The sequence below is a fragment of the Myotis myotis genome, unplaced genomic scaffold (assembly GCF_014108235.1).
Source record: "Myotis myotis isolate mMyoMyo1 unplaced genomic scaffold, mMyoMyo1.p scaffold_m19_p_9, whole genome shotgun sequence".
Lineage (NCBI taxonomy): Eukaryota > Metazoa > Chordata > Mammalia > Chiroptera > Vespertilionidae > Myotis > Myotis myotis.
This window is the reverse complement of record NW_023416401.1, coordinates 18,721,597-19,875,029: the sequence shown is the minus strand read 5'-3', so window position 1 is coordinate 19,875,029 and position 1,153,433 is coordinate 18,721,597. Positions and strand designations below refer to the sequence as shown.

The 1,153,433-nt window shown below is 47.0% G+C and overlaps 10 protein-coding genes and 2 non-coding genes across 109 annotated transcripts; 6 read left to right on the top strand and 6 right to left on the bottom strand.

Moving 5' to 3' along the window:
* The first annotated feature begins 48,115 nt into the window (after nt 1-48,115).
* CUNH18orf21 (chromosome unknown C18orf21 homolog) lies at nt 48,116-54,375 on the top strand. Of its 3 annotated transcripts, XM_036322904.1 has the most exons (5): nt 48,137-48,344; nt 48,423-48,445; nt 50,982-51,181; nt 52,081-52,280; nt 53,905-54,375. In XM_036322904.1, the coding sequence occupies exons 1-5, from the start codon at nt 48,268-48,270 to the stop codon at nt 54,056-54,058; spliced, it is 654 nt and encodes a 217-aa protein (XP_036178797.1). In that variant the 5' UTR covers nt 48,137-48,267; the 3' UTR covers nt 54,059-54,375. The 3 variants fall into 3 exon arrangements, with proteins under 3 accessions (XP_036178798.1, XP_036178797.1, XP_036178796.1); XM_036322905.1 differs by lacking the exon at nt 52,081-52,280 and having other exon boundaries at nt 48,116-48,344; nt 53,905-53,997; XM_036322903.1 differs by lacking the exons at nt 48,137-48,344; nt 48,423-48,445 and adding an exon at nt 48,452-49,181 and having other exon boundaries at nt 51,026-51,181.
* A 3,261-nt stretch (nt 54,376-57,636) lies between these two features.
* Nucleotides 57,637-97,507, bottom strand: RPRD1A (regulation of nuclear pre-mRNA domain containing 1A). 4 transcript variants are annotated; one of them, XM_036321921.1, is made up of 8 exons: nt 97,199-97,503; nt 84,613-84,742; nt 81,043-81,149; nt 80,506-80,603; nt 77,270-77,396; nt 76,968-77,143; nt 60,912-61,106; nt 57,637-58,476 (listed from the first exon to the last, which is right to left on the bottom strand). In XM_036321921.1, exons 1-7 carry the CDS (start codon nt 97,347-97,349, stop codon nt 60,957-60,959), a joined length of 939 nt encoding a protein of 312 aa, XP_036177814.1. In that variant the 5' UTR covers nt 97,350-97,503; the 3' UTR covers nt 57,637-58,476; nt 60,912-60,956. The 4 variants fall into 4 exon arrangements, with proteins under 4 accessions (XP_036177814.1, XP_036177813.1, XP_036177816.1 ...); XM_036321920.1 differs by having other exon boundaries at nt 57,637-61,106; XM_036321923.1 differs by lacking the exons at nt 57,637-58,476; nt 60,912-61,106 and adding an exon at nt 74,608-75,232 and having other exon boundaries at nt 76,964-77,143; nt 97,199-97,507.
* A 7,564-nt stretch (nt 97,508-105,071) lies between these two features.
* SLC39A6 (solute carrier family 39 member 6) lies at nt 105,072-127,698 on the bottom strand. 2 transcript variants are annotated; one of them, XM_036321327.1, is made up of 11 exons: nt 127,029-127,698; nt 124,504-125,268; nt 123,049-123,087; nt 122,661-122,844; nt 120,211-120,380; nt 118,583-118,801; nt 110,824-110,929; nt 109,818-110,195; nt 108,629-108,709; nt 107,079-107,269; nt 105,072-106,296 (listed from the first exon to the last, which is right to left on the bottom strand). In XM_036321327.1, the coding sequence occupies exons 2-11, from the start codon at nt 125,257-125,259 to the stop codon at nt 106,144-106,146; spliced, it is 2,277 nt and encodes a 758-aa protein (XP_036177220.1). In that variant the 5' UTR covers nt 125,260-125,268; nt 127,029-127,698; the 3' UTR covers nt 105,072-106,143. The 2 variants fall into 2 exon arrangements, with proteins under 2 accessions (XP_036177220.1, XP_036177221.1); XM_036321328.1 differs by lacking the exon at nt 123,049-123,087.
* Nucleotides 122,037-122,175, top strand: LOC118663893. Its single transcript, XR_004970193.1, has one exon. It is a non-coding gene; the product is annotated as a small nucleolar RNA SNORA21 (small nucleolar RNA).
* Nucleotides 127,699-127,777: 79 nt separating the features above from the next.
* Nucleotides 127,778-170,488, top strand: ELP2 (elongator acetyltransferase complex subunit 2). Of its 9 annotated transcripts, XR_004969830.1 has the most exons (23): nt 127,778-128,058; nt 129,527-129,605; nt 133,436-133,506; nt 138,502-138,658; nt 139,054-139,131; nt 141,623-141,687; nt 142,456-142,522; nt 143,024-143,164; nt 144,534-144,629; nt 145,700-145,800; nt 145,981-146,136; nt 149,798-149,947; nt 151,993-152,181; nt 152,971-153,040; nt 153,531-153,626; nt 153,769-153,826; nt 155,363-155,435; nt 164,357-164,549; nt 165,981-166,102; nt 167,623-167,756; nt 168,528-168,641; nt 168,873-169,185; nt 169,956-170,086. XR_004969830.1 is itself a non-coding variant. In XM_036321322.1 (22 exons), the coding sequence occupies exons 1-22, from the start codon at nt 127,921-127,923 to the stop codon at nt 170,110-170,112; spliced, it is 2,481 nt and encodes an 826-aa protein (XP_036177215.1). In that variant the 5' UTR covers nt 127,778-127,920; the 3' UTR covers nt 170,113-170,488. The 9 variants fall into 9 exon arrangements, 6 of the variants coding, with proteins under 6 accessions (XP_036177215.1, XP_036177214.1, XP_036177218.1 ...); XR_004969832.1 differs by lacking the exon at nt 167,623-167,756; XM_036321322.1 differs by lacking the exon at nt 168,873-169,185 and having other exon boundaries at nt 145,981-146,112; nt 169,956-170,488.
* A 6,811-nt stretch (nt 170,489-177,299) lies between these two features.
* On the top strand, nt 177,300-218,665 carry MOCOS (molybdenum cofactor sulfurase). 2 transcript variants are annotated; one of them, XM_036322060.1, is made up of 16 exons: nt 177,367-178,016; nt 182,888-182,977; nt 186,034-186,100; nt 186,966-187,613; nt 190,750-190,826; nt 192,340-192,539; nt 196,859-196,975; nt 198,445-198,657; nt 199,248-199,493; nt 201,767-201,929; nt 205,132-205,210; nt 206,066-206,190; nt 211,296-211,401; nt 213,748-213,886; nt 216,927-217,031; nt 218,465-218,665. In XM_036322060.1, exons 1-16 carry the CDS (start codon nt 177,869-177,871, stop codon nt 218,615-218,617), a joined length of 2,676 nt encoding a protein of 891 aa, XP_036177953.1. In that variant the 5' UTR covers nt 177,367-177,868; the 3' UTR covers nt 218,618-218,665. The 2 variants fall into 2 exon arrangements, with proteins under 2 accessions (XP_036177952.1, XP_036177953.1); XM_036322059.1 differs by lacking the exons at nt 205,132-205,210; nt 206,066-206,190; nt 211,296-211,401; ... (1 more) ...; nt 216,927-217,031; nt 218,465-218,665 and having other exon boundaries at nt 177,300-178,016; nt 198,445-199,493; nt 201,655-201,788.
* A 12,703-nt stretch (nt 218,666-231,368) lies between these two features.
* FHOD3 (formin homology 2 domain containing 3) lies at nt 231,369-646,546 on the top strand. 17 transcript variants are annotated; one of them, XM_036321008.1, is made up of 29 exons: nt 231,369-231,678; nt 296,704-296,810; nt 305,790-305,854; nt 421,161-421,228; nt 427,102-427,207; nt 489,368-489,462; nt 501,486-501,597; nt 507,969-508,063; nt 516,510-516,653; nt 524,423-524,664; nt 543,326-543,427; nt 546,869-547,204; nt 547,841-547,915; nt 551,738-551,851; nt 560,171-560,305; nt 565,244-565,297; nt 570,029-570,234; nt 589,231-589,503; nt 596,169-597,049; nt 607,448-607,606; nt 620,700-620,882; nt 622,532-622,651; nt 623,852-624,013; nt 626,259-626,449; nt 631,074-631,266; nt 634,648-634,671; nt 636,219-636,393; nt 637,869-638,030; nt 645,992-646,546. In XM_036321008.1, exons 1-29 carry the CDS (start codon nt 231,514-231,516, stop codon nt 646,072-646,074), a joined length of 4,827 nt encoding a protein of 1,608 aa, XP_036176901.1. In that variant the 5' UTR covers nt 231,369-231,513; the 3' UTR covers nt 646,075-646,546. The 17 variants fall into 17 exon arrangements, with proteins under 17 accessions (XP_036176901.1, XP_036176917.1, XP_036176904.1 ...); XM_036321011.1 differs by having other exon boundaries at nt 231,514-231,678; nt 546,872-547,204; nt 565,247-565,297; XM_036321009.1 differs by having other exon boundaries at nt 231,514-231,678; nt 546,872-547,204.
* LOC118662538 (SIN3-HDAC complex-associated factor) lies at nt 282,175-284,217 on the bottom strand. Its single transcript, XM_036321025.1, has one exon. The coding sequence runs from the start codon at nt 284,094-284,096 to the stop codon at nt 283,431-283,433; it is 666 nt and encodes a 221-aa protein (XP_036176918.1). The 5' UTR covers nt 284,097-284,217; the 3' UTR covers nt 282,175-283,430.
* Nucleotides 477,494-477,597, bottom strand: LOC118663852. Its single transcript, XR_004970160.1, has one exon. It is a non-coding gene; the product is annotated as a U6 spliceosomal RNA (small nuclear RNA).
* A 4,686-nt stretch (nt 646,547-651,232) lies between the features above and the next one.
* On the bottom strand, nt 651,233-668,450 carry TPGS2 (tubulin polyglutamylase complex subunit 2). 6 transcript variants are annotated; one of them, XM_036321373.1, is made up of 8 exons: nt 668,314-668,337; nt 665,853-665,932; nt 665,578-665,666; nt 658,247-658,334; nt 655,962-656,090; nt 654,767-654,880; nt 653,098-653,258; nt 651,233-652,187 (listed from the first exon to the last, which is right to left on the bottom strand). In XM_036321373.1, exons 2-8 carry the CDS (start codon nt 665,860-665,862, stop codon nt 651,954-651,956), a joined length of 825 nt encoding a protein of 274 aa, XP_036177266.1. In that variant the 5' UTR covers nt 665,863-665,932; nt 668,314-668,337; the 3' UTR covers nt 651,233-651,953. The 6 variants fall into 6 exon arrangements, with proteins under 6 accessions (XP_036177266.1, XP_036177265.1, XP_036177264.1 ...); XM_036321372.1 differs by lacking the exons at nt 665,578-665,666; nt 668,314-668,337 and adding an exon at nt 667,580-667,821; XM_036321371.1 differs by lacking the exon at nt 668,314-668,337 and having other exon boundaries at nt 665,578-665,705.
* Nucleotides 667,971-844,876, top strand: KIAA1328 (KIAA1328 ortholog). Of its 13 annotated transcripts, none has more exons than XM_036321358.1 (12): nt 667,971-668,861; nt 675,366-675,401; nt 676,106-676,248; nt 680,699-680,793; nt 681,074-681,133; nt 693,638-693,753; nt 730,877-731,004; nt 768,862-769,529; nt 772,118-772,225; nt 802,909-803,090; nt 815,898-816,000; nt 841,882-844,876. In XM_036321358.1, exons 1-12 carry the CDS (start codon nt 668,075-668,077, stop codon nt 842,090-842,092), a joined length of 2,637 nt encoding a protein of 878 aa, XP_036177251.1. In that variant the 5' UTR covers nt 667,971-668,074; the 3' UTR covers nt 842,093-844,876. The 13 variants fall into 13 exon arrangements, with proteins under 13 accessions (XP_036177251.1, XP_036177252.1, XP_036177253.1 ...); XM_036321360.1 differs by lacking the exon at nt 667,971-668,861 and adding an exon at nt 668,923-672,066 and having other exon boundaries at nt 841,882-842,092; XM_036321359.1 differs by lacking the exon at nt 681,074-681,133 and having other exon boundaries at nt 841,882-842,092.
* Nucleotides 844,877-855,427: 10,551 nt separating this feature from the next.
* CELF4 (CUGBP Elav-like family member 4) lies at nt 855,428-1,126,185 on the bottom strand. 50 transcript variants are annotated; one of them, XM_036323012.1, is made up of 15 exons: nt 1,125,727-1,126,185; nt 1,050,577-1,050,659; nt 915,345-915,423; nt 880,702-880,830; nt 880,374-880,453; nt 879,842-879,985; nt 878,711-878,858; nt 876,819-876,968; nt 872,996-873,061; nt 871,972-872,055; nt 867,896-867,979; nt 863,424-863,502; nt 862,675-862,846; nt 858,870-858,956; nt 855,428-856,910 (listed from the first exon to the last, which is right to left on the bottom strand). In XM_036323012.1, exons 1-14 carry the CDS (start codon nt 1,126,010-1,126,012, stop codon nt 858,903-858,905), a joined length of 1,638 nt encoding a protein of 545 aa, XP_036178905.1. In that variant the 5' UTR covers nt 1,126,013-1,126,185; the 3' UTR covers nt 855,428-856,910; nt 858,870-858,902. The 50 variants fall into 50 exon arrangements, with proteins under 50 accessions (XP_036178905.1, XP_036178909.1, XP_036178910.1 ...); XM_036323016.1 differs by having other exon boundaries at nt 871,972-872,052; XM_036323017.1 differs by having other exon boundaries at nt 872,999-873,061.
* Nucleotides 1,126,186-1,153,433: the final 27,248 nt, after the last annotated feature.

Below are 1,153,433 nucleotides of genomic sequence, written 5' to 3'. Positions count from 1 at the left end.
GGTGGGAATGTAGACTGGTGCAGCCACTGTGGAAAACAGTATGGAGTTTCCTCAAAAAATTAAAAATGGAACTCCCATTCAACCCAGTGATCCCACTTCTAGGACTATATCCCAAGAAACTAGAAACACCAATCAGAAAGGATATATGCACCCCTATGGTCATAGCAGCACAATTTACAATAGCTAAGATTTGGAAACAGCCTAAGTGCCCGTCAGCAGATGAGTAGATTAAAAACCTGTGGTACATCTACACAATGGAATACTGCGCTGCTGTAAAAAAGAAGGAACTCTTACCATTTGCAACAGCATGGATGGACCTGGAGAGCATTATGCTAATGAAATAAGCCAGTCAGAGAAAGATAAATATCACATGATCTCACTCATTTGTGGAATATAATGAACAACATAAACTGAACAAAAATAGAGCCAGAGACAGAGAAGCATCGAACAGACTGTCCAACTAAGAGGGAAGGCAGGGAGAGGGGGGAGGGGGAAAAGGGGAGAGAGGAGTAAGAGATCAACCAAAGGACTTGTATGCATGCATATGAGCATAACCAATGGACACAGACAGTAGGGGGTTGAGGGCATGTACTGGGTGGGTGGGAGCAGCTGGGGAGAGGTCAATGGGGGGAAAAGGAAATTTATGTAAGACTTTAAACAATAAAGAATTTAAATTAAAAAGAGAGAGAGTGTGTGTGTGTGTGAGATAGAGATAGAGAGAAAGAGAGAGAGAGAGAGAGAGAGAGAGAGAGAGAGAGAGAGAGAGAGAGAGAGAGAGAGAGAGAGAGAGAGAGAGAGAGAGAGAGAGAGAGAGAGAGATTATCATGCACGAGACTGGCTTGTGAAATTATTATAATTCCCACAGCAAACCTGTGCAAAAACAGAATCAGTCTCTTGAGTATAACTTTTCTTGCTGATACTGGGGACTCAGCAAGGATGGACACGGAAGGCCCAGATGGAGGCCTAGTTGAGAACAGGGCTCACAGGAGCTTAAATAAAGTTTGGTAAAGGAGAGAGCTTTGTCAGAAGAACTGCCCAAACTATGGCTTGGGGACAAGAAGGCTCGGCAGAGAGGAGTGTCTGGTGTCCCTGTTGGACGGCATCATCATCTGCCGAGAAACATTTCTAGGTGAGAACAGCCCTGTGGACGTCTTGGGGCTGCCCCGGGGCTGTGGGGATGTAAGGGCGGAAACATAATTGTCCCTCTGTTGGTGGCAGCGAGAAGAATAGCACCATGTGTTAGACCAGTAGGGTCAGACCAGACCTGGGTTTAGCAACCTCAGTATTTGAGTTCTGACTAAAAAAAAATTCAGAGCCAAGACTCAAACTATGAGAGAAAGTTTATTTAGAAAGTCACAGAGGTAGAAGTGAGCAGTAAAAGAAATGGGCTCAGGCCCTGACCAGTTTGGCTCAGTGGATAGAGCGTCGGCCTGTGGAGGGAAGGGTCCCAGGTTCGATTCTGGTCAAGGGCATGTACCTTGGTTGCGGGCACATCCCCAGTAGGGGGTGTGCAGGAGGCAGCTGATCGATGTTTCTCTCTCATCGATGTTTCTAACTCTCTGTCCCTCTCCCTTCCTCTCTGTAAAAAATCAATAAAATATATTTAAAAAGAAAGAAAGAAAGAAATGGGCTCAGGAAACAAGTTACAGAGGCAAAAAGAAGGGGCCCTTGGAGCTTAAGAGAGAGAAGGACAAAGGTAAGGCTCCTAGTGGGGAGAGAGGCTGGGGAAGGTAAAGGCGTGGGGGTGCTCCTGAGAGGGAGAGCATGCCGGGTCCTCCATCCTAGAGGTTTAGGGGTGGAGATTTTAGGGGGGGTCCCAAGGGAGGATCTCAATAGACTATTCATCAGCTTTCTAGTCTGTGGTCTCCACTGATTGGTCGGTGCCAGGGCAGGGGTCATTAGTCAATGCAGGTGGTCCTGATGTCAGCCTGTGGCATAGCTTGTCAGGTTTTACTGCTTTTCTGGGCCTGGACCTAAAACACAACTGAGCCCTACATGTATTTGATGTGGGCTAGACCCTCATTTTGCAGGGGGGGGGGGGGGGGGGCGGGGGGAGCCCTTAAAAAATGCTTAAGGGCTATTTTTGGTGCCCTTGTTTGTTCCCTCTCTAAAGAGGTCTACCCAAATAACTAGCAACATGCCAGGGGAGGAAAAGTTAGGGAAGGAACCCAACTGATATGTTAGGAGGGGAAAGATTACCCTGGGGGCGAAGTCCTTGTTTTCCCAGCTTTGCCATCACTAGGCATCTGGTGGGGCTTTCCCCTGGTGACCTTCTATACCTGGCCCATCCGTCCTTGCTCTGCTCATGTCTGCCTAACTGTCTACCACAGTTCTGCCTTTCTAGCTTCTGTGGGAGACCCCCCTGTAATAAAAGACAGATAGACAAGAGAAAAACAGAGGTTTACTAACAGGCACACCTCTTACACACATGGGAGACACCCAGAAAAACTGAGTAAAGTTTCCTCCAAATGGCCCAAGCCGCCACCTTAAATGGCATCTCCAGCTAACGACCAAAGAAAGATGTTGGTGGGTTGGGGAGTCCAGCTCTGGGAGGTTCTCAGGAAACGAGACAAAGTTGTTATGAAGGTTTGAGTCACTAATGAGAGTTTCTTATGCTTAGAGTCCTCCTTCTCTTCCAGGTACTGGGGGGCACCCTTGCAAATGGAGATTTCCCTTAGAAATAGAAATAAATGTCCCTAACCAAAGAGTAAATGCTGCTCTGATTTTAGAGCTTCTCCAGTGTCTGCTCTCTCTTAGAAATAATTGAAACTGGGCACTAACCAGACACACTAATCATGCTTATCTTTCCTTGGTGACAAGTTTTTTTAAGTATCTTGCAGAACACAACAGGAAGCAGTACCTTACCTCTTCCCCAGGGCAAACTGTGACCGGCTAACGTTAGCTGTGCGGATGAAAAAAAAGGGGGTTCTATGGAAAGTAACCTCACAGGTTGATCTGATCATAAATTCCTAACTGGGAGGTGATGGTGGGTAGTCACGCCCCAGGCCTATAACTTCTGTAGTGAAAGGTTTTGAGCCAGCCCTGTCCATTGTTCTTGTGCACCTAGGTTAGCACACCTTTGAAATAAGCTTCGACAACCCTCATCACATAATCTAGTTAACTGTCCTGTAAAACAATCCCCACCTTCTCTCCCATCCTCACGTAATCTTCCTGACGTTCCCTCTTGAATTTCAAATGCGTAAGAGAAACTGTCATCCTGGGGAGCATTTGAGACCTTGCTCCCCAGCATCTCATCATTTCGGCTCAAATAAACTCTTGTGACCATTCTTTACGGCTTTGAAGTTTTCTTATGTCAAGAGCTGAAGCCAATCTAGTCAAACTGCGTCTGCACAGTTGGCAATGGAACGACTGATGTGACTTCGAGAGCTCAGCAGAACCAAATGTCACACTCCTGGGAACTAGTGTGACGACTCGGTCCCGATGACCCCCTTCCAAAGTGATGGGTGCCTGAAACTGTTGCCCAGCCAAAGGAAAACCAACACCACAGGGAATGCATGATTTCAACCAATCAAACCCGGCCAAACTGGAATTCCTCGGTGCTTCTCCTGATCTTCCCATGCCTTACCTTCACTGGCTAAGTTCCAGAACCATCCAATCAGACCCTCCCAAATTAGAATTTCTGAATATGTACAACCTTTTCTTAACATCACCTCTTAACACTTACCTCGATTTGTCAGGGAGACAAACTTGAGTTTTGTTTCCTGTCTCCTTGTCTGGCAGCCTTGCAATTATGTTCTTTTCTCTACAGAAGACTGTTGCCTTGTTATTTGGTCTCTCTGTTGTACAGCAGGCAACGGGCCCACTTGGCATGATTGGTTACATTCTCAGCTCAAAATAATCCTTATGCCAAAGGCCTATTTTGGGGTGACATTCTGCTCGCCTTCAGGGGAAACCTCTGAAAATATTCAAAACTAAAGCAAAAGATTACTGCAGAGCCGTTTAAACTCTTGTGGGATCACTGTCTGACAAGCGTCAGGGCATCTGCCGCTCCACAGAAATGTCACCTGGTTTGCTATATTATTGACATGCTGTCAAATACTGACCACATTGTGACAGTAGATATTGACGTGTAGATGACCGAGATGTTGCAAGGGTTTCTATCCAGTGGTTATGGTTTTCTTGCCTGTGGACACCATTTATTTCTGGACCTCGTTAGCAACCTCATCTCTGCAATTCTTTCTTTCACTGGTTATACACACTGGCTTCGTTTTAAAACATTTCATTGCTTAGGCAACAGATCTGAACAAGTGTTTGCCAACCAGTTTATGCAAATATTCCAACAAAGCTCTAATAACAGTCTCTCTGAGCATCTGCCTGCAGAAGAGTTAAAACACCGTCAAAAACACTCCCCACCCAGGGTGCTGTGAGAATGTCCTGGGCCCACAGGTCCCCATCTCAGCAAGGACAGTGGGGAGAGATTTCCATATCTCACCCTGCCTTAACATATTGATTCAAATATTCAAAAAAGCCTGGGGCAGGGACGGAGGAAGACAGCCTGGTAGATTGCTCTGCTGAGCATCCATTAGCATTTCAAAACGTGTCAAGTTGCTGGCAGACCTTTTTTTTTTTAATTGCTGCTAATCAGAGGTTCCCAGTGGGACCACAGAGATATTCTTGGGTGTAAATCCCCTGCAAGAAAAATAGGGTCCAAAGAGAAAACGAGGCGGGTGGGGGGATGCTTCAGCCTTAAATACAAAAGGGCACCGATTTCAGACTCTTTCCAGCTTGATTCCCTCACAGAGCACGCGTTTTCCATCCACCGGGGAGCCCAGCCCCAGGGTGGCCACGCTCCTTTAATATCTGGGCAGGTAATGCAGAGACAACACCAAATGCTGAGAAAAAAACATATGCATCTGTGTCTCTGCTGTCATCTTATTGTATTCTTTTAAAGGAAACGGAGCCCATAACATCATGCCCTTTCCATTTGCGAGGATATTTTCCCTCTGAGCAGTTCAGGGCAGGCGGCGGCAGGAGACGAAGAGCTGTTATGACTTACCCAGCGTGGAAACAAACAGACTTCCCGGAGGAGAACGGCAGAGGCTATTTATTCAGAGCTTGCTCCGGGGAGGGAGCCAGGCAGCCACTGTCACTGGGGGTTTGGCAGAGACTCAAAGGCAGGCAGGGGAGTGGAACGCTTTATAGTGGAAAAAGGAAGGATCCAGCTGTGGCTGGAGGTGGTTGACATGGGGACGCTGGAGGGGGGTTGACTAGAAGTGGGGCATCCTCTGGGTTTGTTTGGGGAGCTTGTTTGGCTTTCTCTGGTTGGTCCTGAGTTGGGGCCGGGTGGGGGGGGTGTTAAAATTAAATTAAAAAAGAAGGGAACCTCCCATAGATGTTCAAGCGCTGACCCTTCAGGATTGGTAGCTGCAGAGGTTGTAGGTCAGTTTCACTGTCCCATAGGTCTGGCCATTGCCTGTCTGTGTCAGTCTCTCCCCCGGGCTGTGTTTATCATAACAACCAAGATCAAGCAGAGGAAACGATTTGCTTTGGACCAAGGTAAGGGCCCCTGCAAATCTGGAGCACAACCAGCAACCAGTTTTGTGTAAACAAGACTATAAACGGAGCCCTTTAAAATGGAGCTGGAGCAACCGCGCCAGAGGAACGGCCTTTGCCTTGCGTATCTTATGCCTCAGCCTTAGAATTCGAAAAACCGGGCAACGTGACCTCTGGACTGGGCTGGGGCAACCTTACTTCCCAAAGAGCTGGTGGCAACGATAAGAAGAAAGCAGTTATTAAGATACAGGACTGATGACTACTGGGCTGATAATTAAAGGCATTGTTCAGAATTAACAATGTTCACGATGTTAGCTCATCCGCACCAATAGAAATGCCTGGCTTCTAAGGATGTAATTGCCCCCCTCCCGTCTCTCATAAAGACCCATCCCCTCTGTTACCTAATGGGAGCATTATTTGGGCTTCTACCTGAATTAATGATCCCCAAACAGCTGCTCTTTTTGATCTCAAATAAATGCTTGTTTGCCTCTCACTTTGAAAGACCTTTTGCTTTTAGGTTAACATTAGGGCCACCTATTATTACACATGAAATCGCACGCGGGGAGCCAGGGCTCCCAGTCCCACTGTCCCTGGGAAGACAGGCTCCTAGTACCGCCTGCCGCTATGTAGTGGGACAGGCTGGGTGACAGTGCTGTGGTCCCAGGGTCTGAGGGTGCATGGCTGCCGGAGCCTCCCCGCGGCATCCAGATGCTTCCTTAGGGGCCCTCTTCTCAGACAACACGTTGGGTGGGAATGCCTGTTCGCTGGTCAGAGCCAGGAGAGGGGGAGACGCCTGCGTGATGGGTCAGGCTCGAGGGGTGGGCCGCTATGGGGCGGAAAGCTGACCCACTCCCGATGGTCCCCTGACCACGCCATGAGGGAGACAGAGCTGTGAGAAGGTCCGGCGATGAAAGACGGATCAATCAACAGGAGACATGGACCAAGGAGAGCAAGAAAAGCAGAATAGCTGCGTCACCACAGTCCACTGGGTGGGAAGGCTCAGGCTGCTCAGAGCAATACAATGGTGGGTGCAAGAGGGGCCCCGCAGCGGCTGCACTCAGCTGCCCAGAGAGACAGACTGTCCAAAGGAACCGCGGTCCTTTCTTACCCTTTTCTCCACGCGGAGAAATGCTCTTGCTTCCCTTGCACTCCACGTTGGCGTGTTTGGCAGAAAGATCTTTCTCATGTACCTCCTTCCCTGCAGCCCCTGGAGATGGGCTCCCAGGCAAGAGGGGGGATGTGAGGTCAGTGTGGCCCATCCTAGAAACCCTGTCCTGAGGCATGTGTCTGCTCTGCAGCTGAAGGAAACCTGGCCCTTGAGAAATGGGAAGGTCTTTGGATCTAGTCAGGAGTTGACCTGGGTGTTGGGTGACCCTGGCTAAGGCACTTAAACTCTTGGTGTTTATTTTAGAACCTGTCCAATTGGGGATGCCACCCCTGTCTGAGCCAGGTCGCACTCTCATTCTTTTTAACGCGATGTGATAGGAAGTTAGGACTCTGAGACAGACAACAGACAAGGGGCTCCCATCTCCCATCCTAGGAAAGGCAAGTCCGAGAAAATCCACACAGTATCTGGTTACAACTTCCTCTGTCTGAATGTGAGACTCTACACTTGGCCAAGTGCCCTGGCTTGTCTCTGGGAACAGAAAAAGAGAGAGAGGGCTACCGCTGAGGCTGTGCCCCTGCCACCTTTCCTGGGGCAAAGGATCCCAACTTATTTCAGGCTCTTTCTTCAAGGCCGAAATTCTGGGTTAAAGGTGACATTTAATCAGAATGCTCTTCCCTCCTGTGGGGCAGACGTAGTCAGACACACTTCTCCATAGTCTTGACTACAAATGTTTTTCAACAAGCAAGCATAATTTCTAGACAAAGAGGGAAAATAAACCAGAAATGTGCAAAATTACATGTACTTTTCCTTGTTGCAGATCCACAGTACATGCCTTGGACAAGTAATGCATCCATCATCATACAGTCGCTTAAGAAAAAGACAATTGTTCTATTCATCCCCCCCTGCTGCCAATGAGCAAGAAAAATCTCCATCACCGAAAAGCAGATTTCTCCCCCAGGGTTTTCCTAAATAGTGCAGAGTCTCTCTACCAGTCAAATCTAGCACCAACTTGGTCTGCGTTTGCATTCATCTTTGTGATGAACAGAATTCTCTTTCTTGGAAACAGGAGATGTGTATTGACTAAGGAAAGACAAGGCTCTTGCTTAGGTTTGGGGGTGAGAGAAAAGAAGGGCAAGAATAAAAGACCAACATTTTCTTCTTGTCAGGAGTAAGGCTTTTGATCTACCAAAGCGAAAAGCTTATCAAAGAAGGGAAGTGGCCCGCAGAGCTGTGGAACTGAACCTACAGGGGACACGATCATGGGGTGAGGGGTGAGCCAGCTCCTCGGTGTCCCCTCAATATGACCCCCCCCCCACCCGGGAGCTCACAGGGTCTCCTCGAAGCTGACCCCACTGGCCACCGCCAGCCAGTGAAGGGACTTGTTCAGAGTCACACTCTGACCCAGAGACTGTGGTCACCGTCCATCTTGGCTTGCCCCATAGATGGTTATTCCAGGAAAGATCAATTTGGGGCCCATCTTTTGAAGAGTTCTGGAGGCAGCAGTATGCAAAGTTGTCCCAGTGTCCTAGAAACATGTCCAGTGGCTGTGCCAGGACCCTGCAGGCCCGTGTGAGCTGCTGCTTGTGACCAGTGACCTGGAAGAAGGCCCAAAGGATCTGGGCATCAGCCAGCAGATGCTGCGCCAGGAGGAGGGACAGCAGGGCGGCTGCATGTGGAAGCTCTTATCACCCCATGGACCTGCTAAGATGAAATTCAACAGGGGCAAATGCGAGGTCTGTGCGTGAGCTCAAGTGCAAGCCGAATCCCTGAGAAAGGCAGTCCAAAATTCAACTTCTCTTCTACACTTTGACTAGAGTCTTGGTGGATTTGTGCAGAATCTGGGGGCTGAGCAAAACATAGAAATGACCTAGCCCAACCAGTCACCGTACAGATAAGGGCCCAGGGGCCAAGAGACTGTGACCTCATTGAGACTTGAAATTCAGCCCTCCCCAAGCCTGACGGGCGTGCTAACGCTGTCGGTGCATGTCTGGTGCCGGGTTTGGCACCAGCACACAGCAGTGGCTGAGAGCACAAGCAGTGGCCCCAGTCTGTCACTCACATGCCACGAAATGTGCACAAGCTTTCATCCTGTTTCATTATCTGAAAATCGGGTAAGAAAACGTCAGTGACAGATCACAGCAAGTTTTCAATAAATGTTAGATATTTGTATGCTGTGTTTAGTGCTTTCTGGAACTCTTCATGTAAACAAACATAGATGTAAGTTTAGAAATAGATATATTTTTTCACAAGCTATTTAATGTGTTTCCTCGTCTGAGAATGCAGTACAAAGTCAGTGTGTAAGTGTGTGTGTGTGTGCGTGCGCGCGCATATAACATTTATATAGTTTTAAAATGTATATATACAACTATTGGATGAAAAGGACCGAGGATCTGACTTTGAAAATAGTCCTTTAGAAAAACTGCAGGTTTCGGCTGAGTACAAATCCAGCAGGAACTAAAGATGTGACCAGGCTGCTAACCAAGCTAATGACACTCCAGGCTCCATTAGAAATATCAAGAGAGGAAACAGCCTTAGTGTTTTTTGCGTTAATCAGACCATGTTTAGACTATTGGTCCCAACTGCAAATCACAGCGCTGTTACCAAGCTGACATCCAGGATGCGGGGAATCTGAAGCCTTGCCTTTAAGGGAAACTGAGGCAATGTGGAGCACTCAGCCAGAGAACGCTTGGCGCCTGGGTGGGATATGATCAGTGTACAGAGCGTGTCATGAGGATGACAGCAATTCAAACAGCGAAACCCGGGCAGTAGATGAAGTTAAAGGGATGGCTATTTCACCTCGATACAGGGACGACATTTTCAGCAATCACAGATATTCACGACACAGTTGTCCACGCTGTACAGGAAGTTCCCCAGCACGGAGAGTGTGAGCGGTAACTAGCTGTTGTAAAAGGGCTCTTGCATTTGGTAGTTGGAAATGATAATATCTACTGTTGTTATCCCTAATTCTTACAATAATTCTTTAAGACATATTGTCTTCATTTTACAGCCAAGAACACTGAAGCTCTAAGAGGTTATTTGCAAGCCCAAGTCATACACCTATTAACTGGATGAACCAAGATTCCAATCCAGATCTGATTCTGAATTGCACATTCATTCCATGAGGTCATGATGCTGGCTTTTCAGTTCATGTCCCCCCATTTCCACCTGTTCATACTGTTTCCACCTGGTTAGTCAGAACTCAATGCAGAATAGCAAAGTCCCTCATTGCTTTTCCACCTCTGATCAAGGTTGCTTACATTTTCTGAAAGAATCTGTAGGCTCTGGCCAGTGTGGCTCAGTTGGTTGGTTGTTGTCCTGTGCACCAAAAGGCTGCCAGTTCGATTCCTGGTCAGGGCACATGCCTGGGTTTCGGGCTCAATCCCTGGTAGAGGGCATGCAGGAGGCAGCCAATCAATGTGTTGCTCTTGCATTGATCTTTCTTTCTTTCTCTTTCTCTTTCTCTCTCTCTCTCTCTCTCTCTCTCTCTCTCTCTCTCTCTCTCTCTTTCTCTCTCTCTCTCTCTCTCTCTCTCTCTCTCTCTCTCTCTCTCTCTCGCCTCTCTCTCCTTCTCCCTTCCTCTATCTAAAAAATATCAGTTAAAAGGACCAAACGAACGCATAGGACCCCTAGAAAGGAAAATGCAAAGAAAGAAATATCCATAAGAGTTAAATTTCTTGAATAGAAATACAAACACAATGCCTTAAGTAGAAAACAAAATATATTTCTTATTTTTTAAAATATATTTTTATTGATCTCAGAGAGGAAGCGAGAGGGAGAAAGAGGGAGAGGGAGAAACATCAATGATGAGAGAGAATCATTACTTGGCTGCCCTCTGCACACCCACTACTGGGGATTGAGCCTGCAACCCGGACATGTGCGCTTGACTGGAATCAAACTCGGGACCCTTCAGTCCACAGGCTGATACTCTATCCACTGACCCAAACCAGCCAGGGAAAAATATATTTCTTAAAAACCAAAACAAACACAGGTCCGGATTGGCAGTAGCCTCCACAGAGTAAAACCAACATACACCCTGTCTCTTCTCTTTGCACAGCCACCACACCCTGTCCCTTCTCTTTGCACAGCCACCACACCCTGTCCCTTCTCTTTGCAGAGCCACGGTTCAGGCGCCTGCTGCTGAGTGGATGAGACCCTAAAGCCCGCCTGGGAGGAGGTGCTCGGACTGTCAGTGTCACAGAGTTCACTGCAACAGTGCAGCGAGGAAACCCAGGGCTTCGAGGGATGTCAGAGCAGGAGGTTCCTGGTGATCACACGGCCTTTCCTTCCCATTTTACAGGTGAAGACACTGCCGCCTGGAGAGGCAGAGGGGCTCTCCCAGGCCCCGAGTGAGTCGGTCGGAGACTCTGGGACTGGACGCAGGGCCTGCTCGCTGTGCCGGGGTGCTGTATCACAGCGGCAGAGGCCAGCCCCACCCGGCGCTAGAGAACATCGCTGGGCCTTTCCAATGTGCTACAGGATAATCTACTGTGCACACGTGACTGAACTGCACTACAATCGTTGTTTATCTGCCTTTTATCAATTTCTCTCTACGTATCTTTGTATATTTGTATAACAGCTTTATTCAAATATAATTCCCATACCATACCAGGCACTCACCCTACCACACACACACACAGAGACCACATTTTACCCACCATGATGCCCGCTCAGGCTGAATAGTTAGGGTGAGGGATTTAAACCCCTGACCTGTGCGTCTCTAAGGACCTCCAACCTGTGTGCCCTTTGGCTTTCTGGCCATACCCTTGGGTAAGCTGAGTCCCACTGCTGCACAAGGGACAGCCCACCCTAACCCCAGCCCACCGCTGAGTCACTCTGATCCTAGCTCCATCGCTAGGTCCTGTCCTGCGGGTAGATCTGCGTGGAGCTTGTCGTAGTTTCTGTTGCTACTGTAACAGATCATCACAAACCCAGTGACTTCACACAGGTTGGTTACCTCACAGCTGTGAGCTGTGAGCTGTGAGGCTCACACAGGCCTCCCTGGGTCAGAGTCAAGGTGTCAGCAGGGCTGGGTTCCCCCTGGGAGCTCCAGGGAGCACCGTTTCCTTCCAGAGGCTGCTGCAGCCCTTGGCTTGTTTCCCACCTTCCCCATCTTCAAAGTCAGTAAGAGAAGTTGATGCCTTCTTATATGACATCGCTCTGACCTTCTCTTCCACTCTGAAGGACCCCTGTGATTACCCGGGGCCGCTAGGATAATTCACAACACTCTCCCAATGTGAAGGTCAGTTAATTTGCCACCTTAATTCCATCAACCTTAGCTCTCCTTTGCCGTATAACATAACATATTCACGGGTACTTGGGATTAGAATGTGCATATCTTTGGGGGCCCATTATTTTGCCTAACACAGAGCTCAGCTGACACTGAGTGAGGCTCTTACTGTGTTTGAGGACCTGTGCTGGGCCCTTCCTGTGCCCCAGAGGAAGTAAAAACAGCGCAGAGACCACGTATGATACACATCGTTACATAGACAAGAGGCGTGCACACACTTATGTACACACACACACACACACACACACACACAGATAGCAGGCCAGGGGCCAGCATGCGGGACATGTTATCCAGAGCACCAGGACGGGGAGAGAAGATGAGCTTTGAGGAGCCTGTTTTACCTGAATCTGGGACCTAGGACTTGGTGACTTTAAGAAAGCAATCGCAGCAGAGCCATTTTGATGGTGAGAGAATGGAACAGAGATAAGGACTGAAGAGGAAGCAGGAGAACCAAGGTCTGGTGAGCGCCCTGGCAGGAAAGCATGAAGGAACGGCTGCAGCAGGAGCCTTTTACCCAACTGCTGGTTCCTTCCGACTTTTCCAAGATCGTGACCCCACAGCCTACTAGACTGGGCACCTAGGGAATGCGACTGGGTGACAGGTTCGCTGGAACCTAAGCAGGGCAGGGAAGAGGACAGCTACCTGACCGCCCAGGGGACCCACGGCTCTCCCACGCCATCACGCGACCTGATGCTCGCCTGCGTCCCCTCTGCAGAAAGGACCTACCTTGCTGCATGTGTCAGGATCCCAGCCGCTCAAAAGGGTCACTGAAGCGAGTTTAAAGAAGGGACTGTTTACAGAGGGAGGGTGCGGTGAAGGGGGCTGAGAAGCAGGGAAAAGCACCGAGGGATATAGAAAAAGTCATTAAGCCCTAAGCCTGGAAGGGGAAGGGAGGGAGCTGTAGCTAGAACCCGGGAGAGCTGCAGGAAAGGGTCTGCTGATGGGGGCTGTGCAGGGCTGGGTGCAGGGATGGAAGGGGTGTCCCCACCTCTTCCCCTTAGCACCCTCTGATCTATCGCTGGTGCCTCCCACGGGCGGTTCCCATCAGAATCCAGGGGCAAGAACCCCCAGCTGATGCAGCCCACAGAAGTCAGCCTCTGGGGGCACAGAGCCTCGCCATGCCCAGCCCTCCCCACCCTGCTCTGCCCCCGTCCCCAGCAGTTCCAGAAATAACTGGATGTGGTGAGGCTCTCGCAGAGACGGCAGACACACACCGTTCCCATCACTTTAACTAGAACCCAGGGCCCTGACAGCAATAGAAGGGAGCTGCCAGAGCAAAGGGAGAAAGAAAGGCAACGGAGAGAGAAAAGGCAGGGTTGGGAGGCAACAGGAGCGGAGTGGGGGAAGCTCTCCGCTGTCAAACGAGGCGCCGCGCCTTTGCTTAAAAATCGGAGCATGGAGCTGTTTGTCTAACACCCGGAGCACCTCACCAGCCCACATCTGCCGTCATTTTGGATGAGCTCACGGAGCCATCCGTGCCGCTCCTGGGCCCACTCGTGGTTCCATTAAAGCATTTTTTAATTGCCACATTTTCCGAGGCAGAGAAAGCCTAATCTGAATGCAGCTTTAACACCAACAGCAATCAGCAGAGATCCATCAATTAGCATCCGACATTAAGCAACGCAGAACATTCTCCAAGGCTCGGAAGGCCTCTCCACACCTGAACATCCTACAGGGTTCATTCTTTCCTGTTTGAATAATATGCGGAGCTCTTGACTCACGGTCTTGACTGACAGACAGCTTTTCTCAGCCGCCAAAAGAATAACCAATTTTCTACTGTAGCGCTTTTCTAATGCAAACAGAACAGCTCCAACAAAGCTTTTCACTCTGGTACTCATAGCTTTTTTTTTTTTTTTTTTTTTTAAGGAAAAAAGGATCGGCTTCAAACCACTAATTATAATTTATTATAACAATACTTCCCAGGAAGCAGAGTTCTTGCTATAATTAACTGCTGAGCAGTAGGATGAAACAACTGTTTATTTCATTTCAAGCTACTTGTTCAGAATTTGTCACCCCTTGCAACTTAACTCTCAATCAAATCTAAATTCCAAATGTTATGGGAGCACTGTCAACTTTGGGCTGAATACTCAGTGATTTTCTCTCTCAAGAATTTTTCTTCAGGTTGTGCCATTTGCTCTAATTGAGAGAGAAAGGTTTTTCTCCTAAAATGTTAATATATTTATGCCTCCCCCGTGATGTCACAACATGTGATGGTTGGGCGTCAAGATGGCTTTCAGATGCCGCCACCCCTGCCGGGCTGTGAGGATTTTGAACTGTGTGGCTTTACTGGCGTTCGTTCAAACGTCACCACGGAGAGGCCCCCTTTTCATGTTATGCCATTGTCACTGCACGGAGGCTTGTACTGACCCTGGGGCCCCTTGTCTATAAAGTGGGGATGATATTGTACAGCCCACAGAGTTGTGAAGAGTGAGTGTAATCTGAGCATTTGGCACAGGACGTGGCATACAGAAAGCAGTTCCTACTTTCACTTTTTGCTAGCCAAGAAAGGCAGCACAGCAGTGACGGAAGTGGGGAGAGAGCAACGTATCTTTCCTATGGCTGGTCTTTGAATCTAGGATGGGAACTGTCTGCAACTGAACAGCAGAGCGTAACAGCCTCAGAGCAGGCCAGGCTTCTGAAATCCTCTCTCCTTAATTCTCAACACAGGCGCCAGAACAAAATGATTTGCAATTATTTGAATCTCAAGTGGCTGGGGTGACAAATACTTCTCCCAGGTGCCTTCTTATCCAGCTGCTCTGACAATCAGATCATTGGACTGAGATTTTTCCTCTTCAACACGAAGTAAGAAAGTCGGCGCCTGGCCTTCTCTGGTATATAAATCCATGAGACTATTTATAAAGTTCAGAGAATTCCTGGCAAGAAGTTGCTTCTTAAGGATGTATTTCACCTACAGTTACTGAGGTGTCTGTCCCCTCTGGCAGCTGGGAAAGTTGTCATTTTGCTTTGATGCCCCGTTTAAGGATGTTAGGATGAGAACACACAGACATTGCTGATGCATTCCACTTTCTGCAAATGGAAATCGTTTCATTACTGTTTGTGACAATAAGAGCGACATGTGCTTAGCGCAGAGCATTGAAAATAAGAAAAGCACCGTGCAGTAAAGAGGTACCTCAGTGGGCGTGGGCTGCTTGAACCTGCACCTTTACAAGATCTTCAGGACTTGCCCTTGGCCCAAGCCTTGGAGAGGACCTCTGGGCCTTTGGAGTGTCCTGCCTGCCGAGTGTCTTTGTACGCCTGACAGACACCAGAGAGTCCGCTAACAACGTGATTTAGGGGGAACACTGCCTGTAAGTTTGCCTGAAGCTTCAGGCCACACTGTATCCATTTGAACTCTGGATTGTGGGGTCTACATACCTACGTGACTGGCCTGTGGACACCGAGGCTCAGTGAGCTTCGCCAGTTATGAGCTTCCCTGGTTGGCAGCACTTCACATGTGTGGTTACACATGTTGCTGGAAGAATTAACTTCTGTCTCTGTGACTCCACTCGGCAAGGACGAATGGGAGCTTGTCCTGGTTTGTCCTGGACTCTCTTTTTGTTTTTTTAAAATATATTTTATTGATTTTTTTACAGAGAGGAAGGGAGAGGGTTAGAGAGTCAGAAACATCAATGTGAGAGAAACATCGATCAGCTGCCTCCTGCACGCCTCCCTCTGGGGATGTGCCCGCAACCAAGGTATGTGCCCTTGACCGGAATCGAACCTGGGACCCTTCAGTCCCCAGGCCGACGATCTATCCACTGAGCCAAACCGGTTAGGGCCTGTCCTGGACTCTCTATGTGCCCTTTCCCTTGGCTAATATTAATATGTATCCTTTTGCTATAATAAACTGTAACTGTGAGTAAACAGCTTTTCTGAGTCTTGTGAGTCCCACTCGTAAATCATTGAACATGATGGATGATGTTGAGGATGCTCAATGCAAGTACAAAAAATAAAACAAAAATTATTCATTGTCCTAATTCTAGTGTTACCTAATATATATACATATATATTAGATAGATAGATATAGATATTAGATAGATTAAATAGATACATATATATACACACACATACATACATAAGGACTTCTTCTATACAATCTAACATTTTTGTTAATATAAAGTGGATTATATTATATACTCTCTTTAGTAACTCTTTCTCAGTTAATACCTGATGAACACATTTCCTATACCCTTAAATATAAAGATGTTGTCTGTACAGCATTCTGTTGTACGGAACTCGTGATATTTATTTAATCAGTCATCTACTGAGAGGCATTTGGGTTGCTCCCCCCTTCTGGTATTATAAACAATGCTGCAATGGCCGTCCTTGGAGATAACCTCTTTGCAAGCTTTCCTCCTTATTTGTGAACGTTAATCTCATCCAAAAAGACACAGAAACATCCAGAATAGTTTGACCAAATATTTGGCACTACAGCCCAGCTGAGTTGACCCAGCTGAGTTAACCCCACATCCCTCCACCATGATTTCTCCTGAATTAGTTTGGTTTATGAATCATCAGGGCACCTCCTGTGCTGTTAATGAGACACTCGGCCCCTTCCATCATGTTCCTCCAAAACCAAGAAGCCCACAGAACCCGGTTCACACAGGCCTGTGTGGGTAGGACAGACTTCAGCGAATGCTGGGGGAGACAGGATGGTTCTTTTTCAGCAACACAACTTCGAATTGCAGATAAAACCCCTGCCATTTTGACCCACCCTCTTCTCTCTCCCTTTCCTTTCTGTTCTGCCCTACCCCAAAGTTAGTATTCATTTCTAATCAAAACCAATCTAGATGTTTCTATTGATTCCGTGATATCTGCCAAACCACACCTCCAAGATCTCACTTTCCATTGGACGGTATTTTCCTAAATAAAGACAATTGCCTAAGAATCCCAGTACCAGCTGTAGACCATCCCTTCATCTCAAACCCCTCAATACCTGCTTCCCCATCATTTCCGTTTAAAGGTTGGTATAAATTTCATTTTATTCTACACCCCTCCAAATCATCCAAAAAGAGGGAAACCGCTAAGCTGGTTACATTTAAAATCTAGTAAATCCCTTCTAAGAGAGGAGGGTCTGTGAGCACCGTGAGGCAGGTGAAAAGTGAGGGAATAAAACCACCCAGGGCAGGTGTGGCGTCACCCCTGGGTGGTGGTGGGGCCAGGAGACCAACCCGGGTCTGGCAGAAGGACACTGCCAGGTGGCACACGCTTTGCAAATGTGACCCACAGATCCCAGCTGTGAAGGCAGGGGTCACCCAGCGTGCCGTGTCCCCAGCTCCGCCCCGTGGCCTGACTGAGGAATGGGGGAGGCAGCTTGCCTCTGAGGCCTCCCACCTCCAGTGTCAGGCCCTCCTTTGGAACTGCCTCCCTGTTGAAATTCAATCTCCTTTCGTTTCCCTCTGAGTCCCTGTCACACTGGAAAGTAATTGGATCAAGGAAACCCAGCTGATGCCGGTAGTGATTGCAGAAAATACACTGTAATAGACAGCGGCTAAAAGTGCAAAGCTTGTATCACCAATGGTGGGAGAAGTGTTTGGGGAGCAACTGCCGTCCTTGCTGCATTTCAAGACGCACTGTGGAGCCTCAGTCTCCTGATCTGGGAGCAGCGGGGGTGAGGAATAGAGAGCATCCTCAGAGCGAACTAGGGGTGCAGCGGACCCCTGCACCAAGGCTGATCGCGCCCCAAGGAAAGCCTAAGTGGCGGGCTGCTCACGGCCACCCCTGGGGCACTGCACCCACCTTGTACCCCGCGGGCTGTCCGGGCTGTCGCGCTGTCCCTGGGTCGTCGATTCCGGGCGAAGGAGCAGGCTCTGCTGCGGACCTGCGTCCCTCCGGCTGCAACACAAGACACGAGGGGTCGGAGCAGCGCCCGGGTCCCGTGTTGTAGCCCGAGGTCTCACACCGTGTCAAGGTGAGCCCGGCCTGGGGGCGCCTACCCCACTTCCAGGTGGGCGCCCGGTTCGGCTTGGGGAATCCGACGTGCTGAGCATCTGGACCAGCAATCTATAAAGCAACAGAGGCTGGCATTGGGGTGGGGTGCTGGGACTGGGCTGTCCCGGGACCACCCTGCCCCAGCAGCGGGTGTACCCCGTGCCCAGGTGAGCTGCCGGGCCTGCTGGAAATGCCCAGACAATCCACACGCCTTTAATATTAAAAATGAATGACGGCTGTTTACAAGCCACTAATTACAGTTTAATGCAACAATACTTCCTAGGAAATGGGTTCCTACTCTAATACTCGGATGAGGATTTCATAAATGCCACACTAGCACAATGAATGGCCCTGAATTGTAAGAAATATCTGTACTTTGGGAGTGAGGCAGGAAACACATTATTGCTATCCATTTCCTATTGGCCTATGGAGGATTTATTGCTTGTTTGTGGCTGATTTTTATTCAAAAACTCCTACATATCATTTCATGTAGATTCTTTTTGGTGGGTCATTTCTGGTTTTCTTACAAAATAAAATGAGGTCAGTCCAGAATAAACCAACCAACAAACAGAAAGAAAAGGGGAGCTACTGAAATGTCTCCTCCAGAATCCCGCTGGGCTCAGCCTGTCGCGAAATCATGGGCTTCAGGACTGACTTCTCCCGCCCATCAATCTTGTTCAGTCCACAGTAAAAAAAATAGAAGAAAAAGAATCTTGTTCAGCCCGTCTTTGGGGAAAGTGGCAGACTGTGCGTACAGATGAGACACTAAGTCAAAGTGTAGAAATTAAATACCACATGGCTTTTCACCAATGAAAGAAGACAAGACTTCCACGGACTCACCAAGTAGGAGGTAGAAGAGGGACAGCCCTACAGGCTTAGCTCAGAGGTGGTGCAGGTCCCCTTCCCGACCACCACAAGAAAGCCAGGTGAAACTTTTTAGTTGGCGAAGGCCTTGCCTTCAATTTGTGGAAAGGCAACATCTGCAAAGTGCAATAAAGCGAAGCACAATAAAATGAGGTATGCCTGTATCGCACCCACATTTGTACAGAAACTGAAAACTGAACAGGTTTGAAAAGGGGAAACATTCCTTCTCTTGCCTAGATGTTTGAAAAGATTTACAAGGGTTCTTCCCAGGTGACCTGGATACTTACTCACCATCGTATCCCAGATGTGCAATGCCTGGGAGGCACGCATCCCCCAAATGAGGTCATTTCCCCCTCAGGCTCCTTTCGCAAGTCAGGGGATCCTTACCCAGGACCACAGCAGGTCGTGGGGAGGCAAGAGAAGGCCCAGGGCGGCTCGGGGCCCTGCTGGCTGCCATCCCCCTTCTGTCCCTGCCTCTCCCTCTCCAGCAGAGCCTGATGGGTTTCTAGGGGCCGTGTCCCAGCATTCCTTGCAGCGGGTGGTCTGTGACACAGTTGTAACCATGACAGATTTAAGCTCTTCTTTTTCTGTTGTCATGGGGGCTGACAACAGTGAGCCCATGAATCTGAGCCTTTGGCCTGCACCTCTCTCTGCCCTGAATGTAAATGCGCTGCCTGGAAGCCGTCTGTGAGCATGAGGAGGAAGGAGCCCGTGTCCTTGATGGGCTTCACACCAGCACTGCCCTCCCTCCTCCGGGCTTCTCATTAGTTATGCGCAAGCATCCATTCAGGGAATATTACCGCAGTAGCTTCTAGAACAGCGGTTCTCAACCTGTGGGTTGCGACCCCTTTGGGGGTCGAACAACCCTTTCACAGGGGTCACCTAAGACCATCGGAAAATACATATATAATTACATATTGTTTTTGTGATTAATCACTATGCTTTAATTATGTTCAATTTGTAACAATGAAAATACATCCTGCATGTCAGATATTTACATTACGATTCATAACAGTAGCAAAATTACAGTTATGAAGTAGCCACAAAAATAATTTTATGGTTGGAGGTCACCTCAACATGAGGAACTGTATTAAAGGGTCATGGCATTAGGAAGGTTGAGAACCACTGTTCTAGATGGAGGGTACAGCAGGAGCAAGGCAGACAGAGACCCCCATCCTTAAAAAGGTCACATTCTAGGGGAGACAGACAGATTAAATATGGATGAAAAGGTGAAGATACGATGGGAGGAGAGAAGGGCTTGGGAGAAAAGTAGAGCAGAACAAGGGGGCTAGAACGTGCAGAGCAGGCGCGCTGCTGTGAAAAACTTCGCCAGAAGGTGCCCTGGGAAGATCTGAAGGAAGACGGGGCACAGACCTGCGACACCTGCCACCGGGAGGGAGAGAGGTTGGCGGGAGAATGAGCCGTCCCATCAATATTGCAAGCGTGAGAACAAATCAGCGGATGGCAGTAGAGACAAAAAGGATTAGTGCCCCGGTGTGCTAAATAAAACCGCATGTGACTGTGCGGAGCAGAACACTGGCCTGTGGCTGCACCGGCGGGGGGCTCCTCTCCGCACACCCCTGAGCACTGAGAAGGCTCGCTCTGCTCTCTGCTCATGTCCCCCAGGAAGCTCTGGCTCCAGGGATCCTGCCCTCCAGTAGCTCAGAGCACATGGGTGGCAGCCTCTAGCTTATGTAAGCGCTTTCTAGGGCTTCTGGCCGGATCCTGCCCGTTTGAAATGAATAAAATTATTGAAAAAAAAGACCGTACCCTTTTATGTAATGATGTTTACTTTGAATTTATATTAGTTCACACAAACACTCCATCCATGCTTTTGTTCCGGCCCTCCGGTCCAGTTTAAGAACCCATTGTGGCCCTCGAGTCAAAAAGTTTGCCCACCTCTGGTCTAAACTCAGAAGGAAGTCCGTACACGATGACCTCACCTTTGAAAATCAGCACTGAGTTCTGGTTGAAGAGAGTGAAGGTATCCCACTGTTACCAGCATTTTTTTTTTTATTGTGTTGATGTTAATCCTCACTCGAGGATATTTTTCCACTGATATTTAGAGGGAGCATAAGAGAGGGAAAAACAGAGAGAAACATCACTGTGAGAGAAACACACTGATCGGTTGCCTCCTGCACAAGCGGGTGGAATCAAACCTGGGACCCTTCTGTCCCCGGGCCGACGCTCTATCCACTGAGCCAAACTGTCCAGGGCTCTCAGCAGCACTTTTGATGTGAACATGTGTGGCTCCCTGTGGTGCGTTCTGAGGGACCAGCAGGTGCAGGCCAGGCAGGGGCCGAGCCTCAACCCCTGGGAGCCCTCCCGCGCCTGTGCCATATGGCGCATCCTCCAGGTGCTGAGGGCCGGGCCTTTTACCCTCCAGTCGGAAGCCTGGCCCACATGAGTCATTTGGTTGGAAGAGCAGAGGGATAGGCATGGGTGGTCTGCACCCCCTGAGCAGAAGGGAGAGGTGGGGCCCAGAGGAGGTGGGGCCCAGCCGGAAGCTCTGGGCCCAGCCAGGCTGCAAGGCGAGTCCAGGACAGTGGGGCAGGGGAGGCTGAGCACTGGAAAGAGGGCAGTGCTGCAGGATGAGGAGGACAAGACAAGCCTCCTGTCCCCCTCACTCCCTGGGGCCTTCCACCCCAACCCCATCCCTCATGGTCCTGGGGGAACCAATCGTCTCCTCCGTGCCCACACTGAGATGGGCGGCCTGGCTTGTTTGTGCCAACAACAGGCCGGAGTAAAGAGAATGGGAATCAGAAAAAAAAAGCTTAGAATAAAATTCAAAGCTTACCTGCAGGACAGGAGAGCCACGGTCTGAGGACAAAGGAGAAAAGCTGCTCAGGCCCTGGCCAGTCTGGCTCAGTGGCTGGAGTGTCAGCCCACACACTGAAGGCTCACAGTCAAGGGCAGGTTTGATCCCAGGCCCTAGTCGGGGGTACGTGCAGGAGGCAACCAATCAATGTGTCTCTCCCACGTCAGTGTTTCTCTCTGTGTCTCCCCGCGTCCCTCCACTCTTTCTAAAAAATCAATGGAAAAAACATCCTCAGGTGAGGATTAACAACAACAACAAAAAAGAGGCTCAGTAATTAAGCCAAAGAGCATCTGTACCAGGTGGAGACTATTAGGAGCCTCTTCGAGGACAGAGAAGTCTGGAAGGGGTAAGACTTGGGAGAAACAAAAGGAGGATTTACTTCCTGAATGGCCAGTGGCCTTGGCCAAGCGCAGCTGGGTTTCAGGGCAGAAATGGGCTGCTGGGAGCATCCTGAGAGCTTCCCACTGGGCAGGGCTGGGATGGAGCAAGCAAGGCAGACCGAGGCCTGCAGCAGAGGGCAGTGCGCCGAACCCCAACATGGAGTGTGCGTCTGGGGTGCAGGCCCCTAGGTGCTCCCCTTCGGGGAGGACTCATGACGCCTGCCTGGGAGTTTGGGAGGGAAAGGGGCTGTGCCGGAAACCAGAGGCCCTGAAGGAGCCTGACCTGTGTCCGCAAGGTCTGGGTTCCCTGGGAGGTGCGCTCCCGATCCCTCACTGTCCCTCACCAGGGCTGCTCCTCGCCTGCCCTCAGCCGAGCACACAGACCGTCCTGGCAAAGCAGGCACAGTGGTATCGATGGAGGGAACACTGAGAAGCAAGCCTCAGCCATCACCCATCTCTGCCTGCCAGGGTCTGACTTCAGGGAACAACCGAGAACCTTGCGGGAGATGGAGAAGTAAAGGCAGCAACAACCCGGCCAAAGGCACTCCCTTTCACTGGACGCTCCAGAGGGTCCTGAAGACTGGCGAGCAGGCAGGAGGCTATGGGGCTGCCTGGAAGATGACCAGGCAGGAAATGTTAAAAGTGGCATCGCCCGCCCTAGCCAGTTTGGCTCAGTGGATAGAGTGTCCCAAGTTTGATTCGGCTCAAGGCACGTACCTCGGTTGCAGGCTCCTTCCTGGCCAGGCCCTAGACAGGGCACGTGCAGGAGGCAACCCATCGATGTGTTTCTCTCACATCACTGTTTCTCTCTGCCTTTCCCTCTCTCTTCCACTCTCCCTAAAAATCAATGGAAAAAATATCCTCGGGTGAGGATCAACAACAACAAAAAGGCACCGCCCTGCAGTGCGCGCGCCAGTGAAACAGGCCCATTGCCTTCCGTGTGCTGCAGGTTCTATTGGCACTCTTTTCTGCGATTCACTTTTATATCCTATAACAAAAGCCTCTCCATCACAGAAGCACCTTTCATCCATTTGTAATTCTCTCCCTCTGGGGCACCATATATTTCTTTTATGTTATTATCATATTAGAGAACCTAATGCGTTTTTCCCCTTGCTCTCGGAACTCGAGGTTCACAGCTGCTTTCCAAAGCAGGACGGAGGCCCATAGGGGAAGCGCAGGCTGGGAGCTCCTGGCTGTGGCATTTAATAGGACGGCCCATTGGTAAAGTCTCTACACCTGTTCGGAAAGAATGGTAATGAGAAAAGGCCAGTCCCCTCACTTCCACCATGCTACTTAGAGGAAGAGCTTTAGAATTTAACACAATGATGCCCTTACTCTGGACTTCAGACGAGTCACTTGAACGTCCTATGCCTCAGTTTCCTCCTCAGCAAAATGGGAATATGAAAACCTGTCCCGGCCTCCACAGAAAATGTGTTCACAGGTCGAGCAGCCCAGGGTCTTCTCCGTTATGCTGAAACGCCAGGGAGCACCACCAACAAAGTTGGCTACATTGATGCAAGGCATTAGGGGAAGTATTACATAAGGAAATGATTCGCTCTGGATTCATTTAACATTTATTGAATTCCTATCACATTATTACTCATTTATCGTCATTTAGCGTGTGCCTGGCCCTGTGCTACGCATTAGAAATAAGGCAGCAAACCCTGCACCCGTCCAGGACATGGTGCTCAGGTTGTAACCTGCCGCCAAATGCGATCCTATTTCATACCTAAAGGGCCTAAGCTTTGGAGCCCAATTGTTGTGGGTTCAAACCGAGTTTACAGTCTGTGTAACCTGGGAAACATCCCATAGTCCCTGCAAAGACAAATTTCTCTGTCTTTACAGAGGTTGGACCTCAGTGGCTGGCCCAGATGGAGTACCCACAGGTACCAGCTGCCACATGCACCAGTGATGCTGTTTTCGTCACGGTGACACATTTAGAGGTGACACGATGGCTTACTCCCCAGGCGCCCCACAGAGGACCCTCAATCCACTCCTCCCTGGAGGCGTGTCTGGATCTTACCCACTGGTGAACCTCGACTGCCTTCACCCCCGGAAGGACGGACTTGCCAGTGAGGCAAACCAAGGATGTACCACGCATGCTCCTCAGAGCAGGATTTCAGAGAACAGGAAGGTCGCTGTGGCCTGGCCCCTTGCACATAGCAGGGCTCGGCATACTCGGCCGAATAAACAAACCGGTAAATGAAGGTCTGACCTGAGCGAGGCTTTCATAGAAACCACAGTTACAAACGTCTGCGTTTGCTGTGCACGGACAGGGTGCCAGGCACACTCGAGGCACAGGAGAAAGAAGGGTCTTGACCAACTCTAGCAACAGGTTTGGGACTCACCGCCAGGCGTGGGTTACCTGCAGGGGAGATTCAAGGCACCTCTTATGACATCACATGATTATGGGATCAGTTCAAAGTTGCAAAATGTCAACCTGCAGATAAGATAGGTTTTGCAGATTTCAAAACATTGACGTTGGGGAATCCCTGTGGGGCAGAGAGTGTCTTGCAGGCTGAATCCCCCTACTTGCTGTAACCCATAAAGCCTTATCAACCACTATTTTCTGTCCTGCTATCTTCTGACCAAAAAGAAGGCTCACTGTCCTCCACACCTTACCTGGCATAAACTGTCAGGCTCCATGAAACTAAAAATCTCCCCTCCCCCTCTCCAGGTCTTTCACCTGGGCCCCTGCCAAGGCCTTCTAGTCCTTCCCCTCACACCACCTCTACTAGTCACTCCACGTTCCAAAGAGTAAAGCTTAACTCCTTGGCCTGACATTTAAAAATGCCTTACAGCCCAGCTGGTGGCTCTGTAGTTGAGCGTTGACCTATGAACCAGGAGGTCACAGTTCAATTCCCGGTCAGGGCATGGGGTTGGGGGCTCAATCCCCAGTGTGGGGCGTGCAGGAGGCAGCCAATCAATGATTCTCTCATCATTGATGTTTCTATGTCTCTCTCCCGCTCCCTTCCTCTCTGAAATCAATAAAAATATATTTAAAAAATACAGTCTGCCCTGGCCAAGTAGCTAAGTTGGTTCGAGTGTTGTACGGATACACCAAGGTTGCGGGTTTGATCTTTGGTCAGAGCATATACAAGAAGCAACCAATGAATGCATAAATAAGTAGAAGCAACAAATCTCTCTCTCTCTCAATCAATAAAAACAATTTTAAAATGTTTTATAGTCTGGTCTCTGCCCACCTCCAGCTACTCCTCCGTCAGTATCTCATAGTCCACGACTTTGCCCGGACCATCCCTCCACAGGGCATGCCCCCTCCTGCTCCTGCCCATCGCCACACCACCCACCCTTCCGTGGCAGCTCAGGGGTCCTTTCTCCTGAGACACCCCCACTCCTCTCCTCCTCAGGTGCTAAGATTGAACTACATTTTTTTTTATAGCAAAGGTGGAAATTTATTGAAGAACAAGTACAGACTCCCACATGGGGAAGAGGAAAGAATCTCACAGCACAGCCCTAACCGGTTTGGCTCAGTGGATAGAGCGTCAGCCTGCAGACTGAAGGGTCCCAGGTTCGATTCTGGTCAAGGGCATGTACCTTGGTTGCGGGTACATCCCCAGTAGGGAGTGTGCAGGAGACAGTTGAATTGATGTTTCTCTCCCATTGATGTTTCTAAATCTCTATCCCTCCCCCTTCCTCTCTGTAAAAAATCAATAAAATATATATATTTTAAAAAGAATCTCACAGCACAGAATCCCACGTGGGGAGGGGGAAAGGGTTCACAGAACAGACTCCCACATGGGGAGGGGGAAGAGTCCCCTGAACTACATTTTTGACACTTCTTTATACTGCATGTCTTTGGAACAATATATCTTTTAAAAACTCCCTGGTTGTAAACACCATTAGATTAGAAACTGAATCATGTATGGTTTTGTGTACCCTGTGGTTCCCAATAAGATATTTTGAATATTAAGGGTATGTAATAAATATTTGCTGGATATATGAATATTTAATTACTTCATAAAAGTTCCCCTATTTGTCATGGAAATGGCCTTTTTCTTCCACAGTCACAATATAAGTCAATATCTCAGAAGCTTTGGCTGATCTCATTTTCTTGAGCACTGTTATTAATAATTTGCCTTAAAATGCTCATTAAGTGCCAGACATGAAGGTAAGACATCTGCCTTCCTGTTGATGCTCACACTCAGCCGTAATTATCTGTCAGAAGAGGCATGAAGAGGTGTGGAGATGAAAACTAGAAGGTCAGATGTGCCGCCTCCAAATCCTGAAATGGGGCAATTACCGCAGCCTTGAGTGCAGGGCATGTGGGGGGCACAATTAATCATGTGTGAAGTCATTTGTTCTGAATGTCATAGAATTCAGTCTCCCTCCCCCATCCCAGCACACACACACACACACACACACACACACACACACACGCACAATGCACAGGTCTAGAGCTAACCGAAGTCTGCTTGCTCATTCAAGGGCAAAGCCAAAAGGCCCAGATGGACTTCCTGGTCTTCCTCAACATGAGAGTCTCAGCCTAATTCAACATTCCACTCACTGCTCAGGGTCATGATCATGAACATTATTTATTGTGCTGTGCAGTCACACTGTGGATTTCTCAGAAGCGCTGTGCCTTTTGCTCTCTTGCTAAAATATTTAGTTTCTGTATCTGCTTTTCATAATTTTCCAATCTCTCTCTGACTCGATTCTCTGTGGTCCTCTCATTAGGCCTGCAGAAGAACCCCCCCCCCCCCCCCCACACACACACACACCTATTTGCAAAGGGCAGAAAACTAGCTAACTAAGCTGGTCAGGGCCGTGTCCCAGCAAGATGCATGTTATTAAGACACAGAGCTGGGGGTCCTTAAAGAGGGTCTCAGGCCTCTGCCCATTTGCTCCCCAGCTCCCTAGAAAGTTCAAGCTATAAGAAAAGAAATCTCAGTTTCAAACGAAGGCGGGAGGCAAGCTCTGTGGCGGTGTATCATCTCTACTTTGTGAGCAGCAATTTAATGTCAGCACCATAGCATCATTCACAGCATTAAATTGATGCCACTAATTTGAATTTTATTGGTTTTGTAGATTTTATTATATTCAGTTGGAAATTTGTTTTGGCTTTATAGCTGCATATAAGCTTTTATGTATTTAAGTAGCATTATAATACTAAAGCCAACACTGGGCATTCATATAAGAAACAATGCAGCCCTAGCCAGTTTGGCTCAGTGGATAAAGTGTTGTCCTGAAGGGTTGTGGGTTCAATTCCGGTCAAGGGCATGTACCTCAGTTGTAGGCCTGATCCCAGTCGATGTGTCTCTCTCATATCAATGTTTCTCTCTCTCTCTCTCTCTCTCTCTCTCTCTCTCTCTCTCTCTCTCCCTCTTTCCCTCTCCCTCCCTCCTTTCTACTCTCTCTAAAAATCAATGGAAAAAATATCCTTGGGTGAGGATTAATAACAACAACAACAAAAGAAGATAAACAAACAAAAAAATAGGTACTTGTCCTACTTTTCATGGGCTGTTCTACAATCCTCTAACAATACAAAAGTCTGGACCTTCAAGTCAGCCAAGGACTCTTACCTTTCATAGAATATATTCAAAGATGATAAGCAATAGATAATTAATTGTATCTTTTAGCACATTAACTAGGTCAAGTTACAAAATTTATTATTTTATGGGACTGAACATCAGCTCATGTAAAAATACTCAACTTGTCCATGTTTGCTCCACCCCAGATGCAGGGCAAATGCTGTGTTTGCAAAACATCCCCTCTTTCACCAGCACAGAAACCTGTTCAGACACAAAGATTAGTGGTAGCCTGGGTCTGGGGGTAAGAATGGGGTCTGAATACAAATGGGCAAAGAGGTTCCTTTTAGGGGTGATGGAAATATTCTAAAATTACATTTGTTGTATATATACAACTCTTTAAATATACAAAAAATATTGAATTGCATATACACTTAAAACAGATGAATTTTATGGTGTGGAAATGATCTCTCATAAAGCTGTTCTTAAAACAGAGAGAGAAAAGTGTTCAGTGAAGACATGGGCCACGTGGGAGGAAGCTGGGAGTGGATGCTGCCACCCTCCAGCTCACTCCACAGAAGCCAGAGTTCGCCTTCAGTGCTGTTGGATCTGGAAACACCAAAGTCACCTAGCAGAAGTGAGGGCTCTGTCCAAGGAGCAGCCAAGAGCTCCTCCAACAAAACAAAGTCTGGACCCTGGCGTGTTTGTGTGATGGTTTAATCAAGAATTATAGAAAGTCCTCACTTCATGTCACCAATAGCTTCTGTGACTTTAAGCTAAATGACTATAATGAAACAATTTACCATAGGCTGATGGTTATAAACAAGAATGAAGTCCCCAAGGCGTCTCATCGACATTATAACAAAACTAGAGGCCCAGTGCACGAAATTCATGCAAGGGGCTCAGCCCCCCCACCACTGCGGCTTCATCTGGTCTAATTAGCATATTACGCTTTTATTATTATAGATGGCATTGAATGAAACAATGTTAATCAAAGACCTGCTGCACTTGACCATCAATCCACCAAGGTTTTGATCAGCTGGTGCTCTGTGATCATTAGTTGCCATCTGCAGGAATAAGTAGATGGAGTTCACGAGGAAGGACCAAGCCTGTGCTCAGCCAACCAAGTTTCCAGCACTCATCCTGTTCTAGTGGCACAGACATTCCCCTTTTCTCCTTTAAGATTCAGCTCAGTGCTCTTATGGATTTGCTCTTGACTGTCCCAGCCAGCTGCCCTATAGGATAAGCCACCCCTTGGATTACAGGTCGCTACTCCCAACATACAGCTCAGTACGGTCCCCTAAAGAAACTGCCCTAACCCGGCATGGGCTTTCTCTGAACACAGAACTACTAACGGGAAGATGAGGGCCAGGCCTGGCCAGCCTTTTCACTAATCCCCCAGCCCCTCAAATCCACACATGCAGCTGCCGTTAACCACGTGGAGGCTCAGCAATGGCCTGAATATATGGTGCTATTTGGCCAGTAGATAGCAGATTGTTTAGGTTTTCTAGCTGGGTTTTGTCTCCCTCTGGTTCAAGGCTGTATGTCTCCTGAACTGGGCCCTGTCCTGTCCCCACCCCTCAATCTGCCATTGGCCTCTCTTTTACTGTTCTCACACTACTTACATCTTGACTCTTCACTTACCTGTTCCCTGGGCCTGATGACTGCATTTCACACCATCACCATCCACACAAGTCCTTCCTCTGTCTGACCTGAGCAGTTGAGAGCAGAGCCACAAATCCTGGCTCCTTCTCTCCTTCACGGAGCACCTTGGGCAGCGACGTCATCCATCCGTGCTTCCGTTTCTGGGTCTGTCGTGAGAATTAAATGGCTTATTAGCACTTTATTTTTAGGCAGTAGATGCAATAACCATGAGCTCCTCCATGGTCAATGAGCCATCCCATTGCAATGCCTTGGGATCTTCAGGTTCGGGGCACTTTCCAGCCATCTTCTACATCACTGTTTGTGGCCTAGGAATTGCTGTTTTACTGTCAGAGATTTTTTTTTTTTCTCTTCTCTTTCCTGTTGTTGCCAACATTTATGATTGCAAGGCTGCCAACTCTGGGTCACAAACATGCATCGTGTCTATCTGAACCTATTCTACGGCCAGCGGAGGCCGGAGCGGACAGGCCCTGCCTGCGGTGACTGCAGCTCCCCTGTCCTCTGCTCCGTCCACTCCTTCTCGGCTCTCTGTCCAGGGCAGAAGCAGAAGGAAGAGCAAGCATCACATTTGTCCCCGCAAAACCCCTGTCCTTTGCAGGGAGTCATTTCCCCTTCCCAGTCCTAATTCTTTGCCCTTTTAAACCAGAGCTATTATTACTTCTAATTTGCATTGACTGCTCCCTTAGCAACCATCCCACGTTGAATGGGATATCAACCTGCTTCTATTACTGCTAGATTTACCAAATCTTAGCTCTAGCCGAGCACAACTGAAAGTGTGATCAACAGAAACGTAAACAGTTGTCACCGCATCCATATGCATGAATACCCTCCTTTACTGAACAGCTGCCGACAGCCAGGCTGCCTAGAAGGCACCTTCTAGATTAGAATGAATCCTGTTCTTCCCTTGCCAGCGATGAAACCCAACCTCATAAATTTATTTACTCTTGAAACATGTTTCAACCCAAAAGAGTTCCACTGCTCTTAAGATTTAAAATTATATAGCACTTAAATAAGGTAGATAATTTCATAATACTCTTACATATTGATTAAGACTCTACCTTTTCCAGAAAGGACTAAACAGTGGTTTGCTGGTAAACTAGCTCTTTGGAAGGCAAAATATTTTTTTAAAAAGACTTATTTTGTAGTGTCTGCCTATATCCATGGTGTAAATACTCCCACTGTGGCTGGTCTCAAGCTATCAACTGTCTAACAAGGGACACACAAAATTCCTGAATATTTAACAAAGTTTCTAGCATATCACTGGGGGGCAACGTAAAGGATATATCGAATGCATCAAGGTAACAAACAAAAAGGAGGTGAAAAAAGAAAGAATGAGACAAGGATAGAGGTGTAAAATGGAGCGAGGAGTTCATAAATATAAAAACGCATACTATAAAACCTATACACAGGTTCACTGCTGACAGCTGGCTTTAAGAAACTTGCAACACTGAGAGAAGACAATTACCAGGTTCACAGTGTCTTTAAGATGAAAATAAGTCTCGTGATGAGAAGTGCCAGTTTCCTGTTCAAGTGGGTCACATTTCTCCTGAGGGTGCCTGGGAAGCAAAGACCATGTCACATAGTGAATGTCCTCATCAACCTCAGCGAGTGGCCTGACCTCGACACTGCAGTGAGGTGAAAGCAACTCTGCAGGATACTGGGCCAGCCAGTTCCATCCGGCAGCTGAGCTGTGGATGGAGTCCACAGCCTTTGACTAATCTTCCCGGCTTTTGCTAAAGACCAGGCCGTGGTAAGTTTGAAATTGCTCTTCTAGGTAGATCTCCTTACTGGAGGGTCTTTCTAGAAAGCCCAGTGTTCACAACATTCACAGGATGGGCTTCTGCCTCAGGGCCCTGATCAACACGCTGGGGTCCAGGAACTACTGCTTCAACCTCAAGTCTGTTCATGTCCCAGCCAGATCAATCCCAGAGCCTTGGAACCAATCAACCCACCACCCTTTGAACCAGCGGTTCTCAACCTGTGGGTCACGACCCCTTTGGCGGTCAAACGATCCTTTCACAGGAGTCGCCTAAGACCATCCTGCATATCAGATATTTACATTACGATTCATAACAGTAGCAACATTACAGTTACGAAGTAGCAACGAAAATAATTTTATGGTTGGGTCACAACATGAGGAACTGTATTTAAAGGGCCAGAAAGTTGAGAACCACTGCGAACCTTGTAGTTTGAATGGTTGACCACTCCCTTTGAGGGAGAGCCCCCCATTGGTCTGGTTCCCCAGCCCCCACCTGCCCTTCCCAGTCCTCCCCTTGTCATCCTTGGCAGCTCTGTGGCTAAGTTCACAGAAGCACAAGCACACACCGCCACCAACTGGCTCCATTTGGGGGGTGAGGGGCTTGCATTTATTGGCATGGGCATGCAACAGTGTTTCTCGGGGTAAGAAACAGTCCTCGGTCACTCAGTTGTCTTGTGCCATCACCAAAAACATACAGGATTTGCCCAGCTGGCATGGCTCAGTGGTTGAGCGCCGACCTATGAACCAGGAGGTAACGGTTCGATTCCCGGTCAGGGCACATGCCTGGGTTGCAGGTTCGATCCCCAGGGGGGGCGTGCACAAGGCAGCAGATCCATGATTCTCTCTCATCATTGATATTTCTCTCTCCCTCTTCCTTCCTCTCTGAAATCAATAAAAAATATACATATTAAAAAAACATATAGGATTCAACAAATGGCCTTTGATGTCCTTGTTCCTGCCTTTTCAGGTGGAAGTGAAGACAGGTGGGGAGAGGTGTTAAGCAGTGGACAGTAATTACGAAATGATCACACCTGGAGCACCTGTGCCTCAGGCCACCTTGGTCTGGTTCTCCTCGCTGAGGACAAAGCCACAGATACATAAACAGCTGTCACCGCATCCATATGCATGAATACCCTCCTTTGCTGAACAGCTGCCGATAAAGTTCATACTGTGCTCCAAACCCTAGTGAGATGCAGGGGCCCTGGCCTCACCCGGCAGCAGACAGTCTCTTACGACATCTGAATCTGGGTTCAGAAATGGCAAGGTTATCTCCTGGGGCATGGCCCATCCTCACCAGTCAAAATGCCCATTCTTCCACCTGGGTCATGTTACTTGCGAACCCTATGCTGTCTGTGCCGTGGCGTACAGCCAAGCCCATAGCTCTGCAGGGGAACGCAAGGCCACAGTGCTCCTCGGGAAAAGGCACTGACAGAGGCCATTGTCCCACCTCCAGTCCAGCAGGGAAAAGCTGCTGAGGTCAGGAAAGTCATCTGTGTGTCTGGGTGTGTGCGCATGCACTCACGGGGTTTCTTCTTTTCCATAAATTCTGACAGCCTTCTAATAATTGCTTACTTCAGACTTAAGTGTCAGCCGGATAGAGGAAAATATAAAAATAGAATAAAAGCATATTTTCTTAAAAGAATTAGACTATTTCTTGGCTGATGAAGAGGAAAAGGTGTCCAGAACCCCTTATGAGCATTCTCTGCAGGAGTGTATTTAGACCCTTAGGATCTTTCTGGAGGAAAGCAATTAGTGGGTACACTGAATCAAGCACGAGTCTGCTCCCTGGGCATGTGGAACCAACCTCCCCTCTGATGCACTAAACTCAAATCTCAAACCAGCTATTGATTGATGGATGGACCCTATAAACCTACAAACTTGCACCTGGCCTGTATGGCAGAGTGGTTGAGCATCGACCTATGAACCAGGAGGTCACAGTTCAATTCCCGGTCAGGACACATGCCCAGGTTTTGGACTCGATCCCCAGGGTGGGGTGAGCAGAAGGTAGCTGATTGATGATTCTCTCATCATTGATGTTTCTCTCTCTCACTCTCCCTTCCTCTCTGAAATCAATAAAAATATGTTTAAAAAAACACACGCAACTACAAACTTGCAGTAGAGACATGTTACATTAAGGAATATTGTTGTAGGGCCCTAGCTGGTTTGGCTCAGTGGATAGAGTGTCAGCCTGTGGACTGAAGGGTTCTGGGTTCTATTCCGGTTTATGCCCAGGTTGTGGGCTCAATCCCCAGTAGGGGGCATGCAGGAAGCAACCGATCAATGACTCTCATCTTTAATGTTTATCTCTCTCTCTCTCCCTCTCCCTTTCTCTCTAAAATCAATTTTTAAAAAATTAAAAAAAAAGAAATATTGTTGTAGTAAGCTTCCCACCTGCCCATTCTGGAGACAACCCAAAGCAAATTCTTCTGGAGCCCAATAAAAGAGTGTTTTGATAGAACTGACCAGGCCCAACAAGACACAATCTGGCATTGTCCATCCCACATAAATGCACATCCCCAGTTTTACAGTAGCTCTGCTCATGGTAGTCAAAGTCCTTCCCTTGTTCCCTTTTCATTTGTCAGATGGAGCACTAAACCTCCCTCCATCTTCCACTCCACCTCCCACCCTCCTGTGCTGCCCCTGAGGACGTTGGGTGGGGTCGCAGGCACCTGCATTCAGAGTACTCCCAGTCCCCTTGCTGTGGCATCTAGGTCAGGGATAGGCTCATCAGAGGCAGCTGGCAGTCTCCGCCCCTGCTGAGGGGAGCAGCCTCAAGAAAAATACAACACAGAGGAGAGCCGAGGAGGAGAGACTAAGAAATAGAACCAGAGGCAGCACCTCAGTCAAATTACCCCCGGAGTTCATGAGACACTTGGGTCACAAAACCAGAGAGTCTCCTTTAATGCTCAAGCCTGTGCAGTAGATGGGCTTTTCAGTCACCTGCAACCAAGCACATCCCAACGGAAATACCCCATGCCTTCGAAATTATTAAACCATTAATAGAATGGGAACTACCAGTGTCTTATAGAAGAGGCTTTAGGAATCCTGGCTTTGAAAGGTGTTCTATTCAGGACCGGCCGGTGTGGCTCAGTGGTTGAGCATTGACCTATGAGCCAAGAGGTCACAGTTTGATTCCCAGTCAGAGCACATGCCCGGGTTGCGGGCTCCATCCCCAGTATGGGGTGAGCAGGAGGCAGCCCACCGATGATTCTCTCTCATCATTGATGTTTCTATCTCTCTCCCTCTCCCTTCTTCTCTGAAATAAATAAAAATATATTTTAAAAAAAGAAAAGAAAAGAAAGGTGTTATACTCAGGAAGACAGAACAATCAACAGTGACTGTGTATTTTCATGGGGGCGATGACACTTCTAATAATTCATGCATCATTTTCTACTTAATGCTTCTAAAGGGATTAGAGTCGGCTTACAATAAAAAAGACCTATGTTTTAGGATAATTACAACAAGAATTAAATATCCAGGAGAGGAGATGAATAGAACAGGAAACAACAGTGAAATATAATTCTCACACTGGAACATACAATTTGTCTCAGAGCTCTGAGCAGCCAAGGTTAAAAAAAAAAAAAGAAAAAAGTAGCTTAATTTTTATATACCTCTTATCTGAAGAAGAAAAACACCCCTGTTTGCCAGAAGATATGGCACTTTTCCCAGCAGTAAGGATGCTCGAGAGTGGCTGCAGTCAATTTAGAAAGTTTAGGCCCCTGAATGCTGACATTAGCTGAACCACTTCAGCTTATCTGTATTTTGAGGGTCAACAAAAGTGTCAGCATTAATCTAAGCATTGCCAGGATTCGAATGTTACAGATTCTGTCAGAGAAACATTATGTCAGCATTTTTAAGAAAGCACAACGGGCTGCAGTAAACTTCTGAAGAGCGTACAGTGTGGCTCCAGCAGCTCAGGACTGCAGCCAGCAGCTGCAGGAGGGCGCACTGAGGGCTTGAGCTCCGCAGCCCCTCTGCACCGCGAGGACAAGCAGGGCAGGAAGGCGGAGAAGCACAGGGATGAGAAATGAGAAGGGAGAGCACACAGGAGTCCTCAGAGGGCAGCTACGTGGCAGGACCCTGATGCATGCGGCGGGAGAGAGGAGGTATGTTTCATCCGTGTGTGCTCACTCAGGGCTCCACCTTCCCCGAGAGAAATCTACAACACGGAGTTGTGTTCGCCTGGAAAGAGAAAAGGGGGCTCTGGACTCAATTTGGACTAGGAGACTGTTGTTGGGTAACCATAGCAATCTTTTTAAAAAAATAATTTTGATTTTATATATAATTGATTTCAGAGAGAAAGGGAGAGGGAGAGAGGGATAGAAGTATCAAGAGAATCACACTGGGGATTGAGCCCGCAATCCAGGCATGTGCCCTGACTGGGAATCACACTGTGACGTCCTGGTCCATAGGTCGACACTCAACCACTGAGCCACGCTGGCGGGGCAACAATAGCTATACTTGATGGAGCCCAACACTCTAGGACAGCCGTGGGCAAACTACGGCCCGCGGGCCGGATCCGGCCCGTTTGAAATGAATAAAACTAAAAAAAAAAAAGACCGTACCCTTTTATGTAATGATGTTTACTTTGAATTTATATTAGTTCACACAAACACTCCATCCATGCTTTTGTTCCGGCCCTCCGGTCCAGTTTAAGAACCCATTGTGGCCCTCGAGTCAAAAAGTTTGCCCACCCCTGCTCTAGGAGGTAAAGTACTATTGTTATCCCCATAAGAATAATAATATCCAATGAGGAAAGTGATGCTAATTCATGATGGAGCTCGGGCTCTGATTGAGGTGGTTGCAAAGCCCACTGCTCACCTCTGGTGACCGTGTCCACCCCACGCAGCTGCAGGGGACAGACAGTCCCTGTGAGTTGTGACAGCCCTGCCAGCTTGTGTGGCACCTTTTCTCATTCCCACAATACCCTCACTCTACCTGTGGCCCAAAGCGGGGCAGAGCCTTCAACTAAATGCAACGGAAGCTGGCGGAGGGACACTGCAGGCTCAGGTCTTAGACAGACAGCTCTGTGAGGCATCCCCCTGCTTCCCTGGGTCCTGGCAGAAGGGAGCCGCACACCTGTGTTTTCTATCCTCCCCGTCCCCCCACCCACCCACCCCCACCCCTGTCTCACTCTCCCCTCTCCTGGAATCACCTCCCAAATAAACTGCTGGCAGCAAGCCTGGTGAAAACAAACTTAACCAAGGGAAGGCATCCACGAGGGACATCAGAGATCAGAAAGGACAGCTCGTCAAATTCTTAGCAGGTTCAGACTCTTACTGCTAAAGCCACTGCCCACTGCCCCGCTGTGTCCGGAGAGAGAGGCTGCAGAGGAGGGAGAGGTTCTCAGGGAAAAATGAGCTGCTCAGCCGAAGGCAAAAGATTTCAATGAACAAATACGTCCGGCTGAACTACGTATTTTCTGAAGGTCGACTTACTCATTTCCAAAGAAGTCATGACAGGAACCACCAGACCGTGGAGTGTTGGACTGTGCGTGGAGTTTTCAATAAACGCATTTCAAAGTCCTCCTTCTCTCGGGCAGTTGTATCCAAAGGCTGAAGAAGTGGGTCTTTGCAGGGCTGCCTGCCAGTTCTCCTAAGTGGAGCGCAGGCCCTAGTTGTGAAGCAAGAAAAAAATAACATGTGGACTCCCTTGCGTCTTCTAAGGCTACCGGCACCCGTCAAAAAAGGAAGAAAGAAAATAGAGCCTTTGGTGCCCGAGAAGAAATCTAATCTTCTCCAAGTTCTCAAAGGTGCCACCCTTCCCACCAGCTGTTTGCGAGGTGTGTGCCAACGCGCTGAGAAAGAGGCCTTTCACGGTTGCATCGTATTCACGCAACTATATCCAGGGTCACTTCAGAGCCAGGGGTACCTGAGGACAGCAAAGGACTCCACTGCCAGACAAGATGGGGGGCTCCCCCTGAGCAAGGGAAGTCTAAGATTATTTTCTATCCATCATGCTTACCTCAGTGATTCAACTTATGGCCCAAGACATTATTCAGAAAATAATATGCTATTAGAGAATTTCATTTCATGGGACATTTAATGAGAGCGTTCTCCAGCAAGGGAAGGCTAGCCTCCTCAGACACAGAGGGTGAGAGTTTCCACTGATGCTGTTGTTTCTGAGCTGCCCAGAGAAAGAGGGGATCCAGACCTGAGGCCCTGAGGAGGCTCGCTGGCCAGTCCGTGCTGGGGTCTCTGAGCTTGGATGGACACCCAGGGGGCCTGGAACTCAGAGTTCCAGGAGGAGGCACTGGGGAGCTGGTACTGGAGTTGCTCAGAGGAGCAGGATGTGACTGGCTTTCCAAGTGTTGGGAAAATGACAAACAGGATCCAGCTGCCTCCAGGGGAGGCACTGTCACCACCAGCGTGAGGAGCCAGGGTTGGAATAACTTCCCTAGGAACAGCAAGCAGGGGCGGGGGTCTGAGCAAGTCCCTTCCTCCTGCTCTTTTGCTGGTTCCATCTAGCGCCCCCTATTGGGGGAACCTAACGGGTGTCAGCTTGAAAAGCAAAAAGGAGCTTTGCAGCGTCCCAGCCCCAGCATCACAGAGCGCAGGATGGGTTTGCCGCTGAGACAACCGCTTAGTAACTGACACAGCACTCTCCAGGACTATCATCCTCAGAATACTAAAGCTCTAATTTGCAAATATTCCCTGTGCTAGCAATTCAGTGAAAAAGTAAAATATCAAGGAAGCTGTGGAGGAGCAGTTGTCTTGTATGATGTCGCCAAAAGTGCGCTCAGCGCACAGGTGGGCTTTGGATAGAAACTGGAGATGGTGCGGGATGCAGGGCCTGCATATTTTACAACTTCAATATCAACCAGGTAGAAGGGTAGGCTGGAGAACTGCATTGTGTTAGAGATGTACACACAATGGACCATGTTTGAATGCCCCTGGAAAATAAAAGGACACGGGCTAGAAGGGGTAATGGGGGGAGGGGAACATATGTAATACTTTCAACAATAAAGATTAAAAAAATAAATAAAAGGACATGGATAATGCAGAAAGGAAGGAAAAGGTAATGTTTTTCTGTCATTTAAGAAAATGTTGTCACCCCTATGTTCACAGTAGCATTATTTACAAAAGCTAAGATCTGGAAACAGCCCGAGTGCCCATCAGTAGACGCGTGGATAAAAAAGCTGTGGTCCATTTACACAATGGAATACTGTGCAGCTGTGAAAAAGAAGGATCTCTTCCCCTTCGAGATAACATGGAGGGAACTGGAGAGTATTATGCTGAGCGAAATAAGCCAGTCAGAGAAAGATAAATATCACATGATCTCACTTCTATGTGATCTAATGAACAAAACAAACTGGTAAACAAAACAGAATCAGAGTCCAGCCGGTGTAGCTCAGTAGTTGAGCATCAATCCAGGAACCAAGAGCTCACGGTTCAATTCCTGGTCAGGGCATATACCCGGGGTGCGGGCTGGATCCCCAGTGTGGGGCGTGCAGAAGGCAGCCCATCAATGATGCTTCTCTCTCATCAATGTTTCTATCTCTCTATCCCTCTGCCTTCCTCTCTGAAATTAAAAAAAAAACAACAAAAACAAACAAACAGAGGCATGGATACATGCAACAGGCTGACAAATGTCGGAGGGGAGGACTGCGGGGGGACTGGATAAAGACTGCGAAGGGATTTGCTAAGGAACATATATGCATAGCCCAGGGACACAGACAATAGTGTGGGGAGGGCCACAGGAGGGGGGCGGGGGCTGGAGGGAAGTGGGCAAAGTGGGGGGGGGTGGGGGACATCTGCAATAGTGTCAACAATAAAACACTTAAATTAAAAATACAAACAAAAAAAGAAAGCGTTGTGCATCGTATGAAAAGATGGCTTCTGCACGTAACATGTTCATTTTGAAGAAAGCAGCCACATTAAACCGCCTCAGGTCTGCAGATGCACATTGTCCTTTGTGATCTGTGAGGAGGAGGCAAACAGGAAAGCAGGCCAGTGCCTGGAACTGCTCTGAGCCCACCAGCACCCCCTCCCAAAGTGAGAATGGCCACTCCTCGGGCCCCCAAACAAAATAGTCCATTCAGGTGAGTAAGGTCCAACACATAGTAAACTTTGGAATTTCTGTTCAAAGGCGCGGGACATGGGGATGTAAAGGACTGACATTTATTAATCCAGAACATTTGCATGCAAAATCCCTGGCGAGTCAAGGGGTTACTGATGGTTGAGAAAAGCAAGTCGGCAGATCCTAGGGAACCGGCCTCTGTGAGAAGGTGCTCGCTCACAGCCAGTGCCTGGGAGGGCGAGGACCCTGAAACCTCAGGATGGAAACCCGGCTCCTCCGCCGAGAGAAAGACCTCTCAGCTTCCCTGGCCTCCCTTCCCACCTTGCGGCTGCACTAACCTCTGCCTCCCCTGCAGTCACACGGGGGTCCGTGGCCTCTGGCATGGGTACTGTGCACGGCTTTTCCCTGTCAAATGATGATAAAGGCGGCATTTAGGTTTAGCATAAGAAAATATGACAGCATTATGGAATAAATGGACAAAAATGCCACAGGGTAAATGCATTACACACTTTCTAACCCCCTCCTGCACCCCCAGCTCCAGCTGCCTATGACTCTAGTTCTGACCCCCGTCTCTTGTTTTTGTTACATTTAGCTTTGGCCACTTGCTTCTGTGCAGGATGGATATTTTTCAAGTTCAAAGTGAAAACTATGCCTTTTATCTTTCTTATAAGGTTTGTCTAATCTTCACCTGGCATTCATGTGCTTCTGGCAACAGATTCTTCTATGCATTGTGACTCGACCCAACTCAGTAAATTTCAATGCTTTGTGGGCGCTTTAATTAGCTTTTGAGGGGGAAAGTAATTATAATGTGGTAATAGTCTTTCAAGAAGTCAGATACCTCTAGGATATCCTCCCTCCTCCGCCCCTGCAGACAAAGAGCCAAGGAACTTGGAGTCTCAGGCAACTGGTGAAGCCCTAAATGGCATGCACGACTTCGGTGCACGTAAGGGCGCTTCTGTGAGAGGAGTCTACTTCCCTCAGCGTCTCAGAGAATTTCTTCACCTCACAGAGGTTGCGAGTCCTGAGCCTGTCTAAAATCTGTTATATAAATAAATGGAAGAAAATTAATAAATGAATAAAATGGTATTCTGTCTGGCTTTTGTTGTCCATTTAATTTCCTTTCCCCACCCCATTCACCTTGCACCCCTCCCCTCCTCACACACACATACACAATTAGTTTCTTTAATCATTAATGGCCAGTCACAATTTTTCTAAACTATCACTTTGGGGCTCGGCCAGACCCTTTCGAACCACACACAAGTCAGTGGCTGACCTGCAGATGCCACCTTCCCTGGGAGGAATATTCTGGGGAATAACTGTCTCCATCTCACACATCCGCTCGCCCTTGTGTGAGATGGAGACAGTTATTCCCCAGAATATTTGGGGAAAGGCCCCTCACGCTGTGGGTGGGAGGGAGTTCAGGAGAGGACAGTGAGTCCTACGTAAAGTCAGAGCGAGAGGGGACAGCAGAGAGAGGCCTTAGGAGGCAGTGGGTACAGGAAAGAAGAAGACAGGAGGTCTGCCTGCCGGGCACCTCTCCGCCTGCCTAGCTGAGCCTTCGGGCAGCAGCCCCACACAAGGCCAGCCCTAACGCCTGACATTTACACACAGACACACACCACCGCCAGCTCCTGCAGACATGTTTATTCATTCAATTAGCCAGCACTTCGGAGACCCAATTGTGTGCTGGCACTGTACTAGGCACTGAGGATCAAAGTTTAGTAAGCGTGGAGTCTGGAAAGATGGCAAACAGACACACACGTGGAGGTTATGGCACAGCCCTGTAGGGACTATCACCAAAACAGGACCAGGGTCCTGGCAATGCAGAGCTCTAGGGTGCAGTTGTGGGAGTCTGTGGGAATCTCACTCCTCCCTGCATCGTCCATTCACTATGTGAACATGCCCTGGAGTTGTGCCACCCAGAGGGCCTGGATGTGACCCATGAAACACCCAGATGGGTGGAGGATGTGCTAATGGTAGCCATCGCCATCCTATTGTGATGATGGCAGGATGGGACCCTACACCGTGTCCACCTTCAGTAAATCTGATGGCTGCACTATCCCTACTCTAGCCTTTTAAAGGCCACCACATTGCTCTAGCCAATTTGGCTCAGTGGGTAGATCATCTGCCTGTGTACTGAAGGGTCCCAGGTTCGATTCCAGTCAAGGGAATGTATCTCAGTTGCAGGCTCGATCCCCTGCCCTAGTTGGTCAGGGCCCACGTCTCTCTCACATTGATGTTTTTCTGTCTCTCTCTCTCCCTTCCACTCTCTCTCTAAAAAAAAAAAAGGAAAAAAATCAATGGAAAAATATCATCAAATGAGGATTAATAAAAAAATGTTTTAGTAACTCAAAAATTCTAGAATTTTTAATTTTAGATATAGTCTATTTGGAAATGATTGTCATATGGGGTTAGTCAATCATGGTCTGCCACTCAAAGGGATGCTATGGAGCAGTTACCTGGCCAGGTAGCTCAGTTGGTTAGAGCATCGTCCTGATACATCAAGGTTGTGGGTTTGATCCCCAGTCAGGGCACATACAAGAATCAACCAATGAATGTATAAATAAGTGGAACAATAAATTGAAGTTTCTCTCTCACCCTCTCCTCCTCTCTCTAAAAAAATAAAATAAAAAATCAATCAATAAAAGAAATGGAAAAGAATAAAATGGAGTGCTATATGCTGCCATGAGAGTACATTCTAGACCTAAAGGTATGTATGTTTTTTAAAAATGCCATAACAATATATACAGCATGACATCATTTGAATTAAAATAGAAACAAATTATGCGTTTGCTCGTGTACAGAAAATTGCTGTGAGGAGGGTGAGAGACTCAGCAATGGTTGCCTACATTCTGGGGTAGGGGGAGGTCACATACCTTCCAGTCCTGTCTGAACTTTGAGAGTAGATGAGTTTATAAACAAGTAAAAATTAATTGTTTTTTTAAAAAGCAATTTTTTTTCCTTGCCTCATATCAACAGACTGCCCTGGGATGTGAGTATGTACTCAGGCCAATGGTTATAAAGCCTGTGGCAGCCTCAGGCTCACAAAATCAATCCTCAATTTCTACATGCAGTACCACCTGCCCCTTAGGTATTACAAAAAGATATGTCGAGAGCATTTGAGATCTTGCTCCCTGGCATATGTCATCAGTTTGGTTCAAATAACCTCTTACAAAATAAAAAATAGCCCTGGCCCCTGTGGCTCAGTTGGTTGGAGTGTCGTCCCATTCACCAAAAAGTCACAGGTTCAATTCCCAGTCAGAGCACATACCCAGGTTGCGGGTTTGATCCCCAGTTGAGGCGTGTGCAGGAGGCAGCCAATCAATGTTTCTCTCTCTCTTTTTCTTTCTCAAATCTACAAACATGTCCTCGGGTGAGGATAAAAGTAATAAGAAGAAATAAATAAAAAATAAAAGATACGTCATAACCAAGTAAGGGTGTGTTCAACCTAAAGAATTATTGTGATACCTACATTTACATGATGCTTTATAGTCTAGAAAGGGCAAAAAGTCCTCTGTGAAAAATGTATCTTTATGGAAGAAACATATAAGGCAAGTAGTACTTTTAAAGGCACATCATAAGCAGAATGGCAAACCTGTCCTCACTATAAACACCCACAAAAAGTATCAAATACATGCGTCAACAATGCTGAACTCAGGTCCAATCGCTGGTAACATTCTGATGCTGTTTTGCTGCAAACATAATCAGATAATGTTTCTCTCCATTCATGATTTTGAAACAAGTTTTACAGTATTTTTTTTAAAAGCTTTTAAATGTAGTAACATCAGTGAAAATAAAGTTTTCAGTGGAGAAGAATTCTCATTTTATGACAGGCTCTAGGAAAGTATCACTTGATAGTATAACTTTTCAAGATCATCAAGTCCACAAAGAAAGCACACAGTTGCTTATGTAAGTTAAAACAGTAACAGTTATGGCTTCCATTTATTGAGCACATGCTAGTATTCACAAGCACTCTCTCTTTAATCTTCACAATAACCTTACAGAGTTGGTACCAGTTTTACAAAATGAGAAAACTCAGGTGAAGAGTGAAAAAGCCTGCTCAAGGTCACAGCCAGGAAGGGGTGTAACCAGGACTTCAAGAGCTCAAGGGTCCATGTCCCATTCCAGACAGGGCTGACTGGATAAAGGGAATACGGGATGTGCAGCCAATTCAGAGCACAGCAATGACCTTGCAGTAGCCTTGCTGGATGATGAACTGATCCAATTAGACTTCTCTGAGAACAGGAGCCAGGTGACCTGACAGCATCAGGGACCTGTGTGCTCACCATGTGCTCAGAGAGTGAGCCTGAGGCAGCCTGAGGTCATGTATGCAGAGACTCTTAGGAGCCCAGGAAGAAGGGCTGAGGATGAACACAGGACCCCTGTGGGTGGTCCAACTGCAGTACAGGCAGTCCTCAGGGTACGGGGAACTCGATGTACGTTGTTTAGTGGTTACGTCGCCATCTCCCATTTATTTATATAAAAAAAAGTTCCGTCATTTTGATGTATGTACATATGTGCTTTATGTTTTTTATTATTTATTTAGCACAAGTAAAGGTCAGGAATTGTTATCTTTCTTTTAAATTTTTTTTACTGTTTCACTTCATTACTGCTGTGTATGTGCTCCATGTGAGTGACGTAGGTGCTTATGCAGGTGGGTTCTGACTTAGGGCGAAAATCACGTTACCTGGCGCCATAGGAACAGATCTCCGACGTAACCTGAGGACCTACTGTAATGCCAAAGGGCAAGAGTAATGATCCCATATGACCTTCTTCCTGAGGTCCTAGAGATGCCTTTCCTGCTCCAAGCTGCCACCAGGAGACTGGTGACTAAGGACAACTGATACCCCCCTCCCCCCTGAGATAGCCATCCCCTTCCTCTAGGGTAGCAGACTTCTATCTACCATGTCCAGTGAGGCCAAAGGCCCAACCAATGAACCTCACTTCTTGGCGATCTTGCCATTTTGGAGGAGGGGGGCCAACTGATTGTGTTTCAGCACAATTTAGCAGTGATTTATTTCTGACAAATCTATAATTTTGCAGGGCTTAGTTCTTGTGTTCCACATTGTGTCAACTGGAGCTCAGCTGGAGCAGGTCCATCCAAGGTGGCTTCATGCACATGACTGACACCTCAGTGGGGCCACTGGAATAGTTGAGGATTGGCCAGGCCTCTCCTCACATGGTTTGTTTCTATACATGCTGACTCTGACTAATATGTAGCTTGTAGATAAACAGCATGTTTGTATAAAAATTTTAGGAACTAACTTCAGAAGGTACAGACTCTGACCTTCAGTCATCCCAGTTCCAACTGTAGAACCAGGATGACAGAGAACCAGGATAATGAAGACCAGGATGCCGCACATCACTTGCCCCGTTTCAAGGTCCTTCTCCGGATGGATGTACTATGCCGGCCTGCACGTAGAGAACTTTTCAACCCCTCCCCTTGATTTCTTTGTTCGCTTTCCCTCTGCCTCCTTATAAAAACCTCTGCCTGACTGAGATGGTGAGATGGGCTTTGGACAAGAGTCCCTCATCTTCTTGAGATGCTGACACTTGAATAAACCTCCTTCCTTTTACACCAGCACTTGTCTCACAAGTTTGGCTTTCGTGGCAGCAGGCAGCCAAACCTTAGTTCCAGTTACAAGAATAGCAGAAAGAAAGAGAAAAATTAGGTTCCTGGGGAGATAGAGTAGCTGCTACACCAGCCAGGGGACTGCCTGCTTCCAGAGTGTTTATATTAAAAACACACACAAACAAAACCATGGACCTCTATCTTACTTAAAACGATCAGCTGGTTTTCCCAGTGTCCATAGGCTCAAATGTGAACAACTAACAGAAGGAATCCCATAGCCTACAATGTGACATTTCCTGTTTTTTAAAAATATAACTAATAGCACATATCCTGATTAATTGGTAAGTTCTCTTAGAGCCATATAAAATATACTAAAGCAAGATTTAAGGTAAAAGGTTTCGTGACAAGTACTTTGCCTCTAAGATGCTAGGAGTCAGTCCCTGGGGCCTTAAGAGAAAGTGTTAAGAGGCTACTTAATACTTCCATATAAACACTTACTGAGAAAAATACTTTTAATTTATGTTAGCCAAAACTAAGCTTGACTGCCTATTCTGAACCCCCCGCCATTTAGGAAGAAATAGTACACACAGTGCAAGTGGGGTCACCATATCTTCCCCCTCAGTTTCTTATTTCCCATTCAGTTAAGGATCCCTCTCCAATAATTGAGGCTTTATTGCCATGTCTGATTCATGGACACGTAGCCTGTCTTTTCCTCCCCATTCCAAAGTTTAAAAACACCAAGTAAATAGGCAAGTTTTAAAACACAAGAATAGGGCCCTAGACAGTTTAGCTCAACGGATAGGGCATCGACCTGTGGACCAAAGGGTTCCTGGCTCAATTCTGGTCAAGGACACCAACCCTGGTTGCAGACTCCTCCCCCTTTGCCCACCCCTTTATAACTGACATACTACTACATACAGTATTATTAAGACAGGGTAATAATTGTGCTGTTTTGCAACAATTCCAATTTCAAAGTCTAATTATTTACAGTAAATGCTTTTCTAGAGATCTTCTGTGAATGTTCATGAGGGTATAGAAAATCACGAACTCCTTACAACTTCTCTCCTAATCCAATTAAATGTGTATATCTTACTTGATCATTTGTCAAAAGAAAACTTGTTGCCTACCCGTTGCATACGTTTTTATTCCTACCATGACAACCTTAAAATTTGAGCGATAACCAATGGATTCTTAACCAATGGCCTCCTCGGATTCCAATGATCTTGTTCAGGGTCAGGCTCCTCCCCCCAGCCCCGCCCCCCCGCAACCCCCCTTCTCAGAGATGTCCATCCGGACAGCGCTCTGCCCCTAACCTGTGCGCCCCACCGAGCTGTGGGGTCCACCGGGCTCTGTGTCCACTCGGTTTCTTTCTTAGACTTCCTGTATCTTTTCTTCTTATCTCTCTGTTCTTGCTTTCCTTTTCCAGTCTCTCTCACTGCTTCAGTATCCACTGACTTTCAATCTTAAAATATCCCCTGAAGTGGTGGTATTTCTTCCCGTCTGTCGCTTGTCATTTACCCACGCAGTCATTCAAAAACTCAGGGGCACAGACCCAGGCTCTGCCGCCGGTTCCAAATACACGGGGTAGCCAAGGTGCTCCAGAAAGCGATGCATGTCCAGCACTTATTAATGAAATAACCATCTCCCGCCCACCCGCGCACAGCACCTCATTAGCAGGGCTCATTTTTAAGGGTGATCCTATGAGCGCACTTGGTGGGAGGAGGTCCTTTCTGATCTCCTGTCTCTCCCCCCCCAACCCCCCCACCCCCCCGGCCCTGGAACACACAGCTGTGCCCAGGCCCGTGTCGTGAACCACCAGCGGGCTTCGTTCTCGGCTTCAACCCATTTTGCCCACTGACTGCTCGAGTCCTGCGACCCGACTCCACCAAGATGCTAGAGTGGCTGGACGAGGGCTCCCCTGGTTCCGTTCCGGACCCGGACGCGGGCTCACCTGGTCACTCGCGGACTCGGGCGCACGCTCACCTGGATCCCGCTCGCACTCGGGCACGGGCTCACCTGGGAACCGGACGAGGGTTTGCCTCTCCTGCCTGCGCCGCTGGGGCCGCTTTGGAGGCGGCTCTGAGCTGCTGCAGTCCTGAGTGTGGGGCTGAGAGGTCAGCTGGGAGTTCCAGCCAAGTTACCCGTGTGCCTCGAAAGGGACGGCCTCTGGGAATAGGTAGACTCCGTTTCGCGAGGTCTTTGCGGTCCGAGTGACCCCTCTAGGCCAGTTCCCTCCGTGCACCGACCGAGATGAGCCCGGCGCTCTCGCCTTCTTTCCTTGGGTTAAGGAATTCGCGGCGATGCGCTGGGACCCGTAGGAAACAGAACGTTTTCCCCCTGCTGGTGACTCTCAGGAACTGCATGTGGTGGAACAAACCTATAACAGGTTTCCTTCCTTCCTAGCAGCTAGGGTTGTGGTTCTTCCCACACCCCCCACATCAAACGTTTTGACAACTTTCCTTTTTATTCATTTTACTTTTTAAACTGCCATGTCAAGAGAAGGAAACTAATTTTCAGCCTTCGGATTAATGAGATGAGAAAAATTAAGACATGCATACAACCATTTTCCCCTCATTCTTCTGTTTAAAATTATGGAAAATTGCAAATATATAAGTAGTCAGGAGAGTATAATGAGGTTCTAATTTTTGGAAATGGTGGACTAACCTTCCTTTGGATAATAATTAAAAAATCTGAGCAAACCCTAGCTGGTTTGGCTCAGTGGATAGAGCACCGGCCTGCGGACTGGTCCTGGGTTCGATTTCCAGTCAAGGGCACATGCAATTTGACCCAGCAATTTCACTCCTAGGTATATATCCAAAAGAAAAGAAAAGAAGTACTCAAACAAATACATGTTTGTGTTCATAGCAGCACTATTTACAATAGCCAATAGGTAGAAACAATCAAATGTCCATCAACAAATGAATGGATAAACAACGTGTTATATACAATGTAATATTATTCAGCCATAAGAAGGACTGAAGTTCTAATATATGCTACAAGCTGAAGAACCTCAAAGATATTACACTAAGTAGAAGAGGCCAGATACAAAAGATCACAAGTATGATTCCACGATATGAAATGTGCACGGTAGGTAAATCCACAGAGACAAAGCCGACTAGTGGCTGCTAGGGGCTGGGAAAGAGGGGAGAATGGGAGCAACTGCTAAACCGGGCTGGGGTTCCCTTTCAAGGCGATAGAAGTTTCCGCACTAGATAACGTTGGTATTTGCGAAACGTTGTAAATGTACTAAACGCCACCAAATTTTCACCTTACAATGGTTAACTTCATGTTGGGTGAATTTCACTTCAATTAAAAGCAGAAAAAGAAAACAAAAAAGCTCTCTCGTGTAGGTGCCTAAAGTCGGCTGGGCTGGAGGTCCCCTTGCGTCCCTGCATCCACCTGCCTCGGCCCGGCTCGCGAATTAGAGGGCGACGAGGGCTGAGGAAATGACAACTGGGGCATCAGAAAGGGACTGTCGGGAGGGAAAGGCAGAGGAACCGTGGGACTCCGCTCCTGACATCGCTACCACTGCCGGGTGAGGCGGCTCCGCGCAGGCTCCGGTCCGCGGAGAGTTCTCGCTGGGCCCTAGCGGGGCAGGGGCAGGGGCGGAGCCTGGGCGGGGAGACAGCCGAACCACACGGGCCAGGGGCGGGGCCAGGCGGGGGCGGGAGCGGAAGTGGGGCGGGGCCGGGGAGAGGGGCGGGGCCGAGGAGAGAGCCGGACCGCGCGGGACAGAGCCAAAGCGACCGGAACGCCTCATCGAGGGCGCCCGTTTCCGGACGGAACGTGTATCCGGACGCCAAAGTCCAACACGCCGGGAGCCCAGCTTCCGGTGTCTCCTTGTGTCGCGGTGGGACTGTGGTGGCGATGAGACAGAAGCACTACCTCGAGGCTGCGGCGCGGAAACTGCAGGCTCGCTGCCCGGGCCAGGCCCGCTATCTCCTGTAAGGCCGGGACGCGGGGAGCGGGAGCGCGGCGGGGTGGTGTGCCCGCGTTCCTCACGGCCTCTTTCTCTTTTGCAGCTGGGCCTTCAGTTCGTCACACGGTAGGGAGAACGCCCGTGGGTTGCGGGTCAGGGTCGCCTCGCCCGCGCCCCTCCGTCCCGCGTAGCACTCAGAATGAGCGACGAGAGAAACCTGATCCCCCCACTGCCGCGCGCCCCTTCCCGGGCTTCATGGGCCTGGCCTGGCCTGACCTATTAGCGGGATTGGACACCTTGACTAATCTCTCGAAACAGTTTCCTCACTTGACTTCACAGCTCTCCTACCTCTTTAGCCAGTCCGTCTGGAGCTGCTGTAACGTCCCTCCTGGCTTCCCCAGCCTCTACAATGTTGGAGCGTCCAGGACTCTGCCCTGGGACCTCTGGTCTAGCTGCACTCACCTCCTGGGTGACAGTTTGTCATCCAGTCTCACGGCTTTTAAATGCTGTATCCTGAGCACTAACAAATTTATATCCCCCAACCCAGACCTCTCCCCCGGGCTCTAGACACATCCTGATGCCTTCTTGCAACTTTTGAATGTCTCTGAAGGCAAAACCTAAGCTTTATCTCCCAACACAAGTCTTCCCATTGCAGCAAATAACTCCTCTTTGTAATCAGCCAGTCTTGACTCCCTTCCCGAACCAACATGCCCTGGTTTTGCAATATACCCGTCCTCTAGCCGCCTCTCACCACAGCTATCTAAGGCCGGGTCCCAGCCACCAGTCTTTCTCCCAGGTTATTGCCAGCAGCTCCCATGCATTTCCGCAGGCCATTCTCAGTCCAGCAGCCAAAGTGAGGCTGGTAAGCTCTCAACTTCCCATCTCAGAGTGAAAGTGACAATCTTGTGAAGGGAGGACAAAGCCTCACGTCACAGGTGGCATCATCTCGCTGACCTGCTCTCCCTTTTGTTCACTTAACTCGAACCACACTAGGCTGGTTCACTGCCTTCACCCTTCCTCCTGCCTGACCTCACGTCTGCTTGGGTTCGGCCCTCACTTCCTATGGTCTCTGCAAATGTCACACACACACACCCCCACCCCCAAGCCTTCCCTGCCTGCCTTGTTTAGGATTACAGCAGCTCCATCCCCACTCCCCATTTACTTTTCCTGCCTTTGTTTTTTCTTCCCAGCACTTAACATTAGCTGTTGTTATACTTATTGTCTTTTTCCACAAACTGTCCTTTGTTCACTGCTGTGTCTCCAGCTCCGAGAACAGTGCTGACGCTTAACAGTCACTCAATAAATAGGAATGAATTTTACATTTGGCAGAGATGAGTTGCAAGCATGGTGCTTAGCTCTTTGTAGTCCTGTTGTGTCCCTAGGACTTAGCACATTGCTCACCAATAGATATTCACTGAATAGCCCTGGATGGTTTGGCTCAGTAGCTAGAGCAGGGGTCCTCAAACTTCTTAAACAGGGGCCAGTTCACTGGCCCTCAGACCGTTGGAGGGCCGGACTATAGTTTAAAAAAAACTATGAACAAATTCCTATGCACACTGCACATATCTTATTTTGAAGTAAAAAAAAAACAAAACGGGAACAAATACAATATTTGTATTTGCATGTGGCCCGCGGGCCGTAGTTTGAGGACCCCTGAGCTAGAGTGTCGGTTTGCAGACTGAAGGGTCGCAGGTTCGATTCCAGCCAAGGGCACATGCCCTGTTGCAGGCTCGATCCATGATTCTCTCTCATCATTGATGTTTTTTTCTCTCTCTCTCTCTCTCCCTCTCCCTTCCTTTCTGAACTCAATAAAAATATTATTTAAAAAAAATATTCACTGAATAAATAGATGCTGTGCTCACCTTCCTTTTCCGCTGCATCACCTTCATGCCCTCCCCTTTCCCTCCATAGCCATGCTTTCTTTTTCACTGTACTTCTCCCGGAAAGCTCCTTACTTTTCATGGGTGCCATCTCCAAATGTAGATAGAATGTATAGTCATCCATGACATACTTTGAGAAGTCTTCTCTTTATAGTGTGGTTGGCTGGTCCAGGCAGCTTAATAATTTCCAGGGCATTTACATCATATTCTGTTACAGTTCTTACCAGTCTTACCTTCATTTGTTTAGGGCTCCCGGACGTGAGTTCTTTAAAGAGAGCAACTCTTTCACTCCCATATTTGTGTCTCCACATCCTAGCCTGGTCAGGGAATGCTTTCTTGATTGCATAAAGGGTCTGGGCAAGTCTGTTGTCTGTTACTTTATACTAAGAGAGCTACCTGCAGACAAAGCCCAGCCCACAAGCCACAAAATTATTTTAAAAAGAAACAAAGTCATAGTAAACTTATATTTTGTGATCAATGTGTTTGAAAAATAGGTGAGACATGCAGCCTTTTATACTCAGTACAAGTAAGGAGCAAGAGAGTGGGGAATTACCTGTCTGTTGCTAAAAGGAATGAATGGATACAGTGATAGTGTTTTGCAAAATAAATCATCGCCAGTTTATCTTTTAATAAATTCTCATAGTTTGAGTTTGCTTAAGGATAATGTATATCTGCTTAAATGATAATATACCTTTCCTTTTTACATTTATAAAATTGGCAGTTTGAGGTAAAAAAAAGTATTCTAATTTATTGAATCATGAGTTTCATTTGTATAATTTTAGATGCTAAAAGCACTTTTGAAGAAACATGCCCATACTGTTTCCAGTTGCTGATTCTGGATAATTCTCGAGTACGCCTCAAACCCAAGCCCAAACTGACACCAAGAATACAGAAACTTCTTAATCGAGAAGCAAGAAATTGTACACTCAGTTTTAAAGAAGCAAAAATTGTGAAAAAGTACAAAGACTCCAAAAGTGTACTGGTAAGATTTCAGTTTCCAGACTTTCACTCAAAATGAAGAGAATCAACCTGAACATAACTGAGTTTTGTAGTAGTATATTGAGATTGGCAAAATATATACTTTTTTTTTTCCTAGTGATTACTGTTTCAGCAAGTGTACAGCTTCTTTTTGCTTTTTACAACTACTTAAAATCACGTATCATGAGCTCTCAATTGTTCTCAGATCTCATTGTTGACCACAATTATTTTTACAAATTGGAGGATTTCTTGAGCAGACCAATGTGACTTCACCTGAACTGCAGCTACTACTAAATTATTTTTTCAGTTAATAGTCCTTTTCTTCAAACAACAGTAGCTTATTTGTTAGGCATTTGTCACTTTTTCAGTCATCCCCTCTTCCATGTTAGAGTATGTATTTACGTTTATGCCCAACAAAAGTAAGTACATCTTATGTTCATTCATTAAACCTTTATTGAGGGTCTATCTTATGCCATATAATGCTAAGTATTGGAGATATAAAATGGATAAAACAACCAAAATCAAATTACTTGTGGTTTACTAATAGAGACGAGCATCAGAAGATACATTGAACCATCCAGGTGTTAAGGGGTATTATTCCCAGTCTCCTCCATGACCCCCACACATGGTTTTACATTGAGAAAGTAGAGACTTTATTATCTTTAAAAGGTGTTTTAAATTACACAAGTTTAGCCATTCATTTTTTATTGGAGATTTTCTCATTTTAAATTTGTGTTTGGTCTGATTCCTGCTGCAAGATTACAAGCTCCCTGAGGTCAGCCTCTGTTACTCACCCTGTAGTACCTGGTCTGCTCCCTTGCATATAAGAATTTAAGGAACACGTACTTTATTGGACTAAATTTTAAGAGAAATCACGCCACATATGTCTTCTTTTTATGGTAGTTGATTACTTGTAAAACATGCAACAAAACAGTGAAACATCATGGAAAGAGCAGAAGCTTTCTGTCAGCACTGAGGAGCAATCCTGCCACTCCTGCGAGGAAACTCGGCCTGAAGACCCCAGAGAGAAAGTCTCTGGGTTCTGCAAACCTAAATCACAGGGTGTCTGGTTCCAAAGGCAAGAGCCCAGCGTTGACTTTCAGGTAATTAATTCATTAATTATTTGAATTGCCAGTGTTAACTCCTGAGTATTTTTTCCAATTTCCTCTTATGTACAGTGCCCAAACTTGCCTTGGCCCTCTTTTTTCCTCCATATCCTTTTCTTCTCTAGTCTCATATTCTCCTATAGCTTTCATTGTCACCTCTGCATGACTTCCAGGCAAATTCCTCTACTTGCAACCTCTCCCTGTTCCCAGCTGCATGCTAAATATACCCACTTCACCCCCTACAGGTCCCCACGGCTGACTACTCAAACCTGCCCATCCTCAAGTTCCTTATTCTGTGAATAAACATGCCCTTCTAGACATTCTGACCTGAAATGGCAAGTTCAGTTGACAACCACTGCCTTGGTCCTTGTCCGGTCAGCTGCCAGTTTCTATTGTTCTACTTTCATGGTGTTTACATCCCTACTGCCGCTATCTCTTCAGGTCTTTATTCCCCTTTTGATTAATCTTCCTGTCTGATCTCCTGAATCACAGCTCTGATTAGAAGCACCATTTGGGGCATGTAGCAGGCTCTCCAGCCCTCACTGCCTGGCACCAATCTGTCTGCCTGTGTTACTTTGCCTAATGTATCCTGTGTGTCAGCAAAACTGAACAACTCACCATTTACTTTCCTGCTCTAAATCTTTGTTCTTGTTAGTTCCTCTAATAAATTCCTGTGAAGATGTAACTAAATAGGGATTTGTCAAACGATACTGAGTTAACTATGACTGGGCACATTTTAACGAAATTCAGGAAGGACTGGATTCTCTGCTTTCTGAATTGAGTTTTTTTAATGTTGGATTTATTGGATAAGAATTAAATCTCAAGGCCAGTTTTCTCTATATTCTTAATTTAATTGTTTTGTTATTTGGTATGATAGGAATTCATCATGGAAGCTTCCACTTTATTGGATAAAAGTAGATAAAAGAAAATTTGGTGTATTTAAAAGAATTCACTTTCATTTAGACCAGACTGCTTCTTAGACATGCAGGACTGAGGAAAATATTTCACATTTATCTTATAGATGGGGAGGCAGAAGAGGGGTCAGGCTGACAAACCCCAAATAAAGGTTCAGGATGAAACACAAGTGGAAAGAATAAAATAGAATGAGGCATAAATATACACATACCAGATGGGGAATCATTTATGGAGTGAATATATATAGAGGGCCTCCTCTGTGCCTGGCACTGTTAGAAAGCACTGGACTATACAATTAGTACAGAGTGCCTGCCCTGTGGAGCTTCCATTCAGGGGAAGATACAACGGAATGGTACCTACATGTGTAGGTTGAGATCCTTCAAAGTCATTGCTTAGCTTTGTCATGAGTCTTGATGTCAGACTTAAAGAGAACTCAAACCTGATGACACTTTACCTTTAGCCTTCTCTTTCAGGTGTGATAGAAGCTTCCAGAACCACCCAATATACCAACTAAATGTTGCTTGTAGCTTACTTAGTGAGGAGGTTTTTGGGAGTGACTGCCGGGTACAGCCACTGCTCATATATGGCCATAATACAGAAGAGTGGAAAACGTGTCTGATAGCAGTCATTTAGGCTAAGCAGGAAGAATACTTTTTAAATTGTCCTTTGTCAGTATTCCTAAGTGTAGTTTTATGTTTCTTTTCAGAACACCTACATCTGGACACTCAACACCCACTTGCTCCTCAAAAAATGTGAACAAAACAAAGAAACACTTCTCTCAACTAAAAATGTTACTTAGCCAGAGTGAATCCAAAAAGAATTCAAAGGTGGACTTCAGAAATTTCTTATCTTCTTTGTAAAGGATGGACTTATGGAAATAAGAAATGTTTAATGTAATTTCTGAAACTAAAGTTACCAGAAAAACAGCTTTTTAAAAACTAGGGTCTAAAAGCAAACTTTTCTTGGCAGTATTCTGTATTTATGGAGAAAATACCTCATTAGAATGAATAACTAAAACCTGCCTATCTCTCAGGGTGATTCTGAGAATCAAAAACATATGAAAAGTCCTTGTAGGTAATTTTAAAAATATATATGTTTATTGATTTTAGAGAGGAAGGGAGAGGGAGAGAAACATCGATCAGTTGCCTCCCATAAGCATCTCAACCTGGGTATATGCCCTGACCAGGAATCGCACTGACCTTTTGGTGTACAGGACAATGCCCAACCAACTGAGCCATCAGCCTGGGCGCAACATTGTTTGTTTGTTTTTGAAAAAACACACCTTTAAATAAAGAATGTAGATATTTTAAACTATAATCTGTTTCTAAGCCTCTCTGTTGCTACAAGTTTAACACTTGTTTTTCTTCCATTAGGGCTTGGTAAACTGGGCGGCCAAGGTTATTAGCGAGTTAGTCTTGTAGTCATGTAAAGTGAAATTACACTAACTAGTGTCATCAAAGAGGGCTGGTGAGAGTCATTATTCTGAGACTGCGGGCCACAGGCTGCAGCAGCTGGGTCTTCCCTTCATGTCCACAGCACCTACCATAATACTTTGGTCACGGTAGGTACTGTACCTTTCTGGCTAACTTCTCACTGGAACATGTTTCTCTTGAACTCTCTGCTCTTCTGTTCACTTACCCAGGCATATGAGCTCTGTTGTTCTCGGAATGTACCATCTTCTTGCCGGCCGTGGGCCTTTGCACATGGTCCAGCCCCACTGCATTGAGGGCCACTCTTCCTACAGTGCTGGTGACCCTGTAGTTTCCTGCTTGACTGTCCCTAAGTGCCTGTAAGCGCTCTGCAAATATTCCTCAATTATGGTAGTTAAATTCAAATTCCTTAGCCCACTTGTTCACACTAGATTTAGAACTAACATCCTCTCCAACTGCATGACTGGGAGGTAAGAAGAAGTAAAAGTAGGAACTCCTAGGCCGGGAGCTGTTTACCTCAGTGGCAAATAAAGGACACTATGTATTCTTGACTTTCTTTTCTATTTGGCAGAAGGGTTTGGGCATCTCTAAAGAGAATATTAAAATTATAGTGTGGACATAAAACCTTGTCTTGATATGAAATCTTTCATACTTATCTTTTCAGGACTATCCGTTTTTTAGAGAATATTTTCTTACTAATTTTGTTTTGTAAATCCTCACCCAAGGATATTTTTCCATTGATTTTTAGAGAGAGTGGAAGGGAGGAGGAGAAATAGAAGGAGAGACAGAGGGAAACATCTATGTGAGAGAGACACATTGATTGGTTGCCTCCCATATGCTCCCCAACCAGGGCTGGGGATCAAGGCTGCAACCAAGGTACATGCCCTTGACCTGAATTGAACCCAGGACCCTCCAGTTGGCAGGCTGACACTATATCCACTGAGCCAAACTGGCACAGGCTTTCTTACTAACTTTAATATGCAGTTATACACATATGCATAGGATATAGATATCCTCTATAATAAAAGAGAAACATGCAAATTAACTGTCCTGCTATACTCAAGCCATACCCACCAGCCAATCAGGAGCGAGTATGCAAATTAACCCAACTAATATGGCGGCAGCCATGGAGCTGGAGCGAGCCAAGAGGCTTGGGTTGCCCCTGGCAATGGAGGAAGCTAAGCTTCCCACCTGCCCTGCCTTGGGCTCCGCTCAAGGCTACAAAGTTTCAATTATAGAAGATAAATAAATCCCAGAAAAAAAGGAGAGGCTGGGAGTTTGGGTCATGGGGGGGGCGTGGCCAACCTGAAAACAGCCATCAGCCCCTCACCCAGGCTGGCCAGGCACCCCAATGGGAACCCCCACCCTGAATGGGCTGTGGGCAGCCTGAAAATGGCCCTCAGCCCCTCACTCAGGCTGGCCACACACCCATGGGCTGAGGGTCCCCACTGGGGGGCTTGAACAGCCTGCAAACAGCCATCAGCCCCTTACCCAGGCTGGCCAGGCACCCCACCGGGACCCCCATCGATTTGGGACACCCTTCAGAGCAAACCAGCCAGCCCCACCAATGCATCAGGCCTCTATCCTATATAATAAAAGGGTAATATGCAAATTGACCCTAACAGTAGAAAGACTGGGAATGACTGGTCACTATGACACACACTGATCACCAGGGGGCAGATGCTCAATGCAGGAGCTGCCCCCTGGTGGTCAGTGCGCTCCCACAGGGGGAGCTCTGCTCAGCCACAAGCCAGGCAGATGGCTGCCAGCACAGCAGTGGTGGCAGGAGCCTCTCCCACCTCCTCAACAGCGCTAAGGATGTCCGACTACAGCTTAGGACTGCTCCCCACTGACAAGTGGACATCCCCCGAGGGTTCCCGGGCTGCCAGAGGGATGTCTTGACTGCCAGCTTAGGCCCGATCCCCCAGGGAGCGGGGCTAAGCCAGCAGGTGGACATCCCCCGAGGGGTCCCAGACTGCAAGAGGGCACAGACCCGGCTGAGGGACCCCCCTGAATGCACAAATTTTTGTGCACCAGGCCTCTAGTAATTTATATTTAAAGTATGTCTTTGAATCCTTAACTTTTAAAAATATAAAGTCTCCAGAGAGATCATTAGATCATGGTCATTTCAGATTAGTTGTTTCATTATTTATTCTGAACTTAGGAAAAGATCACACAAAGCTCACATAAAGATCTTAAGTTCAGAATGCTTAGCATCCATGCTTTGGGTTTTTGCTTTAGTATCTTGGAATTACATATACAGTATATAGAGCTAAGTAATTCTCCCATCCAGGAATGGAGAACTGAAGCACTGGCCAAGAGGACTACATCTCCCAGAATTTCTAAATAAGAATCACAGAAAGTTCTGGTTCAGTTGGTATGTGGCCATATGCAAACGTCCCAAGTGAGTCTTATCGAAGAAATTTGGCCAACACTGCCAGAGATTCCCAGATTTCAAGTATTCCCCCATTGTGCTCTAAATGCAAGGTGTGGTGAGAGGGCCTGTGCTCCAAAGAAGGAGTTTAAGCTACTAGTGAGTCTGTTTATTCAAAAACACTTAAGCACTACTGAGCAGGAGGTCACAACAGAAGATTTGGTCTTGTCCTCTGCCCATAAGGAACTTGCTATATAATGAACTGTAAAACCCATACTTTATTATCATATCTCCTGGAATTGCCTGGAATTTTAAATTGTCAAGCAAGTCATAGACCTCAAAAGTTGGTCTAGAACATGGTTGTCAAAATATAGTCCCAGTGGTATCAACACCAAATAGTTAGGAATGCAAACAATCAGATCTTACCCCAGAAGCTCTGGTTTAATAAGCCCCCGGGTGATTCTGATGTTCTCTCAAGTTTGGGAACCACTGGCCAAGCAAAAGGAATCTCCTTCAGCAGTTTCTCCACCTCCGTCGCTGAATACTTCCAACACTTTCCTTCCCTCCCAGTCCATTAATCTCTCCCTCCCCACCCTATATCCGATCAATCAGATTCACAAAAATAAGCTACACATTTCAAAAAGAACATAAAACTTTATTAAGAACATTTTATATTGTCATCAGATAAAGCCAAACAAATAGGGGTAAAGAAACAGGGAAACTTCATCTTCCCATGTGCTATTGCCACGTCAGAACACTCATATGTGCGGCAACCCACTTGGGTCCCCTCCCAATAAACTTTGCATTTGCTTATAAAAACAAATAAAAAAAAGAACACTCGTGTGGATGGCTGGAATTACAGGTGGAAACAAATCCTCTGTATAAATTCAGTAGGTAACTCAATGCTCCCTTTCAACACAGAGAACTGGGTTTACACTTTTTAAAAAAGCTTTATATAGCGCAACTATGAAACAATATTTTACCTTTAGGAGCTATTTCTTAATAGAATACAAAGCAGTTTAGTAGCTTATGTTATTTCATATAATGTCAATTTTTAGAATGGAAATTTCAGAAAGGACATTCTAACTTTCCCAACTAATTTGTACTTGAGTTTCTTCATTCTAAAGATTTCTCAGAACCAGTTCAATCACTCAGATTGAGTGTTGCTCATCTACAGTGACAACTGACAACCTAGTTTTTGTTCTTTTAATTTTGCAAATCAAGATGGCTAGGTCATCCCAGCTTTTGTTGATTCTGAAGGAGTTCCTATAGAAAAGCCCTGATGGTTCAGAGTGCCTGTGAGAGAAGGTGCCAGAACAGCTGCATCTGGACTCTTCCCAGAGGGGAGGCTGGCTACTGAGCACAGCCGATCTGACTCCCGGCTGCCCACGTGGTTCTTTACTTACTGTAGTGATGGAAGGAGCAGAGGGAACGCCAGGGAATCTGCTCAGACTGCCACTCCAGACAGCTGTCACTGTTTGTGGAGAAAAGAGTGATGGTATCCATTCACACTACAGCACCCCTATGCAAGTGGGGCGTTACACTTTTCTTTTGAGGGGCCAGGCCAAACTGCACTCAAAGATACATGGTTTGCCTCACATGCACAGTGGAGAAAATGCTCATGATTTAGAATTTGGTATTATAATACCCACATCTAAGCCCATTTCTTGAGAAGTAATCTACCTTTTAGAAAAGAAGACTACTTACTACTAAGGCTTACCATGTTTTAACTATCATAAGGCTGAAAATGTAACTTCTAAACCACACCATATCATTTGTGTTCACAGTCAGTGAATTAACCAACAACCAAAGATTTGAGAAGGATTGGTCATAGGGTGGGATTGGGGGTCAGATTCAGGTTGAGTACTATCACTTATCACAAATTGCATCAAGCTCTTTAAAAAAATAATGCATTTTTATAATAAATATTTAAAGCAGACACTGGCATTAAAATCAGTATCTAAGTCAGAAGTCTGTCTTAAATGGTGAAAATATTCCAACAAATTTCTAATAGATTTCAAAGCTTCCCAGGCATACACAGTTTATAAATTAGTTTTAAGTGGAAAAAAAAATATTTTGAGTGAATAAATCACCACCTTAGCATATCATAAATAAGGTTAAGAGTTTGAAAATAAATTAAAATACAAGTTTTTGCTTTCACTTTAACAAAAAAACCTAACTTACATGATACACTTTTAAAACAGTTATAACTAGGTTTTTATAATTGTGCATTTGTTACACTCATCTACCAAGCTGAATCTTTTTCTTACATATCCTACAGAGGGACAGGGGGACACAAGACAGACACCTCAATGTATGAGTCTGACTACTGCACATCATTTGTCAACTACATTAATTATGTCAACATGAATTATATCCATGATTAAGTGGGTTAGGTTCCCAGTGAGTTTTCTGTGGTGGTGTTCACACGGAACCTAACTATAATTGTTTCTGTGAGAACATGTGCCCCAACTCCCACAAGGTAACTAAAAAGCTTTGGACTAGAAGCCAGATGAATGGGAACCACTTACATGTGTCTGCTCTGGAGAAAGGTTAAATTGTTAGAAGCACTGTTTCCAGAACTACTGGCTATTAAAAATAAAGATTTGCCTTCTTCACATATAAATTCTTTTTATACTCTCTCATACTGAGGAAGAAAGAGCGAAGCCATTCAGACTAGTGAGACAGAATTGGCTTGCAGATTTAAAGATGTTTTATTGACTATCTAATTTGAATCTGCTTACAACAAAAAGGAAAATGTCTAATATGTAAAGTAATGAATGAAAAAAATGTTTATCCTAAGTCATTATTGAGTACAAATCCACAGCTTAACAATGTGATTTAAGAAGAAAGCAGGAGAGCATGCAACTGCTCTAACACACAGGGTTAAGTTGAAAGGTAAAAGTACATTTGTTTTGGTAATTCTAAATATACAAATATAGTATTTACCAGATCTACCCTGTAGTGCAGCACTGCTTAATTTCCAAATATACAGTCATTCAAAAACCTTAAGGAAACATTAAAAATGTTCCAGGCTACTTTATTGAACATTAATGAATATTGTGTCCTTGAGATATTAGAGCTAAAAATACCATTGCTTTTAAAGTTAAAGGCTATAGGAATAATAAAAGTATCACTACTTTGTTTCTTTTAGTCTCTCAGATGGCTTTATGTTAAAGGGATCGATATGTTAAAAGAAGACTGATCTGGCTAAATGAAAGCTGTCCTCTTAGCAAAACGTCAACATTACAACATTTCCCAAGCATTTCATGTTACTCTGATCAACTATTTCTAAACAGTTTAACCAAGGGGCCCCTACTTAACACACCTCATGTTCTACACTGGCAGCTGGAATAGAACCCCTATGGTGCTCTGATTTGATCCTAAACATTACATCCATGGTTAGTGTTAAATTACTGACATCTAAGGAATAAGGAATCAAAGGCATTGAGAGGCACACAAATGATATTTTGGTCGGGAAGAAGGGTGAAGATTAAGTTGAAACATTTAGTCCCTTCTACAATCAAGTCCTAATTATACCATAATTAAGTCTCAACCAAGTCCTGATTAACTCTTACCCTTCAGGAATTACATACTATATAGTGATTAGATACTGAAGAAAACAAAGAAAAGCATTTGAAAATACATAAAGAAATAGAAACATGAAATTTCTCACAAGGCCCTGGATCAAAAAAATTTACAAAAGAGCTTTTGAAAATAACCACTATTTGTGAGCTTATTAATACACAGAGATCACTTTGTTTAAACTAAGTCATGTTAACTTACCAATAAAATAGTAAACAAACCAACATTTTAAACAATTTTATAAATTACTTGTCATTTTTTTGTTTGTTAGTGTCACTCTCTCAACAATATACAAAAATAACGCTACAGGACTATCCACCTAACCTGTCTCCATCTCCCACACAGTCCTGGGCCCTGGAAAGAGGCTGGTCAATCTTCACTGTAGATGTCCCCCGCAAAGGGCAGGTGCATGTGGCTGCCAGTGACATTGGGCAATCGAGATAAGTCCGGCAGGCTCTGGATCCGGGACCTGAGTTCTTTGCGCACCAGGGAAACTCTGGCTAACTTGCGCTTGTATTCCTGTAACATCAAATACTTTTCATTAGAATTCTGGCAGTTCAGAGAAGTGCTATACACTCAGTTAATGCTGAATAAAAAAACGATTATTACAATGTGAGACTTAGGATCTAAAGAGACTTTGGAAATAGACAACCAGGTAAACTCTGTTATTCTTATAAAAAACCACAATCTTTTAAAAATTTATTTTATTGATTTTAGAGAGAGAAAGGGGGAAAGAAGTGAGAGGGAGGGAGCGAGCGGGGCGGGGGGTGGGGGATGACATCGTTGTGAGAGAGAAACATCAATCGGCTGACTTTGAAATGCGCCCTTACTAGGAATTGAGTATGTGCCCCGATTGCACATCAGAATCACCTAGGGAACTCAGATTTTTCAAGAGAACTCCAGCCCCACTCCATGTCAATTAAGTGAGAATCTCTGGAAGTGGGTCCACAACTTGTGAACTTTGTAAAAGCTCCTAAAAATGATGCTGAAACACAGAATTGTGAGCCACTTCCCTGCAGTTTTTCTGCCTAAAATTTAATAAACTAGTAAGATTTCTTTGTACGATTAACCCTTCTCTTTCAAAGAATAACTACAACTGGGGAAAGGGGTTGGTCAGAATTACCATAACCCAACTGCTCTAACAGAATGAGGGAAAGGGGGGTTCTGACACATTGGGAGCTGGGCACACTGGCAGACAAAGCAGGCAAGGTTGAAGGCTGGATGAGTCAAGGATAGCTTTGGGCACATGGGAGAGGAGTAAATCCTTGCCATGTCTTACATGTCCCTGCATTTCTAATCTATCATGAAGAGCAACGAAGAATAAATAAGAGAGAGCTTAATAGGGAGCCATAATCTCAAGACACGGTTTTCCTCTTCCCTTTCCCCCTTCACCAGCGACACACACAAACACCAGGTAGATTCCAGGAGAGCAGCACAGTGACATGCAAAAGATGGGCACCAGGGCATTTCACATCAGAGCTGCATTCGTCTCAGCTGGGTCTCATCACACATCTCCATACTCAGCACATGCCTATTCCTTAAGACATGCGAGTATGAGGGTATACACACGTCTCCATCTGTCTCTTTGTTCTTAGCTGAATCATTTTTTAATAAGACCTAAAACGCTCTGGGGTCAGCACAAAATACTTAGATGCTATTTAAATGTGCTAAAAGCAACTACTCTCTGCCTCTTGAGGCCGAATGTTTTGAGAAGTGTCATATATGGCTTCAGTGGTCACTACTGCCCATCCTAATCTCTAGAATCCAGATAAAATGTTCTTCAATGATTGATTTCTCTTAATCCTTTCATTCAAATGATATGTGGCACCCTGGCCAGTGTGTGCAGTAGTTAGAGCGTCGGCCTGAGCACTAAAGGGTCATGGTTTGATTCCTGGTTAAGGGCATGTACCAGGTTGCAGGTTCGATGCCCAGCCCTGGGCAGGGTGAGTGCGGGAGGCAACGAATCGATGTGTCTCTTTCACATCGATGTTTCTGTTTCTCTCTCTCCCCCTCCCTCCTTTCCTTTCTAAAACTCAATGGAAAAAAATATCCTCTGGTGAGAATTAACAATAACAAAAAAAGATGGCAATTAAAAGCCCTCAGCCAACTGGTATACATTGCACACACAAAAAAACCTGGTAAACATAATAAAAGCTGCAATCTACTAAACATCTATTATGTGCTAGGCATTAAAATAACCTCATTTGCCAAAACCGGTTTGGCTCAGTGGATGGAGCATCGGCCTGCGGACTGAGGGGTCCCAGGTTCGAGTCCAGTCAAGGGCATGTACCTGGGTTGCGGGCACATCCCCAGTGGGAGATGTGCAGGAGGCGGCTAATCGATGTTTCTCTCCCATCGATGTTTCTAACTCTCTATCTCTCTCCCTTCCTCTCTGTAAAAAATCAATAAAATATATTTAAAAATAAAATAACCTCATTTAACCCTCTCTATGAGATCATCCTTCATAAACCTGTGCAATCATGCTTTCCCAAATAGAAACAAAAGTCATCTTAAAGACAGGAGATTTTCAGTAGCAGTGGCAAACTGTCTCATGTTAGCTGAAGATCAAAGTAGATGAAACCTGATAACTACCTGATTGTACAATCCAGGGCACTGTCCTAAAAATTTTTAAATGCATCGCTGGTAGAGATGTAAAAAGGTCCAACCAAGATGGGGAACAGTTAGTTCCTCAAAGTCATCCAGAGTTATTACATAACCTAGCAATTCTACTTTTAAAAAATAAGAAAAATGAAATTTTATGTCCACACAAAAATTCATATGTGCATGTTCATTGCAATATAACTGATTAAGTGCCAAAAAGTAGGGGAAAATCCAACTATCCATCAATTAATAGAAAATACGGTATATCTCCTATAGTATATTATTATTCAGCAATGGAATACTGATATATGCTACAACATGGAAGGCCCTTGAAAACATTATATAAAAGCATAAGCGACTGTCCAACCGGTAGCTATGACACACAATCATCACAAGGGGCAGACGCTCTGACCAGTAGCTATGATGTGCTCTGACCACCAGGGGGCAGTCGCTCAACGCAGGAGCTGCCGAGCTGCAGTGACTTGGCAGCTGCGGTTCTTGGGTGACGCACTTGGAACCAGAGAGGAGGGAGCCCAATTCCTAAGAACCACCCTCTCACAATCTGTGACCCTTGAGGGATGTTGGAGAGCCGGTTTCAGCCCAATCCCCACAGGCCAGGCCAAGAGACCCCAGAGGTGCATGAATCCGTGCACCGGGTCTATAGTGCTAAATGAAAGAAGCCAAATAGGCCATATATACTGTGTGGTCCCATGTATATCAAATGTCCAGAATAGAAAAATTTAGACACAGAAACGAGAGCTGTCGTTGCTTAGGGATTGAGGTGGGCTTGTGTAGAAATAGGTAAATGGTTTCCTTTAGGGTAGACAAAAATGTTCTAAAATTATAGATTGTAGTGATCCTGTGAATGTACTAAAAAACTGTACTTTAAATGGGTAAGTTACATGGTATATGAATTATATCTCAATAAAACTGTTAAAGTGGGGGAGGCTTTGTTAGTCTGAGAACATAAGTACCACTGATAGTACTGTTTTTAATGGGAAAATGGATTCCAAGTTCTGCTACTTTACTAAGAAATTCACTTTTAATAAAACTCACATGGACAAAGGAAAAAGAGAGCTGGTCTTTCCAGATGCAGTAGATACCAAGCTCAAACAATAGAAATACTTTCCACCCAACTCTAAACTAACTTCCTGGGAAGACCAATTTGATATCTGTTAATGCAAGTATTATAGTGAATAACATATGTGATGGGCAAGAAGGTCAAAAGCAATTCTATAAGAAATAAGCATACTGTTTATAACTCTTTACAACCAACATTTTGGGTGTCAGTTTGAGTCTTCTACTGAGATTTTAGCCATTACTGCATATTATGTAAAATTCTCAAACATAGCATTGTCATTTGATCTGAACCCAAAGGTCTCAACTGACCACACTTCAGTCAGCAAACATTTGAACATCTATCAGAGTATGTGCCCATCACTATGCTGGAGACACAAAGATGAATCATAATCCTCACATAGAAGAGCACAGTTTAATGGGCAAGCAAACAAGTTAGGAAAGTATGATGTGTTCCATCAGAGGCAAAAACTGATTTCTATGATATACAAAGTGGAAGATTTCCCTCCACTGAGTTTAGGGAAGGGGTTCAGAGGTGAGGAGAGGTAAGAACACTCAGGTCAATGGAATAGCACAATAAAAGGGCAGAGAGAATAAAGGGCATAATATGTGCATGGCAATTTACTATTACTATAGTGCATGGTGCCATGTCAATTTCCTTACCAAACACGGTCATATTTAAGTTGTGAAAATTAGTCTTGATACAGAAGAGAATATATGAGGAAGAAACCCAGCCAGTTTACTTCATTGTCTACGGAAGAACAGATTTAGGGCCTGAACCAAGCCAAGAGTAACAGAGCTTCACAAACTATACTGTGTGTACAATAACTTCATTCAAAAGACAAACTGTATAGTGAGAGAGCTCAGCAGGGACGTGGTTGTGGTTACAATGTGAAGAATGATAAGGGTTCAGGCTCCATGAGTGGTTGGATGCAGGTGCTATTATGTCAGAGAGCGAAGACAGGCAGACACGCCTTTGCAAACAGTTCAGATTCCAGCATGGAAAGTGAGTTATCCTTGGGACTTTTGGCAGCATTTGGAAATGCGGTTCTAGCATTCTGGGATAGAAATGAAGATTTTGGCTTTATCATGAGCACATAGTCGATTTAAAACCTTGAGATGGCCCAGCCAGTGTGCCTCAGTGGTTGAGCTTCGACCTATGAACCAGGAGGTCATGATTCAATTCCTAGTCAGGGCACATGCACAGGTTACTGACTCAATCACCAGTGTGAAATGTGCAAGAGGCAGCCAATCAATGACTCTCTCACCATTGGTATTTTCCTCTCTCCCCCCCTTCCTCTGTAAAACGATGTTTTTGAAAAAGAAATAAAAGTATAATTTTAAAAAAATAAAACCTTGGAATGTGTGAGCCAATTAGAGTTATATGAGTGCATACATGGCAGTGTTTTTCAATCATTTTCAACCATTTTGCCTCACCCTTACCTACTCTTATCTTCTGTATATCCATCATCAACCACGATTTTGTCAAATTTTGTATTCTGTAGTTTTTCAGGAAAAGTGCATTTACATTGAACGTGGTTTTCTGAATTATTGTTTCACACCACATCCCATGATTCCAATGTGCACCTAGTGGAAGAGAATTAGGCTAACAGCAGAATGCAGAAATGTCCCCAGTGTCAGGAAGAAATGAAAAAAAGCAGAAAAACGTGAATTAGAAAAAAGTAGTGAGCATCTACCAGTGTTTGGAAAATTTTGAACTTTTTTCCTTAGGAAACACTACCCTTCCCAACAGATGCTTTGGGTGCTGTGACTATAAGAACTCAGCTATTATCCTTAACCAACTCAGAATATCTGCTCTCCAAATTCTTATGAGAATTAAAAAATGGATTGCAATTTGATATCTGAAAAAGGTTCACTTAAAGCATTACATATCTGAAAAGTTTAGTGGATTCCCACACCTTACGTGTGAGCTGCACACGGCAACTTATTCCCAGGTACGAAAATGGGAAAAAGGACTAACTTTAGAGTGGAGAAGTTGACAAACACTACCCCAGCCAATCAACGGCACATCAACACTGGTAAGTCATGTTGACAGAATGTACTCTTGATAAAATGTGATGAAAATGGCACTTTCTCTCTGTGGTCTTCTTCCCAAAACACCTAACTCTAGTCCATGAGAAAAATATCAGACAAATCTCAATTGAGGGACATACTGCAAAATCCTTAAGATTCTCCAAAACTACCAAGGACATCAAGCACAGGGAAAGTCTAATGAAGTGCCACAGCCAAGAAGAGTCTAAGGAGACATGATAAATAAATGTGATGTGATATCCTAGGTGGGATCTGGGAACAATCACATTCATGTTCCTATTTTTGCTGGTATTTAAATGAACTAGACTTACTCATGCTATATTTACGTTACTTTCGTTTTCTGTGTGACTGCTTAGCCTCATTGCCTTAGCATACATCATCCAGTAATTAAAGAATCACATGATTCAGGGTCATAAAGGTCAGCTAATCTGGTGTTTCCCAAATTGGGTGTCTCATGGAACATATTCCACAAGGTTTTAATAGGCCATATATTAGAGGTTCTGGGAGCAAAAATAAGTGTCTTTGCTACATTCCTGCTGCAATCCTCAATATGCTCATGTACAGAGGAAAGCTCCAAGAATGGAATCTGGTTTGTAATATTCCTCAAAATCACTGAAATACATACTACCATCTCCCAGAACTGACCATTTATATATAAAGGCAAACATTAGACCCAATATTTTCTTTGAACCTCTTCTTGACCACTTCCAATAGCAGCAAACTCACTTTATCCTTCACTTGTTTGATTATAGAACTCTAGGTTTGTTTTCTTTCAACACTTTTCACCCCCTCTCTTCTTGCTTGCATGGTTCTGCTGAGTCCACTGTAATTCTTATCCTATAGGTAAGATGTCTCTTCCTTCTGGCTTCTTTCAAGGTTTTCCCTGTCTTTGGTTTACTGCAGTTGAATATAATATGCCCAAGAGTGTCCTGCCTGGCATATGTTCAGTTTCCTGATGAGTGGTTTGATGTCTCATTAATTTTGGAAATACCTGGCATTACTTCAAATGTTTCTTCTGCTTCATTTGTTCTCCTGCTATTCCAAGTACATGTGTGTTACACCTTTCCAAATTGTCCCACAATTCTTGAATATTCTGGGCTTTTTGGTTGTTCGTTTTTGCATTTCAGATTGGGAAGTTTCTATTGATCTACCATCAAGCTCACTGAGTTTTTCCTTACCAGTGTCCAGTATATTGAAGTAAACATCAAAGGCACTCTTCATCTGTGTTTTTTGTTTCAGTTTCTAGATTTTCCTTAACCATTTTCATCTCTCTACTTAAATGTACAGTTTTTCTACAGTACCTACTTTTCAAAGACTTAACATATTAATAATCAGTTATTTTAGATTCCTGGTCTGGTAATCCCAAAATTTGTATTATACATGAGTCTGTTTCTCACTTTAAAAAAAAAAATCTCTGCAGACTGTTGCTTGCCTTTTGGCATGTGCTGTAATTTTTTTAAAAGCTGAGGTTATTGGGTAAGAGGAACTGAGGTAAATCAGCCTTGATGGTGAGTTTTATGTTAATCTGTGAGGACTGTGTTAATCTGTTGGACTGTGTTTAGAATATGCTGTAGATGTAGACGGCAGAGGCTGAAACTACTTTATTAAATAGTCCTTTCGCATTAGGCAGTTCTAAATGGCAGGATGATCTTTGTCACATATAATACATCCACGGTTCTTTTTGCCCTAACATAACTCATGCCTATCCAGAAGTCTGAGCTCTGATACTCCCGAGGTATTATTTCCATTTCCTTTGCCATCTTGGTCCTTGCCTCTGGATACACTATGGTAAGTTAATTCCTTTTATTAATGTGAAATCCAGAACTGAAGAGAAATCCAGCTGTGGTTGAGCCAGCATTCCATGAACATCTAGTGTAGCTTAACATTACGCCAGCTATGTCACTATGCTCATAGCTACCGGACCAATGCTTCCTCCCATGAAGTGATGCCAAGTCTAGTTCTGACCACACTGATGCACTTAGCGTAGGGGAATCTAAATGCAATAAGCGGAAGTTTTTAAGCAGAGAAAGAAGACAATGAAAGTAATACAAGACCCACATCAATCCCATCCTTTGTGCAATGGTTAGGTACCAACAGGTCATTAAACTGTGAGCCATGGGTATCAGAGGCAGTCCTAATTCAACTGAGGTTGTAAACAAATTGTGCATATGTGCATTTTTCAAAGCTGTTGGCAACTCAAAGGTTAAGAATGCCTGTTCTTCTCATATTCAATAATCTTTCTCATGTTTCATGCACACATACACACACATTTCAAATCAAACTACGTTTAGTTACACATATCCCTAAGTCAAGAGGTAACTAAAATTTCATTAGCACCCGGCCGGCGTGGCTCAGTGGTTGACCTATGAACCAGGAGATCACGGTTGGATCCCCAGTTGGAGAACATACCTGGGTTGTAGGCTTGATCCCCAGTGCGGGGCATGCAGGAGGCAGCCAATCAATTATTCTCTCTCATCACTGATGTTTCTTATTTTTCCCTCTCTCTTCCTCTCTGAAATCAGTAAAAATTTATTTTTTTAAAAATCTTATTAACAATTAGAATATAAAACACATTACTGTAGTATGTGTCCAGCATTTAATAAATTATCAAAATTTATCAAGTTTGCTGAAGCTGGCTACTTAATATCTGTGCATTCTTTTATATGTAAACTAGAGGCCTGGTACACAAAAATTCATGCACTTGGTAGGGGGGAGTGAGAGCCCTCAGCCCGGCCTGTGCCCTCTCACAGTCCGGGACCCCTCAGGGGGATCGGGCCTAAGCTGGCAGTCAGACATCCCTCTGGCAGCCCGGATCCCTTGGAGGATGTCTGAATAACGGCTTAGGGGAGCAGGCCTAAGCCGTTAGTCGGACATCCTTAGTGCTGTGCAGAGGCTGGAGAGGCTCCCGCCACTGCTGCTGCACTGACCAGCAATGAGCCAGCTGGCTTCTGGCAGAGAGGTGCTCCCCCTGTGGAAGTGCACCAGGGGGCAGCTCCTGCGTTGAGCGTCTGCCACCTGGTGGTCAGTGCACATCATAGCGACCAGTCGTTCCATTGTTAGGGTCATTTTGCCTATTACCCTTTTATTATATAGGATTATCTCAATTTAAAAATGTATTAAGTTTAATAACCCTTAAAAACTCCCAAGAATTTCCTTTATATTAGTATGACTGGCTCTTGGAAAGATTCAAAGAATAAAATAAAAATAGGCTTTGCTGTTAAGCAGTGACTTTCTCCAAAATCTAATCTAAACATAACCAGATCTGAGAAATGCTTTACAAACAATCTTGCTTTAGGAAGTTAAGTCTGACAGAATTCTGAGATAGATCATGTTAGTCTAAATGACACAGGGCTCTCCTTACAATGGATTGACCTAAGTACATAAGAGGTTCACATTTTGCTTGAGCAAATCTGATGTGCATAGATATAAAAAAGACGATTTATAGTTCTGACACAAATCTTATACTTCAAAGTGTTGAGCTGAGCCCAGCCGGTGTTGCTCAGTGGTTGAGCATCAACCTGTGAGCCAAAAGGCTGTCTGATTCTAGTTCAGGGCACATGCCTGGGTTGCAGGCTTGATCCCTGGTAGAGGGTGTGGAGGAGGCAGCCCATCAATGATTCTCTCATTGATGTTTCTTTTTTTAAAATATATTTTATTGATTTTTTACAGAGAGGAAGGGAGAGGGATAGAGAGTTAGAAATATCGATGAGAGAGAAACATTGATCAGCTGCCTCCTGCACACTCCCTACTGGGTATGTGCCTGCAACCAAGGTACATGCCCCTGACCGGAATCAAACCTGGGACCCCTGAGTCTGCAGGCCGACGCTCTATCCATTGAGCCAAACCGGTTAGGGCTCTCATTGATGTTTCTATCTCCCTCACCCTCTCCCTTCCTCTGAAATCTAACTCTGTTTAAAAGTGATGAGCAGATAAATTAATTACATGGTATAGTTACCAATATTACCACTCCCCCAATAAATTATAATGGCATACTGAAGGAATTGGACTTAGATGCAATACTTTTATTAAACAAATAATCGTCCAATATTCTTGAAAGTAAACATTTCCCCACTAATTTGTCACATAGACTTAGTTCTGTCAATAGGTCCAATAAGTATAACTTATTTATCCCAATGTGGAGAAATAGACCTTATTATCTTTTTTTAAACTTGTATTCTGTTTGAAATTAAGGAAACAAGATACAATAAATTCTGGCTAGCTACAATGTTAAAGCCTCAAAAAAAAAAAAATAAATAAAGGATGAAATATATATAACTATTTAAAATAAAAAACAAGAGTGGAACAAAATACATCAAAATATTAATGATTGCTTTCAGTAGTTAATGTAAACTTGTGTTTCCTTTGTTTTGCTTTTTCAGGTATTTCCCAAGTTTTCTACAATAATCATGTATTATTTTATGTTGATAAAGAGTTTGGGGAGAGCCCAGCTGGCAAGGCTCATTGGTTGAGCATCGACCTATGAATCAGGAGGTCACAGTTTGATTCCCCGTCAGGGCATATGGCCAGGTTGCAGGCTCAATCCCCAGTGTGGGGCATGCAGAAGGCAGCCGATCAATGATACTCTCTCATCATTGATGTTTCTCTCTCTCCCTCTCTCCTTGCCTCTCTGAAATCAAATTATATGCATGCATGCTACATGCAGCCCTAGCTGGTTTGGCTCAGTGGATAGTCAGCCCACAGACTGAAGGATCAAGGGCTCGATTCCGGTCAAGGTCACATGCCTCAGATGCAGCCTCCATCCCGGGCCCTGGTCGTATGGGAACCAGCCAAATGACGTGTCTCTCTGTCCTTCCCCTCTCTCTAAAAAATTAGTGGAAAAATATCCTCAGGTGAGGATTAAAAAAAAAAAAAAAGCTACATTCAGAGAACACCTTCAGCAATAGATTTTTAAATGTGCATTTAAAATTTGCATATATGTGCTATATATAGTAATTATTTTTATTTCCTATATTAAAAGAGTCTGACATCAGAAATTTCTAATCATCAAATGTCTCAGGTAAAACAAATTTATCTTAAGCATTTAAAAAAATGAAAATTGAATGTTTTGGAAAACAAAAAGTTTTATAAAAGCAAGCACTCTTGAAAACCCTGGAAAATACTGTCTAGCACAGTGGTTCCCCACCTTTTTTTGGCCAGGCCCCATCTAAGCATCTCTAAAATCCTGATGCTCCCTCCATGACATATAATTCTTATTATTCAAAAAATGAACTCTTATTCACGTGGAAGAGCCTAAAAGGCCATTAACTTGGTCTAAACATTCTCCCAAAGAACAAGGCATCCATGGGAAAAAAAAAATAAAAGAACGAAAGAACAGTTGAAGTTCTGAGGAAGAAATCACTAAGAAATTGTTAAAAAACTAATATGAAGTGATATAAAAAAAATAGCAAATAAAGATAGAGGGGCAGACAACAAAAGTAAACAGTATTTCCAAAAACAGGGAAAAGGCCAAGTAAGTTAAGTCTACTTAGCTGTCAAATGTAACTGAAAAATGATTTCATAAAAAATGTCTATTCAGTAAATAATGTCTTTTAAAATATTTAGCATGTAGGCAAATATACATACAACATAAATGGAAAGAAAAATGTATACACATCCTGATTAAAATTATAACACAAATGCCAAAAAGTAATACAAACAAAAATCTACTGTATAATTAAAGGTAAGACAAATGTACCAACAGAAGAGGGACTACATTCCCATGTATATATTTAGGAAGTAAGTATAAGAGAAATGGCATTTCACAACATAGTAAAAGACAGGCTGAGACATTAACTAATCATTAACCAATAAATGATGAGGAAACAATAAACAAAAAGTAATTTTTAAGATTTCAAATATACAAAAATTTAAAAGATCACTGAAATTCAGAGAGGGCATGGTTGTATTGGGAAAGATGCACTCATACTGCAAGGAACTTAAAAAAGCATAACTTCTGGAGGGGTTGAGCACACTATCAACACCTAAAGATATACATGCCCTTTGACCTAGCTATTCTATTCTACTTATGAGAAACAAATCCTGCAAATATTCTTGAACAACTATACAAACTGCCAGCAGCACCCGGATGTTCTCTATGTACTACATATAATGCACAGACTAATAAAAGCAACTCAATGGATATAATCCAACACCATGAGAAACTAAACAAACATCACACAATAAATACTATGCCTCATTTTTTAAATGACTTGAATCTGAATATACTGAGGCAAAACTGCAAAAGATAAACACTGGCCTGACAGCTTTCCTATCCTTACTTCCAGAACTCGGAACTATGACTGATTTTTCCTTGTAGGAGCCATCAAATTGTGATTTCCAATTTTTTGCAGAAGCTTAGCAGTTTAAACTAATCTGTGGTCGCCAACCTTTCAGACCTCACGGACCACCAGTGGTCCTCGGACCATCGGTTGGTGACTGCCGCTCCAAAGGTTTCCTTAACAATGTACGATGAGGTACATAGGAATTTTATAAAACCAGTTTCAACTACAGTAGGTCCTTGGGTTACACTGGAGATCCATTCCTACGGCACAACGTAACGTGATTTTCACCGTAAGTCGGAACCCAGCTACATAAGCACCTACATCACTCACATGGAGCACATACACAGCAGTAATGAAGTGAAAAAAACTTAAAAGAAAGGTAACAATTCCTGACCTTTACTTGTGCTAAATAAATAATAAAAAACATAAAGCACATATGTACATACATCGAAATAATGGAACTTTTTTAATAGAAGCCCGGTGCATGAAATTCATGCGGGGGGGGGGGGGCAGGGGGGGAAGAGTTCCTCAGCCCAGCCTGCACCCTTTCCAATCTAGGACCCCTCAAGGATGTCCAACTGCCGGTTTAGGCCCAAATTGGCAGTTGGACATCCCTCTCACAATCCAGGACCGCTGGCTCCTAACTGCTCACCTGCCTGACTGCCTGATCAACCCTAACCACCTCTGCCTGCCAACCTGATTGCCCCTAACTATCACCACTGACGGCCTGGTTGCCCCCAACTACCCCCCCCCCGGCCTGGTCACCCTTAACTGCCCTCCTCCCCCACCGCCAGCCTGGTTGCCCCCAACTGCCCCCTCTGCCGGCCTGGTTGCCCCACACAGCCTGCTGTTCAGTCGTTTGGCCATCCCTCACTAACCCCGCTGCTGGCCTTGTTGCCCCAGGCAGTCTGCTGTTCAGTCATTACTGCTACTGTGATGGCATCCTAGACAATTTGCATATTCCTCTATTAGTATAGATAGGAGATGGTGACGTATCCATGAAACTACGTCCAACATAACCCAAGGATTGTCTGTATATCATGAAAAAATACTTAAAATTGAGCAAAAAAATTTCTCATTTAATATGGAAGGATTTCTGATCTCCATATTGCCTCCTCTCCAGAAATATAAAAGTCAAAGTATCATTATAAGGTCCTTATCCATAAATGCCTCCTAAAATAACAAGCTAAGTGACTAACAGTTCATGCAATAAATTCAACTTCTAAATGGTGAAATGATTCCCATAGCAATCTATGCAATATTTTATAAATATAAATATTGGATGTATCAAGTGTATTTTAAGTTATCTACTTAATTGGCTAAGGTTAGCCATAAGTTGAAAAAATAATTCATCATTTCCAAAATTAAAAAACTTCGTGTTTTCATTCATAGCAAACCTATAATAAAAGCGTAATATGCTAATTAGACCGGATGTCCTTCCTGACGAAGCTTGGGCTGCGAGGGAAGCCCAGGTCCCAGGTGCAGTGCCAGAGGAAAGCCCGGGTCCCGGGTATCAGAGGGAAGGCAGTGCGGGCAGCTGGGGGAAGGAAGGCCTACTCTTGGATGAATTTCGTGCATCAGGCCTCTACTGCGTTAATAATGACCTCCTTAAGAAATATGATATAGCCAATTCCTGAACTTTTACATTTACGTTTCATTAAAATAAAAAAGAGCATTTAATGACACATCAATGCCTGGTTAATCACAGCTGATGTTCAAAAATGGATGAGAAATGAAAACTATTTGATGATATCACATGTGATTTGGTAATTATAAATCTTGACCTCTTAGTCTCAACTTTAAAGTGATGCCACCTGCTTAGCACAAAAAATGTCCAAATATCTCAATATTTTTCTATCTTATGACAAAGGAAATGACAATTTACAAAAAGTTCTGAGGAATAACCTCCTAGTTTATTAGAAACCTAAATATTTCTTTACATGTAAAAAATGTTTAAAATCATTTAGGTCATTTCTTTATAATAGAAAATTGTCATGATGAAAAAAACACCCAAAAAAAAGCTCCTAGAAGACTTTATTTTAAGAGAGTGATTACCTCTGAGGAAGGAGGAAGCAGGAACAGTTGCAGAGATGGGACTTAGGTTTTGTTTTAATCTTTAATTTCTTTAAGTAAAAATTAAAAACAAATATGTCTTTTTGGAAACTGATTCCCTGGTTCTAAATAATTCACTACCTCTTTGTGACCTGGGCAAGTCATTTAATGTCCTTCTGCCTAAGTTTTCTTACCTGTAAAATGGGGATAATAATACTTCCTGATATATAGGATTAAATGAGTTGACATATGTGAAGTGCTTAGAATAGCACCTGATATACATGGTAAATATTGTTATTAGCATCAGCCTCATCACATACTAAGAATATGGGGTGGGGGTAGGGGAGTAGAATCTGTTCTATTTTCTACATTTACATCTAAAACATAAATTCTATTTTTTCTAACCAGTGATAAATAACCAACTTAAGTGAGAAAGCAATATAAAGTAGAATAACAAAGTTTCAGTCTTCTCAATTTTTAAAAACATGAGACAATACAGGCTTTGGAGTTTGATATTTATTTTTAGCAGGAAGAATATGCTAATGATGATGACACCGTTAGAAGATACGCCATGTCCAATACCTGCAACAAAAGCTCAACAGAAGTTAAAGAAACCATACCAAAAGACTAAAGACAAAAATGTATGACATTACTTACCCTTAATTCTGCTAACAATAAAACAAGTAACAATATGTTTAAGATTGAAGTTCCATTGCAAGATCAAAAACTAGTAAGTTAACTATCAAAAGTATCTTTTAAACCAATTCTTTTACTTTCTATGGAGAACTGGACAACTTCTCTAAAGGTAGAGAAAGCACGGTGTCAACAACTATGTTCTGAGAGTATATACAAGGTGGGGCAAAAGTAGGTTTATAGTTGTTCATATGGAAAATAACACAAGAATAAATAAAAATACAAGAATAAACCCTGGGTAGACAACAGCATGGCAATTACCAGAGGGAAAGAGGTGTGGGGGGTGGGGGTGGGGGGGGGAAAGAGGGGAATACATGGTGATGGAGGGAGACTTGACTTGGGGTTGGTGAACACAATACAATATACAGATGATGTGTTATAGAACTGCACACTTGAAACCTATATAATCTTATTACATGTTACCACAATAAATTCAATTAAAAAAGAAAAGAATAAACTGTGTTTCTTATACTCACAACTATAAACCTACTTTTGCCCACCCTGTATGTGAGCAGAGGAGAAACAAACTGAAAAGGGGTAATGCTAAATTAAGAGCTAAGACATACGGTAAGAGCTCTACTGCTGATATTTCATCAAGTAGATGCTCTCACAGGTAGAATGGCAACCATCTATGGCACAAATAGAGTTTGCTGAAACAAGAACTTAACACTATAGAAATGCTTGAATTATATGGTCTTGACCCTGAGAGGAGGGGAGGACGACTAAACACTAATGAAGAAAAGCAACTTAATAGAAGTGACATCATAACTTACTACAAATATGCAGAGAGCAATCTCTAAATAGAGGGACCCAGATAAATTAGAAAGTCTCTTATGTATTATTAGAATAAGAAATTACTAGAGCAGTATGCAACTTAAACAAGCACTAGTCAAATGAAAGAATCTTTTTAATAAAACCAAATCTGGCTCAACCACTTGACCATTGCTACTCTGATCAAAGGAAATATGAGAGCTTCTTTCTTTTTTTTTTAAACTGCTGCACCTCCAGATTTCTCATCAACAGTGTCAATTCTCACTCAATTTAAAGGGTATGTATGAGCTAGGAGTGGGGTGGGAATATGTTATGCATCAGGATCAGGGATAAAACAAAGGCATAACTTAAAGATTACCTTCCTGAGCAAAACTGACGAATTGTTTGGGAACAGAAAATGGGAACTAGCACATCCACAAAAAATTCTATGCCCCAAAGTCTTTTTGTTTAAACCTTTTGTATACCCGAAGGTTTCATGTATTCAGAACAGGAATTAAATATTTCCAAACATAATTTACTGTATTTGACACCAGACTGTGTAAGTAATTGCTATTTTCCCAATATTTTTATTCTTGAAAATAAGGATTTTAACTCGTAAGGTAAATTACTATAACTGGAATCTCATATGAATACATCTTCAATGCAACCAATTCTTTTAATTCAAATCTCTAAATTTACTTAGGCAGGTTGATTTGATCCAAGTAGAAAGAAACCATTAATGCAAGTAGTAACTTACCTGGGCCACTATCTAAAAAAAGTCTATTTAAAAAAAAGTGCAGGAACATCAAGATATAAATTACTACCAAAAAAGAAATTAATGAAATAAACACTAAAGAAGGAAAAGGTTACGCACTTCCAATTTATGCTCTTTCTCTGCAAGGGCTTCCTTTTGACAACGAAGAAAATCTGCTAACATTCGAGTAAGTTGTTTCCTATCATCTATTTCAGCCGCCAATCTGCCATTGTAATCTGCCAGCAACATACAAGCATCCTCTACCATTTTAGAAAGCCTTTCTCCAGATTCTTTATCTAAGAAAAACACAGAATAATAAAATTACTGCAAAAACAAACAACAACAACAAAAGATACAATGTCATATAATATTCCCTCACCCAAACTCCCTCCAAAATTCAGATCACATTTAGGGCATCTTACCTGTTATTTTATCTAGTAGGGATACTTCTTGGACTTCAACAGGCAAAGAAGCTATCCTCTGATGAACTGCTGCATCACCTGTAGCAGCATTTTCTAGATCTTGTAATGCTCTAACGAGATCTAGAGTCTAAAAAGTTATGCAACTTTAGAACCAAAATAAAGGAAGCTTAAACAAATACAAAATATGACATTTATTTCATATTTTTAAAAATTTTTATTTCACATTTCTTAATCCTTATGAGCTACTTACTAATTCAAAGTTTCAAATATCAATTGCTCTAGAAGACACTCCATTTCTTTTGTATATTAAGAAAAAAAGCTATACTAGTTACTGGAAATACATAAATTGGAAACATATAACTGAGATGTGGCCCTTGGCCATGAGAAACTCATACTTCAGTGGTAGAGACAGATAGTGTAAAAATAATTATCTGACTATTAAATTGATGTGGCTGATTTATATACCAAACGCACACAATGGTAAAAGGGAACGCAGACTATAACTTAAACCTGGACAAACAATTTTATGTATGATATAGTCATTATATTATCATTATCCTTGAATAGAATTTTGCAATATGAAAATATATATTGGGGGAAAGGGCTACAAATCACCTATCACAACACAGAAGAGTCTCCCACACTCCATTTCTAAATGATACAATTAAAGCATAGGAAAAATGTAGTTCTGAATATGCTTAAATATGGTGCCTTCAATTATTCTATAGTTTGTTAAGAAGATCATTAAAATATTACAAAGTTCCACATATCTGATGACTAGTACTTATATAATGCTTAACCAGTATAGTAATTATTTTATTAGAAATTTTAGTTGCATTGTTTCATATACCACCTGTAATTAGGAGGGAAGGGAAATCTTTGCTGGTGATTTCACAATTCTATAGTGATTCCAAAGAAAAATGACTACATTTTCTTTTTACTAGTCTTCATCCCATCCTACCTCCTTTCTTTTCTTAATCTCTAAAACTAGATCCTGGGACACTAATTATACTCATACTTGAAAAATACAGGAAGTTACCAATTCTGTGTATATATAAGATGACACCGACAGATTACTGATTTTTCTTTAGTTATTCCCTTACAAAAAAGCTATCACTGGCATCTAGTACACAGCAAATGATTAAACAGCATAAGAATGAATGGAACCCAATAAGAAATAAGTATACTTTTAATTCATTATTAAGTTTCAAATCCCAATATTAAAAAATTTTTTCATTATAAGATATATCCCTTCAATGAAAGTGAGCTTAAGAGCAATGACAATTACTAGGAAGCTTATTTCTCATGGTGCCCCAATTCATATGTATATATACTAATATATACAGGGTGAACAAAAGTAGGTTTATAGTTGTGAGTATGCCAAACACAGTTTGTTCTGTTTATTCTTGAATTATTATTTATTAGTGCATTATTTCCCATATGAACAACTGTAAACCTACTTTTGCCCACCCCTGGGTGGGTGTGTGCAATTTTTTATCAGCCTTCAAGAGTTCTAAAATGTTCTGGAGTTCCAAGAAGCCTGGCTTCATGGTTTTGACAACACATGCATGCTTTAACTACAACTTATTCTATCACATCTTCACATTCCCACGAGTTAACTCTAAATTCCCAATGCTGAGTCAAGGATCAGATAATAAAAGCAAAGTTGTCTGAAACAACACTAGCCTACGACTTTCTAATAGAGGAGAATGAAATGAGTTCAGCTGGATCATACAAAGAAAAATTTTAGTCATTCTTATAAAGAATGAGATAAATAAAATGGTGACTACAAAGCTAGTAGTCACCATTTTATCTGATTAGTTATACTGCTTCATTCTCAGTTAAAACCACTGAGAATGAAGTAGTATAACTATAATCTGAAACTGGTCAATATAAAACGAAAAGCAACAAAATAAAAAACAAAAAACTAAAAGCAACAATATTTATATAAGCACTAGAGAAGCAGATGGTTACTCAAAGATACTCCTAAGGAAATACAACTGAGGTTACTCTTTCATCAGGGACTGTAGGAGGGTCAGACCCTCTCTCTAGAATTCAGATAAACTACTGTTCATGATATCATAATAAAGCTCTTAAAGTGATTCTCTGTCTTATTACCAAATGGAAATATAAACCTTAGTATTTGTCTGTTTCAAATGTTATGTTCTTATTACTTTTCTAGCTCTCATCCTTTGGTGACCACAGTGGCTTCAGCATTCCTGTCACTGCATCAATAGGTAGCTTGGCTCAGGCCCTAGTTGAGCACCTTGGTTGGATTCTTTCTGCCTCCCTAGTACTAACTGATATAAACCCAAACTTCTAGGAAGGAACCAACTGTACCTTTCTTTCAAGCTCCTGTCAGGAGGAAAGAGCTCTACCAGCCTCTGGTTTTATGCAGAGTTTGGGTCCAGTCCTCCAACTCCCACGGAGCACTGTGTTTCTTGATACCCTCTAGGATATTAATTTCTGGCAACCCATGTCGGCTTCCAGATCACAGCTCAGCAGAAATCAGGCCCTAGCTCACACAGAGTTATGTTTCTGTACCATTTCTAGCCCACCATGATATTTACCTTGTTTTAAGAGTATGGCTATGTCTTCATTTTCTCCTTTTAAATTTTATCTGTCCCTCCTATATGTTTGAAACATAGAAGGAGGAAGCTTTAAGACTCAATGCCCACATAATAGTTAAAAATGTCTTTCTGGAATCATCTAATGGTTAAGGAATGCTATACTATATCAACCTGGAAGGACATGGAATATTAAGTTAATGATTCTAATCCAATTTATCTTATCAAGAAACTACACAGTCCTAGTATAGTCACACAGAACTTGTTCTTCTAACACTGGTTTTACATATTTAAAAGCAAAAATACTTAAAAGGGCAGTGTTATCTCTAGGAATGAAATGCTTAGTGTTCTTAAGTGATACAACAAATAGTCTTATATAATATTTTATTTATTTAAAAGGAAACTGTTTAAGTAGTATGTATCTTACCAGACCTCATCATACTAAGCAATCAGAAATCCTTTCTATACAAAATATGATTGCCCTAATATACACTGCACAACATATTATATTAAACTTAACAAATGTTAATCAGAAATATAAGGTATTCATGTAGCTTCTTTCTTGTGCCAAGAACTATAATAAAAATCAATTTATAAAAGTGAAACACTGAAATTAATAAAGCTTGGTGGCCACATGAAGTAACTCCCTTAACAGAGAAAAACTTCTACCTGTGGTGGTTCACCTGGAGATCCCAGAGAGGAACAGTTTTCATTTTCATCCACTGTTATCTGTTCATAAGTTCGTTTCCCAGACTTCTTATCACCATCTGAATTGAAAGAAAATTCAAGGTTTAATGAAAGAATACATTTTTGTTATTGTTATTATTTATGCATTCACTGGTTGATTCTTGTATGGGCCCTAACTGGGGACTGTACCCACAACGTTGGCATATTAGGATGACGATCTAATCAACTGAGCTACTCAACCAAGGCTTAATGAAAGAATAGATTTTGCCCAACCGGAGTGGCTCAGTGGTTGAGCGTCAACCTATGAACCAGCAGGTCACAGTTCGATTCCCGGCCAGAGCACATGTCTGGGTTTGTGGACTCAATCCCCAATGTGGGACGTGTAGGAGGCAGCCGCTCAATGATTGTCTCATCATTAATGTTTCTCTCTCTCTCTCCCTTCCTTCTCTGAAATCAATCAGAAGATATTTTAAAAATACATTTTAATGAAGAGATCATGATAAAAGATTATATACTTACACAGAGCTTGCTTAAGTTGTTCTAATACATCATTTTCATAAACAGATCTTTCTTCCCAAATAGAAAGCACTCTTCCAAGGTGCCTCTTACAACTTTCATCAGTTTCACTAAAGAAAAAATAAAAATATCAACAGTTAAAAGCATAGTGGTATTGAAAAGATAAGGGTGATTTTAAATACAATCAGACACTCATTCCCTGAAAAGAGCTCCAAAGTGTTTACTGAGCACCATTATGTTCAGGGGTGCAGTGAGCCAAACAGACACACTTTTTGCTTCCCTTAAAGAGTTTATAGACATATTATTAAACAAACAAACAAAAAATGCAAATGTGTTAATACCAGCTACTAGGGGTTTACAAAGATGTCCCTAACCTAATGGGTGTGAAACATGAGGCTAAGGAAGATGTCTAATGGGTGATTTTGAAATTTATTCAACAAATATTTATTAATCAAAGCACTATCTTTGACGTAGGCAATACAAAGGAGCTTTATGGCAGCTGTTTTTATAAATGCCACAAAAGAGAACAAGGTGTTAAAGAGAGGCATAACAGAGATCTGGCCCAATTCTAGAGAGATCAGGAAGGATATTTGAGGAAGGATATTTACTTTGAGATCTGAAGACTGGATACACAGGGAAATGGAAAATAGACTTACTCCCAGGGACTTCCTACTGCCTTCATCACTACCAATGTAGGCTGTACCACTATTATCTCTCTCCCAGATTTAAATCTTCTCATTGGTCTCCCAGACTTTATTCTCACTAGTCTCTACCAATGTGAATCAGATTACACTAATTTCCAAGAATAAACTTAAAATCCTTATCCTGTGCTACCAGGTGGACATGTTCTGCTTCCTGTCTACCTCTTAGTCCACATTCCCTAAATATCATCTTCTACAAATCTCCTTGCTTGACTTGCCGGTTTCTCAGTGGTTAGAGCGTCAGCCTGAGGACGGAGGGCTATGGGTTTGATTCAGGTCAAGGGCATGTACCTCAGTTGCAGGCTCGACTCCCAACCCCAGTTGGGGCATGTGCAAGAGGCAACCAATCGATGTGCCTCTCTCACATCAATGTTTCTCTGTCTCTCCCCCTCCTTTCCACCCTCTCTAAAAATCAATGGGAAAAATATCCTTGGGCCTTAGCCAGTTTGGCTCAGTGGATAGAGTGTCGGCCCGCAGACTGAAGGGTCCCAGGTTCAGTTCCAGTCAAGGGCACATGCCCAGGTTGTGGGCTCGATCCCCAGTAGGGGACGTGCAGGAGGCAGCCAATCAATGATTCTCTCGCATTGATGTTTCTCTCCCTCTCCCTCTCTGAAATCAATAAAAATATATTTCTTAAAAATATATATCCTCAGGTGAGGATTAACAACAAAAATCCCCTTGCTGCTGATCCTCAAAAATGCCCAGCACACAGCTGTCTCAATGTTTCTGTCAAGTATTCTCTCTACTTAGAATCCTTCTCTCCTAAAGTCACATGGTGCTCACTGCATCCTTTCCTTTAGTCTCTGTTGAAATGCCACCTCCCGAACATAGTCATATTTTATCTCATGATATAACTGAGCAACGTCATGTATCTCTAGTTCCTTCCCTGCTTTATGTTTCTTCACAGTACTTATCTTTTGACATTATAATATATATTCACTTGTCTATCTAGTTATTACCTGTGACATCCACTGAAATGTAAGCTCCACTAGAAGACAATTTTGTCTTGTTCACTATTGTATCCTTTGGACCTAGCACATGTAAGCAGTCCATAAATATTTTACTGAATTCTAGGGAGATACAATATATAAAAGCCCTAAGGCAGAAAGAAATAAAAGAGGTTTGGTTAGCTGAAACTGTAGACTATAGAGTATGAGTGTGGAAGGAGTGAAAGAGTCTGAAGAGGTAGACAGGGCCATGAAGGAATATCTTTTTTTTTTGCTTTTACTTTTTTATTTACTAATTTTAGAGAGAGTAGAAGAGGTGAAGAGAGGGGAGAGAGAGAGAGAGAGAGAGAGAGAGAGAGAGAGAGAGAGAGAGAGAGAGAAAGGAGGGACAGAGAGTAAAAGAAACATCAGTTTGTTGTTCCACTTCCGTATTTATGCATTCACTGGTTGATTCTTGTACATGCCCTGACCAACTGAGATACCCCATCAAAGCTAAAGAAACATCTTAAGTCTTGCTCAGGACATTATAATTGATCTCTAGTACAAATGAGAATGACTCCAAGGCAAGGGAGTGTTATGATCAGCTCTGCAACTCTGACTACAGTTTCTAAAAGGATTAAACAATAGTGGAGGCTACTGAAATTGTACAGAAATGACATTATGGTAACTGGAGTGGGGAGAAATCTAAAGAACTGAGGGAACTCTATGTAGCATATGGAATAGGAGGAGAGGAGGAGAAAACAGAGCATGGTATAAGTCACAGAGTGAAAGATGACACCTAATTTCTCACATAGGTATCTCACTGAGAGTGAAACCTAGAGGAGAAGCAATGTATAACATGGAGCAAGGGCATAATGAGTTCACTGTCAGACCCGGTGAGTTTGAGCTGTTTGGAGGCACACAACCAGAAATCCAATATGCAATTGGACATACAAGTCTAAAAGAAAAAGATATCTGGACTGGAGCAATAAGATTGAGAGTTGTTTGGGTGTGGATAATAACTAGTTACATGCAGTGTATGAAATTGTCCAGAGGGCAAGTGAAGAATATGACCCCAGAAGAGGGCCTAGGACAGAACTCTAAGACTTAAATACCTACATCTAAAAAGATGGTAAAAGACTATATCAAAATTAAAGGATAAATAATATTTATTCAAGAAAGTAACATACAGCAGCATTTCACTCTGTAATTTTTAAAAAATGCATCCAATGTGACTAAAACCGTAAAGGCATATGGTGAGTGTATTTTCATCCTTAACTCATTCAACACAAATCATCATTCACCACTGAACTATGTAATTTGGATTGATCTAATAGTCTATCCCAATAATGTTTACCCAGTTATTGACCAAGTATTTGCATATGATGTTTGGAAATAAACATTTTAAAAGGACATAAGCCAAAGTAGACTCCTACCCTCAGAATCTTTTTGTAGCAAAAATTTCCAACAGGTTGATGATTATTTTAAATATCCTAGATTTCCAAAGCATTTAACAATATTATGACACATACCCACACACTACAAAACCTTAAAATCATTACAAGTAATAATGAAGAGAAAACATACTAAGTTTATCCAGAAACATTAGCTGGAATAATGATAGCTTTATAAGTCACAAATTTTCAATTCAACACCTTCATTCATTCTGTACAATGTTCATTCCAATATGGCAGTTGTTTTTGATCTCTTTAAAGAAAGCTGTAATTCAAGTACACTAAATGCCCACCTTAGCAACAGTTAAAAAAAATTTTCTTCACAGAAATATGTAACACATTTACAAATGCCATTTATAGATGTCTTTTCAAATGAAAACTTCAAAGAAATACATTCCTTGGTTTTTAATTTAATGGCGTAAGGCAAGTTTAGCAAAAGGACATATTATGCATTTAAAACAGATTACCTAGTACCCAAAATAGTGATCATACCTTGAAACATGCTTAAAAGCCTCCACTATAACTGGTGCAAAATCTTTTGTAAACTCCGGCCCCTTCCTTTTGCTGTTCTGAATGACATCATTGGCTAGGTAGAGAAAAGTAAGCTTCCTGTTTGGTTTGGCTGAAAAATAAAAAAATTTTAAAATCTACTTAAAATATCCTCACTTAACTTGAACAAACTTTCTCAGCACCTGAATTAACCTGTTTGAGAACTACAACCAACCTACTAACCATTATTTATCATGTTAAACCCTAGCTTCTCATTCTACAACCAAACTTATCAAGTTACTATCCTTCAACTCACCAGGATAACTACTCTATGGTTTCTGGAGATCAATTATGTAGTCAATTATGTATCTTTCTGTTTCATCGCTGTTTTACTAAGTCAACCAAACTGCTTTTCATTGATGGCTAGTCTTATCACTATTCCCAAAATAATACCTTTATACACTGAAATCCTCGTGTCTGTGCAAAAATGCACCTCTGTGACTGTCTGGTATAAAATTTTATTAAATCTATTAAGCACTATATGAAATCTAGTCTTTTAAAAATAATGCACAAACAATCAAATAAAAAATCAATTACAAGGTTTCATAAACCAGAATCTGGGACATTAAATAAACAATATGAAACAAACTTAATCAGGATTCTAGAAATGCCAACTAATTTCACTAATTCACAATCAGTTCATAATCTAGTTTTGTTTATTCATAATCAGAAAGTGGTAGGGTCAATACTTCTTTTCTTTTTTAAATATATTTTATTGATATATTTTATTTACAGAGAGGGAGGGAGAGGGATAGAGAGTTAGAAACATCGATGAGAGAGAGACATCGATAAGCTGCCTCCTACACACCCTCTACTGGGATGTGCCCGCAACCAAGATACATGCCCCTGACTGGAATCGAACCTGGGACCCTTGAGTCCGCAGGCCGGCTCTCCATCCACTGAACCAAACCAGTTAGGCATTTAGTTATTTTCTTAAACTGTACAGACCATATGCCTACTCATTTTGATATAATGCAGAATATCATAATCTAACTTAATCACCCATGTTTTCATGGAGATTAAAATTTAAAATCACAGTGGGTTTGATGAATACAACAGAAAGCTAAAATTGTATTGTGCTACCTATAAATTTCAGAACCCTCTCTCCAGGGGAAGCTTTCTACATGGAGAGAGGCAGAAAAAAAATTGAATAAAGTTCCCGGTTGGCGTGGCTCAGTGACTGAGCATCGACCTGTGACCAGCAGGTCACGGTTCGATTCCCAGTCAGAGCACATGCCTGGGTTTCAGGCTCCATCCTCAGTAGGGGGAGTGAAGGAGGCAGCCAATCAATGATTCTCTCTCATCATTGGTGTTTCTATATCTCCCTTCCTCTCTGAAATCAATAAAAATATTTTCTTAATTTGAACAAATACACACACACGCACACACACGCGCGCACACAACCACACCCACACCCCAAAGAACATTACTGTAGGTCTTACAGAAGAAAATCAGAAAAGCCATTATCTTGAAACAAAAATATATTAAAGATTTATTATTAGTTGCTGGATAGCCTCATTTATTCCCCTGGTAAACTGAATCACTACAGCCTAGAAGACATGTTCGGTAGATGGATAGGGGGTTGTAAGGCACAATCTACTTTAACTTAGTAATATTCTTTGCCACAGAAAGTGCATAATCAACAGGTAATTTTTAAAAGGGCTTTATCTATCCCAGATTGGACAAACAGTTCAGTCAAACACAGCTGGCTGCTCCTTAATAGCTGAGGTGGGTGAAAAATGGATAGAGCTGGTATATTCCTGTATCGCTGCCAGGATGCCTCAGACTTAGCAGCCCATCCATCCCTTGTGCTTTAACCCCTTTAAAGATTTTCTTTCTTTTTTTTTTTTTTTTAATATATTTTATTGAGTTTTTACAGAGAGGAAAGGAGAGAGATAGAGAGTTAGAAACATCGATGAGAGAGAAACATCGACCAGCTGCCTCCTGCACACTCCCCACTGGGGATGTGCCCGCAACCCAGGTACATGCCCTTGACCGGAATCGAACCTGGGACCTTTCAGTCCGCAGGCCGACGCTCTATCCACTGAGCCAAACCGGTTTTGGCAACCCCTTTAAAGATTTTCTATTGTTCTCTAGATAACATTTTAACTCATTATTGTGAACCCAAAACCCTAACAGGTCTGTCCTCTACACTACTCTCTTCATGAGCACTACTACTACTCCAATTTCCTCAACTCCTACCCATCCTTCAGACCTGTTAAATGGGTTCCTCTACACACAGGTTAGGCAGCCTTGACATGCTCTCACGTATAACACTTCATACGTTTCCTATGGAGCACTTATAATTACTTTATGTAATCTTGTGCTTCCCAACTAAACTTAGTTTCATGGAAAGCAACAACTGTCAATCTCAACTACCAATCTATGAAAATCAAGCCTAGCAGCTGACTCAGAATTTGCTCAGTATTTATTATGTCAATAAACTTTGGCCTAGACCTATGTCTTTACTAGTAATTATTTGAAGAACTTGGCATCCAGTCTTAACCTCACCCTGCATAGCTGAAAAGGGGAGCACTTGTAAAATTACACTGCTCTCAGCAACCTCAATTTCAAATTATGAAAGACAAACTTTCCTACAGGTCCAGCAGCTCTTGGTTATTTTCAATGTCTTGAATAGAAATATTTTCATTTCTTCCCCTCCATTCCAGAGTTCTCACAATCAATAACCTCTTAAAAAATGGGCAAGTTGCCCTAACCGGTTTGGCTCAGTGGATAGAGCATCGGCCTGCGGACTCAAGGGTCCCAGGTTCGATTCCGGTCAGGGGCATGTACCTTGGTTGCGGACACATCCCCAGTGGAGAGTGTGCAGGAGGCAGCTGATCGATGTTTCTCTCTCATCAATGTTTCTAACTCTCTATCCCTCTCCCTTCCTCTCTGTAAAAAATCAATAAAATATATTTAAAAAAACAGGCAAGTACTGTGATGGCAAGGTCAAAGAAACACAAATGTCAAGCAATTAAAAACAATTATCATTTTCAACATATTAGATCAGTGGTTCTCAACCTTCTGACCCTTTAAATATAGTTCCTCATGTTGTGACCCAACCATAAAATTATTTTCGTTGCTACTTCATAACTGTAATGTTGCTACTGTTATGAATTGTAATGTAAATATCTGATATGCAGGATGGTCTTAGGCGACCCCTGTGAAAGGGTCGTTCGACCGCCAAAGGGGTCACGACCCACAGGCTGAGAAAGAACCGTTGTATTAGATGAATCAAAATGAAAGTATGACACTAAAATTGGCAACAGTATGGGTAAGAGTACCACCATTAGATACCTTCAGATATTGGTAGTTAAAATATAAATTAGTGCAATGTCTTAGAAAAGTAATTCAGTGGCTTGGCCAGTGTGGCTCAGTTGGTTGAGTGTCGTCAAAAGGTTGCCAGTTCAATTCCTAGTGGGGTGTGTAAGGGAGGCAGCCGATCAATGTTTCTCTCTCGTATTAATGTTTCTCTCCCTCTTCCTTTCTTTAAAAAATCAAAAACACATATATTTTAAAAAATAACCTGGTAATATCTATGAAAAATGTAAATAGACAAATCCCCTGACCCTGCATATTTCACTTTAGGAATATATACTATTGATAAATTCATCATAACTGCACAAAGAAATCACTAAGGATATTGGTGATAACATCAAAAAAGATGACTAAAAAAATAATGGTATATCCATTACATGTTTTAAGTAGCAGTTATTTTTGTTTATTTGTATGTACTCTATGGTGGAAATGTTAAATCCTGATAGTTTTTACAAAAAACTCTCAACCACTTAATTTTAGAGCAGAATATATGTTTTGGGGAATTTTTGTGCTTCACCTGAATTTAGAAGTAATGTCAGAAAATATTAAGCATGTCCTTTTTTTAGAAAGTACAAAGTTTCTTATCATCTTATTACCATGGTAATTCAAGTGAATTAGGAGTATTTAACTGCAATCTTGAATTATAAAGTTGGATGCAGATATCTGTATATGCGCATATCTATATCTATCTATATATATCTCCACTAGAGGCCCGTTGCACGAAATTCGTGCACTGGTGGTGGGGGAGGGGTCCCCTCAGCCCAGCCTGTGCCCTTTTGCAGTCCGGGAGATGTCCGACTGCAGTCGGACACCCTTAGCGCTGCCATGGAGGCAGGAGAGACTCCCGCCACCACTGCTGAGCTCACCAACTGTGAGCCCAGCTTTTGGCTGAGCAGCGCTCCCCCTGTGGGAGTGCACTGACCACCAGGGGGCAGCTCCTGCATTGACCATCTGCCCCCCTGGTGGTCAGTGTGCATTATAGCGACTGGTCATTCCGCTGTTCGGTCAATTTGCATATTAGCCTTTTATTGTACAGGGTGTGTGTGTGTGTAGAGAGAAGAGAGATCTCAGGATCTCAACTGATGTAAAGTAAATGAGCAGCCACCTAGTGGGTTTTTTTAAATAACTGGCTTAACCCACACTTTCACAACAAACTTAGCCTCACTTCAGCATTTATCGTTGTCCACTCAACAATGCTCCAAAAAAGGGAATGTTAGGAAATAACTGAGAATTACTAAAATATTTTATTTTTCGTTAGAAAAATATTTGTAGGGTATTTGGAAGCTGGATTTTTTTTTTTGTATTACCTATTCATATCAGCTAAAAAAAAAAAAAAAAAAAAATCAATCAAAATATTTAGGTTTGCCCTGACTGGTTTGGCTCAGTGGACAGAGAGCGTCGGCCTGCGGACTCAAGGGTCCCAGGTTCAATTCCGGTCAAGGGCATGTATCTTGGTTGCGGGCACGTACCCAGTAGGGAGTGTGCAGGAGGCAGCTGATCGATGTTTCTCTCTCATCAATATTTCTAACTCTCTATCCCTCTCCTTTCCTCTCTGTAAAAAAATCAATAAAATATATATTTTTTAAAAATTCAGGTTTACATGTTAGGTCTCTTTGTAAGGAGTTGCCATATCTCACAGTTCAAAATGTATTCTATAAATCAGTAACATTATACTGACATGTAATTGGAATTTGCTATGCAGCAAAAATTCAAGAGTAGTAACCTACAGTGTCTATTTACCTTTGTATAGGCAATTGCTTAAGTTACTCTGTTTTTAACATTTGTACTTAGACAAAATGCTTATATATGTATAGGAATGTCACAGTGCAAGATGCTGCTAGCCCAGACACAAAATATTAAAGTTATTTTGTGAAGACTGATTATTGTATTAAAACTGTTATGGCCATTATACCTAAAACACACACACACACACACACAAAAACACGAGGGTGCTAAATAAATAACTCAGTTGACAAAGGGGGGAAAGCATTTATGCTGCTGTGCCTATATGAACCGCATTTCAGAATCACCAATGGTTGATGAAAGAAAATTCTCATACAACTTCAGTACGCCTCAGAATCATCTAGAAGGCTTGTGAAAACATAAATTACTGGTTCCTATCCACATAACTTCTGATGTAGATCTGGGGTAGAACCCACGAATTTGCATTTCCAACAAATTATCAGGAAATACTAATGCTGCAGCCTGAGGTTCACACCTTTGAGAATCTCGGTTATAGAAGAATTCTGGATAGTAAACACAGAAAGAATTACTAGACCCCCAGACCCCCAAAGAGTTTCAGAATTGGCAGTCTTCATCTCAGGTTCTGCCAGAGAGGTGAGACTTCTACCATGCCACTGGCTACCTTTCATTTAGTCAGTGAGTAAACCTTAGACATCCACTGTTTACCCTTCACATCTGCTTATTTCCTACGTCTCCCAATGCCATGGCTGTTTTGTCTCTTGTCCTCTTTTTCCCCTTTCTGTAGTTTCTGCTATGCTTCTACCTTCTACACATACAAGTATATATTTACAAGCATATCCATGTATAAGGTAATATTAACGTACCCCAGACAAGAAATATGGGAAGTAAAATAATACTTTAAAAGGCTTTGACAAAAATATGTCTAAGCCAGGGGTGGGCAAACTTTTTGACTCGAGGGCCACAATGGGTTCTTAAACTGGACCGGAGGGCCGGAACAAAAGCATGGATGGAGTGTTTGTGTGAACTAATATAAATTCAAAGTAAACATCATTACATAAAAGGGTACGGTCGTTTTGTTTTTAGTTTTATTCATTTCAAATGGGCCGGATCCGGCCTGCGGGCCGTAGTTTGCCCACGGCTGGTCTAAGCCTTTCATCTCAAATGCTTTCAGGAAGGAATAAAAAGTTTTCAATATTTGTGGGCAATATACATGTAATATTTGGTACATGTTAAATAAAAATAAGTATTATGATAAAAAAAAAGAATGAGAAATTCATAGTTTGGCAACCCCTGGTTTTTAAAAAAAGGGTCAAACCAACTGTCATCAGTGGCTGCTAAAATCACTGGGTGAAAGGTGATGGGGAACTGTGTAATGGATTCATAATGCACCCATTGACCAATCTTGTCCTTAAATATAAAAAAAGTTCACATTATGCATCTGTTAATGTGATGGAACAGAAGTGCAGAATACTTCCAATGAAGTATTCCTTGGGAACGACTTTAGGATAATCTTGTCTGTATCAATAAAGATTATTTTGTTGAGATTTTGATAAGAGTTGCAAATTTTGCAAAATTCTGATTTTTGCTTGAAACCTTGAATTTCATAATGGGCAACAAATACTGTCAGTATTCTTCCTCAACAAAACAGGCTCACTACATTCACTAATGAGAGAAACCTGCCAAATACCCATGTCTGATTAACCAGCTTCTCTGTCAACCATGAAAAAAGCAGCTGGTTTCATCCATAACTCAATCACACAAATATATTTCCTCCAGAATGTTCCATACATAGTACTTTATGTATACTTCCCATTTTGTCCCACGGGTTATTAAAAAGATATGCACTCACATCTAAAACCATATTTAACTGCAAAAGACTGAAAGCTTTCTCCCTAAGATTCAGGAGGAAGAAAAGGATGTCCACTTTCACCACTTTTATTCAACACTAGAGGCCTGGTACACAAAATTTTTGCACAGGTAGGGTCCCTAGGCCTGGCTGGCAATCAGGGCCTATATGTGGGGTGACCAGTGGGACGACCCGGGGGGGCCCACTGGCACCCGCCTTGGCTGGCCTGGGGCCTGTGGGCAGTTCCTGCATTGAACGTCTGCCCCCTGGTGGTCAGTGTACCTCATAGGGACCAGTTGTTCCGCCCTTCAGTCGATTTGCATATTAGGCTTTTATTATATAGGACTAGAGGCCCGTTGCACAAAGAGACTCGTGCAATAGGCCTTCCCTTCTCCTGGCTGCCGGCATCGGTTTTCCTCTGGCACCCGGGACCCAGGCCTTCGCTCCAAGCCGCTCCGGCCGGAGCCTTCTGGCTTTGCTCCACCGCTTCGCGCCTATGTATGCAAATTAGCCGCCATCTTTGTTGGGTTAATTTGCATACTCTCCTGATTGGCTGGTTAGTGTAGCAGAGGGATGGTCAATTTACATGTTTGTCTATTATTAGGTAAGATAGTGTTGGAAGTTCTAGCCATAGCAACTCAAGAAAAAGAAATAAAAGAAAGAGGTAATATTATCTCTGTTTACAGATGACATAATCTCACTTGTAGAAAACCCTACAGATTCCACAAAAAAACTGTTAGAGCTAGTAAAATATTCAACAAAGTTGCAAGATACAAAATCAATGTTCAAAAATCAGTTGCACTTATCAATTACAACTGAACAATCCAAAAGGCAACTAAGAAAACAATTCCTTACAATTATATCAAAACAATAAAATAGTAATAAATTTAATTAAGGAGGTATAAGACTTATACACTGAAAACTACAAAACATTGCTGAAAGAAGGCATAAATAAATTGAAATACATCCAATGTTCATGAACTGAAAGAGTAAATATTAAGATAACACTACTCAAAACGACTTACAGAGTAAATGCAATCTCTATCAAACTCCCAAGGGCATATTTGCAGAAAAAGAAAAATCCATCCTAAAATTCATATAATCTCATCCCAAATAGCCAAAACTACCTTAAAAAAGAAAATTATAATACAGAGACTTACTAGAAAGCTACAGTAATTAGAACACAATTGACCCTTGAAAGATGTAGGTTTGAACTGTGTGGGTCCACTATATGCTAATTTTTAAACATAAATACTAAATATATTTTCTCTTTATGATTTTCTTTTTTGAATGTTTTTATTGATTTTAGAGAGAGGAAGGGAGGGGAGAGGGATAGAAACATCAATGATGAGAATCATTGATCGGCTGCCTCCTGCCTGCCCCCTACTGGGGACTGAGCCAGTAACCCAGGCTTGTGCCCTGACGGGAATGGAAATGGAATCAGACCTCAACCTCCTGGTTCACATGTTGACACTCAACCACTGAGCAACACTGTCCATGATCTTATGTTTTTCTTAATAACATTTCTTTCTCTACCTTACTTTAAGGACACAGTATACAATACATATAATATACAAAATGTGTTCATTGATTGTTGATGCTATCCGTAAGGCTTCCAGTCAACACTAGGCTATTAGTAAAGTTTGGAGGTAGCATTAGTTATCTGCAGATTTTTTTTTTTTTTAATATATTTTATTGATTTTTCACAGAGAGGAAGGGAGAGAGATAGAAAGTCAGAAACATCGATGAGAGAGAAACATCGATCAGCTGCCTCCTGTACATCTCCCACTGGGGATGTGCCCGCAACCCAGGCACATGCCCCTGACCGGAATCGAACCCGGGACCCCTCAGTCCGCAGGCCGACGCTCTATCCACTGAGCCAAACCGGTTTCGGCTATCTGCAGATTTTTGACTGCGCTAGGGGTTGGTATCCCTCTAACCCTGCATTGTTCAAGGGTCAATTGTGGTATGAAAGAGGCATATATATAGCCCATGGAATATAGAGCCCAGAAATAAATCCTCACTATATAGTCACACTAATCATTATGACAATGCAAATAAAAATCACAAGCAAATACCATTCCACATTCATTAGGTTGACTTCTTTTCAAAACCCAAAATAAGCATGTGCAGAAATTGGGACCAGGGTGTCCTGCAAGCATGTCAAATTCGCGGTCCACAGCCAGCATGCTGCCCACAACAAATATTTTTGCAGCCCAGCCAATATAACGGCATATAAGAAACATTGTAATAAAAATTCCATAACTTAGTTTTTACAATATCCTGTTATACACAATTATTAATAACGAACTACAACGTTCGCTAATGACTGATCACTATAATTGTGTTGCATTCATTTCCCTTATGCGCAGGTGCACCATTCTCTCCACTAATACTGTAGCAGCATATATTTTAGCAGCCGACTGCCACCTCATTAGTCTTGGACTGACTTGTTTGGTGTGCACAACAGGAAATATTTCGCTTTCGGAGAACAAGAAAAATAGGTTTATTTGCATTACGCTTATTAATTTGTGCAGTTATTCAGTGTCTGGTAAGTTAATGTTCGAGAAAAATATTAATTTTTACTAAAATGTTCTATTATGTTAATGATTACTCATTTATTTCAGCCCTTTGTTTTCAGCATGTTTCTATCGAAATAAACCTATGTTTCTATGAAAATTGAAGCTTTTGTTTTTTTTTGCAGCCCACATAAGTTACACCTTGTTTATTTGGCCCATGTTAGCCTTTGAGTTTGACATGCTTGGTGTAGTGTAAGTGGCAATCTAAAACGGGACAGCCACTGTGAACAGTATAAAAATTAAACATAGAATTACCACTATTACCAACCTTATTATCATCACCAACACCATTCACTTTCTAAAGCATCTATTATATATATGCCTTAAAATTTCTAATTATGAATCATTTAAACATGGAAACATCCCCAAACACAGATAATAAACAACACATCTATCATTTCTGATATTTGTATCAATATTTAAAATATTGATAACAAATCCATTTTCATTTCCTCTCTCCTTTATGGTAACTAACCACCATGGACAAATAAAAAGGGTTCTATGGAAAGTAACCTCACAAATTGATCTGATCAGAAATTCCTAACTGGGAGGTGATGGTGTGTAGTCACGCCCCAGGCCTATAACTTCTTCAGTGAAAGGTTTTGAGCCAGCCCTGTCCATTGTTCCTGTGCACCTAGGTTAGCATACCGTTGATATACCAGAATACCTCTGAAGGGGATGTTAATCCTCAAGAGAACTCATAATCCTGTTAACTATCCCGTAATCAAATCCCTACCTTGCTTTCCCCTCCTGAATTTCAAATGCACAAAAGCTGCAAAACTGTTTTTCTCCAGAGCATTTGAGATCTCACTCTCTGGCATATGTCATCAGTTTGGCTCAAATAAACTCTTGTAAAAATTCTCTACAATTTGGATGTTTCTTATGTCAACACCACTATCATAGAATAGGGTGTTAATCCTTACTATGCATGTGACTGAAACTACAGATATCTATAGAGTACTGCTTTGCATGTTTTCAAACTACTAAATGGCACACTGGTCTGTACCTTGCTTTTTCAGCTCAACATTTTGCTTGTTTATTGTTGTTGTTGTTGTTTTAATATATTTTATTGATTTTTTACAGAGGAAAGGAGAGGGATAGAGAGTTAGAAACATCGATGAGAGAGAAACATTGATCAGCTGCCTCCTGCACGCCCCCTACTGGGGATGCGCCCGCAACCAAGGTACATGCCCTTGACCGGAATCGAACCTGGGACCCTTGAGTCCCCAGGCTGACGCTCTATCCGCTGAGCCAAACCGGTTAGGGCTTGTTGTTGTTTTTAATCTGTCATGTTTTATGTAGCTCTAGTTCATTCATGAAAGCTAGACAGTACATTATATAAATATCACAGTATATTTGTCCATACTCTAATGAGATGTTTAAAACTGTTTCTAATTTTATTAGTAACAGGCTGCAATAAACAGAACTCCTTGAGCACAGATACTAGTTTCTAGGATATATTCCTAGAAAGAAAACTTCTGGGTCAAAGTATATATACCTTCAACTTTATTCGAGGTTGCTAAGCTGATCTCCTTTTTACATTCCAACCGGCAGTGTGAGAAAGTTCGTTTCTCCTTATCCTCACCAATTCCTGGTATTGTCTTTCTTTTTAATTTTGCAAAATAAAGAATATAAAGTGGAGTCTCACTGTTTTCTTTTTCCCTGACTAGTAAGATTACGTATCATTTATTGGCCTTTCAAGTTTTCTCTCATGTTTAACAGTATCACCGTTTTTCTACTGATTTGTGGTAGTTCTTGAAAATAGTCTGTTATCAATCCCCTATTGACTGTAAGTGTTTTTAAATGCTCTATCCCGCCAAAAAGGATAAACCTGTTGCTGATTTTGAAATCTAGTAAGGTGTAGAAGCAAAGACAATTCCTGCCATCTCAAAGTTCACAGCTATTTTCCAGACCTTTATATACGGACTTCTCAAACCTTTCTGGCCACTCACAGAAGATAAATTCCTCCTTAGAGCCAAATACACATACACTTATATATGAGCTGAAAAATGGAGCTATAAATCAATCCCTTCTACTGAATTAACACACAAGAAAAAAATAGTTTGTCTCCACTCTAAATTGCCAAGGCTACACTGGCTCTCATATTAATTAATACATCATATAGCTTTCACATGGGTCAGTAAACAGGCATCTATTTTGATTAATAACAGTTTATTAAAACGCTAATAAATAACCATCTTTTCGCTATATCAGAATGTCTGAAACAATGAAGAGTGCCCACTTTCTCTACCCAATGAATTAAGAATTGAGGTACAAATCCAGACTAAGCAAATGTATTTTTTAAATTTTCAGTCGCACTAACATACAATCAGTTCTTACAGATAAAGTTGCTCTGCAGAAGTGAAATGATTCCGGGTATTTCAGTGAGAGCAAATTACTACTCAAAAAAATTAACTTCATTTACAGAGGCAGTATCGAAGGTTCTGAAAAATAAAGACGGTGCCCCTAGCCTAGACGCACATAATCAGCAAGAAATGACCTTAGATCACTAATCCAACCACCTCATATTCAGATGAGGCAACTTCAATACCGAAATTAATAAATTTGCCCAATCTACGTCCTCTAAAACCTATAAATCCAGGATTTTCCCCATTGCATCCCACATCTTATTGTAGACTTCCCAGTTCTAAAACTCGGATTCCTTTATTAATTTTACAAGACTGAGCTGATGTGTAACAGACATGACGGCAGTCACTCCCAACCTCACACCAATCTTTTCCTTTCCACTTCCCTACCTTTCTCCTACCCAGCCTCCATGATTGATGTGCAGAATGAAAAAAATACCCGACTGCCTGAATTTCTGGTCCCAATTAGGTGCGGGGTCCTGAGCCCCTAGTTCCTGTTTCTGTGTTAAATCAACAGAAGGTCTTTTTTAATCCTCCGCCCCTTTATTCAGCAATTACCTACAAAGCGCCGACTTTGCGGGCAGCGCGGTGCACGCTGCTCTCCAGGCCCTGGGACGCGGGAGCCAGGGAGCCAGGGCGCCAGGGCGCCGGGTCGGGAGCGCCAGGCAGCGTGGCGCTGGGGTCGCTGGGGGAATGGGGCTCCGAGGACTCACCTTTCCGCAGCTCCCGCTCCCACACGGTGACGATGGGGCGCGAGTGCTTGCGGTGGTGGATGAGCCACAGGGACAAGGTCTGCACGCTCTGCTGCGAGTTGCTCAACTCCGACAGCTTCTTCTCCAGCGCCGCCTCGGAGAAGGCGGACATCCCTCCGACACCGCGCTCACGCCGGCGCACGCGGTGGGGCTTAGGGGAGGAGAGTTTCGCCGCACTCGCTGCAGCCTCGCCCCCTCACCCCACCCTTCCCCACGCCCAAGCCACCGCCGGCCTTCACCCAGGACACACCGCGAACCAGCAAGATGGCGTCCGGTCGGATGTGACGTCACGGACGCCCCGGAAGAGGCGGGACCTCAGAGGCACAGGTGGGGCGAAGGCTGTGCAGGGGAGGGCGGGGCGGGGCGGGGCGGGGCGTGCCACCGGGTCTGAACGGGCGGGTGGGCGGGGTTTGCCCGGCCTAGTGTCCTCGGGGGAAAATTCTCAGAGCCAAGAAAGGAGTGATTAAAAATCTCTACGTGGGCGTGTAAATTGGTACAGGCATTTTGGAAGACTATTTCATATGATATATTTTAAAGTGCACCTTTCCTCTGACCCTGCAATTTCACTAATTGCTGTCAATGTCAGGGAAACACCAGCACGTTTGCCCACGGAGCTCTGTACTAGTTGTCCTGTCCAGCTCAATACAGTGAAGAGTTGGGACATTCACAGCAAGTAAATGGCCGACTTAACTAATTACAGTATACATGCAACAGCCGAAAAGATAAATAAATCCAATGCTGGATAGGGTTTTGTTTTATTTTATTTTCTTGGATAGGGGTTTTTTTTAAGTTGTAGACGGACAGTATAGTATAACATTTGTTTTATAAAAGTATCCTATATAATAAAAGGCTAATATGCAAATTGTCCCCTCAACCAGGGGTTCCACAGGGAGTTCGACCAGGGGGCAGGGCTGGCTGGCCAACTGCCCTCGGCCCCTCCCCTTGGCCCACCCCACCTTATTGACCCCCTCCACCCCAATCAGGGCTGGCCAGCTGGACCCCACTCGTGCAGGAATTCATGCACCGGGCCTCTAGTATTCTATAAAATTTTATGAATTCTTAAGTGTGTAAATGCATGGCAAAGGGTCTAGAATACACACTACATCAACAGTGGTGTCAGAGAGAATTGCAACCCTTAAACTGTGTCTATACTATTCCCATATTTTTTTTATTCCCATATTTTTACAAGAACATATATGTATCACTTATATAATTGAACATTGATTTCAGAAATCTCATCATTAATCCAGCACATTTTGACATAGTACTTCTCTTAACTATGGTAGTTCACAAAGGAAATAGATACTATCATACTCTAAATATTAATACAGAAATCTTTAAGAAAGACACATAAGAAAACACAGGAATTCCTAAACCATCTTTTGAAAAGCACTGTTCAAGAACTTTGCACCAAATAGGCATCAAATATGTTTATTTATTTGCGTGTTTGATTATAAGTATAGTTTATCTTTTCCGTTTCTTCTTATTTTAAACTTAAATGTTTTTATTTATTTTAAAAAGAGAGAGAGAAACATCGATTGGCTGCATCCTGCATGCCCCCTACTGGGGATCAAACCCACAACCCTGGCATGTGCCCCAACCAGGAATGTACCAACCTTTTGGTACATGGGACATGATCAACCAACTGACCCACAGGGGCCAATGCATATTCCCATATCTAATGTTACTACAACTTGAGGTTCAGAGATACCTCAAATAACTTTCCCTTCTCTTTCTCTCACTCCAATATCTATTTCTGTCTCTACATTCTTCCCATTATACATTCTTTTGTTTATCCTATTACTTAGTCTAGTTTTTAACCTTAACTTAGTCTGAGTTTAACCTGTCTTCCAAGACCTAAATGTATCTTCAGCATTATTCTCTCCCATGAACCCTATGGCTACCCAAATTGCTACATCTTATCTTCCAAATCTTCACCTGAGATTCCAACTCTTCCTACTCCGTTCTTCTCCATCTCAATTCTAACTGAACTTTATGTATTATATAATGTATTCTTGCAATAAAGTAAGCTAGAAAAAGACATGTTATTAAAAAAAATCATAAGAGCCCGGCTGGTGTGGCTCAGTTATTGAGCGTCAACCTATGAACGAGAAGGTCACAAGTTTGATTCCTATTCAGGGCTCATGCCTGGGTTGCAGGCTCGATCCCCAGTAGGGGGCATGCAGGAAGCAGCCAATCCATGTTTCTATCTCTCCATCCTTCTCCCTTCTTCTCTCTCTAAAATCAATAAAAACATATTTTTGAAAAATCAGGTGCCTGTACTCATATATAAGGATTTCTGGTACCAAGAATTAACCAATCAGATGCAACCTTATGATGCAATGTAACCAATAAGATGAAACTATCATATGACCATACATTTATGGTTTGAGACAGGGTATTTACACTGAATGGCTATTTTTGTGCTAACTGTTGTCATTTTTTATTTCAAAATCTAAGGGAAAAGAGGTCAGTGCCCCTGACTAGACAGGTATTGCATGTTTTAAAAATTATTGTGGCACACCATTTGAAAATCGCTGGTGTAGAGGCCTACAATAGACCTTAATAAATGCTATTATTCTTACTTTATAACCCCTTCTCATTGGCTAAGTGTTGTTACCTAATATATAATGGAAGTAAAAAGCTAATAGTAACACATAGAAGGAAATAGAACCAATAAAAGTTTTGTTCATTGTGGCTGGCTTATTTCACTTAGGATAATGTTTTCAAGATTCATCTATGTTGTAGACAATTATATTTTTAAATTGAACCTTTCTCATGAGTGAGAAATCCTGCAATATGTAATCTTTTATATAATGAAAAGCAAATTGAATCTTTTCCCATGAATACTCAATTCATGTATTTTGTGCATTTCTCCTAACCAAGAACAGAAATACCTCTGTATTTATTCAAATATTTGTATCCATTAGCAGCATTTTGGTTGTCCTCATATAGATCTTGTATAGGTATGTTAAATAAAACTGGTTTTTAAATTGACATATACATAAAAACTAATAGTTGAACATCATTTCTAAATTACTGTCATCCTCTCAATCTGTAAAATTGGAAGTTTCATTAAAATTCCACAAGGCGGCAGACTGGTCCCATTATATCTGGCAAGTGAACTGATTTAAATACATTCTAGATAGTCCCAGTATTGGTATCCCCAAATATAAAAAAGCTTTCTAAGTCAGCATAAGAAATCTATGAGTATTTTCTCCAAGAAACAGCTTTACAAATGATGGTTAATTTTGTAAATCAGTTCAAAAAGCTTATCATTAAATTAGCTATAGAATTTTTTAAAGTTTCATAATAATTTTAATATATTTTATTGACTTCTTACAGAGAGGAAGGGAGAGGGATAGAGAATTAGAAACATCGATGAGAGAGAAACCTCGATCAGCTGTCTCTTGCACAGCCCCTACTGGGGCAGGACTGGGGCATGAGGGAACAAAGAATTTTCAGTAACCACCAGAGGCTCACCCCAAAGACAGTGATCAGCACCCTGTCTTGGTCTGGTGCCCCCGCTCACCAGCTCCACCATCCTGCAACGGCCAATGCCCACCATGTTCTGTGCTCTGCCACCTGCTGCTGATGCCTGCCATGATCTGCGTGCGCCCCCTGGTGGTCAGCACACATCATAGCGATGGGTTGTTCAGTCTATTTGCATATTAGGGTTATATATAGAGATTATTTTTTTTAATTGATTGATTTATTGGAGAGTAAGACAGAGAGAAACAGCAATCTGTTGCCTCCTGCACACCCGACTGGGGACTGAGTCCACAAACTGGGCATGTGACCTAAGAATTGAACCAGCAACATTTCAGCGCACAGGATGACATTCAACTGAGCTACACGGGCCAGGGTGATCATAACATTATATACTGTTGAGCTTGATTTGCTAGATATAAGAATTGTAAATTGTAAATTCTATATTCATTTTTTCATTTGTATCCTGTGAGATTTTATGAGGTTCTGGGACTTTCTCCAACTCGAAGCTGCAAGTTAGCTGTTACGGTTTTGTGGGTAATGGCAGAAGACATGAGATTCCTGGGACACAAAAAACTTTTGCTCATAGCATAGCAAGTAGTGCAAACATCATTTATATAAGTACCTCTTTTTTTAAATCCTCACCTGAGGATACTTTTTCTGCATTGATTTATAGAGAGAGTGTGGAAGGGAGAGGGAGAGACAGAGAGAAACACCAATGTAAGAGAGACACATTGGTTACCTCCCGCATGACCCTGACCAGTGCCAGAGTCTGCAACAGAGGTATGTGCTCTTGACCGGAATCAATCCCAAGACCCTTCAGATAGGCTGACGCTCTACCCACTGAGCTCACTGAGGTAGGGCTTTTAAAAATATATATATTTTTATTGATTTCAGAGAAGGGAGAGGGAGAGAGAAATAGAAACATCAATGATGGGAGAGAATCATTGATCAGCTGCCTCCTGCATGCCTCACACTGGGGATTGAGCCTGCAACCTGGGCATGTGCCCTGACTGAAATCAAACCATGACCTTCTGGTTCATAGGTTGATGCTCAACCACTGAACCACGCCAACTGGGCTGTATCAGTACCTCTGGACTCTCCAGTTTCCACAGAAGCAAAGTGAACAGTCTCAGGTGGATGCAGCACAGGTTGAGTTTGTGTAGCAGTTGAGCTTGGGGAATTCACCTCTTGTACAAGACCTGATCTTTGTTTCAGATCTCATTCTTCAAGGTTGTTCACTGAAAAATGGCCCTGACGGAGTGGCCAGGGCCTTACATTCCTGACATAGCTGGCAAGAATGTATAGTCTTTTTTTTTTTGAGAGTCTTGAGGGCCAAGATACATTGTCTTTCTCAGCATGGTTTGTATCAAGGTTACACTGACCTTAATGAGCACAATGAATGTCCTTTTTTTCCCCCCTCTAATCCCAGAAATGACTTTGTTAAACTAGGGGTTGGTGTTGCTTGAAGTTTTGGTAAAATTCACAGCGAACAATGCTTTATTTTGCAGAAGGGACGGCAGAATTTTGATGTGGTAATCATTTTAACAGTAACTATTTTTTTCCCCCGAGTGAACATTTGTATTTTCCCCAAAAATTAATCCGTAACATTTTCAAATATATAGTCTATGATTTATTGAACCTACTATATTTTTATTTATGCCTCCTTTTCATTGAAGATCTATATTTGTACTTTTTCTTTTTCTACCAGTCTGGGTCCTCCCTCCCCTTCAACCCTCCCACTGCATCCCCAAAGATCAACTTTTAGTCCATATATTTTTTAAAAATATATTTTGATTTTTTTTTTTTTTTTTTTTTACAGAGAGGAAGGGAGAGGGATAGAGAGTTAGAAACATCGATGAGAGAGAAATATCCATCAGCTGCCTCCTGCACACCCCCTACTGGGGATGTGCCCACAACCAAGGTACATGCCCTTGACTGGAATTGAACTTGGGACCTTTCAGCCCGCAGGCTGTCGCTCTATCCACAGAGCCAAACTGGTTAGGGCTTGGTCCATATTTTAATTTGCATTTTCCTCTTGTCTCCATTCTCCCCCACACAGAGCCATGGGAACTAATTACTTAAATCTTCCACATATTCACTAATGGGCTCAAACTGGAGTAGGAACTCGTTCCTATTCATCCTGTTTTGTGGGCTGGTCCAGCACACCTCCACCTTCAGAATCTCTGTGAAAGTAGTAGATACAAATCTGTATTCCCCAAACTTGAGGAGCATTTCCAACTATTCCAGTACTCCCTTCCCTTGCACTGGCAGTAGCACTGGAGCAGGTCTGTGGGCTTCTGCCCCAGAGTAATCCTTCAGCCAGAGATGCCACATCCCATCCTCTCAGGCACCCCCAATCCAAGTAATTCTCTTGTTACCCATCCCCAGCCCTTTTGCTTGGTTTGAGGAATAAAATGCTGGTCCAATCGTCTCTCAATAGACCCTAGGAGGGAATAGGGCAGTGATGGCAAACCTTTTGAGCTCGGCGTGTCAGCATTTTGAAAAACCCTAACTTAACTCTGGTGCTGTGTGACATACAGAATTTTTTTGATATTTGCAACCATAGTAAAACAAAGATTTATATTTTTGATATTTATTTTATATATTCAAATGCCATTTAACAAAGAAAAATGAACCAAAAAAATGAGTTCGCGTGTCACCTCTGACATGCGTGTCATAGGTTCACCATCACTGGTATAGTGTCTTGTTCAATTATCTCTGATTCTCTTTAGAATATAGGATATCAATGTCTCTTCTTTAAGGCTCTGGTTGTTAAAAAAAAGAAAAGAAAAAAGGGGGATAACATGGAACAAACTGTGGACCGATTAGTTTTTGAGGTGTCCTTTGAAGAAAACCTAGTATCTCAAATTCACAGAAATGGAAAGTAGAATGGTGGCTACTAGGGGCCGTGGGAGGAGAATGTAGGTTGCTTAATGGGTATACTGTTTCAGTTCTGCAAGGTGAAAAGATTCTGGAGATCCATTGTACAAAAATGTAAATATACTTAAAATTACTGAACCATCTAATCTAATAAAAGACAAAAAGGGTAATTGACCATACCTTCGCTACGCTTCCCATTGGCTAATCAGGGCAATATGCAAACTAACTGCCAAGAAAGATGGTGGTTAACCGCCAAGAAAGATGGAGGTTAATTTGCATATGTAGGCGCCAAGCAATGGAGCGAAGCTGGCTAGCCCCGGGTAAGAGCAGTGAGCGAAGGCTGACGTGGCGAGCGAAGAGCAAAGAGGGAAGCCCGCCGCACCGGCCTCCGCCACGCCTCCGGAGCCCACGCGCAGCGAGCGAGGGGCTAAGCCCCTTGCCCGCCGTGCCGGCCCCTGCCGGCGAAGAGCAAAGGCCTGGGTTCTGGGCGCCGGAGGAAAACTGCTTCCAGCAGCCAGGAGAAGGGGCCCCCAAGGGGCCCCAGACTGCGAGAGGGCACAGGCTGAGCTGAGGGACCCACCCGAGTGCACAAATTTTTTTTAAAATATATTTTATTGATTTTTTACAGAGAGGAAGTGAGAGAGATAGTTAGAAACATTGATGAGAGATAAACATTGATCAGCTGCCTCCTGCACATCTCCTACTGGAGATGTGCCCGCAACCCAGGTACATGCCCCTGACCAGAATCGAACCTGGGACCTTTCAGTCCGCAGGCCGACGCTCTTTCCACTGAGCCAAACCGGTTTTGGCCGAGTGCACAAATTTTTGTGCACTGGGCCTCTAGTCCTATATAATAAAAGGGAAATATGCAAATAGATCCAACAGCAGAGCAACCACTCAAAGCATAATATGCTAATGATATGCTAAGGTTGTTCAACCACTCGCTATGATGTGCACTGACCACCAGGGGGCAGATTCTCTGACCAGTAGGTTAGCTTGCTGCTGGGGTCTGGCTGATCGGGACTGAGTGAGATGGGCCAGACATGCCCTGGAGCCCTTGCGCGGACCCACCCTGGTCTGATCATGCACCGATGGGGTCCCTCAGCCTGGCCTGCACCCTCTCGCAATCCGGAACCCCTCAGGGGATGTCAGAGAGCCAGGTTCAGCCTGATCCCGCAGGCCACTCACCTTGGGAGGGCACCGATGCAGGGCTCACGGCTGGCGAGCGCTGCTGAGGCAGCACAAGCCTCTCCCGATAGGGACTGACTGGGTGGCAGGCACAGTGGGGCTGGGATGAGTAGGAGCAGCAGGTGGGAGCTGAAGGCGGCATTGGACTGCAGGTTTTGGCCTGATCCCTGCAGGCCACCCAGAGGGGCCCTACCCATGCACGAATTCGTGCACTGGGCCTCTAGTATATTTTAAAATGCTCAAGATGGTTAAAAGAAGTATCAGACATTTAATATCAAGATGACATGGGGATTTTATTTTGTAGAAAAGCAACATCTAAAGAATTCCACAGACAGCCCTAGTATGTCTAAAGTACTATACTGTATATAAACATGTCATAATGAAAACACTGAAGCACTGAACGATACCAAAGTACTTCCTGAATCCAGAGTCAAAATAAACTCAGTATGGTTTTAACGTCCTTTTCTCAAAGTCCTAATACGCTGACATTTGGTAAACCAGGTAACTAGCCAATTACAACTTCGGGTAATACGTAACTTGGTGATGTCTAAATCTTCTGGCAATACAGAAACTTGCTCACACTCATCTGGTATATCTCCACACAAATATTTTAAAATTTAAATTTTTTGGTCAAGTGGTATAGTGTTTGTATTAATTAATTATATTTAGATGTTTCCATTATAAAGTTAAATGTACAACTAAATTAGTAAAAAGTGCTTACTATGGTTTTATGGGAACATTAATACTCTGACAAAAATGTTTACACATGTGCTCTATACTAATATTGCCTTTTTAATTTAAATCTAAATTTTCCTTCTATTTTACAAACACTTGTGTGATTTTTTTAAAAATAAATTTATGTCTTAATCCTCACATATTTTTTGCCCCTCCTTATTTCTTAACTTAAATTCAGTACAAGCTTTATTGGCATCTTAGGCTTCATGAGTATTCTTACTCCTGAACACAAGCAGTTCTATGGAGCCCTAAAATCCAGCATGGGAATTACTGTTAAATTAATTCTAGAAAAAACATTAAAGACATTTTTCTTGAAATATGCAGAACATGTCATGCCAAATCTCTTGTTTATACAATAGACTGGTAAAACCGGTAAATTGCATATATATAGATTATATTCCCCAAATAGAATAACTTAAATATTAAAATGTACCTTTAGGTTACCACCAAAACTGACCTTATAAGCATAACAAATGGCAATATTCCATACAAAAATCACAAAATCCACTTACTTTAAATGCTGAATATCACAGTAACTACTCTCATCTCCCTATGACCTATTCAAACTATAGACAGCATTTTTTTAAGCTACTCTACCATTTATACCCTAATTAGAAATTTATACGGAACACAATTTTATGTTCAAATATGGAAATAAGCAACATTATTCCAAATCCCAAAAGCATCCCAGCATTCTGTAAAAGGAAATATCCCCAGCGGCTACATCCATGGTCACTAGCATCATTGTGCAGCATCTCAGGTACCTTAGAGAAGAAGAAAAAAAAAGAGCAACTTTAAGTTTTCAAAACTACAGATTAGTTTTTATAAGCCTTTGCAGGACAGTTTATTTGTACTATATGTAGCTGGATATACTGAGTCAATTCCTTAAAACAAGATTACATACATACTGATTCTTGCTAATGTCACATAGCATTTCCTAGCAGTTTAATTAACAATGATTATTTACCATCTGTTTAGCAAGTCAAATTTATATTGGTCCCTGCTTCATGCCTCTATCTGAACAGAATATAACCTATGGCTTATCTGAGTTCAGATATATGAAAGCCTTACATTATATAAAATAAAATTTTAGTGCCCTGGCCCATGTGGCTTGGTTGGTTGAGCGTTGTCCCATGCACCAGAAGGTCTTGGGTTTGATTCCTGGTCAGGGCACATGCCCAGGTTGCGGGCTTGAGCTCCAGTAGGGGACGTGCAGGAGGCAGCTGATCAATGATTCTCTCTCATCAATGTTTCTCTCTTCCTCTCCTTTCCTCTCTCTCAAATCAATAAAAACATTTAAATCAGAATGGGGTAGATATTCCTCTGTATCCTCAGACACATTAAGCAGGATAAGAATGTGCTTGTGATCAACAATTCAAAAAGATAAACTCTAAAGGGACTGTATTTTATATTCTACCTTGTTGAGTATAGGATGACTTATCACTACTGCATTCAATCTAAAGCCTTTTTAAAAATAAGGTTTCCCTTAACAGTTTCTCTATTTTATTGCTAGTCAATACTATAATTTGACATCGTAAAAACTTACCATATCAACCAGAGCAACATACATGAATAAGCCAGCAGTAAGTGCAAATATCCACATAGAAACATTTTCAGCATAATGACCAATGAAAATTCCTGTTGCCATTCCAAGATATGCCAGCATGGCTGACAAAGCATTATAAAGAACAGCCTGCTTAACAGTCATGCCAGCCTTTAGTAAAACAGCAAAGTCACCTTTAACGAAAACAAAAAGGGGGATTAAGTAATTGAAAAATCATTTTAAAAACACATACCTAAGTCTTTGCCCTGGAAAGTTCTTAATAGTGGTTAGAGCGTCGGCCCACGGACTGGAGCAGCGGTTGCCAACCTTCCGGACCTCACGGGCCAGCAGTGGTCCGCGGACCACCATTTGGTGACTGCTGGACTGGAGGATCTCTGGTTCGATTCCCAGTCAAGGGCACAAACCTGGGTTGCAGGCTGGATCCCCGGCCCTGGTTGGGCACGTGCAGGAGGCAACCAATTGATGTGTCTCTCACATCTGTTTCTCTCTCCCCCTGCCTCCCAACTTCCCTCCTCCCTTCCACTCTCTAAAAATCAATCGAAAAAAATATCCTTGGGTGAGGATTAATCAAAACAACAAACAAACCAAACAAAAACAACAACACATACCCAAAAGACTTCACAGATTTAAGAAATTACCTAAAAATTTTTTAGAAATTATCTAATTTTTAAGAGGAAAACAACAATGTAAATCACTCTAACAGCTCTATACACTAAGATTTTTTTATCCAAAGTTTTTCTGAATGCTCCCACTTTGTTATGAGTGATACAAACCTACTATTACTATGCTCTTACACTGTCTTTAAGGAGCTTATAATTGGCCATAAACTGGAGGACCATGGAGAACACACATGAAATGATCAGCAAATGATAAAGGCAATTTATAATTAAGAGCTAAAGAGTCTAATGTTCTAGTTATACAAGGAGAAAATGAGATACATTAAGATGGGAATACTTAAGGCTTCATGGAGCATGAAGGATCCAGAACAGAACATAAACCAGATGTTGATTATAAGCACTGAGCAGTCAAGTGGGAGGCCTTCTGAGTGGCAGAACACATGCCAAAGAATGGAGTGAAAATAGTGTCACGGTGTGTGCAAATATGTGTTTATAGGGAAAAAACAAGGACATGACCAGATCCAGAATAACTTCGGGAAGGGGTTTTTCTTCAGCTCCAAAGAGATTCTCTCTGTTAAGGGAAAATGACTCATTTGATTCCCGTGGTCTAATTCATACTGTGTGTATGAAGAAATGACCACTGAGGTGTGTCAGTATGCTGGCATAAGAAAATAGTAGGGGAAGAGAATGTGAAAGGAGGCCCAGGTACCTCTTTGGCAACCCCACATAGGCAACTGTGTAATTGTACTTATAGGGTCAGAATTCTGGCTGGAAACAAACTTATATTCATTAAGAAAAGAAAGCTAGCTAGGTTAGCAGACTTAAGAGAAGGCATAAAAGTTATGAGGAAGCAAAAGCTAGTGACACTCAGACAATTTAGCCATCTGGAAAATACCATTTATATGGTTCTCTTACCTAATTCATGAGGCAACTCGTGACAAAACACAGCAACAGAAGTACTTAAACCACTCGATAAACCCTCAGTGAAAGCAGCACCTGTGTAAAAATCAACCAGAAAAAGACTGACTACATTATTTTATCGGTGTGTTTGTAAAAAAAAAAAAAAAATCTTACCAGCATACAAAATGAGGTAAAAGAAATAAACCGTATTCTGGTTGTAAATAAACAGAACTTGCCCAACTGCACTCTGTATCCTTGTAAGTAACCCTAGATAACATTCAATTAAGTTTAAATTTCCAATGGAGTGCATGCTGGTATGATTAAGAAGGGAAAGTTTCACTATGCATTATAAAAACCTGAGAAGTAATTGCTACTGCATCAAACACTTATTTAAAAATATAAAATAAACTGATTTAAAAGGTTTAGAAAAAAAAACTCATCAGTCAAGAGTACAAATTGTTTTACTGGCCTCAGAGGAATTCACTACGTAATCAGACTTATTTACATTCATTCTTTCACTGTCTCATAAAAAGAGTCTAGGACAAATAGCTCTCCTCCTTTTAAAAGCTAACATATTATACAACTGGTCATGTATAAACCATGACTGAGTATTTGAGTATTCTCTGTTGCTCAGGCTGTGCACAATACATAGAGGGGGAAGAGCACCAGGCTCCCAGGGAGCCAAGGCCTGGGCTCATCTCAAACAGCACTATCTCCTTGGGCAAGTGGTTCACCTTGCCAGGCCTCAGCTGCCTAATTTATAGCTATTTCCATGGTTCCTTTTAGCACCAAGTTACTAAAATTTGTAAGTACGTATTCTATAATCTCCTATTTGTGGTATAACAATTTAATAGCAAAAACTCTATAGTTCTTTGGATAGAGATTGGTAACTGAACTTATCAGATATAGAATCCTTTATAGCATGAAAGCAAAGCTGATAGAACAGATTCTTTACTTTAATAAATACTGTTTATATTGCAGATAAGAGAACTTAAATGAATAGGGGACAAAACTCACACATGCTCCAAACACATTGGAACCTGATCTTAAGACCTTGCAAATTAAAACAACTTTTGGTAGTTACAATATAGGTAAATGGAGAAAGCACAGCTCTTTTCATTTTATTATTTCACTGTCAAAGTAGCCAAAGAAGAAACAACATTTTGATAATCAACCAATAAGAGGCAAATATGTAGATGTGTACCAATTGCTAGGCCATCACTGAAATTGTGCAGGCCATCGCCCATTATCACCATCCATGCCAGTGTGGCAATGCCAGCATCTTTCAGCTCCTCCCGAGAGTAGCGCTGACTGTGACTGTGGGGGTGGTGGTTTTGGTGGTGGTGGTGATGAAGAATATGATGGTAGTCATGATGGTGGTGAATGAGATCATCTGACTGGCCCAGTGTATCATGGAAATGCGAGTGGCATTTATTCTTGCACCCTTTGGGTACATATTCATTATAGACTTCCTGTGGGTGTGCATGGGCTATCATGACCTCTTCTTCTTCCAAGATTGCTGGCTGCTGAGAATCAAAGTGGGAGGGCTCCTGTGAGTCTGCTCGTAAATAGCTTTCAGGTCCTGGGTATAAACAAAAAGGACACATTTCAAACATTTCCACTGACAATTAAGGTAAAAAAGATCTTAAAATGGAGCAACTCTCTCCCATATACCTGAAGGTCTAAACATTAGATTATTAGTATTATTTTTTTAATATATTTTTTATTGCTTTCAGAGAGGAAGGGAGAGGGAGAGATAGAAACATCAATGACGACAGAGAGAATCATTGATCGGCTGCCTCCTGCATACCCCCTACTAGGGATCGAGCATGCAACCCGGGCATGTGCCCTTGACCGGAATCAAACCTGGGACCCTTCAGTTGCAGGCCAACACTCTATCCACTGAGCCAAAACTAGCTAGGGCCATTCGAGTATTATTGATGAAAAAAACATTAACAGGTTTTAATGAATTTTAAAAATTAAATGGTCTCACATATTAAGAATTGATTTTAAACATTAACCTTCAATAACTACTCCTCAGATCCTCCCTTAATTTCTTCTGCCTCCTTATAAACAACCTACTCACTGACAATTAAAAAATGTATGAGTCAAAAAAAAAGAAAAGAAAAAGAGGGACATGGTTCCATCCTTCCATAGAGTCCAAAAAGAGCAAGGAGTTCTCTCCAACCCTCAGATTCATAAGGACTTACGATCATCTGCGTCTACTTTCTCCTCATTTGTTGAAAGTTGAGATTCATACTTGGACAACCGCTTCTTAATCTCCTCGTCATCATCATTTTCAGTTTTTTTCTGATTCTAACATAGCAAGGGAAAGAAATACTTTAATGGGGATTGAGCCAGTGACCCAGGCATGTGCCCTTGACCAGAATCGAACCCGGGGACCCAGCGGTCCGCAGGCCAATGCTCTATCCACTGAGCCAAACCGGCCAGGGCGGAAAGAAATACTTTAAAATAGCTGGTTTGCTTATGCGTACAACTTTAAATAGACACTTAAACAAAAGATACAGAAAAAACCTGCAGAGTTACAAACCTTCATTGGAATAAAGTCCACCTAAAAGGACAAGGCCTGTATTTAACTTGCACAGCACCCAGCAATGTATCCTAGGCACAGTAACTGTTCAAAAGGCGAAGAATCAGTGCCTCAGTAATATGAAATGTAGAAGAATCACACTCATCTTTATGAATGTCCCCGAGGTCATCTACTCTAAGTGTGGTCTTACGTAAGCAGCACAGCATCCCCTGGGAGCTTGTTTGAAATGCACAATCTCAGACCTAATGAATCAGATGGGGATTTTAACTAGATCCCCGTGACCCACATACACATTAAAATTGAGCTCTGCCTCAGGTTATCAATTTAGAACCAGTTAGAGAGCATTTTCTTCAGGCATTTAGTAATCTGCTAACCAATGCTAGGTTTTCTCCATCTCTCTTTTGTATGCTGAAAATCCGTACTTCCCATACTTTTTACATCCTAAAACTATACTGTGACACTGCTATGTATTTATTATTATAACTAAAATTCTTTTCATATAATATAACACCATTAACAAGCTTTCTCCTTTGAAACAAATCTCAGCCTTGAATTTATAATTAGGGTTTTAACCACTATGCTTGAGATACTGTTCCTATCTCTGAGCCCAAGCAAAAGGTCACTGTTTAAACCAGAGGTCGCCAACCTTTCGGACCTTACGGACCACCAGTTGGGACCGCTGGTTTAAACAATGGTACTAACTTATATAGAAGATAATATTCAAAATACTAAAAATGTCACACAAAAATTACATTTATTTGTAGTACCTTTGAATATGACTTAAACAATCACTATTATATCTAAGATTTCATTCTAGTTCTGACAGTGTATAAGATATCTGTACATTCTTAGGTTTGTGGATGAAAAAGAGGCTCTATAATAAATCTGACAAGTGCAGTGACTAAAAGTAACCTCACAGGATAATTGATCTGATCATAAATTTCTAACTGGGAAGGTTATGGTCTATAACTTCCCTTGTGAACTGTTACCTTTGCCTTAAGTAAGCCCTGTTCATTGTTTTTGTACATCTGCTAACATACCTTTGAAATGCCTCTTTTTCATTCCCTTTAGGAATGGAACCAGAACCACCTCAGGAGAGCACATAATCTTGTCAACCATCCTGTATTGAATCACAGATATTTCCTGGCCTTGCTCTTTCACTTCAAGTAATCTTCCTTACTTCCCTCCTTAATTCCAAATGCATAAAAGAAATTTCAAGCTCTCATTCTGGGAAGCATTGTTCTCAGTCTGATGAGATCCTGCTCCCAGGCATGTCCTGTTTGGCTCAAATAAATTCTGATAAACTCATAAAAATGTCCACAGTTTTGTATGTTCTTACATCAACAGGTTGTAAGAATTTTTAAAGACAAGCACACACACAAATCTTTATACCTACCCTTAACACAATACCTCAAACAGAGGGAGTATTTAAATATCTGTGAACATAAACAATTCAGGGTATTTTAAATAACTTCACTTGATGCTTCATTTCTCGTTGGGCAATGACTCTCTCTCGAGAACTTACAGATCTTAATGAATTCCTTTACTCCTTAAGTATTAAGGGCCTATAATGTTCCCTTGCTAAGCACTGGCAATACACGTAAAATAAGAAACAAAGGGTCTCTGTTCTCACAGAGCTTATCACCTACAGGGAAGGCGGAGGCTTTACACAGATAATGATTACACAATTCTTTGATTGCATTTACAAAGAAAAAACACAGAGTGCTCTGAGAGTGTATAACAGGACAATACCACGTCTCAGGACAGGCTTCCTCCAGAAAGTGATATTTGTACCAAGACCTAAAGATGAGCAGGGGTTTGCTGGGGAAGGGTGAGAGAGACAGTATTCCAGGCAGGGAGAATAGCATGTAGGAGGGCCAGGAAGGGGCCAGCCCATCTTTAACAGAAAGAAGGACAAGGTGGTTGGGGCCTAGTAGGTTAGAGACAGGGTGGCTAGAGATAAGGCTGGGCAGCTGAGGAGACCAGACAATGCAAACTGGTTATACTGTAAGAGTTGTGGCTACAAGCAATGAGAAATCACTAACGGAGGGATTTTTAAGTAGTGGGGTCCAACCTCATTAGATTTTCATTTAAACAAATCACTCTGCCTGGATTAGAAGACAAAATAATGTCAACATGTCCATTAGGAGGCAACTATTGTCACCCAGGAGGGAGATAAGGATGGCATGAACTAGAATAGCAAGGAAGATGGAGAGAAATGGAAAAATTCTAGATATATTTAATATAACTAGGTTGAACATGAGGAGGGAGATGTCATTGATGATTCTGATTTCCAGCATGAGCAATAACCTTTACTGGCAGAAAGTTTGATGTTGAACTGTTTTAACTAACTACTAGTATATCAAGTATGAAATGTAACCCTAATTTTAATAGAGATTTCAGATTGTCATAGATGGCAAATAACCTAAAACTATGATATAAAGTGGTGCAGGATGGATGTCTTAAGGAAAATCCTAGGTAAAATGTTCTGTTATGGGTCTAAAGAGCTTTAAATACCATGTAATGAATAGCTTTTTTTCTTTTTAAAGAACCAAATGAGATTAAATAAGATCTGGATGTCTTTGAAAAAAGACACTCAATCTAAAAAGGAAGAGGACAATGTTGGCAAAACTCCCATCTAGAAATTATGTTTACTTGCTGTTTTATGTTTCTTACACATTCAACAACTATTTTTTTAATAATCTTTTTTTTTTTAATATATTTTATTGATTTTTTTTTTTAAATTTTACTTGTCTTTTTTTTTTTTTTTTTTTAATATATTTTATTGATTTTATACAGAGAGGAAGGGAGAGAGATAGAGAGTCAGAAACATCGATGAGAGAGAAACATCGACCAGCCGCCTCCTGCACATCCCCCACCGGGGATGTGCCCACAACCCAGGTACATGCCCTTGACCGGAATCGAACCTGGGACCTTTCAGTCCGCAGGCCGACGCTCTATCCACTGAGCCAAACCGGTTTCGGCTTTTTAATAATCTTTTATGTGCCAGTCACTATTCTAGGAATTGGAGATGTAGCAGTGAACAAGATAAAGAGGTCCTGGCTCTTAAGAGCTTACATTCTAGTAGAAGCTATTTTAGTTTAGAACAGGGATTATCAAACTTTGACTACAATCTACAGTAATATATACATAGTAATATATATACTATACTGTAGTATTTCTTTAAAGCATATTTTTATTGATTTCAGAGAAGAAGGTAGGGACAGAAACATCAATGATGAGAGAGAATCGTTGATCAGCTCCCTCCTGCATGCCCCTCTCTGGGGATGTGCCTTGACCAAAGAACCACAACTTTCTGGCTCATAGGTTGATGCTCAACCACTGAGCCACGCCAGTCAGGCTACTGTTGTATTTAAAAACATTGATACAAGATCGATTTCACACTCATTAATAGGTTACAAGCTAGAGTTTGAAAAATACTATTCTGTATTAAATCATAGAGAATCTATCATGTTAAAGTGTCAGATTAAACAAAGGTTATCTTTAACTAAAATTTAAAAACTAAATTGAAATTATAATGCTCAGCCTGGCTGGTGTGGCTGAGTGTTGACCAGGAGGTCACAGCTCAATTCCTGGTTAGGGGGAGTTTCAGAAGCAGCCTATTGATGATTCTCTCTCATCATTGATTTTTCTCTCTCTCCCTCTCTGAAATCAATAAAAAAAATTTTTAAAAATTATGTTCAATACATTATGGAATTTGAAACAGAAAAAAGGTAAAACCAACCAATAAACCCCCAATCCTATTCCCCCCCAAAACTAAAAATGACCTTTTATTTTTTTTACTTTTTAAATATATTTTTATTGATTTCAGAGAGGAAGGGAGAGGGAAAGAGAGATAGAAATATCAATGATGAGAGAGAATCATTGGCTGGGTGCCTCTTGCACGCCCCCTACTGGGGATTGAGCCCACAAGCTGGGCATGTGCTCTTGACCGGAATTGAACCCAGGACCCTTCAGTCCGCAGGCCTACACTCTGTCCACTGAGCCAAACCGGCTTAGGGCACCTTTTATTTTTTTAAGGTAAGAAAAATTCCAGGTGGGTTTGGGGGACTGGGTGGAAAAGGTGAAGGAAGTAAGAAGTACAAATTGGCAGTTACAGAATACTCATGAGGACATAAAGTACAGCACAGGGAATGTAGTTAATAATATTGTAATAACTGTGTATGGTGCCAGGTGGGTATGATAATTATCGGGGGTAATTATATAATTATCTAACCACTATGCTGTATACCTGAAACTAACATAAAATAATACTAATATAAAATAATACTGAATGTTAACTTTAATTAAGAAAAAAAAGTGTCAAAAAGCCTGGGAAGATCACAGAAAAATGTAATAATGGTTGTATTACAGTGGTGCACTACAGGAAAATCCTATGTAATAAAACCCTAATATGCAAATCGACCAGATGGCCAGTTATATGATGTGCACTGACCACCAGGGGGCAGACACTCAACGCAGGAGCTGCCCCCTGGTGGTAAGTATGCTTTTACAGGGGGAGCGCTGCTCAGCCAGAAGCTGGGCTCACACTGGTGAGCGCAGCAGTGGTGGCAGGAGCCTCTCCTGCCTCCGCTGCAGGCAGGCAGTAAGGAGTGAGGGGCCCAGACTGTGAGAGTTATGTCTGACTGCCTGCTTAGGGAGCTGGCCTAAGCTGGCAGTCGGAGATCCCCTTAGAGGTCCCAGACTGTGAGAGGGTGCAGGCTGGGCTGAGGGACCCCCCCCACCCCCTGCCCCAGTGCACATAACTTTGTACACCAGGCCTCTAGTATTTTTCTCAAAAATTTTCCAAAAGTTTTCTAATGATCATGTTTTATTTTGATACTTTATTCTAAAAATAAATTAAAGAAATGTTTTTCAGAAAGATTAATTCCAGAGAACATAAAGAAATAGGATATTGCCTCAAACCAGTCCAAGAGCAATGGGAACACAGATGATAATTTCCTGAATTAAGAATGAATAAAATGCCCTGGCCGGTTTTTCTCAGTGGTTAGAGCACTGGCCTGCAGATCACAGGGTCAAGGTTCGATTCACGGTCAAGGGCATGAACCTTGGTTGCAGGCTTGATCCCCGGCCCAGACAGGTTGGGGCATGTGTGGGAGGCAACCAACTGATGTGTCTCTCTCAGAATGATGTTTCTCTTTCTCTTTTTCTCCTCCCCTCCCCTCTCTAAAAAAAAAAAAAAAAAAAAAATCAATGGAAAAAATATCCTTGGGTGAGGATAAAAATAAAAAAATAATGAATAAGTTATTCTTATTTCACTTCTTTCCTCTAAATTTAGGTCCAGCAAAGAGAAGATCGAAGATTTGCAATTTGAAAAAACACCCCCACCCCGCCCCCAAAAAAAGTTTAAAAGCAAACAAAACCAAAGCACAACAAAGGGGAAAATAAAAAAGATTTGCAATTTGAGATTTTTGTGAATGTAAACTCCGTAAGGGGAAATATTCCCAGTACTGAGTAGAAGGCTACTTTCCTTTCATACAAGCACTTGTTTCCCACAGTGAGTTCTATGTTCAGTGAGAATAACTCTGCTAGTTTTCAAATGTCCTTACGAGTTATAGCTGTTATTGTAACTATACAATTTAATTACCTATTGCTCAAACTATGTGATGATGGTGAGAATAGTTACTTCTATGAAAACTTAAGTTGAATGCATTTGAAAGTTAAAGACAAGTTGCTCTAAAAAAAAGGGCTATCAAATTATGTAAAGTGACTACTGTCTACAATTTAAAAAATTTCTGAAATCCAAATTCTACACTCAAACTATCCTTACAAGTATGTAACCTCTGGCTCAACTTTAGACAAACCAAAACTGAAGATTGTAGATGAAGCATCATGGCTGTAGAAAAAAAAAAATCATCACACAGAATCTAACTCAAAGATAATCTTGATCAACATCAGGAGTATACAAATGTTCTAAGTTAAATTAAAATGTCCAAGATATGTACATGTAATTTTTAAGAGTCCCCATTGGAAAAAAAAAAAAAAGTCGCCACTAGGTTAGTCTTTAGAGTGACTTGCCTGGTCACATCAGGTAAGAGGCAAATACCCACAGGCAACTCAAAGTTATTTTTACCAGAAATAAAGAGTCTACTGTTTGGTGCCGGAAGCCAACTCCAGCAGGTCATAATTGCAAGAGTTTCATCAAAAGGTTGATAGAACTTGGGGACTCAACAGGGGCTGAGTCACATATGTTGTCACCTGTTGGGAATGGCTGAGGACATTTTCCCAAACCTGAAAAGGATGATTGCTTGCTGCCAGACAGCTCAGGGCATCTTAATCTACATGTTATTGCCTCCTACTGGCCAAACACCTGAACAGCCGTAGGCAAATTCTTCCAATCTGACAATGGATTTCTGTACCTAACCCTACCCTTTGAAGTATATATCTTCACCTTGCCTTAGGACAAATTGTGTTAATAAATAGCAAGGGATACCCTGGCCGGTTTGGCTCACTGGATAGACTCGATCCTGGTCAAGGGCATGTACCTTGGTTTCGGGCACATCCCCAGTAGGGGGTGTGCAGGAGGCAGCTGGTCGATGATTCTCTTTCATTGATGTTTCTAACTCTCTATCCCTCTCCCTTCCTCTCTGTAAAAAAAAAAAAAACCAATGAAATAAAAAAAACCACAAAAAACAAAAATAAATAAATAGCAAGGGGTCCTGAGACAGAGAACTTAGTTTCTTTAGCTAAGCTCCTCTGACCCTCAAATGCCTTTCAAAATTATGTTTCATCTCTGGACTCTTTATTAAGTTACACACAGCCCTTCTCCAGATTGCTGAACCCTTCTTGATGCCGGAATAAGAACCCTGGCAGTTTGGCTTCATACTATCTTCTAGAAGAAATTTACAAAGGTCGTATCTGTGAAAGCCACGTATCCTTTCCAAAAAACTCTGAATAACTAGCTACTGGGTGAATAATTAGAAGTTAATCACATAATCATAACTACCAATGAATATTGATGATATATCCATGGTTTTTCTTAAACCACTTTACTGGGGTATGATTGAGATATAAACAGCTTTACATATTTGATGTATACTACTCAGAGAGTTTGGGGAAAGGTATATACCCATGAAACCATCAGGGCCATAACCATGAATCTTCTGATCTTCAAGGATCCACTTGTGCCGTTTGGTCATTTATATAAATGTTTATCCTTGCCTTTCTCACCCTCTCATGAGTTTGAAGGGAATTCTGAAGACAGAGAACTCCAGCATTAGAAAGATACAGACTTGCTCTCCATTAATGTCTCTCAGAGCTAAAAGTATCTCAAAAATGCTCAACACCTCTCAGACAAAGATCATATACCCAGGACAAGCTCTGCTAACAGTCTAGTTAGAATACTGCTCTAAATAAATGTTTGATGCATAGTAAGTACTTAGTATACTTTTTCTTACCTTTTTCTTCTTATCTTTAAATTGCTTGATCAACGTGAGTACATGTTCAACAAGAAACATTAAATACAAGCCTCCCAGAGCTGTTAGACCCTTCCATGTGGAATCAAAATAGGTACTTTCTTCTATGTTTTGAGAAGACAGATAACTGAACAGTGGCCCTCTCTTCATTTCCATTGCTGTTTCTTCATGGCTGTGACTATGGTGGTGACTTGCATGAGACTAAAAGCAAAACAACATGTATTTTATAAATTCACTAGTTTCACACGTCTGAAAAACTGGCTAAGATAAGGTCAAACTTGAAGTAATTCAGAATTGGGCAATTAAAAGGATACTCTGGAATGAGGGAAATTTAGGACATTAAATAACAGGGAACTGCCAGACTTAATAGTCTGTAGAGTTTACTGCTTCCACTCCTCGCTGGAAAGCTCACACCACTGTCCTCAGTGCGCTTACAAGAAGCCCAACCTGTAATGAGCCCGGCAAGTACCTGATCCAGGGGCGCTGGCCAGTGGCCTACAGGAATGCAGCAGAGACTATGTTACTTCATGTTAGGAAGTTGGGTGTGGCACGTATGTGCCACAGAGGATAGACTAGGTTTGGTGGTGGGGTTACAGGGTACACCCCATGTACATGTCACTTTGTGCAGCAGATATTCCTAAACATCTGCCATTTGATGGTCAGGGAGTTTGTCACAGCAAAACAGCTCCCTTTCACTACTGGAGAAAGCATGATGAGATATGTAGAACTCTAGGAATATCCCCCCCCCCCCCCCGCCCCCGCCTCACACTTACCTGCAAATTTCTAAGGGAAATTTAAAAAATTAGATCCAAATATTTTCTATCTGCGCACCTATCCCAAATATTTAATGGAAAAGTAAACTCACTTTACCAAACTTGCTTTACTTAAGAATTCACTCATGTTACCAAGTACAAACCTATAAATACACACATTGACTCAACTCTGAAGAAAAACCCTCAAGTTTCTTGGGTAGATAGCCACGTTTTTATTTTTGTGGCAATTACACTAATATGTAAGCAGACAATTCACACTGTTGCAGACTGTCATAATACTAGCATCTGAGTAGAATCTGTCTCCTTTTATTAACTGGACCCACCTAAATTAAATTAGTTTTTATAAAGAAAAGCAAAAAAACACACCGCACAATGTAGTAAGATCAAGCACAGCTCTGGCTGGTGTGGCTCAGTTGGTTGGAGCATTATCACATACACCAAAAGGTTGTGGGTTCGATTCCCAGACAGGGCACATATCCAGGTGGCGGGTTTGATCCCCGGTTGGGGCTTGTGCAGGAGACAGCCAATCAATGTTTCCCTTACATAGATGTTTCTCTCTCTCTCTCCCTCTCTCTCAAATCAATAATAATAATAATAATAAAAAGATCAAGCCTCAAAATGCAGCTTTTGGTTACCAAATATATTTTAAAATCAACTCCTCTAAACCAAATTTCTTGCCTTTATAAATATCAATACAAAGAATTCTAGCACACACACTTGTAATACCTTAACTAATAATAGTAATAAAAAAGAATTCTAGTACAAATAAAAAAAAAGTATGTATATTTTCAATGTTGAATAATACAATACACTAATAGGACAAATTACCATACTTACGTGTGGAAGAAGATGTAAAAAAGCATCACCACTCAATGTCCCAACAGCCAATGCCACAAGGAAACTCAGGAGAAACTTAAAAAACACCCGATTCATGAGAGGCACTAAGATAACACCCAGCAAAGACAGGAAACTGATGATGGAAATGGCTATAAAGCCACCAACCCAGGCTGTCAAACAAAAGAGCAAAGGTAAAAACATACAATTAATAAACTTTAAAAGAGAGACTTTGGAGTAGCATAAAGTAATTTATAACGTAGGCAGTCTTAAAGAAATACAAACTCAATAACCAACAAATGGGCTCGAATGAACAATTTGAGTGAACTCTCTAGGTAAAGAGCATAACCTAATGGAAAATCCTTCAGCTGGTAGTGAAAGAAGGGAAAGAAATGATAAACAAAGATGAATTCTAGCTCATTTGGGAACTGAGCTTTCAGACTCCTGTAACACCTAAATTATGAAAGAGAAGAGGAATATGTTAAAGGAGAGAGAGAAAAAAAGGGAAAAAGAAAAAAAGGAAAAGAATTATTTCCTCAGTAAACAAAGCAATTATTTCTTCATTCTAGTTTTTGAGCACTGAAATTCTAGCCAGGGGTGAGGAACTTACAGCCAAGCCTTATAAGGTCTGGCCAGGGGTGAGTTTTTGAGCACTGAAATTCTAGCCAGGGGTGAGGAACTTACAGCTGAGCCTTATAAGGTCTGGCCATGGGTGAGAAATGTCCAGTCAGACTTTATAAGGCCACCAGAGATGAGGACTGTCTCTAGAACATCCGGCCCGCAGGCTGTATAAGGCCTGTGAAATCATTTGGTCTAGCCCTGCCAAGGCTAGGAGTGAGTTAAATGAGCAAATATAACAGGCTAATTTTTTTTTCATTCTTTACTGATTAAAGTATTACATATGTCTCCTTTTCCCCCCATTGACCTCTCACTGGCCACTCCCACCCTCCACATATGCCCTCACCCCACTAGTGTCTGTGTCCATTGGTTATGCTTATATGCATGCATACAAGTCCTTTGGTTGCTCTCTTATCCCCCGCCTTCACTCTGAGGTTTGAGGGTCTGTTTAATGCTTCTCTGTCACTGGATCTATTTTTGTTTATCAGTTTATGTTGTTCAATATATTCCACAAATGAGTGAGATCATGTGATATTTATCTTTCTCCGACTGGCTAATTTCGCTTAGCATAATGCTCTCCATGTCCATACGTGCTGTTACGAAAGGTAAGTTTCTTCTTTTTTACAGCAGCATAGTATTCCATTATGTAGATGTACCACTAGCAGGCTTATATTTAAGTTGATAATTCTGTATGGCTAGCAAATGATTTATAAATATCCAAATGGCCCTGGCAGAAAATAGGTTCCCTAACCCTGCTCTACACTATAGCACAGCTTATCCTGGTTTGATTTATTAATAACAGACCAGAGCCCTGGCTGGTTTGGCTCAGTGGATAGAGTGTCAGCCTGTGGATCAAAGGGTCCTGGGTTTGATTCTAGTCAAGGGCACATACCTAGGTTGCAGGCTCAATCCCCAGTAGGGGGCGTGCAGGAGGCAGCCAATCAATGATTCCCCCTCATCATTGATGTTTCTCTTTCTCTCCCTTTCCCTTCCTCTCTGAAATCAATAAAAAGATATATTAAAAAAATAAATAAGTAACAAACCAGAATTGGGCTCCTAAAAGCAGAGATTAACTCTGACCCTTCTTCCCAAACAGGGTGACAATATAAAAAGCCCAAATTTCAGATAGCCCTTGACACTTCATGACCTCAGGCAAGTTACAACCTATGTTTTACTCATTTATCTATTTTTTTAAAAAGATAAGGTAAGTACCCCTTTTTAAAAGCACTCATTGGGCCTTTTGCTAATGACCCACGGAGCCCTCAAGAGAAAGGGCAAAGTAAAAACACCGCTTTTGGGTGAAGCAGCAGCATGCTGTGTTGTTTTGCTTCAATCGGTGGTGTGACAAGTTGTTAAAATAAAAAAAGATAAGGCAAGTTACAATCTAAGTTTTTTTAAGGGTCAGGCTAACATGCTTGCTTTTTTCATTCAAGGCAGAATGATCTCACTCATGTGGAATCTAATGAACAAAATAAACTGATGAACAAAATAGATCCAGAGACATAGAAGCATGGAACAGACTGAGGAATCTAAGAAGGAAGGAGGGGTGGTGGGGTAGGTGGGGAGAGGATAACCCGGGAATTTATATGCACAGCTCATGGACACAGACAATAGTGTGGTGGAGGCCTGGGAGGGGCGGGTGCAGGGTGGAGGGGATCAATGAGAAAAAAAAGGGGGGACATATGTAATACTTTCAATAATAAAGATAAGTTTTAAAAGAGATGTTATATTTGAAATTATGCTAAAAGTGAATAGGTTTTTGTAAATATAAAGAACACTAACAACATAAATGTATCTACTGGAAATTATTTTTACATAAAAAAACTCAATTCTACCTATTTGTAAAGAATAGGTCTTTGGAGGGATTTCAGCTTTCTTTTCACTCGTTGTATGAATCAGACACGATCTAGCATCAATTTGATTGATGATGGCTGGGCAGAGATAGTTGAACTCCATTTCATTCAGCAGAACCTGGATGCCCATGCCATGTGATGTGAGCAGCTTTGACGCATTGAAACACTAAAGAAAACAAAGCAGTGAAAAGCACCAAAAGGCATTCCCATTAGATAATCCAAAAAAGTTGTTTGATGACACAATACCCTTTCCTTACTGAAGCTGCTTCTTAATTTTAGGTTAACACTGATTAAAATCAACTTTTGTTTTAAGTACTTTGGAATTTCTCAAACTACCTGGAGGTATTATGTCATAATAGTGTTATCTCACCTCTCTGCTTACTTCTAGGTAGAAAGTTACATCAGTCGCCTAGGGAGAAAGCTGTAAGTGAAATGAGCTTGAGGATAAATGAGCATTCACAAGCCTGTTAACTCACTGCATAAACCTATTAAGGAAATGAGCTTTAATTTCGAGATGAGGGTCATTAGACATTGGCACACATGTTATTTTAGTACCAACGCTACTTGGCCTAAACAAGCCCCAAACACGTCATTCTTACAATGACCATACTTGCAAAACTTAGTTCAGTTCTGACTACACACTTGGCAAAATAATGCTCTACGAGAGAATATTAAAGCATGTACATTATTCTCACACAGAGTAAAGTTGGTAATAAAAGCAAACCTGTATTGGCAGGCAGCCGTTTCAACAATTTAATGAGATGACTAGTTTGATGAGAATCTTCTGAGTAACCTAAGCTCCTTCTATTCCCCCAGAATTGGTGGCAGCAACTGTTTCTCATCATCTGTAAAGTTATTTTAAACTCCACCAATTCTTGGTTAATAATACAAAGAACAAACTTTATTACCAGTGTCGCTAAGGGAATGACCATTAGTAGTAGTATCCCAGAATTAAAATAGTCATATGATCGCTTGCATGAAGTACTTAAGTTTTGCTTATTAACATATATCAACTAACTCCTTGTTCTTGACATCTTTCAGTCAAGGCAAACTGAGTACAGCCTTGAAGTCTAATCTAGAAAAAACACATGAAATCAGAACTTCACTGCCCAGGCATTCACTTGTCCAGTATGTCATTCTTGGCAGCAGTTCCAATGACTCCACAAATCATTACAATCCCTCTGCAAGGAGGTATTAACGTTCTTGAATTCTTCAACCCCTTTAACCATACCTTTCCCTAAAACATGGATTCTAACTCCTACATTTTCCACCTCCCATTTTCTACTTTTTATTAATAATACTCGCCTTTAAAAACTTTTTCCAAAAATAACTTTGATATCTGCTTTCTATACTTATTTTAAATTCTATAAAGTTTTAGCCCAGCTGGCATGGCTCAGTGGTTGAGCATCAACCTATGAACCAGGAGGTCATGGTTCAATTCCCAGTCAGGGCACATGCCCAGGTTGTGGCTCAATCCCCAGCGTGGGGTGTGCAGAAGGCAGCCGACCAATGATTTTCTCTCATCATTGATGTTTCTATCTCTCTCTCTTCCTTCCTTTCTAAAAGCAATAAAAATATATTTTTTAAAAAAGTTTTGAAGGCAGCACTATTCTTACTATCCTCCAAGTTTTTTTTCTTTTTTAAATCAGAAATGATTACAACATGGTAGGGACACTTTAGGCCAAGTGATTTGCTGAGAAATTCCCTTTTCAGTAACTTAACCATTTTATTTTTACTTTAAACTCCTTACAACTAGAGATAGAATGGCAATGACAGAATAGACAAGCAGGCATATTGATTAAAATAAGAACAGCCTTTATCTTACCTCCTGAGTATTTGCATTTGTGTTGCTGGAATACATAAACTCCTTTCTGGGCTCACTCACAGATTCATTTGTTTTTCTCCTAGCGGGCCGGCTCATCCGGCTCTTTTCTGTAATACTGGGTGGAGTGGAACTGCTCACATCTTTAGGGAGCTTTCCAGGTTTTGGAGTTTCTATTGTCTCCAGAAAATGAGTTCCTTCAGAGACAGCATTATATACAGTTGAGGTCACTTCACTAGCACCAACACCATCTTTGATTAAAACATTCCTTCTACTATTGGCATGTTCTGATCGGCGAGATCCTTTCCCCTGGTTGTTTCTAGTGTCTTTACTGGAACTATCAGAGTCATGGTCTGGGCAAAGAGCTTTCCGATTATTTTTACCGGAAGCAGCATGATTACGGTGAGAGTGATGCTCATGGTCGGAGTGATGCTCATGGTCGGAGTGATGCTCATGGTCAGAGTGATGCTCATGGTCATGGTGTAAATGAACTCTTTTAATCTTATCTATGCCTATATTCTGAAGTAACTTTCTGAACCCTTCAACTGACAAAGAATTATTTTCTCCATAGCGATGGAAAAGCTGCTGTAGATGATGTCGCTGGGTGGTAACTGCCAAATCAACATCAATGCCAGATTCCCAGTTTGGAATTTTCTCCGTGGTCTGAGGGAGAGCAGTCGCTGATTCTACTTCATGAAGGAGATTTGTGACTGACAGAGTGAAGGTCAGGATGAAGATTAAGGGTAAACTCCTCGCCATTGCACCTCCCTAGAGAAGACAGAGAAAAGAAATTTTGTCTTCACTTCTATAATAATTTGAATTAAAAAATCTCCTGCTAAACACTGATGTCTAAATCAAACAATCAAGGTCTACAAAACCTCATTTAGTATGGCCAGTGTAGTGTTAGGTACTGTGAAAATACACAAACAAGTGTCCTAGGCTCTACCCTCGCATTACCAAAACAAAAGAAATAACTGGAGAACTGTTGAGTGTTAAGATTCAGTAATTAGCACTATACAAGCAATAGTAACTCAGACACTGGAGAGATCCATGTGGCCACAACCATATTGGCAACTCCTTACTGTGTTGAGAACAATGATTTAAAACAAAACTTACCTCTACCATTGCCATTTCATAAAACATTATTTTAACATCAAAAGGAGTAGATACAGCAATCTCAGAATTATTCATTAAAATTTTTCTTAAACTATATACAAATCAATTTAAGGCTTCTTTCCCCAAGAGCACCCTTCAAAGTCACCCAATTACGCCTCGGGATATGTTCTTTGCGTCCTCAAGTAGATGTGTAATTAAACCACACAGATGGGATCTGATCTTTCTTTTCCTATTCAAAAATGACATCACGCCCTAGCCTGTTTGGCTCAGTGGATAAAAAGCCTCGGCCTGCGGACTCAAGGGTCCCGGGTTCGATTCTGGTCCAGGGCATGTACCTAGGTTTCGGGCACATCCCCAGTCGGGGGCATGCAGGAGGCAGCTGGTCGATGTTTCTCTCTCATCGATATTTCTAACTCTATCCCTCTCCCTTCTTCTCTGTAAAAAAAAAAAAAAATCAATAAAATATATATATATTTTTAAAAATGGCATTGTTCCAGGAAAGTACATATAGACTGACCCCATGCTTTAGATGATGGCATAATCATTAAGCTCTTTAAGTTAAACTTCATTTTATCACAGATCATCACTCATCCAGACAAGGGTGTTTGGAGATAGAAACTGAGTGAGCCTTGAAAAGCAGAATTCAGTTAAGCCGAGAAAGGTACAAGTCCATAGATGTGGATAGACTGGTATCTCAGGACCCAGTCGTCACCAAACTCTGGAGCCAGAGAGCAAGGGCCTGGGGCGACCTAGCTCTACCACTTTCTGCCGTTTCTCCTTGCACCAGGAAAAGCGGGCAGTACCCATGTCCAGGGTGACTGGGGGAACCACATGAACGGTTACACGGGAGCGCATGTTCCCAAACAATGTCTGCGGTGTTGCACAGCTGCTGATCAAGCCCGGAGCAGTGAAAATGGAAGTGCCTAGGGACCATAGGGATAGGCTCCACAAAGAACAATCTTTCGGACCTGAAGTTTTAATAGGCAAACGAGAATCAGTAAGAAATCATTCGCAGGCAAGGAGCGGGGTGGGTTGGGACAAGCACAGATGGAAGCGCTCGGGGGCAACTCCTCGCCTTTCTCCCGCGAGGATGCTGAAGGCGACCGAGGACCCCGGGCAGACCTTCCCTGCAAGTCGGCGAGTGTTGTCGGAAAAAAACATAAAGAAAGGGCCGGGAGAGAGGCCAGTGGAGAAAAAGGGAAAGAGGGCAGATCACTATTTTCAAGGGTTTTTTTTTTTTTATTGTTAATACACGCCCCTAGCTTCGAGTAGGAGATTAATAACACTGTTTCTCCAGAAAGTCCTCCGTTGGACTCCTAAGCCCATCTGGGCATCCTACACTGGGAAGTCCGACCCCCGCGGCCTGAGGGGCTCCCCTTTCTACAGCCCCCGCCCGGACCTACGGGACTCACCTCTCCGCGGCCTCGCAGTTCCACGTTCCGGCCCCGCGTGCAGGTTCAGTTCCCCACAAGCGGTCCGGAGGGCTCGGAACCGGCCCGTGCTTCTCTCTCTGTCTCGAAACCCCTACAGGGCACGGGGAAGCGGCGAACTCATCGGCCCGGACGCCCCTCGGTCGGGGGGACCACGGCACAGCCACCCAGAAGCCGCGCCCCACGCGCCCTCGCCTCCCGGGAGCAGGACAATTACTAATGCGCGCGGCGCGCGGCGCGCGGCCGGGAACCACCGCCTCTGCCGGCCTGACTGCGGGACATGCGCAGTGCGGCTCAGAACCCCGTCCCCGCCAGCGAGTCCGCGTGGCCGCCTGTTCGCCGGCGCCGCGGGGCACGTAGGGGCGGGAGGGCGCGAAGGCGCGGCCGAGCGGACCGTGAGCGCCGAGACCGACTGGGGACCCTGTCTTTCTTCGAAGCCCTCCGCGCCCCTGCGCCACTGAGGCCCGAGACTCGCTGGCCAAGGCTCCCTCCTGGGCCAATGCCGCTGCTGCTGCGAGTCCGGGCGTGAAGGGCAGCGAGACGCTCCTGACGCAGCCCCGGCTCAAGTGCCACGGTCTTTCTGGAAGGTCCTGAACCGCTCCGGCCGGGTTTCGTCCTGGGGTCCGAGGCCGCGTTTGTGCGCAGGGCCACGGTCAGCAGACCAGAGGTGGCAGCGGCGGGGCGCCAAGGACCAGAGGAGCCAGGGCGGGGGCGGAGCCTGTGGGGCGTGGTCGTCTCCGCCGTCTCCGCCCCGCCCCCGGCTGCCTCGGAAACGCGGTGCGGACCGCGCCAGCGGGAGGGGCGGCCTCGCGCGTGTTTCCGCTCAGAGGGCGGAAGTGCGCCCCCAGAACTCGGCCTCGGACCAGCCAGCAACATGGTGGCATCCGCGCTGGAGGCGTCTCACGTATTTTGCTGCCCCAACCGGGTGCGGGGAGCCCTGAGCTGGAACTCGGGGCCCGGAGGACTTCTGGCCTTCGGCACCTCCTGCTCCGTGGTGCTCTACGACCCGCGGGTAAGGGCGGTGGCCGTGCGCCTGAGCAAGGGGCGGGGTGTCTGGGGCGCGCCGCCATCAGCCTGGGGTCACCAGGTCCCACCGGTGCCCGGTTAGCCCCACGTAGAAACCCGAATGATGACCTTTTCTGAAGCCTTCTGGAAACTGTAGTACTGCTAAAAAAATTAGTTTGGGTTTTGAAAGGTTTGCAGTTTAGGTATGGACTAAATCCATTATCACAGATGCTATCTCATTCCTATATTTCCCGCAGTTATAAACTTGCCACTTGTATTTTAGCTTTGGACCTGGACATTTCATTTTTTAAACAATTCTTTCATTTATTGATTTGAGAGAGAGAGAGAGAGAGAGAGAGAGAGAGAGAGAGAGAGAGATTCATTGTTCCACTTATTTATGCATTCATTGATTGATCCTTGTATGTGCCCTGACCCAGCTACCCTGCCATGGCTGGAATTGGACATTTAAAAGAAAGTGCCGCCCTGGATGGTTTGGCTCAGTGGATGGAGTGTCGGCCTGGGGACTGAAGGGTCCCTGGTTCGATTCCTGTCGGGGGCACATGCCCTGGTTGTGCGCTCGGTGCAGCCAATCAATGATTCTCTCTCATCATTGATGTTTCTATCTCTCTTTCTCTCCTTTCCTCTCTGAAATCAATAAAAATATATTTTAAAAAATTAAAAAAAAATAAATGAAAGTGCTACTCTAACCGGTTTGGCTCAGTGGATAGAGCGTTGGCCTGTAAACTGAAAGGTCCCAGGTTGATTCCGGTCAAGGGCATGTACCTTGGTTGTCAGCACATCCCCAGTAGGAGGTGTGCAGGAGGCAGCTGATCGATGTTTCTCATCGATGTTTCTAACTCTCTATCCCTCTCCCTTCCTCTCTGTAAAAAATAAATAAAATATTTTTTTTTAATAAAATAAATAAAAGAAAGTGCCGTTGGGGTAAAGGTCACAGGGGAAGGGTATCCTAAGCACTTATCAAGTGCGGATCAATACCTGATTAGTCATGACATGCAAAGTGAGCCATGAATATGTACCCATTAGTCACAAATTCCTCTACTGAAGATTTTTTTCCCCCTCAACAAAACCCTCAAATTGATGCAGTCATGATCGAAGTAGGGCCCTGAGACCTGTGCGAGCACCAAGAAGAGGTTTCTTATCCAGCCTGGGGTGTCAAGACAGGCTCCCCAGATGAGGACAGGAGTGGGAAGGGGAGTGAGTGGTGCGCAGGACCAAGGCAGGTGAAGACCTGAGAGCTTAGTATGATGAGAGCACAGGACACTGGGAATGTGGAGTGGTGAAAAGAATTACAGTGAATGGATGGTGTAAGCCACAGTTAGAAGTTTATAAGTTAAAGGAAGGTGATTTTTGTATGAGGTAATCCATCAAAAATACTGAAACCTTATCTTTATTAATTTAATAATTCCTCTGTAGGATAGATTCTAATTTACTAACTGGTGCTTCTTTTGTTAAAGAAAAGGGTTGTCATTACCAACCTGAATGGTCACACTGCTCGAGTCAATTGCGTACAGTGGATCTGTAAACAGGATGGCTGTAAGTATTAATCTAATTGTTAAAGCTGATCTGAGTTGTTTTCTGATAAAGTATGAGTAGTCATTTTTCTTTCATCACTTCTCTTATTTTACCATCAGCTTATCTGATATTATGCAGTTGGAAAATAGAAGAAAAACAGTATGCCCAATGAAATATCTGACCTGTACTTTTACTTTATAGCAGTTGAAGCATGGATAGCACAGCAGTGCTTAGGATGAGGGTAGACTAGAGGCAGCCCTGAGTGTGGTAAGACCCCCCCCACCATTGCCCGTTGCTTCTGTTTGAAAGCCTGAAAGCAGGCCCATATTAGGACCCAGGCTGGGATTCCAAAAATTTGACTTGTTTCCATCACAGACAAGCTATTGTTTTTTTAGGCAGGACATTGCATTTTTTCTTGACCTTAGTTTGTACCTTAGTAACACCTGAAAAGTAAAGGCTTGGACTGAATCAGGGGAGCTTTTAAGGTTCGTGACACCTATGAGATCAAAATTATTTTCAGAATAATACCAAGAGGTTATTCACAGTTTTCATTCTCATTCTACCACAGTTGTACAGTGGCCCTTTGAGCAGCTGTGTGGTGAGTGATATCACAACAGATTAAGTTTAGAAACAGATATGAAAATCCAGCTGTATGCTAATAGTTAAATGCTAAAGAGATTTGCAGAAATGTAAAACAGTGCCTCTTGTTTTTTTGTTTTAGAAAATGTAGGGGTTTTCCTTGCCATAAAAATGTTGTTTTGTTAACATGCAATAGAGTTTATTGTTATTTTAGAAAATATTTTTTATTGATTTCAGAGAGCAAGGGAGAGGGAGAGAGAGGTAGAAACATCAATGATGAGAGAAAATCAGTGATCAGCTGCCTCCTGCACGCCCCCACTGGGGACCAAGCCTGCAACCCCGAGCATGTGTCTTGACCGGGAATCAGACCATGACCTCCTGGCTCATAGATGCTCAACCACGAGCCACACCGGCCGGGCTGGAGTTTGTTATTTTTAAGAAAAATGATAAGTAGTTTTCACATTTCTTAGTTTACAAACCTAATGTGTTTAATATTTGTACATAGAGTCAATCCATATAAACAAAGGCTTTATGGGGTCCCCAAACATTTTTAAGAGCATAAAGGAGTCCTGACACCAAACTGAAATTTGCTAGAATAGATTATCTCCAGGTCTCTTTTATCTCTAACATCCTGTGACTCCATAGTGTTTAATTAGCATACTGCTTTTAGATGGTGCTTCCGAAATACAATGCAATTTCCTCAAATGTCTTAAATATACCTACTGTAGTTTTCTTATGGACTCTGAATTAATTAAAAAAAAATATTTTTATTGATTTCAGAGAGGAAGGGAGAGGGAGAGAGATAGAAACATCAATGATGAGAGAGAATCATTGATTGACTGCTTCCTACATGCCTCCCACTGGGGGTTGAGCCTGAAACCCAGGCATGTGCCCTTGACTGGAATCCAACCTGGGACCCTCAAGTCTGCAGGCCGATGCTCTATCCACTGAGCCAAACTAGCTAGGATTCTGAATTAATTTTTATTCCACAAACATTTATTAAGAGCATTCTGAGCCAGGCACCAATGCAGAATTTCCTGAATTAGTGAGACTCTACTATGATTTTATCGGTGACCAAAAAAAAATGAAGTTGAATAGCTACTTATTTCAGTTGGTATTGCAGGATTCGTTACATTAGGTTAGTATAGAGTGTCCCAAAATTCACGCAAGATTTGAATTTTGCGTGAGCATTAACAACAACAACAAAAATAAAAGCCTAATTTTACTTGGTTTATTGAATCAGATCTTAATATCTGTTGCCCTTTGATTTCAGTCCCTTCAATTTGATAAGCATTACCAAGTACTAATTATGGCCCAGGAACAGAGACAATGAAGACCACGGCTTTGCATATGTGCCAGCAAAGCTGTGGAGGCCATCTACCTGATGTGCTATTCCATACATAACCCTATACTGTATGCTTTATAAATCAATAAAAAATTTACAATTTTTAATTATAAACCTGTGCTTTCTATCAAAATTACTTCTTGCGTGAATTTTGGACACCCTATAAAAACCATTAAATGGTAGAAAAAGTGGCTGTAGTGCAGGTATTAAAACACAATTGTAATTTTATTAATTGCCACCAAATGATATCAAAGACTACTTGAATCTCAGTATAGGGATTTGTTATAAAAAATTTGGGCTTGTATATTTTATCTTTTCTTTAAAAATGAGGTTACATAAAATAAATTGCTTGTGCATCACTAATCTGTAACTATTAGAATTGATTTCCTCTAAGAATAGGGTTCTTCCACCAGATAATGAGTCCTTATCTAATGTTCTTTAGATACCCCCCCAGCTGCTTCCCCTAAATGTCTAGCACATAGGCCAGAAGAAACAAAGAAATGGAAAATCCAAACTAAAATTATATATTATTTCTCCCTTTTATTTTTTTAATATATATGTTATTGATTTTTTACAAAGAGGAAGGGAGAGGGGATAGTTAGAAACATTGATGAGAGAGAAACATCAATCAGCTGCCTCCTGCACACCCCCTACTGGGGATGTGCCAGCAACCAAGGTACATGCCCTTGACCAGAATCGAACCTGGGACCCTTTAGTCCGCAGGCTGACGCTCTATCCACTGAGCCAAACTGGTTAGGGCTATTTCTCCCTTTTAAAAAACCTAGATTGGGCCCTGGCCGGTTTGGCTCAGTGGATAGAGCATCGGTCTGCGGACTCAGGGGTCCCGGGTTCGATTCCGGTCAAGGGCATGTACCTTGGTTGCGGGCACATCCCCAGTGGGGAGTGTGCAGGAGGCAGCTGATCGATGTTTCTCTCTCATCGATATTTCTGACTCTCTATCCCTCTCCCTTCCTCTCTGTAAAAAATCAATAAAATATATTTAAAAACAAAAAAAAACCTAGATTGGGTACATTCTTCAAAACTACTGGTTGGTATGCACATTATCACAAAAAAAGGAGGGACTGGGAAACTATTCTATCTTCAAGGAGACTGAAAAAGGATGACAACTGAATACACAATATTTGGTTCTTAGATTCTGAATTTAAAAAAAGTTATAAAAGATATTACTGGGACAATTTGGAGAAATTTTAATATGGGCTATATAGTACATAATGATATCGTATCAGTGTTAAAATTCTTTTTTCTTTTTTTTTTTTAATATATTTTATTGATTTCTTACAGAGAGGAAGGGAGAGAGATAGAGAGCCAGAAACATCGATGAGAGAGAAACATCCATCAGCTGCCTCCTGCACATCTCCCACTGGGGATATGCCCGCAACCCAGGTACATGCCCTTGACCGGAATCGAACCTGGGACCCTCCAGTCCGCAGGCCGACGCTCTATCCACTGAGCCAAACCGGTTTCGGCCAGTCTTAAAATTCTTGAGTGTGATAGTATTGTGGTCATGTAGGAGAATGTTCCAGTTCTTAGGAGATCCATAGTAAAGTGTTTGAGGATCAGAGGTCCTGATGCCTGCAACTTATTTTTAAGTAGTTTGTCAAAAACAATAAGGAATCTATACAAAAGGTTGGGCAAAAGTAGGTTTATAGTTTGTATGGAAAATAATACAGTAATTAGTAATAATAATACAAAAATAAATAAACTTTCGCATACTCACAACTGTAGATCTACTTTTGTCTCACCCTGTACACATGGAACAAGCTATTAAGGAACTATGGCAAAATGTTAACAGTTGGTGAATCTACGTAAAGGGTATATTGAGTTTTCTTATAACTTTTCTATAGCTTTGAAATTTTTCTGAGTAGCTGTTAAAAAAATGAAAATATTTACTGACATATCTTTTCAGCTCCTTCTACTGAATTAGTTTCTGGAGGATCTGATAATCAAGTGATTCACTGGGAAATAGAGAATAATCAGGTGGGTAGGCATGTTTATAATTATAGGAAATGACTGTTACATCTTTTATTTTCAACTTTTTCCTCATTCTGTTATGTTCTTTCTTTATGAAATTGCCTCATTCTTGCTTATCTGTAATCCAGGTCCTTTTCTGTACTTCACAGGCCCTGTACCCTTCCCTCTAATATTTGCTCCCATATTCATATGCTGTCAGTCATTTCTGTGGGTTTCCTATTTATTTTGGAATAATTTTTAAGCAGCTTTTACATGGGCTGTTTCATCTGTTTTCAGTGATATAAAAAATTAATACTGCTGTGTTCATAGAGTAGCTGGTGTCCTGTAGATATAGATGTACATACCGTAATTCTCAGTGATATAATATGCTATGCTCGGTATAGATAGACCGTTATTGATGGACATTTAGGTTGTTTCTAGTTGTAAGAAAAGATTAAAAGTGAAAAATTAGTGTGGTAGGTATTGGAATATCTGCCATACAGAAGATGCAGATGAGGCAAAAGCCTATTCATGAATCATGTACGTAGTTTGAAGGCAAAATGTACTTGAATAAAGTACAAGGGTGGCTCCAGCGTAGATGCTCTAACTTGCTGCCCCACAACCATGGTGGAGTGAGTTCAGAAAAGGTTTAAGAGGTGTCCTTTGGGTTGGTTCTTAAAGTATGAGGTGATTTCCTTTGGAGGAGTTAAAGGAGTGAGAATTTTTGGTAGGAAAACTAGCATGAGTCAAAGCTCAGGTGAGAAAGGAGAACCCTCTGCTCAGGAGTGTCCAGTTGTTTTGTTTTTGTTTTTGTTTTTTAATATATTTTTATTGACTTCAGAGAAGAAGGGAAAAGGAGAGAGAGAGAAACATCAATGATGAGAAAGAATCATTGATCGGTTGCCTTCTGCATGCACCCTATTGGGGATGGAGCCCACAACCTGGGTATGTGCCCTTGACCAGAATTGAACCCGGGACCCTTCAGTCCGCAGGTTGAGGCTTTATCCACTGAGCCTAACCAGCTAGGGTAGGAGTGTCCAGTTTTAATCAAAGCCTAAGATGTCTTTAGGGCAGGTCTTCCTTATTTTATTTTATTTTTTGTTAATCCCCACCCAAGGATATTTTCCATTGATTTTTAGAAAGAGTGGAAGGGAGAGGGAGAGATGCAGAGAGAAACATCAATGTGAGAGAGACACATTGATTGGTTGCCTCTGCACGCACTCCTCAACCAGGGTCGAGCCTGCAACCAAGGTATGTACCCTTGACCAGAATAAAACCCAGGACCCTTCAGTCCGTGGGCTGAAGCCCTATCCATGGAGCCAAACCAGCTATGGCTAGGGCAATGCTTTTTCTAAAGTGTGTTCAGAGAATTATTCATTTCTTAAGATGTTCCATGAAAAAAGGAATCCATGGCCAATCCAGTTTGGGAAACACTGCATTTACCTCTAAGAGAATTCCCTATGCATGAGGGTAGTGAGGGCTCTGAAAGGTTCTGACATGGATGAACCTGCTTACTTTTGTTTGCCTTGCATTTCCCAAACTTGTTTCAAGTCTGAACTTTCTTGTTTTCCCCTTTCAAATCTCTTAGTAGTCCTTGTAACTTTAAGAAATTCAGTTTTAGGAATGTTTCTAGATAATACATTGTGGGCAGTAATACTAGAGAAGCAGAATAGGAGATGATCCTATTCGGATTTGAACACTTGCTTTAAAAGTTTGTTTTTTATTAGCAGGCATTTGGAAGTCATTGATAATTTCTAAGAAGAGGAGTATAAATATCAAAAGATTAATCTGACATCCATGTGACAAATTAAATTGGGAAAAATGTGAAGGAAGGGATATGGGATGTATTTTTGTTTTGTTTTAAATATATTTTATTGATTTTTTACAGAGAGGAAGGGAGAAAGATAGAGAGTTAGAAATATTGACGAGAGAAACATCGATCAGCTGCCTCCTGCACATCTACTGGGGATATGCCCGCAACCCAAGTACATGTCCTTGACCGGAATCGAACCTGGGACCTTTCAGTCCGCAGGCTGACGCTCTATCCACTGAGCCAAACCGGTTTTGGCTATTTTTGAAGGAAAATGATTTTGGTATTGAGTACCTAGTTATCAAAGGAGTGGGGAGCTGGTGGTTAGGGGAGTGAGTAGTCAAAAACCATGAGATTGTGTCTTAGGGCCCTGGAGAAAGATGCTTCTACAAAGGAAAATAGGCAAGGAGGGAAGATGTGGATTTCATTTGTAGACATGTTATTTGCACACAGAATTGTCCTTCCCTGGTCTGGAAGTAGTGATTTTGGAGCCACCTGGACTTGAATGAATGCAAAGGGATGTGCAGCAAACTTAACTCCTGTTTGGAATGATTTTAGCAGAGGAATCCAGAGAGAGAGGACCTTAGCATTCATTTTTGAGATTTGAGAGAAGACTTGGCAAGACTCTTTTCCTCAGTGCTGCCCCAAACTTCTGTCAATAGAAAGTACTGCAGGCTCAGCAAGTATCTGATGGCGGACAGCAAGCTTAGCTTGGGAGGGGACTGCCGGGGTCCAACCCCAGCGGGTCCAGGGGTCCCCAAAGGTGTGGATGGAGTCGGCGAAGAAGAGATGATATGGAGACAGCGTTCAGTTGATCAGCAGCCTAGCCAGGATCTCTAGCCAGGATCTCCAGGCAAGTTCTGGTCTGGATCTCCAGCGAAGTTCTGGTTAGGATCTCCAGCCAGGTTCTGTGTCCATGTTCTCTTGCTAGGTTCTCCAGGTTCTCCAGCCAGGTTCTGTAGCCATGTTCCCTCGCTAGGTTCTCCAGCCAGGTTCTGTCCAGGTTCTCCAGCCAGGTTCAGTCACCAGGTTCTAGTCAGGTTCTCTTGCCAATTTCTGTAGTCAGGTTCAGTCCAGGATCTTTTGCCATGTTCTCTCCAGCGAAGTTCTTCTGTCTCTAGTGAACGTTCTGTGTAGGTTCTGTGCCTCCTAAGTTCTGTGTTCTTCTGGTTCCGTATTCTAAGTTCTGTGTCCTAAGTTTTGTGTTCTAAGTTCTGTGTTCTAAGTTCTGTGTTCTAAGTTCTGTCTCTTGCTGTCTTATTACATCTGTATTTATACCAGTTGATTCAATCCTATCAATCTCTATTACAAAGGTTAGGGCGTTTCCTATCTCCATTCCAGGGAGTAAAGATTATGTAGCTTAAGCATGATTGTTTGTAGTTAAAGTGATTAATTACCCACCTGGCACTAGTTAAGAGGTTTTATTCCCTCCCTAACTTCAGGGGAAAATCCCTACCTGGGGAAACAACCTTTCTCAGAGACCTTGGTTAAAACACATAGTGCCAAGAAGGTGAGCAAACATATTAAGAACAGTATGCTATATATGCCAGGTCCCTTGAAACAGCAAGCATGGACCGGCTCCCGGCAGGGGACAGAAGGGAGAATGTGAAGCCAAATGGGGATCAATTGTGTAAAGACAGGAGGAGGAGTAAGAGGATTTAGGGGAAGGGGCCACACATTGTAACCTGAGGGGCTTACATGTTCTTTCCCATATGCATTTCCATGCACACAGGTGCTCAACACACCTTGACTTCTGATAACAGGAAGTAATTCTAAGCTGGTATGAGAGGTTTCAGTCTTTGAACAGTGAGCATTGTTTTTTAAAAAGCTGGTGAACTTGAGAGATTTCTTTTGCTTGAGTTTTAAAAATTCTGTGATGTTTGAAATATAACCCTGTTTAAAGATCTGAAGTGTTTTCAATAGATTTAATTTTTTAAGGCATAATGATACAGACTCAAAACGAAGTTTCAATATAGAGAAGTATAAAGAAGGAAAAAAAACTATATACAAAATCTCAACAGAGTTAACATTCTGATGAACATTGTCTCAGCTATGTAGTATGTATGTACAATTATACATACTATATCTGAGTAATTTTAAATGTTTTTCAAGGAAGCCAAAGGTTAATGATGAAAGAAAGTTAGTGTACAGACCCTTATACATAACAATTACCTCTGGAGTAGCAGAGTTTTGCCTAAGTAATTAGGAAATAGCTGAGGAGACACTTAAGGACACCACTATTTGAGAAGATAATTTATGGAAGATACCTCTCAAAGGAAGTGGTGGAGTCTCACACATTTGGAAATCTAAGAAATACACCTAAAACAACAGAAATTATGCCACAGTGAAGAATCTTGCATGGCAAGCAGGTGGACTTGATAAACAGATGGGATCCTGGTTCTGTTTGCAATGTTTCCATTTTGCAGCTATGCTTGTTTAGGCAAGTGTCTTGTGGGGATGCTAAAATCACTAGGTAGTAGTTTGATGAAGAATAGAATACATACTCACTCCCAAAGTATAATCTTGTATCAACCCCCAAAATTTTAAGTTCACAGTGAAAAAATCTGGCAGACACTACCTTTACTAAGATACCAAGGTTAACTTCACTAAAATTGGAACAGATTGACATCATGGATGTGATGCTCTTAGATAGTATTGATGACAAAACATCAGACTTAATTCAAAAAGGACCATTCCACAAAGCTGGCCTATGTTCTTCAATTTCTCAATGTCATGGACATCTTTCCATAGTAATAGCATATATTTATCTACATTATCTTTTTATTGGCTACAGTGTATGTGTGGAGTAATTAATCAGTTCCCTATGAATAATTTTTGGTTTATTTTTTACTATTATAAAGTGTGTGATCGATGCCCACATCCTCTACCAAAACACACACACACACACACACACACACACACACACCAAAACAAAAAGTGAGTGTGAATTTATCTTTTATTATTTGTTAAACTATTGCTGTTAGCACCTCAGATAGATTTTAGATGTGAGATTGCTGTGTCAAGGTTATGCACATTTTTTGTATCATTAATATGGTCAGACAGAGTTCTCGAAAGTTAACATTCTCTTCAACTGAAAGGACCTATTTCTAGGTCTCACATTTTATCAGTACCATTAATCCTGTGATTTCAGTTAAAGGTGAAACTGGTAATTCCTTTTTATCACAATGTTTTTGCCATTTTTTCTGACTCAGCTTTTAAAAGCGGTTCCTCTCTACGGCCATGAAGGACCTGTTTATGCAGTGCATGCTGTCTACCAGAGAAGGGCATCGGATGCTACATTGCAGACACTGATGGTTTCTGCAGCTTCAGATTCCACTGTTAGAGTCTGGTCTAAAGAGGGTTCAGCTGGTATGTCTAAAGACTTTATAATCTAACTAGGGGCCTAGTGCATGAATTGGTGCACCTTGAAAGGAACTGTGGGCTGCGGCCGATGCCCACCATGTTCCATGCACACCCCCTGGTGGTCAGCGCACCTCACAGCGACTGTTCAGTTGTTCCACTATTCCATCTATTTGCATATTAGGGTTTTATATAGAGAAGATAGATGTAAATTTCCTGCCAGTCTTTTCATATAAGTAATTTTGTTCTCTGTAACCTTGTTAAACATTGACCATTTCAATTCACATGGTGTGTAGGGCTCAGAATTGACTTCGCTCAACTCCTGCTAGTGTGATGCTGCTGCCCAATCTCTAGGTAGATTAGCTCAGAGTTAGTCGTTCATGGTGTTTTTCATTAATTTTTAGTAACCTGCCTTCAGACCTTGAGCTTTGGAAACGGATTCACTCTGGCTCTCTGCTTATCTTTTTTGCCTAATACTGATGGTGAGTATCCTCTTAAGAGCAATATATTTTCATATCTCCATATGACCAGAACTTAAAAGAAACATTTGGTCTCAATTTTGTATCTAAATTTTTTCACGAAACAGGTTGAGACCTAGCTAATATACTTTGTTGTCAATATTCAAAAGATCTGAATATAGAACATAAGATTAAAAGAGGCTATTAGGATTTTGGTAGTTGTTGAAAATTTAAATGGCTTCATAATGTAATCAAGATTGATACTGCTATTTATGAAATATATTGCTGATGTATGTAGATCTAATTTGGGAAAATTGTCTAGCTCTTTAGATGGTGAAGGTCTGGGATAAGTTGGAAAAGTACTGAAGATGGACCATGTGAGCATTAAAAGAGGACAGCCCCTTTCTATCCTGCATGATGACATTTTTGCCTAAGATCACTTACTTAAAATCTCCAAACAGAAAATTTTCCCTTTTGCTAGGAAACTCATCTGTACTTCCCTTTGATCATCCCTCACAAAGATGATGGCCAGTGTGAGTCTGTCTGTCTGTGTCCTCAGTAACCTGGAGGACAGGCTAGGGGAGAGAGGCGGGTCTGGAAGCCACCAGCCTCTTGCCTTTTGGGGTAGGAGCTGTGAACTCATAGTTTCATGTGATGCTTCCATTTTGTATGAGGGCCCCCTCGGAGGAGGAACTCACACATTCTGGTTTCATAACATCGAATTTAAATGTCTTCCCACATATACCGAGGCCAAGTGACTGGAGTTTTTTGGTTTTGTTTTTAGTGGATTTAAAATGAGAAAATCTTTGAAAAATTCACCTGGTAGCAAGGTGTTTCCCTAGAGCAGTGGTCGGCAAACTCATTAGTCAACAGAGCCAAATATCAACAGTACAACGATTGAAATTTCTTTTGAGAGCCAAATTTTTTAAACTTAAACTATATAGGTAGGTACATTCAACTTTAAATTCACGGTTTTTGTCTTCCGTTTTTCTTTGCTTCTTCTTTGTAGCCATCTCAAACAGGGCACCTAAAAAAAGTTTCATTTTATAATAATAAAGCCACCAACACAAAAGAATTACAATTCTTAAATTGATGACAAAAATACCTGTAGGATTTGCAGCTGGTTGGAAAAACACAGGTAACTTTATGCTTCGAGTAGGTACTTTTGTCACCCGCGCACGTGCATGAATTGGTGCACTTTTTTTTTACGGAGGCGACTAGCACTAACCACTGCACAATGAGACTGCTGACTGACTGGCTCACTCAACTCGTGCATGAATTGCATGCGCCTCCTGCACTGCATATCTCGCGGCCCACCTGTGCCGCCCCGTCCCCGGACCCATCGACACCCCCCACTTCTTCTAAGCACTGACACTTCTTCAAAATAGACTCACCCAGGCCAAAACCGACTTCTGCGCATGGGCCACGAAGTTTCAATCGCACTGTACATGCGTGCCCGCTGTGGTATTTTGTGGAAGAGCCACACTCAAGGGGCCAAAGAGCCGCATGTGGCTCACGAGCCACGGTTTGCCAACCACTGCCCTAGAGAAAGCGTTCCTACTTTATTTTGCTCCACAGTCATGAAGGCTATCCCTTGGTAATGTGAATTAGTTTTTTGTGCTATTAAAGAAAACCAATTTTACACTTGCACCTCTCATAGCTTTTTAACCACATATTTAATTATATGTGTTTTTATTTGGTTCTTTAATTGCTTCAGGAATTTTGTTTTACTATTGAATTCTCAAAATGTGAGACCCTCAAAGTAACAACCATACCATGACTGCATCTTTGTGCAGTAACCATGATGCCAGGCTGATAGTAGCTCTTCATTTTATTATTCAACTAGAGTCCTAGTGTATGGATTTGTGCACTGGTCGAGTCCCTCGCCTGGCCTGCAGGGATTGGGCCGAAACTTGATCTCTGATATCCTCTGAGGGGTCCTGGATTGCAAGAGCATGCAGGCCAGGCCAAGGGATCCCATCGGGGCTGGAGAGGGACTGTGGGAGGGCTCCAGGGTGTGTCTGGTCTGTCTCACCCAGTTCTGATAGACCGGACTCCAGCAGCAAGCTAACCTACCGGTTGGAGTGTCTGCCCCCTGGTGGTCAGTGCTTATAGTGACTGGTTGAACAGTCGAACGAACGGTCGGACACAGCATATTAGCCTTTTATATATATATAGATTGGGCTAACTTCATATTAGTCTTCGGGCTGACAGTGAAAATGTTCCCAATTGCTCTCGTGCTTCTCCTTTCATTGCTCCTTCTATCATAAAATACTTATAATGGAGAAAAGGGCTCTCAATCAGTAGTCATTCATTGCCAAGTAATCATTTAATAGGACATTTAGAGAGTTCACTTTATTCCTATAGACATTTATTGAGCACTTTCAATTTATTTGTTCAGTGATGTGAGAAATAGAAACCAGGGTTCTTTATTTAGAGTTTGGAATCCAGCAGAGGTGATAATCATAATGTCTGATTGAATACTTAACAGCAAAGCCTCTTTTTTTCCCCCCAGTACCAATACTAGCATGTGGCGATGATGACTGCAAAATCCACTTATTTGTTCAACAGAATGATCAGGTAATTGATGATGTTTATGAAGAGACTGACATTAGCTTCTGCTTAATTACATTTCTTAAAGCCGACTATTTCCAGATTATAGAATTTCAGGAATGTTCTCATCTAAACCAAAATAATCCAATAGGAGTATTTCTTTTACAATTCTTTGTTAGATGGTTTTCCACCAAGCAGCTGCTGCCTTGACTACCAGGTCCAGGGTTGTTAGAAGGAAACAGGTCGCTAGGTGGGGGAAGAAGAGGAGGAAGATACTGTGGTAGTGTTTTTTCTTTAAAATTTTAAGTGACGTACATCATTCCTACAGTGAAAACACTCCCTGGTAGTGTTCATTTGTCTTTCTGAACCTTATGGACACTTTGAGTAGTTAAACTAGGGGAGGGAATTTCTAGAAAGGGGGTTCTTAACTAGAGGCTCTTTTATTTAATAAAGGAGATAGTTTCTTTGCATTCTGTAAGACAGTTTAAAATGGTTGTGAATGTTCCACTACCTCCCTTTTATCTATGTTACATCATAGCGTATATCATTCTATTTTGTAAACATTTAGAGTATTTGAGGTCTACAGATCTTATCTACTCAGCATTACTCAATTAGATGATATCGGTGATTATGAGATTTTTCATGAGACGTCTACCTTGTGTCTAATCAGATAGTGTTCCCCAGTTGTTTTTTTTTAAAGAAGAGATGCAGCAGGACTGGCTGGGACCAAATGAAATCGATATACATGAAAATATTAAATTCTTACCCCAGGCCTGATGATTTTTTATCTTATAGTTTCAGAAAGTGCTTTTTCTCTCTGGACATGAGGATTGGATAAGAGGCGTGGAGTGGGCAGTCTTTGGTCAGTATGAAATTTTGTTAAATCACTGTGATAGGGACTAGTGTGTGTAACTTCCAAGAAAGCAGCCCCCTATGTTTTAATTTAAAATTTTCTTTGTATGTACTATTAGAAAAGAGGATACTTATCCCTTCTGTTAACTATTAACTAGAAAAGAGGATACTTATCCATTCTGTTAACTATTAATTGGCGTGGTAGAAGATGAAACAAGTTGATGTTTAAAATAGGACACAAGCCGACTATTCCACATGCAGGCATTCTTGAAAAGTTCTTTGTAGATCTTAGTAGACTGTATATAAGAATATCACATGCTACAACCATATGTCAGCATTGTACTATATTTGTCAATGTCAGTAAAACTGAATATAGGTCAAATGAATGAAGGATAAGGAAGCAAAGTCTAATTTTTTCAGGAAATCTAGAAGTGTGCCTGTTGTAGAGGAGAAAGTCTTATACCTAAATTTAAGAATATATTAATAATAATAAACTTATTTTTTTAATTAGGTAAAGATCTTTTCCTAGCAAGCTGTTCACAAGATTGTCTGATACGAATATGGAAGATGTATATAAAATCAACATCATTAGAAAATCAGGATGATGATAATATAAGACTGAAGGAAAATACTTTCACTGTAGAAAATGAAAGTGAGTAATAATGAAAATATTTGATGTAATAATACTTAGGTCTCCTAGCTGAATCATTTTGTTTTATTATAAACCTATGTGAAGGTTAGTTTTTCAGAAATATCAGAGCCCTACATGAAATTTGATACTATGCATTTTTCCTTTTTTTATTTTTATGGAATGATGAGTCATTTTTCATATATGAAACTTATTTTTGTTGTAAATCATACTAGTAAGATTTTTTAAAATTGCTGAAAATATTTCAAAATGTTTTCTTAATAAATTAACTTGTATAATGTTACTAAATTTGTAATTTTAGCATATGAAGATCAAAAGAAATGTGAATTAGCCATACCTTAGTTGGAAGATACTCTACAAGACAAGCTAAATGCCTACATTTGAGGAGTATATATAATTCTGATTTTCTTACTGTCTGGCATGAGAACAGTCCCCCTGCATAGGGTATTGATCCTGTTGAAATAATTGTATTTGAAGAAGTTATTTTTGTTTGTTTTTTGAAGAAGGTATTTTTGGATGTGTATCTAAATTGTAAACTTAGTTCCCAGTGAGCATTGTTCCCCCAGGAATTCTCTTCTTTGTTATTGCTCTTCTTTTTTAAAAAAATATATTTTACTGATTTTTTTACAGAGAGGAAGGGAGAAGGATAGAGAGTTAGAAACATTGATGAGAGAGAAACATTGATCAGCTGCCTCCTGCACATTCCCTACTGGGTATGTGCCCGCAACCAAGGTACATGCCCTTGACCAGAATCGAACCTGGGACCCTTAAGTCTGCAAGCTGACGCTCTATCCACTGAGCTAAACCGGTTAGGGCTGTTATTGCTCTTCTTCTTGATTATAAAGCCCATAAGAGTTGAGATTTTGGTAACTGTTTTATGGAGGGAGCAAAGAAATGCTATAACCAGCATATTATGAGTAGCTATTCCCAAAGTTGAAATTTTTTGTCATATTTTTATGAATTATTTTGTTTGAAAGGTCACAAACTTTCAAACTGACTTGTCTTCCTTTACTTCTGCATTTATCTTTTTTTGTTTGTTTTGTTAATCCTCACCTGAGAATATTTTAATTAAACCCGAGACTCTGATCCACAGGCCAACACTGTAACCACTAAACAAAACTGGCCAGCGCTATCTTAATTTCTTTTAAGTGGCATTTTAGGTTATTGTACTCTGATAATGATAAGCATAGCTAGGAGACTAGCATGTCTGTTTTTTGCTTTTAAGTTGTAGTATAACAATATATCCCAGAAAATATTAAAAATAGACCATATTCTTTAATGTTTATTTCTGACCGGGTAGAGACAAGGGTAGAGAAAAATTTATCTAGAAGAGTTTTGAGGAAACAGCGCTTCTTCATTGCATTTGTTAAAGGTATTAAAATGGCATTTGCGGTTACTCTGGAGACCGTGCTGGCTGGTCATGAAAGCTGGGTGAATGCAGTTCATTGGCAGCCTTCATTTTACAAAGGTAGGACAAAAAACACACATATATCCCTCATCAGTTAAATCTCCCATGCAGAATGTTACGCTGACCAAATAAAATGGAGGGTAGTTTGAGTGTGATTAGAAATCTCAAATGTAAGACATTTTCAAGTTGACAAAGTCTAATACTACAGCCCTGTTCTGCTGGACACTCAATTCCACTGAAAATTGTACTCCTGAGCAGGAAAAGGGTGATTCCTGCCATAGTTACTGTAAGTGCCTCACCTCAGTAACTTTTTTTCTGAAAAGTTTCAGACTAGTCTTTATGGGATTGGAGAGAAATTGAGTTTTGGGCGAACTTCACTGGATCCTTTACCCTTGGCAATACAAAGATGGTAACACTGACATGCATAATTTATGAGAAAGTAAGATCCCCTCCTCCTTTTGCCCTTAACCTCCACTTCCGGAGTGATAGTTGTGTGTGTGCTCATGCTGGTGCTGGGGTGGAGCTGAGTAAGGCTCAGCCTCATTCTTCCCCAGAGCTCCTTCCCCAAACCAGAAATGGAGACTATCCATCATTACTGTTCAGGTAACCACTATTCAGCTTTTATCATATTATATATTATTTGCTACCGTTTTTAAAAAAGACATAGATATTGAGGACCCCTGTGTATTCTTTCCGAGCCCCGGCCTCTCCATCCTTCCCTAGAGGCAACTGCAGCACTGAATTCTGGGTATTAGCACTCCCAGGCATGTTTTTATACTTTACACATTGATGTCACCACAGACAGTAGTTTCATAGCTATTGACACGATCTCAGTGTGTCCTAGCCTCTTACAACTTGCCTTTTCAGCTTACCATGCTAAATATTTGGAGTTGTATCCATGTTGATTCATGTAACTCTAGTTTGTTTATTTTTATTGCAGTTTAATATTACACTGTTTAAATATACCACAACCTGTTTACTTGTTCTTGTGGTAGACATTTGTGGTGTTTCCAGATTTTGCTATTGCATTGCTAAAGTGAATGTTTTTGCAATATCCATGTTGTTTTTTCTAGTAATCTTCAAACATGATGCCTGGTGAAAACCTAAAGAAATTAGTTTATATTTTTTAGATGGTGTTCTACAGCAGCCAATGAGATTATTGTCTGCCTCAATGGATAAAACCATGATTCTCTGGGCTCCAGATGAAGAGTCGGGAGTTTGGCTAGAACAGGTAAAAATGTGGATATTTAAGGAATAGAAAATTGAGTTTATAAACTGAATATTTAATTCCCAAGTCTGTATTCCTAGAGCTGCAGATGTTCACTCTTGGTATATGTTAAATGAGTGAGAACATAATCTCTGGAATCAGTGGTTTATATTGATTATGAATTGTTTTCTGTCATTGCTATAGGTTCGAGTAGGGGAAGTCGGTGGAAATACTCTGGGATTCTATGATTGCCAGTTCAATGAAGATGGCTCTCTGATCATCGCTCATGCTTTCCATGGAGCATTGCACCTGTGGAAACAGAATGCAGCTAACCCAGTAAGAAAAGCACTTGAAACTCAGGTTAACTTATAGCACTACATCAGTGCTTCTCAACCTTTTGGCCCTTTAAATACAGTGACCCATGTTGTGACTCATGTTGTGACCCAATCATAAAATTATTTTCGTTGCTACTTCATAACTGTAATGTTGCTACTGTTATGAATCATAATGTAAATATCTGATATGCAGATGGTCTTAGGCGACTCCTGAAAAGGTCGTTCGACCGTCAAAGGGGTTGCAACCCACAGGTTGAGAACCCCTGCACTACATAGTACCAGTAGAGACATTTAAGTTTGAATGACATCACTTCTTTTTGGTAAGAAACTCATCCTTTTCTAAGAATAAAAGTATTCATTTCTCCAGCATTGGTGAGGCATTGAAATTTGCACATATATAAAATTTCTACATAAATGAACTTTAAGCTATATAAATTTTAAGTTCTTCCTTTAAGCTATGTAAATTTTTTTATGGGAGCTTTTCCTAAAATCTGTAACTTTCCTATCTTAAAGAAGGTAACATAGTTTGACGTTTTCTTGTTGAATGGTTAGGTACTCCATAGATAATGACTGAACAAGTGACTGACAAAAGGGCATTCTGAACACTTATTTTGTGATGGATTATATTGATGCTCTCAGGGGCTGTTGTTATGTGTAATTCTACATGGCCTTCCAAGTATTGGGTCCTTTGAGCTTTTTCTTATAATTTTGGTCTCTTCTCAAAGAGAGGTAGTCTTCTTCCTCTGATCATGCTGAACATTATTCCATCTTTTACTTTCTAATTTGCTTCTTATCTGCTGCTTGGGTTTGGGGAATGCAATAGCAGGAGCATAGTGGCTGAGAACACAGATTTAGGAGGTAGACATCTGAATTCAGATTCTGTGCCAGCACTTACTAAGCAGATGTATGTCCTTGAGGACATTACCTAAGTCTGTCTCAGATTTCTCATTTGTAAAATGTGCATAGTAGTAGCATCTACACTTAAGGTTTTTATGATGCTTAAATGAGTTAATATTTGTACAGCATAAAAAACAGGGCCTGGCATATATTGGATACTATGTAAATGTATTTTAATAAATGAAAGAAGTCAGAACATTGACTGAAATATGAATCACCAGATAATGGCTTCCTTTTAAAGTACAAATTCATGGATTTGCATAACATTTAATTTGTGGGCTTTGTAATAGGTGTGTTACTGATAAGGATTTGACTTCTCAATACATAGGGTGACTTGCTCTTTTCCTTGTGTCTTCAATTTGTAGTTGATTTTCATGATCGTTTCCATTTTTTTTTCCTAATATATATATTTTTTTTATTGATTTCAGAGAGGAATGGAGAGGGAGAGAGAGATAAAAACATCAATGATGAGAAAGTGTCATTGATTGGCTGCCTCCTGCATGCCTCACATTAGGGACTTGAGCCCGCAACCTGGGCATGTGCCCTGACCTGGAATTGAACCCTGACCTTCTGGTTGATAGGTTGACGCTCAACCACTGAGCCACGCTGGCTGGGGTCGTTTCTACTATTAAGTGAAACAGGAAATCATCAGCGATGACTTTTAGAAATAAATATTTTTGGAGATAAATTTAATTTCCTTCTTAACTCAGAGCTCCTTCGAGCCGTATTTCAGGTGGTCTTTGAGACCCTTCATAGGAAAAAGCATCAGATGACTAAGGAGAAACTCAAACCAGAAGACAGAATCTCACTGTACTTGTGCTTGTAACTTGGCTTCAAATTTATGATAGCTACTTAGAAGTATTGAGGGTGATTTTTTAAAAAAAAAATTGACTATTTTTTAGAGCAGTTTTAGGTTCAAAGAAAAATTGAGCAGAAAGCATGGAAGATTCCCATATATGCCCCCTCCTTCCCGCCTGCCAACCCCACACACCCCCACAACCTTCTGCACTTCAACATCCCAAAGCAGAGATGTACATTTGTTATGATCAAGAGTGATTTTTTGTTGTTGTTGTTAATTCTCACCCGAAGATATTTTTGTCCATTAATTTTTAGAGGGAATGGAAGGGAGGGGGACAGACACAGAGAGAGAAACATCGATGTGAGAGAGACACATCAATTGGTTGCCTCCTACATATGCCCAGACCAGGGCTGGGAACTGAGCCTGCAACTGCGGTGCGTGCCCTTGACCGGAATTGTGCCCAGGACCCTTCAGCACATGGGCTGACTTCTGTCTGCTGAAGCAAACTGGGGAGGGCAAGAGTGTGATTTTTAAAAACAAACTGCCCTTTAGGACTTGCAGTGGAAGACCACTGATAGTCCAAAAAGCTGCCCTTTGTTTAGAACTTTCCGGAAACTCCCATGAGTGCTAACTTTAGAATCAGTTGTATGCCACAGAGGAAATTAATAGCACATCTTTGTCATAGCCTTTTTATTTATTTTTTGACCAGAAAATAGTACAGTTTAACTTAATCACTGACCCCATTCATCAGTCTTGTCTGTGAATGACCTTTGTAGGTATTTAGACAAATTTAATTTTCCTCTTAAGGCAAGTTTTACCACCACTTGGTTTTTGCCCTAATAGACATTCAAAAGTTGTCAAGCCTGGCTGGTGTGGTTCAGTGGTTGAGTATCAACCTATTAACCAGGAGGTCACGGTTCGATTCCTAGTCACATGCCCTGCTTGTGGGCTCGATCCCCAGTGGGGCCACGTAGGAGGCAGCAGATCAAGGATTCTCTCATCATTGATGTTTCTATTTCCTCTTCCTCTCCCTTTCTCTCTGAAATCAATAAAAAATGTATGTTAAAAAAAAAAAAAAAAAAAAAAAGATGCTCTGTGGCCTGGCCAGGTGGCTCAGTTGGTTGGAGTGTCGTCCCATACTCCAAAAAGTTGTGGGCTCAATCCCTGGTCAGGGCGCATATGGAAGGCAACCAATTGATGTTTTTTTTCTCACATCAATGTTTATCTCTCTCCCTAAAATCAATAAAAATATATCCTTGGGTGACCAGCCATATGACATTTTCTGTATTTTGTTATCATTATTTATATGGTGGCTTATGTAGGCTCCCTCAGAAAGTGAACCAACTAGGCTTGATTCACCCGTCTGTCTTCTACTCTGCAATTCCCTTGACTTAGTAAAGGAAGCCATTGACGCACACAATTGGAATCTAATAACTCATTTTACTCTTTGCTTATTTAGTTTAACAAGTAAATGCTCACATAGTACCTCCTTTGTGCTGACATTGTTGTGTATTCTTTACAAATACAAACTCATTTAATCCTCATGATGATTCTATGAGGTAGGTAATTTTACAGAAGAGTTAATTTAGGCATAGAAAGGTTAAGTGGTATTTGGCTTCTAGGAGGTATTCAATAAATTATGAATGGAGGGGAATTTCCCAAAGTTACATTTTTAAAGGACATAGAACATATTTGAATGTTTAAGTTCTAATATGCTTGACTGAAAAACAGTCTCCCCCCCCCCCCCCCCCCTTGGGGAGAGGGAGATGGAGAGGGAGAGGACAGAGAAAGGCATGGGCATCTCCCAAGAGGGAGAGCACACAGATTCTATTATTTTAAGATCCCATCATGTTTACTTAGCTTTTCACCTTGCTTGGGGATTTCAGTCTTTCCCAGTAGAAGACCTGAGGGCTGAAGGCATTATCAGATTTTATTTTGAGTGGTGGTGGTCTTTGGTTATTTTGATGTGTCATGAGCACTTTCATTACAGAGAGAGTGGACTCCAGAGATTGTCATTTCAGGACACTTTGATGGTGTCCAAGATCTAATGTGGGATCCAGAAGGAGAATTTATCATCACTGTTGGTACTGACCAGACAACTCGACTTTTTGCTCCATGGAATAGAAAAGATCAATCACAGGTAAAATGTCATGTTTGACTGATCCCCGTTAATAAAAAACATCCATGAGCATGTGAAAAGTAGAGCAACATCATTAGCTATTAGGGAAATGCAAATTTAAAACCAAGATGAGATGTCACTACACACCCTCTGGAAAGGCTGAAGTAAGAAATACTGACAGTAACAAGTGGTGATAAGGATACAGAGCAACTGGAATGTTCATACATTGCTAGAGGAAATGTAAAAAGATACAAGCGTTCTGGAAACAGTTTGATATTTTCTTAAAAACTTATGCATACATGCACTCTTTACAATTCAAATAATTCAAGTGTTAAATGTATTTACTTCACTTCCACACAAAAGTTTTGTGATGCCTTGTAATTAATTCATTAGGAAACACTATCAAGTCTGCAGCAAAAGCTAATTTCTAAAGTCATAGTGTTACATAATAGTGGTTGAGGGTGGTTTTTGTCCAGGAAACTTTTCAATCTTGGACTGAGCTTAGAAAACTTGACCGCTGGTAAGCCATCGAACTGTGGTACGCGATAGAGAAAGCCAGTATATGCAGCTTCAATTTCTGACAAACACTCATGGAACCCAATTGTGGGTCAGTTCATGAGAGCTAATGAAACTGGCCACTGACATCATTGCTTTAGTAGCATATGGTAGATTCACATTAATAGAGTTGAGGAGATGGGGAGTAATATTATAGTCAAATGAAAAATAAGGCAAATGATTTGGAGTGACTTTCTGTTGCTCTTGGTGATGTGTTACTGATATGGCTCAGTTGTTTATCCATGATCTATTAAAAACAAATCATTAACAAAATTAAAAACAATAAAAACAAATCATTAAATTGGACTGAACAAAAATGTAAAATTTTTCCACTTTGAAAGATACTATCAGGAAAATGAGAAGAGAAGTCACAAACTTGGAGAAAGTATTTACATATCTGGAAAGGCTTATATCCAGAATATATAAAAAACTTTTCTGAAGACAGTAATAGGGAAACAAACTATCTAGTAAAAAAAAAAGGACAAAAGATTCGAACAGATATTTCTCTAAGAAAAATAAAGGCAGGAAAAGATTCTCAGTACCAGTCGTCATTAGGGAAGTGCAAATGAAAGCTACAGTGAGATGCCATTGTACACATATTGGAATGATTCAAGTTAAAAACTGACCAAGTGTTGATGAGGAAATGGGCAATTAGAACTCTCATATACTGCTGTTAAGTGTATAAACCACTTTGGAAAATACTTTGGCAGTTTCTGAAATCCTATATAATAAAAGCTTAATATGCTAAGTGTCCCGTCATCCGTTCAACCAATCAAAGCGTGATATGCTAATGATATGCTAAGACCGCTCAATCGTTTGCTATGGTGTGCACTGACCACCAGGGGGCAGATGCTCAGACCTGTAGGTTAGCTTGCTGCTGGGGTCCGGCTGATCAGGACTGAGTGAGACAGGTCGGATATGCCCTGGAGTCCTCCCACGGTCCCTGCCCAGCTGGCCAGCCTCCTGCGTCCCTCCCCGGCCCCAATCGTGCACCAGTGGGGTCCTTCAGCCTGGCCTGTGCCCTCTTGCAATCCGGGACCCCTTGGGGATGTCAGAGAGCTGGTTTTGGCCCGATCCCACAGGCCAGGCCAAGGGACCCCACTGGTGCATGAGTTTGTGCACCGGGCCTCTAGTATTTAAATATACATCTCCCATGTCATTCGGCCATTCTACTTATAGGTAGTATTTACTAGTACCCAAGAGAAATAGAAGCTATAGCCATGCAAAGACTTGTACACAAATGTTCATGCCTGCTTTTTTAGTTAAAGACAAAAACTGGAAACAGCCCAAATGTCTTCACAGGAGGTGGATGGATCAACGAGTAGTGGTATATCTGTACAAGGAACTACTTAGCAGTGAAAAGGATTGAACACAACAACATGGATGAATCTGCCCCAGGGTCACAGCTCCATGGCATAATCAATGATTTTTGTGTCTGAGATTTTGCTTGTTGAAAAAAATTCTGTTTTTGAACTGATGGTCATTTTTATTTATCCAATGTTAATACCCAGGTGACTTGGCATGAAATTGCACGGCCTCAGATACATGGATATGACCTGAAATGTTTGGCAATGATTAATCGGTTTCAGTTTGTATCTGGAGCAGATGAAAAAGTTCTTCGAGTATTTTCTGCACCTCGGAATTTTGTGAAAAACTTTTGTGCCATTACAGGCCAATCACTGAATCGTGTACTTTGTAATGTGAGTATCCCTTTAAATGTTTTAACTAAATCTAGTCTCTTCATTGAAATTTTTAAAAATTTTGCTTAAAGCTATAAATGAGTAGAAAGGAAGTCAAACCATTTTATTGGCTTGACAAACTTGTGGTGCACTAATTTAAATATTAAGTATTTAAATATTAAAACCAGAAGTTTTGTAACAAATTAGCTCAAGACAGTAAAATATTAAATTAAGGTATGAATACTGTATATCATCACTGTGCTGGTTTTGATGGTTAGCACATAGTTTCATAGGAGATAATTTGATTGATATAACTTACAGATCATTGGCATTTCAGATGGTACTCTGTAAAAATTTTTTTTGACTATTTGAGTATTTAAATATGTTTAATGAAAATATGGTGACTACCTTTCTGGGAAACGTCTGTGTTTGCATGAGCATCATTAGGAATGTGCCCATGAGACTTTTGGAAGTAGAGCTCCGGGCCTTCCATTTTCAGCTCACTCTTTGCTGGAAGCAGCCCAGTGCATTCCCTATGAGACCCTGAAACTCAGTGAGCTGTTAGGATTCGATGAGAGGATGCCCAACTTTCTCGATTGGGTAGAGAATTGCGGGTTAGCTGGAACCTGTCTGTTGGGGAGTGATTGCCTAGCGTTGCATCTGTTGGTTCAGGAAATGAAAGTTGGGTAGGTATCCATATAAAGGTGATCTTTAAACTGCTTCTCAGCATTTGTGAGCATGACATCTTTATAGTGCCTGATGTAATAGTAACTTTCAGTGTTTAAAACGTGTATCGTACTTTTACTCCAGCAAGATGGTGATCTTCCAGAAGGAGCTACTGTCCCCGCTTTGGGATTATCAAATAAAGCTGTCTTTCAAGGTAAGGTTAAAAAAAATTATTGGTATGTAAATCTACTTACACACTTGTATAACATATACTTAATATTCATTATAGCCGGTATTTTTTTAAAATCACAATACACACATCTGTCTCCTTTCTTACATATTTTGTGATAAGTACTCTGTACACATGCAGACCCTGAAATGGTGTCATGGAGCACTACAACCACAGATGCTAACATGGGCAGCTGAAAGAATGTTCCATGTTTTACAAACTTGGGAAATGTTAGGTCAAAGGAAAAGGAAGGACTCCTTATGGAACTGACTAGTGCTCCTACGAGCACATTAGAAAGCGCTGGAGTGGCAGAAACAGAAGCACCCTTGGCTTTGCAAGCACGCGGATATGGCTTTGAATTACACTACTTGGAAGTACCACTACTTTCTGATTGGTGGCCTTAATATTGGAACATGTTTAGGAGACGTAAAGTTGGTGACTATCTTCATGATGTTATATGTTTCTTTTAAACCAGGAGATATAGCTCCCCAGCCCTCTGATGAAGAAGAGCTGTTAACTAGGGCAGGTTTTGAGACTCATCAGATGGCCTTTCAACCCTCCGTACTTTCTGGTAAGAACTCACAAAAAGATGATTTAATAGAATCATTAGTACTCATATTTGCCACTGCTGACCTAAATAAGTGCTCTAGCATTTGCTTTTTTATTTGCATGGAAATAGAAAAAATGATTGCAGTGCTATAAATTTATTGTAGAACCTCCCACTGAGGATCAACTTTTGCAGAATACATTGTGGCCTGAAGTTCAAAAACTGTGAGTTAAACTGTTAGCAATTTGGTCTGATTCTGTCATAACTTGTGATTCCCACCCACCCCCAACTTGATTTTTCTCCTTTGTTTTCCTCTTACCTACATTTCCCTCCCCCCTGCTCAAAAGATTTTTTAGTGGCTTTCATAATAGGTGAGACTCAAACTTCACATAGATTTTTATATTACTATGTCTTTATTTACTAGGTTTGTTTATTGGTCTTAATTTATAATAACATATTTATGTATCTTCCATTAAAAAAAAACAATTTTTAGATTTGTTATTCTGTTCATCTTTTTTTCCTTTGTTGGTTCCCCATCAAAACCTTTCCATGGGCCAAAACTGGTTTGGCTCAGTGGATAGAGCGTCGGCCTGTGGACTGAAGGGTCCCAGGTTCGATTCCGGTCAAGGGCATGTATTTGGGTTGCGGGCATTTCCCCAGTGGGGGATGTGCAGGAGGCAGCTGATTGATGTTTCTCTCTCATTGATGTTTCTGGCTATCTCTCTCCCTTCCTCTCTGTAAAAAATCAATAAAATATATTTTAAAAAAAAAAAAAACCTTTCCATGGTTTATTATTTATTGTACTGGCTGGCTGGTGGTGAAAACTTGTGTTTTTTTATTTTTCTTAATCCTCACTTGAGGATATTTTTCCATTGATTTTTAGAGAGAGTGGAAGGAAGGGAGAGAGACACCAAGAGAGAAACATTGATGTGAGAGAGACACATCTATTGGTTGCCTCCCACCCGTGCCCCAACCAGGGCTGGAGATCAAGCCTGCAACCTAGATACTTTCCCTTTATCGGAATCAAACCCGGGACCCTTCAGTCCGAGGGCTGACACTCTATCCACTGAGCCAAACAAGCTAGGGCTTTCTTTTTTCTTTTTTTTTTAAGTCCTCAGCCGCGGACATGCTTAGAGAGAGAGAAACATCAGTGTGAGAGAGATCATTGATTGGTCGCTTTCTATACAATCTATTGGGATCGAACCTACAACCTAAGTATGTGACCTGACTGGGAATCAAACCTACAGCCTTTCAGTGTATGGGATGATGCTCAACCAATTGAGCCAACTCTGGCCATCCAAACCTTGTAGTTTAATCTTATTGTTTGAATAAGTTATATTACTTCTAGGACATTGGCATTTTTCTATAGTCTCTGTTTTTCCACCAAATGTTTGCCTGGGCAGAAATATAATGTTCCTTAAAAGAACTGTATGTTAGCTAGCGAGGTTGATGTTATTCTTTTCACATTTTAAAACTTTTTTTTTTTTTAAATTAAATCTTTATTGTTCAGATTATTACATTTGTTCCTCTTTTTCCACCCCCATAACTCCCCTCCTCCCAGTTCCCGCCCCACCCTCCGCCCTCACTCCCCACCCACTGTCCTCATCCATAGGTGCACGATTTTTGTCCAGTCTCTTCCTGCATCTCCCACACCCCTTTCCCCCCCAAGAATAGTCAGTCCATTCTTCACATTTTAAAACTTTTAACATGAGGATATTTACTAATACAGGGGTCATGTATTTTCTCGTTTTAAATTTTAGATATGGACATGGTTACGAGTTGTTTTGTGTTGCTTGTAATAATTCAAAGACTCTGCTTGCCTCAGCTTGTAAGGTAGGGGATTTTACTTTTTTACTTTACTTGGTCACAGGTATTTGAGTCGTTAGATTGGTAGTATTTTAGTCAGAACACTGTGAATGGCCCCTGGTGCCTGCTCTCTCTAAATCTTGCTCTCTCAGCCTCTTTTTCTTTCTGTTTCATCAAAAGCTTGCAAGTCTGTTTCAGCTGCCCATTTTTATTCCTAAATACTTGATTTGAACTGATTTATGTCCCTACTCAAAAATTAGTATCTTAATATGAGACCTAAAAATATGATACATTAAAAATAATCTGGGGAGAACCAAGATGGCGGCATAGGTTAACGCCGGAGTTTGCTGCTTTGAACAACTACTTCAAAAGTGAAACCAAAAAACGGAAGGGACATCACCCAGAACCACAGGAACGCTGGCTGAGTGGAAGTCCTACAACTGGGAGGAAAGAGAAACGCATACGGACACTCAGAGGAGGCGCAGTGCTGAAGTCAAATTCTGAGGTGCGGAGTGCGCGGAGCGGGCTGGCGGCGGAGGGCGCGGTTGGCGTTTTCAATCGGGAGGGAGTCGCAGACTCTGAGCTCCAGATCCGGGCGAGTCTTTAGGGACCCAGACTCAAACGGGAGAAGCGGGACTGTCTGGCTTCGGTCAGAGCGAGTGCAGCTTTCTCTCTGAGCTTTGCAGCGGGTGCTGGGACTCGGAGAGGCAGAGCCCCTGGGGATAGGACTGAGAGCCGCCATAACTGCTCTCTCCGGCCCACCCTGTTGATCCTGTGCGACCCGCCCCGCCCAAGCCCTGCACACAGGCATTTGCCGGATAGCCTCAGGCAAAGGCCAGATTAGCACCTCCCTAGAGGACAGAAGTTCTCTCACTGCTGACACAGCTGATTCTCATAGCCACTTGGCCTGGAGGTCAAACCCTCCCTGGAATTAGCTACAACAATCAAGATTTAACTATAAGACTGGGAACAAAGACCACTAGGGGGTGCACCAAGGAAGCATAAGAAAATGCGGAGACAAAGAAACAGGACAAAATTGTCAATGGAAGATATAGAGTTCAGAACCACACTTTTAAGGTCTCTCAAGAACTGTTTAGAAGCCGCCGATAAACTTAATGAGATCTACAAGAAAACTAATGAGACCCTCGATCTTATATTGGGGAACCAACTAGAAATTAAGCATACACGGACTGAAATAACGAATATTATACAGACTCCCGACAGCAGACCAGAGGAGCGCAAGAATCAAGTCAATGATTTTTTTTTTTTTTTTGGTTATTTTTTTTTTTTTATTATATTTTTTTGGTTTTTTACAGAGAGGAAGGGAGAGAGATAGAGAGTTAGAAACATCGATGAGAGAGAAACATCGATCAGCTGCCTCCTGCACATCTCCTACTGGGGATATGCCCGCAACCCAGGTACATGCCCTTGACCGGAATTGAACCTGGGACCTTTCAGTCCGCAGGCCGACGCTCTATCCACTGAGCCAAACCGGTTTCGGCCAAGTCAATGATTTGAAATGCGAGGAAGCAAAAAACACCCAACCGGAAAAGCAAAATGAAAAAAGAATCCAAAAATGCGAGGATAGTGTAAGGAGCCTCTGGGACAGCTTTAAGCGTACCAACATCAGAATTATAGGGGTGCCAGAAGATGAGAGAGAGCAAGATATTGAAAACCTATTTGAAGAAATAATGACAGAAAACTTCCCCCACCTGGTGAAAGAAATGGACTTACAGGTCCAAGAAGCGCGGAGAACCCCAAACAAAAGGAATCCAAAGAGGACCACACCAAGACACATCATAATTAAAATGCCAAGAGCAAAAGATAAAGAGAGAATCTTAAAAACAGCAAGAGAAAGAAACTCAGTTACCTACAAGGGAATACACATACGACTGTCAGCTGATTTCTCAACAGAAACCATGCAGGCCAGAAGAGAGTGGCAAGAAATATTCAAAGTGATGAATGCCAAGAACCTACAACCAAGATTACTTTATCCAGCAAAGCTATCATTCAGAATTGAAGGTCAGATAAAGAGCTTCACAGATAAGGAAAAGCTAAAGGAGTTCATCACCACCAAACCAGGATTATATGAAATGCTGAAAGGTATCCTTTAAGAAGAGGAAGAGGAAGAAAAAGGTAAAGATACAAATTATGAACAACAAATATGCATCTATCAACAAGTGAATCTAAGAATCAAGTGAATAAATAATCTGATGAACAGAATGAACTGGTGATTATAATAGAATCAGGGACGTAGAAAGGGAATGGACTGACTATTCTTGGGGGGAAAGGGGTGTGGGAGATGCGGGAAGAGACTGGACAAAAATCGTGCACCTTTGGATGAGGACAGTGGGTGGGGATTGAGGGCGGAGGGTGGGGCGGGAACTGGGAGGAGGGGAGTTATGGGGGGAAAAAAAAGAGGAACAAATGTAATAATCTGAACAATAAAGATTTAATTAAAAATAATCTGAATCCCAGAGATATGGGAATGAGAAGGTGAAACTAGAGGGAGGGCACTCCCTCTGATGGTTTCTCGAGGACACTCTTAGAAGGGACCTAAGGGAGTGGAGCTCCTCCGCCCGAGTCCCGGTGAGGCTGGGTGGTGGCCTGCTCAGCTAGCCCCCGCTTGTAGCTGCAGAATAGTGCACTCCAGACATTTGCCTGGGAGACCGTCCGATCTTGAACTCACTGTTCGTAATCTATCCACGTGCTGTGGAGTGAAATAATGTTTATGGAGGATTGTCTGAAGGGTCTCACACCCACACATTCCTCTTAACTTTTCTAAAATGTATTTACTTGTTTTAAGCATGATGATGAGAGCTGCCCATCTGGATGGCCCACTGTCCCTGCCTTTGCTGTGGCTTCTTGCCACTGGTTGGTATTGAGAGGCATCCTAAGAGATTGCTGTGCCCTCCTGCTCCACCCCCTTGCTTGCCCCCTCTGTGAAGGTGGTCCTAGCAGTACTTCTGTTACAGGGGCCTGTGGGAAGAATGCGGCTTAGTAGCAGGGATAGTTGTGCTGCTACTGAGCAGCTAATTTGTCTTTACCTTTGGGCACTGTCAGTCGTAGATAATTATTCCCAGTGTCTTTTCATTTTCCTAAGAGTGTTTTTCACAGAGCAGAAGTTGTATGATTTGGTGAAGTCTAACTTACCAATTTTTTCCATATTGGGTTGTGTTTTTTAACACACGTTTAGTGCTATAAATTTTCCTCTAAGCATTGTTTTTGAGTCATTCCGCAAATTTTAATGTGTTGTGTTTTCATTTTCATTCAATTAAAAATACTTTCTAATATTCCTTTGATTTCATCTTTGACCTATAGTTTATTTTGAAATGTAGTATTTAGTTTCCATATGCTGAGCTTTTCCCAGTTATCTCTCCGTTGATGATTTCTAATTTCATTTCATTGTGGTCAGAGAACAAATATGATTTAAATCTTAAACTTTAATCTTGGTAAGTTTCCGTTTTCATTTTGGAAAGAATGGATTCTATTTCTGTTAGGTAGAGTGTTCTGAAAATATGAACTAGGTCAGATTGGTTGATAGTATTGTTCAAGTATTTATCCTTTCAGTTTTATTGAGAATGGCATTTTGAGATCTCTGACTATAATTGTGCACTTGTCTTTTAATCATTTCAATTCAGTCAGTTTTTACTTTATGTATTTTGAAACTGTTGTAAAAACATTTTGATTGCTAGATTTTTTTGATTAATTGGCTCTCTTTAATTTCTGGTTATATATTATGCTCTGAAATCTACTTTGCTATTCATATTGTCAATCTAGCTTTCTTTTGAATTGTGCTTGAATTATATATCTTTTCTATCATTTTACTTTTAAGCTACCTATTTTATTTCAAGTGGGTTTTTTGGGGGCAGCATATAGTTGAGTCTTGCTTTTTTTCCTCATCTTGATAATCTCATTTTAATAGGGATTTTATTAGATCATTTACATTTAATGTCATAATTTATATGGTTGGACTTAAATCTGTCATCTTACTATTTGTTTTCTACTTGATCCATCTGTTTCTTGTTCCATTTTAGTTACATTGGATTAATTGATACTTTTTTTTTTTAATTAAATCTTTATTGTTCAGATTATTACATTTGTTCCTCTTTTTTCCCCCCCATAATTCCCCTCCTCCCAGTTCCCGCCCCACCCTCCGCCCTCACTCCCCACCCACTGTCCTCTTCCATAGGTGCACGATTTTTGTCCAGTCTCTTTCTGCATCTCCCACACCCCTTTCCCCCCCAAGAATAGTCAGTCCATTCCCTTTCTATGTCCCTGATTCTATTATGATCACCAGATTATTTATTCACTTGATTCTTAGATTCACTTGTTGATAGATGCATATTTGTTGTTCATAATTTGTATCTTTACCTTTTTCTTGCTCTTCCTCTTCTTAAAGGATACCTTTCAGCATTTCATATAATCCTGGTTTGGTGGTGATGAACTCCTTTAGCTTTTCCTTATCTGTGAAGCTCTTTATCTGACCTTCAATTCTGAATGATAGCTTTGCTGGATAAAGTAATCTTGGTTGTAGGTTCTTGGTATTCATCACTTTGAATATTTCTTGCCATTCCCTTCTGGCCTGCAAAGTTTCTGTTGAGAAATCAGCTGACAGTCGTATGGGTATTCCCTTGTAGGTAACTGGGTTTCTTTCTCTTGCTGCTTTTAGGATTCTCTCTTTGTCTTTTGCTCTTGGCATTTTAATTATGATGTGTCTTGGTGTGGTCCTCTTTGGATTCCTTTTGTTTGGGGTTCTCTGCGCTTCCTGGACCTGTAAGTCTATTTCTTTCACCAGGTGGGGGAAGTTTTCTGTCATTATTTCTTCAAATAGGTTTTCAATATCTTGGTCCCTGTCATCTTCTGTCACCCCTATAATTCTGATGTTGGTAAGCTTGAAGCTGTCCCAGAGGCTCCTTACACTATCTTCGTATTTTCGGATTCTTTTTTCATTTTGTTTTTCCAGTTGGGTGTTTTTTGCTTCTTCGCGTTTCGAATCTTTGCCTTGATTCTTGCGCTCCTCTGGTCTACTGTTGGGTGTCTGTATAATATTCTTTATTTCAATCAGTGTATGCTTAATTTCTAGTTGGTTCTTTATCACAACATCGAGGGTCTCATTAGATTTCTTGAGGATCTCACTACATTTATCGGCGGTCTCACCAGTCTTTTCATGGGCCTTACTAAGTTTATCAGCAGCTTCTAGACAGTTCTTGAGAGACCTTAAAAGTGTGGTTTTGAGCTCTATATCTTCCATTTCTGACATTTGCGTCCTGTTTCTTTGTCTCCGCATTTTTTTATCTTTTCTTGGTGCACTCCCTAGTGGTCTTTGTGCGCAGTCTTGTAGTTAAGCCTTGATTGTTGTTGGTAATACCAGGGGTGATATGACTTCCAGGCTAACTGGCTATGAGAGTCAGCTGTGTCTGCAATGGGAGAGCTTCTGTGCTGGATCTCTAGGGCGGTGCTAATCTAGCCTTTGCCTGAGGCTATCTGGCAAATGGCTCTGTGCAGGGCTTGGGCGGGGCAGGTCCCCGGGGATCTACAGGGTGGGCGGAGCGAGCAGTTATGGCTGCTCTCAGTTCCGTCCCTAGGGGCTCTGCCTCTCAGAGTCCCAGCAACCGCTGCAAACCTCGGAGAGAAAGCTGCCTTCGAGTTCCGACCGAAGCCAGACAGTCCCGCTTCTCCCGTTTGAGTCTGGGTCCCCAGAGACTCGCCCAGATCTGGAGCTCAGAGTCTGAAACTCCCTCCCGATTGAAAACAACAACCGTGCCCTCCGCCGCCAGCCCGCTCCGCGCGCGCACTCCACACCTGAGTATTTCACTACAGCACTGCGCCTCCTCTGAGTCTGGGTATGATATTCTCTTTCCTCCTAGTTGTAGAATTTCCACTCAGCCAGCCTTCCTGTGGTTCTGGATGATGTCCGTTCTGTCCTTTAGTTCTATCTCTGAAGTGGTTGTTCGAGGCAGCAATCTCCGGCATTAACCTATGCCGCCATCTTGGTTTCTCTCCTAATTGATACTTTTTATGATTTTACTTTATTTCTTCTGTTTGGTTAGTAGATATAACTTTTTGCTTTGTTATTTTATTGGTTATACATTTTACAGTATACGTCTTTAACTTACCACATTACCTTGAAGTAATATTGCATTGTTTTATGTACTACTTAAGAACTTTACAGAAGTATACTTTTGTTTTCCCCTACTTTGTGGTATTGTCATTGTACATTGTACTTATTCACAGAAATTCCATAACATATTGTTATTTTTGTTTTGACCAGTTATCTTTTATAGAGATTTATTTATTTATTTTTTTTGATCTATTTTCTTTTCTTTTTTTTTTTTAATTAAATCTTTATTGTTCAGATTATTACATTTGTTCCTTTTTTTTTCCCCCATAACTCCCCTCCCCCCAGTTCCCGCCCCACCCTCCACCCTCACTCCCCACCCACTGTCCTCATCCATAGGTGCACGATTTTTGTCCAGTCTCTTCCCGCATCTCCCACACCCCTTTCCCCCCAAGAATAGTCAGTCCATTCCCTTTCTATGTCCCTGATTCTATTATAATCACCAGTTCATTCTGTTCATCAGATTATTTATTCACTTGATTCTTAGATTCACTTGTTGATAGATGCATATTTGTTGTTCATAATTTGTATCTTTACCTTTTTCTTCCTCTTCCTCTTCTTAAAGGATACCTTTTAGCATTTCATATAATCCTGGTTTGGTGGTGATGAACTCCTTTAGCTTTTCCTTATCTGTGAAGCTCTTTATCTGACCTTCAATTCTGAATGATAGCTTTGCTGGATAAAGTAATCTTGGTTGTAGGTTCTTGGTATTCATCACTTTGAATATTTCTTGCCATTCCCTTCTGGCCTGCAAAGTTTCTGTTGAGAAATCAGCTGACAGTCGTATGGGTATTCCCTTGTAGGTAACTGAGTTTCTTTCTCTTGCTGCTTTTAAGATTCTCTCTTTGTCTTTTGCTCTTGGCATTTTAATGATGATGTGTCTTGGTGTGGTCCTCTTTGGATTCCTTTTGTTTGGGGTTCTCCGTGCTTCTTGGACCTGTAAGTCCATTTCTTTCACCAGGTGGGGGAAGTTTTCTGTCATTATTTCTTCAAATAGGTTTTCAATATCTTGGTCTCTCTCATCTTCTGGCACCCCTATAATTCTGATGTTGGTACGCTTGAAGCTGTCCCAGAGGCTCCTTACACTATCCTCGCATTTTTGGATTCTTTTTTCATTTTGCTTTTCCGGTTGGGTGTTTTTTGCTTCCTCGCATTTCAAATCATTGACTTGATTCTTGCGCTCCTCTGGTCTGCTGTCGGGAGTCTGTATAATATTCGTTATTTCAGTCCGTGTATGCTTAATTTCTAGTTGGTTCCCCAATATAAGATCGAGGGTCTCATTAGTTTTCTTGTAGATCTCATTAAGTTTATCGGCGGCTTCTAAACAGTTCTTGAGAGACCTTAAAAGTGTGGTTCTGAACTCTATATCTTCCATTGACAATTTTGTCCTGTTTCTTTGTCTCCGCATTTTCTTATGCTTCCTTGGTGCACCCCCTAGTGGTCTTTGTTCCCAGTCTTATAGTTAAATCTTGATTGTTGTAGCTAATTCCAGGGAGGGTTTGACCTCCAGGCCAAGTGGCTATGAGAATCAGCTGTGTCAGCAGTGAGAGAACTTCTGTCCTCTAGGGAGGTGCTAATCTGGCCTTTGCCTGAGGCTATCCGGCAAATGCCTGTGTGCAGGGCTTGGGCGGGGCGGGTCGCACAGGATCAACAGGGTGGGCCGGAGAGAGCAGTTATGGCGGCTCTCAGTCCTGTCCCCAGGGGCTCTGCCTCTCCGAGTCCCAGCACCCGCTGCAAAGCTCGGAGAGAAAGCTGCACTCGCTCTGACCGAAGCCGGACAGTCCCGCTTCTCCCGTTTGAGTCTGGGTCCCTAAAGACTCGCCCGGATCTGGAGCTCAGATTCTGCGACTCCCTCCCGATTGAAAACGCCAACCGCGCCCTCCGCCGCCAGCCCGCTCCGCGCACTCCGAACCTCAGAATTTGACTTCAGCACTGCGCCTCCTCTGAGTGTCCGTATGCGTTTCTCTTTCCTCCTAGTTGTAGGACTTCCACTCAGCCAGCGTTCCTGTGGTTCTGGGTGATGTCCCTTCCGTTTTTTGGTTTCACTTTTGAAGTAGTTGTTCAAAGCAGCAAACTCCGGCGTTAACCTATGCCGCCATCTTGGTTCTCTTTTTTATAGAGATTTAAATAATAAAAAAATTCCCATCGGATATCATTTGCCTTATGCCTAAATGATATTCTTTAACATTCTTTGTAATGCAATTCTGCTAGTCATGAATTTTATTTTTTTAGGTTTTGTTTGAAAAAAGTAGATTTCTTCATTTTTGAATGTTATTTATGATGGCTAAAGAATTGTTGGTTTTTCTTTTGTATATTAAAATGATGCTCCATTTTCTTCTGACTTGCGTTGTTTTTCACAAGTCCACTATAATTTGTCTTTGTTCCTCAGTAGTGGCTCTCCCCCTTCTTCCCCCAGCTGCAATTTCATATTTATTGCTGGCTTTAAACAGTTCAATTATTGTTGCTATAGTTTTCTTGTGCTTGGGTTTTCTTGAACTTCTTGGATCTGTAGGTTTACTGTTTTAAGTATCTTTTCTTCTTACGCTTTTTGGGGATTCTAGTTAAACCTGTGTTTAACTGCTTGAAGTTGTCGTGGAGTTTGATGATGTGTCTCCCCCCCCCCCCCCCCCCCCCGCCCCCCATTCATTTTTGTCTCTCAGGGATGAGTGTTTCATGTTTCCAGATAGCTGGGTTTTGGAGTGCCATCGTTTTCATTTACTTTGTCTGAATTTTTAATTTTTCACACAAGAGAGTAAATGTGATCCCTGTTACTTCATGTTCACTAGAAGTGAATGTCTTTAAAGTATGTTTCATCTCTGTCCTACAGGCAGCTAAGAAAGAGCATGCAGCCATCATTCTTTGGAACACCTCATCTTGGAAACAGGTGCAGAATCTGATTTTCCACAGCCTGACTGTCACACAGATGGCCTTCTCACCTAATGACAAGTTCTTACTAGCTGTTTCCAGAGATCGGACCTGGTCACTATGGCGAAGGCAGGACACATTCTCACCTGACTTAGGTAAAAACAGTTTCTGATTGGGAAGATGAGTAGGAAGACAGTTCTATCCATTTTGTCCACCTTGAGCATCTGTTGGTTGAAGAAAAGAAAAAATAATAACCGGTGAAAGGCAGAGTCTCACTGTTGTGCAGTCTTTCAAAATTCTGTAATAACTGAAGCAGACTCGACCTTCCTTGAAAAAATTAAATGCAGGTGGCCTTTGGGTTGACTTCCTTGTGATTATGTAGTCAGGATGGCATGTGTTCAGACATCTCAGTGAAGGAAACAAAAATCTGTATGGAGAAAATTTAGTTTATTAAATTTTGCAGATGGTTATAGAATGCCAACATAAAACCAAATGGATGGCATAGTCCAAGCTAGGGATTTATGGGATAGGAATAATGAAGATACAGTTAAATATGAAACTTACAGGAACTTAGAAGGACCATTATCTTTACTCTTTCTTACCCACTCCTGTCACTGATCACTGGGAAGGGTGTTTTAGGCTTCAATCTGTGGATAACATGGCCCCCTGAGCAAGATGTTAACACATCTACCTGCATTCTCTACTGAGCCTGACATAAATTGAAAAAAAAAAGAAAAGAAATAAAAGCTTGTGTGCTTTCAGCAGTGGCCATTCCTCTTTCCTCAGTTTCTTTGGGTAAAATCTTGAGAGTGTTTAAATGTCTGTTGTTTACTCCTACTTTAAATTTTTCCATTGACGCAGTCTGCATGCAGTTTGATCTTGTGATAGTTCTAGCCCCTTAGTTTCTTGTCTTTTAGAGACTATCAGGGACTGTGACACAGACTCAGCAGTACGTGTGAGAAAAGACTGGTTGCTCCTGCAAATAACTAGTGACTTCTAACATGCAACCTTTACTTTTTAAAAAGTTAAAGTGATACCAGTAACATATCCATTAATTTTCTGTATCTTTATGGATTATGTTTTAATAGATACCTTCTTTCCTCCTCATAAGCAGTTACATGTTTTAGGTTTAGTCCATATAAGGACTAGACGTTAGCTTACATTTAAATCCTACAAGGGAAAATATTTATTTTAAGTTTGGGTTTTTAAATAATCACTTAAGGGTGCATTAATCTTTTTTCCATAGCTTAATATGCAAATCTGGCTACTTCCTGAATAAGGTTGAATTGCTTCAGGCTTCTTCCATAGGCATAAACTGGACGTTTAGCTAAGTGCCTGGAAAACATTTGTCATCAGTCACTAGAGAGCAACTAGTCAATATAACTCATTCCCTACTAGAAAAGTAACAGTATTCCCATAGCCTTCTGGTGAGGGGTCAGCTGCCTAGCTGTCATCTGTTGCAAAAGTCAGCATTTGGAAATTGAATACTAAATTGCATGATGTACATGGCACTTAAACATAGCTTTTTAACAGGCAAAATACCAGCATTCTCTGCTTTGTGAGTAGTGCATGTGTGTTTCTTTCAGACCCAATTTTCAGTCTCTTTGCCTTCACCAACAAAGTCACTGCTGTGCACAGTAGAATTATTTGGTCTTGTGATTGGAGTCCTGACAGCAAGTTTTTCTTCACTGGAAGCCGAGACAAAAAGGTAATTTTTTTTAACTTAATAGTTTTCAAATGTAAATTAATATTGTTACAGGTATGCTTGGATAGAAACCACATAATCCTGACTTTCTGATACAACTTTTAAAAACCGATTTATATACTCCCTGTGTGTTTTTCATATACATATATAAAAAAGTATTTTCTTGTTAAATACTATATAGTACTTTTCTCTGAAATCTCAAATATGAGAAGACCTTTCTGACACGGCCTGTATCAGGTGGCCCCTGTGGGAGAAAAGTAATAAATGAAGTGGATCAAAACTAAGAAAGTAGGAGAGCAGGAGCAGGGCAAGGGGCATATGGGGAAAAAGTTTCTACTTTTCTTTTTCATGTTTTTATGAATGAAATGTTTTCTATAACAAATGACTATTACCTTTTCATTCAGTGGTGAGAGTGGTGTGTGTGTGTGTGTGTGTGTGTGTGTGTGTGTGTGTGTGTGTGTCCCAACATTTCTAGAAACCAAAGTAAGCTAGCTAGCAATGGGTTCTTGACCAGGACCCTCGCCCTTGTTCTCTGGGGCATGTTCACCTGGCTCCTGGTCTTTCCTCTGTTTCGTACTCTTGAATTCCTTTTCCTGCGGTGCTTGCAGACCAGGGAGTGTTTCCTCTCCCTGCCCTCGCCAGTCCTAGTCATGGTACAAATTACTGAAGTTCAGGGCCAGAGTGGGCAGTGAGATGCTGACATGTCAACCCCTGAAACGCTTTCTCTCAGACCTTCACTTCTGTTCACTCCTATTTAATTCTTCCCTGGCATTTATTTCCTGTGCTCTGCTAGCTGCCCAGGAAGCAGGGCTGTCCTGCCCTCCACAGTCACGCCCAGTCGCAGATGGCCAAGCTGTGGCTCTCAGGGATACGCCAGGGCTGAAACAGACAAGGAATCATCCACTGCACATGCTCAGAAATGCTCTTCCACTTGCTGGGGCAGAGCCTTCTACCTGTAATCTTGCTTTGGTCCTGCATTTTACACTTATTATCCGCTTTACTTCTCTCTCCCACTTCTTTTTGACCAATCACACCCCCTTCAGGTGTAAGCTTCCAGGGAAACCTTATGTCTTATGTAGGTTATCCTCAAGGTTACCCCACAGCTGATGCCCTGAGCGGTGGGTGATGTAGAGGAAGAGCCAGGGACTTGATTGGTCTCTATACATTTTGTGGTAACTTCTTGGGCAAGTGCCTGAGCCCCTCAGTGAGGACATGATCAGTTGAATCTCGCTGGATCAGAACTCCTGAGTGTGAAGAGCATGCCAGACGACCCCCTGGCAGGGACAGTCCATCTTTGGGTGGCACATGTAGGTAATTGAGGTCTCAGCAACTTGTGTCTGCTACGCTGTGGCTTCTCTGTGGTGCTTAAAGTGCTCCTCAGTTCTGGAACACACATATAAATGCTGAATTTTTTTGACTGCCAGAGCAGCTATTTTGCATATCAATGTCATTGAAACTTTCTGATGCATTGCTGGAAACCTTGCAAAGAGAATGCTTTACAGAGTCTGATGTGTTTGTGTTAGGTGGTTGTCTGGGGTGAGTGCGACTCCAGCGATGATGCCATCGAGCACAGCATCGGCCCCTGCTCCTCCGTCCTGGACGTGGGTGGGTCTGTGACAGCCGTCAGCGTCTGCCCGGTGCTTAACCTGTCCCAACGGTTAGTCTCTGCCAGGGCTTCCTTGTATGTTTTCTTTAAGAAGATCACTTGGGCCCTAATCGGTTTGGCTCAGTGGATAGAGCATTGGTCTGCGGACTGAAAGGTCCCAGGTTCGATTCCAGTCAAGGGCATGTACCTTGGTTGCCAGCAACATCCCCAGTAGGGGGTGTGCAGGAGGCAGCTGATCGATGTTTCTCTCTCATCGATGTTTCTAACTCTCTATCCCTCTCCCTTCCTCTCTGCAAAAAATCTATAAAATATTTTAAAAAAAAGAAGAAGATCACTTGGTTTCAGTATGTAGCCCTCCTACACTCATGGGCTCTTAGCTTCTGAGCTGATATTTTTTTCGTAATGTTTGTTTCTCATAAGAATTTTTAAATTGGTAGAACTTGCTGATATTCAAAGTGGTGAAAGGGAAGTTGGGAGTGTGGCTCAAAGGTTCTTATTTCACCAAATTCAGGACTGTGGTACTTTCTGTGTAATCAGTGTCTTCAGCAGAATGGGGGCCCCTGCAGCTGGCCAGGGAAACGTTGGTTCTTGGGTTTTGCCAGTGGAGGACAGAGGTAAAACTGTGGGCACCCTCGGTGGAGAGGAGACCCCTTGAGGGCACAGTACAGCAGGGCCCCATCTTCTGGGCTGGTGGTTTTAAACAGACCTTCGTAGATGTGGGGTGGTTGGGAACATAGAGGAGCTACACTGAGGAGGGATGGTGGAGATAACAGAAATTCTTGCTAAATTAGTAACTGCCTTCCTTCCCTCCCTCAAAAACAGATACGTGGTTGCAGTAGGGTTAGAGTGTGGAAGGATTTGTTTATACACCTGGAAAAAGACTAACCAAGTTCCAGAAGTAAATGACTGGGCCCCCTGTGTGGAAACAAGCCAGAGGTATTTTCTTTCTATTTTTTGCTTCCATCAGACTAGATAGAAATCATGAAATCTTTAGTGGCACATTTTACGCCATGTTTGCATGGAGAGGGACACAGATCTGTATTTGTAGTGCTTGCCACTAAGTGGTAACCCTGTGTTGTGTGGTTTATCTCTTGAAATTGATGTTTGTTAACTCTATTTTTAAGAATTCACTTAACCAAATTACTTGTTTGCATATTATCTTTACAGATTACACATTTAAAGCTAATCTCCAAATGACTTAACTGTTTTCAGTAATTAAATCCATCCTCACGCAAAGATGAGCTGTCACTGATTGTACTCAAGTCATAGCCTGTATGATATGAAACTGGAAGCAGTTCTTTTAGAAGGATTTCAGGAAGCATTGAGGCACAGCAGCACTGTGGAGATGTGTGTGACCTCCCAGAGGGGCCACTCGCAAAGGCTCAGTCATATGGTGGCATAGCTTCTGGTGTGCTGATTTTAAATGTCTCAGACTTCAAGATTAACCTGTAGTCCTACCTTGGAACTTGAGAGTGAACAGGTGACAAGGACTCTTGGTATTTGAAAGTCTAATTGGTGTGCTCTGTCATTTTCATGTTTACTGCCTTAAAATATAAGCCTTCTACTTTATTTCTTCTTGATTTGGATGCCTAATTTGCAGGTTAAACTTACAGAGAATATTATATTTTCATAGAGATTTATTAATAATCTACGTTTGAGAGCATTGTAGGTCTGTCTGCCTTGGGAGTGGGGATGGGCATTAATATGAGCGTCTTGCTCAAGGTCATGCACTTGAAGATCACATTAAAGACCAAGGTTCTTTCACTGGGCAGTTTATTAAATCATTTACTGCCCTTCCTTACCCAGCAGTAGATATGTTAGTGAGAGTCCATCCATGTCATAGGGGTGTCAGAAGAATAAAATAATCTAGAATATGTTGCAAAGCTGGAATTCTTAAAGAAACACATTCAGTAAAGTTATCTGAAAGGCTGATCTTAATAGCCATGTCATGAATTTCACTGATCATTAAAACAAAATTTGACGGAAAGTCATTATCTATTTCTTGCTCTTTTGGTGGTATCCTTGATTAGTCATTAAGTAAAAGATGTTTTCAAGGTTAGAATAAAATGACTAAAAAATTAGTGATGGTATTTTAAAACCTGTACATTGTGATTTTCAGGTTTTGACTTCATTTATGTTAATATTAATAGTAGGAGTATACTAGTTAAATTACATGTAGGTAAGCACCCAGTAAAATATTTTTTAGTCATAGAATACATTGATTTAATGCTTTCTCTGTCTTTGTTTTAGCCAAAGCCATACACTTGCTATCAAAAAATTATGCTGGAAGAATTGTAATGGAAAAACTGAGGAGAATGAAGCAGAAGGCCCTGAGTGGTTACATTTTGCAAGTTGTGGTGAAGATCATACTGTGAAGATATACAAAGTAAACAGAGGTGCACTGTAATGGACTTAATAACTACAAGCATATAATCATTAGTGTCTTAACATTTTTAAATCATGTAAATGGATAATCTGTCTTCATAATTTCATTGAGTTTCATTTGTAAGTCCTATAGGAGTATATTAATTTGTATCACAGACCTTTTGAAATCTGATGAAAGCTTCAGACTCTATTCAAAATTGTTTTATATACAGACACCCTCAGGACCTTGCCCATTCCTTCCGGGATTCAGACCTGCATCCATGTTTCAGATAAGAACTCTGTTCTTTCTTCATGACTGAACTTGCCTTTCTCTTTTTATATGCCCCTATTTGGGACATATCATTAATTATCTTCTTCAGAGGGAGGACATAGAAAATAAAAAAGAGATTAAAGCTAGATTACTCAGTTTTTTTAAAAACAGTTTTTGTAAATAGACCACACAAAGTGTGGTCTTGACCCCTTTTTCCCAGTACACACCAACCATTCTAGGAATTTGGCAGGCCATTGGGAGTTTGAAGTGTAGCCAGCCATTTCTTTCTTTGTTTAAAAGTAGATGGGTTCTTCTTTTAGGGTTTGACTTAAAGCAGAATATCTGAACATTTAATCTGATAGATGAAGGGGCTAAAAAGTCAAGTTCTGAATCATTTGATTTTATGTGAAATCACAAATGAGTCATGAGAGTAAAGGACGTCCCCAGGAAGAGTGAGTAGTGGGAGCAAAGGGAAGAAGGTGAGAGAAACAGAATGTTGGGTGAGCCAGCTGAGGTTTGGGAGGTGGGCATAGGAATTGGAAGTTGGGGTGAGAGATGTTAAGAGGGGTTATGATCCCTGGCCAGTGTTACTCAGTGGTTAAAGCCTTGGCCTGTGCACAAAGGGTCTTGGGTTTGATTCCCGGTCAAAGGCACGTACCTTGGTTGCAGGTTCCTCAGCTCTGGTAGGGGCGCATGGGGCAGGAGGTGACCAGTCAATGTGTCTATTTCATGTAGATGTTTCTCCCCCCCCCCCCCCTTCTTCCTCCCCTCCCTTCCACTCTGTCTAAAAATCAATGGAAAAAATATCCTTGGATGAGGGTTTAAAAAAAAGAGGGAGTAGGAAGACTCAGGCGAGAGTGGAGGTTTGCCCTGATCCTCTTGGAACATGGAATCAAGGATATTTTATTCCATTGGATATTTTGAAGGGAATATTAAAAAAATTTTTTTTTAAGAGAACAGAAATTTATTGCATCACAGTCCTATATCAAGGTATCAGAAGGGCCACCACCCTCTGAGACTCTGGGTAGAATTCTTTCTTCCTTGCATCTTCTCCTCTCTTGTGAATCTATTGTAGGTTTTTTGCTGTGTGGTTACTGGAGCTTATATAAAACTTCATCTAGATATAAAAGTCCATTTTACACTGACTACAACTTTGATTTTATACAATAACTTCCCTTTTATTCTCTCCCCTTTATGTTGTTTTTTTTCTTCTGGAAATACACAGACATTTTTAATGGAAGCAAAATGGGGCAATGGTGTCACAGCCAACAGGGATTGAGCTCAGGCGAGGCAGGGCCGGTGCTGTGCCCGGGTCATGGAAGCCACAGAGCCTGGCAGGACGGAGGGGGCGGGGGGGCCTGGCCGTGGGGGGCCTGCGAGGAGCCCAGGCTGCCAGCTTCAACCCTGGGGAGGAGTGGAGGATCTGGCCCAGCTGGTTCTGCGAAAACCTCAAGGGTGGGCACCTGGCGGCTCCAAGTGGCTCCTCAGCTTAATTACTTAATCACACCCCGGGAGTAATCAATCAACCCACGAGTATTTAATCATAGCCTGCGAGCCGGGTGCGAGCTGGAGGTGGTGGGCCGGGTGCGAGTGAATGACCTGTCAACCAGTTTTTATGACACGCACTGACCACCAGGGGGCAGATGATCAATGCAGGAACTACCCCCTGGTGGTCAGTGCACTCCCACAGCGGGAGTGCTGCTCAGTGAGCTTACTGAGCAGCGGCGGCAGGCGCAATGGGGCCGGGATGTGTGGAGCAGCACAGGCTCCTCCCCAGCCGCCTACCACTTCGTACACTACTACATCCCTCGGGGGATGTCGGACTGCGGATTTTGGTCCCATCTTCGCAGGCTGTCCCATCTTTGCAGGCTGTCTGACATCCCCTTAGGGTTCCCAGATTGCGAGAAGGTGCAGGCCAGGCTGAGGGACCCCATCAGTGCATGAATTCCTGCACCGGGCCTCTAGCATTAAAATATTTTTCCATTGATTTTGAGAGAGAGTGGAAGGGAAGGAGAGAGACACAGATAAAAACATCAGAGAAACATCGATGTGAGAGAGAGATATCTATTGGTTGCCTCCTGTACACACACCGACCTGGGCCAGGGATCTAGCCTGCAACTAAGGTACATGCCCTTGACTGGAATTGAACCTGCAACCATTCAAGACCTCTGGCTGACACTCTGTCCACTGAGCCAAACCATCTAGGGCAGGTAAAATTTATTTTAATGACACATTTAACCCAATGTATCCAAAATAGTATCATTTCAACATATCAATATAAAAGATTATTGATTATATTTTGTACAGTATAAAGTGAATCTTACACTTAGGGCTCATCTCAGTTCTGACTAGCCACTTTTCAAGTGCTCAGTGGGTACCCATATTTGCAGTTCTAGACAATTGGGTCTATATTTACTTATTTCTCGTGTGTGTGTGTGTGTGTGTGTGTGTGCATGTGTAGTGAGCATCTGAGCTTCCCACCCTCAGAAGGCAGGACTCCCTGAACTGCTGTTTCCCTGCTTATCAGCTGAAGGAGCTGAGCCTCTCACCCCACTGGCACTCGGGGAGTTGTTCAGATCCCATGCATGCTGGAGTTCACAGCAGATTCAGTCCTTCGGAGCCCTTTCCAGCATAGAATTCAACCCCCGAAGTTGTCCTGAGAGCAGGCCTAGTCTTGGAGAACTGAATCCATGGCTGGTTATTGTTTTGTTAGTTGAGTTTGTAGACAGTTTTCCTAAGTTGTCCTGAAGCATCTTCCTCAGTAATCCTCTGTGTCAGCAGTTGCCAACCTTTCGGACCTCACGAACCACCAGTTGGCGACCACTGCTCTGGGCAATCAGTTCAGTAAGCATTCAGAGGACTTGCTGCACATGGGGGCAGCCTGTGTTGTAATTTTACACACACAGGCTGTAATCTGCCGAAGGAGCACCCTTTGAACTTGTGGTAGTCATTTGAAATGTGAAAACAAAAAGGTAGTCTTGGAAGTTTGCTCTGGAGAAGCCGAGGACTATTTCAGAATCTCCAGCCTGCCCTTCCCTGTTGTCCCGCTATCTCATTTCATGGCTTGGTGCACAGCACAAAGTTCAGGTTGACGCCAAGTGCCAGCCTAAGCAGTTGTGGTCTCCTAACCTATATAGCTTTCCTAGACACGGGAGAGGTGACTAAGCTCTTCCAAGTACATGCTTACCCTGGACAGCAAGGGGCCAAATCACTGTCTTCCCAGTAGCCTCAGGGAAGCTAGTTATTGATTCCAAAGGGAAGATGTGGGAATTAGAGGGAGATGGCAAACTTAGGAGTGAAATAAAAGGGCAGAATCCTTCTCTTTAAAATTGGAAATCCTACACATCATAGAAAATCCTGGGTTGTCTAAGAGGAATGCACTGCCTTCTACCCACTTTTTTACAACCTGAGCATCCTGAACTAATCATAGTGGGCAGGAGAAAACCACAGATCTGATGTAGCAAGAATCATGAGATGACTGTTGTGGAGCTGGAGGCAGGGTGGGTTCCATTAGGGCCACATGGCAGCTCTACATTGGATGTTTTTCCAAAGCAAAATCGGGCAGGCACCCCACGAAAGCCCACTATCCAAGCCCACTAAAGCCTAAACCCTTGGGCATCGGATTTGCTTTCTTGTTCTCCACAGCATCTAGCACGGTGCCTTGTCAAATATTTGGCGAATTCAAGGGTAGGTTTGACAACATTGATGGCTGGCTGGCGGAGGAAGCATTGTCCAGTGTAGTCCACCAGTCAGTAAACAGGGTATTGTCAGATCCTTTTCCTATCTTGGTGGCATAAAGAGCTAGAGGGCAAAGAGCAGGAGGGAGTCAACCCAAAAGGGACCAGGAAGTGGGGTGGCCTTCCCTGAAGAACACAGGGAGGCACCAATCCCCAGAAAAGCAGCCTCAGGAAGATCTCTGTTCCGGGTCCACCCCTCTCCTGCGGTCTGCCTCCTAGGGGTGGGGTTTTGTTGTTTTGAACATGATGGTCTTAGATATAATGGAGCCTTGTTCCCAACCATGTCATGGTTCCGTGCCCCCTTTTAGCTTCTATCCACAGGAAGGCCTCCAGTCATTTGGGAGGAGTTTCCTGGGCTTCCGATCTTTCTCTCCACTGCTCGCCAGTCAGTGCACCAGAGCTTGGACTCTGCAGGCTCTGGGGAGAAACCTGCTCTGTTGCTTCCTCTCACTGATTCTGGCTGTGCAGGCCGCTTCTGGTTCCTCAGGTACCCAGTACCCAGTAAACAGGTTCTCACTGAGAGGGAGGTATATGCATGTCACTCTAGCAGGAAGTACTAGATTAATTTCATTATCCAAGCCAAATCAGCCTCCTCTGACCCGCCCCCCCCCCCCACCACCCCACCCCATCCCAATTACTTGGTAGGAAACTTGATCCATCATAATTGCGGCCCCCAGCTACCTCCATGGTCACGAGGCCTGGGGGTGTAAGCCAGTGGGAAAACCTCTACCATTCCTCACCATGCGAGACTTGGCAATTATAATAGACTTCCTTCCCCCATCGAAATAACACCTCATACCACCTAACTTCAGTCTTAGTTGCTGCCAAGGCACTTTCCTGTGGCTCCTCCCACCTCGTACCTTCTCACCAACCAGTGGCTAGAGGCCAGGACGCCTTAAAAGTCGCTATCCCCAGGGCTCTGCCCTCTCCCTGAACACTCCCCAGCTCCTGCGATGACCCCTCCCATAAGTTGTGTCTCCAGCCCCAGACAGTGCTCTGGGCCCAAATCTGCACTTAGACATCCTAGACTGAGTTTCACATTGTCTGTCTATGCCTGAGCCCTTGCTCCCTGCATCCACCCAGTCACCCTGAGCCAGTCTTCCCTCCATCCCCCTTTGTCTCTGAATTCCATCACTTCTGCACCCTCTGGGCCTCTGTTCAGGCCCTCATTGCTCCTAACCAGGACTTGTGCCCAGTCTCTGCAGGACAGTGCCTCCTGTATCCTCCCACACCCATGCCCCTGCTCAGTGCTGCCAGGGGGTCAGACACAGTGCTGATCTGCAGGACTCCTGGTGTCTTCCTGCACTGCAGTCTGACTCACTGCTCATCCTCACGCCTCATCCCCACACAACCACAGTCTGTGCTTCAGCTTCATTGGACTTCCTGCTTCTGGGATTTTCTGAGCCTTTTCTACCTCCAGGCCTTTGCACATGAGTGCTGCCCTCCCTCCCTCACCTCCTTTTCCAGGACCCTCTGGGGTCCCCAGTGGGGAGGCTTTCACGGCTTCAGCTCCACCTTTGCTGAAGGCCCTTCTCCAGCACTCTGCAGCTTGGAAGGGTGATCTGACTGCCCGCCCATCTCCTTCATGTCCTCCTCAGGCCCAGAGGCTACCTTGTGGACTGCTGTCTTCCCAGCACGTGCTGTGTTCCTAGCGGAAGCAGCTACCCAAGGAATGCTGAGTGAAGGCCCCTGACAAAGCCTGTTTCATCTTCAGTGATTCAAGGCTGGACAGTTGCCAGAAGTTGTAGCTGGTTTCCCTGCACCCACTTCTCCCCACCCCGTCCACCCTGGTCATTGCCATTAGACCAGTGGTTCTCAACCTTCATAATGCCGCGACCCTTTAATACAGTTCCTCATGTTTTGGTGACCCCCAATTTCAATGTTACAAATTGAACATAATTAAAGCATAGTGATTAATCACAAAAACTATGTAATTAAATATATATATTTTATTGATTTTTTACAGAGAGGAAGGGAGAGGGATAGAGAGTTAGAAACATTGATGAGAGAGAAACATCAATGAGCTGCCTCCTGCACACCCCCTACTGGGGCTGTCCCCGCAACCAAGGTACATGCCCTTGACCGGAATCGAACCTGGGACCCTTCAGTCCATAGGCCGATGCTCTATCCACTGAGCCAAAGTGGTTAGGGCAACAATATGTAATTATATATGTGTTTTCCGATGGTCTTAGGCAACCCCTGTGAAAGGGTCGTTCGACCCCCAAAGGGGTCGCGACCCACAGGTTGAGAACCGCTGCATTAGACAGTTCTGCCAAATCATCTTGCTTAAAAATCTTTAGAATAAAATTCCAGGCCCTTAGCCTGGCTTAAAGCCTTTTGAACCCTGCCCCCAAACCTGCCCCACCTTCTTCCTCCACCGCACAGTGATGCTGCTGGGAGGAGCTCCCCCCGCCACTCTGCATTTTCTTCTGTGTGCCATCGAGCAAGTTATTCTTTCTCATTTACCTGCTTATTTAATTGCTGAATCAGTAGTACAGGTAAGAGTGCCGTTCCTGGTGCACAGGGACAGCTCCATAACAGCTTTTCTTATCGTTGCCGGAAGTCATTTACTACAGGAGGAAGTGCAGTGGATAGGGGCCAAGCTGGCATCAGAACCCAAAGCTCTTGCTGGAAGTATCACCAGGAGGTATCAGAAAAGGGTGGCATGGGCATCACACGGACCCCAACCGGGAATGGAACCCGCAACCCGGGTACATGCCTTGACTGGGAAGGGTGCCGGCGACCCTTCTGACCCACCTGAGCGGCACCGGCCAGGGCATCTCTGCGCTTTTATCCAGGCAGCGCACACCGTTTGTTCTGGACATGGGCACCCTCCCCATCTTGTCCCACCGCGGTGTTTCCAGAGTCAGTGGTCCACTCCTGGGCCCCCACATCCGGTTCCCCGGCCCTACCCACATCTGAACCCCTTACTTAGGACCCCAGCACGTTGCCCCGCTCCCCCCACGTGGTTCCACACCGTGCACCTCACCAGGGCCCCCAGGACTTGGTCCCCTTTCACTCCACTCCCCGATAGGCCCCCTACTTCACACCTGGGCCCTATTTCGGGCAGCTGAACGCCCGCCCCGAGCCCGGCCCCACAATTGCCGCAATCGTGTCCCGGGACCAGCCGCTCCGCTCCGGACATAGGCGCGAGGGCGGAAAGGGACAGGCGCTCTCATCCAGGTCTCCTCCTGGCTACCGGGTTCGGACTTGATTTACCAACCTCGTGCATCTCCAATCTTACCCCCGCCTGCCTTTGCTCAGCCGCATTCTCAGAACGGCGAGCACACGCTCCTCCGGGGAGCGCCACCCGGGAAGTCCCTGCAAACGCCCTGGCCCGCACACCGGATCGCGCCGCGGGGAGCGACGGTCCCCGGAGCCGTGAGGAGCTCGGACCCGGGGCAGTCCGCGGGGAGGGTTGCGAGGATGCCGAGCAGAAAATGCAATCTGCTGCTGCTTTCGCCGGCCTCCCCGTGGTGCAGACAAGGAGAACTTAGTACTCCGGGTCCGGGCAGCTCCGTGCTCTGTGGGGACGCTCTTCTAAGCGACAACAGAAACGGGCACTCTCTCCCCGGCCCCAGGTGGGGAAAGGCAGGAAAGAAGTGAAACTTCGTGAGTCAGCGCGGCGCAGGCCAGCCCGGCCCGCCCCAGACGCGCCGCCCATCGCCGGGACCCGGGGCCAGTGCGGGGCGGAGGCGTGGAGGCGCGGCCCGGGCGCGACGGGCGGAGTCCTCGTGGGTGGGCTCTCCCCGGCCCGGCCGCCGGCACAGCGCGGCGGGCAGGCCTGAGCCATGGCCGACGGGGCGGCGCAGCCGGGGGCCGAGCTGCTGGCCTTCGAGCTATTCCGGGAGGCGAGCGCGCAGCCCCTCGCCTACGGCTACGGCCACGGCCCGCGCGGCCTGCGGGAGCTGCGGGCGCGAGAGTTCGGGCGCCTGGCAGGTGAGGCCGCGGGGCACCTGCGCTGGGCGGGCGGGCGGGGGGGGGGAGGGGCGGGGGGGGGGGACGCGGCTTCTAAGGAGTTTTCTGCTCCAGGTGGCAGCGCGTTGCCTAGTTTGGGGCGCATTTTGAATGGAAAGGTTTGGAGGGACGTGCCCACGCGTCTGCTGCGTGGACACGGCTCCCTGAGGTCCCATCTGCAGCCCCGGGACTTCTTGCTGCTCTTGCTCCTTAGACTTTACAGGGGTATCGGGCCAACCTAGACCCTTTCCACCGGTCCCCACCCTCCGCGAACAGGGCTCAGGGTTCTGCCGTCGAGGCTGCCGACTCTAAAGGTCCAGCTGGAAGCGGGGCTGCAAAACGCAGGAATGGCCAGTGGCCGCGGCTGTCGGATGCTCCCCGGGCAGGGGAGCGCCGCGTGGGCGGTCAGGGCGCCTGGGAGACCGAGGCTGAGGCCGCTGGACAGGGTCCCCCGCCCCAAAGCTGCGTTCCTGTCCGCTGAGATAGCTCACAGGCAGCTTTTATTTTCGAAACCTTCTTTTTCTCATTTTTGAACAACGCCTCTGCCCCCCAGCTCGCTACGGGGCTGGAAGAATGAGCAAACTGTAAACTTTGAGCACTGGGTACAAGGCGAGCCTGGAAATCGGACACGAGGTCGGGGTGCCTTTGAGTTCAGAAAGGTGGAACAGGCTGGGTAAGTGTGAAATCCACCCCGAGCCGGCCCTGCGGCGGTTCCCAGCGCATTACTGCAAGGCGGGCGCCCCCGCCTCGCCCCGCCCTGCCCCGCCCCGCAGGGTAGGACTGACCCTCTTGCTAGAGACCTTTGAGGGGCTTCCTGGAGCCCCGAGCAAGGCTGGTCCTCAGGTTCAGGTTCAGTGGCAGGTCGTGGTGCTGGCAACCGGATTTGGGGTGTACTTGTTGCTTTGGTGAACATTTGGTGACTGCGCCTCCCTGTGGCAGGACACCAACCACGATTTACATTTCATTAATCGGGTAGCTGATTCCAGCTCTTTGGGTTATTTGCTGAGGTTTCAGTTAGTGACTCTTTTTTCCCCCCCGTTGGGGGCTTTGAGGGGTGTGGCCTGCTTTTTGCGTGTCCCAGCCTGTAGTTAAGGGGGGAGGCTCGGGCGGAAGGGGGGCCTTCTGCTCCACTCCCCATTGAGAGCAGCACATTCACCTGCGGGAGGCAGACAGCCCTTGTCCCTCTGCTTCCACCTTCTATCCCTGAGCGTTTGAATTATAGAAATCTACCCACTGAAATAGACTGGTACACTGAACACCCACAGGTGCGGCGGGAGGGAGGGAGGAAGGGAGGTTTCCCTTCCATTTGAAGCAAGTCCCAAAGGCTGTAGCAATTCAGTCAGTAATTATTTTAGCACCTTATTCTCCTCCAGCTCTGACCCAACCCCCCCCCCCCGCCCCTCCCCAAAAGTAAAGCTGTGTTCTCTGGGCACCTCCTTGTTTCACTCTTGTCCTTTAAGGAACAGCACCTCCCCCTTCAAATTCATAATTTGGATGTGACAGCCAGGATTTCAGGCTGGGCTTCAGAGCCCCTTTAACATCTACTGCACACATGCTCCTACCCTTACTGTGGGGTTACCTCCGGATAAACCCATCACAAATTGAAAATATCATAAGTGGAAAGTGCATTGAATACACCTACCGAGCGCCATAGCTTAGCCTAGCCTACCTTGAAGGTGCTCTGAACACTTGCATTAACCCACAGTTGGGCATCAGTTGTTCACCCTTGCGATGGCATGGCTGACTGGGAGCCACGGCTCGCTACCACTGTTGAATATCACTAGAGAAGATCGTACTGCATATCAATAGACCAGGAGAAGGTCAAAATTCAAAGTATGGTTTCTGCTGAACGTGTATCGCTTTCATGCCATTATAAAGTGAAAAAAAATTGTTAGGTCAAGTCATCCTAAGTTGGGGACTGTCTGCACGTGTGGTAGCGTTATGTGCATCCTTATGTATTTATCTGTTTATCTACTCAGTGCAAGGTCCCAGCATTTTCTCTACATTATGATTGAAGTAGGCTTTTGTGGACTAAACTCACCCCTCCCATCACTAGGAGCTTTGGAACATTTCCACTCCCCCTTACCCCCTTATAGGGCTGAGGAAAATCAAACAAACAAAACAAGCCAAAATAATATAACATTTACGTCCTCTTCCTTCCCCATCATCCCAGAGATGTTCTGCAGGCTTGAGAATTGGTCTGGTTAAGTGGTAGTTCTGGATAATTAAATGCTTAACCTTCAAGTCTGAAATAGTTTGCCTAATCAACAGGATGGGAATTTCTTTGTCTTGGTGAAGGGAGCATATTCAATATGCAGACATAGTTCAAGTGATTCTTGAAGCTTCAGGGTGCTGATGGCCACAATTGATGGAACTGAGAGCTGAAGGAGCATGACCCAGAAGAGACACTGGAATTTCCTTTCTCAAAGACCTAATGCCAGTTGGTTTGGGGTAATTTGCCTTCTTCTAAGAACAGCTGAACTCTGTGGCATGTGTGCCAGGCACTGGACTGGGCCCTGTCACACACCAACTTATTTAACTTTCATCCCATTTGCAGGTGAAGGAGTAGGGACCCAGAATGGCTAGCAGGATTCGATGAAGGTTGGTTGACTTGGATTCTGCACTGTTCGCCACTGTGCTGGCTGACCTCCTAAGAGCAGATCTCTAGCTGATTTAGATCTCTAGTTAGTTTTGCAACGTGAGGTTCTGGACCAAAGGCCAGTGCAGCCTTCTCCCAAATGGCTTCCTGGCCCTGCAGAAGTCTGTGGGCAAAGCGGTGCTGCCTCAGCAGCCCCTCAGGGTTTACATGTGTCCCGGGCTTCACACGAGCATCTTCCCCAGTGCCTGGGTGGATGGAAGCCTTTCTTTTGGTGTGTAATTTTGTATAACTGCATCTTCAGTTAAAGAGAATGTTACTTTAACAATAATTTTCTGGACTAGATAATACATTTACATGATAACAACATGCAATAAACTAGGACTAAAAGGAAATTTAATTAACCAGATAAAGGCCTTCTATAAACAAATAAGCAGAGCTAACATCATACTTAATGGTGAAAACTGAAAGCTTTACCCCTAAGGTCAGGAACAAGACAAGGGTGTCTGTTCTCACCACTTGTATTCAACATTGCACCAGAGGTTCTAGCCAGGATAGTTAGGCAAGAAAATGAATGGATCTATTTACATTGTATATTCTTGAAAATGTGTTCCTTTTTTTTTTTTATTGTTTTATTGCTTAAAGTATTACAAAGAGTATTACATATGTCTCCCCCCCTCCCCCCGCCCTTGACAATCCCCTGGCCTTCCCTACCCCCCAGTGTCTTATGTCCATTGGTTATGCTTATATGCATGCATACAAGTCCTTCGGTTGATCTCTTACCCCCTCCCTTCCTGCCCCCCAACCCTCCCTGGTCTTCCCACTGTAGTTTGACTGTTCGAGGCAGCTCTGCCTCTGTATCTATTTTTGTTCATAAGTTTATAATGGTCTTTATTATCCATAAATGAGTGAGATTTGAAAATGTGTTTCAGAGTTTGTTCCGCATCAGTACTTTTAAAGTACCAGATGGGTGTACAATAATCCTTTATTTTAAATACATGGTGATGAACATTTGAGTCATTTCTGATCTTTCTCTATAGCAGACAATGCTGCATTGACAAAGATCAGAACGGAATATCCTCACAGACAGCCCATTTCATAAAAGCATGGTTATTTATAAGATAGAATAATTGATAGGTCAGAGAATTTGCATTTTAAAGTATTACCAATATTGCCAAATTGCTGTCCATAAAGAAGTTGTACCACCCTAGCTGGTTTGCTCAGTGGATAAAGCTGTTGGCCTGTGGACTGAAGGGTCCCGGGTTCGATTCTGGTACAGGGCACATGCCTGGGTTGTGGGCTCAATCCCCAGTAGGGGGCGTGCAGGAGGCAGCCTATAGATGATTCTCTCTCATCACTGATGTTTCTCTCTCTCTCTCTCTCTCTCTCCCTCTCCTTTCCTCCCTGAAATCAATAAAAATATATTTTAAAGAAAAGTTGTACCAATTTGCCTTCCTACCAGCCATGTACCAGCTGGCCTGTTTTCCTACACCTTCACCCATGCAGTGAGTTATCCAACCTTTTGATCTTGACCATCTGATGGTAAACCTCTTAATTTGCCTTTCTCTGTTTGTGAGAGGCCGGAAAGATCATGTAAATTACTATTGTTCTCTGACGAGCTGGAAGCTTTAGAGCAGTGGTTCTCAACCTGTGGGCCGCGATCCCTTTGGCGGTCGAACGACCCTTTCACAGGGGACGACTAAGACCATCCTGCATATCAGAAATTTACATGACGATTCATAACAGTAGCAACATTACAGTTATGAAGTGGCAACGAAAATAATTTTATGATTGGGTCACAACATGAGGAACTGTATTTAAAGGGCCAGGAGGTAGAGAACCACTGCTTTAGAGAGATGTAGAATTCACCACAGAAAGCAGAATCAGGTCTCCAGGCCAAGGAAGCTGCACAGAAACGCAGAAGAGGGTGTGAGTCAGAAGGTGAACTAGCTTTAGGGTCATTAACCAGAGCCATCTGTTGGGCTCCTCCTTTGTGTGAGAAACTCCCAGGTTCCTAAGAACAGGTTAGTCAGGAAGACATCAGGACTCATTAACTATTGAAAGTGCAGTTCTTCCATTGCTCACGTCTGCACTTGGATTTAGAAACACATCGAGAGGCTGGGAGAGAGGAGCGGCCTGATGTTATGCCCAAACGCATGCCATGGGCACTGCTCACGCTCACACAACCCAGACCTAGGTGCAGGGAGTGGAAAACCTCTGAAAAATAACCACAGCTTTATTCTGTGCTTTCTCTCAGGAACTGTCTACCTTGACCATGCAGGAGCCACGCTGTTCCCCGAGAGCCAGCTCCGGAGCTTCACTCGTGATCTCCTGGAGAATGTTTATGGTAAAGAAGAACACACCATCACTGATTCTTGCATTGGGCGTTAGCCAACTACATTCAGTGGATAGGTCTCTGCTTAATAAATGTTAGGTTAATAGACTGGGACTGAGCAGGGACCCAGAGCTGAATAAGCAGGCGAACACATGTTATTCCTTACAACACGCGTGCTGCCAGGATGGGGTAACTGGCTCAGGGGCATGTGTGTTACTTCCAGAGGAAAGGCACAGGGGCACAAGGTGCTGTATTTGGTGGTGGGATGGCCTCTGGTGCCAGAGTCCAACCCCAGCAGGTCCAGGGGTCCCCAAAGGTGTGGATGGAGTCGGCGAAGAAGGAATGACACAAAGACAGCGTTCAGTTGATCAGCAGCCTAGCCAGGATCTCTAGCCAGGATCTCCAGCCAAGTTCTGGTCTGGATCTCCAGCGAAGTTCTGCTGTTTATTGTCTTGTTACATCCGTATTTATCCCAGATGATTTTAATCCTGTCAATTTCTATTACAAAGGTTAGGGCGTTTCTTATCTCCATTCCAGGGAGTAAAGATTATGTAGCTTAAGCATGATTGTTTGTAGTGATTAACTACCCGCCTGGCACTTAGTTAAGGAGTTTCATCCCCTCCCTGACTTCAGGGAAAAATTCCTACCTGGGGAAACAACCTTTCTAGGAGAGGCATCCCCTCCCTGACTTCAGGGAAAAATTCCTACCTGCGGAAACAACCTTTCTCGGAGAGGTGACCTTGGTTAAAACACACAGCGCTAAGGGGAGCAAACATATTAAGAACAGTATGCTATATACGCCAGGTCCCTTGAAACATATGCTGTGCAGATGTTTCTTTCCTGCAGCGACTGTGTCAAGCAGCAAGGATGGACCGGCTTCCGGCACTCTGGGACTGGCACTGTACACAGAGAGGGACAACAGGGGGAACATGCATGCATTCACTCACTCCATAAATATTTGTCAGCCACTCTGGTGTCGGGGGCATGGTGCAAACAGGCACAAAGTAACCAGTCCCTGCCTTCATGGACTCTGGTCTAGTTAGGGCTAGACCTCAAGTCAGTGATCCCCAAGTAAATGTAAATTACCAACGCTGTGAAGGGCTGTGAACCGAAGGCCTCTGGGCTATGGGGTCTGGATCTGCAGAGTGACAGCAGGTGGGCAGTGTGAGCGGCAGGGAAATTTCCTCAGGAGTGGGCTCGATGCTGGAGGAGGAGCAGGAATTCCCTCGGAAGAGTCAGGAGAAGGGCAAAGGGAACAAATGAGCCAGGACCCTGCTGTGGTTTCAGGAACCAGCCCAGGAACTCAGAGGGAGGCATGAATGGAAAGGTAGGTAGGTAGGTACCTTATAGGTCCCTGTAGAGCTTGAACTTTATTCTAGAAACGATGGCCAGTCACTGAAAGCATTGATCAGCAGCACAATGTGATCAGGAGATAACTTTGGAAAGCGATGTTGAAATAACAGTAGTAGCAGGTGTAACCATGGTAATAATAATAGTAATAAATGATAATAAATAACCTGTACTGAGCACTCATTGTGCTTCAGGTACTGTTCCAAATGCTTCATCTGTATTATCTCTCCATCCTCAGGGCAAGCTCAGGTACAGGTTCTATTATCTCTCCTGCTGTCCAAGGGAGGAAACTGCCCGGGGAGGCAGGTCATTACTCTGAGGCCACATTGTCAGGAAGTGCTGGGGTTGGGGCAGTCAGGGCAGCTGCGTTTCTAGGCAGCTTGGCCCCATGGAGTTAATGAACAGAACTGGGCTGGCCACCTGTTGGGAAACTTGTAGAAGAGGTTCTCGTATTGGCTGACTTCCAGTTCCAAAGGCTCTTCCTAGATCCTGTCTTGTTTGTTTTACTTGCTTTGTTTAGCAGGTTTTTTAAAAAAAAATTTTATTTTTTTATTGATTTCAGAGAGGAAGGGAGAGGAAGAGAGAGAGAAACATCAATGATGAGAGAGAATCATTGATTGCCTGCCTCCTGCACGCCTCACGATGGAGATCTAGCCCACAACTTGGGCATGTGCCCTGACCGAGAATTGAACTATGACCTCCTAGTTCATAGGTCTACGCTCATCCACTGAGCCATGCCGACTGGGCCAGATTTCTTGAGTTATATTTTATATCCATAAAATTCACATATTTCAAGTGTACAATTCAATGATTTTTAGTCTCACTATAAATCATTTAGAATATTTTCATTCCCCCAATAAAATCTTCAATGCCCATTCACAGTTGATCTCTGTTGCTCCCCCAACCCCTCAACCTGCCCCTCTCATCCCCTCACTCTCACCCCAAGCCACCAGTGATCTACTGCTTTCTGTATCTCTATATAGTCACCTTTGCTGGACATCTATATATATAAAAGGTTAACATGCAAAGTGTCCCCTCCGGAGTTTGATCAGGAGTTCGATCACTTGCTATGACGTGTGCTGACCACCAGGGGGTGGCACAGAATGAAGGAAGGCCTCAGCCAGCAGCAGGGGAAGGAAGGCCCTAGCTGGCAGCTGGAAGGCCCCAATTGGCCCTGATTGCCGGCCAGGCATAGGGACCCTACCCGTGCATGAATTTTGTTCACCAGGCCTTTAGCTTTATATAAGTGGGTCATGCAATATGTGATCTCTGTGTCTGATGTCTTTTTTTTTTTTTAAATCTTTATTGTTGAAAGTCTTACATATGTCCCCTTCTTTTCCTCCATTTGACCCCTTGTAGCCCACCCCCACTTAGCATGCTTTTGAAGTTCATGCATGACATAGTCAGTAGTTTTTTCCTCTTTATTGCCAAATAATTTTTCATTGAATGGATATGTTACATTTTATCTATCTGTTCACCAATTGATTGACATTTATGTTCCCAGAATTTAGCTTTACAAATAGAGCTGCTATGAACATTCTTGTGCATGAATTTTTGTGTGGACATGTTTCCATTTCTATTGAGTATATAGGAGTGGAATCATATAATAGTTTTATGCTTAACTTTTTGAGAAACCACGGGAGAGGGTTTTGGATGAACAGAAAAGGAGAGACCATAAGTAGTGAGTGACTGATGGCTTTGCCTTTGTAACCCCCCAGGTAACCCTCACAGCCAGAGCATCAGCAGCAAGCTCACCCAGGACACCGTGGAGCAGGTGCGCTACAGGTGAGCGGCAGGGACGACCTCGGAGCAGGCTCTCCTAGTGCATGGACATGCTTCCTACACCTGCCCACATCCCAGGCTCTGAATTGGTTTCAGGAAGGTCACATTCTGTTAAATGGCCACACACACAATGATAAAGATCAGGGTCCGAAGTTGGGAAGGTGAGAGTGAGCAGGTGCCAATGGGGGCCGACCAGAAGCACAGGGAGGCAGCTGAGGTGTGCACCGCTGTGTGTGTGGCTCTGGGCTGCTGCCCTAGTTCCTGGGGACCAGAGTGATAAGGAGTGACACAGGTCCTAAGTCTTGTTTTTAGAGGGAATAAAAACAGTTTCTCTGGTTTTCCTTTTTATGTTTCATTAGGCATCTTGTTTTATTCATTCCCCTTTTTACTAATATTTGCACATGAAACAGCTCTATATTTTTCCACATGTAGTAATTAGCGTTCGGTAAATAATTTCCAAGTGGTACCTAAAGTTACTTGAATTGATACAATTTCAATTTATTTCCAATTTGAAAGGGATACTGGGTTGCCAATATTAAAAAGCAACGTGAAACAAGCTGGGGACTTAAAACTTAAGGTGGAGCCAGAGTAGACGAAGGGGGGAAGTTGTTTTCAACTAAGGCGAAGGCAGCTGTGGGTTCTCAGCTCCTCCGTGGGGGCGGGGACCTGGGAGGCAAGGTGATTTTGCCAGTTTGAATCCGTTGGTCATCTCTTCCCACACCTGCTCTGACTTCACGGTCATGGCAGAGCCTCTCTGGGCTTGCTTCTAGCTATTCAGGCAGAGAGGTGCCATGTGTAGCGGGAATGCAGCTCATTGCAAACACTGAGCGCCGAGTGAGCCCAGCCGCCGCGATGCTGTGTTTTCCAGGGTCCTGGCGCACTTCCACGCCTCCCCAGAGGACTACAGCGTGATTTTCACCGCCGGGAGCACGGCTGCCCTTAAACTGGTGGCGGAAGCCTTCCCGTGGGTGTCCCGGGGCCCCGGGAGCAGCGGGAGCCTGTTCTGTTACCTCACCGACAGCCACACCTCCGTGGTGGGCATGCGGATGGTCGCCACAGCCAGGAGTGTCACTTCCATCCCGGTCAGGCCGGAGGACATGTGGTCGGCGGAGAAACGGGGTGCTGCCGCCAGCGACCCCGACTGCCAGCTTCCGCATCTCTTCTGTTATCCGGCTCAGAGTAACTTTTCTGGCACCAGATACCCTCTGTCCTGGATAGGAGAGGTCACGGCGGGGCGCATGTGCCCGGTGAGCGCGCCCGCACCGGGGCGGTGGTTCGTGCTGCTGGACGCAGCCTCCTACGCCAGCACCTCCCCTTTGGACCTGTCGGTGCACCAGGCGGATTTCGTCTCCCTCTCCTTCTACAAGATCTTCGGCTTCCCCACCGGCCTGGGGGCGCTGCTGGTGCACAGTCGGATGGCTCCCCTGCTGAGGAAAACCTACTTTGGAGGAGGCACGGCCGCTGCATACCTGGCGGGAGAAGACTTCTACATCCCCAGGCCGTCGGTGGCAGAAAGGTCACCTCGCGTGGGAGTGGCTGGGGCAGAGTCCAGGAGTCTGGGGTCTGGCTGTGCAGCCTGTTGGGTTGTGCAGGGGGGTGGGGGTGGGGGGTGGGGTGGAGCTGGGCCACTGGGGTCAGGGTTGGCCGTTCCTGGCAGGGACAGGGGCGGAGGCTGGCGGCAGGCTCAGATGTGGGAGGCAGAGGCCACGGCTCAGTGAACTCTGCTCCCGTTTGCGGGGCCCCTTTAGTGGTGGGAGCACAAGGGCTGCGGGTGAGGGCTGCACGCAGAAGAGGTGAGAGGACCTCACCGCAGAAGGAGGGGCGCCCCAGGCCTATGCACAGAGTGCTGGTGAGGGGTGTCCATGAAAGCAGCGATTTGGGCGGTTTTGGACAAGCGTGCACACAGGTTGACAGCATAGCTGGCTTTCAGCAGCTAGAATCAGCTCAGCTTGGCCCTGGTTAATAGGAGGAATCAATTAAACGAGAGGCCACCAGGCTCGTGGGCACCGTGAACAGCTGCCTCTGTGAGCCCCGCTGTGCGGTACAAAGGACAGCGGAGGGCAGGCAGCTACTCGGCATCCAGCGGCACAGGCCTCTGCTGGGGTTTTCCCAGGCGGCAGGGCAGGCGACTGGCTAATGCTCAGGAATTTCCCAGATGTGAGAGGCCGAAACTGGTAGCTGGGAACTCAGGGTTCCGCTGGTTCCAACAGGAGGGGGTGCCGTGGGGTTGGGTCACCTGCTGGTGTCTGAGAAGGCCTGGGGCCTGGATGGGAAGGGGGTCAGATCCCCCACAGACCCAGGTGCAGACTCCAGGGTCCTGCAGAGAAGGAGGTGGCTTTGGCAGTAGAGTTGTTGGTCATGTGTCTAGGCCCCAGAGATGGTTTCGCTGTGGGGGCAGGGGCATGTGGCTTGATCTCTGCACCTCCTGTTTTTCCCGTAAAGTGGGTCTCTAGCCTTGGCTGGTGTGGCTCAGTTGGTTCAGTGTCATCCCATACACCGAAAGGTTGCAGGTCCGATTCCTGGTCAGGGCACATACCTAGGTTGTGGGTTCGATCCCCGGTGGGGGCACATACGGGAAGGCACTAATTGATGTTTCTCCCTCACTCTCTTACCCTCTCAAATCAACAAGCATTCCTCGGGCGAGGATTAAAAATAAAAAAAAAAGTGGCTCTCTAAAAGGATACAGTTCTTTAGCGCTAATAGGTGAAGCACCAAGATGGAGTTGGCATCAATGCGTTGTGAGGCTATTTGATGCCTCTTTTATTTAGAACATCCCATAGTTGGGGGACTCTAAAACAGAAACACTAATGTAAAACCTTTTGAATACAGGTGTGATAAGTTAATGTGTAACATAATTAAGTGAGAAAAGAAAGACAGGCACAACATATAAATTAAAGGCAGAACAACATGACAACCCAAACTTTATTGAGCCAATAGGCAGAGAGAAGTGGGCAGCTCGTTCCAGGCAAGTGTGGGTGGGCAGGGCTGGCCCAGACCACTGTCCTTCCATTTGGGTGGGTTGTCTTACGGCAGCTGCCACACCGAGACTCCCAGCAAGCTGAATTTTTTTCTTGTGAACTTAGGACTAGAACTCAAGAAATTTAATACACAACTTACATGTTTCTTGAACATGTTACCTAGACCATGTTGTTCATCTTTTCTATTTGATAACTTAATCTTTGATGAAAACAAGCAACCCCCTTAACTCCCAAAGAGCCTATTAATTATTGATTAACAAATGGTTATTTATTATTGCTCAATTAATAACAAGTCATTATTGGCAAATAATGTTAAATTTATTAAAGATTAATTACGTACCAATTCATTAGTGGTTAATCAACTAGTAGTTTATTATTGATCCACTAATTCTGTATGTCCATTAACTACCATTCATTTTATAAGGAAACTAATATTGCAGCAACAATATTTTGAGCAAATCTTATCTGTACAGGGTTAAAATACAGAACACAATAGTCTCACTGAAAGCTTCAACTTGCACCAGGCTGCCATTTGCCACCACCCGTCATCCCGATGCTTGCGGACCTCCCAGTGTCTCCCAGCTGTCCCATCGCTTCTGCAGCAGCCAGAGGTGTCTTGTCAAAGTCTAGGCCCCATCCTGTCACTCCTCTCTGCTCAGGGTCCTCAAGCCCCTTCTAGCTCATCCAGAATGGAAGTCCTCTGACTATATCTCCTACTACCCCCACCTTGCCTGCTCCCACCCGGCCCCTGGGCCTCCTTGCTGCTGGGGGGGTGGTGGTGCCAGGCTCCCTGTGCTCAGGGTGTGTGCTGCTCCTTCTCCCTGGGATGCTGTTCTCTCTGAGACTGTGGCCTCCCCCACTCCTTTACTTCCACGCCTCTTTGCTCCAATGGTCTCCCTCAGAGAGGGCCTCCCTAACCGCCTCTAGAGTGGCCGCCAGCCCTCTGCTTTATGCATCTTCACTGCACTTGTCACCACCGGCTTGTTGCTGAGTTGGCTTCTCTCTGCCTGCGTGTTGCTTGTTGTGCCTTGTTTCCGGGCCCTCAGGCGAATGCAAGCGCGTGAGGACAGGGGTTTTACCTGCCACGTTCACTGCGGCATCCTGAGCACCTAGAACAGTGCCCAGCACCCAGCACGAGAAGGATCTGGTGACTAATTATGAAATGCCAGCACAGGAACCCTGATAATCAGGAAGAGGTGGGCCTACTGTGTGGAGAGCCTCATCGTTTTTGGAAAAGCCTGTGGCTCTGTAGACTTTGGAATCTCAGGCTCTTGCAAAGATGCCCCCGGGGCACCGTTGGCACCCTTACGCGGTGGGGCCCTCTTGGGGTCAAGTTCAGCTTTTCAAGAGCCCACAGCCCTGGAGGTTCTGTCAAATCCAAAGTCTTCCTGGGGCAGCCACGTATCTCTCTGCTTGTTCATGTCTCAGATGGCGACTGTTGAGGGCCTTTTGTCACTGCTGCCAGCCCGCCCTGAGGAAGCTGTGGGTGGGTCAGGGACAGAGGCAGCTGCCGGGTCGGGTGTGCAAAGCCCTCTGTCCCGAGGAGGAGCGTGATGCGTTCGAGGCAGCAGGGAGAAGGTGTTCACAGAAATGGCCGAGCCTGAGTCATTACATGCCACAACATGCATGTGGAGACGCGACCCCGCTTGACTCCCTCCCTCACCCTGGTTACAGGTTTGAGGATGGCACCATCCCGTTCCTTGACGTGATAGCGCTCAAACACGGATTTGATGCCCTAGAGCGCCTCACAGGTAGGGGGACATTGTTATCCCGTGGAATTTGCTCCCGTAGCCACGTCCTCCGGGGAGCCCAGCCCGGGGTGACTCAGATGAAGGAGTGGGTGTGTGACCTGCATGCAGCCGCTGTATAGAGACCGCCTTTAGAGCCAGCGCTAAAGAACTTCTAAGTGACTCCTGAGGCGAAAGCAAGGGACTGAGGCTTTTTTTTGTCAGTTACAGAGTATTGTTACAGGTAAGAGACAGCCCGAGGCAGGAAGGGAATCGCCTCACGGGAGCAGGGGAGACATCCGGCTCTTGTACTGGGACCAGTTACAGGTCCGGGTTACAGGTCCCGAGATCTTCCTCCGCTCTGATCTTGCTGGGTGCCCCCTGGGCCCCACCCGGGATACATGGCCGGCCTGCTTATCCACAGAGGCGCTTATGCTCAGAGGCCAAGTGCCTTCTCCAGGGCCAGGGATCCGGCAAGTGGGAGGCGTGGATTTAAACCCAGGACAACTAAGGCCTGACCCTGAGCCTCCAACACCGTGCCTGCCGCTGGCCTTTGCACGTTTCCCTTCTGATGAGCGCTTAGGGGTGTGGGCAGATTGGGGCGCTCACTGTAGGCTGACACAGACAGATGCCACTTCCCATCACCTGGGGCTTGACACAAAGGTACAGGCCTGGAGGAACCTCCGTCTGGGGAGCCAGGCATCCGCCGTCCTGCTGTGCTCCTTCTAGACCAGCGGTTCTCCACCTGTGGGTCGCGACCCCTTTGGGGGTCGAACGACCCTTTCACAGGGGTCGCCTAAGACCATCGGAAAACACATATATAATTACATATTGTTTTGGTGATTAATCACTATGCTTTAATTATGTTCAATTTGTAACAGTGAAATTGGGGGTCACCACATTAGGAAGGTTGAGAACCCCTGTTCTAGAGGCTGAGCTTCTAGAACTGGCAGCACCACTTGTACCACCATGTGGAGAGGGCTCTGGGGTGAACCAGGGGCGTGGCTTTATGGTTAGGCAGCCCTTTCTCCGTCTCTTATTTCACAATCATGGGACCTTGCAGGTCCTTAGCCTTAGCCCAACACGGGAGGCGGACGGGCCTCATGGGAGGAGAGAGGTGCCCTGCTGGGAGGTGGGTGGGCATCATCCAGGACAGAGAGGAGGTAATCAGGACCGACACTGAAAATGAGCACTTTCCCCAGGAAAGATATCAACATGGCACCCAAATGCAAGTGGCAGGGTCTGACAGGGCCAGGGCACCTTGAAAGTAGATCGACAATGTCAGTTTTCCAATAAAAGATTTATATATATATATATATATATCAGGTGTTCCCATGGGAAAATTCAGCAATGGTAAACTTGTTTAGTACCAAAGACCTAAACATTTATAGTATGGGCAGTACCAAATATTTACAAGTATTTAAAATCATTAATATCAGGTCCAAGTTTGCCAGTTATAATAATCTCTCTTTTAAGAAACAAGAATGAATGTTATATAAGCTACTAATTCTCTCCGGCGTTTTCTCCTGTGTTCGAGGTGGCATGGAGCATGTGCAGCAGCACACCTTCACCCTGGCTCGGTACACCTACGCCGCCCTGTGCTCCCTCCGGTACCCCAACGGGGCCCCGGTGGTGCGCATCTACAGCGACTCTGAGTTCCGCAGCCCCGAGGTGCAGGGCCCAGTCATCAATTTTAACGTGCTCGACGCCAGCGGGAACGTCGTTGGTTACTCCCAGGTGGGTTTTCTTTCCGTCGCACCCACCTGTTCACAGCAGGATCGCTCTTGTCTGGGACTCAGCAGCCCCCCCAATCCCGAAACGTGCAGTCAAGGCCTCGGACCTTGGCAGGAGCTGTGACGCAGCCCAGGCTCGGCTGCGGAGGCCAGGCCCCTGCCTAGGAAGCTCTTTGCAAGCATGTCTGCTTAGTCCTTCAGTCCTCTTTATCCAGACAGTAGTCAATTGCAAGTGGGAAGAGAGAGGCGCGTCTCTGACAGCAGTGCAAAGGGACAGAGCTGCTAGCAAAGAGGACGCCCTAAAGTCATGTGGACAGGAAAGCAATGGAGACCAAGCACCATGTCCGAGGTCATTGATGTACAGACAGCTTGGTAGCCCAGAGCGTATCACAGTGTCATGCAAAGTCATAGGCGCGCTCTCACCATTTGTTTGTATGTTGCTTGCAACTCAGAACTCTCTCTCTCTCTCTTTTTTAATTTTTTTTATGACAAGTGGAAACAACGTCCTTAGTACCACAGAAGCCCTTGCTTGTGCCACGGCTCACGCATAGCATGAGTTCAAAGGCTTTGGTAGGTTGGTTGTAAAGGCGCTTCTGCAGGTATATCCTTTGTATCTATTTTCTCATGAAAACAGTGCTAGTAGTGCTCTGTAAGTCAGGAACTGCTTGCATTCTTGCCATAGTTGAGTAAGCTGGTCACTGGCCAGTCTTTTAAAAAGTCCAAAGTCACACCAAGCACTCAGACATGGCGGTTGGCGGTCGCTGGATGGGGTGTTACAGACTGGGCGTGGGGAGCCCTGGTCCTTCCCAGAGCCCGGGTTCCTGCAGCTGCTCTGCGAGGAGCAGATGTGACCATCAGATACCTTTGGAAGACGGTTGCCTTCTTCCCTGGAAAGCTGCTATCCCCACACACCTTTGTCAAACCCAGAATTTCTCAAACAAAATCCATTTCTCAAGGAATAATTTTTTCCTTTTCTGAATAGCCACAAACTTTCTGAGGAATAAACTTGAGAAATATTCTTCTGGGTTTTCACTGGTGTTGGGGACACAACCATCTCTTGGGTAGGTTGACTGCAGACCCCCTAGAGCCCCTTAGCCATACACCTGAAGAAGCAGCCCCAAAACTACTCAGAAGCATGTAATTTGAATTGTGTGTGTGTGTGTGTGTGTGTGTGTGTGTGTGTGTGTGTGTGAAAAATGCATGGAGACAAAAGGTTTGCCTTCTTTGATATGCTATTCTAGGTCATTGGTAAAATAAGTTTTATTCTTTAAAAAAATGTATTTGTATTGATTTCAGAGAGGAAGGGGGAGGGAGAGAAAGATAGAAACATCAATGATGAGAGAGAATAATTGATCAGCTGCCTCCTGCATGCCCCACCCTGGGGATCAAGCCTGCAATGGGAATCAAACTATGACCTCCTGATTCATAGGTCGACACTCAACCACTGAGCCATGCCGGTCGGGAAAATAAGTTTTCTTCTTAAACCTAAACTCAGCTTATGTTTCCTGAGGGGTAGAGGAAGATGGTGTGAAGTGTGCTGTGACAGGTAGCACGGGGAAGAATTCCCATTTGCTCAGAGATGCTTCAAAGAAGAGGGACTGGCAGGGAGAGGGAGCTGCCTGTTCAGGCTCCTCACTGACTTCACCAGGAATGTCATTCCCACAGCCGAGTGTCTCCCTCTGTGCGTTTGTGAAGGAAGCTGGTCCCACGTGTAGATTCCGGGGTTGAGGCCTGGCCAGCTGTGCTGGTGCAGGAAGCCCCGCTGTGTTCCTCCTGGGCTGAGGGAACTTTGCAGTGTGGGGACCAGATGGTGTCCTGGTTGGGTTTGGCTGTCCCTTTCCAGGGTGTGTAAAAAAAATGTAGCCTTCTCTGAGAAGCCTTTGGGTTCGTGTTTTAGACATCCAGGCCTCCTATTTTCATTCTGGATTCAGATTCTCACTGCCTCTTGCTGGCTCTGGGCACTTGAGCAATTAATTCAAACTCTCCATGTCTATATGAAGTGGGGGTAACAATGCACTTGCTGATAGTGTTGTCTTGAGGATTAAATGAGAGACACAGACAGCCCCTTAGTACAAGGCCTGGGATGAAGCAAATGCTCAATAAACATTGAGCACAATACTTCTTGGCGGGGAGTCCCGGGTGCTACCTGGTGGTCAGGCCTGTTCCTCACCCTCCCTGGATGCAGGACTCATCCAGCCACAGCAACCTGCACCTCGCTGGGCACATAACAGGCCTGTGTGGGACTCAGCAGGGTTGAGAGGGAGAGAAAACTCAGCCATGATGGGAAATTTGGATGAAGGGAAGTATGGCCCAAACAGCATCTTTTACAACATCCTCTTCTAGGTGGGGTTCCTGTCTCTTCCCCTTGAATCTTGGTGGGTTTACGACTTGCCCTAACCAATAGAATGTCCCAGGTGATATTGCATGCCTTTGGAGGCTAGGTCAGAACAAATGATGCCCGTTGGCCTTGTTCCCTGGGCCACTCACTTTTGGAGCCCTGAGTGACCATGTAAGCAGTTCTTCCCTGAGGCTGTCCTGCTGTGAGGAAGCCAAGCCGGGGAGAGGCCACGGGTGGGCACAGTATGGTGGCAGTGCTGTTTTGAGCCCGCCTCGCTGGGGAGGCCAGATGCACACATGAGTCAGCCAGTCTCCAGGTGAGTCCACCCTCCAATGCCACCTCACTCCCTGCTTTTGAGTCCCCCCAACCGAGACTTGAGAAATTAAGAATCAGAGTCAGGTCACCCTCTCTGTGCCCTTTCTCAATTCCTGACCCACCGTAGTCGGGAGCACAATAAAATGGTTGTTTTATTCCACCAAGTTTGGGTGGCTTGCTTCGCAGCAATGATAAGTAGGAGTGGGTGGGGGGGAAGGGTGTCATGGGTGACATCTGATTGAGTGTGGCAGGAGTTGGGGTGGGGGAGTGAGGCGCTTCCCTAGGGGCACCATTGCCACTAATCCCTTACTAGAGTGCTGTTCTAAGAATGTCCACCAGAGGGCACTATTGCAACAAATCCCTTCCACCCTGGGAATGGGTTTGGGCAGACCCAGAGGTGCTGCCAGGTCTCCTCTCAGATTCCAGAGATGTCATGATCGGATTTCCACATCACTGAGCTGTTCCTCAGGGCTAAAGGAGTGGAGTTGGTTTTGGAGGCCTCTTGGTTCAGCCCAGAGAATAGCTTCTTCTCATTCTGATAGTCCAGGGGAGACAGCTATGGTCTTGACAAGACAGTTACCATTGCCAGCACTGCCCAGCCAGGGCCCAGGCTGGCCCAGGCGACCTGTGGTCTGCAGAGGGCGCCCTATCCTCGCGGCTGCTCTGGCGACCCAACATGTGACTTCCCAGGGAGGAAAGTTCAAGGGCTTACCCCACTGGTCAAGATGTATTTGTCTCCCTGAACGCAGTTAGGTGACTCCCCTGAGTTTAACCTGAGTCACCGGGGCTGAGGCCCCTCACTGGGCCTCCAGGCCCTTGGAGGAATGGAGCCCTTGGCCCACAGCAGAAGAGCTGGGACAAATGCCCCCCATGCTAACCCTGCCTGTGTGTCTTGAGTGAATGTGAATCACCTCCCTGCGCTGCCAGGGGGACAGAAAAGCACCTTGGAACTTCTGGATTGAACAGCAGTTCTGGGATTCAGCCCAAAGTTAGGACATTATGAAAAGCAAATTGATAACACACAAGCTCAACACAGTGATGTCTTCAGTCCAGGCTGTGAGCTGCTCTGAGTGGTAGCTCAGCTGGGCCTGCTCTGGAATCAACCCTGTGGCAGAGGGTGCCGAGGGGCTGCCCATGTCGTGCTCAGGTTCTGTACTTATTCATCTCCCTTGAAATGTGTGGGCCCTAACTTGGAATTTTGGCTTACACTCGATACTTTCTCTCTGTATTTTTTTTAAAGTATTTTTTTTTTTTGATAGGGGGGGAGAGAGAGAGAGAGCGAGCGCGTGAGAGAGAGAGAGGTTTGTTGTTCCACTTATTTATGCATTCATTGGTTGATTCTTGTATGTGTCCTGACCGGGGACTGAACCCCCAACCTTGGTGTATCAGGATGACGCTCTAACCAATCAAGCTACCTGGCCAGGGCGATACTTTCTCTTTTCTCAGGCAAACATCTCTATCCCACTGGATAAACCTTAATGATCAGTAACATCTTATACAATGTGTCTAGTAAACTTGTGAAGATCATGGCACTTTAGAGCAAACTTGCAGGCTCCTGTTTTCATTTTATTGTTAGGAAAGAGAGGTCCAGATAGGGACCCAAAACTCTCCCAGGCCACCGAGTAACGCCGGTCATTCCTCACTGGCTCCGTGTCACGTTCAACCCGCAGGTGGAGAAGATGGCCAGTCTTTTCAACATCCAGGTGCGCACGGGCTGCTTCTGCAACACGGGGGCCTGCCAGCGGCACCTGGGGATCAGCGACGAGATGGTCAAGAAGCACCTTCAGGTGGGTGTCAGGCCCTGTGGTCCTGAGGCCCAGACGCTTGCTGGCAACACCCCAGGGTGGTGCCCCCGAGAATCCCGGAGGCTGGCCTCGTGTCGGGTGGGCGCTGGCTCACTTTCTAAGCCCACCCTGTGGATGTGCAAAGGAAGCAGATCAACAAACATGGAAAATGCTTCGGGATGGTATCTCCATGAGTCATTTGTTACCTTGAAGGCAAAATGTAAAGGCTGAAGAGGGGTTTTGACAGGGGGCCCTTAATTAGCCCAGCCCGATCAGGGTGAACATCTCCAAGCTGGAGTCCCCTCGTCCTGGGCTGGGTGAGGGGGGGACCCTCCCAGGGGCGTTCCACGTCCATCAGAACCCCTCCCCCGTCCCTCCCCCTGCACTGAGGATTTCACTTCAAGGGAAAGCTGTTTGGAACCCTTTCATAACAGTTTGAGTGGCAGAGAGCCCTTATTTATTTAGGAATAGTTTCAACTTGAGTTTTGTTTGGTTGCCAGTAAATATCGCATATATTAGATCCCGACCAACCACGACCCGGTTTTATTTGAGAAGAGGGAGAGGGAAGCTCAGAACACAAACAGGGAAGTCCAGGTGGGATGCTTGATCCTGTGGAATGAGTGCGGGGCCCCACCTCCCTGGAGGACTGACCCGGATTAGGTGCTGGGAGGGGGCGTCCTGGGCAGTGACCAGCACCGGGGGGCCCGGAGCTCTGAGAGGCATGGGGACCTCTCGCCTTTCTTCCCCCGCCGCCCAGCAGGGACCCTCGAGCTTCCTTCGGCTTTGGCTCTCGTAGTGGCCTCAGGAGGGTGGTTCATAGGGCAGCAGCTCAAAGGGCAGCTGCCAGGGATGCAGGCCTCCCTGGTTCTGAGAGGCTGAGGGTGTGGCCAGCGGGTGTCCTCCCACCTCAGCCCTGGGTGGACCCTGAAGGTGAGCCCCGGGCGCTGCGGGAGCTTTGGTCATCTTTCCATACCCCTCTCTGCCAGTCGGCTTTGTGCGCAGCTCGCAGCTTGGGTAGATGCTTTCCGCGAAGTGTTTCCTTTAAGCCAGCGGTTCTCAACCTGTGGGTCGCGACCCCTTTGGCGGTCGAATGCCCTTTCACAGGGGTCGCCTAAGACCATCCTGCATATCAGATATTTACATTAGGATTCATAACAGTAGCAACATTACAGTTATGAAGTAGCAACGAAAATAATTTTATGGTGGGGTCACAACATGAGGAACTGTATTTAAAGGGCCGGAAGGTTGAGAACCACTGCTTTAAGCTTTTAATGGCCCCTGGAGATCAGTATTGACCCCAATTTGCACTTGAGCAAAGGGCGATCTAGACAGTGAGCCCTGCTTGCGGGACGACGTCGCAGGCACGCAGCCCAGGTTAGAGGTGCGATTCCATTTTCTGGGTCCATTTTATTTTACAAGATGAACGAAATCGATCTGTGAGGAGCAGCTGACTTCGTTCCCTTCTCTTCCAGGCTGGTCATGTCTGTGGAGATGACGTGGACCTCGTCGATGGGCAGCCGACAGGGTCTGTGAGGATTTCATTTGGATACATGTCTACTCTTGAGGATGCCCAAGCCTTTCTCAAGTTCATCATAGCCACCCGACTGCGCCCGCAACGTAGCCAACCTGTTCCTCAGGCCGCCTCTGGGGAGGCTGGCACTGCACCAGCAGAGAGCGAGGCTCAGAGCACCGTGCCCGCCACTGTGCCCACCACTGTGCACACCACTGTGCACACCACTGTGCACACCACCGTGCCCACCACCGTGCCCGCCACTGTGCCTGCCACTGTGCACACCACTGTGCACACCACTGTGCCCGCCACCGTGCCCGCCACCGTGCCCACCACTGTGCACACCACTGTGCCCACCACTCTGTCCACCACCGTGCCTGCCACCGTGCACACCACTGTGCCCGCCACTGTGCCCACCACTGTGCACACCACTGTGCCCACCACTCTGTCCACCACCGTGCCTGCCACCGTGCACACCACTGTGCCCGCCACTGTGCCCACCACTGTGCACACCACTGTGCCCGCCACTGTGCCACCACTGTGCACACCACTGTGCACACCACTCTGTCCACCACCGTGCCTGCCACCGTGCACACCACTGTGCCCGCCACTGTGCCCACCACTGTGCACACCACTGTGCCCACCACTGTGCCCACCACTGTGCTCACCACCATGCCCGCCACTGTGCCCACCACTCTGTCCACCACCGTGTCCGCCACCGTGCCTGCCACCGTGCCCACCACCATGCCCGCCACCGTGCCCACCACTGTGCCCGCCACTGGGCACAGACCTAGTCCCTCTCCTCGGGAAGACACCCCCACAGCCTCCAGGGCCGGGAATGACTGGCCCCCTGCCGTGGGTGCTGTGTGTTTGCGCCCGCCTCTACCGGAGGCCACCAGGACCCTGCAGGCCCCTCCAGAGAAAGCGGCAGCAGCCCCGGGTGGGGGCCTTGGGCCACATGTCATCACCAACCTTTTCCTCTACCCCATCAAATCCTGTGCTGCGTTTGAGGTAAGGGTTTAATGGCAGAATGGGGAGTGCTTGTTTTTTTGTTTATAATGTGGGTCTTTTTGGGCAACGTGAAGAAAAAAGTACAGAATGTGAAAAAAAAAATGCAGAAAATCCCACTCAAGGTCAGAGTGTTGTGCCGTCTGAAGAGCCGGTCTATCGGACTCTCTTGGTTTGGGCTGACCTTTGAACAGGGCTCTGCCTGCAAGGACCCTTGAGGGGACCCTGAGTGGTGAACGCCTGCTTACTGTTTTTATTTCTTTTTATTTTTATAATATATTTTTTTATTGGTTTCAAGGAGGAAAGGAGAGGGAGAGAGAGAGAAATCAATGATGAGAGAGAATCATCGGTCGGCTGCTTCCTGCATGCCCCCTACTGGGGATTGAGCCCACAACCCAGGCATGTGCCCTTGACCAGAATCGAACTGGGACCCTTCAGTCTGCAGGCAGGTGCTCTATCCACTGAGCCAAACCGGCCAGGGCCCACCTGCTTACTGTTGATAATTATAGATACAACTTTCAGCGAATGCATGGGCTGCCTCCCTAATGTAGCATTTCATGTGCCTTGTTTCATTTGATTCTTAAAACAATAATATGAGGCGCATGGTAATATCATCCTCATTTTGTAGAGATGGAGCCCGAAGGCCACTGAGGTGAAGCGCTTTACCCAGGTCTGACAGGGCAGAGCAGGGATTTGAACCCAGGTCTGTGACTCCTTATGCAACGTGTTCCCCTCAGCTCCCCCGTGGACGTGAACTATCCTCTGTCTTAAAAGCAGCTGGCCTGGGGTCACCCAAGCTGGGAGACTGGAGTGCCTGCCTCACCCCCCCCCGCCCCCCGCCCTTCCCCCGGCTGTGGCCAAAGTGCGGCTGCCTTTGTCCAAGTCCCAGGTCCAGGTCCCAGAATCCCAAGTCTCTGGGGTGACAGGCTCTCTGGCTCTTGGTCAGACATACGGGGGTCAAGGCTGTTTGTCACCTGCTTTTCGGGGTGTCCCACAAAAGCCTGCCCTCCAGGCTGAGCCATAAACAAGCAAGTTCACCTCCACTTCAAAACGGAGGCAGGTGGGGACTCCAGGTGCCCTTGCGCACAGGACTGTCTTCAGAGATGGGTCCTGTTCCGCGGGACAGCTACGTCGCACGCAGCACGGGCAGCAATTGCTATCCCATTTTACAGATGAGGACACTGAGTCTCAGTAGGGTTTCGTACATTGCTCAAGGTTTTCCATCCCTCTGCTCTTTCAAAAACGACACACTGAACACCTGCTACCTGCCAGGCTGTGGGCCAGAGCCTGGTGGACAGTGATGAGCAAAATGGAAATGGTTCCTTCCCTGGTGGGGGGGCGGGGAGGGGCACTGTCTCAGAAGGGAAATAGACAGAGACCAAACACCACCAAGTGAATGGAATGACACTGCTGATGAAGGCCAAGACGGCGAAGGTGGGGATGCCAGAGAGAATCCGGGTGGGTAGTCCATTCAGGCGGCTAGAGCAAACCTGTCAACTGGGTGGCTAATGAACAACAGACATTATTCCTCACAGTCTGGAGGCTGGACAACCAACGTGAAGGCACAGGCAGATTTGGTGCCCGGTGAGCACCCACTTCCTGGTTCACAGACAGCTGCCTTCCTGCGGTGTCCTAACACGGGGGTGAGGGAACTCTCTGGGCCTCTTTGAAAAGGGCACTAATCCCATTCATGAGAGCTCCACCCTTGTGACCGAGTGACCTCCCAAAGGCTCCTCCTCCCAACAACTTCACATCGGGAGTTAGACTCTTAATATGAATTCTGGGGGGGACACAGACATTTAGTTCACTGCAGTGGGGTACTTAGATTATATTTGGAGGTGGCAGGAAAGGCTTCTTGAAGAGGGGACATTTAACCTGAGACCTGGGAGTCAGGCATACAGAGAGAGGGGGAAGAGCATTCCAGGCAGAGGGAACAGCATGTGAGGAGACCCTGAGGTGAGAAAGAGCCTGGTCCATTGGAGGAACCGAGAGAAAGAGTGGGGGGTGGTGAGGAGGGATTTGGGTGCGGTACCGCGCACATGCCTCACCTACTGAAGAAACGGGCTGAGATGGAGAAGGGTGGGTGTGTAGGGTGAGTGGAAGGTGTCTGGGTCCTTTGCGTTGTCCTCTGGTTTGACTTTCTTCCTCCCCATTCTTCCTTCAGGAGTATGTGCTGACTCCCTGAAGTCCAGCTGTATGGGCGCAGCCACCGCGCAATAATGTGAAGGTCATTGCCGAGGAGCCCTGGCCTACAACGTGCTTCCCTTTTTGTTTAGGTGACGCAGTGGCCTGTGGGACACCAAGGGCTGCTGTACGACCGGAGCTGGATGGTTGTGAACCACAACGGCGTTTGCCTGAGTCAGAAGCAGGAGCCACGGCTGTGCCTGGTCCAGCCCCGCATTGACCTGCAGCAGAGGATCATGGTCGTTAGAGCCAAAGGTGGGAAAATGGGTTCCTTTTCACCATGCAGCTGTCAGAGTGCCCTTTAGACTCCCGTGAAAGGAAGATAAGGCTTTTCCGCCACCAAATATTGAAATGATGCCTAGAGGAGACAACAGAAAGCTTGTTCCTCTCTTGTTGTGGGAATTTTCTGGGGAAAGGTAAAGACCTGAGGGTCCAATCAGAAACTGAAGAGGCATAACTTCTGGAATCACGTGGTGTGCTTTTCACTTACATTCCTTTCATATCCTTCAGTCATCATAATACAGAGTGGGTAAAAGTAGGCTTATGATTGTTTGTATGGAAAAAGACAGGCAAGATATGATTATTACAACAGCTTTATTAACTCAAAAGAATGTCACAGTGGCACCATGCACTTAGGTACAATCTCATAAATGCTCAATTGCCGGCCTTCATTCTTGACACGTCCTTGCAGTCTTTGGAAATCAGTAAAGAAACCTGAATTTCAGTGACCTGCTTGGGTCAGCCCCACTGCCTCCTGAGGTGGTTGAAGTCAAACCTACTTTTGTCTCTACCCCCCTCCACCCCGCCCCTGTATGCACTGCATGCTTTCATTCTCTCTGCTGGCTTTTATTATAGACTAGTAGCATACATAAAATTACAGACCAGCTCTGTCCAGTGGAACTTTCTGTGATGGTGGTATATTCATTCTCTATATTGTCCATTTGGTAGCCACCAGTCACACGTGGCTACTGAACACTTGAAATGGGGCCAGTCGGACAAGAGAACTGAATTCTAAATTTTATTTAATTTTGATTAATTTAAATTGCTGCATGTGGCTAGTGGTTACAGTGTTGAACAGCACATGTATTTTGCAATTATATATTTGTAATTATATTTTGATTGTAATGCCATATATTCAGTTCAGGAGAATTTATGTAATATAATATTGTCTTTTATATATAAACTAGAGGCCCGGTGCATGAAATTCATGCACAGGATGGGGGGTGCGTGTCCTTCAGCCTGGCCTGCACCCTCTTGCAATCCCGGACCCCTCAGGGGATGTCCAACTGACAGTTTAGTCCTGATCCTGCAGAGAATGAATATTCTAACATTACAGAAAATTCCACTGGATAGAGCTGGTCTGTAACTTTATGTATGCTACTAGTCTATAATAAAAGCCAGCAGAGAGAATGAAAACATGCAGTGCATACGGGGGCGGGGTGGAGGAGGGTAGAGACAAAAGTAGGTTTGACTTCAACCACCTGCGGGATCGGGCCTAAACCGTCAGTTGGACATCCCTCTCGCAAGCCAGGACCAATGGCTCCTAATCGCTTGCCTGCCTGCCTGATTGCCCCTAACCACTCTGCCTGCCTGCCTGATTGCCCCTAACCACTTGCCTGCCTGCCTGATTGCCCCTAACCCCTCTGCCTGCCTGCCTGATCACCCCTAACTGCTCACCTGCCTGCCTGATTGCCCCTAATCACCTCTGCCTTGGCCCCCACCGCCGTAGCTTCACCTGGAAGGTCACCCAAAAGGACGTCTGGAAGGTTGTTCGGCTGTCCAGTCTAATTAGCATATTATGCGTTTATTATTACAGATAGTATTTCTCTTCATTTAAGACTTCTTTACTTACTCCAAGAATTTAATAATATTTTCCAGAAAACTTCTGCACATTTTTGGATATATAATAGTTTGAGTATTTTGAATATTATTTTTTCTATTAAATCGGTTATGAATGCCATATAGAAAAACTATTGATGTTTGTATATCAATGTTTTACCCAGATTATTTTCTGAATTCCTGTTAGTTTTCTTAGTTGATCTGAAGATTTTGTCACATGTTCTATGTAAATTGGCATATTGTCTTCTAAAATGATAGTTTCATGCCTTCCTTTCTAATGATTATTTCTCTTTTAAAAAAATATATTTTTATTGATTTCAGAGAGGGAGGGAGGGAGATAGAGAGAGAGAAATATCAATGATAAGAGAGAATCATTGATTGGCTGGGTCCTGCACTCCCCACACTGGGGATAGAGCCCACAACCTGGGCATGTGGCCTGACCGGGAATTGAACCGTGACCTCCTGGTTCATAGATCAACGCTCAACCACTGAGCCACTGCCGGTAGGCTCTTTTTTTTTTTTTTAAATCTTACTTCTTGGCCAGGCCTTCTTGTATAATGTTGTAACAGTGATGGAAGAGATCCTTCTTTATTACTGATTTGAGTAGAATAGTTCTAAGGTCTCAAAAATAAAAATGATGCGCACTGATTTGATTTGCCGGGTTAAGTAGTTCTTTTCTTATTTAGCCAAAAGTTTTGTCACGAATAATAGTCATTTCTTATTGAATGCTGTTTCTGCATCTCTCGGTTATATTTTTCTCCTATATTCTAGGAGTGTGATGTCTACATTAGCAGACTGTCCAGTACTACAGTATTCTTGCATTCTTGGGGGAGAGAACACGCTACTTGGCAATGATTTGTTGATACATTTGGATTGCTGATTTTTAAAAGTATTTTTATACCTATTTTTATTAGTGAGATTTGATATATTACCTTCTTTTATTGTATTTTTCTTGTTCAAGTTCAGGTACCCAGGATAATAATACACAGAAAGATTTGAGTGGAATATTTTACTTTCTACTCTTTGAGTAGTGTGTACATCAGTGTTAATTAATATTATTCTTTAACCTGTTACATACAGGTGTGATATACTCCTTTATATGTATGATGTATCTGTAACAATTAAAAAATAGCTTCTCAACCCCTTTGACATAACAGACTCTTTGAAATAATGAGGATTGGTGCAGGAATCTAATTTGATGCTGACTCCTAGGGGCTACCGAGAGTTGACACCCTATGCTGATATCTTTGTAGAATGAGCCTTCATGCCTGCCTGCCTATTTCTAAAGAATTTTAGGTAGCTTAGAGAACAATGACTGTGGGATGTGCAGTCATCCAGAGGTAGAGAAAACTTTCAAAGGAATTTAGAGTGTTCCTGGGACCCTGGATGTGGCCGCCCACTGCAGGATCCCCTGCTAAATTCGCTCAATGCACAGCTGTGGGGCACTCATCATGCCGAAGAGAATCTGTTAGAAGATTTCCAAGACCCAGACACTTATTTGATTCAACCAGTTTCCAGGGTCATTAAGATTCTTGTAAATTTCATAATATTAGACTTTAACTAACATAGTTGTTCTTTTTGCTTGGTAATAAATTTGTCTCTAACCTTTGCTCATCAGGAATGGAGCCTATAGAGGTGCCTCTTGAGGAAAACGGTGAATGGGTTCAGATTTGCCAAAGCAAGGTCTGTGCGGACAGGTGAGACTGCAGCAGGGAAATCTCAGGTCCACCTGAGGAGACGAGTCCTCTGCTGAGTCCTCCATCCCACCCACTGCCGCTGCTGCTCCCCAGGGCGCACTCCACTCACCCCCCTGGCTCCCTCTCAGGGCTTTGCACTCCTGTTTCCTCTGCTTGGAATGCTCTTCCCCTATTTATACCTCCAGGGCTCGCTCCCTCACCTCCATCAGTCTCACTGCCACCTGCTCTCTGCGGAAAAGCCCCTTTCTCAGAGGGGCACCGGCCTCCCACAGAATCAGCCTCTCTCGCTGCTGCCGGGCTGCAAGCTTCTCCTTAGCATTGACTGTTACCCAACCTTTATCTCTAGTCCCTCCTGCTAAAGTGCCCACTGGGGAGAGCGGGGCTCAGCCTGTGCTGCTTCCTGCAGAGCCTGGAACAGGCTGGGGGGGAGGCATGTGAGTGAGGAACCGGGGAACCGTTCAGGGGAGGCATGGGGGGCCTTGGTGGGGTGGCTGCTGTAGAGTGGTGAGGGTAGCAAAAGGCCCATCTCTGGGTGCGAGGGCTTCTTAGCGCAAGATAATGCTCTGGAAAGTCCCAGATTCCAAGGTTGTCTTCTCAGTGGCTATAATGTAAAGAAGGTGTTTCAAGAGGAACGTCTAAACCCTTTTATCTGATCTTAAAGCTTTGCACAAACCCGGGTCTCAGGTCTTGCTGTGCCTTGGGAATCTCCCCGCAGCTTCCTAAGCCTAATTCTAGGCTTCCTTTTGGCCGGGGCTCAATGATTATTACAAAATGTTATATTACTCTTTGCCATTTAGACTGTTATGAAATAATATGATACAACATTCACCATTCTTTTTTTTTTTTTTTGGTCAGGGTAAATACTCATTATTGCGGAGAAAAAATTTCAAGCTGGTTGTCAAGGTTTCTGGGCCGTCCATGTCATTTGATCAAACAAAGCTCGGACTTTCAGAGAAACGCAAAGAAGAGCCATGGCAAAGGTATATGGCATTTGGGATTGTCCTCAGGGCACAGGAACTCGGGCTTGCCTTTGCATGCATCCATGGTCAGCCCGTGACGCGGAGTCACAGGGCAGCTTGCTCACGTACAGAAAGTGGGGCGGCCCCCCTTCGGCAGAAAGGTCCCCGAGCCCCAGGTCAGCAGGACCCAGGTGTGGCCTCCTGAGAACCCTGAGAGGCCGGGGTGGGCTCCCAGGCCACCGCGTCGCCTCTGCTCAGCCCTCTGCCTCAGCCACGCGCGTATTGCGTATCAAGAAGCACACTTCCGTTTTGTTAGATGAAAATATTGGTAGCTTGCAAGGTCCTAAGGAGACCTGGGTTTCTAGTCTTGGCTCCGTCTCCAAATGGCGGGAGGCCTTGGCTAATCCTTGGTGCCTCAACTTCTGTTGACCTCAGCTACTTAGTCTTGAACACGTTTGACAGTTTTCCTGCCGAAAGCTGCTATTAGGGGGAAGTGAGACAGCAGAGAGCAAAGTACTTTTCGCGTTAACAGTACCATAGAGGAGGAATGGACCATTTTCAGGCGTCTGTTTAATTCTGTCTTCTCGGGGAGCCTTGCCTGGCTGCTCTCCAAAGCCCTCGCCTGAACTTCCCCAGCTCCCTTCGCTGTTTTATTTTTCTCTGTGGCACTGTTCACCTCCTCTAGGCCAGGCATTTGACTGCTATGCTGTGCATGTCCGGCCTTCCCTCTACTAGACCATAAGTGCTGTGAGGGCGGGGACTTTTGTCTGCTTTGTTCAGTGTTGCATCCCCCATGCTTAGAACAGCACCTGGCAAATAGTAATTGCTCAGTAAATACTAGATGAAGGAAGACATGGGTCATTGCTGCATTTCTGGTTTGTGCAGGGATGACCTGCCCCAGTGATTAGCTCTCAGAGAGACTGGTTTGTAAGCCCAAATAGCATTTTGATCATATGGGGACCAGGACTGGGGTCTTGGGACCTGCACAGGTGAACCTATAAATCCCTGAAAATGAATCAAGGAGAGAAGAACCAAAGGATGTAATCTACTTAGACCTTTACAAGTTCTGACAATTTTTCATGTCATGAGCTATTCAAGAATTTGAGTTGCTATGTGATGGAGAAGGGGAATAGACTTACGCTCATTTTTCGAGGAGGTGAGCTGGTGGTGCCTGGGCCTGGATTAGCTCAGAGTCATGATTAAATGGGAGAGAAGTGGGCATTTTCATGAGTAGAGACACACAGGAGTGGGATTCGTCAGGACCTATGCTCCCCTTATACATGATCTTATTTAATACGTTCCAGTTATTCATAACTCTTCCTGTTTACCTGGGGCCTAGCCAGGTCCTCAGGAGGCTGGCTGAGATTATTAAGCAATGGTTGTGGGCCTTCAGTTTAGAGGCACCGACTCACCAGCAGACGGCGACACTACAGTAAAGGTCTGTGACTCACCTGCAGTGAGTCATGGAGGGCTTCAGGGAAGAGGTGAGTTTGGAGCTGCATCTTAGCAGGAGAGTAGGCGTTTTCCAGGCAGAGAGAGGCAGGAAGGTTACCTGGGAGCAGCATGGCAGGGTGTGGCATTTCATGGGCTCAGAGAAGGGTTCAGGAAGGTTGGATGTGGCTCAGGGATAAATGGGGCAGAGCTGGGCTGAAGGGATGAATGTGCAGCTGAGGAGTCAGGAAGCACTAGCTTGTGGTTGGGGGAACTCACTGAAGAATTCTATGTTCTGGGATTTCGTGATGTTGTGTGTATTAGAAGGACAATCCTGGCAAGGTATGGGGAGCTGCATCCGAGAGGGAGAGGAGGGAAGGGGATAGGCAGGAGATGGCTATGACTGTCCCAGTGGAACATGGGGCCTGGCTGAGGCAAAGGTGGGCACAGGGAGAGCTGTCTCCTGCACTGGACAGGACCAGGGAGTGCCAGCTTGTGACTATTTCCACTTCAAGGATGCCACTTATGGAGGCGAGATCTCTGATGGTCCAGGCCTCAGGTCTTCAAACATATTTGCATTGGTACACCTTAGAAGAATTGTTTTAAAGCTACATTACCTCCTACATTTTTACATTGTCATCTAAATGTTAAAAACAAGTTAAAAGAAGAACCCAAGCTGGCTGCAGAATAGGTGGAAGGTACACTCACCTCCTCCCAGGACCAAACTGGAATTACAACTAAATTATAAAACAATCACCCTGGATAACCAACTGAAGACTAGCTGAACAGAAGTCTTATAACCAAGGATTTACAGAAGCAGCCACAAGGAGACTGGTAGGAAGGGCGGAGACATAAGGGCTGGCCCCGTGAGCACCAGGGCTGGTGGCTGAGATTCCGGAGGGATGTCTCAGCTGCAGAGGTTCCCCTGAGAAGCCTGGGGTCTCAACCACATGTCGGGCTCCTTAGCCCAGAGCCCCAGCACCAGGAAGAGGCACCATGTGACATCTGGCTGTGAACAGCAGCTGGGATTCTGTCCTCTAAGGAAAGACAGAAGTCTGCTAGAGACACAGGTGCCCTCTTAAAGAGCCAGCACTCAAAATCTTGGTCGCAGCCACTCACCCTGGGCTCTGGCAGAGGGAGTGCAGAGCAGACTAGAGTCCTGTGAGGGGAGACTGGTATTTGTGGCTCTGGGGAGAGAGCTGAAGGGATAGCCGCCAGGATTCCTGTGCCGAGTCCCGCTCCCACACCACAGATGTCATCTTTCTTGGGTCGAGCACTCCCCTCCTTGGAGTCAGCCTGGGGGAAAGCAGCAGCCCCACCTTCTGGACTTCCTGTTTCCCCACCCTGCTGGGCTCTCACGGGGCTGAGGAGTCAGCTGCCTGGGCCAGGGTGTAGAGGTCTAGGCGATTTCTAGCAAATTATAAATGTGGCCATTTAAATGAAAACTCATAGATTATCCTTTTAAACATTAGCGAGTGGAATCTCAATACCATAGAGATTTGATTCCATGAATATTCACTACACACACACACACACACACACACACACACACAAACTGTCTTTTAATGGTCAGAAATTTTATATCTTTCCTTTTTCTTCTTCAACTCATATTTCCATTCTACTTCTTTAATGGGGTTTTATCTCAGTGTTACATATTTTATGCTTGAAAATCTTTCCTTGATCACCCTATCATATTTATCTAAAACCAAGATCCTATATAAATTGGAATGTATAAACATTTGTAGAGTTTACTGTGATCAGAAGAGTCCAAGTGTTAGGAAATTTCTTACAGGTTGACTTATCACAATTTTTAATAGTATACAGTTGATCAAAGCAACAACTACATATTATAAATTTCAAAAGACAGTGAAAACACTGTTGAAAACAAATCTCTTAATGAGATGGCTGGGCTCCCCGCCATTAATTCCCATATTAATGAGTATCTGCCACCTATGACCAGCATAGCTGGTGCTCCGCCTTGGTTCTCTTCTGCAAAGCCTTATCTGAGTGAATAAAGAGCTGGGGATGAAAGGCGGTTGGTTGACCTGCTGTCACTGAAACCTTTTCCTGAGTCACAGGGATCTCACATTAAGATGACTTTAGTCATGTCACTTGACAACTTAATCAGGTGTGACAGTTTTGTGGAGAGCAAAGAATGGGAGCCCATCTGACCTACAGGCGGATCATTCACCCAGGCTTTAGAGAAGTTCCTTATCTCAGCACAGGCCCCAGGGATTTGAATGGGCCTTTGTTTTCCGACTTGGAGACTGTCAGCCCCCAGGGGAGGGTGCCCAGGAGAGGTGAGCCTTCCCTCTGTGAAGGGGAGAAAGGCCTTTTGTGGAGGGGCTGGCGTGCGCCCCCTTCTCTGAAAGCCTTTGTAGCAAAGAGGGCATTGGGGAGTGGAGGTTCTGGAAGGTGATTCTGTAGAAGGATCCTTTCTCGTGTATTCCGGGGTCCTCAGACACTGTTTGCAGGGACCTCACTAGGCTTTGGCCCAGCCAACCCTTTCCATCCACATCTTGGATAACGACAGCGATGGTGTGCCCCACTTGGGAGGTGGGAGCTGGGCCATAGGCTCCAGCAGTGCTGGGCACATTTCATAGTTTCTTTCACTCTTTTATTTTCCCTTTCAGTAGTTTTAAACTTGTATTATTTATTTCTGAAGTCAATTATTTCACACTTTCCCAAGGGCGAAAACCAGCTTTCCCCTAATTCAGGAGAGCTTCTTGGGCCCGTGGACTCATTGAGGCCCTGCTCCACCTGCTGCCCATCCCTCCTCCTCTGAATGTCGCCCCCAAGCCTGTGCTGGCAGTTTCGCTGCAGCATTTTATTATTATTACTTTTCAGATAAGTAGTGGAGTATTCTACGAGCTCATTTTTTTTTTTTTTTTGAGAGGTTTGAGACAATTTAAGACAGGTTGTCCTATTTCAAGGGCACCACTTTTTCACTTGTAGAGATAGTCTCTATTTTTAAAACATGACGGTCAATGGAGCATGATTCATTTGCAGTCCAAAAAAGCAGCTCTTCTTTTATTTTACTTTAAAACATTTAAAATTTAATTTCATTAAAATTATTTTACTGAGGTATAATTGACATATAACGTATTAGTTTCAGGTGTACAACATAATGGATTCAATATCTCCATCTATTGTGAAGTTATCACCACAATAAGCCTAGTTAACATCCATCACCACAACCAGTTACAAAATGTTTTTTCTTGTAATGAGAATTTTAAAGGTTTACTCTTCTGGCAACTTCAAATATGCAATACAGTATTATTAACTCTAGTCACCATGCTATACATTACATCCCAGGATTTATTTTATAACTGAATGTTTGTCTCTTTTGACCCCCCTCACCCCCTCACAAATTTTGCTTACCTCCACCCTTTGCCTCAGGCAACCACCCATTTGTTTTCTGTATCTGGGAGATGGTTTTAGCTTTTGTTCTTTAGATTCCACATATAAGTGAGATCATATGGTATTTGTTTTTCTCAGCCTGACTTATTTCACTTAACATGATGCCCTCTAGGGCTACCCATGCATCACAAATGGCAAGATTTCCTTCTTTTTATGGCTGAATCATATTCCACTGTATATACATGTACCACATCTTCTTTACCCAGCCATCTACCTGTGAGCTCTTGGGCTGTTCCCAGGTCTCTTCTTTTAAATACCCACTCCATCCCCTCCAGGGCAGACTGCTGGAACACCAGCCACCCTTTCTCTGGTGAATGAGGCCCAGTATCTGCTGGTAAACAGATCCAGTGTTCTGGAACTTCAGCAGCAATTAAGCGCCAGGTAAGAAAGACCCTTTTACTATTTGCTATTTACCTCGGGAATAACATAGAGGTGTAATCACTTACCCTGCATGTAGCCTGGCACCTACCTGGGGAGAGAGTGCCTGGAGTCCTGGAGTCCAGACTCTTCATGAGACCAGAGAAATCACAAGGCCCTTTAGGGAAGTCCCCATTAATCTTTCTGAGTGTTCGCCTTTGTCTTCCGATGTCCTTCTTGATGCCCTCAGGATGCTTAGCAGAGAACCCCAATTCTCATTTTTCAGTCATTCCATTTCTTAACATTTGCTATAATGGAATTTCTACCAACTTGTTCTAATTTCATTGCCCACCCTCCCACTGTCTTCTGTCCCCGAAGAGCCTTGCTCTACTTCCGCAGTCCTCGTGAGGGAAAAGAAGAGTGGTTAGAGAGCGTTCACAGTTGTGATTGTAGATGTGACTTTTGGTACCACCAGACAGATCCGGCACCCCTGCCTGTCCACTCCTGCCAGTGCTCTCTCTCCCAGGAGTCCTGGCAGTAGTGAGAGGTCAGCAGCTCTACAAGGGGTCTTGGTAGGTCCAACCCCCCTTGTTGTTTAGAGGAAATTGCTGTCCAAGGTCATCAGGCCATTAGGGGGGAAATCACTGTTATGAGACAGCTGGACTGCTCATTCCTAGTCCCCAGGACTGAGAGAGGTGTGCACACGCCTGTCAGCACCTGAGCCGGGGCTCCTGTGCCTCTCACGTGCCACATGCCCCTGTGCATCTGTGTGCACACTGTGTGCAGAAATACACAAGTACAGCATAATAAATGTGACAAAGCTAGGCTGTTTGAAGCATAGTCATTGGCAAAATCATACAACGTTGTTCCCTTGCCATGGCCTACCTCACCCTCATGGGAGCAGAAGTGTGACACGGCTGGTACTTGGTGCTCACTGAGTTTTAGCTGCACTGAGTGACGCTCCACTCTAGGTACCCAGAGCACTGGAGGAAGCAGGTCTGCGGTTTCCCGGGGCTCTTGGTATAGAAAGATAGGAGGTGAAACAGGCTTGCTGCAACCCTGGTTCCTACCAGGAGGGAACCACGTTTCCAACAAGTTGGTTTTGTGTACGGGGATGGGTGGGACAGGTGAGCAAAGGTAAGAGAAATAGTCCCAGGGCTAATACCTGGGACGGTCCCTGGGGCCCTGGTTGGTGTATCTCTGCTCTGTTTTCAGATTTGCTGGCTGCTGCCATGTACATGTTGATAGGACAGTTTTTGGACATAACACTTTCCCTTTTATAAAGCACAGAAGGAAGGTTTATAACCAGGAGGGCAAATCCATAATCAAAGGGTTTTAGGATTGGCAAGTGCTAACTCTCTCATTTTGGATGAGAAAACTGTGGCCCTCACAGGTCATGGGAGTTGTTTGGTTAGAGGCAAAGCTAGACTTAGCCATCCTGCTCCTGACATTCCGCCCTCCACTCACTGTTGGAAGGGGGCTGAGGCACAGCTGTGGACCCCTTCCTCCCCCAGAGCCTTTCAATCCTGTCTCCAGGGAAAACTCCCGTCAGACCAAAGGATTTCTCCCAACTTAATTTAAAAAATACTTTTGTTGAGTACAACAAAGTGCAAAATCCTAAGTCCACAGCTCAGTGAACTTCACTGATGGACCTTCCATATAACCACCGCAGGTCAAGTAGAGAACATTTCTAGTACCTCAGAAAGCTCCCTCTACCCCTTAGCCAACCCCACTGAAGGTCAACAGTGTCGACTTCCAGCATAGGTAGTGCTTTCTCCCTGGGGTGTGTGTGTGTGTGTGTGTGTGTGTGTGTGTGTGTGTGTGTGTGCAGGGAGGTGCAGAGAGCCATTTTACAGGACCTCCTGGCAGTAAACAAAACCTTTACACAAGAATTAGAAAAATAGCATATGCTAGTTAAATTGCAAACAGAATGGAAGTTAGGAAATAAATATAAACCACATTGCTTTACGATGTTTTAATATTCTCCAAGAGTGTGATGTCTTGGTAAGTAAGCTGGACACTCTTTCAATGTATCCTGACTCACCTTGTGGAACTGGTGTCTTCTCAGTTCATTTACTCAACCTCTGTTCACCTGGTTTCCAACATCCTCCACGTCTTACACAAAGATCTACTCACCCTTTGCTCCACATCTTGTGGGCCTCTGCCCAACAGTCATATCCCGAAGGAGACCACTGAGATCTAACATGTCGGTGCCGCTTGGCCTCAAGGTAAAAGTGTGTCCTGGTCATGCAGGCCTCTGGCCAGAGCACATTCGATGAGTCAGGTTTTAGTGGTGGAAACACTGAATTGTTACAGCGGCGTAATTATCCACACTCCCTTCCCTTACCCTTTTTGGCCTGTCTTCAATAGTGATGAGAGCGGAAGGGAGGAATTATTCCCAATGACAGAGCTCATCTCACGTTTCCGTGCCAATATTATTACCAGTGGAGCAAGTGCTTTTGAAGAAGAGAAATGGGAGGAGATTTCAGTCGGTTCCTTGCATTTCCAGGTGAGTTCTGGGAAGTTCTGTCATCCTTCCTGAAGGGCTGTGAATGGAGACCAAATCCGAGGCCAGGATGGTGGCAGGTGGGAACCCCTCAGCAGGAGGGTGTGTGACATCTGCGTTCTGCACCGCTCCTTGGAACGACCCATGCCAGATTCTTGTTCCAGCATCTAGAAGGGTTCAGCAATCTGGAGAAAGGCTCTGTGTGTAACTTAAAGAATCCAGAGACGAGGCATAATTTTGAAAGGCATTTGGGGGTCAGCGGAGCTTAGCTAAAAGGAACTAAGATCTCCTCGTCTCAGGACCCCATGCTTTTTATTAACACAAATTGTGCTGAGGGCAGGTGGAGATATACACTTCAAAGGGTCAGGGTTTAGTATACAAAATCCATTTGGGGGAATTAGCCTACGGCTGTTCAGGTGTTTGGCCAGTAGGAGGCAATAACATGTAGATTAAGATGCCCTGAGCTGTCTGGCAGCAAGCAATCATCCCTTTTCAGGTTTGGGGAAATGCCTTCAGCCATTCCCAACAGGTGACAACATATGTGACTCAGCCCTTATTGAGTCCCCAAGTTCCATCAACGTTTTGATGAAACTCTTGAAATTATGACATGCTAGAATTGGCTTCCAGCAACCCACCCTTACTTCCCACCAGGGTGAGAGAATGTGCCCCCTGCAGGTGATGGAGGGCTCAGTGCAGCTCCTCCGCCCCCCCCCCCTTGCACCCCCCTCCCCCGGCATTATGTCTAGGCTTAAATTCTGTTTTCTTGGAATACTGTGTCTCTGAGAAGTTCGTCCTGCTGAACTCGGTGGGCTTTTTGGCCGTCTGAAGCTCGTGGAGGAGGACCTCAATGGCTAGTGGTCCATCAGTGCAGTGGCTGCTGCGCCTTCTCCCCACGCTCCAGCTTCTTGCCTTGCTGGGAGGAGCTTGCAGTCAGAGGCACAGCTACCAGGACGCCCCCTCTCCCTAGGCTTTGGGAGCATAAGGCACCCCCTCCGACCGTCCCCCAGACCGGAGCCATTCTCTCCTAACTCGCCAGCCCCTCCAAGCTCGTCAGCCCGCCCCTCTGCCTGTGGTACCCACCTTCTCTCCATTCCCTACACAAGCCGAGCTTCCTGCCTCAGGGCCTTTGCCCATGCTGTCCCTCTGCCTGGCACATTCTTTCAGCAGCTACTGCAGGGTCTCAGCTCAGATGTTCCCTCCTGGAAAGGGTGTTCCTGACCACCACATGGCAAGCTCTGCACAGCGCCCACTTATTCCTTCAGAGCATACAAGGCTGGGACCAAGTCTGCTTTGTTCCCTACCACACCTCTAGGGCCTAGAACAGCCCTGGCCCGAGTCAGTGCTCAATAATTGTCGAGGTAATGAATGGACAGGAAAGGTCAGGAATAGCTAGGGGCAGGGGGATGGGTCATCTGCACTGCGTGTGCCGGTTCTTCAGCGGGGCCCGAGATCACGTTAAGAATAGCAGTGCCAGTAGCCAGTTGTATAACGTATCTCGGGGCTTCTCATGTTATCATCATGACAGTTTCCACGTCTGAGCACGACTGAGTGCCAGGCCTGTGCTCGGCTTCTTGGAAATAGTACCTGGACTCCTTATCAAATCCAGCCAAGGAGCCGGTGGGAAATGAGGCCTGGCGAGGTCAGGTCTGCCGAGCGTCCCAAGGTAAATACCGGGCAGAGCTCCCTCATGGCGCGCCCGCTGCTTGTGAGGCCCGGAATCTTGACTTTGGTACCGCGGTGAGGTGTGTGTCCTCTGGCTTAATGCCCGGCAGCCAGAATAGGAGTGACAGGTAGAGGCCAAGGCGCATACCCATTTGGCTGAGTGTGTCTGATTTCAGTGCTCACCTTGTGCTTGCCCACGTGGGAGCAGAGGAGAAAGTGGTTATGAGATAATCAAGTGCCTTCGTACCTTTCCTTTTCTTTTCTGTTGATTTCAGAGAGAGGAAGTGAGAGGGAGAGAGAGAGAGAGAGAAACATCAATGAGAGAGAAATAGCAATCGGCTGCCTTCTGCACGCCCCTGACTGGGGATCAAGCCCGCAGCCCAGGCATGTGCCCTGACTGGGAATCAAACCAGCAACCTCCTGGTTCATGGGATGATGTTCAACCAACTGAATCATACCGGCCAGGCATCCTTTGTACCTTTTCTGTGTGCAATGAAAGAGCATCTTGTCACTAACCGGCATTCTTTCCTTTTTTAATGCTAACATTTTATTTAAAGCCCTTTATAGGTTAATTTTAAAAACCGTATGAGCCCAGCTGGTGTGGCTCAGTGGATTGACGTTGTCCCAGGCACCAAGAGGTCACTAATTCGATTCCTGGTCAGGCCTGGGTTGTGGGCTCAATCCCCAGTAGGTGGTGTGCAGGAGGCAGCTGATCTATGTTTCTAACTCTCCCTCTGCTTTCCTCTTTCTCTAAAAAAAATCAATAACAACATATTTAAAACACACACATACACCAAAAGCCCTGCATGATGTATGTCATATTTGTAGTGTGGTTGGCTGAACCATTCTTCTCTACTGCCACATTTCCCCTAGTATAAATAATGTGAGAAATATCCTTGTACATGAATCTGTGCTTGTACTTCTGATTCTTTCCTTGTGTTGAATTCCTGGTAGTCAAGGACATGGACACACTCAGGTTCTTTCTGATGACTTCCTCACAGAGACTCAGGGCCGGGTCTGTGGCTGTTAATCTTCCCCCGGTTAGTCCTCCCATCATTTAGTTCTTTTCTCCCTGAGGGGTCGCCAACATTCCCGGGTAACCACCTGAGATTCGCAGCCACTCTGGTTTCTCTGCAAAGCCCCGAAGCAGCAACCTCTCGGCTGAGAAACAACTACGGATGACTGCCCAGTGGCCCTGCGAAGGGGTGACACTTTCTGGCTCCTTACAGTTAAGAGTATCGAGCATCTCTCTGTGAGTCTGACGTTGGCCGGGGGGTGGCCTTTTACAACCCAAATCCTCTGGATCCAGAGTCATCCCTGCAGAGTCGGGGGGTCTGGTCACTTTCATGGCAACGCTGTCTTTTCTGTCCTCACCTCCCAGGTTTTGGGGCCTTGTCACAGATGCCAGATGATTTGCATTGACCAGCAAACTGGGCAACGAAACCAAGATGTTTTCCAAAAGCTTTCAGAGAGTCGAGAGAGAAAGGTAAGCATGACTGCAAAGGACGGTACCCCATTTCAAAATCCGGGTGTGTTACCTCCCCAGAGTTACATCCCTCATAGCGCCGAGTAATTTTTAGAAGCAGGAAACATTCAAAGGCTGTTGGGCCACCATTAAGGTTCTGACTTCATCTGTGGCACCATCTTATCTTTCCTTTCTGCCTGTCTCTTCACTTGTATGGGGCTCTTATTATGTGTATTTTTAATGCCCTCAAATCATGTTGAAGAGATATGGAGTACAAGTCAAAGTGAGTAAGTGGAGTAATTCTATTTTTGGATTATTCTTTTCTTCACTGCAGAGTTCTTATGAAGAGAAAATGCCTTATGGGGTACAGAGTAGCTGCATAGAAACAGTAATAGATTTCACTGTACTAAGCTTGTAAGTCATCTTCTTGAGGGTGAAGATGCCTGGGCGCTGTCGTGGGGTCCAGATGATAAAAGCTAACCTTACTTATTTCCACTGTTTATTAGAACCGTTTGTTTGCAAAGAATTCCAGGAAGTCAAGTCAGCAGTTAGGCTGCGCAGAGCAATTCTTGAAAATTAACTGAAATAATGCAAATGTTTAATCTCCCTCCAGTAACACATTGGCAGGTTAAATCAGGGTAAAATGTTCTGCACGGCTTCCTGTGTTTCTCCAAGACCAGGGTTTTGTGTCACAGTATTTGATTGACACGCTCTCCCTACAGATATGGGGTAGATATGGTCTTCAGAGATGTTGCACTTGAGCATTATACCAACACGTCTGTCTGCTCAGCAGAGGCTGCTGTATCAACGAGGGGCATAGGGACCTTGAGCCTGCCCCATGCTGCCAGGAGATGGGTGGGCACAAACACTGTGATACATCAAAGCATCTTAGAATTCTCATGTGCACAAATCTTTTATTTTTTTAAAATTTGGAATATTTTTAGATTTACAGAAAAATTACAAAGCTAGCACAGAGAGTTCCTGTGTACTCTTTGCCCACATGTGCACAAACCTTAAGGAATTAATTTGGGGCCTGGAACATGGGGAGCGGGTGGCCAACTGATGTTATCACAGAAATGAACAGGTCTGGGAGCACGTCACCTACGCCAAAGGGTTCTTACTGGCTCACCGGCGGTGATGGCAAACCTCGATCAGACTGCATTTTGGACCCTCCTTCTTTATTCTGGAGAAGCTGGAGAATTTACCTGGCATCACATGTTCTCATGGAAAATGCAGGGTAGACAGGAAGGAGGAAAAGAGTGGGTCCAGCCATAAAGAATATGGGGTGACTTGGGAAAAGACACCTTAGAATGAGGGTCTTTGGAGTCTGCAATGAGGATCCCCCTTGTTTCCCAGGACATATAATTAAATATGTGACTTAATTTCAGTTGAACATTATTTACAAAATGTTTTCAGCCGCTAAAGTAAAATAGTTGTTGCTGCTTTGTCCACAGGTAAACTTTGGAGTGTACCTGATGCATATGTCTTTGGATATTTCTTCTCCATGTTTCCTGTCCGTAGGATCTCAGGTGCTCCCTGTGTTGAAAGAAAATGTAGAATGCCACGATTTACCTGCTTCTGAGAAACATCAGAATGTTGTCTCCTAAGATTCTTTTTTTTCCAGCTTAAATTAAAATTTCTCTTTTCCAACTATCTCCACTTTTACTAAGATCATCATGTGGCTCAGTAGGAAGGACTTGGTCTTTTGAATGAGGAGAGTGCTTTTCCTCTTGGAGGTGGATAGCCCTCTCTCTCGCTTCCCCCTTCCTCTCACTCCTCACTCCCCACCATGCACTGGCCCTGCTCAGGAGGGCAGTTTCGAGGCCCCTGTGCTCTCCACAGGGCAAATTCGGCAGGAATGCCACACCCACACCCATGTATTGGAAGTATGAGTTTTAATGAGATGAGTTTCATGCATGAGATGCTCACTGGGAATATTTAACCTCCTTCATTTTGCCCTTTCCCACACTGTTACTTTGTCTTTAAAAAGAACCTTTAGGTGCTCTTCAGCCCCCTGTATGGAAGAAGTAGTCTAATTTTGAGGGAGTGAGAATGTGCCCCCCTCCCTTCCATGTGCATGGAGGCGGTGGGTCTATGCTCAGGGCTCCTGAGTGTGACTTGTAGCCCTGTTCCTTAGCAGGGGTTCGGCCAGGATATCCATGTATTGAGCAACGGCACAGGCCATTGACCCCTTCCTCTTGCTTCTGATCCCTGCCCACCGTTCCTCTCCCACTGTGAGCTGATGCACCAAGGAGTCACACTCAGTGAGGGCGGTGTTATTTGAGCAATTGTGTTCCCTCCACAAGACCCCTGGACAGTGTTGGTCCACTGACCCCAGAGTCTTCAGACCCCAGTCAAGAGGAACCCTGGAGATTGAGGGAGTCTGTCTGTACCACTGTGACCAGCGCTCTTGCAGGCTCCAGCTGCACAGGTAATGAGGTTACCTGTCCCATGAGTTGCTCACAGTTTCCTCCCTATAGTGAGCTTGTATCTGCATCCCGGTGACTTCTGGCCATGGGTCTTCCCTGTTGTCTAGAGAGCAACATAGAGTGAGACTGCACACACTCACACCCACCCTGCTGGCGGCATGGAGTCCCCGTGAGAACCCCAGGCCATTGGCCAGGTCTTCAGCCCTTTCCACCTGCGCCCAATGCCCACAGCCTCTTCCTAAAGCCAGTGTCCCCGCACTTCTCTGCTGCCGGTGCTGCTCAGGCTGCTGTGTCTCATCTATTCAGAGCCCCGGGAATTAGGAGTTGTTTGTTTCGCTATCTTATTTGTAGGAGCGGTGCTGTTCCCGGCACGTGGAGCTTTGGAAGGTGGGGTGTGGCTCTGTTCTCTGGGTGCTGAGCTCAAGCCTTGTGCTCGCACTGTCGTTGGCATGCAGGACTCCGGGTAAGGCCTCTGACTCAGGGGTTTTGAGGTCAGTGAGAGGAGGCACTTGAGGTTAGGTGGGGATTTCATGATTTCAAACTTTATTGAAAACTCGACCTCTTTTAAGACCCAGCACTACTGCCTGCTGTATATGGGCCTGTCCTCACCAGTAAGCCACCTGAAGAACAGTACTTCTCATCGAGATTTCTGCATCCTGTGGGATGGCTTCCTATGCAGACTCTCGTGCATTTATAATTCTGTGTCCCTTCCTTGGTTCCCACTTCCTGAAGTTCGGCTCGATGTGCTTCTAAAGAATATGAAAATCAAGGACAATGTCCCTTGAAACTACGTCTAACACCGAATCTCAGAGTCACCGAAAGTCAGATTGTGTGTGTGTGTGTGTGTGTGTGTGTGTGTGTGTGTGTGTGTGTGTTTTACCAGTCCAGGGTACAGGCAACATCAGCGTGTCTTTCTGAGTGATCCCTCCATGATCCTTGAAGCTGGGGAGAGGTTCTCTTTGGCATGCCTTAGGGCAGTGGTTGGCAAACTGCCGCGCGGCAAACCGTGGCTCACGAGCCACATGTGGCTCTTTGGACCCTTCAGTGTGGCTCTTCCACAAAATACCGGCTCTTCCACAAAATACTAACTTCTGCACATGGGCCACGAAGTTTCAATCGCAGTGTAAGGGCGCGCCCCCACGTGGTATTTTGTGAAAGAGCCACACTCAAGGGGCCAAAGAGCCGCATGTGGCTCGTGAGCTGCGGTTTGCCGACCACGGCCTTAGGGTAAATGCCAAGATGCCTTTGAGGAAGGTGGTGGTGCTGACTTTTCCCCAGAGAGATGCAACCTCACCCCCTCCTCAGCCTTGTGGGATGGGGAAGGCAGGCAGCGAGTCCTTCCTCCTGTTGAATGATGTCCATGCGTTTGCTTTCCGTTCAAGATGTGCCAAACAGGATGCAGGGCTACGGAAATGAAAGATGACACAAGAGGGGAAAGAGACTAAGAAGCAGGTGTGAAACAGAGTGTGTCTAAGACATGGCTCTCCTCCGATGCCTGCATTTTTAGTTTGGGGAGCGTTCTGGGCACAACTGGAAACAGAAGGAAAGCTGACAGACACTTTCCAGTGTGCCTTTTTGCAATTCCCTTGTCCTGTGCTGACAAAATTAACCTTTATGTATCTCATCTTGCAAATCCCCAACTAAACATCATCCTATATGAGCAAGTTATTGAGCATCTCTTAGCCTCATCTGAAAAGTGATGAAAACCACGGCACTTAGCTCACAAAATTGCTTGAGAATTAAAAGACATTTTGAGTTTTAGCAGTGTGGCAAAATCATGCTTGAGTAAGCCACGTCTGCCACCTGGTGGTAGCCTTAGGTAAGTGCAGCTTTTGTTACTTTAAGAGGCTGAAAACTAGTTCAGATTGGTCAGCAAATCCGAAAGGGTAGCGGGCATTAGGGCAGGTCTCTTGCCTGGCTTTCCTAACAGACCAACTCTGAGCAATTGTCATTACCAATGTTGGTGTCCTTTAAAAGTTAGTTCCTGAGTCACTTCTTGGTCAGATTAATTTTCAACTTACATTGCATCAACCATTCTTTTTGGGGCCCCTATTTTTTCTTAGGATTTTCAAAAAACCTATGCTGCTTCGAATCAGCTGTTTTGCCAGGTATGTATCTCTGTCTCATTATCTCTCTTTCTCTATATAAAGTCTTAAAATACAGTTCCTGGTCTCAGCTACAGATCCAGGTTTTGTGGCTGTGAAGCTTATGCAATTTTAAAATCATCTTTAAGGAAAATAATACTAAATAAAAATTAGGTACAAAAAGGGAATATTCCTTGGCTGGGAAAAGAAAGGGTTTTGGAAGAGGTCTGTGCAAGTGACAGGCCCTGACCCTACGCTTTGTTCTGTCTGCAATGAATCCACGTTTGCCAGGTTTTCTTGCTGCTCTCCTTTCCTGTTCCTGCTTCCTTTTTTTGCAGTTTTCAGAATAAACCACATTTTGTTCACTTTCTAAAATAAACAGCCACACGAAGACCTGTCCTGGTCTTTTATCTTCCACCTGTGGCGGGAAACGAATTGTTTCCACTCCAGGGGTCCTCAAACTTTTTAAACAGGGGGCCAGTTCACTGTCCCTCAGACCATTGGAGGGCTGGACTATAGTTTAAAAAAAAACTATGAACAAATTCCTATGCACACTGCACATATCTTATTTTGAAGTAAAAAAACAAAACGGGAACAAATACAATATTTGTATTTGCATGTGGCCCGCGGGCCATAGTTTGAGGATCCCTGATCTATACGCCCCTGAAAACAGCCACTCTTTAGCCTCTTCTCAGGCCTGAGGGTGCAGCAGGGTCTGCTCTTAGGAAGATCATCCAGGGAAGGCACATGTAGGCCTTGGAAATAGAGGTCATTTGGGCAGGGCATTCTGTGGTCCCAGGTGCTTGGAGAAAACTCTAAAGAGAGCAGGGTGGGTCACAGGTGGGCATGAACTCAGTTCTATGGACTCCTTGCCCTTTAGAAGGGTGGGCAGAGCGAGGCCCTGATAGCACGAAGCAGAAGGCAGGGCCCTCTTGCTCTGGCCAAGGGAAACACTGGTAAGAACTCTTCTGGGTGAAGTGAGCTACCACTGAGAGAAGACCTACAGATGCTCAAGGAAAAAGCCATTTGTCCACTGGCTTCATCTACAGTGAAGCCCACCAGGCAATGTGCCCGTTACACCCTAGGGCAGTGGTCGGCAAACTGCGGTTCGGCAAACCGCTGCTCACGAGCCACATGCGGCTCTTTGGCCCCTTGAGTGTGGATCTTCCACAAAATACCGACTTCTGCACATGGGCCATGAAGTTTCAATCGCACTGTATGTGCGCGCCCGCACGTGGTATTTTGTGGAAGATCCACACTCAAGGGGCCAAAGAGCCGCATGTGGCTCACGAGCCGCGGTTTGCCAACCACGGCCCTAAAGCTTCCAATCAGCTTTTTTTTTTTTTTTTTTTTAATAAATATATTTTATTGATTTTTTACAGAGAGGAAGGAGAGAGATAGAGAGTTAGAAACATCGATGAGAGAGAAACATTGATCAGCCGCCTCCTGCACATCTCCTACTGGGGATGTGCCTGCAAGCCAGGTACATGCCCTTGACCGGAATCGAACCCAGGACCCTTCAGTCAGCAGGCCGATGCTCTATCCACTGAGCCAAACCGGTTTTGGCCCATCAGCTTTTAATGTAAATGAACAGCCAAGAGCCACAGAAAATTTGAGGATAACCTCTACTATAAAGGAACAAAACTGAAAGAAAGAGGAAAAGAAAACCATTTCAAAGACTACAGAAACAATGTAATGAAATGAAAACTTCAAGGAAAATGTAATTAATATATCAGGAAAATGCTGGAAGCAAGAATAAGGTGCCTTTTAACAAGAGACCAAGAAAAAGCGATTGAAAATGAAAAACACGAATGCTGAAATTAAAAATTCAGTAAAAGAGAAGGAACATGTAGTTGAAGAAATTTCTCAGAAAATATAACAACGTAATAAGAACTTAACAGAGTGGAAAAGTTAAGAAAGTTAGAGGATCTGGTTAGTGGTCCAACATCCAAATAACGGGAGTTCCAGCAAGTAGAGAAAACTGTGGAGAGGAAATGATCCGAGATGGGATCCCAGGACATCCCCACAAGTCAAAGAACAGGATCTCTGGGTCAAAAGTACCATGGAACGTCAACATGATGAATGAAAAGGAACTCACAGCAGGCCACGTCAGCAGGACATTTCAGTGTATTGCAAATAACCAGAAGGTTCCAAACCCTGCAGAGAGCGGGAACAGTTACACAAAGTAAACAGTCACCACACCACAGACCTGCTCAGTGCCAACAATGAAGCAATGCCTCCAAATTCTGCGTGAAAATAACTTCCCACCTAGAAGGGTCTATAATGTGTATTACGCGAATGCAAAGACGACGGCATCAGTGGCTCACATCTGAGTACTCATGCCTCTTTGCAATGTGACTTTGCTTCCCCTTCCATCAGGAATTAATGTAAATGAACAGCCAAGAGCCATAGAAAATTTGAGGATAACCTCTACTATAAAGGAACAAAACTGAAAGAGAAAAAGAAAACCATCGCAAAGACTACAGAAACAGTGCAATGAAACGAAAACTTATTTCCTTGCTCCTTAATTCTAGTCTGGCCTCTCCTCCTCACCAAAAGCCTCCTCTTCCTCCTCCTCCTCCTCCTCCTCTTCCTTCTCTTCCTCCTTCTTCTTCTTCTTCTTCTTCTTCTTCTCTCTCTCTCTCTCTCTCTCTCTCTCTCTCTCTCTCTCTCTCTCTCTTTCTCTCTCTCTTTCTCTCTCTCTCTTTTTCCTCGCCCTAGAATCGAACCTGGGACCCTTCAGTCCACAGGCCAACGCTGTATCCACTGAGCCAAACCAATCTGCACTGTTTTCCTCTCTTCTTTTTCCTTGGAAGAAAGAAAGTGGAAAGCCAGAGGGTTTGAATCCATACCAAAAGGAGGGATACAGAACTCTACTTGGACACAGAGCAGTCCAAGTAAGACCCCAGAGGCTTGACATAGTGTACAAGTTGGGGAATTATGATGTGTTTCAATCATAAAGTGAAAGAAAGGATGGAGGAGATGAGGTTGGAGAAAGGGGTCTCAGGCTGTCCTCACATGGAAGTCATTACAAAGCCTCTCTTTCCCACACTCCCTCTTCACTCTCTTTCTCCCTTTCACCAGGTTGACCAATTTGCTTTAAAATAACCCCTCAATTGAAAATTGAAAACAATTCAGGCCTTAGTCAGGATTTTCACCTTTATCCTGAGAACAATAGGAAACCATTTGGCAGACTTAATTAAATGAGTGGTCAGAGCAGTTTTTCTTTTTAAGTTTATTCTCGTTGCTGCATTGAGAATGGTCTGAGAAGGAATGGGCAAGAAAGATTTGGACAGAGCAATCAGGTGGTGATAGGTAAGAGAGATCATGGTGAACTGAAGTAGTGGTAGCAATAAGATAGAAGGAGTATTGGACAGGTGTGGAAAGTATTTCTAAGGTAGAATTGATAGGTCTTGCTGATAGGTTGAATGATCTTTTACCCTCTCTGCATCCACACCCTTGGGCATTTAACTTTGAAGTGTCCTCTGCCTCTGTCTCTGGACTTGACCATGTGCCTGGCTTTGGGTAATAGAATGAAGCAGAAGTGCAAGTGCGGTGCTTCTAAGTCTACAACTCGAGAGGCCTTGCTCTTTCTTGTGTTTCTGTCATCTCCATGAGGACATTCCTGAGGTAGCCTCCTGGCATGGAACAGATACGTGGCAGAGACTTGAAGTGCCAGTCAGCCCAGTTGAGACTCGTCTAGAATCTAGACAGTGGTCGGCAAACTCATTAGTCAACAGAGCCAAATATCAACAGTACAACGATTGAAATTTCTTTTGAGAGCCAAATTTTTTAAACTTAAACTATATAGGTAGGCACATTGTTATTAACTTAATTAGGGTACTCCTAAGGCTTAGGAAGAGCCACACTCAAGGGGCCAAAGAGCCGCATGTGGCTCATGAGCTGCAGTTTGCCAACCACGGCCCTAAACCAACCAGCACCCATAATTACACATGGACAGAGGCTACTTTTTAAATTTTTATATATTTTTATTGATTTCAGAGAGGAAGGGAGAGAGAGATAGAAACATCAATGTTGAGAGAGAATCATTGATCTGCTACCTTCTGCATGCCCCACACTGGGAATCAAGCCTGCAACCTGGGCATATGCCCCAACCGCGAATTGAGCCGTGATGTCCTGGTTCATAGGTTGACGCTCAACCACTGAGCCAGGAGGGCTGAGCGAGGCTATTTTAGTCCAACCAGCAGCAGTCAAGCTTCCAGATGCCTGCAACTGCATGCGTGACCCCAGCTGAGCCCAGTCTGAATTGAGAGCAGAGAAAATAGTTGTTGTTTTAAGCTACTATGTCTTACAGCTGAATGGCTTTCTTAGTCCTGCTTCTTACCCACTGCAAGTTGGAGTCCAGAGTTCTCTTTGTGTTTTGAATAATCTCAGTCCCTTTGCTCCAAGCTCGCTGTTATTTCATCAGTACAACCAAATCAAACCCTTTGTGGCTTTTCTATGAGTCTTGTTGGGGTTTATTCCATGTTCCAAATACTACATCCATAATTCTTTTTCATTTGGGCCTGCCAGACTGCTATGGAACAACACACCTCAGATTCTCAGAAGCCTTTTTGTCTAAATGAGAGGATCTGCTAGGCACTCACTGAGACCTTAACAAAGGGTCTTACAGCCACGGTTAAACATTGATCTTTACCAAGGCCATTTGCTAGCTGGACAGTCTGGGGATGAGAGATTCTTTTATTTTACAACCCAGCAAGGTTTAAGCCGTCTATATTTATCTCATTGCAAACAGAATGCCTTATTATATGCGTCTAGAAACACCTAACAGATATTTTCTACACACTGTTTAGAGATCTCCTTTGTCAAGATGACAAGTTCATCACATACATTTTCTATCTTCCAAATTACTGTAGGCAATTGTTTCCCCAATTGTTCCATTGCTACAAACACAGGGAACCACATCCCTGGTCTTCAGTAATAATTTCCCCACCACTTTTCTAGGCTAGACCTGGCTTCTTCAGGTGGCAGCCTCAGGTCCACATTCTGAGAGGGGAGAGCAGATGTTGTAAGGCTTCTGGGTTCAGGAGTCACACATGCTACTTCCAACATATTCTACTTGTCAAAGCAAGTCGCAAAGCTGGCAAGGAGTCGGGGAACAGGCTACCTTTGGATGAGAGAAGTGGCAAAGCCGTATTACAAAGTGGTGGGAATAAGGGGGGTAGGAAGGATTACTGTGGCCATCTTCATCAGTAAAACTGCTACACCAAAGTGAGTGTGAGGATAGAAAATGAAGAGACTCTCAGACATTAGAGTTCTCAGAAACTTATCTTTTCTCAGGAAGTGACTAGGCCATGTATTTAAAAAAATTGAGAGCATAAACAAACAAACAAAAACTAAGTCAAGTGATCTAGAAACCAGGGGCTCCCACATGAGAGAGGCCAAGGAAATTTCCAGGAGGATGCAGCTGAGAGAGCCACACTCCACATCGGAGCAGGGAGGTGAGGACTCCCAGAGGAGGCCTCTGAGAGGGTTGTCTTTGAGGAAGAACACTGAGAAAGTAGTTGATGGTATTGAAAGAGGCATTTTCAGGGATGTGGCGGGATGTGAGAAGACATAACCAGCTCTTCAAGAAAAAATAAGCAACTGAGAAAAATGGAGGCAAATAGTAACTTCAGGAAAAACAAAAAGGTGTACATGAAAGGTCATGTAATCATGTGCAAACTTGGCACAAAAGTGAACAATAGTAACGCAATCATCATTTTAAAAATCGCTGGGCAAGAACGTAACTAAAATTGGGATAAAACTATATTGGGAAGATCGAGAAAGGGAAGTGGTCTGTAATGAAGGTAAAATCCACATGTAGCATGATAGAAAGAGTATTAAGCTCATAGATCAAAGTACAGCAGTGTACTTGCTTTATTTAGAAGTAAGTGCCTCTAAGAAGTGCGGTGGGATGGGGGTGGGTTGTAAAATAGGAGGATCATGTTTTTTGTTATAACTTTTTATTGCTCTTGACTTCTTAAACCAAGAGAAAGCATTACATTACTAAAAAATAATGATTTCAAAAAAATAGGTTGAGATGCCGAAACCGGTTTGGCTCAGTGGATAGAGCGTCAGCCTGCGGACTGAGAGGTCCCGGGTTCGATTCCGGTCAAGGGCATGTACCTGGGTTGCGGGCACATCCCCAGTGGGGGATGTGCAAGAGGCAGCTGATCGATGTTTCTCTCTCATCGATGTTTCTAACTCTCTCTATCTCTCTCCTTTCCTCTCTGTGAAAAATCAATAAAATATATTAAAAAAAAAATAGGTTGAGAAAAATAAACTTTGGCTATTAGAGGACAAATTATTGCTAAGAACAATTTCAAGGGAGTTGTCAGAGCAAAAATCCATAAAAGAATCAAGAATAACATATATGATTAAAACACTTCAAGGTGCCCTAGCCAGTTTGGCTCAGTGGATAGAGCGTCGGCCTGCGGACCAAAGGGTTCTGGGTTTGATTCCGGTCAAGGGCATGTGCCAAGGCTGTGTGCGTTGGTTGCATCCTCCCTGGCCGGGGCCCTGGTCAGGGTGCGTGCAGGAGGCAACCAATCCACGTGTCTCTCTCACATCGATGTTTCTCTCTTTCCCTCTCGCTTCCACTCTCTGTAAAAATCAATGGAAAAAATATTCTCGGGTGAGAATAGAAAAAAAAAACATTTAAAGGATTAATTTTAATTTAAATGCCAGTCACCATATGAAGTTTTAAGACTAAAACCAAGTAAGGAAAATTCCAGTACCAGAAGTCTTTTAGTTCAGAGGGGTGGGCATGTAGGTAAGCAAGTACTTACATTGCAACATGAAAAGTGCTACCTGAATAAGGACATGTAGAAAATAATTTGAGACACAGAGGAAAGAGAGACAATCCTTGTTTGGGGTTCAGCTAGGGATGGCTCACTAGATGTGAGTGTTGAAGGGTAAGTGGGTTCAGCTGGCTAATTAGATAGGAAAGGACATTCCAGTTTGAGTTCCCCATGAAAATCATCAGCCCCATAACAAGTTCGAGGGGCCTGAAACAGGATGTGAAGTGGCGAATGGCCAGAGATGAGCCCGGACTGGCAGACTGGGGCAGGTCAGAGAGGGTCTTGTGTCATGTGAAGGGGGTTAGCATGTGAGGATTTTACCCTAAGGCGTGACACATCCAATGCACATCTTAGAATGACCACTGGTGCTGGAGAAGCCAGTGGAAGATCAAATGCAGGATTCCGGACTGGGGAAGGGAAACTCCTTAGAAGACCAGCATAGGAAGTGAGGGCTAGACAGGAGGGAAGAGTTGAGACATATTTCAGAGGCTGATACAGTGACAGGTCATAGTCACCAAACACAAGATAGAGGATTCATGGATGACTCTGAGGTTCACTCATTCATCAGACATTTTTTGTGTGCCTTTGCTAGGCACTCTGCTAGGTTCTGGGGGTGGGGGGAGTAATAGGGTAAATACAGCATGGTTCCTGCCCTAGAGGAGCTTTCAATTTAGTGGAAACACAGATAACAAATAAACAAGTTACTGTAGCTGTGATGCTCCATTCTCAAGGGAACAGAGCCCCGAGGGACTTGAGAAGATGTCAAAGATGGAGAAGATGAACCCAGGGTGGTTGAACTACGAAGTTGAGGGAAAGGAGTGGTCCGTGGTGACAGATGCTGCCAAGAAAGTGGGTAGCAGGGATGAGGACTTTCCCAGATGGCATTGATGATCAGAACAGCAGGGAGGGTTGCCCACCAGATATCCGTGGGGTGTGGAGCAGAGAGGTGGTGAGGATGCCGAGAAATGAATACAGCTCTATTTTTAGAGACTGGTCAGGAGGTGAAGAAGAGACAAGCCAGCGAGAAGCAGGCTTCATAAAGACGTTGCTTTTAAGATGGGAAACGTGTGAGTACTTATTCTCACCTGGACCAGCTGTAGAACTTGTGGAGGAACCCAGGGCACAATGAAAATCTGGGGCCTCTAGTGAAACTATTAAGAATTTAAAACAGTAACAGCAGAGCATGAAACCAGTGTGGGGCTCTTCTGCGTGCAAGGCCCGGGGAGGGGGGTCAATGACAGAGTCTGGTCCCATTGCAACTGGGAAGGGAGGGTCCAGGTGGAGGGAGAGCAAGAGGAGATACAGGACTTTGGGAATCTCCTGAGATGGGGAGATGGAGGACAGAGGGAGGGGGTGCTGGAGGCCAAGGACTTCATGCTGGAGCGATGGTTTTCTTTACTGAATAACCTGTAGGTAGAGGAAATGCGACAATTTTGCGGCAGCCAGAGGGCAGTGGGAGGCCACGCTGAGCAGTACTGAGGAGCCCATGGAGGGAAAGGTCATTGCAGGTGGCAGACAGGGCAGGAGCAAGAGAGGCTGAGAGAGACTTGTGGCAAGCATGCCCTGGAGATGATGGGGAACTCATGGATGAGAAATGGGGTGTCCAGAAAGACTGGCGGGCTTGCTCAGTGTGGAGGTAGTTGCAGATGAAAGTGGGAGGGTAGGAGGCCTGGATCAAAGGAGTAGAATTTATGGGGTTTGTATTCTGGGCATGCGCTGATGGTGAAGTTGGTGTGGCTTGGTCTAGGGGACTTATTTAAAGAATTAAGCAGCAAAAGCAAGGAGAGCTAGAAGGTCTGGAATGAGCAGCAGGATTATGGATCATTGTTATTTTAAGACCAGGCACAGGTGTGCATGTGTGACAAGGTGAGTCCATAGAGAGGGGCGGTTAAAGAGGCAGGGGAAGGGGCAGAGGACAGGGAGAGGGGCACGGTATAGAGCCGCCTTGTGCAGGGGCGGATGTTCCGGGCCATTGGTATTATCCTGTGACCTACAGGAGGTAAGATGAACTGCGAACTTGGCCATAGCCGGGAATGGAGAGAACCGTGAATTCTCAATGGAAACGAAGGGGGTCGCCCGCGAGCAGCGAGGAGAGCGGTTTAGGCGGAGAGGAATCTCACGGTTCCCGCGGGGCCGAGGAGGGCCAGTGCTCGCCTTCCCTCCACGTTTCAGTGGGTCCCCAGCTCTCCGCCGACCCGCAGCGATTCGGTGACCTCGTGGAAGTGGCCCCCGCGGTCCCGCACGGTCCAGTTAGGGCTTTCGGAGACCTCACCGAACGAGAGGCCGCGGGGATGCCCAGGTCCACCAGCATCCACCAGGCAGCCCCCGTGCCCGGCCTGGCGCTGGGGTCCCGGAGCGGAGCCTCGCACCCTATAGGCCTCTCTTCTGGCGCCCCCTGCGCCTGTCTCTTATGAGGAGCTGCTTGGGTTCCCCGGCTCATCCTCCTCCTGTTTTAGTATATGTGCTGCCGAAGCGAGCACCATCCTCCTCCTTCTGTTTCCTTCTCCCCAGGGAAAACCCCGGCTGGGCTCCCGTGCTGCCACCACCCCGCTAGCTGCCGAGGCGGGCTCCCTCACTGCCCGGTGCCCGGCTGGGGTTTTCTGAATTCGGGCAGCAGGCGCCCGCGGCCGCTGCCTGGATCTGGAAAGGGTTAAGCCCTCTCCCAGATGGATAAGCAGCCGGAGGACAGCCACGTCCCCCCGCCCCCTATCCGATTCCTGGAGCTCTTAGCGGTGCAGCTCGGCCGGGACTCCCGGGCCACAGGGCGCACGTGCAGACGGAGCAAGTGGCGTCCCCGCTGCCCGAGTTTGCAGCCGAGGGGGTTCCCCACCCGCCACCGCCGCCAGCGGGCTTGGCGCAGGGCTGCGGGCGCCGCGCGAGCTCGTCTCTCCTTCCCGCTCCCGGCGGCGGGTCGGGTCGGTAGTGCAACCCAGCCTGGCGTTAAGGGGACGGAGGGGGGAGGAGCCGGAGCAGGAGGGGCACGAGGGGCACGAGGGGGCCCGCCGGCCCCGCCCCCGCCCCGCCCCCCCGCGGCCGGAGCCCGGGCTGCAGCCGGGAACGCCGAGCCTGCGAGCCAGCCAGCCAGCCAGCCAGCAGCGGCCGCGGCCTCCCGGCTCCCCGTGACCCCGCGTCCCGGCCTGCGCCCCGCTGATCCCGGGGCCCGCGCCCCCCGGAGCAGGGATGCATCATGGCCACGCTGGCTTGCCGGGTGCAGTTCTTGGACGACACGGACCCTTTCAACAGCACCAACTTCCCCGAGCCCAGCCGGCCGCCGCTGTTCACGTTCCGCGAGGACCTCGCGCTCGGCACCCAGCTGGCCGGGGTCCACCGGCTGCTGCGGGCGCCGCACAAGGTAGGGCCGGCGGGGCGGGCTGAGCCCCCTGGATGCAGCCCCTGCCCCGGGGAGAGCGGGGGCGGGGGAGTCGCCGGCAGGCTGGGCGGGGCGCTGTCCCCGGCGACTAGCGCCCGAGCGCAGACCTCCCCCATCCCCGTTAGGCAGCGTGGCCCCCGGCACCGGGCGGCTGGCGCGGGATCTCCCGGGCGGGCGGGCGGGCGAGGAGGACAGCCCAGCACTCGGGGGCGGGCGGGGCTGAGCAGGTGCCGCGCCGGCCCGCCGCGAGGTGAGGAAGGTTCCCGGGCGCCGCGCCGTTAGCTCTGCCGGGTGGGCGGGGTGGGGCTCGGACCCCGGCAGTCGCCTCGGTCCCCGGGCGGCGCCTGGCCGGGCGCGGACAGAGCCTGGGCCCTGGAGGACTCAGGTCCCTCGGAGGAGCGCCCTGAGCGACGCCCGGGACCAAACCTCTAGGGCCTGTGGGGCAACTGCAGGCGGTCACCCGACCCTCGCGACAAAGCACTCTTCCCGGGACACCTCCTCCTCCTCCTCTCCCCCCGCCCCACCCCCCGGTGGGATGCCGACCGCGCCGCAATAGTGCTCGGAGCCCCCTTTTCTTAGGAGAAGCAGGTGGCCCTGGGAACCTCGGAGGAGCAGTGGCTGTGGGGCGAGGGGCGAGGGGCGGGGGCGCGCAGGGGCGGCGCGCGCACAAAGCCGGAGCCTTGCAGCCGCAGCCGAAATGAGTGTCCCCCGGGAAGAATGGCTTCTCAGTCCACCCGAAGGAGTTTTCTTTTTAACCCTTTGCAGGAGGACGGGCGTCTTGCAAAGTGTGTGTTGCCAAGAGCTGAGCAGTGAAAGCTAACCATTTAGTTAGCCAGGAGAACCCTCCTCCCCCTTAAACAGCGTGACTGCAGCTTGAAGAATTACTTCCCCGGTACTTTTTTTTTTTTTTTTTTTTTTTGCTTAGAATCCATATCAAAGCTTGGAGATGATTTATTCTTTGAGGATCAACATTGATAAATATTTGGAAGAGATATACCCGTGATACAAAAAATAAAAAAGAGCAAAATTGATTTAAAAATTCTTTAGATTTCTGTATGATGTTCACCTGCCTTGGAAGCAGAGGGGGCGGCGGTTGTGCGTGGAAACCGGTGACCCGCAGCAGTGACGTTATTCTCCCTCTATTGGTAGCCTAGCAGTGCTTCCCTCTACGACTTCATCCAACCCGTCTTCAGGAGTGAGGAATGGGGCAGTTCTAGCTCATTCTCCCTGTATGGTTGCAGGATGGGTCCAGTCACCATTCCTGGGAACCTGTCTGGCCATAAAAGCAGGTTGGATGGGGAGATGGACGACAGAATGATGTATTGTGGATTCAGCTTATCAGAGTCACTCTTGTAAATTAGTTGGTTCTTCTCAGTCAGTGGATTCAGCTAAAAGTTTTCGAAGGGCTTCTTCAGCATTATGATATGCCATTCATTATGGTCTCTGATTACAGTGATCTTTTGTGGAAACCGCAGAAGACATAATTGTGGCCCAATGACCTTGAAGTGGTTTCCTTGGATTTCAAACCCTATATACATGGTTGACCTTTCAAGTGGGAAGCCGAAATACCTTCTTATGGTTGTATGGAATAGCCCCGTAGTCTTGACTCAGAGTTCCTGCTGTGGTAGGAGGAGTCCATCGTTGCTCTCCTCTGGCCCCCACCCCATAGAAGCCACAGCACAGTCATTGACTGGCTCTCAGAACTTTCTGAGGTGACCCTTGTGGAGTAAACAAAGCCAGAAGATATCCCACAGAGACCCTTGACCCCCTGTCTTGGGGGCCAGCCAGCTTTCCTCTCAGAGTCTTTTGCCCCCAAGACGGCTGCAGTGTATTCTAGTGTTTGGCATTTATGTTTTGCATCTCGAGTTGAGTGAGTGGCTGATGCTTTAGCCAGAGTTCTGTAAAGCAGAATTCAGGGCATTTATATGCCTAGGAGCACTTTCATCTTTTAAAATGTTGGTTAATTTCCAACAGGGAGTCTTAAAATGGGATGATCCACCTGTGATAAAAAGAGCTAACACATTTTGTGCGTGCTCTGCCAGGGATATCAGTGCATGATCTCATTTCATACCACACAACCCGGTGAATGTGGAGACTTTTATATCCCCATTTTACAGATGAGGAAAGCGAGGCAGAGAATATTAAGTAATCTGGTTTCTCCTTTAGGCGTAGAGAGCTGAGAGATTCAGGCCGGTGTGACTTCAAACCCCAGTGCTGTTCTGCAACCTGGGCCAGCTGGGTGGCTGTGGGCAGAACCCACACCGTGCCTGGGACTTTTGTTCCATTAACTGGGGGAGTTCACCAAATCACCTTCCTGTGCTAGGTGCTTTTTGGCCTGGGGTAGATGAATGTTACAAGCATGAGTAAGAGCCTTGAGGAAGAATTCCTGGCCTGGTGGAGTTCACAGTCAGAGGTGGGAGTAAACAGTTATCCAGCCTCCCGTAAATTAAAGGAGAGCAGACAAGCTGTCACTCCAGACCCATGCCATGGATAAGGCCTCCCAGGGAGCCCAGCCTGGCAAGAGGAGGAGCTCCTGGGGGGCATTCTGGGGTGGTGGAGAGAGGGGAGAAGCGTGACTGTGGAACATGCGGACGCTCTCGGTGTTCTCAGCCATCCTGTGCGTTCATCCCATGTGAACATACAGGCAAGTGTGCTGGGCATAAATGAGCAGCTTCAGGAATTTCCACTAAATGAACACACCTGTGTAACCGGCTCCTGGAAGGCCCAGCAGAGGGTCCTAATTTGTAACGTTCCCTTGGGGTTCTCTGTGCTGGGAACCTTTGAACTGGATGACCTTGCAGGTCCTCCCCGGCCAAAACTTGAGTCCGGGCACCTTTTCTTAGCCTGATGACATATTTATTTAGCGCATGTCTGCTGACTCCACTAGAAGTGAACTGTCCATGTAACTAAACCACCGTCTCAGATAAAAACAACACGTCACACTTATTATGCTGTATCTTTTCTGTTTTCAAGCTGCTATTTTGGAAAAGAGGAACCCCCAGCTTTTTATAGTAGTTCCAGGGGAGGTGATTAAATAAACAATTAGTTTGATGAAAAGGTCAAAACTGGTGCTGTACTCTCACCGGGGAGATGTTCATTTTGGTTGTTACATGTTTTGACTGGACGAGGTGTGTGGCCTTTTGTTTTCAAATGCTGTATAAACAGGTGTTTATTTTTGGTGTAGTGTTTTAAAAGAAAAAAAATTGTAATTACAGGACTTTTAATGTAGAAAAAAACTGTGTAGTAGAATTACTAGAATCAGACCTTTCAAAGCTTAAATGTGTTTGGATTGATTGACCTGAAGGTTAAGGCTGTAAGGATTTATGTTTCTTTTTGATAGATGAAACTGCAAGTATAGAATATTTTTACAAAGAAAATGATAATTAGCTCGTGTCAAAATGGCAAGTATGACTTAGTAATTTAGTTCAGGAAATGTGGTGGTGTCTGCTGTGGACTAGAAAGTGGAGTAATAGTAACTATTTTGTCTAGACTCGCTTTGTCTCCCCAAGCCCATGGCCTCCCGGGGGTCAGGTGCTGGCACTGTTACATCTCACAGCCTAAGAGACCAGAGCAGAAGCAAGTCACCTGATCACGGAAGTAGGAAGTTCCAGAGTTGGAATTTGACACCAGGTCTGAGCTCTTAATGACTCCACGTTTGTGTCTTGAATGTTCTCCGTCCAAGCAGCCTGTTTGTGTCTTGAATGTTCTCCGTCCAAGCAGCCTGTTTGTGTCTTGAATGTTCTCCGTCCAAGCAGCCTGTCCATGGTCCAGAGTTCCATCCTCTGATTGGATTCGCTGTGACACACCCTGTTCGTTTCTTTGTCTCTGTGGTTACCTTGCTGCCTGGTCGGTCCCACTGGAACACAGCTGACCGCAGTGAGGATTAGAGCCTTGGCGATCCAAGTCTGGGCCGGGATTCACCTGGGCTCTTAATAGAAATGCTCTCAGGCCTCCCTCCTCCCCTGCTGAATCAGAACGTGTGTTTTCCCAAGATGCCTTGGTGATTCCTGTGCACACTGCCGTCTGAGCAGTGTGGGTTAGAGGTCATTTAGGTCAGGCTCTTGCAACGTGGGGGTTCTCACCGTCTCCCCTGTTCTCAGATAACTTCCCTGAGGGTGAAGACTGGCTGTCCAGATCTCCAACGTGCTCCTGGGGAGTGCTACGGTGGAGTGTGCACTAAGTTGATTGATCAGGGTTAGTTTTAGAACACAAATCCACTGGTATTATGGCTCTAATGAATTTCCATCCTAATCCTCTTAAGTGACACATCTGTTTGCTACATTACATTAAGATTTTTAAAAGATGAGATCATTAGTAAAGTTGGCAAGTGCGGTGTGTCACATAGCATCTTAGGACACAAGTGTTTAAGAATGTTGTATGGACTGCTGCCTTAGGGCATCTCTGTGCAAGCTGGGATGACTCTGGCTCGGCTGCAATTAGCTTAGTTGGTTGGAGCTGCGCTGTTGCCATCAGGATCATGGGATTGAACCCTTTATGGGTCAGTTGGCTTTGCTTCACGGGCGGCCACAGACCGCATCAGTAGCCCCCGCAGACGTCCAGCAGGTGCCGTCATGGCTCCCCAAAAGGATCTGGGTTGGAATGGACTGGTAGAAGCCTTTCCTCAGATGAGGAAACTGAGACATAGGGCGGCTAGGCAGGTTTTCTGAGGCCACACTGCTTTTAAGTGAAGGAGCTGGGATTTAAGGTCGAGTCTTTTTTTACTCCAAAGCCTGTAGCCAACTGTGTCCCATTATTAGAAAACCAGCAGAGCCCAAGCTCTCTGTGCAGGAGGGGTGTGGAGGGGGCGGGCTGCGTTCCCCTTCCATGGCGGCTGCCTGTCACAGGCTGGGACTTCAGTGGTCGGGCTCTGGTAAGTCTTTCCAGCGTTGAGGCTCTGTGAGGCTGTGCCTTTTGTCCTCACAGTCCAACCTGTGTCCTGGAAAACAGCAGGACTGCCTTCGCCCTCCCCCTCCAGACTCTGAAATGCTAGTTCTTAATGGTGGCAGATTTAAAACTGATTAACATGCCGAGGCCAACTCAGGAACACCCCTCCCCCAGCCTCCTTGGTCCTCCGTCCTCCGGGGTTCATTTCTTTCTGAAGATGAACCGGGAACACGTGGGAACTCTGTCCTCAGAGGGAAGACAGTCACCGCTCTTGGCAGCCTCCACACCTCGTCTCCGGATGATGCCTCTGCTGGCTGTGGCCGGCTCAGGAATGTCCCTGATTGAAATCTGGCTTTCTATATTGAATGTAAACTATAAATAAATAAATAAATTTGGCTTTCTGATCCGTGTAGCTGGTTCCACTTTTGTGGGACGGTTTCAGAACCCTGGGTTTGTCAGCATCTGCTCTTTTACAGAGACAACCAGACTGCTTTTTGTTTTCTTTTGTTTTTCTTTGCTTTTCTTTTTTTAAAAGCCATTTTATTGGGAACTGTTTCTGTGCCTTGTTCTGAACTAAGTAAGAAAGAATGGGGGAAATTAAGTTACAATGAATGTTAAGCCTCACCACAGAGATGTAATCAGCAAAATCCAGATTGTGGGAAATTATGGGTGTTTTTTTTAAACAAAAAAATTGCAAAGAAAAAAGAAATGGAAGGAAACTTTAGATTAAAAGAGACTTAAGAGATCAATTGCAATGTGTGGCTCTAATTGGATACTGATTCAATCAAACATACTATAAATAGATATATGAGATCATAGGGGAAGATTGAATAGTGACTCTTTGATATTAAAGGTTATTAAAGTTAAATTAATAAGATAAAATCACGTATGAAAGTATGATAATAGTATTGGGATATTTAAAGAAAAGTTTGTATCTGGCAGAGATACATATTGAAATATTTGCAGATGAAATTATGTGGTGTCTGGAATTTGTTTCAAAATAGTGCTGGATAAGAGGCAAGTGGGTGGGTGAGTGTGTAGATAGAATAAGATAGACCATGAGTTAAAGCTGGGTTATTGGTATATGGGAGGGAGGTCATTATATTATTTTCTATACTTCTGCATATGTTGAACATTTTTTAAATACATGCTTAAAAACTGGATTACGTGTTCCAGTGTTCCCTTGGGTTCACAGTCCTTTCACTGAGTGTCACTGTCTGGTGTGTGTTTCCTGCAGGTGAGATGGCCAATCATCAGCACATTTTTGTTGTGTTCCCACTGATATTTTTCTCCCAACCCTGATGGTCATGTTCTCCTTAGGATCTTTGAAAAACAAGCACTGAACATCAGTTTTGTAATGCCCAGGGTATCTTTCTAGGCTCAGTCAATTCGATGATGAAGTCAGCAATCAGCAGTTACATAAACTGTTAGTTTGGTAAAGAAAGTGTTAAGGTAGGAGTATTATACATGGAGCTTCAGTGGATGCCCTTAAATTTTTATCACTAACCTGACATGTTGCTAGGACTATAATTGGTGATACTGACATAATGGCATTCAGTGCCAAAGTTTCCCAGTGGCTGTTGGAGCCTCTGACATGCTCCCAAGGCCACACTAGGATCTTGCTGATTCCTGCTCAGCCTGTCTTCCTCCCTCTTCAGTGGGCCCAGGCGAGCATCTCCGAATGCAGTGGTGTTGTAATGCATCTAAAAATGTAAATTGGTTACGAAGGAGACCCAAGATGGCGGCAGAGTAAGTGGATGTGACACTCACCACCTCCCAGGACCAAACTGGAATTACAACCAAAAGGAAGAGCAATCAACCTGAGTAACCAACTGAAGACTAGCTGAACGAAGTCTTATAGCCAAGGGTTTACAGAAGAAGCCACATCAAGACTGGTAGGAATGGTGGAGACACGAAAAGGGCTGGCCCAGCCCCCACGAGCAGTGGCTGAGCTTCCAAAGGGATGTCTCAGCTGCAAAGGCCCCCCCTGGGAAGCCTGGGACCTCAACCACATGCCAGGCTCTCCAACCCAGAGCACCAGATCGGGCAGAGGCACCCACATAACCCCTGGCTGTGAAAATCAGATGGATTCTGTCCCCCAGGGAGAAATGGAAGTTGGCTAGGGACACAGGCACCCTCCTGAAGGGCCAAGGCACAATCCTCATTTGCAGCCCCTTACCCTGGGCTTTGGTGGAGGGAGGGTGGATAGTGGATAGGATTAGGGTAGCATGAGGAGAGACTGGGGTTCATGGCTCTGAGAGAGCTGAAGGGACAGCCACCACGATACCTGTGCTGAGTTATTCTCCCAAACCACAGATACCGTCTTTCTTGAGTGGAGTACTCAGCCTAGGGGAATGCAATGCCTTACCATCTGGACTCCCTGTGGTCTCACCCTATGGAACTCTTGCCCTGCTAAGGAGTCAGCTGCCTGGGCCAGGATGTAGAGGTGTAGGAAGACTCAGGAGGTGCCAGTAACTTAGTTGTGTGGTTTTGGAGTAGGGCATTGCCCCTATTTCCCCGTGAACCTGACTGGCACCTCCCCCTATAGGAGCTCCACTAGCTCCACTCTCCAGCTCCTGGCAGCCACACCCTCCCAACTCCTGGTGGCTCTGCCCTTCTGAGGTCTGGGCAGAATCTGGGACAGACTGAGTTGTGTGGAATTAGGATAATACTGCACCCCTATGTTCATTGCAGTGTCATTTACAATAGCCAAGATTTGGAAGCAGCACAAGTGCCCATCAGTAGATGAGGGGATAAGAAAGCTGTGGTACATTTACACAGTGGAATACTAAGTGGCTCTAAAAAGGAAGGGTCGCTTACCTTTTGTGACAGCATGGACAGTATCATGCTAAGTTAAGTAAGTCAGAGAAAGATATGTGATTTCACTTTTATGTGGAATCTGATGAACAAAATAAACTAACAAGCAAAATAGAAACAGACTCAGATACAGAGAACAGACGGACAGGTGTCAAAGGGGAGGGGGTTTGAGGGGCTAAGTGAAAAAGGTGAAGGGATTCAGCAAACAACAAACAAACAAAACTGTGTCATAGACAGACACAACAGTATGGTGATTATCAGAAGGAAAGGGGGTACGGGGAGGTAGAAGAGGGTAAAATGGGGGATAAATGGTGATAGAGACTTGACTTTGGGTGCTGAACATACAACACAATATACAGATGATGTATTAAAGAATTGTACACCTGAAACCCACATAATTTTATTAGTCAATGTCCCTGCAATAAATTTAATAAAAAATTTAAAAACGTGAATGTATTGTATAGCTCAGCCTTCTTACTATTATGGGCAACTTTTGATTTTTATAGGCAGATTAACCTATTTGTGGACTAGGGGGGGAAGATAGTTCATTAAAAACATTAATTTGCAAATCAGCAAAATTATCTATATACCCAGAAATTTATCTATTTTTAGAGCCACAGAGTGACAGATAGAATCTACATTGTTTCTATTTACAACTTGAAAAAATACTTCTTCCTCACCACTTAGATTTGCAACCTAAAAATTAAAATGTTGGACTGGAAAAAAAAATGTTGGACTTGAGGGGGAAATGTTTGGAACTTCATGTTAGGGGAAAGAAATTTCGAAGTTGTTGAACATGTTGAAAAAAAATGGAAATAAACATCTTGCCGTCAATATAGAACAATGCTCCTAGATTTGCCAAAGGGGACACAGAAAAACTGGTATGTTGATCACCTCATCAGCTATTTTTAGCATTCTGGGGAAGAAGAAAACCCAGAAGAAGACTTCTTTGTTATTGATTTGGCAGCGCTGACTCTCCCTGCACTGGTGTGTAATGGCAGCGAATGAAAGGCCAGGGTCTTTAACCAGAGGTCACGGGACCAGCCAAAGATTATTTTGAAGTTCTTAAAATAATAGGAGAAAAACGATGCATCTCTGACTGGCTCATCAGCTCCCAAGAGTGGCCTGGGGTTCATAGCAAATGAGTTGATGGGCAGATGCTCCCGAGAGGCTTGATGTGCTTACGGCAGGTTGGAGGCTGAGCAGCGGGCGCTTGGAGGAGAAAAGGAGGAGGGTCCTCTGGCTAAACCAGGGTCACACAGGGCTGCTGCCATTCACTGTGCCACCGTCACCGACAGCACTGCGCCATTCCCTGTGGCTGCCTAGTTTGGCCATTATTTTGACTAAAGAAGTTTATTCTAATTAGCACAAGTTTTTTTTTGTTTGTTTGTTTAAATATATCTTTATTGATTTCAAAGACATCAGAAGGGAGAGGGAAAGCGAGATAGAAACAATGATGAGAGAGAATCATTGATCAGCTGCCTCCTGCATGATCAGTGATTGATCCTGCAGCCCCAGCATGTGCCCTGACTGGGATTCGAACCGTAACCTCCTGGTTCGTAGGTTGACGCTCAACCACTGAGCCACCACGGCCGGGCACAAGTTTTGTTTTATCTGTGATTTGAGCTCACCTTCTCTAATCCTTCCTCATTATAATTATTAATTTAGAGTTGATGGGCTTACAACCCATGAAGACATGTGTCCTGGTACTGGGGTTGAGACAACTGGTTTAAACAATGTCCCCTGCCCTCTAGTTTTATTAGACGAAAACAAAATTTAATGTTAAGTATGCAAACCTGGCTTTCAACCCTTGTAAACAATCATGGGGAGACTTCTGTCTGGCCCTCCGATTTTATCACACAGGCTGTGTTCAGCTTGAGGGAAAGCGGCCGACTGAGGACCAGAGGAGTTACAGGGGCGTAAGGAGGGCTTGGAGCACAGTCTCCAGTTCCGCCCTGATCCACATCGTGTCCGCAGCCTCCGGGGTGTGTTTTGGGGCCCTCTGCTGCATTATTGAGCAACATGTTCTTCTGCTAACACCCCACTGTCTTACTGATTGTAGTTCACAGTACGTCTTGATATCTGGGGGTGCAGACCTGCCCTCCTTGGCCTGGAATGTAGCCATTAACAGGAAAAAGGAAAAAGGGAAGCAAGGACCAGAGAGTCCATCCAGTGAACTGCAGGAATAAGCCTGTATGCTCGAGTATAAGGAGGAAAGGGAGAGTCTGACCACGGCACTCCTCAGTCCAAACTGCCCTTAGCCCTCTAAGGCAGGGTTCCTCAAACTTTTTAAACAGGGGGCCAGTTCACTGTCCCTCAGACCGTTGGAGGGCCGGACTATAGTTTTAAAAAAACTATGAACAAATTCCTATGCACACTGCACATATCTTATTTTGAAGTAAAAAAACAAAACGGGAACAAATATAATATTTGTATTTGCATGTGGCCCGCGGGCCGTAGTTTGAGGACCCCTGCTCTAAGGTTTAGGGTCAACTGCCTTAACTGCTTAGGGAGGGCAGCGTTGGTTGGTTTTATGGATTGTTTGGTTTGCTGATGTAGCTTTAGAACCTAGAACAGCGCCTGGCTCATAGTGTGTGTACAGTAAATAGTATTTGAATAAGTGAATTATCACAAGCTTTAGAGTTGGAGGAAGGACAAGTGGTCTCCTCATCCAAGCCATGTCCACACAGAAAGCCCTTTTGTAAGGCCTCTGGCCAAGGGTGTTCTAGTTGCTTCTTCATATATGACAGTGAGCGATGGCCTCCTCTCTTCAAGACTGGCCTTTTCCATGTTTAAACTTTATTTGTTAGAATTTATTCTTTATTTGTCCCTGGTTTTTGCTTGGAGAGGCGGATCCTCATATCCCCACAGATGGGGAGGGAGGTCGGTCTGGACAACTAATTACTTGACTGTGCCCAAAGGAATGGGACTAGGATGGGTAAGCCAGAGGAACCTTGACCCCGGGTGTGGTAGTGGAATGACCTGTGACCTGTAGAGGGTGCCTAGAGGGGATTGCTGGATCCCACTGGCTTTTGCCTGAAGAGGCAGAAGTAAAAAGCTGTGTTTTTGTCCTGTTCAAGCTGAGTAACATGTGTGTATTGATATGTATGTGTCTGGTACCCTAAGGCATATTCAACACTTGCAGTACCATTTAGCTGGGAACTTAAATTGTGTGTGTGGAATCAGGGTGACGTTGCTGGGAGATGGTCCCATCAACAAAGCTAGATCCAATGAGAGGAAGCCAGGAGGCACGGAGTCTAACCTTATACGACAGAGCATCTGCTCCCGTTGTGAATGAGACGCGAGAGCATTTGGAGGCTCTGAAAAGCACTCAGAAGAAACGGAATAGCTTTCCTCACCACCCAGAGGAACCACTCTTAGCCCTTTTGCCTCTTGCCAGAATTTTAATATTTATGTATATTAAACTATAACATTATATCTGCATACACTCCCAAGTCATTAAATATTCTTGGAGCGTATCATCTTTAAGGACAGCATGGTGACCCAGTCTGCGCATGTGCCATGCCCTGTGAGGGAAAGAATTCTAAATTGAATGCATGCATAAATGAGCCATTCGATGTTTAGGTGACTGCCAATAAAAAAATACAGGTGATGCTTAATACATATACTCTCAGAAAAAAAATCTTTGTGTTCATATCTGATTATTTCTTTAAGATGAATTCCTAGATGTTTGGTTGCTGCTTAGAAGGGTAAAGAATTCACCTTGGATGAGAGTGGTCTCCCCCATTTTGAGCATTGGAGATGGTTGGAAAGATGGTCCCTAAATCAACGTAGGGCCAAGCTGTGAAGCACAGTCTGACCTCCTCCTTTCACATGCAGCTGGTGACCCAGCTGAGAGTGACATTTGAATTTTGGGAATACCACCAGGTGGTGTCCTGAGAAGAATATTAAAACCCAAGGCTGCGTCTCAGGGTCACTTCTGCTGGGCTTCTTGGCCTCCTCCAGACCCACGTGGTACACCCTCTGTCCACCTTTCACCTGTGAAATCGGTTCTTATTGCCTTCTATGTCATATCCCCCGACCAGGTAGAATCCCCAGTAGCAGAAGTACATTTTAACTCACCTTTTGGTTCTGAGTTCCTAGGACAGTGCGTGATATATAATAAGCCCTAATAAATGACTGATGAATATTTGCAAGAATGTTAATTGTAGTAGATCTATATATATAAAAGGCTAATATGCAAAGTGTCCCCGTAGGAGTTCCACCGGGAGTTCTATCACTTGTTATGACACCAGGGGTGGCACGGAATGAAGGGAGGCCCTGGCTGGCAGCCAGCAGCCAGGGAAGGGAGGCCCCGGCCAGGCCTAGGATCCTACCCGTGCATGAATTTCGTGCACCGAGCCTCTAGTATTTATATAAATGATGCTTGCACACCCCTAACCTTTGAAAGCTGATATCCTCAAACCTTTGTCAGATCCCTAATCTGTAGATGTATTTGGATGTTATAATTTCCCCCACAAACTGAAGGTGAGTGAGGCAGAACCAGCTCTTCAATGTGTTAAAACCTTTCTGCCTTTTCTGTGCTGGGTTCATGCTGGGTCCTTGGACAGGAAGCCTCGGTTTGGCCGGAGAAGGCCCACCATCCTGGCAAAGCCATTTCCTGTTGAGCTTGGAGGGACGTGCAAATGCCCTGGGGCTCTGCTGGGTGGAGGTAGTGAGGTGTCCTCCATGGGCCAGACTTGAGACCTATACCACGAGATGGGGAAGCACCCCCTGGTGCACACCTGTCCCCACTTGCCCAGTTGTTCCTGAGCCTTCCGCTCAGCCTTGTTTACTGGTCCTGCTCATGCTGAGCTACAAGGAGGCCGAGGACAGCTGTGAGCTTGTTTGAGGCAGATCCCTGAGGCCGGGGTGGCAGCAGCATCTGTTACGAGTGGGAAATTCCAAGAGAAGGTGGATCTGGGAGGCTGTGGTGGCGCCTGCAGAGTCCCAGGGCCCTTCTCTCTCCACGGGGACATTCAGCCCTTTGCCAACCTCTGAGGCTCAGGTAGATTTTATTTCAGGGATGGCGTTCACTTGAGAGATGTATCACCATGTCACCGTGTCAGATCCCAGCCTCAGGCTGTGGAGTGCTCAGGCTGGCTCCTGGTCACAGCTCCCCTAAATCACCACACCTCTGGCTCCGGCAGGCCCGGCAGGACCCGGTCTGAGTGGCCAGTCACCAGAGGTGGGAGAGGTTGTCTCCCTGGGGTCCTCCATTCAAGTTCACCAGCGCCCTGCATCTGGGGGCAGGGAAGGAGAGCTCTTGGGTCCCCTGTCTAGAACAATAGTCAAGGGTATGAGTGGTTTTCTGTTCCCAGAACAGGGTGCATTTTTGTGGACAGTGATTCATCAGAGACCGCGCCAGTAACGGAGCCACGGCATGTCTGTGCAGTTTACGAGGCCCTGGGACACAGGTTCCCTGGCTGGTCCTCTCACAACCCCGAGAGCGGTGCGATGGGGCGTGTGGGCCCCGTAGCCAAGAGGAGAAAACGAAAAGCGGTTGGTTTCATGACTGCTGTGCAGCAACCGCCCTCAAAGGGTGGCGGTGAGAACTCAGGCACATGACCTCTGACCTCTGACCCAGCCCCCTCCGGCGAGGCTCCCCATGGCAGTCTGTCGGAGATAAGCATGAGGAACAGTTCTGACACCCAGGGAAGTTTGTGGAGGGAACACAGTCGGGGAAGATTTTAGCTGAGTTCGTGGATATCAGATGTCAGCACGTGGTGAGGATTTTTGTGGGGCTGGGCAGCAGAGCTTGGCTAAGTGGGAAGCTTTATTTCTATCTGTGCCACTGGTCCTAGATCCTGAAAAGTATCATGTCAGCATGCGTTGGGGGAAGGTCAAGGGGGAAAAAAAGGAGACATGTACTACTCTTTGTAATATTTTAAGCAATAAAACAAAATTAAAAAAAAAGATTTGTTGGGGAAATAAGTCATAAATATAAAAGTGACGTAACCACAGAGGCAGTGTGTGACTCCTGTCTCAGTGTGATGTGGGCCACAGAAATGTCAGACGTGGGAAAATGCCAGTGACCTGCATGGACGGAGCGGGTGGGTGTGAGGAGGAGAAGGGCCTTCGGGCGCAGGTGAGCGGGGACCCGAAGGCAGGCTCAGCGTGGATGGCTCAGGGCAGGTGAGAGTGTCCGAAGGTGGAGACTCACACACCGGGGCTCGGGGGCTGGAACACCGGGCCGTGGTCAGTGCACAAAGTAATTTCCGAACATAAGGAAAAGGGAGGGCAGAGGAGAGGAAAACAGGAATATGGGAAGGGAATACTTACCAAGAGAGGTGTGGGAAAGAGAAACGGGGAAAAGGAGAAGAGAGGCACCCAAGGCAGTCACTGAGAAGTCACCTCTGAAGAATGTGTGCAGTGGAAGGGTGCCCGGGACAGGCTGTGGTGGGCCTGGCCCGGCGGGGAGGGAGCGCAGGGTCTCCACTGTCCATGCCCAGTCACTGCTGTTTCCTGGTGAGTTGAGGTATCAGGGGAAGAGGCTTAAGATGTGACCCTTCCCAGGGACTCCCCTTCTTCCCTCCCCTTCACAGTGTTTATGGGGTGTCTGCTGGGCATCAGACTCTGCTAGGGTCAGCACAGTAGCCAAAATAAAGGAAACCAAGGGTCACCAGGATGGTGTGGGCTCCAGCTCCGGCCCAGCCTGAGCACTCCACCCTCCCTCTCCTACAACCCTTGAACAGTAGCATCTCCCTTGTGGGGCAGTTGTGGACAAAAATACAAAAGGATCCCAGCCCTGGCAGGTGTGGCTCAGTGGGTTGGGCATTGTCCTGTGCACCCTGAGATTGCCGGTTCATTTCCTGGTCAGTGCACATCCCGGGTTATGGGCTCGATCCCCAGGAGGGGGCGTACAGGAGGCAGCCGATCGATGTTTCACTCTCACATCGATGTTTCTCTCTCTCAAAAGCAGATTTAAAAATCTTTGAAAAACCCACACGCTCACATGTCACAGAGATCTGCCAGTGGACTTCTGTGGCCTCCAGCCCAGCTACCTGATGGCCGTCAGCAGGCTGAGCTTCTGTTCCCCACACCTCCCCTCCCCTGCCACCCCTGCGACTGCAGAGGCAAAGCTGGACCTTCAGATGCGGCCTCACCCTTACCTGCCTGTCTGCCTGTGTGACAGGTACAGCTGTGTTCCTTCTCCTGGCCGTGGCAGGTTCCTTTCCACTGAACCTTCAACATCTATTTCCCTCTGGGATAGGCCCTTTAGCATTGAGATGGGCTAAAACCTCCTTCATCCAGAAAACTCCTCCTCCCTGGCCCCCAGGTCTGGCCATCACCCTCCATCCTCAAGTGTCTTAGACCTTGTCTAAGCCCCACTGTCTTCCCTCTTTCCCTCCTGTTGCATTCTGGCTCCAGTTCCCACAGCGAAGCTGCTCTGGTGTTAAGTTTCCTGTCTTTAATGCAGTAGATATTGTTCCATCATCTTTAAAAAAATATTTTTATTGATTACAGAGAGGAAGGGAGAGGGAGAGAGAGGTAGAAACATCAATGAGAGAGAATCATTGATCGGCTGCCTCCTGCATGCCCACACAGGGGAGTGAGTCTGCTACCGGGGCATGTGCTCTGACCAGGAATCGAACTGTGACCTCCTGGTTTGTAGGTTGACGCTCAACCACTGAGCCACACCGGCCAGGCAATACGTTCCCATCTTGATCTTATTTAATCTCATGGCAGCACCTGCCGTTTTGGCCATCCCTCTGAGGAATGTGTGCTGCTCTGAGTTGGATGGTGAGAGATTCACCTTCCCTTTCTATTTCTTCCAGGTCTTTCTGCTCCCTCCTGCCCTTCCTCAGCCCTGTCCCGAGACCATGCCTTCTTCTCACAGTTGACCTCCTTTCCTGGGTGGCTTTGAGAGCTTTCGGATGCCCGCTGGTCAGCTCCTCTTGTGTGTCCACAGATGATGAGCACACACTGTGTCTAGATTGGATCTTATCTTCCTGCAGACACCTGTTGCCTCAGTGAGAACCTCACCATCCAGCTGGCTGCCCAAACCAAGAACCCCTCCCTGCCTCCGGCCCCATTTCTCCCCTTCACATTCTGGTGATTCTGTTGCCTTGTAGCACTTTCCTCCCCACTCCATGTATAGTCCTTGGCCTATAGAAAGTGCTCAGGAAATGATGAAATGAATGAAAAATAGACAAGGTAACATATGAGAAAGTGTCTGTCCATGGCTGGGAGTTCCTCGGATGTCTTTTCATCCCTCTGTAGTCTCGCCACAGCATGTCTCTAGTAGGTGGTTTCGGGTAACTGGACCCCTGACATTCAGGGCAGCTCAAGGCTCCAGAGAGCAGGCCAAGGGGTGCTGTATCCCCTTTCCCGACCACCACTCTTGCTGCCGGTGAAAAGCAGATCACCAAGGCTGGCCCATATTCAAGGGCAGGGGGATCAGACACCCTTGTTTCTTGAAAGGAGTGTCAAAGAATTTATGAACCTTTAAGAGGGAAATTTATATACAGTAAAATTCACGTTTTGGGGTGCAAACCTTTGAGTTTTAACACATGATAGGTTCTCATAACTACAGTAAGTCCTCGCTTAATGTTGTTGATAGGTTCTTGGAAACTGCAGCTTTAAGTGAAACTGTGTACAGTGAACCAGTGTTACCACAGGCTAACGGATATTGACAAGAGTTAGGTTCATATGGGCTATTTCTGGTCACAGAAACATCATCAAACTTCTAAATAAAGGCCCCAAACACTTCTAATAGTAAGCATTGAAATAAATGTGAGCTATGCATACATTTAAGAAAGATTAATAACAACAAGAGAATGCTTTCCCAACCCACTTATTCCATCAGTTCAGGGTTGTGCGTGGCTACAGTCGAACCCAGCCACTCAGGGCGCAGGGCAGGAGCCCACTTCGGACAGGACTCCCTTCCATGGCAGAGAACACCCCCTCACCCCCACACTCAGACTGCGACAATGTAGACATGCCAGTTGAACAAACCTGCACATTTTTGGGATGTGGGAGGAAACCGAGTCTCCGGAGAAAACCCACGCAGACATGGAGAAAACACACAAACTCCGCATAGACCGTGGTCCCAGCCAGGAACTGATTTTTTTTCTTCTTCTCATCAACCTTATAACAAAAGGATGTTGAATGAAATGACATTATTCGCTGACCGGCTGTACCACAGGATACAGAGCAATTCCAGCATCTTAAAGAATTCCCCAGGGTAACCCTTTGTAGTCAGACATTCCCTGGCAACCGGGGATCTGCTCTCTCTCCTTATAGTTTTGTTTTTTTCTAGAATGCCATGTAAATAGAATCATGCAGTATGCAATCTTTAGAGACTGGCTTCTTTCACTCTCAATAATGCCCTTGAGGTCCACCGAAGCTGTTGCGTGCATCAGTGGTTCATTCCTTTTAAATGCCGAGTGGTATTCCATTCTATGGATGTACCGGTCCATTGATCCATCCACTCCTTCGTGGGCCTTTGTTGTTTCTGGTTTTGGGTGATTACAAATAACGCTGCTGCCATCATTTGATCTGGAGGCTGCGTCTCTTGCCACTGTGTCATACCCTTCCCTGCCATTCCCATTTGTGTGCAGATTTTGTGTGAACATAAGTTTTCATTTTTCCAGGATAAATACCTGGAAGTGAGGTTGCTTCCTGGCAGAGAATTCCCTGGCACCCCCCTTCTCCGGACTATCAGGAGGTTATTAGGTACATTACCCCGGGTCAGAAGAATTTGTTACTCTGGTCTTTGGACTTCAGAGTATAAGTCCTTTCTAAAGCTCTGCCCACAGAAAGGACCCTTCATGTAAAAACCACCATTTGTTTATTTGACTGTTCTTTAGTCTTTGTTGTTGTTAATCCTTACCTGAGGATATTTTCCCATTGATTTTTAGAGAGAGTGCAAGGGAGGGGGAGAGACACAGAGAAACATCAATGTGAGAGAGACGCATCAATTGGTTACTTCCTGAATGTGCCCCGACTCGGGCCAGGGATTGAGCATGCAACAGAGATACCTGCCCTTGGCTGGACTCGAACCTGGGACCCTGCAGTCTGTGGGCTGATGCTCTATCCACCGAGCCAAACCAGCTAGAGCTGTTCTTTATTCTTAAGCCTTCAGAGGCCCTGTGCGGATGACTTGTGCAGGGCGAGGGGAAGCCCCGGTCCCTCTGCAGCCTCGTTGCCCTCAGCTCTGGCGTCCCCCAGCACTCACTCTCTGCCTTCATTCCTCCACTTCACAAAGGGACAGTGCCCCTGACGGAGGTGGGTGGGAATAATTTTCAGACCTCACAGAGCACAGATCATCAGAAATGCTGTCCGGTGGCAAAATGCCATAAATAAATGAAGCAGCAAGCAACCTTGGCTAATGCTGGTGTATGAAAAATGCACTTTGATCACTGAGCATGGAGATGAAGTAAACAGGGATGGGGGTATGTGGCCGGAAGGCTGTCAGGTCTGAGAACAGATCCAAAGTGAAGGCGGCATGGGCAGTGGGAGGGGTGCAGTATTTAAGTTCAGAGGCTGTAATATCAAAGGTCTGGTGTTTGAAGGGGTTTGACCTTCTCTTTATGAAGGAAGGCTCAGCATCCAGAGGCTGCCCAGGCCTCCAGGTGGCCTCGTGGAGGACGCCTTCGCGCACATTCCATCCATGCTCAGCTGAACAGAGCTCCCAGCCGGAGACCTGCCTGCAGTGCATGAGCAGAGCCCACCTTTTGCTCCCTGTCTGTTCTGCAGCGTTATCCGGGATGCTTCCGTTCCTTAGGCTATTACAGTACAGACGTTAGGTCAGGGCTCAAGAGGGGCAGCTCTGTTCCCTGTTCCCAGTACCTGTAAAAGCGGAGGGCGTCAGCCCATGGTCTCTAGGCACATGTAGGAAGTGGGATGTGAGATGGGGCCTGGCCTCTCAGAGTCACTCACCCCACGAAGGCGTGAGGTCTCGCCCTTTGTCAGGTTCCCTGTGGGAGACTTGGAAATCCAAGAAGAGTAAAGCATGGGCCTTGTCGCCAAGAACTCACAGGCCCTGGTGACACAGGGCCCGATGCTCTAACCACAGGCGTTACGTTATTTGTGTGAAAAATGCATTCAGGGTTCCCGACACAGACAACCAAGTCCTAGTGCACTTTGGCATTCCGCTGTGTGCGAGCTGCGGCCTGCGCTGATGTGGGGATTGTGACTGGCCTGTATTTAGTTGAGTTTCATTAGACCCTTTAGTTTGTGGAAAGAAGTTTAGGACAGTGTCTCTTACCTGCCTCCCTGCAAAGTCAGTCAGTCTCTCTCTCTCTCTCTCTCTCTCTCTCTCTCTCTCTCTCTCTCTCTCTCTCTCTCTCTCTTTTTCCCGGTCTCTGCCCATCTCCTTGGCCTCTCAAATGCTTTATATTCCAGCTCCTGCCGCCTGTGACCAAAGTCTTCCCCTCTGAAATGTCACTCCCTCTGAGCTCTCGTTCACTAGTGTGCAGAAGCCCCCACAGGTTCTCTTACAGGTGAAAGTGGAGCTCCTGCAGGGGGCTGTGGGGGCCCTGGCGCATCCTGAGATTTTGGACTTTGCTTGTAACGTTAGCATTTGTGAACAGCCCTTTGGTTAGAGGCCCAGCCTCGCGTCAGCAGCGAGGGGGCACTTAGGTGAAGGCCCGGAGCCTGTCCGTGCTCACATGTGCACCACGTTAGTTCCTGCCTCGCGCCTGGCCCGGAGAGAGGCCCCCGTCTGTGATGTCCCAGCGAACCCCGGCCGGGCTCAGCTGGGGAAGTCGCCCGTCACGCCTGCTGTCACCCCGACTTTGGAAACTTGGTGTGTGTGTCCTCGTCTCCTCCTTGGTGCGCGGCCCCCTGATATCACCACCTGCCAGGCCCCGACGTGGCAGCTGTCTGCTTGCTGTGGCTGCACACGCTGGGCCCCGGGTGAGACAGGCTTGAATGAGACGAGAGCTAATCCCAGGCTGAGGAGCGGGAAGGCGGAGGAGGGGCCGGGGGCTCTTTGTGCCTCAGGGCTCTGGTGTCTTTAGGCCTCTTTTCTTCCCCGACGCTCTTGCTTTCATTTTTGCACAAGTTCCTTGCCTGCCTGGTCCCTGAAGCGGAGGATACCAGTTCCATTAAATTAACATTTGCAGCTCGGCAAAGTCTAAACAGTGTAAATTGCATGATTCTGGGCAGTGTTTGGCCACTAGCGTTTGCCAAAGCGGGGGGAGCCTGCGAGGGGCAGAGACAGGCTTAGCCCGTGCACACCCAGGACGAGGCTGAGCCCACTCGCGCATGTGGGCGAGGATTGGCGCCCCTCGAGAGGCTGTGCTGCACTTAAGGACGCAGGTTGCATGGGGAGTTGGTGGGTTTGGTGTTGGGCACGTTGAGTTGGAGCATCAGGTCCAACTGCCACTCCCTCCTGTTCCTGCTGGTCATCAACGCCTGGAGGCCTGTGTGTCCTCACGAGGCATCTCGGCCTCCAGTGACCTGGCAGGGTCCCCTCTGTCCAGTCTTGTCCCTTCTCTGTCTCATGTTTTATGCTTCAGCAGCCTGGCTGCCTTGGTTTCTCACATTTCTTGCTGCTTCATGCTTTTTTAAATTTTTATTTGTTGTTAATCCTCACCGAGGATGTTTTTCCATTGAGTTTTAGGGAGAATGCAAGAGAGAGGGAAAGACAGAGAGAAACATCGATGTGAGAGAAACACTTCGGTCGGTTGCCTCCTGCACGAGTCCCAACTAGGGCTCAGGCCGGGGAGAAGCCTGTAACCAAGGTACGTGCCCTTGACTGGAATCAAACCCGGAACCCTTTAGTCCACAGGCCAATGCTCTATCCACTGAGCCAAGCTGGCTAGGGCTTCATGCTTTTATTTTTTTATTTTTTATTGATTTTAGAGGAAGAGAAAGAGGGAGAGAGAGAGTGAAACAGTGATGAGAGAGAAAAACATTGATTGGCTGCCTCCTGCATGCCCCTTATTGGGGATAGAGCCCGTAATCTGAGCATGTGCCCTGACCGGGAATTGAACTGGTGACCTCCCGGTGCATGGGAAGATGCTCAACCAACTGAGCCACACCAGCCAGGGCTGGCTTCATGCTTTTTTGCCTTTGCTTCTGCCTTTTCTTTGTCCCTTCCTCTGTACTCCTACCCTCTCCTCAGCCCCTGCCCCCTTCTCCTGGCTCATCTTAAACAGTCTGCTCTGGCATTAACTCCCTCGTTCACCCACTGGCACTTACTAGTACTGCTGCCTCGTAAGTGCCAGATGTGCCTGCTGGGTGCTGCCACTGTCCCCACTCCTCCTTCCTGTTCATGTGGGTGCTCCTGCTCTTGGCTTTCTGGTTAGTGCAGTATAACGGTGTAGAGCACAGGCTTTGGATCCCACAGACATGCTGTCAATCTCTCTGAGCTTCAGTTTCTGCATCTGTAAAACGGCAACCACCTCAGAGGGTGGTTTCTAGCCTTCGATGAAATTACATCTGGAAAGCGTGGCTCCCTCAGAGGACGGAGGCGTCCCGTCGCAGCTGCTTCTCTTCTGTGCATTATTGCTGGGTTGGGGGTTCCCTGACTGGGTCCCTCCCCCGGTGGGAGTCAGACTGATGCAGCCAGGGGTGGCCTCCAGGAGGTCAGATGTTGTTGAGCCTGGAAAGACGAGGTGTGTGTGGGGGGTGTGAAAGGGGAGAGTAGGCTGGAGGTTGGAGAGGGAGAGTGTGAGATGAGTAGAGGCCAGATGATGAAGGGCCTGGGATGCCAGGCCCGGGTTCTGGCCTTTGGAACCAGGGTTGGGTTTATCCATAATGAGTCTTGATGATCAGCAGACCTGGGGTCAAGTTCCAAGGCTTTCAAGCAAATGGAGAAATGCAACCAAAGTGATTTGAGTGTCAGACGCGGACTGAATATCCAGGGAGATATTAGGCAGTACATGCCTGCCACTTACTCAAAATCTAAAAGGACAGTTAAATGAGCAATTCTCTTCTTATGTAATAAGTGTTATGATTGAGGGGTGAAAATATCTGGGGAGAAATACTTCCCTGTGAGAGCTGCTGGGTCTCTCCTCATTCCGAGGGGACACCAGGCTGCGTGGAGGGCAGGAGAGCTGGGGGCTGCCCCAGGTGCTGGAGGCCAGGAAGCGGTCACTGAGGCCAGCAGCAAAGGCCTGTCCTCTGTTTCTGGGAGCAAGCGCTTCCCTTTGCCTGACCCCACGAAACGGGGTGCTAGCAGGGATGGGCAGAGGCATCCTGATATGCCTGGGGCTGTGATCCCCAATCCACCAAGGGCTGCATTTTGTGAGTAACAAAGATGTGCTATTTGAAGTCTTCTCATTATCTGCAATCTGGCCTCACAGATCATCTGAGCCAGTGCAGTGTTTTTTTCTTTCTTTCTTTTTTTTTTTTTTTTTATAAAATGTCTCCTTTGCCATAGTGTTAAGTGGAGGAATTTGACGTTGTGCTCCATTGTAGCGCTTTGTGGTCTAAATTTTCCTTTCCATCTGCTTTGCTTGCTGCTGCCAGCTCCCCACCTCTGGGGCCCGGGCAAATGGTGCCCATGAGAGAACTGTGTTGATCTGTGTTGAGAGCAGAGAGGTGGTCTGGTTAGAGGTGTTTGCTTGCATCCTATGAGCAAATGCCTAAGTAATTCGATATTCTCAATGTGATAGTCACAGCCCGCTTTCCATCCCACCATTCCCTGACCAGCCGCTTCTTGCTCATTTGCTGTGGTCCTCATTTAGGTATCTATAATAATAAAAGCATAATATGCTAATTAGACCGGACGTCCTTCTGGACGAAGCGAGGGCCAAGGCAGCTGCTGTGGTTGCCTTGGGCCAAGGCAAGCCACCATGGCTGCGAGGGTTGAGCCCCTTGCATGAATTTTGTGCATCAGGCCTCTAGTCCATATATAAAAAAGGCAGAAAGAGGAAAAATCATAGGCTCATAATAGAGAAAAAAACATTTCATACAGTATACCCCTTATCTTGCACTGTTTAAAACTCAATTCCCAATGGATCATAGATCTAATAGTGAAAGGTAAAACAATAAGCCCTTAGAAGATAACGAAGGAAAATATTTTCACCACTATGTGAGGCAAAACTTTTTACACAATACACAAAAAACACTAGTCATAAAAGAATAAATTTGATAATTTGGTGTACATGATAATTAAGATCTTCTGTTCATCAAAAGACACCAATATAAGTGCAAAGGCAAGTCACACAATGGGAGAGAATATTATGTGCTCTCTATCTATCTGTATGTATGTATGTATGTATGTATTATGTATTCAATGAAGGACTCATATTCAAAATATATAAAGGGCCCCTACTCCTACTAAATGAAAACAAGAAAAAGCAATCTAATAGAAGAATAGTTAAGAGACTTGAAGAGGAACTCCAATATGGAGTGACAGACTTTATTCATCAGGGACATATAAATTAACACCATAGAGATACTACTGCACACCCACTAGAATGATTGAAATTGAAAAGCATGACAATACTAAGGGTTGGAAAGATGTGGAGCTAAAAGAACACTCACACTTTTAAATATGCTTTTATAGCTACACAGCTGAACATCTGCATGCTTTATGACCCAGCAGTTCCATACCTAACTGGAGACACAAAAGATATGTATACATACATGCCCCAAGAGACAGATGTGAAAATGTTCACAGTAGTAGTCTGTGTGATAATTAAAAACTGAAGCAATGCAATGTTCATCAACAATGGAATGGATAATTGCATTAAATTCATGTGTTAGAAAGAATATTATACAGCACTGAAAATGAGTATACTATTATATCTATATCTATGTAATAACATGAATGAACCTCACAAACATATACGGGGTGTCCCAAAAATGTATACACACTTTGAATGATTATAAAGTCAATGTTTATTAACATACAGTTCAATTTCAAATTTTAAATGAATCTATAGAAAGGAATAATTTTTTTAATCCTCACTTGAGGGTATTTTTTCCATTTATATTTTAGAGAGAGTGGAAGAGAGGGAGAGAAAGAGAGAGAAAGAGAGAGAGAGGGATAGAGAGAAAAACATCAATGTGAGAGCGACACATCAGTTGGCTGTGATTGGTTGCCCCCGACATGTGCCCCAGCCCTTTGAACCTAAAACCCAGGTATGTACCCGTTGACCTGAATTGAACCCGAGACCCTTTGGCCTGAGGGCTGACATTCTAACTACTGAGCCAAACTGGCCAAGGCCAGATTATTTTTTAGAGAGTGGAAGGGAGGGAGAGAGGGGGAGAAAGAGAGAGAAAAAAACCCCATCAATGTGAGAGAGACATATCAGATACATGAAATGGTTGTCTCCTGCAGGTCAGGGAATCTAACCTGGCTTGTAGGTTTGTGCCCTTGACCAGGAATTGAATCCGTGGCCCTTTGTTGTGCAGGCTGACACCCTAACCATTGAACATACTGGCCAGGGCATGCCAATGCCTGTTTTAAAACTGATGACCATTCTGATCCAGGCACTGCTAACATGAAGCAATGGAGTCTCAAACAGCAAGAATCATTTTGTTCGGTATTTGTGCCCCTTTAATTCATTGGCTCTTGCCTGTTTTGTACTGTAAAGTGTATCTTTTATGTATCTTCATTAAAAAAAGTCTAGTGGCACTTTAGGATAAATTTTCTCTGTTCAAAACTTAGTCTGGCTTCACCCATTATTTCAAATCAGTTAAACCCAAAAAAGAGTGAAAATTAAGTGAACTTTCAGTTGTTAAAGGGTGTATACATTTTTTGGGGACACCCTATCGTTGAGTGAAAGAAGCTAGTCACAAGAGAGTAGCTCACGTAATTCATATAAAGTTCAAGTCCAGGGAGAACGAGTTTGTGGTTTTATAAGTTAAGGTAGCATTTACCTTTGGTGAGAAGGGAGTTTTAGTGGCTGGCGGGAGTGGTTGCATGGGTGTGTCCACTGTGAAAATTCATTGCTTTGTACACTTTTCTACGTCTTATACTTAAATAATAAAAAATTATTTATAAAGACGCAGAGGATGGAAGCAATTGGTATAGAACAGTGGTTCTCAACCTTCCTAATGCCACGACCCTTTAATACAGTTCCTCATGTTGTGGTGACCCCCAATTTCATGTTACAAATTGAACATAATTAAAGCACAGTGATTAATCACAAAAACAATATGTAATTATATATGTGTTTTCTGATGGTCTTAGGCGACCCCTTGTGAAAGGGTTGTTCGACCCCAAAGGGGTCGCGACCCACAGGTTGAGAACTGCTGGTATAGAATGTCTTGGCTTTGCCATTTGGGAATTGGTTATGTGGAAAACAGGGAGGTGATGATAACGGCCCCAGTGTTTTTCAGACGCGCTGAGGTCAAGATTGTCCAGGGGCAGACTTAGCTTTGTCTCTGAGCACAGTGAGTGCTTTAGCATCGTCGTCTCTGAGGACCAAACAGCAGTGAGATGGTCATTTCTGTGGCCCTTTCTCTCCCCTGGAGGCACCAGAGCTCCCCTGTCTCTGCCTTACCCACAGCACACTGTGCCGGCTGTGTGCGGAGCGCTGTGGGCAGGAGGAGGGAGCCGGAGGAGCGTTCCTCTTCTCTCCCCGCTCCCTGCTCTCACTCTGCTGCAGGCAGCCGGAATGCTTGCTGGGGAGCCCACACCCACGGATGAAAAAGACAGAAGGACGTTTATTTTTAAAAAAGGACAGATGCAAATTAGGATTTTCTAGACTGAGACACAAATGCTAAAACTTCAGATTATAGCGGGACACAGACGCCGTAGGCAGGAGAGAGGGCTTCTCGGAGAAGGCAAGAATTCCTTTTGTAGAGGCTGAATGAAAAGATGGTCTAAGGACTTTAGACAGGGAATGTCGTGGGCTGACCATTTGTGTTTGCCCCCTACCCCATTCATATGTTGAAGTTCTTGCCTCCATTGTGGGGATGGCATTTGCAGAGGACGTTTTAGGGAGGTATTTCGATTTAGATGAGATCATAAGGGTGGGACTCCGTCATGGGAGTAGTGCCCTTATATCTACTGAATGGGGATTTTGTGTCCTTATAAGAAGAGGAAGTGACACAAGAGATACCTCTCTACACACATGCACATAGGCCCACACACATGCATGCATGCACACACTAAGAAAGGCCATGTGAGCTCACAATGAGATAGTGGCAGGAAGAGGACCAGGAAGAGGACCCTCATGAGAACCGAATCTGGCATGTTGGCCTTGGACTTCCTAGCCTCTGTGAGGAATAGATATCTGCTAAGTCCCCTGCTGTGGTATTAGAGCAGCCCGAGCTGAGACGGGAAAATAAACGTCACCAGGTTCGACAGCTCCGATCCTGCGTCCTGGAGCACAGCCGCCTGGTCCCTGGGGGCATCGGTGGTGTGCCATTGGCTGGGGCCACTCAGCAGTCCAGGCATGTCCATCGTTGTGAGCATGGTGGTTGAGTTGAAATAAAAATTACCTGCATGAGCCCTCAGGTTTCAGTCCGGCCCCACCTTGGAAGTGGGCGTGTCTAGGAGAGAGATGAGAAACACTTGGGTTGATGGGAACCGAAAGATTCAAATGTGCATGCCAGTGCCCTGATGAGCTCCACTCCCAAGCCAGGGTGTCCCTTTAAATTCTGCTTGTTGTTTGCCTGATCAAATAAGTGAAAAACCTTGCTGAATCCTAAAACAATAATCGTAAAAGAATTTTCTCTTGATTCTTAATGAGGGCTGCTTTTCATGTATCAGGTCAGAGTTGAAAATTCTTCTCTCCGATTTAACAGACAGTATGTTTCCGTGGTGCAGACTTTCCCCCGTATATTCACACCAGTAAAGTAGTTCCAGTCGCTCCGCTTCTTGAGAGAAGAATACCGGATTGTTTGCTTTGTGAAAAAGTAGAGGAAGGTCGCCGCCTGCCCTGCACTCCGCTGTGCTCTGCTTCGAGCCGGCAGTTCCACTCCAGCGGTTGGAGAGTCTGCCGCCGCCGCCACCGGCTCTCTGCGAAGCAGCCAAAAATAGGCGCAAGCTCAGTTGCTTCCCGTGGCGTCTCTGCGAAGTGTGTCATGAGGTTTCTTTGAATTGGGAGGTTTTCCTGCTCATTTGGGAAGCAGCTGAGGAGACTGGCAGAGGTCCTGCCTGCCACAGGGATCCAGGCTGCTCCCCAAGGCAGTGCAGGGGGTTCTCGCTTCCCCAAAGTCAGTCTTTCCCCACAACAATGTGAAACTATCATCTTTATTAAAAGAAGTATTTTTTTTAAAAAAATTGTATTCATTAAAGGTAAGAAAAATCCACTGTAGTAGTGGCACGGCCCTGGTAGAGTTTTTGTGAGGATTAGATGAGTTACTACACATGTAACATTTACCAGAGGTCCTCAAACTATGGCCCGCGGGCCACATGTGGCCCGCCGAAAACATTTATCCAGCCCGCCGGGTGTTTTTGCCACCGCTGCCTGTCCTGCTTAGCAGCTGACTCGTCCTGGGCCCGCAGTGCGCATGTGTGGAATGTCTGAGGGACAGTGAACTGGCCCCCTGTTTAAAAAGTTTGAGGACCTCTGATTTAGACTGTGCTCGGAATACAGTGAATCCTCAACAAATGGTGGGCTAGCCACTGCTGGGTGCTTCACCTGCAAAACCTTGACTCCTCACAATAGTTCTGCAAGGTAATAGTTCTTGTTTTATTGATAAGGAGGAAGAGCCCAGGGAAGTTAAGTAATTACCTTAAGGTCACACAGCCGCTGAGTGGCAGTGCAGGGGACTGAATCCAAGTCTTTCTCCTTCACCATTTTCTCTCTGTGGCCATTTCTCATACTGGGGTCTGAGCCTCCCAGGAGGTTTGGGAAGTTTTCATGGGGGTTGTCTATGGTTTCATAGTTGAAAAATACAGCTTTATGCAAGGGGTTGACAAATAATTTTCTGTAAGGTGCCAGAGAGTAAGTGTTTTATGCTCTGTGGATCATACAGTCTCTGTTGTTGCTACTCTATTCTTTTGCTGCAGCTCGCACCGTAGGCGATACTTAAACAAGTGTATATGCTTATGTTTTAATAAAACTTTATTTACAGAAACAGGTGATGGCCTGGAAGTTGGCCCTTGGGCCAAAGTTAGCTGGCCCCTGCTTTATTCCATGCTGCCTTCTGTTGTCTTCAAGCCCCCACCTCCCAGGGTGTTCCCATTTCTCTGCAGACAGCGTCACTGTCTTGGAAGCCTTCTACTTTATCTGCTTTTCAAAGTCCTGTGTTTGACTAATGCTTGAGTGGCTGCTGTGTGCTGGACACTGGGGACAGGGCAGTGGCCAGAGCCCAGTTCCGGATCTCCTGGAGCTAACATTCTGGTGGGGAGACAGACAGGTGTATGCCAGGTGGTGAAGGGTAAGAAGTATAAGGCATGAGTTCGGAGAGTGACAGTGCTGCTATTTTATATGGAACGGTGAAGGAAGGGCTCTGCAAAGGTGACCCTGGAGCAGAGGCCTGCAGGAAGGGAAGAAAGAAACTACACGGCTGTCTGGAGGAAGAGTGTTCCGGGAAGAGAGAACAGCATGTGCCAAGGCCCTGAGGCAGGCCTGTGCCTGGAATGTTTGAAGAACATCCAGGAACCCAGAGTGGCTGGAGTGCAGGGAGTGAGGGACAGAGTGGTGCGAGAGAGGCAGGCTGGTAAGGGGCAGTTCACATAGTCTTATAGGTCACCCTAGAACTTCACAGCAGTTAGTCACTGGGAGGCTTTGAGTGTCATGATCTAACACCTACTACAAAGGATCCCTTTGACTGCTGGGTGAGGAGAGGCTGTGCAGTGAGTAAGGGTGGATGCCAGGAGCCTCACTAGGAGGGGGATAGTGGAAGAAGCCCAGAGATTTTGAGTATGTTATGAAGTCAGAGCCGTAGGCTTTCTTCACAGATTGTAGTGGGATGGGGAGGAAGAAAGGGGCCATGGCAGATTTGAGGTTTTGGCCAGAGCAGCTGGAAGGTAGGAGCTGCCCTTTGCTGAGATGGGAGGGCTGCAGAAGAGCCGGTTTGTGGGCAAGATGAGGGGCTCGGTTTGAATGTATTAAGCTGGGGCTGTCAGTTGGGTATCCAAGTGCAGATGTCAAGTAGGCAATGGATTTTTAAGTTTGGAGTTTAAGTTGGGGCTATGCAGTTGGGAGTCAGCAAAGGATGGGTGGTCTTTAAAGCCATGAGTTGGCTGGGGTGGCCCAGGGAGTGAGTGCAGAGAAAGGTGGGCTAAGCTGGAGGCCTTCGGCAGCCCTGCTCCTTCCTCTGAAATTATTGGTACATTAGCACCGCCTGTGAGGAGTGTGGGCACCTCTGCCCTGTGTGCTCTGCCCCAGGCTGCCCTTCTGACCCCTCTCGTGTCCCTCTGTTCACCTTCACTCTGCACATGTGCATAGCTGAGTGAGTCTGAGTCTCCACGGTTCTTCCCACCCAGGAGAGCCATCCCTTTCCCGACATTATGTAATGAATGTGAAGCCACTGTGCTGAAGACATGAGAACACTAGAGAGATGTGGTCCTTGTAGTGTGAAGACTTACATCTTTTACAGATGATCCCTTCTGATAACAAAGAAGGTGCTGGAGATGTGATCAGAGACCAGCTGTGGCCTTGCAGTCTGGTGGCTGCTGTGATGTGGGGCGGGGTGCGGGGTGGTTTAGTAACACAGGATCACATTAGGGAGGGACGAATAGCAGGAGTGGGTGAGGGAGTCAAGTTTTAGCTGTGAGGGAGGAGAGAGGGACTGGAGAAGGGATGAGGCCCACTGGTATGTGGCCCTGCCCAGGGTGAGCCGGTCCCCAGCAATGCCGCAGACGTCTTGGGGATGTCTGTGTGGACCCAGGAGTCACATTCTAACAGAAAAGGGAATCCCATAGAAGAGCTTCAGCAGGGCGCCCAAGGCACTGCTGGGCCCACCCCCAATAGTCTGAAATGTAGGCAGGGCAAACAGCTTTCTCTTGCTTATGTCAAGTCAAATCAACTGGTAGTGCCTACCTGGGGTGCAGCCTTGTGGTCAGGTCTCAGAAGAAAGAATGCAGTGATTGATTAGTCATGTCTACCAGGGAGTGTGTAGGGTTGGGTTTGCCATTCTGGTCCTGGAGAGCTGTCTAGACCAGCGGTCGCCAACCTTTTGGACTTCATGGACTGGTGACCACTGGTCTAGACTGCAGGAGTGCTTGGCAGTCCCCAAATACCGTTGGGGTATCGTGCTGCGTGAACCAGACATCACGTTAGAGTAACCAACTTAAGTGCAAGCAAACTAAATCTATGAGCATTTTTAAACGTCACAGGTTTTCTCTTTATTCTCTGGAGGAGACCCTTCACATTGTGTGTCTGTGTTTTACATCATGGAGTGAATTACAAAGAAGCTTCTAAAGAAGCAAAAACAAAGCATCCGAGAAAAAGATATCCAGAGTAGCGGGAATTTCCTTCACCAAAAGGAAGTAATGTTTGTGAGAGTATTTCGAGCACGGTGAAGTGCTCTATAAATGTAAGGACTCATAATTCTGCATTCCCGAGGAAAACCAGCTCAGCCATAATGCTAACAATCACAGAACAGACTTCACAGTACCTCCCTCCCCACAGTCAAGTTCCTCCCCTTGGAACTTGAAGAGACCCTCCAAGGGTGAGCTTCACCTGGTCTGGTAAAGTCCTTGCAGGCTGAAGGCAGGAACATGTGACTTTGCAGGGCCCATTGTCCATAATTAAAAAAATATATTTTTATTGCTTTTTAAGAGAGAGAGGAAAGGAGAGGGAGAGTGAGAAACATTGATGTGAGAGCCAAACATCGATTGCCTGCCTCCCGCACACCCCTGCATGTGCCCTGACCAGGAATGGAACCCGCACCCTTTCAGTGCATTGGACAATGCCCAACCAACTGAGCCACACCAGCCTGGGCCATTGTCCATCATGTTGATGGCCAGTTTATCCAGTAGGGATCTGGCTTGTAAAAAGTTGGCTGTGGCTGCCAGTGTTGTGCGAGTTGGCTTCCTATGCAGAGGCCAACCTAGTCACTGAAAATGATGGGGCAACTGGGTAGCCGCTGGTTATGGGCACATTCTCCTTCCAGCAGGGAGGCCTCCTTGGGAAGCCACGTCAAGGTCAGGAGGTCATGGTGACTGCAGGTCAGACTGTATTTCTTGCTGTCCCAGTCCCTTGGAGGCTCAGTACCACCTGGTGAGTGAGTGTGGAGTTGGAGCAATGAGTTGGCTCCCAGACATCAGCAGGCCCGAGTCTGAGCCCATTCGGGGGCTGGCCTGACCTACCTCTACCCTCCAGGGGTGACATTCCCTGTTCCCTCCCCTGCCATTGCAGATCTGATTCCATCCAGGTCACAAATGCTTTGGAGTATGCATATCTTTGTAAGATTCTGCTGCCCCTGATTTATTCCAAAGAGGTATAGATCCAATTATTTCCCATTTTTTGAAGAGGTGAAAAATTACAAACAATAAGGTACAAATAATTTTCCTGTTTGTGTTTGATAGAAACAGTCTATGAAATACTCATCCTTAGTTAGCATCCAAAGAACTTTTGGGTTGGTGGATAATTTAAGACTCTTCAAGAGGAGGCCTTGAGCCATTGTCCTTGGCTTCGGTGTGCTGTACTCCATTGACAGAGAAACTTGATTGGTTGTCACAAACGGCACTAGAAGTTAGTCTGTCAACTGTGTGGGGACCCCTGTTTCTCTAAGAACATCGATGCAGCTGTGAATGATGCAGGGCTGGCTGGCCTATGCCACACCCCGTTATTGTAGGGTTTCTACGGGGTGTCCCTGGCGTAGTGGTCTGGATCCAATCAAGAAACAGAAACCACAGGGATTTAAGCAGGGTTAGTTTAATATGAAGAATTATTAAACTATAATGAAAAGGTAATTATAGCATGTATGACAACTCTCTATGCTGCTCCAGGGCTGAGGAGGGACCCCAGGAAGGACAAACTTGGAAGGGCCTCGGACCTTGTTGACTGTCCTGGATGTCAGGGAAGCTCATTGGTTTAGCTGGTCTGCAGTCCCTAGGCTCACCCCTAGGATTCAGGCAGGGCACTGGTGTGGGCATGCAGTGCAGTGGGGTACCCATGCAGGTGGGAAGCCTGGAGCACAAGGGTCTCTGTCCAGAAGGCTGTGCTGTCTGGGGGACCCCAGAGACAAAACGGGGTAGGCGATGAGTGAGCAGAGGGAATCGGGTGCCAGTGTGGGCAGGAGGCCTCGGGGCCGTGTCTGCACTAAGAGGACTGAGTAGGGTGGGAGGTCACTGGGAGACAGAGCTCACCAGATGTCCTCACCCCATGCCACGCACCCGCTTCCTGCAGCCCCTGCTCCCCCAGTGTCTTGTCAGCACGCTCTTCGAAGACAGCTTACTTAACATTGTGCTGTGTGCAGGAGACCTGATGGAAGGAATTCCTTTTATTATTGTGGAGCATGTACCAAAGGGTGAATCTGGAGCTGAGAGAAATACATTGATAACTGGCCTCCTTAGGTCCCCCTTTCCTGCGGCACCTGTGGCCCCAGGACGTCTGAGAGGATTTAGGCCAGGGGTGGGCAAACTTTTTGACTCTAGGGCCACAATGGGTTCTTAAACTGGACCGGAGGGCCGGAACAAAAGCATGGATGGAGTGTTTGTGTGAACTAATATAAATTCAAAGTAAACATCATTACATAAAAGGGTACGGTCTTTTTTTTTTTTAGTTTTATTCATTTCAAACGGGCCGGATCCAGCCCGCGGGCCGTAGTTTGCCCACGGCTGATTTAGGGTGTCCCCTATCTCTGGGCTGCCCTTTTGCCTCTCCAGCCTGGCTCTCCCAGGGGCTGGCTCTCCTATGAGACCACAGCTTCCCCTTGGAGCTGGGGCAGCTGGCACCGCGGTAGGGAGGACCATGGCCCTCTCCAGGCCTGCTGGAGGGATGTGTGTGTCATGAACCGGCTGCCGAGGCCAGCACTCTTGCCAAAGGTGCTTCCTGACTTGAGCGTGAGGTGCTTTGGTTGGCAGAGTGGCATCTCTGCCGGCTCACAGAGGGCACCTCCTTCTCCCTCTCTCTTCTCAAGCCAACCAGAGGTGCCAAATACTTGGAGGATGTGCGCCTGCAGTCCTGGGCTACCGCTCCGATCACAGCTCGGCAGTCCCTGGAAGGAGGGTTTCTTTATTGGCACTTCAGGCACGAGGGCAGGTCTGTGCCTGTCAGTGTGAGGGCTGGACCTGCTCAGAGTCAGATGCCACTTCCTTCATGAGGTCTTGCCTAACCTACCCCCATCCCCCAACAGGGGCTTTCTCACACTCCAGATGGGGCTTGCTCTCTCTGCCCTCTCCCATCCCCATGTAAACTTTTATTGCATGTGGTCCCTGCTGGGGTCCAACCCCAGCAGGTCCAGGGGTCCCCAAAGGTGTGGACGGAGTCGGCGAAGAAGGAATGACACGGAGACAGCATTCAGTTGATCAGCAGCCTAGCCAGGATCTCTAGCCAGGATCTCCAGCCAAGTTCTGGTCTGGATCTCCAGAGAGGTTCTCCTTAGGATCTCCAGCCAGGTTCTGTATCCATGTTGTCTTGCTAGGTTCTCCAGCCAGGTTCTCCAGGTTCTCCAGCCAGGTTCTGTAGCCAAGTTCCCTCGCTAGGTTCTCCAGCCAGGTTCTGTCCAGGTTCTCCAGCCAGGTTCAGTTACCAGGTTCTAGTCAGGTTCTCTTGCCAATTTCTGTAGTCAGGTTCAGTCCAGGATCTTTTGCCATGTTCTCTCGCTAGGTTCTGTCTCTAGGTTCTGAGGCCAGTTTCTGTCCAGTATCTTTTGCCATGTTCTCTCCAGCGAAGTTCTTCTGTCTCTAGAGAACGTTCTGTGTAGGTTCTGTGCCTAGGTTCCGTCTCTCTTGGTTCCGTATTCTAAGTTCTGTGTCTTGCTGTCTTATTACATCTGTATTTATACCAGTTGATTCAATCCTATCAATCTCTATTACAAAGGTTAGGGCGTTTCTTATCTTCACTCCAGGGAGTAAAGATTATGTAGCTTAAGCATGATTGTTCGTAGTTTAAGTGATTAATTACCCACCTGGCACTAGTTAAGAGGTTTTATTCCCGCCCTAACTTCAGGGGAAAATCCCTACCTGGGGAAACAACCTTTCTCAGAGACCTTGGTTAAAACACATAGTGCCAAGAAGGTGAGCAAACATATTAAGAACAGTATGCCATATATGCCAGGTCCCTTGAAACAGCAAGCATGGACCGGCTCCCGGCAAATTCCCCCTTTTTTATTTTTTAAAAGCGGGCGTTAAAAAGAAAACCCCGAAATGCTCTCTTGTATCCATTTTAAGAGTAGGATTGGCGCTTTCCACTATTACCTGAGTCCTGATCTATCACCCCAGGGAGAGCTTTGCCAATCCTGCACTTTCCCGGGGTGGAAAGGCTGCAGTGGGGTTAAGGATAAGGCTCCTTGGGCCTACCTTCTCCCATGCCATTACATTTACCTTTCCTTCCTCAGAAAAGCATGGACATATTTCTTGTATAAAACGTTCTGTCTGACTGGGAGTAACCTTAATTCCTCTGCTAGCAAGCGTATATGTTAAAAGATCAATACAGAGTCTTTTTTCTTTAGACTCAGTATGGCACATCTTCTTAATCTAAAGATCAATACAGAGTCTTCTTTCTTTGGACTCAGTATGGCACATCTTCTCAATCTAAGTTCTGTACTATCCACCTTCTTACCCTACTTATCCTCTATAGGGGGGTTTGCAGCACCCTGGTGGAGTCCTATCCATCCCGAGTATGGGGTTCTCAATGGGGAGGGGGGGGCTTACCTAGGGGAATCCTGTTCCAGGGGTTCCCAAAGGTGTGGACGGAGTCGGCGAAGAAGGAATGACACGGAGACAGCATTCAGTTGATCAGCAGCCTAGCCAGGATCTCTAGCCAGGATCTCCAGCCAAGTTCTGTTCAGAATCTCTAGCGAAGTTCTGGTGTTTATTGTCTTGTTACATCCGTATTTATACCAGTTGATTTTAATCCTGTCAATCTCTATTACAAAGGTTAGGGCGTTTCTTATCTCCATTCCAGGGAGTAAAGATTATGTAGCTTAAGCATGATTGTTTGTAGTGATTAACTACCCGCCTGGCACTTAGTTAAGGAGTTTCATCCCCTCCCTGACTTCAGGGAAAAATTCCTACCTGGGGAAACAACCTTTCTAGGAGAGGCATCCCCTCCCTGACTTCAGGGAAAAATTCCTACCTGGGGAAACAACCTTTCTTGGAGAGGTGACCTTGGTTAAAACACACAGCGCTAAGGGGAGCAAACATATTAAGAACAGTATGCTATATACGCCAGGTCCCTTGAAACATATGCTGTGCAGATGTTTCTTTCCTGCAGCGACTGTGTCAAGCAGCAAGGATGGACCGGCTTCCAACAGGTCCCCTTATAGCAACATCAGCATCACTGGGCTCTTGTTAGGAATGCAAAATCCTGGCTGTGCGCCACCCCCCACCCTACTGAATTGGAAGCTGCATTTCTCAAAATCTGTAGGTGATTTTGATCCAATTTGAAGGTTAGGGGAGCACTGATCAAACCACCCAGCCAGTGAAATAAATCTTTTCACTGATTACCTTTTAAATCATACTTATTCATTAGGAAAAAGTGGGAAATACAGAAAAGTCCAGAGATTGACACTGACATGAGCGGATGCTCTGGGGGTCATTATTGATGTCCCTGTCCCACCTCTGTTCTAGGAGGAGCTGTATTCAGATGCCCTGGTTTGGAAACAGGAGTCATGCTTTATACAACAGCTCACACCATGTCTTGCACAAAGAAGGTGTTCAATAACTTTTTGAGGACACGGAAGGGGGAATTTAAGAATTCTCTGCTACTATAAAGGTAGAGAAGTGTTGTCCTTTGCATATTAAAGAGGCAAGTCGCCCGACTGGCGTGGCTCAGTGGTTGAGCACCGACCTATGATCCAGGAGGTCACAGTTCAATTCCAGGTCAGGGCACATGCCCAGGTGCTTCTCTCTCACCATTGATGTTTCTATCTCTCTCTCTCTCCCTCCTCTATGAAATCAGTAAAAATATTTTTAAAAAAGAGGCAGGTCAAGGCTGTTTGGGGCTAAGCTAAATCTTGGGGTAGTGGCCAGATGTCTCAGTCTGAAACGTCCATGGTTGGCTTTCCTGAGGGACAGTGAAGCTTGTTGCAAAAGCGCTGCGTGCAGCTCGCAGTCATGATCAAGATGCTCTGGACCAGGAAACCCACTATCTGACCTACTCTGAGAACGGTAACCGGTAATGTGACTACGGTTTACTAGAATTCTCCAGTGCGAATGGAGCGGGGGTGGGGAATGAGGGGCTCTGTCTGCCTGCCACTCTGGCTCAAAGCCTAGGGACTCATTTAATTAATCCTGCAGGGAGCCCAGCAGCTGGTGAGAGACATCCTGAAGCATTCCAGAGTCCACCTTTAGCCCAGTCAGCCCAGCACCCCTGGCTGGGTGCCCCCGTCTTTCAGGAGCTGTTTCTGAGGCCTGTCCCCACTCTCAGCCTTGGGAGCAACTGTACGTCCTCAAAGCCTGGTCTGGGCTCATGGATGCACATCGGAGTCACCTAGTAGAAATCAGTGTGACCTCGGAGTTATAATCTCAGGGTTCTAGACTCGTCCCATGTTTCTCAGCTCTGTCCCCTGTGTCCAACTTTGCTAGAGCTGTTTCCTTCCTGGGAAAGTGCCAGAGACGGCTGTGCAGGGAAGTGCCTAGCTTGCTGTGTGTGGATGCTACTGTGCACACGTGTTCTCAGCCTCCAAGTGGGCAGGGACTTGGGTGCTACTGTGCTCCTTGCAGACTTCCGTTGCCAGGGAGTGGCGCTCTGAAGTGTCAGCACAGGGGTCTCAAGCGTGAATGGTTCCAGCCCATTTGGCCGTTAGCTGCCATGAGCATACATGAAGGCGTGTGAGAACCAGGTGTGTGTGTGTGCACATGATGGTGTGGGCATCTTGCTGCAAGAATAGCATGTGTGTTGGTGGCAACCTTACAAAGACACAGGATGTGTTCATATACCAGACACATCTGGTGCTGCAGCAGCTGCTGGCCACCTGGGAGTGGTTATTGTCTGTCTTCAACCAAACCCTGCGGTGGCCATAAGAAACACTACATTTAGGTGAGTTAAGAAAATAAGCAGGCAGAGCTAGCTGGTCTTGCTCGGTGGATAGAGTGTCGGCCTGCGGACCCAAGGGTTGCGGGTTCAATTCTGATCAAGGGCATGCACCTCGGTTGCAGGCTCCCGTCTCTGGTCAGGGGCATGCAGGAGGCAATCAGTTGATGTGTCTCTCTCACATCAGTGTTTCACTCTGTCCCTCTCCCTCTCCCTTCCACTCTCTCTAAAAATCAATGGAAAAAATGTCCTCGGGTGAGGATAAAAACAACAACAACAACAAAAAAGCAGGCAGCCTTGCTTGTGTGTGCCCTTCTGTGAGAGTGGCAGCTATGAACCCTTTTTCAGAAACACCGAGTCCCATTACCTTGAGTGCCCAGCTGGAAAGGGACCCGAGCCCGAGCTGACTGCTGTCACAAACGTGCCACTGCTTGTGACTGAGCCACTGGAATCTTTTGTGGGACCTGAAGAAAATTTACATCTTGATTTTTGAATATATTGGGGGTGACATTGGTTAATAAAATTATATAGGTTTCAATGTACAGTTCTAATACATTATCTTTGTACTGTATTTTGTTTACCCAAAGTCAAGTCTCCTTCTGTCCTGTCACCATTGATCTCCTCTTTACCCTTTTCTACCCCCCACTTCTCTCTGGTAATAAAAATACTGTTGTCTGTATTTATGAGGTGTTTTTTTCTTAATCCCTTCATCTTTTTCTCCCAACCTTCTCCCCTTTGACACCTGTCAGCTTGGTCTGTGTCTATGAATCTGTTTCTATTTTGTTTGTTAGCTTATTTTATTCATTAGATTCCACATGTAAGCGAAATCATGTAATATTTGCCTTTCTCTGACTGGCTTATGTCACTTCATATAATACTGCCCAGATCCATCTACGCTGTCACAAAGGTAAGAGTTCCTTCTTTTTCAGAGCCGAGTAGTGTTCTATTGTGTACCACAGCTTTTTAATCCTCTCATCTTCTGAGGGCACTTGGGCTGCTTCCAGATTGTGGTATTGTAAATAATGCTGCAATTTTCCACCAACTGAATATAAAGGTTCCCTTTTCTCCACATCCTCACTAACACTTGTTTGTTGAGTTATTTTTTTAAAAAAATATATTTTTATTGATTTTCTACAGAGAGGAAGGGAGAGGGATAGAGAGTTAGAAACATCAGTGGGAGAGAAATATCGATAAGCTGACTCCTGCACACTCCCTACTGGGGATGTGCCCACAACCAAGGTACATGCCCTTGACCGGAATCGAACCTGAGACCCTTCAGTCCGCAGGCCGACGCTCCATCCACTGAGCCAAACTGGTCAGGGCTGTTGAGTTATTGATAATAGCCATTCTGACAGGTGTGAGGTGATATCTCATTGTGGTTTTACTTTGCATTTCTTGATGATTAGTGATGTTGAGCATCTTTTCATATACCTCTTGACCATCTGTATGTCTTCTTTGGAGAAGTGTTTATTCAGGATCTTTGCCCATTTTTTAATTGGGTTGTTTGTTGTTTTGGTATTGAGTTGTATGAGTTTTTTAATAAACTTTGGGTATTAACTTCTTATCAGATGTATCATTAGCGAATATATTCTCCCAAACAGTGGACTGTCTTTTTATTTTGTTGATGTTTCTTATTGAGTTTATTGAGGTGACATTGCTTAATAAATGTCAAAAAATTTTTAGTTTGATGTAGTCACATTTGTTTATTTTTTGTTTTTTTCCCCTTGCTCAAGGAGATATATCAGAAAATATATTGCTATAAGAAATGTCCACGATTTTACTGCCTATGTTTTATTCTAGGATTTTTATGTTTTCCAGTATTACATTTAAGTCTTTTAACCACTTTGAGTTTATTCTTGTGTATGGTGTAAGAATAGACTGTCTTTATCCCATTGTATGTTCTTGCCTCCTTTGTCAAGTGTTAATTGACTGTAAAGGCATGGGTTTATTTCTGGGCTCTCTATTTTGTTTCATTGATCTATATAACTGTTCTTATGACAGTACCTGGGCTGTTTTAGTTACTAAGGCTTTGTAGTATAGTTTGATATCAGGTAGCATGATTCCTCCAACTTTGTTCTTCTTTCTTTTTTTTTTTTGGTGTTTTTTTTCATTAAATCTTTATTGTTCAGATTATTACATTTGTTCCTCTTTTTTCCCCCCATAACTCCCCTCCTCCCAGTTCCCGCCCCACCCTCCGCCTTCACTCCCCACCCACTGTCCTCGTCCATAGGTGCACGATTTTTGTCCAGTCTCTTCCCGCATCTCCCACACCCCTTCCCCCCCCAAGAATAGTCAGTCCATTCCCTTTCTATGTCCCTGATTCTATTATAATCACCAGTTCATTCTGTTCATCAGATTATTTATTCACTTGATTCTTAGATTCACTTGTTGATAGATGCGTATTTGTTGTTCATAATTTGTATCTTTACCTTTTTCTTCCTCTTCCTCTTCTTAAAGGATACCTTTCAGCATTTCATATAATCCTGGTTTGGTGGTGATGAACTCCTTTAGCTTTTCCTTATGTGTGAAGCTCTTTATCTGACCTTCAATTCTGAATGATAGCTTTGCTGGATAAAGTAATCTTGGTTGTAGGTTCTTGGTATTCATCACTTTGAATATTTCTTGCCACTCCCTTCTGGCCTGCAAAGTTTCTGTTGAGAAATCAGCTGACAGTCGTATGGGTATTCCCTTGTAGGTAACTGAGTTTCTTTCTCTTGCTGCTTTTAAGATTCTCTCTTTGTCTTTTGCTCTTGGCATTTTAATTATGATGTGTCTTGGTGTGGTCCTCTTTGGATTCCTTTTGTTTGGGGTTCTCCGCGCTTCTTGGACCTGTAAGTCCATTTCTTTCACCAGGTGGGGGAAGTTTTCTGTCATTATTTCTTCAAATAGGTTTTCAGTATCTTGCTCTCTCTCATCTTCTGGCACCCCTATAATTCTGATGTTGGTACGCTTGAAGCTGTCCCAGAGGCTCCTTACACTATCCTCACATTTTTGGATTCTTTTTTCATTTTGCTTTTCCGGTTGGGTGTTTTTTGCTTCCTCGCATTTCAAATCATTGACTTGATTCTTGCGCTCCTCTGGTCTGCTGTTGGGAGTCTGTATAATATTCGTTGTTTCAGTCCATGTATGCTTAATTTCTAGTTGGTTCCCCATCATAACATCAAGGGTCTCATTAGTTTTCTTGTAGATCTCATTAAGTTTATTGGCGGCTTCTAAACAGGTCTTGAGAGACCTTAAAAGTGCGGTTCTGAACTCTATATCTTCCATTGACAATTTTGTCCTGTTTCTTTGTCTCCGCATTTTGTTATGCTTTCTTGGTGCACCCCCTAGTGGTCTTTGTTCGGAGTCTTGTAGATAAGCCTTGATTGTTGTAGCTAATACCAGGGAGGGTTTGACCTCCAGGCCAAGTGGCTGTGAGAATCATCTGTGTCTGCAGTGAGAGAACTTCTGTCCTCTAGGGAGGTGCTAATCTAGCCTTTGCCTGAGGCTATCCGGCAAATGCCTCTGTGCAGGGCTTGGGCGGGGCGGGTCGCACAGGATCAACAGGGTGGGCCGGAGAGAGCAGTTATGGCGGCTCTCAGTCCTGTCCCCAGGGGCTCTGACTCTCTGAGTCCCAGCAACCGTTGCAAACCTCAGAGAGAAAGCTGCACTCGCTCTGATCGAAGCCAGACAGTCCCGCTTCTCCCGTTTGAGTCTGGGTCCCTAAAGACTCGCCCGTATCTGGAGCTCAGAGTCTGCGACTCCCTCCCGATTGAAAACGCCAACCACGCCCTCCGCTGCCAGCCCGCTCCGCGCACTCCGCACCTCAGAATTTGACTTCAGCACTGCGCCTCCTCTGAGTGTCCGTATGCGTTTCTCTTTCCTCCTAGTTGTAGGACTTCCACTCAGCCAGCGTTCCTGTGGTTCTGGGTGATGTCTATTCAGTCTTTTAGTTTCACTTTTGAAGTAGTTGTTCAAGGCAGCAAACTCCGGCGTTAACCTATGCCGCCATCTTGGTTCTCCCTGTTCTTCTTTCTTAAGATTGCTCTGACTATCCAGGGTCCTTTGCATTTCCATATAAATTTTGGAATATTGGTTTTAGTTATGTGAAACATGCCTTTGGTATCTTGATAGGAATTATGTTGAGTCTATAGATTGCTTTGGGTAGTATGGACATTTTAATTTTTCCTATCCATGAATATGTTAAATGCTTCCTCTTACTCTTCAATTTCTTTCAACTGTGTTCCTCTGTTGTTGTGTTTTCCTTCTTCTTATTTTTAAAAAATATATTTTATTGATTTTTTACAGAGAGGAAGGGAGAGGGATAGAGAGCCAGAAACATCAATGAGAGAGAAACATTGATCAGCTGCCTCCTGCACACCCCCTACTGGGGATGTGCCCGCAACCAAGATACATGGCCTTGACTGGAATTGAACCTGGGACCCTTCAGTCCGCAGGCCAATGCTCTATCCACTGAGCCACGCCGGCCAGGCCCTGCTTCTTATTCTTAAAGAAAACCCTTTAATATTTTTTGTAATACTTGTTGGTGGCAATGAACTCTTTTAGCTTTTTCTTGTCTGGGAAGCTCTTTATTTCTCCTTCAATTTTATTTTTTTTTTTTATTTTTATTTTTTTTTTTTTATTTTTATTTTATTTTATTTTTTTTTATTGCTTAAAGTATTACAAAGGGTATTACATATGTGTCCATTTTATCCCCCCGCCCTAGACAATCCCCTAGCCTCCCCTATCCCCCAATGTCTTATGTCCACTGGTTATGCTTCTATGCATGCATACAAGTCCTTTAGTTGATCTCTTACCCCCCTACCTCCTGCCCCGCAACCCTCCCCGGCCTTCCTGCTGCAGTTTGACAATCTGTTTGAGGCAGCTCTGCCTCTGTATCTATTATTGTTCAAAAGTTTATAATGGTCTCTATTATCCATGAATGAGTGAGATCATGTGGTATTTTTCCTTCATTGACTGGCTTATTTCACTTAGCATAATGCTCTCCAGTTCCATCCATGACGTTGCAAATGGTAAGAGTTCCTTCCTTTTTAGAGCAGCATAGTATTCCATCGTGTAGATGTACCACAGTTTTCTAATCCATTCATCTACTGATGGGCACTTAGGCTGTTTCCAGATCTTAGCTATGGTGAATTGTGCTGCTATGAACATAGGGGTGCATATATCCTTTCTGATTGGTGTTTCTGGTTTCTTGGGATATATTCCTAGAAGTGGGATCACAGGGTCAAATGGGAGTTCCATTTTCAGTTTTTTAAGGAAACTCCATACTGTCTTCCATAGTGGCTGCACCAGTCTGCATTCCCACCAGCAGTGCACAAGTGTTCCTTTTTCTCCACATCCTCTCCAGCACTTGTCGTTTGCTGATTTGTTGATGATAGCCAGTCTGACAGGTGTGAGATGGTACCTCATTGTTGTTTTGATTTGCATCTCTCGGATGATTAGTGACTTTGAGCATGTTTTCATATGTCTCTTGGCTTTCTGAATGTCCTCTTTTGAAAGGTGTCTATTTAGGTCCTTTGCCCATTTTTTGATTGGATTGTTTATCTTCCTTTTGTTAAGTTGTATGAGTTCCCTATAAATTTTGGAGATTAGGCCCTTATCGGATATGACATTGGCAAATATGTTTTCCCACACAGTGGGTTTTCTCGTTGTTTTGTTGATGGTTTCTTTTGCTGTGCAGAAGCTTTTTATTTTGATGTAGTCCCATTTGTTCATTTTCTCTTTAGTTTCAAGTGCCCTAGGAGCTGTATCAGTGAAGAAATTGCTTCGGCATATGTCTGAGATTTTGTTGCCTTTGGATTCTTCTAGAATTTTTATAGTTTCCTGTCGTACATTTAAGTCCTTTATCCATTTTGAGTTTATTTTTGTGTATGGTGTAAGTTGGTGGTCTAGTTTCATTTTCTTGCATATATCTGTCCAATTTTCCCAGCACCATTTATTGAAGAGACTATCTTGGCTCCATTGTATGTTCTTGCCTCCTTTGTCAAATATTAATTGAGCATATTGGTTCGGGCCGATTTCTGGGCTCTCTATTCTATTCCATTGATCTATATGCCTATTCTTGTGCCAGTACCAGGCAGTTTTGAGAACAGTGGCTTTGTAATACATCTTGATATCTGGTATTGAGATCCCACCTATTTTGGTCTTTTTCAGGATTGCTGCAGCTATTCGAGGTCTTTTTTTATTCCAGATGAATTTTTGGAGAGTTCGTTCTAGATCTCTGAAGTATGCCGTTGGTATTTTAATGGGGAGTGCGTTGAATTTATAGATTGCTTTGGGTAGTATGGACATTTTAATGATGTTGATTCTACCAATCCATGAACACGGTATGTTCTTCCATCTGTTTATGTCTTCCTCTATATCTTTTTTCAACGTCCTGTAGTTTTCTGAGTAGAGGTCTTTTACCTCTTTAGTTAAGTTTATTCCTAGGTAGCTTAATTTTTTTGGTGCGATGGTAAACGGGATTGTTTTTATAATCTCTCTTTCTGAAAGTTCACTATTGGTGTATAGAAATGCCTCGGATTTCTTGGGGTTAATTTTGTATCCTGCTACATTGCCAAATTCATGTATTAAGTCCAGTAGCTTTTTGATAGAGTCTCTAGGGTTTTGTATGTATAATATCATGTCGTCTGCAAATAAGGACAGTTTTACTTCCTCTTTTCCAATTTGGATGCCTTTTATTTCTTCTTCTTGCCGAATTGCAATGGCTAACACTTCCAGTACTATGTTGAACAGGAGTGGTGAGAGGGGGCATCCCTGTCTTGTTCCTGTTCTTAGGGGAAATGGTGTTAGTTTTTGTCCATTGAGTATGATGTTGGCTGTGGGCCTGTCATATATGGCTTTTATTATGTTGAGGTATGATCCTTCTACTCCCACCTTGCTGAGAGCTTTTATCAAAAATGGGTGTTGAATTTTGTCAAATGCTTTTTCTGCATCAATTGATATGACCATGTGGTTTTTTTCTTTCAATTTGTTTATGTGATGTATCACGTTTATTGATTTGCGGATATTGTACCATCCTTGCATCCCTGGGATAAATCCTACTTGGTCATGGTGTATGATCTTTCTGATGTACTGCTGGATCCGATTTGCTAAGATTTTGTTGAGGATTTTGGCATCTATGTTCATGAGGGATATTGGCCTGTAATTCTCTTTCATTGTGTTGTCTTTACCTGGTTTTGGTATTAGGGTGATGCTGGTTTCATAGAATGAGCTTGGAAGTGTTCCTTCCTCTTGAATTTTTTGTAGTAGTCTGAGGAGGATAGGTTTTAGTTCTTCCTTGAATGTTTGGTAAAACTCCCCTGTGAAGCCGTCTGGTCCTGGGCTTTTGTTTGCTGGAAGCTTTTTGATGACTGCTTCAATTTCTTCCATAGTTATTGGCCTGTTGAGATTTTTAGATTCTTCCTGATTGAGTTTTGGAATGTTGTATTTTTCTAGGAATTTGTCCATTTCCTCCAGGTTGTCTAGTTTGTTGGAGTAGAGCTGTCCATAGTATTTTTTAACAATCATTTGTATTTCTGTGGGGTCTGTTGTTATTTCGCCTCTATCGTTTCTGATTTTGTTTATTTGGGTCCTCTCTCTTTGCTTCTTGGTGAGTCTGGCTAGAGGTTTGTCAATCTTGTTTATCCTTTCAAAGAACCAGCTCTTGGTTTCATTGATTTTCTGTATTGTTTTTTTGGTCTCTATGTCATTTATTTCTGCTCTAATCTTTATTATCTCCTTCCTTCTGCTCACTCTGGGGTTTTCTTGTTGCTCTCTTTCTAATTCTTTGAGTTGTAGAATTAGATGATTTACTACCATTTTTTCTTGTTTGTTGAGATAGGCCTGTAGAGCTATAAACTTCCCTCTCAGGACTGCTTTCATTGTGTCCCATAGGTTTTGGATTGTTGTGTTTTCATTGTCATTAGTTTCCAGGATGTTTCGAATTTCTTCTTTGATTTCATTGGTAACCCAATCAATATTTAATAGCATGCTATTCAGCTTCCAGGTGTTTGAGTATTTTGGGTTGTTTTTATTGTAGTTTATTTCTAATATTATGCCATCGTGGTCTGCGAAGACGCTTTTTATGATTTCAATCTTCTTGAATTTGGGGATACTTTGCTTGTGACCCAATATATGGTCTATTTTTGAATATGTCCTATGAGCATTTGAGTAGAATGTATATTCCCTGGCTTTCGGGTGAAGTGTTCTGAAGATGTCTATTAAGTCCATCTGATCTAGTGAGTCATTTAGGATTGCTATATCTTTGCTGATTATTTGTCTAGAGGACTTATCCAGTGCTGTCAGTGGTGTATTAAAGTCCCCTACTATGATTGTATTGTTGTTGATGTCTCCTTTGATATCTTCCAGGAGATTTTTTATGAATTTGGGTGCTCCTGCATTGGGTGCATATATGTTTACCAGGATTATATCTTCTTGTTGTATTGATCCCTTTAGTATTATGAAGTGGCCTTCCTTATCTCTTGTTATGGCCTTCACTTTGAGGTCTATTTTGTCCGATATAAGTATTGCTACCCCAGCTTTCTTTTCCTTTCCATTTGCCTGAAAGATATTTTTCCATCCTTTCACTTTCAGTCTGTGTGAGTCCCTTCTAATGAGGTGGGTTTCTTGTAGACAGCAGATGTATGGGTCATGTTTTTTTATCCATTCAGCCACTCGATGTCTTTTGTTTGGAGCATTTAGTCCGTTTACGTTTAAAGTTATTATTGAAAGGTACTTGTTTGTAGGCATTTCTGTTTTTGTGTGGCTGTTTTCTTTCTGAGCTTTTTATTTCTTATTTTTATACCAGTCCCTTTAGCATTCCTTGCATTGCTGGCTTGGTGGTGATAAACTCCCTTAGCCTTTTTTTGTCTGTGAAGCTTCTTATTTCCCCTTCAAGTTTGAATGATAGCCTTGCTGGATAGAGTATTCTTGGATTCAGTCCTTTGCTTTGCATCACTTTGTAAATTTCCGTCCATTCTTTTCTGGCCTGATGTGTTTCTGTTGAGAAATCATTTGACAATCTAATGGGAGATCCCTTGTATGTAACTTTCCGTCTCTCTCTTGCAGCCTGTAAGATTCTCTCTTTGTCCTGAACATTTGCCATGGTAATTATGATGTGTCTTGGTGTGGGTCTTTTTGGGTTCACCTTGTTTGGGACTCTCTGGGCTTGTGTGACTTTTTTCTTCCCCACCTCAGGGAAGTTTTCTGATATTATTTCTTCTAATAGGTTTTCTAATCCTTGTTCATCCTTCTGTTGTTCTGGTACCCCTATTATTCGTATGTTGTTTCGTTTCATGTTGTCCCAAAGCTCCCTTAGGCTCTCCTCCTGTCTTTTCATTTTTTTCTCCAATTGCAGTACATTTTGGGTGTGTTTCGCTTCCTTGTCTTCTAAATCACTAATTCGGTCCTCCGCTTCTCCTAGTCTACTGTTGATACTTTCAATGGAGTTTTTCATTGCAGCTATATCACTCTTCATATCTTCTTGGGTCTTACTTAAGTTGTTGATTTTTTCATCTGTTTCTTCTAGCTTCTTCCATATGTTATCGATTTTTTCATCTGTTTCTTCTAGCTTCTTCCATATGTTATCGATTTTTTCATCTGTTTCTTCTTGCTTCTTGCTGAGGTTGTCGATTTTTTCCTCCATCCGGTTTATGCACTCTAGGACCCTTATTCTGAATTCTTTTTCTGTCATGTTGCATGCCTCTGTATTACTTAGCTGCTTTTCTGGAGAGTCCTCCTTCTCTTTCCTTTGGGGGTTTCTTTGTCTACCCATGTTTGATCTCACTGACATATCTAGACGTTGAGTCGTTCAGTGGCTGCTCCCTTGGTGGCAGTGACTCCTTGGTCTGCGGTTCCTCTTCGGGCGGTTGCGGTAGCAGCTGCTCTTCAGTTGGCAGCAACTCCTCTGGTGGGTGCTGTTCACAGCTGTGGTGGCTCTTCTGGCTGGTGGGGCGAGGTTTCACGTACAGCTGCTGTTCCTCAGCAGAGGGTGTGGTGCTCAGGAGGTTGCTGTTGCTTGGATCTGCTGTGTTGATTTAAAGGCACAAGATACAACACAACAAGGCACCACGTACCAGGCACTATACACAAATATATTCACGATATTAATAACCCCAAATAAAGGTGAGCACCTGAATTAAGAGAATTAGGGGATAAGGAAAAGGAAGAGAAAAAGAGAAAAGAGAAAAAAGAAAAGAAAATTAGGGACCAAAAAAAGGAGTGCAAAAATGAAAGTGGGAAAAAGGAGGGGGGAAAGTAAAAGCGAGAAAAGAAAGGAAAAGAAAAAAAAAGAGCGAAAAGAGAGAATGAAGTGGAAGAGGGGAAGAGACTTTTTATATGAGGAGAATACTCCTATAGAACAGCCATTAATCCCAACAAATTCCAGCAACAGCTCCCTGGAGATAAATGCAAACTAGAAACAACCAATAATATAACGATGAAAATAGAATGGAGAACACTAATCCCAAAATAAAATAAAGAGAAAATAAAATGGCACTTTAAAAAAAATGGTAAAATGGTAGCAGTAATAATACTGGTTAAAAATAAGAAGGTAGTAATTAAAAGGGTAAAATCAGGTGATGGAAAAAAGAAGAAAAAAAAAAAAAAAGAAGAAGAAGAGGAAAAGAAAAAAAAAGAAAAAAAAAGAAAAAAAATTGGTTTCTTAGTTAAAAGGTGAAAAAAAAAAATATTGCAGTAGTGAAGGTCCTTCGGTTCTTCTATTCTTCAGTGTGGCTCGCCTTAGACCTGCCAGGTATTCAGGAGAGTGTTGAGTTTCCCTGCGATACACTGTTCCTCTGTGTTGTAAACCACAGTCCTTATTTTAAAGCAAGCCGCATTTGTTTCCCAGATTGCCTTATTTTGTGTTTAGCAAAGAGTCAGTTTGTGGGTCAGCCTCTGGGTGGCAGTGTTCTGGGGTTGGCCTCTGAGGCTACAGGGCCTCTCTGTCCAGTGGAAGTTCACTGCCCAGAGCTGGCTGCGTAAGAGTTACCAGTGCTGTGTTGTTGCTGGGATTGAAAATCCCTCTATAGGCCAGACCCTGTTAACTCCCAGGGACTGATCAGGTTATTTTAATCCTTGATCTCCTACAGGGTGGAATCTGGGTGTGGCTGTGCTCCTTGCCTGGGGGCTGGGGGGAGGAGTCTCACTCTCCGGAGAGAATGGCTGCCTCAGACGTGGGCTCAGGGGTGTCTCAGCACTCAATTCGCTGCCACCTCTCCCGGCCCCCCTTCTCTCCTCAGTCTCTCCCCAGATTCCACTCCTCCGCACACTCTCCCTCTCTTCAGCACAGGTGAGTGTCTGTATCCGAAATGTCCCATGAAGAGGGTTCAGTGAAAACAAACAAACAAACGCCGGCCGCGGAAACGGGGAAGGCTTGGTTTCTGTAAGCTTCTTCTCTTACCGGGACTGCATGGTCTGGTCAGCTCTTCAGGCTGCCCCCTTTAGGCTCAGTCCTCTGTGATCACAGACCCAGCTCTCAATTCCCCCGGCAGCGCCAGGAATCCCGCGGTTCTCCTTTCCCTCTCCTTCAATTTTAAATGATAGCCTTGCTGGAGAGAGTAGTCTTGGTTGTAGGTGCTTGCTTTTTATCACTTTGAATATTTCATGTCAGTCCCTTCAAAATTTTACTGTGGATTTTCACTTACCAGAAAAAATATTACATTTTCCTTGATTCCAAAATCTTGATCCTCAGCCATCTTACATTGAAAGTTATTTTTGTATCACAGTTCAGATTCTCCAGACTCTCATGTGCCGACTCATAATCTACCTGGGGTCAGATACTGATAATATTGATTTTTGGTTATAGAAATGCACATTCTGCATAATGAATGAGATCTTCAAATCCCCCAGACTTGGTTATAGTGTTAGCCCCAGCTGCTGAATAACCCCAGAAGAGGTGATGACTTTTCTGCAAATATTTATCAAACACTAATTGAAGATGACTATATGTTTGGGGTGTTTCAAGGAATATTTACTTTGAGTGCATGGCATCCCAAATGGAAATTTTTGCACTTTTGCTGGCTCTTAGGAAGGCTGTCCTTCAGTGCCTGGCAGCTCCAGGAGAGATCTGTCCAAGAGATGTGTGGTCTTCTGCTTAGGGGCAAGGGTCATGGTTTTTTTCAATTAAAAATGGACAAGTTGTAATTTAGAAATACATGGATGCCTGTGGATTTTTAAGTTGGATTTAAAAAGCTGTGGCAAGGAGTACAGCGAGCTCAGTCTTTAATTATAGGCCTCACCAGCTTTGTACTTTGTCATGCCAGGTGGAGGAGCAACACCATGGAGCAGCACGTTAGGCCTCTCACTATGGGCTTTCTGTCCGCTCTACAGAGTGGGGCGGCAGATGTGGACTTGGGTACCTGGGATGCCGGCGATCTTAAAGATGGCCCAAACATCAGTGAGGTACTAATGATTAGAGTGTTTTGTTGAGAGGTTTCCGCTGCTCACTAAACTAGGGCTGTCTGGCCATATAGTGTTTGCATTACTGAGGGGATGGAGTGGAGTAAAATACTTGCTGATTTGGAAATCCTCTGGTTATTGAGAAGGACAGTGGTGGTATATGTGGTTGAAACTAAATGAAGAAATGGAACATTTAACCATAGAGTGTTGGAGGAAAAAGGACCTTTGAGTCACCTGAGCCAGACAGTCATGGACATGAGCCAGGTAGATGGTGGCCCAGGGGACCTGGGTAGCACATGCCCCAAATAAAGGGTTGGTTCTCCTCAGTCCAGCCTCTCTGGGCCCGGAAGGAATGGCCCAGGGTTTCTGGATTTTCTCATTCAAAAGAAACTGAAAACCTAAATTTTATATACAATCTGTTCTAAGTATTGGCAACTAACCAAAATATTTCACAATGCCATGAGGGCAAACTGAGTGTGTCAGTGAGCTGTCAGCTTGCTCTCTGATGTCCACTGGTCTCCCTCATGCTACAGACGCAATGACCTGCTGACCTGGGTATGCGTTGGCTTGGTGGCAGCTGGAGGCCTGCAGGCCCAGTCTCTTGCATGCGAGGCTAGTTTTCTTTTTTCCCAAGGGCCCTTTCCCAGCATGATGAGGGTGTTCAGGGTTTTCTGGCTGCCAGGCTGCTCACCCTCTAATGTTCTTTTTTTTTTTTTTTTTTTTTTTTTTTTTTTTTTTTTTTTTTTTTATTTTCTAATAAGACTAAATTTATTCAATAACCTAGTAAAAGTTTTGAGTATAAGTATTCAACAGTATAAAAAGTACAAAACAGATTTGTAGATTTCTAATATATTAATACAAAGTGCATGACTACATACAGTACATCCTACAGGCAAAGAGAGGTGGAAGGGAAAAAGAAGACTGTGGTTGACTGTGGTCTAGTAATAAATAAATAAATACAGAAGTAGAGATGATCCATATTATAGTATATTCTACCACCGACACTGTAGCCAAAATGTACAAAATAAAAAAATAAAAAAAAGGACCATTTCCAAGTAACTCGGGAGGAAGAGGAGAATGGCTGAGACTCACGCAGGTCACCTTCGCGGCTGTGGGGGCGCCGCCCCAAACCACCGTGTTGTCTATACAGACGGTGGCTTGTAGTTTCTTCCAAAGGAATATAAAATTTTAAGTTTAGAATAAGAACTATAAAACTACAGGGTGCCCATAAAAAGTAGCTCACTCCTTATTGTTATTCATACTATCCAATTTTTAAAATCAGGCTTTAAAAATAAGCACCGAGTCATTTTATTATAAAGATAAGGTCGGAAAATGATCCTCCCTCGTTCTGAAAAAGTGTGAACCGGTAATATTCTTCCTGAATTGATAGAAAAGAGGCAATGAGAGTACTTGGGTTTGAGTTCAAGGAACAGGCTTTTCATAAAAATTTTAGAACCGAAGGGCCCCACGTTCAGGATTTATCATCTAAAATCTCAATGTTCAGAAAACCTGACTACAAAAAGCCAAACCCACTCAGCATTAACACACCTCTTTTCTTTTACTAGCATTTTACTTTAATATAGTGGTGGGGGGAGACGCTAAAACCCTCATACATTAAAACAAGTTGAACAAACACTCTACACAGATAAAACCTTCACAAAGGTCAACTGAAGTAATCCAGAGCTAAAACTGAATTGTGTAGATTTTCAATGAAGTCACCGGTAAGCAACACGAGCCAAAGTCAATTATTTACACACTCGGCGAGCCCTCTGAGAAGCGTGCCCCCAGAAGCATCAACCTTTGTTATTTTTATGCTATCCTGAAAGCCTGCACATTTTTCAGATATCTGAACATGTTTCATAGAGTGTGTTCTCTCCCATGTGGTAAAATAAAGCTTTGGTACTATCTATATTAAGATTGCTTATCCTGAAGACTTGCTTGACATTTCCCCAAGAGGAGCTTCGATTCTGCTTTAGAAGTTTCATATAAATTAAAATCTTCATCAAATAGCAATATGAAGGAGGTGACACAGGATACAACATATACAGTCCAGTTACCTCTTTGTATATTTAGAAATGACTCCTTCAAGGTATTTGTACCAGAGAGCTTATTCTGTCCTGCTTAATATTCAGTAGTACAGGTTTGAATCCTCAGCACCTTGGCAAGACCTTAATATTTTAAAATTATTAACAACTACCTCGAGGGGCAAGTCCAGGTTACTGGTTTATGACAAATTCATGATCATGAAGGAAAACAAGTGTAGTCAGCCATCTTTAAAAATGCCCCAACCACTGCTTCTCAATATAGAAAGACTAAAAACTACGTACGTTTATCATACAACAAATCCCATCTCTGTCCCCTGAAGTCCCCCTAATTTCATTCATGAGAAGGGGATTTAAAAGAAAAAGACTTAAAGAGCACTTTACAGCAGCATTCAGCTTTCCTATGAAATACTCAGCATCTTAAATATTATGTACATGTCTGTTTTTCCTTTTAGTAAGCTAGACACTGGCTTCAGAGTTGGTGGAACTTGTGGAAGTGGAGGAAAAAATAACCCATTCGGAACTATTCTAGAAATTGTCTTTTGGCAGAATAGCAGGTATCCAAGTGAAAAACAGGAAGGTCATTTTGTTGCTGTGTTTTGGGTTTTTTTTCCCCCTAAAATTTCAATCATTTCCTGTTCCCCTTTTACATACACCTCAGTCACCACTCCTGGGTGGAGATGGGCAGAGGCTCTGGGCTGGGCTCCTCCGGCTTCTCTGCAGCCGCCTTCTTGTTGCTGCAGCAAGGCTTGAAGAGGTGAGTGTCAATGAGGACTTCCCCAAAGCGGCCTTTATAGATAATCCCACAACATATTTTCTGTCTTTTCCAGTACGTGAGATCTAAAAAGGAAAAAACTGGCGTTCTGCTGGAGCCCGAAGCCACCTCTGTATCTGAGCCCTCATCTGACTGGTTACTGTAACAAGGAGACTGAGCTGGGGAGGCACTTGAGGTGGTGCTGTGAGCATCAGAATTATGACGTTTAAATTCCTTCTGTAGTTTGCTGATCTGGTTGCTTTTTATCCTGTTTCCAGATAGAGTTTTCACTTTCTTTGGTTTCAGTGTAGTCTTCAGGCTAGGTCCTGCCCTTGCATCTACCACGTGATTCCAGTTTTTTTTGGATCCTGCTGGCAATTTCTTCCATCTTTTCACAAGCAGGACACAGGCATTACAGATGTCTCCTGAACGTGTCTCATGCAACCCAAAACAGCTCTGGAAATCCTTCTCATAGCGCTTACTGTCCGTGAATCGAGAACTGGAGGACTTAGCTCTGCAAATACAGCAGCCTTCTATACTTCGGTACATCTTTGGCTTGTGAAAACCAAACATCTTTTCTTCTAGGCAATAGTCTTCCCAAAACAGCCGTTCCACGCGCAGTAACGTTCCCGAGGCGCGGAGTGCACGCCAGGCCAGCCCCCCCGCCGCTCGCTCCCTCCTCCTCAACTGCCTTGTCTAGCCCTCTAATGTTCTTGAAAGAGCTTCCTAGAATCCACAGTCACGGCCAGCTGGACTTCCCTGAGGTGTGGCTTCCGCTCGCGGTGCTCAGTTCGCACATGCCAGGTGGATTCTTGGCCCGTTTGTGTGTTTTCCTACGATATCAGTTGACCTTCCCCGGGTGGGGGGTTACTCTCCACACACTTGGGCCCCGAGACGGGCTCGCTCAGTGTGAACACTGCGCACAAGCGTGGCGGAGTAGGAAGGAGCTGGTCACTGGGTGAAGAGGGAAAAGTTCCAAAGAGATTCAGACAACCCCAACCTCCACCCACTTCAGGCTCGTGCTCTTGGACCTCAGCCTAACCTGAGACTTATCCGCTCCTCCAGGGGAGCTACAGTTAGGTATCTTTGGCACCTGTTCTCAGAGTGGACCGCAGACCCCTGCAGCAGGTCACCCGGGGATAGTGGAGAATGAGCACGTCCTGAGCCCCTACCACCCACACCCTCAGGATTAGAATATTGGGGTTTGCCCCGGAAATCTCCCTATTAGACATACTCCCCAGGCTCTTGTGCACACAGAAGTTTAGGAATCACTGTTCTGGGGATGGCAGAGGCACTGGGCAGTAGGGCCTCCCCATTGATAGGCCCCCCACAGCAACGCAAGCAGATCAGCTGGCCCTTCCGGCTCATATACCTCAGAACCAAAGGCAGGGTTCCATACAATGGAATATATATATTTTTTTTAGTAATAAAGGGAATGAAGTAAATATTATGGCATGGGTTAACCTTGAAAACTTTAAATATCTTAATTTTTTTTTTTTTATTGATTGCAGAGAGGAAGGGAGAGGGAGAGAGAGATAGAAACATCAATGATGAGAATCATCAATTGATTGCCTCCTGCATGCCCCACACTGGGAATAGAGCCCACAACCCAGGCATGTGCCCTGACTGGAAATTGAGCCATGACCTCCTAGTTCATAGGTCTATGCTCAACCACTGAGCCATGCTGGCTGGGTGAAAACTTGATACTAAGTGAAAGAAGCCAGTTACAAAAGACCATATATTGTATGATTCCATTTATATGAAATGTATAGAATAGGCAAATATATAGAGAAGGAAAGTAGATTAGTGTTTTCTGGAAGCTAGAGGTAGTGTGTTGAAGGAATGAGGAGTTACTGCTAATGGACATGTGATGAACGTCCTATATAATAAAAGGTAGTATGCAAATTGTCCCTTAGACCGGGAAGTTGTCCGGGAGTTCTACTAGGGGGTGGGGCTGGCCTGGGGAAGGGAGGGAGTACCAGGCGGCAGCCGCTATCTCTCTCTCCCTCTCCCTTCCTCTCTGAAATCAATAAAAAATATATTTACAAAAAATGGAGGTGAAATGAAGGTATTTGTAGAAAATAGGAACTGAGGACATTCACTAAAGAAGGAAATGGACTCTCACTAAAGAAGGAAATGATCCCAGAAGCACAGAAATTCTGGAAGGAATGATGTGTAAGAGACAAGGTAAAAATTGGGTAAATTTGAATGAATAGTGACTGCCCCAAACAATACTATGTATTGAGGTTCAAAATATATTTTTCAATATCTCAAAAAGTGTAGACTACATTAAAGTGGTCTAGTGCCCTTAAATTGTCTTGGCAGTGATACTCATTTATGGCAGGTTCTGCTGAGACAGGAAGCCATGTGGTTATCCAGGGTAAATTACCAAAAGTATTAATAACTAGGAATACATAGAATAAAGAAAGGAAATATGGAATAATAAAAATAGTTAAACCAAAAGATGACAAGAAAGGAAGAAAAAGGAACTAGAACAAGTAGATCAAATACTACATCAGAAACTACTTTAGATGAACATACTGAATAAATACCTTTATTAGAAAACTAAATTTTTCAGATTTGATTTTTTAAAAAAAGCTACATTCTACTTATAAGAGACACATCTTAAATCTGTGGGCATCAAGTGTTGTCAGTAAAAAACTGGAAGAAGGTACACCATGGAGCACTAACCAGAAGAAGTGGTACAGATGTATTAGGAACAGATGACACAATCTCTGAGATCAGAAACATTGCTAGAAAAAAAGAAGAACTCTCATAGTGCTAAAGGAGTCAGTCCACTAGGGAATATAAATAAACAGACAAATAAATAAAATGTTGACAGAGTTAAAAGGAAAAATAGAAAAATGCACAGTTGTAGAGGGATATTAATACACTTCTCTATAGAACAAGCAGATTAAAAGCAGTAAGAATAGCAGTAAGGACTGGCCAGCATGGCTCAGTTGGTTGGGCATCATCCTGTGCACCAAAAGGTTGCTGGTTCTACTCCAGGTCAAGGCACCTGCCCAGGTTGCAGGATTGATCCCCAGGAGGGTGTGCAGAAGGCAGCCAGATCAATGTTATGCTCTCACTTGGATGTTTCTCTCTCCCTTTCCCTTTTTTTCTCTCTTTCTCTCAAAAAAACACACACAAAAAAACCCCTATATTTTAAGAAAGCTCAAAAAAAAAAAAAAAAAAGCAGTAAGGACAGAAGAGACTTGAGGGTCCCTTTTAACAAACTCTGAAGCTGTGGAGTACACATTCTTTCCACTGGGTCACAGAATAAGTTTCAAGAAATTTTATAGAATTGATATCACACAGGGTATATTTTCTGGCCACAAATTGATCTAGAAATGAACAATAAAAAGATACTAGTAAATTTCCAAATATTTGGAAATTATGCAATATACTTCTAAATAACCCACAGGTCAAAGAAGAAATTAAGAAGAAATTTCCAGTGAAATTTAGAAACTATTTTGGATCGAAGATGATGACTATATGGCATATCAGATTTGTGGGCTGCAGCTAAGCCCTAGTTAGAGGAAAATTCTAGTCTTAAATGTACAAAATTGAAAAGAAGAAGACGGAAAATCTTAAGATCTTAGACATTAGAAAAAAATACCAGCATATTAATCATAAAGAATGTAGAAGGAAGGAAATAATAAAGATAAGAGTGGAAATTAATGAGATAGAAAACAAACTTAAAATAATGGAAAAGCAATGTAATCAAAAGTTGGTTCTTTCATAAGACCAATAAGTGAATAAAGAACTGATCCTAAACTGTTAGAGAAAAAAATGGGAAAGCACCAATTACCAATGTCAGGAATGAAAAGGGGGACACCCCTACATTCTCAAGACACGAAAAGCTAGCTGTTATCTGTGGGCACATCAATGCACTTGTGGGATTTCAACTGCTGTGTTTTTATTCATGCCAAGCCCCCAAATTTATTTTCCTATCATTGTCATCACTTGCTTTAGACATAACATGTAAAAACTAAAAATCCCAATTTTATCCCCTCTCCCTGCCCCTAGTAGCTGTTTGTCTAATGTTTCCCATGTTTGTAAAAGGTACCACTACTTATTAATTTGCTCAAGCAAGAAACTCAAGGTTTTGCCTCTCTCTGTTGGATACCTCCACATTTGATCAAATAGCACGTCGTTTGGACTTTTCCTTTCTCCCTCCCCTCTCTTTCCACTGCTTCTGTGATTGTCCTAGTGACCTTGAGATCACCCCCCCCACCCACCATCCAGCAATGGTCTCTTCTTTTGCCTTCCCTTTCTGTCCCACCTTGCAAAGCTGGTCCTGCATGCATCTCTCTACAACCCTTTCACGGCTTCTGGTTGCCCTAGAATCAAGTCTAAAATCTAGGGGGGCCAGAAGGTTCCCCTCTGCAGCCCTTGACCTTCCTTCAGGCTTTTGCAGTAACTGACTCATTGTCCTCATGTCCCTGAACTCTCACCAGCCGTTGGTGATCTGTCCCATCCACAGCCCCGAGGGCCCTGGACCTGGCTGTCACACTCATGGCCCGCTCCCTGGGATGTGGCACAGTGCCTGGCCCAGAGGACGAGCACAGGAGAGGATCGGTAATTTGAGCGAGCGAATGAACAATAACGGATCAATAAGTATCCCGAACCTTAGTGCTGACATTATTTTTCAACTTGGCTGAAGTGAAACAAAATGGGAAAAGGTACCTGTAAACATAAGTCAGTCTAGTCCAGCCTTTCTCAAGAGAGATGTTTAATGCATTTTTAGTTATTTATTTAATGATAAAAAGGTCTTTAAAAGAGTTCAAATATTTACCAGATTATCACACCCCCTCAGTTTAAGCTCTTAATAGGAGAAGTCTGGCCTTTGTCTTTCCTGTAGAACTTGGCAGAAACTTTTGCCTTTAGTTGGTGAGCTGTGCAATTCTCTTGACTCAAATAAAAATGTAGGGCTTGATTTGGAAATTGCCTAAATCCGTTTTAGGATGTCGGTTCTCTCATTGGGGTTGGTGGCCACTAAGAACACAACTTAGTAAAGGTTTCTGAGGAACTGAAATCCAACTGTTTTCAGAATCAATTTAGTGATATTATTTCATAACCCATGCATGCTGCATCTTTAAAAATATCCTCACAGTTCACCCAAAAACATTTATGAAAGTATCTGCAATGTATATGTTGTTCCAGATGGGCCCACAGGGATCGAAAACTATTAATATTATTTGTTGGGATGAGCCAACAGGACCTATTTTCTTCTGATGTCGTGTAAATTAGTTTCATTTGGTCTTTTTCTTAAGCAACCCAACCAAGTGTTACATGTATTTTTTGTACATGAAAAATGACTTCTTTATAGGAGCTGAATCATTTTTTATTGTGAATGTATTATAGACACAAAAGAGTAAACAGGAAGCGTATATGTAGCTTGCAGGATAATGAAGTGAATGCTATGTCCTTGCTACCCATCTTAGGAAATGGCAGAGGGAAGCCATGGCATCTGTGCCCTCAACCTTGTCCCTTGTGGTGGGCATTATGGGTGTGGGGGCACCTGGCCCACAAATGTGTGATAGTTGAGCCAGGGTTTTGTGTTCTTCAGAACCAGAAGGGACTCATGGCACTGCTTGCGGGAAAGCACTTTCCTAACCTCTTTTGCTTGTCAGTGAGGACCAGTTTCTTGTCTCTGCTGCCTTTAGAAGGAACCAGAAAGTTGAAGGAAGCCACAGGCTTCATAGCTGCCTAGCAACAGAAGCACTGTTTTCGGGGGAAATGGGTGCAGCTCTCTGAGAACTGCCAAGTGGCACCTGCCGACCGCCTCTGTGTGCTCTCAAAGCCAGATGAGCCCGAGGTGGGCGCTCAGGGGCTCACAGGGAACCCGGCCCTGGAGCTAGCCGGGGCCAAGCAGCCCTTCCCTTCTGAGCCGGGAGCAGGGCCAGCTTCGTGGGTGTGTGACCAGTGCCACTGGTCAGAAGGGCCCTGTGCTTGCAGTTGCTATCTCGAAAGTCTCCATACTGTGGTCTTTGGATGTGTGTGTTGTAAGTGAAGGACAGTGAGACGATAAAACACTTTGGGGGTTGGAGCCACAACTCACCCCTCCTGACCTCCCTGGAAGGGGCTCCCAGCTGACTGCTTTCCTACTCCCTGTGTTCCAGGCCTTTCCACCCAGCAGCCGCTGCTGTCCTCAGTGTGCACATGGGCTTGGGCTCCGGGAGGGGCCGGGGCAGTGCCAGGCGTGTGTGCTCTGTGGCATCTGAGGGCTGGGCATGGTGGTGGCATTCCTGCCTTGAGCTGGCAGTGTCATGGCACACTCAGAGGGCACCTTGGTGGGTGAGCCTCTCCCCCACCGCTGATCCAGGCACCGAGCCCTTCGAGTGTGAAATTGCAATCCCTGCTGGCCACCTGTTCGCTGTGGGTCTTTCCTCAGGGGAAGGGGAGCAACAACCATACACTATTTCTTACAAGTCTATGGTCTACGGATGGTCCTTCTGGTTTGGGCCAGTTGGACCGATTTCGGCTGGGCTCTCTGTGTCTGCCGTCGGCTGGAGGGGCACCTGTTGGCTTGCCAATCCGGATGCCTCCTGCAGTGTGTGGCCGTTGGCAGGCTGTCAGGAGGGCGGCGGGAGTGACCAGGCACCCTAGAGGCTGGCTAAGCCAGGCTTCTTCGTGTGCGGGCAGAGGTCCAAGAGCAGCAGGAGAGGACAGCCCGCCTCCGTGAACAAGTATCGCTCGAGTCTCCGCTCTGTCCCATCGGCTGCCTCATTGGCCAAAGTGAGGCACAGGCCAGCCCAACTTCCGGGAGTCGAGAAAGATCCACCCCTTGATGGAAAGAGCGGCAGGACCCATTGCGAGGGATGTGGGTTCAGGGACAGGAGGAACCACTGAAATGACATAAGCAAATGACATTTATTTGAGCATTTCTTTATTGTCGTTTCTTTCACCAATCAGCATATGTTTTCCCACTTCTGAACTATTACCAAAATGAGCTTAGTTCTCAACCTGTGGGTCGCAACCGCTTTGGCGGTCGAACGACCCTTTCACAGGGGTCACCTAAGACCATCCTGCATATCAGATATTTACATTACGATTCATAACAGTAGCAACATTACAGTTATGAAGTAGCAACGAAAATAATTTTATGGTTGGGTCACAACATGAGGAACTGTATTTAAAGGGCCAGAAGGTTGAGAACCACTGGCTTAAAGGATAGTCCTCGTGTGTGTTTATAGAATGGTTCCGCGTGCGTCTATTTCAGGGTCACAGTAAATTTTATTGCCGAGACGAAGGCCTGCTGTGGACCTGCTGCCAAACCCAGGTAATCATTAAACCTCCCAGTAACATGCCGCTTCACTGGGTCAGGGAAAGAGAAGAATATATAAATCCAGACGTGACATCAGCCTTGTTTTAGATTAACCCCCCCCCCCCCCCCCCGGATGAGGAGTCTGCCCTTTGTTTTTGAATGCAGTGTCTTCTCTGTAGGAGTGGTCTAAACCCCAAGTTGACCTTGTGCAACCTCTCTGCAAGGACAGGGGGCGGGGGGGGGGGGGCTCTTTCCATGTCCCCAGAGATCAAGAGCCCATTTTCTTTTCTTACATATATGTTTATTGATTTCAGAGAGAAAGGGAGAAGGAGAGAGAGATAGAAACATCAATGATGAGAATCGTTGACCGGCTGTCTCCTGCACGCACCCCCCCCACCCCCCCAACTGGAGCCCACAGCCCAGGCATGTGCCCTGACCAGAATCGAACCTGGGACCCTTCAGTCTGCAGGCCAACACTCAATCACTGAGTCAAACCAGCTAGGGCGAGAGCACATGTTCATGGTTCGCTTTGACCTGGGAGGAGCGGCACAAAATTCCAGGATATTTGCATGGGTCCCTCCTGGTAGATCTGTGATCGATTCCCTCTAGAGCACCCTGCCCCCCACAGAATCTGTAAGCCGCTGGTTTACAGCCTGCAACCTGATCCCAAGTCTTCCTGCTCTGCCACCATCACTGCCCCCAAACTTCCCTAAGGCCTCACTTTATAACGGCCCTGTAACATTATCTCCCCGCCTGGCTCCCGCGTTGTCTTATGTCCTGAAGTGCCCGCAGTGTCCTGGCCACTGAGCCTGGAGCCGAGAGAGGAGTGCAGGGGCCCTGCTGCCAGGGGCTCAGGGTTGACATGAAAATCATTGGAGTCAGGAAATTCCAGGGCCCTTAAGTCATCCGGGAAGACAGTTGACAGGAGAGGCCAAGGCAAGAGATCAGGTTGCCTCCAAGTGGGAGCTGAGGTTCCCGTCAGGAGCTGGTCTGGCAGGAGGTGTCTGAGCCTTCAGCCTGCAGGCAGAGTCTGGGTATTGCCGGCCGAATCTTTATAACGACCAGCTGGGAGCTAACGTCCGCTCACTGCCTCTTCACCCGGCTGTACTCGTTTGTAACTGCTATTAGGTATCCCCGCCAAGTCTGAAGAATTCATTTAGTGTCCCTATCAATTGGTTTGTAAAAATGATACTTCAAGCGCCCTGGCCGGGAGGCTCAGTTGGTTGGAGCGTTGTCCCGTTCACCAAAAGGTTGCTGGTTTGATCCCTGGTCCAGGCACATATGGGAGGCAACCGATCAATGGTTCTCTCTCATGTCAACGCTTCTCTCTCTCTCTTTTCCCCCTTCTCTCTCCTCTAAAAAAAAAAAAATCAAAAAATCAATTAACATATCCTTGGGTGAGGATTAAAAAATACCTAAAACCTCTCCCCAAAATATTGACACAATTTTTCAAGTGTCAGTCCAGCAAGGAAGCCATTTCTTCTAACTCCTTGGCTCATGTGATGGTTTAAATATTAAGCTCGCCTGCCTCGGGTGTCACAGGATGGGGGTGGGCAGTGTGTGTCGATTCCTTTGGTGTCTTCACAGGCAGCCGTGTTGCTGGGACCCCTCTGGTGCCCACGTGTCTGGGCTCCCCAAAGGCGGGGGTATCTGGCCTTGCCCCCTTGCTGTAGCCCTGCCGTGAGGACTCCACACATACACTTCTTGAGGGGCCAAAAGGCACATACATAGTCACATTTTCTGTTTTAGTTGAAGGACTTTCGAGCACAGATGGCTAAACTATTAGGCAGGGGCAGCGGGGTTGTGTGACACTGGCCTGGGAAGTAGTGACAGCCTGTCTCCGGAAGGGGGACCAGGGCGCTTTTATGGAGGATGCTTGGGTCACGGAGGCTGTGGCTGCTAATTATAGAGGAGGAATAGAACTGAGGGTGAACTTCCACACATTTGGACAGTTGGTTTAAAATGGCTTTTTGTTCTCTTCTGTGTCATTCTTACTCAAGAAAATGATCTTTGAGGGAAGGAAGCATTTATGTGTTCCTTGGTGCCCAGCCTGTGCCTGACATATCATTTGGTTGAAATTGACCTATGGAAATGGTCATGGCTAATGCGGCCCTGAATGTGAGGAGAGGCGTGAGGAGAATAGGCGTTTCTGCTGTTTCGGGATTCTGCTGTCAGAGGCTGAGAGGTGTGGGGCTTCCTGTTGTGGTCCAGGGCTGGCTGGGAGCATGGGGGGCCAGGGTGAGTGTTGAGGAAAACCAGATATTCACCTTGGCCGGCTGGGAGTAACATTGGAAGGGCCTGTGTGGAGATGATGTGCCAGATAGCCAGAGTTGCCATAAGGGCTGCATCTGCCAGCTACTAGGAATCCCCACTTCCCCCACTTCCCCCCTAACAGCATAGGGCTGGAGTGGAGGTGGAGAGGGCTGCAAGCCTTTCATGCACCCCCTCCTGTCTCCACCTTACGTACCTCAAATTAGCGACCTGGGAGGGTCAGAAGCAGAGTGTGCTGGAGTGGGCCTGGGGGGCTGGAGAGGGCTGGTGGGTATTCTCCGAGGTTCTGTGAGCCAGCTGTTCAATATAGCTATTATTAAAGATTTAAGGATATACGTGTACAATTAATAAGTTCTATTAAAAACAAAGATAATAAAGATAATAAGGTACAAACTTCCAGTTATAAAATAAACAAGTCACTGGGATGTAATGTACAGCCCATTGAATATAGTTAGTAACATCGTGATAACTTTGTACGGTGACTGATGGTTACTAGACTGATTATGGTGATCACATTGTACATTATATTAATGTCGAATCACTATGTTGTGCACCTGAAACTAATATCAGATTGTATGCCAACTATACTCTTGTAAAAACAACAAAAAATAAAAAAATAAAGATAATAATCGCAACTCAAAACATGTCACTTCCTAAATGTTTTATTACATTTTACTGCTCCTCATCCTTTTGAGGTTTCTGACATCTCTTGTACCTGATAAACATACCATATACTGGTTAGTTGCTGCACATCTTGTGCAACCCCACGCTCGGTGACTTCACGCCGCTGGCTGACATGGGCCGCAGTGGGAGAATTTACACCACATACCAGTGCACAGGCTGTCCCTATCCCCCTGGGCTCTCGCTGGGCCTGCGGGTGGACTACAGAATGACTCAGACCCCTCGGGGAGAGGCAGAAACGCTCTACCCCAACGGTGGGGAACGTCCAGCCCTCGGGCCATATAAGGCCTTGGAAATAATTTGGTCTGGTCCTGCCAAGACTTTAGGGGTGAGTTAATTAAATGTCTGACCAAATATAGCAGGCTAATTTTTAAGTTGATAATTTTGTATGGCCCGTGAATGATGTAATAAATACCCAAATGGCCCTTGGCAGAAAAAAGGTTCCCAACCCCTGGTCTACCCAAAAGCTTTCTCTGGCTTCACCTGTTTCTAGGGGCTGAAGCCCAAGAAATTGTTATGGCCTAAAGGGCTTTCATTACCCCCACCTTCTAGGCTGTTGATTATATGTGGGATTAAAAATAAACAAATGTGCGGATACTATCAACACAACAGATCAAGTAGCTTTCTTAGTTAACAACATCTGTAGGAGTTAAAAGCAAGAATGAGCAGCTGTGAGTCCAGCCGTCCACATGGTCAGTGTGTATGTTAGCAGGTCCAGGGTCTCATGGAATTTTCCACCTGGGAAGGATAAAGTCGGATTTCAGTCCTCAGGAGACCCTGGGCCCAGGAGATGCCTCTGCAGGAAACCATTCCTGGCTGCTGGTTCCACAGGTGGTGGGAGCAGATCCCTGTGTGTTTCCCCAAAACCATGGGTGCACATCTGACACCTCAGAACCATGAATTTGGCCAATTTGATTCCTGGGTTAAATGCTGTCTCGGATCAGATGATCCGTCTGTGCCAGTCAAGAATGCTGACCCTCACCAGCACGCCCTTAGAGGAACAGTTTGTTATTAGAGAAATCAAACAAGTGAATCAAATAGGATTAACCCCTTTAAACAATTTAACTAGGTGTTTCTTACAAATAACAAAGAACAAATTCCTTTCAATTTGTTGAGGATAACCAGAAACACGGACCTGCCCGGTCTCTAATTGAAAAAACAACTAAAAAAAAAAACCCACCAAAAAAACACACAACACAACCCTCATCAAACTGTACAGTTTACAATCTGTGTAATCTAATGTAAGTTCTATTTCATTAAAGTTGATTTTCCAAAAAAAAAAAAAAAAAAAAAAAAGAAAAGAAAAAGGGTCAGCAGCCTCTTAGAAGTGCTCATTCTAGACAAGAAGATAGTCTCAGTTCTCTTGTTGGGGATAATAAGCATAGCTTTTCTATCAAGAGATTAATTCCTTGTTTGAAATCTCACTGAGGAAGTATTATCACATGTTTATTTAGTTATTTTAAAGTAGCCACATGTTCCCCTCTGTTTTTCCCCAACCGCCTGTCATTTTGAAATAAGAGCGTAACTCAGCAAGTAGGTGAATAAAAAGAGCCACCCTACAGACTGAGAAATCAAGCATGCAGTTATACATTCGGGCTTCCTCGTCATGTCAGTTTAATCTTTGGTAAAATTATTTCCCTTTATTTTTATGTGTCTTGGTCATTGTAAATGTCATGTGATGCTGCTGTAACAATCAACCTCAAAATCTTCACAACTCGCTGCCACAGAGGCTTGTGTCTTGCTCGTTTTGGTTCAGTGGAGGCGGGGTAGCGAAGGGCTCTGTTTTGTGCAGCGATTCAGGAACCTGGGGCTCTGGTGGATTCTAGACTTTGGAGTCCCCTGCTGGCCCCTCTGCATCTGGCCGCAGGCAAGAGATGAAAAGTGGGACGTTGTGCAAGGGTGTTGTGGCCAGGGGCGTTGGGGGCCTTGTTCGCTTTCACTCACATTCCATTGGTCGGTACTCAGTTTCACAGCTGAAAACTGACTATAAGGCTGGGATATGTGGTCTGTGTGTCCAGGAGGGAAAGGGAAGGGGGTTGACAAACACATGGCACACCAGCGGAACACTCAGATGCCATAGCTATATATGGCAAGATTGATATTTGTAAGTCCTTTGTAGATCTCAGGCCATAGGAAGGATCAGAACTTAGTGGTTGAGCGCATGATCTTGAGTCAAATGGCTGGTATCCAAATCCCAGCTCCATCATTACCAGATGGGGCATCTCTTAGTTTCTCTCTATGCCTCAGTTTTTTCATCTGTAAAGTGGGGATAATAATAGAAGTACGGTCCATGTCAGAAGCAAATGAAGCAACATAGGCAAAATGCTTAGAATTATGCATGAATGTAATAACAAATAAGTATTTGCTAAATACATTTAAAAAAACTGAGACTAGTAACCAGGGACCTCAGGCCCTCTGTGGTATGTTGTAATTTGGGTATGTTGTCATCCAAATGGAGAACGTTTCTTTTAGCTCAGTTGTTTATTGAGCAGCTATTGATTGTACCGTGCCAAGCATGACAGAATCTGAGTACGCAGGCTTCTCACTGAATCAAAGGAAACAACATGTTTTCCCATCAAATTTGCCTTTGAAACTCTGGGACTCTTAATCCACGTTCACACCAGCATTGTGATCTTGGTTCCCACTCCCCACATCCATAGATTCTCCTGGGCCCCTCAGAGTGCAAAGTGGCACTGGCCCAAAGGGCTTCTTCTCCACCCCCATCGACATCCATTGGGCCCTGTCAAGGCCACTCCCTTAATAGGTGTCGTATCTGTCCACTCGGTAGGCAGTCTGCTTCCAATCTACTCACAGGAACACACTACCTCCTCCAACTATGATCTGCACTTCAGAATAATGCTTGATTAAAAGCCCACATGGGGCAACATGCAGTGACTGCTCCATGCAGAGTCCCCCTCCTAGGAGCCAGCTGGGCTGACCAGGCTCTTTCTCTTGCAGCTCGACGACTGCACGCTGCAGCTCTCCCACAATGGCACCTACCTGGACCTGGAAGCCACCCTGGCAGAGCAGCGGGACGAGCTAGAAGGCTTCCAGGATGACGCTGGGTAAGAGCCACAATTGTCCCTGCTGACTGGTCCTGATCTCCCAAGAAATGGGGGGAGGGGCCCTGAAATATTTTGGAGAAACCTTTGGCCTTCTCTTCACTCGCAGTCACACAAAAAGAAGGGAGATGCAAGTGACAGCTGTAGTCACAGCACTCTTTTGCATTTTGAGTAACTCATTTTTTTAATAAAAATTTTATTACAGTTGACATTCAATATTAGTGTTAGGTATACAGCACAGTGGTTAAACATTTACGTAACTTACAAGATGATCCCCCGATGAGTCTAGTCCCTACCTGACACCACCTATTTGAGTAACTCTTCTTGACAAGGCTACTCAGGGGCAGGAGCATTTCTGGTATAGTTTAATTAAGCATATGGTATTTACATCCTGTTCTCTTTCTCTTAAGCCAAATATAACTACATTAATTTTTTTAAGATTTTAGTGGGTTGACAATTGTTTTAAACATTGTTTTTACTGACAACTCATTGGATATATAGTTTTCTTGCCAGATGCCCTAGTAGATCATGTTATATTATGTCATCTTTTGAACTCATTACAGTGGAAAAAAAAAATTATTATGTTAACTAACATCAAATCACTTTGTGCCTACCTAGAATTGCTTAATACTTCTGATTGCTCAGTCTGAATAAAGCAACACACATACAAAATCAAAGATGTGTCCAGAAAATAAAATCTCTGTAGGAATATACTTATACCATCAACCATTCCTATAGTTATTAGATTACTAGAGGCTCGGTGCATGAAATTTGTGCACTTGGCGGGGGGTGTGGGGTGGGGGGCGGGGAGTCCCTCAGCCTGGCCTGTGCCCTCTGGCCCGTTTCTGCGGGGAGCGGGCCTAAGCCGTCAGTCTGACATCCTTAGCGCTGCTGCAGAGGTGGGAGAGGCGCCTGCTACCGCCTCTGTGCTCACCAGCCCTGAGCAGCGCTCCCTCTGTGGGAGCGCATTGACCACCAGAGGGCAGCTCCTGTGTTGAGCATCTGCCCCCTGGTGGTCAGTGCAGCCCTCTGCCTTCTTCTCTATCCCTCATCCATCTTGAGCCATGTATATCTCTGATTTTATCACCTTCCTCCTTAGAAAACTTCAGGGGCTCTCTGTTGCTTTCCCAATAATACCCAGCTATTTTGATCTGGTTGTCAGAGACCTCCCCAACAGTTGTTTAGACATTACCTTGCTTGAGTTAAAAATATATTACTGTCAGATAAATATTTTCAGAGAATACTAAGTTTTCAGGAACAGCTCAAGGAAAAAAATGGGAACCTGTTAGTGTTAGTCTCCTACTTGACTCCACGATGTATTGATGACTTCCTGGATTTCCCCTGTTTTATTACAATTTATGGTCCATTTCCCCTAATTGTCCCTCTGCTGCTAAAACTCTACGAGGTCAGAACTAGACCTGTCTGACTATCCAGTGCCTAGCATTTTCTCAACACCTTATAGGCACTGAGTTAACGCTGGTGGCTGGTAAATGAGAGGATCCCAGGATGGATTCCTGAATATCATGACCATGAGCACCAAGAAAACCAGGGTCCTTGGTGGGAACCAGCAAGGTTCTGTGAGGAAACCTTTCCTATCTCTGGAGTGGTTCCCAGGGCCACACCAGCAGTGCGTGGGGAAACACCTGGAATTTGCCATCGGCTGTACACACGTGAGGGCTGTCATTATTAGCTCACATCAGATTCTACTCATCATCACTTAAAAAATGACTGTACAGGCATGCCTCATTCTACTGTGCTTCATGGATGTTGCCTTTCTTATAAACCGAAGGCAAGGTCCTTACTCACTTTATTGCAAGTCTTGTTTTATTGCAAGACTCTTATTGCCTTGGTCTGGAACCAAACCCACAGTATCCTCCAGGCTTGTGTGTATTCCTCCACCATCCCAGGAGCATCTGGGCAAAGGCACTTTAGGTTCTACTGAGGATGTACATTCACACCTTTGGTGACATGAGGGTGGTTCATGCAAGGACACCTTCAGTCCCAGGTTAAAACACTGGCTGTGGTTGAAACAGCACCAACCCTACAGCAGGGAGGACGCATCTGCTGCCGTCCTCTGGCCCTAACCTACAGCTCGCTCTGTCAACACCAGCATCAGGAGCTGGAGGCTTCTCCCTAAAGAGCCAGGGCCCTGCTGCTAGGTCAGCAGAGTAGATCTTGGCTTCCTTTCTTCCTTTGTTCCCTTCTGAATCATCACCTGGCCTTGGGCCCATGGTCCTTGACCACATTTCTGCACCCTAACAGCATGCGATGCTGGGGAAATGAATGATGGCGAGAAGGCAGGACTCACGGCATGGGCGACTGCAAACAGGGGAAGGTAGCCCTAAAGCTTTGGGTAGCTGCGCATTTGACAGGTGTGCCACAGCTCACGCCAGGGCAGGTTTTATGGCTTTGAAATAGTCTTCATTTGTGGTGCCCTACCTCTCATCTTTTGGAATGTATGCAGGATGACCTTCTCTTTGTCCAGAAGAGCGTGAAGAAGCCACGCTCTTTACTGCTCTCTGGTGGGGAAGCCCCTCTGTCCCTGGCCTGGATTGCAGAAGACATGCCAGGATTGGCTGTCCTGGCACTGCCAGCGCACCCCGGCCACTCCCAGGCTATTGACCACCACTGAGCGCTGGCAGGGCTGGCTCTGAGCAGCCTACAGGCTGAGCCCTCCTGCACAGGTGGGAGGTGTCCATGCACATCTGCAGCCTCACTTGCCCTGAGCATCCCGCCGAGGTCCTTTCCGGGAAGCGTGGCATTTGGCGGAGTCTGGGTGCCTGCGAAGTCATGTCTCCCACGGATGGGAGTTAAAATATAATTTCTTCCTAGTTAACAATTGCCCCTCATAGGCACGAAGAGGTCAAATGAAATCGCATTCTTCTCTTGATTTCTTTGTGTAAATCATAGCAAAATATTCCCTAATGAGACCATCTGATGGAGACACGGGACCAGCTATGGGAAAATGATGGTGTTTTCCACACAATGTGCTCGGAGTGAATTTTCCTTGCTGGAGGAGTTTGTTTCTTTGTTCTTGTTCATTGCCCTGCTCTTTTATGCCAGGACTAAAAATTAACTCACCCCTTGTTTAGAATGATCACTCAAGCTATGGCTAAAGGGAGAAGAGGGGAAAGACCTTCAGAAGTGGAAGGACAAAGCAATTATTCTGCTGCAGAGGGAGCCAGGCCTAGTCAGTGCCTTCCAAGGCCAGGGAAGTTAGTAGCGGAAACAGGAGCCCCGAAGCCTCTAATGATTATGCCTGACCCTGCTGTAGTGTGGCCTGGCGAGCCCAGTTCCCTCCCTATGTCAGCAGGGATTCCAGCAGGGCCTCTGGCATCCGAGGAGAGCATAGTACAGGGCAGTGTAGCCTAGTGGTCAGGGGCATGGGCCTTGTGCTGAGTCTCGTGGCTATGTGGCCGGCTGGTTGGGCCCCTTTTAAAGAGCTTTACCAGGAGCCCCACCAGCAACTTCCACATCCAGTTCACTGAGGACAGCTGTGTCATGTGGCCACTCTTGGGGGCCAAGGGGACTGGAGAAGGTGGTTTTTAGGTGGGTATGATGTCACCTCAAACAAAATTGGGTTCTCTTGATGAGACAAAAGGGGAAAATGGAAATTGGGTAGGTAACCAGCAGGGTGTGCCTCAGCGAGAAGAGAGAAAATTTCAAAGACAGGGCAGTTAACACCATGCCCACCACAGAGAAGCCAAGTTTCGAGAGGACCAAGGTCAGGCCAGGGTGTTGTAGGAGATTTAGGGAGAGAGGAAGCAGAATAGTTGTGGGTGGGGGAGAAAATGGAGGAGTGAGAAGGGGAGGCCGCAGGATGGCCCCAGAGCTGGGAGCTGTGAAGGTGTTCAACCAAGGTTTCTTTCCCATTAGGGACACCTGGGGATGAAAGGCTAAAACTTTAAAAATCTTAGAAGAAAATAGGAGCAGGTTTTCATTTCTTAGGTATGTCATCAAATACATAATATTATTTTCCCACTTTACAGACAAGGAAGCTGGTGCTCAGAGAGGCTAAGTAACTTGTCCAAGATCATACAGCTGGCTTCAGCATCTATGCTTTTCACCTCTACTGTCTACTAGGAAAGACCAGAATGCCTCTGGAGATGAATACAGTAGCCACTGGCTCTCTTGAACTTGAAGTTTTTGAGCAAATAACCTGAGCTAACACTATCTTTTCACGTGCTGATGACTAATTCAAATCCTTCTTTAGCTCTTTATCCCTCAGCCAGAACACTGGCTGCATCTCATCGCTCCAGAAGCTTAGTAAAAGGAAGCATATTCCTGGGGCAGCTGCTGAGCAGGTCCTAATTTCTGCTTCTGCCACACGGTCAAACATGTTTTCTACTCTTGATCGAAATCATAGTTTAGTTCTAATTTGAGTGGAGGAATGTTTGGGGGCATTCATTCTGCTGTTGGTTGCAAGAAAAAGTCATCAAGTCTTTGGCTGCATGCCATTTAATAAATTAATGTATGCACTTGCTCTTATATCCACAAAAAGACTTCATATATTATTCTTGTAAAAATACTTGAGCCTGACAAGTGTGGCTCAGTGGTTGAGCATTGACCTATGAACTAGGAGGTCATGGTTCAATTCCTGGTCATGGCACATGCCCGGGTTATGGGCTCAATCCCCAGTAGGAGGCGTGTAGGAGGCAGCTGATCAATGATTCTCTCTCATCATTGATGTTTCTCTCCCTCTCCTATCCTCTCTGAAATCAATAAAAATATATTAAAAATAAATAAATAAAAATATTCTCTTGAGAGACTGGAGCAGAACTGAAACATGGTGTCTGGGAGACTTACTTGGTTAAACCAGCCCTCTTCCCCGCTCCCCCTTCCCCGGGTCCCACCCCAAGGCCATAGGCATGGTTGTAGGAGAAACTTGGTGGATTCTGAGAAGCCAGGAAGTTTTGGAAAGTTCCTTCACCAGCAGCACCCTCATATCTCTGGCATGTTTGCCTTGATTGGAGTTCCCTTGAATTGAGTGTCTATTTTAGATAGTTTTCTTGTCACTTGGGTAGCACTGGCCTTGGGTGTGGGCACTTGATTGGCTGTGGCTGATCTCCAAAGTGGTGATGTTTCCCTGGCAGTGGCTGTGCTGATAGGAATGGAATCTGACTCTCCCTGGGGAGTTTCAGGTCAAATTAAATTGCTTCTGCCTTGGGGTCACCCTGCTGCAAGCGTTAGGATTCAGAAGGAGGGGCAGCTGTGAAACAGATACAGCATGTCAGTATCAGGGAGGAAAAGATCACTCAAGTGTTTATGCCGAATCCACTGATTTTTGGAACATGGAAGCTCCATGAAGGCAGATACCAAAGTTGGTATTAAGGTTCTCTAGAGAATAGAACCAACAAGGTATCGATTACCCATCTAATCTTTCTAATCTAATCCATCTGGTCTACCGAGTATATCTAGAAAGGTTTATTTTAAGTAATTGGCTCACTCCATTGTGGCGACTGGCAAGTCTGAAATCTGTGGAGTGGGCCAGCGGGGTGGAAATTCAGGTAAGAACTGATGTTATAGTCTGGAGTCCAAAACCTGCAGGTCAGGCAGGGTCTCCGCGTTGCTGCTGCCTTGAGGCAGAGCGTGCATCGTGCATCTCATATAGAGTGGAATGAGGGAGTAGATGAAGGAGGACCCACCAGGGAGGTGATAGGAGCACAGGCTCTGGGTTGCACTGCCTGGGTTGAATCTGAGCTCGTCACTTTCTAGCTGTGTGACTTCAGCTATGTTGCTTAACCCTTTTGGGCCTCAATTTCTTCATTTTAAAAATGGCAATAATGTTACCTATTTTATAGGAGTTTTTTGAAGATCAAATCTGTATAAAGTACTTAGACTCTTGTTGGGCATGCAATAAGCATTCTATGAAGATTAACAACTGTTATGAATATTATTTTCCAAACCCAAACTGACATAGTATCCCACTGGGGGCAGGGGGAAATCTACCCATGATTATTTAATTTTCCTTTGAAAGTTTTAGCCATGAAACAGAAGATAAGTGCATACTTCCTACAAAAAGCCTGGGGATAAAATGATTATTTTTAATAGATGACATGATTATGCCCATAAAAGAATTGGCCCAAGGGTTTTTAGAATCAATAACAGCAGTGAGATGGCCATGTACAAAGGAAATGCATGAAAATCAACTTTCCTCTAATACTAATATATCAGCATTAATCAAATTTAAAGGCATTTTATGATGGGTGTCCTTTATACATTGATATTTAATATATATAAATAAAACATTAAACTTTCTGTAATCCTTAAAGTCTTAGGAGAAACCTTATTTAGTCCTGTTTATTATTTTCATCATTTGGTTTGGCAATATTTTCTTAGATTTTTGCATTTTAATTTGTATGTGTGTCCTCTTTAATAGATTTTAGCATTGAGGTTAAACCACTAAAAAAAGTGGAGAGGTTGTATAGTGAGGCAGCTGTACAGCAAAAGGCAGAATGCGGCTGGTGACTGTGGAGCCAGACACTCTGCCTTCAGGCCCAATTCGATTTCCACCAGCCCTCTGACTTTATGGAGGTTACGTCATTTCTACAGGCTTTGCTTTCCTCGTCTGTAAAACGGGCACAGTGATGGTACCCACATCGAAGATGGGAGAAAGTGGAGGTGGGTGAGGGAGGGGTGGGAGATGAAGGACACCTTCTGGGGACCTGCCTGCACTCACCACCACTTGTCTCTGCCTTGGCCGGCTCTCTCCTCTGCCAGTAGCTCCTGGGATTTGGTGCCTCAACCCCTTAGGCAGCTTCTATAGACCTTGGCTCTATTCTGAGAATTTCCACAGCGATTCCTCCCATCTCAGGGTTTTGTGTAGAGGGGCAGACAGGGAAGGAGGTACAGAATTGGAATGATAAGAGAGAAAACTACTACAAAATAGGCCTTTTTTGTTCTGTGGTCTCTTAAGTTCCACCAGGGTTTGGCTTAACCTGTCCGATTGCCTGGTTTCTCAAGGCACAAGCACAGGAGGCACGGCCCCTCAGAGTGGCTGGCCTGCCAGGGCCGCCTCCGAGACTGTCCTGGTTTTCATGAAGGCGCCGGGAATCCTAGGGCGACAGCCCCACGCTCTCACTGGGGGACTGCAGAATTCTCTGGGAAAACTTAAGCGCTTCCTTAAAATGTGACTTTGCAGTTGTTTGAAGATAAAAGTGAGGGCCCTTTGAACTTTCCAGAACTTGAGGTATTCTGAACTGTTTCCCTGGCCACCCCTGCTTCCCCACTCGGGGCATCCAAAGCATGTGCTCTGCCTCCCGTCGTCTGGTATTCATCATCGACTCCTAATGCTGATAACATGGGCCATGGACTGATGGTGCTCCAGGTTTGCTCTTCCTCCTGGTTGGGGCCTGGCTCCCCTCAGGGCTTCCGCAGTCTCTGCTCCAGCTCTGGGGGAGGCTCCCACTGAGGACCACCCCCCCCCGCTTCCCCCCGCACCAACCCCCCCCCCCCTTTTCCAGCAGTTCACAAAGAAGGCTGGTCCATCAATGATTGAGCGCAGGGCACCAACTGAAACTTTCTTCCTGGTACCGTCACAGGAATTGAAAGAGTGTCAACACCAGGACTGTGAGAGAGAAAACCATTGTGTGTGTGTGTGTGTGTGTGTGTGTGTGTGTGTGTGTGTGTGTGTGTATGTGTGAGAGGAAGAAAGTTTTGAAGAAGTCTGCCCTCCTAGGAATCTCAAATCCATCTTCTGAAGATGGGTCAAGGGCTGTGGATTCGTTGTAAGCTCCTTGAGACTAGTGCCTTGCACACAGCATATGTAAATCAATCAAATGAACAAAGTGGGAAGGGGAAGGGGGAGCCCTAGGGATTTGAAGGGACCGGATGCAGGTTCTCTACCTACAAGCAGCTGTAGGGCGGGAGGCCACTGCATGCTTTTGTAGGACTATGCAGCTGGCTTTCCTTTCTCCTTTAAAAGAATAAAAAAACAACCTCTGACACCATACTTTCCCCTCTGATCTGGTCTCAAGCATAAGAAATAGAATTGTTTCATTGATGACGATGAATCCATAATCACAATGTTAACAGTGTGCCTGGTGAGATGTCTGTTCCCGTCCCCTCCAACACAACCGTAAAACCAGGAGTTACTGCCAGACTCCTTTACAAAGGAAGCCCTGATGGGCAGGGGTGAGAGGCCAGAAGAGTGCTGGAAGGGCAGTTCAGCCACCAAGAGCCCCAGCGGCTTCCCTGCTCCGTGCTGGTGGGCTGGCTCCGTTTACCTCTGCCCATTGGCTTCCGCTTTCTCCCAGTCTCAAAGCCTTTGCTACCCCAGGTAGCCAGGACTCACGTTTCTTCCCATTTATCATCTTCTCTGTCACCTGCTCAGTGCTTTAGTCCTCCTTTGCATAACGTGGGATGAGCCCTGGTGGGAACAGAATTGGGGAGGGGCCAGCTCTTTGCTTCCTCATAAGGAATGAAGTGAGAAGGAAACGAAGGTGAAGCGAGGTGTGTATATTGGAGTTCCCAATAATAAATAGCCTATAAGCTCTTTGGTGGATTCTCACCTTCCTGGAAAGGATAAAAACCCAGTAGTCTTGAATTGATACACAGCAAAGCAGCTCTTTTGGATGCCCCCACTGCATGTGCCCCTTTCCTATATCCAGAAAAATGTAAAAATAGCCATGGGAATGATCAGGCCGATTTGGGTTGTTACATTCCTGGGATTTCACTTTATGGGCACAGATTTGAAAATTTTCCCAACATGGTCAAGCATGAGAACACGCAAACTCTGTGGATGGAATGAGTTGACCGGGTTTGGCAATAAAATGCGTGTGTCAATCCAACAGAGTCAAACTTTATTATTTTCTGGAAAGCCCTGTGACATCACATTATTCCAGGAGAGATTCTTGTTCTGTTTGGGTCCCTGCTTATCTGGAGTCTCTGTCTGGTGGATGTGTCGGAACCTTCGAGTGGATTGTCGGCATCTAGGCTTCTCGCTGACTCCTCTGATGCCCGTGTGTGTTTTCTCTCCATTAGGCGGGGCAAGAAGCACAGCATCATCCTGAGGACACAACTGTCCGTGAGGGTCCATGCCTGTATCGGTGAGTGACATGTGTAGATGGGGATGCTTGCCATCCACCTTCCGTGATTAAACATGTGATGAGAAATGCCACTCCTGGGAATGAATAGCCACTCTTGGTTGGGTTAGCTCCTGTCATTGGATCATCAAGTTTTTAGTGAAGCAATTCCTAGCAGTTGTTTTTTGAAGCCCTGCTCTGCCTGATCCCTTTGTTGTCTGGTTAGTGAATAGAGCTGGCGGTAAGACATTGCTGCTGAGGTTCCTTCTGGTGATGCTGGGAGAGATGAAGGTCTTCCTGGGGGCTGTGCCAGTGTGAAATCTCCTGCCAGTGAAATGCCTGCCATGTGCTTCCTGGTGGGTCTGCAAAGTTACCTGGCCAGGAGTGAGGTCTGAGATATGGTTTTTGGTCAGGTGATTGAAAGGGAAACTCAGGTCAGGGCAGGGTGGGCACATGTGGATGCTGAGCAATACGGTGCTGCACGTACTTCTGGCTGAGGATGGCTGGCCTGCGGTCACTCGGGAACCCCATTGGGCCGTTCCTGCAGCCATTGATTTTCTTCCAGACCCACTGGTTTCCCAACCAACACACAAGGGTTGAATGGCGATGAAAGGAATTATTTATGCAAACTAGACAATCTCTATGTAAAGCGTTTCTGAAACTGGCTTGGTTTCCTCCTGGCATTGGGCCACATTGAGGCAAGTATGTAATATAGAAAGAAAAAAAGGAGCTAATTTTACTTTATGCATAGAAGTCCTCCATATCTGAGTAATTTCACTTTTACTGAATATACCCTGTGGTCTTAATTCAGGCCTCTAATTAGGAGAGGGTAAGTCATCCTGTAGAGGCGCATTCTGCACCTGGAGTGTGGTGTGCGTGGGTGGAGTGGGAGGAATCATTTCTGGTCCCTTCTCTTTCCTGTATCCCTGCTGGAAGGGATGGGGCGAGGGAGCAGTGGGATGTGGAGGGAAATCCGTGTCAGTTTCCTTCAGTTGGTGTTAGGGATGGTGGAGATGCAAGTGCCTGGAGTGACAACCTTTGTCTAACTCTGTGTCCAGAGTAACTGTGCAGCTGACTCATAAAGCTCAGGAGGGTTTGTAATCATTTTGGAAGCAAAGTAAGATCTGTAGGACCTTCAGCCAACATTAACTGTTTGCTTCTCAACTGCCTGTAACACTGAGCGACCACACACAACCCATGTATGTGCACTTGATTATATTTAATGGGTTACACTTTTCCACTTATTTCACATGTATAAATCATGTCTACCTGTAGAAAAGGCCTATGATTCTTTTGGATAAACTCTCCTCTATCCCAATGCAGTATCTAGAGCAAATTCAGTCACTTATGTGCTGAACTGTTTAAAGTTCAATATTGGTTGAAATATAACTGGTTAACAGTAGGACTTGGGGCATGAGCATGAATTCGCATTTCCCAGAAATAATAAGGCAGTGGAAAGCAGATTTATACTAAAATGGGCTTGTTAAGTATCCTAATGAGCTAGCTCCTTGAAGAAAATTCACGCTTTTGTAGTATGGGCTGACATATTTTAGTGTAGGAGTTTTCTAATTTGCTGCCATGTTATTGACTCGCTGCATTAATTGATGTATTCCATAGTCCCATGTAATGCACGTACTAGTAAAACCCGTATCTTATCCCTGTGGCATGCTGAGCACCTCTGGCCAGTCCAGCCCACTCTCTCCCAGGACACTCAGGACTTTTTGCTCCAGGGGGTGAACTGGGTGCATACGGGGCCAGTGTGTTTGTTCCAAACCTTCTCAAGCCAATTGCACTTGCTATTGGAATTTTGTCATTCAATGAAATGGTAACACAAATATTTTATAATGTGAGTGTAAAAAGTCATTGCTTTGAAAGTTCATTGACTATTTTGGAAAAGAATCAAAATTAGTACAAAAGCCTTTCTGTCAACATAAGTGGGTTGTGACAAGTACACAAGGTGTGAGAATGTTGTAAAAATGTAGGTTTCTACCTTGGCCAGTGTGGCTTAGTTGGTTGGGCATTGTCCCGTGCACTGAGAGGCCACTGGTTCAATTCTCGGTCAGGGCACATGCCCGGGTTGTGGGCTTGATCCCCAGGAAGGGGTGTGCAGTAAGCAGCCAATTGATGTTTTGCTCACATCTATGTTTCTCTCTTTCTCCCTTCCCCTTCATCTCTCTCTAAAAAATCAATAAAGGATCTTAAAAAATAAAAATAAATAAAAATGTAGGATTCTGCCCTGGCTGGTGTGGCTCAGTGGTTGGGCGTTGTCCCATGCACCAAGAGGTCATCGGTTTGATTCCTGGTCAGGACACAAGCCCAGCTTTCGAGCTTGATTCTCAGTGGGGATCATGCAGGAGGCAGTGAATCGATGTTTCTGTCTCATGGATGTATCTATCTTTCCCTCTTCCTTCCTTTCTCTCTAAAATCAATAAAAACACGTTTTAAAAAATGTAGGATTTTAGTCTTCACAAGAATTTTTATTCTTGCTTGACTTCAAAGAAGCTGAGATGGGAAATCATAGACCATGTTATTGGAGTGGTTCATGAAAGAAGGTCCACGTAGAGTTCCAGGTAGTAGATCCTTAATCATAGAAACATCATCGTCCAAAACAGGGTATGTGTGTCCCCTTATGTGCTATAAACAGGATGACCAGCTGTGGCTCATCACAGGCAAGTCAGGATGGTCAGTCACTATAGCTGCAAATTCAACTGAAGTTTTTAAGGTATGTGCTAGTATATATCATTTTTAAAGAATTTTCTGATTTAATCAGTTTTCACCACGAATTAGGTCTGAGTGTATCAGATGAAGGTTTGATATACCCAAGAAGGCAAAGTTTTTCCTTTGAATGAAAAAATCCTCTTTCCTATTATTTGCAGGATCTGGAAAAGATTTATTATAATAGCACTAAATATTATCCCCAGGAATGTATGCATCATGTGTATGAAGTACCAGCCTCCATTGTGACGTATTCGTTCCCTTCCCAAATGGCAATATTAGGTGAGATTTCTTGGGGATGAAAAAAACCCAAACCTGGCACAATCTTCAGGCAAAATAAAAAAGGAACACATGACTCGGGGGGCGGACAAAAACCTTTCACATCAGTTGTTTGAGTCCTTGTTTCTTTTCAAGGTTATTTTCCCTCTTCACAATATGATAAACAGTTGAGTTATCACAGGAATTGGACAATGGCTGCTGTCTGAGGCTTACCACCCCATGCGGCTTCCCCAACCATCTTCCTTTCCACCTCACAGTTGGATTCAAAGGACCCAGGACAGCTTTGGCTCATGGGTTTAAGATGCTATCAAGTAAATTCCTCGAAAATAATGTTTTCCTCACTCTTCTCCTTCATTCCTGTTTTTATTAAGTGTAAGAATGTGTAGAATCCAGGACTGCGTGTTGATGAATTGGAGGTGACATGCCCTGGGAGTTCTCCAGTGTTAACTTTGGAACTCCATGCCAGTTGGGACGAGAGCAGAGTGGAGCCTTCATGGTTAGCAACTGAGCAAAACTCAAGAAATGAAGGCCAAGGGCACTGCTTTGCTGGTCACAGTTAGCAGCGAGATAGGTCTTCTTTAACAGCATAGTCTTCTAAAGCATTTGGCAGGAAGTTGGAATGAGATTTTGGTCAGAGAGAGCCCCCACCCACAGCTTTTTGCACCTCTATTCTCCACTGTAATTATTTCTTTGCACATTTTTAGTATGACCACTCGAGGTAACATATTGTGGCAAACAGCGCATGACTTGCCTTTTGAATCTAGCTGGTCAGATCATGGGCATGAGGTTACAGATCTAAAAAAAGGAAAATCTACGATAGGCACCAGAGGCTGCATTTTATGAGGTTAGCTAGAGAAAATAAATTTTTTGATCCCTGCATGCGATCCTATTTCCAGACACCAGAAGAATGTTCGGAGGGCCAACTGGCTCCGATGACTAACTCTTACCATGGAGAGAAAAGGAGTAGAAGAACTGTGAGTGAGGATTGGAATCGCGAATTAAAAAAAGAATAAGTTTGAAGTCATCAAGATCCTAATGCTAATGTCTGAATGTTTTCTACTAGCTGACTTTGAAGGCATTTTGTTTGGCTTAAAACTCCTGCGCCTTGGGTTTCTGAAGCAGACCCTGTTTTCCCATTGAGAAAACAAGCCCTGCTGATGGGTGGCCTGGGACCTAGAAGGCCAGCACTGTAAGTACCCGGCCTTGGTTAAACAGAAGGATAAAAATTGGCTGAAGACTCCAATGTGTCATTTATGTGAGTAGTTGCCAGGAGTAACCTGGCACAAAGGGTCTTCAGAGACATGTTCCCCAAACTAGGAGATGATGAGGTCTCCCATGGAGGTAGAGGTGAGGTAGGCAGAAGCTGGCCAGGTGGCTGAAGTGACGCCTCTCTGCATGAGATTAGTCTCACTGCTCGTTCAAGGTCAAATCACAGGGGTCAAGACAACTTTAAAAGGCAAGAAGACAAAGTAGGAGGTGGCTGTTCATCCCCTGATGCAGAAAAGTAGCCAATTTCCCACAGAAACATGAATGGATTGAAGCACCAATATATCATTTGCAAAGCATTTTCTTCTCAAGGGCTAAATCAGACAGCTGTGTGCTTAGTAGACTGTCCAGCAAAGAGGAGAATGACAGTGGGGCAGTTCTTCAGGAAGAACTCTCTAGTGCAAGAGTGACTGCGGGGACTCTCCTCATGTGCACAGTGTTGAGGAGGACTCCAAGGCCATTGTGATCTAATGGGAAAGGCCCTGGCTTTGAGCCGGCTTTCATTGGTGGCGATGGCGGTGGCGCGGGTCTGTTTGGTGTGATGACAGCTCAGGGGCGTGGCACGGATTCTGTCCAGTGTCCGAACCACCTCTAGCTTCAGTGTGGAGCGCCCTGGCCTTCTGTTTCAGAGGGTGGGGAGTGGAGCTGTAATCTGTGACCCTGACCTCCTCCGCCTTTCTTCCCTAAGTCCTGCTCGGGTTTACTTTTCATTTTGAAGCCAGGGTGGGGGTGGGGGTGGGGGTGGGGGTGGGGGCGAGTACTGCTTCCCCTGTTGGTATCCCTTCCTCTGCGCCCCTGTGAGCTGGTTTGTGTGGCTGAGCCCTCCTGGCTTTGCAGGGAGGCTCCCCTCCAGCTTCCTGCTACACTTGCCCCCCTGGTGGGCTGCTGAGTGACACTAGACTTTGGAGCATTAACTGGGTTCCCATGTGGTCCTTATTGCCCCTTGGCTGACTATTGGGAATGTCCATTAAAGCTAGAGGTTTCCACCCTGGCTGGTGTTGCTTGGTGGTTGGAGCTTCGTCCTGTGCATCTGGAGGTCACAGGTTCCATTCCTGGTCAGGGCACATACCCAGGTTGCAGGTTCCATCTCCAGTCAGGTGCATGCAAGAAGCAACCAATTGATATCTCTCTCTCACATTGATGTTTCTCTCTCTCCCTCCCCCTTTCTCCCTCTCTTTCCCCTCCTTCCCTCCCTGCCTCCCTAAAATCAATAAAAAACAAAACAAAAAACCCCAGAGGTTTCCTTCTGAAACCAGCAAAATCCCTTTTGACCCTGTTGGGCCCAGTAGCACCCGGTGGTGGTTGCAGGTGGGAAGCCCTTTAGCACCATGGGTGCTGAGACACCTGAGGCCTGGGTAGTGACACGTGTTAGCGTGGGTGTCCAGCACCTCGGGGCACTGTGGGTCACACAGGTGCTGCTCATCCTCTGTCATATTTGCAGGCCCCTCACATGGGTGTCCACTGTGTGATGGCAGGAACAGAGTGAAACAGGCTGTTCTCTGGTCAGGAGACCCCATAGCGCCATTCTTCCTGCTCTCGGCCCCCTGCCCCGCTTCCTCTGACCGCAGCCTTGACCTGGGCTTCTTGCTGACTCTCCCGCATTCCCACTGGAGGCTGCCTTTGCTCCTGTCCTGCCTCTGCCACTGCAGCCTTGGGTGGAGGTGGTGTTCCCTCCGGTCCTGGATGTCACAGTGGCCAAGCTGACAGTGTCCTGGCCCCTACTCCTCCCTAGTGGTGTCATGTGCATGCGGTCCCATTTCCTGTTCTCTGTCTTCGATGTTGCAATCTATTGGTTCTCCAGAAACCTGGAGCCCAACTCCCACCCCCACCAGCTCCTGCGGAGTCCTCTGGGTGGCGGCTGCAGCCTTGGCACGCAGTGGGCTGGTCCGAAACCCTGAGTCTCCCTTTGCAGCAGGAGACTTGTGGTGCCTGCATTTTTCAAACCTCCTCCCTTTTACACCCCATCAAGTCTGTGACCCATTAAAAAATTATTTTTTTGCCCAGGGTTCTGTTCTCTAGGTAAAAACAAGCTCTGTGGGTTAATCAGATAAATGCCCCCCCCCCCCCCCCCGGCCCCATCTGTTTCCTATTAGCTTGCCTCAGCTCCCAGGAGGCAGAACCCACAGAATGTCCACGCTGGTCTGGGCTTGGGCAGGTCAGCCGCTGTGTAGGTGGCTACATCTAAGGTGCCTTATCATCAAACAGTGATTGACATGTATGGTCCCCTCCCCCAAAGGAAGGTAGAAAGAATATGGGAAGGATTTAAAACAACCACCAGGTTTGTTAAATTGTGTGAGAGTCTAGTGTTTAAATGCTGGTGGGTATTCCATTCTGTCACATCTCTGTCCACAGATGCTATGATCTTAGAATACACAGGTCAGGAAGGATTTCTCACCAAAGGGAAGGGAGAAATGAGAGGATTTGAAGAATGGCCCTACCATCTGCAGACATGCAGGTAAACTGGACAAGGAAATAAAGACACATACCTGTGAGAGAGTTAGACGAGAACCTTCCAGATGGAGCTGGAAACTCAGACCAGATCTGGGAATTCAGAGGTGTCAGGAAAGGAAACATGAATAGGGACAGACGTGAACTGAACCCCAGGAAAGAAAGATAGGTACGCCTCTTACAGAAGCTTCATTTCTGTTAGTGCTCTTATTTAAATTGCTCATGCTTGCCTCGTTAGGACTTTATCTTTCACCTCTAAGGAACATAGGGTCATAGGATTTGAGCATGTGTTAGAACCGTTATCAGTGTGCTTGCTTTGCCCTGGCCCAGTCATTGCTTATATCCTTAACAAGGATCATGACATTCTGGCAGAACAATGGCAGTAGAAAATGTAGTCCTGTTGGTGGGGACACCTGAAGCAGATGCTACGAGACTAGTTACACTCGTAGAGTGTGCTGGCAGTTACACTCCCAGCTGCCCTCCTGTAGGGCCTTCAGTTATGCCCAGAAAACAACCCCCTCCTAAGGGAACCATTGTGCTTTTGAACAGTTTCTACCAGAGCCTCTACACGTGCTGCCCCCACAGGCCTACCTGCTCGTGGGCGTAATGCTAACCCCAGTGGCCTCTGCGCCCATAGCTGTCCCCAGGAAGAGACAACTTCTTTTTTGTCACCGATTGGAGTTTATGTTGGGAAACAAAATGCTTTGTCTTGTTGATAGAAGTCTTGACCTGCAGTGAGCCTGGGGGCTAAAGAGGGGCAGGGAGGAGGGCTCACAGATGTCTTGCTAAATGGAGGTTCTTTTTTAAAAATAAATATTTTTTTATTGATTTCAGAGAGGAAAGGAGAGGGAGAGAGAGATGAAACATCAATGATGAGAGAGAATCATTGATTGGCTGCCTCGGCACACCCCCTACTGGGGATCGAGCCCCCACCCCGGGCATGTGCCCTGACCAGAAATCGAACCATGACCTCCTGGTTCATAGGTCAGTGCTCAACCACTGAACCACACTGGCTGGGCTAAATGGAGGTTCTTTGAGGATTGGGTTTGCACCCATGTTTTTCAGGTCTTACTGAGAGACTCAGAATAGATTTCTGGGGAGGGGGATTCTTTGGGCGTTTTACTGATTTCTGTTATGTTACGAATACCCAATGGGAAATGTTTTAAGTTGGGGGGAAATCAGTTGAAAAGCATTAGTAGTTCAGCAAAAACATACCTAGTAGGAAATATTAGTTCAGATTTAATTCAAAGAGGAAAAGGTGTTGGGGAATTTGCTGCAAGGGCTCTAGTCTCAAGTTTATGTACTAGAGCAGTGTCTCTCAACCTCCCTAATGCAGCGACCCTTTAATACAGTTCCTCATGTTGTGGTGACCCCCAACCATAAAATTATTTTTTTTGCTACTTCATAACTGTAATTTTGCTACTGTTATGAATCATAATGTAAATATCTGATATGCAGGATGTATTTTCATTGTTACAAATTGAACATAATTAAAGCATAGTGATGAATCACCCAAACAATATGTAATTATATATGTGTTTTCCGATGGTCTTAGGTGACCCCTGTGAAAGGGTCATTCGACCCCCAAAGGGGTCGCGACCCACAGGTTGAGAACTGCTGTACTAGAGTAATAGCAACAGAACAGCAAAGGAGAAAATTAACTAGGTTAGCATAAGTGCAATCTTGTTATCATAACTGAAAAAAAGGGAAAACTCTGTTGTTAATTGCACAGAGAGGTGATGGCATTTATCTGCATCCTTGTAACTGGATTATGACAATGTGGGCAGGAAGAGAATCTATTTTAGGTTTTGGGGGCCATCTTGGTGGGACAAGGTATGGTGTTAGGCCTGCAGTCAATACTCCAGTCATTTCTTTACCTTTTAAAAAGCCTTTGCTTTAGACTCAATGATCAACTTGATGACACCCTTAAAATTAGATAATGTGTCTACAAGGATTTTTAAGTTGTAAGATGCTATAAAAGATTAGTTTGAGAGGAACTCTGCTAAAAAAGTAATAAAGAAATCCCAATGTTTACCTTGGCCATTTAAAAAAGGCAATGTGCACCATGGTCACTGAGTGGCTCACCTTTGCAGTGTTTTCCGTTCCCATCTACAGTTTCATGGACCCTCACCCCCTTCCTGAGCCACTGGAGGGGCTGAGAAAGGCAAGGCCCATGTGGTGGGCACTTTCCTATGAGCCATGTGCCTGGAAGGGGGCGGGACTAAGGCTGGAAGCTCTGGATCCTTGACTAGGGCTCTTTGCACTGGTCTGCTACTTCCCCTTTCGGGCCATTTTACATAGTCTTCAGCCCTTTTCTAGGTAAGTGATGGCAGAGACCGACCCAGCCCTTAGTCTGAGAGATGCTGCCAAGACATAGAAATAAATGTCTTTCGAAACATTTTTCCAGGCTTCAAAGGATGGTTTTCCAGCTGAGTTCCAACGTGGTTCACAGATTGCCTTAGGGCAGTGGTCGGCAAACTCATTAGTCAACAGAGCCAAATATCAACAGTACAACGACTGAAATTTCTTTTTTTTTTTTTTAAATTAAATCTTTATTGTTCAGATTATTACATTTGTTCCTCTTTTTTTCCCCCCCATAACTCCCCTCCTCCCAGTTCCCGCCCCACCCTCCGCCCTCACTCCCCACCCACTGTCCTCATCCATAGGTGCACGATTTTTGTCCAGTCTCTTCCCGCATCTCCCACACCCCTTTCCCCCCCAGGAATAGTCAGTCCATTCCCTTTCTAAGTCCCTGATTCTATTATAATCAACAGTTCATTCTGTTCATCAGATTATTTATTCACTTGATTCTTAGATTCACTTGTTGATAGATGCATATTTGTTGTTCATAATTTGTATCGTTACCTTTTTCTTCCTCTTCCTCTTCTTAAAGGATACCTTTCAGCATTTCATATAATCCTGGTTTGGTGGTGATGAACTCCTTTAGCTTTTCCTTATCTGTGAAGCTCTTTATCTGACCTTCAATTCTGAATGATAGCTTTGCTGGATAAAGTAATCTTGGTTGTAGGTTCTTGGTATTCATCACTTTGAATATTTCTTGCCACTCCCTTCTGGCCTGCAAAGTTTCTGTTGAGAAATCAGCTGACAGTCGTATGGGTATTCCCTTGTAGGTAACTGACTTTCTTTCTCTTGCTGCTTTTAAGATTCTCTCTTTGTCTTTTGCTCTTGGCATTTTAATGATGATGTGTCTTGGTGTGGTCCTCTTTGGATTCCTTTTGTTTGGGGTTCTCCGTGCTTCTTGGACCTGTAAGTCCATTTCTTTCACCAGGTGGGGGAAGTTTTCTGTCATTATTTCTTCAAATAGGTTTTCAATATCTTGCTCTCTCTCATCTTCTGGCACCCCTATAATTCTGATGTTGGTACGCTTGAAGCTGTCCCAGAGGCTCCTTACACTATCCTCGCATTTTTGGATTCTTTTTTCATTTTGCTTTTCCGGTTGGGTGTTTTTTGCTTCCTCGCATTTCAAATCATTGACTTGATTCTTGCGCTCCTCTGGTCTGCTGTCGGGAGTCTCAGAATTTGACTTCAGCACTGTGCCTCCTCTGAGTGTCCGTATGCGTTTCTCTTTCCTCCTAGTTGTAGGACTTCCACTCAGCCAGCGTTCCTGTGGTTCTGGGTGATGTCCCTTCCGTTTTTTGGTTTCACTTTTGAAGTAGTTGTTCAAAGAAGCAAACTCCGGCGTTAACCTATGCCGCCATCTTGGTTCCTCCTCATAAATTCCGAAATTTCTTTTGAGAGCCAAATTTTTTAAGCTTAAACTATATAGGTAGGTACATTGTTATTAACTTAATTAGGGTACTCCTAAACTGGCTAAAAAACGTCCTCAATCTGATTGAGGTACATTCGCTGAGGTCGACCCCTTCCAACTCTCCCATCCACTCTCGTCTTGTATACTTGTTTCGTCTATCTCCTTTCGTTCATCCTCTCTATATGTCCAAACCATTTCAACATACCTTTCTCAATCCTCGACACTGCATCTTCTTTCACTCCAAAACGTTCCCTAAAATTAACTTAATAAACTTTACTTAAAGTTTTAAGTCAACTTCGCACTGTACGTGCGTGCCCGCATGTGGTATTTTGTGGAAGAGCCACACTCAAGGGGCCAAAGAGCCGCAAGTGGCTCATGAGCCGCAGTTTGGGGACCACTGCTTTAGGGGAAAGCAAGCCAGCCAGAAAAAAAATCAGGATGGCACCCTTCAAGAGCTGCCCGAGTTTAGTAATGCAGTTAAACGCCCTTCCTCCCAGCCGGCCCTCGGATCCTGGAGCTGGGTTTCTTTCTTTCTTTTGGGCTCCCATCCTGACCCTCTGGACACAGCCTAGCCTTTCGGGCTTCACCTTGGGAAATCCCTGAAAGGAAGACTCTCATCGGATGCAAGTGCACGCTGTTGCTTCCAGCTTTAGAAGCTGTCCCAGGGGGACAGAAAGTTCTGGGCTGGAGGCCTTGAGTCCTGCTGCTCTCTGCTGGGAAGATCTATGAGGTTGGCGTTCTGTGCCAGGTCGCAGCTGGCTCTTGAGCACAGCTCGGTATCCGAACCACAGAAGGAGGCGTCAAATTATTTGTTGAGCCCTAACCGGTTTGGCTCAGTGGATAGAGCGTCGGCCTGCCGACTGAAGGGTCCCAGGTTCAATTCTGGTCAAGGGCATGTACCTTAGTTGTGGGCACATCCCCAGTAGGGGGTGTGCAGGAGGCAGCTGATCGATGTTTCTCTCTCATTGATGTTTCTAACTATCCCTCTCCCTTCCTCTCTGTAAAAAATTAATTAAATATATTTAAAACATTATTTGTTGATTAAAGGAAGCTGCTCAAAGGCCCTGGTACTGATGAATGTTTAATTCATTTACGTTAGAAACGAATTTCTTTGGTATTTTCTCAGGAAGAAGGATATGGGTAGGATGTCATTTTCAAGAGTGTTTCCAGGAGAGAGGGCTCTCGGTTCTTCGGGGTATCGTGTGACTGGAATTGCAGGGTCTGTGAGTGTTCGTGGCCCGTGCCTGTGCTGGGCAGAGCGATGGGAGTGGGGCCTTGGGCACCACTTGCTGTCCCCACCCGAGGGGTGTGTATGTATGACTATAAATCTTGGTCCTAGGTTGGAGGTTAAGACAGTGGCGTCTTGGGCTAACCTGATAAAAGGATATTCTGTGGGGCAGTGCTTTTGGGGAGTGGGGTGCGATGCTATTGTCCCCATCACTGTTCCAAGGTCGTGTTCTCGGGGAAGGGGCTGCCGTCATGGAGAGTAATTAAGCTCCTGAGCACATGTGCCCAAGTGTAAATAAGACAGCTGGATGCATGAAGAGGCAGGTAAAGACCATAGCATAACACCAAGTGCTAGTTACATTGAACAGTAATTTTAAAGTAAAAAAAAATTATGCTTTAAGCATTATAAAAGTAGGCAAAATATTTGGTAGGAGTTGATATTTACAAAATGCTCACATAGATACGCTGTTCAAATCACTCCTAAAGATACAATCTGTGTGCTTGTCTTGCCAACATCAGCCACACTAGCGATGGTAAACTTTCACTACACGTGGAACAGTAATTTTGGCAGCTGGTGCAGTATCTGGAGGATTTAAAAAATATTTGTTTGGCTCAGGGCACCTTACAAAACTTCTCCAGGATGTCAGGCATTGGCCTCTCCTCCCCCACCACTCCCTGCCGTGAGCTGGCAGCTCAGGGCACCCAGGCATGGGGTCTGGGGCCAGGGGTTGAGGATGGGGCACTTGTCCCCTCACCAGGTATTGGCTCAGGAAGCAATACAGAGTGCCACGGAGCACTTTGCACTTCATTAGAAAGCCATAAAACAATTACCAGCCCATTAGGGACTTTGGAAAGGACAGCTCCCCAGAGTGGGCCCTGGCCGGGAATTGCCCAGGCTGCCCTGAGTCCCTGATGGAATTCCTGCTCTAGATGTTCTCTGATGGAATTCAGTGGAATCAGGAAGAGAGGTGTGTCCATTGAGATGCCCCCCCAGAGTGCTTGGGGCAGCCGGGCCAGGCTTCCGGAGGGCGGACTGCTGGTTTGTTCCCGCAGTGGGTATCAGGGTCTTGGGTATCGGGATGGTGGTCCTCAGAGGGCAGCGTGGCAGCCCCGCCTCCCCTTGCTTGTCCTGAAGGTTTGAGATGCAGTCATTTCCAGGGTCTGACTCAAGGCCTAGCCTTTGTCAGGACTCTTAGGGGGCTCCAGGCTGTGATGTCTGTCTGAGGGGTCTTGGGGAATGTGGGGTTCTGAGTCCAGCACCCCACTCCTGGGTACAGCAAGAGACATCTGACTTGGGCCTTGTGGGTAGGACTTGTGATGTCACCTCCAAATGCAGTTGTGCCTAGAATCCAAAACGAAATATTTAAAACATACCAGTTTATTTCTTATAATCCTCATCTGGCACATCTTAATTTTTCTTAAATAAATGGATTAGAAGCTAAAATAAAAAATAAAATAAAACATTTGAAAAGCAGGGCCCTGGAGGTGAGGGGTGTTGTTCCCTCTTCAGGGGTGTCCTGGTTGAGGGAAGGTGGTGGGTGTGGGAGGATTCGCATTCTGGAGAGACCTGGAACATGGTCTTGACTTTTCCCAAAATGGGGACCCTCACACTCCTTTTATGAGCTGCTGCAAGGACTGGCGAAAGGAGGCCTTGGGTCGAGAACCTCGTATCTGGCGGCCCCGCAGGATTTTCACGAACCTGAGCTTTGTTGCCGCTGCTGTCAGGGTGCAGCTGTGTCTTGTGGGTGGGCTTAGAGACATCATTGCCATTCTGTGTTACTGTCATGTGAGAAAGGTCCAGATTCACACCTGACTTAGGAAAAACTCACCAACCTGCACTACACGCCCACTGGGTGCTACGTGCCCACTGGGTGCAAGCCCTGCGTTAGGCGCTAGAACGGGGACAGATAGGCATGTGAGTAAATGCAGTACAAAGAGAAAGCAGTTCTGTCCTCTCTCCTGAGTCTAATTGGAAGCTGTGTGCTTGGTTTCCAACCCTCTCCGGAGGTCTGGGTCTGTCATTGAGATGTGTGCCGTGTCCACTGGATCCCTGAACTCCATCCCATGTCCATATCCCCCCTACCCTGCCCCCACCCCATCAGAATGGCTGCTCCCCCCCCACCTGTCATGTCGCCAGTGCCATCCCCCTCGTGTTTCTCCAGTTGTGCGTGAGAGTTCTATGTCCTGCTTCCCAGCGACACGTGGGACTGCTAAGCGTGGGTGGAGGGGTAACGGGGCCTGGAAGGAGGAAGGAGGCCGAGGTTTCTAGGAGCCCATCATAGAACTGCCCTGAGCCTCTGCCGGGAGCCGGTCCATGCTTGCTGTTTCAAGGGACCTGGCATATATGGCATACTGTTCTTAATATGTTTGCTCACCTTCTTGGCACTATGTGTTTTAACCAAGGTCTCTGAGAAAGGTTGTTTCCCCAGGTAGGGATTTTCCCCTGAAGTTAGGGAGGGAATAAAACCTCTTAACTAGTGCCAGGTGGGTAATTAATCACTTTAACTACGAACAATCATGCTTAAGCTACATAATCTTTACTCCCTGGAATGGAGATAAGAAATGCCCTAACCTTTGTAATAGAGATTGATAGGATTGAATCAACTGGTATAAATACAGATGTAATAAGACAGCAAGACACAGAACTTAGAATACAGAACCAAGAGAGACAGAACTTAGGACACAGAACTTAGAAGACAGAACTTAGAAGACAGAACTTAGAAGACAGAACCTACACAGAACCTGCAGACAGAAGAACTTCCCTGGAGAGAACATGGCAAAAGATCCTGGACTGAACCTGACTACAGAAATTGGCAAGAGAACCTGACTAGAACCTGGCTGAAGAACCTGGCTACAGAACCTGGATAGAACATGGCAAGAGAACCTGACTAGAACCTGATGACTGAACCTGGCTGGAGAACCTAGTGAGGGAACATGGCTACAGAACCTGGCTGGAGAACCTAGCAAGAGAACATGGACACAGAACCTGGCTGGAGATCCGAACCAGAACTTCGCTGGAGATCCAGACCAGAACTTGGCTGGAGATCCTGGCTAGGCTGCTGATCAACTGAACACTGTCTCTGTGTTATTCCTTCTTCGCCGACTCCGTCCACACCTTTGGGAACCCCTGGACCTGCTGGGGTCGGACCCCGGCCAGCCTCACTTTCCACACCTGAACTTGGGGGGGAGTTTATTTAAAAACCAGAGAATTCTCTGTGTACATTTAAAAATTATTTTTGCCTCTTGAATAGTACACTTCATTGGGCTTTCTCTGGAATCTTTTCTTTCCTTGTGTTTTTCTCCAAGGGTATTTGCTCGTAAAACTCTACTCTTCATTTCTCTCCTGATTCTGGGGTATCCCATGTCTTTCTGACTTTACCCTCATTTTTAAATCCGACTGAGGTGTAAAACCCAGGCTAAGCAGAGAGAACAAAACAAACCCCGGAGCCCCTGGTCTCCTTAGGCCTGTTGTTTCTTACCTAGAAACAGAAGATGGACAGAATGTGTTCTGGGGACTAGCTCAGTGGGGCAGGCAGCCCTCCCTGACTGCCTGCTCCCACACGGGGTTCTTTTCCCTTCCTTATCCCTTGGGAGCGCCTCACTTCCAGACCCAAGAATTGAAGAATTCACCTCTGTTTCAAAATGAACTTACATAATTACTGGTTATTGTCCTCTCCTGGAGCATTGATTTTTATTTTATTTTTTCAATGACTGTTGACATGCAATAGTATGTTAGTTTCAGGTGTACAACATAGTGACTAGACATTTACATAACTTGGGGTGATCACCCCAATAAGTCTAGTTCCCATCTGACACCATACGTAGTTATTACAATAGTATTGGCTGTGTTTCCTATGCGCTACTTTACATCCCTATAATCATCCAGGAGCATTTATTTATTTATTTGAAAATAAATGCATACTATCCTTATTATTATTATTATTATTTACATTATACAAAATAAATCTATTATCAGATTGTAGATACAAAATAATTAGCCATTTACATGCAATAAACATTAATATTTCAAGACAGGAGCATTTATTTTTAAAATGTGCTGCTCTCTGTCCACATGGACCCTCTGATGATATGGCATGGATTCCTATTTCCAGAGAGCAGGGAATTCGCCTCAGCTCCCGGGAGGACACGGTGGCTCCCCTCGCCCTCTCTCCCCCAGCCCTGATCCTTCATTCCAAGGAAAGATGGGTGGATTGGGAGCAGGCAGGGAGCAGGTGGGGTTCAGGCTCTCCAACTTCTTGGAGTGTCCAATCTGAGGACTCTCAGCGGGAAGCCAGCCCCCATGTGGCGCCACTGGTCATGCCCTGACCTGCTAGGTGGCCCATCTGACTGCAGACGCGACGCCAGCTCTCTCATGTGTGGTGTCGGGCTAAGGCTCCATCAGCCTGCCTGGCATACCTCTCCATTGCTTCTGAGCTCAGGAGGGAAAGACCAAGTGTTATCTATGGACCCCAGCACACCGTCCCCCCGCCCCCCGCCCCGCCTCCAAGAGAGGTTCTCGGCACACAGGGCTCAGGAGTTGGGGATGTGGGGGCTTTAGTTCTAACCCTCCTCCTGGAGGCATGAGACTGCGTGGCCAAGCAGCCTCGAGGGGTGAGCTGAAAGGGAGCCATGTCTGAGGGAGATGGCGCGCAGCTGCTCCTGCCTCTCTTCCCTCTGCAGCCATCCAGCTTGGAGCAGCGGGGCGGTGCCAGCCTAAATTAAACCTGGAAGTGCCCCCAGCTTTGTTCTTTTTAAGGCTGGAGTATTTGAGGTTAAAGAGAGGGAGTGAGTCTAAAATAAAATGTGACTCTGGTGTGTGCAGCCAGTGCCCTCTCTGCTCACTGTTCCCGGGGCAGCGGTGGGGCCTGTTCCAGCGCCGGGTCCTGTGCTGACGCGCACGGCGGCCACTGCGCTTGGCTCTGTCTGTTCGGATTTCCTGGGAGACATTTGTACCTTGATCTTTTCAGTAAACACTGAATAATGTAACTAAAGCAATTTAGGGCATCACACTCCGACCTCTGTTGCTTGGTGTATCAAGGTGTGGACAAGACGTGGCTTTGAGATGAGTGCATTTGCAGCAAACTCGCTTTAGAAAAGTCTCTATGTGGAACATTGTCAATAATATTTTAACAAGTATGGATGGTGCCGGGTGGGTACTAACCAGACGTCATGGGGGGATCACTTTGTAAATCATATAAACGTCAAACCACTATGCTGTATACCTGAAGCGGCTATAATATCGAATGTCAATTGTGATTGAAAAAAAACTAATTTAAAAATATGTAAGAAGAAAAATCCCTGTCTGAGTGACTGACGTGAGAAGGGACACACTTTCACCAGTGACATGTGATTCTCCACGCAGAGCACTCCGAGGGGAAGTCGAAAATCATCAAACTATTAACACTGTGGGCTGGAGTCTTCATGTAATAGAAGTCATGGAAGGACTGGTTGCTAACTTTGGGGGGAAGTAATGGCTGGACCACGTAGATAATAACCTGCAGCTCATGCATGAAACCAACTGGGAAAGAGCAAGCATTCGCCTGCATGGACGGGGAGTGGCACCGCCTCAGCTTTCTCTCCTCTCGCCACGAAGATGGTCCGGGAACACTCGCCACACGGTTGCCTGCGCCCTGGGAAGGTAGGACTGGGGGCAGGGGGCCCAAGAACTGGCATCTTGGACACGAGTCTGGGCTTGTGCTGCTGCTGGAGCATCTTCCACAAGCACAAGGCTTGGCTTCCCATGATGGAGCCAGCACTTCTGTCAGCAGGTATAGGCCACGGTGTGCCGAGGTTCACAGCCTTTCTGTGGAGCAGGGTTTGAGGACCACGGGGGCACTTGGCATCTGGGGACAAAGTGTACCCAGCTAAAAGGGGAGGCTCCCGGTGGGGAGGGCCCAGGGTTGGCTCAGTTCCTGTGGCAGCACCGGGGCTCTGCATCTGAAGGGTGCATGTGAGGGCCCGGGCAGCATCTTGGAGCCTGGGGGAGATCCTCCCAGCAGGTTGGGGCAGCCTTGCCCAGGGGACTCCCTTGTAAGGGAATGGTTGGTCATTGTGTGCCCCTCACAGGGTTGGGTGAGGGCCTGGCTGAAATGACAACCTGCCTCCTGCCCCTCCAGCTTCCGCTCTGCTGGAGGACCGCCGGTGGCTTCCCAGGCAGGCCATGTGGCCCCACAACTTCGTTTTGGGGTGCTACAATTGTTGGCTCCTACTCAGACTTTTGGGCTCGATTCCAATATTCTGCCAGAGCCCAGGGGAGATAATGTGTGGTCCTCCGTGTCCCCCCGCCCCCCCCCCCCCCCCAGACGAGATGGGGCACATCAAGGGTTTGTCATAGCCCCTGGCATGCATGAGGTGAGTGCTGGCCCCGCTGGTCCCCGTGTAGGAGGGTGGACTTTGGAGCTAGTCCACCTGGTTCACACTGGCCCAACCAATAGCAGGCTGCACCGCCTGTACAGGGTACTCCTCTCTGCCTCTCCTTGCTCATCTGTGAAATGAGGCCATCGTCGGTGTGCTGGGGGTTAAATGAGTTCATCCGTCAGGCACTTGGAACCCTGCCCGGCACATGGGAAGCACCGTGGGCAGCTGTTATTGGCTTCCCCAGAACAATGCACAGTGCACGGTGGGTCTTACTCTATCTATGTGGACAATGAGGGCAGCAGAGTTTGGAATTATGGTGAGAGTTGAGCTGAAATACCAGGCCATGGAGTCATCTTCATTTTCTTCCCAAAACCCTCACAAGTTTTCCCGCGATGCTGGTGAGAGGTAGTGGCCGATGCTGAAGTGTTTCCTGAAACAGCCTGCCCTGCGCAGGGGACAGGTGAAGGGCTGCTCCCTGCCCTCCCAGGCCCTGACTCTCCAGCTGCTGTGGCCTCCACCCCCCACCCCCACCCCCACCCACCACTCTGGGGGAGCAAGGGCAAAGCTTTGCTGGGACCAGGCAGGATGCATCTCCTGCTTCCCCTTCGCCTGGCCTTGTCCGTGTTTCCTTGTTGGCAGCAAATGTGTAGTTCACCATGGAGTGGCTGCTTTTCCCTTTGCTGCTGGGATGGCAGATGGGAAGGGCGGTTTTAATGAACTACTGTGTTCTTTCTGAGATTAAGCTTTCTTTATAAATATAGTCGCAGGCACACAGCCTTCTGGTACTTACATATCATTTGCCAATTAAGATAATGGACTAAAACATCCCTTGGACGGTGACAGGGGCAAGGTTAAGCCTGTAACTCGGCTCTGGGTGCTGGCGAATGGAGCATGCTGCCAACTGGGAGCAGCGCATATCCAGCCTGCCCATCATCTGCTTGTGCTAAGAGCTCTGAAAATATTCCTGACCTTTGCGAGAGAAAGATTAAAATTAGTAGGCAGAGCGGGCAGCGCTGCAGGAGTGTGTGATGTGGTCGTGCCACGTGTCTGCCGTGCCCGCCACGTGGCTCTGGGGCACCAGCAGGGCAGAGGCGGTACCGCTTTATTTTAGGGTCACATCGTTACACGTCATGGCGAAAGCATTCGTGATGGATCTGGATCTGGCCACTGATGCTGTAGTGTTTCTGTCACCTCTTGCGGGGAGGGGGGTGTCTAGGTCCTTGGGGCGCTCTGTCTTTCTTGTTCCCTCTTGAGTAGGATTTCCCTATCTCGGCTGTGGTGACATTTGGGCCAGATACTTACTTACTGTGGGTTGTCCTGTGCACTGGAGGATGTTTAGCAGTGTCCCTGGCCTCCACCCACCAGATGCCGGGAGCACCACCACCCCAGCTGTGAAAGTAAAAATGCCTCCAGACATTGCCAATGTCCCTTGGGGGGGCAGAACCGGCCCCCGGTGAGAACCATGGCTCTGGGGGTTCCCCTGAGAGAGTCACAGGGGGACTAGGGAGCTCAGTCCTCCCCACAGCCACAATGGGTGTTGGGAGAGGAGTTTGATTGGACTCATCCACACAAAGACAGTGGTGACTTGTTCGCTCAGGGAGCCAGTCATCACGAAGCCCCAGTTCTGTGCCTGGTATGTTAGACCCAAAGAATACAAGAGTGAGTGAAGATGGCCCTTGCTGCGGGGGAAGTTTAAGAGAAGGGGTGTTTGGGAGGGACCAGACACTTCCCTTTAAATTGTACTGGCTGTATGTTGGACCTTTCTCTAACTCCCAACCTTTGGCAAAAATCTAGGTTTTGATGGTATTGTATGTGAGGGCAGGGGGCTAATCCACCTATAGACACAGGCTTGGGGGCTTCAGATAAACTGGTCTCAGGAAAGGCGATGGAGGCAAGTGGTTGGAGGGAAGCCTGGGAGGATTTGCCTCGGTAACAGGAGGGGCTGAAGTGGTGACTGGAGAAAATACACAGTGATGGGCGTGAGCAGGAGCTCAGTGACCTGGCAGCAGACAGAACCCAGCGTACTGGACAGAATAGCAAGGCCGGAGCAATGGTGTGTGTGTGTGTGTGTGTGTGTGTGTGTGTGTAAGAGAGAGAGAGAGAGAGAGAGAGAGAGAGAGAGAGAGAGAGAGAGAGAGAGAGAGAGAGAGAGAGGGATCATGTGGAGAAACACCTGGGTTTTTGGAGCTGTCCACTCATTGTCAGGTTCAAACAAGATAATATCAGTTTAATTATTAGGTTGCCCAAATAAAGATGAATATTAAGGCCCTTGTGTGGACAGTCTTTACAAATAGACAATGAGAGTTTATTAAGTAAAAAATAAGGGAATCATTGAAATCAGATTTTGAGCAGGGGAGAAGCAGGATGGGGCTAAAATTTAAGGAAGAATATTCTGGAAATGGCATTTAGGATGCATTAGATGGGAAGGAGCCAAGAAGTCAGGGTGGAGGAGAGGAGGCAGGTGTACTGACCCCATCACCAGGGTACCAGAGGGGGTCCTGGTGGTGGGGAGGGCCGCCAGTTCCCACTGAGAAGGGTGGTTGGGGAGAGTAGTGGTTGGCCCTGATTCCATGGTAACTGACTGCTGTCAGACTTTTCCGGCTTTCCAAAACAACTGGAAGTGGTGTACAGCATTGAAACAGCACAGAACAGTATGCTAAGCAAACAAATATGGATCGTGACAAATGATAAGGAACAAAAAAATGGATGTTACCAGGCATCCGGGATGAACTAGTTACTAGAATTGGTCTTTTGAAGTTAGCACCGAACTTCTGGTATTTAATTGCGAAGGGAGACTGCTGCCTCAGCCTAGATGTTTCTCTTTGTGTGGGATGCCCATCAGAGATAGTCTGGAGGAAGAAGCCAGTGTTTTGGCTCTGATTTAGACCATTATATAAAGGCATAGAACATGCCTTTGGCTATAGATTTAAAACACACCCCAAACTTGTTAAAATGAGCATTTCTTATAGTTTTTTTTAAAAAATATATTTTTATTGATTTCAGAGAGGAAGGGAGAGGGAGAGATAGAAACATCAATGATGAGAGAGAATCATTGATCAGCTGCCTCCTGCATGCATCCCACAGGGGGTCGAGCCTGCAACCTGGGCATGTGCCCTTGACTGGAATCGAACCTGGGACTCTTCAGTCTGCAGGCTGACATTCTAACCAATGAGCCAAACCGGCTAGGGTGGGCATTTCTTATCTTTCACCTCTGAATAAATGGAGGCACATTTTAAAATTCTGCTTCATTGGCTTATTGATGTCTTTTCCATTTTTGCCTACCTCTTTTAGAGGCTCAGCAGTGCCCCGTGGAGCACGGCAGGCTGGGTTCTGGTTTCTTGCAGGGCCCCTAAGTATCGTGGGCACTTGAAACCTGCGTACAGGCGTGTTTTGTTAAAGTCTATGCAGGCTGGGTTCTGCAGAGAGCCAAGCTTACACTTGGGTTTGGGGAGACCCGAGAGGGCTCAGAGAAGCCTAGAGGCAGCGTGGATGTGTGTGGCCAATAGCCCCTCTCTCCAGCACAGGCCGTGGCAGAGCGTCTTTTATCGGGTGGAAGTGTTTGCCACCCCGGATGGGTTAGAACCTTGATCAGTAGAACCTCGATGGCTGGCTCGGCATTTTGATGACGTGGGGTACATGTACTTTGTTTTTTCCCCCCAGCATTAAAAGTTGGCTCTGTCTTTCAATTGGTCTGTGTTTATAAATCGAGTTTCCCTTTACTTAACTTATTCTTTATGTATGTAGAATCATTCACATTTAATACAAATTGGTTTGATTTAGCAATTAAACTATAATTTTATTCTTCTGAATAGTTAATACAACAATTTGAAAAATGTAAAGGACAAGGAGTGAACAGCTTCCCTCCCATCCCTGCCTGGTCCCTCCAGCCTGTGACTGTCATCAGTTTCTCGTGTATCTCTCCAGGGATAGTTGAAGCATGTGCCAGCCAGTGCGAGCACACGTGCAGACGCCATCCCCTCCCAAATCCAGACAGTGTTAGTGAGCTGTTGAGTAAGAGGATCCATAAACTTTGATTGAATGCCTTCAATCAAATAATGTTCTTTATGAGTATTTGAGCAAACTTGGAGAAAAAACCAGCCAGAGAAAACCCAGCTTTAATTAAACAAACAAGGAAGGAAGATGGCGGCGGTATAGGCTGACGCATCCCAGGTCGTGTCCCTGAGCGAATGGAGTGAGCAGCTGAGACTAGTAACATCCACCCCGAATTGGCGAAATTCCTCAGCTGGCGAGACGGTTTGCAGCCGGGAAGAGCAGAACTCCCCTGGAAAGGTAAAAAAAACCAGGGATTTGGGCAGGAAAGTTTTCCAGACCTCTGAGCCCAGAGAGTCGGAGGGAGACCGCGTGGCAGACAGCCGCGTCCCTTGGGACAGGCACAGCCCCTGACGGGGGAAAGGAGAACCGCGGGATTCCTGGCGCCGCCGGGAGAATTGCGAGCTGGGTTCTGTGATCACAGAGGACTGAGCCTAAAGGGGGCAGCCTGAAGAGCTGACCAGACCATGCAGTCCCTGTAAGAGAAGAAGCTTACAGAAACCAAGCCTTCCCCGTTTCCACGGCCGGCGTTTGTTTGTTTGTTTTCACTGAATCCTGTTCATGGGACATTTCGGATACAGACACTCACCTGTGCTGAAGAGAGGGAGAGTGTGCGGAGGAGTGGAATCTGGGGAGAGACTGAGGAGAGGAGGGGGGCCGGGAGAGGTGGCAGCGAGTTGAGTGCTGGGACACCCCTGAGCCCAGGTCTGAGGCAGCCATTCTCTCCGGAGAGTGAGACTCCTCCCCCCAGGGCCCAGGCAAGGAGCACAGCCACACCCAGATTCCACCCTGTAGGAGATCAAGGATTAAAATAACCTGATCAGTCCCTGGGAGTTAACAGGGTCTGGCCTATAGAGGGATTTTCAATCCCAGCAACAACACAGCACTGGTAACTATTACGCAGCCAGCTCTGGGCAGTGAACTTCCACTGGACAGAGAGGCCCTATAGCCTCAGAGGCCAACCCCAGAACACCGCCACCCAGAGGCTGACCCACAAACTGACTCTGTGCTAAACACAAAATAAGGCAGTCTGGGAAACAAATGCGGCTTGCTTTAAAATAAGGACTGTGGTTTACAACACAGAGGAACAGGGTATCGCAGGGAAACTCAACACTCTCCTGAATACCTGGCAGGTCTAAGGCGAGCCACACTGAAGAATAGAAGAACCGAAGGACCTTCACTACTGCAATATTTTTTTTTTCTTTTTTCACCTTTTAACTAAGAAACCAATTTTTTTTTCTTTTTTTTCTTTTTTTTTTTCTTCTTCTTCTTCTTTTTTTTTCCTCTTCTTTTTTCCATCACCTGATTTTACCCTTTTAATTACTACCTTCTTATTTTTAACCAGCATTATTACTGCTACCATTTTACCATTTTTTTTTAAAGTGCCATTTTATTTTCTCTTTATTTTATTTTGGGATTAGTGTTCTCCATTCTATTTTCATCGTTATATTATTGGTTGTTTCTAGTTTGCATTCATCTCCAGGGAGTTGTTGCTGGAATTTGATGGGATTAATGGGTGTTCTATAGGAGTATTCTCCTCATATAAAAAAGTCTCTTCCCCTCTTCCACTTCATTCTCTCTTTTCGCTCTTTTTTTTTTCTTTTCTTTTCTTTTCTCGATTTTATTTTCCCCCCTCCTTTTTCCCAATTTCATTTTTGTACTCCTTTTTTTGGTCCCTAATTTTCTTTTCTTTTTTCTCTTTTCTCTTTTTCTCTTCCTTCTTCCTTATCCCCTAATTCTCTTAATTCAGGTGGTCACCTTTATTTGGGGTTATTAATATTGCGAATATATTTGTGTATAGTGCCTGGTACGTGGTGCCTTGTTGTGTTGTATTTTGTGCCTTTAAAACAACGCAGCAGATCCAAGCAACAGCAACCTCCTGAGCACCACACCCTCTGCTGAGGAACAGCAGCTGTACGTGAAACCTTGCCCCACCAGCCAGAAGAGCCACCACAGCTGTGAACAGCACCCACCAGAGGAGCTGCTGCCAACGGAAGAGCAGCTGCTACCGCAAACGCCCGAAGAGCAACCACAGACCAAGGAGTCACTGCCACCAAGGGAGCAGCCACTGAACGACTCAACGTCTAGATATGTCAGCGAGATCAAACATGGGTAGACACAGAAACCCCCAAAGGAAAGAGAAGGAGGACTCTCCAGAAAAGCAGCTAAGTAATACAGAGGCATGCAACATGACAGAAAAAGAATTCAGAATAAGGGTCCTAGAGTGCATAAACCGGATGGAGGAAAAAATCGACAACCTCTCCAAGAAGCAAGAAGAAACAGATGAAAAAATCGATAACATATGGAAGAAGCTAGAAGAAACAGATGAAAAAATCAACAACTTAAGTAAGACCCAAGAAGAAATGAAGAGTGATATAGCTGCAATGAAAAACTCCATTGAAAGTATCAACAGTAGACTAGGAGCAGCGGAGGACCGAATTGGTGATTTAGAAGACAAGGAAGCAAAACACACCCAAAACGTACTGCAATTGGAGAAAAAAATGAAAAGACAGGAGGAGAGTCTCAGGGAGCTTTGGGACAACATGAAACGAAACAACATACGAATAATAGGGGTACCAGAACAACAGAAGGATGAACAAGGATTAGAAAACCTATTAGAACAAATAATATCAGAAAACTTCCCTGAGGTGGGGAAGAAAAAAGTCACACAAGCCCAGAGAGTCCCAAACAAGGTGAACCCAAAAAGACCCACACCAAGACACATCATAATTACCATGGCAAATGTTCATGACAAAGAGAGAATCTTACAGGCTGCAAGAGAGAGACGGAAAGTTACATACAAGGGATCTCCCATTAGATTGTCAAATGATTTCTCAACAGAAACACATCAGGCCAGAAAAGAATGGACGGAAATTTACAAAGTGATGCAAAGCAAAGGACTGAATCCAAGAATACTCTATCCAGCAAGGCTATCATTCAAACTTGAAGGGGAAATAAGAAGCTTCACAGACAAAAAAAGGCTAAAGGAGTTTATCACCACCAAGCCAGCAATGCAAGGAATGCTAAAGGGACTGGTATAAAAATAAGAAATAAAAAGCTCAGAAAGAAAACAGCCACACAAAAACAGAAATGGCTACAAACAAGTACCTTTCAATAATAACTTTAAACGTAAACGGACTAAATGCTCCAAACAAAAGACATCGAGTGGCTGAATGGATAAAAAAACATGACCCATACATCTGCTGTCTACAAGAAACCCACCTCATTAGAAGGGACTCACACAGACTGAAAGTGAAAGGTTGGAAAAATATCTTTCAGGCAAATGGAAAGGAAAAGAAAGCTGGGGTAGCAATACTTATATCGGACAAAATAGACCTCAAAGTGAAGGCCATAACAAGAGATAAGGAAGGCCACTTCATAATACTAAAGGGATCAATACAACAAGAAGATATAACCCTGGTAAACATATATGCACCCAATGTAGGAGCACCCAAATTCATAAAAAAACTCCTGGAAGATATCAAAGGAGAGATCGACAACAATACAATCATAGTAGGGGACTTTAATACACCACTGACAGCACTGGATAAGTCCTCTAGACAAATAATCAGCAAAGATACAGCAATCCTAAATGACTCACTAGATCAGATGGACTTAATAGACATCTTCAGAACACTTCACCCGAAAGCCAGGGAATATACATTCTACTCAAATGCTCATAGGACATATTCAAAAATAGACCATATATTGGGTCACAAGCAAAGTATCCCCAAATTCAAGAAAATTGAAATCATAAAAAGCGTCTTCGCAGACCACGATGGCATAATATTAGAAATAAACTACAATAAAAACAACCCAAAATACTCAAACACCTGGAAGCTGAATAGCATGCTATTAAATATTGATTGGGTTACCAATGAAATCAAAGAAGAAATTCGAAACATCCTGGAAACTAATGACAATGAAAACACAGCAATCCGAAACCTATGGGACACAAAGAAAGCAGACCTGAGAGGGAAGTTTATAGCTCTACAGGCCTATCTTAAAAAAACAAGAAAAAAAATGATAGTAAATCATCTAACTCTACAACTCAAAGAATTAGAAAGAGAGCAACAAGAAAACCCCAGAGTGAGCAGAAGGAAGGAGATAATAAAGATTAGAGCAGAAATAAATGACATAGAGACCAAAAAAACAAAACAGAAAATCAATGAAACCAAGAGCTGGTTCTTTGAAAGGATAAACCAGATTGACAAACCTCTAGCCAGACTCACCAAGAAGCAAAGAGAGAGGACCCAAATAAACAAAATCAGAAACGATAGAGGTGAAATAACAACAGACCCCACAGAAATACAAATGATTGTTAAAAAATACTATGGACAGCTCTACTCCAACAAACTAGACAACCTGGAGGAAATGGACAAATTCCTAGAAAAATACAACATTCCAAAACTCAATCAGGAAGAATCTAAAAATCTCAACAGGCCAATAACTATGGAAGAAATTGAAGCAGTCATCAATAAGCTTCCAGCAAACAAAAGCCCAGGACCAGACGGCTTCACAGGGGAGTTTTACCAAACATTCAAGGAAGAACTAAAACCTATCCTCCTCAGACTACTACAAAAAATTCAAGAGGAAGGAACACTTCCAAGCTCATTCTATGAAGCCAGCATCACCCTAATACCAAAACCAGGTAAAGACAACACAATGAAAGAGAATTACAGGCCAATATCCCTCATGAACATAGATGCCAAAATCCTCAACAAAATCTTAGCAAATCGGATCCAGCAGTACATCAGAAAGATCATACACCATGACCAAATAGGATTTATCCCAGGGATGCAAGGATGGTACAATATCCGCAAATCAATAAACGTGATACATCACATAAACAAATTGAAAGAAAAAAACCACATGGTCATATCAATTGATGCAGAAAAAGCATTTGACAAAATTCAACACCCATTTTTGATAAAAGCTCTCAGCAAGGTGGGAGTAGAAGGATCATACCTCAACATAATAAAAGCCATATATGACAGGCCCACAGCCAACATCATACTCAATGGACAAAAACTAACACCATTTCCCCTAAGAACAGGAACAAGACAGGGATGCCCCCTCTCACCACTCCTGTTCAACATAGTACTGGAAGTGTTAGCCATTGCAATACGGCAAGAAGAAGAAATAAAAGGCATCCAAATTGGAAAAGAGGAAGTAAAACTGTCCTTATTTGCAGACGACATGATATTATACATACAAAACCCTAGAGACTCCATCAAAAAGCTACTGGACTTAATACATGAATTTGGCAATGTAGCAGGATACAAAATTAACCCCAAGAAATCCGAGGCATTTCTATACATCAATAGTGAACTTTCAGAAAGAGAGATTATAAAAACAATCCCGTTTACCATCGCACCAAAAAAATTAAGCTACCTAGGAATAAACTTAACTAAAGAGGTAAAAGACCTCTACTCAGAAAACTACAGGACGTTGAAAAAAGATATAGAGGAAGACATAAACAGATGGAAGAACATACCGTGTTCATGGATTGGTAGAATCAACATCATTAAAATGTCCATACTACCCAAAGCAATCTATAAATTCAACGCACTTCCCATTAAAATACCAACGGCATACTTCAGAGATCTAGAACGAACTCTCCAAAAATTCATCTGGAATAAAAAAAGACCCCGAATAGCTGCAGCAATCCTGAAAAGGACCAAAGTAGGTGGGATCTCAATACCAGATATCAAGATGTATTACAAAGCCACTGTTCTCAAAACTGCCTGGTACTGGCACAAGAATAGGCATATAGATCAATGGAATAGAATAGAGAGCCCAGAAATCGGCCCGAACCAATATGCTCAATTAATATTTGACAAAGGAGGCAAGAACATACAATGGAGCCAAGATAGTCTCTTCAATAAATGGTGTTGGGAAAATTGGACAGATATATGCAAGAAAATGAAACTAGACCACCAACTTACACCATACACAAGAATAAACTCAAAATGGATAAAGGACTTAAATGTACGACAGGAAACCATAAAAATTCTAGAAGAATCCAAAGGCAACAAAATCTCAGACATATGCCGAAGCAATTTCTTCACTGATACAGCTCCTAGGGCACTTGAAACGAAAGAGAAAATGAACAAATGGGACTACATCAAAATAAAAAGCTTCTGCACAGCAAAAGAAACCATCAACAAAACAACGAGAAAACCCACTGTGTGGGAAAACATATTTGCCAATGTCATATCTGATAAGGGCCTAATCTCCAAAATTTATAGGGAACTCATACAACTTAACAAAAGGAAGATAAACAATCCAATCAAAAAATGGGCAAAGGACCTAAATAGACACCTTTCAAAAGAGGACATTCAGAAAGCCAAGAGACATATGAAAACATGCTCAAAGTCACTAATCATCCGAGAGATGCAAATCAAAACAACAATGAGATACCATCTCACACCTGTCAGACTGGCTATCATCAACAAATCAACAAACGACAAGTGCTGGAGAGGATGTGGAGAAAAAGGAACACTTGTGCACTGCTGGTGGGAATGCAGACTGGTGCAGCCACTATGGAAGACAGTATGGAGTTTCCTTAAAAAACTGAAAATGGAACTCCCATTTGACCCTGTGATCCCACTTCTAGGAATATATCCCAAGAAACCAGAAACACCAATCAGAAAGGATATATGCACCCCTATGTTCATAGCAGCACAATTCACCATAGCTAAGATCTGGAAACAGCCTAAGTGCCCATCAGTAGATGAATGGATCAGAAAACTGTGGTACATCTACACGATGGAATACTATGCTGCTCTAAAAAGGAAGGAACTCTTACCATTTGCAACGTCATGGATGGAACTGGAGAGCATTATGCTAAGTGAAATAAGCCAGTCAATGAAGGAAAAATACCACATGATCTCATTCATTCATGCATAATAGAGACCATTATAAACTTTTGAACAATAATAGATACAGAGGCAGAGCTGCCTCAAACAGATTGTCAAACTGCAGCAGGAAGGCCGGGGAGGGTTGCGGGGCAGGAGGTAGGGGGGTAAGAAATCAACTAAAGGACTTGTATGCATGCATATAAGCATAACCAGTGGACATAAGACATTGGGGGATAGGGGAGGCTAGGGGACTGTCTAGGGCGGGGGGATAAAATGGACACATATGTAATACCCTTTGTAATACTTTAAGCAATAAAAAATAAATAAATAAATAAATAAATAAATATCTTATATATAAAAAAAAAAATTAAACAAACAAATAAATAAACCCATTATATGCTAACATAAATAACAGAGTTTGGGTGTTTCCCCAAACAAAAGTAATTAGAGAGAAGAGTAGCATTGTTTTTATTTTCGTAAATCTCTTTAATACCTTTAATATAAAGGTATTATATTAAATACCTTTATAAATACCTCTCACCCAGCACGTACGTAGAGAGGACAGTTGCAAACCCAAGGGAAACGGGAGGGCTGGGAGGGGCGGCTGATTTGTGGGGAGATGGTCATGAGTTCAGTTCTGGACAGGTTAAGTTTAGGGAAAGGACGAGATATCTCGCTTAGGACGATGGTCCTGGAGGCATGTGAGAGGGGAGAGTTGGTTTTGCATTTCGGGCTGCTTTTGATGGTGCATACAAATACAGCAGTGGGTCGAATGAGAACATCCCATATTTTCCCATTTACCTTACATCAGACTCACAGAAGTATCAGAATAACCATACTGCTACACAGCAATATAAACCAAGGAGAGTTATGATTGTTTTTGCACTTGCTATCCTAATTTTTTTTTATAGTTCTCTATCTACATTGTCAGAATGAGTAGCCATTTCAGACTGGTCTGTCTTCCTGTTAATTCTTATGTTGATGTCTTTCTAATTATTTTGTGTGTCTGAAGCTCCTTCTCTAGACTGTCTTCATAATAATTCTAAGATGCTAGTTTCCTGTCTCCTCCTCTCATTCTCTCATGTGTGTGCAGTGGAGTTATCCGGAAGGTATGTGACTTGTGATGGCACAACAAATTGAAAGTGTCAGCAGATAGGCAAGTCTGGCTGTTTTATATTAAAGGTATTAAAGAGATTTACGAAAATAAAAACAATGCTACTCTTCTCTCTAATTACTTTTGTTTGGGGAAACACCCAAACTCTGTTATTTATGTTAGCATATAATGGGTTTATTTATTTATTTGTTTAATTAAAAATCTTTATTAAAGTATTACATAGGTCCTCTTTCCCCCCATTAACCTCTTCCAGTCCACTCCTGTCCCCCTCCCCAGTCCCTCACAACCGCATTGTCTGTGTCCATGGGTTATGCATATATGCATACAAGTTCATTGATGGATCTCTTCCTACCCACCCTCTCCTGCCTTCCCTCTGAGTAATGGGTTTATTTTTGACTAATGAATAAAATATTTAAAAATTTCTGTTTTAGGCCAGCTGGTGTGGCTGGAGGTCATGAACCCCGAGGTCATGGTTTGATTCCCGGTCAGGGCACATGCCTGGGTTGCAAGCTCAATCCCCAGCAAGGGGCATGTAGGAGGCAGCTGATCAATGATTCTCTCTCATCATTGATGTTTCTATCTCTCTCTCCCTCGTCCTTCCTCTCTCTGAAATCAATAAAAACATGTGTTGTTTTTTTTTAAAAAACCCTCTAAAAATTCCTGTTTTAAATGCTAAAAGGTAAATTAGGTAGATATCACCCACATAAACAAAGCTTTTTGGGGTCTTCAGTAACCGGAAGAGTGTAAGGAATTGGAGATAAAACATTTGAGGACCTCCATTCTATTAGATCCTTCAGGGAGGGCTTTAAGATTTTGCCTGTTAACAGTTTGTTGGTGTACTTGGCACTTAAATTTTTTGCCGTCTAGTATATCCTTGGCTCACATTTTCTTTCCTTGTTACTCCATTTTCATCTATGGAAAGTGTTGCTTTAAAAACGTCTGGCGAAAATCTGCTTCTTTTCCTTATAAGTCATTTGTTTTTGCCTAGACCCCTCACGGATTTTTTCCTCTGTAAAGTTCAGTAATTAGACTGTGTGTCTTGGTGAAGGTCATTCTGGGCCAGTATTCTCAGATGCATGGTGCTCTTTCAATATGTATTTTCAATATGTATTTTTAATTTTAGGAAAGTTTTCTTGTATTGTAGTTTTTAATATTGGTTCTGTTCCCATCGTTTCTTCAGGGACTCCTATTTTCTGCATGTGAATCTTATTTATTTATTTATTTTTGCCTATGTTTAGCAATTCACTTTCTATTGAATCATTTTCTTCTTTCCTTTTTAAATTAAAAAATACTTCCCATTTAACTTTACACATGTCTTAAAGCATTATCTCTTGTGCTTACTTACTCTTGTGTTTATTTATTGTTGTTTAATGTTCATTTCTGAAATGATTTTTTAAATTCAAATACCCAAGTTCTGTCATTTCATTTTTAAGTTTTCCTAATTATGATTTTTATCTTTCTTTCTCATTTTATATCATTTTCTGTGTCATTTATTCCATTTTTAAACAGTAGGTTACGAATTTGACCTTTAGATACGCCTTTATGGCGGGCGTTTGTCGTGTATGAGGATGCTATTCAGCTCCTTATTCACTTTTTCCCTATGATAACTCTGCGTGTGACTTGACCTTTATACTTCATGTTGCTCATTTTCATGTGAGATTGGTTTTCCTGAACGTTTTGGAGGAGCTTTGGTTCAGAGTTGTTTCTCTGACTGCACAGAGCTTTCCCTCTATTGTAGCACAGTGTTCAGAAACATGGCGGGTGCCCACCTCTCATTTTTAATTGGACCATCTCTTTCCTTTGTGTTACTTTTCTGTCTTGCTCAATTGTGATTCCACTTCTAGCAGCTCTCCTATCCTGGAAGGGTGCCCTGGGGGCCAGTTTTAAGAATTCACAGGGTGGAGACTACTCCAGATCTCTCAGTCCCAACCGTGAAGTCAGTGACGTGTCTGGTGTTGGATTGGTCAGCCCTGCTCTCTGTTCCAGCTGCTGCCCCCAGACTGGCCCGTCAGAATACCTGCTCACTATTTTGGGTTCTCCTATTGTCACATCTATCAGAAGCCTCGTCACTTCCCTCCTTTTTCTGCTGAGCAGACGGCAATACCATGCATGTCTTGTGGCTGTTGGTGGTTTCTTCTAACCCATTTACATTTTAATGTGTGTGTGGAATTTTTTTGTCACTCAGTTGTATTTGACATTTTGTTGTAAATATTGTTATGAGGTTTTAGTTTTGCTATTTGGTTGCTTTTTTAAAGATAGATTTTAGAAATCAAAAAATTATGTTGACATAATTGTAGATTCATATGTAGTTATAAGAAATCATACAGAGAGATTCTCATATACACATCACTCATTGTCTTTTTTTTTTTTTTTTAACCTGGTGTTCTGGAAGATTAAAAAAGTTTGCCTCTGTCACTGTCTCCCATCTTCATAGAATCAATCCTCTTCCCTATTGGTGATTTTTAATTTTTCAAAGAACTTTGAAAAAATTTAAAATTTAATTTTTAAAATTTCAAAGAATTTTCTTAAAATTGTTACTTAGAATTCAGTTCACCTTTTTAAAAAAATTATTTATTATTATTATTTTTAATCCATACCTGAGTATATTCTTCCATTGATTTTTAAAGGGAGAGTGGAAGAGAGAGGGGAAGACAGAGAGAAACATTGATGTGAGAGAAACACATCAATTGGTTGCCTCCGGCAGGAGCCCTGACCAGGGCCTGGACCGGGAAGGAGCCTGCAACTGAGGTACGTGCCCTGGACCAGATTCGAACCTGGGATCCTTTGGTCTGCAAGCTGATGCTCTATCCACTGAGCCAAACCAGCCTGGGCTTCAGTTCACCTTTGTATAACAACCCTCCCCGCTCCCAAACCCAACAAGAACAGAGTGTCTTAACGATAGACGTTTCCTTCCCTGCCATGTAGAAGTTCGGAGGATGCCCTCTGAGCTTCGTGAGGCAATTCCAAGGTCATCAGTGGTGTGGCGCTCCCCCCCCTCCCCCCTCTCTCTCTCATTGCTCTGTCATCCTCAGCATATCGCCTCCCAGTCCTGGATGACCACCTGAGCTCTAGTCATCACTCCTGCATCCCAGGCAGCAGAGCGGAGGAAGGGCTTGTCCCCTCCTCTTCAGAGACTTTCTGGAAGCTTCTGCTTGTGTTGAATTGGCCAGAATTCAGTCCTGCAGCCACAGGTAGCTGCTATGGAGTCCTGCAGATGCTTTCTGTTAGCGGGCTGCAAGGCCTCCCTGAGGAAAACTGGGGTTCTCTTAATGGTACGAATGGAGAGTGGATCTTGGGATAGGCAACTCATGAACAAATGGACTTTTCCTGCAATGTGCTTGAATACAAACTTACAAAATATGAATAACTATGTGGGAAGTTAAAAGGACAGTCTGAGTATGATCTTAATCTTAACATATTTTTTTAAATTAAATTTATGCTGTTCTGCAAATGAAAACAATTCAATGCTATGAATTAGACTTTTTGCACGTATCTCAGATGCTGATGGCATCAGATCCGTGCAGATCTTGAAGCTCTGGCTTAGATCTTAGTGGTGGGAGGGAGAGATGCTCTCTTTTCTGCCCTTGTAACTGTACTTCTTGAGTCACTGTCTTTAAGTGTGGTAAGTAATAATGCTGACCCCCAAGTACATCTAAGCTGAGGTGACTGTGGAGTTAATGGGTTTCTGGGCTCCTTAACTATTTAGATAGCTAAGCATCTGTAGGGCCTTTGAAACATATGTACCATGGGGAGAAGGAAGAGGCAGTGGACAACTTTTCTGTTTTCATACAGAAGCTGGGATATTCTCTTGGAGGTTGTAGCTCCATGATTTACTAGAGTCAGAGAATTTGGCAGAATCCAAGTCTGAACTGAAAGACTTGTGTTGGGCACATGCTTGTGTAAAATGTGGGATCCATAGATGGTCAGTGACTGGGGTAATGAACGGAGCACCCTCTCTTTCCAATTGTGTGCTGGCTCTCATGAATAATGTCACCATGGATACGTGCACATGCTCCATATGCACAAATATCTCTTTAAGACCCGGATTTCAATTATTTTGAGTATGTGCTCAGGAATGGGATTGCTGAGTCATATGGCAATTCTGCTTTTAATTTCTTGAGGGCCCGCCATACTGTTTCCACTGTGGCTGCATCATTTTACATTCCCACCAGCAGTGCGTGAGGATTTTAGTTTCCCTACATCCTTGTGTAACACTGGCTGTTTTCTCTTTTTTTGATTGCACTCGATTCTAATGAGTGTGAGGTAATGTTTCATTGTGGTTTTGGTTTGAATTTCCACCCTTATATGTTTGAGTCCTTACCTTCATTATCTTGAGATGGAGAAACCAAGGATATTCTTTAGTGATAAATGGGTACAGTTTTGGAATATTATGGGTGTTCAGGTGGTCCGGACGCTGCCGCCTGGGCTGCGTCTGCACTTCCTGGAGTGTAGTTCTTGCACTGAAGCGTTTGTTCACCTCTTACATGGAAACTGCTAATTCATTGCAGTTGTTTTGTGGGGCCAGAGGCCTTTTGCAAAGAAAGCACAGCAGTGGCACAGAGGCTAAACAAATGGCCTTTTAATAAAATCTCCAGAAGCACAGGGGACATTTTTTGGCAACTTTTTTTTTTTTTTTAATGCAAAGAAGATCTTGTTTTTACTTGCTTCAAAATTATTTGCTATTTTCCAAAAGGTTAAAAATAAAAATTCTGCTTAATTGGGAGAGATTCTACTAAGCTCTGAATACTGCAATTACCCATATCTGGTTTTCTCCCACAGAAGGTAAAGGGGGTGAGGAGGGTCAGGTCCTTCATTGGCAACACAAATAAAATCTTTTGGTCAAAACATCAGAATTTTCAAGAGAAACTTGGGCATTTTTCCTCAAGTAGACAATTTATCTATATGACAACTAGAGGTTTTGGCTGTCAGTTTCCCCATGATTTCTGCTGTTTTGTCACTTTCCTTTGTGCCTGGTCTTTCCTGCTCTCTCTCTTTGTTCAGAATCTCTGCAGTTTGAAATGTCCCCCCTTCAAGCTATCCATGTTTGCAAGCAAGTCATTGACCTTTTCTCCTTCCAATCACTGCTTTACAAAAATTGTGCGGTAAAATCCGCACACAGAAAATGTGCTATTCTAACAATTTTTAAGTGTGCGGTTCAGTGGCATTAAGTATGTTCACGTTGTTACGCAACCATCATCACCATCCATTTTCAGAACTTGTCTCGTCTTACAAAACTGAAACTCCATACCCATTAAAGACTGACTCCCCGTTCTTCTCTCCCCCCAGGCCCTAGCAACCACCCTTCTTTCTACTTTCTGCCTTTATGAATTTGATTACTCTAGGTTCCTCAGAAAAGGGGAATCATGTAGTATTTCTTTTGGTGACAGGCTTATTTCAATTAGTATAATGCCCTCAAGATTCATCCATGTTGTAGCATGTATCAGAAATTCCTTTCTATGGCTGAATAATATTGCATGGTATGTGTACATCACATTTTGTTTACCTGTTCATACATATATGGACACTTGGGTTGCTTTCATTTTTATTTTGCTATTGGCAATAGTGCTGTTGTGAACATGGGGGTATAGATATCTCTGAGACTGTGCTTTCAATTATTTTGGGTTTATACCCAGGAATGGAGTCTCTGGATCACACAGCAATTCTATAACCATTGTCTTTGGAGAAGGAAAATGCAGCCACTTAATAATGGTTTGGATTTTGGTCACATAGGTAGATTTGGTTGCATATTGATTTGGGCCGGTTGCATATTGGTTTGGATTTTGGTGGCATAGGTGGGTTTTGGTTGCATATTGGTTTGGATTTTGGTTGCATAAGGGGCCCTAGGGCAGTGGAGCTGGCGTGTGGTCTTGGGGCTGAGTTGAATGGCTGCTCTATTAAGATGGTTAAAGTGTGTCAGCAGCATCCAGGGCAGAGGGTGCCCAGTGCACAGACAGTCGGTGCCTCCTGCGTGCTTGGTGACTGAGTGAGCGCACAAAGACCTCAGCCGGGCAGTACTTTAGGCAGTGGCCCCTGCAGTTCCACTCGTCCGCATGTGCTCTGTGTCCTCTTCAACCTTTACTACAAGTGCCTACCAGATGCGGTGAAAGCCTGACCATTTTCCACAAGGAAGGTGCAGTGTGTGCGATGGGGTCTGTGTGGCCACTGGGAAGGGAAGCGATTGAGTGTGTTGGGAGGAGGGAGGCCCAGGGCAGAGGTGTGGGTCAAAGTTGGGGATCAGAGGAGGAATATGTGGTCCGTGGGAATGTTTGGGTTTCCTGGCTTTTGGCCTGACTATAGTTGGGACCCACTCTTTTGGGAGACTAGGATTTTTGTGACCCAGGACTTGGTTGTCCAAAGCTGCTTACTTTCCAGGACAGTCTGAGGGCTTGTGCCTGACGCCAAGCCAACAGAGGGACCTCAGCGTCCTGGGAGGGGGTGGTGCTGTTCTGAAACAGGCCTAACAGATGCCTTGGCTTTGAGACTTCACATGTCTCTTTATGGAGCCCTGGAAGGTGTTGGTCAGATGCCTCTTCCTCCATGACCCTGGATTTCCAGCCGGGCCAAGTTGAACATCCTGCTCACTTCTCCCAAGGAGGACAAGTGCCCATGCCAGTTGGTAATCATACATTTTGGTTCTGATCCTGGTCATGCCAGGCATTGCCTGTCCCAGCCTGCACCTTCTTTGGGGCTATACGTTGTCTCACTTCAATGTGACTGGACACATAGCTGAGTTTTCTGCTGTTTAGTTAATCTCATGTGCCCACATACAGACTGTATTGTGTGTCTTTTGCTGAGGCATCTAGAAGCTCTTCTTAGGCTGTTTTCTGGGTGGCACTGGGGCAGTGCCTCCTGACAGCAGCGTCTCCAGCCCACGAACCCTGTGCCCCAGCTCCCATCCCGCCTCATTCCCTGTTTAGCCTCAGTGAACCTGCTTGGGGAGGCTTCTCTGGGCTCAGAATCCTAGAGAAAGCTGTTGCTGGGAATCCAGTATTTCCTCTCTACCACCAAGAAGGTGGCCTGGCTTTCCACTGCAGCCAGGAGGGAGACCAGACAAGGACATAAGGAGAGGACCATGTTGGGTTTGAAGGCACAAGGCAGCTGATGTCCCGAAAGGCCAGGCTCTCTCCCCCCCCACCCCCCCGCCCCCCACTTGAGGGCTGAGCGGAATTTGACTTGACTTCTTCTGAACCATAGCGTTCACCCTTCAGTCACCTTGAGAAATGATATGGGGAGGTTCCCCCAAAACTGGGTAGGAAGAGGCTGTGGGGTGGGATGCGGGCTGCAGACCTAAATCACCTCTCGGCTGGCAATGCAGCTTTCTGTGAAAGGAAATGTCCGATTTCTCCAGCTCTGGTTCTGAACAGTAGAGCTTATGGATGGTTTTAATGACTTTTCAAGATGTGTTTTTGCTTGTTTATAGAGCCATGGGAGAAAATTAACTGGAAATAAAACATGCTTTTGAAGAAATGATAATTGTATGTGCTATAAATGCTCAGTATTTAAATTAGACTTTCAAAATAATGGCACAGTTTAAAAAGTAGTTACTTCCATAAATTGTTACCTTTTTGTGAGGGGTAGGGATGAGAGCTAGAAACACTTCTCTTCTCAACGGGCAGGGAAGTTTTCTTTAAATCCGGTTGGTTTCTGTCTGCCCCCTCTCCCCCCAGCTCTCTAGGGGAGGCCCAGGGCCCTGGTAGTGGAAGTGTGGTCTCAGGCCAGCAGCATTGACACCGACTGGCGAGAACGCAGCATCACAGGCCCCAGCGGAGCCTGCATTTCCCCTCGATCCGCAGGTGAGTGGTGAGCTCACTCAAGCCTGAGACAGGCCACCTGGGCTGGATGGTGAGGAGGCCTCAGGGGCAGTAGGAAGGAATGGGCACCAGGGAAGTGCTGTTCTCACTCAGCAGGTCCTCAGAGGTGAGGGCAGGACCAGCCCTGGGACGGCAAGGCCAGGTGGGGACAGAGGTCTGACCGTATGTGAGCAGGAAGTGAGTCCCTGCAGGCACCACCTGTAGGATGCAGTCCCTCTTGTCTCTCCATGCACAGAGGAGGGGAGGATGTAGCCAGAAGCAAAGTAATGGTCAGAAAAGAAGAAGCAGGCTTGTGGAGACACTTGACATGCAGGGAGGAGATTTAAGGAGGAAAGAGAGAAGAAAGGGTTAGGGCCACGGGCATCTATCTCTGTGTCCCAGATGCGCAGATGGGAGTTTGGCTAGCCTCTTGCTCTGGGGGGACAGCTGGGTCAGAGGTGAGTCGCTGAATATTAGTTGTGAAGAAAGGAACATTTTGGAGGATGTGATGCATGGCCTGTCATTGTCAAGAATGCCTTTCTCAACCACCAGGCGCATGGGAGGGAGGGGCAGGCAGGCGCCTTTAAGAGAGCACTGGCCCAGGAGGTCGGATCCCCAGCTTGCTCTGTGCACCATTTCCTACTAGTAGGTGACTTTGGTTGGGTCATTGCACTTAGAAACCTCAGTTTCACAATCTATAGAATGAGCACAACAACATCCTATGCTATGTGGGCTTTTGTGAGGATGAGACGTGATAAAAGAAGTAAAAGTTAAGTGCTAGAAATTTTAGCCTCTATGAATGAGGTGTCTCCTGCAGGGAATCTCACACAGGGTGCACCATGGGGCAGCCCCAATGGGCGAGCAAATCTGCATGTCCTTTTGACTGTTTTATGGATTTACATGTAGAGATACGTTAGTCGCCCAGGAGAGGATGCTCACATAGACTGGCCAGGTCAGCTCTCTCCTCGCAGGTCTGCGGGCTGTAAGGGGGAAGGTTAACTAGCTGCATGACTTAAGTATTTGCTGGTGGCAGATGGGGGCAGCCCAGTGGGGCCAGCCTGTCTCACAGGGGCTGGAGGCCAGGGCAAGTTATAGCTCAGTGATGCTGCCAGCAGGACTGTGAAGATTTTTACACCAGCATCTCACACATCCAGGTACCTAAACTCAACTTTTTATGACAGTCCTAATGAGATACAATTCACACACTATACAAAGCACTCCATTAAAAAAAGGCATTTAGTGTAGCCACCTGGTTGTTAGTATATTCACAGAGCTGTGCAACCATCGCCACTATCTAATTCCAGAACATTTTCATTACCCCTTCCTCCCAAAGAAACCTTGTGCCCATTAGCAGTTATTCCCCATTTCCCTCCCTAAGTGCTTCGCAGCCACTAATCTACTTTCTGTCCCTACGGATCTGTCTGTTCTGGCAATTTCATATAAATGGAATCATGGTATGTCCTTCTGTGTCTGGTTTCTCCCATTCAGCATAATGTTTTCAAGGTTCACCCACGTTGGAGCACGGATCAGTCCGTCACTCCTTTTCACGGCTGAATAACATTTCATGGGGTGGAGCTACTGCACTTCGCTTGCCCATGACTCAGTTGATGGGCTTCTGGGCTCTTTCCATATTTTGGGCTGTTAGTGTAAGGCTGCTACGGACATTTACGTACAAGTGTTTATGTGGACATATGTTTTCAGTTCTCTTGCATCTCCTTTTAAAATTCACTTAAAAATCCATTGGTTCCCCTGGGCAAGAATCTTTTTTTTTTTTAAATATATTTTTATTGATTTTTTACAGAGAGGAAGGGAGAGGGATAGAGAGCTAGAAACATAGATGAGAGAGAAACATCGATCAGCTGCCTCCTGCACACTCCCTACTGGGGATGTGCCCGCAACCAAGGTACATGCCCTTGACTAGAATAGAACCCGGGACCCTTCAGTCAGCAGGCCGACACTCTGTCCACGGAGCCAAACCCGTCAGGGCACTTCCTATACTCTTTTGCTGGTGCTGTTGCAAATATAATCATTCTTCACAAGAAAGGGCTCACAAAGGATTATCTGGAGACGGTTGACTGGGGTACTCTGGGATGCGTAATTAACTCCACTTAGGGAATTCAGTTACACTTGGGCAAGTTCCCTTGTAGTCCCGAGAACAGGAGAAACTGAGGTAGCAGCGGCCTCTGGGGCGGCCAGGACGGGTTAGAGAACCAAGTCCGCTGGGCTGAGGTGTGAGCCTCATAGAAGAGAAGAAGAACTAACCATTTCCCCTGATTTTTTTAAACAAACAGATCGGGTTAGGGAGCTGATGCCCATGGTTAAATGCCTTGCTTGAAGTCTCTCAAGCAGTAAGTCCTGGGGTGGGAGTTGCATGCCTTTACAGCCCACGGTCTTTCCATTGATATGCCCAAGGCAACCACATGAGTTGTTAAAGAAGTGATCTTTTTTAAAAGCCGGATTACCCTGGAACAAAGCACATTTTGATGTATGTTCACTATTTCCTTTTTTAAAGAAAAGAAAATGAATTGTAAAAAATAATGCGGAACACGGGAGAAAGTTCCAGGGGTGAAGGAGGCCAGGCACCCTTCTCCCTTTCACCCCGGCAGGAGAGAGGCCTTCCTGAACAGAGACTCACCGGCTTTGATGACTGCAAGGCACCAGAGTACTCATCTTGATCAGTGTCTAGATATCAGTATAAATACCCCGGAGAGGAGCGGTGACTCGTCCAGGGCCACACAGCCAGCAGCTGGCAGGGCCAGGACCAGAGTCGGATTTTCTGTGAGTTTAGACATTCCCTGCTGGTCATTGCTTCTCCTTTGACGTGACATTGAGGGGCTTTGTGGAGAGTGGAATTCCCCACCTTCCTGCATTTGAAGGCCTTAGCACTATGTCCTGGCTTTCAGGGCGTCTGAACTAGAACCACAGTGAGTTTCCATCAGCTGCAGAAAACCCATCGTTTACACATAGCAGCATCTTTTGTTTCACATCTGCCGCGAGGCGTGTCTGCCCGGCCTGAAGCTGCGGCCAACAGTGACGCAAGTTAGAAACTGAAGCTGGCAGGGCGCCGTAGGAAAGCTCTCCTGGGTTAGACTTTGCTGATCAGGATAATGAGGCGAAAATCTGCAGGATAGTTTTGTTGGGAAGGGGCTGTGGTATGAAGATCCTGGGCTCTTTGTGAACTGCTCAGTGAAAGTCCTCCCAGGCTGGAGCTAGTTCAGCGCCAGCCCAGCCGGAAAGGCCTGGGCAAGTTGAGGGGTTGGGAGAGTGACTCTGGGGCTGGACCCTTCCTCGAGGGGCCGGCCAGGGTGTGCTGGGCTCTGCTGCCATCCTGCAGCCCACCCTTTGGAATGAGACTGGCAGAATGAAGAGGGACCTCACTCACAGTGACATGCACCCAAGGGCGTGTCAGTGGAGAAAGAAGACTCTTGGTTAGTTCACAAAACCCCATAATTCTCTTCCCATCTTAAAGAAAAAAAAAGGTCTCAGATTACCTGTGGGATGAGTGCAGGTCTTCCTTCTGTGCCACCTACTGCGATTGGAGCATGAGACACGCTCCTGTTTGCCAGGGCATTTTTACAAACCCGGCTCTCAAAGGGGAACTTATCATTTAGGGACCTCACTGTTCAACTTTATAGTGAAACATATGCCCAGTAAAGGGTTTTAATACGCAGCCATCATAAAAAACACACAAAACACACTGGAGAGTTTCGTAAAAAGTTACAAGGAGACCTTACCAAAATAATTTCAGATTGCCTTCGGATCATTCACTTTGTAAATGGTTATCGTGTGTTCCCAGCACCTGTCAGTCAAAGACACATCAACGTGAAGGGGAAATTTGTAACTGTATTGCGATAACTGAGCAATAAACACTGGTGTCTGGACCCCACTGCGGCCCAGCGGGCTGTGGCTCAGGGTGGGCCCGGGAGAACATTGGGGCCCTTTAAGCTTCCACAGGTGACTCACACTGGCGCTCACTCACGCCCCAGTGCCCTTGGGGAACTGTACCCAGCCCTCTGGGCTGCACCTGTGCGAGCACTCTACTGTGGGATCACATTTCTGCCTCAGTAGCAGGGAGGTTTCATTATCCCCTCCCTACAGAGGCAGAAATTGAGCTCCCCCCCTCGAGGCTGAGTAACTTAAGACCCCTCCACCCAAGGCTGCACCCTGAGGGTTTGGGCAGTGCTGGCCCCCAGCCCAGACCTCCCTCGCTTCCCAATGCTCTGCTGCCTCCTGCTGAGCCTCCTCAGGGAACTGTCTCCTGCAACAAGCCCTCTGGAGAGCCAGCCCCCGATCAGGCAGATGCTAAGGTGCTGTCTACTTGGGCTGTTGGTGACAGACACCCTGGGATGGAAGCAGCAGGGGCTGGGGGCTGGCATGGGTTCACGGCCCTGGCCTCTTGCTGCGCTGTGACCTCACTTAACCTCTTCAGGTCTCCCCTTCCTCATCTGTAAGTCAGGGATTGAGTGCCCCCCTTATAGGGTCGATAGGGGATCAAATGAGATAGAAGTATGACGGACTTGACCTGGTGGCTGACACGTAAGAAGGACATGGGCTGTGTATGATGTGGCTGGACCCCCTGCCAGATACCAAATGCCTGGAGGGCAGCTTCCCCACCGTCAGTGAGCTTGCACATCCCTGGGGCACGATTCAGGAGGTCTGGGGCAGGGCCTGCGGTCCTGCATTTCTGACACGCTCCAAGATGCCAAGGCCTGAGTCAGCAGCTTCTGGGATGCTCATGCACCCACCACAGTGGCCAGCAGGTGCCGAGATACACCCTTTGGCGAGCTGAGGAGGAGGAGTGGTCTCTGTATGGTGGCCTGTTCGTCCCATTCCCGGCTCTGAGAGCTGCATGCTTGGTGCTTGCCTAGTGTGGCTGTGAGCGCTTCCAGCTTCTGTCTGGGTTTGTTTTCAGTCCTTCTAGTAACCCATCACTAGAAGAATTATCAAATATATATTTATGCCTTGATATAAAACCAATGGACTATTAAATGATAGTGTATCCAATGCTCTTTTTCATTTTTTGGCTTTGCTGAAGCCATTACTGTTCATTTCTTATTTTCTCCCCCATTTCTTATTTATAACACATGAACCCCCAACAGGTAGAACAGGAAACAGACATGGAGTTGGAAGTTCAGAGTTGAATTCCTGGTTCTGCCATTCAGTAGCTGTTTCTCTGGACTTCTCCAGTCCTTCATTTGTACATCTGTGAAATGGGCCCAAGAGCACTGAGCTGTTAAATGAAAATGATCAGGAGGCTCAGATCCCACCATATTGTCTAACTGTATTTTAAGGAAAACAGTTTTTAGTTTGCAGAAGGATTTCATTCAAAGATCAAAACATTTTTAAAGTTCTAAGCTGTTCCTGTGTGTTGCCCCCTCTGCTTTCTTTGGAGGGAAGTGTCATGTTAGGAGCCAAATTGATGGGCATGAAATGCTTGCTGATGGAATTTACATTTTGAAAGTTTTCTTTTTTGCCTATATTTCTTGATAGATGTATGACATCTGAACGAAGGGTTTCTTGAATATGTAAGATGCAGGCCAAGATGGGACAATCAAAACCAAAAGAGGAATAAGAGAGCAGGGCCAGTGTTTCTAGAACTCAGGTTGAACGAGGAACACACATCTGCATGAGGTTCCTGAGGAGCCCGCTGTGAGGACATTTTAATGTGACTGTGAACGTGTCAAAATGTGGAACAGATGTGCTTCTCATCCACATGGAGGAATGACTCTTGTTTGTGGCTGTAAAGTTCATGTATGCTGGGAATTGCATAATAATTATTTTCCCTTTTCTCTCTATTTGTTGGTTAAATGGTGCGAGGCTCTGTTTCTGTTTAAAACATGGTATGGCCAGTTTGCCTGTGGGCTCTGGAAGTTGAATCAGCTGAGCAGGGGTCTGTGCCCAGCCTTGCCAAGCACGTAGTAGGTTCTTGATGAGGCCAGGTGGCAAATTCATTTCAAGGACTGGGGACTTGATTGGACTTTGATCTGCCCTCGGTTCACGTTGTGGCCTCTTCTGTTGTTTAAAGCAGGCTGGCCCCTGCAAACGCTTTTAGAGGCGATGGGAAGTGAGCGCTGGCTTCATGGAAGGCTCACGGCCGGTGCTGGCTCACATGTCAGCTGTACAGGCATTCAGCAGGTGTCACCCTGCAGATGGGATTGCTGAAATGTGGCCTGCCGCAGGGGTGTGGATTTAGGCTCTTTGAGCTGGACAGCTCGCAGACCTACCCTCCTCGTGCCTCCTGTTATTATGCTCTTGTTTTTGAGGGTAAATTTGGTACCTTTGTAGGAGTTGTCCTTTCAGAGAGCTCTGTGTGTGCTGCCACATGGGGAAGGGGGTGACAGCTTTGCATCGGGACCCCTGGGAGAGGATTAGGAGTGGTGCGGGTAACGAGAGAGGACACCTCTTACGTGTGACATTGACAAGGAGGTGCATTTGCTTGAGCAAACTCTTGCTTTTGAAGATTTGCCCCCTCTGGTCTATCAGTCATTCCCCCCTTGGAATGAACGGGTTTGAATCAGCTGCCCATTGGGACTGGCAGTCTTATTTTGGAGTGTTATGAGGGAATTTTGGAGTTGGTGGTGCTTCCCTTTCTGGCTGGTGGCTTGAGAGTCAGAGCAGTCTATAAACCATTTTGATGGGATGGTAAAGAGGAGCGGCCGTTGGCAGGAGGCCCTATAATAATGGTAGGCCCCCCGGGCACTTGCTTGGTAGTCAGGTCACACACGAGTTCGTATTCTGGCTGTCACATCGCCCACCACACACCCATCTGTAAACCTTTACTAAGCACACATGCTTTTGTGACTGTTAAGGGTAAGTTCATGTATGAGTCCAGTGCTTTGCACACAGTAGGCCCTCAGGGCCCATTGATAGGAAGCCCAGGTGCATCGTCTGACTGGATCACACAGTGATAAGGATATGTCTGCCACCCTCTGGTTTTTCTCCCCTTCTCTATGCACCTCTCATCTTCCTCCCCCCAGTTGTGCAGGAGCCTGGTCTAGAAACACCTGACATACCTCGTGGGATGGAAGCAGCAGGGCCTGGGGGCTGGCATGGGTTCGTGGCCCTGACCTCTTGCTGCTCTGTGACCTCAGTTAACCTCTCCAGGTCTCCCCTTCCACATCTGTAAGTCAGGAATTGTAGTGCCCCTCTTAGAGTTGATGGGGTGGGGGGTGGGGGAGATTAAATGAGAGAGCTGTGGAGGGCAGGGCCAGGAGGGCTTTTGTAAGGCCACACGGCTTTCTGGGTGACTCCAAATTGAAGGCAAATTAAGAGTTACTACTTTGCAAATCCTCCACGAATTCACCGGTCCTCCCTAATTTTCCATCTCCCCAGGAGAGTTCTTCCTGTTGTCTGTGCCTGTGAGCCCCGATGATGGTAGTGACAGTCCTGATGCTTTGGTAGCACTTCTGCTGCAGGCGCTCTCCACTGCGTTGGGGACCTCGCACTCCTGAGTTCAGTCTAATCCAAGTCTAGAGCCTTGCTAAATAGGTGTTATCATCCTCATTTTACAGATAAGACAACTGAAGCTCAAAAAGATTCCTGCTGCCAAAAACATGGCTATAGGTGGTAGAGCAAGAATTCGAGTGGAGTGCTGACTCCAAGGCCGTGTTCTTTCCATCTGCCAGGCTGCCTCTCTATATTCTGCTCGGAGCTCTGCAGAAACCCAGTGTTAATTCACATCCAGCACAAAGTAGGATTCAGCGTGCGCACTCTGGAGTTAGGCTGCCTGGATTTGAACCCTGGTTCTGCCACTTATTGGCTGAATACCCTGCTTACCTTCTGTCCTCAGCATCCTCATCTGAAAAAGGGTGACAATAATACTTCTCTGACAGGGTTGTTGTATACTGAGGGGGGCTGGCACATGAGCAGCAATTGTTATATATATATATATATATATATATATATATATATATATTTTTTTTTTTTTTCAAGAAGCACAATCCTTTCTTTGCATATCTTATGAGGAAGCAGCGATGGAAGACAGGTGACGTGGGGACTGTTTGGGTGAGGGTGAGGTGTGTGAGGCCTTGGTTGTTCAAATTCCCGTGAGAGGAGACCCTGTGGCTCTGGGACCACCTTGCAGAGCCCTTGGGGCTGCATTTGATGACACCTTTACCAGGGTAGTCCTCTGTCCTGTCTATTGACCCATCTTTAAAATCAATAACAGAGAATTCTGCTTAAAGTCTTTAAAAATATATTTATATTGATTTCAGAGAGGAAGGGAGGAGAGAGAGAAACATCAACGATAAGAGAGAATCATCGATTGGCTGCCTCCTGCACACCCCACACTGGGGATGTGCCCTGACTGGGCATTGAACCGTGACCTCCTGGTTCATAGGTTCAACCACTGAGCCATGCTGGCTGGGCTGCTTAAAGTCTTTTAAAGTTAACCATCATCCTGGCATTCCCTCCCCAGGTATTTGGTAAACAAGCCACTCAGCAAATGAACTACCATAGAGAAGATTATAATGTGGGTTTTAGTTTCTTTTACTGACTTTCCATTTCCTTGAGTGTCTTGGAAAACTTATTGGTTTCCAGAGGTTATTTTATTAGTAATGCTTATCACCAGTTCAAGAAATTTAGGCTGAAAGGCAGTACTTTTAACAAAAAGGAAAAGCATTAGGCATATTCTTTTTTAAATATATGTTTTATTGATTTTTTACAGAGAGGAAGGGAGAGAGGTAGAGAGTTAGAAATATCGATGAGAGAGAAACATCGATCAGCTGCCTCCTGCACACCTCCCACTGGGGATGTGCCTGCAGCCAAGGTACACGCCCTTGACCGGAATCGAACCTGGGACCTTTCAGTCCGCAGGCCGACGCTCTATCCACTAAGCCAAACTGGTTAGGGCAAGCATTAGGCATATTAATGCATGTATTTATACATATTATTAGATGCAAACATATTTCTTGGTTTTTCCACTAAAAATTAGGCCTCTCAGTTTTTACCTCCATGACTCGCTGACACTCTTGCTTCTGTGGGTTGGTTGTCATTTGGAATTTGGAAATGCTGCACCTTCAGTTCATTAGACAAACACCCATTTCTGGTCAGGTTCCGAGTGGAGGTGGCAGTCCCAGAGCGCAGATGGTCATGATGGTGTCACGTTTTCATGGCCTCTGAGAAGAAATTTCATAGTGACTAGCATTTACAATGTCTAATTCCAAGGGAAGACTTGAGGGGTAGAAAGAGTGAATAAAATGCTGTATCCTCTGTTGAAGTTTATTTTATTTTATTTTTTAAGAAAGCACCCATGTTGTTTTTGCAGGAGTTTGAATATATTCCACGTTAGTCTGAATGCTTTGGGTACATGAATGAGACCGGTTGAGGTTTGGGAGTACCCCTGTGAAACGGAGGTAGCGGGAATTCAGGCTTGGGGTGAAAAACGTTTGCAGGAAAGGCTTGCGGCAAAGCGTTGACTTCTGCTGCCTTGTTCTTACTGTGGGACACAAATCAGACCTGTTGGTCCGAATCCGCATTCTCTTGCTAAAGGGGAATTTCGTTTTCATCAGTGGGACTGAAACTGGTCGGGGAGGGAATTCTCTGTGTTAGTGGGAGAGGATGGGTCGGGAAAGTATTGGGCTCTAAGAAGAGGTTTTAATGTTAAAATTAAGCTTTATTAGTTTTACAAAAGGTCTGGCCACAAACGTATTAAATTCTTACCAGTATCAAATTCAAGGAAAACGTTGTGAAATAATGCTGGATGCAGGCAAAGGAATTTTAAAACAATTATAGTTTGCTAGACAGCCCAGAGTGCTCTGGGATCAGACTTTCTGGCTGTGCAGGACGGTTTCTCTTTCCTCTGACGCGCTGGCCTTGCTCTGTTGTTGACTGTGCCCCCTTTGGCTCAAGTGGGGGCCTTCTGGGCAGCTGGTGGCCAGGGCAGCTGTGGCGACCCAGCTCAAGTGTGCCCCTCCCCTGGACGGCGCTCCCAATTTAGCTGTGGGGTTTAGCCCAGCAATCCGAGCTCTCGCTTTCCGTTTAAATGAAAAGGCAGATGCTTCACACATGTTCTCGCAAATTGACATAAACCATGGAAGGAAAGAATGCGGACACCCAATAGCTACCCTGTAGCGGCTTGTTGCTGGTAATTTTTAGGTTTCCTGTCGGAGCAAATTCTGAAAGCAAGCCTGCATCTGTGCCGACCCTGGATTAGGGGTGACCCGGGCTCTTCTCCTGCGGAATAATGGGTGTACGGGCGTCTATAAATAGCGCGCTCGTGTGGCTGGTGGACTTCAGAGATGGGAGGGCTTCCTTGGGCCAGCGCCGCCCCATGTGCCTGGGGAGGACCCCGGCGAGGGGATAACATGAACTCAGTTTCGCCTGTCATTCCAGGTCCTGAAAGGCAGATGCTTGGATCATGGCGCTAGCCTGCTGGGTTAGTTCTGGGGTACAGGATCCTGGGAAGGCCTCAAAATAGGGCTGGGGAGGCCTCAAAATAGGGCCGAGAAGGCATTTGCCCCTTTTCTTGAAGAAGACATTGGCCTACGTGACTTTCAGAGGCGTCAGCAAGCTCCCAGGGGCTCTCATGTTGGTTACACGCGACCACCTCTTCTGTGACCACCTCTTTGCTGGGCTCACTGTTTTATGAAGCGGAGCTTCTCTTTGAATGTAGAGGCTGGAAAGGGAGGGTGTGGGCCCCGCGCATTCCTTTCAGTTGTGGATTTATACCCATCTGTCTGCACCCTTTTGGTCCTAAGCGACAGTGCCAGGCACACGTCAGTGTTGGATTAATTGATGGTGCAATTGGAGGCCGGCTAGCTATGATTTGTGGGTGTAGTCTGTCTGTCAAACACAGTCAGGTGTCAGGGGGACTGAGATTGACAGCTTGCGAGTCCTGGACCAGCTGGGGACACTTAGACACTTAGGGAATGGATGGTCCATCAGGCGCCAACCTAGACTCACATCTCTTGCTTGCCACCGGGTGTGGTACTGCCCCTTCGAGTGTGACTGAGCTCTAAGTGCCAGTCTGCTCACACGGGGTGGGTGCCAGTGCCTCAGGAGGTGGCTGTGGAGTCTGAGGGGGAGCCTGTGAGCCAGTTGTTTTACCTGGGTTTGGCCCTTGCCTGCACACGACCTCTGATTTCATCCAGCCTTAGCTGACACCGGCTAGAAATTTGGTGTTAAATGTTTCTCACCCCCACACTTTAGGGGTTTGGAAAAGGCAGTGTTTCCCTAAAGCAAGAACCAGCTTCTGAGAGCGAGTCAGGCAGCAGCCCTAGTATTTGACTTACATTTTCTATTTATGATGGGTTTAGCGGGACATAACCCTATTGTAAGTCGAGGAGCACCTATACACACTTACGACAGAAAATTGACAATATTTATGATTTTAAAGCTGTGATTACAATTTTGCAGTCTTGTTAAAGATTAGATTGGGTTAGAATTGGCAGGCATGCAAAAGGAGGTTGGAAACGGGGTAAACTGAATTTGGGCGCAGTTCTCAAAGTATGTGGAACAGGCAAAATCATCTCAACTCCTTTTCAACTGCTGAGAAAGCGTAAAGAGAAAGCCATCACCCAGCATTTGCCTGGGTGAATCTGATGGCAATTTCTGGGCACGCAGTGAGAATAGAATGATGGTGGGTGCTGAGGATGTGGTTGGGGTCACTGATCACACAGAGGAGCTGATTTGGAAAAACTGCTGTCAAGTCAATGCATCGAATCATGTTGCCGTATGATAGTGGATACTAGTAGAAGTACCTCGAGGCCCCGTCGAAGGGCTCTGTGATAACAGCGGGCACTTCTGAAGGTGGAAGAAGCACACAGCGATTGCAGGCTCGTCCACAGACGCAATGCACACATAGGTTTTTATTTATTTATTTATTTGCAGTAAAAACATTTTATTTATTTTTAAATGATGACTCCATTTTATTTTTCTTTCTTTTTCAATTACAGTTTACATTCAATGTTATTTTGTATACTTTCAGGTGTACAGCATAGTGGTTGGACAATTATATACTTTACAAAGTGTTCCCCTAAAATTTCAAGTATCCACGTGGCATCATACATAATTATTACAATATTATTGATCGTATTCCCTATGCTTTACATCCTCATGACTATCACATAGATTTTTATTAATAATTAGTATAGAATGAATACAGTGGTATAGAATAATATATTATACAATTAAACGAAGCCTCCACCCTCAGTTTTCTTTATCCTGCCATAGTATTTCACGGCAATTATCGCCTTATATTTTACACTCAATTCTGTATAACACTTGTTTTTAAAACATCCAACTATTCTAATTGCGATTGACCTGTTAGGGAACATTTCGAGCATAACATTGGTTTTCCATTTGCTCATGTGTGATTTTCTTTGCAAAAGCAGTAGGTGAACACAGAAAATCACACCCAGCTGTGCCCAGCCCCATGGGAATACACAAAACGCACACATACTCACACCTCACACATCTGCCCTCTGCCTTGTTAATGTCTTTTTTTATGAGGCACGCTCCGTCTGCAGGTGGTGTTACAACTTTTTCTCTGATTTCCGGTAATCGTCCTGCTCCACACCTACTCACGAGTTGCAGTCCTTCTGATGCCCACTTCCGCAAGGTTTTTTCCTCGTCCAGTGCCATATTGATTGTAGCATTTGTGAATTTCTTAACCATTCAGCACGCATAAAATTGTGCTACAGTTTTTACTAGGTTTCTGTCTTTTCCCTCCATAGGTCCTTTGGTCTTTAGTGTGCGATTTTTGTATAGCATGTTGATTTTTAGGAACACACATGTGGTGTTGGGCAGAACTGACTGCACAAGTACAATTGCCTTGTGTTTGTTGTTCATGTCTTGTCTCTCTGTGCCCCCCTTTCTGCATGTCAGTTCGTGGGGGGCAGGGTCTTTGGATCTTCTGCTCACTGTTGTGTCCCCAGCACCTTCTCAGTATCTGGTACAGAGCAGGGGCTCAGTAAACATGTGTTGAATGAATGAATCATCAGATCTTTTACTGGAAACAGCATTCTAGCCACATTCTCTTGCAAAGTATTGGTTCTGTTAACTACAGGGATTATTACAGTTCAGGGATATAGTATAACCGTTGAGTTTGGCAAACACGTCTGGCTCTTTGGCTGACATCGCTTATCAAGGGAGGGCAGGAATGGAAATGTGGGATATAGGTCACAGAGCTTGTTAGCATTTGAATTTGAAAAGAAATGTTCTAACAATATACTCAAAGTCAACTAAATTAGGAACAATCAGGACAATAGCAAAAGTGGCCAGAACCGTGAAAAGGGTTATGTTCAGTTAGTAAAAATAGTGAAAAAGGAGAGATCCTAAAGATGGTGCTTGATTTCAAGAGAATTTAGTATATGAAAAAGGATTTTTTTTTTTTAATTCAGAAAGAAGATATTTTTGATCAGTTTTTAGAAAGGACCCAGGTTGTTGTTTTTAAGCGGAAACACTTATATCATCGCATCATTGCTTTAGCACCTGTCATGTATATTTAAAATATGTGTATGGTTAGAGCTCAGTAGATGAAGGCATGGACTGGGTATGCATGTAAAACTGTTAGGTAGATTGTAGATATGATGTGTGTGCATATACACACATGTAACTTTGTGCTGCAACTGTGGGCAGCGCTGCCTGTGTATTATTTCATTTCACCCTCACAACAGCCCCACAGGATAGGTGCTATTATTTTTCTCATCTTGCAGGTGAGAAAACGGAGGCCCAGAGAGGCTAAGTAGCTTAGTGAGAATATCATGCTAAGCGAAATAAGTCAGAAAAAAATTAAGAATCATATGATTTCACTCATATGTGGGACATAAAAACTGAAAGCAACAATTGAATAAACAAGACAAACAAAAACTCATAGACACAGACAACAGTATGGTGGTTACCAGAGGGGGAGGGGGTGGAGGACAGTGAAGGGTAGAAAGGGTCAGGTGTATGGTGACAGAAGGAGTTTTGACTTTGGATGTTGGGCACAATGCAATGTGTAGATGATGTATCATAGAATTGTATGCTTGAAACCTGCCATTTTATTAACCGATTTCACGCCGATAAATTTCATAAAAATAAATTTTAAAAATGAGAAAAAGAAATGAGGACACACAGCAAAGAAGTAGCACAGTTAGGATTTGAACTCAGACCTATCTTCACAGCCTTTGATTTTCCTGTGTAAATAAGGCAGATGTTGAGTTGAAGTGTGTTTCTAGAATAAATGTGGGAGGAGATTGAGACAGAAGTGATGAAGTTCCTACAAAGCTTAATAAAAATGTGTACTAGAATAATGACTATCATATTTAGAAGAAAAAAATTATCAAGTTGCCACAGTTTATAGAGACATGGTTTAAAATATGGTAACTATGAGGCAAGGATAACCCCACTGCCAACAGAAGGTTTCTTCTCAAACCCAGGTCTGGTCCCGTCTCTCGCCTGTGAAAAAAGTGATTATTCCTGGTTCCCTTTGTCTGAAGAGTATGATTCTTGGATGTCCAATGTTATGGTCGGTTTCTTGCCACCTCTCCAGGCAACTCACACAAGCACTTCTCTCTCCAGCCCTGAATGCTGTCTGTGTGTTTTCATGTAATAATGCAGTTAAGCTCTTCTCTTCCCAATAGGCACAGCCTCTTTCTTTCTTGCAAAATCTAGTTCAAGTTTTATTACCTGGGGGAGACTTCTCCAAATCCCTCAGGCAAAACTTAGTTGTTTCACTTTTCTGTCCCCCAGATCTTTGTTGATCTCACTCAGGAACTCAGTACAATGGTTTGCAACCATTGGATGACTCTTCAAATGGTTCAAGGATTTTCGCAGAAAGGCTAGCTCTTAACCACGTTCATGCTCCTGGTGTCTGACCCAGGCCTGGTACACTTGGTCAGTGCTTGTGGAATGGGTGGGTGGGTGGATGGAGCATAAATAGATAAAATCTTTGAATTATCTTATAAAAAGTGTGAGACATGGTTAATAAGTTATTCTAAATTAGGAACGATTGCAGCCACTGTCACTGGATGAATTATTTATCCATATGAATGGAATTACTAACTTTTCATCATTTCTGAAAAATAATAATTTTCAGAAGTTAGGATGCAAAATAGGTTTTAAACAAGACATGTTATAGATAGATATCTTTCAGTGGATCACAATTAGGAAATCTTAAAATTTTGTGTATTTGCTTTCCTGCCTCTCCAAATCCTAGTCATCCTTCTAGATCCCAGGTGAATGCTCACCCTGTGAATAACTCCCCACTCACCTGCTCTCTCTTCTCCTGCCCAGCCTCTACAGGAACCTCTATAGCAGTAGTTGTCAGACATTCTGTAGGTCATCTCGAAGGTATAGATCATCACTTTATTTTCCATTAATTCTGTCTTGGGTTACTTTTGATTCCCTAACCAGATGATAAAGTGTAAGAGGGCAGGGATCACATTTACCCTTTCCTCCCACCCCCAGCACGTCTAAAGTGGTCACGTGTCTGTGGTAAGCATTAAAGAAATGTTTGTTGAAAAGTCCATCACTCTGTTGGCAAATTACAAAACACCTCTTCCTCCATTCTATCTACACTTACAGTAGAGGAGGTTTGCCATAAAGATACAGGGGGTCTCATGGAACAGAAGAGCAAGAAGAGCAGCAGGGCCTCACGAGAGAGGGTGTGGGAAATGGGAGTCTCCGGGAACCAGGCAAATCAACGTCTATTTGTCTTGTCAGATGGTCTTTCACCCCCTTCTCCGGGCCCAGTGCCCCAGCCTCCTGCTTACGGGACCTTTCTGTTTGCTCTTTGCACATGGCAGCGGAATGGCCCCTCAAAGGACCATAAGGCACTTCCTGATGCACAGTATAAACTTTGCAAAGTGGGAACCTGATTGGTTCCCCTATGGCAGGTGTTCTTCCCTGTCTAGTCAGCTGTGGTCCCTGGATAGCTGCATTTTCGAGGAGGGGTATGAGAGCACATCATCAAAGGCAGTGTGGGCTGGCTGGGCATGCCAAGCTCCACCGGTGGAACTGAAAATATGTTTCATCTGTAGTCAGTGGAAATGGGAATGTTAAGTTAATTAAGGGGCCACGTGCCAACATTGCTTGGACTGACGAGAGAGAGACACACTGTGCTGGTATGTGAAGCTTTAGCCCCAGAAGTGACAACACATGATGGGTTTTGAGGTCCAATGAGAAACTAAAGGTTGTTTTTCCCCAGAAGTCCCTGCCACCAGGAAGTCTGACAGACTGGCATGGCAGGCTGTGGCTGGAGCGTACAGAAATCAGTAGCGTCTCTGTATGCTAACAATGAATTTTCTGAAAAAGAAATTAAAAAGATGCCATTTACAGTAGCATCAAAAATAATAAAATACTTAGGAATGAATTTAGCCAAGGAGGTGAGAGACCTGCACCCTGAAAACCGTAAGACACTGATGAAAGGAGGCAAAGAAAACACACATAAATGGAAAGGCATCCTGAGCTCATGGATGGGCTGAAATAATATCGTTAAAATGCCAATACTTCTAATAGCCATCTGTAGATGCAGTGCAATCCCTATCAAGATTCCAATGTTACTTTTATTTATTTATTTATTTATTTTTTTAAATATATTTTATTGATTTTTTACAGAGAGGAAGGGAGAGAGACAGAGAGTTAGAAACGTCGATGAGAGAGAAACATCAATCAGCTGCCTCCTGCACATCTCCCACTGGGGATGTGCCCGCAACCCAGGTACATGCCCTTGACCGGAATCGAACCTGGGACCCTTCAGTCCTCAGGCTGACGCTCTATCCACTGAGCCAAACCGGTTTTGGCCCAATGTTACTTTTAAAGAAATAGAAAAAAACACTCCTAAAATTTATATGGGACCACAGGAGACCCTGAATAGCCAGAGAAATCCCGAGAAAGAAGAACAAAGCAGGAGGCATCACCCTTTCAGATTTCAAGCTATACTGTAAACAGTAAGATACTGCCATAAAAATAGACAAATAGACCAGTGGAACAGAATTGAGAGTCCAGAAATAAGCATATATAGTTAACTGACATTTGACAAGGGAGCCAAGGATACTCAATGGAGAAAAGAGAAATGGGAAAATGGATATTCAGATGTAAAAGGATGAAACTTGACCCGTGCCTTATACCACTTACAAAATTTAACTGAAGATGGATTAAAGAGAAATGTAAGAGCTGCTGAAACCATGAAACTCTTCGAAGAAAACGTAGGAAAAGCAGCTCCCTGTTTTCGGAGTGTCGCACAGGTGGCTTACTCTGCTGTGAGAAGCGGCAGTGTCCATGGCAGACCCCGGGGAGCCATGGAGAGCCCAGTTCTCACCAACCGCAATGCTGTGGAGTGGCTGCCATCTCGTCTTCTTACTTTGGAGCAGTTCCCCTTTTCCTCTGTTACAGTCAAGCTCGTTTCTTTGCTATGGGACAACACATGGCTTTAAAGTTGCTCCACCTTTAGCTTGTGTACACAGATGAAGGGGTTTTTAGGACTGAAGAAATAATCGCGGGGTCAAGGTGGGAAGGAGTCTGAAGCTTGGCAGAGAGGATATCATACTGAGGGCACCCAGGAGGGCCCAGCAGCTCCGAGGGTGGAGGAAGCAGCCAGTGGAGCTGCTGGAAAAGATGAGGCACTGCCCAGGGAGGGGCCGCTCCTGTTCCCCGAGCGTCCTGGAGGGAGCATGCACAGCCAGCACTGGCAAGGCATTCTGCTGCTTTGCAGCTGGGAAAGGTGCGAAGGTGGCCTTGAAGCGCTGACCTGCCAGCGGTCTTGTGTGGCTTGTTCTCGTGATGGGGTGAGGAGCTCGCTGATGGAAACGGTGCTCGTTGCCCATGCAGGCTCCAGGCCTCTGGGTTTATCTTCAGAGACCTGAGGTTGAGGTTCAAAGCTGAAGGACCTCGGAACAAAGACATGGGACTTTGACAGGTCATTGGCATTGATCTTACAGGTGATTTCATTGTGGGTGATGTCCATTTGCCAGAAGACTAGGGTTGAGCAAATAAGGCCAGTTTTTAAAAATGGGAAGTAAAGTTAAAATGATTGACTCCTAGCAGTCCGACAGTAATCTCTAGTGAAATCTGTACCGCCCAGTACATAGTAGATGATTAGTAATTTTTTTTATTGACTTAAGAGTGAAATTTTGGGGCAAATTCATAAATATATTGTGAGCGTTGCTAAGTTATTTCAGAATTACTAGGAACCAGTGTGGGTTAGCAAAGAGTGAATAATGCTAAGCCATCCTCACATTGGAGATAACATTGAGCTGGTAGGTCTTATTTTGGCAATAGATTTGGTAAGAATTCTTGTAATATCCTTGTGGGCTAGATGTTATGATTAGAGGAAATCACCATTTGTTTAAAAACAATCTTGGTTTTTTTTTTTTTTTTTAGTCATTAGAATGGAACAAGTGAACCCACTGGATGCCATAGGCTGTCATGTCTTCATAAAAAAAAATCAATTCCTTTTACCATTTTTTCATCAAATTTTCATCAAATCAGATATTAAAATAGTCATGGGATGTAAATTACAGCATAGGGAATTTAGTCACTAATATTGTAATAACTATGTATATTACATAGTTGTATATTACTATGTATATTACTATGTAATAACTGTGTATATTACATATTGTAATTACTATGTATATTACATACAGATGGACACTAGACTTATCAGGGGTATTGCTTCATAAGTTATATAAGTGTAACTGAAACCAATATAATATTGTATATCGACTGTAATTGAAAAATTAATTTAAAAAAAAATCAATGTCCTCTATATGGAGGACATACTCAAAATGATTTCAGGTGACAGAAAGCTGATAGGAATCCCTAATATGTTATATGACAAGGTTGAGATCTCCAGGTTGGAATCAACTAAAACAAGTGAAATGTAATTGAAATACATGTTCTGTCCCTTGGGTTAAAAATGTCATTACAGGAGCATAGAAAGAAACTGGAAAAACAGCATTTCTGTGAAAGATGACCCGTAGGTTTCAGTTGACTACCTTTACAGAATATAAAACTTGATGGGCTGAGCTGGCCTATAAACTTTTATATCCTGTTAAAGGGACATGAAGGCCCAGTGGCAATGGTCTGCAAGCTGCATCTTAGGAGGCGCTTTGACTCTTTAGGGGGTGTCCAGCCGGAGGCATGTGGAGGCCTGGCCTGGAACACCTGCTCCTCATGGTCAGGTCTGTCCTGGGGAGAAGCTGGCCTGTTCCGGGGGCTTTTGAGGGCAGCACTCCTTCTGTGGGCAGAGGTCACTGTGGACAGATGGGACTCAGGTCTGTGCACGCTTGATGGCTAGGTTGGTGTGTCTCCTGTGGGTGGAGAGTAGATTTGGTGCCCTCTGAGGTTCCTTCCAAATCTTAGATTCTGCAGTCCTGGACAGTCTACATTTTGCCTTAATTTCAGAGCCACTAACGTATGGTTTAGAGATGGGTTGATCGTGGTAATTGGGGCTGTGCAATACTATAAAAGGAACCTGTGATCTGACCCTTCAGTCGGGAGGCTCAAGGACGTTTTCAGAGAAGCAAGAGGAATTAGGCTTGTTTTGCAAAGAGCGATCTTGGTTGCATGTAATTGTGATGATAAAATAAACTTTGTTGGGAAAATATCCAGGGACTAGAGAGCGTGCAGGAAAGGTGCAGCGTATGGGGCATGCCCCCCAAATACATTTCATGTTTAGGCATTAATGGTTGATTCCATCTGATAACTCCGTTCTCCCTTTGGTGATTCTTTCGGAGCGTTTCCACTTTCCAGTAATCACAGCTTGGATTGACCAAGGAAGCCCTGCCTCTCGCGGGGCCGTGCTCAGAGCAGTTATTACAGCTGGCATGGGTGGCCGAGGACCGGCGGGGCCATGCCGCCCGGAGGTTTTCTGCTGAGAGAGAGACCCTGATTACTCGTTATTTTTGCTCCTGTTGTTTTACTCTCATCTGTAATTTAAAATCCACTATACAAAGAGTCTAGGAGCACCAGCTGGACGTCAATTTAAAGACGTTCTTGTCTTTCTCTAGTTTTAGCATTTTAAGTAGGACTGTCAATTTGGGTGATTTGCTGTTTAGAAATTGGTGAAGTACGTCTTTCGGTCTCCTTAACTTCAGTGGATGGGGAGGTGGAAAACAAAATCACCAGTTTCAGACTTATGTGAAGAGTCTTTTTTACCCCCCTTAGGAAAGGGGTGGGGAGACCTCCCCAACCAACTTCATCTCACACAGATGAGGGAAGGACCAGTGGGTTTCTGGAATTAGTGTTCTGATTACAGCATGGGGACGTGTGTTCTCAGGGGACCTTGGAGTGTGTGCTGGGTGCCTGGCTCTGCCGGTCCTTCTCTGGGCATGTTAGGTTCACACATAGAAGGGGGCAGGCAGGCGGGACCAAGGCAGTGCTGGCACTTAGGGGTCACTGTCAACCACAGGAGGCAGTAAGTGGCACCTTCCTGCTGCTTTTGAAAAGCAAATGCTTACCTCGTACATAATAAGGGCTGTCTTGATTCGGTTCACTGCTCTTTATCGTATGTCTGTACTATATTTTTTGGGGGGATGGGGTTGATGGCCTTTTTTTTTTTCTTTCAGTTTTATGATCCTCTGCCTTTTCAGTTTTGATTAAAGCCCTATCTTTCTCTTTCCCATTCTCTTTCATTGTTTGTGTCTTACCAACTCTTGAACAAAATTATGTATACAACCCAGACGTGGTAGAACTGTTGAGTGGATGTTCTCAAACTTGGCTTTGGAAGTACAGTTCTTTCAGAAAAGCAATTAAGCAAAACGTATTTACCTTTTATTTTTATCACTCAGAGGAGTCTTTACAAGTTTATTCTCTTTGTCTCTGTAGTTTAACTTCCAGAAATGCATTCTAAGGAAATCTGATGAAATATAAAACATAAACATTTTCATTTTAAAGCATTTTTTGTAGTAATGAGTTCTAATAATAAACACCGTAAACAAACTATATGTCTAATTGTAAGAGATTTGTGTTATTTCTTCTTTCTACTTATTTGCATTTTTCAGCCTCTTGTTAAATATGTTCATTTGAATTGTTCTGGCAGCTAGTGGGCCATGGGATCAGATCATTCATGGATGAGAGGCTAGATGAGATGGGATTTAAGTTATGCACGCACAAAGGTTTGGTTAAAAATATCTCTATTATTGATTGTATATCCTGGGATGATTCCGGCAGTATGAAAAGTGGGATATCCTGAAAACCCTCATTTTACAGAACACTAGCACGGCTGGCTATAAAATGCTGAGAGCATCCTTTTAAATGTGTGGCAGAGATAACAAGAAATCACAGGAAACCCGCAGCATCCAGAGACCTTTTCATAAGTGAGAAGAACCGTGTGAGCTGATGCTAGAGCAGCCAGTCTTGAAGGTCAAGGGGCATCTAGTGGGGTGGGTGGAAGATGAGACCTTAGTCCCAAGGAGGAGTGGAGGTCTTTAAAGCCAGGCCCCTCAGGACCACATCCTTGGTGAAGGAATGTACCACCCGAGAATGGGCCACAGAGAATATGGCCATCCAATTGGGGAGATCACCAGGCAGTTTACCCTCTCAGGCTTGGGGCTGGGCGTGGTGGGATTTGTAACGTCAGGCCTGCCCTTGCTTAGGTTTGGGGTTTGAGTTATATTGTTGTGTAAGGATCCCCAAGCTGATAAGTGTCCGGTCTCACCTCGGGTGGCTGTGTGTCAGCCTTGAACTCCAGGGCATGCTGAACACAGTCAGATGCTGGTGCCTGCCACTGAGGAGCCATGTGTTCCACAACGAAACACAGTTAATCTGCCGGCATCTCCTGGAGACGCCAGTCAGGAGAGAACTGAATGTTTCTACCAGAGAGGATGCTGGACGGAAGGGACAGTACAGCGCCTTCCTGCCTCAAGGAAGCTGTGGACCAGGCCCTCGATGGTTTATACCGAGTGCTCATTCGTTGTAGTTGAATGTGCGGTTTTCCTAAAGGCTTTCATAGATTCCTCCCCAGCCTTGGACCCTCTGGCTTCTGCCTCAGAAGATCCCAAGTGTTTCAGCCGTGGATTTTCTCTCTGGGGCTTGCAGAGGGGCTGCCGCGCCACCTGCTCACCTGGCTGTGTCTTCAGACGACCTCGGAGGTGCCCCAGGATTTAGCAGAGGAGTCAGTGAAGGTTTGAGGAATGAATAAAAGAGTCCTCTATGCTTGAGGACAGAATCAGTGCTTCTCAGGTCTCGGTGTGCATGGACTCTTGTTAAAATGGGGATCTTGTAAAAATGCGGATGATTCAGCAGGTCTGAGCAGGGCGGGGAGGGGGAGGGCGGCCGGAGTTGGGGAAGACCAGGGTTCTGGACTTCTAACAAGCTCCCAGGGGATGTTGGTGCTGCTGGCCAGGCTCCATACTTTGAGTATCTGAGGAATAAACCACCAGCCCTTAAAAAATAGGGGGGCACTCAGTTTTAGCCACCACCAGCCGTGGGGACCCACCCATCTGTGGTAGGAGCAGGCTCCAGGGCGTTTCAGGGAGCCCCTCCCCTTCCCCTTGGGGAGAGCTTTTTCTTCCTGATGGAGGATGTGGCCACCCACCTGATCTCCCGCCTCCCTTCCTTATTTGAGGGACCCTTGAGAGGGTTGCACGTGGGTGCAAAGGGCCCACAGGACCAGCTGCCCGAGTCTGCATCTGGAAAATGAGGGGTTCCCCTGGGTGCTCTCCAAAGCCCTCCTGCTGCTGCTATTCTGCCACCCGGACCCTGAGGGTCACCGCGGCTGCTGGACCCCGGAGAGCAGGTTAGCTTGAGGCAGGAGTGGTTGAGGCCACCTTCTGAAATTTTTTGTTAATGAACCTATGCACCCTTATGGAGGAAAAGAATGCAATTCATAATACCCTCTATTAATATCTCCCCACATATCAGCATAGTTTGCATACTTGTCATTTCTAAAGGGCCGCAGGTTGTTGGGATAAGGCCATGTGTGGCCATTCCCCTGAGGCTGGCACTTGGCTCATCTCCGGATGTTTTTCCTTGGATCTTAAATGGTTGTATTGCGACTGCCCACGGAGATTATTCCACCCCCTCCCAACCTCGTTATTGCTGCGGCTACTCTTTTAAAGTTGGGAGCTCCTGTGGTCAGGCCATCTAGTTACATGATCTTATAGCCCTGCTCTACTTCTGATTTTTCTTTAAACCATGCTTTTCCCAATTGTAATCACATCATTTGCATGGTTATGTGTTTAAGGTCAGTCTCCCTCACTAGATTCTCAATCCCAGGGCCAGCCCCTCCTTTGTCTTTGTTCTCGGCACTTAGAGCGCTGCCTGGCGTGCAGGAGCTCAGCCAAGAGGGTTACATGAGTGACATGTACTCCATAGTAGGAATGCATGCATGTGAGGTGTGCCTCCCACAGCTCCACCTGCTCCACCCACCAACATGTTCTGAGTGCTGCATGGGCCAGGGCCAGACATGGGGAGGCACAGAGGCTGTGCATGGACCCTGCCTCCAGGTGGGTCACGTCCAGCTCTGAGAGAGGGAAGGAAGCGGCCAATTATATTTCACTGTTTGAAGTGGCAGCCATGGGGAGGCTCAGGGCTCTATGGGAACGTGGAGGAGGAGGAGGGGGAGGAAGAGGAGGACCCGACTGAGGGTGGGAGCCTGAAGGAGGCCCACCTGTGACAGGGAGGCCTGACTTAGGTCTGGAAGGCGTCAGCAAGTGCACTGACAGCCCTGCTGCGGGTGGGGTGTCTGGTAGCTGCTGCAGAGGGCAGAGCTCCATGTTTGCTGGTGGGCTCCTGGCCTTTGCTTTCTGCAGTCACTGTAGAGATGGTGCATTGGGAAACCATCACTCAACAGTCATGCTGTGCAGTTGCGTTTATGGGCCTTAATTCTGGACAGCACAGTCCCGTGTTAGATGCAGTGCTGCCCTGTGGAACAAAATGTCCCTCCTCATGGAGTTGTGGACTCATCGAATTCATTTGGTCACACAAGAAGGGACCTTGGTCGTTACAGTGACACGTTGCATGACGGAAAAAAGAGAAGTCCCTCCTCACACCCCCTCCAAAATCAGAAAGGCCAAGAAGCCAAGTTATGCTAAGTTAGGGTTTTTTACTCCAGTTTACAGGGGTCAGTGAGTGAAGCTGAGGAATAGAATAATAAATTACTGATTACAGAGTGTTTTCTCTGTGAGTCATGGTGTGAGAGTCATTATTTTTCACAGTTTCGAACTGCCATCACCAGAGACTGGAAAACTCAGCAACTTCCAGGCTCTGGACATCCCATGTGTTCTCGGAACCCCTCTCCTGCTCCCATCCTCCATGTCCCGGTCACGCTGTTTCATGTGATGTGTCTGCAAGATTGGGGCTCAAACATCCTTCTAAGTATGTGGCATTCTTAGAGCTGAAAATAGTCTGTGGAAGCCAACAGTGTTCTTTCTTTCTTTCTTTCAAGGGATATCCATGATAACATAGTTATCATACACAAAAAATATATTTCTACTTTAGCTCAAAAGAGGTAAGTTTTCCTCTTTTATAATTCCTAGGGGGTTTTGGTTTGCATCTCTTAGAAAAGGGTTTCTCTACGAGATTGTGTCCATTGGCTGGTTGTCTGAGGTTGGTGTTTGGACGTCAGACATTGATGCGCTTCTTTTTCACAGTCTGCTACTGTCTCCCCTGTGTGCTCGCAGAGGAAAGCTACTGGTGACTTCCAGAGAGATGAGAATTTTGTGGGAACATTTTGTTTTTTTAATTTATTTTTATATTTTAACTTTTCATTTTAAAATAAGTATGGATCCCTCAAAAAATTACAGAAATAGTACATAAACTTTCTGTATGTCCTTCACCTTGCTTCTCCAAATGTTAACATCTCGTTAACTATACTGTAAACCATAGTATAGGCATCAAAACCAGGCAATTCATATTGCAACAATGCTATTAGCTATTAACGCTCTGTTCAGATTTCGTCAGCTGTCCCGTTGTTGTTGTTGTTGTTATTGTATGTGTTTCAGTTCCAGGGGCTAAGTGAGATCCAGTCCAGGATCACACATTTCATTTCTGTTGTCATGTCTCCCATGTTTGTGACCATTCCTCAGTTTCTCTCTTTTATGACCTTGATACTTTTTTTTTTTTTAAATATTTTTATTGATGTCAGAGAGGAAGGGAGAAAGAGATAGAAACATCAATGATGAGAGAGAATCATTGATTGGCTGCCTCCTGCATGCCCCTCACTGGGGATCGAGCCCGCAACCTGGGCATATGCCCTGACCAGGAATCGAACCGGCAACCTCTCGGTTCCTGGGTCAACGCTCAACTGCTGAGCTACACCCGGCTGGGCGACCTTGATACTTTTGAAGAGAACTGGCCAGTTGGGTTTGTAGAATGCCCCTCAAAATGGGTTTGTTTGACCTTTCCTCACCACTGAATTTAAGGTATACTTAAAAAAAATTTTTTTTATTGATTTCAGAGAGGAAGGGAGAGGGAGAGATAGAAACATCAGTGATGAGAGAGAATCATTGATCAGCTGCCTCCTGCATGCCCCACACTGGGGATTGAGCCTGCAACTCGGGCATGTGCCCTTGACCAGAATCGAACCTGGGACCCTTCAGTCCACTCTACCCACTGTGCAAACCAGCTAGGGCTAAGGTACACATTTTTGACAGAAATACCACAGAAATGTCGTGTCCTCCTCAGTTCACCCCGTGAGGAGCTGTGTGACGTGAGAGGTTTCATTGCTGCTGACGGTAACTTGGGTCACTTGGGTAAGGTGCTCCCTGCAAACTTTCTCCACTAACACATTACTATCTCCCCCTTTGTAATGAATGAACATCTTGCCAGGAAATGTTTGAGATTATGTAAATATCATGCTTCTCATCATACTTTCAACTCTCTTGATAATTCTTGCCAAATAGTAGTTTTCTATTTCCATAATTTGATATGCATTTACGAACCGGAATTCTGTAAGAAACAGCTTCCCTTCACTATTTATTTGTTCATTTACTTATTAACACCAGTATGGACTCATGGATGTTTGTTTTATTCTATCGGTTATAAACCAGTACTGTCATCTTTGATTTTGTTGCTCAAATTCTTCCAGATTTGACCAGTGGGAGGACTTTCAGGTGGACTCCTGTGTCCTTTAGGTATTTCCTTCTCACTTTTTTGAGACTTTTTTATTTTTGGCATCTTGAAATGTTTTATGCTCATCTTATACTTGTCGTGCCCAGTCCTAGAAACAGCTGTTTCTCCAGGGAGCCCTGTTTCCTTTAGCGGAAAATGGTATTTAGAAACCAAGATGTTAGAGGTTAGATGTGCTCATTGATATTGAGGTATTGTTGGTTTTATATGTTTTCAGAGCACAGAGCTAGGAAAGAGCACAAAACCACACAAAGAGCACGCGTGCACACACCACACACACACACACACACACACACACACACACAAACACACACCACACACGCACACACACACACACGCTTCCCTATCTCTATATATTTTTCTATCATAAACTTTGAGTTTGTACTGATATGAACTATTTTAATCTACCCTTACAGGGCTTATCCTATTCTTCCCTCTTTTCTTATTTGTAATTTCTTTCTCCATCAAAGAGAAACCTGGCTCCTGTTAGCCAACAAAATATTCACTTGTTTACTTAGAATAAAGTAGAATAGTTTCTGAATTGTTAACCCATGTGCCCGTGAAAAACTAACTAGAGTATGGTAATTATTGTACAGTTCTTTTTATCTTTAGCTAGTCAAGATACTATTTTCCAAAGTTACTTAGACTAGTTCTTTTCTTTCCCCACCCCCTTCCACGTGATTATGTTATTCATTTGTAGTACAGTTAGATTCATTTTTTAGTTTTTGTGTTCCATTTTGGGTTCCTCTCATATCCTGGCTGATTTTGTTTATTTTTTGAGTATGCGAGAAACATAAGAACGACTTTAAAAATCAAAATCACACAAAAAGGCATCTCAGAAGAGTTGCTTCCTCCTCACCCACTCTCACGCCACCACTCCCCCTTCCTCTCACCTGTTCCATCCCATCCTGCAGACAGCGATGTCCTTAGCTTCTCATTCATCCTTCTGGATTCCATGTTGCACAACTGAGCAGAGACATGAAGATTCTCTTACCTCTTTTTTCTTACATGAAGGGTTGCATCCTATAGAGATGCTTTTGTACTTGGCTTACTTTACTTAACAGAATGTCTTAGAAATCGCTTTCTATCAGTTCATAGAGATCCTCCTCATGCTTCTTTGCAGCTGCATCATATTCTATTGTGTGGCCAAAACACAGTTTATTCAACCACTATCATGTGTAGGCATGCAGGTGGTTTTCTCGATGCTGCAATGACAAACACTGTTGCAATGGATAGCCTCATGCGTGTGAATTTTTGTGTTGTGGGAGTGTATGGTCAGGGTAAATTCCTAGAAGTCAAAAGGCAAGTCAAATGGTAAAGTGCCTCTCCAGTTTGGATGCCAAATTACCCTCCAAAGGATCATTTGAATAGGACAGCTCAGCTCACTGTGCCCCGTGTGTTTTCAGGGGTGCTGGCTGTGGTGACATTCAGTAGTTGTAGACATGGACATGAACATGGAGGGTGGGACTTGGCCGTGGCTCCCGCAGTCTCCCCCTCCCCCCCTCCATCCTCTGTCTTCTAAGGCATCAGTACAATTTAGTAGAAAGCAGCTGGAGCCCAGCTCAGGATTTCCCAGGCTACCTGGGGGACATATGGGCAGCTGCTCAGGGTGGTGATGAAACAATCTCTTATTTTAGGGAAAGAGCTTGGGGTGGGGATGGGAGGTGGGTTAAAAACTTCTGGGTGTGAGTCCTGCCTTGGGTTTTAGTGGTATGACTCCTAAGCAGGCGTTTTGTTTAACCTCCCTGAAAAATAAGAATAATAAATACTAATGTATGGGAAGTACATTTCATGGTGTCTGGTAGGGTGGACATGGTTGGTGTGGGGAGTAAATAAACCATAAATGGAGTGGTGCACAGTCAAAGTCATTTTCCTCTCCACTCCCTAGTCCTGTTCAGTTTATTTGAAGTAAGAAGAGGGATGCTGCCTCATTCCTCTGACTGCCCATGAGGCTGTGTGTAAAATTCCTATAAAAATAAGCTTTGTTTCACTTCAGTATTTGACAGTTTGGCTTATGGCATGATTATGAAATTTGGGGCTCTGCCTCATCTCTGGTTTCCTCTCTCCGGTTGAGGATGCCCTCTTGGTGAGCCCCAGGAATTCTGGGAGTTTCCAGATAGTTACCACCACAGCATTGGATTAGCCACAGCAATGGCGATTGTAGTCTCCTGGATCTTAATTTAACTCAGGTTGAAACGGAAGTTGTAAATTTCTTCTAAATTGATGAGTAAAGAGTTCTTGGCCCTATTCCAGGGTTCTCCAGTGCTTTGTGATTTATCATATTTATTTTTTAATAGATTTTTTTAGAGAGAGAGCGAGAAAGAGAAGAAAGAAACATTGATCCGTTGCCTCCCGAGTGGGGATTGAACCCCCAACCTGGGCATGTGCCCTGACTGGGAAGCAAACTGGTGACCTTTTGGCGCACAGGATGATGTCAGCCAACTGAGTGAGCCACACCAGCCAGGGCTCCGGTGCTTTTTGTTTCACCCAAAGCCGCGAGGCCTTCCTGTAGGCTTCTGCGGACGAACTGCTGTCCGTCCTGGTCCTCCACTGGGCAGGGCTTCGAGGACAGGAATGCATTGCTAGGACAGCAGATATTAAAGGGTTTAGAATTGCTGAGCAGTTGCCCATGGTTAATCCTGATGCGAATGTAGGAATGATCCACATGGGCAAAGTGTTTGAAAACCAGACCTCAGAGCGTGCAGTTGTCCCTCAAGGCAGGCCCATGGGAATTCAGACCCTATCGAATCAGATCTCCCGTAGCCAGAAGGGCCCTGGGGTGCAGAATGATGGCTCCTGCTTAGCGACAGCCTGAAACCACCAGCAACTCGAGAAGCCAGCAGCAGAGTCAGGCTGTGTTTTAACAGCTTTACATCTATGTATTGATTTCTCCTGCTTGGTGGCCTAAGCCTCTGTGGGTGTTTTCCTTTTCCAATGCCCTGTCTCATCAGAATTGGAGATTGCTCCCCCGAGAGGTCATGGGATAAAGGCTCATTGGCATGTCTTGCTTCACTTTCATCCATGTGTCCCAAATTGAACCCCATCAGAATGGAAAGGCTTTGCAAGTCTGTAAGGATCTACAAGGAAGCAGAGAGACTTGAGAGAGGTGCCCTGGTTGGGAGGCTATGAAATCAGATCTCATCCAAGGTCCGCCCGAAGGAAAACTGCCCGCTTCACCCCGTCAGTTCATACACACTCAATTGGTGTTCTTGTTCCCCTCCTTCCGCCATGTACTCCCTGGGTGCTCAGTGTAAATGAGTGCTCTAAACGTTCTTACATGTATCCATCTCCCTCCACTAGAACAGAGGTCTTACTCATCTATTTATCTAGTGCTCGGCCAGTAACCTTCCTCAAAACGAAGGTATCATATGAGTAAGGGAATGACTGGGCTCAGGTGGGGAGAGGAAGGCTGCTGTGGACTTCTGCTGGGGTGGGGGAGGGCATGCGTGGGAGAGGACCCTCAGATCTTTGCCTGGACCTGCTGCCATCACCGGAAAGGCATCTCCACACAGCACCCGGGGCAGCTCCTTCTCTTCTGGTCTGGAGATGGATTTTTATCAAAGACCACAGTGTCTTCCCCACCATGCAGAGGCCACATAGGGGTATCTCTGGGAGAAGGGGTGGTGCCTTAACTGCCTGCTTTTGCCAGAACGTTGTTGAAATCTCTTATTTTCTGAGCTTTACTTTAGAAACACATGGGAATTGTGCCTTCTCCTTGCTAAGGTATCTTGATGAATAGAAAAGTACTATCTCATTTCCCAGGCTTTCGAGTCAGAATGATGCTCAGGATGGCACATGTGAATCCCGTGGATTAACCCTGTGTCACTGTGGGTCCCCAGGGGTATGAGCATGTATATGAGGGGTCCTGGCAGAGTTTCTCCTAAGATGCTGTCATCCACATGACTTTGAGCTTCGTCTGGGGACATGATTTTGATTTGTTCTTGGTGTGTAATAACCACGTCTAGGCATCACCAGGTTGGCCTTGCTTGATTTGTTGGGTTTGTTTTTTTTCTACACAAGGTGGTCTTTTCCAATAGGATGACAAGACTGGTGTGGACTGTGGCTGCAGGGCTTTGTTGGTGTGGACCACGTGCTTCTGTTGACCTTCACTTGGCCACTCAAAGGGTTGGTGGACGTGGAAAGGGGCTGGGCTCTCTGGCCTCAGGAAATACTCGAGCTATGGCAAAAGCTAGCCACTGTCTGACGATGGCTATTGCAGCATTACTTATAATGAAAATATGAAAATATGAAAGCAGCTTTCCTCCCTCTGCACAAGGGAGTGTTTTGTTTAGACAGCCCTCTGCCCCGCAACCCTGGTGGCCCAGCCTGAGGGACAGGACCTCAAATCACTGTCCCTCCTTCCCCTCTTGCTGGGCCCAGTTAAGTTCCAGGCAGACTGTGGGACAACTCAGGACAGATATCTGCCAACATGCTGGGAGCAGGCCTGTGTATGACCTCTGGCTGTCCCTCGGGGCACCCCATGGCTGGTCTTTCTACTGAGGAGCTTGTTTTGGGTGCCTTTCCTTGCTGTGTGCTCCCTGACCCCTCTGAGGCCTTACCTCCTTGCACTCTCTGTGACCAACCATACAGACAACCTCTATCTGTCTTCCTTGACTCAACCCCAGGCTCCCTTGTCCCCCTCCCCATCCCCACACCCTGCTCTGGCCCCCTAGCCCCTTCAAGGCAGCCATTTCTCTTTTCTGGGAGTGATGGGAAGAGCTCCTTTATCTGAGGCCTCACAGGGGTATTTGCATTTATAAGATGATCAAAGAGTACAGTATTTTATCCAAAGCAGTTAATCCCGAATGGCAGAATTTCAGGTTGCATAGCAGGGGCATTCTGGCGCTATGGAGGAGCCCTGAATTCCTTTCAGTGGCCCGCAGATAACTTCACCGTAGAGGCTGCCTACATCTCCTTAAAGGCAGTTCTATCACTGGGCTGGACTGCTGGACAAGTGAAAGGGAATGGTACACCTCTATTTTAAGTTTTGATTATGTTTATAAGAGAAAACATACAAAGAGGGCACAGCATATTAAGTTTATAGTTGGGATAATTTTTAGTACTATTAAATTCTTAATTTTCTTTGCATCCCCAACTGTGTTATATGCCCTTGTTATCTCAATGTTATAGGTATAGTGTGGAGATTTGAGGGCTTAAGGCATCTGCCAAGTATCTCGGAGCCAGAGAGCAGGATGGAATTCAAGTTCATCTGGCCCCAGGATTTAGTTACTGTGTTAACTGCTTTCCTTGCCTGTCCTCCCTTCTTCCCCAACTTATTCCACAGACTTACTACAGGAGATAATGAAATGCCTGCTAAAGTAGCTGCAAAATTTAAAGCCTTAAAAATACTTTCAGTATTTTATGCTTTGCTGGAATTCTTGGAATTAAAAAAATGACACTTCTTTTCTCTTGTTTTGATATATATAATATTTAGTTTGTCTAGTAAATTTCTCTTGAGGGGTATACCTGAAAATAAGACTTATTTAGGGAAAAATGCTTTCCAGGTCCAATTTCATTATTGATTCATTATTGAATGGTACCCAGAGTGGGTAAAACCCTAAAGATTTTATGTGACGAAAATCATGATGAAAATGACCATTCGTCTGCTTTTTGTTTTTGATTTTGTGGAGTCATGATGTTTTTTATTACAGTTTTTATAAAGGAAAGGAAAGTCCACACCTGATGAACAGCTAGTGATACATCTGAGAGCAGGTTCAAGGGAGAGAAAAGGCAGCCAGTGGGCTCCCTGAGAGAACGGGGAAGACAGGGCTGTGGGGGGATCTGATGTAAAATCATCTATAGTGTTTTGAGGTGAAGTGATTAAAATAGAAGAACATTTGGACTGATATTCATAACTCACTTTTTTTGTTTTTTATTTATCCATTGATTTTTAGACAGAATGGAAGGGAGGGGGAGAGACAGAGAGAGAGACAGAGAGAGAAACATTGATGTGAGAGAGACACATCAATTGGTTGCCTCCCACACAAGCCCTGACCATAGTCAGGGATTGAGCCTGCAACCAAGGTACGTGCCCTTGACCGGAATCCAACCTGGGACACTTCAGTCCACAGGCTGAGGCTCCATCCAATGAGCCAAACTGGCTAGAGCCATAACTCATTTTTAAGGAAAATCACTGGATTAGAGACTATTTAGAAAACATGGATTCATTATTATTTTTACATTTTAAATGAACTGTAGGTATGTGAGGTAATTGCTTAATGAGCAATAAACTCAGAAAAGCTGAACCTGGCTTCCAAGATCTGGGGTCTTCCAGAAGGATAATTTATAATCACTTTCATTCCCTTGTTCCTACTATAATAATCTTTCGATTTAGTTTCTTTTTACAAGTTAAACATACCCATGTTTACATTATGAATTTTCTTAGCAAACCACTTTCATTTCTTTCCTTATTCCCAGAGAAAAAAGAAAACACCTCAATCAATAGAAAAATAAAATATTTATAACCCCGGCATGCAATCCAAATGAATCTAACGTATATTTCATGGCCCTGTGATGGTTGCCACAAGCTGTATTGTGGTGGGTGGAGGAGAGAGAGGAGTGGTTTATACTCAATGTTAAAACATGCAGCTGAGGGCCTGGTGCTCAGAGCCCGTGATGGTGCTGTGTGTTCCCTACAAAGCCAGCGCTCAGCAGGTATGGTTTTGGAGTGGTACCATGGTAAAGAAAGGATCCAACAACCAAAAGCCATTTCAAAAGAGCAAAATCGGTTCATTACTTTCCTACAGGTGAATTCAAGTACCCCTTTCTCTCCTGTCCTTGTCTGTCAGGACTCAAGCTGCCAGGGTAGAAAATCCCCAAAAATATGCCCTGTGTCCCCACCTAGCCCCTATGGCAGTGGTTCTCAAACTTCCTAATGCCGTGACCCTTTAATACAGTTCCTCATGTTGTGGTGATCCCCAATGTCATTGTTACAAATTGAACATAATTAAAGCATATTGATTAATCACTGAAACAATATGTAATTATATGTGTTTTCCGATGGTCTTAGGCGACCCCTGTAAAAGGGTTGTTCGACTCCCAAAGGGGTCGCGACCCACAGGTTGAGAACCGCTGCCCTGTGGTGTTGCCCTTCTTACCTCTTCCCTCGTTCAGCACTTTGGGAAGTAGACTGACTTAGCCAGTCGGGCGGGCGATCCCTCAGACCTGTGCCTCTCTCTTCTCTCTTCTCCTCCCCATGCCCTGGATTCTGCACACCCAGATTCAGAAAGCCTCCTGCAGGAGCCCAGCCCTCCACAGGGCAGTCTACATCCTCTGTGATGGGAGGGAGTCACAGGTGACAGGCTGACAGTCGCGACCCATCCACTTGGAGCACTTGTTTATCAGAGGTGTCACGTTCAGAATGAACTTGTCTGGGTAAGAATGAAATTGGCCACCGCAGTTGCTCAGCACAGATGTCAAACCACCCAGCCCTCCCAGTTCCTTTCTTTCCTGCCCGTGATTCCTTCTGCTTTCCCCTGGAAGCGGCTCGCCTGTCCCTCCACAGTTAGCAGCCTCGTTTGCTTGTGAGTTCCTTCGAGCCAGGCCCAGGGGATTGATGCAGGGTCCCAACTTACCCTCCCAGCCACTGGCCACCACCAAACTGTGTTTGCAGCTCATTGTCACCAGGAATTAGGAGACTTAGGAGGGAGCCTCTTGGCTTTTTTTGTGCCGTAAGTGCTGAGGACATTAAGGCTTTGATCTTAAAGGCATCTCGAGAGCCTTTTCCGTTTCTGCGCCACCTTTCCAGAGCAGTAGCATCCAACCGGAGGAGAACTAAGGAAGCAGGCTTGTCTGGCTTGGAATTATTCCCCCGTTGCTGTCCGTGTCCGTCAAGAAAAGAAGCCCAAAGAATTTGAGAAGTCAAAAGAAAACCAGAGGTGGCTATCTTTCACCTCCACTAGAATGTGTGTGTGTGTGTGTTTTTTAATTGTAGTAAGAACATTTAATATGAGATCAATTCTCCTAACAAAATTTTAAGTGTACAGTATTGTTAACTACAGGCACAATATTGTTCAGCAGAGTTCTGGACCTTCTCATCTTGCTCAACTGGAACTTGATGCCCCCTGATCAGTGTGTGCGTGTGTGTGTTTGTGTGTGCACGTGCCCACATAACATTTTCTTTACCCGTTTTCCCACTGATGGACACTTAGGTGGTTTGAATAACTTGGCTGTTGTGAGTAGTGCTGCAGTGAATATGGGACTGCAGATATCTCTTTGAGATTTTGATTCTAATTCTTTTAGGTAAATTCCCAGAAGTGGCATTGCTGAGTAAATGGTGCAGCTGCTATGAAAAATAGTAAGGATGGAGGGTTCTCAAAAAATTAACAATTTGGCCAGATTTCTTCTTTGCTGAGCTTAATACTCGCTTGGTGTTGCCAGGACCACATACTCATTTGCTGTCAGCTTTTTGTGTCAGCTCATATGCCCTGGAGACATCAGGATCAAGGAATTAGCTTAATGTATCTCTGGGCGATAAAACACCTTTTGTTTGGCAAAGGTTTTAATTTACAGGATGGTTTGATCCACGACTCTGTAAGGTGGGTCCTGTAAGAACAGAGGAGAAGAGGCTTGGAGGAGAGCCAGCTCTGTGGACTCGGGGCTAGTGAGAAGGAGGCGCTGGTCTTCAAAGTTGTCTGGGGACCCCACAATCGGGTTCTGTCTCCCACTGCACTCTGCAAAGGCGGAGGGTGTGTGCTCCCCCTGTGTCCCACAGAGGGCCCCTTGGGGAGGCTTTCGACCTGGTTTTTGCTGTCACAAAGCATGTACCGCCATGGGGACATGGGCGTCACCTGCATGTGTTAATTGCCCACAGCCTTCAGATGGGGTTTGGGGTGCAGGGTGGGATCCTGGGCCTGGAAAAGGCTGGAGCTGGGAGTCAGAGGATGTCAGGACATAGGAGTCTGCTTGCTTTTCTGTGCATCTATTATGGATATCTCCATGGATTCTGACAGAGCCCAAAAAATTCTCTATCTGGATGCACCAGAAATTCCATCAGTTCCATTTTTTTCTTGACTTTTCCTGAAACCCATCCCTCCAACCTCTGTCCTGTCTCCATGTTCCCCCTCCCCCTTTTTCTGGGTTATGATTGGAACACAGTTGGTGGTTTCCTGTGTCTCTAACATGGCAAAGGGTGTCCCAGCATCTAACTGTTCCTTTTAAAACTTTCAACCAGTCCTTTTTGCAGCTCTTGCCGCACCCAGATTTCTGCCACATGAACGGACTTGCTGCTTCTTACCCGCACTGAGGGTTCAGCTTTCTCGAGTCTGTAAAGTCAGAATAAGGCCCACATATTCCTGTTTTCTCTTCAAACCCACCAAGATGAGGGTCAGTCTCTAAGGGACGAAGGCATAAACCCACAAGAACAGAGAAAACTGGAGAGGAAATAACAGAAGAGGGCGTTGGCACATTTCTAAAACCAGACTGCAGGTATACATGCTGCCAGGCTTAACCCGAAGTCACTTCAGTTTCTTCCCTGATTTCCTGGGCTATGCCTTGCAGTCACTATTCCAGAACCTGCCGTGGGCAGAGCTCTGGCAGCCGGTCTCTCTCCCTGCCACTGGCATGGAGCCCACCCAGGGCACTCATTTTCATCCAGCCTTGTGGGTCCTAACCCAGGGAGGAGTCTATTGTCAAGGACTGTTTGCATTTCAGAACAAAAATGGTTAGGGAAGTGCACTGGGATGGAGCGGGAAGAAGAAGGGGAAAGCATTTTGAGTGTTTCACAGTAGATATTCTGTTCTGATCGTATCTCTACAGTGGTAATCTATCATGATTCTTTATGAGAAAAAACTTTTTAATACAATTTTATTACAGGAGGCTTGTTTTTCATTTAGGCAGGTGCTGGCAATGTTTGTGAAACTTTCATTTTTCTTCTTGAAGCTGGGATCACAGGTACAAGGGAAAGAGCCAAAGAATAAAAAAAAAAAATAGATAAAAATATAAACCATATTGTGGGCCGTCCTGCCTTCCAGAGGCTCTGAGATGAGTCAGCAGTTATTGGCACACACATCTCAGTGCTTTCTATGCACATTCCCACGTTGACTGCACACGTGCACTCATGCACACATGGGCACATGCACACATGCACACATCTTGATTCTGGCTGCAGCTACTGCCTGGGGAGATGGTAGAAACAGATGGATGGGACTGTGGCCTTCAGGAGAGTGACAGTTTCATCCCTGTTCATCTGCGTCTTGGTCCTGCCCTTCCCTCCCAGTCACTCTCCATGTGTGGCATGTTTATGGCGGGAGCCACCTGCTGGAGTGAGCATCTCCTGGATGCTGCACCAAAATTCAGAAGCTTTGCCTGGAAATACATCCCAGTCCGCGTGCACCCTGGCTCTGCATTGGCGTTTGGATCTGCATACCTGAGGGCCTGTACTTTTCCGATGTTTCCCAGGCCCCCCGTGGAGTTAATGGGGCTCTGTTCCTGTTGGACTCCTTTTGTCCGGAGCAGTGAACAGTGACCGGTGAGCCAGCTCCTGGGCCCCTGTGCAGTTATAATTAACTGCAGGCCTCGCACAATGCCTTAGCTATGCATGATTTTGTCTTTGCAAGACCTTTGGTGGCCTGTGATGAGTCAACCTCTGACAGTGATGAGAAAGAAGTAGTTTTCCGACAAATGCAAAAGGTGGCCCTTGGACTGGGGTTCAGGTGGAGACTGTATCCGTTGCACCGGCTCAGGAGTTCAGCGTAGGTTGGACATGCTGATGTTTTCCTTTTCTTCCTGAGAGAGAAAGAAAAGGCAGTTGATTATAATGCATTAGGAGGTATTTTGAAAAGACATGGTCACTTCTTGTAAAAACAGATGTGTTCTTATGCCATAGGTAAGGATGGAATAGGAGTAGGGCTATAGAAATCGTTCAGCCTGTAATTTTCTAACTATTCAATGAGGCCTTCATGGTTCCTTGAAGCAGGAGTTGTTCCTGGGAGGGGTGGGGAAGGGTTTCCAGTCTGTGGGCCTCCCAGGGTGGCAGTGTCAGGGATGGGGTCAGAGAGGGACTTGTTTCCATTGCTGGCCTGTGTTGAGCTCTCTGACTGCACCGCACTTCCCGAGTGAGCCCTGCGTGAAGTCCAGGGCTGTGCACACCCCAGCTCTTGCCTGTTTGTGTCAAGCAGGGCCACAAAATGACGACTACCGGAGAACCAAGATGGCGGCATAGGTTAACGCTGGAGTTTGTTCCCTTAACAACTACTTCAAAAGTGAAACTAAAAAACGGAACGGACATCACCCAGAACCACAGGAACGCTGGCTGAGTGGAAGTCCTACAACTAGGAGGAAAGAGAAACGCATACGGACACTCAGAGGAGGCGCAGTGCTGAAGTCAAATTCTGAGGTGCGGAGTGCGCGGAGCGGGCTGGCGGCGGAGGGCGCGGCTGGCGTTTTCAATCGGGAGGGAGTCGCAGACTCTGAGCTCCAGATACAGGCGAGTCTTTAGGGACCCAGACTCAAACGGGAGAAGCGGGACTGTCTGGCTTCGGTCAGAGCGAGTGCAGCTTTCTCTCCGAGGTTTGCAGCGGGTGCTGGGAGTCAGAGAGGCAGAGCCCCTGGGGACAGGACTGAGAGCCGCCATAACTGCTCTCTCCAGCCCACCCTGTTGATCCTGTTCGACCCGCCCTGCCCAAGCCCTGCACAGAGGCATTAGCCGGATAGACTCAGGCAAAGGCTAGATTAGCACCTCCCTAGAGGACAGAAGTTCTCTCACTGCAGACACAGCTGATTCTCATAGCCACTTGGCCTGGAGGTCAAACCCTCCCTGGTATTAGCTACAACAATCAAGGTTTAACTATAAGACTGCGCACAAAGACCACGAGGGGGTGCACCAAGGAAGCATAACAAAATGCGGAGACAAAGAAACAGGACAAAATTGTCAATGGAAGATATAGAGTTCAGAACCACACTTTTAAGGTCTCTCAAGAACTGTTTAGAAGCCGCCGATAAACTTAATGAGATCTACAAGAAAACTAATGAGACCCTCGATGTTATATTGGGGAACCAACTAGAAATTAAGCATACACGGACTGAAATAACGAATATTATACAGACTCCCGACAGCAGACCAGAGGAGCGCAAGAATCAAGTCAATGATTTGAAATGCGAGGAAGCAAAAAACACCCAACCGGAAAAGCAAAATGAAAAAAGAATCCAAAAATGCGAGGATAGTGTAAGGAGCCTCTGGGACAGCTTCAAGCGTACCAACATCAGACTTATAGGGGTGCCAGAAGATGAGAGAGAGCAAGATATTGAAAACCTATTTGAAGAAATAATGACAGAAAACTTCCCCCACCTGGTGAAAGAAATGGACTTACAGGTCCAAGAAGCGCGGAGAACCCCAAACAAAAGGAATCCAAGGAGGACCACACCAAGACACATCATCATTAAAATGCCAAGAGCAAAAGACAAAGAGAGAATCTTAAAAGCAGCAAGAGAAAGAAACTCAGTTACCTACAAGGGAATACCCATACGACTGTCAGCTGATTTCTCAACAGAAACTTTGCAGGCCAGAAGGGAATGGCAAGAAATATTCAAAGTGATGAATACCAAGAACCTACAACCAAGATTACTTTATCCAGCAAAGCTATCATTCAGAATTGAAGGTCAGATAAAGAGCTTCACACATAAGGAAAAGCTAAAGGAGTTCATCACCACCAAACCAGGATTATATGAAATGCTGAAAGGTATCCTTTAAGAAGAGGAAGAAGAAGAAAAAGGTAAAGATACAAATTATGAACAACAAATATGCATCTATCAACAAGTGAATCTAAGAATCAAGTGAATAAATAATCTGATGAACAGAATGAACTGGTGATTATAATAGAATCAGGGACATAGAAAGGGAATGGACTGACCATTCTTGGGGGGAAAAGTGGTGTGGGAGATGCGGGAAGAGACTGGACAAAAATCGTGCACCTATGGATGAGGACAGTGGGTGGGGAGTGAGGGCGGAGGGTGGGGCGGGAACTGGGAGGAGGGGAGTTATGGGGGGGGGGGGGAAGAGGAACAAATGTAATAATCTGAACAATAAAGATTTAATTAAAAAAAAATGACGACTACCATCTCCCTCTGTCCTGGGGTGGCTGTCAGAGCACCAAGTAGTGCTGATGAGTATAAGTCTGAGAAGAAAGACTCTGCAGTGTGCTTCTCCCTTTGGAGGAGGATTACGTTTCCCCTTTTCGCACCTACACCGCTAGTTTTGTGGGACAGTGAAGAGAAGAACGGGGTAGAGATGAGAAAGGTGAGATACAGCAGAGAGCTGAAGGGTAGAACAGCAGGTTGGCAAGTGGCAAGTGAGATGGAGTCCAGAAAGTTCTGGGAAAGACGGTGTCCAGAGAGACGGAGTCCAGAAAGTTAAGGGAACAGTTGCCAAGATGTAGATGACATGGGGAAGAGAAAAGGTGAAGAAAACCTTGAGGGTATTTTGCTGTGTGTTGATGTCAGTTCGAGAGATTTAAGCATGGATTTGAAAAGCTATTGAGGATTGCTGTGATACTGGACTTGCATTTTTCAATGAACCTGGTGGCAGGCTGAAGCACAGCTGTGTGAGTCCTCACTTGGTTAGGGCCTGCCTGCGATGGGTCATCACGCAGACCCTGTGGGAGCTGTAGCCATCAGCACTGGTGGATTGACCATGAGGAAGAGCATCTTCAGATGTGATAGAAAACTGTGGGAGACACAAGTTTCTGTACAGAACATCTGGTTTTTGCAAGTGTTTTGGCTTAAATCCAAACACTAAGGTGTCTGAATCCAGCAGTAAAAAACCAGAGTCTTCAAAGAGGAAAACAAGGGGGAAGCATTTGTAGTTGGCTTTTATGAGTAGAGTTGGTAGAGCTGAAATGGATTCTACAGCGTCTGACAGTCTTGCTTGATAGGATGAGAAAGGAGAAGGCCACGCAGCTGCTGCCACAGGTGGGCAGGGATGTGTCTGCATTTGAAGCATGTTTCCTCTGAGTCAGCTCCTGCTCTTTCTGGGGGTCATTTTCCCGTGAGGTGTTTCTAGAAACTGTTTCCTGAATAGGCCCAGCAGCGTATGCAACACACTGTGGACTGTGGAGTTCAGTAGTTCCTAACTTTTGTGTGCGGTGTGTGTTCACAGTGCCAGCTGACACACCTTCCTCTTCTCCCATGGGGTCACTCAGGGGTAGAGCTGAATCCCCATTTGCTTACCATGTAGCCCTGGGCAAGTCACTGAACTCTCTGAGGCATGCTGCCTGATTGGTGAGGTTAGTCACTGAGACCCGCGTCGGAGGGTTGATGTGGCGAGTCTGTGAAGTGCCAGTGAGGAACCTGCCATGGAGCAGATGGTTATAAAGTCCTCTACTTGGCCCTATTTCACCCCCTCACTTGCAGAACAGGGGAGGTGAAGTCTCCCCAGAGTCTGAGTTGCAGGTGGTGACTCCAGGTCGGAGCAGATGAGTTGGTGGAAGAGGTGAAGATGGGAGAGGTGCACAGGCTGGGAATGGGGAGGGAGGGACCTAATAGCTAGCAGTAGGGGTTTCCCTGCAGAGTAAAGAGGGCAGGGCTGGAAGGTGCCTCTGGGCAAGTCCTCCTGGGCTCCACTGTTCCTGCCCTGCTCTGGGGTTGGCTACCTCTTCCTTTTCCACTGCCACCATCCATTCCTTCCCTAGGGCTGCTCTCCTTCCTCCGAGGGACAGCCCTTCTCACCATTTCTTTTTCTCTTTTCAAAAAAAATATATTTTTATTGATTTCAGAGAGGAAGGAAGAGGGAGAGAGAGATAGAAACATCTATGATGAGAGAGAATCATGGATCAGCTGCCTCCTGCAAGTCCCCCACTAGGGATCAAGCCCACACCTGGGCACGTGCATTTGACCAGAATTGAACCTCCACCCACCCTCCTCTTTTTCCATTAGATTCTTACTAAGAGAATGAACCTGGGACCTTTCAGTCCGCAGGCCAACGCTCTATCCACTGAGCCAAACTGGCTAGGGCTCACCATTTCTTTCTCTTCACTTTTTCCTAAAGGGAGAAGGACTGATTTGATTTCTCACAGACCAACACGGTGGGTGCGCACTCTGAGAGTAAAAGGATTTCCTCCACCCACCCTCCTCTTTTTCCATTAGATTCTTACTAAGAGAATGAAGTCCATAGCTGTCTTCTAAGGTTGGGCGAACCTGACTTTGAACTCAGACTGGTCTTATTCCAAGCTTTCTATGTACCCACTTTGCCCTCCTGGTTTGACAGTGATTTGGCTTATGATCCAAGGTAGTTGAGGACTTAAGGAATCTCAGAAGGCTCAAGGATTGCCCACCTCCGCTTCTCACAGCTTCTAAGTTCGCTAGCTTGGGAACTCATCCAACACAGGCCACATTGCTTTCATAGGGAAATTTCTTTTTAATTTCAAGTCACTAATTCAACAATAAGTTCTTGGAAGGTAAGTAGCTCGCCTTGCAGACTTGGGGTTCTGCCTGCCTGTTGTGTAAGAAGCAGCAGGACTCACAAGGCCTGGGTAATGTGGTGGACAGAGTGCTGCCTGGGAGCTGGAAGGCCTCTGCGTTAGTCATGGGTCTGTCACAAATTACCGGGGACCCGAGCCAATTCCTCCGAAGCCTGAGCTTTTCATTTCTTTTTCAACAAAATCAAGTCAGACTGGACGATCTTAAAAGGCCCTTTCAGATCTAGGAACTTGGGCTCCACATAGAAAAATATGCAAAAGTAAAAGTAGTTTTGGTGACTTTTAGAGGATTTTCTACAACCTGTTTTTATTAAATTTGCTTTATTGTTATTCTTTTTTCTAGTAGAGAGTTCTGGGCTGCCTTAACTGTTCCTATGCCCTGGCCCATGGGATTGCTCACGGGCCAGGTGCTGGAGAAAAAAGGAGTCACACCTGCTCGGGGCTTTGTGAAGCTGCTTGGGTACAAGCAAGTAGGTTCCCCTCCGGTTGCCTCTTTTCCGTTCTCTCTTCTTGGATGGGTTCGATGGTGGAAAGTCTGATTATTTCAGATTGTCTGTTACTGACCCTCGAAGGTTCCCAGTAGTTTAGAGATGGCATCAAACAATGATCTGTCAGTTGCACACCAACCCATTGTAACTCTGATTTGCATAATTGCTGGGTATTTTTTTTTTTTTTTTAAGATTGACAGCTTTGTTGATGGGAATTTTATCTCCAGAGGTTACCTAATTTTTATCTCTAGAGTTAAACAATTTCAGTAAAATCCAAATTTGTTAGGTGGTTGTCTTTGGTTTCCATGATCTCTCTTCTGTCAGAATTACATACCTAGGAATTCCTTTCTGATAGTCTCTTGCAGGCTGTGACAAGCATTGAGCCCAAGTGCCAATTTATCTGAAGAAAATATAAATATACTCAGTGTTTTCTTGTGCTTTTAAGCTGTAGAAAACATTGGAAGTTGGAAAAATTAAATCCAATAATTTCTTCAAAGTGTTTCATAGATGGATAGGTTAATAATATAATAATAGTCTTTAAAAGAGTATTTTTTTTTCTTATTTGGGCCCCTGTTTACTGATAAGATACTCAGAGACATAAATTCCCTCAGAAGATTGATTAAGTTAAAAAGAAAGCCACAGTACTGACAGGAATATTTTTATCAGTTGTTTAGAGCAGGTAGTTTTTTGCAATGAGATTAAATGGGAGGAAGGAACCATCTTTAATTTTAGTCAGAAGAGCCTTCTGTTCCCAAGTCGCTGGCATTCGACGGGGACCGTATCTGTGGTTAGGTTGATAATTCTTTCGGGCAACATGCCACTCCACTTGAGTTTTCAGATGACTGTGTCCACAGTGACGTGTGGAAGAAATGAGCTGCATGCCTCTCTGATAAAAGGTATCTGGGGAAAGGATTAGGAAAGTACAAGTCCGTTACAGAGCAATAAACATTCCTCTCATTAATAATGTTCCAATGGTTCCTGAAGGACATTTTGCTGCTCTTAAAATTCTTCCAGGAAAGGTTCTGAATGGGGGCAGCTCGCTTGCTGCCGATTGAGATGTGTGGCGAGGCTGACCTCGGGGTACCTCTGGGGGCTGAGCCCGGGCTGTGCTGGGGATGAGCCTAAGCCCCAGCACCCAGGAGGCCTGGGCTAGGGCCAGATTAGCTCCTGTGGGGTGAGTTAGGCCCAGCCAGGGAAACTTGGGTCAAGAAGATAAAATTCCACCAACTCACAGTGAAGAGACATTGCATTTCTTTTCCTTTGGAGACTGCCAGTGCGATAGCTTGCAGCAGTGGAAAGGATCTGTGTGCAACTGGAGAGAGAGAGAGTGTGCCAGAGATGCAGAGTCAAGAGGGCGATGTGGGTGGGTCCCCAGGGGAAGGAGGCCCGGGATGAGGCAGAGATGGGGAGGGAGGCCCCAAGGAGTAGGTGGTGGTGATTTGGTCAATGGAAGCAAGAACAAAGACCATCTCTCAGCCCTTTTCTTTGTCCTCCATTTGTCTCTCTTCCCTCCCTCCTTTCTTTGGTACTATTAGTCCTGAACATACATAGGCTAGCTGCCCCCCCCCCCCCCCCACACACACACAGAACAAACACAGGCAGATTTCCTTGAAATGCTTTACACTTTAAAAATAATCTATACTAATAAAAGGGTAATATGCTAATTAGACCGGATGTCTTCTGGATGTCCTTCCCGTAACCGTGGGTCCAGAAGAGACCTAGAATGACATGAGGCTTGGGCTGATGAGGGGAGACTCGTCACCTGGCTTCTGCAGAGCCCTGAGGTAGGAGCGAGTTGGCCCAGGACGTGCAGCACTGCTCCCAGTCCTCGTGGAGGCCCTTCTAGCTTATGACCTGTCCCACAGTCTTCCAGGGATGTCATGGGAGAAAGCACGGCCAATATCCTCCTAATATTTCTAGGTTCGTCTAACATCTGTCAGAGATGGTTGGTGTAAACAAGGATCCCAAGAAACTGTTATCTCAAAAGCCAACTTCTATTGATTGATCCTGGATCCTCAGAATGCTGTGTTAAGAATGACTCTGAGGCTGTATCTGGACTCAGGGAGTTCAATGGAATAGTACTTGCCATGAGGGCAGTGAGAAAGGCACGGATTCTGCCCCTCCCCGCTTCTAATCTAAATCCTTCTAAGTCACGTTAAGCTTAGATTTTCCATCCTCTCCACTCCATGTAGAGATATATTTTGCCTGAGACTGAGATCAGATCTGACCTCGATTCTAAAGCATAAAATTAGAGCAAGTCCTCAAAGTAGATAATACTTGTCAGTTGCTTTTAGACAATCTGGCTCTCTCACCTTCTTGCATGCCCGCCCCCGCCCCCCCCCCCCCCCCCGCCTTCTCCCATGCCCCATAACACAAATCTCATGAAGAAATAAGGACATGTTGGCTCCCTGGCAGAGCTGCTGTGCCCCTGGGGGAGTTACTGTGGTCCACGTTTTTCCCAGGGAGAGGGAGACTCCCAGGCTGCCTTGCAGGGGCATGGCTCACTGTAAATGGGTGATTTGCCTTTGTGCCTTGCGTGAGACTGTGTCTGAGTTTGGCCACCTGGACTGGTCTTTCCAGACCCCATTCACTCTGACCAGCAAGTACAACTCTTTAAAGATGCTGAAGAAGACATTGCATTTCGGGGTGGGAAACCTCTCCTGGGTGCTCCCCACCTTCGTCTTTGTCTTAGACTGAAGCACCCTCGGTGCTTTTAGTTCGCTCTTCCAGTGACCTCCTAATCATTATGGCAGACCTCAACACTCCGCAGAATAATGTTTTCCGAGGTGGTTAGAAAGGACCTGCAACATCTAAAGCCAGAAGTGCCCGTTCCCAGGTACCTGGTGTTCCTGAGAGAGGGAAACACTCTGCGGGTGGAGAGGTGGCACTGCCACCTGTGGCTGCCCCTCAGTGCTCTCCCACAGGACAGGCAGGAGGGAGCCAGAGCTAAAGGGCTCTGACTGCCTGGATTCGAATCCCAGCTCCTGTTTATAGTGGGGGTGGAGGTAGGTCATGTGGTTTTCCTAGCCTCCGTTCGCTCATTTACAAAACAGAGAAAACACCACTCCCTCCTCACAGGGCTGTTGTGAGGATCCGTTAAGAGCATGTGTAGCCCTAGATGGTTTGGCTCAGTGGATAGAGCATCCATCGCCTGCTGACTGTAGGGTCCCAGGTTTAGTTCTGGTCAAGGGCACATGTCTTGGTCGCGGGCTAGATCCCCAGTCCTGGTTGGGGCACGTGTGGAAGGCAACCAATCGATGTGTCTCTTTCACATCGATGTTTCTCTCTCTCTGTCTCTCCCCCCTCTCCCACTCTATCTAAAAATCAATGGAAAAATATCCTCAGGTGAGGATTAACAATAACAACAAAAGAGCATGTGCAAAGTGCCGTCACTGTCCAGCACCCTAGACGTGCTCCCTGCTGGCCTTTGAGTCACTGGTGAGCGGTGTCCTGGTCCTCAAAGACGCACTCCACTGCCTTGCTTCCAGCGCTGATACGCCTTGGGGTGCTCATGTTGCGGGCAAGGGGGTGGGATGACACTAGACATCAGCCCTAGCCTGGGTGTCTGTACTGCAGGCCTGGTGGAAAAGCAGACACTTTAAAAAACAAACTCAAATGGCAAGAAATCCCAAGGATATTTGCACAGTCTGAAGGCAGAGGGTAGGCCTGTGCTCAGCTGGACAGTGAGGGTGGACGCCGGCTCCTGCACACTCCCCCTCCCACTGCACGCTGGCATGAAGACGGGCGCTCGTGTGGAGCTCCTACCCAGTGTGTGTGTGTGTGTGTGTGTGTGTGTGTGTGTGTGTGTATGTGTATGTGGTGGGGTGGGGTGCGGACAACAAAGTGGGAATACTAACTCCTTAGCAGCCAGATTCATCGCTCGCAGGGCCCCAGGTTGGCCAGAGCGTCTCTGCTGTCCCTTCCACCTTAAAGACCCTGTGGACTGAAACCACATGGCACCTGGCTGGGTGATGCCGCAGAGAGGCCCAGATTGGCCCGAGGAGTTCAGGGCCCAGAGGGGGAAAATGTGGTGCTAAGAATAGCCAGCCAGACAAGGTGATAAGGACCCTGATGGTCAGGGACGTCAGTTGGGGACAGGGAAGGCGGGGGTGGTGGGGAGAGAATGGGGTGATAAGATAGGGACTGAGACACAGGAATGTGCAGCTGGGGCTCAGGAGACGGCCGTGGGCGCATGCTGTGGACAAGGGTGCCCCCGACAGCTGTGGGAGAGGAGTGTCCCAGAGCCCTACCTGGCCGTGTCCCGTGAGCCAGTGCAAAGGAAAGGGGACTAGGCAGATTGAGCAGGTGCTAGGATTTTAGTGATCATAGACTCTGCCCCCACCCCAGTGCTTTATGGGGGAGAAGCCTGTGGCTCGTGGAGGCATCCCTTCAAGGTGGCTGGTGGAGTTGGTCCAGCCCCAGCTCTTCTGGCTCCTCCTGTGGGGTTCCCGCTCCCTCCTGTAGCTGCCTGCCTCTGTTCTGCACCCTCCCACTCCCCCCTCCCCCCTCCCCCAGCACACGGCACTGCCAGGTGGGGGTGGCAAGAATGTAGGCCCATCGGTCCCACAGATGAACACTGAGCCCCTCTGGGCTGCAGGTCCTGGCCTTGTCCTGGGGGTATGAGGGGACTACCACAGACGAGGCTGCGCCTTCCGGAGCTGGGACAGAGGGAGGCTAGACATGCAGCATGTGGATGACATTGCCAGGTTCAGACTGTGAGGAGCGCTGGGTAGGGGACTCAGTACCCCGGGGATAAGTCTGTTGCTGCCTCATGACTTTGGCGTTGCTGTCCATAGGGAGCGTTCCCCTTAGAACCGTGACCATGCTGGTGCCTCCTGAGAGCTGGGGTGAAGTTTTCTGCTGTACACAAGCCCATGGGCCCCAGCCTAGCTCCCAGCCTGGCACCGGGTCCTGAGCTGCACACGGGAGTCCTGACCTTGTCGGGCAGGGTGATTCCTGTTGACTCGTCTCTATGAAACTTAAGGAGATGTTTCCCATGGTTAGGTTCTGTGGATTTGGGCACAGATGAAGGGGCCTGTGCAAACCACACTCAGAGATCCCCAGCCTTGCTGACAGCCTCTGTCACGGAGCCAGCCGAAGGCCTTGCAGGCAGCAGCCTGGCCGAGGGCTGTCACTGGGAGGAGGGCCACGGCTCCAGAGCATTCGACTCTCCCTCAGCCCCATGCCCTGCAGGCTGGGTAAGGCGCCACCTTGTCCTTTGGTCCTGGGGGTACAAAATGGTATGTGTGGGACGCGAAAACCAAAGTGCATCACAAGCTCCCAGAAATCAAACCCTTCCTATGTAGCCGCCCCCCGACCAACAGGCAGCTGAAGCTGACATGAAAGTCACTTGGCAGGAATGGCAGGTTCCACAGGGGGTTGCAAGGCCTCATCCTGTCCAGTTCGATCATAACGTGGAAGCGGTTGGTGCTGACTGGGATTTAAGGGCAGTCGAATGTTCTGAGTGTGGGCTTTTGCAAGCCCCGGGGGAGGTGGTTGGAGGTTACGGGGTGGCAGTGGGTCTGTGGGGGAAGCTCCAGGGCTCTGTGGCTGCGCCAGAATAAGCATTATTGTTTCCACAAATCAAGCCATTTTCATGCATATTTCCCCCTGTGTCCTGATCTATGTAATTATGGAATGCATATGTGTGGGAAGGAGTCTTTGGAAAACGAGTTCCTGCTCTTTGTCAAGAGCTGACCCAAAAGTTTAGGAAATTGGTTCCTGAGGAAATTCTGTAGTGGAGAGCTGACAGGAGTTCCAGATGGTAGGAGAGGGTGTGTGCCCCCAGGAGGGGCCTTGCTTTCATTGCTGAGTTGCTCTGGACCCTGGCAAAGGTCAGGTGCAGAGCACACTGCACAGAGAATAGGTGTGAACCCGGGGGTGAGGGGGAGGTGTCAGCTGCATACTCTTTTACAGTCAGGAGAGCTGTGGGTGAGCTTCTGTTCTGCCATTGAGCAGGAACTGTGCCCCTTATTGGCCACCATGGTCTCCTCCATGTTTAACAATAGCCTGGCACAGAGTAGATGCTTAGTTAATGTTAGTGACATGAATGAGCGTCCCGTAGTCTCCTTGCCCTCCATGTCTTCAGGCATATTGAAAACTGGGTTAGCTCAGAGGCAGCAAAGGGTTTATTGTTCACGCCCGTGACAGTTGTCCTGTAGGACAGAAGAGCTTAGCGGAGACGGTTCTGAGGCACACATTTGGAATGGAAGGCGAGGGTTGGGTAGGGGGTGAACAGCGGCAGAGTGAGCACTTCCTGTCAGACTTTCTCATGTCCTTGTTGCTAAAACTGATATGGCCCTGTCATTGCATATCACTAATATATTTAAAGTTTGTTATTCCAAGAGAGTTTGAGCGGGGCTGGTGCTCAATGATCTGCACAGACACTGGGTCACTGGGTGACTGTATGGTCCCTGGTGAGCAGAAGAGAGAAGCACCCGCCTCCAGAGGGCAGAAGCGGACAGTTCGCCAGGTTCCTGCTTAGCTCTGGACCGTGTGGCAGAGTGTCATAGTCCTCCGGACACTGATGGTCTCCTTGGCAGTAAGGGATCAAATGGCCAAGGTGGTGGTCGGAGATGACGTCACAGGTGACGAGCTGGCAGGTGGTAGGTGGTGGTGAATGCTACGTGGCTGGCAGCTTCACCCCTGGCCCACTGACACCCTCCCGTGGCCAGACAGTGGCACACGGTGTAGGAGGCCTCCTTCGCCTCTCTGAGCGGAGGCTTGCAGCTCCCAGTTCCTGGTTTTGAACGCCCACAAGTACTCCCCCGGGGGCTCAGATAAGGCAGCACCCCACATTTTTATCTGCCATAAAAATAAAGGGCAGAGGGTGGCTTTGAGAACAGGAGGCAGAGGAAAATGAGCTTGTGGACGCTGTCACGAGTGGCATGAGCTGGTGGAAGCCACGCTGCCTCCTGGTGAGCCCGTACACTCACCCGAACTCGCAGTCTCACCCGCAGCCGACGCCTCAGCAACCCTCCCGCCTGACCCCGGCTGCCTTGCTCTCCACTTCATGATGTGATGTGTTCTCTCCAGGACCCTGTGGTCACCTCTCCCCCGCAAAGGCTGTGAGGTGGTTATGAGGGGACACCACCCCTTCTGCTTCCCTGGGTCAGCTTCTGTGCACTACAAGTGGTTGTCACCAGCTGCCCTGAACTGGTGGTCCCCAGGCTCCTCCTGAGCCCTGGACTCATTCAGAACAAAGAGCAGTCCAGGCAATTAGGACCCACACAATGGTCTATTGAGTGCTTCTCCAAGTAAAGGCTCCTTTTGTCCGGATTGCTGACTTTGGAAAGTTCTTCTTGAGGTTTTGCTGTAGGAAATGAGAGTCACCAGGGCAGAGACCCTAAGAGAGCTTCCCCTTCCCTGTGGGAAAGTGGCCCTGTTTGAAGGTGGTTGTTTTGCTGCTAATCCCACAATTGCTCATCTGTCTATCCACAGCATAAGGGTTATTTTCTTTGTAGCACACGGGAACGTTGTTTTAGGGACATAGATTCCACAGTGCAATTTTGCTCCCAGCCCAGGGAGTTTTGCATAAACTAGATGATGTGAGTAATGGTTTTCAGAGATTTTTGTGGACAGTAACAAAATAGCTGTGAAAGAATCAAACCAGGTAAGAGAGTCAATAGCTGTTTCCAGTCATCTTCGTGCCAAGGTTCCCAGGACTTCAGCAAATAACGGCTGAGGGGATGGGATTGTCAAACTCAGGTAATGATATTGCTTGGAAACATGGGAGTCTCTAATAAAAAACGAAGAGTGGTGAGTGCAAATTCCATTGCGCGATTGTGCATATTTTACCATAATCTTGACTCTATAAATATTTTGCCCAACATGCTTCCCATTAGGAATGCAGCTTCTATGAAGAGCTTTTATTAGTGAAGGAGCTAGAACTTTAAACAACAGCTTTATTGCATGTACCATCACAGTCACCCTTTCAAAGTATACAATGTAATGGGTTTTGGTATATCCATAAAGTTGCACAACCATCATCAGTATCTAATTCCAGAACATTTGTCTCTGCACCAGGGAGCCTCATACCCATTAGCAGTTGCTGATCATTCCGTGTTCCCCTCCACAACCCTAAGTAGCTAACCACTAATCTACTTTCTGTCTATGCATTTGCCTGTTCTGGGCAATTCATATAATAAAATCATGTAATTGTTAGTCTTTTGTGATGGGCTTCTTTCACTTAGCATAATATTTTAGAACTTCATCCATGTTGTCACACATAGCACTACCTCTTTCTTTTTGTTGCCGAATGATATTCTGTAGTATGTATATGCCATATTTCACTTAACCACTTATCAGCTGATGAACAAATGGGCCATGTTCACTTTCTTTTGCTTTTCTGAAAAATACTGCTGTGAACATTGTGTGGGCTTAAGGAGCTAGGATTCGAACCTGGCTCTCGACAACTCTGCTGTCTGCATGTGGTTGTCACTGATCCTTTGTATCGCCTCCCAAGAAAACAGGATTTCACGACAGGCAGAGTTCTTAGAGATGATCCAATCCAAGTCTGAGTTGCCTTCATTGGAAGGTAGGACGCCAGCCCAGGAAAGGAAACATGCTGCTCTAATCCTGGCCACTCCGAGTGTGGTCCTGGAACCAGCAGCACCGACTTCTGCGGGGACCGGGTTAGACACGCAGTCTCAGTCCCACCCTATCTGCTGCCCCAGGCCTGCATTTTCACAGGGTCCCCGCTCCTGAAAGCTGGAGGGCACCTGCCGAGTCCCATGCAGCAGGGGTGGGTGCTGCGATTTTCCAGTTTTTAGTCTAGAGCAGTGGTTCTCAACCTTCCTAATGCCGCGACCCTTTAATACAGTTCCTCATGTTGTGGTGACCCCCAACCATAAAATTATTTTCGTTGCTACTTCATAACTGTAATTTTGCTACTGTTATGAATCATAATATTGGGATCGAATTTGTTTCCCAAAACAGGTTTCAAGTTGTGATGATCAATTTTGTGTGTCAACTTGACTGAGCTGAGGGAAGACAGACAGACAGACAGGCAGTGGAACATTATTTCTGGGTGTGTCTGAGAGGGTGTTTCCAGAAGAGACTGGCTTTTGAATTGGTAGACTGAGTTAAGAAGATCATCTGTCCTCATGAATGCAATGGGCACTCGTAATACATCCTGATATGCAGGATGTATTTCCATTGTTACAAATTGAACATAATTAAAGCATAATGATTAATCACAAAAACAATATGTAATTATATATGTGTTTTCCGATGGTCTTAGGCGACCCTATGAAAGGGTCATTCGACCTCCAAAGGGGTCACGACCCACAGGTTGAGAACCGCTGGTCTAGAGGGACCTTTACTCCTTGGGACATTTTCAGGATGCATTGTTCTATAAAATATCAACAATTTTCCCACGGCTTCAAGAAATGAAACATGGAGAAACCAATAGCATTGACTCGGTGGAAGAGGTGAAACCTAGGGGAAGGTGTTTTAGCCTCACCCTTCATCATTTGCAGAGTGTATTGCTCACCTGCCCAGCCCCCGGGTCCGCTGTGTCTAAGCTCCCTCTGCAGCATTTCCACCCCACAGGAACGTGTGTCAGTGGCTCTGAGAACACCTTGATACAGAAAGCGCCTTCCTCAGAACACAGGTTTGAGAGGCATCCTCAGGTAGAAGTAATACTTGTGTATTAGTCTGGGTTTTTCAGAGAAAAAGAACCGCTAGAATGTAAATGCATATAAAAGAGGGGCTTTATTATAGGAAGTGCCTCATACAGTAATGGAGAGCAAGACATCCCAACGTATGCCGTCTGCAAGCTACAGAACCAGAAGAGTCGGTACTATAATTTGGTCTGAATTTGAAAGCTTGGGAACCAGTGGGGCTGATGGTCTGAGTCCTGGGCTGAGTCCAGAGGCCTACTAACCAGGAGTGCTGATGTCCCAGGGCAGGAGGGGAGGCATGTCCCAGGGCATAAAGAGAGCAGGTTCACTCTTCCTTAGATTTTTTGTTCTATTCAGGCCCTCAATGGATTGGATGATGCCCATTGCGCTCATGAGGACAGATGATCTTCTTAACTCAGTCTACCAATTCAAAAGCCAGTCTCTTCTGGAAACACCCCCTCAGACACATCCAGAAATAATGTTCCACTGCCTGTCTGTCTGTCTGTCTTCCCTCAGTCCAGTCAAGTTGACACACGAAATTGATCATCACAACTTGAAACCTGTTTTGGGAAGCAAATTCGATCCCAATATTGCTGATCCCACATCCCACCACCCTTCCTCTGTGTTATGGTCATATGGCCAGGACGTCCACATTTCCTGTTTAAGTACTTGGTTCCTTTGCTCCTAACTTCCTTCTTCCATTGACCCCGAACAGTTAAGTAAAGACAGAGTTTAGGAAACCACATGTCTTCTCATTTCGATGCAACACGGAACAACAGAAAGACCTTGAAAAGCACTTAGTGATCCCTAAGGAACCATCTTGATTTTTGGTTAACCTTGTAAAACATTTTAAATAGTTAAGTTAGGCAGCTCTTACCTCAGAGAGGGGAAGAAACATAAAAGGATGGACCTGCCATCAAAATCAAGATTGATAAAGCAATTTCTTAGAAAGTTTTCCTAACATATTAGGTGCAGAAACTATTATTTATGCTGCTTAGTTTAAATGTATATATGATGTTACTCTATTATTTAACAAATTTGGAGGAACATGTAATAAGATTACAGGGCGGGATTACAGGAGACGTTTATCTCATATATTGATATATAATTATAATGTTTTATTATTTTTTGTATAATTGCAGCACTTTTTCACAGTGATAATGTATTTCATAACCAGAGAAAATATACACATTTTAAAAGATAATCATGGCCTATAATGTTATTTAAAAGATATGAGTTGAAAACATGTGATTGAGAGAATATATATTTCACTAGGTTAGGAAAAACATGACCCAAAGATTGGTCTAGATCAGTGATGGCGAACCTTTTGAGCTCGGCATGTCAGCAGTTTGAAAAACCCTAACTTACCTCTGGTGCCATGTCACATATAGAATTTTTTTGATATTTGCAACCATAGTAAAACAAAGACTTATATTTTTGATATTTATTTTATATATTTAAATGCCATTTAACAAAGAAAAATCAAAAAAACTCAAAAAAATGAGTTCACGTGTCACCTCTGACACGCGTGTCATAGGTTCACCATCACTGGTCTAGATACATTTATTTTAAAAAGCATGTTACTAATACAGTTATTTATAGTTTATGAAATTTGTTGGTTTATTTACTTCCTTGGTCTGTCAGTCCTTTATTGAGCCCTGTTACTTGTCAGTCACAGAGCTGAGCGTGTCTGGAGGTCACAAAGGTGCTTCGGCCATGGTGTCTGGGCTGGCAAAGTGCAGTTTTGCTGAGATCAGCACCCCATTTCCACTGGGTGCTGCTGGTTAGGGAATGTCTGTGCAGGCTGCCGAAGGGCCCCTGTGGAAAAGGGCAGATGGGGTAGCCAGATAGAGAGCAGGAGAGCCCAGCCGCTACAAATGAGGGGCTCCCCTCATCAGTGAGGAGAGCTCACGAAGCTGGCTTCAACCAAGGAGCGCTCGTAGGAATGGGTGACCTTTACAAGGGCTGGATCGAGGGGCTTTTGGCCCTCTGGGAGGTCCGGGAATGGTGAGGTCAGTGGGAGGGGAGGGCTTTTAGCTTCCTCTTCTGTTGCCCCTCTGTTTGTCTCTTCCTAATTCTTCTCTATTTCCATCGATCGAATCCCCCCTTTTTCCCTTCACTTGCCCCTAGTTGTCATTAATATTAAAATGTCATGTTCTGTAAGTTGCCATATTTATTGAATAACCTGAAGGCACTTATAGTTTTTTTTTTTTAAGCACATTTATATTGATTTCAGAGAGGAAGGAGAGGGAGAAAGAGAGAGAAACATCAATGATGTGAGAGAATCATTGATTGGCTGCTTTCTGCATGCCCCACACTGGGGATCAAGCCCGCAATCCAGGCATGTGCCCAGACCAGGAATCAAACCGTGACCTCCTGGTTCATAGGTCGACATTCAACCACTGAGCCACTGCAGCTGGGCAAAGACTCTTATTCTTAATTAAAAAAAAAGATATGCCATATACTTTCTCTTCTTTTCCTCTGAAAAATCCCTTATTATAGGAAAGATATCAAATTTTCCTTCATCATTATGTTTGTTTTTATGGGTTAATGACCTTCAGGAGAAAAGCTCATAAGGACTTTTGGACCGGATAAAGTGATCTAATTATAACGGGTTCGATTTAAAACCCCTGGTTACCTCCTGGCGGGGAACCCGTAGGAACAAGTTCTGACTCTCAGGATGAGCCTACACTAATGAGGTAGTCAAGCCTTGATGTTGTATGACTCGCTGATAGCCAGACAGGGCATGGTGGAGGCCAAGCCATTGACTGGGTGTGAAGGAGTGAGCCGGGAGGCCAGGGCAGGTCAAGCCAGAGTGGACCCCTTCCCCACAGCCCTGTGTGTGTGGGGAGGGCACGTGGACTGGGGTTCTGGGTTACCTGCCTAGAGTGACGAAGATGCCGTGGCAGAGTCAATTTCTTTGAGACAATGCAAGAGCGTTTGTTCCCCCCGAGTGTCCTTCCCTCGAAACCCCCCGAGACTGAAGATGAAAGGATCAGAATACTCAGCTCTCCAAGACGTGGCTCAGGGCAAGGCCTGCCTTGTGAGCCCCCAGAACTAGAAGAAGGCTGTAGAATACTCGGCGTTTGTGTTTAAGTCAGATCGTAAGCCAGTTTGAGTCACTGAATCCCCACGATCAAAGAGGGTAATTTCACATCCTTTAGCCACTTCAAAGCAAGTCGTGGGAAAAATTAGGAATCTGGAAGCAAATTGTTTTCCTTTGATGTATAATTCAATCTCTTGACCTTTCTTCCTTCCAAAATCAACTGTTCCCAACTGGAAAGAGCCAAACTGGATAAAGCTGTCCCATTGCGGGCGAATGGAGATCAATTAAACTAAAGACCCATTGAACACTTTCTTTACCAAGGAATGTTCTTGCAGCTGCCAGAACATAGAAGAAACATAGAATGAGGGTTTTGTCAGAAAACTGCCTATTGTTAGTTGGGGAAGCAAGAACCACACACTGCACAACTGCTATAGGGTGTCTAATTCAGTGGCGATGTGGGTGATACAGAGAGGTGTGCTGTGAGACCCAAAGAGAAGTAGCAGGCATGGTGGGATGCTGGGTGTCTGGTGAGGAGGGCGTCACAGTCAGTCTGTGACGTATGTAGAGTCTGTAGAGTCTGAGCTGGGAGGATGGGGCACTGCAGGGGGAGGTGAGGAGGGAGAGGGAAGCCTGGGGTATGCATGAGGATGCTCAGACCAGCTTCTCAATTGGGCTGAGGAGGGGGTAGAGGTTGGATGGATGGAGTGGCCCCCACACACGATGGGCCCCTGAAGCTGGATGAAATGTTAAGATAAAGCTGGACACTAGTTAAAGGAGCCAGGGCAGATTTTAATCAGTCATACACTACTGTGGTAGGGAGAAGAGGCCAGTGTGAACTGAAGCCAACTTCACTTGTACAGAGGTGACTGGGCGGTTGGTTTCAAGAGAGAGGGATTGGGCAGGGCTGAGCCGGGCTCAGCAGAGTCAGGGAGGTGAAACGTTACAAAAAGCGGGAGGGAGGGGTTGGTCCATGGGAAGCCCATCTGGGTTTGCGCAACTGGCACTTATCAAAGTTAGGCCACTGCGCTCCCACGTGGCTGTAACAGGACATTCTTTTCACAGCGTTGAGTTTCTCAGGCAGGCACTTTAAGGGAGGCTGGGGTCATCCCAGGGATGCAGCCTTAAGCTGTTAGAAACTATGTTGGTGTTTGTTCAAGTCTCCATAGGCCAAGGCTGGAGCCTACAAGAGGCTCCTAGGAGCCTGGCTAGAGTTTGGTCAAGGAGAGAGTCTTTGTCAGCAGGCCTTTGATTTGATGAGGTGTGAAGTTAGTGATTTTTTTTTAAAATGCTAGTTTTTAAAGGGGGAATACCTGGTGAAATGGATATTGCAGGAGATTATTGTATTAGTTTTGAATATTAATCGCTTTTCGTTGAATCTTAGGACCATAAATGATTAAGAAATCATTAAACTTAAAGCTCGTTATTTACAGAAGAGGTAACTGAGACCTAAGAGGTGAAGTGATTTTTTTTCCGATAACATGACAGTAGTCAAAATGCATGGATATTACCAGTTGTATGTGCATGTGTGTGTGTTGAATACCAGGGATGTATTAGGCATTGTGCTAGGTATTTGGGGAGGCACAAATGTCTGGCATAAATTCCTGGGAGCCCCCACATACTCACAATCCAACAAACAGGCACACGTGTGAAGAGCTGGCTGCACACTTACAGGTGACGAGCTCATATGGCAGGGACTCTTAGCACAGGAAATGTGGGTAAAAACAGGAGAGTCCCTGGACTGGAATGTCCAGAAAGACAAAGAACCATGGAATGCCAGAGCGAAGAGGACTGCAGAGAGTCTCTGGTCCAACAAACTTGCTTCATCAGTCTTGACACAAGGGCAGATTTTGGCAGAAAGAACAGAGGCTCTGGGGAGGGTGGCGGGAAACCCCAGGAGACAAAGCATGAAGCAGGAGAATGTAAGGTCTATTCTGTTGACAGTGAATGGATGGAGGTCATTGAGCAGAAGGTTCTGGAAGGTGAGAAGTCATTGGTAGCTTGTAATGCTGGTGTGTTAGAGAAATATTTAAAGGTTTTTAATGTTACTTTTCTTGGTCTACTTGTCACCTGTAATGTTAGCAGAGTACCTTAATCTTGGCCATAGTTAACTCATTTTTTTGATGAATGTGGCAACTTGTTAACAGATTTCCCTTCGTTTTGTCCACTCAGCAAATATTTCTCAAGTACTCTGGGTCCCTCTGAATGGTTCTCCACCCTGAATGTAGCTGGAGAGATCTCTCTAAAACCCACGTTGGGTTGTGTCTCACTTCTCTGTTTAAATCTGCTGGGTGGCTTTCTGTTACCTTTATCTTTTCTTCTCCTTGATATCATCCATTTGTCTGACTGTACACTCCTCACAACCTCCCACTCTTCCCTCTGGCTTCACCACCTCCTCCCCCCCCCCCCCCGCCCCACTTCTTTAAACTACAGACACTTTGCCATTCTGGTCGTCAAGACTAGAACTTGAGGTATTATTTTGCATTTTGTCTTTTTCCTTAAGTAGCAACATTAAGGAGAGGATTTAATTATATCTTACACTGCATATAGAAAGACCAGGTGTGAAGGACTTCTATCAACTTCAGACAGTCAATGAAGTTCAAATGACAAGTGTGCTAGGATCTTGTCTCTTTTCACGTCCTGTGGCCTCTCTCTTGGTGGCCATTCCTGCATGTCTTTATTGTGTTCAGTTGCTCACACATATTATATAGATAAAGTGGGTGATCTCTGTTTACAGAGATGGAATGAACTGTATACATAAAAATTTTTTTTTTAAAGAAAACTGAAAATGATCCCTTAAATATAAAGAATTAAAGAAGTTTGATTTTGGTGTAAATCTGACAGGCACTATACATTTCATGTTCTATGCCTTTGTTATATAAAAGATGCTGGACTTACCCATAATTTAACCCTTCCTTTGTCATGAACTTCAGGTCCGAGTTGAGTTGTAATACCCTAGTCCTTTTTGCCAGATCTACTTCTCTCCCTAATATTTGTAAAGTTTATAGCCACTTGTATCGGTTCTGTCATGACATTTATATCACTCAAAAATTTCTGCCACGTATTAGTTGGCCTGCATTTGTCCTATTAGCAGCACTTCAAGGAATGTTCAGTCGGTCAGATCATAAAAGGTCATTTTAGGAATATATAATGTTTGAAATGTATTTAATGAATATGAATATTCACCATTCATAGACATATGTTCTTAAGAAGTTTTCGACTATTGGAATGGCTATTTCTGTATTTGGAGAAGGTTTCTATCAGGAGGGAATGTCCATATCAAAGGACTAGATGCATAAATGTAAGATGGCCTGACCCCGCCCCACCCTGCTTTCCCCCTCCTCCTTGGCTGCCCCTTCAGTTGACTGCCCAGTAGGCAATTCCGGTGTCCAGTCCTTCATCCCCTAAACTCCACCTCCCCACTGCTCTTCCCATATGCAGCTGCAGGGGGCTGGGGCAGACACAAACAAACCATTCCTAAAAACTGGTCATCTAGAACTAGGCAGAATTAGTTATTAAACCAGCACATTCAAACAAATTACTAAAACTTCATAAATAGTAAAGAGAAACAAGGAAGTGCCATATGAGCTTGTCACCTCTAAGTGTGCAGCCAGCTCTTCACACATGTGCCTGTTTGTTGGATTGTGAGTATGTGGGGGCTCCCAGGAATTTATGCCAGACATTTTTGCCTCCCCAGATACCTAGCACAATGCCTAATACATCCCTGGTATTCAACACACACATGCACATACAAAACCCATGCAAAGTGGGTTTAGGCAAATAGACTTTCTGCACATTGGCCCCTTAGCTCAGTCGGATGGAGATGGCTTTCCTCCGAGCCTCGGACAGTTCTGAGGCCACCGGCCAGATGCCTTCTCCTCCTCGGTGCTGCTCGAGACACCCCCGAGCCTTCCCACCTCATATCTCACTTCATGTATTGCTTCTGATTTGCTAGGTTCCAACACCAGGCACCTTAGGACCACGGGCATCATTTGATTCAGTTCTGTGGAGAAGTATTTGCACACAGGTCTGGAGATATCCACTGTCAAATGTCCATCAAAGGGATGGACGATTGGGGGCAGCTGAAATGTCCACTCAGAAGAGCGAATGCAAATCTACTTATGGTGTCTCTGGCCTAGGGACGTTCAGGAGGAGGCTCTTGCCTATGGCGTCAAGGGCATTATCACTATTGACAAATATTTTATTTATTCAAAGGCCTTTCCCACTTTTTTTTTTTTTTTTACAGCTTTTAACCTTTATTCTGGAGGTTTGCAGTTTCTGTAAACTCTAGAAAGTGGGAGAATAACTGTAGTCAACTTGCTCACCATTGTGACCAGTTATTATGTGCAAAACGACTGTTAGCAGGCAAAACAGCACTTGGCTATAAAGCTATACCTTTCAAAAGAACAGACCAACTCCAATATTAGTGAATGATGTTTATTCCGCACGCATAACCAGACATTGGTGATGATCTCAATGACAAGGCCAACATGAAGGATTGCCTCCATGTACCCATTCTGCTTTTTTTCCCTCCAAGCCAGTTGAAGGCATTCAGACTTCTCTGGAAATAAGCCATTTCCATGCACCGGTTTCTCGTGCTGCATTGGGCTGGAGGCACTAGGAGTCTTTTTGGTTTTGAAGAGCATAACTCCTTTTTTTTTTCCTTTCTAAAGCTTTCTCCAGCCAGTATGGAAATAAACCTTCATTTCCCTTAGCTTGTTTCTTTCACTGAAGTAGAAATGCAAGAGGATGGAAGGAAGGAGGGAAGGGTTAGAAATCATTGTTTGTTCTGTGTTTGCATCCCACATCTCTTTTCTTAGTGAATTGCCTCAGGAATTTCTGCAGTCAGCTGTAATCCACTCCTGAAAGACCTCCTTTGGACCAAGCTCTTCAAGGGAGCCGAAGCTCTCCAGGCCTGCAGGGTTTGGGAGAAGACAATGGAAAGAAAAAGAGAGCGCTTTAATATGTGGTCCTTCTACTGAGATGAGAAATTTCCTTACAATCCTTAGGTTGTAAAAGGTGGCTGGGGAAAAGGAGGAAATCGCTGCTTTTCTGGGAGGCAGCCTTCAATATCTCCCCCTCTTCCCTCTTTTTTTTCTTTCACCCTCTCCCCACCCAGGTTGGTTGCCATAGAGAGAGCTTTTTTACAAGATTCTGAAAAGGGGTGCTTGCGTTCTGCCGGTACCATGGACAGATACCAAAGACATAATTTTTGTCTCTTCCTATTTTGAGTTATGACGCACCTCAACATAAGAGGCACGTGATAAAAAAATTTACTTTTATTATAGCTTCCCAAGTCAATTCAACGTGGACATTAATGTTGGAAGTAAGTTCAACAATTTTTATATAAACCACCCAAGACAGAGGTGTTTGTATCTGATGGCTGGCATTTTGATCGGCGCTCCTTTCCCTCCTACTCACTGACGTGGGAGTTCTTACGCTCCCCAGGCAGAGGCAGGCTTTCCGAACCTGCGGCTGCCACCGTGGATGGAGGTGAAATTAGTTCATGTTTCCTTAATTCCAGACAATGACGTGAAGGAAAGCGTATTACTATTTTATGTCAGGATCTGGGCTGGAGTTTTAAGTTCGGCAAAAGGTGGGCGTGCCTGACACTTACAGATCCGGAAAGTTATTCTTAGCCCTCAGAAATGATAAACAAGAAGAGGGGGTGGAAACAGCCTTCAAACACCCTATTCATAAGAAAATAGGCAGTGGGGGAGGGTACTGATCCTTCCATTCACTCGGCAGAAATGTATTCTGCGCCTATTGTGTGTCAGTCAGTGTTTAGGTCCTGGGCTCTAGCAATGCAGAGACAGGGAAACCCCCTGCCCTGTGGAGCTGGCATTGCAGTGGGGGAGCCCGACAGTAACAAGGTTAATAAGCAGAATATAGTGTGACAGTGACAAATGCTATGAGGAGAACAATAGGCAAGTGGTTCTGAAGTGTGTGTACTTGAGTGCATGTCAGAGATTGTCTGTAGCCGGGAAGCTCAGAAGGGGATGTTTTCTGAGGCTGTGAATCAAGTGGGGACCAGGTGCGAGGGGAGCAGGGAGACCAGGAAGGGAGACCAGGTCAGGCGCTGCATGACCCAGGGAGGGGTGGCTGCTTTGAGCAGGGTGCAGCAGTGCCGTCCTGAGGAAGGGGTGGGGGAATGCTTACCTGATGAGTCTGTGGGTGCAGAGAGAGGGGCGGGAGGCTGGCCCCAGGGTTCTCGCCGGAGCACTGGACGCCGAGCCTGGCCCCAGTGCAGTGGTCTCCGAGGCAGTCACTTGAGACTTTCTGTCTGTCCTGTTTCATACTTTGTGTAGTTGCTTTCACACCAGTTTCCAGCTCCCTGAGAGCAGTGGACTGCCTGCTTCCTTATCTCTCTGTCACCTCTCCTGGGGTCCAGCAAATGCTGGCGGGAACAGAATGGGCTGTTCCAAAATCAGCATTTAAGAGACGGGACAGTGCGGAGTACCTGCCAGGCTTAGAATGCGTCACTCACCTGCCGAAAAGTGATAGCCGAGGGCCACAACGGACTCTTCTCTGAGCCGCCTAGATGCACCCACTCCCCAGAAGCACATGCACCCACTCAGAAGGCAGGGGAGAGAGGTGCAGCCTCACTTCAAACGCAGTATCCCTCCTGGCTCCAGAGTGGCCTGGGAGGACCGCGCTTTGGGAAGGGGGATTGGAAGAATTTGGGATTTTTTGCCAGGTTGTAGGATCTCTGATTTGAAGGCCAGGTTTTTGGTGTGTCCTGAACCCAGAACAAGCCAGCAGGATGGCGTGGCTGATGGAGAGACAGGGGCAGTCTGGATGGGCACACCAGATGTGACCACAGCTCCCAGTGGAACTGGCTCTGCGTACGGCTCCACTCAGCACAGCCAGCCCGTGTCTCTGGGGTGAGAAAGGAGAAGTGGCAGGAAGCTCACAGCTGTTCTGCACTCTTTCAGTGTGTGTGTGTGTGTGTGTGTGTGTGTGTGTGTGTGTGTGTGTGTGTGTACATGCGTGCGCACACACACATGTGCTTTACTAGATTAGTTAACCTGTTTACTGAGTGTGAAAATCACATGTGTCAGAGGAGTTCACTCCCCACTGGCTTGTTTGGTTTTATTCTCAGGTGGAAAAAACTCATACTTAATGCTGGTAAAATACATCACCAAGTATTTTCCCCGGAGCAGGGCCGGTTTTATATCCCCCGTTTCCCCAGCGAAGGCCTGGCTTGGAGATGAACTGTAGCTAAAGGGTGGTGGTGCCTTCCAGGCTTTTTAGCTGGTGGGGACGTATCTTCAGCATCATCACATTGTGCCTCTGGAGAAGTGTGTCATCGTCTCCGCTGCTGCTCTATGGGCTCTGGGAGCAGGGTAAGACCGCAGGGTTGGAAGCACGTGTGCTGGCCACTCTCAGTGTGGCTCCTTCACATTCTATCTGGTCCCCTGGCGGGTAGCCTCTCCTTCAGACTCTCAAGGTGTTCACCAAATGCCCAAGGTCAGTGGCTCTCCCAGTGCGGTCCTGGGACCCATGAGTCTGGTAGCAATGCAGACTGCCCGCCGCCTGGTTCAGACCCACTGAATCCACGTCTTTGCTTTCCGGCTCTCCAGGGCTTCTGTGCACATCCACACGTGAGAAGATGGAAGGGCCCACGCACCAACTGTTTATGCTGGTCTGCTTAAAATAAACCATGTCACACGAGGCTGGCAGCTGTGGGTAATTCATCGTCATGAATATCCCTCCCATGTAGGCAATCTGGGTCTGGCATGGCTTCCCTGTTTTGCTGGTTTCTGGAAATCTTTTTCTGTTCACCTGTGCGGTTCCTTTAATGCAGTGGTTCTCAACCTTCCTAATCCCGCGACCCTTTAATACAGTTCCTCATGTTGTGGTGACCCCCAACCATAAAATTATTTTTGTTGCTACTTCATCACTGTAATTTTGCTACTGTTATGAATCGTAATGTAAATATCTGAAATGCAGGATGTATTTTCATTGTTACAATTTGAACATAATTAAAGCATAGTGATTAATCACAAAAACAATATGTAATTATCTATGGGTTTTCTGATGGTCTTAGGCGACCCCTGTGAAAGGGTCGTTCGACCCCCAAAGGGGTCGCGACCCACAGGTTGAGAACCGCCGCTTTAATACATCACAGAAAACGTGCAGCCCAAATTTCGGATGATTTGCTTTGCAATAGGAGGTGGCATAGGGTTGTCCCCCTTCCCTCACCCGCAACATATGGGACTGGACAGGGAAGGCTGCCCTTCATTTGATTCATGGAGATGTTAAATGTGCTTCCCTAACTTGTGGCTGACTTTGCTTAAATATCCTCTGAAGAGAGGTATTAACTGGTGGAATAATGCTCAAAATCCAGCCTTAGGTCCCAGCGAGGATATAGAAAGCAGGCCTCCCCATGTTGTTCCAACCAGGAGGGAACAAACCAGACCTCTGCTTGCCTGCAACGCAAAGCAGCAGAGGGCATTGCGAGCAGCTTGGTTTCATCCTCACGGCACCTTTATCTTCAGGCAGTGTTTGAGGGAGCCCCTGAGTGTGGCATAATGAAGGGGGTTCGTGTCTCTTTCTGGAGGAAAGCGCTCCAGCCCCTCGGGGGTGTGGTGAAGGCTGGGGCCCTGCTGTCCCACCACAGAGATTACTGAGGGCATTTTCCATGCCTGTGGCTCTGGTCTGTGTGGCCTGAGGGCAGAGCCCAAGGGAGACCACACCGGGGGCACCAAAGGGAGCCACCCTGGCAGCTTCCCATTCCTGGTTCCCTGGCTGAGTGCCATCCACCCTCATATCCTGCCTCTGGAGTTGCCGCCTAGATAATGGGTCCCACAGAGGGTGTGGCGAGCCAGCCCCTCCTCCATCTGCCTTTATCACTCACTTGAATTTCTACTGGAAACACTTCTGCCCTCGGGAAGGAGGGGGCTGGCATCTGCATCCAGGGGTGATGTGTACGGAGCTTGATCTCATGCAAAGGTGCTTTAATCCCCTTCCCCACCTGCATGTCCTGACCATTGTCACATACCAGTTAGAAGTTTACTCGGTGTCTCTGCCTTGATCCGTGGAGATTTGGTGACTGCGTTGCAGCGTGAGAAGAAGGTGCCCTTGTGCTTGTCTTCTTCTCTCCGTGGCCAGTGGCTGTGACTTTTTCTTTTAAAGGCTCCCTTGGCTCCGACCACAGTTGACTTGACGGGGAGGCACTGAGAGAGCGCCCACCTGCGTCCTGGTCACAGTCCACAGCCGGCTCTCGAGCTGCTCCTGCCCTTGCTCCTCGCCGCTGCCTGAAGATCCAGGGCTGCCAGTGCGTTCCGTGAACGGACTCAGGAGAGCAGGTGGACTGCAGTGTGGAGCTGCCCCCCGAGGCAGAACCTGGAGGGGACAGGAAGTCAGCATCCCCCCAACCTGAGAAATGGCCTTAGAGGCAGGTAGGGTGCTGTAATCTGCTAACAAATGGCACTACCATCGCAAGACACCATCCACATTGAGTGAAACATCACAGAGCTGGGAACCTAGTGTCGGTTGGGTGACCACCGGAAAATGACACTCCGCCAGCCCACCAGGAGCATGGCCGATGCCTGTGTCTAATCAGAGATGAAATGAGACTGCCCATTCCTGGCTCTTCTCCCTGGTATTGCAGGGCTACCAGGTTCCCCAACACCACCAGGCGCTCTCACTTCGTGGGTCTGTTGCATCTGTGCCCTCAGCCTGGAAAGCAGTGTCTGCCTTTATTCACCTGCGTGACTCTGATTCATCTTCCCTGGGCATCTGGGCTTCTGGAAGCCTCCCTGAGCTCCCAGGATGCTTGGGCATCCCTCTTTCGTCGCTTCCTGCATAAACAGATTGTGTCTATCAGTGGGTCTCTCTTATTAGATTCTAAGTTTTTCATGGGGGCACTGTGTTTTATTCATTTTTGAGGCTGGGATGCAATGCCTTCTCCATAACGTGACTGCCTTCCCCTTCTCTATACGCTGTTATTCTATAGATCCATTATTCAGTGGGGGAGTTATAGCGAGGCACATTGCTGATTTCACTGGGAAATACTGATAAAATATGTTCAGGAAGACAGTAATGTGCCCCCTTATCCATGGTTTTGCTTTTGCAATTTCAGTTACCCGTGATCAACTGTGGTCCAAAAATACTAAATGGAAAATTTTAGAAATAGACAACTCGTAAGTTTTAAATTGAACACTGTTCTGAGGAGCATGATAAAATCTCGTGCTGTCTGGCTCTGTCCCGCCTGGGACATGAATCATCCCTTTGTCCAGAGTATCCATACTGTGTACATTACCCTCCATTCGTCACGTAGCTGTCTTGGTTAATCAGATCAACTGGACATGGAGTTGCAGTGTTTGTGTTCAGTTAACCCTTATTTTGCTCAATAATGGCTCCGAAGCGCAAGAGTAGTGATGCTGACAATTCAGATATGCCCAAGAGAAGCCATAAAGTGTATATAGGTGTAAGGTTTGGTACTATCCATGGTTTTGGGCATCCACTGGAGGCTTGGAATTTATCGGAGAGGATAAGGGAGGGGCCACTGTGCTGATGTCCCTGAGGTTTCTGTCCTCTTCCTTGAAGTGGAAATCTGCCAGAAAGGGGAGCCACGTCCTCTGTGTTTCCTAATGACGTTCTCCACTATGTGGGGCTCACCTGGCTGTTAGCAGAGGGGATGAGCGGTTATGGTCCAGCCATTTTGTGTTTTCACTGTGATGACTCGCCGCAGTCTCATGGCATCCTGGGCTTTGCCCTCCACGGGACCTTGGCACCACCTGGAAATAAACCCAGAAGGGAAGTGCCTGGGGAAAGCTGGGATGAAGATTGTCCTCTGGATGTGCAGAAACCCTCAATTCAGAGGTGAATGTGTTATAAGACAAAACCGATATTTAAGGTTTGCTGCACTTAAGTGTTAAAATGCAATGCTATATTCTCTGACTTATGTAACCCCTCCCCCCTTGGTTGGTGAATAAACTTTGATGAAAAGAGCCGTTGGGAAAGTCCTTTACTCTGGTGCGGTTTTGTTTGCACCGTGGGCTGCTTGCCGCGATAAAGGGCTGCTTCTACCCTGAAGAATACTGAAGGAGTGCCTGGCCCCGGGGGGTGGGTCAGGGAACTGCTGAGTTTAGCTGTCTGCTCACTGGATGATGGATGCCAGATTGTTCCCTTTTGACCCCGCTAATGATCCTTATCTTCTCTCCAGGGATTGGACAGTCACTTCTCTTTTCTCACAGTGTTGAGGGCAGGGATGGTGGCCATTTTCCCTGCCAAGAGCCATTGACCCCAGGAAGAGGCCATCTCTCCAAGGGATGATCATGCCTTGGAGAGGCACCCCGGGCCCAGCCAGGCCGTCCGAGGTCAGGGGACCTCAGCACAGTCGGAAGGACCTGACAGATGACAGGAGGTGCCTTGCCAGCCCAGAGTGCAGTGCCTATGAAAGGCCTGACGAGTCACTGTGGGAAGGACTGTGGCTGGTTTTTAGAAATGTCATGGAAGCCTCGGGGGTTAGGGAGAGAAGGGAAAAGACTCTTCGTTGAGCACAGATTGCCAGATGTTTTACCGACATTATTGTGTTCATGGCCTCATGGCTTCCGAATGTTGGAATGTGCATTTTCAATCCTGTTTTACCCATGAGGAAACCGAGGCACCGAGAGGAGTCTCTTCTGAAAAGCAAACATCAGTTTAGGGGTCTAGATGCTGGTGTCGTCCAAGGCGATGGGGAGAGATGTAGAAGGCCACCTGCACGTCAGGGTCAAGCACAGGGCAGGGTGCAGCATACAGGGCGGGGACCTTGCCAGCTGGGAGTGCAATAGGGCAGGTGAAGAGGACACAGGACCCCCAGTGGTGGGCAGGGGAGGAGGTCGGGGCCCGGGGTGGCAGCTTCTGTGAGCGGAGGCGGGGGAGGGTGGGGTGCTCTGCTGAGGCCAAGATGAGGCTAGTCCTGGCTACAGTCAGTGCCCGGGGAAGAGGTCGCACAGTTTCAGCGTGCGTCCTGGGGTGGTTGGGCTGGGTGTGCCCTTGTGCTGGGATGGTATCTTCTCTTCAATTTGCTCCCTGGAGAGTAAAGCAGAGTTGGGCATTGTTGAGAGGGATGGTCTTCCATGGGCACTACCAGGGACTGTGGATGCTTCCAGAAGAGCTGAGAGAAGACAATGAGTAGTTTGTGTAGGAAACCTCTCTTCCCCCTGAGCCCTGCCAGCAGGGGTGAGGGGCTGAGCTGTAGGCTGTGGTTGCCATGCGGGGTGGCCACTCCGGGGCAACACACCCTGCGCTCAAGCCAACCCGGAGGCAGTGCGCTTCTATTTTTATTGTTTAAATATATTTGTTACTGTTGATAGTATTACAGCTATCTCTCCTTTCCTTCCCCTTACCCCCATCTTCCCAGCCCTACCCCGTGCCCCCCATGTCTTCACTACCCTATTGCCCATGTCCATGGACTACTTTGTTGTTGTTGAGAGGACTAGGAAGAGAAATATATGTAATGTTGAAAAAAATATACATTTCAATGTTTCAACTTAATTTTAAAATAAAAACAAGGAATGATAAAAGCCCATAAATAAAGTGAATATTTTGAGGTTCTCCAGATGCCTAATTAGGGGATAAGAGAACAAAGGAAGAAGAAAGTATAGAAAGAGAGGAGAGGGAGAAGGCAGGACGGAGACGGCCAAGGCATTTACAGTGGGGTGGGGGGAGAGAAGAGGAGAGAGAGAGAGAGAGAGAGAGAACGAACGAACCAGAAAGGGGGAGACAGGGAGAGAGAAACAGAGAGACCGAGAGAGAGAGGGAGTGGGGGCGGGGGATGGAGACAGAGGGCAGAGTCCCTCTGTAGTAAAAGGTCCCCACACCTGTTTGACACGCAGCTGGTTGCTCTTTTCAGATGCTAATGACCTGATCCCGGGTCAGCAGCCTCTTTAGAGGGTGGTGTGCAGTGCTGACCCCTCTGTGGATGGGCCAGCTGCTGGGCTCTTCCGCAGAGGGAGGCACGGGACTGGATGGTCTCTGAGGACCCTTCTTTCTTCTTTGATCCTGGAAGAAAGAAGGCGTGTTTTAGACAGAATTTCCCTTCATTAGGTGGCCTGCACTAGTTGACCCCGGCCTTTTTGCCTCTGAGAAGGGATCCTTTTGTTCAAGCAAAGGTGGGAGCAGGCGGAAGTGCACTTCGCTGGGCCCAAAGCTTGCCAGCTCCCACAGTCAGGGCACCGGTTTCCTGGGATGATTCAGACCCAGAGGGGCAGGGCTGCTTTCCTCAGTGCAGAATGGTTGTCAGAGTGGTTTCCAAGGTAACAAACTGGGAAGCTGGGTGGGGCTCAGCAAGGTGGTGATGACAAGATGGTGATGACAGACAAGGAAGCGTGCACAAAATCGTATAATTTCAAGCCTGGTACCTCCTCCAGGTCTATAACTCCTGGGAGGCTGCCACTTTCATGGGGATGGTCCTCTCTGCCGCAAGCCCAGAGCGCCCGCTCGTGTCCACGCTGACACCAGCTCTGCGCTTATGTACCAGGTCATGCCTTGTTTGCCTTTTTACTCCCCTGCCTGGCCCAGCCAGGAACCCAACAAGTAGCCATGGCGGTTGGAAGGAAGAAAAGAGGGAAAGAGCCAGAATTGCCTGCTGGGGATACAAGGAAGCACCCTGGGATGTCCAGGCCCTAAAAGCTCTTTGTGCCCTTTGGGAGCTAAAGAAGGCGACAGAGCCGGGCTGTCTATCCCGAGCCCCATGCTATCACCGACACCGCCTGCTGGCGCCCTGGCCATGGTGAGGTGACTGTCCTTTCTGCACACACCGCTCCCCTCTGCTGCCGCCCAGGCTGTGTGCTTGCTCTTTTCTCTTCCTCAGCTTCCCCTTCTGCACACACTTCTCACTGTGGCTCGTTTTCACTCAGCCTTTGAAGTCTGTTTGCTGTCACCTCATCTGAATCTCCACTCTCAGGCCCAGGATCACAGGCTTTCTGCTCCTTCCTCTGGTGGCTCCATAGTGATGCCGTCACCTTCTCACAGGGCATTGGCATCATTTGGGGAAATTAGACCATCAACTCTTTTTGTTTTTCAGTTGATTGATTTTTAGAGAGAAGGGAAGGGAGAGGGAGAGAAACATCAATCTGAGAGCACAACATGGGTCAGCTGTCCCTGCCCCCGCTCACCCCGGGGATGAGCCCACCACCTCCATATGTGCTCTGACTGGGAATGGAACCGGCAACCTTTGGGTGCACAGGACGATGCCCAACCAACTGAGCGACACTGGCCAGGACCACCATCAACGCTTGGTGGCTGAGACTGTCTTCATTTGTCCTTGTAACCCTAGTGCTTACTAAGTAATCGGTAAAGGAGTATTATAAGGATTATGTTACAACTATTATGAGTGTGATGGTACTCCAAGGGAATTTGCGTTTAAATTCAGTCTTCTGAAGCAGGCTTGTCTCATCAGGTCTCTCTACCTTGTCCTCTTTTACATTTAGCCTCTTCACCCTCAGGCTGAAGGGGCTGCCTCTGGACTAACGGGGGAGCGGGCCACCTTCAGTCCCTACTCATCTGTGTCACCACTTCTCACGGGCCGCCTCCAGAACCATTGCTTTTCTACGTGTGCTCTCTGGATGTACATGCTGACGTGAGTGTCATGGTTAGGATGCGCGTGATTCTCAGTGGCCCAGTGTTTGCTCTTATTGTACAAACAGAACGTATGGCCAATTCTATTTCCACTGGCCTAGTTCAGTTACCCTCCCCTCTTCTGAGACCATCCCAGCGCTGGGGCCAGCAATGATGTCACTTCTCCAGCCTTAGTTTCTTCCTCTGTGAAAGGATGATATTGGATTAGATCAAGGATTCTTACTTGCCGTCCTTAAAAATCTCTTGAAGACCCACAGGAAGCACTAACATTGTGTGTGTCTGAACATCATTTTGTGGCTTGTATATGACTTTCAAATGAGTCTGTGATGCCCAAACCTTAAAAACCACTGGAGAAAGATATTTCCAAAAGCCGACTAAGCAGGGTTTACACTGAAAAATAACATTCCCCCCTGTGCCACTGTATCCACATGCAATATTGAAGCACAGTTGCAGGGTGCAATGGGCTGTACTTCCAGTCATCAGAGTACCACGTGGCTCATTTGAACTCATGGGAAGAATTTCCAGAGTGGAATGCTTCTGACAATGACTGGGCTGTGGGCTTCTTGGCAGGGTAAGGAGCAGACCCTGGGCTGGGCCACCGGCTTTCTGCTGGCTGTCATTCCACAGAGCTGTTCTTCACCAGCCCTCTCTCACTGTGAGTCTGAAAGCAAATGTCACGCAGCTCCATCCTAGCGAAGGAGGAATTCACTCTTGTGGCTGCACCTGAAAAATCATGATGATTATATTGTCTAAACAGATTTTTAAATCGAGGCATGGGCATTTTGCCTAGGAATAAATCTGTTTCCTCAGTGGGATGTCTTTTGTAGAAGCCTGGGGGCAAAAGGAGAGTTATTGTCTCCTTGTACTGAGGAGGGCCTCTGGGGTCTTGGTCCACATGCTTCTTGGTTAATGTGTTTGATAGTTGGTGAGAGAAGGATGTGTTTTCATGGTTAGTCTTAAAGTCAGTGATTTCAACAGCCTGAGAGCATGCTCTAGATGTAGCTTTCACTCTCCGCTCCCCTCAACACACTCACAGATGCCTTTGGCTCCTCCTGTCCACATTCTTTTGCCGATGCAAATTGCTTCTAATTTTTTCACTGGTTTCTTCTAATGTCCTGGACTTTCTTTCCCCACACACTGAGGTTTTCTTCATCGCGCTCCTGGCTGAGCAGGAGGCATGGGACCTTCCTGACAGCAAAGCGGGGATGGTTCCCAGAGGCCTCTAACTAATTTGTCCTCCACTCCATGTGACTCTAAGCTAGTTAAGAGTGTAACACATTGATTGCATCTCTTAAAGGAACATGTTTCATTTTAGAAGGCAAGAAGCGTGAAGAGAAAATATGGGAGGGCAGTTATGAAGACTTTAACAAGTGATGTGATTACATCGCTTTTCTCCACCAAATGTAGGCTCCTAATTGCCCTTTACTCAAAGGCTAACACCACACAAATGATTTCACTTCAGGTAAATTCAACTTGGAAAGGGGTAGGAGAATAAATGCCCAAATCCATTTATTTGCAAAGTATGAGCTCTGCTGGTTATATAATCCATCCCCCAGCATCTTCCCAGCTGCTGGCCCTGGTCCCACCTCTCCCCTGGATCTCCTGCAGCAGTGGTTCTCAACCTTCTGGCCCTTTAAATACAGTTCCTCATGTTGTGACCCAACTGTAAAATTATTTTCGTTGCTACTTCATAACTGTAATGTTGCTACTGTTATGAATCATAATGCAAATATCTGATATGCAGGATGGTCTTAGTCGACCCCTGTGAAAGGGTCGTTTGACCGCCAAAGGGGTCGCGACCCACAGGTTGAGAACCACTGTCCTGCAGTCTGAGCTATGGCCACTCCTCAGGGTTGTGCTGGTGGGAGAGGGGCCTTCTGTGCAGACCTCCCACCTGGCAGCCTCAAAGCTCAGGAGAATGACAAAACTTTGGGACTCCAACCTGATCCCAGCCCTACTTTTTTTGCTTTTGTTTTCTGCATTCAACATTATATTGTATTAGTTTCAGGTAGACAGCATAATTGTTAGACAATCGTATACTTTACAAAGTGTTTCCCCCTATATTTTCACCTGGCACCATATATAGTTACTAGTGACCTGGTGCACGGATTCATGCACATTGAAAGGAAATTAATTAGAAGGTGGCTGGTGGGGCAGGACTGGGTGAGATGGGCAGAACACGCCCTGGAACCAACCTCCCGGAGTTCCTCCCTGGCCAGCCGCACCTGGGGTGGCACCGTGGCTTGAAGGGTGTCTGTGGAGTGAGTGGGGTCCTTCCAGCAAGTGGGGTCCGTTGGCCTGGCCTATGGGGATCGGGCTGAAACCGGCTCTCTGACATCCCCTGAGGTGTCCTGGAGTATGAGAGGGCACTCTGCAAAGTTGCTGTCGTACAGGGTGTGGAACGCAAATGCAAGTGTGCAGTAAACCAGATTCAGGGCTAACAGTGCCCCAGCAACAACATAACCCATAGCCGAAGGTGGAATCATGTGGCCCTGTGAGGAATCAGGCTCCCTCCTCTTTGGTTTCGGGGTGCATCACCCAAGAACCACTGCTGCCAAGTCACTGCAGCTCCACAGCTCCTGCATTGGGCGTCTGCCCCCTGGTGGTCAGTGCATGTCAGAGCTCCCAGTAGGATGGACACTTAGCATATTAGCCATATATATATATATATATGTGTATATATATATATATATATATATATATATATATATATATATATATATATAAATAAATAAAACAATGTTATTGGCTTTATTCCTTATGCTGTACTTTATAATTCCATAACTATTTTGTACTACCAATTTGTAGTTTGTTCCTAGGTGAGCCCTTCACACAGCCCTGGAGAGTCTGACTTTCTGTAGGGTGTTCTAGGATGCAACACAAATGGAACAGTCAGTTCTTTGAACTCAGCAGTGAAAGCTGCAGGCTACAAAACCCAGCAGCAAGGAAGCCAGGACTAGGCTGTGGAAAGAAATACTTCTCCTTTGGCTGATGGAGGCTGCTCTTGAGCCACATCAAAGGGCTATCAGCAGTCTTTGGTTTGACTGTAATATCTGCAGTGGCAAAACATCTGCTGGCTCCTTTTCTACCAGCAGGAATTGTGCCTCTCATAAAATGACAAATTATATGTCATTTACCAGCATCCTCCATCCCTAGTCCTTCCTAACCTCTTGGTAAATTGTGGTGTCTCCTAAAATGCATGTTAAAATCAACAGAACAAGACATACAGATGGCCCACAGACACATGAAAAGATGCTCAACATCACTAACCATCAGGAAAATACAATAAAAACCACAACGAGATCTCATTGTGCTAGAGTGTCTATTATGAGAAAGACTACAAAGAATAAGTGCTGGTGAGGATTGCAGACTGGTGCAGCCACCTCAAAAATTTAGAAGGAAAACCACCATATGACTCAGCAATCCCACTTCCAGCATTTATCTGAAGAAATGAAAACACTAATTTGAAAAGATATATATACCCCTATGTTCATTGCAGCATCATTTACAACAGCTAAGAGAGGGAAGCAACCTAGCTGTTGGTAGATGAATGGATAAAGAAGATGTGGAATATTTCTCAGCCAAAAAAGAGAAGGAAATCTTGCCATTTATGACCACATGGGTGAACCTAAGTGAAATAAGTCAGGTAGAGATAGACAGATACCATGATTTCACTTATATGGTGACTCTAACAAAACAAAACAAACGAACAAACAAAATTAAACAGAAACAAACTCATAGATACAGAGAACAAACTGATGACTGTCAGATGGCACAGAGTGGGGGGAGGGGCAAAAAGGTGAAGGAGATTAAGAAGTACAAATTGTCAGTTATAAAATTAGTCATGAGGATGTAATGTATAGCATAGGGAATATAGTCAATAATATTGTAATGACTATGTACAGTGACAGATGGCTATTAGATTTAGCATGGTGATTACTTTCTAAGGTATATAAATGCCTGATCACTATGTTGTACACCTGAAACTAATACAATATTGCATGTCAACTATAATTTAAAATTTAAAATAAGAATCAACAAGCCAGGTAGGGTATAGCGGCTTTTTGGTATCACTATGCTTTTAAAATAGATGAAAAATTTGTTTTAATTAAGCACTGTGGTTTCATTTTACACAATGATATTGGTTCTTTGAAGAGAGATAATATCAGTTATCTTTTCCAAAAATCAGTAGTTTGGGGCAATATCTCTTTGAATGTGTATTTGGTCATTTAAATGTCAATCACAATGGTGATAGCTCCATATGTTCTCATATGATGTAGGGACAAACTAATGACATTTGTTAAAGTGTTGGTTGCATAGGAAGAAGAAAGGTTTGCAGTACTTTGGGAGAGAGTATCTTTGTCCATAAAAATAAAACGTCACTGTCTATCATTTTTATGAAAGATTTTTAAAAAAGCTACAACTTAGATGCCAGATGGAAGGATTTCTGGTTTAGACCTCATCTAGTGCTTTATAGCTATGGAATTAAAAAACAAAGTGTTTTAGTCCTGGCTGGTTTTTCTCAGTGGTTAGAGCATCAGCCTGTAGACCAAAGGGTCTTGAGTTCCATTCTCAGTCAAGGGCATGAACCTCAGTTGCGGGTTCAATCCCTGGTGCCAGTTGGGGCTTGGGTGGGTGGCAATCAATGGCCCTCCCTCCCTCCCTTTCCCTCTCCCCTTCCATCCCTCCCACTCTGTCTGAAAAATCAAGGGAAAATATATCCTTGGGGAGGATTAAAAATAAATAAATAAATAAATAAATAAATAAATAAATAAATAGAAAACCAAAGTGTTTTAAAGGTCATTTATGCAGAATACATAATATGCTAATATAGTTTAGCTGATCTTTTGAGCTTTGATATTGACACATTGCAGGCCAGTAGTTTTATTGCTAGCTTTACCCAGTGACCAGATAGGCTTCTATTGGACGAGTACAAAAAACGTTTTATATAAATGTTAAAGGCACACTTTAAATTTAAATACTCATTGCATTTTGAAGTTATTTATTACATGTTCTTACAAGCTAATATCTTTTTAAAGTATGATACTTTGTAAAACACTGTGTAATATGAAGCGAGAATTCTCGTGATCTGTCCACAATGTCTTAAAAGAACAAAAACCTGTATGAAAATCTGTGAATCTCTCTCTGAAATCTGTAGTGTTAATTTTCTCACATAAAAGAAATAATTATTGTTTGGGAACCATACTATTTTATTATTCAGCATTGTTTGGAATCAACAATTATTGAAGTAAAAGAGATAATTATAAGTATTTTTTAAAAATTAAAGACTATTGGAATGCAAAGTACTTACTTCCTGAGTAGAAATTCTAGTTTGTTTTAATTAAAAGTCATGGCAAAAAAAGAAGGGGGAGAGGTTTTTTTTGGTTCCACTTAAAGATATCATTGGTGTTTGTACAAGGAGGTTTCTCATCAAAGGGGAAGAGGCAGGGCCAGGCCTCCCTGGGGGTCTCTGTTCAGTGCCACCAAAGGAATCATTGGTGATGTCCTAGAGCAGCGGTTCTCAACCTGTGGGTCGCGACCCCTTTGGGGGTTGAATGACCCTTTCACAGGGGTTGCGTAAGACCATCAGAAAACACATATATAATTACATATTGTTTTTGTGGTTAATCGCTATGTTTTAATTATGTTCAATTTGTAACAATGAAATTGGGGGTCACCACAACATGAGGAACTGTATTAAAGGGTCACGGCATTAGGAAGGTTGAGAACCACTGTCCTAGAGGCTAAAAACACAGTGAATGCAGACCAGTTAAAAGATAGAGATTGTCAGATTGGATAGAAACAAGTCTTAAACACATGTCCTAGAAACCCTACCCAGACAGGTTAAATATAAAAGGATGGAAAAAAATACATCCTGAAAACACTAACCACACACTAACTGACCATATTAACATTAGAAAATATTAGAAAAGTAGGCTTTAAATAAGAAATATTGAGGAAGAGAGGCATCACATAATGGTATAGGTCAGTTCTCCTGAAAGCCATAGCAACCTTAACTGTGAGTGCACCTACCAACAGAACTTCAAAGGACCTAAAGCAAAACATATAAAGCTGAAAGAAGAAATAGACAATCCACGATAATAGCTGATTTCAATGGGTAAACACGAATTCAGTAAGAATAGAAGACCTTAGCAACACTGTCATTCAGTGTGACCTAGTGGGTATTTATGGAACAGTCCACCCAATAACAGCAGAATACACTTTTTTTTTTCATGTGTACATTAGACATTTACCAAGATAAAAAAAAATCTGGGCCATAAAATCAACCTTAATAAATTTAAGTAATTGATATGTAAAGTTCTCAACATAGAACAATTAAACTAAAAAATCAGTAACACAAAGAACTCTGGAAAATCTCCAAATATTTGGAAGTTAAGCAACATAGTACTATATCATAGTTCAAACAAAAATTAAAGGATTAAGTTATTCCCTTTTGAATTGAATGAAATATGCAAACTTCATTTAATTTTGAATCGAATGAAAATGAAAACATGATATATCAAAATTTGTGGAATTTAGGTAAAGCAGTGCTCAGAAATTTATAGCATTTTATACTTACATTACAACAGAAGAAAGGTCTAAATCAATTATTTAAGTTTCCATCTTAGGAAACTGGAAAATAAAAGGCAAATTAAACCAAAAGTTGGCAGAAGGAAGAAAATAATCAGTAAAATAGAAATCAGAAAAGCAATGGAAAAAACAATGAAATAAAAAGCTGATTCTTTGAAAAGATCAATACAATTGATACAGCTGTAGCCAAATTAACCAAGTGAAAAGGAGAGGAGTAACAGACTACCAATATCAGAGATAAAAGGAGATTGTTATAGTCAATAAAAGGATCATAGGGAATATTATGAACAGATTTATGCCTATACATTTAATAACTTAGGTGAAATAGAGAAATTCCTTGAAAAACACAAATCACCAAGCTCATTCAAAAAGAAATAGATAATCAGAATAGCCCTATCTTTATAGAAGAAATTGAATTTATAGATGAAAACTTTCCAACAATAAAAAATTTCAGCCCCAGGTGGCTTCACTGGAGAATTCCGCCAAACATTTAAGGAAGAAGTAGCACCAAGGCTACACAAACTCTTTCTAAAAGTAGAAAAGGAGTGAATACTTCCAACCAAAGAGGTCAGCATTGCCTCAATGTCAACCCTATTATAAGAAAACTGCAGATCAATATTGCTCATGAATATAGGTGCAAAAATCCTCAACAACATATTGTCATTCTCAGCTAATTATTTTCTAATATGCTTAATCCTTATTTTTTTAAAAAGGGATTGTTTCGACAATGGCGCAAAGTACTAAAACCTTAACAGTCAGGACACAACTAACCGTTGTTCTCATTCCTAAGAATCAGAAGCCATGACAGATTGCTGGTAACTAAGAGACGGAGGTGATGTTGTGAATCCATGGAAGGCAGAGTTCTGCTTGTTGTCTGGTGGTACATGGCAGAAAGCCTAATGCAAGCCTCCTTACCTTATTAAGAGGTACTCTCTCTGCTAGTAATTTTGGATTACTCACCTGTTTATCCTGTTGCATTGTGACCTTGGGAGGCCGAGTCCTGGGTCAAGTTCACCTCCTTATTCACAAGGCCTGGCCTAACCAGGAAATGTTAAATGTGATCCATTGAATAGTGTGGTTGTAGAAGTTGGAAGGAATTTTGAACCAGTGAATATAGAGCCAGGGCTCCTCCACCTGCCTTGCTCAGAGCCAGGGCCCATCCTTGAACATGAGTGAGAGCTCAGGAACTGGCACAGCTGCAGCTGGGCTCCTGTCATCGAAGAAGCCAGTCCATCCTGAGGGCCACCACCTTCCCTTGGGTCTCTTGAGGCGAACATCAGCCCCCAGGGAAAAAGGCAGCACTGAAAAGCTTTCTCAGCCCAGTCGCAGAATGATTTATACTGGAGCTGGAGAGCATGGTGGGACAGGGGCTGTGAGGCAAGGAACGAGGCTGGTGGAGGGTGAATTCAGTTTTAGCTGTTATTTTTTAGATATAGTTCACCATCAAGTGTAATCGTCTATAAATAGCTGGACATAGAGAGCTGGAGAGAGGGAGGGTGTTGGCTGAGGGTGCAAATCTGGGTATCATTCTCTATAACTCCCCAGGGCCCCCCCATAACAGCCCAGACTGTTTTTGCTCTATTGGAGGTGCGGCCCGTATCCTAAATGAAATGGATTCGGTTTACTCACCTTTCCAGTGGAAATTCTGTAATTGTTCATATCCTCTCTGTGTTTTTACTGTCTGTTGAATCAATTAAGTTAATTTTACATGTTGTTTCTTTCTTTCAGAAAAACTGTACAACTCCAGCGGGCGAGATTTAAGAAGGGCCCTTTTCTCCCTGAAGCAGATATTTCAGGTAAGAGAGGAAGAAAATGCTCTTGGGTTCTGTTTTTGCATTGCTATGGAATGAGGTACAGACCAGGGTATACCTTTTATTGATTACTGTCTGCCTCAGTGTAAACCTGTCTTGTCATTGCCCTCAGGGTGCACATCTCAGAAAAATTAAAACAGCTGTCTACAGACACTGCTTGCTTTTGGTCCTCCCCAGCTCCATCTCTTCTCCTGCTTCCCACCAGAGGGTTTGAGGGTGTCATTCTCTTGCTGGTTCCTCGTAGCCTTCTGGATTACTCCTGGATTTCTCAGTATAACATCAAGGCCCTTCTGGATCTGTCTTCTGTTCACACTTTGCTGTCCTTGGCTGAATCCAAAGTTCCACCTGTGATTGCATTCTGGGAGCCATCTGTGCCTTCTCTCTTTTGCACCTTTGCCCCAGACCTAGTGCTTTTATCCCAGAATGCATTGTCCCCCAACCCAAATCTACTCTCTACGTCTCTCAGTTTCCTTCCTGGTATCTCCTTCTGTCAGAGAGCCTTTCCCCAAAGTAAATGACCCCTCACCACAGTCATGGTCCCTCTGAATACCCCTGATGTCCTCTGTGCTTACATCAAGTATGGAACTTAGATACTTCAGGTACTTGTGTGAGTCCAGTCATCTGGGAGCTCGCTGTGTTCCATCGCTGGGTCTCTGAGGCCTCGCACAGTGTCTGGTGCCACTTAAGTAATCGATGAATGGGCTGCGCAACCGGGATGGTCTAAACAGATGTCTGTCTTCTGTCCTCTCTGTCTCTAATTTAGTCAGTGCTTCACTGACTAATTGTCCCAAAGCTCCACCTCCCACATATCCATCTGTGTATCCCTGTTCCTTAGATGAACAAAGCGGAACTTCTTCACCCTCCATGACGTCCTCTCTCAAACTCAGATTCCTGACTGCGGGAGCTGGACTTCCACTGTGTCCCCAGAGGCCACACCCATGCCCCTCCTCACCCTGACTCCTGCAGTCCCTCTGTCTGCCTGTGTTTCTGTTGTTCAGCTTTGACTTCTTTCAAAACCTGTGTTCCCCTTGTTGAGTAGAACCACACAGAGAAGAGCTATTCTAAGTGACTTTAAAATACTGTAATTTGTGCATTTTGAATCACACACACACAAAGTAACTGTTTTCATGTTTACAATAATCATGGTGGTGGTGGTGGTAGTGTTGATATCGCTATTCTGAGACTGTGTGAGTGTATAGTTATCCCAATTTTTTCATTCTTAGAGTTCTTAGGGATTGGGATTCTTGGTGTGAGGTAGAAAGAAGATAGAAAGGTAGAAGAGGTTAGGTTAAAAGCTCTGTATTCCTGAATTGGAAAAGTCAGACTGAACTCATGTTGTATATTATTTTAACAATCAAACAAGCAAATAAGCATATTTCTAGCTCTGTTTATGGAAAAGGACTAAAAGCACTGATCAATCCATTAGCCAAAAGCACCCAAAGCAGCAAGACTGTGGTCTTAAAATACTGAAAAGAAGCAGAGATCTTTGGAGAAATAGCTAATTCTAAGTCTAGAGAAGGAAATGGGTAAAATAAACTTGGAGCCTCTTATATGGATAGCAAGGAAGCTGTCAAATACTACTAGGACTATTGCCAAAAGAGTCTCCCACTGGTTGGTCAAAGATGGGACAATGTAAGAACCAATAAGGATGATAATTTCAATGAACTAAAACACATCAAGTGTTCGCATTGATGAGGTCATCATGATACTAGAAAAAAATAAACCTAATGGATTGCCCACCATTGGAAAATGCTTGCGTCCAGCTCATAATTTTGAAAATGGGTGAAGTTTTAGAATCTCATATTTACCTCTTCCTATGCGAACTTTAGGATAATCAAACAGTAGTTGAAGTCAAGTTTTATGTATAAAAATATTCTAGCTAAGAAATAATAAGGAGTGATAGAATTAGAATATCCTGATTTTACAACCCCTAATGAATGAATGGATAGATAGGTCTTGAGCAGCCAGAGCTGCTGATGTGACAGCGATGAGAAACAACCAGATGCTATGTGCGTCGTCATGGAAACACTACCATCAATGATGTGGTCAAGCCAACAAAGTCAACCCTGGAGCTGATCATGCTCTATGTGAAATAACCAATGAATAAATGATCTAGGACCGAGGTGCTTGTTACAATACACCACAGGCGTGTAATCAACAAAACCCAGACTGTGGGCAAATGACCTACTTTCTTCAACACATAAATTTCAAGGGGAAAAAAAGAGAGACGAATTAAAAGACATTTAAAATTTATATCAACTAATTGCCACATGTGGATCTTATTTGGATCCTGACACAAATTGTAAGAAAACAGTATTTATGAGACAGAAATCTGGTCACTGACTGGACATTTGATAACATAAGAAAGCATTAATTTTTTTTTTATTATGAGTACATAATTTTAAAGAGTTCATATTTTGGAGATACATATTGGAATACTTATGGATTAAATGATGTGATGTCTGGGATTTGCTTCAAATTAATATGACAGCAGACTGGGGGTGTGACAGAAGAAACAGGATTGGTATGACTTGATTGGCACCAGGGGGTTCACTAAATTATTCTGTCTTATTTTGTATATGTTTAAAGTTTTCTATGGTGAAAAGTTAAAAAAAAATAAAACAAATATGTTTGGGGTCTTATTGCACATCCTCTCACCCCGCCTGCTCTGTAGTGTTGGCTCTGGATTCTCCGGGATGCTGTTTCTACTGTTTATTCATTAAACAAATATTTTTGAGCAGCCTTTGTCCACACCTCGTAGGCAAGGGGGAAGGTGTTTGCCATCAGAAGTTTATAACCTGTCTGGAAGACCACCCACGTGCGCTCAAAATAGCTGTAAACCACAGAGCAAGGATGCCTTGGGGATTGAATGGGTTACACAGGTTGCAAGCTGTCTGGGACCTCGATCACTTCTCACACCCATGAGCCTGCCTCTCCATCATCCCTTGCGTTTTCTAGATGTGGAGGTTCTACTTGGAATTAGGGGGTAAACAACAACAACAACAAAAACTTGAGCCATTGCCCATTTGGATTGGGTTGCATATTCCTTGACTAATAGGCATTAAAGAATGACTGCAGGTTAATGCATGGCTCTTATAGAAAATTCTGAAATGCAGTGATAATCACTTATTCGTTAGTGTGAACATTTTGATTTCATTCTTGTTGTTTCAAGAACGACTTATTAGTGCCTGTATATTTTAGGATACGTGTTTAAAATCTAGTACATTGCTGATTTGGAAGATACTCTCCACATTTATTATCCATACATTTTTAGCTCCTAAAGTGCCTTATCTACATATGTGCATACATTTTACTTTGGGTTCTGAATTATTTTTATAAACACCATCTCCTCTGTCCAGTGTTTTTTCTAGGTACCTTTCCCAGACAGTCAACTCGATATTAATATTAGTGATTAGCTTGAGTGGTTTCTTGAGAGCTTGTTCTCACTTTTTCACCATGAAGTCATGTGTGAATCTAGTTTTAGTTAAAGTAATAAACATTTGTTACACGCTTGGAAAAAATTTCTGACTAGACATGAGCTCATCTAAATGTTCACTTTTCACATATGCTGGTGGAAAAGGATATGGATGGAGAGAGAATTATTTTTTATTTCCTTTATACATAGGAGTGTAAAGTAATTTTCCAAAAACTCATGATACTGTCCCATTTTCTCTTGCTTTCCAAAGCCATGATTATCTTAAAGTCTGAGCTAACACAGCTGTCTCTCATTACCTTTGGGGCACAAGCCTTGCTCCCCCTCCCCCGGTGCCCTCTGAACACTGAGAGCACTTTCTTGGTTCAGAGGGAGCCTGTGCCTGGCCTGCCCACATTGAGCTCACGTCCTCCATCCATATAATTGGAAAATGCCGTAAAATCCAAATGAGGGGCTGATTTAACAGAGAGACTGGAGAATTGTGCCAGTTCGTCTACATTATTTTTTCTTTTCTGGAGATCAACCATGGTTGCTGACCATTCCTAGAAGAATAACCTTTCATTATTCCATTAAGCTTTCTACTATTTACATCACTGAGGTTTTTTAGTTTTGCTCTGTTGTTATAATTGAAGAAGAATGTTCCAGCCTTATCCTGGTTGTGTTTGAGACAAGGCACTGTCCGATTGAGGGAATCTCCCACAGCAGCAGAAGAAGGATCCCTCTCCTACATTTCCATATGGTAGAGGTGGCTACTACAGGATAGAGTGCACTGGGGAGGGCAGGGGAAGGCTGGTGGACATAGGTGACGTGGCCACTGTTTGTCACTCTTGAGTCTTTATCTATAAAGAGAAGGTAGGATTAGATTAGTGGTTTTTGAACTGGCCAGCCTTTAGGATTTCCTGGGGAATTCAATAATAGCAAAGCTGGGCCTCACTTCCAGAAATTCTGGTTAAGTCCTCCGGGGAAGGGTCCTGCTTCCTCTTCCTTTTCAAAGCTCCCAGATGATCTGAAGTGGGCTGAGGCCCATCTGAGTACCTCCCAGTCACCTGGAGGGCACCTTCCAATCACGTGGAGGGCGTGGTAGGCACAGGTCCATGGGCCCCACAGCAAACTTTCCTGTCAAGTAAGTCAGGAATGGAGCTGGGCGTTTGCATTTTTAACAAGTTCCCAGGTGACCCTCTTGTTCCCCATGGGTCTGGAGACCTCTCTTTGTGAACCACAGAGTCGATGACCCTGAGGTTCCTTGCCTGGCCTGCCTTCTGTGAGCAGGTCTGCAGGCCACCCACGGTGGCTCTTTTGAGGGGTGGCATGCTGCTCCAGATACATGCGGGCAACTGTGCTCTGCCTCCTGCTGGTCTGGCAAGCCCATAGCTCAGGAGATGGAGGGTCTGCTTCCTTACCTTCTGGTACCATTTACAAGGCCTTAAGGACTGTCCTGTGGAACACACAGGGGGTTTTGAACCCTTCACTTGATGGTCTGTGCTGCTGTTGGAGGTTCCCGCTGTTAAACCCAGCAAGCTTCATGTGGCCTGTGCCTAGGGACCTATGAGGGTGCGCAGCCTGCTGGTTTTTGAAGAATGAGAAACAGAACACTATAAATATTCTTGACAGTCAGGGATTCGCTTGCTTTGTCTTTATTAGATTGCCCAGAAGGCAATCCTTGGTCTTTGGCAAACAACAATGCGAAGACTGGTTGTAAAATTCCTCTGGCAACAGTTGAGATGCTTCATTTGAATAGAGCAGAACAAGCTCAGGGGTCGGTCTGGCTTCAAAGACCTGTGCATAGTTTTAACAGCACAGTCTGCATGGAGGATGGACCGGGACAGGATTTGAAGTCTTCTTTTTTTTTTTCTTCATGTGTCTTTTTTTAAAAATTTATCTTTATTGTTGAAAGTATTACAGATGCCCCCTTGGTTTTTGTTGTTGTTGTTTTTCTTCCCATTGACTCCCTCCTCCCCACACTTGCCCCTATCAGACCTTCACCACACTATTGTCTGTGTCCATGTGCTATGCATAGCCTATATAATAAAAGCCTAATATGCAAATCAACCAAACGGTGGAATGACAGGTCGCTATGACACACACTGACCACCAGGGAGCAGATGCTCAACGCAAGAGCTTCCCCCAGCCCACAGGCCCCAGGCCAGCCAAGGCAGGTGCCAGTGGGGGCCTCCCAATCGCCCTGCCAGTCGCCCCACAGATGGGTCCTGATCGCCGGCCAGGCCTAGAGACCCTACCCATGTACAAATTTCATGCACCGAGCCTCCAGTATGCATATAAGTTCCCTGGTTAATCTCAGCCACCCACCCACCCCCCAACCCCCCACCTTCACCTTCCCTCTGAAACTTGTCAGTCTGTTCCATGGTTCTATGTCTCTGGATCTATTTTGTTCATCAGTTATTTTTTCTCTCTCCTCTCCTGCCAGGATGACAAGGATTTGGTGCATGAATTTGTGGTGGCTGAAGGTCTGACCTGTTTGATCAAGGTGGGAGCTGAGGCCGACCAGAACTATCAGAACTACATCCTGAGGGGTAAGTTCCCATGGGCCATGCAGCAGCCAGCCCCTGCTGCAAGGGAGGTCTGTGGGGCGGGGGTGGGGGTGGGGGTGGGGGGTGGGGGGAGGGGGGTCCTCCAGGAAGTTCAACACCCAGAACTTTTTAAAAGGCTTGGATTAGGAGTAAGATGATGAAACCACCTGGTGGCAAAAGATGAAACCTTCATCAAGTCTCATCAATTTTTAGGAATTAGTGACTGAGCTAATTTTACTGACTTTCATATGAAGTCTTTTCTGGCTATTAAGAAAAAAGGATGTATGAGCTAGGTTTTTATAATCTCTTTTATGGTGGAGAAGGGGACATACTAAGTGAGCTTGGGCAAAGTCTGCATTTCTGCAGAAAGCCACCCAAATCCAAAGAGGCCCATTTATTTCCTGGGAAAAGTATTTTCTCCAACTTGAGTTACCACCAGAGCATGTGTCAGAGTGCACATTCCTCGCCGGGCAGGTCCTTCTGCTCCTAACTCGGCATGTCTGGGGTGCACCCAGGAATTTGCATTATAAGGAACGATTCTGATATCTCCATGATTTCATTTCTATAAAGCAATGCACATGTGGAGTTGGGAGTGCTGATTATTGTTCCAGCTCATAAAGTTAATGCTCTTTTCATAGTTACAGGGTTTTTTTTTTTTTTTTGATGCACCTTCATATAAATCCCAATTTTATTTGATCCTATAAGAAAACCTGTGAATGTTTTAAGGTAGGAATTACTAGGCTGGACCATATGAAATCATTGTTATCAATAGTTTTGACCTATAATAAGAGAAACTTAACATAGTTTAGTATTATCTTAATTTTGCAGCTGAAAAATTTGAGACACAAGGAGCTAATAAAATCAGTTTCTCTGGTGTGTGTTCACACTGGGGTCGTGCCCAGGCACAGGGGCACAGCAAGATCAATGCAGGCTTGGCTCCTCTTCTGCACATGTGTCCCTCTTCTGTGATCATATAAGGAAAAACCCTCCTTTCCTTTCCCCCGGATGAAGGAAAAATACATGCAACGGGTGATTTAATATCGAGTGTCCATGGTTAGTAGGAGACAGGCAAAATGGAGCTGTCCGCCACAGTTCCAGTTGCGTTTTACCCTGAGACGTGTCCTGATGTTCTGTGCCGATACCCAGCACACTGAACCCTGAGTGCTCCCTTTTCCCTAATCCTGGAGAACCACTGTCACAAAAGGCAAAAGCAAAAGAGAAAACCTAGGGCTCATTACAAAAAAAATTAAGGACACGTTTTCAAGTCAGTGTGAGTGGTTCCCATTCCTTTGATAAATGCCAAATGTGTGTGTGTGGGAGAGCACTGCAGCTTCTGGCTTTTCTAGTTCATGGTGTTTGTGAGATGAAGGAGTTGTCTCATTTTGTTGAACTTCAGTTTTTTCCTGGGTGTGTGATGGATCCTCATGACAAGTTGTCAGTAGACAGGCTCTATTGGTGAGCTGAAGGATTTCTGTCCTCAATATAATTAAAACATTTATGTGGAAACTTTTGTGGGATATGTCAACAAATTAACCAGGACATTGTCCTGCACTGTTGCCTTTCAATGCAGCTGTCTTTCTGTGTCTGAGGAGATGGTGCAAGCCTCGATTCTCACCCTCCTGTCCCATTCACACTGGTTCAACACCTCAAATAGGGGAAGGCACCGAAATCCGGGTGGAGGAAGTTCTAGTTTATTTTGCAGGTCACCTATAAATATGGATGTTCATAAGCTGAAACACATGGAAGGAAATACACCTAACATGGCCTAATTCTGAATAGTGAGTCCAAATTGACAAATTTTTATGTTTAAAGTATGCATCATTTTAACTCTAAAAAAGAAGTCTTCTCTAGCCAATGCTTGTTTGAACATATGCACGCACACACCTGTATAGAACTAATATTAAAACCATCTATGTGTTGATCGTCATTCTTCTAATCTTATCTAGGAGTGTATATGTGCATTTTTAATGAGTCATCATCAGTGTAAACAGCTACATTCAAGGCTGGGGATACGGGTAGGGCTCTGCCAGCTGTAGTCAGCCTCCTTTTATCAGGAAGGTAAAATTCTTGTCAGAAGCCCCCTGCAGACATCCTAGGGATTAGAACTGGGTCACATGACCATTATAGCTGCAAGGGAGGCTGACAGAGTGAGTATAGTAAGTCCTCACTTAACTTGTCTATAGTTTCTTGGAACTGTGGTCAAACCAATGAAACAAAACCAGTTTGACCATAGGTAATTGATATAAACAAGAGTAAAGTTCCTATGGCATCTCATGAGCGTTATAACAAAATGATGCTGAATGAAACAGTGTTACGGACATGCTGTATTTGATTTCCTGGACTCTAAGGGGCGGCAGCAAGAGAGAAAGGCATGGCTTTGGATCTGAGGGTTACCAGTGCCTGCCATGTAGAGGGAATTAGGAAGAAACAACTCATCCCGGCTGAGAAAGCCTGCTGGAGCACAGCCATGTGGTGGCCCAGTTGGAGGGAGTGAGGGCCTCCCTGCTGCAGAGGGAATGGTAGGTTGTTTAGGGGGCAGAATAAGCTTAATGGCTACATAAGACCCCAAACCGTGTGTTGTGTGAATTGTTCTTTGTGGCAATGAAAGATGGCATTGACGGAGAGTACCTCTGTCAGGCTCTCTACCTTAGGGAGTGCTTATCATTAAGCTCGTGGTGGTTTATGACTTGGCAGTGTTCTGATCTGTACCAGAGGCAATTACAAATGTTTAAGAATCAGAAGGTCCGAGCACAACCAGGGAGAGCCCTGTCAACTGCCTGCTGCTCTCTGGCCCTGCAGAAAGTGCCACCGAGGTAAGACCCTCATTGCAGACAGCTCTTCCGCATGTGGGTCGATGCTCCACGTTTCCATTGCCAGCACCTGGGTCTGGCCTTTAGACTTGGCTTTCCCAGGAGCGTCCATGTATTGGAGGCAGAAGGTTCCCATGTGTTACCTGGGACACGAGCATGTGCATCACACCCCTTCAGGTGACAACAAGGTGTCTGTTCCCCGGTGGGGAGGTGCGTTTGCATGGCTGCCTCACTTCAGCTAAGTCTTGGAAGACACGGGGTAACCAGGGCACTGTGCAAACCTCAGCACATTTTGAAGTATTTGACTGAAACGCGTGCCAGGAAAGTACCTTCTGAGAGCTGTAAATGACAGATTTGGGGGTGTGACTTCGGTGTTTTTATACAAGGAAACTATCATTTTTCCTAGGCCACATGTTGAGTCACCCCTTCCTGACTTTGAACAACTTCTCATGGAGGCTTTTTTGGGCTGTGATCAGTGGCTGGCGGCCAGGAGACATTTGCGATCAAGGATGACCTTTACATCACCTCTTTATTTGTCCAACCATTTTTAACTGTATCACCCTAGATGCAGATCAACAGAGAGAAACTAGAAAGAGTCTCAGTTTTGTAATTCACAGTCCTGAGGAGAACTCCGCATGCTACCTGGGGTCACACGGAGTCCTGGGTTGGGGGAGTCCTCAGGGGGCAGCACCTTTGTTGTGGTTTCCATGGGGAGGCGGAGGAAGCAGGTGTAGGAGTGGCCAGTGTGAAGGATTTCCGTGTGAGAGCCCACAGGGCAGGTGGTTGGGGGTGTGGACTTGAGCTGCTGGGCAAGGGGAACTGACTGACGTGAGCCTGGTCAAGATGGCATTCCAGAACCCCTGATAGGACAGCCTGGCCGCTGTGGCTCAGTTGGTTGGAGCGTCCTCCTTTATACCAAAAGGTGGTGGGTTCTATTCACAGTCAGGGCATGTACCTAGGTTGTGGGTTTGATCCCCTGTCGGGGCGTGTGTGAGAGGCAACCAATTGATGTACCTCCCTCCCTCCCTCCCTCCCTCTTTCCCTCTGTCCCTTCCTTTCTCTAAGATCAATGAAAAAACAAAAAACACATATAGAAACACACGATGAGGTGGTTGATTGTCCAGCGGCATGGGGGAGTTCCTTCATGGAGTACCTTAGGAGCTCCCCTTGGTGTGACCATGTGCAAGTCCCCGGATCCAAGGGAAACAAGCGCATTTGGAGAACCCACTGCTTTCCACATCTGCTTTTAGAACTCGTTTAATTTATCTTTATTTTTGCACTCAGCCCTCTGTCAGCTCCCCTTGTAAGGCCCAGGAATCTGTTGCTTTTAGTAGAGGATGCATCTGCTGAGAAGTAAAGATAGGTTTTGAGTTACGGTGTAGCCAAGTGCTCTCCAAAAAATGTGAGCTGGCTGCTGGGAATAGGCCTTAAATGTACAACATGAAGAAATAATATTTATCTGACTTATTATTCTTGGATGGTTATAGCTAATGATCGAAAGGTTGTTTTTTTTTTTCGATAGCCAGTATTTAATATAAATCTGTGGAATTTGTACCTCACAATTATTCTTATTGCAGTAAGACCTAGAGTGGTATCTTCTTGGGAACTTAAACTTTCCACACACATGCTGAGCCTTCAGCTGTGGGCTGTGCTGGCCCTGGGCTGTGACAGTGTAACTGAGACACAGCCCTGCCCCAGAGAAGCTCCTGGGAGGGGCTGGGCATGGCCGTTCTGTGTGTTTTATGGCATTTGTCTTCTGTTTAGGAACTGCACATAGGTGGTATGCTTTGGGGAAGAAGAGAGAAGCAGACACAGAGAATTAGTCTGACCAGCCACCTTTCCTGGCTGCACCTGAAGGGAAGCTGCCTCTTAAGGGCTAGGTTTTCATGGAGAAAGTTCATTTTATCCTAAAGCATATTATTTGTGAATCATAAAACACACCTCATTCATTACAGAGCTGGGTAAGATCTCAGAACTCCTTTAGCTCAACCCTCTCATTTTAGGAGAAAATGTCAGATAGTTGATTTGTCCCCATAATATGTTTTTAAAAATATTTTAATGGCCGCCAATATTAAAAATGGGTTATTTAATCCAGATTTTAGACTTTTTTTCCCCCAAAAAAACTACAACCTGAGAAATTCAGAGCTTTGCCAACTATCACTTAACTATATTTCACTACAGGAAAATAATTGCCTTGCATGTTAAGGGATTTCTTAATGAGGATCAGGACTTCGGGACAGATGGTTTCTGTTGGCATCGATGTCACGAGGAACAGAAATATTAGAGACCACATAGGAAGAGATTTTATGATGTTAGAAGGCAGTGGTACAAAATGATCAAATGCTAATTAAATCAACATCCTCCATCTCAGAAAAACTGAAGCGCGTGTGTTGGCATTTCAGAGCAACAGAGGAGAGATGGGTTGGGTTCAGACTCTACACGGTGGTTAGGGAGGGGTTCAAACTAGTCCCAAGGTAAGGACTTGGGAGCATAAAGAGGAGCCGCTTACTTCCTGAACTGAGGCCAGATGCTTAGCACCGTATGGTCCATGGAACGGCCTGGCCTGGCTCCTGCACCCCTGACTCTGGTCCTGGGCACACCTGGCCTGACTCCCGCACCCCTGACTCTGGTCCTGGGCACACCTGGCCTGACTCCCGCACCCCTGACTCTGGTCCTGGGTCACACCTGCTGGCCTGGAGGAACATGCCTCTTGTCTGCCTCTTGCTGCGAGCTTTCTGTGCTTGTCAGGATATCAGGGATCAATTATGGCAGCCGCATGGCCCAGCTTTGATGTGGATGACACAGCTGCACAAATGCCCTGAAGGACTCTGCCACCAGCCCCTGGGGGTTGAGGCCAGGGTGGAGGATGAGGTCCTTCCTCCCTTGATGTCTCCCTTAGCTGAGTCGCTGTGATAGGAGGGAATCGTGTCTACTGGCACAAATTGGCAGCCCGTGGGACCAGTGAACCTGCAGGCATTTTGTTTGCCAATCTATGTTAAATTTTAAATAGTCATGAACATTTAAAATTGGGAGATTTGATATAAAAATATGGATTTCTGGCTTCTTGTGAAAAACTGAACACTTGTGCCAACACAGGGTCCTCATTGCTGCGTGGCCACAAGTAGCTGGAGTTGGAAGAAGCTGCCCCTTGACTTGGGACGCTGGGCTGTGTTTACCACAGTCCCCACCGCTCCCTTTTGTGCAACTCCTGGGCTGCTCCACTTATTTTGTGGCCTCTGTGCCTCATAGGCATATAAGTCTGAGTCCTCTGACTAACAACCTCGCACTCTGTGAGATGAGAATAACAGTTATCTAAAGCAGAAAAGCCTGGCTTCATCAGAGCTGGGCAGTGGTTGTCGTTGCTACTTCACGCACTTGGTTCTCCGGTCCGACACGAATGTTTTCTTTCTCCCCCAACCCTTCGCCCTGGCCTTGCTCAATACGTGCACAGCTCAGCACTGTCTTCCACCTCTCCCCCTCAAGCCCTTCTGTGGTTATCTAAGGATGGACATCCTGCCACTACACGGACAGCGGTGTCCTATCGTGGGAATGGAGGCGGAGCGTAGGCAGAGCCACTGACTGAGGCGAGAGCTGTTTGACAAGATCCCCGCTGGAAACTTGCTACATTGATTGAACTTGCTGTGAGGAATTTCATCTCAGTCCTAAATCCCGAGCCTCTGAACCCACCCCAGGCCTGACCATTCCTTATAGTCTTTGTCATTCCTGGTGACTGGGGCACACTTATTCCTGCCAATGGACTTTATAGTCATTCTTATAAAGTGGTTTGTAACTTTGGTCGTCATTGAGTTCAATTTGTCAACTGCTTTGGGAAGAATTGACAACTTTATTTGGAAATTCAAAATGATTGCTTGCATGCACGTCCATGTCCCGGGACAAATTCTTTTCAAGGACATATTCTCCATCTAACTCTTGGGTGTGGTGTCTATTTCATTTTCTTTCGTTAAAGAATTTTATGCATATCTCCCCATGGTGTTTGCTTATTTATTTATTTTTGTTTATTCACTTTTTAACTGGACCCGATATTTACCACACGATAGAGTAAGAGGATTCTCTGGGGACCTTCTCCTGTTTATTTTGTAAACTTGGTTGGGGAATGTCAGCTCCTACGAAGGGCCTTTCTCGCCCTCCATGGGTGCGTTTTGCTTCCATCAGGGAACACTCCAAGTCTGGGGGCCTGGATTCTTCAGTGTGGCGACCACTTAGCGAACACAACGAGTATGCGACCTCTCCTCTCCCCGAGGGAGAGCTAGCCGCCTCTTCCTCTGTGTTTCCAGGTTTGAAACTCTTCCTGTGAGCACTTGCCTGGTAGCATGCCTGCTGGAGATTGGCCTGCTGGTTGCGGGCCTTCACCAGCTGTGGCTTGTGGGCTGGGGAGGCCTGAGAAGCTGGGCCACTCAGAGGGGGGGGCCCTGGTCTTCACTGTTTGTTTGTTTTTGTTAGTCCCGTATTTGTCAAAACCTCTGCTTTTGGCATCTAATGGATGCCCAGTGTTCTGACCTCGGCCTGACCTTTTTTCTCACCCACTTGGCACACTATCAGGGATGGGGCCACCAGGTTGAACCAGCCACAAACCAAGGCCAGGAAAGCTGAGTCACTCTTTCTGGTGCTGCTGATACGTGGTGACAGAAAGGATACCTGCCAGAGTCCCATCTGTGGCCCCTCTTGCCACCCTCTCCATCCCCACCGTGCATCAGGCCAACACCCCTCTTTATTTTACAGGGAGTAAAGGGGAGGGAGGAAGTGGCGGGGGGGGGGGGGAGACAGTGTGAGAGAGAGAGAGAGAGAGAGAGAGAGATCTGACATCTGAGAGACACATCTATTGGTTGCTTCCCACATGCCACCCCCTACCAGGGCCAGGGATTGAGCCTGCAATCCAGGTACGTGCCCTTGACTGGGAATAAACCTGAGACCCTTTGGTCCGTGGGCTGACACTCTAACCACTAAACTGAACTGACCAGGGTGGGCCTGCATCCCTCTTAAAAAACTGGGTCAGAGAGTAGCTGAGAGCTGCACCCATGCCCTTTACCTTCTAGCCCTTCTGCTGGCAGAGCTCACGTCTCCCCTTGGCTGCCCAGGCCTTCGGATATGCGGGCTTGCTGGACTCTAATTACTTTCTGCAGCACTGCATTTCCCACAGAGGGAGTTGTAGCCCTGCTGTAGATGGGCCCCTCAAAGTCAGTGCTGTGTGGCGGGCCACCCCGGTCTTGGTCTCGGGGCTCGTGGCATCTCTCTACCTGTGCTTCTCAGGGTCACTGGGGTAGACTGGCAGGAAGGTGGTTTGGAGGCCTCTATTGTGCAGCCCTTTTCTTGGAAGTGCCCAGTTATCGGAGTCATCATTGCGTGTGTCTGTGCCTGACATGCCCTCAGGCTGCCGTGCTGGGTACTGGCATGCAGTGGGTCAGGCGGGTGAGGGGCTCCTGCTGCAGGAAGCAGAGGAAGGCCAGAGCGACCTAGGCCTTTGCAGGGAGAGTGCTTTCTGTGTTTCCTCTGGGCTCCCAGGTGAGAGAGGAAGGTGCTGGGGGGACCTCGGGTGAGCCCCTCACTGCATTTGGTAGTGAGTAGAATGTTTCCCTCCAGTTTCTAACTCTAAGCATGGATACCTCCAGCTTTAACCAGGATTTTGATTTTCCCCCTACCCCCTTTGAAAGAACTTCCCCTCTATAATTAGAGAGGAATTTTACCTTATGATTAATAAGGCTTTTCTTTCATGTTTTATTTTTTTTCTGAAATAAAAATCAATTGTTAATAATCTTGAACACAGCAAGCATTAAGTAGTAACAGAAATAGCCATGCAGAGCAGTCTTTGTAAAGCAGGACAGCTCGGTCTACCTGGCCAAGGTGATCTCCAACCCTGAGCATTCCACCAAATCATGGGCAATGGCTGATATCTGACCATTTTTTTTTTTACCTACAGAAATGGCAAAGTCAAATGGTTTCACTTAGTATTATTATAATTTGATCTCAACTCGACTCCTTCCTAGAGTGATTAGATGCTTCTTTAGATCTCACCTTGCATTCTGAGCCATATTCAGCCCCCCCACCCCCACCCCTAACAGGCCCTGTAATTTTTGCAGTCCTGCCTCTGAGCACTTCAACTTAAGAGACATTCTTGTCACAGTCACAGTCTCAGCCAAAGTGGTTTCTCCAGAACTCTCATCTCCACCAGAGGCCTTCGTCTTCTTCCTTTTATGAGAAAAGAAGGAAGGAAGGAAAACAGTTGTTTGACCATTCCTATGTGTGGAATTTTCCACAGGCGAATCTCTCTGCCGTGTGTTCATCGGGAATTTTCCCACTTTGTTCATATGGAAGATGTGCCTCTCGCTCCATCCATCTCTCCTTCCTCGTTAGACTTTCCCAGAGGACCAGCAGGAAAGGTATACCTTGAATCACAGTCATTACCTCCGTGGCCATAACCATCTCTGTCATGATCCTCTTTCATAGGACTTCTACTTACAAATCCACGTTTATGGTAGAACAGAATGTCTTAGCGAATTTTAAACCTAACTCCAAACATGGATTAATACTATTTTCTTGGCTGGGGTTCGCTGGGGAACTGTCAGTTGCTGTGTCCATAGACCGCTGCATTTTGGAGTTCTGAGGGCTCTTGGTAACCTGGGCCAGCCTTCCTGCAGGGTGCCACTCTTTTTCCCCGACAATGTGGCTTCTCCTTCCATCGGTGCGCGAGACCCCAGTTCAGGTCACTCTGCAGTGTCCCACACCTGTGGAGCCAGCCAGGTCCTGGGTATCCCTGCGGCCCCATGTCCAAACCTCAACACAGCATCTTTACACACCATGCAGCGCCCCGGCATGACTTCGTTCATCCTCTCTGTGAAGAGCACAGTCCTCCATACAGTTAAGTGAGCTACCCAGGGCCTCCTAGATCCCTTTCTGTCTCTCACTCTCTGTAATCATCCACCACTGAGTTTGAAGTTCTCTACCCCTCATTCTTTTTTCTTTTTTTTAAATATGTTTTTATTGATGTTTAGAGAGAGAGGAAGGGAGAGGGATAGAGAGATAGAAACATTGATGAGATGAGAAAGAAGCATCATTGATTGGCTGCCTCCTGCATGCCCCTACTGGGGATCAAGCCCGCAATGTGGGCATGTGCCCTGACAGGGAATTGAACCGGTGACCTCTTGGTTCCTGGGTCAACGCTCAGCTGCTGAGCCACACTAGCCAGGTGCTGCCTCTCACTCTTCACTCCCCTTTCAAGTCTGTACATCTCTTTTCATTTCCAGTTATAGTGTCTGAGTTCAGACCATCACTTTTTCCTTCCTAATTTTCTCTGTGAGCTCATTAGTTTCCCTGATTTCATTTCTGCTTTCCTTTGGTCCATTTTATACCTCGTTGCCTGGGTTGACTCTTTAGATCTGTCCTCCTCAGTCCCTGGTGGAGATCCCTCAGTGGCTCTTCTTATCCTCAGGAAGAAATCCTGGTCCTTCCATATGGGCAGAATGTCCATGTGGCTAGATATCGTCCAGTCCACTTCAGCCTTCTCTCTGACCTCAGTATTGCCTACGAGGCCCTTTCTCACCTGGTTCACACTTCACCCTCTGCTTCCCGCATGTGCTCAGGATGGGGCTAAAATGCCAGATTCTCCAGACCTTGCCCTGACCCCCGATATTTAGGCCCTCTGTGCAAACCATGGTATTGACACTTATCTCACTGATAATAAATATTTGTTGCAAATACAGTATGGGCCAGAGACCCTAAGCTAATTCCCTCTACCATAGTTGGCTGCCTGCATGGCAGTTTTCATGCTTAATGCCAGGCACGTTTTAGGAGCTTAGTGGACACTGGCTGAGGAGAGAAGAGATGAGTGATAGAATGTCTTCGGGGAAGAGCAATCATGATCCCGAGGAAGCTGCAGGTTTACACTGAGAATCGGAGGGAGCCTGGATTTGCTAACCTGAACCTTTAGCTCACCACATTGGTTTGTTTCTGAGGCACTGCAGCACATGTTGATTTGTTTTTGGTACTTAGAAAAAAATGCTAAATTATTGAATTTTCTTTTTGATAATTTTGCTAGATGGTGTGTATCTTGATTTTAACTATCATGCCTTCTGAAGATAAAATCCATGCAAAATGTATTATACTGTATAACCCCTTTTGTATCTTAAGGAGTTCTCTACCTGCCTCTGAAACAAGTGGATTGTGAATTCCATGGTGGCAGGAATATCATTGTCATAACCCTTGTGGTCCCAGCTCCAGTCTGATCCTGATGCCTCATAGATATTTAACAGCTACTTGATTTAAAAACTTAAATGAGTGAATGAGTGGGAGAGTGTGCCTAGAGCCATGCGACCGAGTTCTGTCTTGGTCTTAGTGCTTTGTGAGTGATTGTGGGTAAGTGCACACTTTATACTGGGAACCTGGTATGCATGGCCAGAAGGTACAGAATGGGGAGACAGCAGTGATATGATAAAGGTTGACGTGTAATTGGGAGCATTTTCATTTGATTTGGTTTTCAGCATCCTCATGAGCTCAACCATGTTATCCCTTGCCTCCTTTCCCCTGCCTCTCCTTTCTTCTGCTCCTCAAAATTGGACTCCCCCAAAGCCACTCCTGTGCTAGGTTGACCCGACATGTTTGGAGCCTGTTCCCGCAAGCAGAAAAGTGCCCCATGGCCCCCACTACACACACTCATCTCTGACCCTGAAACACTATGAGGGCATCCTAATCATCCCAGAATTAGAGCTCTAGTTTGACCCGCCCAGGTCACCCTGTCCTTGGGCCTTGGCTTGAGACTGCCAGGGTGTAAGTGGGGGATAAGTTTAGATGTAGGGAGATATGTAGGGTTGTTTTTGGAGGAAGGGGCAAACTTGTTGTGTTTAAAGGCAGATTAGGAGCAATGAGCAGGAGTTATAGAAAAGTGGTTTTTGACTGAAGACAAGCTGCTAGAACAGGGTTGGAAAATTAGTTGATTTCCTTTGCCAACGTAAACTGATCAGTGGCGACTTTCTGGAGCGCTCTGCTGAGGATTCTGAAGCCACATCCAGCATCAGCAGGAAAGAGTGCCATGGCTGATCTGCGATGTCTGTCAGCGGCCTGAGAGGTGGGGGGTGAGCGCAGGAATTCTATATATGGCGTTTGCTTATTGTGGGGAATACTGGGCATTTTCAGAATGCTTGTTGAGTTGATTTAAGACAGGTATGTGGCAATTAGTATTCTAACCACAGTATTCTTTGCACTGGGAATGCTTCAGCAGGGACCAGATGACCTGTTAGGGCTGCGAGACTTGGGGTGGGGTATGACAGGATGACCTCTTAGACCTCTTGCAGGCCTAAGATTCTGTGTCTCTGAGTAAAATAGAAAAGGCAGAGGGAGGAAAGCAGAACTTTTTGGCTCCCCTTCTCTATATTCTGTCTTAGTTGCTGTAGGGTCCCAGGCTATCACCAAGTATACATTGTCCTGTTTTAGTGACAAAAAGGCCATTTGGTTACATGACATTGAGCCCAGCCAAGTCATGGAAAAGGAAGGTGAGCTGCCCTTAGTCATTAGGGGCTGCTCTTCATGCTGACCTACAGAATTGTGAAGGCTTAGCAGGGTGAGTATTGGCGTATATCTAGGAATTCATATGTACATGTTGAGGTCCAGAGATAGCGGTAGGTTTGCTGCTTCTCCAGAGCTTGAGAACTGAGAGCCAGGAGGTTCACAGAAACCTCAAGGAGTTGGGCTCATTGGTCAAAGCAAGGCTGGACTGGAGAAGCAAGCTGATAGTCGTGAGGAAAGCCCCTCACACTGGGCTGCCTCACTTGGCTGTCTTCCTGATTTCCCTGCTATCTACCCACACTACCAACTTGGTCCAAATGTTTTCTTTTCCCTGCATACACCTTACTGCCCCACATCCTTCTTTCTAGATCTTCTTTCTGTCTTTTCCAGCTCTTCCAGGTCTTAATTGGAGGGTTACATAAAGATTAACCTCCCTCAGATTTGAGATTTCACTGCTTTTTGTCAGCTGTGGCCCCAGTTTCTCTGTGGTTGGAGCCCTCAGTTAGTAAAGATGAGCTGACTGTTTCATTCACTCATCAGTGAGTGTGACTTGAGGGAGCCAGTCACTTTCGAGTAATGGAGAACAGCACAAACTAAATAATTACAAGTTATGCTATTAAGTTCAAGAAGAAGGTGCTAAGAGGAGGGAGCTTAGACTATACCACATGCATACTGTGGTAGGCAGGACCTAAGATGGCCCAAAAGATTTCTGCCCCCTGCTCTACACCCTGTGTAATCTTCTCCCCTTGAGTGTGGGTGGGACCTCTGATCGTGATGGACTTGTGAACATCGTGGGACCATGATTAGGTCACATTATGTGGCAAAGTTGAAAGGATTTTGCAGATGTAATTAAGGTCCCAAATCAGTTGAGTTTGAGTCAGTTAAACGGGAGATTATCCTGTGTGGGGCAGGCTAAAACAGGGGGGCCCTTAAAAGGGAGTCTAGAAGTCAGAGACACACTCTCTTCTGCTGACCTTGAAGAAGCAAGTTGCCATGATTTCTACAGCTGCAAGGAAACGAATGCTGCCAACAACCACATCAGCTTGGAAAGGGACCCCAAGCCTCAGAAGGGACCACAGCCCCAGCTGACACCTTGATTGCAGCCTTGTGAGACCCTGAGCAGAGGACGCAGCTGAGCTGTGCCTGGACGCCTGCCCCATGGAAATTGTGAGATAATGTGTGTTGTTTTAAGCTGCTAAGTAATTTGTTATGCAGCAATAGAAAACAAATGCAGTTACATACAAAAATGGTAATACAGCACCATCTGGACATGCTAACATTGGTACAAAACACCGTGGGGCCTCAGTAGGGCCAGAGGTCTTTGTGAAGGGGGGTTTAGGGGAAGGTTTCACAAAGGCAGCACCTTCTTAGTTTCTTCCTGGGCTTCTTAGGCAACCACATGCCATCCATCCAAACTGAATTCCCCTGCACGTCCCTGCTGCTTATTGTGTGAGCCTCTCACATGGCCTGCTTAAACCCTTCACTCCGGTGGGGGGTACTCATTTGGGTCTCTCAAAAACAACAACAGCAGCAATGGTGACATCCATGCCCAGGCCATTGAAGGGCTCTCTCCTGCACACAGTGAGTAACTAAAGGAGAAGGTGATTCAGAAGAAAATTCAGCATTTCCAATATTCCGATGTCATGAGAGAACATAAAGACTGGGCTGGGCTTTAGGAAAAGAGGGGAGGTTGGTAAGCAGTCAGTCATCTTGGGTGATCTTGCCCGTGAGCTAGCGCTGGGTACCTGGGCCCAAGGGCTCTGGGGCAAGTCTTGCTTCTCTTCCGAGATGCTTTTGCTCATCTGTCTTTGCATCCCCATCCTCCAGTCCTTCACGCGGTCATGCATCCAGCACGTGCCCAACGCAGAGAACTGCTGTGGGAAGGGAGGGCTCCGGCCGAGGCCCCTCACCACAAGGAACTTGGCAGTGGCCTTAGGATAGGAGCCATCGAGTAAAGATGGATATTCAGAAAAACACTGTATTAAGTTAGGTTTTGGATGAAAATCCTGACAGCCTGCTCCACCCCCCACCCACCCCCCCCCTCAACTTTGCTTGCATCAGCATTGTTTCCAAAGGTGGTTGATAGAATTTAAGTAGTTCAATCCTATATCATCCATTTCAAAAGACACGGGGAACTTTTTTAGTTATTCTTTTCTCCATCATTCAAGATGTTTGCTTTTCATAATTCAGCTTTCTTTTCTTTTCTTTTTCTTTTAAATAGAATCAGCTTAACGTATCACGTTTCATGGGAATTTCATAAAATATGAAATGTGGTACTTGAATCAGCGGTTCATTCTCATGTTGGCAAAACACAGCACAAAGGTTCTTAGGCATTATCAGGCTTGAAAAGAAAGGAAATATGTAATTTTATGGTTTTGTTTCGGAATTCCATGAGGATTACAAAATCCCTCTTACGTCAGTTGAAGTCCAAATGGGAAAGGGACTTGGCACCGTGAAGGGCTGGCCCTTGGGTAAATTATAGTTGAGATGGTAGTGACCTTCCAGGACTGTTGAGGAGCACCGTCAGCTCCTTACCTGGTTGGACAAGCAGATATTCCGTGGAGGCCACAGCTGGGTGCTGTGGCACTGGGAAAGGGGACAGTGCCTACTGGCTGCTCTTCCGTCCCTGGTAGAGAGTTCCTGGGAGCATTTTCCAGTCTAAGACCCTCTGACTGTTCCCCCGGGAGTTGTGCCTGGTTAGTGTCTGAGCGAGGTGTGCTGTTGTCCTCTTTAAGCCAAAGGGGACAGGTATATAATCATCTGTTCTAACTTTGACTTTCTGACTGGTCTTGCCCTGAGAAATAAGTGTACTTCCCTCATAAGAAAGCATTTACTGAAAAGGCACTGCAAGTATCCTATGACTGCTCCCTGAGCTACCCGATCTTGAGAGGTGGTAGCAGTGGGCCTGGTCTTATAACCTAATGGACTCCTTCAACAAAATGATCAGAGCTTCTCTCTCCACTCTGTGTTTGCAGGCTTGCTGGGTGTAGGCCACTGTAGGGGGGGTGGTTTGGGGCTGTTTTTCCCATGGGGTTGACAGGAAAGGTGGTCAGCACACAGGAGCTTCCCAAGCCCGCTCTCTGTCACCTTCTGGATCTCCTGTCATTGAGTGCAGTGGTGTCTCCTGACAGTTACTGTCAAGAGCACCGTTTGGTCTTGGCACATAGACCAGCCAAGGGCCTGCTCACTGTCTTGGCATCTGGCAGTGGAACTGAGAAGACACCTCTATGTCACCTCCACACTTGCTCTGTGCTGGGGTGTTCGTGAAGCTGAGCTAAGTGGATGTGTCTGAATCCGCTGGGAGGGGAGGGCTCCATCTCATTCTTTTATGCATGCTGACCCTTCTGCCTCCTCCTCCTTGGCTTCCTGTAGGGTTTCACTCTACCATTTGTATTACCCTTTCCCATAAGGCCTCTGCGGGTACGGCCTTCCCACCCCATAGAACATTTGTAATAATTTGTCCCCCTGTCCTCCCTGACTAGATTGAGACCGCCTTAATGATCAGACACCCTTTCTAATTTGCCCCTGTTCCACTCTGAGCGGGACCCTAATGCAGTGCCTGGTGCTTGCTAGGCCCTTGAATAAAGGAATCTACCAGTAACTGTGGTCCAGAGGATGTCAGGGTGACAACAAATCCAGGCAGCATGGATAAGGCAGAGAAGTCTTAGAGTTAAAAGCTGGAAAAACAGGAGAAAAGACCCACAAGAGAGGGCCATGACCATAGCCAAAGCCATGTCCATGCACATGTGGGCAGTTCGATGGGACCTGGGCATTCCTGGTTTGTCCGTTCAGCCTGCCATATTAGATAATGTGAGCCAGAAGTGATTGGCCCCGTACTGGGCATTTGGAATGGTTTGCTGGAACACAGTGCTCTGCATTCCTGATTGGGGAGCCCTGTGTTTCTCAGAATGGAGTCTGTTTCTCCTTGAGCAAAGGGCACTGTGCTGAGAGAGCCAAGGGCAGTGCAGATGTGCTGGCTCCCTCCCTTCCAGGATACAAGCTCCCTCGCCTGGTACCTGCACTGGCGTCTCCTGGCTCTCTGGCTTCCCCTTTGAGCCTCCCGTTGTGTAGGGCATTCGCCCCTGTGGTCCTCTGGGGGGGCTGGGTGATCTCATTTGCTCAGTGTTTATTCAAAGCCAGTGTGCTATGCCTTTGGCTTTCTTTGTTAACTAGAGTTCTTACAGTAGTAACAAGAGAACATGGCTGTTTTGTCAGATTATGCCTCGGAGGCGTTGTGTGCTGAGAAAAAGTTGACTTCATCGCCCAGCTTCTGTTCTTTAGAAAGCTGGTTTTGTGTACATGACATCACCTGTTTCCACACCTGCTCCTGTGCCAGTGTGCCACGCCAAATCACCATCCACCTAGCTTCTCGCACACTCACTAGCCTGCTGACAGATTGGTGTCAGCCGGACAGAGTGCTGCACATCGCAGCGAACTCCTTCTACTCTCGAGGGGATTCCAGCTCAGGCACACGTCACTATCACTTGCTATAAGGAGCATGTCTGGAGACAGATTGCTTACTTGGAGTTTTAGAAATAGATGTAGCTGTCGGTGATACTCAGGCTGGCTTTGGATGTTGCTTCTCTGGACACAGCTGAACACCAGAATGTTTAGCTCTGAAAACCCTATTGCTCGGAAGCCCCTGTGGTTGTCCTGGAAATGGGCTGTGTTCAAGGACAATGGGGTTAAATTCAGATTCCTTATCAGCCATATAGAATCTGACGTGTGGTGTATCAGCTGCTTTTGCTTAGCTGACTACTAGTCCTACAGTGAGGCAGAGGCCAGGCTGTTTCCGTTATGTTCCTGGTGAGGATTCGGGAGCCGTCCACTCCAGCCATTCTATGTTTTCAGTGGGAGAGCACCTTCACTGAGTACGTGCGTCTTGCTTTCTGCTTTTTCTTTTCAACAGGAGACACTAAAGAGATCTGGTGTGGGGGGAATATTTTCATATCATATGTATTTTAAATTCGTGAAAAGGCTATGGCTAAGGCTGAAAAGCCCGAGTAACTTGGAGTGGAAGGCCATGGTCTCACAGTGGAATCAGATCTCTGACAGGGTTCCCCGCTGGGCTCTGTAGCAGCAGGTGCTCTGAGGATTTGCTGGATTCCAGGAGCGGGTGTCGCTTGCTTTTGACCTTGAGAACCTCTGCTTCTTGAGAGACACTGGCCTCTGTGGATGGGAGGTGGGTTCACCTGGTGGTAAGAGGCTGGAACTGTGGCCCCCAATGTCTGTGTCTGCACCCACTGAAGGCATAGGGACTCAGGGGCTCCCCTGCTAGGGTGTGGCTCCCCGCTCCCCAGGTGTGGGGAGGATGGGTTGTGGGGGTGTGGACAGATTCAGGATCATGAGGATGGGGTGTATTTAGATCTAAGGTGGGAGACTATACTCTCATCTGTTAATTACTTCTCTTATCAGTCACAGTTGTAATTAAAATTATTTTGAGCTATATTGGGCTTATCCTATATAATAACAGAGAAACATGCAAATTAACCGTTCCTCTGTTACGCTCAAGCCACCCCCACAAGCCACGCCCACCAGCCAATCCAAGTGACTATGCAAATTATCTGACAAAGATGGCGGTTAATTTGCATAGTCAGGTGTCAAGCACCCCAGGAGGCGACGGCAGCTGTGGCTGCGGGCTCCCGGGAACTTCACCAGCCCCAGGAGGCGCGCCAAGCCATGTCCCCGGGCTCCCGGGACCATCCCCTCTGCTGAGCTCACCAGCCAATCATGATGAGTATGCAAATTAACCAAACAAAGATGGTGAGCCTGTGGGCAGCATGCATGTGCACAGGCACTGAGCGGCTGGGGGCAGGCGTCCCACCCCGCCCCACCCCAGCCACTCCATGCCGGTGTGCAGTGCGTGGAGACAAGGAGCAGCCGGCCATGGCAGGGCGGGATGCCTGGCTTCCTCCCCGCCCTGGCTGCTCTGGGCAGGTGAGCAGCGCGTGCCAGCATCCTGCCCCACCCAGACCACTCCGGGCCTGTGGGCAGCGCATAAGAAGAGCCTCGGACAGGGGAGGCGGGCCTGCAGAGGGCAGCCTCTATTCCCCACATGGCGGTGATGGCAGCTGTGAGCATGCCAACCGGAGCCTGTGGGCCGAGGTAAAGTGCCAAGGAGTGGCTGCACAAGTCCCACCTCCTGGCCCAGAAGGTGTGTGATCGCTGGGACAGCCACTGTGGTGGGCCAGATTGACGACCTCATGGCCGCACCACAGAGGTTTGTGGATCTGCGAAGCCACAGGCCTCCGGTGCACACATCCTCTCCTCCCCCCCTTGTGTGTGAACATCCCCCAGCGCGCTGTCACCCTCGCGTGCCTGCAAGTCCTGGACCAAGGCGCGCACAAGTTCCCCCCGCCCTTCCGCCGCACTTCCATCAACCCCAGCATGCCTAAGTCCCCCACAGGATGTGCACACATCCCCTTTGACACGCTCACATCCTTTAGAGAGTGTCTGGGTGTTCTGAGTGCTGAGGGTGGGTGCCCGTGAGATGACAGTGAGAGGGCAGAGTGGTGACGCCCTGTTCCTGCGGAGGCCAGTGCAGCAATGAGATCACCTCTGTGGGGTAATGTAGGTGCTGAGGCGGGAGCAGGTGCAGACAGACACACCTGATGGGCGCGGGTGGCCTTCGCTGAGGTGCCTTTGGTCAGTGTTCAAGATCAAGAAGCACTGTCCTTTCCAAAGCACAGGGACGAGGCTTGGCCGAGATGTTGCTCACTGTTCAGTGAAACCCTGTCCCAGTGAGGGACAGAGGGAAGACACTCCCGCTGAGGGACACACAGTAGGACAGACTATGTAACCTACACAGAAGCCCCAAGCAAGGAAGACTGGCCTGCAGAGGAGGCGCTGTTCTGCCTGGGGTCAAGAAAGGCAGATCAGGTCCAGGTGATGCTTCTTATCGGAGGCTGAGCAGTGGTGTGAGTGGGTCAAGCTAAAACCACTGGATCGTGTCCTGTGGTATGAATGCACTGTGGTTATTGAGTGGTTCTCGGGTTGGTCCACATGTAGGTTGTGTCCAGTTTTTTGAAACTGGAAACATTTCTAGCTCAGGCCTCCCTGCTGTGCTTTCCTGTGCACACACGGGAGTTTCTCTGGGAAGTACAGGAGGAGAGGATTGCTGGGTCCGGGAGTGTTCACATTCACTCTGTAACGTGCTTGGTTTCCAGCCCGTGTGGGAGCTGCTGCTACTGGACACGTGTCTTGCTCTCACCCAGGGCTGCTTCCCCGAGTGAACGGGGCTCTGACTCTGAGCCTTGTTCTCCCCGAGGCCCCTGTGGCGAGTGTCCATGTGACCGAGATGGCTGCTGACCCTCGTCCTGGAGTCTCCGGGCTGGGAAGAGACTTTTCCTTGGCCCGTTTCCACCGGCCCCCAGGGCCATGCCTCCGTGACCCTGGCTGTGCTGGTTCAGTGTCCCGTCCAGGGCTGTCCCGCTGGCTGCACGCAGGATGCTCGGGCCAGAGGCGCCTTGGAAGACTCCTAGGTCTCGTGGAGAAATGGGGTCCGCAGGGCTGGAGGGACTGGTCGCAGCCTCGCAGCTGTCGCAGCCACCCCTCACTCCTTCCCCTGGGAGAGGCTTCTCTTGTTGCTGACCTTGCATCACAGTTCATGCCTTTGCCGTTTCTTTCAGCTGCGACGCTTATGTCCGTAGTCATAGTCACTCCTGTCCTGTGGTTCTCTGGTTGTGGGGACCCCCGCCCCTCCCTTCCTGAGTCACTAAAGGGCACTTCCTGTGTCATTAGGGGGACGGGAGGCCTACAGGAGTCCTTGGCAGCACCGGAGATTACATGAATCCCTTGGCTTAAAGGAGCATGTTTGATATTAAAACATGGTGCCTTGAACACCCTGCCGATGCAACAGGGTGTAGGAAAGAGGATAAACCCATGCAAGTCAGGGAAAATGTCCCCAAATGGAAGTCTCTGGGTTGACAATACAGCTCCTGACCCCCATCTTCAGTTGCCTGCAGCCGCGATGTGCTCAGAGGCAGACGCCCCCCATCAGAGGTGTTCTCTGGTGCTGGCTCCTCACAGGTTTCCCGTGTGCCACGTGCTGCCCTGCGTGGCTCCTCTGCATTGCCTGCATCCTTCCACCAGCTCCTGCCCCTTCTTGTTGAAGGTCTCGTCCTCCCTTGCCCTTGGCTCTCAGGCCCACTCTCAGCCTTGCCACCGGCCTGCTTCTGCCTCTGCCTCCGCCCCTGGAGAAACCTCCCTGCCATGCGGCTTGGATGACGTCACTGGAGGACAACCCTGAGTTCCTCCCAGGCCCCAGATCTTGCCCCTGCTGTTTATTCTCTAGAACTATAATTTGGGACATCAGCGAGGCTCTGTAATTTTAAGGCTTAAAGTACCATCGAGTGTCTCATTTCTCATTGCAGTGCTCATATCGCAGAGATTGCCACAATTCAGAGTCTTTTGTCTCGCTGGGTGGCTCAGTTGGATGGAGCATTGTCCCGTACACAAAAGGTTGTGGGTTTGATTCCTGGTCAGGGCATGAATGGGAGGCAACCTGAGAGCAGAGAGCCCATCTGTGCAAGTTTGGGGGCAGTGAGCTCGAGACCCTGCTGGGCCAGTCAGAGCCACTGTGGTGTCTTATCATGGTTTCCTTTTTGTGTTTCTTGTTTTACTAACTCATCCCATTTGTTCCTCCAAACTCCATCCCAATGCTACCCTTGGAAACTCTTTTTTTTTCTTTTCAGATTAAAAATATGTGTTATAAACAAACAAACAAACAAACAAACAAACAAACAAACAAACAAACAGAAACTTAGCAACACCAAACAACGGTACCTGCGATACTGGGCTGGGAGCTAACATACAGGCTCAATGGGGTTGTCAGTGGCTTGAGTTAAATGAGCTTTTCACTCTCCACCAGTAAAGTCTCCAGACTGAAAACTTCATCCCAGATTAGGCGATCCAGCATGGGTCCCTGAACTGGGGTTTCTCAAGCCCGCCTGCCCCTGGGGGCCTGCAAGCCCAGACTGGGGTCCGGCTGGCAGGAGCCCCCTGGTTCCTGGTTCCTATCCCATCACCTTCTACCTCCAACAGTCACTTCCTAGTGGACTTTGAGGAGAAGTAAAGGGTTAATCTGAGGTCCGAACACTTGAAAGTCATCAGAAGTACAACAGTGGGGTCACAGAGGGAAGCAGTTAGCAGGAATCCCTTTACTCAGGTCCGATGTTATGTTATTTTGCCTGAAAACAGAAGAGCCCTTAGAGCAGTGGTTCTCAACCTTCCTAATGCTGTGACCCTTTAATACAGTTCCTCATGTTATGGTGACCCCCAATTTCATTGTTACAAATTGAACATAATTAAAGCATAGTGGTTAATCACAAAAACAATATGTAATTATATATGTGTTTTCCGATGGTCTTAGGCGACCCCTGTGAAAGGGTCGTTCGACCCCCAAAGGAGTCTCGACCCACAGGTTGAGAACTGCTGCCCTAGAGGGAAACTGTCTGAGTTAGAGGACAGTTTAAAATGCATGTGCCTGCTACTTCTAAGCTAGGGAATAAGCCAGTGGCATGCTGCTGAATTGTGCTGTAATGGGCAGGCACGGGCTTAAAATCCACATATTTTATTTCTCTGATTGCCTTAACAATATCTCAAATTTTTTTGGCCATTTTATTTATATTATTAATTTGTGCCAGAGGTCAACAAACTTTTTCTGTAAAGGACAAGCAATTTAACATTTTAGGTGTTTTGTATCAAGGGGCAAAATTGAGGATATTTAAATATTTTTATGAAGACAGAGAAAGCAAATTTTTATTGACTAGTTTCAAAATATAATAATAATAATTGAGTGCAATGGTTTTATAACTCAGGTCTACTAACAATGCAAGTAAAATTTTGGTGGGGGGGAGATAACATTTCATTTAACTGAAGTTCAAGATTTGTATTTTCTGTCATCAAATTGAGTGCAAATATTTACCTGTGAAAAGCTGTTCTTAGCCCATAGGCTGCCCAGAAACAAGCAGTGAAGCAGATTTGGCCTGTGGGTTGTGGTTTGCCAACTCCTGATTCATACAAATGATCAGCTTGGAAAATATATCCCTCTTCCCACCAATGGGGTGAGATAACAGGCTGGTCTGACACAAACGCAGTGCTATCTAACATCCTGGCCTCGCCATGCTGATGGACTGCACACTACCTTGATTTTAGATCAGCCGTGGACAAACTACGGCCCGCGGGCCGGATCCGGCCCGTTCGGCTGTTCTATCCGGCCCGCGGAGCCGAAAGAGCGGAGGGTTCTCTTGCTCTCCCCTCCGCTCCTTCACCAGCAGCAGTGTTAACATGTATTAGTTCACACAAACACTCCATCCATGCTTTTGTTCCGGCCCTCCGGTCCAGTTTAAGAACCCATTGTGGCCCTCGAGTCAAAAAGTTTGCCCACCCCTGTTTTAGATCATTAATCTGCGTGTGATTTTACAGAGAAGCCTTGGTGACTTCCTGTCATTAACAGAAATGGATTTCAGGAAGGTGGTGCCCCACTGAGCCCACTTAGGCATTTATTCTAAAATCAGCGAGAGAGGGTCACCCTCTGACTCTTCCTACACGTGCTCAGTTGGCTCCCTGGTTTCCTCCATCCAGGCCCCGTGCTGGTCCCGTGTGTGTCTGCCTGACTCTGCACAGCCCCTGCGATTGCAGCCACCTGCCCTGAGCTCAGGCTCCCTGCAGGCGGCAGAGGCAGCATGCCCCTGAGGATCAAAGCCGGGAGGAGGAGGAAGGCCTGGTTCCCACACTCCTGTCTGCTCTTGCTGCTGGGAGGCAGCATCGCCTGGCCGGTCGGGACGCACTAATTCTGCCAGCAATCCTGGCTCGGGTGCAAATGCCTGGGAAATATTCCTTTATTTCCCCTTAGTTCAGCTAAAGTAGTGTAATTTTTCAAGTGGAACATTTTCTGGAATTAACGATATAAAAGGAAAGAAAAACAAATGTTGAGAAAGGTAGATTTACAGAATCCGAGTTTGATTAAAGCCTTCTAACCTGACTAAAGTCTGACCTGGCCTTGGCTTCGCTCAGTGCAGGCCTCTCCCTCCTCGCCCTTCTCGTTTAGAAGCGGAGGCCTTGCCTGCATGGCAGCCTGCGGCAGGCGTAGGTCCCAGGCTGCTGCTATTGTTGGGTAGTCAGCTGGCCTGTCTTGCAGACACAAACCAACACCCCCACCACAAACATCATGTTTGTATTTCAGAGGGGGACTCTGGCTGGTGAGCTCCTGGGAAACTCCATCATTCACACTTGCTGCGGGCCAAGGACCCCAATTTTCTATCTTTCTTGGCATCCTCATTTGTCACCATGATATCAAACTCCTGCTCTGGATTCCTCCACTACCCTGTCTGGTCTCTTTCTAGCAGTTCTCTGCACTAGTCTCAGATGGGGGACATTCATCCCTCAGGATTCAGTGAGGAGTTAGGTATCCAACTGATGGCTAGGAGATGCCCTTCCTTTTCTTTGCTGGGGTGGGGGTGGGGTTCTGAGAAGGCCAAGTGGACAGTCAGGACTTTTATTACTGCTCACTTGAAACAAGACAAGGAAAATTTCCAGAGACAGAAAAAGACATTATGTAAAGATGGGAAGTTCAACCTGCCAAGAAGGTATACAATCCTACATGTATATGCACAAAACAATGGAGCTGCAAAATATGTGAAGAAAAACTGGTGAAACTAAAGGAAAAGACAGACAAATCCACAGTTAGTTATGGTTTGAGACTTTAATACCATTCTCTCAACAATTAGAAAATTGGAAGGATATAGAAGAATTCAGTGTCACTATCAAACATTTATAGAATGCTCCAACCAATAACAGCATAATTTTTTAAAAGGCGTATGGGATATATACTAAGATGGACCATACATGGGATCATAGAATAAACCTCAATTAATTTAAAAGAACTGAAATCATACAGAGTATAGTTTTCTAACCACAATGGAAGTCAATGGCAGAGAGAGAACAGGAAAATCTCCAGACCCTTGGAAACTAAACTGTACCCTTCAAAGTATCTGATGAATTAAAGGGGACATCTCCAGGGAAATATATATCTATATATCTATATAGTAGAATGAAAATGAAAAAAAAAACCACATCAAAACTTGTGGAGCATATTTACTACACTAAAAACAGTGCTGAGAAGGCAATTTATAGAACTAAATGTTTGCGTTAGAAAATAAGAATGGCTTCAAATGAATAATATAAGCTCCCACCTCCAGATACTTGAGAAAGTAGAGCAAAATAAACCCAAAACAAGTAGAAGGAAGGAAATAATCAAGATAAGGACAAAAACCAATGAAATTGAAAACAAGGTGACAGTAGAGAAAATCAATGAAACAAAAAGTTGGTTATTTGAAAAGATAAATTGATAAATCTCAAGCTAGATGATAAAAAAAGAGAAAAGACACAAATTACTAATATCACAAATGAAAGAAGGGATATTGCTACAGACCCTACACATGAACAATAAGGGAATACTGCAAACAACAAGGGAATGCTGCAACAATAAGGGAATACTGCAAACACAAATTTGACAACTTCAATGAAATGGACTAATTGTCCTCAGTAGGTAAATGGGTAAAGAAACTGTGATGCATTCATACCAATGGATACTATTCAGCAAGAAAAAAATAAAAGAGCATTAACACACACAACTTAGATGGATCTCAAGGGGATTTTGCTGATTGTAAAAAGCCAATCCTATAAAGTCACGTACAGTGTAACTCCATTTATATAACACTAGAGGCCTGGTACACGGATTCATGCACATTAAAAGGAAATTAATTAGGAGAAATATTTTAAAAGCCTGGGAGGGACCACGGGAGGTTGGCTCCAGGGTGTGTCTGGCCCTTCTCACCCAGCCCCATTGGCCAGACCCCAGCAGCAAGCTGACCTACTGCTCAGAGCGTCTTCCCCCTATTGGTCAGTGTGCATCATAGCGACTGGTCGAATGGTCAAATGTACAGTCAGACACTAAGCATATTAGGCTTTTATTATACAGGATTTTCTTTAAACAACACTGTTATAGAGATGAAAACAGGGACTACTGGGGGTTAGAGATGGTGGTGTTGTGAAGTGAGTGTGTCTGTGAAGGGGTAGCATGCAGGGACCTTTGTAGCGGAGGAAATACACGAATCTGCCCAATGATAAAATGATACGGAACCATCCATGCATGTTACACCAACGTGCAGTTCTTGTTTTTGATATTGTACTAGAGCTTTGTAAGATGTAACCTTTGGGGGAAACTGGTGAAGAGTACCTGGAACCTCTCTGTATTACCTTTGTAATTTCCTGTGCATTCACGTTTCAAATTTAAAAGTAAAAAGAAAAAAAGATCAGTGGGAGTTATCTGTCACTTGGCTGCTATAAAAGTGCCTCCCACTTGGCCAAAAATATCTACAAATTAGCATGGGCTGTATTAATGGACTTGTTTGTCTGATGAAGGGACGTCATAGTCCTCATGCTGATTAGACTCATCTTTTTTTAAAAAATTTCTTTATTGATTAAGGTATTACATATGTGTCCTTATCTCCCCATTTCCCCCACCCCCACCCCCCTCACTCATGCCCTCACTCTCTGTTGTCTGTGTCCATTGGTTAGGCTTATATGCATGCATACAAGTCCTTTGGTTGATCTCTCCCCCTTACCCCCACCCTCCCCTACCTTTCCTCTGACGTTTGACAGTCTGATCGATGCTTCTCTCATCTTGAGTCTCTTCTGCCCTTTAGATTCCATGAGCCAGGCTGGCTGGAATCCAGGACATGATATAGTTGAGGGAACCTGGGCAAGACTTGCCAGCCAGACATGCTGCGACTTTAACTATTTGAATGGTTCACAGATAAAGAAGACATGGAATTATGCTGTGTGTACGTCCCAAGGCCAAAACCAGGGCCAATGGATGGAAAGTATCTGGAGCGAGATTGGGCCTCAGTATAAGGAAATCTGGTCATGTCCTGAGAGGTCAGCAGGCCACGGCTCTGCCATTGCTGAAACATGCTTGGGGTAGTGAGCAGATTGAGTGCCTTCCATCATGGATCCTATCCAGGTGGTGACTGCAGTGGCAGCAATGGGGACTCTTTGGGCACCTTCTGAGGCCATCGGCCGAGTTGTGAATAAAGAAATCCAACACTGGGTGTGTGGAATCAGGAGTGGCAGAACCTTAAAATGGACCATGTCTTGATCTTTACTATTTTGAGAAAATTTAAATCAAAGTATACTTTTTCTGGGATTATTCTTGATTTTCTTAGAATACTAGTTCCAGTGGAGCGAGGGCACGACTTGAGGATAGTGTGGCCATTAAGGGCCCTAGAATGGAGAGCAGTGATGAACCAGAACATGGGGATTTTGGGGAGAGACATAGTTCTGGTGGAGCAGTTGGGGTGCAACTCTAACATCTCTGCAAAGCCTTGGACTCAAACAAAAAGAGGCCCCGCAGAATGTTCTCTGCTGCCTCTGGCTTCATGTAGCCTGAATTTAGAGTACAACTCCTTTCATTTTGTTGCTCCAACAAGCATGCTTTCCAGTGATCAAATCAGATTACTCCATGACACACATAGAAGTGCAGGTGTGCCTCTTGCTGCTGTGGCTCATTTGGTTGAGTGTCGTCCCATGTGGTCAGCAGTTCAATTCCTGGTCAGGGCACATGCCTGCATTGCAGGCTCCATTCCCAGTAAGTGGCGTGCAGGAGGCAGCTGATCGATGTTTCTCTCTCATTGATGTTTCTGTCATCGATGTTTCTCTCTCCAGCTCCCTTCCTTTCTCTCTTAAATCAATAAATGCATATGCTTTCTTAAAAAAGAACTGCAGCCGAAACCAGTTTGGCTTGGTGGGTAGAGCGTCGGCCTGCGGACTGAAGGGTCCTGGGTTCGATTCCGGTCAAGGGCATGTACCTGGGTTGCGGGCACATCCCCAGTAGGAGATGTGCAGGAGGCGGCTGATCGATGTTTCTCTCTCATCAGTGTTTCTAGCTCTCTATCTCTCTCCCTTCCTCTCTGTAAAAAATCAATAAAATATATTTAAAAAAAAAAGAAAAAAAGAACTGCAGTCCTGGCCAGTGTGGCTCAGTGGTTGAGCGTCAACCTATGAACCAGGATGTTGGGCACATGTCCAGGTTGCGGGCTCCATCCCCAATGTGGGAGTGTGCAGGAGGCAACTGATAAATGGTTCTTTCTCATCATTGATGTTTCTCTCTCTTTCTCTCTCCCTCTCCATTCCTCACTGAAATAAATACGAATATATTTTTTATAAAGGAACTGCAGGTATGGGGGGGGGGAGTTGGCGAGAAATGTTAGGCAGGTTTGTAGGGCCTTTAAGAAAGGAAGAAAGTCTGCATTCATGTCCGTATGTCCAGTTTGGCTAGGTTCCAATTATGGTGATAAGGTTGAGTGTCAAGGCCACTAGTATCTAATTGTTTACTTTATATTTGTCAGCATGCAGAGCAGCTAAGCATAGTTTTCATCAACATGTTTGGATTAACTCTCAGAACTGTGGCGGCTAAAAGTTTAGGTAGCATAGAACAAAGATCATATGAGGCACCCGGGTGACCCAAAATTGGGGTTACCCACAGTAGGGCTTTCAGAGACAGTTTGAAGGTGCAATTGGGAGAAGGGTGCTCATGTGCCAAATGTAACTTAGAGGCGTCGGGGGTCTTGCTGATTACATAAAGTTAATGCGTTTGAAGGGATATATTTCACAGTGCTGCTGATTTCAGGCCTGTGCTCACCTGACCAAGTCCTCTGTAGTGCATGGCACCCAATGATTCAGGCAGGCATGGGAGAGATGGTGGGCTGGAGGAGTGTAGAAGGAGAAGGCAGGGTTGCCTAAAGTGAAGACAGGAGGGGTTGGTGGGCTCAGGGAAGGAACTAGAAGTGCCTCATCCAGTCCCCACCCCGTGGTTACTCCGGTGGCATCCCTGATCCCAGGCAGCAGAGCACATCCGGGCCCATTGACATTCACTTGGACTCATTCCCCTGACTCTCGTGTCCAGGCTGCTGGTCCTTACCACCAGGGAGTGTTCGGTTCTGTGTTGTTTCTTTTCCTATTAATGTGGCTTTTCAAAGGGAGGCTAGGGAAAGACATGTGACTATCAGTTTACTTTTACTTTTTTGCTCTCCATTTCAGCAGTCAAATTTGAAACGTGACACAGATGTCTGTGCTTTTTCATTTTTCATTATTTTCCCATTTCATTCTTCCTTCCCGATAAAGTGGGAGGTTGACTGGGTAGTCAGTGAAATGCAGAACTAGCCCCAGGGCAGTAGGCTATCAGGGAAGTGGTTCGCAGTTCAGGTTCTGCGTCCATAGTTTTCTAAAATCTTTGTAATGTTTGACTTTTTAAAAGTCGGCACTTAATCTAATGAGCCTCTTCATGGGACAAAATTGGAATTGCACCTCAGAATTGAACTGAGCCGAATTTCCAGGCTATTCCCCTTGAGAATTCTGAGAAATGAATACCCTTTCTTTTAAGTACTCAGCGATCTTCAGATAGCAATTCTCTATGCCTATAAAGCACCCTTTAGTAGGATACTAGCCCGAGGGAGAGGTAGCAGATATGTGCCAACCTCCACAGGCTCCCAGGAAATACTCCTCGCCAGTCCAGTCCAGTCCTCGCCAGCCCAACATCAAAGCTGCCTCACAATGGGAACTTGGCCCCCAGTTTATGATGCTGGGATTAAAAGGCCAACATACCCAGGACGGAGCTATTTACATGGAGGGTAATTTTAATGGGTTTCCCCAGCTCTTTGTAGAGTTAGCACCATCCTTGTGTTTATATGATGCTAGATGCCCTGTGAAAATTAGATGGATCAGAGCTGGTGCCCAACAGGAAGCAGGAAGTACAACCCATCCTGAGTTCCATGGTTAATGTGATTTTATTCTCATGGGTGTCAAGGGTGGTAGGGTGGAGGTGACTTTATCTCTTTTATGGACTCAAATTTCTTTAATTGATTTTTATTTTTAAGGATTAAAAAAGTTAGCATTCGTGTTTGGTAAATTTGAATGATAATAATAGGTAACCGTTTCACACTAATATTTTCTAAATATAAAAGGAGAAGAAATTCTAGAAAAGGCCGGTTTCACTGAGTATGCTCTGTTACCACTGGCGTTGGCAATTACCTTTTCATCTGCTAAATATATATGGTGTTCCCTGATTGATCTTCCCCCCTCCCCAGAATCAATTTGCTGAAAAGGAATTATACTTGAAAAATATCCACTTTTTCTTAAATATTCACTTTTTTCTACTTATAAAAATTTGATTTTTTAAATCTCCATAAAGAATAGCATATTTAGAGAAAAAAATTCTTGAACTTGAGATTTGTGTGACGGTCTTTGTAAAGGGGTTTGACATTTCTAACTTGTCAAAGATAGTTTATAAAGCTTTGAAGTTTCTAGGGGCACCTGCATTGTGGAAATGTTGCTATATTTTAAAAATATTTAGTGTATCTTCAAGCATAAATACATGAGGAAGAGATAGAGGGACTGCATTAAGATCCCCGTGCTGGCTTATTTTACGTGACAACTTAGCAGGAACACAGAGTCCAGATGTGTGACCAAACATTAGTCTGGATCAGGGATGGGCAAACTTTTTGACTCGAGGGCCACAATGGGTTCTTAAACTGGACCGGAGGGCCGGAACAAAAGCATGGATGGGTTCTTAAACTGGACCGGAGGGCCGGAACAAAAGCATGAATATAAATTCAAAGTAAACATCATTACATAAAAGGGTACGGTCTTTTTTTTTTTTTTAGTTTTATTCATTTCAAACGGGCCGTAGTTTGCCCACGGCTGGTCTGGATGTTTCTGTGCGGGTGTCTTGGGGATTAACAGTTAAGTCAATGGACTTTGAGAAAGCAGATTACCCTCCATAATGTGGGTGGGACTTACCCGATCAGTTGAAGGCTTGGATAAACAAAACACTGACCTCCCGCAAGCAAGAGGGACTTCTCCAGCACATGGCCTTTGGGTTTGAACTGCAGCATTGGCTCTTCTTGGGTCTCCAGCCTGCCAGCTCACCTTGCACTTTTGAATTTCCCAGACTCCACAGTTATGTGAGCCAATTCCTTAAAATCTATTCATCTATCTGTCCATCCACCCATCCATCCATCCACCCACCCATCCATCTCTCTTCCTTCTATCGGGTCTGTTTCTCAGGAGAACCCTGTCAGATACATTCCCCTTTGAGAGAAATCCACCAGCAGAGAAACCTGTGATCAGGAAGTTAAATTGCATGGTGTCTCCCGGTAGCCTGGTTGGATTGTCCCCTATGCACTCCTCCCGCTACGTCCAGGGAGAAAGGTCAGGGTATTCAGGGGGCAATAGCAGCCCTCTGATCCAAGAAGAAACTTTAATCTGTTAGCCTACCTACGATGAACAGAAGAGAACATTCTTGAAGTTTCCAGATGCTGAAAAGCTTTTGAAGCCCAGCTGGGTGAAGATTCTGAAGACCTAGGAGCCCAGCCCCCCACTGGGGAACCTCTGGTGGGAGGGAAGGGACAGGTTCTGTACGTTGGCATTAAGTCGAGGTCCAGCCTCGTGCTGTGAGGCAAGGCACCAAAATGTAACAACACTGTTTGCACTCTCTACTCTTTAAATAGTTTTTTGGTAATATTGCCAGTGCTCAGTGTTTTTAAAAAAGTTCTACTTCTTAAAATAAAAGTGTTTATGGAAAATGACCATGCTTCTAATCTCTTCTAGTTATCTCTGATGGAAGCTGGGCACTACTTTATGGCTCAAAACCCAGATTAATGATCTGGGGTGGGGGAGGAGATTTGGATAGAGCCGGAGCAAATTAAATCTTCATGCGAAACATAAAATTGTTTTAAAGTCTTTTTATAGGCTTCTGGCACCTGCAGGCATTCATTAAATATGTCATGTGAATGAGAAATTCTCTGGCCGTTCCCTGGAGAGGTAGATCCATGCGTTTATTTCTGTGGTATTGTCCTTGAATATTAGAGCAGGTAGGTGCTACCCTTGAAGAAAGGGTCCAGAGCAGACTTCCCTACGGAGAGATGGGATTGTCCATTTAGTACTGGAAACCAGCACAGGCCCTGCCCCACGGCCCCACGCATGCTCCTTATTGCTGTGCTGTGCTCACTCACTCACTCACTCACTCATGGGTGGTTGATGATGAAGAGCATACGCCATTTGCTCACCTTGTGTTGACTTTCCTTTTTACTTCTCCTTGTTTGTCTGCCATCTCACTGCATCTCATCTGTGGGCAAATGCTTTATTCGTTGGGTAAATGCTTTATTGGTTGGGGCTGGAGCCCAGGCGTCCTCTGGGCCCTATGAATCAGGTTGCGTCTCGAGTCAGCTCTTGCTGTGAGCTGCCTGGGCACCTGAGTCATGCGGAGGCTGAGGCTGCAGACGCCACAGTGCCCCGTCACGGTCACAGTACCCGGCTGTCCCGGTGCCTCTGGACTGACAGAAGTTTTGGCGAGCTGAAGAGTTGGCTACAGGTTGAAAAAGCCAAGGAAAACCACCCAGAGTTGTGCGGCAGTAAATGCGTTTGGGAGGAAACCTAAAAACCAGGTGAGTGTGGGTGGACGAGTCAGGCTTGGCAGCTAAGTGTGTGCACCTCTTTCCTGCTCAGGCTCTCAACTCTCTCCTTCCTTCCCTGACATCTTCGCCAGGCATTTCCTTCTAACAGAGCGATGGGCACTTTTCAAGCTATCTATGAACCTCTTCAGAGACATTTTGCAGATGAGTTTAACTTTAAAAAATTTAACAAAAAACAGTCTATCTTCAGAAGTTGGGATTCCTTGAAGTGTCAGGCAAATAACTTAGACTTTCTAAATCTAGTTTTGTCATTTCTAAAATGAGGCTAATAATACTATCCAGCTAGTTTTGTCATGAGGATTCAATGGAGCAATGCTTGTAGATGATCTTAATGTTGTATATACTAGGGCGTTCTGAGAGATAGTAATGCAAACTCGAGGCTTCAGAAGGTAAAATTTAGCCCTGCTCAGTCCCCTTTTTGTCTCCCACCTTTGGTCAATAAACAAGAGTTTATTTTGTGCTCAGTGAGCCAGGACCAGAGCATACAATGGTGAATAAGACAGATATGTTCCTGCCTCCTGGAACTTTCCATTCTGGCCAAGGCAGTAGACAGGAACATATATAGGGTATCTATAATAATAAAAGCATGATATGCTAATTAGACTGGACATCATTCCGGACAACCTTCCAGACAAAAGCCAGGGCTGTGAGGGAAGCCCGGGTCCTGGGGGGCCTGCCAGCGGCTGGAGGAAAGCCTGGGTCCCGGGTGCCAGAGGGAAGCTGGAGCTGGCAGCCGGGGGAAGGAAGGCCTACTCTTGCACAAATTTCGTGCATTGGGCCTCTAATATGTAATAATGATAGGTGGTGGTAACTGCTGTGAAAAACATAAAACGGGGCATAGGGAAGGAGGGTGCTGGATGTGAGGTCTATTTTATGTAGGGTGGATAAGGAAGGCCTCTTGGAAGAGATGACATTCACTACAAGAGGGGGCAGGCTGGAAGTTAATCTACATCCAAAATGTAAAAAGGGATGGCTTAAGGCATTTGAAGTAGTTTCCTGAATCATCAGCCACCAGTAATGCTACTGATAGCATAGTAGCTCAAAGATGTTTATCACAGAATGTTTTCAGGTTCCAGAAACAATTTCTGAATCTGTGTGTGTGTGTGTGTGTGTGTGTGTGTGTGTGTGTGTGTGTGAGTGTGCGTGTGTATGTGCGTGTGTGTGTGTGTGCGCATGTATGTGTGTTTTTGGTATGTGTAGGGCGAGTGCCTTTCCTTTGCATGGGTTATGCTTTATCTCTATGAAGACATCTGAAGGCAGAGGACTGGGTGATGCTAGTGTTGGTCCTCCTTCAAGTAGTGGTTGAAAGGAACTATTCAATTGTTGCTCCTTTGACATGTGGAAATGGGTAAAAACTTTACAGACCTCTTTGTCTTTTAAAAATATGATGTAAAAAGTGCTGTTTAAAAACAGTTTTGTGCCCCCACAGCTTTCAGAACAGCCGGCTACAGAGCTGGCTGCTTGTGAGGGGTTGCTGAGGGCTGCCTGGGAAACCTCCTTCCTAGAAGGGCCCTCCATGTGTAGTGTGGGCTTGCCTTTTGGAATGAAACCAGTGTGAAATCTGTCCTGAGCCTCTGTGTGTGTCATGGAAGGTTTTTCCTCCTGTAGAAAAAAGAGCTGGAGCTAAATGTACAGTAAGCCCTATTTTGTAGGTGTGCGGGAGGAAGAAATCCCTTTTAGGGCCCACTTTCTTAGTCTGTCATTCTACTGCACTTCATCTTTGGATGTTTCTGGTAATCATCTGACTTCAGTATTGCTCTAAGTCGGGATTGCTTGCCATCCCTAGGGATATACTGCTCAGGTTCTTAGTGGCATTTTGGCTATTTTTATTCCACATTTGTGTATTTATTACTCACATTATTCTGGTGTCCTCCCCTCCCCCCTGATTACGTTCTGTCATTTGTGCTTCTGGTTTTGATATTTCATTAAAAAAAAAATTGACCTGGGCAAACTAAAAGAAATTTTAAACATGTGTGTGATGGTTGGCGAGCTTCATCTTTGGTGCAGTCAACAGACAATGGCTGTCTTAGGAGCATAGCAATTTTTCAGATGTGGGTCCATTGTTCTCTTCAGAGATAGTGGCATTAATGAGCAACTCTAGGAAGTTCCCCGAGTTCCGTGTCCAGCAACAGGAAAGGAGAGGAGCAGACTGGAATGTTCATTAGGGAGACTTAGGTTCTCCTCCTTCAAGATGAAGCAGGTTGTTTGGACTTTAGGATCCCAAGTACATTGACATGGATGAGTGTATTTGCTTGTACACGGGTATCCTCCCTACACACAGAGCATTTTATTTTATTTAAAAAATTTTTTTTGGTTAATCCTCACCTGAGAATATTTTTCCATTGATTTTTAGGGAGAGTGGAAGAGAGAGGGAAAGACAGAGAGAAACATCAATGTGAGAGAAACACATTGATTGGTTGCCTCCTGCACGAACCCTAACTAGGGCCTGGGCTAGGGAGGAGCCTGCAACCCAGGTAGTGTCCTTGACCAGAATCGAACCAAGGGACCCTTTGGTCCACAGGCTGACACTCTATCCACTAAACCAATCCGACTAGGGCTACACAGAGCATTTTAGTGTAATATTTATTGGATGTTATAGGAGGCACATGCTTGTATGGCATGAAGAAGTTAGCAATGACACCAAATACTTACTTAATGCTTCTCTTTGGCTCTCATATGCTGGCTCCTTCACGCCTTCTGTTGTTATTGTTCTTTTCATCCTCCTCCTTCTCCTTCTTTCCTCTTCCTCTTCTCTCTTTTTCTTTCATTTTCTCCTCCTCCTCCTCCTCCTCCTCCTCCTCCTCCTCCTCCTCCTCCTCCTCCTTCTTCTTTTTATTTAGGGGAAATTAGTATAGAAGCTTGAAGCAAGACATGTGATCTAGGGATTTTAAAGCCAGTGCTGCCCATAACATACATACTCTAGACCAGTGGTTCTCAACCTTCCTAATGCCGCGACCCTTTAATACAGTTCCTCATGTTGTGGTGACCCCCAACCATAAAATTATTTTTGTTGCTACTTCATAACTGTAATTTTGCTACTGTTACGAATCGTAATGTAAATATCTGATATGCAGGAAGTATTTTCATTGTTACAAATTGAACATAATTAAAGCATAGTGATGAATCACAAAAACAATATGTAATTATATATGTGTTTTCCGATGGTCTTAGGCGACCCCTGTGAAATGGTCGTTCAACCCCCAAAGGGGTCTCGACCCACAGGTTGAGAACCGCTGATCTAGACTAAAATGTCACAGACTCATATCATCTACCAAGCTGATCTTCCCTGTGCTATGCCAGTCTCTGGGGAGAATATTCACCTGGTCCCTTTTCTGGAGGGAAGTGGCATCCTGTGGGTACAGAGCGTATGGGTGAGGAAAGGTCATGCCCCCAGTGGCGCTGGGCTGGTCCATTGCATGGATAAAGTCTGATGCAATGACCAGGGCTGGAGAACCTCCTCCTTCCCCCAGTCTCTTCAAGATCATTGTTTCAAAGTGTAACAGCCAAGATGTACAGGAGGACAACCAAAGGTAGAAGACAATATTGTTTTGTTTGTTTTTCTTACTGTGAGGTAGATTCCTAACAGGTTAAAACCATCTAATTTTAACAGCAAGGATAAGGACCTTAAACAATGATTTCTACAAATGCAATAAGACAAAAGGAGAGAGGGAAAGAACATGGAAGGGCAGAAACCCTAGAAAAGTTCAGAAAGGGAAGTAACAGTGTGGGAGCTGGTTACCGCTGATAGCTTTATACGCTCTGTATTCTTCCCTCCCTGTGGTACTTGTCAGGCCCGGCATGGGCCAGGTTGGGGGCACCCAGGTAGCTAGTCTTTCAATGAAGCAGGTAGTCGTGAGCTAGTCCTTGTAGCAAAAAGAAAGCTTAATGTGGAGGAGTGAAATCTGGGTTTGATGAGTGTTTAAACCTAAAGTTTGTTTGTTCACTGAGCAAACCATCAATTGCAAGTTGACAGTTTGCCAGATACCGTGTTTACCTCCAGGAGTACAACAGTTTCTGAGTGAGACTACAAGAAGCTTTGAAGTGATTTACCGAACAGAGTGTATTTGTTATGCAGTTGTTATCTTTCTGTTTTGTAGAATATGTTTCTATTTTGTTAGGTGCAACCATTGATATTTCTAAAAGCTTTTGAGGTGAAATTGACATACAATAATTGGTACATGTTTAAAGTGTACAATTTGATATGTTTTGATGTCTGTATACATCAGTGAAGCCATGACCACAATCAAGAGTGAAGGTGGGGAAACCAAGATGGCGGCATAGGTAAACACCGGAGTTTGCTGCCTCAAACAACCACTTCAAAAATACAACTAAAAGACGGAATGGACATCATCCAGAACCACAGGAAGGCTGGCTGAGTGGAAGTTCTACAACTAGGAGGAAAGAGAAAAATATACCGAGACTCAGAGGAGGCGCAGTGCTGAAGTAAAATACTAAGGTGCGGAGTGCATGCGGAGCGGGCTGGCGGCTGAGGGCGCGGTTGTCGTTTTCAATCGGGAGGGAGTCTCAGGCTCTGAGCTCCAGTTCCAGGTGAGTCTCTAGGGACTCAGACTCATACGGGAGAAGCGGGACTGTCTGGCATCGCTCAGAACCCTAGGGCAGCTTTCTCTCCATGGGGCTTGCAGTGATTACTGGGACACTGAGAAGCAGAGCCTCTGAGGGCAAGACTGAGAGCAGCCATAACTGCTAACCCCGCCCTGTTGATCCCGTGGGACGTGCCCCGCCCAAGCCCTGCAGGGAGACTTTTGCTGGATAGCCTCAGGCAAAGGCTAGATTAGCACCTCCCTAGAGATCCAGGAGCCAGGAAGCCCAGAGGTCAGAGTGGGACCATCCAGTTTGCAGCTCTGTGGAACCATAAAAGACATACTCAGGACAGACTCAGTGAGCACCAAAGCCCCATCGAAGCAAGTCTAGCCCCAGAGGGGTGTCTCCAGCACAGAAGTTCTCCCACTGCAGACACAGCTGATTCTCACAGTCAATTGGCCTGGAGGTCAATTCCTCATAGTGATAACTGCAACAATCAAGGCTTAACTACAACAAGACTGTGCACAAAGCCCACAAGGGGGTGCACCAAGAGTGTCTACCTCAGGTAATTGGGACACTTAGCACAGAAAGGCACTCTATCGACACAGTGAAGCATAAAAAATGTGGAGACAAAGAAACAGGACACAAAGAACACAATTGGAGGAAAGCAAACTGTTGGATATAGAGTTCAAAACCACACTTTTAAGGTCTTTAAAGAACTGTCTAGAAGCCGCCGATAAATTTAATAAGGCCCTCGAAAAGACTGGTGAGACCGCCGATAAATGTAGTGAGATCCTCAAGAAATCTAATGAGACCCTCGATGTGATAAAGAACCAACTAGAAATTAAGCATACACTGACTGAAATAAAGAATATTATACAGACTCCCAGCAGCAGACCAGAGGGTCGCAAGAATCAAGTCAAAGATTTGAAATACGAAGAAGCAAAAAACACCCAACCGGAAAAGCAAAATGAAAAAAGAATCCAAAAATATAAAGATAGTGTAAGGAGCCTCTGGGACAGCTTCAAGCGTACCAACATCCGAATTATAGGGGTGCCAGAAGATGAGAGAGAGCAAGATATTGAAAACCTCTTTGAAGAAATAATGACAGAAAACTTCCCCCACCTGGTGAAAGAAATAGACTTCCAAGTCCAGGAAGGGCAGAGAACCCCAAACAAAAGGAATCCAAAGAGGACCACACCAAGGCACATCATAATTAAAATGCCAAGAGCAAAAGACAAAGAGAGAATCCTAAAAGCAACAAGAGAAAGAAAATCAGTTACCTACAAGGGAGTACCCATACGACTGTCAGCTGATTTCTCAACAGAAACTTTGCAGGCCAGAAGGGAGTGGCAAGAAATATTCAAAGTGATGAATACCAAGAACCTACAACCAAGACTACTTTATCCAGCAAAGCTATCATTCAGAAGTGAAGGCCAGATAAAGAGCTTCACGGATAAGAAAAAGCTAAAGGAGTTCATCACCACCAAACCAGTATTATATGAAATGCTGAAAGGTATCCTTTAAGAAGAGGAAGAAGAAGAAAAAGGTAAAGATACAAATTATGAACAACAAATACACATCTATCAACAAGTGAATCTAAAAATCAAGTGAATAAATAATCTGATGAACAGTATGAACTGGTGATTGTAATAGAATCAGGGACATAGAAAGGGAATGGACTGACTATTCTTGGGGGGGGGGAAGGGGTGTGGGGGTGAGGGAAGAGATTGGACAATAATCATGCACCTATGGATGAGGACAGTGGGTGGGGAGTGAGGGCGGAGGGTGGGGTGGGAACTGGGTGGAGGGGAGTTATGGTGGGAAAAAAGAGTAACTAATGTAATAATCTGAACAATAAAGATTTAATTGAAAAAAAAAAAGAGTGAAGGTATCCATCCCCCCAAAAGTTTCTCTGTGCTCCTTTGTAGTTCCTCTCATCCCTTATCTCACTGGCTCCTTCCCCAGGCAACCACTGCTCTAATTTCGGTCACCATAGATTAGTTTGTATTTCCTCAAACTTAATATAAGTTGAAGCATGTAGTATGAATTCTATTATTCTCTGGCTTCTTTCACTCAGCATAATTATTTTGAAATTTATGTAGCATGTTATATTAATAGTTCATTGCTTTCAATGCCGAGTAGCATCCTATTGTAACCGAGATGCAAGTTAGGCTGCCTGCTGCAACAAAAGCCAAACTCGTGAGACAAAAGGGAAGAGGTTTATTCAAGTGCCACAGCTGGGAGAATGGTGGACTACTCTCTCAAAGACCATCCCCTCTTCCTGCTCAAGCCTGCTGTTCTTATAGGGATAGGGAAGGGAGGGATTTTTTTCTACCCAATTATCTTGCTAGCTTTCCTGCTCTGGGGCCCTGTCTATTTATCTTTCTAGCTTTGGTGGCTCAGTGTAACAGCCTCCCCCTGTGCCATCTTGGCCAATGGGGAAGACTTCCCGGCCCTTTGACTGACTGTCCATGGTAACACTATTATATGGATAAACCACAATTTATTTATGTTTTTACATATTAATGGACATTTGAGTGTTTCTAGTTATAGACTACTCAATATACAGCTGTTGTAAACATTAGTGTACAAGTGTTTCTGTAGACATATGCTTTCATTTCTCTGTGGTAAATACTTAACAGGGAATCATTGACTTTTTAAAACTGACAAACTTTTCCAAAGTGGTTATACAATTTACATCCCCACCACTATTGTATGGGAGCCCAGTTCATCCACATCCTTTCCAACATTTGGTATGGTTAGTCTGCTTAATTTCAGCCGTTCTAATAGTGAGTGGTGGTAACATATTGGGGTTTTAGTTTGTGTTCGCCTAATGACTAATAACATTGAACATCTTTTTTATGTGCTTATTTACAATCCATTTATTTTCTTTGGTAGACATGTTTGTTCAAATTGTTTGCCAATTTTTTAAATGGGATTGTCTGTTTTTTATTATTTTATATTTATTCTGTTACTTACATTGTTTTTCTAATTTTTTTTGTTTTGAGAGTTCTTTATATGTTCCAGATACAAGTCCTCTATCAAATATGTTATTTGAAGGTATTTCTCCTAATCTGTGACTTGTCTTTTCTTAATGGTGTCTTTGAAAGAGACATTTTTAATTTTGAAAAGTCTGATTTATCAAATTTTTTCTTTCATAGACTATACATTTAGTGTCATATCTAAGAAATCTTTACCTAAGTGAAGGTCACAAAGATTTACTCCCATCTGTTCTTTTAGGTTTATGGTTTTAGATTTTAAATTTATATCTATGATCTATTTTGAGTAGATCTTTGCATTTGATATGGATCAAAGTTCTTTCCTTCTATGTATAAATAATGGTTCCTGCACCATTTGTTTTAAAAAATATATACACAATACTATATAAGGATTAGAGATGAATATATGTGTAGTCAGAATAGTAGTTATCTCTGGAGGATGGAGAAAGATGCATGTGCTGAATGCTATGCAGGGGAGCTCCAACTATACTATTGATTTTGATATCTTAAGGTTAATAGTATGTTCACAGATGGTTATCTCTTTTTCATTTTACCTTTTTATATGATTTTAATATTTTGGAATAAAATTTTTAAAAGAATTATCAAAGACTGATAGGGGAGAAATGAAACTGTTATTGTAAATTTCTTATACATGAAATAGTATAATATCACATGAAGAAAGTCTGTAATAAGTTAAATATGTATACTGTAAACCTTAAAGCAACCACAAAAATAACAGAGTTATATGTAGCTAAAGACAACAAAAGAGATTTAAAAATTTCTAAAAAAATAAATAATCCAAAAAAGCAGAAAAAAGGAGAAAAAGTGTAATGAAGTACAGATAGAACAAATAACAAATAGAAAAATCATAGGATTAAACCCAAACATATAATTAACCACATTAAATATAATTGTTCTAAACACTCAATAATTAAAGTGAGATTATATATATTTTTAAAAGCAAGACCCAAATGAAATGCTTCCTAGATAAAACAAACTTTTCCTATAATGATAAAAATAAGCTAAAAGGATGGAAAAAAAAATAAATCATGCTAATGCTAATCGAAAGACTATGTTAATGTCAGACAAGATAGATTTAAGATAAATGAATATTGCCAGGGATGAAGAATGTCATTTCAGAACAATAAAGTGCTCAATTTTATCAAGTTGAAATAACGATTCTAATTGTTTCTACACATAACGACAGAGCTTCAAAAAGTACCAGAGCAAAAATGTACAGAACTAAAAGGAGAAATAGAAAAACCCACAATTAGAGTTAGAAACTTTAACACCATTCTCACAGTAATCTATAGAATAAGTAGACAGAAAATCAGTAAGAATATAGAAGACTGGAACAAAAGTATCCATCAACTTGACCTAATTGACATTTATAGAGTATTCCACCCAACAACATCAGAATGCACATTCTACTCACGTGCCCATGGACAGACCAGATTCTGACCTGCTTCAATGTCCTTGTCTAAGATAATATCGGTGACAGTTTTGTTAAGTTTTGCTTATTTTTTCTTCAAACCAGGGACATCTCTTCCTCCTTCTTTGCATGCCTGATAGTTTTTTTTTTATTGAATTCCAGACACCGAATTTTACCTTGTTGCATGCTGATATTTTAGTATTCTTACAAATATTTTTAAAATTTATTCTGGGACACAGATAAGTTACTTGGAAATAGTTTGATCCTTTGGGTTTTGCTTTTAAGATTAGCTAGGTGGCTTCAGAGAAGCATTTAGTGGAGGGCTAATTATTCCCCATGACTAAATCAGGATCTTCTGAGTACTGTACCCAGTGGTCCATGAGTTAGGAGATTTTCTAATCTGACTGGGGGAATCGCCCTGTATGAGCACTAACTTCTCATCCTTGTGGGTGGTTCTTTTCCTGATTTCCGGTACTTGTATGCACGAGTTAGTACCCTTCTGTATATTCAAAGGAGATCCTCTGCAGATTTTCAAGTTCTTCCTCTGGGCAGCTCTTGCTTGTATTCGGTCCCGTGAATTCTCTCTACCTTGTTCTCCCAACTCAGGGAGTCTAATGACTGCCTAGCCTTCCCTTCCCTGTGTCATGTCTTGGAAATTTTCTTTTAAAAATATTTTTATTGCTGGATGGGGAGGGGCAATGGGGGGAAAAGGAGACATATGTAATACCTTAATCAATAAAGAATAAAAAAAAGAAAGAAGAATATCCTCGGGTGAGGATTAAATTTAAAAAATATATATTTTTATTGATTTTAGGGAGAGGAAGGGAGAAGGGTAGAGGGATAGAAATATTGATGAGAGAGAAACATCAATCAGCTGCCTCCTACATGCCCCCCACTGGGAACTGAGCCCACACCCAGACATGTGCCCTGAATGGGAATCAAACTGTGATCTCCTGGTTCATGGGCTGATTGTTAACCACTGAGCCACACTCTCCGGGCTGGAAATGGTCTAGAGGCAGTAAACTGGGGTTTTTTATATTTTGAGCCGAAGGGGAAATATGATGCGTCTACTTCAATTTTGGCCTAGTAGTCTAGCAACCATTTATATTGAAAATGCATTGACAATGTTTAATGAGTCACAAAAAAATGATCAAACTTTTTGACCTATAGTCCTACCTCTGGGAACATATCTTAAATCTTAAAATGAAAAAAAGATATTATGCACACAAAAACATCCTGAACTGCAATATTCATAACGGAGAATTCGAAGAAATCTACATTTAAGAAAAGGAGAGTGGTTAAAATCAAGGTGTATCTATGCAGTGAACTATTTGGGGGTTATTTTAAATAATAATTTCAAAGATTTTCAACATTAAAAGTGTTTAATATTCCATAGTATATCATCATCACAACCTCATAAAACATTTATATGGATAAAAACTCATATAGAGCATTTTAGGGAGATTGAATTGAGTAGTTTTCTTCTACTTTAAAGAATGTATTTCTCATTGTAGTAAAATCTACCAATTTGAAATGAATTTGATTATTCTTTTTAAATTTATTACAAAGTATTATAAGCATACAAAGCGGTATTAAGAAAAATAAGATAAATACCTGTGGACATAGTAGTAGCTTTAAAAAATGAAAATCAACAGTGTGGTTGAAGCTCCCTGGCATAGCGCCCAGCAGTGATGTCTTTCTCCCGCCTCTGTAGCAATTACTGTCCTGACTGTGTATGTGTTCATCTCTAATCCTTCTATAGCATCGTGTGTAAGTTTTGCAAAGTTTTTGTACAAGTACCTGTATTTCCTGTAACTTGATAAGGAAAAGGCCCAATCCTGTGCATTCGTTGTTGTGGTGTGGCATATTTGTGCGTGGGCACAGTTTCATGAGCCATCTCCTGCTGAGGGACATTCAGGTTGCCTCAGTTTCCCACTGTCACAGACATCGATGTTATGAAAATTCTCGTACCTGGCTCCTTGTGCCTGTGTGTTTCTCTGGGCTAGACAGAGCACATGAGTCTGAGAGAAGTTACAGGTGTGTGAGGTCAATAATTACATATTATGGAGCTCAGCTTCATGGCCTCTCGTTTTACCTGTTCTCTGGAAGAAGGGTGCTTTATATTAAAAACATTTTTACGTGAGTCTTCATAAAGCAAAGGCACCACAAATTGCATTATTAACCAGATTAACTGAGACTTAAATGACAATCAGAACCTTTTGGTTAATCCCTATAGCCATGCCTTACTTGTCTAGAATTAGGGGAGTCTCTTAGAATGGCAGCCTCTATTCTGGTACCATTCATAGGTGATCCCTGATGCATAACAATGCTGCCTTGTGAGACTCTTGGGACTTCCCTGCCGAGCCCACCTTAGGCTAAGTCACCTCGCTGCCTCCCTGTAGGGCTGCAATGCGTCTGGTCTGTGCTCTCATTCTCACTCAGACCTGTGCTCTGCTCAGCTTTCAGTCCTGCCTCCCTCGGCAACCTGTCCTGTTGCCACCGATGTTTTCGCAGGAAGAAGCACCTGGCTCCAGCCACCGTGCTCATCTTCCCCTTTTGAAAATTTCTGTCTTCTCTCCTTTGGCCTTGTCCTTGGACCACAATCAGCTGTCACTCCCTGATATTCCTTGACAGTTTCTCAGAGTTGGAAACTTCTGGGACTTGTTTAGCTTTCTGGGGCAGGATGATGTAGAAAAGCCAGATGGTTTCAAAACCTGCCCACTTTGATGACTTCACGATTGCAAGACCACCTACCTACCAGCTAACCAGCCAATGGCATCATTTGACCTCCCAGGACCCCCTTCTCTGCTGATGCTTTTCTTGGCTTGGGGGAGGGGGAGGGGGAGAGAGAGAGAGAGAGAGAGAGAGAGAGAGAGAGAGAGAGAGAGAGAGAGAGAGGAGAAAGCTTCCCTCTGCTCAGGAGGAAGCTTTTAAAATCAGACCAGCTGACTTTACCCTTCCCTGCTTTCTAATAGGCTGCAATTGCATGTGATTATTGCTTACTAATTACATAGCATTCAGTTGCACCCCTACCAGTACCTTTGTATCCTCTGTACCCCTGCCTACACTTCATTTTAGATCTTGCTTGGACAGAACACACTCAGATTTTTTGAAAATATATTTTATTGATTTTTTTACAGAGAAGAAGGGAGAGGGATAGAGAGTTTAGAAACATCGATGAGAGAGAAACATCAATCAGCTGCCTCCTGCACACCCCCCCCACTGGGGATGTGACCGCAACCAAGGTACATGTCCTTGACTGGAATCGAACCTGGGACCCTTCAGTCCGCAGGCCAGTGCTCTATCCACCGAGCCAAACCAGTCAGAACCACACTCAGATTTTAAGCAGAGCTTTTATTTTCCTCCTGTGTAAGGTTAATACTCCCTGAAGATGTGTCTGTTTCAGTTATCATTGCCTTACTCTGAGCTCTCTTGTCTACAACTACTTGCTTCCTCTGTATGCCTCTTCTATTCTATCAGTTTCCCCCAACCCAAGGCCCACCCCCAAAGTCAGTGAGAGCTCTGCATGGGAGTGATGAGGGCCACAGCAGCGATCCATTTCTTTATACATTAGTAGGTGCATACCCAGCCTTGGTGTGGCCGGAAGGTCATAAGATGCGGAGTACAAAAGTGAATATTTTTAAAATGAGAAAAGGAATAAAAAATCTTAATGTTTTTGTTAATCAACAAACTAACCTGCCTCTAAATACAATTTTCCTGCATATTTTGGCTGCATGCTTGCTAGTCTCTTAATATTACAATGATTTGGGAGCATTTCCTATAGAAAGCAGGATGAAAATTCAGTTTTGTTCTGTATGACTGATCAGTATCTGCTTTGTATTATTAATGGTTTAGAGCAGGGATAAGCATTTTCTGTAGAGGATCAGATCATAAATATTTTAGGCCTTGGGCCCAGCTGGAGTGGCTCAGTTGGTGGTTGAGTGTTGTCTTGTGCGCCAAAAGGTTGCCGGTTCAATTCCCGGACAGGCACATGCCTGGATTGCGGGTTCGGTCCTACTCTGGGCACAGACAGAAGGCAACCAATGGATGTTTCTCTCTCGCATTTCTCTCTCTCTCTCTCTCTCTCTCTCTCTCTCTCTCTCTCTCTCTCTCCCTCTCTCCCTCTCTCCCTCTCTCCCTCTCTCCCTCTCTCCCTCTCTCCCTCTCCCTCCCTCCCTCCCTCCCTCCCTCCCTCTCTCCTTCCATCCCTGTCTCTCCGCTCTCTCTCTCTCAGCATGTCCTCATGTGAAGATTAAACAAGAAAAAAGATATTTTAGGCCTTGGGAGTCACTTGGCCTCTGTAACAACTAATCAACACTGTTTTTGTGGGCAAAGGCAGCCCTAAGCAATATGTAAATGATGGGTGTGGTTGTGTCCCCAATAAACCTTTATTTATAAATGCAGGGAGTGGACCAGATTTGACCAATGGGCTATAATTTGTTGAAACATAATTTGCCAATCCAGTTTAGAATGTTTTGTTTTGTTTTGTTTTCCTCTTCACAGCTCATTCAGCGTAATCTCTTGGAAATGTCTAGAATTTATTTTCATGGAGAAGGAGAAATCTCCGTTAGTTTCTTTCTTTTTTCTTCTAAAAAAATATTTTTATTGATTTTAGAGAGGAAGGGAGAGGGAGAGAGAGAAACATCAATGATGAGAGAAAATCATCGATTTTCACCTCCTACACGCCCCCTACTGGGGATGGAGCCCGCAACCCTGGCATGTGCCCTTGACTGGAATCAAACCCGGGACCCTTCATTCCGAAGGCTGACGCCCTATCCCCTGAGCCAAACCAGCCAGGGCATGTTAATTTTCTTTCATATGGGAGCTATAGGAATTGGAAGAGTATATACCACAAACAAGCTTTCTGTTCTTTGTATCTAAAGTGCTGCTTTTCCTCCTGTTCACATACTTGCTTCACACTTAGGATGTGTTCATATTGCAGTGTGAGCTCTGGGTCTCCCCGAGGTCACACAGTTGGAGGGTTGTTGCACTGGGAGTTGTATTCTGGGGAATCATTCTTTCATCAGGATGACCAGCAAAGACCTAACTATACACAAAGAGATGATAAACCAGGTAAATATATCCCACTAAACCCCCACTTCCCTTCCCTTATTGGCTCCCCCAAATAGCCATAATCATCCTACCACCTGCCAGGCAAGAAAGTGTGGTGGATGGAAACAGCGTGGAAAGGGACCATGTCTTCAGTGATTGCTCTTACAGTATCTTCCTGTTGCAAATTGCGTGAAAATATAGGACCATGAGAACACATTGCACGCACCCGCCCCCCCCCCCCCCCCCCCCCCCCGGCCAAACTCTGGGAAAGGCACCTGGGAGAGTGAGGGGCTCTGGAGTGTAAGCTTTATTAGCACCTGGTCCTAGGGGATATGTGCTGGACCCTTACCTTCCTCTCTGGAATGGAAACATGTACTCACTGAAAAAGACAGTTTCAGCAAGCTGGGGAGAGGCAGACTTTTCAAAGTCTGCTCCTTCTAGGGCCCCTGCAATCATACCCGAAAGGCAGCCAACTTCTTTGTCTGCTTATTAGTTCAAGTTTGTGGGAAGTGAATTCAGTGTGTCCTTGGGCACCCAGCGTGAGTCCCTCTCTTGGCTCGTTAAGAAAGAGGGATGCACATAGCTGAAATTCTTCATTGACTTGGAAGCCCTGCCTGCTGCAGCTTCTGTCTAGTATTCCAGGCTGGGCTTTGCACCTGACCTGCTGGAGCCCCTTCTCCTATAAGACCTTGAAGCTAGTGCTTGCCCTCCTTCCGAGATAGCTGCCGGGCCCTAGCAGGAGTGTGATGGTGTTGGTACACCGTATCCACTGATGGAAATCATGGCAGGTAACTGTGTACTTTCTGCTTGTTCTATTATTTCACTTGAAAAGGCATTATCAGTAGTTACTTGAGCTTGCAAGGGACACATGTCTATTGTCATCTCTCACTTGGTTCTCACTGTATCCCCGTAAGGAACACATTGCCATCTCTTTTTTCCAGAGGTCAAATCACTGGTACCAAGTTGCTTGTTTGATAAGAGCCAATGCTACCTGGCCTCAAACCTGGTTTCTTGGCTTCAGAGCCCATGCAGGGCGCTACTTCCCTGGTCTCCCGCCTGCTTCTTCCTTTCAAGGCTGTGGTACAGCTCGGGGTCAAGGCTTTCTCCTTTCCTGGCAGATGCGGGGCTCTGTCTGTTTGGGTAAGGCAGGTCCTGCCAAATGGGCCTGCCAGAGTGCCTGGTGCTTAACCAACACGCGTGACTGCCTGCATGAATGGATGCCTATGCTGCTCTTAGGAGAAGGAGAGATTTTGGGCCAAATGGAGGGTAACGCCCCTCACCTATAGGTGCACGATATGCTGGGAAGACTGGAGGGAGGCCTGCAGCAAAGCCTACATTGGTCTCTAATGACAACTTCTTTTCATAAGTTTTTTTCCCTTTCCTTTCAGCTGTTTTTTCTTTATTTTTGGTTTAAGGAAAATATTTAATTAAAGGATATAAAGCCATATTTGTTAACCTTTTTTCAATTATCATCCTTTTAGGGAACATTTTTTTCTGAACCATCCCCCCCCCCCCCCCTTAAATTTTAATACCAAAGACATTCTGCATATCTCTTATAGACTGTGTCCCTGTAGAGGACCATAAACCATTGTCCTATCTAAGGTGTTTTTATCCTTAAGAAGAAACCTCCTTGGCTCTTGCTCCAATTGAGAAGGCATGGTCTAAAGTAATTATTCCGTTTAAGTAGCTGATGACACGAGAATTGCTCATGTGTTTATAGAACTGAAAACAAAGCGCTCATCATTGACAGCCGTGATGACTATGAGCATGGCCAAACAATTCAGTTCTAATCAGCTTGTGATTACAGCGGCCAGCGAGCAGCTGTTAAATAAATAGGAGTCCAGTGCGTTGGCCAAGGAGACAGGATGGGTGATGGTGAAGTCCATGGACTAGTTTTGTCCCTATCTGTACACAGGAAACACCCCAGAACTGTTAGAGACCATGGACGCCCAGGTTGGGAGGCCAGGCCACCTGACACGGGAGGCATTGTCTTCGTTGCTTTCAGGACTTTCTGCTATGGATATTAAGCCATTGGTTTCTAGCCAAGTCGTATTTTTATGTGATTTTATTTTTAGTTATGTTATTGTGGTAAAATATATGTCACATAAAATTTGCCATGCTACCCATTTTTAAGTGTATCATTCGGTGGCATTCATTACCTTCACAATGTTGTACTACCACCACCACCACCATCTATTTCCAAAGCATTTTTTTTAACCCAAACAGAAACTCTGTACCCCAGCTCCTTTCTGTCTCTGTGAATTTGCTTATTCTAGATGTTTCATAGAGGTGCAATCATCCAATAGTTGTGCCTTTATGATTGGCTTACTCTTTTAGCCTGCTTCTTTGTTGAGGGTTCATCCATGTTGTAGCATGTACTTGATATGACTTAAAACATATTTATGTGATAAGTGTATCCATTCATATTTCAATCTGTTGGAATGCGGATCATAGAGTGGACATGCACAATCATGGGAGAGATTTGATTGTTATTTTTCTATTTTTAAAGGAAGTTTCATTATTTTTCTTCATCTTTGAACATCACTGATTCAGAGCCAATAAGTATGAATGAGTATGAATGAGTCACTATTGGAGGGTTTCCAATTCTTTGCCTATTATGCATGTGTTGGTTTTGTTCTGGGTCATAAAATAATATCATAAAATGCATTTGTCAAGCTTGTAATACTTCTAAAGAATTTAGGTTTAACTAAGTCAGAGGCAAATGACTCCTACCCTGGATGCACATTCTAACAAGTCCTTGCAATCCCATTGTGGAGGCCCCGACTGCACAGTGAAGTCCTCTGAGAAGAAACTAAGGGTTGCTTTATTTTAAAACATTAGTTAACTGCATTGCATGATGCCATGATTTTAAATTAATGTTTAAAAGTGGAAATTTAAAAACTGTCTATCAAACATGATGAGGACGGGGAGCCACTTCCAGGTATTTGGAGTTGGGGATGGGAGGAAGCAGGCCAAGCTGGTGGGAATTTATACTGTGTCCATATCCACAGTCTTCTGCCCCCTCACCGCCCCCCCCCCCCCCCACACACAATCCCCCAGATGGAACTTGGCTTTTCCTGTGTTTACCTTTGAGTTTGGTTTTGGTTAGAAGCAGGTGCTAATAGTGAGCTGGGAGAGAGCCCTAACCCAGCAGAGTTCTTAGGTAATGGTTTGGTTTAGCACGGACCAGGGTTCACATCCCTGGGTGCACAGAGAATCAGTTATGGAACTTTGACAAACACAGATGCCGTGCACAGGGTCCATGTGCAGGTCCAAAGAGGGTGGGAAGCTGTGGTTTAAGGCTTCTGTATCCCAGCCTGAGAGCCCTGAGCAAGGTCTGCCTGGGATGCTGGCAACCAAGTTAATCTCAGGACACAGGCCCTTTTCAGGCAGCTGCAGAGGGGACACCCTGGAGAGGGCCAGCAGAGAGTCCCCTTAGATGCAGGTCTACTAACAATTGGTCGAATTTTAGGAAGTTTAGGAAGTTGGCTTTTGTTTTAGGAAGTTAAAATTGTAAAGGTTTTGACATCTTAAATAGAGAGAAATACAGAATTAACATACTATTATATAGTCTGAGTGCTTTAAATAATGCCCCAAAGTGAATTTCTTATTTTGATGGAGTTACACCTGGGTCACCTGGGACTGCAGGGATACACACCTATCAGAAGTGCTCTCCCTAGTGCCAGACACCTTGTATTATATCCCCATAAATGACTTCGGAGTAAAAATGTTGTGGCGATGTAGAATTTTGGAGCTGGGGCTGCACTGTCCTGAAAGCAGAAATCGGGGGACCACTGATGCATCTTTTCTTCTCTTGTGCCTGGAAGCTCACCTGTCTTTTCACAGCTAATGGTGCCTTATCCTTTAAGTTAGGGCTCTACTGTGCTTTTTCATGAAACTATCTCTAGTTACTCAGGCTCATACCGACCCCGCCCTTCTATGACTCGGGGTGCTTATGGCTCTAGCCAACCACGCTTGGGCTTAATTGCTCTCTCAAGCTTCATGCCTCTTGCCTCTGTCACCCCAGAATCCAGGTGAACCATTTGGAGGGGATACCCCATGTGTATACCTTTTGAGCGTCCCTTCCCTAAGCCAGGGAGGAGCTGCTTCTCAGGGTCACTGTCAAGGGAGCCCTTGTCACTGACTCCTGATGCCACCCCAGGTCCCTGGGGGAAGAGCAGGGTTAGATTGAGCACATGAGACGATCAGGGTGGTCTGGTCACTGCTGAGCCTGTGGAGTCTGTTCATTTCATCTCCGGCTCTGAGACGCCTTGGGAAGGATGTGTGCTTCCACTGGTATTTCATTGGATGTAAGTCCTGAAAGATCATTATAGAACAGAGAGTTAAAATGACTGTTTTTCTTTTTATGGAGAAATTAGGAGTCTGCCAGCATTTTTTTTTTTTTTTTTACTCCAGAACGCTTCATGAACTTGCGTGTCATTCTAGCGCAGGGGCCATGCCAATCTCTGTATCATTCCAATTTTAGTATATGTGCCGCCAAAGCGAGCACCCAACATTCTTTAGAAGCTTAAAACCGGCTCATGTATGGAACCTTTCTTCATTCCTTTGCTTTCTCCTTATCTACGAAGTGGGGGAGTGTGGGATGGAAGAGACTGAGAGAGGCCGGGTGCAATCGAGGCCACAACAGCCTCAGCAGCAGTAATGAGGCTGGTTCTGAATTGGTGGCTGGTGAGGGCCTACTTTTCACCTTTAGTGTGGGAACCTGGGACTTAAACTTTGCTGCTGGTGGGACGGTGAAGAAATGAATCAGTGCCGAGTATGGCATTAGATGGGAGAAGAGGATGCAGAGAGCTTGGCTGCATAATGACCTGGTGGGAAGGTTGATCAGTAAGAACCACCCCAGCCCTGGCTGGTCTGGCTCAGTTGGTTGGGCTTTGTCCCATGCACTGAAAGGTTGCCAGTTTGATTCCAGTTCAGGGCACCTGCCTGGGTTGTGGGCGCCATTCCTGTCCTATAGGGGGCGTGCGGGAGACACTCTCACATTACCTTGATGTTTCTCTCTCTCTCTCTCCCCCTTCCTCCCTCTCTCTCTAAAAATCAGTTTTAAAAACCTTTAAAAAAGAATTGAAGTTATAAAAAAAAAACACACCAAAAAACAGAAAGAACCACCTCAATGATACTGTTTTAGGGGTTCCGGTAGAGGGCCGGCCCTCTGTCTTCTGAGAGTTACTGATTAAATTTGTAAGTGTTAAGAGAGGCCCTTAGGCCTGATTTATTTAAAAAATTATCTTGGGGACCCTTTTTTAGAAAACAGGAATTCTGGGGTGGGGAGAAGTTAGTAATTTTCCCAAGAATGCTTCTGAAAATTTGCATTGCAAATACTGCTAAATATCACCAGGAGATTCAAAACTTCGACACCTTGTTGGAGCTCTTGGTGCAGATCAAATTCTTGTCTTCAGTCTAGAATTGGCAGCTTCTTCTCCTTAATTTTCATGCAGTAATCAGCGCTGAAAGAATATTTCTTTGACAGTTGCCCTTGGGGAGAACTCGGCCCGGGCTTGTTAGTTAGGGCAGACAGTTAAGTGGGAGCGAGAGGAATAATAACGCAGACTCCAAGGCCTCCATTTAGTTCCAGGAACGTCACCATTATCAACCTCTTTTCAATATTTACTGCCTGCTTTGGTGAATAATGGAAATTGGGGTTCGGCAAATCCATTTCAGAGTTAAGGAAAGTCCATTTTAATGGTCTGATTAAAATAAGATGAAATCCCATCTTTTAGGTCAATTAGCCCTTCCCGGAAGATAAGGTTTTACTGGTAGTGACGGTTTTTCCTTCTCGAGAGATAACATTGATTTAAGAACTCTTGTGACTGTCAGAGCCCCCTGTGCTCTGATTGGAGAAAGCAGTGTCAGTCTTGGGCTTGCATGGGCCTCCAGGAAGAACTAACCCCCTCCAACAACACAGCACCACCCTCTTTACTCCCAATGTGCAAGTCACAGCCCCACACTCCCCCCAAAAAACCCACTCTAGTGACCACTGGCAATTGCTTTTAGCAGAAAATTTCCTGTAGTGGGACAATTCTTCCATTTTTCATACCACGGTCCATTTTTTTCCTGTACTTTTGGTTGAAATAAATAGGAGTTATTTTTAGTCACAGTTTCGAGTGGTATAATATCTGACCTTATGGAATGGCTGTAGAATAGATTCTCCCTCCTATTGCCTTTGTGCAAAGAAAATCAAGGCAAGAGTGGGAAAGCTGGTGAATAGGTCTAGCGATCTACTGCGTAGGCATGAGGGCCGTAGTTAGTGATACTGTATTGAATTCCTGAAATATGCAAACAGAGTAGATTTCAGGTGCTCTCATCACACCCCAAAAAGGAACTATATGAGGAGATGGTATGTTCATTAGCTTGTCTACAGTAATTCTTTCACTGGTATATATGTATAGCAGTTGTCCACCTTAAATAGATGCAATTTTTATTTTAATCCTCACCTGACAGTATTTTATCCATTGATTTTTTAGAGAGAGTGGAAGGGAGAGGGAGAGACAGAGAGAAACACCGATGTGAGAGAGACTCAGTGAGTGGTTGCCACCCACATGCCCTGACCAGGGCCAGATCCTGCAACCGAGGTATGTGCCCGTGACTGGAATCGAACCCAGGACCCCTCAGTCTGCAGGCCAATGCTCTTATCCACTGAGCCAAACTGGCTAAGGCAATGCAATTTTTACTTTAAAATTTTTTTTTATAAGTTTAGGGAAGGAGAGAGAGGATGATAAAGTAAATGGTACACAATATAGACGATTAATGAATCTGGGTAAAATATATGGGTAAAAAAAGAGTCCTTATCCTATTCTAGCAACTTTTTTGTAGTTTTGAAAGCTTATCAAAATTAAAAGTCACCTCAAAATGGAAAAGAAATAGAGGAAAGTGCTGTGGAAAGGCGGACCGAAACAGTCAGACGTCAGTGGGAGGAGTTTTCGTTTCATGGGAACTGTAGGGTCAGATGTGCCAGACGAGGATACGCTACTTCGTTTCCAATCCAGAGCCTTGTCTAGTATGTACACAGGGCTGGTTTGTGCTAACATGTGATATACCTATAGTTACGACAGTGCTTTTCAAAACTCAAACAACCCACGTTGCATTACAAATCCCTGGGCCTCTGCCTGTGTGGCTCAGTGGTTGGGCATCGACCTATGAACCTGGAGGTCACACTTCGATTCCTGGTCAGGGCACATGCTCAGGTTGCGGGCTCGATCCCCAGTAGGAGGCATGCAGGAGGCAGCTGATCAATGATTCTATCTCATCACTGAAGTTTCTCTCTCTCTCCCTCTCCCTTCCTCTCTGAAATAAAAAAAATATATTTTTAAAAAAGAGAGATAAAAATGCCTGGACCTAGACGACGTAACTCCCTTAGCAGGGAACCGCAGCTCCTGCATCTGTGAGCCCAGCTACAGAACACGTAGACCGTGATGTCACTGTAACATCGAGCGAGAGGAAAGCATGGATGAGGGGTTTGTGAAAAGACCACAGAGGGCAGCAGCACTCAAGAGCTCTTTGTTTAGAAAGCCAGGCGACTCTGCCAGGAAGGAATTACCTTTCAGCATCTTCCATGGCATTTTTGGCACCTTTGGCCAAAGGAAGGGACATGAAGAAGCAGGCAAATAACTGATTTGGGATTGTTTTCTGGTATGTCTCCGGTATGCAAGAAATTCTTTTTAAAGAATTTCTGCCTCTGGTTTGTAGCAGGAATATATATTTTATATATAAGGATTTCTCTTCATGCAAGGTACGTGTAGCTAATTGACAACTGGTAGGCTGAGGATGGAAGCCCTTAGGTGGTCGCAGAAGGTCTCAGAGACACAGGAACCCAGGTGGTGTGGGCAAGAAGCTGGAAGGTTGCTTGGCTGGGGATCGGAGGAGCCTGGGCCTTATCCTGAGGCGGAAGTGAGCAGAAGGTTTCCCGCATCAGCTGACATTTCCAATGCGTTGGAAGATTCAGTTGGTCACACATCCCTCACAGATCAGAAAAGAGGAGGAGGCCAGGCAGGGGCACCTGCCAGGACCAGCAGTTGCTACAACCCAGAAGAGACGATGGGAGCTGGACCTGAGGCAGCAGTGCTGGCAGAAGAGGGTAAATAACGAACCAGCTTTCTGGTTGAAGGATTAGAAGGGGACCCCTGGGGATCCCCTTCCAAGTATCAGGGGGATCATGGAGGAGGAGCACAGGAACGTGACCTGCAGAGTCTTTTGAGAAGTCTTGTTCTCACCACAAATGTGTATGCATGAATCTGACCCTAGACAGCATATGGAAAATTTTGAGAACTGACTGAATAAGATGGTAGATTACTGCCCAGCTACCAGACCAGCCACTGGAGGTATATGCAGTACCAACCCAGTGGCTCAGCCAGTGCTTTGAAGGCTGAACTGGCGCTGGAACCATAGCCCGAGAAGGGCAGGTCATAGCATGTGGCTGTGAACAGAACCAGGTTAATTTCCAGCTTCAATAAAAATCTCCACATTCTTCTGTAATATTTAAAGGTAAACCAGAGTCTTATAATCTTCAAAATGGTCAAGATATAAGCCAGAATTACTTGGCATAGGATAAATTAGGAAAATCTCAACTTTCATGGGAAAAGACAGATCAACAGACCCCGTTGCCAAGGTGGCCTGGGTATTGGATTTATCAAATGCTTTAAAGCAGCTAATGTAAAAATGCTTCGGGAAGCAAGGGTGGCACTATTGCCATAAACGAAAAGATAGAAAGTCTCCGCGAAGAAAGATAAGAGAAGGTATAAAGGAAAACCAAATGGAAAATTTAGACATGAATAATATAATAAGCACCACAAAAAAAACTCACTAGATGGTCTCAGTAACAGATTGGAAACAATAGACCTAAATTCAGATGCACCAACAATTATATTAAATCTTACTGACCTAATCACAATAATTAAAGACATAATCAGAATAGGTAAACCAAGCAAAACCCAACTAAATTCTGCTTACAAGAAACCCACTTAATGCTATGAATAGGAGGCTTAAAAGCAAAAGGGTAGAGAAATAAATGATCATGCAAACACCAATCAAAAGAAGACTGTATTAATAACATTAGCGGGAGTAGACTGCAGAATAAAGAAATTAGCAAGGGATAAAGAAGGACATTATAACGACAAAAGGGTTAATTCACTCAGAAATGGAAAACCTATAGAACTTCAAACTACATGAAGTAAAAACTGAAAGAATTGAAGTAAGAAATGGAAAATCCTCAGTTACAGTTGGAGACTTCAACATATTTCCTCTTGCCGATCAACAGAACTAGTAGCCTGAACATCAGTAAGACTGTGGAGGGAGTGAACAGCACCATCCACACTCTTGTTCTTTTTAAATTTATCTTTTTTGTTGAAAGTATTACAGATGTCCCCATTTTCCCCCATTGACCTCCTCCACCCCATTCCCACCCCAGGTCTTCATTGCGCTATTGTCTCTGTCCATGGGTTATGCATAAATGCATATAAATTCTTTGGTTAATCTCTCCCCGGACCCCTGCCTTCCCCCTTCCCTCTGAGATTTGTCAGTCTGTTCCATGCTTCCATGTCTCTGGATCTATTTTGTTTTAGTTGGGATTCTTAGAGTCTTCTACCCATTGGCAGCAGTATATACACTCTTTTCAAGTGAGCATAAAACATTCACCAAAATAGGCTATATCCTGGTATCCTAAGTTACAGCTAAATTTTAGAATTGAAATTGTGTGTTTTCTGACCATAATGGAATTAAACTAAACCAATAACAGAAGGATAGCAAGATTATCTCCGAATACTTGGAAATTAAACAACATACTTTTAAGTAATCCATATATTGAAGAGAAATTCTCAAAGGAAATTAGAAAATATTTTGAACTACATGAAAATATAACATATCAAAATTTCTGGGATGTGGTTGAGGTAATGCATGGAAGGAAATTTATAGCATTTCGTGCTTCAATAAGGAAAAAACCCCTCTAATCAACAATGTAAACACTGACCTTAAGAAACTAGGATAGAAAAAGAAAAAGCCACTCAACCAAAATGGGGACTGACTAGCCCCATTACTATAACTGATATTAACTACATTTAATATGCAGATAACCTTCTGAAAAAGGAGCATTCAGGCCCAGATGGTTTCTGGCAAATTCTATCAAACATTTAAAGACTAAATAAAGGCAGTCTTATATAATCTCTTTCATGAAATAGAAGGGAAGGGACCTTTTCCCAACTCATTTATAAGGCCAGTATTACCATGATATGAAATGGGACAAAGTCTGGAGACTACAGACCAATCTCCCTCATGAACCAAGATGCAAAAATCCTCAGCAAAATATCAGCAAGTCCAACAACATGTGAAAAGAATGATGCACCATGGCCAAGAGGAAATGCAAGGCTGGTACCATATTTGAAATTCACTCTGTGTAAACTACAGTACTAACAGCATGAAGAAAGGGCCCATAATATCAGTTGAAGTAGAAAAAGCATTTGACAAAATTCAGTATCCATTTATTATATATTAAAAACTCTGAGCAAACTAGAAATTGGGGGGAACTTCTTCACCTTGATAAAGGGTAATGTATAAACACCTACACCACACATAATTGACGGGGAAAGACTAACTGCCTTCCCCCTAATATTCAGAAGAAGGCAAGGGAGTCCATTCTTAGCACTCCTATTGAACATTATACCAGAAGTCTTGACCAGTGTAATAAGATAAGGGAGGAAGGGGGGAAGTTGTATATAGATTGGGAAGGAAGAAACGAAATTGTTCTTTGTCACAGACAGCATTATTATCTAGGTAGAAAATCACGGGAAATCTACAAGAACAAAACCTAAAAAAACCCTAGAATTAATACATTTAACAAAGCTACAGGATACAAAGTCAACACACAGAAACAATTTTACTTCTAAATGCTAGTAATAAACAGTTGGGAATGGGAAAGTTTATAAAATATTTCCAATAGCTCCCCCCAAAATGTGAAATACTTACAAATTTGGCAAAAAAAACCACCACACCACAAAAAACAAAAACATATACAAGATCTGTAGTTAAACATGACAAAACACTGATGAAACCTATCAGAGATCTAAATTCATAGACAGAATAGGTTCATGGTTAGAAGATTCAACTAGTTCAATTCTCCCTTACTTTATCTATAGATTTAGTGAGTTTCCCATAATACTTCCAGAAAGATATATTTTTTTGTAGATTTAACAAGCTGCTTCCAAAATTTATATAAAAAGGACAAAGGACAAGAATAGCCAAAACAATTTGGAAACGGAAGAATGACATTTTAGGAGTTATGCTACCTGATTTTAAAACTTACTATGAAGCTATGGTAATCAATATAGTGTGGATTAGCAAAAGGATAGGCAGATCAATGGCGCAGCATAGATAATCTAGAAATGGACCCACACAAACATAGCCAATGGGTTTTGGGGCAAATTTGCAAAAGGAGTTAAATAAAGGATAATCTCTTTCACAGATGATGTTAGGTCAGTTGGACATCTGTATAAAAAGAGAACCTCCATCTAAACCTTAAGTTTAGGCAAAAATTCTTTCTAAATGAATCACGCATCTAAATATGAAAAGTGAAACTACAAAAATTTTAGAAGAACACAAAGGAGAAAAGTTTTGTCACTTTGGGGTAGGCAGAGGCCCACGTCCCCACTTCAGGTCTTTGAGATTCTTTCAACCTGTGCTTCTGTTTGGTAGATAATTGATGTTTGACTTCTACCAGGTAGTTTTTATGACTAACATTTGTTGAGCAGTTACTCTGAGGCAGGCATTGTTCTAACTCAATCCTACAACATCCCTGAAAAATATGTACTATCTCACTTTGGAGATGAGAAACTGAAGCACAGAAATATTAATAAAGATGCCTAGAGTAACTTCTATGAACCACAGAACTACAAGTGCCCTGGGCAGTCTCTTGTGAGATCGCACCGTTACCCACTCAGTCTGACATTCTCACCCTGCTCATCCTGCTTGGAAACGCAAGTCACTAATATTCGTGGCTCCTGTGACCCACACTGTGTACAATTGTGTGTGTTTGTGTGTGTGTGTGTGTGTGTGTGTGTGTGTGTGTGAGCTTTATTCACAGGCCCACATTGAGGCTGGCGGGCTTTCTGCCTTTGAATCCCAGTATTAACCCACTTGAATCTATTTAGCGCCATCTTGTGTTTGTAGTGGGTTTTACTGAAAGCAGTGTTTTAGCACTAGAACTGGGGAACAAAAGATCTAGTGGGCAAGATTTGATTTCCCAAATATTACCACCAATCAGTGTGATCAGAAACTTGAACTCCACTAGACATGAACTTTCTGGTGACTTCCCTTCTTCAATGTGGTCAGTTAATAGAATCTGGGAGGGAAACAGATCATAAAGAGAAACATTCAAGTTGGCCTTTAAATCTCCCTTTGCCTTCCTGTTTTGCAGCAGTGTCCTGGCTTCGTGGTCTGCCGACAGCCCCAGAGGCCCTGAGAGGTTAGGATGGAGACCTTCATTCCTGCCTTTTCAGCCCTGGGGGGAGGGCCCAAGGGATACACCTTCCAGAGACCCAAGAGCCTGCATTGTCTCCCCTGTGCTGTTGGATAGATTTAGAAGATGCTAAAACCTGCCTGTAGATTTACCTCTTTGTTTAATTTTTTTAATTAATTTTTTTCCAATTATAGTTTACATTCAATATTATTTTATACCAGAGGCCTGGTGCACAAAATTCTGCACAGGTAGGGTCCCTAGGCCTGGCCGGTGATCAGGGCCAATCTGTGGGGCAACCAGCTGGGTGATCAGCCCTCCCTCCTCCCCCCGTGCTGGCACCCACCTTGGCCAGCCTGGTGCCGCCTGCTTGCTGGCCCCACCCCCACCCCCACCAGTGCTGGTCACCTCCCTCTGTGGGTGACTGGCGAGGCAATTGGGGGGCCCCCACTGGCCCCTGCCTTGGCTGGCCTGGGGCCTGGGAGCTGGGGGCAGCTCCTGCATTGAGCATCTGCCCCCTGGTGATCAGTGTGCATCATAGTGACCAGTCATTCTGCCGTTTGGTCAATTTGCATATTAGGCTTTTATTATATAGGATTAGCTTCAGGTATACTGCATAGACAAGCACATACTTTACAAAGTATTCCCTCTGATATTTCTAGTATCTATCTTCTTCAACAGCAGAACTCAAATGGGAAAAGCACTGTGGAGCAAATTCCCCTTCCCTGGAGTTTCGCCAGCTTGTTTTGGAAGGGAGAGGAGGAACAAGAGGGGAGAAGGGGAAAGTGGGGCAGGATGCGCTGAATCCTCAGAGCTCTTGCCTGAAGTGGAGGTGGAAGGGGTACACTGCTAGTAAAAAATTCTCAAAACCAAAAGAAAAGCATCTAACGTTTTACAGTCTGATTTCATCCCCGTTTCTACAGAGGAGGTTTACTTTTCTGTTATAGAAGTGAAAGATGCTCATAATGGAAAAGTGGGTAAATAGGAAAATAATACCTCCAGAGAACATATGCACAGTCATAATGCTTAATGTATCACGGGGCTTCCTTTCCTTCTGGGCATGAAGGTGTCAGTGCTTACCTGAATTATGTGATGTTTATTCATGATTTTCTACATGTTAATTCTTTTATTATAAACACTTTACAGTTAGGACATAGCTTTGGTAAATGACCGTATGCTGAGTTCCATAGCTATGATGGGTATGTAGGTGTTCTTTGATATTTTGATGTTATAGATGACACTTCAGTGAGTTTGCTTCATCCTGTTTCCCCCTTTAACGTAGGGTTATTTCCTTAGGGTAGATTCCCGAAATCACATTGATGGGGGGGGGGGGTGGGGGGGGGGCAGAGAGGACTTTCAGGCTCCAAGTACCGACAAGGAGGAGCCAGACCATCATGGCTGGGGGTGGGCTCCACCCCGCGGTAGTGGTGGGTTTGGGGCACATTCCCTCACTTTTCAGAGCCTGAGTTTTTTCCTCTGTCAGGTGGGGGTAATAATATCCACTGCACAGGAGAGCTGTTGCATTAATAACACATATGACCCCCTCCCCTTAGAGCATGGCACACAACAGGCTCTAAATTATATAGTAACTATTTTAAAAAACAATGACAGCACTAAATAGTCATATTGCAGGACTTGTGCCAATTTGCCCTGCCACCGGTAATGTATGAAGTTACTTGTTTACCCTCACCAGCAATGAATAACCGAATCATTTCTTTTAAATATATCTTTGATCATTTCGGTGAAAATGCTACCTCAATATTGTTTTAGTTTGCATTTTTGTTATAGTGAGAATGAACTTCTTTGTACATTATGTGAACCAGCTTGTTGTCTCTTATGAAAAGCTTTTGGCTTTTTTTCTGTTGGCATTTAGTATTTTCTTATCAATTTGTATGAAGTGTCTATATATAATACATCATTTAAACCTTCATCATATTTGCTGTCATCTGTCCTTTTATCTACCGTTATCTTTTTATATCAAACTTTGGTTTTCTTTATATGTGACATACATATTTCTCATTCAGATGAGAAAGTGGCTGCAATCATGACCTCTTCATTGTAAATTCTGTAGATGAATATTTTATTGAATCTATGACATTCCTTGCAAAAATAACAAAATTATGTATCCATTTCCAACCATCCTGCATCTCATTATTTTTCATGTCATTAAATTTTCCTGAACTCTAGAGCAGTGTTAAATGATCATGGGATTAGGAGGCATCATTTTAAAATGATTCCTGATTTTAATAGGAACAGCTCAGTGTTTCACCATTAAGTAGAATATGAATCTGTTATTACAATAATTATGCTGTTTATTGTGTCAAGGATCTAAGTAATTTTTTTAAGTTTTGAGTTTTTCCATATATAGGGGCATAATTTTTTCCAGAATGATTCTGCGGTTGTGTTATTTGACCTTTTGTTGGGTAGGATAATAATAGCTTTCTAATATCACACATATATTTGTATGCTTGCAATTATTATATACTCACTATTTCGTGTTTTACTTTTCTCAACTAACACCATTTTATATAGACTATCCTACAGCCTACATGTAAACTTGTATGTGTATGTGATGCATAAAAGAAAGAATGTGAGCCTTGGCCCCTGTGGTTCAGTGGTTAGAGTGTTGGCCTGCACATCGAAGGGTCTTGGGTTCGATTTGTGGTCAAGAGCATGTCCCTGGGTTGCAGGTTCAAACCCCAGCCCTGTTCCGGGCACGTGTGAGAGGCAATCAATCCATGTGTCTCTCTCACATCAGTGTTTCTCTCTCTCTCCCTGTCCTCTCCCCCTGCCCCCCATTCCATTTTCTCTAAAAAAGCAATGGGAAAAATATCCTTGGGTGAGGATTAACAAAAAAGAAAAGCAAAGAAAGAGAGAAAAATGCATTAATATATTAAGAATGCTTAACCTAAATTATGGGATTATGAATTATTTTTACTTCACTCCTCCATGTTTTCCAGTTTGTGATGTCCTACTGTTACCATAAAAAGAAAGTATTGCCTAACAATGCCAATGCCAGGACCATTAATTATGGGTGAAATGAGATTTAGGAGGTCAGATATGGTTTCAGGGAGCCTACTTAGTTAGAGTATGTAACTTCTGCTCATTATCTAGAGTCCAAACTATTTTGATATGAGGGAGCTGAAAACATGGAGTTCATGTATTTTTGAAAAAGGAAGTGCCATGGCTCGGATTTTCTTTTTTAATAATGGCAATATGTGGTGACTGTTTTCCTTCACTAAGAATTTAGGACTTTGTGTTTGAAAAATGATATTTTTCATGATTTCTGACATGTTAAACTCTGCAAGTCTTTAGAAGGAATTACAAATAATATTGAAATACATATATGCATCCCTTATCTAAAGGATTCAAATGGCCTCAGCTGGGGATGTTCCATAGCCTCTGGGGGCAACTAGACAGGTTGCTGTGGAAACTTCATCTGTCCTCGGGCCCCACCAGGAGGCTACAGCCCAGACACCATCTTGTGGCTGTCGCTGCCTGTCTACTGCACACAGATATAGAAACGTCAAAACACGCTTTGACACATCAAGATGCAGAGAAGCAGCAATCACTGCCTTTGGTACCTTAATTGCATCTTCCAGGCGCCAGGAATGGCCCTTGTTTCTTCTGCTGTAGTCCACACTTTTCTCTCTAAAATGAGATTTTGCTAATTTCAGAGCCCAGGCATTTTCTTCTAATTTGGTTCCTAACATACTGTGTACTTAAAGTATGAAAATCTCCACGGCCATTACGATCGTTGGAAATTATATTTACATGTAAAACCATAATGTCTCCTTGCTTCTTTTTCTCTCCTCTGTAGCTCTGGGCCAGATTATGTTGTACGTGGATGGGATGAACGGAGTAATAAACCACAATGAAACCATTCAGTGGCTGTACACTCTCATCGGGTCAAAGGTAAGCGAAGGTTCTGGTTGAACATCTCATTCAGTTTCAGTATCATCTGCCTTTTTCTGTTACCCTGTCTGAGATGCTTTTGCAGAAAGGAATCCTTTTTGGCTTGGTTCTAGCCCCGTCACCATATAAATGAGGACTCCTATTTTATAGATTTAAAAATACACTCAAATGGCAAGAGTTTATGACTCTTTAATGCATTTTATGTTTTCTCCTTTTAAGTTTAATCAAATGCTTTTGGCGCCTCTTGTTTTTAATGATTAATTTAAAAACTATACCCTCACCCGGCTGGAGTGGCTCAGTTGGCTGAGCGTTGTCCTGTGCACCAAAGGGTTGCCAGTTTGATTCCCAGTCAGGCCAGATGCCTGGGTTGCAGGTTCGATCCCTGTTTGGGGCATGTACAGAAGTCAACCAATGGATGTTTCTCTTTCTCTCTCTCCTCCTTCCTTCTCTAAGCATATCCTCAGGTGAGGATAAAAAAATATATAATAAAATAAAATAAAAACTATACCATAGAAACAGTATCAACCTTACCTGCTATATTTCATATTCATATACATTCAGATATTTAAGCACATATGTATGGGTTGTACCGATGTGTATGCGTGTTCCTATATATAGATGAAAGAATCTGAGACTATCTTTCAACTCCGCCATTCACTATGAAAGTAGCCAACACTCATTAAATATTTACCAGGCAGCAGGCATGGTAAAAATGCTTTGCAAACATTATCTCCTAAAAGGTAAATGATTTTATTCCCATTTTTAGTTGGGGAAATAATGCTTAGTTATAAGAATCTATCTGATTTCCTGAGTGGATATTGGCATGTGTCTGCCCCGCCATGCCTTGGCTATGATGCCCTCAGACTCTGGGAGTGTGAGGCCAAGGAGGCAGCTTCATCCTGTCACTGAGTGTCCTGGCAGCTGGGTGAGGCTCTGACATCGTCCTCTCTGGTTCTCAGGTGGGGCCATGAGGGGTCTAGTTGGAGGAGGGGCTTGCAAGAAGGAGGAAGAAGGGATCCAGCTCTGAGCAGGTGCAAATGAACCAAGGCTGGAGTGTGGTCAGTTTTGGGGTGAGGGTGGGTGGAGCACCATGGAGGAGATCACGGTGACTGTAGTGGGCATCAGGGTTAGGCAGATGAGGGTCTCGGGATTCCAAAAGCTAGCGAGAGGGAGCAGGTTTTGCAATAAAAATGGACTCTTGATACATGTCATGGCTGAATTAAGACATCTTTATAGCTTTATTACGGTCATGACAAAACACCAACGGTCAGCCCTGTTTCTAACAGGAAATAAAACCCAATGTGCTTATGGTAGGAAAAGTGGCAGCCTTTCAGCCGATCACTAGGGATGGGAGGGAGAAGAGATACTGAGAGGAAAGACACTGAGGAGAGAAGGGGGGATGGGAAAAGATGAGAGGAGAAACCTCAGGGAGGAAAAGAAAAAGAGGAGATGAGCAAAAGGAAACGGCCTCAGGCCTACATCTGTCTGCTCAGTAGACGGGGAAGACTCAGCCAAGGTCTGCAGCAGCATCCTGTCCATTTTCATTTGGAATCATCTGTAAGGAAAACAAACCACCAAAAGGCGCACGTGGGAAAATTCCTTACTGCATTTCTAAATACCATGGAGAAACCATCAAATTAAAAGCCCTCAAGAATGAGAATGTAGGAATTCTGCGTCCCAGCCCCCTTTGCTGGGTAGCACACGCAGTGGTGGGGACCCTGGGCATCTGTTCTCGGGGCCTCTGTCTGAGCTGGGCATTTGCTTCCTCACTTGGGGCATCGTCTCCAGATCTGTGCTGCTCTTTTCTCCATCTGTCATTTTCCCAAAGGAAGGTCCACGGTGGTCTCTGGCTCCTGTGTTCACACTGGGCCGGTCACTGTGAAGGTGAGAAAATAGAGCCATGGGGCAGCCTAAGCCTTGCAGCCATGGTACTAAAAAGGGGACCGACCGCGGGCGATGCCCCGAGGCCCATGCTCACTCATTGTGACATCTGATGACCCTGCAGGCTGTGCTCAGTTTCAGGCCAGTGGCCAAAAGTCAACAGCGCCAGCAGCCACCAAGTTTGTTTTCCATGCAATTCTAACACGATCACCTCTTATTTACAAAACCAACCCCGTGTCCCCTGACACTCCCCATCACCCCATATCTAGATGGTGAGGAATCTGCAAGCAGAAAGGATGCCCTAACCTACACTTACAGGTTTTGAGAAGGAAGCCTTAGTTCCTTACACATACAAACTGTCCAATAGGGCCCGAGAGCTTCTCCCAGTTCAAATAAAATTAAGGCGGGAGAGCCAGGGGCCCTTCGGGCTTTCTTTTGACTAAGAGTTGAGTTCTCAGTACCTAAAGGTTTGCCTTGAGATCCTGTGGTTTTTACCTTAAACAGGCACAGAGTTGGTACTGAAATCCTGGGTTAGGGAAACCTTGCCATCCTGTCTTCATTACCTTCCTCTTTCCTTCCATGAAAGGCAACACGATGCGATGCTGCCATCAGGCCTGCCAGAGGGTCATTGTGCAACACATATTTGCAGATATTTGAGACGCAGAGTCAGAGGACAGAATGATGTATTTGCTGCCAAATAATTACTTTTTAAAAGAAAGAAAAAGTGTTTTCAATAAAGTGCTTTAGTCTGTTTACCAAAGTCCATCTTTAAACCCCAGTCAGGGGTAAGAAGCAGTGGTCCACCCTGCGACTTCTCACATGGTGTGAATTTTTCCTCTTCATGCATATGGAAGTCTAATTAATTGGGATAAGATGATTCAGCTTATACAGTACAGCGTTTTGTCACTCTGACAGAGCCTCTGTCTCTCATGACCATATGGATCCCCTTCTGGCCCATGGGGAAGGCCCCAGGGACCCCTAGCTCCTTGCGAGTTCCCCAGGATGCCTCCTGATGCGGTCATGGAGTCTTCCCTATCTGTGGTGCTGTCCACCTTGGCTTGCTCTGTTCTCTCCAGTTCTCTGTCAGCCCCACTGAATCAATTCTTCCAGCGGTGCCCTAGGTTGCTGACCACAGATCTCTAGATAACGTTGGTACTTGTGTGATGTTGGTCATGCTTCCCTACTCCTCCCAGAACAGCTACTAAAGCTGAGCTGAGGGGAGTCCTGGCCACAGTCCCCCTTTCACACACACACACACACACTCTCTCTTACATGAGAGGGCCATTCTCTCTCTCTCTCTCTCTCTCTCTCTCTCTCTCTCTCTCTCTCTCTCACACACACACACACACACACACACACACACACACACACACACACACACGGGGACACTGTAAGATGATGAGGATGATTAGTAGTATGTGGTGTGTAGAATAGAGTGGTGGAGGGGGAGAGATTGACAGGGATGGGAGGCTAAGGGCTAGTGTAGTATCAACACTGGGAGGTGATGAGGCCTGGTCAAGAGTTGAGGTGGAAACAGAATATTGGAAATATGGAGACATTTTGAGGAATAACTTCCTAGGACTGGGTTTCTGGATATGGAAAAATAAAAGCAGGAATCAAAGATCGGGGAGAATACAGCTTTGAATCTGGGCAGCTAGGAATGCAGCATTGCTTCTGGTAGGAGAAAGAAGTGGAATTGAGGTTCCTTGGCAGGAAAGCTCTGATAGACTGGTTTTGAGATGAAGGCAATGTCCCCAAGGACAGCTTAGCAGATGCCCCCAAGGTGCCAGGTACTCCAGTAAGTGCTGGCTGGCGAGCCCTTTGACCTCAGAGTTGTCAGCATGTCACTGCTGTGTGAGGCACATGACCCACCTGTGTGTGAGATCTGAAGTGCTTTTTGAGTTACATAAGATAAAATCACAAAATCCCAGTCTTAAAAAGGTGGCAAGGTCTTGTCAAAAATGTTCCTGACATTCACCAGCCACATTCCTGATACTTCCAACAACCATAGTTGGGCACTGGAATCGGTAGAAAGCCTTCCTCATCCGGACCTGCCTCTACCTCTCTGTCATCAGCCAAACGCGGTGCTCTGCTTTCTGAAGCAGCACACAGTCACTACTCCATGGAAGTTGAGTTTTCAAAGGCAGTATGTCACCCTGTCCAAGAGGCTCCTTGTTCCATAGACAGATCTCCATAAACAGGAGTAGTGGGTGAGGGTTTGACCATTCTGCCCTTCTAGGGCAGGTGGCCAAGTCAAGGACTAGCATCTGTGCTCTAGCAGCTGGAAAACAAATAGGGACAAGGGGTTCTAATACAGAAGAACATTTGAGGTGATGTGTAAACCCCGGAGTATTTTATGGGCTGTTCCCCATAAAGCAATGTTCTAGGAGAGGTGAATTGACAGTTGGCCCAGAAGCAGAGGCTTCTGGGAGCAGGCCTGGAAGTAGCCCTGCAGGCTCAGGGTTGCCTTTGCCAGGCTGCTGACTGCCATCCCCAGGCCTCTGTCCACCTGCTAGCACTCATCTGCCCACCCTCCTCCATCCACTCTAAGGAGATGTGAGCTGGATGCCAAACTCTTGCTAACAGGGCATTCACCATACCTGAGGCTCAGGTGTTGTCCACTTTCATGTTTCTAGGGCTGGTATTTACTTAAGAGACTTCTTTAACCTTGATTATTGCTTGGAAAAGAGTATTTGTCCCATTTCCCCAAGACTTAAATTTTTGCACAAGAGGGAAAGACAGGTTTCCTCATAGGAGAATAGAAAGAATCAGATTTGACTTCCTCCAGCAATTAGCTGTGTGACAGGTTGCATAGCCTCCTAGAACATGGGGTTTTGTATCTGAAATGAGGGATGTCACTAACTGGAAAAGCACCCAACCTTGTTGCTTTCCCCGCTTCAAGCTGCTCGTAAGGCAGTATTTCAATGCAGAGTTTTTGGGATTCCTTAGTGAACAGTAACAGGAGGGATTTATGTTATCTATGGTACCTATTTATGTTACCTAACTCTTCATAATTACGATGAATAACCTAAGGGAAAGTGAGCAAAATGGATATTTTCTGGTCTTGTCATCATTCTTTAAAGAAACCTGCTGCTTATGGCCCCAGAATTGTATCTCAATAGAAGAGCATGCTCACTTGTAGCACTATTTATTATTTTGACATTCATTTTAATTATTTTTGAATAGTCTGCTATGTTTGACGTTCTGTAAGATTTCCACTAACGAGTAACAATTTAAAGGGTTCCTAGCCTTGCACTTGGCCTACTAGGTTCATCCCAAAGCCGGTTCTCTTTCTGCAAACTTCATTGAGTCATAAGCAAGTCTGCCATCAGGCCCTGAGGCCATTGCACATGAATTTGGTACAGGTGACTTCCTGTCCTGGCAGCTGTGCCAACCCTGGTGACTATACTTCTCCTTCAGGGACATCTGAGAGCCATGGCCCAGAGTTCTGTGCTCAGGTACCATAGTCGGGCCTGTACTTTACTTCTGATAAGACCCACCTCATTTTGCTGACAGTGTCTTTGAAGGCGGAGAGCTATGGAGTCAGAGGTGTCTGTTGGACTGATGGACAGACAGTGACATAGATTTCAGGGCCTGATCTGAGATCCTTGCTCAGGAATTCAAGCTTCAGTCTATGTCATTGGAAGAAAAGTGTTTCATTAAGAAAATCTAGTGTCTTAAGTCACTTGAATTTTTCTGTTGATAAAATACACAGATATTCTTAGTTCTTTCTGGCAAGCTTATAAACAGTGGCACAGCTTCGCAGATCAAGATATCTCGCTGATTTTGAATTCCTTTTTAATAACCAGCATCCATTTCTATAACATGTATTTATGCTTTTTTAGTGGAAAATGAAACAAATAGAATGAAGCCTGTTTTTCTGACCCCCTTTGTAATTTAAGTCCTGAGGTTTGGAAATTGTTTTCTTTTTATGGTAGTTGCATTTTTAGAAGAGGAGTAGGAATTTAGAGATTTGGGGGGGTACTTTTATTTCTACTTAATAAGCAGCATATTTGACCTGCTAAGTATAGTTCTTGGGTTTCTCTAAGTACAATAAAAACGTGCAGGGAGCTCTAGTTTGCTTTCAAGTGCAAACTTACTGAGGAAAATTGCTTTTTATTCCTTTTCCATACATCTGGTGGTTACATTTTATCTAAAATCTGGACACCCGGGTTCCGTACAGGCTGACTCCACACCCTCCCTGTGGGTTGACCCAGAAAATGAAAAACCCAGAAAAGTACCATGTCTTCACCATCCTGCTACCCCCTCCATCCCAGCCTCATGGGTAGGGAGTAACACTAGAGCCTCGAGTGGTTTATGCAGACTGGAGGCTCAGGCCTCAACTGAGGCCTGACTAATGTACATCCCTGCGTTAAAGGCACTTCTGTCCCCATGAGGACTCAGCCTCTGTTTCACGCTGAGTAGGAACAGACAGTGCGAATTGAGAGCTGCAGCAGAAAGGAAAGCTCAGCCCGGTCCCCCCAAATGTGCTAAACACACATGGGAAGCACAGCAGTTCACAGCTGGCTAGGTGTGCCTGTCTCCCCTCCAGCCCAGTGCAAAGGGCTGGTCTCCGATTCCTGTTACATACTGTCATTTAGCTGTGTGTATGGACAGTGTTAAAATAGAATACTGGCATTCCCTAGAGGCAATCACGTGAGAAGTAGGTAATGTGTGGCCCAAAGGCTGAGTCTAGCCAGGGGTAGGCAAACTTTTTGACTCGAGGGCCACAATGGGTTCTTAAACTGGACCGGAGGGCCGGAGCAAAAGCATGGATGGAGTGTTTGTGTGAACTAATATAAATTCAAAGTAAACATCATTACATAAAAGGGTACGGTCTTTTTTTTTTTTTAGTTTTATTCATTTCAAACGGGCTGGATCTGGCCCGCGGGCCGTAGTTTGCCCACGGCTGGTCTAGACCCTCTGAGTGTTCCCTCCAGCCCCACGGAAGTGAAATCATGTGTATGAGCAGGAGCCCAGAGGCTGTCACATAACCTTTCTGCTCTGTGAAACCCAGAAAGGTGGCTGGATCCGCTCTGAGTCTGTCTGACTGACTCTCTTCTTCCCGGAAAGGGCTGTCCCCTGGGAAGGGCTTTCTGTCCTCGGAGCCCTGGCTCTGAGGGCCTCTAGTGTGGGTAACACTCTCAATTGTGTGTTGTAGGTGTTCTGGGTCCTACATCTCCTTGGGTCCTGGGCATCTGGCAGGTGCTGAAGACGTTGAAAGAAGCAGGGCATCTTGGGAGTGGGAGGGACCTTAAAAGGTGCAGCCAGTCCACCCCCATCCAGGCTCTGAATTCCTCCAGCAATAACCTTAGTGAGTGGGCACAAAGAACATCCAGATGTGGGAACTGCACTCTCTGCCTCAGCCCCTGCTCTGAGGCTGACTCCTTGTGTCCCTGTTGAACTCGTTGTGATTGGTTGCTTTATCTTTCCAATGATCGCTCTTCCATAATGATGAGAATCAGTTCTGATTGATCTTTCCTCAGTGCTAGGCAGGTGGGCAAGTGTTTGAGTTTATAAGTCATTTCAATGAGACTCTTCATTGGGACATGGAGGAGCACCAGGCAGAGCTGAAAATCAGACAATTCAGATGGGAGAGACATGGCCACGCCCCTTTGGGAAGCCTTTGTGTCTGAGGCAGGTGGTGGTGTCTGCCCTGGCAGCCGTGGCTTGTTCCCACCCTCCTCCTTCGTGGTCCTTGCTCTTGGTGCCACAGTGGACCTGCCTTACCTGGTCTGTCACTTGGTCTCTGGGTTGCTCCTTCCAGCCAAGCTTATTAGAATGCCTACGATAAGTTCAAGTAGCACCAAGTGTGGATTTTTAAGAGCATAGAGATGAGCCACGTGTTTGGACTTGGAAGAATGGGTGTGTGGCATCCATTGTGGCTGTTGCAAAGCTTTGGAGGGTTTTGACTATTTTACATACTTGAGGGCATCAAATTAAGTGCTTTCTGGATAAATGAGGGATTGATATAGAGATCTTTTGAAGTAACATACTTTTATCATTTCCAGGTGTATGCAGCAATGCTAAGAAGGTATTTCTGATGAGTCCTGCTGGCTGTATTTTGATGATTAGTTAGGACATGTTCTCCCTTAGTATCATGCATTTCCATAAAGTTAATGTTCGCATGTTCTCTCTTTTCTAAAGTAGCTTAACTACTCAATATGCTTATTAATTTTACATAGTGAGTCCTCCAAACACATGTAAACATAAACTTAGACTCACTTGTAACCAAATTGATAGAAACCTGAAATCATGAATGAGTTTGGGTGTTCTCTCTCTCTCTCTCTCTCTCTCTCTCTCTCTCTCTCTCTCTCTCTCTCTCTCTCTCTCTCTCTCTCTCAATTACAGTGCCCAAAATACTCCAAACAGAGTCTTTAAGCAAAAGAGAAGACATGAATAGGCATGTTGAGACCAATAGAAAAGGATTTGCTAGAAAACAGTGGTTTCTTAATTAGAGAGCCTGGTATTGGAGAATGGCTCGGGGGTCCTGGGTCCTGGGACCATGTCAGCCAAGGCCCCAGGACCACAGAGATGCTCAAAAGAAACCTTGATGAGATGGGCATGAGGGCCCCTGCTGAGACCGGCTAATGGGGAGCGGGGTTGGGCAGCAGCCAGGTTCTTTCCCAGGAAGGCACTGGGTAGACTTAAACCACATAATGACAGTCCGCCCACTAAGGAAGTCGCCAAGCCTGGACTTGCTGGGTGTTTTATTTACTTGGAGAAATTTCTTGAGCTCTAAGTGTACCAAGATAGTGCAGTTTATTATGCCATTGCCTTCCCTCCTACCCCCAACCTTGTAGTTGGTGAGAAAAACACTCTGGAATTTAGTTTATTCCTTCTCAGGGGACAGAGGACCAAATGCAGGACTCAAGTTATGAAGGTAAAATGCTCCGAAGCGCTGAGGGCTCTCCGAAGAACTCCATCCCAGGTGGTAAGGACAGAGCCATGAGGATGTCCTCGGTGTAATTGTGCAGTCACTGGGAAGTGAAGTACTGGAGCCAGGAGTGTGGCAACTCTTTTGAGAAGTTTTCCTGTAAAGGGGAGCTGAGAACCCCAGGACTGCCAGGAGAGAGGTGTGAAGTCAGGAAAAGAAGATGGTTGACTAGGGAAGCTTGACAGAAGAGCAGGGCAGGGCATCAGAGGTGTTTGCATGATTTTGGAGACATGACTTGGGGTGGGTGGTGCTTTTACTCTGCTCCCTGTGGGAGTGCATGATGCCCCAAGTTCTCTGTAAAGTCCCACGTGTCCCTAAGATTTTGACATGAGAACATACATCCGGGAGGCCCTGGGTCTTCCTTGGGCTGCAAGTGGAGAACCTGGAGCCAGTTCTCCACCACCATGGTGATGGAGATGAGGGTCATGCATTGGTTGGTCATTAATTGACTAATTCTTTCATTAAGGAAACATCGCTGAGCCCAGTATGTGCCAAGTGTCATTCCAGGCCCTGCAAACAGTGCAAATAAGCCTCTCTCCTCAGGCTGTGTTCCTGCCTGTGAGGGGTGGGCAACTGACAAACAACTTGCTAGGGATGGGACAAGCTTGCCCTTCCTCTCTCTTCCTTTCTCTCTCTCTCTCTCTCTCTCTCTCTCTCTCTCTCTCTCTCTCTCCCCCTCCCTCCCTCCCTTCCTTCTTTCCTTCCTTCCTTCCTCTTTTCTTTTCTTCTCTTCTCCTTCCTTCCTTCCTTCCTTCCTTCCTTCCTTCCTTCCTTCCTTCCTTCCTTCCTTCCTCCTTCCTCCCTTTCTCTCCTTCTCTCTCTCTCTCTCTCTCTCTCTCTCTCTCTCTCTCTCCCTCCTTCCCTCCCTCCCCTCCCTCCCTCCCTCCCTCCCTCCCTCCCTCCCTCCTCTTCCTTCCTTCCTCTTCCTTCCTTCCTTCCTTCCTTTCTTCTTCTTCTTCTTCTTTTTTCTTTTCTTTTCTTTTTTCTTTTCTTTCTTTCTTCTCTCCCTTCCTTCCTTCCTTCCTTCCTTCCTTCCTTCCTTCCTTCCTTCCTTCCTTCCTTCCTTCCTTCCTCCCTCCCTCCCTCCCTCCCTCCCTCCCTCCCTCCCTCCCTCCCTTTTTTCTGTCTTTCTCGTTCATCTTCATCTGAGGATATTTTTCCTATTGATTTTTAAAGACAGTGGAAGGGAAGGAGGGAAGGAGGGAGGGAGGAAGAGGAGAGAGAGAGAAATAGAGAAACATTGATGTGAGAGAGACACAGCTATTGGTTGCCTCCCACATGGGCCCCAACTGGGGCGAGGATCAAACCTGCAACCCAGGTACATGCCCTTGACCAGGAATTGAACCCGTGATCCTTTGGTGCATGGGCCAACTCTCTAACCACTTAGCAACATTAGCCAGGGAAGGCTTGCTGTTTCTTAGATGCATGATTTGAACCCATTTCTAGGAGGTAGTTGGTGTGTGAGTGTCTTGAGGAGGTGGTTCTTGGAAGGAAGCTGGTCCAGGAAACAAGACTGTGGATGAAGGATGAAGCAGTGTTTGGAGGGAGGGGGGAGCAGCAGGAAGAGGGCTGACCTGGAAACATCTGCTGCCTCCACAGCCCAGGGCTGGCTAGGCTGCAGTGGGAAGTTTGGGAATTTCTCTGGCTGAATTACTGTGACCTGTGTGGAGGAGGGACTCTGTGTGTGGCTCCTCACAAATGCTGTGCCCTGGGCCCAGCCAGTGTGGGTTTTAAGGCCCCAGATGGCCTCACTTGCTCAGTTTTAAGACCGGACTTGGTTCAGATGCCTGCTTACCTGACCTAACTGTTATGACCTCAGACAAGCCATTTAACCTGCTGTCCCCGTGTCCTCGCCAAAAAATGAGAATTGTGATCATTCCTACTCTAAAATGCTCTAGTCTAGAAAATACCTCACTTGCGGTTTTGCTTTCTGTGATTTTAGTTACCCATGCTCAACTGCAGTCTGAAAATATTAAATGGAAAATTCCAGAAATAAACAATTCATAACTTTTAAATTACTTCCCGGTCTGAGTAGTGTGATGAAATCTTGTGCTGTCTTGCTACATCCCACCTGGGATATGAACCATTCCTTTGTCCAGTGGATCCACACTGTAGATACACTCCCTGCCTGGTAGTCATGTAGCAGCCGGCTCAGTTGTCAGAAGGACCATCACAGTATCGCAGTGTTTGTGTTCAAGTCACCCTGATAGTAGCCTAACACTACGTCATAACATGTGCTTCGTTCACCTTGCTGCATTTCATCACATAGGTCTTGTGTCATCTTACATCAGAAGAGTCAGTGCAGTGCAATAAGAGAGAGAGAGAGAAAGAGAGAGACTATATTCATATAACTTTATTATAGTACTAGAGGTCCAGTGCACAAGATTTGTGCACTTGGGGGATCCCTCAGCCTGGCCTGTGCCCTCTCGCAGTCTAGGATCCCTCCTTGGGGGATGTCCGACTGACAGCTTAGGCAGTTGGACATCCTTAGTGCTGCTGTGGAGGCAGGAGAGGCTCCCGCCACAGCGCTGTGCTCGCCAACCGTGAGCACTTCTGGCTGAGCTGAGCGGCGCTCCCCATGTGGGAGCACAATGACCACCAGGGTGCAGCTCCTGTGTTGAGTGTCTGCCCCCTGGTGGTCAGTGCACATCATCGTGACTGGTTGTTCTGCTGTTTGGTCGATTTGCATATTAGCCTTTTATTATATATTGTTATAGTTGTCCCTTTTATTATAGGTTGTTCATCTGTTACTGTGCCTAATTTATAAATTGAACTTTATCGTAGGTGTGTACGTATAGGGGAAAACATAGTATGAAGGGTTCGGTACCCTTTGTGGTTTCAGGCATCCACTCTGGATCTTGGCACGTATCCCCACGGATAAGGGGAACTACTGTAACTGACTCAGCCACCACTGCCTGGGGTATTGAGAGACCCTGGGTGTGAGCTCTGGGACCAAAGGCCCTGGGTTCAAATTTGGGTTCTATTTTATGGGTGTATTATTGGGCAGCTCCATGCCTCAGTTTCCTGATCTGTGCAGTAGAGAAATTCTAATGCCTGCCTTCTGAGGCCCCCGGGATGAAGCCTGTGTAATTGTTGAGAAGAGCGCCTGGGCCGAAGCATGTGCGGTGTCCGCTGCTGTTAGAGATGATGCCTTTGGGTTCAAGGGGCTGTGTGTGCCCCCCGTGATGGTGTCTTTTCTGCGCAGTTCCGCCTGGTGGTGAAGACGGCCCTGAAGCTGCTGCTGGTCTTTGTGGAGTACTCGGAGTCCAACGCGCCCCTTCTGATCCAGGCAGTCTCTGCTGTGGACACTAAAAGAGGTGAGTGGTCCCCGCCCCCGGATTTCATCAAGGGAAATTGTCTGATGTAGGAAGACTCCCACTTCTTATACGTTCAAAACAGAATTAGGATGAACAGAATCCCCTTTGTGTGGACCTCCCACTGCAGGAACCATAGTGAATATATAAAGATTAGAGACAGAGAGAGGTTTGCAGGGAAAGAAAAGCACTCGCTCTGAGCTTGTCTTCTCACTTTGTCCCCCTTCACTGAGCACACACAGGACCAGGTCTTTCTCCTCCTTTCCCATCCTGTCCTGGCTCCTTCCTCCCCTCCTTTCACACAGGCTTTATCCACTCTGACCCCTAGATGTTCCCTCCCCTCCACCACATGTCCCTTCCCTACTGGGGTCCCTCACCGTCTCTCACCTGGTGTCCCTTGCTGGCCCCAAGTGCTACGCTGGCCTCGGCAGTTGGAGGATTCTTATAAAGCACAAATTTGGTCTCACCATTTTCCATCTGATACCTGCCAGTGGCTTCCAGTGCCCACAGGATTAGATCCAAACCTTTCATCTGACCCTGTACCATCCAGCCCCTGTCTACCTGCCACGTGTCTGTCTCCTACCTGGCCTGCACCACACCCCCCTCCCTTGGCTCGGACAGCCATGTGCTCTCAGCACCTCCATGCACCTCTCTTCTCTGCTGTGCTGTTTTCATTGCCCATCTCTCCTGAGTGTGTGCCCTGCCTGAGGACAGGGTGTCGGCTCTCCTCTTGGTGTCCCAGCGCCTAGTGGGCCTGCCCTGCACACTTGACGAAGAGTCAGCTTTGGATCTGGTTCAGTGTGTAACATGCTGTGGACCCTATAATATTGTGAAGCCTGAAACCAAGATGTTGGAGGTTTTTTTTAATTTTGTTTTGTCCTTTTAAGAAACAAACTTTTAGTTTTGTTCCCAGTAAGATAGGTGATGATGATCAAAAACTTGATAACATTTATTTTCTTTTTATGATTATAACAGCAATGCTCTCTGTAGAAAATTTGGAAAAAAAACACCCCAGTATAAAGCAGACAATAGCAGAATCACCTCTCATCTCACCAGACAGAAATTGTGTTAACACAGGGGTACATTTCCTTATGGTGTGTGTGTGTCTGCACAGATTTATGCACAAATCAGCTGAGATACAACTAGACACACCTTCCAGGGCTAAATTCAAAGGTGAAAGAAAGTAGATCACTGGTTCCTTTGAAAATTGGAATGTAAGTTAATGAAAACCATCCAGAACCATAAATTGGGCCTCCATACCTTTCCCACGAATGCGCAGGCAGATGTCAGCTCCCTGCACGGTGGATCTCAGGCCAGGGCAGCTCTGGGCCTCTGTGTGGATGTGTGTGACAGAGACGAACATTATGGAAGGTGGGCTCCAGACCAGCACAGGTCTGTGTGTTTCTTTCTACCACAGCATGTTGTCTTCTGGTACCAGATTTGAAATTCCTTATGGCCAATAGTAGATCATGAGGCCAGCTGAGAATCCTCAATGAAGACTGCCAGTGACTCAGAAGCAGGGGACAAGGAGGGAGGTTTCCCAAGGCCAGTGAATGAGAGGGCCAGAGGTGGGTGTCTGGGAAGATAGCAAGGCAGATCCTTTCATTCATGCTTAGAGGAGTCATGCTTGACGCCCAACTCTGGGGATTACTTTAGAATGATGAATGGACTCTTCAGCTTCCTGTCCTAAATTCTGGATAACCCATGGGCCCTTGTCATGGGGGCCGTGTTAGAGGGGCCAGTCTTCTCATGACCTTGGGGTTGTGCTTTGACTTCATTGAGTAGGAAGCTGTTTCCTTCCTTGAGCCTCACATTTCATGAAGGTGTGTCATGGGGTAGAGGAATGGTCCTGAGATGAACCCAGAGCATGACGTCCCATTCAAGACTTCATCCACAGGCTCAGCCAGAGGCTCAGAGTTGTACTCAGTCTCTCCCCCGTGACAAAATGATGGCCATCTTTTCCCAACTTGTAAAAAAAGTAAAAAACAAAGGGAAAAAATTAAACAAGTTAACAGATTGTTTACTTAACTTCATGGTTTTTTGCCTGTAAAATTTCTTAAGTTTTGGGCAACTACTGTCATCTGTCTGCTCCTGAGCACTAGCAGCTGGAAGAAAAAAAGGAATATCACCAGTGGAACAAATTGAGACATGTAGTTTATCACATGTGGTTCAATAGCACATTCCTCAATGGACATGTGTGGTCTTGGCCGTAATGCACGCATATAACATCATCCTATTTTACTGCTAGTCAGTGTTCCTGAACCCGGTGGTGGAATTAAACATATACATATATCATGGTGTTTGCAGAGAGTCCCTGACTCCCAGGTGTGTTTCCACCAGTAGGTGTGGAAGCAGCTCTCCACTTCCTCCTCGGCCAGTGAGAGCAGAGGTGCCAGAGGTGATGAGGGCCAGCCAAGCATGTCCACTGTGCACAAGCTTAAGCCATAAATTTTACTCCTCAGGTGGTGTTAGACACATTCCTCTGGGGAGATGGGGTGGAGAATGGGTATATTAAAATATAGACTGGGTTTGCTTGAATAGAAAGGAATTCTTTTGGATGATAAAAACTCTCAGATTTAAAGAATCAACAAATAAGCTAGGAGTCCTCAAAAATTACTACCACCAGCAGCCAATGAAATTCTCTTAGGATAAATCCTCCTGGTTGCTTTACACACATCATGCCTGGGTTAACCAGAGGGTTCATTATGTGTGTGTAGATAGTTTGCCCTTTGGCCAAGAGTGGGCCAGTTAGGGAGCCGGCATAAAAGCTGAGGAGTCTAAGTCCATCATGGGGACTGATCAATATTTATGAATTAATGAAAATCTTAAATACCCCGTTTGATCCAGACAATTGACACTTTTGCTCCAGGGCTGGAATGAAAAGGTGGATTCGAGGTAGTCTCTGGGGCACGACAAGGAGGCTTTGAGCTCTACTCAGTCTCTCCCCCAAAACAAAGTGATGACCATCTTTTCCCAACTTGTAAAAAAAAAAAAAAAAAAAGAAAGAAAGAAAGAAAAGGAAAGAAAAAAATGTTTTTAAAGCAGACACACCCATCTGCTCAGATTGCTGGGTCATCTTCTCTTTGGCTTGGATCTCCAAGTCACCTTCTCAGAGCCTGGCAGAAAGATAGAGAGGCAGTGATTCTTCCAGAAGCCCATGAGAGGGCCTTGCTTTGTCATCTGCCTCCTTTCCTTGAGAATTCCCCCTGGTGATGGACAGGAAACTGGTTGCGAACCCTCTGCAGCCCTGGGAAGGGTGTCCTTCCCTCTGACTATATGGGTTTGCCCCTCAGACAGAGGGTGGGGCAAGTGACCAGACTGGGTAACCCCTTTTGAAATTTCCATCGTAAATGATGAGTCAGCACCAATTCGGTTCAGTGCTGCTTTTGAAGAAGCTCCATTTTTCATTTGCATAGGAGGTGATGAGATATGACCTAATTCTCCAGCATGTGTAGCACATATGATTAACAGGGGAAACTGTCCCGCCATCCTTTCAAGCTCTCCTGTCTCTGATTTCGGCTCAGGATGTATGGATCTGCGAAGAATGCACAAAGCATAGTGGGTTTTAGGGGATGACAGAACACCAGCCCTTTTCCCATTATTATTTATAGCCGAAGTATGTGTGTTAAGTGTGTTCATCAATTGTGTTGAAAGACGTGGAACATACCATGAGGACCTTCTGTTTGGGTATGAGACCAACTCGTGTACAAGGCATTGTGCTAAATATCTTACTTTCTTTGGGGTTTAATTCGGAGACCTAGGAGGAAAATAAAAGGGGGAAAGTATTGAACAGTTATTTATTCTGGGTTCAGAGAGTACTGGCCTAGGAGCCTGTCCTCTGGGAGTGTCAGCACACCCCCAGCCACCATTACAGTTATAGCTACTGATATTCTAGTGCCTACCACGTAACAGGCTCTATGCTAAGAAATTTTTATATAAAACTAATTTGTTTGACAAATGTTTAAATACCAACTATGTGCTTGAAACAGCAGATATATAAACAGGCTCTTGTTGAGCCTACACTCACTCCAGGGGTTGTGGGTGGAGGTGGAGAGAGACAGCTGATTATGATTAAGTAATTTATTGCCTTCTCATGTGCTTGGTCAGTGCTAAGGCAAAAAGGCCAAGCAAGGGCTTTATCTCCATGATACCGCCCAGCAATCCTATGAGGTTGACACCATCACTCCAATTTAGATGCATTTGCTGAGCCACCGTACATTCCACCACTCTGGGGCTCTGTTTCTTTCTCTGTTATGTGAAGGAGTCAGATGATATGATTTATGACTCTAAAACAGGACCCCCACTCCCTACTCCTCCCCACCCCACCCCCACACACATAATCACTGTAGTGCTGGGTGAACTGGGCCACTTAGTTCCGGCAGGTGGCAGCTCCTGGGCACGTTATAGCGGCTGGTGCTTAACATAGGTCAGCTTGAGCCCAGCCAAGGCTGTTGTGTGGAACCAAAATGTTTCCTCCCCTTTATCTTCATTCTTCTAAATATTTCCCATTTTCTGGTCCCCAAACAAAGCAGAATGAACATTCATCCCAACAGTGTATGAATATATTCTAGTTTCCAAACTTGAAATCCCTAAATAGTAGTAGAGAATCAGATATCATAGCTAAAGATCACGTTTTTCAACTAAATTAAGACAGTATTTAGGTGTTTTCATCATAAAGGACACAATGGTGCACCATTGTGTTGGCCTCTGTGAGAGAGAGAGAGAGAGAGAGAGAGAGAGAGAGAGAGCGCGAGAATGAATAACCTGGCTACTTCCCTTTCTACTAGATGCTTCCCTTTCTACTAAAGGCCAAAAAGCAAAGGCCTTTCCATCCCAGGCTTGGTTTGGCATCTTTGGCTTCAAAGTGTGCAATCAGGAGGCAGTTTTGGGCCCACCAGCATCACTGGAAATTCTTAGCTTCAATGCTTTCTCTCCTGCACAGTCTGCCTTTTAACCATACGTGGCTGACTGACTAGAACATGTGTTTTCTGCTGAGGTTGGGTGCCGAGTGTGAATAATAGAAATTGCCCTTGTTATGAACACAAGCACTGCACCCAGACAGTGAGGCCCAAGACCTGCTAACCACATTGATTGGCTGTCCCGAGGGCAGAAATGGTTACTTTCCTGGGGTTTGAAGAACAGGTGAGGACTTCAACATAGTTTGATGATAAGTACCAGCAAGAAGATCATTCAGCAGTTAATGGTTGAAGGATCATGCTTTTGTGTCCAGAGTTAGAAAGGGTTATGGCAGCCCGCCTGGCTCTGACCAACTGGGCAACTTGGCGGAAGGATCGGGGTTTCTGTTCACTTGCTGGGAGAGCCAAGAGATCTACATCAAACGACACCTGTGTCTTCCACATTGTGTAGTAGGTGCCTGTTCCCTTCTTAAATTCTCCTGTCTTCTCTCTTTTTCTGACTGTGCATTGACCCTCTGGTTCTCTTACAACTGCGCCAGCTTAACCCACTTCCTGCCCTCAAAGATCTCCATTGGCTTTTCTGTAGACATTTCAGCTCTGACACAACCAATCCAAGAACCAGCATTTAGAAGCCACTGGCTTTGGATTACTTCAGAATTTACTTTTATCAGCAAAAAATGAGCATTATCATTTGAGGTCTGTAGAGAGAAAGAGGAAAGAGCTTCCTGTTCCACCCTGCCACGCCATGGGCAAGGCCACACTTCACTTCAAATGCTTGTCTCAGGCATAGGAAGTGGGTCAGGGGCATGCGTCCCCTTTGTGGCCTTGGCCCTGGCAGTGCCGATGTGCGTGCCTTTACTCTGTGTAGACGTGTGTTATTGTACTTAGGCCTAACTGCTCTATTAGGTTATAAAACTCTTGATGGCAGCCTCCTCCTAGACCCAGTTCCTTCTACTTGGTTTCTGCTTAAGTCTATTTGTGCTTGATTACACAGGGATAATATACTTCTGTTCTTGAAATGTTTGCTAGATGGGCATTTCACTGTCAGTTCTTAGAGCCCACATGAATGGGAAGACCTCCCATATCTCCTTTCCTTGCAGGAGATCAGACCGTAGCATGCTGATGCACAGAGAGAACTTATTAGGATTTCTGCACTCATCAAGTGAAACACATGGTCTAAAAAGCTGTGTGTGAATGCATTCTTAAACGTTATGTAATTCATATAATGGGAACTTGCAAGCAAATTGTTGGGCCTCCTGACACTGAAGAATATACATTTTCAAGTGCACAAGGATAATGTGGTAGATTGTCACCTAATTCAAAATCTGTGTCATGCTTTGATACTCGGTGACTGAAGGACATGCCAGCTTTGGGTGAAGAGCCTTTATATAAACTCTGAAGTGAGTTGGATGGGAAATGTTGAATTGATGTTCCTAATGATTTTTGCTTTACTTGCAGGAGTTGTACCCTGGTCAAATATCATGGAAATCTTGGAGGAAAAAGACGGGGTCGACACAGAGCTGCTAGTTTATGCGATGACTTTAGTGAACAAGGTTGGTCAATGTTTGTTCTGGGTTGAATTGTTTCCCCCCAAAGCTATGTTAAAGTCCTATCCCTGGTACCTGTGGATGTAACCTTACTTGAAAATATAGGGTCTTTGCAAATGTAATCAAACTAAGATGAGGTCATATGGATGGGCCCTAATCCATTATGACTGCTGTCCTGTTAAGGACAGAAAGAGAAACACGTAGAAGGAAAGACGTACACATGTGCTCATGAAGAAGGCAGCCATATTGAGACAGAGGCAAAGATTCGAGTGATACATCTCTAAGCCAGGTGATGCCAGAGAATGCCAGGATTTCCAGCAGCCAGTCTAGGGCGAGGCAAGGAAGTACCCTCCCCTAGAGCTCTCAGAGAGAGCAGGACCCTGCCCACACCTTGTTGTCAGTCTTCTAGTCTCAAACTATGACAGGATCAATCCCTGTTGTTTCAGTTGCCCAGTTTGTGGTAATTAGTTATGGCAGTCCTAGGGAACTAAGACAGTGTGGAAGTTTAAAATGTGCCCTCTGACTAAGAGCCATGTCCTGTGGACCCCCTCATGGTGGCTGGAACCATGGTTGAGGTGTACTTCTTTTCAGGAGAAAACCCTTTACACTCACACACGGTGTGGGTGCCCGCGTGCTGATGCACACCTGTGTGAAGCCCTGTGAGTGTCTGCTTGCTTCTGGTGCTTTGATCTTTGCCTTTTTGTCTTTTAAAATTTTATTTATTTATTTTAGAGAGAGGAAGGAAGGGAGAGAGGGGGAGGGAATGGGAGGGAGGGAGAGAAGGAGGGGAGGGAGGGAGAGAGAGAGACATCAATTTGTTTCACTCTTTATGCATTCATTGGTTGCTTCTTGTATGTGCCTTGACTGGAAATCAAACCTGCAACCCTGATGTATCTGGACAGTGCTCTAACCAACTGAGTGAACCAGCCAGGGCTAGGTCTTTTCTAATGGCAGGAATGTTATGACCACTTTTCCTATCAAGATGTCCCCTTGAAAACATTTTTCCTTAAGCAATTAATGAGTATGTTTTAAGGAAAGAGTTCACAGTCAGGAGAAATGAAGGCACCCTTACTGCACTGCTTATTGAATTCTGACTGCTGGGGCCTGAGATGAGATTCCTGGGAGTGGGTCCCATCCTTCTTTTATGACAGTGACACCTTTCTGTCATGTCCCTCCCTGGTCACCACCTTGGAGGGCAGTCAGAGTCTTCAGGATTCATTCCCAGAGATGCTGCTCTGGCCAAGGGTCGGTCTCACACTGGCCTGGGACAGCCCACTTTTGGGACTGGACTTCCTTCATGATGGTGGCTCAGTCCTTCATCACTGAGGCTGGGGTCAGGTGGTTATTTTTGCAGATCGCTATACCCTAGACCAGGTGTAGCCCCTCCACAGGCCTTCAGCCCCTCATCAGCCCCAACGTGGGCCGGCCTGTGTACTGTTCAAGCTGCGGGGTGTAGGCCTACACGGCAAACCCCATATCTCTTCCTGAAATATAACAGGAGAAACATTTTCCCTCATGAACTGGGGACAGCTTAGTAGAAAACAGCATCATTACAAGGAGTAGCTTCTACTAGATATTTGGCTCAGTGGATAGAGCATTGGCCTGCAGACTGAAAGGTCCCAGGTTCGATTCTGGTCAAGGGCATGTACCTTGGTTGCGGGCACATCCCCAGTAGGAGGTGTGCAGGAGGCGGCTGATCGATGTTTCTCTCTCATTGATATTGCTACCTCTCTTTCCCTCTTCCTTCCTCTCTGTAAAAAAATCAATAAAACATATTTAAAAAAGAAACTACAAAACTATCTTCCAACGTCAATGTACCATTTAAAAAAAAAAAAAAGATGTGCAAACTGCAGTGGTAAAGCAGTGTGGCCCTGGCTCCTCCCTCAGCAGAGGAGGGGAGTGGAGGAACTGTGAAATGGCCCAATGTATGGAACTTCTATGCTGTGACTGACATCAAAGGGGGTGGGTCAGCTTGTTCATGATCTGGGAGGTCTTGCTAAATGGAAATAAACGAAAACTTCGTTCATCTACCAGCATAAATTCCGGATCAATTCAAGAGTTCATTTTAACACATCAAGCCATAGAAAAACGAGGAAAAAAAACCTCAACATAAAAGATTAATTGGTCTCTGGTAGGTAAAGGTTACATTAATAATACAACCAGTCAAGAAAAATTCCAAAGGAAAGGACTTAAATATTTCAGTGCACACAACTCTCTAAGGCAGTGATGGCGAACCTTTTGAGCTCGGCGTGTCAGCATTTTGAAAAACCCTAACTTAACTCTGGTGCCATGTCACATATAGAAATTTTTTGATATTTGAAACCATAGTAAAACAAAGATTTATATTTTTGATATTTATTTTATATATTTAAATGCCATTTAACAAAGAAAAATCAACCAAAAAAATGAGTTCGCGTGTCACCTCTGACACGCGTGTCATAGGTTCGCCATCACTGCTCTAAGGTCTTATCATTAAAAATGAAAACCACAAATAAAAGCTCAAGGCAAGTGACAGACTAGGAAATTGTTAGCAGAAAATAGGACAGAAAATGATACTGTCCTAAATATATTAAGAACCCAGCAGAAAAAGTAATAGCGTTAAACCTACTGAGATTAAAAGAAATGTACAGGAAAACAACATTTCTCGGAGTCAGTGATTGCTTTTTAACGAAAGGCGTTTGTTGGTGAGGCTCAGCAACCTCTATGACAGTCCTAGTGGGTAATGAGCACCACTTTTTGGTAGATGATAATTTTGCTTTTATTTTTAAATCTATGAGCTTATTTTACCATGCAATTTTAAAGCAATTTTCTGTTGGGTTTTAAAGATTAAGGTCATCAATTTCCTGTCATCTTCAGTCACTGACATTGTTTTGGAAAACACTGAGTTCAGCAAAAATGGAATTTTCTCTCTTGCTCAGTGTTTTCCACTGTAATGCTATCCGTTTTATTGGTGGCGGCCATGCCCAGCTGTTCTGATGGCCCTGGCAGCGTTCGCATGGTGTGGCCATTCTGCTGCCAATCCCCGGCATGGACCCAGTACGTGTCAGACTCTCCTTGGCATCCGACGGCATTTAATGTCCAGGAATTCCTCGCTTACTCTTTCTCTTCTGGCAGTTCTGTCTCATCTTTTGTTAGTTCTGGCCCAGAGGAAGTCCAGGCAGGTCCCCAGGACATTACTCCAAATGTCATCTTTTCCTCAAAAAGGTCAGCAGACAGCTGGCACCCATGCTGGGTTTGTTTTCTGTTGTTGAGTTTTAGTCATGTTTATTGCCCCAGTGAGTAAAATCCTCTAAGATCCCAAGCAAAACAATGCAGTGAAATGTTATGTGGTTCTGGAAAAAATTTACACTCTGAAATCTAGGAAATTATTATAGTGGGTTTCTAACTTTTGTTTCAATAGAGTAAAAGATGTCCTAATGACACAGAATTCAAAAAGTTAACAGTTTTATGACAAAACAAGGGAACTAAATTCTAGCCTGCTCATGGTTCTGAGACTGAAGTCTCCCTTTGTTAAACCGGGGCATGAATGGGGGTTTTCCAAGATCCAGACTAATCCCCCTCCAATCTCCCCCCCACCTTCCACCCATGTTGTCAAAAGATTGAGGGGTTTCAGAAACTGTTTTTTACCCTGCAAGCTGAAGTTATATACAGTCAAACCTTGGTTCTTGAAAGTCTCCCATCTTGAACAATTTGGTTCTCAGCCAAGTTGTTCATGGAAAAAATGTCTGGGTTAACTTCTCTTAGGCCACAAACAAAGGAGAGAATGCACCAGTATGAGTCAGTTTACAGCTAAACCTTGCCTTGTTAACATCTCAGGAAATTGTGCTGTGAATGTGTGTGTGTGTGTGTGTGTGTGTGTGTGTGTGTGTGTGTGTGGTGCTTTTGTTGCTGGCAAGTGCATGATTAGCACAATTTTAAAACATAAAGAGGCTATTAAGAGTGCTAAGGCTGCTAAGGTGTGAAGGGCAATTAAAGAGGCAGCAAAGATGTTGTTGATTTGGGTAAAGGAAAAACAGTTAGCCAGTGGCAGCATTTCAGAGGCAGTGACATGTGAAAAAGCGAAGATGCTGCCTGCTGACCTCCTGAGAGACACCCCCTGGAATGAGTGCTGAATGTGGTTCCTTTAAGGCTGGTAGGGGGTGGTTCGTTAAATTTAAGAAGTGTTGTTTATAGATTTAAAAGTACATTAGACATGTACTGCATATAAGAAAGGTTAAAGAAAGAAATCATTTGGGGGTCTGGAAAGGATTAATTCAATTTATATTTTTTCTAATGGGAAAAAAAATCATTCTATTTTTGAACAAATTGTTTCTCAAACAGCCTTCCAGAACAAATTAAGCTCAAGAGCCAAGGTTCCACTGTAGTGTTCTGTCCTGATTTAGCTAAAATTCCCTCAGGGGGCCAGATACTGGCCACCTCATAGAATAGGATGAGTCAGGTGAGGGCCTGAGCAACAGGGGTGTTACCGTGGGGCTGGCTGGAGTGTTGGGGAAGGAAGATGTCAGGGAGCCCAGGCAGGGGTGCTGCTCTAGCAGGGCCAAGGGGAAGGTAACCTAGATGGGATTCATGCTTAGCATTTGCCTATGTTTTTATATTTTATTTTATTGTTTTTAAATTATCATACAGAGCATTGGCTTTTTCCCTTTGGTATTTAGCTGTATATGTTTTTTTTTAAAATATATTTTATTGATTTTTTACAGAGAGGAAGGGAGAGAGAGATAGAGAGTTAGAAACATCGATGGGAGAGAAACATCGATCAGCCGCCTTCTGCACATCTCCTACTGGGGATGTGCCTGCAACCCAGGTACATACCCTTGACCGAAATCGAACCTGGGACCTTTCAGTCCGCAGGCCGACGCTCTATCCACTGAGCCAAACCGGTTTCGGCAAGCTGTATATGTTTTAACACATACACAGTTGTGGATGGCCTTCATAATTAGGATCGAGCACATCTCCCCGCAAACCTCTCTGTTGTTATAATGACATCCTGGTCCCCGTTCATGCCCCTGACAAACCCTGATTTATTCTCTATCACGATAGTGTTGTTATTTCAGGAATATTACGTGGGATCGGATGGGCTGTATCCCTTTGAGGCTGTCTTCTCTCAGCGGGAGAGGTTTGTCTGTTACTGGCTGGACTGACAGCTCTCTCCTTCCTGCTCCTGGGCATGTGCATTGTAGATACTCCACAGTTCGCTTATCTCTCCCCTCCGCTGAAGGAGATTGGGGTGTGTGTAGCTTTTGGTTTTCACCAAGAATGCTGCTACAAACGTCTGTAGGCTCTGGCCACACTGGCTTTATCCTACGAGAAAGATCAGATGGAATCAGTGAAAACCCCTGGAGATGAAAACAAAATGTCCGTGAGGTGCCTGTCAAGATCTAGCTGTCAGGAGGCCTGGAAGACAAGGTCTGAGAGGAAGCAGGGAGCAGGCCGTGAGGTGCCTGTCAAGATCTCGTTGTCAGGAGGCCTGGAAGACAAGGTCTGAGAGGAAGCAGGGAGCAGGCCGTGAGGTGTCACCTGAGCGCGAAGGCGGCCGGAGATGTTTTCCTCGCAAACAGTTCTGGAGCTGCCACCTTTGCCAGAAGGAGGCGCTGTGGCAGTGAGGTGTCAGGGGAGAGCTGAGAGGGCGGGGTCGGGGAGAGGTGGCTGTATGGCAAAATGGCCCAGCACGTTAGAGAATAGCTGAAAATAGGTGAATGTGTTTCTAAGATGTACAGTCCCCTCCCGTGCAGGCGGAGAAAGAAGCTGTATGTGTTTGTGGCAAAAGCTGCCTCCCGTGTAGCCGCAGCCACACATGAAAGGCAAGGAACGCAGGCTTGGCTCAAACCCATATTTTCACAGGAAATGACCAAAGACCTCTTAATACACTCAGTTCTGGGCCTGTTTTAGAGCCAAGGCTCTGTCAGCCTGTTTGGTTCCATAGACCTATTTGTTTAATTATTTGATAGTAATCTTCCCAACCAATCATGGTTGGGCCTGCTAGAGGGATGGGGATTAGATCAAGGAATTCAACCCCCTGGAAACTTCTGAGCAGAACTCAATAGGGAAAAAGGAAAGAAGGAGGGGACCAGAGAGATGAGGACACTGCCAGAGGCCTCTCTCGGTGCCTCATCCTGGCCCCGCACTGTTGTATAGAAAGCTTTCAATCCGACACCAAACCTCAACTCATCGCATTCCTCCAACTGTGTGTTTGGCACAGTCAGCCATCAGCCCTGCCCTGGCCTTGGTGTTGCCATTTCCACCTCCTCATCCTCTAACCAAGTTCTAGAGACTGAACCCAAAGGATGGGCTTGTTCTGATGGTAGCCTTCTTTGAGCAGGTGCCCACTTTTTCAGGTATCTTTGGGAGCCAGGCCGTCCAGTGGGCTGGTGTGCCTGCTGATGCCTCAGGGACTGCCTGGCCTGGCGCCTGCAGACACTGGCGCGCGCTGGCACACCTGGCCACTCAGGTGCGTGCACCATTGATTATAGCTTCATCTGGTTCACAGCCTCCTGCTCCTTGGCCTCGCTGGGGCCCCTGACGAATGAACTGGATCTCAGTTATTTCTCATTCATTTCTGATCTCAGTAACAGTGAGTCGTGTCCTCTTGGCTCAGCCTGGGAAGGAAAAAGACTTTGTTTGCATTATGAATAAAGACATTCGTTCCAATATCAATAACCCCAAACTAGAAGTGTTAGGGAAGTGGTGTTGTGAAAAGAGCATTAGGAAAGTACTGGTTTTTTTCTCTTGGGGCAGTCGCCATGTTTACAATAATTTTGAAATGTATATGCAGGGTTCTTAGAAATGCAAAGGTAGTGAAATAAATAGGGACTAAAGGTCTGTGTCTGAAACTGAAGGCCAGAATGACTTGTGTAGAAGGCATGAGTGTGTGAAGAGATGAGAATAGCAGCTCTGAGAGAAGTTTGTCCTAGGCCTTCAGTAACTTCCCTCAGGCTAACTCCTTCCCTCAGGTCTTTTCTCCCTCATTCATAAGATAAAAGACTTGTAGTAAGTCACCTCAACAGTCCTTCCAGCTCTTTTTTTTTTTTCTAAATATTTATTTTTATTGATTTCAGAGAGAGCGAGGGAGAGAGAGAGAGAGAGAGAGAGAGAGAGAGAGAGAGAGAGAGAGAATCATTGATCAGCTGCCTCTTCCATGCCCCCTACTAGGGATGGATCCCACAACCTGGGCATGTGCCCTGACCAGGAATCGAACAATCGAACAGTGACCTCCTGGTTCATGAGTCAATGCTCAACCACTAAGCCACGCCAGTTGGGCTAAAGGTCTTTACAGTGCTAAACTGAGGCCTGGTCTGAGATCATTCTTCTTGTAAGAGAGGTAGAATTCAGAGAAGTCGGCTGTTTCTTTCCTGGGTTATTTATGTATTTTTTTGTCTCTAGGTTGCTGCTTTGGAATTTCTCATGTTTTCCCAAATTTCACAGACCAAAGAAAGGCCTACCAAATTGAAAGAAAAGAGAACCATTACATTGTTATCACTCCAGCTGTTGGTAGATTGATTTTTTAAAAATATATTTGTATTGATTTCAGAGAGGAAGAGAGAGGGAGGGAGAGGTAGAAGCATCAATGATGAGAGAGAATCACTGATCGGCTGCCTCCTGCATGCCCCCTACTGGGGATCAAACTTGAAACCCGGACATGTGCCCTTGACCGGAATCGAAACCAGGACACTTCAGTCCATAGGCCAACGCTCTATCCACTAAGCCAAACCATCTAGGGCAGTAGATTGATCTTAACAGGAGTTGCCGGTCACTGACTGTTGGTTTTCTATTGCCGTGTAACCAATTACTACAAACTTAGCAGCTTACAACAGCACAGATTTATCACCTCACAGTTTCCATGGGATGAGGTCCAGCACAGCCTGCCTGGTCCTCTGCTCAGAGCCTCACATGCTGCTGTCAAGGTGTTGACTGGGGCTGGAGTCCCATCTGAGGCCTGGGGTCCTCCTCCAAGCTTTGTGGTTGTTGGCTGAGCTCACTTCCTTGCAGCTGTAGGACTCATGGTGGCTTGCTGCTGCTTTGGAGCCAGCAGGATAATCATTCTCCTACACTGAGCTCAGGAAAGGCCTCAGCCCACTCTAAATGGCTCACCTGATTAGGTCAGGTGATCTCCCAGGCTAATCTCCCCGTTGATGAACTCAAAATCATCTGATTTGGGACCTTCATGACATCTGTAAAGTTTCGTCACCCTTGCCATATAATGGAACCCAGACATGGGAGTGTTCTGCCTATACTCAAGGAGAGGGGAGTACAGAGTACCTGACTAACGGAGTGGGATCTTGGGGTTCATGCTGCTTACACCACAGAATGTTTTTCTCAACTGAACTTGTTATCTGTCTTCCTTTGCCCCCATAATGTTATAATCACGGTCACTGGCTACCATGTATAACAATGCTCTGAGGGCCTTGAGACAGTTCCCTAAGACATATCTGTGTCCTATTCTTTCTCCATCCAGACGTTGTCAGGGTTGCCAGACCAAGATACCTTCTATGACGTGGTGGACTGCCTGGAGGAGCTGGGCATTGCGGCCGTGTCCCAGCGGCACTTGAACAAGAAAGGGACTGACCTGGACTTAGTGGAGCAGTTGAACATTTATGAGGTAACAGAACATGCCTTTTGTAAAGCATCTCCCAGCTTGGACAAATGTCAGAGGCCAAGGTCAACATACTCTAGACCTGTGTTTCCAAGTGTGTTGCAGCAGTACTTTTCCCAATGCAAGTTCTCAGGCCCAGGCCCAGGCCTCCTGAATCAGAAACTCCGTGGGTGGGCCCAGTAGTCTGCACAAGCCTCCTGGTGATTGTGAAGCGCGCTCAAGTGGGAGAAGCGCTGATCTAGCAGAAACTTGGTAACTTGCTTCCTTGCTTGTTTATTTATTTATTTATTGCTATTTTAAGTTAAAGAACATGCATCCTACCAGCAGTACTTTCATTCAGGCTGAGGAAGAGAGAGAGAGAGAGAGAGAGAGAGAGAGAGAGAGAGAGAGAGAGAGAGAGAGAGAGAGAGTTCTTACACTGAGTAGGGGTTTAACTTCAGGAAGGGCCTGCTATATAATTTGTAGGGCAAAATAAAAATGAAAGGGGGAATACTGCTGTTAAAAATACTAAACCACTTTTTACTTTCTTCCCTGGTCCTTCTCACCTTGTTATGGTGTCTTTTTATTTGCTGTTAATGTCATTGTAAGGACAGAAAAGTTAACATTTTAAAGCATCAGCAGGAGTTTTACTGTTCATTGATATTGTGCACTGCCCGTTGACAATGCAATTATAAGAGCTTCTAGCCTGTGTGCAGAATCAGCAGAATGTGGAGTCCACCCCTCCTGCATGCACAGGTATTTTGTTCTTACCGGAACAGGGAAGAACTGTGAAAACTAGCTCAGCTATTTTTATTTCATTTCTTGGTATGTGCTCATTTTGTCAACACTCTATCTTCAATTCACTGATGACTAAGGCAGGCTAAAAGGAAAACGAACTGTGGGCTATGGGCTGTCCTATCTTCTCATTTTTTTTATATGCTATCATTTCAGCATAAGAGGTTGGCTAATATGGGAAAGTAACACTGTTGAGAAAGGGTAGGATAGAACCTTTGCATTACCATCTCTCTCATTTAAAGCAAGTTCTGGTTTTAATGGAAAGCATGGCCTCTGGGGCTGTCAGTGACTCTGCTTAGCCATTCAGAGGTGTGACACACTCACCTTGTACTCACTTGTCGTCTCACTGAACGCCCATGTATCAGGGTCTACCAGAACTCTATGCTTATGGGCGTGTGGAATGGCAGACATGCATATTGCGCCTACTTCCTCCAGCATGCACCTGCTCCATCGTCCTACTGGACTTTACTTACAAAACCAAACTTAAAGTTAAAATTAATAAGAATTTCAATGGCTCAGTGGATAGAGCATCGGCCTGCGGACTGAAAGGTCCCAGGTTCGAGTCCGGTCAAGGGCATGTACCTGGGTTGCGGGTACATCCCCAGTAGGAGATGTACAGGAGGCAGCTGATCGATGTTTCTCTCTCATCGATGTTTCTAACTCTCTATCTCTCTCCCTTCCTCTCTGTAAAAAAAATCAATAAAATATTAAAAAAAAAAAGAATTTCAAGATGGTGAAAGCAGAGCCCTTGGAGTCCTGTACACATGCCTATGAAGCAGGCCCTGCTTTGGGCTGTGCATCATAGCTTAATGGCCTGTTGACTTGAGCCCTAATTGCTCCCGGTGGGCCAAATGCCCCCTGTTATTCAAGTTATTGATCTGATGTGACTATTGTCTGGACTCTAAATGAAGGTTGGAGCACATTTTGTGAGGAGCAAATTACATTCCTTGTTGCTAAGCCTCCTCATCCCAGTTTCCTTCCATGGCCAGTGGGGGACAGAATCTGGAGACATGTTTCCTCTTGGGTGGCGTGAGGTCTGAAGGTCTGAGACTCAGGAGAGCCAGTGATGTAAGTTCCGCTTGGAGTGCAGAGGCAGGAGGAAACACTGTCCCAGCTTAAAACCCTTGGGCAGAACAAACAAATTCTCTCTTGCTCAGCCTGTGTTCCCCTCAGGCTTTCACTGGCCTGAAACAGGCCCCCCATGCCAGGGAGGGCAGTCATTTTACTCCGTTTAAGCACTTTGAATGTTAATCTCATCGAGAACCCCCGTACAGACCTATCCAGAGCATTGTTTGACCAAATATCTGGGCATCCTGTGACCCAGTCAACTTGATACACACAATTAACTACTCTAGGCCCCGGGACACAGCAGCCACCTAGTCAGTCAAGGCCACTGTCCTAAAGGAGCACTTATTCTGATGGGGTTCAGACAGTGACCAAGTACATGAATAAGCTGAGAATCTGAGATTGTGAGCATGAAGAAAAGAGGATGAGGTGGGGTGAGAAACTGAGGTGTGGATGAGGAAGGCCCATCTGAGATGACAGCCTGAAGAGACAGTGTCGTAGAGAAGGGCACTGGAGGAGAATCCAGCTTGGCAGGTGTGAAGAGTCTAAAGGAGATTGGTGTGACTGGAGGGTAAGGCCTGGGAGAGCAGCAAAAGCAGAGGCTGGCGAGGTTGGCATCCTGCAGGTGCTACATCCCATGGGGCCTTCTCTGCTCTCTCCTTCTTCCTAACTCCCTGCAGCTGAAAACAAGGTGATCCCCCTGAGAGTCATATCTGACTATGTCATTTCTGTTGAAGAAAACAAACAATATTGAGTGAATGAATGGATATGTGAGTGAATAAATGAAACCCTTTTTCATGGCCAGCAGGACATAGCCCAAACTGCTTGAGTTAGTACAAGGGCCTACACAGTCTGTGGCCTCATACCCATGTGGCCTTTCCTTTTGCCATTCCTAAATGTCTGAAGTTGCAGCCATGTTCAATATTGCCTCTTTCTCGAATGTGAAAGACAGGTCTTTGGAGACCTTCTCTTGACCCATTCTCTTTTCTGCACCTGGAGTATTCTTCCTTCCAGTTCTCAAGTTAGCAAATGCGTACTCCTCCTGTGGGAGTCACCTCAGGTGTCTTGCATCCACGGGGTTTCCTTGGCAAGGTAAAAGGGGTCCCTGCTGCTTGTCCCCTACAGATTGTTTCTAACCCAGGGAAGAGCACTAGCTTATGTTCACACCCTGGACTGAACAGTCCTCAGGATGTACCAGTACTTGCTTGTCTGTTTCCCTTTGAGCTACTCTACGTCGGATGTCTCATTCCTCTCTCTAGCTCCAGTACACAGCAGCGCACCTGCCCAGAGTAGAAGTTCAGTAAGCGCTCAAAAGTCTCTTTTAATATCACATGTCTATGACAAGGTGTTTGTCAGATGCTGGGTTGAAGGAAGGGCATGATTTAATCAGAAAGCAGCTAACCTTAGAGGGAAGATGCCCTGAGTACTAACTCAAGGTGACAACTGAGTGCTGTATATACCAGGCGAAGCCAGGATTTTTATTTTGTTCTGAAAACTAATGCAGTTTTTAAAAAAAATTTATTGCCTCAGGACAACTACATTCAGTATACACAGGGCAGCAAGAAGGCCTGTAAGCACAGCCAATATTTTCCTCTATGAATGTTTGTAAGCAATTAAAGAAAACTTGGTTGGGCTTCTAGAATTCTTCCTAATAGTGGAAGATATCTGGTGACCATATGTCCTGGACGTTCTGGGGACAGGCCCAATTCCATGTAATTTAATTCCATTTCAGAAAGGTGATTTAATCGATGTTTCATTCATTTGAATTTTTATAGCTTTATATAATTTTACAAATACGTAAATTCACAAATCAAAATAAAAAGAAATCTTTTGTCAGATTATGTGTTCTAACTTTCAATTCTCAAAATGCAGTCCTAGTAATGGGAAAGGCATCTTAAGGCTGGAGACTTTGGGGGTGAGGGGTAAATGGTACTTTTAGAAATAATTGACTATTAGGTTAACCTCTTAAGATCCTTCTTTGTTGTAGGGGATAAAAAATGTCTATCAGTTAGCTCTTGGGCATAACAAATATGCCAAAAACTTCATAGCCCAAAACAGCAAGTGTTGTTTATGGTTTTGTGGGTCAGAAATTCAGACCTGGTCCAACTGAGAGATTCTCATGCAACTGCAGTCATCTGATGGCTGGACTGGGGCTAAGGGTCTATGGCCTGATGAACCTGGTTTGGCATTTGATGCTGGCTGTTGGCTGGGCCAGGCTAGCCTACACCTCTTCATATGATAGCCGCATTTTCAAGCCTCTGTTTGCATCGCATTTGCTGATGTCCCATTGGCCAAAGGAAGTCACGTGGATAATCCTGGACTCAGTGTAGGAGGGGGCTACACAAGGATAAGTGCTATTCTCTGGGAGCCTAGCACTGTTATGGTCTGCCACAACCTGTCAGCAGCTTAGTTCCTTCTTGTTTTTCTTTTTAATATATTTTTATTGATTTCAGAGAAGAAGGGAGAGGGAGAGATAGAAAAATCAATGATGAGAGAGAATCATTCATCGGCTGCCTCCTACATGCCCCCTACTGGGGATTGAGCCTGCAACCCCAGTGTGTGCCTTTGACCAGAATCACACCCGGGGACCCTTCATTCCGCAGGCTGATGCTCTATCCATTGAGCCAAACCAGCCAGGACATTTAGTTCCTTTTTGAAATTGTACCAGGACTGGCATCAACTTCACTTAAAAGCTCAATTAAGTTGTGTGCATATGAATTAAAACGAAAATGTGGAATAGCAATATGGAAAAGGCTCGCATCTGTTATATAAAGATGGCTGCCAGTCATGGATGTTAGTAGTAGTGTAACAATATCAACTCAAAGAAATGCTAATAGCTTTTGGCCTCCATCTGGAATGTTGAGATTGTTAAATATTAAGAAATTAAGAGAATAGTGGTTATGGTTTTTAGAAATCCTAATCTTTTGGTTATTATATGGAAATGTTTACAAATGAAATGATATAATCGTGGATTTACCTCTAAAGAAAAACTGGCTCTGTAGGGTTGGGGCCCACAGGGAATGGGGTGTAAATGAGACAAGATTGGCCAGGAGTTGATCACTGTTGAGCTATCACAGGTGATGAGCACATCACAGTCTTTATACTCTTCAACATACTTAGTGTGCTTTTGAACATTTCCACAATAAAACATTAGAAAGAATGCTCAGGTCATTCGGTAGCCTCAAGGGCTGGTGAGAGTTGTCGCAGATGCCACCTTGAACTGCTCCTACCTGCTTTCTCAGTGGGGCAGGGAGTACGAGCAGTCAGTGCTCAATTCTGGAATCTGCTTGCTCCTCATCTGGGTTTTAGTTTACAGTGTTCCACAGTTAATTAAAAGAGTGAGAAGGGGTCCAGCAAATGAATCACTGCATCATTTGGGCGAGAGTAAGGATCTTCCAGGACAGGGTTGCTCTCACCCATGGAGGACGCTTGCTGCACTTAGAATTAACTAGATTCCACACCACAGGCTCTGAATACGTCTCATAGTGAGTTCTGCCCTCTCCAGGTGTTTTCTGGCTCTTAGGCTTCTTGCCTCTAATCTGTAGGGCTCCCTAGAACCAAAAGAATTTAGAACTGTCACTATAGCCCTAATGTAAATGTGAAATCTCTCTTCCTGTCATCAGCAGACACTGGTGAGTCTAGGAATTATCTTGTAAAAACAAAACCATGAGCGAACATCAGCACCAATTTCATGTTTTGTTCCTGACTGCCAAGCCCAAGCTCTGCCCCTCCCGCCCCTCCATGCACTCCTCTTGTTTTAAGGAAATGGATGTTTTGTTGAGGATCTGAACTTAGAGAGGCCCCCATTGAATTCCACTTTATGGTATTGCTTTGATAATTTTTCCAGATTTTTTTTTTCCATTTAAACTCTCTGATTGTCTCTACCTTCCTTGACAAAAGGCAGTTGAACTGGGTTTCACTTCATTCACGCAGGGAACTGGGAGCCGAATGCTATTTGATCTTTGGATCTCTGAGGTTAGATAAGGAATTAGAACTATCTGAACTCTACTCTAGCCCCTAATCTTATTATTCCAAATGTGTGCTTAATAAGAAGCAGAGTCAATACCCAGGTCAGAATAAGTTCAAATGGTCTAGAATTTTTATCTCAAAATGAAGAAAAAGTAATTGACAGGAACTATTTAATATTTAAAAACACTGTCCTTGGTTTGGTACATAATCATCTTCAAACTTTCCCCAGAGAATGCCATTTAGAGCGTTAAAGTTGAGATGATAAATGTGATTAACCAGATGCATCATTTCTTAGTTCTTCCAGTTAAACCAGACAGGGGACTCTTAGGAACAAACGTTCCAATGAGATTTTATAACAACAGAGCTTTTTCTGAACTCATATCAATTTTTACTTCAACCCCCCCCCCCAAATGATGTCTGGTTAGTAAATTCAGAGACACAAAAAAGTCAAAATAGTCTTAAATTGCCTTTCTATATCTGAGAGTTTGTTATAAAATGTATCTGGCACAGAGACAAGAGTTTTCACTAAATCGACCTTCTCTAGATGCTGGAGCTGGAGGGGATGGAGATGGGGCTGATAAAGGGTGGGTGCTGTCCTGTGAAACAGCCATGTCTCAGGTGCTCATTCCTCAGAACTGGCACGAGAGTGGCCATCTGGCCTTGACTCAGCCAAGCCCACCTTGTTTGATGAACAGTGAACATAGGGGATCACTGATTTTGCAGTAGCCAGATTTTCTGAGAATGGGTGATATAGGCCATATGGTCTAATTATCTCTCTGTCTTTATATTACTTCTCCATTCTCATATCAGGACCAAGTTGTGAAATGTGACTAAGAACACCCAAAGGCTGGATCACTTGCATCTTTGGGGGCGTGAGACTATGGGACTCCGTGGTTGCCAAGCCAGAGAGACTGCTGGGCTTGGTGGGGCCTGGCTTACCTGGGCTTGGAGGTGGCTGATCCGCCAATCCTGTGTGATGGAGGAATTTGTGGGTATCCCAGGCCCCTTCATCTGAGGACATAGATTGGGGAAGGACAGTCATAGTGAGTACCAGCCACAGGGAATGCCCTACTCTAGCTGCTTTACATAAATAACCCTAATGTAAGTTATTCCTATTACAAACCTGCCAATGCAATACTATTTTCCTCATTTGGTGAGCTGGAGAGAGGGCAGGCCATTTGCTACAGGTCACACCTGTTTGTTAATGGCAGAGTCAGCTTGCTGTGTACACAAAAGCCTAGTCCGTGACAGCTTGTGCCCTTCTTACTGCCCAGTTTTGAAGAATGTAGGCATAAAAAATTAAAGACGCTGGAGATACAGATGGGTCTCCAGGTGGCTCAGTTTGTTGGAGCAACATCCTGTATACCAAAAGGTTGTGGGTTCTATTTCTGGTTATAGGTTCTATCCCCGGTCAGAGGCAAACTAATGATGTTTCTCTCCCTCATATTGATGTATGTTTCTCTCTCAACATGTCCTCAGGTGAGGCTTAAAAAAGATCTGTGGGTGAGGTTATTCCCTCACCTGGATCCTGTGGCTCCCATCCCCGCAGAATCCTTGCTGTGCTCTGCTTAGCTCCCTCGTTGGGAAAGCAAGCTCAGGAACCATCAGGAACCACTGGGCTTCAGAGGGGCCTCTACCTCCTGGGCCTGAGAAATGGCAAAGCTGGGCTCCAGGGTAAAGATGCCATCTGATTACAGAACATTCCTCAGACCTGCTTGGGACATTGTTTGCCCTTTTTGTATCCGATTGATTGGGAAATGCACAGTGGCAGGCATCTTTCAGTTTGCAGACTGGGCTTTGGGTGGGTGTGGCTGTAGGACCTTGCAAAGCGGAGGCTGCAGGTTGGGGAGAGACTGTACATTCTCATTAGGACGAGCCTGAGATGCACAGCCCGCCCTCCCCCCCCCCCCCGGGGCTATGAAAGGATGTGAAGTCTGACCTTCACTGGGTGTTCTCTGCTTTTGCAGGTGGCACTGCGGCATGAGGACGGTGATGAGACGGCTGAGCCACCCCCCAGTGGGCGTCGGGACCGGAGGAGGGCCAGCCTGTGTTCTGGGGGCGGCGTGGGCGAGCAGCGGGGCCTGGACCGCAGGCGCAGCCGCAGGCACTCAGTGCAGAGCGTCAGGGGTCCCCTGTCGGCCCCCACCAGTCCCTGCTCCCAGGCAGCTCCAGGATTCAAGCCCAGTCAAGTGCGGGATCTCCGTGAAAAGTAAGCATTCAGTTGGAAAAGGGCGCAAAGATATGAGGGAGGGAGGCCCCAACTCCCCAGGTGCCTACCACCCTCACCCCTTGCTCCCCTGCCTCTTCTCTACCATTAAAACACTGCCCACATTCCCTCGGGACTACCCAGGGCAAGGTGGCCCTGGTGACAAACACAGATTTGTTCTTATAACCCCATGAACTCTCTAATTCACCCACTTGTGTTTTTATATCATTTAATATCAAAGTTAACATCTGCTTTTAAAAGCGGTGCTTTATCTAATGGAAAAGAATCCAAAACACGAAGCTTTGGCCTGGAAATAAATGGTAGGCCACCACATAAATGTGAGAGTCTTGAGATACTCATGGCAATACATAGTTGAGGCTAAGTGAAATAGCACAGATCTCTGAGTTTTAATCTATTCGTGCATAAATATAAAATATATAATTGTATATACATATAAAGTTTCAGTAAATACAAATGCCATCACTTAGTCAGTCATACAGCAAACATTTTTATTACGTGTCTATTATAGGCCAGGACTGTTTGAAGCCAAGAAGAGATGTGATTGGAAAGAGGTGATCTCTGTCCATAGGAACCTCACATCTTGGCTGGGAGAAAGAAAGAATGAGGAAAGTCGATAGGAAGAAATGGATAGACTGACAATTTCATGAGAAATTGTGCATATTAAAAATATAAAGTTTGACAAAAGCCAAGGGAATGCAAAAGTGGTTCCATAAAACACAGGTGCAGCAAAAGGATGGCCATGCTGCCCTGGGGCCTGGGGCCAGTTCTGTCTTCCCGATGCTGTCAGTTTACTAGGATGATGGGGTTCTATGGACCAGTCCATGCCGACCTGGTCCACTAGGCTGATACACTAATGCCAGTGCCCCTCTTCTTGCTACCCAGGGTGGAAGCCCTGCTCATTTCATTTGGGTGGAGCATTTTCCCCATCATGGAGATCCACCTGGAGCCAAAAGTAGGTCAGGAGGCTGCATGGTGGACAAGAACAAAACTCAGGATAAGTTGGGTGACCATAAGAGAGTGATCAAGATATGTCTCTTCCTCTCCATGCCTAAGGGACCACCCACCCCCATGGCTACAGAGAAGTGCCCTGAGTGGTCTGATATTCACAGAATCACTTAACGGATGAGCCAGCCCATGCCTTTGGGTGTCTTCTCTTGCAGGTGGAGGAGGGCATTGGTCTGGGAGTGATGTGCAAGGCACTGTCTATGTTGACACCCTTCTCTACCATCGGCCTCTAGCTACAGGTTTTTCTGTTTCTGAGAGACTGTGTACAACAAACTCTATTTTAGTGAAAAGAATACCAGAACTTCTAAACAGATTGATGAAAAAGAACATCTACTGTGGACATTGCACTTTGTGATTAAGATCTTCAAGAAACTCAGGCAATGTTCAAAAGGCCCTTGAAGCTCTCTCTAGCTCTGCTTCTAGTTAGTTAACTTTTGAAAAATCAGCGTGGAGAGAGTAGAGGAAAGTGTTTACAATGGGCTGAAATTAAACCCACCAAAGATGCTGAGGGTAAGAGGTAGGAGACCTTGTCAGCAGCACTTTTCAGAGGTCTCTATGTTGTGAGTTCAGGCAACAGTGCCCTGTGATAGGTAATGGCAGTGGAGTGGACCATCCTGGGCAGCGTTCCCAGTTTTGAGGCGCTGGGCTGCATGGGATCTGGGACAGAGAGGCCACAGACGCTGTTCTCAGAGCTGCTGTCTCAGTCTTTTCGACAGGGATGCTTTTTCATTTTACTGAAATTATTACTTTCATGTACATTTTGTAGCATTTATTTGAGAAAAATACATTTTCTAGCTTGTAAAGGCAGATAAGGTTTTTATTTTAAAATTTTGTTTTATTGCTTAAAGTATTACAAAGAGTATTACATATGTCTCCTTTTTTTCCCCCCTTGACATTCCTCCGGCCTTCCCTATCCCCAGTGTCTTATGTCCATTGGTTATGCTTATATGCATGCATACAAGTCCTTCAGTTGATCTCTTACTCCCCCCTTCCGCCCCCCCAACCCTCCCCAGCCTTCCCGCTGTAGTTTGACAGCCTGTTCAATGCTGCTCTAGGCAGATAAGGTTTTACATGTTGATGATTACGATGTGGCTTAATCCATAAGGCCTGTTGGAGGGATTTTGCTTCCTGGCCCCAAAACAACAGCACGGTTTTGGCAGAGCTGAGAGTGGGATAGAGGGAAAGGGTGGCGAGAAGCAAAGTTGGAAAGGATCTCTGCATGCATAGCTTAGTCACCTGCTCAACATCTGTACCATTACCTTGGTACCAAGTAATCCATTGTGTTAGATTCCCTGTAGACCCCGAAAGACACAGAAGCATGCCTGACCTAGATTACTCTCCATCTACCTGAATGTTCTGGCCCGACGAACTGCTAACTTGTAGCAACATGTCCTCATACGCCACCCAGGAGGAATCTCAGGCAGGATTTTATATCTCTGTAACCCAGCCAATGCTGACATTTTTGAAAAGAAGATAAAAATGTTAAGAGTCTAGAAAGAGATTCATGACGTCCTAAAATGTATATGTCAACCTGCCCTCAGATGGCCCTTCTACATCATGTGACCATTACATCATTTAACTCTCACAAGGACCTAGTCCTAGACAGAACAGGTGTCATCCTCACTCTATAAGTGAACAAGCAATCGGGGTTGGTGCCTTGAGACGAATCACAGGACTAGGTGGCTGAGCCATGGATTAAATCCAAGCTGTGGGTCTTTGCCTTTCAATGACTGAATTGGACAAAACCACTTCCCAACTAACCATTCTGAACATAGTCATTGAGTGAGATTTACCCTTCTGACTTTTTAGAGAGGGTATTTGATTTACATGTCATACTGGTGTGTTCCTATTGAGGATAATAAAACTTCAGAGAGTTGAAAAGGAGAAAATCTCCAAGTCTCCTTATAGACTTAGGCCTGCTAGGCTTTGTGTGCTGTAATCCTAAGGACTGATAAGACTCAAAATTCATATTGCTTTGTTTTGGTTTCTGAAGAAATAGAGACTAAACCTCATCAAACACTTCCCAAATAAGATATGAGTTTATTGGTCATCTGTCACCTAAACGTATCTTCGTGATTGTGTTTCATCTTTGTACTTAAATTTGGGGAGAAAAAATGTTGGTACTTTTCATTTTTTTCCCAAGAAAATTTATTTGTAGCATCTAATTAGCAAAAGAACGAGAGTCTCTGGTTTAAATGTAATAGTATATAATCATAGGACTAACAAGTCTTCAAGGTTGTCTGGCTCTGAGCGAGGCCCTCTCTGTGCACTCCAGGCTCAGGCTCTCTCCTTCCCAGGGCACCCTGTTCTATCCGGGATTTTTCTGCTTGTTAGGACAGTCATCTGACTTCCATTTGCTCCATAATGTTATAGCTCTATTACTGCTTAGCATTCCATTATATGGATAAAATTTCCCCATAACATTTTCTTGTTCATCCTGGTTCTCACCTCTGTCAGCAAACACCAGGTCTTGGTCCTGCTCTGTATGTCATTCTTTCTGATCACGAGCATTGCATGGGACTTAGTATATTCACTTTCCATTTCATCCTGTTGATTTCCACACAACATTCCAACCCGTAGAGGTAATGTCGAACTTCCTTCAGTCACTGATGTTAGTAGTTGTGCCATCCAGCTGTCAGGCTTGTATGTATTTTAGTACACATGGCACAGAAACCTGGCAGGTTATAGATGATGGCAGCTGATTGGGAGTGGATGGTACAGACTACTGCCACATGCCTCAACGGCAAGGGTAGCACACTTCCTCGGTCAAGGGGCAGATGGTAAATATGTTAGATTTTGCAGGCCAAGCACTATGGGTTGCGACTACTCAACTGAATTCTGCCTTTGTAAAAGCAGCTGCCGTCAACAGGTAAGCAAGTGAGCATGACTGCATTCTAGCGAAACTTTATTTATGGGCGCTGAGATTGGAACGTTATGTGTCATGAAATATTCTTTTAAATCCCTCACCCCCCAACCATTTCAAAATGTGAAAACCATTCTTAGCTGCTAGGCTGTATAAAAGCAGGTGGTAGGCCAGATTGGGCCTACGGTGTAGCTTGCCAACCCCTCTCCTGGGTTGTTGAGGGAAGCTGGGAGGGAAATGGCCTGGAATCGGCAAAGAGGAGTATGTGGGGTCTGAGAGAAGAACCCACCATGCTATGGAGAGGTCTGTAGAGAACAGCATCCTTAAGTTTAGGGTTAGAACAAGGAGTGAAGAGATCCTGGCTATAGGGGATTTGGCTGATGGTTGCTCATGAGTTTCCACAGCACAGTGGAATATTGAGGTAGGTACTATTATTATCTCCATGTGACAGGAGGGGGAACTGAGGCATGAAGAGCTGAAGTGTCTTGTCCAGAATCCCACAGCTAATATACGGTGGAGCTGGCTTTAGAGTTCAGGAGGTCTGGCTTCGTAGTTCCCATCCTACACGATTTTATTAAACAATCCCCTCTTCCCCCCTGTGAATCTGTAGGTATAAAACAAATTTACTGTGTACTTGGCATTAGTAATTCATAAATGCATGTTGCCATCTTTTTATATTATTAAGTTTAGATTTTTCATGTCAGTACGTTAAAAAAAGCATTGCTTCGTGTTCCATTGTATGGAAATACCTTCATTCATTTTGCTATGGCTTGATTCCCGTTTTTCTGTAGTACCAAACTTGCTGTGACACACACACACACACACACACACGTTTGTGCACATGTTAGCATTCTTTCTTGAGAGAATTTTACAAGTAGAATTCTAGATCAAGGACACAGACATTTTAAATATTGAAATCACCACGTTGCTCTCTGTAACAGCTAATCCAGTTTGCCCTCCCACCATCCGCATGTGACCACTCCCCACACCATCACCAGCACTGGATGGTACAAGTTTTCGGAAGTTTTGTGATTCTGAAAAGTGCAGTGTGCCTTGGCATTGCCATTTGCATTTTTGATTACTGCTGAGGTTGTTCATCTTCACTTAGTTCATCAGCTATTGACCTTTTCTTTTCTGAGTCGTGCCTGTTTGTTTCTCTGCTCATTTGTCTCCTGCATGGTGTGTCCTTTTAAAGTGATGAATAGCTACTCTTTGTTTTTCATACGGAAACTTTCAGATATAAAAGCAGAGAGAACGTAAGTATTCTGTGTACATTATAGATAGTAACTCTTTGACAGCTATGTCACAAATATTTTTTCCCTGTCTTTCAAATATCTTTTCATTTAACTTACGGTGCCTCTTGCTGTATGCACAAAATATATTTCTAGCGTGTCCAATCTGTGAGTCTTTTCCTGTGTGGCTGTTAGATGTCATGTTCTCTCAGGACAGTGTGTCCCCTTTCTAACTGCAGCCTCCCTGTGTTGTCCTGGGAGAAGGCTTTGCAGTTCTTTCAACCTCTGAGATAAGTAGAAGGAGCAGTAGCGACAGCAGGAGCCAGCGTTATGGAGCACCTTACTTTGTGCTGGCTATTGTGCTCGGCAACTTTACACATGTTGTAAATCCCATGAAGAAGGTGGCAGTGTCTTCCCCAGTTTCCAGATGAGGAAACTGAGGCACAGAGAGGTTAAAGGACTTGCCTTAGATCTCACAGGTGGGAAGTGGCACAGCTGGGTTTGACCCCAGATTGCCCTCGTCCAGAGCCTGCACACACTCAGAACCAAACACTCCTGGAGCCAGTCTCTGAGCCTATAGAATGTTCTCAGTACTAATGCTTTTTTTTCTTTTGAGGATGAGTTAGATTTGTTGAGAAAGCAAAACATCACACAGAGCAAATGTTTACTGGAGCTTGGAAATTCTAATGAGCTGTGTTGAGTATAGTCACTGCTTGACTTTGATCCTGAAAGAACCATCCTGATTTGCTTGTTTTTCTCGTAAATTGGCACTGCAGATGGTTCCTAAAGAGGAGCTCCAAAAGTGTCAGAGCAATCATTGAAGCACTGGGGCAAGACTTCAGCTACACACAGCAAACCAGCCATAAGCTTGGTGATGGGGGAGGAAGGGAGGTATAGAGAACAGAAACTCATGGTTTGGAGGAAGCCACAGTTACTGTCAGTTATTGGAGGCTGAGCTGTCCTCACCTTTTGAGGATCATACTTGATGCACACCAATTAGTGTGTCCCAGTGGGTGGTGGAAAGAGGGGAGCCAAGCCCTAGGGCTAAGCCTCAGGGGAGGGAGCTGGAAGGAGGCAATTGGAGAGAGTGGTGTTTTCTGCAGGAGTAGGAAAGGGGGTTGGCACCTCGCCACCACCACAGGAACGAGTGGACAAATGGGGCAGCCTAATTATGGAACCGCGTAGTGTGGGTGAGCTCATCTTCCTGTATTTTGACAGGAAGGAGATAAGTTGGATGCTGGGTTGCAGGCAGTGCAGTCCTCTCTGGTCTGTCTGAGGCCTTGTCTACAGGATTTCATTGCCAGGGGTCACAGAATTCATTCCCCTGTTAGCTGCAGGGTCTATAGCAGAAAAAGAGACCCCCCCCCCCCAGCTCTGTCTTGGAAACAGTTGGCAATGAGCAATGGATTTGCAAGCAAAAGACATTATGAGAGTAGTAGGTGTTACGTAATTGGTGTGAACCTACAAAATCTATGACTTGGGTGACGGGCTTAGTCCTGGCCCCTGGAGGTTTGGCCCAGTGCAGTACGGCAGCTGAGGTTGTTGAGAGCACAGGCATGGTCTTTGCAGACACAGACCCCGCTTCCTCCCCAGACTTGGCCTCGGTCTCCTCCACTGCAAACTCAGGATGATGGTACCTCTTTAGCAGGGTTGGGGAGGGAGTTAAGAGAGGCAGCCCAACTGTGTGCTCAGCTCAGTGTTGTTGTTATTGAAGTCACTCCATGCCCTGGAGCTCTCCCAGATACTGTTCTATTAAAGAAGGTAATTACCAAATAAATATGGACATGACATGGAGAGAAGTGTGTGCACTGGCATAAACACATGAGAGGATTTCGCAACCACCACGTTAACAACCACTGGTACCGTGAGTGGCAAGTAGCTACTTGGGAAGATTTATCTGATGGTAAATGACTCATTATAAATGGGATTCACCCACAAGGGCTGTGACCTCCTGAGGTAGGTGTGATTTGAGTACAGCCCACGATTCTGATTTATCATTTCGTGTCCAAGAGGCTCTGGTTTCCTGAATATTGAACAAGGAAGGGACATAGGGGAGAGGGCCGGGGACAAAGGGTGGTCAGCTTGTAACTGGGAAAATCTCCACCAAGAAAAGGCTGCGGCATTGAGGCACGAGGGAGGTCACTTTACACAGCCCCTCTGACTTCCGGGCAGGATTCCCAGTTTCTCAAAGATTCACTGGGACCAGATGGCAGGTTTCTTGGGAGATTTGGATTTTCTTGAATTGAATTTGGGCAGCTTTCTAGATTGGGATGAAAATGGCAGATTTGGTTCTTAAAGCTTAACAGGGATACTGATGAATTTTAAGAGAGTAAGTGAGGTAGGTTTGTGTTTCAGGAAGGCCGCTTGGAGGAACAGGAGAGTGCCCTGGAGGAGGGCCGACTGCAAAGGGGGGGGGGGGCAGGGGTGATAGGGGGTGGAGGGGGGAGAGAGGGGTGGAGGGGGAGGGTGGTGGGGAGTGGGGGGGGACCTTGCAGCAGGCAGGGACAGTGGCAAGTAGGGGGAGGGGATGAGATTCAGGACATCACTTGTGGGACAGTGGCTGCATCATATGGTGAGGCAGAGGAAATAGAGGAAGGATCCTAGGTGATTCCCACGCTGCCGCTAACACAGGGTTGGGGGATGGTTGTAAGGCCACGTTGTGAGCTTTGGGCATTTTTAGTTGAGGTGTCCCTGGTCAGTGGGATAGGCTCTTCTGGACTCAGGTACACGTAGGTAAGGGTTGACACCTAGGTGTAGATGCCATAACCCAGTGGAAACCAACGGAGTGAGCCAAGACGTGAATGGATAAAGCCCTAGGATATGCTGAAACCGAGAACTCACTGTCTTTCCCCTTCAGTGAACCTTGAAACCAGTTGTCTTCAAGTGTAAATGTTTTTAAAGCTAGAGTGGCCTTTCCCGGTGTGATGTTTCAGGAAGAGATAAGCGATTTACTGTGGGAGTGCCGCTGGGTACACTGCACAGAGAGGAAAGGTCCTTGTTTCTTTGATTTGCTTTGGGAATTTTCACCCTGAGGGTCAAGCCCATTTCCTATAACGCACCTCCCCCGACACACACTCCACCCCCCCACCCCCACCCCTGCAGTGTTCTGAATGCTCACAGTCCTTCCTAGAGGAGCTCGATTTTCCTCGGCACCTTGTGGAGGGACAGGTGTGGGTGTGGGTGGTCCTGCAGAGCCTACCTCTCTCTATATATCCCATGGAATTCCCAGGTCCCTTTGCAAGTGAGCAGAGACTTCCCAAGGATTGCTAAGCTGAGCTGATTGAATCCCATCATGGAAGAAGGAATGAGATTATCTTTGCTTGACAAGAGTCTGCATGTGGAGGGAGCCTACTGGTAACTCTTCACTGAGGAAGGTTGAATGAACAGGGAAACAGCCCTGAAAATGTGGATGGAAGAGGCCAAATCTGCCATAATGAAAAGGAGGACTGCGCAGAGTGATGCTGGGGAAGCACGTTGCAAGGGAGCCCTTTGGACAGGCCCCGCGAAGAAGGGCCTAATGGCAGTCTGGTCTCACACCACGTGCTCAGCATGCTGACAGTGATCACAGAAGCATCATATCCATGTTAAAAAAATACCCATTTCTAAGTGAGTGATGTTTATGGTTCAGAACCAGATCAGAATTAACATGGGCTATCGTCATGGTTCAAGTACGTCTTGTGGTGCCCCATACCAAGCTGTCATCAGCTCTCCTGGTGGGATGGGGCCTCGGTGGGATGGGCAGGGGGTGAGACCTGCTAGACTCCCCATGCACATGGATGCAGTGAGAAGAGGCATCGATGTTCAGGGGAGACTCTGAAAATAGGGAGAATTGTTGGCTTCTTTCAGTCCTTAAATGGAAGAGACATTTTCTTTTTCGAGCCACAAAGAAATGATGGTAGCAGAGGTAGCAGAGCACGGTGGTCAGGAGCTTGGGTGCCAGAGTTGAATTGCCTGGGTTCGAATCCTGGCTTACTAGCTGTGTGACTCTGGGAGAATTCCTTAACCTCTCTGTGCCTCAGGTCCTCTTCTGGGAATGGAGTAATAATAGTATCTCCCTTGGCAGTTCCCATAAGGATAAAATGAGTGAACTCTGTGGAGTGCTCAGCATGAGAGTACCCGGCACAGAGGTTGTTAAATAAATAGAATAAGTAGGTGACTGCAGGCCTCCGAGTAGAGCCTGCTTTTCCTGGAGAGATCCGAGGGAGGCAGAACCAAGCAAAGATGAAGGAGCCTGCCCCTCACCCTCGGACAGTGGCCTGCAATGGGCAAGGAAACCTGGGCACATTCGGAACAGGCATCTGCAGCCTAAATGCCTTTTGAGCATCTTGATGCAGCGTGCTTCCCGGAGACACAGAGCTCAGGAAGGAATTGAGGGGCAATTATATCACACCTCCGGAATACCCAATTACAGTGTTCACACCGCCCCGGAGAAATCACTTCATTCCTGAGGTTTATTTTTCCAGCGTGTGGTTCTGGTTTTATAAACATGAGATTAAAAGTTGACTAGAGATGAGCCCCCACAAGGCTGTGGCCGGTCAGGACCTGCTGTTGCAGGCATTTCTCTCCTAGAGGTCTCGGGTGGGCGGGCTGAGTCGGGTGGCGGGGCATGGCTGCGTGCCAATGGCAGGCCTTCGGAACTGGACTTGAGAAGATAGTTTTCTTTGTTTATATTTTTTTCACCTATGAAAAGCTTTGTGAAATTGCCTTTGAATTCTAAGGGTAAATCATTTTTATCAGGAAATGGAGGGAATATCATGAAGCAAAGATGAAGTACCTTTAAACATGGCTGGGACTCGAGTCCACATGTGTAGTAGCTCATGTCTGTAAGCATCTGAGCAAGCCAGCAGCTAGGAGACAAACCCCAATCTTGCGCATCTTATTTCACAGTGAGCTTACGTTGATGGACTTCTTTTTCAGTGTTGACATTCTATGAACTTTGATATTATCACTGTCCTGCTTTTATTGAGGCAGCAATACTAGCTCATGAGCTAAAGGAGAGCTGAATCATACTCATTCATTCATTATTCACTCAACGCATATTTTCTTGTGCCATCCACATTCTTGGTCCTGAGGGTACAATGGTAAACAAGATGCTTATGAAGCATCCAGGCTCATAGGACAGTGCACACATAAATATTGTAACAAGGCAGGTGTAGCTTTGGAGGAGAGCTTTTGAAAGGAGCAAATAGGGCTGTGTGGTAGAGAGCAACAGGATCTAAAGGTATGACCTTGAGGGGAACTTGCAGGTGTGCACAAGGACATGCACAGGGGTTGTTCTTACAGCATCACTTATAACAGCAAACAATTGGGGAATGGCTAGGTAACTAAATCATGCAATAGCCATATAATGGAAGGCAACCAGCATTAAGAAATGCACCATATTGTAAGTACCAACATACTTGTCACATCAATTGCTGTGTAAAAAAAATGTAGAATAATATGTCTAATTTTTTAAAAGATTTTTTATTGGTTTTAAAGAGAGGAAGGAAGGGAGAGGAAGAAAGAGAGAGAAGCATCAATGCAAAAACAAAATATTAATCGGCTGCCTCCTGTATGTCCCCCACCAGGGATCAAGCCTGCAACCCGGGTATGTGCCCTGACTGGGAATCGAACTGACAACTTTTCAGTGCATGGGGATGACAGCCAAACAACTGAGCCACACTGGCTAGGGCATGTCTAATTTTTTTCATCTGAAAATTTATTTACCAAGTGTATAACAGTGGTTACCTCTGGTCAAAGGGGACTGAATTTTTATTAGTAATATTATAGTTTCTTAAAGGGAGTTTGGATACTTGTAGTTTAATATTAATTTTAAAGAGTTCTTTAGAAAAGAGGATAGTGGGATGGGAGTCATCCAAGAAGCCTTCTCAGGCATTGAGGCTGAATCCTAAAGGATGAAAAGAGCTGCCTGGGCCGATGCAATGCCGTGTTCAATGGCAAAGGGAGGAAAAGGCATGATGTACCCGGGTAACTAATAGGTGTCTCAAGAGACAAGGCTTCTGAGTGTGGAGGGGGACACAGAGGTGGAACAGAGATGAGATGAGGTTGCACATTAAGCAGGTCAAGTCATGCAGGGTCTTAGAAACCACAGCAGGGAGTCTTGTTGTTTGGCGTGCAGTGCACATCAGAACAGATGCCTGTCTGCCTGGTGTGATCGGATCAAGGTGAAGGAGGGTGGAAACAGGGACACTTGTTTGCTATTGATGCAAAACCACTGAAAAACCTGGGTAGCTTGGACTAGGGCAGTTGTCCTCAACCCTGTGGACATGCTCAGTCCACACCCCCACATTGTTGAATAATTTCTGAAGCCTTCACATTTTCAAATAGTATATCGTAAGGGTGAGGATCTCTGATTGCTATTGACTGTGGAGAGGCATGCAGAGGTCGAGGCATGCATTGGAAAGGCAATAGGACTCATTGCTGAATCTTCCAGGCCCACCCTCCTGGGCCAGGCTGAGCCCAGAACTGTTTGGGACACTGTGGGAGCTGTGGGAGTGTGCAGGGCAACATGCGGACCTGTGATATGTGTCCAGTTCCTTTGGTGAAGGTCTCTCGATCATTCTGGCCCTTTGCCACTTTTTTCTCTTACTGTTATCTCCATTTTATAGAATTCATTCTTCATTGGCATCCACACCAGCAGATGGTCAATGAAGTAGAAAGCAAATGCTACCCAAACAAGTCCATGTGGTCACGGTTGGTAATTTGGGGCATGACTTGAGAGGGGGAGAAAATAGAAAATGAGGTTGTTGGGAAGAACACTGGCTGAAATAGAAGATTTGGGGTTTATCTCTAGATGCCAATTATCTGTACTTTATTACCATATTATGAGCTGACTGTGGTGTGTTGAAGTCCAAAGCATGTCAAAAGGCAATTAGAGTTTTAGAATCAAACTGAGTCACGAGTTAGAAAGATATTACTGTGTACTGAAACTCAGACATGTTTGGCTTCCTCGTGGTGGATTATATTTGATATCTGCTGCTTAATTAAACACATATGTATTATGTCTCTTTCATTGCTGACTAGGAGTCCTTCACTCTTTAGTATCGTTTTCTTCCCACTTGTAAAAAAACATAACACTGAATGTGTGCAGGGAGTACCATTTTTTGAAACACTTAGAAATGAGCTTGACAGACAACACACATTAAACTGGGGATTAGACTAGTGATTGGACAACTTCTAGAGTTAGGAGCACTTGTCTGATAGCCACACAGTGTTGTTTTCTCAGCTATCACAGACCCCCAGAGCTGGAGGTTCCCATTCTGCTGTTGCACTTTACTTTATGGGCGAGATAAGAGAGCCCCAGGGTCTCAGTGTAGAGCCAAGCCAGTCACAGGGCAGGGCTGTGTTCACCTCTGGACGCTGCCACTTGGCATCCCTGCTGTTTCCAAAAGTTCATAGAGAATTTCAGTCCTCAGTCATCCTAGTGTCTCTTCTGCTCTCTGAGACCTCTCAGGGACATTTAAAGCAATTTACTAGTATCTATGACGGAAACTAAAGGTTTTTAAAATCATAAAATCAAAGTACATACGAAAGAAAGCAGTGAGGCATCACAAGGTCCTTGGTTATCACTGGATTGAATTGTTTTATACATGAATAGATCTGTAACTCAGCTACTAAATTGTGTTGTTGTTTTTTTCTCCTATTGATGTTTATACTCTACAGACTGGAATTCCATTATATTAAACTACTCCATTTGTGTGTGTGTGTGTGTGTTTTTAAATATGTTTTTATTGATTTCAGAGAGAGGAAGGGAGAGGAAGAGAGGGATAGAAACATCAATGATGAGAGAGAATCATTGATCGGTTGCCTCCTGCACACCCCCTACTGGGGATTGAACCCGCAACCCAGGCATGTGCCCTGACTGGGAATTGAACCATGACCTCTTGGTTCCTGGGTTGACGCTCAACCCCTGAATCTCACCCGGCTGGGCAAACTGCTCTGTTTTTAGCAAAAAGAATATGCTGGATCCATTAGTAGTTCATTCTAAAACAAAATAGCAAAATAATGGTTTCTGTATTAAGGTTCTGTTCTTGGGTATATTCAGTATCCATGGCCTGGACCGTATATTCCTTCTAAGCTTTGCGTGCTACAGGGACAATAAATACTTTCCTGTCTAACTTTGGGTTCTCACCATGGAAACAGCAGCGTAACAGCTGGGCTCTGTTAGATGTCTTTTCATTCTCTTGGCTGGCAAAATTTTGTAGAGGGAAACTTTTCTCTCTCTTTGGTGGACAACAAAACGCTATTTTTGAATGAAATCACTCCTCCAGTTGGTCAAATATATGTCTTAACTGGTTAAGATCACTAATTGGAAATTTTAAAATCTCATCTTGGACCCTTGGTAACCTAGAAACAGCCTTAAAGTTAAAAGAAAGTGTGAGTCACTCTGTGGCTGAGTTCAAACTCCAGTTTCAGTAATCCTCTAACACAGAGCAATGCAGAGGAGCCCACAGGGGCACTTTCTCTGTCATAAATTTAACAAAATAGTTGTATGAAATATTTTTTCATCTCATTATGCTCTTTCCCATGCATTTTACAGAACTAAATAGGGCATTTAAAATGTCTGCATCTTATCTAAGCCTACTGCAAAGCTTTTTAACTAGTTGCCACACACGGGTCATACCTGTGTCAAGACGGATTCCCTCAGGGGCACCAGGCAGGTCTCGGGTGACTGGGGCACCGGGCAGGTCTCCTGGGGGCCACACACAGCTTTGTCCTTCACTGAGCTGTGCAAATGGTATTTTGTCGGCTGTGCTATGTGAGAGGAGGATCGAGAAGCAGAGTTCAGGAGACTATTGCTCAGAAGGAACAGTGCAGCGATGATTGAGTGATAAAGACAACTTAGATTCTGCTTGTTTCATGGAGTAGCCTGCATGGTAGAAAGGACATGGGCCTGGACATTAGGAGACCAGAGTTCTTACTGGCAAATTTTGTGATCTTGCCCTCTCCGGATCTCTTCTTTCCTACCTGCACTGTGGGGAGATCTCCAGGGTCATCTCTTGGTTCTTGCCAGTCTTGTTCTTAGACCATCCATGCAAGTTTCTCCATGATAAACACCATGCTAGGTCCACAGTACAAAGAACTGCAGTAGGCAGCAAGAACTTACTGGATGTCCCTGGGGGGTGGTCCCACTAGAGAAAGAGAGGAGTAACTCCAGACAGGGAGAATGGCTCCTGCAAGGACCCCAAGTTGACATGCCCTTGGTGTTGGGCAGATAGAGCAATAGACCAATAAAGACTGGGTATGAAAGTTCATGAAGGGAAAGTGTGACACAAAGTTGGAGAGATAATGGGGGGTTAGAGCAGGGGTCCTCAAACTACGGCCCGCGGGCCACATACAAATACAAATATTGTATTTGTTCCCATTTTGTTTTTTTACTTCAAAATAAGATAGGTGCAGCGTGCATAGGAATTTGTTCATAGTGTTTTTAAAACTATAGTCCAGCCCTCCAACGGTCTGAGGGACAGTGAACTGGCCCCCTGTTTAAAAAGTTTGAGAACCCCTGGGTTAGAGTATTATGTAGGCAAATTGGATGTGATCCTAAGGTTAGTAGATGTGTGAACAGGGGAGTATCATGTACAAAATCCCATCTTGTCCTCTGGTCAAATTTCTGCTTGGCCTTTTGGGTTTTGCTCCAACAGCACGTAGAAGTCTTCCTCAGTCAAATATTTCTGGGTGCAATTAGTTGTTTAATGTCTTTCTCCGTTACGGGCCTGTAAACTCCAAGGATGGGAACTTCTTTTAACCACTATACCCCAGCATCTTGCCTGTAATAAATGCTCAATAAATATTTGTTGGACAAAGGGAGAGAGAGCTCTTGCTCCATAGTTATACCTCTTTGCTTTAAAAAAAATTTGTTTTGTTTTGTTTGGGAAATCTCTGCACCTTCTGCTCTAAAAAAAAGTGAAATCTATGTTAAACATTCTAATTGTTCACAGTTGGATTAATCATAATCCTTGGTTCATGATCCATTGTCCTCTTTGGTCCATGTGTGGCCCTGTCTTTATTTATTTATTTATTTTTTATATAAAATATATGTATGAATATAAAGGATATCAGTGAGACTGTGGCCTCACTAAAAACCCAGAGTATTACCCCTAGACCACATTTATCTGTGTACTTCCAAATCTCCCATCTCTGGACCTGGGTAACCAGCACTCATAAATATTGTTTATCATTATCTTATGGGTTTATTATTGGTTTTTAGGATTATCAGACATATATGTATAACCAAACAATATATTATACACTTCTGCCTTTTGGAACTTTATAAAAAAGTATAACATATTTCTTCTTACACTTGTTTTATTTTCTTCACATTATGCTCTTAATATTCATCCATAGAGTCACATGGAGCTGAAGGTCATCCATGTTCACTGTTTGGAATACCACAGTTTATTCTTTTTCCTATTGGTACATATTTGGGTTGTTTCCATTTTTTGGCAATTACATGGTTTCTGCGAGTGTTCTTAGACTCATGTCCTGGCGCACATGTGCTTCTGTATTGCAGGCAGTTTTTCTCAGCTTTGACACTAGTGACACTTTGGACCAAGCCCTTCTTTGTTGTGGGGGCTGTCTTTTGCCTTATAGGTCATGACATCTAAGGCTGCTAGGTGACAGTAGCACCCCATCCTTAGGTTGGACAACCCAAAATGTCTCCCAGGGGGACAGGATCACCCAGGTTCAGAACCACTGCCTTCGGGCAATGCCACTTCTAGGGGATATGAATCAGGTTCATAATACGAATGTTTAACTTTACAAGATAGCACCAATTATTTTGCCAAATGACATGACATTTGGGAAAGTTAAGTTGTCTTTGAAGGAAAATGACTCTTGCAGAATTGGTCAGGTGGTTGGGCCTCTTGCTTTTCCAATGTAAAAGGTGTGACCTCCATGGAGTTTGGGACTGTGTATGGTAAAAAGGAAAATACCTGATGAGTTCAGAACAGCCCTGTGCCCTGGAGTAACTCTTTATCATTAAAAATGAGTGAAACACCCCTAGAGATATTTGAGAGCCACGTGTCAAAGACCCCAGAATTCTGTAGTACACATATAAACAAAATTAAGGTATACTTTAAGAGAAAATTCAATTAGGGAAAAAGTAAATTATTTGAACTAATTCTTCAGTCTTAAATATTATCACATAAAACATCATTCTGTTTGACTAATTTCATCATAGGATGAAACTAAATAAAAGCAAGCACAGAAAGTCCTATGCTCTTCAAGAGGGTATTTCCTTCTTCACTGCTTGGTTGTAGGGCAAGGCCAGTGCTTTGACCATAGGGCATCCTGGAAGTGGGCCCTCCCAGGGCATCATTGTGCTGCCTGCCCTTGGGCCTTCCCTTGGTCCTGATAGCACAGCTGTGATACACACAAGACCTGGGAAGATTTATTGCAGGATCAAATGTTGAGCCTAAAGAGGAGCCAGGTTGGGAAGTAGCTCAGGATTGCCCTCTGCAAACATCTGTGGGACAACTACATGCAAGAGAAAGGGCTCAGGAAGACGGAGCTTACACAGGTGGAAGTTATAAAAGGGGGAGCGTTGCTGTCAGTGCTGTGGAATGCTTTGCAGAGTACTGTGTCCTCGTCCTTACTGAATCAAGTAAAGTTTTGAGTATCCACTGGTGGGATGTTAGAGATTTCTTCAGAGGGCCCAAAGGACAGTAATGATAGAGAGAGCTAACAGCTAAAACAAACAGATTTGCTCACTATATGCCACACCTTTTCAAAGTGCTTTACATATTAAGCACTACTCCTAGGAGGCAGGTACGTTGTTGGGATAAGGAAAGTGGGGCTCAAGCTCAAACACCAGGAAGTGATGGAGTGCAACCCAGGCAGCCTGGCTCTGAACCTCTCCAGGTCCAGCAGACTTTGCTTCTACATGACTTCACCACCTGGGGAAGCAAGTGAAATCAAGTCATTTTGCAGGGAGAGGCTCCATGTTTTGTTTTAAAGAGGAGAGACCTATTGGGTGGCAGGATAGAGATCTGTGGGTTCTGGATAGACTAAGCGTAATAACACCTGCAAATTTCTGATCAATCTGAGGGAAAGTGGCCTCAGGCTCCATTGGGCATAGTTTCCAACTGAAAAGTACCTGATTATCATCAATGGCAGATTGGATAACTGGATTGTGGCATATTCATATAAGGGAATGCTGTGTAGCAATGAGAACAAATGATCTTCAAGTGCACATAACAGTGTAGACAAAAGAAGCTAGACATGTAGGATTCCTCTTAGATGGAGAGGAGAAGAAGCAAAGCTTACCTGTGCTACTTAATGTAGGGGAGGGAAGCAATTGGAAGGGAGCATTGAAGGAGTGCCAGGTCTATGGATGCATCTACTTTAGAAAGTAGAGGAAAAAAGAAAAGAAAAAAAAGAAAGTAGAGAAAGGACACTATGAGAATGCAGAAAAGTTATGGTGGGAGGAGTGGAATGAGAGATTTGGGTGAATGGGGGCTTGTGGTCAGATTTCCCAAGCGGGCTAGTCCAGTGTCATGGTGAGAAGGACCAGTGTGTGAGGGGCTGAAGAGAAAAAAGGTGAAGGTCACTGAAGCTCAGGAGTCAATTCCTTTGTCAAGGCATGTAGAAGCCCACATGGCCTCAGGTAGGTATTTCATGTGGACAGTAACATAAATCAGGTGTTGACAAAATTTAGAGGCCAAAGGAGGGTAATGATTCAGTTTTAAAGTCTGTACTTTTCAGCTGCAAGGGCAAAACCCCCGTTCAACTATCTGTAGCAAAAATGAGAATTTATCATCTTCCATTAGTAAGGTAAAAGTACTGGATCCAGGTTTTTAAATTGTCATGGGGGCTGCTCTTCTCTCTCTCTCTCTCTCTCTCTCTCTCTCTCTCTCTCTCTCTCTCTCTCTCTCTCTCTCTCCAGCTCTGCTTTTCTCGGGTCAGCCTCACTCACAGGCAGCCTTCTTCCCCTAGAAATGATAGGTGACTCCAGACTTTGAAGGCACCAGGAGAAACCCAGGGGTGATATGGATTGACTCCACCTAGACCTCACATCTACCCTTGAAGTGGATCAGCCCTCCCTTCCTTCCCCTGCGAATCACATTCACTGAGAATGAGGGAGTGACATGCAAAAACCATAGATGCCCATGGAGGTCAGTGCCCTGTGGCCTGACCCTCAGTGGTTTCTACTCAACAATGGTGCAGTGAAGAGGTGAGGACCCTGCTTGCTGCAGGAGCTGGGCCTCCCCACGCACTCCCTGCGTGACTCTGTGTGGAGGAGGAAAACCACAGAAGAGTCCTGCCAAGGCCAGAAGCTGCTCTGAATCCCGGGTGGGGTGCAAGGCAGTGGCATCCAGCCAAATTGACAAAGAAATTTGGCCTGTGCTCGGTTATTGCATCTCCACCCCACATTGAAATTTCCCCATCTCAGAACTCTCTTCCTTTCTCCTAACAGACTGAATGTGCTCTTTTCATTTCAGCCAGCTGGAGTGATTTTGCCTCATCTTCCTGTTTGTCTGTAATGCTTATCTCACTTCTCCATCTTGTCTCTGTGTGCATTTCTCTTTTCCTGGCCTCTTCTCAGGGATGAGGAGGAGGAGGAGGAGGAGGAAGAGGAGCAGCCAGTCACGGAGCCCAATTCAGAGGAAGAGAGAGAGGATGATGCCCCCTCTCAGGGCAAGGACAGGTACCAAGGGCTGGACCCTCCCAGGCCCCCACTAAAAGTCCCAGGCTCCCTCCTAATGAATGGTTTGCAGCCACCTGTCAGTAGTCTCCTCCCTTCCTCACCAGCTCCCACCAGCAAACCTTTACTGACCCTATACCCAGAGCCACAGAGTGATTAGTCTGCAGAAATCACCGTGCATGTTTTCATGACAGAACTTTATTTTTTCACTCCAGTACAGCCTTCCTAACCAGGCTTTGTGGAAAACTCACCCAATTGGTTTTCTTCCCACTGTTCCCTCCCTCATTCAGTACTTTGGCTCAGTCAGCTTGACAGAAAATTTTAACCCTTTCAGCACTGTTCTAAAAATAATTATGTGTGTTTCCTTCTTCCTACTAATTTTACCAGTACAATATTAGCTAAAATGTGTGGGTAACAACTGTGTGAATGATGCAAGTTTGTCTTTTTATCAAAGTGGACAGGAACACTTTTTATCCACTAGAGCAGTGGTTGGCAAACTGCGGCTCGGCAAACCATGGCTCGCGAGGCACATGCGGCTCTTTGGCCCCTGGAGTGTGGCTCTTCCACAAAATACCGGCTCTTCCACAAAATACCGACTTCTGCGCATGGGCCATGAAATTTCAATCGCACTGTACATGTGCGCCTGCACGTGGTATTTTGTGGAAGAGACACACTAGAATATAGAAAAATTTTTTCAGTATTTATTTTTATGCCCAGCACAACTAACATAGCTCTAGGGTCCTTTGGAGGGTTTACTGTTCTCTGCTCATCTCTCCACGGTGCATTCTTTCTGTCTTTAGTCAGTGGTAACAGACATAGGCACCTTGCAGATGTTCTTTTCCTCCACTTAATTGGCTATACTGCAAATTGACACTTTTACGGTTAGTTTTTTTCCACAAAAAGCAAAATTAAAAGGATCTTGGATGAATTAGGGTAAAATCATTCTCTTACTAACTTCAAAGTCAATGTGATTCTTTGCTGCTGTGGCCTCATTCTCCAGGTCACCAGCACAAATAAAAGTTCTCATGTAGGCCCCTTCGACACCCTTAGACTCCCACCATTCCCATGGGTCATGGAATGCTCTCTGATCTGACAAACTAATGATTGCTTCTCCCCTTTGGAAATAACTGGGAAGAAGCCAGCAGGTATGGAGAGAGGAATGGAATGGCCTGGTGACAGAGAATGAGCCAGACATTTCAGAATGAGAGGGCGAGAAAGGTGGGCATTCATCAGAGCTCCTAGCTCATGCCGAGAGCCCCGCTTGGCGATAGTGACTTTTTAGTTACAGATGCTTTGGGAAGGGAGGAGGTTTAATTGACAGTCCCCTTTGAGGTGAAAAATTAGTTACAGGAAATTATGTAGACCCTCAATAAATATACAGGTATGGCTCCCTATGTGCTGAAATGTGCATGTCCTGTCCCCCACCCCCCTACACACACACACACACACACACACACACACACACACACACACACACCCTTCAACCTTCAGTGATTCACATAGTTCAGCACCTATGGACCAGATGGAAGAATGTGGCCAGAATGGGTAGCTTTCAAAGGCATCCCTGCTGACATTTTGCTGTCTTTACATAGGATTGTTTGCACAGTAGGTGGTTGTTATCCGACCCTCTGAAGTGTTTTTGACATCATGCCTGACGCTGGAGGGTGTCCTTGATCAGACACTAGTCATGTTTTTCAGTTTTAGGAAATAAGGTGTGCATATTGAACACCAGGGCTCTATTTAGATAGTACCATAGTGTTAATTCACATCAATCTGCATGCTATTTGTTCCCTGGTGCAAACTTATTAGACTTTAAAGTGGTGGGAAGATCCTGCTTACTTCTGTGGGTTTGGTGTCTTCCTGCCTCTCCTTCCTGCTGGCTGCTTCTTTGTGTGAGCCCACCATGCGTACCCATCACGTGTGCCTGCTGTGTGTGCCCACCATGCGTACCCATCACGTGTGCCTGCTGTGTGTGCCCACCAGGCATACCTATCACGTGTGCCTGCTATGTGTGCCCACCATGCGTACCCATCACGTGTGCCTGCTGTGTGTGCCCACCAGGCATACCTATCACGTGTGCCTGCTATGTGTGCCCACCATGCGTACCCATCACGTGTGCCTGCTGTGTGTGCCCACCATGCGTACCCATCACGTGTGCCTGCTGTGTGTGCCCACCATGCATACCCATCACGTGTGCCTGCTGTGTGTGCCCACCATGCGTACCCATCACGTGTGCCTGCTGTGTGTGCCCACCATGCGTACCCATCACGTGTGCCTGCTGTGTGTGCCCACCATGCGTACCCATCACGTGTGCCTGCTGTGTGTGCCCACCATGCATACCTATCACGTGTGCCTGCTGTGTGTGCCCACCAAGCATACCTATCACGTGTGCCTGCTGTGTGAGCCCACCAGGCATACCCATCACGTGTGCCTGCTGTGTGTGCCCACCATGCATACCCATCACGTGTGCCTGCTGTGTGTGCCCACCATGCATACCCATCACGTGTGCCTGCTATGTGTGCCCACCACGTGCCAGGCCTGCACTGAGCATGTCAGTGTGGTCTCACCTTCCCATCGAGCCAGGGCAACTGGCATGTCCCTGCCCTTATATGTAGATGGAGCTCAGAATTTGAGGTAGGAAAGAAAACAGCCCATATCCCATTCCCAAATGGGCATGGCTGGAGTGAGATTCTCTGGGAGAGGGTCCATAGCTTTGAAAACTGCAGAGTTTAACACAAATTCTTCAAGTTGAGGAGGCCCTGGGAAAGTGTGAAATGGACAAAATGTGCTCTCCGCACACCGGCCCCTCCTCCTGCTCTTTGCATTCCTTGCTGGCGTCCCTTTCCCTTTTCTCTCATCCATACCTGCTCTCAAGAAAGGACGAAAGGAGTGAGTGAAGTATGGGCTGTAGGATATCACTTCCTCAAGACTAGGCTTTTTAGGAAGAGGTCTGATACTCTGTTTGACCAAGACAAAGCAGTGAGGTTCAAATTGTACCAACACAGCCAGTGGGGAGAAATGTGTGTGTGTGTGTGTGTGTGTGGAGGGGGTGGGGGGGCTGGGGGACTGGGGGGGGTGCAGGGCTTAAGGGCAGATGCAGAAGAGCCTTTGGGGTTTCATTAAATCCTCTCCCAAAGGCTTGTATGCCCATAGGCCCAGTGGGTCTTGCCTCCCAGATTGGCAAGCCCAGGGCCCCAGGATTACTGAGCAAACCAAAGCGTCAGTGATGGGCTTTTATGCTGCAGTTCCAGGAGCTCAGCAGGACCCTGAAGTAAGTGGCCATAGCAGTAGTGGCTTTGTACATGCTTTTTCCTCTTTGCTAACTTTTGCGCTCTCTCTCTCTCTCTCTCTCTCTCTCTCTCTCTCTCTCTCTCTCTCTCTCTCTCCTGAATCTCCTTTCTTCCCTTCCTTCCCTCCCTTCAATTCTTTTCCCTGTGGGGCCAGCAGCCAGGCCAGCCCTGCCTCAGAGCAGAAGCCCACTGGGCAGGAAAGCCCAGCCTCCGCTCCTGCCTCCAGCGCCACCTCCACCTCGCAGGGAAAGCAGCTTCCAGCCAGCACTGCAGGGGGGAGCCCCTGGGGCAGCGGGTCCTCTGTGCCTGCCCTGCTGCCTCACCCCACCCCTGCCTCTCGGACCTCCACACCTGGCCCCCAGAAGGCATCGCAGACCATAGAAAAGCTGCCCTATGTGCCCCATAGCCCCTTCCACCTCTTCTCCTATGACTTTGAGGATTCACCCTTATCCACGAAGGAAAAGGAAGCCGAGGCCCAGAAGGAAAGCAGGTAGATCAGCCTGTGTGGGCGCCCGCGTGAGATTAACCCGGGGTGGAAGCACAGCCTGTTAACCGCATCACTTGTCTTGTCTTCTGCTGATTGTGTGGATTTGGTTAGCGCAGAGCGCAGCTGTGGCGTGAACTAACTCCCTGACCACTCACTAAATACCTACCAGTAGTTAGGCACGATGCACAAGAAAAGTGTCATCTGCTCAAATTAATAATACAATTACTAAAAGTGGAAATTTTTCCCATTTTCTTTTTTAAATATATATTTTTATTGATTTCAGAGAGGAAGGGAGAGGGAGAAAAAGATAGAAACATCAATGATGAGAGAGAATCATTGATCGGCTGCCTCCTGCACGCCCTCCACTGGAGATCAAGACCGCAACCTGGGCGTGTGCCCTGACCCAGAATCACATCTGTGACCTTTGATTCTTGGGTCAATGCTCAGCTGCTGAGCCACACCTGACTGGGCTAAAAATGGATTTTCAGTGTAAAGTTTGAAACTGTGCGTGGTCTGACCTAATCGATGCATCTCACACCCGCCTGTCTGGCTTGGGTCCTTTTGACCTGCAGAATTCAGCAAAGTACTTAGTCAGCTTCCCATGCAGCATTTTGAGTGGGGCGCTCTTTCCTTTAACAGTGGCTCTGACTCCCTCCATCTGAGCACATATTCTGCCTCTGATCCTTACCACTTCCGGTCTTTCTCTTCCAATAGGTGGGTGTCTTTATTTCCTTTCCCTTTTCTATAGCTTTCTTGTTTTTATTCTAAATATGCATTTTTCTTTCAAAGATTGCTCATAGCCTCCCATGAGATGGCAAACTATTGCAGTTGGAATCACTTCATGGACATTAATACAATGACATCACTTAAAGTAGGAACACTTCAATAATTCTTATAAAAATTGGAGAGGAGGGCAGGGGGAGAGAGGTATGTAAGTCAACACTACACAGGGAATTTTCAGCAGTGCCTGTCAGCTTGCCTGTGTGTCTGCCCTTCACCGATACCTGGATTGGAAACTGCTGCAGAGAAGGGAATGGGGAACAGAGTATTGTATATTTTGAGCAATCAATTGTCCAAAATCAATTACTGCTAACGCTGGTGGCCACTCCCATCTTAGAATAATAATAATCATTGCTAACATTTATTGAGCATTTATTAAGAGCCAGGCCCTGTACTTTCCATAAAATTGGTGCTTTAAAGTATCACTTAACCATTAAGAGCTAGGTTCTATTGCTCGCCCTTATTTACAAAAGAGGAAACTGAGGCACAGAGAGGCTGGAGAAGTGGAGAGTGGTTTCCACACCAGGCAGCCTGCTCCAAAGCCTGGTCTTAATCTGTGCATCATATAGGCCTCTCTTAGGCAGTCTGTCCCTCTGTCTCCTTTGTGGACTCATGGACACAACTCCTAATCCCAGGCCTAACCTGGCCATGCCCTGCCTCCAAGAGTCTGTGGATTCCAGTTCAAACATCTCCCAATTACAAGTTCCCAACCAGTCTCTTCCAGATTTAATAGTCTTGGATTATTGTCATTTTCCCCACAATGTGTATGGATTGCCTCCAACGTGGCTTGTATGCCCTCTGAGAACAGGATCTCTGTGCAAGTTAAGAGCTGTACGCTTCACTGGAATAAAAATATCTTGGCAACCGCATTTCCCCCAGCAGGGTGGTGTTTGCTCATGATGGCGATCCAGGACTTTCTGGTGATGGTCTCAAAGCCTCTGATGGGGCTTTCCTGGGACCCAGGTTCCTCAAACTTGGTCTTCAAGCTTCACTACACTTACAGCCCTTGGGGGAGGGAGCAGTAGAAACATAAATTGATGACACGAATATACATGGAAATTGCGAAAAGCAGCCACGTTTGTGAATGAGAACTGACTTAGATTGAACTGAGAAAAGTTTATAATCTTTAAATATTTGACAGGAATTTGAATACTGTCTAAATATTGTTTGTTCCCATTAATTTTCTGATGGTTTTCGTGGATGACTGAAATTAAACGGGTTATACTGGAGATCAACCAGTTAGTCATTGAAAATTAGAAAAATAAAAGAAAACTGAATAGTGAATTGCAGGATCCAGTTAGTTTCTCTGAAATGAAGAAGCAAAACTGGACAGGCTGTGAGGTATTTGAATTAATTGCCCGCCATAAGAAAGACCAAAGGAGGAGGGAAAGCATTTTGCTTGTCTTATTTCCATAGCATCATTTAAACATAATTTTAGTAAAATAATCCTGTTAAAACAGTCCACCCGATGCCCACTTTTGTTCAGAAGGGACTTGTTTTAGTTGCGTAGAATAACCAGCCGGGAGTCCAGGCAGCTGGGACCCAGGGTGAAGCCTGAGCTCAGGGCAAGGCCCCCCAAGGACTCAGCTCCAATTGGGGGGCAGCCTCCTTCCCACCACATCTCGCCTTTTGCTGCCTCCTCCCTTCTCTCCCTCTCCTTCGCTCCTGAGCTCTTCCTTCTCTGCTTCTTCCTATCTTTGTACATTCTCCTCATCCTTTGCTTTCCTGCCTTCTCTGTGGCCTGTGGTTTGGGCATCTTCTTGAAAAATCAAATCAACAGGCAGGGAAGCAGTGGGACATGTAGAGTGTTGGGGTTTTTTAAGAGAAGAGAAAATAAACGCCAGAAACCAAGTCCTGCGAAGGTGGTGTGTGCAATGAGCAGACGATGAAATAACACTGTGGATCGGGGTCCCCATCTGCCTGGCGGAAGGCCTGGTACTGAGCACAGGCCTCACATGTGGTAACAAATAAGCAAGTACGGGAAACAGCCAGCACACAGAACTTAACAAGGATAGATTTGGGGAAATGGAAATACTTCATTTCTCATTATAATTGTGTAATTTATTAAGAAAAACTGACATTGCCCTAACCGGTTTGGCTCAGTGCATAGAGCGTTGGCCTGCGGACTGAGGGGTCCCAGGTTTGATTCTGGTCAAGGGCATGTACCTTGGTTGTGGGCACATCCCCATTAGGGGGTGTGCAGCAGGCAGCTGATAGATGTTTCTCTCTCATCGATGTTTCTAACTCTCTATCCCTCTCCCTTCCTCTCTGTAAAAAATCAATAAAATATATTTTAAAAAAAGAAAAACTGACATTTTATCTCTTACACTTTTTAAAATAGATGATCTGTTTTTTACACTTTTTTCTACACAAAGTTGTGATCAAACTTAGTGTATATTATATCTTGATGTTTTAATTCAGCCCACATATATATGTAGATATGAACATTTAGATATATACATTTCCCATGTTATCACTTACAAAATTGGCAATAACTTCTAATGGTTGCATAATATTCCGTTGATGAGTAATATATCATACTTTCTTACCTATTCTTGCATTGTTAGCTAGTTGGGTAGTTTCCAGTTTTCACTATGATCTCCATAATGTTCCCTGCATGACATTTTTTTGTACATAAATAACCATAAGGGTTATGATAACTCCCCAAAAGTAGACTTACTCTGTCAAAAGATATCTTATTGAGGTCTAATTGCTTCCCAGAATGGTTAGTACTGATTTCTGTCGGCAAGAGTTTGGGCTGGACTCAGCGTGTGCAGGAAGGTCTTTGTGCACTTACATCAAAGTGACCCTTGAGGTCCCAACTATCCAAATACAAATGGCCCTTGAGGTCCCATATCCCCAAATACAAGGTCCCTAACTGGTTCAGGGGAAGGAGTGGCTGAGTAGTTTGAGAGGCAAAGTTCTCTGAATCTTGTTATTTGTAATTAATCGTGAGTGTCTACCCCAGGCAAGGGCTTCAAATGCTAGTTTGTGTTCTGGGAATTCACTGAGTAAAGATGGCTAAATACAGCCTGCTAAAGGGCATCTATTCTGAAAAACAAAGAAAACTCTAGAATTCTTCAAATCCTGAAACTTATAAAAGATGATTGTGAAATGATGAAAGCTCATTTAAACCTATGGCTGTAATGTTATTCCTGGGGAAATATTGAATGAAAACATAGACACTTGCACCTTTTAGCAACAGGCTAACCCAGAAGCCTCAGGGACATCTTATTCTTCGTCACCAGCCACACAATGAGATTATATCTAATGAACGAAATTGATTCAGAAATACCTAAAGCAGAATTTTTAATCAGATGTTTCTTTAGCCAATCATCTGGCATTTTCTACCAATCTTGAATGGATTTAATGCTAATTGTACCACTGGAAAGGCAAGAAAACTCTTCATGATTCAAATGAAAATAATTTGGATTCTAATTTATGTTAGCAAATAGATTGACTGTATATGAGTGCCTTATTAAACCCTTTGTCAGAATCCTGCTGCTTAATGGGTTTGGACTTTGGGAACCATCTCTAATGAGAAATAAACAAAACAAAACAGTAAATTTGTGTGTGTGTGTGTGTGTGTGTGTGTGTGTGTGTGTGTGTGTGTGTTAGTGCAATCACTGACAGTGTTAGCATTTCCAGACCTGTTTCTCTTGGAAAATTTAAGATAATTTGCAATTCCTTATTTACTGACTTGTACTCATTTCTCTGTCTCCCTTTGCTCCCAACTTAATTCTCTGCACTCTTTAGATACAACAACTTTGGCAACCACTCTTATCACTCTTCAAGACCTTCGTCTGGATCCGCTGTGCCCACCGCTTCTACATCATCTCTTCCAACCCCCCAGGAGCCCAGGCTGGACAGGTGGGTCTTATCTTATAGGGAGCATTCTGATAGCTTCACTGTCTTCACATAAAGGGGATCCATTTGATGAAGAGTGCCTAATGGAAAAGTGTCAGTGAAAGTATAATCTGCAGTATTTTCCTTTCCAGAATATAGTCCACAGGCAAGACTGTTTTCTTTCTTTCACAGTATTTAGTAAGTAAATATTTTATTGGAGATATTTTGTTATTATTATCTCATCTCCCTACCCACTTTCCATGGAAAGTATAGAATTATTTTTCCAAAACATTTAAATGTAAATGATTTGATTCACCCCTCAAAAGCTATTCTAGATCTAGCGTAAGCTCTGCAATTTGTCTTACGCACATCAATTTTCACCTCTGAATGATTAATTCTGTGTACATCGTTAGTGGGCCCATTAAGGTGTTGTGTAATTAACCCAGAACCTACCAGAAGAGAAAAGAATTGTATGGGTCCAGGGAAGGAATTTAACTTGGCAGGAGTATTAGACCACCAGAAATTACCTTACTCTTACTCCTGATTGCACAAGGATGTGTTCACAAGGGAAGGGTAGGTAGGACCTGTAATTTTAGAACAGTTGAAAACAGTTACCCTTATATGGCAAGAGTGCTGAGTTAGAGAACACTGGCTAGGGCCCCAACTCACTGGAAAGTTATTGCATCCTAAGGGTAAAATGCCAATTCTGCCAACCCTTATGTTAGGCAGTGTTTCTCAACCTTCCTAATGCCGCGTCCCTTTAATGCAGTTCCTCATGTTGTGGTGACCCCCAACCATAACATTATTTTTGTTGCTACTTCATAACTGTAATTTTGCTACTGTTATGAATCATAATGTAAATATCTGATATGCTGGATGTATTTTCATTGTTCGCGACCCACAAGCTTAGAGGGTGGTTTTGATGAACAGATGAAAGGTACAGGTGAAAGTGCTCTGTGAACTCCCTGCCCCTGTGTGGGTCCCATGGGAAGTGACAATGTGTGGTGATGGGGTATAATGTCCACCACTCATGATTGGTCAGAAATCTAGACAGGAATGATGCCCCCGGGGTCATTTGCTGCAAATCCTGAATCTGAAACACATTCGATGTATGTGCCGCATTCTGGTCTTCTCCTGTGTATCAGAGGGTATGTTTGGCCAAGTGCTGTTGGTCATGAGAGATTTGGTCAGGATGTGGAGCAGGCAAGACCTCACAGCCCCGGGAAAAAGGGCTGTCCAATGTGGTTTGCCCGGCCACCCCTCAGTGTTAATTTCTAAGATGCTATGTAAGCCCCAGGTTGTCAAACTCTCAGGTTCCACAGCCCAATGTGGCCCTGGCCTGGGCATCTTCAGGCTCAATTAGGTCTTGGAAATGAGGTCACAAGGTGATTACCCTGAAGACACCCTCTGCCCTTTACCCTGGGGCACTTCTTCTTGGGGTCAGCTGAGGTTACCTGTGCTCCCAGAGAGGTCACTAATAAAGAAGATCCTTGTCACATGGGATGGAGGATTTGGGGCCAAAGTGAGGAATATGAGAGCCTGACCCATCTTATAGGAGACATCTCACACCTGTGAGGCTGCCAGCTCCTCGGGAGTGGGCAGCAGGATCCATTCCGTGCTGTGTCCTCCACAGTACCCAACTCTGGCCACAGCAGAGCGGCAGCCAATGCTGGGTAATTGGGTGAATTGCCTACTCATTGGTTGGGGAACTGTTTGGAGGTCCTTGAAGGTGAGAAGTTATAAGGACAGGAGGTCTGCAAATTTCCAAAGTCCTGGGCTTAGGGGAAGTTCCTCCCTGGTCCTAAAGGTGAAGCCCTGATCTCCACCCTCTTTCTAACTCCTAGAGACCCAGGTCAGGTTTAAGCTGGAAGGTCCAGGGGTGCTGGCTCCTAAAGGACTCCTGTCTGTGTTTTCTTCCTTTTTTGATCTGGCTGAGTGTCTCCTGGGGGAGAAATTAGAGAAGGAAGAGTAGGGCTGGATCCAGGAGCACCTTGATTGTCCTGGAGAGGATGTTGGTCTTTATCCTGAGGCCACAGGGCTATTCAGGTTTGGAAGTAGCTGGCAATGTCCTCTAACACATCAACGAATGGCACCTAAAGGGGCAAGATTGCCTCCAAGTCTGAGAGAGGTGACCATGACCAAGAAGGCCAGTGACCCAGGGGCTTGTGGGGAGAAGTGAATTTGGGCAGACTTGGCTGCCACCAGGAGGGTGGGAGCATGGAAAACAAAGAGAGTGAGGGGTCAGGTTTGCATGTGGGTGTGAGAAGCAAGGAACTGAGACAGAAGATCCTGGAGGAAGAGCAGATGGAGGGTGGAGATGTCCAGCCTGGGACATGCAAGGTGTGAGGCATCTGACACCCGGGGAGATGGCTCCACGGTCCTCAGTGTGAAGAAGGCGCTGGATGAAATCCCTTTGGGAGCCTGTGTGCCAAGACCTGGTCCCTGGGGACAGCAGTGGCAGGAGCCCCTTCCCAGCTGCCTGTTCCCTTTCACAGTGTATTTCTGCACAGGAAATTCAGCACCTTTGCCATCCAATGGATCCACCAGTGAGTAAAGTAGCTTCAGAGGGTCTATTGCTTCTTTCCATTTGCATGTGTCTTCAACTCTCACGGTCTGTGGCTTTGAAAAACCCTGTGATGAATCATATGAAACATTGGACATGCATTTTCATTATTAAGACCATGAAACCATCAGGCCTGGCTGCATCATCCCTTCTTACTCTCACCTTGTTGGCTTATGCTTTGTGACTGTAACAAGAGACAAATAAGAGGGGTTCTCAACTCCAAATCCCATTTGTGCTCCATCACCCAAGCATATTATGCCAGGTGCATTTATGATGTGTGTTTATGTATAATTTAATGTTTTCTTTTTTCTTTTTAACAACTGGATTCTTTGCATGTCACCCATAATCTCTTTTCACATCTGTGAGAATTTTTTTGCCTTATGGAGATCTATGATTGTTTTGACTGAGGTGTATTCTTCAGTGGAATGCATAAGATTTATTGTTGAAATGTTTCACATATCCATATTTTATTGAAATCAAAAAGAAAAAATTTTTTCTTAGGAAAGACATTGAACTGTTATGAACAATAGTTGCATTTTTGCGATGAGAACCCACATCTGGTAGCACACCCCTGACTACTAACGTGTGCCAGGGCCCCATGCAGTACTCGGGACTCTAGGACTTCATTCCCTTGACTTGGAAAGAAGACTCTCTTCTCAGAAGTCGGGGAAAACCGGGCCAACTAAAGCAGCCCTTGGGGCAGGCCGGCCGCCTTGGACATGACGCCTGAGCATCAGTCTGCACTTGGAGTTTCCCAGAGTCTCCCCAAGCATGTCAGTGGGTTGGATGTTAATAAAACGTGGAATGATAAACTGACCCAGAAAGGAAGGAACTGAAGAAACAGTATACAAAACTAAGTCAAAACAGGGGAATCAAAACCAATCCCTCTCCACATCTGCTATCACAGCTTCCTTTATAGGGAGGGCTCTCTTTTAGAAAGAGAGAGTATAGCACTAGTTTTCATGACATTGAACTTGAATTATGCCGAAACAAAATAGGAAAACCAGATTATTTGCAAAGGCCCTCAGGGATACAAGATGCAACCGTGTAATGAAGGCTGACTTTTAAAATGCTTCAATTTTGAAAAATGTACTTTTTGAGTGGAAAAGTTCTAAATGTTTTCTTGTTAAAGGGAAGCATAATTACAGGAATAGTTGAACCATTCACGGTCAAGTATTCAAATGAAACAAGCAAGCAAGCAAACAGTAATCACAGCACATGAATTTGTGGTTTCTGGAAGTTGGGAAAGGCAGATGGCATTCTCTTCCCATCCCTGCGGGGACATCTCCATCTTGTGGGCCTTTGCAGAAATTGGTGGCTGGGATAAAGAGCCCGAGAATGTGTGGGGAAGCTGGGACCAAGGAGCTAAGACTAGGAGCATGAGAGCCTGTGGTGCTGAGTGCTGGCTTCTCCTTCCAGCCCAAACTCCCCCTTGTGGGACCTCACTCCCTGTGACCTGCTTGTACACTGGTGTGGTCACTCCTCCCTCAGAATGATGGTGTCTGTGTCCATGTGTTTCTACCTCTTTTCAGGGATGTTAGCTCTTGTAGTTCTTACTTGCGTGGCAGGACTGCTGACGACGGCCCTGAGTGAATTTGCTGCTACCTGTGTCTTCATCCCGACTTCCTCCTCCATGTGACTGTCTGTTCTCTGTGTGTTTTGTCTTCCCCTTCTAGTTGACTTTGGCTTTTATCATTTCTTCCTCCACTAGTATCTCCCTGTGCCTTGAGGTTCTACTTGTCTGGTTTTCAGATCATCGCTTTTTTCAAATATATGACCCATGTGTTTGTCTGGATCCCAAATACTTGTTGGCTGTGGTCCATCACTTGATCTGCACAGTACTTTTTATTTATTTATTTATTTATTTATTTATTTTCAATATATTTTTATTGACTTCAGAGAAGAAGGAAGAGGGAGAGAGAGAGAGATAGGGACATCAATGATGAGAGAGAATCTTTGATCAGCTGCCTCCTGCACACACACACACACACACACACACACACACACACCCCACACACACACTGGGAATCGCACTTGCAACCTGGGCATATGCTCTGACTGAGAATTGAACCGTGACCTCCTGGTTCATAGGTCGACACTCAACCACTGAGCCATGCTGGCTGGGCTACACAATACTTTTTAAATTTCGTGTCAGTGGAGTCAAGAGCCCCACTGTCCAATGGGGCTGTAGGTAAACTTTTTCTTTTAAATTGATCAAAGTATATTTTTAAAAATCACTGGGAAAAAGCACGGAAGATGGGATAAAATCATGCCTTTTTGTGTGATCACAGTTAATGGTACCCAGTTCATTACGGCCAGCAGGAAATAAAGGCTATCAATGCGGACGATTTCCTACCGTTCAAAGAAGCCACGAGCCTGTGCTGAGCTGCACAGCAAGCAGGCCCCCCTGCCCCCCTTTGGCGGCTGCTACTCCCCGATAGCAATCTCGTTACAGACAAGGAGTTCCTGTAAGGCACAATGTGGTCCTGATTAATTGATCGTGTTACATCCAAAGTGCAGAGGAGAAGCACCGGTCAGTTGACAGAGTGAGTTTACAATAGGGTCTGGCTCCCTGATGGCAGTTTTATGTAACAACTGTGGGCGTTGGGAACCAAGGGCTCTGGCTCAGCCCTCTGCCTGTGGGCGCCTAACAGATGCTAGAGATTCTTCCTCCCACATGTATTTTGAATCTGACTCCTCCTCATCGTTCCTACGACCACAGATTTAGTTCCAGACCTACGTCATGCCCAGACTCTGTATTGCAGTGGTGTATGTCTTCTATCCTTTCTGAAATGCACATCTGAGCAGGTGACTTTTCCTGCTTAGAAACCTTGAATGACTCCCAACTGCCTATGGACACAGCCCAGCTGGTTACCATCGCTTGGAGGACGCTTCATGTTTGGGTCCTGTATGTGTCTTCCAGCTTTCCCCCCACCTCCCTGTCCTTTAGCCCCCCGGGAATGTTCCGTGAACACAGCAGGCTCTCCTGAGGCCCCTTTCTTCGTATGTGCTCTGCCCCGTGGCTAGCTTCCTCCTTTCTCCATTTGGTCGATTCCGTGGCATCCTCTAAGACCCACCCATCCTGTCAGAGGCTCTGACTTCTTCAGCCAGAATGAACATCCTCTTGGGTCCAGGTTCCGCTATGTCAGCTCTCAGCCCTTTGAATCCTTATGTGTCTATCCATTTGTTTCTTGGGGTTCACAACCTCCAGGGGTCCGTGGCAGTGAACCAGGGTCCCACAAAGCCACAGGATGAAAATGCTTCAACTTCCTGGACTGGTCATTTGGTTAGACGATTTGGGGGAAATCTTTATTGAAACAGACAGGACAATGCTTAGGAGCATCCATGTTCACTGGAAGTGTGGAGAAATGTTTTGCTTTTGCAGAGCGCACTTTGTGCTGTTCCCACTTTCCCTGTTTTCTGCCTTTACGGCTCTTACGCTCAGGCAGCAAGCAGCCCTTTCTGTCTCTTGCATGCGATTCCCCAGCCTCCTGCTCATTGCCCTGCCCTGCCCTGTACCACTTTGCCAATAACCAGGCGAACAAACACGTGAGTTTTCTTCCTTTGGGAAGTGGAATTGGATTTTTTTAACTAGACAGTTCTCTCACCCTATTTACCTAAAGGATGTACAGAGCAACCGTAATAGGTGTGTATTATAATTCTGTTTGGAAGCGAAAGCAGCATGTGTGACACTTAGCATTTGGTGAGATCTGTAACAAGAAAGTGCAACTATCACAGACCAGAATTCCTACACCCGCAGAGCTGGAGACGGTACAGCTCATTGGTGCTGTAAGCTGAACCCTGTGCCATCACCTAGCTGTGTCACGGCCCCTGATGGCCAGCTTTCCAGTTGTCATTGGCTACAGTGGTTTTGCACTGGTGGTGTATAACGGTTACGGAGCAAAAAGAGGGAGATTTCTTCTTTCAGAAAATGTATTCCTGGGTTCCTGATATTTGTTCTTTTTCTCAGTTCCCCACTCCTTACCTCAAAGCCCAGCAATGAGTGAGAAGCTTTAGTGGTATAATGGAAGAGACTGAATTGGGAATAAATTTGGTGTGTAGATAGTTACACACACTTAGAATGGTAGATAGGTACCCCTCCTCCTCTTTCTCATTCAGTAACCTTTGAACAATGCCAGTAAACAATGCCATTGTAGCCAGTGACAGCTGAAAACCTGGCCCTTGGGGCTAAACACACACACACACACACACACACACACACACACACACAGTCACAAATATTACTCATATATTTCATTCAGAAAATACTGAGTGCTCACAATGTGCCAACTTTGTTCTTGGCATGGGAACCTGACACTGATCCATTCCGACCTTACCCCTGATGTCATGAGGGTCACCTATAGCCGCAGAAACAGAAGAAAAGCACACCATCTGCACATAGGGAGTTCCCATTGTAGTAAACACCGTGATGAACCTTCCTTCGTAGACAAGCTGGAGGGAGAGGAGTCAGGCACAGATGGCCCATCCTCCCAAGGGACATCTCTGGTGAGAAGTCTGGGAAACTGAGTCTCTAACATAAGCCAACTTGCAGTTTGCCTCTAGGTTTGCCCAGTGGGCAGGTGAGAGTATGTGCAGGAGGGAAGGTAAAGAGGGAGATGAGAGAATAGAGTGAGTTTACATCTTCCTTAAAATATGGTCCTGAGATCCATGGGAGACTGTGTTTGGGAGAAGCTTGGTGTTTAGAGCAGAGGTAAGTGCACAAGGGAGGGGAAAGCTGGCCTGCAGTGGAGAGGAAGTGAGAAGATGGAAAGGATGGGCCTCAGTCTGGGCCAGTAAAGCCTGGAAACCGTAGGACATGAGGTGCTGGTGGCGATGGTGCTTTTGGAAGCTGCCAGGGGAATGGTTTAATTATGAAGCCAAACAGGGTGGACATGGAGTTGGGTGAGTTCTGCTGAAGGACTCACATGGTCTTGGCCAGGAGGGTGGAGAGTAAGAGGGAAGGGGCAGGAATTGCTGCATGCCTGGGGCAGGAGCCTGCAGAAGGGCCAGTGGACAGGCCAGAGTGTAATGCCAGCCACGCCTGGAAGAGCAGCTTCATGCTTGATGCGTGAGCCAACATAGTAAGGTGAGGTTGCATGTGGGGCCCGTCTCCACAGCAGCTGTGGGAGCCCAGCCGTGCCCTCCCATGGTGGGGAGGCTCGGTTCTCACCGACAGCGTGTGGCAGGCTGCAGAGAAAGCACGTGGAAGCCTGGAATCAAGGTCCTGTCTCGGATGGCAGATGTCCCAGAATGGCAACAATGGGGATGGGGAAAAGTTGCCTGTTTCTTGGGGTTTGCATTTTTCTCATGATTAGAAATGCAGAGCATCTCTTCATGTACCTGTTGGCCATCTGTATGTCCTCTTTGGAGAAATGTCGGTTCAGATCTACCCAATTTTCTTTTTTCTTTTTTTTCTGTTGAGTTATACGAGCTCTTTATACATTTTGGATGTTAGCCCCTTCTTATATATATGATTTGCAAATACTTTCTCCCATTCTCTAGGTTGCCTTTTCCTTTAGTGGATGGTTTCTTCGCTGTGCAGAATGCTTAGTATTTTATACACGACACCATTTTGTCCTCCCAGTGTCTGTGGCAGGTTACTTACCTCCACTTAGAGATGGAGAGCCTGAAACAGAAGACCTGAGACGCTCGGGGATTTTCCCCAAGCATTCCCTAGCTTCCGGCGGACCCTCAGTTCTAACCACGGTCTGATCGATTCCTATTTCAGTACCTTTAATCGTAGGCCAACCCACTAAAACATGAACTCATTATACCTTTAGGTCATCACTGAGTGGTCTTCTCACATCATCCTTTAGGCAGCACCAGGAGTCCCTGGCAGCCGAGAGAGAGAGGCGGCGGCAGGAGAGAGAAGAAAGGTTGCAGAGAATAGAACGGGAAGAAAGGAACAAGTTCAGGTAAGAGGATTTTCCGATTTCTAAGATAATGAATTGACATGAAAGTGCCTGCTTTCACAGCTCTGTATGATTAATAATGGTGTTACAGAGTTAGGGCCTGCCGGCTGCCAGACAGGGCCAGCTGGATGGGGCCTGCCAGACGGGGAGAAGGACCCGGGGAGGTTGGCTGGCTGTGGGAGGTTGGCTGGCTGTGGGAGGTTGGCTGGCTGTGGGAAGTTGGCTGTGGGAGCGCACTGACCACCAGGGGGCAGCTCCTGCGTGGAGCATCTGCCCCCTGATGGTCAGTGCACATCATAGCAACTGGCTGACCAGATGTTCTGGTCATTCAGTTGTAATGGTTGCTTAGGCTTTTGTATATATAGATATGAATAACCCATACACAATAGTGTGGTGAAGACCTGGGTGGGGTGGGTGCAGGGTAGAGGGGATCAATGAGGAAAAAAACACACAAAGGGGACAAACACACAAAGTATTGTTGTGATACTTTCAACAATAAAGACAAATTTAAAAAAGTAAAAAGTAAGGCAGAATAACCAGAAAACATTACCCTATGTAAAACTTATTTTTAAAAAAGATAAAGTTGAACTAATTTTAGTAAAAAATAAAATAAGGCTAGAGAACCTAATTGTCTTAAATTAACTTGCTATTTCCCCCTAAACTATTCATGTTTTATTCATATTCTATTGGATGCCTAAAAGAAAATGTTTTTTTCACTTTCTGGTTTGCATTTTGTTCCCGGTAGCAATCTTTAATTTTTAAATAAAACCAATAATCTTCCCCTACAGGGTAAAGAAAGGTCATTGTGCTGATTACTCCCAGGGCATTGTCCCCCAATCTCCTGGTCTCTGTTCAGCTCCAAGAATATGTCCCTGTGTGGAGCCCACGCCAGGTTCCAAGTCTTAGCCTGTGTGGCTGCTTAGTCCAGTGTTGCTCAGTTTTCAGCCAGGTTACCTGTTCTCCCATCCTCACCTCCAGTCACTCCCCTCCCCTGGGCTTCATGCTTTGCAGTGCTTTTTGGAATGCAAAACACGTGCCGAGTCTGTCCTTACACATCTCATTCCTTCCATTCATCCTTTGCTCCCTCCTTTCCCTCCTTCCTACTTGCCTTCTCCGTATCTCTCCCTTCATCTTCCCAGTCACCTCTCCTATAGCTTCTATATTCTTCTTTTCATTTCTCTCCCCATCTCCATTTCCTGTTGCTTCTGTTCAGTTTCTTTGGCAAACAATCTTCCCATCAATTCCTCCCAGTTACACCTACAAAGAATGTAGCGCATTGTTAGTGAGGCTTTACAGGTTCAAGAACTTCTTTGTCAGCAGCCAGGAAGGGTATGTGTAATTGTAGAAATGATCAAACTCTGAGCAGAGCTGTGAGGTTGCCATAACTGTCACTCACTACTATGTGAAAACAAATCTCCCATGTCTGTGTTGAAATGCTGATCCTGGCTTTGGTAAGGCTGGGTTAATGGGCTGCGTGAAGTAAGCCAACATCAGCCCCCTGTGATCGGGTGGCATGCCCCGAGCTGACAGGTTTCTACCACGTGATACATGGAAATGCCAGACCTGAATGAACCCTTCTCACGATATAGCTCTGGGGGGTGTCTCTTTTGGAAAGACCAATTTCTAAAAACCACTTGAACAGGTTAAAGGCTTCCTGTGTCAGGGCTTTCTGGGAGATTTGCATAAATAGCAGCAGAGAATCTTGCTGAAACACCTGGAAAATTCAGAGATTAGCTTACCCATCTAAAGATTTTGATTGAAAACAGGTCCAGGGTCCTGTCTCTTCTGCCCCTCCGGTCTCTTCTGCATCAATGCATGCACCAAAAATCGTGGACAAGTGTGTAGAGCTCCGAAAACTCCCTGGTGTGTAGAGAGCAGGAGGTTTGGAGGAGGAGACTAGCATTCACTGTCTCACCTAACAGTGAATGTTTACCGTTTTCCCTCCGCTATCACCTGGCTCACACCCCAAAACCCAGGGGCACATACCAAGTGTGCATTGACAGCTCTTGGAGGAGGCTCCTCCTTCTGGGCTGAAGGGCGGTAGGAGGAATTCCTAAAGGTCAGAGAGTAGAGAAACTCTGGGTGTTTTTTTTCATATTTTCTCCTTCTCTCCTACCCCAGTGTCCAAGCAATGTTGTTTTAGAAGCCCCTGTATAGCAGCAGTGTCCAGGCAGGTGCCTAAAACTCTGACCAGAAGAGCTATGACCCTGAGAGCACTAGGCACATCACCATTCTTCTCTCTCTGTCCTGCTGCGTTGCCTGGGTGTGGATGGAGTCACTGAAAGTGTGCAGCAGGGCAGGGAAAAGAAAGCCCAAGCTTTCTGGCTAGAGGACCAGGACAGGAAACCAACCCAAGGAAGCCAGGAAGTGATAGGAAAGCATAGAGAAATCAAGAGAGTACTGATTTGTGCAGGGTGGCTCAGAACCTAAACAGCAAGCCGCAGACTGAGAACTAAGTACTGACAAACCACTGCTCAGGTCCTAGACTGGCCACTGGGTGGTACACATAGGGCTTGATTTCAATAGCACTAAAATATTTTTAAATTGAGCTAATATTGGAACTAATATATAAAGACAGCACTTGTAGGCTGAACCTAACTTAGTTGTTTACCTTCTAAAGGAAAATAAAAGAAAACAAGCAAGGTTCTTCATAGAATGTAAATAAGACCCAGAGTCTCTTTGCAAAATATTTAAAAATATGCAGAATGCAATCCAAAATAACTTGTCATACAAAGAGCCAGGGCAAATCTTAACTCAGAAGGAAAAGAAAACCAAAATATGCTAACCACAAAAGGATGCTGTCTTTATCAGACAAAGACTTTAAAGCATTTATTATAAACAGGCTCTAAGAAGGAAGGGCAAATGATTTTGAAACAAATGAAAAGTGAAGTCTCTGCAAAGAAATAGAAGATATAAAGACGAACTAAGTGGAACTGAAAAACACAACCACCAAAACAAAAAATTCATTGGTTGGGCTTGATAGCTGAATGGAAATGAAGAAAAAAATCAAAGACTTTTAGATAGAACAGTAGAAATTATCCAATCTAAGAATCAAAACAAAACCTTGAAAAAAATGAACAGTTCTTCAGGGACCCATAGAATAATTCCTAAATGTGTAGCATTCATGACATTGGAGTCCTACAAGAGTACATAGTGCATTGCAATACCTAAGTCATTATGTTACAATATATATAATATAAATAACATGTAACAAAAATATATATCATAACCAGAATCTCTCTGTGTTCTTAAATAACAAATGAGATCCATTTGGTACCAAGGGCAAAGAGTGAACAGCTATGAGCATGGTCTCTGAAGATGGATTGTCTGGATCTAATTCTCACTCTGTCAATAGATATAGATAGATAGGTAGATAGATAGATAGATAGATAGATAGATAGATAGATATAGATAGATGACAGATAGATAATAGATAGATGATAGATATAGATAGATATAGATAGATGATAGATGGTAGATAGATACATGATAGATGATAGATAGATAGATAGATAGATAGATAGATGATATAGATAGATAGATGATAGATATAGATAGGTGATAGATGGTAGATAGATACATGATAGATGATAGATAGATAGATAGATGATAGATAGATGATATAGATAGTTATAGATAGATGATAGATATAGATAGGTGATAGATAGATAGATATAGATAGATATAAATAGTTAGATGATAGATAGACAGATAGATAGATAGATAGATAGAAAATATTTAATAAACCTTGTCCAGGAAGGAATGCTGATCATCAGGACAGACCACACACAACTATTAATTATAATGATGGCAGTTTCTTCCTAAAAGTCTGAGGATGTGAATGAAAAGAAATTCAAAAGAGGAAACAGGAAGAGCTTTATAAAGTAGTCCCTGGGCACACCGAAATGGCTGACCTTTTGCCACCCATTACATTGATTTAAGTTGCTCGTGCTCCTGCGCCTTTTCCCTTGCATTCCATCTAAAAGTTGTTCCTTATCTGTTGCTATTTTTATTGAATATGCTCGTAAACCTCTTGGGTTATGGAAGAATTTCTTTCTAGTATGAAAAGTGATGAGGATGGATCTTTATAAATGATAACAAATTTGAGCCTCTGTTGCTTTTTCTCCCTCTCCTAACTTGTTTCAGTTGCTCTGACTTACTGCTCCCTTATATCCAGTTGCCAGGGCATCGAGGGGTAAAATGCTCAAACTATGTTAGGCCCAGTGTAGAAAACTATAATGCCAGAATTCTCCAGGAAAATAAATGGTGTATTGGGAGGTGACTGATCACACAATGTTAAGCTTAGGTTCACATTGGGACCTCACCAGCAGGAACAGAAAAACAAACATTAAAATTGGACAAAATTGGGCATCTCGAGGGTACAGGCTAAAGAGAATGCATGGAGCGAGAGCCTCCAGGGATCCCCGCAGAGAGCCAGAATGTGAGGGGCACAGAGAGAGATCCTGGGCTGTGGGAGCAACGTCCAAGCTGGGGAGCGCAGCGACCCTCAGAGCCACTCAGATTTAATTCTTGAGGTGGAAGTTGTGGCACTACCAGAGCTTGACTGAATGTGAATCGCCTCTGAAAGCTATGGCTTGCTTGTCATGGCCATACTTTATTTATGTATTGTTTCACCTTTAAAAAATATTTTTCTTCTCCCTTCCCCCACTAGGCATGCATTCTTCTTTCCAAAGAGTAATTGGTCATGTCCATGAGTGAATCCAACAATCCTATGATTTTGGACTCCTGTGATTTTATAGGAGATCCATTATATTTAGTGCTTTTAAAGCACAGTCTTTACCCTTGGTTTTTAAAAATTCAACTACAGCCACTTTCCATTTCCAAGGCAATAGTGGGCTTTCATTATATACTGTTAGCAATCTTATGAGCAATAATTCTGTTCTTTTTCTTCCCTATTTTGTTTCATCCATCTATTTTTAGTAGCCGAGAGTATTTAGACAAAAGAGAGGAGCAAAGACAAGCAAGAGAAGAAAGGTTTGTATCTCTCTTCTTCCCCATGTAACCAAACCGCACGTGACTTGGCCCTCCTAACCAAGCATGCCGTGGAGACTGTGTGAATTAAAATATCACAGCTTACCCTAAGAGACCCGAGACCTTTGGTAATTGGCGTTTTGTAGAATAAGTGTCAGGTTATCTACATTTTTCAAGGAAGTACAGGTTTCTGATTTAGAGTCATCATGGTGTGAAATATATGTCTGCTCCAAAATTCTTCTACAAGTGAGCACATTGATTTGCATATTGACCTGTGGAATATATTTCCCATATCCTGTGCCACCCCTACTGAGCCTGCATGAGGTGTCCCTGCTGCATGTTTCCAGGTCACATGCTCAGCATACGGGCAACAACTATTTGACCACACGCGCTATGCCGGGCACTGGCTGGGGGGCCCACACCCACCTGAGACATTCACCGAATGTGCCTGTCACTTCCCTGTCTCCCTCCTGAACAGCACTCAGGTTCCTGGTGGCAGGAACCATGCCTGGTTTTCCTGGGTTGTCCCAGTGCCTGCCACAATCCTTTGCACATATTCGACGCTCCGGAAAGATGCATGGAATAAATGAGCAAATAAACGGACAGCTTTCTTTCAAATATCTAAGCTGTAAACCAGTTTTTAAAATTTCAGTGGCAACATACTTTTAACCCCATTAAAAGATACGAAGTTAATGTGCTCACTGTCTGATTAATTTAGATAAGCATGTTTTGGGAAGTAGAACAGTGAAAAAGACCAATGTTTGCCCTGTGGCCCTGCAGTTATTCCGTCCACCACCAGGTGGGGTTACTGCACGCAGAGATTGAAATGCTGGTTTCATACCAGAGCCAGCTGGGAACCTAACAATATGTGAACGTTGCCAATAAAAAATGGAATTGTGCTCATTTTATTTTATTTTTTTTTTAGACACCATCAGCTAAATAGGACAGACTGGGGCATAGAGGAGTGGAGTCTGCCTATGTTCAATTTAAAAATTAGGTGCTTAGGTCAGCCTCATGAATAAAACATTTGATTATTGCCATCCTCATCACCAGTTGTGGACAGCAAATGTAGCGTGAAAGATGCTGGTAAAGAAACACACTTCTCTTTCTCTAATTCGTGCCATTTTTTAAAAAAATACATGTATTTTTATTGGCTTCGGAGAGTAAGGGAAAGGGAGAGAGAGAAACATCAGTGAGAGAGAATCATTGATCGGCTGCCTCCTGCGCAGCCCACACTGTGGATCGAGCCCACAACCCGGGCATGTGCCCTGACCAGGAATCAAACTGTGACCTCCTGGTTTATAGGTCGACACTCAAGCACTGAGCCGCGCTGGCCAGGCCATACCATTTTTTTTTTTTTTTTACATTGGTGGACATGATATATACTTTTACTGGAAATGCTGTTGACTTTGTGCCCAAGCTTAAGAAATCCAGTTTTATCTTGTTTTTTAGCATTCCCTCCAGATGTTGCACTTTTTTGAGGTTTTGGCCACATGGCTGTCAGGCTCAACCGGCACAGGCACGGTGGAAAGCACTTGGGGAGGTGTCAGGTCTGACTGGCTCAGACTGACCCCAGAATTTTCCAAACCACCGAAGGCTACCTGTTCCTGGATGTTAGTTACGGTTCTTTTCCCCGAAGCAGAACATCACTTACGCCTGGAGAACGTGTGCAGAGGAGTTTGCCACTCCTCTCACTCTGGCCCAGCATTCCCTCTCTGTCACTCACCTGTCTGGGCCTCTTAGCTGGGCAGGAGCGGGCTCTCTGTGGCCCTGTGGGAGGGTCCTTCCTTACAGCCCACCTCTCTGTTTACACGGAGGTTTGGGGGAAACATCCGAACATTTTCCTCTGGTTTGGACCTGCCACTTTGGTTCCCCTGCCTCCTGAATTAGCTGCTGAGGATGGGGGTGAGGGCGCGATGCTTTCATCCCTGTTTGGAAAGCTGCTGGGGGTGAGCCAGGAAAAGATAAGACTTGCAAGTATAATGGACTTTAGAAATAGATGGGGAAGCTGGTGGAGGTGAGAGGTGGAAAGAGGTTCAGAAATAAGGACAAAGCCTCCATCTGTTAACTCTTCCTGAGAGAAGCGCGCATGTGTGTGGGGTCCGTGTTCCTTACTTCCCAGACGCTTTTCATTTTGTAAAACTGAAACGTTGTATCCATTAAACAAGTCCCCATGTCCCCTTCCCTGCCATTCTTATCTACCACATACACACCCTTGGGACAATTCAGATTAAACCTGTGACTCTGCCCATGGCTTCTGGATCCCGAGGATGGCACCCATGAGACAGGAATAGAGTGAGGAACCCCTGGGGTCTCCCAGGAAATAGGGTGAGTCCTTTGGCTGCTAGCACATGCCTGCCAGCCTCGCTGCCCACGGACAGGGTTTGCAGAGGCCAGGGCCAGGGCCGGACCCAGTGAAGTGTGAAGGTCATAAATGGGCCGTCCTCCTGGCTTTGTTACTGTTCTCTCTGCCCTCTTCTGATTTTGCTGAGCACATCTTTCCTGCTCATGATCTCCAGTCTCTCGGGCCTGTGCAGGTCCCCTAATTTGCATGTCATTCCTTGCCTGTCCCTTTCTCCTGTCGCAGGCTTGGACTCACAGACTCCTGGGCTGCAGCCTTTCTGGCCTTGCATTCACCACTATCTCATTAAAATATGCCTCCTAAGGGCTCTGACCCTCAAGACCAGGGGTGGGCAAACTTTTTGATTCAAGGGCCACAATGAGTTCTTAAACTGGACCGGAGGCCGGAACAAAAGCATGGATGGAGTGTTTGTGTGAACTAATATAAATTCAAAGTAAATATCATTACATAAAAGGGTACGGTCTTTTTTTTTTTTTTTAGTTTTATTCATTTCAAATGGGCCGGATCCGGCCCGCGGGCCGTAGTTTGCCCATGGCTGCTCAAGACCACTCTCTCCCAAGATTCCCATCCCCTCCAAGCCCAGTGGTTTTCCCTTGCTGGTCAGAATTAAGTTCAGAAATACTTTTCTTTGGTCTCCTCTCCTGCCTTTTGAGAGGTGACCTCGTTGGCAAGGAAAGCCCAGAGTTTCCAAAGCTTTCTCTCTGGGCCCAGCGTCTCCACCCTTCATGGTGAGGCAGCTGCCCTCAGAGCCAACCTCAGACATTTATATATATGCAGACCTACCGCACCTTTTATCAGCGATTCACGTGCGAGTCAGCTGCCTCTCCAAGAAAGTGAAGTGGGTGTGTTCCCCCATTGCACCCCGTGCTTCAGGGGACCTCTGCAGGTGGGGTGCTGGCCCTGCAGGTGGGGTGCTGCCCTGCACGGTTCTCACTGCGCACTTTGCTCACTTCCCGTCAGCTGACAAGTGCAAGGCACCGAGGGAAAGAACAAAGGAGGGTAATCTTCCTGTTCTCAAAAATCCTATTATCTGCTTGTTGAAAACAGCCATGCACATGTGAAAAGATGACTAAGTATGCCAGGCAGTAAATGTAAAATGCCATCTGAGCTGAATGGGCTACATATCCGACATGAGTTCCGAGGCAAGGCCCCCGATCACTTCCAGCTGTGGTGGCCAAGGCAGCCTCATGGGAGGCATGCGTGTGAGCCTGGCCCCGGGCGGGCTGCCGCTGGACTGGCAGGGAGGAGGTGATGATGACAGATGGGAACCACGCCCACCTTAAGGATGAATGAAGAAGTGCGTGCTTTCTAAATGCATTTTTTACAGGTCTCGTATAGGTGCCCCACCTTTCTTATCCAGGTGAAATGGGAGTGCCATCTGTGGGCGATGGTGGGCCAAAGCTGGGCGCTTGCCTGTTGGGGGGAACTGAAGCGGGAACTGAAGCAGTACATCTGGGTGGATGTGAGGGAGGGTCTTGAATAAACTGTTTCAAAGTCTAGTGGTGGGTAAGATAGTCAGAACCCGGCTACAGCTGGGCCCATAAATTTATTTCTGAACAAATAATGGTGAGTAAAATTAGCAGACATCTGGAAGAGGCACATATTTCAAAGTTATTTTGGTCTGATCTATAAAGCGCACCATGCGGAATATGATTGGTAGCTGGTCTTAATAAACAGTTAGTGGGTTCTGCCTGCCTGAAATGCAAAACAGATGTATCTTTGTTCTTTTAAACTGACTTTGATGAATAAACTATATGTGACGTCAGGTCCAAGCTATTGGATGTCTGAGTCCGACTCAGAAATATTTTAGAATATAAAAAAGTTTCCATGGTCGACACCGGGAGAACAAAGTGAATTCCAGTCGCATTGCTGTGAGCATTGAAGCAGGTTCAGACATTCAGGGAGGCCTTGGTCCAACACCCCCTTTTGGTATTTGGGGGGCACTGTTTCTCTCTGCCACACAAGGGCACCCTCCCATTTCACAGCTGTGAGCTCCGAGGGTGTGTGGTTTTCAGCTGTCACTGTGGGGCCTTTTTGATGGTCATTACTGTTGTTTTGCTTATTTGTACAAATGTTTCCTAAAAGAGCAAACCAGGATTCTGCAGCCGCGAGCCGGTGTCTGGGGACTGTGTGATTTGGCCACCTCCCACCCGCCCCCCTCCCTGGCTGTTTGGTTGTGCCTGATGCGGGATGTTTAATCACTAGCGTCTTGGCTTCGCTGGGCGTTCCTGGCAAGCGGGCCCTCCAGCCAGCCCCGCGCTGTGCTCGGCATCAGGAAACCAGCTCTCTCTGCAGGTGTTTCGTCCATAAACAAGCATCAGCCACGGGCTCCTCTTTCTTTTTACGGAAACCCTTTGGAATTTCACTTTCAGATACAAATACTTGGAGCAGTTGGCAGCTGAGGCGCACGAGAAGGAACTGAGAAGCCGGAGCGTGAGCCGGGGCAGAGCTGACCTCTCCTTGGACCTGACCTCACCAGCCGCCCCCGCCCCTCTGAGCCCTGGCCCTTCATCTCTAGACTCACAAGGGGCTCTCCCCAGAGCATCGTCCTCCCCAGGAACACCTCAGCATCCCCAAGGTGAGTGCTGGGAGAGGGGAGGGCTCATGAGCACCAGACAGGCTTTTTCTGGGCAGTAGTAACCATTCCTACGTTCAAACGAACACTGACAGTCCGCTAAGGCCAGGCTCAGGGGGGGCTGCAGCCTGGGCTGCCACAGGTGCAAGAGTGTGTGTGTTCAGACCACGTCCATGAAAGCAAAGTTATTGTAAAGATGGTCAGTGTATGGTCATTGAGAAAAAAAAATTCCGAAGATAAGACTGACTTTGACATCTCATTCTAAATCACAGGGTTTTAACGTAGTCCTCTATCATTTGGATGTTGTTTCTTTATTGGATCGGCCCCATAAAGTGGCCACTTTGAAATGTTCTTACCCAAGGGATTGTCGGTCTGGTTTAAATTAAACTGATGGGGAATAAAATTAAGCAGTGCAGGCAAAGAAAAATGTGGACCTCGTGAACATAGGCATTAAATGTCGAAGAAGAGAATAAAAAGGAAAATAGTAAAGATTACTGGCGCGTGGCATGGGTGGAGGTGCGTGTGTGCAGACAGGCAGGCTGGCCCTGGAAAAATTCCCCGTCACCTTCGCTTTATTTGGGGGGAAACAAGGACATTGTGCACTGCAGCCTCCGAGCATCAGCTGCCTTCCTGGCTGCTCTGCACGTTGTGGGTCCGTTTTCTTTCACTTTAGCAGAGGGGGTGTTTCTGGGCACAGGCGCCTCCATGGTGCCTGCTGGTTAACCCTGCAGCCAGCACCAGTGGGCTTACCCAGTACTGGGGTTTGCAGCCTGACAGACTCAGCCAACGGAGACAACAGAGACACGCAACTCTTAACTCTAGGAGTGTTGCCTAAATATGGCGTCAAGTTTAATTTAAACAAGGCAGGACTCCGTGACCTCAGCAGAACTGGCTGTAATGGAACAGAACTGTCTGTGCGATTCTCCGCTGGCTTTCCTGGCCCTGGGCTGCTCTGCCGGGCAGGCTGCCGCACCGAGGCTTTGCATCTCGGCCAGTCCTCCTGGTCCCTGAGCCACGGAAGACCGTCCCAGGCAGATGGCTCAGTCATGGATGAGTAATGTCGGTCTTAAAATGTTGAGACTCTGAGAATCGGAAAAATGACTTTTCTGTGACAACTCCGTGCTTCCCAAACCCTGCCTGATATCACTGCTCTGACTGAACTGGCGATATGAAAAACACTTCCCTGCAAAGGAATTCTGCACTTAATCTTGGGACCTTTCATGCTAATTGTTGTACCTCCAGAAGTTTGCAGAATGGTGGCCTCAGCTGTGAAATACAGAGAGGCCTCAAGCTGAGAGGGAATTGTCAGTATCTCTAAATAGTCTTTGTCCTCAAAAATTTGAATCTAGTTGATATCTGTGGCAAAAAGAGAGTTCCTTAAATATTTTGTCCAGTTAGAGTCAAACTGGAGGCTGTTCTAGCCAATGAAAAAGAACATTTTAAACTTCAGTAAGGACACAGAAAATAGTGTTGTGAGTACATACAATATGAAAACATAAAGTTATTTCAATATGCTTTCAGAAAGATGAAAAGCAAATGTCAGCCCAGACCGTGTGGCTCAGTGGTTGAGCATTAACCTATGAACCAGGAGGGTTCATGCCTGGGTTTTAGGCTCGATCCCTAGTAGGGGATGTGTAAAGGGTAGCTAGCTGATCGATGATTCTCTCTCATCATTGGTCATGTTTCTATCTTTCTCTCCCTCTCTAAAATCTATCTATCTATCTATCTATCTATCTATCTATCTATCTATCTATCTATTTAAAAGCAAATGTCATCTTCCTCTACAAAGAAGAAATTAATAGAGACTGAGCAAATGTTTGACTGAAATCATACAGTAAGTGACCTCTGCCTCTGAAAAAGGAATAGGAACTTGAATTTAGACATAATTACAGATTGATACAATAGCATTATATGATGTTTGCTTTTTTCTGAGAAAGAAAGCAGTGGCTCTTGTGCAATCTAAAAGAGCTGTCCATCCCATGTTAAGTAATTTTCATCCAAGTCAGTTGGGACCAGTAAAGTATTCTAACCTTCTTGTCCTGATACCTAAGTGAATTATTCCATTGGAAATGATAAGTGTATGAGGAGAAACGCTATTAGAGAATGGTTTCAGAAAGAACTGCTTGGGGTGCCTTCTGCCTTGAGGACCTCCGCCCTTAGGACAGACATGCGAAGTTGGTATTACAGAAAGGGTTCCCTCAGTCCAGTTGTTATTGTTCTTTGAAACATCCTAGCATCCTATTCTTTTTATGAGGTTCCTTTTTTTTTTTCTTGTTTTCTTTCCCTTCGGTTAATCCTCACCCAAGGATATTTTTTTCCATTGCTTTTTATAGAGTGGAAGGGAGAAATGGGGGGGGGGGGGGAGAAACAGCAATGTGAGAGAGATACCTTCCCTACCATATGAGCCCTGACCGGGGCTGGAGATCAAACCTGCAAAACAGGTATGTCTCCTTGACCAGGAATCAAACCTGTGACCCTTTGCTGCACGGGCCGATGGTCTATCCACTGAGCCACAGCGGCCAGGGCCCATTTCCCATTTTCAAATGATCAAAGTAATTTTTTGCTTATCCCTAACATTTACAATATCCCAGCATCTGGAGGAAGAATAAAAAAATATAATCACACATCCAGATGTTTGTCCTGCACCAAACACCTGGCATGATGTGGTCCAAATGTGCCAGGGGTTGACTCGCTTTTTCATTCTTTCACCTTGTGGAATTGTGTGATAATTCTGCCAGGCTCTGCCCCCTCCTGAATACTACTAGTTAATACCTTGTGCATCTGAGTAAGTAACAGGGAGGCTAGTAACACTCTCACCGAGTCTCAAAGAGGTGCTGGCACCCTGCTGGGAGTACAGCTATTGTTTTGGTGCTCAGCCCAGCCATTTCTCAGGGCATCATGGTATCACAGTATTTGTGGTGGTGGTCTTCCCAGTATCTGCAATATCATGGCCTACATTTCAGAATTCTATTTACAAAAAAGAGGATATTTTTCTGTCTATTTGTTATCGAATTCTGTGTACCTTGGGATTAAAGGTCACTTCCTGGGCTCTTTTGTTAAAACTCTCTACTCAGATTCTGGACAACTTTTAATAGCAAAAGATATGAAAATACCAAAAGTTTCCTTACTTTTTCTCTTACAAAATATGTTTTTAAAGAGGGAAGGGCTAATGGTAAAATACCCATAGCATTGTGTGCCATCTAGTGAGATCTCTCAGCCCCAAACCTTCCCAGCTAAATTGCCGTAAGTCTATGAATTGTGCCACTACCCCCACCCTCAGGTCAGTGTGTGCTTGAATTGTTTTTCCATCTGCTTCTCTTGTGGCTCATGGCGGATGTTTGTCCCAATACTGCCTAGAATTTAGTGGTGCTGGCCTGCATATTTTTTCTCTGTATGAAACTATCAGACCCAAGTGAGGAAGAAACACATACATGTGTTTTGTGTTTCATTTGCATTATGCCATAACTGACAGAGACGATCAGCCCAAAATTTAGGTAAACATGGAAGAGCCTATCTCGTCATCCATTGCTTTCATTATATTTTCCTCATTTCCCCTGAGCTCTGGGGGTATATGTCAGAATATCTATCTAATAAGTTTATTTTCTATTATTTCAAAAAACTCACAGATGACTCTAGGAACAAGTAAATTATTCTCACAGAGAAAAAGATTCAGCAGATGTGAAATAACATAGCAAGGTAACCTTTTATCCTAGCAGGTGTTAGATCTAGGGAACCTATTTCATGGAAATAGTGGAGAACACCACTCATCTCAAAAGTAGGCATTGATGGTGGACCCAGGGTTGAACTGCCCCTTGGAAGCTAGAACTGTGTTCCTTCCTTGCTGCTTGGCTCACACACCCCAGTCCCTCCTGAGACTAGATGGAGACAGATGGCCTTTCCTGGTAGAAGGAAGCTGCCATCAAGTGGTTATAAGTATCTGTCACCTACTAGTGACACTATGAAAGCATGTTTAATGGCTGGATTATTTTTCTTAGTTTTAGTTTAGTTCTCTACAAGGTGGGACAAAAGGAGGTTTACAGTTGAGTACATGAAACAATTTTTTCTTGTATTAATATTTATTAATTATTGTGTTATTTTCCATTTTAAAATAATAAACTGTAAACCTACTTAGCCCCACTCATATATTGCACATAGAAATAATGCTTTGGAGATGCATTTGAAAATTTTACCACACTATATTAATTTTTTTATCTGTATTGTTGAGAGTATTACAGATGTCCCCCATTTTTTCCCCTGCTGCCCCCTTCCACTTGGTTCCTGCCCCACCCTGGGCCTTCACCACACTATTGTCTATGTCCATGGATTATGCAAATATGCATATAAGTTCTTTGGTCAATCACTCCCTACCCCTTCGCCCTCCCCCCTTCCCTCTGAGATCCGTCAGGGAAAAATATGTTCAACCCTTATTTTTTTTTTACCTATCATTGGATTTCTAGATATTTCCAAATATCTCATTGTTTGGCCATTAGAGATATAAACCGTGATGTATATGGCCATATCCTACTCCCAGCATTTACGTGGAGGCATTCACAGAAATTGTTGACATGGTATGCTGATATTTTCTCTTAGATATTCTAGTGTTGAAAGTACTGGTCAATAGGACAATGCCTCTAACTTCCTGATCTTCACATCTGTAAACAAAATATAGACATATACCTGTATCTTGAAATGTTCAATTTGTTTAAATAATAATCATTTTTCATGTAGGGATTATTCATCATCATGGCTGTTGTTTACCAGTCATTGAGCATCTTTGTCACTTTTGTTGTGGCAAATATCAGAGACATCTATATTATCATCAATCACAGTAGCAGCAGAATATCATCAATCACCAGCCTAATGCATGCTAGTTCATTTGCATAAAGCTTTGGACCAGTCCCTTATTTCATGAATTGGCAGGAAACTAGATTCCTTATGGTTCTGTGACTCAGGGCTGCCCCACCTCCCCATACCTCATCTTACTGCTGCTACTTGATGCCACTTGGTTAATTAGGCAAAATCTCTCAGGAACTCTACCCAAGTCTAAGGTCCTGCCTGCTACACCTGCTATGGAGTTCTTTTTTTTTTTTTAATTAAATCTTTATTGTTCAGATTATTACATTTGTTCCTCTTCCCCCCCCCCCCATAACTCCCCTCCTTCCAGTTCCCACCCCACCCTCCGCCCTCACTCCCCACCCACTGTCCTCATCCATAGGTGCACGATTTTTGTCCAGTCTCTTCCTGCATCTCCCACACCCCTTTCCCCTGCAAGAATAGTCAGTCCATTCCCTTTCTATGTCCCTGATTCTATTATAATCAACAGTTAATTCTGTTCATCAGATTATTTATTCACTTGATTCTTAGATTCACTTGTTGATAGATGCATATTTGTTGTTCATAATTTGTATCTTTACCTTTTTCTTCTTCTTCCTCTTCTTAAAGGATACCTTTCAGCATTTCATATAATACTGGTTTGGTGGTGATGAACTCCTTTAGCTTTTCCTTATCTGTGAAACTCTTTATCTGACCTTCAATTCTGAATGATAGCTTTGCTGGATAAAGTAATCTTGGTTGTAGGTTCTTGGCATTCATCACTTTGAATATTTCTTGCCACTCCCTTCTGGCCTGCAAAGTTTCTGTTGAGAAATCAGCTGACAGTCGTATGGGTATTCCCTTGTAGGTAACTCGGTTTCTTTCTCTTGCTGCTTTTAAGATTCTCTCTTTGTCTTTTGCTCTTGGCATTTTAATTATGATGTGTCTTGGTGTGGTCCTCTTTGGATTCCTTTTGTTTGGGGTTCTCTGCGCTTCCTGGACTTGGAAGTCTATTTCTTTCACCAGGTAGGGGAAGTTTTCTGTCATTATTTCTTCAAAGAGGTTTTCAATATCTTGCTCTCTCTCATCTTCTGGCACCCCTATAATTCTGATGTTGGTACGCTTGAAGCTGTCCCAGAGGCTCCTTACACTATCTTCGTATTTTCGGATTCTTTTTTCATTTTGCTTTTCTGGTTGGGTGTTTTTTGCTTCTTCGCATTTCAAATCTTTGACTTGATTCTTGCGCTCCTCTGGTCTGCTGTTGGGAGTCTGTATAGTATTCTTTATTTCAGTCCGTGTATGCTTAATTTCTAGTTGGTTCTTTATCATAACATCGAGGGTCTCATTAGATTTCTTGAGGATCTCATTAAGTTTATCTGCAGCTTCTAGACAGTACTTGAGAGACCTTAAAAGTGTGGTTCTGAACTCTATATCTTCCATTGACAATTTTGTCCTATTTCTTTGTCTCCGCATTTTTTTTTATGCTTTCTTGGTGCACCCCCTAGTGGTCTTTGTGCGCAGTCTTGTTGTAGTTAATACTGGGGGGAGTTTGATTGTTGTAGTTAATACTGGGGGGAGTTTGATTGTTGTAGTTAATACTGGGGGGATTTGACCTCCAGGCCAACTGGCTGTGAGAATCAGCCTGGAGTTCTTTTTGAGAGCCTTTGCAAATCATTAGATTTTTTTTTTTTTTTTTTTTTTTTTGCCTTACCATTTCATGCTCTCTAACCATGGAAAAAGAAAAACCTTACCATCTTTCCTCCTATAGAGAATAACATTTTCCTGCAGTGTGTTTTGCACCATATGTTAGACCATTAAATAGTCTTCTTGAGTTCTTTTTTAAACAAAATATGTTTTTATTGATTTTAGAGAGAGGAAGGGAATGGGAGAGAGAGACAGAAATATTAATGAGAAAGAAGCATCAATCAGCTGCCTCCTACACAACCCAAACATGTGCCCTGACCAGAAATCAAACTGGTGACCTCTGGGTTCATGGATGGATGCTCAACCACTGAGCCACACCAACCAGGCAGTCTTAAATCCTTTTGATGTACACAAATTATGAATCTTACTTAAGTATACTTAAGTAAAGACAAAGCAAATAATGGCATTGGGAAAGTTGTTAAAGAAGGTTATCATGTGATCAACATAACTTTACAGATAGCAATCAGGTATCAGAATCTGTGAAGGGTCTAAGACTTTACCGTACTTGGTAAACTAGTAAGTTAGCCTGCCACAATTTCATGGATGTTGTTGGCAGAAGACATGAAACTTCTGGATCAGAGACAAAGAACTTAATTGCTTATAACAACAATAGTAGCCAGAGTATCAGCATCTGTGCCATTTTCCAAGCCCCAGTTCCCACAAGGTGATATGTATAGGCACAAATGGTACCTGAATGCACACAAAGAGAAACCCTGTGCTTAGGAATTCCAACTTTTTGAGAGTGGGCAGTTAGCATGTCTTCCCTTTGTCCCAAAGAAAGACATTGTCTTTTATACCATGGGCAATAAACCTGTCCTGTGCTGTATCCGGAGACACTATCTCTGTCTTCCAAGGCTGTTTGCACACATCCTTAGAATGATAGTCCAGAGCAAAGGCTATCAGTGCCTCTGCTTGCAGGACTGCAGAACACAAGAGAACCTTGGAGAATTGTTTCTAAGCGCCGGGTTATAATGGTTTTGAACCAACTTTTATCATCAAATTTGTATCCTAAAATCTGTTTAATGTAAATAAAAAAAAATTTAAGGTTTTGAACAGTAATTAGCTTGTTTGTTCTTGACATAGCAAAAGGGATCAGGAGCTGCAAGACCCAGTCTGTACCAGGCTCTGGGGGGTGAATGAGTTTTTCTGTACCTAGAGGAGCTAACAGGGAATCCAGAAAGACATCAGTGCTTTGCATTCCAGGTGGGAGCCTTGGGAAAATACTCCAGGTACCGTGAGGAGGCTTTCATAGGTAGGGACAATGAGCATTCTTAATCAGGTGATACTTTGAATTTTCAGAGTCAGTGACTGGGACTGAGAAATAGCAAAAAAAGAATAACTCTCTGGTTCCTTATAGTAAAAATGAAGAACTCGCTGGTTCCTTTTAGAGTCTTTATCTGTGGTCAGGACCTTGATCACCACTCTGCCACCTCCACCACTCCTCTTTTTCCTCTAGCACCCCTGTCTTTCCATCACCAACCTCCATAAGATATTTGTACTAAATGACACAATGCCTGTCGTGTGGGGCAACATAATCACAGAGTGGTTTTTTAGTCCTTAAAAGTATGCTGTTTCCAGAGAATTCCTGGAATGCATCGTATCTGCCTCTGAGCATGGCAAGAATCTTTGGAGCCTTCTGAAGCTGGAACATCCTCTGAGAAATCTTAGATAATCTTCAGACTCAGTGTTTTAATTGACTTTCGTGTCTTTTACATTTTTATTATTTTCTCATCATTTTATTTCAATCTTCTTACTGTTTTTCTATCTGCCCCCTAAGTGTCAGGTTTTTTCCAAGGTTCCTTCTCCAGCAACCCTCTCTTTTCATGCCACACCCTATGGCTGTGACCTTGGGTCCCTACGTGTGAATCTTAACTACCTACCATGTGCTAAAAATTGCTAGGTCTGCATCTTCAGCCTTGGCCTTCTTGAGCTCAGGCAGCATGTATCCAACCTTTTTAGACATCACCATCTGAATGCTCCTCAAACACTGCAGATTTAATAGGTGCCAGACATTCAGATGAGATATGTCACCCATCTCTCACCTATAAAATTCCAACCTTCAAACCTACTTGTATCTTCTAGTCCTCATCTGGTTAAGACCATCTTTCTTGGCCTAGTCATTTAAGCTGGAAGCATACATGTAATTTTTTACTCTTCCCTCAATGTTATTCCCTTTATCCAGTCAATCACCAAGTGTTTCTGTGCTCCTTTCTCTCTTCCCTATCTTTCTATCACCAATGCCTTAGTCCTAATCTTAGTCATCTCTAATCTGGTTCTAATAGATCTTACATCTTCTAGGTTCGTCTTAGCAACCCAATCAAAAAAGTCATTATCTATACCTTGTTCTTAAAATCTTCCAGTGGCTCTCCATTATCTACAACATAAAGTTAAGACCTTAACTATTGGTCATCTAGTCCCTACAACCAGGCTTTTACCACCACAACCACCCCCACATGTTATGTTCCATTAACACCAAAGTGCTATCAGTACCTGGAAGGTGCCATGTTCTCTCAGGTGTGCCTCTGTGCCTGACTGCCCTCTTGCACTGGGTGCCACTGGACGTTTATTTATCTAGTTAAAGCATCTTCTCTTCTATAAAGCATTATTTGTTTCCTCTTCTGTATTTCCCTTCAGCTTGTGCATCCCTAAGATACAGGGCTTATCTCACTACATATCCAATCGTTCTCCCTCCTCATCCGTGTGTTCCTCAGAGGAGGACCCATGCTTGCACTCACCTTTGTTACCCCCAATGCTTGGAGCAGAATAGGCATTTAATGATTGTTTTATGAGCTCATCAATGAATACACAACATGAAAAAAGAAAGCAGACACATTAATCAACAGAGACAGCTGTTTCCCCTGTAATATTTATTACACAGACCATGATAGAGGACACATCTTTGACTATATAGGCCACTCTGTAAAAAATGAAGAAATGGCCAAAACCGGTTTGGCTCAGTGGATAGAGCGTCGGCCTGCGGGCTGAAGGGTCCCGGGTTTGATTCCGGTCAAGGGCATGTGCCTGGGTTGCGGGCACATCCCCAATGGGAGATGTGCAGGAGGCAGCTGATCGATGTTTCTCTCTCATCGATGTTTCTAACTCTCTATCTCTCTCCCTTCCTCTCTGTAAAAAATCAATAAAAAAAAATGAAGAAATGATGGTGGCCTACTATAGAGAGGAAACTTTTACAAAGTTGACATATATATATGAGGGCTATTTCTTTCTGAGATCAAACTCTAAAAAAAGAGAGAAAATTCAGAGAATGATCCTCAACAAATTTATAATTAAAATACTTTTTCCACTGCCTTTAAAAATACCCCTTATTTTAACTGAAATTTTCTCCATTTCTTTGTGAATGAAATTGTTAACAAGCACAAATAAACTGAATCATTGATTAGTGGAAAGCCACATCCATTAGTGAATAGATGCAAGTGAGATAGGCTCAACCTTTTGGAATGAGAATTTAAATGTGGATTTCTAGTTTTATCCCAATCTCAAGCTAGCTGGTTCTGCTTAGACTTGGTCATACTCTACTAGAAGGAAGAGCTAATATTTTCCTTATATATTAGTTGTTTTGATATTATAATATCTGTTGACTCTGACTTAAGAGATCACTTTGACTTGAAAAATATTTTAAGGAAGACAATTTTTCATATATGACTTCTTTGTGCCTAACACAGTGCCTGGCCCATGAAAAGTCTAAATCAGTATTTATGTAATGAATGAGGTTGCTGCTAATCACATTAGAACATCTAATTAACAGTAACTCTATCTTGCTCAACCTGAAAAAATATGAATTAGGAAAAAATACCCTCAAATTCAATCAGTTTATTTGCTAGCTGTTATTATTTAGGACTATCCATCTTAATGCTAGTATATCCCTTCCAAAATAGCAGTTTTTGTGTTGACATCTTTGATGTTTCTGTCTGGGGCTTGACAAGAACTATAGGTGCTGTTGAAATGTGTTGCCAGTTTGAAGCTAGGCTTGTCTCCCGATTTGCTCTTATAAGAAAATGGGCCCTCGCTGCTTTGACTCAGTGGATAGAGCATCGGCCTGTGGCCTGAAGGATTCTGCATTTGATTCCAGTCAAGGGCACATGCTTGGGTTGCTGGCTCGATCCCCAGTAGGGGGCGTGTAGATGGCAGCCAATCTATGATTCTCTGATCATTGATGTTTCTATCTCTCTCTCCTTCTCCCTTCCTCTCTGAAATCAATAAAAATATATTTTTTAAAAATTAGAAATCTACTTCTAAAAGAAAGAAAGAAAGAAAGAAAGAAAGAAAGAAAGAAAGAAAGAAAGAAAGAAAGAAAAGAAAATGGTCATGTAGCTAACCCAGGAGTTCCACTAGCCCTCCTGGGCATGGCAGGACAAGCAGATATTAGGGTTGATCCTGTTTGACTCTGTTTGAACCAAGACAAGACCTAACCTTAAAATAGAAATATAAAGAGCTCAAAGGAAGTCTTCATAAATAGGGGCTGATGTTTAAAATTATGCATAAGATTCAAGTTCAAAATAATGAGACAGTAATAAATGATACAATAACCTCAAATTGCTCTTAATTTTCTGATTATGGTGTGAAATAGAATCTATATGCTAACCATTAGAATAATTAGACCTAAAACTGGCTTCTTCTTGTCCTACATGATACCACAGTGGAGTGGTAGCATATATATGTTTAACCAAGTGAACTCGGTCAGAAGCATAACCAATCGAGAGGCACAGGGGGAGGGGAGTGGAAGTTACAATTTAATCGTGTTTATAATCCTGCCCAACGTCAACTCTGGCGTATGTCCCCCTGTGAGCATGACACGAGGGCCACAGATCTGTTTCTTTCTTGGGCCATTCCTGACTCTCATGTGCCTCTTGAAGCATGAATGACTTCCTACATCAAATATGACTTTAGAGCAGCAGTTCTCAACCGGTGGGTCGCAACCCCTTTGGGGTTCAAATGACCCTTTCACAGGGGTCGCCTAAGACCATCGGAAAACACATATTTTCGATGGTCTTAGGAACCGAGATACCGCTCCTCTATCCATCCCCAGGCGGGTCCACCCACATGCAGATACGCCCACATACGAGTACCCGGTGTATTAAAGGGTCGCAGCATTAGGAAGGTTGAGAACCACTGCTTTAGAGTTTAAGGTTTTGTATTTGAAGATAACTGGCCCATGGCCACAAGCTCAGTATTTCTGACAGCATTCCACTGAAGCTAAATGAAAACCCTGATGGTTGGAACTGTGAGGGTGGGTATGGGCTTCGTAAAGTGGCATCTTCCAAAAGGCCTTTGGAAGGTAATTTTGACCATGTATAGTTTTCATCTTAAGAGGCAGCTTCGGCCTTAATGGTTTAGAAAATGTAGCTCTGAACTGTGAGAACAAAACTGGGCTTAATTTAAAGGCATACAAGTTCATTAGACTGATGACACAGAGTCTTGCAGGTGACAAAGTATTTCTTTTGTACAGCTTGAGTAAGCTGAGTTTGTGCCCATCCTAATGAGGCTATTCACTCAGAGCAGTGATTCTCAACCAGGGGTAATTGTCTCCCCCTCACACCCCCACACCCCCGGCCCGGGGACATTTGGCAGTGTCTGGAGATATGACTGGTTGTCACAACTGGGGAGCAGATCTATTGACCTCTAGTAGGTAGAGCCTAGAAAAGCTGCTAAACATCCTATAGTGCACGGGAGAGCCCCCCACAACAAAGAATTATCCAAACTCAGATATCCATAGTAGCGATGCTAAGAAACCCAGCAGCAGAGTGGATCTGAGTGAACAGCTTAGAGAGAGCTGGCCCAACACCAAAAGCAAAGGCTAAAGAATTTTCAAAGTTCTGAGCTTTTTCTCTTGGGACCTTTTTCACATTTCTGTGATTCAGCCACAGTTGAAAGTTGATGGTGTTAGTTATTAGCTATGAACTGGGGAGGTCCCTGGAACCTACGCAATTTGGAGCCACTATTATAGAACTGGCTGGCCCAGCCCCTGGTTTCATAAGACCTGCCAGAAAGCCAAGTCCTGGCAAAGTCATCGGAGACACCATCACAGATTGAAATCAATCGAAGCCACCCAACATCTTATTAAATTCAGATCTTTCTACCAGCAATTTATCTCTTCAAAGAAAAATCGCATGACAAGAGATTCCAATTGGACACTCTGGACTCTGCTGCGAGGGACATCGATGAAAGCAGAATTGGAACGTTTGTGTCCACCATACTTTTTCTTTAAAGAAATGATTATAGTATACTTCTCCTTTAAGGCTTAAGTCAGTCACCACACAGGCACATCATGATTCACAGCCCAAGCTTTCGTTCAGGCCATTCGAGGTTCAAATCCTAGTATTTGCTCAGCTTGTCAGTGAATCCTTCTGGAAGATGGTGCACGCTCAGAGGGGGCCTGAGAGATTCCTTACAGAGATGTGCAGGGGGTCAGGGGACCATCTGAGGGTGGGGAAGCATCCAGAAACTAGCCTGGAGGAACTTAATAAGTTCTCTGTAGACTTGGGAGGGAGCCTATGGGACAGAATTAGTGGCCTAATTACTTCTGCCAAATTGTGGCCCATCCGAAGAGAGCGGGGGCATAAATACTCCATCCTCTCCTTCTGCCCACCTTGGCTGGTTCTTCCCGGGAGGTGCTCTCCACAGAGGCCAGCAGAGCGGAGCAGAGACTGGGTCTGGAGGAGCAGTCTGCGAGTGTCCAGCCCACTGTGTAGCCCTGGACAAGCCACTGAACCTCTCTGAACTTGTTTCCTCATTTCTCACATGGGACGCTAACCTTCATAAGGTTGGTGTGAGAGAAATAGGGTGATGAGTGTATGATATCTAGGCCTTCCCTGGTGTATAGAAGGTGCTCAATTCATAGTAACTTCTTTCTTTACTTCACTTTAAGGCCAAGCTGGGCCTCATGTCTACCGGGATTTTCAAGAGATGAGTAATCAGTGCCAGGCTTTGGGGGGGACAGAGAGAACTAGCTGGTATTGGTCGATGTCAGACCTGGCTGACCTGGACCAGGGCTGAGTGGCTGAAATCCTCAAGGCCTGCGCTATCCTCGTTGCTCTCCCACCTTTGTGATCTACATGAGGGGAGTACCAGTCACCTGACTGGCCACCCTCTTATATTCCCTCAATAAAAACACTTAAGTGTTCCCTCTTTTCCTGGGGTTCTCATATTGATGGTCCCATCCTGGCTCCCTGACGTCTCTCTCCTGTAAGTCCGTTTCCTTTGGATAAAGAATTCCCATTAGTGACCATGCTCAGGTCATGGGTCCTTCCTCCAGGATGGCAACAACCAGGTTCCTGGTTACTTCCTTCTGAATATACCACACACATCTTCCTTCCTGCTATTCCTTCCATGTTACCTAAGTGACCCATTAGTGTATTCCTTTATACAGTTGAATTTTGATTTCTTTCTTCTTCCTTACACTCCCCCATCCCAGGCGTAAAATTTAGTTGGAAGCCCTTTGCATCAGGTCAGTGCAGGCCCCGGCCAAATGCATTCCTCTTGCCTTGGCTAAGCACCCCTGGAAGTGCCAAGCCCCCATCAGCCTACTCTCTCGGGACGTGGTCCAGAAGGATAGATCCCAGGTTTGGACACCTTGCATGTTGCCAGGCACTTCTTGCCATGTCCTCTTTTTATTTCCAAACTCAAAGCCGCCTGCAGAAGGGCTGCCTGGGCACCTGCCCAAGTCCTCATAGTCCCCTTCCTTTGCCCAGCTCCAGAGATGCCATTAGATCGCTGTGTCCTATCTCTGTTAGAGGAGATTGGCAGGTGCGGTGGGTATGGACAAGTGTGGCAAAGTGGTGGGGCGGGGGGCGGGAGGCTGGCAGGCCTTGCCTTTTGGTTTATCACAGCCACTTCTGAGCCCTGACTTGAAGATGGGGCTGCAGGTGTGTGTTTGGGAGTGGCTGCCCTGCCCCTCCCTTCCTGCCAGCCCCCTGGCCTGAGCCTTTACCAGTTCCTCCGCCTCAGCTTTCTGAGGGCAATTAGAAGACCTCCCGGCAGACAGGCAGCCCTACAGCATGCCCTGCTTCCCCAAAGGCTAACACAGCACCTCCCCAGTGGGTCTTGGGACAGAAGACTTCACCCACTGTACAGAGTCACAGTCACTTGCCCTGCGTTCTCCCAGTAGTGCAGTTCATTTGTTCTGCTCTTGAGTCCATGGACCCGCCTCTGCCTCTGCCTCTTGGTCTGCAGCATTTGCCTCCTGTCGGTTTGCTCCACACGGACTAGGAGCCTCCCTCGCAGCTGCAGGCATGCCTGTAGTTTGATTGTGATGCAGTTGTAACGGGGGTGGGGGGGGGGCGCTTCTCTCAGACAAACTGAAACACCACCTGTCTCTACTTGAGCAGCCATCATGGCCCTGAGAGTAAAGTTCCAGGCCTTTACCTCTTACAGTGGCCCTGGCCCCTGTTGCTGGCATCTTTCATTCCTGCAGCACAGCCTTTGCTCTGAACCTCTGCACACACTCCTCCTTCTGTCCAGAACATTCTCATGTCCACTTTCCCCCTTTTAACTCTTTGTCATCTTTGGAGACTCTGCTTAAATGCCATTTTAGCTCAGATACACATATCTCACCCCAGGTCTTGCCAAAGACCCTGACCATACCCTCCAGGGCATCATGCTTTTGCTCTTAGAATAGCTGTAATATTGATAAATATTTACAATATATTTTTATTGATTTCAGAGAGGAAGAGAGGGAAAGAAAAACATCAGTGATGAAAGAGAAGCATTAATCAGCTGACCCTGCATGCCCCCTACTGGGGATCGAGCACGCAGCCCTGGCATGTGCCCTGATGGAGAATGGAACCATGACCTCCTGGTTCTTAGGTTGATGCTCAACCACTGAGCAACACTGGCCAGGCTGATAAATACTTTTAGTTGTGAGGGAGCCGAGGGCTGGGATTTCCCTGGGTCCATTGGTGGCAGGCTTGGCCCACCTTTGCCAGGCAGAGGCCAGGCAAGAAGGGTAGGATCCCTGACTCCTCTGTAACCTCCACAAGAGCCAAGTCTGTCTTGCGTCACTGTCTCTCTCACCATCAACACCACTGCTGGGCCAGAGAAAGGCTCATAAATACTGAGACCAGCAACAGTGGGAAGTTGTGAGCAGTTTTCACCCCGGGTGTTGGCAAATACCTTAGCTGTCTTTTGGACTTTTCCTGAAGACTAATTTAGTTCTTCTATTTCTTGGGGACTTGGGGAGTGTAGATGGTACTGTTCCCTGTGTCTGCCCAGAGAGCAGCCGGCCTGGTGTGGGGCAATGACTCAAAGGCAGTGATGGTGTATGTGTGAAAGGGGGTGTTGAGGAGGGAGTCCCTGATGAAAGGTAATGGGAAAGGGGAGCAGAAATCTGGGATTTGGTGCTTCCTGAGTATCACTGAGAAAGAATGTGAGCAGATGCTGGCCTAGGAGCACTGGGACAGAAGAGGCAGGCGTGGTCTTGGTCCTCGGGGACCTTCTGCCCTTGTTTGATCAGTATAGCCGAGGACCCTGGCTGCTCTTTCCAGGGACTCCTGTCACTTCTCATCCAGTGAACTCTCGTAGGTGCCTGGCCACATACCACTGTGACTTGCTGATGGGTTTTTATGCCCCGTGTCCCAGCCATGTGGGGAGCCCTCTGAAAACAAGGCTGTTGTTACGTCGATGCCACAGGTGTTGCCGGATGTATGTGCACAGAGATCGTCAGGAATGAGCAGCTATGTGTTTGCTCTCTGCCTTCACTCGCTCCATCCTTGATGGTTTTGCTTGACTCGAGTCTGTATGAATAGTATTTAGTTTGTTCATCATTAGGACAACCTCACATACCACAGATTTGTGGTCAGACCTGGTGGACACTGAGTCTGTGTTTGATCAGTTTTAGAGATGACTAGCTCCCCAGCTAAGGAAAAGGAGAAACCACCCCAGTGGTTGGATCACACATATAAACGTCTGACTCCATATTTGAAGCTAGGCCCCAAAGTGTGGGGGTGCAATTGCACTGTTTATTCCCAAGAGTGCGTGGCTTCCTACAGCTTGCATGCCCATTCCCACACCTATCCAGGCAGCCACTGGCTGGCTAATCCGAGGGCAGAGCCCCTGCCTATGGAAGGAGATGACAGTGGGGTGCATGTAGGCTAGAGTCAAACAACCATCAAGTCCTGGATCCTTGCTACTTTGCCTGTCTCCTGGGGAGGGTGAGTAGACACAGACTTATGGCAACCAACTGCGCCCGTCTCCCTGTCAGTAATGAAACCACCCGGAGCACCCTCGCCAGTTTGCGCCATATGCTCCCCAATTACAACTCAAATGCACGCCACATGCGAGGCTGTTGGAAACACATTTTTGTTTTGATGTGGCTATTCTGAAGTTAATGTGCGCAAGAACAGATGCTTTCTGTCAACCAAATGATGACACTGCTGTTGCTGAAACTATGCTTTCGCCATGTTTGTAAAACAGAGAGGGTTTTATATCTCTTTGCTAAATACTCTATTATCAGATGAAGAGAAGGTACCATTACAGTTCCTTCAACACCAAAGGGAATGTTTCTCAAAGACGGATTCACTCTTTCTCTGTACCAGCCCAGGTTTGGCTTTTAAGGAAAAGTGCCTGACATGCTCATTCATAGGCATGTAGTTTCACGTTCACGGTCATGCCCTATGGTTTCCTCCTGCTACTGCCAGTCAGTGCATCTCTACCCGGAAACTTTGCCCTCATATCACCAGTTCCTATAACTGTCCCTCTTGGAGACACCCAGCAGGGACGGCTGGTAGAAAGCAGGGGCCTTTGCTGCCGGGCCTCCCTTCCTGCAATCTCCCAAGGAAGAGGCTCCTGTATTAAGCTGGGGTCCCCAGCAGGTGTACAACATGTCATCGAGCTATGGGCAGGCAGAAGGGAGAGGCCCTCCATCCTCTACACCCAGTTTTACCTGAAGGGCACTGGGCAGGGGGTTCCCACGGAGGAGTACTTATTCCTGTGGAGGTTGGAAGTGACCCAGGCATCTCATCCTCCCACTGCCTGCCTCCCTCCCAAGTTCCCTGATGCATTCCTAGAGAAAGGCAGCCTGAGAGCAGACGAGGGGCAGGGCTGCTGGCCCAGTGAGTCCTGATGGTATGAGTTCTTGCTGGGATGCTGAGCTTTCCTCACTCATAGTAATGCCACTGCCTGGCCTACTGGGGGCGCTAAGCACACCCCACTGCCAGCCATCCCTGCTTACCTGAGTTGGCACAATACCCCCACAGAGAGAGAGCTTCCTGGTCTGCTTGTTCTTATGAGGTCTGGCAAGGTCTCTCACAGTTCCTGCCACGGGCAGATCCCATCTGAATTTGTGTTTGCCTAGGGCTCGAGCTCACACTCTTGGGGCACAATGTCAGATTCCCTCAATGTGGCTGTGCCCTCACTGGTCAAAGATCCTCAGGGTGGCCAATCTGACTCTTCTGGCCCTCATATGTGGCAGTTGTCTCAGAATTTTTTTGTATTCTCAATCATTTTGTTACTTATCCACAGTCCACAGCAGAGAGTTTACTCAGCAAAAGCATGCAAAGAAAGCCCTGCGGTGGCACCCCCTGCTCCCTAGAGGATGGCATACAGGGGCAGGGCATTTACCTTGAGACAGGCGTCATGTTTCCAGTCTTGAGAGGTTTACAGATAGTCTGTGCCCATGAGGGATTGTTCATGTAGCTTTCCAAATTATGGACTAGTTTACATTCTGAGCAAACAATTCAAGCAAAGGGTGACAAGCCTCATTGGTAGCCACTGATAAAACATTGGCTGCTACTTGCTTACCAGCTTGATTCACCATGGATTTTTTTTCTCTTTCCCTGAAGAGGCAGAAGGTTCATGTATTAGTTATCTATTGCTGCATAACCAATTAGCTCAAAAATAGCAATTCAAAATGGCACCTACTTATTATCCAAGAGTTTTCGTAGGTCAGAAGTCCAGCATGACTCAGCGGTGTTCTTGGCCTTGGGTATCTCAAGGCCATGATCAAGGTTGTGCTGGCTGGGCTCTTATGGGGAGACTCTGGGAAGAATCCACCTCCAGGTTTATTCAGGTTGTTGGCAGAATTCAGTTTCTTGGGCGTGTAAAACCGAGGTCCCTATGCCTTGTTTTCTGTAGGCCTGGAGTCCCTCTTAGCTTTTTAGAGGTTACCCACATTCCTTGTCACATGGCTCCCCATCTTTAAAGCCAGAAGCGTGGTGTCAGATCCTTCTCCTGCTTCTAATATCTCTGACTTCTTTCTTCTGCTAGTCAGAAAGCATCCTGCTTTCAAAAGGCTCCAGGACTGGATCAGGCCCACCTGGACGACCTCCATATTAGGGTCAATGTCAGCTGCACAGTCCCTTCCTAGCAGTGCCCAGACTCTGTTTGGTAGACTTGCCAGGGGACAGGGGTCTCGGGGGCCATCTGTAGAATTCTGCCCGCCAGGAAAGCACAGAGAAATCAAGCTCACATCCTTCCTCACACCATCCTTGACGCTTCCTCTTGTGATTGTATCTCCATTGTTGTCTCCACCAGCGAGCACCCAGGATCCTGCGCCAGAACCGGGACCAGAGGAGGAGGTGGGGCAGGTGGCCGATGATGCCAACCAGGAAGTAGCCCCTGCCCACTTGGGGACTGAGAGCGAAGTGGAGCAGGAACTGGAAGAGCGAGCCTCCCTCAGTGAGAAGGAGAGGAGGAACGAGGAGGTGAACGAGAGGGACAACTGCTCTGCCTCGAGCATCTCATCCTCCAGCAGCACGTTAGAGAGGGAGGAGAAGGAGGACAAGCTCTCCAGGGACAGGGGCACTGGTAATCAAGCCCCTTTTTCCATAAACATCCCAGGGGACCTCAGGGTGGGGGTCCTGGGTTGCTGGCCTCTGAGGTGACCGGCTGGCCCAGCTCACTCATCATGTAATAGTGACTTTATGATTAGGGGTGACATGTAATGTTAGTCCTCAGTAGGGACTTGAGGAGGGAGCCACAGAGGGTTGTAGAAATTGCAAATAATTTATACAATATTTTGAATTATTATTTATATGTGAAACCATGGGGTTGGCTTTCCTGCCCATGGCTTGAGAGCTCTCCGGTTGGCAGGGAGCCAGCTCTGTCGACTAACAGTCCTCAGAGTGGAGGCAGGTCTTACAGCCAGCCTTCATCGAGCTAAGAGTGACATATATTCAAGGAGCCCTAAGGGCAGCATGAAAGCTGCACAATGGCCTGCCAACCAGTGGCATGACCCACGCCTGGCTTGTTAGTTCACAGATTAAGAATACATTATGTCTGAAGCATGGGTGAATGAATGCAAATTGAATGAATGAATGGAGCCAAAATGTCTCCCATGAGACCTGCCAATCAATGGCTTAGTCTAAAATAGTTAGTAGTTGGCCCTAGCCGGTTTGGCTCAATGGATGGAGCATCGGCCTGCGGACTGAGGGGTCCCAGGTTCGATTCCGGCCAAGGGCACATGCCTGGGTTGCAGGCTCGATCCCCAGTGTGTGGCGTGCAGGAGGCAGCTGATCAGTGATTCTTTCTCATCATTGATGTTTCTATCTCTCTCTCCCTCTTCCTTCCTCTCCAAAATCAATAAAAAATATATTAAAAAATAAAATAAAATAAAAATAAAATAGTTAGTAGTTGAATTTTCACCAGTTATAATATATTAGATTTTATTTACCGCAATATTAGTCAAAAGAAGACAAAAAGACTTTATTAGTTTATATTAGGGGTGGAAAACCTTTTTTCTGCCAAGGGCCATTTGGATACTATAACATCATTCTTGGGCCATACAAAATTATTAACTTAAAAATTAGCTGCTATATTTGGTCAAACATTTAATTAACTCACCCCTAATGCCTTGGCAGGGACAGACCAAATGATTTCACAGGCCTTATACGGCCCATGAGCCAGACGTTTCCCACCCCTGGTTTATATCTTAGGAAATATTGCATTGAAAATCTTGTGTCCGTTTGGTTGAAGATATATGTGCTAATATGTATGAAATGTATTACTATTTCTTTAATTTCTTTCAAAGTCAGATTACAATTAGCCTCCCAAATTCTACTTGTATATTCACATTTAATGTAATTATGGTCATAGTACAAGGTGTTGGGAAAGTCTTCCTGATCACATTTTGGCCTTAAAATGTTTTATGTTTATGCATAGCTTTCTGAGTTATTCCTCATAACCAGGTGTAGTGGGCCTAAAACATATCAACGAGTTGGCTTAGTAAACATAAGCCAGGGAACAAAACTTTCTTGGATTAGATTGTCCAATATTCTTCCAAATAATGACAACTTTCCAAAAATGGAGACCTTGCTCCCCGGGAAGGACCATTGACTTTCCAACAATAACTGGTGGTGTCCAAGTGTATACCCTCAGGAGTTAGGTAAGCAGAAAAGTGGCTTTTCTGCTTCAGTGGTGCTAAGAGATGTGATCATGTTTATATGTGATAGCTCTTCGGTTCTTAAAAAAATCCCACTGCTCAGACACCATTAGCAGCTGTGGAGTCTGGACAGCTGTCTCAGCATAGCTCTTGCTTTTCAGAATGTTCTCAGCTAAGTCACAAAGACCATCAAAATGATTTCCAATCCTATTCTAATGATTGCATCTATTATTTGAAAATGAACTTGCAAGGCTTGAAAGATATTCAACTTATTCTTGTTGTGTAGTTTTCTTTTCCTTTGTTTCGTGTGTCCCGTTCCATGCATTATCGTATGGCGAGGCATTATTGTAGCATTCATCACACTTTGTTGTAATTACATGTGTAACTGTCCTTTGTCTCCACTTGATGTAAGCTTCATGAGGATGGGATGTCTGTCTTGTTCATTGTGAGCTCATGCTGGGTGTCTAGAACACAGTAAGGGGCTCACAAAACCATTGATGAATAAATTAATAAGGAGGCATCTGGTTAAGATGGAGAAGCTCCATTGCTCCCAGGTCTCCCTCTGACAACTAAATTATAAACATCCTGGGCATAACAGAACAACCAATCATAGGGAGATGCTGAAAGGTGGAAAGAAAACAGATTACCTAGGGACCTTCAGACTTGAATGACATGGCAATGAAGCATCAAGTAAAGTTTATTCCCCTAGCCAAAAGATTGGGAAAAGTATTGCCTAACAGAACAGAAAATCTTTTTTATTATTAATACATTTCCTGCCCTAGACAAGCACCACTAATGGAAAATCTGTGGCTGTCCTATATCCCCCATCCCTACCCCACCCAGTAGCTTCCAAATAACCAGATGTGTCAACCATGAATTCTATATCCAGCAAAACTAACCTTTAGGAATGAAGGGAAAATAAATACAGTTAAAGAAAACTTAAGAGAATTTGTCACTAGCAGACCTCCTCTTAAAGAATAGATAAAGGAAGTCCTCTGAACAGAAAGAAAATGAAGACAGAAGATAACTTGAAATTTCAGAAAGGAACAACAGAATGAGTAAAATTAGGGGGAAATTTAACAGGCTGTCTTTTTCCTCATGAGCTTCTTAAATTGTATTTGATGTTGTAAGAAAAAATTACAGCATATTTGATATTGTGCTCAATATATGTAGAGGAAATACTTACAACAATTATATTTTAAAAGTGGGGAGGGTAAAGGCATCTAAATGAAAGTAAAGTGTCTACACTTCAAAGTAGTAAAACATCAATACCAGGAGACTAATGAGTTAGTGTATGTACTATAATACCTAGACCCGTGTTCGGCAAACTACAGCTCGCGAGCCACATGCGGCTCTTTGGCCCCTTGAGTGTGGCTCTTCCTAAGCCTTAGGAGTACCCTAATTAAGTTAATAACAATGTACCTACCTATATAGTTTAAGTTTTAAAAATTTGGCTCTCAAAATAAATTTCAATCATTGTACTGTTGATATTTGGCTCTGTTGACTAATGAGTTTGCCGACCACTGACCTAAAGCAACCACTAAGAAAATTACACAAAGCAACATACTCCAAAACACTATAAATCAAGTTGAAATTCTATAAAAATGTTCAAGTAAGCTACCAAGACCAAGAAAGGAGAAACAGGACTGAAACAAAGGAAACAAAAAAATAAGCAAAATGGGAGACTTAAGCACTAACATATCAATAATTACTTTAAAATTAAAAGACTGAGATTTGCAGAATGGATAAAATGCAACCCAACTCTATGCTATCCATATAAAACTTATCTATATACATAAAAGCATAATATGCAAATTGACCAGATGGTGGAATGACTGGTCGGCTATGATGTGCACTGACCACCAGGGGGCAGACACTCAACACAGGAGCTGCCCCCAGCCCTCAGGCCCCAATTGCCCTATGGGGAACTGGGGACCATGGGTGGGTAGTGGTGGACATAGGTGGTGCTGGGGCCCGATCGCCCTGCTGGTGGCCCCACACACACAGAGAGCAACCAGTGGCAGCAGGGGGTGGAGGGTGGGGCCAGCTGCCGGCAGCCGGGGAAGATTGGCCCTGATCACAGTCCAGGCCTAGGGACCCTACCCATGCACAAGTTTCATGCACCCGGCCTCTAGTGTCAAATATAATGACATGGGCAGGTAGAAAGTTAAAGATTGGGCAAAGACATAGCATGCCAACATTAATAAGAAAAGCAGGAGTAGCTATATTCATATCAGATAAAGTAGAGCAGAGGAGAAAACTAGGGACAAAGAAGCACTCCGCATAACGATGTAAGAAGACCCTAAGTGAATGAAGAGGGCAAGTGAGAAGACCGGCATTTAAAATGTTACCTGTTTAGGCTCTTCTCCCTGTGGCCAAAATAAGAAATTGCCAACATTTCCCAATAAATGGAGAAAGAGTGAGCCAATCTGGGAGAGAGAGAGAGACTCGGCCACTGTATCTGCTCCAGCCTCCTGGAGTCAAAGCAGTCTCCCTGTTTACGGGCTGTATGACCAGTTGTAGGGACTCCAGATAACCAGATTTTTCCGTCATGCCCTCAAATGCCTCTTCTGTCTTTGGTGGTGTGAGTGTTTTTTTGTTTGTGGAACCTACAGGAGGGCTCCAACACTCCTTGCTCTGGCGTTGGTCCCTTGGGGAGGTTAGGCCACTCAGAGCGGAGCATGGAGGACAAAGCTGCACTGGAAGAAACAGCACATGGGGCTTGTGCTTCCCCACCGAATGCCTCCTCTAAGTCCAAGGTGGAGCTGTGGGCGAGACCAGAGCCCTCCCCAGCATGTTTGATCGGACTCGTCTCCTTCAGTAAAACAAAAGCTCCCCGTGCTCACGTCAATGGCCTCGGTCTCCTACCACCTCCCAATACAAGTATCTATGGAGGCCCTGGTATCAGCTGGAAACCACATTCTGAAATGCCCATCCCATAGTCCTGCTAGCCCTTAGGAAGCAAGCTCAGAGGAATGACATCCTGAACATTCATTCATTCATTCATTCATACTAGATGCTGGGGATACAACTGTGAACAAAGCACTTGTAGCGTTTACATTCCAATGAAGAAGACAGTTTAACCACTAATTATAATTTTTCTAGTGATGGGGCAAAGACAGCAATAAAATAAATTAGAAAATTATGTTTAAGGTTACATAGTAATAAGTGCTCTGGTGAAAAATAAAGCAGGAAAGAATGATAAACAGTGTTGGCGAGAGAAAGCATTGCACAATTTTAAATAAGGTGTTTGGGGAAGACTTTGCTGAGAAGTTACTATTTGAGCAAAGGCATAAAGGGTTTTGAGGAGCAAAGCATGCGATTAACTGGGTGCAGTTTGTTTAGGAGGGGTAAGGGCCCTGAGGCCGGGTCATGCCTGAGGAGTTCTAGGAATGCCAAGGAGCTGCTGTAGCTGAAGATGTTCATGTCTGTCTGCCTGGGGTGGCAGCAGTAGATGGAAAACAATTCAGGTGAGATCACACGAGGCTTGTGAACATTGCAAGGTCATTGGTTTTTTGTTTTAGGGAAATTTGACATTGTTAGAAGACTTTGAGCAAAAAGGTATGATCAGATATTTTAACACATCACGTGGCTGTTGTATTAAGAATTGACTGTGGAGGGGCAAGAGTTGAAGCTGGGACCAGTGAGACCTTGCAATGCTGTAGGCAAGAAACCATGCTGGCTCAGCCCAGGGTTGTGACAGGGGAGATGATAAAAAAAAAAAGATTGGGTTCTGACTATAACATGACCATTTAACTAACAGGATGCCCTGCTGTATGGGATAAAAGAAGAGGAGGTGTCAAAGATGATTCAGATTTGGGGGATTGGCAGAAAGATGAAGTTCCCATATCCTAGACAGGAAACAATTTCAGGAGAAGCAGGTTAAGTGAGGGGGCTGGGGGCGAGGGCAGAAGATGGTATTTAAAGCCCTGAGATTGGATGAGATGGTGACTAAGAGAGTGAGTAAGGATGGAGAGAAGAGGTCCAAGGACATTTCAAGGGTAAAGATAAAGGAGGAATCGGCACAGGAGACTGAGAAAGGAGCAGCCAGAAAAAAGGAAGCAAACCAGCTGAGTGCAATGTCCCGGAAGCCAAGTGAAGCAAGTGAAGGATCTAAGTAAGGGAGGAGGGTGAGCAGCTGGGGCTAGTGCAGCAGGCAAGGCGGCGGTCGCCTGGAAAGGAGCAGGTTTGAAAGGTGGAGGGAGCAAAAACTTCCTGAGACTCGTTCAAGAGAAAATAGAGAAACTGGAAACAGTGAGCAAAACAAAACAAAACAAAACACAAAAACACCTCATCAGCATCTTTACTTTAAAGGAAAGGAGAAAAGTTGGATTATAGCAGGAGGGATACATGGAGTGAATGGTGGGCTTTTTGTTTGTGTTTTTTAAGATGGGTGAAGTTAGACCATGTTCAGGTGCAGGTGGTCGAGTGGAGGCGGAATGAAAGCCCTGGTAGATTTTTCTGACTTTGTGAAGTTGTTAAACTAGGGAGCAGGGCCACGCTGTGCGAGGATGAGATGGGTGAGGGGGGTAGAGGAGAGAGGAGGGTGTGAAAGGTCACCTAGGGGAGGTCTTAGAGAGACAGCCAGGCTGCTTTAAGGGTCTCCTGAATTTTAAGTGCAACCAATGGCGTGGTGTATGCATCTCTCTGGGCGATTTGAGCTGCCCTGGTGCCATGTGGAGAAGAGAGAGCGATGGAAATAACCCCACAGCCTCTCCGAGGCCTCTGTGGGGGAGGGAGCATCTTCCTTGCCTCCCTGTGTGCTTAGGACAGAAGCCCCTTGGTCGCCTGTGGCTGGGTCCTGACCAGCTGTCATGGTGAGTAGTGAAGGTCAGGAAAAGTCTCCCAGGAGCCCGGGCAGTGTCACACCTACAGGCGTCGCGGGTCCTGGAGCATGTCACTGGGCGTTAGATGCAGCATCTGTACCTGGTCGAGGGCGTTTTGTCAGCCATGACCGCCTTCCTCTTCGGGGGTCTTGTTTCCCTGTCTCCTCTGAGTGGCCGTGTACAGAAAGCCCACAGATTCCCTACCTGGTTTTCTCGGGGTGTGGCCCTGCGCCTTTCTCATTTTCCTCTCTCCTGTCTGCTTTCAGGTTTGTGGTCCGCGGGGGTTCAGGATGCCAGTGTAAATGAACAGTGTGGCGACATCCTCACCAACAAACGCTTCATGCTGGACATGCTGTATGCCCATAACAGAAAGCCCACGGATGCTGAGGAGAAGGGGGAGGGCGAGCCCGCGGGCACTGAGCAGGGGGCAGAGGCGGTGCCCAGCCTGGCCAGCAGGATATCCACGCTGCAGGCCAGCTCCCTGGCACAGGACGAGAGTGTCAGAAGGGTGGACGTGGGCTGTCTGGACAACCGGGGCAGCGTGAAAGCCTTCGCGGAGAAATTCAACAGCGGGGACCTAGGGAGAGGGCCCGTCTCCTCCGACACCCAGCCTGATGACACGGTCCCGGAGAAAGCATCCCCCCAGCCCAAGACCGAGTCCGACCATATCTGGGACCAGCTCATGGCCAACCCAAGGGAGCTCAGAATCCAAGACATGGATTTCACCGACCTGGGAGAGGAGGATGACATCGACGTCTTAGACGTGGACCTGGGTCACGGGGAGGCCCCTGGGCCGCCTCCCCCGCCGCCACCTACCTTTCTGGGTTTGCCGCCCCCGCCCCCTCCACCCTTGCTGGACAGTGTGCCTCCCCCTCCCATCCCCGGTAATTTATTGGCTCCTCCTCCAGTATTCAATGCTCCTCAGGGCTTAGGGTGGCCCCAGGTACCCAGGGGTCAGCCGGCATTCACGAAGAAAAAGAAGACCATCCGTCTGTTCTGGAATGAAGTGCGGCCTTTCGAGTGGCCGTGTAAGAACAACCGGCGCTGCAGAGAATTCCTGTGGTCAAAACTGGAACCTATCAAGGTGGACACTTCCAGGCTGGAGCACCTGTTCGAGTCTAAGTCTAAGGAATTGTCCGTCTCAAAGGTACCGCCAGCATCTGGCCTGCTTCCTGACTTGCAGAGTTTTTTTCCACTGTGGAGTGGGACTGAAATTTGTTGTCTATAAAATTCCCTTTGTGCTGCTTTTGCTGTTTGGTTAAAAAAAGGGGAGGGGAGGGCAGTTAGTATAAAGATCTGACCTTTACCATTTTACTCTTTGTGCCACGTCCTAGGTGTAAGCTAAATGAGTAAGGGGCCCCAGTAGCTGACATAGATAGCAGTCCACGAACACCATTAAGTAAAGTAGCTTTCAAAGGCCCAAATAACCTGGAGGAAAAAACCAAAAGGTTAACCCGGGAATATTAGTATCACCTGACAGCAGTTGGCACCCGCCCCCCTCCTCCCAACTAGAAGAGAAAAGACTTGCTAATTTATCCAACACATGGACTTTATCCACGTGACTAATTACTCTTACCTTCAGAGATCAGAGCTGAAAGGAGTAGTTTGAACCTCAGCTGTAACCACACAATGCTTTTGCAAAGACAGTAATTCAAGTGCCATTTCTTTGAATAATTCCTGGCTGCATCAGCATAAAGCAGCTATCTAAACAGTTCCAAACAGCCATAGCGTTGGCATCCTGTAAATATTACGTATCCATCTAGATTCCCGATTCTTCATAAATGTCTGAGAGTTCTGCAGGCTTTGCTGCTGTGGCGTTTTTAATAGAGATGTCACATCCCCTTTTATAAATGGGAAGCACTGTGCACGAAGTTACTGGGCATTAAGGATAAAGGCACGGTTAACGAGAAAAGAAGCGGCAGCGTCCTGCATCACAGGTTTTATTTCTAATGATTTGGTTCTTCTTTACAGATCTGAAAGAACTGGTGGGTTGTTGTTTTTAAAACCCTTGTGATTCGGGGTGTGTTACAGTTTTAAAACAGGTTTAAGACGACCCTCACTTCTCAGGAACGAGGGGTGTAAGAAAACACTTTGTGAAGTATAATTTAGAGCAGTGGTTCTCAACCTTGGCTGCACATTAGAATCACCTGGGAATCTTTTTAAAATCCTGATTTCTGGGCCCCATCCTCCAGAAATTCTGTGTCTTTGTTATGGGGGGGGAAGGGGGCCCACAACATTAGTAACAAAGAAACCATTTCCAGAGGATGAGGCCCGGAAATCAGGATTTTAAAAAGATTCCCAAGGTTGAGAACCACTGATTTGGAGTGACCACTTAAGAGCTTATTCTCAGGAGCTAATTCCAGCTCCATGTGTTTCTCCATTTACCATTGTTTGGGGGAGTGTAAGGCTGCCTGAGTCAGGCTCTCTGACCTGCCAGTCGGGCGCCTATTCTGAATCAAAAAGTACATGCAGCATCCTCGGGCACGAGCGCCCTCAGACAGGAGGTCCAGTGACAGGGTTAGTGCCTGTCCGTGCGTTGCTGACTGAGCAGGTAGGAGGGCTGTAACCAGTCAACTTTCTGTTAAAACTTGTGTTGTGTGTGACTTTTCCAGGGTAACGTGGTGCTCAGCCAGCCATGTGTCCCCTGCAGTTTTTTTAAAATATATTTTTATTAATTTCAGAGGGGAAGGGAGAGGGAGAGAGAGAGAAAAACATCAATCATGAAAGAGAATCATTGATTGGCTGCCTCCTGCACTCCCCCCTCTGGGGATCAGGCATGTGCCCTGACTGGGGACCGGGAATCGAACTGTGACCTCCTGGTTCATAGGTCGACACTCAACCCCTGAGGCACCACGGCCAGGTCCCTTCAGTTCTTAAAGTCAGGCCTGGCATTCAGGGAAGATGGGCCTGGCTGGGTTAAAATGTGGTCTCTGGTTGCCAGGAGTTATCCAGCAGTTGACCTCACTCATTCCAGCCTCCACCCTGCTGATCTAGTTGGCCCGTCTCTCTCTTCCTCCTCCTCCCCCGACCCCTTACTGGGCTCATCTGGCTGGCTTTACCCTCTAGGCCCTCCCCCCCCCCCCAACCCCCTGCTAGCTCATCACCTCAGAGGTGGCTGGGGAGAGGCTGGCCCTCGACTCCAGGCAGGAGGAATAAAGGGAGGAACAGTTTGGCAGTGAAGGCACCTCTGACTTCATTTTTACAAAGGACATGGTAAGATTAGAAGCTTCCTTGAGAAGACCCCAACTGGACAGTTCCCCTCCCTCCCCTCCTCTTGGTCCCACTGTGGTCAGTGACAAGTCTGATTGGTGCCCTTCCAGGAGCCCAAAGGTTCCTTCTTGCTTGACATACGTGGTGACCTCTTAAAATAAGTTATTGCCTAGCCAAAGGGCACATGTTTGCCTAGTTTTGTATAAACAGAAAGCATAAGAGGAAAGTAATATATTGAAAATTTTACCAGAAGGACTCCAGAATTTTCTACAACAGGACCCAGGAGCCCATACCTTTGTTTTGGGGGGATAGGGAATGTGAGCAAGGGATAATTTACAAATGCTACAAAAGGTGAGCATGAAAATTAGGGTTAACACGCAGTACATTGGAGAGTTGCATCCATCGTGTGTATGTTACCACTGCAGCTATCAGCCAGTTTTACTTCTGTTCCTAATGCATGACTGGGATTTTTATGAAACACAGCTGTAAGCAGCCACTTCCGAATCCTGACTCACGAGAAGTTTTTCATTAAACACAATGGAGTGCAACAAAAATAAAATGAAGTCAATTTTGCAAGACAGCACATAGCAAAGGGAGTCTGTTTCCGTTCCCGTTAGAGACCTTACACGAGACCAGCATCAGAACAGGGCACGGCTCTGACCATCTGAGTCCTCTCCACCCCCATCAAAGATTCGTGTGCAAGAGCCAGGCTGGGTCAGCACTTCACGGAAACGATAAGAACAGAAAGATGTGCTTTTTGGTTTCCTTTCCAAATAGTTTCTGGAACTGGATCTACATTTCTCTCTTGCTCTCTCTCTGCAGGAAATGTATATATAGCTTTTTAGTAAGATGATTTTAATTTTGTTTTGTGGAGAAAGACAGAAATCCTGTGCTGAATTTCATCATGTTGTGCTTCTACTGTTGGTCTAAGCTGTGGAGAATCACATAGGGCAAAAGGGAAGGATGTAAGGCAGAAAGCCCTTGAGGGTCTGGGGACAGACCATCTGTGAACTTGATGTCATCCTGAGGAGCCCCAGGAAGTGGCCTTCTAATTCATGTGTCTAATAAAGGGCTGCAAAGGGCAGCCTTTATCTTCCACGTCCAGACAGACCAAGACAGGTGTGGAGGGAAGAGATGACCAGAATGAAGAAGGGGATTTGGCTTTCCCTTGGGAGCTCAGTGCTGTCTTACCTTGGGTTCATTTGTTTACCATGAAGCGGGGGCTCTAGAATTGATTTGGAGAGATTGTTCAACTTTATTTGCCCTGAAGTTTCTAAATGTATCAGAATCTATTAGCTGTGACTTAAAAAAAAAAAATTCAGCGGTGACAATATCCAGGTTGGGGTACCAGATAAACTACATGAACATTAGAAATGTATCTGTTTTGCAGTTGGCCTCTGCCATAGAAGACCCAAAGGGAAAGAATGGGAAATTAATTAATACTAATTAATACTTAATTAAAATTAAGCCTATTTTGGCAAGTTCCTCAGAAGCATCATTCCTAACTAAGGGTGTTTCAGCCATTATGTAGGCTCAGTAGGGGGGTTTTTAAAATATATTTTATTGACTTTTTACAGAGAGGAAGGGAGAGGGATAGAGAGTTAGAAACATCGATGAGAGAGAAACATCAATCAGCTGCCTCCTGCACACCCCCTACTGGGGATGTGCCCACAACCAAGGTACATGCCCTTGGCCGGAATCGAATCTGGGACTGTTCAGTCTGCAGGCCGACGCTCTTATCCACTGAGCCAAACCGGTTAGGGCCTCAGTAGGTTTTTTGTTGTTGTTTTGGTTTTTGCCTTAATGCTTTTCCATATATATTGCCTGCTCCCTTGTTACAGACCTTAGGAAAATTCCATAGTTGTCACATCTGCTGACATGTGTATCCTGGCACCCTGGTCATGGCCATTTTCTCAACGAACAGCTTCGAAACTGTCCAGTGGCGTCACTCTCTTGGCAGTTGGCAGGGAGCGAGGAGTGATTTGCCATTTCTGAGCCAGTGTCCTCCTGAGCCTGTCCGAGGGGCTGTGGCAAGATGTTGAGAGGCATGTTGAGAAGTCGGTCGCCTTTCCTGGAAGTGCTGTCAAACTCAGTGGCACTCTCTGAAACTCTCCGAGTCCTCTCAGTAAATCATGTCCCTAGCCAGTTTCTATTTTCAGTCGCAACACCCTCTGGGGTGATAAGTTCTATGTGCTGAATATCCTCTTTTAATTTTTTAATATATTTTTAATTGATTTTAGAGAGAGAGTGAGAGAGAAACATTGATATGACAGAGAAAGATCATTACCTTCTGTAGGCACTCTGACCAGGATCAAACCCACAACATGGGAATGTGCCTTTCGGTGCATGGGATGATGCCCAACCAACTGAGCCACACCGGCCAGGGCAGAATATTTACTTTTAAAAAAATATATTTTTATTGACTTCAGAGAGGAAGGAAGAGCTAGAGGTAGAGAGAGATAGAAACATCAATGATGAAAAAGAATCATTGATCGACTGCTTCCTGCACACCCCCAACTGGTAATTGAGCCCGCAACCCTGGGATGTGCCCTTGACCAGAATCGAACCTGGGATCCTTCAGTCCACAGGCCAACGCTCTATCTACTGAGCCAACCTGGGTAGGGCTGAATATCTACGTTTTAAAGGCTACATTTTTTTAAAAAAAAATTTTTTCAAATTACTCTTTAAAAATTCTAAGGGGTGATCCTTTGTGGCAGCATTCCAGGAAAATATGGAAAATAAGGCCTGTTCACCTGCCCAGAGCGCATGCCTCCACAAGCTTTGGTTCCTCCGTACTCTCCTCATTTCATTCTGTCCCCTCGTGAGGGTGCTGCTGCCTGCATGGTGTACCGCAGACAGAAGCCCAGGACTAGTGGAGCAGGGTTTTCTGTTTCATTTCCTAGAACCAACACCATGATGTGGTTGTGTGGCATTGGCTGAGGCAGAGTGTGTGGTCCAGTCCTCAGGAGTCAGCTGCACCAGCCCCACAGCCCTAAGCTGCATTACCCCTGAGCATGGAAGGACCTGAGAGCTCAGCTCAGGGCTGGGAGGAGCTTGGCAGTTGTTGGGCACATCAGGCTCGTTTTAACATCAGTAACAACTTCCTGCATTGTCTGTAGTCCTGAGGTCTTGATTCCCGCATCATTCATAAAACTGGCAGGACCAGTCCTTGCTGCATTTGGAATGGAGGCAGCTAAGTGAGGACCCCCTTACTGTCTTTCTATCCTAAGAAAGGTTCCCTTACCCCTGCTTTTTGTTTCGTCTTTAAATTGTTTCCTTTTATTGGAAGATCGACTTTCTACTCGCCCAACAATCCTGTCTGAAAGCCTTTAGACTTCTGAAAGTCTAAATCAGAGAGTCCTGTTGTGGGACATATCTTTTAAACGTCTGTGACCCCTGCGCCCCACTCTAGACAGGGGATATCGGATCTCTGAGGGGACCCCAGTATCACTGTGGCTTAAAGATACCCCTAGGGGTTCTCTTGTGCACCCCAAGTTGTAAAGCGCAGCTGTGAATAAACTACATTCCTGGTTTTCCTTCAGAGGGTATCGGCAGATTGATCAGACCCGTTTCCTCCTCGGGTAAACGATGTGTTTCTCCCAGTTAGTGGTGGGGACTTCATGTTTGCCATTCTACTGTCAGTCACAGAGGAGCCACTGCTCCTGGCAAAGGAGAATCCCCTGGCCTGTCTCCAGAGCTCCCCTCCCCATTAGTCCCGGAGGCCAGCCTGTCAGTCTCAGAACAGGATTGAGCAATGGTGTCATGGGCCTCCTGGCCCTCCCCACGTATGCATTTCTTTATTAGATTATTCTCATGGAAATGGCCCCACTCAAGGAGTAGGCACCTCACTGGCACTTGGGCAATACCTGTTTAAGGAAATACGATCTATATCAAAGAGAGGCTTCAAATCAATAAATATGGGAAGACACTCGGCCAATCAGAAAGAGGCTATTGGAGGACTTGGCCTCTCCTCCCGCCTCTGCTCAGGGTTTGCTGTCCTGCACCATCACTGATCATGACTTGAGACTCCAGTCAGCCATGGGAGTCCATGGGGCATGATGTTCTCCCATCATACTTACCCGAGACTGTGCTCTGGCCTTCTCTCTTCTTATGAAGGAAGATGTCAGTCAATCTGGTCTGTCAGGATGCTAACCTGCCATAGTGGTTTTTCTGACTTCAGGTTACTTTCTTGGTTCGATGTTAGAGATCGGGCATTCAAATGAATGTCACTCACTAATCTTGGTATGTGTTGGAATGCCCTGGAACGTTGTCTGAGAGCTTTTTCTGTACTATCACTTTTCCTGTTCTATCATTCTAGCTATTCTAGTGCTACACATTTTAGTTATGTTGATTTTATAATGTTTTTATAGCTGATAGGGTAAATATTACATATAACTCTACTGATTTGTTTATACATATAGCCTTTCATAGTGACTTTAGAATATTTTTTAATTCTAAAAAAACTTGGACTTTTATTAGAATTACTTTAAATGTATGTATTAGATGAGAGAAAATGAGCCTCCTTTTAACATTGAGACTTCCTATCCAGGAATATGCTGTTTCTCCTTTATTCACATCATCTTTTATTTATTACTTTCAAGACGGTGTTGCCATTTCCTTCATGTAGGCCCTGTGTCGATATGTCAAGAGGTTTTGGTCTGTTGCTTTCTTGTTTCGGAGTTGCTTTTCGGGATGTGTCTAGTCTCCTATCAAATTCAGGACAACTTTCTGATTTCCTGCCTAGACGTTATGCCTCCTGTCATCTTCCCATGTCCTGTGCCACCTTTGTCCTGTCATATCTTACCCCTTTGTTCTAGATGCCTTCAGAAGGGCATTTAACTCCTAATCTCCTTTACAAGGACCACTCTTTCTTCTTTGGCTTCTGCTTTATATCCTCTTTCCATCATTGACCAATTTCCTATTTTTCTAATTTCAAACAGTGGGCAGTCACTGACTTTCTGATCAAAGAAGTACAATAAGGAAATGGGTGACTGAGAAAGGCTGTGAGAAAGCGAATGATAGGTGGGCTGGGGAAGAGGAGAGACTAGGAGCAGAAGGCCAGGGATGGAGGCTGGCACCAGGGGCTGGGCTCAGGGCGGAGGTGGTGGGAACGAAGGACAGGGGGACATGAGAGGCTTTGTGGACGAGGATGGATGACATTGTTGTGTCACAGGACCATGTGAAGGATATAGTGACGGTCATACTTGCTGATTGAGGACTTTGAACCCAAAAAGATGATTGAAATGGATCAGAATTGATGACTGCTAATCCTTAGACATGGGCACGGGCTCTTGGGCATGGGGAACTTTGGCTAGCTCCTGCAGGTGCTTCTCTAGGTTACTGTGGGAAGAAAGGACAGCCCTACATGAGCCACCACCTTATGTCAGGCAAGACAGACCCCAAGGCAGTGGTGTGCTCAAGTAGCTTCCAGTGGAATCTGTTTTCATTATGAAGCACAGCATTTAAAACATTTCTTGGATAAACTCCAGAGATTGAATAATTCAATTTCTGATATTACTTTAATTCTTATTCCTTCACAAAGTGGGTGAAAGTAGCTCTGAAAACATGGAGAGTCATCTGTGGGGACAGCTTTCCCAGTGTCTCAGGATGCCGGTGGCATCTCCCCAACTTACAGGGGAGTGTGTGGGTGTGCCCACTGGTGTCCATTGAATTCTATTGAAATGGGGACAAGGATATGTCAGGCTCAGGGCCACCATGTAGGTCTGTGCACGTTGTTTGGCACGTAGACACTGGCTGAAGGGGCAGGGCTGAAATCTGAGCGGTGCTTTCTTCTCAAGCTGTTTGCCATGGGAATGTGTCTCCCCGGTTGCAGGGAGGTGGTCTTTTTCTCATTTGCACAAAGGCTCTGGTTGGGCTGGCATCTCTCTGGGTTCCTGGAATGAGGGGACTGTAGGTGGGGGGCTAAGAGCTCATGATTCCCAGGGAATCCCTGCCCTCTGTTCAGTGCCTTCTGCACTGGAGCCTGGTTCAGGGAAAGTGCCCCTCCAATGCCAGACCCAGGCTCCTTCCATGCTGCCATCCTTATGTAGCCTCATGTCCACACTCTCGGCAGGAAAAAAGGGGAAGGGCAATCGGCATGGCCCTCTGGGTCTATCCCTTTTTAATCAGAAAAACAAAAGCCAGACCTAGGTCACAGGCCCAGCTTTGGCTGCAAGGGTCCAGGGATGGGACTGATGTCACTGACACATTGCCAGCCCGACAGAAGTCAAGGTCCTGCTGTGAGCAGGGAAGAAGGAGTAGGTGCTGGGTGAGTGGGAATTTCAAATCTTTTTTTAAAAATATATTTTTATTAGTTTCAGAGAGGAAGGGAGAGGGATAGAGAGATAGACACATCAATGATGAGAGAGAATCATTGATCAGCTGCCTCCTGCATGCCCCCCTACTGGGGATCAAACCCGCAACCCAGGCATGTGCCCTTGGCCAGAATCGAACCTGGGATCCTTCAGTCCGCAGGCCAATGCTCTACCCATTGAGCCAAACTGGCTAGGGCGGAATTTCGAATCTTAACATCCCTCTCATCCCTCTTCATTGCCTGTAGTCAGCATTTGCCAACCCCTTTCCCATTTCTTCTTAGCATTTCACCCACAAAATACTATTTGTGATTAGATTTTAAAAGCTAAATTTCAAGGGTTCCCAAGAGGCTCATTGGATTAAATGAATAGAAGACAAGTTTGCCCTACAGAATAAGGGTGCATTCATGTGCCATACATCCCGGAAGCCGGCGGTCAGAGCCGATGCCACACCCACAGGCACTGTTCCTCCTGGCCACCAGGCCCCAGAGCAGCTGGGATGCTTTCAATTATTTTCCTCAGGAAGAAATTTTAATTTATTCCCAAATGCATATTTAAGGATCTAAAATAGAATTTTAGTAATTGATTTTGGAAGGGCTCAGTAGGACGTAAGGGGCCGCAGTCCTTTTCTTCAAGTCGGCTTCCAGTCTCTCATGTTGCAGCGGCCAGCTTCTCCTGACAGTTCCGCTGCTCCCAGCCCAGCCACACCCATGGTGAGCAGCAGCCAGCCATTCAGCTGGGGCCCGCCTGCAATGGAGTAGGAATGGCTGGCTCCTGAGGGCCCCCGGTTGTGGCCCCCCCAAACCTCCAGCTTCTTCTCTGGCAGTCCCCAGCAATCTAGACAAAGCCACTTCTTATCTCCTTATCTTCTCTCCCCAGCTCCAAACTAGATCCTACACATTCTTTAGGACCCAGCCGAGATGTCCGCTCCTCCAGACCCTGCCCCCGCAACATTAGATGAGTTAATTACCCTACTGCTGAGCCCCTCACATTGTAAACACCCCATCTTTTCCTTCAAGAGGTCCGCTCTGCCTAACTCATGATTGTCATCTAGGCTTGTTACCTGAATAGAATAGTCATTCTCCCAGCTCTGTTTGCACGGTCAGGGGGCTTGCTGACTAGACCTTGTCCACTTGTCCCCATGTCCACTACCCTGAACTTCACAGGAGCTCAGGGGGAAGCTGGAGGCCTTGTCATCTCATCTCTGGGCACCACACACCCAGGACCTGCTCCCAAGGCACTCAGCCCAGCAGGGAAGCCACACACAAGGTCTCTATGAGGACACTTAGACACCTCTGTTCTTCGTTCCCCTCCTTGGCCTCCAGGTCTGTTTGTCCCCCATTCCTCTTCACCAGCACCTGTCCTTTGGTCTCCTTCCTAAGAAGGTTCCTCCTCACCCACTAGTGGCAGCTGCCCACATGTGAAAGTGTGGCAGGTACTCTGGAATAAGGGGCATGGGACATTTGAATGGGGAGAGGAGCCCCTGAGACGATGTGGCCAGGGATCCAGAGGGGCTGACCGGCCAGCAATGGCGGGTTCTCCAGGTCACTCCTGTCTCCTCAGCACGTGTACCACCGTCTCCATCCCCAGGCACACACCATGTGCCCTAGGGCCAACCAGAGCACATTCCGATTCCTTGCAGATCACAGGGAGGGAGCTCTGGGAGGATTTAGTTTTGTTTCCACTGCTTCTATGGAAAAAAACAGGAGTGTGTGTGTGTGTGTGTGTGTGTGTGTGTGTTTCTTTCTTGCAAAATATCACATTGTTCCCAATTGAAGGAAAATCAATTTTGTTTTGTAATGTGTCTGACTTGCGAAGTTCCACTGCTGGCCTGCGCCTGGCGGCTGCCAAGAGCTGAGCCCTGATGGCTTTCTTCTGTGCTGAGCGGTAGCCAGTCCTTTGCGCCTAAGTGGGGCCACTGGTTTTCATCTCTGAATAAATAGTGAGTTTGCTCTTAATAATGAAACACAGACAGGATCAAAGATGAGGCATTAATCTTGGATTCTCCTTGTTCTATTACCCAGAAAACTGCCGCAGACGGAAAAAGGCAGGAGATCATCGTCCTGGACTCGAAGAGGAGCAATGCCATTAACATCGGGCTGACGGTGCTGCCCCCTCCAAGAACGATAAAGATCGCCATCTTGAATTTTGATGAATATGCCTTAAATAAAGAAGGAATTGAGGTGAGAGCTGCTCTGCCAAGCATTATTTGCGTTCTGCAATGTGTCACATATATGCAAAGCATTACTGTGTCCAGTGTGACTTTGTAGGGTGGCTTGCCATTTCTTTTGTCTCAGCCAGACTGAATAACGTTCATAATTCTCGTGTCTTTTTAACTTCTTGGGGATGGGAAAGTCCCTCATTACCTATGAAGTTCATGATTCATTTACTGACTTCCTTCTGACCATACTCCACCTACCTCATCCTGGAGGAAGAATGTGATAACCTCCTTCGGAGGCCGTTAGGATCTTCTTTCACATCATTTCAAACCAAATATGTTTAAGGAGCAGTTTCAAAAGTAGGGTGTGCTCATACTCATGTAAATGACTTTGTTTCTCTCTTTGCACTTGTCAGGGTGTGGAGAGAGATGTTTCATTTGAGAAACTGGAGACGCCAAGCCAGCTGAGGCTTTGGCATGTGCTGACCTGAATGGCACAGTGCAGAGAGGTGGGGTGACTTGGCTGTGACTACACGGCTGGTAGGTGGCCTCGCTGGAGCCACAGCTCACCTGCTCTGCCAGGAAGGGCTCAGTGCTCTCCCGCCAATACTTGTTCTTCCTTCACTGTGGGCGAGTGCTCGTCTGAAGCAAGATAAACTCCTCTTCTAATCATGGAGACAGAGCCAATGACTCAGCCCTCAGACTCCTAAAGACGGGTGATACAGCCTAGCCAGCATGGTGCAGTAGTTAGAATGATGGCCCACCCACCAAAGGGTTGCAGGTTCGATTCCTGGTCAAGGGCACAAACCTCGGTGCAGGCTCGATCCTCAGCCCCAATCAGGCACGTGCGGGAGACAACCAATTGATGTGTCTCTCTCTTAAAAAAAAAATCAATGGAAAAAATATTCTCGAGTGAGGATTAACAAAAACAGATGGCGATACAGGATGGGGCCCATTGGGTCAGAGTGGGGACAGGAGGACACTGCTTCACAGCATTGGGTGATAGCCACTCCATCTCCTATCAGCAAGAAGCCCTGGGTTCCTTTAATATTCTTCCATACTTGGGGTTCATTCATGTACAGTCTTATGTGAAAGACTTGAGTAGAGAGAACAAATGAGGACTGACTCCAGTGAGGAAAGCAAACCCTTGACAAAAGAGTTGGAAGCAAGGAGTGGCTCAGGCCACAGTGCCAGACTTGACCCAGCCCTGAGTGTGGGAGGGCGCAGTGGTGTGCGTGCCTTTGTGCTCTGAAAAGAAGAGGACTCCACAGGAGACACTGTGTCCCTAGAAGTATAAGCTGGATTGAGCAGTGTCCCTTCAAAATCCATGTCCACCCAGAACCTCAGAATATGACCTTATTTGGAAACAGTCCTTGCAGATGCGATCCAGTTAAGATAAAGTTGTGCTGGATTGGTGTGGGCCCTGCTCCAGGGACTGAGATCCTTATAAGAAGAGGGATGTTTCGAAGTAGATGTAGAGTGGAGGATGTCTTGTGCAGACAGAAAGCACACAGGGAGACCACAGAACAGAGTGCCACGAGGTGACGGAGGCGGAGACTGGAGTGATGTGTTTACAGGTCAAGGAGCACCGAGGATTGTCTGCAACCACCAGACACTAGGGAGAGGCAATACAGATCCTTTCCTGGGGCCTTTAGAGAGAACATAGCCCTACGCAGTCCTTGATAGCAGACTTCTAGTCTCTTAAATCCACTTTGTGGTTACAGCCACCCTAGGAAACAAATATAAGCTTAAGCAGCTCTACTCTTAGAAACACACACACACCCTGTCCCAAGGAGCAGGTACAAGGAGGGAAATACATTTCCTTATGGCTAGAGAGGAAGTTGAGCCCCAAGCGTAGAGTCAGGCCAGGCAGCAGAGCAGGTCAACATATCCAGGTGGGCAGCCAGGGAGTGAGGGCACATGGCTGATTGGGACAGGGGGCATAAAGGAGAATGCAGGTGACAGCAGGTACATACAGAAAGGGACATTGAGATACTCCCAAACAAGAAGGAGGAGGCAGGCCTCAGTGTGAAGCAGCCCCACTCTGGGACCCCCAGAGGAGCAAGCGAGGGGAAGGGCATTGGCTTGCCATTGGGCAGGTGGGGGCTGCCCACCTGGACAAACCGAGTGTTCATCTAGGACAGTGCTGGTGAACCTATGACACGCGTGTCAGAGGTGACACGCGAACTCATTTTTTTGGTTGATTTTTCTTTGTTAAATGGCATTTAAATATATAAAATATCAAAAATATAAGTCTTTGTTTTACTATGGTTGCAAATATCAAAAAATTTCTATATATGACACGGCACCAGAGTTAAGTTAGGGTTTTTCAAAATGCTGACACGCCGAGCTCAAAAAGGTTCGCCATCACTGATCTAGAACAGTGGTTCTCAACCTGTGGGTCGCGACCCCTTTGGCGGTCGAACGACCCTTTCACAGGGGTCGCCTAAAACCATCCTGCATATCAGATATTTAAATTACGATTCATAACAGTAGCAACATTACAGTTATGAAGTAGCAACGAAAATAATTTTATGGTTGTGTCACAACATGAGGAACTGTACTTAAAGAGCAAGAAGGTTGAGAACTGCTGATCTAGGACAAAGAGCATGGTAGGCGGGCCGTGGCGCACTTTCGGACCATCCCATTTACGTAACTGTCATTAGAGGTTGTAAAAGCTTCAGACTCATTCAAAGAGAGGCTTCAAATGCAGCCAGAGCCAGCCTGATTAAAGGGAAAAAATGAAACTTCTCCCTTTAGCAATATTTCCCGTTCTTGTGCTGAGAACTTGAAAGTCCATTAGAAGAGATGGATTCATTTGGGCTCTGCCTTTATTCTTTCCTGAAATGTCGCTCTCCCTGGTTGGGGAAAGCTTCAGATACAATAAGTTACTTAGGGTTCAGAATGAATCAGATTACTTTTTCCTTTTCTGACTGCTTTCCAGCTGAGCACCTTTTTGATCCCAGAAGGAGTAATGAGAGCAAGGGTAGAGATGATGGATATAGGAATGGCAACCCAGCACAAAAATAACTCTCATCAGTTTCTTCCCGTGGGCCAGGCACCAGCGAGGAGCTTCACATCAGAAGGCCATACTATTACGTTTCGCATCTTAAAGATGAAGAGAGGGACTCTTAGTTTTAGTCTCTGCCCAAGTTCACAAGCCAGTGAGAGGTTAAGTTGCAATATGAGCTCTAGAATCTGAGTCTCAGGGGCAGAGCGCGGGCCTTGGGGGTGGCTGGCCAGGAGGGGGCCCACGGATGCCAAAAAGAATAAAAGGGAATCTGAAAGGGGGGTGAGAAGACTCATGAGGCTGAGCAGTCCACTTCAGAGTGCTGCCTGTGGTTTTCCACTGGGAGTAGCTGATGAAAGGAATGATATGAAGCACGAAGACGCAATTGTAGAAAACACTACTCAGCCCTTCTGAGAGTTTATTGGGCCATGAATCCTCAGTAAATCCATGGTTAGTCACAACACAGAGTTACACTTTTTCATCACAGTTCTTGTCTAAAGCAGGGCTTCTCAACGTGGCACTATTGACATTCTTGGCTGGGCAGTTCTTTTTTTTTTAAGATTTTTTTTTTTTTTACTTATTTCTAGAGAGAGAGGAAGGGAGGAAGGGAGGGAGGAAGAGAGAGAGAGAGAGAGAGAGAGAGAGAGAGAGAGAGAGAGAGAGAGAGAGAGAGAGAGAGAGAGAGAGAGAGAGAGAAAGAGAAATATTGATGTGAAAATGAAACATCAATCAGCTGCCTCTTGCACACTCAGGACTGGGGATGGAGCCTGAAACCTGGGTCTGTGCCTGGTGCAGGAATCGAACTGGCATTCCCTTCGATGCATGGGACAACACCCAACCAACCACATTGTTCCCAGGCCTGGGCTGGGCAGTTCTTTATTGTGGGAGCTGCCCTGTGCATTGTGGGATGTTTAGCAACATCCCTGGCCTCTACCACCCCAATGCTGACAACCAAAAACGTCTCCAGACTTTGTCAAATGTTTCCTGGGCACAAAATCACCCCGACTGAGAACCCCTGATTTAAGGCTGCCTGAGTGAATCCAGAAACTATATACATATATTTTTTTGAATGCTTATCCAGCAAATACTAGTTCTCTTGGAGAACTTGGAACCCATGACCTGCTGCCTCTGACCACTGATCTCAGGGACCCAAGGGCCATAGTGTGGTCTATATCCGTGTGCTGAGCCACTTCCCCAGAGTTTTTTCTCTAGGCTTGTTGTTCAAGAACTAAGTCATGGCTGAGAAGAGATGGAAGCCGTGTCCTTACAGATCTTTACTAATGAGATTTCTAGCTTGCGTGCCAAGGGTCTTGTGCCAGACTGTCTGCTTCTGGGACACAGGCACTGGAGCATGGCAGCATGACTTAATAGGGCCATTTGAAACCTCTGTGTGCCTAAATGTGATTAGGATGTATTAAATGACGTCCTGTGGCTTTGCTTAGCAACCCAATGGTATGTGTCTGGTTTGCTGTGTAAACCTGAGGGAGCAGTTGACTAGCTTCATTATGGAAGTAGTTTTTCATAAGAGGATTAAACTTTAGAACGTTGCTTTGGTATCACAAATGGAAGTATGAAGAGTTTTCCCCTTTTTTCTTGCTTTTCTGGTTTTTATAGAGGGTAGCACAATTGAATGGTCCAAGTGACATTTAACTTGGCCCAGTTGGCTGCCTGGCCATTCAGCATCTGAGAGACAGAAATTCCCTTTGGCCACAGGTAGAAACCTATAGTGCCTTTCCAAGCACTTTGTGCTGTGCTACCCCATCTGCAGGTGCCGGAGTGGGTGCTGGATGCACACAGTGAGCCTGACTCAGTCAGGTGCCACACTCGGTCAGCAATGCCAGGACCCAGGGTGTCCTGGTGGTTGGGCCTCGGCTGTGCTGTTAGCTTTGCATTTTGGTTGAGTTGCTGTGAGCTGTGGAGCTGGCACTGGGCTCCTGGGTGGTTCCAGCTCTGCCCTGGTTGACCTAGCCTCGCTCAGGCAAGCCACTTCATCTGCAATCATTTCTGCCCCAGGTGTTTCCCTAAATAGTCCCAACAATGAAAGACGATGGCAATCAAGACCCCAAAAAGATCCCTCCGTGTCCATGAGATTAAAGACCCAAATGGAAAGCCATTGTTTCATGAGAATATACAAGTTGTGTACAAACCAGGCCCAGCTCTTCAGCTCTCTGCTGTTGTCACCAAAATCCTTGTGTGAGGTTCTCATCCAGAGCTGTAGCCAGGGTTCTGCTCAGAGCTCACAAGGCAAAATAATTCCTCATTGCGGCCTCATCTGGATGTCAATGAGATGGCCAAACCCCTAAACCATTTGGGTCCATAAAAAGTGACATTTGTGCAGTTTTTCTCTGACATTTGGCTTTCAGGTATACAAGCAAGTGAAGCCCTGTCTGAAATAAAAAACAAAAGACACTGCATTATTGCGTAGGGGTCTTGTTTGACATTTTTCTCCCCGTGGCACCAAATGGCGATCATAAAATTGCCAGTAGATCTACTGGCCCTGAGAAAAGCCAATCAGGGGTTCCCCCTCGTGCTCATCTCCTTTCATCTGCTCCTGGAAAAACACAGCCCTCACCTCAGAGGAGGTGGCGCTGACCTGCCGTTCCACTGTCTTAGGGCTATTTGTATTGTCAGTGATGTGTGAAAAAATAAAACAAACTGGCAGCTGGCAGCCTCATAAATCTTCAACACTGAACAAATGGCTTCAATTAGTCGGAGAAGTGAAAAACAAAAGTAAGAGTGTTTGATTACTTTCCCAAAGGAAAAAGGCAACTAAAAGCATGGCAGGAAAATGCCTTCTGAAGAAGGGGAGGAAAGTGTTGACAATTTTTTATTTCGGAATTCTTGTCCATGCTGAAAACAATTTGAGCAGAAAGAAAATTAAAACACAAATTTTAGTTATGTTTTTATTTTGAAAACTGATTGAGTTCAACTCCTGGGCTTGGATTGCTTTGCTTATTGTCTAATACCATCTGTGGGGACAGGTGGGATCCAAGCAGAACTTGTGGGAGAGCAAGGGGCACTGTCACTGCATATTGCCCCGATGTCACATCCCACCTGCACCATCTCGGTTAGGGGCCATGATGAGGAGCATGTTGGAAGAGGAGGTATCTGAGGGCATACCTTCTTTTTCTAAATCCTCACCCGAGGAGTGAGGATGTTTTTTCCATTAATTTTTAGAGAGAGTAGAAGGGAGGAGGAGAGGAAGAGAGGAAGCGGGGGGGGGTGGGGGGGGGGGGAGAGGAACATCGACATGAGAGAGACATGTCAATTGGTTGCCTCCCACTCTCGCCCTGACCAGGGCCAGGGGTTGAACCTGCAATCCAGGTATTTACCCTTGACAGGGAATTGAACCCGCAACCCCTTAGTTCAGGGCCCAAACTTACCCCTGAACCAGACCAGCCAAGGCTGAGGGCATGACCTCACTCTGACTGCAGCACAGAACACATGCCTCCCATGCAGTTGGGCATCACTGGCTCCTGATGAAGGACCGAGACAGCCCTCCCTGATCACACGCTCATCAAACCCAGATGGCTTGGCCCCGCCACACACGTCCTGAGGCACAATCCTGGAAACACCTGTGTGTTTGCCAATCATGATGTCAGGGGTCCAGGATTGCAATTTTGTTCTTTATTTTTAAATTGTTTGCATTCATATAGAATAAAATGAAACTTTTTGCTATACAGCTCTAAGGGTTTTTAAATATGCATAAATTCATGCAATTACTACTGCAGTTAGGATTCAAAACAGTCCCATCTCCCCTCAAAAATGTGCTCTTGTGCTGTCCCTTTCTAGTCGCACCCTGAACTCACCTCTGGCCCCTGGTAACTAGACCTGCAGGGTCTAGTCTCATCACTGTGGTTTTGTCTTTTGGAGGATTTCACATAAATGGAATCATAATTGGCTTCTTCCACTCAGCGTGTCTTTGAGAGTCTTCCTAATTGTGGTGTGTCCCTGTAGTTTGTCCCTTTTTATTGCTGAGTTCACTTTATTCACCTGTTGAAGAATATGTAGTTTGGTCCAGTTTTTGGAATTATGGATAAAGGTGCTACAAGTATTTATGTACAAGTTATTGTATGAAAATAAGTTTTCATGGGTGAAAACCTACAAATGGAATTGCTGGTTCATGTGGTAATTCTGCGTTTAACCTTTTGAGGGACCACACCTTGTCTCTCCAATCTCTTCACAGTGTTTTTCTCCGAGAAAAAGTATTTAACATGGAGGAAGTTCAGTTTATCAACCTGACCGTTTTGGTATCATGTCTAAAGAGTTCATTGCCTAACATGAGTCACAGAGGTTTTCTCCTGTTTCTTTCTAAACGTTTTGCAGTATTTGCTTTTACTTTAGATCTGTTAATTCTTTTGAGTTAATCCATGTGTAAACTGTAAGGTTTAAGTTGAGGTTCTTTTTTTGCATAAGAATTCCAATTGTTCTAAAACCATTTGTTGGAAATACTATCTTTTCTCCATTGAACTGCTTTTGCATCTTTGTCAGAATCAGTGGCCATATTTGTGTGGTCTATTTCTGGACTCCCTGTTTTGTCCCATTGATCCATGTCTGTCCTGTTGCCCAGACCACACTGGCTTATTACTGTTGCTCTCTAGTACATTTTAAAATCGGGTGGTGGGACTCCCTCAAAGGTTGTTCGTTTTCAAAATTGTTACGGTTTGGTTCATCTGCTTTGTCATAAACACTTATAATCAGCTTGTCTGTATCCACAAAAAATACTAGACTGGTATTTTCATTGGAATTGAGTTAAACTTATAGACCAACTTTGGAAAAATTAATATGTGACCCTGTTGTCTTTTAGTCCATGAACACAGTATGTCCCCTAATTATTTAGGTCTTTTTAAATCATTTTTATCGATACTTGCTACTTTCCAGCATACAGACCCTACAAGTCGGTTTGTTAGATTTATACCTAAGTATTTCATTGTAAATAGAATTTTTCTTAAATTTCAGTTTATAATTATACATTATTCATATATAGAAATTAAATAGATTTTTCTCTATGTTGACCTAATGTCATACAGCATTTTTAAACTCACTGTTTAATAAATTTTTTAGATTCCTCACAATTTTCTATGCAGACAATTCTACCTTGTGCAATAGGGACAGTTTACATTTCTCCTTTCCAATCCATGTGGCTCTTTTTAAAATACTTTCTAACTTGTTCCCAATATTAGAGAGAAAGCATTCAGCCTATCTCCACTAAGCATGATGTGAGCTGTAGGTCTTTTATAAAATGTCATTTATCAGGTATGGGAAATCTCTCCTACTGTTGGGTGGCTGGGAGTTTATTTGTTTTTTGTCATGAATAGATATTGAATTTTATTTTTAAAAATTTTTGTATCAAAATGATTATGTGAAATTTCTTGTTCAGATTATTAATCTGGTAGATTAAATGTATTGATTACTGCATATTGAACCAACCTGTGGTTATTATTTTTGTTATATTGCTGTGTAAAATATAGTCATGTGTTTATATATCTTAACATACTGACATTTATATATTTTAAACTATTTTGTTAAGGATTTATGCATCTAATTTCATCAGGGACATTGGTCTCTAGCTTTTTTTTCTTGCATTATCTTTGTGTAGTTTTTATATCAGAGTAATTCTTATTTCATACAGAGAACTGAAAACTAGCCCTCCCTTGCTTGGGTTCAGGCCAGGATTCAGACCTGCATGTTGCAGACTGTGGTTCCAGCTTTGGATCCAGTTTTGAAGTTTTCAAAGGCTAGTCCAGGTCTCCAAGTCTTTGATCTGCTGGTTAAGGTCAGCCTCACATATGAGCAGCTCAAGGATGAACTCAGAAGTTCTTAAACAACATTATCATTTGCTTTGCCAGGCTCTTCATTTTCCATGACCTCTCCAGTACTTTCCAGGGCCCTGGGCCTTCTGTCTTGGTCTTCCAGCTAAAAGCTGGGGCTTCAGTTACCTCACTTTGCCACCCACCTTCTGTGACTGTGCTCATGTTTAGGGCCAAGCCGAGGGAGGACAGAGAGAAGAAAAGCAGTAGGAGTTTGTGCCGGGGTCCAACCCCAGCAGGTCCAGGGGTCCCCAAAGGTGTGGACGGAGTCGGCAAAGAAGGAATGACACGGAGACAGTGTTCAGTTGATCAGCAGCCTAGCCAGGATCTCCAGCCAGGATCTCCAGCCAAGTTCTGGTCTGAATCTCCAGAGAGGTTCTGGCTTGGATCTCCAGCCAAGTTCTGGTCTGAATCTCCAGAGAGGTTCTGCCTTGGATCTCCAGCCAGGTTCTGTGTCCATGTTCCCTCGCTAGGTTCTCCAGCCAGGTTCTGTCCAGGTTCTCCAGCCAGGTTCAGTCACCAGGTTCTAGTCAGGTTCTCTTGCCAATTTCTGTAGTCAGGTTCAGTCCAGGATCTTTTGCCATGTTCTCTCGCTAGGTTCTGTCTCTAGGTTCTGAGGCCAGTTTCTGTCCAGTATCTTTTGCCATGTTCTCTCCAGCGAAGTTCTTCTGTCTCTAGAGAACGTTCTGTGTAGGTTCTGTGCCTAGGTTCCGTCTCTCTTGGTTCCGTATTCTAAGTTCTGTGTCTTGCTGTCTTATTACATCTGTATTTATACCAGTTGATTCAATCCTATCAATCTCTATTACTGCCGGGGTCCAACCCCAGCAGGTCCAGGGGTTCCCCATAGGTGAGGAGGGAGTCGGCGAAGAAGGAATGACATGGAGACAGCGTTCAGTTGATCAGCAGCCTAGCCAGGATCTCTAGCCAGGATCTCCAGCCAAGTTCTGGTCTGGATCTCCAGCGAAGTTCTGGTTAGGATCTCCAGCCAGGTTCTGTGTCCATCTTCTCTTGCTAGGTTCTCCAGCCAGGTTCTGTCCAGGTTCTCCAGCCAGGTTCAGTCACCAGGTTCTAGTCAGGTTCTCTTGCCAATTTCTGTAGTCAGGTTCAGTCCAGGATCTTTTGCCATGTTCTCTCGCTAGGTTCTGTGTCTAGGTTCTGAGGCCAGTTTCTGTCCAGGATCTTTTGCCATGTTCTCTCGCTAGGTTCTGTCTCTAGGTTCTGAGGCCAGTCTCTGTCCAGGAACTTTTGCCATGTTCTCTCCAGCGAAGTTCTTCTGTCTCTAGAGAATGTTCTGTGTAGGTTCTGTGCCTAGGTTCCGTCTCTCCTCGTTCTGTCTTCTTACATCTGTATTTATACCAGTTGATTCCAATCCTATCAATCTCTATTTCAAAGGTTAGGGCGTTTCTTATCTCCATTCCAGGGAGTAAAGATTATGTAGCTTAAGCATGATTGTTCGTAGTTAAAGTGATTAATTACCCACCTGGCACTTAGTTAAGAGGTTTTATTCCCTCCCTAACTTCAGGGGAAAATCCCTACCTGGGGAAACAACCTTTCTCAGAGACCTTGGTTAAAACACATAGTGCCAAGAAGGTGAGCAAACATATTAAGAACAGTATGCCATACATGCCAGGTCCCTTGAAACAGCAAGCATGGACTGGCTCCCGGCATATTACAAAAGTTATGGCGTTTCTTATCTCCATTCCAGGGAGTAAAGATTATGTAGCTTAAGCATGATTGTTCGTAGTTAAAGTGATTAATTACCCACCTGGCACTTAGTTAAGAGGTTTTATTCCCTCCCTAACTTCAGGGGAAAATCCCTACCTGGGGAAACAACCTTTCTCAGAGACCTTGGTTAAAACACATAGTGCCAAGAAGGTGAGCAAACATATTAAGAACAGTATGCCATATATGCCAGGTCCCTTGAAACAGCAAGCATGGACCGGCTCCCGGCAAATTCCCCCTTTTTTATTTTTTAAAAGCGGGCATTAAAAAGAAAAAAAAACCCAAATGCTCTCTTGTATCCATTTTAAGAGTAGGATTGGCACTTTCCGCTATTACCTGAGGCCTGATCTATCACCCCAGGGAGAGCTTGCCAATCCTGCACTTTCCCGGGGTGGAAAGGCTGCAGTGGGGTTAAGGATAAGGCTCCTTGGGCCTACCTCCTCCCATGCCTTTACATTTACCTTTCCTTCCTCAGAAAAGCATGGACATACTTCTTGTATAAAACGTTCTGTCTGACTGGGAGTAACCTTAATTTCTCTGCTAGCAAGCATATGAGTTAAAAGATCAATACAGAGTCTTATTTCTTTAGACTCAGTATGGCACATCTTCTTAATCTAAAGATCAATACAGAGTATTCTTTCTTTGGACTCAGTATGGCACATCTTCTCAATCTAAGTTCTGTACTATCCACCTTCTTACCCTACTTATCCTCTATAGGGGGGTCTGCAGTACCCTGGTGGAGTCCTATCCGTCCCGAGTGTGGGTGTTCTCAATGGGGAGGGGAGCTTACCTAGGGGAATCCTGTTTCAGGAGTTCCCAAAGGTGTGGACGGAGTCAGTGAAGACTATCCACCCTCTTCCTACGGTGGAGTCCTATCCGTCCCGAGTGCAGGGCACTTACCTAGGGGTCCCTGTTCGGGCGCCAGATGCCGGGGTCCTGCCCCAGCAGGTCCAGGGGTTCCCAAAGGTGTAGACGGAGTCGGTGAAGAAGGAAGGACATGGAGACAGTGTTCAGTTGATCAGCAGCCTATCCAGGATCTCTAGCCAGGATCTTCAGCCAAGTTCTGGTCTGGATCTCCAGAGAGGTTCTGGTTAGGATATCCAGCCAGGTTCTGTGTCCATGTTCTCTTGCTAGGTTCTCCAGCCAGGTTCTCCAGGTTCTCCAGCCAGGTTCTGTAGCCAAGTTCCCTCGCTAGGTTCTCCAGCCAGGTTCAGTCACCAGGTTCTAGTCATGTTCTCTTGCCAATTTCTGTAGTCAGGTTCAGTCCAGGATCTTTTGCCATGTTCTCTCGCTAGGTTCTGTCTCTAGGTTCTGAGGCCAGTTTCCGTCCAGGATCTTTTGCCATGTTCTCTCCAGCGAAGTTCTTCTGTCTCTAGAGAACATTCTGTGTAGGTTCTGTGCCTAGGTTCTGTCTCTCTTCGTTCTGTCTTCTTACATCTGTATTTATACCAGTTGATTCCAATCCTATCAATCTCTATTACAAAGGTTAGGGCGTTTCTTACCTCCATTCCAGGGAGTAAAGATTATGTAGCTTAAGCATGATTGTTCGTAGTTAAAGTGATTAATTACCCACCTGGCACTTAGTTAAGAGGTTTTATTCCCTCCCTAACTTCAGGGGAAAATCCCTACCTGGGGAAACAACCTTTCTCAGAGACCTTGGTTAAAACACATAGTGCCAAGAAGGTGAGCAAACATATTAAGAACAGTATGCCATATATGCCAGGTCCCTTGAAACAGCAAGCATGGACCGGCTCCCGGCAAGTTTGGACCACAGCATCACTGATTGGAGAGGAAGGTTCTCTCCCTCCAGAGTTTTAGGTTCTTCCAGCCCCTGCTGCCTCTGCTAGGACACCCCTTTCCCACTCCCTCAGTCAGGACGAGAGGGTTCCCTGGAGCGCTCTGCACCTGATGGCCTCTCCCAGGTTTCCCACTCCCTTACACCCAGGCTGGGGAATGCCAGAGGGAAAATGGTCAACTCACTACCTGTTCAATTGAGTTTGATATCATTTAAAGTGTTTTAATTTCTATATAAATTTAAAAATATGGTTTAAGTGTTTAAAACACTTAAAATTATATGTCCTCTGGATAAGTCAATCTGAGTTATTTGAAAGTCACTCATTTTTAAAACCTTTAAAATGAATCGATGAGAAGGCCTAGAAAACATACGTTCTTGAGATGTTTTACTCTGTTTCCTAGGGAACAGGAAGTAGTTCTCTAATCTTCTATCTTATTCTTTCACCTTTCCCTCACCTTTATCAAGTGGGTGGATTTCAGAATGTCCTTCATGTACAAGACCCAGAACATTTGGGGCAAGTTGCTTATGAAACAGGTTAAAGGAGAGAGAGGGAAGGAGGGACATTTAGAACAAAGGAACGTCAAATGGATGTCAGTGGGGCTTTTCCCTAATGTACATTTGATTTATGACAACGTAACACCTGTATGCCACAGATCACTGACAACAGAACATCTTTCCTACCTGGTTGGAAAGTGATAATACGAATTTCGCAACATTGAGGGGGTGAGATAGGTTTCATCACTAAGCGAGAACGTATCCTGTATCATCCTGTCTTTTTCAGAAAATTCTAACCATGATCCCCACGGAAGAGGAGAAGCAGAAAATCCAGGAGGCCCAGCTGGCAAACCCTGAGGCCCCGCTGGGCAGCGCGGAGCAGTTCCTCCTCACGCTCTCCTCCATCAGCGAGCTCTCGGCGCGGCTCCACCTCTGGGCATTCAAAATGGACTATGAAACCACAGAAAAGGTAAGCACATAGGAGGAGAGGCAGCCAGTCCTGCATCCCGTGTTGAGGAAGTCAGGTTTGCATTGGGGAAGGGAGTGGCGTGTCATCCTCGAGGGAGGGGTGAGTTGATTATGATGAAGTTATGTCTGTACTGAGTGATCAGGATCCTGCCGGTGATGGGTTATTCTACTGTGTGTGCCTGGCACCAGCCTCAGACACGTGGTTGTGGGTTAAAACAAACTATTAGCTTTTCTTCTGATTCTGTTTGCTCACTGTAGAAAATTTGGAGCATGCAGACAAGCACAGTATAGAAAGTGATCTGAAACCCATCCACTTGATGATAATCATCTACACTGCCAGTGACTGTGGCAGGTCATTGGGCCCCTCTGAGAGCATATCTCAGGAGAAAGTGGAAGACAGTTGAGGACGTAACAGATTGCAAGGGGTTGAGAGGAGCACAGAAGGAAAGGGACCCGGACAGTAAAGGCATGCGGGGCGGGGGTGGGGTGGGGTGGGGTGGGGCGGGGCAGGGGCTCATGTTGAGTAGAAAGCAGAAGGAGCAGGAGTCCTCTCTGACTCGGGGCAGTATGAGCACTTTGGCCGCTGAGCAAATGGAACTAGTGGAGAGGAAAGGGAAGAGGGGGACAGAGAGCTGGAGGTGAGTTTAACGGAGAGGAAGTTTCAGAGGAGACGGGTTCAAAGCCCAGGTGGAGAGGCTGCGTGGCCTTCCCTTACTGCAGAGGGGAGAGCACCGTGCTGTACAAGGGCCAGAGAGGTGGCGTGGGTCTGGGGAGCTTCAGGAGGAAGCCGCTGCGTTTGAATTCATTTGGGAACCAAGCAGGGATGAAGAAACCTGGACTGCTCAGGTGACTGGGCATGACTTGATCACAAAACCAGTCAGCAGGTTTAGGTGGCTCTCTCCACCAGATTAGGTGGCGTCATGGAGAAAAGAGACAGATAGGTCAGCCCTGGTTGGGGACAGGCAGGGCAGAAGCTAGGCTGCAGAGTGAAGGTGAACCTCTGGCTCTGGGAGAGACTCAGTAAGAACATGGGAGTGGAGACCACATGATGACAGGAAAAAAAGGGACTGAGGCCATGAGGCTACCAGTCTGAGAGAGTGGGACTGAGGAAGGCCATGGGGGTGATGAGGGTGGTGGCCTTCTAGAAAGGACCCCATACCAAGAGGTGACTGGGCAGAGTGCCTAGAGGAGAGGTTAGGAGGCCTGGGTGGTCCAGGGACAGTGAGGCCACAGTGTCCAGTGTCATCTGCCTGGTAGGGGAAAAGCAAAGAAGACTGGTCCAGATTCTGAAGGAGCATGAGAGGGAGGAGTGTCATAGAAGTCAGCCGTGGTGGGATGAGAGGAGACGGGGTGCTGAGTCCTGCTTGTGCTTGGAAGATGGGCGGGAAAGGGGGCAGGCAGATTACTTATCCCCCAGCACACATTCCTGTTAGCCACAGGTCCCCACTTGGCCTCCACTGGGGAGACTTTGGGGACTAGACTTGCTCCCTGCCACTTTGACATTTTTCCTTGATAAGGAGCATGTGCAGATCATGTGGGATTGCCCTGTTCTGAGCAGAATTTGTTATTACCTTGTACAGAAATTAAAAGAACAAAGTAAAACCAAAATGAACATTATCATCTTCTTCCAATTTTTTTTTTAATTGAAAGGAAGTGGCAGAACCACTCTTGGACCTGAAGGAAGGAATAGACCAGTTGGAGAACAATAAAACCTTGGGCTTCATCCTGTCTACTCTCTTAGCCATCGGGAACTTTCTAAATGGAACTAATGTAGGTCTTCCCATCTCTTCTCCTTCCCTCCCTTGTTGCAGAATCCCTGCCCTCCGCTTGCTGGTGGAGGCTGTCATACCACTGGCTTTCCAAAGCACAACTGGTCTTCAAAAGACAACTTTTGTGTTTTCTTGCTAAAAATCTAGAAGAAATTTGTTTTTAAAACACCAGGGCCTCTGTATTTGAACCTGTATCTTGCTATAAATAAGAAAACTTAGAAAAATGAACACACTATTCCTTCGAAGGTCAGCTACTTTCAAAATTGGTTTGGAAGTATTTTCTTCTAGGCTTTTCTGTTGTTTGTCTGATGTATGTAAGTACAAATATTTGTGTTTAAATGAGTTTTTACTGATTTTAAAGAGAAAGGAAGTGAGGTGGGGAGAGAAAAAACATCGATGTGAGAGAGAAACATCAATCGGCTGCCTCCCGCACACCCCAACTAGGAATCAAACCCGCAACCTGGACATGTGCCCTGACCAAGATTTGAACCAGTGACCTTTCAGTACATGGGATGACACCCAACCAATTGAGCCACACTGACCAGGGCCAAATATTTGTTTTTTATCACTCAAATATTTGTCATTATATGCATTATAAACAGACTTGTTTGAAAATGGGCCTATCTTTGGCCAGGAAGTAGAGTAGAAATAGGCAAAGAGAGAAAAGGAGTGTAGATACCCAGATGGCAGAGTCCCAGCCTCCCAGCACCTTGCTTTTAGGGGCAGACCCTTGGGACAGCCCATGGCTGAGGGGCTGTGGTGGGGGAAGGGCTAGAGGCTCATCTCATTCTATGTGGCTCATCCAGGTGTGACCAGCTAGGAATGATAGAGTGTATGCCCTGGGAAGCTGGGTTGCCTGGCCAGTGTGGCTCAGGGGTTGATCATTGACCTGTGAACCAGGAGGTCACGGTTCGATTGCCAGTCAGGGCACATGCCAGGTTGAGGGCTTGATCCCCAGTGGAGGCGGGGGAGGGGGGTTGTGCAGGAGGCGGCCAATGTATAATTCTCTCTCAACATTGATTTTTTTTCTCTGTCTCCCTCTCCTCTCCTCTCCTCTCTCTGAAATCAATAAAAAAACCATATCTTTAACAAATATATATTGGGCTGCTCCAATAGGGCATCGAGTCTAACCTTTTGTGTCTTTCTAAGAACCTGCGTAAAACTTGTCCTTCCTGCCTTTTATTTGATGTTCACCTACCAGGCCAAAGCGTTTGAGTTAAGCTACCTTGAGAAGGTTCCAGAAGTGAAAGACACCGTGCACAAGCAGTCGCTCCTCCACCATGTGTGCACCATGGTGGTGGAGAACTTCCCCGACAGCTCCGACCTGTACTCAGAGATCGGGGCCGTCACCAGGTCAGCCAAGGTACGTGTGTGGCCCCGGAGCAGGGTCTGTCTCCCCCTCAGCTGGGTCTGTGCCCGTCCTCAGGAGCACAGGCTCCGTGAAGTAAGACACCCAAGGGCCACTTGCATCCCCTGCTCTGGAGTCTGTGACTATGACGCGTCTCGTGCCTCTTGGAGTGCACTTTTAAGATCATTTTCCCATCTCTGGTTCTCCGCCAGATTCTTTCCTACTGAGGTATGTGAGCAAGCCTGCCATCCCCGACCCAACTGCTGTGTCCACGGAGGAGCTGTGTTACTCACCAGGCTGGGTTCTCGGGCGTTAAAACTCCCAGCTTGTTTAATGTGGGCAAAGACGTCAAAAAGAGGCAGTTTGGCTCCTCCTCGGACTTCCATAGGACCCAGCAGTGAGGTATTGAGCCAGGAAACGGGCTTGCCTGGCCCCCTGCCCCGCAGATTGGCCGTCCCAAACCCAGAGGGAATGGGTTTATAGGGCTGTAACCGTACGTGGCCCTGGTCCCTCAGTGCAAGCCCCTAAACCAGCGGTTCTCAACCTGTGGGTCGCGACCCCTTTGGCGGACAAATGACCCTTTCACAGGGGTCGCCTAAGACCATCCTGCATATCAGATATTTACATTACGATTCATAACAGTAGCAACATTACAGTTATGAAGTAGCAACGAAAATAATTTTATGGTTGGGTCACAACATGAGGAACTGTATTTAAAGGGCCAGAAGGTTGAGAACCACCGCCCTAAATGCAGTGCAGAGTGCAAACCTTCGCTAAGGGTGGTGTGTGAGAAGGGAGACAGTGCAGTCGCTGGACAGCCAGCTGCGCCCCCTGCAGGAGCATCGCTGAGGTTCAACAGCCCAGAGGAACCTCAAATACAGCAGAGCTGGGAGATGTCAGGATCTTGGGGGCAACAGCAAACACACGGGAGGGGTGTGGTGGAAACTCCTGGAAACACAACCCAGGCCGAGGAGCTGAAAGCAGAGTGACTTTTAGGTCTGGGTCACATCGGAATCTAGTGTGAGAAGAGGAGAGAGTGGTGGGCAGAAGGGGGAGGAAGCAAAGGGGTCTTTTCTAAGGTCTGTCCACAGAGCTCTTCCTCCCTCCACCTTTTCCCACAGAAGTAGCTTGTGGGGACTCAGCTACTGGGACGCTCCTCCACCTGCCCCAGGACCAACAGGCTGGCAACTGCCAGGGACACTGAGCAGGTGGCCCCTGAGACAGCCCGGCAGTGGACCTGCCTTGAGGCAGGAGGAGGTACGGCCAGTGATCCCCCAGCTCAGAGGCTAACGAGGGGTCTCTTAGGAAACACTATTTCCCAGGCACCCTTACCATGTTCCTCTGTGCCAGGCACTGCTCTGAAGTCTTTGCAAATATTCCTTCTAAACCCAAACAAGGCAAAAGCCCCTGTGAGTATCCCCACGGGGGTTTTAGTTGCTGCCCTTCACCCCTGAGCACCTTTCCAGAAAACAGTTTGTTAGGAATAACTGAGACAAAGTCTGTCTGGCTGTCTAGATTCACCGTGGTCCTGTTTCCAGAACCCATCCAGAACAAATGGGTTCCCTTTTTACACGTGGTCCTTTGTTTTCCCAGGGCCTTGCCCTCTAGATGGAGCCTGTGTGTAACCAAAGTAGCCCTGGCCTGGGTGTCCTGACCCCAGGCTGACCCCAGTGACGGCCCCGGGATCCCCTCAGTATCAGGCCTTTTCCAAACTAATAACTAAATTACGTATTTCTGCCTGGAGCTTGGCTGCTGCCCACTCACTTCGGCAATTACTAGAGGTAACTATTGCCCCAGGTCCCTGTGACGAGAAGCAGGCTGCCCCTTCGCTGGGGCACATCAGAGCCGTCCATGTGTGACTGTGGTGCATTCCTCCAGCCTCCGGGAAGGACAAGAGTGCTCTGAAAAATTTTATGACCCATCTGTTCAGTTCATCTCGTACGAGGGTTCCTGGATATCATGTTTTAATTTACAGTTTTCAAAGACTTGCCTACGATTCTTTTCCAAATGTGGCAAAAAGAAAAGAAAGTTGCCGCTCGCACTGGGTTCATTTGCAGAAGGGTTTTATCAGTAAATAATTTGATGCCGAGATAATGACAGATCCACATGTGGAGAAATTCGAGGCCATAAATATGTTTGTATTTCAAGATGTAAATTTGGTTTTGATGTTTATTTCTTCCCAGAGGCCATTGGGCTTCCTGGTTCAGGTTGGGGTCTGGCGGTTTCAGCGCGTTTTCAATGTTCTCTCTCTGATTTTCAGGTTGACTTTGATCAGCTTCAGGATAATTTATGTCAGATGGAGAGACGATGCAAAGCTTCATGGGATCACCTCAAGGCAATTGCAAAACATGAAATGAAACCCGTTTTAAAACAACGAATGTCAGAGTTCCTGAAAGACTGTGCTGAGCGAATTATAATTTTAAAGATTGTCCATAGGAGAATAATTAACAGGTAAGCAGAGTGAGGAACATATGGGAACCCCAGTTAAAGGGCATGTTGAAAATATTCTGCAAACCGAGATCTGAAGGTTAAATTTACAAAAATTGTGTGATAGATAAATTCTTGGTATATGGCCAGGGTGCCTTTGATGCACATGTTTGTTTCATGGGCACTTAATTTTTCTTACACACACACACACACACACACACACACACACAATACTATAATGCCATTGAATCTTAAGGTCAGAAAGAATCTTAGAGATGTCATTCACAATTCCTCCTTGATCAGGACTTGAATCTATAACATCTCTGATAAGCTAAGCTCTGAATCTCCCTGTCTGTTTGAACAGTCCTGCCTGCAGACAGCACACGTTTTGTGAGGCAGATTGGCTTTTTAGAAAAGTTCCTTCATTTAAAAACATTTTTTTATTGATTTCAGAGAGAGAAAAGGAGATGGGGAGAGAGATAGAAACATCATTGATGAGAGAGAATCATCGATCCACTGACTCTTGCATGCCCCCTACTGGGAATTGAGCCCACAACATGGGCATGTGCCCTGGCCAGGAATCATATCATGACTTCCTGGTTCATAGGTTGATGCTCAACTACTGAGCTACACCCGCCGGGCAAGTTCCTTCCTTATATGATCCACAGTGTGCCTTCCAAGACCTTCGACTCATTGATTCTCGATGGTGGCTTTGTGCTGCAGTCTGCCTGGTGCCACCCTCTGGACCAGCCTTCCTCAGAGTCACAGGATCCAAGAGGACCCTGAGAGACACAGCAGTGATGTGTGAGGCCCTGCTTCCCTACAAGGAGGCTGGCAGGGATCTAGGATAGCTCCAGGGCCATCCAGGGCTATCTCACCTGGAAATGGAGGCAGCACCCAGGCCAGAGCCTGGGTCTTCCTGTGTCCCAGGCCAGGGCATTGCCTACCACGCACCACCACTTTCTTTCCCTTTGCTCCGTCACTCTGATCTCGGGGGTTTGAGCGCTCAGGGGTCCTGGGCCTTGCACCTTGGCAAGCGAGCATGCAGCTCTGCAGACCTGTGGTGTGTGGTCGGCCTGCAGCGGACCAGAGCCCGGGTGGCAGGCCCTGAGACAGCCCCACTGCAGCTGTGTGAGGAAGCCCTCCCTGGGGGCCGTCTCAGCTGCAGCCATGCCAGAGGGCTGCTCCTCGGCACACTCCCCGGGCTCTGCTTGAGCACTTTGTAAGTTTCCAAACAGATGTGTGGTATTTTCATAAACATTTCATATTTTTTATTCTCTTTTCTCTTCCCTCCCTCCTTTCCCCTTCTGCCTTGTTTCCTTCCTTCGCCTTCCTTGAAGTCACACAGTACTTGCATTTTTAATTACAGTGGATGTACAGTATTCTATTAGTTTCAGGTCTACAGCACAGTGATTAAACACGTACATGCCTTACAAAGTGATCACCGGTAAGTCTCACACCCACCCGGCACCATACGTAGTTATTACAGTGTTGACGACTAGATTCCCTGTGCTTCACTTCACCTTCCTGTGACTGTTTTTAAGAACCTGATTCTGTTGTCCGCCTGGGAGCCCTCTCCCAGCTTGTGTCCTTTGCTGCTTTGGTAGCCAGACCTCCTGGGTCTTGCTCCAGACCATTCGGGTGGGTAGGCATGGGGATGGGGGTCATCTTTAACTGTTAGGAACAGGAATAAGGAACAGAGTCTTCCCTCTAGGTTGGCAACTATTCACTACTCAGTGCTTTTGGAATTTGGTTGTTTAAATCCCTCACTGCACCCCATTCAGACCGCACAGCTGCCCTCTGGGTGGAAGGACATTACCCGAGATGTTGTCAGATTTCTCACTGAAATCCAAGCACACTCTGCTTTTAATGGGATCACGGAGGGAGGCAGGGCACGTGAGCTGCTTTGGCCCTGCATGCTTTGTATGATACAAGTGATTTCCCACTTAAAACTACTCAAATAAACAAATAGTTTTCATTTGGAATATCATGAAACTGCAGCGATTTTATGAAAGTCTTGTAAAGCTGTTCTGCCTGGTCACATTAACCATTTTATCCTGGATGCATGAAAACTCAGTGCTACATCTATTCCTTAAGCTATAATGTGTGTGTGTGTGTGCCCATGCGTGTGTGTAATTATATATACACTAGTGGCCTGGTGCACAGATCCGTGCACATTGAAAGGAAATTAATTAGAAGAAATATTTTAATATCACTATTCGCCCTTTCTCTATAAAGAAGTGTCAGAGATGAAGTCTCAGAGGTACACTGTGCCAATAGGTGGTCTTCAGAAATACTCTGTCGACGCCACCACTTTCTTTCAGCTTCAGAATATCAACAAAAACAACCAAATTCACAATCGACAATGACAGATAGAAACACATGCATGCGATTGGCGCCAGCGAGAGCTTTATATGTATCTCGCATGCGCAAGTCAATGTTTATTTTTAAGTTGCCAGTGCACATCATATGTACTGGCTGGTTGGTCTGCCAGTTGGACGGACGGACGGACAGTCGGTCACTTAACCTTTTATATATATAGATAATTCTCCTTGGTAAGCTGGTCACCGGATAATGTTGCTCTCCTGTGACCTCAGTCCCTGTTTACTCACTATTGGTCACCCAATGGGATGACCTGCATGAGCCAGGAATTCACTGTAGTTATGGTGGGAAGGCTTCTCTGAAGATGTGATATTTGGGCAGAGACCTATAGATTGAGAGGGTGCTACCATGCTCTGGGCACAGGGAACAGCTGGTACCGAACGCCTTGTTAGGGTCTATGGTCCTCCCAGTGGAGTGACCCCACCCCTTCCCTCAGTTCCTGCAGGACTCCATGTCCCCCTAGGGTCCCCAGTGTAAAAGGAAAGGTTAAGATGCCACACAGGCCCTGAGGTGGGCTTGTTCAAGGAATCAGGAGGTTCCATTGTGTCTGGGGTCACAGTAGATACAGTCAGAAAGGTAGTAGGCCAGTTATGAGAGACCTTGTATGGCGATATCACCTATTGTTCATTCATCTGCTGATGGATATTTGGCTTCTTTTCTACTTTTTGGCTATTATGATTAATGCTGCTATGAACAGTTATGTAGAAGGTTTAGTGTGAACACATATATTCCTTTCTTTTGGGTATATGCATAGGAACAAAATTGCTAGGTCGTAAAGTAGCTCCATTTTAGCTTTTTAGGAACTGCCAGGCTTGTCTCCAGCAGACGAACCATTTTTATGGCCTCATCAGTGTCACTTGAGGGTTCCAGTTTCTGCACATCCTCACCACATGCATCATGGCCTGTCTTTTTCATTGTATGCATCCTAGTGAGTGTGAAGGGCATCTCACTGTGGTTTTGATTTGCATTCCCCTGATGACTAACAGTGTTGAGCATCTTTTCATGCACTTATTGGCTATTTGCAGACCTTTATTTGAGAAATGTCTATTCAAACCCTGTGTCAGTCTTTGTTTGCCTGTTTTTTAGTGTTGAGTTGTAACATTTCTTTATATGTTCTGGGTACACACTCCCTATCAGGCATATAATTTGCAAATGTTTTTTTCCATTTTGTGGATTGTCTTCTCACTCTTGACAGAGTCCTTTGAAGCACAAAAGCTCTTTAATGTTGATGAAGTTGAATGTATCTATATTTCCTTTGGGTGCTTATGCTTTTGGTATCATAGCTAAGAAATAATTTCCTAATCCGAAGTCATAACATTTTATGTTTTCTTCTAAGAGTTTCATACTTTTACTAGCATTTTTTTTGTTTTAAACAGCATTTTTCAGCCCTTTACCTTAAATTCCTGTTGTATGCTTTACTTTGTTGTTTTTCACAAAAAGAATAAGTCAGTGTCACTCATTTGAACAATAAACCAAACCTTTCTCTAAGTGTAAAAATTAGAATGATCAACCCCAAAAGTTTTTGTCTATAAATAGTGGTATCATTTATATAATACTGTTTGCTTACATAAAAATTTCACTCTGTCTCCTATTATCTTCTTCCTCGTACCCTGAAAACCAAAAATTGGGCACACGTCTGCTCATTTAACTTCTTTTACAAAAATTTTAAGTAAATAACATTCAACAATTTCTTATTGATAAATTAAATAGCTGAGATAATTTTGTGTGTCTCATTCGATGTGTTCCAATTAAATTCAGATTGTAAGTAAAATTGCAAAAAACAGATATCAAAATATTTACTCAGAGAAAACTTTACAAACATCTTTTTATAAACCGTCAATTGACATATTGTTCATGATATGTTCATGTCTTTTGCAAGATTCACTGGAGCAGGTTCCCAAGGAATTGCTAAGCAACGTTTCTTTATTTCTTATTTAATTTTTATGTAATCTAGAAACTGCAATACTCGTTTTTGTTACAAAACTTGCACAAATCCATTTTAGGAAGCATTAAAACACAGGTAAGCAAAAAGAAAAAGATACTTAATCTCCTGCAATCCTGCCATCTCACCCTCACCATCCCCAATGAGAAAGTGAGTTGAACTTGACCTCCTTGTCACTTGAAAGGACTCTTCAACCTCAAGGCCCCAGGAAAGAAGAACATTGTCTCCCGCTGATTTTTTTTTTTTTTTTTACTGAAAGTTTTTAGATAATCAATTTTTGTTCCTTAAAACTGAAGTCATTGGCCCTATTGTTTTTCCTTGCAGGTTCCATTCCTTTTTGCTCTTTATGGGGCATCCGCCTTATGCAATCCGGGAAGTGAACATAAACAAGTTCTGCAGGATCATTAGTGAATTTGCCCTGGAGTATCGCACCACCAGGGAAAGGGTTTTGCAGCAGAAACAGAAGCGGGCCAACCACAGAGAGAGAAATAAGACCAGAGGGAAGATGATCACCGATGTAAGTTTCAGGAAGTCAGCTTATTTATTTTGAGAGTGTAATCAACCATAAAATGTCCCCCAGTTTGGGGACTGTGCTTCTTTTCCTTTCTCTTCTTTTCTTTCCTATAAAATCTGCTATAAACAAATGAGGAACTAGGACATGTAAGTTAAGAATGTGTGGCTGGAGAAGGAGTTTGTAACACATGTGGGTGTATTGTATGGTGCTGATGACATTAAATGCTTGTTTCCATTTCCACCCTCTGTGATGGAAGATAATGCCACTTATAGGAGGACAGATGTACCGATTTGGGAATTGATTCAAGATTTTAATCATCATAATTATGCTTTATAACCTCAGTTGACACATGGACCACCATTCAAGGCATCTTAATAGAGAAATAATTGATGTGGTTGCTCAAAGCTGCAATCAGATGGGCTCTTGGTAGACCCTTCAGTCAGAGACTATCAGGGTGGGAAGGGATCCCCTTCGGGGGTCCCTGCACACTCACATGTCTCTCCCATTCCTGGGCTCTTCCCCCATCTCTCCCACCTCATCCCTGAGCCCCCTGGGCCATGGGCGCAGTGGGTATTCAGAAGAGGAAGGACGCATGAGGATTCCAGGATCAGACAGTACCTCTTTCTGATGTGCCTTTGCAAAACTTATTCCATCTGCATCTATAGGTGAGAAGCACCTTGGCTCTCAGTGATCAGGGAATGGAATGGGTAGCGACTAAGCCATTGTCCTTTGCATGCCTCAGCTGAACTCAAATCAGGTGGATTTCTTTGGGGAGGAATAAAATCAATTAAGAAGACCTTATGGGGGCTACCTTCTGTGCCCAGAAAATGTGGTAGGAGAGACAGGGAGCACACGGTTACTGCCCACAATCTTGAGGGGGCCTGACCTTTCCGCGGAGACCTGGACACATTATCTTAGTAATTTTAAAAGAAGGCAGGGGAGAACCAGGGACTAATCCCCTCACCACCTCCTCCCACCCAGACCCCTGTTTCCTTGGAATTTTCTGGGCCCTTAGAGCTCAGATCCCGTTTCTGCATCAGGTGCCCTTCCCGCAGTCCCCCGGACGCCAGTGCCACCAGCCACGTCTCCGCGTCCTCTCCTGAAGTCTGGGTTCAACCGAATCTTTCACCTCCTGGAGGACAGCAGCTCGGGAGGCAAACAGAATCCACTTGGGCAAACTATGTCCCATATTTCATCCCAAAGTATTATTTTTAAAAGTTGTAAAAGGGGAGTGCTTATTTTTGTGGAAATGAGACACATTGGAGGGTGAAAAATACAAGTCCAATATGCTCATAGTTATGAAAACACGTCAAAATTTCTTGCTAAATTCTTGAGATTTATTTTTTACAGATCCCACTAATTTTTAAATTCTGTCCTTCTCTGGAAACACTCAGCTTTCCTATTTATAAGTAGGGATAAAATTTTCTAGGGTTTGATTCAAAAATATTTAAATTCCCATTAACATCTGGATAGTACCAGCTTCTTCAGGGTTTACCCTGGACATAGTCCCTATTTTCAGTGGACAAAGTGGCATCATTTGTGTAGAAAGGTTGCCATCTGCTGGTAAATCAGAATATTGTCAGTATGGCAATGTATACAGCTTCCCGTTTTCCCAACATCTCAAGCAAGCAAGCGCCTGCTGCGTGCCCAGCACAGCATGGGGCAACGAGGAAGATGTGGGTGCTGTAAAAGATAAACTTATGCCTTCAGGATGTCATGATCTGGTTAAGAAAAACATCTCCACCATTTAAATCTCTCAAAACAAACCCAAGTAATAGATGGAGAAGCAGAGCCCGAGCATTAGAGCTGGAAGTGATTTTTTGAGAAAGCTGTGCAGTCCCTTTTAATGTAGATGCTGAGCAATGAGGATGGAAGTGACAGCCATTAAAGAAGGACAGTTTTAGAAGAACCATTATTTTCTAAGGCACAGAGCTGTCTGGGTTAAATCTAAAGACCCCACGGTGGTGGAGTCAGCCCCGTATCTGCTGTATGTGCCGGTCTCTCCTCTTCTTCCTCTGTTTCTGAACATGCAGAAGGCTTCCTTTCTTAAAGTCCAGGAGTCGTCCAGGGAGGATCAGGGAGACACTAAGTAATTTCTCACCCTTGTGTCGCCACCTGGTTCTAGGCAAAATGGTGACATAGACGAGGCGGTGCAAGGCCACTGCGGCCCTGTCTGCTGTCATCCCACTCCAGCTGGGCTGTGAGAACTCAGGCTGCCCAGCCCAGGACCCCCACACTGAGGCAGGGGTAACCCTGGCGAGGCCCTTGCCTTCTCTCCAGCTTCCTCTCTGTGAAAAGGGAATGCTAGTTACTTTGGGGATATTGAGAGGGCTAGAGATTTTGTATATTGGCATCGCACACGTGTACTCATTGCTGAAAGAAAACCCAAATCCTGGTTAAATAAGCATGTTGTAAGATTTTTTAAAAGATGGCACAGCAGAACTGTCACCTGTTGTCACGATGCACTTGGCTGGGAAGGTGATGTACTGGGAGCATTATGTCATTTCAGCTTCCAGCAGTGTAGTCAGTTCTCAGCACCCTTGTGTCCGACTGGCTGGCCTAGCCTTCCAACCTCACTAGAAACAAGCACACGTTCAATTGAGGGCATGTTGATTTAAAATTAAGAGATTGCTATGACTTTCACCTTCAATTTATTTTTAGAAAAGGGATATTTTACTAGTATTTGAAGTGACTTCAGGGAGCTTATCTGGTGAGAGTTGGAGAGAATTGAAAGTATGGCCAGTCATACTTCCAGCCTCCAGGAGGCACAGGGAAGTACGATTTTGAAGAGAAGCTAATCTCATGTTTCTGAGGGAGCAGTGATATGACCCATTCTGCATGGGCAGCCATTCCTCTGGTCCTGCGTTGTTTGTCCTGCGTGTGGAAGGTTCTTGGAGGTGCAGACCGGCAGCCTGGGCAGGGAGGCCCAGCACTGGGGATGAGAGGGGAGCGGCCACTGATAGGTGGAGCCGGGCAGAGGGAGGCCAGTCCCCTTACTGAGGCCCTGATGGGGGCAGTGGAGGTGGGTTCCACAGAATGTGGCTGGGTGAGGGCAGGACACAGAGCTGGGAGTGAGGTATGGAGTGGCCAGAAACCAGGTAAGCTGGCTGTCAACCTCATGGGCAGCCTCAGGAGATTGGCCCGAACCCCCAAATCCTTTCTGACTGTGGTCAGGATAGAGCTTGGGGAATTTCCAGAGGAGGGCAGGAGGGCTATGGAGGCAGGGCCCGGCCGCTCCCAAATCAAGAGGGTGTGCCCTGGTCATGGGGCCAATTTCTTCATTTGGAATTTGACGTGACATGGAGATGATCTCATCTTTGCTGACTTCCGTGCCTTCTAAGAATCCCTTCTGTCTTTTCCATCCTGTCCTGTCCTCTTGGGTAGACTGATGAAGAGGATGACATGGAGGTAGGACTCTGTCTAAACGTGTAGAATGCCACGTGTGACCTCCAGGGGCGCTGGAGTGCCTAACCTAAGCAGCCTGCAGTGTCAGCACGGTTCTGTGCTTTAAACCATGCATGCACGTTTTCGGGTTGGTTTCTGTGTGATCACTAACCTCCTAACATGGGTCCTTGTCCTGCCGTGTGTGCCAGGGGCTGATGGATTGACTGCTTCTCCGAGCTGTCCCTGAGCCCCAGACCCTGTCCCGAGTGGCAGTGCCAGCTCACCTCTCTCTACTGCGAGGAGAGTGGTCGGGGAACTTTCCCTCCAGCCCTGTCTGAGCCTTTTGGCAATACAAGTATGAGAACTGGGTTCTAGAAAAGCCACATGAAGAGCCCTAAAATCAGAGAGGAAGTGGGGCAGTGGCTAAGAGCCAGGCTAGACCAGCGGTTTAGCAGCTTTGGGTAGCTCTGACTTGTGCCCATTTCCTCCATGGGCATCCACTGGGTCAGGCGGGATCAGTGTGTGAGGGGTGGGAGGGCAGGGGCTCCTCATCTAGGTCCAGATGTCAGAACCAGAGTCCAAGTCAGAGCTGGCTGGCCTGGAAGGTGGGGAAGGAGCCGTACACAGATGTGCCAGCCACAGATGTGTCCTGGGCTCTCTGCTGCCGTGGCTGAGAAGCTGGATGAAAAGAGGGAGCCCAGATCCACAGAGCTCCTCTCTGCAAATGGGAATCTAACAGACTGCTTATGTCTCATCCAGATGTTGGGCACTGTGCGCCGTGGCGCGATGGGCTAGCATACCTCTTGTAAAACATCTGTGTCCTCGCTGTTCAGCTGGAATTAGAGAATATTGTGTGCACATAATGCTTGTTTAAACAACTATATTTTTGACGCCACCAGAAGTAGTAAGTGTTACCAAACTCAGTTTCAGCATGAATTTCTGAGTTGTGTTCTGATCTGGTGCCTGAACCAAACCCCCTTGGGTTCACTTAATCTTGGAGCGCCTCAGTTCCCTTCTCGGTAAAGTGAGGTGGGACTAGATCTGGAAAATTTCTTCCCAACTCTTAATCTTGCCTCATTCTGTGGCTGAATCCCACTTTTAAAATTTGACTATCATAAGTGATATGTAAGAAATTTTTAACTGCTTCCTGACACTAAATTTTAAAAAACTTAAAGCTCAATATATTTAATTAACACATTAAATATATTGATCCTCGTATCAGGGCTTTGGCATTGGAAACGGATTTGGTTTCTGAGCTCTTCCCAGAGCTGATTTCGGTCTCCCCTGGTAGGCACTCACCGAAGGAACTTGCAGAGAGCCGAGATGCCTGCGACAGGGGAGGGATGGGCGTGGTCCTTCTGGCCCAGGGCTTTCTTAATGATAAAAGCACTTCTGTATTCACAGATGTTTTGTCATTATTCATCCACAACCTCGGTGACTGTGTCTGCAGGATACATACAAACCAAAGGACAGGGAGGGACAGAAGAGAAGGTTCCTCAATGAAGCATTTTATAGACTTGAGTTGGCTTTGGGGACAGTAGCTCACACCATCATCCCCTTTGGTCTTGCAGTCCGGCAAATTCTCCAGCAGTTCGCCAGCACCTGCGAGCCAACCACAGGGTCTGAGCTATGCCGAGGACGCCGCTGAGCATGAGAACATGAAGGCTGTGCTGAACACCTCGTCCCCGGCCATGGATGATGCCACCCCGGTGCTGGGCGTCCGCACACGCAGCCGGATGAGCCGAGGTGACTCCGGGCTGGGCCAGGCACATCTTCCCAGGAAACCACCTCTTGGGGGTCTGGTCCCCATCACCGGGTACAGGTTCCTGTGCCTGGGTTGTGGCTGCAAAGGGCAGTCAACTCCCCAGTGCTGATGTAGCCACACATTTCTTTACTCACACCTTTGTCACCCACCTTCATTAGTTTCGTTTCAGAAAAAAATAGTCCCAAAAATATAAATTAATTTGCACAAGAGGAATTATTACTGTGAATGAATCCTCATAGGTTAAAACAGGGATCAGTAAATACAGCCCCAGGCCAATTTCAGCTGGCCACCTGCTTTGTAAATAAGGTCTTACTGAACACAGCCACACTTGCTCAGTTGTGTATTGTTGATGGTGCTTTTCCACGTAATGGCAGAGCTGTGTAGATGTGATGGAGACCACAGGCTTTTGAAGTTGTGTTTGTTACAAAAAGAAGTGTAGGAAGAGGAAATTCACAATTTTGAGAACATTTACATATATATATGTCTTCTTAGAGAAGCATATTTCCCATTTTATAGAAGAGATTTCACAGGAAGTTCATCCTGGTATATTTAAATAGCATCCTATATAATAAAAGGCTAATATGCAAATTGTTCCTCAACTGTGAGTTCCACTGGGACTTCAACCAGGAGTTTGACCAGGGGGCGGGGCCAGCTGGCTGGCCAACTGCCCATGGCCCCTCCCCCCAGCTGGGCCAGCCCGATTGGCCCTGATCAGGGCGGGCTGGCCCAACCCCACCCGTACATGAATTCGTGCACCAAGCCTCTAGTTGATTTATAACTCTTTAACATGACTTGGGAACTATGTTTTTATGGGGCTTTCTTCTTGCTTGTCTATAGGCAGATGTTTCCATGCCAGACCTGGAGTAATTAATAAATGTATTTTTTTGGTCAGCAAGCAGAGCAGTGTACCAAAGAGAATTTATGTCAATTCCCCCTTTGCTGGTTGTAGAGGACAATCTTGCTATGAAATTTCAAAGATAAGCTATGTTTCAAAATCCATTGGTTTCTATTCCACTGAATGAGAAGTTGGGGTTGGTTAACATTCACTAGGCACATACAGCCACGGATAGAGAGCTGACATCACTGGACATACATCACTGGATACCTGTGATATGCACGTCACCGAGTGGCATGGGGTCTGGGGTGGGGAGGGGTCTGCCCTCCTGTGACCTGGCAGGTGGAGGGACGCATCCAGGCATAGAAAGTCAAAGGGCACAAGAGCACAGCTGTGGTACAAGGTATTATGACATAAGTGCCCCAAGTATGGGTTTTAGAGAGTACAGGGCTGGAGAGTGGTGGCTGGAGTGGTGCCCTGTGCCCCACAGTGGGGACCTGCGAGCACGTGGATCTGCTGAGCTCAGGCTTCCCGCTCTGCTCCGCTGCTGGCAGCTCAGCTGCCAGGGGCAGCGCTGTGCATTTTCTTTGGGTTCATCCTATTCCCTGTTTAATCCTTCAGGCTCCGCTAGTTCATGGACCATGGGAACCGATGACTCACCGAATGTCACGGATGACGCCGCTGATGAGATCATGGACCGCATCGTCAAGTCAGCCACCCAGGTGCCCAGTCAGCGAGTGGTGCCCCGGGAGAGGAAGCGCTCCCGGGCCAACCGGAAATCTCGTAAGTGCCTTTGAGTTGGGGTGAGGGACTCGCCCACAGGTACCTGCCCTCTAGTCCTGTATGACCGGGAAGGGCACACTCAGGTGGGCTCCAGGGAATTGTCACTGGTGCCAGGAGGCCCACTTGTGCTCGTCAGCAAAAGGTTTCCTACGTGGCAGTCAGCGTTGGCCTGTGGAGGGTGCTGCAGTCACCCCTGCCCAGGGTAGTTGTCATTTCTGGCCAGGCCTCCCTCAATTCATACTTTGTCCCTAGGAAGGTTAAAAGGCCCTGACGTGACTCTGGCAGGCGCTGATGGGCTCAGAGCGACCCATTGCCAAGCCCTGCCTGGGATGCTTTGCCAGAGGCTACGAGTATATTTCTGCCTCTCTCCCCACATCAGGGGCCACTTTCTGGGCTGGAGGTGGTTCCCCTAGGGGTTCACTGCTGCCGGTGAACATGACCAAGGTAAAAACCAGTGATTTTATGGTCAGTAGGATGGTTAAAATATTTAATGTTGACCAGTTATTTTTTCTTTTCCTACCAAATAGAGGATTCAACTAAATCAAAGCAACTGACTGTCTTTTTAGTTGGAGCCCAATTCCTGCTCCTGCCCAAGTGGTGGGTGTGGAGTTGCCTGTGTAGGCACCATGCCAACTCTCATAGGGATCGCACTGAGTCGGGAAGCAGGGTTCCTCTCAGTTCTTTGATGTTACTTGTGTTGGCTGTGGCGCTTGTGTGTGTATCGAGAGTTCAGCCCCCAAGCTTTGGCCTCTGCTGGTCACACCAGTGGCAGCTTGAGTCTTAACCGGCTCTGCTTCCTGGAGTAAGGGGTGGTGACTAGGAAAGGGATTTATGACTTGTCACCAGAAGGAAGGCTGGTTCCCTCCCCACGTCTAGACTCCCAAAAGTGACAAGAGAGTGAATCCAAGTAGGCAAGGAGTTTAGTTAGAACTAGAACTCAGGGAGCCCCCAGTGGTGCCACCCTTGAAGTTCAGGAGGTGGTGGGGCATATGTTGGACCCTGCGATTCTGTGCGACCCATTGGCACGCTTGTTTCCGGGATAAAGAACACTAAACCAAACGACTGATTCAGAATCTGTGTTAATAAAGTCTCCACGGGACTCCGGCACAGTGAGCTAGAGCGCTCAGGTCTGAGGCCTGGAGTGGAATTACAGGGGCCTCAGTTGCGCATCTTCCCTGACAAACTCTCCTCCAAAGACTTGGGCTTGTCCACCTCCCCCCACCCGCCTGTGTGATTCCAGCTGCTCCAGGCCAAGGCAGCACCTCCCTTTCTCTCTGCCTGAAGGGGATGAAATAGTATTCCCGTGTGGTTTTAACTGACTTTTCCCTGCATACTAGGAAGTTGAGTTGACTCTTTTGCCATTTGCATCTCTTCTTTTGTGGATGGCTTGTCCATATTGTTTGCCTATTTTTCTCTTGCTCTTTTTCATAAGAAATCTATTTGTTAAATTGCTTTTTAAAATGAAACGTATAAAAGGCTTTTGGAGGTCTTCCGTAGATTATATCTTCGTATTTGCCTTTATTGCTCCCCTATTACTTACTTCAGTAAACTGGTAACCAAATGGCAGAAACTTGGTACTGTGTCTCTCCTGGTCTGGCTACAGTGGGGAACCTCAGTGCAAGAATCACCCAGGAGGATCTGGGAAAAGCAAGTGTGTGTGTTGAGGGTGGCAGGGACCATGGGTGGGGAGTAGAGAAGACCAGGGTGTGCCCTCACAGAGGGGCAGGGGTGAGCCAAGAACCTCAGAGACAGAGACTACATGACACAGTGGCCTTGCCAGTCCCCAGAGCCCCAGGCCATCCACGTCTGTGTGGGCAGCGCATTGGCCCTGCCCTCTGGTCTAGAGAGAACCAGCTTCTCACAGAGACACTTGATGTCACTGGGAACAATCACACACCCATAATTAATTTCCCACTTCAATCTGGCCAGAGAGATATTTTGCCTGTTTTTGTTGTTGACATAACATACTATCCTTTGATATCGTTTCCATTCCAATCTTATGCAAAACAGCCGTATATTCTTTTTATTTAGCCAAGCACATTTCATCCTGTGATGCAGTGACTTCAACGACTACAGTTCGGCATGTATGTAAATGTTTACCTGCAACAGGTTTAACTTATTGGTAATGGCACAGTCCACAGACATTTAAGACAGGGGGAGTTACTTTGATTTCCATTTAAAAGGGTGATAAACTCCAGCTTTTCACAAGAGGTTAAAGGAATAAGAAGACAATAATTTGCAAAAGCAACATGAAGTTTCGCCTTTTGGGCGCCACCCTTTTATTTTATTGTTTAATGGTGGCAATGAGGCAAGTGGATAATGAATACCCAACATATTTGGTTCGTAGCTCATTTGGCCAAAGACAGTAATAGTCCAGCTATAGCAGGAAACTAAACAGGATCCATCCCATAACCTAAAAATTTATGACCTGCGAGCTTTTGAGAATCCTCTGAGAAAATTCAATGTTCACTTTCCTGTTGGCACTAGTGGCTGGGCCTACACACACCCAATGCCCTGCGAATGCCTGGAACATGCAGCCAGTAGGGACACATCAAAGGCACCTTCATTGCTTTGCAGGCTCCCACGGCTCGGTGCTGTTGCTTTCCCAACTGGTGCCTTCAGGGTCTCATGAAGCAAAATGTTTCTAATTATGTGGTTGGGTTCTAGCCTGTGGAATGAATGGTCCAGCACACGTTGGCCAAGGCCCTCCAATCGGTCGGTGCATCGGACAGAGGGAGAATGTTATCTGAGCTTTATGGTTGTCTTGTTTGTTTCTTTGTTTTTTTCTACTTTGGTTTTTCTTTTCATAATATTGAGGCAGGTGTTTTGTCCCAGAGCTACTTGTCCTCTTAGGCCTCCTGAATGTTGACCTGCCCTAGAAATCCCTGAAGCTGACCAGCACTTGAGGTATCCTTACAGGTATGATTCTGCAGGATGGACCCCAGTGACTGGGGTGGGGAGGGGGCTCCTCTCCAGCATGCTTTTCTCTTGGACCCGCCTTGAGAAGAGCGTCTCCACCCTGCTGGCTGCCTGCATGGTGCCACTAGCCCAGATGATCACAGAACAGGTCGGGGATTAGGGACTCATAGTCTGCTTTAGCTCTTGTCCCCAGGGTCATGTCATGGTTGAGAGAGGCAGGTGCCCCTTCTCTGCTGAGTTTTCCTCCAAGGGAGAGTCTGGGCCCTGTTGCGACATGACCATGGAGTTTGGGGCTCAGAGCTATGTTTCTCTAAAGATGTGATCACTCTGATGTGACCTACACGTAATCAACCAGTTTCTTAGTTTGTTAGGATCATAATGGTGGACACCTTTACGAAAAAACAGTTTCCCGTGGGCAGAGCCAGAAGTTTGATTCCAGGGCCCTTTGGGAAAGGAACGCAGAACTCAGATTCTCTCTCTCGCCCTGACTCATCCCTCACACCACCATTCCCCCACTGTGTCTCTCGTGACGCTGTGGCATTCCTCTCCAAGGGGAGAGGAATGCACATTTGACATAACTAAAATCTTATTTTATTTCTCTTACAGAATATTGAGGGGTGTAGCCAGGCTATCTATTAAGTAGCCGTTTATGGAGAAAGAGAATGATCGAATCTGAAAAATTATTGTATCTGTTTTGGGGAAAATATGATTTATGTCTCACAAGATTAGATTCTGTGCACAACTTAGTTCAGTTTTCTCTACTTTTCCAAAGTGGTGTTTGAAAATACCCAGGAATTTCCCCCACTAATCCCATTTTTAAAATTTTCTCTGCATTTAATTTAAATAGTTCTTCCTTACTTACCATGAGCCAATTTTATATTTACATAAAATTTATATTTATAGTGCAAGATAACAATGGCCATAAGCCAGAGGCTTTAACACTAATGCTCTTGGGATACAATAAAATAAGATGTTGGAAGGAAATAAAGCTTCCTCAATCCAACTTCTGTCTTCTCAACAACAGCATCATTGCTGTTTAGTGAGCATCTAATTATTCTTCAGACTCATTAAAGCTGGTCTGATCCCTCCACAAAAGGCAGCTGAGGGTGCCAACCCAGGTGGACAGGACACAGGACAGGAAGATAAATAGAACAAGCTCATGAGAAAACTAAGTGTTGGATTGAGAGTTGTTATGTTTTATTTTATTGATTGATTTTTTTAATTTATTGAATTTTCAGAGAGAGAGAGAGAGGGAGAGAGATTTGTTGTTCCACTCTTTATGCATTAAACTTTGGCATATCAGGACGATGCTCTAACCAATTGAGCTACCCGTCTAGGGCCGAGAGCCATTACATTTTAGAGGGTGACTTGAGGACTTGTGCATGTTGGGAGGAGTGCCACCATCAGTGCCCCTTGGGCTGCAGGAGCAGAGGGGCCAGAACAGGATGGAGCCCAGTCAAACGTCCTGGCTCAAATCCTTCTCTCCCGCTTACTGTGTGCACTTGGGCCAGGGCCTCGATCTCTGCCATTTGTTCACTTACCGGGGAAATGACACTACTCATCTCATAGGCTTTCCACAAAGATCAAAAGGAACTCCATGTTCTGGCTCATGGAGTAGATTGTGGCCACCATTGCCATTATTCTCAGATTCAACTCATCTCAGCAGTCGCCTGAGAGCACTTTGCAGGATTGAAATTTGTTTTCATTTCTAGGAGGGTGGGAGATGAGAATAGGAACGTGGGTTTTGTGAGTCCCAGACACCCCTGTGCTGCCTGTGGAGGCAGAGGTGCCCTGTGTCTGAGCCCAGGTTCCCACTGCTGTCAGGGCTGCGTGAGAGCTGTCACAGTGCCTGGGGCAGAGCGGCTGCAGGGCCAGCGAAGTGACCCGTGACCCGCGCCGTGTATGGAAAAGCTGCGAGGCAGACAGGGATAAACATTACCGAGGTCTGTTCTCTGTTAAGCAGCTGAGGAAGGGAGGCAGCCGCATGTGACAGGCTGCGCAGCTCCAGCCAGAGCATTCAGAGGGAAGCAGGAACAGGGAGCGGAGGGGGGCCCAGACATTATCTTATCAGACCTAAGCAAGCACTTAAGAAATCCCCTGTGTGATGGGAGACTTGTACAAGTCTCACATCCTGCCAGCCCCATCTGCTGGTCCCCTCATTCTCTCAGCACCCCTTCTACCCACCCTACCCCCGCCCTTCTTTGCTTTCGGAGTGAGAGCCAAGTCCATGTCTGGACAGGTCTGCGGATCCCTCACAGCACATCCCTGTCAGCCCCCTGCCTCCCTGCCAGCAGTACTTGGCTCAGGTCACATTTGCTGAATGAATGAGTGAACTGGTGAGCAGATGGACGGATGAAATGACACCCAAAGAGCCCTTTCTATATGTGATCTGAATTGGGGTACAAACCTGATTTTAATTGATTGCCTTCATTTCACACCTTCCAGCAGTAACATGAATTAACTTTGAGTCTAACAAAGGGAGGATTCAGATTCTTTAAGTCTTTTGGGGGGCTAATATATTCATGTTTATTGGGTTATGTTCAGTATTTATTATATTTATTGTGAGAGAATTTATCTAAATTGTCATGAAGGCCTACAGAAAGTAGGATTCTACAGATGGCACAGATTTTTCTAGGAAGATTCTCTTTTCAGGAACACATCTGGCAAGCAAAGGGACCTTAGCCTACTCTGGCTTTCCCCTGCAGCAGAGAACACACACGCCATGGGGAAGGGGTGTAGGAGGGTCCCAGGGGGCCTTGCACATCAGCCCTTTGAGTAGATGGTGAGGCCAAAGGCACAGCCTCCGGTCAAGCAGGAAGGTCGGCGAAGCACCGGTTAGACTTTGTTCTGTTCTCTGAGCTGCCTCAGCCAAGCTGGCCCATGCCCATCTCTATTACATCAGTGCACATGCTCTAAGGTGCCAGGGTTCTTATTCAAGTATTCCCTTATTCAAGTATTCCCAAACACTACAGTCACAGGACGAAAGCCAGTGTGTGGCCAGGAGTGTGAAGGCAGCATTCTAAATGCCATCGTGGGTGAAATGTCCACCCGTTCACAGAGCCTCTGTCATCATTCGGCCAAGCATGTTTACCCAAAGGCACAGAGAATGTGGTCATAGGCACATGTCCGTGCCGCCTCCGCAGCTAATGAAATGTAAGATGCTGCATGGACTTCTCCATGCAGAATTCCGTATCTTGGATGAGAGGTCCTAGTAGTCCTTGTCAAGAATGAGAAACATTTTATCTTCTTTTCTGCCATTAAAATTATCTTTCTTTAACCAACACTTGAAGGAGTGTTTAAAGGACATAAAAGGTTATTACAAACTAGTATTTTTATGGCTGCCTCATAGAACAAATTCCATTACTCAATTAAATAAATGCAGTCTGCCTCCAGCCAAGGCTCTGGAGCCAAACATTTTGTCTAGATGAGTTAGACACTCAGTCTGGAGCCCCAGGGGCTGCGTTGGGGAGTGGGGGCCGGTGCAGGAGCAGCTGCAGATGGGTAGCTTGGGGCCCAGAGCTGGGCTTGGGAAACAGTAGTGTGCGTTGGTGGCATGGTACAAGTCTTTGAATCTCTATAAAAACCCACACTTGGTGTCTGAGGGCCTTCCAGAAGTGTGCTGATTCTTTGAGTGAAGGGCAAACACATAGTAGGTTCTCCATAAACCATTTGTTGATTGACTAATTGAGGGATTAGATGTTGGTCCCTGTTCAAAGTGCTGATCCCTGGGAGAGAAGACACCATTTATTCATAGATATTACCCCTGTTTGTTCCAATGGGCATGGGTCTTTCAGATCCTTTGTCCACAGGCTACATGGGCTTTTTCCCAGGGGATCATGGGGAGACATGGAATGGGGGCGGGGGGGTATTGCCTGCAGACATAGGAGGTGGGGCCCTGCCTGTGGAGAGGCCTCAGAGGAGGCCTCAGAGGATACAGGCCCATGGTCACGGAGCGGACTCAGGGAACTGGGTCTGGCAAGGGAAGATGGGAAGGAATAAGGGTGAGCTTTACTGATCAAGGGCCTGCCCTGCTCATCTCGGAGACTCTGGTGGATTTAGGATTTAGGATGGAAGGTGGATCTGTAACATGCCTCTTCTGAACATAGACCAAATCCTCTAAACTCTGTATGATCTTACATATAGGATAGACCAAACACAATTTATAAATGAAGAGAAGTGTAATTAGGCAACCTTTCAAAGGAGAGGCCTGGTTTTGAAAGAGGCAGCTGTCTACTCATTCACCCTTATCCAGCCTGTATTTTGATATAAGAACTGATCAACACTGAGCAATGGGACAATCCATGATGCCGGGCTACACAGAGGCCAATTCCAGGTCCGTGAAATGCGAGTGTTCCTCAACGGCCAGGTGTGTACCCAGTGAAGGGGTCATTTGGTCCTTCCTGAGCCTGTGTGTTCACAGAGAACCTCCACCAGAACTACCCAGAAACATTTGGCAATTTGCTTTGTGACAGCCAGCCTGCAGGGGATTCCTGGTTATTCTCTCCAGAGGCGCTTTGATGACTGGAGATACTCACAGAGACTCACCCTGACTGCTGCCCGTTGCCCGGGGTCTGTTGACACCTTGCTGTCCAAGGTCATGGGTTTGTGGGGTGATCTTACCTGATGGACATCATTGGAACTTGCGTTTTCCTTTGCTCCGTGATTACTTTTCCAGCTCTGATCCATTCCTTATGCCGGTCAGAGGCTGAGCTCTCAACATGCCACCTGCCGTTCGCAGTTTGCACCTATTTCTCAGAAACTTTGTAAGGATGAGCCTCTTCTCCCTTCTTTCCTTACAAGGCCCCCCTCCACTGGACCGTGCAGGTCAGATTCTGTGCCATCTTCAGGTCAGCCTCTTGCAGCCCCAGCCAGCCAGCCAGCCAGGGCACTTCAGCAGGAGCCAGATGGGGCCGAGCCTCTGGGAGCCCTGTGACCCCCTGGCCTGGAGTCCTTGGGGAAGAGGGCTGGTGGACCGCATCCCCGTGCCTGGCTGCTAATCCCTCCTTCTCTTCTCACTCCTTTGATCCGCTTATGCACTGCAGTGCGAAGGACCCTGAAGAGCGGCCTGACTCCAGAAGAAGCCCGAGCCCTGGGCCTGGTGGGCACCTCGGAGCTGCAGCTGTGACCCAGGGGGCACCCTAAGAAGTGTGCCTGAGCAGAGTGCATGCTCCTGCTGGATGGAGCCCCTGTCAGCATCAGCATCGAAAGGTCTGAAAGAAAGTGCCCATCTCTCTGTGGCGCCACGGGGCTGTGTTGCGTGCTGCGCACTGACATGGAGTCTCCTTCCTGTACTTTCTCTTGTTTCCGTGACACCTGGTTTAGTAGTTCCAAAGTGAGACACCTTTTCTGTGCAAGGAACGGACCTTTTCCGGAGCAGATCACTTGTCACAGTGACTAAGGGCATATGAGGCAGTTGGATTAGATTCACAGCCTGGGTCTCGCCACACCACCAAAGTATCCAGATGTAAAACCCAAACTGTACACAAAGGAAAGCACAGGCTGTTGACCAGTTGTGGATTTTAGATGTACTAAATGTTTATATGGATTCATAAATGTACACCATGTTTCAGATACTAAATAAATGGAGTTTAATGTCATAATGAGAAACTTTTATTCTCTTGGCTTTAGGACCTTAAAAAGCTCAGTTTTGCCTCTTTCTGAGTCAGCAAAACCTCTCCCCAGGTTCACCAGGACCCTGGCTCAGAACCATCTCAGGCCCCGGGATGGGCGGGGGGGTGGGGGGGTGGGGTGGTGGTTCCAGCTTGGTTAATAGAATGAGGAGCCTGACAATGTGCTCTTTGTAACTCCTCATTGGTTAGGCATCATGCTAGCGATAACCTTACTCATGTGCTTTGCTTTGCTCCATTGCGATGTGGAAGCAAAAATGTAGAGTAGCATTTTAAAAATCTGAACTATTCTGTAACTCACCCATTTGCCCCTTTATATAAAAATTCATTATCTCAAAAAGTTTACTGTCACCAAACGAAAATGAGAATTTTAAGCTTTGAGTGCAGAGAATGACAAATGGAGGCCTGGCACTCAAATACCCGTCATCAGAAGACAAGGTGTCCGGAGTGGGAGGCGCCGTGGGGAGCTCCTGGCAACGGCAGAGCCACGCTGAAGGGGCTGCTGCCCAGGTGGTAGCTGAGCCCTTCCCAGAAGTCCCTCCGTCCAAGGTCGCATGGCTCCCGTGAAGAGCCTCTGCCTCAGAAAGCAGGGAAAGGTAAACCCCCTGCAGCAGGTACTTGGGGGGTTGAAAGGTAGTCAGGTCACTAATGCTACCTTTGCCTTAATTAACACCTCTGTGACTCTATTCCTGAGTCTGGGCAGATGTGATTTATAGACAATCTCAGCTGTGTTGTCTGAAGAGCCAAAGATCATAGATTCACCCCACATGCCTCTATGCCTGTGTTTCCCGTTTCTGCACCCCCACTAACTCAGCCACAGGGGGTCTTTCCAGCAGGTGTCTGTCATACGTGGTGAGTGTGAGCACCCCAGGACAGCCCGGGACCTGCAAGAGTTAGGTCTGCATGTTACAGACAATTGAGTTTACTTAATCACTTCATTACAAGGTATTAGGTGTTAATGTTTGTTTCCTTATGGCTGTAAATAACGTGTTACATTCTGAATATGGTTTAGTGGTTTGTGTTTATTTGCTTTGGAACTGAATGCAGACACAGAATACCTATGTCACTGGGATCATGATGTATGAACAAAAGGAAGCCGCATTTCTCTTGCACTGTTTAATGAACAAGCACTTCGATGCCCTTATAGGGACCCTAGGTATTCTGCTGAATTACTGCTTTAAAACAGGGGTGGGAACCTTTTTTCTGTCAAGGGCCACTTGTATATTTATAACATCATTCGCTTAATATAATTTACTTGATATAAATCTATGTTGCTATGAAAAAAGCTCCTAGATTTATTGAATTTTGAGTCCTGCCTGTGGTTGCCTTGGCAGGGCCAGACCAAATGATTTTAAGGACCAAGGGCCGGATGTTCCCCACCCCTGCTTTAGAATAAAAGTCACATTTGGAAGGAAGTGACTGAAAAAACCTAATGTTAGTTTTATCTTTAAAATTTAAAAATCCTGAGAGGAAGCAAGCAAGCTAAAAACTAAGTTCTTGGTTACACCAAACGTAAAGAGGATCTCTTCATTGGGAACTTGGTTTAGTACTTTTTAGTGAAACTGAAGGATTTTTCCTGTTGCTCATTGCCTCTCTCTTGCTGCCACTCACTCAGGCTTCCTCTATTAGTGTTGTTTGACTCAGGAAGTTAAATTTCTTTAAAAGAAGCATTGAAGTGAATGGTACCTTATACTTGTGAGATGCCATTGCTAATCTTGCTGGTTATCCCCACAAATATCTTTGTGCCTAATTCTTAATTTGGTTTGAAATTACTGCTGGTAAAGAAAGACAAATACTTTTCTTTTAAAGATGCCTGCGTTTGGGTTTCTTTGGGAATTGACATAATAATATTGACGGTGAGTTCCCGGTTTTATTTTTTTTTTATTTTTAAAATATATTTTATTGATTTTTTTTTTTTACAGAGAGGAAGGGAGAGAGAGAGAGTTAGAAACATCAACGAGAAACATCAATCAGCTGCTGCCTCCTGCACACCCCCTATTGGGGTTGTGCCCACAACCAAGGTACATGCCCTTGACTGGAATCGAACCCAGGACCCTTGAGTCCGCAGGCTGAAGCTCTATCCACTGAGCCAAACCGGTTAGGGCAGAGTTCTTGTTTTTAAATGGCCTGAAACACGAGTTGTGAAGACAGTAATTAAGTTGCTCAATAAGCCTACATTCTAGAATCCCAGCTCTGTTCCAGGGGTCGTGGGCCAGAGCCACCTGAGGGAGATGTGCCTCAGGAACCAGGCACTTAAATGCACCCCAAGAGCAATCTGTACCTCCACCTGTATCCCGAGGGATGGCCTCATTTACAAGGCGACTTGGTAAAGGTGAGCTGCTTTTCCTTCTTAATTTTGTCAATAGTCTGTCCCTTGCAGCTTTTGCTTGAGGGATGAGGCCTCTCTTTTGTTGGATTTGAACTTTCTGAGGGCTGTTTGTGTTCCCGTCTTGGTTAGTCTACAAGGTATTCTTTGCCAGTCTTTATGCCGTGAAAAAAGAAAAAGGTAACTTAACAACAGGCGTGGAGAAATGTCCTTTCTAGAGTGATTATTCCTGAGCTCTGGAGGGTGTTCTCCGCCAGCCCCACACGGTCCCTGGGAGGGCAGAGATGAGCTGCTTGAAGATGCAGAAAACCTGCTCCTTCACTTCTCTCAGCTTCCCACGCTGGAGACTGTGGAGCGGCCTAGAGGCTGAGCTGCTTTGTTGCCGATGACTAACGTGGGGCAGAGCCCAGGCCCTGGTGCAGCCCACCCTGCAGCCAGGACGAAGGCCCCTTTCCAAGGTGAGCAGAGGCGTGCTGACTCACCCCTGGGTTTCCCTATATATTGTAAACATATATAAAGTAGGAAAGGATGCTGTGTCCTAGAAAAGGGGTGTCTTAAATTAAGTAAATGTCTCTGTTCTTTGTTGAGTATAGTATCCTATAAAAAGGCGTTGCAGAACTGAGAACTGTAATGTGAAAAAAAGCCACATGGGGTCTGAGAGGGCTGCCCACATAGAGCTTTCTGCATTGCTGGGTGTTCTGTGCACGCGCTGTTCAGTATGGCAGTCACTATATGTGACTGCTGAACACTATGGTGACTAGAGACAAGGAAAAAATTTTAAATTTTAAGTTTCAATGTCTACCTGTGCTTAGTCGCCCAGGTTTGAGAGAACACACCTTTGTCCGTGCTTTGTTGCTGTTTATTCATTTTAAATGTAGGAGGTTTGTGTGAAATGTGTGTATAAAATTGCTTTAGACTGCCATTTGCTCCACCAGGAACTTCAGTGTCTGAGCAAGGACGTCCACTCCCTGCCTACACCGAGTTCTGAGCTTGGAAATTCTTGTCCTCAAAGGAGAATTCTGTGATGTTTGGTGCTGGCAAATCTGCACTCTTCTCTCCGGAGGCATTTTGCCATTCGGTCTCGTTTTGTGATTCCAGGATGATGTACTTTGAGGTACAGTTGCTTTATAGTAGAGCCTATTGCCATTTTAATCACTCTACTTTCAAAACATCAACCTCACATTTCAGTGTGACCCACTCAACATACACTCGGTCTGAACCTTTCTCTGGGATGCTCCCCTCCTCCTCCAGGGCCAGCTTCCTGGGTGGGCATCACACTCAGAAGGGCCTCAGTACCTGGTTTAATGGTCTCCTGTCACTGTTTTGTAGTATTTAGTTTTATCTTTGAATCTGTGTGTTTTAAGTGAAGTCTGATGAAGCAGAGGAGCACACACCTGAGCAGAGGAGATGCGTGCAATACATGTGTCCACCATTCTTACTGTCGTTCACTTACAGCTCTGAGATGCCTGTGAGCAGAGAATTCCTGTGGGCGCACCGGATGGGAGCGTTCAGAGATTCAGAGTACAAGGTAAGCCTGTTATGAATACAAGCCTATTGTGTGGGGGCACTGAGCCCCAAAAGACCTTACTTTCCATTTGAGCAGAATTGGTTCAATTGCAAAAAAAAAGGTAATGGTATTCTAAGCAGCATGAATGACCACGGAACCCTAACATATTCTTTCTTACTCATGGTAGTATCAGCCAACCACTTATGCTGAAAAATGATGACACAGAAGAAAAGGAAAACATATGGGAAAACATAGTTTCTTTTTCTTTCAGAACTTCCTTATTCATCAGTAAGTTGAAAGTGTTGATAGAATGTGTACATATCAAGAAGTGAAATGATAACATTTGAGCTAGTTTTATGCAGTGTTTCCACAGTTCTGGTAAGAATACATATGCACACAGTATGTATACATAAGTATGAAATACAAATTATGTAATTTCGGTTGTTCTGCATGAGTTAAATGTTTTATATTTGCAGCTAAAACTGGAGTTAGATAAAATAAAGATGAATGATAAAATTAATGCTAATAATTTAAAATTTTAATTTTACTTAGAATAGCATTAACTAGCAAAAACCACCATAACAAGCTGCTAGAGGCCAGGGAAGAAAGGAAAAACATTTTAGTACCTTTAATGGGACTGTTTCCTGATTGTGAACCAGAGACCTCCCCTCTGTGCTTGCACTGGGCTCATGTCAGCAGTGACTGAGCTGTCCCTGCAAAGCAACTCTCGGGAGTTTGTTTTAAATGGCTGGAGGACAGCAGACTCACCTCTCCTTTAGAGAAAGGTAATTTTGGCAAAAGCGCAAACATTACAACACAAAACTGGAAGCAAGAAACTTTATTAAAAAAAAACCTGAAAAAAATATGCAGATTTGTGGTGAAGAATATAAAGAACATACAGTTATATTTTCAAGAGTGTCCGTGGAACGTTATAATCATCAAATTAAGGTATCAACATTCTCTAACAAATATTTTGAACTGAGGAAGAACAGTGGCAAGATTCTAATGGGGTGCAGTCCAATAGAATTTTCTGTGGTGATAGAAATGCCCCATTATCTCTGCGCTGTCCATGTGGAATCCACTAGACACATGAATATTTAAAGTGTGGCTATAATGCAAGATACATAATAAGGACAAGGATTTGTAGTATAACTTAGATTTAAATAGCGACATGTGATTAGTGGCTACCAACAGAACATTGCAGTTCTAATGCCTCGTGGTTCTAAACCAGCAGCTTCTTTGGGGCACTCCTCAGTTACTGCTGGGGGGCTGCTGCTGGGAAGAGAGGAACCTCTGAACAGATCTATTTGGCTACTTTAAACAAGATCTAAAATTTTGCACAGCTTCTGGAGGTAGGGGTGGCATGAGAGGAGGACTCTCAGGGAGACCTGAGTATGCCCTTCCAACTCCTGGCTAATTCATGGGAGTAAGAGGCCTGGGGTTTGGTCACTCAGATGGGAGGAGGCCCTCAGGCTTGGGCCCCCCTGGGCATCTGTGCATGGAAATCATCGCTGTGGGGCTGCAGGGAGCTGAGGGAAGGGGACTCATTTCCGCACAGGGTTTCCAGAGGAGGACTTAGGGGTGGGAGGGGTGGAGGGAGGACCCAAGGGCCCTTTCTGGCTGCCTGCAGATGGAACAGGCCCTTTCTTTTTGGGGATTAAGATCTTGTTCTTACTCTTGAACACTTTGCTGGGATCCAGCTTGTTCACAAAGGAGTCAGTCTCTTCAGTGAGCAGGCTCGTGTTGTAGGTGATGGGCTTATACATGTTGAACCATTGCTGGAAGGCAGAATGCAGAGAGGGTCACAATCAAAGGAGAAATGCACTTGTTTATGCTATTCAGTGGGGATACAGGGAAGAGAGCCAGAGAGATGAAGCAAAGAGTAAGGTTTTATGAAAAAGTCCTTGAAATTCTATTAGACTTCCTGTGAACGTGATGACACACACATTGCTCCATGAGGTCTCAGAACCTTTCAAGTAAATGCAGTAGGAGGACTACAAATCTGGGTAAATTTCCTTCCTTCTGTTCTGAGCCTGGGATGCTGGGTCCCAAATCCAGGGGACAGAGTCCTACGTGTTCTGCCCTCAAACCAGCCATTGCTCAGCAGGTAGGTTTGGCAGGCTCTGTAACATAAAGGAGGCGCACCCATACTCTGGAATTCTGTCATTGAGGACAGCTCTCTATGTACTGACAGGGAATGAGTTCCAAGACGGAGTGCTAAGTGAAAAGAAGGTACACACAAATGTGAACACCATTTCTGCACTCACGATTGAGAAAAAAGGAACCAAAACCACATGCATGAGTGTCTTGGTAAGGGCACACGAGAAACTCCAAAAGTGGCTGCCTGTGGGGAGGTGCACTGGAAGCTGGGAACTGGAAAGTAAGAGGCGACTTTTCACCTTCCTGTGTGTGTGCCGCCCATCAAAACCCACAATCAGAGCGAAGGCCTGATAACATTTGATTAGAGAAAAACTCCCCAGCGATTCTGAGGATCAGCCAATTCGGGAACCACTGACCCAGATTGGTATAAAGTGGGGTGGGATCACCTGCCTCACTTATTGAAAGTGCAGATCTCTGGGCTCCACCCCGGATTCCTCAATCAGACGGGAAAGCTGGGAGTCTGCATTCAGGTCTTTCCTCAGAAGACTCTGATACATTCTACAGTTTGAGTGGACAGGTGGTCCTTACCTTGGCCTGTGGGCTGATGCCATAGCTGGTGAAGGCATACTGCCACTGGGGCAGGCCCAGGTGTGTGAGGAGCAGGCGGTAATAGGCGGTAAAGGTATCTGTGAGGAAATGCCAATACAGTGCTCTGTCCAGGAACCAGATCTCAGTGTCTTGCGCTAATGCTGAAATAGCAAAGGACAGAAATGAAGGGACAGCTTAACATTTTTCCTTTTATCCAAAGTCAATATATACTCATGATTTAAAAAAAATTCAGATAGTAAAAGTTCCTTTTTTTCCTTCCAACCTCCCAGTCCCATTCTCCAGTGGCCACCACTGCCAGCTGGTTTCTTTGGTGCCCTTCGGATTCCTGATCAATGGACGGGGGCTTTTGCCACGTGTGCATCCGGCTATCTCAGCAAGGCTGCTCTTCCGGGTGGAAACAGTATTCCCCTCCCCAGGGGGTACACACGGCAGTCTCAGCTTTCCTAAGGGAGAGGAATCCTAAATCGCTCTGGCTTTCTGAAGACCTCTGTCAAGAGTTACAGTGCTGTGGGAAGCCACGCTGGACCAGCTCCCTCTCCTGGGAACCTGCCTGTGCTTCCGTGACATCCTGGTTGGGCAGAAGCAGGCACTGTTGTGCCAGGGCCCGCCTCACACCCGCTTCTCAGCTGCCACTCTTACAACTGGCCGGCCCCCCTAGTTCATCTCCTGTCTAATGGCTGCCACATCTCCCTACATGGCCTCCAGGCTCTTCCTCTTCCCAAACTGCTTATGGTCACGTACATTTTCATCTGAATCCCGCCATTCTCCTGGAGAACATCCTCGAGGTCCTACTTTCTTCTACGTTACATCCAAACTCCTTCATCTGGCTTTCAGAACTCCACTCGAAAGGGAACCACCGGCCTCTGGCTTCATCTCCTCTTTATCGACAGGACGAACCATGGGAGTTTGGGGGGAATTCCTTGTCATTCCCCCCAAATCAGTTGCTCTTTCCTATGACATGGCTTTCACTAGTCTCTTTGCTTGGATGCCTCTTTTGCCAGCAAACCCTTTAGCCCCACCTCGTATCTCATTCCTACCCTATGTCAGAGGCAGCTCAAAGACCTTTCACAAAGATCCCTCAGGTGAAGACCTCTCTCCTTCCCGGAGGTTAGGTAAGTCCTGTGTGTCTTCTCTCCAGACCAGGCGGAGAGCCTGGGCCTTGTCCCGCTCTATTCACAGCTCCCAGGCAGGGCCTGAACTGCTGGTAGCTGCCAGGTAGTAGCCCTGCTCAAGGCCAGAGCCATTTTCTCCTGACTTCCTATCTGTGCTTAAACTGAAGTCTAGTAATTCAGGTTTTTATTGCTGTTAACTGGGCGACATAATGAAGCACTGAAGAAAGACCATGTTTCTCCTAAATGCTTTTCTAACACATGAGCCTGCTGGAGAAGCTATAAATAGAATGAATTCTTCTAGTATTATTCACTTATTACCCTAATCCCATTATTTTGCAATAAGGCACAAATGATGATAGCTTAAAAAGACTAGTAATGGGCACAGAGAGGGGTGCTCAGAGAGGTCTTGGCACCTATATGAGCCCGGTGGTATGTCAGGAGATCAGGAAGGAGTGTGCCTTTTGTGTGGTGGCTGGAGAACAAGGTCAGCCAGGGCTGTCCCCAAACCACAGACCATGCTTATCAATTATTCCTACCTGGTTTCCCTTTTTTGTAGACAAGGCAAACCTTCCCATTCCCGTTGCAAGGGTCCAGCTCAAATATCACACTGCGAGAGTCAAAGTGGGGCTTCTCTGGCTGGTTCTCACTGGCTGCAAACCCAGAAGGTAATGGTGATGTTCAAACATACTCAACTCAAGCACACACTTATGCATCCAGCTTTGCTCGCATGCAAAAACGGGGTAAAAAGCCTTCTCGCAGACATAGCCTTAAATATTGTCCAGAACTGGACAAATGAATTCTATACTCTAAATACCCAGACCTTGTCCATGGTGCAGGCCTTTTGTCTGGGCTCCCTTATCACCAACAGTGCCACGAATCTGGGTGAAGGTGGCAGAAGGAGAATGAACTCAACTTCTTGGGAGTGGAACTCCATAAAGGCAGAGAGATTTGAATGACCTGATGTTGACCTAACCTTTTTCTTTTCCTCAGGCAACTGCTTTCCCCTTTTTTATAGCATTTTATGATCTTTTGATTAGAATCCCTTTTCTCAGTCTAAAATGTATATAATATTTAATTATGTTATTATGTTATAATTAATGCTAGGTCTGGCTTGAATTAGAAATACCTACCTAGAAATCAAATATTATGAAATAACATAAAAAAAGATATTCTTAGAAATGCAAGCATCAGAAACCTTCTTTTCTGTCACTACAGCTAATATGCAATAAAGATTAGTATTAGTGACAGGGGTGCAGTTTACTAACCTAGGAGAGATTAGATCAAACAAAGTATATAAATATAATATTTACATATCCTATGTAATAAAGAGCTAATATGCTAATTAGACCAAACAGCAGAACAGTTGTCTAGACCTGGGCCTGCGAGGGCTGGCCGAGGCAGGCAGGGCTGTGAGGGCCGAGCCCCTTGCATGAATTTCATGCATCAGGCCTCTAGTACAGCGGTTCTCAACCTGTGGGTTGCGACCCCTTTGGTGGTCGAACGACCCTTTCACAGGGGTTGCCTAAGACCATCCTCATATCAGATATTTACATTATGATTCATAACAGTAGCAACATTACAGTTATGAAGTAGCAACGAAAATAATTTTATGATTGGGTCACAACATGAGGAACTGTATTTAAAGGGCCAGAAGGTTGAGAACCACTGCTCTAGTACATTATCAAAGGGAAAGAAGCAGGCTAACTTCTAATTCAGAGCAGAAGTTTGTACCTTCTTGTGAATCATCCTCCAGGTCAGCCAGAGTTGGTGCATTAGGAAGTGAGTACATGGAAGACTGGTTGAGTTGAGTCAGTTTTGTGATACTATTAATTGCCATGTTGCCCAATGGGATGGTGTGCTCTATGGGAACATTATAAAGAATTACATGGAGGAAAACCTTAGTGACCATGGTTGTCAGTAGGGCTTCTGATTAGGTAACCCAAGCCCACCTACTGTTTGATCCTAGGCCTGAGGAAGCTGATGGAGAGTGGAAAGAAGAGAATCAATGCACAACATGCTCCAAAGCACCAACCTTTCATGTAAAAAAAATCAACCGGGGCCACAGGCGAAGAGTCCCCACTGCACGTGGCAGGGCAGAGCACTGAAGGACAATTACAAAGGGGATGCTCCAAAGGAACTGAGAAATCTGGGCAGGAGCCCTGTTTGAAGAGCAAAGGACTTAACAATGTTTCTGTTCCTTCTGCCCCTTGCATTAAGTTATATGTACTTTCCAAAGGAGTAGCAGCTTTGTTGATAGACCTGACCCTTCTACCTTCTTGTTATGAGCTTTCACGATGGAAAACATCTCCTGCTCTACTTCATTTTTCCTCATTCAGTGAGAAAACTTAAGAGGCTTCTTGCTTGGTTTGTCTTCTGTGATTAGGGTGTAAATAAGAAATATACACACTGCCCTGGCCCGTGAGGCTCAGTTGGTTGCAGCGTAGTCCCATACAAAAAGGTGTCAGGTTAGCTTCCCAGTCAGGGCAGGTATTGGAGGTAAACTGATCAATGTTTCTCTCTCAAAATGATGTCTCAATATCAATGTCTCTCTTTCCCCTATTTGCTTGCTCTCTCAAAAAAATTCAATTAAAAAAAAATACTCAGGCTACATATTTTCCTTATTATATAGAGTCCTTGCAATATAAGATGGTGGACACGGGATGGCACACAAAGACTTTGATCTCTGACTGCTAAAAAATTGGAATGGCTGAGGCAATAAAGCAGCTGGTGTACAGACCATGGAACGAATGTTCAAGAAGAAAAGACCACTAAAGAGGCGGGCATTAGAAGCTGCCTCCACTGGCTTTTCTGTTACTGACTAGCTACCCAGTGGAATGGGTGTGGTAAGGGGGATAGGAAGATGAGTTGGGAGGATGAAATTAGAGAAGGTACTGTACCAATGAAGAGGGACTCATTCATAAAAGCATCATGAAATGCTTTTCTGAGGCAGGCTTGTGAGGGGCTAACCTAGCTCCATGATGTGGGCCAGGGATTCTGACAGGCAGTCTAGACTTTCCACTCTCTCTGTTCTACACCCAAAGGCCATAGCCATGCTACAAAGGATGTTTCTAGGCCATTTGAGGAAAGTTTTTTAAGCTAAAAGTTCATGATAAATGCTCAGTAGAGAACTATAAAAAGTGCCTCTTCACATCTGTGAGAGAGAAACAGCAAGGCTTTGAGAATCACCAAAAAAGGGCACTCAGGAGGCAGAGGCAATGAAGGAGGTCAGTTCTGCAGATCTACTATGCAAGAGGAGGCACTGCATTCAGTGACAGCATGAAGAGGTGAAGGTGCTTCCTAAGGTGCGAGTCCAAGGACGAAGTAGAACTGGGAATGTGGTGGAGTCTGGAGGGCCTCCTGGGGACGGGAAGTCAGTGGCTAGATCAGGGTTTCCCAGCCTATGAAAAGTTACTGGAGTCTTCACCTAAATGTGCAGCACTGCCTTTCATGCTACATAGCACCTGTATCTCCGCTGTGAGTTTCCACGAGTTTCCACGAGTTTCCACATCTGCAGCACACAAGTCTGTCCTGGCACATTTAGTGGAGCAGCTGGTGACTCAGCTGAGATGGGAGGGAGAGGAGGAAAGGCTCTGGCCTGGGATCAGAGCCCTGAGGGCTTCATATGCAGGGAGTGAAGGAAGGAGCCCTTTGGTGACCACCAGAGGCTGTCACTGCAGCTCACCCTGAGGAGACTGCTCTGCGGGGAGTCCCCAGAGGCTTTAAATTTGAGCTGGCTTAGGATTTTTGTGGACTGATTATTTTTTCCTCCACCTAATTTCAATAGGAAACTTCTAAAATAAACTTCTAGTTAAGTACTGGCTAGACTCTGACGTGGGAGTTGGGGGTGGAGAAATGACACGTATTTTAGCTTTGGTTATAGCTTCTGGGCACTGCACTTTAGGAGAAGCCATGAAAACCATCCAGATTCAAAGACTCCAAAGTTGTAAAGTCCTCAGAGCTGTTTTATCTACCCTCCCAGGCAGGAGAATGTTCCCCTACAGCCAGGGCTGACTCACCATCCAGCTTCACACTCCATGTCATGTGGAAGCCGTTGGTCACCAGGTAAAAATTCTTGATATCCTCAGGCAGCACACAGTTATTTTTCTAGAATCATAAGAATAGATAAGGTGATGGCTGGGAAAGAGCACAAGGCTGTGCCTCAAGGCAACGGGGGACACTATTTATCGTGGTTCAGATCCCCCCAATAGGAAGACCATGATAATTATCTACAAAACTCTATTCAAGTCCAGGGTCAAAATGGCACCTCAACTCACTTCCTCCCACAGACACCCAAACGTACAGCTACAGATTGAATAACTCCCTTCAAAAGAAATCCAGAAACTAGCTGAATGATTCCTACATGTCAGGCAAACGTGAAAAAACTCACAGAGAACTACGTAGGAAAGGTGACCACAAGCTCACTATAAAACCCACCCTTGGTGCGGTGCCTCGTAACTTCCAGGTTCTTCCTGCAGAACAAAGAGTTTGGATCATTCATCTGACACCCCAACTTTTAAGAATGCACCTGAGAGAAGGATGCCCTAAAGCATCTAGCTCTGAAAGCCAATGGGTACAGGAGACTCACAAGGCAGTTCTCGAAGGGCTCAGATGGACTCCCAAGGCTATCCTCCCAGGGCCCAGTGCAGAACAGACTGAAGTCAGAGCCTTGTGGCTAAAGAGACCTATAGGCTTATCTTAAAAACTTCTGCCTGAGGAGTAGGCTTCCAATTTAACACACATCTAGATGAGCCGACTGAAGACTCTCCAGGGACCAGGAGGCCAGCTGGCGATACCTTAATCTTTCCTTCTGCCTCACTCCAGGTTGCAGGTGTCTCTGGGAAAGGAGCCTGTGCATGTCTGACACCCTGGCTTTTTGTAGCTGCTGCTCAGAGGACACACCCTTGGTTGACTGGTGCTGGTGCACAGCCAGACATATTACTGGGTCCCACAGGACTGTAACAAACAGAGTAACAGTTCTTAACTAGCTGTATCCCAAAGCACAGCTCAAAAGCAACAGAATGAAATGCTCAGCATTTCCTTGAAATAAGCCTATTTGTAGATCTTAAAAGGTACAGCCCGAGGATCAGGCTTATAATTTAACAACATGTAAGATGTAAGGGCCAACTGCAGCCCCCTCTAGAAATGGGGAGGACAGTGGGTGCCATATTCACACTCTCCCTCTACCCCACCCCTGGTCGTTGGTACCTCTGTGAATGGAGGTTGTGCACACATCTGGTGGCCAGCAGGACTTGTTTTCACAAGGTTAATGGGGTAGTAGCATGCCGGGGTCCAACCCCAGCAGGTCCAGGGGTCCCCAAAGGTGTGGACGGGGTCGGTGAAGAAGGAATGACACGGAGACAGCGTTCAGTTGATCAGCAGCCTAGCCAGGATCTCTAGCCAGGATCTCCAGCCAAGTTCTGGTCTGGATCTCCAGCGAAGTTCTGCTTAGGATCTCCAGCCAGGTTCTGTGTCCATGTTCTCTTGCTAGGTTCTCCAGGTTCTCCAGCCAGGGTCTGTAGCCATGTTCCCTCGCTAGGTTCTTCAGCTAGGTTCTGTCCAGGTTCTCCAGCCAGGTTCAGTCACCAGGTTCTAGTCAGGTTCTCTTGCCAATTTCTGTAGTCAGGTTCAGTCCAGGATCTTTTGCCATGTTCTCTCCAGCGAAGTTCTTCTGTCTGTAGGTTCTGTGTAGTTTCTGTCTTCTTAGTTCTGTGTTCTAAGCTCTGTATTCTAAGTTCTGTTTCTTGCTGTCTTATTACATCTGTATTTATACCAGTTGATTCAGTCCTATCAATCTCTATTACAAAGGTTAGGGCGTTTCTTATCTTCATTCCAGGCCAGTTTCTGTCCAGGAACTTTTGCCATGTTCTCTCCAGCGAAGTTCTTCTGTCTCTAGAGAACGTTCTGTGTAGGTTCTGTACCTAGGTTCCGTCTCTCTCGGTTCCGTATTCTAAGTTCTGTCTCTTGCTGTCTATTACATCTGTATTTATACCAGTTGATTCAATCCTATCAATCTCTATTACAAAGGTTAGGGCGTTTCTTATCTCCATTCCAGGGAGTAAGGATTATGTAGCTTAAGCATGATTGTTCATAGTTAAAGTGATTAATTACCCACCTGGCACTAGTTAAGAGGTTTTATTCCCTCCCTAACTTCAGGGGAAAATCCCTACCTGGGGAAACAACCTTTCTTGGAGAGGTGACCTTGGTTAAAACACACAGCGCTAAGGGGAGCAAACATATTAAGAACAGTATGCCATATATGCCAGGACCCTTGAAACAGCAAGCATGGACCGGCTCCCGGCAAACAGTTCTTAACAGACAAGCCTATCTCCCAGTCTTACCCAGAAGAGTATTTCCAAAGTATTTGCATATTTTAAATGCAGCTTTCATTCAGCTGGTTCTAGGTGCTCACTGAAATCCTCCCATTTGGGACACTGATAGACCTTGGCCCACCCTCAGGTACTGGGAGCCATAAGGACAAAGTAGGCTGGACAATCATATACATCTGACAGAAAACCAAGAGCTAGGACAGAGTTGAACAATAAGGTTCATCCCTTCCCTGAGGCCACTCCTTCAAGACTGAAAGAGGTGGCTATTTCATCTAATGCACAGAAACCAACAGAGAGTCGAGAAAATGAAGAAATAGAATATGTTCCAAATGAAAGAACAAGAAAAAACAATAGGAAATGACCTTAATGAAAAGAAGTGATTTACCGATAAGAACTCAAAATAATGGTCATAAAATGCTCATTGAGTTCAGGAGAACAACACATGAATAAAATGAGAATTTCAACAAACAGAAAATATTAGTACCAAAAAGAAATCACAGAGGTGCAGAGTGCAAGTAATAAAATGGAAAAAAAAGTATCTATGGAGGGTTTTAAAAGCAGGCTAGATGAAGTGGTAGAAAGGATCAGCAAACTAGAAGACAAGGGTAATGTAACTCATCCAATGAGATCAGACAAAAGAAAAAGAAATAGAAAACACTAAAGATAGCTTAAGGGACTTATGGGGCAATATCAAGCAGACCCTTTTGTATTATAGGGGTCCCAGAAGAAGAGATGGACAAAGGGGCAGAAAGCTTATTTGAAGAAATAATGACTGAAACTTCCCTAATCAGGGAAAGGAAACAGACATCTCAATCCAGGAAGCTCAGAATTCCAAAAATGATGAATCCAAACAGACATTATAATTAAGTTATGAAAAAGTTAAAGATAAGGAGAAAATCTTAAAAGCAGCGAGAGAAACAAGAGAACCCCCATTAAGGCCATGAGGAGATTTTTAGGCAGAAACTTGACAGGCCAGAAGAGAGTGGCACAAAATATTCAAAGTGCCAGAGAAAAAAGCCAACCAAGAACACTCTACCTGGTACAGCTGTCCTTCAGAATTGAAGGAGAAACAAAAGCTTTCCAAAGAAGCAAAAGCTAAAGGTATTCATCACCACTAGATCAGTCTTTCAGTTGAAAGGGCACTAATTAGTAACAGAAAAACATATGAAAGTATAAATCTCATAGGCAAAGGTAAATATATAATTAAATTCAGAATAATCTAATGTTATGGTGCTGGGTTGATCACTTATAAATCTAGTATAAATGTTAAGACAAAAGTAGTAAAAATAACTATAACTATAGCAGTTTGTTAATGGATACACAAGATAGAGGTATAAATTGTGATTTTTTTTAAAAATGTGCGGCAGGGAGGGAGAGTAAAAATAATAAAATAGAGCTTTAGAATACATTCAAACTGAAGTTATTATCAACTTAAAATAGACTGTTATAAATTGTTTTATGTAAACCTCATGGTGACCACAAAAAAGCCTATAGTAAATATATAAGAAATAAAGGGAAAGCAATCTAAGCATACCTCTACAGAAAATAATCAAATCACAAATGAAGAGAGCAAGAGAAGAAAAAAGGGACAAAAGAATTATAAAACAACCAGAAATCAATGAACAAAATGGCAGTAAGTCCAAACATAATCAATAATTACTTTAATGTAAATGGATTAAATTCTCCAATAAAAAGACAAAAAGTGCCTGAAAGGATTAAAAAGCTCAGTTTGGCTCCGTGGATAGAGCATCGGCCCTAGGACTGAAGGGTCTCGGGTTCCATTCCAGTCAAGGGCATGTACCTTGGTTGCCAGCTCGGTCCCGGCCCTCTCTCACATGAATGTTTCTCTCTCTGTCTCTCCCTCTCTCTTCCACTCTCTCTAAAAATCAATGGATTCCCACCAGCAGTGAAGGAGGATTCCTTTTTCTCCGCATCCTCTCCAGCACTTGTCCTTTGTTGATGACAGCCATTCTGACAGGTGTGAGATGCTACCTCATTGTTGTTTTGATTTGCACATCCTCTGTGCTTTCAGAGAGGAAAAGTATGCACCCAGAATGCCTTTCTCCCTGTCCCCAATCTAGCACAGGAAGCCCACAAAGACCAGTGTCCTGACAAAGTTCATGTGCCTTCTATCACCTCAAAAGGCCAGCATCTGCTATGATTTGGGTCACTAGAGCCATCTAGTGGTGAACACAGGAAACTACTGCCTATGATCCTTTCCTAACCTGGATTCTATGAGATCCCAGCTGAGAAGAGCTGGTGGCACTGTTAAATTTTAAGTTATGCTGAAGAATTCTAGTAGCAGCGATTATAAAATTTATTATGGCATTGATTTCATGAAGAAGAAAAATTGGCATTTATGCCAATATTTAAAAAATTATTCAGATCATGAAAATAGAAAAAAGGTCAGCTAAATCTAGTATTTAATACATTTCAATACTAATATAAAACACAAAATCGTTTCGGCCAAAGGTAAACTGAGTGGGGGGGGGGGGGGGACGGGGAATGAAAGGATTAAGGAAAGACAGATAAGAGAATGAAAGCTGGGTCTCGGTGGGACGCTGCTCCCTGATGAGGAGACAGCGCCAGCGCCCACAAGCCGTGTCTTTATTTTATAGCAGATGCCACGAGGCAAAGTAGGGGCATGATCATGTTGTTTACAGCATTCTTGTGAGCTCCAACCCTACTCAACTACATGCACCTGAACTCCAGCACAAGGCACGTGGGGCTACGTGTTTGGACCATAGGTTCAAGCTTACAACCACAGCCGTTGGCTATAATTGTGCTGGGAGGGCCCTGCCCTCCAGCTGGGACTTGCACATGGCAATGAGAGGACCCTGTCCTTTCATTAGTCCGAGGCTTGAACCTGGCCAAAACACTGTAGCCGCACCCCATACAAAATGTTAAGTAAGCCAAGTTCATAAGAAACATTAAGCCTGCACTGTTGTTTCCATATAAATCACCGCTGGTTCCAGTTTGGGGAGCTGTCAGCTTGATTCCCAGAAAGGCATCCTGAGCACCGCCTGCACCTCAAGCAAAGGGCCAGGGGCCATCACTGCCTCCTGTTCACCTTTTCCACTTCTGGGACTCCTATACCTGCTGTTCTCTCCTTTTCAGAGGCCACTTCTCAGGGAAAGGGGCTGGGCAGCAGACGCAGGAACAGGCCGACAAAAGGGCCAGAGCATACAAAGTAGTTTCATGGGTTTTTGTCCACAATGGGCAGGCGCTCCATGAGCCCATCTGCAGCGTTGGCCAGAAGAAGAGTTGCCATCAGGAGGAGCACTGAAACGTGACTGCAAACGTGAGGCAATGAGGACACGTCCATCTGCTGGAATTTGGGGAGGACAGCCATGCAGTCGAAGGAAAACCTGGATGGGCTGTGGAGGGATGGGGTGAGATTCCCAGAAGAATTCTCAAATACATTCTTAAACTCCCTCCTGAGGAGAGGAGGAAGGCCTGGTTAGCTGGAACCTTTTTCCTTGGTGAGTGAGGTAAGAAAGTTTGGGGCGAGGGCGGAGTTGCTTCAGACTCAGAGGAGAGGCAGCATACTCATACCCTCTAAAACTGCATGATGAGAAAATCTATAAGTATCGCTTTGTCTGGGGCCCACGTATTATGAAGCTCTGTAGTGGCAGACATCAGTCAAGAAACCTTCAAAAGAGCTGATAAAAGATCAGGAGGGATGTAATAAACCATGTCAACAAGGCCAGGCTGGCACAGCCACAGACAGCCTCAGCAGCAGCTGGCTCTGACTGAACAGCCAAGCCAGTAAGAGTTCAACAGACAGACACTGTTCAGGAATTCCCTTTTCTATTATGGGTTGTGAGTAGAAATGAGTGGGGGCTGAGTAAGCACATGAGAAAGGCTGGGGAGCTGCTGAGCTGAGGTCATGCAGAGAAACATCAACCACAGTACTCAGCTGCCAGGGGAACTGCTGCTGGCTCAGCCTGAGAGGGGTGAGCCCTGCTTGCAAGGACCAAACACGCACACGTGCACATGAACCCATCTACCCATCACCTGCTTGGCAGCTGAGGACAAGGCTGCCACAGTGTTGTGCACTGGCAGAGGAGCAGTCTGGCAGAGCAGAACGAACAGGCAGGCAACTCTGTGTTCAAATTCAGCCTCTGCCACTTGGTAGCTACGTGGCCCAGAACAACTCCTTAACCTCTCTGACCCACAGTTCCTTCATCTACTAGTATAACAAGGAGCTATCAATACCCATCTTGCAGGGTTATTATGAGGATTAAACGAAATAACTTATGTGACATGTGTTAGCAGGTACTCATTACACCAGTGGTCGCCAACCTTTCGGACCTCACGAACCACCAGTGGTCTGTGGACCACCAGTTGGCGACCGCTGCATTACATGACAGGGTAATTTCTTGTTCCTTACTCAAATGCATTTGCTGCTATTTAGCCACAGTGGCTTCTCCTGACTTCCCAGTTCCCCACTTAAAGTATTTCAATGGCTCCCCTTTACACCCAAGATAAAGAGCAAACTCCGGATGATCTAAGAAATTTTACATGTCCTGGTCCTTGTCAACCTCTCTCCCTTGCTCTCCTGTGCTCCAGCCACATGGACCTTTATGCTCTTGGAAAATAAATCCATCTCGAAGCCTTCAGCAAGGCTGAAAGCCCCTTCTTCCAGAACTCACCTGCCTGGCTAACAGCTCCTCATAACTTCTTTGGAAAAAACTTTTCTCACCCTCCAGACTAAGTCAGGCCTCTGACAATGCTCTCTTCACCTCACTTTCAGTGCTCAGTCTGCTTTGTAATCATACCTGCAATGATTTACACTATGTCTTAGTAAGGTAAAGCGGTAAGAAACTGTGCTCTTTTTTCTTACCACTGATTCCCCAGGGCTCAGCACCAAGGACAATGCCTGGCCCGTTTTAAAAGCTTTAAACATCTGTTGAATAAATGAAAGTTCTGAGGAGGGTTGGGAAGCACTACTATTAATCTGGTTAGCACTTCTCTACCACACTAACCACGTTCTGCCCGGCATGCGTATTGACATTTACTTTTTCCTTTCCTTGCTGGAGTTTCAGTTTTGCTGTATAGACTCTGTTCCACTGCCTCCACATGACCGGCTCAGAGGCGAGGACCCGTGCTGGGAAATGGCACAGAATGGAAGAGAGTGTTAAGTGGCCTGAACAGAAAAGAGAGAAGGGTGAACTTCACCATGAGGACAGTTGTGGACTGAGATAAGAATGGTCTCCTGCCCTAACCTTTCCTTCTCAGGAGCACTTGAACTGACCTTCATTGGAAGCTGAGAATTGAACAGAGCAACACTTACTTGTTCCCATGAAGAAATCATATGGCGTTCAGCAGGCGCCTTTTCTATGATGGTCACCTCGGTCACACCTGGGGATGATTCTGAAAGAGGAAAACAAGAGCCTGTAGAGTTGCTACTGGCCGGCTCTCACACATTACTATAACAGACAGGTGAATGTGCTCAGATCAGAGAAAATGAACTGCACCTGACTTAAAAATCATGGTCAAAGAGACAGCCAGATTTACACTTAATTGTAGGGTTTCTTTTGTTTGTTTTTTGTGGATTTATTAAATACATAAGATCATGTCATCTACAATAGCAATAGTTTATTTCCTTCTTTCCAGTTTGTATGTCTTTATTTTCTTGGCTAACTGTCCTGACTAGATTCTCCAATACAATATTGAATAGAAGTGGTAAAAAGGGAATTCTTATTACTTATGATGCTTAGATAGCTTACTTCTAGGTTTTTGAGTGTTTCTTTTTTTAAACTAAAACAGTGTTGGATTTTGTCAAGTGCTTTCTCTACACCTACTGACATGATTATGTGGTTTTTGTCATTTATTCTATTAACAAGGTGCACTACATTGATTTTCATATGTTCAATAAGCTGCACATTCCTGGGCTAAATCACAGTGGGTATATAATATTTTTAATGTTAGTGAATTTGGTTTGATAGTATTTTGTTGGGGATTTTTAAATGTTTGGTTTTGGACAGAAATATTGCAGTTGTGAAGTTATTTCATATTTTTAGGAAAGAGATTTGGGGGAGGGGGGTGGTTTGCTTACCACACACCTACCATTGACTTCAGCTACCTGGTTTTAAAAAAACCTCTTAATATATTATCTTTTCAAAACAAAATACAAATGTGAAAAAATATAATTGATTTTCAATTTGTGATTAACTTGAAATTATGAGCTTTGATTAAATTTATAAAGAGAATGTTTAATGGGAGGCTAGATTCACTGTACATTCAATTACCAGAGTTGTTTAATTCCTTAGGTAGGTTTAGCTTTGAACTATTACCAATTTGCCAAACATTTGAAATGAGTAATAGAATACATTAAAAATACAAATAGAATTTAAAATGTTTACAGTCATTTAATTATTCAGGTTTTTTCACTGAAGGGATATTTAGTTAGCTGGACTTAAGTAGATTAAACATTAATCAAAAGAAAACTTATTTACTGAAAAAGTCCTAGATTTATAAAGAGAATAATGAAGCAAGCCTGTAAAATAGCAAGACCTACCTGCCTACCCAGGAGTATAAGATGAAACAGAGCAGAAGTCTGCATGAGAATGAGATAGGATATAGGTGGTGGCCCAGTTCTATAACTTCATTGCTAAAATTATTAATTCTCCCAACCACAGCTTGGTGTTTCATACCTCATTACGGCTTTAGGCACTGGGAAATACAGTTCCTATCCTCATGAACTTCTATTACAGAAAAGAGACAGACAAATCTAAAAAGCAACCAAATAAATACATAATTCCAAGTAGTGGTAAAGCCATAAGGATTTAAAAAAAAGGTAGGCTAAAGGACAAGAGAGTGATAAGGAAGGGTGTTATATATAATCAGAGAAGGCTTCACAGAGGTGGTGCTATTTCATCACAGATCTGAATGAAATGAGGGAGATTTAGAAAAAGGTAATTTCAGTGACGGGTCTCACAAATTGCAAAGCTTAATGTGTTTATGGTACAACACGGCAAAAGCACAGTGAAATCAGAAAGACAGATGAGGGAAACTCACGAGGGACTGACTGTGTCATGGTTCAGTATTTGGATTTTATTGTAAATGTGATGGGAGGACATCCAGTCATGCTATCCAGCGGGCTTAGTCTGCCTTTCTCTTTCTTGGTTATCTGGCCAAATCCCATTTGTCTTGCAAAATCCGGCGTCACGCGTGGCAACTATTCCTTAACTCCCAGGTGAGGCCAATCGCCAACTCCTGTGTGCTGCTTCAGAACAATAGATTACCGACCTCCTCTCACACTTCTGGGGCCCTCGTCTTCAGATTTTTTTCACTTGAATGTGTTCATTTCCCCCATCTTTGTAGTCCCAGTAACACAGCGGTGGTTGCTAACCAAAGGTACGCTAAAGGACACGCCCGTTCAGTAGTGCCGGGCGCTGCTGCCCGGGGAGGTGGCTGCAGCATTCTCCCAGCTCCCTGTCGCCAGAGCGAGATCCAGGGCTTCCAGGACACTCCCTCCGCCAAGAACGCGTCTGGGGAGACCCGAACTCACCAATGTCAGGAGTCTGCTGCTCCCGTGCACGTTTTTGCCCACCTTTGCAGGGCCTGCGGGACGACCTCGGGTGCGAGAACCTCCGGGCTTCCCAATTCTGCATCCCTACACCCCCTGCAAAGCTCGCCCTTCCCTTCTTAACAACGGAAGCCCCCGCAGCGATGCCCACCGACGTGCCAGGTGGTGCCGCCACTGTGCTTCAGCGCACGCCGCCTCGCCCCGGGCTCCCCGCCCCACTCACCCAGGATGCGGGTGACCCCCAGGGTCAGCTTCTCCAGGTGCGGCTTGCAGGAGCCCGCGGGCTGGGCCGGGGGCGGCAGCTCCTCCATGGCTCGCGCTCCAGCTCCGCGCGCGGCCCGGGCAGCCGGGGGGCCGGGGCGGGTGAGCGGGGAGCGCCGCAGGGCCGGGCTCCGCCCCCGCGCCTCGGCCATCGCGTTCAAGGCATGCCGGGAGTTGTAGTCCTCGGCGCTGAGGCCGCGGCAGCGGCGAGGGGCGGCCTGGGCAGCTCTGCGAAGAGGAGGTCCGCAGGACGCTCGTTCCCGCGGCCCTGGCTAGAGCTGCACTCCGAGCCGCCCAGCCTCGGCGACGCCTCCGCCCGGACCCTCCCGCCCCGCCGGCGTCAGCCCCGCAGGCGGGGGCGGGGCTCTGCGCCCAGCGGCCAATCGGGACGGCGCCTGGCGTCCGGGGCGGGGCGGCCCCGGCCAGACGCCCGCAGTGGCGGTTGTTTCAAGATGGCAGACGCGGCGCGCCCCTCCCGCCCCGGCGCCGCGGCGTTCTGGAGCCGAGACTGTATCCTTTACCCGCCTGGCAGGGGGCGCCGGCGCCCTCCCGGGGCGGGGACGCGATCTGGAGCCGTCGCGTGGGACTCGACTCGGCGGAGGGAGAGGCGCGGCGCTCACCCCGGGGGCGGGGCCGTGCGGTCCAGGCGCCGGGCTTCTCGCCTGGGGGGGGACTTAGGTGGCCTTGCGCCCCATCGCGCCCCCAGGCTGGGGTTCCAGGTGTGGGGCTGAGTGCAGATGTTGCCCGGCCCGCCTCGGCGGTGAGCTCTGGGACGATGGCCAGCGGTCGTGCCCTGCCTGGGGCAGGCGGGACACCGCCCTCGGTGACCTCGGGCCAGCTGTGCGCAGCCAGCTTGCGGAGGAGGGAAGGTGATCAGGGGGCCTTTTTGTGTTGTCTTAGCCTTGTCCGTGGTCTCCGCTGTGTAGGAGGATGTCAGGATCTTGTTGGATTCTAGGCCTGTCAGTGACGATTTGTTTTCACTCTGGGATTTTCCTAGAGGTGCGGGGCTTGCTTTCCGCGGAGACGCGGTCTGGTGGCGCTGGCTGTGGAATCAGCTGCCCATCATCGGGCCTGGGTGTCGTGTTGGTCTGCACATAGTTTGCAGGTCACCACGAGCAGGAGGAAAGTTCTTGGATTGTTTGGGGTAGAGCTTTTACTCCTGTGATGGTCTCCCTTCCACAGATGCATCATCAGTGGCTGTGATGGGATGTGTGACATAAGTGGTTCTTTCCCGGGGTTGGGTACCCTGTTCCAGCCTGAGCTTTGGTCCTGATCATTGACTCCGCGTTCCTTAGAAGAGTGCTACTCGGAAAGCAAGGCAATCAGTGCATTGGGTGCCTGCGGAGGCGAGTGGTTTTATCTGTTTGCTTGGACTGGTGATAGCTGGCTGTTAACTTTGTGTATTTTTTGCACATCCCTCTGAGCGCCCAGTGAAACTTACAAAATTCTATGATCAGTCTCCCTTATTTGAGTTACTAGGATTAACAAGACGTATTTTTGCATTCCGTGCTGTTCAGTGCTTAGTGTTTAGCACTTGTCTCAGATAGGTTAGTGAGACTCAAAGTATTATACACGCACTGTGGGTGAAAGCTCACCAGTGCACTGTGCAAATTAAGTTATTTTCCTTCACCTGTCAATAAGGATGCAAAGAGAATAAGTGCATTGAGAACTGAGCTGAATTAAGAAGTCAGGAAATTGGGATGAGTCTTTTTCTCTTGAAACACTGCCTCTGCCATGACAATTTTGTGATAGAGGAGATATTTGAAGTTTATTAACTTATAATGTGCTTCTTCAGTTTAATCACATTCATAACCACATATGACCAATGGTTTTGGGGGGAAGGGAGACAATCTACTACAGTGGTACTGATTAAGTTATTAGGTATGTAAATGAATCTATGTTCTTGGACTCAGCAACCCTCTACTCTCACTTAATTCATGTAGTCCTATTGCTCCCTATTTCATATAGAAGTTACATAACTTCCCTTTTCTCTTAAATTCTACCTTTATATATGCCTAAGTGACCGTTCGACCGGTAGCTATGATGCACACTGACCACCAGGGGGCAGATGCTCAATGCAGGAGCTGCCAAGCTGCAGTGACTTGGCAGCTGCACTTCTCTGGTGATGCACCCGGAAACAGAGAGGAAGGAGCCCGATGCTGGGGTGCATCACATGAGAACCATCCTCTCGCAATACAGGACCCCTCAGGGAATGTGGAGAGCCTGAATCCCACAGTCCAGGCCAAGGGACCCCACTGGTGCACAAATCCGTGCACCGGGCCTCTAGTATTTATATAAAATACTATCTTCCCATTGAACATAAAGAATTGAAATTGTATGGGGAAAATGATGGTGATTACATTCATAGAAATTCAGGTATTTGAAAGGGATTGCAAGTTTATCAGTATCATCTGTTTCCCCCAGGCTACCCAACATTTAGCCTCAAATATTTTCATTTTATATTTCCATAGGACTTAAAAGCAATATCAAATGTGAATGTGTTCCTGATTTTCACTAAAAAAGCATTAACGATAGTTATGAATCATTTGGTTTAGTCATGAGTCTTTGTATTATAATCTCTTCTTGTCACAGACTTCCCTGACCACTCCAAAAACTTTATAGTAGAACTTTCAATAGGAAAAGACCAAAAAGTATTTATCTGGAATCTGGAATTCTTTTCTCACTATTGAAAGATTGTTCAGTGCTTCCCCTAAACAGAGAAGTGTGATTGAGAGATTTCCCATCCTAGATGTTTCCATCATGTGAGAGCAAATCATCTGTGACTGAATGTCATCTTTTCTTTTTTAATGTTGAGTTATGCATCCCCTGCACAGTATGATTCAGCAATGCTATTTTGTACAAGGTATGTCTTTGTACCCAATGTGTAAACAATGGACATGCCATGTTAACTATGTGTTAAATCTGCAAGTAAAATTATGCCCCTTCAGCCATAAACTGTTTTCCTGCTTTGTTATAGCTCCTGGTAATATCAGAAGTTAGTGTTTCTGCAGTGTTTAAATTTGATTGCTTAAATGCTCTCAAGTGTACTATCATTAACAGTATTAGTAACTTGATATTGACAAATATGAACTATAAGAGACCTGGTCAAAACTTTGCAGTATCTATAATGCTTGCCATTGACTTTCAATTACAAATAGACAAAGACTTAATGTTTATTATTAAAATAATATACAAGCATACCTTGGAGATATTGTGGGTGCAGTTCCAGACCACTGTGTATTGCAATAAAGCCAGTTGTAATCTTTTTTTCTGGAGGAGGCCCTTACCTTCAGTTTGTTAAAAAAAAAAAAAAAAAAAAAAAATGCAATATCTGTGAAGCACAATAGAGTAAAGTGCAATAAAATGAGGTATGCCTGTACTAACCAGGAAAGTCATGTGGTCAGTAATAATTACATATGTGTACATATGTTGCTGGTTAGTGGTTCAAGCTCAAAGGTTAGAGTAGAGTGGACAGTACTACATTTATTTCCTTCAGGTCCTGGTGATCTGGGATGGACATGCGGTTTCCCCTCTACCACTTCTGCCTTGGGTTTCTAACTTCTGCATTAATTCTGCGATTTGATATCAGCATTAAGGATACTTTCTAATTTGCTGTACGTGTTTTATTGAGGTGCTTCTAAAGCAGCCGTGGGCAAACTACGGCCCGCAGGCCGGATCCGGCCCATTTGAAATGAACTAAAAAAAAAAAAAGACCGTATCCTTTTATGTAATGATGTTTTCTTTGAATTTATATTATTAGTTCACACAAACACTCCATCCATGCTTTTGTTCCGGCCCTCCGGTCCAGTTTAAGAACCCATTGTGGCCCTCGAGTCAAAAAGTTTGCCCACCCCTGTTCTAAAGAAACCAAAGTAGAATTATAATGTGGCATATAGAACCCAATAAGTGGTCTTATATGAGTTTGTTATATATTTTGTTTTTTTGACTTTCCCATAAGCTGTATGTTTGTTGGGAATCTCTATTTGAAGAAGGTAAATATTTGGGTTCTTAAGATAAGATAAAGATAGGTTAGAAATGATTAGAAAAGATAGGTAGGATGGAGGCAATTTCAAATATGTTTAGTCTTATTTTTTAAAGAAATTTTTGTTAAGGTCAGTTTATTTAGCATTTTTTATATTGAAACCAAATTTATCATGGATGTAGCTAATGGGTTTTACCTGAATATTTTTAATGAGTTAAGGAAAAAAAGATAACACTGAAGCTTTTTGGACAATGCCCCATAAAATTAAATATCTGTTTCATTCTTTACTATGAGCCAGGCATTCTATGGTGTTTGCAGATACAACACTGAGCAAAAGATGAAAATCTTCGCCTGCTTGGTGCTTCCGTTTTAGTGATATGAAATGAGTAAAATATACTAGTATATGACAATGGGTGCTATGGAGAAAAATTAAGCTGGGAAGGGCTCGCTATCATGGGGGTTTTTTGTCTCTGTTTTTATGCCAGTATCATACTTTTTGATTATTATAACTTTGTAATATAGTTTAAAATCAGAAAGTGTTATGTCTGTAGCTTTGTTCTTTTTTCTTAAAGTTGTGGCTATTCGAGGTCTTTTGAGGTTCTTTACTAATTTTAGGATTGTTATGCCATTGGAATTTTGATAAGGATTGCATTAAATCTATAGATGGCTTTGGGTAGTATGGATATCTTTAACAATATTCTTCTAATCCATGAGTATGAAATATCTTTCCATTTATTTTGTGTCTTCTTCAATTTCTTTTATCAACATCTTATAATTTTCAGTGTACTGGTCTTTCACCTTGGTTAAATTTGTTTCTAGGTATTTTTTTTTTTTTGAGGCAGTTGTAAATGGGATTGCTTTCTTAATTTCTGTGGCATTTCATTATTAGTGTATAGAAATGCAGTAGGATTTTGTATATTGGTTTTGTATCCTGCAACTTTACTGATTTTGTTCAGTAGTTTTAACAGTTTTTGAGGTGGCGTCTTTATAATGTCATCTGCAAATAGAAGCTTGTGGAAGGTCTCTACAGTTTTTTGTTTGTTTTCTTTTTTTAAAACATATTGTTATTGATTTCAGGAAGAGGGAGAGAGAGATAGAAACATAATGATGAGAGAGAATCATTGATCTGCTGCCTCCCGCACACCCCCTACTGAGGATTAAGCCTGCAACCCGGGCACGTTCCCTGACAGGGAATCGAACCCCAATTTCTTGGTTCATAGATTGACGGCTCAACCACTTAGCCACTTAGCCAAGCCGGCTGGGCTGTTTGTTTGTCTTCTAAGGAAACAAAGTTATTAGTTGGCAGTAAGGATGAGGAAGTGGTGTTAAGATCTGAGCAAAGAGGAAACTATAATATACTTGTTGAGTTTTCAAATCAAGGTGCGGCTGAATGGAGCACCCAGTAGTTGGTTTTTCCCGTTGTGAGCAAGTTTATTTGTGAATGATATACGGAAATGTAGTAGTCTTTTTTCCAGGACTCAGTTATGTTAGTTCATAGGTCATCCTTGGAGAATAGTCTGCACATTCATCATTAGTGTATCTTCTAATTGAAGACAGTGTCATATGGAACAAATACTGAATCATCTTTGATTTTCCCCCCCTGGGTTCTTTATTCCATATGTATATTTCCAACAGTAAATAGTTAAATATGTATTGAGCACCTACTGTGTGTGCTAGTCCCAACAGATATATATATATATTTTTTTATTTATTTTTTTAAAGAATCAGTTTTTGCTGTCAAATAGAGCCTGCACAATGTCATTTTGTAAGGTCTTTTATAGCTTGGGTGTTAGTGAATCTATAAATTCTCTCTCTGCTCCTGTGTTAGTTGCTCTCAGTTTTCTTGGAGTGGTTGTGTCTAATTTTTTGTATGCTTTCTTGTCTTACATGCCTCTTAAACTACCAGCTCCATCCCTGAGATTTGAGGGAATTTGAAGTTTAGGGGCACTAGTTGTCAGCCAAAATCTTGAAGCTGTGAGAGTGTATATGCTGCTCTGGAAAGCTATTAGAAACCAGCTGGCAGCTCAAACTAGACACCATCTTTGCATTCCCAAATTCCTATAGGGATCCTTGGCATATCCAATCAGCATTTTCTGAAAAGACTCCATTACTAAGGTTGATCATGAGCTGAAATACATGGACTTTTTGAACATGTTATTAAATCTACTGTTTTACTCTATACTTTGCCTGGAAGGAAATAGCTCATAATTGATTTGTCTGGAAATCTTGGAAAGAAAACATTTTATCAAAGAACAGAGAAGTTTGGAATGTTCTAGGTCATTGGAAAAAATGTTCAGATGCTTCTTTCTGACAAGTGTTAACAAACTGTACAGATATCTGGATTTATATATGGTTCTGAGTAAAATTTTGTTTCTGGAAAGAATACTTTTTTATTGTAATGGTTGTCTTCTAAAGCAGTGTTATGATCTTAGTAGCCTCTCTAAATTTCTCCTCTTGAAATTAACAATACTGTAGTTCTTTTTTGTCTTAAATTTCTCCCACTTGTTAAATAGTAGGACCTCGTGGGACATTTTACGTATGCACTACGAAGAATAAAAAATGCCTTTGTATTTGTATGATTGACTTGCCCTTAAACAGTGTTTGTTTTTCAAAGATAAAGCTCATTTTGAAATTATTTATTCATGCCTAAAATAACTTTTCAGTTTTCCAGTAATGAGCAAACTGGAGCATTGAACTCTTGGTTTGCAAAGGCCATGAAATGAAAGGCACAGCAGAATTTATAGTATAGGATATCTCACTTGGGAATAAGCATGAATAAACGTTTTATAGAACAAGGCCTTCCAAAACTTTTATAAAATATATAGTTGTGACTATATAAAAATGAACTTTAAAATAATATTAACTTTGCTGCATTAATTCAATTACTTTGCTTTCTAGTGTTACTTTTAAAAACTAGTTATAAATTCCAAGGTCAAATAGAAATTACAAATTATAACAAAAGCACAGAACCGAAGCAGCATTTGGATAATGAACAATCTTTCCTAGTGTTTTCCTTCATGTCTTCTGCATAGTTTCTGATGAAGAACAATCAGTAGTATATGTTCCAGGTATGATTTTCTATGTTAATTTGGTAAGCTTCCTTTGCTTCTTAAGTGTTAAGAGAAAGATGAAACATTAGGACAACTTTGCAGTTATAACTGAATGTGGGACAGTTCATTAGAACCTAAAATAAAATAAAATAAAATAAAATAAAATAAAATAAAATAAAATAAAATAAAATAAAATAAAGAAACCCTGTTAGGGTTCAAAACACTGCCTTATACTTTATGTATTAGGGAGTAAGAGATTTTCTTTTTTATTACAAATAAGAGCCTAAATTTAATATTTCAAATAAAAAGTGTGGAAACTTCTTGACATAGAGTTTATGCAATAGACTCTTTAACGTTTACTGGTTATTACAGATGAGCAGTAAAACTGGACTATTGAAAGTACCCCAATTATGTGACAAATCAGGTCTTTAATTTCCCTAAGTGAGTGTATTTGTGGCATGTTTTAATTTGTTGGTTTCAATATGACATATGAATGTGCCAGCACCTTTTAAAAATATTTCAGTTGAATCTTAATGTATTCAAAATATAATTTTTTCATGGTTTATTATTTATTAAGAGAGCCTTAAGATGAAGTTAAGAGTTTTCTATATCACATCCTATAAAATAGAGGATATTAGTGGAGAGGTTGATTGGGGGGTGGGGGGAAGCTTAAGAGAATGAGAAGATATAATTTTGAAATCTTACTTGATGCAAATCCTTAGGGATTTCTACAGAAGGAAATATCAGATCAAGACACAAGTCGATGAGTCCAAAAGCTAATGTTAAACTTAAGACTTCCAAGGTGACTGCTGCTTCAATCTCCATGGAGTCTTTAAAGGGTGCAGGAGATTCCGTAAATGAACAGGTCAGTAATTTATTTGCTTTCTCATTCTACAATTTTTTATAAATGTTGATCATTTACTAATTTTTCTTTGCGGACTGTCAATTGGTGGCTGTTGGTGCCAGTTCAATGCCAACAGGAATTCCTGATTTGGGTTGCAATGAAGAAGAAAACAATAGTGCGAAACCGCTCAGTTGCGATACACCAGAGCTATGAAAACAGCATGGCTGTGGAACAGCTCAATAGTGTTATAGCTCAGTTAGAAGCAGGACTGTGAAGAGATAGTGGGCAGGGTGGCCCTGGGGGGAGGCCCTTTTGGGTGAGGCCCTTTTAGGCGAGGCAGTTCTGCTCTATGCCGGAGTCCAACCCCAGCGGGTCCAGGGGTCCCCAAAGGTGTAGACGGAGTCGGCGAAGAAGGAATGACATAGAGGCAGCATTCAGTTCATCAGCGGCCTAACCAGGATCTCTAGCCAAGTTCTGGTCAGGATCTCCAGAGAGGTTCTGCCTAGGATCTCCAGCCAGGTTCTGTGTCCAGGTTCTCTTGCTAGGTTCTCCAGCCAGGTTCAGTCACCAGGTTCTAGTCAGGTTCTCTTGCCCATTTCTGTAGTCAGGTTCAGTCCAGGATCTTTTGCCATGTTCTCTCCAGCGAAGTTCTTCTGTCTCTAGTTCTGTGTAGGTTCTGTCTCTCTTGGTTCCGTATTCTAAGTTCTGTGTTGCTGTCTTATTACATCTGTATTTATACCAGTTGATTCAATCCTATCAATCTCTATTACAAAGGTTAGGGCGTTTCTTATCTCCATTCCAGGGAGTAAAGCTTATGTAGCTTAAGCATGATTGTTCGTAGTTAAAGTGATTAATTACCCACCTGGCACTAGTTAAGAGGTTTTATTCCCTCCCTAACTTCAGGGGAAAATCCCTACCTGGGAAACAACCTTTCTCAGAGACATTGGTTAAAACACATAGTGCCAAGAAGGTGAGCAAACATATTAAGAACAGTATGCCATATATGCCAGGTCCCTTGAAACAGCAAGCATGGACCGGCTCCCGGCAGCTCTATTCTGGTCTTTCTACCTGCTTAGGTCCACTTCACCCTCTGCTCTACTCTGCTCTGGTTAGGCATCTTTGGGGTTTCACCTCCTGCCTGAGAAATGCAGTTTTCAATCTTAGGTGGAAATGGGAAGTGCATTCCCAGAGCCAGAAGGGAGCTGATTTAAAATGACTGAAGTCCCCACCCCTGGTCCCTGATTGGTCTGTCCTCGTGCAAATAAGGACTCCAAATACAGTATTGGTCCAAAAGTACTGTCCTGATTGGTTAGGATGGAGTTGCTCTAATTGGGTGGCAACGCTGTTGAAGGTGATACAACTAGGTCACTGGAGTCAGCCTGGGAAGCTTCAGCCCACTTGGTTAAAACAGGATTCCAGGAACTCCTCTATGAGGGGCGGCGCAGATGGCAGAAACTCAGTGCAGGAAGCAGGAAGCAGGAAGCTTAGTGCAGGCTTCTCCCTGAAGTGCAGTTCGTATTCGAGGCCTCTGTTCAGAAATGACTGCTAGGCTCTGTTTTTTTTTTTATTTGTTTGTTATTGTTTTTAATTTAAGCTCAGTTAAGCCACCATGAGTTCTTGGTAGGGTATCTTCTTTCTCAGGGACCACATGACCAATAACTGATGTATATGGGTAGATGATTTATACGCATTCTGAAAAGCTACCGAGGATTCTTGAATGTTTTGATGATGCTTGGTATGAATATAAAGTGTTTACCTCCAAAATATTTGGGCTTGCTTTAAGTCTTAGTTAAGAAAATGTATTATCTTGGTATGTCTCAAAAGACCTACATTCTGATCTGTGTGGAGTTAGTAAATCAAATCCATAGCAACTGTATTTTGGTTAGGTGTCCTTTATGATTTCTGTTCATTTGCATTTGTTAGTTAATGATGAATAAGCCCTAAAATATAAGAAAGATGTTTTCATTAAAAGAAAATTAGCCTGCATTATTATTGTTGTTATTATTTTCTTCCATTGGAAAATAATATCATAACGAGTTTTTCTGTAAAGAGCCAGGTAGTAAATACTTTAGCTTTTATGAGCCCCATTGTGTCTTTCTCAAGTGTTCAGCTCTGCCACTGTCCTGTGGATAGAGCCATATATGTATCAGTGTGTAAATGAATGTGCATGGCTGCATTTTAATAAACAGGGGATGGGCCAGATTTGGCTTGTAGCTGTTGTTTACCGACCACTGTCCAAATATATTTAGTTTTTAAAGAATATTTAATTTTATAATTTTTTGAAACCTTATATAAATGAGCTTATACTTTGTATAGTGTGTGATTTGCATTTTTACTCAACATTATGTTCATGAGATTTATTTATGTTGAATATAGCTATATTTCATTTTTTTCACTGATATTTCAGTTAGGGTTTAGTCATTTATTTTAACTGAAAATACTAAATACTTGCTACGTTGGTGCTGAAGAACTGAAAAGGCAAAAAGGAAACACTCAGTTATCTCTAAGAAACAGTTACCATTTCTAGGGCTGGGAGAACAGATGGAACAAGTTGGAATTATTAAAGTGTGGAAGCTTTGAGGATGAACCCCTCAGAACTGGAACTTGGACTCTGGTGATGGGGAACCAGCCTGACTGCTGTCCCTGAGGAAACAAGATAAAGAAAGGCTGGTTCAGTGAGGGCACGAAAAATTGCAAAATAGAATCAGCTGTTCTTGCCAGGGCTGAGACTGGCCGGAAAAGGAAGCAAATAGGAAGGAACGTGTCCTTTCTCTCTCTAACAACCCCTGGTCTCCCTCTAGTAGTCCTTCCTATTCGCAGAGTTTAACAGAGAGTCATGTGGCAAAGAGGAAATGAGGTTTCCAGAGACTCAGCCCCAGCGTCACAAAACAGAGTGTGGAAGGGTGGGTTTGAAGATAAAAGTCAGTAGCATAGCAACCAGTACCTATGGAATTCCATTGAATAAATATATCACAGTGAAATCATTCTCTAGTGAATAAAACCTGATTCTCAGGTTTTTGCTGTTAAACACAATGCTGCTAAAATCTTTTGTTTGGTTTATATTTACTGCACCTTTACTGAAATGTCTTTTCATGGGTTATCAGCAGCTTCTCCCATTGTAAATCCAGTGACATCATTTCACATTCTGTTAGCTTTTTCAGTCATTTGCACTGTTAAGCCCACACTTTTCTTGAAACTTTTTCTTTTTCTTTTCTTTCCCCCATAATATTTTATGCTTCCGATTCCCCTCTTGTTCTTTTAGACATACATTTTTTTCTTGGATTTGTAGATGATTTTTAAAAACTAATATTTTTCTTAACTTTAAGGAAAACTTTAAAACAAAGATATAATGAAAATAATAAAAATCTAAACATCCTATATAATATCATATAGCTAAATTTTAAATCTTAGTTTTTCTCTTACTTAAGAGCCATACCCATATTTTTTACTTTCTACCTAAACATTTCTATCTGCATATCCTCCTGGTATCTTAAATTGACCTGATGTATCTAAAGCCAAACTTATTTTATTTTCTTACCATTCCTTTCTCATTTCCTCTTCTCCCCTCTCTTTCCTGTCTTTGGCTCTCAGTATTTCCATGTTTCATTTTAAGGGTCTTGGATTATTCTTGACTACCAGAAATAATTGGACTGACCTATTTTGTGGTTGCATACATTTCAAGGATTATATTTCTTTCCTTTTACATATTACCTCCAGCTCCCTTGTGACTCCCTGAGTGTCATGGCTTTAAAACCCTGTTAATGATGTTCAAGTACTGGGAGAATTTTTTGTAGCATCGGAGACAGGATAGTACAGTGGTTAAAGCACAGACTCTGGAACTTGGTCCTGATCTACTTCTTAATACTAGACAAGATATGTATCCTCACTTTAAAATAAGAATAATACCCTCCTAATAGCATTGTTGTGGAAATAAGATGGATTAATAAGTGTAAAGTACTTAGCCTGTTCCTGGCATGCAGTAAGCACTAGATATTATTAGCTATTTAAAAATATATTATTATTATTAATTACTCTTTGGTCTAGTACCCTTTGGAATGAACCTCGGGTTATTGAGAGGCTAGAACAGGTTCATCTGCTGCCAACCTTAGTTTTAAGCTGGGCTGTGATGTAAGAAAGTTCTCAGTATCTTCCATTAGGTGTTTATTTCTGTGGCGTCCACCAAGGGAAAGTTGTCTTTTAAAATATTCCCTAGTATTTAAGCAGGGACATTCCTGCTTTGAGTTCTTTCTGTCTGCTTTTCTGTGTAAATTTCATGATGTCCCCTCATGGGCAGACAGTTCCTTAGCCTGTTTTGAGTTCATAGTCAATTTTAAATGAAACAGGCTACTAGTGTTTCCACAAGATAAAAGATATCTAGGAAATTTCACCTCTACTTATTTTAAGAATTTATTGAAGAGTCTTAAAAACTGTTTTTAGTAAAAGTTAAACAAAAGGTTTTTTTCTGTTTCAGAATTTCTGCAAGGGAGGAATAAAGAGTGCATCATTAAAGGATTTATGTCTTGAAGACAAAAGACGCATTGCAAATTTAATTAAAGAACTGGCCAGGTGAGACAAACCTTATATGAGATGCATTGTTATTTAATCAAGAACTTTAAAACACATGAATTTCATTTTCCTTTCTTGATTATATTTCATTATATAGTGTGTCAAAAAATTATATATTTATAAATTTTAATTCAATGTAATATTATTATTACCTTTTTGTATTATTTTGAAATAATTTTAGGCTTATAGAAAAATTGCAAAAATATTGGGAGAAAGAGGAATGAGTGGTCTTTTTGGGAGAATGAAATGTTCTAAAATTATATTATGGTGATGTTTGCAGAACTCTAAATATATTAAAAGCCATTGAATTGTATCCTGAAATGGTTGAACCTTATTATATGTAAGTACATGTCAAGAAATCTCTTAAATGGTATGGAAGGCTCTCATAACTTTCACATAACTTTTTCTAAATTTATCACCCTGAATAAATCATCATGCAGTTGTCAAAAATTAACATTGGTCCAATAGTATTAATTACAGAGCATTCAGATTTCACCAGTTTTTTCACTAATATATTTTTTCCTGCTCCAGTATCGCATTTTGTATTCAGTTTTTATGTTTCCTTGGTCTCTTTCATGTGTGTCCTTGCCTTCCATGACTTTGATACTTTTGAAGAATACTGGCCAGCTATTTTGCAGTATTTCTTCCAATTTGGGTTTTTCAGGGGGTGGGTGATTAAGTATGATATTAGCTGTAGATCTTTTTATAGATGCTCTTTATAAAGTTGAGGGAGTTTTCTTATATTCCTACTTTTATAAGAGTTTTTGTTATGATTGTATGCTAGATTTTGTAGAACACTTTTTGTGCCTAAATTAATGTGAGATTATATGTATATTCTTCTTTAGCTGTTGATATGGTGGATTATACAAATTGATTTCTGAATGTTGACTTTGCCTTTGCTACCTGTAAAAACCTCAGTTTTTATCATAGTTTTTATACATTCCTAATTTTTATTTCCTTATTATTTTGTTCGGAATTTGTACACTGACATTCACGAGAGGTATTGGACTGTCGTTTTCTTTCTTTCTTTCTTTCTTTCTTTCTTTCTTTCTTTTTTTTTTTTTTTTTTTTTTTTGCTTAGTCTGGTTTTAGTATCATGGTAATACTAGCCTTATAAAATGAATTGGGAAGTGTTCTATTTTCTAGAAGAAATTGTACAAAATTGGTTTATTCTTTTGTAAATATTTTATAGAATTTTCCAGTGAAATCATCTGGGCCGGAGATTTATTTTTAAAGAGCTTTTTAATTACAAATTCAATTTTTTAATGGTTACAAAATTATTCAAGTCGTCTATTTTGTCTTGATTGAGTTTTGGGAGTTTGTGGTTTGAGAATTGTCCCATGTCAAATTTATGAACATGAAGTTGTCTGTGGTATTCTCTTATCTTTTTAGTGACTGTGGGACCTATAGGGCTTCATTATGATATTATTGATTTGTACCTTCTCTCTCTTTATTTTTGTCAGCCTTGTTAGGTTTATCAATTTTATTGATTTTTTTTTTTCAAAGAAGCAGCTTTTTGTTTTATTGATTTTTCTCTATTTTTTCTGTTTTCAATTATATTGATTTTTGCTCTTATCTCTGCTATTTCTTTTCTTCTGTTGTTTTGTTCTTTTACTTGTTATTTCTTGAAGTAGAAACTTAGAGACCATTCTCCTTTTAATGTAAGCATTTAGTGCTATAAACTTCTCTCATGATTGCTTTTAATGCTTCCCACATATTTGATTTGTTGTATTTTCATTTTCATTCAGCCCTATGTATTTTTTAAAATTTCCTTTGAGACTTCCTCTTTGACCCATGTATTATTTATTTATAATTAATTAAAATTAATTATACTTTGTTGTATAAAAGTTAAAGCAAATGGAGAAAGTGTCAGAAGATTTAGAAAACCTGTGTGTTCCTATGATATATTCAAGTATAGCATACTTAAAGAATTTCCGCTACTATGAAGATGCACCAACATTATTTTACGGGAGAAGTTAGAGTGCTTAACACCAACACTGACCATTAACAAGCATATTTTCAGAATAATATAATATTCAGTAGCTCTCAGCACAACGTACAAGACAAATAGCATGTTTTTCAATTATAGAGTGACATGCAATATAAAAGCAAAGTGAAAACTATAGCCTTTTTTTTTAATGGTGCCTTTGAAGTGAAAAGCATTTTTAACAAAGCATTAGCCTTTTTTAAAAAACACATGGCCTTTAACAGTGTTAGTGGGAAAACTGTATATGTCTAAATTCCAAGACTGGCTTACTTGTATCTTACCTGTTACATTGAGAATCTAGCTGTGAGGTCCTTTTTAGTCATTATCTTTATTGGTACTATATGTAAAAGTAGCAAAAAGATGCTTATAAGATTTACTGATGTTACTAAATGAAAATAAATGTTAACAGAAGATATAAATAAGATTTAAGAATTGGCTTAATATGTTGGAAAATAGATTCATTCAAACAGGATGTAAGATAATAGTGACAAGTGCAGGTTATTATATGCCTAAGAATAAAAATAAAGTAGATAGAGGGATTTTCAATCCCAGCAACAACACAGCACTGGTAACTCTTACGCAGCCAGCTCTGGGCAGTGAACTTCCACTGGACAGAGAGGCCCTATAGCCTCAGAGGCCAACCCCAGAACACTGCCACCCAGAGGCTGACCCACAAACTGACTCTTTGCTAAACACAAAATAAGGCAGTCTGGGAAACAAATGCGGCTTGCTTTAAAATAAGGACTGTGGTTTACAACACAGAGGAACAGGGTATCGCAGGGAAACTCAACACTCTCCTGAATACCTGGCAGGTCTAAGGCGAGCCACACTGAAGAATAGAAGAACCAAAGGACCTTCACTACTGCAATATTTTTTTTTTCTTTTTTCACCTTTTAACTAAGAAACCAATTTTTTTTCTTTTCTTTTTTTTTTTTCTTCTTCTTCTTTTTTTTTTTTTTCCTCTTCTTTTTTCCATCACCTGATTTTACCCTTTTAATTACTACCTTCTTATTTTTAACCAGCATTATTACTGCTACCATTTTATCATTTTTTTTTAAAGTGCCATTTTATTTTCTCTTTATTTTATTTTGGGATTAGTGTTCTCCATTCTATTTTCATCGTTATATTATTGGTTGTTTCTAGTTTGCATTCATCTCCAGGGAGCTGTTGCTGGAATTTGTTGGGATTAATGGCTGTTCTATAGGAGTATTCTCCTCATATAAAAAAGTCTCTTCCCCTCTTCCACTTCATTCTCTCTTTTCGCTCTTTTTTTTTCTTTTCTTTTCTTGTCTCGCTTTTATTTCCCCCCCTCCTTTTTCCCAATTTCATTTTTGCACTCCTTTTTTTGGTCCCTAATTTTCTTTTCTTTTTTCTCTTTTCTCTTTTTCTCTTCCTTCTTCCTTATCCCCTAATTCTCTTAATTCAGGTGGTCACCTTTATTTGGGGTTATTAATATCGTGAATATATTTGTGTATAGTGCCTGGTACGTGGTGCCTTGTTGTGTTGTATTTTGTGCCTTTAAAACAACGCAGCAGACCCAAGCAACAGCAACCTCCTGAGCACCACACCCTCTGCTGAGGAACAGCAGCTGTACGTGAAACCTTGCCCCACCAGCCAGAAGAGCCACCACAGCTGTGAACAGCACCCACCAGAGGAGCTGCTGCCAACTGAAGAGCAGCTGCTACCGCAACCGCCCGAAGAGCAGCCACAGACCAAGGAGTCACTGCCACCAAGGGAGCAGCCACTGAACGACTCAACGTCTAGATATGTCAGCGAGATCAAACATGGGTAGACAAAGAAACCCCCAAAGGAAAGAGAAGGAGGACTCTCCAGAAAAGCAGCTAAGTAATACAGAGGCATGCAACATGACAGAAAAAGAATTCAGAATAAGGGTCCTAGAGTGCATAAACCGGATGGAGGAAAAAATCGACAACCTCTCCAAGAAGCTAGAAGAAACAGATGAAAAAATCAACAACTTAAGTAAGACCCAAGAAGAAATGAAGAGTGATATAGCTGCAATGAAAAACTCCATTGAAAGTATCAACAGTAGACTAGGAGAAGCAGAGGACCGAATTAGTGAATTAGAAGACAAGGAAGCAAAACACACCCAAAACGTACTGCAATTGGAGAAAAAAATGAAAAGACAGGAGGAGAGCCTAAGGGAGCTTTGGGACAACATGAAACGAAACAACATACGAATAATTGGGGTACCAGAACAACAGAAGGATGAACAAGGATTAGAAATCCTATTAGAAGAAATAATATCAGAAAACTTCCCTGAGGTGGGGAAGAAAAAAGTCACACAAGCCCAGAGAGTCCCAAACAAGGTGAACCCAAAAAGACCCACACCAAGACACATCATAATTACCATGGCAAATGTTCAGGACAAAGAGAGAATCTTACAGGCTGCAAGAGAGAGACGGAAAGTTACATACAAGGGATCTCCCATTAGATTGTCAAATGATTTCTCAACAGAAACACATCAGGCCAGAAAAGAATGGACGGAAATTTACAAAGTGATGCAAAGCAAAGGACTGAATCCAAGAATACTCTATCCAGCAAGGCTATCATTCAAACTTGAAGGGGAAATAAGAAGCTTCACAGACAAAAAAAGGCTAAGGGAGTTTATCACCACCAAGCCAGCAATGCAAGGAATGCTAAAGGGACTGGTATAAAAAGAAGAAATAAAAAGCTCAGAAAGAAAACAGCCACACAAAAACAGAAATGCCTACAAACAAGTACCTTTCAATAATAACTTTAAACGTAAACGGACTAAATGCTCCAAACAAAAGACATCGAGTGGCTGAATGGATAAAAAAACATGACCCATACATCTGCTGTCTACAAGAAACCCACCTCATTAGAAGAGACTCACACAGACTGAAAGTGAAAGGATGGAAAAATATCTTTCAGGCAAATGGAAAGGAAAAGAAAGCTGGGGTAGCAATACTTATATCGGACAAAATAGACCTCAAAGTGAAGGCCATAACAAGAGATAAGGAAGGCCACTTCATAATACTAAAGGGATCAATACAACAAGAAGATATAACCCTGGTAAACATATACGCACCCAATGCAGGAGCACCCAAATTCATAAAAAAACTCCTGGAAGATATCAAAGGAGAGATCGACAACAATACAATCATAGTAGGGGACTTTAATACACCACTGACTGCACTGGATAAGTCCTCTAGACAAATAATCAGCAAAGATACAGCAATCCTAAATGACTCACTAGATCAGATGGACTTAATAGACATCTTCAGAACACTTCACCCGAAAGCCAGGGAATATACATTCTACTCAAATGCTCATAGGACATATTCAAAAATAGACCATATATTGGGTCACAAGCAAAGTATCCCCAAATTCAAGAAAATTGAAATCATAAAAAGCGTCTTCGCAGACCACGATGGCATAATATTAGAAATAAACTACAATAAAAACAACCCAAAATACTCAAACACCTGGAAGCTGAATAGCATGCTATTAAATATTGATTGGGTTACCAATGAAATCAAAGAAGAAATTCGAAATATCCTGGAAACTAATGACAATGAAAACACAACAATCCAAAACCTATGGGACACAATGAAAGCAGTCCTGAGAGGGAAGTTTATAGCTCTACAGGCCTATCTCAAAAAACAAGAAAAAATGGTAGTAAATCATCTAACTCTACAACTCAAAGAATTAGAAAGAGAGCAACAAGAAAACCCCAGAGTGAGCAGAAGGAAGGAGATAATAAAGATTAGAGCAGAAATAAATGACATAGAGACCAAAAAAACAATACAGAAAATCAATGAAACCAAGAGCTGGTTCTTTGAAAGGATAAACAAGATTGACAAACCTCTAGCCAGACTCACCAAGAAGCAAAGAGAGAGGACCCAAATAAACAAAATCAGAAACGATAGAGGCGAAATAACAACAGACCCCACAGAAATACAAATGATTGTTAAAAAATACTATGGACAGCTCTACTCCAACAAACTAGACAACCTGGAGGAAATGGACAAATTCCTAGAAAAATACAACATTCCAAAACTCAATCAGGAAGAATCTAAAAATCTCAACAGGCCAATAACTATGGAAGAAATTGAAGCAGTCATCAAAAAGCTTCCAGCAAACAAAAGCCCAGGACCAGACGGCTTCACAGGGGAGTTTTACCAAACATTCAAGGAAGAACTAAAACCTATCCTCCTCAGACTACTACAAAAAATTCAAGAGGAAGGAACACTTCCAAGCTCATTCTATGAAGCCAGCATCACCCTAATACCAAAACCAGGTAAAGACAACACAATGAAAGAGAATTACAGGCCAATATCCCTCATGAACATAAATGCCAAAATCCTCAACAAAATCTTAGCAAATCGGATCCAGCAGTACATCAGAAAGATCATACACCATGACCAAGTAGGATTTATCCCAGGGATGCAAGGATGGTACAATATCCGCAAATCAATAAACGTGATACATCACATAAACAAATTGAAAGAAAAAAACCACATGGTCATATCAATTGATGCAGAAAAAGCATTTGACAAAATTCAACACCCATTTTTGATAAAAGCCCTCAGCAAGGTGGGAGTAGAAGGATCATACCTCAACATAATAAAAGCCATATATGACAGGCCCACAGCCAACATCATACTCAATGGACAAAAACTAACACCATTTCCCCTAAGAACAGGAACAAGACAGGGATGCCCCCTCTCACCACTCCTGTTCAACATAGTACTGGAAGTGCTAGCCATTGCAATTCGGCAAGAAGAAGAAATAAAAGGCATCCAAATTGGAAAAGAGGAAGTAAAACTGTCCTTATTTGCAGACGACATGATATTATACATACAAAACCCTAGAGACTCCATCCAAAAGCTACTGGACTTAATACATGAATTTGGCAATGTAGCAGGATACAAAATTAACCCCAAGAAATCCGAGGCATTTCTATACACCAATAGTGAACTTTCAGAAAGAGAGATTATAAAAACAATCCCGTTTACCATCGCACCAAAAAAATTAAGCTACCTAGGAATAAACTTAACTAAAGAGGTAAAAGACCTCTACTCAGAAAACTACAGGACGTTGAAAAAAGATACAGAGGAAGACATAAACAGATGGAAGAACATACCGTGTTCATGGATTGGTAGAATCAACATCATTAAAATGTCCATACTACCCAAAGCAATCTATAAATTCAACGCACTTCCCATTAAAATACCAACGGCATACTTCAGAGATCTAGAACGAACTCTCCAAAAATTCATCTGGAATAAAAAAAGACCCCGAATAGCTGCAGCAATCCTGAAAAAGACCAAAGTAGGTGGGATCTCAATACCAGATATCAAGATGTATTACAAAGCCACTGTTCTCAAAACTGCCTGGTACTGGCACAAGAATAGGCATATAGATCAATGGAATAGAATAGAGAACCCAGAAATCGGCCCGAACCAATATGCTCAATTAATATTTGACAAAGGAGGCAAGAACATACAATGGAGCCAAGATAGTCTCTTCAATAAATGGTGCTGGGAAAATTGGACAGATATATGCAAGAAAATGAAACTAGACCACCAACTTACACCATACACAAAAATAAACTCAAAATGGATAAAGGACTTAAATGTACGACAGGAAACCATAAAAATTCTAGAAGAATCCAAAGGCAACAAAATCTCAGACATATGCCGAAGCAATTTCTTCATTGATACAGCTCCTAGGGCACTTGAAACGAAAGAGAAAATGAACAAATGGGACTACATCAAAATAAAAAGCTTCTGCACAGCAAAAGAAACCATCAACAAAACAACGAGAAAACCCACTGTGTGGGAAAACATATTTGCCAATGTCATATCTGATAAGGGCCTAATCTCCAAAATTTATAGGGAACTCATACAACTTAACAAAAGGAAGATAAACAATCCAATCAAAAAATGGGCAAAGGACCTAAATAGACACCTTTCAAAAGAGGACATTCAGAAAGCCAAGAGACATATGAAAACATGCTCAAAGTCACTAATCATCCGAGAGATGCAAATCAAAACAACAATGAGGTACCATCTCACACCTGTCAGACTGGCTATCATCAACAAATCAACAAACGACAGTGCTGGAGAGGATGTGGAGAAAAAGGAACACTTGTGCACTGCTGGTGGGAATGCAGACTGGTGCAGCCACTATGGAAGACAGTATGGAGTTTCCTTAAAAAACTGAAAATGGAACTCCCATTTGACCCTGTGATCCCACTTCTAGGAATATATCCCAAGAAACCAGAAACACCAATCAGAAAGGATATATGCACCCCTATGTTCATAGCAGCACAATTCCCCATAGCTAAGATCTGGAAACAGCCTAAGTGCCCATCAGTAGATGAATGGATCAGAAAACTGTGGTACATCTACACGATGGAATACTATGCTGCTCTAAAAAGGAAGGAACTCTTACCATTTGCAACGTCATGGATGGAACTGGAGAGCATTATGCTAAGTGAAATAAGCCAGTCAATGAAGGAAAAATACCACATGATCTCACTCATTCATGGATAATAGAGACCATTATAAACTTTTGAACAATAATAGATACAGAGGCAGAGCTGCCTCAAACAGATTGTCAAACTGCAGCAGGAAGGCCGGGGAGGGTTGCGGAGCAGGAGGTAGGGGGGTAAGAGATCAACTAAAGGACTTGTATGCATGCATATAAGCATAACCAGTGGACATAAGACATTGGGGGATAGGGGAGGCTAGGGGACTGTCTAGGGCGGGGGGATAAAATGGACACATATGTAATACCCTTTGTAATACTTTAAGCAATAAAAAAAAAAAAAGAATAAAAATAAAGTAGAAATTCACTTAAGAGAAAGACTTACTGGTTAGGCCTAGTACATTAAAAAAATATGCATGGATCATAGTTCAATTTAGCCTGAACATGAATAAGCAATATAGTGCTATTTGACAAGAAATCAAATAGATTTTAAAAAACAAAAAACCTAGTATGAGTTTTTAATAATCTGTAGATGCCTCCTTAAATAATCTATATATGCTCAGGGAACTTTTTTACTTGTGTTAACTACACTAATAAAAGAATGGAGTACACATACAAATTAATAGGCTAATGGAGAATAGATACCATAAGGGATTTTATGAATTATTTAGCTGTTGGAAGAGAGTGTAAAAGATGACTTGATATATGGACTTGAAGTAAATGATCACATTTTCCTGAGGTGTCTAGCATTGATTTACATTTGCAGAAGAATAAGTGGAATATTGATTGATCATTTTTGGAGGCATAAGGATAGAGAGAATTCTTTTTGTTCAAGATTGCTGAATTAAGTGACCTCAGAAAGTCTTTAATAGTAAAATTAATGAATTGTTTGCATTGATGGGAAAAGCAGTGTAATTTATGGGGACTTGAAAAATGAATGGCTTTGCAAAATATTGTAGTTTGTGCTGCAAGATGGCAACTTCCCTATGTATGCATTTGCTTTTTTTTTTTTTTACTGAGACTTTTTAAGATGGAGAGGGTATCATAGACCAGCTGCAAGAATTTTTAAAACATGTAATATCTGACCATTTAGTCAGGGTCACTGACCTCTTTTCCCTTAGATTGCCATATTAAAAAATGACAACTGCCCTGGCCAGTGTGGCTCAGTTGCTTGGGCATTGTCCCATGTACTCAAAGGTTGCAGGTTCTATTCTCAGTCAGGGCACATGCCCGGGTTGCGGACTTCATCCCCAGTAGGAGGTGTATAGGAGGCAACAGATCAACGTTTCCCTCTTACATAGATGTTTCTCTCTCTAAAATAAAAATGTTTTAAAAAATATGACAACAGCCAACATAACAATAGCCGTCTGGTATGACTGAATCAAAATTATACCTTTTTTTTGTCATATCGGCAAAAAATATATTTTTTGGTGTGCAGCAGAATTTTAGTAATTAGTTTGTGTATGCCATGGATGAAAAAGGTTGAAAATTGCTGCCATAGACTAATGCGTGAACTGTACTATAGCTTAGTTTTTAAAGGAAAAAAAGTTGTAAAATAATCTTGGCCACATTGCATTTTTTTGATGTATATGAGCCATATTTGAAGAAGCCTAAAAAAATCTCCACTATTTCTTGTCCTGTGCCCACACTGTCAGATAATGCATGGTTCCCCAGTGAATACTTGTACACTAACTCATTTGAGGACTGGGTTCTTTTTTAGGCTCAGATACTGATTTTTCCCAAAGGACAGTTTGCTGTTTCTACTTGACATTCTCAGAAGAAAAATAGAAAGTGTAACATCATTAGTTTCCTATTGTAGAATAAGTAGATCATTATTATTTTATATTTATTCTGTTTTTTTAGTTTTTTTAACTAATTATTTTTTGTCATAATTAAATGTACATCTCAGTACAATAAAAAATTAAGACTTCAATTTTAAGACTTCAAAGATATTCAGTACTTTCAGCACAATTTCTAGCCCAGCCACCCAGCTCTAAGGGTATGAATTCTCTTTTCTTGTTAAATAACAGTACATTTTGTGGACCTTTTTGATAAATACTCTGAGGCATTAACTAAATGTTAACAATCTTACTTTATGAACAGGCTATTGTCCTCTTTGTAAATAATTAACAAACCAACTCTGGGAATATCCTCTTGTTAGTTTTAACTGTTTTATCCTATTAGTCAGATATTTCCCTTTCCTGTATTTAGCTTCTCATTTTGTTAATTAACTTGTTGCTCTACTCTAAATGAGATAGAGAATTAGGTCTTTTTATGTTACTTTGTGGTCTGAGAATGCTTTGATGAAAAATGTAGATCAGGATACCAGATATTTTCTCTTACATATACCTCATGGGAAATATTATTGAACATAAATTAAACAAGAAGATAGATTTCAGAGTGGATATCAAATCTTGAGGTTGTTTTATTGGCAAGTCCTCTGCCTTTAAAGGCTGTATTAATATGCTTGCTTATATTAACTATGCTAATAGGCCACAAAGAAGCCATGAGTATCTTTAGATAGGCCTATGGAAGAAGTGTTATACTTTGTACTTACCACAGCTTGTTAATTTTATAGCCTCCCAGAGCATAATAATTGCTAAAGGGTAGTCTAATCATAGCAGCATAACAGAAAAGACCAAAAAAAAAAAAAAGGCCTGTTTAAATAGTGTAGCAATACATTTTTCAAACATACTCCAGAAACTAAATTTTAAAAGGCGTGATTTTTCTGGATAGAGCACTTTTAAGTTTTGAGAAAAGCTCATCATAGACTCTGGCATTATGGGATGTGTGTACAACTTTTACTCCCTCGATGAACTCTAGAGTTTTCATGGATCTCTTTCAGGTTGAACAAAGGGAGTAAATAAATGTTGAGATACACCTCCATGATAAGGTAAATCTGGCAATCTACAAGGGAGGCAGGAGGATTACTTGAGACCCGAGTATAAATCCTCCTCATTTAGGTATATTTGTTCCTTGTTTTGTTGTCTGGATTCTTGTAATTGTATCAGTTTTAGAGATTACCCTTAGGAAGAGGGGCCTGAGTCCCATTCATGGGCCTCATATTATGCTAACCATAAATAATATAGTTGAGGAAATTATTTGAATGTCAAGATGAGCAAGAAGAAATAAACCTATTTTTGAACACTATTGTGTGCCATGCATTTCACACACATTATTTCAAAGAAAAAGCAATCAACTCTTGAACATTCAAAAAATTCCAACTTTCATTCTGTTATATCATTGATTTTAATATCTTCACCCGAAGACTAGCAAGAAAGGAGGAGCTATGGAGTTCATGTTAAGTCAGAAATTGTTCTGATAGAGGAGGGAGGGTTCTGGGAGAGAGTAAACTTAGGAGCTCAAAGGAAAGGTGCGGACTTCGCTTACACGCATCCCCGTGTGATCTTGTAGGATAGACGTTGTACTCTCTTTGGAGAAACAGGCAGTAACAAATTCAGGTCTCACATCTCTGTGCACAGAGATACATGAAAATTAGGATTGTCATTTTAAGATAACTTTTAATGTTGTGGTTGTTTAGCTGTTTTTGTGGAGTTTTTAAAAAGATTTTTCCCCTTCTGTGTTCTTGTTAGGAACCACTCCTTTCTGGTAGGATCGAGTTGGAATACTTTTCAGAATTAGACATTAAAGAATCAAAACTATTGGTCAGTGTTTTTAACTTTAAAATCCTTTTTAAAAAGTCTTTATTGTTGAAAGTATTACATATGTCTCCTTCTCCCCCCCAACCCTCATGGGCCCTTTCTAGCCCACCCCCACCCCAGGCCTTCACCACCCTATTTTTGGACTAAGAATAAATATAGTGCAAGGTTTATGTTAATGCTGTGTTTTTATTCCAGTGTAGTTATTTATATGCTACTAAGGAATACAGGGTATCAGTTCCAGAAAAAAAAAGAATAAAATTACCTGTGTTTTTTAGTGAAATGTTTAAGTGATTTATATGTTGTTTATGTCATTGACAGGATTTAAATAAAAGTATAAAAATTTCTAAATCAAAATAAATTGATTGTGCCTATTTTGATAATGAAGAAATGAAACCTAATGTTGTAAAAATTAGATACTTTTCTGTCCCAGATTATAATTAGGAGCCTATGTCTTATGTTGGACTTTACATATTTAAGATACTTCTGATGATGGGAAACATTCTTGATTTTAAAGTCAACATGCGTATTTTCTTGGACAGCTGTAAAAGATTGCCTTGTAAAAGGTTAGTTAAAAAAATGCATAGAGTAGCCTTGAAGAAACCTCTGAAAGAGGTAAGCATTCTCTGGAGGAAGTCTACTTTGGGTAAACTGCAGCTGTAGGCACATGTTGTATTTTATTCTCACAGGCATTTTCTTTTCATTTCTTTATTTCTTTTAGAGTAAGCGAGGAAAAGGAAGTGACCGAAGAACGACTCAAAGCTGAGCAGGAATCATTTGAGAAGAAGATAAGGCAGTTGGAAGAACAGAATGAACTGATCATCAAAGAGAGAGAAGATATCCTTTTTGAAAGTTCTCTTTTTTAATGTGCAGGAAGTTTGACCCTTTCGTGAATGCCTAAACCATACTTAAAGATTATTTTGTTCTCTTAAAAATACTTAGGAATTAATGCTAACTACAGAGAGGAATTGATGATAAAAGTTTACAGTAATTAATTTTTGAAGAGACGGTATAGTTTTGAAGCAAAATGTTTTTTGATTTATGGGGGAGCATCCTTTAAAAAATGTTTAAAGCAATTTAAGAAAGCTTGTTGCTAAAGAAGTCAGGTAGGAATTACTGAGGAATCTCACCATTCATTATGTGCTGCTCTGACAAGGCATAGAACAGATCTCAAGGAAAAGAATGCAGAAACAGAGCTGAAAAGGCCAGGATTAGCTGGAACCGACTAACGGATGTTTTATGAATTTGTGTCAGGATCAAGCTTTCCGAAGTAACAGTAATAAAAGCAAGATCGGTGTTTATTCCTTTTTATTGTAAAAGACATTTGAGTTTTGGCTCAAGGCAGGGGATGACTGTTGATTTGAGAAAGTCTTGGCATTCAGCCATCATGTGCATATTCTAGTCAGCAAGAAGGCGTCTGTTGATTCTGAAAAGTTTGTTCTCAATGTAGTTTTAATTTCAACTTTCAGTTGTTGGATTTAGAAACACAGTTGAATTTTTATATTGATTATATCTTTGACCTTGCTAAATTCTCACTTGTTAATTTTAATAGTTGTTTTCACAGATTCCTTAGGATTTTATGTGTGAACAATTATGTCATCTGCAAATAAAAATAGTTTTCGTTCTTTCCTAATCTTTAAGCCTTTTCTTTCTTTTTCTTGTCTTACTGCAATACCTCCAGTTATGTATTGAATAAAAGATGACAAAGAGCATCCTTATCTTGTTCCATGTTTTAGGAGAAATGTGTATTTCAGCTTTAACATTGATGTTAGTTATAGGTTTAAAAAAGTTTTTTTATTTATTGATTTTAGAAGGGGAGAGAGAGAGAAACATCAACTTGTTGTTCCACTTACTTATGCATTCATCGATTGCTTCTTGTGAGTGCCCTGACTGGAGATCGAACCCACACCGTTGGCATATTGGGACAACACGCTAACCAACTGAGTTACCTGGTTTTTTATAGGTATCTTTTATTACACTGAGGAATTTGCTTCATTTCAGTTTGCTAAGAAGTTTTTTGTTTTTTTTTTTATAGTTGTGAACGGGCTTTGATTATTGAGGGCACTTGACATTCTATTACTTATACATTTAGTTATTGTCTATTTCCCTCGTGGAACATTATTTTTGCTTTATGCACTATTGTACACTGAGAATCTTATGCAAGACCTGATACTCAGTATGTACTAAAAAAATACCTGTTATGTGAATGAATTGTTAAATCTGTGTTGCTTGATCAGAGAATATCTGCATTTTACTGCTTTTGAGAGAAAACTTGCATTTTACTATTATAGCTGCACATCATCGTACTCTACCACCACCTGGTGTTAGTATATCTAAATTGCAAGAGAAGCTTCTTAGGAGGCAAAGAAACAAGTGAGAGCCAAAACTGCAAATGATTGGACTGATGTGACTGTAATAATTTCAAAATAAACATATATTTATAATATATAACATGACTATGTCTGAGGTTTAGCAAATATTTTTAACATTTAGTAGGTGCTGAAGTGCTTTCTGTTTTCCTGGATGTGAAAAAAGGATGAAGGATCAGTTTAATTATATATGCGAAGGAAACAGAATAAATTGTGAAAGTTGACACAAATAGAGTGAGAGCAAAGGTATTTATATATTTGCATTCCTGCTCCATCAGCATTTCTTTGCTGTTAGGTGCAAGTTAAACTTGAATTTTAAACAAGGACTTTTCATCTTCTTAATATCCTGCAATATTTAATATATTGCAAGAAAGTCTATCTTGTGGCCAAGAAGGAAATTTTAGGTTTGTTCTTAAAAATCCAATCCCTTCATTGCACAGAATTCACTGAGACATAAATGTAGAATTGGGTGGGATTTTTATCTATTATATCAGGCAGCATTTTAGAATAAAGCCATCTACCTCTATATACTGGTATGACTACCACTGTGTATTTTTACTTCTTGGCCTCCCTTTGAAAAAAATAATGGACCATCTGCCCTGGCAAGATGGTTCAGTTGGTTGGAACATTGTCCCCTACACCAAGAGGTTGCTGATTCGATTCCCCAACAGGGCACATACCTAGCTTGCAGGTTAGATCCCCTTTCTGGGTTGAGGTTTATATATGGGAATCTCAATCTCTCTCTCTCTCTCTCTCTCTCTCTCTCTCTCTCTCTCTCTCTCTCTCTCTCTTTCTCTCTCTCCCTCCCTCTCCCCTTTTCTTCCTCCCTGTTTCCCTCCCTCCCCTCTTCCCTCTATTTCTCCATTTCTCCCTTCTTCCCTCTCTAAAACCAATAAACATATCCTCAGGTAAGGATAAAAGAAAATGGACCATCTGCCACATATATGTTAATAAAAGTTTTTAAAAATGCAATTCAAATATTAAAAATTTCTTATTGGTGCTAAATGGTCAATTTTGTAAAATGTTGATATTTTTACATAAAGGTTAGCCCTTCTTATGGTCAAAATACCTTAGGATGATAGTATTGGGAGTACCATTTTAGTAATAAAGATTATAGTGCAGATAAGTTCCCTACAAGGCCCCATGATGGTAATGCCCCTAGATTTTGTCTTTAAAAAAAACTGCTGAGAGGCAATAATTTTTTTTGTATGTGTCCCATTTTCATTAATGCATGGTAATTGATGGAGTTGCAGTGACTTGTAGCAGTAATGAGTTCTAAACATAATAATGCACTCTTTTCTAATAAGTGAGCACTGCTGGGGTTTAAAAGCATACTAAATCAGTTGCTTTAGTATGAATTTATTAGTTTTTTTCAGCATTAGCTTTAATAGTAGTTATTTACATAAGCATACATCCCATTAACCGCCATCAGGGCTGGAAAACATGCTGAACTGTTCATATTTTCATATAATTATTGAACATAATGGTTTCATTTGCATTTCTAAACAGTGATGTTTCTGTCAGCCTTGGAAATAGTGTCTTTACGCAGTCCCTATTTCACATCCACTTATTTGACATCGTTAAATTTTATGCTAATGTGCTTCCCTGGAATATCATCAGTAGGACAGATGCTTGCGCTTTAATATACAAATCAGGGATGCTTTTCCATCCCCCAAATGGCAAAGAAAAATTTTAAAAATCTGCACTTTTAGATATAGAGTCTGTCTCCATATAAATAGGTTTATGAAATAAAATTCTCAGGGTTAAATGTTATAATCTGGTTTTCCCTTCAAAGTACTTCATTATGAATAGCTATCTACCTGACTAGGGTTAGTTTTCTTGTATTGAGTGAGGAGATGAGCTTAGTAAAGATCTGGTTGCTTATGAATATTTAGAATTCTGCTTCTGAAATGTTGATCTTGAGATGCAAGTTTTTCAGGGCCTTTGAATACATCAGGCCACAGTGTTAGTTCTAAAAGTATTCTCTGTATTTTTGTTCCTTTCATTTCTTAACCTGGATTATAATACCTCACTGTAGGAGATGTTATGTTAATGCTCTTGGGCATCTAAACTCTTGTATACACTTAGAAAATATTCAGTGTAAAAAATGAGTCAGCCGGGGGGAGGGGTGTAAGATGGGAGGCCAAGAGCATGTCAGTGAGGTAGCAGAGCTAATATGGAAGGACAAGTTTTAGGGGAAACTGCTTGCCTCTTGGATAGTATGTGTACTATCAGCTTTTGTGTGTCTCATGTGTGGATGCTTTTGTGAATGCTATCAATCAGATTGCTGGAAATTTTTAAACAGCACAACATAAAGAATTGTTTTGAGAGTTGATTCCAGTATTTTTGGTGCCCACTACAAAGACACTAGTCCTTCTGGGGCCCCTTCTTTTCTTGTGTTCTGACAGTTCAGGGCAGCACTTTGGACCTGCCAAGCCAGAGCTGAGTCTGCAAAGTTCAAAACACAAGGTTGGCAGCCTGGCAGGATAGGTAAAGAAGTAGCTTTAAGAGGAGTTCCTGCCCCAAAATACTTGCTAAAAATATATGAGAACTGATATAGCATAAAACTGATACAGCATATAAGGATTATTTGGATAGAAATGTTATTTGGTTTATGAGGTCAGGAAGCAACTGAAATTTTTGCAAGGACTTCTGTTCAGGGTATTGCCAGGGAAGAAATATAAGGGTTGTAAAGAAACTATGACAGAGTTGGAGTTTCATAGCTATTCATTTTTACCCCTACTTTTTCATGAATTTTCTATGTGAGCTCTTGAAATAGTATGAGATTAGGATTTCTCACAGTGGTGGGATCTTCTGAACTATCCTACTGAAAACATTGATTGTGTCCTGCTGTCTAGCGAAAACGTAGCCTTCATTGTTGCCTGATAGCCCATCGTATATAAAAATTTCTTTTAATGTTCTGAAAATCTAGCCTCATTTACAAGCAAGGCAATATTTTCAGCTATCTATAAAACTATTTGTGATTACATTCTTCATTGACAACATTTTTTTTTTTTTTGGTGGGGTGCAGTTTGCCACCAAAAAAACCACCATTTATCTTTTTCCTCCCTATACACATTTCTTCCTTTTCTGGAAAGAGGTTTAATGTCGAAATGAAAACCCATCTGCCTATTTAGTTTTTAACGCGCCATGATATTTAATCTGACAGCTTGCCCCTGCGTGTCTCTGCTGCTCTAGAACTTGACGACCTTCAAGGCAGCAAAGGCAGTGTGTTTTAAGTGCTAAGTGACTGGTTTCCAAGCCCTGACTTCAGAGGATAAAAGACAGCTGTTGTAGGACAGTTTCCTTGTAGGTTTCTTGTCCATTTAAAAATTCTAGAGAAAGTCGGGTATTATCCATAAGGTGCCAGCCATTGGGAGGATATTACTTGTTTGGACATTACTAGTTTGGTTATACTTATTTTCTCTTTTATGGCTGGGGAAACAGTGACCACCTCCCTTTTAGAGATGATGCAAGGGCTTCGAAATAAACCTGAAGCATTGTGAGAGCGCCACCTGTTCTGCAAAGCTGCAGGCACTCAGGCAGCCACTGTGCTGTACCTGTTTAAGGAACTTTTCATGTAGGTATTTGAATTTTCACTGCATTCCTCCCCCCCTCCCCCCCTTGTTTTCCAGGACAGTAATTACTGATAGAATTCTCTAGCCTGTGGCGATATTTACAAATATATCTGTTAATCTTTCCTCAACTCTATGATTAGTGCTAGTATTTGAATACTTAGTGCTAGTAGGGAATACTTAATAATTAATGCCTTATTTAATTTTTAAAAATTTAACCTACTTTTTCCTGATTTTAAAAACATATATACATTATGGGATATTTTTGAATAATGCAGAATATTGCTTCATTCTTGGAATCATCAGTGTATGGCATATTCATGTTTTCCCAGTTCATCATGTAATCATGTAAATGGATGCAAGTAGGTCTAGTTTGACATCACAGTGAAAGTTAGAAAATTTTTCAGATCTCTTACCTTTAATTTTGTATCAGTTAATTTATATTTTATTTGAGGTAAAATATTAAGCATCTCTTTTGAATACAACAGAAAAGTCAGCCAAAAGATGTTTATTGGCGGGTATTTATAGTAATACTTGCCAGTTCAATTGTGTGATGGCATTTCCAAAAGGTCTCTGCTCAATTTGATGGTCATGCATAGGTCTTTCAAGTGAGGGGGAGGAAGGACTCAAAAGAAAGAGAAACCTGAAACTAATGTGATTTTAGGGAGAATGTTGGGAAAACAAAATGCCATGGAGCTCATTTAGCGCTGCTCAGAACACCTGTGCCTTGCTAAGCCAGGTAACTAGGTAGCTCTGTGATGTGTGGAAATAACTGACCTCTAAACGTTAGGTTCCTTCTCTGAAAAGTGAGGATAATGATAGTCTTTACTTCAAAGCGTTGTTGTGAAGATTAAATGAAATAATGCATATTTAATGCTTTGTGCCATGACTAACCATATTAGATTCACTCAAAAAATGCTTATTTATTTATTTATTTAGCCTCTCATTGATGGTCTAGAACAGCAGTTCTCAACCTGTGGGTCGCGATCCCTTTGGGGGTCAAATGACCCTTTCACAGGGGTCGCCTAAGACCATCGGAAAACACATATATAATTACATATTGTTTTTGTGATTAATCACTATGCTTTAATTATGTTCAATTTGTAACAATGAAATTGGGGGTCACTACAACATGAGGAACTGTATTAAAGGGTCGCGGCATTAGGAAGGTTGAGAACCACTGTTCTAGAAGCAGGCAAAGATAAAGGGACCCTGGCTTCCTTTATTCATTTTCCTCTTATCTGTCATTCCCTTGCTCTGCAAGTACACCCCTTGGCTATGTGATGTCAGGATCACCAACACCTGGGAGCTTGTTAGGACTGCAGAATGTTAGGCCTCATGCTAAACTTCACTTTTCAGAACCTACATTTTAACGATATCCCTGTATATTAAAGCACTCTTTGTGTTAATTGCTTGCAATAGGAATGTTTTGTGTAAGAGATATGAGCAGTGGAGAAATATAAGTTTCATTCTCTTCTAAGTTCTCACTTTCCAATTTATACCTTTGGATCATGTTGGGAAGTGTGTGTGAGAGGCGTGTATTACACTAACTTGTATTCTGCTGCTGTTGGTGGATTATTCTATAGGTGTCAGATGTGTGGTGCAAAGCTCCTGTGTGCATATTGCCTTATGAACCACTTGTTCCATCAATTATGGAGAAAGGGGAATTGATATTTCTGAATATTATGGAGCTACCCATTTCTCCTTGCCATTTTATCTATTTTTGCTTCATGTATTTTGAAGATCTGTTTTCAGGTGCATAAAAGTTTGAGATTGTTCCCTCTTCTTGATGAAGTGATCTCTTTATCGTTATGAAGTAGCCTCTTTATTCCTGGTAATATTCTTTGCTCTAAAATCGGCAGTCGCTCCTGTTTATTAAGCTACTCTGGCTGTCTTTGATTAGTGTTAACATGGTATATCTTTTCGTTGCCTTTAAATTTTAATCTGATTGTGTCTTTATATTTAAAGCCAGAAGATATGTGAGTTGTATTTTTTATTTTTAATCCAATCTAATATCTATACCTTTTAATTGAGGTATTTCCACCCTTTATATTTTATGTGATTCTTAATACAGTTACATTTGTGTTTATCATTTTGCAATTTACTCCATCTGATCTTTGTTCCTTCCTCTTTCCCTTTTTTTGCCTTCTTTTGGATTAATGGAATATTTAAAATTTGTATTTTATTTTTTTGTTGGCTTATTTGCTATCACTTTGTTCTTTTAGGTATTAACTGGATGCTGTAAGGTCTATATATACCTTTAACTAATAACAGTCAATCTTCCAATGATGGATTATACAATAGCTACATTACAATAGTATAGCATCATTTTTCACATATAGTTAAAATTATAATTAATGGTGAGAGACTAAATGCTTTCCCACTAAGATCTGGAACAAGGCAATAATGGCCTCTAGCACCAATAGATAGGGTCATTCAGGTTATCTATTTCTTCTTGAGTAAGCTTTGGTAGTTTGTGTCTTTTAGGGAAATTTGTCCATCTCCTCTGTGTTTTCAAATTTATATACATAAAGTTGGAGTAGTGCAGTAATTGGGGAATTAACGAAATTAATATCTTAAATTATATTGATTTTAACTAACTTGGAATGAAAGCAGCTGGGTTTTTTTCTTCCTCCTGAATAAACTTAAAAAGAAGCATGAAACAGTTATTGCCTCTTTATGGAGGAACTGCTCAGTTTGTCCTTTCTTGAGCTTAGGCCTAATAGTTACTTGAGAGAGACAATTGTTATTAAGGCACTAAAGTAACTTGTTTTCATTTATTTAACCAACTTACAGTCAGTTTGACTGTCTGGAACCCATAAAGTTTTTTTATAGCTAATTCTGGTTATATTTTTGCAAACTAACTTGGGAGACTATGTCAGGTGTGAATATATATACAGGGGATTTCACGATATAATTTGCAGTTATGGAAATCAAGTCTGTATATTAATTATTGATTAAAAGGAAGTATTGCCAGTTTTTTATAATAATATGTTGCATGTAAATTGAGTAGCTCCCCCATTTTATAATACATTTTGAAATGAACTTTATTGTTAGTGAAGGTCCACAAAAGAATCCCTATTTCCACAGCCAAATTGGAGTAGGCTGTATTTCCCATCCAAGCTTACTTAGTAGTGACAATTGAGTTTTTTGTTATTGTTGTTTAACCAACAATAAAATACATTTTTAGCACTTAATACCTTTTTAACATCTATCTAATACATTTTCAACCCTTAATCTTATTTTGAAATAAGTCATTTTTAGTAGGGAGTGTTCACTGCAATGATTTTGGGTGGAGTTGTGACAATTTATAAAGAGTGCAATAAGGTTGTACCTCATTAATTAATTGATTTTTTTATTGAAACATACATGAGTACTACAGAATTTAAGAATTTTCTTAGTTTCATAGGCACTGAGTTGGGAAGCAATTTATTTGTCATTGTTATGATCATAAGCACTGTGTGTGACTTCTCTTAGTCTTTTTTCCTCCCAGTCTGATAATATCTAATGCACTTAATTATGCCTATGATGTGACTTTGAGAAATAAAAAGGAGTAAGGTTCTTTTAATAGCCACATATCAAGATTACCTGTAGTGACAAGAATAAATAATGGCTGGTTGAAAAGATAGTGAGTCCTTACTATATTCGTGGTAACAGCTCAGAAAACTGAAATTCACAGAGGTTATGCAACTCACCTAATGTCAATCAGTTAGTAAGTATTCCAGCTGGGTTTGGATCCATCCCTTGTCCCTGAAGCTCTAGCTCAGTGGTTCTCAACCTTGGCTGCACATTAGAATCACCTGGGAATCTTTTTAAAATCCTGATTTCTGGGCCCCATCCTCTGGAAATTCTGTTTCTTTGTTATGTGGTGGGGCCACAACATTAGTAACAAAGAAACAGTTTCTGGAGGATGAGGCCCAGAAATCAGGATTTTAAAAAGATTCCCAGGTGATTCTAATGTGCAGCCAAGGTTGAGAACTACTTCTCTACCTCTTTCCAGTTAGGCAGGGACACTTTTATACTAAAGAAGCAGGTTTTCAGATGAAAATTTAAAAAGACTGCATATTTTATGTATTGTATTGAAATAGGGTGGTCTAATTATAAATATATGTATATAGACTTTATTTTTCATACCTCAAAAAATAATGTTTAAGTATAGTTTCCTCTAATTTCCAATGTTACTACAAAGATTAATGTTTAAGTGGCAGTCTGCTATTTGACAGCTGTGGATTATTATCTTTCAATTATATACAAATAGTACTTTTAAGAGAATAAAAGTCAGTTTTGCACAGTTTCAAATACTTTATTGGCTTATTTTTATTTATGGTCAGCCTGGCAATTTGTCTTTGCATTAGTTGACTCCATGTTTTATAGCCATCTTATCCTAAAACAAGTCTCTTTAGTTCAACAATTTCCTTTCTCTTTATTTATTCATGTTGTCTGTTTTTCATGCTACAGCAGATTTTATCCTCTATCAAGCTAAGTCTCTCCACTGCTAGCTAAGGAAATTAATCTTCCCTACTCACACTATTGGGAGATGTTCTTGCCCTTATTTTAAAATTGTTTATTAATAACTTATAAATATTTATAGTACATTTTGTGCACTTTTAGATACTTTTGCCTGAGAAAAGATCTGCACTTTGTTTTTAAATGCATGTTTATTTTTTTACTGGTTCCTCAATACAGTTTTACATATGTATTTAACTTATCAAAAGTCTAAAGTTAACATCTTTATTCTTCACCCATACAACACATTAATCCTGTTAACTGCTCTCCAGTTTGTATGTTGTCATTGTTATCATTTGAATTATAGGGTGTGTTTTTTTAAACTTTTTTTGAGTTTTAGCTTCAAACACACACACACACACACACACACACACACACACACAGATTATTTTTTGCCTCTCAGACCTTCTACCTGGCATCACTTACCTTCTGTTTCAAGTACATTCTTTAGCACTTCTTTTTGTGAGGATTTCCTGGTATTCATCTACATTTCTGTCTAAAATGTTCTTATTTTATCTTCATTCTTAAAATTCTAAGTTGACAGTTACATTTGTCAGCTCATTGAAGATATTTCACTGTCTTCTCGCTTCCATTTTTGTTCATCTTTTTTGAGAATTCCCAGTCCTCTTTCCATTATCTGTTTTATTCTGTGGTTTCCTTATAATGACTCTAGGTATGAATTTCCTTCTGTTTACCCTGCTCAGGATTCATTTGTTACCTTGAATTACTGTTGATTTGTGTTTCATTGCTAGTGAAAATTTTTTATTGTTATTTCCTTATGTTGCTGTTGCCCATTCTTTCCATCTTTGCCTTCATGAAACTTTAGATATATTTTAGATCACTTCATTCTATCCTTCCTGTCTTTTCAACTCTCTTTATATCATCTCTTCCTTTTCTATGAAGCTAACTTGTTCAGATCTCTCTTAAGGTCTCTTTCTCATTTTATTTTTATCTAAGCTACTGCATTAAGTACATACATTAAAATTTAAACTTCCATCATATCTTTATAGCTAAAATGTTTTATTTGGATCTCAAGTCTACTTGGGCATTCGTTATTGTTTTCTGTCCTCTGTTCACGGTTCATCTTTTATTTTCTTTCATTATGCATGTTAAATATAGTTACTTTAAGGGACAGATAGGAAGCCCATGTAAGTCTCTGTTTTTTGTTGATTCTTTCTTATGGTTTTTTGTTGCCATGTAGTTACTGCAGTTTTTGCTGTGAATTACTTATTGCTTTATAATTTTATCTTTGGGGAATCCTTGAGGTTTATGATAAAGGTAGGTTTTTTTCAAAGTTGAATTGGGTTTTTTTCCCAGGTCTCTCTCTCTCTTTTTTTTTTAAATTTAAAATATATAGCTTTATTGAAATATATAGTTTTATAGAAACATTGTTTTTTCCCCTCGAGGTCTCTTGTGGGTACTGTCATGTGGTAATCTCTGTAATCTGGATTATCATCTTCTATTACCTGGGTAGTATAAATTTTAGTTGAAAATATACAGGAAGGTGATTTGTGTAGTCACTTGAGCTTTTATTTCCCTATGATGCTATGAATGTAATACAAATACAGTGAAGAAAGTAAGAAACAGGGGCTGCTCAGTCTCTTTCTTTGTGAGCTAAAGCATATAATAAGCACTCAGAGGGAAAGTCTTTTGATGAGACAGCAAAAAGTCCTGAATATGGTGGTGGATATGAGCTTTACACTCTGATACCTTGGTTATCTTCCTAAAAATTCCAAGGAATCTTTTAAAAAATAATCCTAGAACTATTACATGAGTTGAAAATATTACAGGATACAAGGTCAACATGCAAATATCTGTCACAGGGAACAACTGGAAACTAAAATTTTTTTAAAAGCACCATTTACAATGTCTTCCCCACTAATAAAACAATTAGGCATTAAGTATATGCAGGGTCTGTATGCTAAAAGCTACAAAATGATGAAAGAAATAAGAGAAAACCTAAATAGATAGACCAACCATGTTCACAGAGTGGAAGATTTAGCATAGTAAAGATGTTAATTATTCTGGAATTGTTAATTCCTATGAAACTCCAGGCAACAGTTTTTGTAGATATAGACAAGGAAATTCTAAATTTAAGTGGAAAGTTAAAAGAGCTAGGGTATCTAAAACAATTTTTTACAAAAAGGAAAAAGTTGGAGGACTTCCTCGACCCAGCTTAGTTCAAGTAACCCAGTGCAGTACTGTCAAAAGGACAGATGCATAGATTAATGCAGCAGAATAGACACTCCAGAACTGGACCCACACGAAGGTACAGCAGTGACTTCGGCTAGGGAACAAGTTCTTTGATATGGTACTTGCACTCTGGGGAAAAGCCTTAGAACAGGAAACTAACCCAGTGTTTCCTTCTTCTAATTGGCAACCCCCTCTACTTTTCCTGTTTCGGGTTAACCTTCAGTGCCTTGAGGTAGGTGGTTTTTGTTTTGTTTTTTTACATCTAGAGTTTTATGTCTAGAACTTTAAATTGTTACCTGTGGAAGAGTTGGTTCAAAACAAACTGTTCAAAAACAAACAAACAAAAACAAACACTATTTCATCATTGCAGGAAGTGGGATTTCACTTATTTTCCTTTTGATTTGTATAAAATCTGTAGTGATACCGCCTTTTTTCCCCCTCATATTGGCAATTAGTATTTTTCTTCTTTCCTATTAGTCTTGCAATGGTCTTATCCATTTTATTAATGTTCAAGAAGCCCACTTTGGGCATTTTTAATTTTCCATCATGTCTGTTTTTTTGTTTTGTTTTTTTCCTGTTCTTATATGGATTCTTTCCAATTATTTTCTAGCATCATAAGATGGAAACAGATCATTGTAAAGACTTTCTTCATTTTTACATAAGCATTAAAAACTATAAATATCCATTTAAGCTCTGATTTCGTTGCATTACATAATTTGTGGAATAATGTATTTACATTATCATTCAGTTTGAAATATTTTTTGAAAAATTTTTACATGAATTATTTAGAGTACATTGTTATTGCTTTCTAACTTAATTACTTTATGCTACGCATACTCTATATAATTTTATCCTTTAAAATTTAATGAGACTTGTATTACATCCCAGTATGTGGTATATCTTGAGGATTCTATGTGCTCTTGAAAAGAATATATACTAGTACTATGTATTTTGTAGTTGTTAGTAGTAGTGTTTTCTAAATTTAAATGTTAATTGAATCAAGGCACTTGATAGTGTCATTTGAAGCTATAGTACTAAGTATATATACCTTTGTTATTGTTATATGTGCATAATGTATTTACCCTTTCATTATGAAATTTGCCTCTATGTCTGTGGTAATACCTACACCCTTGAAGTCTATTTTGATATTAATATGGTCACAACAACTTTCTTATGCTTACTGTTTGCATGACCTATCTTCTTCCATCCTTTATACTTGAAATGTATTTATTGCTTTCCCCCCCCAGTGCATTTTTATATGCAGTATATAGCTGGGTGTTGTTTTTTATATCCAGTCTGACAGTCTGTATTTTGAAATGAGTGCTTAGTTTATTACACTTATTTAATTATAGATATGGTTGGATTTAGGGCTTCCATTGTGCTATTGTCATATTTGTCCGAGCCTCCTTTTCTGCCTGTTTTGTATTAGCTGAATGTTTAGTGCATTATACTGATTCCCCTGTTGGAATTTTAGTTGTGCCCCTTTGCAGTGTTGTTTAGTGGTTGCTTTAGGGATTACAGTATGCACTTTATTAAAATAGAATTAATATTGACTTGTTAGAGGAAACTTGCAAAGTAACATTTAACCTTTATCCTCTACCCTGTGAACCTTAATTTGTTTTACTTTTTGTAGATTATAAAAAGTTGGATCATTATTCAGACACTGAAACAAAGTTATTTGGAATCGGTTTTTATGTCTTTTGAATCTTGTTTTTAAGCATCATTTCAGTATGTCCATAGCAATTTTTATTCTGGGGCCATTTTTAAGGTGTGACTTCTCTGAGGACCCTATCGAATACTTGTGTAATATATAGTTTCTCTGTTCTGGCTGATGGGAATGCTATGTCTTTTTATCCCTGTGTGAGCTCTGGCACTTATTCAGCCTCCTGCCTTCCAGTGGCTCTTTCACCGACTTCATGGTCTTCACTGGGCATCAGTCACACAGTGCCTGCGTGACTGAGTGTAGTTACCAAAAGCAGATGTTCACATCATTTTCACAAACTATTAGACAAATTGGTACAGTTCAAGGCTCTAAATGGGCAAAACAGTTTTTATCAGAACATCCTAAGAGGTCAATTCCCAAGAGTCATTCAAGGGCCAGTCACAAACGGGCCTCTTCCCTGAACGTAGTTCTACACAAACTATTCCTAAAAATTGAAGAAGAGAGGGTATTTCTCATCAGAATATTTGCAAGTCAAATCCAGCTGCATAAAAAAATCTATAATATATTAATCATGACCAAAATTTAAAAATAGTCAGTGTAATTCACCATCTTAACCAAAAGCAAAAAAAACCTGTATGATTATCTTAATGGATGAAAAAAATATGACAGAATGCAACATCCATATATATATATATACTAGAGGCCCGGTGCACAAAAATTTGTGCACTTGGGGGGGAGGGGGGGGGGTCCCTCAGCCCGGCCTGTGCCCTCTCGCAGTCTGGGACCCCTCGGGAGATAACGACCTGCTGGCTTAGGCCTGCTCCCGGGTGGCAGAGGGCAGGCCCAATCCCTAGGTGCAGCCCCTGGTTGGGCTCAGAGCAGGGCTGATTGGGGAGTTGGGGCGCCGCCCCCTGTCATGCACAGAGCAGGGCGGATCGGGAGGTTGCGATGCCACCCTCAGTCACGCTCAGGGTAGGATCGATTGGTGGGTTGGGGCACCGCCCCCTATCACACTCAAGGCAGGGTCGATGGGGAGGTTGCGGCGCCACCCCCTGTCACGCACAGAGCAGGGCCAATCGGGGTTGGCGCGCTGCCCCCTGTCACACACAGAGCAGGGCCCATCAGGGGGGTTGGGGCTCCGTACCCTGTCACGCACAGAGCAGGGCTGATCAGGGGGTTGAGGAGCTCGCCCCTGTCACTCACAGAGTAGGGCTGATAGGGGAGTTGGGGCACCGCCCCCTGTCACACACAGAGCAGAGCCGATCAGGGGATTGGGGCACTGCACCCTGTCACATTCAGGGCAGGGCCGATGGGGAGGTTATGGCTCTACCCTGTCACACAGAGCAGGGCCCAATGGGGGGGGGTGGTTTGGGGCGCCGCACCCTGTCACACACAGAGCAGGGCCCATGGGGGGGGATGGTTTGGGGCGCCGCACCCTGTCACACACAGAGCAGGGCCGATCAGGGGGTTGGGGCGCCGCACCCTGTCACACACAGAGCCGCAGGGCGATCGGGGGTTGGGGAGCTCCCCCCTATCAGGCACAGAGCAGGGCTGATCAGGGGGTTGGGGTGCCTTCCTCTGTCATGAACAGAGCAGGGCAGATAGGGAGGTTGTGGCCCCGCCCCCTGTCACACACACAGCTGCAGGACGATCAGGGGGTTTGGGCGCTACCCCCTGTCACGCTGATCCCGGTGCTAGGAGCCATATTACCTTTTTACTATATAGGATAGAGGCCTGGTGCACGGGTGGGGGCCGGCTGGTTTTCCCTGAAGGGTGTCCTGGATCAGGTGGGGGTCCCCACTGGGGTGCATGGCCAGCCTGGATGAGGGGATGATGGCTGTTTGCAGCTGATCACACACCCTTCAGGGTGGGGGTCCCCACTGGGGTGCCTGGCCAGCCTGGGTGAGGGGATGATGGCTATTTGCAGCTGGTCACACACCCTTCAGGGTGGGGGTCCCCACTGGGGTGCCTGGCCAGTTTGGGTGAGGGGCTGAGGGCTGTTTTCAGGCTGGCGGTTGACTGAAGCTCCCAACCACTCCTTTTTTTCTTATTTTTTAAATTCTGGGCCAGCTTTAGCTCTGAGGCTTGGCTCCAGCTCTTAGGCCTCCGCTGCTGAAAGCAGGTATCTGGTTTGTTTGGGTTCTGTAATCGAAACATTGTTTCAACTCCAGCTCTGAGATCCCGGCTGCTTGAAATCAGGTTTCTGGGGTTTTGTTTAGCTTCTATATTTATAACAATGTTTCAAACTGCAAGCTCAGAGGCCTGCAGCGGCAGGCGGTGAACATTGGAGTCCTCCGTCACTGAAGCAAGCAAGCCTCATGTTCGCTTCAAGCTGCCTGGCTGCTGGCCGCCATCTTGGCTAGCAGTTAATTTGCATATCACCCTGATTAGCCAATGGGAAGGGTAGCGGATGTATGGCTAATTACCATGTTTCTCTTTTATTAGATAGGATATATATATACATATATATATATATATATATATATATATATATATATATATATGCGCCTAAGCGACCTTTACAACCGGTTGACCGGTCGCTATGATGACACACTGACCACCAGGGGGCAGACGCTCAACACAGGACCTGCCCCCTGGTGGTCAGTGTGCTCCTACAGCCAACCTTCCACAGCCGGCCAACCTGCCACGGTACCTTCTCCCAACCGGCCGGTCTGATTGGCCCCGATTGCTGGTCAGGCCAAGGGACCCCACCCGTGTACAAATTTGTGCACTGGGCCTCTAGTTCATTATAAATCTCTTTGACAACTTGAAATAGAATGGAATTTCTCAGTCTGTTTTAGGACATTTGTGAAAAACTTGCACTTATTCTTAAAGGGGAGGACTATATAGTTTTCCACTTAAGATCAGAAACAAGGCTGGAAGTTGAAAGCAGAGCTCCAAATAATCATGTTAAATTGATTTATGATTCTTTACTTTCATGTACAAATAGAACTTTTACTAACTCAGTGCAACAAATACTTGTTGGTGGTACACTTTTATTATCCCTAAGGTTTTTTCTGTTGTCATTTATTTAATTTCATAGGAATTCTGCATAATAGGAGAAGAAAGAATAAAAAGTGAGTAATTTTGGTTTTGCTCTTTGAAAGATATTACTTTTTACTCTTCTGAGCATTTACAACCAAAATTATAAAATGGCCATTGCATAATTCTTAGGTCATTTGGTTTGATTTAAGAGAGAAGGTAGTGAAAGATAAAATAGTTGATAGGCAGTTGTAGTGTTTTGAGTAAAAGTGGACCATGTATAACATTTATTGTACTTGGTTGGAAAATGCATAAAACCTGTTTTTTTCCTTGTAGGTATTGGTCCCCTGAAGAGGCAGGGACTCAAGCAAGGCTCAGGTAGTTTTTTTGGATACGTTAAATAAGTTTTGGATGTGTTCAGTTTGACTTGACTCGTAGATCTTTCAGAATATGTCCATTTACCAAAGATGTAAATTCGCCTTATAAGGTTCAGTGAAAAGTCAGAGTTGTGTATGTTATTGGAAAAAGTGAAAGTAAGAATAATGTTAATTGATAATATTTTTTTTGCTTAGTAAGTAGACATATATTTTGCAAACAGTTTTTGAATGCCAGCTATATACTAGGTACTGTCTTATGGACTGTATGGGGGAAACAAATAAGATATTGTAATGCAGTGTGATAAAGATATTTTCCCGGTACTGAATCTTAAAGCACAAAGAATTTAACCAAGAAGAGAAGGCAAAGGAGGGAGTGCCAGACAAAAAGAAAAGTATGTGAAAAAGCATCAGGATTTAGAAAGAACAGGGCATTGTCCAGAGAACAATATTGGCACATGTTTCCAGGATAGCACCTTTCACATAGTTTAGCAGTTCTTTGTTTGTCCTAATAGCAAACATTTATTACAGAGTTTGATTTATTCTTCTTTGTGATATCATTGTCGTGCACAGCATTTAACACACAACAAACACTGCAAATGTCTTGAAAGAATAACCACAGTATGATAAATGGTACCTTATTTTTTAATTTTTATCTTTTGGCATAAACTGTTGTGGGAGTTGTTAGGAGCAAAGAAGACTTTGTATAAAACAGTCAGTGAGTAAAACTTGAGAGATGAATAGAAAAACACCATGTCAACAAGTAAGGGGTAAAGAAAGGAACATTCTGGACGGAAGGACATATCCCAATATAGAGAGATAAGAGATCATAGACCTGCACTGTTTAATATGGTAGCCATGAGCTACATGTGACAGTTTAAATTTAAATTGATTCATGTTGAATAAAATGAAAAATTCAGTACTTGCCACATTTTCAGTTCCCTGGTTGCCCGCATGTGACTGGTACTGTATAGAATGGACATAGAACATCTCATCACAGAAAATTCTGTTGGATAGCACTATTGTAATGTGTTTAGGACACATCAGGAATTTGATGTAATGAAAGTACAACTTGCAGTGGTGAGATGGAAATCGCAAAGGAAAAACGGAGGAAATGATCCTGGATGGGTACGTTTAGTCCAAATCATTGAGTGTTTTGAATGGCAAGGTGTTTGGACTTACCCTGTTGGGTATCAGCTGGGGGAGAAGAAGGGGATTGATTTTGATTATTGAAGATAGGGGCCAGTAATTTAGTCTGATGGGTGTTTTAAAAGAATTTTTTCAGCAGTATGAAGAATGAATTGAAAGGGTGAAGTTAGTGTTCAGATGCTTACTGTATAAATCAGTAGTCCAGATGAGAGAGATGGTAAAGACTGAGCTAAAGCAGTGGTAACAAAGATAGAAAAGACAAAACAGACTTGACAGTGGTTTAGAATAGAATAGGTATGAGGATTTGTGTGGGACCTAACATATCTGATGACCCTGATTTCTGAATTGGGAATATGGGATAGGCATATAAGGGGAAAAGATTTTAAAAAGAGAAAAAGGTTATGACTTAATTTTGGCCATATTAACTTTGAAGATAAGCTCAATTTGATTAAGATAAGAATGTGGAATTGAGAATGAAATTCAGGACCCAATATGTGCTTCTGAGAGTTATCAGAATGTAATTGGCTTCCGAAGTTTAGAGTTTGGGTGAGATTGCCCAGGAAAAACTTAGAGCATGAAGACAGATAAAAGCCAAGGACAGGACCTAACACTTAAGTGTAGAAAGACAGGCGCTTCGAATGAGAAGGAATAGCTATTGAAAAGCAATAGTGTTGAGTTGTCCCAAAAATTGCTGAAGGAAGATAGCAATTCAACAGAGTTACTGATCCAGAGAAGTCATATAAGAGAACTATAAAATATACATTGGATTTGTTGAACAGAAAGTCATTGGGGACCTTAAGGAACTGCAATATCCCGAGCCAGCAAGTGAATTCTGCTCTTTATTTGAGGTGAATTTGTAAAGGGCTGTTGGGAGTACCAGAACTGAGATGGCCTTCAGTCATGTCTTACCCTTGCTCCGTTTGTAAGATGATAATACATCATGATGTTGCCATAAAGATCAAACGATGGAATACAAAAAAATGTGTTTTAGAAACAGTAAGGTTATATTTAACGTTTATAGAATTATGATTACTCTTAGGTAAAATTTATATTTAATTTACATGCAAGATAAGGGAATGTGAGGGAAGATTTTAGGTAAAGACAGTAGACATAAAGACTTACCTTGGTAGAATATTAAAGACTATAGAGGGAACATTGGATTTGTATGAACAGTGGAGGTATGAGCCAAGAAAGAAGAAGGGCTGGGCTGAGTAAGGATAAGAGAATAAAGGTGTTTTACAGGTCCCTGATTAAATACCTTCTTCCTGGGCAGATCTAGAAGATACTAAATAAGTTTGGAGCCTTGTTTTGCACTGTATGAACAGATCACTGCTCCTTAGATGTGTTCTATCTGATTAGATACAGTTTAGCCTTCTTGAAAAAAATTGGTTCTTATATATTTATTACAAATGACTTCTTTGAAATGGTTTTGCAAGTAACATTCATTTCATCTATTTTTCTTCTCTCTCACCTCTCACTCTTTGTCCCCTTGATTTTGTTTCTACTTTTTTTAGGTAGTTCTCTGAACATTTTTTCATCTTATAGTTGTTGTTGTCTGAAACCCTCACTCAGTTTTTGTATCTTTTTAAAAATAATTTTTAAATATTTTGTGAATCCTCACCCGAAGATACATTTTTTCCATTTTATTTTTTAGAGTGAGTAGAAGGGAGGGGCGAGAGAGAGAGAGAGAGAGATGCTGCTTGGAGCTCTTCTAGCTTCTTTGGTCTGTGGTTTGTTTTGTTTCATTAATTTTACAAAGTTTTTGGCCATTCATTATCTCTTCACATATTCCTCCCAGCCCCTTCTCTCTCTGTCTCTTTCTGGATTATAGTACACATGTTTGACATGGTATCTCAGATCTGGGATGCTCTGTTCTTTTTATCATCTTTGAGTTTCATTTTGAGTCATTTCTGCTGCCTTATTTTCAAGTTATTTGATTGTTTCCTGTGCTGTATCCAGTTTGATGAAAAGAATTTTTTATTTGTATTTAATACCTGACATTGTATGTTAAAGAACAGTAGAGCCCTAAGTAAATAGTACTTACGCTCAGAAATGGGCACCTCTTTCTTTTACCAGGCGTGCAGGTAGTGTGCAGCGTGAGTTATTCTAGTCAGTGGTTGAACGGGACTCGGGTTTTGCTGTAACTACAGTTTCTTCAGTGCACAGAGTTTAAATTCCTCTAGTGGTGGGCTTCTGCCACCTGTGCTCAATGTGGATTCTGGAGTACTGACAGGTTTCCCCCAGTGTTCCTGGGCCTGGATACAGGTAGGGCAGGAGTGTTTGCTGACTTCCTCATAGTGGCGAGTGAGGATTTTGGGGTTGGTTTGGTTTGATGTTAGTCTTTGTTTCATTGTTTTTGTTGTTGTTTTTATATATTGTCTATATTTATGGGGGGTGGGGCCTCATCCTTTCTAAAGACTCTGCAGTATACATACTGTAGACTTGTAAGAAACAGAACAAGGAGAGAGAAATGTAAACTAGTAAGTAGATAAAGCCTAGAGATCTAATGCACAGTATGGAGAATATAGACAACAGTATTATAAACATCAAACTTGCTAAGAGACTAGATCTTAAATATTCCCACCACACACATACACACACAAAAAAAGTGATAATTATGTGACCTGGCAGAGGTGCAAACTTTCACTACAATGTCAATCATACTACACTATATAAATGTATCAAATTAGCATGCTGTGCAGATTAAATTTACTCATTGTAATAGGTCAAATATATTTCAGTGTTTTTTAAAAGCATGAGAGAGAGAAAGAGAGAGAGAGAGAGAGAGAGAGAGAGAGAGAGAGAGAGAGAGAGAGAGAGGTGTATCCCTTAGTACTTTGCAGTTCTTAGTCCTAATGAAGCAGCCAGGCTAGTTTGTGTCGAGTATGTACTGTTTGTGTACGTATTAGGAGTTCACAGGATAGAGTTTGAGAGAACAGGGGTCATTTTACTAGAAAATTCCTGGATTCTAGGCATTTAAAATTATATGGTAATATGCAAGCATATATGAGCTATGTATTGGTTTTCAGTAGAACTCTGATAAATACCCTATCACCCCAAATATAATAAGGGTACCATTATTAAACCTTTTCGTCTGTATATTTTAATTCATTGTAATTAAGACAAACTGGTGCTTTTATATCCAATTTGGGAAGAAAGCATGAATTCTGTGAGGTTTAAAAAATTATTTTATTTAATTAATGAAATATGTCCTGGGCATATGACATAAGCATGAGTTGCTTGGGTTTTTATTACACAAATGTCTGCTATTTGCATGTACATATGAAAAACCATGTGTTTTATATTTTATATATACTTATACATGAAACTCTGCCTACTTAGGAATTAATATTTAATCATATTTAATCAATTTTATCCCATTTTATTCATTCTTATTTATTGTGATCCAAACAGATAGTGTTCTAACAAGGTTCAAAAGCCTAGCAAAATAGCAAATTTTTAAAAAATGAGCATTCCTGTTAATTTACTGGTAAAGAGCCATGACTATGGTGTCAGGAAAGCTGCTCTTCTTAACTCTACAAAAGTGCAAAACGGGCAGAAATGGAGCATGGGACTTCGTCATTGTTTGGAGCAGGGCTCCTCAGGCTTGAATGTGTACATCAGTCACCTGGGCAGCTCGAGAAAGTGCAGGCTCTGACCCATACTGGAGAAGGCCCAGGATTTTGCATTTCCTACAAGCTCCCAGGTGATACCAAGGCTGCTGCCCATGGACCACACTCCAGTGAGTTTTTCTCTGCTTAAAGCAGGTTGATAGTGTGGGAAGGGTAAGCCCAGTGTAGACAAACCGCTAATATTGAAGTGCACTTTGGTAAGGGAGGCATGTGACAGTGAGGTGTTCAGTGTGATCAAGAGTGTTAACTAAGTGAAGGATTATGAATCCCTAAAGGTTTTATTCTGAATTCCCTTTTTTCTGAATGCAATGTTGGTATTTTTCAGAAAATGGGAGGCCTGTGAGAAACTGCATTTATCATCTGCGAGAGCAGCTCTTGGGGCTGTTTGTGTTCCCTCGAACCTAGTCTCTCTCGTTAATGGATTGCTTATTTTTCTTTTGCAACTTTTTGACCAATTCAAGTTTTGAATGACATGTTAACTCAAAACAGGAATCATCCTGTCTGTTTTTTTGGTTATTCTGACCTTTTCTCACCTCAGATTTCTGGGAAGATTTGGTTGTCAGTTAGAGCAGCAACACAAACTATTTGGTATGATGAATAGATTGAATGGGAATAATGGCTATGTGTTTGTTTTTTCCCCTCCTAAAATATTATAAACATCTATAACTGAAGAGAGAGCCTTCCTAAAAGGAGATAGATAAAAAAGTCAGTACTTTCATGGAAATAAAGTACGTTTTTTAAAGTTACAAAATTTAGATAATTATTTGTAATTACTCTTATCCTATACACTAATATAGTAGAGGCATTTAAATTTTACTAGTTGTTATACAATTAGTTCTGCTATAATAACATGCGTTCCACGTGCAAGATGATGCCAAAAAAACAAAAACCCACAGGGCTTATTGGAAAAATGGGTGTAGGGGCCAACACTCCAAAACTTCAATAGTGAAATATTTTTTTTTTTAAAGTAACCTGGTAAAAATGACAGCACAGTTTTACACATTAAACAATTAAGAAATGTATAATATTGCCCTGGCCAGTGTGGCTCAGTTGGTTGGAGTGTCATCCCAGACACGGAAAGTTTGCAGGTGGGATTACCAGTCAGGGCTTCTATACCCACGTTGCTGGTTGGATCCCAGGTTGTGGCACATGCAGATCCCTGGTGAGGGCGTGTGCAGGAGGCAACCGATCGATAAGTCACTCTCACATTGATGTTTGTCTCTCTCTCTCTTCCTTCCTCTCTTTAAAAGTAGTAAGAGCAGCCGAAACCGGTTTGGCTCAGTGGATAGAGCGTCGGCCTGCGGACTGAAAGGTCCCAGGTTCGATTCCGGTCAAGGGCATGTACCATGGTTGCGGGCACATCCACAGTGGGAGATGTGCAGGAGGCAGCTGATCGATGTTTCTCTCTCATTGATGTTTCTAACTCTCTATCTCTCTCCCTTCCTCTCTGTAAAAAATCAATAAAATATATTAAAAAAAAAAAAAGAAATAAATTACCACACATGGACTCCACATAGCAGGGATAAGTAGAAATTTGCATTAAAACTTTAAAAAAAAAAAAAAGTAGTAAGAGCATGTCCTTGGGTGAGGATATAAAAAAAAGAAATGTATAAATACTACAATAAATATGACACTTGATCTTGAAAATACCTTAAGTATGCTTGTGGAAGTAGATATTAAAAGGGTCTCAGTTTGTGACTTATTGTAAAGTGGTAGAAAGGTAACTGATTGGATGGACCATTTTAACATTAGACACAGGTGAACTACCATAGCTGGTAGATGTTTGGGGTATGAGGCCTGTGGATATGTGTCTTGTGTGTTCTTACTGGGATTGGGTCAGCTGAGTGCCGTTTTCTGCCAGCACCTAGGGTTTCTCATGGGTGATACTCAACGTTTTGCTCAAATTATTTATTACACAAAACGTACTGACACAAATTTGTGTTTTCAAAGCAAGTATTGTAGCAGAACTGACAGTACTGTATATGAAATTTCACACTTTCTTGAAGAAATGAACTTTTTATTTTATTGCAATTCAGTTGCACAGGCACCAGGGGGAGTAGTAGGTTCACATTTCGCAGCAGCACTGACCAGTGCTTTTCTTAGTTTTGCAGCTGCACATATGGTAGATTATTATCATTTTATGGTTACAGTTATAAGCAATTTGGTAGAAAATGACAGTTAAATTATGCAGTGCTACTTTTATTTGTTTTAATTTTGTAATCTAAATATATTTTTAAATGAGAAAATAAAAGGCAGAATACATTTTGGTAATAGGAGAAAGTAACCCTTCCTGTGGCTTAGTCTTGTGCCACCCAGTGGAGCTTGCATTTCATTTTTAATCAATCTCTTGTGTGTGATAAGAATTGGAGCAGATAGCTGAGGGATTATGTCTGTATTATGGGAGTGCATGTTTTCAGCTACATTACTGTGGCCCTACTCGTATCAAAAGGGAGATTTCACTGGCAATTGGATCGACACTTACATAAAGTTAAAAATCCTCTACCATTTTCTAGAGACAGAACATCCCAAATTTTATTCCATGGGGCATCCTTAGGAATAATGCCAAAGCAAATTTATTTCCCTGAGCCCTATCAGGATTTGTATAGATTGCCTGCTGGGTACTTCGTTATCATGGCCTATTGGCATTTTTATATACAACTTTTTTTTAAATTGAAGGAGCTAACAGTGTTCCGGGAAAAGATGTGAAGAGTGCCTGCCTTGTTTGTTTGATACTTTTATGTTCAAAGGGAGTGTTAGATAATTGGTACCTACCACTTGTATGAAGGTGACCATGATCCAACTTTAAATACGTGTCTATTAGAAAAGATTTGCTTTGAGTAAAGGGACTAAAAGTTTTGTTTGCCATATTTATTTAAGCACAAAATTACTTTCGTTATTAAACTTTTCTTAGATATTTTCTTGACTCGTGCTCAGCATTAATACCTGTTGATGCCATATGGTGATCTGCATATCTCAAAACACAGTCTGTCATTTCTACATCGTCTATATATTTCAGAGCCATTACCCAAACTGGTGGGAAGATATACATAACCTGGTTGATCATTGAAAATGTCAAGTATAGTAAAGTAATGTAGTACTTGTAATCTTTATTCTGTTAGTATAAATAGGTAATATAAATGATTTTACCAGTGTGGTGAACTATGTGGTATTTTTTTCATTGCTTTTAAGTCATTTTTAAACAGTTATTTCACAAATAGTATAGATAGAACTAGAAAACAGTTCATTTAGGTGTCAGAAAACTGAATATTGCTGTAATCTTATTGATGCCAGTTAGAGAAAAAGAAGAAATTTTATTTTGATGAATAACATAGCCCTTAACTTTATTCAATGTGATTTCTTTTTTATTGTATGTAGGTAACCCTAACTTAATTCATTTGTATTATACCATATGTCATTTTGAATTCACTTCAAAGGGTAATCAAGTCAGGAATTAAATGTGCAATATTATTTTCCAGTAAAATAAATTTCATGTTTCCTTCAAAGGAAAATGGTATTATTAGCACTTTCTTTGCAATAAAGTGACACCATTAAATAACATTTTGATGATGCTCTAAAGAGTAGTAGGGTGTTAAAACTTTTTTGGAGCATTAACTTTCGTTATTTTAATGTAAAAATCCATGACTTGAAATGACTTGAAAATACTGAAAATTACTTGAGAAATTGGAGGCTTACCAATCGTCTCACCTACACTGTATAAACCATGTAGTGCCAAATATGTGCATGTACTCTACAGATAATAGTCATGTTTGGAATGCAGGACTGCTAGAGAACCTCGAGTCATACTGCTTTTCTTGTATAGATAAGGAATAGATATTTGGGAGTCATCAGCATACATTAAACTTGAAGCTATCCTAGAATATAATGTTGTGGAAAGAGGTAGTGAAAATGGACTAGGTCCTAGGGCATTATCTTAGGGAATATCTGCATTAATGGCGGGTAAAGAAAGGGAAAGTCAGTGAAAGAGATTTTAAAAGGAGTAATCTGTAAGGTAAAAGCAGAATGGGCCAGTAACTCAGGAGGAGAGATCATTTGAAGAGGGAGAAAGTGGCAAGGAGGATAAAAACCCCAAATCAGGTGGTTATATTTAGCAATTAATAGATTAGATGATATTTGTCAAGAAAACAGAGAAACATATTGTACTGGGCCAAAACTTAAGTTGGAAATTAGGAAGTAGAGACAATGAGTGTAGATGAATCTTTTAGAGTTTTGGTAACAGTGGGGAGGAGAAAGAGATGTTGGCAACTTAAGAAGAAAGTATATGGTGAGTGCTTTTCTTAGGATGTGCTTCGTTGAAGGCTTATGGGAGAAGCCAAAAGCTACCCTCTTTCTGCTCCTTTTCTGGGACTCCAGTGGTACAATGCTGGATCTTTGGTTATATTCACACAGGTCCCTGAGGCTCTGTTCCTGTTCTTTTTCAGTCTATTTTCTCTTCATTGTCAAATTGGATAATGTGTATTGTTCTGTCTTCAAATTCACTAATTCTTTCCTATGTCCTCTCCATTCTTTTTTTGAGCCCCATTCAGTAAGTTTGGGTTTTTTTATTCCGGTTATTGTACTTTTCAATTCTAAAATTTTCATTTGGGCTTTATATTTTGTATTTCTTTATGAGACTTTTCATTGTTTTAAGCTTTTTTTTTTTATAATTGCTCATTGAAGCATTTCATGATGGCTACTTTAAAAATCCTTGCCAGATAAGTCCAGCATCTGTGTCATTTCAGTATTGGCATCTGTCGGTTGTCTTTTCTTATTCAAATGGAAATAGATTATTCTGTCTCTTGGTGTGGCAAGTTATTTTTAGTTGTATTCTCAGTGTTTTGGGTGGTAAGTTATAGTCTTATTTAAATAATCTCTTTTAACAGACCTTTTCTGACATAGCAATGGGGGGGGAAGGGGACTCCACTTCATTACTTTAGGTGAGGAAGGAATTTCATGGTCCCCACTCAGCCTCCTTTGACACCCGTGGAGGGGGTGCCTCATTACTGCTGGGTGGGGAAAGGAATTCCACTCCCTACTAGACCTCTCCTGATACCACCCTGACTGAGAAGCACAGGGGCGTCCCAGATGGCCTCTGCTATTCCTGCTGGTAGGTTGTGAAATTCTTGGCTTTCCACTTAGCCTCCTCTGGCGCTACCCCAGTGGGGCGACACCTAATTAGAGCTGGATGGGATGGAGGGTCAGCCTCCCTGGGAGGCCTCTTCTGATAATCATGAAGGATGTGGTAAAGGGAGTGACTACTCCCTATCATCAGATAGGGATCAAAGCACTGGCTCCCCACTCAGTCTACTCTGATACCACCTCAGCAGAAAAGGGGGCTGGGGTAGAGGAACACCAAGAAGTCTTAGTCCTTGCGGATGGAGGGGGGGCGGGGATGGAGTTGCAGTGTACTCTACGGGTTTGGCTAGAGTAAGACAGTTCCTGTCTAAACATTTTTTGTTTTGCTAGGCGAGGTCCCTTTCCTTTCCTTTTCTTTTGGCTAGTGAGAGCAGGGTGCTCTCGGGTTTTTTTTCCATGTCCATTGGCATTTCTGGGCTGTTGACTTCTCGAACACCCAGTCCAGGGTATATGAGGCAAAACAAAACTAGGCAGCTCACCATTGTGTTGTTCCCCAGGTTCCGAAGCCTTTGGCCACTCTATCACCTTCTCTCCTTCTTTCTGAATCGTCTTATGTTTGTTTTATATATGATGTCCAGGGCTCCATTTGTCTGGAACCAGAAATCCCACTGTACTTACTTAATTTTTTTCTTAAAAATTGTTTTTCTGGCCTGGCCAATGTGGTTCAATTCCCGATCAGGGCACATGCCCGGGTTTCAGGCTCGTTCCCCGGCACAGAGCATGCAGGAGGCAACCAATCAGTGTTTCTCTCATCAGTGTTTCTATCTCTCCCTCTCCTTTCTTCTCTTTAAAAAAAAAAAAAAAATCAATAAAAACATTTTTTTAATTCTTTTCTGGCTGCTAACATTGACTCAATTTTCTGCACACATCCAATTATATTTATATATTATCTTAGTCCAAAAGAGGATATTTTTCTTCCTCCTAATGCAGACAAGGGTGAACTGATTTAGCTTAGACTGATTTTTCAAGAATAACCACCACTAGACAGACACTAAATAGAGAAATTTTCTATCTCATAGTGGAATTGCTTAAAACAGAAAAGTAAAGTAAAAATCATTGGCTTTATTCTGGTCATTACTTTTGATTTGTACAGTAGATCCAATTCTCCTTTGTTAAGCATCCTATATAATAAAAGCCTAATATGCTAAGTGTCTGACCATTGGTTTGACCGTTCAACCAGTCACTATGACGTGCACTGACCATCAGGGGGCAGACGCTCCCAACCAGTAGGTTAGCTTGCTGCTGAGGTGAGGCTGATCAGGACTGGGCAAGATGGGCCAGACACACCCTGGAGCCCTCCTGCGGTTCCTCCCCAGCCCCGATTGTGCACCAGTGGGGTCCCTCGGCCTGGCCTGTGCCCTCTCGCAATCCAGGACCCCTCAGGGGATGTTGTAGAGCCAATTTCAGCCTGATCCCCACAGGCTAGGCCGAGGGACCCCACTGGTACACAAATCAGTGCACCGGGCCTCTAGTATATAGATAAAAACCTCGGCCTCAGGAATTGTTCTTTTAAATATGGCCTCTTGGATTAACGTATTTGGCCGTCAATAATGTTAAAATAGTAAGGCAAAAACCTAACTCTTGACTTTAATGACATTGTCAAACTTTTCTCCTTGAGTGTTTTGGGTATTTCTCTATAATATTTCTTGAGTGGAGGGTCAAGCAAATAATCTGGTTCTTTACCAGTTCTTAAAATATCACTCCGCTAAACAGTCCACATAAGCTCAATTATATTAGGAACCAGTCAAGTGAAGTTCTTCATAAAATGCTTTATTACCTTCGGTCTTCGTAGCATTTGCTGAGTTTAGATAATAAACCTGCACATAGGAGTTACTTAATTTTTCTCTGAGCAGTAATTTACATTTGCGAGCAGTAGCCTCAGTCATTTTTAAAGAGGCAAGAAATGAGATATTCCTACTACTTTTTCTAATTTAACCTTAAAATGTTAGATGTGATTTCATTCTATAAGAACTCTCCTTTTTCACTCTAGTTACGAATATTATGTTATAGCAATTGTTTAATTTTACTGAGGATTATTATATTGGGTCAGATTTTCAAATCACATTAAAAAGTACATGCAGGTGTGGTGAGAATGCTATTCCCTAAGGCCATAGCTGATGGCCGGCAGTGGTAAACTGGATTCAGAAGCTATATTGTAAACTTGGGCTTAAAAGTGGGCTTGGGCAATGTAGAGGATGGGTATCTATTTGAAAGTAGAAGAGAAAAATGTGGTTGTTTATTTTTTTCTGTGGACTCTTCCCCCAGTTTAAATTCTCAAGCCCGACCGGTAATATTTGCTAATTGTTATTAGTGCGGTAGTCAGCCACAATAGAAATGTTATACTGCTCTGGAAATCTAGACTACTGCTTCCTTCCAAAGGAGAAAATGGGGCTTATTTTGCATCTCATTTTATTTTCTATATGCTTCTTTCCAGAACAAAAAAGGGAGGCCAAAGAGAAAAAACAACACTGTATCCTAAGGATAGATTAAAGGGAGGAAAGAAAGGAGTCCAGTAATGTATTGCACTGACCATAAAGGGGGAGGGCGGCCTCCTCCTGCTGACATGCAGGAGGGAGGGCGCTTAGAGATGCTGTGTACTGGGTGATGATGTGGTCCCGGACCAGCAGTCAGCACCACTCAGAAGCTTGTTGGAAATGTGGAATTTTAGGCCCCACCTCGGATCTACGGTACCAGTATCCTTTGACAAGATTCACAGCTGATTCCCATGTACATTACTGTTCGGGCAGCATTGTTCTCTAGTGATTCTAGGACTTTATTCCAAATCTCAGCTCACTGGCAAAGCATCCCAAGGTTAACCATTAACTGGTTAACCATTCTGTGCTGCAGATTCACTTGTAAAAGAGCTAATAATAGTACTTTGTGTTTTTTATTATTTTGATGAGATCAAATATGAAAATATCTTTAAAGCACTTAGAAGTGCCCACCCCTACATAGAGGTTATACTGAGTCATCCTTAGATACTTTAATTCAAGTACCTATTCTTGGTGATCAGCATTAATTGCGCAATAGGTGATGGTGGTATCTGACTCTCATAAGAGAACTCTAATGAGGAATCTGAAGAGGAGAGGAGTGACAAGGACAAAAGTTCTAAGAGCTGTAAGATGAACTATGAGGAAAGCATAATGCCACTGGATTACTTCGTTTGGCAAAAAGAAGATTAAGAGACCTCTTAAATTCAGTTTACATTTCCACTCAGAAATGAATGGTCTTACATAGCAGCATAAATAGTTCAAATAGACAAATATAGGAGTCTAAAGAGAGGGAGGTATCATATATATTGATATTGACAGTTTGTGGAGGGTTTTAATTTAATGAAAAGAACAAAGCTCTTCCGCTTAAAGATAGGGAGCAGAATGAGATGGCTTCTTCTTAAGACGCTTCAGCCTGTTCCCCATGGCTGGAGCTAGTGGGCCCAGTCTGGCGTGTTTAGCTCTGCTTCACAAAGCATTGTACACAGTTTCTCGTCAGAGTCTAGAAATCTTAGTGTGTGGACTGCTTTCAGTGGTCTGTATTGTCAGGCATTTACCTGTTCTGAAATTGGAAATTTTCAAGAGTTTAATCTTTGTTACTGCAGTTTACCTTATAAAGTAACTTCTGGTTGGGGTAGGAGTGTGATAACAGCCTTTCCCCCCCAACCCCCCCTACAATTCTAGGCTAGTGCCCACAACTTTAAAAAAAGGCTGAATTGATTTAAAGCAGCTTCCAAATGGAGAAAACACTTCTTCAGATCTAGCTGAAATATGGAACCTTTAAACAAAAGATAAATTTTTAAGCAGGTTAGAAGCAAGAGAAAATGCATGGTTTTCAATAAAAATGTTTTTGGGCCCTAACTGGTTTGGCTCAGTGGATAGAGCATTAGCCTGCAGACTGAAGGGTCCCAGGTTCGATTCCAGTCAAGGGCATGTACCTTGGTGGCGGGCACATTCCCAGTAGGGGGTGTGCAGTAGGCAGCTGATCGATGTTTCTCTCTCATCGATGTTTCTAACTCTCTATCCTTCTCCCTTCCTCTCTGTAAAAAATCAATAAAATATATTTTAAAAAATTTTTAAAAAAAGAATTGTTTTTGTAACCTTGTCTTTAATGCCTACCATGAATGCTTTAAAATGTATATGCAGAGTATTATGTGAAAAGAAAACTGTAAAAAAATAAAAAGTCTGATCAGTGTGGCACATTGATAGCCTGCTTTTTAGGCTATCTGCATATGAACTTTTAAATTAGGGTCCTTACCTTTAAAGTTGGAGAAATTAACCTTGGGTCTTTATTGTGTAGTTGTTTTCCTGAAAAACCTCAGGGTCTAATGATCTGAGCAAAAGACAGTCTAAATGGTCTCAGTTCCACCCTAGTCTGTTTGGCTCAGTAGATGGAGTGTCGGCCTGCGGACTGAAGGGTTCCAGGTTTGATTCTGGCCAAGGGCACATGCCCAGGTTACAGGCTCGATCCCCAGTAGGGGGCTTGCAGGAGGCAGCCGATTAATGATTCTCCTTCATCATTGATGTTTCTGTCTCTCCCTTTTCCATCCTCTCTAAAATCAATAAAAATATATTTTTAAAAATAAATAAATAGTCTCAGTTCCAAATATGTTTCTACTCTACCTTGTCTGTAACTCTCCAGGAAACAAGATGGCGAATATAATGCTTAGAAAACTAAAAAAGGAAGTTAATTACTCTAACTAGACATCTCTTTATGGCTCACATGTTTATTGCTGTTTAAACAGACTGAGTAGAGTCCAGAAGAAACTGGGTGTGAGGCACTTGACTCTTTCCCTTTGTAAGTATCCAGAACATTGAGTTTTCCCCTGTTTGTTTTAGAGATTTCTTCTCCTTCCCAGTGATAACTATCATCAGGAAATTGAAAAACTCAGTGGCTTTGCAAGGAATTTGCCATAAATTTCTCTTTTAATTAACGGGTAATTTCAGACTTGTATCAGTGGGTTGTACTCCAGCAGAGATCACAACTTAATAAAAGAGTGTACACACACTCTTGTCTATCTCCGCTAATCAGTTCATCTGGCATCAGTTTTTATTTTACCAACAAACAATTTTCAGTTGCATATATTATCTTTGAGTACCAGACTACGTATATTATTTGGACCTTAGTGTTCATGTCAGAGAACATGCAGGGGTTTTGAAAGGAGAGAAAAGGACATGCCTGTGAGGAAAGTGTGGCATGGTCGGAAAGCATACTTGCTTCAGATGGGAAAATCTTCTGAGATTGGAACAATTTAAAATTTTTAATGAGTCAGTATTTTTAGCCTTCCTCTTGGCTAGTTTAAAGACCACATGGTCTGTCTCTGGTTTGTTTCAATTCTAAACTCAAAGCTAACATGAAATTCAATAGGCACTCCTTTGCCTTGATTCCTTTATTCATTCCTTTAACATTTGTGGCATGTCTTCTGTGTTCTAAAAAGATACCGAGATTAATATACTCTGATTTCCGAAAACATACAAGCCACTTCAGGTAATGGTAATATAACTGAATAATTTTAGCTCTCCACCATTCACTAAAAGAAAGGTGCTGGGAGGTCAGTGAAAGCTTGGAGGAGGAGATGAAATAAAAACAAATTTGAAAGGATAAGTAGGAATTTTGTCACATTGAGGGCAGGCAGATATAAGCAGAATACATACCATATGCTGTCTTTACAAATTATATTACATTGTATTGCATGTGGCTGTTCAGAGTGAAAGGAGTACCTGCTCCAGTGAAAGTCTTGAACTTCTCTGTTTCCCTGGGAGTCGGTGACTAATCGCTAGCTTCAAGTGCAGCCTCATAGTCAACTGTTTGTATCTCAAGGTGACCCTAAATGAAACATCTCTGTCTGCCCAGGAGCTTCTTTCTTTGATATGAAAATAACATAACTTTTGTCTATCAAAACATTGGGGGAAATGGTGAACACCTAAGAAATGTCACACTTGTAGCTTCCTCAAGTAGCTTCCTCTACTTTCAGTCTTTAACTGGTGTGGCCTCTGTAGCATTCGACACAGTTGACCACATCTTTTCATTGATTCCTTTTTCTCTGCCTGCCCTTTATTTTGTTACATTGGTCCTCTTCTCTCAATTTGAACAGTTTTTTTCTACAAGAGGTTTTCTGTGGTTCCTCGGTCATTTAAGTCCTCTTAGGAAGTGCTAGCATAGCACTACATAATGTTCTTGCCACTACTCTCATCAGATGTTATTATAAGTATGTGTTTCATTACCTGCCCTCATAGCTGGATATAGGTTGACTTTGAAAAAATATTAAGCTTATTTAGATCACTGTTCAGTCTGTTGTTGTTACTGTTGTCTTTAAGATGCAGCGTATTCAACAAGCTGTTCTAATTACTGTATTCTTTGAGCTTAGTAACCTCTCCTTTCATTATGAACCAGTTCCTCTTCTACAAGCCATCTCTGGTCCCTTTTTTGCTAAAGATTAATAATGAGAATAACGAAGCAAGTGGTTATTTATGCAGTCATGATTGACAAGGTTATTAGAACAGGAATCTGCCCAGAAGTGGTGATTAGGTTATGAAAATGTTACAGAATCCTGAAACCAATCACCATTTTTGACATTTAAGAAATACTATTCCCACTTTAATCATGATGACCTGTTGTAAAAGTATTTATACAGAATAATCTCATTGGACAGTAATTTTTATACCAACAGCATACATAATTAAGTGTAAGGGTGAGGTTCAGAAATGATCTGAAAGAAATAAGGGCCTTGGGAGGAAATTTCCACAATGAGAAGGAACAGACTCTTGGATAGAACTGTCTGTCTCCCAGACACCTGATCTACACAGTTAGGTGACCTTTTCTGTTTATCATCTTCATCCTGAGCACTTCACAAGTTTGAGGAGCTGTTGGAAGAGGTACCCCAGGTTAGGTAGCTATGTTCTTCATACTAGACCAGTGATCGACGAACTCATTAGTCAACAGAGCCAAATATCAACAGTACAATGATTGAAATTTATTTTGAGAGCTAAATTTTTTAAACTTAAACTATATAGGTAGGTACATTGTTATTAACTTAATCAGGGTACTCCTAAGGCTTAGGAAGAGCCACACTCAAGGAGCCAAAGAGCCGCATGTGGATCGCGAGCCGCAGTTTGCTGACCACGGTACTAGACTGTAAAAAATGTAAGAAGGTATATGGACAGAAAATGTCCTCATGATGGTTTTATTATTGAAACACTGACTTAATTAACAGTATGCAAAAACCAAGCAAACAAGACAAAAATCTAATTATATTTCTTTATGTTTAATACTAGTGTCCCGGTGCATGGATTTGTGCACATTGAAAGGAAATTAATTAGAAGAAATATTTTAATATTGCTATTCGCCCTTTCTCTATAGTAGAAGTGTCAACCAGATTCACGATCAACAATGACAGATGGAAACACATGCGTGCGATTGGGGCCATGTATCGCGCATGCACGAGTCAACTTAGCCTTTTATATATATATAGAATAAACTTGCTTAATTAGACCTGCTTTCTGATGTGACTAAACTTTTTCCAGCCCAGTGAAGCACCCCAAATTCTCTTTCAGGTAATTGTCAGCAACACAGCAGTAATTAACAACACGAAGCAGGTTATTATTGTAGATCACGCAGGGAGAACAAAGGGTAAAATATTTGACTGTAGAAGTGTTTGACTATATTCTGCACAGCGAGAAAACCTGAAGTCATTTTCAAGGTCCACCATTTCTTACTTCTTTTCAGTCAGGTCAAGTTTCTAAACTTTCTAAATCTCCATTTTCCAGCTAATGAAAAGAAAATGGGATTCTACTGAGTCTCCTTTCTACCTACTGCAGGACTTCTGTGAGGATCAAATGAGATGAGGCATGGGAAAACACTTCACAAACATTTGGTTAAAGTGTAAAATGTTTGCACCTGGCTATAAAGCAAGTTGTGTTCCTGGGCTGAAGAAACTCCAAGGAGGCTGGTCCCTAGGGAGAGGAAGCTGGGCGTTGCTACATGATGTCATTACCTGGTGCCCAGTGTCCATTTCCGGGCTGGGCTGAGCTGGGGGCCGCATTTTGCGCTATGGGATCTTGGCAGCCTTGGCTGTGATTTGGTGGGGTGTCACTCTGGGGTGGTGGTGGGTCCTGTGTCCCACTTGAGGGAAGCTGAGTGTTGGTTCATCAGCGTGGTGCCAGTGTGCGTCATGACAGCTCCTGCGTTGAGTCTCTGTCCCCTGGTGATCAGTCCGCGTCATAGCTACCGGTCAGATGGACACTTAGCCATATATATAGATAGATATATCTATATATCTATATCTATATATCTATATCTATATCTATATCTATATCTATATATCTATATCTATATTCAAACTTTGTAAGTTAGGCAGTAGTTATTTTTACCAGACTAATACGATCACTTCTACCCTGTATTTGTTTTCTGTGGGTTTGTTTTTGCTAACAGCTTTATTGAGATATAATTCATGTATAATAAAATTCACCCTTATAACGTATATGACTCAATGGTTTTGATGTATTCCTAAAGACAGCATCTACTTCCAGAGCATGTTTATTACCTCCCCATAAAACTCGTAACCGTTAGCAGTTGCTTCCTGACTCCCCACACGCCCCCCCAGACCTTCACAACAACTAATGCACGTTCTGTCTGTATGGATTTGCCTGTCCTGGACATTTCTTTTTCTTCCCTGCAGTTTTTCTCATATACTAGGTACTTAACAAAGTTGAAGAAGGGAACAGAAAGTGGCCATGGATATATGTAACTGTTACTGTGACCTGGTATCCTTAGAACTGAGTACTGTTCTTTCTCCTAGTTCTGTGGTCGCCAAACTGCGGCTCGTGAGCCACACGTGGCTCTTTGGCCCCTTGAGTGTGGCTCTTCCACAAAATACCGACTTCTGTGCATGGGCCACGAAGTTTCAATCGCACTGTACATGCGCGCCCGCACGTGGTATTTTGTGGAAGAGCCACACTCAAGGGGCCAAAGAGCCGCATGTGGCTCATGAGCCACAGTTTGCCGACCACTGCCCTAGCTTATTGGAAGAGGTATTCAAAACAAACAAAAAGAAGAGCAACAGTTTCATATAAATGAAATCATATAATATGTAGTATTTTGTGTCTGGCTTCTTTAGTGTAATGTATTCAAGGTTCATTTATTTAGTTGCAATACTTTGTTTCTTTTTATGGCTGAATAATATTCCATTGCATACTAGTAGATATACCACATTTTATTTATTCATTTATCACTTGGTGGACATTTAGGTGTTTTCACTTTTTTACTATCCTATATAATAAAGAGCTAATATGCTAATGACACTGGATGGCAGAACAACCTTCCAGAATGACCAGTGGGTGGGGCTGCAAGGACCAAGGCGGCAGCCGGGGGTGCGAGGGCCGAGCCCCTTGCACACATTTTGTGCATTGGGCCTCTAGTTATGAATAATGCTGCTTTGAATATGTATGTACAAGGTTTTACGTGGGCACATATTTTCAATTCTCTTGGCTCACATGGTAACTCTATCAACTTTTTGAGACACTGCTAAATTATTTTCCAAAGCAGCAGCACTATTTTATGTTCCCATCAGCTATGGAGAAGGGTTCTCATATTTCCATATTCTCGTCAGTGTTTATTATTGTCAGTCTTTTTTGTTATAGTCATCCTGGTAGATACAAAGTGGTATCTCGTTGTGGTTTTGATTTGCATTTCCCTAATGGCTAGTGATGCTAAGTATCCTGTCTTGTGCTGTTTGGCCATTTGTATATTTTCTTTGGGGCAATGTCTATGCAAGTCTTTCGCCCATTCTTAATTAGGTTAATAGTGTTTATTGTTGAGTCATGTAAGGTCTTCTTATGTTCTGGATATCAGTCCCTTATATATATGATTTGCAAATATTTTCTCTCATTGAGATTGTCTTTTTAATTTCTTCCTTTGAAGCACAAACTTCTAAATTTTGAAGTCCAATTTGCTTAATTATTCTTTAGTTGCTGTTTTTTAAGTGGTCCTTACCTAATCCAAGAAACAAAGATTTACTTTTATGAGTTTTATAGTTTTAGCTCTTGCATTGAGGTCACTGATCCCTTTTCAGTTAGTTTTGTATATGATGTGAGGTAGAAGTCCAACCTCATTCTTTTGCATGTGTTTGCATTTGTTTTTATTTATTCAAATTTAAATGTTTAGAGAGAAATGTCTCTTAAATGAGATACTCATTGCTACTCTTCGTGAATATTATTTCATTGGTGGGGGTGGAATACTTTTACTGTGTTCATCTGAAGACTGCACTTACCTACACTCTCACCTAATATGGTGCATTTCTGTCTCTATTCTGCTTATTGGGATCTGCAGAGCAGCACTCATGGATGCAGTTTGAATCCATTTACTAGGTCTTTTTCCCCTTAATTTGCAATCTCACCTCTTCAGCTGCAGTATAGAGAATGCCAAGATCTTCTAAGCCTCTATCAAAAATATCTGTCAGAACAGCAAGAGAAGCTCACCGTGTCTCTCTCAGTGCTTGATGCTGCCAGAATGCAGGAACAACAGGTAAGCGTCTTTATTCTTACCTTTCTTGTCTTTATTGGATCAGCATGATATCAGAAGAGTCATTTGCCTTTTACTTTGTCTGACAGTATATACAGGGAGAGCCAAAAGTAGGTTTACAGTTGTTTGTATGAAAAATGCAACAGTTAATAAATAATAATATACAAACTCTGTTTCGGGTACTCACAACTGTAAACCTACTTTTGCCCCACCCTGGAATGTTGTCTTAAAACATGAAAGTGCAGCATGTGATTGAGTCAGTGTCTTTTTTTTTAATCTTTAATATATTTTTATTAATTTCAGAGAGGAAGGGAGAGGGAAAGAGAGATAGAAACATCAATGGTGAGAGAATCATCGATAGGCTGCCTCCTGCACGGCCCTCACTAGGGATGGAGTCCACAACTCAGGCATGTGCCCTGACCAGGACTCAAACCGTGACCTCATGGTTCATAGGTCGATGCTCAACCACTGAGCCACACTGGTCGGGTGAGCTGGTGTCTTCTACTTCCCTCTTTCCCTTTCCTCTTCTGTTCCTGGGGCCCAGGTGTCGGGAAGCAGTTGTGGGTCAGTGGGATGCTCCTGGTTGTGTGAAAGCACAGCAGGAGTGGTAAAGCAGGCTACTGTTCTGTTGCTTAATGAAAATCAGGTGGCCTGTTTGTGCCTGTTTGTTACTCATTGTCCATAAGGAAAACACTAATAAGTTTTTCCTAACTCGTGCTTAAATTTTTAGAATCATAAAAGTGACTTGGTAACTTACAAAAGCTTTAACTGGATAAAATTAAAATATTTTGCATGATTTTATGTTTGTGTGTATATGTATTAGTCACATAAATATATGAGAGTGTTTGTAGATAAACATTTACATACATTTCATCAAATGGTATATTAAATGAAGTTTCAGAACTTTGCCAGGTGTGATATGAAACAAGCTTTACAGACTGACTTCTTGCTCTCCAGGAATTTATTTCATTTTCTTATCCATATGAATTTAAATTTTCAAATGGATGAAGATAAGTCTTGTATATTAAAACATTTTAGAAAAAAAAAATGTGTAGTACAGTCAAAGTCATTCCTACTGTGTTAAAGCACGGAAATTGTGCTCAGGAATTATCCTCCCCTCTGAATTAGAATCCTGTCCGAATGGCTTTGTGCAGCCCTTCTGAAGAACACCATTGCTGTTCAACGTAGAGGCAGCTGAGCTGCCTCATGTGGGTTAAGAGTTTTGGCCAAGAAAACTCCAGTTATTAACCTAAAGTTTGGACATATGGAAAACTTAAAAAAAGAAAAGGAAAGAAATAATTTTGCTGGAATGTGGTAAAACTTAGATTTTTTTAAATTGTTTTTTCTTTATTGATTAAGATATTACATATGTGTCCTTATCGCCCCATTGCCCTCCCCCCCCCCCGCCCCTCATGCCCTCACCTCCCCCCCCCTCCCGTGTCTGTGTCCATTGGTTAGAAAAATCTGCTTTTCTTTTGAAGTCAAGACATCTATAAAAAATGGCCAAAGTATGAATGGTTTATTTGTATTCTAATTTGAAATACTTTCTTTTGTTCTGTTTTCTGAAAACCTAGGCTGTAAAATGAAGAGGAACAGTCAGTCTTGATTGTGTTTATCTGGATTTTTCCTGCCACTTTGAAAATAGCAGGCAGTTTTTAAGGTGGTCCTTGCCTATTGCTCTCGGTGGGACAGAGAAAATTGTAGCATGAAGATCAGATGTTTTACTTTTGTTTTGGCGTTTTCCCTCCCTTCCTTTACATGACATAGGTGTGTTAGAGGGCACAGAAATAAAGGCAGCCCATTGCCAAGAGTATGTGAGGGGAGGTGAAGGGCCTTTCAGTAGCCAGCATAGAGTCTTATGACCTTAAGGATAGACAGTCAAGAAATCAGCACTAGAGGCTCTCAAGGCATCTAGAATCTAGATAAAGAGGCCTTTTTCTATTTCTGAAACGGGAAAAGAAAACTTAAGATAGCTAAAAAAAATGTTTGCTTTAAATGTCCTTGTTTCTATGGCTAACCCTCATTGGCTCTTAATCTGACATATGGTTTTTGAGTATCAGAGCACAAGTATAGTAGAGATGGTGGGAAACTATTTGCTTTTCCTGTGAGTAGCCACAATGTCAGGTAAACATACATTTTAATTTGCTCTCAAAATAAGTTGTGTGTGTCTTTTTTTTTAAACCTCATCTCCAGATGTTGTGGTGGAGATGGCAGCAGTTCATTCTTCATGAGACATTCATTTGACTTTGAGGGACTTGTTCTGTTTCTTCTTTGCATCGGTTGCCATCTGGCTCAAATTGCATATTATAGGTTTTGCTTATAGTATTATTAAATCCATAGCTCTGCAGAAGAATGCCCTGTCTTATGATTTTCTTTTTCAAATTCTGCCATTTCCTTGAAAAGAAATTGGTCCATTTACAAGGTGAATTGTTCTTTGCTTTTCTCCATTCTCTTTCTTGCTCTGCCTCAAAGATAAATGCATTTTACATTCATTTTGGAAATCATTACAAGTTTTTCATGGTGCATTCTACAAAGGTTTTTCACTTGTTCTGTGTAGATTGAGATATTTCACTGGTGTGTGTTTGTTACTCCATTTCCTTATCTTAAGAAACAGTGCTCAGTGTAGCCTTAGTCTTAGATATGGGAGAATCTAGTAACCATGGTTTTGACCAATGTACATTTTAGAATATGACTTTTCTTATCATAATTGAATGGTATTTCTTTTTTGTGAACCTGAGCTTAAACAGTGTCACCTCAAACTGTGATCTTATAATTTCTATTTCAGTCATATTTGATAGGCTGCACCATTTTAGAAATATTAGTTTCTCCTCATTTCTCCTTAACTATATTATAAAAATAGAGTGACCGTAATGCCGTAATGGCATAATGACCAAACGACCGGTCACCAGGAGGTGCATTGTTGGGTCTTGTGGCGTGGCAGGGGTCTGGGTCCCGCCGGCGCAGAGGATTGGTCTCTCGCGATTTCGCGTGCTGGGCCTATAGTATTATGATAAAACATAGGCAGCATCTGAGTAGCTGTATTTTTAAAATGTTAGTATTCAGGCCTAACTTATTATTTTTCTTATCTCTCTCTTTTTTTTTTTTTTTTTGGTAAATGTACAAAGGTAAATTTGGAATGTTCTTGAGATTTCTCCATTTTCTATAAAATGGATAAAACCATTATCACTTTTTAGCCAGCAGCAGTGGATATTAATGAATCTCTGCTGTTCTCATCTGGCCATTATATTCCATTTTATTAGTATTGTTTCTCTCTGGTTCCTTTTCTATTGCTGCTCATTATTTCCTCTTGTTTCTCTTTTCCCCTTCCATTCTTTGGCTTCTCTTTATTTCCCACCAAGTCTCTAGATGCTTTTCAATTTCTAATTCCTCTCTGGCTTTTGTTTCCACCATTCTGTCTGTCCTCCTACTCATTTAGGGAAGCTTACATTATTTCCTTTCACCTGCATTTGGAAGAATCCCTAAATAAAGGTCTTCACCTGTGATTGTGCCAAAATTACTTAAATATCTGTCTCATTACTTCCACTGCCACTACTCTATGCCATAGAATCTTGGAGCTACAATCCCTGCAGTTTTAAAAAAATATTTTGAGTTCTTTTTAGTTGAGAGTCATTTGCCATATCTACTTAGTAATCGTAGAATTAAAGATGTACTCTAGTGCAATTTGGAGTTGTAAGTTAAGAACTGGTGTGCATGCTGCTATTTTCCTGTCACACAAAGATGACCTGAGAATCTTTATTACAGTCCCAATAGCCACTGTTAGTCCATCCAAGTTGGCACAAAATTGATTTTCATTCCTGGTTTAAAGATCTTCCAGGACTTCTGCCTCCAGACAACAAACTGCATGAGCCATGCAATTGCCTGAGGACGCTACCCAGATAGAGGAGCCCAAGTAGAGACAGGTGGTCTCCATGAGCTGAGAAGATGGAGCTGGGAGCTTGAGGAGACCAAGGCGGGGTGAGATTTCAGAGCAGAAAACCAGTGAGGGGAGAGCTGCAGTAAGAGGGTACTTCAAACTAATTTTAAACTAGCTAATGATCAAGCATAAGTATGAGAATATGTAATGAGTCTGGGGGAAAGAACTACCAGAAGAGGGAACAATTCTTGGAACTTACATAGGCTGGGAATAGATCCTGTTTGTACCAAGCAGTCTGGCATCAGGTACAGTACTTAGAAGGGTATTGCATCAGAAAGGGCAAACTCAATCCTAGACTAAAAGGTGCTTTGGTTCTACCTAACAAAACTTAAAAGCAATACTTGAGGTAATTATATGCTCTCTGGTTTTTGTAGGTTTACCACTTACATCTTCGAGTTCTACTTTGGGACTTTTTAACATAAACTTACAGCAGTTAATGCTACCCTAGTGTCTACTCACAGAAATCTGTTAACTCACTTTTCTTAGACTGCCAGAGTTTCTTTCAAAGTGTTCATGAAATCTCACGACTTTTGCTCATGCCCAGTGGCAGTAAAGATTCAAACCTAAACCTTGGGATCTCCAGGTCAGTGGTCTTTCTGTTGCACTTCAGCTGCTTGGTTGGAAACAAGATTGGGATTCTAATTTTACTCTTCTGATAATTCAGTCGTGTGCAATTGGATAAGTCATTTAATTATCCATTTTTTGAGATACAGAAAATGAGACCACAGAGGGAAAGAGAAGAAGAAAGTATAAGGTCCTTTCTATTCTAACGTTCCTTTATTTTCTTAATCAATTTTTCTTCACTTTGCCCCTTGCTCAACCTTCTCCTACCCACTCCTTTTTCCTTTTTTACTTTTTCTCACCAGCTAACTCTCCTTACAATGAAGATTATGTGAAAGCTGTCTCTACTGAGTGGCGCATATACCGCAGAAACCCTCTCAGGGTTTCAGTGAGCTTTCCTTGTTGGCGGGAGCCATTTTCTGTTTTCCCACGAGCAGGATGTCACTCAGATTCTACTTTCTCTGTCTCTGAACACCGTACTCAAACTGAAATTAATTTTTGTGATCATCATCTTGAACATGCTCAGCCAGAAAACTTAATTCTAAATATTCACAGACAAAAGCAATTGTCTTCTTATTCTTTTAGACTTCATGAGATTTCTCCTTTTCATGGGTAGTTATTTAATGACAAGTCTGCCCTTTTCTGCAGCTCTAAATTAACTATTTTAAAAAATCACATTTCCTTAGGACCTTTGAACACTGATTGAATTAGATGGTGGAGGTGAGGATGCAAGGCAACGTTACATAGTTTCTAGTTCTGATGAGGACAACAGCGAGTCATTGTGAAGCTGCTGAGTTACAAGAGCAGCTATAACCATATTTTGTATTGAACTGTAGTCCTGATTCTATTCATGTTTAACTTATGCTGCCACTTTTGTCTTTCTTTTCCATTTATTTTAGCCCCATTTTGCTGTGCATCATGATTTCTCAGGAATTTTCTTGCACAGAAGAAAATTAACCATATGTTTTTCCTTAAATAGAAGCCAATTTTCTAAACAGAAAATAGGACATTTCCATTTGTGGCTAACAGACATAGCTGGAAAGCCTGTGGCCGATTTTATTCTGGGCCCCTTTCTTTCATAAGTCTGATGTCCATATGGGAATACTTCCACACCATCCAGCCTTCTGTGTCCCCTCCTCCTCCTTCCTCCTACCTCACTTGCTCATCATCAGGCATCAGCCTGATATTTCCAGTCAATATGGGGTTGTGTTAACCCAGTCATTGTTTCCTATTTAAGTAATGTCACCAATATAGAACCTATCTTATTTAATAAGAACATACTTAAATAAACTAAATAATTAAGAACAGTAGTGATTTAATGAGTTATACACTATTGGGGAGATAATAGAAATTCATGAATATTAGTAATAGATGCATACATACATACATGGATGGATCGATGGGGGAGGAAGGCAGATTTATTTACAGTGGAATGCTGAAAGGCCAGCTGGAAAACGTGGGAGGAGTGCTAAAGTTGGAAAATCATTCTTTTGAAACCATGGGAAAGATGGGATCAAGCTTTGAACACTGATTGAATTAGATGGTGGAGGTGAGGATGCAAGGCAACGTTACATAGTTGCCTTGGACACAGAAGGCTGGATGGTGTGGAAGTATTCCCATATGGACATCAGACTTATGAAAGAAAGGGGCCCAACGTTACATGAGCAGGATATCAGTGTGGCCTTTAAGCATCTCCCCTTAGACTACTTAGTAACTGCGAGGGAGTAAAAGGAAACAGTAATTATACAGTGTGTGGGGTTGGGGGAAGGTTTCCAGGAGATTAAAATTAACATCTCCAATGAGAGACAGGTGGACTCTTATGTCTCCAGATGTTAAACTTTGATGACACGTCACCTATTCAGTATTCCAACTGAGAATGCATAACCTAAATCTAAATCCTAAGGAAACATCAGACAAGCACAGAATGACAAACCTAGTAAATAAAGGAGGGGGAGAGGGGACTGCCTACTTCAAAAATGGAAATATCAGGAAAGACAACAGCTCTGGAAATATTCTAGATTAACAGGGAATTAAGAGATATGACACCTAGCCCTAACCGGTTTGGCTCAGTGGACAGAGCATCGGCCTGTGGACTGAAGGGTCCCAGGTTCGATTCCAGTCAAGGGCATGTACCTCGGTTGCAGGCACATCCCGCAGTGGGGGGTGTGCAGGAGGCAGCTGATCTATGTTTCTCTCTCATTGATGTTTCTGACTCTATTCCTCTCCCTTCCTCTCTATAAAAATCAATAAAATATATTTTTTTTAAAAAAAGAGATATGACAACTAAATGCAGTATCTGATCCTACACTGTCTATCATGTAACGTTTGGAGGAATCCTATATAATAAAGAGGTAATATACAAATTGACCATCACTCCAACACACAAGATGGCCACCCCCATGTGGGCACAAGATGACCACCACAAGATGGCCAGCAGGGGAGGGCAGTTGGGAGGGACCAGGCTTAAAAGGGAGGGCAGTTTGGGGGGGACCCAGGGTGGCAGGGGAGGGCAGTTTGAAGTAGTTGGGTGGGTAGGGTAGTGGTTAGGGGGTGATCAGGCTGGCAGGCAGAAGTGGTTAGGGGCAATCAGGCAGGCAGGCAGGTGAGTGGTTGGGAGCTGCAGTCCTGGATTGTGAAAGGGATGTCCAACTGCCCGTTTAAGCCTGATCCCGGTGGGCAGTGGGACATCCCGCTCGTGGTCCCAGATTAGAGAGGGTGCAGGCTGGGCTGAGGGACTCCCTCCCCCCCCCCCCCCGAACGAATTTCATGCACTGGGCCACTAGTATACTATAAAGAATATTATTAGGTCAGTTGATAAAGTCAGAATATGGATGATGGATTAGGTAAAGTTTTTGAAATTAATTACTATGATTATGTAAGAGAACATTCCTATTCATTAGAAATGCTCACTGACATATTTAGGGATAAAGGTCATGAGGTGTGTAAAGTTACCCTCAAATACCTCAGAAAATATATGTATGAATATGTGCAAGTGCTGAATGTGGAAATGATAGAGAGGAAGTAATGCAGACAATAGGTAAATCTGGGTCTAAAGAGTATATGAGTGTCAATGTACTTTTTCTTGTTTGTTTCTAAATAACTTTTCCAAATTAAAAATAACCAATTAAAGCTTTTGTCCCCCTTAGTTAGAATTAATGGCCAAATAATTTTATAGTCCTACCACGTGGCTACTGTAATTACTGTATTTTTATATGTGTCTTGGATATATGCTTACTCTTTGCCATGATAGAAAGCTGCTGGATTAGGATGTCATAGAAAATAAGCAAAACAGAGAAAGACATAGATTTCTTGTGAATCCAGCTACCTATAAGTGGAATAGCTCTGAGAGCTCAGCTGTCCAGTAGAACTATGATGATGGAGCTGCTTTACGTATGCACTGCCCATATAGTAGCATGTCAGCAGTGTGGCTGTTGAGCACTTGAAATGTGGCTAATGAGGCTGAGTTTTTAAGTTAATCTTAACAAATTAAATTTTAGTAGTTTCCCATGGCTGGCGGCTTCTATATTGGACAGTGCAGTTCTGGGTGGTGATGAAGCCTGGCTATGAGAAGTTTATATGTTCCCATAACAAGCTGACAGTTTTAAGAGATGAACTAGTTATGGCTGGGCTTGTTAGTTTAGGTGAGATCTGTCCTTTTCAGAAAGAATCTGGTATATTACACATGTTTTCACCTATTCTTTGGTAGAAAATTTTATTGTTGAATGAAATCAAATGAAAATTTCAATGTCAAAATGAAATATAATTATTGCAGGTGTTTTTCCAGGTTACATTAGTCACCAAACATTGAAGTAGATGGGGGTTTTTCCTGTTAGTGACTTTTTCTGATTTAAGAGACACAATGGATGTGTGGAAGGAGGAGGAGGGTAGAAGGACACAAGGATGCGGTAGTTGGATGATTTAAGAAAAAAATGCAAGATACTCTAAATGCTACAGGAGAAGTACATTAAGTCTTTTTTGACACACATTTGAATAGACTAGATGTTATCTAAGTTTTCTTTCCAGCTCTAACTTTTATGGTACTAAATTTTAGGAATGCTGAGCAGGAGGAAATCTCTGAGAGTGCAGCAGTCAGATTAATTTAAGATTTCGAGCTCAGCGTGTGACTTGTATTGTTATATGATCTTAATCTCCCAGGCCATGTGAATGATTTCTGTTTTGCTAAGTAAATTCATTTCATTTTAAATGGAGCATCGATTAAAAGAAAACTCTGGTAAATATTCCAAGAATGTGGTATCATCCTGGTTGCTTTAATAGCTTTTTTAAGAGTGATAATCATGCTTTATATTCAGTCAGCTATAAATATACTCCTTGTAGAGGCAACATGTTAAGAGTGTAGGCTAACGGAAGTGTAAACATAAAAGGTACTGTGTGTCTCCCTGAATACATTACTGTTTAGCACTGATGAACAAAGGAACAACTTGAAGCCTCAGTCCCCTGCTCCTTCATCTTTCACTGCATCATTAGGCCTCTCAGTGGCATTGGCAGGTAATACTATTCTGGTTGGTTAGCCAACCACGTTGGTAGCTTCAGTCTTCTTCCAGACTGAGTCAAGACACGCTAACGTTTTCAGTTTAATGCTCTGTTGATTCATAAGTCTATTGCTGTTTAGCTTATACCTTTGCAGTGATCAGAGCTTTCAAAAGGTGTATAGCCTTAAGCATTTTGCTCTGCTTTGGGCATGAAATAAGAGTTTGCTGAAAGCCTGCCTGCTTGACAGGTTGAGTGACTACCATTTTCTCTCTATCCTTATGCTGTTACATAAATGAGTTTTGCTCGGTGCCTCTTCTCTCAGAGCTTTTGCCTGAACACTCAGAATACTGTCTCAAAGAGAAGGACTCCCAGCTGGAACTGTGTGCCACCTTCACCTCACTTTTTTAAAGTAAGGGACTATATTAATCAATTAAACCCACAAACTGGGTGTATCAGGATTCCCAAGACCACCCCCAAGTTTGTTGGTTTACTATGTTATGACAAATAGTAATGCTCCCAGCTAAGATTTATTATAGTGAAAATATACAAAACGATCAACAAAGGGCAGAAGATACTTGGGGGTGAAGTCTGGAAGAAACCAGATACAGTCTTATAAAAATCTTGTCCAAGTGGAATCACATGAGATGCATTTAATTCCTCCAACATCTAATGATGACAACATATGTGAAGTATTCTCTACCAAGGAAGCTCATTAGGGACTCAGTGCCCAGGGTTCTTATTGGAAGCTAGTCATGTTTTACCTTCTATCTAGAATATATTAATTTCCAGACTTCCAGAAGGAAAGCACATGTCGAGCATAAACCATATTGTTTACAGAAACCACTTAGGACAGTAAAATACCCTTATCATTTAGGGAATGGTTGGAATACTCCCCAAATCCAGGTTCCCATAATGCCAGCCAAGGGCCAGCCTTACAAGCAGCCTTTCTAAAGATAGTCTCTGACATGCTATGTTAATTCTTTTCTTTGTCTCTATATGACTCAATCACATACAGACTTGGAGCTTTAACCTACTTATAACTTTCCTTATGTCTAATCTCTCTACAGTCTTTTTTGTTATCATTAGTATCACTTAGAGATTAGTAGAAATATATGTACTATGCACCTACTCTTTTGCCTAATGGAGCCATTTCTATGTCTTTAGGTTATACCACCAAATCTTTCCTCTTCATCCTTGCCACTGTTTTTGTTTTTGTTTTTAATTTGCCTTGTTTTGTTCTTCAAGAATATGGTTTCACAGTTGCATCTGAGCCTTTAACCACAGATTCTTTTCTCCCTCAAAGCTGCAGGTTAATATTGTCTGAAAGAAGATTGCATGAATACCTACCAATATGCTTAATTTTTAGAAACCTTAGAGTTGAGCCTATAGCACCCTAGGGAAGCTCTTATGTCTGTTATAGATATAAATTATAGGTATTATGTGAGCAGACTGAGAAATAAATTGGGCCTTTAAATCAGGTCTAAATGACTGTGATTGCATACTTCTAAGTGATTTAAGATTTAAGAATAAAGAAAATGCTTTATTCTGCTGGTAGTATCCCAGTTAAAAGCATTTGGGTAAAGATGATAGGGAAGAGATATGGAAGTGATGAAATTGTGGTAGTAAACAAAATAGGAGTAGATGATGCTGCCCTAAAAACTGAGTGAAGGTTAGCATAGAAATAAGATATTATAGTAATAGGGACATCAAATTTATAATATTGAACATATGCTAGAAGACTCATTGTTGTAAATTCAGAATATGTAATAATGTTTGGCCCAAGTGAAGGTAAAGGAGGTAGTGAGAAGTACTATTACTTTGGAGTTAATTTTAACTAACAAGGAAAACCTAAATGGTGAGGAGCAAGTGATAGGAACTTTTCAGAGGAAGTCACCATTTCATTTCAGAATTCATATTAGTAAAATAACAGGTGGGAATATCAACCAGAGGGCCCAGTAGCATCATTAGTAAGTTCTACCAACAGTTAAAGAAATAATTCCAATTCTACATAAAGTCTTCTAGAAAATTAAAGAAGAGGGAATACTTCCAAGTTCATTCTATGTGGCCAACGTCACCCTGATGCCAATACCAAAGATGTCAGTTCTCTCCAAAGTGATTTAAAGATTCAATGCAATCCCAATCAAGATACCAGCAAGGTTTTTTCTAATTTCTTAGAAAAGAAAAGGCAAGTTGATTATAAAATTGATATGGAAATGTAGAGGCCCTAGAATAACCAAGACAGTGTTGAAAAAGAACAAACTCAGAGGGCTAACACTGCCTAATTCTCAGTCTTATTATAAACCTAGAGTGCAGTGTTGATACAAAGATAGACAAATCAGTGAAATAGAGAATCCAGAAGTAGATCCAAACAAATATGCCTAAATGATTAGTTGATAAAAGTGCAAAAGACATTTAGTGGAGAAGGAATAGTCTTTTCAACAAATGGATATCTCACAATTGCATATGCAATGCAAAAGAAGTGAACTTGGATCTGTAACTTACCCCATATATAAAAATCACCTCAAAATGAATCATAGACCTAAATGTGAAACCTAAAAGTGTAAAGCTCCCAGAAGAAAACATGAGAAAATCCAAGCAACCTTGGGTTATTCATAGATTTATCAGCTACAACACCAGAAGCACCATCCATAAAAGAATTAATTTAGAAGTTGAATTTCATTAAAATGAAAAACTTCTGTTTTTTAAAAGACCCTGTTAAAAGAATAAAAAGACATGGCACAGATTGAAAGATTTGGAATGTGAATGGTTGATATAGGATTCATCCAGAATATATAAATAACTCACAAAATTCAATAATAAGGAAAAAACTACTGAATTAAAACAATGGGTAAAGATTGGACAGATACTTCACACACAAAAAAGATATATAGATGGCAAATAGGCATGTGAAAAGATGCTCAATATCATTAATAACTAGGGAAATTAACATAAAACCCCAGTAATACCCCACTACATATGTATTAGAAATTTAGCTATTGGCCAGCATTAAAAAAGCTTGTCCTGTCCAACAAAGATATGGAGGAACTAGAACTGTCATGCACTCACTGCTGATAGGAATGTAAAATTGTACAACCACTTTGCAAAAACAGTTTTAACTTTTTAAGAAAGTGACATATACCTACTATGTGATTCATCCATTTTACCTAGGTATTTATTCAAGAGAAATCAGTGTATACCAACAAACTAATGTTCACAGCAGGTTTATTAGCTTCAAAATGGAAACAGCCCAAAGGAAAGAGAAACATGGTAATTGGCGTACGAATGCTACCCTTCCCATTGGCTAATCAGCAAGATATGCAAATTAACTGCCAGCCAAGAAGGCGGCCGGCAGCCAGGCAGCTTGAAACTAACATGAGGCTTGCTTGCTTCAGTGACGGAGGACTCCAACGTTCCCCGCCTGCCTTGCCGGCCACTGAGCTTGCAGTTTAAGAAACATTGTAACAAATATAGAAGCTAAACAAAACCCCAGAAACCTGCTTTCAGCGAGCCCGGGATCTCAGAGCTGGAGTTATACATTGTTTCGATTATAGAACCTAAACAAACCAGATACCTACTTTCAGCAGCAGAGGCCTCAGAGCTGGAGCCAGAGCTAAAGCTGGCCCAGAATAAAAAGAAAAAAAGGAGCAGTTGGGAGCTTCAGTCGGCCTGAAAACAGCCCTCAGCCCCTCACCCAGACTGGCCAGGCACCCCAGTGGGGACTCCCACCCTGAAGGGTGTGTGACCAGCTGCAAACAGCCATCATCCCCTCACCCAGGCTGGCCAGGCACCCCAGTGGGGACCCCCACCCTGATCCAGGACACCCTTCAGGGCAAACCAGCCAGCCCCACCCATGCACCAGGCCTCTATCCTATATAGTAAAAGGGTAATATGCCTCCCAGCACCGGGATCAGCGGAGCCGAAGGCCTCCCGGCACCGGGATCAGCGTGATGGGGGCAGCGCCCAAATCCCCTGATCACCCTGCGGCTCTGTGTGTGACAGGGGGCGGGCCAGAACCTCCCTATCCGCCCTGCTCTGTTCGTGACAGGGGAAGGCGCCCCAACCCCCTGATCAGCCCTGCTCTGTGCCTGATAGGGGGGAGCTCCCCAAGCCCCTGATCGCCCTGCGGCTCTGTGTGTGACAGGGTGCGGCGCCTCAACCCCCTGATCAGCCCTACTCTGTGTATGACAGGGTGCGGCGCCCCAACCCCCCCCCCCCCACACACACACACACAGGCCCTGCTCTGTGTGTGATGGGGTAGAGCCATAACCTCCCCATCAGCCCTGCCCTGAGTGTGAGAGTGGCAGCGCCCCAACCCCCTGATCAGCCCTGCTCTGTGGGTGATAGAGGGCGGCGCCGCAACCCCCTGATCCGCCCTGCCCTGAGTGTGACAGGGGGCGGTGCCCCAACTCCCCTATCGGCCCTACTCTCTGAGTGACAGGGGGGAGCTCCTCAACCCCCTGATCGGACCTACTCTGTGCATGACAGGGGGGAGCTCCCCAACCCCCCTGATGGGCCCTGCTCTGTGTGTGACAGGGGGCAGCGCCCCAACGCCCTGATTGGCCCTACTCTGTGCATGACAGGGTACGGAGCCCCAACCCCCCTGATGGGCCCTGCTCTGTGCGTGACAGGGGGTGGCGCCGCAACCTCCCCATCGACCCTGCCTTTAGTGTGACAGGGGGCGGGGCCCCAACCCCCCAATCGGCCCTGCTCTGAGCGCAACCAGGGGCTGCACCTAGGGATTGGGCCTGCCTTCTGCCACCCGGGAGAAGGCCTAAGCCAGCAGGTCGTTATCTCCCGAGGGGTCCCAGACTGTGAGAGGGCACAGGCTGGGCTGAGGGACCACCACCCCCCCCCCCGCCCCCGAGTGCATACATTTTTGTGCACAGGGCCTCTAGTGTGTGTATGTGTATTAGTGTATATATCTACACTAATAAAAGAGAAACATGGTAATTGGCGTATGACCGCTACCCTTTTCATTGGCTAATCAGCGAGATATGCAAATTAACTGTCAGCCAAGATGGCGGCCGGCAGCCAGGCAGCTTGAAACTAACATGAGGCTTGCTTGCCTCAGTGACGGAGGATCGTTGGAGGAAACCAACGTTCCCCACCTGCGGCTGCAGGCCTCTGAGCGGGCAGTTTAAGAAACAGTGTAACAAATACCGCCGGACTTCAGCCAGCAGATTCGCAACATTGTAAGCAAAGGCCAGAAACCTACTTTCAGCACGGAGGCAGGCCTAAGAGCTGGAGCCAAGCCTCAAGGTAAAGCTGGCCCAGAATAAAAAAAAAAAAAAGAAAAAGAGCGGTTGGGAACTTCAGTCACTCCCAGCCTGAAAACAGCCCTCAGCCCCTCACCCAGACTGGCCAGGCACCCCAGTGGGGACCCCCACCCTGATCCAGGACACCCTTCAGGGCAAACCAGCCGGCCCCACCCATGCACCAGGCCTCTACCCTATATAGTAAAAGGGTAATATGCCTCCCGGCACCGGGATAAGCGTGACAGGGGGCAGCGCCCAAACCCCTGATCACCCTGCGGCTCTGTGTGTGACAGGGGCGGGGCCACAACCCCCTGAGCAGCCCTGCTCTGTGCCTGATAGGGGGGAGCTCCCCAACCCCCCCACCCCCCGCTCTGTGTGTGATGGGGTAGAGCCATAACCTCCCCATGGGCCCTGCCCTGAGTGTGAGAGTGGCGGCGCCCCAACCCCCTGATTGGCCCTGCTCTGTGCGTGACAGGGGGTGGCGCCGCAACCTCCCCATTGACCCTGCCTTGAGTGTGACAGGGGACGGTGCCCCAACCCCCCAATCCGCCCTACCCTGAGCGTGACTGAGGGTGGCATCACAACCTCCCAATCTGCCCTGCTCTGTGCATGATGGGGCAGCGCCCCAACTCCCCAATCGGCCCTGCTCTGAGCCTGACCAGGGGCTGCACCTAGGGATTGGGCCTGCCCTCTGCCACCCGGGAGCAGGCCTAAGCCAGGAGGTCGTTATCTCCCGAGGGGTCCCAGACTGCGAGAGAGCACAGGCCGGGCTGAGGGACCCCCCCCCCCTTCCCCCCGAGTGCACAAATTTTTGTGCACTGGGCCTCTAGTGTGTGTGTGTGTGTGTGTGTGTGTGTGTGTGTGTGTGTATATATATATATATATATATATATATATATATATATATATATATATGAACACTACTCAGCAATGAAAAAGGACTGCTGATAATGTGCAACAACATAAATAAATGTCAAAATAATTAAACCGAGTTTAAGAATCCAGACTTAAAAGACAAACATATTATATAATTCCATTTATAAAAACTCTAGAGAAAGCAGAGTAATCTCTGAATACAGAAAGTAGATTCTTGGTTGGGCAAATGCAGGCGTAAGGGGACTAAGTGGGAGCAAAGACAAAGGGACACAGGAGACTTTGGGGATAATGGTTTTGTTCATTATCTTGATCGTGGTGATGATCCGTGGGCCTTCACACATATGTCAAAACTCATCAACTTGTACAATTTAAATATGTGCAGTTTATTGCATGTGAGTTATACCTCAATAGCTGTTTGAAAAATGCATGATTTTCCTTTAATGTTCTGTTGCTTGGCCTTATTGTGATCTGAGCATATTCCCCAGCCCTAGTTCAGCTCTTTTTCCCTGTAATATATTTAGCATGATCTATTTAATACGCACAAAAGAAACTTGTAAGCAGTTAGTATTGCCATTATCCTAACAAATTATATATTCCTGACAAAGTGGAAATGTTCCCATTTTTATTTCTCTTTAATGACTCATTACACAGGCCTTAAATGTCAGTCTGTATTTTCAAACCTGCAGAAACCTGACTGAAGTTTACATATAAGAGCAATCAACTCTGATGGCAATAGGCTGAATATCAGTTTCTGAAAATAAACTTTATATGAATCTTTTCTCCAGGTAATTTGACTTTTAAATTCTTTTAACTATGACATTTTTATATAAGTGAATATAGATTGAAGAAGCAGCTATAAAACCGGAAATTTCCATGTTTCAATTATTTTTTACCATGCTTGTTAACAGGATATAGTTAGATATTATGCACACTTCATTGGTTTACTCCACAATAAATTACTACCTTCCTGACCACTAAATAGACAACCATTACCATGAGTTAGAAATGTTAGGCATTTGGCTATATCCCAGAATACAATTCATGGTTTTTAAATATTGTGTGTGTAAAAGTTTTTTTAAGTGATCATTTGACAAGCTACTCCATTCTACTTCATAAGCCATATTTGAGGGTATTGATTTATAATTATAGTCTTGCTCTAGAATCTGCTGTTTGGTGGACACGATATTTTTCTGCTGATTATTCAAGGATTCCTCCTGAATGCCATGCTAAGAGCTTGAACTTTGGAGCTTGGGATCCTACACAGTAAGCACTACCACTTTCTGTGACCTTGAACAAGTTATGTAACATCAGCCTCAATTTCCTCATCAGCAAAATGGGGCAAATGTAATTGGCATAACTCAGGGCATCTGGTAGAATTGAACGAGTTAATAAATATTAAAGAAATAGAATGTACCTCACGTGCAGTGAGTACTAATATAACAGCCTTCAGATTGTTATCATTGTTATTGTTATAATTGATTTTTAGAGATTGTAAAATGGATTCGGGTGAAAACCAAAAATATCATCTGTTTGGGAAGGCCCTTGTGTTTATTCATCTTTTGTGCTTTCCTTTGTCCATTCTGTATTTCCTCTATGGCTGTAATTCTCAACCAGGGTCAGTGTTTATCCCTAGGGGAAATTCTGCAAAGTCTGCAGATATTTTTCATTGTTAAAATTGGGTGTTGCACCCTAGCCAGTTGGGCTCAATGGATAGAGCATCGGCCCATGGACTGAAGGGTCTCGGGTTCAATTCTGGTCAAGGGTGAGTACCTCGGTTGTAGGCCATTCCCTGGCCCTGGTCGGAGCTTGTGTGGGAGGCAACCAATTGATATGCCTTTCTCACATCGAAGTTTCTTTCTGTGTCTCTCCCTCTCCCTTCCACTCTCTAAAAATCAATGAAAAAAATATCCTTGGGTAAGGATTAACAAAACAAAACAAAACAAAATTTGGGGTGTTACTACTATCATCTAGCAGGTAGAGGCCATGGATGTTGCTAAATATCCTACAGTGTACAGGGCAGTCCACACAACAAAGAATCATCTTGTCCAAGTGTCAGGAGGCCACCTGGAGAAGCCTTGCTCTCTGGAGTGCTGACCTGATCTGGGAGCTTGAACAGCAAGTCCATGTCTGAACGGAAAGATAGAAGGAACTGAAGTCCCCTATGGCAGTGTGGCACTGTAACAGCCCTAGACTCTGCTTCCAGATGCCTCATTGCAAGAAAAAGAAAACACCTAATCTGTTTAAGCTAATGGATTTCTCTCCCCTTACACATTTTATAATTGATATTTATTTAGAAATAGTCATTAAAATTAGGTTAGCTAAAATATAAAATAGTCATAAGAGGTCTGAGGCATTGAAAAGAATAAGGAAAAGCTCACAGTGATATATATCTGCACAAAGTGGCATTTGGAAGAAAGAGTACTTGATGTGTAGAGGAGTATAAAATCTGACAGAACATGAGAATTGCTTGGCTACTGTCATACATTTGCCAGTGTTGAAAGACTAGGGATATCTTTAAAGGAGTTGTACCATTCTGTGGTTTCTTTAATGAGGCACTTTTCTGTGTCTGCTCTAATGTATTTCATTCTGGTGCCAGAATTTGGTCACTTCATCTTCCACTAGATATGCAGCTTTCTTCGATCACATAGGGACCTAACTGCCTTAGTCTCTATTACCTGGGATTGCAGGTCCACTAAAGGGAAGTGCTGAGGTAAGCAGTGTGTACAGTGAAAGAACAACAATGTTGTTTGAACTCTTTGGGCTCCTTTTCTGATTATGGGGACATCAAAGCTAAAATGATGTCTCCACTCTTGGAACTCAACTAAAATGATGCTGTCATCTGAGATTATGTCACACTATGATCTAAGGAACTGAAGCTGTTTGTTCTGATCTAACAGGGTAGTGGTATAGCAATAATTGATGGGAATAAAAAATGAAAAAAATCAACATAAAAAATTCCCTAACCATGAAATTGCCTTATGCTCTCCAGAAAGTGGTACATATACATATACATGCTGGTCCTAGCTGTCACAAAGCAATGTCATATTCACCTAAATAATAGAGACCACACAAGTAGGCATTTATGGAACATAAGAGTCTTAGTGTACTTGTAAATTTGCACCTGTGACAGCCTGATTATCAGTGCAGAATTTTAGGGGTGAAAAGCACTCCCAAATCTTCTAACCCATTCTTTTACTATTGAAGGAAATCATATATTAATAAAAGATACAGATTTTACCCTATAAAAAACCCTGAAGGGTTTCATTATATTGAAGCTAACAGCAAACACACTTTGATCTGTCCACTAACATCTCAAATTAATTTGACTAAAATTAAACTTTTGATTCCCTTCTGAACCTGTAACTAACGCCCCCCCCCCCATCTATTCAGCTCAATATATGGCACTCCCATTCTTCATATTTCCTAGGAAACAATATTTAAAGTCATAATTGACATGTCTTTTTCTCTTTCTCTCACCCCAGATTCAAATCATCATTGAATCTAGCCCATTCCTCCTCCTAAATATATCCCAACTCCTCCCATTTCTTACCTTAGTCTCACTGCTCCCACCTTAGTCCAGGTGCACTTTTCACCTGGATTACTGCCTACATTTCTACCCAAGTGAAATTTAAATCTGTATTCACATGAAAATCTGTAGTTGAGGATATTTGCAGTGGCTTCATTCATATTCACTAAGAACTGTAAATAATCCAAATGGCCTTACTTTGCAAAAAAAAGAACAAACTATTGATATGCACACTACATACATGAATCTCAAATGCATTCTGCTAAATGAAAGAATCAGACTCAAAAGCTTACATGCTATATGAGTCTATTCATACGACATTCCTGAAGAGAAAAACTACAAAGACAGAAACAAATCAAGGGCAGAGGTTAGAGGAGAGGTTGAACACAAAGTATGGGAAATTTTTCTGTATGATGAAACTACCTCGATATTATGGTGATTACCTGACTATAGTCAAAATTTCTCACCCAGCTGGTGTTGCTCAGTGGTTGAGCATTGACATATGAACCAGGAGGTCATGGTTCGATTCCTGTTCTGGGCACATGTCTGGGTTGCAGTCTCGATCCCCAGTAGGGGGTGTGCAGGAGGCAGCTGATAAATGAGTCTCATCATTGATGTTTCTATCTCTCCTTCCCTTCTTCTTTGAAATCAATAAAAATATATTTTCAAGAATTAAAAATGGAACTGCCTAATAACCCAGCTATTCCTCTTGTGGGAATATACCAGAAAAAACTCGAAACATTCATTCAAAAGAATATATGCATACCTATGTTCATTGCAGAGTTGTTTACAATAGCCAAGATTTGGAAGCAGCCCAAGTACCCATCAATCGATGAGTGGATAAAAAGCTGTGATATATTGACACAATGAAATACTACTTAGCCATTAAAAAAAAAAAAGGAAATCTTACCCTTTGTGACAGCATGGATAGATCTGGAGAGCATTATGCTAAGAAATAAGCCAGTCACAGAAAGACAAGTATCACTTGATCTTACTCATATGTAGAACCTAATGAACAAAATAAACAAAATAGAAACAGACTGACAGTTGTCAGAGGTGAGGGGGGGTTGGAGGGTTGGATGAAAAGTGGTGAAGGGATTAAGCAAAAAAAAAAAAAGAAGAAGAAGAAGAAAACTCATAGACACAGACAACACTATGGTGATTACCATAGGAGAAAAGGGTGGGGGGAGGTAGATGAGGGTAAATGGGGGACAAATTGTGATAGAAGTAGACTTGACTTGGGCTGGTGAACACACAATACAATCTACACTAATAAAAGAGAAACATGGTAATTGGCGTATGACCGCTACCCTTTTCATTGGCTAATCAGCGAGATATGCAAATTAACTGTTAGCCAAGATGGTGGCCGGCAGCCAGGCAGCTTGAAACTAACATGAGGCTTGCTTGCCTCAGTGACGGAGGATCGTTGGAGGAAACCAACATTTCCCGCCTGTGGCTGCAGGCCTCTGAGCGAGCAGTTTAAGAAACATTGTAACAAATACCGGACTTCAGCCAGCAGATTCGCAACATTGTAAGCAAAGGCCAGAAACCTACTTTGAGCCGCGGAGGCCTAAGAGCTGGAGCCAAGCCTCAAGGTAAAGCTGGCCCAGAATAAAAAAAAAAAAGAAAAAGAAAAAAAGGAGCGGTTGGGAACTTCAGTCACTCCCAGCCTGAAAACAGCCCTCAGCCCCTCACCCAGACTGGCCAGGCACCCCAGTAGGGACCCCCACCCTGATCCAGGACACCCTTCAGGGCAAACCAGCCGGCCCCACCCATGCACCAGGCCTCTACCCTATATAGTAAAAGGGTAATATGCCTCCTGGCACCGGGATCAGCATGACAGGGGGCAGCGCCCAAACCCCCTGATTGCCCTGCAGCTCTGTGTGTGACAGGGGCCGGGGCCACAACCCCCTGAGCAGCCCTGCTCTGTGCCTGATAGGGGGGAGCTCCCCAACCCTCCCCCCCCCGCTCTGTGTGTGATGGGGTAGAGCCATAACCTCCCCATGGGCCCTGCCCTGAGTGTGAGAGTGGCAGCGCCCCAACCCCCCAATCGGCCCTACCCTGAGCGTGACTGAGGGTGGCATCACAACCTCCCAATCTGCCCTGCTCTGTGCATGACGGGGTGGCGCCCCAACTCCCCAATTGGCCCTGCTCTGAGCCCGACCAGGGGCTGCACCTAGGGATTGGGCCTGCCCTCTGCCACCCGGGAGCAGGCCTAAGCCAGGAGGTCGTTATCTCCCGAGGGGTCCCAGACTGCGAGAGGGCACAGGCCGGACTGAGGGCCCCCCCTCCCCCCCCGAGTGCACAAATTTTTGTGCACCGGGCCTCTAGTCTATCTATATAAAAGCCTAGGCGACTGAATGACCAGTCGGTCACTATGACGTGCACTGACCACCAGGGGGCAGACGCTTGTGGTCAGTGCACTCCCACAGCAAGAGAGCCGCTTAGCCAGAAGCCGGGCTCACGGCTGGAAAGCGCAGCTGCAGCAGTGCAAGGCTCTCCTGCCTCTGCAGCAGCGCTACCAACAGCAGCGGCAGGCGCAGCAGGACCAGGATGAGTGAGAGCAGCGCCCAGCCCTGGCTCAGACTCCTCCCCAACCGCCTGCTGCTTTGTTCACTGCTACATCCCCTGAGGAATCCCAGATTGCAAGAGGGTGCAGGCCAGGCTGAGGGACCCCACGGTGCACGAACCTGTGCTCCAGGCCTCTAGTATACAGATGAAGTGCTATAGAATTGTACACCTGGCCCGGCCGCCATGGCTCAGTTGTTGGTTGAGCATTGACCTATGAACCAGGAGGTCCCAGTTCGATTCCCAGTCAGGGCACATGCCCACATTGCCAGCTCAGTCCCCAGTGTGGGACATGCAGCCGGCAGCCAGTTAATGATTCTCTCTCATCATTGATGTTTCTATCTCTCCCTCTCCCTTGCTCTCTGAAATCAATAAAAATAGATTTAAAAAAAAAGAATTGTACACCTGAAACCTACATAAATTTATTAACTAATGTAACTCCAATAAAGTCAATAAAATATGAAGGATGAATCTTATTGTGTGTAATTTAGGGGGAAAGTGAGTATCTTGTTAGTAATAGCAAAAGACTGTTTCAGTATAGGGAACAGAAACCACTCAAGGTATTTTAAGCAGGATGAATTTAATACTAGGAATAAATGGTTTGAAAGGGTGAAGAAACAAGTTTTATGTTGGAAGACCATAGTGACTTCCGAACAATATAGATCCAATATCCTTAGGAGGTAATGCTGTAGACCATCATTGGAGCAACGCATCTGTTGCTGCTGCACTATCTGGACCCCCAGGAAACTGCAGAATAGACCCCATCAGTGAGAACTTAGGGTTAGGGAGCCAGATCAACAAGCCATTGGTGCTTCTGCTGCTGTCACAACTACTTCTAACCCAGAAGTGTTAGAAGTAGTTGTGACAGAAGTTCCCTAAGGTGTTATCGCCAGAGAGAATTGTCATGTTTTCACTTTTGTCCTTGCCAGCAGAGACAAACTCACGTGAAATAAGCAGAACCTAATTGACACCAAGATCCCTGCCTGCAGGGGAGTCTAGTGATTTGTAGCGTCTCAGATTTTACAGTTAAATGGAGGGTGGAGTGAGCCATTTCTCAACAGTCAGCACAGTATCTAAACCCCCATCAATAGGGACTTTAATAAATTACGGTATGTTATACAGTAGATGAAGGGTTGACCCAAGCGGTAGGTATTCCATAAGATACAAGCTTGAGTGTTGGTTAGTAAATTCTGGTAATTTAACTTTAACTTAAATCTTGCCTATACTAAAGCCAGTATTTATATTGCAGTTTCTGTAATACTGCTTTCAAATTAGTGCTGTAAAACACTGCTATTCTTGAAAATAGTTAAATAACTTACCTTTTTCAAAATTAATTTGAAAGATGACAGCACAGATTAGACTTTCTAATATCCAGAATGCCATACATAAGTTTAGAGAACAAGAAATTCTCAATAAGCCAGTCTGAGAAAGGCAAGTATCACATGATCTCACTTGTATGTGAGATAATATAATAGATCTTTGACAGCTTTCTGTGTGAGGGAAATCAGCTACAGAACAATTATCAAGTTGATATAGAATCAATTGCAAATATCTCGGAGGGCAGGGAGGTGGACATAACCTTCTCCCTTGTCTGTGAAGTCGAAATGTTGGCGTTCAGATAGTGTATGGATCACTTTTCCTGGAGGAATGGCTGATGACATCCTCTCAGGTAGAACCTGCTAGCAATAGTCTGTGTTCATGCTCATACACACAGGGATGGGTTTGAATAGCCTGGCTGAAAACTATAAAGCTTTAAGGACAAGTCTTTAGTTTGTGAACACAACTCTTGTGGTAAATTCTGCCCACTGTCACCCCCACAAAGTCAAGTTCAACTTATGAAGTATTTTTAAACAAAAAATAAGCTATTTTAAAGTATGCAAGCAATGAGATTAGAGTGAATTGTCTCAGAAGCTAAATGGCCAGACTTCCTCCAACAGATTTTAATTATTTTGATAGTTTTCCCCAAATGAAGACTTGCAGTAGCCATTTTAAGTAAACTAGAGCAGCTCTTTTATCTTCATTGTAAGCTTCAGACCCTAAATAAAGCATAAAGTTGGGCAGTGCAGTGTTTAATTTTCAAATTGGATTTTTCATTATGTCTTATGATAACTTTTTATTTTTATCAAGTTGCATCTCAGCCTTCTGCTTAGACTCAAGAAGATTTATGGCAAATGATCAGGTTGCTTATTTGGACAAACAAATGCAATAAATCAGTTTACTATTTCAATATGATGTTATTAATAGAACACATTATTTTGTTCAATATTATTATATCTTTAAAATTAAGCGGAACATTAGTGGCAATGAAACTAGTTTCAATCAATACATTCCTGTAATGAAACCTATTGCATAAGAAACTTTTCTTTTTAAGAAGGAAAAATGTCCTTAGCACGATTAACAAGTTCTGACTCTAGACATGGCAATTCACAACTTCTAAAGGCTGCTTGTGCCCTAGCCGGTTTGGCTGCTGACTGTAGGGTCCTGGATTTGATTCAGGTCAATGGCACATACCTTGATTGCAGGCTCGATCTCCAGCTGGTCGGGCACATGCGAGAGGCAGCCAACGTGTCTCTCTCACATTGATGTTTCTCTCTGTCTCTCCCCCTCCCTTCCACTCTAAAAATCAATGGAAAAATATCCTCAGATGAGGATTAACAACAACACAACAAAAGACTATTTGGTAAGATTCTTTTTTTCTGTTTCAGTATTAAGGTAGTTCCTTGAAAGCTCCTCACAGAACTTAGAACATGATTGAAGAATTTAGACACCACTTGCCCTGGCAGGGCCCCAAACGTGCTTCCGTGAAATCGAGATCAGAGAGGATTTTTAAGAAAGGGAGAGCTGGTGACACTCAAAAGCAGAAGAAATTTATCAAGAGTATTAAGAAATTTATGGATGAAAATGAGTAATGAATGAAAAATGAGTAATATTCAGATTATATATTTTGAAACTCATGTAATAATCAGAACTTCCTAATATTAGAATCCTGATTTAGACCCTCAGCCACCCGCTATATTTCCAATTGAGATTTTTTAGAATGACGGTCTTAACATTAAAGGAGGCTGAAGTCTCAGGTTGACATTACAGGCTTAGAGGCCTACACTGAACAGCCTGGAAGGCTGTTTCAGTTGCAGTTTGTTTTTGTTGTTAATCCTCACCTGAGAATATTTTTCCATTGATTTTTAGAGAGAGTGGAAGGGAGAGGGAGAGACAGAGAGAGACAAACATCTGTGTGAGAGAGACACATTGATTAGTTGCCTCCCGCAAGCGCCCCAACCTGGAGTGGAGATTGAGCCTGCAACAGGTTCGTGCCCTTGACTGGAATCAAACCCAGAACCCTTCAGTCTGCAGGCCAACTCTCTATCCACTAAGCCAAACCTGCTACAGCTCAGTTGCAATTTAGATAGCAAAGTGCTTATTGAAAAAGGCTGCTATTCAATAATACAATGTGGAAATAAAATACTTTTAGATGCTAATTTGCATACATTGTCCAATAGAAAACTCTTTAAAAGTACATTATGGGTACTTTTGCTTGATACATGGTCACATGGCAGTTTAAGAAATCTGGAGACTTGTCAAAGTCCCAAGTTCGCTCAATCGCTTCTGCCATTTTATATGTTTAACTGAATGTAACAAATAGAGATGTTATCGTACTATGGCTTTGTTCTCATTAAATTGTTGTTTTGGGAGATGAGAGTTATGTTAAAATGAAAAAATATTTATGAAAATCTAAGCCATCATACATATTCTGTTGACTTAGGATAAAGTTTCCTAGCCCATCAGGCAAATAATTTCAGCATATTGCCGAACAACTCTAATAGCAAACAAGTGAGCTCTGCATTCACAGAGTGCCACTGTTAGCATTCTCTAAAGTCACACGTTCCTCCTCCAGAAACTTAAGTGCAAATGATTGTCATATTTTCCATACCCATGGTAGACTTCCTAAAATTGGAATCTGCATTGGAGTAAAGAATACTAGTAAGATAGCAGTAAACCTACGTATAGTTTTTATCTTTCTTAGTTCCACCTCAAAGCTTTATATGTTACATTTCTAAAGGAAGATTCATTTTTGTATTATGTCTGTGAACACCTGTGAACTATTGAGTGTAGTTGGTCAACAGCTAATAATGATTGTGTATGGAGACTTTGGCAGTGGGTGGCAAGGAGCAATGACCATTTGGTTATTTTTGCAATGTCTTTATTTTTCTTCTTTTCCTCAACATTTTAATATAATCCAATGTCTGGTTTTGATATAAGGTAATACAGTGGGGCCTTGACTTACTAGTGTCCCGACTAACGACTTTTTCGAGATACGAGCCGTCTCTCGGCCGATTTTTTGCTTTGAGTTGCGAGCTAAAATTCGGGTTACAAGCCAGCTTCAGATACCCCACCTCTAGTTGGTGCAGCGAACATCACAGTGAACGCCACAACATCAGCCCAGCATCACGTGTCTCACTCGTTCACTTTAATGATTTGACATACGAGTAATTTGAGTTAGGAGCTCCGTCACGGAATGAATTAAACTCATACGTCAAGGCCCCACTGTACTGGTATTTCTGGCTTCATTAAATGAATTGGAAATTCTTCCTTTTTCTGTTTATTATTATTATTACTATTATGTGATTGATAGAATTTACCACTGAAGCCATCATAGGTGGAGTGTTCTTTGTGGTAATGTTATTATTACTACTTCGATTTCTTTCATTGACATGGAGGTGTTAAGATTTACTCTGTTTGTCTTCAGTCAGTTTTGATAATTTCTGTCTATCAAGGAATTTGTCCATTTCACTTACGTTGTCATATATAGTAACAGGAAGTTGTTCATATTATTACTTTATTAACTCAATAGTGTCTGTGGCATCTGTATTTGTGTGCTCCTTTATTTCCTTATATGAATTAGATTTAACTCTTAATAAAAATAAACATTGACTTCACACAATAAAAGATGCTCTTATCAGATACAACTTATGTGCCTTCTTTATGATACATTGCTTTGTGAAAAGTCTGTTAATACCCTGAAAGGACAGAGAAATGAAATGTATTTAGTGATAGATTAATAATTCTCTGCATCTCAAAAGTTTATGTGAGCTTTTGTCATAAATACATTTAGACTTGAAATAAAAGCAATTTCAGATAAACTGAGAAGTAGAAAATTTAATCAGCCCTTTTGAACAAAAGAGCTGAATGAGGTACACCTGGTACTGTGCAGAGTTAAAAGATACGATGAAAAGTAATGGGTATAAAATATACCCATGAACAAAGGGGAGAGGGGGAAACGTGAAAAGAACTCCAAATGTATTTTTCTTGTATTAGTTACATATAGACCACAGTCAGAGACCTTTAAGAAAAAGATAACTTATGGACAGAAGGTACTTATTTTAATGGGAAAGAATTATTTGTTCCACAGAAGGAGGAAGAGTGATAGATGTTTAGGTATAGGCCAGTCATACCTAAGGGAGGCCAGAGCAGGAGTGGAAATTGTGTGCAGCCTATTGTATGAAGTAAGGAAACAAAAACATCCGAACTGGACATTGACATCCCACAGCCCGATGGAGTCCACCCCTGAAGTCAGGAGGCACGTGCCAGTGCAGCGGTTCTCTAAATGTGCCCCCAGAGCAGGAGCGTCAGCATCACTGGGCACTGCTTAAGCAAATGCATATCCTCAGGCCCAGCCCACCTGCTGAGTTAGAAACTCGAGCATTTTAATAAGCCCTCCGGGTGATTCTCATGAACACTGAAGTGAGAGCCTTATGCTAGTGTAATGGAAATAAGTGTCATCTGTTGATCAGACTGCTGGCGAGTCCTTTTACCTGCAGTTTTATAAGTAAATTTCCTCAAATTATCTTCTCGGTACCGATCTGTTAGCAAATAGTTTCTATCTAAAGAAATGATCGATGCGCTTAAGCACACCAGTGCTAGGAAACCAGGGGCATCTATGACAGTGATGGCGAACCTATGAACTCATTTTTTTGGTTGATTTTTCTTTGTTAAATGGCATTTAAATATATAAAATAAATATCAAAAATATAAGTCTTTGTTTTACTATGGTTGCAAATACCAAAAAATTTCTATATGTGACACGGCACCAGAGTTAAGTTAGGGTTTTTCAAAATGCTGACACGCCGAGCTCAAAAGGTTCGCCATCACTGATCTATGAGGCAGAAAATGAGCCGAATTCATCTTGTCCAGGTCTCTCCGTTTGTCGTCACTTTTACCCATTCTTATATTATGTACTTCTTCTGATTTTGTGTGTTGATAAAAGGATTTAAACTAATATAGGTTTAGAGCGAGATCATCAAATAAGCTATTTTAACACAAAAATGAGTCCTTTAAGCGTAAAATCCTTTTTAAAGAAACGAGTTTGAAATGTACTAAAGTGATTTTTTTAATATAGCTTTTCCTGGCTTAAGAGTTGCCTCTTTATTCTCTTGCCCCTCCTCCTCACTGCTTCCCTCTCAACTTCTCTGTGACACTTAGCTTTTCCCCTGCCTTTTCCTCACAGTGTGCCTGAGAAGAGAGATTCTGTGTTTAGAGTCAGGTTTGGGTTTACAAATATCAGGAAGGTCTTATTTTAATGGCTGCTTCTGTTTGCCCAGTAATGCCAAAAAAAAAAAAAAGTGTCACCTATTTTGTAAGTATTTGATTTCCGGTGTGCTTGGTGCTGCCTAGAAACTTTGTTCAGAGTAGTTTCTGGAGAGTGTTGAAAGATAACATTGTTTATAACAATTAAGGACAGTTCCTTCCTGCGCCCTCAAGTACACTGATTTAGCGGTCTTTCATAGCCAAGTCAGTCAGCATTTACAATTGTTTATTTATAGTTTCAAGAAGTATGTCAAATCTCTTATGTATTAGCAGCCGTACTGTACACCGGACACCCATTACACCAGCCTGAAAAGTATTGACTGGATGGAACTCTAATACTGATTATGGAGGTAATTTATATGTGAGGCAGAACCTCAGTGGTTCTCAACCTTCTTTAAATACAGTTACTCATGTTGTGACCCAACCATGAAATGATTTTCGTTGCTACTTCATAACTGTAATGTTGCTACTGCTATCAATCATAATGTAAATATCTGATATGCAGGATGGTCTTAGGCGACCCCTGTGAAAGGGTCCTTCAACCGCCAAAGGGGTCGCGACCCACAGGTTGAGAACCGCTGCCTAGGTCCAAGCTCTTCTCAGGAGGAAGCAGCTTGCCCTGTCCTTCTTCCTATAAGAGAAAGGTTTTGTCCACAGATTAATCAAAAGCACACTGATTGTGGTGCCATTTAAATCACTAGATGAGTAGAACTTCCCTAATAAGCCTGATAGACCCGGGATGCTGTCTTTGACTATTGAAGTTGTGTCAATCTTTGTAGGTGACACTGATTTGTGGAAGCCCTTTACATACAATTCGTTTGGACACATCAACTGTGCTGAACAGATGTTGGCATTTTGGCATGTACAGATATCCCATATAATTAGAGCTGATTAGTTCTTGTTGAGACATGCAGAAACATGAAGACTGTGCTCACAGGCACCTGCTCTTCTGTTTGGAGTCATTTCCTGGGCTGGCCTCCTGCTTTAAACGCCTGAGTCCGCTCTCTTCCTTCCCACGTGAAAAGTGCCATTTGTGTTGTTTCCCCTCCACTGCAGTGTTCTTGGATGGTCTTCTGTGAACTAGGGCTTCTCTTAATTCCTAGACTTAGTCTAGATCAGTGATGGCGAACCTATGACACACATGTCAGAGGTGACACGCGAACTCATTTTTTTTGGTTGATTTTTCTTTTTTAAATGGCATTTAAATATATAAAATAAATATCAAAAATATAAGTCTTTGTTATACTATGGTTACAAATATCAAAAAATTTCTATATGTGACACGGCACCAGAGTTAAGTTAGGGTTTTTCAAAATGCTGACACGCCGAGCTCAAAAGGTTCGCCATCACTGGTCTAGATTAAAGAACTAATTTATTATTTTGTGCTTTTAGGCTGTTGCAAGTAATAAAACAGCTTAAATAATGCTCTGACTCATGACTACAGCCAAAATATGCCCCAAAATTATACAGTATACAATGCCTCAGTGATTTCCACACACTAAAGGAATCGTGTTTTATAAATATTGTTGCAGTAATTTTTCTTTTGAATTTTCATCATCACTCACTTAATAGCAGCGAAGCAAGCAACATCTGGCCACTATTTGAAAAGCTGGTAATTTCTGTTGTCATTATAGTTAACTTTATCTCTTTACACCTGCTTTCTGCAAACTGTATTATTCACTATTTTTATATTGTCACTAAAGGCCCAATGCATGAAGATTCGTGCAAGAATGGGCCTTCCTTCCCCTGGCTGCTGTCACTGCCTTTGCTCTGGCCCGGAGCCACCTTTCCGCCTTCCCACACTGCCCAGAGGCCCAGAGCGGCTGGGGCGGTGTGGAACACCTGCATCATCGCTATGGTGAAGACACATCCCACCCCACCCCCAGCCGCTTGATGCCTGTGTATGCAAATTAACCTGCCATCTTTGTTGGATTAATTTGCATACTCACTCCTGACTGGCTGGTGGGCGTCATGAAGGTACAGTCAATTTGCATCTTTCTCTTTTATTATTGTAGACTAGAGGCCCAATGCATGAAAATTCGTGCAAGAATAGGCCTTCCTTCCCCTGGCTGTTGGCACCCTTTCACTCTGGCCAGAGCCACCTTTCCACCTACACTCTGGCCCGAAGCCGCCTTCTGCCTTCCCACACTGCCCAGAGGCCCGAAGAGGCCGAGGAGGGATGGAACGCCTACATCCCGCCCCGTGCTCAGCCGCTCAGTGCCTGCACGCGTGTGCGCTGCCCACAGGCCCACTATCTTTGATGAGTTAATTTGCATACTCACTCCTGATTGGCTGTGGGTGTAGTGGAGGGATGGTCAATTTACGTATTTGTCTATTATTAGTATAGATAAGTATAAAGGGCTCTCTGCAATAAATCTCTCCTTATATCAAATTAATTTTCAGCCAGTAGGCTCTAAAGGTCCAGTGAAACAAGATAAAGTTGAAGTGTGGATCTCCCATATGAATGACGCTTGCCTATCAGAACAGAAGGGGTCTTGTAAAGATGGCGGAAATCCTGAGGCAAATAAAAGAGGTGGAAAGGGTTCATTTAGCCTCTATCATCCAACCCAATTATTCACTAAACAGCTGTACTTTTATTGTCTTATACCACTTACAAATGACCTCATAACTAATTTGTTTACTTGTTTGTTTGTCTCTTTCCACTAGAATATGAGTTTTCATTAAAGCAGGCTCTTTATATTCACTAATGATTCCATAGTACCTAGAATAGTACTTTACACATGGTGTGCATTCAATGTGTTAGTGAATGAATGTTGTCTTTTTTGTTATAAAATTCACCCATTTTAAGTGTATAGCTCAGTGATTTTTGGTAGATCTACAAAGTTCTGCAATCATTGCTAAGTCAGTTTTGTAACATTTTTGAACAGTGTTGATCCATTAAAGACTGTGTCTGCTGAAGGATTCCTCGTGCCAAATTACACTCATTCCTATTACTACTCTCAGCCGTAGGCAACCACTAATATGCTTTCTGTCTCTATAGACTTGCCTTTTCTGGGCCTTTCCTATGTATGGAGTCATACAGTAGATAGCCATTTGGTTTTGACCAACTTACTCCCTCAAGACTGGAAGCAAAAATCTTTCACTTTCTTTTTTAATGAATAGTTTCACTAGGTAATAGAATTATTTTTTATTGAAAAGTTATTTGTAAGTCTTATTATTGTCTCCTTGAAGGTAATAATGTTGGCATTTGAGAAATTTTTATTTGTCCTTGGTTTTGGGGAATTTTACTATGATTTGCTCTAGGTGTAGCTCTATTTATATTTATCCTTCTTTGTATTCACACAACCTATTAAATTTGTGGCTTGATATAGTTTTGAAAAATTCTCTGCGTTATCTCTTTATTACTTCTTCCGCATTCTCTCTTTTTCCCTTCCTTGGTACTGTAATTACATGTATTTCAGGCTTTTGTCATCATGTCCCTATATCTTTTATATATTTCCATTCTTTTACGTCCATCTTTTCATGTTAGTCTTGATATTCTCTGCTGACATTTATTTCATTCACCAATTGTCTCCTCAGATTTATGTTACCTACTATGTTTTTTATTTTATTTATTATATCTTCATTCTTAACATTTCCATTTGATTTTTTCTAGTTTTTTCTCTGCAGTATTCTTTATAATACCATTTAATTTCTTAATCATATAAATAATAATTAATTTAAAGTCCATGTTTGAAAGAATGACAGTGTCTAAATCTCATGTCTCTATTTCTATTATCTCTTTTCCCTCTTAACTCTACTCTTACTTTTTTGTTTGTTTACATATTTTTCATTGAATGTTAGGGGAGAAAAACCAAAACTGGATATAATATGGATCTCTGTTTGATGTTAACTTTCCCCAGAGAAAATTTGCTTTTTCCCTGTGCAGGCTGTTAGCATTGATTCATATGCCCTTAATCCAGTCCAGGACTGAGTGGAGTTGAAGTTCAGCTTTAATATGTACTGGGCTTTTCTATTTTTATTTCATTTTTTACTGCTTACTTTTCAGGGGTCTTAATTGAGAGCCTGCGGTTTTTGACAGGACCTCTCTTTCTTGGCAGGCTCTGAAATTCGAATTTTGTTTCCAGCGCTATGAGATAACTTAAAGTTCTCAGCCAGCACTTCCTAATTTAGAATGTCTTGAACAGAAACATGACAACTAATGTCAAGCTGTCTTTTTTGTCTTCCTTCTATCTGGGATCTTGGCCCCTTCATGTTCTCGCTACCTTAGTAACACTTCAGTGCTTTCAAACAGATTTTTAAAAATATTTTGTCCTTATAATTATTCATAAAGGGAGGTTGACAGAAACACTAATCCACAATGGATTCTGACCAGCCTTTTTGAGAATGGAGGCACTGGCCCTTGAAGAAATTCTGGAGTACTTACTAGTAATCAATGAATTCTAGAAAGGTTGTTGGTGTCTGCCTTCTAATGTAGTTCCTTTTATGCCTTGGCCAGGCATCTATCCTCTACCTAGTTCCCTTGCTTTCCAAAGATCATTCAACATAATGTGTAGATCTGAACACTTCAATTTTAATTGTCATTTTAGTTTGTTAGTATTTTGGCCTGTTGTACTTCTTTCTTCTTTGTCTTTTATAATTTCCCCATATAAATTTCATGTCTGGATTCCTTCAGATACTGAGTACAGATTCTCTTCCTTTGATTATTTTATTTTCTTCCAACTGCCCACCCTTTGGCTCATTGGCCATCTCCTGTATTAGGTAGGCATAAAAAATTGAAAGTCAAACATCTTTTTTTTCTCAAATTGATTTTAGAGAGGGAGAGGAAGGGGGGCGGGGGGTGCAGTAGAGAAAGAGAAATATCATGTACGGTTGTCTTCCACACATGCCCCGACTGGGATGAAACCTGCCACCTTCTGGTGTATGGGATGACACTCCAACCAACTGAGCCACACCGGCCAGGGCTAAAGTGAAACTTCTTTAACATAGCATTTACACCATTTGTTCTATGGTACCTACCTAGCATTGTGGCTTTATCCACTTCCCATCACACTGTTCACAATGCTTTGGACTACTTAGAGGTCACCATACATATTCATTTTCACAATCTCTATTCTCTACCCATACTTCCCCTTCTACCTGAAATGTCTTACCCAGCACATGCAGCACATCCTCACACATAACTTTGTCATTAATAAACTCCAATCTAACTTCCAGAATTTAGTTTAAATTTCTCCTCTCCTATGAAAACTTCCCAGCTTTTCCCCCACCCTGCTAAAGGCAAAACTAATCTCCCTAATACTTCTCAACTTTTTGTAGACCTTATCACATAAAATGTTTTTCCCCTTAGCCAAAATCTGAGGGCCATAGACCTTATCACATAAAATGTATCCCTGGCAGCTGGCACAGTATCTGGCGGATACTTCCAGATCTTCATCCTGCCTGCCCTTCCCAAGGTGGCAATCTATACTTCTAGGTAAAATTATAGAGTGGAAAGATATACTGAATGTGTTTATTCATAGTATTTTGTTTATATGTACTTTTCCCTTCTATTGTTAGACAGATATACAAGACTTGCCTTTTAGCTATAGAAGATGTGTCCATTTCTATATTTTTCCATATAATGACTTAAGAAAAAGTAATTATTCCTCCCAAAATGTCTGTCGTCCTAACCTTTTATTCTCACATTTAGCACCAGAGCAGCTCCTTGAAGTATGGAACAGAGGGAAACAAGTTTATTTTAAGCATTTTTAAAATAATTCTAGGACTGTATTTGTTTTGGAGTATCATTTTACACATTGAATGACACTATTAACTGAAAAAAGATTTATGGGGAAACTGCCCAAGAGACCTAACATGACTCGCCAAAAATAATAGGACTCCTAAGTAGCAGCAGTACTGGAATTCTAATCAAGGTCTTTTGACCTGGCCCTGGCCAATTTGGCCCAGTGGATAGAGTGTCGGCCTGTGGACTGAAATCAATAAAAATAATTTCTTTTTTTAAAAGAAGGTCTTTTGACCTGAATTCAAGTTTATGGTCAGTGATTCTATGCTTTCTTTCCATTTTTATAGCAACTCAACAAATTCCAACTTTCAGGAAATGTAGTAATTGATTGAAGAATATGAGTTTTAGCCTTTTCTGAGACTGGTACTTACTGTTAAAATTTTTGGCAGGCCTGTGATGTACATACCCTAAAGTTGGTATTGCATTTGGTGTCTGTTGCTAGTATTCTGTCATTTATACATTACTGTGTACCTATATTCTTTTAAAACTCATAATTACTGACTTTAATGTCTTTTAGATTTAATATTCCTAAGTTGTGCTACAATCCCTATGGGAGCTAGAATAAGTTATTAGAGCCTTGCAAATGTGTTTGCTGCATTCTGTTATTTTTCTCTTTCACTGATGGCCCACAGCTTCAGCTGAGCGGTAGAGAAGCTTAAACCTCTAGGGCCCATTAGATTTAACTTGTTTACTGCATTGATATCTATATGTTAAATGACAAGAGAGTTCAGGTTATTGAATAATTTAAAATTCAGCTCTAATTGGTGTCATGTGACCTAGAAAAGGCCATGGATGACGCCAGGAGCATGCTGTGAATTTCTTATAAATAATTCATAAATTAGATGATTCATTTGCCTGGTTGTGTTGGTAAATGCAAAAGTTTGTAAGTTATAACTGATGATATAACACCTGTAAGTATTTAGTTCATAACACTGGAAGGTAATCTACCTTGATGATCTTCTAGCAAAATCTGCCAGTATCGGAGAGTTAATTGCACTGGGGAGAATGAACATTTATTCAGGATGAGACTTTGGCAAAACATACAGTGCAGCTGTTGCATTACGTAGCTCTGTCAGCTTGATAACTGGTTCATGTAAGCCTGACTTTATAGAATGCGGGAGCACGTCGTTCAGACGTTATTTCCCATTAATTCCAAATGTTCTGCAGCCAATGCAATGACCTGCCCCACACACAGTCATTCAGGTTTAGAAATACAGGGTGTCCCAGAAAAGTATATACACACTGTCTGTAGATTTTATTACATTTTGGAAATGAAATGTATTTTAATAAACACTGCCTTTATAGTTATTCAACGTGTGTATACATTTGGGCGGGGGGGACACCTGATATTTATTTAGGTCTTGAATTTCTGACCTCTCAATAAAATGAAGAGCACAGGGGAAATTTTTGAAGTTACAGAATTGAGATTTTCATTCTTATAATGCTCAGTGGAAGTATGAGGATTGTTAGCAAGGTGCTTGCCATGATAGTAAATTATTATTTGTTGTCAAAGGAATTACCAATAAGAACTATTGGTACTATTGACTAATCCTGTGATTAACAACTCATAAGTACATTGTAAGTAATCACTTCCTCATTGTGCAAAGGAAATAACCTGTCACAAGAAATAATAACTGCAGTTTAGTTCACATCTCTCCTTTTGGCTCTAAAGCAGAGATTGGCCTGTAAAAATGATTTTCAGAAACTTATAAAACATCACTGCTTACTTGTTGATGGTATTTCACAAAGCAGCACTGCAGTCGTTATTTATAGAATGCGAGAGCATGGGAAAACCCTGGATTACCATAGGAATAGTATGTGATTTTGTGTGTTCGTGTATATGCTTACACCCCTGCGTGTACATGCATATATGTATACAGGGTCATATCATACATGTTTATCAACATCTTTACTTCCTATGCAGTCTATTTAAAAATATGCCATATTTTAGAAAGTAGGGGGTGTGCAGGAGGCAGTCGATTGATGTTTCTCTTTCATAGATGTTTCTATCTCTCTTCCGCTTTCTCTTTAAAATCAGTAAAAACATATTTTTTATCTGTGTCCCTGGATTATGCATACATGCATACAAGTTCTTTGGTTGATCTCTTCCCTCCCATCCCCACCTTCTTTCTGAGATTTGACAGTCTGTTCCATGCTTTCATGTCTCTGGATCTATTTTGTGCATCAGTTTACTTTGTTCATTAGATTACACATATGAATGAGATCTGAAAGCCAGTGGGGAGGCTGGGAGGGGGCCTAAAAAAGGGTCAATGGGGAAAATAGCGGACATATATAATACTCTCAACAATTAAGATTTTATAAAACAAAAAATAAATAAAGTAAAGCTAATAATCATGAAAAAAAATTTTAAAAATGCACATATGTAAATAATGTTAAGGAATGAAAGTCAGAATATAAAAGAATACATACATGCTATCTATTGTTATGTTAATCATACATGTATTAGAAAATATGTGCTAATGTAAAATAGTTGATTTAACTTTCTGGAACAGTAAAAAATGTATCTGTCATTTAAAAAATATAATACTGCTATAAAAAGATAGTTTTCCATACAAAATAGCAGGCGATAAATGTTAAATATTTGTGTTGACAGTAAGTGCTACCGAAGTCCACAATAGGAAAGCTTAATGTGGACTAGAGCTTCCTTTTCGGTGTAAAGTAAGGTTAATTTTTTTTATGAGGTAGTTTGTCATCAGTTTCACCAAACGCCTCGCTCCTTTTCTGCAGCTGTAATCTGCTCAGTGGGGGTGTACAGGATGTAATCTGGGGGTGTACAGGATGGCCTGTCTTCCTGAAGAGAACCAGGTCCCCTCCCCAGATGCCGCTCATTCTCATTTTAATAGAATTCCTTTGGAATTGCTTTCGAAACTCAAAATCTTAAGAATCATTGTAATAGCAATCTTTTATCCTAGAATAGGAAACATAGTATTGCTGTATATCTCTGTTATTTGGCATTTTTTACCAATCAGTCATGATTTTCAACTATTCCTAAGTAAACTGGTGGGATTTTATTCCCCTTCTACTAGGGATTTCAATTATTTGTTCCTTCTGTGTCTCTAGAATAGATGAACATCTCAACTGTTTATGAATTATTTACAAAGAAGTTTTGGTAAACTGAATAATGCCCCACCCGAAATATGTCCATGTCCTAATTCCTGAAACCTGTCAGTGTCATTTTAGATGGTGTAAAGTACGTTGTATGAAAAGAGACTTTACAGATGTGATTCCTTTAAAGATCTTGAGATGAGAAAATTGTTCAGGATTACCTGAGTGAACCCAATTTAATCAGAACAGTCCTTAGAAGAGGGATACAGAAACCAGATATTCCATGATACAGAACAGTAGTTCTCAAAGTGGGTCCCAGAGCCACAGCGGCAACAGCAGCACCTGTGACTTCTTACAAATGCAGATTCTTCAGTTCCGTCCTAAACCTCCCGAAAGGGAAACTCTGGGCATGAAAGCCAGGATTGACATTTAACAAGCCCTCCAGGTGATTCTGATATTTGTTAAAGTTTGAGAATCACGATCTACACCAAGTTTTGTTCTCCCTGATAGAACGAGCTTGAGGCTAAAAATGCTGGGAAAGCTCACTGTGCTCTACTGTCAAAGGTAATTTGCAGCTGCTTCCTTTCTGCCTGGGTTTTATCAGACTATAATCACTTGAACAGCTTAATTGAAAAATCACTTATGTTTATAGCTGGAATTAAATGTTTTGTATTTAAATAACCACTTTTGATTAGAATCATATTTTGTTGAAAGTGTTGGTTTTATCTGTGTTCTGTAAAAATACTTATAAAAACTCATCCAATTTCTAACGGTAACTTACATTCTATTAGTATAAGGTGAAAGGTTTTACATCAAATCTCATGCTGTGTAATGGCCAATCAAAGAGTATTTCAAAGAGTATTTAAGGTGGCTCAATGGATTTCCTGGCTTAGTATTCAAAACTAAACCTTTTAAGATAGTAATATTTAATGCTATATTTTTTTGCCTCTTCTCAAAGTTGATTTTATGTAGCCCTCATTATTTGCAGCTCCTGAAATCTTGCTTAAGCAGCAAGTAGCAACATTTCTTTTTCTCATCCTTACGGATTTACTGAAATCTCGATTGTTTGAATGTGGATTTAGCTTTGTGGCACGTGTTACTTTACTAGTAGCTGTGTAAAAACTAGCATTTGTTATTTAAGACGATAAAACAGCTTTATTTTGGTGAAAATATATAATTAATTTCTGAAAAGCCAAAAGAAATAACTTGTTTCATTGTGCTCCCATTTGACAACTGGTCTTGTGGTTCCTTTTAGGTACTCAATAGGAAGAGCACTCTCCCGTCTTCATCTGTGGAACTGGATGGTTCCTACTTGAGTGTAGCCAAACCACAAACCTACTATCAAACCAAGCAAAGGCCTAAAAACCTGGACTCCGCTTCGGAACCCCTTGTGGAGTTCAGAAATAATTCTTTGAGACCATCAGCCCTTCATTATCCCAAAGAGGATCCTGACATGATGCCATCAGAAACCAGAACACGTGATTATGGATCCCCAGGGAAAAAACTAACAGATGTAGTCCCTACAGAGAAAGTTCCTTCAGAGGCATTGAAGATGAAGGAATGCCAGCACCTTCAGCCCACTCTGTCTAGACAGTGTTGTGCTGATAGACTTCCTGAAAATGCAGATCATGTTCCCATTAGCCATCCTACAGACATGGCCCCTCAATATTCCAAGACACACCCGGAATCATGCCATTATTGTGGGCGTTCCTGGGCATCTCTGATGCATGGCCAAGAGGTACTGCAGCCCAGTGAAATTGATTTCAAAAAGCAGCTATCAGAAGATAGAAGGCAGCAACTTATGCTTCAAAAAATGGAGCTGGAAATTGAAAAGGAGCGCCTTCAGCATCTGCTGGCCAAGCAGGAGACAAAGCTTCTCCTAAAGCAGCAGCAGCTTCAGCAGTCTCGCCTGGACTACAATTGGTGAGTCCTACCTGTTCTTTCAGCAGCGTCTGTAGCTTGGAGAGCACAGGATAAAATGACTGCATTGCTGTAACAAATGTGTAGGAACAGGTTCCTTGGGGTCTTGGCTTTCTCAGGATGAGGACAGATTATGACTACTAAGTAAATTCCACTATCATCTTTGGAAGACTTGAAAGATTACCTTGTCTTCCAATATGTTAGCTTAGAATATTTACTACTAAGGAGTCCAGTGTAATTTTTGCCAGATTCCAACGACAATATTTTTTAATGATACCACCATTACACAAAATCCTTCATTGTTTGATGTCATTGTAAAGAACATTAGGCTTTAAGTAAAAGCTTGAGATTTCAGGGTGTGGAATCCAATTGTAAAGAAGTATGATTAGCTGTCATCATTCCATATTTATGTCGCTCCACTATAACATCCTATATAATAAAAGGCTAATATGCAAATAGTCCCCTTGGGAGTTCGAACGGGAGACCAGGAGTTCGATTGCTCGCTATAGCATGCACTGACCACCAGGGGGCGGCACGGAACATGGTGGGAGACCAGTGGCAGTGGTGGGGCGCTGAGAGAGCGAAGGAAGGTGGAGGCGGGGAAGCCAGGAGGCCAGCAGGTAAGAAACCACACGGTAGTGGTGTGCGGGCAGTGAGGGAAGGAAGAGGCGGGAGGGGGGGAACCTGATCAGCCCTGATTGCCAGCCAGGCCTAGGGACCATTCCCGCACATGAATTTCATGCACCGGGCCTCTAGTAAAATATAACAAACTAGAGGTCTGGTGCACAAATTTGTGCACAGGTGGGGTCCGGCCACCTGCCCCAATGGAGGTTGATCAGGGCTGGGCCCACAGGAGAGAGGGGACGCAGGAGGTTGGCTGCCGGCCCTGCTCCCACTCGGGATGGGGGGACCGGGCTGGTCAGGGGGAGGGGCCATGGGTGGTTGGCCAGCCGGCCCCGCCCCAAATCGGGGTGGGGGGGCTGATCAGGGGCCAGGCCGGCCAGGAGGGTGCTGCGGGAGGTTAGCTGGCCGGCCCCGCCCTCAATTGGGGTGGAGGGCTGATTGGGGGTGGGACCGGCCGTGGGAAGGGGCCACAGGAGGTTGGGGGGGCGCTGATAGGGGCTCCGATATGGCCAGTTGGCTGCTGCAGTGCGTATCATAGCAACTGGTTGTTTCGGTTGTTCTGTCATTCCAGTTGCTTGGCTTTTCTATATATAGATGATGGGACCTTCTAAATTCAATCTTTTCCTGTTCAGTAACCAATTCATTTAAACTTACCGACATTTAAATTGTTCTTCCCATCTGGCCAGTGTGTCTCAGTAGTTGAGCATTGACTCATGAACCAGGGGGGTTGTGGTTCGATTCCTGGTCAGGGCACATGCCCAGGTTGCTGGCTCATTCCCCAGTGTGCTGCATGCAGGAGGCAGCCGATTGATGATTCTCTCTCATCATTGATGTTTCTCTCTCCCTCTCTCTCTTCTTTCCTCTCACTGAAATCAATAAAAACGTATGTATATATATAAAAGCCTAAGTCACTATTCACGACTAAATGACTGGAACTACCAGCCGACCAATCACTATGACACGCACTGACCACCAGGAGGCCGACACTCAATGCAGGAGCTGCCCCCTGGTGGTCAGTGCACTCCCACAAGGGGTGTGCTGCGCAGCCAGAAGCCGGACTCATGACTGGCAAGCGCAGCTGCGGCGGTGGGAGCCCCTCCTGACTCTGCAGCAGTGCTACCGAGCAGTGGCGGCATGCGCAGTGGGCATAGATGAGTGCGAGTGGTGCAGCACCCGGCCCTGGCTCAGGCTCCTCCCTAGCTGCCTGCTGCGTGGCACACTTCTACATCCCTCAGGGGATGTCCGACTGCCGGTTTAGATCGGGCCTAAACCAGCAGTTGGACATCCCCTGAGCGGGTCCCAGATTGCAAGAGGGCGCAGGCCAGGCTGAGGGACCCCACCCCTGTGCACAAATCCGTGCACCAGGCCTCTAGTTTAAAAAATAAACAAGTAAATAAACTGTTCTTCCCTTAACAATTCTAACAGTTTTTGGTAAAGCCAAGGTTTCTAAATATAAGATTGTGTCATCTGCAAATAGACAATTGTACTTTTTCCTTTCCAACAGGGATACCTTTTGTTATTCTTCTCTAATTGCTTTGGCTAGTATTTTCAGTGTTATGTTGAATTGAAATGGCAGCTATAGATATGATGGTCAGGGTCATTTTAATTAGTGTTATTAGAATTCCCACTTTAGACTCTGGTGACCAAAATACACTGCTTAAAAATGGATATGGAAAAGCTTTAAGTTTGTAGAGAAGAGATTTAAAGTGCTCTTAAAACATCTATAATGTTGAGTTTTTAAATTATATTCTAACCAACTCAGCCTTCCCCCACTCCTCTATAAGTAAAAAAATTTAAATTATTATGAAACTGCTTTGTCTTTATTAATGTGTATTTAGTATTTTTATAGTTTGTAATTTGAAAATAATTGCTGGGTAATATAGCTATAAGAAAATGTTCTTTCAAGGATTAGCATTCAGTTTCTTAGGTTCCACAGGAGAAAACTTTCTCTGAATTTATTTTTACAGGTTAAGAACTCAAGCTGTGTTTAATTCAAAAGAACTGATTGCTGATAACAAGCTTACTAAGCCTCGAGAACTCAACCTGGATATGAATGGGAGTGACTCTGGACCAAGGTAAACTCGGGCAGTTGGTCAAGGCAAGAATATGTAGGACATAGATATGAAGGATATGTTTGGTTTATAGTTAAATCTTCATATTGGTGAATCCAGCCTTCTGATCATATGAATAAATACATTCTCATTATAAAATTTTGAATATATATAATAAAGTATAAACAAGAGAATAAAAATTATTCATATTCCTACCATTCAGAAACAATCTTTTCAGCTCTTTTTCTGTTTTAATCTTTTTTTTATAATTACATATCCTATATTTAGTAATAAGGAGTATGCTTATATAGAATTTTGTTTGCTTTTTTCACTCTATCATATTTTCTGATGCCATTACATTTTTATGAAAACACAGTAATTTATTCACTCAACAAATATTTATGTGTGACATCTATTATTCAGTATCTATAAGCCTGTTGTTGTATAATACAGGATTTTGCTATTATAAATTATGCTTTGAAGACCCTCTCTGATAATTTAATTTATCACAACCTATTTCCTTGGTGTACTGCTAGCTCAGAGTATATATGAATCTTTTAAGATTCCTTTTTTTAAAAAAAATATATTTCTTTATGGATTTCAGAGAGGGAGGGAGAGGGAAAGATAGAAACATCAATGATGAGAGAGACTCATTGATTGGCTGCCTCCTTTACCCACCCCCCATCCCCCACTGGGGATCCAGCCCGAAGTCCAAGCATGTGCCCTGACCAGGAATTGAACCAGTGACCTCCTGGTTCACAGGTCGATGCTCAACCACTGAGTCACGCCGGCCGAGCATGAGCTGGGTTTTTATATTATACACTAGAGGCCCGGTGCACAACAATTTGTGCACTCGGGGAGGGGGGAGTCCTTCAGGCCAGCCAGTGCCCTCTCGCAGTCCGCGACCCCTCGGGGGATGTCCGGCTTGTTTTGTTCCCGCCTCCCTCAGCCCCTGGCCCAGGTTGATCGTTCCCACCTCCCTCAGCCCCTGGCCCAGGTTGATCGTTCCTGCCTCCCTCAGCTGCCTGGCTGGCTTGTTTTGTTCCCGCCTCCCTCAGCCCCTGGCCCAGGTTGATCGTTCCTGCCTCCCTCAGCCCCTGGCCCAGGTTGATCGTTCCGCCTCCCTCAGCTGCCTGGCTGGCTTGTTTTGCTCCCGCCTCTGCCGCCCAGCTTGTTTTCAGCCGCCTGGCTTGCTACGCTCCCAGCAGATATATGCAAATCAACTGCCATCTTAGTTGGCAGTTAATTTGCATATCGCCCTGATTAGCCGATGGGAAGGGTAACGAAGTTATGGTTAATTACCATGTTTGTCTATTATTAGATAGGATTTTGTTTCATATTTCTCCTTTTTTTAATGAGTTTATTTAAGCCAAACTAATAACAGTGCTTGGAAGCTAGGTCTCAAGTGCTTTTCCATATTCCATTTTATTTTTAATCAAACTTTGCTAAATTTCAAAAGAAAAACATTTTATTATAAAAAGTAGAACATCCAAAAACACATCAAGAAATGACCTGTCATATTTCATTCCTCATTCTATTCCCTGTTCTGATTGTCTTTGTTGAATTCATGTTAGTATCCTTCTATACTTTTCTTTATGCCTCTATATATGTACAATATCTATAAATATTTGAGATCAAACTGAACACATTACTTGTTAATCCCCACCCCCATCCCTCACTCAACAGTACTTCATGGTCATCTATCAGATTTTTAGATGTAGAACTATGGTAAGCAGAATAATTGCCCCCAAAGGTGTCTGTGTCCTAATCCCAGGAACCTCTCAATATGTTACCTTACATGGTAAAGGGACTATTTAGATATAATGAAGGGATTAGACCTTGAGATGGGATATTATCCTGGATTATCGGGGGGGGTCTCAGTCTAATCACATGAGTCCTGGAAACTGGGGAGTCTTTTCTTGCTGGGTCAGAGAGATGAGATGGAGAGAGGAAGAATCCAAGCATGAGAATGACTTCACTTGCCATTGCCGGCACTGAATATGGAGAAGGAGGTCACAAGCCAAGGAGTGCAGGCAGCCTTTAGAAGCTCAGAGCAGTCGTCAGCTGACAGCCAGCAAGGATATGGGGAGCTCAGTTGTCCAATTGCAAGGAACTGAATTCTGCCAACAAACCGAATGAGCAAGGGAATAGCCTTCAGAAAGGAACATAACCTACCCAATACCCAGTATTAGCCCATGAGACCAGTGTCAGACTTCTGATCTACAGAAGTATAGAATAATAAATTCGTGTTGCTTAAGCCACTAAACTTGTGATAATTTGTTATAGCAGCAATAGAAAACTAATTCAAATTCTAACTCGTTTCTTATAAATGCATAACAGTCCATGGTTTCTCTGAACACTGTTAACATATCCAGCACTTCCATTGTTGGACATCCAAATTATTTCAAGTTTTTACCACTACACAATGCTATAACAAGCATGACTGTACTTATTCTTGTATTCTGCTACATCTGTTTATTAGGATAAATTCCTCATAATAGAATTGTTACTTCTACATACATATATTTCTATATAATTTATAATTATAAATTACAAGATTCAATACCAATTTTCTTTAGCAAAAAGTTGCAGCAATTCATACTCCCACTTGCAGTTTATGAAAGTTTTCATTACTGCTGTTCAGTAAGTGTAGTGAATGCTTTAGAAGCTAGTGTTTTAGTCTAAGAGATGGACGTGCTTTAAAAATTCAGGTACACTTGGGCATCCATGTCCTACATTCAGATAATTATGACAAAAATAAGATAGAACCATGCACTACTTTCAAACAAGTATTTCCTAATGTGTATTTGATAAAGGCATTTTAAAATGTTAATTGCAGCCCTAGCTGGTTTGGCTCAGTGGATAGAGTGTTAGCCTGTGGACTGAAGGGTCCTGGGTTCGATTCCAGTCAAGGGCACATGCCCAGGTTGCGGGCTCCATCCCCAGTAGGGAGTGTGCAGGAGACAGCTGCTCAATGATTCCCCCTCATCTTTGATGTTTCTCTCTCTCTCTCTCCCCCTCTCCCTTCCTCTCCAAAGTCAATAAAAATATATATATTTAAAAAAATTTTAAATGTTAACTGCATCTAAGTGTTTGAGAATCATTTGCCAGTAGAACTCCCCAGTTAAAATTTAATTTTAAGCTAAGTTTTGTTTATTTGGAAATTTAAATTATCTTAGTATTAAAAATATTATGTATTTAAAATATTAAACTGACTCGAGTGAGGCATTAAGAATTTGGAACTAAAATAAATGAGATAACGAGGAAGTAAAAAACATATTTTTTATAATTAACAGCTCATTTTGAGTTAATTATGTACAATTACCAAAATCTAATTGCAATTTATTTTCTATTATCTGTGGGAAGAATCACAGGCAAGGGAGCTTACATTGCTGCCTTCCTGCATAAATGCTATAGAATGAGAGTGAATAATATGTGAGGCCTTAATGACAAGTAGGAGCAAATAGTGGGGCACAGCTGAGCCAACCATTGGAAGATAATTATCACATGAGAGATGGTAATGACTTAAAAATTCACAAGTAACTCTTATTGCTTATAGGTTCTCTCGTTTTTTTTTTTACTTAGTTTGCTTGAGATTTGTTTGTTGGCTATGCAAAGATGACCTTTATTTAAAAACAAAACAAAACAAAACCTGGCTCGCTAAGTACTACAGGAGATGTAAAAAAAAGCCCCTAGTTCAAGTACTCTAATAGTGGAGTAAGGCACATATATAAATATTGATCATCTATAGACTACAAGGGCTATAAAAGAATACAGATAAACTAAGAAGAGGTTTGTAGAAGAGGCAATATTTGAGATTAAGTCCTAGAATTTTGATAGGTAAGTGTATCAATAGGTGTGTGTATGTGTGTGTCAGGTGGGAGAAAACATGAAAGAGTAGACATAAAGGAAGGAAATCACACAGCATATATGGGGCATGTAGAATAAAGGCTGAACTCCTTGACTGGCATGGTGTTCTGCATGCACTCTGGCTTACCTTATCTCATACCACTCCCCTTCTAAACATTTATTGACCCCTACTCCCATTTTACTTAAAATTCTAATTTCTTACCACGGCCTTTATGTTCTCCTATCTTGACTCTGCACTTTTTTCCTTGTGTCCTGTGTTCCATCTTCATTTGGTCTTGGTTGTCATTTCAGTTTCTAGTACATACTGCAGCATACCTATAGCTCCCCTTAGCACTTTAATCCTGTCCTTCCTCATGTTAACTTCTTTAGATGAAAGCTTAAACATCATCTCCTGAGTGGATACTTTTCTGATCACCCCATTGTTCCCTGTGTCAGTACTCTTAGGTCCCATATACTACCACCCAATTGTACGCTTCGTGAGTGCAAGGATTATAATTGTCTTGTTGCATATGATATGTTATACCAGCCGTGGGCAAACTACGGCCCGCGGGCCGGATCCGGCCCGTTTGAAATGAATAAAACTAAAAAAAAAAAAAGACCGTACCCTTTTATGTAATGATGTTTACTTTGAATTTATATTAGTTCACACAAACACTCCATCCATGCTTTTGTTCCGGCCCTCCGGTCCAGTTTAAGAACCCATTGTGGCCCTCGAGTCAAAAAGTTTGCCCACCCCTGTTTATACCATCTATGTTATAAAGATGGTATCTTCAGTAGATAGTAGGTACTCATGAAATATTTGTGGAATGGATTTTTAAAAATCTTAATTTTCTCACTATAGCATCAACTAAGAAAGGTGACAGAGTAACATCTAAGAGGAGGATGGAGATACTTGGAATAGCCTCAAGGGGAGGTATAATAAGTTACCAAAAGTTGATCAATAAAAAGTATTGTATTCATAATATAGAAATTCCTTAGAATTGATAAGATAAACTACCTCAAATAGGCAACTCTTGGAAGAGTAAATCCAAATAACCAGTACATATATAAAATCATCTTTTTTTTTTTTTTTTTAGTAAATCTTTATTGTTCAGATTATTACATTTGTTCCTCTTTTTTTTCCCCCATAGCTCCCCTCCACCCAGTTCCCACCGCACCCTCTGCCCTTAACCCCACCACTCTCCTCATCCCTAGGTGCACAATTTTTGTCCAGTCTCTTCCCGCATCTCCCACACCCCTTTCCCCACCAAGAATAGTGAGTCCATTCCCTTTCTATGTCCCTGATTCTATTATAATCACCAGTTCATTCTGTTTATCAGATTATTTATTCACTTGATTCTTAGATTCACTTGTTGATAGATGCATATTTGTTGTTCATAATTAGTATCTTTACCTTTTTCTTCTTCTTCCTCTTCTTAAAGGATACCTTTCAGCATTTCATATAATACTGGTTTGGTGGTGATGAACTCCTTTAGCTTTTCCTGATCTGTGAAGCTCTTTATCTGACCTTCAATTCTGAATGATAGCTTTGCTGGATAAAGTAATCTTGGTTGTAGGTTCTTGGCATTCATCACTTTGAATATTTCTTGCCACTCCCTTCTGGCCTGCAAAGTTTCTGTTGAGAAATCAGCTGACAGTCGTATGGGTATTCCCTTGTAGGTAACTGAGTTTCTTTCTCTTGCTGCTTTTAAGATTCTCTCTTTGTCTTTTGCTCTTGGCATTTTAATTATGATGTGTCTTGGTGTGGTCCTCTTTGGATTCCTTTTGTTTGGGGTTCTCTGTGCTTCCTGGACTTGGAAGTCTATTTCTTTCACCAGGTAGGGGAAGTTTTCTGTCATTATTTCTTCAAATAGGTTTTCAATATCTTGGTCTCTCTCATCTTCTGGCACCCCTATAATTCTGATGTTGGTATGCTTGAAGCTGTCCCAGAGGCTCCTTACACTATCTTCGTATTTTCGGATTCTTTTTTCATTTTGCTTTTCTGGTTGGGTGTTTTTTGCTTCTTCGCATTTCAAATCTTTGTCTTGATTCTTGCGCTCCTCTGGTCTGCTGTTGGGAGTCTGTATAATATTCGTTATTTCAGTCCATGTATGCTTAATTTCTAGTTGGTTCTTTATCACAACATCGAGGGTCTCATTAGATTTCTTGAGGATCTCAATAACTTTATCGGCGGCTTCTAGACAGTTCTTGAGAGACCTTAAAAGTGTGGTTCTGAACTCAATATCCTCCATTGACAGTTTTGTCCTGTTTCTTTGTCTCCACATTTTTTATGCTTTCTTGGTGCACCCCCTAGTGGTCTTTGTGCGCAGTCTTGTTGTAGTTAAGCCTTGATTGTTGTAGTTAATACTAGGGGGATTTGACCTCCAGGCCAGCTGGCTGTGAGTAAAATCATCTTATAAGTAATCCTGGAAAGATGAAAATTAAAAACAACAAAAGCATAACATTGAAAAATCTAGTAATATCACGTGTTAACAAAGGTGTGGAGAAACAGGTACTTTGATACACTGCTTGTAGGCATGCAAGTTGCTAGAGCTCCTTTGGTGGTCAATTTTGGAATATCATTTTACAGTTATTTTTAATTATCATTGATCATTGGCACACCAATTATCTTACATTCTGTACTGTATTCTTACATTCTATACTGAGGCACTTCCATCCTCTACCCTTGTCACAACCAGTGGTTTTTAAATGATGGCTAAAACACTGAAGCACAAGACTGCTCAGGGCTCTTCCACACTATTATCTGCATGTGCTGAACTGTGCAGGTTGATAGCGTTCAAATAGGAAAAGACAAACCCACTGCCCCCTTGTGTGTGGTGTCCTTCGAATTAGCTTCCACATGAAGAAGCTAATAATTTAGCTCTGGATAATTTTTGGCTCTGTATAATTTTTAATCAAATTTGCTGTCTCAGTATATATTGAATTTTTGAGATAAATATTTTCTAAAATAGCAATTCATGGATTTTCAGGATATTAAATTCTTTAGCTGCATAGCATTTTTCCATGTAGATAAGGCTCAGAGGTAGAGAGCATCATCTATAGGAATTAGAGAAATTTCCTGAAGAATATTGGTGCTACCACTGGTTAAATACAAGGAGTTGGACAATAAATTGTAGATACACTTACACTTTATCTGCTGTACACAAACAGCAAAAAGATTGAATAGTGGTAGTTTTCACACTTCGCTCTATGTACTTACACAAATCTTTGGGAAAGTACTTTTCTTCAGTAATGTTAGTGGGATTGGGGAGTTGGACGTTTCATTGCCACTTGAGTCAGTTTGCTTCGATAACCTCATTTCCAGGTTTATTTGGAATGAGAGCAGTTTGATTTCTTTTTAGACAGTGACTGCCTAGCCTGTTCCAATCTGCAACATATGGGTTCTTGTCACAATATGGAGCAGAGGTGGCATCTTGGATAGTGAACATTGTTTCCCAGGAGATAAAGACAGTAGTCTTGGAGGTATCAGCTGGTTAAAAGTATCACTTATTTTTTAGCATTTTTTTTCTTGCAATAAATAGAGATTAGCCTGAAGCCTACAACTGCAGATTTAGTTGTCATGTCAAATCTTTGGTAGAATTCAATGGACTGTTTTTGGATATTATGACCTAATTGATAAAATATATCCAGGTTTTGATTCTTTTTTTCATTCTACAACTACATAAGATATTTCTATAAAAGGAATCTATAAACATACGGCTGTGTTTCATTTATACATCTAAGTATTGCTTCTCAGTGGGAAGAGGGAGTGAGAGCTAAGACAAAATGGATGGAAGCCAAAAGCATTTTACCAAAACATCACATTGATGTATAAGGCTTTTATATGTAAAAGAGTGGAGAGAGCAAGGTTAAGACTAGTAATTATTAATTTGATTTATTTATTCTTGTTTTCAGACATCCCAAGAGTTCTCTTTGAAAAGACATAAAATGTTTAGATGCTGTAAAAGGTTTTTATTTTTAATTAGCAATAGCTTTCGAACTACCTGAGTATACTTTAAAAATTTATTTTTGGATTCGGGACAATTGAATACACACAGGACAAACATAAAAACACAGAAGTTTGGAAAACAAGTGCATTCTTTTATTTGTAGTAGTCTATATGGAGGGATTCCTGGGTAGATAGGGTAACTGGAGGTTTGTTTGAAGATAAGATGAAAAGAAATAATGACTGTATTTCTGAGAGTATTTTTTGATCATAAAGTGTCTGAGGATGTGGTTGTGATCCTGATTGGCCCATGGTGGTTTGTTGTAGGTGGTTGCCTGTCTCAGAAGAACTGAATATTACATATGAAACAGTGCTAATTTTTTATAATCCCACAGAGAAAATTTTATATTGAACTCAACTCATTTGCTTTTCATATTGCTCCTGTGGTGCAGAGGATTGATTTTTGTGCTGCTTTTGCTATTTGGCATTTTCTTCTTTGGTAAACAGTGTATGCAAGCCTTAATCCTTTAACCTTGAATCTGAGCCCTGGGCTATTTGATGGGGAAAGAATTTTTCTTTGTTCTATGATGTGGCATGGTGAAGGATTGTATTAGTCAGGGTCAACCAGAGAAACAGAACCAATAGGAGATATATATTATGAGACATATTGCAAGGAATCGGCTTAGGCCAGGCCAACCTGAAGTTCATGGCTGGCTGCAGGAAGAACGGGCAGAAAGCTCAGGGACAGGCTAAAGCTGCGTTTTCAGGGAAGCCTCAGCTCTGCTTTAAAGACTTTTCAAGAAATTGAATGAGGCCCATCCAGATTGCCTAAGATTTGGGGGATTGTAATCACATCTGCAAAATAACCTTCACCTAGTTTCGTGCTTGGTTAGCTGGGGACTGTCTGTAGCCTAGCCAAGTTGGCGTATCAAAAAGACCATCATAGCCCACCCTTTGTCAACTTAGCACCAGGTACATTTCCTTAAACCATATTTAACCTCCAAATAAACAAAATAAAAGGCATACTAACATAGTACAACTTCTCCCACATACACCTGAAACACGCTAACCCATTCTTCACAAGAGAATGTGCAATCCTGGGTGATGGTCACTCTTCTCATTGAGGTCCTATGATGTCAGTGCTGTGGTATAAAGGTAATTATTACTTGTGCATCTTAAGTTAGGTGATAAAGGGGTAAGAGAGAAAAGAAAAATAATTAATTAATATACATATACAAACATACCCATAACAGAGTAAGGAAGAAATATTCATAATTTTTGCAGTTCTCATCTCTGCAACTGGCCACATGGCTATAGTTGGGATTTATAACCACTGCCTTCCACTTCCCATCTCACTACACTTTGCTGGAGAAAGAAAGAGAAAGAGAGAGAGGGAGAGAGATATGACAAGGAAAACACAGAAAAGACATCTTGTGGCACTGCACGTCCAACTGACTTTAGAAACATTGAATTTGTACTGCCTTTTTGAAAAGTAGATTTCCTAGGACACGAAGTAATGATGTATGTCAGGAAAATATGCACAAGCGTGGAATTCCATACTCCTGGGAATGGATCATTACAAGACAATGCAGTGCAGTGATTTCATAGCCCAAGCACTGCAATGAGACTGGGATCGAATCTCAGCTCGGCCACTCACATTAGTTGTATGAACTTGGATAAATAATTACTCTCACTAAGCCTCAGTTTCCCTGGCCTTTCTTAAGAAAACTTCATTGGATGGCTGTCAGACTTAAGGGAGATGCATTCTCACTTGCTGTTGTTTTACTGGAGAGCATTTTGGTAAAATCAGAGACAAAGGAAAGCTGGAAGTCTTACTCTGCTCTTAAGAATCCTTGAGTGCCTGCTGCTAGCATTAAATTCCCTGAAAGGAGATGAAGGCAGCCAGTGAAGGTGTCATGTTCAGCCTCGTTCTGACAAATGAAAAATTAGTCATAATTAGATGTGTAACCAAAACTTGAGAAAAGAGAAGCATGTATTTCTGATCTAAGACTCAAAAAGATAAGAGTCAAAAGAGCCGGGAAACTATCAAACATATAATTTCTGACCATGCAAACAAATCAGTTGACAAATTAAGGGAGGATTCTTTCAATTGTGACTGCAAAAATAAGAAGATACATCAAAGGGTATATATGAGAGAATTTCAAAGAACAGCAAGAATACTATCAAATATACTAAAGTCCAAAATAGGCTGAGGGTTTTAAAACATGCTATGGATGACTGAAATAGCTTATCTGATTTTGTTTAAAGGCTAAGGGCAAATCAAGGATAGGCTTATTATTTAGGACCAAAGATGCGCTAGCGCATGGGCAAAGAGAATGAAACACTCCTCAGTTATTTTCTTCTCAAGAAGAAGGACCTTTGGTCTAGAAAGAGTAGAACAACCATTTTTACAATAAAACAGAAGCAAAAGATAGGTGAAGAGTTTATTTAAAATGTGTATGGACACACATTCATGTACATAGATATAGATATGCAAATTCGGTTCTTCCAGCTTGTTTATATACATCTCTGTGTCGAAACAGTTCCTATGGATAAGGCTGAAAAACCTTTACTGTTAGCCTTGAGGATTTGTAGACAACTGTGGAGGTGCCAGAAGGCTAAATGTGGATAAATTTCTTTTAAAATACAAAGGAAATGGATTCTGCATATTATATGCCAATGAACTAGACATTAATTCTGGACATGATTCTTAATTCTAAGATGATTTATGATCTGAGAAAATAGATAGAACATATGGTTACCCTGCTCTTCTACAGAATACCTCTAAGCTGACAAAGAAAAGATGTTTGGAAAACCCAAACTTAGACCTTTCATCTTACCCATTTCAAATAGATTTGTGCCCTGTTGTTCAAGTAAAAAACTGCATAAACCATCTTGATTTATACCCCTCCTTCTTTCATGCCCCATATCCAGTTCATTAGTAAGTCCTATGGATTCTACTTTCAAAAATATTTGCTTTGTCATCTTCCCTCTCTCTCCATTGCTCCACTGTATCCAAACCACCATGTCCATTCATATTATTGTGTGGCCTGCCAACTGGTGTTCCTATTCCTGCGTATAGCACCAGCAACCCATCCTTTACACAGTAGTCAGAGTGGTCATTTTAAAAGGTATGTCAGAATCCATGTCCATCCTCTGCTTCAAGCTCTCTAATGGCTTCCAGTCATGTTTGACATACAAATCTAAACGCTATCAATTTACCATGCCCTCCATGCTGTGACCTGGCATTCTCTCCAGCCTTGTCGTATCTGCTGTCGCCCTGCTCATAATATTCCAGCCACAGTGGCCTTCCGGATCCTCAAAAACTCTCAGCTTATTTTCAGCCCAACCCCTCTGTACTGGTATTGTCAGTTTCCTCTGTCTGGAAGGGTCTGTCCCTAAGTTCTTACATGATTGGCTTATTACTCGTTAAGGAAAAAGCAGTCAACTCTCATTTCTCCTTCATATTGGCAGAAATTAAAGAGTGAGAATACCCATGCTTGTCGGGCCTCAAGGAAAATAGCAAAATGCATATCTGGTGAAATATGTAAGTAATTTGTAGAGCAAGCAGACTAAGGTTGAAATTGAAAATACAGAACTGAATGAAAATGAAAATACAACATATAAAAACCTGTGGGATGCAGCTGAAATAGTGTTTAGGGGGAATCTTATAGATAGGTATTACTTAGTCCCTTCACGGAGCTATGGAAACTGAAATTTATGTTATAGGAGAAATAGTGGAAGAAACCAAGTACATTAACCTCAGCCTATTGTATCACAATTTCTGTGAATGGGGCCTCGGGACCTGCATTTTCAGAAAGCTCCAAGGTGATATCTTCCTGGGACCAACTAGACAAGATTCTTTCTATGCTCAGATTGTGCTTGTTGTGTGAGTTCATTTATGTCTTACATATCCTGCTATGATGTAACTGGTGTTCAGTAAGCACTTTAGTATGATACTCTTGTTGTTACCTTTAGCAAATAATGTTTGCATATTTTTACTGTAGTATCGTAATTGTCCTTGCTCTGGAGCACATATGTGCCAAAGGTGGCTGAGCAGTGCCATCTGAAGCCAGTCTTTTGAACCATGGTTTCTGACGCTTCATTCTGTCTGCAGAGCCTTTGGAGCGATGTAAAAAAAAAAAAAGAAGAAAACGGAGCTTGTATCTGTAAATTAATGAGCTGAGAGATATAATATGCTGTCATGGTTTGCTTTTCATAGCCAGGTAGTTATTATATACTCACACTTAGCAACTCCCTGCTTCTGCCTCTCACCTTTCTCCAACAAGCAGCCCAGTGTACCTCGCAGGGAGGTCTTTGATAAAACACACTTACTGCACAGAAGCCTTTTTGCAAAGCAGCACAACTCAACGAGACCGATTTTAAATTGCAGAATTTGAAAACTATGGCTCATTTGGTAACTATACAGCAATGCCAAAAGCAACAAACATTATATGAGAAAAACACACAAAGGACTGTCTTTGTCTAAATTATATATAACTATTAACATTAAGTAGCATGATTGATTTCCTTCAAACTTGTCACAGTGGGGTAAGTAAGGCTTTCATTTTAGCCTTATGCTCTAGGGCTTTTCATCCTGTTGAAGGATTCTAGGTCAAATGGGACCCCGGGCATGGCCCAAACTATAGGAAATCCACAGTTTTATAGCTCACACCTGGAACCTGGCTGCTCTAATTATGGGTCCTTTTAAAGTGTTTTCTTTGAAACCTTCTTAATGCTTCTTTTTTTTTTTTTAACTCAGCTTTCTATTACATCCTCATTTACTTCAGTGGATGATGGTTCTATGAATAGGACCTATTGGCCAAAAAAATGGATTTCAAAATTGCTATTCATATACCTAAAGCTGCCTGCTATGAACGGCTGTGAGCCAGTTCTGAGGCCCTGTAGTGGAGAACGCTGTGTATATACTTATGGTCATATGAGAGTGTGAAAACATAAAAGGTGTTGTAGCATGCTGGTGCACCCAGTATTTTTAAAGAAGGTTTTGATTCTGAGTCACAGGGTAGCAACTTAGTTGTGCCCTATATAGTAATCAAAGCCTTAGAGGGAGGTCCTCTGCTCTGTTGGGGCCAAGGAGACAGGGATGCCTGTTAATGTGGCCTCTTGCTAGTTTTACTCAGTAGTCAGAGCTCGAAACACTTGAGTCTGTAAATGCCAGAAAATGGGTTATTTTTGTGATGCTTGCTGATTGGGAGGGGTTAATGGGAGTCTCTTGAATGAGCAGAAGGGAAGGATGAATTGGAATTAGAACTCCTGATAAACTTTCAAGGTGTTTATTTGAAGGTAAGTAGACTTTCCTTCAGTAAACAGGCAGTAAGCATCCCCTTAATGTAAACAACACAGTCTGATCTCTGCAACTTTAGATGGTATTTTTAAAGTTCGTCACAAAACTTCTGTTGAAAATACAGAAACAGGACTCCTTTTTAAACATGGTTTTGTCAAGTGGTAAGAGCCAGAAGACTTACCCTCTTACACAGGGGTGGGCAAACTTTTTGACTCGAGGGCCACAATGGGTTCTTAAACTGGACGGGAGGGCCGGAACAAAAGCATGGATGGAGTGTTTGTGTGAACTAATATAAATTCAAAGTAAACATCATTACATAAAAGGGTACGGTCTTTTCTTTTTTTTTTTTTTTCAGTTTTATTCATTTCAAACGGCCGGATCCGGCCCTCGGGCCGTAGTTTGCCCACGGCTGGTTAGGAGCTCCCTTTAGTTTCATGAAGTGTCATAGTAACTGATATTTGCAGTAGCCAAAACAAGGAAGCCATTCAAATTAAATGTCCTTTAGTGGATGAATGGATAAACTGGTAAATCAAAACAATGGAATGGAACGCAAAAATAAGAAGGCACAAGCTATTGTAGATGCAATAACTTAGATGACTTTCAAAGACATTGTGCTGAATGAAATCTATTATGATGTCACATATCATACTTCCTGGAAAATTTCACTGTACATTCATGAGACAATGAGCATGAAAAGAATAACATCCTAGTATAATTATAAAATACTACAGGCCTGATGCACAAAGATTCATGCAAGAATGGGCCTTCCTTCCCCTTGCTGCCAGCACCGCCTTTGCTCCGGCTGGAGCCGCCTTTCTGCCTTCCCATGCTGCCCAGAGGCCCCAAGCAGCTGGGGCTGTGCAGAACACCATGGTGACAACACAAGCGTCCCACCCCACCCCCAGCCGCTCAGTGCCTGTATATGCAAATTAACCCACCATCTTTGTTGGGTTAATACTTACTCCTGATTGGCTGGTGGGCGTTGCAAAGATACAATCGATTTGCATATTTCTCTTTTATTGGTGTGGATTGTTTATATCTTTGAATATCACCTTGTGAACCACTGCTTTAGAGATAGCAGAAACATGGACTGGTCCTCACTTTGTATCTTCACTAACACCCTGGCGGTATGTTGATTCACCATTGGACTTTGGCTTTCTTTAGGGAGATTTTCCACCACAGTTCTTAACTGACCACCATAAGGTTTTCTGATATTTTCACTAAATTTGTAGGTCTTTGATACCTTGGTTTGGGTTAGCCTGAGTTCTAAAATTTTATATTCATAGTTCATTTGCAAGATTTCTTGGGCATACTATAAACATGTCTTTTTGAAGCTTCATACATGCATGCTTTGATGAAACTAAAATGTGGATTATAGATCTAGGAATGACTGAATGATCCCACAGTGCAAAGAGGAGGTAACAGTTCACTAACTCAGAGTTCTGTTATATTAATCCCACAAATACCTTCCAAATCATAATTGTTTCTTTAGTAGATTTATCTTGGGCCTCTTTTGTGTTTGCATCTCCATGGAAGGCGTTGCTGGGGATCAGAGAAGTATAAGGCATGGCATCTGCCCTTAGAAAACTGTATATTCATACTTTTTTATGCTGGTTTTCCTTAGTTTATATTAAACTATCATTTTCATCATCCCAACTGTTAACCTTCTATTACATACTTTTACAAAGTTAAAAGGTATTCACTCTGCATGGAAATATATATTAATTGACCTTAAAGAGCTGTTTTCTTTATTTGAGACCACAGTGAAGTTCTGAGAGCAGCAGCTTGGTGATGGCTAACCAGTGTTTCATTTAGTGCAGCGTCCTCACCACTGGCTTCTTAGCTCTCCCTCTGATGCTGCTTCTGGGAAGAATTAAAATAAAGATATTATAGTTCATGAAATTCCAGCTACATTCCTTTGGTGAGGGAGCAAATTAAGATCTGGTGACATCTTCAAGTATAGTGAGGTCACCCCTAATCCTTTATTAGATGGTGAAGGTCACATCTTTGAGTGAAGGAAGTGCTGACCTTTCTCCAGAGTTCATATTTAAAGGCCTATCAAGCATCACCACACAGACATCCCACAGAGATCACCAATCCGAATGTCTCCTCCATCAGCATCCTTCACATTTCCCTCCTTTTCTCAACAATTTTAATGTATCAGTACCTCTTCTCATATGTCTTCAGGCTCATTTTCTATGTGCTCAGAGATTCTTCTCCTTACACACACACTTTATATTTGCCTTGCCATTGACCACTGCCCTTTTTTATCAAACTTTTCTAGAGCATAGTCTTTTTTTCAATCCTCATCTTATTTGACTTCTCAATATGAAGTGACAAAGGTAACCTTTCTGATACACCTCTCATCTCCTTGGGTTGTTTTCTTTTTGACACTATTCTTTATTCTGCTTATCACCCTGTTGGCTTTTGCTTTCCCCTCCCCCCAAAGTATTTTACTGCTTCCTTTGCTCTGCCGACTGTTAAAATTTTGACAATTCCATCCTTTTACCTCTTTTCAGTTGACTTCTGTCTATAGGAAATTTAATTTATTTCCATGACTTTATATCATATCTCTATGCTGATAATTCTAAAATCTTTATCTTAGGTCTCAGCTTTTCCCTTCTGAGGTCCAAACCTGTCCTTATAACTGCATGATAATATTACCTAGCCCAAGTGATGTACAGGTGCCCCAAGTTCGGGTCTTCAGATGCAATCCAGTTATCTCTGCTCCACCCCCACTGACCTTCTCTGCCCCTTTAATTCTCAGCAACTATGCCATTCAGCTATTCAGCTAGTCTGTAATAACATGAATACCAAGTATGTACTAGGTGTTCATAGACCTACTAAGTCTTTTAGATGTTTCCTCATTTAATGGTAATAGGAATAGTAATAAAAATATTGATAATAATAAAAGGAAGCTAGCACATTTAGGTAGTGTTTATGTGCTGGGCACCCTTTTGAGTATCTTACATATGTTAATTCATTTACTAGTAACCCTCACAACAACCCTATGAGTTACTTAATTATTAACCTTATTTTATAAATGAGGCTCAAAGGGGTTAAATAACCTGCTTAAGAAATCACATCTATCAGAACGTCAAACTAGTTATATAGTCAGTAACCAGTTCTGTCTGACATCAAAGCTGATATTCTGCATTACTAGGCTGCCCTAACTACCCCTCAGGCTCAGACTCATCTCTTCCTGTGCCATGGAACCAAGGAACCAAGCAAGTGCCTTTTGCATAGCATATGCTAGTAAGTTATCGTTATCATTCCTTTTTCTGACTTTCCTTGCCCTCATTGCCTTCATGACCCTACATTCTCCCAAGCTTCCTTTTACATGGGCCAGCTCCCTGTAGCACTTTAGTTATGCTGCTGTCATAACCAACCTACCACATTGTGTATTCATTGTTGAGCTGTCTCTTCCTGTTTACCTGTAAATATTAAAGATATCACTTATTTCTTTGTGTATTCCCATGCCCAAACACAGAACTGACATAGAGAAGGTTTATCAGATAAAATTCATTGGGTGTCTAGAAATAAAATTTGTACTGATGATATTGGGAGTGGGAAATAGGAAGATCTGATAGTATATGGACTACATCACTTTTGAGATTTTATTCTTTAAACTCCTTGGTCTTAAAATATTTCGTTCTGATTGACAGGTTCATCTCTGGGGAATATGAAGATTTAGTTGGGACATTTAAGAAAATTATTTGTAAGAGTTCTAAGCAGTAGGGTCATGTGCCATCTGGCTGCACATTCATTGACAGCCAAGTGTGCACAGGATTGGTAACTAGATACTCTCTCAACACAGGACACCATGGATTCTTTCTCTCAAAGTAGCAGGTGGAATTTAAATACTAGCTTATTGGGCCTCCTTTTCTTCTTGAATCACTTAGCACATCCGTGGATCCATAATACTCCATTTACAGACCAAGCAGGCCAATTTTGCTAGATTGATTCATTGAGATGAACAGCTAAAACAAGTTAAAATCTATCACCACATCCCTGCATAATTTCAAAATGAATCTAGTTTGTGTTAATGGACATTTGTTTTTATTGTCTCAAAGATTGAACTTTTCCTCCAGTAAAGCAAAATTATATATATATATATATATATATATATATATATATATATATATATATATATATATATAGTGTTCTAGCCTGAACAGTACATAAAAATTAGTAAATAAGGCCCTATTAAAAATACTTATAATGTAAGTAACATGAGTCCCAATAGCATTTCTAATGTCCATTAATGCTTATTCTGAGGATCAGAGCTCATTTTACTGAGCCATTTAGTCAAATTGTGTGATTATTTAGAAAGTTAATTCATGCATACTAAAATCTAGCTTAAGTAATGCAGAGGGTAGGAGGTAAAACTCTATGGAGATGATAGTCCTTTTTGTTATTTAATGATCAGCCATAATTAACTTGCAAATTTGAAATAATTAGAACAAATTAAAGGTATTTAACTTTGCCTCCCTAAAGAAAAATTCAAATTGCACCAAATGCAGCTTTAAATTATTCAAATCTCAGAGGTCTAGGCTAGATTTTTTTTATAATGCCTTTTCTATGATGAGAATACCAATCTGCTTTTTGTCAGAAGGCATCCTATCAAGTAAGTGTTCTTTGTGTTTAATAAATGACAGCTATTCTTCTTTGTAAAAGTACTCCAGTCTCCCAAGACTATATCAGCATTTCCGTGGCATTTTAATTCAATAAAACAAAAGGTTAATGTTTTTCTACTTTTTAAAGAATGCAAATACAAGTGGTATTCAATTGGTCCTGAATGACATTTAAATTTTGCCATTCAAGCTCAGACAGACAGACAATCATGATATGAGATTTGGGCAAAATAGAAAGAAAAATTCATGGAATTTTGGATTATTAGAATTTTTTGGAACTTAAAGAACTGAAAATGTTTTTCTTTCTCCATCCTAAATCGAGGTTACTCAAAGTTTCTCATCTAGTATTTTATAATTTATATCCAATAAAATATGGAGATACCATTCAGTAAAATCTTAGCAACTTAAGAGTGACTTATAAAGAGTGGCAATCCTATATGTCACGAGTTTAAAACTCTTTTCTTCTGCTGTCTTGAATTTTAATCATTTTATCAGCACTTTAACAGCTCAAACAGATGCTGAATAAGAATAACAGAACTATAATAATTTCATCATATCAATGAATGATGTTGCCCCATATTAGTCATAGCTCTTCAGTGAATTTTGTACATTTTATCTGGACTGTATGAAGTGATAAGAAATACTGAAAATTAGGTTTTAACTTTATGGTGCCTCACACAGTGAAGGAATGGTTACAAAGTATGTGGTCAGTGAATGTTTCTTCAGTTTACTATCTAGTTCTGTGTAGTTTTGGAAATAACATACAGGGTGTTTGAAAAAGCACTAGTAAACACACTTTAATTGAGCTGATAGCTCAATTGATACTTCTTTCTTTTCAGATTTAACCCATTGAAATTAGTACTTATTCAAAGTGTGGGACACCCTGTAGTTATTAATTTTGATACATCACAGTATATCTAAAACTTTTTGATAAAAAAATTTTTGTACTGTTTTATCAACATTATTTTTCAGTCAAATTTATTGAAATTTACATTTAATGAAATGCACACATCAAGGTTGATGTGTTTTAACAAATGAATATACCCGTGTAACTGATACCCCAATTAGTACAGAATGTCATCACCCCAGAATGTAAATTTGCAGGAAGCCCACCCAACCACCACACCTGCTTCCCGCAAACCTCTGGCCCAGGCAACCACTGATCTGATTTCTCTCACATAAGATAGTTTTACACATTCTAAATCTTCAAATAAGTGTATATGTGTATCTGGCATCTTTTACTCTTATATGTTTTAGAAATTTACCATGCTGCTCCACGTTTCATTAGTCCATTACTTTTTTATTCTTGAGTAATAAATAGTTCTTGAGTAATAAATAGTTCATTGTATACCACAAGTTGTTTATCAGTTCATTTGTTGATGAACATTTAGAATGTTTCTACATTTGGGAAGGAAAAAAAAACTGAGCTGCTCTAAATATTCAAGTTCATGTTTTGGATACAAAACCTTCATCAGATATATGTATTGTGAATATTTTTTCTCAGTGTGATACTTGCAATATTTCCTTAGTGTTGTTTTTGAAGAACAGTACTTTTTATTGATGAAGGCTAAAAAGATATTCTCCTATGTTTTTTATAGGACTTGTAGACTTTTAACTTTTTCATTTAAGTCTATGATTAATTTCAAATACATTTTTACAGTGTGAGGTAGGGCTCAAGGTTCCTTCTTTTACTCTCCAGATATACAGTTATTCTAGCATCATTTGTTGAAAAAACTACTTTTTCTTATTGAATTGCCTGATGTATTTTCAAAAGGCACACACACACACACTCACACATTTATGGATTTCTATTCCATTGATCTATATTTCCATTGTTATGTCAGTGTCACTTTAGCTTTGTAGTAAATATTGAAGTCAGATTGTATAAGTCGTCCAACTTAATAAAAATTGTTTTAGGTATTCTAGGATTCAGTTTTACATTTTAGATGCAGTTTTCTAATTTCTTTGAAGGAAGCAAATTTATTATTAGATCAATTTTGGAAGAATTATTATAAAAACTAGAGGCCCAGTGCACAAAAATTTGCCCGGCCTGTGCCCTCTCACAGTCTGGGACCCCTTGGGGGATGGCCACCTGCTGGCTTAGGCCTGCTCCCCGGGGGATCAGGCCCAAGCTGGCAGTCAGACATCCCTCTGCCAGCCCGGGAGCCCTCGGGGGATGTCCACTTGCCAGTGGGGAGCAGGCCTAAGCTGCAGTCGGACATCCTTAGTGCTGCTGAGGAGGCGGGAGAGGCTCCCGCCACCACCGCTGTGCTGGCAACCGTCAGCCCGGCTTGTGGCTGAGCAGAGCTCCCCCTGTGGGAGCACTCTGACCACCACGGGGCATCTCCTGCATTGAGCATCTGCCCTCTGGTGGCTAGTAAGTGTCATAGTGACCAGTCATTCCCAGTTGTTCTGCTGTTAGGGTCAATATGCATATTACCCTTTTACTATATAGGATAGAGGCCTGGTGCATGGGTGGGGCCAGCTGGTTTGCCCTGACGGTGTCCTGGATCAGAGTGGAGGTCCCACTGGCGTGCCTGGCCAATCTGGGTGAGGGGCTGAGGGCCGTTTTCAGACTGGCCACACCCCCTTCAAGGTGGGGGTCCCTGCTGGAGTGCCTGGCCAGTCTGGGTGAGGTGCTGAGGGCCATTTTCAGGCTGGCCACACCCCCTTCAGGGTAGGGGTGTCCTGCTGGGGTGCCTGGCCAGTCTGGGTGAGGGGCTGATGGCTGTTTGCAGGGTGGCCAATCCCCCCAGCAGGGGTCCTCACCCCATGAGGGTGTGGCCAGCCTGGGTGAGGGGCTGATGGCTGTTTGCAGGCTGGCCACGGCCCCCAGCAACCCAAGCTCCCAGTGGAGGCTGGCTGGAAGCAGGTATCTGGGATTTATTTGTCTTCTATAATTGAAACTTTGTTGCCTTGAGCGGAGGCTACAGCCAGCCAGGGCAGGTGGGAAGCTTGGCTTCCTCCATCGCCAGGGCAACCAAGCCTCCTGCCAGCCGCCATCTTGGTTGGGTTAATTTGCATATCATCACTCTGATTGGCTGGTGGGCGTGGGTTGGGGTGTAGCGGAGATGCGGTCAGTTTGCATATTTCTCTTTTATTAGATTAGACTAGAGGCCCGGTGCACAAAAATTTGTGCACTCGGGGGGAAGAGGGGGGGGGTCCCTCAGCCCGGCCTGTGCTCTCTCACAGCCTGGGACCCCTCGGGAGATAACGACTTGCTGGCTTAGGCCTGCTCCCGGGTGGCAGAGGGCAGGCCCAATCCCTAGGTGCAGCCCCTGGTTGGGCTCAGAGCAGGGCTGATTGGGGAGTTGGGGCGCCACCCCCTGTCACACTCAAGGCAGGGTCGATGGGGAGGTTGTGGCACCACCCCCTGTCACGCACAGAGCAGGGCCAATCAGGGGGGTGGGGCGCTGCCCCTGTCACTCACAGCGCAGGGCCCATCAGGGGGGTTGGGGCTCCGTACCCTGTCACGCACAGAGCAGGGCCCATCAGGGGGTTGGGGAGCTCCCCCCTGTCATTCACAGAGTAGGGCCGAAAGGGGAGTTGGGGCACCGCCCCCTGTCACACACAGAGCAGGGCAGATCAGGGGGTTGGGGCACCACCACTGTCACACTCAGGGCAGGGCCGATGGGGAGGTTATGGCTCTACCCCATCACACACAGAGCAGGGCCCGTGGGGGGCAGTTGGGGCACTGCCCTCTATCACCCACAGAGCAGGGCCGATCAGGGGGTTGGGGCGCCAGACCCTGTCACACACAGAGCTGGGCCAATCAGGGGGTTGGGGCGCCGCACCCTGTCACACACAGAGCCGCAGGGCAAGCAGGGGGTTGGGGAGCTCCCCCCTATCAGGCACAGAGCAGGGCTGATCAGGGGGTTGGGGCGCCTTCCCCTGTCACGAACAGAGCAGGGCCGATAGGGAGATTGTGGCCCCGCCCCCTGTCACACACAGCGCTGCAGGGCGATCAGGGGGTTTGGGCGCTGCCCCCAGTCATGCTGATCCCGGTGCGGGGAGGCCTCGCGGCTCCGCTGATCCCGGTGCTGGGAGGCATATTACCCTTTTACTATATAGGATAGAGGCCTGGTGCACAGGTGGGGGCTGGCTGGTTTTCCCTGAAGGGTGTCCCGGATCAGGCTGGGGGTCCCCACTGGGGTGCCTGGGCAGTCTGGGTGAGGGGCTGAGGGCTGTTTTCAGGCTGGCGGGTGACTGAAGCTCCCAACTGCTCCTTTTTTTCTTTTTTTTCTTTTTTTTTATTCTGGGCCAGCTTTAGCTTTGAGGCTTGGTTCCAGCTCTTAGGCCTCCTCTGCTGAAAGCAGGTTTCTGGCCTTTGTTTACCTTCTATATTTGAAACAATGTTGCGATCCTGCTGGCTGAAGCCTGGCTGACTAAAGCAGGTTTCTGGGGTTTTGTTTAGCTTCTATATTTGTTACAATGTTTCAAACTGCAAGCTCAGAGGCCTGCAGCAGCAGGCGGGGAACATTGGAATCCTCCGTCACTGAAGCAAGCAAGCCTCATGTTCGTTTTAAGCTGCCTGGCTGCTGGCTGCCATCTTGGCTGGCAGTTAATTTGCATATTGCCCTGATTAGCCAATGGGAAGGGTAGCGGTCATACGCTAATTACCATGTTTCTCTTTTATTAGATAGGATATTGTTTCCCAGTTCATGAACATGATATATCTCTACATTTATTTAGATCTTTTGAAATTTAACACAATAATACCATGTAGTTTTTCATGCAACAGTCTTGCACATTTTTTATGGAATTTGTTGGTAGCATAGAAAGACCATATTTGTAATGTTTTTAAATTTTTCAATTGTTGATTTGAGAGAGAAATATCGATTTGTTGTTCCACTTATTTATGCATTCATTGGTTGATTCTTTTTTTTTGAATATATTTTTATTGATTTCAGAGAGGAAGGGAGAGGGGGAGAGAGAGAGACATCAACAATGATTCTCATTGATCGGCTGCCTCCTGCACGGCTCCCACTAGGGACTGAGCCCACAACCTGGGCATGTGCCCTTGACCGGAATCAAACCCAGGACCCTTCAGTCTGCAGGCCGACACTCCATTCACTGAGCCAAACGGGCTAGGGCCATTGGTTGAGTCTTTTTTTTTTTTTTTAAAGACTATCTTCTTTTCTTTTCTATTTTTAAATATATTTTATTGATTTTTTACAGAGAAGAAGGGAGAGGGATAGAGAGTTAGAAACATCAATGAGAGAGCAACATCGATCAGCTGCCTCCTGCACACTCCCTACTGGGGATGTGCTCGCAACCAAGGTACATGCCCTTGACCGGAATCGAACCTGGGACCCTGGAGTCCGCGGGCTGACGCTCTAGCCACTGAGCCAAACCAGTCAGGGCCATTGGTTGATTCTTATTGTGTATCCTGAGCAGGGATTAAACCCACAACCTTGGCATATTTGGGACAGTGCTCTAACCAACTGAGCTACCTGGCCAGGGCCAGATTTATTTATTTTTTAATAAAGGTTTGATTCCCAGTCAGGGCACATGACCAGGTGGCAGGCATAGAGGAGGTAGCCTATCAATGATTCTCTGTCATCATTGATGTTTCTATCTCTCTCTACCTCTCCCTTCCTCTCTGAAATCAATAAAAGTATATTTAAATTAAAAACTCTCCAGATGTTGTTAAATGCCCCCTGTGTAGCAAAAATCCTCTCCTTCTACCCAACTTGAGAACCACTGGACTAGAGAAAGAAAGAACTTTTCCCAACTCCTTTTCTTTCTCATGAATACAAATGCAAAACAAAACATTTCCTAACAAAATATTAGCAAATTAAATCCAGGAATATCTAAAAAGGATGATCTAGCTTGACTAAATAAAGTTTATCCCAGGAATACAAAATTGGTTTAACATTTGAAAGTCAATTTGCCATATTAACATAATAAAGAAGAAAAACATCATCTCAAACAGATGCAGAAAAAGTATTTAACCTAACTTTTCCAATCCTCATTATCCAAAATAAAAAATAAAAAAAATGACCTCTCATCAAACTAGAAATATGATAGAGGGTATGAACAAGATGCACCTCCTTAATGATGAACACTTTTAGGAACAACGTAAGAATGTCTACTAGTACTACTTCTATTCGATATGACACTGGAAATCTAGGTAGTATGATCAGCCCTGAAAAATATTGTAGAGAAATAGGTAAAACTATCTTTATTTTTGAATAATATGACTGGCTACAGAAACAGCTACTAAAATTATTAAGCAAATTTAACACACAGAATTCAATTTCAAGTTTGAGATATAAAAATCAATTTTATTTTTATGTACAGCAATTAGCTATCCTATAGCAATAGATATAAAACAGTAATTATTCTAAAAAGAAAGAATTTATAGTAGCATTAAAACTATCAAATTCCTAGGAATAATTTAACCAAAAATCTCTCCATTGATAATTATGAAATACTGCTGAGATAAATTTAAGAAAGCTTAAATAAATGGAAAGAAAGATATACCATGTTCTTGAATTGGAATACTCAGTAATAAGATACCAATTTTTTCCAAATTGATGCTTAGATTCAGTGCTGTTTCAGGAAAAATTTCAGCATGCTGCTATAGAAATTGGCAAACATTCTGAAATTTATATGGAAATGTGAAAGGACTAGAATAGCAAAAACAGCCTGCAATTTATTTACTTTTTTTTTTTAATCCTTACCCGAGGATATTTTTCCATTGCTTCTTCTTAAAAGAGAGTGGAAGAGAGAGGAAAAGACAGGGAGAAATATCTATGTGAAAGAAGCACATCCATTGGTTGCCGCCTTCAGGAGCCCTGACTGGGGAGGAGCCTGCAACCAGGTATATGCCCTTGACAGGAATTGAACCCGGGACCTTTTGGTCCGCAGGCAACACTATCCTTTCAGCCAAACCGGCTAAGGCAAAGACAGTCTGCAATTTAGAAGAATAATTTGAAAGTTTTATGCTGCCCAGTTTTAGGTATGTAAATTAAAGTTAGGTAATCAATACAGATTGGTATTCACCTTAGGACAGATAAATAGGTCAGTGGGACAGAATGAAGTTCAGAAATAGACCCGCATGCTCATATGTTCAGTTGCCTTTGATAAAGGTGCCAAGCAGTTCTGTGGAAAAAGGAAAGTCTTCTTAACAAATATATACTGGATATAGCTCTGGGGGGAAATGAGCCTTGATCCCTGTCTCCCATCATACCCTAAAATTAATGTGATCATGGGGTGTTAGAACCTGATCCACAGAGGAGGGCATCGTGGCACAATAGCAGGCCTGTGATGGGTGGGGAGGACTTTCCTACTGGGGACTGCACAGGGGTTGGGTATCGGAGCTTGATACCTGGCATTGACTTGCAGTCTGCTGCCCTCCCAATAAAATCCTAACCTTGGAGCAAGCTCTCAGGCTACTTTCTCTGCTTCCACATATGTGTGCCTACACCCTGACACAAATTTATAGTTTCTAATTATTAGGCTTCAACATTGTAGGGAAGTCTATTCCTTGTTCTTGGCCATTTTTATCTTGAATCCCCTCAATACATACTCCAAACCTCTTCCTCTCTCGGCACCCATTTTTTTTCACTGCAAGAATGAATTTACCTTTGCCTTGACCAAGAAATTTAAAAGCGAAGCATATACTTCTTCAACCTTGTCTCTCTCAACCCCACCACCCTAAAGTCAGCCAGCCAGCTAGCAAAATGCTACAGTTATTGATCCAACTGCTTTCTTGAAATATCTTCCCAAATGTTTCATAGGCACCTCAAGCTACATTTAATTTCTCCCACCCTCCCCAAATCTTCTCTGTATTGCTTATCCACCCAAAATTCTGCCAATCATCCTCAACTCCTTTTTCTCCCTCACTTTTGACATTCAGAGCTCATCATGTTCTGCCAATTTTGAATCCTAAATATGTTTTAAAACCTCTCCTTTCCATTCCTACCACTTCTTCTCTTCCAGACCCTCATCGTCTCCTCGGAGCTGTGCCAGCACCTCTGACTCATAGCTTCTTGCAGTCTGTTCTCGAAATGGTGCCAGAGTAATTTTTCATAAATTTGAGGTGGATCGTGTCATTTTCCCCCTTACAGACAGCCCTTTAATGATTCTGCCTTGCCTATAAGATAGAGTTCAAGCCCTTTGACATGGAAGACCAAACCTTTCAAGATCTGACCCTCCCATATCTGTCCTGTTTCACCTTCCTCTTCTCTCCACCCATATCCCACATTTGATGTTATAACAATTCCAAACTATTTAACTTGTCCAAAATATATGATCAAGTTTTACTATTTGGTATATTTGCTAATACTGTTTTCGTTTGCCTCCCACCCTTCATCCTTATCTTCTGCTTAACCACTAAGATTTGGTTTAAGTGCTTCCGGAATTTCCCTTTTGTTGTACAGATAGCTTTAGGTGCCCTGCCTCTGTGTTCCCAAAACAACTTGTGTGTTCCTGAATTACAGCTTTTATCTTTCCAGACTTTAAAGGATTTGTTTCCACCTCTGTCTCCAACTTTAAATCACTTTGAAAATATGAACCAGAGGGTCTTTGTATACCTATGTTTGTATACCCATTATCCAGCATGTATCAAGTACTCAGTAAATACCTGTTTTCAAGTTTGCCCACCCCAGTCCCATGGCATATTACATTGTCACAGAGTGTGTCATCAATAAATAGCTGATGAATATATAAGTGAATGATTGACCTTGTAATTTATTGAACAGGAATAAGGAAACCAGAAGTTGAGACAACTGGAGTTTTTCATCTGAGTGACAAGGAGAATAGGGCTTGCATTCAATGAAAATGGAAACAGATGGAGGAACTAGTTTCAAGATAAAGATTATGCATTGCTTTGACATGAGTTGGTTTGGAAAGTATGACATGACATCCTTTCACAGCTTTTCAGGAGGTACTTGATAAGGTAGCAATTGTGGACAGCACTATAGGCTGGGCAAATCTATTTAGAAATCATTATTGACAATACAATGGTGTGGCACGGATCCCTGAGAAAGTGCGAAGGAGAAGGACAAGGACAGAATCTTCAGGAATGTCTCCATTAAGGGAGAAGAAGTAAAAGAGTTCCCAGTAAACGAATCTGAGTAGAAGCCTCTTTAAACTATTGCAACAATCAAGATAATATATTATGAAGTCTAAGGGAAAAATGTTTCAATTGTTGGTCTAGTAACAAGCAAGACTGTTGAAAAAGAAAAGTCCATTAGATTTGTCCTTTAAAAAATAGTTTTACTAGGTATGTCTGCTAAAATTAATTACTGTTTCTAGAAGTCTGGCAGAGAAGGGAAAGAGGAAGTGGTAATATAAAGGAGATGCTGCAAGTTTTTAATTTTTAATTATAAGAGTACATGCCTATTGGAATTAGAACATTCAGAAGAATACAAATTAAATTATAGAAGTATTTTTCTTAGCCATTCTATTTCTACTTCTCTGATTTGGTATTTATGTGTTCAGCACTTTAAAAATATTTGTGTATATTCTTTTATTGCAAATTGCTTTTTTAAAAACTTAATAGTATATCATGAAGTTTCTCCACAATAGTATGGAGAACTATGTATCTCATTTCTTTTAATGGCTGAATAGTATTCCTCATGATGGATGCATCATAGTTTATTTTCTTATTCTCCTATTGAATGATCTTTGCCTTCAGTTTTTCACTATTATAAATAATGAGAATGGAAACAGATGGAGGAACTAGTTTCAAGATAAAAATTATGCAATAGAGGTCCGGTGCACGAAATCCGTGCACAGGTAGGGTCCCTAGGCGTGGCTGGCGATCAGGGCCGATCAGGGCCTTCCTTCTGGCTGCTGGCTGGGGCTTTCCTTCGTTCCACGCCACCCCCTAATGTTCAGCGCAGGTCATAGCAAACGATCGAACTCCCTGTCTCCTGGTTGAATTCCTGAGGGGACACTGCATATTAGCCTTTTATATAGAGAGATTCTGCTATGACCATCCTTCATGGGATAACTTCTTAAAAGCAGAATTATCTGGAGGGTGTTTAGGGTCTCCAAAGGAAGAATGCACAAGGCAGAAAGTGGTAAAGAATTATAAACTTAATTAAATCATCTGGAAACCAGATGGGCTGAGCCCCAAAATGGCGGCAGCACCGAGAGACCGGGGAGTCAGAGTTTTTAAAGGACTCTAGTGGGCTTTTTCCTAGGGGAATTTTCTGAGCAGGTCCAGATCTTGGGCAAGGGAAAGGTACTGGTCTTAGCAAATGGAATGTGGTCTAAGGGAATTGGAATGTCATTACAGTTTCTCAAGGGTGGGGATATCAATTCAATTGTTCGATCAGACCTAACAGAGGGTAGGTGTATTTTTACTTATTTTATTTGTGTTGACATATCACCCACAAAAGGGCAATACCAATGTGCAGTTCCTTCAGCAGTTATTAAAATGCTGTCGTTCCACACCCTCACTGACATCAAGTATTATTATACTTTCCCACTTAAGAAAAGTAGTTTTAGGTTTAAGTTTGGCTTTGATTTTTAATGGAAAGTTTGATCTTGTTTGTAATTCCAAGACAAAATCCAGTTGAGAGGAGGAAGGAGTTTATAAGTATTAAGAAAAGGAGATGATTAACAGGCCATAGTCACAGAGGGCATGAGTCAAAATGGTATCAAGAGTATGAATAGGCCTGGCTGGAGTGGCTCAGTTGGTTGGTAGTCATCCTGTGCACCGAAAGTGCCGGGGTCCAACCCCAGCAGGTCCAGGGGTTCCCAAAGGTGTAGACGGAGTCGGCGAAGAAGGAAGGACACGGAGACAGTGTTCAGTTGATCAGCAGCCTAGCCAGGATCTCCAGCCAGGATCTCCAGCCAAGTTCTGGTCTGGATCTCCAGCGAAGTTCTGCTGTTTATTGTCTTGTTACATCTGTATTTATCCCAGTTGATTTTAATCCTGTCAATTTCTATTACAAAGGTTAGGGCGTTTCTTATCTCCATTCCAGGGAGTAAAGATTATGTAGCTTAAGCATGATTGTTTGTAGTGATTAACTACCCGCCTGGCACTTAGTTAAGGAGTTTCATCCCCTCCCTGACTTCAGGGAAAAATTCCTACCTGGGGAAACAACCTTTCTTGGAGAGGTGACCTTGGTTAAAACACACAGCGCTAAGGGGAGCAAACATATTAAGAACAGTATGCTATATACGCCAGGTCCCTTGAAACATGTGCTGTGCAGATGTTTCAATCCTGCAGCGACTGTGTCAAGCAGCAAGGATGGACCGGCTTCCGGCACGAAAGCTTGCCAGTTTGATTCCCATAGGGGGGGCAACCAATAGATGTTTCACTCTCACATCAATGTTTCTCTCTCCCTCTCCCTCCCCCCCCTCAAAAAAATCAATAAAAATATATTTTTTAAATAGTATGAGTAAAAGGTATGATTTTCTTCAGAAATATAAGGAGAGGAATCATAGATGGGTAAAGATGGGAATAAATGCAAAGGAAATAACAACTTTTTTATACAGTCATTCTTATTTTAGGAAAATTAGAAACCAAGTTCCCTGTTGAGTTAGAGGATTACCAGGATGGGGTTTGGAATGAAGCTGCAGAAGAGCTCCTGTGTAAACTGGGGTAAAGGAGCAGGAAGCAATCGGTATTGCAACTGAGCGGAATTGGTTGGTGTTGAGAGCTCAGCTGAGCTGCTGAGTGAACCTGGGGGAAGCCAGTAGCAGTCTTGGTCACAGTAACAAGCAGATGTGCAGAGTTGGATTTGCCTGGGTTTGCGGCTTCTGGTGTAAGTTATTTATCTTACATTCACAGTGAGTTAGTTTTAGTCTCCTGTTTTCCTGTTCCATGAATAGAGGTTTTATGAGCTAAGATACACATCCATTAGTGTTCCTCATGGGAAAGTGATCCCTAGGTTCTGGTAAAGAAGAAAATCTTTAGAGTATAAATATAATACATTGCATTATGCCAGCATAAAACTATACTGCACAAAGCCATTTGATTTCTTGTTTTTTATTAATTAAATAAAATATGAACAAACATTACTAAAAATTCTGATCACTACAAACAGAAGGTCAGTGACTTTGATGGGTTTACGTGATTTGACTTCTGCCCCAAGGCTACGGGGGCTCAGTAATGGATCCAGTAATACTCTCAGTTCTTTCTCATCTAGATATTATCTCTGCTTCTGGGGAGTTTAAACATCTTAATTTTTAGAACTTTACTTTTTGAGTAAAAGTCTTTTTCTTCACTTTTAATTTTTACTTTATGGGCACGGAGAAGAGAAACCAAAGTGTCATGAGTCTGTGGTGAACTTATGTTAGAAGGAAAAGGCTGGTTGAATAGTAAGGTATAAATATACATCATCAGAACATTACTCTAAAAAATAAAATGTTATGAGAGGAAATGTGCTAAGATGGGAACACAGTTTAGTTTAGAGCAAAGCATATGCACGTGTTTATTTTTACTAAAATTCCTCCTACTCCGTATTTACCTTGTTGCTTTATAATGGAATTATGTGAGGACAGAGACCAACTCTTCCACATGCACTGTCCTACTGCCTTCTTCTATACTCTGGGTACATAATAAATACTCTAACAATTAAAAATGGGAAACACAAATGCACTTTGAAGCAAATTGGTGATATTTTAATTCCTGATGTTCATCTTTGGTACTTGGAAGCACTTCAGTGACGCAGGTCCTGTTTAGTTTGCTTTTCTTGTTACTTCTGCAGATACTCTGGCTCTTTGTCATACTCGGCGGCTTTATTAGCAGTTTCCTGGGTTTGAGTCTCAGTTCCCCAAATCCAAGTACAGGCTTTTGGAGGATAAAGACAATTTCTTCCCCAACATTGTTGTGACAGGACACAAAATAGACCTTCAATAAATTGTTTAAATTATACCTCAGTTTTAAAAAATAAGAAAGTCTTTCCTGCCATGAATTGTATTTCAACTCATGCAGAATTTATACACCTTTGAGGAATCTGTACCCCTTCTGTACTCTCTGCAGCTCACTCATATCTATTCTTTTCAGTTTGTTGAAGTCAGCATGTGATGGTTGGCTGCTTGGAACATCATCATCCATCAAAAAGCACCCAGAGTCCAGTAACAGTGGAGAGACTAGAAGAGAAAAGAAAACAGTTGGATTTCAGTCACCTATGGAAGATGATGCCCTGTGGACATGTCAAAAGACAGATACATATCGACCCCAAAGAGGTAAGCTTAGCGTCTATAGGAGCAAAATGAGAACCTGCTTCTGGGGAGTTTTAGAATCTTACTAACCACGACCTCCAGATGATTTCCTACAACCCTGAGCAGGTTAAATATGTCACAAGCTAACATGTGCCTGCAAGGCCATAGTATCCCTTCCCCATCCATGAATTACATCAGCATTTCTCTTAGAATTCTCATACGAGAAACTATCCCATTTGTCCCTCTTTCTGCAAGCAGCAAACCGTAAGAATTATTCAGCAGTAAGTATGATCATAGACACAAAATAATGCTCAAAGTGAGTAAAGAGGACAAGAAACTGAACATAAATCTCTGCCGGGAAAGTAAACTCTAACAACTACAGTTAATCTTCAATTAACTGGAAATATGGGGAGGGTGGAGGAGAGGTCATGGATAAATTCTACATTGTGGCTGCAACAGAACCTCATAAGTCTGAAGCGTATATTGCCTAGCAGTCTTAAGTACCAGTGATTCTTCTTATTTTATATGTCATGGATTTTTTTTAAATCAATTATAAACAGCTGTGTGAAATGTTGAGTGAAGCAGTTAAATGTAATTGTGTTTCCCAGTTGTTTCTGGAGTGGCTCTGACTTCATCTCTCCTGGAATTATTTTTTTTTCTTTTTTATTGGATTTATTGGGGTGACATTGTTTAATAAAATTATATAGGCTTCAGGTGTACAATTCTCTAACACATCATCCATATATTGTATTGTGTGTTCACCACCCCAAGTTCTCCTGGAATTATGAAGGGAAGGATTTAGGAGCAGAGTGGGAGGAGTTTGGCATATTGTACAGAAGAGCTCCACAGGAAACAAAGGGCCAAAAAGGGCGTGGCACCTCTGCTCCCACCTCTTTCCACACACCTTTCTTTCCTGCTCACAGCCATTGACCCTGATTTCCTTCTGATCTGCCTCTTTTTCATTGGGCTTGCCCCGCCCAGGTCTGGTATAAGCGGCCACATTTTCTTTTTTTTAAACTGTTTGTTTTGTGTGTTTTTTTAAAATATACTTTATTGATTTTTTACAGAGAGGAAGGGAGAGGAATAGAGAGTTAGAAACATCGATGAGAGAGAAACATCAATCAGCTGCCTTCTGCACACTCCCTACTGGGAATGTGCCCGCAACCAAGGTACATGCCCTTGACTGGAATCGAACCTGGGACCCTTGAGTCTGCAGGCTGATGCTCAATCCACTGAGCCACATCGGTCAGGGCAAAGTGGCCACATTTTCATCAGCTCTCCAGCCGCTCTCACCTGCCTCCCGAGAGATGTGGGTGCTTTATGAGAGCTGCAGATGTGGCTCCATCCTTCCCTCCTGTCTGCCAGCATTATCATGTTGTTTGGTTTTAATTGTGATTAATCTAGAAATTGTTTAATTCTCTCCCCGATAATTGATGATAATTAGTCCAAACTTCAGAAGGGAGTCTAGGCACAATCTGAAACCAAAGCAAAAGTTTATTTTGTTTGACATAGTGAAAAGTTCTGCAGATTTCTATCGCCTTCAGTAACGTAGAAACAAATATGCAATTCAGGAGGCTCAGAACCTGAGATGGAACCATCATCCCTCTCTATGGGTGGTCCTTCAGAGAGGGGCAGCTCTTCCAGGGCTTTCTCATTCTCAATCATCACACTTTGCAGAGTGGAGAACCAGTCAGAATTGGTGTGGTGGTTGCACCGCAAGGCTTAATGCAGTCTTCTGTTAACTTGTCACCAAATTTGTGTTGTATGTCAGCACTAAAATAAAATGTCACAATGAGAAAAACGTGGTGTAATAGCAAAGGGACAAATAACCTGTGTGATTGGTTAAGACCATAGCCACATTAGAAAGCTGCGATGGAAAAGGCACTTTGAAAAAGGTATCTGGCCAGCCCTTGCCAAGGCAGAGGTTAATCTCTCCCGGGCCCGGCCACAGAAGCCGGAAGCCTGGAAAGGGCTTGTGTCCAAAAAAAATCAATTTCTAATTTGAAACAAAATCATTTTTGACTAACAGGGGTTCAGAACCCATTACTTTTTGCTGTACAGTCTGCTGACATTTCAGCACTTTCTGTTGTGCACAATGAATCCTAATAGTCATTTTATAATGTTGCTATACCAATCAATTTAACCAGGAGAAAGTTGTTACAATTCTGCAAAGTTTTCAGGAACAGCTTTCACTTGTAGTTTTATTTTTTTCATTAGGTTTCTTTCCCCCCCCCTTTTTTTTTTGAGGGAGGGGTGAAGTGTTGCAGTGAAAAATTGAAATGTTTTCATCTTTTCAAGAGTTTTGTTTTAAGGCATTGTACTTGCAAGAATTAACTTCTTTTTCTACTCTTAAGAAAGGCTATATTGTATTGTTCTCTTCTTTTATTCTAATACTAGAGGCCCGGTGCACGAATTTTGTGCATGAGTAGGGTCCCTAGGACTGGCCTGCAATCAGGGCCAATCGGGGCCTTCCGGCTGCTGGCCAGGTCTCCCTTCATTCTGTGCTGCCCCCTGATGGTCAGCACATGTCATAATGAGTGATCAAACTCCCGGTCTCCCGGTCGAACTCCCGAGGGGACACTTTGCATATTAGCCTTTTATATATATACTAGAGGCCCAGTGCACAAAAATTTGTGCACTCGGGAGGGTCCCTCAGCCTGGCCTGTGCCCTCTCGCAGTCTGGGACCCCTCGGGAGATAACGCCCTGCTGGCTTAGGCCTGCTCCCGGGTGGCAGAGGGCAGGCCCAATCCCTAGGTACAGCCCCTGGTCGGGCTCAGAGCAGGGCCGATTGGGGAGTTGGGGCGCCGCCCCCTGTCATGCACAGAGCAGGGCGGATCGGGAGGTTGCGATGCCACCCTCAGTCACGCTCAGGGTAGGGCCGATTGGGGGGTTGGGGCACCGCCCCAGTCACACTCAAGGCAGGGTCGATGGGGAGGTTGCGGCGCCACCCCCTGTCACGCACAGAGCAGGGCCAATCAGGGGGTTGGGGCGCCGCACCCTGTCACACACATAGCAGGGCCGATCAGGGGGTTGGGGCGCCGCACCCTGTCACACACAGAGCCGCAGGGCGAGCAGGGGGTTTGGGAGCTCCCCCGTATCAGTCACAGAGCAGGGCTGATAAGGAGGTTGGGGCACCTTCCCCTGTCACGAACAGAGCAGGGCGGATTGGGAGGTTGTGGCCCTGCCCCCTGTCACAGAGCCGCAGGGCAATCAGGGGGTTTGGGCGCTGCCCCCTGTCACGCTGATCCCGGTGCTGGGAGGCATATTACCCTTTTACTATATAGGATAGAGGCCTGGTGCATGGGTGGGGCTGGCTGGTTTGCCCTGAAGGGTGTCCTGGATCAGGGTGGGGGTCCCCACTGGGGTGCATGGCCAGCCTGGGTGAGGGGATGATGGCTGTTTGCAGCTGGTCACACACCCTTCAGGGTGGGGGTCCCCACTAGGGTGCCTGGCCAGTCTGGATGAGGGGCTGAGGGCTGTTTTCAGGCTGGTGGGTGACTGAAGCTCCCAACTGCTCCTTTTTTTCTTTTTTTTTTTTTTATTCTGGGCCAGCTTTAGCTCTGAGGCTCCAGCTCTGAGGCTTCCCCTGCTGAAAGCAGGTATCTGGTTTGTTTTGGTTCTATAATCGAAACAATGTATAACTCCAGCTCTGAGATCCCGGCTCACTGAAAGCAGGTTTCTGGGGTTTTGTTTAGCTTCTATATTTGTTACAATGTTTCTTAAACTGCAGGCTCAGAGGCCGGCAAGGCAGGCGGGGAACGTTGGAGTCCCGCGTCACTGAAGCAAGCAAGCCTCATGTTAGTTTCAAGCTGCCTGGCTGCCGGCCGCCATCTTGGCTGGCAGTTAATTTGCATATCTGGCTGATTAGCCAATGGGAAGGGTAGCGGTCATACGCTAATTACCATGTTTCTCTTTTATTAGATAGGATATAGATGGATCATTAAAAAAATTATGGTATACTTGGTCATTGAGGGAGGCCCCTGTGAGTCATTCTGCTCATTGCAGACCTGGTATACACAGATCCCAGGACAGGGCAACGTTATTGCCTTGCTGTTTGATGTGGTACCCAACCAACCAAAGGGGAGACACTCGCCAAGGTGTGCTGCAAAGGGTTCAACACCTGTTTCTCATGAGGCCAGTGACTTCCCACCAGTTGCCTAAGTTACACCACTTGGCTTATCATCTCCTTAACTGTTTTCCCTTTTTAGTGTCTGAATTTTTTAATATACTTTTCTTCTGTTTTATATCCTTTATTTCTTTTGTTGTCCTTTACTTATTAAGTACTATATAGGATGTTTACTGCAGGACTGTTAATCTTTATTATCAGTCTCTTTCTCCTTTTCCTCTCCTACCCCCTCACCATTCTGCCAACTTTGTATATACTAAACATGTAAAAAAAAAAAAAAAAAAAAAAAGGACCTGACTCTTGTTTTAAGAAATAACCTTGAGATCACAAAAATATTCACAGTATTGTCAAAATTACACTTGAAATGTAAATTGTTTTTCAATCAACAATGCTTGGAATGTTCTATTTTAGTTGCTTTTATTGAGCTACGTGACATTCTTTAGGGAGAGATTCCTTAAATCTAAACTTGAGTTGAGAACTTCTGAGCCACAGGCGCAAATCTGGAAGCACCAGCCTTCATTTCTCTTTTTTCTTTCCTACGCAGTGGTGTTTTTATTCTTGCCAAGCTTGTCGCAAACCTTTTCTGAGCAATCACTGATTCCCTTTCACAGGAGCCCACGAAGCTGAGGACATTTTTCCAGTTATCCGAAAGGTCTGGCAGAGGCTGTGAGGCACTGAACATGCATGTTAGATCAGGGCTTGTCACTGCCAACTCCTACATCAGCCATCAAAAGCCACTGCTACATTTAGAGCCACCTCCTGTTTATTCCTCTTTCATTGATCTCCCAATCCCCTTAAAACTGTGACTTTGAGTGAGGCTGAATCTCGAATAATTCCAATCTACCAGATGGTGTTGACCACACCTTTCATTTTGTCTTTGGGTGTTTTAGGTTATGTATATACAGCAGCTGTCACTGATCGAGGCTCCTGGGGGGCTTCCAAGTGCACTTGTCTTTTACTGGAAGAGGGTTATGGAAGACCCATCTGAAATGAGGAGTAATTTCTGAAGCTCTAGTTGCTCCCCTAAGTGCATCTGGGCTTGCAGCGATGCGAGTGTTTTCTAGTCCGTGATGGAGTCATGGGTCATGTGATTAAAGAAGTAAACAAGGCCCAGCTGGTGTGGCTCAGTGGTTGAGCATAGACCTATGAACCAGGAGGTTCGGTTAGACTCCCAGTCAAGGCATATGCCCAGGTTGCGGGCTTGATCCCCAGTGTGGGGCATGCAGGAGACAGCAGATCAGTGATTCTCTAATCATTAATGTTTTTATCTCTCTCCTTCTCCCTTCCTCTCTGAAATAAAAACATATATATATATATATATATATATATATATATATATATATATATATATACACATACACACACACACACACACACTAGAGGCCTGATGCACGAAAATTCGTGCAAGAGTAGGCCTTCCTTCCCCTGGCTGCTGGCAATGGCTTTCCTCTGGCACCTGGGACCCAGGCTTCCCTCCTCTGGCCGCTGGCAGGCAACCGGGACCCGGGCTTCCTTCCCTCTGGCCAGCCGCAGGCACCCGGGACCTCGGGCGGCTTTGTCCAGGCCCCGGCTTTGTCAGGAAGGACTTCAGAATGATGTCTGGAAGACGTCTGGTCTATCCAGTATAATTAGCATATTGCACTTTTATTAGTGTGTATATATATATATGTAAACAAGCTGGAGTATCCAAAGTACAAAATCCAATCCCATTTTGCCTCTAAGGAGCATTTACTTATGTTTATTTTTTAGAAGCATCATCATTATGATTATGTTTCATCATTAGAAAAGGTAGCACAAGATATCACTTCTGATTTCCAGAAGGCCAAGCTAAAAGATCTGTTAAAAGTTGATGCCTTTATTAATATAACACAGAAGATAAGTATAGTACAGGGATAATTTCAGACATGTAGATTAAATTGTCCTGCCCAGGCCACTCAAAAAAGGAATTCAAATGGCTGTGTTCTCCTTGTGTCCTCACAAAGCCTTTTTGCTGTGAGCACACACCCCTGTTGTATCCCTCTTCTTATAAGGACACCAGTTATATTGGACTAGTGGCCCAGTGCACAAATTCGTGCACATTGAAAGGAAATTAATTAGAAGAAGTATTTTAATATCGCTATTTGCCCTTTTTCTATAATAGGAGTGTCAACCAAATTCCTGATCGACAATGACAGATGGAAACACACACGTGATTGGTGCCAGCGAGAGCTTTATATGTATCGCACATGCACGAGTCAACTTAGCCTTTTATAGATATAGAATAAACTTGCTTAATTAGACCTGCTTTCTGATGTAGCTAAACTTTTTCCAGCCCAGTGAAGCACCCCAACTTCTCTTACAGGTAATTGTCAGCAACACAGCAGTAATTAACAACACAAAGCAGGTTATTATTATAGATCACGCAGGGAGAACAAAGGGTAAAATATTTAACTGCAGCAGTGTTTGACTATATTCTGCACAGTGAGAAAACCTGAAGTCATTTTCAAGGTCCACCATTTCTTACTTCTTTTCAGTCGGGTCAAGTTTCTAAGCTTTCTAAATCTCCATTTTCCAGCTAATGAAAAGAAAATAGGATTCCACAGAGTCTCCTATCTACCTACTCCAGGACTTCTGTGAGGATCAAATGAGATGAGGCATGGGAAAACACTTCAAAAACATTTGATTAAAGTGTAAAATGTTTGCACCTGGCTATAAAGCAAGTTGTGTTCCTGGGCTGAAGAAACTCCAAGGAGCTGGTCCCTAGGGAGAGGAAGCTGGTCATTGCTATGTGACATCATTACCCCGTGCCCACAGCAACCGTTTCCAGGCTGGGCTGGGCTCTGGGCCACATTTTTGTGCCCTGGGGTCTAGGCAGCATAGGCTGCGATTTGGTGGGCTGTCGCTCTAGGGTGGTGGAGGAGCCTGTGTCCACTTTGGGGAAGCCGAGTGTTGCTTTGTGGGCGCCAGGTCTGTGGTGCCATTTCTCTGTAGTTGGCCAGTGCGTGTCATGGCAGCTCCTGCATTGAGTGTCTGCCCCCTAGTGTTCAGTGTGCATCATAGCGACCAGTCAGATGGAGGGAGGAACACTTAGCATATTAGCCTTTTATATATACAGATTATGGCCCATCCATCTGACCTTGGTTAACCTTAATTACCCCTGTGAAGGCTCTCTCTGCAAATGCGTTCTGAGTTATACTGTGGTTAGAACTTCAGCATAGGAATTAGGCAAGGGGAGAGGACATAATTTAGTTCATAACAATTACTTTTTTCTTAGTCTCTATGCCTTTTATATTTTCTTATCTCATTATACTGTGTGGAACTTCCATTACAATGTAGAATAAAATATGCCTAGTCTCACAGGAAAGCAGGTATTCTTTCACCGTTACATATGGTTTTAGCTGTAGGTTTTTTGTAAATGCTATTTATCATGTTATAAAGGTTCCCACCTCATTTGCTGAGAGTTATTATTGTAATGAGTATAGAATTTCATCAAAACTTTTTCTGTACCCATTGAGGTGGTCAGAGTGTAAATTCATAAAAACTTTAGAAAACAGTTTGGTATTATTTACTAAAGATAAGTAACAAGCACTCTGTATCCAAGCAGTTTCTTTCTAGGTATATATAGTAGAGAGAATCTCATGGACATAGTGTTTAACTTACAAACATGTTCATAGCTGTATATTCAGTCAGGGTAGGCTGATCACTGTGGTAACAAGTGGACAGAAAAAATATCAGTGGTTTAAAGAAGAAATTTTTCCTCCTGTAATGGTCCAGGGTAAGAGTTCAGGTTGACAGCAGCTCTGCTCCAAAGAATGATGGCTCTGCCTTCTTTTTGTGCCTCCCAAGGTCACCTTGAGCATTGCAGTGACACTGGGGTGGGGACCTTGGTCCATGGCCAAATCCGGCCCACCACCGATTTTTGCAAATAAGTTTAATTGGAACGCAGCCATTTCCATGTTTTGCATATTGTCTGTGGCTGCTTTCGTGCTGCAACAGTGGAGTTGCATGTTTGCAACAGGATCTGGATGGCTCACAAAGCCCAGCACATTTACCATCTGACCTTTACAGGAAACTGTTGGTTGGCCCTACCATAGCAGGTCAGCAAGGACAAGGAAGGGTCTGAAAAAGTACATGTGAAAGGTTATTATAGGATAGACCTGAAGTGGCATATATACTGTCCACTAGTTTTCCTCCTGACCACTCATAATTATGAGAGGGACTAGGAAATGTAATCTAGCTGTGTACCCAGGAAGAGGGGATGAGAGTACATTTTAGTGGATAACTGGCATCCTCAGCCACAGCAGCGTCTTTTCAATAGCCTCAAACCAGAAACACTCCTAACATCCACCAATAGTAGGATGGATAGTCATAATTGCATAAATGGAACACTACATAGCACAGAAAACAAACCGCAGCTACGGAAATCATCAGCACAGATAAACTCTCAAATATAATAATGAGCAAAAGAAGTCTTAAGAGGAAAATATATAGCATATTTCTATTTTATAAAGTTCAAAAGCAGCAAAACAATGACATTTAGGGGATGCATATCTCACTGGTAAAACTGTAAAGAACAAAAAAGGGAATAATGGGATGGCGGCTGGTTTGTTCCTGTGTTTCGGGGGGAGAAGAGGTGACGGGGATGGACATTGGTGAGGCTCCCAGGCGGCAAAGCTACCAGGACTTCATTTCTGGGTTTGAAAAGGGGTCACACGGGCATTTTCTATATCACTCACTCTTTAAACTAAACTGAATGTATAATGTAGCTCAGCTGTTTTTAAAATGCAAAATAAAACAAAGGTCCTGGAGTTTTCCTAGACATTGAACTCTATAAGAAGTTATCTTATCATGAGGTATTGATTGGTGGGTGGGCAGACACAGACCCAGCCATATGTAAGTAGGACTTGATCATTATGTCCAATTCTATCTGTGTATGCAGAAATGTATGTTTATTTACATAAATGTATTCACATATATTTACCCATATATAAACATATATACTTAAGTATGAAATTTATCAGCCTAATGGATAATATTCTTAGCAACACTTTTATTTTTTAAATGTGTATATTGTCTGTGTGTGTGTGTGTATGTGTGTGTAAATATAGAGGAATGTGTAATTCTATGAATATGCATAACTGTATGTAACTGTTGGTATACTAAACACTAAATCAAATTTTATAGAAGGAATGAATATAATTAAAAGCTGATATATGGCTTTCTAGAAACTTAATAAGTGATAGAGCCTAAAGAATTTTAAAAAAGGAATAAAGTTCCTGTAAGGCATAGTACTCACACATTCTGGATCTCTACCCGTTGGTGTTGCTCTGTGCCTCAGTGCAGTCATTCTTAACTTCTCTGGGCTTCATAACCTTTCATAATTTGATGAAAGCTCTGGTCCCTTTGCCCAGGAAAATGAATGAGCAAATAGACACACATTATTGTAACTACACTTAGGAGGCAGCCACACATTCCTGAAGCACACACATGGATCCCATTAGAAGTCCTTGGACCTTCTGTTAAAAGTTTTACTTTCTCCCTGCACTTTCCCTTGGGTCAGGAGCTCAAGGACCCTCTGCCTGGCCCGGTGGTTCTCTGGTGACATTCCCATGAGGCCCTGGTACACTCACGAGACCCCTGCGCCTCCCACAGACCCTGGGGCAGGGCTTGGTGGGGGTCCAGCTGGGGTCCCCCTCCAGTGCCTGAGGGTCTGGGGTCCAGCCTAGTTGCCGAGTGACCTTGACCCAGCTCCCTCTCAGGCTGGCATGAATGCGTGTGTTGGTGCCTAGCCTCTGTTTCGTATTGCAAATATAAATAAATAAAGGAGACAATTTAAGACCAAAAAAAATAGAAAAAAAAGTTTTACTTTCTGTTCTTCCCATCAAATGTCAATTGTCTCAACCAAACTTTTGTTGGAAGTATCAAAACAGAAAAAGATAAGACTAATGTTGAGGCCTATGTGACTAAAAAGACATTCATTCCATCGCCTCCAGGCAGCCCTTCCTTCTCGCCTCCCCCACAAGGCCTTCTCAGTTGCTGCTACTCTCAGGTGCTTATTTTAATTTCCCCTCCATCCCCAAACTCTGCCCAGACAGTTGTAGGCGTGGTGAATGGCTTCACCTGCCTCCCTTCTCTTTTACTCTGTTCTAAATTCTAGCACAAAAGTAATCTCTCCAAAGGCCATTTGTTGTTTTTTAGAGAAAGATGTTTATTTACATAAAAAATTAGGGTTCCTTTTGTTCATTTGTTGTTGTTTTATTGACTTCAGAGAGAGGAAGGGAGAGGGAGAGAGAGATAGGAACATCAATGATGAGAAAGAATCATTGATGGGCTTTCTCTTACCTGCCCACTACTGGGGATCGAGCCTGAAACCCGGGCATGTGCCCCTGACTGGGAATCAAACCATGACCTTCTGGTTCTTAGGTCTATGCTCAACCACTGAGCCACACTGCTGGGCCCAGTTGTTGTTTTTTAATGGTTATTACTGCTGCTTTGTTTTATTTTTTAGGCCAGCTAGCACAGTGTTGAGTTTGCAGTACAGACCTTGATTGTATTTAAAACCCAGCCTTGCTCTTAGCAGCCCTGTGATAATGGACATGCTGCTTGACCTTTTCTCACTTTCCACTTCCTATTCCATAAAATGAGGACAATAATATAAATTAAGGACTAATGAGATAATGCATTTAAAGTGATTAGCAAGGTACAGGACATAGTGTGCTCAATAAATATTTCCTGGATATACCAAACATGTAGCCTTGAGCTTGTTAATTTAGTGCTTTTGCTAACTCCATGCTCCCTATTCCTTCTGTCAAAATTCCACCTCCTGCGTTGTCTTCCCTACAGCTGATGTGATCTCTCTCCCTTGTTAATTCCTCAGACTTTTCATCCTATTTAATATGCAGTAACTAGCAGAATGGTGAAAACTCCTGGATCAAAGTGTCTGGGCAGGAATGCTGGCTCCGGCACATATAGCTTTGTGACCTTGGCAGGTCATGTAAGTCCCTATGGCTCACATCCTTACCTGGAAATTAGATATAAAAATAGTGTCTATCGCAAAGGGTTTTATGAAATGGCCAAACTATAGAGATAGAGCTGGGGGAGGGGGAAGGCAGCAACAGACAGGATGAAGGGAACTACAAATGGGCATAAGGGGCCTTTTTGGTGTGTGGAAATATTATAGAACTGGGTTGTAAAAATAAATAAGCAAATACTATGACAAAATGTTTAAAACTTGGTTGTGCCCATGATTTCATAGCTGAACAGATTTGCTACTATTATCAAACTGTACACCTAAAATGGTTAAAATTTACAGTATTCAAATTATACTTTAATGAAACTGTTTATTATAAAAGAATATATGGTATATGGAAAAGAGGAGAGTGCCAGGCACATACTGAGCATACTGTACCTGTTGTTACTGCTGTATACTGCTTTGGGTCATTTACTGTATTTCTGAGAGTAACTCATCCTCTTGCTCTCACACCTTCTTTCCCCTCCTCCTAAACTAAGCTTGAGCTTAATCCTGGCACCAGCCCTTGCCTGTTGTTCGGTGCTTGACAAATATTTACTGACTGAATGCACTGTGTGGACTGAGGATTAATGTCTAGTGTGGGAATGTACTGGTTTGGGTTGAGGGTCCCACAGGTTTGTGTACACACAAAAGACAGTTGTGCATTTGGGTGGCTAGTGGTTTACACCCATCCATAACAGTGAGCAGTTAATACTGAGTGTAGTTGAGAATGCAAGGGTCCGTGATGATTGCTCTTGCTTTCTCCAGTTCTGATTTCCTGGGTCACACGTAAACTGTTCCGTTCCTGAAGTTAGCAGACTATGTGCTTGGCATTTTAGCGTCTGGGATTCCCAACACACCAAAGCTATCTTTGCGATATTTGAATATTCACCCTTTTCTCAAAGAAAGAGTGAATCTCCCCAAATAACTTCCTTAAGCAGCCTGGATTGTAGTCTCCCAGGAATCAGAAGAAGACTGTAAATAAGCGTTCCAGAAAAAGACAGGGACGTTTTGTGTTGTTTGGAAAATAATATTAAGGAGGAGAAATTATTAGAAATACTAATAACTAGAAACAAACAACCACAACAAATATTCATGTCCGTGTCTTCTTCTTCTTTAGCACTTCAGGAAAGAAGTTATGCACATTGCTTGTTAGAGAGGAGCGGAGGCCACATGGGCCCAGGATGGTTAGTTGAGCATCTCTTCCAGTGAAACACTTCCTTTAGCCAGTGTAGAGTCTTTGAAAGAAACATTCAAGGTTCATGTCTACCTTGAAAGCTTTGGGGGCAGGATAAGTTTAATTTTGGGGGGAGTGGAGGTATAGAGTGCTGGAATCTTCTATTTTGTCAAAGAGAAGAATGATCTTCTATTATGTTCGTTAAGGGGAATGAAATCAATCTACCGTCTTGGGCATTTTCACAGTAAACCCAACCCAGCAGGAATATGAGAGGAATCAGGTTTTTTTAAAAAGCTCTAGTTAGTCTGTTACTGCACAAATGTACTTTTTTAAAACAAGATATTGCAGATCTCTGATGCTCACAAAATCAAAACAACCTGCTGAGTTTTCCATCTGTCATTGTTTCATCTTACAGGGGGATGGGGGATGCTTAATTTCAAAGCTTAGGAATTCCTATAATCTCTAATATAGTACTCAGAATGGGCTTTTCCATTTCTTTTTATTGACTTCCCAAATTGTTTCCTTTATCGTTCATACAGGGACAATGACAGGAGTTAGGAAAGATGCGTCCACATCTCCTATAACAATTGAAAGCCAAAAGGACCTTTTAAGCACATCGTCATTCCAACACGAATCCTCCCGGTAAGCATCAGGTGTTCTTTGATTTAATATTCTCCAGAGAAGAGCATTTTTTAAATTTTGTTTTTATTGACGTGTAATATCATATTAATTTCAGGTATACATCATAGCAATTTGATATATACATTATGAAATGATCCCAACAATAAATCTAGTTACCATCTGTCATCATACAAAGTTATTATAATGTTATTGACTGTATTCCATACGCTGTACATTATATCCTTATAACTTATTTCTATTTTAACTGGAAGTTTGTAGCTCTTAGTCCCCTTCACCTATTTCAGCTGCCACCCCAACCCCTCCCCTTTCTGTACCCACCAGTTTGTTTCCTGTATCTATGAGTTTGTTCTCTTTTGTTTGTTTGCTTTGCTTTTTAAATTCCACATATAAGGGAAATCATACAGTATTTATCTCTGTCTGACTTATTTCACTTAGCATAATACCCTTTAGGTCCATCCATGTTGTTGCAAATTGCAACGTTTTGTTCTTTTTATGACTGAGCTATATTCTGTTACGTATATACCACATCGTGTGTGTGTGTGTGTGTGTGTGTGTGTGTGTGTGTGTATTTCACAAGATAATTTATGATAATTTATTCAAGCACTCTTACCTCCAGCATCTGGACAGAATTCATGCACTGGGGTTTCAAAAATCAAAATATAACCCAAACAATAACAAGGTTTCTTACTTTCATACCACATCTTCTTTATCCACTCATCTATCAGTGGATACCTACATTGCTTCCATGTCTTGGCTGTTGTAAATAATTCTGCAATGAACATAGGTGTGCACATATCTCTTCAAATCAGTGGGGTTTTTTTCTTCAGATAAATACACAGAAGTGGAATTGCTATATCATATGGTAATTTTATGTTTAATTTTTTTAGGAACCTCCATACTGTCTTCCATAATGACTGTACCAATGTACATTCCCACAAACAGCGAACAAGGGTTCCCTTTTCTCCAAATTCTCACCAACACTTGTTTGTTGATATTGTATTTTTGATAATAGCCATTCTGACGGGTGTGAGGTGATACCTCATTGTAGTTTTGATTTGCATTTTCCTGATTAGTGATGTCGAGCATCTTTTCATGTGTCTGTTCACCATCTGTATATCTTTTTTTGGGAAAAAAAATATCTCTGCCCATTTTTTTTTTTAAATATATTTTATTGATTTTTTACAGAGAGGAAGGGAGAGAGATAGAGAGTTAGAAACATCGATGAGAGAGAAACACCGATCAGCTGCCTCCTGCACATCTCCCACTGGGGATATGCCCGCAACCCAGGTACATGCCCTTGACTGGAATCGAACCCGGGACCCTTCAGTCCGCAGGCCGACGCTCTATCCACTGAGCCAAACCGGTTTTGGCTCTGCCCATTTTTTAATCAGAATCAGTAGTATGTGTGTGTGTGTGTGTGTGTGTGTGTGTGTGTGTGTGTGTTGCATTAAGTTGTATAAGTTCTTTATATATTTTGGACACTAACCCTTTATTGGATGTATGATTTGCAAATATCTTCTCCCATTCAATAGGTTGCCTTTTGTTTTGTTGATGGTTCCCTTCATTCTGCAAAAGCTTTTTAGTTTGATGTAGTCTCATTTATTTATTTTTGCTTTGTTTCCCTTGCCTGAGGAGACTAGTTTAAAAAATATTTCTAAGACTAATGTCAAAGACTTTACTGCCTATGTTTTCTTCTAGGAGTTTTATGGTTTTCAGGTCTTTAATCCATTGTAAATTTATTTTTGTATATGGTATAAGATAGTGTTCCAGTTTCATTCTTTCCCATATAGCTGTCCAGCTTCTCATTACCATTTATTAAAAAGACTGTCTTTTACCCATTGTATATTCTTCCTTTGTCATAAATTAATTGACTATATATGTGTGGTTTATTTTTCAGTGGTGTATTCTATTTCATTGATCTGTCTGTTTTTATGCCAGTACCATACTGGTTTGATTTCTGTAGCTTTGTAGTATGCTTTGAAATCAGGGATCATGATGAGTCTAGCTTTGCTCTTTCTGAAGATTGTTTTGGCTATTTGTAGTCTTTTGTGGTTCCATACAAATTTTAGAACTCTTTTCTAGTTCTGTTAAAAATGCTATTGGTATTTTGATAGGGATTGCAGATTGCTTTAGGTAATATGGACATCTTAACAATATTAATTTTCCAGTCCGTGAGTTTGATCTATCTTTCTATTTATTTGTGTTGTTTCAGTTTCTTTCATCAGTGTCTTATAGTTTTCAGAGTACAGGTCTTTTACCTCCTTGTTTAAATTTATTCCTAGGAACTTTTATTCAATTGTAAATAAGATTGTTTTCTTAAGTTCTCTTTCTGGTAGCATGCTATTAGTATGTAGAAATGCAACTGATTTCTGTGTGTTGATTTTTTATATCCTGCAGCTTTACTGATTTCATTTATTGTAACATATTTTTGGTGGAATCTTTAAGGTTTCCTATGTATAGTATCATGCCATCTGCAAATAGTGACAGTTTTTACTTGTTCCTTTACATTTGGGATGCCTTTTATTTCCATAGAGCATTTTTGAGGTTTATTTAATAAAGAGTGGAAAAATCTTGATAGTATTAATGGCTGATACTCAGAAGAGAGGCCTTTTTTGGCATCTAGATTTGGCCAGTTGAGCTCATGGAGCACTTTTCTTTAAACGTGCCTTTCCCTAGTTGATAATGGTAATTGGTGAGGATTTCCATGGAAACACAACTAATCCTCCTTCATAAAAAAAAAAAAAAAAATCTGCTTAACAGCAAGTCCTTCCCAATTTATCACAGAATAGCTGTACACTGGACTGTAAATTTAACTAACTGAATCACTGATATTGAAAAATATAGTAGATTTTGTACTACAATTAAAGGACTGTCAACATTTACTTATAACAGAGAAATTTGAATGAAGAGCTAATAATTTGACCAGTCTTGTTTGGAATCAGGAAAATAAATATGTCATTAAGATTTCTCATACTAATAAGCGAACTCTCATTTATATGCTTATGGCTGAATATATAAATATCAAAACCAAAAGGGGTTGGTTTACTTTTCCTTGGAAATATGATTGTTTGAGCACTTAAATACCTAGTAACTTATGAGATGAATACAAATTTTAAGACATTTTAATTTTAAAGAACTTTTGGGAAATGACACAGAGGATGACAATAATGTCTGTCATCTATTAAGCATGTGTATTCCCAGCCCTTTGTGTGCATCATCTGACTTAATTAATCTTCATCGCAGTCTTATGAAGTGGTACTACTGTCACCCTCACTTTAAAAATTAGGAAACTGAGGCTCAGAGAGACTGAGTGACTTGCCTAAGGTCACATAGCCAATAAGAGGTGAGCCAGCGTTACAGGCTCCAAAGGCCATCATCTTAAATATTACAATAGTTGACAAAGACAACCTCCCTATTTTGGGGGCCACCCACAACCAAAAGAAAATTTAATTAGTTTACCACATTCTTTGTTTATTACTCCTTTATTCCTTCTTAATGCTGCTGTTGTTATTTTGCCAAAGACCTACAGTGAGTTGTGGTTCTGCAATATTGATGGGGTTCCCACCTTAGTGGCTTAACGTTGTGACTGAACACCTGTGCTCAGAGGATCTGTCCTTGCTCATCTTGAGGGAGTCCTCTGGAGGAATTACAGGTAAAGAGGAGGGAGAGCCCTGGTTTTCAGTCTTGGTGAATTTCCCTGTTGTTGGAGATTAAAATGGAACCTTTAACACTACTTTAATGTGTATTTGATTCTTGCATTTCAGTTTAGCGAGAAGCATGAAAAAGTAAAAGCAAGTGCTTCCCAGGAAGAGTTTTATAGAACATCATCAGCACACATTTTCTGAATGGACCGTATCAACTTCGTAGAGTTTTACAAGGCCAGTTAAAATTGCTGTGAAGACGCATATTTATGGACCTTAAGAAAAAGGATTCTGTATCTGCTGGTTCTTAATACTGCAGACCAGCTAAATATAGATCCTCAGAAGCTTCTTAAATAATGAGCATTTAGCTAAAGCTAAAGAAACAATGTGTAGCACACCAGGTTTTGTCCTTAGACATGCACAATGGCATGTTATAGGTCTATTCTACAAAGTGCAGAGTTGAAAAAGATTCAGTGCTATGAAATCAGTTACCAGGAAGGCACAGTGGTTGCTTTCCAGACTTCAGAATCAGGATTATTTGAATTATTTTTATTTCAAAGTGTAGAAAAGGCATTTTTTTATAGACTACTTTTCAGTTACAGGGAATTCAATGCAAAAGAAAAACCTATTGTTCTTTGTCGCAACAAATCTTTGAAGGTAATACTAAGGTAAATAAGAGTAAAAGACCTTTCCCTGTCCACCCCAAAATCCCAAGAATTTGCAAGTCTTGCAAGAGAATATGGGTGTGGGACGTATGCTAGTGGGAGACAGGTTTTCTTTTGTTCTCTGCAAAGTGCTAACACCTAGAAACCCCCTATTATTCCATATGCAGGTGATAAAATGAGGCGTGGCAAAGTCATCTTTCTCATTCACAGTGTAGGCTGTTAATTGTTCTCTCTGCTGCCTGTCAATATAATGTGAAATTTTCATTCCCCATTCAAGATGGAAAAAGTTGTGGCTGAAAATGTTAACATTTGCATTTTTATTTGTTGATTTATTTAAAGGACAGCCTCTCCTACAGCAATCCATCACTTGGTGACACCCCAAATATGAATAATGTATTGTAGACTTGCAGTTACCATGTGTAATAAGAGCTAGAGACAGTAAAGGAATGTTAACTATGCTGCAAATGTAATATTTATTGACTCATAAAGTTTATTGCTTTTGAGGTTCAATAATACTGACCATAGGACATTAATATCACTTAGCCTGATTTTAGCTGGGCACCTTTGTATGTAGAAATATTCATCTATCTCATGCTAACAAAGTAAATATGTAATTGATAACACAGGCAGAGAGATCTTTATAGTTTTCTGTGCAGGGAGCTAGAATGCATCTGTTTCACTCCTGGCCTCCAGCACCCATGCACCCCACCCCCCACCCCCACCCCCGAGCTGCCAGGAGAGTAAACACATGGTCATCTTGGCACAAGAGGCCCTTTTCTGCTCAGCTGAACCAAGCAACACTCACAAGTCAGTCCTCCTGGAGAGGGCGCTAGGGAGGGCTTCTCTCCTTGTCATTCTGAACAAGGAGGGTAGGTGCTCCTTCACTTAAAAAGTTCAGCCCTTTTCCTGTCATGATTCTGAGTCAGTTTACTGCTTCTACTTGATCCTGTACTCCAGTGTGAATCCAGACCCGGGCAGGTTACCAATGAATTTGTTATGAGCACAAATGGTACTGATAACCCATTTGTGCCTTCCAGAATTAGGTATGTCCATTGCCAGCAATAAAGATCATGCAAGAAATATCTGGCCCCCAGAGCAAAAGAAGTAATGTTAATTAGCAACCATCAGCTGTAATTGTCATCCCCATTAAGATGCAGAATTATGTATTTCTTCGTTATAAATAGCCTTTCTAATTGTGCTTGATGTATGCCAATTTAATCAAAAAGTATACTTGCAACAGCAGATATTTGCATTAATGTAGCTTTGGATCTTCAAATCTTTTCTTTCAAATTTGACTGGGAAAAAGAGTCTATTGCAGCTGTATATCCTTTGTATATTGATGTTTTTTTCTATTCAGATATATAGATCTGATATATGTTATATTAAAGATGAAGATCTTTAATATCTTCTGGGATTGTTCAATGAAACAGACTTGGTGGAGTTTCTTTCTCTTAGTCATGTGACAACACAGTGATGATTATTCCAAACTGATCAACAGAAGAACCTACCTGGTGTACAGGGATAGGATGACATTCTCAGTTTCTGAAGAAAAAGGTTACTAAGACCTCATCTCTCTGTTCTTCCCTGGCTCATAAGAGTTAATGCTGGTATTCTTGACCTCTTTGTGGTTTTTTTTTCCATGAGATTGAAGAGAGAAAAGCAGATCTCACCAAATCTGCCTGATTAGTGAGTTTTTGGAACTGAAGCTGGAGTTAGCCTATTTCTATTTCACTTCTCTACTTACATGGGATATCTTTCCATTTATTTGTGTCATCTTCAGTTCTTCTCATCAATGTTTTATAGTTTCCAGTATACAAATCTTTCGTGTCATTGGGTAAATTTATTCCCTAGTATGTTATTTTTTTCATGGGATTTCCCCCCTTGGTTTCCTTTTCAGATAGATCACTTTTGATGTAAAGAGACACTACTGATTTTTGTATGTTGATTTTGTGTCTAGCAAATTTAGTGAATTTGTTTATTAGTTCTACCAGCTTTTTTTGTTTTTGTTTTGCAGTGTCTTTAGGGTTTTCTGCATATAGAGTCATGTCATTTACAGAAATAATTTTATTTCTTCCTTAACTATTTGAATGTATTTTATTTCTCTTTCTTGCCTTGTTCTTGCTGTACTTCCTATACTTCGTTGCACAGAAATATTGAGAGCAGGCATCTTTGCCTCATACCACGCCTTAGAGAAAAAGCTTTCAGTTTTTCATCATGGATTGTGATTAGCTGCAGGCTTTTTATAAATGGTCATTATTGTTTCGAGGAAATTTTTCTCTTTATATATTTTGTTGAGAGTTTTTATCATGAATGGATGCTGCCCTTTGTTAAAGGAGACATACAAATTGCCAACAGGTATATGAAAAGATTCTCAACATCACAAATCATCAGGGAAATGCAAATCCAAACCACAGTGAGACATTACCTCACACCTGTTAGGATGACTGTTATAAAAAAAGATAAAAGATAACAATTATTGGGAAGGATATGGAGAAAAGACAACTCTTATATACTTTGTGGGACTGTAAACTGGTATAGCTTTAAAAAAAAACTTTATTATTGAAAGTATTACATAAGTCCCTTTTTCCCCCATTGACCTCCTGTAGCCCACCCCTGCCCACCCCAGGCCTTCACCACTCTATTGTCTGTGTCCATGGGTTGTGCATATGTATATGCACAACAAATTTTTTAGTTGATCTCTTCCCACCCACCCACCCTCCCCCGCCTTCCCTCTGAGGTTCAACTAGTATAGCTTTTATGGAAAACAGCATGGAGGTTCCTCAAAGAATTAAAAATAGGACTACATAATATCCAGCATTCCCCTTCTGGGTATATACCCAAAGAAAATGAAGTCAGTACTGCTGGAGATATTTGCAGAGAAGGGAAAATCGTGTAAATAATTCTAACAATGATCTGTTTTATCTCGAGCAACAAAATTCTGGATTGACAGCTAACAGAGTATTCAAGAAACATATTTCTTACTATGCTGGTAATAAATATATAATGCCTAAAATTATAATTACCTGTTCACAATCCTTGGCATATACCTTAGAGTTGACAGAATGTTTTTCATATTCATTGTCTTGTTTAAATTGCATCAAAGCCTGTGAGGTATGTGGTAGTGCTCTCCCACCTTATAATGAGGCAATGAGAATGGAAAAGCTGAGTGGCTGCTCGAAGCCACACAATGAGGAAGCAGGAAAGAGGGCTTAAACTTTGCTCGCCCAATCCCAAATCTCAGAATTGTTATATTCTTTTCTACTGCCTGAGACTTGGATTTGGTTCTGAGGTGTAAACACTAAGCTGATCAAATTCTGCTTTAGAGGAGGAAGCAAACTGACTTTGATAGTTGGAATTTGTTTTATAACTTGATAAGAGGAAACTTAGCCTACAGAGAACAGGGCGTTGTGGTTTCACTACACACAACAGCCAAAGTGCAATGCCTTCTCGCACGTGTGCCCAGAATCCTAACAGTGGCTTTAAAAAAAAAAAATCGAACTGTATCTCATCTACACATTTACACAAATATTTTGAGGACTCAGGCAGGTTCCCTCATGTGCCCAGCAGAGAAAATGATAATGTGTTACTCTCCCAAAGGTGGAGAGATGGAAACTAAACTAACTCTCAAACCTCCAACTGGAGCCCATGGCACTCCCTGGGTTTATGTCACAGCTTTCACCAACAGCCCTCACTGCCTCTATGAAATGGTGTATCTGAGTGGTGGCCGGGAATGACGACTGACTACTCTTCCATGACTGCCATGTCACACATGTGCAGATATATCCATTCAAAATATGTGTTCATACAAATTACATATCATTGCAATGTGATGACTATTAACTCTGTCTCATAATAGTATTAAATAGAATTTCTTCTTAGATTTTTCAAATAACTTCCTAAAACTTGGCCCTGAACTATCATTAAAACAAAACCTAGAAGATTGCGGCATAGGTAAACACCTGAAATTGCTGCCTCACACAACCACTTCAAAAATACAACTGAAAGACAAAACGGACATCATCCAGACCCACAGGAAGGCTGGCTGAGTGGAAATCCTACAACTAGAAGGAAAGAGAAAAGCACACTGAGACTCAGAGGAGGTACAGAAGTAAAGTGCAGAGGTACAGAGGCTCACGCAGAAAGGGCAGGCAACTGAGGACGCGGTTGTCTTTTTCAATCGGGAGGGAGTCACAAGCTCCCGAAGGCCCTGACTCCAGTTCCGGGCGAGTCTCTGGGGACCCAGGCTCGTACGGGGAGAAACTGGACTCTCTGGCAGTGGGCAGAACTCGAGGGCAGCTTTCTCTCAGAGGTGCTTGCAGCAATTACCACGGGCCACTGAGACCCGGGACCTCTTAAGGCAGGACTGAGGATCAGCCATAGCTGTTTGCTTCGCCCTGTTGATTCCCTGAGACCCTGCCCCACCCAAGCTGCAGCAGAGGCTTTTGCATATGAATGACCTGGCCCTTTGCAATATAAAATTACCTAACAAATTGCAGCTGGGTCAGAGAGACCCAGATCATCCAAAAGAAGGCCCAAGGCACCACAGTAGATTGCATTGCTTCACAGCTGGGCCTGATCTGGGCACCTCCAAAACCAAAACAAAGAAGAGGAATCTGCAGATCTCTCCATACCGCCTGCTAGGTAGCCTGAGGCAGAGGCTAAATTAGTACTTCCTTAGAGTTCCAAGTGCCAGTGTACCCAGTGGTCAGAGTGGGACCATCCAGATTACAACTCCTCAGATCCATAAGGGACACACTCAGGGGGCAGACTCAGTGAGCACCAAAGCCCCACTGAAGCAAGTCTTGCCCCATAAGGGTGTCTCCAGCACAGAAGTTCTCCCACCATAGACACAGCTGAATCTCACAGCCAATTGGCCTGGAGGTCAATTCCTCCCAGTGATACCTACAACAATCAAGGCTTAACTACAACAAGACTGTGCACACAGCCCACAAAGGGGTGCACCAAGAGTGTCCACCTCAGGTAATTAGGGAGGCTGAGCCTCTGGGCCCTATAGGACACCTAGCACAGAAAACCATTCTATCAACACAGGAAAGCAGCCAAAATTCAGAGACAAAGAAACAGGTCACAAATGACAGAAATGGAGGAAAGCAAACTACTGGATATAGAGTTCAAAACCACGGTTTTAGGGTTTTTCAAGAATTTTCTAGAAACTGCCAATAAATTTAGTAAGACCCTCAATAAGTCTAGTGAGACCCTCGAGGATATGAAAAAGGACCAACTAGAAATTAAGCATACACTGACTGAAATAAAGAATATCATACAGAGATCCAAAAGCAGACTAGAGGATCGCAAGAATCAAGTCAAAGATTTGAAGTACGAAGAAGCAAAAAACACCCAACCAGAAAAACAAACAAAAAAAGAATCCAAAAATATGAAGACAGTGTAAGGAGCCTCTGGGACAACTTCAAGCGTACCAACATCTGAATTATGGGGGTGCCAGAAGAAGAGAGAGAGCAAGATATTGAAAACCTATTTGAAGAAATAATGACAGAAAACGTCCCCTACCTGGTGAAAGAAATAGACTTACAAGTTCAGGAAAGGCAGAGAACCCCAAACAAAAAGAATCCAAAGAGGACCACACCAAGACACATCATAATTAAAATGCCAAGAGCAAAAGACAAAGAGAGAATCTTAACACATTGTTTGCGGGTAGTTTTTATCGCGCGCTAACAGGTGGCGCAGGCCATTTTTGCTAATTTTTTGCACAAATGGCAACGTTCAGTAAAATTACGATAACTTTAGTTTACGTATTTATACGTTACCCGCATTCTACCGCTAGTCTATAAAAAATGTATTAATACGTGTTCCACGCTCTACTACCAGTCAACGTAAAACGTATAAGTAAAACGTATAAATACGTTTCCCGCATACAATGTGTTAAAAGCAGCAAGAGAAAAACATCTAGTTACCTAAAAGGGAGTACCCATACGACTGTCAGCTGATTTCTCAACAGAAACTATGCAGGCCAGAAGGGAGTGGCAAGAAATATTCAAAGTGATGAATAACAAGAACCTACAACCAAGATTAGTCTACCCAGCAAAGCTATCATTCAGAATTGAAAGTCAGGTAAAGAGCTTCACAGATAAGAAAAAGCTAAAGGAGTTCACCACCACCAAACCAGTATTATATGAAATGCTGAAAGGTATCCTTTAAGAAGAGGAAGAAGAAGAAAAAGGTAAAGATAAAAATTATGAACAACAAGTACATATCTATCAACAAGTGAATCTAAAAAATCAACAAGTGAATCTAAAGATCAAGTGAATAAATAATCTGATGAACAGAATAAACTGGTGAATATAATATAATCAGGGGCATAGAAAGGGAGTGGACTGACAATTCTCAGGGGGAAAGGAGTGTGGGGGTGCGGGAAGACACTGGACAAAAATTGTACACCTATGAATGAGGACAGTGGGGGGGGGGGTAAGGGCAGAGGGGTGGAGGGGAGCTATGGGGGGGGAAAAGAGGAACAACTGTAAAAATCTGAACAATAAAGATTAAAAAAAATACCTAATGAAATGCTACACATAAAATGATGACAATAAAAAGGAATCATCTGAAAACTTCAGAAAAGAATGTGTTGAATATGTTTAAAAAATATTAAGTTATAAATATGCCACTCTGCCTTCCATCTTTAATCAGGGGGATGAAAAGCCCAGCCATTCCAAAGTGTCTGGTTGAAGTTGGGTTAATGATTTGAAATTCCCTGCCGGTGGTACATTACCACCAAGAGCAGTTGAACGTTCTTACATGTTTGATGAAAAGATGTTGCTTTTAATTAAGCCATGATGTTGGGCTGTTATTATAATTCCCACTGTTAAAAGCCATTAATATAATCATCCATTTCTCTTGCACACTCTATTTATAGAGTGTGTAAGTTAGGAAAACAGAAACAAATGGGAAGTAGAAATAATAAAGACATAGCATAATTCCAAGAAATGAATTCAGCCTAAGGACATTTGTCATGACATTCTTACCAGAGGAAGAGCACACAGAACAGGAAAATGTACAGCAGCTTATATTTACTAGTCACTTAGTCTAATCCGGGGCTTTAGGAAATCTTTCTAAGTTGTAGGTAAAAGGATTACAGAGCTATTTTATTGTTCACTCTTTTCTGTATTTTCCAAATGTTCTACAATAACAGTGTGTTACCTACATAATTTTTAAAACAGTATTTTAAAAGAAAACAAAGGCCCTAGCCGGTTTGGCTCAGTGGGTAGAGCGTCGGCCTGCGGACTGCTCCTCCCCAGCTGGGACCCTCATCTGGGCGCATGCAGGAGGCAACCAATCCATGTGTTTCTCTCACATTGCTATATCTCTGCCTTTCCCTCTCCCACTCTCTCTAAAAATCAATGCAAAAATATCCTCGGGTGAGGATTAAAAAAAAGAAAAAGAAAGAAAACAAAGGACTCCCACTTGTAGGATCAAACCCATTTCAAAAGTTTATAACCCATAGTCCAAGGAGTTGGAAAAACCCTCAGCTTACCCTTGGAGCATATGACATAAATATGTTATTTCTTTGTAGAGCCAGCAATAGGGGAGGATTATGTCTCCTCGGTGTGTCTTCTCCGGCACTGAACTCTGAAAGCTGCTGTGATTGTGGCACCGCTCAGTAGTGCTGGTTCCTGCTATCCTTCAGTTTTAGGTCATGGACTGGTGTTTTAGAGTGTTCATCGGTCCAAGGGCATTACGCTCCTTTAACTTCAGTGTAAAGAAGCACTTTTGAGTGTCACTTTCTGTTCTAGGCACTTAATGCTTTTATAAAAACCCTTTTATATGTTACCTAGTGTAACCCTCACCGTCATGAGAAAATAAAGCTGAAAGAGGCCATTACAGAACAGTTCGGAGCCAGGTGTAATAATTATAACACCTAGGTTTATAGGCCAAGGTTTGAATGCCTGCTCTGTGGTTTTGAACAAATCATTTATCTATAAAGTGGGGATAATAATATCTCCCTCATAGGCTTGTCGTGATCATTAGGCAAGATAGTTTATGTAAAGCACTGAGCACAGAGCTGGTGTAAGGCTAAATTGTAGTGGTCATTGTTGAACTTCCTGACTAGCAGTAAGGTGTTGCACCATATCACAGAGCTTCCTCTGAACGCTGCTCTGGCCCGTGGCTAGTTGTGTTTTGGTTTTCTCAAGGTGAAACCCTTGCGGTGCAGACAAGCAGCATGGCTTAGAGGAGAGGGCATTAGACTTAAAGTCCAAACACCTGGATTTGTCAGCACCTGCCTCTGCCATTCACTAGCAGCAAAACCTTAACGAAGTCCCTTGACCACATGGAACCTCATGTTTTCCATCCTTCCATCCTATGTCTGAACCTTACCCTTTGTTCAGAAATAAAATTAAAACAAGAACACACGCATCTATCTCAAGATTGCACACTTACACATTTTCAAAAATGAATATTTTCAAAAATAATGAAATAATTGGTTTCACAGCAGCATGGTTGAAATTTCTCTTCCAGACCTTTGGGTTTTCATGCTGGCCAGTGGTTAGAAACCTTAAGTAGATATGCAAACTTGGCAGCGTGTCATTCACGCGAGGCACAGAGCGATTCTGTGGGGGCCTCTGACTTTCCGCTTGGCAGAGGACCGGGTGCAACTTACATTTCCTGGATTATGCTCCACAAGCCTGTGTTTACTGAGGGTCTTTCATTTTTTTTAATGTTTAAATGAAATTAAACATTAGCTCTTGTTTTATGGAGGACACCAGGAGAAAGAAAAAAGATAGCATCCTGGAAGTCCAAATTGAGGTTATTGGCCACAGAGAAAAAATGAGTGCATGTTAGGGTAGGCTACATGCCTTGCCTCAGGGAAAATGGTCAGGATTGTGCCTTATAGTACCAAGAATGTCACTGAGTACATCAAGGACTTGATCAGTAAGAAGAATTATAATGGAGAAGACCAAGAATAAAGGCAGTAAGTGCTCATTGACTAATCTTCCACTCAGCTGGACACTTTTGTATACTGTTTCTATATTTGAATATGTGTGTACACATATAAACACTTCTAATATATTTAACATTTTCATATTTTCCCATAAGCTATTTGCTTTTCATATTAATGAGATATGCCCCTCAAAAAAAGATATTATAGTCATTTTTTTCTTTCAGTTGTCCTTTATGAGTTCAACCACAAAAATGAAGAGACATATATGATAGTTCTTTAAAAACAGTAAAACAAAATACATGAACGTTTTTATTTTCATTAGCCTTAAGACTTCCGGATCCAAATTCTCACCAAAACATCTTTGCTATGGCTTCTTAGAGAATATGAATGAGCCACTTGGTACAAATTCTAATGTTCCCCACGGAAGAATGATTCCAAGTTGGTCTTAGAGCTCAAGAGTAATTGACAACACATCACCTGTTTACTGATCACGCTTTCATCAATTTCCTTTCTGCCATGGTTTCATTCTGAATATGACTGTCACTGAGGCTGAAGGCTCATCATCGTGTTGCCTGGCACTCATCCCTGAACGCTGAACGCTTGCTTGGAAGGGAAGCCTCTTGGCAGGCGGGGGAGAATGGTTACTGTTATACGGAAGCGGCTGCTGCTTCCTTTGGGGGAGTTGGGAGATTCTGGGGTGGGTGGGATTTGTATTAAGATAGGGACCCCGCTTCAAGCTTCCCTGTCACAGGACATGGGCTACTTGGAAACCAGAGCCATTATTAGAGCCAGAACAAAGGGCCCCAACCCAACTCTAAAAGCCGTGCTACAGTCGTGTTTCTTAGCATATCTGAAGAATTCTTCCTTTCAATTTTTTGATTAATGTTCACATTAATAATAAAAATATATAGGAAAGATAAGATAAAAAGCATGCTTAGCCATTGGGATTATTTTTTGAACGTCATGTGTTAAATAAACAAAAGGATGCTGGGAGTCGCACCTTGGGGACGTTCTTCTTTATGGGGCTCTGAGTCACCACCCTGCTGAGGCACTTGTAAGAGCCAGAGCTGGGCACCGTGCCAGTCCATGCTGAGGGAAGGGATGGAAAGCTATATCTTACCAAGGGCTCTCTCTTCCCTGTGCCTTGGAAGAAGTATGCCTGGCAAAAGCCACCACAGTCACGTACTTGGCTCTGGATATAACTTGATGAAGGCTGCAAGGATCTCACCTTGGGACCCCCGCCCTACCACGGGAAGAATGGACTCTTTACCACAAATGGCATTCTGTGTGCACTTCCATCAGGATGCTGCTAAATGCTCTCTGTTAATGAAGCAGGGCCCTCCCACGTGGGTTGGAAGCACGCACTGTGCCTACTAGCTCAGGGGCAGGTCCTCAGTGTCCCCTCCCCCCATCCATGTCTGCTGGCCTCACGGCCTCTACCCGTGACTGAGAAATGGGCTGCTCCTAGAATCAGCTTCTCTGTGGACCAGCTGACACAGCCCACGCCCAGCTCCCGTCTGCTGGGCTTTGGTTGAGAAGAAGTGGACTGGGGTGGAAGCACTGGATTCTGGTGAAAGCTGAGAGGTGGGTCATGAGTGTAACACAAACCATGCTTTACAAAGATCCAGCCAGTGCATGCAGAACTGACATGGACTGGCCCTGGAACACAGAGCCAGGCCCCTGGGCAGCAGGAGCATTGGGAGTGGGCAGTTCTGCGCTGCTCACAGACGCCCCCAGCTCACTCTGCAGCTCCCACTGCTCCTCTGCACAGGGCTGCCCCTTAAGGAAGCTTCTGCTTCGCCACAGCTTGCCCCAATTCTTCTGTCTCCTCCCTCGGATATAAATATTTTTGTGAGCAGCACTATGTTTCTACTGGTGTACAAACTGTAGGTCACATGGCATTGACTTTTATTCAAACCAGAAGGTGTCACGCTGGGCTTGTAGCATTGCTTCACTGGAGTCTTTTGTGTCGACGGGAAAATTTTAATTTCACGCCCTGCAGACTTCATAGTCTTCTGTGCTCTCTCTGCTCCTATTGTTGCATAAAGGGTAAATCCCGGTGTCACACTCATTTTAGATTGAAGAAAGTAAAGTTTATCCATTTATGATCTCCAAACAGAGATAGGAAAAAAACTGTTATTAAGGGGAGAAAAAACTAACTCTTTTCAGTTAATTTGGATTTCCATATGGGTGAGGATGGCTTCAAGATTCTACAGAGGGGAAAACTTCTGTTCCCATTGGGTGCTGGTACTATTTCATTAGTGCAGGCTATCATTCATTTCCTGATTGAAACACAGGTATTTTCAAGTGTTTGGGTATTAAAAAAAAAACAGCCTGGGGCTAAGATCTTTTTTAACCAGTCATTGATGGCAAAAAAAAAAAAAGTACATTTCTCCTTCACACACCTGTTTATTTGAAAGAAAGGAGAACATGTTGTAGTAGAAAAAGCTGTGAGTAAGTTAAGTCTGGAATAGGTTAGTAGCAAAGTTGGTGGGAACAAATCAGCATTTATTATTGACATTGGGTATCTGACTAAAATGAAATTTTAAATGAAATAAAAAGCTTACATATGGAAGTTTTTCATATCAGAGGTTTAAGATCAAAGATATCACAGAGTTGGAATTATAACTTAATACCATAAACTATTTAACATTAAATTATAAGAAATATACTCATGTACTTTACAAAAATTATGAAATACTGTGTGGCCTATAATGAACTATTTCAAATTTACTTTCTTGTGACTACCTTCAGCCTATGGTCCCAAAGTCAGGTTTAAACTGCTGTGTAAGATTAGTTAGCTATGACACAATAAAGATGAATTTTTGGAAAGATTAATTAGCTATGAAATGGACATCTAGCTTCCACCCCCTCATGATACCAACCACCATCCTTATTTTTTTTTAAATTAAATCTTTATTGTTCAGATTATTACAGTTGTTCCTCTTTTTTCCCCCATAGCTCCCATCCACCCGGTTCCCACCCCACCCTCCGCCCTCACCCCCCCACCCCCACTGTCCTCATCCATAGGTGCACGATTATTGTCCAGTCTCTTCCCGAATCCCCCACACCCCTTCCGCCCCACCCCCGAGAATAGTCAGTCCACTCCCTTTCTATGCCCCTGATTATATTATAATCACCAGTTTATTCTGTTCATCAGATTATTTATTCACTTGCTTTTTGTATTCACTTGTTGATAGATGTGTATTTGTTGTTCATAATTTGTATCTTTACCTTTTTCTTCTTCTTCCTCTTCTTAAAGGATACCTTTCAGCATTTCATATAATACTGGTTTGGTGGTGATGAACTCCTTTAGCTTTTCCTTATCTGTGAAGCTCTTTATCTGACCTTCAATTCTGAATGATAGCTTTGCTGGGTAGACTAATCTTGGTTGTAAGTTCTTGCTATTCATCACTTTGAATATTTCTTGCCACTCCCTTCTGGCCTGCATAGTTTCTGTTGAGAAATCAGCTGACAGTTGTATGGGTACTCCCTTGTAGGTAACTGACTGTCTTTCTCTTGCTGCTTTCAAGATTCTCTCTTTGTCTTTTACTCTTGGCATTTTATTTCTGATGTGTCTTGGTGTGGTCCTCTTTGGATTCCTTTTGTTTGGGGTTCTCTGAGCTTCCTGGACTTGTAAGTCTATTTCTTTCACCAGGTAGAGGAAGTTTTCTGTCATTATTTCTTCAAATAGGTTTTCAGTATCTTGGTCTCTCTCTTCTTCTGGCACCCCTATAATTCGGATGTTGTTGCGCTTGAAGCTGTCCCAGAAGCTCCTTATGCTATCTTCGTATTTTTGGATTCTTTTTTCATTTTGCTTTTCCGGTTGGGTGTTTTTTGCTTCTTCATATTTCAAATCTTTGACTTGATTCTTGCAGTCCTCTAGTCTGCTGTTGGAACTCTGCATAATATCCTTTATTTCAGTCAGTGTATGCTTAATTTCTAGTTGGTCCTTTTTCATAACCTCGAGGGTCTCACTAGATTTTTTGAGGGTCTCATTACATTTATCGGTGGTCTCACCAGACTTTTTGAGGGTCTTACTAAATTTATCGGCAGTTTCTAGAAAGTTCTTGAAAAACCTTAAAACCGTGGTTTTGAACTCTATATCCAGTAGTTTGCTTTCCTCCATTTGTGTCCTGTTTCTTTGTCTCCACATTTTTTATGCTTCCCTGTGTTGGTAGAGTGGCTTTGTGTGCTAGGTGTCCTATAGGGCCCAGTGGCTCAGCCTCCCCAATTACCTGAGGTGGACACTCTTGGTGCACCCCCTTGTGGGCTTTGTGCATAGTCTTGTTGTAGTTAAGCCTTGATTGTTGTAGGTATCACTGGGAGGAATTGACCTCCAGGCCAATTGGCTGTGAGAATCAGCTGTGTCTACAGTGGGAGAACTTCTGTGCTGGAGACACCCTTATGGGGCAAGACTTGCTTCAGTGGGGCTTTGGTGCTCACTGAGTCTGCCCCCTGTGTCCCTTATGGATCTGAGGAGTTGTAATCTGGATAGTCCCACTCTGACCACTGGGTACACTAGCTCTTGGATCTAAGGAGGTGCTAATTTAGCCTCTGCCTGAGGCTACCCAGCAGGAGCTACGAAGAGATCTGCAGATTCCCCTTCCTGATTTGGGGTTTGGAGGTGCCCAGATCAGGCCCAGCTGTGAAGCAATGCAATCTGCTGTGGGGCTTTGGGCCTTCTTTTGGATGATCTGGGTCTCTCTGACCCAGTTGCAGTTTGTTAGGTAATTTTCAGATTGCAAAGGGCCAGATCATTCATATGCAAAAGCCTCTGCTGCAGCTTGGGTGGGGTGGGGTCTCAGGGAATCAACAGGGCGGAGCAAGCAGCTATGGCTGATCCTCAGCCCTGCCCTAAGGGGCCCCGTGTCTCAGTGTCCCAGTAATTGCTACAAGCACCTCCGAGAGAAAGCCATCCTCGAGTTCTGAGTTCTGCCCGCTGCCAGACCATCCAGTCTCTCCCCGCACGAGTCCGGGTCCCCAGAGACTTCCGGAACTGGAGTTCAGAGCAGTCGGGGGCTTGTGACTCCCTCCCAATTCAACAAGACAGCCGTGTCCTCAGTCGCCAGCCCTTGCCACGTGTGCCTCCGTACCCCTGCACTCCACCTCCGCAGCTCCTCTGAGTCTCAGTGTGCTTTTCTCTTTCCTTCTAGTTGTAGAATTTCCACTCAGCCATTCTTCCTGTAGTTCTGGATGATGTCCGTTTTCCCACCATCCTTCTTAGAGGCCCCTGTAGAAGGGTCAGGGAGGACCCTTTCAAGAATCTATTTTCTAATGAGTTTTTACTGATACCACTGTTTGTACTAGTAACTACTTAAGCCCTTGTGCTTACTTGGGACAATTGCAATGGTAATATATATGTTTTAAAGTAACATATAAATCACTTACAATCATACCACCTACTGTATATATCACTTATTATTTTAATACTAGAGGCCTGGTGCATGAAATTCATGCACTCGGGGGGTCCCTCAACCCGGCCTGTGCCCTCTCACAGTCCAGGAGCCCTTGGGGAATGTTGCAGAGGTAGGAGAGGCTCCCGCCACCGATGCTGCGCTCACCATCAGTGAGCCTGGCCTCTGGATGAGTGGCACACCCCCTGTGGGAGCGCACTGACCACAGGGGGCAGCTCCTGTGTTGAGCATCTGCCCCCTAGTGATCAGTGTGCGTCATAGTGACGGGTCCTTCCACGTTTGGTCAATTTGCATATTAGCCTTTTATTATATAGCACGGCCAGTGCACGTCATGGCAGCTCCTGCATTGAGCATCTGCCCCCTAATGATCCATGTGCATCATAGCTACCAGTCAGACAGACAGACACTTAGCCTTTTATATATATAGATTTAGTAGATCTTTGTTTTGCTTCTTATACACTTCTCTTTCTTTAGACTGTTTTTTTTTTCTAAATTATAAACTACCAGGAATTTTTTCTAAATTATAAACTACCTGGAAAAAGCATACACTCTTCTTTGTATTAACCATTTCATAAATAAATTAAAAAGAGGCAGGTAGGGGAGGTTAGGGGAAGGCCAAGGGGAGGAAAAAAAAGGAGACATATATAATACTCTTTGTAATACTTTAAGCAATAAAACAATTTAAAAAAAGAGGCTGGTAGGAATTAGTGGTGCTAAATAAAATTGCCTAAATTGGTCTGTTAGCAAGGTTGATTGTTGGGATGAAAATGTCCATGTTTCTCTCATAAGTTACCTTAGGAATGCAACAGTGTGACTGTGTTACTGGTGAAACTTCTCTCCTTTTTTTTTTTTCTTCTTTATTGCATCTGTGTACAAATGTAATCTGAGGCGTAAGTCACTGCTATAAAATGTCTCGTTTTCTAAACATGACTCCTACATCTCTTTGAGATGAGATAAATGTGTGTTAAAGTTAAATCTCGCAATTAGAATGAATTTCTTTGTGGAGGAAACGTGATTAAGCAGCTCTTCCTGGTTAAGGATGCAGCAGGCAGAGGCACTGACCAAGGATGTGCTCAGACCTGCTGCTTCTAGTCCACTCTGTCCTTTCCTGGAGATGAGGCGGCTTTGGCACCCAGACTGCATCTGGAAGCCGAACTAAGAGTGTTTCTCTTGTTCTGAGTCTCTCTTTAGACACCAAAATAACGTTGGATTTTCACCTTCGTATAAACCATTTATTTACTTTTACCTATTCCTTCCATTTATCATAGGTTTTGATCCAAACGAGGAATGTCAGGTTCAATTTTTCTGCTGGCCCAGGGCCAGCTCTGATGAGCCAGAAGATCCCAGTCTTCCCATTAGTCTTCCTCAGACTTGGTCTTTCTTACTGACACCTCTTCTATTTCAATATCAAATTCATGGGACTTTTCCTTGTCATCCAGTTTTCTAAATTCTTCCAAACTGGGATAGATGGTTGATCTGTCTGGGCCATTTTACTGCCAGGGCACTGGGGAAACCCACGGGGCCTGGCAGGCTTGGTAATGCTGTGTTAAAACTGGTGTTTCCTCATCAGTTCCTGCTTTTCCCACTCCGTGTGTTTACAACCACTGAAATGTTTCCACTCTGTTTGGCTACACTAGTTTTCTCCTCATTGACTCCCCTTCCTTTCTCCCTTTCTACAGAATCGTTCTAATTCTCCCAGCACTAAAGGAAGTTGGGACGGTAAATAGGGTACAGTTTCCTGCACTGTTTCTCCCCCCCCCCCCAGTAGCAGAGTCACAGGGGAGGGACATTGGGTGCACTCTCATATCTTTCATCGTGAAGAGCATCTGGGGACCATGGTGCCAATCCGGCAGGATGGTGTTTACGGCATCTTAGGGCTTCACCTCAGTGTCCCATCTTGCGTTTAATAGGGGAGTTGGATACCCACCATGTGTTGTTGCCCTTAACCTTCCCTAAATGGCTGGATGTTCTCCCATCTCCAATGTTCACTTTAGGTGTGTGTCATAGACAATGGCCAGTGGGCTCACATATTAACTCAAACATGCTTCTCCATGAAGCTGCATCAAGAGTTAGGGAAACAGTCTCAGAGCTCACCATCCTGCACTTACCGACAAAGTAGGCAAGCCCTCTAACCATACACCCACCGAGCTCTATGCTTCATGATTTTGCCCTCTGCCAGTCTGTATCACCTTCTTTGTGGCAAGAGGATGGAGAGATGTAATTGTTATCTTAAATTGGAAGAATTTCCTCCCAAAGAACTCCTGTTTTCTCCCAGCTTCTCCTGTGTCTCTGAGAGTGAGCAGGACACCTTGCTTCACAGTCACTGTCCCTGTGTCAGCACTAAACACCTAGCTTTACTGAAGCCTGAAGCTAACCGCCTGTGGCACACAGTGTGTGTGTGTGTGTGTGTGTGTGTGTGTGTGTGTATGTGTGTGTAGAGGATAGGGTTGTTTCTTTTCTGTTGGGTTGTTCTTTCTAATAGGTTCATATAAAGGTTATAAAGTCCATCTATCCATATTGTCTTTCTCTGTGGAAGTACAAACAGTCATAAAACAGAACACTCCCGTTCAGTTTTGTAATCTTAAATTTCAAACAACGCACTGATGAATTATTTATGTTATAGAATGTGTTTTCAATAATGTGTAGCATAAAATGGGATGAGTGCTTATCCATACGTGCCCTGGACTTTCTAAAGTGCGTGCTAACGAGCAGGGTCACCCAGCGTCACTGTGGCCTGGTAACGTGCAAGGCAAGCGCTCCTCCCCTTGCCCCCGGCTTCTGCATTACGTTCGCCAGCAGTCAGCTCGCTGCTTCGACTGTGGAGCCTCGCAGTAACACTCTTTGACTCCAAGCTGCCTCATGGTGCTTTTCTCTCAGCATAACCGACACTGGGCTCTATAAATTTTATTTGTCGTTCTGGCTTTCAGCCATACTAACTTAGGCTTTAATTCATAATTAGTAGGAAGTCACAATTCCATAGAAAAGAGAACATTTTATATTAAATGGCCATTATCTAACATCATGATTTCACAAAATGATTAAGATGCTAGAAAATAAGTAAGCTACCTTAAGGTTTCCAATACTTAAAGTGCATGCATAGGGAGGAGGGGTGATAATTTGTTTTAATCTATGTATATAGTTCCTGCTACAATGACAAAAATAAAAATGCTTTTTTTTAATGTTATTTTTATAGTTGTACAAATGATCAGATTTGCCCAAATTTGCTTTCTCTATCAAAATCTCTGAGATCATGTACATTACTTGCATATCTCGTGACAATCTTTAACACAAATTTCCAAACGACAATAGTAAAAAGCCAAGAGCAGATAGCTCATGAACCTTGAATGGTGGGTCTTGTTGAAGAAGATTGGGTAACTTTTGGAAGTCAGTTTCTGTTCATGATAATATCTTTGTGTGAAGACTTAACTCAGGACTGAGAGCCAGGAGAAAAAATGATGCAGGTCCACAGTCCCTCATCCAAAACTCTCGGAACCAAATGTTTTTCAGAATTCACAGGGTGTGTGTTTTTTTATAATTTCATAGATGTGTTCTTTTTTAAAATATATTTTTATTGATTTCAGAAAGGAAGGGAGAGGGAGAGAGAGATGGAAACATCAATGGTGAGAAAGAATCATTGATCAGCTGCCTCCTGCATGCCCCCCACTGTGGACTGAGCCTGAAACCCAGGCATGTGCCCTGACTGGGAACCAAACTGTGACCTGGTTCATAGGTTGACGCTCAACCACTGAGCCACAGCAGCCGGGCAGGTCCACTTTTTAAAGCCCCAACACAATAGATGATACTGACTTCGTAAATCTGGAGGTTGGGACCACAAAATTGGTATAGAAATAGGAGTCAAAATTTTGAGCCAATAGTTTCAGTTTAACTGTCTCTATAGAACTGATGGCATTAGGAAGGCAGAAGAGAACTCACAGCAGCTCTAACTTCTCCAATCCCCACACCAGAACGACGCCTGAGCTTCGCACCTGCTCGTAGACTGTGGGCACTGGTTGGCATGGATGTCAGAAAAAAAAACTACCAATCACACTGGGTCACTGATAGACACCTGTATTCAATGTCTCTGAAAGGAAGGTAGATACTAGATCTTTGTGAACCTGGCTAGTTTATAGCAGGATAAAAGCAAACCTAATTTGAGCTACTTTATCTGAGATTTCCTAAAACCTTCACTGTGTCTTCCATTTTTTGCTTATTGAACAAGTTATGTCGACATTATCTGTGTGAATGTGGTAGAAAGGACGTTCAAGAAAGGCATTCTGTAAAGGAAATGTTTTCAAGCAAATTGTCCTTAAATCAACACTAATTGCCAAATACTGACTTTTTCCCCCCCTTAAGATAATGGAACAGGAATGCTAAATACAGAATTTAGCGAGGGTAAGATAATAAAAGCTATGGGGATTCTTTTAAATGAAAGCAATGGCATATCCATAAAATAGAACCCTGCTGCAGCTCCCAGGAATTAGGTAGATCCATATGCACGATTGTGGAACAATCTCCGAAACATTCCAGTGAGGGGAAAAGCAGAGCGTAGATCAGTACATAAGCACAGCTCAGTTTAAGTTTGTAAATACATGTGTGTATATTTGTGTAATTACATGCATGCATTTAATTATACAAAAAAAGATTCGGAAGCACATATACTAAACTGTTTACAGTGCTCTCTGGGAAGGCTAATGGGGTTTGCATTTGGTTGGAGGATAGGGTGTTGAGAGGACTTGCATTTTTCTTTGTATAATTCTATGTATTTCAGTTTTTATAATGGAGACATATTCTTATATTATTTGAACAATTTAAAATTTTTAAGAAAATAATGACAAGGTAGTTTCATTCATTATTTATCGAGTACTTGGCATTAAAGATACAGTGGTTTCTGCTCTTATATTGCTTCCAGTGTAACAAGGGAGGAAGATACTAAACAAATCTATATAAATAAATAATTATAAATTGTGAGAAGTGCTATAAAGTAAAGCAAATTATTATGAGAAGAAAAATAATTGGGGCAATCTAATTTACATACTGGGGTTAAAGAAGTCCTCTCTGAAATAGTGATATTTTAATTGACATCTAGTAGGATGAAGAATAGTTATCCAAGCCCCAAAAACAGGGGAAGTAAAAGGAAAAATAAATGAGTGAGACTATATCAAACTAAAAAGCTTCTACTCAGCAAAAGAAACCATCAACAAAACAAAGAGGCAGCCAACCTAATAGGAGAAGATATTTGCAAACAATACATCCAATAAGGGGCTAATATCCAAAATATAAATATAAATATATAAAGAACTCATTCAACTCAACAACAACAAAACAATCAAATTTAAAAATGGGTAGAGACCTGAACAGACACTTTTCCAGGGAAGACATACAGATGGCCAATAGATATATTAGTATTCATAAAGATATGTGTACCCCTATACTCATTATAGCATTATTTATAACTAGAGGCCCAGTGCACGAATTTGAGCATGGGTGGGGTCCAGCCGGCCAACACCAATGGGAGCCCATCAGGCCAGGCTGGTTGGGGGAGGGGCCGCGGGCAGTTGGCCAGCCGGCCTCACCCCCAATCAGGGTGTTGGGGGCCGATCGGGGACCGGGCCAGCCTGGGGGAGGCCCAATCGGGGCCCAGATCAGGCTGGTTGGCTGCCACAGTGTGCATCATAGCCACTGGTCATTCCAGTCATTCTGGTCATTACGCCATTCTGGTCTCTGGTCTTTTATATATATAGAAAGCCAATACATTATAAACAGCCCAAGTGCCCTTCAACAGATGATTGGCTAAAGAAGGTGTGGTACATATATACAATGGAATACCACTCGGCCATAAAAAAAAAAGACAAAATATTGCCATTTGCAACATGGATGGATCTTGAGATTATTATGCTAAGTGAAATAAGTCAGAAGGAAAAGGACAAGAACCATATGGTTTCACTCATGTGGGATATAAAACACATGAACAAAACAAAAAACACACAAATAAACTCTTAGATACAGACAACAAGAATTATGGTTACCAAAGGGGAAAGGGATGGGGAAGGAATGAAGAGGGTAAAGTGCCGGGAGCCGGTCCATGCTTGCTGTTTCAAGGGACCTGGCATATATGGCATACTGTTCTTAATATGTTTGCTCACCTTCTTGGCACTATGTGTTTTAACCAAGGTCTCTGAGAAAGGTTGTTTCCCCAGGTAGGGATTTTCCCCTGAAGTTAGGGAGGGAATAAAACCTCTTAACTAAGTGCCAGGTGGGTAATTAATCACTTTAACTAAGAACAATCATACTTAAGCTATATAATCTTTACTCCCTGGAATGGAGATAAGAAACGCCCTAACCTTTGGAATAGAGATTGATAGGATTGGAATCAACTGGTATAAATACAGATGTAACAAGACAGAACTTAGAAGACAGAACCTACACAGAACTTAGAGACAGAAGAACTTCGCTGGTGAGAACATGGCAAAAGATCCTGGACAGAAACTGGCAACAGAACCTAGAGACAGAACCTAGCGAGAGAACATGGCAAAAGATCCTGGACTGAACCTGACTACAGAAATTGGCAAGAGAACCTGACTAGAACCTGGTGACTGAACCTGGCTAGAGAACCTAGCCAGAACCTGGATGAAGAACCTGGCTACAGAATCTGGTGACCGAACCTGGCTGGGGAACCTGGCTGGGGAACCTAGCAAGAGAACATGGACACAGAACCTGGCTGGAGATCCTAAGCAGAACCTCTCTGGAGATCCAGACCAGAACTTGGCTGGAGATCCTGGCTAGGCTGCTGATCAACTGAACACTGTCTCCGTGTCCTTCCTTCTTCGCCGACTCCGTCTACGCCTTTGGGAACCCCTGGACCTGCTGGGGTTGGACCCCGGCAATAAAGGGGGCCAAATATGTGGTAATGGAAGGCGACCAGACTTCCGGTGGTGAGCACAAAATGTTTGTAGATGTTATATTATAAAGTTGTACACCTGAAATTTATATACTGTCAACCAATGTTATCCCAATAAATGTAATAAAAATTTTTAAAGATTAAAGAAAAAAAATGTTAGAAGTGAGCAGAAGAGAAGAGCTTATGGATGGACAGAGGGTGCCTTCTGGTGTGACCTTCCCTAAGCGCCCCTGAGAGGCCCTCTTGCACCGGATGTCCCGTTCTGGCCCTGGGCAGCCGTCTCTGTGGGCTCCTTGGGTTCTCTGTTCCCCTGGTCTGATCATTCTCTGTCTGGTTGTGTGTGTTGCAGGTATGAGACATCTCTGTTGGATTTAGTTCAATCTTTGAGCCCAAAGTCTGCTGCTAAACCTCAGCCCCATCCCTGCAGAGAAGCCGGGGCCTGGAATCACAGCACTTGCCGACTCAGTTCTCTAAAATCAACCCGGAAGAAGATGGGGGCAGGCAGGACCCCCGATGACCTACAGGAGAATCAAATTCTAGAAGACATCTTTTTCATTTGACACTGAAGCAGTTGATACAAAATTTCCATAAGCACTTTGTAGGTTTCTTAATATACCGATCTAGGACTTTTAAGTTTTAATTGCAAGTAATTGTGTCTCTCCTTTCGCAGGGCCCTTTCTCACCAGCATTCTGTTATGTATTGATTATAGAAATCATCCTAACAACCCCAGTGTGTTTTGACCAGACCCATCAGTAGCTAACACATTAGGGGGGTGGGATGGCAGGCAGTATCTTTTCTATGCCAAGCAGAGATGAGAAAATTCAACATGGTGGAGGCCATTGCATATGCAGCCTTGCTTCAAAAGTCTTTCCTTCTCAATATTTGCTGGAAAAGGTTGGCTCACTTTTGTACACAAGGAAAACCTATCTACTGAAATATTCCTCCAATTTAAAAGTAGCCCCTTGTAACATAAGCAATTTCAGGCGGACAGACCCTTTTACCTCTTACCCTGTTCTCTCCGCACCTACATCTAAGTGTAGTCATTTAATTCTGAAGCTGGAGTTGGTGCACCTGTTATCACAAGCAACACTGAAGGCCAAGTGTGAGTCAGTCATTGGTCATCAGCCTGGCAGCTGTGCATCCCATGACCAAAAGGGCTCAGTGGGCTCGAGGGAGGGACCCACAGGACCCACCCAACCCCTGGAAACCGGCATGAACTCACACAAGAGTGGCCGCACCATTGGAGGCAGAAGCCTGAAATACTTTTCCTACCATGCACCAATTTCCCTGGATGAATAAGAGTAATCTCTCCGTATTTTGTTGATCCAAGTGTCCCATGGTTGTGTCTGGAGAAGATACCACTGGAGGGACAGTAGCCTCAGTTCCTGCAGGCTGATAGGCTTTCTCCAGCCCTCCTCTTTCATGAGGATCCAAGACCCTGGCTGCCCAGGGCTAATGTCCCATGCCTCCAAAGAGCCACCTCTACTCACCCGGTTATGCTCTGCCACCCCCAGCAGAGCCTCCCCATTTCCCACTGGACTTCCCCTTGACCCAGAGAAAGACTCCTGTCCAGCAGAGCTCTGAGCTCCATCCTTCAGCTTACTATAGCTCAGCGGCCTCTCAGGCTGCTGGCTGGGTGATGACCGCACAGAGCCAGTGAGTCGAACCCTTTCCAGGCACTGGAGCAAGGGGAAGATGTGTCCCCCGGTGTGTATTACTGCATGACTGTTTGACATGGACGGTGCTGCTTTTCTCTCCCTCTCACCAGCCCCAGGCTTGAACTAGGAGCAAGACTCTGTCATTCGGAATTGGTAGGCAGGTCAGACCCCCTCACCCCCCGGGGCAGCTGCACTGAGTGAGCCTGCATGGCTTCCCTGAATTCTCCATCAAAATAGATGATTTCCGCCTACAAAGCCATGAGCAGCCTCCCTGCCTGGACAGATCTAAATCGCACTGTCTCTCAGGCTGAGCCCGTCACCTCCCCCACCTTCCTTCACTCCGGTCTCTTGTGCTTCGGAGCCTCCCAACACCATATTCTTGATCCACAGTAAATACAAGGTCAGGACTGAGTTGGAGACATTCACTTGAAACGTTTAAAAATCCTTGCCGACTACAATGTCCTTTTCAAGTTCACCCCCATGAAAGTCGCCGACTCAATGTCATCCTATTTCAGAAAGCGTGTGGAAAATGGGTGGCCATTTTCTCAGTTAGGTTTGCAGACCATATATTCTCGCTCCATGTGTTATGACCACCTAAGTGCACCCAACTCCCAGGGGTCATCCAGACCACACTCCTCCCTTCCGGCCACCAGTGGCCTCCACCCTCCAGGGTCAGTGGATGCCAGAAGGACCGAAAAGAGAACTGTGGCTTCTTTAAGAAGCTTGTTTGCCTTTAGAAGAGTCATAAGTGAGATCTAAACTGAAGGCTTTGGGGGTCACATGCCACAGAATGGAATTTGTTTCTTTACCTCCCCTTAATGAGCAACTTGGAAGAGCAAAGATTGATTTCCAGCAGAGTATCAATCAACATTTTTCATATGCCACCTTCCCCACCATGTGTATCCATCCTGTGGGCACTTCCTGGGTGTCAGTGAGATGTGAATTTGTACCTAATCTAATGTTTTCATTATGAATTGAATCCTGGCACATAGGAATCTGCCTTTTCCTTTCTGTGAAGTGACTGTTCGGGATTTGCTTGCCCAGCCTCTAGCCAATCCCCCAAAACAAGACTGGACACATGCCCTAGTCAGTTTGGCTCAGTGGATAGAGCGTCAGCCTGCAGACTGAAGGGTCCCGGGTTCAATTCCAGTCAAGGGCACATGCCCAGGTTGCGGGCTCAGTCTCCCATAAGGCATTGATGTTTCTATCTCTCTCTCCCTTCCTCTCTGAAATGAATAAAAATATTTAAAAATAAAAAGGGGGGCAGACTGGACATATATTGGAGGTGCTGTGGGTAGTGCTGCGACATTACCCCCCGGTACCCACCATTCTGCGAGAGAAAAGCCAATGTTTGCAAAATGGAAAAGGGCAAAGTATGTCCATTGGAGCTCCAGAAGTAGAGCCGAGTGCTTGATTTAGAAAGCCCAGGCCAATCAAGGAGATGCTTTTGCCAACAGTCACCCTCCCAGGGGCACACTTGTGTTTCCAAGCCCAGATGTCATGGGGAGGGAGGGACAGGCTAAAGGAGCAGAGCTGGATGAATCCCACAATCACTAGGGTGCTGGGGGCTCTGCACACTCCCTCCAGCGCACACCTTCTCCCCAGCTAGGTGTGCATTATTTTTAATGTGGGCAACTGTTTATATACATGTGAGATTTTAAGTTAATAAATTACCTCCATGGCCATTGTCCCCGTGTGGTTTTGATATTGAATTATCCCTCATCAGATCAGTGGACACAGCTTGTAAGGAAGAGCAGAGCCCCAGGTCACCGAATGTCCTTTCCCTCAGTACTTGCTAAAGCAACGGGAGCTGTGGTCCACTGAGAAAGGACATGGTCACCACATCCTAACAGGTGGCCTTGGTCAACTCCAGCTCACACCCGTCACATGGACACCCAGCCTTTTCTGTCTCCGCTCTTTCAGACAGAAAAATAGTCCTGCCTAGTTGGCTCTAGGTGCTGGGAGAATGTGGGCAAGGGCTTGAGTGCAGAAATGCCCAGCTCTGAGGTCACACCTGTGGCAGCCAGAGACCCATCCTGCCTGTTTCCTAAGCAGCTTGCACCTTCACCTGAACAAGGAGACGGCAGCTTCCCTTCAGAGGCAAAGGTGGCAAGAGTAGAACCATCATGCAACCAGCTCCCAAACTGAAAATGAAATGTTTGCCCCCCATTGTCAGAAGGTCCCCCTGAGCCTAGGAACAAAGCTGGAAATGAGTGGGGTGAGGGTGACACCCTAGTCCTCAGGGGGAGGGAGGGACTGACCCCGCAGCCAGAGAAACAGTTTACAAAGTTACTGGTCATGGTTTCTCAGAGTTGTGGTTCAAGGTAGGCTGCCGAAGCCCCTGGGGTTCCATTGTTCCACTCGGAAGTGGGACCTTCTAGCCCCTCAAGCTTCAGCTTCACAGCGATGCTCCCTGCCTGCCTCCTCCACACACACTGAGAACTGAGTGAGCACCCAGAAAATGCACACCCCTACCCCTACCCGAACCCCATCCCCCTCCAGAGCCACAGAGTTCCACGGATGGGCTGGACCGTATGGCCCATACAATCCACCACTTTCCTTACACAGATGAAGAAAGTCCCGGGCAATGTGACCTGTGAGCTCCCGCGTCCTGTCAGTGGCAGGTCTGGCCGCTGAGCCTGTACCTCCCCATGAAAGCACATCACTGCCTCGGTCTGTTGTGTTCCCAGGTGAATGGTTTTTAGAATCTCAACTTGGACTGAACATGCCACCACCATCTCAGAAGTACAGGCCACTTGGCCAAGGTGAGCACACACTTAGCAAGTCCTCTACTTGGCACCACCACACAGATAATGGCCTGAGGCCCAGGTAGGCCACCTGTTCTGCAGGTATAAACTGGTTTTCTCCCTCATCCTTTCCTTCCCCGCCCTTCAGCCCTTTGCATTCTGAGGTGGGTTGGTCTGGTGCTGGGCTGAGGGGGCTGGAGGAGGGGAAGGTTGCTCCCGGCTCCTTGTCGCTGCCAGTTGGACGGGATGAACTTCGCAGCCCAGTTTTGGGCTTTCTCTTCCCCCCGCCCCCACCCACTGGAGGTGATTTAAGCCTGTTGGAATTATACAACATTGGGAAACGGTAAACTGTGTAAATTTGCTGTGTTTCCAGGGACAGTTATTTATGGAGGGGCATTCTTAACTCAAGTGCAGAAGTGTTAAATCATTATAATAAATTCACGCTATTCAGACTTTCTTACATTGTAATAAATTTTTTCTAAGCATGAATGAGGAGATATTCCTCTAATATACCATTATGTATTTCTTCTCAAAATGACACAGCTTACTATATCAACTTGGAGAATAACAGAAGGAGATTTACTGCGTTGGAGGAAAAATAGTTGAGTAGCAGTGAGTCTGAGAAAGGACTTGGGAGCACTGACCCCAACAGAGCTTTCCTACCCCCGGGAGGAGCAGCAGGTGCACCCACTGCAGCGGGGGGATGGCCGGGGTGCAGCCCTGAAATCTCCCAGCTGAGCTTCGGAAGAACCTTCGAGCAGGGAAATGGGGCCAGGGACCCAGCGGCCTCTGTGGGGTCGCGCCCAGGAGGGGGGTGTCCGAGTGGGGCTCTATCAGAAATGAAAGCTCTCTCTCCCATGTGAGATCCTTTCTAAAGCTTCCGTCTGGGAGAGCAGCTGTCCTCTCTCATCACCTGTCTCAGCCTGCTCGCTGGATGCACATTTGGACCAAAGGATTCGTAGCTTTCACCAGATTCTCAAAAGAACCTGTAGTCCACAGAGGTCAGGAATCACCGGTATCCGGTAAAACCTGAAGCATTGGACTGTCCACTCTGCACTAGGCAGCCCCCCGACACAGGGCCCGGCTCCTGCAGCTGGAACTGGGGCTGCAGTGGAGCTCTCAGGGTCAGGGCACCACCCAGAGGGGCATCACCCAGAATTTCCCCAGAAGATGGGACATTTGAGCTGGACAAAGGCCTGGAGACGGAACTCCAGGGAGAGCGCTTAGGGCAGACTTGGAGAAGCCGCGGGGCCCAGTGGGAAGAGACCTTCATGGGTTCCGGGATTTGGCAACCGTTTATAGTTTCCCTCGTGCTCCGTCAGAGGCTTAGGTTCAAGTCCTGGCTCTGCCACCATAGCTGTGTGACCCTGTGCAGGGCTCTGCACCTGTGCACCCTCAGTGCCTCTGTCTGCAAAACGCAGAGAGCACAGGTGGGCACCCCGCCTTGCTGGGTTCAGTCCACATGTAGGGCGATGAAGGGAGGCTCATGCACCTGCTGGGCAAACAGCTGCAAAGCACTTTAAACACATCGGGTGTGTTTATCATTACCCTGAAGGCTGGCAAGGGGCAGTGGGCCCCTCAGAAGCATGGAGGGCTGGGGAGTTCATGACAGCCAGGCAAAGCTCGGCCTGGCAGCTCCCAGCCATTGCTACCAATCGCTTCATGTCACCTCCTCAGGCGACGCTAGTGCCCTCCTCGGCCTCCAGCAGGACACCCCATGGCACCTCTGCCCAGTTTCAGAGTGTCATTTACTTCCGTTTCTCCCGCCAGCCTGGCTGCCTTCCCAGGAGTTGAGAGCCATGGCCTCATCCCCTGGGCCAGGTCCTGGCAGCCTCTGCCTGCACAGCCCGACTCTCCAGGCCCCAGCCTTAGGACAGTCAGGTATAAACAAGGCCAAGAGCTGTTATGGAGAGGGGACCCTGAGTTGTGGCCCACCTGCCCCATTAGGGTCCTGTGGGTCACTCACCACCCTTCCTTCTCCCCGTCCCCTCCCCAGTCTCCACTCTCCACCTCTAGTATTTTCTAGCCGCCCCTCTCTCCTCAGGACTAAAGATGATCTTGTTTGGCTGGGCAGGCTGTTCCTGGGAGGGGAGGGGGCAGGCACCCCCGGGAGCCAGGGCCAGGGGGCATCTCACTGAAGGGCTGCAGACAGCCTCCTCACACTGCCCATGGCACCCACTTCTCATGTCCATGCTGGGGGATTTCTCCTTTCAGGTTCCCAGCGCTTTCGGGGGGGGGGGGGGCGGGCTGGTCTCTGCCATCCCTCCTCCCCTGGCCCCGTCCAAGTACCAAGCACTGAGAGCTCCCCAGCTGATGCTGCAACTGGCCAATGTTTCACTTTGAAGTCAGACTTACAGTAAAGTTTTGGAAATAACACAAAGGACCTCGAGTACTCTTCACCTACTTGTTCTCACACATATATAAACACAGCATTGCTTCTTTTCTGAAATGTTTGAGAGTAAATTGCAGACATAATACTCTTCTTTCCCCTAATAGTTCAGCATATGTTTCCTATATTCTCTTATACAGCCATAGTACAATGATCAGGGAGTTAGCACTAATACGCTGCCATTATCTAATCTGCAGGCCTTATTTCAATTTTGCAACGTTTCATTTTGAACTTTTCTTTTGAAGGAAAGGTTTCCTTACCTCAAATGTCCCTTTAAAATATATATATATTTAAATATATTTTTCTTGATTTCAGAGTGGAAGGGAGAAGGAGAGAGAGATAGAAACATCAATGATGAGAGAGAATCATGGATCGGCTGCCTCCTTCACGCACCCCATTGGGGATCGAGCCTGCCACCCAGGCATGTGCCCTTGACCAGAATCGAACCTGAGACCTTTCAGTCAGCAGGCCCAGGCTCTATCCACTGAGCCAAACTGGCCAGGGCTCAAATGTCCCTTTTTAACAATAGAAAAATAAATTCTAGCCGGGTATCGAATGTATAATCATAAGTTGCTTTTAGTTGACATGCGTCTGTAGGCAAGTACAAACCATTTCTTTTGTAGCATGTTCCCCAATTTAGGTTTGTTTCCTTCTAATTAAATTCAGACTCTGCATTTTCCGCGAGAATAGTGATGCTGTAAATCATACCGCAAGGCCCAGGGTCATCATTTCTTTCATCCCAGGTGATGCTAACTTTGATCACCTGGTTAAGTTGACGCCTGCCAGCTTCCTCCACTGCACAATTACAAACTTTCCTTTGTAATTTACATCGTGGGGGGGGGGGGGGGTCGGTGGGCGGGGCGATACTTTGAGACCATGTCAATATTGTTTCTCATCTATCCTTTACCCACAGTTACAGCACCCTTGATGATGCTGATGATTCGCCACATTCCACAAAATCCTGTCTCTGCTGGGCCCCACTCCGTCCAACCAGCCCAGTGCTAGGGGTCCAATCAGAGAAGGAGCCCGATTACTTCCTGTCCCCAGAGCCTCCAGCTGGGGAGGGAGCTACAGCCTCAGAGCACAGGGCAGTGGGAATGCGCTCCGTTTGAGCTTCAGCCCCTGAGCTAAGGTCAGGGAGGGTTTGAGTGGTCAGAAACCTGGGATAGCATGAGAATCTGTGTCCATTACCCACCTTTGGGGGCCCCAATCAGACCCTGTCCCAAATGCCTGTCATCCAAGGAACCCGCAAGGTACTAAGGGGACCAGAACCACTGGGCTGCCTTTGGATCCCTGGTCAGAGCTGGGCTTGGGGGGCTGGGGGCAGAGGAGCCCTGCTAAGGGTGTGCCAGGCCTGGGGCGCTTCCGAAGGGGCTCATGAGAAGCATTCGTGTCTCCCCCCCCCCCACCCCCCGCCTCCACACTGCTGTTTATGCATGCAGCAAACATTACCGAGCACCTACTCTGTGCCAGGCATTGAGTTGAGCAGATGCTCCCCAGTCCCTGATTAAGTGGGTTTGCCTGGAGCCCAAAGGCCTCTTTAGGCCCCGGCACTCGGGCCAGGCAGCAGGTGCCTCTGCCCAGGACTGAAGGCAGAATCGAGAGAACTGCTGAGTCCTCTAATCCAGGTGACTTTGAGGGCGTGTCCCTCCTCTGCCTTCTCTCTTCCCCTCGCCTCCCCAGCACTTAGCGGAGAGCTCCAGGCACCTGGGAGCTGGGCCCAACCTTTGAGACCCAGGACACGGCTCACTATGCGAGGAAGGAAGCAGAGGTCTGTGCCTCCCCAACACAGCCCCGCTCCGCTCTGTCCTGTGGTCCCACTGTGTGTCTCTGAGGCTTAAAAAGAGAGTCCAGGAAGAGCTTCAAGTGAAGAGGCATTTCCCATGTGACACAGTGAGTAGGAGCATGGGAGCTGCCCCAAGGGACCTGTGGTTTTCAGCACCCCTTCGGCCTGTCTATAAAGTGGGTCCAGTGTGGTTGGGGAGCTTAACTGAGATGGCATGCCTGGCAGTCAGTAAGTGGATTGTTTTTAAATAAGGCCCCACGAGCTCCTCAGTATATTCCCGCCTACCTAAGACATCCTGTGGTTCTTCAGAAGGCCTGGGGTCCTTTCTTCCTCCATGCCCCCTCCCTTGGGATCCATGTAGCCCGGACGCCCTTTAATACTCGCCCAGGTGTCTCCTCCTCCCTCCCCAGTCTGGGCTACTTGCCTCCCTCTCGGGCTTTCCTGGGCCCGCCCAGTTCTATCACGTGAGCCTGCGGTGGTCTTTTGCTTTGATGTCAGCGAAATTCTTTTTTTTATTGAATGTATTGGGGTGACAGTGACCTCGGTTGATAAAATTATGTAGGTTTCAGGTGTACAATTCTGTAAAAGGGGTACTTCAGATGGGGAATGGGCACAGCTGACTTTTAATCTGGGCTTTAATACTTTCTTGCAATGTGATTGCGGGCAAGTTACTTACCATCCCAGGTCTCTGATTGTTCTTCTATAAAGTAATGCTCCTGCAGGATTACTTCTAGGACTAGAGATAATACCCATAATGCACTGGCTCGTGCACTGTCTTCATCACTCCAGCCCAGGCCTTTGCACAGGACCCTTCGTCCGTGCACTCTACATTCTGGTTGAGCAGGTTAGGGAACACCTATACCCCCTATCCCAAGGTAATTTTCATTAAAAAGCAGCAGAACTAAGTGAGGCCCAAGTCTAACCCAAAGAAAAAGCCCCAACAGTGGGATCCAAGGCCCTGAGCAGGACTGGAGGGCAGGGGGCAGATGTGTTGGATAGTGCCCTCATGTTAGTTCCGGGGGGCTGTCCATGGAGCCCATGCCCTGCTGGTCATGCAGGATGAAAATGAACCTCAGTTGCCTTGCTCTGAAGTCCTTCTTTGGACCCCAAAGGAAGAGTGGAAGGGATACAAGGTTGGCAGCACCTGGGCCCACTGGATTCCTGCCAGCCCACGGCCCCTGCCCCGTTAGCTGGGCCCCAGGAGCAGGCAGGGAGAGAGGGGCGATGGCAAAGATGATTCCAGAAGACTCCGGGACAGAGGAACCTCCACACCTCACTTGGAGGAGGACAGGACCTTCAGAAATGATTAAAATTGCCCCTTGATTTGAGTGATGGAGAACCAGTTGGCACGGATCTTAAGAATTAGCTTACGGTTTTCTCCAGAGTTTAGTGTGCTGGGGAAAAGAGCTGACACAGCTCAGGGGGTTCTTGAACTTCCAGTAGCTGCATAAAATGTTAATAAGTATTACATTTATTTCCATTGAATCCCCCCTCCTCACTAATAGGAGCTGTGTGGGTCTTTGGGTTGTGTCTCTCCTTCCATGCTCCCTCTGTCCCCATGGCCAGCGGTGCTCCCAGGCAGGGAGAACCCTGAACTCATTAGCAGCACATTTGTAACTTCTCACTCACCTTTAGGTAGTTCAGTTCCAACCCAGAAAATCAAGGAAAGAAGGGAAGAAAAGGACTAGTGCCTGAGTCAGTATAGCTGGTGCCATTTCTTAAAGGTAAAATTGGAACTGTTAAGAAAAACTGTTGAGATGGAGGAGGGAAGGGACATGGAGACGGAGGAGGATTGGCGGAGAGCAGCTGTGGGAAAGTTTATAACCACGGGAGACAAGATGCAGACAGACCTGGCCTTGAACCTGACCTGGGTCATCTCGGCAAGAACTTAACCTCTCTGAGCTGTTGCCTTGCCAGAAAAATAAGATGACACCTACCTCAGAGAATTAGATGAGATTATCATCAGGTCGCTCTTAGCAGTGTCTAGCCCAGAGCAAGCACCCCCTAAATGACAGCTACACCCATGCCTCAAAGAGAAGAGCCCCCCTGAGGGGAGTGTGACTGGAGGGTGATTCCTCTACTCATCCAGTGGGGTCCTGGCAGCCCCAGGCCTGGGCTTAGCTCTGGGACTCCCTGGGGAAGTGGTGGGAGCCTGGCACATCACTGCCTGGTGCTGGGTCTCCCTATTGAAAGAGGTTGATAGCAGAGTTCCTTACACCCCTGTCTGCGCATCTGCACACTGAAGCCCAGGGTCAACACCGACAGTGGATCACACCCGGAGTGGGTGGCTGGGTTCAGGGCTGGGAGAGGAGTGTTCATGGTACACTTTATCATAGTTTTTGAATTTTGAAATATATGAATATGTTACCTATTCAAAACATAGATAACATTTTTAAAATGCAAAGACCAAATCAATATGCAGTCCGAGGCCATATGAACCGGGAGGAGGATGGCTGCAGACAGTGGTGTTGGGAATACTCCTGGGAAAAAGAAGGGGTGAAGTGAGAGGAGGGGGCACAGGGGCATCAGCTCACTGGGGCCCCTGGAAAAGAGCGTGAGCGGTGAGAGACGGGTGTGCAGCTCCGCATGACAGGCATTCTCTGGGCATCACAGGCTGACTGGACTTGGGAGAAAACGACTTAAAGTGGTCTGGTGTCAAGTTCGAGCTTGTTCCAGTTGGAACGTGAATTGTCAATGGAATGGAACCAAGGAAGGAGGAGGGATCAGGGGTTGAACTATTCACTCAGAGTGTCTGTACTATACAGGAATATATAGCTCGGAATCCTTGGGGTGGGATGTGGCTGTGTGTGGCTGCATCTTATTTATTCCTCACAACTCTTGGGGGCATGCGTGTACGTATTATTATCCCAATTGTAGAGATAAGGAAATTGAGGCTCAGAGAGGCTAAGTGACTTTTCCAAAGTAACACTGAAGGTATTTGAGAGCCCTAGGATTTGCATCCCAGTTTGACGTCAAAGCCCATGCCCTTTTCACTCTGATGCACTAGTCTCCACCCTCCTCCTGGTCTGGGCAAATCCTGGTTAGACCTTCATGGAGGGTGCAAGAGGTTCGCTGAAGAGATAGGCTGGCATGAGGGAAGTGAAGCTGGGGAGACAGGGATGGAACTGGGGTGCTAGTGCTGGCTGTCCAGTCTCCCTGCGCTGCCCTCCCCCCCCCCCCCCCAACCACCACCAGGAGCCAGGCCTCGGAGCATCTGGTGGTGTTGAAGACCAGACTGTGTGGGGCAGAGGGCAGGTAAGCAGAGGGAGGGCAGTAGAGACAGGCAGGTAAGCACTTATCCAAGTCCTATTATTGCTTACAAAGCACTTGCTGAAGACCCACTTCCGGAACCTGCCTCAGGTATCTGGTTAGTTCTTTCCTTCCTTAACCCTCAGGCAGCATGAGTCAACAGGGACTGGGATCTGAGTGCCAGGAGCATGGTCTGCCGAAGGTGGGGCATCAGTGGGGGCTCAGAGTGTTTATCTGGGGCAGATTCCATTTGGGGAGATGGAATGGCATCCACAAGTCTGATACTGTCACCTTGGGCGGGGTGGGGCCCCGAGCTCACTGCCCAGATGTCCCTATCTGCCTCACAGGGTGAGAATGCTCATTTGGGTTCAACCCAGGGGTAAGTCCCCCACTGGCCCTGCACTCCTATGCCAGGGGGAGCTTCAGGTTTGCCCACGAGGGCTTGGGTCACTCTTGTGGGTGGGGAAGCCCTGGGACATGTGTCTCGCTCTATTGGTGCTGTGTGCAGGTGGGATCCAGCTCAGAACAGGAAAAGAGAGGGGAGCTGTGAACTGAAAGGTCTCAGTACACACTTTTCGGGTGAGCATCACACAGAAAGGAGAAAAGGGAGAGAACGTGTGAGAGAAGATAAGAGTACAAAGTGGGTAGATGAAAAGCAGAAAGGCCTTTGAAAGTGCCGCCTGGAACAGGCTGGAGGGAGGCCTGGGGCTGCCCTTGGGTAAGGCTGGGGGAGGCCACAGCTCCCCCCATGCTGTGCAGGGGGCACAGCTGCCCAACAAGCCGGAGCCAGCCCTTGGGCACTGTGCAGCCTGGGAAGCATGAGGGAACTGGAGTACCTCCTCCGGAAATGGCCCCGCGGCTGGGATTGCTTCCGAAGGACGTGGTGGGTCATGGGAGTGCCTTATGCAAGTATCCCCTTTTCATTAAGTTTGAGATGAAAGGTTTAGAATAATGGCAGAGGAAGGTGAGCCATAGAGCGTAAGCAGAAATTAATGAGGACTGTGGCTTGGGTTTTCTTAACACTGCAAACCAGGGGTTCTTAACCAGGGGTGATGGATGAGCTGCAGGGTCCCCGATCGCTCCGTGATCGTGTGCAAACTGACTTGATAGTTTTCCAGGAATCCTGAATCCCCCCGAGGTTAATGAGTTGTATTCCCTCTCACATGTGCTGGGCATACATTAGTTACTTGGTGTGTGGTTTTTATACAGAGGGTTTCTTTTCTGGAACTGACACAGTCACATCGCGGCCCGTGTTTTCATCCTCCTCTCGGTCAACCATGCCTGGAACGGAGAACTCGGCTGACCTGCTTCGCAGCCCAGGCCCCTTGGGCCGAGGCACAGCTGGCCAGACTCTGAGAAGCACAGACTGAAAAAGAGCCTTGTGTTTTTTTGTTTTGTTTTTTTTTTTAAACTGTGCTTTATTTAGGGCTAAGCTGGAGAAAGCGTCATCCAATAGTTACAGAAGGTTACAAGGAGTTTTAGGGAGTTGAGTGTGAAAAGAGCAGTTGTACTGAACTGCAGCGGTTTTGTTTTGTTTTGTTTACAACATCTGGACATCCTAAAAGGAGGAGCCAAGAGAAAGAAAAAGAAAAGTTTAAAAATAATAAATAACCAACAAAATAGAAAGAAAGGAAAGGCAGGAGGTCCGAGAGGAACCAGCTAAAACAAAACAGGAAAAACATGGTAGGTCCACACGCCCCCTGGCCTCACGCTGACCTGACGTCAGTGAGGAGGGTAACAGGGCAAATACCAAAGCAAGTCTTCCCAATGGCGCAAATAAATTATAATAAATATGTTATCCTTTAAAATATACGCGTTCTTAAATAAATCAGCGCTTTTCTGATTCTGAGTTTTTTTTAAGCAATGTCTTTTTTTAACTGCTCTAAAGTCATTTACCAAAGATAAATATCGTGCTTTCATTAAATAGTTTTCCTTGTTTTTTTCTCTATCATTACAATTAAAAGTCCTACAAAATATGCAAATTTATTTACAGAAAAACAGAGCCGGCATCATTTAAACATCCCTGTTTTTCAAAATTCCTTGTAAACAGTTTCAGAAATTCTTCAAAGATTGTTTTTTTTTCTCTCTCTTGTTTAAGGTTTTGTGTGTGTGTGTGTGTGTGTGTGTGTGTGTGTGTGTGTGTTGTTTAGTTGTTTTAAGATGAAAGTTCCCAGGTCCCCTTGCCCGGAAGTCTCTGGAGCAAGCATGGAAGGCGAGTGAAGCGAAGGTCCAGGGCTTTCGGAGAGCGACGAGCGCACAGCTCCGGCGAAGCGAGGTGAGGGCGGCTGGGCCTTCCTGCCCTGGCGCGGCCTCCAGGCGGTGGGCAGCCAGGAGCCCGCAGGTCTGGGCCATCGGCCTGGCCCTCGGGGTCAATGGTGTCGCCATCGGACAGCACTCACTCGCGGGGAGAAGGGATTGATGCTCAGTCTAAACTCTACAAAAGTACAGTCCTACAACATCTGGGATTTTAGCAGTAATGCTAACTTCTATAAGTTTTTTTTTTCCTTTTTTATTATTTTTTTATTTTTTGCTTTCCTCTAATTTTTCTTCTATTATATAGGTATTTTAAACTTCTCCTTTTTAAAATTCTGTACAACTATTATGTTTGTAAGAGGGGGAAGAGTTAGAAGCATTTACAGACTTTTCACAACAATTCTCTTGCCTTGTGAGTCCCTTTTTTCCCCTCGTTTTCTCACACTTTACAGTTAAGGAGCTTTAATATTTTTGCTGCTTTCCCCAAATACCCACCAATTTGTTCCTCTTAACAGCTCCATCCAGACATATAATACAGAAAACCATAGGAAAGTGTCTAAGACTTGAATGAGGGTAATCAAAGCGCCTCTCGAAGTATCAAAGAACTATTATCTTGCTGTTTTAAAAGCATTTAAGCATTATTTTTCCTTTTTTTGTGTTTTTGTGTTTTTTGTGTTTTTTTTTTACTTTTTTCTTACATTTTTCATAGAATCGCTCTAAGCTGTTTCGAGAACAGCCAGGAGGCAGGAAGGAGGTGCTCCTCCGTTCCCCCTGTGTTTGACATAGAGCTACACATCTGCAATAAAAAGTTTGGTCCTTTGGTCCCTAAATAGCTAAAGGAATGACAGATAGAGATGCTCCGGCGGCCTCCCAGCCGCCCCTGGGGACCAGGCCCCGCACACCGCTCGCCCCAGCCTGCCGCAGGCGCCCACGGGCTGGAAAGCCCCGGGGATCGGTAAGCAGCGCAGCGTCTCTTTCCAGTTCCCAGCCCTTCAGCCTCCCCATCTGGTCTCAAGTTATTTTGTTTTAAAAGTTGCCTTTTTTGTATGTTTTTTTTCTCAATTTTTCTTCTTCTTCTTCTTCTTTATGTCATATGTATTTTCCCCAAACACGTGCCCTCTGAACTCCATAGACGCTATACTTCCCTTGAAGAAATGTTACAGTCACAGAGTGTCTGGAGTCCTCAGCTTGCTTGGTATTGGCTGATATGTCAAAGGTGTCATCCAACAGTTCTCATTTATAAATAGAGAGAGAGAGAGGTTTGTTTTTTAATGTAGCCCGTTCAGCATCCTGCCCTAAAATGAAGAAAATCAGGGCTGATTAAGCAAAGAGAGGAAACACAAAATGCATCCAAACACCAAAAGGAGCCTGCCTGGGGCGGGGGGGGTGAGGGGGGTTCTGGGGGTGGCAGGAGGGAGGGAAGGACCAGGATGAGAATTAGTCATGATCATGATACATAAAGAAGAAATTGACTCTTCTCTTCAGAGCAAGAAACCACTGAGAGGTCTAGTCGTGAAGGTTGTGGGAAGGGGTCTTGATTCAGGTTCCTTCAGAGTTCTAGATTGGGGGAGGGCTCAGTCTAAGGGATGAATTTGGGACTGTGGGATATGAATTCATAATTAAACTGATCTCTGAGGGACCTATCCCAGATACAATATGTATACAGAAGCCTAGCAAACAAGATAGCACAATCTAGCAGCCCAGCCCCACTCCTCCCCGACTTGAGGAAAAGGCAGAAAGATCCATGACATGAATTTTGCTGAATCCTTGCCCAGTTTCCACCAACCACTCCTTTCCCAAGGTCAGTAACTATTTGCGAGGCTACGTGTATATATATATGTATATCTGGATATATGTGTAGAATATATTCACCTGCACATATGTGGATATACATGAATATGTGTGTATGTATATGCATAGATACACACATATACACACACTTAATGTTTTTCTCATACATGCCAGGGAATTTAGAGGAAATTCAGATCTTCAAGGGGTGGATGGGAGAACCTAAAAGAAGTTAGAACGGATTTAATCATCAAACATAACTCAGTTCTTGATTTCGTTTTGAATGGTGGCTTTTTGGCGTTTTGTTTTGCTTTTAAGAAAAAAATCATGATCTGACTAGAATCAGAAGGAGAATGCTTAATCACTGTGAATTAACAAATGAGACTCATCTCCATTCTAGCAAGCAGCTTCCACTTATACATGGGGGTGACTGGTTACACCAAGAGAGTTAGAACTGCAAAGCCCCAGGTGGAGGGGCCCACGTCATGCGTATATCAATCCATGCTGGCAGGTTTTCACACTGTTGATTCAACAAACAGCAAACCGTACACAGCAGTCTAAACAATTACAACACCAAATAAAATAATAATAAAATTAAAAAACACTTGTCAAGGACCCTTTTTCAGTTGTAAACAAAAAGGTGCATTTTGCTTTTTCAAAACCAACCAAAAAGCCCTCCCGACACCCCAGGCCCCCGGGTCCCCTGCCCACATTTAATTTAGCAGAAGTGGCTAAAATACAAACCTTACAATTGTTAACAGGCTCTCTCTCAGAGGCCTCTGGCTTTGTACTCTAGGTTTTTGGTTTAGAATTTTTTTTTTTTTTTTATCATTCTGTTACTATAGAGATTTTTTTTTTTTTTTTTTTTTTTTTTGGTTTTCCTTTTGAAGTGAGATTTAAAATGGCCTAACTGGAAAAAGACCAGACCCAGGGAAAGTGTCAATTGAAAAAGGCCCCCAAATTTCTAGAAAAAAATAAAATCACAATATTTTCAAGTGCAAGTAAATCAACCACGCATATTTTTAAGATGTTTTCCTTATTTTTTTTTTTTAAGAAAAAGATAATGGTTTGCACAGTTAAATGATCCCATGTTCAATAATTCAGGAATTCATCTTTATTTTTACTAATTTTTTGTGCTTTTGTTTTGTTTTTTTCTCTATGTGACATCTAGAGAAGCATAAAAAACGCTGAACAAGAAAAACCAAACAACAGAAAGTAAAACCACTGCAAGCACCAAGAACAAAACAAAAATGAGCACAGCAAAAAAGATCGTGGCAGCACAAAAGTCAAGAGAATGCACGTGTGATCATGACTGGCCAATCATCAACTGATACAACATCCAAGAAAAACGCTCCAATCACAGCACCTCCACGAAACTTGACGGCAATTGTCATGCAACCGATTCTTAGCCTTGTTACATGACGCCATCATGTCACACTGTGAACTTTGAGTTGATTTGAACTTACGGATGGGGGACTGTTTTCTCCACTCTCATGTGATTACGTGAACTTTATTCCTAGCTCAGCGCGAGACTGTGGTGGATTTGACTGGCTCTGGTTGGGTTGTTGGAATTTGATTGAATGACAAAAGAAGAAAAGATTTATATATATATATTTATATATGGAGAGAGAGAGAGAGGACAAGAGTGTGGGTAAGGGGGAAGGAAGAAGTGGGGCAGGGCGGGTGGGGTAGGGGGAGTGTGGGAGGGCGGGGAGAGTTGGGTGGAGGGTGAAGGAGGGCAAGGAAGAAGTTAAAACAAAATTAAAAGGAAAAATATTTATACAGCACCAGACCACAGCGTCAATCTAACAGCTCAGATGAGAGAACAGCAGTCAAATCATAAGAGAACCGAAAAGAACTCAAAGGATGGAGGAAGCGGCAGACGGACGACATGGGCACATCAACACACACACATACACGCACGGTTGTTTGTGCAGACACATGGGACACTGTGAACAGCAGCAGGACCTCACACAGGGCCACTGAGGGCATCCATCATGCGTTGGGAAGGGGGGTGGGGGCGGGGGCAGTTTGGCGAGGGGGCCAGAAAAAAATAAAACAGCCCCTTAAAACCACCTTGGCTGGCAAGCAGCTCGGCAGCACGTTTCTGCTTTCTATCACCCTTGATTCTTTCTCTCTCCCCCAGGTGCCGGGCTCTCCTCACCTCCCCAGCCTCCTGTGGCTTCAGCCTGTGGACCAGCAGGGGGAGCCTATCAGGTGACCTGATGGCCAGGTAGGTCAGAGGCTGGCTAAGGTGGCTGTTGGACCCATGAGGTCCATCCATGAGATACTTTGCTGCCACAGTACAGTCCACACTGGCAGCAACTCGGCCCTCCCACCCTTCGGGTCCCACCTGGGCCACCGTCCCCAGGGAAGGGAGCCTCCACTACAAGCGAACCCACTGCATGATGTTATAATCCTGTCCCCTTCCGCTCTGCCTCAACCCTCTTTCCTCAGAACAGGAATACCCTGAGTTTAGAGGAAATCACATCAACGTTCCTAGAAATCTATACACATGCCCTGGCACTAATCATGTCCCGATCACCTCTCACCCTGAGCTTTGCTCCCTGGGAGGCCCATGTGGCCAAAGGGAGGCTGCTCTGGGCACAGGGAGCCTTTAGGAGGCTCTGCAGCTGCAGCAGGATAAGGCTGGGCGGAAGACTGCAGGGCGCCCTGAAGGGCAGGTGATACAAGGACAGTCCCCCAGAAAGGGAGTGCTGTGGCCCCAGATCTCTCTCTCTGCTGCTGTCACTTTCGCTCTGCTGACCTCCCCTAATCCCCCTCCTCCTTCTCCATCCCTTTACAACCTCAGCCCTCCCTGTACAACCTTGCTGGCTGACCATCGCACAGCCCTGACCTGCCTTCTTTACGGGCAGAGCCCTAGGTGGCTGAGACTGGATTCCCTTCTCTTCACTTTGAGTTGTTTCCTCACCATTTCACGGTCCTTTGCCCCCACCCAGGGATGCTGGCCCAGGGTGGGGTCCCCAGTTCTATCCCTTGTCATGGTTACCCTTGACCTTGCTCCCCAGCCCCCTCCCCTTTGGTACTCAAGCATCAGGTTTATCTGCAGGGTTCCCCACCCACCAGGCTTCTACACGCAGCCCAGCTGACTTCCACTTTCAGCTTTGTTTTCCTTCAAGGGAAGGCGGAAGAGAAGCTTGGGATCGTGAAATGTCAGTGTGGACAAGCTGCAAAGCAGCTGAGAGGTGACTATTTTAAGCCCAAACCCAGCTCCAGCTCTGCCTTCACAGAACAACTCCCAGCCCCTCTTCCATCCAAGCCCCTGCCAACCTGGATTCTTGCTCACATAGACCACGGCCCATTGCATAACCTCCAAGTCCGGACATGCCACCCTCCCTGCAATACCACCCCCTTCCGGAAGACAGCCCTGAGACCCACCCAGGATATCTAACTGGCAGGTCCCTTTGGGTGGGAGGAGAGGCCTCAGAATGGAGGAGGGCAGCCATCAGGTGTGGGCTATGCAAGAACAACTAAGGGGTCCCCTGGAGACCTCTCTTTCCCCCTACCCCCTGGTCCTGAGCACTGAAAGGTATCCACTCCTCAGACTCCGCTCTGCTCCTGCCCCCAGCTTTCCTCCAACTGCCCTTCAGTGCCTGGCACTGTCCTAGGTGCTGGGGATCCAAACCTGCATGTCACACAGACCCTCCTCCTTAAAGCTCAATCCAGGGAACTTTCTCATACACTTGCATCTCACACACGCTTGGCCCCGACACACAGACACACACCCATTCAATCCCTAAGGGGCCAACTGCTCTCTTCACCAGGGAACAGGCTGTCTGCCTGCTGGGGGACTTCCCGGGTGCCCTCCTGAAGAGCCTCTGAGAGCGCAGCCCTGTGGCTGCACAGGGTCACTGGCCAGCATGGGGGAGCTTGAATCAGGCCAGGGAGGCTCCAGCTCATGACTGGGGTGAGGAAATGATGGCCAGGCCACAGCCATTTGGATGCTGGCCCTAAGCACAGCGGGGCTCTAGCCAGGGAAGGCCAGCCCCATGCAAGCCAGACCTAAAGCACCCGTGTCCCAACACTCAGAGCAGACCCTGTGCAGGAGCCCAGGATGCAGGAGGGACAGGACTCCCACTGGAGTCAGACATGATGCTCAGTGTCCTCCAACCCAGAACCACCTTAGCTTGGGGCCCAGCTCCTATTGTGAACTTAGTGGGACAGGGACTTGAGGTTCTGGCTGTAGACCTGGCCTTGCCCACAATTTCGTCCATTCTTCCTGTCTCTGTTTTCTTCCTCTTAGATTCCTGGAGAAACTCCTTCAGACCCTGCCTCCCTTTTTTGGAATCTCCACTTGAATGTCACTCTCTCTGGTAGATGGCCTACCCTGACTACCTGATTTAACCGTGGCCAACAATTCTGAGGCACTATGGAATTTACTCTGATCATACGTCATTGTTTATTGTCTCTCTCCCCTGCTTCGGACAGGACTCTTGCCGGTCTCACTGGGGGCACAGCACTGCCAAAGGGATGGGGGGAAGCGGGCTGCACAGCCTGTCTCTAGCCTGAGAAGTGCGCGGACCCTGCAGGAGCTCACAGCCATGGGCAAGCAGGCTGAAGGGGGGACTCTGGATGTCCTGGCATAGCTCCTCCCTCCCCACTTTCCCAGGCAGCCGCTTCACTCAGGGACACAGGTGGCCCATTAGAGGAGTGGCCCACGGTGTCTCCAGCTCAAGGCAGGACCCAGACTGAGCAGAAAGGGTGACGACTGCCCACCCATCCTGGCCTCGTACAGCAGGCAGGGAAATGGCCCCGGGTACAGCATCACTATCCTCAGCTTCTGTCCTCTCCGGTTTTGTAAAGTTCCCTTTGAAAAGTCCTGTTCCTCTTCTCCAGGCTGAGCTATGGGGAATTGGAGCGGGGAGGGGATCAAGTGTCCAGGCAGGAGAGCTGGGGGAGGGGGAGCCAGGGAGGCGCCACAGAGGGCTACAGCTCCCCACAGGACCTACTCTGCGCCCCAAACGCTCCCAGCCCTGAGCGTGCCATGTGGCAAACAGGGGCGCAGGCCCAGGGCCCCCCCACTTCTCAGAACGGTCCCCTCACTCTGCTCCGTTGGCTCTGCGTCAGGGGGATGGCCATGACTGTTTCTCGGGGTGACCACTGCTCTGCGCCTGGCCCCTAGGAGCCGAGCAAGGAGCAGGTCCAGACGGGCGCAGCGGGTCCAGGCCACGGAGGTCGGGGAGGCGGCGGGTCCGTCCGGTGTTCCCTCCCGAACCCCCCCGACCCCGCGCCCCGGCGGTCCCGGGTTACCTGTGCGAGTCCTGGTCTCCCCCGGGGGACGCTCCCGCCGGCGCTCAGTACGGGCGATTGGCGTCTTTGGGCCGCTTCAGCTGCACCTTGAGCCTCTTCATGCCGATCTGGAAGCCGTTCATGGCCTGGATGGCGGTCTGCGCGCTGGCCGGGTTGTCGAAACTCACGAAGCCTGGCGAGACACGAGGGACGAGGGCCTGGGTTTCCACTGGGCCGCCCGGGCCGGAGGGGTCGGTGGGGAGAAGTCCGGGCGAGGGCGGGGCGGGGCGGGCGGGCCGATGGCGGCCCCTCCCTGCACTCCCGTCCCGCGATAGTCTCCTCCCCCTCCAGGCAAGGGGCGGGGCTAGAGGCTCCTCCCTTCGGGGTAAGGGGCGGGGCTAGAGGCCCCACCCCTCTGGACAAGGACGGGGCTAGCGCCTCCTCCCCCTCCGGACAGGGGCGGGGCTAGAGGCTCCCCCTTGGGCCGGGGCGGGGCACGAGGCTCCTCCCCCTGGGCCCCGCCCGGGCCGGCCTCACCCCCCTCCAGCCCGCGAGCCCGTGGTCCCTCCCGGGGTGGGCGCTTCCGAGGCTCCGGGCCTCGCCAACCAGCGGGGCCTGGCAGGGTCTCCCCGGCTCCACCTCGGCTATGGGCGGCGCCCTCTCCCACGAGCGAGGAGCCGCGGCGCAGCGGGGCTCGGACAGGCGCCCGCCCCCCACCCCGGCCGGCCCCGCACCTCGGCCCTCTCCTGCGGCGGGAGAGGCGGACACACCTGCGGGCGGAGGAGTTTATTGGACACTGTCCTCCCTGACAGGAGGGGGCCTGGCAGCGGGAGGGCACAGGGTGCCGGCCTGGGGAGAGAGAGGAGTGCGAGGGGGAGGGAGGGAGGCACCACGGAGAAAACTCGGCCGCCGTTTGGGGCCACCCCCTTCGCGAGTGCCGCCCGGCCACAGGGGAGGGCAGAGGCTGGCAGTCCTCGCGGCCCCTCCACCCCCTCCCGGGCCTGGCCGGGCTCCTGGTGGACACCGGGGTTCAGTCCAGACCCTCTTCCATGAACCCACCACCTCGTCCCAGGGGCTGCGGGCATCTCCCTTTCATTTTGTAAAATTCCAAGCCCCGAGAGCAAGTGCTCTTGGCCTGGACTAAGCAGCTGATGTGTCCCCTATGAACCCCCCATAACAATAATAACAGTATTATAACAATAACAGTACAAATTAACACTCTCAGCAAAAATCAATGGAGAGCCTGCAGAAGTGCTTTTACCCCTTCTTCCCCCCCGCCCGCCCCCCAACATCCCAGGACAAGGTATAGAACCATCCATGGCTCCCAGTCACCTTCTGAAACACCAAGTTCTCAGATGGATCAGGTTCCAAAGTCCAGTTAGAAGTCACCTTTTTGCAACTTTGAGTGCATCTACTGCGAGTTACATCAGCATTTCCCAGAACGGCCCTAACAGGCCTCCTTGAAAGGGGGCTTTCTGTGGCCTCCTAGCTGTACAGCCAGGCCCCTCTGGGGCAGTTCAAGGCTCATTAACAAATAAAAGCCTCCCCTCCCACCCCAAATTCTCCAATAAGTAAACCTTTATCTCTCTGTTTAACCTAGCATTTCCTGGAATTTGACTTAGAGGCCTTTTCTCCTATAAAATCTCCCTACAAAATGTATGAAAACTAAGCGTGGTGAAGTTCCCAGGCCATCCTGCAAACCTGCTTCATTTGGGGGCTTGTCCCCAAATAGTATGAGACATAATGGGTAGCTGTACAGACACACTGAAGCAGAAGCTGCCTTCTTGGTTAATTGTCCCTGGTTCCTCCCACCTGCCTGTGGTCCCCCCCTCGCTCTCCTGGTAGTGGCTGTTTTGCCCTTTTTCCCTTGCCCCAGACACTTCCTGTGTTTGTTCACATCTGCTCTTGCAGCCAAGTACCATGGAAGATGGGGAGGGTGTATGTGGGAGCAAGTGAGTGCTCTCACCCGCAGGGGCATGTGAGCTCAGATGGAACTGGTTAGAGCCGGTCCCAACGCAAACGAAACACAACACAACCAACGTCTGCAAAAATATATATGCCAGAGTAGATAGGAGAGATTTGGGATTATCCATAGTTGAAGATTAGTGTGAATAATCCTTCCACCTTCTCCTCTCATCCCCTCAGGACCCATCCCCTCCCCACCCACCTAGATGTCTGAAGGCTGGTCTAGTTGTTAGCAGAGCAGATGTGTGAATTGTGTGTCTGTTACACTGCTCTCCCCGGACTACGACTACGGACTACGACTACCAAAGCCTCTCTACCTGTGGGGACAAGAGAGCCTCGCTGTGGGTGACAGCTACACCCCTCCCTCCTCTGCTGAGCCCCCAGCACCACCAGCTCTGGCTCTACCTGGCCACCTGCACTGGTGGCTGAGAGAGATAAAAGGGGCTGGAGGGCTGTGGTGTGAAGGGAGGGACAGCCACGGAGCGGGGAGAAGGGGCAGTGGGGCCCTGCAGGAGGAAAGCTTAGTTTTTGTGGGAGACTCTGGCGTCTCCAGAAGCCCCAGGGTTGGGGAGGACACCAGGCTCGAGGGAACTTTTCTTCCTCAACTAATTTTGTTAACTGGCCAGCAGCCTGGGAAGGGAGCTCGTCCCCCACTGGCAGGGCTCTGGGCACCATCTCCCAGGGTTACTGCCTTCCTTCTCTCCGAGTCCCTTCCCACACCCTCCCCCTCCCCCCAAGAAAGTTCCTGCCTCCCAGACCTTGGTGCCCCTCTCCCCCAGGCCCTTCTTTCGACTTAGCAACCATGTGCGCTGCCCATTGCTCACCAAAAAAAGCCTCTGGAAGATTCTGTTTATTGCTTATAAAATGCAAGGGGGGCATTTGAAGGGTTCACTTCACATAGGACCACATTTACAACAAAATGGCCCCCTCTTTGGGGGAACAGAGAGAGATCTAGCACTTCTTGAGGGTCCTCTCTGGCCGTGCCCCTCACACACACCATCCCATGTAACCTCAGAGCCTCCCGGAGGGCTGACTGCTGGAGTCCTATTTCACACATGAGGACACTGCCGCTGACTGCCCCTGAGTGAGTGCCCGGGCTGGTGCTCACACAAAAGGCCTCCGAGAGCCTGGCAGAAGGCTCGCGTGTGAACCGGAGCCCTGGCAGGCCTGGCGGGAGACTGTCCTTTTTCAGGCGGTGGAAGATGTTAGTGCTGGAGGCTCACTCAGGAAGAGAGGAGAGAGCCAGAGCAGAGGTATTCAGAAGATTTTTTAAAAAGCAGGGGGAAAACCCTTGGTCCTGGAGAATTTAAATGGCTAATGGCCAGGGGAGTGGTTGGGCAGACTAAGGAAGTCCTTGGAAAAGCTGGGTTGCTCGGATGGACGTCAGGGACAGCCAGAGACGGAGCAAATGACCAAGGGTTTGGCTGGAGACCAAGCAGCTCCATCCCGGTGCCAGCACTCTGTGGGCTCCTGGCAGTGTTCTAGGGTCCATGCAACGCCTGAGGCCAACTACAGGGCAAAGGTGAGGCTCTCGGGTTCTTACACACATGACAGTAATGCGTCAGAAGCAACCCTGTCACGCGGTGGAGAGAAGCAGCCCTGCCTTTCTCTCTGGCTTAGCTTTCCCAACGCCCAGAGAGAAATGAGCTGCGAAGGCAGCTCTGTGCACTGAAGTACCACAGGCTCCAGGGGCGGGGACAGTGGAGCCCAGATCCTGACTGCCTGGAGCACGCGCCCTAAACCTCAGGCCCGTCGTGGTTCTGGCAAGTTGGTCTCCAAACTGGAATTTCCTTAACATGCTCTTCCTGATGCTTCTATACTCAGACCTTCTCCCTCCACCACCCCCGCCCCCAGCTACGACCTGGGCTCTCTGGGGGCTGGACTCCTCAGTCCTTGGTGAACCATTGAGTGGCTCTGGCCCCAGAGGAAGGGCTGATGTAGGTGGGAGAGGAGGAGGGGAGGGGAGAGGTGTGAGGATGAAGTGGGACTTCATGTCTGAAGCCAATCAAAACACAGGATGCCCAGTTGAGTTGGACTTTCAGATAAACAGTGAACACTTGTTTAGCATACATATATCTCAAATATTGCATGGGCCACATTGAAGGTAACATTTGGGACATACTTATACTAAAAAATGCATCCATTGTTTATCTGAAATTCCAATATAACTGGGCACCCTATATTTTACCCGACAACCAGACTCCAAGATCCTGCCCAGTCCTCCCTCCTCCACCTAACACCCTGCCGCCAGGCAACTTTCCTGAAAGCTGTATCTTCTTTCTATTACTTTCGGCTCAAGGACCTACCACCATCTCCCACTGCCTACCACACCACCTGGAGCAGCCTCATCAGAAGGGCCAAGCCCTCCCCAGCACAGACCCGCCCTCACAGATGGTCTCCCCTGAACCCTCCTTTCTCCCCGAAGCCTCCAGCGTCCTCCCTGCCTGGAACTGCCTCCCCTTCCGTTACTGCCATCCACCTGCCTTTCTCAGCACTCCATCCCTAGGTGCCTTGCAGAGTTCACTGCTGTTGAGTAGGTGTGGTTTTCATCTAAGCTCAGACCTGAGGCTTCCTGAGGCAGGGGCCACTTTCCTCTTCCTGACTCCTCAACAGTGTGGCCTGGTGATCTGGGAGGGTGGGCGGGGGAAGGAGAGTTCACTGGATGGCAGGAGGGGAGCAAAGAGCAGGGTAGACAGAGAAGGGGGACGGGGGAGGGACAGAGAGGTGGACGGGAGGAAGCCAAGGGGAGGCGGGTGGGTCCTCAGCTAGGCAGTGCCCCGCCAAGGATCAGGCTCGGCTTTCATCCAGGGGCCACTCTGACGGTGAGAGGTGAAGGGCTGCGGGGAGGGGGAGGCCCGCGGGGGGAGAAAATGGGTGTTGGTGGCGTGCTCTGCTGGCTGCCCCCTCCCACCCTAGCCCAAGGTGGCTCCTCCCCCTTCTCTGTGGGTGGGAACTGGGACTCCAAGCAGGGAGGGGAACCTAGCTCTTGGACTGGGAAGGGGAGGATGGGGAGCTGGAGGAGAGGTGGGCAGGGAAAGCGAAGAAGCCAAAAGTAGAAGAGAGAAGAAGAGTGAGAGGAGGTGGGTGGAGGCTGGGCCCTAGGGGGCACCTGGTGGGGTGGGGAGCTGTGTGAGGGGAGGTTAAAGCAGTTGCGGTAAATTGGTGCGAGCACCGCCCTGTCCTAGGTGAAGCTAGTTGGTTTGTTATCTTTACCCACCAAAGCATTTACTTTGGTTAGTCGCCCGATCCACAAACACTTTCGAGGAGATGACATTACCGAAAGGGAGGAACATCTGCATCAGCTCAGCATCCCCAAACTCCTGGGGCAGATGGTAGATGAACAGGTTACAGCCCTCGGGCCCTGCGGTGAGGGGAGGGGGCGGGGGAGGAGGGATGGCGGGGTGGGGGAAGAGAGAGACAGAGGAGAGGTGAGCGAGTTAGGCAGCGGCAGCAGGGAGGGGTGGGCGAGGTTAGGAAGGGGGGTCTCATCCAAGATCCAAGAAGAAGGGGGGCTGCTGAGCCCACGGTCTGAGCTCTGTTCACTGGTCTGCCCGTGGGCAAGTCACTGAACCTCTCTGTGCCTCAGTTGCCTTTTCTGCAAAATGGATCAATCACAGGGTGCCTGCCTAGCAACTCTGGGGCTCCAGGGGTGAAGGGATGGAGTAAAAGGGGTGAACACAGGCCTGATGGCATGGGAACCAAGTGCTGAGGAGAAGCAGAGGTGCGGAGAACTGGGAGGGGCTGCGGGCCTCCCTCCTGCCCAGCCCCTGCTCAGGGGAGGGCAGAGGGGTTTGTCCTGGGGCAGGCACGCCAGTGGTGCTGGTGCAGTGGGTGGGAAGCTTCGTCTCACCTCCTGCACCCAGGGGTGGGAGCTCAGCCTGGCCTGCAGCCACTCCTTTCTGTCTGCTTCCCAATGGCCCTACCTTCTCAAACTCAGCCCTGGTCTCAAAGGCAGAAATCAAGATTTACCCTGCCTCCTCTGGTGGGCTAGGTGCACAGGAGGGGCTCCACAGCCAGGCTCCATGACTAGCCATGAGCCTCATTTCGTTACAGTAACAGCCCTGCCACTTCTATAGCTTGTCCCCCCCACTTCACAGATGAGAAAACTGAGGCCCAGAGAGGTTAAGTCACCTACCAAAAGTCACACAGCTAGTAGGAGGTGGAGCCAGGATATAGACCCAGGCTATCTGCCTCCAGTCTGTGCTTTCTCCTCTCTCTACCTCTCTGTCATAAATCTCAATGCCCCAGAAACTCTGAAGGATTTCTGAAATTTCCAGATAGCTGAAGATTTACTTTTCTCCTTTTAAATGACCCAAATGCTCAATTTTAACTCGTTGAAATGGAAATCTCTCTGATACTTCATCTATTTCCTGCCATCTTAAGCATAGCATGGCACATGTGACTTAACCTGTCAGAGTGTGGTCATTCCAGTGCTTTCCGCCCCATGGAGGACATGCAAAGGACACAGCTGCATTTGTCAGAGTTGTGTACCAGCTGAGGTTCTGATGGGAGCTGGTGGAAACTAACGTGAGCTCAAAAGTGAAGGCTGTAAGGCACCGACGTGGGCTGTGTGGCTCTCCCGGCCAGAACCAATGGCCACGGTTCTCTGGGAAGGGCAAGGCCAGGCAGCCCAGTCCTGGAGCAAAGAGCTCGCTCTGGAGTCTCTGCCCTTCCCTGCCTTTCCTCTCCCCTCCCACCTTCCGCCTTCCTCCTTCCAAAGACTCCTCTGACTCCCACAGCCGCCCTCTGAACTGCTGACCTCCTGGGTCCCTGGTTCCCACCCGACTCCCTTCCCTGGACCGCCGTTTCCCAGGCAAACGGCCAGGTTACAGCGTTCAGAACTGTTCAGAACCGGTGCAAGTGTGCACCGGGGTCCCGGTGCTGGATCCCCCAAGCTCTGGCGACCCTCTCCTAGCCCGTCCCCTCCCACCATGTGTGTTCACTGGCTCATGCTGTGTGTCCCTTGATGGTCCCCAGCTAGGTGTGAGTCCCCATGGGGCAGGAACCAGCTTGAAGGACTAATCTAAGCCACAGCTCCTCCAGAACCCCCACCCAGATGCTCCCCACCCCGCCCCCTGCCAGGGCTCCCTGAGTCCACACTCCATCCTCGGCTGGCCTTCTGAGGCTCTTTCTCCTTCATGTCTGGGAGGTTCTCTCCAGCCAGATGGGGTGCTCTCTAGGGGCAGGTGCATTTGCCACCCTCCACCCCCACCGCAGTTCCCCAGTACATGCCTTCTCCCCTCCCAGACCCATTCTTCAGGGCTTCCCTCTCCTCTCAGTGCTGACACCTGCCTTGAACTTGGGGCCCATGTTCCAAGTTCAAGTCCTGCAAGCTGCTTTATGTGGATGTTATGTTGTCATTAAAAGGCAAGGAGCCTTCGAAGGAAGGCCCGTGGATTGCGTTCCATCAGCATGGCGTGTGGCTGAGCCCCACCAGTCCCCTGCCCCTCACCCCTCAACAAGGAGCCTACACACTTCCCTACTCCAGCGGCCCCGAGCTCGCACTGTATTCCCTCATCCACAGGTTCTAGAGCACCCAGATGGCGTAACCAGCAGGACTTGGAGACCAATCTGGTCCAGCCCAGCCTTCTGCAAAATGGCGAAATGGAGCTCCAGAGACAGAAAGTGCCAACCCCTGACCACACAGCACCCCTGGCAGAGCCGGGGATGGAGCCAACCCTGAGGGGAACCGTGGCCTGTCTGGGGATTCAGGCATCTGCTGGCTTTCAGGCTCAACTCAAAGACAAGGACTGGAAGGAAGGTCCTCCCCAGCAACCAGTGTGCCCTGGTACTTCCAGGGCATTGCACAAGGGGAAGCGGCCATGATGTGAAGAGGCCGGGGCTGGAGGAACACAGCTTTCTTTTCCATCCATGCCTCATGTAACACTGAACACAGCTTCGGTCTGGCTTCCACCCACCCTCAGCCTATCACCCCACCCCCAGGCTCATCTCACCCTCTGCAACACCTATGCCTTTGCTCCTGCTGTGCCCCCTCCCCCGACCCACCCCCAGGCATGCCTGTGTCCCTACCTCTGTGTGCCCTGAAGCCTTCCCTGACAACCCCACCCCCAGCGCCGTGGGCCCTCCCCTGTACACAACATGGCTCTGTAGGCATCTGGGTTCACATCTCACCCCTCCCATGCCCTGCTCCCCAGGGTCGCTCATCCGGGACACCCTATTCAGGGAGAATGGGGACAGTCGTGGGAGACCCTAGGCCAGAGGAGAGGCTGCAGTGGCGACTGACCACACAGGATCTGATGTAGCGCACAGGGCGTGACGGTGGGGATGAAGCTGCCCACAGATGGAGAGAAGGTATGAGAAGGCGTTCAGAGCTAGACCCATGGGGTGGTGCACAGGGTGAGGTGGGGGCAGGGCAGGGAGCAGATGGAGGGCCTCAGCCCTTCAAGCTCTAGGCCTGTTCAGGGCCTGTCTGACCGAAGGGATTTGGACCGCAGACACACATGCTAACTATCCCTGGCTGTGGGACGGTTCACTGGAAGCAGAGGTGGGGAGACCTGGGAGGGGCTGTGGGCCCCCCTCCTGCCCAGCCCCTGCTCAGGGGAGGGCAGAGGGGATTGTCCTAGGACAGACACGCCAGTGGTGCTGGTGCAGTGGGTGTGGCAAGAGCTCATGCCAGCCACTGGACACCAGTGGACCCCCTGGCCATGTGGCCTACTGGGCAGTGGTGGCCTCGCTGGCAGGGTGACCTTTTCATGGGGGTGGGGAGGACAGGACCTTGTTAGTGTTCCTACCCTGTCAAACTGAGCTTGTGCAGGCCATGGGGCCCCGAGGGCGGGCTTGTTCATCCAGCTCCTGTAGGTCTCCAGCTCAGGAACGGGAGGACACTGGGTCTTAATGAGTCCCAGGCTCCCTGGCCACTGGCCTTGCCTGGCCCACCCTGGTCACACCAGGGCCTCTGGATGTGGCTCTCCAGGATCTCCGTCTCCCCAGAGGCCCGCACTTGGGCCCCTATCCCCATCTGGCTCGCCTGGTCACCCAGAGGGTAAAACTTCTGACAATAGGTTTCCCTACCCCCACCCCATGCCAGCTGTGAGCATCCCTACTTCTTCCCTTCCTCTCCACTGGGGGAGGGGGAATTCTTGGGCCCCCAAGTCGTCCAGGGTCCCACCCTCCTAACCTTTCCCACTGGGGTTTGCAGAACTGCCCGAGAAGCCCACCTCATGCTGCATTGGAGAGCGCCGCGTCTCACAATCCTGCCCTCTTCCCTCACCTCAACACAGCACACAAACATGGTCATTTTTCCAACAAAACGCCTACCGAAGACCCAGGAGCAGCCTCTTTGGGGGGAGAAGGGGACGGGGAAGGGCCTGGGAGCCCGGCTTGCAGACTCACCTTCTCGCTGTTGCTGGGGGATCATTGGAGGCGGCTGAGGGAAGGCCTGGCTTATCTGACCATAGGCAGCAGGGTAGGCGGCTGCTGGAGGGCCAAAGAGGCAAGAGAGCAAGACACGACGACAGCGAGACGACAGCGACACGGAGAGACAGGGTGAGAGGCAAGAAGGAAGAGACATTTCAGTGTTGAGCAGTAAAAGCAGACCAGTAAAAAGTGCACTTCAGTGCAGCCACGTAAGATAAAGCTGGCGCTGAGGAGCAAAGGAGAAGCGTGCAGTGAAGATGAGAAGTGTGTGTGTGCACAGGTGTGTGCGTGTTTGTGTTTGTATGTACACAGGTGTGTGTGCGTGTTCATGTGTGTGCGTGCTGCCCGGCCCAGGGGTGGGAGTGAGAGAAGCATGACTGACAGCTTGCCTTGGGCTTTCTATAGTGGCTGGTCCCCTTCCCATTCAGTGACCCAAGGCCATCTACCCCTCCTTTTTCTACCTCTGGCTGCCTATCCTCCCCTGCTTGGTCAGCCTTGCTCACACCAACTCCCACTACCTGGCGGGGGGGAGGGGAGCACGGAAGGTTGAACTGCTTTCCCTCCAGGGCCTCTCCTTCTCTCAAACCCAGGCATCTAAGCTTCCAGGACCGGCAACTGTGGACTGTGGACTGCGGTGGGAGGCACCCCAGCCCCCACCCTCCCCACCCCATGCTGCTGTGTGGCTTGGTGCTGGATAAACTAGACACACTGGCTTGGCAGCCCCATGGGAAGGAAATCTGGCCTCAAAGATGATAACTGCAAGGTTACCTGGCCTGAAGTTCTGACCACCCACCTCTCCAAGGGCACCATGGAATGCTAGGGGCCTGCGAGAGGGTGGCAGCCTGAAGCAGGGGCCTCTGGAAGTATAGCCCTCCCTCCTTTCACCTCAGCTCCCCACCCCCCTCCCTCCCTCCACCTTTCCCTCCCCTACAGTGCCCGGCCCAGGTCTAGGTGGGGATGAGCAGGGCTGGGGGAGCAGTGGGCACGCGTGGGTACTAACGACCTGCATATTGCTGCACTCCCGCGTAGGCCTGCTGCAGGGGGTCCGCGGCCGTGGGACTCTGCGCTGCAGGGGAGCCAAGGGGCAGAGGTCAGTGATGCCCCCCAAAGCCAGCCCCTCCCCCACCACGCCCATGGTGATGGCACTGTGGCTGCATTGCCCTTCCCAAGCACTGTGGTGTCTGCCCTGGGGCAGGTCATCTGAGTGCCTGCCTTGCTGGGGTTCCCCCTTCTCCAGTCCAGGGCCCTTAGTAGGATGGAGGTTGCCCCCCTGGCTGGGGGATGCAGCCTACAGCTGGCCTGGGGTGGGGGGGGGAGACAGATGCTTTATGCAGAAGGCTGGGAAGGGCTGGGAAGAAGATGCCAGAAGCTTGGCCATGAGGGGCTTGGTGGGGACACATGAGGGACCTGGCCCAGGAGAAGGGCTGTGGAAAGTGGGCGAGAGGCTGTCAGGAGGCTGGTCTCATCCTCACTGTCCTTAGCATAAGTCGGGGGCAGAACCCAGCTGGTGTAAGAAAGGCACAGGGGGGCCTCACCCTGCCACTCTGTCCTCCTGGGCCACCCATGGCTGCTCAGGCAAAGGGACCCTCTCCTGTAGTCTAGGGAGTTGGCACAAGGCACAAGGCTTCCATCCCAAGGCCGTGGCTAAGACACCCCAGGCAGGACTGGCCACACAGATGAGGCCTGCCTGTGGGCTGGGAGAGGAGTAGTGCTCACAGACACTGAGGAACCAGCAGGCCAAGGACCTTCCTCCAGTCCGAATTTGTGACTCTTGGATGTCTACTGCCCGGTACGAGAAGAGGGCCCTCATGCTGACACTTGGGCAAGAACTGAGGGCAGCTGGGCTGCGGAAGGCTTGGTCCACTTCTGTTGCCTCTGCTGGGTCTTGGAGGCTGTGGGCCAAAGCCTAGTGCAAGGCCAACAGTGGACACTGCCTTTGGTGGTGATGGCTAGTGGGAGTAGGCTGGCCTCAGAGGCCTGGAGAGGTGGGTGGGGACAGATCTAGCTGCAGCATGTTCAGAGAAAACTGGGTAACACAGGGAGGCAGAAAGAAAACCATCGGGACTTACCTGCCTGGTGACCTTGGTCACCAAGCTAACTGGCAGTGCCAGACTTAGGGGCCTTGTAGACCAGGAAGAATTCCCCACTTCCTTCCTGAGCTCCTGTTTCTGAGCTTCAGTAACATCCCACTCCAACAATAGCACCTGGACCTCCGGGCAGCCAGGGAAATCATGGGGCAGAGATGCTTAAAGACTGCAGGCTGCAGCAGGGGAGCTGGGCCAGGGCTGCTCAGAGGGGTGGCTGAAGTCGGATCCTAGCCCTGTCCCTCTCTTCCCCCTGCTCGTGGGGCCTGGAGCCAGGAGCTGCCAGTGCTGAGGTGGTAGTGGTGGTGCTTGCGGGTGTCTGCTCCTCCCTGCTGCTCCCTCTCGCTGACTCTGCCTCAGTTCTCTGGAGGGAAACCCACCTCGGCTCTTGGTCTCCCCAGCCCCTCAACCACATCCTGCCTTTATGCAAATTAAAGAGTCATCTCTATCTCTGGCACACAGTGTAGTGCCCTGCGTAACATAAAACCTGCACAACTCACATGACAGCCACGCCCCCCCTTCCCCCTCACACACGCACACCCTCACACACGCACAGCGCTAGGTTCATAGCAAGTGCTCAGCATATACTGCGACATAGGAAAGAAGGAATCGTCCTTAACATTTATAGAGACACCCCTACAGGGGTGTTATGTGGCAGTAAAGGGCACACTATGTGCTTTCAACATGATCTCGATGAGAGAGAGGGGAGAGCGGGGAAGCTACCTGGGGCTAGGAAGTGGAGGAAGGCATTTCTGAGACCCTCTCTACTTCTCTGCTTAATGACCTCATTAGTAACTGCCAAAGAGTGAACATTTTGAAGGATCTCGCTCATTACAGCGGCTCCAAACTCCGCATTTAAAGATGGTAAATTAATTTTTTTAATGTACTACTTTTCTCCTTTCCTTCCCTCCACCCCTCCCTCCTGCTCCGGCAGGGAATTGTTTATGGGATATGGCAGATTGTTACAAATGGGGGAGAGAAACAGTTCCAAAGTCCACGGGGGAAATAGCTCACAGATGCTGGTGGGGGTGGGGAAAGAACAGGTTTGTCAAAATCCAGAGCTCCAGATGGGCTTGTGGGCACGGAGGCGGGGGAATGAAACCACCCAGATGTGCGGGGACTGTATCTCCCAGCCCATGAGCCTGAGGCAGGAGGAGCCCAGGAACCTGAGATTGGTGGGCCCACTCCCACCTCCAGCTGCCCAGCCCCTGCCCTGCCTCCCTTGCCAGCCTGGACTCTTCATCCTGAAACAACTCCAGACCCAGGGCCCTGCCGCTTCTCTCTCTAGGCTTCTCCGGCCTCCTCTCTGTGCACTGAGAGGTAAGTTGAGGGGCGAACACTAAGACAAGACAAGCACAACTCCAAGTTCAAAGTCAGCACAGTCTCCTCTGGTTTTCTCTGGCACAGGGACCTTGCCCTCTGCCGATGGGGGTCTGGGCCTCACTCCTGAAATCATTAGCAGACACTGAAATCACAACCTCCAGGCTTCTCTGGTTTTACAAAGCCACACAGTGGATTCTGATGGACAACCAGAGTGGGCAGCGTTACTCTGCCGCCCACGGCTGACCCACCTCAAGCTGACCTCCTCTGCCCTGGTTGGGCCAACCTCACCATCCCTGGCCCCTCCTGGAGGCCCTCCTCCCGCTGGGCCTCCAGGACAGCCGCTCCCTAGGATGTGCCCCTGGTTTGTCCGTCCCCTCCTCTCCAGTTCCTACCCATTGTCAACGTCCGTCTGAGCCTCCTGTAAGGCAGCTCTGCTGGGCTTCTTCAGCCTATAGAACCCTCCCTTCCTTTGAAACCTTTAGCGCCTCACAATGGAAACATTCACTCTTGATCAGACTCCATTCTGCTTATTCTTTCAACATTCTGTCGATGTATATTGTGTTCCTGACTGGACTTTGACCTCCCAGGGGAGAGGCCCCCCATCCTGCCCATCTTCTGGGGGTCCCCTTCCACCCAGCACAGACTGGGCACTTACTTGTACTCATGGGGACTCTGCAACTTTGTCATCTGCCCTCTAGGAAGGAGGACAGCACTCCCCGCATCTCTGAGACATTGTCCCTTGCTAGCCCACCGTAGGGCTTTGGGCTCAGCTCTCCTGCTCTGTCCATCCTCAAGGCCAGAGATGGGAGCTGCTTAAGTCAACTGGACAGACCCACCATGAAAGAGCTGCTAAGTTTGAGAGGAACAGAGTTAATCACGCCCTGGCCTCCCGGATCTTGTGTGTCAGAATGAATCAAAGCAGGACCAGGGAGCTGTCCCAGGTCCTGACCCTCTGTGCGGTGTGCTGATAGGGGTTGTGTGTACTCCAGTATGTTCCCGCCAGAATGTCAATCTACATATTTCCCCTTCCTTCCCCAAAGAGTCTTTTCCTACTTAACACTAAGTATACTTATTATTTTAGCTTCTGTCCCATGACTTCTTATAGGTCAAATTCACTCTCAATTAATTTGCAGTTACTAGCCTCTGGTTGTACAATTACTACATCGCTTCTCTTTTCTCCCTGCATGAGCCCCAGGAATGCCTTCTTTCTCACCTACCAGACAGACACCTCCCTAAGGATGGGAACTTGATTTCTCCCACCAGAGGTTCCCTGATCTCCCTGATCACATTTGGGGTTCCACCAAGGAATGGACGGAGGGCAGGAGCCACACATTCCCGGTTGTAACAGCAAGGGCAGCGGCAGAATGGATGAGGGGTGTGCTGCGCGGGTAAGGAAGGGCTGCCAGATGTGCTTACCTGGGTAGGGGTGGATGCCATTGGCAAACACAGCTTCTGCAGCAGGTTGCCCATTGGCCTGTGGGGGGAGGCCAGTGAAGCCGTTCACCCCAATGGGGGACGGGATGCTAGGCACGGCTGGTGCAGTGATGCCCGGAGGGGTGCTGCCACCTGGTTTCAGAGATGGGGAAGGGTGGAGGAGGAGGGGAGGCAAGAAGAACAAAGGTGAGCAAAGGCCAACCCATGGAGCTCCACCTCCTGGCTCCAAGGGCCTGGGTGTACACTTGGAATTCACACACCGACTCAATCACATCTTGGATCACCTCCATGCATGGAGTGGTTCCACTCACCCCATCTGTGTCCACCCTTCAAGGCAGAGTCCAGATCCCACCTACCCCATGAAGACTTCCCTGACCACTGACCACTCCACCTTGGAACTACAGCACATAGACTATTCTCAGTGCCTTTGAATTTGACCACACTTGGTCTTCCCTTAGTCCTTTCCAGTGATTCTTGCTCACCCCAGCTAAGTCAGGATGGGCTAGTCCCTGTTTAACCATCAACGGGCCTCTAGGTCGCTGGCTCTGCTCTCTTGCCTGGATCACAGAGGGGCTGATCTGCCTCCCCAGGAAGAAGTTTTGCTACGTGGGTGGAGGAAGTCCTAATTCTGGAGCTCCCCTCCAATGAGGGAGAGAGGACTTTGCAGAGTCCAGACTCAGCCCTATTTATACACAGTAGACACCTTGGCCTCCTCCTGTTGAGATTATGGTTATGCTCACAGTGGGGAGAGTAAAGTTAGGGTCAGATGACAATACACTGTGCCCTCTCGATGCCAGGTGGGTGGAACCCAAGGGGTGGCTGGCTTGGTGATTGTACTAAGGCCTCAAAGCTGGAAAGGGCCTTTCCCTTCATGTAGAAAGCAGGATCTCTCTGTGGACTAGGACATGAGGCTGGCCTGGGTCCAGGAGTATCCCTAAACTGGGGATCAGAGCTATGAGGTAGTACTCAAGTTGGGCCTAGAGACGGCACAGTCTTTAATGGACTTTATCTGCGAAAGGAATCGCTTGGGGGTGTAAGGAAGGCTGTTGCTATGAGCTGGGTGTGGAGAGCGAGGAAGCTTGGTGAATGAAAGCCCAGGCTGTTGGGCCAGCCCTCGGGACTAGACAAGGTTTTCTCAAAGTTGACACTATTGACATTTGTGGTCAGACATTTCCTTGTCATGGGGCTGTCTTGTGCATTGTTGGATGTTTAGCAGCATCCCTGGCTTCTACCTAATACATCAGAGTTCACTCCCCTCCCCAAGTTGTAACAACCAATAGGGTCTCAGGACATTGCCAGATATCCTTGGGGTGGGGAGAGAGTAGGCATGAAATTATTGCCCCAGTTGAGAATCACTGAACTGGATACTAACCAGGATCCAATTAAAAACACACTTTGTGAGCAGGGCTGTTTCCCACCCCCCTGTCCGTTAGTGACTCTGCGGTTCTCTCTTGCGTGTTGTGTAGTTCTCTTGGAAAAAGCCAGTGAGTCTATGTTGGGTTAAAGGGACATTTAAAAATCAGCTCCTTCTATGCTTGGGTGAGGGACCAAACAAGGCCACAGAAGGGGCAGGGCTCTTCTCCCCTCAGACCTCAAGGGCAGATGGGTTCATGTCAATTTCTTTCAAAAACATCATGAGTGAAATTCCCACCCCCCTGAAACTATAACAGGACTTCATGGGGCCCACATCCCATCTTCCCTTGTTTCCCCTGAGATTAGAACATTTTGAGACAAACTGCTGGTAGATGAGGCCTGCATGGGGACCGATGCCATGTGCTGTTTGCCACAAGGTGGTCCAATGTAACCAAAATTGGCCAAACAAAAAGTCTGGACCTGGGTTCAGCTGTGTCCTGTGTTGGTACCTGCTGGCTCACCTGAGGTTGGGGTCATGGGTGCGGCTGCCAAGCCGTTCATGTTGAGGGCCGCCATCTGCTGCATCTGGGCGGCGGCGAAGGCAGCCATGGGGTTCAGGTAGCCGCCCTGCGCGACTGATGCCATTAGTGCCGCTTGCTGCTGCATCAGCTGGGGCAGAAGGAGTGGAAAAAATATCATGCGCTTCCAGGGGGGCAACCCTCCCACCAGGGGGCTCAGCTCCTGGACACCAGCCTCCTAGGCCCTGAACCCCAGGGAGCTCAGACACAGCTCCCCACCCCCCAGAGAACCCCGATGTCTCCCCCATTGCTGCCCTAGCTCTCAAAGGCTATTAGAAACCGCTCCCAAAGAGCTAACTATTCCAAAGTCTTCATGGGGCCCACATCTGGCCTTCCCTTGATTCCCCTGAGATTAGAACATTTTTGAGACAAACTGCCAAGTGGATGAGGCCTGCATGGGCACCGATGCCATGGGAGTGGATGGCACCAGTGGGGGTTGTGGCTACAAATATGGGAGGCAGCTTAGGGGAGAAGCTGGCTAAGAAGGCCCCAAGGTGGAAGGAAGAAGTTGGCGAGCCAGGGGCTGGCGGTGGGGGGGTTGGGGGGGGGGGCGGGCGCGGGGTTGGGGGAAGAGGGAGACTGCAGTGGAAGCATTGGTGTGATGGGCTCTGAGGAGCCACACAGGACCCCTGCCAGAAGTGACCAGAGGCTGGAGCACACCCTTCCATGAATGGGGGCAGGGGTGGGTGGTGACACCCAAACACCTCAACCTCTCTCCCCACTTCCATTGGTGCTTCCTAGAGCTTGACTAGCAGGGGAGCGTTCAGGATAGCCCACCTTGCTGCCCTGCCTAGAAGCCACCTCTCCAGCTCCTCCCCTTAAGAACCAGGGCAGCAGACCACCACTCCTGGCAGCCACCCTGGACTGAACCACACTTCCCTCAGCCCTCTCTGGCCTCTACCCCCGGGTTCATTCCCGACCACTCCTCACTCCCCAGGGCGGGGACAGTGTTTTCTAGTCCAGAAACACAGGGCTCCCCTGGCAAAGACAGGTGTCCCTGCTCTGGGGTTCTGAGCAGAGTTAGCCGAGAACCCCTGCCCATACACCCCCCACCCCGTCTGCGCCCCCACTTACTGCCTGTGCGTAGGCGCCGTAGGCCCCGAACGGGATGGCCATGGGGTTGAACATGCCCATCTGGCCAGCCATCTGCTGCATTCGCCGCATCGTGCGCTCCTTGTCAGTGTCGGCGAACTTGACCACCAGACTGGACGAGGCTCCCTGTGGCCGGGACTGCACGTGAGGCCCACCTGCCCTCCGCTCCCAGCTGTCCAGCTGTCCAGCTGTCCGTGCCCCTGGCCTAGGCCCTCCCTCTCCTCTGGGGAGGCCCTTCTGGGGGCTGCGGGACGGCGCTCGCCCAGGGGTCTGGGGTCTTAACTGGACTGCGGGCCAGTTCCTTACGTGTCTGGCCTCAGTGTCCCTGTCTGAGATATGGGATAGTGGTAATGCCTTCCTGTCTCATGCGGAGGCAGTGAGCAGCGCAGCCAGGGTTTTGCATGGTAGGGACCCTGCAAGGGTGGGCAGGGCCCTGCGGGCGCTCTGGGATGCGCAGGGGTGTCACCTGGCCGCTGCCCGCGTTCCAGCCCCACCCAGGGGTGGCCGAACTCACCGGCATGGTCTGGCTGCCATGCAGCGCGTTGATGGCGGCTTGCGCCTCGGCGTGGGAAGAGTACTTCACAAAGGCGCACCCTGGGGGGACAGGCGGTGCTGAGCCAGGGCCCCGGGCCCAGGGCCCAGAGGGAGGCCAGGGCGAGGGCGGAGAGGCGGGACGAGAGAGAAAGACCGAGAAGAAAGGGGAGCCACCGAGAAGCAGAGACAGAGAGAGACCTCGTTCCACCGCCCCGTCCCTTCCAAGCAGCCCTCGCTGGCCGCCGACCCTGGCCCGCTCCGGCGGCTCGGAACGCGGCCGCGCCCATGCCCCCGCCCGCCCGGCTCACCCTTGCTGTTGCCGTCGGGCCCGCGCAGGATGGTGCACTCTTCGATGTTGCCGAAGGCCTCGAAGAGGCGGCGCACGTCGTCCTCAGACTGCTGCTTGTTGAGCATGCCCACGAAGAGTTTTCTATCTTCTGGAACAAAATTAGGAGATGCTTACCGGGGCCGGGGGGCCGGGCGGCGCGGGGGAGAGCCGGGGGGAACCGGGCACGGCGGGAGGAGAAGGGTTTCCGGGGAGGGAGAAGCTGGGCAAAGCGAGGCGGGGCTCAGACCCGAGGGGCAGGAGGGTAGGAGGGAGAGGGCGTGGTTGGGGGTGGGGCTTAGCTAGTGGGGCAGGGACGACGCGGGTAGGGGCTAGAGGTAGAGGGAGGGCCAAGCCAGCGGAAAGGGTTGGGTGAAGGGGGAGCTGGATTGCAGCGACTCTGCCCGCTCCTGTCGCACAACGAGGGAGCAAGGCCATGGGCCTGGCCACTCACCTAGGCACGGGGTCATTCATGCAGTCCTGAGGTCCCTTCTTTCCTCGTCTCAGACACACTCTTCCTCATCTACCTTCACTCACAGCTGCCAAAATTAACTCACAGCAAGCAAGTCTGCCACAGGGCCTTTGCATGTGCTGGTCCCTCTGCCTGGGGTGCCCTCCGCATCACAAGGCTGATTCCTTCTCTTCTCCTAGGTCTCAGTTTAACTATTGCTTCCTCATCAAGGCCCCCCCTTCCACCTCTCCTTTATTCTCTGTTTCAGCCCCTCACTCTCATGGCCTGATTTTTGAAAGATAATTACTTCATGCTTTGCCTGTGTAGTTGGTTTCTGTCTAGCTCCCTGCCAGTGCCCCTCCTCCCCCCTCACCCTTCCTATGTTCCTGGGGAAGAGACTGGGCCTCTCCTGGAGCAGCAGCATCTGGCACATAGTAGGCCCTGGGGATAAAGTCCTGGAATGAGTGAATGCTCTATGCCATTCCATGGGACACGTCTCCTTTCTATCTCACATGTTTTCACCTCCTTGGTTCAGGCCTTCCTATTTGTTCATGCTGCAAAATTCAGCCCTGGGCACTTTTGGAGAGCCTGAAGACTGGGTTCCCCAACAGCTTCCCCACACTTGTGTTGAGTACCAAGTGGTTTGTTGACACAATTCAGCTCTGTGTTTAGGCTGACAGAGATCACCATGACTTCAAAAAGATTTCCCACCCTTCACGTTCTTGTTTCAACATGACGTCACACCTCCCACTGAGAGGCCCGGGTCCATGTCCCCTTCCCTTGAATGTGGGTGGGGCTTGTGACCGCTCTAACCAAGCAAGAACAGCAGAAGTGAAGCCCGCTGACTTCCAAGGCTACGTCATAAAAGGGATCAGTTTCCACTCAGATCTCTCTTTGGGGGACGCTTGCCCTCTAGCAGCCAGACACCACGCTGTGACGAACACCCCAGGGGCCCACACGGTGGGTGCACACAGAAAGGAACCGAGGCCCCAGCTGACAGCCAACACCAACCACCAGACTTTGAAGTGAATGAGTCCCCGGATGACTCCTGGCCCAGCCTTTGAGTTTTCCAGCAGAAGCCCAGACATCCTAGAGCAGAGACAGGCCTTCCATGCTGTGCTCCGTCTGAGCTCCTGACCCACCGAATCCGAGAGCATAATAAACGGTTGTATCATACCCCTCACTCTGGGCTACATTGTTATGCAGCCTCAGTAGCTGGAACAGGGGCCCTGTGGCGGCAGCACTCAGCAGGCACTCACTAGATGTCTGTAGACGGCTGAGTGACTGGCACATGGGCACAGGCAGCTAAGGCTGCAGAAATGCATCCCCCACCCCCAAAGCTGCAATGGGGCATGTGTTGATGGTTTTCTTGGAAGGCGGGGGCACTCTGGGACCATGTCCCTCTGTATCCAGGGCAGTGGGTACCTCCTGCCCCAGAGAGCCCCCTCACCCACAGCCAGGAGAGTTCACATAGAGCTGAGGGCTGCCCTGGTGTCTCGAGCAAAGCAGGAAACCTCCGGGCCCCAGCTCTCCTTCACAAGCCACCCCAGACTCCTCCTCTTCAGCAAGCCCTAACCGCTGCCCTGCTGGTCCGCCTCACCCAGAGCACCCAGCGCTGGGCATGTCATCATGATGAGGTGGCCCTGGGTTCCAACTCCTTCCACACCCTGCAGGCATCAGTTCCTGTTACTAGTTCTGGGTTAGGGCGCACTAGCCTGGACCTCCACCACGGGAGGGCTTTAGCCAAAACTGGGGGCCTGGAGGCCCCACCCTGCCCACTGCCCCAGCCTGCCCACTCAACCAGGCTTCTGGGCCTTGGCAGGGCTGGGCATGCCCCTGTCTTATCTCCAGGGCTCACCAACTCCAGCTCTGGGCTGGGGGGCAAAGACTGGGAAACCAAGAGAAAGGGAAAGAGACAGTAAAAAGGGGCGAGGCTGAGGAGGGATGGCAGGAGATGGGGTTAGGAGCAGAGAGGGAGGGAAAACGGTGAAGATGGACAGAGTAAAAGGAATCAGAAATAGACAGCAGAGAGGAGAGACCTGCAGGAGGAGAGGGAGGGGCAGAGGAGAGGAGGTGGGAGGGCTCATGTCTAACTCCCAGAAGCGCAGCACTTGACCTGAGGTGAGCTGGGAGCTTTTAAAGCCTCTCTTGGAGTAACTGAAACTCCCTTCCAGGCCCAGATAGTGCACCCCATCCCACTGCCAACGCCTTCTAAAGGTTCCCCATTAACAGGATTTTCAGAAAGATAAAGAAGTGAAAACCACCCCCTGCTAATACCAGGCCATCCTGCTTAGAAATTCCCTGGGAAGGAAAAAGGGGGGTGAAGAGAAGGCCCTCCTAGCCTGCACCTGATTTAAATGTGGGACCACACCTCCCTGCCTTCTCTCCTGGTGTCTGAATGTATTCCTTTATTATCATCATGACAGCTTTCTGATTGCATTAAAATTCATCCACACGTGCCTTTCTATCAGCCACTTCCCTTTTCCCAGGGTTTGATTTTTTGTTTGTTTGTTTTTTTGCTATTTCCTTCTCCCCTCCGGTGAAATCTCCCTTCACTGCTCAGTTAGCAGTTCTAGGCCTGGGTCCTTCCTTCTTGAAATCTTTCCAACATGAAGGGGGCCAGGCTGTCCTCTTCCTGGCTGGCTGGGTTTCCCCAGGGAAGCTGCAACCTCCTGACCTTCTGGAAGGCTGTGGAAACCAAAGGATCCTGGCTGCAGACTCCCTTCCTCCAGGGGTGCTTAAGTGACCCCACCCAATGCAAAGGCTAGTTTGTTTCTAGGACCTGAGAACGAGTTCATGTTGTGACCTCTGCAATTTCCAAATGGCTTCTGTCACTGGGTGAGTGAATATAAGCCTTGTCTTTCAGACCAGGGGCTGGAAGGACTCTGAGTCCAAGGGCAGATCTCCTCCTTCTGGCCCAGGCCCTGGCTTGGACCCCAGCAACCCCTCATCCCAGCTGTCAGCTGCTCCCACCTTGACCTTTAAGTCAATAAAGCTGGAATAACGAGGCCTCCTCATGGGTGGATGCACCAGGAGGTGCTGCAGGAGAGCCTGGCCAGCAGCAATGACTGTGGTGACAATCATCACTTGGGGCTCTCTATCTAGGAGGAGGAGGAAATGGAAGCCCCTTGTTTGCCCTGCCCTGCCTTGAGGAGACAGAGGCCATAGAGGGGAGAGGTCAGAGAGTCCACATTGGGGCTAGCACTTGAAGTAACAGGTCAGACCAGACTCTGGCTGTGGCGGACCAGCTGAGATGGACAACTTCTCCAAATCCTCCCACCCCCTGTGCCCTCCTCTCCCTCTGGGCACGTTCCCAAGGGGTTGTCCCCAAGCTGCGCCTTCAGATGACCAATGGCACCATTTGGCTGGTGTCTCGGATCTGATACCAAACTAGTGAGAGCCTCAGAGAATGGCTCAGTTTCCTCAGCCAGTTCCTACCTCCTCCCACACGACACAGACCCCCACCTTCTGGGACAGGCTGAGTAGTCTCTGACCGCAGCCACCTGCGGTGCCCTCCCCAGGGGGAGCAAGGCACAGAATGGAAGAGATGGGCAGGAACCCAGGAAACACCAAGGACCCCACCTTTTAAAATGAGGAAGTTGGGGTAGAAAGGAAGCTCCAGGGTACAAATCAGGGATTCAGACTAAACCCAGTCTCTTAGGGTCTCTTGACTTCCTGATCCTATAACCCCTTGCTGCTGGCTTCCTGCTCCTTGAAAATGTGAGTGCTGGTGTCTGCATGGCTAAAGGAACACCTGGGGTTATGGGGAGCAGGTGTGTGATGCCCCAGAAGGTTAGGCAACAGCTCTGCCTGAACCAGGAGAGGGCAACTCAGCTCCCTGTGCACAGATGTCCTGCCGCCACTTTTGGGAGTGTGCATAGTCTATACACCACCCCCCAACCCCCCACCGCCCCCAAACACTAAAGAGCTTTGGATGGGGGAAACCAATCAAATAACAGATGAGAAAACTACCCAGCTCTGCCAGGTGAAGGTGTTTGTGGCCATCTCAGGAGGGACTGGACCAGAGCACCTGCCACCCCTCCTGGGTCTACCCTCTGGTCACACCTCCAGCAGTTATTGGGTGTTTGCTGTGTGCCTGGGACTTGGCTGAACAGAGTCTGAGATGATTCTCAGGAGCCCTTCTTGATTTCCAATTTTTTTTGTGTGTGGGGTGGGGTTAGTTACTCTTTCTTTTTTTTAAAAAAAAAATATTTTTATTGATTTCAGAGAGGAAGGGAGAGGGAGAGAGAGTTAGAAACATCAAGAGAAGAATCACTGATCGGTTGCCTCCTGCACGCCCCCTACTGGGGATTGTGCCCTTGGGAATGTGCCCTTGACCAGAATTGAACCTGGGACCCCTTCAGTTCTCAGGCCAACGCTCTATCCACTGAGCCAAACCAGCCAGGGCATAGGGGACGGGGGTTATTCTTTCAATGGGTGTGTATGAGGTGGGGGTGCATGGTTCTCAGATCCCTGGAGAATCCAGTCTCTGGCTCAGGCTCTGCCATGCAGCCCCCCCCCCCCCACTCCCTTCCCATGAGGGGGAACAGCAGGCCTGGCTGTCACATGCAATAGCTCTGGACCACAGGCAGAAGGGGCCTGTGGGGGAGGGGAATGGGAACACCCAGAAGGCTTCCAAGAGGAGGTGGGCTGGAGTCATGCTGCCCAGGGGCAGGTGGGGGGCTCCAGGCCACAGCAGAATTAGAACAGTTTGAGAGGTGGAACACCCTCTTTGGCGGCTCTTTCCACCTGCTCCCCAGTGGCCACTGCCTGTGGCTGAGCTCTCAAGAGGGGGTTCCTGCAGAAGGCCACCTTTGCTTTTCCATGCCTGCTCCCTCTCCCACCAACACACCCCTATCCCCATCCTCTGGTCTCCAGGCTCCTGTATTTTCTCAGAACCTCAACTGAACTCTGAGCTTGTTTCCCAGCCTATAGTGAGCAGTGGGTGCCACCTCCACCTCCACCTCCGCCTCCAGGAAGCCATAGGCACTCTGACAAGATGGGATTTCTCCCTCTGAGGAGCCAGTCCTGCTCCTCACTCAGGTAGGCAGTCGGGGAGAAACAGGGCTCGCTGGAGCGGTTTGCATTTTAAAAGGAGAGCCCAGGAAACAGAGAAGCAGGCACCCAGGGCAGGTTTAGGACAGGTCCTAGGAGGGAAGTTTCAGGGTGGTGCCCTGCCTCCACCCATGGCCAGTGGCATCTCTCTGGCTGCCCCGGGGGGGGGGGGGGGGGGGGTGGCCCTGAGGGAGGAGGAGGGGGCGGGTCGCAGCAGCACCACTTGACTTGCCAAATGCCAGCGCCCTGGCACTAATGCTCAAATTCCAGTTTAATTTCCAAAATTTGATTCGCTCATTACCATCGGCATTAAACAATATTTCCTGCTTAAGGACAGCCGGCTGCTGGGGCACTGGACGAGCTCAGATGGTTAATGCCTTTTATTGCCGCAATAGACTTTTACTGTTCTCTCCCCTCCAGCTGCCGGGGAGGGTTTGCGGGGGACCGGAGCACGGGAGAACCGGAGGCTGGGGACCAGGATGGGGAATGAATGGCTTTGAGGGCTGTGGCTTCTCTCCTGCTCATGAGCTATTGGCCCCTGGGGTGGGCAGACAAAGCCAAAGGCAGAGCCCAGAGCCCCCTGCACCCCTGCTCCCCAGCTGTGGGCAGAGCCTGGAGCCCTGAGCACTGTCCCTGGCAGGGCCCTCGGGATCTCTTAGGGGACTTCCCAGGGCACCTCCTGGATCCAGAGGCCACGTGCTCTCCCTGGAGACAACCTCGGTGTCCCAGGGCCCACAGGCAGTGGGTCAGACCAGGGGGACGCCTGTTCCTTCTCTCTGACTTCTCGGTGGATCAGAGAGAACCTTCCATCGAAGGGGATGAGAGGAAACTGGCTCCTCAGGAGGGCTGGCGGGGCAGGGGTTGGCTGTGCCACCTTAGTGAGTCATGGACCTCCTCTCTGGACCTCTGTTTCTTTGTCTGTAAAAGGGGAGATAATCGCACACCCCTCTCAGGGCTGCTGGGGGATTCAGTGAGTGGAGATGTGTGAGGTTTCTGCCCTTACTGTGCTGGTTACAGATATTCCTACTGTCACCCTGGGGCGCCAGCTGGTAGATGGGGAGGCCTGCCCACACCTGCCCCCCAGGGTATGGAGGGGACACCCAGGGAATGAAAGAATGCCTTTCCCAGGCCAGCCTAAGAAGCCAGGCTTCCCTTTGCACCCCTTGACCAAATGGGGGACCACTGAGAAGCTCCCAGTCTCCTCCAGGAGGTGTACCTGGATTCATCTAGAACAAGAGTCATTTCCCCCTGAAGCTGCTGAGCCCCACTGAGTGCCATTTCCACGAATTCTCCTGACCCAGCCTCATCAAACACCCATGGCACCTGAGGGACCAGTGGGGACCACACTGATCATCTGAATCCATGCATTTTCCATGCTCCCGCCCTCCCCCCTAGTCCGGAGGCCTCCTCTGCCTCCTCCGAGCCCTGCCTCACTCCCCAGGTGGGCGCACAGTCTCAGACCCGTCTCTGGAGCTGGGGCGCAGTGGACAGGTCCTGGTTCCTTTTGTTCCTGGGAACCCGATAACGGCTCAGCCTCCCGTTGGAGTGAGCAGTTTCCAGCTATGTCATCCACACCAGGGTGAAGGGCCTGGATTCAGATCCCTCTGCAGCCCTGGGACCAGGTCAGCTCCCCTCCGGAGAGCATGGGACCTAGGAGGGTTCTCAGCGTGAAGCAAACCAGTAAAGTAGAGGAGTGATTCCCCCACTTTGTCCCCACAACACACACTGTCTCAGAGGCAGCAAGGGCGCAGCTGGGCGGGAGCAGCCTCCAGAGGGAGGATGAAAGCCTTCCTGCCCGGGAAGAAGGCTGAAGGAGACATCAAACCAGATCAAAGGCTGCTGGGGATGGGGAGGCATGTGCAGCTGAGATGGGGCTCCCCCTCCACAGGGATGCAAATGAGGACCCTCTGCTGCTCTCGCCCTCAGGGGAGGCAGTGCCAGGCCTTGATCTGTGGGGCTCCCTCCAGACAGTCTCTGTTTGAAGTTGGGCGTGGGAGGAGGCAGGAGACTGGAGAACACATCTAGTCCCTGGTAAAACTAGATGCGCTTCCCCCACTCGCATTCTTTCAGCCAACTCTGCCTTCCAATGCTTTAGGGTGGACCCAGGCCATGAGAGTCACCTCCTCGCTGTCTCCTGACACCCACCCAGGCCCCTGCTCTCTGCTCCCCACCCAGCAGCCAGAAGGGTCAGTTAAATCCAAGGCAGATCTTGTCTACTTCCTGCTCAACCCCACAGTGGCTCCCATCTCATTGAGAATGAGCCCAAGTGTTCTAATGACTGGTAAGGGGCTACACAGGAACCCCACACATTTTTTTTTCTCCCCTGGTCCCTCCCTCCCTCCACTCCAGGCATATAGGTCTCTCTGCTATCTCAGGAATACTCCATGCACATCCCTGCCCCAGGATATTTGCACTTGCCATTCCTCCTCTTGTCTCAGAGATCATATCTTAGATATCTGCAGGAATCCTCGGAAAGTAGGGAGTGAGTGTCCACTGGAGATGAATGGCCATCAGCCCCAGTGTGGGCAGAGAGCCTGGAGTGATGAGCTCTGTGGGGGTGGGGGTGGGGTGGAGAGGGGCCTAAAGGCTTGGGCTGGGTCCTAAAGAATTAAGGGCAGGATTGCCAAGTGGAAAAGGCAGGAACAGGAATCCCAGGTTAGGGAGCAGCATGTGCAAAAGCAGGAGTGTGACAGGGCATGTGGTGTGAGGGACACACACACACACACACACACACACACACCTTTCCTCTTTCCTGTTCTACCCACCATATTCTAAACTCTTCCCTCGAGACCCAAGGCCCAAGGCCTGGACCCTCACTTCGACCATGGAAGCCTGGCCTGGGACTCAGACCTGGTCCAGGCTTCCCACCTGGCCCATTCTCACTGCCTACCATTCCTCCCTTGGTTCAGCCTAGCTCCTTCATTCACAGACCAGCCCATGCTGCCTCAGTGTCACCCCAGTCCCTTCATAACAGCTGGTAGGACTCGACTCCCACATCACAAAACCTCTGCTGCCCCCAGACAGCCCTGGACAGACTGCCTCCCTCCCTGGGGCCGGGTGATGCTGCTGCCCATGGCTGCAGCTCTAAGTGGCTTGCTCCAGGAGCAATAATAAAAATCATAGCAGCAATAATAAAAATCACAATGGCTCTCATTTATGAAACTTACTAGGACCCAGACACTGAGATAAGCACTTTACAGACATAGCAGTTATTTTATTGTTTTCACTGTATAGATGAAGAAACCCAGGCACAGGGAAGTTAAATACCTTTCCCAAGAATGCACACCTAGCCATTGGCGAAGCCAGGATTCACACCCAGGTGGTCTGGACCCAGGTGGTCTAGATCAGGTGGTCTGCACCAGGTGTTCTGGACCCAGGTGGTCTGGACGCAGGAGTCTGCACCCAGTGGTCTAGATCAGGTGGTCTGCACAGAGCTGAGCTCTCAGTTACCCTCCTTCCTGGTGGAAGGTGGAGCTCCCTGGAGGCCTCTCTCTTCTCCCTCCACCTCTCCAGCTCAGCATGGACAACTGGCAAAGGCCTGGTCCCCCACTGTTCTGCAAGGGCAAGGTTTGGGTTCAGAGCTCAGAATGGCTGGGGCACCCAGGATCCTTGTGGACCCCTGATTGCCCAGGGAGCCCTGATGTACCTCACAGGCCTTCTCCATTTTCACTCACCCCTCTGCCCAGAGCCTGGCTGTCTTGAGGTCTCCTGAGGGACCAATTAAGTCATGCTCTTTTCTTGTTGAGTCCCCAGGCCTTCCCTCCCCAGGGTTTAGGCTGCAAGACCCTCTCTCCTCACTACTCAGAAAGTCAGATATGCTGGCAGAACCCCTGTAAGCACTGCCCAGGCCTCTGCAGCCCCCTCTAGCTGCCCAGGGCATGGGGATGGCTCTGAACCCTTGGGGGCCTGCAGCATGTTCGGGGAGACAGGACTGGAACTGTCACCACCTTGGGGGCCATGAATGGCCCCTGTATCCTCATCTCTTGCACTCTGCAGGTTTGGGGGCCCTGAGCTGGGCAAGAACTGAACCCTGGATGCTCAATACAGTGAGGGGTCTGGAGGCCACATCCACACCCCTTGCTGCCTCCCTCTCTGGCCCTCTGACCTTCTGACCCTTGACCCTCACGCTGGTGAGTCTGCACCAGGGCTCCCAGCCTGAGCCGGGACACGGCTGTGGCTCTAGTAGAAGTCACCTTTGCTGGGCAGCGGTGCTCAGCCGACTCTCCAGGTAACTGATTATATGTGTGATCTGCTACATTATCCTTGCAGGGCGCAGGGCACACGGCAGCTGGCCCGGAGTTCTCGGGGACTTCTCAGCAGCCAAACGCTGTTGTCTAATGGGGCTTCCGCTGGCTTCTGGCGCACACTCCAGCATTTCGCCCATCACAGGATAATTTATAGCATAATGGAGCCTTTTCTCCTTTATATTATGTGTGAGCATAAATTATGGCCAGTTTGTCCTCGGCTCTCAAGGAGACAAAGTAGGGCTTTCTTTATTCCAGCAACGGGAGGAGGTTTCTGCAGGGTGGTCCACGGGGGTGGGGGCAGCAAGAGGAGGACAGACCACAGAATGCCGTCAGCACATCTTGTCGACAGTGCAGACAATCTAGTCAAGGCCACAGGTACAGGGATGCCTGCCCCCTGCCTTTCCACCTGGCAAGCCCGGCCCTTAATTCCTCAGGGCTCAGCTCAAGCACATAGCGCAGCTGGTCTCTATTAACCGCGGAGGGGGACTTGGTGGCTGAGCGGCAGAGCTGCAGAGTTGTGGCTGGAAGGATACGCTACCTGCAGGCGGCCCAGCCACAGACCGACCTCTAACCCTAGTCACAGGCTGACCCTCATCTTGGCTGGAGACCCTCCCAGCTATGGCCCGACTTCCCACAGCCTCATGGAGAGAGAGGTGGTCATGGGTCAGAATCAGAACACAGTGCCAGAGAGTCAGGCAGACCTCCCGCCCCTCTGACCTATGGCCCATATTTAGCATTGAGACCAGTGGGGACGGGCACACCAGCTTCTAACAGCCTGAGCCCATCTTCCCTGGAAGTGCAAGCTCCCGAGTCAGCAGGAGTCACCCTGGACCCAGAGGCTGCAGCTACCAAGCCATCCTCCACCCTGGGCACCATGATGAGGACTTCTGGGGACTCCGGGGGGGGGGGGGGTGTCTTCAGAGGTCCCCTGGCCCAGCCTCTTACAGTATGACCCAAGGCGGGGATGACACTTCCTGACACCCTGGCTGAAGGCTCACCAGCCTCCATTCCAGGCCAGGAGGCAGCCCAGAGGGAAGTGGCCTCCTGTGCCCCCCTGGAGAGCCCAACCCTGCCCAGCGCCCAAGTCCTGCCCTGGAAGACAACAGGTCGCTCCTTTCTGGGGACTCCAGAGGTCTTGGAGCTTGTATGAGGGCGGTTCTCGGTCCTGGCCACTATGAAAATCACCCAAGGGCTTCCAGAAATACAGATGCTTGGGCCGGCCCCTAACATTCTGACTGGTCTACAGCCCAGGCATCAGTGTTTTGATTTTTGATTATTTTGAAAGCTATTCAGGTGATAGCAACACACAGCCAGGGCTGGAACAGCCAGGATGGGTCTTTGCAGGCTGCCCTGCCATCTCTCCGTAGACACCAGCTCCCTGGCCTTCAGCCTGCCCGCAAAAGCTCAGCCCTCTGGACTGCAGGATTCTCACCCACCTTCTCTACCCTGATACCTGAGCCTGGACAGCCGTCCACCCACCACAGGCTCACTCTAGACAGACATTGTCCTACTTGGAGAGGAACATGGAAGGAACCACTAGGTCAGCACAAGGCTCGCCGCTCTAATGGCACTGCAGGCCTCCTCGTCTCCCTTCTCTCTCCAGGGCCCCCCTCCCCTCCATCCATCAGCCAGCCCTGCTCGGAGAGGACGGCCCCAGGCTCCTCTTTCATTAGCCCTGCAGTTTCCTTCCTATCCATCCTTGTTGCAGCCACCCCAGGCCTCCCAGAGTCACTGGTGCCCCACCTGTCCCCATGGAACACAAATGGCCCATGCTTAAGTACACACTGTGTTAACTCATGACTGATAGGGACTACAGATAGACACAGAGATAGATGGATGGCAGACATGATTAATAGGTGGCAGATATCCAGATTAAAAGTTGGATGATAGATAGATACACAGATGAGAGAAAAATGATTGCAGAAAGCAGATAGATTTATGATCAATGGCACATAAATAGCAATAGGTGAGTGTGGATGGATGAATGGATGGCCAAGATGTTTCTGAGGACTTCAGATACCTGAGGTCTAAATGCAAAAAGTCAGGAAACTAGCCATGGCCTCCCACACCTGTTGAGGTATTGGCCCTGCTCAATACCTATCTTACACCAACTTCTCTCTTAACTCAGGTCCCTGAACCTCCGCATGGCTGATGGGTTTGTGGTTGATGTAGGTGATAGTGGGGCTGCTTTGTGTAGACATGAAGCTTTTCTTTGATGTTTCCCTGAGCCTGGAGGCAGGTCAGGGACGCCTTCTTAGCTCCCACTGTACCTATGAGGACCTCCCTTCCTGGGGGAAGGCCTGCCTGCTCCCCCACAGGTCCATACTCTTCAATGGCCAGGGCCATGCCCTCCAACCACACAGAGCAGGCTGGTTCTGGGAGTGGGACAGTCTGGACTGGCCCCTGCAGTTAGATGGCAGGTGTCAGCCCATATGGGATACACAGATTCATGCACTCACTCACTCTGTTGGGGTTCATGCCCTCAGAGAAGACAGTGCCAGCTGACTCATCCCGAGCACTTGCCACGGGCCAAGCGCTGCTCGGCAGACTTTAATGAGGTGGTACCACTCTCACTCCCATTTTACAGATGAAGAAACTGAGGCATAGAGAGGTTTGGCAACTTGCTGGAGGTCCCAGAGCTCATCAACTGCAGGGCCAGGACTTGAACCCAGGTGGCCTGGCTTCTGAATTCTCATGACCAGGTAGAAGGTACCCCCTGTGCTGCTCCTCAGACCAGATGGTCGCAAGGCTCTTGTGAGCACAAGAGAGCACACGGCTCTGGGAGCTGAAAGGGCTGCACAGTCTGCAAGAGGCTATTATTTCTGATGACGAATGAGATGGTGAGGGGAGTGTCAGTTTCCCCGAGAGAACAAACTGTTTCGCAGGGTGGCAGCATATTAACTTTGGTGTGTGGCTGGCATCGCTAACGACCAGAGAGCCTGCTCTTGTCATTCCAAGGGCCCTGAGACCTTCAGGTTGGCCAGGTTTGCTTACCATGAGGTTTAGTTAGCAGAGTGGCAGAAAGGGGGAAATTCTATGATTCCAGAACTTTCCTGCCAGCTCTGGACCCCTTCCATCATTCGCCGGTCAGTCATGCAGTTGGTCAACAAACTATGTGCAAGTCAGGATTGAAAGATGAAAGAGTAGACCTGGTCCCTGAGCAAAAGTGCTTCCGGACTGCGGCTGCGAGGCCCAGCTGTGGAGGGCAGAGCGGGCTGGGGGCCGCCAGGGGGCGCAGTGCGGAGTGTGACGAGTGTGCCCAGGCGGGGGCCTCATGACAGTGGAGGCCACAGGCACTGAGGTCCGGCTGCCCTGCCTCCTTTTCTGGGAAGAGTTGGGCAGAAAAGAGTGGGGATAAGGAAGGAAACGTGGGGTGGGAGGCAGAGGAGAAAATGCAAAGAATTTTACTCTGTACAGTTGTGCCTGTTCACAAGAAGTTACAGAATCTCGGTTTGAAAAGCAAGACACACCCTCCCACCAGTAGGCCCTGAGAGGGTGGATGGAGGTGAAAGCACAGGGCCCATTCTGCCTGGGCAGGCTTGTCTGGGAGCACAGGGGCGGGCACGGAGGCCCCAATGGCTGGCTGTTGCATGCCCACCAGGCCTCCTTGCTCTGGGCAGCCAGACTCTTCCACAGGGGATAGTGCTGGCTGCCCTTTTGGATGTCCTGACAGTCAGTTCTGTGCCAGCTGGGCAGAAGTGACCCATGCAGGCCACCTACTTAGCATATTCCCTGAAACGAAGGAAAGGTGCCTGGTTATTAGTGGTGCCTAATGATATTTGCATAGATTAACTGAGTTTAATGCAATCATGAATGCCACAATCCCAAGAAAATAATGAAGAAATCCATTACCAAGTCATAAAGTAACTAAGTCAATGCACTCTCAATCTGATCCTGTATTAGTAATAATTTCATCTCCTGCTGCAAGGAGATTTTACAGTGTGCACCGTTTCCAGACACTTTTATAAATTTCACTTTGTTTGAGAAAATTAATTAACAAAATAAAAAATATACTGTTGTTGTTTGATACAATAAATTAGTCATTAGTCTAAACTGGCAGGCTGTAATAAAACTTCTTAAGATGGATGTGCTGGGATTTCTAACTTCTCTTCAAGTTCCTGGAATCCTCTCATTGGCAAAACCCAGGGGCTGCCTGGTGGCCGTGGCTCAGGTGCACAGTCAGGGCCAGCGGTAACCCATGCAGAATGGTGGGCCCAGCCACACCCCTCCCTGGAAGCCCTCTCTGACTGCTCCAGCCCGAACCAATGCCCCACCCAAGGGACAGCCCCTGACTCTGGCCCCACCTTCGGTCCAGCATTATTTTCCTGAGGGAGTCTTTCTCCAGTCAGACTGAGCAGGGTCAGGCTTCTGGGGCTGTGAAGTCCAATGGTGAATGGAAGAACCCCTCCCCCCACCACGGGCTGCATCAGGATCGCCCTCCAGCCTTTGCCTGTGGACCTGCCGTAGGAAACACACCCAACTGAAAACAGACTCTGCCAGAGCTCTGCCTGGGACCAGAAACCAATCAGGTGATATCAACAGCCAGAGGGAGAGAAGAGGGGAGCAGGGAAATCAAAGAGCAGAGAGGGGGTGGAGTGGTTGGGGGAGCAGAGGGCGGGACAATGGAGAAGCAACTGGAAGGGAGGGATAGTTATGAACCTTTCTTTCTCTCTCTCTCAGCCTTTCTGCCCATCATGCTCACAGAGCAGGTCACCTGTGAGGTGTGATGTGTGGGTGAGGGCACCGGGAGCCCTCCAGCCCCCCACTGCCTGCCAAGGGTCTTGCATCCCGCCCTCACAGCTTCATCTCTTTGGGGTAAGCATTGCTGTCTTCAGAATCCTCTTTGCAAAGTCCCTCCATCCCCCTGGTGAACCTCTAACACTTCAGCACAGCCGCCTTTATCAGATCGCGTTCCTCCTGCATGCAGGGGCCTCAGAGCATGTGACAAGGGTGGGGGACTATTTCTCTCAACTGACATGAGCAGTCCCTTCCTCGTTCTGTCCAAGACACACCATCCTTCTTAGGCCTATTTTCTAAAAAGGTAATATTTACCAATAGTGAATGTAAACATCTTAAGTGTATAATTCAGTGCAAACACCCATGTACCTCAGGCCCCTATCAAGGTATCAGGCATTGCCACCTTCCCAGAGGGTCCCTCACGACCCTTCCCGGGCAGCATTCCAACCTCCTCAAAGGCGCCCAGTGCTCTTTGTTCACACAGTTTGGTTTTGCCTGTTCTAGAATGTCAAACAGAATGTCTTCATTTCTGTTTGGCTTCCTTCCTTCGGCATCATGTCTGGAAGACTCATCCATGTTGCCTGGGCCACCCAAGGCCCATCGATGCATCTGCTGCCTGCTCCAGGTGCTCAGCGGGGCTGCTGGGTGTAGGCAGAGGCACTGCCACCCACATCCATGGCTCTAATGCTACCGGCCCTCCTCCTGAAGGAGCTGGGCAGGGCGTGTGGCCTGTACTGGGACCAGGGCACCTGCTCGCCTCAGCCCCACCGACGGGCTAAGGAGTAGAGGTGTCCCCTGGAGTTAGGGTGAGAGGCCCAGGAGGGCTATGGCTGACTGTGGGGTCCAGGGGCATCTTGAGAGACTTCATAAAATGCCCCGAGCATGAGCGAATGCTGTCTTTTCCAAGGGCCACAATTTTTCTCACCATGCAACCCACCACCATGGTTTGAGCCATGTCCTCCTCTCCTTTGTTACTGCAATGACCTCCTACTAGTAACTGTCTATCCCTTGCTTTCACCTCATCCTCTGCAGTCTGTCTGTACATGCAGCCAGGGCAAGCAAAACCTGACCCTTCTCTACAAAATCTTACAGGGATCTGTCCCCTTCCTCACCACCCATCCCTCTATCCCTTCACTCGCCCAACGCCAGCCACCCAGGCTCTGTCCTGACCTTGACCAGGGGCTGACATGCTGGAGCTTTGATTTGGGTTCTTGCTTCCAATCTGCTCCTCCCCTAAGTTGTAAGCCCTGGGAGGGTGGGATGGCCCAGCCCTCAGCACTTGGCCTGGTTGTGTTCATTAACCTTCTGGGGCACAATTGAATGGATGAATGAAAAGCTTCCCTCAGTTTCCCAATGGGGCCTGTGACCCAGAAAAACTAAACTCCTCTAGGCAGAACCAGAGCCAGCCGACAGGTCAGTGCAGGCCAGGCAGAGTGGGCACGGTTGAGCTCCCTCCAGGCCCCCACTCAGACGCAGTCACGGAGCTACAGGAGAGCCCTGGGGAAAGAGACCAACTGGAAGGGGGTGGCCCTGGCCAAGGGCAGGTCAGAGCAGGCACAGTGGAGAGGGAGGGAGGGGGGCAGGTCTGTAATTGGCAATCTAGGCCAAGAGTTCCTTAAGGCAAAATATCTGGGTCTCTGAATCATGCTTGTTGCAAAGACTTCCTTGATTCACATGTTGCTTTACTGCACCCACCCTTAACAGCGAGGTGGATGGGGGCAGAGGTGGGTGGCCAGGGCTGGGTCACCTCTGGGCTAGGAAGCTCCTGGTGAGGGTCCCAGGGTCCTAGTGTGGGGAGCAGGGATGAGGCGGAACTGGGACAGAAAGGGAGTCTGGGGGACAGTTGGAACCCTCCTACTCCCCACTCATGGGGACAAGGAGGAGCAAGGGAAAGGGGAAAGGAAGAGGACCCTGGTCAGACACGCTGGGAGGGAGGGTGGGGAAGGGGGCTTGGCTGAGGATGAAAGGTGCCTGCGGATGCGGCCAGCTCCCGCAGGGAGACGGCTGCCTCCCGCTCCCTCCCTCCCGTGTGCCACTTAATGTTTGCAGTTAAGTATTTACAGACATGTTCCCATGGCAACTAAGGCTTCAAAGTTACTCTCACAATTCTGTTTTCTCAAATGTGTTTCTCTGGTTGATTGCACAGAGTTTTCTGGAAGCTGGCCAGGCGGAGGGAGTCGCATTTCCAGCCCTGTGCAGTCCCTCACCCCTTCCCACCCCATCTCCTTCTAAACACCCCCTCCAGTAGCCCCTCCAACCTGGATGCATGGTCAGGTGTCCCAGGGCTCAGGGCTGGGAGCCCACCCCCTCCACCAGCTGGAGCTCCCAGTGTAATGGGTCCATTGCCAGCTGCCTGTCCACCAGGAAACCGCTCCCAGCTTTCCAGCCCTCTCCACAAGAAAGACCTGCGCACAGGGCCCGTCTGTGCTTCTGGAGGCTGCTCAGCTGGGGCCTCCCCCCTTCACCTCTGACCCCTGGCACCTGGCCCAGGGCTTGGGATCTGTAACCTTGGCATGGTAGACATTCACTGATTGCACCCCAGCTCCTTCATAGCACCACCCGGGGGGGGGGGGTCCCTGTTCTGTTCAACCATTCAGTTTCCCAGCCTCTGCTCTGGGCTAGGCACTGTGCAAGGTACCAAGACACAGAGAGGGACAGATACAGAGTCCCTGCCTGCACGGAGCTCCCCTTGAAGTGGGGAGAAGAGGATGGCAGGTCAGAAACGATCAGGTAGTGGTCTGTGCCATGAAAATGATAAAACAAGGTGGCCAATGGTGGAGCTGGGCTGCCTTAGTGGGCAAGTCAGGATAGGCCTGCGTGAGAGGGACGCCTAAGCTGAGACGTGGCGCATGGGGGAGAGGCGCTTTTGCAAAGGCCAAAGCAGGGAGGTTTGAAGAATAGCCACGAGCAAGGGGGCTACAGCAAGAGATTGTAGATGGGAGAGATGGAGAGATAGGGCGGCTGGAGGTGGAGTTGGATGCAGCAGGACAGGGTGGTGAGGACCTTGGAGCGAGAGGACCAGAGAGCTCTGCGTAGAGACAGGCTCTGATGCTGCCACTGTGTGGAGAATGGACTGTGGGGGACAGGAGGCGGTAGAGACATGGAAAGGAGGGGACATGGAGAGGGAGGAGACTCAGAGTGGGCGGGGGGTGGGGGGTGGTGGAGGAAAATTGCCCTGGCTAGAGCAGAGGGCCACTGCAGGGGCTCCCATAGGCCCCCGTGCCGCAGACTCTTGTCTCTGCCTGATTCTTTTTCTAAAATACCCAATGTGTATATATTTTGAGACAGTTGCTTTTTTAATAGTCGTCTGTATATTGTAATGTGTGTTCACCACCTGAACTCAAGCCTCCTTCTATCACCATTTATCCGCCCTTTACCCTCTTCTACTCCCCCCCCCCGGTACCCCCCCCCCCCCCGCTTCCCCTTAGTAATCACCATCCTGTTGTCTATGTCTATGAGGGGTTCTCTGCTGAATCCCTTCACCTTTGTCCCCACCCCAAAGCCCCTCCCCCAGGGCTAGCATTGGTCCCAGCACTGAGGCGTAAAGAGTGAGGGCTCCTGGAGGTGCCTCCCAGAAGAGCCCAGACGACAGGCACTCTCCCTCCATCCCTTGCACTGGGGGCTTCCGCATGCAAGGCAGGAGGTTGGACCAAATGACCAGATGGTTTCTCCCAGCTCAGCCTTGCCTGAGTCTCCCTCCCGGGTGGGAGGTGTGTTTCGGGAATGACATGCTCCTGCTCTGGGCCACCCCTCCTCCCAGCCATCACTCTCTGTCAGACCCTGCTAGGAGCGAGAAGTCGCTGACTCTGCTAATGGTTCATTGAGTGGCTGTATCTCTATTATAAATGATTTAAGTCGCTGGCATTTAATTGATATTATAAATATGATATTTATGACAGCATGGGAAATGATGCATACGCTGTTACTATACATTGTGGAGCATGTATATTTCTGGAGTGGCATGTCCTCCACCTTCCACCTTCTCCCTGCTTTGCTGGCCTTACACCACTGTCCAGACCCCCTGCCTGCTCCGGGCCTTGGCAAGCAAAGGAGGAGGTTGGTGTGAGAAGATGGACCTGCCCGGTCCTTCCACCCGGTTCTCCCAGGGTCCGGGAAGTAGAAGAGAATACGAAGGAATAAATGGGCCTGTTTCTGGAGAGGACCTGAGGGAAGGCGTGTGGGCTATGTCTACTCTCTGACCCTCAGGGAACTTATGACCTTATTGAGGAGTGTGCCCGTGCGCGCGCGCGCACACACACACACACACACACACACACACAACACATACACACACAACACATACAACACACACAAAGATTGTGCGGAAGCTGGGAGAGGGCAGGGATGGCTGATGCAGTCTGGGGAGACTTTCTGGAGGAGGGAGGCTTTGAGCTGGGCTTGAAGGCTAGGCAGGAGTTAGAGGAGGAATGAAGAAAGAAGGGACTGAGACCCAAGATCTCAGAGTCACATCTGGGTTCCAGTCCAGGCATTACCGTTTAATTTTTGTGTGACTGTGGGCAAGTAATTGAGCCCTTTTTGAACCTCAAGTCCCTCATTTGTAAAATGGGCATGTGATCTTACCAGTACAAGTAGTACCATCACCTCCTCTATTCTGGACACCATACTTCTCTTAAGACGGCCATAGCACAAGGTAATTGCATTAGAACTCTTCATACTGGCTATTCCCAAGTGACTCCGTGCCTGCCCTCTATTCATGATGGAGGAGATGGACAGCTGGGGCCAGATTGAGGGGACTCTTGAAAGGCAGTCAAAGGGAATAGGAAACAGGGAAACAGTCTAGATTTCTGAGCTTGAGAGCAGAGTATCAAGATAGTTTCAGGAATGCCCATCTAGTGGAGGTGGGTAGGGTATTGTTGTGGAAGGCGTTGGAAGTGGAGAGGGTGGCCAGGATGGTGGCTGGTGTCCTAGCCCATGCTGCTCTTTGCTCTGTCCCTCCAGCACCACATTCCCTGCAGAAGCCTCATCACTCCAGTCTGGTCTCACCCACCTGCCGCCATCTATCTTCCTATGGATGCCACCCTATTGCACCATCCCGCAGCCCCCTCAGCTGAGCTCTGGAAGCCCTTATCACCGCTACCCTCGCCCCCTCACACTATGAGCTCCTTTGTGGGAGGCCAAGGAGCTGCCACACCCAAACCTCAATCAAGGCAGGGCAGCAAGGGATCCTGGTCTCTATGGCTGAGGATAGGGATCATTCAAAACTATGGACAATCTAAAAACTCAGGTGATTCAAAGATCACCTGACTGTGTCCAAGCTGGACAGTACCCACATCAGTTTGGCTTTGGGATGTATGTTGACTTTCAGAGAGAACAAATCAGATGCTATGAGAATTTGGCCATTTTAGGGAAAGTCCCAAGAATACACTGGAAGAACTGTCTGATGCCCACTCGCCACTCCTTCCTGGATGGAGTTACCCACCTAATGCCCTTACCCCATCAGTACCCTCCCCCAAGCCTGCATCTACCCCTCCTGCTGCTGGAGGTGGCTAAGTCCCCAGTGCATGGTGAGGGTGCAGTTCCTATCATTAGCCACAGGTCATGAGTCCCCCAAAGTACCCCTCGTGGAAGGGGCCAGAAGGCCTTGCACTGCCTCTATCGTCTTGTCCTTGAGGCAAGCAGCCACTTCATGGTCACTCAGGTCAGCAGCCAGGGACAAGCCAGGCCTCTGGGAATCACCTTCCAAAGGGAGACAAACTGAACAAAAGGCAGGCTGCCCTGAGGTCATCTCTAGGGGAGGACACAGTCAGTAGCCACATGGGAAAGGGCTGAGGTGACGCTGGGTAGCACAGGACTCCCCAGCCCAAGTCCCCAGACGTGGTGAGGGAAGAGAGGGACATGACAGGTGGGAGGCATAGCAGGGTTTTCTAGAGGTTAAAGGGAGTCGGGGTGGGGGGGGCATGGCTGCAGCAATATCTGGGGAGTGCAGTGTGGCAGCAGGCTAGATCCTTCGGGAAAACCAGGGCGGAGGGGGGCGGTGGTAAAGGGGGGCAGCTGTGGGCAGGTGCAACTGCCTCTTCTCCCTCGTCATTCTCCTTCCTTCACTGTCACCGAGTGGTCAGAGGCAGCCAGGGGCGCAGACTGTCTGAGGGACAGGCACACCAGCCAGGTCAGGGCAAAGGGGCCCTGAGGTGGAGAAGTGGCGGAGCAGAGTGGGCGTGGGGCTCCACCCTGTAGGGTTTGGGGCCCCCAGAGGCTGCTGAGAAGGCCAGAAACTGAACACTGTGTGACAACGGAGGTCTGGGAAGAGGCAGCCAGGGAAGCAAAGCAGCGGGAGGACCCCGTGTCCACAGCACTTCCTCTGGCTCCTGCTGGTCAGCTGGGGTCAGAGCAGTGAAGGCTGGGGCTGGGGACAGAGGCTTGGGCAGGTGTGGGGAGCCCGAGGCCCCCAGGCACGGAGGCTATGAGGAAGGGCGGACCCTGCTCTGGCCCTGGGTGACCTCTGCCCCACCCAGCTGGGTCCCTTTCAAGGCACCACCTGGGCGGCTCAGCCCCTGTCACGGGGAGAGATTAACATTTGAAATCCATTCCCAGGGCCCTTCCTCCCTCCCCAACCCTCGCTCCCCCCAAAAAAGGAAAACAGTCGTTGAAATTGAAAAATGGTGCTCAGTGAAGGGTTTAAAGACATTTTGAATTTAAAATATATTTTAAAGGTCATTTTCAGCAGTAATTATGTTATAATGGCGGGGCTCTTAGCGAAGGCAGAGTCCCACAGTAATGTTAGACCAAATGGGAGGCGGTGCGGGCCTCGGTCTCCTGGAGCCTCAGAACGGGGAGGGGGCGGGGGGTGAGTAGAAGGGGAGCAGCACATTCTCCCGTTAGAGCCAGTGTCAGGGTCCCCCCTGGGTCCCCAGGAACAGGGCACCCCACAGTACACTTCGCTCCGGCACAGAGAGTCCTCAAGACCTCTTCTGGAGCCCGGCCCTGGGCTCTGGGGCCTCACAGAACCCTCCCATGGGGCAGAGATGGGCAGGTCTGGCCTCCTGCCTCTGGGACATCCTACCTTCCTTCCTCCCCCTCCCACCCACACACAGGTGCACCCTTTCTTCTGCTTCCGGACACCCACTCTGGGGCCCTCCTGGTGGCAGGCCAGCAGCCCGTCCCGGAGAGCCAGCTCCCTGCCCACAGCCCCTCCTGCCGGGCCTGGACTCACTGCTTCCTGAGCTGGGGCTGAACCTGCCAGGATCCTGCCTCTCTGCCCTTGACCATGACTGTGGCCTACATCTGGGGGAGCAGATTGAGAACAGGACCACACTGGCTACCTATTTACACCTCAGTGTTTTCTATGTGACATCCCATCGAACAAACCCACCCGCCCTGGCAGGCTCGCCCTCTTTTCTCCCTCGCAGAAAGTGCACCCCTTCTTTGCAGGAAGCCTCACTCACATACTTGCACAAGCTTGTTGGAAGCCACCCACTGCGTGAGCATCTACTGTTACTCAAACCCGGAATGTTCTAGAGGGCTGGCCAGGCCCCACGGGTGCCGTGAGAGGTCAGGCTGCGGGGAGAAATGGCAGAGGGCAGGGGGCAGTGGAGGAAGGAGTAGAAAGAGCTGGAGGAGGGCGCTAAAGTAACCTGGGAGGGCTTCATGCAGGAAGTGTGTGGTGCCTGAGCGCAAATCAACAAAAGAATGAACACCCAGGAGCTGTGAATAAAGAAATAAGCTGGGCATCGGCCTCTCCCAAGCGGAGGGCACTGCCAGCCCACCTGGGGAGAGGTGGGTTCAGCTTCCAGCTTCTGTAGGTCCGGATGCCAGCAGAGCCCCCGCAATCGGATGAGGGGTGCAGAAGGGGAGCCTGGGGGAGGGCACGTGTGAATCACCTAGAGGGGCTGACACGGTCCCGTGGAGCCATGGGGGGAAGTGGTCTCCGCTGGGAAGCGGGAGTCAGAGGGATGCGGTGAGGGGGTTGGAGAGGGGGGCGGTTGTAGCCCGGGACCCCTGGAGGCAGCCATAGGCTGGAGGGAGGCAGGAGGAGGGGAAGGGGCGAAATAGAAAAGTATCTGTGAGAAGCGCAGCGCCAGGCTACGGTGTTATTAACTAAAGCATCTTCTAATCTAAAACTTAGCCATTAATAACAAGCTGCCGCCACGTAGGGTAATTTATTCAAATTGTGGGTCTGGGATGGAGGAGCAGATGTTTCAGAGCTGCTGGTGTCACTTAGCGAGGAGGAGGGGGTGGCCTGCGCGTGCCCGGCGGGCAGGGTGGGGCCCTTCACCTGCCTTACATTCCAGGGAGGTGAGGACCTCGCCTCTCAATGCCGCTGGCCCCGGGGTCAGAGGGGTCAGGTGCAGGATGGCTGATTTAGTTCAACAAGAGCCAGATGGAAAACCAGCGTGAGGACAGGGCCCACCGCCTAGAATGTCGCTGCTCCTGTCTCACCCAGTTGAAATGCCACCTCTTACTCAAAGTCCTCCGTGGTTTCTCCAGATCCACAGACTGGTGCTGGGAATCAGAGGGGCCTGGGCTCCTTCTCAGATGCACCCACTGCCACCAATGGTGACCCCGGCAAGGATGCCTAAGTCAGGAGTGGGGTGAAGAGACACAGTGGCTCAGGGGAGGACCTGGCCCAGGCAGGGGGCCTTTAAGGTCAGTTGGTTTCCTGTCCTACAGCCTATGGCCCTCAGTTGTGGTTAACTTAGTGCTTTGATTCGAGGTCTTTTCCTGTCTCCTAACGGCTACATTGCCCCAGCCCCAGCCAGACGGTAAGCCCCCTGTGGCCAAGCATCATGTGGGTGTGCCCACATGTGCCGCGTGTGGAGTGCTCAGTCAACACTGAGGATGCCTGCGGCTATCTTCTCTCATGGCAAGGGGCCACAAAGCTCCCACGGGCCTCCCCTGGACTCTGGTGCCTCTCAGCCCAGTCCCCAGGGTTGTGGCCAAATCTGGGTTGGGTCCTAGTGGCGGTGAGAACTAGAGAGTCTGGCCACAGCTGCCCGGACAGAGACCAGGGAAGTCCATTGGCCCCTGGACTCTTGGGGAAACGGAACCTCTGTCGGCGAAGGCCCTCCTGCCTGATTCTGCCTTTTGGCGAAGCCAACCTCTCCCTTGGGAAGCCTTTTTGGCTCTAACCCATTCTCCTCCTGGGAGTGTCTGATGCTGGGGGGTGGGGAGGGGGCACTGCTCAGCTGATATCTTCAGGCTGAGTCTGAATCCCCACTGGTGTCTATATGGGGAACAGGGGCAGACACAGAGGGCCCCACAAATTCTGGGTGCTCTGGTTCATGATTTAAAGTATGTGGAAGGAGACTTTCTCCTCTTTTCTCAGTCTTGCAGATCTGAATGCCTGCTTATTGAGAAGGCTTAAAGTGGAGCTCAGCCCATCAAGGACGTTCTGTAACAGCCCCCTGCATGTCCGGCTTTATGCTTGGGTTCCTCGCCCATTGCCCACAAAAGGCCCCGGAGGCCCCTGGCGGCCGGTGCGGTGAGCTGCTGTGAGCTGCGGGTGGATACAAGGTGACACTCTGGAAATGTTCCAACTGGAGGCAGACACATCTCTCCCCACAGGCCCAGCCCGAATGGTGCCACCAGAATGTGATGAGAGATTGAGGAGGCCCTCTGTCCCCACAGCCCTGACCCAGGATGACGCCACTAAAGCGGCATTCTCTGAGGGGACGGTTGCCTAAGCAAATGCCGCCCTTGGCAAGACAGGATCCGGCGGCATTTATCAGATGCTGAAGGCCCAGGGACCAGAGGGGCCACCTGTGCCATCCCTGTGGCCTGGTCTGGGATGGCCCTGGATGTGAGGGCTGTCAGAAGCCTGGGGGCCACTCTGGGGGCCACCAATATCCCACCCCCAGGAGAGTGGAGGGGTAGGGGAGGGCTGTGATGGCAGGAGAGCGCTCCCTGGCCACCTGGCTGGGAGGTCAGTGGCAGCCGCCTGCCCTGTGCCTCGGCTCCTGGCAAATGGGACCTGTTCTGAGCTCAAGGTTCGTTTCTACTGAAGGAGAAAGCGCAGCCCCACACTCGCGGGCAATCAGCGCACTCCGTGATGAATGGGGCCTGTGTCACTCAGCGAAAATGAATATTTCTTTGCGATAATGGCCAGATGGTAGCAACTCTCCGATCCAAATTAAAACATGCATGATAAATGCCAGGAAAACAGAGGAAGACAAAACCCCAACCTGGAGTGAATTCTCTCTATAAATCTTCCCTCTGCGCCCCCTCCCCCCACCACTGCGGCCCTGCTAATAGCCATTAAATTATTAAGATGCACCGCAAGGAGAATGCCAATGTCAGGGGCACCCTCCCCGCTGCCCACCTCCGCCCCCTGCCTGTGGCCTGACTTTGAAGGGGTTGCAGGGGACACTAAAGAGGGGACTGCGTTTAGGCCGGTAGAGAGCCAGGGTGGTAGGGGAGGCTCCCACTTGGAGGGCCTGGGGCCAGGAGGCTCTGTGGAGGCCGGACATGTCTGCCCCAAGAAGGGCACAGTCTCTATGAAGAGATGAGGAACCAACACATGCTGTCTAACTTTGTGGCTCAGACGGAGAGCAGGAAGGGGTTCTGAGCTGGGAAGACCAATGAGGAAGCTCTGGAGACCACACCCCAGCAGGTGGACCCTGCCCAGGGCTCTGACCATGTGGAGCTGGGCGGCTAGGAAGGGTCCGGGAGGACCGCCAAGGGTGGGCTGTGCCTGGAAGTGGATGTGCGCTTGGAGAGACCTTGAAGGCAGCAGCAGTGCTGGGCAGGGCAGGGATGGCTTGGGGCTTTGTATTTCACGGTGACAAAAGGGTTCTTGAGCTCCTGGTTCAATTCCCAGGCCCTGTGCCCATTCTCGCACAGCGGGAGGTGCATAGATCTCTCCTTGGTCTCATGACACCTTGTCCAGTCCTCCCTGCAGGTGGCCAGCCCGCCCCGGCCCAGCCTCCATCGAACAGCCACCTCCCCATCCTCTCCAGGACTCCCCATCTTCTTCCAGAAAGCCCCCACCTCTGCGGCTGGGCATGCCTTGGAACCCTCTCCTGGGGCCAATGGTTTCCTCGCCTCCCCAGAGAGGCTCCATGCCAGTGATGGCAAACCTATGACACGTGTCAGAGGTGACACGCGAACTCATTTTTTTGGTTGATTTTTCTTTGTTAAATGCCATTTAAATATATAAAATAAATATCAAAAATATAAATCTTTGTTTTACTATGGTTGCAAATATCAAAAAATTTCTATATGTGACACGGCACCAGAGTTAAGTTAGGGTTTTTCAAAATGCTGACACACTGAGCTCAAAAGGTTCGCCATCACTGCTCTATGCCAACATCTCCCTGGCTTCTCAGCCCAACTCCTCGCCAACACGGAGCCTCCTCTGCAGGCCTTCCCTGTCTGCCCGGCCTGCTCAGCTCTGCCCTTTGCCAGCCGGGCTCACCGTCTCCACTGCTCGGTGGTGCTCCTGCAGCCATAACCTGGTCTCCCACCAGACTGGCAGCTGCTCTAGGACTAGAGCTCGGCAAGACTTCCTGGGACCCCCACAATCTCTTTCATGCGCAGCTCTCTGCAGATTTGAGCCACTTCCAATTGGCCATTTATGTCTCAGCCTAAGATCCCCTGACACCGGGGCTAGTTACCCAGTGCTGGGGTGTGGTGTCTGTGAGGTTGGGATTATGGGTCTGTCCCTGATATGCCGCCCCCCCCAAACACACACACACACACACACACACACACACACACACACACACACACCACCAACAACAACAACAACAACCCATGCTGGCTGCTAACCCCCAGCCTCTGCAAAGCCTTTCTCTGTGCCAGGCTCAGACCGACAGGGCTCTGAGCACCAGGTGGCTCTCCTCTGCTGGGCAGATGTGGAGTTTTCCACCTGCTCCTCCCCGCTGACCCTACACGCTCAGGTGGACCATGGACAGGCTCATCCTGCTGCGGACTGAGCCTGTGCCCAGGCAAGTCCAACCCCAGACCATCCTGAGTTCCCTATCCGCCCTCCTCCCCATTCTGATCCAGCCTTGTCTTTTGGGCATCTGATGGCAGTGCTGATAACGGGAGAACTTTCTGTGTGTCAGGATCCAGCACAGACCCGTGAGAAGGCAGGAAAGCACAGAGGTCAGCACAGAGAGGCTGAGGTGTGAAGGCTGACTACCCCCAGTGTGGTCTCCTCTCCTTTCCCCTTCCATCGAAAGGGGGTGCTGTTCGGTCAATCTTGCGGGGATGCTGCAGGGCTGAGGCGCTTGCTTGTACTGGAGGCTCTGGCTGATTCATGGGGGCAGGGAATGAGGCCCTACGGGCTCTATCTGTCTCCCTTCAGAGCCTTGGCTTGGGTTTAGCCACAGCATCTGCAGCATTGTCTGAATCCTGCGGGCACTGGACTGGGCTGGGTGGGAAAGGAGGCAGGACACGGCAGGCAGGGCACGGCTGACCAGGAAGGTGGGGGCAGGGCAGCTCCATAGAGAATATAGACTCTGGGACAGGCCTGGTGAACTTGGACTGAAGTGTGAGAATAGACAAGGTCCCCCGGACTCAGCCAGTGTGTGTGCGTAGGTGTACATGCCCTGGAATTTGAGGAGCAACGAGACCCACAATGCATCTAATCTGAGTCTTCCAGAAAGCGAACCTTCCTCTCCAGCCGAACCAACTCCTCTACATTATTTAAAGAATATGTCAGATGCCACATATTTGCCTTTCTCGTCTCTGTTTTCATGTCTTTGCCTGTGACCCTTCACCCAGGTGCCGCCCGTTGGTAACCCTGCCATTCCAATAATCAACTCCTCCAGGAAGCCTTCCTTGTCCCGCTGAATTCACATGCTCAATGCAGCTCTGGCCCTAGGCGGTACGACTTTCATTTGCACTCTGTTGGGCACACCTTGTCGGAGGTCCCCACCCCGTCCCCTCCTCTCTCCCCATGGACTGGACTCTAAGAATGAAATAACTGCGGCAGCTGTCAGCAGGGAGGGTTCCACAGTTGTTTCTCCTCCGGCAGCTCCAAAGGGGTGTCATCATCCCTTTGCAAGAGAGGTGGCAAGGCGTCACTGTGGAACAGACAGGATGCTCATAGAGCACCTGGGAGTGCCCAGCACGTCCCTGCTGGCCGGCTCCGGCTCCCTCCCCAATCTGGTTGAGTGTCCCTAGGCTACTGTTTCCGAAGTGCCACCCTTATCATGTCACCCCCTGCCCAGCATCTTAGAAGGCTTCCCTTTGCTTAAATGCCCCCACTTACAGCACCTTTTGGAAATCAGTGCTTCCATATCTTGCCCTCCCCACAAGGCAGACCTTCTGTTCCGGCCTCTTGGGACTCTCCAAACCCATTTTGACTCATCCCTTCCTTGCTCCAATCCTCTTCCTTCTGCAGGCCAAGCAGGTGGTCCCTGTTCTGATCTCTCTGGTTTGAGCTGTCTCCCCCTGCCTCCCCCTCCCCCTGCACAACCTCACGGCTTCCATGTTGCTATCAGGCTGTTGCGAGTGAGGCGAGCCAGGGACCAGGAGGGCCCTGGAGACACCTCGCCCTCCTCAGGCCTCAGTCACCACAGCACCCAGGACTGCCGCCCAGGAGGACCGCCTGTGACACGCTCTCTCATCTTGCCCATCCTCCTGCATGCCCACAGGGTGCCTGCCACAGGACGCCATGGGAGTGGCGATGGGGTGGGGGCCAGAGGGCCGTGGTCCCTTTCTCCATCATTCCTATTCCTGTCATCCGCTCCTTCAGCCTGGGCACACAGGAGGCAGCTTTCAAATATCATCCAGGAGCCCATTTGCAATGATTAACATCCCATTTCCCCTGAAACAATCCTTTGCTAAATTAGCCGGGGCCAGAGGGAATTTGGCAAGGAGCTGCGAGCCTCAACTTAACTTGCCGGATGGATTAAAAAAAAAGACCTCACAAACAAAATGCAGATCAATCAACACCCCTTCCCCCAGCGGAAAATGCAAAGTCCATTTAAACTCAGCAGGTTTGCAGTTAATTATAATTTCACACCTATGGCAGGAGTGATGAGGGACTCATGATGTGCCTGCCCCACTGGAGCCTCCCTGGGGACCCTTCCCACTGGCCACCGCCCTCCCCACAAAGACCTGTCTCTGAGCCGTTGCTATTTGCGTTTGGTTGTGTGAACTAGAGGGGCTGCATGGAGTTTTAACATTTCTTTTTCAAAGGGGCTTGGGAAGGGAAAGAGATAACGGTGTTTGTTGTTGTTTTGTTTTGCTTTTTGGGTTTAGGTGTGAAAGAACGGGGACTGTGGAGAATCAAGTCGGCAGGGGAACGGGCACCAGGATCTATTCTCGATCTATATCTCGGGAATCGACCATGGAAATGCTTAATCAAAAGTAGGAGGGACAGTGCTCAGGTATGTGGCAGGACTTCCTGGCCATCGAAGGAGCCAAGCCTTGGGGGGGGGGGCGGGGGGGCGGGGGGATTGGCCTGGTGATGGGCAGTCTAACCTTCAGCCCTTCCCCACGGCCCTGCCCGCCCCCCCGCCCCACACACACACCTGCTCCCTGCACACCAAGAAGGTCTGTGCTGTGCTGCCTGTCTGATATGAACTTCCCAAGCTGAATGGCTTTTCTTAAAGATCGGTCCCAAACACATAGGATTCAAGTACCAGTATGTTTAGATCTGCCAGGACATTGGCTGTGGGGCTTGCAGTTCAAGGGAAAATGTTGCCGCCTACAGCTTGAGAGATTCCGGTGGGAATATGGAAGGACAGGCTGAGGAGCGGGTCCCTGCGCTCTGAAGAAGAAGGCTGAGAGGCTGTGGAGTGGCTTTCCTTCTGGATTGTTTTTAGACGGGAGGGACTGGTTGAGAGTAGACTCCTGGGGAGGGTGGACAGGATGGCTCCGGGGCCTTCCCAGGCTGCTGGGGTGCCGTGTCCTGGTCACAGGGGCAGCTACCTGTGCCCCAGCCAAAGTTTGGCCAAGACCTCTTGCCCAAGGCCCTGGGCCTGGACATAGCTGTGGGGAGGGAGGACAGGGGTGTTGCTGTCTGATAAGAGTTGAAGATGTTACCCTGGCCGGCTTGGCTCAGTGGATAGAGCGTCAGCCTGCGGACTGGAGGGTCCCGGGTTCGATTCCAGCCAAGGGCACATGCCTGGGTTGCAGGCTCAGTCCCCAGTAGGGGGCGTGCAGGAGGCGGCCGATCAATGATTCACTCTCACCATTGATGTTTCTATCTCTCTCTCCTTCTCCCTTCCTCTCTGAAATCAATAAAGAAATATATTTTTTAAAAAAGAGTTGAAGATGTTGGGGTCTGTAAGGTCTGATCGGAGGTGAAGTGGAAATGTACCCTCCAACATACACATTCACATGGGCCCACAGTGGGGTGTCACCACGCCCAGCTTCCAGGGGCTTCTGTGGGGACACAGAGGGGGCGGGTGAAGGTGGGGAATTTTCTGCTCTGAGAGGCAGACTCCTTCCTCAGTCACTGGACCCCTTCTCAGCCCCGGATGGGACCCTGTGTTCATTCTGGGGTCTCTGAGAGGAGAGACTAGTGCGAGGTGGTTGGACTCCTGCTCTGGGACTCAACTGGCTGCTGACAAATGAGTCTGTTCTTTGGGGTTGAGCCTCTGCCCACCCACACCCCTGCCTGCCAGGGCCACCTCCTCCGGGGGTCCCACGGGGTGTTCACACCTGCCCTTCAAGGCTTTCCCCACACCGTCCCCACCCTCCTCCCTGCATGCATCTCGTCGAGAGGAATCTGCTTTTTAAACCGTAATTCCTACGGTCCCGGCATACTTTCAGATTGATCTTCAATGTGCCGTGGCCTTTAGCTTCATGTGTAGTGCACCCTCTCCCGCCTGGGCCTAAAGCTTCCTAGCGGGACCCTGGGGGTTCCTATTCACCCAGAAGCTTTTGTGAAATGAGGCATTTGTTGCCCCTTAAGAGAGGGAAATGGAAACTTCTGAATATTGAATTTTTATAAAGCAGGACCAGCTTACACACCCATTTCATCTAAATGCTCGCCCACTAAATTGCCTCCCTCGAATATGGAACTAAAAAGCTAGAACAGTCTAGAAGTGAGAGAGCCAGCATCTGGAGGCCAACAGGGTGGCCACAACGCTCCTAGGGCCTCAGGCCAGAGGTGGTGGGGGGGAACGGGAGGGGCAATACCCATCAGCTGGTCCCCCAGCAGCCCCTCAAAAGCCTCCCTGACAGTACATTGTCTGTGTCTGTTTTAAAATAAAATAATGCTCAGAGGAGAAATGAGGAACTTAATAGGATTTATAAAGCCGCAGGAACCAATGGGGCTGCAGATGGTGGAGGGGCTGGGAGCACAGAATCAGCCGCGGTTTATGGTGGGGAACGCGGCCTCGGGAGGGGCCCAGAGCGGCGTTCCCATGCACTGTGTCCGACCTCATTAGCCAGCCCAGCGGGACTGCAGCCACACAGTGCCGGCCACGGTGAGGGGCAGGCGCCCGGAGGTGCCGTTAAATGAACGGGGGAGCAGCGAAAGGCTGCAGGGACGCTGCTTGGCTGAATGACTGGGCCGCACTTGCCTTGGGGACCCACGTGGAAAGGACTGAGTCTCAGACTGTCGCACCTGCCTGGATCCTCCCATATGTCCTGGCCCTGCCCAGGTCCAGCCGGGAGACAGGAGGAGCCAGAGCTGGTGGGGAGGGCCCAGGTCCCCAGTTCCTGCCTCACATGTCCCAGCCCGGGCGACTCGAGTGTGTTGTGTGCCTGTGTGGCTTTCAGTTCTGGGTCCTGTGAAGGGGTGGGGGCCATGGTGGCTGACCTGGAAGACTGCGTCACTCCAGTGCCACCCCTGCCCCCTTCCAAGTGGGCAGCCCCTTGGCAAGCCAGAATCCCCTCCTTCCCAGGACTCTTTCCTAAACTATCGTGGTTTCTAACTTCTCCAACCCCTAAGCTAGCAATCTTGCTGCTTCTTCCCTGTCATTTCATGGTGATGAGATAAATCCTGGTGGCCCCAGTCTGTGCCCACCCCCAGCCACTGTGTGCCCATGCGGACATTTATTCCCACCTCACCAGGAGCTGTGTGAGATTGGGTGTCTGCCTTTGGCAGTGTGGGCATGAGCGTGTTGGTGAGGGTGAGGGTGTGAAAGGTGTTTATGCAAACTTAGCCGAGATGAGGCCCACCTTACTGTAGCTAAACCTTCTCCCTGCGAGGTGGTTACTGGGAAGAGGACAGGGTTGGTTTCTGATGGGGAGGGCGCCTTCTAGGGGTCAGGGCAGATAGATAGCACGGATCTGATGGTATGTGTCCGGATGGGGATGGGGGAAGGTGAGATCAGGTTGGTGTCTGCTACACCTGCTCAGGCCTCTACCATGCCTTCCTTCCTCTACTTGGCTGCTGACCTTTTTGGACCCTTGAGAAGGGTAGGCACACACCCCAGTCCCAGTCTTTTCCAGTTCAGCCAAATGGAGTCTGATTCCCTGAAGGAAGTCCCCACAACCTGGCCAGGGAGGATGGGGGGCTCAGACCTGCAGGACAGCACCCTGTGTGCACCCATCCAGAGTGCAACCGAGAGGTGGAAGGGCCCCTGCCGCTGTGGAGACCCAGTGCAGACGCTGACCATGAACCAGCTTGAGGGGAAGTATATTCCCTTCGGGAGGCAAAGGACACCACAGTGCACATCCTGGGGAGTGCCCTTGCCTCTGAGGTGGCCGGGCAGGGCATGCCCTCCGTCCTCCACTATGCACCCTCTCTGTCCCCAGCTACTTCACTCCCCTGGCTAGCACACTGGCTTGCCTACTTGGGTGTGAATCTGAGTTTAAAGACCACGTGCTCCCTCGAGCTCTGCAGCATTAACTGGGCGCTCCTGGTGGCTCCTGGTGGCTCCTCCTCTGGTTTTCTTTCCCCGCCTAGCTGCAGCCAGGCTCTTGGTGGTGGTGGCAGGAGCTGTGTCCTCTCTTCCTGACCAAGGACAGTACAGCCGGGGCACCCCCTCTCTGCCCTGTCCCCCCATCAGGATCAGTGGCTCCTGCTTCCGATGGAGACCTGTCCAACCCCTTGGAGTTGTGTTTAGGGCTCCATTTTCACGTGTGCTCACTGTCTTCTGCCAAGTCTACACCTTTTGGTCCAATTCCTTCCTCTTCCAGGAAGCCCTCCCTGCCTGCTCCAGGCCAACATGAGCTCTCTATTCTCTGGCCTCCTCCACTTTCTTCCAGGCCTCTCTCCTCCTGCTCCCTTTTCCTTCACCTTGCCCATAGCATTCCTCCTCCCACCCCCACCCCTGCCTCCCCACCCTTCTCCTGTCCCCACTCCTTTCATCTTTTTTTAATGCTCACCTCTCCCCCGGCCCCTCCACCCAGAAGAAGTATTTAATGGATATACTTTCGTTTTTTAAAAACTAGCTTGGTGATAGTGCTGACTCAGGATCACCTCCCTGTTTAATATTGAATATGCAATTAATAGATAGATGTTTGGGTTTGGCGCTGCTTTCCCCCTTCCACCGCGGGAAGAATAAAAGAGCTGATTAATCGGGTTTGGGGCAAGTGTCAGCGGCAGGAGATATATGGGAGAAAGGAGATGAGGTTAGCAACTTGGAGTCAGAGAGCTATTGCCTCGGAGGCAAGCGAAGGTTTGAGTTAGAGCTTGGCGCGGCCTTGCTGGGCAGAGGGGTGCCCGCCGCCCCGCTCCGGGCTCCGGTTCCAGAGACTGGCTGGACTTTGAGCTGTCTGCTCCGCACACAGGCACCCCCCGCTCCACCTCAGGGGCCTGCCTCCTGGGCTGACTTCTCCAGGTGTGGCGTCTCTCTCCTTCAGGCCACTGCCCCCAGGCCTGGCCTGCGCTGATCCTGGCTCCCCAGAGAGGGCGGCAGGTGGCACTTACTCTCCCTGCCAGCAGGAGGCGCTCTTTTTGTGGCCTCCCTGAGTCCCCTCAGGACAAGGATCTTGGCTCTGAATTTACAAGTAGCTTTTACCCATTTTACCGTTTGCTCTTAAATTGCTAGAAAATTTTGGGGGTGGGGAGGGAAGGGAAGGGAGAGAGAAATCCCTTATTACCTGCCCGACCATGCCCAGATGGGGATAAGCCGGGGGCAGGGGGGCCTGACCTGGCGTGGTGTGGGCATGGGTGCTTGGCAGAGGAAGCCGAGGGTCTGGCCTGGTTGAGCCTGTGTGCCCTGGAGGCCTCACAGGTGGAAGTCAGTTTCCTCTGTGAGAATGTGGCTGGGGTTTATGTGAGGCTGTGTCCTGCTCTGTTCCCTTTCAGACACCTCCTCCCTAAATCCAGCTCCAGGATCTTGCCCTCAGCAGCCCAACACCCCACAGGAAACAGTCCTATACCCCACAGGAAGCACCCCAACACCCCACGGGAAACAGTCCTATACTCCACGGGAAGCACCCCAACACCCCACAGGAAACAGTCCTATACCCCACAGGAAGCACCCCAACACCCCACGGGAAACAGTCCTATACTCCACGGGAAGCACCCCAACACCCCATGGGAAACAGTCCTATACCCCACGGGAAACAATCCTATACCCCATAGGAAGCACCCCAACACCCCACGGGAAACAGTCCTATACCCCACGGGAAGCACTCCAACATCCCACGGGAAACAATCCTATACCCCACAGGAAGCACCCCAACATCCCACAGGAAACAATCCTATACCCCACAGGAAGCACCCCAACACCCCACGGGAAACAGTCCTATATCCCACGGGAAGCACCCTAACACCCCACGGGAAACAGTCCTATACCCCACGGGAAACAATCCTATACCCCACAGGAAGCACCCCAACACCCCATGGGAAACAATCCTCTACCCCACAGGAAGCACCCCAACACCCCACGGGAAACAATCCTATACCCCACAGGAAGCACCCCAACACCTCACAGGAGCCTTCCTCAGATGTGCCCCCTCTAGCCTGAACCCTCCCGTGTCCCACCTCCATTGCCTACATCCTGGCCCAGCATCCTTTCAACGGGTCAAGTTCCATCACAGTGGGGTTTCCTTGGTGACAGGGAAGTGGGAGGAGCACGTTTTCCATGTCCTACAGGCAGCGGCAGAGTGTCCCGGACATCCTCATTGCTTGCTCCCTCATGGAAAGGACCGAACCCCACACTCGACAGACCCCAGTCACCCTTCTTCCTTTCACTGTCCCCGAGAGCTCCAAAACCCTGCCTGAGGGGGAGACAGGGCAGGTGGCAGGAGTCGCTGCATTGCTGCGTTGGGAGAGGGAGGCGGGAGGGGACGAGGGGGCAGAGACAAGTGGGCCCTCACGTGAAGGGGGCTGGCGCAGGCAGCTACTACCTCCTCGGCTCTCGCTGTCCGCAGGCTTCACCTGGATCGGCCGGTTCATCTGCAACAGAGCACAGGGGTCAGTGTTAGAGCACAGGGGTCAGTGTTAGAGTACAGGGGTCAGTGTTAGAGCAAGGGTCAGTGCTAGAGCACAGGGGTCAGTGTTAGAGCAAGGGTCAGTGCTAGAGCAGGGGCCAGTGTTAGAGCAGGGGTCAGTGCTAGAGCACAGGGGCCAGTGTTAGAGCAGGGGTCAGTTCTAGAGCAGGGGCCAGTGTTAGAGCAGGGGTCAGTGTTAGAGCACAGGGGCCAGTGTTAGAGCACAGGGGCCAGTGTTAGAGCACAGGGGTCAGTGTTAGAGCACAGGGGTCAGTGTTAGAGTACAGGGGTCAGTGTTAGAGCAAGGGTCAGTGCTAGAGCACAGGGGCCAGTGTTAGAGGAGGGGTCAGTTCTAGAGCAGGGGCCAGTGTTAGAGCACAGGGGCCAGTGTTAGAGCACAGGGGTCAGTTCTAGAGCAGGAGTCAGTGTTATAGCAGGGATCAGTGTTAGAGCATGAGTCAGTGTTAGAGCAGGAGTCAGTGTTAGAGCAGGAGTCAGTGTTATAGAAGGGATCAGTGTTAGAGCATGAGTCAGTGTTAGAGCAGGGGTCAGTGCTAGAGCAGGGGTCAGTGATAGAGCACAGGGTCCAGTTCTAGAGCAGGGTTCAGTGTTAGAGCAGGTGTCAGTGCTAGAGCAGGGGTCAGTGCTAGAGCACAGGGTCCAGTTCTAGAGCAGGGGTCAGTGTTAGAGCAGGGGTCAGTGCTAGAGCAGGGGTCAGTGTTAGAACAGGGGTCAGTGTTAGAGCAGGGGGCAGTGCTAGAGCAGGGGTCAGTGTTAGAGCAGGGGCCAGTGTTAGAGCACAGGGTCCAGTTCTAGAGCAGGGGTCAGTGTTAGAGCAGGGTCTAGTGTTAGAGCAGGGGCCAGTGTTAGAGCAGGGGTCAGTGATAGAGCAGGGGTCAGTGTTAGAGCAGGGGCCAGTGTTAGAGCACAGGGTCCAGTTCTAGAGCAGGGGTCAGTGCTAGAGCAGGGGTCAGTGCTAGAGCAGGGGTCAGTGTTAGAGCAGGGGCCAGTGTTAGAGCACAGGGTCCAGTTCTAGAGCAGGGGTCAGTGTTAGAGCAGGGTCTAGTGTTAGAGCAGGGGCCAGTGTTAGAGCAGGGGTCAGTGCTAGAGCAGGGGTCAGTGTTAGAGCAGGGGTCAGTGTTAGAGCACAGGGGTCAGTGTTAGAGCACAGGGGTCAGTGTTAGAGCAGGGGCCAGTGTTAGAGCACAGGGGCCAGTGTTAGAGCACAGGGGCCAGTGTTAGAGCACAGGGGCCAGTGCTAGAGCACAGGGGCCAGTGTTAGAGCACAGGGGTCAGTGCTAGAGCAGGGGCCAGTGTTAGAGCAGGGGTCAGTGCTAGAGCAGGCGAGGGTGGGAGGCAGACAGCCCACCTGGGCGCACAGGTGCCTAGGCACACAGACCACACCGGCTGGTCGCATGAGCAGACACCCACACAGCTGAAAACCTGCAGGTCCTCTCTAAAGCCCCACCCACTTCCCTTCCCTGTGCAGCCCTCAGGGCCCTGTGTTTGCAGGAGGGTTTCTCTGGACCGGGGACCGCGTTGTCCCTGTCCCAGTTTTGAGCAGCTCGGAAGTGTCCCCACAGCACATCTGGTACACCACTGGCTCTGCCCAAACACCTGGTACACCACTGGCTCTGCCCAAACACTTGGTACACCTTTGGCTCTGCCCAAACAAGCTGGCCTCTGGCTGAAGACTGCCCCCCTCCAGGCTGGGGCATGGCAGCGAGTTGCACCTCACCCTATGCCATCTCAGAGACGCGAGCTGTGGGTGCCAGGGTGCCTGAGCTTCTGGGCCCCCCGGCTCCTAGTTGGTGTAGAGCTCAGGGCTGGGGCTCCTGACTGCGGCCAGGGCTGCCCCTTGGAAGTGTGTGTGTGGAGTTGGCACAGTTACTCGACTCACGGGGTGTGTGGGTGCCAGGAGGACACCAGGGCACCGCCTGACTCCCAGGCTCCAGGCCACCTGCCTCTCTCCGGATCTGTTTCTGTGCCCGTTCAGGCCACTAGGGGTCTCTGAACTCCAAGCATCCCAGCTCCGCAGCCTGTCCCATCCTCCCTGATGCAGGAGGCGCCTGGTGGACTCTGCAGCCTAAAGTCCCAAGATGTTCCAAGCAATAGACAGCAGGGGTCACGCAAATGGACTGCACTTTATGTCTTTGCCAGAGCTTCTGCCTGCCACGCACCCCTCATTCCTCATCACGTTTGCACATCTCTCTCAACAAACCTTGAAAGGCAGGCAGGGTTGGCATGAACACCCCCATTTTATAGATGGGGAAGCGGAGGCAGGGCCACCAGGGGCAGATGGGCCCGGGAACCTGGGTTGCCACGGCTATTATGGAGCTTCTGTCCTGCACCAGCTGACTTTTTGTGGCCAACTGCCCTTGTGTCCGGAGACCGGGCTAGCCAGTCACAAGCTCCCCCGGGCTTCTGGTCTCTGATTCGAAGTGAGTTTTGGCTGCGTCAAGACAGCTGGGTAGGGGAGGCGGGTGCCGTGAGTCAGCAAGGTGACAACAAGGAAGGGCAGACTCACCGCCAGGAAGGACAGAGCAGAAGGCAGGGCAGGAGACAGAGCAAGAGGCCAGCTGGCCAGGGGCACAAGACAGGACACTGGGGCCGACCCACTGTGAGGGGTCAGGGGCCACTGTTTGCCCCTGGTCCCCGCTCGGCCCCGTGTGGAGTGAGGGGGAGAACGGTGCTGTGCATGGAAGCTCCCCCAGCACAGGAACTGCCACGTGTGGGGGTGCCTGTCACAGGGAGAAGGAAGGAAGAGGACTCAGTGAAGTCCCGGCTCCACTTAGGGTTCCCTGGCTTCCCCGTAAACCACCTCCATTCCAGTGTTTGAGTGAAGGGTCCAGAAGGCTGAGCAGGTGTCCTGGTCTCCCGCCCAGCACTTCCTGGGACTCGGCACCCAGCTCTCTCCTAGACCGAACCTCCCTCCTAGACCGTCCCTCCCTCCTAGACCGTCCCTCCCTCCTAGACCATCGCCCCCTCCTAGTCTCCCCCAAACTTGCAATATTCTCCTGCAGAAAATTCCTGCAACTGACCAGGCCCCAGTCCCGGCCGCTGTCTTCTCTTGGGCATGTTTCTCTAGTTCTCATGCTTATGTAATGACTATCCGTCCCTGAGGTAGGGAGTGTTATCTCTCTCCTGCCGACAAGGAGCCAGAGCTCCGAGAAGCAGCGGACCTGGGGTTCGGCCGGGATGGGCAGGCACAGGGCTAACAACACAGTGGTGGGCCCTCCTGCCCCTGTTATCTCATCTCCCCCAGCTACTCTGGGAGGAAGCCCGTGAGGACATGCCTGTTTGGCAAGGGGAGCTGGGGTCCAGGTTCCCTGGGCCATCAAACCAAATGCAACCTCTTCAGCCGGGCCCCTCTGACCCCGTGTATCACTCCATTCCCGACACCCCAGCCCCTTCCTCTCCCAAGTCCGTGCCCTGGACTTGCAAGCTCCTCTCCCCAGCCCCAGTGGCCTCCTCCTCTGACCATGATGCCTTCCTGGTACCCCGGAGAACAGGTTCCCGCAGACATTCTCCCCTTTCCATAGAGAAGGTAGTCAAGGCTAGGAGGTGAGTGGCCGGAGCAGGGACTCAGGTCCCGCCTGGGGTACACAGCACTGCTCCATCCACAGGGACACAGCTGACTGTTACACTGATGATATTGTTGGATTGTCATCACTTCCCCTATGATGCATGCAATGGAATTGTCCTAACTCTAAGCGAGGAAATGGAGTTTCAAAGAGGTTAAGAAACGAGCCCGAGGTCACACAGGTGGCAAGCGGCGACATCAAGAGGACGCTGACTACACGGAGCTGCTGGGAAGCAGGCGTGATGGGCTTGGGGATGGTCCGGGAAAGGTCAGAGCAGAAGAGGGGAGAGCAGGGGGCCAGGTGGGGGGCTCAGCTTCCCCAGCAAGAAGGGAGAGGAAAGTCTATGTGAGGCGGGGCGGTTAGAGGTGCAGGAACGAGACCCAGCTGGGCTCTGCCACTGTGCAGATGGGGGAAGGAGGGAGGCCATGGAGGAGACTCCGTGCCCGGGGCCTGTGTGTGCCAGGCTGACCCCGTGCTTAGGGGGGATGTCAGGAGGAAGGGCAGGGACTGGGAAGACTCCTCCTCGGGTATCTTGCCTCTGGCCCATGGCCAGTCTTCTCTATGTGGGTCCGAGAGCAGTCGGGGTGAGTCCTGTGGATCAACAAGGGCTGGAAGGGCTACCTCTGATAAGATGGGGCCCATTTTCCATGGAACACTAAACAAGGCAAGTGGAATCTGCCCGTGCATGGAACCTTCCACCTGAGGGCGGGGGAAAGCCAGCCAGCCACCGTCCCACTGTTCTCCGTGAATGCTCTGCACCAGGCTTCCCAACTCAGCCTCCCACCCCAGGGAACTCTGACCGGCCAGCCCAGGACCATGCTCCCAGACCTCCACCACTGCTCGGCTCACACGCAGGCCCTGCTGCTTCTCTCTGACTGTGGGCTTCCTGGTCTCATCCAGCCTCCCACCTGCCCTCAGCCCCGGGCAGAGCACCCATGGTGTGACCCAAACAGACTGCTGGAGCAGAATTGAATTGTTTCCTATGGACCTGTGACTCCTGCATCATTTTTCATGTCCCATTATGATCTAGAGATGGTCAGCGCCCAGATAGTCTCTTCAGGGCTGTCAGAGAGGTGCCAGGTAGAGGGAGAGATAAAATACGGCCCCGCACGCTTTCTTAATTCCCAGCAGAAATAAAGTGTCTGGCGCAGTTGGGAGACTTCTCAGCCGGAGCAGGCTCTGGGCAGGTGCTCTGGGCCGGAAGGAGAGCGTCCTTCCCTGGCCCAGACGCTGGCCCTGTCCAGCCTCGCGAGGCCTGGTTTCACCCTGAGGAGGAAGGTGTGCGCAGAGGGAGCCATCCTGGGAGAGGAGACCCAGTGAGGAAGGGACGCTGATAAAGAGGGGAGGAGGGTGGGAAGGGCTCCTGCACCTCCTCGTCCTTCTTCTAACCTTGCACCTTAGCAGCACGGTCTCAGCCTCAGGACCTCCTGCCACACAGGCCCCAGGTGAACGCTGCATCCCTTTCAGGTGAACACCGCACTTTGAAGGCACCGGAGCCCGCCCCATGGTGCTTTTCCTCTCCCCCATCTCTTGCTCCTCTGTCCCGTATCCCCCTCGGCCACTGTACATCCTTCCAGGAGGGCCTGGGGCTGGGGGCTGGTGAGAGGCGGGCTGCGGTGTGATGCCTTTTATTTTGTGTGATGGCCTTTTTGCTGGGGCACTGTCCCTGCTGATTCCCTTCCTGAGGTGTCATCAGCATCCCATGTAGCCTCCAGGTGCCGGGGCCACTTCCCTGGGTCAGAACAGCTCCCTGAAGCTGCCCTGCAGGCTCCTGGGGCCAGGCCTCTGGGGACACATCAGTAACTCTTGTCCACTGTGTTTCTGCTTCCAGCCCGAGGCCCCCTCATGGGGAGCCAGCGGTCCTGGCCCAGAATTTGGGACCCTCCCTGCTCCGAAGCGCAGCAGAGGGCTGCGGGTGGATGGCTCCTCCCCTCCCAGGCCCCTTCTCTGCCTCCCATCCCCCTCCCCATCTCTGCCACTTTTTGCATCAACACATATCCATGCATTAAACAAGACATTCCATTAATTTCTTCATCATCATAACTTAAGCTGGGACATACCCTTTAAATATTCATTCAGCTATGAAAACTGGGCATTAAAATTTTAATAATGTCAAGCTCATTTGAACCGGGCTCCTTGGGGACGATTACACTACAGTTAGAATAAATATGATGATTGAGCTGGTCCAGCGGCTCCACCTGTCCGTGCAGCTCGGCTCCCCGCGGAGCAGGAGGCCCGTGGCTGGTGGGCAGGCAGACAGACTGACAGACAGATTTGGTTTCTTCTCTCCCTCCCACAACCCCTCCCTCCTGTCTGTTCTCAGTCAGCCCGATCTCCCTCCCACAGGTGTCTGCAGGCCTCTGCGGCCCGCTGTGAGCCAGGTGCAGGAGCGGCCCGACCCCATCGGGGAAGACGGCCCCGATTAACCTGCAGTTCCAGTCACTCCTTTCCTCTGTCCTCCTGGTACAGCCTGGGCTGTGCGCCCGGGCTTGGTCCTCTGTGGGAGCCATTTCCCTGTCGGTGTCTCCTCTCCCCCATCTGTCAGTGCGGCTCCCCGAGGCTGGAATGAGGACCCCACCAGAGCAGGGCTGGCCTGCAGAGGGGTCCCTGGTGCCTGAGAGCCCAGGTGTATCCAGTCACCAGATCGGGAAGGGACTGTCTTCGCCGGGCTGGTCTTCTGCTGCTGCCACCTTCCTGAGGGTGGGGGCTGGCCACTGCTCCATCCCTCCGCTGACACCCACCGAGGCCATCGCTGGCGAGAACTCTGGGAACGTCCCCTCACATGAACTTGCCCCTGCTTCGTTGGGCAGCCCTGACGACCTAGGAATCATCTGGGGCCTCCTCCACCTGTCTCCTTACCCACTGGAGCCCTCTGCTTACATGGGGCCCCACAGCTGTCTCAGAAATAAGGAGCTGGAAAACCCCGTCCTCCTCCCCACCCTCCCAAACCCTGCCCCTCCTGGTTCTCACCCAGCCCCTGCTCACATTGGCCTGCATATCTCTCTCTCTCTCTCTCTCTCTCTCTCTCTCTCTCTCTCTCTCTCTCTCCCCCCCTCTCCTCCCTTTGCCATATGTGTGGGGTGTACACGCACACACATGTGCATGCTTAAATAGTACAGGTGTGACATCACAGTCATCTTAAAAGAATTCATGTAGGCTGGGCGTTAAAGGGGACCCGGGAGGAAAGTCGTGCGCTGTCTGCTGCTTAGTAAGTAGGCCCTCAACAAAGTCCACCTCCACACTGCTTCCCACTGTGTGTCCCAGGCCTCAGGAGGTCTGGGCCAGCTCTGCACAGCGCTGGGTGGGGGTTAGGGTGGTGGTGGTTGTGGGGGTGCAGCCAGAGCACTGCAATTCCAGGGTGTCCACACCTCAAAGCCGAGGGGCCTTTCTGGACCCTTTTGGCATGTGCGAGTGCCTGGTGGTCCCCAGCTCCTTCCTCACCAGAAGGGCTTGCGTGTCCCCAAGTCACGAAGTTGTGTGGAAATACGGATTGGTCCCTAGTCCAAGGCTGCAGGCGTCCCTGCCCACCCACGCCTGACGCGCTCGTGAGGAGCCTGGTTCCTGGTCCTCACCCATCTCTGCTGTTGCTTCTATTCCCCCGCAGAGAACTCGGCTTGATGTTGAAACGGGAAGCAGCAGGTCCCGTGTGCTGGGCCCACTGGGACGCCTGTGCCCCAGTCCCGGCAGCATTGCTGCTCTGGGAAGAGAGATATAATTTGCAAGGCTCTTTGTTGAAAAGGAAAGGGAAAAAAGCAACGTTAAATCACTGAAATATAAAGCTTTGCCTTTCTTCCACGGTCTCTCTTTTGACTTGTCATGGTATTTTTATTTGCTATTTGATGTCGCTTAAAGTAAAGAAAAATATAAATTTCAAATTATTAGCATGGGTTCTACCATTCATCTTTATTTTGTGTGATGCCAGTTTTAAACGCAAATATCAGAACATGTAAGTCCTATGCAGAATCATCAAAATGACACAATTTGTTTTTGGTGGCATGTGGGTGCCTTGAGCTGGCCAGATTCAGGAAGGTTAGGGAGGAAGGGAGGGTCCTCTCAGGCAGAGGGACCCCTCTCAGCTACCCTGCAACATGGGGGGCAGACTGGGCCTGAGGCCTGCTGGGTTCCCCCTTCCACTGACTGCAGCTCAGCTGAGGCTGGGCCCTGGGAGGTCAAGCCAGATGTCACCTCTGCCCATGGCAGCCCCACAGTGAGTGGGAAACTCTCAAGGGTATTGGTGATGCTGTGCCAGGGACTCTCTAGGTACCTGGGCAAGAGGGTGACCCACTAAGACATGGCCTTTGTTAGCCAGCCAGACACATGGCGCTGCCTGTGCCACATGTTGAGTGGACCCAGCCCTCCCCTAACCTGCACCCAGGCCCTCGCTGGCTGGTCTCAAGGGCACGGTGATTGCACGTGCACCCGGGATGTGTCCGGATTGGGCAGGCGGTGGGAGCAGAGGCTCCAGGCTCCTGTGTCCTATGACTTCACTTACAAGCACAAGTTCAAAGGTAACATTTTAAGAATATCAAGATGGTAACTGCAGAGCACTAAACCCCAGCATGAGTCACTGCCCAGTTGCCTATCCAGGAAGCTGCCTGAAGACGATGCTGCGTTTCCAGCCCCCACCCTCCCGCCCCCTCAGCCCCCAGCACCCTGGCCATTTCTCTCCACCACACCATCTCAAGGCTTTAGGCACTTCCTGAAAACACCTCCAGGTCTGTGTGCATGCTCCGGCTACAGCAAGATCATCACTCAAGATTTTCCTTTTAAAGATGAACTTCGGACAATTTGGGGAGAATAGACTGAGCGTTTCCAGCCTGTGGTATAAAAGGCTGGTGGTGCCCTGGCCGGTTTGGCTCAGTGGATAGAGCGTCAGCCTGCAGACCGAAGGGTCCCGGGTTTGATTCAGGTCAAGGGCAAGTACCTTGGTTGCAGGCTCCTCCCCAGCCCGGGCCTTGGTCAGGGCAGGTGCAGGAGGCAACCAATCAATGTGTTTCTCTCACATCAGTATTTCTCTCTGTCTTTCCCTCTCTCTTCCACTCTCCCTAAAAATCAATGGAAAAATATCCTCAGGTGAGAGTTTGAAAAAATAATTAATTAACTTAAAAAAATAAATAAAAGGCTGGTGGCAAGGAAGCAACCACCCGATCTGGATGAGACCCCAGGAGGGGCAGCTCTCCAGCGACTCTGCCCTCCGCCAGGACTTTGCACTTAGCAAATGGTGATGAACAGATGAATTAATATAGAATTTATTTGTTCAAAGGCCCAGGAGAGCGGTTCCGAAGTGCGCGCCCTGTTGGAGTCGCAGTGCTGTGCACGGTAGGCGGTAGGCTCTCTGGACGCGTGGAAGGAAGGCAGGAGCCCTGCCCCAGGCCCCCTGGTGGGAGGGGATCGCAGGGGAATGGCAAAAGCAGTGCACACTATTTGTAGCTTGTTGTAAATATATAAAGGTGTTTTTTTTAAAATATATTTTTCTTGATTTCAGAGAGGGAGAGGGAGAAAGAGACAGAAACATCAATGATGAGAATCATTGATTGGCTGCCTCCTGCACACCCCCTTACTGGGGATGGAGCCTGCAACCTGGCATGTGACCTTGACTGGAATCGAACCCAGGACCCTTCAGTCCCCAGGCCGATGCTCTATCCCTTGAGCCAACCATCTAGGGCTATACCAGTATAAATGTTTCCATTGTCTCCTTAGTACATCGCATACAGTTCATTCCATAAAGGGGGGTTAGAAATTCAAGGAAGTCTGTCTATTGTCATCGTAAAGTTGACTCAAGATTGCCTCTAGTGTTGATCGCAGAGTGACACCTGCCTTCACCAGAGGCCCTGACCATGGCCTATCTACCAAGCATATCAAACTCATGGCCTGAGAATATTTTTATGGCCCAGCCAATATAACGGCATGTAAGAAACGTTTTAATAAAAATTTCGTAACTTAATTTTTACAATATCCTGTTATACATAATTATTAATAACGAACTACAATGTTTGCTAGTGACTGATCACTATAATTGTGTTGCATTCATTTCCCTCACGCACTTACACAGGCGCACCATCTCTCCACTAATACTAGCAGTGAATATTTTAGCAGCCGATGGCCATGTCATTAGTCTTGGACTGACTTGTTTGGTGTGTGCAACAGGAAATATTTCGCTTTCGGAGAACAAGAAAAATAGGTTTATTTGCGTTTCGCTTATTAATTTGTGCAGTTATTCAGTGTCTGGTAAGTTAATGTTCAAGAAAAAATATTAATTTTTATTAAAATGTTCTATTATTTTATGTTAACAATTACTCATTTATTTCAGCCCTTTGTATTCAGCAAGTCTCTATAGAAATAAACCTACGTTTCTATGAAAATTGAAGCTTTTGTTTCTTTGCGGCCCACATAAGTTACACCTTGTTTATTTCTTCAACCTGTGTTAGCCTTTGAGTTTGACATGCTTGGTTGAGAGACTATGAGGTCCACCCCGGAGAGGCCAGTGGGCAGCGCCCTCCCAGGGTGTGAGGGGCGGATCCCAAGGCTGCCCGTGGGGGCGGCGGCTTTGGCGGCCTTTGCTCCCCAGCTACCTCTCAAGTCTCCTCAGCTCTCCCTGGGCCCTGCCATCTACACTAGGTGTCCCAGCCTGTCCCCATTCTCTCCTTCACCGCCTGCCTCACCTGGGACCAGAGGAACCACCCTGGTCCCCAATTTGTGGATTTATCTGTACAATGCTCGCCTCCTCTTCATGCGGAGAAGCCCACACCCGCTGTGTTCCCGCAGCACCCGCGGACCGGATGGCATCTGGCTCACTGACCCGATGGATGACTGGGTCCTCTACGGTGCCCCATCGCCCGCTGGCCCTGTTCCGTCCTGCCTCAGCCACGTGCCTGCGGCCGAAGTGCCCAGAGGCCAGAAGTGGTCAGTCCCCGGCTGGACAGCCCTGTTTCTGCCTAAAACAAAAAGGCGCTTTAATCCGCCTTCCAGCACAGTGGTGGCGCTGTACCTTCAGATGAGGAAGGGTTTACGGAAGCAGCAACCATCGTTTAGAGAGACGACGTGAGCACAGGCCAGACAGAACCCGAGGTCCTTGCTAAAATCTGCAAGTCCACAGCCCATCGAAATGCAAACCCTCCAGATAAGGATTTTAAATAAACCTGTGCTGCTCCCATTCTCCTCCCGAGGAGGCCATCTGATGCTTGCTGGCTGGACACATGCCGGCATGCAGGCCCTGCTAGCGCTGCGCCCCTCTCCTCATCCCAACCCTCACGTCTGAGTCAGGACCCTCACAACTGGACCCTAACCCCACGCTGGCTGCAAGGCCCCCTCCCTTCCCGTTCTTACTTTCATTGTCCCCTCCTCTCACATCTCTCTAAAGAGTAGCATCCTAGCCTTTGTGCCTCCTCCAGCAAGCCTTCCGTGATTGCATCCTTCCAGGCACACACACACTCACTCTGCGAGGCATGGCCTTTGGACTCACTCGTTCTACTGCTGTCACTGGTGGCCCTCGGGGGCAAAGGGGAGAGGCTGAGAAGCAGCACAGGCACCCGAATGTCTTAATGCCATGGCTGTGGCTCCTGCCTGGGCTGGCTGGCTCTGAGTCAGGACATGAGTCTGGACCTTCATGGGCTGCAGGGTGGACCGGGAAGTCTGGGTGCCCACAGCAAGCGACAGTTACCCAGTCTTCCCAAGCTCAGACTTTGCACTGACCACATGCTGTGGCTTTATGTCCCTTTGGTCCTCTCTGAAGCCAAATCAGCCCCGTGAGCAAACTCATGGGTGGGTGTGGTGTGGCGGGGGTTGGGGGGGCATTCAGCCGCAGGAGACCTGGGTGAGTTGGGGAAGAGGCCAGCAGGATGCCAAGGAATGTGAGGCAGGTCTCAGGGTGGGAGTGCACAGGGAGGTCTGGCAGAGGTGGGCAGGCAGCCCTGCCACCCCAGGAGGGTTTGAGCTTGTGCTGCGGACACCAGTGTCCCCAGCCCATTTTCTGCAGGATGACATTCCACAGGGGCCACGTTCCGAGAGACAAGGGGTCAGCGGCCTGCAGGGCCTGAGTCAGAGGTGCCTGGGCAACGCGAAGTGACCGTTTGAATCAGGACCGGCCAGCCAGACCTTGGTGCCTGGTCCCCCTCCCATCATGGGAAGGCAGCTCAAGGCTTGTGCATAGCAGGTACTCAACGCACTGAAGTAAAATTTCCCCACTTTGGCTTGAATTCTTGATTCCAGACGGACCTCGGGCCCCCGCCCAAGCCTGGCCCTGCGCGCCTTCCACTTGGAAGGGGGAATGGAGGACAGAGTGGTCCAATCACAGCACACTAAACGGCGGAGGCGGAGGGAGGGGACACCCTCTTGAGGTGTGTGCAGCTGAGCTGACTGTCCCTCCAGGCACAGTGGGGTGGGGAGCGCTGTGTATGTGGTGAGGAAGCAGGTGGGTCACGGAGCCTCGTCCTGGCAGCATCTTTGCAGCCCGCCAGCCTCCTTGGTCTCCTGGCAGCATCTTTGCAGCCTGCCAGCCTCCTTGGTCTAGGCCCACAAACAGGCCCCTGGCAGTTGCTATGCAACAGGCTGCTCTGCTGGCGGCATCCAGCAACAGCGAAGGCACTGACAGAGCCTATTGGTGGGGCCGTCGGGCGCTGCCCCTCCCCTTCTCTCTGCCTTTCTCTCTCTCATCCCTCTCCAGCCTCCACCCTGGCCTTGCTCTCTGCAATCGAAGTTTACAGAATAGTTCCCCCTCACCCGCAGGACAGGGGTGGGTTGGCACAAGCTAAGGATGTGCCTCCCCCCCACCCCCCAACCTCAGGGCAGTCCGTCGCAGGTCTCTTCTGCTGGTCGCAGGCGGGAGGGACTCCCCTGACCAGCTTTTTGGTTTTCCTTGTCCCCCCCCCCTCCTTCCACCCATTGCAGTGGGGTTGGGCCATCTGCGTGGGTAGGTGCTTTTCGGGGCTGTGGCAGGTGAGGGTGGAACAGTGGTGCCGTTGGGCTCACCCACCTCTCCCTCCCAGGCAGGGCTCCTGGAGTCCACATGGCCAAGGGCAGCTTGTCTCTTTGTCTCTAAGGCCCATGTCCGTCTCCCCCCCTCCCCCGGGGCTGCCCTGGTCAGGGTGGGAGGACCCCCGTGGTCCTAATTAAGATCTGCTTCCGTGGAAACCGAGCTTTTAGCCTGCATGGCCAGTCAGGGCTGCTCACCCTCTTCAGGGTGGGGCGTGTGCATTGTTTTGGTTTTTAAACAGCAGCAGGTAGATCATTCTGGGTGAAAGGAGCCCCGATTTCAGTCCCGACTCTGCACACACTTGCTTCTAGGAGATGGGGCAGTTCCTGGCCCCCTTAGAGCCACACCCCCCTGGGTGTGGAGAGAATGGACTGCGAGAGCTCAGGTCACGCTCTAAGCACATGCCCAGCACCTGGTAAGCAAACGTTCAAGAAATGAGGCGGCAGCTGTCCGCCCCCCCTCCCCCCGCCCCACTTCCTGCTCCTCCTCTTAGTGATGTTTCCAACATTTTGGAGGAAATATGTAACATCTGATTTTTCCTTCCCACCCCCTACCCCCTGGGCTCTCTTTTGGACTTGATTGAACTGAACAGGCTGCATAGTGTCTGGGGGAGAGCTGAGACCTGGAGGGGGGCTGGGTGGGGGACTAAGCTCTATGAGGCAAGCACACCTGGGCCCAGGGACTGGTGGCTCCCCACAAACCTCTCCTCCATCTGCCCCAGCTCTGCCCTCTCCACCTGGCTGGCCAGTGCTGAAGGAGCCTGCTGCTTTGATGGAGCACACAGGCCGTCCATCCATCCGTCCATCCATCCATCCATCCATCCAATGCTTATCGAGCCCCCGGTGAGCCCTTCCCTCAGTAGCCCCCCCCCCCCCCTCCGCAGAAGAGCCTGGCTCACGGGGTGCTCACGCCCACCCTTCCTGGGCCCCTCGGTGCCACAGAGTCCCTGGTTCCTGGGTCCCAGCCACACAGCCGGGCATTGCTGGGGACCAGCCACCCACTCCCGTGCAAGTCCCTTCCTCAGTATTTGCTCACACACCACAGGGCGGGCGGGGCCCCCTCTGGTCGGCTCCAGGGATGAGAGGGGCCATGTTTCCAGCTCAAGCCCACCTCCCCTCATGTCCCCTCAGCTCCATGGGGCCAGTCAAGCCCACCTTCCCAAGCTGCTCCGGCCAGCAGCCTCGAGAGTTGGTTTCTCCATCGAGCGTGCTCCCAGCCCACCCTTGACCCAGGCTTCTGGCCCTTCCCCCGGGAGCACACACCCAACTGGGTCCCACTACGGCAGCGGTTCTCAACCTGTGGGTCGCGACCCCTTTGGCGGTCGAACAACCCTTTCCCAGGGGTCGCCTAAGACCATCCTGCATATCAGATATTTACATTACGATTCATAACAGTAGCGACATTACAGTTGTGAAGTAGCAACGAAAGTAATGTTATGGTTGGGTCACAACATGAGGAACCGTATTTAAAGGGCCAGAAGGTTGAGAACCACTGCACTATGGGCTCGCGGAGGGGGGCCTGACTTCTCTCAGCCCACAGTGGGGCCGCTGCCTGACTCACACACAGAGCCTCTTAGCAGGTGGAGGGGGTGGGACTGCGAAGGGGAGTGGGCAGCCTGGCCCCGAGATTGGACAGAGACCCTCGTCTGGGTTTCCCACAGCCGCTGTCCCTTCTGCGTCTCCTGTCTCCCTTCAGACTGTCCTGAGCCAGATGCTCTGAGTCCTCCCCCAGAGCCCCTCCAGGCTGCCCTTGGATGTGGGCCTACCTTCCCACGACCTGGGACCCCGCCCCTGCCTCACTGGGGCTCAGTCCTAGGTCTGGAGAGAGTCCCCAGGCACGTCAAAGGGAAAAACAAAGCCCGCACCAAGTAAATGACAAATCTAGAGGAAATCGCTCCTAATCCCCTCACCGTAGCCTGATGGTGCCGGCCAAGCGCAAATCTGAGTCATTCCAGAAATGGCAGCGACATTTGCTTTTTGGAATTTGTTTTGTCTCTGGGCTTTAGATTTAATCATTCTCCCTCTCTCTCCCCCCCGTCCAACCCCCCCCCACACCACCCCCACCCCCACCCTGGACCCCTTGTTCTCTGTTTTCTAACAGGAGGCTGCACCACCAGCCCGTCCGAGCCTGTGTTCTTGGCATTAATTAACACGCTCTCCAGCCACCAACAGGCTAAGTGATGAATCAGGTTAAATTCCAGACAACAGCCGCACACGGCCATCAATTAGCCATCTCCGGGCAGCTTCATTAATAAGCATCGATCACGGCCCTCCTCCTGGAACACGCCAGGGTCTCTGGGTCACAGGCACTGCCCAGGAGTGTGTCGGGCGTAGGTGTGAGTGTGATCACGTGTGTGTGCGGTGGGTGCTGTGTGAAGCGTGTGGTGTGTGCCGGCTGGCGCCCCTGCCTTGCCTCCACTGTGCCCTCGTCTGCTTTTCTTCCCAATCACCTGCCCTCCCTGCTTGTCCGTCCCTGTCCCCGCAACCCCAGGCTCTCCGGGTGCTGGCTACCTCCCCCCCACCCCCCCATCGCCTGGGGACTTTATTAGCTCCTTCTCCTCAATTTGCACTCCCCGAAAACGATCCCCAAATCCCCATCGCCACCCCACTCTCTCCCTGTCCCATTCTGGATCCTCTTGCTCGTTCTCCCTAGACCAGTGATGGCGAACCTATGACACGCGTGTCAGAGGTGACACGCGAACTCATTTTTTTGGTTGATTTTTCTTTGTTAAATGGCATTTAAATATATAAAATAAATATCAAAAATATAACTCTTTTTGATTTACTATGGTTGCAAATATCAAAAAATTTTATATGTGACACAGCACCAGAGTTAAGTTAGGGTTTTTCAAAATGCTGACACGCCGAGCTCAAAAGGTTCGCCATCACTGCCCTAGACTGTCCCACATATGGGCATGGCCTCCAGTCCCAAGCCTGGCTCTCTCTGGGTTGCCTGGCTTTGGGGATGTCACTGCCACTGCCCAGGGGCCAGGTGCACGCCTGCCAACACCTTCTGTGCCCGCAGGTTGCAATCTAACACTATTCCGGGCACTATTGTCCCCTGCCTGGACGGTCCCCTCCTCCTGCCTGGCCCCACGTCCTGTGCAGGAAGCAGGAGACTGAGCCATGGCCTGCTGGTGACCCTCGGGGACTCCTGTCTACATGTTAAACACGAGGCCCCCCTGAGTCCGGTGGCCACCCCACCCCTCTGGCTGCATCCACAGCACCCCCTCTACCCCTGGGAGCCACTGGAGGGCTCCCTGCTGATGGCGCTCCCTAACCCAGGAGGCTGCGTTTCTCCTTCTTGCCTTTCCTCTGTCCCTCGACACGCACTCGCCTGCAGTAGCGCCGGGTGGGAACAATTGCCCGGGAGCACTGGAAAGCCTGCCCGAAAGGTGTGGCTGGAGTCACCCCCAGACTCTCTCCCGCAGAGCCGCCCCGCGCAGCGCGCACACGGGCATGGACGCGGCCTCGGAGGCGGCCACAGCGGATCATCGCCTTACACGATCATTAAGAGTCTGAAGCGGGCGTCGTGGTCCGGCCAGTGACGGCGGATGCCGTGTCTCTCCAGACCATTAAACACTAATTAGGTTTGGAAAGTCTATCGAGCTCCTCGAGGTCTCGTCAGGGCAGGCGCTGGCCCCCGGTGCCCTTCCAAATGCCAGAGCGGTCACCCCCGACCTGGACCCAGCCGGCCCGCCAGACCTCCCGCGACCCCAGGCTTCCAGAAGTCTTGCCACATTTCTCTTCATCTCATTGTCTCCCCCTCGCCCTGGCTGCCCCCGCTGCTCCCTGCTCCCGTGCACAGGGGTGTGTGTGTGTGGGGGGGGTGGCTCTCGACCTGGGTGCCCACGTCCTCCCCCTTCTCCCTGCCTCCCTCTCGCTCCTGTTCACCATTCCTCTTCTCCGCATCCTCCTTATGGCTCAGAGATGCTGATTAGAAGGGCCTCTGCAGTGGCCCAGGCCCGTGGATGGAAGCTGGCTGTGACGCAGAGCTGGCTTGGGTCCCAGTGTCCCCTGGGCCCAGTGTCCCCCTAGGCCTGGAGAGAGGGGGATGCTGTCGAGAGACTGGGGAGCCCCACGTTCCCCCCTCAGGATTCTCCCCACCTTCCGAGCCCATTGAAGGCTCCTTCCTGAGATTTCCTGGCCTCAGACTTCCCAGGGGCTGAACCTGGCCTGTGCCCTCTCAGCCTCCGTTTCCCCAGAGACCTGGCTCTCCCGCGAGGCTGCCTCTACCAGGGGCCGAGTTCATTCCCTGCACCACGCGCTTTACTCCGTCACCCGCTCCTTCACTCCCCCGCGTGCTGGGAGCCCTGCCCGGCTCTGAGAAAACGCCCCAGTAAGGAGGCACCCTCAGTGGCTGTGGCTTTCCCCCCAGATGGGCAGGAAATCAGGTGGCGAGCCCTTGGGAGTCATCTTCCCACCACCATCCCCCATCTTTAGCCCATGGCTTGTCATGGAGCGAAGGGATTTTCCACTCAGTGGAAAAAGAATGCTCTGTCCACAACTCCAGGAAGAAAGGCTGCTCCGCCCGTTTCCGGGTCTCTCAGGCCACGGGCAGAATTCTTGGCTCATTCTTCTGGAAGAAGGTGTACAGTAGAAATACGCGGATCTCCAGCCCTCCGGCAATGCCTGCCTGCATTTTGCCTTGACACCCTGCCCTAGGTTAGTGACAAACGTGTCTGAAAACCCATCGCTGCTGCCATCGCCGTTGTTACCACGACCACCGTCACCATCACTGTCACCCTCACTGTTGTCACCACCATTATTATTGTCACCATCGGCATCACTGCATTTTATAAACTAAATAGCATATGACAGAACTCACAGGGACATGGCTAATGATAGCATTCTGGGTGCTGGGTGAGGCCGGGGGATGTTTTGGGTGAGGTGGATCCTCCTTGGGGCCTCTCACCCCACACGGCATGGGCAGCCCCCTACAGGCTTTCTACACCTGTGCAGCAAGGCTTGTGGTGTCATGGGAACAGCACAGCTGGCTCTGCCATGACCAGCTGTGTGACCCTAATGTAGTCACTTAACCTGTCTGTGCTGCAGTTTAATGCACTTAAAAATGCAGCAGAGAATCCTCTACCTTCACAGGGTCGTGGGGCTAGAGGAGCAAGTCATGTGGGTGAAAGTGCCCACGACCTGGCTTGATGCAGGTTAATATGCTCCCTTTCATCTTCCTCCTTAAATGTCCTGCACCCTGCCCCCCCCCCCAAAAGGCTAGGACAAAAGATGGGCAGTGTCCCAAACATGTGGGTCCCTCCGCCCAGCCTGACTCCCAGGTCCCAGGTTCCCCCAAATCCTCCAACAGGCAGGGCTGATGCGGGTCTGTGGGCACTGAAGGCGCGGCCCAATTTTACAAGCACAGAGTCTGATGATTGCATTGATTTCCATCATAAATCATACTTCCTATCTTCTGCCTCATTCTCCCACGTGCCCTAAGTTAAGCCTTGGTATTTTCTTTAGCTGCTGCCACTGTCAAGCCTGGAGATGATATTAGGATAATGATGATAAATCTTACCCCGCTGCCAAGCCACTCCCTCAGCTTGGGGAGGGGAGTGTCCATCCCCCAGCTGGGTACCTTTGCTGGGAAGCGAGGCTTCTCCTGGGGCTGGGGCAGGGGCAGGGTGCTCACCTCGGCTGTGTGCGTCCTTGCACCTGGACGTGTGGACGCTGTGTGCCCACGTGTGGAGTCACTTGAGTGCAAAGGCTTGGAAGTCTCCTTCCGAGGGTGTATTTTGTGTGGGCACACGGCTATGCTCTTGCCAGTGAATGAACGCATGGCAGCAGGGCGCAGGGAGGGAAGGCTGGGGTGGGGGGGGGTGACCTAGCTTCCCAGGGTGCAGCATCCCAGCCTTGGCAGCCCCAGGGACTCGGGAGTCTGCATGTCCCACTGTGTCCCCCATACAATACGTCCTTCAGGAACCCTCATGCCGGCATCTGGGGTTGTGTGGTGGGCATCAGCACACATTTTCCTACAAACCCCAGACTCAGGAAATGCAGTCAACTCCCGAGCTGGGCCATCCGTACTGACCTTGGAAATGCTGTGCTCATTCGGAGGGCGAAGCTGGTTTACGGCTCTCTGAGCTCTCAGGCGTGTGCCTCTGGCAGCTGGTGCCAAAGATAGTGGGTCCCAGGTGCAACATCAAAGCATTTCTCATGAGGTTTTGGGCTGTGCCCCATAGGGTGGGGCATTCTGGGGGGAGCCAGTGGGCTCTCTAAATTGGGGGCTAGCCTTGGAGCAGGCAGAAGATTTAGTAGGTCTTGTGGCCATTCATTCATTCAGCAAGTATTCCTGAGCCAAGTGCCCTGTCCTGTGCCCCAGCCCCACAGTCCATTTTCTACACCTGGGCCCACCAGACTCAGAGCTCTGGGCAGTCTGTTGAGTTTTCTCAGATGGATGTGCTAAACGTGCCTTGTTCTTAAAGAATGTGCTCATGCTGATGGACATGACAGCAACAGGGAATCACAGGTGGAATGCCTCCCATGATGGGGCGCTCACTCCCCACCCCCCATTCCCGTGAGTCAGAAGGCTCCATTAGACACAGTCTCACTGAGCGACTTGCAGGGTCCACCCCTTTGCACCCTTGCATTCGCACAGGAAATGCCTGATCTCTCTTCTTTAGGACAATTGGTTAAGGTAGGGATGGTGCTGAGCTCCACCCTGGAGGGAGAGGGCCTCCCTGGATGGGGTATCGGTGGGATGAGGTGACCAGGAAGCTAGGTGTCAGCAGATTTGACAGTAACCTGCAGGAAGCTGATCCACGGGTGTGAAAATCAGGTCTGAGGTGTGGCTGTGTGTCCTGCAGGAGGTCCTGGCCGGAAGTACGGGCTGGCCTTTCTCTGGAAGATCAGTAGCCCTGGAAACCCTAAGGATGGAAGGGGAGGGAGCACTCACATGTTCAACCAGCTCAGGATCCCACTGCTGCTGACAGGAGGGGAAGTCTGGTCACAGCCCAGCAGGGATGCGGATATTTTGGTGGAAATGCAGGGTAATCCGACATAGGATAAGAACATCCATGTGGACGCCCCTTTGAGGGGGTGCCTAGAAGCCACCATACATGAGGGGAGGAGCGAGGGTGGGGCATCACACTGTCTCTAAAGGGCTGGGAAGCCGTGCTGGGTGGGTGTGAGGGTTTTCACCCAGTTCTGGGGTCAGGAGGTGGCAGCAATGTCTCATGCTTTAACAAGGGCCCAGGCTGCCTGGTGGGAACTGCCACCTGCCTGGTAAGGGTGCTCCAGCCGGACCTGGGGCTGCCAACTTGGTGCATGCTCAGTGGGCCCCACGACCACTCGGTTCTTTCTGACACTAGGATTGTAGGATGACGAAAGAAAGTGCTCCTGGGAGCCAGGAGGCCCACGGTTTCCATCGCAGCTCTGCCACTTTCCGGCTGTGTGGCCTTACATAGGTTACTTGACTTTGCTGAGTCTCGGCTTCCTCATCCATAAAAAGGAAAATGATCATTCTTACCATAAGGGTTGCTATGAGTATTAAAGAAGATAGTCACAGGAGCTGCTAGCAATGGTTGCCTCATAGCAGGCCCTTGCAGCGCTATTGGATTGCTGAGGCACTAGGCTCAAAACCCTCCTCCTCCAGGAAGTCAGCCCTGATTCATCCCACCCATCTCTGACTGATAATAGGCCTCTTTGCTAGGATTCGCACACTCTCCTTGTTTGTGCTCTACCCATAAATGGGTGTCTGCCTGCTGTGTTGTCTGTGGGGCTGTGTGTGTGTGTGTGTCCCAGTATCAAAGGATAGAGGAATATTTGTAGCTCATCCTAGGTGCCACCTCCAGCCTCTTCCCTCCTCCTCCAGTCCCCTCTACCTGGCCTCCTAGAGCCATCTGAGGTCATACTGTCCTGGGAGGGCTGGGGCCATTTTGCATCCATATAGGACCTTAGAGTGGGCAAACTTTTTGACTCGAGGACCACAATGGGTTCTTAAACTGGACCGGAGGGCCGGAACAAAAGCATGGATGGAGTGTTTGTGTGAATATAAATTCAAAGTAAACATCATTACATAAAAGGGTATGGTCTTTTTTTTTTTTTAGTTTTATTCATTTCAAACGGGCCGGATTCGGCCCGCGGGCCGTAGTTTGCCCACGGCTGCCTTAGACTGAGGAAAAATAATACTGTGTGCGCACACAGACACAGACACACAGAGAGACACGTGGCTGCCTCTTTACCTCCTCCCCCGCCCCCCTGCTTCCTGTCAGCAGTCCCCAGGGCCCCTCAAAGACAGCAGCTTCAGCTTGAAGAGCACAAGGGCCGCCCCCTCCCCCCCCCCCCCCCCACTCCCCGCTGGCTCGGGGGGGGCGGGGGCAGCCGTCACCTCTCACAGCCTAACTGACCCGTGTTCTGTTTTCTGTGTGCAGCCTTGGTGGGGAAGGGCTCTTCCTTATGGAGCTGGGGAGGCCTCTGGGAGGCAGTGCAGAGCAGGAGGGGGGCATGGGCACACTCTGTCCCTCCCCAGGACTGGAAATGTCACCCGTGGGCCTCGGTTCTGCAGGCAGCTCCTCCCTCTCAAAGGAGCACAGGCCAGTCACAGGGAATGGAGGCTAGGGTCCTGCAGCCAGCTCTGGGTCTGTGCCCCTGGCTGAGTTAACTCTGAACCTCAGTGCCTTCGTCGGGGAGATAATGGAGGGAAGTAATAGCTAGTGCTTGAGTTGGTGTGTGTAAAGATGTGTTGTGAGCCTCACGGGACAAAACCAATGCAAGAGAGTGTGTTTAATTTCGCCATTCCTATTAGTGCGAGGAAGCCCCTTGGGCTGTAACATGCGATGGATTATGTGATGGGCCCCCAGTGTCCTGTCCCCTGTGTGGTTCCTGTGTGTGTGTGTGTGTGTGTGTGTGTGTGTGTGTGTGTGCTCACACTAGTGCATGCCAGTGGGGGCTGCCTGAGGAACCCTCCCAGGTCTCCCATGGAAGGAGGAGGTCCTGAAACCACGTGGGGGCCAGCAAGATGTGTGAGCAGAAAGCTGCCTGCAGTATGACCACGAGAGGACGGAAAGCATGCTGGATGCAGGTCAGGGCTGAGGGGAACCCACAGGAGGTGTTGTGCTGGGCTCTGAAGAGTGTTTTCTCCCCCGCCTTCCTAAAAATGTTATTTGGCCAGAAGAGAAAAAAGACGTGCAACTGGGAATGACTGTACTTGTGTCCCTGTGTATTAGCTGAAGTTTTCTTGTGAGGCCCTGTATGCATTTGGATTGGGTGGCGGGGGGTGCCCTGTCATCCAGCGATGATTCTGTGTGTGGGTGTGAGGACCAGGGATGTCACTTCTCAGCGTGATACCCCAAAGGCTCCAAAAAGCCTGAAACCTCAGAGGGTGCAGTGCTCCGAGAAACCACCAGATGGCGGTCACGTGCAGTCTAAGGCTCAGAGCTGTGGGTTGTCCCACCATGCTGGCTTTGTGCTCAGCCTCCAAGCCCGCAGGCCCAATTGGGGTGTGTGTGTGTGTGTGTGTGTGTGTGTGTGTGTGTGTGTGTGTCCACCTGGGCAGTGCCCACACTCCATCCCTGCGAACTGCAAGCCCTGACTCTGGACTGTGTGTGCAGACAAGTTGGCAGGTGCCTGGAGCAGACCCCAGCCAGCCTTCCCACTCCCCCCTTCTCACTTTCCACTCTTGCCAGGCTGCCCCTCACAGTGGCTTCTCCCTTCTTCCTTCCTTTACCCATGTTGTTTCTCCGACAAGAATGGTCTCCCTCTGACAACACCTACCCATTCCTCAAAGACTTCTAAGAGCCCCTTCTCTTGGAAGCCCATCAGATCTGCCCAGCACCAGGCCCTTGTCCTCCTTCCCATTTGTCCTTCTCTGACCACCCACTGTCCAGGCCCGCCTGTCTGTCTGTCACGCTCACAATGTTTAGAACCTGTCTGCTCAAGATGGTTCATTTCTGAATCTGTCCAGACTGGCTGGCTGAGTCCTGCAAGGGCAGGGTGGTGCCCAGCTCGGCCTGCCACCCAGAGTAAGTGCCAGGGAAAAGCCAGCTCACTGAGGAGCACATCTCCCCGCTCGCCTGCCCCCACAACATCCCAGAGGGCCGGTGCCAAGGACAAGCTATTGGACTACACCCCACAAGCAGGCCCTGGGACAGAGGACACGCGGTGGCTGAGTCCTGGGGTGCTGAGGGGCAGAACAAAGAGGTCATTCAGAAGGCAGTGGCTCCTGGGCTGTTTCTAAGACCCAGAGGTGGGCTGTCTGCTTGCGAGGCAGGTGTGGGAAACAGCTTGTTCCCTGGGTACAACAGCTGAACTACAGCTAGACTCTAAGAGCTCGTCCTCTCAAGGCCAGGAGAGGGTCTGGTGGTAGGAGCCGCAATTGCTGAGTCTGTTTGCATGGCTGTCTGTCTTTCCCGCTATGGCTGCTCTCCACGCACTAACCCCGTGTTACACGTTGACAACGGGCTTTCAGAGGCACGCAGCCACTCGTGCGCCTGCAGACAGGAGCTGTCACCATGCCCGCTTGACAGATGAGGGACACGCAGCTGCAGGGGGCCTTGTGACCTCCTGGATTTCATCCCCAGGGATGCACACAGGAGTTCGCCCCCCACTGTGAAGACTCTGAGAGGGGTGTGTGACCTCCCTCTCCCACCAGTGCCCATGGCCTCGAATTCCACATCACCCCCTGGACCCCTCTTCTGTTTGCTCAGGGTCTACACAAGCCCGTGTGTGCAGGACGTAGGACATGGTGCTGGTGGGGGCGGGGGGAGAGGGGGAATTGAAGAAGGCGGTGGAGAGAGGCCAAGTGGGGGGAGCCTCCTTGGGGACCTCAGGTGGCTCTGGAAGGGCCAAAGTTCCATGAGGTAAAGTAGGGGAATAGGAGAGAGAGAGAGAGAGAGAAAGATAGATAGATAGATAGATAGATAGATAGATAGATAGATAGATAGATAGAGGACAGGGAGCGCGAAAGATGCCAGGGGTAGAGCAAAGGTCAAACCTGAGAGCAGGTGTGACGAGGGAGATGGAGAGGTGGGGCCATGGGCTCCCTGAGGGGAGCTGCAGCGCTGGCACCTGGTAGAGGGGTCCGTGTGTATAAATTCACGAAGTGCTCTGGTGTGGTGATGGGCTAGCTTTCTGCTCTGTGGTGGTGGGCGGCTTGGGGGACAGAAAATGCAGGGCGGGCTCCCCTGTGAGTCCCTGCCTTTGAGGCGGGGCTCAGGCTGGCATCTTGCCACCCCAGCTGAAGGGAAACTGGGAACGGCCCCCAGAGGCTGGGGCTCTGAGACAGAGTGCAGGCAGCCCACCCTGACTCTGGCACTTGGAGACTCGAGCTCACTCCCACTTGCCCCCCTCCCCCTCCTCGGCGCCAGGGCGGCCACTCCCAGCCCAGGGTGCACGCCTGACCCTCGGTACCCCCAGGAGCTCTGTCCCAGTTCCTGGAGTGGCAGCTGGGCAGGTTACACACATCTAATTACTAGTAATTAAAACACTGATTACTCCACATGGTACCTTCCTGGGGAGCGGTGTGCTGTGCTGGTCGCCCTGGCCGCTGGGGAGGCCATCTCTGGGGCGTGGAGCGGAGATGGCTCCCAGGCACCTCCTGCGTGTGGGGGACAGAGCAGCACCCCCTCCTCAGCTGGCCTACCCAGCGCTGACATCACACCTGAGCATCACACCACTGAATGAGCCACAGTGCCTTCTCCAGGTCCCCTCTGAGTGCACAGCCCTTGGAATGTGACAGCTCAGAGCTTGACAAGACAGGAGGAAGGCACTTCTGTGGGGGCAGGAAAGACAGGCCTCTGGGTGCCCAGGGAGGAGGCAGGAGAGGAGCTCAGAGTGGGAAATGGTGTGACCGGGTTGTCACCAGTTTCATCACCGGCATTGTGTGGCTGAGGCTAGCGAGCACCTGTGAGTAGGTGTGGCTAGCCCATCCAGCCCAGGGCAGGGGGCGACTCATGCTCGCTGCAAACTAGGGGAAGAGGACTGCCCAGTTTAGGAAGAGCAGTGGGAGAAGGCATCTGGGAGGTGACACTGAGGTTGGGGGGGAGGGAAGGGAGAGGGGAGAAGCCCTTGGGGTGATGGGAGCTGCTTGTACAAAGGCCCCGGGTGAGTTGGAGGGGGTGGGAGAGAGGCCTTTCTGGGAGGCTGGGGCAGCTGTGGGGCCAGGGGAGTCTGCAGGGCCCCGTCCCAGAGAGTTGCTGATGGGTTTGAAGGAGGGAGCACCTGCCCTGAGCTGTGGGGGACAAATGGAGGGAAGGAGGGAAGAGGGTGAAGGGGTGAGAGGTGACCTGGAGGTAGGGCCTCTGGGGCCTGCTGCTGGAGGGGTCACAGGAGGGGAGGTGAAGGCTGAAGAAGCAGGGGAAGCTGTGATGGCGACCCCAGGTGGGGGCTGCAGACACACCTGTGGGCTCTGAGACGTTGCTGGGAGGGAATGGGAGCCCCAGAGTGCTCGGTGGTGCCCTGGGAGTCCCTAAAGTCTCCCTGTCACTCCTGTCCAAGGGGTTGGTGATGGCAGCCACGCACGGAAGACTTATCCGTGGCCTCACCTGGAAGATGCTCACGCCCTGGTGTGGTCCTCAGCAGGAAACTGCCCTGCCAATGACTCATTTATTAAGAGGGGTTTGGCAGAACCTCCCCCACCCAGCTCGGCGGCTTTTATTGGGGTCTCCCTGCCCCTCCCCCGGGGCTGGTCCCCTCCCCCACAAAAAGGGCGGGGCAGCTGCACATACTCTGCTTCAGGTTCCTCCCTGACCCTGCCCGCTGCCCTCTCACCTGGGCACCAGTGGGGAGTCAGGGCACTGGGGGCTCCCGGCTCCGCTGGGAGGGGAGATTCGACAGGAAGGGTGAGGAGATAGCTGGTGCCGCTGAGGATTTGGGGTGCATGGTGCATGGGCCCCACTCCTGTGTGGGGTGGGGCTGGAAGAGTTTGGTGGGGAGGGCGCTTGGCCCTCCGCTGCCTGCCTGCTGTGACCTGAGAAAGTTCTAGTAACTTCCCTGTTTGTTCCGGAAATTCCTGAAAACCCACTCAGTGGGGCAAACCTGCTTCCTGTGAGTTTCTGCCCACTCATCCGCACCTGCCCAAACCCTCACCATGCCTGGCCGCCAGTGCCACACCACCACGCGTCCCGACCAGGATGGGCACTTGACGACACGCCGGCCAAGCTCCTGCCACCCTCTAGGCCTCCACCTTGGTGTCTGTCCTTACTGGGCCTCATCACCAGCTTTAGCCAGAATCCCTAACCCCGATGTCTCTTCTTAGGAGTTTTCCATCCACTCTCCCCACCCTGCTCCGTGGCATTTGACACTGAGCCCAGGCCTGTGCTGAGGTCCCCACCCCCCTCGTGCAACAGTCCCTGAATGAAACCTGTTTCTGTGCAGCTCGGGTTTTTATTCTGACAACCCTGCCCAACCCCAGTCAGGTCCCCACATTGCAAGACCCACCTTGAACCAGACCCCCAGCCCTGTGAATCGCTCCCCTTCTGAGGCAGCACTAAGACCGCCCCGTGGTGAACTCTCTTACTGACATAAGCAATGAACATGGCTTTGCTCGATCAGCCAGTTACCTCGCTGGTCTTTTCAGAGAGACAGGCTGAAATCAGATGGCCTTTCAGAAGGTTCGAATCTCTATCCCAGGGGTGGGCAAACTTTTTGACTCGAGGGCCACAATGGGTTCTTAAACTGGACTGGAGGGCCGGAACAAAAGCATGGATGGAGTGTTTGTGTGAACTAATATAAATTCAAAGTAAACATCATTACATAAAAGGGTACGGTCTTTTTTTTTTTTTTTGTAGTTTTATTCATTTCAAACGGGCCGGATCCGGCCCGCGGGCCGTAGTTTGACCACGGCTGCTCTAGAGTCTCAAAGACTTGAAATGTCTGGTTCTGAGGCTATAGGTTTCTCCCACCCAAGACCCTAGGATTCTGGGATCCCCAGAGTCCACGGTGTGTCTGACCTGAGTCCTGAGGGTCACGAGGGAGAGGGAAGATGAGTCAGGACTCCATCCCAGCAGAGCTGTAGGCCCCAAGCTCTGCCCAGGCCTGGTCTTCGACCTCCATACTGCCTCCTCCAGGGGGCCCCCCAGCCAGAGGGCTTCTCCATGCTGCCTTCAAGGTGACCCAGGAATGGTCACATCCTTACCCATTTCCCCCCTTCTTCTCTCAAGGTTTTATTTTTGGCCAAGTAATTAGCAGAGCTCTTCCCATTAATATTATATTTAAAAAAGAAAAGGTGATGGTGGGGGACGAGGGGGTTGGGAGGGAGGGGCCCGCATATGCCAGTAACTGTCTTGACAGCCAGACCCTGGTACAGTGACAGTCTACTTTAAGTGGCCCAATTAGCATAAGAAACGGCTCACCAAAAGTTCTGAAGGCATCGTGTTGATTAATGCAATCTATCTTGCAAACCAGCGGCAGACAGCTGAATCGCTGCTAATGATTATTATATACATTTATACACATTATGTACATGCGGCCTCCACGCCGAGAGCCACGCCTCTCCCCTCTCGGCCGCCTGTGCCCCTGCCTGGGAGAGCCCAAAGGGCTCCACCGCCCCACACCGCCTGCCCATGTTTTCAAGGGTTCGCCTGTGTCCTCCACTCCAGTGGACTGGTTGCCAAAATGGGTTGCCTTTAATAGGAAGGGACCGACGTTTCCCTGCGGTTGAGCTGATGTCCGGGAAAAATGCTTTCACAAGTAATGTCCACGGCTCGCGTGGAGGTCCAGGCAGCTGCAGGAGTGGCCAGCAGCTGGAGTCCAGGTGGCAGGGACCGGCCACCACGGCACTGGATGCTCTGCTAATGGCCAGTGTAAACAGGCAGCCTCCTCCTCCTGTGTCTAACTTCCTGCTGGGAACTGTTATCCTGGGGTCTACTCCAGAGTCCTGGCCGCGGCCAGGGAAGGGGCCTGGGTCATGTGGGCAAGACCGGGGCAAGGACACCAAACAAGCCCCCGGGCAGCTACCAGCTCTGAGTATTCATCTCGTGCTCGGACCGTCCTCAGAGCTTGCACCCCACCACCCACCTGTCCTCCACGTGGCTGCTTCCCCATTCCATGGAACATAATTGTATCAGGTCTGCAGCCTGGGCGACCAGGGCCCAGCGCTGGCGGCCTTCGTTGCCTTTCTCAGCAACCAAATCCAGGTGAGAACTGATCAGGTGATGGGAGCTAATGCTTGGTGGTGGGTGGGGAGGTTCTGGTAGGAAAGGAAGGGAGGGGGTGCAGGACTCAGAGGAGAGGAGGCACCCGTGAAAGTGGGGACAGAGAAACTGAGGCACAGAGGTGGGAGTGGCAGAGCCATGCCGTTGGTGTGGTGCTGTGCAGGTGGGGGGGCTGGGGTTACAGGATGTGTAGGGAAGGACCCTTTCTCGAGGGGCTGAGAGGCCAGGGGTCAACTGGATTAGACATATAGTCTTACGGGTGGAGTAAAACTCCCGGTGGGGGCAGTCCCAGGGGACAAGGTCAGAGGTGATGGGGTAGGGTGTGAGGAGGGCCAGCTGGACAGGGCCCTGGGAACACAGCCCTCGGAGCAGGCTGGCAGCGATGGGACCAAGGGAAGGACCACTGGGACTCGGTGGGCATGCAGGAGGGACAGGAGCCGTTCCAGGGGACTCGATGGCAGCAACGCCACTGACAGTAATAAGGACATCAGGAGGGGAATGATGGTGGACTGGGGAGGACCAGTGGAAGGATGGCAACTGGTCCTTAGGACAAAGGTCGGAGCCAGAGGTATGGGTTTGGAATGTTATTCTCTGGACTTAAACTCTCAGGGGAGGAACTGAACTTCGTTGAGCACCTACTACATCCAGGTGTGGACCAGGGATGGCGCCTCAGGGGACTCCAGGCTGGTGCCCTGTCATTGCTGCTGGGCCAGGTCATCACCTACGCTGGCACCCACCAGCTGCACAGTCACCAGCCTGCACTGACTCTAACCCTGCGAGTGGGCGCTCGCTGTGTGCCAGGCCCCACTCCAAACACTTCACATGACATGCAGATGACAATACCCCCTTTAGACAGAGGAGGAAACTGAGGCCCCGACAGGCGCAGTCACTTGCCCCAAAATATGCAGCTGGTGAGGGGAGAGCCTGTCTGGAGGCGACAGCCTTGTTCCAGCTCCGTGCTCTTAAGGGCCAGTGTCCTTCTGAGGGTGGGGGGTGGGAGGGAAGGCTCCCTGCTGGCTTGGCCTTTGGGCTCTGGACAGGCATCTGCAGATCTGGGGTAAGCACCGGTGGATGCCGTGGATGCGGTGGGTCCTGACTGGGCTTTGCAGCCAGACGGGCCTGGAGTTGAATCTCAGTCTCATGGAGTTGGACTGTGAGAACACTACCTACCCTCGCTCAGTCTCCATGGCGTGGGCCCAGGATGAGAACGTCGTCCTAGGATGAGAATGGTGGTGGGATGGGGCTCAATAGGGGCACAGGCTAGAAAGCAGGGCCAGCACAGGTGCGGCCCATCGTGGGTGCTCATTAAATTCCAGTTATTATTACCGCCTCGCACTGGATCGGCCTGGAGAAATTCAACCTGAGAAGGTGGCTGTCATTTGTACAGGTACACTTGCGCTTCCCCAAGGGCGTTGATCTTTGGAAGTGTCTATTCCTGCCCGAGATCTGGCTCAGCAAACACATCTGCCTAAAGGGCAGAGTTCAGCCAGGAGCCAGCCTTGGGTATAAAGGGTCGAGGAATGCGCCAGCCTTGAAATTGCTAAATGGGCAAACCCCTCACTCCATTGCAGCTGCCCAAGGGGCCCAGGCTCCCTGCAGGCTGGCAAGCCAAGGGCGAATGCAGGATTAGAATCAGTGAAGTTATTTAGACTCTTGTGTTAATGACTTCCCAGGACTGCACTCCTCCTGGATATGCAAAGCAAGCTGGGGGGCTTAGAAAACAGTCCTGCTTATTTGACAATCACACCCCTACTTGGTTCCGAGAAGGTATGGCTTGGAAAGGTGCCTGGGCCCCACCCGCAGGCAGATGGGAGTGTGGTTTGCCCTGTGGCTCCCCTCAGCTCCAAGCTTGAGTCTAGCCTTTTTCCTCCTGAGGGGACACTCGCTCCTCCAGGACATTTTAAGTGACTTTCAAAGCCTTTGCTCAAGTCTCAATGCAAAGACTCCCCTCAGAGAGACCCAGCAGCGGGGAGCTACCTGGCCCTGGCCCATTAGAACTGCTCTATGGCAGCCCTGCCAGGGAGGAGGAGGAGGACTGGGGAGGACAGGGCAGGGGTGGGGGAAGAAATGCGGGGGGGCACAGGGAGCTACCAAGGGTGGTCTGCATGAGCCCTGTCGTCCAGGGGCACAAAGGCCAGGCCAGGCCAGGCCATGTGATTTGGGAGCAGGAAGCCAGGGGATCAGAGAAGCCTTGTGGTCAGACCCCACCTGGACTAGTGGCCTGACCAAGAACTGCAAAGACCCCTGTGCCTGCATGTGTGTGCACTTGTGTGCGTTTGTGTGTGTGCATAAGTGCTTGTGTACCTGGTGGGCACTGTCCCTCAGTCTTGGTGAGATGAGCGAGGAGCTCAAGGAGGAGCTGGGCCTGAGGCTCCAGAGAAGGGAAGAAGGTCTGGCCCTCATCACTACCTGACCCCCAGGTACCAGATCTTCAATGGGGTGTCTGCTGAGCTGGCGCCTGGGCTCCAGGCCACACACAGCTCCAGCTCCAGCCCAGGGGTTTGTTTGTTCCAGCCCATTCCCCACTGCTGCTCCTCCTCTCACCAACTGGCATTTAAATGTTAATCAAGTCAGGGTTGCCCAGCTCTGCTCCCAGCTCCCCAGAGGCTACTGAAGGTCAAGGCCAAGCCCAGAGGCAGTCCCACCTGATCTGGGTTGGCGATTCTGCAGGTCCCATTCACCCAGGGCCTGGAGCCAGCCAGGTGAAGGGGAAGGGGCCCTGCGAGGTTGGGTGGGGTCCAGGCTCCAGGGCTGAGGTGTGGGCAGAGAGCACAGTGCACATGGCCGACACTGGGAGACCTTGGGGCTGCCTCAGCCGGAGTGGAGTTACCCTGGACCTCTCTGAGGGTCCCATAGGTCAGAATTAGCCCCCTAGGCCCCTCCTCTCCTCACACTCCTTCCTGAGTTTTCTGAGTGTCCTTCCTTGTCTGTTTCTCCTGCGGCCCTTCCCCTGCATCTCCTGCCCGGCACCTGCTTGTGCTCCATTTGCCTGCCTCCCTGGGCCTCCTCCGTCTCATTCTGAACATCTCTGTGCTTCTGCACACACTGGCAAGGGGTGCAGGCGTGGCGTGGGCAGCATCCCTGTCTGGATGATGGAGATGATATTGGCACATGGGCCCCTCGGGAGATCACAGGAGAAGGTGCCCAGGAGACAGCCTGGCACCCAGTAGGCCCTCTCTACATCCTCTGGTTTCCTCCATGCGCTCCTTGATTCTCTCTGAAACTCATTCCTCTCTGTGTCTGCAGAGTGGAACCCTGCCTCTCCTGGGAGCTGCCTGGCGGGCTCCTCCAGCAGAAACACACAGGCCTGCCTGAGCTGTCGGCGGGGGGAGGGGGGTCCCCGACATGTGCTTGGGCACGTGTGCGGGGAGGGGATGGAGGGCTGGGTGAGGTTAGAAGATGCTGAGCATGCTTTTGTGCCTCAAAAAAGCCATTAGTAGCCTCGCGGTGGGAAGGGAACTCCCCACCCAGGCAATATTTTCACGTACAGAAATTTATCACCTACCAGGACACGGACAAGAAATAGCAGAGGAGGAAACATCTTTCCAGGTAACCCAAATCAACATAAAGAAAAGAAGTACAAACATTTTTCATATCATAGATCTTCTCGTGCCTTCTCTTGCAGCCTTATAACTCTTACTTGAGGGGGAATCGTAAACATATTGATGTTCTGTGTCCTACGCAGACAAGAACGAGGGGTGAGGACATGACAAGGGGCAGCGGCGTCACCAGGAATCGCTCTAGTGGAAGTGGGGACTGTCAGCTGCCCGACCCTTTACAGGGGGTAGTGGAGGGGACAGTGCAGTTTTGGTGTTCAAGGGGTGTGGGTTCCCAGTGATCTGGACTCTCTGTGGTTGTTCAAAGTACATTCCTTACCAAGGCTCTGGATCACTGAGGTTTCAGGCCCTAAGGCTGTCCCTGAGAACGCCCCCTGGAGGGGGAACCCTCCCACCCCATGCATTTCTCAGCTTCCACCTAGGGCAGTGATGGCGAACCTCTGACACGCGAACTCATTTTTTTGGTTGATTTTTCTTTGTTAAATATAGAAAATAAATATCAAAAATGTAAATCTTTGTTTTACTATGGTTGCAAACATCAAAAAATTTCTATATGTGACAGGGCACCAGAGTTAAGTTAGGGTTTTTCAAAATGCTGACACGCCGACTCAAAAGGTTCGCCATCACTGATCTAGGGCCCTGCCTCATGCTCTCACCCTCCCCGCCCAATGCTCAGTCCCCAGGCTGCATGGAAGACTGTCAGCGAGGCGGCCTCATCAGACCCTGGGCCTCCAGGAACACGGCTTCCAACCCCTCCGGGTGAGCGGGCTGAAAAGGGAGGAAAGGAGAGCCCCCTGGCCCAGCGCAGGTCTCTTAGTCTATGAAATTCTTCACCGAGTCCCCTAAGTCGGCGTGCTTCCAGGGGACTTGCTGTGGGAAGATCTGCAGAGCTTGCCTCACACTCCGCTCGGGGACCCTCACTGAGCACCTGCCTGCCCCTGGCAGCTTCGTTCTCCTTCTGGCTCCTTGTGTCCCCTCCTTTGGCCCTTCCCTTAGAGCCAGCATTTCCACAATCATGTTGTTCGTGGTCCTTTCTTGGGGCAGGAGAAATGGCCAGCATCTCTTACTGGCAGCCACCCTGTAAGTTGGCCCCGTCCCTGCCCTGGAGATGCTTGGGTAGGACATTACCTGTCACTGTGTTCTGTGGCTCTTGGCCCCCGGAAGACCCTGTCAAGAAGGATGGTCTCTGTTCTCCCAACCCAGACCTCGAGGTGCCCACAGAATAGGGCTGGGACTGGAACCCCATAGAGAGGACCCAGAACCTGTTTTCAGCGCAGAGGTCCAGCCTGGCCAGCCTTTATTGTCACCCTGGTTTTTAAGAACATCCCCAAGGACACCCACATCACACCCAGGGGTCTGCTCTGCTGGGTCTCAAGCCCTCTCCTCCTGACTTCCACCCAGTAGCTCACAACCAACCCTACACAAGTCTTGCAGGATAGGTCCCTATCTCTTTTTGCAAAGAATGAGGCTCAGTGGTGGACAGCTCCTGTGGGAGTGGGGGTGGAGGGACTGATCCCCATCCCATCTTCCCCATACTCCTGTCTGGGCCCCTTGCCTGGTCCTCTCCAGGCTCAGCGGGACCTGAAGCTCAGTTCCCATGGAGACAGAGCCAGCAGGAGGAGGCGTGAATATTCCCAGTGGGAGACCCGAGCTGGGCCTGAAGAGAGTACTACCGTCCTTGGGGTCTCAGAGTCCCAGCCCTGCCCGCCTCCCAGGTCCCGCTCTTCCCACCACAGCCAGAGCTCCCTGTCTGACGATCCCCACCCTCCCCTTTTCTCTCTGCTTCCACCATCTCCCATTCCCCATGGAGCTCTTCTAAGCATCTCCTTACTGGTTTCCCATTGAAGAGTGATTTACTGAAAACACAGTGAAAATGCTAAGTGCTGTGGGACCCAGGAGTAGGGGTGCTGGGATCCTGGCCTCCAAGAAGCTTTAACTTGGGTTTAGAGACACGATCTGGGGGAGGAGACTTGGAAGGTCATCCACTGAAGGAGGGGGTGTCGAAGGGGGTAGGTGCTGGGGTATTTGCACAAGAAAGTGAGGGGGGATGGGACTCAGGGAGTGGTGATGGGGGGCTTCCTGGAGGAGGTGTGATCTGAGAGTTGAAGAGGATGGAGCCAGTGGAGAGGCAGGAAGCAGCATAGTCAAAGGCGTGGGAATGTTGGGGCAGAAGAGTCTGGCTGGAGACACCCGTGGGGAGGAGAGAGAGGTAGCTGGGGGGAGCTGGGACAGAACCTGCCAGCCCCTGAGCTTGCGTCTCCCAGCCTGGGGGCTGCAGAGGGTCCTGAGCTGGGGTGGGGTGGGTGGAGGGAAGAAAAGGATGCGCTGGGGATACCTTCCTTGTCCTGCATTAGACACTTGGTTCAAAAGGGACAGGGGAGTCACACCGACTGTGTCTGCAGGACTTTGGTTTGGGAGCCCACCAGGGACATGGTGTGGGCTGTTTCCATCCCCCACCCCCTGCGCAAGGAACAGGGGAAAATGTAAATCAAATCAGGGAGAATTTTTTTTTCTTTTTTCCTTAAGAGAGAGAAAGAGAGGAGAGCACAAGTGACATTTGGAGCCATAATTCCTTAAAGTCAATATCATTACCTCTGATATTTACTGTCAGCTCCGAGGCGCCAGTGAGTGGGAAAGTTCATCCATCTCGCCCTACGCCAACTGTGCATCGCCAGGAGCCTCCCCTCCCGCCCCTCCCTCCCCTTTGCGCAATTTCAGTTAATTGTTGGGTTGTGTTAACACCCCCCACGCCTAGCCAGTCTCCCAGCAGGGTCAAAGAGGGTGGACTTATGAGAAGGCAGCCAATGGGGTGCACTGGGAGCCCAGGGATATGGGCTGGGGGTGCAGGAGGGAGGCGGCCCTGGGATCCTCAGAGCCAGGCTCCAGCCCCATGTTAACGCAGCCTGTGGGTTGTTTGGGTCTCAACGATCCCATCTGTGACCTGGGTGTGGTGACAGGAGACATGTCCCAGGATAGAGGTATCACTCATTTATTCATCAATCTATTAGGTGAGCACTCAACCTTCTCCTGCCCCCAACTCCCTGTTCAGCCTCCTCCCCGCTCCCTGCTGGTTCCTCTCTCGCGACCTTACACCCTCATTCTCATGTCTGTGGAAACTTCTCCAGCCCTTGCTGCCTGTCTGGCCCTGGGACCTTGATCCTTCCTCCCACAGTAAGACAGTAGGGTCTGTCTCCCTGACTGCCACAGCCTCTGATTGGCCCTCTTCCCAGGCGCCTGGTTGCCGTGTGCTTGCTGGGGTAGCGCGAAGATAGGTCCCAGAATGGAGAGGAGAGGGATTAGCTGGCTGGGGTGAGGTTCTTTAAAGATGCTTCCACAGAGAGACGCAAGCCTTCTGCCCTCCCACCCTACCTCACCGCACCCCAGTCCCTTGCAGCTGCTGAGCCTTCTCCTGGTCTGCAGCCTCTCCCGTGGGGCCAGTGGCACCTGACAGGAACATGCAAATGCACATTCTCTCCCAGAACACTGCCCTGCGTGGGGGGGGGGGGGGCGGGGGAGGTGGGAAGCTGGGCTGGGTCCCAGGGCCCGGTGGGACCCAAACCCTCCAGCCATTGCCCAAGGACCAAGCCTACCCTCAGAACCTCCTTGCCCCAAACTACTACAGTACAGAATCTCCTGGAGACGGCTCTCGGGGCCTTCCACAGAATCTGCAGGGCCTGTGGGGCTGCAGGGGAGGGAATGGGGGCCCTCCTCCTGACCATGTGCATGGGCAGTATCCTGATCACTCCCTCTCCTTGCCGGCCTGAGGGCCAGACACTTGAAGGATCTGGAATCCTTTAAACACCCTGGGATTACGTACTTCTTGCTCTCTGGTCTCACGGTCACCACCCTAGTTCCACTTCATATGGCCCCACATCTGTGCCTGACTGGACCACTCAGTTGCTCCAAGACATGCTATCGCTCCTGGTGCCAAAGGACTAGCTCTAAGTCCTCTAGTCTGGCAGCCACGGTCCTCTGCAGTCTGGTCCCAGTGACTCCCAGGTTCCCTGCTTCCTCTAACCAATTTACACCTTCTGCTCCAGCCGGCCCAGCCCGTGGACTCATGCTCCCCGAGGGCACAGCCACCACAGCATATTCTGAGAGACACTGCCCAGGCAATGGACCGGTGCACTGCACGCGACCCTTGCCTGTCTCCCCTGGGCCCCGGCCTTGGGCTGTGCAAGCCGCAAGTTCTGTGAGTGAGGCCAAGCAAAGCTTTGCTCTCTCTCCTCAGAGCCTCACCAGACCCCTGGCTTGTTTCAGTCAGGAGTTCCCCGCAGGCAGAAGGCAGCTACTGCCTGAAACCAGAGGGGTGAGGACAGAGAAAACCAGCAAGCAAGAGACATCCCCAGAACCTCAGTAGGCCCCCACAAAGCCTACACACTGAGAGCCCACTCAGGTTCCAGCTCCCGTCCAACAGGCCCTCTGACAGCGTGGAGCCCTCTCATTCCTCCTCCGCGGGACCAGCTACCCCGTGTTGCTGAGCCCAAGGAGAAAGCAGAGGGGGCAGCTGCCTCCGTCAGGGAGGGGCCCCCTTCCCAGGGTTACGTTACTAATGGGTCTGTTCTGCTGCTCAGACAGGGTGGGTTCCACTCCTCCACCTGCTCCACCCACCTTGGCCTTGGACGTTATTGGAGCAACTGTACTTAGAAGGTGTAGGGCGGGGTGCAGGTGCCCCGGGACGTCTCCACACCCTGCAGGAGTCACATGACCCAGATGCACTTGCAAGGGAACTTCGAGGCCAACCCGTCTCTCCTTGTCCAGACCATACACTCTCCATTAAGTGACTCCAGGTCATGCACATGCAGTAATTTAACCCTAGCACAGTCCCCACACTCCCTTTGTACAAGTTAGGGTGCTTTCCCTCTTTACCTGACGTCTGACTTCTGGCAGTTTCCACACGTGGCCCTGATTTCCTCCTTTGGGGCCATAGGAAACAGCCCTTTTCTTGGGACCACCCTTGAACGAGTATTTTCCCAGTGGGCCCTCCCTCCCGTAGACCATGTCACATGTCACACATGTGAAGCTTCACATGCTACCACACACCTCTGAACACATTAGTGTTGACCTCACTGGGTCCCAGACGGGTTGAACTACAGAGAAGCGTGGGACCCACACTCCCCACCCCCCCCCGGCACGTGACTTCATGCCGTCTACGGTGCCATGAGGTGCCGGGCAGCTGTGTGATACTGGAGACTCCAGCTGAGCTGTCCACAACCGCTTGAAGCTCCATCGCCTTCTGTCTGTGCATCTGCAGCTGGAACGCCCACCCAAGTGAAAGCCCCCAAATTTCTCCCTATCGAACTTCATCTTGCCGGATTCAGCCCATCGCTTTCATCTGCTGAGATGTGTCTGCATTTGTATTCTGCCCCCTAAGAGATGCGCCTTCGCTCTCAGTTTTAAGCCACCTGAAATTCAGTCAGTCTGACTGACACATCTGCAGCCAAGTCATTGACAACAACCAGGCTGGCAGGACCAAGGCCAGCGGCAGCCCCTGGTCCCTGGGCGGGAGCTGTCCTCATTGCTGCCGCCTGAGGAACAGGTCTTCAACCAGTTCCGGACCTCTCTGATTACTCTGTCATCCAGACGGTTCTCTGCCCAATGCTCACAAGATCCTCATGAGAAAACTTGCTGAGGGTCGGCCGACGCAGACTGACCTGTCCGCGAAGGAAACCAAGTGTCCGGCCTGGCTTCTTGGGGAGTCCTGGGTAGCCCCGGAGCACCAATTCCTTTCTCTGTCTAAGCACTGCATGCCGTCTATTTAGAGTGGCCATGACTGAGACAGCTCACTGATTAGGGGTCCGGGGAGAACAGGACCCTGGGGCCAGGGAGACCTCAGGCCTGGCCTGGGGACAGGCAGAGCTCAGACACTCATGAGCAAATGTCTTCTTTCTTCTTCAGTGTGCAGTGGAGCTTGGTAAAAACAATGCAGGTAGCACAGCCTGGGAAAGAGACATGTTCTCTGTGGGCCGGGCCCTGCTGAGCAAGTGACTGGTGTTGGGCTGAGGGCTGGGGTGGGGGATGCACCAGGGGACACGAGAGCCCCGGTTATCACAGTTTCCACCTAGGAGACCCGATCCAACGCCAGACACTCCTCCCATCCCCTTCACCTGCTACCTCTCTGAGGGTGCGTTCACGTCTCACACAGATGAGGAAGGCGCACAGGGAAGAGATGACTCCCATCTCACAGGGATGCCACGGCACCCCAGAGGGGTCACGGATGGATGGGATCAAACCCGGTAAGAGGCGACTGAGCTCTGTGCACCCACCACCCACAGGCCACAGACCCCGCCCCCAGACACAGAAGAGCTCCCCGTGGGAGACAGAGCCCCTGGCTCCTGAGGCACTTAGAGCACAGAACCCGAGACAGTGGCCTGATGACTAGCATTACGGACGGTTAGCAACCTGCGGCTCCACCATCCATGAGAGCCGCACTTAGAGCCGCCACTTCACCAATGAGGAAACTGAGGCACAGGAGCTGCAAGACCACCCCGCCTCAGAGCTCTCCTGGGTGAAAGGATCAGCCTCCGAGGGAAGGGGCGCTGGGAGGAGGCGGAATGTCAGGGCGGGCAGGCAGTGGGCAGCGGAGAGGAGCTGAGCAGGCCATCCAGGCGGCATCTGCCAGCAGATGGGGGGGGGGTGCCCTAGGCATGGTGCTCCTGCCAGTCGCTGTGGACCTGAGCAGCCCAGGTGGGCAGGCCCCTCCCCACAGCGCAGCCTCGGGCGCGCTGCCCGTGGGCTCCCGACGACGGGCGGATGATCTATGCTGCGGATGGGTGAAAGGCCTGCTCTAATCGAACAATAATATTAGGGAGCAAGGAGCCAGCATACATCAGCTCTCACCAATGAAACATTCCGGAGAACGTGGGAGGTGAGCGATGGACTGGGAGTGTGCCTTTTACCCAAATCTGCAGCAATTTCCAGGCGAGAGACAGCTGTTCCCAGCGCTGAGCCGCTGGGCTCCCTGCCCAGCTCGGCCAAAGCGTTCCCTGCAGGCCGGCTGCACACCCCCACGCCCTACCTGCCCCTCGCAGGCTCAACAGGGCTAGTTTTCTGCTTTCTTTTTAAGATTGTTGCTTTTAAGTTCCCCAGTGGTAGGATTCGATTTTTAAATTTTAAAAATTGTGGTGAAAAACGCATAACATAAAACTTACTGTCTTGAGCATGTTTAAGCGTCTAGTTCAGTGAACAAACCTTTAGAGGCAGGCGGTTGGGCTGCGAACCCCCAGCCCAGCCAGGCTGGGGTCTGTGACGCCCTGCACAGGCGGCAAAGGCCTGGCCCTGGCTGCCGTCTCATTATCACATTTGGTGCATTTTGACCTCCAGCCCCTACCTCCTGTGGCTGCCGGTGGTACCCACGGTCCCTGCCCTGCAGGAGGCTGACTCTCCTCATGGTCGCTACCTTCTCTGGCCACATGGAGCTCGCTGCCTGTCCTGCCTCGGGGGCTGCTCAGATCTGACTCTAACCTTGACGTGTCCCCAGGGGCACACAGCGTGGTCATCTAAGCCCTCCGGGGCGGGGGCACAGAGTAGAGAAGTGTTGTCCTTGCTCAGTGCTGACCTCAGGCCTCCCTTTGCCTTACTGGCCGTGCCGCCCTGATCTGGCGCCATCTCTCCGAGTTTCGGCCTTTCCTCTGTGGAGTGGAGATGGAGTGAGCTGGTGGCTGCCTGGAGCTGGTGGCACAGGGCCCAGCTCAACGGGATGCCGGTTGCATGTGGGAGTGTCATGTGTCTGTGGTGTGGACCTGTTTGGCTTTGGACACATGTTTTCAGGTTGAGTGCATGGGTGGCCATCACTCAGCCACTGGCTACACCTGGTGGCCAGGCCAAGGGAGGGGGCACAAGGACCCCATGTGTGTGTGTGTCCTCCAAAACCTCCTTGCCGCAGAGTATAAATATTTATACAGATACCTGCCATAAATCTGCCCGCCTGGCAAACAAATGAATTGCAAAGGTAACTTTGGGGGGTTTTACAATAGTATTCAGCGATGGGCTTGAGGAATGAAGAAAAAAGCATTAACGTAAAGAAGCCTTTGGGTCTGGTCCCAGGCAGGCAGCTGGGTCACCTTGGGCCGTCAGGACGGGTCCAGGAGGGAGGCACACACCCTATGGGCCCCCCACTCCCTGACTGAACCATGAGGCCTGCCTGACACAGATGCCGGAATCACCCATCCTGAGCTATCCGGCACCGACCTTCCGGCCTGTCCGAGGAACTTGGCGTATGGAGTCCTCCACAGGTCGGTGCGGGAGAGAGGACACAGGCTCGGGAGGGGAGTGGCTTCTCCGGGTGGGGGAGTCAGGCTGCAGACCTGAGTCTGTGAGGCCAGGCAGCTCCAACCAGCACCCAGAGCTGTGCCCGAGGCCTGGGGGGACTGGAGGCGCCAGTGTGGGGATGGGGCCCGGGCTACTTCAAACTTCCCTACTCGCTCACCCTCAAACATTGGCTGCCGGTGACCCTCCCAGGCTCCCTGGTCCTAGTCTCTGGCCTGGGGAGCCTGCCCCCCGCAGACCCTCCCCAAGGGCTGGAGGGGCCTCTTTAATTGGGTCCACAAAAACTTTATTACCTGATGGCCGGTTCTTTGCTTTTCCTGTAACAAATTATCCTAACGATGTGACCCGGGACCAGATGTTAATTGCAATGGAAAGTAATCAATTTTCTTTACTGAGCCCAGACTCGGGGGCAGGTTATTCAGCAGCAGAGACTGGGTTCTTAATGAGTGTACCTGAAGCGTCCAGCACACCCCCATGGCTGCCTGCCCTCCCCCCCCCCCCCCCCCCGGCCCTCAGCTCTCCCTACAAGGACACCCTGTCCAGCACTTCCCTGACCTGGCAGCCTCCATGTCTCCAGACCATGCCCCTCTCCGGCCAACCACCTCTCCGGCCAACCAGCTCTCAGGAGGCTCCTGTGGCTCCCGATCCCTATGGAGTCAGCTAGGCCCTCCTTCCTCCGCAGCCTGCCCCAGCCCCTTCCTGTCTGGTGGTCCTTCTCTCCCAAGCTGTGCCCCACCCCTGCAGCCCAGCCGGCCCCTCTGCAAACCCTGCCCCTCCCTGCTCTTGCTGTCTCCTGCAGCTCTGCCCAGCCCAGTGTGCTCCGCCTCTCCATCCTCTGGCCAGGACTCAGTGTTCCTCAGGCTTCCATGTGCGCAGTGCTGGGCGCTGGCGGACTCCCAGGGCCTCGGGGAAGGCTGGGCTGGAACAGAGCCCCTCCCACCTCTCTTCTGCATGCCTCAGCGTCCCCAGGAGCTTGGGGCTCTGGGCTAAAGGACAGGCATCTTGGGGTCTGGCCTTGCCTTGGTGGAAAATGGGCTGGCAGGCCAGAGGGGTGGCCAAGGACAAACTTCCCTGACTACGCAGTTTCCCTGGGGCCCCTGGAAAGCGGGGAGCAGTGCTGGCCTGGCTCCCCTCCCAGGATGCAGGGGGAGGGCAGGCCAGCTTTCCTCTTCACTTACACCTGGAGCTCAGGGCATGAGGTGGCCATGGAGACTCAGAGCAGAGCAGACAGGCACCCTGGGGTTTTATACTGAGTGGTTCAGCAGGTGTGCAGTGGGGAGAGTGGACAGGAGGTGTCCTGAGAGGCAGGAAGGCAGAGGGTCCAGGCGGGAGGAGCAGGGCTGGGAGGGCGAGGGATGCATGGCTGCTGGCGGGGGACGCACTGAGCCTCTAGGGGAGTGGTTCTCAACCTTCCTAACGCCACGACCCTTTAATACAGTTCCTCATGTTGTGGCTACCCCCAACCATAAAATGATTTTCGTTGCTACTTCATAACTGTAATATTGCTGCTGTTATGAATCGTAATGTAAATATCTGATATGCAGGATGTATTTTCATTGTTACAAATTGAACATAATTAAAGCATAGTGATTAATCACAAAAACAATATGTAATTATATATGTGTTTTCCGATGGTCTTAGGCGACCCCTGTGAAAGGGTCGTTCGACCCCCAAAGGGGTTGCGACCCACAGGTTGAGAACCGCTGCTCTAGGCGCTGCCCACTCTGCGAAGGCCCAAGATCTGCGAAGCAGGAAGGACTGTCTCAGGGGTTCCAGCCATCTCCCTGGGCACTGCCCAGAGCGTCAAGGAAAGAAAGGACACCCCCCCAGAAGCCTTCAGTGAATCTGCGTGGGGCCTGGGCCTGGGCTGCTTCCTCGGTGCCTTGGGGACCCTAACGTGCGAGCCCTGGGTGCAGGGTGGCGTGGGCACGTCCTTTCTGAAGGCCTTATAAACGGGGGGACACAGGACAAGAGCCGTGAGAGAAAATAGGGAAAATGCCACGAATGCACGCAGGTGGGCTGTCACCCACTGGGGTGGGGGCCGCCGGAGAAGGCGCTGGTCCTGAGCAGGGCTGCGAGCTCCTCAACAACAAACCATGTGCCTCTGGGCTGAGATAGAGGCTGACCAGCAGAGAGGGCCTGGGGGGTGGACTCACTCACCTGGGCTGGGGGGCTGGGGGGGCACAGAGAGGGAGAGCAGGCGGTGTGCAGGGGGGCGGGGGCAGGAAGGGCTGGAGCTCTAAGGGCTGGGGGGAGGGGGTAATAGGGAGCCATGGGCAGATGGAAGCCACGACAAGGGAGGGGAGGAATGAGGGCTGAGAGGGCAGGGCCCCTCTGCACACCCGCATGGGCAGGCTGGCTGCGCTGTGGGGCCTCGAACTGGGCAGGGGGAGACAGTCACAACCCGCACGACCTCAAGACACGGAAGAGGCCACTCACCCTGCCCCCTTACCAGGCAAAGTGGGCAATAAAACTCCCACCTGCCTGCCTTCCCCAGGGCACAGCCCTCCTCTTGGCCTCCAGCACAGGTTAGGAGATGGGAAGCCCCTCAGAATGCTCAGCCCCGCCCGCCCCCCCCTCCCCAGCAGTGAAAGGACCCTGTGCTCATGGCCACCCCCTGTTGGGTCTCAGGGAATGGGGCTGGCCTCGCTCTGTGGGGCTGGGCAGCCGGACAGAGGAGCAGGGAGTTGGCGAGGGAGGCAGGTGCTGGCGGCCGGAGGGGTGGCCAAGGACAAACTGCCCCCACTTCACAATTTCCCTGCGAGTCTACAATTCTATTAAGTAGGATAATGGATTCTAAAATGCCCCGAAAAGCAGAGAGGGCCAGAAGATGGGTGGCATTATTGTTATTAACCACCGCATCCTTCCCAGCGCGCCGAGAGGAAATAAATCAGACAACGTCCGCAACGAGCGAGTCCCTGGGAAGCATTCGTCGCTGTGAAATAAACACATATATTATAAGCCCCAAATTAAAGGGGAGCGGCCCTTGGGGGCGAGCCATGCTTTTATTTTTTAGGGTCTGATGTGAATCCACAGATGCTGGCAAGATCTGCGAGGATCCCGAAACCACAGTTGGGTGTGCTCAGGTTTGACGGGAAGGGGGGCGCACTGTACCCCGAGTCCACGTGGGGGGCAACATGAGGGGTCCAGGGAGGTAAGACAGTCCCAGGCCCCGAATTTCATGGCACCAACCTGTCCTTTAACTCTTGAGGCTGACCTCTCTCCTCCTCCAAAAAGCCCCCCGTTTCCACCCTAACTGATCGCCTGCTCCCCCTTCTCAGCTTCTTCTTCCGTGTCCACGGGGTCACCCTGCTCTCCAGGGGCTGGTGTCCTGTCCCTGTGGGAGACGCGCCTCCTCGGCGGACTTTAGTCGCCGCGGGCGCGACAGAGGAAGTAGGTGGGAGCCGAGGTGTGGTGGCCACCCTAAAGGGGACCGTGGATATTATTTTTTTCTCTCTTACCTCATTAAGCTTAGCTTCCAATTACGTGTTAATGATGCTGGCTGCCGTTCTTAGGTTGGAGTTTATTGCAGTGTCTTTAAATTTAATCACCTCCATAATGGCCGGCTCTGGCATGGCAAACAAGAGGCCATGAGAAAGAGAAAAGTCCAGTCTTTGGCTCTTAAATGAGCTGGGAGATCCGGGGCCCCAGGGAGGCCAGAGAAGTGTGTCCGTATCTCCTCACCTGAGAGAAATCCTAGGACATTCTGAGAACTGTCTTCTAGGACCTCCAATTGGACTCCCTCTGCTTCTTCATTTATAATGCAACAAGAGGGATGGAGGGCAGACTCAAGGAAGGACTTCCTGCTTGTGCTGGGCTGTGAGCACAGCTGGAAAAGGGTCTCCTGAGACAGTGCTTGCTGAGAGATCCCTGGGCCCCTGCTGGCCCTGCGTCTTCCCCCCTTCTGTCCGGGGGACACGGTGTTGGAGGGAGGCAGAGGGACAGATTCAAGGTCAGGATCTCAGGGGCCTCAGCTAGGGAGGCTAAGCCACCGGCCTGCTCTGAGCCCCCTCACCTCGGGCCCCCGCCTCCCACTCAAAGGGCTGATGAGCCCGGGGGCCTGAGGATTCAGGACTTGGCCTCGTGCCTACTTTTCCACGTTTGCCAGGATTTGAGGTTCCCACCCTCCTGCTCAGTCCTGCACTTGTCTGATCCCAAGGGTGTCCCTGGTGACAGGGTTGGTGATTTTGGAGATGCAGAGAGAAAATCCACTGACCTTACCCCTCTCTCAGAGCAGCTGCCATCCCTCCCACATCCTGCCAAACACCACTCCCTCGGCCCCACTTCACCTGCCACTGTCTCTCTGGGAAACGTCTGCCTTCCCCAGTGCCTACGTGGGATTGAGTCTCCTCTCCTGGGCTTCAGACCGAGGGTCTGTGTAGAACTTCCCTCTCCCCACCATTCCCACCAAGCGCATCCCCAGTGTCCTTGTCCACCCCCCACGCATGTCTGCCTGTCTACCCTGGCCTCGCTTCTCCTGCCACTCTTCTACAAGTATCCATACATTTCCTTCCATTCGCCATCCACCCATTCATCCATCCATCCATCCATCCATCCATCCATGGACCCATCTATCCATCCAGTATCCACCCATTCATCCACCTACCCACTATCCACCTATCTATCCATCCATCTACTCATCTATCCACCCACTATCCATCTACCCATCTATGTATTCATCTATCCATGTATCTATTCATACATCTGTCCATCCATCATCTATCCATCCATCCATCCATCCATCCATTCCATCCATGCACCCATCTATTCATCCAGTATCCACCCATTCATCCATCTACCCACCATCCACCTATCTAGCCATCCATCTACCCATCTATCCACCCACTATCCATCTACCCATCTATGTATTCATCCATCCATGTATCTATTCATACATCTGTCCATCCATCATCCATCCATCCATCCATCCATCCATGCATCCAATAACCAGTATTGAGGGCCTACTTGATACCAAGCCCCTCACTAGTGTTGGGCTAGGTCCAGTCTTGTTCTTAAGGAGCCACACTGGAGAAAAGAATGTAGACAGTGTATTAAGCAATTAAGTCACAAAATCAGGGGGGGGGGGGAAATCAGGGAAGGCTTCTTGGAGAAGGTGAGGGCTAAAGGAAAACTGGATAAAGTCCTCACCCTCCTTCTGGGCTCAGCTCAGGCCTCCTGGCTCCAGGCTCCAAGACCCCAAAATGCTGAAGGCTGGGTCACATCTTATGGGGGCTTCAGGAGGCAGGTGGGCTCCCTCAGGCGGGAGCCTTGCAGGTGCCCTGGGTAGGGACTGCACCTCCGTCACTGAGCGTTCCCTTAGAATGGGAGGGGAGGAGTGCCTGGCCGCTGCCATGGGAATGGGCCTCCCCATGGCAGGGGTGCCGCCCCTATTCCTCCCCATCTCTTTTCACTGCTCCGGCCAGGATGGGAGTTTTTAAACGAGCGCAGTGAAGGTCTTAACTATCTCTGCTAAGGCTCCGCTTCCTGTTGGCCCTGCCCTTCCTCCTGCTTGGCTCTCTGCTTGCATCTACAGAGAATTCACAGCAAGACCCTGTCCCGTCCCAGCCTCACCTGAGCCCTCTATCACTCATCAGCACTGACTATTTCTTGACGGGTCCAGAGGGGCAAGGAGGGGAGAGCAGAGGCAGCCCAGGGGCTTGTAAAGGGTCCTCCCCCCCCCCCCCCCCGCAACCACCTGCTGCCCAATCCTGGGAGCAGGAGCCTCAGGCTTGGGAGGCAGCCCAAAGGGAATAACGAGCACTGAAGGACCACTCTTGACATGAACTCTGTGGTCTTTAAAATGACCCAGTAAGGAAGTTAAAGCAAAATAAATAAGTAAATAAATAAATAAATAAATAAAACCCAGCAAATGCTTACGTCGAGCTTATTATGTGCCAACACTGACTGTTCTAGAGCTTGGCATCTGCTTGCAGAGATTATCCACAGCGGTGAGATGGGGACTGTTACCAGCCCATTTTACAGGTGGGAAAGCTGAGGCTCAGAGAGGTGAGACAGCTTGCCCAGGCCCATGGAGCTGGAAGGAGCAGCCAAGCCGTGAAGGCTGACCCTTGAGAATGCTCTAATAGCTCTTCTGCTCCGTCTCCCTTGAAAGGAGCTTTTGGTAGAGAATGGGGAACGCAGCTCCAGGGAGGTTCAGCATCCTGTCCCCCTCCCCCAGCTGGCCCGCAACCCAACTAGGCTCCATCGCATGCATGGCAACCACAGACTCCGGGCTTCTCCCCCTCCCCCTTGTTCCAGGTGCGGGAGAAGGTGGGGCACCTGCTGGCCCTCTGCTTCCAGAATTTCTGCTCATTCCTTCCAACAGCCATACATACACATACACACGTGCACCCAGGCACACGTGCACACACGCACACGTGTAATGCCTTTTCCATCTGTAACACAACTAGCAAGCAGGCCTCCTCACTCTTCAGAGCACAAGAGTGCCAGGAAGTAGGTCACAAAGGCCCCTACGGCTTATTAATCCCTTCATTGATTCGACAAATGTAAAATATTTACGGTCCATGTATTAAAACTCTGTGCACTTTGCACATAGAAGACCGGCTCTGGGGCTATTAACCACTAGTTTACAAACACTGCCGACAAGCCACACCCAGTTCCCTCCTCAGACATGTGAGCGCCTGAGCCGGTCACTACTGCTTCCTGCACCGGGAACGGAGTCTGGACACGGGCACTCCTGCAGGACTGAGCGAAGCTCAGTGACCTGGTATATGTCACCAGAGCTGATGGGCCACTGATTTAATCAGAACACCAGGAGGCAGAGCAGAGGCACCGCCCCTGGGAGTAGCAGGAACCTCCAGAACACAGTGGGCGGTGGCACTGCCCGCACCCAGCTCCGTCCACCCTCTGGCATGCTTGACACCACCTCCCTGCAAAGGACAGTCTCGGTCAGGAGGAACACTTTAGGTGATGTGTTTACCCTGAATAAGAAAGCAGGGCACCGGAATGCATTTTGGAAAGATGTTCCCTCCAAGAAGTTAAAATGATAGTTTAAAAGTTTTGGTGCTTGAAGGAAGCAAGCCTCAGCCAGCTGAAAACTCTGTTGTACATGATCCTTAATTTCCAGCTGGCGCATGTATTATACAGAAGTCTCCTCCACAGCCCCAGGAGTCTCCTCCCACGTGGCAGCGGTAAGCCCCGCCTTTCTTTTCTCAGCTCGTCCTTCAGTCCGCACCCTTTATCTGGGTTGATTCCCTGTCGGTCCTGTGATGCGGGCAGTCAGGTCTGAGCCCTATTATTTTACAGGAGGGCAAATTGAGGCTCAAAGAGATGCCTGCTGTTGTGTGAGTCCTGGCTGAGCCCGCATGGAGTCAGGGCCCCCGACTCCCAGGCCAGGGCTCACACTGCCTCAGGAGCCCCTCTCCTGGCTGGCCAGGAAGGCAGGGACCCTCAGGATGTCTGGAAGGAATGAAGTGTCTCTCAGGCCACCATGCCTGTCCTGTTTGGGGACAGAGATTCCCTTCTCTGGCCCACTTTCCAGATCCCCTGGCCACAGTGAACGCACCCCAGCTGCTCGCACCCCCACCCGATTCCAAGCTGTCCTGCCTCCACCACGGCTAATTGTGAGACTGGGCGGAGATGCTCGATATGGGGGACAGGGCAGGGGTATGTGACACTGAGGGGTAGGTAGGTAGGTAGAGAGATTGATTGATGGGAGGCATATGTGCAGGTTGGGTGATGGGAAGGGGACAAATTTGGCTTCCCAAGTCTTATTTTCTCGCTTATGGGGGTGGGGGAGGGGAGGCTCTCTGTCCTTCCTGAGCTGCTAAATGCTGTCACAAAAACATTTATTAATATGCAAATTCTAAGTGGCAATCTGGACCCAGTCGGGTTGTGCTAATTTGCACATTAATATCTGTCTTCAGGCAGGCCTCAGCTCTGGAGAGGGAGGGGGTGGGCTGGGAATGGGGACTGAGGAGGGGGGAGCAGGTGGGGCAGGGTGGAGGGGGGCCTGGTGGGGGCCGATGGCTCCTCCCGACAAAGGCTGGTGGGACGGAAGCCAGCCTGCAGTGCGGGAAGTGGGAAGCACTGAGGCTCGGCAGGTCCAGTCCGTGATGGAGATGCTGGGACACTCCTCTGGCGGCCCCTCCCGGTGCCGGGAGGTCTCCGGGCCAAGCTGGGGGTCCTACGAGGAGGGGAGGCTGAGGAAGCCGGAGCCCAGCGAGGGTGCTGGTGCTGGCCACAGAGCAGACCGCGGGCGGTGGGAGACACAAGGGGGACGTCAGGGGCACTTCGGGGTGGAGGAATGGCTAAGAAGCCCCTTCTGACTTACTTGCTTCTTCCTGGACCAGGGCCTGTCCTCCACATCCACATAGGTCGCCTCCTGTCTCTGCCTGTCCCCCAGCCACCTGCCCTCAACAGACTCATCTCCCCCATTCTGTACTAAAGAGTGCAGAGCAGACACCTCGATTTGCTGGGCCAACCCCCATTCCAAACCTTCTCTGCCAAACCTTCTCTGTCAGATGCGTCTGGTTATCTGTTAGGAAGACGTGATCACCTCTAAGAGATTCAGCAATGGTGATAGTGGCTGTGATGATGTCAAGCGAAAAGGGGGCCCACACCCTGAATAATGAGACAGGCCCTTAGCCATCAGCACCAACGTGTGTGTCCCCTCCCCTCAACCCACAACACCCTCCTGCTGACTGGCTACGCTCTAGTTCATTCATTCTTCAAACCCCGCCCCGTGTGTCAAGCCCTCCCTGACACCATGTCCAGGAAGCTTTTTCTGTCACACATTGTGCAGCCCTCCTGCAGTTTTGACTGCTTCTCTCATTGTTTCACGTGTGAATCTTCTCTCATTGTTTCACTAGCTACATGGGAGCTCTCTCCTGCATGGTACCTGGCAGGGGCAGATATGTGGCTTGTGTCCAACAAATATTTATCAATTTTCTAAAGTAATGACATCAGCTAACATCTTTTGCTATTATTTTCAGGGTCGAATAGTGCTCAACTGTGACATTTATTGTTCACAAATTTCGATTTAATCAAAATAAACTAAACTTGCAATTCTGAACATGGCCACCAGGTGGTGATGTGTACCTTGGTATATACCTATTTTGCGTTGAGCGTGTTTTCCTGAGACCATAAATTAATGCATTTTTTTTCTTACTCTGCTGCTATTTTAATTTACCTGCTCTGATGTTCCAGCATCTCCCCCCCAAACCGCCCCCCCACACACACACACTCACACACACGCACACACACTCCTAAAAGGACGTCTGCTCTGGTGAACGGATAGATGTTCAGAGGGTGGCAGACAATGTCATGCGATGTGTGTTGAAACAAACCCAGTGTTCTGGACACTTCGAGAAAGAAATCACTAGCTTAAAGCAGGGGAGACCCCTGCAGAGGTGGTAGCAGAGGGGGTAACAGGAAAAAGAAAAGACTTTGCCGGGAATGTGTGTGTCCCTGGGGAGGGAGGGGCCCTCTCAGAAGGAGATGAGAAGTCAGCAGGTGCAAAGGCTCGGAGGTGACAGACAGCAGGGAGGGTGGGCAGGGACGTGGTTGAGAATGTCCAGAAGAGCAGGAGCCGAGGTGCTTCCGCAGCCCCTGGGCCAGACCACGAGGAGCCCGAGACACCTTTCCTTCACCTCCCTCTGCGTCTGCGGCACCGGGAGCCCCCCAAGCCCTGCCGGCCTCACCTGGGGATGTGGAGGCTCGGGTTCTAGCAGCTCAAGGAAAGAGAGATGGCCCAAGTTCCTCTGGTTCCTTGTGCATTATTTGTGCCTAAGACTCTTCAGCAGAAATCTGGACCCCGCCCCTCCTTTTCTGCCCGCCTTGGGTTCCACTTTGTTGGCAGTTGGGGAGGGGAGAGGCGAGGCAGGGATTCAGAGGGTGGGTCCCTCATTGAAGCTGAACCCCCACTTCTGTGCCAGGCCCTGCTCCCCACCCTGTAGTGGGGCTCCCAGAACCTGCCCCTGGGCCATGGCTGGCCTCCGCCCTCTGGTCTGAGCCCTGGGTGCCAGGAACCACAGCCAGACAGCTGCTTCCTTAACCTCCAAGCCGTGGTTTGTGTCCAATCCTGGAGGTGGAGGACCTGCAACCTTGCTAGAACTGGACTTAAGGCTGAGCCAGGCTCCACCCCAGGGGACAGATTAATCTGCTCCTTCTGAACCTCTTCAGACAGACCCAGAGATGGCGAGAAACCCGAGGACCCTGGTCTGGGGTCTTTTCTGGCCTCAAGGGGCAGATGGAAGAGTCCAGGACTCACCAATGCCCTGGTTCTTGTACCCGGCAGCTCCCTCGTGGGCTGAGCCTGTTCCAGCACCACCCGGAGCAGATGACCTGCAAGCTCTGCTTCCCACCTGACCCCTTGCTCCGTCTCCCCCTAATCTTAATTGAGCTGGGCTGGTCCACACGCCCTGACTCCCCAAAGCCAAGGCCTGGCAAGGGAGCCTGGGGCAGCGAGGGGCACCAACGCCCACAGGCCAGCAGAGCCAGGGCCTGGTGGCCGCCAGCCTGGGGCTGGGGAAACCCGCTTTCCCCACGGTGCCCACCCAGACCCTCCTCCTTCCCCCCTAGCTGACAACCCCTGCCTCCCACGGTGGCCCCTCTGTCCTGCCCTGCTGCAAGGCAGCGCCCCCAGGAGGCACAGCGTGGGAGTCAGACAAGTCCTTTCCTGGGGAAGATTTTATGAAGGGGAAAGAGGAGGGGAGGGCCCCTCTGAGGTGGGACAGGGGCTTCTCTGAAGGAGAAAAGAAAGGTGAACATGTGGGGTCACGGCCAGCCTCAGCGCATTTGTCAGGCTTGATCCTAAGGGGCCAGGAGCTATGCACAGAGAGAGGGTGGGGACACTCCTCCTTCCTGAACTGGCCACCCGCTGGCCAGCTGCTGCTCTGGCTCTTCCCTCACCTCCTGCATCGTCCCCTCCATCTCCCTTCTTCCCTGTCTCCCATCCTCCTCCCCTCTGCCCTTCCCCCTTCCCTCCCTCCAGGTCCCAGCACTGCCCTGGCCCAGACTGGACCCTGCCCCTCCCTCTCCCACCTTCGTGTTGCATGGGGACCCCTCCTTAGTTGCTAATGAGCTCAAGGTGGCAACAGCCGCCCATCGAAGTCTGTTGCTGTGATTCATTAGCATAATGGGCCGCACAGCGAGCAGTGATTGCCTTAAACGCTAGTGGGAGGGAGGAACAGCAGTGCCTCCTACATGGGATGGGGGCCTTTAGGGCCTCACAGGACACCTGAGCGCCCCTTCCCCAATCCCTTTTCCAATTTCCCCGTCTGCTTCTGCTGGAGCACCTCAGCCCTCTCCTGGGGAGACTGTCCCTGCGCCCGGGAGGGTGCCAGGCCACTCTGTCAGAGGATGGGGTGCCTGCTGCACATGGGTGCTGAGCTCCCTCCCAGTAGGTCTTCCTGGGGCTCCCCGGGGGGCCCCCGCCCACACCCTCTCACCTGGGGCAGAGTCAGCACCTCAGGAACAGGCGGGGGTCCTGTGCTAGTGGAACGGGGTGGGGGCCAACCCCCAAAGTTCCTTCCTGGCGTTAAAGTGAGCAGCACAGAGGGAGAGGGGTCACCAAGGTGGCGGGTTGGGGACACCCTGGAACACGAGGCTGGAACCAGTAAAGCCCTAAAGCGACTGTGCGGCTCAGAGGTGACAGAGACAGAAGGGGGTGTGTCGTGTGGAGGAGGCTCCCAGGCCGGAGGGGACCCCACCGCAGGCAGCCAGGCCGGCTGAGCGTGCAGGCCACAGGGCTGCGGGGCTCCTAGAATTTATGGCTAGACTTTATGACAATGGAAATATTTTTTTAATTGAGGTTTGCACCACCATTACACTGCTAATTTAATTATTCCCTATATTTCATCCATCACCATCTGATCCTCAGGAAGCAAATAGCTTGTCTTCTTGACAAGAAAGCGCCAAATTGATGAAAAGTGTGTGAGGGAGGGATTGAGCGGATCGGCTCACTGTGCCGGGCCCCTGGGTGCCCGGGGAGGAGGAGGGTGGAGGTGGAGAGAGAAGATGCCACTGAGCATGGCCACCTCCTGTAGACCTGGAAGCCCGCATCCTACAGCCACACGGTGGCACCGGAATGTCACATGCTCACGCCCACACGCCCGCACCCCCCACACACATGCATATAGTCAGACACGTGTATAGACACCGCCTCAAGTATGCCAGCTATGAGTCCGCCCACCCAGACCTAACCTGCCCCGCACGGCCACGCACAGGGAGCCCACCATGGTCCCAAACACGGCCACGCCTCGCAGAGGGTCACACCAGCTGTCTCGCCAGGACACTGTCAGGGTGCCCATCCCTCCGTGTGTGCGGGTGGCATGTGTGGGAGCCCGCAGTGTGGGCTCATGGCGGTGCCCCAGCCTGTCACTCACACCACCTCTTTGCCCACGTCTCCTACCCAGGCTGGGCGGGTTCTGTCCCCGGTGTGTGCAGCGGGGTCTTCCCAGAGGGAAACTCTTTCAGGGAGGTCGCCGGGCTTTCGCCTCTCTCTCTGCGGGGCACTCGGGGCTTCGTGGCCCATCAAGAGTGAGAAGGGGGCCTTTCCGAGTCAAGGCGTGTTGTGGGGCAACCCCACCCCTGAGTGAGCGCTGGAGTGAGTGGGGAGGATGGGCGGGAGGGGGGGGCAGCTCAGTTGGGGGTGGGGGAGCAAGAGTCCTGAAGGAAGGGAGGGAGGGAGGGAGGGAGGAAGAGCTAGAACGGGAGCCATGAGAGGGAGGGAACTGGACAGGGACTAGGGAGGAGCTGGGTGGACGGAGGCGAGGGCTGGTGGAAGGGCAGCGGCGGTGGCACTGCCATCCGTCATCCTGAGAGCTCCCGGAGCCGCGCAGGCCCAGCAGACCCCTGACCCGGCCGGATCAATCCTAATGCAATGGAGCAGAGGGGCAGCCGCCGGAGGGAGCCGGCCAGTCCTCCCTGACATCCCGTCCTTGTAACTTTGTCAGCTGTCACTGCAGCCTAGACGAGGAGGCCGCCGCCTCCGTCATGTCTGGTCGCATCCAGCCGGGAGGGGCTGCCACCAGACAGGGGACCAGGGAGGAGGAGGCAGGGGAGGAGGAGGCAGGGGAGGAGGAGGCAGGAGAGGAGAAGGCAGGGGAGGAAGAGGCAGGGGGAGGAGGAGGCAGGGGGAAGAGGAGGCGGGGGGGGGGGCGGGGGGGGGGAGGAGGCAGGAGGGGGGGGGGGGGAGAGGAGGCAGGAGAGGAGGAGGCAGGGGAGGAGGAGGCGGGGGAGGAGGGGGCAGGGGGAGGAGGAGGCCTGAGGGTACCTGGGGAGGGGGCGCTAAATCATAGCCTGTGGGTGACCAGACACAAAGGCACAGGGAGCAGGCGGAGAGAGGCTCTGGGCACAAGACCCCCACACTTTTATTTATATTTGTTTCCCGAGAGGGGCAGGGGGTTGGGACCCCCAACCTTCCCTTAATCATCTAGGACATGGGGACACAGCCTCAAGCACAACCTGCCCATATTCACGGTGCAGAATCTGCACCCACAACTGTACCCCAGGAATTCACCCGGCGCCCCCGCCAGCGGCTCTCTCCTCTCGGAGCCCCAAAGTAGCACTGCCTGTCCTGCTTGCTCAGAACTCAGGGGGACCTCCTGGCTCGGCTGTGCTGGACCAGGGCCACGTGCCGGGCGCCAGAGCGTTCTGTGTTTGTGTGGCCCTGCCCTCCCGGCTGGAATGTTTCTCTCATCCTGCGATCTGCTCTGGAGTCTGTCTCCCCACAGGTCCTGGCTCCCTTTCGTGCTCCTCTGCGCCCCCTCTCCCAGCGCAGTGAGCAGGACCTAATGAGGCTCACGTAGCAGGGGCTTCCTGAGGGCGCTGCCTTCTCCCGCACGCCCCTCGGGGCCCTGCACAGGCCCAGCACACAGAAGGGCTTGTGCACTGAGTCTCAGAGGAGGAGGCCCCAGGACAGGACACAGGGCAGGGCACCCAGGGATGGGGCAGGAGAGAGGGGAGGGAGGGAGGCAGGGAGGGGCGTGCTGAGCACAGACAGGAGGCAGGCAGGGAGGTGGGCATCGTCAGCTCAGCGTCTGCCTGCTGCACCCACCCCTAGAGCCCGGATCCAGGGCACAATTGGTCCCAGGGTGGCTTTTCGTGTGTGGAGCTGAGAGCGCGGACGGGTAAATGATGCTGCCTGCAACTGGGTCACAGGAACCGAATTCAGACCCTGGGGGGCCCTGGGCTCTGCTCCCCTTCCAGCAGGATTGCTTCTGTAATGATGATTCAGCTTCATTGTGCATATCTGCTTATCCCTATGCAGGGGGAGGGGGAGGGGGCGGAGCGAAGGTTTCCCCCAAGAGCAGGCTGGACGCTGAGGCCAGTGGCGGGCCCTCACCTATGACAGGACCTCCTCCCGTTGCCCGCCAGCCCACACCCCAGGACCTCACATGAGTGCCCCGCAGAGCCACCCTGTATCAGCCTCTGGGGTTGCACTTGGCCATCTGTTTCGAGTGAGGGGCACCCCTTGGACATGCGACTGCGATGCTCCCTATGTATGTGCACTGCCTGCGAGAGATGCGGACTGCAACGGGGTGCAGCCTCCTCTGCTCGGCAAGCGTCAGCTTGGATCTGACCGCTGACCATGCTGACCCCTAAGAACCCAAGTTGAGAGAAGAGAGGAGGGGAGACCCCTGCAAGGCCAGGCTCTGTCTTTTTCAACCAGCAGCTGGGTCCTGCACTTGGAAAATTCCTTTGTGCTCACAGGCAGATTGGAGGTATCACCCAGTGCAGCCGGGTAGCCATGTCCAGGGGGCCGTTCCCCAGAAATATCTGGTCCCCAAAGCACTGGGCCTGAAGGCACAAATACCCATTTTGCAATGCACACACTCACCCTGATTGCACACACACACACACACACACCCCGCATCTGCTGCTGCCAGAGGAGCCAGGTCTCTGTTCTCATGGATCTGGGAGACCTTCCTGCAGACAGTGAACCTTGAAGGAAAGAGCAAGATTCACAGAGGTGAGGAAGGTCATTGTCAGGTGATTCAGTTTAGAAGAGGTCACGAGGGTGTGGCCCTCATGATGGGATTAGTGCCCTTATAGGAGACCCCGAGAGCTTGCTTCTCATTCTTCCCGACATCTGATGACATGGGAAGAAGGAGGCTGTCTGCAACCCAGAAAGAGAGCCCTCACCAGGGAACCACCCAGCACCCAGCAGTCTACCCAGGTTGGACTTTCAACCTGCGTAACTGTGAGGGATAATGTCTGTGGTTGAAGCCACCCAGCCTGTGGGATTCCGTTATGGAAGCCTGAGTTGACTGGGACTGGCCCTGTCTGGAATGGGTACTGGGGTTGGGGGAGTGGAGCAGAGGCGTGAGGACTCGCTCCGTGCCTCTCGGGGACACCCTGGCGTCCCCCCACAGCTGCCTGGTTAAGAGGTCACAGTTTTGGCCTGGCCCCAGCAGGGAGAGCCCGCTGCAGACCCCAGGCCTCCCTGGGGGACATGTCTGGGGCTTGCTCAACGCCGCTCAGCACATGGAGCTCTGACCTGGGTAAATGTGATGGACACTCTTTGCTTCTCAGGGATTATTAGGCTCGTTAAGGATTCGTTAAATTTTGAGAACCAGCCCTCTCCCTTGGGAATCTGACACAAAATGATGACCTTCTGGGGCCCCAATTTCGCCATCAGGAGGGGCTGCCCAGAGACGTGTGGAGAGTGTGGCCCGGATCTCCGGGAGCCAGCCTCTGGGCACTCAGGCCCAGGCAGTGTGGGCAAGACAGCAAAGACAGACTGGGCTGCCAGCCATCCTAGGGAAACATCCCGTGTGGACCGGGGGCTCCCACACAGGCCGAGGCCCCACGCTGCCAGGCATCTCCTCCGAGGGAGACCCCAGGGGGAGGGAAGGTAGCGGGTTCCACTGCCAGGGGGTGGTTTTGGAGTCCGTCTTCATGCTCAAGCCCACTGTCCTGATGATGGGGAGGGGGTGCCCCTCTAGACAGATATTCCTTCACCTCCTAATCAACAACCCCCACCCCCAACCTTGGCAACCTCTTAAGAGAGGGGCGCACTGGGGAGCTACCAACGCTAAGCGCAATGGAAACTGAGTAAGTGATACTTTTACCTGCCTTAAAGAAATAAGCAGCACTAACAGTTGCAACCACGAAGGCTGAGGGAAGAAACATAAAGCAAAACACCCCACCTCCTCCCAGCACTGCGCCCTCAGGGGCTCTTGGATTTGCATGACAAAAGCACTGGACAAACAACGACAAATTGCCAGCTTGTCGGGCCGCAGGGCGCACGCGACAACTGGCCTGCTCCTGGGCAGGACCGGCTCTGGGCCCCCAGGAGGGGCCTTTGGTAGATGCTCAGGCCTGCGGGTGGGGCAGCGGACGGCAGCCTCGGTACCCAGGAGCCGAGCCGTGACAGTGGGCAGTGGTCGGAGTGAGCTCGGCAATGGCTGCCACCCACTTGGGACCCAGAGCGAGGGGCGGGATGGAGGGCGTGGAATGAACGGCCAGCAGGGAGAGGGACGAGGGGTGGGACCAGGCCGCCTTTCCTCTCTGGCTCACACCGGTCCCTGGACCTGGCCTGCACCCTTGGGCACACCTGGGGGGCACTACGGGCGTCTGCCCCAGGCAGGCCCTGGGATGGGGACCCAGCCGGCTGCCCTGGGCCCAGTGTCCCCGCCAGGGTAGCCTGAGTGCTCCTCAGGGCAGTGCGTCAGCTGAAGGGCTGGGCTGGGCGGGGAGAGTGGCCAGCCCCTCCCTTCAGCGATCTGGCTCCCCCCGTGCGAGGCCCGGCAGATGGTTGGCCAGAGCTAAATTGATTCATAATGATTTGTGTCTTCCCTTGCCCGGCAACGGGTAACTTTTCATTAGAGACACAGATGTCTTAATAACTCGATGCCAGGGCCCTCCCCCGGCACCCCAGCATCCACTCCACTGCGCTGTAGACAGAGGTGGGGGGTGTGCAGTGGGGCGAAGGGGTGGGAGGGTTGGCGAGCCCACCCCAGGCCAGCCCAGCCGCTGTGCTACCTCCAGACTCCAAACTGTCTGCTGCCCACCCCAACGTGGAACTCCTGACCCGCCATGCTCCAGCCCCGGCGCCACCTCCTAGCGCTGGGCCCTGCGTGGGTGCTCCTGGCTTCACTTCCTCTCCCACTGCCCATCGGGTGGCCCCGCGCTCCTGCTCAGCCTCCCTGCCATTCCCATGGCACGGCCCCAAGGGATCCCATCGCTACTCCCAGGCTCTCCACTCTGGCTCCCCAACAATCCCCAAACTCCAATCCGCAACACCCTTCCCGATGAGCATTCTCCGTCATGGAAAATGGCCACAGGGGACACTTCTGCCGGCCTCGCCCACGATCCCTCCATCTAAATATGTCCTCGCTGGGTCGCCTCCCCTACGAAAGTCCACTCTTCCCCACGGAGCCCACACAGGGGGCGGTGTCGGCCTCCTGCGTCCGGCCTCCTGCTGAACTGCGGCATTTGCAGCCACAGCCTCGGTTGAAATCGGTTTGGCTCGCTCCTGCCACAGTTCCCTCTCGCACTCTATCCGGTGGAGGAGTCCCACTCCCCGTGGTGAGGCTGCGTGGGAAGGACCGGACACAGCCAGTCCTCTCACTTACAGGCCCTTGTGAGCCTCTCTGTAGCCTCCCCGTCCTGCGCCCCACACTTTGTGCTCAGCAGGCAGGCAGGCAGGTAGGTAGGTAGGTGCTCACTGGGGATTTGTTGAGAGAATGAGTGACAGTGCCTGGGGTTCACCACTAGCAGGTCATCACGTTGAACTTGGCAGCCCCTCTCTGGGCCACCGAGTAAGACATCAAGCCCCCGCGATGCCAGGTCAGGGAGGGGTAAACGCTGAGGTCCCACCTCCAACTGTGACTGTGTCACCTGGAGGTTTCCAGCGGGGGGTGTGGGGGGGGGAGTGGAAGACTCCCGCAGCTAGGGGGGTGCTGAAGATAAGCCGGTGGACCCCTTGGTAGGCCGGGACCTGCTCTGCCTGCGGGGCCACGAGGGCTCCGAAGAGCACACCCAGGCCCAGCCCCTTCTGAAGCCCGCCCTCGGGGCAGTGCTGCCCCCAGAGGAGCAAGGAGGCTGGCCTGGCGGCGGGCACTCTGCCTTCAATACTCCCGCCCAGGGCGCCCGGGGTGGGCTCCCAGCCGGGAACCCAAGGCCCCCCAGCGCCAACCCTCACCCTGCTCTCCTGTTGCCCAGCTCCCCTCACAGACCTAGCCACTTCCTCTCACCCTGCCTCGGAGCCTTTGCTCAGCAGTTCCACCTTCTGACACCGCTCCCGATTCCTGTGTGCCCAGGCAAACCCAACCGCGCGCCCAGGCCAGGCTCTGTCCTATTTGTGAGGGCGAGCCCTTTCTCTCCGTCCAGCCACAGTGCAAGGCGCCTGCCTCCTTCATTTCCCTGGGGACTCCTCGAGGGCACAGTGGGTGAACTGGGAGGGTGCTTCCTGCAAGGCTGGACGCTCCCCTGCTCCCCCCACGGCCCCCCCCCCCGACATCCCCCCCCCCCCCCCGACACCACCAGGACTCCTGGCCTCAGATGCCCTGGCCCAGCCGGTGGGTGCGGCCCCCCGGCCCTATGCCCACACAGCACCTGCTCCAGGCACCAGGCTCCAGGAGCACATGCTCCAAGGCGGTGGGCGTCCAAACCCCTGTCCTGCTCGCTGCCCTTTCCCATCTGTAAACGCGGCTGTGCAGAACCCTCCTCAAGATGCTGGATGTGAGGAGGCTTCGAAAAGGCTTAGAAACAGACAGCCACCAACAAACGACAGAGCAGGCACCGAGCCTGGCACGGTGGCCCTGCCCGGAGCTCCAGCCTAGTCGGTGCTCCACAAACTGGCTGAGGGGAGCAGCAGGCCCGTCTGCGGGGCCCTTGTGAGAGACAGGGGGTGGGGCAGGGGGCTATGGTGGGGTCAGCCTGGGACGAGGAATTGGGGTTTATTTCCTTGCCTGTGACCTCAGGCTCGCTGACAGCACAGCCAAACCACCGAGCGCTCCTCGCAGACAGCCCTGCTGGAGGAAGCCAAGAACCATCCTCCCGCCTCCCCCGGCACCTCCCGGCAGGCTCGCCCTGCTCATGTCTTTTGTTTTTCTTAATTAAAGTAGTGAGAGCCAGGATTCCGTCTCTGAAGGTGCAGCCTCGCGCCTGGATGTCTTCATTTTGGCTGTGCCATTGGTGTGCCCGCCTGCGCTGGCAGCTGAACGTGGGCCTCACGGGCTCAGTGGGGAGGAGAGCGAGGGGGGCCTGACCGACTGAAGCTTAGCCGGCTGGCCTCACCACTGCCCGGTCACCGGTCACCCCCAGCTTCCCACAAACCCTCGCCCCTCCCAAACCTTACAAGGTCCGCGGGTCTCCCCTCTGCGGACACGGAGCAGCTGTTCAGGGCTCGGTGCCTGGCTGTGGCCCGCGACTTTCTGAACTCCCTGCGGGGCCTGCACACCCAGCCCTCACCCCTCCATCTAGGAAGCCTGTGCAGTTGTGCACAGAGAAACTTGGTCATCCCTTCATGCGCCCAGGGAGATCTGCTGGGCTCTGTGGTCGGTCTGTGCTGGGCTGGACAACTCCTGCCCTTCTGGAGTTTCCAGCCTAAACTGGGGAGTGGGGAGGGCATTGTAGGCAGAGGCAAGACAGCCTGGGAGGGCCTCCTGTCCTCTCTGGACTCCTGTTGTTTCCTAGGAAGACTGAAGGCATTGTCTGGGACCTGGGTAGTGCGTGTGACAGTGTGCGCGCGCCGCGGGGCCTGGACTTGGGGCCCCTTCCCACCACTTCCCCTTGAGCTGTGTAGGTCACGCTGTCCAGAAACCAGGCCCAGGCTGGGCAGTCACTCCCTGACCCAGGAATAAGCCTGGCTTATGGCTCTCTCTGTGTTTGTAAATAATGACTGCGCAGGAGCCCTGCGTGCGAGGGGGGATGGCTGGCGTGTTATAGGTAGGAAGTCTGGGCCCAGCTTGTGGAGCCTGGGTCTGCCTCTGAGCCCTGCCCCTTCCAGGCGTCCTGGGCCCAACTGGGGGCTCCTGACCTGGGGGCTCCTGACTGGGGGGCTCCTTGGACGGGCTTCCTTCTGACACAGGGTCAGCTCTGCCCTGTGAGGCAGGGGTCCTCCCGCCCTCCGTCCTGATTATGGGCTGTGTCCCCTCTCCTGTCCTCCCTGCCCAGGCCTGGGCTGGGCAGCAGGGCTGTAAAGGCGCCCTGGGTCCATCCAGACTGTGAAGGGCGGGTGCTTCGGGGAGGATGTGCCCGGTGAGGGACAGCACTGCGGTCCCGCTGCTGGGAGGCAGGGAGAGCTTTCGCAGCCTGAGGCCTGCCTCCCCTCCCTCTCACGAATAGTCTGGCCACATTACTTCCGCCTCTGACATTCTGGTGTTTGGAGGTTAGAAGGGAGTGGGGCTGGGAAATGTGTGCTGGAGGCGGGACCACCGTGAGTCCGGTCCTGGGAGGATGGTTGGTGCAGCGTGGAGGAGAAGTGCCCTATTCTGGATGATGACCTTGGCTGGGAAGGACCCCCCACTGCACCCCGGCCCACACATGTGGCTGCTCCGAGGCCTGGCTCTGGACTGTGAGGGGCCAGAAAGGCAGACCGACTATCCATCTTGAGGAAGAAGCTGGCTCAGGGTCAGGGGTGGGGAGCTGAGGGGAGGGGAGTCTCTGGCTGTGGCCCAGGAGCGGGCAGGGCAGCTGGCTCCAGGAGGGCCTCCTGCTCAGAGAAGGCTGCACCAGCTCCCCTCCTCTTGGCCCTCAGGGGTCCTTCTAAGGACACCAGAGGTGGAGAGGAGCAGGAACAAACACCAGCATGGACACCCGGTGAAGTCCCTGGCCCTAGTCTCCGAGGTGTGGGATTCATGTGAGGGGTGGGCTTGGTGGGCAGAGCACTGTGCCGGCCGTCACCTCCGCTGCCACAAAGTCCCACCATCTCGGGGAGACCCCTTCTCCTGCCAATGCCCCCCGCTCTGCAACCGCTGTCACCCAGGGGATTGAGGGCAAACAGACCACATGCACTGGCCTTGCCGGCTGCCCACACTACACGTGTGTGCTTTGTCATGGGCACGGCTGTCCCACCTGTGGAAAGGCCTGCCCCTCTTTCAGGTCAGCAGCCATGGGGCCTGTCTCTGCCGGGTGACAGGCACCGAGCTGATTAACGTGCAGAACAGTTCACGGTCACGGTTACTCAGAAATACTCGATCGCCAGTGGGTGCCATATTCGTGGGGGCTTTTACTCACAACTGGGTGACAGTCTAGGGGGGCCCAAGTAAACAGAAACACAGGTGCCCAAGACCTACCGGTCATGTCCACTTGCTCAGAGGTGGTTTGTAACAGCGCCACACACCTTCCCAGGCACGCGGCCCTGCCCAGAGGCAGGCAAGGTGCTGCTCCGGGCGGCTGGCGAGAAGACTGTGGTCCTGACTCCTGCACACACCGCCCATCTCACTATGTGTGACCGTGGGCAAACCAGTTCAGCTTCTGGCTTCCATTTCCTCAATCCCGTCCTCCCTGGGCCCCGCAACCCCAGGCGCAGATGCTCCCTGATGCTTTGCTTCCCGCTCATGCAGGCGAGCCTCACTGACTTAGGCTGGTTGGCGGCCGAGGCGCTCAGGGAGAAGCGAACACCAGAGGCAAACCTGGTAAGGAGGCTCGTTCTGTGTCAGCTTGGCTGGGTACAGCACCCCATTAGCCAACCCGATGCTAATCTAGGCGTTGCTGTGACGACATTGTGAAGATGTGGATAACTGACTTTAGTAAAGGAGATTATTCCCGATGGTGTGGGTGGGCCTCGCCCCATCAGTTGAAGGACCTCTTAGGCAAACAGCGTTTTCCCTGAGGACGAATAGATTCAGCCTCAAGACTGCAGCATCAGCTTCAGCCTGGGAGCTTCTAGCCTGCTGCCTGCTCTACAGATTTCAGACCCTCACCATCACAGGGCTCAATTCCTTGAAATAAACCTTTTAATATATATGAATATGTAGATCTTTAATATATGCAATTATAGGTTATGTGTATACGTATGTCTCCTGTTGGTCTGTTTCTCCAAAGAACTTTGACGGATGCTCCTGGGCTCAAGAATATTTTCAAAGAAATGTGTTTGTTGCTTTCACGCTCTTTCAGCAAATACTACGGAGAAACAAATCATGCAGCCGACTTCCGTAAATGGAGACTCCTCCATCGGACTGCAAGTGCCTGCAAGTGCCCTGCCCGTGCGGTGAGGCACGTCTCTTAGTCTTAAATATGTTCTCCTCGTCTCCACGGAGCCACCCACCCAGCCCCAGGTTCTCAAATCAGGCTTAGTATCTCAGTCCACCCTGTCCCCCCAGATTCATAAAAGGCAACCTGGAGTCAGGGATCCCAGGCCCCGCATGAATGAGGTACACTGGACTATGTATAGATATATATATATTTTAAATTTGACTGGTGTCTACTTTACTGCTCTGAGCAGATGATGTTTTTTGTTTATGAGAGAAATTAGGCCAAATTCAACTTTCCCACAGATGGAGAAGCCTGAATTATTTATCAGAGGCTCATGAATTTGGTTCTGGCAAATGGCAGGGCCGAGGGCGGCTGATTTGTGTTTCATTGTTGGAACAGCTTGATCCCAGCAGGTCCTGGGCCGTCCTGACGCAGTGCTGGGCCTGGTGGGGCCCTGGGACTGGCTCAGGGCAGGGGGAGGGGGTGGCATTCCTTTCTCAGTTGCTTTTGCTGGACTCCACGGGTTCCCGAGGTCGGGGGTGGGGGCCCTGACTGGGACTTTGGCCGCTGGGATGGCCGGGCTTTCCTGGGGCCCCCGTGGGCCTGGGGGAGATGGTCATTGTAACTTGCCTTCTCCCACCAGGCCACTCCTTCCTTCAACATTGAACCGCAAGGCAAACCACTGGCAAACCCTTTTGTGAGGTTGGCTGTGCCTGGAGCTGAGCAAGCACCTACTGTGTGGAAGCCTGGCCAGGCCCCGTCGGGCACAGCAGCAGCGTGGACGAGAGAGTGGGCGCTGCCTTTGTCGGGGAGGCCTCAGGGGCATGTCTCTCAGGGTGACCCGGGCCACCTCAGGTGCCAACATCACTCATGTTGCCTGAGCGCTGATCCTGGCCAGTGCCGTCCAGGTCTGGACGCATTTAGTCTTCAGGCAGCCCTGTGAGCCAGGTCTAGAGACCAAAAGACAACCCGGCCGAAAATGTCCAGGACCCCTGGGCCTGGTTCAGGAAGAGCTCCTGACCCCGCATGACTGGATCTGGGGGTTCCCGGGGATCAGTTTGGGTCGGAAAGCCCTCAGCCTTAAAGGCACTTGTAGTTGAATGGGGAGATACTGAGGGAAGCAATCCAGCATCCTTCTCACCCCACCACACACACAGGTGGCTCTCCCTCCTGGGGGGTGCAGGCTGCTCCCCAGTCTGGTCAAGATGGGAGCCTAGCATTTCCAGAGCTGAGTTGGCCTGCCTGGGGCCTGCACTGACCACAGCTCCGCCTGCCGTCCAGGTGTGTCACTCCCTGCCACGTCCTGCTCTCTCCTCGGGACTGTCTGGCCTTCACACCTAACCACGTGTATGCCACTAGTTTGCTGGTGGCCTGGGACAAATCCTTGTGCCCCTGGACCTCATCCCCACCCAGTCCTCGGTCATCTGGGCTCCTTGTTTCTGGACTTTCCTTTCTGTTTTATTTCCAGGACCACCTGCAGGGGACAGGCCCCTTTCCATGGAACAAATGGTTTGTGTGAGTGAGTGAGGAGGCTGCAGAGGCTAGTGTGGAAGTGTTTGGTTTGAACCGTTTTAATTTGCATTCAAGTGTAATTACCACTGTCCTCAAGGTTGCCCGTATGGGAAAAGAGGCATCTGGGCCCCAGGTTGCTCATTTCTGTTTCTAAACGCTCCTTCTACTGTACCTGCCTGGGCTGCATGCCAGGTGACCTACCTCCTTCGGGCCAGTGGAGCTGCCCCTCCCCCTGCCCTCCTGCCCTGGCTCAGCATAGCTCTCCTTCTCTCCTTCCCACAGACCGGGTGTTGGTGGGGGACAGGGTGGGGGCAGGAGCTCTTTGTCATTCTTTATTTCAACAAAGAGCCAGGGTCTGGGTGAGGGGAAGGGGAAGAGGAAAGACAATGAATAAGCAAACAAATAAGTCAAAGGTCAAGGTGAAGGGAACTTATAAAGTTCACAATGGACTTACTTGTCCCTAACAGAACTGCATCATCATCTCCCCCCCACCCCACCCCCGGCCCCCCACTCAGCTTCTTCCACCCGGGGACTGGGACCTGCTCCTCTTCCAGGCATCCTGGTGCCCCCCACCACCTACCAAGTTCAAGGTCTCTGCCAGGCCCTGCGCAAGGTCCCTCTTCAGGAGAGCGTTCCTCAATTCCTACTCCATCGCAACCTCATTCTCACAAACCCTCCTCCGTGCACACACAGGCTCTGTGTGGGACACACGGGCCCCCTCCAGTGGGGGAATGCTGGGAGGCACTGGGATTGGGGTACCCAGTGAAGAAAGTAGAGGGTAGAGAAAGATGCTTGGGCTAAGACAGCCAGAGTCAGGGAGAGAGACAGGGAGAGGCAGAAAGAGGAGGAGGGAGGGGCGAGCCAGGGAGCAGCACTTACTGGACTCAGTACAGTCCTGGGACAGCAAGTGATTTGGGCCTGAGTCAGCACGTTTCACCCATAAATTCTCAAGCATCTGCCAGGCCACTGCCCCACCCCCCACCGGGAGCAGCCGCTTCAAAGGGAGCCTGAGCAAAAGCCTCATTTAGCAAATGAGGAAAAGGTTTAAAAATATCACCAGGAGTCACCCTCCATGAAGGCGAGGCCACCCCTTCTCCTGCGGCTCTCCCTGCCCCTCTCCCGGCCAGCTAGGCCCACAAGGAAGGCTGGGACACATGGCTAGAGTGGAGGACCGGGGTAACAGGGTTTGCATGCGATGACGTGTGACACTATGTGACGTGGGGATGGTGCGGGGGTCACGTGTTGTTGGGATGGCTCATGCTGCTGTGCAGGCATGTGACGGTGCAGAGGGTGAGACTGGCCCACTTGGCTGTGCAGCCGCTGGGTGGGCCGGAGTGCTGGAGCTATGACACATGTGACCTCACAGGCGGGTGACGGGTGACACCCTGTTCCCACCTGGCAGAGCCGCGGTAGTGGGCAGAAGCGTGAGTGGCACAGTCAGCATTTCCGTAAATGTACATTCAAATGATGTGCGACGGGTCCTGTGGGTAAGACAGACAGACACTATGGCAGAGACAGACGCATGGACCCTCTGGGCTGGGGCTGTTCTCAAGAAATAGGCCATCACTCCTCCTCTGAGAGGTCTCAGCTACAGACCCCCAGCTGTGGCTCCAATTCTCATTTCCTGTCCTCTGAGGCTACTCCCTCACCTCGGCCTAGGTGCCAATGGCCGGCCTTGCCCTGGCCTTGCCCCCGCCATGAGGCCAACTGCCCAGGAGGCAGAACCCTTACCAGGTGGCCAAGGGGGTTCAGAGCCACCACATTCTGCCTGAAATGGGATCTAGATCACTGTCCACTGCTTCTGCATCCCCTCCCAGGGCCTGGCCAAGTCTCCATGTGCCTGTGTCCATTACTCCTCCAGAGACCTGTGACCAGTGCAATCAGCTATTTTCACAGACAAAACAGCTACAGCTCAACTCAGAGAAGTCAAGACAGGCGCCTGTGGTCAGCCATGCGGACCCACCTCCCTCCTGCCTGCTCCGGACGGACCTGATCACAAGTCCATGAAGACGCAGGGGTCCCAGCCCCAAAGTGGGAGAGTTCTCCGCTCTCGGGGCCAGAATTTGAGTAGGGTGACTCTAGAATTGTTTAAGTTTGTTTGCAGATGATTGGCTTGCCAACAAGGAAGATGGATGGGGCCTGGGGAATGGAGATGGGAAGGAGAACTGGGAAGCAGGGGTCTGGGCTGACCGATGGGCACACCTGCTGCCCAGGGAGGGCCTCCTGCACCCGGGCTGTGCCTTCCCCTGGCTGCCCAGGGAGGGCCCTCCCACTGCACATGCTCTGGTTCTCAGTGAGCTGGGCTCACGGGGGAATGGGAGGTGTCCCGAGAAGACTCAGCTACAAGGATGGCAACGTGGCACCTCAACAGTCGACCCAAGGCACCTGACAGCCCGTACTTGTATAGCGTCTCCGTGTGAGTCTGCCTTGGTGGCCACATACCGCCATCAACACATAATGTTGGGGTCAAGCCTTGCCCCATCCCTTGCACTGTGATTTTTCTTGCCCCAGTACTTTTATTCATTCTGATTCACCCTCTAAAATGTCTTCTATTCGTCCCACCAACTTCCTTTACCTCGCCATCCAGTCATTTTCACTAATGATTAGTAAAATCTATTCATTTTACAGTGTTTTCTGCAAACTCCCAGGATTAAGTCTCCTCGTGTGTAGGGAATTTCCTCGGGGGCGGGGGTGTGTTTTACTGACTGCCCAGGTCCAGACAGGCCCCAGTTCCTGCCTTTACCCTTCCCAGAAGGGGGCTCTGCCTGGGCAAGGAGACCCAAAAGGTCCGAGAACAGGATAAAGGTGTATGTATCTTAGCACCAAGGCCAGTGAGGCCCATCTCCATGTCCCAAAGTGCAGGGGAGCCTTTCTCTTTATAATCATCTTATAACGTCATCTATGACATGAGGTTGAGAGCTTAGCACTGGCTGGGGTTGTGGGGTGGGGGTGGAGGCAGTGGTTGGGGAGGGTGCTAAGGTTGCTTCTGGTCTTACGAGCTTCCTGTGGCTGTGTCTTTCCTTCTAAAAGGCAGCAAAAGTCTCTACCTGTTGAGGGAGGAGCCACAGGCTGGGTGGGGTGGGGGCTGGGGGGCAGCAGCCTGAGAGAGGAGAGTGTGCTCCTGCCAATGTTAGCGGGGCTCCTGCTTCCTCGAACCCTCATCTGCCCCTGTCCTTCCCTTTCACACATCATTTCCTTCACTTTAAGCCAGGCATGGGGTTGGGGGGAGCTTCGGCCCCGCTCCAGCTGGGAGTGGAAAAATCCATCACGCACCTAACATATATTTTAAAATAACTTACACACATAACACCCCCACGCTCCCATTCCTGCGTCTCAGATCTGATTATCTGCAGCACGCTTTCTCTCTCTCTTTTTTAATAAAAAATTGCTATAAATCTTTTTGTCACAGAAGATATAAGATGCAGGTTTGCTGGAGAAACTGCCTGGCTGAGTTGTTTGGTAGTTGCTCTGGTGCCCTGCTCTGGTGTTGTTTTTTTTTAACCTCCCCTAGAGCTCAGGCTGACTTTCCAAGAAGATGAGAGTCAAGGACAGCTGTCCCTGGTTGGCGGGAAAGCAGGGAAAGATGTTCCAGGTGTGACAATGCCCATCCCACTTCTACCCAGGCATCCCAAGCACGCTTCCTGCACTTGGTCGGTGGTACCCGGGGAGGGAGGGGAGATGCGCCCAATAAGCCCCGGTGAGAGCGCATTAGGAACACCCATTCCAGTTAGAACCCTCTGCCTTCCATATATGTCCCCCTTCTTCTGTCCTAGACTGACCATCACGTGCGAGGGGCCTGCTGGGAACCGGGGGTGGGGATGGGATGCTGGATGCTGCTGTTGGGGGGCACAAAGGATCTGTACAATAAATATTCCCCAGATGGACAACTTGGAAGGTGACTTTGCTGGGAAATTGTCCCGACACACCTGACCCGTTTGTCACCTAGGCCACAAAGCACTTTGAAAGGAGACAATATTTCCTCAGATGCTCCACTGGGGGTCGGGGTGGGAGAGCAGGCACCACGGATGGTGCCTCCAGGCCTTGCTCAGAGGTGGATCTCGGGGGTTGCAGGCTGGGAAGGTCAGGCAAGGTGTTATGGGGTGGGGAGGGGGATGGGGTGAGCCAGGGAGTGGAGGTGCACATGTCTGGGGGTGGTAGTAAGAGATTAGTCAGAACAAAAGGGAAACTTAGAAGAGCTGTGACTGGTCTGAGCATCAGTTCATCCCTCTAGGAAAGGTGGGATGCCAGGCCTCATGCCAATACACCTTGGGAAGGTGTGTGGTTTAGTGAGAAGGTAATCTTAAGAGTTGAATAGATCGGCCACTTACACTTCTTTGGACCTGAGCCATTATTCCTACATCTTTGTGCCTCAGTTTCCTTCCCTGCACGAAGAGGATGATGACACTGTCTTTACTAGCGCTATGGGGATTAGAGGCAGAGTATACATAGACTGCTCTCCCCAGGACTCTCCGAGATATTGGCCTGCTTCCCAACATCGCGCCAGAGAGGGTGCCCCAGAGAGGGTGCCGCGGGTCTGTTCCAGGACCCGCCAGGCCCTCCTTACAACAGGGCGGGTTTTGCCAACACAGCATAAGATGCTGAGCAAGACACAGCGCTGCCCAGCCACCCCCTCCCCCCCCGCCCGCCCCCCATCTCATCATCTCCAGGGCTGCTGCCAGAGGAGATGCATTTATTTGTATTTAATAAAATCCAGTCATGTGGCAGTTTATGAATTACAGGGTAATGCAAAGGATGGCTACCAGATAAATGTATATGCATGTGTGTGTGTCTACATATACACGCATGCACACGTTTACTGGGATTTTCAGGCTCACTGTGTTATTAATCTGATTCAGAGCCTGCAGCCGGTTTAATATATTAAGTGAAATGGCAAGTCTTTCTCCGTCTCCCCTCCTCCTGCTCCCTGCCTTCTGTCTGCTCTCCAGGACAACACCATGCATATGCCATATTCGATTCCATTTTGGTCCTGTTCTGATAAGCAGGAGATTAAATAATGAATGAGATTCCCATTAGCTCAATTTTTTTTTTTTTGGCATATTTCAGGCAACCTTTTCCCTTTTTAATTAAATCGGCTCGGCACCGCAGAATATTTTTACATTGATTTGGAAGAAAGGGATTTTTTTAAAGGCCTGGCTACCCTGACCTCTCGTGTGTACCAAAACTTGCCTGGCACAGAGTATCCACGAGGGGAAGTGGCTGGGGTGCAGGTGGAGGGCAGAAAGTGAACGTGGTGAAGACCTGACCTCGGGCTCCCTCTATGTCCCCTCGCCTGCCTCACTCTTCTCTCTCCCGTTCCAGGTCTCTGCTCTTAGACTAATGGGCTTGGAGAGACATGGGGCTCCTTTGTTTTTATTGGAAAGCAGGACTACTCATCGGGATGGTATCCCACCAAGATAAGACTTACACCTCAGGTGCCCCGGCTTTGGGGAGCCCCCTGCACTGAGCTCAGGCAGCTGCCTTTCTCTCAGGGGGGCCAAACCCACGCAGGACTGGACCCACACTCCACCCTTTCAAAGGACGCCCGACGGACCCAGAGCCCAAGGTCCCGAGAATCTCACTCCTCACCACGCCCTGTCTACATAGGCGGCTGCTCTTCTGCCTGCTCTTTAATGGAAAAATAAAAAACGTGGTTTTTTTCCGGGGGGGTGAGGGGTGGATATGAGAGGAGGGGCTTGGAGAGTCCACGTGGGTTTGGGAAATCCAGAGGCCTCATCACACGTCACTTTGTGACTCTTCCCTTGATCCAGAGGTGGAGGCTGGGTGTGGAAGACCCAAGCTCCAGACTCCTTTCCCTCCGGGCCCGTCTCAGGATTTCCAGGTCCCTTTACGGAGTCTCAGCGATGCATAAGGCAGTGTGCTAGTGACATGCAAACCGTCTCAACAACACTTCAGGCAGGTGTCATCAGCCCTCCCACTGAAGGGACCCTGGGGCTCGGCACCCCGTCACCTGTCCACAGGCCACAGCTAACAAGTACAAATCTGGATTCAGGCTGCGGCCAAATCTGGGGCGCACACCCTGTTCCCCTGATGCAGGCCTTGCTGGGGGTTCCCACAATCTAGCCCTTCCCATGCCAGGTCCCCACTGCTTCCTGCTCCATGGTGCTGGGAGCAGGCCCACACCCCTCAGCTCTGGGCTCAGCGAAGGCCTGGGTCTCTTGGCTGTGGTGAATGAATTGAGGGGTTGGGGCTGCACAGTGGAGGGGGGACGAGGGGTGTCTGGGAGTGGCCACAGTCAATCCTAGTCCTGACTGGGCCGCTCTGGGCGGTGGGGGGAGAGGTCTGTCTGATTCCCCGTGGGACCCCCGTGCCCAGGGCTCAGTGCACATGGATGACTGACTGTAAGTGAAGGCTGAGGGGGCTGGGGGCTGGGGGCTGGCTCTCCTCAGACGTCGAGGGGCGGCCATGCAGAAGAACAGGAGCCTGACCTGCATATCTCATGTCCGGGGACGTGGCTTTCCCCAGAGATGTGATTTCCCACTCAAACTAACACTTTCTCACGGGCTTCCAGAGACGACTGGACAAACCCAGAATGGGGTTGGCACCTCTTGCCTCCGGCTGAGTGCCCCCAGGAGCTAGGGTGGGGGTGTGTAGTGGGTGGTAGGGGGAGGGTCCACCCCCTGATGTAATGCACTGATGCCCACGGGGGGGGGGGGGGGGGGGCGCACTGGGTCCTGGAGGCAGCTCATAGAGGGTTGAGTTGAGAGGAATCCTGGGTTATCACGGTCCCCTGGGGAAGCTTCTGGGTGGGGCCGGGCAGCTGGCCCTACACAGGAGGCCACCTGCATCCAGGACCTACACAGCTGGGCCTACACAGGAGGCCACCTGCATCCTGTAAGCAAGCGCCTCAGGCCCAGCTAACTGTGCCGGCTGATCTCGCTCACACCTGGCCCTTAGGATACCCTGATAGGAGGCCAGGCTGACCCCAGCCCCGACCCTGCCATGGAGGATCAGGAGGCCTAGGATGGGGCTACATCCAGGAAGGGCCAGATACGGAGGGTAAAGTGGACAGGTCCTCCCAGCCCTCCCTACCCTGTGGCAATGCACAGCCAGTGATAGGGAGAAGGGGGGGAGAGGGGCTGAGGGGTGTGATGGGTGGGGGACAGAGGAGCAGGCACTGGAGATCCACCCCAGGGGACGTGACTCAGTTTACAGGACGGCTTCTTGCTTTTCCCTGCCCAGGCCTAACACCGTCCATCCCTGGCTCCCTCTGGGCAACCAAGCCAGAATCTGCTTTAGGAAATGACCCTTCATGCCCAAGAGTGCTTTGGGGCCATGCGTCCCTCTGGGCGGAGCCAGCTGCTCCAGGACCCCTTATGAGGTTTTGGTTGATGTCAGTTTTGGGGATGAGAAAGATGGACGAGAGTGTTGGAGGCAGAAGTGACCTCAGGGCCATTTTCAGGGGTCGACTGGACAAAGAGGCTCTCGCTCCCTGTGAGATGCGCCTAGGTCCTTGGGAGAATGTGACAGGTGAAGGACAGAGAAGGCGACAAGCGGAGCGGGCTGTGGACCCCGCCCTGCGTCCCTGGCAGCCGGACTCACACAATCCCTGGCTCCCGTTCCAGGTCCAATTAATCTACCCTCCCGTCTCCTTCCTTCTCCGGCTCCCGAAGACAAGGGAAGGAGAGTGTGCCCTTTTGGCTGATGCCTCTGCTGAATTATTTGAGAGATGAGACTTTAAATGGATGTTTAAAGGGCCAGAGGCCCAGGCCTCTGTTCCTGGGCCTGCAGGTCCGTGAGGGTAGCCCCTGCCCTCTGCCCATCCCCAGTGTGCTCACGTACATGTGTGGGCATCTCTGCACACAGGCCCCTACACAGCTTGGACGTGTGTGTACATGTTGGGAGGGATGGATGTGGCATGTGAAGGCTCTGTGTATACCCAGCAATTGCCGTTTTTGTGCCTGCGTGTTGGCACAACTGTGTGCTTCAGGTGTGCTTGAGTTAGCATGCTCTAGCACGCTCCCCAACCTGAGCAGAGAGGAGGAGAGTGTGCAAGTGGCCAGATGCGGCATGTGCCCACGAAGCCCCTGCCAGGGGATTGGCATGATGGGAGCCGGCATGTGGGGTACTGCTCCCTCGCTCCTGGGCATCCAGGCACAGGGAGAGCGGCTGCTGTTCCACAGACAGAAACCAAGTTGCCTGCATTTTAAGGAAAAAGCCTTGAAATTAATTCTGAGGTCAGAATCTAAAAGAGAGAGGGAGATATGTGTGTGTTTCTGTGTGCATGTGATTGCATGTGTGAAATTGTGAGTTTGGAGAGCCTGATTCACAGTAGCCACTGGTTCCTGGTCATGTGTGTGTGTATGTGGGGGGAATCTTCAAGTGTGTGTGTGTGTGTGTGTGTGTGTGTGTGTGTGTGTGTGTATGTGTGTGGAGAAGGAGGAGAATGGAGGTCCAGCTTCAGTCAAACCATCTCCAGGAGCCAAGGCTATGGGCAACTTATCCATGCAGGCTGCTGCTGCTCCTTCCTTCTCACGTTAACCCCTGAGTGGGTGAAGAACTCTGGGAACTGATGGGCATTCGAGACATAACCCACCTGAGGTCCTCCAGCTCCCATAGGTTCAGCCAAGTTGCAGGTCTCTGAAGCCCGGGAGAATGGCCAGTGCTGAAGCAGAGCTCTCCCAGGGCCAGAGGTGAGCCCCAGAACTGCAGCTGATGGAGAAGGGTGGCCAGGGGGGCAGAGCGGAGGCTGGGCTGCCTGGGGAGCTGGCCTGCACCCTGTGTGTCTGCGTCACAGCCCTCAGGACTAGTTCAGCAACTATGGCTGCTTCACTCCCATCCAGGACAAATGCCATGGCCTCCCCCCTTGCCACTGTGTCTCCACGCTCCATGGTCAGGGTGACAAGAGACATCCTCCTGTCCACCTCCTACACGGAGCAAGTCCTGCCCACTCAGCACCCCTCTCTTTGCTGTTGTTAGTGTTTTTAACTTATCTCTCATTCCCGTACTACTGATCAACCATAGGCACTGCCTGCCAGCCAGGTGCCAGGGGATGAGTTAGGGCAAAACCACATAAAACCTCAGAGTCTGTCTCATGAACTTCAGTTCAACCCATACAAGTTCATCGAACGTTCACTGAGCGCCTGCTGTGGGTTAGGTGCCGAGGGTCACTGCTGGATGCTACCTTTCTGCACAGAACTTACAGCCTGGCCCGGAGCGTGCTAATGATGTGGTTATAAACCAGAGTGGCTGGTGCTCTCTGAGGTACAGAGGAGCTGGTTGGAGCACGTGGGAGGTCTCCAGGCTGGGGTTCACTGGGACATCCACTCAGAGTGGAAACTTCTCAGGTGTGGGCAGGGAAAGCGCTTTTCTTCTTGCCATCACTGCCACAGTCCTTAGTTCAGGACTTTGGTGTTTCATAGGGTAGAGACAGATGGATGTAAGGATGAATGGCTGCATGGATGGATGGACGGATGGTACCTGGATGTCACTGCTTCTGTCACACCCTGCCTCTTAGCTCTGGAAGCCTGGACTGGTCAAGCGGGTGAGAGCTCAGTGCTGAGGGCTAGCAGCACACTCACCGGCTGCCCACGGCTCACACCAGGCCATGGGGGATGGGCCGGGGAGGCTCCCTCCCAGCCAGGCTTTGCACACACAGTGCTGGCTGGCTCCTCAATCATGCCTTTCCAGCTAGCTGCTCCTGTCACAGCACATCTTGTTAGCCCTGGAGGCTCAATGAAATGGAAATTCATGTTTAAATTTAAAAACAACATATTGACCCTGGGAGCCAGCGATGTCTACATTTTTAATAACTTACTCGGAATGAAGGCTTGGATGAGCGGGCGTGTTTCTTTGTGTCTGTGTGTCACGCATGTGTGTTTTATGGGGTGCATTTCTGCATTTGTTGACGCGGGTGTCTATGGCGGCTTCACCTGTGTCTGAGTATCTCTGTGTGTGCGGGGGTGGGTGTCAGCGTTTCTTCTGCAGCCTGTGGGTTTCTCTTTGTGGTTCAGGCTGTGACGGGTGTGTGGTGGGTGTGTGGGAAAGGTTTCATTTCATTAGGTTGTGTTTGGATAACGGGGCTGGAGACAGGTGAACAGGACAGGGGGATAAGACAATCCTTGCTCCTGCCCCTCCGTGCCCCTCCACTCCCATGGCATCTGATCTGGGGGTCTAGCTCCCTGTTCTGCAGTTTCTCTTGTTTTGTTTTTAGTTTTTTATTACTGTACTTGATAAGTTTTATTAAAAATTTTTATTTATAAAAGTTTTTGTCCCTCCATAATTTTTTAAAATATGTTTTTATTGATTTCACAGAGGGAGAGGGAAAGATAGAAACATCAATGATGAGAGAGAATCATTGATTGGCTGCCTCCTGCATACCCATACTGGGGATCAAGCCCACAACCAGGGCATGTGCCCTGACTGGGAATTGAACTGTGACCTCTTAGTTCATAGGTTGATGATAAACCACTGAGTCACGCTGGCCGGGCCCTCCCCACTCAAATCCTACAGCTTACAGAGCCCTGTTCCTCCTCTCTAACAGCCCATCCTCCTCCCTTCTGTATGCCGCCCTCTGTGTGAAGGAAGAATGATGGTCTGGTGCTCTGGGGGCCTGGGATCTGACCCTGTGTAACCAGCTGTGAGGTCAAGCTAAGTGTTTAAGCTCTTTCTGTATCCCAGGTCTCCTTTGTAGGGTGAGGGGCCACAGTAAGGCCCCCAGAAGGCCCATCCTAAGGATCTGTCAGCTGTGATGCTATGATTTCCACTCTTCATCCCAGTGGTACCACAGGAATCTTACTTCAAGCATACTCAGTGTCAGGCCATTGTAGCTTCCTTTCCTGCTCTCCAACCCAATGCAGCAGAGATGGACACCAAGGCCAGGCACATAGCCGGGACTCAGCAGACATTGTTCATTGGCTGAAAACAGCACGATGCCAGTTTCACGCTTCTTATTTATCCATCCATCCATCCATCCATCCATCCATCCATCCATCCATCCATCCACCCTTCTATTCATCCATCCATTTGTCTACTCATCTGCCCACCCTTGCACCTATCCACCTATCCTCTATCCCCTCACTCATCTACTCATCTACAAATACATCTATGTACCCACCCTTGTATCCATCCATCCACCCATCCATCCATCCATCCATCCATCCATCCATCCATCCATCCATCCACTCACTCATCAATGGCTTTGTTGTACAAATATTTCTTTCTTTCTTGTTGTATTGAAAGATATAGAAGACACCTTCCATTCTCGAGATGCTTGTAGTTTACTAGGAAGATGTTAAGTGAAACATGGTATAAAAAAGGGCCAGAGTCCTCTGAGGAGGGCTTGCAGGAAGAGACAAGTCTGACTGTAGGGTCAGGAAAGGTTTCATGAGTGAGGTGTTAGCTGAGCTGAGTCCAGAGGGCCAGATGGGTCAACTAGAGAAGGAGGGGGTCCTTCCAGTGGTAGGCACCTGGAAGGCGTGTTTAGAGAAGAGGAAACCATCTGGCTTGTCTGGCGTGCAGTGAACAAGTAGGGGGCAGGAGTGAAGAAAATCCAGCCCAACCACCTGTCATGGCCTAGAGCACGTTCTTCTCATTACCCCTAGGACAAAAGCACAGAGGGGGTGTCACCTCTCTTTCAGAGACAGGAAACTTGGTGCAGGATGGCTGAGTGTCTGGCTCAAAGTCACCCAGCAGGTGTGAGGCAAAGTAGGGACCACAACTCAAGACTCTGAGCTCCTCTACCTGGGGTCTTCTTCCCAAAGGTGAGACAAAGAGCCTGTCCTAAAAGTTTTCTTAAAAAGTCTTACTTTTTTAACTTCCAGAGTCGTGGGAAGGGGTCTGTGAGCACTTTGTTTCTATTACCTATTGAAATTTGACATAATGTCTGGCAGTTCCCCCTTAATATTCTGTTGTATATGGAGCCTGACGATTTCCACCATTGAATGTGACAGGCTGGGAAGATTAAAAAGAGGAGCTAAACTAGCAGCAGTTGGAGATGAGGAAAAGTAGCACATTTATGAATAATTTCAGCTGAATCCTCACAACACGACACTCCCTGGACAGAACACATTCATTATCTTATTCACCACGACTACTGCAATATTAGTGATTTGTTACCGAATCAATTATTAATTCATACAGGAGAACGGGGCTCTGTCACTTAACTCTTCTCTGAATGCTGGGCCCAGGGTGGGCCAGGGAGGAGGAAGAAGCCAGATTTAACCTTCATTCCCTTGTTTGGTCTCTTCTAGAGCATGGAAGGATAGTTAAGGGTGGCCGCAAGTGGGTGAGAGGTCGGGTTAGGGGAATTGTGTCATGCCCCTCAAAGCTCTGGCTTGAAACCACAGACACTAAACACACCAGAGTAAAGCACAGCCCAGCAATCTGTAGGGGCCAATTGAGGCCATGATCCATCCATCCATCCACCCATCCATCCATCCATCCATCCATCCATCCATCCATCCATCCAATTTATTGCCTTCCATTTGAAGTGTCTGACTCGAATAATTTGCTCTTGCCTATAATCCTCCCTCCTCCGACAACCCATGCAAATCCTCTCAATCAGAGCCCAGCTCAAGTGCTCCACCTCCAGGACCCTGTTTCTCCTGCCCTGGAATTCCCCAGCCCTCAGCTTGAGGCAGATCCACACTTGACCTAACACAATTTTCATGTGAGTGCCTTGTCTCCTTAGCCTAAGATTCCTCAAAATATCTTGGGACCTGCTTTGTATCACCTGGTCTGCTCTTTAAAAAGGATGATGCTAGAGCCCCACCGCACATACTGAATCAACTCTGGGGCTGGGGTCCTGGAACCAGCCTTTTAAAAGAGGACCCAGGGGCTCCTTGGGCGAACTGCTGAGACAGCCCGGGAGGCCCCTCTGTCTTTTAATGCATCAAGTCCAGGGTTGGGCCCTCAAGGAGCTGAGGGGCTATGGGATCCAGTGTGTTAATGGACTGTGGCCTTTCCCTCTCTCTTCCTCCTTACTCCGCACGCACATCCCTTGTTGCACCTGTTCTGTGCTGAGGAGGCAGAAATACAGAGTTCTGAAATCAGAAAGACTCAGAACCAAGGCAGGTAGAAATGCAAGAGGCAGCAGTGTCTCCCTGGGGAAGAGAGAGGAGAGGAGGAAGGGAGGAAAGAGAAGGAGAAAAAGGATAGATGGGGGATGAGGAGGAATGGGAAGAGAAGAATGGGAGAAAATGAGTGAAAGAAAAATATTAAAGGAAGGAAGGAAGGAAGGAAGGAAGGAAGGAAGGAAGGAAGGAAGGAAGGAAGGAAAAAAGAAAGAAAGAAATAGAAGATAAAGAAGCAGCCTCTTCCTGTCTTGTGAGGCCACTCTGAAACCTTGGTGAGCCCACGTGGTCCCTGCCTTCTCCGGGTCACTTATGGACAGAGAACCTGCGGACTGGGCTCCCGGGAGGAGGCGGGCAGTCTGGGAGCTGGTTGTGGGGGTGAACATGCCCATCCACAGGGATGGCTCACGATGAGTGGGGAGGAGAGCAGGCTGCTACCTCCAACCACTCCCTCCTCATGGCCATCTCCTTTATGGCCAAGTGGCCCAGAGACAAAGCCCTGGATTTCCTTGCGTTTCCATTCTCCTTGCCTGCTTACCTCTATGACCTGACCTGTGGGCAAGTCTCCTTTTCCCCAGGCTCAGGTGCCTCCCCACATCTTCCCAGGACCCTGCCCAGAACCACAGCAAACCCAGCGGAGACCTGAGGGTGAGTCCCACAGTTATCTAGTGAACTGCTTCTTGCAACGTCAGTAGGGCAGGGTTACAGAGCCATCTTCACAGGGACCAAAATGCCCACTCTGATCCTAATCTTGGCCACCTCCAGACCCTGCCAACCCCACCCAATGTCCTGTGGCTGCTGCCAGGCCCTCTGGGCATCCCAGGTCCCTGCAGGGGCCGCTCAGAGCTGAGATCCACAGAAGGGCGGGGTAAGAGATGTCACCCAATCACATAAGTTGTGTGGTTGATGGTTTTTCTGCAGGATGGTCTGAAGAGTGTTTTGGGGACAATCAAGCCCCAACTTCCCTTGCTCTTACACGTCAGTTCAAAACCTGGTACCTGTCTACCCCCTCATTCTGCCTGATCACCTGGAAGTGCCACCAGAAAGAAACACCATGAAAATTCACCTCTCCTTCAGGGCCACATGGTCTGACCAAAGGCCCCAATTATGTTCCTTCCTGACCTCTTCTCTGTCCCCTCCCCCTAGAGCAGAAATGCAGAATAAAACCATGTAATTCGGGAAGGTGAGCAGCCCCAGGGCCCAGCTCTGCTGGTGGTAATTACTCTGGATACACAAACCAGAGGGGAGCTCCGTCGAAAATCTTATCACTATGCTGTGCGGAGTTTCCACTTTGGTCAAGTGTGGGCAGGTCTGATTCACATGGTGTCGAGAACCCTGAGCACTCGGCCCGGCCCACCCTGGCTGCACACTCTGGGCGGCTCTGCTCTTTCCTCCTCGGGACCACCAGCCCTCTGAGCTCCCAGTACAGTTCCAGCTCTTCCCTCACCACAATCTCTTTGAGTCATAGAATTTTCAAAGCGAAAGAGATGTTGAAGACCATCGACCCCAACGCTGGGAAGAGCAGCAAAGGGTGGGCTCTGCTCGACTCCTCTGGGTGGCTCTTGGCCTCCCTTACATTTTCCTCATTTCCAAAACTGAATGTGGGATAACATATATTCTACCTGTCTCATAGGGTTTCTGTGAAGATTAAAAAAAATCGCAAAGCACCCCTCAAACAGGAAGAAGGCCATTTGAGAGAAGTAATGGCCGTAGAGATTCAGTAGCTTGCCCAAGGCACACAGCTTCTCCCGTCATTGAGCGGGTGCCCGCTTTAGTGAGCACCAGGCCTTCTGAGCAAAGGGTAGGTGCACTTGACAATTCCTTCTGGAAGGCTCTGCTGGCTTTTCATGCTAACCTCATGTCTAGCATAGAGCTGGTGCACGAAGAGCAGAGGGGAGGGTGGAGGGGACCTGCTGGATCCTTTGACAGGGGTCTGGCAGTGAGCTCCTGGGGTGCAGGGCCCCGTTGTCCCCCAGCGTGGGCACTGTCCTATTCCTTTCATTGCCTCAGCCCCTAGTGCAGGGCTAGCACCGGGAGGGGCTCAGTCAATGTGATGGAACATATAGGCTAATTGCTAATCAATATTGGTTTTACTTTCCTGTGTGTGAGCACATGGGTTTACAAATAAATTGCACCTTTAAGTGATGAAGCTGCATTTCTTTACAATGATCCCAGAAGTATCTCCATGGTTGAAACTCAAGAGAGATGTACTGGGGAGGGGGTTAGTCCCTCTGGAATGTTCTCCTTGGGGAACCACAGCCACCCTGTGAATCAGGAGAAGAGGCCGGGGAGAAGGGGCCAGGCTGAGCTCCGTGACCTCAGAGAAACCTCCTACCCGGGGCCCCTGCCTCTGAGCTGCCTGGAGTTAGAATGGGGGCCAAGCCTGAGAAGGATTCACTGAATCCTGGGAGACTCTGGAGCCCCCATCCCACCCTTCCTGGGGGGGAGGAGTTAGGGAGAGGGACCTTGGGGTACCCACTGGTCAGACGCCCAAGGAGCTGCCTCAGGGTGCGGTCCAGGTGGAGAGGTGGCCGAGACCTGGAACAAGTAGGTAGGTTCCACCCCTGCTAGTCAGGAAGTCAGTGGGCCATCCTCTCCCTGAGGGTGGAGCTGGGGGAGGGGAGACAATGAAACCTCAGACATAACAATAGAGGACTCCAGGGAAGACAAGGGTCCATCCTATATGGGGAAGGTCCCTACAGGATGGTTTTAAGGATAAGGAGAGCAACAGTTCTGCTGGGGTTCTGGCCCATCTGTTCCTCCTCTCGAACCCCTGGGCCTGAGGCATGGCGGGTTTACAGTAAGGATTCCGGGGCCGAATCAGCTCTGTGGTGGCGCAGGGTCCCCAGGAGGGGCGTCCTCTGTGACTCAGGGCTTCTTGCAGCTGCACCTCGGGCTCATGTGAGCCATCTGCTCCTCTGACCCAGAATCACAGTGACCCAGCAGCCTGCCCCTGCCAGGAGGAGAGGGAAGGGCTTGGGGTGGGTGAGTGGGAGGGCAGACTGAAGGCATCCAAGCCCTGCCCTTGGTAAAAGAGGCTACCAGAGTGAGTGGACAATGGCCCTCAGATGGGGATCTGCCTGGCTAATTCCAGGCCAGCCTCCATTGCCGTCCAGCCCCTGTTGCCAGCTGGGAGCAGAGTGAGAGACTGTGTGGCCTCACAGTTAGGGATGGAGATCAAAATCCTGGCCCCATCCTCACTGGCCACGTGACTCTGGGCAGCTGCTTCACCTCTAGGCACCTCAGTTTCCTTACCAATCAAAGGGATGAGGGCACCTCGCCCCCGGGGCTGTTAGGAGTGAATGGAGAGTGAGTGTGCCAGCTGAGCATGAGGAAGGCTGCAGGGATGGGCACCCTCAGGGAAGGCTTGTGTGGGAGGTGGGACTCCAGCTGGAAGGCGAGAGGGAAGTGCCTGGAGCTGTGTGAGCGAGGTGTAGGGGAGGGGCAGCGCTGGAAGCACTGCGGGTGCTATGTCCCCCACCCCTGCCCCACGCCCTGGGCCCCGTGAAGATGACCTGGAGATGCTCTGTTCAGCAGGACATGGGGGAGGGTGCAGGGTCCCCAGCATCTGGCAGAGAGCAGGGACAATGCTGTTCCCTGAACATGAGGGCTGGGCCTGCCTGGTGGTATAATTGCTTCAGCCAACAGGTAGGAGCTTCTTGAACCCCATGCAGGGAACTTCCTGAGCACAAACCGCCAGGCAGGTGCACCCACCACTGACCATGAAAAGTGCTCTCCAGGGCCCGCATTGACCCAGGCTCCCATCTCCCAGGGCTCTGCCCGCCTCTATCTCAACCTCTGGAGGCCCGGCCTCTCCCCAGTGAGAGCCCCATGCCCTGCCCTTTGCCCAGTTCTGCTCCTACAAGTAAGGACATGGTTTGAACCCAGGATACCCCAAGTCTCCTTAGCCAAGGTCCCCCTCCCCCAACTCACCCTTTTCTTCTTTCTTTTTTTTTTTTAATGATTGGATGTGCGTTTAAAAAAATAATTCTAAATTGATTTGAGAGAGGGAGAGAGAGAGAGAGAGAGAGAGAGAGAGAAAAAGAGAGAGAGAGAGAGAAGGGGAAGAAGGGAGAGGAAGAGAAGGAGAGAGAGAGAAACATCGACTGGCTGCCTCCTATGTGCCCCACACTGGGGAATCGAACCAGGAACCGAACCTGCGACCTCTTGGTGCACAGGATGACACTCAACCACTGAGCCACACCAGCCAGGGCTCTTTTCTTCCCATCTGATCCAAGTGTAGAGTCTGCTGGATCTTTGGTCCTGACCCTCCTACCTCTAACCCCATCTTCTCCCTCCTAGCTCTCTCAGGCCCACCCTCATTCTACGAAGAGTTCCCCAGCTTGAGCCAGGGTGGGGGCAGGGATCTCCCTGGGTCCCCAGTTTGTAGAGGTGAGAACTAAGCTCAGAGGACTGAGCAGGAAGTGTAATGGGCAAGGCTGTCACCAGAGCTCAGGCCTCCACTCCCAGGCCAAAGCTCTCTGCTCTGCCCACCTTCTTTTCTTCGCTGGGCTCTGGCTGGCCAGCCCGGGGCTTCTTAAATACAGGGCCTCATCACAGGGCCCACACAAAGCGTTCGTCTCTAACCATGTCAGCACATCCACCTCTGCCTGTGATGGAGGAGGCAGCCCCTGGAGCCCGACCCGAATGTTCCTGCTCTGATTAACGGCCACCCCCAGCTCTCCATTGTGTCATGTGTGTGAGTCATGTCTCCCCGGCCAGACAGTGGCCTGGCCGCCTGCCACCATGGCCACGTACTCCCTCCTCCAGAGTCCCCATAGCCTCAGCGCACAGTGGGGACCCAGGGGGACATACTGACCGATAGGTGGCTTGGAGACTCAGGTGTGAGCATGACTGAGGCCGACCTCTGCTCTGTCTGTAGAGAAAGGGGCTCAGGGAGCAAATGAACCCTCAGGCCAACCTGGACAGTCATGTGCAGCCTATGCAATGTGAGTCGTGAGACGCCTGATGTGAAGTTAAGCCTTCCACAGTCAGCGTGGATGAGCATGGCCTCATTCTCTCCGGGAAGGCAATCCTCACACCCCCTCCGGTCCCCCACACCGGCGTCTTTTTAGAAAGTGGCAGAGTGTGAGCAAACACGGAGAAAAGATATTCCTGGGTCCTCGCCTTGGGGAATTCTCACTTTCAAAAGCCAGTCCTTCGCATCTAACTCCAAGCCTTCTGCTGCAGAAATGCCATTCAGTTGCCACGCTGTGGGCAACAAATTGCTACCATGAGACAGGTGGGGAAACTGAGTTTAGGTGGCAGGGGATGTCCCCAAGATCCCAGACAAGGTTAGGGCCTGAGCAGCATCCCTTTGTCCATCTGTGAGTGAAGCGGGTGGAGAGGCAAGGCAGCCTGGCCGCCGCTGGGATGGCCAGGCAGTGGCAAACCTGGTGACCCATTAGGAAAAACCCCCACCTTTTCCCTGCTCCACCTGGGCGGCCTGTGAAACAAGCACAATATTTACCAGGAGAAAAAATAAGCTTCTTGGTCCCCAAAGCCCCCTTCACTCAGACTCCTGTACTTTTGATTCCAAGCCCCTGCCCTTAGTAAGTGCACGACCCACTGGAAGTCACCCCTGGAGGGCCAGGAGTGAGTGAGGGGAGACTGAGGCCTGGAGGAGGGAGCCACTGTACCTGGAGAAAGGGAGAGGGAATGCGTGTCTGATGCGTGGGGGGCGGGCGCGTGCGCGTGAGCGAGAGTCTTGTGTCTGGGGATGCTGCCTTTGACAACTGCCCTGGTTACACTCATCCCACAATGACGCCTGCCATGAAGCCTGCCATGTTTTGCCATGGAAACCGTCCAGAGACCACCCCCGCACCTGATTTTCTCAATGGACAGCCTCCTAAGTCATCCCTTGCTTTAGTTCTCTAGAGGAAATGACCCACAAGTTCTCCTACTCCTCCCAGCTTCTGCCATGAGCACTGCCCTGGCCTCTGCTCGGCAATTCACAGGTGGCCCAGTGCCCGTCCTGCTGCCTTGTGTTCCCCAGCTGCTTTCTCTGCCACTTCATAGGGCTGGGGCGGTGCACCCAGGAAATACCCTGCTATAGTGCTGGGAGCTCCAGAAGGCGAGCGGGGGTTGGGGGGGGGGGAGGCTGAGGCAGCAGACACAGGAGGGGGGTGTGTGTGGGGGGCGACGCTCCTGGCTCATCCAGGGCTGACTGGGCTGGGAGGAGCTTTCTGTGCAATAAATGAGGCTTTGGCTAGGAGTCCTTAGGAGTCCTCAGGTCTCGTGTGGTACTGACTCGGGGCTGGCTTTCATGGGGAAGGGAGTCAGAATGGGCTGGGAAGGCTGCCTGGAGGAGGTGGGGCTAAAGGCAGGTCTGCAGGTGAGTTAAGAGACATTGTTGGAGAAAGATGGGCTGAGTCTGGCACCCTTGGTCTCCTTCCTGGCAGAGAGCCAGGTGGCTGCCTCCTTACTCTCTCTGGACCGGTGGTCTCATTTCCTTCCACGCCCCAGCCCCAGGGGCAAACCCAGGGATGGGCGGTTGGGTGAAGCAGTGGAGGTGCCCAAAGTCCCAGTAAGAACCATGGCCTTGGGCTCCCGAGGCCACCCCTCTCCCGCATCCCCACTCCCCATGGAAGAGGGGAGGGGGGCTGCCTGCCCTACCTTCTCCTTGTCTCCACTACAACTTTCAGGAGCTTCAAGGAGACTGGCCATGGCCAAGACACACACAGATCTCTCCCTGGGGTTCATCATGCTACCTCTCCTGGCCCCCAACAAGTGTGGATCCCTGGCCAGATGCCAGACTGGCTGTATGTCATGTCCACCTCTGTGAACATGGCTGGAGGGGTGGAAGGCACACTGGCAGTTACAAACAGAGGCCCCTGGAGTTGGCACGGGACACAGCCCCTGCCCTGGGGCAAATGCGGTCCCGTCTCTGGCTCTGGGCCTGACCCCCCCAATAGCAGAGGACGGCACCTCAGCTCCCAGCTGGAGCTACCTCCAGGCACAGGTCCTCACCTGGCTGCCAGGCCACCTCTTCTTCCCACTCCTGAATCCAGCTCCCTGGCTCTCCCACGGGAGAGCTGTGATGCATGCTACCAGGCAGCCACCCCGACCGCCATTTTCAGTGTCCCCAGAAGAGGGGAGTGGACAGAGAACCGAGCAGGAGGTGGACTACCTGGGACATCTGTCCTCTGTCTACCACAGACACTCAGGTGATGAGGAGAAGTCTGCCTTTCTAGCCCCCAGCTCTGGTCCTGGCGTTTGGTGGTGGGTTGGTGAGCTGGGCGGGCCCAGGGGCTAGAGGGGGTCAGACTGTCTAGTGACAGAGCCTGAAAGAGGGCCTCGCTGGTGATCACAGGGGCCAAGTCGTGGGAGAGCCCTGGAGGAAGCCACTTTAGCCCACAAAGCCCAAAGCAAATGCAGAACAGTGAGAGGGACCATGGCCTTTTCTGATTGGGCCGAGCAAGGGCGGGCTTGATGGTTTCTAGGGCACCCTCCTCCTTCCTCCTTCAGAGAAGCCTGGACCTCCCAGCTCAGGCCGTGGAGGAAGGGGGTTCCAGGGTGTGGAGGCCTTGTGGGGGGGGGCAGCCTCAGGGGGTCCTGTTTCCTTAGGACTCTCATCAGGATACGTGGGAACACTTCGCCAGGCCACACTGTGTCGCTGCCCTGTGTGGTTTGCTGCACATTAAATTCATTATTTTACCAGGTCAATGGCTCTGACAGATATTCATTTGTGGGAGATGAGCACGGCTGTTTCTTTAATCCCCGTGGATTACTCGGCTCTGCCAGAAAGCAAAGTGATACTAGCAACTTGAAGAGACTTTAATCCCAATCACTCCAGACTGTTTACAAGGAGGGTGAGAACCCTGCCTGAGTGGAGCCCAGTGCCACCTCCCAACCTCTCCCAGCCTTTCCCACGCTGCCTCCCGGAGGCTGGGTCCTGGCAGGCTGGCAGCAGCAGGGACACGGACAGACATACAGACGGGGAAGCTGGGGCCCTGGGTGAAGCTGCGTCCCAGCAGCTAGTGCACATCCTGGCGGAGGCCTGGGGAAGATCCTGGTCAAGATGCTGGTCTCGCCTCCTCCAGCCCAAATGGCTGTGCAGGATCCCGGCCAGCGAGAGAGGCGGGGTCCCAGGGTGGCATCCTGAACACATTATGTCTCTTTAAAGGTCTAAGTAGCCGAGTTGGGAAAGAGCACAGGGCAGAGGGGATTTCTTCCCCTCTTCAGTGGCAGACTCCCCGTTAACTCCCCAAACCCACCCCTCCCGGGCCACATGGTGCTCTGTGGCTGGCACACGACCTTCACGGAGCAGCTCATGTCCCCAGCTGGGCCCCTCTAGGGAGCTGGGTGCCGCCCACAGTCGCCTCCCCGTTGAACAGAAGCTGACCTGGGCCTTTCCCGCTCTGCCTCCCAGAGGCTGGGCCAGACCTTGGAGGCGTCCAGGGGATGTTCCATCTCCTGCTCAGTTCTCTGTCAGCTCCCCACTTCTCCCTCCCTGTAGCTCCTCTCCTGCTGGTGGCTCACTCCCTGTGCATACATCACTCTCTTAGCTGGGCCTCCGAGGGTCTCCTGCCTTCTCAAGGCCCCAGTGACTAGCTCCAGGTGCCATTCTTGAGCCCTTCCTCAGCTCTGGGCGTCTCCCCCCGGGCACTGAAGGGAGAGCAGAGAGAAGAGGACCCCAGACCCGTCCTACAGGGGAGTCATGTGACAAAGACCTGCTGTGCAGTGCCTTGCCTTTCTCCCGGGCTCCCAACACATGCACAGACACACCCTACTCAGCCTCACTTCCACTGGGGAAAATGTCCAGTGTGTGTGTTTGTGTGTGTGTGTGTGGGGGGGGAGGGGTGGGCACGCCTGCGCATGCTCACGCATGTCTGTGTGCACCTGTTGTATGTGTGGCTTCATCTACCTGTGAGGGTGTCCATCCATGTTCTGGGGGCAGTGGCTACCTGTCCAGTGCACAAGTAATTAATTGGTGGGTGATAAAGCAATTAGCCCCAGAGCTTTCGAAAATAATGAATGAGGGTCCTGTAGATGTCAATATTTGAAAATACTAATTTAAGGCCTATTAGCTGAAACAAATTTTAATTAAACAGGGAATAATCAGGGTGATGAGAGGAAAATAAAAGCTCGGGCCGGTAGCTGAGTCTTGGTGAATGCAGAGTGAAGGGAGGTGAGACGGTGTGGATCTGGAGCTGGAGCCTGGCCAGTCGCTGCTTGGATCCTGAGCCAGCCTGGGCAGGGGAAGGGTAAAACAAGGTGATGTCACATTTCCAAGCTGGGTCAGTCTCCTCACCGGGAGAGAGAAAGGAGGGCCTAGGGCTGTTCTCAGGCAGACTCCTGACTGTGAGGAAGGAGGTGCGGGGAAGCAGCTAAGCAGAGGGTTTTCTCTGTGAGTGCATCGGTGGGGCGTGGCTGTGTTTCCCAGGGTGCGTAGGAGGTGTCACCCACAGTAGCGGGGACAGTGCTCACATCCAAAGGAGCTGGGCAGACTCCAGCCCAGCTGATGGACACAAAGCCTTCGGCAGGACTCGTTTTTGTTTTCCCAGACAGAGTCGTCTAATTCCCTAAAGTCTCCGCTTTGCATAAAGTTTAAATCTGCCCTCCAAGGAAGACCTGCTGTCAGCGGGGTTATGTGGGACAGAGGACCAGGCCACATGGGTGGTGATCCCCTGAGTATCTGCTGGAGATGCTACTCCCAAGCCTGCGTCGGGAACCTCAGCCCCTGACAGTACGCTTTCTTAGGGAGCACATGCGTTCACGTTCCCACTCCCACCTCTGATCATCCTTCTCTCGGGAGGACAGTACCATGCGGGTGTGTGTGCGCCTGTGTGCCAGTGTGCCTGCTGTTGTGTGCCTATGTGTCTGTGTCCACATGCATCTATCCGTATGTTTGAGCAAATAGATCTGTGTGTCTCTGTGTGTCTACATGCATGTTTGAATGTGTCTGTGTACATCTGCGGTGTGTGTATGTTGGGGTCCTGGAATTTCCAAGCAGGCTGTGCCACCCCACAGGGCCGCTCTCCGCTCTCTTCCTAGGGCCAGCTCCAGCAGGCAGGCAGGAACTTCCGCTGGCACCTCTTTGTTCCGTTGTTTATTTATAACCCACTGCATTCCGCAAAAGAAGACGGAGGTGGAGATCTTGGTTAGCCTGGGGCTCCCCTCTGGCATCCTCTAAGGCTCACTTCAGGAACCCAGAACGACCTCATCTGCTTTTTAGACTGAACTCCGTTGAAGACACCACACTTGGGGAGCATCCTTCCCCCCCTGCCATCTGAATCATCACCCACCTGCAGCTCCAGCTTCCCACTTAGGTTCCAGCATTGCTGCTCAGCCCCTCTGTCTCCCAACTCTAAACCCCAAAGCCCAGGCCAGCTGGTTCCTCCCAAGATCGTGCTCTCCCCTGGGGTACCTCCTCCTTCAGCAACTCCCTCCAGGACCATGGCCTTTATGTCCACTCCCCTCTGGCCACGCCTCACAGGAGGTGGACTTTGGCTCTGCACCCTGACCCCAGCCACCTGGCCTCAGCTTCAGCTTGCCCTGTGGGCAGACAGCACATGGCCTCCTGCCCAGGCCTCTGCCCGCCCCCCCCTCACTTTGCATCCAAGCACGGAGCTGGGGACCCCATGCATTCAGTCAATGCTGCTGGAATTGAAAGTTGCATAATAACCTGGGGCCCCTTGGAAACTTTTCATCTCAACACGGAGACTGATTAAATAGCAACAAAAATAAATTATGTATACACAGGGCTGTAAAAGCACCCAGAGATGGCAGACTTGGGGTCTGTGCCTCATATAAATGCAAATACTGTAATAGCATTGCAGTGGGTCCCCTCTGCCGCCCCGCGCACACCTGGGGCGGGGAGGCTCGGAGCCAGGGAGGATGGTGTATATTACAGCAGACAACAAGCTCGAACCCGCTGCGGCTTTAAATAACACCCAGAGCCAGACTCAAACCCCCACCTGGTGCAGGAACTGACCCCGGATGCTATGGTTTAGGGCCTAGTTTGCACACAAAAGGCTACAGAGCAGTGTGTGCATCTAGAGTCTGCTGGCAGGTAGGGAGGGTTCCAGAAGGGGCGGGTGGGGTGATAGGAGAAGCACTGAGCAGGGAGTGTCTCCTGGTCTTGGTCCCCCTAATGGATAGGGAGGGGTGTCACGCCTCCTGCAAGGGGTGCCCCCCCTAGGATGCCAGGCCCACACTGCTCCCCTCTTGGCCCAAACCCCAGGGAGGTGCTTGTTGCCTCTCCTCACCCCCAGGGATCTCACAGGGCCCTCACAGCAGCAGCTCTCACTTGGTCTGAAGGTGGGGGCAGGAGCTTTTTATAACTGCAGGTGTCTCAGGATAAAGCCCCCCCCCCCCCTCGCCACCATCACACACACCCACACCCTCCATGGCCTGCTTCCTCCCTCAACCCTGGCACTGGGGACACATCCCTGGGCTTGGTAGCTGAGACCTGTGCTGCTGGGTGTGGCCGGGGTTCTGGGAGGAGTAAAGAAAGGAGAAGGCTTCATGAGTGAGCTGTGTGCCAGGACCCCCTCGTGCTCAGCCTGGGACAGCTCTCCCCGCTGTACCTTATTCAACACCTGCTCACTCTTTGGCATACAGTGGGCACCAGGTGAAAGGTTGCCAATTCATTCATTAAAAAGCCATTATGCTTCTTTTCTTGAAAGGCTATTGTCTTCTTACTTTCTGTTGTTCTGTTATGCAGCCTCCCTCTCCCCCTTAAGTTATGTGAAACCTCTGTAAACCTCACAATAAGCTTAAAGTATCAAGTTCCCTGGCAGGTGAGCGGAGCACTCTGTGCCTTTCTAAGTGCAGTCTTATTAATTTTCTCATCTCAACGTCCCAACACATCGCAGGCTGTCCGGGCAGGTACCATCATGCCCAATGTACAGATGGGGAAACCGAGGTCCCAGGAGGCGGCTTGTGCATGCTTGCATAATTAGGCCTCCTGAGTCCTAGGCTTCTGTTCTGTGGAAAAGCTGCCCCACCTTGAACATGTAATTTTCCACTGACTGCAAGGAATGAGGGCATAAAGGGTCCCCATCTATTGCTGTGTCCAGGCCAGGAGGCAAGGAGGCTGGGAGACCAGGCAGGTTGCCTTGAGTCCCATCTGGTCCTCTCTTTGGGTCCACCCCACTGCCAGTCCCCCACCTTCAGCTCACAGTGGCTGAGGAACAGTCAGCTCTGTAGGACATTGGCCCTCAGTGGACACCGCCTTCTCGTCTGAGCATCTCATCTCAGATGGGGGGCTGTTGTGAGGGTCACCGGACAGTGTGTGGACGCAGCCTCCAGCGTCCCCCTGACTGGTCCCATCCCAGCAGAGCCTCCCCGCCCCCTGCACACCCCATTTAGGCCCAGAGTGGGGAGCTGGGAGGTGGGTGGGGGAAAGGGTGTTTGTTCTTCTGCAACTTATCTGAAAAGTCCAAATTAGAGAAACAAGAGAACAAATAAGAAATAATGGCAGGCTACCCCGTCCTCCAACTTTATAAACAATAGCAAACCAAGGGCAGTGAGGGCTGCCTGTGATGCTGGCCAAGGAGACAGGCGCAGGGGGACCTGACGAGCTGTAAGATGTTACGTTCCGAATGGAAAGTGCAGGAGAAGACAGCGCTCTCACTCACAGGGTTTGGTAAAAATGTCTGCACAGAGTGTCTCCATGGTCAGTGTCACATGAGAATGAGAGGCCACTTACACGTGATGCTTTAGGGTTAGCGGCATTATTCAGGGCGGGCACCTGGGCGGCTCCTGGAACGTCCTTGGAGGACAGCTCCCAGGATGCTTGCTTATGTGGCGTTCCCACCTTCATGAGCCCCCCACGGAGAGACCGGCTCTGCTGCCCCTGAGACACGGCCAGCGCCTCCCACTCACCGCTTCAGGCCTCCCCATCATTCTCCTGTTACAGGAAGTCTTCTTGGATCAGCCTCCTGCCTCTAATGCGTTTCTTACTATGTCCTCTCAGCACCTTCAGAGTCTCCATAGTTTATGTTCTTTTGATTTGCTCCTGGTTTGCAGTGAGCTTGCATGTAGTGCCAACAGCCTTTCCAACACCCGGCTCCCGTCCCAGTCCTGGGAGATACAACACAGGGATTCTATGGCCACACACACATCTTCTAATACTTTCTAAAACCAGGTAACAGAGTGGGTGAGTGGGTGAGTGCCTGCTGGAGGTGAGGAGAGATGTAGGGTGTGGTTGGGATGCATCCTGGTGGGGGGCGGGTGCCGCTCCCCTACCTTTCCATGGTCAGTGTTCCTGAGCTCATCTCTCCCTAAGAAGCAGCTGTGCTCACAGGAATCTGAGAGCCAGAGGGGCTTGAGGGATTATCAGGTCCAGCCTCTTCTTGTTATTGGTCAGGGTGCGGAACCTTTTTTCTGCCAAGGGCCATTTGGATATTTATAACATCATTCACTTAATATAATTAAGTTAATAGAAATTTATGGTGCTATGAAAAAAGCTCCTAGATTTATTGAATTTTGAGTCCCACCTGCAGTTGCCTTCTCAGGGCCAGACCAAATGATTTTGAGGGCCTTCGATGGCCCATGGGCCGGATATTTCCACGCTCCTAAATACGTAAAGAGAGTAAGGGTCTCCCCAGGGAAGGAGCTACTCCAGGCCACCCTGCATGGGACAAGACCTAGACACGGTGTGGCCTGTGTCCCGTGCCCTGATCTTGCCAACACAAAGTAGCGGTCGGTGCTCTCTCTTCTGTGGGGGCCATGTTTCTACTGCCCTGGCCCCAGATGAGACTGAGCGCTGCCTGAGGCCGATCACACCTGCTGCTCTGCCCGTGGCCCTAGCGTGTCCAGGGGAGCACAGAGCACACAGTTGGCAACGAACAGTGCTATGAACATCAGAGCCATTTTTGCTCAAACCTTTGGTCTTGGAAATGATCTTACAAAGCCATGTTATGGCCACAATTATCATTGTCTAGGAAACATCTAGGAAGCACCGGCCATCCCTGGAATGGGCCGCCTGGCAATGGGAGTTCCCTGCTGAAAGGTGGGTGCAAGCAACGACCGGGTGACCGCTTACGCGAAGTGCCGGGGAGAGGATGCCAAGGGTGGAAGCCCAGAGCAGGAAAAACGGGCACCTTATTCCTTCGCTGCCTCTTGTCTTCCCTGGGGAGGTGGCAGCTTGTGTTGGTGGTGGTGAGGATGCAGATTTTTGGACCACTTCCTCCAAAACTCTGGGGTCTACAGGGGGAAACTCCAGGGGGACGTGGGGAGGGTCCACAGAAGACCCTGCCCTACTTTAATGGTTCCCACCTCTCCCAGTCCTGGTCGGGCTTCCCTTGGGCCCACGCTGGGAGCTGGGGTTGGGGGGTGGTGCTGCCCCTCAACATATTCCACAATTTAGGACTCAGACCTTCAGCATCCTGGCTGCCTGTGAACAAACCCCCTTTGAGCTGATCTGAGACGATGGGAATGGCTCCAGCTGAACTATCCCTGGGAGAAGAAGGTGACATGCAGAGGCCACTTGGGTAGGCACCCCCTCTCTCCGGTCACCGCAGCTCCCCATCGCCTCTTGTCTGGTCTCAGCTCCCTGGGCCACTGGGTCTTTCTCTCTTAGGAAGAGCTCCCATCCTTAGTTTTCCTTGCAGAGCTGAGATAACTTACAGCTTTTGAAGTTAACAAATGATCAAGCTCTTCTCAGCTCCGGATCCCAGCAACACCCCTTGCCTGGGTACTTTCTCTGCGGTGACTCATCACTCAGGTGCCCCCTGAGCCCCATCCTCACTGTACATACCAAGTCCCAGCTCCCATGGGGTTCCCAGCCAGAGCCTTTGGTTCAGCCTCAATGGTAGCCACCCTGGTTCCCCACCCGCTAGCCATCTTAGTGTGTCTTCCCGAGGGGCAGAACCCAGGGGACCCCAATCTCCCAGGCAGAGCCCCGCCTCCACCTCAAGAGAGGCTGCGGGAGGGGAGGAGAGAAACTAGTGGGTATGAGGAAACAGAACCGGAGGGGAAGGGAATGGTGTGCTAGGTCACAGAGTGGAGGGGCGGTGGGCAGGTGGGGTGCTCTGGGAGCCCCAGGCTACAGCCCACTTGCCTCTCTCTCCCCTGTCCCCTGGGCTGGGGCAGGTGGGAGGTCTGAGCTGGAGGCAGCAGGAGTGACTTCACATCTTTGTTGCTAGCGCTGCTTGGCTGAAAATAGTCCTCTCCTGGGCAGGCCGGCTCCGGGTGTGAAAAGCTCGCTCCCAGGGAGCGGCAAGAACCAGCGGCGAGAAAGACGAACCACAGGCCTTTGCCAGCTTAGCTGAAGAACACAGGCATCGCCTCAACCCCGCTGACCGCTAACTGCGGGGGAACCGCAGACTCACCCGGCCCAGCTCAGCGCGAATGAAATGCTCCCACGTTCAGAGCCCCATCTGTACCATCTCGTTTCCCTAGGTCTTCCTGCCGCCGGCACTGCACTAAAAGTTGCACACCTTGTAGCATCTAATCCTCCAGCCACTCGGGACACAGGTGGTCAGCACCCTCAGTTTATAGATGTGGAAACGGAGGCTCAGAGAAGTTACTTAGGCTTCCCGAGATCACACCGCAAGTAAGGGAGGTCTGGAGCCAGGGCTATTTGACCCCGGCCCTTAGGGGAACTGTTCTCTTATCTCCATTGAATCGCTGGGCCATCCAGCAGGTCCCCAGCAAACACTTCAGGCTATAAAGGGTCTCCAGTTCTCATCCCTTACCTCCCAGGCTGCTGCCTGCTTCCTCCTCAGGACAGTGATATGAGAAACCGTGTTCCTGGTGCCGCTTAGGGCGGCAATTTTCAACCGGTGTGCTGCAAGAGTTTTTAAAACATGCAATACCTGACTGACTAAAAGGGGCACTGACCTCTTTTCCCTTAGAATCTAAGGCTTAGATCATCAACAATAGCCAGCCTGTGTGAATGAATCAAAATTATACCAATTTTTTTTTTTTTGGTCAGATCAGCAAAAGATATATTTTTTGGTGTGGTGCAGAATTTTAGTAATTAGTTTATGTGTGCCATGGATGAAAAAGGTTGAGAATGGCTGCCTTAGGAGATGGTTAGGAAGGGAGGCACCCACCTGCAGCTTGGGGGAGTTTCTGGGCTAGAAAGAGCAGGCACTTCCCCTCTCTGCCCAGGGGCCAGGCATCTAAGTGTCTGTGTCAGCGTGATAGCCGGTCACTTTGTCGATTCCCAGCACGATCCCCAACCTTCATTTCCACCCTAAAGTACACCAGATAATTAAGTCTCTCTCAGGCCTCCTCAGTATAATGCAGATTAATTTATTATTTAAATCTGAATAGGATATTAGCTCATTGTCTTAATAGTTCTGATAAATGCTTGGGGGGCATGGGATGGAAATCCTCCCACATGCCCCCTCCCCAGGCAGCACAGAAAGACCCCACAGGCCTAGGGAGCAGCTGGGGGAGTGTGTGCATGCCATGGGGGTGGGGGTCTGCGCTGGGGACCCCAGGGTGCACAGGTAGGGGTGAGCACGTGTGCTCCCAGCAAGTCCTAGAACTGGCTCTCTTAGGGCGGATCCCAGCTCCTGCTCAGGAAAGAAAGAAGGGAAAGGAGGGGAAAGCAGAACAGAGAGCAATTTCTCAAGCTGGAGGCTTGGGGAGTCGGGGGAGGCCCTCCTCCCTCCTTTCAGGATGGGGTGAGGGCTCTGGGGCCAATTTCTGAGTGTCAACAGACATGACTATGTGGTCTGACAGCTGTGAACATCTCAGCACCTGTCTGCCCTTCTCAGAAATGGTTTGGGATGAAGACATCCTCACCAAATGATCCAGTGAAGGCTTTCAGTGGAGTTGGTGTGGGAAAGGTCCCATGGAAACTAGGGGCATGGGGTGCAAACTGTCTTGGCTTTGCCAATGCTCTGTCCCCCCCCGCCCCATCATATGTCCCAGGGAACCACCTCCTCCCCCATAAACGATCTCTGGGGAGGACCCTCAGGTAGGCTTCAGGGTTTGTCCTTGCTGCTTCTGTCTCCCACAGAGATATCCTCTCCACCCCCTGATCTCCACAGTTAGCAGCAGAGATGATAAGACCCTGATATCCAGAGGAGAGCACTGGCCGGGAGGGAGCTGTGGACCTTCCCGTTAAGCACTTCTGCTGTGTCCCCTGAGTCTGGTATGTTGAAGTGCTAACCCCCAATGTGATGGTAGTAGGCAGTGGGACCTTTGGGGGGTGATTAGCTTTAGATGAGGTGAGGAGGGTGGGGCCCCATCATGGGGTTAGTGCCCTATCAGAAGAGGAAGAGACCAGAGCTCCATCCCTCTCCACCGTGTGAGGGCACATGAGAAGGCAGCCATCTGCAGCCAGGAAGTGGGCTCTCACCAGCACCAGAATCTGCTAGCACCTTGATATTGGACTTTCTAGCCTCCAGAACCATGAACAATCAATGTCTTTTGTTGAAGACATTGGTGGTATTTCACTGTGGCAGTTTGAGCTAAAAGCCTCGAGAGAGAGAGAGAGAGAGAGAGAGAGAGAGGGAGGCCCAAGTGCAGAGCACGGTGGTCACAAAACAGTGATATGATTGGCGTCCAGGTGCCGGTGTTACCCATTGACACGCGGACTGAGTGTCCATGGTGGGGTGCTTGGCAAGGGGGGCGGGGCGCAGAGAGGGCTGCCACGTCCTATGCTCAGGGCACAGGTGGAGTAGAAGGCATGTCTTTACAGATAAATGTAGCTCAAGCAGTTGCCCTGACGGACGAGGAAACTGAGGCCAGAGAGGTCAGGGCTGGTGGGGGGAGTGGCAGCCTACCTCTCGATGCCCTGTGCCTCCACCAAGCCTGAAGCTCCCCCGGCTGCACCCTAACTTGGGAATGATTGCTTTAGGGTCATGTTTGCCCTGGTGCCCCCTCCCCCCAGGTCTGGAGCAGAGCAGGGGCCCTTGGCACAAAAGGCATTGGATCCAGCCAGGAAAATATATGGGACACGTCGTGTGGCTGTGGTTTCTTCACACCATCCAGTCATACAGCTGGCAATTAATTTCCCCTATAAATGAAACACCTTTCATATCACTTTATCTGGAGAGCTTGAATTGACAGCAGCGGGTGTAATTTATACATACTTTTTACCCATCTGTTAGCATTCAGGCTTCAGGCTGCCTGCGTTTTTTTTCTTCAATTCTCTCCCCAAATTGAAAGGATTAGGTTAGGATTAGGTGAGTGTTTTAACCAGATATTCACAAAGATGGATGGCGGTGTTTCCAGACGGCCAATGCCCAAGGGAGGCCCTCGCACGATGGTGGCCAGGTGGGGCTCAGTGATCTGGGAAATTGCCTCCACCTGAGAGCCCAGCAGCCCCTGCTGCTAGGAGCTGAGGCTCTTGAGAGCCTGAGGGACTCTCCAGACCCGCCCTTCATTTTACAGGTGAGAAAACTGAGGCTCGGAGAAGCAAAGGGACTTGTGCAAGGTTGAGCAGCTGGCAGGAGGCACAGCCAGAACGGAACCGGGGTCTGGATGCAGGGAGCACTGGCGGAGAACAGCTCGTTTTACCTCGAGGGGCAGAGCGGGCATAGACGGGACTTGGAGGCAGGGTTTCCAAAACTCAGAGCAGGACCATGTTAGGGCAATTTCCGGAGGCCATTTTTCTGATTGTGCATGTAACTGTGTGTGTGCACGTGTGTGTGTGTGTGTGTGTACACGTGTGCATGTGTGTATAATAACTGGGAGCCCAAAGGGCTGACCACTCCCCCCTGCACAGCCACAGCCCTGCAATGGTGTCCCGTTGGCCTGTCTCCTCTGGTGTCCTGGGCTCTCTTCTCTCAAGGGGTCTTTCCTTCCCAGCCTTACAGGGCCCTGGGGTCTGGCCATGCTGGACTCCTTGGGGACCTCCACACCTGCATGGTCATCTTCATAGGCTCCTTCAGGAAGCTTTCCCCCACTGCACTCCCATCCCCCCAACCCCTGAAGCTCACATGTCGGGGTGCAAACAAAGACTTTCGGGCAGGTCTGGGAAGCAGGGTTCAGGCAGAATTGTGTCATTTCTGCTCTGGGCTGGGGGGCCATGGAAGGGGTAGGTCCATCTTTGCATGTCACTAGGGAACTATCTGTTCCCAAGACCCCTGCATCTTAAGCACAGTGGCCCATTCACTCATACATTCCTTCATCCACCATGTAGTAAATGCCTGCTGTGTGTATGACCCTGCCTCGGGTGCCCAGGATGGAGAGATGAACATGACAGGGCCTGCCTTCAGAGGTCACGAGCAGACCACTGGCCTTGGGAATGGCCCCTTCTGCCACTCAAGGTGTCAGTGGCCACCACCTCCTTCATTACCTCCTTCTGCCTCGGCTGGGCCCTAGGGCTGTTAGCAGTGTGACTCTGTCTGGAGAAACTCAGTAAGATAGTTTTGCATTAATGCAGGGGCCTGCGGAGATTTGGCCATTAAATGTTACATTAGACCCAAGGTGTCCTGTACAGGCTCCCGGTGGAGTTTTCCACGCAGCCTTGGCTGGGGGGCCTTGCGAGGGGGAACGTGCTGGAACTAACAACCAGGTGCAGAGGAGGGAGCTGGGCTGGCGCTCCCCGCGGAGCTCCCAGGACATCCTAGAGAACAGGGAGGAAGGGCAGGCGTGCCCTTGCCTCCCGTGCAGCCCCAGCAGACCCTGCTGGCCATGGCTGGGCGCTCAGTTCGTCCGGACCCAGCGGGGCAGTAATCAAGCTCGCCTCACAGCTAAGGAGCATTCCTCCTCCTCAGACCAGATGTCCGATTTAGCTCCAGAAACAGTCACGGGAGTGACAAGAGAGACAGAGGGGAAGCTGGTTTCCCTTCACGGAGGAGGCGAGACCCTCAGGGATAATTAGTGAATGGCACTGGCTTCATTTAAAACACAACTAACTGCATCCTATGGGGCAGGTGATCACTGCCCTGAGAGGCCAGGAGGGGAGAGATGCATGTTGGCTGAAGTCATCTGGTCTTCCTGTCGACCTCTGAACTACCCAGCCACCTAATTACCTGCCCCAGCCACCTAATCACCTGCCTCACCCACCTACCCACCTGCCTCACTCACCTAATCTCCTACTTCAATCCCTCTCAATACCCACCTGCCCAAAGTATCCTCCAAGGACCCTGGGCAGATCGAGCAGACTCTCTGAGCCTTGGTTTCTCTGTTGCAAGTAGAGATAAGACCCGCCCCCTCCTCCTCCCTCCCCCATCTCCTCCTGAACTTATTGGAAGGATCTGATGTACATGCCTGAAGATGATGTGTAAAGTGGTACACGGAGTGCGAATAATAACAGAAGGGGTATATTGTTACTGTTGTCACCGTCACTGCCACACTGCTCATAGCTGAGCCCTTTCTGACTGGAGCCATTTCCCGACTTGCCCTCCCTTGGACCAGCTACTCAGCACATCTCGGGAGGAAGGGCTTGGGTTTGTTTTTAAAGATCTCCTCCCAGATCCTGGAGGAAGCTCCAGCCGCCCAGCCCAGTCCCCTCCCTCCTTTCCTGCTGTTTCAGACACTTTAGGCAGAGCTGGCTCCTCCTGCCTCCCAGCGGCAGGGGGAGGGAGGAGCCGGGGAGGGGCAGGGGAGGCCTGCGGGGGCTGTGAGAGCATTAGGGGCCTGCTGGTTGCAGGGCAACCACAGGCAGATGCCGGATGTGTTTGTGTTTCCAACGTTAGAGCTTTAGAACCAGAAAAAACAAACTGGGAGCTTCAAAACCAGGAAGCTAATTGTTCAGATGGGAAGATATTATTTACAATAATGGGGCAATTAGGAAGGAGTGGCTAGCAGTAGCCAGGGTGGCTTGGCTGGTCACCCTGCACAGATGATGGGCAGCCAGGGGGCCAGACTACCTGCCTTGTAGTCACCCGCTATCTCACAAGGTCACTCTCTTTGGGGGAAGGTGCCCATCCAACAGAAGAGGACACCTATGAACCCCGGGGTTTCAGGGGTGACAGCCAGTTCACCCCTATCCACCACTAGACACGTGGCCCTGGGGATCCTTCTAATCTTCCCCCTCAGCCCCATCCCTGGGAAGCCCTCCCGACTATTGCAACTTGCACCCATCCTCCCTCCTGAACCACCTGAACCCCGAGTCTGCTCTGAAGAGAGACCCTTGACCACACAGCACCCTCTGTCTGGGGCTTTATCTTGGTGGGCCTCTCCCCGACTCCCCTTGCCAGGCCCAGGGCTGGACATGCTGCTGGCCCCGCCTGAGTGAGGAAGGTAGAATGAATTACACAGGGGCTTTGGGAAAATGAGTGGAAGGGGAGGAGGAAGGAGAGATAAAAATTACCAGCCGCAGTTCAGTTAAAGAAACAAATAAAAACAGGAGTAACATGGCCTGTATGCTCCCCCTCTCCCCTTCATCTGCCCACTCACTGGATCTTGTCATAAAGATGGAAGTTGAGAATCCACACTCAACATGAACCAAACTCTTAGATCTCAGATTGATTTTGGCTAGTCATTTGAGAATACTTAAAAACTGCAGATCTCAGAAAAATAATCATCTTCCCTTTGAAGCAGAAAGTGGCCCATTTGCAAATTAATGGCTGGGTAGGCCCAGGCCCCTCCAGGAAGGGAGAAGGGATGGCCCCGCCAGGATCTGAGGAGGGCGGGAGCATGGGGCCGGGGGTGATGGTCGCCACAGGGCCAGCTGCTGCTGAGCGAGGCTTGAACCAAAGCTGTGAGAGGCTCCGCTCTGACTCTGGGGAGAAGGAAACGAGACAGGGGCGGCTTTCAGTCCACAGTGTTCCTAAATAGCAGGAAAGAGATTGTGCTGTGCTTCTCTGGACATTTGTTAGAAGTGGCTGGGCAGCCAGTAGCACAGACGGCTGGAGGGCAGTGGGAGCCACGTGCCCGGGAATGGAGGCAACGTGAATCTCACACTGGTCCAAGGAGCATCAGGCAGGGCTCCCTAATCTCCCCTCTCTGCTCTGCACAATGCCCGCTACCAACTCCGCTGCCTTCTCTGTCCCTGATGCACTGGGCTAGTTTACACCCATCGTCCTCCTAGGCCTGTGCTCAAAACTCCGGCCTGATCCGCAGTCCCCCTGACGTCCACAGCACGCAGGGTCCTCCCCTGTAAAGCGCTTGAGTAGCTCTTGTCTTCCCCAGTGCGGGCCCTAGGGGGGCGAGAACCTGCTTCTCTAGGACACCCCGTCTCCCTGGGCAGCCTGGTGAGTTGTGAGGCCCCCTCTCTTGTGCGTTAGTGCCAGGCTGCAGGGCCTCGCAGGGGGCAGAGCCCTCACCTGTTTCTGCCTCGAGACCTGGGATTTCTTTCCTCTCCTTCCTTTGCTTACAGAAGTGAAGGAAGAAACAACAGGCACCATCGTTCTGTTTGAAAAGTAGATGCAGGAGGCAGGCAGCTCTGGGTTAGCATGGGGCGGGGTCGGGGGGTGTCTCCTAGTGCAGCACGGCGTCCCCCCACCCCATCCCCGCATCCCATCCCAGTGCACTGTGCCATCACTGGAGGTTTGGAGAGAGGCTGCCCAGCTCCGACTCTTAGGAAGGGCTAAGCTCCCCGCCTCTGTAGTCATGAGTGTGGGAGAGTGGGGAGCAGAACCCCGAGTTCTTGGCTTCCTCACCCTCACGATGGCGGTCACCGACATGGAGTGTCAGCCTCTTACTGAACACACAAGCTCAGTCTCTTTTGGGTTGGATTCATCCAGCCTTCACCTACCAGATATTTACTGCCCAACACAAACTGCCCAGTGAGACCTCATTGAACAAATACAGATGTTCCTCGCCTTGTGATGGGGTTCCGTGCAGACACACCCACCATAAGTCAGAATGCACCTAATACACCTAACCCTCCGAGCCTCACAGCCTAGTCCAGCCTACCTTAACTGTGCTCGGAACACTTAAACTAGCCAACAGCTGGGCAAAATCATCCAACACAAAGCCCATTTTATAATAAAATGTTGAATATTTCACATAACCTCTTATGTGTATCACTTTTGCACCACTGTAAAGTTTAAAAATCCTAAGTCCAAGCATTGTAAGTCAGAGATGTCTGAATTCATTGTGCATATTGAGCAAGGAGCTGTAAAACAGAGGCTAAAATTTAGAGGTTATGTAATTGAATATAGGCTGAATGGAACATACTCACACATGTCTGTGAGATTCCCCTCATGATCTGAAAAGCCTGCCCTTGAGTCATAGCACTGCCACATACTGGTGGTGTGAACTGGGACCAGTTATTTAACTTCTCCCTGCCTCAGTGTTCTCATCTGTAAAATGGGTCCTTGTGATGATTAAATAAGTTAACATATGTAAGTGCTTAGATCAGAACCCATAAGGTTGTTATTTCCAGAGTTTCTCCTGTGTGTGGAGCTTAGGTGAGATGCTGAGTTCCCCACCCTCCCCCACCGCCTTAACCCCACCCTTCTCATCCTGCACCTGGTGCCTTCACCTCATACAGACCCCCTGTGTGGGCAGGGCGGGGCACCTTGAGGCATGGAGGAGCCAGAGCCCAGGACAGGATTGGGGACATTGTGGGCAGTCAGGCAGGAGCTGCTGCCTGAGGCTCTGATGGACCCCTGAGAGACGCAACTGTGGGAGGAGGCAGAGGGCATCGGCTGTGAGTCCTTCGGGGTGCTGGAGTCCATTTACGGCGAGGTCACTTATGAATATTAAATTCTTTGCTCCAGGCTCCAAAGAGTGTTACTGTCCTGCCCTACCCAAAAGTCAAGGTTACAGCCATAATAAACAAAGCCGCCCTTCTCCATGAGCAATGCGCAGGCATACACACACACACACACACAGACGCACACACACACACATGCACGCACGCACACACATGCACACACACGCAGTAGCACAGGAGGAAGGCAGAAGGGCAGGGTGGGCTCACAGGAGCCGTTTCCACACCCTGGCTTCCTGGGACAGGTGATTCTCTGCCCTGCCTGTGACCACTCTCAGCTCAGTGCCCCTCGCAGGCTCAGGACAGACCCCCCTGGAGGCCCCGCCCCCCTGCCTCCCATTTCTTCCCTCTCCAACTAGGTTCTCAGAGGCACTAGGTACAGTCAACAAAAGCTCTGGGATTTTGACTCTCCAAAAACCAGAGCTTCCAGGAGAGGGTGCTGTTGGCACATCCTGTGAATGGGATGAGGGTGCTGGGTGTGTGGGCTGCAGTGGGCAGGTGGCCTGCCTGCTTCAGGGGCAGAGGCCTGGGCTGGGGCTGGACACCTCTGGAATGGGGAAGGGGCCACGCAGTCTGACTTGAGTGCACTTGTCAGAATGCAGTATGCCTGAGGGTGGGACCCTGGAACTTACCTTCCAACCATCACTTCCAGTGCTGGCTGATTCAGGCAATGGCTGAAGACAGGGCCAGAAAGGTGTGTGACATAGTCCCCCCCCCCCCCCCCCACCTCCCGAAGCTGCCGCCGGGTCTCATCTGTCTTGCCCCAGTGAGCATACTGGTGGGGAGTGGGGGGGTTGCTTCTCCATCCTCCCACCCTGCAACAGGAGCAGAGCTAGGAAGGGTTACCAGGGTTCAGGAGGCAGAGTCCCAGAGTGGGGTTTGGGGCCTGCTAAGAAGTCCAGGGTCTGGCAGTCACCACACTGGCATCCAAATGTGTGTGTGACTCAGGTTGTCACCTCGTGGGGTGTTGCTACCGCCAGACAGCCATGGCTGAGTTACAAGGACACAATGATTAAGATGATTAAGCAAAGGAGAGAGTTGGGGGGGGGGCAGCAGGGAGTGAGAAACACACACAGACCTGCTGATGGGGTGACAGACACAGGGAGACAGAGCAGAGAGATGGGCAGAGGGACAGAGAGACGAGGAAAAAGACAGACACAAGGACAAGGACTTGGAAGGAAAGGAATTTGGGAGGAAAGGGAGGGATGAGTGTGATTCACTCTGAAACTCCCACAGAGCTTCTCCTGAGCTGGAGGACAGACCACAGGGGCTTCAGTGGCCTGCTTGCCCCAGGCCCCTCTCCATCCTCTGTCTCCACCAGCACCACTGCCTCCTCCTCATTGTCACCTGCCCTGTGAGCATCCACGCGGTGCCAGGCATCACATGCCCGTCGGCTTTTATCCTCGCAACAGCCTCCAAGGCAGGCAGCCGTGGGAATTACCGACAGGGGGAAGGAGGCTCAGAAGGGACAGAACACATTCTGACCTGTAACCCCTTAGCACCGTCTTCCCTTCATGCTTGCTGCTGCTCCTAGGAAGTTCCAAACATGGAAGATTTGCTTCTGCAGGAAGAGACCCCTAGGCTGTAAAGCTCCGTCCTGTCTGTGAGGTGTGTGTATGCGCGCGTGCATGTATGTGTGTGTGTGTGTGGGGGGGGGGGCGGAGCTGGTGCAGAGCAGGCTGGGGACTCTGCAAATACTACAGCCATCCGTCACTTTGCACTCTCACCAGGGAGAGCAAGGACCTGTTTGGTGGGTTCCCCAGGAGAGGGAGAGGCAGCCCCTGCCAACTCCTCCCGCATGCAGTCCTCGCCCAGAAGGGCCAGGCCTGGCTGACACATGCCAGCTCTCTAGGCCCCTCCCGGAGCTGCTCCCCTGGGACACATGGCCAGGAAACCAGGGAGAACAGGGAGACGCGTCGTTGCTCCCAAACGCAGGCTGTGGGCCCCCACAGCCAGGCTCCCTGCGCAACAGAAAGCAGGACAACCTTGGGCGGCAGATGCCACAGGGTCAGGCCTGAGCCCCGACTCTGCCACGAGGGAGCTACGTGCCCTGGGAAAGACCCCCCATCTCTTGTGGCAGCTGCACCACGTGTGCAGTGGTTCCGGCCTCCTGGTGTACCATCGCACCAGAACCTGTGTAAAGCGCCAGCACCGCCCCTGGCACACAGCAGACGCTTAGGAAATACCCTCTGACTTTTATCATCCACATCATCATCTGCTCTCCCTCAGCGCCCCGCTCCTCTCCCCACCTCTCCCCTGCTCCTTAGTCCCACCCCTTCTCCCCAAACCCTCAAGCCTGTTTTCAGAGGGCCTGCTCAGTGTCAGGCCTCTGCCAGGCTGGGAGCCATGACAGGTGGCCCCGGAGTTGCTGGGCGATTTCTCCATGCGCAACCCTGGATCCAGGACAAGACACATCAGCCTTTCTTTTCCCTTCCTGGAGCTTCCGCCAGACAGGAGAAGCACGTCAAGTACACAAGTGACCTCCCTCCCTCATTCACCATTAGCAGCGCCTTCACTGTCCAGCAGTGTAGGGTCCGCTGCAGCATGGGGACATACAGCATGGTCCTGCACGGCACCAAAAGCAGAGTTTAAGTAAAAGGATCGGCTCAGGAAGGCGAGGGGCCATTGTCGTGAGGCTGATGAAGTGCCATGGGGGCTGCCTGGGCAGGGCTGCCAGGGGTTCTGAGCCCAGAAGCCAATCGCCAGACAAATGAGCCTGAGTTTCCACAACCCTGAAGGTATTAGAGAGGTTTCGCCCTGATTATAACCTTCACCCTCCTGGTTGAGGCTTAGGAAGGACCTTGTGTGTTTTTATTTATTTTAGAGAAAGAGGAAGGGAGAGGGAGAGAGAAACATCGATTGGCTGCCTCCTGCCGCCCCTCACTGAGGATGGAGCCTGCAACCTGGGCATGTGCCCTGACCGGGAATCGACTGGAGACCTCTCGGTGCAGGGGATGATGCTCAGCCAGCTGAGCCCACCGCCCAGGGCAGGCCTTGTGTGTTTTCTCTCTGCATCCTCTCAACGGCCTGGGAGGGAGCCAGGCCACAGCTGAGTGCCCTGATGTCACTACAGACACTGCAAAAGGAAGGACACAACTTCCTGCAGTCCCCCATCTCCACCGTACGGACGGTCAGAACTGGGACCAGAACCCCAGCCTCGCTTGCACCCAGGGCTCCCTTTAGACCCCTGCACCCACTGGGCCTTCCTATCAGCTGCAGGATTGAAGCGGTGGCGTTTGTTTTTCTCGATGTGCAGGCTCGGCCCCCAGCCCAGGAGTTCTGAGCAGCCCAGGCCCACCCAGCGCGGCCTTGGGGCCAAAGGCACAGCCCTCTTCCTAGCTCAGCAGCCTGCTTGTCACTCCTCTGGGCTTTGGCATTCTCTTCTGATTTGCATCTACCCCAGTTTCAGGTTTGGGCCAAAGTTCCCTACTTCTGATTGAGTGATTGTCTTTTGGGGGACACTCCTTCATGTATCCAGCCCTTTGGCCCACCACAGTCCATTCACTCCTCTAAATGAGCTGACTGAGCACTGGTTGGCCAATACCTCACTTCTGCACATGAGCTCCCCCCTCTCCCCGCAAGACCCCCAGCCTCCATTCTGCTGACAGGAACATGTCTCCCCTCAGAATCACCCTGGGGAAGCCCGAGTCAGCCCATGGCGGAGTTCAGTGCTCCCTGCGTTAAAATTAGCCAGAACCGTGTGGCACCAAAAGGCCAGCTGTGCAGAAAGGCTGGGTCAGTCCAGACAACCCTGGCATCCAAGCAGCATCACCACACATCCACCTCCTGCCTCTAACCCAGAGGGAGGGAGTTTCTCATCCCCAGAGGCCTTGGGCCCCTGGTGACCACTGGAGCCCGAGGCCAGGCAGGTCTCGAGGATTCTTTCTTTTTCCCCTGGGAGGTCACAGGTCCTTCTGAGAGTGGGGCAAGGCTCCAGCCCACCTCCTCCGGGAAGCCTCCCTGACTGCCACAGCCCCAACCCACGCTGAACCTGCCTCCCCTTGTGTGGCCCCCTGTTGTCCCCTCAGAAGCTGAGTGGGTCTCTCATTTTCCAGACTCTGTCCTCAGTGCCATGTAGGGGGATGCCAGTTATGAGGCATTGGCTGACTGGCCAGGAGGGGAACTGCCCCCATCGCCATGCCCTTCTCTGCTCTGGCTGTGGAGCAGGCGCTGGCCCCCAACAGCACTCCGGCATCTGGGAGGCTGGCGGGAACCGCCACCAGCAGCTCTGACCGCCTTCAAGGGCACTGCCAGGAATAGACGCGGCCACCCCGCCGCCTGCGTGGGCCTGACAGCCTGCGAGTGCCCTTTCTCCAGACTCTGCGCACTTCCCGAGGCGTGCTCAGCCCGGCTGCCTGGTTCCTTAGGGGTGAAAGCTCAGTTTGGCCCCTGATCCTGGCTCTTGAGAATGTGTCCAGCCACCTTCCACAGCACAGCAGATGCTACCCTGCCCACCTCGTGGCCAACAAGCTGCAGGCACTGGTTAGTCAACCAGGGGCAGAGGCAACTGATTGCTCAATAGCAGCCCAGCACCGGCATAAAAACAGGAGCCCTTAGCGACAGAGCTGTGCCTCTTTGTTTTCTAGCCAAGAAACAATGCCAGGGTGATGAGGCGGCTTGCTCAGAGTCACAATTTGCTAGCAGCAGGACCAGGCCACCAACCCACAGCTCCTCACTCAGCCAGGAGCCGAGTTGCCCATGGGAAAAAGATGACCCAGGGTTGGAGGAGAGAGGACTTCAGATAGAAAGAGACACCTAAACCCTATTGCACAGGTGGCATTCAGGTCCTGAGAGGAGAGAAAGGACATCATCCCAAGACATGGAGGAGAATGAGTTACTTTTAAGTGACAGTGAATAGATCAGCGTGGCCTGGACAGTGGGCTCATGGGGAACAGGGAAAGACAGACGGCATCTGTGACTATGTGGAACCCAGGAAAGGGACACTGAGACACTGGGTGCCCAATCTCACCTCTGCTGTGAGGGTGATTGCGTGACTCTGGACCAGTGGGAGGAATTGTGACCTATTCATTGAGTCTTGCAGGGTTCATTGAGTGGGCCCCGGGCCCCGTGTGATAGGTCCTGTGCCAGGATCTGGGGACAGAGCAATGGACAAAATGTTTGCCCTCATGAAGCACACAGTCTAGTGGAGGGAGACGAGCAATAAACATGCAAGTCAGGGCACAATGAGTTGGGCATTGATGGAAACTGGGAAGCAGGGGGAGGGAGAGAGGATGCTGGCTCTGGGGCCAGGGGATAACTATTTTATATAGAATGGCTTCTCTGAATAAGGTGACATTAAAGAAAAAACCCAAAGGCAATGAGAGGATGAACCAAGTGAGTATGCGGAAGAAGCGTGTTCCAGGCAAGGGGAATAGCATGTGCAAAGGCCCTGAGGCAGCCGTGGGTTGGGCCAGCTGGAAGAAGAGCCATGTATAACCTATGGAAGCAAGCAGACCACAGGAATTTCTCAGCTCACCTCCTAAGACAGCGCCTGCTGAAGCATGTGCATTGCCCCTTCCTGTGCCTGGGGCCGAGCGAGTAGGGTTCTTTCCTCAGCCAACTAGAGAGCTGAGGTGAAACTTGGAATCAGCATCTTAGCCAGGAAAAGACAAGGCTCTGAATTCTTAACCTCCAGGTGTGTCCCTAATGTAGTGTGAGGTTCTTTTCTCTGAGGTTCATTCTTCCACACACAGGCCCTGAGCAGAGACTTATGCCTGACCCCAGCAGTCAGAACTGGGGCAGAGAGAGGCTGAAGTTCCTGCTAAGATGGCAGAAGTCCTGGGAAAGGCATGAGGGCTTCCTGGAGGAGAAATCCAAGGAGTGTCTGCCTTTGGAGTGACTGAGACAGGGCAAGAGAGAAGCGAAGGCTTGGAGGCTGGTGTGTGTGTGTGTGTTGTGTGTGTGTGTGTGTGTGTGTTGGAGGAAGTGGGAGGCTGAGGGAACCCACTGTGGCTGGGGAAAATGCTGAGTATGGGACAGGAGGAGAGATTCTGGCCAGGTGTCTGCTTCCAAGTTAGGACTTGAGTTTGTTCTCTCTTTTCCCCTCTGTTTGTGTCTGTGTGTCTGCCCAAGTCTCTGTCGGTCTGTGGGTGTGTGTCTGTGGGAACATCTCTCCGTGTCTGTCTCTCTCTCATCTCTATCTCTGTTTCACTCTCAGTCTCTTAGTTCCCCCTTCTGTTTCTGTCTGTCTGTCTGTCTCTGTCTCTCCCTATTGGGCTGTCTCTTTTGGTCCCCCTCCTCCCTGCCCCCTCTCCTCTCTTTCTCACAACAGGAAGAGGTCTGCAAAGGACTGCGATTACCCTCCCTCTCGCCTCCCCACCCTTCCCCCTCCCCAGGTTTTTTCTCTCGCTCCTTATTCAAGGCAGATAAAGTGCGCACAGCTGCTCCCAGCTGAAACGGGCCTTAATTGCACCCCCGTTGCCATGGCGATCCCTGATGATCTCCGTGGCTGGAATGATGCCCTCGGATCTCCCTGCTGGGGCCTCGGGCTGCACAGCCTTGCTGGCCCTGGAGCTGACCTCGCGGGCACTCTGGAGGCGGCAGGGCAGGCGCTGCCTCAGCACACCTCACAGTCCCCAGTGCCTTTCCCCTCCTCCACCCCTAACTCCACCACTCCCCACTCCCGGGACAGTCTGGGGTCTGATGCAATAACGCACAAGCTCCCAGGCAGGGACAAAGCCTTCCTCTGTCACCAGCCTAGGCCCAGGTTTCTGGGTGAGAAGGAGGGGTTCCAGGTCAGAGCTCTGTGCTCTAGGCCCCATCCCTTCACCTGTGGACCTACCACAGCCACAGCCACCATGGGTGCGGGAGGCTTGTCAATGCAAAGCAGCCCATTTATGGCAGTTTCTATCTGAACAAGCCCTGGCAACTGGGGATGGGGAGCACGGTAGAGGGGGGAGCTCCAAGACCCCTCCTCCGGGTGCGGTGCCAGGGTTCTGCAGGAGAATAAGCTGCCTCTGCCCCCACCCTCACCCCTACCCCTGTGAAGACAGCAAGAGGTCAGGGAAGAAGGGTGAAGACCCAATGCACCAGGAGGAGAGGGACATGAGACAACTGTGGTGGGGACATGCTTCCTGGTGCCTGGAGGGCCCAGGCAGGCCCACTGAGGCTCAGGGATGTGAGCCCATACAGGGAGCTGGGAAGGCTGTGTGTGTGTGTGTGTGTGTGTGTGTGTGTGTGTGTGGCCCGTCCAACATCCCTGCTTCATACTCCCCTCCACAGACCCCTCCCCTGGACTCTGAGCTGGGCCATCTTAGAGTGTGTTCACAGCTCAGTGGGTCCTGACAGGGGTCTCGGGGAGGGCAGCACACTTAGTGCCCAGTCCGCCTACCCTGAGCCCTGAGGAGCCATGCGGCAAGCCACGGGCTGGCTCTGAGCTTCCCAGGAAGGCCTGCGCCGGTTCTGTTCCCTTGCCACCCCACTTCTGCTGGGCCACCGAGTGGCTCCTGCATCTAGGAGGACCTGGACTGGAGGGGGTGTTCCTATCCCAGGTCCTTCCCCTTCCCAGCAAACCTAGAGGTGAGGGGGTGTTCTAGCACTTTCTGTTCACTGCCTCACTCAGCATCTGAGCCCTACTCTTGCCAGGCAGGGGGACAAGGCTCTGCCCTCTACATTGTGCCAGAACCCAGGACTCAGCCTCTGCTGGTCCTTCTGGGGGCTGGCATGTGCCACCTGCCCATGGCCAGGAGGTGGGAGCATGGGATCAGGGCAAGGTCTCCTGATGGCCTGCTTTCCACCACAAGGGTGGCCGTTGAGTGTATACCACCTGAGCCACGCTTGGTAATGTAATAATAGTAATAATAGCAGCAGAATAATAACAGCTACTGCCTATTCAGGGGCCACCACGCACGGGTGCCACCGGTAGCACCCCATACCCCACAGTGTGGTTCTCTCAACGCTTGAGGTCAGGGCTGAACTCTGCATGGGTGGGGAAACAGGTCACCTGCCCAACGGAGGCCACTGCACTCTTGGCGGCCATGCTGGTGGTGGCCATGCTGGTGGTGGCCATGCCCGTGGGACCCTGAGGTGGTCCCAGAGGCCCTAGTGGGCAGTTCACTGGGGGCTGCAGGGCTCTCAGGCCCCAGCACTTCCTGCTGTGGGAAGGCCACAGGTCTGGGGCTGCGATGCCACCTCCTGCATGGTGTTGCTGAGAAGCGGAGTAGCTGCCTCTGGGGAAGGCTTTCTGCACGAGGGTCTGTGTCAGTAACACCCCTGCCATCGAAGCGCCCATCCCCCCACTGCCCCAAGGCCCCTGGACACTGCTCAAGGAATCACAACCCCATTCTTTACTCTCCACTCTGTCTTTCTAGCCCCAAACCTATTTCCTTGCTGCCACACAAACCTATCGCATTAGGAGAGGAAAGTTGTAATTGAAAGAAAGCACCAACTACAACAAAACAACTACAACAAAACACACTACAAAGCAAAGACCTTCCCTCCCCCAAAAACCCACAAAAAAAACCAAAGCCCAAAGCACACAACTGGAAACACCCTTGCAAAGAGTGGCCCATTGGGAAGCAGGAAAGCAGAGCCCACCCCTTTGCACCCCATCAGGTGGAAGGAGCTCCTCACTGCCCCGAAAGGTGCTGGCAGGTGCCAGGAGACAGGTGCTCTGTTCTACAGAGGAGCCGGGTTTCAGAGTCTCCCCCTGTCCCAGTCAGAACACTGGGCTGCCTTGGGGACCCATCCTTGGTTGGATGGGGAGCAGCAGCCCTCAGCTGGCCTCATTCCTGCACCCTTAGCACCCGCATCAAACAGCTAGCTCTCCTGTTCTCACTTGTGCGTCTTCACCCTTACACTCCCCGAAGGCAGGGACGTGGCTTAATCTTCCCTGCTCTTGCCCGCAGCTTTGCTCATATCCCAGCAATGTGCAAAGTGTTCGGTAGGACCACACTGATGTACATCGGGGCTGCACTGTGCACACCTGTCCATGTGGAAATGACCATCAGGCATAAGAAAAAAGAAATAGGATCGGCCTGCAAAGGAGACTTTGCTCTCGGCATCATGCTTTGTTTAATTAACAGTCTCCATTGGGGCCGTCAGCACGGAAAGATATTTATAAAAATCACATGATTCACCTTGGGAATGAAAGAGTCAACTAAACACACTGTTTTCCACCTTATCAGGCTCAGGACACAGGCTCGAGATGCGCTAAAGCCCTCTGTGAGGAGAGCGGCCATCCGTTAACTAGCGGCCTTGGCCCTTCCTTGCCGTGGCCACTCTGGGAGGAGTGCCACCATCCCTGGAGTCAGCCCCATCCCATACCTGCTCGCGAGCTCATTCTCCAGGGCTGCCCAAGGTTTGCTTTGCTAAGTGGTACTTTGGGAGGAAAAAAAAAAGTACATTCATATATATTTTTCTCTCTCTCCACTCAAAATCTCTGGGCTTTTTCATATGAGAGCTTTTATTTCCTTAAAACAGCAGCTGCTTTCATTTAGTTTGATGGATTTAATGCATTTAGAGGCGGGAGGAGCAGGTGGGAAGCAGTGGATTTCTCCAGCCTACCTGCTGTACCCTCCACAGGATGAAGATCCCTAGTATGGAGCATCCCACACCTGGGAAAAAATCCTCCCTTCCTTTGTCTGAGGTTCAGGATTTAACTCATTCTGAGGGTGCATGCCAATTAAATTCCCCCCTTTTTAAAAACATGTTTTATTGATTTCAGAGAGGAAGGGAGAGAAAGAGAGAGAGATAGAAAAACCAATGATGAGGGAGAATCATTGATCTGCTGCCTCCTGCCCACCCCACACTGGGGACCCGAGCTTCCAACCCAGGCATGTGCCCTCATTGGGAATTGAACTGAGACCTCCTGGTTCATAGGTCGACGCTCAACCGCTGAGCCCTGCTGGCCGGGCTGAAATTCCCCCTTTTTTAAATTTCTCTGCCTTTTCCTGGCCCCTCTTCCAAAGTTCCAACGTTTGCCTTTCGCTCCAATGTCTCCTCCTCCTCCTGGGAAAGCACCACTCGGGGCGGCATCCTTGGTGCCACTGTCCTGGTGGGAAGGAATGTGCCTGGGGCCCCTCAAAGGCTGAGAACTCCTCTCCATGATGGGGAACCAGAGCTGACAGGTCTGAGCTCAGAGAGCTCTGTGCCCATCCCCAGGAATTAGGACTGTGGATAGTCTCAGAATGTGTATCTAGGCGATGGCGATGGTGGATAGGCTAATGCAGACCCAGCCTCGAGGGACACAGGATCTCAGGCCATAAATGGGGTCAGCACAGGGGTCTTCCCCAGAGAATGGCTGATCATGAACCCAGAGTCCAGGAGGCCCTGACTTCTCAGAGCTCTGAGGAAAGACCTGCCTTGACTGCCCCAGATACCTCACTCACTCTTGTACCTCCAGTGCCATGCACCACAGTGAGGGGGTGCTTGTGGCTGATTCTGGGCCCTGTGGCCTCAGGAGTATCTATAACACCCTTAGGGGCCTGTGACAGACGGGACCCCAGGGCCTTGGTCCTGCCTCTGTGCCAGCTACCAGCTGCCCCCAGGCTTTTCACACTTGGAATTGTCCCTGACCCTCTCCTCCTTCCCCGGGGCAGATACTGTGACCTTTCCCATCTCTCCTGAGGCTTCGTCTCCAGCTCTGAATCCTGAAACCCACCCTCCAGTATGGTGCTTGGTAAGGACTCAAGAAGGGGCCTTGGTGGGGGTGGGCCTTGTTTGCGGGTTTGTTGAAGGGACAAGGCTGCTTCCACCAGCCCAGCTGCAACCTGGGACACTGCTGAATGCATCTTCCTCCCCCTCTGAGGAGTCTCCTCTCCAAAAAGCCCCTCCAGACACTCCAACAGCTCTTTCTGGGACCCTGACAGCCTGAGACCAGTGCTAGGCCTCGAGCAGTATGCAGAAAGCTTGGAGCGGGCGGGGGAGGAGGCTTCCCCAGCCCCCCTCCCAGGCAGGCGCTGAACAAATCCAGGGAGTTAATAGGAGCCACACAAAGCCCTTGGTTTGCTCCAGAGATCAAGGGTCAGCCTGAATAACTCATTAATTAACCGAGCAAGGCTTCCTGCTATTGACAAGGTCTGGGAGCTCGGCCTGGGAGCAGACCTCACATCCTGCAGCCAGACCATTCCCAACTCCCACTCCCCCTCCTTTCTCCAACTAGGCAGTCACTGACCTGGGAGATGCCAGGTCTCTCCGATGACCCACTGAGCTCAACTTTCCCCGGAGGACCTGGCCTGGAAGGATTGTGTAACCTTGACCTTCTGCTTTCAAGTCTGACCCACCCTTTATCTTCTTGCTCCACCCGTGCCCACGCCTGCCCCTCCTTCCCTGGCATAACATCCGATGCTCCAAGGATCCAGGCGTGTGCTGGCTCCCACACACCTTCCGATGCCGCTCTTGGATGTCTGTCACCAGGGAGAGGACATGACAAGCTGATTCACACAGAGGTGTCAGGATGAGGGTGTGAAGAGAATTGGTGGGTGGGTGGTGATTTCATTTTAACAAGGGTCATGCTTTGACTTGAGTCGAATAAGCTCCAATGGTGAGATTTCAGGCATCAGAGATAGTCCAGGCAGAAGGGTTATTTTGGCCAAGAGTCCTTCCCAGTGACTGCTAAGGTGATGGAATTGCAGTGCCCAGGGCTGGGGCTGCTCAGTCCTGAGCAGTTTTTCCTCCCATTCGGGTCCAGCTTCTTCCCCAAGAGGATGAATGTCTAAACACCAGCTTTGACTACCTCCATACCCATCGCTGGCACCACCTCTGAGATTTCAGAGTGCTTGCTGGGATTCCCACCTCTGGGGGTGTTCTTTGCCCCAGGATGCACCACTAGAGGAGACTTCTTCATGGAGGAGACGGGCCATCCCACCCAAGTGTTGCGGAGGAGAGAACCCTGTCATCGCCCATGGGCCTCCATGGAGAGAGCGCTGCATGACGAGGAAGGGGGAGCATTCTCCTGGCATGGGGAGCACTTCCTTAAGCCCGCTGTTTCTGGAGACTAAGGCATGGAAGACCTGGATGCAGCCTGTAGCACCTCTGGTGTTACTTGCCGAGCTCATTCCTGCTGATTGATATTTGCAGAGCCTAATGCTACTTGTAGGGTCAGCTGTTTCTGGAAGGTCTCACCACTAGATTTAGAGTCTGCTGCTGTTTGTAGAGTCTGTTGTTAGCAGGACCTGGCACTGCACGCAGAACTCATCACTAGCTACAAGGCTTGCTTCCACTTGTAAAGTTTCTTGGGGTTTGCAGAGCCTGGTATCGCTCACAAAGGTCATTAAAGTTTGCAGAATCCATAGCAGTTTTTGAATCTGTTGTTGGCCCGGTCAGTTCTTGTTTGCAGAGTTCTTCACTAGCTTTGGAGACAGGTAATGTTTGTAGAATCTGTTGTTATTAGCAGATGCTGGCTTTGTAGGCTGAGCTCATCAATACCCACAAAGCTATTGCTGTCTGCAGAAAGTGGCTCTGCTTGTTGAACCTTCAATGCTTGCAAAACTACTCTTGGTCAGAGAACCTGGGCTATTTGCAAGTCTGACACTATTTGCAGGGTTCAGCACTGATGATAGAGCCCTTGGACACTTTCTGATTCTACTGGATTATCTACCGTATGGTGAGTTTAAGTATTACTACCACCCAGGATTTACCATGTCTAAACACAAGTGGGTCCGTGTAGAGATCTTAACCCCAAGGGTTTCTGCTCTCAGTAAGTCTGTGATATGAGAACTCAAGTCAGGAGGTGATCACTAAACTTCAAATAACTCCCCAGACACATTTCAAATGGAACATGCTCTATCCACAGCCCAACTAGGAATCCAGCTCCCTCTGAGCCATAAGGCCTCCTGAATTCTCCTTATTTCTTCCCCAGGAAACTCAGGGAGGTCCCAGCTGAGGACCTTGTCTGGGCCGATGACAAATTGATGAGGTCTGAACCTTCCTAACTTTCTCTGCCTCCATGCCTTGGGAGGGCCTGAGGTTCAGCATCTGGAGTGAGTGCATGGAGTGGGCTAGAGGCACAATCTTTCCCTTTCTTAAAACCATTTTCTGTTCTTTGTTCTTAAAAGAAATTGAGCTCTAGATGGTCTCACTGTTGGCTTTGTCCACAGGGCCTGAGGCAAGCACTGCTGCTCAGGAGATAATTCAGAGTGCTAATGGCATACAGATGCATGCTAATTCATGTGCACACACACAAATTAGGCTGCAATTATCACAGGAACTATTTGCTAATGCTGGTTACCATTTGAACCATTATTCAGCATTGGTTACCACAGCCGGCTGGTCAATATGGCTCAGCATGAGGCTGCCTCTCAGGCAGTCTTAGAAACTCACACAACCTTAAGTCAACATGAAGTCACAACCATGTGTTGCTTCAACAGGGGAGGTGGGTCTCCCAAGGTTGGCTGTGGGAATGGAATAAGCCTGATGGAAAAGGACATTGAGATCCCATCAGGGGAGGGAAAAGCCAGCCATATAACACAATACATTCTATGTGTGGAAGACCATGAATGCAGGGCACAAGGTGCGAGCATTCCTTTCAACATCCCTGTCCTGGCTGCCTACTGTGTTCCTGGGAGCATGGGACTCAGAGATGGAGATGTAGGCTCATAGTTGGCTTGTAAGATAAGAGCTGCCTCACAGAAGCAGCCAGTTAATCCACAGGCATGGTGGCTGATTCACTGTTGAGTCCTGTAGTTCATAGGACCCTGGATGAGCCAGGGGTTGAGGTTTGTTGTGAGGGATGGGTGGGTGTTAGGGCAGGCGAGAGGAAGAGCAGCATCTCAGGCAGCCAGAACGGCTCCATCGAGCCACATTATTGTACATCAGAGTGGTCACCACATCATAGTAGTAGCTTCTACTCAGGAGTGGCTGCCATCACCACCTCCTCTCCACAGCCCTCACAGGAAGACTTTGCGGAGTGTGTTTTGCAGAAAAGGAGATGAGGCCCAGAGCAGTTAGGGGATCAGCTCCACGGCCACTCGGCTGGTCTGATTAGGCTGGAGTTAGAACCCAGGTACGTCTGACTGTGGGTGAGGACACTCAGGACAGGGCAGGATTGGGAGGAACTGAGAGAAGCGGTGACAATGGTACTGCGGAAAGGGCTCAGGGAGGACCAAATCCATTCCACCCAAGAGGGAAATGCGGCCAAGGATCAGTAAGTGATACACGGCTTGGTCCACAGTGAGTGGACAATAGAGCAGGACAGGCGATGAGCTGGGGGCTCACCGTGAACACTTCATTCGCTGGGACTCCCTCCCCCACAGCCTAGCAGAGGTGGGAGCTGACCTGGGATCCCTTTGGGCACCCTGTCCCAGAAAAGCTTCTCTGATACTGCGTGGAGGTCTTAGGCAAGGAAAAGGAGAAACAGGGTCGCTGATCTCTTGTGGGTATCCAGTGGCCCCAGAGGGCAATTTGTCCCGCTTCCCTGTGGCAGAAAGCTGGGGTTCCCACTGTGGGCCCTGGTGCCACACTTCCTCTCCCCATCCTCCTCTGTGCTCCCCTGGAGCCCTTCCTGTCTGGCTGACCATCCTCGGGCCCCACAGGCCTCATCTGCCTTCTGTGCTAATCCATCCCCTGTGGACACCTGAGAGCTCGGAGCTGCCAGCCTGGTGGGCTTCCGGCCACCAGAGATGGAAGTCCACAGCAAGGCTGTCAGCAGCCGGGAGCCGACGCTGCAGCAGGTGCTGATGTCCACTCTCTCTGTCAAGGTAGGAGCGGGGCTCCCAGGTTTGCTGGGAGAGTGGAGTGGGCTGTTGGGAGATGCTTGCCAGGCCCCTTTAGGGAAAGGGAAAAAGGCAGGGTGCACAAATAGATAGCCCGATGTGACTCATCTTGGACAGTGTGGGCTGTGCAATGTATGAGAACCAGGTAAGATGCTGCAGGGATGTACCGGGCCCAGCTGCACTCGGGGACAAACCAGCAGACCAGCCCTGTCCGCAGGGGACTCCTTTCCAGGAGGCACGAGAAACACACAGAAGACCCTAGAGAACATCTTCCATGAACACACAGTCCATGGGAGACCGTCACATAATTTGTGGGTGCAAACTGAAACCGCAGATCCCCTTGTTCAAAAATTAAGGATTTCAAGATGGTGACAGCGTAAGCATTGAACCAAGCACTGGGCCCTCGGAGCACAAGGCTCCTTGTGCCTGAACACATAGGCCCTGAGGCCGGCCTGGCTACAGCAGGTCAGAAAGGGAGCTGTACTCATCCTCCAGACCCTGTCTGCCCCATTCCCACCGGACCCTCACACACCCGCCCTCCAGGACCCACTGGGGCTGGAGGTCTGCCCTTGGACAGAGTGGCAGAGATCTCACATTCCCCACACCCCTCTCCAGCCCAGCCTTGCCTAGCTCCTAGCTCCTGCCCTGCCCTGCACCACAGCACCCACACCCACTGAGCATTCCTGCCCACCTAGAACTTTTTACCTTTGTGGGCCAGTTTCCACTCTGCCCCCCTCCCTCCACGGATTCCCCTCCCCCGTTTATGTTAATGGAGCCTTCTGTCTGCTCCCCCACACTGGCCACCCCCACAGGCCCCTCCTCCTGACCCCAGGGTTACCCTCCCTGATAGGCCCCCAGCCCCGTGGCATATTTACAGAAATGCCACTCAGCAGAACAACCCAAATCAAATCAACGTTAACGGGAAAGCTGCTAGCTTCCAAATTAGCGGTGCATAATTAGTTTCCTGCAGAAACCTCTAGAAAGAAAGCACCGGCGCAGACTGGTGAGGGAGACAATTAGTTTTTGGGAGGGTGAAGAGGAAGAGCAGGGAAGGAGTGGGGGGATCAGGGAGGGGGTGGGGGAGAGGGCAGTGGGCTGAAACACCGATTGCTTTTATACAGCCAAGCCCCACACCCGGCCTGCCTGTAGAGCCTCGCTGGCGCCTCCAGTCCTCCAGCTCTGGCTGGAATAGAACCCCGTCCACTGATGCCCATCCTGTACCCCCGCCCTCACCCTACCCAGACACTCAGGAGGACCTTTCCAGGGCCCTGGCTGGGGCTGCTGCATGAAGAGAAAATGTGACTGTGCTGGGCCCTTGGGCGAGATGTCTGTGCTTGGCCCATCTCTGTCTCAAGACTCCGGACCCTGCCTGGAGCGCTCTAGGTGTGGAGCTGAGCTTTGCAGAGGGGCTGGCTGAGAATCAGACCCCCGTGAACATCAGAGCTCAGACACTCCCTGACCCCAGCGGCCCCACAGGGGAGGTAGCCATCAGATGGGGCGGATGGAAGGGCCTGTTTGCTACTTGCCCTGGCTGCTTAACATGAGCCAGAGCTTGTAGTATGATCTCCAGACTTCAAACCCCAGCTCATTCAGCCCGCTGCACACTGGATACCTGCCCAGAGCAGGGCCCTGGCCCGGTCCCCTCTCAGATAACCACCTGCACCTCCCAAGTGCTCCAGGACGCAAGCAGACCCCCTCCCCAGGCCCAACCAGCACTCAGTAGTGGGTGGTCGGTGGCAATCTCCCATGCACTCAGTGGTACCCTGAGATGGAAGGGTGGCTTGGGGGCTCCAACGTGATGGATGGTGAGTGTGGAGGGGCAGCTCTGAGGTGGAATGTGGGTGTTCAATCTTCTTCCTCATGTGAGAGTCAAATCTGAGTTTACCTTTGCAAAGGTGGCAACACCAACCCCATGCCCTTGGAGACGATCACCTCCATCCTGATCGACCTCTGAAAGGTCAAGGGCACAGGGCAGGACAATGGGGTTCTAGGCAGCCCGCCCCTCCCTGTGGTCCCAGGAGGGTCTCTTAACCTCCATGGGCCTCACCTCTCAATGGGAGATAATAAAACCTGCCCCTCGCTTCCCCGAGGTTTTGTGAGGATCGATGCAGCAGAAACGTAAATGTTTCCCATCAATGCGGGTGCTGACACTCACAGGTGTTATGACTGAGGCACATGGACACCAGTGCTCACCCTGTCAGTGACCATGGCCGAGAATGTGGGGTGGCCGGTGCCTCTCAGCTTGGGGTTCTGCTGGGTCTCCAGGCCCAGCTGCGAGGAGATGCCAGGGTCTACTCGAGGAGCTCTTTACACGGAGGCATGCAGTCCTTATTGCTGATTATATATTATTTATTTAGTCTTAATTTATAATTGCATGATTGCCAGAGGATCTTAGTGCCATAGGGACAGAAATGTGCTGCCCAGTCCTCAATAAAGAATGCTTTTCCTGCCATAAATAAACAGAATATCCAATCAACTACCCATCAAATTGCCTGGCCCTGGCACAAACAGAACGCCACTAATGAGACACAACACGCATTAGCTTAATGCTCTACCAGGGGAAGCGAGCTGGCCTCTGAGTGCCAGCCTGGGCCATAGCAGCGGGTGGGGGAGGACCGGAATGGGAGGGGCTCCATGTGGGCACTGGGAAAGGGCTCCTCCTGCCAGCACCCAGATGCCAGCAGGCACCCTCGAGTGGGGCTCATCTCATAGTGGGGTCACGGCTGCGGGTCCACTTTGCTTTAGGCTTCCTGGAGGAGCAAGGCCTGAGCTCCTTTTTCAAGGACAAGCAAGAAGTCGGGGGGAGGAGATGGTTCATTCAGACGAGAGTCACAACATGGGCACAGCAGTGAAAGCAAGGATGAAAACACTGGTGATAGCAGGGGTGATACCCAGGGGCTGGGCAGATGCTGATGCTGGGAAAGGCAGGAAGACCTGGTCGTCAAGGTCTGGGGTTGGAATCTGGGCTTTGTTTGGTAGCCTCAAGGAGTCAGGAGGACTTGAGGTTCTGGGAAGGTCAGCGTAGCTGAGTTGCAGGCCGCTGCAGACGTTGCTTAACCAGGTTCCTTCCCCAACTCTCCTTCTGCCACCCCCTTTGCAGTCTGGTGGGGACTGGGTTCTGGGAGGGCTCGCCACACCTCGCTCTGGCTCTGTCTGCTCTTTATCACTGTCAGCTGCTCAGAGCCAGCCGCCCTCCCAGCAGAGCTGAGCTCCCCGAAGATAAGATGAATGTCTGCAAGCCACAGAGCTGAGAGGTTCTGGAGGAAGTGGAAGAGGAGGAAGAAGGAATAAACACCCGTCACATTAATAAGAGTTTGGGAGAAATGAGGGGCTGAAGCCAGGAGTCTCCAGATGGTGTTTAGTGAAATGACAGTTTGATGCTTAAGAGGAAAATGGAACTGTGGTATGCTGAGAGCTTCGATCTTCATGGGGTGGGGGTGAGGGGTGTGGGAACATGGAGCCTGGTATGAGGCCTGCACTCACACAGGTCTGACCAGAGCCTGTTCAAATCCCAGCAGAAAGGGCAAAATACTTCCAGAATGTCCACTGTGGAGCCCCACAAGTGGCTCTGGGCCCAAGGATTCAGGTGCACACACATACACACACATTCACACACTTAGCAGCCAACCCTTATACCATTGCTAGGTCCACAGGGGTGGGTGTGCCCTCTGAGAGTGCGTGTGCAGCAGGAGGGACTGGCTGAGTGGTCCCATTAAACTCTGGCAACTGAGGCAGGCACAGGAATTTCTGGGAATACAGAAGGGGCATTTTACCCAGCTGCCAGGTTGAGGAAGGCTCCCTGGAGAAGGTGATGTCTGGGCTGAGTTTGGAGTGTTGACCAGGAAGTGGACTGGCAAAGAGCTTGGGATGTAGAAGAATGCCAGGCAAGGAGAAGCAATGAAACAAAGCACAGGGTGTGAAGCTGCACAGAAGGGGGGCAGGAGCACTGGGTGTTCCTGGATCCTGTGTCAGGTGGGAGTGGTGGAGAGAAGATGGTCTAATAGTCCCCAATAAAGGAGGCTTTACTGAGGTAGGGAAAGGCTTGGATGTCATCTGAGGGTGTGGAGAATCAGTGTGGGGTGTTCCCCAGGGGTGTGGGTGTGTGACTCTCCCTGATCCCATTCCCTTGTCCACAGACGGTGTCATGGAGGACCTCAGAAAGCGGCTCCAGGACTTGCCAGGATTCTACCCTTTCTTTGGGTGAATAGAGCATGCTTTCAGCATCCATCCTTGAGCATGCAGGTACTTTCTCTGCTTTCCCCAGTGGGGTGGGGTCTGGAGCCTACAGGCCTCGTGGGGCCCTGGGAGCAGTGGGAGGTCATTCTTCCAAGCCCTGGGGTAGCTCCCTGGAGGGAACTTTGGGTACAGCCAGAAGGGCGTCAGCGCTGTTTGTCAGCGCTGGGAGCCATGGTGCTCTGGGAGAACCAGGCTGGCAGAGTCAAAGCCACTGTGGCCCGGGCTGAAGATGAGCATCCAGAAAGGGTGGTGTATGGTGGAGTCTGGGGGAGGGGGGAGGCAGGCAAGGGAGGGAGGTGGGAGACAAAGGAGAGAGCCAGGCAAGGAGAGGCAAAGAGTTCTAGGCTTCTGAATCCATTCTGCTTCGATTTCCCCCCAAGTCACACAGCTGCCAGGGTTCAGACAGATGCTGTGATTAGCATTTTAATGCATTTCAGAGGACCTTGTCCTAACTGCTTTGGAAATCAGAAATCAAGAGTTTATCTTCAGCTGTCCATGTAGAGCTACATTCTCTTTCAATTCTAAAGGAGCCAGAGGAAGAGTGTGCATGCATGTGTGCACATGTGTGTGCACGTGTACATGCATGCACATATATATGCCCGTGTGTCTACGTATTCCTATGTGTGTGTATGTGTACACATATATGCCATGAGCCCTGGTGTTTGTGCATGTGTATGCGTTTGAATGTGAAGTGTGTGCATATGGCTGCATCTGTGTATCCACATGTATATTTTGCATGTGTGTGCTGGTTCCACATGTGCCTTTGCAAGTGTGACTTCATCCAGGATCATTCGCGTGGAAGAGGGCGAGCTTGATGCTGGTTAAAAACAGGTCAGCACTGAGTGACTCGGGCTGTCAGGGCGAATGGGCTGCAGGTAATGGGAAACGAATTTCCCATGCGGTACGGCTGCCTGGCCTGATGCCAAAGTTGTGTTTCCAAACAATAAGGCTAGTGGGATTTTAGAGCAACATGCATTTTTGGAGTTAGAATTCCACATGCCCTGGACAGTGCTCACACACTGGGCCCAGCCCCTGAGAGGTTTGGGGAGCACCTCTCAGCGGGGGATGGGCAGCTCCTCCTCAGTCAGGGCAGAGGGTAGGACTAGGAACCCAGGAGCCCCTCATTGTGTGGGGGTCCACCCCTCGCGTCCTAGGGCTTTCCTCCTGGCACCCTAACCTGGCTACAGCCTACATCTGTCAGAGCTGTCCCACTCCGGCTGGATGTCACCAGCCAATCGCTAGCTCCATCTCCTTCCCTTGTCACCCTCCCTGGACACACTCCCTCTGGGAGTTGTAGCTCTCAGCCTCAAACACAGATTTCTGGGACCATATTCCCAGCTTAGGGGCAATGGACCCATCACATTCCTTCCTTAGGGGAGGAACCTGTTCAACTCCCAACAGGCACCACCAGCTTTAGGGACCTGGGCGACATCCCTGGCTCCTTCCTCAGGAGTCCACCAACTCCAGGTCTTTCACCCCTGCCAGGCCAGCTCCCCCTCATGTCAGATTGCAGGGGATCTGCTTATAGACTCAGGGGCCTCAGGGCTGCTTGGGACTCCACCTGAGTAGCACCGACTGGGACGTGAGTTGGGGAGGTGGGGAAGCAGCCAACCATTGTTCCTTGTGCATGTGTTTAATGTAAATACATCCTCTATTTATCTTTGGCTATTAATAAATTCATGCATTATTAGAAAATCCCTCATTCCAGCAGACCTGCTGCGTTAGATCAGCCCGTTTTAAGAGATTTCCTGTTGGTAGGATTCAAAGCCCACACCTGCAGCCGGCCCAGGCACAAGGATTTAACTGAACGCCACAGATAATGAGATCAGTTAACCTCATGAATTAAAACAAGCACATTGCACTAGCTCAGTTTATCCTAAAAGAAAATATTAAGTTCCCCCAGATAAATCGTTTAATAAGAACCGAGGAAGATGGCACACACTGTCTTCCCAGAACCTAAGGCAGGAGCATGGGGGGCTCATGCAGCAGCCGATGGGGGGTTACCTCCATGGACTGATGGGTGATGGCAGGGGTTCTTGCCTGGGGTCTAACAGAGGTTGGGAGTGTTTGAGGCACCCTAGGCAGGGTACAGGCTGAAGCACATGAAGCAATGCAGGGGGTCGGAGAGGAGTGAGGGGTGTCAGTGGGATCCAGCCTCCTCAGCCACCACATCCCAGTGAAACCCTGTGGATGCAGTGGTTCTCAATCTGTGGGTCGCGACCCCTTTGGGGGTCAAACAAGCCTTTCACAGGGGTCACCTAAGACCATCGGAAAACACATACATAATTACATATTGTTTTTGTGATTAATCACTATGCTTTAATCATGTTCAATTTGTAACAATGAAATTGGGGGTCACCACAACATGAGGAACTGTATTAAAGGGTTGCGGCATTAGGAAGGTTGAGAACCACTGAGTAAGAGAATTCCATCGAGGGAGGCTTCGTGGAAGGGCTGTGACCAACTGCAAGTCTCTTCCATCTGTGAGAAGCTCACGACTTCAGGAGTTGGTTAAAGTCTTTGTAAATTTCAAACCCACCAAGTCAGAAGCAAAGGTAATTTGGACTTTAGGAGACATCAGGCTTTGCAAAATCCATGGCGCAAACAGTTTTGGTCAGCAAATAAACAGTGCAGACAACATTCCTGTCTGCAGGAATGCGCTGCCGACCTAAGAGAAGGCGGCGTTTGCAAGCGGCTCACCACAGCAGCCGCCCCGCCACTGTGCTGACTACACGTGCTTCGCATCCCTTCATTAAGGCAGCTTGGCAGGACATTAACTTGGAAGCGCCATTGAATTGTCTACTCAAAAATAATAAAACGGCACTGAGCACACCCCATAATATGGATGCTAATGGAAATGGTGTCCTCCCCAGTTCTCTGAACTAGATTTCTCAGCCACGGAGCTTCGTTCAGATAAAGGCCGTGTCGCAAATGAGAAAGGACGGGACGTGGCATCTTGGCAGAGCTGCTACCCACTTTTGCAGGCTGTGCCCGCTTTGGGCTTCTGTGTCTCCCTTGCAAAACCAGGGGTGCAGAGCAGGGGATGGGAAGGCCCCGCCTCACTCTAACTTCTGAGGTTCTCTGGCCTCAGGAGGGAGACATAATGGCAGAGGGGAGTGTCATTTGTGGATCAAACTCCTCTAGTCAAAGGAAGGAATCAGGGTTTCCTGATATCACTGGACAGAGTGGGGGTGTTTGGGGTCCTGGAGGGGGAGGATCACTGAAATCACCCAGGAGCTGGGACATATAGATTCCCAGGCCACACTCTGTCTTCGCGTGTGTTTGGGGGAGGGAGAGGGAGGGAGGGAGGACGAGGGAGAGAGAGAGAGAGAGAGAGAGAGAGAGAGAGAGAGAGAGAGAGAGAGAGAGAGAGAGAGAGAGAGAACCTCTATCTTCCTTTGCATGGAGTACAAACCTGAATGCCTTGGAACGTCTCAGGCGCAGTCAGGTGGTTTAGGAACCTGCCTGCATTCTCCTCTGGGTGGGCCTAGTCCTCCAAGTAGCTGGGGGAGGGGGATGCCAACTTCCTCTCACTAGCTGCTGACCCAGAGGCAGCCAATTTCCCCCTGCACCGTCCTCCGGCAGGCCTTCCAATAGTGAGTAACCTCTGGCAGCCACTGAGGCTGCCCGGTGAGAGGAGACTCAGGGAGGCTCCCCATGCTCCCCATGTCCCCACGCCAGCTTTTCACTGGGGCTACACAGCCCTTCCCCGTCTGCACCACGCTGCTTACAAATGCAGGCTGTCGCTCTCTGACTCAGGAAGGACGCTTCAATGGCTCCCAGGCACCCAAAGCAAAGAGGCCAGATAGCTCAGTGGGATGTTCAAGGTCTTCCCATTGGAGTCCGAAATCTCCTCTACCTTTAGACCCCCAACCTCTGCAGTTTTCTCCCTCACAACCTTGCTCCGTCCCCTCCTTATCGCATGGTGTCACCTCACTGGGATGCTGCCTCCAGCCCCTCTCCACCCACCCCACCCTGCCCGTCCTTCTGAGAGCAGTGCTCCCAGCTCCCAGCGTGGAGCACTCATGGAAGGAACGCGGTAAACATCGCCGGGCTGCGTGTGCTCCCAGACCACTCAGGCCTCTAGATTTTAGTCCAAAGTCTCAATCCATTGTCCTCTAATTGCTTGGCATGTACATCTTTTCTTCTCTGCAGGAGGGAGAGCCCCGAGGGCGGCAGGGTCCTGGCCTCTCCTGGCTTCCACCTGCCAGCCAGCACCCTGCACAGGCCGTGATCCTGGTGGGGGCTCAGGAAACACTTATGAATTGAATTAAAAACCTCCTCTCAGGCTCTGAGCGGGCCCAGCTGTTGGCTACCAGCTGTCGGGGCTGCAGGGAGAGGCCGAATGCATATTCATTTCCGATCCCTGGGTCGCCCTGCCATGAAGGGCCCCTGGACTGTCTTCAGTTGCATGGGTGCCAGGCCGTGACTCAGCTGCTGCTCTCGTGGGTTAGAGTTTTCGATGTCCTGACTCCCCTCCCCCAGCTCCCAGGAGTGGGGTCGGCGAACATGAAGTGGAGACGGAGATATTTGAGCCTCATGCAGGGAATGTGCAAACCATTAGGACCAACTTAGCTGCCACCTCTCCTGGGGTATGACGTGGCCATCTCAAACCACCCTCTTTTAGCACCACCAGGCCTGGCAGGGAGAAGGCCAACGGCCTCGGGGATGTTCCTGCCAAACCCACGCTTGGCTTCTATTCAGCAGATTTGTCGGTCTCCCCATGTGGCCAGCCCCCGGGCTTGGCCATGCAGCTGGGGGGCTTGGTGTTGTGCCCCTTGAGGTCTATTGTCCTGCAGACCAGGGCAGGCAGGCCTGGGGCGGATCAGAGGGGCCAGGCGGGAAGCCGCTCCTCTGGGGAGAGACAGAATGGCGGAAGCGACAGCAGCGGCAGGGAGAGACGTCACCCATTTCCCATGTGGACACAGGGTCCTCCGCCGTGGGTGCAACACCTCATGCCGTGTGCAAACAGCCCTGGGTACAGGCACTATTGATGTCCCAGGGCCAAGATGAGGAAACCGAGTCACAGAGGAGTGAAGTGATTTGCCCAAGGCCACGCAGCTCAAAGGGGTGGAACTGGGTTGGCTGAAATTGGGGCTGGAACCTGCCCGGTAGTGTGGAGGGTTTGGTCTCGAGGTCCTGGGGTTCTTTAGAGAAGGGAGAGGTTGTGGGGGTTGGGCATGAGCACCTTCTCCTGGGTCAGGCTGGGAATGCGGGACAACTGGGTTTGGCGAAGGTGCTGAGGGCTGGGATGGGTTCTGTAGGGCCTTTTATTTGAAGAAATGGGTAACACACGGATAAAATCATTTATCTTGGCTCACCTCCTGGAAACCTCTGGGGACAGCCCATGACACGAGGGGGTGGAAGGTGGCCTGGGGAGCAGAGGGGAGCCCGGGCCAGCCCCGGGGCTGTCTCTGACCTCTTCCTTCCCGCCCTCAGTCCAGCCAAGCTGCAGCTTATTACGAGGGCAATTCTCCTTTCTCAGATGGGCTTGACACAGAGCACACCCACCTCACTTCACACCCGTACCCAGGCCAGCAGTGTCTTGCCTCAGCCTCAGATAAATGTTGCTGGCCCTGGAAACTGGCTGGGCCCCTTCTCAGAAGGTGTGCACCCACCACTGCAGTGGGTCCCAGAAACGTGAGCGAGAAAAGGACCATGGATGCCTTTGATTCTTTACCATGTAAGCCACATACAGAGGTACAGAAGTCAAGATACAGATGATAAACATATGGTACCCAGGGGCTGAAATCTTCCTCCCTGACTATGAATCCCATGGAGGGAGAAGCCTGGCCAGTGGTTGAACAAATGTGCTGAGTGAGCAGTTGAAGAAACACCTTGTGAAACTACTCCTTCTGACTCAGCCTCCTCCATATCAGCTTCAGGTCACGATCTGAGCTGAAGGCAAACACTGTGTGTGTGTGGTGTGTCTGGGGGGGTGCTGCTCCGCCCAGCTTGCTCTTCTGTGACCCCTGCCCCTCTCCAAGAGGCTGGTGGGGCACAATCTACTGGCTCCTACCCATTGTCTATCCCCTCTTCTCCTTCACTAACCAGAGCACAGTTTTGTTTTTTTAAAAATATATTTTATTGATTTTTTTACCGAGAGGAAGGGAGAGGGATAGAGAGCTAGAAACATCGATGAGAGAGAGACATTGATCAGCTGCCTCCTGCACACACCCCCCACTGGGGATGTGCCCGCAACCAAGGTACATGCCCTTGACTGGAATCGAACCCAAGACCCTTCAGTCTGCAGGTCGACGCTCTATCCACTGAGCCAAACCAGTTAGGGCCAGAGCACAGTTTTGATCATGGCAGGTATGTCTCGTCTTTGGCAACGTCTCCTTTTCCAGCCTCCCTTACAGCTACAGTAGCCATGCCACACAACTCTGGCCAATGAGACACGCACAGAAGTCTACTGGGGAGGAGCCTGTGAGAAAATTTTTGCATTCCTGGTAAAAAGCTTGACTTATTCTGCTTGATTGTGGATGTAACGCCTGGAGCTGGGGCAGCCGTTTTATAACCATGAGGGAAGAGACTCTGAGGCTGACATGGTTATGCCAACCCCAGACCCCGTGGAGCTGTGTTGGCTGAAATTGGGGCTGGAACCTGCCCGGTAGTGTGGAGGGTTTGGTCGTGAGGTCCTGGGGGTCTTTAGAGAAGGGAGAGATTGGGGGGGTGGGGGTGGTGGTCATGAGATATGCAGAAAAGCAAAGTTCTATTTGTTGAAGCCACTGCAGCCAAATGCATTTCTAACTAACAGGGTAGTTACTGAAAATTGGGTTCAGAGAGGTGACGTGGCCTCCCAAGGGCACACGGTAAGGCTCCAGGCAGGGCTGGGGCTGGAATCTGACTCGGCTTTTGATGCAGAACACCCGCTGGGCCACTGCCCTGCCTCACATGGCCCCCGGCAATTGTACCAGTGTCTCCCATGGGGTAGCCTGGTCTCAGCCTTGGGGTGACAGGCACTGAAGAAGGGACACCATTCCTGACCTTGTGAAGCTCAGGTGTGCCCAGGGTGAGTTCCCAGTGGAAGGAGCGTGGGCCCTGGAGCCAGACTTCTCCCTGGCCACGCGGCTTTGAGCAAGTCCCTTTACCCCCATGTCCCCTTCCGCAGGACAGCACTGGCAGTGTCCTGAGAGCACTGCTGCCTTGACCGGCAGGTGAGATAATAGCGGTGAAGTGTCTGGCCCACAGGGACACTCAGTGAATGGCAACTGGCATGTGGCCAGAGAGACGGGCTTCTGCTAACTGCCCTCCCACGCGGGAGTCTGGAATCAGGAGTCAGAGCAGACCTGCCACCAATGTGGGTTAGAGCAGTCTGGGAGAGCTTCCCGGAGGAAGGCTTCTGGGCTTGGAGCTAAGTCCTGAAACTCTGAGAGGACTGTGGTGTGTGGGCAGCGGGAGGCGGGAGGGAAACTAGGGATTGCTGCGGATCTGAAGCCACGCCCAGAGTGAGCAGGAGACCAGTGACTCATCTACCAGGAGTTGATTAAGGCCTGCAGGCTGGCTGCACAGGGTGGGGCGGGAGGCTCTGCAGGGCAGCAGTGTGAGAAAGGCCTGCTTCATCCTCCAACTGCATCCTCCCTGTTCTCATCCTCAACGCCAGGAGGAAAATTCAGACTTATGACCTTTCCAGTTTCCTCGCCTTTACACACTTCTGGACTCTGTTTTCCCTCTACAGAGCCCTCCCTGGTCATTCTAGCTCACAGTCATCGCCCTCTTCTGAAATGTAATGGGACATATGGTCCAAATTGCACGCTTGATCATTTTATGTGTCTATTGTGCTGTGATTATTTCATGTATGAATGAGGAATCACCAGATTTTACTGTGGCAAAGGACCCGGAGGCCATCCACTCTCACATCATTGTTTTGTCACTCATAATAATACCTGGGTTATTTATAGCAACCACAGCACATATGGGCTTCACATATAAGATTTTCACCACCGAGTGAAGAAACAGGCCCAGAAAGGTCAGGTGGCTTGTCTCAAGGCACGTTGGTGTCCTCCATGGACAAATCATCTAGCTTGTTGGTATCATTTGACCTCTTCTCTGCTGGACACAGAGTTGGCCACACCAGGCTCACTTGCCACCAGGAATGGAGCCCCCTGCCGGGCACCCCACGCTGCTCTCATCAAGAATGCCAACAAAGGCCTTTGATCAAAGCACACACAGGATCCACAGTGAGCTGGGGCCCGAGAAACCACATCCGCCCGGACTCCAGACCTTTTCTCTTTACAACTGTTTTCACAAAGAACAGAAAAATAAAGAACCATACCACTTTCTGCCATCTTCACCCAGGGTTGCCCATCTTTGATGGGACATGGCAGCTCCCCATTCAGGAATGACGCAGGCCGGCAACACAGACCCCAGGCTCTCTGCTTGCCCTGCACACACTCTCCAGAAGAAACTCTTCCAGGCCTAACCCACATCCATCTGGCACCAGGAGCTCACACACATTCCACTTCCCAGCCTCCTGTTCTGGCGAAAGGTCAGCAGGCCCTTTAGGAGCCTCCCCTGGACCCACGGGGCCATGTCCACCCCTCTGGCTGATCTCATGTGCAGGAAAGCTCCCCTCACTTCTGTCACCGCCCACCACCCAGACACACACCTGCGCCAGCGGCGACTGCCCAAGCACCTTCCACACAGCATTTCCTTCCCACAAGCAAGACCGCAGAGTGAGACCTCGTCTTTCCAAACATAACCCTGCAGCCTGAACTAAGCTGACAACTTTCCAGAGGGGCCTGGAGGGAATGTGGATGGGACAGGAGCCGTGAGAATGGACCTGCTCCAGTGCCACTGGGAGGTGACAAGGCCAGCGGCCAGCGAGGTCGATGAGCAGAAAGAGAAGCCATGCCCCCGCTGACCTCCAGCTCTGACCAGCTCCAGGCACAGGAGCAGGCATAGGGAAGCACTAAATCCGGGGACACTGAAAGGTGAAACATAGAGTTAACCCTGCAGCATGGGACCAAGGGGCTGCGCCAGGTGCCCCGGGGGATTGGAAAGCGTTCAGAGGGGGCCGGAGTGTATTTACAGAGGAAGTAATGTTGGATTTGGGCCTCCAAGGGTGACTCGAAACCTCCAGGCAGAGGGAATGGCATGAAAAAGAGGGACCTGAGGGAAGGTGATGTGCGGGCTCCGTGGGTCTGGGAGGGCCTATGGCCAGGAGAGGAGTCTGCTACCCGGCTGCTTCTTAGGGGCGACAGGAAGCCTGCAGGGGATTTAGTGGTCAGAGCTTTATGATAATCTGGGCCACCCTATGAAGAACGCATTGGAGGGGTGAGAGTCTGGGGGCAGGAGGCCACCGTGGTGCTGTGGGCTCCTCTAGGACACTTGAATTTGTCACAGTCTCTCTCATCTGAACTCCTGGGAACTCCCATCCCTACCATTTTGCAGAACATAAAGCTATTTCTGGATCGTGGCTGTCTTCACACTCGCCTCCCAAACCTGATTGTAGCTCCTCCCGCAAGGGGCTGTCTTTCCCATCTTTGTCTGACGCCAGACACCCTGCCTCCCATGAAAGAACTCTACATGGGGCAGGTGATCCATAAAAATGGTTGCTGCCGATCTGGGTGATGGCAACGGTGTTCCAAACCACACCAGGGCAAATGCTGAAGGCTGTCATGAAATGCCTGCCTGCTTTCCTCAGAAAGAGACTTGAGAAGAGGGTGGGAAAAAGGCTTATGGCTGAGGAGCAGGGGGTGGCTGTGCCACGGGGTCCAGCCCTTCACTGCAGCCCTGCCCCGGAGCAGATCCGCAGGGGCGGGCAGGCTGGCTGGTCTGCATCGGGGAGAGACATATGTGACCTGTGCTCTATTGCGCTTGTTACAGATGGAGCCAGGAAGTGGAGAGCAGGCAACACTCTTCCTCACCCTCCCACTCTCCCCTCATCTCTCTGTCATCTTAAGTGATGTGAGTAATGCCAAGTCTATTATTCTTAGAATTTTCAAGAACGTCAGAGCTCGAAGGGACTCCAGGGCAATCTGTGCCACCACCTCCTCTCACAGTGTAGAAGATGAAAGCCCAGAGAGGTTCCAAGCTAAGGGTTTTGCCCAGGACACCTGTCTTGTTTGGGACAAGCTGAACCTGGCGTCCAGGTTCCCTGACCCCCAGCCAAGTTCTGTCCATGATCTCAGGGCCTCTCATCTCCTCCAAGTTAGATATGATGGCTGTGAACACAGAGACTCTCTGGTTCTTCCAGAAATCGTTAGGGGGTCTTACTGAATACAGGCCATGGCCAGGCCTGGGGTCTGCCAGGAGGGCCACAGAGAAGACACCATGGTCCCTATGGGAGGTGAGAGACACTTGCCTGAAAAATAAGGATACCTTTCCACCCAGGCCAGTGTGGGCAGGTGAGGGAAGAGGAGAGGCAGGGTCTGAGGGTGCCCCAAATGGAGCCTCTGTGCCCACTGGTCTCAAAGGACAGATGAATATTTCTCTTTAGGGAATATGGGGGAATAAGAAAGATTGTGTCAATTATTTCCCTGAGAGAGGAAAAAAGAAGCATTTCCTCAGGGGAGAGATGTGAAGGAAGGTCTGGTGGGACCTCTTTCTCTTACCCATCACCCTACCCTTGAAACTCAAACATTGAAAACTGGTTTTCTCCCCACCATGGAAGAGCTATAGGGCTGCCCATTTCTCAGTGTTACGGTCCAATTGTGTTTCCTTCCAAAAGATGTCGAAGTCCTAACCCCTGGTGTAGGGTCTTTGCAGATGATCAAATTAAGATGAGGTAATTAGAGTAGGCCCCAATCCCAAATAACTTACCAAAATGGGAAATTTGGACACAGAGACAGACACGCACGCAGGGAAGATGATATGAAGACATGAAAACACCACTTATGAGCCAAGGAACCCCCAAGACTACCAGACCTGAAGAGAGGCATGAGTCAGATTCTCCCTCACAGCCCTCAGGAGGAGCCAACCTTTCCAACACCTTGATCTTGGACTTTTAACCTGAGAACTGTGAGACAAGACATTCTTGTTATATAAGCTCCACCCCTCCCAGCCCCCACCCTGGCCTGGTTTCTGGTACTTGGTTACAGCAGCCCCCAGTCTAATACACTCAGTGAGAAGAAAAGCAGCAGGGCCAGGTGGCTGGAGGTGAAGCTGGTTTGCACGACTCCACCTTCTGACGCAGAAACTCAGCAGGTGGCAGGAGCTGGGAGAGAAGATGCAGGAGCTGATGGGGCCCAGACTCACCACACAGAATCAAAAACTAGCTCTGTGCCTACAGGACAGATGAGTGGAAATACATCACATCCCTCAAATAAAACACTTTGATTGTGCCAATCACTAGAAGTTGTAAAACTATCCCGAAGAATTAACGGCTTCCGTACATGCTAACTACATCCATCATAAATTCGTCTTTAGTTTCTGTTATCATATCACTGTCTCTGGGGACCCCTGTCTTGTCATCATCTGCCCTTTATAATTTATTCATCTTGTTCTTGCCTGCATCCTTTCTACTTATCATTCATCTTTACAAGTTGTACATAAAATTAGATGGATCCTTCCATGGCAGGGCTGTCAGGGAGGAGATGGGCTTCATCAGGGAAGCCCCGGGATAGCTGGTGGGGGTCCCCCTAGAGTCCCTGTGGGGACCCAATTAGAGGTGGAGTGGGCAGAAGAAGAGAGAGGGAAGGTGGGAAGGAAGGAGGAAGAGAGGAGACAGGAAAGGCAAATGAAAAGGAGAAAAGAAGAAAAGGTAGAAAGGAGAGGGGGAAAGCAGAAGAAAAAATGACAAGAAAGGAGAAAAAAGAGGCATAAAGAAAAAAGAGAAAAAAAGACGAAGAAAGGAAGACAAAATGGGACTCAGGAAAATGAAAGTGAGAGGAGGAGGGCGAAAGACAGGAGACCATCCTGACACAGTGATGCCAGAAATTCAATTGCACTTAAAAATATATATAATTTTCCCATTTTCACATCTTTCCTGGCAAACTCAAAGAAGGTCACATTGAATTTCCATGGAAATGACCCGCCCTGAGTTGGAGCGACATGAGTCAGGAGGTGTGATGGCAGCGATGCTGCATGTCTACTGGGCTGAGCCGGGGGTGGGGGTGGGGGTGGGATGGCCCAGAGGAGCGTGCAGGTTTGCTTTGTATTCTCAGGTTGCCAGAGTGAGGGCACAGAAGCCAATCTTTAGCTAGTGAATTGGAACTTTAATGTTTACCAAGCAGATCCAGCTCCCACTCTCCCCACTCTCTCCCCCTGCCGGCTCCCTCTCCTCTGCCAGCTCCCTCTTGGCTCTGCTTCCAGGCCTCCTGCTAACTGGACCCAGCTCTTCCCCCAGCAGCCCTGGTGAGGAGCCCTTTGCTGCCAGAGGAGCAGAGTGCCGGCCACTGATGGCCATGTCCCCTGCTTTTCTCTCATCAGAGTTTCTCCCGTGAGGCCCTACACTCCTAACTTTGGAAACAGATGAGCTCTTCCTGGAAGAAATTCCCTGCAAAGTCCCAGAGGCAGGGGGAGCTGGGACTAAGCAGTAGGGACCTATTTTAAGGAACAGAATTCTTCCAAAAGGCTCCCTGTGCATGCTCAGCCCCAGGGAGCTCTCAGCGGACATCTGCCCAGCTCACAGCTTCTGACCTGTCATGTGTTCCTTGTGTCTAGGCTGGTTCTCAGAACAGTGCTCCCCCCCTGACATACCCATCGTCCTCCCAGCTCTATGCCTACCTTGCCAACATCCGAAACAAAACCTTTGGGGAACTGCTGCACCCGATAGTCATCTGTGTCCTCTCTAAAGCAACTGTGGCCCTAGAAAAGAGAAGTGGGTATCCTGGGCTTTCCTAGTGGATCTAGGATTGAGTCTGGCTTGGCAACTTACTAATTGTGTGACCTTGGGCATATTGTTGAACCTCTCTATCCCTGGGTGTCCTCATGTACAGGGATAATCATGATAAAATGAGATAATGGAGATAACATGCTTGCATCATGCCTGTCAGATAGTAAGTGCTTAATAAATATGTATTATTATTATTGAGCAATTGTCCAAACTACCTATATTATAGCAACGTGCTATCTGGTATCACTGATGACATTTCTCTCTCTCTCTCTCTCTCTCTCTCTCTCTCTCTCTCTCTCTCTCTCTCTCTCTCTCTCTGGGCACGCTTACGTGTGTAGCTTCTGTCTGCAACTTGGATATCTCTAAGAGGGGTGGGGATACATTTTTCTAATCTCTGTGTCTGCCAGGTCTCCAAGCACAGCGCTCAGCACACACTGAGAAAATACTTGTTGATGGATTGAAAAACTGCCCCATGTTGACTGTGCCCCATAAATAGTGGAACAAACATTGGGAATAGAAGAGGGTGGGCTGGAGAGAGGCAGGGGGCCAGGAAAGTGAGATGGAGAGTGTGAGGGAGAGAGAAAGACGGAGAGTGGAACCAGCCTAGATGCTGACAGAAAACACTGAGCAAAAGGAGCCTGATGAGGGCCTGTGGCTTAGTAATTTCATTGTCCTGAAGTCATGGCAACTCAGAAAGTGAGGATCCATTTGTGACACTGGTCCAGGGATGGCTCCATCAGCCATCCTTTGGTTAGGCTGGTTCTGAATAATGACGTCAGGTATGCTGACTTCTGAATTGTAACAACAGGCACTGTGGTCTGGTTTCTGAGCTCCCACTGATCCCAAGAGAGACGTCAGCTCCTCTCCGTCCCCAAATAAGAACACATGTGAGGGGTGCCTCTAGTTCTGTCTTTGTTATTGTTTTGGTTGTGGTGGTGTGTCTGTGCATGACAACAATGGGGTTGTTTTCTCCGCTGCCAGCAGGATGCTAGCTCTGTAACTTGCTGGGAAAGAAACAGAATGGGCTGCCTGCACTATCTTCTCCCCTCCTTGTCTTCTCAGTGAGACAGTGGAGGGCTGGTTTTAATGGATTGACTTTAATGGATTTTGAAGTCTGGAAAAGTGCCTAAATTGCTGAGGTTACCAGTTTTCCAGGTTCTTTTTTTTTTTCCATTTCTTTCTCTTCAGTCAGACATAGAGTGAGCTCACTGGGGCACCTACTGTGGTCACCACAGACCAGAAGAGGTCTCTTTCTGCCCCTGCCCTAGCTGACAGGGACACCCATTATTTCTTTGGGTGAGGGTATTTTGCTTGGTCCTATCCCTGCATTTGCTAGTGGCACACATTCTCTGATTTCAAAGGAGAGAACCAACCAACAATAATAACACCAGCTCTGCTTTCTGGAATCCAAATGGCTCCACCTTAAAGCATAATTTTTTTTGGTCATTTTATTTTCATTTGCCTCCAAGTGAGTTTGTACAGGGACTATGTGCCCTGGGAAGTTCGAGCTGCAATCCTGTCTTTCCTCCCGGCCTCTCCCCCTGTGGGCTGTGCCAGCACTGAGAATTGTGATGATGTCTTTGAGGCTACGAGTCTCCCTGTGAGGCCTTTGAAGAAAGGACAGCATTCCAGGCACCTCAAGGGGACTCTAGGCTCTGTTTTAGCTCTGCTGTTGGACTCTCTCCTCAGCCCTCCCACCTCCCCAAATACATTCACATTTTCTTTCTGCCCTTTCTTCAAAACTTGCCCAATTCGTCTTTGTGATTTCAGAAAAATGCCACTGGATCTCCCAGTATGAAGGATTAGCACAGATTATGGGGAACAGTGTTAATTATCGGTGGAAGGGGGGCCGGCGCGTCGCTCCAATGTGCTCCTGATTTCCCCTGGGCCTTTCTGCCTGGTAATAAGCCTTCTTTAATCTGGCAGGCCCCTTAGTGAAATCAGCACCACGGACAGTGGTATTGATTGCTTCTGAGAAACCATCACAGCTGCTCAACCAAATTACCTTTGATATGTGACCTTTAATGTAATTACTGCAACATCAAAGTATTTCTATAAATTATTAAAGAACTAATACACTCCATCATTTAGCTATTCTCTTATATGTAAAATAAACAACTACAAGTTAATGCTAGATCCAGAACAATCCACATTTGCTACTGAAATTCCCCGACCTGGGCCTCTCCCTCTTCAAAAATCCTAAACCTCCCCCTCCCACTTCCTCTTCCTGTTTCCCCATCTACCAGGCTTTTAGCCATCACGAAACTCCCCAGCAATCTCTCTCAAGCTGATGTGGTATTTTCTATTCCATTTGGGTGGCTCTAAAATATGTCACAATCCCCCCTCCCCCAAACACAAAGTACCATAAACAGTTTATTAATCAGCACAAACCTTTCTCAGAAGCCTTTGATTATCTTACCCCGTGGCCGTGTGCCTCACACATAACATGGGGCGATGTGGCGCTTATTTCTGCCATCTTACAGAGGGCACCCAGAAAGTAATTACTATAATATATGTGCATGTAGCCGCGCCACTAAAAACCAACCGGGGAACGGCCACCGTGCCAGAGCTGGGCTCCACATAAAAACCCGTGTGGGGCACGATTTCCATACATTTGCATCCGGGGGTATGTTATTAAGATGATTCAGTCCCGAGCTTTGCAATCACAAGTACAAAAATACAATCCAAAGGCTGTCTTAACGGAAGGAAGGCCCTCCCCACCCCTAACTGGGTAAAGCAGGAGCTCTGATACAAAGGAAAGGCTGCCCCCACAGGGGTTGCTTTTCTCTCCGTCTCCCTGGTTAACCTTTCCTGCTGTGGGGCAGGAATGGCAACGTGTGTTTACATACTGCTGGCTGGGTAGGATTGTAAACATGCATATGTAAACATTAGTGAGCACACGTATAGAACACACGTGCTTCCCCGCAGTGCCCATTGTATAATACAGCTTGAACCCGGTATATTTGATCAAATCATGCCCACAAACACTCGCATCTTTCCATGTATCTTTACATACTCTGTGAGCTGTATATCTCAGCTCCCGAATCCCCCTCCCCCCAGTCTCTCTGAACCCACAGGAGACACCACGCAGACCCCTGACCTGAGAAACGCTTATTTTATGGTGATGAACTAGCCTCGATAATAGCCACGGCTGATATCACACCCAGTTAGGGGGGACATAAATAATTCTCTCCCCCCGCCCCACCCCCGCACAGGAGGAATAAACCAGGGCTGAGGCGCGATAGTTTATCAAAGCCCAGGGCTGGCTCCTTCAGTAAACACGGTGATCTCACTCCGGCGCCAAGCCTGGATGGGGGGGGGGGGGCGCCCCTTTCCCTCTCACCCCGAACCCCACCCTGAGTACAGCCCGCATCCGACGTAGATTGGCTGGTGCTCAGGCGGCACTGTCACCAGACCCCGTGGGACCGGCTGGAGGCCACTCCGGGCTCGGGGGGCCAGACGCCGGCGGGCGTGCCTGCCTCGGGCTGCTGGCACGGGAGGGGGGTGGATGGGGGGAGACCGGCTCAGCAGGGGAGGAGCCCCGCCCGAGATTCGTGGTGGCGGTAAAGGGCGCCCCTTCCCGGGATTCCGAGGGGCCTGGACGACGGGGTGCGGGGGCCACCTGGCCAGGTCGCCTCGCTGCACTAGGGGGCGAGGGGCGGCGCGAGCTCGGGATGGAGCGGAGGCGCCCACCGGGACCGCGATCCCCCCGCCGCCGGCGCCGCCGCGCAGCCCGGCCTCCCGAAGTCGCCCCCTGTCGGCGCGCCCGTCGCTCGCGCTCGCGGACGCCACTTACCCCGGGCAGGGTCTTCTGCTCGTGCAGCGCGCTCTGGGCCTTCAGCGCTGACTCACGCTCGCAGTAGGTGAGGAAGGCGCAGCCTGCGAGGGAAGCAAGCGGCGAGAGGGTCAGTGGGCGCCCGGGCCGCCGCCGCCGCCGCGCCCGCCCGCCCGCCCGCCGCCCTCCGTCTCAGCCCCTCCCTGCGCTGGGTCCTTCTCCCCACCTCGCTCGCTTTCTCTCCTGTGCGCTCCACTCGAGCCTTCCTGCCTCTCCGTGTGCTGCCTGCCTGCCTCTCGTCCCTCGCGTGGTTACTGTTCTGTTTCCCTCCCTCGGCAAAATCTCCCCACCCTGCCTCTTCCCCCTCCACGCCCCCTCTCCCCGTAGTCTCTTCCTGTCCCCATTCCCTGGTACCTCGGGGGCCTCTGCCCTCTCCCTTCAGACCTCTCTGCCTCCCTCCCTTCATCCGTTCCTCTGGGCGCTGTTCTGTCTGTTTCAGCTCCAGCCCCAGTACCTCCCAAGGGCAGCTTTCACCCCTCGCCCCAGCACCCCAGGCCACACTGGACCATGAAGTCCTGTGGTGGCCTCCCGCAGGAGTGCTGCTGGCTGCTTCATCGAGGATGATGGGGGGGACCCCCTTGGCCTTCCAAATACAGGCTCCACCAGCAAGGAGGACCCAGGCCAGGCTGTCCTAATAAAGTGAACGGGGCTGCCCACGTGCCCCCTGCCCTAGCACACTGTGCAGTGACAGCTTCACACCCGTCCCAGTCTTGGGCGTATTCAGCCCACCCATGGGCAAGGCTGGGCCTGAGGCTGCCCCTGGCTCTGCCTCTAATTCCCTGGGCGACCCCTGCAAATCACAGCTCCCAGCCTGCCTTGTTCTCCTCTGTGAACAGAGAGGTTGGCCCATTGGTCTCCAAGGTTCAGCCTCGTTTTCCCCTTGAGGGAGCCTGACAGTGCCTCACCAGGAAATCCGGATTTTAAGAGCCCTGTTCCTGACTCAAGGGGTGACTTTTTAATGCAGGCCTTTCAGGCACAGTGACAAGGCAAAGAGAATGCTTGCTGATGGGAGAGTCTTTCTGAAAGTTCCCTCAAACTGCCCAGTGCCTGGGGCCTCTTTCTCTGCCCCCAGACCAGGCCGAGTGTGACTTGGGAGGCCTGCCAGGCTCAGAACCACAGGGAAAGTAAAAAAGCCAATTTTGGCCAACAGCAGGCTTGACCTGGGGAAAAGTGGCCTGACACTTTCCAACGCCACACATGGCCCCAGAGAAGGCACCCTGTAGGCTGGCCACTTTCCTTGTTTCACTGTTTTCTTTTCCTCCCTTGTTTCACTCTCTCATTATCTCCCCCCGCCCCCCCCCCTTTTTCCTTTGCTCTCACAGACACCTCGCTTGGTATGCCTCTCCCCTCATTTAGACCTCTCCCAATCCCATCCATCTTTCAAGAATCTGATCAAGGCCCACTTCCTCCAGGCAGCCCTCCTTGATTGGTTTAGTCCATCTCAAGCCAACTTCCTTCCTTAACTGTCCACAGCTGACCATTTGGTCATTCTTATGGCCATTTATCATCAACTGTCTCCTGAGTCCCATTGTGAGTCAGATTCTGTGCCAGGCCTGGTGGCCCCCTCTTTTCATGAGGCCTGTAGGCTGGTGGTGCCAATCTGGTGCCAATGCCAGCCCTTGTCATCAGGCTTGCTCTGGCATCTTATTTTCCGAAATGCAGAGTGCTCCCAATGTCCTCTCCAGTCCCTGAACCCTCCACCAACCAGTGAAACCCCTTTCCTCCTCTTCCAATGTAGAAACTAGTCCTGGCTCCCTTCCTTTCCTGGCTTCAGAGAGGATTTTGGAAGGGAATATATGTGTGAGGGGGCAGAGAAATGGAAGGAAGGAAGTAGGGCAAGAAAGCTGGAAGACAGGACTCTCGGAGTCCCCATGGGCTCTCTGCCCTTCCTCCAACTCCTGCCCCAGGCTGGGAGGAGCTCAGTGCCAAGGAGCCCCTCCCACTCTGCCTCATCCCTCCCCATCCAGACCCCAGGCCACCCTCCCCCTCAGCCTCCCTGTTTCTCTCTCCTGGTCATGGCAGACGATTATTGATGGAGACACAAAGGGGACTGAAATGAATAGCGGTCAGAGGCCCCCGTGACGTCGTCCCTCGTGCTGCTGCCTGCCTCTCTGGAGTCTCTTTTCTCCTGTCCCTCTCTGGCCTTGTCCTCCGCCTGCACCTGCCTGCAAGGAGGAGGCCGCCACTGTCTAGCTGTGTGCAGGCAAGCCAACTCAGGACAAGGTCAGGGGCAGGTCTGGAGAGGGAGGAGGAGGGAGGAGAAGGAGGAAGAGAAAGAAGAGAAGGAGGGAGGAGGAGGGGGAGAAAGTGACCATATTGTTTCCATGGCCTAGGATAACAAGGAAGGAATTCTAGATAAAAAGAAAATAATCTGTTGCTTTTGTCTTGTCTAGTTTCCAGGAATTTCTGCCCCAGTTTTTTTTGGACAGAACTCACAGCTGCATTTTGTACCAGAATCTTTAAGGGACCCCCAGACCCCGGGCAACCTCCCCTGACATTTCTACTCCCTGACCTCACCTCCTTCCATTTTCCCATTTGCTCACCTCCTGGCCTCTTTCCTATTTCTCAGCCCTGCCAGGCACACTCCGTCCCGGGACCTTTGCACTGGTTGTGCCCTCTCCCAGAATGACCCCCACCCCACCATCTGCATGCCTTGCTCCTTCAGTCCCCTCAGGCTTCTGCTCCCCAGAGAGGCCTCTCCTGGCCGCCTCATTGAACATGGTAACCTGCCCCCACACATGCTCACTCTCTGATCCCTCGTCGTGGTTACTCTTCTCTTTAGTGCCCCATTAGTGACATAGTAATAGTGTATATCTGCTCCTTGATTAGCAGTCTCCCCACGCTCCATGGGGTTCTATTCCTGTTTCGTTCTCAGTGCCCAGAACAGGGGCAGGAACTCCGTGTATATTTGTCGAGAGCATTGAATCCCGAACACCTCGGCTACTTTGGAGGGGACCAATCACAGGGAATGGGAGAGGGGGACACAGAAGTGGTGCTCTGAGGCTGCTGGGAGCTGACCAAGGCTCTGAGGACACGGAGGCACACTGGACCTCCCTCGTGGCAGGGGACAGAGGTCGCCTGTGAGAGTTGACAGGTGGCCCCAGCCAGGAGGGCTCCTTTCCCCAAGGCTTCCTCAGCCCATTCTCCCAGTGCCTGCAGTGCAGGTCCTGCCACTCCCTGATCCCTCCTCAAGGTGGTGGTCCCCTGGTCAGGCGGATGCGCAGTTCCAGAAGGAAGCTGTGCCAGGTGGACTCTCACCAACCGGGCCACTCACTGATTCCTCTCTTTGAACCCCAGTTTCCTGGCCTATAAATGGGGATAGTCATCCCCCTCATAGCTTGTGGGCAGACGTACTAGCCCATGAATATTAACAACCTCTGCGGATCTCTGTAATTACAGAGTGAGGTGTAAACACATATTTACTCTCGTGAAGAGGGAGGTCCGAGGCAGCGTCCCTTCTGCTCGAGAGATCAGCCTAACACAGAGGCCGCCGGGGCAACCCACCCTGGCCTTCTCTGTCCATCTCTGCAGCCAGTCAGATGTTGCTTCTGACAGTCTACCCGGGAGATGAGTTGTCTCACTAGGGCTCTTTTAAAAGGCAGATTTGGAATGACTATCATCAGCAAATGACAAGTGCTGGAGAGGATGTGGAGAAAAAGGAACCCTCATGCATTGCTGGTGGGAATGCAGACTGACTGGTGCAGCCATTGTGGAAGACAGTATGGACTTTCCTCAAAAAATTAAAAATGGAACTCCCATTTGACCCAGTGATACCACTTCTAGGAATATATCCCAAGAAATCAGAAACACCAATCAGAAAGGATATATGCACCCCTATGTTCATAGCAGCACAATTTACAATAGCTAAGATTTGGAAACAGCCTAAGTGCCCATCAGCAGATGAGTGGATTAAAAAACGGTGGTACATCTACACAAAGGAATACTATGCTGCTGTAAAAAAGAAGGAACTATTACCATTTGCAACAGCATGGATGGAACTGGAGAGCATTATGCTAAGCGAAATAAGCCAGTCAGAGAAAGATAAATATCACATGATCTCACTCATTTGTGAAATATAATGAACAACATAAACTGATGAACAAAAATAGATACAGAGACAGAGAGAAGCATTGAACAGACCGTCAAACCTCAGAGGTTAGGCGGGCGGGGGTAGAGTGGGGAGGTAAGAGATCAACCAAAGGACTTGTATGCATGCATATAAGCATAACCGATGAACTCAGAGAGTAGGGGGGTAAGGGTATGTGCTGGGGGGTGGGAGTGGTCAGGGAGAGGTCAATGGGGGAAAAAGGAGACATATATAATACTTTAATCAATAAAGAATAAATTAAAAAATAAATAAAAAGGCAGATTCGGATAAGCAGTGACTAACCAGCGACTCGAGGTGCCACGTCTGCTCCCTTGCTGAAGACAGAGCCTGGGGGATGCAGCTTGGTGGGGAGGGGTGGCTTCATGAGGAGAGTTTGCCATCACTGGGTGTTTCAGAACATGGCAGGCCTGGGTGAAGGCCGAGGTGGAGGCTCAGGGTGGCCAGGAGAGAGAGGGTGCCAGGTAGTACACACAGAACCCTACACAGAAAAACTGGTGTTTTTCTTTGTTTGTTAGTTATTATTTTTGTGTTAATCCTTACCCAAGGATATTCTCCCGTTGATTTTTAGAGAGAATGGAAGGGAGAGAGACAGAGAGAGCAACATCAATGTGAGAGAGACACGTCGATTGGTTACCTCCTCCATGCACCCTGACCTGGGGCCGGGGATGGAGCCTGCAAGTGAGGTACATGCTCTTAACCAACATCAAACCTGGGACCCTTCTGTCTGAGGGCTGATGCTCTATCCACTGAGCAAATCCAGCTAGGAACAGAAAAACTAGTTTTGACTTCCCCTCACAGCAGCTGAGGAGGGGCTTGGAGCTGTGAGGGTGGGATAGGGGCCACAGGTCAGCAATCATGACATCTGTCAGGCTCACTCCCCTGTGGATGCACTGAGGTGTCCCCAGAGACACACCCGGTGAGGCCCCTTGGGAACTCACAGTATAGCTGGGAGACAGACTCTCTCCAGGAGCGGCTGCACCTCCACACACAACCGTGGGGAAGAGAAGGCCAGCGCCAGGCTCTGAGCCCGGAGCGAGGTCTGAGAAGGAAGCACCCTTTCTGGGGACGGGGCTAGCGGCACAGAAATCTCTCCCTCCTTCAGGCCCCGCAGTTGCCTTCCAAGGCCTGAACCTGCAAGCATACGCAGACTCGTGCCCACAGAGGAGAGAGCAAGGGTCCACATGGCTGTTTGGAAGAGCGACAATTGAAAACCACCTGAAGCTCCCTCAGCGCAGGGATGGTCGAGTAATCTGAAAGATGAAACGGCCCTCCATGTGCCAGCACGGGAAGCAGCATTGTCAGAGGAGAAAGCAGACTGTAAAGCCACATACGACATGTGCATACAGTGGAGGCTTCTTCCAGGAGGTCTGTGTGCACTCCGCTCTGCGTCTGCCCCACAGCGAGTCTGGAAGGGTCACGCCAAGCTGAGGACAGGGCGTGTCGGGCTGGGGGTGTCTCCCATGAGTTTAACTCTTTTTTTGTTTTGATGGACACCTTTGGATGTAGAATATATTCATGTATCACTTGCATAACTAAAGATTTAAAAAGTCTTTGCTGAAAGAGGAGGATGGAATAAAAAGTGGGCGGGTGAAAATGGGGCAGCCAAACAGGAAGTAGGACTCATAGTCCATTTTGAACAGACCACGATCACTGGGTATCAGCTTCCTGGCAAATTCTTCATGATCATGGTAGGTCCTGCGATCCCCTTGCCTCACAGCTTCCTTTAGCTCTGGGACTTTAAGCAGCTCTCTCTGCCTAGCAAGCTACAGGCAGCACTCATGTTGGTCCCGTGGCCTGAAGTTCCAGAAGTTGATGTTGGGGGGATGGAATCCATGATGGCACCCAGAGCCTCCCCATCGCTGCCTTCCCTCCTATTCTTCTCGGCCGACCAGCTGTGTGACACTGCTGGCAGCATCTGAGGGGAGACACCTCGGAAACTACCCGGGAATGTCCGGGTGAGGTGTGACCTGGCCCCGGACTCCCTCCTCTTCCGTCCCCCTGTCTGATTCAGAGTCAGCGTGTTTTATCTCAACCCTCCTGAACCAAGGACTTGAACAGAATAGAACAGCCTGGCGGGGCAGGAATGGACTTTGAAAATTGGCGGGGGTAGGATTGAAGGCTGAGGGATGTCAGACTTTGAGAGACAGTGCTGCCATCAGCAGCTGGTCACCAGGGCTCCCTGCTCCAGGCGGACTCTCACGCCCACCCATGTGGCCCACGGGGGCTTGCCTTCCCTCCGCCGCTCTCAGTTCTGTATGCACTGACACTGGCCTGCACTCACTCTCCCTTATGCTGCCATTTAACCTCTTCCCACTCACCGTTCTTATTTACTTGTCCCTTCTTTTTATCAGTTTCATGTCTTGGGTCTCTAAACAGACTGTTAATTCCCTGAGAGCAGAGACAGTGCCTTCAGAATGGAGGGAGGGCCGATCATCCCGCTCAGGTGTCTGAGAGCAGGGAGACCAAGAGAGCAGTGGGGCTGGGGAAGGAGACCCACCAATTGGGGCGCTGGAGAGAGAGCAGGAAGCCCTGGGTGCAGAGAAGGGAGGGAAGGGGGAGGAGGGTGTGGCCAGGCGTGGGTGACAGTGCTTGTTGCCAGGCTAGGGTGTAGGCAGTGGCAGGCACCCTTCTCCAGCAGGGCAGCCTACGGAGGCTGGGGCAAGGGGCGCTGCTGATTCCTGGGAAGGTGGGCGGGCACCCTCTCCCACGCGGGGAAGAACACAGCGCAGCAGCAGAATTAATTGCGCGGAGACGGCAGTAATTTACAAAGCCCCGTGTGCCGGTATAAAAGGCCCTTGTCATCCTGAAGCGAAGGAAGTACAATTTCCTGCCCAACTCTGAACAGGGCTGAAGCCTGGGGTGTAATCATCGCTGAGGGGAAGGCTCCCCATACGCTCCCTCCTCCCGCCCCAGTCAGGCCTTGGCTTCCTACTAATTGAATTACAGAATTAGCCAGAGGAAGGTGGCTCGAGATTGCAGAGATCTGGACTTTAATAAAACATCAGATCCTTCAGGCCAGTCACTTTTCCGGCCCTAGGGAGTGGGAGGAAGCTGGTGTGTGGGAGTCAGGGCCTGAGGGAAGGGAGCAGGAAACCCATCCACCAGCCAGACCCACGGGTCCCTGTTCAGGGTGATATCCTTAGGGGGTCCAGGAAGGTCTAAATCTCTGTTGACCTGTCCTGATCCTGAAATCGCCCCTCAGAGCATCTTTCCTGAGTGGTTCTCACCCCAGGCTGCACCAGAGTATCACATAAAACACAGAGAAACTGAGGCAGAATCTGGGGAGGGGGCGGCATGCAGAGAGAGAGGTGGGCCAGAGGGAACTACGCCAGCTTCCCTGGAAAGAGGATTACTCGTGCTTTAAGGGCACGTCTATCCCCTCCTCCAGCCTCTGTCCCCCATGGTCTGGGTGGCCAAGGACAGCCTCGCCGTGTCTCAGAGCAGATGTCCCTTCCTCCTGTGCGTGAGAGACTCAGCTGCAGACTTCTTCACAGGGCTCCTCCTCTGGGAATGCCACCCCAGCGCTACCCTGCCTGGGTCTGCCCTGCTTTAGACCCACCTCCTGGGTCCTGCTCAGGGAAGCCCAAGCGACTGCCCCAGCCATTTTGGTCCCACTTTCCGTGGATTCCTGTGGCCATGCCCTTGTCCGTTGCCCGTGATCTGCCCCCAGGGTGAACCTGGTCTCCACGTCTAACCTGGGAGTTCCTTGAGAATGGGCCTTTGAAACAGGCAGAGAAAGCAATCCTGGGGCCTGCCCCTGTTTCTGCCCCTTCCCCAGTGCCCAGACACTGGGTGATCCTCGAGGCACCTTCCCAGGATCTGTCCTGGCCGTTCCAGTCCCCCTAGTCCTGTCTACCTGGCCCTTACTCGCCCTCTCCTCCCTTCTTCCCAGGAGTGCTCCCTGTGGGCATGCCAACGGTCCCTGCTCTTCTCCCTCTGTGCAGAGGGCAATGATCACTCACCACAGCCTGGCTCTGGGGTCCTCTCCCCTACCTCCATGGGGATCCCACCCTTTCCCTGCTGCCTTCCCCACACCTCCCTCTTTGGAGCCCTCTTGTCCTTCTAGGAGTGACTAAGCCTCCCCTCCTCCAGAAAGCCTCCCCTGACTACCACAACCCCCAACTCTCTTAAAGCCCTTAGCGATGGCCCCTCTCACCTGGCAGTTAGAGTACACATCTTTGTCCACTCGCTTTTATGTGTGTTTGCCCAAGTGGAAATATTCTACTATAGATGCTGCTAACTCCAGGGACCCAACCCCCCCACCCCCCCACCCCGCCCCATGACAGACACCATTGAGTGGATGCTAAGTGCACTCTGCCCCTGCCTGGGTGACAGTGAGCTGAATGGCTGGGAAGAGACAACTAGCTGCAGGGCCATCGGGATTTTGGAGAGCGTCTGGGATATGGGCCCCTTGGCTCAGGCCCGGGTGGCCCATCTTCCAGGAGGTGGCCTGAGGCCTGGGGATGGTGAGGCTGCCGCAGGAGGGGGAGATGGATGGGACCCTCAGCCAATGAATCAGGGCTGCTGGCCCACTCACCTCCACAGGGCCCTCCAGTACTGGAACCCCACCCTTGGCCAGCATCCTGCTTTCGGGCTCAACACTACTCTCCTGCGTCCACTCCCTTTGAACCAGAAACTCCAGGGGAGCGTGTCTCAGAGTTAAAGGGGTATAGGAATAAGCAACTGGACCCCTCACCAACTCTAATGTGTCTCCATCATCTCTCAGCCCTCCTGTCTTTTGCAGCCACAAGACAGAGATGGACACGGAACAGGGGTCCAGATCTCCCCAGACCTAGACTGGGATCCCCCAGGGGCAGTCCTGTCTTTCTCTTCCTGCTGGGCACAGGCAGGGCCCAGTGAGTTCAGCCTGAGGGGACTAATGGGCTCTGCATCTCGAGGCTGAAAGGACCGGCAGGCAGGCTTTTGCCAGGTGTCTGCCCCTGCCCGCTGCCCTTGCTTGCACCCTCGGTGCCGGAGAATTCCTTGTCTGCTGTGCACCGCAACCTCTCATCGCACTGTGAGAAAGGACAAAAAGTGGACATGACATAGTGATGCTCTCGCCCCTTTCTCAGCAAAGAGCTCCTGGTTTGTGGCCAGGGCATGGGGGCTGCCGCAGGGAAGGTGTCGGCCTTGCTAAGGCCCCGCCCACAGAGCAGTCAAGCCTGTCCTGCTGACAGGTGTGCTGGGTTTTGTTCTGCAGCCGAGGGGCTGCCCCTGCCCCCCACCCCTGCTCTGGGCCAGGGCTCCTGCTGGCCCCCAGGACAGCAAGCAATGCTCCTTCACTTGTGCAGAGGCCTTAACTGGCCCAGGTGCTGTCCTGCCCAGGAGTCACCGAGCTTATACCGCAGAGCAGGCCAGTCCCCTGTCGTCAGCCTCTGACCCCAGGGGTGGGGGGGATGGGGAGAGTGGATGCCTGGGCCCCAGTGGCTGGTTTGGGGCTGAGTCCTGAAGCCCCTCTAGAGGCCCTGGGCCAGAGATGTTCTCCTCCAAACTCCATGGCCTGCACTTGGGGTCAGGGACTCGCAGATGACCTCATTCTCTTCCAACAAGAACCCAGGTGGAGTCAGCCAAGGTCTCTGGGGCCACAGGCACCTGACCTCCCTCGACCCTGGCGCCCTGTCCCATGTCAATCAAAGTCAGGCTTCTCCGCAGAGGGCTGTCTGAGCATCAGGTTGAATTTAAAATGCATGTGGCGTTGGTTACTCGCAGGAACACAGGATGAATGCTAGAGCTGAGAGACTGAACTGTGCTCCCTCTTAATTAACCTGGTCGGGGAGTTTAGACCTTCTTGTTTTGAATTTTCTCAGACCAGGGTGAGCCTGCTGAGAAGGCTGGCCTGACTCCAGGGGAATGGACCCTGGCTCCCGGAACGCCACAGAGGGAGGGGATCTCGTCTCGGGGCTCCTTTGGCGTAGCCTAGCTGACTGCTAAGCTGTGGGCGATGGGCAGCAGGCAGTGTCTGAGAGAGCGAGGCCGCCTCAGCGTCTCGGAGGGAACCCACTCCCGCCCTCTGGCTTGCCCATCTCCGAGCCTGCCTGCAATTGCCTCTTGCTCTTTGCCTGTCTGGTTGGAAGTGCAGAGCCTTGCTGGCTGACTCTGGCACGCTGCTGGACCCCAGTCAGACATGCTGAACGCCTCAGCGTATGGAAATGACTCAGGACGGGATCCGAGTCCTCAGTGGCCCCAGCATTTGCTGGGCTATGTGTAGTTCTTGTGCCCACTGAGGGAGCTCAATAATTGCTTGCTGAGTTGCATGGAATTCCGGTGTCGGATTTTCCATAGTGGTTAGTCTGGCTAAACTGAGGTGGGGGTCATTTCCCTAGGAGGATCCCTCTCCCCATGCAGAGCGAGTGTGAAGGAATCCCTCCCGGGCCCCCAACCCCAGCCAGCAACTGCTCCGGCACAGCCACAGGGATAGCTCTTTACCCTCAGGAGGGTGGGGACCTGCCTCTCTGGCTCCTTTCTCTCATGAAAGGGGAGGGTGTCACAGCTGCAGGATAGGGAACTGAATGTCTTTCTGTCTGTGTCTCAGTCATACTGAACCACACTCTCCCACAGCGAATTTCCACGTCACCTGCAGGCCTTTGCTCGGGCTCCTCCCCGCCACCAGGATGCCTTCTCTGCTCCTGGGTCCTCTTCTAGATCCTCCCCCCTGGGGAGGCTCCCTTCCCAGCCTCATCGATTCTCCTTCCAAAAAGTCCTTCCAGTTCAAGGCTTCGAAACATACAAATGAGCACTTGGTTAAACAGAGTTTTCTGTTGTTTTTTATAGGTGGGAACCATGTGACCCCAACTAGACTCCAGCCTATGGGGCTGTGCCTCCCTCTAGCATTCCTGACCAAGCCCAGGATGGGGGCCTCACAAGAGAGGCTGAGCTGCTCAGAATCAGGAGGGGAGGGCGTGCACCCCGCTTTGAACGCACATGGGCACCCAGGACCTGCCCGGTGAGGTGAATTAATCTCGCCTCTCTTCTCTGGCTCCTTCCTAACGGGCCCTAATTCACTTAAAGAACAACAACAACAACAAAATAGCAGCACACCAACCAAGAAATTCCAAACTCAGCACCCAAGACAGGTTATTTTGAAAAGACCAATAGCCACGAGCCCCATATTACAGGATCAATGTTTGGAAAATGTGATTTTCTTTTCTAAAGCAGAAAAACAATCTCACACAGCCCTGGCAGGCCATGGTCCAGCTCTCATGGCGGGTGTCTTTCCCTCATGATCTTGGCCACTTAGGCCTCTCTCCTGGCTGGGCATTGGGCTTCACCCCACATCAATACGATGGTTCCATCACAGGCATTTAGCAATATTTAACCTGGGCCTGAGCAAAGGGGCAGTCAGCAAATGTGACTTGAGATGCTCACCTTTGGGAGTTGATCCCTGGAGCTCTCCCAGCCCTCTCGGAGGTACGGAGTATCGTTCACATTGTAGGAGTGGAAGGGGCTCTGGCTTTTTATAGTCAGTTGGTCCCCATCCTGGGAAGGGCCGAGCCACCATTTATAGCTGACCTTAGGAGCGCCCAAGGTGGGTGAGAGGCAGTTGGCCAAGGAGGAGGGTGACCTTTGGGGAGTGGGACAGAGCATGGCATTCAGCTTGATTTCTTCTCTTCCCAGAGACCCACCCACGCGCCCTCAGAACCCACCAAGAGAGAACACCGAGCTAATTCGTTCCTGGACTGGTACGCAAGACTCAGACTGTGTGAATGGGATCGGAGGGAGTACTGTTAGCTGTGGATGGAGTGAAAGATGCTTCCTTCATTCATTCAATAACCACTTATGGATAGCCTGCCATTTGCCGGATGATGAAAGACATGCCCTCTGCTTTAAAGGAAACCCTAGGTAAACACGCTGGCAAGTCCAGGTGATGTGCATGCAACAAGCATACCTACCAAGCTGAGGTTTGTGCAGGGCTCATCGGTGGCCCAAATGACAACAGCAAACACTGATGTTGGACATTGTTCTGACTGCTTTACATGCATTGAATCGCTTAATACAACGACTCTATAAAATGGTACAATTATCACACCCATTTTAAAGGTGAGGAAACTGAGGCACTCAAGAGGAAAGACTTGTCCAAGGTCTTATGGCTAGAGCTGGGCTGTGAATCGGGGCAGGCTGCCTGCAGGACCCATGACCTTAACCATGGGCTCTGTCACCTGATGGCGGAGAATTCTCAACTCTGCCCAGGGAGAGCAGCCTCAGGGAAGGATGTGTTGGGGAAAGGGCCCCCATGTGCACAGGCAAAAAGAGGTGTGGGCTGCAGGGTGAGCTCAGGCCCATTCCCCTCCCCTTCAGAGCGCCTCAGACGCCTTCCTCAACACCTTTCTGTGGCTTTCTCATCTGTTCTCCCTCTCCTCTTCTTTCTTTCCCCTTCATTACTTCCCTGTTTTCCTTCTTTCTTTCCTTTCTCTCTCCCTCCTTTCGTTCCTTTTTTTGTCTCAACGCTGGAACACCATATTCTCTCTTAAGTCCCACACTGACTGCTCCAGGACACACCGTATTTTCCACCCCTACAGGAGGGTCACATCGGACGCCCAGGTTTCTGACCCCAGCCAGCTGGTGCCTCTGAAAAAGCCATTTAACTCTGTGGCCTGACTGTTTGCCTCTGGGGCCCTGGGAAAGGTCTGCCACCTGGGAAGGGGGCTCTGGCTCTGACGATAGCCTTGGCCTTGTTGTGGGGGCACCGGATAGTTTAGGTTTACATAACCCTCGGGTTCCTTCCCCAGAACATGGGGGTAAGGACACTTGCCCGCCGGGGTCAGGGCACCCAGCAGGGTGCCTGACACATAATTAATGGCGGATCACTCTTGCTGCGTTGTCCGGAGCAGCAGTTGTGATATGATGCTCAAGGTTCCCTACCGTGTGAAAAATAGCTCTGGCATTTACACTATCTGGTGTTGTCTGCTTCCCTCGCACGGGACCAGCTCATTTACTTGATTATTCCCACCCCCATCCATTACCACAGGGACAGGGCCCTGTCGGCGCTCCTGCCCGCGCACAGGCCAGCTCACTGGGGCTCGGAGCCACTGAGGCTTGCACTGAGGTCTAGGAGGCAAGTGTGTTTTGTTTCCTTGTGTACCTGATATGCCAATGACAGGAGGAAGGAATGAGCTGAGTGACAAAGAGCTGGCTTCATGCTTCCCCAAAGAGGCACCTCTGTGTCAATTGTTTCTTTTGTGAGAGGAATTGTCAAGACCCGGGGATATGGGCTGGGAGGGGTGGGGAAAGGAAAACTGGGGGTGCCTCACCCGAAAGGAGTGTAGGCCCCTGGCAGCACTACCAAGGCAGCCTGGGAGGGAGGGAGTGCATGTGGATTGAGTGCTCTGATCCATGGTACTCTCTGACTTCCCAGAGGACCCTGGGAGCTCCGGATGGCAGGGCCTGCCCCATCTGCTCTGGGCCCTCGTATGCCCTCCTCCTGACACAGGGCCTAGTGCTGGCAGGAAGCACAGGTGAGGGGTGGCTTGGCATTAGATTGCCGACTGAAGACAATCTCTGACAGGTAAACCACAGCTTCCAGCAAGTTGACAGGTCTCTCTGGACCTCAGTTTCCTTTTCTGTGACATGGGTTTGATATCCCTGCCTATGACTCTGTGTCCCCAGCCTCCAGTACAGTCCTGGCCCAATGTGGGTCCTAGCACATATTCGTCAGTGAGTGGGTGAGTGGCAGGAGGCAGGAGGCAGGGAGTGAACACTGTTCTATTACAGAAGAGGAAAGGGATGTGTCTGCAGGTCAAGGTGACATGATCATCCCAAGAGCACAAAGCTGGTCTGTGAGAGAACCAGGCTCAGGTCCACGGCCCGGCCTGCTGGGCTGAGGGAGATCAAGTCTCTGAGAGGCTGGGAGCACAGTGCGCCTGGGGAGGAGAGAGCAAGCAGATGTTGGGTGGTCAGCATGGAGGGCCAGACGAAATGAGGAGGAAGCAGACTGAGCCAACAGATGGAGGTGTCTCCAGCCTCTGCACCAAATTGAGGGACAGGGAGAACACAGTCACCTGAGCAGGTGGAGCGAGTCCCTCCAGTGTTCCTGCTCCTGCCTTCAAGGACGGAGGGCAGTGGGCAGGGCTGGGGCGGGGTGGGGGGTAGAGGGGTGGGAAGTAGAGGGAAGCACAGGTCTGAAATGCTCACATGTCCTAGAAGCCTGTATGGTTCTAGCCTCTGTTCTTAATGCCCTTGAGAGGGTTTGGGGTGGGACAGAGGGGTTGGAGACAGGATTTTGTGGGGAACCCAAGGCCAGGGCTCATGACATGTCCCAGGTAGAGCCAACCCGAGGCCTGCCCTCATCACTCTCCAATGGGTCTGACTCTCACACTTGGCCGTGTCTCAGTCTTTGTGTCTCAGGTTTTATCCCTTCTCTCGGCTTCCTAGAAATTTCCTTTAGACCTTTGCTTTGTCTTGGCTGAGCTGACTGTACCCCATGGCCAGGAAGGCCAGCTGGGAGAGCTGAGGCCCAGGAGGGGAGAGCTGGGCAGGGGGTGGGTACAAGGGTGGCTGCTGGCCTGCCACTCTGGCATTTTCACTCCTGGAAGCTGTGGCCCTCATCCCCTGGCTTTGCACACCTTGGGAAGTGCAGAGCTGACCTCAGGGTCTCCGTTGTTATGAGGGCCAGGCTACCTGTGAGCACCGGCCCAGGACCTGGGTGAACAGAAGGTGGGAGTGACAGGCATGCAGACAGAAGGAGACCCTGGATACAAGGGTCTCATGGCGCAGAAGTGTGAAAAGACATGGGCTGGACGCTGCACCTTGGATCACAGGCCCGGAGAGGGCCGCTGGCCTCCTTGTCTGTGAGATCCCAACCTGAGCGGAAGATCAGCGCTGGCCAACCCCCGGGAATGAAAGTGGGAAGGAAGATTCAGAGTTCTGGATTTCAGTCCTGCTTCTGCTTATTCCGCCTTCAACCTGAAGGCCCAGGGGGTGGGGGGCACAGTCGAGTCCCCCTCCCCCTGGCAGGCTCTGAGGCTGCTGCCTCCATGCTTTCACTAAGTGTCCAGGAGTACCTGCTCTTTGCTCAGCCCTGGCCTGGGGAGGGAGGGGAGGAGAGGAGACCAGACAATGAACCTCAGCAGCACCCAGCCTGGGATGGAAGGAGGGACAGAATGGGTGATGGGGGCCCTTAAGGAGGCAGGGAGTGTCCCTGGGGCCTTGACAGGGGTGGGGAGGAGAAAGAAGCAGAGGAGGGCATTCTGAGGGTTGAAGTGAGCTTGCTCTGTGGGGACCTGAACACGGATTGGTCATCTACAGTCAGACAGTGTGCTCTTCAGAAATGCACTCCAGGGCTGGCTAGCACGGGGCTACCCGCCTTCTTCTCCCTCTTCCCCTCTCCCTCTCTCCCCATCTCCTTCCCTTTCCTCTCTCACCAAGTGTCTGTTTGGGGCAAGTTGGGGCAGGGAGTGGAGGAGATGCACGGAGTACTGTGGGCAGCAGGCTGCCTCTGCCTCCCACAACCGGCCCCCTGTGAACTCGAGCCACTGTGCGGCTGCTTCCGTCTGCGGGTCTATATATAGCGACTGTGAGGCACACTCTGGAATTGGATTCCATGTAGCCCTCTGGACTCGAGCTAACTTTTGGGGAGTAGTTTTCCTGGGAGCCTGCCAGTCCAGTTCCTCCCTCATGAACACTAATTACTGCACAGACCTTCTCCATGAAGTCGGTGCTCAAGCCATTTCCATCCAGGCGGCTCTCCAAGACGAAATTTTTCTACTGGGAACCGACAGCCACAAATAAACCTACCATCTACTTAGCAACAGAGAACAAGGGGGTTGGGGAGGAGGGAAGGCTCCTGGAGGGCGGGAGGAGGGAGAGGGAGGGGAGAGGGGGAGGAGGGCAGAGCTGGCTTCTTTTCTTCCTCCTTTATTTTGCAGAAAAGGTGTAATCAGCCCTCTGGGGAAAGGTGGCACAGGGTGTCTCGTAAGGCAGCGCAGTGGCCCGGGAGGAGGGGCCAGGCCACTACCAGGCTGGTACCAGGGTTGGCCAGGGCCCCCACTGCACCGCTGGGCACTGCTGGAGGCTGCAGCGGCCCCTGACCTCTCCAGGTTTCACTCACTCCTTCCCCACCCTCGCCTTCTTCTCACCCTGTGGGCCCACGCCCAGCTCACTGGGTCTGGCCTTCCTGAAGATGGCCTCCTCCAGCCTCTCTGCCTGGCGAATTCCCCGCCATCAGCCAGGAATTGGGAAACCACCCACCTGTGCCAGGCAGCGCCTCCTGACCTCTCTGGCAGCACCAGCCCTTCCATTCTGAACGCCAGGCACCGGGCAATGGGGCCTGCTCTGTCCCTTATCTCCTTGGGGTCGGCTCATCTGTTGCCAAGGAAGGGGTGGGCACTTGAGTGAACAGGGCCTCATGGACGACGTCCCACCTTTCGTCCACCTGCCAGGAGATGCCCTCTCTTCCATTTCGCCGAGAAATCAAGAATATAGGTTTATGCCCAGGGTCAAGCCCCCTTCCTGCTCTGGTACCTGTGGCCTTATTTGTAGGGAGGCAGTACAGGGCGGTGGGTTAGAATGGGGCGGGCACACTGTTTGGCGTATAGCTGTGTGACTTGGTGCAGGCTTTTTAATCTCTCCCTCAGTTTCCTCACCTGCAAAATGGGAGACTAATAGCATTTCCTCACTGGGTTGCTGAGGGTTAGGTAAGAAGGTATATGCCAGGTCTGGAGCAGTGCCTGGTTGCAGGAAGTGCACCCTCGGTCAGTGGCGGCCCTTAGTGAACAGCTAATACTAGTGTCTGTTAGCATGGTGCCTCACTTCCCAAGTAACCCCTGGGCTCCGCACACCCTTCCCTTCAATAGCTCTTACCTTTTCTAGTGTTGCTCCCCCACTTACATTCCTGGGTGGTCGGCTGTGGTAAAATTCTAACCTCCCTCCAGCAGAGCTAAGCTGAAAGGGACACACCCATCAGGAGGGCTACCCCAAGGGGAGTATGGCAATGGGCACATCAGTCCTGGCTGGAGTTCAGGCACAGTGGGTTTTGGGGGGCCAGGTGGGGCCACTGTGGGGGCCAGGCTCTCCTCCTAAGGAAGCACCCCCAGGGAGTATTCTTGGGAACAAAGAGGGCCCAGTAGCAGGCAGGGGCACAGAACACTTAGAAGCATGAACTTTGGCATCAGACACACCTGGGTTACTCTGTGCTCCATCACTTCCTGGCTGTGTGATCTTAGGTGAGCTCCTTAACCTCTCTGAGCCCCACTTTCCAAACCGTAGGATGGAATCAACATAGGCCTGCTGTGACATATGTGATGGTGCCAGGCCCCTCATGGGTCCCTTCTGTGCTACCACTGAGTAAAGGTGTTCTCTGGGTTGCGCAGCCCCCCCCTGAGCCGTCCTGGGACAGGAGGGCAGTGGCCTTGGCCCCCCTGGCACGTGTCCCCTCCTGGGCTGTGGGCAGGCTGTGCCTTTCACAGCTTCAGCCCACATCTGTGTCTCGCCCTCCCTGCTGTCTCCCACGCCGCCCCCCTGTTCTCTCAGCCTCCTCCGCTCCTTCTCAGGCAGGCGGCTGAGCAGAAAAACAAATCAAACTCGCCTGCATGTCTCGGAGCCCGCGATGCTCCCACGAAGTGATCCCTTGCTTCCCATTACCCACCCCAATAACTCTTGTATATGGAGTGTGAAATAATTAGCAGTGGCAAAAATAATTTAGGAAAACAAGAAGAAACTAATTGTATAAGCTTGTTTGGGGAAAATGCATTGGACCAAAAACACCCACTGTGGGGGCTGTGAACAGACTGACCAGCTCCCTGGAGGTCAAGGCCTTTGCAAGACCCTCTCCCAGGACTGCCTCCCGCCACCCAGTCCTCCAGGAGGGGCCGACATAGCGTTGTGACCAGGACAAGCCTCCCTCACAGGCCCGGGAATGACTTTCCAAAATGCATGTACACCCCTAACTCAGGCTATACCATGGAGGCAGGTGGGGAGGGAGGCTGGGACACCTGGAACAGCCTCGCGTGGTTGCATGGGCCTGGTGACTCCCTGAAGCTGAATTGGGGCCCTCCAGGTGGCAGGTGCACACCCGGCAGGCCTATAATGTTTCCTTCCATTCCCCCTGCCTTCGCCTCCCATTTTACGGCCCTTCTAACTTTGAGAAGTTTGCTTCCTCCTTGGTCACTTTTCCGGTTCCCAGGCTCCCTCCTGCTGTCCTCACTTTCTGGAGGTGGAGGTCAGGCACCTGGTTTCCAGGGGACAGGTGGACAGGAGTGAGGAAACTGCCACTTTCCTGGACAATTTCAAGGGAACAAAATGAGGGACCAGAGAGGTGAACTAGCCTGCCAGCAATCACAGTCACCGGGAAGGTGGCTCAGGGCTGGGCACCGGCTGCCGTTTCTTCCTTTCTTTATCAGGCTGGACAGCCGGCCTGGCTGCTCAAGGCCTCTAGGGGGTCCCACTGAGCACAGAGGCCTCCTCTGTTCCCTGGGCCCAGGCTCAAGGTCAAGGTCCCCTGACTCCTCTGAAGGAGAACTGGGCTCAGGGGCAGAGGAGGCCTCCATGGCCTGCACCCGCTCCCCTCATATGAGGTGCATTTGCGCGTGCTTTCAACAGAACTGATTTGTAAGGTGATTCTTAAGGACAGAAATCTCCTCTCTGCCCCTGGAAGCTCCTGCCTGCTATCTCCTCACTCATCTTCTCTTGTCTGAGCCATTACAATGTCTCCTAATTTGTCCCTCCCGTGTCCCCTGTCTCTGGCCAGCACAGTGATCGTCCTAAGGATAGGTTCTGGTCTGTCACTTCCTTGCTTGGAAACATTCTGTGACTCTCTATTTCCTCTAAAACCACAACTTAGGTCTCAGCTGTGCCTCCTTTGTGACATTGGTCTTCATCATCCCCTTCTTTAAATCTTGGCTCCTTGGTGAGGAGGCACCTCATTGAGAGAAGACCTGGATTCATCCCTTCACTGTTTTCACCTGGAATCACAGTGGCTCCCACGTGGTCCTTAAGCCCCAGTGGCTGGGTGTCATCTCCCAAACACACCACTATCTGCTAGACATCACTGCCTGGAGGGCTCCTCGTGCCTTACGTTCAGCCTGGGCCCAGGGGCTCCTACTATTAGGCCTGCCCGATCTCCTGGGTTTAACACAGGCCTCCTGTGATTGGCACCATCATGCCAGAAACACGACAGTTCCACATCGCTTCTCCATCCTCATCCACCCCACAGTCTTCCCCAGAGCAGACTCTTCCTCTCTATCCTGCTCTGGCCTAGGTCCAGACTTTGTCATCGCGCACCGAGTTTGTCCCCTGCAGCTCCTAAGAGCGGCCTCCTCCTCCCCAGTGTTGCCAGGCAGGCTGTTTCCAGTGGAAGGCAGTGTTCCTTCCACTTCTTTTCCCTGATGTGGCTGAAATCTGGTGCTGAACTGCCCTGGCAGATGAGAGAGGGTGGGCCTGATTGGGGCACCGCAAAGCCCAGCCTATGGCATCAGAGGCTGCGGAGCCGAAGGAGGTTCTGGTTGGTAAGCACAGGCTGCCTGCACCGTCGTCGGCGGCAACCAGCACCTGGGAGGAGCCAGGGGAAAACATTTGGAGTCAGGAGGGCAACTCCCGTGAGGCAGGCCCCTCTGGGCCCATTTGCTGTGCTAATTGCTTGACAGAAGTACGGGGCAGGCGTCCAGGACTTGGGCTGTGGTCTTATCACACACTCAGCAGCTGAGGTCTTTGGTGGGGTGGGGGTCAGTGGAGTGCTAGGGAGATGATCATGGCTTGGCAGCCCCTCCACACCTCCTACTGGGCTGATGGATGGCACTAGGTATCATGGGTAGGGCATGCCTGCTCTCCAGGCTGACAAATGCCACAGGTGCAGCCGCAGGGGACACAAGCCAGCTGCTCTCATCACATCTGCATGTGCTGTTCAAGGTCATGCTGCGAGCTCAAGTGGTCTGGTGCACTGGAGGCTTAGAGCCCCATCCTTGCCATGATGGGTCCTCTTAGCTAACCACCTCTTCCTGGCTGGGGGAGCCTGGGTGGGTTGGAGGTAGGGAGGGCCCTTTCCCCCTGAGCCAAGCTGTGGTAATTATGCACATGCCCACACCAACCCTGAGATTAGAGTCTGTGCTTGGGGAGAGAACAGCCACCTTGGTGTCTGCAGCTCACCTGCCCTGAGGGTCACTTCTGCTACCTCTGCCTACACCTCGCCTGCCCGGATGTGGTCTCTCTATCCAAAGCCCCATCTGGACTTTTCTGAGATAACACAAGTCTCCCTCCCACTGGTGGGGCTTAAGGGTTCAGCCATCAAAATGGACTTCAGATTGTCTTTCTTCAACTCACTCATACAAAATGAATTGAATGAAAGAATATTATCAATCTTACATCCTTCCCTCCAATTGAAAAAAAAATTAGCTGAAACCTCTCTGTTCATGTTGACCAATGTCATCCCAATCAATTTAATAAACATAAAGAAAAAAGAAAAAAAATTAGCACTGGCAACTGCAACTGTATCATAGAATCTAGAGGATACTGATTTCACATGCAACTAAATACGCAGATACCTTGAGTTCTACAAAGAAAACCATGAAGCTGGGACATCCAGGCACTGGGTGTCCTGGCCATAGAGGAGAGCCACGTGTGTTGTGGTGAAAAAAATCCAGGAAGTGGCATCTGAGTTCCTGTCACTTCTCAGTTGATTGACCCAAGACCTGATCTATCTGAACCTCAGCTTTGTCATCTGTAAAATGTGGATAGAACTTTTCAGAAAGGGCAGCTCCTAAGATTAGTGAGGGCATGGTACATAGAAGACACTCAATACATATTGAGTTAATCTGAATCAAGATAAAGACCTTGAGACACACAAGTCAGCTCAGAAATTTACGAAGAATAAAAAGGCATCAGTCATATGATCCAGCAACTCCAACCAGCAATATACACCAAAGAACTGAAGATAGGTATTTAAATAAACACTTAGATACACATATTCACAGCAACACTATTCACAATGGCCCCAAAGTGGAAAAAAACCGCATTTACATCAGCTGATGAATGGATAAACAAAATGTGATATATACATACAATAGAATATTATTCAGCCATAAAAAGAAAGGACATTCTGATTCATGCTACAATGTGAATAAATATTGAAACCATTATGCTCAGTGAAAGAAGCCAGGCACAAAAGGCCAACTATTGCAGGAGTCCATTTTTATGAAACATCCCGAATACATAATCCACAGAGATGGAAAGGAGATTAGTGGTTGCCAGGGACTGGGAGGAGGTGGGAATGGGGACTGACTGTTTAATGCATACGAGGTTTCCTTTTGGGGTGATGAAAATGTCTTGAAATCTGAGAAGGGTGATGGTTATACAACACAGTGATTGCACTAAATACCACTGAATTGTGCACTTTTAAATGGTTAATGGGTAATTAAAAAAAAGAAGAGAAAAGAAAGCATCAGGGGGAGATTAACACACTAAAGCACACAAGCATTGCCCTCCCCCTTCCCCCAGAGCAGAATATTCCTGCCTGGGAGTCTCAGATCACAGTCCTCAGCACACGCCACGCATGTCCTTGCTCCGACCTGCCGGCCAAACCACTGAGGCTGGCATGGACCCCCTGTCCCAGGACACATCTGGGCACTTGGGGTGCTTCAGCTCTGAGGCTCTCCTACTCCCCCAGGCAACTCCAGCAAGCCTCCTTCAGCCACATAGCAAGCTCTGGACAAAGAGGTACCCCCATTTCTTTAGGGGCATCCCTCATGCGCTGCCTGCTCTCTGCCCTGTGAGGAGGGTCGGGATGCCCAGGATGAACTGGGTGCTGAGGGTGGCTCTGTCCTTAGAGAATGAGACCCGACTTGCCTTTGTTCCTGGCCCAGCCTGCCTGCTTGCCCTGTGGTCTGAGGGGAAGGTGTCACATTGCCACAATCCCTCCCTGGGATCACACAACATGACCTCCCCTTCCTGGCCGCATTTTTCTTTGGGCCTCTATGGCTCCTCCCTCATTCCTTAGGTGCTCCCACCTGGCCCTCCGGCAGGTGACCACTCTATTCACATCACTGAAGCAGCCAGGAAGGCATGTCAGCAGTCAGGGGACCCAGAGTATGGGGGCAGGGGACACCTCCTGGAGATGGCTCTGCCTCCCAGGACAACTTGGCTGCTGTCCCCTCACTTGGAGCAAACAGTGTATTGAGGCGTTGGCCCAGGGGCACCACTACCACCCATCATCCCGCCTCCTGGTCATGGAGGTTCCCTCCAGCGTCCCCAGGCCCCAGGCGGTGCTCTGTGATACTTGTACAATGAGTGAGTGACAAGTAAATAAAGGGCAATGGCCTCTCTCATGGGGTGTTCACAACCTCTCCCTTCCCGAACCCCCACGTATCCAAGCTGGAGCCACAGCCTCCTGTCATTCACTCACCCTTCTTCCCACCGGCAGGCATGGCTGCCCTCTGCAGGCCAGGCGCTGTGCTGGGCCTGGTCCCACGGTGTGCCGCCCAGCAGAGGGGAGCGGAGCGAGAGTCTGGACTCCTGGGCACATGGAGCTCCCCGAGTGAGGCATGTCCCCTCTTCCAGGGGCCCTGCCCAGGGCTCTAGCCTATCTCTCTCAACCCCAAAGGCCTTGCGCAAGCTATGCTCTCCACCTGCAGACCTCGGGTCCAGACCCTTCACCCCACACCTTGCTATCCCTTCTCCAACTCAGCCTGTGACACACTTGACCTTACTACCGATTTGACACATCTCATACCCCTTCCACTGCCTCTGACAACCCATGTCTCCCCAAACTGTGAACCCTCAGAGGGCAGGAGACAGGTCAGTCGCCTCCACACTCATGATTATCCCCAGTTGGTGAGAAAGGAGAGGCCTAGGAGGGCTGGTTCAGGAGGAACGCGGCTGGATTACTCCTTCCCTCCTGACATTCAGCCTTTTTCTTTTCTTTCTTTTTTTTCACTCAGCGGGAACACAACTTCAGCATCCCACCCACTTTATAAATACTTTGACAAATGGTCGCCGTCCCGCCATGCTTACCTCAAGCAGGGGCATCTGTCATTTTGGAAGGCTGCTGTTTGCGGCCCTCGACCTTTAATGCAGAGTCAGCACCTGGGGGCGGGGGCGGGGAGAGGGCAGCCAGGCCAGCTGCAGTTCATCAGGCCCAGAATTAAAAAAAAAAAAAAAAAAAAAAAAAGGAAAGAAAAGAAAGAGAAAAAAACCCTACACAACTATGGAGTTGGCAACTATGGTCTCCTTGGCAATGCAGCAGCAGCCAGGCCCTGCCATCCTCCCCTGGGCTGGGCACGGGGGCGGCCAGGGGGAGAGCGGTCCCCTCTCCGGGGCATGCTAGCTGCTTTCACTTGCTTCTCAGCCACAAGTACTGAATCCTATTGGTCTCCCAGCTGCAGGTCATAATTCCCAGACCAGTGCCCCGGGCAGGCAGAGCCAGACATCTGGGTGGGCAGTGTGGATGGGGCACTGTGGAGATGACCCACAGTCCAAGGCCACTTCCCACGGATCCATGACACCCGGTGGGAAAGCCCCCTGGGGAGCTCAGTGTAAGGAGGCTACTGTCTCCTCTTCCTCCTCCTTCTCTCTGCCTCTGTCTTTGCGGGACCCACCCTTCTCCCTGGGGCTCTGCAGGAGTGCTGGCCTCTGGGGCCCCTGGGTGTGCACTGTGGGAGCAGGGAGCTGAGGGGCAGGGGGCTCTCAGGGATGTGCAGCTCTCAGAGGCTGGGGGAGGTATGGCAGGATCTCACTGGCTCAGGGACCTTGGCAAAAGCGCAGGAAGTGAGCCAGTTCCACAGGCACGGAGAAAATGCCTACCTTCCCACACCCAGCAGCTGCAGGGACTGCTGTGTGTGGTCCTGCAGAGGAGGCTGGGAGTGGGACAGAGGCCCTCCCTTCCAGGCCCCAGGGGGGGTCCCTTCATTCTCCAAGGACAAGCTCTGGTCTCCCCTCCTCCAAGAAGCCTTCCCTGGCTGCACCAACTCGAACAGCTGCCTGCCAGGCCCACTCATTCAGTGCCCGTCTGTCATCTGGAAAGTGTGGTGGCCCCCGGACGGGCTGGAGCAGCCTGAGAGTGGGAGCCCCTCCTTATGGGCTCCTGCCTGGTCCTGTAGGTGTTCAGCAAATGCGTGCCTCTGGGCGGGCAGCAGGCCGGAGCTTTACTTCCCAAAGAGATTCACTGAGCAGGGGTCCGGGCCCTTCTCGCACTCGCTCCTTAACCTGCATCAACCTTGCTCTTCAGTTTTTCTTTTTTTAATTGAGGTATAATTGACACAGAACATATGAGTTTTGTGTCAGATGTACAAAATAACGATTCGATACTTGTCTATATTGGGAAATGATCGCCACAGTACATGTAGTTAACATCTGCTTCCCTCTCCAGCTTCATCTCCTCGGCTGTGCTAAGCAGCTCTCCTTACCGTGCCTGAGACGTTCCTCTCACCCCCTTCCCCATGTTGTGCTCATGCTGATCCCAGCCCCTGGACCGATCCCCCACTCCTGCTTATCTTTAGCCAACCTGTGCCTTCAGGCCAAGTTCAAATGGCCCCCTCCACAGAGCCTCCCTTAAGCGTTCATAAACCTTTCCACCCTTGTCTTGCTACAGCACTTACAGCCCTAACCACCTCTGTGTGTCCTCTGATTGGTTCAAGAGGACCTAAGTTTCTCCCTTTCACATGGGTGGTGTGTGTGTGTGTGTGTGTATGTGTGTGTGTGTGTGTGTGTGTGTGTGTGTGTGTGTATGAATACAAGCCTTGGGATAGGTAGAGAATGGGCACTTCTGTGATTATGGCTCTGCTGAGCCCAGCAAACATGAAAGATGCTCAGGGCAAGTCCCCGGAATGATAGTAACATCATTTTCTAGTTTACAGACCCCTGGTTCCTCTTTCTGCATTCTCCCCACCCTGGCCCATCCACACCACCAGAGCCCTATACTCATGGGCCCTGGTGCTCAAGGAAATATGCTTTTTGCTCCACTTCTTCCCATCCGATGAGTCCTTGACTAAGCACTGAAAACGTGGTCCCCTTGCCACTCCCACCTGGGAAGGGGCATTACAACAGGAACCAAGGCTTCCTGTGTTTTCTGGCCTAGGATCTCCTCTTGTTTGGAGGGTTCTCCACAGCACGTACTAAACCAGCAAACATTTATTGACCACCTACTGTATGCATAGCACTGTGCTGGATGCTAAAGAGAAGGGAAGGGGGATTTCTTCCTTGGACATGGCATTGACCTCAGGGAGCTCAGAGTTCACTTGAAGAGCAAGGCCCACGACACACTCATGGAAAGACAAACCCTGTGAGGCATCCGGGCAGGGAAATGCCTCTGCCACTCATCTGAAACCCATCGCTGAGCTCCTGGTCCCCACCCCAAGGAGCCCTCTGTGGCAAGCAAACAGCTGAAGGGAAGCAGAGGGAATTAGAATTTTAAAAACCTTCCGGTGGTAATAAAATCTGGGGTGTAAAATGGGTTAGGAAATTTATTTTTTCAATATATGATTTTTCCCCCCTCTCCTCTATAATCTGCATATCTATTCTGCTTCAGGTTGGGGCTCTTTTAAAATGGTTTTATTAAAAAAATCATTTACTGTGGGCTTTTCAGTTCAACTTTAACTGGACCGGGTGGAAATTAAAAAAAGGATATTTTAAAAATAAATTATATAAATTACAGCCCTAATTATAAAGGAACTTTTAAAAATGTATCCAAGCATTAAAAAAAAATTTTTTTTTTAAATGCACCATTTCCCTGTTCCATTGCAGGAGCATAATTTAGGTACTTTGAACAAACCCTCATCTTTTGGAAGAAGCGGGCTCTCCAGGCCCATTTGCCTGTGTCTCTTTCTGCGTGCTATTATTATTTGATAACTTTGGGCTTAAATCTGCGTGAGAGCCAATTATCTCTCTTTGTCATCGAGCAGGCTTGCTGTTTGCAGTGGTTTTTATAGTCCAGTAAAAGCCTCACAGAGCCCGGAGGAGGAGGATTTGCGGTTCAGATTACACTCCATCTCGCCTCCCCCATGACTTCCCTTATTCTTTTATTTATTTATTTTTTTTGGCTTTGCGTTTCATCATTCTCTGATGCAACAAGTTTTCCTCCCCCAGATGTGCGCCTCTCTTTGCCCCCCAATCCTTCTCCCCAGCCTGACCTCCCTCCTTGAGGATCTCTTCCTATTAAGGTCTTTCTCCTTTCTCCTTTCTCCCCACATCTTGCAGATCAAGGCTGCCCAGAAATGGAAGGAATCCCCACGTCTTGGCTCATGGTCATGCTCTCCTCCCTCCACCTGGTGGAGGTAGCATGGCGACCACAGCGCTGGAGGGAGGCAGGGTTCCCTCACTCATGGAGCTCGCAATCTGACCAGGAGAGGGAACAGACCCACAGGAGGGATGGTAGGGAACACGGGCTGGATCAGCGCTTGGCGGTAAACTGAGGGTGTTAGAGGTGGTGGTGCTGCCCTCCGGCTTGGAGCCTCGCAGAGGGGGTGGGGAACCTCAACCGGACTCTGAAAGACTGGGCTGGGTGGAGAAAAGAAAAGCATTCTGGGGTGGGGGTGGGAGTAGCCTGAGCAGAGACAGGACCCAGACGGGCTGAGGGTACTTCATTCTGGTAAATGCAGGAACTTGCTCTGCTGTCTTCACTGCTGTGTCCCACCACCTGGGCTGGTTCCTGGGGGCACCTGATGTACTCTGGTGGAGTGAGTGAGTGAGTGAATGAATAATGAGGGTGTGAAGGGAAAAGGGTAGAGAGACTGGAGATGCATTAGGAGGATTTAGGGTGTTAGACCTCTTCAGTCCCAGATGGCAAACTGCCTCTTCCAGCAAAAAAAAAAAAAAATCATTTCTGACTTTCCACCACCCTAAGCACAGAGCCGCCCCAGCCCCTGCTTGCCCTCTGCTCTATCCCAGCCCTGTGAGGCCCTGCACACGCCATTCCCACCAATGCACATGCTGTTCCCTCTGCTGGGGGGCTCTGCCCCCACCCCCTGGACCACTCTTCCTACCAGTTTTACTTTATTTTATTTGTTAATCCTTCCCCGAGCATAATTTTTCCATTGAATTTTAGAGAGAGTGGAAGGGAGGGAGAAAGGAAGAGAGAGAGAGAGAGAGAGAGAGAGAGAGAGAGAGAGAGAGAGGTGGATGTGAGAGAGACACATTGATTGGTTGCCTCCTGCACACGCCCCGACCAACCAGGGTGGGGATCAAACCTGCCACCCAGATACATGCTCTTGACTGGGAATCCAATCTGCGACCCTTCCACCCTTCGGTGTGTGGGCCGATGCTCCAACCACTGAGACACACTGGCCAGGGCTCTTCCTACCACTTTCAGACATCACTTCCTCCTGAAATGCTTTCCTGACTCCAAAGTCCAAGCCAGGTCCCCCGATGACTAGTTCTCATTAAGTCTTCTGTCTCCACGCCAACTCTAACCTGGTTCTTGGCCAGCAAAGGGAGCTTAGGGAAGGCAGAGCCCTAACCCTGGCCACAGACTGACCCTTATCTCCATTTGGACATTTCACACAAAATATAAATTACTCTGAGCAGTAGCTGGAATTAACTACACGTGAACCTGGCACTGTGGTCAGCATTTTCTGTGAGTTACGGCGTGATTCCTCAGGCCAAGACTTGGAGACAGTGACTGACTGACTAAACACCATGGATGTGGCAGAAAGCTGCTGCAGAACCCAGGCAGGTCTGGCTCTGAGGGCTTCGCTATTTCCACAACACTGCCGGCCTTGAGGGCCTTGTGCCCACTGAGGTGGCATGGGCGGCTGGCTCCTGCCAGCTGCACTCCTTTGCTGAAGGCTCAGCACCTGGGCATCCCTGGGATTCTCCACCTGTTTCACCTCTTGACCAAACGTCCCTCCTCCAGGAGCTATGTGTGGACAATGGCGTGGCCTGCTTGTCTCTGTGTGAGACTGAGAGGCTGTAGGTAGGGACTGAGCCCTCTACTCTGGCATCACATGTGCACCACCCCCCTACCCCCATCTGGTATGGGGACTGGTGAGGGCAGCTGGCTCTGCAGGCCTCTGCCTTATCCCTAGCCCTGAGGGAGCCAGGGGACCAGTCACTCAGTCATTCCTTCTTGTCCTGTTGGCACCTGGGGTTGGAGGCTCGGTGCCCTGCCCCCTCTCCCCACTCAGAGAATGCCTGAGCTCTGACCACCCCAGCACGGGGCCGCTGTAGGCATGTGGAATTGGGGTGCTAGAGGGTATGTTCCTGCTGGAGGGCATTTATTTTATTTTTAAAAGGAGGCTTCCTGGAGGGTGATGGGAAACTCCAAGGTTTGTTGCAGGAGTTGTTTGGCAGGAAGTGATATTGTCCCCAGAGTGGCTGCCAGGCAGGGGCAGCAGATCTGCTGCAGGTTTAGCACGGAAGGTCTCGTGTCCAGGAAACCTCTGGGTCCCGGGAAAACCAGGACTGTTGGTCACCTACCTCATCCAACACACTTCTCTCACCCTCTCCAAGGTGTGGCCACCCAACTTGGCTGTGGGCACCCCTCTCCCACCTTCTCTTGCCTCCCTCACTGTGGAATCTGGTGTGGAAATGGCCCGTGGCAGTGCCTGATGGACATGGCTGGGTGACTGAGGTGGCCCCACCTCTGGTTGGGGTGACAGCATGTGGAAACACCCTCCTCTGTGGGACCTCCTGGGGCGGGGAAGGCACCTTCAATCCCTGGAGTGGGGCCATCACCCGCACACAGGATTCTCTGCAGAGGGTCACCTGTGTTTTCCTAGAGGGGGGGGAGGGGTGGGAGCTGCGGGGGAGGCGATTGCACAGGTACCCTATAACTGCGGGGGGGAGGGCGCGGGGAGGGCGCGAGTCTGTAATGGAGAGAGAGGTAATGCTAGGATTGCGGGGTCCCCTGTCCCCCCAAGCCTCAAAGGCATGGCTATCATGGCTGGCTGGGGACTGGCCCCACCAGGCCCTCCTACCCTTGCCTGGCCACCCAGGCCTGGGTGCAGTGCTAGCCCCTCCTAGGAACCCTAAGGCCCCACGGGAAGGCCTTCTGGTGGCTGCTGCTTGGCCTCCCACTGCTGGCTGGCAGGCAGGCGGGTGGGCGGGCAGGCGGAATATTACCCTTAAGATGAATGAAGAAGCGTTTCAGCCCTTATTGGATTATAGTTTTATTGAACTTTATAAATTCCAATTAGCAGACCCCTGGGCAATAAGCGACACACAGCCCGTGGCTCACTTTATGGCGTGATTATGACCCTGTTTATCCTCCCCTGAATGAGAAGTATTAATGGAAGCGAAGAAAGAAAGGGGACCCGAGAATACATAAAACCAGATATTGGTGACACGGAGATAAACAGACAGGGTCAGGGAGAGAAAACAACCTCTGGGCGGGCGACAGGGGAGAGGGGACCAGAAATTCAGAGAGCCCGCATGCTCAGTCACAGGGGCTTGGACACCCTCCTGCCCTCCCTTCCTGGGAAGAGAGGCCCCTGCACCCCTGACAGCTGCTGGCCCTGGAGGACACCCCGCCTCCCACCTTCCCCAGGAACTGGCTGTAGTTTGACTTATTGGGAACAGAGAGCTGGCTGTGCACTCACACCTGTGCAGCTGGCGGGCCAGCCCAGGGTTCTTTACCTAACGCTTCCCAGGAGTCTCCTGCCCTTTGAGACTCTGATGGACACTAAAGGCATCCTTCCTAGAACAGTGTCCCCAGTGCATGCCCATGCATGGATGTGGCCACACTCGTATGCACACATTCACACACGGCACATTTGCAATTTGCAGGGCCGGGGGGGGGGGGCGGCGGAATCAGATCCCTGAAGACTGATCTAGGAACCCCCTTCCCCCCCACCCCCAGCAGACTGAGAGCTTTAGGTTAAGATTCCTGGTGTTTGGATGGGACCAAGACCTGTCTCCTGCTACTTCCACCTGGAGGTGCTAAGAGCCCGCAGAGAGGTGGCCCAGGGGACAACCCTCCAGCCCCACCTGAGTTTCCTTTCTTCCTGAAAAACCTGGGTTTGTCCCCCCCCCCCCCCCCAGCTTTAAGCCTTTCACAGCACCTGGGAGAAGCTGCTCCCGACAGAGCTGTGAGGGAGCTGGCGGGTTTCTGAGCCGCAGGCCAGGGCGGCCACACTCCCTGATGGGGCCCCTCACACCTGCTGCATTTCCCTGGAGAAAGACCACTCACGGATGGCGGATCCTTTTGCCTGGCTTTGTCTGTGCCTTCCTCCCCCTCCCGTGGGCCATCTTTCTCAGAGGCTTTGGTGGAAGATTAAAAAAGAAAAGAACAATTCCTCCTATCAGCGTTTTGCCATTGTCCGGAGGAAGCACTAACACAGAAGTACCCGAGGAGGCTTTTGTAGTTGGGACAGGATGAAAAATGCTTCCGGCGGTGGGCAGTCTGCGCGGTATGTAAATAAGATGCCCAGGTCTGCGGGCCACTAAGCGCGGTTCTGTCTGGCTGGACCCATTAGGGGTCACCGAGGAGCCCCAGCAGCATGTGTCCCCACCAGTGGTCGGGGCCTTGCTGCATCTGTGATTTATGGAGCCCTTACAGGCCTTGACTTATTCAGGTAGGAAGCGTGGATGTATATAAACTCCACGGTCATGAACTATCCCAGCCAGGACTTGCCTGACTCCTGTCCTCTGGAGGGAGAATGAGCGAGAGTCAGGGGCCTAAGCAGGGACGGGGGACCGGGCGGGAGCGTGGGGTGGTGGTGGTGGGGAATTCCTGGGCTGGCAGACTAGTGGGAAACCAGATGTTCAGCTGAGGCCTAGGACAACCCCAGAGAGAAGGTCGCTGTGGACACTCAGACCCCAAGATATTTGTGCCTCCATCACCTTGGGTAAGACTAGAGCTTCCAGAGAGAGTGAGGCCCTGAGGAGGGAGGAGAGGCCTGCAGATTAGGAGTACCAGCCCTCTGGTTCCTGGGTCTATATGCTCTCTGCCCTCAGGCCAGGACACCCAAATTAACTGAGCCTGACCCAGAAGAACAGGTGCCTCTAACCCGGCCCAAGCCCCTGGGAGCAATCCTTCCTTTTCTGCCCTCATCCTGGGCCCTCAGGCAAGGCCAGCAGCTTGCTGAGGGAGGGTGAAAGACTTTGAGTGGATGGATGGAAAATAGAGTTGGTGCTTCTCCCCCACCACCCCGCCCGCTGCACAGTTGAAGCAAGCTGGGGTGCCAGGGGGGTGAGTGGGCATGGGGGACAGCAGGAGCTGAGCACACAGCTGGGAGCTCAGGCGATTGGGGCTCCTGTTCAGCTCCATTGAGCCCATTTCCAAACCCCTAGGCCTGCCTCTGCTGCTAGCACCACCTCGGGGCGGGGCAGAGGCCTTAGCCTGGGTCCTCAGTTGTCTTTGGGATCATCCCTTCCCACCCAGAGGAACAGTCTTAGGGTGTCATGTGATTCTGGAGGTCACTCACACTGCCATGCCCGAGGTAGATGTTCAGTCCACGATTTAAGTGAGAAGGCTGTCAATGCCAGAACCCAAGCTTTGGAACACAGGTGGGCAAGCAGTGGGGGCTTCTGGGCTGTCCTGGCACCTCTGCAGTCACCAGGAGAGCCCCTCTGCACATTGCCACAGCCCCTCAGGCCCCTAGTCATGGGGAGGAGTCCCTCAGATGAAGGAGCCACCTGCCCTGACAGCCTCCTGGCAAGGGAATGAGAGGGAGGGTGGGAGTGCATCTGTGAGCCCTGGGAAGCATCGTGCAGAGCACGGGGCAGGCAGGACTGGCCTTCGCCAAGCCTGGGCTCTAGGCTCACCTTTGTCACCAATTAGGAGTGATTGTGACCCTGTCGCTCCCCTCTCTGGCCTTCCTTTCCTCACAGCAAACTGAAAGAGTTGGCACAGCTGGTCTCTGAGGTCCCTGACAAGTCTGAAATCCTCAGATCCCCCCTCTGATGTTTCAGGCATGCACACAAATTAGCACAGATAGGGAACCGTGGCAAGTAATAATGGCCCCCCCAGCCCCATCCCCAAGCACACACACACTCTTTTCTCTCTGCTTGCCCCTGTACTAGATCACACAGGATGGATTACATTAATTTTCTATAAACTATATCAACTTGAGTGACATGTCCTTAAGGGTTGGCTGATTGATATCTACAATGCGGTCTTATAATCTAAAATCATATTAATATTAATATTAAAGATTTTCTGTCCTTTACGCGCACCATTAAATCTGGAGTATAAGGTGAAATTGACAACATACATTTTGACAGCTTATCTATAATAAATATGCAAATCTTGATGCCCACATGTCATCACAGATGCACCGCGGCTCTCTGAAGATCAGAGCGTGCCCGTCTCCCGCGTGACATTCTCAGCAGAGGATCAGAGCGCCCGTCTAGGCGGCGGGAGCTGCGCCCGGGTGCGCCCTTGCCTGCGGTGACCCTGGCCTCTCCCGCCCGCCTGTGAAAGCCTGTCCTTCATCCTGCCAGCCAGGCAGGAGGGCTTGAGGAGTGACAGCCTCAGAGAGCAGTCGACACCATTCCACATAACCTCAGGCACACAGGAAAATCCAGCTTCCTGCTTTATTTTTCTTAAGTCTCAAAGGGACTTGTGCTGTTCTCTCCACCCCACCTAGTTATAGCGAGTTATCATCACTTAGCACCCAGGGAGTTTAAGAGTTAGGGCTTCTGAGCTGACAGCTCTGGGGTCAAACCCCATCTCCGCCACTAGTCTCTGCTCTTAACCTCCCATACATCGGTTTCTGCATCTCTACGTGAAGATAAATGGTACCTCCCTCCTGGTAGAAATGTGAGGACTGAATGAGATCATAGAAGCCAGTGCCCAGCACACACAGGGACGCCTCGATAAAGGGCAATGCTTAGATTATTTTCTGAATGAGTCCTACTTCCTCTGACCTCTGTGACCCTTTCCTGGCCCTATAGTTCTGCCCTTGCCGTACAGAACCTACCACCCAGCACAGTGAGCATCTCAGATTCTTCTCTGCTTCTGGCCTGTGTGAGATGTGAGCTCCAGACAGAAGGAAACACACATATTCCTGAGCCTGTCCCCAGCCCTGGCCCAGGAGCCAGGTGGAGTCGACATGGGGAATGGTTTGAGATTGGGATTCAGGAATCGACCTCAAGGGGAAATCTAGCCACCTCTCCGCTGAGAATCTGCCAGGTCTGACTACATGGGCGTGTGTGTGTGTGTGTGTGTGTGTGTGTGTGTGTGCGCGCGCGCGTGCGCGCGCGCGCGCGCACGTGTTGAAAGGGGAGCAATGACATCATGTAAAATGCATTCTCCTCTTCACATTAACAGAGGCTGGGAGAAGGGCTGCGGGAAGGGCGAGGAGGAATTTCCAACAGGTGCAGGGTTGTTTGTTTGAGGAAGCTCCAGGCCACATCGGTGGTTCCATTCTCACTGTACACCTGCTGACCAGGTGGCAGGGCCTGCCAGATGCCCTGGGGCCATGTCTCTGATCTCTGGCTTTTTCCAGCCTCTGAGAGCCCACTCTGCAGGGCGATGCCATCTCCCAGGTTCCCCATCAGTTTGATCTGCCTCAAGGTTCTGGCACTGCACCCACCCCCACCTTCCCCGCCCACCTTCCTTCAGGAAACCATCCCACTTCAGCCCAGCGACAGGGAGCGCTCTGTCTCTGAACTCTGCAGAACTTCCAGTGGGAAGAGCCACAGGACAGTGTCCTTTGTCACACCTCCTGGCATCGCTCTGTCATTGTTTGAAAGTGGACAGGGTTGTTCTCCACAACTAGACTCAGACGGCTTTGCTTCCTCTTCCTGTTCCCCTGACTCTCACTCTGTGGCTGGGCACATGTGTAGATATGCTGGGACTGGACCCTTCAGTACTTTGGGTCAGAGTAGGAGCAGATGTGGGGGCCCCCTGGATCTGGAGAAGCCTTAAGGCAGTGGTTCTCAACCTTCCTAATGCCGGGACCCTTTAATACAGTTCTTCATGTTCTGGTGAGCCCCAACCATAAAATCATTTTCGTTACTACTTCATAACTGTAATTTTGCTACTGTTATGAATTGTAATGTAAATATCTGATATGCAGGATGTATTTTCATTGTTACAAATTGAACATAATTAAAGCATAGTGATTAATCACAAAAACAATATGTAATTATATATGTGTTTTCTGATGGTCTTAGGCAACCCCTGTGAAAGGGTCGTTCGACCCCCAAAGGGGTCACGACCCACAGGTTGAGAACCGCTGCCTTAAGGGGTTCCGTTGTTGGGGATCTCTTGAAAGGTGAGAGCTGACCTGGATTCACTCTCATGCTTCTCCAGGTCTCTAGGGAATCCATTCATCTCCTGCAGGGGTGGTCAGTGTTCCCAAGAAGCTTCACTGTTTACCACCTAATCCTGCCAGGTGTCCCCATTCCTGGGCTGCCCCCAGCTCTCAGATCCTGAAGTCCCCACCCTGGGTGAGAAGTTGGGTGATTCGAGCTGGGGAGACAGGCTTGCTGGGGGAGTACCACTGGGAAAGCCAGCCAGGGGAACATGCCCAGGCTCAGATCTGAGAAAGTCAGGCCCATCACTGGATGCTCATCCGCTGACTCTTGCAGGCTCTGAGTGAAATGGGTCCTGGGGAGAGAGGTTGAAACCCCATGGCCTGCTGAGAGGAGTCCCACTCAGAGGGCTTTAGGGGCTCCCCGGCCCTGTGTCTCACAAAGTCTCTTACCAATCCCTTCAGTTCCTTCAAACCAGTGTGAAATGTGAATCTCTACACGGTCTTTAATAAAGAACCGCCGATCAATCATCTACAATTAATCAGTCAAGAAGAGGTGGGGATGGGAGGAGGAAGAGTGGTGGCAAGGAAGGAGTGTGTGGCTTTGGGCTGAGCATCCATGTCCGCCCTCCACGTGCTACTGCCTTTCATTTGCACATTCATTTCATCTTTCAATAGCTTGTTACTGTGTCTGAGCTTCGGGCTGGCTGTGTGCTGTGGATGGGGGCTGGGGAGCAGACCCTGCCCCGCACCCATGGAGCCTGTCTTCGGAGGCCGTGGAGGAGGTTAAATGAGCTAATATTTGATTATCCCCTGGCACAGTGCCTGGCATACAGCAATTTCTCCATAAATGTTAAGTGAGTCACATCTGGTTGGAAAAAGGGGCACTTATAGTAGGACCAGATAATACTGGGGGTGGGGGGGGTGTAAGAAAATGGGTCAGGCTGCAGGCCTGCCTGGGGTAGTGGTGTTGGTGGCTGGGGGGGGGAGGATGTGGGGGGGGGGGCGTGTGACAGGTGGGTGTGAAGAAGGAAAATGGCCAATTACAGATGTCTTCCGATGCCAACCCCAGGAATAAGAAATCCATGGTCTTTTAAATTCCCTTTCTTTCTCTTCATTCATCTCTTCCCTCTCCTGCCTTTCCTTCCTCCTCCCTCCCTCCTCCTTTCCGCAATTAACCCCAAGCTGTCCGCGCCGCTCGCCGCCTTGTTGACGATTTTCTCTCCCTTTCCCCCATCCCCCTCTTTTATTACTATTATTTTTTTTATTTGTGTTCACTTGACTTGACAAGCCCTAATCCCTGACTCAGCTCCCACTTCTTGTTAAACCAAAGGTAAATTCTCGGCCGGCGGGCCAGCCCGGAGCGGGAGGATCAGACCGCGGAGCAGCCGCGGGAAATATTGATATTAGCCGATCTCGGGCGCCGGCCGCCCGCGGTGAAAATAGGACGCGGGGCCAATCAATTACCCAGCCATTAAGGGCAGGGAGCGGGGCGGGAGCGGAAAGAGACCGGGCTCCCCGCGCGGGGCATCGCCCCCTGGGGGTGCGGGGCTGCGACCGCGCTGCGCTCCCCGCGCTCGGGCCGCGGCCCCCTGCGGTCAATATCAGTGACCTCCTCTGGGTGTGGGTGAGACCCCGTGGGCCCGCGGGGGCGCTCGGGTCTGGGCGCGCGGCCCCGGCTGTCGGCGGTCGGCTTCTCCCGCTCTTTGTCTGCGCCTCCCGACCCTTCCGGGGGCTCCTGGCGCTCCAGCCCTCCCTTTCTCGCTCTCATCCCGCCCCCTCCTCTCTCCTCCTCTTTCTCTTTGTTACAACCTCTCCTTTCCGCGGTGCTGCCTCTGGCTCGTTGGACCACCCTTCCTGCCTGTTTTTCTGCCTCTCCCTCCCTCCTGAGCTGGCCACCGGGTGGCTCCCGATTCCTGTCCCGGGTGTAGACGCTGAGCGCTGCCCGCACTGCCCCCGCCGCCACCGTCGCTCCCTGCGGATTTCATGCCCATTAACACGTCTTCCACAGCAGGCACCAACCTCAGGCCCTTCTGATTTGCGGCTAATGACTTATAGGAACCCTTCCCCTTTTTAATTTGTTCTTTCCAACTCAGACAATAGCCCCGTGTTAGGACAGGACCCCCAGATCCAGAGGAGGAACTAGCCGTGCGCCTACCGCCGGGTTTCGGGGTGTGGGGGAGTGGGAGCAACCTTGCGGGTTTGTGTGGGCCTGGGTTCTGGCTGGCTGTGGCCAGGTTTGTGCAGGGGGTGTGGGCAGGCAGGCTGTGGACTTGAGCAAGTAACTCAATGGTTCTCTTTTAAGGGAGAGAACCTTTTGGTTTCCTGAGCTGACATTCGTAGGGGGTAGGGAGAATGGTGAGGGCTCTTTTGGTTACTGCCAATGGGTCTATAACGTTTTCTAAAACTTCCATAGACAAGCAAATGGGATTTAGTGAAAGCTTACATGTATCAGCTACTGGTGCTGGAGGGAATAAATAGGACTTTTCCACTCTAAAGGAAGATCTTGTATTTGACGACATTTTAAATAATAATAAAAATCCCTTTCACAAGTTCCTTGATCATAGGTCTTAAAGTCCCGGACCAATGACGTGGGCCCCTGGTTATCACCTGGGAGTACTTAGAAATGTAAATCATTGGCCTCACCCACCTAATGAGGCAGAAGCTCTGAGGAGGGGCTGGCCATCTGTTTAAGGAGCCCTCTAGGCCCTAGAGCAGCGGTTCTCAACCTGTGGGTCGCGACCCCTTTGGCGGTTGAATGACCCTTTCACAGGGGTCGCCTAAGACCATCCTGCATATCAGATATTTACGTTACGATTCATAACAGTAGCAACATTACAGTTATGAAGTAGCAACGAAAATAATTTTATGGTTGGATCACAACATGAGGAACTGTATTTAAAGGGCCAGAAGGTTGAGAACCACTGCCTAGGCCCTAGGGCAGTGGTCCGCAACTGTGGCTGGCTGTGAGCCACATGCGGCTCTTTGGCCCCTTGAGTGTGGCTCTTCCTAAGCCTTAGGAGTACCCTAATTAAGTTAATAACAGTGTACCTACCTATATAGTTTAAGTTTAAAAAATTTGGCTCTCAAAAGAAATTTCAATCATTGTATTGTTGATATTTGGCTCTGTTGACTAATGAGTTTGCCGAACACTGCCCTAGAGGAGTCTGAAGCACTCTGGTCTGAGCACCTGTGACCTCAATTATCCCAGCAGCTCTGGGAGGTGGTGGGGAAATGATGGTCTGCTTTTACCTCTGAAGGAACAGTGGCAGAGAACCTCGGGCCAGGTGTTAGCAGGACCAGAGCTAGGACTAGTTCCTAGCCTTTAAGGGTTTTAGGGGGTGTATTTTATTTCAACCCACAAGCAGCCCATAATGGAGGTAAATCTTCGGTCTGGAGAGGTGATTGGTGTTGGCGTGGCTGTGAGTCTATAACCTGTAGGGGTTGAAAAGGTTCTGGATCTCTGAGGCTCTTGGGAAGAGTGCTCAACACTTGGGTGGGGCAGAGCCACTTGCAGGAAAAGCACGTTGTTTTTTTTTTAATGGGGCCACTGAAAGCACTTGTAGAGTAGCATATTTCACACCGACAGCCTGCCTCAGGTTGTTCAGATACCCTTTAAAATATAGACTCCAGCCCCGGCCTAGTAGCTCAATTGGTTAGCAGCGGTCACCAACCTTTCAGACATCATGGACACACCAGTGGTTCGCGGACCACTGGTTGGTGACTGCTGGGTTAGAGCATCGTCCTGATAGGCCAAGGTTTTGGGTTTGATCCCTGGTCAGGGCACATATGAGAAGCAACCAATGAATGCATAAAGAAGTGGAACAACAAATCTTTCTTTCTTTCTTCCTTTCTCTCTTCCCTCTCTCTAAAATCAATAAAAATTTTTTAAAAAAATATAGACTCCAAGGACAAACAGCTTCTATAGCCATGGAGAAGGTGCTTCCAGGGCCTTGGGACCCTCCCGGGAGAAGCTTTGGTGTCCAGTGGATATGGTCTGAACCTCAGCTCTGCCCCTATGGGGCTATGTGAGACCTTGGGCAAGTCATGTAACCTGCCTCTCACAAATGAGCCCGGTTGTAGCACGTGGTTGCCACTCCGGTTCTTTGAGAATGTGGAAACAGCCACTCCACTTCTCTGGGCCTCAGTTTCCTTATCTATGGAGTGAGCATTTAGACCAGGAGCCTATCCAGTGCTGACAAACCATGGCTGATACCATTAATGTATGTAAGCCCCACACAGCATAGCATCAATTTAGCAGAACCCTCAGCCCACAGCATTCGTCTTCCGCTGTCCCCATGCCCTTTTCAGGAAGATGAACCAAACTCAATCATGTGAGTGCAATTGTCAAGAAGAAAGTATCAAGCCCTGTGCTCTGTAGAGTCAACCAAAAGCCAGAAAATGACACCTGAGCTCCCTGACATCAGCTTCATCGCCCTCAGTTCAACCTGTGACCCTCTGGCTACGGAAGCCTTGCCTGGGAGGCTGCCTAGTGTGGGATCTGCATGGGCCTGGGCTGACTGAAGCTGGGGAGGAGCTCAAGCCTCCTCCAGACCCTCTTTACCCTCCACTACCCAGAAAACAGAATTAATCAGAATCCTCCATTTTGTGAGAATTTGGGGGTACTCAAGGTTTATATGTAGTAATTTTTCTTTCCCAGAACAGTAAACTGAACTGATGTATCCTCAAAGTACACAACACTTGGTGCAACTGCCGGGATGGGAACTGATCCTCACTGAACTGGAACATCAAACCACGCTCCGAGGCAACCTGATGTTTCACTCGGATTCAGTCCGCGGTGAGAAAACACGCAGACTGGGGGTGCCTGGGGGAGAGAGAGAATTCGGGCTGATTTTCCAGGCTCTGCATGGGGGTGGGATACATTTTCCTATTGTCATTTCCAATCAAACGCCTCTGTGCATTTTCCTGCTCATTCCATGCAAGTTCTGCCTCCTCTAAGGACCCTCTACCCTGACCCATGCATGGACCCCTTTGATCACTTGAGACCTTCTGCAAGCCCATAGACGAAACCTCACAACTTCGCACTTGATTTCAGACTATCCCAAGTTGCTCCTTAAATCTGTGTGCTCCACTCCCCACCCAGATTTTAAGTTTCCTTAGGCTAAGAACGCATGGGTCCAAGCACAGTTTTAACACAGCACACGCTTGGTAGTTACCTAAAATTACAGACAAGTGGAGCTGAAAGGGTCCTTATAGATCAACGAGGTCAGCCTTCAGTTCACAGGTGAGGAAACTGAGGCCCAGAGTCCAGAGTGACTTATTCAAGGCCTCCCAGCTATTTCCTGTCAGGGCAGGAATTGGAATTCAAGTCTTGGCAAATATTACTTAATTTCTGATTACAGGCATATTGTGGTTCTGTTCCAGACCACCACAATAAAGCGAGTTGTAATCTTTTGCTGGTGGAGGGTCTTGCCTTCAATTTGTAAAAGAAAACACTTCTGTGAAATGCCATAAAGCGAGACTCCATAAAACTAGGTATGCCTGTATACGCAATATTAGTAAGGACTTCAGGAAAACAGGAATTCAAAAAACATTTAATGAGAGCTTAAATTGGTACAATATTCTTGAAAGCAAATATCAATCAAAATATAGAATGTTCAAGTCTATGGAAATAACTTCACTTGTTAGAACTTATTCTGTAGGTGGAATCATACAGTGGGTATGCACCTACTAAATGGAATGAAGTTGACCCATAGGCATGCCAATTTGGAAAGATCTGAGATATATTGCAAAGTCAGAAATGGAGGTGTACAGCAGTGAGGGGAACATGTTCCAATTTCCACAACAGAAAGCGTCTGTGGGTGTGTTTGCGTGTGCCTGTCTGTACTTGGCATATTTCTAGAAGAATACACAGGAAATTGCTCCGGCTGGTGAGTGGGAGGGGGTCTAGAGTGGGAGGGAGAACCACACTTCACTGTATACCCTTTTGCACTTTTTGCCACGTGCATGTGTTATTTTTATAATTAAAAACCTCAACACTGATGTCTCTCAGTTGAGCATCTTCCCCCACTGTACCAAGCCACCTCTCTTGCTTTCATTTTTCTGTAAATCCGTAACTTGGAGTCTAATTGTCATCATTTCAAGTAGGTAATAAACAACAAACAAGCCCTAGGCTCTTACCTCATCCCTTCATTTCTTTAACCCCCACATTGCTGCTTTCCCAGGGGACTGAGGCTATGGGTGGGACACCCCAGGTGGAGGTAGTATAGTATAGGGCTCAGAACCAGGCTCTCAAGACTGGTATCTATAAGGCAAGTCCCTCAAAAGTGCTTTGGGTCTCTGTCTTCACCTGAAAAATGGGGATAGTAGTCGACCTAGCCTCCTAGTGTTTGTGGGGGAACAGACGACATAAAGCGTGCATCTGGTCCTCAGAAAGTCTCCAGTGGGTGACCCTCACTTCTTCCTCTGGTCCAGTGAGCCTGCTCCAGGCCTTAGAGGTGAGCAGGACACAGTGTGCCCCACCTGTCCAGTGGTCTAGACAACATGGGTCACAGTGCTCATGTGCCTGCAGATACTATCCAAACAGCCAGTGCCAGCTCCCATGTTGACAAGGAATGGAGACAGGGCAACTAGAAGAAGAAAAGGACACTCCAAAGGTGAATTGGCTGCTGCCGCGTCTTCCTACGGGCAAGGGAAGCTAGATGTTTTGGATTTGCTTTGCGAGCAGCTGGTGGATTTCTGGACAAGCCAGGGCTGAGCTTTTTGAGGGAGACTGTGGTGTGGTACTGGTTGCAGGACCAGAACCCAGCTACCACCTCGTGCCTGTTCCTCAGCCTCGGGGATCCTGATTCTGTCAGTTCAGAGTGGGCCAAGGTCTGCAGCCTGGGCGCCCAGGGGCTGCGATTTGGGGGTTAAGAAAATAAAGGGATGAGCTAAGTCCTCTGGGTTTGCCATGTGGTTCACTCAGAGTAGACGGCAGTCACTGCACCGATCCTCATGCTTTTGTTTGCATCACTGTTGACACACTGCTTCACGCTTGTATTGTCCCTGAGAACTGCACCCAACCCTCTTCATCTTACAAGGACAGTGGGTCACACTCTTAACTTTGGATGAAGGTGTAATGATAATTATTTATTAATAATAAGACTAACACTCGGGTTCTTCACAAACACGATCTCATATAATTCTCACCATGACCCTACAAGGTTCTTATAGTTGCATCTGTTTTTCAGATAATGAAACTGAGGCAGAGAGCTGTGAAAGCCTAAGGTCTCTCGTGGGTAATCCAGCGCCTTGAGAGCCTGCCCAATGCCATTCCAGCAGTCCCAGGGTCCTAATTAGATCCAAATATCGGATGGGGCTGTGCTAGGACCCCAGTGCTATGCTCAATGGCGGGCATCCCCAGGCAAGGGTCCAAGTTTCTTTGGCCCCCAAGGAGATGAACCCCCTCCCTGCCTGCCCAGGAAGGTGCTCTGAGAATGGAGAAGGGCAGGCAGGGGTGGGTTGTGACATCACCATTGTCTCCCCACTCCCAGTGAGTTCCCACCTCCATGGGAGGGAGGTTGGAGAGAAGTTGAGATTGGAGGCTCCTCCTCAGCCAGGGGACCAGGGACCACATTTGCTTCCTGGGCTGCCACCTTTTGTTCTACTCCCTTTGTTCCCTTCCCTCCTCCTGCTGGTGACGTGGTCACCTTCTTGGGAGATAATGCCCGAGTGGCCTGTCCTGACAAGCCCTTTCGGCCCTATCTCCAATCTTCTCTGGGTTTAGGATTAATAGACTTTTTCCTCGTTTGGGATCAATAAGTACAGAGAGAGAGAGAGAGAAAAGGGAAGCAAAAAAAGTCAGTAGGATAAAAAAAAAGGACTGATAAGGATCTGATCGGGTGGTAGAACCTTGATGATGCTGTGTACCTTTAAGCTAGAGGGTGTGCAGGCAAGGAAGGGGGAGGGGGGTGAGAAGGTACCTGTCTGCTGGGTTAGGAGCTGGGGTGGGGCTGCCTGGGGCAGAACAGGAATGAGGTGAAGTCACAGGCTGTGGGAGGGGCGTAGGGACCTTCAGCCTCAGTCCAGGGCAGGTTCCAGCCTGAATCTTAGCCCAGGGAGGCTCTCTGAGTCCTGGCCTGCCTGTCCTGACGTCCTCCCAGGAGCCGGGAGACCCTTCTCTTCCATCAGCTAGTCCCCACGGAGCGGGAGGCGGGCCCTCACACTGCCTCCTCCACGCCCTGGGATCCGTTAAGGGTGTGGACTGGTTAGCTGAGCTTGCCAGCTCAGAGCCCCCGAACCTGAGCTTCTTTCTCGGTATTTCAGCCTAATGGACGAGGCACATGTCCCCTGGATGAGGCTGCACGGGGAAAACAAAAATAGCACCTCGCTGCTTTTAGCAGGAATTATATCCACTCCGTGTGGCTAACACTGGTTGCCACATGCCGAGCTGCACTCTGATTAGCCTTTGATTAATAAAAAATGGGGAAGGGAATCAATTATTTATTTAATAACAGCAGTTTGTTTTAAAGGCAAAACCTTTAAGAAAGTGGTGGACTCAGGGGTGGGGTGGGTGGAAGGGAAGCGACTGAGGGTCCTGGGAGTGAGAATTTTGGGAAAGGGGGTTTCCATTGTGGAGCTGTTCCCCGGAGCCCTGGCTGGAAGGCCTGTTCCATCAGGGCTTTTCGGGTATAGGATGCACCCCGAGTCGGGGGAGCCAGGCCTCAGCACCCGGGGCTCCTGAGCCGCGGGAACCCTTGAGTGCAGGGCAGCGAGAGGTCAGGGGGGCAGGGCACCGCTCTGCTCTGGTCGCTCCTAGTGCACTGATGAGTGAGGCCCATTCCCAGCCCTCCTGGGGATCTGCCTGGCACCCTTGGTCTCAATTTCTGGAGTGCCCACCCTGCGAAATCTCCTCAAGCAAGGGCCAGGCAGGCATCCAGGCCCCAGGCTTCTCCTGCCATCTCCCCTCTCCTGCCCACATGGGGACCTGCCGCCTTGCCCAGCCAGCCAGGGTTCCTCTCTCAGCACCTCTGCACCGTTACTCAAACCACTTTCTCCTTGCAGAGGGCAATTCTGCTGATCTTTGCATTCCGCAATCATATCCATTCATCAAGGCCAAGATCGAAGGACACCCCGCGCAGCAGCTCCCCAAGTCATCCCCTCCGGAGACAGCCTTTCTTCTTCTGAACGTTCCCAGCCCTTTGAATGTGTATTCCGGAGGCAGTTTGGGGAAATGCGGCTTTATGCTTCGCTTCCTTGTGGGTATTTGGAGGGCAGGGGCCGGGTCTCAGTCACTTTTGTAACCTCTGTCCACGGTGCGTGGGATAATGGATGGAGGGAGGGATGCTATCTTTGGGGGAGACTGCACCCCATTTACACTTGAAATAGCCTTCAGATTAAAGAACAGTCCTTTAAGGGAAATGATAATAACCTCTTTGAGGGAGGCTGAGGAAATGCATGCTTTTGCACCTGAGATAAACAGACTAGAGCGTGGTGGGGCAGGAATTGGACTTTCTAATATCTGAAAGATAGGCTGAAGATAAAAAAAAGTCCAGCGACACAGCATTCATTTTCTAAGCCTAATCTTTTGTCTTATTGAAATAACTGGCCTCCTGCCTTGACAACAACAGTCAACCTCAGTTTCCTTATCTGTCAATTGGGATCATAATTCCTGCCTCACTGTGCTCATAGGGCAGTTGCAAAGCTTGCAGGAGAGAAAGCGAAGAGACGCTCGCAAAGGAGAAAGTGCTCTGTAGAGAAGGCGTGCATTACCTACTTAGATAATTACAGGTTACCTACAGTTATTGTCTTAGTGCATTCTCCGGAAAGAGGGGCGCTCACATTGTTCAGGCGCCAAAGTCTTTCTTCCCGGCTCCATTATCTGGATATCTCTCATGTTAGTTAAACTTCCAAGAACTGTCTGGGTTGCTGCCATGACTTTCTTCTGAGCTTGCTGGTGTGGGCGGCCACCTCCAGCGACAGCGCCTTCTAGCAGTGGGCCCGACCACTCCCAGTTATAATGCTCTCACTCAAGGCAGGGTTGGGGGCTGCAGGTTCGAGAAAGATCTGCACATTTGCTTATGCACAATTGTCTCCTGCAGATTGGTGGAGTGCTGTGGGTTTTCTGAAATGTCTGCTTTCACAGACATTACCCTGTGAGCTCATCACCGATTCCTGGGATGGGGTCGGAGAACCTCAGAGTGGCTGGATGTGCTGAGCCACACAGAGGCTGGTGGATGTTTTCGGCCTGCAGGGGGCAGGTGAGAAGTTTGCGAATGGGGGGTTTCTATCATGGAGTGGATGTCCCTGCTCCCTAATCTCCCCAGCCACCGCCCTCCTTAGGGGACGGTTAGAATGGGGGCCTTCTGATTCAGAGAATAATTCAGCAGGTGGCCTTAGGAAACATGGCCCCATGGGACCCCCAAGCTCATAAACCAGATGAATTAAAGGGCGACTATTCACGTGGCAGAGAATTCTTTCATTTCTAAAAGGATTCCTTACAAGGTTCTTCTGATGAGCAAACACAGCACATTTCAAATAGGATTCATTGTAAAAAAAAAAAAAAAAGATGACAAAAACGAAGATAATAACAATTTGCATTCACTATCTCAGGCGCAGCTCTTGTGAGGAGAGTAAGGCCCACCTGTTTCTCATCAAAGCTCCTGCAAGTCCCTCTCCTGGAGAAAGTGGGGAGCTGCAGAGACAGGGAGAAATTCGGGGGACAGAGATGAAGGCGTTGTCAGCATCAAACCCATCCTCCTCTGACTTAGAAGGAAACCTTGTTAGCTCCCCAGCAGGGAGCAGGGATGGTCCTGGAGGGATGGCTTCGTCTGGCCAGTCCCCCACTGAGCTGGCTCCATGGGACGGATGTGGAGTTATTCCACCGGCCAGGGCTGTAGACCCGGCCATAGGACCCTGATGGATTCCTGCTTTCTCATTCGTTACCAGCAGGCTCCTGGCTTTGGCAATATTTGCCTTATGGCAACAGTGCAGCATTTCCCGTATTCACAGAGTTAAATTAGTTAGCTGGATAGAAACCTCAGAGATGATGTATCTAGTTGTCAGTCGTGACTTGGTGCTAATGGCACTACAATTCGGTTACAGCCCTTGCCATCATTAATCATCGGCCCCCAGCCGGCTGCGTAACAGGGGTGCTGGGGACAGGGGAGGGTGGGGCTGGCTTGGGCAGAGAGGTGCCCAGCACCCAGGCCTCTCCCTCTTCCTCTGGGCAGTGCTCAGCTCTGCCACTGGCCACCATGCAGGCTGCCGTCCCTCGGTCCCCACCACCGCCACTACCACCAGCACCGCACACCTCTATTTATTAGCATCATGCTACTTATGCTAATAGCAGACCGTACACTATTTCTGAGCATTAACATCTGCTCCAAGCAGCCGACTTTCACTTACAGAAACTGATTTCAGCTCAGTCAAGCAGATAAACAGAGAAATCAAAGCAGGTGGCTGAAAGTGAAGGAGGAATTCTCGATTCCTGCATTCAACCGATGAACTTCACACTAAAGCCATAATTAATATTCAGATAACTATATTCCGACACGTAGAATAAACAAGATCATTTAAAGGATGCAAAATACATCCCCAGGGCCAGAGGGGAAGGAGAGGGAGGGGAAGAGAGGGAAGGAAGGCAGAGGACTGGAGATGGATGCAGACACTTCCGAGCTGGCCCATTGTCTGCAGGGCTTCATACTTAGAGACGGGGGCTGCCTCACAGAGCAGGCAACAGGGTGTGTACAGCACCCCTGCCAGCAGGGGCTGAGGCCACTGGCACACCATGGGAAACAAGGGGGTCTGAGGTGCAGCATCGGGGGGCAGACCTGTCTACACCTTGGGCTGGCAGGAAGCTGCCCTCTGCACCCCCTCCTCTTGACCCGAAGGACAGCCAGCCCTGGGCCCCAGCTGCTGCACTCCCTGCACCCGGGCCTCTCCTATAGAACACCCTGCTGGATGCCCTTCCTGCCTCAATGGGCAGTTCTAGAATTCAAAGTAGCACCTCTGCATGATTTGCACGAGGCCAAATCTAACCCTTTACATTCAAAGCCATGAGAGTGTATCCCGTATTAGGTTTATTTACCTCTATCGGTTGTTTTTCCTAGCCAGTCATTTCAGAAATGTTAAAACATGGCTAATGCCACTGTCTGGAACAAATTCTGCATAGGATCATGGTAACAGAAAAAGCTCATGGATTCCATCACCCCCTCAGATGCACACTCGTGTGTGTGCAGACGTGGGCTACAGATAAACAATCTACACAAGTGTACTGTTTTAAGTGTGTGTATGTACCAGGAGCTCCAAGGGAACAGTAAGTAACCAGGGTCCTGTGTGTGGAATCTGCTGCGGGGGGCGGGGGGCGGGGGGGACAGCCACCAGAACCAGAGGCCCCCAAGGAGCCAGCTCAGGTGTGCCCGAACCTCCCAGAGTTCAGTGCTGGGCCCATTGAATTCCCCACGGACCAGCCAAGTGGAGAGCCAGGTTCGGCCCTGATGAAAGGCCCTCTCTAACTTTTGCTCTGCTCTTGGTTCCTTGAGCTGCAAGGGCCCCACGGCTAAACCACAGCGGCAGCAGCACATCATTGATAACTCTAATTCCCACTTTGGGGAAACACTCATCTCCCTCCCCACGCCCCTGCACATATGTCCTGTTTATGTCCCTCCCTCTGAGAGCGGCGTCGACAATGCTGGGAGCCCCAGGCTGCGTCCTGGGTGCCATCAACGCTCCTCTGGAACCACTCGCGTCGTGGTTGAAATTTCCCCTGACGCCTGGAAAAAAAAATTTTTTTTGGTTTCCTTGGAAATGACTCTCTCTGAATCACAGCTGTTTACAACAATGAGGGGAGGTGGGAGGATATTCCCTGGAGGGGTGTGGGGAGGGTTGGGGTGGGGCAAGCAGGGTTTCCCAGGGATGGCTGAGCCCACAGGGCTAGGGGTGAGGCTGGTGGTCTCCAGGAGTCCCAGGGACAGGCTTTAGGACAAAGGGTGGGTTGGCCCTGGACAAGCGAGAACTCCTCCTTCCTGAGCCTCTGTTCTATGTCCTTGCCTGTCTGCCCACTCCCTCTCTAGAGGAAGTGGCTGAGCGACAGCTGTCTTCCCTGCCTGGGCTGGGTGTCCCTGGCCACAGGTCTATGCTGGGCACCTGTGTGGTGCACACGCCTTCCCTATACTTCCTGCCTAACCCAGCAGGGCAGGGGTTACCATTTGCACTTTCAGAGGCAGTTACAGAACCATAAGAGATTCTGACGCACCTGAGACAGGGGTATGAGGTCATGAATGGTGGAGACAGACCAAAACCCTGGCCCTCCCGGCCCCCAGCCTGGCAGGTCCTGATGGCTTCTGCACTTGCTCCTTCCCACCCACGCACCACCCGAGGCTGTGCACGTCTGCCTCAGGAGGCCACAGGCTCATGCAGACGGCCCACCCCCAACTCACTGCATCCCCACAACACTCCTGTGGCCCGGAGAAAGCCGAGGATGACACTCCCAGCTGCATGCAGAGGGGAGGGAGGAGGCACCCCCCTTGCCAGGGTGCTCTGGCTGACCGACTTCACAAGGTTCACACACATACAGCGAGGACAGCTGTGGCACAGCCATTGCCAGTTTGCCCCTGTCCCACAGCAGGGCTGGCTGGTGCAGCTGGTCACCCAGGTCAGCTTGGTGTCCCCATGCCCTTCTGGCCGCCCAGCGCACCCCGTGCCTTCTTCCGCTCTCCTGTCGCTTACTCCTCCGAGTCCCCCTCCCCCTCCAAGTCCTCCTCTTCTGCTCCCACACCCCCAGCTCTGCACTGTTATCACCACCTGGATCTTTCCTGTCATCTGAGTCTCCAAACTGTCAGCTCCCAAACCAGACACATGCTGGTTCTCAGAGCCAGAAGCAAAACTGGATTTCCAACCCCAATCCTTTGGAATTTGGGAATCTCTCCCGGCTGGACGGACGCAGCCTGTGCACAGTCTGAGGGCCCGGGCTGCTAGGAGGAGTCCTGGGGAGTCTGTGGGGGTGTCTTTGTGAGGAGAGCAGCCCACAGTGCCCCCAGAGAGTGGCCTTTACATTCAGGCAGGCAGGCTGGTCTCCGCCAGGTCTCCAGGAAAGGACAAGGGTCCTTGTCACGCGTCTGCAAAAGGACACGAGAACTGCGGTTCTTTGGGGACGGTTCAGGCTGCCCCCTCCATCCCTGACTCCCCACGAGACTCTCCTTTGGGGAGCTCTTTCTAGTCCACTGATTGGCTATGGGGACTTGGGAATGAATCGAGGTGATGACAGATGGAGAGTTGCCTTCTCAGAATGGAAACTATAGAAAGCGCACCCATTCTATGTCACAATCAGGGGCAGGCTCATCTTGGGAAAAATCTCTTTGATTCAACTCCGGGTGCAGATGTGCCTGGTTCTGGGAGGGCCGAGAGCCCTCTGAGCCCCACCCTCCACATGGCAGCTGTGTGTGGAGGGGAGGGTGTAGCTCTCCCATCTGGTGTCCCACAAGGGCACCTGGATCCGGGTGTGTGCATGTTGGAGATGTCTGTGCCCTGCGCCCCAGGCCCCAGGCTCTGAATCCTGAACCGGGGCGGCTGTGCAGTGGTCCTGGTGCCCTCTGCTGGCCATGTCTGAAAACACAGGCAGCCTCCAGCCCGCAGCTGGGCGGGACCTTTCCCGAGGCTTCCAGGACAGACAGGGGTGGCGCAGAGAACCAGCTCTCCTCTTCCCTTGTGCACCTCGAGGGTCCATGCCTGTACCATCTGAGCAGGGACCCATCCACTTTTCCGCATCCCCCATGGTGGAAGGACCTCATGCCTGGCTCTAGTCTTGACTAGCTGTGTGGCCCTGGGCAAGCTGCCCAACCTCTCTGGACCTCCAACTGTTCTCCCTAAGGTCAGGCCCATCCTTCAAAGCACATTTCCAATCCCAGTTCCTACTCATAAGCTTTCCCACCCAGGACCCCACTCACTGGGAATGTTGATCTAACCTTGGGCTGCCAGGGCCTTGGGCCTCTTTCTCAGGCTCACAACTCCTTGAGGGCAGAGACTCATTCATAACTTTGCTGTTTCTGAATCCCCGGTAAGGCTGTCTTCCCAGCAACATGCACCTGTTGAATTGATTTGTGTTAAAATGGCTGCCTTGGACTGGGAATTCCCTCAGGTGCCTCCCCGGCTGGATTCTTTTTCATTCCAGTTGTCGCTTGTGGGTTGGTCTCATCTCCCAGGTGAGGCTTTAGATCCCGGAGGGCAAGGTGCGAGGGAATGGCTGTCCTGATGCTTTACTGAATTGAAAAGCAATTTTGACATTGTAAAACAGTTATGCGCATGGTGCTCCCTCTCCCTCTCCAAGCAGTGCATTTTCGGGGCAAGACAGGAAGATACAAGCTCTAAAGAACACGCCGAGGCTAACTCCTTCTCCATGTCTAACACAGGTTCTCCGTGCACACCTTCCCTTGTCTGCACCCCCTGATCCCAGCATCCATCCTTTCCCAGGGTCAGTGGGGTCCCCTGCAGCATCCCTCCAGCCCTTGCCCCGCCCCTAAACATTGGGCTTGAGCCTGAAGTGAAACTCCTGCCTTAGAGTTCTCAACGCACTGCCTTCGTGATTCCTCCAAGGCTGCCCCAGCCCAGCAAACACGCTGCCTCCTGGAAACGTTGGTAACAGCTCACGTTTATTAATAGCTCGCAATGTGCCGGGAGCCACGCTGAGAGCTTTGCACGCATTGTCTCATGGAATGCTCCTAACAGCCCTCTGCCACGGCTCTATTATTATCTTTGTTTTATAAAGAGAAAGCTGAGGTGCAGAGAAGTGAAGCCACTTGTCTAAGGTCACACAGAGGGACAGCGGAAGTGCCAGGATTTGAACCCAGGCAGTTTGGTTTCTCACATTCCCGCAGGCAGCAGGATATGGGGGTGGTAGACAAGGATTAGGCACCTCTCATACACACACACACACACACACACACACCACATGGCCCATGTGGGAGCATATGTGAACCTCCAGTGAAGCCCGCAGCTGCCTATGTCATATTTCCATACACATTAGTGTGTGCATGTGCGATGCTCACGGTGCGTACTGGCCCTCAATTCTGAGAGCATGCCGTCTCGTGGAACTGTCTGCGACGCGGGCCATGGCCTATGTCTGCACTGTTGAGCACAGTAGCCACTAGTTACCTGTGGCTCTCGACACTTACACCGTGGCCATTAGACTGGGGAACTGAATTTCTAATGATATTGAAGTGAAATGAACTTAACTGCATGGAAATAGTTACATGATAGCTGCCCAGTTGGCCACATTATGGGGTGGTTGCAAGGGTGAAGTGAGGCAGTGCAGCCCTGTGGGCAGTGCCCTCTGGCATGTCCGAGAACTCAACCACAGGTGCACTGTTACTATTACTGCCAGGTCCATAATAGGGCGTGTGCATCTGCATGCGCACGGTCCCCAGGTGTCTGTCTGTCCTTCCACCCACTTCCCCAGTACTCTTCACGGGGGCCTTTTGAAGACCACCCTCCTGACAGTGGGCTCTGACCCAGGCTTCTCCAGGGTGGTGACGAGGGAGGAGGCCTGGCTCTGGGGTGTCTAAGGAGAGCAATCTGGGTGTGGCAGGTTGTCCTGGGGCCCTGGGGGGGGCCCTTCACCTGCAGGCTCCCTAGCCCCAGCCCCACCTGCTGGAGCCTCCCATTCACCTCAGTGAGTAATTTCAGCTCTGATTTGTAAGTAAAACATCAGCTTATTTCATTGTGTGTTTTTATTAGTTTTAACTTGAAAAGAGAGAAAAAAGGGCCAGCAGTCTGCCTCAGGCATTTGGTGGTGGCTCTGGGGGCCAGAGAGGAGTCCCTGCGGGGCACTTCAGTTCCAGGGGTTCAGAGAAGCCTCTGGCGAGGTCAGGCTGGCAGGGGCCGCTGGGGAGGGGTGCCGGCCACAAGGACGTGGGTGGTGGTGGGAGGGCCTCAGCTGCTGCAGCGCAGAAAGGAGGGAGCGCAGCGACCTACATCTCCGCGGTGAATCTGGCTGACTCACCCCTGGACAGTTCCCGCTCTCCCTCCTGGTGGAATGCAACCTTGGCATCCTGGGAAAGGGATGCTCCAAGGCCGGGCAGTGCTGGGGCCCTGGCAAAAGCTACAGCAGGAGGGACTTGGGTGGGAGCATGGGAAGGACAGAACCAAGCTAAGCTCTGGGAGATGGTGGGAGGTGGAATCCAGGTGTGAGGAACATCCCCTAATGACAAAATGGGGGTCAGTGGTGGCCAGCGTTGGTGGGCCCCTGCCTCAAGGCGGGGGCGGGACGTGGGAGTCAGGGTCCTGTCTCGGACTTCATGCGTGCCTGACTCCTAGTGTGCATCACACAGTCTGTGCCTAATTGATGCTCGGACCATACTAGGAAGAAACATAATCACATCTCTGAAGGCTTGTTTAACTTGTTCTATTATAAGTGACTTTACATACCGGACACAACAATGTACCAGCAGCCCAGGCCTTCACTCAGCTCCAGACTCATATAGCCACCTGCCTTCTCACTGTACCCACTTGGGTGTCTAACTGGCCTTCCACACACAGCATGGCCAAAATGGAATTTTGATCTCTACCCCTAAAACATGTTCCTTCCCAGTAAATAGCACTGCTCGCCACTGACAGGCTCAAATCTTCCTGGGCTCCCTTCTTTCTCTCCACTCCACACCCAATCCATCAACAAGTCCCGGGACCCCCTATCACCCCAACACATCCTGAGCCCATCTATTTATTGCGTCTTCACTGCCCACCCTAATCCACACCCCCATTATCACTCCCCTGGCCACCTGCCTCCACGCCTGCCTTCCTGTAGTGTTGCCTCCACACAGCAGTCAGAGAGAGCTTTGTGAAATATACATAAGAGCACACTCCTTCCAGGTTCTCACTACACTTAGAATACAACCCAGCATCCCCCTCAACCTGCCAAACCTGACACAAGCTGCCCCCTCCACCTCCCTCTCCCTATCACCCCCACAATGTTCCTGTCACACCAGATTTTCTCCTGTCCTCTTGAACACATGAAGCCCATTCCTGCCTCAGGACCTTTGCACCTGCTGTTTCCTCTGCCCAAAGTGTTCTCTCCCTCCATCTCTGCTTGTGGTTTCGATGTCAGCTTCACTGTCTGCTCACCCAGTATAGAGCAGCCCCAGTCACTCAGCACCTCATCCATACGTTTTAATCCTTGGCATAGTACTTACTATCGGGTATTTAATTTTTTAATTTTAATTTATCACCTAGTTCTGCTCATGAAAATGGAAGCTCCAGGAGAGCCTGGGGTTCATCTGCCTTGGTCATTGTTGTGTCTCAGTAACTATACTCATGGCTTGGCACAGAGAGGGTGATCGATAACTATCTGTGAATGAATGAATTATTTAATCCTGATGGTGTTTGTCTGAGAAGGCTTTTTGGCCTGGGGTAGAAGTGTGAGTTCATGACTGTGTTTCCTGGCCTGGCACTTGTGTACGAATTGCAAGACTAATTAAACTCATACATATTTGTGGAAATGCAAATATAATTTTATTTACCAATGACTGTAATAAAGGTAAATGCTCCTTACTTAAACAAACAATTCACTTTGGGAATAAAGCTGTAAACAGAAGCAATAAATAAACACTCGTTATTGAGTGCTTACTGTGTATCCACTGAACTTCGGGAGCTGGCTGCTCCCATCTTCCATCATGGTGTATACACACATGGAGGCGCCCTCGTCCCCACACCCGGCTTAGCCACCCGGCAGGCACAGGTGCTCTCCGTGAAGCCCATGGCTCTGGGGGGAAGGCACCGGCGGGCATCCTGGCTCTGCCACTTCCTTACTGTGTGACCTTGGAAGCTACTTAAACTCTCTGAGCCTCTGTTTCTTTGTTTGCAGAATAGAGATAGAAACAGAACCTCCCCCCTCAGTGAGCTGGGCGTGTTAAATGAGATCGCACATTAGAATCCTTGGTATTGCGCGGAGCACGTGGTGAATGGTAAAGACGTGGCAACCATTTTCCTCTGACCGTTAGGATTGTTACCATTATACAAGCCTATTCTCGATGTTTTCACATATTCTCATTTAATTGCCACAGTAACCCGTGGGGTCGGTGTTGTTAGTCCTGATTTATAGATGAGAGCTCAGAGCTCAGGGACTAACATGCCTGTGGTCATCATCCAATTCGCAAGTATTAAAACTCAGGCCTCTGGACTCCAGATGCGGTGCTCTCTCCACGGCACCTCTGCGGCCGCTCCCGTTCTTGGGGAAAACCCAGCGCTAATGAGGGCCAGCCATCAGACCCCACTTTAACCCATGAGCAAGCCCTAGTCACAAACTCTTCCATCTTGACAAGGACTCATCATTTCGACCTACTTCTGACCCTTGACTGTGGTCTCCAAGCAGATCCTCAAATCTTTGCATGCCTGCCCCAGCCTCTGAGAGTCCCTAATGGCTGTGCCATCCTGGATGCTAAATCCAGCACAAACTTCACCCCAGAAGGTGACAGACTGTGAAGCAGTGAGCATTCTTAGAGCTGATCAATTCCATCTCCGTTTCCAGGTGAGAGAAGGCATAGCGGGAGCTCAGGGAGTTACCCCAGGGGGTCTAAGGCCTTGGGGAGCGAGGCGGGGGATCCACACTCTGGGGACTCAGAGATGGAGGGGCCGCGCTGTTATGGACTTCCTGGAGGAGGCTGCGCCTGCAGAGCTGTGGTCTGGGGGAAGCGAAGGGAAGGGGGCACCAGGCAGGGGCAGCCAGAGCGGGTGCAGAGACGGAACTGATCTCGCAGGAAGGAAGCATGAGAGTAAGCGCAGCAAGGCCGAAGGGTCTGGGCTGCGAAGCCTCTTGACTTCTTTATCTTTTCTCATTTGTTACTCGGCCACGATTTATCTCAGGTTTCAGGTTCCCCGCGTTCCAGGCACTGTGCCAAGTGCTTTGCCTAGATTGCTACATTTCATACTCAGAGCTAACCCACGTAGGCAGTTTGTGTATCCCCATTTGCTAGACAAGGAAACTGAGGCTGCCCAGGAGGTAAAGCGACTTGCCCAAGGTCACATAGCTTACCCATCGGTGGACAGGCCGGGGTTTGACCTCAGCACTGCCTGCCTAACAGCCTCTGTGCCCTTCCAGGGCCTCCCGCCCTCCCCTCCCCTGAGGAGGTCTGGGAAGGCGTGGGAAGCCACAGAAGGGGCTGAGCAGGGCAATGACTCCAGTGGCTGGGAAGAGACTAGTTTAAACCATGTGATAAAGAACTTGCACATAATGTATTACCGGAGGGTGGGGTGGGTATAAATGCAAGTGCACAATTCTGTGTATCTCTGTGTGTGAGTGCATGTGTGTACATCTGCGTGGCTGTGTGTGTGTGAGTACATCTCTCTGTGTGTGTATCTGTGTGTGTCTATGTGTGAGTGCAAGTGTATCTGTGTGCACATCTGTGTGCATGTGAGCATGTCTGTGTCTATGTGTGAATGCAGCTGTGTCTGTGTGTGAGTGTATCTGTGTGTTAGTCTATGCGACTGTGTCTCTATGTGTGTCTGTGTGTGCATCTGCGTGGCTGTGTGTGTGTGAGTACATCTCTCTGTGTATCTGTGTGTGTCTATGTGTGAGTGCAAGTGTATCTGTGTGTGCATCTGTGTGCATGTGAGCATGTCTGTGTGTGTGTTTGTGTGTGTCTATGTGTGAATGCAGGTGTGTGTGTGTGTGTATCTGTGTGTGTCTATGTGACTGTGTCTGTGTGTCTGTGGGTGTGTGCGCAATGGTGTGTGTGAAGGTAAGGAAGTGAGATCACAGGTGGGGAAGGCATGTCCATTCTGGCGGTTGTGAAGGCAGCCTAAGGAAGGGTTTTACAGTTTCCGCACATGGTCCTGGCGGTCTGGGAGGGCGTTCCTCTGGGGAAGAACACAGCCCTGCAGGCCACAGGTCAGGGACAGGAAGTTAGAGGACACTCGGAGCGTGTCCAGATTGGAGGCAGGAGGAAGCCGCAGCATTCTCACAGTCTGGACCGGGCACCGATCATGGGCCTGGGGGCAGCCATAAAGCAGCCCTGGGAACCAGGCGGTGGCGTGTGTGGAGACCCCTGGGGTTGTCACCTAACTACAGAGTCCCTGGCCCATCTTCAGGGAATTCCGAGGTCTGGGGCAGAGATAGGATCTGCATTTCCCACCAGATTTTCAGGGTCCTGACACAGGCGTCCTGGGAAGTCTGTGGAGGGTCAGGGTCCAGCCTTGGCTGCAGGAGGCCAAGCAGGCTTCACCGAAGGGCTCCCCGCTCTTGCCGCAGAAGACTTCCAGGCAAAGGCCACATGACAACCCTGGGTCTCTGACCTTGGCGGGGGGGGGCAGCTCAGCAGAGCTCTCCAGGTGAGTAAAGGTCACTGCTAGATCTATGCCTGAGGCTCAGGGCCCCTGGGGGCGGGTGGGACTGGCCTTCTACCTACTGCCACCAAGGAGCATAGTGAGCGCATGCTGGGGCCAGGCTGAGGGAGGGCCTGCCCTTTGTGTCTGCGCCCAAGAACTGGACCAGCCTCCCAGTGGCCCAGAGTGGAGGCAAAGGCACAGGGCACCTGTAGCTAGGTGTGTGGGCTGGGCTCAGGGGCTCTGTGAGCCTAGGACAGATCTGGGCGGGCAGAGGTGCATTCACCAGAGAGCATTTCCTGGGGGTGCTCCTTTGCACTGTCCTCCCTCAGGACACACTGCTTCCCAGAGCTGCCTCTGGCCTTGCTGGTCAGGTGTGAGCACCATCTGCTCCCACCCAGATGGAGGCAGTGGGGAGGGGGGCTCTCTCTTCCCATAGCTGCCGCCCCCAGCTCCCTGTCTCTCTCTCTCTCTCTCTCTCTCTCTCTCTCTCTCTCTCTCTCTCTCTCTCTCTCTTACACACACACACACACACACACACACACACACACACACACACCCGCTTGGCACTTTCATTGTCTCCTAGGGGAGCTGGGTGTTCAGGGCAACCTTCTGGGGTGTTGAGGAGCCCCAATCCCCCTTCTTCAGTCTCCCAGGGGAATCTGTGGGCAGCATGTGAGAACATGCCACAGATGGCCCAGCCATGCGTCTGGGAAAGCGGCGAGGTGTCGGGAGGACACCGTCTCACTTAGTGTCCCACTCAGTCAGGCTGCCCCCAGCCACATGGGTGCAGGACCCTTCCTTCCCACAGACCTTTCCACATCCTCTCCACACCCCAGCCAGAGACCCCTGAGAAAGACCCACACTCACACACATGGGCAGAGAACTGTGGGAGTGCCCACTCAGGGAGTCGAGCCCATTTTTTCTGCTGTTTTGTACAAGCACTTGGTGGAAAATCTCGTCATAGATGTACACACAATCTGTCACTTAAAAACTGGCCCACCGGAGCCCGTGGCAGCTCCCACATGGCTGCCCACGCTCGGCACGTCTGAGCACACACATCCGCCCATCTCTCGCCCTGCCTCACCAGCTGAGATTTCGGTGTGCTCACATGGAGGTGGTGTGTGTGCACGTGCACACATACTACACACACACACACACACACACACACACACTGTTCTCAGGGCAGCTGTGGGGAGGAGCTCTGGGTCCTGGATCTCTGCTTAGATCCAGAACCTTAGGAAACTGGCATGAGATACCCTGGTCTGAGAGAAAGGGTGGGGCTCGCCAGGATAGCAAGTCCCGGATGAGGGAGCTTTGAAACCGCAGGGAAACAGAGAGCCCTTTCTGCATCCTCCCTGTCCTGTCCAGAACCAATAGAAACACAGCTCTCCTGCAGCTAACACATATGACCCCCACACCAACACACTCACACACGCTCACCGGAGATGGAGAGGACACAGGAGACAATATCATCCGCACACCACATGCCAGAGGCATAGCCACACCACGGTCATGCACAGCCCTCTCTCTGCAACAGACCAGAGGTGCCCACGAAGCCTCACCCCTCACAGCCCACCAGCAGATGTTCACGCGAACAGCATCACATGTACTCCTCCAATGGCACCCCAGAGCATCCCCTGTCCAGCACTCGTGGCTGAAATGCACACATGACAAAGCAGGCCTGCCCCATTTCCCCAGAAGCCTCAACTTCTGAATGATCTGCTCTGTCTTCAGAGAAACTTAGTGAACTAATTCCCAGATCCTCAGGATTTTAGTCCAAAAAAAGAAAACCATAGGTTTCCTGTTCTCTGATGAGCTCCTTGCTGTTGCTAACACTTAGCTCACTGTGTGTGTGTGTGTGTGTGTGTGTGTGTGTGTGTGTGTGTGTGTATTCCCTTAATACACAAGGATAGGGCCACTTTCTCTGCCAAGCCCAAATCAAGTGTAATCCCATAGACAACAGGAGCCTACAGGCTGGCTGCGGGCAGGCTTGGGTGGACAGCAGAGGGCTCGGTGTGCAAAGACGTCCTCCCTCGCTCAGCCACAGAGTGAGACAGCCAGAGCCTACACTGGCCTCCAGGACAGATTCTGGCTGTAAACCTACAACCCTCCTCTCCCCCCTCCCAATCATCTTTTCTGGAGGTGCTTCGTCTGCTCACAGCCTTGGCTTGACCTATAAGAGACCTGTCCATAGCCAATGCATGGGACCGAGTGGCCCCTGGGAGGCCTGCCCAAAATTTCTCCAGGACCTGCTTTTGGTTTTGGTCAGATGAGCAGAAATTTGGCCAGGATCCTGTGGGTTGACGCAGAAGGGAGATTGCAGAGGGAGCGTTCTCGGCAAACGCCTTCTGTTTTTTTGTTTTGTTTATTTCTAGTGAGGATTTGGCCTTGGCCTTTATAGGGCCCCTGGGCCACACCAGTGTGAGCAAGAGGACTTTTGGCCTTCAGCCTAGGGCTGAAAGGTGCATTAGGGACCCACTGTGCCCCCACCCTGCCTCCAAGCTCAGCCTCTGTCATCGCTTTCTCCTGTCAAAGCAGCTGGGTTGATCTCTCCTTCTGAAAGAGTCATGCGCCTTAATTGTGCCTGTGGCCTTGTGGTTATTTATGCCTGTGAAGAAGTGGTGTGCGAGTGAGTGTGTGTGTATCTCTATGTGTGTCTATAGGGACTATGTGTCTATGCATTGTCTGTCTGTGTGTATCTGTATTTTTGAGTGTGTGTGCTTGTGTGCAAGGGTATCTGTATGAGTGTCCATATTTGCATGTGCTCCTATGCATGTCTGAGGGTGTATTTATTTGAGTGTGTCCCTGTGTGTCTGTGCACATGTATGTCAATATGTGGGTGTGTCTGTGTGTTATCTGTGTGCCTGTCATATGCATGTGTGCACGTACATGTTTTCAGAGCCTTCATAAAAGACAGAGTGGACTGATTTAAGGAAACATTAGCCTGCGAGGCCGCAGGGCTTCGGTGTCCCTGTCTGTAGAATGAAGGAGGTGGAAGAGACAATCTTTTCATTCACTCCCCAAAAGGGAACCGCAGTCACGGAAATGTGGCGGGCTTGAGAATATGACAAATTGGGGTGCAAGTTCTGGCTCTGCGTCTCCCTAGCACATAACCCTCATCGAGTTACTGCTACCAGAGCACCATCCCCGTGGTATTCAGAGGCGCACAGGGACATCTCTGTCACAGTTTTGTCAGGAGGGCTTGATGAGATAGAGGACGGGAAGGCCCCGAGTGTGCTGGGTAGTAGGTGCTTTGTCAGTATTTCCTCCGGTGCACCCTGAGCCTGATGTCATCCAGTTGGTCTGATTTCTGCGCGAGCAGGACTGTCAGCGCTCCCGGTGGTCTGATGGGGGTGCTGGCACTTAATACATGACGATGACCCTGGAGAGTTTCACTTTTATACCGTGTTTTCCCTCCTCTCAGCTCACTGCCTCCTCACGGTGACCCTAAGAGGTGGGACGAGCAGGTGTCACTGTAGGGATGTGAGAGAGGAGAAAGCTGAGGCTGAGTGGGGCAGCAGGGCAGGGCAAGGACCCGGCGCCCAGCTCCTGGGTGCAGCGCATCCTCTGTGCCCCAGCTGCCTTTGTCCTGAGTGCTAAACGCTGCCTGCTCTGGGGGCCCCTGTGAGGACCCGGGCCACCTCGAACTGTCAGGCTCAAACCGAAGGAGCCCCCACGATCCCTGGACCATCCACTGAACAGATGCATAGAACTGGCCCTTAGCACAGGAATAGGAAGAGAGACCCTAAAAGGGTGGCCGGCCACTCCCAGAGCCGCTCTGACCTGCCTGCTGGAAGCAGTCCCTCCTTCCCCTAACAGTCCAGGGTGTGGACGCACAAAGCAGATTCCTCAGCCTCATCACCCGCTTTATTTATAGCACTCGACTCTAAGTAGTGTTTGCCAGTTGTTTTCCTCAAATCCAAGCCAATGCAGAGCAGTGTGGCCCGGGCCCCGCAGTGGGGAGAAGGCAGCCTTGCGGTCCTGAACGGGTCCAGCCCCGACGGAGATGACTTGCAAGGGGGTGCACTCAGTTTCACATTTAACTTTTCACAGGTTTGTGAGGGGGAAACCTCCAAACAAACCGTTTCCTAAATGAGGGGTGCCCCTTGGCCCGGGGCTGCCCAGCAGGCCCAGCCAGGAATTGGCCTGTCTGGTGAGCAGCCAGGCCTCTGGCCCTCGGCTCGCCCAGGCTCCTTCCCTGGCTCCCGGCACCCATTCTGAGCCGAAGCTGCTCTCTTGTATCCTGGCAGGATTTGACCAGGTTGTAATTTTCCTTCATGATCCCTTTCCATTTTTCTTTACAAAAAAGGCATCAACTCTACCTGGTTGCAATAGGGATAAAAGGTGTATATACAAGAAAGTACTTTACAGAGCAACATGCGATATAAATGGAAGGCACTCTATAATATAAATGAACATATAAATAACATCTGCGGTACAGCATATCAGACACATGGTTTGACTTTGGATGACCAAAACACCTTGGTTCATAGCTTATATAGGTATGAACTATACTGTCACTTAATTGGATACATAATGTGGTGTATAGTATGCACTGTGATCCATAGAATTAGGTAATATCTCATGACATACCATATTCCGAGCACAGAGAGAAGCAGAATAAAAATCAGTCAACATTAGGCTATTTTGGCATTCGAAACACAAGCCCCAGATTTGTGATTTTAACAGCTGAAGCTGGGAGGGAGAAAACTAAAAATATGTGCAAATGGGGAAGATCTCTCCATGAACCGGCAATGGGGCCCACAGGGCGGGGGGAGGGTGGGAGGGCAGAACTCCCAAGAATAGGTCTGGGGAGGGGGAGCGGCAGGGGGAGCCTCTTGGAAGGAGGTGGGAGATCGCACTCGGCAGTGATTGTTCCCACTATTTATGAAGCCAGATGAGGAGCTATAGGGCTTGCGGTGGCCCCGTGTCTGCTGATTAGCTAGAGATTATATTGATGATGTAATAAAAATTCACTTTGTCTATTAAGTTTCACCAAGACAATCAAGACAGATTAGATAAAAATCAGAGGAAATGAATAATAGAATGGGGAGGAAAACCATGAGCCTCCCTCCCTGCCATGATCCCTGTCTGTCTCCCCTTTTCCTGCCCACAGTGGGGCAGGAACCAAGAAACCTCTACCCCACACCCAGGCAAATCAGAGCTGGAAATGTCCCCTTCACTGGGCTGCTCTGGGGGAAGGGACTCAGCTTTCCAGATAGGACGCTGGCTTAAGTTTACTGACCGTGTTTAATATTTGATTAAACCTTTGGCAGGGCAGCCGCGGGGTGTGCTGGCCCAGCTGGGAGATGGGCAGGGTGAGCAGCCCTTGGCTGCCTGGGTTCCTCTGGCCCGGCAGGTTGGGAGGTGGGGTTCGTGTCCGCAGTGGCACAGATTTAGGCCAGGCCATGCCCCTCTGAGTAGCCAGAGGCCTCCCAGGCTCCCAGCGTCTCCCTCTGGCCTCGCTGTGCTGGACATTCCCCTATTAGAGAGGTTTCTTCAGGTTACAGCCTGGGCTCTAAAAGGTCCCGGTACGAGGCACGTGTTGCCAGAAACGGTAACACATTAATGTCCATTAGCCGCCAGGGACACATCTGCCCAGTTTGATTTGTCAGATCAGCAAGGGGCAGGACTTAAAAGGAAAGCAAAAGGAGGTCACTTTGTGGTGGGGACCGTTGTCCTAGGAAGGCTGGGAGGCCCGAGGGCACTGGGGCTTGGGGTTTGGGGCCTGAGGATGGTGGGCAGAGAGGAGAGGAGGTGGATGAGTGAGCGGGGAGGGCATGGGAAGGCCACGTCACTGACCCCCATGTCCCTGCCGGGAGGGGAGTGATGCAGTCACTTCAGCTCCTCCACAGCCCAGCTCTGCTCCTCCCTCCGGAAATCCTGGGGCTCGGGAAGATGCCAGGGGCCAAGCTCTATGGAAGGCCCAGAAGAGGGGTGATCCTTCCTCTAGAGTCTAGAGCAGGGGTGGGCAAACTTTTTGACTCGAGGGCCACAGTGGGTTCTTAAACTGGACCGGAGGGCCGGAACAAAAGCATGGATGGAATGTTTGTGTGAACTAATATAAATTCAAAGTAAACATCATTACATAAAAGGGTACGGTCTTTTTTTTTTTTTTTTTAGTTTTATTCATTTCAAATGGGCCAGATCCGGCCCGCGGGCCGTAGTTTGCCCACGGCTGGTCTAGAGAGTCAGCCACAAATAATCCTGTGTCCGTGGCCCCCCAACTCAGCGGCTTTCCAGTTCCTCCGGGCTGGGTTTCTCTGCCAGGGACCGGCAAGGCACCCCCATTGCTCCCTTGCAGCACACGGGCTGTCCAGGGGCCTGGCACCCTGCTGTCCACACTGGGAGCAGTGTTTCCTAGGATCTGCCAGGTCCCTCCAGCTGCAAGACCCGTGTACAGGAAACAGTGTCCCCTCTTCAGCCCCACTGCCTGGCTGCTTCCAGCCACTCCTGAGCTGGGGCAGACACAGAGGAAGGGTGGAGGGCATGGGGAGTCTAACCTGCAGAACTCCCCAGTTTATCGCTTGGGACATTCTGTTGAGTGAGCCTGTGGGGGCAACATGGATGCCTGCCTCAGTGACAGAGAACCTGGGCCCGAGTTTAAATATTCTTTGAGTAATTTCTTAGCCCAAGTGGGCTGCCGTTGTGACATCAGAAGGACACTGCGGCCCCGAAGCAGGTGAGGACAGCCCTTGCAGGCTCCATGTGTGTCCTGGACTCCCTTGGCCACATCTGCACCCATCCACCTACCCCTGACCCCCACCTCTTCTCCGCCAGCCAGACTGGTGCTGGGAAGACATTTATTCAAAGGGAGAAAGTCCTTTGTCCACCAGCCTGAGAGTAAGACTTCACCGCAGTGGGACAAAAACAAAACATAATGGAATGAAACGAAACAAAACAACCGGGCTCTTCGGCACTCCAGCCTCCCTGCTCTGCCTGTTCCCCGGGCCACTCTGCCTTCCTCCCGCCGCCTTACCCGGGAGCCGGTGTCCCTCTGTGATTACTCCGGTTTGGGGGCTCCTTCATTCCCCACAGAGGACATCTGCATTGAACAGGTTTATATTTGTGGGTTTGCCGGCCCCTGTCAGAACCAGTTATTTCATGGTGGTGAGGGTGGGTCCCCACCTTCTGAGGAGAGAGCTTGACCCTCAAGTACCTGAGCTGCATAAGAATCTGGGACTCCTTGAGGTCCCTATCTGTCCCGTTAGACCCAAGGCTCCCCAGTGTGGGACTTGGTGCATTGCCCCCACCAAACTATAATGCCCCACATTCTCCGCTTTGCAGAAACCTGCCCCTGCCCCATGGGGTGAGCGTGGGGCCCTGCTCCCCAAGCAGGGATGGTGGGGAGGATGTCCCGGAGGCCGACTGCAGTGGGGTTGATGATGCTGCAGCCCTTGCCTCAGCAGCTCCTCCTCCTGCCTCTGCCAGCCTTGGGGACACTCTCCTCCCTGCTGGGTGGCCTCTGCTGGGGACCAGACTTGTAAGCAACGGCTCAGCTGAGACAGGTCAGACGTTTAGAGTTAATGTTTTGCTGAGAAACTTGAGAAACAAGGGAGAAACCAACCGAGGCCTTGGAGACAGTGTGAGCCACAGACAAGGGGAGACAGTGCTCTCTCTCTCTCTCTCTCTCTCTCTCTCTCTCTCTCTCTCTCTCTCTCTCTCTCGTGTGCGTGTGTGTGGCCTGGGCCCTGCTCCGTTGGCTCCCCTCCCAGTCAGCCCGTGTGACCTGGTCTGCCCGTGGTCACTCACTGCAGCCTCAGGGCTTGCTTTCCCTGCTCAGAGACACCCCTGAAATGTGTGCTCTCCCCTCTCTCTGGGGACACACTCAGCTGCCTCATCTCAGGCCTCACTCTTGACTCTTCGTTCCAGTGGATATTCAAACCGGCCCAACACGATTACAACAGATCTCACTCTAAAACAAATCTAATACTTTACTTATTGAAATAAGATGAGAGTAAAGAGAAAGGTCTTACGTTTTAATTAAAAATTTTTTAATTGGAAGGGAAAATGAAGCCATGTAATAAGCCAGTGATGGCTCTCCTGCTCCGTGCCTTCCGCTCTGAGCACTGGCTGGATTTAGGTCGCTGCACTGGGGCTTGCACCATGCCCGGGTGGCGGGTGTGCCCATGGTCACTCATTGATGGGTCCTCAGGCACAGGATTGTAGGTATGGGAGAGTCTGGAGCCCCAACATATGGAAGTAAGAATTAAAATGCACCCTAAGTCATAAGCTGGCTATTCATTTTTGAAATGAAATGAAACTGACGTTTGTACTGAAACTACAATACTGTCTGGATTTTCTGACTCTCATCTCTTGTTTTGTGGGTCTCTGCTGGTGGTCCAGGCTGGGGCCTGAGTTGTTCAGTGAGGGATGGGGCCCAGGGTCCCATGCTGCCCACTTAAGCAGGGGGCTCCCATGCAAAAGAGGAGTGATCCGCCCTGGCCCTTAGGGGTGTAGGGGTGCGGGAGAGGTTTGGTCTGCAGCTCCTGGAAGCCTAGCCTCTGAGTCCTGTGGGCATGAGGGGCCCTCGCTTGAGTGCAGGAAGTTCCCCCTCTCACCGTCAGAGGGCAGGCGACCACTAGAAGAGAGGGGAGCCCTCCCACACTCGCAGTTTGGGGGCCCCTCCTCAAGGAAGGAGAAGGTCTAGAGGAGAGGCCTGGCTTCTGGGCTGTTCTCCTAGGACTCCTTAGACCCAGACTGGGGGCTGAGGAGGGAACATGGCACTGGAGGGAGGCTGGCCTGGGCCCACTATGGCCATGCTGAGCCTGTGCCCTTTTGGAAGCTACGATCTGTGAATTGTCCCAGTGGCCACAGGGGCTGGGGCTCAGCTAGGAAGACTGGGCCTTTGTCACTGTGGAGGGAGCAGAGCTTGGCCAAGACCCTGGGTGTAAGCATGTGGTGGGACTGATTGTGCATGAAGTGAGGGGACAAGCTTGCCCCTTGGGCACCCTGAGGAGGGGGAAGGAGGAGGCAGATGGGGTTAAGGAAGGATCAGACATGGCCCGTTTACTGAGCCTAAGTGCTCCCTATGGGAAGGGGAGCAACCCAGCCCTGAGAAGCCCCAACTCACCTCCCAGCAGAGGCACTGTTTCCTCGCCCTCCTTCACAGTCAGAGGCTCCTCCCCTGCCCTGACCAGCCCCTCTCCTATCATCTGTCATCCACCCCCCCCCCCCCCCCATGGGATCTGGCCTGAACAACAGGCTCTGGAAAAGGAGAAAAGGAATCATTCAAGCACTCACTGGGCTTCCCCTGCCAGCCCTGCTCCCTCTCTTGCTTTCTGAGTAAGCACCCAGCCACTGGGATTCTCTCCTTTCCTCTCCCCTCTCAGAACAGCCTGCCAGGTGTTGCCCAGGGCTGCCAAATAGGGCCAGAACCTCTGGGGCTGAGGCTCCGGAAGGCAAGGGGTATGCCTGGAGGGAATTTCAAGGACAAGGACACATGGCCTTCCCTTTCCTTCCCGCTCACTGTGACTGGAGGTGAGCCTCAGGGAGCAATAGCTGTCTGATGTGTGGAATATTCCTGCTCCCACCCGCAGTGATGATGGGGCAGGGCCTCGAGTCTCGTCCCAAGAACCCAATCATGGTGATTGACCTGATGAGATGCTACTCCTCCTGGGACCCCTAAGTTTCAGAGTGCACACTGGCATCTCCCGGGGCCAGTATCCCACCACATAACTAAGGATATTGCTTCAGGCTCAGGCCACCCCCTTGGAGACAGACCTCGTCACACAGCGGGCACAAGGATGCTCTCTGGGCCTCATATGATGAGACCAAGCCAAGCCAAGTATTGATCTGAGAGAAAGATATGGATATGTGGGGTGGATAATGGGTAGGGGATCCTATTTCTTTCTTTTCCTGTTCAGAGAACACCTCTCCTCTACCTCACCCCACTGGCACGCAGAGGCCGGATGAGGAAAACTGTTCTCATCAGTCACCCAGAAACGCCTCCATTCCCCTGGTCCCCTTCCAGGAGCTCAAGACCACGAGGCCTCTGGGAACCAGGCCCCCCTCTCCCACCACGGCGAGCACCCCCAACATCTTCACCTCTCTGCGTATTCTTAGAACCAGTCAATATGATTAATTTTACATGGGCATCATTTCCTGCCGTTGCCGCGGAGTCCTCCCTGCCTCACCCATCAGCAGCGACATGATACAGTTTCTGGTTATATTGGTCAACCAAGATATTGATATGATTAATAATGGATATCTATATGCTGACCTTTGTCCACACAACTGAATCACACTGGGCTGGCTGTCACATTTCTTTAAGAGGTATTGATAAGCCCATTACTGGAAGGGCAGGTACAACCTTAGGTGTATGCTTCTCACTCACCTTCAAGCATCTCCTGTGAAAATCTACCCTGACTGGTTGAGCTAGTGTGGGTGCAGTAGCGTGTGCAAGAGCAAGTCTGCGTGCAAGTGCTTGTGTGGTGAGTGGGTGTGCGTGGGTGGGTGTGTGGATGTGTGGACATGTGTATGGGTGTGTATGGATGCCTATCTTAAACACGGCCCTTTTAGAGCTGATCAAATAGTCAATTAGAGCATTATAGGGAGGTAGCAGAATCAGAGAGTTCCTACAAATACACTGTGATGTACTGTTTGATCTTTAGATGCCTCTTGTCTCCTAGGACTTGCGCAGGAGGCTTGGCTTTATAAGGATATTATTAGGTTGATGCTTCGTTCTCTCAATGTACCTGCCAGGCAAGAGACAGGACTCGCTGGGAGCAGTGTGGCCAGAGCAGCCACGGGGTGGTGCGCTGGAGGCCATGCTGCAGACTTGGCTCCAGGGGCAGGCCGCTCCCAGCCTCAGTCTCTTTCTCTCTGCAGTGGCAGCGCTGAATCCAGCTCCATGAGAAGGGAGGTCGACTCAGCTCAACCTCTCAACCTTCTGCACTGAGACTCCCAATCTTGGGAGTGCTGGCCACTCCACAAGGGTTTGCCCCTTATTACACATGGGGGTGTGGCCCACTGCCTATTAGGAGGGTCTGTGGGAGAATGCACACTTTGTGTGCTCACGTGTGTTGCACAGGCACACAGATCTCATGGTTAGAGGCACACCTGTGATTACTGTCACCCCTACCTGTGTGAACAGTGGTGTCAGGGGCAGTGCCTCTACCAGATTGGTCTACAGTGATCCATTCCTGATTGCACCCAGACATGTGACAGACATGCTCACTTGTCAGGGGAGATTCTGCACTCGGCCTTGTAAAGGGAAGCCGGCTGGCTAGAGAGATCTTTTGGATCCTCAGACATAGTGTATGAATAAACCAGACATGGATTAATTAGGTGTGACTGCATCATTAAATTAGAATAATGAACAAACAGCCACGTATGGCATTCAAATCTGCCTAGAATGACTGCAAGGGTTGCTTTCAAGTAAGTCACCTGTCAGTTTGTAGGTTTTGGCGACTCTGAAGAGTGAGGTTCCTATCATATCTTAAGAAGTAGATTCTTTAGGCACCTCCTACCCCTGGAAGGACCATCCTTCAATGGGCACTCAGACTCCCCCACTGAATCCAAACAATGGCTTGGTTCAATACAGCATCATCTATGCACGCTTCAGCTGCAAGCATTTCTCAGAGTGAAATACGATGGTAGCACAGGTGCTCAAGAGACAGGAGGGAGAAGTTAAGAAGTGAAGGCAGTGGATGTGAAATGTATCGATCCCATAATATTTATGTGGCTGTGCACATTGGTACTGGGGCACGTGCGTGCGCGCGCATACACACACACACACACACACACACACACACACACACCTTTTGCATTTCCATGAACGCTTTTTTCTTCTGTCAACCCTCCCCATGTCAGCCAGCCAGATTTGAAGGTGAACCAAGTCTCAATTGTGCAATTTTAGAAACAGCTGCTGGACAGCGGCCCCTTGCCCTCAGCGAACAACACCCCGTCACAATCTCCATCCTAGGACAGAGCAGCTATGCAGAAAGAATTGCTTGTCTTCAGCAAAGAGGACACCAGCAGCTTAGAGAGAGGAAAGAAAGCTTGTTTGTCTGGCCGGAGAGCTGTGGGATAGCCTAATGCATGGGGGCTTTGTTAGTAAGATCTGTTAAGTATCTAGAAACCTTTGATCTGGAGATGCTCTTAACCAAGGTGATAATTAATTAAAGCCGAGTGCATTGCAATAAAGTAACATCACATCAGGTGAGTCGCTGTCCAGAAGCGGCTTTCAGAACATTTAAACTCTTGTTGGAGTCCAGCTCATTATCAATCCCCGCCCCCCCTGAGCTTTGATCACTATTTTTGGCTGTCCCATCCTCAGGGACCCAGAACTACATCTGTCTCCATGAGGGCATTCGTTTATTTACATCTTGCAGATGGCCACGTAGGATGTGTTCCCAGGCTGAGCTGCTGGGAATCGCTCCGTCTGTGAGTGTTCCTCAGCTCAGCTGGAAGGGAGACACAGGGGCGAATAAGAGAAGCCAAATGTGGAGCGAGGGGCAGGGGAGAAGCCCTGTGAATGCGTGGACCTGAAAACATCCCCTTCTACTCACAGAGGGACCCAGAAAGGAGGGCAATTACCCGGGGCCTGCCCACCTGGCTGCCTTGCTGGTCTCTGTGGGCAGGGCTGCGGCTCTGGCTTTATACCTTCTCTGCTCTTCCGGCTTCCAGTAGCCCTGGATGAGCAGAGAAGGAGGATGCCCTTAGGGCAAGCACATAAAGTCAGGAAATTCCTCTGCCACCGCTTCTGCCCCATCATTGTCTCTCTGCCCTGGCATCTTTAACTGCACCCCTATGTTGCCAAGTGGAACATGGACCTTCCTCTTTGGTTCTCACTCTGGGGTTTGTGAGGGCACTTTAAATAGCAAGGAGAAGGAAAAAAGTGAGATGCAGGATAATGATAAAAGGGTTACAACTAAGCTGGGGGGCTCTGTTCTCCTTCCTTAGGCTATTTGGGTAGGGTTGGATGCTTCCTGTGATTCTTGGAGAGTCTGTGTATGTAAAGACCTGTAGAGAAGGCAAAAGTAAAGGGGGGAGGGATGGGCTTTTCTTGTAGAGTCCAAAAGATGGGCAGCCAGATCCCTGCCACACCTGCTTGCCTTTAGGGGAAATGCAGCGTTCTGCTTGGAGGGCTCAGCTTGATCGACTTGGCCAAGGCGTGTGTGTGTGTGTGTGTGTGTGTGTGTGTGTGAGAGAGAGAGAGAGAGAGAGAGAGAGAGAGAGAGAGAGAGAGAGAACACTGCAAGAGAAAAGTAGGGCTGGGGTGTCAAGGGGCAACTGGTGGGGAAGGGAATGCAGTGGATGGAGACAGTTATCTCTGCACAGAGCTGGGTTCGGTGGCTTGCCACTCAGATCCTGGATAGAAGGTCAGTTCTAAAATGAGTCAATAGGTAAGCAAGCAAGCCTGCAAAGGGTGGGGGTGGGGGGGGTGGGGGAGATGGAACCCTCTCCCATATTTGGACTTCTAGGTGGGGATTTCAGATAAACAAGAGCATGCCTCCACATTGAAACTTAGATCATTGACAAATCCAAGCACCCATGCTGAGGTGGAGCCAGTACAGAATCACAAGGACAGCGTCACTGTCCCCAGATCCTCTCCTTTTCTCCATCAACCACCTTCCTGATCACGCACATAGCCTTCAGGATGAAATTACCCCTAACATCATCTCTGTGCCACTTACATTTGTCATCTCTCCTCTGCAGAAACACACACACACACACACACACACACACACACACACACACACACACACACCCACACAGGCTGCAGCGTCCTCCCTCCCTCAGTCCTCCAGTTCCCACAGAAACGCACAGAGTTTCACACTCCCTCGCTCTTCTCTTCGCATGTCACATGGGATTTCCCTTCCAAGTTCGGAAGCTGCTGCAGTTCTAACCACTGTCAACCAGCGCTCCCAGCTTCCAGCTGGCATTTTGGCCCTATAACTCTCAGAACCCTCAGTTTTCCTTTTTTTGCCCACGATGGTGGGCCTACTTCTCTGTTGCATCTCCCTCTCTTCTACACCTGCCTACCCCAAGTTTTGTTTGGTGAGGTCCCTCCTGGGTCAGTTTGGAAAATGACCACCTTCTGATGACATGGAAGGTGTGAGTGGTGCAGTGTTTTCCCCCAATCTACCTGAGGCAAGTAAGACTGGCTCCCAACCAAAGAGGTGGTGCCTTGGATAGCTTCTAAGGATCACTCAGAAGCCCCTCTCCCATCTTGATACATAAATTATAATAATGAGGATAATGATGTTAATAATAGTGACAGCGATGGCCATGCTCAGGTTGCTGGAGTTTGGAGAGCTCACTGGGCATCAAGAATGCCCCTGGAAACCAGTTCTCTGAAAGCACTCTGATAACTCAACAACATGCCTGTGTCTGGGGCATACCTACGGCATGCATTTTTGTAATTGTTTTCCTTTGGGTTGTTTTCAAGCTATGACTTCACTCAAGAAAAGCTTTTCTTTTTGTTTTGTTTTGTCTTGTGTTTGAGAAGCCACGACATCCAGCCAACCGGAGCAGGTGGAGACAGTGAAAGTGTGCCAAGGGGGTTCTTTCAACCCAATCTAGAATTCCCATTAAAGCTGAGGGGGGAAAAGATGGTTAACATCTCCCTGTTGAATTGCAGTGAAATCTAGGCCAGCCCTGGTTTCCATATGTGTGGGATGCGCTTAGTCATGCTTGCACATGGGTGCAGATACGTGCACATGTGCATATTAATTTATCTCTGTGTGTTGATTCTGAGGAAGTCTGTTTAGAAGATAAATGAAATTGTGCACAAGGAGCAAATAACCACTAGTCTCTTAAATAAAGGGGTCATTTCCCAATACTTTTTTCTTTGCTCCCAAGCAGGATACTTATCAACACTTGAAATTTGAAGGTTTTGTATGGACCTGTTTGGTTTTGTTTACTTTAGCTTTTTAATGATTGGCATTGCTTATTTTCTTTAGTGAAACTTGTTTTTTTAAAAAAATATTTTTCTTCTTTTCTCATCACAGCTATCCCATTTTCCATATCTCTTTCTCACAAGGCACATCTTTCTTTTAACAACTATGGGTGTGTGCCCAGCTGTTCTACCAGTCTTTCCCTGGAGAGAAATAAATTTTTATTTTTCAAAGTAATTTTTTTAAAAAGTTCATGTTAATTGAACTGATGCTCATGAGGATGCCTCAGCATCACTGCCTCGTGGAGTCCTTTGGAACGGACACCAGAGCCTCGCCGGCTTTAGTTCACCTATTTCAGGAAAACAACTAGCCAGCTCGGCCAAAGTCAAGCGGTGGAAACTCAATGTTCCGAGACTTGTTACATCTTACGTGAAAACACAGGACATAATTTTGTGAAGATAGTCACAAATCACCGAAACATAATCACAGCCCTTGCCCTTTCCCTTTCTCCCAGCAACACCCCAAATCATGGGGCTTCAGGCATTTCCTAGTCAGATACCGCTGAACTGAGAGGTTGTGCATCTGGTGATGAGTACATTTTAAAATGATATGCTCTCCAGAGCTCAGTCCACACTCTGTTCCATCACTCTGTTCCCACCCTCCCTCTGGATGTTGTATGAAAGTGTGAGGGGCGAAAGTTTCTGCTGCTGTGGCTCCTGGGTTGGGAGCCCCCAGGGCTGCCAGTAGACTAGATTTTCCTCCCTGCAGCGGAGGATGACCTCAATGCAGAGTGGTTACCCAGGCCACAGATGTGTTCTAACTGGTTAACTAGAGGGACTGTAATGTGGACTTGGCTATTTAGATAAAAATGCATTGCAGGCTCCAGGAACAAGCACACTTCAGTAGTAAAGGCTGCTTAAACCTTTGGGGACAGCCCTATGTTTAGATTACATTAATTCATAAATATTATACTAAATATCTCTTAAATTGGACTTAAATGACTTCAAAGATAATGCATTATAATATGGCTACCCAGAGAGCACTAGTCTTTATGTCTCCCAGTAACTCAGTCTTTGCTGCCTTTTATCCTGTTAGACAAGACCAAAGTTATGAATGGATTGCGGGCTTCTTCATGCGTGATCTGCTGTGTGTGTTAGCAGTCATGGATATGTGTGTGTGTGTGTGTGTGTGTGTGTGTATCTATTTTCAGTCACTGGCTCCATTTGTTCTCCAGGAAATAAAAGGAGGAGAAATGAATAAAATGTGAGAGAAGGGAAGAATTAGACCAGTGTGTGACCTGTTCCCTTCTTCAAGGGAGAACAATTCTATAGGAAGGGGCAAAGTTAGTCCTGAGCTCACTTCTGCTGCTACCCCGGGAGTTTGCCTCTCTCCTCTTAAATCAATAGTACAATGTCTTTTTCTTTGGAGTCTGGAAAAACAATCTTCCTCAAAGTGCTTCTAATGGGGGGGGTGGGGAGGGGAGAAGACTCAGAATTAGCCATGAGAGTTTGCATTACATTGGGTTTTCTTCTTTGGGTGTTGTTTCTTCAAATTGCAATCCTGGGTTTTTTCCTGGTTTCTCTCTCAGCTTAGCACCCAGATCTCCCCCTGCCCAATTGCTTTCTGGTCTCCAGGGGGTAAATTTACCTTTACAGTAATTACCTTAGTCCACAACTGCTATTTGCTGCCTCCCCAGCTCAACAGCCTTTCTCTGATATGGCTGGGTTTGCTCCACAACACCCACCCACTCCCTCCTCCACAGACTCCCAATTTGACTGGAGTAATTGCCTTTTAAGGTTCACTCTACACATGGTAGGTATTCCCTTAACCCTTAGAACTCCTTCCATCTTTAGTCACCTGAAATGGCAGGTGGTCAACAAATGGATATCCACCTGAAATCGCATGCATTTAATCTATTTTTTACTTTTTTTCTTAACCAATAATATACATACGCCATCCACACTGGAAGCCACTATCCTGTGTTGTCCCTCAATTTTATCCTAGTATGATTCATTAGAAGTTAGAAATTCAAGAAGGGGAGAGAAAGAGCCACAAATATGCCCTGAAAGCAGGCTTAACAAAGGCATGTTTCTATCCCGAGAACCTCATGTTGTTAATTTAGAGTTGGGGAAAATCTAGAAATCAAATGCAACCCTTGTTCTTCAAGCCTCATCATGCTTTTTGACTTAACAGTAATTAATCACCAATGGCAGGCGAGTAATTTTTTTTTTAAGGTGGCCGGAGGCTTATTTTATCAGGATTAGCTAATAAATCAGGCTGTATCACTGAAGAAGGAGTTCAAACTCTTCTTGGACTGAATAAAACAGACCTCGGAAACTGTCTCATTTATTTAGCTCTCCCAGAGCTTTCAGGCACTGTTGGGATGTTGTGCCCCAACCTTGCCTATAAAAATCCAAGTGAAGGAGAGGCAGGAAGTTTCATAGGAAAAAATATATGCTCAGGCTCTGAAGGGTGAGCTGCGACAACGAGGCACCCAGCATGCCGGGCCAATGGGCCTGCCTGCCACAGACTGAGTCAGTTTAGGGGAAGAATTATTTAGAAAATGAAGTTTTGCTTGTCCTAGGAATCCTGGCCAGGTATGTGTATGTATATATATGAGATGATGCACACAATATAACTGTATCATAAGCTTCTCTACCTTCCTGATGCAAATGATGATAATTCTACTTTTTTGCTACAGTACAAGGGAGTCCAAATAACATCAGAGACAGTGATGATACCAGCAAGAAGGGATCATGAGAAGAAAGCAAGAAATATTGTTAAAGTTTATCTTCATTTGAAAGAAAGCATCAAATAAAGTGCTCCAATCCAGATCTCATAGGAAGCCCGGGTCTTCACAACTGTCTTTCACCTCTAGTGGGTTTTGATTTTTTTCTAACTTTAAAAATCTCAAATTGTCACAAGAACTGATGATTAAGATGGGTAAAGAATTTCCCTACCTATGCTTTTTAATTTTCATTATTACTATTTTAAAATCTGGGGACATATTAGAATGACAAAGGTGATACAAACATTGATTAGCATCTATGGAGCTTGATTGGAAAAGGAAAAACTACAAAGATATGGTTGATTTGGGGGAGGGGGGGAAAGAAACAAATATTATTTCAAACACTGCCTCCCCAGTCCACCTTTGCAGTTTCTCTTCTGAACATTTTCTCCATATTGGATAAAGGTTGGTTTCTTTATCCATTACAGCCCCTTCCCTCACCCCACCCCAACAAACCTAGTATATTTCCATTCTGCCGTGGTTTTGTGCGGCTCAACATGCCATTAACTTTAAGATTTACTCCTCAGCAGGCAAGCTGGAAGATGCTAAAGCCAATAAAAACTGCTCTCTGGGACTCCAACTATGAAGAGTTTGGAGCTGTGCTTAGTATTCGGATGAAGGGAGGGCTGGAGAAGGAGGGCGGTTGTGATAGTGAAAACCACTGCTGCTTAGAGAGCCAGACAGCTCTGCACCTAATGTGCCGGAGGATCAGCTCTGTTCATAGCCCATTTGTGGCCAAGGATGAGGCTGCTCTCTCTGTGTGGGTGGGTGTGCGTGTGCATGTGTGTGTGTGTGTGTGTTTTCATCATTAAAACCACCAGCTCTAACACAGCATCTTCAGTGGCTCTCCATACTACTGTTTATTAAAAACAGAACATCCATACACATCCCTTACAACTTCCTTAGAACGGTGCTCCTTCTCTGCCTGACGATCAGTCTCTCTCAGAAAGCATTTAACTTGCCCACACAGCTCCAGCCCCAATGAATCCCTGCTGCACATCCTATACATTACTGTTAGGGAGCAGAGCACTGGGCTAATTTCATCACCCACCAGCCACCCACACACATCCTACAACTGAACACATTTGGGGCTCTGCCTTAACGATAATAAAACAAGGAGAAAAACAGGCAGGCTGCAGACAATTCCCATGACCACTTTCCTAAAAAGTTGCTAGGTTTTAATTCTTTGATTATTCTGTCTCCCCTCCCCCAAGCACTCACTAGCATTGATTGCTTCAAGGGAGAGAAATAATGTACTATAAACCTCTCTGCATGGTGAGTTTGGGATAATTAGGCTACACCCTTTAAAATGCATATCGTGCACATACAAATTTCCCTCTAAAACCCCACTTTCCTGAGAAGGGGGGATCATCCAGGCTTCCCCAACTCCTTATACCACCCAGGGGATGGCTGGCTCCTTGCTAATTCTTGTCTTAGGTTTTGTCCCTCCTTCCTTCAAATATCCACCCCCTCCCCCACCACTCACACCACAACCGGATTATTGAGAAACACAGATAGACAGGGAGAGTTTACTGTTAAATTGGTAGCGAAATAAAAATATCTCTGAATTTGTCACCTCCCTCCTTTTTAGACGGTTGCGCTCTTGCTACTCTGGCCCTGAGCGGAGACCACCGAATCTCCTCAGTATATTCAGCACCACGGCGATGGACAGCACCCTCGGTCCCTGGCCGGCTGCGCGCCTGCCAGTCTGCCGCTCAGCGTCCCGGGCTCGGCGGTGCAGCTGTCCCCATCCCAATCATTCAAGTCGCCGTACCCCCAAATACAAGCCCAATTCCTCCTCGACCTTCTCTCTTTCTCTTCCTCTTCTGCTCCAGTTGCTCTCCCTACGGCACCGCTTCTGTCAGCTCCTTTCCCAAAACCCAGCCTTGCCCCAGCAAACAGCTCCCCACGCACCCCAGTCCTGGTCTCTGCTGCCCGAGCGCCTCCTTCCTCGGCGTCCGCCCGAGGCTGCCTCTCGCGCCGTCTCCGGTTCGTCCGCGGCCGGCCGGCCAGCCCGCCCGCCCTCTCCTCCCCAGCAAAGTTAGGAGGATAAGGTGCACTCACCTTTGTGCATGCCTGTGAACCTGTCCTTCAGAACCGTAAGCTCGTAGATCTTGCCGAACTCCTCGAAGAGGGGCTTGAGGTCCTTCTCATCCAGGTTGCGGGGGATCTGCCCAATGAACAGCTTGATGGCATCGTGGTCCTTCATGGGAATGGTCGACGGGTTCCCCGGGCTGTGGCTTAATCCGTTCATGTGCCCGGCGCTGCCCGGACTGCTGCCGAGCCCGTTGGTACTGAGGCTCGCGTTGTCAGCCTGTCCGTTTGCTAACGTGGCCATCTTTATATACATAGAGAAAAATCTTCTTTCCTTTTATTCTTTCTCGCTCGCACTCTCTCGCTCCTCTTCCTCGCAAGCTCGCTCGCGCTCACACACGCACACGCATACACACACTCGGGTTCTCTCCCCCTCGGTTGCTCTATACCTCGCTCTCTGCTCTCTCTCTCTTTCTCCTCTCTTCTCTCGCTCGCTCGCGCTCGCGCGCTCTCTCCCCTCTCCCCCCCGCTCTCTCCCTCCCTCTCCTCTCTTCTCTCTCTTTCGGCGGTCTGATCTGATTTTTTTTTTTTTTTTTTTTTTTTTTTTTTTTTACATTGAACAGACAGGATCTCTGTCCTTTCCGTTTAAACAGGCTGGACCGGTTCAAGTTCCCAGTCAGACCAGGGGTGGGGGCTGCGAGTGTGCCCTGGAGAAGGAGGGGGAAGCGGGGCCCGGGGAGGGCGCTATGGGCGGGCGGACTCCCGCGCGGCGGCGGGCGGCGGCCCGGAGCAGGGCGGCTTGGGGCGGTGCCGCCCCGCGCGCCTCCCCCGTCGGCGGCCCCAGCGAGCGGCGGTGGTACGGTCCGGACAGCCCCCGGCTATAAATAGCGCCAGGCGCATGGCTCTTCGGGAGGCGCTGAGATTCCGGCGCGGCGGCCACGGAGAGCGGGCTCCCGTTAGAAACGGGGCTGCTGGCCTCTTTGCCTTTTTTTTTGGGTAATAGCAGCAGGTGCAACTTTTTCTTTTTGTATTTCAAAAACATAGGTTTTCATTTTCGTGTGGGTATGTAGGGGGGCATTATCCACCGAGCTCTTTTAGGGCGCCAGGCGGGCAAAGCAAAGGCAGGGATGGCGGGCGGGGCGGCGGCGAAGGTGGAATGGGCGCTTTTCTCTCCCATCTGGTTCCCTTTATTTATTTATTTAGATTATAAAAAGGGAGCCGGCTTGGAGGGAGTCCGCCCAGAGATCCGAGTGCGCATTGATCAGTGTCGAGAGAAAAAAAAAGCTACATAAATATATATTATGTGGATAAATCTATAGACAAGGGCTCTCTTTCGCGCGCGCGCCGTCTCTCCGTCTCCGCTTTTTCCCTCGCATTCCCAACCTGCCAGAGCAGCCCCAAACCTTCGCCCTCCCGCACGGCATCTGCCGCCGCCCGAGCCACCTGGGAGAACCGGACTGGGGAGCACTGGGGCCGCTCTGGGGGGACGGGGAATAGCGACTCGGGGCCAGCCCGCCGGCAAAGGCTGGAGGTGGGTGTTTCCGTCCCGGACGGCCTCCCCCTCCCCGAAGAACGGCGGCTGGTCCGGCCGGCCGCTGGCGGGAAGAAGGTAGGAGCCTGGCGCCTCGGCCCGCTCGCCCGCCGGGAAGGTAGTAGGCTCCGGGTGCGGTGGCCAGTGAGGCAGTGCTTGATTTTGGGACCGGCTTGATTTTGCCCTCGTCCACTTTACTGGTTCTAATTGAAAGAAAAAAAAAATATTCTTTTTTTCCTTAATCGACCATGAAAGAAATAAAGTCCCCGAATCGCTCTTTGGGCTGCAACTGGACCCAGACTCGCGCGCCGTGCGCTGGCCCCACGGGCTTCGTTTGCGGAACCTGCGGCTTCAGAGCGCGGGGCTGGGAGCGCGTCTGCGGACGAGGGCCAGGGGTCCGGCCGCCCAGCCTGGACTCCGCCGGGTTCCCCGCTAGACCCGCCGGGGACAGAACCTCGGCTGCGCGGGAGAGGGAGTGGCTGGCGCGGGAGCCGGTGCAAACAGCCCCGCCTCTGGGGGTGAATGTGGTGGTAAACTTGGGTTGGGAGAGCAGATTTTCATTTTAATGATGTTAACCCGCATCCCATCCTCTCTCACAGTTGCCTTTCCAAGGCAGCCTCTTGGCTTCAGAGCCGGGCTAATTAAAATAACGCGCCGCTTCCTAGTGGGGTTTCGGGGCGGAGTTGCTGACTTGACCCTAGCCTGGTCCCCAACACCCCTTTTGAGTGTTTTGGGTTTCTCTTTTCTTACCCTCGGATTACATGACGTTACTAGACGATATGCTTAAAATTTTATTTAAAGAAACGAGACCCCAATTGCCGGAAAACCCGAGACCAAGACCCTTTGGTACAACCACAGCGCAGAGCTCTCCAGCGCCAGGAGGAGGCCTGAGGAGGCCCCGAGGTTTGCAGCCCCAGGCCCAGAGCCCACAGCCCACCTGGGACACCTCTCCCGGAGGATCCTGGGCCCAAACCGCACAGCAAGTACGATTCTGTAATTGTGAAACTGCATCTTTTCATTTAAAGATTTTCCTGCCTTTGCTTGATGTAATCATGTGTAAGTATAGTTGATTCATAACTTGGTTCCCGGGCTTACATTATCCAGTGTTATATAATGGCCTAAGAATCATCCAAGTTGATGGAATCAAACAGAAACTCACACAGAGAGGCTCTCTGCCATGTGCCTGTGTGCTTGGTGTGCCTGTGAAGTGCTCTAATGAGAAGAAGCATGTCCCTGTAGGCACACAGAGGGTCTGAGTATGTGGCTAGAAGGTATGTGTTGTCAGGGCTGAGGGTGCTTGTGTGGATGTGTATGTACATAGACCCTACTTGTAGCCACACTCTGCTTGTGTGTGTGTATACACCAGGCTGAGACCTTCTCCTCCCCTTTCTTTCAGGACACATCAGCAGAGGCCAGTAACTTTGTCCAAAAGACCTCATCCAGCATCATCTTGTGGCCCTGGTGTTTACCACCCAGGATCTCACAATAGGAGTGGAATATAGTTTCTGCCAAAGCAATAGTTTAGGAGAATAATTCCTACTTGAAGTCTCTCTTTCTCTCCCTGCCCCTTTCCCTCCTCAAAGTGAAGCAAGAACAAGGGGAAGCGAAGGGAGCCAGCTGAGTAGGGCTGAGAAAGGAGGGGCCTGTGCAGGGGAGGCCCCCCTTTAAATAAATTATTCATTATTTATATTATTATTAATACTAAAAGTCAATGCATAAATAAAAGCAGTCCCCGGGCAGGAGTGGGTGGGAGAGTGGAGTTGTTAATGAAAGGGGGCATCTGGTTATTTCAGATGCTTGTGCAAACTCCAGATGGCATAAGGCCAACTCCCTCCAGGACTATACCTCCTCCCCCTGCACCATCACCCACTCCCTGTGTCTCTCCACATGTGGACACCAAGCTGTGGAGAGCCCTTTCCTAGGTGAATGCTCCTTACCCTTCCACCTCTCCCACCTGAGGATGGCTTATTTTGGATTTGGGCTGTCTCCCCTTAGGGGTAACACATTCCTCACCTCTCAGCTCAATGACAGGTATTTGGTGAAATGCCCCACCTCCCCCCAGGTTGCTGGGACAGAAGCAACCAGGACACAAGGCTCCATATAACTGAGCTACCCTGTGTAACAGCAGCAGAAGCAGCTTCTGCCCAAGCATTGATCTCTTAAAGGTACAGAGCTGCATCATTTAGGCTCCAATCTTTCTGCCCCAGGAGAGTATTGGGGATAAAATAATAACACACATGTCTCAAACTAATGTAATAAAGAAGCAGGGCCCCTGAGAAAATTGTAAGGAACAAGGGTTAGGTTTGTTCTTTGGTTTCCTTGCCCTTGAGAGACTTGAGCTAATATATTTTTTTAAATTTTAGATCACCAAAGAGAAATGTAATTAGGGAAAGATGGGGGCAAAGTGCTACTGTAACATTTAAACGTTAAAACTTACCCAAGTGCTACTTCGTGGCCACAATTATTCCATCCACTGAGAGGGAGTAGGTTGGCAAGTGGAAGTGGGAGCTGGAAACAATTGCTTCTCATTTTCTCTCTGTATTTGGGGTTACATTGTGTTGCTGATTTATTTTGGGGTATCAGGAAGCCCCCTGTGGTGTGGATCTTGGCGCAGGTGGTGTAGTTATGGAGGCTTCTCCATTGCTTCCTGTTCCTCACTTCCCTTTGCTCCTGCTCCTCCATGAGGAAGGAAGCCCTCTTTGTGTTCAGCTTTCCTCCAGCTGAGCTACCATCGCTCTCCTCCTTCTGGTACCCACTGACCCACACTCCACAGCCCTGGCTGTTGCCACACACCCTCAGACCTGCTCTGACTCTCCTGCCTGTATATCTTCTTTCTCCACCTAGACCAGTGATTCTCAACCTGTGGGTCGCGACCCCTTTGGCGGTCGAACGATCCTTTCACAGGGGTCGCCTAAGACCATCCTGCATATCAGATATTTACATTACGATTCATTACAGTAGCAACACTACAGTTATGAAGTAGCAAAGAAAATAATTTTATGGTTGGGTCACAACATGAGGAACTGTATTTAAAGGGCCAGAAGGTTGAGAACCACTGATCTAGACTGTGAACTGGCAGAGGGCAGAAACCCAGTAATCAGGCCCCTCCTTCTCTTCCTCCTCTGCAGCCCCTCTCAACAGGCATGAGCACACAGTAGGTCCTCAAGATGGAGTTTCTAGACATCAAAGGCTAGTCTCACTTTTTTTGGGTGGGAGGGGCAATACTGTCTTTATTCATCTGGATCCTAAGGATGGGGAGCTGCAGGGCCCCAGGCAGACTCTCTGCCCGGAATTCAGAACTCAGGATGAGAACAAGCATTTGAGGACACACCGCAGTTTAACCTCTCAAGACTACATGGCTTGGCTTGGAGGCATCACCACTCAGTCATTCTTGCATTCATCCAGCCCTTCCAACCTCCCACTGGAAGCAGCAAAGGACAGGCCTGGGAAGAACCTGCTGCTTAGTTAGAGAGACCAAAGTCATACCAAGTGAAAAACCTCAGAACAGCAAACGGCAACAGATGGTTAAATGTCTTCCAGGCCTGAGGAGTTCTACATTCGAGAAAACAGAAAACCATCCAAGTTTCGTGTAATGATCTGTGATGGGGGTAGCAGCCTTGAGGAGAGAGTCACCCTGGTGAAGGCAGGATGTAGAAGGCGGTAGATGGCCAGAGCGCTGGGTGATGGTCTGGCCTTGGGGCTTGGAGGGCAAGAAGCAGCTGGTTCTCCAAAGGTATATTGAGAACTAGCTGAAAACAGAGCTGAAACCAGACCTCCGAATAAACATCTCTATGGTCTCTGTGGAGGGATTGCTCTGCCCAGACCTGCAGAGGGCAGTGAGGGTAGGCTGGAGAGAGACTCACTGCTCTCTGTAGAGAGCTCAAGCATTGTTTGGGTAAGGAGACTAACTCAGAGAGCCCAGTAACCACACAAGGGGATGACCCAACCAAGTGCAAGGTGCTGGTGATGTAGGCCAGGGTCCCCGGAGAAGGTGTAGCTTGTGTGGGCAGAGGTGCCCGGGAAAGGCTTTCTGGTGGAGAAAGATGGCCCTCCAGGAAGGGGTGGGTCAGCTTGGAAGAGAAGAGAGTGGTTGAGGCAGTGGGTGGTGCTGCCAGGCCTGGAGTAGGCAATGGGCTCTGGGTTCTTGCGTGATGGTAAAAAGGTAGAGGCAGGTTGGGTGGGCAAGACGGGGCTTTGAAGGCAGCCTCAGAAGTCTTTTTCTAATATTCTCCACAAGCCTCGGCCTTCTCTGTCCTTGGATAATTTGGGAAGGTTTTGTGATATAAAGAACGATAACTAAGGTGGAAAGGAAGAGGGAAACAGTCCTTACCTTCTTTCAGTTAACATTAGCAGCTTCCTGCCACCCAGAGTGCGGCATTGGACGGGTCCTGTCCTGGGTCCACAGCAGGCCCGGCTGTGGGAGCAAACTCGCCGAGGGAGGCAGAGAATCAGAGGCAGGATGCTGTGTGCTGGGAAACCCAGGGGCACCCTATGAGGTACTACGTGGCCTGGGAACTCGGACAAGAGTCAGGGCTGGTGAGGGAGGGGCCCCTGGGCTTCTTTTCCTTGCTGGCTGAGCCCCAGGGACTTGCGGTGGCTCCAGGCTGGGCAGAGGTGGAGGGAATGCTTTTGCGAGTCTGTGAGCCTTTGGGTCAGCAGGGACCGCCCTCCATTGCCCTCTTTTAGGCTTCCATCTCAACCCGGACTTCTTTCTCACTTTTGCTGAGGGCGGGCTGGAGATGGAAAGGCAGCGCAAGGGGCGGGATGAAGGGACCGGAAGCTCTGGGCCGGAAGTCCTGCGTGGACGGGCTCTGAGGGCCTGAACTCGGTGCAGGAACCCGCGTTATTGCTCTCCTGGGCCTCAGCCTTTTCCTCTGCAAAGTGGAGACTGCGGGCCTCTTTTCTGCCTTCCCTTCCTTCCTCACATCCCATGGACGAAGGTGAGACCTGCTTGTCTGTGAGGCAGCTGACTCACGGTTCTCATGTGAAAAATTAAGGTGAAAGTAGGGACTCAGGGTCCGAATGGGCTCCAGAAGGGCGCAGATAAAGCTAACTGATCTGCACTGGAGGGTTAGGATTTTACCTCTTATCTTCCCCAGAGCATTTACATTTTTCTCAAAAGGAGCCCTAGCCCAGCTCCGACAGAAGCAGGGGCTCACCTCTGTGTTTAGGTCAAGTGGGCTGAGCCAGACTGCCTGGCTTCAGCCTCTCCCACTTACTAGTATACCTCTGTGGCCGCGGGCAGGTTTCCTCTCTTTGTGGCTCAGTTTCCTATTTGTAGGATAGGAAGAGTACTAGAACCCACCTCGTAAAGTTGTTGTGAGGATTGAATGAGTAAATGCAGGTAAAGTGTCTGGCCAGCCAGTATTATCAGAGCATCACTGATCAGCCACTGGAGGCTGAGAGCTTTGCAAGGACCCCGCCCCTTCCTCCTACCGAGCAGGAAGGGTGCCCCCCTCTGGCGGGGGCCTGAGTTGGGACCACAGTGGGTGTCCTCATTTGCTGCATGTGTTTCTCAAGGTGCTCCTGGGATGGGGAGCTTTCCGGAGGGCCTGGCTCACATCCCTGCCTCTTTTTGAGGCCTGCCTTAGGTACCAGCTGCTGACACTTCACGGCCCCTTCTTACCTGAGAGGTGTTGCCGCTGCAAGTCCTTTTAATTGTGATGTTTTACTAATTAGTTTTTAATTATGTTAATTTATTGTACACGAGCCCTGAGGTTTTCAGACACTGGGCTCACTTTAGAAACTGCAGTAGTAAGTTGTATTTATTACACACACATTACTGTGAGTGAATGTCACTTTATCATGGCCACTATTTCCCTGATAATATTGTTCGATCGACAACTTCTACTTGGGCCGGGCTTTCTAATCTTTTCATTCTCCCACCACTGTTAGGCTCCTATAGACTAGCTCATAATCTTTCCAATAGAGCTGGGGTTAAGAAACTCAGTGTCACAGGCTCTGCAGGTGACACAAACGAGTGACATGGCTGGGAGGGGCTAGGGGGACCCCAATTGAACTGGGGTTCAGGAAGGTGAGAGTGCAGGACATTTACACTAGGCCAGATCTTCAAAGGGTTGTTATTTAGGGACCTCAGACTCACTCACATTGGGGGCAGGGGGAACCTCTCCTGCTCATTCTCCCAGCAGGTGGCTGTTGACAAGAAGGCTGCAGCTGTGTAGCTTGGGGAAGGGAAGGAGGCTGGTGATGAGGATGGAGAGGGCATGTGGGCAGTCAAGTTGGGCACTGAAGGCCATGGAAGGATGTAGGCTTACATTCCAGGGGTAACCATGGGGAAGGGGGTTTACAGCAAGGCCTGCTCATAGGAAAAACGTAGGCTAGGGACTTACCAACCATATGCTGATGCCTGCTGGTAACACAGAAGAGTGTAACCAGTGACGCAAGACTGGGACAAGGAAAGTGTGCGGGTAGTTATGAAGGATGGGTGGGAAGAGAGAAATTGCCCTTGGCCCAACACATATGTCCTAAGTGGGAGGGGCACCTTATCAGGCCCATTTTCCATAGGTTATATCTACATATAAAGGATGAAGGTTTGCTACCACTGGGAATATTAAAGAAGATGCCTCCCTCAAATAATTTCCAGATGGCAGAATGAAATTATTTAATAAGTTTGAAGTTTTCCCAAGTGTATATGTAAAATTGTATATATAAATTCTGGTCTCTTATTAAGTAGACACATTAATATAAATTTTGTTCAGAGAGTAAAATTTAAAGAAATATAGTTGTATTTTAAATTAAAAAATTTAGATGCAACTGGGCATTTACTACTTAAAATACAAATATAAGACTTAAATTACTGATATACTATATATATCCCACGTTCAAAGGCTGTTAAATTGCGTTGTTTACCCATATCTTCAGAAAAAAATCACTTCTGCTGTCGTGGTAAACAACCTGCTTCCCTATTTATAATGGTCTGGCCCTCTAGCAACTTCAGCGCAAAATTATAGCTAATTTGCTTACAAGTTATGTGGTCATAATAAGCTGGCCACTCAGTGTATGTCAGTATATATCAGTATATGTATGCACTGTGTGTAGAAAGAGTTTGGACTTTGGAGCCAGAGAGATCTTAAACTTACCAGCCATGTAAGCCATGCTCTTAGAGCCTCAGTTTCTTCATCTGAAACATGGGCATAGTCACACTGCCTGTGATTGTCAGGAAGGGATAATAAATTAATAAGAGAGGTAATGAATGCCTACCTTATAGTAGGTGCCCCAATAAATGTTAGCTGTGATTATTATGAGTATATTCATTAAAAAGTAAACTAGCCCTGGCCGGGTGGCTCAGTTGGTTAGAGCGTAGTCCTGTACACCGAAAGGTTGTGGGCTCAATCCCTGGTCAGGGTGCGTATGGGAGGCAATAGATGGATGTTTCTCTCTCTCACGTCAGTGTTTTTCTCTCTCTCTCTCTCTCAAAATCAATAAACACATCCTCGGGTGAGTATAGAGGAAATAAAGTAAACTAATTTTCTTATTTTTAGATATAAATATAAGCTGTAGCATAAGATAGCATCTGTGTGACGGGACATGGAGATTTTCTAAGGAAGAGGACAGCTGGGCTTTTTTCTCAATCGTCCTTCCAGTTGTTGGGAAGATGAGAAGGATCTAAGTCTCTAGTTGTGGGTGCAATGTTGCATGAGTGGGCGGGGGGAGCAGAGCCCATATAAGGGAGGAACCTCATGAGTTTCTTCCAACAGGGAAGCTCAGTGATGCCCAGCTGCATTCAGGCTTCGGAAGGGGCCCACACTGTAGCACACACCTAGCATCTCCTGCTCTCATTGTCAGGGAGCTTGCATTCACACATCTGATGCCCTGGCACATGGGAGGCTCCCACACGGGCCAGCATGACCCCCTCCCCGGAAAGGGGAAGGGTAGGCAAACTCCGAGACTTGCTCCCTGGCTCTGTGCCCTTTGCTGAGTCACAATGTAATTGATCTCTTCCTGCGCCAGGTTTCTGCCCTCATGTGACCCAAAGCAGGGTCATTTCCAGACGGTGGCTGGGGCGGCCTGGCTGTGAGAGGTGATGTCGGGAGGGAGAGAAGCAGTGAGAAGCTGAGGATGGCACTGAGCTGATGTTCCTGGATGTCCACTGAGGTGTTGTGTTTGGAGCAGTTGGGGTTTGGGCCACCTCCCACCAACATATGTGCTCCTTCATTGGCCTCCATTAGTGTGTCCCCATCAGGGAAGAGCCATCTCTGTAAGAGTTGCCTCTACGAAATAGTGAAGAAAGTGGTTTGGTCTCTGGGAATCTTCTTGAAGATCCCATGGTGTTTGTGCTTCTGAGATGAGGGTACCTCATCCTCTTTTCCAAAGTGAGTTGAGGGCTTGGAGGGGCTGAGGGTTGGGAGGCAGGAGGTTGAGGTATGTGATCCACTCCTAATATGAGGGTAGTGTCACCGCTTGGGGCTCAAACTCATGCCATCCTTGGCTCCAAAAGAGAAGATCCACCTCTTGATAAAATGGGAAACTCTAGCCAGGAGGAAGGAAGCCTCAGTTCTCCCAGCTGGTGGTAGAGCGCAGAATAAGGGTCTCCTCTGCCAAGGTCTCCAAAATACAGATCTTGGGTGTAGTCTCAGGATCTTAGAACAGCAGCTGTCACAAGGCCCTGTGATTGACAGCATTGCCACCTGGGACAAATCATGTAATTGCTGTTGTTTTCTGTATCCTCATCTATAAAATAGGCATGAAATTCCTCTTCTATCCCAGAGAACCACTAATGAATATATAAAGCTCTAAGAAATGACCATTTGTATTGTTATAAACCTGCCCCTCCCACATTTCATATTCCTTGTCCTTGTCCTGACTGACGAGCTGGTGTCCACACCATGAGCTCTGTGCCCCCGTTGGGTCTCACTGGCTGCTTCCAGTCCCAGTTCTGAGATGGTTCCTGCTCACCCCACCCTGCCCCACTGAGTGTAGAGCCAGGTCTGGATGAGAGTTCATGCCAGGAGTCACTGCTGTGGCCATGATACAGCAACGGGGGCTCCAGCAGTTCTGATGGGACTTCAGCAAGACTTGCTGTGTGTCTTTGGGTCACCTGCTTTCCCTCTCTGGACCTCATTCTCTGATTTATTACAGTAATCCTTGCTCTGCCACCCGGGACAAATCATGTAATTGGGACAGATCTTGTTGGGAGCGGGGAGGATCAGAGGCCAGGGTGGGATTGCTTCCTGGAGTGCAGGTTGCATTTATTGTAGATGGGTTCCTCTCTTCACTCATTCCATCCCTGCCTCTGCACAGCTGCGGACTTAGAGAAGCCCTGAGAACAGGAGAGCAACCTGGTTCTCACATCCATTCTCCTCCTGCTGATTATTTCTCCCAATCACACTTAATAGCTGCCTGGCTTTTGGCTGCAGCCCGGTATATAATAACCTGCAATTATTGTCCACTTAAGCTGTCCCTAGGGCCTTGTCTGTTGCACTGCCCAGGCCCGCACTACTGGCCCGCTGATTTCCCTGTCAGAGTCCCGGCCAATGGGAAGAAAGCCTTCGAAGGGCTAGACTGACAACCTGTTTGGCAGAACTGCCGCCTCCACAGCAGCAGTTTCTTTGGAGATGGAGCCACAGAGGCAATCCCCAACAGCCACAGCCTCATGCATCCTGTGTGCTCCACCTTTCTGGGGCCTGTCCCTCTGGGCTGTCCATAGCCATCCTCATTCCCTGGTCCCTGCTGTCATTGCAGTCTCTCTGCCTCTGTTTACCCTTACATGACACTACCAGCTTACTCTACAGATTTTGTTCCTTTTCTCTGCATACTTATAAGGGAGGCATTGGCATTTTACATACCAGGCTACTGAAGATCAGAGAGTTTAGGTATCTTTCCTAGGGCCTCACAGCCAGGAAATGACAGTGAAGATGAAAAAATCGGGTGAGCTGATTTCATCCTTAGGCTGTGCCATCAAGCTCTTTTCCTCACAAGTCCTGACCTGCCTTGGCTCTGCTCAGTGCTGCCTCCTTTGGAAAGCCATTCCTACCACTGCAGTAGCTCTGTGGTCTTCCCCACTGTGCAGCCTTTCAGCCTGAACCAGGTACCCTCAGCCCTGTGTGGGCAGCATGAGTTCCCTGCTTCCCCCTCCTCTGCCATCTGGGTTCCCACGTGTCTCTTGTGCACAGATTGGATACAACTGGGCTCATTGCTTGAGTTTCTCCTTCCTAACTCTGACTCGTATTCTCGTGAGCATCTGTCTCTTCTGGAGCGCGATCCCTGCTGCTCCTGGGGCGGGGGCTGGGGGGGGCCCTCCCTCACCTGTATGGCAAACATGTGGTTATCTCCGCAGTCTCACCTGGCTCTGCTGGTGCTGATGGTGATGACAAAAATCAAACTCTAGGCTGCAAAAGCACATGCAGGTCCCGTGTCACCACTGGGAGATGGCAGAACCCGAGGGTGTCAGTATTCTCACATCACTTAGAATCTACCGATTAAATGACCAGAGACCAAAGAAGATGTCCAGACTGTAAGTGCTGGTTGTCTCGGCGTGTGTGTGTGTGTGTGTGTGTGTGTGTGTGTGTGGTCCTACACATGGTGTGGAGCACAGTGAGCACAATGGCGGGGGAGCCTGTCCCGGCCTGTGATGAATAGGAGTTTCTTGAGCACAGGACAGAAGGACCCAGGGGCTGAGAGCTTAGAGAGGCTCTGAAGGCCACAGCACAGAGTGTCCTCCTGGCTCCTGTCTTATTGGTGGTCACACTGGGCTCCAGGCTGTGAGTGAAGGAGGTCTCAGAGGCCTGGGGCCCCTGCTTTGTTGGGTTCACCCACCTCCAGGCCCCAGGCACAGTTCTGCCCAGCCCTGCCCAGGGGACACTCACTCTCCTCCTCCCAGGCTCATTCACCCTTTGTCTGAATGTTTCTCATGGGCTCTTGCATTTTTCAGCCCTTTGTCTTGGCAGCAAGAAAACTTTGCTGGCAGACAGTTTTGGGGTAGCCTGAGGCTTCTCAGGCCGGAAATCTTATCCCTTAAGTCTGAGACTGGCCTGAAGGTAAACTGCTGTGAGGGCTGTGCAATGCCTTAGGAGGGAACCAGGCTTCCTCTCCTTTGCCTCCATAGATTTATAGATTCTGAGGGAAGGAGTGCCCTTAGTCTTGGCCTTCACCCAGGGGCACTGGGGCTGACACACTCCCTGCTCCCACAGTGGGTGCTGCATTTCTGGACTCTCTCACCCCCGCCCCCCCTCTGGCTGCCCTTCAGCCCTGGGGCGAGACACCTCAGGAAGGGCTGGCAAAGGATCCTCAGGTGAGGATGGGCCAGGTCAGTCACATCCCAGCTCCCACCTGCAGCAGCACTGGGGACTTTCTGCTGAGAGGGGCAAAGATCCAATGTCTTTATCTGCTCTGTCATTTTACTCTCCTGTCCCAGGGCCCAGTGTCTGTGATGCCAGGAGAAGAGAACGCCTTAAAGTGTGCCAGTTAAAGGTGGCTCACTCTTTTCAGGGTGATCCGGTCTTGTTTGGGCAAATCTTCCTTATTTGGCATCAGGTAGTGGGGAGCTTACACACTCTGTGGTGGGGAGGGGGCCTCGTGCTGTCATCTGGGGCCTCAGTGGGCTCTCTGTGGTGTGGCAGCCATCATCTCTAGCCTGGGGACCCCAGACTGGGGGCTGATGAGCTTCCTGTCCAGATGTCATAAGGAGCCTTGAGTCCCAGTACCTGCTATACTCACCTGCAACTTTTCACCCTTACCCAAGGGCTGAGTAGACTCTGGCTTTCAGTTCTCTCCCTGCATATCCCACCCAAAGGGCAGCCAGAGAGCTTTTGGGATTCTCCTACACATCAGGCAAATAGGAGGAACAGGGAAAAGGATTGATGAAATCTGTTCGAACCCATCTTTTTGTCTAAATGCACTCTCCTTTTCCTGTTCTGGGTGGTAACCCCAGGTTGCCCAGAGCCACTCACACAGGAGGTGTACTCAGTCCTTAGCTTTCAGCTTCTTTTGAAAATGTGCCCTTTTCTTCCCCTCCTCCTTCCCGACTTGAGGTCCAGCTCTGGGGTGGGAGGAACTGCTGTGCAGAGAACACTTGTCCTTCTTGTCTTCACTCTGGGCTCTTCTCCCCAAATCAGGGGGGCTTCTGCAGTCTGTACCCCGCCACCCTGCCCCCAGGCCTGGGGCACTGGAGGGTGGTCCTGCAGCCTAGTCACTTTGTGAGCACAGCGGGGGTGCAGCACAGCGCACAGTATGTTGAAAGAGCAGCGAGACAACCAGGGCTATCAGAACCCTACCCTGAAGTCAGGTTTGGCAGAGTCTGCTTCACATATTTATAATACAAAAATATCCCCAACCGTCCAAATATTTCCCTCTGGGGTGGCGTTTGAAACTAGTTTTGATCATTTGAAGAGTAAATCCTTAGGTACTTAGCTTGACAATCTAAAATGATTCATTTGTCAAATATTTAGGTTAGTTGAGATTTAGCATTTACTCAACTAGTGGAAGAGGCGCAACTGTAAATTGGGCAGACACATTCTACGTGTAGAGCTCTCTCTAATGTGCTCTGACTACTTTCTTCACTGTAGGCATGCTCTTCAGCATAGCACCCACCCCCCTGTGTGTGCACACGTGTGTGTGTGTGCATGTGAGCATGCACGTGTGTTTGTCAGGGACGCACATGTGTGAGCGCATCTTCCTCATTGGGGTTTATGTATTTTCTTTGTGCTGCTAATGCTTTTGGCCTCTGGGGGTGCTATATATATACAGATGCAGAATTTGAGAAACACAGGATTTTCAACCTGAAAGGAACCTTAGGAACATTAAAATCCACTTTTCTCTTTTTACACATCCAAAAAAGTAAAGTGATTTGCTCAAGGGTCACATGTAGAGTTGAGGTCTCTCCCTCCCTCTCTCTCTCTCTCTCTCTCTCTCTCTCTCTCTCTCTCTCTCTCTCTCTCTCTTTCTCTCCCTCTCTCCCTCCCTCCCTCCCTCTCTCTCATGCATACATTCACTCATTTTAATAGTAATAGATGGCTATTTCCTCATTGTTCAGCATTTCTTTGTTTCTCTCGCTCCTCCCTTGTGCTTCCTTTTCACTGTGAGTCTGTCTGTCTTTCTTCCTTCTCTTTGTTCCTGGGCTGGGAGCTGAGGTGGCACAGGCTGGGTCCACAGAGGACTGGGGAGAGTGAAGGCAACAGCGTGTTCCCTGCTTCCCTCTTAGCCAGAAGCCTGGGCCCAGGGGCAGTGCCCATGTCCTGGGGCAGAGGCACAGAGGCAGGAGGGTGGGTTGGCTTCACTGTTAGGCAGTCTGTGTTCAGCCTGATCCTCTTTCCCTGTTTTCTCCTGGGGGAGTTGACATGCTTTCAGGAGGAGGGAGCAGGGTTATCTCCTTGCCATTCCTCCCTCCTGAGTCCTTTATCCTGGCCCCAGCCACATGGGCCCCACTTCAGATACCACTTTCTCAAAGACTTGCATGCTCCTTGTCTCATATCCAAGAGGCAGAGGAAAGGGCTCCCCTTCTCATCCTGCTTTTCGGTGCTGAAGTGTGGCTCCCTGTCTGAGACAGACTGGAAATGACTGTTTCCTGTGGAAATGACTGTTTGATGTGTCTCTTCTCCAGAGCGGCATGGAATCTCAGACTTGGAATAGAGCTCTAGGTCCTCTTGTTGGCTGCCACACCCATTTGAAGACCCCATCCTCCCGCATCCCTGAGGTCGCTGCAGTCTGCCTATGTACTTCCAGCCACGGGCTGATTCCTTTAAAAAGTCCCACCATCCCACATTTCTCTCAAGATGCTCCCTGTTCCCCTTTCTCCTCACCAAAGGTCTTGAAGTAGATGGGCCATCTCTGCTTTCTCTATGCCTTTGTTCCATAATACACTTAGACTTGGCTTTTGCCCCTCCCACTTCACCAGAATTATTCTGATTAATGTCGTCAGTGGCTGCCTTGGCCAAATCCAGTAGCTACTTCTTTAGTCTTCATCTTAATGCTATTCATCACTTCTTTGAAATATCTTCTTTCTCTTTCAAGAAATTCATTGTTCTGTCTTTGTACACTCACTACTTCCAACTAGTCCCTTTGACTGGGTCATTTCTCTGGCTAGTCTTTTAATGCTGGAGTTATCCTAGCGTCCTCCTTGAATTTTTCTTTGTTTTTATGCTTCAGTTTTCCAGGGCTGCCATATTCCTACTCAGGATAGTAATCCCTTGTCATACGCCAGTGGTCCTAATTGAACATGTCCCGTCCCCTCTGCCCTCCTGAGCTTCAGTCCCTTATTTACAACTTCTAGAAGTTTTCATGAGAAGACCTGATTTGGGGATTCTCTTCCTATGAGAGTAACAAACCTTCTACACTTGAAGTCCCTGTTTTGGTTGGTAGCCCCCTCATTTACTCAGCCATCTCAGCCAGAAGGAGAATTGTTCCTGACCATGTCCTCTTACTCATCCTCCAAGTTCTGCCAGCTCCACCACATCTTTGCCTTCTCCCCACCAAGCCCTCGTTCTCTCTTACTCACACTCTTGCCATAGTCTTCTGTCTGATTTCTTTGCTATTGGCCTTACCTTCTCTGGCATACCTGCTCTTTACTCTGCACACAGAATGAACTTGCAAAACATAGATCTGGTCATGCCAACAGCCTCCTTAAAAGCCTTGAATGGCTCCCTATTGCTTTTAGTGCAGAGCCCAGTCTTGTTGGCTTGGTATTCCAGGAATCCTCATAACTCACCTTGTCCCCTCTGCTTCTTCTATTTTCTGTCATCTCTCCCTTACCCCTGTCCTGGTCCTTAGCCTCAGCTGTTACTAGTCTCATCCTCATGTTCTCTCTCACGTGGGGTCTGGGTGCACACTGCTCCCTGTCCATCCTGCAGCCCTCACTCCCTTTCTTTTCAGAGCTAAATGCTGCTCAGTTTCCCCATCTCTCCTTGAGCATCACTGCTTCAGGAAAGCCTTACTTGCTGGACCCCACAGACGAAGAGGGGTGACCCATTGTGCACTCCTATGGCTGTGGCTCTCTGCTTTTTTATAGCCATCTACCGGATCGTCATTATTTAATTAATTACTGGTGGAAACCTCCCTGCCCCCCCCCCCCCAATAGACTCTAAGGTCCTCAAGGGCATGAGTGTGCCTTTCTTGTCAATTCTCCACCCCAGTGCCTGGTACCCTGTGTGTACAATAAATACTAATCTGAGTGGGGGACTGGAGAGCTTCCTATATGTCAGTCTGAGTAGGATCTTGATCGTATAAGTGGGCAATAGGGGCAGAAGATTGTCCCCATTATGATGGTGATTCGATGAAATTTGAGTTTCAGGAAGATTGGCTGGGGAGCTTTCATGCAGGAAGGCAGCCTGTGTCAGGGACCGGGGGACTGGCAGAAGTACTGGCAGGAAGTTTGGGTCTGAAATGAATGACTTTTCCTCTCATGTCCCATATGCTTCCAATGGCAAGTTCAGGAGATGGGAGTCAGTATGTGCATAATCGAAGCGGAACAGAATCCAGGAATGGGCTTCTAATAGCTCAATGTGCAACTGTGAAATGGCCTTACCTTACTCTGGGAAGGTTTCCTCTCTCTTTCCGCTCTTTCTAAATCTGTTTTTTTTTCATCCCTTGTCCCCCATCTCCTCCTCTTCCAAGGATAGAATCCTGAGGAAGGGGGCCTGTTTGGAATAATGTTCCAATCTGATTGACTGCTAATTAGTTAATATTGCTCTCATTCTCCACAGTCCATATGCAACTTTCTGATATCGCCTCTGGAGGCTTCTACCCCAGAGAAGAATAAAATTGGAGTTGGAAGAATCCAAAAAGTGTCTGGTGTTCCTGAGGTTCAGACCAGCTATTTTAGTAACTTTGGTGAGCTGGAATTTCTGTGATAGGAGCAAGGAGCTCCCGCTTATGGCTCCTGCCCCCGCCCTCTCCCCTCCCCCCGGCATATACTCTCCAGCCCAGTGACAAGATGGGAGGCTGCTTTTCTGTTCCTTGTTATACTGGGTTCTGCCCCATCTCTCTAAAGCAATCTTATAAATCATTGATGAGAATATTTCTATTTTTGTCTTAAATATCCTAGCCAAGAAAGCCTTATGAATACTTTCCAAATCAAATGCTGGCATTGCATGATGCTTCCTCATTGATGGCAGCCCCATTTCATTGTTTTTTACTTTTTGGCTCTGCCAACCATGTCAGCAGTGCCAAGTCTCAGCCTGGGGGTGGGGGCTGACCCTGTGCAGAGCTCCCTGTGGACTCCCTTTCTTGGGCGGGAACTCCTTTCCTTTCTTCATCCCCATGGCTGCCCCCTCAACCTCCATATCAACCCTTTCATCCTTGAAATGCTATAAATTATGACTGGCATTTATCCTCACTCTAGTTTCCTCCTGCCATCCTTCCTGCCTCTGAGCCACCCCGCCTCCATCCCAATCATCACTCATTTTGTGCCTAGGAATTCAACTGACTTGAATATCAACCTACATTTGAAAGCATGACGTTCCAAGATAAAAAAGATCCTCTCCTGTAATATATTCCAAATTCCGCTAATTCATAAGGACCATGTATGTCCCTGTCCTTCACCACCATACTCTGGGCATTAGTATAGGGCCTGGCTGTATAACGAATTAGGGAATAAATGAAAGGCCTAAAGGATCAGATGCCCCCGCCCCCACACACACAGTTGGTTTGTTACATCCTCTGGGACCATCTTGACTTGACACCCTAAGATGGTTAATACAGGGTTTTCTGAAACTCATTATTAGTCTCTATTGAGAAAGTAAGAAGGTTCAAGTGCATCTTTCCTGATTACCTTCACCTTGTCTGAATTTTTCTTTTACTTTGATTTTTCTTCAGCATCCATGTAAATAATTTACATTACCTGTCCTTTGCTTATGTGTTGTTTAGCTTTCATAAGGCTAAATCTTGTATCCTTGACCAGAGCAGAAACACCTGGAGGAAGGAACTATGTCCCTTTACTTTGTGGCCTAAGATTTGATGCAGTGGGTGTTTAATAAATGCTTTCCAACTGGCTAATGGAATGAATGGGTCTCAAACCTGACATCACTTTCATTTTTAACATTAGAGGTAGAGTCTAAGCCCAAGAGGGAGTGTAAAGTATATTTTTGATCCTCTTTATAATGATGTACATAGTAACTCTAATAGCACGAAGTGTTACAGATTTACATAGTCTTTTTAATTGTGTAGGTACATAATAATAAAAGTTAGGTAAATCAAAATTATCGAAGACACTGGGCAATTTCTATTATGTCTTTGTACCAATTACATGTTTCAGGTAATTCATTCCTTGATATTTTAAATCATTATTTCAATAACATATGTTTTTTGTTGTTGTTAATCCTCACTTGAGGATATTTTTCCATTGATCTTTAGAGAGAGTGGAAGGGAGGGGGAGAGACACAGGTAGAGAAACATTGATGTGAGAGAGACACATTAATTGTTTGCCTTCCACATGAGCCCCGACCTGACCAGGGCTGGGGATCGAGCCTGCAACTGAGGTACATGCCCTTGACTGGAGTCGAACCCAGGAACCTTCAGTCCGAGGGCCAACACTGTATCCACTGAGCCAAACAGGCTAGGGCCGTAGCCAGCAAACCGTGGTTCACAAGCCACATGTGGCTCTTTGGCCCCTTGAGTGTGGCTCTTTCACAAAATACCACGTGCAGTTGCGCACGTACAGTGCGATTGAAACTTCGTGGCCCATGCACAGAAATTGGTATTTTGTGGAAGAGCCGGTATTTTGTGGAAGAGCCACACTCAAGGAGCCAAAGAGTCGCATGTGGCTCGTGAGCCGCGGTTTGCCGAGCCGCAGTTTGCCGACCACTGGCTATGGCAAGATACATTTTTTTGTTGCGGTTTATATGTCAATGGGGAATGATGATCCGGGAACGTTGGAACTGCCATCAGTCCAAATCAGATTGGATTGATGATCAATAATGGGGCTCAATGCCATCAATGCCACCTCCCTGTCTCTAAGGAGCTTACTGTGCTGGGAGAAGCAGATGTATGCCTGTAGCTCAAGGCCAAGTGTAAATATTTGAGCATATAGAGAAGGATGAGGTTCCTTCTCATCAGGAGACTGATGAACACTAAGTGTTGAGGAGAAATCTGATTTTACAAGCCAGGATTGCCTAGTAGGTGCTTTACAGATGTTTGTGGGCAGTCTGGGAGAAGGCAGTGATGTTCTAAGAGGAGAGAAAGAGCGAGAACCAGTAGAATGGAGGAGCAAGTCTCTCTTGGTATGCAGTAAGTTGTGCTCTGGGCCTGAAGCTGAAGCCAAAGGTATCTGAGTCAGTAACTGGGGTCAAATCTGTTTGGTGGGTTGCAGGCTGTGTATGAAAGTCCTTGAGTTGAGCTGAGGATTCAAACTTTAGTTATAACACAGTGAGAGTCTCCATATGGGTTTGAGCAGATCTGTGCTGTGCTCCAGTGAGATTGGGCTGCACTGGTGAGAGGGCTATGTTGGGATGGAAGGGGCAGGGAGCAGGCGAATCCTTGTGAGGCAACTGCAGGTGATTGGGTGGAGGGTAAGCAGGGTTGTGAACCCACAGTAGCTGTGGGTGGTAAAGGAGCTTTGTGAAGAGAGGATCTGCGGGCCAGGGAGCTGCCTACATGGCAGATTGTCCTTGCAGCCTCCCCCCCTTCTCCCATCACCCACGGTTCCATAATGTCAGCCATTTCAGGAGTCTGGCACTTGCATCTCCCACCTCACAGGGAGGCTCACGCTCATGGGGAGAATTGACTGTAGGCAAGGTGTGTGGATGTGAATTTATTAAGATCTCTCTATTTAAATTAGTTATTTAATGCTTTCTTGTGGCACAAAAGGATTTGAGGAACATGATGTTAATGTACATAAACATGTTTTTCCACCAAATGGGACCTGCAGTTTCCGCCTGTTTTCTTGTTCAGCAGCACAGTTGCAAGAAAGAGCTTTGTGGTAAATGAGTGGGTTTGAATCCTGACTCTGCCAGTAGCCAGCTGTATGCTCAACAGGTTTCTTTTCTGCTCTGAGAGAGTCCTTCCTTGAGAAGTGTGATGAGCATACCTCCCTCCCAGTTTTGTTGTACGGTGTAAATGTCAGCTGTTTAGTGTAGCACGTGGGCAACAGGGAGGCAAGCACTCAGATGGACAGTCAATCTCACAAGACTTTACCCCATTGTGACTACTTTTCTTTGGGCATCAGTGTCCTGCCTTTCTTAAGCCCTTGCCAGTTTATCCTGTCTGTGGCTACTTCCCTCACCGATGAGATAAAGAAGCACACATACTCCTCGAAGGCACAACTTCCTGCCTGGTTCCTGATATTCTCCTGCATCAAATCCTGCCCATTTTGACAAACTGGCACAGGGGAAATACCAGTAGGTGATAAAGGTGAGAAAAGCATTTGCATGTAGGACTCGTTCATTAGGTGCACCCTGTGAAGAACTGTAATACAAAATAAGACATGACCTCTGTTCTTGGAGACTTCCTATGGGGGAGGCATAAACACAGGTGTCTACATAGATAATCAAAGAAAAGTGAGCAGGTGATAAAAAGAGGTGGATGCAGTGCTGTGGGAGCAGCCCAGACTAGGTTTGAGCTGAGTTAGGAAGAAGCAGGAGTCACTTGGTAGACAAATGACAGAGGCATTCTGGCCAGCATGAAAATTGGTGATCTGAGAACATGGAGTATTGGGTAATGCTGGGGAAGCACCAAGTATCCCAGTGACATCAGACTGTGGAGTTTCTCATTAAGAAGACAAGAGGCAACAAGTGTTGACGAGGATGTGGAGAAAAGGGAAAACTTGTGCACTGTTGGTGGGAATGTTAATTGGTGCAGCCACTATGGACAATATTATGGAGGCTCCTCGAAAAATTAAAAGCAGAATTACATATGATCCAGCAATCTCACTTCTGTGTATATACCCAAAGGAAATGAAAACGGGATATTGAAGAGATATTTGGACTCCCATGTTTATTGCAGCGTTATTCACAATATCTAAGATTTGGAAACAACCTAAGTGCCTCTCAACAATTTGGAAACAACCTAAGTGCCTCTCAACAGATGAATGATGGAATATACCCCCCCCCCCACACACACACAAAATGGAGTATTATTCAGCCATGAGAAAGAAGGGAATCCTGCCACTTGGGACAACATGGATGGACCTTGAGAACATTATGCTAAGTCTTAGGTCATACAGAGAAAGACAAATACTGTGTGACATCACTTATATGTGGAATCTAAAAAAGCCAAACGTGTAAAAAAAGAGAGTAAAGTGATGGTTACTAGGGGCTAGTAAGAGATGTTTTTAAGAGTACAACTCAAAACTAGTAGATAAGTCCTGGAGATCTAATGCACAGTATGGTGAATGTAAACACCAGTATTCTATTATAGTCATAAAACTTGCTAAGAGGCTAGATCTTAATTATTTCTACCACAAAAAGTAAATGATAGCCATGTGATGTGATAGAGTTGCTAACTATATCTACAATGGCAATCATATTACAGTATATAATTGTATCAGATTACCATGTTGTACACCTGAAGTACACACAATGTCACATGTCAAATATATTTAATAAAAGAGAAATTGATATCAATCCTAAAAAAGACTGTGGAGTTTCTAATGGGGCATTGTGTATCAATCAGGGTTTAATGATGGAAAAAAGGCACGAGGGCAGGTGGGAGATATTTAATGGGCCATCCAGGTGTTCTTCAAATCACTCGCAGATCATTACTGCCTTCTCCTACAACTGGTCTTCACAGTTAAACTATGTACTATATTTCCTGGTATGAAATTAAGATGAAAAATGAATAACTTATTTTATTTTACCAGATTTATATTCAATGTCTTAATGTTCTTTTATTCCCTTATACTCTGGAGAGCGGTGTTCAGTGTCAAAGAGTTTCTGGCTTTATCAGCTCAGGGCACCATGTCCAGCCCCATCTCCCACCCTTGGCAGAGAGCAACAGGACAGCTTTTAAGCAGCTGTCCTAGGTGAACCTGGCATCCTGTCCCCATACCTACCTGAGGCTCGGGGTGCTCCCCCACCTGCTCTGTTGTAGGGTGATGGCTGACACTACCCCTTGTGGCCATCTGAGAAGTGCTTGAGAGAGTTGTTTGTGGTGGGGGAGGCACTGTGAAGGCGTTAAGATCCACACAGAACTATTCTAGTAACTGCAGGGTAGACATGACCCGTCTGGGACCATTTGCGAGGACCTTGGGTACAACACCAGGCCTTGGTGCCCTCTAGGTCTGGGGGTAGGTCTTTGTCTTTACTTGTTGTTGTTTGATTCCCCATCTGGCTTATGTTCCTTTCTATTTCTGCTAAGTGTCAAAGGACTAAGCGGGGGGGATCATGATGTTTTCCCTGGAGAGGGAATGAATGGGTCAGCTGCTGCTTCATGGCGTTCAAGGCTCATGTGATCTGAATCTGCTGAGCCTCCAGTATCATTTCTCTGACTGCCAATTCCAACTTGTGCCCTGGTCAGGCAGTGTCCAATGTGCCTTTTTCAACTAGACTCCTTCGAGTCTGCAGCTCTTGCCTCTGCCTGCGATGGCCCCCTGCCAGCCATCATGCCCCCCATCCTAGACTGCTGCTTCTTGGAGGTCCAGGCCCAGGATCTAACCTGAGAAGACCCTCATGGGTTTTTGGGCCCTCCCTTCTTTTCAGAGCTCTGAACTCAGAGCCCGAAGAGCATTTAAAGATCTGAGAGCTCAGATGGAAACCTCACTGTTAATTCATGTGTGCACACATGATGAATTCCCAAATGAATCTGTCAGCTTCCAGATCTAGCATGATTCCTTTGTGATCTCTCTGGGCCTGTTTTCTTCTCTGTCATGGGCATAACCAGCTGCTCACTGGCCCACAGGATTGTGTGAAGATGAGGTAATGTGAGGGTTCAGAAATGCACTTTTGAGGATGGGGTAAGCACCCCAGTCACTCTCTGCATCAAATCAATGCTGTTGCACTCCAATTTAAACTTCACATCATCAGCCTCACCTTCTTCATTTTCATAGATTGATGATGAGTGGATTGTACGCTTTTGTGTGTTTTTTTTTAAAGATTCTTTTAAAAGCAATCATGGAGTAGTTATGTAGTTAATGCATTGTTTTAATATAAAGATATCCAGTTCAGTATAGCAAGACGCCATCCGTGTGTGTGTGTGTGTGTGTGTGTGTGTGTGTGTGTGTGTGTGTATGTATATGTATGTGTTGGGGAAAGTCACACTACAGGGGCTTCTCCTGGCAGGAAAGGAACCTGGAGATGGTTGGGATACATCAATCAGGAGGTTCAGGCTCTTTAGTGCTTCACTTTTAAAATCAACTATGAATAAGGCAGAACTTGGAGGGAGGTGCCCTAGAGGACTTGAAAGTTTAAATCAGGGCAAGGTTTAATTTGGGAAATAGGTGTTTGTTCTTAAACATCACACTGTGCTCAGGCCCAGCTGCCTCCCCCAGCCGTGGAACAAAAGGCTGTCCTCAGGCCTGCAGGGCAGGAAGGGAGCCCTGCACTTGGCATCTCGTCCACTTGGAGCCAGATCAAAGATGTCTGTGGATAATGGTATTCGAGGCTCAGTCTTGCTTTTTCCCGTTTTACTGGGATTCTTAAGATCAGAATATGTGCTTTGGAAATTTGATTGTTTCTGCTGGTTTGATTGATTGATTGATTAATTAATTAATTAAGTGCTCTGGCCTGCAGACAGACATAATTTTAATTAGTTGCCAAGATTTAAAAAGTCAGAGAAGAAATTTCTTCGGCATATGTTTGCGATTTCGCTGCCTGTGGATTCCTCTAGTATTTTTATGGTTTCCCGTCTTATGTTTAAGTCTTTTATCCATTTTGAGTTTATTTTTGTGTATGGTGTGAGTTGGTGATCTAGTTTCATCCTTTTGCATGTATCTGTCCACTTTTCCCAACACCATTTATTGAAAAGACTGTCTTGACTCCATTGTATGCTCTTGCCTCCTTTGTCGAATATTAATTGGGCATAGTGGTTTGGGTCGATTTCTGGGGTCTCTATTCTATTCCATTGATCTATATGTCTGTTCTTGTGCCAGTACCAAGCTGTTTTAAGAACAGTGGCTTTGTAATACAGTTTGATATCTGGTATTGAGATCCCACCTACTTTGTTCTTTCTCAGGATTGCTGCAGCTATTCGGGGTCTTTTTTTATTCCAGATGAATTTTTGGAACGTTCGTTCTAGATCTGTGAAATATGCTGTTGGTAATTTAATGGGGATTGCATTGAATCTATAAATTGCTTTGGGTAGTATGGACATTTTGATGATGTTGATTCTACCAATCCATGAACACGGTATATTCTTCCATCTGTTTATGTCTTCCTCTATCTCTTTTTTCAGTGTCCTGTAGTTTTCAGCATATAAGTCTTTTACCTCCTTAGTTAAGTTTATTCCTAGGTATTTTAATTTTTTTGGTGCAATGGTAAATGGGATTGCTTCTGTAGTTTCACTTTCTGTAAGTTCACTATTGGTGTAATGGAAACTAAAGGGAAAATAAACAAATGGGACTACATCAAAATAAAAAGCTTTTGCTCAGCAAAGGAAACCATCAACAAAACAACAAGAAGACCCACTACATGGGAGAACATATTTGCCAATGATACCACCGATAAGGGTTTAATTTCCAACATTTACAGGGATCTCATGAAACTTAACAAAAGGAAGATAAACAATCCAATAAAAAAATGGGCAACGGACCTAGATAGACACTTTTCGAAAGAGGACATACAGAAGGCCGAAAGACATATGAAAACCTGCTCAAAGTCACTAATTATACGAGAGATGCAAATCAAAACGACAATGCGTTATAATCTCACACCTGTCAGAATGGCTATCATCAACAAATCAACAAACAACAAGTGTTGGAGAGGATGTGGAGAAAAACGAACCCTTCTGCACTGCTGGTGGGAATGCAGACTGGTGCAGCCACTGTGGAGAACAGTATGGAGCTACCTCAGAAGACTAAAAATGGAACTCCCATTTGACCCAGTGATCCCACTACTAGGAATATATCCCAAGAAACCAGAAACGCCAATCAGAAAGGATATATGCACCCCTATGTTCATAGCAGCACAATTCACCATAGCTAAGATTTGGAAACAGCCTAAGTGCCCATCAGCAGATGAGTGGATTAGAAAACTGTGGTACATATACACAATGGAATATTATGCTGCGGTAAAAAAGAAGGAACTCTTGCCTTTTGCAACAGCATGGATGGAACTGGAGAGCATTATGCTAAGTGAAATAAGCCAGTCAGAGAAAGATAAATACCACATGATCTCACTCATTTGTGGATTATAGAGAACAACATAGACTGATGAAAAGGGACAGACCCAAAGACTGAGAAACAGCAATCAGGCTATCAATCCCCAGAAGGAAAGTAGGGGAGGGCGGGGGGAAGGGGAAGAGATCAACTGAAGGACTTGTATACATGTATATAAGCCAAACCAACGGACATGGACAACAGGGGGATGGGAGCATGAGTTTGTGTGTGGGGGGGAGGTTGGGGGTTAATGGGGGGGATGAGGACACATTTGTAATACCTTAACTAATAATAAAAAAAAAAAAAAAAGATTTAAAAAGTCAGAGACTTCAGAAGGCTGGACCCATTAGGCCATTATTCCTGCCATTGAGCAGAGAGGGGCACCATCCACTCTGGAGTTACACCCACTGCCCAGCTGCTTTCTCCCTTTACGCCACCTGCCTGGGCCTCTGAGTGCTTGAATTTGCAGCCCTGAGCTGGTCAGCTTCACCAGTGGGTCTCTGGGGGTACTCTTATGTGTGCCTCAAATTGCTGCCCACGCTAATCACAACCAGTTTTCTGATCCCAAAGTAGTCACTTCCCACCCATTGTGAGCTCTGGCAGTTTCTCTACTGTATTTCAAAGTATGGGTGTTAAGGACTTAATTCTGTGTCTCCCCAAATTCATATATTGAAACCTAACTCCCAAATGATAGTATTAGGAGGTAGGGTCTTAGGGAGGTGAGTAGGCCATGAGGGTGGAGCCCTCACAAATGCTGTTAATGTCCCAGAGAGATCCCTGGCCCCTTCTGCTCTGTGAGGACACAGCAAGAAGGTGGCCCTCCGTGAACCAGGAAGTGAGCCCTCACCAGACACTGAATCTGCTGGCACTTTGATCTTGGACTTCCAGCCTGCAGAATTGGGAGAAATACATGTTTGTTGTTTAAGCCCCTGGTTTATGGTATTTTTGTTATAGCAACCCTCACAGACTAAGGCACAGTATGATCCAACAGCCCGTGCCCTTAGGCAGGGGAGAGGGCTGGCTGTACTTGGCTGATTCAGAGAGGCAGAAAGCAGGGGGTGTAGTTGGGGGCTGGCCATACAGATCCATCCTGGTTGGGAGTCCGTGAGCTTTCCATATTTGAAGCCCCATTTGGCTCTTTAGATAAAAACTCTTTAGAAATTTTGCCACTATAGGGCAAAAACAATTTTTCCCCAATAGGCATAAGAATCTTGAGAGAAATGAAAATACGTGTAATCCTATTTTTAACATATTTTTTAATAATAATGTCATTTTTAAAAAAGTATGAATATAAACACTTATAATTATAAACTGTTGATAACAGATGCACAGAAATGTAAAAACATAGAACAAAGCCCTCCGCTTTCAGTAAAAAATGAGATCTTTATTTAAAAAGCCATATCTTCCGCAGAACGTAGCACATCATTTTAGAAACTCAGGGAGGGGGAGCGGGGCACCTCCTCAGGCTCGGCAGCTCTGAAGTTCTATGCAAACACGTCTCCTCATTTTCCATCTAGTAAAATGGTTAAACAATTCTGTAAAACCGTCTCTTCATCGGTTATGCCGTCTCTCGCTGTGCTCTAACCAACATCATATTAGGAATTGCATTTTCCTCTCTCCGACTCAGATTTAAATCTTGCAATCACCGCTGGGAAGTGAGCTGTATCATCTGAGAAATCAGACCACAGAGAGGAGCCTGCAGCTGGCAGGCTGGGTCATCTTTAATCGCTTAACCCTTCCTATCAAAGGATGGGTTGTAGCAGCAGATTCCTCCTCCTCAAGAATTCGTCATGGCAGGTTTTCTCAAAGAAAAGCTGGTAGTTCAAGTGAGACAGAGTGTGTAAGGCAAAAATCTTGCCTTGTACACGGACTTTTGTGCTTGCACATGTGACTGGGTTTATGCACATCTCCATGTAACTCTCTCTCGTGGGCAAGTGTCCGTGTCTGGGGGCATGTGTGCTGATGATGTGTATGTACATATGCTTTTATGTGAGAATATGCAGTGGGTCT

What these genes read in the sequence shown, in the direction of transcription:
- ELP2 (XM_036321321.1), top strand. Translation starts at nt 127,921, where the DNA reads ATGGTGGCATCCGCGCTGGAGGCGTCTCACGTATTTTGCTGCCCCAAC. An exon ending in CACATTCTCACCTGACTTAG is followed by an intron (nt 164,550 to 165,980) that starts GTAAAAACAGTT and finishes TGTTTCTTTCAG; the next exon opens with ACCCAATTTTCAGTCTCTTT. An exon ending in CTGGAAGCCGAGACAAAAAG is followed by an intron (nt 166,103 to 167,622) that starts GTAATTTTTTTT and finishes TGTTTGTGTTAG; the next exon opens with GTGGTTGTCTGGGGTGAGTG.
- FHOD3 (XM_036321008.1), top strand. Translation starts at nt 231,514, where the DNA reads ATGGCCACGCTGGCTTGCCGGGTGCAGTTCTTGGACGACACGGACCCT. An exon ending in ACACTCTCATCGGGTCAAAG is followed by an intron (nt 489,463 to 501,485) that starts GTAAGCGAAGGT and finishes TTTTCTGCGCAG; the next exon opens with TTCCGCCTGGTGGTGAAGAC. An exon ending in GAGGGAAGATGATCACCGAT is followed by an intron (nt 631,267 to 634,647) that starts GTAAGTTTCAGG and finishes CCTCTTGGGTAG; the next exon opens with ACTGATGAAGAGGATGACAT.
- CELF4 (XM_036323012.1), bottom strand. Translation starts at nt 1,126,012, where the DNA reads ATGTATATAAAGATGGCCACGTTAGCAAACGGACAGGCTGACAACGCG. An exon ending in GTTCACAGGCATGCACAAAG is followed by an intron (nt 1,050,660 to 1,125,726) that starts GTGAGTGCACCT and finishes CTTCCCTCGCAG; the next exon opens with GCTGCGCCTTCCTCACCTAC. An exon ending in ACCCATGACCCCAACCTCAG is followed by an intron (nt 876,969 to 878,710) that starts GTGAGCCAGCAG and finishes CTCTGAAACCAG; the next exon opens with GTGGCAGCACCCCTCCGGGC.
- TPGS2 (XM_036321371.1), bottom strand. An exon ending in ATGGAGTGTGAAGCTGGATG is followed by an intron (nt 656,091 to 658,246) that starts GTGAGTCAGCCC and finishes ATGTTCCCATAG; the next exon opens with AGCACACCATCCCATTGGGC. An exon ending in GGAGGATGATTCACAAGAAG is followed by an intron (nt 654,881 to 655,961) that starts GTACAAACTTCT and finishes CTGGGTTTGCAG; the next exon opens with CCAGTGAGAACCAGCCAGAG.
- RPRD1A (XM_036321923.1), bottom strand. Translation starts at nt 97,349, where the DNA reads ATGTCCGCCTTCTCCGAGGCGGCGCTGGAGAAGAAGCTGTCGGAGTTG. An exon ending in ACAACTTAAGCAAGCTCTGT is followed by an intron (nt 80,604 to 81,042) that starts GTAAGTATATAA and finishes CTTTCAATTCAG; the next exon opens with ATGGTGATAAGAAGTCTGGG. An exon ending in CTCCAGGTGAACCACCACAG is followed by an intron (nt 77,397 to 80,505) that starts GTAGAAGTTTTT and finishes ATAACTTTTTAG; the next exon opens with ACTCTAGATCTCGTTAGAGC.
- MOCOS (XM_036322060.1), top strand. Translation starts at nt 177,869, where the DNA reads ATGGCCGACGGGGCGGCGCAGCCGGGGGCCGAGCTGCTGGCCTTCGAG. An exon ending in AATCCTGTGCTGCGTTTGAG is followed by an intron (nt 199,494 to 201,766) that starts GTAAGGGTTTAA and finishes CTTTTTGTTTAG; the next exon opens with GTGACGCAGTGGCCTGTGGG. An exon ending in CAGCAGCAATTAAGCGCCAG is followed by an intron (nt 211,402 to 213,747) that starts GTAAGAAAGACC and finishes TGTCTTCAATAG; the next exon opens with TGATGAGAGCGGAAGGGAGG.
- CUNH18orf21 (XM_036322903.1), top strand. Translation starts at nt 48,918, where the DNA reads ATGTCTCTGAAGGCAAAACCTAAGCTTTATCTCCCAACACAAGTCTTC. An exon ending in CAGCAGCCAAAGTGAGGCTG is followed by an intron (nt 49,182 to 51,025) that starts GTAAGCTCTCAA and finishes TACTGTTTCCAG; the next exon opens with TTGCTGATTCTGGATAATTC. An exon ending in AGCCCAGCGTTGACTTTCAG is followed by an intron (nt 52,281 to 53,904) that starts GTAATTAATTCA and finishes GTTTCTTTTCAG; the next exon opens with AACACCTACATCTGGACACT.
- LOC118662538 (XM_036321025.1), bottom strand. Translation starts at nt 284,096, where the DNA reads ATGTTTGGTTTTCACAAGCCAAAGATGTACCGAAGTATAGAAGGCTGC.
- SLC39A6 (XM_036321327.1), bottom strand. Translation starts at nt 125,259, where the DNA reads ATGGCGAGGAGTTTACCCTTAATCTTCATCCTGACCTTCACTCTGTCA. An exon ending in GACCTATTCTTTACAAATAG is followed by an intron (nt 120,381 to 122,660) that starts GTAGAATTGAGT and finishes TTTGTTTGACAG; the next exon opens with CCTGGGTTGGTGGCTTTATA. An exon ending in TTTTACATCTTCTTCCACAC is followed by an intron (nt 118,802 to 120,210) that starts GTAAGTATGGTA and finishes TTTTGCTTTTAG; the next exon opens with TCTCATGCAAGTCACCACCA.
- KIAA1328 (XM_036321358.1), top strand. Translation starts at nt 668,075, where the DNA reads ATGTCAGGAGTCTGCTGCTCCCGTGCACGTTTTTGCCCACCTTTGCAG. An exon ending in GAGATTCCGTAAATGAACAG is followed by an intron (nt 676,249 to 680,698) that starts GTCAGTAATTTA and finishes TTTCTGTTTCAG; the next exon opens with AATTTCTGCAAGGGAGGAAT. An exon ending in TTCCAACACGAATCCTCCCG is followed by an intron (nt 816,001 to 841,881) that starts GTAAGCATCAGG and finishes TGTGTGTTGCAG; the next exon opens with GTATGAGACATCTCTGTTGG.